The sequence below is a fragment of the Gorilla gorilla genome, chromosome 11, assembly GCF_029281585.2.
Source record: "Gorilla gorilla gorilla isolate KB3781 chromosome 11, NHGRI_mGorGor1-v2.1_pri, whole genome shotgun sequence".
Lineage (NCBI taxonomy): Eukaryota > Metazoa > Chordata > Mammalia > Primates > Hominidae > Gorilla > Gorilla gorilla.
The window spans coordinates 40,388,186-41,541,618 of NC_073235.2; the positions used below are offsets into that span (position 1 = coordinate 40,388,186).

Genomic DNA, 1,153,433 nt, shown 5'->3' on the forward strand with positions numbered 1-1,153,433 from the left:
ACATTCTCACTTTGCAATAATTTTTTTGATATTGTAGTTGAATTGCCATTTTCTATAACTTCAATCTATTTGGTTGAATAAATAATTTATTATATACCTTATCCTTCTTTGTCTACCCTTCAATACCATTATACAAGCTGCTCATATCTTGAAATATTGGCTAGTGAATCTTTAGCTATTACTCCAAGGTCATCATGGGATTTATATAATTAAGATTTACTACAATATATTACACTTTCAACAAAAATTAATCACCCCAGATTGAAGAAATATAGCCAAAGAGTGAATTCATCAATTATAATGTCTCGCCATCTTCCTTGAAGATTGGTGTTTGCAATAAAAGTGATCATGTAATTTCCCTTTGTCATTACATGGACATGTACTATTAATTTTAAATATTTTGTCTGAAAGAAGGTAGTAACCCAAAATTTGCAGTATGTAACACCTATTGAAAGGGAAGGTATTTAAAATCTATATTCAGATTTTCTCTAAACCTAAAAAATATTAGATGTCAACCACATCTCAGTTCAGCGAAGCTCAATGTAGTTTGAGTACATTGACACTTAGCTATAAAAGACATTATATCTGGACTATTTTTTAAAAGGTAAGAATTGAAGAAATCCAGTTAGATTGTTTGCATTTGATACCCTTAATGATCAAAGGTAAAAATTTTGCTGGTTGTATGGAAAATTATAGCGCAAGTTTAGTAAATTCCTAAACTAAAATATGTTCCTGAGAAAGCTGAAAGATGGCAAAGTGTCTTTTTCTTCACTTCTGGCTAAGCATGTGGAATGACTGGAAAAGTTATTCTTCCTACTTCAAGATTTCTTTGTATTCCTTTATCTCACCCAATGGCTTATAACCACAAGGGTTCATTCTTATCATCAATGAAGATTTCAACAATAAACATGGAAAACTGGAACAATCTTTTGGAGAACAATCTGTCACTATCTAAATAAAAATCACGTGGACCCTGGGGTTCAGCAATTCTACTTTTTACAAACTTGCACTACAGATATCCAAGTAGAAATGCACAGGCGTACCTGTAGAAAAATATCTAGGAAAAAAACATAAATATCAATAGGACGTTGGTTAAACACATATTGGTATAGATATGTAATAAAACATGCAGCTTTTTAAAAGAAATAGGAAAAACAGCATTAAAATGTTTTCAATTTGTTATGTGATAAAACAAGTTGCAAATCAATATATATGCTGTAATATCACTTACAAAATATATGTATATGTAAATATACAGACATACTTGTAAGCATATATGCACATATATGTATGACTACATACATATATGCATAAAGTATATGGAGTACACAAAAATTATTAGAGAATAGGGGATATATTGTTTAAGTTTTTGTTATCAGTATGTTACGATATTTTGACATCTTAAAAAGCCCTTCTGGTTGGGGACAGGCTGCCCCTCCTGGACTAGCCATTTCTTAGAGATAACAGACGGCTCAGCAGGGAGCATGTATTTGATAAGTAAAGTAACCAATCAAAAGTAACACCTCTCTATCCTGCCCTGTTATTTAAGCCACACAGTCTGTGGCATTTTGTTATAGCAGCCTGAGCTTTTCACCACCCTCATTCATTTTCCGAACACCTACTATTTGATGGGAACCATGCTAGCACTGGGAATCCACATGTTGGTCAAAAACAGACATAAACATGCACACACAAAGAAGTATTACTCGATTTATGCTGCAGCAACAAACCAACTCCAAAGCATCCATGACATACCTCAAGAAGCAGTTTCAACAATCTGCTGGGAGCCAGGGTGAAAGGGCAGCAGCTATCTGAGTTCTGCTCTACTCATGACAGACATTAGACACATAAGAAAAAACAGGCAGAAACAGGCAAGGCTTCCTGAAGCCTCTGCTACTTTTCACCTAGAATAAAAACCAAAGTTCTGCCTTTGGCCTCCAGGATCCTATATGATTTGTTCAGCTACCCTTCTGCATTTTCATCTGCGTATCTCCTCTTTCTCCCTTGGCTGCAGCCATGCTGGCCTTTTGCTATTCTTCAAACATACCAAGCATACCTATGTTGCTATGACTCTCAAGTGGCTGTTACTTCTACCTGGAGGCATTCATTCACTATTTGCAAAGGAAACTCGAGTTGAGAGATGATTCGATGAATCTCTTATTATTCAATATGAAGTTTTGCAAAGTTTGAAAAGGGACAAATGAGTAGTGTCAAGGCAAAAAATCATTGAAACAGAAAAGTTATAAAGAATCATAGGAAAGTACAAAAAAGTATATTTCTTATTTGTAACACTTTTTTCTCCTATCTTATATAAAACACAATCACATAAAGTGCTTATTATAAATGTGATTGGATAGACGTACAATGTGGAAGGATGTAAATCATACAACAGTAATAGCACAAAGATAAAAGAGGAAAGGGTGCTATATAGAAGCAATTTTTGTATAGTATTTAAATTAAGTTGCTATTAATCCAAGCTATATGGTTAGAAATTAAGAAGTTAATTAATCTCCAAGGCCAGAACTAAGAAAATACATTTTATTATTTTTATTATATTTATTGTTTTTCTGTTTTTTTAATTTTTATATATGTATGGGGTACAAGTTCAATTTTGTTACATGCATAGATTGCATAGTAGCCAAGTAAGAGCTTTAAGGGTATCCATCGCTCTAATAATGTACATTGTACCCATTAAGTGGTTTCCCATATCTACCCCCACTGCCACCCCCTCAATCTTCTGAGTCTTCTTTGTCTATCATTCCACTCTCTATGTCTATATAAACACATATTTTAGCTCCTACTTATGAGTGAGAAATGCAATATTTGTTTTATTGTGTCTGACTTGTTTTACTTAAGATAATGACCTCCAGTTTCATCCATATTTCTGTAAAAGATGTAATTCCATTCTTTTTATGGCTGATTATATTCCTTGTGTATTTATACCCCATTTTCTTTATCTAATCATCCACCAATGGACACTTAGGTTGATTTGGTATCTGCCGTTGTGAACAGTGCTGTTATAAACATACGCATGCAAATACCATTTTGATATATTGATTTGTTTTCCTTTGGATAGATACCCAGTAGTAGAATTGCTGAATCGAATGATAGTTCTATTTTTTGTTCTTTGAGAAACCTCCATACTGTATGAGATTGTACTTACTTAGATTCTCACCAAAAATGTATGAGTTCCCTTTTCTCTGTATCCTTGCCAACATCTGTTATTTTTTTACTTTTTAGTAGTAGCCATTCTGACTGGTATAAGATGATATCTCATTGTGATTTAAATCTGCATTTATTTAATGATTAATAATGTTGAGCATTTTTTCATATACCTGTTGGTCATCTGAATGTTTTCTTTTGAAAAATACGTATTATGTCTTTTGCCCACTTTTTGATGGGATTATTTGTTGTTGTCGTTGTTGCTGCTGTTGTGTTGTTTGAGTTCCTTGTGTATTCTGGATGTCAGTCCACTGCTGGAAGCATAGTTTGCAAATATTTTTTTCCCATCCTGCAGGTTGTTTGTTCACTCTACTGATTTATTTTACTGTGCAAGAAGCTTTTTAATTTAATCAAGTCCCATTTGTTTATTTTTGTTTTTGTTGCCTGTGCTGTTAAGGTCTTAGTCATAAATTCTTTGTCTGAAGGGATCTCCAGAAGAGTTTTTGCAATGTTTTCTTCGAGTATTTTTACTTTTGGGTCTTATGTTTAGGTCTTTAATCCATCTTGAGTTAATTTCTTATACATCGTGAGAGAGAGGGGCTCAGTTTCATTCTTCTGCATGTGGCATTCCAGTATTCCCAGCACCATTTATTGAAGTGTCCTTTATCTGATGTATGTTCATGTCAACTTTGTCAAAGATGAGCTTGCTGTAAATATGTGGCTTTATTTCTGTCTTCTGTATTCTGTTCCATTGATCTATGTGTCTATTTTTCTACCAGTGCCACAGTGTTTGGCATGGCATATATGGTAAAACATATATTTACCCAGGTATTAAGCCTACCTAGAAGTGACTATTAATGGTCATGAAGTTTGTTTCAGGGTAGATGTAAATATTCCAAAATTAGATAGTAAGGATTGTTGCAGAACCCTATGAACCTTATGATTGTAGCAGAACTAAAAACCACTGAATTGTACATTTTTAAAAAGAAAATGAATGCAATCTTTCAGTTAAAAAATAAATAAATAATCTCTTTTTAGTGTATACTGCTGAAGTTAATGGTAAATGTAATTATCTGACCATATTTACTTTTAGCCTCCTAAAGATATTTCAAGTTGTTTCTGCACCAATTAGATGCTTCTTTCCAACTAAAGTGCATTAAGTCTAAAGTGAATGTTTAATAATTAACATTTATAGATTTAAAAAATACTTTCTTAATGAACAGAATATAGGATTAATGTAACACTATGACTCACTCACACTAATGTTTTTGCCCAAAAGTGTATTAGCTCCAGATTCAAATGCAGAACCTGGTTGAGTCATGAATGGACATTTATGGGCTCTGACTGCATCCAGTCAAGCCATTAGGAACTCGGTAAGAGCAATTCCGTACAAAGAATAACCAATTTACTTGTGTTCCAATAATAAATCTGATGACAAGATTTCAACGGCCATGATTATGATTATATTAATTTTAACTGCTATCTGAAAATGCAGATTATACTGACACACTCAGACTTGTTTCACATAAAATCTCCTAAAGAACAATTTAGGTGAATTTAATCAAATAATCTATATTTTTTTTCTTAATTAAGTTCATAAAAAAAGATTTGAGTTTTTAACCTTTTCAACAATTTGTTTTGACGTAGTAGACAATGGGCATTTATAAGCAGAATGAAGGACAGACAGGAAGATTGATTTAAGTGGCACTTAAGAACGTTTGAAAGTTTTAAAAAATTCACTGAAGAAGTAACATGAGTTGAAATTGCGGAATCTCTGTTTTAGCCACAATACTGAAAAGGACAAAGATTTCTTTTTCTATTGAGCTTATATTTTAAATGGGGAGTTGTTAAAATATAAATAAACTTAAACTAATGAATGAATGAACAAATAACTGAAATAGCGTAGTATATCTTAGGTGAGAAACTGTATAGAGATAATGAGCACATTAAGTAGAAAGGAGCATGCAAGGGAAGGGATGGGGATATGCTGCAGTGTTAAATAATGTGATGAGAAAGGGCTTCATTATGAGATGGGAATTGTATGGAGATTTCTCCAAAAGTTAAAAATAGAACTACAGTGTGATGCAGCAATCCTACCACTGGATATATATATCCAAAGGAAATACAATCAGCGTTCCTATGTTCATTGCAACATTATTCACAAAAGCCAAGATATGAAAGTTACCTAAGCATCCATAAATGGATAAATGAATAAAGAAAATGTGGTATATATTATATAGTCAATAGATTATTATTCATTCTTAAGGAAATCCTGTCATTTGTGATAACATGGATGAACCTAGAGGATGTTATGCTAAGTGATATGAGCCGGGCACAAAAAGACAAGTCAGTACTGCATTATCTTACACAGACGTGGAATCTAAAAATGACCAACTCATAGAAGTAGAAGGCAGAATAGTGGTTACCAGGGGTTGGCAAAAAGGTGAAGGATGGGGGGATTGGGAAGATGTTGATCAAAAGATACAGTATTTCAATTAGATAGAAGAAATTACTTCAAGAGATCTGTTGTACAACATGGTGACTAGAGTTAGTAACAATATATTGTACAATTGAAAATGGCTAAGAAAGTAGATTTTAAGTGTTTTCATCACAAATAAATAAGTTCATGAGGTAATGTATATGTTAATTAGCTTTAGTTAGCCATTCTACAATGTATACATATATAAAAATATGATAAATATGTATCAGGTTGATGCAAAAGTAATCACGGTTTTTGCTAATATAATTTTTGTTAATTAAAAAATAAATTTTAAAAAAGCTAACGTCTATCAATGGGGTGGTTAATAAACAGTTAAAATGAATATATAAAAAGGAAATGAGAGTTAAACAAGGTATTCAAAGTGGTGGTAAGAGAATATTTCTGAAAGAGCTACCAGCAAGAGTGAAATCTCTAATGTGCAGTCGTGTGGGGAAACTGGCTTATAACCGTTCACAAAAGCTCATTGTTAAATTATCAGAAATTGTTTGAGCCAGTTGCTAAATATGGTCATTATTAAACATCATATTACATGCACTTAAAATTAAATAAAATGCATTAGAAAAAAAGATATTCATTACTTGTTAATCATTTTACTACATTTTATTATTGATGATCTTGAAGTTATTTACTCCTATTCTTTCTATATTGTGAATACAATATAATGATGTACTTCTGTGCATTTCTTCCCAATTCTGTATTCAAAGATGTCATAATGATCATTTGAAATCTCCAAGGGTGGAAGTACTTACATCACAGAAGTTGACAAACACTACAAATCAGGGCTTTCTTTCATGTTTTATTGATTATCTAGACACAAGAAAGAGATAGAATGTTAGTAATGCATATTGAACTTAAAAGTGTGCTGTATCCTATTATTTCAAGATCTTAGTCAACTTCATATATAAAACATGCCGTGCTTCTGGGTTAACTTTTCTAGGAAATTGCTGTGGTTTCTTCCTCTTTTGAATATGTGAGTGTCTTAGTCTGTTTTGTGTTGCTGTAAAAGAATACCCCCAAGACTGAATAACTTATTAATTAAAGAGTTTTATTTAGCTCTTGTTTCTGCAGGCTGGAAAAGAAGCATGACACCAGCATCTGCTTTTAGTGAGAGCCTCAGACTGCTTTCAATCATGACGGAAGGCAAAAAGGAGCCAGTGTGAACAGAGATCACGTGCTGAGAGAAGATGCAAAAGAAAGAGGAGGGAGGTACCAGACTCTTTTTAACAACCAGCTCTCACAGAAACTAATAGAGTGAGAACTCACTCATTCCTGTAAGGGTTGCACCAAACCTTTCATGACTAGGCCCCACATCCAACATTGAGGACAAAATTTCAACATGAGCTTTGTGAGGGACAGACGTTCAAACTGTAGCTGTGAGTCTCGCTTGACTAAGGAGTTTTACCTATACACTGAAGGAAAATCAGAGAGGCTAAATAGATATAAAATGCTTAACTTTAGGGTGAGAGGATGGAGACAAAACTATAAGCTGAGTGGAATGCACATGCCAGAAAGAGTAGAGTGCCAACATCTATCCTAGGAATCATAATTCCCAAACAGGTAATTTTATCTCTGTCAAAAAGAGCCCTGTTAATTTTTCCTGGGAATAAATGCTGCATTACAAGCATTTGGAAAGAGGATGTGGAGAGAAAACTGGGATATTTGACCTATAGGTAGACTTTTAATTAATTACCCTGCTTTGATTTCCCTTTGATATGGCTGAGCTGTGTCTCCACCCAAATCTCTTCTCGAATTGTAATCTCTATAATCTCCATGCATTGAGGGAGTGATCAGGTGGGAGGTGATTGGATGATGGGGTGGTTTCCCCCATGCTGTTCTTATGATAGTGAATGAGTTCTCATGAGATCTAATGGTTTTATAAGGCAGTTTTCCCTGCTCTTGCTAGCTCCCTCTTTCCTGCAACCATGTGAAGGTCTTTGCTTTCCCTTTGCCTTCTGCCATGATTGTAAGTTTCCTGAGGCCTCCCCAGCCACGTGGAACTGTGAGTCAATTAAACCTCTCTATGTAAGAAAGGGTGCCCATATAAGCCTACACCAAATGGTTAATAGGAGTTCTTTCTGTGCAATAGTACTAAGTAACCTAACTTTTTTTTCTTTTCTATATTTCCCGATTTTGCAAATAAACATATTTACTTGCTTAATACAGTTGTTTTTAAGGACATGTTACTTTCTGATTTTAAGTTTGCAACTGGTAACATTACTGCTGTCTTCACCAGTTGTCTAGAGCTGGCCGATTGGTTATTTTTAACAATGACATTAACCAATACTGTCTCAGAAGATTAATTTGTCTTTCAAAGTTGGGGTAATTTTTCTTTGTTCATGTTACTTTAGCTGCAGTCAATGAAAGGGAGTTTTTACAAAGATAATCAGAGCATAGATAAGCTTTCACAGGATATTCTTATTTTCTGCTTTCGGCTTTTTCCTCAGTAGTACCTTAAATGGCAGCATACAGATGAATGAAGATCTGTTAATGTCAGCATTGATTTTATAATCCCTCAGCAGAAACTCAAATGGGATCTGATGTCTGCCATGACTTTTTTATTCTTATGGAATAAGTATGGTTTAAGAAACTATGGCTTCATTGTTTGTAAGGCAAATATTTCCAACTTTGCTGTATTCCTTGACAATCTGCCTTAAGGAAGAATATATGACTTACTCTTTGCCTAAAAATTTTGTTTGATGGATTTTTTTGATGTAGGTATATATACATATATATTTATAAAATGTAAATTAACAAATATTTCTTTATGTCCCAAACAATTAAAAATACATTGTTGTAAACACCATTATTCTGCAATTCCTTCTGGGGGAGATAAGAGGACTTAGGACATCAGTCTCACTTCTTTGGAGGAACGATAACCTGGTTATACCAATAGCTTGGCTATAGGGTGTAAGAAAGTAATACGTTCCTCACTAGGAAATATGTAACTGCCTTTGTGACATTGCAATTAAGTCTCAAGTTGGAGACATCTGATTGTGTGGGGTGTGAGAGTGAGGAGAGATGTCTTTTCTAGTTTCTTCATAACATTTTGCATTCAGGGGTCTCAACTAATAACAATTTATTGATGTCCATATGTATTGTTAGATAAACTTGGGTGTATGGGAGTAACAGTCTCAGTCTCAAAGTGAATCATGTTGAAGCAAAATACTAAATGAATGTATTTTGAACTATCTATCAAATAGATAATATGTTCTCCTTAGATTCGTTCAAATGTCATTCTTTAAATATGTGTTCAGTGAGGTTGTCAGTCCCACACATTTGTGGCCAGTGAAGAGCAAGAAAAGCATGAAAAGGCTGCCTGAGTCCATAGCATATCACTTGCATGACAATAGAGCTGCTGCTAGCGAGACAGATATTGGGGGAAATTCAATAACCTAGGGTTGAGGGCAAAATTGCATCAGCCAAAATCATGCTTAAAACTTAAAAGAGGTTACAGAGCATTGGATGGGGAGAGAGAATGCAAAGCCAAATTCTCGGTGAAAGGCATAGAGGCATGGGGATTATAAGAAAGACTTTGTGAAAATCATTCTGGTAGAATTTGTGTCCCTATTTCAAGCTCAAACTGATAAGTATACTTGACCCCCATATTCTAACCTAGTCACATCAGTCAGTTGAGCCATTGTTGAGAAGACTTAAATGATTACTTCATGGAGAACTCTCTGGAGCAGTGGACTGGCAAGGAAATATGTGTAAATAAAATAGTTAATCAATCCTAAAGTATTAATATTTTATGTTAAATTTGCAATCTGTGTATATTATTTAAAATATTGGTAATAATAAAAATAATTTGATATATTAGCTTTGTTGTTTTTAGCTGTGAGTAAATAGGATGTTTTTGTAAATTGAACTGTAATATTTATGGGAACTCAGTTCCTGGCTTGTGTTAATTTATTTATTAGATTAATAACATTTCATATCATGTTTAAATATATGTATATTTAATTTATAAAATTTAGTTTAGTATGTTTAAGAGAATGTACTTCACTAAGTTTGTAAGCAGGAACTACTGGTTAGGAAACATTAACTGCTTAACTTGGGTTAACCATTAATCTTAAATAAGATGAAATAAACTACTCTCATTTTTATCTAAATATGACTTATAAGTTAATAAAACATAGATGAACTAAAAGGTCTAAGGAAAATTAATCCTTTAGTAAAACTGAATATTAATTTGAAACTCTCAAATATTAAAACTCATGTCAGCATGCCACAATTGATAACATAAATTGTATATAATACAGTTGATAATGGAATTCTATTCCTCATCAAGTGTCAGAGAAGTTGATAGTTCTAGGTATTTATGGAGGTGGGAAAGAGTGGACAGAGAGTCCAAAGAAATGAGGTCCAGTAGGGAAATATTGAGGGTCAAGGTCTACCCATCCGCAAGACCTCAAATCATCCCCATTAGGATTTAACTCAAAATGGGCAACAGCCACCAGGTGGTGCCAAACTACAGCCCAAATCAGTTACAGATTTAGCTCATACAGACAAACCACTGGGCCTCATTCTGACTAAATACATGGAGTTGAACCAATTTATTCCTTAATCTTACATTAATTGAATTGCACATTTTCATAAAATTCAGTTTCTGCCTTTCAATCACAGTGTAATGTTGGGATTTTTACTGTGACTATAGTTATTTTTGATTCTCAAGGTTTCACCTAATACATTTTAAAACATTGCTTCATAGACATAGAGGCCTTATAGAAGATGGAAATTGTACAATGCTCCCAGCTCTTCTGTGTCTGAAGTTATTTGAACTCAGTACAATTTATCTGGTGTTATTAATAATGTTAACTTGGTCTACATAATCGATGGCACCTAGAGAATATTCCACAAAAGTATTCTGTAATCTGTTTATAAAGTTAGTAAAATAATTTGTTAATACTTTATCCCAAATATTAAATATACTATACATCACTTGTTACATATTTACATGAAGATAAATATGTTTAACAAATTATGTATGATATTTACAAGTAACTAATGAAATTGAAACTCTAATTGATATTCAATGTCAGCCCATTTGTAGTGTAGTGACGATGATGATGAGAGTAAATAGGGGAAAGTCTTTATAGCCTTCCTCCTCTTGGACATCAGGCTTTGTCATATGTTAACGTAAGAGCAAATGAGTTGTCTCCTGGAAGTAAAGCTGATATGCAAATTGTAAAAAGTTCCCTTATCTCCATGTAGTTATTCAATGTTGAGCTCTGTGCATGTCTATGTACTCTAAATATACATAATGAACTTAATTTTTATGTTTTGATATTATCTTTATTTTACTAATTGTTTCATGCTAATCCGTGAATTACAGAAACACTTTCTTATGTGCCATGAAATGCCTGCAAATGTGTGTATGTGTGCTATATCTGTCTATGAGAAAGGTTTACCATGAATTACAGAGACACTTTCTTGTATGCCATGAAATGCCTGCAAATGTGTGTATGTGTGCTATATCTGTCTATGAGAAAGGTTTATCACCTGGGCTGAACACTTGGGTTTCTCCCCTGGGTTTGTTTTCTATCTCTTTTTAAAGATGACTTGTCTTCAAAAGAATCTCTTGCTCTTGGGGCTGAGGCTAATCTAACTGAACTAAAACTTCACTATAAAGAGATTTTATGTTCTTTGCATGCTAATTACAGTAGTGCTGTGAAAACCACCCTGAAAATAGGTCCAACACAAGCATGAAGCTATGAAATACATGCCAATTTATGTGAGCCTGCACAATACTAGTTCATCCGACCACCCAACACTCTCTAAAAGGATCCCTTAATGTATTAGAATATAGACTGGCTCACAATTAAAACTTACCATTTCTTTTTAAAAAATATATTTTTTAATTTTTTTGGCCTAATTGTATTTTTTTAATTGATGAATAATAATTGCCATATTCATACATATTCATGGGGTACATAGTAATGTTTGGATACCTATAATGTATAGTGATTAGATGAGGGTAATTAGCATATCTGTTATCTCAAAGCTTTATCATTTATTTGTGTTGGGAACGTTCAATATCCTCCTCCTAGCTATTTGAAACTATATCGTACATTGTGGTTAACTATAGTCATCCTAAAATGGTATAGATTTCATTATGGGATATAAATTTAGTTGGTGGCAGCCTACCAGGTACATAGGCCAGATGGGAGACAATCTTTTAATCAATTATATGACCCAGAGAGCAGACTATGATCACTGAAACAAATTTATAAAATAAGCATAGACCTGACCTTGGAGGCCCTTGTTTGAACATATCTTTACAATTGTTTCAATGGCATGCCTCCAAAAAATTCAGCAATACCCCATTGGTTTTCTTCCCAAGATGCTAAGAGCAGTAAGCAGTTAGTACTTAAGATAACTGATAGGATCATGAAGAAGCTTCATGGAATTTTAACGACAAAATTTGAGTTGAGTGGAAGCACATTTTAAAGTGCTTGCATTTCTTTCTATGGGGCAGTAATTCAAACTATTATTTTTATAAATATATAAGGCTAAAGTGTTAACATCAAGTATGTTAGCAAAATGAGTCAAATTTTAGAGTTATGAAAGCAATATCAGCCAAGCAGAAAGTAAAAGTATTTCTACTCAAGGCGTATAAATTTCTGTATTAGAAAGTAGGCCCCTGACGTTTTTGAGGGGTGGTCCATTTGTCAAGTTGTAAGTAGTCAATAACTGTTCATCTCTTGAAGACGTAGAGAATACCTAACGTCTAAATTATATCCCAAGTACCTAATATTGTGCTAAGACCTTTTAGATCTTCAATAAAATCTAGTGATTGACAAAGAAAATACATCATACTTTTCACAGCCTCCGTATCAAGAGCTTTTAGTTTGGTAGGTTTATTTGGCTTCCTTACTGTCAAGTTTGCATGTCACAAAATGGGATAAGAGAAACAGGTCTCTTTTGATCTTTAAAACTATATGGATTCGACCCACCAATTCCAAGTCCAATAAATAATCAATTAACAGCCACTTTGTGGATATATAAGTATACGTAAGTGTATGTTTTCTATAGCCATAGAAAGTCTCACTGAGAAAGTGATGTTTGATTAAAGACCTGGAGGGGAGAAATTACGTAAATATGTAGATAATGTCATAAATTCAACCAGTATATGTGGTAGAAATATAACCAATTATAACACCCTGTCTGTTCAGTAAAGAGAGATTACAAATTCAAACTATCATTCCTCTGAATTGGCAGTCTATAGAGTCTTTTTACAGGTAGTTACTGTGTGGCTTTTTGTTCAAAAAAGATTGAGAATCAACAGTTATGGTAGGCACTGTGGGTTTGCAAATCCAAAATTTATTCTCAATTCTTCTCTCTCTTGCTCACCTCTGCATTTAGATGCTAGAAAAATCTCAATACCTTTCTGCCAGCTAAAGTAGCCATACAGGACAGTGGGAAGTTAAAATAGAAAAACATTTGATTTCTTGAAAGACAACAGGCTCAGTGTCTTGGTCCCCTGTCCTTTTGTTATGGCTTTGAATGCAAATAACATAACTGGACATGGGTAGCTATCCTGGACCACAGGGTAGCGAGGATGAAGGAAAGGCCCAAAGAATCTCAGAGACATTAACCCTAGAATCAAGCTGTTAAACCAACACTAAAGCTGCTTTACTCAAGACTTAAAAAAATTTTTGAGAAAAATACACCCTGATTCATTTGAACTTCGTTAACTCAAGTTTTCATTTACTTGTGGCTAAAATCTTTTCTAATGTTTACAGACAGAAAAAGCTAAACCCATGCAATTGTGAGATCAAGCAAAAGCCCATTCCTGTGCCTAAGACTAACAAACCCTCCATGAGTTCTTGAACTCATTCACCTCTTTGTTTTTTTGTGACTTATCTCACAGATAATGAGACCTTAATAACAAATAAGCATAAAAAATTTTTCACATTGAAATGTTACAAACATTTGATGTAATAAAACCTTGTTGGCATGATAAACACATCACATTCATTATCTCTTATTTAGTAACTGTTTTTGATTAAAAACACTCTAGAGATAATTTTGATTTCACGAAGGAAGAAGAAAGTTAGATACAAATTCAGAAACATATAATCAAATTCTGATACTAGGAGCTAGAAGACTTGACTTGATATAAGTTGTTCTTTTAGTCACGAGAAAGGAGTTCTATGTTTTGAGAAAATGATATTGATCAAAGTCCAATGACACCAAATAAATATATCATTATGGAATAAGAATGCCATTTCTATAAGGATTTGGTCTTTTGTTGCCAACAGGAGTGTAAATTGTCATTCAACTGCAAAGTGTTATTTAGTAGCTCATGCTTAAAGAAAACAAATCATGACCACAGGTTATTTGCTGACTCTTACTGGGAAAAATAATAAGGCTTATTCTTTTGGTAAAATTAAACCATGCATAGTATGAGATAGTGTGACTTGCATTATGTATCCTATGATACGAAATTATATCCCATATTCTCACATATTTTATTATTATTTATTTATGAGGGCTCAAAAGTCCTTTGCTCTCCCACCATAACAAGTTCCAACTTCCCTCTCTACCTAGTTTTATAGTCAGAAATACAGAAGAAGTAAATGTAATTAGATAAATTTTATTAGTATTTGTTTTATCCACTGAATGATATTGCTGCTCTCAAGTTTTCTAAAATTGCTTTATGTTATCATACTTATGTCAATTTTATAGCCATCTGCAAATCAAAATGTACATGAAAACATAAAGTTTAAAGAATCAATACAGCCATGGACATGTTAAAAGAGTTCTGTGATTTGTTTCTCACTATTGGAATTGGCAAGTTTTTTAAAAAGTGTGTCTGTGTGTGTGTGTGTGTGTGTGTGTGTGTGCATACACGCATGGGTGTGTATTTATAAGTTTAATTTGAAGTTAACTAGAAATGACAACAATTAAGCCTTCACAATTAAATATGAATTCTGCCTGTTGTTATTAAGGCCTATTTAAGAAAGAAAAGCTTAAATACCTTAATTTCTGAGGTTCTAAGCAGATGTTTCCACAACAGGAGAGCAGTCTATGTAACTATATAAAATTTTTAAAAACCTTCTTGATGAATTATATTCATTAGCAGCAAAAGTTTGATGTACAGCTCTGTACAGAAGAATGCCCCAGGACTCAGAGATTTACTTCTGCCCCTTCTGTCATTGATTAACAAAGTTTCAGGATGGTTTATATTTACTAGATATAACTGTCTCTCAATATGAGTCAAGATAACATTCTGAGATTTATGAAGCTTAACGTGCTCTGATATTTCTTGGTATTTACTTCACAGCTGTCTTTGTAGTTTATTTACAGTAGGCTCAACTGACTGGGTGAAGCCTGGAGTCCTCTGGAATAGTAAAGGTAGTAATCCTCAATACTTCCTCCCAGGGCTACTTATAAAAGTGTTTTTGTTTATTACAAACATATTTGAAAGTATTCAGATCAAAAATTGCAGTGCCGTGTTTCTAATCACTATATCACTATTATTTGAGCATCAACCAAAATTAGTTTTCTATGATAATTCATATTTTAAATATGCAAATAGAGAAAGTCCTTTCTAAATGTCTACTCCATTGTTGAAGCTGCTTGCCATTTGTGCTGTTTGGTATCACTTTATAGGATTGATTGAAAAGTAGAGAATACCTTTTCTCCATGCCAAACCAAAGGTTCCTTTCCCATAGCTAATACTCAGCAGAGGGCTAAGGATTGGAGAACTGGGTCTTAGTTCTAAGTCTTCCACTTACTAATTCTATGACTTTGAATAAGTCACTTGGATAAATCTCAGCCTCTTCATACTTAAAAATGCGATCAAGGAAGTAGTATACATTGGTGTACTATTAATATGGCATGCTTATTATAAACAGGGCTTATAATTGTTATTCTATTAAGCACCGCATAGTTGCAATGAAATATTATATTTTAAATACTGTACAAATATAAAATTAAATGATTAATTTGAGGCATGGGGAAAGTTGAAGACACATAAGGTTATTAGATGCAAAGTTAATCTCCAAACCTTGAATTCAAAGATTGGAAACACTATCTATTGGAAGGGACAGCTCATTTGTCCATGGTATTCTTGCCTAGTAAACTCTCTGAGGGCTGCCACCATATTTATACTAATCACTATTTTGTTCTAGTGACTAGCATGGTACCTAATACGTAGTGTGCATTAAACACATACACACATATACTTTATATATACAGTAATCAACTTGTTGGATGACTACATGCATAAAAAAAGAAAATATTTCATTTCTCTCTGCAGGTATAGGGGTGAACAATGAGGCTGTGAATGAGGATATGGGTGAAAAATTAGGACAAATTGGTAGAAACAAGAGGACATTAGTGAACCTAACCTTTAAAAGAGTTATTCAAAATGAGAAACACCTATGTTGGTAATAGGCCTTTCTTTGTAGCAAGATATGTTCAACTGAGGCCAGATCGTTCCTGGACCAAACCAAGGGTTGGGCTGCTTAATCTCGTGGCCCAATAACAAGATGCAGATGAGCTGGGAGAGAAGGGAGTTTACTTCTGTAACCGGGTACAGGGATAAAGCCTGGAAATTATCACCAGACCAACTGAAAATTACAAAGTTTTCCAGAGCTTATATACCTTCTAAGCCATATTTCTACGTGTAAGTGTGCATTCATCTAAAGACACAAGTGATTAACTTCTTCTAATCTATAACTAAAGTCTGGGTTTTGAACACCTTCCTCTGGAGCCTTAGTCAATTTACTTAATCTAAATGGGTCCAGGTGCTGGGGTGACTACCCTTACCTCCTGCTAAATCATGGAGGTTTGGGGAATTCCTTCAGACCCACAATAAACTTCTCTGTGGAGTTCTGGGGAGTTTCTTCAGACCCACAGTAAAACTTGTTTAATCCTAAATGGGTCCTGTTAAGAATTCCTTCAATATGTTGCCATACTTCGAGGCCCAGGAAAGGCCTAGGCAAAACTCTTGGTGGGCTTTGTTATATTCCAGTCTTTGTATAAGGGCATTGGCTCTATCAGCTTTTAATATTTAACTTAACCACTCAGTCAGTGCTGAAACAGTTGTTATGGAAGCCTGTATTAGTGAAACCTGGCCTGCCACAAGATGACCCCCTATACTGGAGATTGTAGAATTCACTGCACTGGCTGAGTGGATGTTCAAGGTAAAAACTATAATCTCATTTAGTAGTCAAATGTATTTCAAACCACAATAAAAACAACAACCTTCTTGGATAGTGGATTACTAAGACATTTGAATAAATTAGCTGGTCAACTTAATTAATATAATTGATCCCATCATCTTGGAAACAAATCCAAGAAATGTTTTATGCCTCTGACAATTTTGCATGACTTATAACGGCATGAAGCAATGGATGAACTAGTAAGTGCTGGGAAAGTGTTAGTACTACTAATATGGTTTGACTCTGTCACCACCCGAATCTCAACTTGAATTGTAATAATCCTCACGTGTCGTGGGAGGGACCTGGTAGGAGGTAATTGAATCATGGGAGCGCGTTTTCTCATGCTGTCCTTGTGATAGTGAACAAGTCTCAAAAGATCTGCTAGTTTTATAAGGGGCAGCTCCCCCATGCAAGCTCTCTTGCCTGCCACCATGTAAGATGTGACTTTGCTCCTCATTTACCTTCCACCATGATTGTGAGGCTTCCCTAACCATGTGGAACTGTGAGTAAATTAAACCTCTTTCCTTTATAAATTACCCAGTCTCAGGTATGTCTTATAAGCAGCGTGAGAACAGACTAATATAACTACCTCCCTTTTATAGGCAGTAGTGTTGTTTGCTATTTCTCTAGTGCAAATAGAGCTTCCCAAAAAGCATTTGCCTTCTTATCAGATGGAATTTGACTAATTTTTTTTAAAGAATTAACAGGGACAAAGGACTTTATGAATGTGACCTATCTTGATCTTTAATATCTTTCAAAAGCTCTCAAAAGATGCCCCTTGCCATCGTGTGTTCTGGAAGTAAAAGTGGGAGCTGCCTGGCAACAAGCACAGAGTAACGGTCATTTGTTCTAAATGCTGAGTAATGCAGCATGACATTTTTCATCAAGAACATCAAAAAGAAATGGTCCTTAAAATATCTACAGCATCAAGTACTGTACGTGGACAATTACCATGTGATAGATAAGTAAATTGGGTACACATAGGTTGTTTGTTATTACTGCAGTTCTCTCAGAATCCAGAGAGAATGACACTCACTTTTTACTTAGGACGGTTTTATATGTGAGGGTTAACTCCTCAAACAGCGATGCAATGTATTCTTAGTGAACTGCTTCAGTTAAATGCACTGTTAAAAACCACAGTCATGAAATTAGAGAAGTGATAAGAACTTTAGAAATCAACCCTTTTATCTCATATTTCATGTCAGAAACCTGAAACCCAGATTGATTGTCTCGTGTAAGATCATGTTGAAAGTTATTAGTAGGTCTGTTTGCCTTTGTCTCAGGCCCATACACTACCAATGATTACATTGCCAATTCACTGAAAGGTTAATATTGTTAAACAGTCTAAATTAACTAAATGACATATGTCAACATAACAGGGCAAGCTGAACTTGCACATTTAACCTCTTTCCTCACCACCTTTCCAATTCCCTGAAATCCATAGCAAAATATTTATACCACATTGGAAATTGAGGAGGAGTGCTGGTTATATGCCAGAAATTTTATGGAATCTTTGCAAGATATAGTATAAGTGAGATCAGAATGAGAGGTAGGCTGACCAACAGCTAAGACATCAAGGACAAAGTCAAAGTCTGATAAATATCTGGCAGAATCTAGCACCATTGTCAAGTTCCGAAGGAAGGTGTTGGGCACAAGGGCAGTAGATGAGAAGTAAACATTAATCTTTCTAGTTTTTCTTAGAGTAGTATTAATGTGCTAGTACACACAATGCCATCCAGAGTACTCATTTTTAGCTTGCACTTACTGTGAAGTAAAGGATGCTGTGTGTGTATATTTGGTGGGCGGCAGAGGGTCAGCCACTGCCATCCTAAGTCTTACAGAAATAAAGCAGGGCTCCAGCTAATCTGGTTTATAACAACCAACATGAATAATATAACTTCAGCACAGTGAACAACACTTCCCCTAACCAAGTCTTATCTTTTACGGATCGCAAAAAAATGGACTTGTCATCTGGCATCTTAACAATGTAATTGATGTAAATCTAAATCTAATTGATTTCCATCTTTATTTTCTGGGATGCAAGTGTTTGAATAAAGACTCAGAACAATCTGATAGAAACCATGTTATAGCCATAAACATGAGAAGTTTGTGTCATTCAAAATAAGAAACTTGTATTATATGTAGCTATAATCTGTTTTAGAATAATTATAAAATAATATTTATTATTAGGTTGGTGCAAAAGTAATTGTGGTTTTGCCATTACTTTCAGTGGCAAAACCACAATTACTTTTGCATGAACCTAATAAATCTAAAGAAAAGTCTATATTCCAAGAAAAAGAACACAAATGACACAGGTTGGAGCAAGTGTTAAAGCAGCCATGGCTAATGGAAATGGAACCAAACTTTGCAGTTCAGGCCATCAGTTCTCATAAAAAATAAGGCTTTGCAGCATATCTCAAGTGTCTATTTTGTATGGGGTCAGAAACTTATAGCATGTTAGTGACATGACTCAAACCGTTAACATGATAAAAGAAAAAAATTAAATACAAAGTATTAAAAAAAGAGAACTTCAGCCTATAAAGCCTAGAACATTAAATATTCTTTCTTTTTCAGTCATTCGATATGAAACTTGTTATGTTGTCTCTCTTAACAGAATACTAAGTATCTTTTCATCCAATTAATTCCTTTTACTTGAATTTTTATTCACAATCAAACTTCTCATTATTATAGTATAGCTCTGCCTGTAGTGAGAAAAATAGCTTATTATGTACATCCATGCAAGTGTTTCATTTTATGTATTATTTAAAACAATTAATTGATCCTCTGATTTTATGGGCTGGTGTGGAGGAGGAGGGATGGGCACCTACATGCATTAATAGAGCGAAGGAACAATGATATTAATGTATAATGAAGAGAACTTAAGGCCAATTAAGTTGATATGAAATTTTCTGTGGACAATTGTATTGTTTGTAAACACTTACCTATATAATAATATAGCATTGCAATATGTAAAACAAAATGAAATTTTTAGGAAATGATTTTGAGATACATTTTTAAGTCATTTGCAAACAATTTAAACCAAAGGAAAACATGGATATAGCATATTTAAATAATGTAATCAGTAACATACATCTTATGTGAAATCTTATAAAAGATGTACAAATATTCTTCTCTAATGGAGCTTTTGTACAAATTGATATACTAAACCATACAGAAAAATCTGTCATGAAATTGTAGTGCCAACATTCCCAGGCCACATTGGACTAAATTGAGAGATAACAACAAATAGAAAAAAAAACTCAAAAATATTTTAGCTCCAAAATATTTTTTAAAATATTTTTAAAAATTTCAACACATCGAGTAAGAAATAAGAGCTGCAATGGCATATTACTCTAAAAATGAAAACAGTCACAGAATTATTTTTCCCAAAACTTGTAAATAGCCAAATTTTATTCAGAACAATGTAACTTTAAATGTCTCTATTATTTAAAGAAAGACATAAAAATGTATTTCTCTGAGCTGCACAAGGCCCAGAATGCTCTACCAACAGTATATTTAAATATTGAAGCAACAGATTCTGGGCTATTTAAACTCTTCCAGGATATAAAAATAAGTAAATACATAAATATATTAAAAACAGCTTAAAATTCCTTTTGAGAAGCTCATGTTAACAAAAAGAAAATTAAAAATAAATTATTATTCAGAAACAAAACCAAAAATTACAACTATTAAAAAATTCAATTTAGTAAATTTAAAAAGGAGTATAAAATAGGATCAGGAAGAGGTTACTCTAGAACTTAAAGAATAATTCAATATTAAGTCACATTTTTCATCATATCAGTAAATCAGATGAAAAAAAAGTTGACCTTATGAATAGAGGCCAAAATAGTGTTTGATTAAATATTGAATTCATTCTTGATGTAAAATAGTATAAAAATAAACATTTAAAATATAAGCGTAAAAATAACAAAGAACATATAACTTGACCCAGTCAATATTATGCATATTGGCAGAAAACAAAAGCTTTTCACAAATGTGCTGTTACTTCTCTAAGAAAAAAAATTGGAAGGAGGAGGATAAAAGAAGGAAGAGTGGTAATTTGACAGTGTCTTAGATTCGAAGAAGTACTATTCATAGCTGTTAAAATCTTGTCCATAAATAGAACATTTTCTCAGCTAATCACATGAAAATCAAATTTATAACCAATTACAAAAGGAGTACATGCAATCAGGGCCTATGCATCTATCCTCTCTAAACTTTCTTCAGTGTTTAAATACAAGACTAGATGAAAGAGGTAGAAATTACTGAAAGTAGAATTTCCCTCCATACATTTTCTTCTTAACAAGGAAGAAGATCCCTTACCAAATTGTTAGCTGAAAAAAAATCAGTATTTCCAAGAAATGTATATGTTTGTGTTAATTAAACTAATTGTTTTCTTAATACATATTGTGAAATGTAATAATCACTGATCTATCTGTAAGAGTAAATTACAACATTTTATAGCCCCTGTCTAATTACAAATTCTCTTAAAAGCTTTGGAAGCTTTTGGAAATTAAAACCTTTGGAAATTCACTTAAAACCTTTGGATTCAGAGAAATCTGATGAATTTTGACTTCAGCATAAAATATATTGTTTAACATGTGTGACATCAACAAATTAAAATCAAGTTATAAAAATAGGAACCTTAAAGGGGTCAAATCTCAATATATTTCCAAAAACCAAATGTTTCCACTTAAAGAAGAAAACTTTTACTTCTGATTTTAAAAAGAAAACATGAACCTCAAAATAGTTACAGTAGGCTCCCAAAATGTTATTGTATGATTATAGGAGTTTATTTTTGCACCTTTGAAAGTGTATTTTGATAATATATTTTAAACAGAAATGCTTTGTGCTAGTGCTTTGTGTGAGTATAGTGACTACTTCAGACTCAAAGTTGTGTTGAAGTGATGAAAAAGATATTGTATTTTTGAACCCTTGACATTCTTGTTTACAGAATTGGCATCAGCTATTGTCTTAGTCCATTTAATATTGATATAAAGGAATACCTGAAGCTGGGTAATTTCTAAGGAAACAAGACTTATTTCGTTCACTCTTCTTTTTTTTTTTTTTTTTTTTTTTTTTTTTTTTTTTTTTTTTTTTTTTGAGATGGAGTCTGGCTCTGTCGCCCAGGCTGGAGTGCAGTGGCGCAATCTCGGCTCACTGCAAGCTCCGCCTCCCGGGTTCACGCCATTCTCCTGCCTCAGCCTCCCAAGTAGCTGGGACTACAGGCGTTCACTCTTCTTACGGTGGGAAAGTTCAAGATTGGACATCTGCATCTGGTGAGGGCCTTAGGCTGCTTCCACTCATGGTGAAAGGCATCAGCCAGTACAGAGATCACCTGAAGAGAGAGGAGGCAAGAGAGAGAGGGGGAGGTGCCTGGCTCTTTTAACAATCAGCTCTTGTAGAAATTAAGAGGGGGAACTCATTCACCCTGAGGGAGGGCATTAATCCATTCATGAGAGATCTGCTCCTATGACCTAGACACTCTCAATAGACCTCACCTCCAACATTGGGGATCCAAGTGAAACATGAGGCAAAGGACAAACTTCCAAACCATAGCAGCTAGTTATATCATCTAGAACATCCAGAAGATATCTGATCACTTACAAGTACACTGGTTTCTAGTCTTCGAAGCCATGTATTGGGACACATTGTAATACATGGTACCTTCCAGTTGTTGGGGTTTTTGTGATATGCAGAGCTTTTGAACTTTTTTTCAGGATTAGAATAAGTAACTGTGCATCAACTTTGTAATCTAACTTGGTGCCCTCCTGCTTTGACTGAAAGTCTCTCTTCCTGATTCCATCATAGACAAAACTGAAAGAAGCCACAGAACACATTTGCTTTGGCATTTGTCAAGACTTCCTAACTTTTTAAGTAAAATAAATTTTAAAGCAGAACAAAAAAGTATTTGACCCATGGACTCTTGAGAAATCAAGTATATGATCCAGTGTCTTTGCAGTGTGACTATAATGTCAATTAAACTTAAGAGGAATTAACAAAATCTGTAGTTAATTCAAATGTAATGTGGAGTAAAAGTGACAAAAGCAAGTGACAAAAATATCATTTTATTTAAATATGAAGCACAATATATTTTTATTAATACCTTTATTATGAAATTATGAAAATATGCACATTGAAAGTATGAGCACCAAGTTTGTAATATTGGGGCAAAGGGAGGTCTAGATGTGGACAGAAATCTAGAATGGTTTTACATTTTGTAATACGCTAAAAAGGAATATACATCTACTTATGTATTTGTGTGAGTATGTGTATGTTTGTATGTGTTCCGAGATAGCATATATAGTTATGTATAGTAATTACACAGTATGTTTCAGATAGATTGATAGGATTAAGAGTATAGGCTTTTCAGCCTGATTTGTTGAATTTGAAGCCTCTTCTCCTAGCTTTGGGGAAAATATTTGGGAGTAATATTCATTATCTCTTTAGGAGAGGATTAGAATTCTCTACCCCATTCATATCTACCTTCTCCTTTCAACTTGCTTTGATCAATGAACTGTGAGGGAAATTGACATCTGTCTCCTGAGCAAAATCTTGTAAAACCAGCATGTCCTTCACATTTCCCTCCCTTTCCTCCTGTGTCTGTGATCATGGAAACAAGTGGAGATGGAGCCTCAGTCAGCTTGGATCCCTGAGTCATTATGATGCACAAACTCCTCTGCAATGCACATGTAGCATGCGTGAGAAATGAGGCTTTTGTGTTTTAAGTCACTGAGGCTATGGTTTTATATACAATTGTAACATAAGCTAGCTTATTCTGACAGATACAGATGCACTGCTATTGTACTTTTATACATGTCTAAATCAGAATAAGTTTAGAAGACTGGTGTGTTGCTCCTAAATGAATATAAACTCTCATGCATTGTTTTCCAGCAATCAGTCCGTATCAGATCTGAGCACTTAGGATAGGAATACATGCATTTCAGTCTGTTCTCAACGTGTGAATAAAGTAGGGGGTGAAAAGAAAAGTAGTCATGTGAAAAAAATAAATAAAAATGTGTTTTATAACAGGATGTTAAGTGCATTTTCTCCAGTGATGTCCGTTATTCTTTTGATACTCCACAGTAAGGACAATGGGCATTAGTTGAAGAGGACAGACCATCTCATCTGACGTCCCAGTCGGGGTGGTCTCGGAGCTGATTCTGCAAACCTTAGCCCATAGGCACCTCCAAACAAGAGCATCTGCAAAGAGGAGGCCAGGATATTGAAGAAATGAAATTGGTGGGGTTTTCCTTGAAGAGAATTGTGGGCAAATTGTGCTCCTCCCCCTTCCTTGGACCCCTCCTCCCCCACCACCTCAAGAAGAGTGAAAGTGGCATCCAAAGAATGGCTTAATGAGCAGAAGCCCGGGCCGGGCGCGGTGGCTCTTGCCTGTAATCCCAGCACTTCGGGAGGCTGAGGTGGACGGATCACAAGGTCAGGAGATCGAGACCATCCTGGCTAACAAGGTGAAACTCCGGCTCTACTAAAAATACAAAAAAAATAAGCTGGGCGTGGTGGCGGGCGCCTGTAGTCCCAGCTACTCCGGAGGCTGAGGCAGGAGAATTGCTTGAACCCGGGAGGCAGAGGTTGCAGTGAGCCGAGATCGCGCCACTGCACTCCAGCCTGGGCTACAGAGCAAGACTTCGCCTCAAGAAAAAACAAACAAACAAAAAAAACCCAACAACAACAACAAAAAGCAAACAAACAAAAAAAACAAAAAGCACCAGAAGCCCTGGAGTTGAGGAGACAGGAACAGGGCGTGACTCTTGTTGACTGGAGTCCTCTCTGTGAAAGAAGCTGGAGTGTTTTGTGTGATGGAGCGCAGGCAGAACGACATGATCAGAAGAGTCCGTAATTCTATAGAGAGGCAGAGGTAGCGGGATTTTCGTGTAGGAAGAGTTTATCTCATGGGAGGTAGCAGAACTGTAGACATCTTAAGAGACTCAGCCCCAGAGAACTGGCTCCGGGTAAGGTGACTGAGAGCCACCTGTGCCAGGGGCACCTCGGGAAACGTCCGCCCTGGGGGACTCGGTGCCCTGGGAGGCTGTCCCTTACACAATCACCATCCAAGGGGTGATTAAAGGGGAAGAATTTGGGAATTTTTCACAGAAGCCCCAGTCCAGAAAGATCTGGCCTTTTCTTCAAATCCTCTCTCACTCCTGTGCCTGACCTTAAGGTCAGCTAGAAAGCAGGTAAGACTGGAATAAAGGAAGAAAGAAGAAAAGTGCACGTGCTACTCCCTACTCCTCTGCAAGCCTGGAGAACCTCGAATCAAGCCTGGGAGTGGGACGGGGAGCTGGAAATGAAGGTATTTTAGACTAGGTTGCACTTTTTTCCTTTTTTTTGCAAACATACAATGCATAAGTCAAGAATTCTAAATGTACAGCTGGATGACTTTTTTCTTATCTCCACCCATGTAAACCCTAGCCAGAACTTCTCAGGAAACAAACAATAACCTGATTTCTATCACTTTAGATGGCTAACTCTTCTTGAGCTCTCCATAAACGGAATTATGCATTATGAAATCTTTTGTGGCTGGCTTCTTTCCCCCTACATTATATCTGTGGGTGTCATGCTGAGGGTCGTGTGGTCGGCAGCGTATTTTTACTGCTGTATAGATCCCTGTGGTGCGAATGTATCACCACTGGCTTATCCATTCCACTAGTGATGGATGGATTGTTTTTATGCTTTGACTATTAGGGATTAAACTACTATGAACATATTTGTACGTGTGCTTCTCACAGGTAAAGTGCATAGGAGTGGACTTGCTGGGTCACAGAAGACCACATTGAACATTCGTAATGTAGGCAAAGGCGGTCTCATACTCACCCCCACTCAGCTACATAAGAATGGGCTTGGGCCTGGAACACTTCCTTATCAAGAGATAGAGTCCTTGCAGCTTGACCTGGGCTTGTCACCTTGTGTGGGACTATCTTTCCCTGCTTCTGAGTCAGTGTGTGCACTCCTTTGTTCTGATTAAGTGAATGTATGAATGGTTCTCCCCAGCTTTTTGTATTTCAGATCCCACAGCTGGGGGAGGGAATGGGAAAGGTAAGTTTTGGGGAGGGGATTCTTTTACTGCCGCATAAAGTGGGATGCCTGCAGCCATACTGCCCACCTTGGCTTTGGAGTGGATCTGCTGCCTATGGGGGACTGGCACGTTTCAAGGGACTGGATCTTGTAAACACTCTCTCTCTTATTTTGGTGTAAGTAAACACTGTACCACTTGAGCCTGCTAGGCATCTTGTCTGCTGTCAGTGACCTCAAATCATGCACTGGTCTCTCCCCTGGGCGGCGCTTCTTTCCCTGTTAACCTTGACCACATTTGACCACATTCTTGTGACAGTCTATCCTGCAGCACAACATGACCACCCAGTGAACACTGAAACAAGTAGATCCTGCTAAACAATTTTCCTAGGTGTATGTAAAACTTTATACTGTAGTCAGCAGTATATGAGAGTTCCAGTTGTTCCACTTCCTCACTTATTAAATTTTACATTGAATAGTCTTTTAAGTTTGAGTCATTGTGTAGTGGTGTCTCATTGCATTTCCCCAATAAGTAATGATGTCGTATTGACCGTGTGTGTGTGTGTGAGAGTGTGTGTGTGAAGTTCCTGTTCTAGTCTTTTGACCACTTTGACCATTTTTATTGAGGAGCTTCTTTTTATATATTCAGGACACAAATCCTTAGTTATATATATAGTAATTTTCCCCAGTGTGTGCTTGAGATTTTCACTCTCTAAATGGGTGTCTTTTGATGAGCAGAAATTGTTAATTTTAGGAAAGTTTAATTTATCAATTATGGTTATAGTTGTGTACAGCTTGGAAAATCGTTGCCTATCCCAATGTTATAAAAATAATGTCCTATGTTCTTTTTTAAGAGGCTACATTATTTTACATTTCTCACCAAGGTCTCAGATCTAGTTGATGTGATTTTTGCAAATCACAGACTCGCTTTTGTATAGGGTATGAGGAGGGGTCAAAATAAATTTTTTCTCATAGATATCCAGTTGATCCAGCACCTTTTATTGAAAAGGCCATTCTACACACTAAATTGTAGTAGTTCTTTTGTCAAAAATCAGGTGACTATATATAGAAAGGTCTGTTTCTGATCTGTTTTCTGTTTTATTATTCTATGTGTCCATGCTTGTTCTAACACCTTACTGTTTGATGTACTTTAGCTTTATAGTAAGTTTTGATATTTAATCATGTAAATCCTCAAACTTTGTTCTTTTTCAAAGTTATCTTGGCTGTTAAATTCTTGGTATTTCCAAATATAGTTTTAAAACAGTGTCAGATAATACTGCTTTTGTATTACTTAAAGGTGAAATACTCAGTACCTGAACACAATGACAAATTCTATGATCTGAAACTAACCTCTGGGTGTGGGAATTTGAAAGTTAGTGGATAAAGTGAGTAGCTATGTTTTCTGCTTTCATCTCACTAAATCTAGTTTATTTAACAATCAGATTGCAATAACATAATAAATTCTATAGTAAGATTGTATATAATTAGCTATATATTGGAAGAGGAGGAAAAAGTTATAACTGTGAGTGCTGATGAAGCTAACATTTTACCTGCATTTTGAAGTGTGAATAAACATTCAACAGGAAGAAAGGGCAGGAAAAGAAATGTACTTATTTCATGGAATAAGAAGTAAGAGATGTGAAAGAAAAATATGAGTAAAATAATCAGTAATGCTTTAAAAAAAAGAAAGTAGGGAAGCCATTAATCTACCGTGGCTGTTACATTGATGTTCAAAATGAGAACTAAAGCCATATTCAACTGCAGCCTCCCACACTTTTATCATACTTTTCTTATATCTGTTTGTTCTTTCTTCTTCTTTTTTTTTTTCGGAGTCTCACTCTGTCACCCAGGCTGGAGTGCAGTGGCACGATCTCGGCTCACTACAACCTGCACCTCCCGGGGTCAAGCGATTCTCCTGCCTCAGCCTCCTGAGTAGCTGGGATTACAGGCACGTGCCACCGTGCCCAGCTGATTTTTTGTATTTTTAGTAGAGATGGGGTTTCACCATGCTGGCCAGGCTGGTCTCAAATTCCTGACCTTATGATCGCGCCCACCTCAGTCTTCCAAAGTTCTGGGATTGCAAGCATGGGCCACCGCGCCCAGCCTTGGATCTGTACTTTCTAACAGAGCACCACAACTAGCATTTCTAACAAATGCTGCAAATCTTAAAGACAATTGTGTTCAGCATAATCTAAGAATACAGAGCATAAAAGCCTATTTTAGAAAAAATATTAAAAGCATAATGTTAAAATTCAACTCTTATTTTTAGAACCTACTGTGTGCCAGGCACTTTAAAAAATTCTTTTAATACAAGGATGAGCAAAATTGGCGAAATCTCTGCCCCTGTGGAGTGACCATTCTAATGAAGAAAACAGTAAGCAAGTTAAGAAGCAAATGCATAATATAGTGTTAGGTTGTGATAAGGGCTATGTGGAAAAATAAAGTGTGGTTGAATATAGAATGACACAATGTGTGTGTAGAGAGAGTATTGTTGGAAAGAAGGCTCAGAAGTGAAAGAAATGATGAAAGAACCACAACAATATCTGGGGCAAGAGGGAATAGCCAATCAGAAGCCTTAAGGCAGCAAGAGTTGGGAGGTTTAATAAACGGCAAGAAAAATAGTGCAAAAGTGATATAGAGTGGTAGAGGGAAAAGTAGTAAGTAACAGATACAAAAGATGAGCAGGACCTAGATTCCCTGTGGTCTGGGAGATAATGATGAAGACTTATGGATTTGTTTCATGTGATGAAAATCTGTTATAGAACTTGAGTAGGAAATGATGTGATCTGATCTATGTTTTTGAAAGAATCATTTTGGCTCCTGTTTGGAAAATAGCCAGGGATTGAGGTGGTGAAAAAAATAGTAATAGAAGTAAAGGGAACAGTCAGAAGTGACTGCAGTAATTTAGAAGAGAGATAATGGAAGCATGGCCTGGGGTAGTAGCTACAAAAAAGGTGAGAACTCGATTTAGGATGTGTTGTGAAGATAAAGTTGACAGGCTTTGCCAATGGAATGGACGTGGAGTGTGTAAGAAATAGGGAATCCAGGCTGATTTTTAAATTGAGGGCCTGAGCCACTGGATAAGTTAGAGATGATATTTCCACTAAGACTGGAAGTGAGGGAAAGCATCATATTTGGGGCAAGGAGGAATCAAAGTTTCTGTTTGGAGTGGTTAAATTCAGAATGCTTCTCAGGTATCCCAGGAGAGGTGTTAATTTGGCAGTCAGGTGTCTGAATCTGCACACAGAGGGGAGGTCAAAGCTGGACGTGTTAGTTTAGAAATAACCAGCATTTGGGTAAGATTTAAACTTATGACATAGGATAAAATTATGTACAGAGAGCATTTACTCAGACAACTCTCAATATTCAGGAACACAAGCCTAGCCAGACTGGCTCGGGATAAATACAGTTTTATGTAGAAGATGAATAGGTGTCCATGTAGAACCAAAGTAAAGGCACAAATAAATACAAGTCTATCATCTCTCTTGGTTACACAGAATACATGAGGCAGTAAAGGATAAGGATTAAGCTCTCAACATGTGAATGTCTTGAATTCAGATGTCAAACAGAACTGAATTTGAATCTGTTTCCCACCAGCCAAATGAGGGTTTGGTGACGATGACCATGATGATGACAATGACTTACATTTCTTAATGTTTCCCCTATGTGTGTTGGACTTTTAAACTTGTTCCAGTACAGGTAGGAAAAGGAAATTCACATTAGTTTTTATGTGAGATATATATATATATATATATATATATATATATATATATATATGTCATATATATATATATATATATGACACACATGTATATACACCACACACACATACACACACGCACACACACACACGCACGCAGACACAGAGACAGAGTCTCTGTGTGCTGCCCAGGCTGGTCTCAAACTCCTGGGCTCAAGTAATCCTCCTGCCTAGGTCTCCCAAAGTGCTGGGATTACAGGCGTGATCCACTGTGCCCTGCCCTAAATATATATTTTTATATAGCAGGAAATCAAAAAAGAACATGAGGATTACAAATTTTAATCACAGAGGGAAAGATTTTGTGAGATAGCATAATTTCATATTCAGACAGCAAGTCTTTAGCTAATTCTTTAATTAAAGCTGTGACAAAACCATTTTTTTAAAAAAAATGTTTTTGTGACACCTTTACCTGTGAAGTTTTGAAAGATCTGCACTTGGTAAATTTAGCATCGTTTAATTTTTCTTTTTCCTATAGTAATTACAAAATTCTGGAGGGAGGAAAAAAATGTAATATTCTCCAGGAATGAGAAGGGAAGATAATACTTTGAGCTATACTAGACATAATCATTTTTGTACATGCACTTTCAGAAGAGGTCCCATGCTGTGGACTGAAGTTGAAATGAAATACAGTAATTGTCTCCAGCATTAAATACCCATAGGCATATTTTTACAAGAACATACATTAGTACATGCCTGCTAGATACATAACAATGTGTGAGTATATTTTAAGAGAATCTTAATATGACTAACAAATAGCAATCAAATTGTTCACAATTTCAGGCTCAAAATTGAAAAGAAGAGGAAATTTTTTTACTAAAAAATTATATACACAGAGACAGTGATGCAAAGTTGAGCACTAATGCAAATTAGGATGAAATATGAGAAGTAATCAGTTCCAACCATCTGCCTAGCTTCTCCTTACTTCTGCCCTTCCCTAGCAGGGGTGAGCTAAAGTTTTTATCTCCTATGGAGATGGGAAATGACAGAGAGTGAAAGGCTAGTGGGAAAGTTGCAGGCACCCCCTTCTCTAAAAGCAGGAGGCTGTGGGTGAGTACTGCAATTTTGTTTTTCTAATTTGTTCTTGAGGTTTCTCTCTGGAAAATGAGTATGAATTCTAACCCTGCATTGACAGGGCTCCAGTGATTTGGTCATGGATGTCTACAGTGACTTCTTTATCCTAGTGGATGGCCTAATGTCTAAGTGTTGCCTAATGCCTAAGCGTTCAACCCATGACCAGGTGTCCCGCTCACAGGAAACATGCTTATACCAGCAGGCCCCCTTGTGGCTCTTGTCTGACCTATGTCCAGTTTATTTCTACCAAGATATCCATTGTGTAGGAGAGCTTTCCCTTGGAAAGAAGTTAGATTCAGGTGTGTCAGTCAGATGAGATGCAGAGGAGGCAATGCAACTAAAACCATATAATAATAGAAGGAGTTTATTACTTACAGATTAGAGAAAAGGGCAGCCCTCCTTGTAGGGCCAATGGGTAGGGGGAGCCATTCTAGACATACATGCTCAACCAGAACCAGAAAGTGGAGAGCAAAAGAGAGAGTGAGGGGCCTGTGTGCTAAAGCTTTTATTGGACTCCAAGATATTATCCAGGTGGGTTTCCATTGGAGTTCTAATTTGCGAGTTTAAATTAGACAAGCTGGTGCAAAACAAGCTGGTGCAAGTTCTATGTGGCCATGCTGTTAACCGAGAGGTTGTCACTGCAGCATATCTGTGCGGTCTATGGGGGATGGAGGAGTCAGTGGGGTAAGCCAATAGGTGATATCTAGCTGTCTTTTAGGGAGGGTGGTCAACAGGGGGCAATTGTATAAGGCAGATATCTGGATTACCACATTAAGGAACTGGGATGAAATAGAGAACTGGAAATTGTGCCAAGGGTGACTAAGCCCTGTTTCTTGTATGAGAAAGTCCAACTTATATTCAAAATGAATGCCAAGGCAACATAAAATTACAGGAATTCACTACCATGCATCCCCATGCTCCTGAATTTTTAAGTCCAAACTCCCTATATCTAGCTGATAATATGGGTCCCAAGTAATATGGAAATTCCTGGAATTTCTGCTGCTAATTGGAAGTCCCAGCCCATTTCATTCAAGGTAATTTATCTTTGGGTCCAATGTCAGCATTTTATGACACTTAGATGCTCTCATCAAAGATGAGAGCCCTGTAACAGGGCTCTCAGGTAGGTCCAGCCCACCCTGGGGCTTGGAGTGATTTCAGATACTCTGAATGCCTCTGGTTCCCAAACTGCCATGGGCTTGCTGGTGGAAAAAAACAGACCTTGATACCCTTACTATGAATTATATATATGATTGGCTAACTGAAAGCAAAATCATAACGGAACATGACTGCAGACAGGTATATATTCTCCAGGGGGCCCGTGTTTCTTTGGGGCAAACGCATCTCACCAGGTGAATGGCCTCAATGGCTGGAGGCAGCATGAACTCTAGACTTTCGGATACTTGGATAATTTATTAGGAACAACGGCAGACAGAGTTGAATCTAGTCTTTGAGAATATTCCCTACAAGCCAGCACAGACCAAAATCTTTCAGGTATAAAATTCTCTTCTTTCTTACTGTAGTATATCTTTGGCAACAGGGGTACACAGATCATGGAAAACTTAAGAATGTAAGTTACATTTTAGTAGCTTCATTTGCTTCCAGGACTAAGGTGGAATATATATGTGTCCAAAGAGCTTTCTTAATTGGATGTGGGCTTACCCTGATCTACTTTAGTCCACATTCCTTGTTATTAAGCTTTTTATTGCTGCAGCATATTCTCTAAATATAATTTACTCATGATGATAATTAATCAACATTACAGAAGAAAGCTATAAATGTAAGGTGATAATATAAAATATATATTTCTATGTCATATATTACATAGTAAATAAAACACATACTAAATCAAAAGTAATATAATAAAATAAAAATAGATATTATAGGCTAAAATATATATGTACACATAAACATTTAGTGTAAATGTGCATATAAAATGAGAAAAAGGAAAAACATTAAAATAATACTGTAGGTAGGTAGGGGGATTGTGGTGGTTTAACTTTTCACATATTCCAAAATCTTTAATTACTATTTTATAACTTACATAAATTGTAGAATAACTTCTCTTGTTTAGTAACATCATAGAGGGGAGTAAAACTGGCAGAAATGGGTATGTTTGATCAGTGTTGATCCTTCAAACTACAGTGATCCACTTCTGAGAATGAGGAGCTCACATTTAATGAAGGAGTAAGCCAGGTTCTTACAGAGCATGAGATTCAGCTTCTCCTATCATGACGCAGGGTCAGGCTCTGGGCCAGGAGAGCAATGGCCAGCTTTGGAAGCCATATCTCAGGTCACATTCAAAAGCACACATTTTCAAGTCTTTTCCTAATGCTGCTTTTGTCACATTAGAATGAAATTTGCCCTCTGAGTTGAAATATTCTATAAAAAACACAATCTTGCTTAAGTTAAAATTTAAAGTTAGCTTCTCTGACAGCTGGGATGTGAAGAGACAGTGAAGAGATTCCGACTTTTGGCATTGTCAGCAGTTTCCCCTGAGAGTGGAGTTCTGTCTTTCTGCAACCTGCAGCTCTCGCTTTCCTGCTGTGACTGAGCCAGTGGGATCGTCGGCCAGGAGAGGGCGGCCTCACCCAGTGAGACATAAATCCAGAAGCTCCCTATGAAGGCACTAGGAAGGTGAAACGCAATCGTCACCTACGCTTGCTCTGCTTTCTGCGTTTTCTGCATTCCACCTTAGAGCGTCAGGCTTAACTTTGGAGGTGTTAAATTTCCATGTGTCCATGAAACACTATAAGTATTATTTCAGCAGCTTGGAGAAATCCCAAACACAAGTCAGGAAGTTACCTCCGTCAGAGGCTTGGGGCCTCACCCTTGCATGGGTCTCAGAGAAAGCTTCCTTTCTGTAAGACACATTCCAATCATCACACTGTGGCTAAAAGGCCAAATATAGGAGAGATATTTGCCCAGATACAGCAAAGCTGATGTTGGTTTGCCTAAGCAATTTAATAAATGATGATTGTGTGCAGGTGTTGGCTAAATAGCCGTAGACTACATAACTACATAACTACATAAGTTAGATAACTTATGAGGTCTGTTGGAGAGAATGGGAAAGTGGGTGTGTGGGGATGTTTGGCACAGCTTGGGGCTATGGCTATAAGAACCTGAGTCTAGGATTTGCCATAGAATATTCTGTGAGCAAAAAAGACATCTACTTCTCAGTTATAATTCTCATTAGGATTTTTGTAACTTTTCTTTAAGCTGTGAAATCCACAGCTGTGTAACTCTGAGAAAAATCAATTAACCTGTCTGAACCTAGGTTTCCTCAAATACATTCAGTCTGCACTCCCAGGACCTCACTTTAAGAGAAACCTGAATCTCTTGAGCACAAGCATTTGGATGGGTGTTATTCCCTTCCTGCACACCTGCTGTGCTTCAAAGAGAGAACTTATGTAACCTTTTTCCTCATGTATCCCTGCTTTGAAATCTGTAAATTTCTATCTTTCTCTACCCCTTTCTGATTTCTTTTGATTATTATTTCCAACTTCATTGATTCCTTCAAACTACTTTCCATCCACTAAATATTTCTAATGAGCCCTGTAAATTTTTCTTTACCACTGTGGAAAAATGTAAAATACTTTTTGTTCTCAACAAAGGATTGCCAACCCCATCTAGCAGTAAAAGGAAGAAGAAAAAGCGTGACACATTAAAAACAGTAAGCATTGATTTCTCTGGCTCTACCTACAGACCTGTTACTGTGAGGCCTTTAGTCCATCTTCACCGCCGCTTCTCCTGCGTTTGTCTTTTAAAGTTTCAGGGGACTCTCACAAATAGGGTCTTACTCAGAGCCTCCTGCTGCTGATGATTGGCGTTGTTGAGCCAGTGGGGCTGGTTCCTGTGGCTCCTCCTGGCAAGTTGTCCACTGCAGGTGCCACGGATCCAAGAATTACCTCTGCTGGACACCTCCCTCTCACAAAATGGCACCCTGCTTCCAGGACATGCTGAGTCCTATCTCAAGGCATTCTTGGTCTTCCCTTAATGTTCCAGAGTAATGTTTTATCTAAAACATTCCTGTGTTGAAGCTCAGTAAATGTCAGCACAAGTGGGCAGAAGTGTATTGCTTTGGGTAGTGAACTCTCTCCGTGCTCTCCCCAGACCCCTTCTTATCAACTTTACCAGCCATGTGCATGCATCCTGTAGCTTCTCTGTGCTTTCTTCCAAATGGTCTGCCCCTGTGACCTTCGTCAGAGGCTGACCTTGGGCCAGTCCAACCCTCCCAGAGAGAGCCTGGAATGCCTGGTAGTGTAGATCTGTCTAGGGAAGCCTATAGCCAATGACTGTGCAAGATTCTGAAAGCCTGACTCCCTTTCCTCAAAATGAGGCAAATTCTGACATAATTTATGGTCTAGAGCTCCCCAAAAGGTCTGGCTAAGGCCAGGGAGTTGGCTAAAATTGTGCCTTTCTCTGTTCTTCATTTCCTTTTCTCTTGCATTCTTCTCCTGGCCCTTAATAAATACCTTGTTCATGATCTGTGTCTCAGAGTCGGCTACTGGAAGTCCAGCCTAAGGTATTTGGTCAGGAGGGCATGGATGATTTTTGGAGGCAGATTCTGAGGGTGGGATTCTAGAATTAAGTCACCAGCTAAGTGGCAATAAATACCCCATCACAGTGGGTATATGGAGCCCAGAGGGGCCCTGACACACTAGAGCATTGCAGTTGCTAAAACTTTCACCTGGAGCAAATTAAGATAATGTTATGGGTTGAATTATGTAACCTCAAAAGATGTTGACTTTCACCCCCAGTACTTGGGAATGTGATATTACTGGGAAATAATATATTTGCAGATAATCAAGTTAAAATGATATCATTAGGGTGGGCCATAATTCAATATCACTGTTGCCCTCACACAAAAGTGAAATTTGAACACGGAGACATACATGCTTAGAGGAAAGATGGTGAGAAGACGCAGGACATCAATAAGAACAATTTGAGGCCAACGGGGAGGTCATGGAACAGATTCTTCCCTACGGTTCTCAGAACCAACCTTGCCGATACCTTGATTTTGGACTTCTAGTCTCCAAAACTATGAGGCAATAAATTCCTCATGTTCTATGCCACCCAATTTATTGTATTTTGTTATAGAAGCTCTAGGAAACTAATACAGATGGGATTCTGACAGAAGGGGTACGCTAGATTGTGCAATTTTCTTTGGCTTTTGAAGGTACAAGGTAAATGGTCATTACAAAGGCTGTGGATGGGTCCCATGATAAATGGAAAGGAGAAAAGGGCGGACTTCAGTTGGTCAGCATAAGGCAAAGTGAGAAAGTCAGAAAATCCCTTGGCAGCTCTTAAACAAACCATCTTTTTCTACAGCCAAGGGAGACCGTGCTGAAGACCAGGCCAGGACCAACTATCAGAACAGTAGAACTTTGGTGGCTCATGCCTGTAATCCCAGCACTTTGGGAGGCTGAGGCAGACGGATCACCTGAGGTCGGGAGTTCAAGACCAGCCTGACCAACATGGAGAAACCCCATCTCTACTAAAAATACAAAATTAGCCAGGCGTGGTGGCACATGCCTGTAATCCCAGTTACTTGAGAGGCTGAGGCAGGATAATCCCTTGAACCCGGGAGGCAGAGGTTGCAGTGAGCTGAGATCGTGCCATTGCACTCCAGCCTGGGCAACAAGAGCGAGACTCCATCTCAAAAACAAAAACAAAACAGTGGACCTTAAGGGAAACCTAGTTTACGTCCTCAGCAATCCCATGCGACAGCCAGGACCTTGGTAAGGAAGAAATGGCATCTTGAGACTTGCAATCAAAAAATGTGAATAGATGCCACTGAGAAATGTGAACCTGCAGCTGTCCCTGCATCCTCTGGGCCTGCAGAATGGGCCCACGTCTTCTTTCTAGAGGGCAGAGTTCTCTTGCTTGAAGATTGTAAGCAAGTATACAAATGTAAGCAGAGAAGCCTAACAGGAGATTAATTTTGTGGTTTATATCCGTTATTAGGCCTTAAGTCCAAAATGTTTATTCGAACTTACAGTTCTGTCTTTGAGAGAAAAGCGAGATATGTTAAAGTTCTCACTTCACGTGATTTGTAACCATAGGCAAGCTACTTAATGGATTTGAGTCTCAATTTTCTTATCTGACAAAAAGTGGTTAATGACACCATAATGTACGCAATGTAAAACGACTTCTCAAAGAGGGTGCTTGGCAATTATAATCTATTAAATTTTTCCTAACTTCAAAAGTCCCTGATTCTAATAATGGATAAGATGTCTACCACCTAGTAAAGAGCCCTGCTGAAAGGTAGCCAGGCCGGGGATATGGAGGGAAGCTTTTCTTTTTATCTTTTTCTTTTTATCCATTGAGCGGGAGATGAAGTCAACAGCTGTTGAAACAAACAAGCTCACTTAGTGAGTTGAATAATATCAGACTATTGCTCAAATGAAAAGAGCAGCTGGCTTTTTACCAAGGCATCATTGTCAAACACACCCCCACGTTTGGGATCATTAGAAATTTACATGGGGTGAATAGCCTTGGAAAACTATATTTACTTTTTCATAAATCATCAGAAAAATGCTAGCATACTCTCCCTGAGATAAGAGATGAAAAAAGAAACACACACACACAGTAGCAGCAGTGGCAGCAGATGTGTATTTTTCATGTGAATGTGAAGAAAACTGCTGGAAATAAATTTAAGCTTTCCTGAGACAAAGAAGTGGCAGGCATTCAAAGGAAGATAGATGCTTGAAGGAAAATGGAGAAGTGAAGCAGAGAAAAATGTGATCTATTTAAAAGCGTAAATTAGTTCTAATGTTTTAGATAGGACTAATTATTCCTAGGCCTGCTAAGAAGTACAACCTCGGGATGTTAGCATTTCAGACCTAAGAGTATCTAAGTGTTTGCCTTCCAATTGTATTAAGTTTACCTTTGCCTGATTGTAAAAATGCAGTACAGAATGTACATAAGATATAAATAACAAGAAAAATTCATCACCTCACAATCTAGTGAAAATTAAATGACAGTTATAACAGTGTAATAATTCCTTTTTGTATTTTCTATACATTTTGATACAGTGGATATCAAATAGTAAATAAAGTTTTGAACCCTGGCTTTGTTATTTGATATTATCTTATGATATTTTTCAGTGTCATACCCAAACACTTCATAGACATTATTTTTAATGACTGCACAATGTTCCCCGGCATGATCGTTCATAGTCACTATATTCCCTAAAAATGGAAATTTTGTTTTAAGTGTACAGTATTATAAGTATAAAGTTATGCAGTAACCAAAATTTAATTTACTTTTTTAGGTTATAAAACTAATACATGTTATGGAAAACATGGAGAATAAAGAAAATTACAGTAAATCAAAAACAAGTTTATCTCCATTTCTTTCCTTCCTAGGTTAATCACTTGTAACACTTTAGTTTATTTTTTCCAGGTTCCAGAAGTCTTTCTGCCATCTTTGGCTCTTTGCAGATCTGTCTTTCCTATGCTTCATTGCTTCAGTTCTCCTAGACAAAACTGCATCTGAAATTCAATAAATTTCTATAATTATATTTCAGGCTTTGCATAAAACCTGTAAAGGATATACTTTATGGCACTGTGTTCCAAATTTATACATAAAACAGATTTCTGCTATTGCATTCCAAATTCAGACATAAAACAGATTTCCAACTTCTTTCACCTGTTGGGCTGGTCCCATGTCACTTACTCAATGTGCAGTACTTACTTCTTTGGGCCTCAGTAACCTGTGAGTAGAAATGGGATCATTGTAATAAATCTATTTGCGTCAATTTATGTTCCTTGTCTTATAACAACCATTTCCCCACAACCTTACTCAAATATTTCTGAGGGGTAACTAAAGAATATTGGATTGCTGTTGGTTTGAGATGAAATCTGTGCAGAGTCTGTGCTATGAAGGTCTCTGCCTATATTTTGGTTACTGAAGTTATCTTATTTTGGCAGGGTGTGGTGGCTCATGCTTATAATCCCAGCCCTCTGGGAGGCGGAGGTGGGAGAACTGCTTGAGCCCAAGAGTTTGGGTAAAAAAGCGAGATCCCATCTCTACTAAAAACTTTTTAATTTTAAAAATTTTCTTGTGAAGCTCTTTGTGCATATTTCATCTTGTGTCATGTTCTCCTCCAGCAGCCCCTGAGATAAGGAGTCATGTGGGAGTAATTTATTAAGAAGGTGATCTCAAAGGAAGATAGGGAAGGAGAAGGGAAAGAAGGATATGGAAGAGAGAGAAGCCAAGAAAGTGATTTTTTCAAAGTCCAGCTTCAGCCTCATCCAACTTGAGGCCAGGGAGTCAGACTTTCAGACACTTGGACCAGTCAGTCACTGCCTAAGAACTGCACAGAGGGTTAAAACGCCCCATTCTCTCAGCTCCATGCAGAGATCCTTAAAGACAGTCCCAGTTGTGGCTGGGTGCAGTGGCTCACTCCTGTAATCCCAGCAATTTGGGAGGCCAAGGCAGGTGGATCAAGAGGTCAGGAGTTCGAGACCAACCTGGCCAATAGAGGGAAACCCCATCTCTTCTAAAAATACAAACATTAGCTGAGTTTGGTGGCAGGTGCCTGTAATCCCAGCTACTCAGGAGGCTGAAACAGGAGGATCGTTTGAACTCAGGAGGCAGAGGTTACAGTGAGCTGAGATCTCGCCACTGCACTCCAGCCTGGGTGACAGAGCAAAACTCAGTCTCAAAAAAAAAAAAAAAAAAAGACAGTCTCAGTTTCAGGCCTTCGGAAGCCTTTGGAAGCAAAGAGCAAAGCAGCTGGAAGAGGCTTACAGAAAGAGCAAAAGGAATGCAGAGGAATGCAGGGTGTCTCTGTGTTGTATCAACAATGCCCACTATTACTGTGAATGAATATCTATGTCCCCCCAAAATTCGTATATTGAAGCCTAACCCCCAAGTTGTTGATATTTGGAGGTAGGGCCTTGGGGAGGTGACTAGGTCATGAGCATGGAACCCTCATAGGTGTGATTCCTGCCCTTATAAGAAAAGATGATCTCTCTCTCCACCATCTAAGTATACAAGAAGATAGCTGTCTGCAAACCAGGAGGTGGGTCTTCACCAATCACAGAGTCTGCTGACAACCTGACCCTGGAATTCCTAGGCTCCAGAACTCCAGAAATCAATCTCTGTTGTTCAAATCACTCAGTCTATGGTATCTTGTTATAGCAGCCCAAACTGACTAAGACAATCATACACGTCAAAATCCTTTCTAATCTGTGGATCTGGGCTTTGCGACTTTGCTTGTCTCACAGCCAGCAGAGGATTCTATTATTAATGGTAATCCATGTTGAATTTAATACTATAAGAATTTTTCATAAAATCAATTTGTTTTTAACCATTTGACTATCAAATTAGTTGTGACTTGAAATCCAAGACAATTAAATCTTTGTAAAATTTTGGTCTTTTGGTAAGATGACTTTAACTACAGAGAAAATGTAAAATTTTAGAAAGTGTAAGACATGTAGTTAGCACTGAGATTAGTATGTAAGGACTAATGTCATCTATGTGTAAGGTAATCATCAGTGTTACATTTCATTAGAAAGATGGCTTTTAAAAAACAACAAGCACCTAGGCAGGCAGATCACCTGAGGTCAGGACTTCGAGACCAACCTGCCCAACACAGTGAAACCCCGTCTCTACTAAAAATACAAAAAGTTAGCTGGGTGTGGTGGCAGACACCTGTAATCCCGGCTACTTGGGAGGCTGAGGCAGGAAAATTGCTTGAACCTGGGAGGGGCGGAGGTTGCAGTGAGCCGAGATCGTGCAACTGCACTCCAGTCTGGGTGACAAGAGTGAAACTCTGTCAAACAAACAAACAAACAAAAAAACCCAACTAGCCAGCTTCACAATAGAGGCAGTTCTATAATTTATTGGGATTTTTGAATGGCAGTGAGCCATTCATATCTTTTCTTTCATGTTGTAACATATATAAAGCAAACTAAGTCTTTGTATATTGGCTAACTCAGCAGGACAGTCTGTGGGAGATTATACTGATCTTTAATACACAGTGTACTCATATTGGATATTGATGCATAATTTGGGTCTAATTTCTTCTCATATCTAAATACCTGTAAACATTTAGAATGGGTTAAATGTACAGGCTCAGAATGACTTTAATAGGCCCTTTTAAATTTATATTTACATATTTAAATAAGTACTGATAGCATTGCCGTTTATAATACTAGGTTTCTTGCTGACCTCTCAGAATTTTCCTTAGACCCCGAGACAGGCCGACTGGTTGGTTCCCTATCTTAAGATTGTCTGAAGGAAAAGGATAAAATCCCCTCAACTCAAGCTCTAGCTTATCTAACTCTCAGCCAATCAGCAATAAAAGACCCAGGAAGCTATTAACTGCAAATTCCTATTTCAGGGGCCTAGAGACTTTCCCAGAGTCCCACATGCAGAGTCAGACTTAAACTCCAACCTAAAGTTACATTTTCCTCATTTTAACACTAAAGTTCATGCCCAGAGGTGGAGATTTAAAATGCTAACGCTACATGCAATGTATGAAGAAACATGTTGAGCCATTATGCAGGTGCTAGCAAAACTCCACCTATACATTCCCTGATGTAACCCTTCCCTATTGAAAGACCCTATACCTAACCGAACCACACAGTATCTTCAGGGAACAGCCCACTCCTTTTTCCTCTCTCATGTCTGGCTCCCTGAGAGGTAATAAACTCTCCTTCATTACTGCATCTGGTGATCTCTCTTGATTTCTATCCTGGGAGATCACAAGATCCCAGGGCACTGGTTACAAGCTTATCACAGATTCTTTGAATTTTTTCAGCGGTCGTGAAACAGGAGAGTTCCCTTGACCCCTTTGCTGGACTTGTGACATCGGTGGCTTGTTTACTTGATTACCATGCTGAATCCCTTATGGAAGGAAGCACATGAATGGATGAGTGTGGGAACCAGAGCAAATGAATGCTGGAACTGTCCTGTTGCTCCTCTCCAGCGGGAGCAAGCTTTGTGTGGGTTCTGCAGCAGTGTCAAAGTGTGTTACAATGGTCTTTTACCTCTGCTGTCTGGGAGGGGCTGTCTGCGACCCCCAGAGCCCCAGAGGGCATGTGTTACAACCAGTGCTCCTTTAACATTTGCTATCTGTGGATGGCTAAGTGTTAACCAGCTCAGCGGAGGGTCAGGGTGACAGCCCTTTACACTTTGCTCTCTTGGTACCTGAGTCCAGGTACCAGGAAGAATCAGGTCACATGAACAAATTGAAGGCGATGAAAGTGGAGGACTTTATTGAGTGGTAAAAGTGGCCCTCAGTGGGAAGGGGAGCTGGAATGGGGGTGGAGCGGGAAGATAATCTTCCCCTGGAGCCCGCTGTGTCTGGCTGAACTCTTCTGTGACCATAGTCCCCAACCTCCAGCTGCTTCTTCTCATCTCAACATCCAGACACTTCTCTCTTCTGTGTGTGTGTCCACTGAGTCTGGGTTTTGGGGTTTTTTAGGCACAGGATAGGGGGTGAGGTGGGGTGGGGTGGGCCAAAAGGCAATATTCAGGCAGGAAAACAGGGATCATTCTCACTTTGGGCTGTGGGTCCATGCTTGGGGGTGGAGCCCTTGCCAAAGACCCTGCCGTCTTCTACCAGTAGTTGCCTGCCTTCTGTCCATATCAGTTCAAGACAGTTTGTGCAATTTGGAAACAGCCAAATCTAAACAGTGTAAAATCTGGATAGTCAGGCAGAATAAGGTTGAAAAAAAATACGTAGTTATGTAGAATAAAGCTGAAAAAATTAGCTGAGTAATACTCTGTGTGTGCACCTACATGCACGTGTTACAAGGTAATAAGTTCTATTTTCTTAGATGTCTCAAAGTGTATCTTGAACATATGACAAATAGTTAATGTTTTCTGGGTGACTACACTGAAGCCCACCACTCACTTGGGACACAAATGTCATTTTTTGGTGTGTGATTATACTTGCTATCTTATGGTCACAACTTTTAAATGCTACATAGAAGCATTAATATTTTTATTTTTCCTTTTACATCCTTCACTGAAATCAACCCAATCTGCTCAACAGTTCACCAAGGATCTTGCTATCTCCAATTTCAGGATATGTTTTTCATCACCAATACCCAGGTTAATGCACACTCCTCAACCCTTTGTCACTCCCTGCCCAGCATTGCTTTTGAGATTGAACTCTGGACGGCCCTTCCATGTTCTCTTTTCTGTAAAAAGGAGGCTTTTCGTTTCTGGCAGCACTTGCCTAGGAGACAGCAAAGTTAAATGTTGTGTGTCATCACAATCAGTCTTAACTAGCTAAAACTAATTAAACACTAGGAATTTTGAGTAACCCACTTACCCTCACTGGACCCTTTCTGCACCTAACTGAAGATATTCGTGATCAAGAAGCAAGAGACTGTTTCAGCTCTCATGTACAGATCTCATCCTTGTATGAAAGCTAGATCTCAGTGCTTAATTAGCACCAGCAGCATGGCCCTACATTTCGTAGCATTTAAAACCTTGAGTTTTGTCCTCAGGCCCACATATGCAGTTGTTCCCTAATAAGCTCAGCTCAGCTCCGGGCCACCCCCAGCTCTGTGGCCCATGGTTTTTGTATTATTGTTTGTCATCTCTAATTAGCCTCTTCTGCCTCACCACTATGTAATTATTTATCCTTCTCAGAACTTCTGGAATGTATTGTACTATATTTTACTTTTAAAATATGTTGCCAGTGTTCTTAGTTTGTCATTTATATGAATTTTCTATGACAAAGTACATCTGTAATACAAAGCCTTAAGCAATCTCATTAAGGGCAGATTACTGATATCTAATTTCTTTTCCCATTCCTAGAAGCAGTGGTCTTCAAAGTGTGGCCTCCAGACAGCAATATCAATATCATCTGGGAATTTGCTAGAAATGTAGATTCTCAAGCCCCAGCTCAAACTCAATGAATCAGAGACTCGGGGTGTGGGGCCCAGCAGTCCTTCAGGTGTTTCTAACCACATATTCAAATTTGACAATCATTTACTCAGGATATTGCCCCTGGTAGTGTCTTAATAAATGCCTGTTAGGTTGGCTGTGATAATCCTTTCTCTCAAGCGATCTTAAAAAGAAGGGAATCCAAAAATTCCAGAAAGAAATGAGGAAAAAAGTTACAAAGAATGAAGTAGGGAGTTTAGGTTTATGAGCAATTAGAGGGAACTGAGTCTTCACAAAGAAACACAGTATCCTGATTTCCTATCTCATGCTTGATTTTCCTACATTGTCTCACCCCAGCTGCATGATTCCATGTATCTCGCTAACCCTCCTGGTTGCCTTCTGTAAGGTTACACGTGGATTCTGAGAAAATTCTTTTTCAACTTTCTATCCGTTTTTCCCATTTCAGTCTATGTCTTCACAGAAAATTATCACTGCAAAGCTGAGCAGTTTCTGGAGAATCTTGGCTCATTCACTGAATTCTTCAGCAAGGGTTGGTTCCCTTTGCACATCTTCACTAAACTTGGAGCTTTTTGATGACTCTCATTTTCTGTTACCACCATAATCTTTAGATGTCCATTGGAGCAGGGAACCATCAGGTTCCCTGCACAGGTTGCTTGGGGCAAAGATGGAAGTTGGAAGTAAGGAAAAACATGGAGTTGGAATTGGATGATGAGTGCTGAAGCAAAAGAGGACTCAACGTCTCTATGGTTTTGCTTTGTGCTGGGCCTTCCTAAATCTTGTGAGTACCTGATAAATGTCCATTTGATTATGTTGAGGTCTTTGGAGCAGTGGCTCTCAACCCTGATTAGGATGTCAGAATCCTTTGGAAGAATTTTTTTTAATCTATGGGCATGGAACCCAGCCATCAGTATTTTTTAAAATTTCCCAGATGGTTTCCATGAGTAGCTAAGGTTGAGAACCATGGTTTTGGATTTCGCAATTGAAGATTGTAAACCATGACATCACTTTGCCTATTTTTCTAAATATTCCTGTTTCTACAGTCAGCTTTCAAAAGTGAGACTACAACTGGATCAAAAAATTACACAAGAAAAGGGAAAACAAGCCATCCTTCAGCAACTCCAGGAAAAAATCAAGGTCCATACAATGATGGGGTAGTAAATGCTAATACCATCTATCTCCTTCCCTTGTATTTATCCCTGTTTTTTTTTTCCCGTCTTTCCCCTCTGGCTTCCTATTCTCCCTTTGTGGCAAGATATCCACTATTCTTGAAGAAAGCTAACCAGCAAACCTGCTAATATTCAAGCTTCAGTGACCCAAAAGGTAACTAAACTTTGATGAACATTTGCATTTCCAAAGAAATTATCTGAAGACAAAAATGTCTAATTCAATGGGCTGAAATGCAAATTGTTATATTTCCAGGCTAGAAAGGTATCTAACCCAAGGAACTTCCTTGTCATGCTCTGGGAGACAGTGTGCTGCCTCATGGAAGGACATAGATGTCCAAGTCAGCATCGAAAAAAAAAAGGTATTGAAACATTGGCTTGGGACTGAGAAATGATATTAGTTTTGTGCAAAAGTAATTGCGGTTTTTGCCCTTGAAAGTGATGGTTAAAACCGCAATGACTTTTGCACCAACCTATGGATCAGTAATTGATGCACAAAGACATGACACATGAGAATACCAAGTGGACTGCTTGGCACATAGCAGACATTCAACAGATGCTTTCACTGACAACTTTTGCTTTCCTCCTCAATCACTCACTTTTTAGAATCCTTGAAAACATTTTACAAATTTTTCAAATATTCAGGAAACATAAAATAACATCAGATTTAGAGAAGAATTATTGACTGTAGCCAATTTTTGGACCTATACATTTTTTAAATTATGTGATGGGAATCTCTTCATTTTTTGGAGCAACATGGATGCATATCAATTATACACCTTGCTAAATCATCCTTTCTATCTCTGAGGCAATAAAATTCATTATCCTGGTTAGTTTGAGGATATACTTAACCCATAAACACCAACAGCAAGTATAGATTCAGACATTTGTATCTATAACTTAGATAATTTAAAATGCAATATTAAATAATCCAAAAATTGCTCAAAGCTCAGTACCTTTTCACACATTAGTACTTTATCAACTTTCCTTTAAAGAGAAAGTGAGTAGAAAAGGGTTAGTAAGTAGAAAAGAGTAAAAGAGGCCTTTCTTTCACAATTTGCCAAGACATGCATCACTTATTTAAAATCAAACAAAATGCTGTCTGAAAAACAAGAAGGATGGCAAAAATGAAGTTCCTTCATGCAAGGTACTTCTGACTACGCTCTGCAGACAGATACTATGGCATGGTCATAGAATTATTGCAGGAAAAATTTGTCCACTGAGGCCACTTCCTCCAGAGGTAAGGTTCAACTTATGATAACTTGCTGTAGGTCAACAGCTCAAGACGAGGTGTGTGGCTGGCAATTTAAGTGTAAAATTAGATTTCCAGTATAATCAGTCATCTGATAGCACATCCAAATGTATTCTGCATTTGCACATTTAATTAATTATGTCTTAATTGAAAACATTTTGCTCATAATGATTGGTTCTAATTTTATTCCAAATTAAATTAGTAGGGGAGAAATTTAGTTTGGGAATTTATTTATTTTTATATATTAAAGAAAGAATAAAAATAATGGATTTTCTCTTTTATTCTTAAAAGGAAATGTCTTTCTGCCCATTTAGAGGTGCAAAGGAAAACATTTAAAACATTCCAGATAAATTGCATTTCATCTGAATGAATCTCCATTTGGAGATGGAGAGAACATTCTTTTGTGTTGTTGTAGATATGCCTATTATGATATTGGTATAATTACTTTCTCAGCTGCAACTCAGATTTCCTGGGTCAGTGCAAAAGACCTTGTTTATTTAGAAGAAGTGATTTTCTGAGAAAGTGGCTCATTAGTCTTAGATTCCTGGACTACACAGTCTGGTCTACAAATTAAAATAGCTATTTAAATTCCCTTTATGAAAATTGTGCCTGATAGGGCGCTTCCATTTGCAGTGAGTTTCGTATTTGCACATCTAGAGCAGGCAAGAAATCAGAGAAGGTGGGTTTTGTGTCTTTAGATATGCTACAGTTGATAAATCCTAAGATTCAGATATTAACTATTGGATAAGCTCTTGCATTTCCCATAACTTCAGCTTTGAAGCCATTCATTACCTTAATACTAAGGAAAGAATGTTAGAAAATCCAAAGAGAGAGAATTCTCAGTTATGATTTTTGGACATATAATTGGAAAGAAGTCAGATTTGGCTTTTACAATTAATGCCATATAATGTCACACAAAGTATTTCCTGCAGTGTGCTCAGAGAGGTCAATTTGTGATTTATTTGCCAGTTATAGACCTGAAATTACTGACTTGTGTGTGTAACAATTTAGCTTTAACTTGGGCATTTAATGTAGCATTAAGTATAGCTCCTCTTCAATACTGATCCTTGCCCTGAACAAGATGTCATTTCATAAACCCAATTGAACATGGTATTTACTGTAGTTTAAATACCAAGACAGATTAAATGTATTGTCCAATTTCACAGATCAGCAATGCTTCTCTTCCTGTATCACTAGCTCATGACAGTAACATAAGAGACCAATCTGTGCCAGTGGATAGGCCAGAATTAAAAGAGAATAAATATTGCTGTCCTGCCTGAAATAAAACTGGGCACCGAAGGTGTGAGAGAGTTATATACTGTGAAATGAATGTCCCATATATATAAATTTCAGCCTTTTTAAAATAAGGTAGAATTGTTTCTGAAAGATTAAAAACTCTCTTTCCAAATCATTGAATTAAAATATTTAGTCAATAAATAAATCACTGCTATTTTCATCAATATTGGAGTCGTTTCTTCAAGTTTGTGAATTTTCTCAATTAGAAAAAAAGTCTAATTTGTTTAAATAATGAGAAGTCAACATTGAACTGTTGTCTACTCAGTAGCCACAATTCCTTATTTCTTGTTTACAATGATCATAGATTGTTTATGTTTGTATTGTTGCAACAAGTTCACAGAATATGGATTCCTCTCCCAATCGGAGAGGATGAGCCATAATTGGTCTAGGCCATGAATATTGTAGTAGATTGTATTGTGTGTTCATAATTCTTTGTTCCCTGGCCAGGTTCAGTGTCTCACGCCTGTAATCCTAGTACTTCGGGAAACTGAGGCGGGCAGATTGCTGGAGCTCAGGAGTTCAAGAATGGCCTGGGCAACATGATGAAACCGCTCTCTACTAAAATTACAAAAAATTAGCTGAGTATGCTGGTGCACACCTGTAATCCCAGCTACTTGGGAGGCTAGGGTGTGAGAATCGCTTGAACCTGGGAGGTGAAGGATGCAGTGAGCCAAGATTGTGCCACTGCACTCCCGCCTGGATGACAGAGTGAGACTCTGCCTCAGAAAAAAAAAAATTTGAAAGATGATTCTTGTTCCCTCCCCATCCTTACCATACTTTAATAAGGAAAGAGAATATTTCTCTGTATCATTGACTTTGGGCTTGGCTATGTGATTGCTCTACCCAATAGAATTTGGTAGGTTAATAGTAATAGAAGTAACTAAGCAGAACTTTAAAGAAGCTTCTCCTCTTCAATCTTGCTCAGCATTATAAAAATCAAATGCCCTAAGTAGTCTGTGTCCTTCAACATGGGTCCAGGAAGGAGAGACTCCTGGAGCACACCTGAATCTCATCTGTAGTCTAAGGTAGAACTGCTGCAACCAATTCACAAAACTCATGAGCAAGGAGTAAACACTTGCTGTTATAGGTCATTAACTTCTTGTCACGTTTCTTAAGCATTATTGGAGCAAAAGTGAACTAATACAAACGTTAATGTAATTCCCTTTGCTTGTGATTGATTTAGAGATGAACATTTGTTCTGTTTCCAGCTAATAGAATGTATTTAGGAAGAATGCCAAAGGAGGGAGCTTATTAGTAGGATTTTGACCTCTAATGAAAATGATGGCCATATATATGAAATTTTTTCTTTCTTTGGTTTTATTGTTTAAAGACATAATTATTTAAGCTGTGTTAGTTGTGTGTGATCTTATAACTGTGAGGAATTACATAGAATGAAAATGGAATGTGCTGTGATGGCGGAACAGAAAGAAGTTGGGTGATTGATATTGTTGAGCTGCTGCAGGAAATCTGGTAGTCTCCATTTCCAGAGGTCTTGTATTGTAGAAAAATTGAATAACTTTATTGCTTAAGTCACTATAAGAATGTCTTCTGTTACTTGCAACCCAATGCACCCAACTAATAAAGTATGTTTCTAGAAATACACTTGCCTGCACTCTTTTTAAGACACACAGACCACATACACACAGATATTTTTAATGGTCTCGTACTACATAAATTGTACTATTTTTTAACTTAAAAAGATAATATGGGCCAGGTGCAGCGGCTCACACCTGTAATCCCAGCATTTTTGGAGGCCAAGGCAGGTGGATCATGAGATCAGGAGATCAAGACCACCCTGGCCAACATGGTGAAACCCCATCTCTACTAAAATACAAAAAACTAGCTGGGCATGGTGGTGTGTGCCTGTAGTCCCAACTACTTAGGAAGCTGAGGCAGGGGAATCGCTTGAACCCAGGAGGTGGAAGTTGCAGTGAGCTGAGATCACAACACTGCACTACAGCCTGGTGACAGAGTGAGACTCTGTCTCAAAATAAATAAATAAATAAATAAATATAATGTGATTTTTATATTATAGCACCTGTACATTACAAGACTGAAATCTGCCTCATTTTTTAAAGTAACTGCCTAATACTTTGTGCATGAACATCCCATGCCTTCAAATTGAATTGAGGATCAACCTCAGTTAGATATTTTCATAAAATAAATTTTAAAACATATAAAAAGATGAAAAATATGAGGGAAACATTAAGTGAAATGGAATTTGAATTCATAAGTTGTGATAGCCACTTAAATGAGTCACCAAGAGATAAAACATGAAAAATGGAAAACAAATACAGAAATAATAGAAGAAAACTTTAAAAGGTAGAGAATAACGAAACACATGCTATAATGTCACCACCCAGTCGGTGCTAAGTTAAATGGATTTGTTGAGAAGACTACAAAGCAAGTATAAATGTTGAGTATGTGTGTGCACATGTGTGTGTATGTGTGCAGCCCTATATAAAATGTTTTAAAAATCACTTTTATGGAAATATTGCATAAGCACATCTAAGAACAAATTTTAAGATTGATGAATTTTTACATTGTTAACACAGCCATTTAACTATCAGCTAAGACAGGAAAAAAACATAATCAGCCACTGTCACCTTGTTTTATATTCACTATCAATCATTATTCTTTTTTAATTTGAGACAGAGTCTCAGTCTGTTGCTTAGGCTGGAGTACAGTGGTGTCACCTTGGCTCACCGCAACCTCCACCCCCAGGTTCAAGCAATTCTCATGCCTCAGCCTCCCAAGTAGCTAGGATTACAGGAGCCCACTGCAATGCCCAGCTAATTTTTGTAATTTCAGTAGAGACAGGGTTTTGCCATATTGGCCAGGCTGGTTTCAAACTCCTGGCCTCAAGCAATTTGCCAACCTCAGCCTCCTAAAGTGCTGGGATTACAGGCATGAGTTACCATGCCTGGCCCATTCCTCTTTTTTTAATACCCCAGGCAACTAATATCCTAATTTATCATACAAGAGATTAGTTTTGCCTGGGTGTTGAACTTTACATAAAGGGAATATCAGTACATTATTTGCCATATTGATCTATGTTGTTTTATGTAACAATAATGCATATTTATTCATTGTTACATAGTATTCCGTGTAGAAATAGATCACAATTTAGTTGGTATTTCTTCTACTAATGGATATATTAGGGTTGGTTTCAGTTATTGTTATTATGAATATGATGCTTTAAATATTCTTGTTTTTTTAAGTAAAAATATGTGCAGATTTATAGCTGAACAGAAAAAGCTCCATCTTTTAACCTGGATATCTGGATTTTTCACTCTTGGTGAAGATAACTGCAATGAGATTTATCACGTATGATTAAAAGTCAAGAAATGCTTCCTGGTAGCCTGCAGGGTCCGTTTTTCACTGATGGGTTACAGCTGGCCTAATTGGTTTGAGAAACCTAGCTTGATTACATGGACAAGGAGACACAAAAGGGTTGTTGAGAATTTCTCCTCCAAGCCCTCCTGAAAGCAAGATTCCTAGCACAGAATCTTGGTGGTTCACACTGGAGACAGAATGCACACTCTGTGTCTGTGAATACTTGGAGCCCTGGGTAGCTTTCAACATTGGACGTGTTTCAGACTCCCAGTCCGTGCCTGCACTCTCACTTGCTGCACCATATCCTTTGCCTTTAAATAAAAGCCCCATGTAAGTATGTTCTGTGGAATGTGGTGGTTCCTTTCAAATATCCAAACAGGAAGCTTTTCGGTATGTATACATGTCTATTGAGAGTATACCTAAGAATGAACTTGCTATTTGCTGGTATATATATATATATATAGATCTTTGGACAAAATTTGCAAGTAAAATACACAAAAAAATTCTTGAACCATTAGAGAATAAGTTACTGACCTGATTCCCAATTATCACCAAATATTTTGGGGTTTATTCTTTACAAACAGGATTTATCCTTCATGTTCACAACACAACTGTCAGCATTGGTTGTATTCCCACTAATACCCTGTTACTGTCTAATCCTCAGACCCTATTCAAGACCGTGGCACTCTACATTAAGTTACCCCTGTGTGTAGTTACCCTCTTCACTCTACTCTGGCTCCAACACCTCCTGCTTGGCCACCCTCATTCTTGGATGCCATCCTTGGGCTCCGACCTACTCCCTAGATTATCATCCATTTCACATATATACTCTTCTCATCCTTCCTGGGCTAACCCCACATGGGCGCTCACCCCACCCTGCTCAGTCAGGCTCTGACAATCCAACCATGCTACATCACTGTGATGATGCCCTTTTCATCTTGCTTGCGTTTTGCCACCACTTCTATGTGGACTCCTTCTCCTGTTCTTTGGCTTCAATACCCGGCACCTTGGAGCCCTCTTAAACAGATACCCCTTTCATTCTATTTAGACTAGAAAAATCCCACAATGACCTGCCTCTTCTACATGCAAATCCTTTTCATCCCATTCTGTGCCACTGCCTTACATGGGTGTTCTCTTCCCACTAGCCTGTTGGGTTTAGACACCAGGTGATGGATAATATGTCCATCTGGATGCTCCCTCACATTGTTTTGATTCTGACACCCCACATGGGTCACCTACCTGCATTGAAGCCCTCATTCAGTGTGGCTTCAATCCACATGAGGCAGCCTTCTTCTGTAGACAGAAGAATTGACCATTTTTCCCTATTCTAAAAATTTACCATTTCCCCAAAGAGCATGGGTTTCTTTCATGGAGAAATAGTGTTTGGATACAAAGGTCTAGAGGCCAGGTGTTCTAGGTTCTCTCACTTCACAAAGCTAAGAAATACACACGCATATACCAATCAAAGCATACCGTAAGGGTAAAATGATGACTTGTTTGAGGTTGGAGCTCACTATCTCCCCATTCTCCTTCCTTAGAGTATTTCCTTGAAATCTTAATAGGTCCAAATAACAGGTTTGCCCTTTTGATTTTGCAATGGAAGAATGGGGACTTTCTGACACTTGGAATTGTAAGCAAATGCCTCCTAAACTTACTTGGGAGTTTTTCACTAGAGGACTATCTTAGGATGTAGCCCTTTGTCTCTTGAGGAGATGAGAAGCTATTCTTACTTCTGCTTTGCTAAATAAATTATGTGAAAGTCTGTCTAGACTTTTTAGTCACTTTTGTAGTACCTACGTGCATAGAAATCTGACTATGTTCATGTAGTAATAAACTGTGTTCTCTTTTCTAGGTTGGTTCAGAGAGGTCTTTGTTAGTATTATTTTATTTCCAAAAAACATACACCCTATATTTCTGTATTGTTACTTTCTAGAGATGGATGACTTTGGATGGTCAAATATTGATAGAAAGGCACTAGTGAAAAGTAATTCAGAAAAAACACATTTACAGATTTGGTGACAGGAAATAAAGAATTTTTTCATGTTGAGCTCCAATTATCTCTGAAAGGTAGATGGGAAGTCATTAGTTGAGAGTATACATGGAATTGGAGGAGGAAGTTTTGAGAAAAGTGGAGGCTTATAAAATTAAAATAGTTGTTTCCAATAATGTGAAATAGAACTGATTAAAGAACAAAGCAGACATGATCGCCGAGGAGTCTCTCAGATGAGTTCACGTTGATCACTGTAGTCTATTGTTTCACAATAACTCATTCCAAAGCAAGCTGCATATTGGATTCACATGGGATCTTTTAAGATATACTGATTCCTAGGTCCCACCTGCAGAGATTCTGTTGTAATCACTCAGGAATCTGACATCAGCATCCAGATTTCAAAAGTTCCCCAAGTGATTCTAAAGTGTCCTGAAGACCAAGAACCATTGACTCAGATAGAATGTTCATCACTTTTACTGTTTTCCACAAAAACCTACCCATGTAAAGCACTTGTGAGGATAGAAAAGTTTATTGAAAATTAGAAATTGAGAGTTGAAATGGCAAACAAATTTATTCAAATTAAATTCTGAGTTTTAAAATTTTCCTATGGCCACCTCAAGAGTGTGGAACTTTCCCTGGGCCTTCACCCCATTGTCTCCAAACTCAAATCATTTCACTAACTCTTCTCCACCTCCCCAGTCTCTGTTTTCTGCCTGCCTCTTCCTAGTCTACCTGACTCTGGGAACTATAGGTTGGTGCAAAAGTAACTGCAGTTTTTGCCATTAAAATTGATGTCAAAAACCTCAAATTACTTTTGCACCAACCTAATAAAACTTCTCACTCCATTACTCAGAGTGGTTCAGCTCTCACTGACAACTTGGTGTGCTCCATTTTCCTTTAGCATGGACTATAGCTATTCATCACTTTTGAGAATTTTTAAGAGGCAATATTCTTGCATGTGATCTTGTTTATAGAACCAGGATAAAAGGTCAGTGCTGACTCCAAAGTTTCGCACTCCCAGGAGCTCCTCAGAAATATGTGGCAGAGACAGACCTGCAGGATAAAGACAAGATATGCATTCTTTTCTCATTCACTCCATAGATAGCTAGTAACAGCCTACCATATCTTAGTTCAATGAAGGAAAAAAGATAGACAAATAGATACAGTAGAGTGTAGTCCATATAATGGTTTAGTATACACAGGAAGTACACAAGTACAGTAACATCTGGACAAGCTAGAGGATGGGAGAAGAAGGGAATTGAGAGAGCATTGCAAGAAGTGAAGAACCCAGGGTTTGAGCTAGCCTCCTGAATCCACATGTATAGAGCTGTAGAATTGGAGTACTACAAAGGGTGTTAGAAATCATCTAATCTAATCACCCTTTGTTACAGATTATAAAATAGAAGTCTCATAGCCTACGAGTTGAACTGAATTGCAGAAAGTCCCATAACAAGTCAGGGGCAGTGCCAGGATTAAATTGGCATCTGGGTTCATTGACGACTGACCCAGTGATACTCCCTCAACAGGTGAATTTCTAAGGTTCTATGAGCACTGCTACAGGAGAGAGTAGCCCAGCAGTAGGGTCTCTAGTGGCAGTAGAGGCCTAAACCTACATGGCTTACTCCTCTGTCTGCAAAGTGACTGACTCATTCCAGCCATATCTGTGCACTCTGCAGTACCTCTGCTCAGAAGGTACCACTGAGGGAAATGCTAGATAGATAATTTGGCTTGAGCATAGAGTGGGAGGGAAGGGCACATACTGAAAATAGGGAGGAGAATGAGAAACCTGAATCAAGAACCAGCCTAACAAATATTATGCCTTTGAATTATAAAGCAGGCATATGGTCTGGCTTTAGAAAATTACAAGATAGCAAAGAAGAGCAAATAAGACTAGAAAATTGTGACTTTGGGACCTTGTGTCTGAAATAAATGGAGAGACACTTTGGGGAGTGGCAGGCAATGAAAACACATTTACCATCTGAGGAGGTGACTTAGAGAAATTCAAAACAGCATTTTTTTAAGTCCAATTCAAATATAGTCAAGTGAGGGAGGGTAGATCATTCATTCGCAACTCACTGTGTTTAGTTTCTTAAAAGCTGGCTGAATTAAAAAAAAAAAACATTTTTGAATGGGGCAGTTCTAGTGTCAGTTGTTCTCTCTTTTCCTTTTTACTTACCCACTACTAAAAACTACCACAGAGACATTCCCTACATTCAGTTACTTAGATTTACTTTTCCCACTTTCCACATTTTTAATTATAGCCTAGGAAACTTCTTTGCTTTGAGAAAGACATTCTTATATTAAAACATAAAACTTTTCCCAAGCATCCACTAGTTCATCCAGTAAGCAATTTCTTCATTACACACCAGAGGTCAGTATTGGATTATTAATTTACACGAGCTGTTAATTTTTACTTTCCCAGTAATAAAAATGAGAAACAAAATACCAAAAATTGTTATTGTATTAGAGATTTGGTGTTAGTTCCTTAAGCAAGTATCATCTGTGCAGACTTGCATAGATCATTAATGGCTTAAGAAAAATACAAAAGAAAAAGAAAAAAGCCATCACAATGAAGGTGGTCTTTGTTCTTCAGGAAGGTGGCCTTTGTTCTTTAGGAAGACATCCATGACTCATTCCAAGCACATTAATTATGCCACTTTTACACAAAAGTTAGTTACTCTTACATGTGAGAATTGTTCACAACTAGCAGTATTAGTGGACATACTGGCAGTGAATTGGAAAGATAATGATAGTTTTTAGAGTCTCATTCAAATCTGCATATCTACAATAGTGTATCAATTTGGGATGGCCAAAGTTACGGATAATTTGGACAAATAAAATAGGGACCCAGCAGTAAAATAATGACTGTATCTCCAGAAGCTTTAAGATTAAATGGAAAGAATAAAAAACTAAAGGCAGATCAAGCTATCATGCTGACTACAGACATATTAAAGGCTTTCCACAGAAAGAGAAAATAAGTTAGTCTTGTTTTACTCTAGTCAGGAGGGTAGAATTATAGAAATGGAGATTGCAGCTGCATATAAGATAGGATTTTTTTTTTTTTTTTGAGACGGAGTCTCGCTCTGTCACCCAGGCTGGAGTGCAGTGGTGAGATCTCGGCACACTGCAACCTCCGCCTCCCAGGTTCACACCATTCTCCTGTCTCAGCCTCCCGAGTAGCTGGGACTACAGGTGCCCACCACCACTCCCAGCTAATTTTTGTGTTTTTTTTTTTTTTTGTATTTTTAGTAGAGACGGGGTTTCATAAGATAGAATTTTTAAGACTCATAGCTATTCCAACATTTTTGCCTAGGGTGCTATAGGGAGTGCCAACATCTAGTATCAGAACAAACTAGATGAATGCCAGAAGCTCTTCTATTCTAAGGTTATATGAGAAGGTGATTATGATGCCAAAGAGTAAATATTCCACAAATTCCAAACCTCCTTCCAGGCATATATATTCGGGTGGCACCTGCTTTAAGAAGTCTCCCTTAATCTGCCAGAATACAGTTTGCTCGTGCTTCTAATACTATGACCATATATTGTATTTTGTCATCTTTTGAACCATATTGTACATTTATGTATTATTTAGTTTTGTGTTGTTATGTCTTATCTAAAACCAAGATTCTTCTTTTAGGAATACATGTTATTTTATCCTCTATGACACCTAGAACGATATGATGGAATTAGTAGATACTCAGATAATATTTGCAGTCTGAAACTATTTCCTTATCTAAAATGTAATGAATAAAAACACCCACTTTACCTGCCTCACTGAGCTGTTTTGAAGATCAAATGAAATAATGTGCCTGAAAGCACTTTGAAAAGTATAAAGTATTATACAAATGTAAGGCATTATTATTTCAGAGGGGGGTTCTCTCAGTTATAACCTCCATGTCAGCTTGAACATAACAGCAATAAAGGAACATTTTTTAAAACTTAATCTGAAAAGAAACTTGTCCCTTCTGGGCACAAATTATAAAACTCCCCAAAAAATGTTTGTATGTATTTTTGTTTGTTTGTTTCTAAATAGTATAATGAGCTATGGTCTTTCAGGGAAAATGTTGTTCTGATAGAAGTAATTCACAATGTAGAAAATTGCCCTTGTGTACTTTCAGGAAAGAATTGCAAACAAATGAGCTATTTTGTCTTCTCAAGCAAAGGGACTTCCCAAGCATGGGTGGCAGCTGTTCAAGTCCATCTGGTCAAGAATTAACTAAGATCATAATGTGAAAGTTGCTCAAATGCAGATTTGCACAACAGCCTGCAAATGTTCCTTTGGAGATGAAATGGTTTCTCAGGCCAATAATCTGCATATTTAAAAGTCTCTAAATACAAGTTTATGGAATAATTCATAACAGCTTTAAGGAACTATCATGGTACACTGGGAAAGTGTTCCATATTGCAGGATAGATTTCTTCTGTTGGCTGGTGAGCATTTATTTATAGTCTGCCTTGACTGTATCACAATTTTATAAGTAGTTCTTTTATTTTTTGAAAAGCAACATTTTGGGACAAAATATTGTGAACAAATAAGGAATATGACTATATTTGTGAAATCCCTTGTTAATTTCCAAGTGATATTTTAAACCTTGAATAAGACATATATGCTCATAAATAAGGAGGGAAAAGAAATAATTAAATCAATGTTCATAAGAGCTTCTCAGAAAATAAGAAAATAAGAAAGAGATAAGTGATAGAACTATAATCTACATTCTACCCTAATAGTGTCTTTGCATCACTTCTTAAGCTTTGTTTAGTATTTTAACATGCCGTTTCTTATTACATGTGAAGAATGTTGTGAGGTAGCATGTCAATGTTTTGCAGATGAATAAACTGATGTTAAAAGAGGTTAAGTGACTGATTTTGTACTTCCATTATCTCAAAAGCACAACTAAAACTGCACTTAGGATTGCCATTCCTGTCTGGGGCCATGGCTTTGGTCCTATTTTCTGCAAGCCTCTGGATGACCTCTGTCCACCCATTGCCTCTGAGTGCTCTCCTCACCTCGGCCTTCCTCCTTCCTCCCTGGTTTTAGTCCAACACCTGTCACCGCTCTTCAGAATCCTCATGAAACTTCAGGAAAATCGACTGGGTAGGGCTTGTTTCAGAATTATCCTCCAGCGTTCTAGGGCTGATTTAGAATTCAGAGAAAGAAACAAAAGTGCTTATCAAAGTATCTGTTCTAGAGGTAAGCTCAGAGGCACCATGGCAATCCCCACATTTCCCTAGGATGTCTTCAGAAATACCTGATATTGCCATCTCAGGCCCAGATATCATCCATCAGCTGAAGGCCATGGGCAACATTCACATCTTCAGAGTAAAGACTGTTTTAGAAGTCCGTGGGCAATCACCAGTCACGCAGGGAGTTCCAGGGACCAGCCAGTTGTTCCTTTCATGAGTTAGGAGGCAGTAAGGACATCACAGTGATCATTTCCACTGAAAACGCAAATGTAATCCACTCTGCTACTCAGCAGTTAATGCTGACTTTTGAAAATTATAAAGCAATTATCACTATGGTCTCCTTCTAGGTTTATCAGTGCAGTCAGCTCAGAAAACTTTCATTCCTTCAGTATATCCAGCTACAGCTAATCAGAAAGGGAACAATGAAAACAGGCTGACATTTGATTCAGAGGTTCTGGAAAGAAAGTGGACCTGGCAACAAAGTGACTGCACTTACAATCCCCCAACCTAATGTCTTCAGGGTCCAGGGTAGACCATCTGGGGCTACAGGGCAGAGAAGCCAGTTTCAGAGGCTGTCTATTATAAGCAGCTCTGATTAACATCTTAGGACCACAAGACAAATTATCATTGGTATTTGGAGGCAAAAGGTCTTGGATGCTCTGGTCCTGGGTGAATATCTGGGTCTAACACAATTCTCAGAAAGGCCCTCTGGGTCCATTCCCGATGTATTAACAAAATGCCTGAAACACAGTGGGGTTTGAGCAAATGATAGAATGAATGTTTATGGAAGGACAATTGTCTGACCTCTTCTACTACTTCCTTTAAAGAAAGGTTCTCAGAATTTATGGTTAAAGTATTGTATAGGTTGAGCATTCCTAATCCAAAAATCTGAAATTCACATTTTTTGAATACTGACACAATGCTCAAAGGTCCTGCTCAAAAGGAAATGCTCATTAAAGCTTTTCAGATTTCAGATTTTTGAATTTGGGGTGTCAACCAGTAAGTTTAATGCAAATATTGAAAATTTTTTTAAAAATCCAAAACACATCTTGTCCCGAGAATTTTGGATAAGGAATACTCAACCTGTATTTCAATTGTTTGCTTGTTTGCCCTGTCATCAAAAATGACCCAGGTGCAGTGGCTCATGCCTGTAATCCCAGCACTTTGGGAGGCTGAGGTGGGCAGATCACTTCAGGTCAGCAGTTGGAGACCCGGCCGGCCAACATGGCAAAACTCTGTCTCTACTAAAAATAATTAAAAAAAATTAATCTGGCATGGTGGCAGGCTAATTTTGTAATCTCAGCTACTCAGGGGGCTGAGGCAGGAGAATCGCTTGAGCCCAGGAGGCGGAGGTTGCAGTGAGCCAAGATTATGCCACTGCACTCCAGCCTGGGTGAGACAGTGAGACTCTGTCTCAAAAAAAAAACAAAAAAGAAAAAAAAGAAAGAATGAATGAATGAGTTTCTTCAAGAGAGATATTGTAGCTTGTTCATGTCCATCACTCCCATGTATAATATGGTTCCATAACAACTTAGTCCTTATGAAACTCCATTCAGTAAGGACTCAGTTTTTTCAGAATGAACAGACCAAGTAAGACCAATTAATTACTTATTGTCATGTAGCTCAGATGAGAACGGGCTGGGATTTGAGAAAAGGCTCTATTACTGAATAGGATCTGGGAGGATGGATTTCATCACAGATGTAAAGCGAGGCTACAGTAGCCTGTCCAACAGGATCAAGTGATAGCAGGTTGTAGTTCAGGTAAGTAGATACCCACGGAGGGTTGCAAATGAAGTGTTGGCCTGTCCAAACAGTTGGATGCAGTATGAGACAATTCATCCTTACAAGAAGGATAGCAAATTGAAATTAAGAATATTTGGCATTTCAGAGGAGGGTCCAAGACAGTGGTCCAGGATCCAGGACTGGGATACCCCTTCCTGAGGACGATCACAGGTAACAAAAGAGGATCAAGCTGAGGAATCAGACTTGGGTGCTGAGGAATCAGACTTGGGTGCCCGGAGAGCAGGAGACTAAGTAACAGACTGAGATCCACTTAGCAGATCCAGGGTATTTTCTCAGCATTAGCTCAGAGACAAAGAAAAAAATGATGAAACCTTAGCTTATAGACATGTAGTCATGTAAATCTCCTTAGCATCATTTCAGGATTCATGCTGAAAGTTAAGGCAATGGTGAAGCTGTAGGAGGGCTTTAGGTGGCCATAGCTCAGGAAGGAAGGGTCTTTCAGAGACTAGAAACTAGGCCTGAGCTAAAACATTTGCAATCTTGGATTTGCTTGCGGATGTTCATTCTACTAACAAACAAACACCAATTTAATTTCCTGATGTTTATTTCAGGAGGTTTACAAGAACTAATTTCCTTGGAAGTGATTTTTTAAAACATCCATTATAGAAAATTATTTTTCTCACTTGTGAACACCTCTGAGAAAGAAGTATTATTTATAAAAGTTGGTACCTGTTGAACTATTACAGAGTTGTGGGGAAAAGCCTTCACAGGGTTCACAAGAAAAAGCCTTCTCCAACTATGCCTTACAGATGTATTCTTAAAATAATGACTTGACATATTTAAATGTACATCTTTAGCTTAATATCTTACCTAATTGTCCAACAAACTAATTCAATGTTGTTTGCAATGCATTAAATGAACAAAAGATAAACTGGGTAATAGAGAATCCAGAGAGCCTAGTGGCCCATGAAGTCACTGGATTTGCAAAGTGATTTTCTCTTCAGCACCGTGCACTATCTGAGAACAAAATCTGTCGGCAAAGCACTTTAGTGGCAACCAATGGATCAGAATATAGAGACATTAGGAATGCCACATGGGGTCCAACCAATGGTCCATCCAGGCCAGCACAAAGGCAACATGAGAGGATTTTGGAGAGTGAGGTTGCTCGATGTGGTATCAGTTTATAATGTTGGGATTATTTAACATATCTTCCCGAAATCATTTTGTGAACTAACATGTAACTGTAATCTATCATTTTATACAAATCCCTTGATTTTTTCCCACAGCTCACCCTCTTTGTGTTAGAGTTCCATAAAGGTAATGCCCAATATGTGAAGAGAAAATTAACATTCCCCTTTTTCTACTTGAAGACTTCCAAACATTTCTTGAAACCTTAAACACTTACTGATTCTTTATCCCCGTTTCACTTTTCTCTGCAGCAAGTAGCTCTCAATGTGTAGTCCTCAGATGGGCAGCATCCACTGGAAAAGTGCTAGAAATGCACATTCTCAGGCTTCACCCGAGATCTGCTGAAACAGAGGCTCTGGGGTGGGACCCAACAACCTGCATTTTAGCAAACCCTCCAGATGACTCTGAAGCATGCTCAAGACTGAGAACTACTGCATTATGCTAAATTTACCCACCCACCCTCTGGCAAAAATAACGTCTAATTGCATTTCACTTTTTAGTTTGATGAGTACTTATCTTGGTGTCTTTTAATTCACCTGATGTTTCTGTTGCTAACAAAACCAACAAAAACATTGTAAATTTGGTGTACTGAAATACAAAATAAGAGTGAAGGAGAGAACATTGGTAGTGAAATCAACTACTATAAAGCAGTTTGGGGCAATTCAGTTTAGAGACAGGCATTATACCTCAGAAACCCAATGAGCATCACGTTATAAAAGCATAGCTCCAAAGCTGATAATTTCAAATGAGGACCCTTAAGTCACAAAGAGAGGATTAGCTCACATTCATTATTTCCAAATTTCCCTCACAAAAGCACAAATTATTAAGGCATTTTTGAGACATTTTTATCAAAATGAAAATAAATATGTTTCACAAATAAAGGAGCAAACTGAGATATATGAAATATTTACTCGTTTGAATATCTGAAGATACTAGAAATGTGTCCTTAATTTACTCTGTTTGTCTTATATGAAATGTAAACCAATGCTATCCATTAGCTTTTAAAAATGTTCCAACTGGTGCATGTTGCAACTGCTCCAGCCCTGTTGTACAGGACAAGACAGTTTTTTCAGAATGAACAGACCGAGTAAGACCAATTACTTATTGTCATTGAAGTTTGTGGTTTTTGATCAAATTTTATAAGAGCACAATATAATGTGTTTAATCATCATGGTGGCCACTCTTTATACATGACTTTTTAAAAACTTAAATGCAAACTTCACAACCTTTGCCTCATACTGAATGAGGCCTCATAACAAGCCCTCCAGATGACTCTGTACCAGTAGAAGTACTGGTACCTCAGTACCAGCAGAAGTCTGATTTCATATTCAATGAGTATTTGTTGAAGGAGAATATTTGTGCCTGTGTTCTGCTGGGCATTTCTGAAGGATATTGACCAGGACAGCATATAAATCCTATCCTAGCTGTGACCTAGATTGGCACAATGGCAGAAAGAATATCTCTGAGAATTTACATCCTGGGAGAGGCAAATTATTCAATCAGTCAACTAAGGAGCAAAACATCGCTAAATTCAACCAGAAAAAAAGTTGAAATTTTCTCATATTCTCTGTCATCTAATATCCAGTATGTTTTTATCCATTCAGTTACTCTTCTCTGGATTTCAAATAGAATTTCTAATAATAAATGTGTACCAATTCTATCATCAGGCTATTTATGTTCTTTATATTTCTGTTCTTGATAATTACATGCTAGTCTTTGAATATGAAGATAATGCTTCTGACCCAATATTCACAATGCATGTGCCTTGAGTTGTTATGTTTTGCAAGAGAAATAAGTTTATATTGATCTGATGCACTCTCTTTCCCAGTCTTCATGTGACCAATAGCAGCAACTGCAAGACTGTCACCTGAGTGTGGCTTGCAACCAAGCACATGTGGGAATTCAGTGAAGGCCCCGGTCTTGGCCTCATTATCAACAGGAACCAGCTGAAGACAGTGGTCACTCTTTATCCATGTAAATAGACACGTAATTTATTTTCAAAAAATCCAAAGGACAAAATTTAAGACCATTGTAATACCAGAAATTTGTGCTGTGGGTACTTGGATGATGACAGTTGATAAACCTGGGAGGTTTACAATGGCTAGATTGTCAGAAGGGATTAAATGTATTTTCTAATAATAAAAGAACAAGAAAAAAGAATGCCCTGGTGATGTGTAAATTTAAAATACAGTGGTACATGTTATGAAAAACAAAAATCAATCCATGAACTTTGAAATGAAGGGAGATAGTTCTAAGAGAACTAGAGGAACTGGACTTGAGATCCAAGTATACAATTTACACAATTTATTTTTTATAGATACTTTAAGTATGGAAAATTTAATTTTATTATTATAGATAGTAAGGTATAATACAGAACATAAAGTCACTTAAATTAAGGTGGTTATGGATCCTGGTTTTCTTGACACTCCTATATCATACTGATGGTTCCTGTGTGAATATCAACATTACCCCCTTCAATTCACAAGTGTCTTGCGGTGTGTGTGCACGCACGTGTGTAGCTTTTGTTTTTATTCTTGTTTGTTTTGCAAAAATGAAATGAGAGCAGACATGTGATCCTGAGACTTTCTTCACTAAATACGTATCTTAGAATCTTTATTTTTCTTATTATTCAAAATAATTCCTTTTTTAACCTACTACTTACTCATCATTAAATATAGTTACTTAATCCTCTTTGAAAACCATTTGCATTGTTTTAAATTTTGCCCTACTGCAAATAATTTCACCACATTCTTTTAAGCTATAACTGTGCATGTTTTAGTATTTCTGTAGGTTAAGTTTTTGGAAATGGTATCGGCTCAAAAAAATTAACATTAAAATCATAATCAATATTCCCAAATATAGATACATTTTTGAATCTTCAATTTCATCATAAAATTTCAACTTTCCTTAATAATACTTCCAATTTAAACTAAAGAGTTTTGATTGTTTAGGATCACAAAGATTTCTATCACAGGGAGGACAAAATGTGAAATGTTTTGTTTTGTAATTCATCTGTCGCAGAAAACATCACTGCTGTTTGGCAGTTGAGAAATTGTCCAAACAAGTACACTATGGACAACAAATGTCATGAACTGCCTGTCCACACTGAGGTTTGAGAGCCACGGGAGACTTGAGACATCTTCTAAGACAGTTTAAAGAAGTCTCATTTATTTGTCTTTTTATACAATGTAGCAAATCAATATATTAAATAATATAAGAACACCAAGTTTTCTTACATATAAAACTAGAATAACCTATCAAACAAAGCTGTTCCAGGTAACTAAGAACTCATTAACCCTGAGGTTCTAGGACTTTATGAAGTCAGTGAAATAGCAGGCAGTAGTCTCTCATGTGCAACTAGAGCTGCTGATGGGAAAAAGTACAATATCCCAGATTTTTCAGCGATGTGGCTGGATCGTTGGGTGTGAGAAATGCACCAACCCTGACTCAGAGATGCCCTCTCTTGCTCGTCTTCCCGTCGTTGTGGCGCTGAACACCTGTGCCCACCCATAGCAACCTGTGACCAAGTGCATCGGTACAAACACCTTCCCTTTCTTCCTGTCTTTTTTCTTTCCCTCTTTTCCCTTTATTCATTCCTCTATCCTTCTTCCTCCCCCTCACAACCCCAACTCTTTTCATATCATCAACAAATGGCAAGTACAGGCCCTGAGGAAGACACAGATGACTAAGACAGAGCTTCTGCCCTTAAAAAGCCCATGATCTAGTCTGGGAGACTGACATATAATCGGACGATCAGACAGCCTGATGAACACCATGATCATGTGCCTGACACCTTAGAATAAAGAAAATGTGGCAACGCATGTTGCTAGGAGGAATCAGGATAGCTTTGCAGAGCACCTGGCATTTGTGACGTGCCTGGAAGTTCATTGTCTTCGAGTGTAGGAGAACACCGTTGGGGCACATAGGCTGGACCCAGGAACCCTGGACCCTGCAACAAACACAGGCTGCTGAATGGAAGATAGGTGACATTGTTGCTGCCCTCAGTCACTGCCCTGGCTTGCCCAGAAGGCAAGAAATTAAGTTGTTATAGGTGGTGTGTACTTGTACCTAAAGATGTCACTGCTAGCTGAGGGGAAATAAGCCCCTGAAGATTGTTAGGGCAGTGAAACTATTCTTTAAGATACTGTAACGGGAAATATGACATAATACATTTAGCAAAGCCCATAGAACCGTACAACACAGGGACTAAACCCTAATATAAACTATGGATGTTAGTTAATCATAATGCATGAATATTGGTTCATCAATTGTAACAAATGTGCCACACCAACACAAAATGTTAATAATAGGAAAAACCGGAGATTGGTGGGGGGACAGAGTATACAGGAACCCCGTATATTTTGCTCACATTTTCTGTAAACCTAAAACTGGTCTAAAAATCAAAGTCTATTACATTTTTAAACACTCTGAAACAGTATGTCTCCCTTCTCTTAGCTGCCTGCCTTTGTGAAAATAAGAGCAGAATTTTGGTTTTCCTTCTTTAGGACAAGAATTATATATTTTTTTTAAAAAAAACTCCTCCATTACTTTTGATATATCTAATTATTTTTTTAATTACTGGATCAAACACTTTAATATTAATGAATGTAGAGCCAATAAGATATCCTGGTAGATTGGAAATGGGAGAAACAGAGGCATACAGGATGATGCTGAAGTTCTGGCTTGAGCAAGAAGCAGGGATGGTACTAGGGTGAGCCAAGTGAGATGTTGAGGGCATAAAATTTAAGGAAGCCCTTGCATAGCCATACAAAAGCAAGGTCAGCACTTCCTTGATGCTCTCAATGCCTTAAATGTGGTGCCCAAGTGGCTGGCTTGCTTCACCCTTGTCCCAGTCTTGACTGGAACAATGGTGTCACCATCCACTGAGTTGGGACAGGCTGAGCAGAAGCATGTTTGGGGAGGTTGGATTGAATATAGAAGCCTGGTTCTGGACATGTTGACTCTGAGATGACCGTTGAACATTCAAGTGGAGACATCAGGTAGTCAGCTGGATCTCTGAGTCAATACTTTGGGAAAGAGGCTGAAACTAAAGTTATGTATTTAGAAATTATCACAAGACTAGAGCAACTCATGAGGAAAGTGAGTGCGAATGGATAGAGAGATAGATAAGGGAAGAGTTTCAAGGCCTGAGCCATGAAATACTTATATTTGTCAGAAAGAAAAAGAGGAACCAGAAAGGAACCTTGAAAAAAAAAGCAGGCAATAAGAGAAGGAACACTGGAAGTGTATATTCCTGGACGACAAGACAATGCTTCAAGGAGCAGAGAGTAATAAATTGTGTTTCATGCTGCTACAGTTGAGTTAGACAAAGCTTGAAACTAGAACTTTGGTGTCAGTAGCATTGAGATAATTGACAATGTTGACTGAAACAGTTTTAGAGGAGAGATGACAACGAAAGCCTGAACAGCATGCCCTGAAGAGAGAAGAGAGGAGAGAAATTTGATTCTGCAAATACATAAAACTCTTTCAAAGCCTTCTTTTAGAAAGAGGAAGGGAGAGAGAGAGATATGAGAGAGAAGCCAGAGGGGGAAGAGAGGTCCAGAATTTAGTACTTTCCTGGTTTTTCCAACTTGCATCCCAATCCCTTATCTCTGGGTTTAGCAATGAATACTTTGAGATTCTAATATTTCTCTCCTCAGAAGGTGAGATGCAGAAGAGGAGATAGGAAATTGAGATAACAACTACTTTATTCTGATGGGTGGGAAAAATTCTATACGAGAGTTTTTCTACCAAGACACATGTGAAAGGAAGTGGCAACATGTGGCAATTCATCTAAGATCAGCAACTTTTTTTCCTCTGTTTGAATTTGTTGATTTGGAAATTATTTGTCTGGCTCTGCAACTGAATCATCATTTGCTCTACCAGTTTTTCTAAAGTTTCACATGCTGATGCTAGTTAAGAAAGAATACATTTTAATCTGTCAACTTTTGCTTACCAATGAGGATCTAAAAGTGTGTTCAAAGGTAATTTGAACAGACTCTTTCAAGATAGTGCATCTTTTAGTAGAGCCACAGAACAGTAAATATAACTTGATAATCATGCCAAACATTTCTTTGCATTGTAAAATTGAATTGGCAGCTTTGCATAATAAAGGGCTAAAATTATGAACCACGCAAGATTTGCCTGAAACTTGATTGTTCAGGCTCAAAATTCTCTACTGAATACCCTTGTGCTTACTTTTGTATTTATCCATTTTCATGTAACTGCTTACAGCAGACATTTCTTTTTTTAATCTTTTTTCATAAAAATAAATTTTAATAAATATGCCAAACCCACTCCAATAGCATCCATCATATCATATGTATTATATAAATACATATTTTACCATTATAATTGACAAACCAGCATTTATGAACTTGGTTCTTTGTGGATGCATTAGGAGCAGTGTTTCTTCATAGGATATAATATTTTATAATTTCTTATTCTTTACTGCTTGCTGTGCTGTACAAACGTTTATAAAATGAGTTGCTTTTGGGGTGTGAAATGAGTAATCATCAGAGGAGAAAAGCATTAGGGACAAGAAAGTGGAGTGAGGATCATGAAGCATTTGCATGTCTTTCTCAAGGTCATGGATAAATTTCAGCTCCATGGAAAATCTTGAGAAAGAATCCAGCAAGAATGAGATCATGAAATGTTAGCTTTCTCCAAGTAGAAATTCCATAATAGAACTATAAAATTTCTGCTTACAAATTTTATCTTCCAACTTCTACTTGAAATTAGGGAAGTGAAAGGGCCAGGAGGGACCCTGGAATTCATCTAGTCTGAACTTATTGTGTATAGGGAAAGCTAAGCTGAGCGACTCTGCAAGTCACACTAATGTGACGTAGAAAATACTAGAACCTAAGGTTCTGCATTACTGTTTCAGGTTCATGTTTGTTGCTACAACAAACATTTATCAAACAGCCAGTAGGTATAAGAGATCATTTAAACCCACCCTAAAGGATACAAAGTTGAGGAAAGCACTCTTTGCCTTTGCAGAAATCACAATCTATTATCAAACACATGATAGAAATTTCAATATTTAAAACACAAGATCTAATTTGTTAAGTGCCATGGGAATGATATAAGAATTTAAGAAGGGAGAGATACAACAAAGTTTGGGCAAGCCAGTATGTTTCTTGAAGGAATAACAATTTGTGATGTGAAGGTAAAATCTCAGTGAAGAAAAATGGGGAAGAAGATGTTAAGCCTGGCAGAAGGAATATTATTAGCAAGTGCAGGACAATATGCTCTAACAAAAAAGAGCAAGTAGCCTAATTTGACTGGATTTCAATTTACCTTTACATTTTTCTATCATGTTATTCCATGCCATAAATTATGGCAATAGTCTCAACGAACTTGAATATCAGACCAAATTGCCTTGTCTTATGTTGTAACCCACTCAAGTCTCTAAGCAGGAAATAACCTGACCCCCGTTCTCTGAGATTTAACAACAACAACAAAAAAATTGTGTATCCTTCACTAAAGTTTGTAATGCATTTTGGAAGGAAAGAGTCAAAAAGAATGAATGTGTCCTGACCATGTGTATTACTTGTTTGTTCTGAAAGCCATATCCTGCCCCATTTCCTGCTCAGTTCTGAATGTTAGTCTCACAATTAGGTTTAGCTAAGTGAAGGCAGAGGAGAGGGCATCCAAAGGGTGGAAGGGAAGGAGAAGCCAGACTATTTCTTCTCACTCTCTGTACCTGAGGTCGTATCTCTTCTCTGGTTTCGGTTTCTGTTGTGCATTCTGTGCCATGGTTCTAGCCTGGCAGCTTCAGCATTTCCTAAGCAGTTCCTTCTCCATGATTCCAGGTCCTACTGAGGCCCCAACTCAGAGAATCCCATAGTGCCACAGCCTCCCTTTGTCGTCCATTTCTGGTATCATAGGGACTTTCTGCTCTTGCTAACCTCTGGGTGCTTCATATTTCCTTATTAACCTTTTTGACTCTTCCAATATAGGATATGAAAGAATCATATTACTGAAATGTTAAAAAGCATAACTGCCTTTAGATATAATTAAACAAAGGGCCTCAAACAAAGTCACCATTGGCCTGCCTCTTTCTCCCTATTCCTGGACTCTTCTGTGCTCTTTTTGCATTGTCTTTGCTGAAGGGCAAGTTCTTTCTATATAGTTGGAAAGGTGACTGTTGTTTGGCCCAAGTCAACATCCTTATGGCTCATAATCCAAATGAAAAAGAGATTATCTATTTTCCAGAGACCCTGTATTAAATCTCAAAGTTGAATTTGATTGATTGGCTAGAGGGTAGGGCGATGAAATTCTCTGGTCTTGGTCATTGGAGGAGGGTAACATGTTATTTCAGCCTCATTCAAGTTTTATGGAGTGAGGCATAGCGTTTACTCAAAAGAAGAGATACTGGGCAAACAACAGCCATCTAATACAGAGACATGCTGAAAATTCTCCATTTGCTCCTCCATATCCACTCTTGATCCTTTTCTAGCCTGATTTTGTGCAAAGGAAGCTCATCTCCTTAGCCACTCTCTTCCTTTGTCCTCTGACTTTATGTCAAGTGCAGCCAATGGAGCACACTGCTGTGGGATTGGAAAGCAAGAGGAAAGAGCCTTAGTGGGGTTTATTCCACCCCCACCCACCCCCACCCACCCCCGCCAACCCCCCCGCTGACCAGACAGTGATGTGGCAGTGGCGGTGGCAGCATCCCTCACTGAAGCAGCTCTTGCTGGATAGTCTCTCCCATGTGCAAGTTCCCCAATGCTCTGATAAGAGCTCTTACCTCCCCCATCCCTACAGGCCTGATGGTGGGAATGGCCTTCACCACCACTAGTCCCTGGGTGCCTCCCTACTCCTAGTGGGTTCCTTAGCTTTGTCCATACCCTGAACGAACTCTTGATAAAACCCCCTTCAGTTATCCTTTTTAAAGCATGCCAACTGACCCAGCCAGGACCTGGTACTTATGGCTTAAATGATTATTTCCACTTTCTAGCTGACAAAGTCAAAACTTAAACATTTTCAGAAACTTACTAAAGACCACACAATGAGGAGTATGTGGGGTTGGGACTGAAATTTTCGTTTATTTGCCTTCAAAGTCTGGATCCTAAAAGAACAATTTCTCCCCTTTCGACAGGCACAAACCCAAGAAGATCTACGCCATTGTCATGTGCCTAGTCTGTCTATATTCTACTGAGTATGATGCGCCAGGCAGGATTTTTGCTTTATTAGTAAAATTGGCTCTTAAGTTAAAAAAGAAAATAAAAATAAAATGGAGAATCCCCTCTCTTACATTCACATCTTCATGGCTGACTCCAGTTTGCTTTTCGATAATATACACATTCCATTTCTTATACTCTGTGAGTAAATGGGCCCTTCATAAGCCCATCCAAAAGGTAACTTATAATTTTCATTCTGTCCCCTCTCCTTGTACTTTTCTTAAAGTGAATTGCTAGTTAATGCCTGAGAGAGTAAAACTCCAGATCCAATTTTTTAACAAAATGTATAGTTTTATGTGGAGGAAAATAGGAGTCTAGAGGATACTGGGTCTCAATGAACTTTACTCCTCTGAGGAAGGTTAGCAACGGTTATAGGAGTCAGTAGAGGCACCCTCATTAGTCACCAGCTCTGACTGTAAACAGTGGAATTATCAGTTTTAATTCTTTACCACTGAACTTTCTCTGGCACCAGATTCATGTAAGTATAATTCAGAAATGTAAAGTGGATAACAGCTTATTGTCCAAGGCTCCCAGGGACCAAAAAAGAAGGTGCAAAAACAAATGCTTAAAAGTAACTAAGTAACTCTGACCTGTAGCACTGAAGTTAATTCCCTTTCTACATCATTTCCATAATATCTCCATACCCAAATGGTATCCCAAAATACATTAAGGAATTAACTAAGAAGTTACATGGAAAATAATAGCAGCGGTAAAGTGCAATTAATGCCATAGGCAGGAAAGGCAAATACACTGATTTAGCTGAGATTTGACACAACTTTGGAATTCAACTTGGCAAAGCAAGAGGGGACATCGGAAAAGCCATACCTTGCTAAGAGAGAAAGCAGCTTTCTATTCTGAAGTGACTATATATGTGCAGTCATAGAAGGCCCAGTCCGCGAGAGAAATGAGCAGGGAAGTTTATGGGGAGAATCCAATGCAAGAAGGCATTTACATGCAGCTAAAGCGCTGATCTTGAGGGGTTGAGGAAGATAGAAACCTTTTTTAATGACAAGGAAACAAAAGCAGAAATAATACTTTTTAAATTATTTTTAAAATATTACTTGTGATGCATACTTAATGTCCCATAGTTGTGTGGGCTTTTCTCCAGAAGTACAGCTTCACAAAGGGTTATTTATTTATTTACTTTATTATACTTTGAATTCTGGGATACATGTGCAGAATGTGCAAGTTTGTTACATAGGTATACATGTGCCATGGTGGTTTGCTGTACCCATCAACCCGTCATCTACATTGGGTATTTCTCCTAATGCTATCCCTCCCCTTGCCCCCAACCCCTGACAGGCCCTGGTGTGTGATGTTTCTCTCCCTGTGTCCGTGTGTTCTCATTGTTCAGTTCCCACTTATGAGTGAGAACATGCAGTGTTTGGTTTTCTGTTCCTGTGTTAGCTTGCTGAGAATGATGTTTTCCAGCTTCATCCATGGTTATTTTGAGGAAAGTTTAGAGTAAAACGAAGGATAGACAAAGGCCCTCTGTGGTCAGAGTTTGTGCTCTGAAAGGGGTTCCCTTTCTCCATGGTGCTAGGTAGTCACGGTGATGCACAGACAAAACAGAAATGATCTCCTTGTTTTCTTCAAGAAAGTTCCAATTACTCCCAGTATCTTCACAATGGGTGAGAATGAACCTCTGTGAGTGCAACATGCTCCATGGTTTGTGTTTATTTACTTTATTTTTGCTGTAAGGTTGCAGGCTCCTTTGTAGTCTACAAACACCTTGAGAACAGGGATGGTCTTTACTCATCATTGTTCTCATTCCTCAGCTCAAGGCCTGGACACATAGCGGGCATTTAATAAAGTGAGTTCTGTTAACCTAATCTTTAAATGTTGATATTGCTTTCTTTTCGGGAGATAAACTTATTTAGGTCACACACATACACACACACCACATGCATTCACACTCCAGAAAACTAAATCCGACACATACACACACACAAAGAACAATTGATGTAAAAAATAGTAATGGTAAATTGAAGGCAATAAAACATTCATTTTTATACTAAAATTAAAAAATAAGATATGAAGAAAGCTGAGCATAGAAGATTGACATATACAGAAGCTATAGGAAAACAGACCCACAAAGAATTATTTCATATCTCCATGCATTGATTTTTTTTTTCTCTAACTTGGGGAATGAGGTAGGATTTCTATTGCCCCCCACTTTCTGTTGGCTGCTGATGGTTACATTTCCTTTTCTGAGAGTCTCACATATTGACCATAGATGTTGTTGTCACTAAATAAACCACAGGCATCATTAATTAAATACGAATTAGTAAAAAAGGAAAGAGGTATAGTGGGTTGAATAATTTTTCCCTAAATTTATGTACATCTGTGTCTTGGTTCATTTGAGCTGCTATAACAAAAATACCATAGACTAGGTAATTTATAAACAAGAGAAAATTTATTTGCTCATAGTTTCTGGAGGCTGCAAGTTCAAGATGACTTCCTATTCAGTGTTTGGCAGGGGTCTACTCACTGCTTCATTGATGGTGCCTTCTTGCTGTGTCCTCACACGGAAGAAAGGTTGACCAAGGTCTCTGAAGCCTCTTTATAGGGCAGTAATCCAATTCATGGGGAATCTGTCCTCATGGCTTAATCACCCCCACCTCCACCACCCCCGCAAAAGAAAAGCTGCATCTCTTAATACTCTCACATTGGGGATCAAGTTTGAACATATGGGCTGGGCGTGGTGGCTCATGCCTATAATCCCAGCACTTTGGGTGTGCTGAGGTGGGAGGATCACCTGAGGTCAGGAGTTTGAGACCAGCCTGGCCAACGTGGTGAAACCCCATCTCTACTAAAAATACAAAAAAATAGCTGGGCGTGGTGGCACATGCCTGTAATCCCAGGGGTCTACTCCACCCTGGAGGTGGAGGTTGCAGATAGCCATGATGGTGCCACTGCACTCCAGCCTGGGTAACAGAGCAAGACTGTGTCAAAAAAAAAAAAAAAAAAGTTTGAGCATATGAATTTTGGGGGTATACAAACATTCAGACCATTCCAACCTGGAGCATCAGAATGTGACCTTACGTGAAAACAGAATCTTTGTAGATATATTTGGGATATAAAAAGGATTCTGGAATAAAACCACCCTGGATTTACGGTGCATACAAAAATCTAATGCCTGGTGTCTGTATGAGAAGATGGAAAAATACAAAGACACAGGGGATAAAGCCATTTGTAAACTCTAGCAGAGATTGGAGTTATGCTGCCACAGACCAAGAAATGCCAAGACCCATCAGAAGCTGAAAGAGGCAAGGAAGGATTGCAGCTTTCCAAGGAAGGGTGTCCCTACTAACACACCTTGATTTTGGACTTCTGACCTTCACAACAGTGAGAGAATACATTCTTGTTGTTTAAGCCACCCAGTTTGTGGTACTTTGTTATGGTGACCTCAGGAAACTAATACAGGAGGTTTTCTGTTTAGCGTATTACAGGATATTGACTTGAGTAGGAGCTCAGATTCCACAGAGATAGTTGGATGAGGTCTATGTATTAACACCATATTGAATACAAACTCTGTAAGTGGGAAGCATTGTTTCCAGGAAAAGTAAATACCACATTCCAACCATATTTATGGTTGTTGAGTCAGGGAGATTCCTGTCAACACTACCTTATCAGCAACTGTCTGGCTGAGAGTAACAATAACCTTTTGCCTCTTTTATATACAGATTTTATGTGGTTAATTAAATAAATGTTAATAAAAACCATATTAAAGCAATTTCTAAAAATATCTTTATTAGCCACTTTTTTTTAGGTCTTCAATAGAATAATGAAATCCGTGAAAAATCCTCAGGTCTTCAGGGTTTCATCTTGATATCTTATCATTCTGTCAAACTATAGGCTGAGGGAGAAACATTCTGCAGCTTCCCTTAGAAGACCTGCTTTCGATCTATCTTTCCACAGAGGCATTTTTCAGGATTCCTGTGTCTAGATTTCACCCTGGGAAAACCAGGGATAAAACCATCAGTCACATTAATTGCAGCCCCGGGAATGTTCAGCTGGCACATGTGACTAGACCAGTGGTAGAAGGCATGCAGGACTTAGGATTTTACATTTCTTTACGTTTGATCTTTACATTTCTTGTTACAGACATTGTTTATTAATGTCATTTCACACAGGAAAAAAATGAAGATCAGGATATTTAAGTGAATTGCTCAAGATTACACAGCTAGTAAATGACAGACTCAAGTCCTGAGCCCAACATAGTCTTGCCCCAGGGCTGTGCGCCATGTTGCTTTTCTCAAAATGTGCTTAAGCCTATTTGCTTGATCACCCTCCTTCTTGAGCTCTAGAAGGGCAAACACCATCTGTCTGTTGAAAACAAAATGAGAGCGCCTATTTTTTGCCAGACACTGTGAGAGTAAACAGTGGTTTATAATCCAAGCTCAAACAGTGTATTGGCTGAGTAAAATTTAATAATTACTTTACATCATTTAGATAGTCTGGTTGGATGATTGGCAGTAATTTTCCTATGTTTTTCACTCTTTTGAGGAACAGGCTGGCCCTGGGAGATGGGATGGAGTGAGGAGGAAGAAAAGGCCGCATAGCTTTTATAAATCTTATCAAAGTTAAAGGTCTTATGGACATACCTTTGCAATATGGAAGTGACTTAAGTGTTATGTGTTTCCACGCGCTCTTATTTTAGTAATTTTTCCATGGGAAAACAAACCCATGACTCAGTACAATTTGAGAAAGTAAATCACCTAAAATTTCACAACAGAACTCCCCCCAATTGGTGGTGGGAAGCCACCGTTAGAAATAAATTTTGGTCTACCATTTTTTAACTAATTTTTTAAATAGTGGTAACATATACATAAAATTTACCATCTTAACCATTTTTGAGTGTGCAGTTCAATAGTGTTCAGTGAATTTCCATTGTTGTGTAATCAATGTCCAGAACTTTTCCATCTGTCACAACTGAAACTCTATCCCCATTAAACAACTCCTCATTTTCCCCTTTCCTCAGCTCCTGGCAAACATAATTCTACTTTCCATTTCTATGAATGTTATTACTTTAGACACTTCATGTAAGTGGGCTTATAGTATTTGTCTTTTTGTGGCTTATTTCATTTAGCAGGCCTGCAAGATGTATACACGTTGTAGTATTGTGTCAGAGTCTCATTCCCATTTAAGGCTGAATAATATTCATATATATATATACACAAATTATTTTTCCATTCATGTGTAGATGAACACTTGGGTAGTTTCTAATCTTGGCTATCATAAATAATGCTGCTATGAACATAGGTGTACACTCTACCTACTACTTTTTATCACAATTTAAACCCTTCCACTTTGAGAAAAGTTGTAAATTAACAGAATATGTTTTATTTAGAAATTTAATCATCATTTTTCTTCTCAGATATAATAAGAACAACACAAAGAAAGTATTTTTTCTTTGAAGTTCATAAAGTGCCATTGCATAATTTATTTTTACATAAAAATACTTTCTGGGTTGAGCACAGTGGCTCATACCTATAATCCCAACACTTTGGGAGACTGAGGTGGGAAGATCACTTGAGGCCAAGAGTTCAAGACCAACCTGGGTGAGAGAGTGAGACCCTGTCTCTACAAAAACTTTAAAAAATTAACCAGGCATGGTGGTGGATGCCTGTAGACCTAGCTACTCAGGAGGCAGAGGTTTGAGGCCAGGAGTTCAAGGCTGCAGTGAGCTGTAATCACGCCAGTGCACTACAGCCTGGGCAACAGAGTAAGACCTTGTCTCAAGAAGAAGAAAAAGAGAAGGAAGGAAGGAAGGGAGGAAGGAAGGAAAGAAGGAAGGAGAAAGAAAGAAAGAAAGAAAGAAAGAAAGAAAGAAAGAAAGAAAGAAAGAAAGAAAGAAAGAGAGAGAGAAAGAAAGAAGGAAAGAAAGAAAAGAAAAAAGAAATAGAAAGAAAAGAAGAAAGAAAGAGGAAGGAAGGAAGAAAAAGAAAAGAAAGAGAGAAAGAAAGAAGAAAGAAAGAAAAAAGAAAGAAAGAAAAAGAAAGAAAAAAAGAAAGAAAGAGAAGAAACTTCAGAGTACATTGCTGCTTTGAATTGAGTTGTGCATTAGGAAGCATCAGTCTCCCAGGGAGGAACAGAGAGCTGATAAGGTAGCATGCATTCTCCCAAATCTGTCCCACCCAGAGAATAATGCTCTAGATTTTTCTGACATGTTTCTGGAGGGTGATAATGCTAAAAGTCCCTTGCAGAATCATTTCCCATTACTAAATTCACCTGCTTTATTACGTCTCAGAAGTGAATTTTTTCAATTAAGTCTTCCCCTTGTTTTTGTTGTGTTGTAACTACTTTACGATGACTGCCCTACTTAGGGATGGTATATTAGGCCATTTGGGCTGTTACAAACATTTTTGTTACAAAAATACCATAAGCAGGATAGCTTATAAACAACATAAATTTATTTCTTACAGTACTAGAGGCTCGGAAAGTTGAGATTAAGTCACCGTCAGAATCAGTATCTGGTGAGGCTCAGTTTTCTGGTTCACAGACAATGACTGTCTTCTCGCTGTGTCTTCTCTTACAATGGCTTTCTCTTGCAGTGGATCTCTCTTGCATCTCTTTAATAAAAGCACTAATCTGATTCACCGATTCATGAATCACTAATCACTTTTGAAAGATCCCGTCTCCTAATACCATCATATTGGGAATTGGAATTTCAACATAGGAATTTGGGGGGAATATTAGTCTATTGTTGATGGTTTGATAACCTAATTCTCATGGTGGTTTTAACCCATGCTCTGTTTTAATAAAAATAAAATGTTGTAAAATTATATAATTTTTTCTGACAGATAACTCCACCCTTTCCTCATACTTTATCCTCTTTAAAATCACTATATATTTAGAAGATGGTTTATTTTCTAGGCATTTCTGCAAACTGATTAGGTCAAACTTTTATTTTTCTTTGACCAAATATTATATTTATTTTCAAATATATGCATTCTACTTTGATCCTCCTGATCCTCCCTCCATTACCCCCAAAAAACCTTTTAAGGATCATATCATTTTAATTAGGAAGTTCTTCGGCTACATTCAAAATATGATTTTTCTTTATAAAATTGGACTAATAACTCCAATTTGTGCAGACCACATCTGAAGAATGTTACAAACATGTGTGAACTCTGTAAGGCTCCCAGTCCAACTTTTTTTTTTTTTTTAGAGTCGGAGTTTTGCTCCTGTGGCCCAGGCTGGAGTGCAGTGGTGTGATCTCGGCTAACTGCAACCTCCGCCTCCCGAGTTCAAGTGATTCTCCTACCTCAGCCTCCTGAGTAGCTGGGATTACAGGCATGCACCACCACGCCCCACTAATTTTTGTATTTTTAGTAGAGACGGGGTTTCACCACGTTGGCCAGGATGGTCTCAATCTCTTGACCTCATGATCCACCCGCCTTGGCCTCCCAAAGTGCTGGGATTACTGGCGTGAGCCACTGCACCTGGCCCCAGTCCAACTTTTATGTCTCCATTTTCATCTTTCCTAATCCAGCCTTGTACTGGAAGCTTCTTCGGACTAAGCCAAGTAAACCTTAGGTCTTCATGCTCATATGGGGACCTTAATATTGATACGGTGCTTGTACAGTTTAAAATATTTCCACATATGTTAAGCTTGTGGTGATCCTCTGAGGCATGACAGATACTATTTTCCTTGTTTCATAGAAGAGAAAATTTGAGGTTCCCTGGCTTCCAGTCTGGCACTCTTCCTGCTATTCCATGCTGTGTTCTCTGATTGAAAAATAGTAAGTCTTTGGTATTCCCCAGCTTGGTCAAATCTGTTTAAAGATCACTTAGCCCACTTTTGTCTGAGTCCATATGAACCAAGTGATCCTTTAATCTGCCTTATTGAGTAAATGCACCCTTCCTGAAGTAAGTGAGTGCCCTACGGAGTTAGGTGCCAAGCTGAGCTGCAGTCATGGGTTATTTACTGCCAATTTGGCATCACCAACACTTCCTTCTAAGGGTTCCTCTCTCTTTTGAGAAGTTGGGAGCTATATTTGCAGAATGCCTTTCCCCATATGCTTACAGGTTGGTTGACCAAGAAGTCCCTTCCCTTGCTGAAGATTTGGAAGGCTGAAGATTTGGAAGGCTGAAACGAACAACAGGCTAGAGGTGGTTATAGGCAGAAATGTGGACAGCTGTGAGATTCTAAGAGGCTCCACCAGAAAGCCATGCCCTTCATCACTGCAGACTGTGATGGTTGAAGAGAAATGTCTAGAAGTTCAAGGACAATGGACAATGAACAGAGAACTGTTCAGTTGGGAGCCGAGGCTGAGGTTGTCCACCATGGCTTCATTGACCTCAGCTTCCTCCAGTTGTCCAATGGTTGTGTAGGCTTCTCGACATCTGCATTAAACCTTTTTCATTTGGATTATCTAGAGCAACCAGTTTTCTTGACTAAACCCTGACTGATAGAATCATTCCCATGCTAAGTGCTAATATTTTGATTATGACTTTTATTCTTATTGCTAAAAAGTATAATTTCAAAAGATATAATTAGGACACTGATATAAATATAATATGAATATATGGTAAGGATTTTGTTCAACTCATTAATTAGGTGGGGAAACAATTAGACATTAAGACTAGTTCAAACAATATTTGAGGAGGTAGATATTTATAGAACACTTAATTTTAAAATGTTAAGATATTTGGGTTATATATAAAACTTTTTAATATCTTACAGAGCAATACATAATAACTTTGGGGTTATATTTCCACCAAATCATACGCCTTTCCATGGGACAAAAATCAACATGTTAAAGTAAAACTTCTGGGACTTTCAATAGATATTTTTTTAATTAGCATCATCATCATCATCATTTGCTATACACTTGATAGGTTATAGACACTACAGTAACATGTTCTCAAACATGTAATTGTCCTTTCAACAATTTTGTGAGGTAGATTTTGTCACCCACATTTTAGAGATTTGGAAACTGAGCCCAGTGAACCTACCTGACCTCCTCAAGGTCACGGACTGAGTTAGAGCTAGGATTTAAATCCAGATTTGTCTCACACTGAGGCCTGTGATTTCCTCCTGGTTCGCTGTCACCTAATTAATTCATATGCTCCTGACCCTCTCTGCATTAATTAATAAAATCAGCTTGGAGAATAACAAAGTTGAAAACTAAGCAAAGGAACATAACTGAATACAAAGTGTTATTACAAAAGATTAACTGCCTTGAAAAGTAAAAGCAGTATAAAGTAAGCCATGTAAACCTTAAGGGGACAAGGGCCTTAGATTATTCAAAAGATAAATATATTTGGAAAAATGTTAGCAACTGGGATTAAAAATCCAAAGTTGCCATTTCCACCAGATTATTTTTTCATGGTCTGTGATGTGCCAAGTGTAAAGCATAGGAGTAACATAAAGGCAGGCTCATGCCCTTGAGCAGGCCCCAACCAAGCAGAATCTCTGAAACTTGAATAGAGCATGGAATGTACTTAGCAGAGGGAGTGAGGGAGAGAGATTTCTCAGACTCTGAGCCCATGCCATCTCATCCCAAAGTCTAGAGAGCACAGTTTGTGAGATTCATGGTCAAAACAGGCCTGATCATTTCTGGTGCTAGAATAAGACAAATTATGTCTTTCAATTAAGATTTTTCTATTTGCAATATTCTTACCTCATCCTCAGCCAGTGTAAAAATCAAAGTTTTATTGTAAGTTAAAGAAAATAATGAAAATATGGACAAAAAAAGATAAATGAATTAGTATGAGTAGTGGTTAAGGGCATAGACTCTGGAGTCAGAATGTCTGTGTTCAAATCCTGACTCTACTGTGTCCTGTGAAACTTTGGGTTGGTCACTCAACCTCTCTGTGCCTCCGTGTTGTAAACGTCCAGTGGGTTTACCTTGCCCACTGCCTAGACAGAGCTAATTAATCAAGACAGGGGAATTGCAATAGAGAAAGAGTAAATTCACACAGAGCCAGCTGTGCAGAAGACTGGAGTTTTATTATTTCTCAAATCCATCTCCCAGGGCATTCAGAGTTTTTAAGGATAATTTGGTGAGTGGAGGAAGGCCAGTGAGTCCAGAGTGCTGATTGGTTAGGTCAGAGATAAAATCATAGGGAATTAAAGCTGTCCTCTTTCACTGAGTTTGTTCCTGGATGGGGACCACAGGATCAGATGAGCCAGTTTATCTATCTGAGTGTTTCAATAAACTGGGTGCCAGCTGATCCATCAAGTGCAGGGTCTGCAAAATATCTCAAGCACTGATCTTAGGAGCAGTTTAGGGAGGATCAGATCTTGTAGCTTCCAGCTGCATGACTCCCTAAACCATAACTTCTAATCTTGTGGCTAATTTGTTAGTCTTACAAAGGCAGTCTAATCCCCAGGCAAGATAGAGGTTTGTTTAGAGAAAGGGCTGTTAACATCTTTGTTTTACACTATAAAGTAAGATCCTCCCAAAGTTAGTTCTACACTCTACACCCAGGAATGAACAAGGACAGCTTAGAGGTTAGAAGCAAGATGGAGTTGGTTAGGTCAGATCTCTTTCTCAGTTATAATTTTGCAATAGCTATTTCAGTGTCTTCATCTATAAAACAGGGATAATAAGAATTATGTCTCATAGATTTCTATGAGAATGAAATAAGCTAAGAGTCATAAAATGTTTGAAAAATTAGCTGGCTTAAATAAGTACTCTTATTTTTTAAATATCTGTTAATGAAGTATTAGTTATCTTTTTTTTTTTTTTTGTAATAATCTTGAGTGTTGACCCTAAGGAATCTTTTGCACTAAGGCAGAGTTTTCATGTAAGTAATCCCAGCACTTTGGGAGGCCAAGAGGGTCAGATCACGAGGTCAGGAGATTGGGACCATCCTGGCTAACAAGGTGAAACCCCATCTCTACTAAAAATACAAAAAATTAGCCGGGCATGGTGGCAGGCTCCTGTAGTCCCAGCTACTCGGGAGACTGAGGCAGGAGAATGGCGCAAACCCGGGAGGTAGAGCTTGCAGTGAGCTGAGATTGCGCCACTGCACTCCAGCCTGGAAGACAGAGCGAGACTACGTCTCAAAAAAAAAAAAAAAAAAAAAAAAAAAATCCAGCCTGTACATTTTGAGAAAAGGGATATCACACACTTGATTAGCTCTGCGCAGTCTTTGTATCAGAAATGTAAACACTAGCTGTTGCAAGAGATAAAGCCTGACATCTCGGTGGCTTAACAAAAAAAAAGACATTTATTTTTCATTATGTAAAATTCAATCTGCAACAAGGATTGGGGCGAGAGTGGGATCTATGGTTGTTTCAGTCTGCTCAGGCTGCCATAACAAAATACCATAGACTGTTCGGCTTAAACAACAAAACATTTTAAAATCACAGTTCTGGAGGCTAGAAATTCAAGATTAAGATGTTGTCAGGGTTGTTGTCTAGTGAGGGCTCTTTTCCTTGCTCACAGATGGCCTCCTTCTCACTGTGCCCTCACATCTTCTTTCCTCTGTGCTCTCAATGCTAGGCAGGGGGAGAGAGAGCATGCTCTGGTCTTTCTTCTACTTATAAGGAGGAGAGAAGGGTACGTAGTCTTTCAGAGATCCAGGCTGAAAGAGGATCCACCATTTTCAGCACGGAGCTTCTAGGATCTCCCTGAGTGTCAATATTCAGCAGCAAGTGAAGAGAAAGAATTGTAGACATGAGGCTAAGTGGCCAAGGTCAGTAATCACTTCTGCCCACTTCCCACTGGCTGAATGCAGTTGCATTCTTCCTAAATGCAAGGGAGATTGGGAAACGCTGTCTACAGTGTGGAAGGAAATAAATTTTGTGAATAACTAGCTATTGAATAGTCCTGTTGAATCTTCCTCACAGTCGTTGGACCTCCGAGACATAAGGGGGAAAAAAAGTGCACCTTTTCTTAGCTCTTCCAGAGTGTTCTCTAGTGCATGCTACTTTCAAGTTCTTTCCCCAAACTTTTCTCACCTATGTTTGCCTATGGGGCTGTGACTCAGAAGTTCATGAGCAATGTGTTCCTATAAAGAAGAAGGAGTGTAGGGTCACCTTCGGCTTATGTTTTAGCTCTAGAGGATGAGGGAAGAGCCAACGTGTGCCAGTTTGAGGATGGATGTACAGTGAGTAGTGAGGGGCTTTTTCCACCTTGAACGCATGAGTGCTCTTGAGGCCCTCCCACTGCACATTCAGAGTCACCAGATTTGTGCATGATATCTGTGCACATACAAGAAAAGAGTTCCTGTGACTGCTCCATATTTTGTCTTGGTAAGAATGAAGAGCAAGAGAACTAAGGCCCTAGGAAAAGGCAATGGCAAAGAATAGATACGTGCCTTTCACCCCTGCCACTATCTTTCCAGAAAACCCCATGTAAACCTTGAGCACACTGCAAAGTCGTGGTTTGGGCAGGTTTCTTTCTCTAGCAAGAAAGCCCCATGCCACCCTGCCAGTTCACTGGGGCCTCTCAGGCACCATTATCAGCATGAGCTATTGGTTGGGTCAGGTATGTAGGGGAGCTGCCGGTGCCACTGAAGTCACGTGATAATTGTGGGCTCCTGGCCAGGAAGCTGCTGATCTAGCTTGGGGACAGGGTGGGCAGGATGTGCCATTGATTCCCTTGTGAGAAATTCCTAAGAACCTACTCTCCATCTGCAGTTAATTCTCGCAGGACAATTAAGGGATTTTTTTTCTCTCTCTCTTCTCTAAAGCGAACAAATAAAGGCCCAATTATTTTTCCAGCAATCTGAGTTTAAGAGTCTAAAATTCTAATTTTTTGTTTCCTGGAAACAGTAAAATTCAATTGCCATCTGTTTTCTTCTTTAAAATCCCCTTTACTGCACTTTCAAAGTAAGCTTTTCTCATAGCCCTGAAGAGCCTTTGTCTTTAGGTTGTCAGTAAAAACAAGTTGACCCCTTTGACTCCGTTGGTTGAGATATGAGTGCACTGAAATGTGTCCCACAGCCATTGCCAAAGTTGTGGTTTTTCAATTTATGTTTGAGACGAAAGAGTCCAAGGAGAATTCCACTTGTGTAGGTTGCATAAGAGCCAACAAACAAAGCTGAACTGGATAAGAGTATAAAGAAAATAAGAGAAGCAAAATGTGTGATAGAGGCCACAGATACTGCCGTAGAGAGCGAGATGGTGACAAGGTGAAAGGGGGCTGCAAATTTATTAACTGGCTCAGTCCTTCCTGAGAGCTCTGCACCATATCTCCTCCACACAGGTGCAGATTTTCTTTTAGTTTTATAAAGATTAGAGCAAGAAAGGAGCTGCTTTTAAAACAAGAAAAAAAAATCAGTTTCAGTGCACCATCTTGTATAATATTTTATCCTATTGTACCCTGTCATGGTTTAGGTATCACTGTATTCTCTCATTGTGTCATGTATATATTAAGAGCTAAATAAATGTCTGTTTCGTTGAATAGTTCAGCTCTGCTGTCACCTCTAATTAAACCAACACCACATGCCACTTGCTACCTCCTGAACAATAATTATTTTTGTGTTTCTTCATTTCTCCAACAGCTCCAAAGATGTAACGTTCAGCTCTAACATTAACGCTGTTGCTTCTAGAGGCTCTGTACCCATCTCTCTGTTATGCCACACTGCCTTTAGACCTACTAGACTACAACACTTTGTCCTTTATGTCTCCTTACAGGTCCCAATAAGAGTCCCTGAAGACAAAAGGCAAATTGCATACCCAACATCAATTACATTTATCTTCCTTCATACACAAAGCATTGTATGTTTCCACATTCAAGAAACAAAGAAACTCATGAGTCATCATGGGAAGACCATGACTTTTAGATTCAGACTGATCTACATGCAAATGTGGAACTGATTCTACATTACATGTCCAGCTGTAAAACTGGGAGTAAAGTATATGACCTCTTTGGATCTGTTTTTTTCATCAGAATAATAGCAATATTTACCTTGCAGGTTTGTTCTGGGAATTCAATGAGATGACACATGTGCAGTGGGGTTGCAAATGTACCCATGTTAGAGTCAAATGAGGGAAAAACAGGGGCCTTTTAGTGTTCTATATGTAGACTAGTCTTTGTAAACTTGCACCCCCATTGATAGTGGAGGCAGTCCTGTGATCTTGGTTTGATCTAGTAATTGACATGTCATTTAGTTAACACAATCTGTTTTAGATGCTTTTCAGACTTTCAGATTCTCTCTCCTACTCCTGAACTTCCCTGGAATGACACCAAGATGTAAGAGGGGTTTACTCTGTCCTTGTGACAGTGGAGAGAAAAAAATTCAGATCATGCGAAGTCCTCAGATACCCTCTATGCCCAGCTGTGGACAGGCTGGTGGTCCTCATCTCCTTGTCTGAGGATTGCTGAGCTATGCCTAGCTCTGCCTAGCTCTGCCTATCCTTTTGGAGTGAAGCTTTGGCTCCCTGGAGTCCAAGGTTTCAGGTATCTGTGTGTATTCAAGTCCACCCTCACTTTATCCTATCCACTCTGATCCCAAGCCTCTGACAGGTTGCCCACTCCTTTCTCAACACTTCCACATCCCTTCTGGAGCATTTGGGAAATCTTAAATCCCTGTGATAACAAGTTCAGACAATGGAGAGTCAGGGCTTCATTGTGGACTCATCACCTGAACCCATTCTCCAGTCTTCCCACAGAATTGCTCTGGAACCACCATGGATCTGGCGTCCAGCTGAAGGCACAAGTTGTTCTAGGTGCCTGCAGGCTCTGCCTTGGAAAATAATCTACTCCTCTGATATTTGTGTATTGCCCCACGCTTACTTCTATGTTCCTAAAAGACTTTTGCATTTGACGTATGATTCTTGTGTGGGGCAGTGGGAATAAGAACCTTTTTATTATACTTTTTTTTTCTGCCTCCATTATCTGACAGGATGGGAAGGGGTAAGCTTTTCTGTTACTTTCCCTTCCTGTCTGAATGCAACTGTCCTATATCATTTGCTCCTCATTTATTTAAGATTTCAGTCTCAAAGTTCAGCCAAAATGATGCAATTGACTGTATCTTAGTTTATTCCGAATACTACAACAAAATACCATAGACTGGGTAGCTTATAAAAAACAAAAATTTATTTCTCATCATTCTGAAGTCTGGGAAGTCCAAGATGAAGGCACCAGCAAATTCCATGTCTGCTGAGGGTCTGTTTTCTGGTTCATAATTGGTACATTCTCACTGTGTCCTCACATGGCAGAAGAGGCGAAGGCTTTCTCTTGAGTGACTTATAAAGGCACTAATCCCATTCCTGTGGATCTGTGCCCATGACCTAATCACCTCCCTAAGTCTTCACCTTCTGATACCATCACCTTAGGGGTTACAATTTCAACATAAAAAATTCTTAGAAGGCAGAAACAGTCAGACCCGAGCAGGGTGCAAGGAAAGAAATCAGTCCAACCATAAGAAAACTTAGTGAGAAAATACCTCTAAAACTTTATCCCTGTTATAGATGGAAAACACTTGGTTCAGAGACTGGAATCTTCCATGAACTTGGATAGGTGAACAACACTGTACTACATGGTGATATCTGTGAAAGATCCAAGTGTTACACTTAGAACTTACAAATTCAAAACATTTTATAAGACAAGCATTGGGCTCATTCTGTCTATTCCACAGTCTATAGGCTGAACTCTGCTAAACCTATCTGATTAAATAAAGACATCCGTAAAAGTCTTTATTTATTTATTTATTTATTTTTTTATTGATCATTCTTGGGTGTTTCTCGCAGAGGGGGATTTGGCAGGGTCATAGGACAATAGTGGAGGGAAGGTCAGCAGATAAACAAGTCAACAAAGGTCTCTGGCTTTCCTAGGCAGAGGACCCTGTGGCCTTCCGCAGTGTTTGTATCCCTGGGTACTTAAGATTAGGGAGTGGTGATGACTCTTAACGAGCATGCTGCCTTCAAGCATCTGTTTAACAAAGCACATCTTGCACCGCCCTTAATCCATTTAACCCTGAGTGGACACAGCACATGTTTCAGAGAGCACAGGGTTGGGGGTAAGGTCACAGATCAACCGGATCCCAAGGCTGAAGAATTTCTCTTAGTACAGAACAAAATGAAAAGTCTCCCATGTCTACTTCTTTCTACACAGACACGGCAACCATCCATTTCTCAATCTTTTCCCCACCTTTCCCCCCTTTCTATTCCACAAAACCGCCATTGTCATCATGGCCCGTTCTCAATGAGCTGTTGGGTACACCTCCCAGACGGGGTGGCGGCCGGGCAGAGGGGCTCCTCACTTCCCAGTAGGGGCGGCCGGGCAGAGGTGCCCCTCACCTCCCGGACGGGGTGGCTGGCCGGGCAGGGGGCTGACCACCCCACCTCCCTCCCGGACGGGGTGGCTGGCCGGGCAGAGGGGCTCCTCACTTCCCAGTAGGGGCGGCCGGGCAGAGGCACCCCTCACCTCCCAGACGGGGCGGCTGGCCGGGCGGGGGGCTTAATGACGGTCACACTACAAAGCTCTTTGAGTAACTAATACCAGTGTTAGCTAGCAATGTGTCTTACGGAAGTTCTTCACATTGACCTGGAATCCAAATACCTAATGAAAAAGAGCAAGTGTCAAACTCAGAGTGTGTCTCTCTCTCCCTGTTTATTTGTGAATGGCTTTCAGTGATTAGGAAAAGAACAAAAACTATAAATGCAGCTTGTCAACCACAACAGTGTACTTTTTCAACTTTTGGCTGATCAAGACATGAAAAGGTTATAATTTCACTACTTTTTATATAAACATAACTGCATATTTTCACAGCATTGCTTTAAGACTTAAGCTCCTCCAGCTGATCGTAAATTGCCAGGAAATGTCTGCCCAGTCTATCACAGTGTCTTAATTAAGCAAAGGCATAGAAATTATATGGGGGCCTCGGCCCATGGGACTCCCCAGGTGTAATGAATTCTGAAGAAGCAGTAGTTACAGATTTCCCAGGGCATGCTAATAATAAATACTAGTTAAAGGATAACAGAAATAAAAAAGTTTTTTCTCTTTTCTACCAATCTCTTCCTTTTTAAAAAGATAGCAACTATTAGATCTTTAAGCCTCAATTTTGATGCCATTTCTTTCCAGAGAATTTCTTGGTTTCTCCTTTCCACACTCCATTATAGTCTGTGCTAAGGGACTCTCCTTTGCACTCCTATTGGTAAACAACATTATTATTGCATTATTCGCACCTGCTATAATTGTCTTGTTATATATTTGTCTCCCTCAGTAAGTCTGTGGCATTGCCTTGCAGATGTTTTATTCATCAAAATATCACTAGAATTATAGAAAATGTGTGGTCCTTAGTTATTTCTCAAAACAAAGATCAAATAAAACATACAAAAATCACCTTTTTAAGCTCCCAGAGCACTTTAGTAACCACAGATGCAGAGAAGTTACTTATTTTTTGTTTTTATTTTTGGCTATGAACAAGACTTCAGTGAGTAAACCTTCAGTTAGTTCACTACCTGTTTCTGCCAAACTGGGAACTAAAACATTTGCCTTGTATTCTCTGTGGATGCTTGTGTTTCCAATAATTCACTCCTCAGAGGGCTTTCCCAGGGGGCTGGGGGCGGAGAGGGGCCCACTGATAAACAGCAGATGCCCAGCAGGCCTGAGGCATGTCTGACACATGGATGATGAAGGAGATGGGAAAAAAGGAGCAGCAGCTCCTGGGATGACATATTTAAGAGCCCGAGGAGGTGCATTGCTTTAAAATTACTGATCATGAGAAATAGTTCCTGCAAATGGTGTGGGGTATGTGCCCTTCTGTCCATGCCAATTCAGTTGGTAAACACACAGAAACAGAATTCTCGTTGAGTACTTGAAGCTCATAGAAATGTCAACAGTAAAAGGAATGGGGCAGTTGGAATTCCTGTGCAATTTGAAACTCTCACTTGAAAATGAGAGAGGAACAAGGAGCCAGGAGTGAACAGACCAGGGGATCAAGCAGGAATAATATATGGTTCAATACTTGTGTGAAGTAAGAAAGAAGAAATATTCGCTACCTTACAAAAAGTAAAGTGCTTACTTTTCTGAGGTCATGGCCTTCCAAGAAAAGTTATTTTAGTTGCAATAAATGAACTCTTTCTTCATGAGGCTGAGTTTGGCTTCCTTAATCCTGCTTTAAAAAAAAACAAAAAAAAGAGAGAGAGAGCAAGAGAGAGAAATAAAATGCACCCACTGATGTTCAAAGAGGAAGAGCAAAAGCCTGAACTTGCTGTATCAATGATTAACTACAGAGTTACTCATTGGAATAAGATACATAGGATTTGCATCCCAAGAGAGGGCACTGACCCTGTTTGAGAAATATCATTTGGTTAAGAATTAATTTCCTTCCTTTTAGAATTTGAAACAACAAAATCTATTAAGCAAAAAGTGGTAAGGGAGCACAAGATGCAGGAGACTTTCTCTGTCCTAAAGGACCTTACAGACTTGTTGAGAAGATTGTATGAATAGGTGAAAGTCACCAAACAATGGCATGTGTGCTTGGCATAGAGTGGGCAATTGGTTAATATCTATATGGATTGCTGTTTAGCTAATGAAGTCTGTGGTGTATTTACTAGCCTTAAGTACACAATGTTGACTAAACTATGCTCTGCCCAGACAGACAATGAGGCCTGCTCTTTGTGCTGCCCCTGACTCGGGCCTTTACAATGAGTCCCTGTGCTCCCTGTCCTCAGGAGTCACTGCCCTTTGGTCTCATGAAACCTTTCAGACCACATCCCTTCTGCCCTAACCTTCTCACTTAATTGTCGCAATTCTAGTTTATTTGCCAAAGGAAACTAATCTGTGTGATTATGAAAGTAAGAAGTAATATGAAGTAATATAAACAAGTGGGATAAAGTGTGATGATTTTGTATTTAGATGAGAAGTTGATCAGCTCGAACTACAGAGGGAAGGTAGTGCCCTTGGAGTCAGAAGTATAAATTGATGATCCAGGTCTGTTTCTTCTAAGTGTGCACCCTTGAGCAACTCACCAATTTGCAAAACCCAAGTTTCCTCATGTTTGCAGAGAAGGGATCCCAACTGTAGCACAGGCTTTGTTGGGCCAGTGGGGTGAGCCCAGCTGGAGTGGACAGACTTAAGTCCATTTTGCATGAACAATGGCTTGTTTGAATAGAAATGCTGGTAGGTCCTTTACAGGTGGTGAGAGAGGGCAATAACAAGGAGAATGTAGGTGATAGTCAATCAATTATTTCAACTCATTGGTGATGGTCATTTGGGAAATACAGGTTACATACAACTGGAAGGTAATGTAATTTTCCTCATAAGGTTATTATGAGGATTAACCAGCAACCACAGTATCCAACAGAGGCTAATGATTTTGCCTGTACATTATTTGAATCTTATTTTGCAATCTTTATTTTGAGTCTTTATTTTGCAAATAAAATTATTAAGGAAAAACTTTTGTTGATAGTAAAAATACAAGGCTTAGAGTGAAGTGAAGTAATTTGGAGTTTGTATTCTTCAATCCATGATGGTGGCTGCATATACTACCCTCCTCTAGAGGTCACCCTAGCTGCCAGCTTCCAGTACCTTGAGGCATAGACTCCATCCTATTTATCTATCTATATGTATGCCACAGCATCTAATAATGCGGCTTATCGCACTAGAAGCTCACTATGGTTATGACAAATGAAAAATGAATAAAATTATAATTGGAAGTACATACCAGAAAGGAGCATCAGTACTGTGTTCACTAAGGTCTTATTTAGTAACCCACAGTTTGGAAATGCTATGCTCATGGGGTGCAACGTTAATTAATGAACAGCCATGTGCTGAGTTCAGGAACAGCAGAAGACAATTATATCTCTGCTGCTGGTGCAGCAGCTCTTTCACCAACATGTGAGCCCTGCATAAAGCCTTGGAAATTTCCATTATAATAAAAACAACCTTGGAGGATCATTGGAGACAGGAGAATCTGTTCTTTATCCCCAACAGTGTGGTTGTCTCCTAAAATCAGGTTTTGCCAGCCTGATGCAAAATCCTTGTTGCAAGTTTTGTTTACATTTACAGGCCACCTCAGTAAAAGAGATCAGACAGAGGTTGTGGATATTAACTCCCACCAAGCCTCCTTTCATGCTGATCTGAGTATAATTTGATTTTAGTCTTAGGTCAGAGGAAAATGGGTAATTGGGGCAAATTGATATTGATCCAGGGACTTTGTTATATGACTTAGATTCTGAACTCAGGTGAACTTGACCTCGCCCGCAGATTCCCCATCTCTTCCAGATCTCTCCTATCACTCATGTTGTCTCCCCCATTACTAACAGCTCTGGGCACTCAGGAGCCCAGTCTGGGATGCCTTAGTCATTATTTACTTCTTGATAAATCTACTTACCCTTTTCCCCTTAAACATCTCGCTGAAGATCGCAGTTTTCAGCAGTCTTTGCAATCCTTCACAACTCTGAAAGAAAGGATCCTTACTCGATAATTATTTGTGGATTGGCAGGAACTGAACTCCAGTAGCATAGTCTTTAGGACTGACATCAAGGATTTAGCCAGAGATGAGCTGGCTAATTGACAGCATTTTTGTTGTTATTGTTTAAAAACTGTGCATAAAGAGTTGAATCAAGATAATTAGGATTCACGTGTTAAAAAGTCACAGAAGTGCATGAGCCCCAAGGGGGCAGGGTGGGAGGGAGACATAGTACAGGCCCTCTTTGTCCATATAGTAATGCCAAAGAAGCTCTTGGGGGTCAGCGGAGTGTTAGTGTTCTTGTCAATGCTGTCTTTATTAGGAGCTAAGGGCAGGACAACTCCCACCTTTAGGACAGCCAGAGTCTGGGATAACTCTATGACACTCTGGCATCCAGAGAATCAGGAGCCAGCAAGGAGGTAAGACTGGTTGACTGCAGTGAGCAGAGGTGGCTGGGTGCGGAACAGAGACTATGGGAAGGAAAGACTCCTGGAGATCAGGGATTAAGGATGAAGGACACAGGACTAGAGTGAATGTCCTGAAACCACCACTGAAGGTAGTAAGTGACAAGTGCAATATGGTCCTTTTTAGTTTTCTATGGCTGCTGTAATAAATTACTACAAACTTAGAAGCTTAAAACAACCTAACTTTATAATCTTGTAGTTCTAGGATCAGAAGTCTAAAATGCATCTCACTAAGCTCACATCAAGGTGTTGGCAGGGCTGCGTATCTTTCTGGAGGCTCTAGAAGAGAATTAATTTTCTGCTTTTTCTATCTTCTAGAGGCTGCCCACATCTTTCAGCATGGCTCTTTCATAAAGTTTTTTTCATGATGCCATCTTTCTGGTTCTACCCTTTCCAAATCCCTCTTCTACTTTTTTTTTTCTTACTTCGGCTTTTTTTTTTTTTTTTTTTTGCTATATTTTTAAGAGATATCCTTAATTTTATCTCCTAACCCTTTTACTGAATCTATCTTGGCTATTGTATTTAAAATTTTCTTTTTCATAGCACTCTTGTCCTCTGGATATAAACCTTTGCTTATCAATTTGAGATTGCTCTTGGTAGTATTATTTTGCTTTTCGATCTTTATTTCTTGGACTGCCTCTGTTTCCTCCATGTTCTGAATACTTAACTTCAGTCTTCTTGGACATCCTCTTTTACCTTATATCCAGAACATGGACAGGTGGTTGGGAGCTAGATCCCTGGTAAAGATGGAGGCATTCTCTCTAGAGAAATGGAAGAGCCCCAGAAACTATGTCTACATGTTGTAAATGAATGGATCCTCAATAAAAAAGCCAAGCCCTTTGTTATCCTTCATGATGAAACTCACTTGTTAGGTTTCTAAGCTCTAATACCACCTATGTTTTCTGAGCCCTAAGAAACTGATTAAAAGCTCAGGGTTCATAAATGTTACAAGTATGCAAACTCTAACAGAAACTCTGCATTTATCTCCTACCCCTCATAAAATCATATGTTCTCAATGTCTGTCACAGGGTTATTCAATTTCTCCCCAGAACTGTCATCCTTGAGGGTGAGACAGAGGCACTGTTTGTTCTAGTAGCCATCAACCAAAATAATATCTGGAATACAGATTTAAAAGACACAGTGTTTGATGCCAAAAAGGCTTAAGTGCAGTAATACTGATACACATTTAAGCAGATGTTGTACATGCTATTATTCAAATGTTTGTGTCACTCCAAAATTCACATGTTGAAATCTTAGCCCCAAGGTGATAATATTAGGAGGTGGTGGCCCTTAGGAGATGATTAGATCACATAGGAGGAACCTCATGAATGAGATTAGTGTTCTTGTAAAAGAGACCTTCCTTGCCCCTTCCACCATGCAAAGACATATTTAAAAGCCTCCGTCTATGAAAAAGCAAACCATCACCAGACACGGAACCTGTCAATATCTTGATCTTGGACTCCCCAGCCTTTAGAACTATAAGAAATAAATTTCTATTGTTTATAAGATACCTAGTTTATAGTATTTTATTACAGGGGCCCAAACAAACTAAGAGAGTACATGTTGTTTAGACAGGAGTATAATGAGGATTTAGTAAGAATACAGTAAGGTGAAAACAAAATGCAATCAATTGTGGAACAGAGGGAAAAAATGTTGCCTCTGCTTGGAGAGAGTGTTGGAAGGCTTTATAGCAGGGGTAACCTTTGAACTAGGGGTTTCTGAAATAAATGTGTACAGGGTAGAATTTCCAAGCAGCAGAACGCATGCAGAAAAGCATCAAGAAGTCGTAAAATAGGTTGTTCTTGGCAAATGATACAAAGTTATAGGTGTGGGAATGTTGGTCGTGAGAGGAAGTTTCGTTCTCAGAATCAAAATCAGTAGCAGCTAGGTACTCATCTCACAATGTTGCTTCAGAAAAATACAACTGTAAACTTATTCCTTGAAATATTGCAGGCTGCCCATTTTTCCTGGGTTTCTCACTGTGACTGTCCACCTATCACTTCCTCTTTCCTTAGCTATTGTGCTTGCCATGTCTTCTATTACTCAGTAACTCAGGAGAGAGATATGGGCCTAAATTACCAAGGTCTAACAGGATGGGAGACATGAGGCTTGTTGAAAAAAAAAAAAAAAGGAGTAATTCAACATACATGATGGGATTTGAAGATTTTAATTCATGTCAGAATTCTTTCTGGATTCCAGCTATGGCTGCAAATTTCATAAGAAATCGTTGAAGTATAGGTATTTGTAGTTAAAGGATCTCGACGGACAAGACATACTATGGTCTTTAACCCCTGTGCTCCAGAAACTTAGATCCCTGGTGTTCCAGGCCAGTGTTCTTTTCATCCTGTTTTATCCCTGCTTAGGTATGCAAAATCAAGAATAAACAGGGTTTCTTCCTTCAGTGGAAACAGGGTCACAAGCCACCAGGTGGCAGTGGTCGTTAAAAGTGGATACAAGTTACAGGACAAGAATATTCTGTACTCCTTCCTCTTTTCATTCTGGCCATATTGGAAAAGTTTTTCATGTTCTAAAATTTCATGAACATCTCCAGCTGGATCCTACTTTTCTATGGGCAATGCCGTTCTTTCAGTTTCTCAAGTTCATGTATTATTTACCTTTCTAATCACTTATTTTTTAATCCAATTACTCTGCTTCTTACTAACACATTGTTTTTATCACATGAATTTTCTCAAATACTTGCAATGGCTTCTTAGCAACTACTTTGTTCTTGTAAAGTTGCTGTGAAGTTGTTAACAATTGCTTTGTAGTTAAGTAGTTTTCAAGCTCTTCAGGCTCATAACCAAAACTCATACTGCCTAGACCAATCCACCTTTACATAAACATAGAATCACATAGTGTTGTACATTGAAAGTAACTAGTAAAATTTGTAGAAATTATAAATTTACAAATTTGTAGTAAAATAATCACTACACAAAAAATAATAAAATATGTAAATATTATTCAAATCTATCAAAATATGTATTTAAAATACCAAGCATTGAAATGGCATATAATTGATATTTGTATATAATTATAAATATACAAATTTATAGAAATGAAAATATAAGGGTTTTGGCCCTTATATTTTTTAACACAAATAAGTCATTTAAAGCTGTCAACTGAAAAGTGAAATAACAGGCACTAAAACTTAGAGAAATTATGGTTAGGTTTATTTTGAGCCAAGTTTGGGGTCTTAAGCCTGGAAACACAGACTCAGTGCAGACTGAGAATGAGTCTCCAAAGTAGGTTCCATGAGGCACAGTATATAATTTCCTAATAGAAGGATGCATGTGGTACAGAAGGTGGGAGAAGCAGGGCCATGAAGCAGCAGTTACATTCCTGTGATTCTGACTGGTGCTCAGTGACACTATCCACAGGTGATACATATACATAAAGTGTACATGCAGTTGAGCGGGTAGGGACTAAGGTTAGGCATCTGAGGGTCTGGTACAGGGTGAGTGATTCCATCTTGTCTTTGTTCTACCTCTGATACACGTTTATAACCTGTACCTGTCGGTGAAATACTTAACAAACTCCAGTTACGCAGGTAAGAGGTCAAATTTAGTTTATAGGCCTAGGTTTTATTACCCATGTGCCTGACTGCAACCATCGTGGCCACTGTTAAAATTTTCTTTTGATTTTTTTTTTTATGACAAAGCCTATAGGCCCTTGAGGTTTAAAGATTACACATTATAAAATTTCAGCCAGGTACAGTAACTCATGCCTGTAATCCCAGAGCTTTGGGAGGCTGAGGTGGAAGTATGGTGGGAGGCAAGGAGTTCAAGACTAGCCTGGGCAACATTGAGAGACCCCATGTCTAAGAAAATAAAATAAAATAAAATAAAATGTCAGTGTCATATCAGAATTTAACCACAGAGCTGTGGCATAAAACAATGCATCCTCCTGTGACAAGAGCTAGCTGTTTTTACATAGAATAGACTAGCTTAATTCATTCACATCCAGGAAACAAGCTCACCAACTGATTTAAGATTTTATGCTGACTGTAATAGTTATAATAGTTTCATCTTGTATGTATAGAATAATTTATAAAGGCATAAGGTGATACTTATTAGATCATTTGAGCCTCACAGGTGTCATATGAGGTTGACAGAAGAGTATTATTCATGTTCTATTTTACAGAGAGAAGAATTTAAGTTCAGCAGAAGTAAGGTATTTGTCCAAGATGAGATGACTAAGAAGTGGCATAAATCAGATCTACACTGGGTCTCCAGGATCCAGGTAACAAATAGAAGCAGGACCAGCTTTGGCTGCTGAGGAGATAGCAGGCAACTGCTAGGACTCTTTACTACTAGATCTTCCATGGGAACCTGGAGGACTTGGGGCTGGCAGGTTCTGTCTTGGTATCCAGAGGAAGTCTAGAAAAATTCAAGAAATTTAGTAAAGATAAAATAACTTCTTTCCTGCCACCCACATGTAGTTTCCAAACTTTTTTTTTTTTTTTTTTTTGGTGCAGCAGAAATCCTTTTTCATAAGAAAACTAAGTTGATCTGCTCTGGTTGCAGGAGAACCCAGGGAGCTGCTGGCTTGGGTTGACTCTACCCTCTCCACATGGCTCCTGAGAGACCACAGAATGGAAAGGTTCCAAGAAATACGGTCAGAAAAAAATTGTTTAAAAACACTTGCAGTATTCAGGATCCCTCTTTATAAGCAATAGAAACAGATGCTAGCCCACCTAGGCAGAGAAGGTATTTATTTGAATCCTCTGAATGGTTTTGCTTCACTCACAGCATCACGGGGAGGCCTGGAGAAGTGGACCTGGTAGCTGCTTGCCGAACAGAAGCCTGAAACAGCACCTGGAATAGGTGTGGTGAGGAAAACTCTGCTTCATGTCTTGTGCTCTATTGGGCCTTGGTGCTTTGAGCCCATCCATATCTCTCCCCTGAGTTACTGAGTAATAGAGGACATGGCAAGCACAGTAGCTAAGAAAAGAAGAAGTAATAGGTGGACAGAGTCACCAGGAGAAAGACAGGAAAAATGAGCAGCCTGAAATATTTCAAGGAATAACTTAAAGAACTGTATTTTTCTGAAGCAATATGGTGACATAGATACATAGTGGCTATTGACTTTGATTCTGAGAATAAATGTTTCCTTTCACAGCCAACATTCCATCATCTATAACTTCTTATCATTCCCCAAGAGCAACAGGCTTTTTTTTTTTTTTTTTTTTTTTTTGAGACAGAGCCTTGCTCTGTTGCCCAGGCTGGAGTGCAGTCGAGCGATCTCGGCTCACTGCAACCCCCACCTCCTGGGTTCAAGCAATTCTCCTGCCTCAGCCTCACAAGTAGCTGGGATTACAGGTGTGTGCCATCACACCTGGCTAATTTTTGTATTTTCAGTAGAGATGCGGTTTCACCATATTGGCCAGGCTGGTCTTCAACTCCTGACCACAAGTGATCCACCCGCCTCAGCCTCCCAAAGTGCTGGGATTACAGGCATGAGCCACTGCACCCGGCCTAAAATTTCTTGATGTGTTTATTTTTTAAATGTTTTTAAAATTTCAATAGCTTTTGGGATACAAGTGGGTTTTGGTTACATGGATGATTGTATAGTGGTGAAGTCTGAAATTGCAGTGCATCTGTCACCCGAGTAGTGTACACTGTACCCAATATGTAGTTTTTTAATTTCTCGCCCTCCTCCCACCCTTCCACTTCTGAGTCTCCAATGTCCATTATCCTACTGCATGCCTTTGTGTACCTATAGCTTAGCTCCCACTTATAAGTGAGAACATGTAGTATTTGGTTTTCCATTCCCGAGTTACTTCACTTAGGATAATGACCTCCAGCTCCATTCAAGTTGCTGCAAAAGACATTACTTTGTTCTTTTTTATGGCTGAGTAGTGTTCCATGGTGTATATATACCACATTTTCTTTATCCAATCATTGGGAGATAGGCACTTAGGTTGGTTCCATATCTTTGCAATTGTGAATTGTGCTTAATAAACATATGTGTGCAGGTGTGTTTTTGCTATAATGATTTCTTTTCCTTTGAGCAGATACCCAGTAGTGGGATTGCTGGAGCAAATGGTAGGCCTACTTTTAGTTCTTTAAGAAATCTCCATACTGTTTTCCATAGAGGTTGTACTAAATTACATTCCCACCAGCAGTGTGTTAGCATTGCTTTTTCACCACATCCACACCAATGTCTGTTGTTTTTTAACTTTTTAAGTTAAAAACATTCTTGTAGGAGTGAGATGGTATCTCTTGATGCCTTTCTTAATGCCTTCTGCTGCTTGGAAATTCGACCCTGCCACCTACACATTTCTTTCAGAAACTCTTAGCTCAGAGGTTACCCATGGTGAAAAGCACGATTCATACCTCAAGTCAAACTTCCACATCCTAGTCCTGCGACCAATGGCAATTCACTGTTCTGGGCCATGGTCTCTTCATCGGGAAAATGCGGGCGATGCAGGTTGATGGAGTATTAAAGAAGTTAATTGAAGATGACTATAAACTATAACACAGTTTACAAATATAAGGTATGATTATTACAATATCCTTCTCTTCTTCTCTCTCTTTAGACCCACAGGGTTCTTGCAAAAAATAAAAATAAAAGAGGGAAAGCATGCCCCTCTCCCATCCACACACACTTTCCCTATGATCCTTTTCTATCAGCACATTCTCCTGACTTTTGGAACATTCCTTCTCAGGTCTGAATTCTTTAATCACCATAATTAATCTGAGGCCTTGGTTCTCAAAGTTGGTGTTTTTCTGTTTGTTTTGTTTGTTTGTTTGGTGTGTGTGCAAAGGAAGAGAAGTCAGGAAATCCCAGCAAAATTTAAGGAAGTGGGAAACTGAGGAGAGGTGGGAAGAAGGAATTAGGGAGGTGGAGGCGACAGGTTTAACGTCAAGTCTACTGATGAGCATGTCTAATCTAAAGCGAAACTGACACACTTTTTCAAAGTTTCCAAGTTGACAATGTTCATTTTTTTATTTTTAAAAATTTACATACAGTAAAATCCATTCTTTTTAGTGTACAGTTCTAGGAGTTTTGACAAATGCCACTGAGATGAGAAGTCTTCTCCCGATCGAAGGTCTTTTCTTGATCCAATGTTTCGTGGTCTTAGGAGCTTCAAGGAATGAAGCCATGGACTGCAGCGGCGAGTGTTACAGCTCGATGAGAGAAACACGTGGATCCAAAGAGTGTGAGGCGGCAAGATTTATTAAAGTGAAAGGGAAAGTAAAGCTTCCATGTGGTGGAAGCGGACCTGGAAGGCTTGCCGTTTCTGGCTTGGGTGTCTTATGCTTATATCCCCTTATGACCCCCTCCTTTTTTCCTTTTTTAGTCCTGTAGAATTAGCTTATTTTCTATCCACTTGTGGATTGGCGGGCCTGATTAGTTAAAAACATCAGGCTGCAGCTAGAGCTTAAACTCCCTATATGAGTGGTTGAAGTTTCAATACCTTAGCTTGCAGCTATGACTCATTTTGGCTTAGGGGCAAGTCCCCTTAGGGAAGTCCCTATTGACCCAGGAAGTCCAGCCAACTTAGCCAATTAGTCCCTCACCACCATTATTTTCAGAATGCAAAATGGTGCTGTCTCTCCATACAAACTCCCTCTTGCTGTTCCTTTGTAGCTCACCCTCCCACAGCCCTTAACCCCTGAAAGTCACTGATCTTCTCTGGTTCTCTCTTGGAATTTAAAAATTTGAAATGAAAATGTTTTACCTGAGCAGCAGATGTGATTTACCTCTTACCTCAGTATTGCCTGTGGTCTGGATTTTTGTCGTATGTACTTATAGTAATAAAGTATGTACTTATAGTAATAAAGTTTAGAGAAGAGCTGTTGTCTTCAGAGCATTCCTATCATTATTCTGGCAAATGCTCTTCCGTCTGGGTGCTAAAGGAAGGTCCTGAGGGCAGGGAGGATATATTGTGTTTGCAAAAATGAACAAGATCTCATAGAAAGGCCATTTTTAGCACAGAATTGCAACCCTGGTCTAAAATTAAAATTGCTTCTCCATGAGAAACAACCTTTATTAAAGTAAGTACAAATTCTTTCAGGAGAATCCCAGATTTGATATCATTTTTAATTAAATTTCTCAAAAGCTGGAACTCATTTATTCTTCCCTCTGTCTGCCACCTAGAAGCAAGCTGCAACATCCTGTATTCATGGGGATCTTGCTTTGAATTCTAATTTCAAGTTGAGTTTTCATACATAATTTTGGCTCATTCCAAATTTACTGAAATTATTTTCTTGAATATCATCAATATCTACTTTCGGCTCACATTTTCACTATGGAAGTCTCCCTGGATATGGCTATTAAGAAGTTTGAGCTATATCTCCTTTCAATACTGGATTGCAGTTAGTATTTTAAAACAAATTAAACAAAACGAATTCCCCAAACAAATTCAATTCCAATATGCATTAATTTCCTATCCTGACTAGAGATAAAAAGGTGATAAAAATGAAACTTAGAAAAATGATTCTAGCAGCAATATTATGAAAAACATGAGCTTTTCACTGTTTATCTGACTAATAAAAGACCAAATAGGTACTGTGAAAAGTTTTAATCAACTTTGACATTTTGTTCCTGGTCCAAACTGAGGGTCGGGCAGCTATCCCTTGCGGGCCAGTAACAAGATGCAGATGAACTGGGGAGAAACAGAGTTTTTATTTCTGTAACCAGTCACAGGAAGAGGGCCTGGATCACCAGATCAACTCAAAATTACAAAGTTTTTCAGAGCTTATATACCTTCTAAGCTATATGTCTATATGTAAGTGTGCATTCATCTAATGTTGTAAGTGAATAACTTCTTTTAATCGATAACTAAGGCCTAAGTCCTGAAGACCTTCCTCTGGAGCCTCAGTAAATTTACTTCATGTAAATGGGTCCAGGTGCTGGGCTGATTACCCTTATCTTGTCTCCTGCTAAATCATGGAGGTTTGGGGAGTTCCCACAGACCTCCAATAAACTTGTTTGTGGAGGCCTGGGGAGTTGCTTCAGACCCACAGTAAAACTTGTTTAATCCTGAATAGGTTCTGTTAAGAGTTCCTTTGTTATTTTGTCATGTTTTAAGGCCCAGGAAAGGCCTAAGCAAAACTCTTGGTGGGCATTTGTTACATTCCAGCCTTTATATAAGGGTACTGGCTTTTAATATTTAACTTAACCACTCAGTCAGTACTGAAACAGTTGTTATGGAGGCCTGCGTTAGTGAGACCTGGCCTGTCACAATTTCAACCAGCATTTCATTAGGCACCATAACTAGAAACACAGTATAAAACAGAACATACACTTGTGAGAGGCAAAAATCACTGTACTTTTAAAAATTGTCTTTACTTCCTTTTTTTTTGTTGTTTTAGTAGTATGGAGTTTTGGAGACAAGATCATCCACAGATCCATTCAGAATTATCAAATAGCACATTTTCAAAAATTATTGAGTTAATCTCCATAAACCTTCACCATCTTTGACCCAATCTGCATTTCACTGCTGCTAGAACTGGACCAGTGGAAGTATTAATTTGGAGTAGTAGAGCAGAGAGTCTTTAAATACGCTTTTGGGAACATTATGCCTCTGTTTTTAACCATGTGTTTATTAACTACAAATTTCACTTGATAGCACAAAATGTGTGCCAAATTGATAACTCTGAAATGTATTTTACCAGAGATCATCTCTGAGCTACTTGAACTGACTGACACCCCATGCATAATGTCTGATTATACAACATCCTGGGAGCTACTTCTTCTATAGGCATTGACTATATTCAAAAACAACTGCTTTGGGAGGCCGACGCAGGAGGATTGCTTGAGGCCAGGAGTTCAAGACCAGACTGGGCAACAGAGTGAGACTTCCCAATGCTACCAAAAAAAAAAAAAAAAATATATAAAGTAGCCAGGCATGGTGTCTTGTGCCTGTAGTCCTAGATACTTGGGAGGCGTAGGCAAGGGGATTGCTTGAGCCCAGGAGTTCAAGGCTGCAGTGTGTGGTGATTGTGCCACTGTACTCCAGCCTGGGTGACTGAGTGAGACCCTGTCTTTAAAGACAACAACAACAACAACAACAACTCTTAGAGTCCTATGTAGGAAATAATAAAATAAACATTGAATTCATATGCATTTTGTTTTTAATTAGCCATATTTATAAACAGACTTTAATTATTTTCTACTGCCTGAGAACATATGGGTAATTACTTTGATCCCCTTATGTTTTCCAAATTGTTAGTGCATCACAATGGTATAATCTGTGCTTAGAAATGCAAAGTAGCTTTGAATTTGTATTAGGGAAGGAGGAGCACCAAAGAGTCAGAGAATGAGACACATCGAGTGCCAAATGTCTTACAAATGGCATCCTAATTCCAGCCTGAAATATGAGCCGTGTCTCTGATTAACAGGTGTAAACTCAAGTAGTCTTAGAATTTTAGAACTGGAAGTGAATGATGGCATCTAGTTCTCTACATCTGAAGAAATTCAAGGCAACTGAATTAAGTGCTTGCTCAAAGTCACACAGGGAGTTAGTAAGCAGTGTAACATGGAGAGAAGCAGGAGTCGGAGTCGCCCATTAGTCCATCTTCTGACCCCCAGCGAGCACGGGAGGAGAAAGGGACAGACAGCTCTGAAATTCTCAGATCTGAAAAGGAATCCCATCATCATGGGACTCCTAATGACCTCCCATTATTGGGTACCCGCTGATGAGTTTCCCAAAACCCTGATACATTCCCAAGAAATAGTTTTCAGCCAAATACCCTCATCAAACAAAGTCAGTCTTCTTAAAGAGTTCATGAGTACTAGCTCTCATTGACCTGCAGCTATCACAATAGTCACCTTTTGTTTTCACTATTTTATCTGGCATTCAGTGAGTACTTAATACATTCTAGGTATTTTGCTTTCTTCTTTTTTTTTCTTTTTCTTTTTCCACTCACAACAAATTAATTTACTATAGTAGGCACTTGTTCTGGTTATTGACTGTTTGATGCTAGATACATTTCTGGTCCTTCCCATTCTCTACTAAGTACTTCAAAAAGTTGAATCCTACAAGTTATATCACCCATGCTTCCTTGCCAACTGGTTTTCAGCTAGTTTTAGTAAAGTGGGAAAATTGGTAGAGATGAGGGGTCAGGAAGAGGAGACGCTGGGTACTTTTGCCCATGTCCTGATGTTTCAGGCAGCATCCTCAAGAGTGCTTGTTCTACCTCCCACTATGCAGCTTGAGCTCCAGAACTTTGGTAACACCTGCTCCTACAGGTGGTACTGGTGGCAAGGGCATCCTGCCTTGAGGGCTTGCTCACCTTCCTTGTTTGCTTTTCAGTTCTTCCAACACCTTTATCATGAGCTACCCATATTAAAAATTATCTCTGGAACCCTGGACAGAGATTTTGCCATTTGTATTGAAACCTGACTAATACAGCATTATTGTGTTCATCCCATAAATGAAGGAACTGAAAGTTAAAGATGTCAGCCTCACACCAGAGAGTTTATCATATGCCAGGCACTAGGCTGAAAACCTGATACACATTATTTCTTTTAATCCTCACAAATTTTTATGAGGTAGCAATTATTATCTCTATTTCACAGGTAAGAAAATAAGGCTCAGCCAAATCATATTACAAGGCATCTCAGACAGGAGAATGTTCTAGCCCAGGAGAATGTTCTAGTCCTGGGATTTGATAGACTATATTTTTTGGTATATTGAGCAATTTTTTGGTATATTGAGCACATACTTCTTCACCAGATGCCAGAGAAGTTTGCTTACCACAACCCCTCTGTTTATAAAATTCCTTTTACATGAAGCTTTTCCCTTCACCAGATCCCCACCTCCACACTGGTGCTACCCCTTATGGTAGTCACTGAAGTTTGCATCATCTGTAACATGGACAGTAAGACAAAAGCTCATTTCATGAATTGTATTATTGTATTTTGGTTTGATTTTTTGTTCTGATAGCTGTCCAGTTCTTGCAAATTTTCCAGGTTCTAAATACTTACTGACCTTTACCTTTGAGAGGAGATCTAGCACTTTCAAGGTGACAAATTTTTTTTTGATTATTAAAAGGAAAGTTAGTTCACAGACTCTTTCTTTTTTGTTGTGCCTTATTCTTTGTTCACATCCTTAAATATTTCAAAATAGCTTTATATCGCTAGAATTTCACTGATTACTCTTTATGTCTTTTAACAGGATTTGTCTGTCCATCTGCTCTCTTCCTTCTCAATTAATTATCCTCCAAGTATTTCGTCTCTATCACAAGATGGTTTGGTTTGTCCCTGATTGGGTATTTTGGGCCTTTCCTTTCTTAAGTTAATTAAAACAAAACTATTACAAACTCCACATGAATAAAGCATAATTGAAACAACTAAGTCATTAATAGTAACAAGATACATGGCATTATTACCAGCTGTGTGACCTTAAGCAACTCACATTGGTAAATTTGCCTAATACCACGAAGTCAAGGGGCTGCTTACCCAGAGACTATCTTTAGGTTATCATTTATGATTTATTGACAATCTTTAGATACAGTGGCTCTACTAGCTGTGAATATATATACAACTACTTTTAGTTTCACAAGCCCACAAAAATTTATCTTTTTAAAAGATGGAAGGCATTTAACTAGAACTTCAGGAAAACTTAAAGATCATCTCACCTCTCATCTTTCCACATTTTTTTATATATGGAAAAAAAAGTTTAGAGCAGATTTACCTAGTAAGAGGCTAGGCTTGTATAGCATTCCATTTTCTTGCTTCTTATTTCCATATTTATGAGAAACTTATCTAAGTCTCCTGTGGAATGTAAGATTCCTGATGCCTATTATATTTGGCTGAAATTATCAGTCTAATCAAGCTCTAAAATTTTATGTGCTATAATTCCAGTCCTTCCTTTGAGACCACACTTGGGTCAATCTTCCTGATAACTTTCAAGTAAGCTAGCAGATCAAGTAAATCAACCAATTTGTATAAAATACTGTCTTCCTCCATTCTTGTCAAGTGAAAAGAAAATGTGATTCTTTGACCTATTTGACTAAGATATTTTAACAATGTTGCTGTTAACATATACCTATGTAGTATGCTACTTAGATGATGGGACATAAGAATAAGAAGCTGAACACCAATGAGCATGGTGTTCAGAAGACTAAAGACCAGGATGAATAGAAATATCTGAACAATGCTGTGTAGAAGAAAATGGGTCCTGAAGACTTTGCTACTGTTTTTTCTTCTCTTTTGTTCATTTGTTTATTTTTTGGTATACCACATACAGAGGAAGAAGAATGAACAAGGGAAAGCCTTTGTTTTTTGACCTAGCACAGATGGTGTTCTATTAAAAGGTGATAGAAAGAACTCAGAATTATTCCACTTTCTCTTTGCTCCTATCTTTCTCTTTGCTCCTATATTTTGCTCCAAAATAATCTTCATATTGGAAAGACACAGAGTGGTGAGAGGTAATATGGCATAATTTTTTAAATGAGCCTTGGAATCAAACATTAATTTGGACCGAGGCTCTTCTCTTAGGAGTTATGTGGTCTTAAACTATTTATCTGCTCTGAATCTCACTTGATGGTAGTTCCATCCCCCAGAGTGTTAGAAGTATATAAGGTGCTTTGACACAGTAACAGCTTAATAATTGATATATAATAGGGGATGGATGCCCAAAATAGGTAAGAAAATAAATAAGAATTTTAAATTAGGCAATAATTTAAGGTCTAAAAAAATTACATTTCAATGTGCTGAAAGAACTTATAAAAGTAATACTGATGTCACTGCTGGTAACTTTTGAAAAGTCATGGCAAATGATAGATGTGGTAGATTGTTGCTTCAATTTTCCAAAAAAAAAGGGAAAAAAAGATTTTCAAGATTCAGTAATTCCAACCAGCCAGCTAGAAGGAAATTCCAGATGCAGTATGGATTATGAAACAGATATTCTATATGCAATTTTAAAAAGAAGTTGTGATTGCTGAAACCAGCACTTAATCAAACACAAATCATGCTGAAAGCAACAAGATTTCCTCTTTTTTTTTTCTTTTGAGGGGCTGCAAGACTAATCAGAGAAATGTCATCGCCATGATATATTTGCATCTGAAGAGGACATGTGACAAAGGTTTTATGAATCTTTAATATACTAATGTGCATTATGAATATCCAGAGGAAGCTACTGAATTCAGCACTTTTTAAGTTATTTGACCATGGAACCCATTTTTTGCAGAGTAAAATCTGAAAGAAGTTGGGTTGGGCAGAACTTTGGGAAACACTAGTATATGCCTGGAAAACAAATCTCCACTTTTTATACAGCTTTGGGGATATTGCGTTTATTTTCAAACATCACCTTTTAAAGGAACCCAGACAAACTAGAATCTTTCCAAAGGAGGGGCCAGAGTAATGAATTATATAATGCTATATTGTAGAATAAATAATTAGGAACTATAAAAGAGACACCTGGGGAGTAAGGTTGTCCTGACAGTTGATTTCAAGTTTCTTAATGGTTGTTATATGGAGAAAGAACTGGATTACTTCTGTTTAGTTTAAGCAATCAGAAATAGGAGTAGTATCTAAGAATTACAGGGCAGCAGGTTTTGGCTGAATACAAAAATTGTTGTGAGAGTGCTAGTCCTGGGGTTTGACAGACTATAATTCAACACCAGTCCTGCAGTTTTTGGCTAGGCGGCTTAATCTCTCAGAAACTTGGTTTTCTCATTTGTAATAGGGGGAAGCTGATGGAGGTACCACAAAGAGTAAATCCTACATTAAATTTGAAAAGATCCACACAATTCCTGGCACATAGTAAGTGCTCAATAAATGGAATTCTGGTGTTATTGGTAACATATAGAGCTACTCAATAATGAAAAGGATGGAGGACATCTGATAGCAGAGAACAACTCAATAGTGCAAATGTTCAAGCATATTCTTAATTATTTAAAAAAGAACTGAAAGTCTACTTCGGGCAACACATCAGGGGAAGTAGCTGTGACTCAGTTCCTGTCTTTATGAGCTAAGTCACATGGGGACAAGCAGGGGAGTTAAGGCAAATATATTAAACAACAATAACACAAGGATGAATGCTTGCAAGAATCTCAGAAATTACGAGCGTGAGTGCTGATTATTTTGAGGGAAATATGGAAGGCTATATGAAAGTGGTAGCATATGAAGAATAGAAAATTTTTCAATGGATGCGGTAAGAAAGGAAGCAGCATGTTACAGAAGGGACTTTTACGAGGAGATGCTGTAGGCAAAAAAGCACAGGAATGTATCCAGAGAAGCAGCACAGTTTGAAGGGGATATAAATGCAAACTAGAGGTAAACGAGACACAATTCTGGATAATTATTGGGGGGGCTACAGAATGGATCTTGTACTTGACGTGGGGGTCAGTGGGGAGATTAAATATTATGAGAGAAAGAAAAGAGTGTCTTTATCCAAACTTACTTAAAAAAAAACATGAAGCTGACAGTGGCAATAAAATTGGTTAGGATCTGTGTGATTCCTAAAGCAGGAAAGCCAATAAAAAAAAAACACACACGCACTATAGGATAACTGGCCAGCCAAATGCAGAAGGTTGAAACTGCATCCCTTCTTTACACCATATATAAAAATTAACTCAAGATGGATTAAAGACTTAAATATAAAACCCAAAACTATAGAAACTCTGGAAGACAACCTAGGCAATACCATGCAGGACATACACATGGACAAAGATTTCATGACGAAGACACCAAAAGCAATTGCAACAAAAGCAAAAGTTGACAAATGAGATCTAATTACACTAAGGATCTTCTCCACAGCAAAAGAAACTATGAACAGAATAAATAACCTACAGAATGGGAGAAAATTTTTGCAAACTATGCATCTGACAAAGATCTAGTATCCATCATCTATAAGGAACTTAAACAAATTTACAAGAATAAAAAAAAGACATGCAAAAGTGGACAGAGGACATGAATAGACACTTTTCAAAAGAAGACATACATGCAGCCAACAATCATATGAAAAAAAGCTCAACATCACTGATCATTAGAGAAATACAAATAAAAACTACAATGAGATACCATCTCACACCAGTCACAGTGGCTATTATGAAAAAGTAAAAAAAGAACAGGTGCTGGCAAGGTTGTGGAGAAAAGGAAACACTTATACCCTGTTGGTCAGAGTGTAAATTAGTTCAACCATTGTGGAAGACAGTGTGGCGATTCCTCAAAGACCAAAAGACAGAAATCCCATTCAACCCAGCAATCCCATTACTGGGTACATACCCAAAGGAATATAAACTGTTCTGTTATAAAGACACATGCGTGTAAATGTTTATTGCAGCACTATATGCAATAACAAAGACATGTAATCAACCTAAATGCTCATCAGTGACAGTCTGGACAAAGAAAATGTGACATATGTATATCATGGAATACTATGCAGCCATAAAAAATATGGGATCATGTCTTTTGTGGGGACATGGATGGAACTGGAGGCCATTATCCTTAGCAAACCAATGCAGGAACAGAAAACCAAATACTGCATATTATCACTTGTAAGTGGGAGCTAAATAATGAGAAAATATGGAAACATTAGATGGGAACAACACACACTGGGGCCTATAGAAGGTGGAGTGTGGGAAGAGGGAGAGAATCAGGAAAAATAACTAATTGGTACTAGGCTTAATATCTGAGTGGTGACATAATCTGTAAAACAAGCCCCAATGAAACATGTTTACCTATGTAACAACTCTGTGCATGTACTCTTGAACTTAAAATTTTTTTTTTTTTAAAAGCACAATAAGTGAAAAAGAGAATCTCAAGTAAGGTGGAAACAGTGGAGATGGAAAGGAAGTCCTCACTGGGATCCACATGAAGAACTGGCTCTACTGGAGAATATTTGACAGCAGGCAAGGGAGGTGATGGTCTCAGAAGACCAAGTTTCAGTTAAGGGAGGCCTTCACAGCAGCTTTCCAAGAGAAAGTCATGTCAGGAGTATTCCTCAGCAGAATAGCAAACAGCGACTCTTACTAAACTTTTATTCAATAGATGAATACATTATTGGCCATTTTGGGTTTTGGTTAAAGTGAAACAAAAACAGATAGATGTACACATGAATGAATGAATGATTTGGGTTGAGCTCTAAAGAGAAAAATGGAAGATGGTAATAGAAGCAAAAGTTTGTCAGAGCCAATCTGAGGAAAGGGAAGGCTGGTTGGATAGAGATGTGAGTAAAGAACTAGCAAAGACCTTATCTAAGGATGAGTGAAGGGCACAGGAGCTAAATCAGGGCTTGGCCAAATAAGGCCTGTGGCCAAACCCAATCCTACCAACCTGATTTGTGCAGCCCATGAGCTACCAATAACTTTTATGTTTTTAAATGGTTAAAGTAAATTCAAAGGAGGATAATATTTCATGACATGTGAAAATGATATGAAACTCAAATTTCAATGTCCGTGAATAAAGCGACGACTGTTTTTTGTCATTTTATATATATATATATTTTTTGCAGAGGGACTGGCTTGCACTTTTTAAACATTAGTTATATTATTCTCAGTACAACCCTATGAGATAAAATTCGTTCCCATTTTACTGATGAGCAAACTGCAGCTATGTTTCAGCCAAAGTCAGACAGTTCATTAAGGGCAGAGTCATCCATGGCAATCTGCTTGTCCAGATATTCCACTTTCCCCCAGGGTAAAAGCACTGGCTCTAAGAATAGTGAGAACAAAACATACTTATAAAAGGGAGTTGGGGGCTGGGCATGGTGCCTCATGCCTGTAATCCCAGCACTTTGGGAGGCCGAGGAGGGTGGATCACTTGAGATCAGGAGTTCGAGACCAGCCTGGCCAACATGGTGAAACCCTGTCTCTACTAAAAGTACAACAATTAGCCAGGCGTGGTGGCGGGTGCCTGTAATCCCAGTTATTCGGGAGGCTAAGACAGGAGAATCACTTGAGTCCAGGAAACGGAGGTTGCAGTGAGTGGAGATCGCACCATTGCACTCCAGGCTGGGTGACAGAGCGATACTCTGTCTCAAAAAAAAAAGAGAGTTGAGAAGTGTTTTGAATGCTTAGAGGGCAGCTTGGGAACTCAATTAGAAGAAGGGACGGTTTAAGCAGACATATTTCTAAGAGACTTATATGAGTTAACTCATTTGATCCTTAGCACTCCTCCGTGAGTTGGATGCTATTATTAACAACCCAATATTAGATAAAGGATGACCTTCTTAAAGACCTCTTCCCAGGAAAAAGACTGTGTGTGGGTACTCTGAAGCTTTGGCTCTTCTGGTGGGGACACCACTGGGTTTCCAAAGGCTCATCCAGCCAAGCGAAGTATCTATGACCTCGTCGTGTTCAGCGCGCTTAGGGAAGGATTCTATGGACTGCACTTTTACCCTGGTGTCCTGCACTCTTGCTCCAAGACTTCTCTTACCACTCTCATTCCCCTAAATGCAGCTTCTGACACCTTCTAGCTACGAGTTCTTGGGCTCCTCCTTCGTGACTTCCTTTTAAGATAATTTCTGAGTTACAACAAATCAGCATTTGAAGAAATGCAGCAGATAAGTTGAAAATTCAAGTGCTGAGGAATGTAAAGGCCCAAAACAATCCCGTAGAAAGCACAGAGGCAGATGACAGTCTTTCGTTAAAGATTTCACTGCTGTAGATTTCTGAGAGTGCTGTGTAGCTGTCCTCTTTATCCTGGTGTTTGCCACTTCGAACAGTCACTTTCCCACTTGGAACTTACTTGTGGCTCTGCTGACAAAACAGGAAGTGATTTGAACACAGTTTGTTTTTATGACCTTTCAACCTCAGGAATTTGAAAAGTTTTAGCAGTGGATTTACAGCCTTGCTTAATACTTCTATTTCTTACAAAACAACCGTGTAGGGGTTAAAGTACCAGTGCAAAGTCCTGTTCAAATACTGACTCAGTAATGAGCTCTGCACGCCAGCCTTTGTGGCATGTTAAATTCAAAACAAGCTTAGCATTTTTTTTGGATAGAAACTGGTGGGGGTGGGGAAAGAAAGAGGGAACTGGGAAGAGAAGGAGGGGAACTTAAACCTTGCTTCCTGCTCTGTCTTTCTCAGAAAACCAAATATGGCATCTTCCATGAGGAGCTTGTTTTCTGACCACGGGAAATATGTTGAATCTTTCCGGAGGTTTCTCAGCCATTCCACGGAACACCAGTGCATGCAGGAATTCATGGACAAGAAGCTGCCAGGCATAATAGCAAGGTAACAAAAGGGACGTTGTTGTCAAAGGGACAAGCCTCAGACTGGCTGTGCGTCAGTGATAGATGGGTCTCGCTCAGCCTCGCAGGCTGGGCACAGGGATAAGGGCGAATTACTGATAGCAGCTCCCCCTCGTCCCCTCCTCGCTGCCCTGCCCTGCCTTTCTCCTGCAGTGCTTTGGTTCCACGTTTGCTTTGAACACTCAAAGGCTCCCATTTGTGTTGTATTTCCAGCTGCATAGAGATAAGCGTTAACCATTTGAAGGCACAAATCCATGTTCATTTGGGAAAAGATAAGATGCTAATCTTCGAACTCAGATTTTTCAGCCCTCCTCCAAATTTTACATCCCAAAAAAGTCCCAAAGGGAGTCTGGTATGCTTTTCATTAGAATAAAATATAAATAATTGCCAAAGTACAATTTGCCCTGAGGATTGAGTGCCTCAGTTCTCATAATATCCATTTAAATTAATTTTCCTTATCCATTGTTATAGTTATCACTCTCTCTTCCCCAAAATTGTCTTTTTCTTTCAGCTTAATATTAGCAATGTGTTCCTTAAAAAAAGAACCATTTTCCCATTATCAGTGAAACTCACTGGTTCCTATCCTTCTTGCAGAGTTCTTTTTTTTGGGTGATTAATGTGTTCAATTTGTGCCAGAGCTGATAAGCATTATGAGAGTAACAGATTCCACATGCTAAAGATAATCAAATCACCTATCTGGGGGTGATTTGCTGTAACTCATTCTACTTCAGGAAATAATAATGGAAAACTGGGAAGAAATGACTATGGATCCAATTTGCAAACAGCAAAGGAAAGTGGTATTTTATCTTTTGCTGAATTTCTCTATTGCAGGCCTGAAATTCTTTCACCAGGGCAGTACCTATGTCTGACCAGAGCAGGCATTATTAGATGTACATAAAATTTTATTTCCTTTTCTATTTAACATGATTCAGATTTTAAATGTTAGCTTTCAAAAAATAGGATATTATATATTAAAAATTAATATGTAATAGGATAAGGATGCAAACATCAAAGCAAATAGCAAATATAGAGAACTTCTTACCTAGGAACTAATTATAGCTAACCTCTTTGGGTTTCTTTGCTCATTTCTAAAGTTAAAGGTAATGAGTTAATTTCTCAATTCTTTTTCAGTACTAAAAGTATTTGCTCATGTCTGTAGCTTACCAGATCCTTGGTTTTCTTCAGCCATACACAGTTTGGTTTGAAGAGGTACCGTGGATGGAGATAACATAATCGATGATGAATGACCCCTTCCTTATCTTCAAAGTTTAAATCTAACTGGAAAGATTATAAAATCTGTGAAAGACTGAAGAATTTTTAAGGGCACACTGTTTGTCTTATAACAGTAGTATATAGTTAGGAATGATCAGACTCAGTGTCATTTATTTCAAAAGTAATTTTTTTCCTGAAGGTAGTGTTTGAAATAAGATTTAGCTGAAGGACTTTTAAAATTGTTACTTAGAGTTGTCTATAAGTTATGAAGTACCAAAATGTGATTAGGATACTCTTTGTGTATGTTAGGGCAGGGTTTGTTGAGTTTGTGGCTCACTGTGCTAATTGAGTGTGGAGCGAGCCTATTAAATTTTTATTAAAGCAAGACATGCCATATTTTAAAACATCAAATGGTTCTAAAAACCATCAAATGGTTCTAAAGTGGGTGGGGACTATAACAAACCCCACCCACTCCATTCTTGATTCCCACTCTCTGGAAGCAACCACTTTCAGCACTTCGAAATCTTTTAGTTATTTATGGAATTTTCTTTCATAATTCAAAATAACATGTTATTGTTCTATTTCTTCATTTCGCTGTATTAAAATAGCTAAGTAAGCATGCATATTTCCCACCCTATCATGTCACTATATGTAGTCAAAATTTTGGTTAAATAATTTGAGTGTTTATGTTATTTTGCCTATGTACATATTCTTAATAATTGAGCAATATATTCGACTATGCTTATATTTCCTTTTACGTACAACTTTTTGTTTTCCCTAGAGTTGACTATTGCCTTGATTTTGGTTTCTTTTCTTAGTTCTCCATGTACCTATTACTATTTTGATCCCCAAGCAGATATATTAATCTCCTCTCAATATATGCAAACATATCAAGGAATCTGTTTATTTTACCCCAAGGGAACAACTTTTCTGAAGCCCTCTGTTCTTTTTTTCAGTTTAGGAAGATCTGCTTTGGCCTGCTATACAACTATTAAGGAGGGAATTTATTTCACTTTCTGAGAATCATTTTCTTTCTCCATTATTTGATTCCCTGATTCTATATCTCATGCCTTTCTTTTCTTTGTTTCCTCCGTCCTTTGTTTCCTGAACAATTCTTTAAGAACTTTAAGAGTGAACGAGAGGTAAACTTTTTGAGACTTTGTATGTTTAAAAATCCCTTGGTTCTATGTTCATCGTTTGACTGGATATAGAACTCTATACTGAAAATGGTTTTGTATAATAGATCTAAAGGTACTTTTCCACTGTCTTTTAGACAGCAGAATTGCTGTTAACAAATAAAATACTGGCCAGATGTGTTGGTTCACGCCTGTAATCCTAGTACTTTGGGAGGCTGAGGCGGGAGGATTACTTGACCCTAGGAGTTTGAGACCAGCCTGGGCAACATAGCAAGATCCCATCTCTACAAAAAAGTGAAAAAGTTAGCCGAACAAGGCGGCATGCACATGCTACTCCAGACGCTGAAGTGGGAAGATCACTTAAGTCCGAGAGATCAAGGCTTCAGTGAGATATGATTGAGACACTGCTCTCAGCCTGGATGACAGAGTGAGACCCTGTCTCAAACAAGAGAAAAAAATAAATCAAATGCTATTCAAAATTCTCATCCTTGGCATGTGGAATAACTTTTACATTGCTATGTGTTTTGTTTTCCCTATTTTGAACTTTTTAGAATCTTCTTACATCTAGTATTCTGAAATTTTAAAATACTGAGTTGTGAAATGGTTCCTTTTTACCCATTTTATGGGTACTCCCTGGGCTATTTCAATTGACATTCAGATCCTTCAGTTATGAGGAACTTTGGTAATCATTCTTCACCACTGTTTTCTTTTTCTGGAACTTTTATTCATCAAATACTTCCTGGATTGATTACCTAATTTTCTTATATTTCCAGTTTGCTACAACTTTCCTCTTTCAGCCCATCTATTAATTTTTTACTATTATATTTTTAATTTCCAAGAATGTTTTCTATAGCATTCTTTTCATCATTCCCAGATGTAATACCTTCTTATTCATTACAAAATGTTCCTCTGCTCTCTCTGCCTCTTTCCATCTCTGTTTCTTATGTTAGACAGCTCCCCAACCACCTAAAGAGCCTTGGTTTTCTATTCAATCAAATAATGAGGCACTAAAAGGTAGTCAGATTCTCTTTGTGTAAATCAGGGCAGGGTTTGTTGAGTGAGTAGCTCACTGAATAATTGAGTGTGGACTCAGCTCTTTCCTGGGAGATCCTCAGATATAAAATCATGTTAACTTTATCACTGAGATGATTTGTTTCCCTATAGAGGAATTCTTCAATCCCCTATTTGGGGGTAGATGGTGGGGCAGGGCTTGGGGGCAGGAAAAATTATAGTAAATAACTATAAATAGTAAAGTTGGTTATTGTTGTTGCATATAGAACATTTAAATCCTTGGCTAGAAAATAGTAAGTTTTCAATAATTATTTGATGTCATTATAATATGTGAAATGGGATGAATAATAGTATCTAACTCATAGAGGAATTTCAAGGATTCAAAGATTTAATTCACATAAATCACTTACATGTACCTAGAATCATAATAATTGCTAATATATGTGGAGTGCTTGTCATGTGCAGATACATTTCTAAGAGATTTACATGAATTAAATCATTGAATCCTCACAACTTCTCCATGAATTAGAAACAGTTATTAATAATCCTACAAGAGAGATGATATTATTATCTTACTTCACAGAGATGTCAAATAACTTGCTCAAGGTAACAGTAACCTGGGATTTCAACTTGGGTGCTCTGCTTCATAGCCTCCCTATGCTGTCATAGATGTAAGCATTTTAAATAATGAACAAAAGCTGTAGATAGAAATGGATGTGTTAGGACTCAGGATTATGAGTTGGAGGATAATTAGAACTGAAGAAGGCAAATCATTTATAGGTGTTCTCGACCCTAGACTTTGCAAGATTCCTTTAGAACCTTACTTCAATTTTTGTTCCCATCCTGTGACGAAGCAGGCTTTTGCACTGTAGACAAAACACAGTTTTGTTTGCCATCCCAAAGTCCAAAGAAACAAACACCATCCTTTTCCCTTCATGGTTCTCCTACAGCAGTAGTCTCTTTTCCTTCTCTCTTTCACCCTGTTTCAACAGACTCTAGATCTGCTTCCTCATTTTTGAGCTCAGTTTTAATCCCATTGCCATCTGACTTCAGTCCTCAATCTTCTTTTACAACTGCTATTACTAAAGACACTCGTATTGCCAAATTCGATGGAAATTTTTCCTTTTTTAAGTAGTACACTCTGCTGCTTTTGCCATGACGACGGGCTTTCTCTGCCTCCAATTACTCTGGTACCTCTCTGTGCTTTATTTCTTTTCTTCTCTGTCTTCTTTGTATATTCTTCACAATCCAGTGATCTTTAGAAGTTGGTATTGCATCACCATCCACTACTACTATAACTCTGCAATATCTTTGGGTGATGGAATCCACTTTTCTAGCACTGACCATTACTTTATGATGATGATTCTCCAGAATACATCATTGACCCTGATTTCTCTCCTCCCAGCTTAAATTTTGCAAATCCAAATGTCTGCTGAATTCATATTTATTTTTTTTAAAAGCCCTGACAAAACATAAGCTTGCTGCCAAAGTGTATTTCTCAGCTTCCTTTTTGGCATCACCCTTTGCCCAGTCATCCAAGCCTGAAACAGGGAAGTCACTGTGCATTCATATTTTTTTCTGACCTCTTCACATCAATCTAACAGCAAGTCCTACTGGCTTATTTCCCAATCTGTCCACTGCACTCTATTTCTAGTACCTGAATCATAATTCGGGCTTTATTATCTCACATTTCATTTTGAGAGCAAAGTGATATCTGTGTTTTTAATGCCTAGGATAGAATACACATAATGCATGTTTAATGAACACTTGTTCATTAAAAGGAAGGTTAAAAAAAGGGGGAGGAAAGAAGGCAGACATTATAGATAGTGGGAACCAGCTGAGCCTTTCCTTTATCTACGACGAGTGGCTTATTATATGACTAGACTCAAAACTCCACTTTTTCTGTTCTTGTTCTCCAAACCATAACCAAACAAATGGCATTTTGTACCTCTGATATGTACATACTGCCATTTCCAATTCTCCCAGTTCAAGATTGTTAATGAATAAAACCTATATTTTGAAATATACTCTAAAGATGGCAATATAACTGATATAATTGGGACATTTCATGTTGGCCTAGTTTTCATTCATTGTATTTTTAGTCTGTTCTCTTCAACTAGACTAGATAATCAGATTTCACAAAGCACCTAACACATTTTTCTAAAACTACATAATTTTTTTCTTTCAGGATTGGAGACACAAAATCAGAAATTAAGATTCTAAGCATAGGCGGAGGTGCAGGTATGAATAATATATTTTTAAAGTTCATATTTCACTTTAAACATTATGCTGTGTGATGACAATATTGTTCATTTTTTAGGAAGACTTTTTTTTTTTTTTTGCTTTTGGAAGAGATCGGCTTATTAAAACTAGCAATATGACTTCAACTAACATTAATGCCCCCATAGATTTACAGGGTTTAGGACATTAGCCTTCATTACTATCTCTATTGTGAATAAGTGATGTGACTTGTTCTTTTGATAGATGAAAAATCAAATAGGATAACTTTAAGGATAACTCTTATCCAAAATGATTAAAATACTCACAGAAAAGGAAAATCTCCTAATAAGCTTCTTAAGTTTGTGCCACTTAAAACCTTGTTCATGGACTGGTTACTGTTTTTCAAACTGTTATTGGTCCATGTGAAGATTTCAAATGTGCACTGGAGGCTGGGCGCGGTGGCTCACGCCTGTAATCCCAGCACTTTGGGAGGCTGAGGTGGGCGGATGACGAGGTCAGGAGATCGAGACCATCCTGGCTAACGCGGTGAAACCCTGTCTCTATTAAAAATACAAAAAATTAGCCGAGCGTGGTGGCAGACGCCTGTAGTCCCAGCTACTCGGGAGGCTGAGGCAGGAGAATGGCGTGAATCCTGGAGGCGGAGCTTGCAGTGAGCCGAGATCGCGCCACTGCACTCCAGCCTGGGTGACAGAGCGAGACTACGTCTCAAAAAAAAAAAAAAAAAAAAAAAGAAAGAAAGAAAGAAAAAAGAAATGTGCACTGGAATATAAACTGATGCACAGCTTTTTTCATTGAGAAAGTCTCACCATGGGGAAAAATGTGCTCAGTGACAGAGTTAATTTACATTCTTGTGAACTCATTCTTTGAGTGGCATGGGCCTAATCTGTTCCCTTCCTCTTACTCAGTTCCAAAACTGAATGCTTAGAATTACCTCTAGCATTCAGATAACTCCTAAGCACCTTTTTTTTTTTTTTTTTTTTTTTTTTTTTTTTTACGGATTCTCACTCTGTCGCCCAGGCTGAAGTGTGCAGTGGTGCAATCTTGGCTCACTGCAACCTCCACCTCCCGGGTTCAAGCAATTCTCCTCCCTCAGCATCCTGAGTAGCTGGGATCACAGGCACCAACCACCGCACCTGGCTAATTTTTGTATTTTTAATAGAGACGGGGTTTCACCATCTTGTCCAGGCTGGTCTCAAACTCCTGACCTTGTGATCCACTCACCTTGGCCTCCCAAAGTGCTGGGATTACAGGCATGAGTCACACGCCCAGCCCTAAGCATCCTTTTATAGGCATTTTATAGTGTCATTACTTTTAGATCCAGTGCTTTCATTCTAGGGGAAAATTTAAAGTCTGGAAAGGTAGATGGACACAGGTAACTTAGCCTCCAGTGAAATTTATGATCTTGGCTTAAACATCAGTAAAATGGGAACAATGAATTTTATCTCATAAGGTTGTAGTGAGAGTGATATAGGTAACATTTACAAAGTGCTTAGGACATTCTTATTGCTCCTGGAGGGTGAAGGCTATTCCCTTCTGCAAAAGTAAAATAAGTTTCATCTCAAGACTTTTCCTCATATCAACTCCTGAACAGTGTTTGCTTTATTTTTAAGTCATCTGGAAGTTTGGGTTAATGCATTAATATATAAAATATGTAGATATATTATTTATATATTTATCTTTAGTTATTTTCTTTTGTCTGAGTGATAGTTCAGTAATGGTTACAACTTGATATCAAGTGGATACTATTGTCACTTGTAACTTAATGCCAAGTGGTAATCCCTTGAACCTCTTAAGTATAAGTGTTCTAGTGCCCCATGAATGAGTTGAACTATGGCTCATATTAACACAAAGATAACTAAGAGCTCTCTAATGAAATGAGATCACTGATTTTTTGTTTTTGTTTTTTGTTTGTTTTTTGAGATGGAGTCTCGCTCTGTTGCCCAGGCTAGAGTGCAGTGGCATGATCTTGGCTCACTGCAACCTCTGCCTCCTGGGTTCAAGCAATTCTCCCTGCCTCAGCCTCCCGAGTAGCTGGGATTACAGGAACCTGCCACCACACCCAGCTAATTTTTGTATTTTTTAGTAGAGAAGGGTTTCGCCATGTTGGCCAGGCTAGTCTCGAACTCCTGACCTCAGGTGATTCACCTGCCTCGGCCTCCCAAAGTGCTGAGATTACAGGCATGAGCCACCATGCCCGACAGAGATCACTAATTTTTAATGTCATTATTTGTTAATTTTTCATGAAATACACTATGATATAGTGTAATAAGAACTAATCATTAAAATCATTTTACTTTATTATCATCTTTCACCAAGAAAATAGAAACCAACAAAGACAGACAATGAAGGGGATTGTCATGAACAATACCATAGAGGGTATTTAAGCTAAAATACTTTATTATTGGTTATACTTTAAGTCCCCAAAATTATAATAGTTATGAATTGTCTAAAGAATGTCTTATTAATTCATTTAACCAAGACAGTTATTTCCTGTGTGTTTTGGATATGAGTTTCAGGCAACCAACAGGCAATGAGACTATCATTTGATAGTGTCACTTGTGCTTGGACAAGAAGAGAAGGCCTACAAGAAAAAGTAATTAAAAACAATCTCTATCATGGCCAAGTTAATTGACCTTTTAATATAAAGTTAATTGAATTTCTAATGCAAATTTATCCAGATGCTTATAAGCTATCTAGAGAAAGGAACATTTGGCCTGCACAGTGAGTCCTTACATAAAGGTGCACATGGAAGCTAATACAGAGAACTTAACAAAATAAAGGGAACAACTCTTGGAGTTCTTCTGACTGAGCCCTAATAATGTATTAATAACAAACTCCACCTTGGGGAGAATGTGGGTGCCCTTTAAGGTCACTTTTCATAAGAAATCAATCAGAAATGTAAGAAAAACCCCAAGAAAAATTCAAGTTATATATACTTAGCTTTCACTACCCAACTAAGTTATATGAAATCAAAAGCAATGCATTTAAAATCCCTAGGTCTAGGTGTCTGTTGCTTGAAAGAACAGTGTTTTGAGGGGAAAGAACACTCTACTTCAGTTAGTTTGAGTGCTCATGTAGCAACTGGGAGATGGTTATCTAATCACCTATTATGGCCTGACTATAAGCATCAGGCAGAACAACGCGTTACTATACAGCAAGGAACTTTCTATCCTTGCCTTAGAGAAATGGTCTCCCCACATAGTCTATGATCTACAGGGTGCCTGAGAGTTTTGTATTGTCCCGTGGCTTGAGTATCCTTCCAAATCATTCATTAAACTCCAGTCCCTAGCAAATGAGGCCATTGATCCTGTTCACTCCTTTGTGCTCAGCTCCTGTAATGTATCTTATAGGGTCCCATTTCTGTCTTAGTTTACAGGTTTTATTACCTCAAGTTTCTTTCCTTGTTTGCGCAGATAGATAGGCACATGGCTTTGGTGCAAATATTCTCTAAGCATTCATAATGGTGCTACCACTTCTCCCACCGTGCTTCAAAAACACACAAAAGCAAACCAGCTAAAAGCCTTCCTAGATGAAACTGCTACTTTTATACCACTTAAATCTCATGGTTTTTTTTGGGGGGGGGGTGGTCTATTTGATTTTTTTCAGAAACATGAGCAGGGAGGGGATGCACATATGCCCTATCGATTAGCCTCTCCTCTTGAGTCTGGTGTTTGTATGGAAAGAGTTTTCACAGTTTAAGAGAGAATGTGAGGTTTTTGCAAAGGTGCTTGGCACTTCAGTTTAGAAGCCAAGCAATTATTAGGGCTCTGAGAAATTCAAAAGAAAGGAAATAGATGACTCTGAGTCATCTACCATATCAATAAATTATAACTGGTAAATAACACTGTTATCCATAGATTACACATTCTAATGTTAGGAAAATGTATGAAATAAATATTATATGAACCCAGTAGGAAGAAAGAGAGGAAAACAAACCATGAACAGAAAAACAGACCATGTAGCTTTTACAGAGACCAAACTTGGAAGTGTAAAGTTATGCATGTATGTTCATGTATATGAGTTTGTGTGCTTTAATGAGACAAAATGAGTGGCCAGAATTGCTTTATTCAGGGTCTTGAAGTATTCATGTTGTTAATTTCTGCAATTGTTTTTAGGTTTTGAGAGTAATGCATATATTCTAAATCTCATAGAACATGCTTCTGGGTCCATCAACATTGGTGCTTCCTTAAATTAAACCTCTTGATGGGGGTTTTCATTATTATTCAACTTCTAATGAGTGTTGTCTTCATGCTAGATGGTACGTGGGAAAAAAGAAACCCATATTCTTTTTGGTAAGAGAGAATGCTATTAATTTACAGTGCATATATTTATACCTGAAAACATGTTCCAGAAAGCAGTCACGGCCAATGTGTTCTACTTGCTCTGGGCTCTGCTTAAAGGATAATCATTTTATCTGTCCCACTGTTTGGTTCTTATGTTCAAATGCCAGAAAGTTTTTTAAGAGTTAGACAGAGCTGTAACTCAAATAATCACATTTAATCCAGCTTCCTACTTCTATTTTCATTAACCTATTGTATACTAACTCAACCACTATACCATTGCTATACCAATAATTGTATATACATTTATAGATAAATTTTTTAACCCACTCAAGCAACTCATATATGAAATACAGGTGTTATCAACCCTCATAATCTTTTTTGTAATAATTTTTCTGACATATGTTGAGACCAGTTTGATGGGTCTCCTGTTCTGCAGCATATAGACACCAGCATTTCTACAGAGGTTAAAACCTAGAAGAAAATTTAGAGACCATCAACACTCTCACTTCACAAATAAGAAACCTGGGGACCATCAAGGCAGAAGAAAACCCAGATCTCTTGACTTTAGTCCAGTCCAACAAATTGTACTAAACAGATTTAATAGTTAATTCTTAACCTGGTAAAGGAGAAAGTGTCTGAGACAGCTCTCAATCAATTTAGAGGTTTATTTTACCAAGGTTGAGGATGCAACTGAGAAAAAGAGACATAGGTTGCAGTAGCATCTGTGATCTGTGCTTTTTCCAAAGAGGTGTTTGAGGGCTTCAATATTTAAAGGGGGAAGAGCAGCAGGAGAGAAGGAGGAAAGAAAAAAATAGGGAGGGTAGGGAGTAAGATAAGTGGTCACTTTCTTGTGAGGGTTTGATCAGTACTCACTGAATCCACATGTTATATGTAAAAGGAGGGGGGCCACATGGAGAAATAGTGGCCTTCTGTCATTGCACCTATCTGTTTAGGTACAAAAGGGAAGGCAGTTTTTGTGTGACCCAGTTCTCAAGTGTAACTCTTCCTTTTAACATAGTGAGTTTGGAGTCCCAGGATTTTATTTTCCTTTCACAGGAGAGATTAGGTACTTAGCAATGACTAGCTATTTGAAAATCTAACCTTATCAGATTATTAACCTTGTCTCCTTTCATAAATAACATGTTAAGGTAACACAGAAGCTTAATACTTTAAGCTGATTGGATGGCAGTAGAATGAATGTAATTCAAGTAGGAACTGGAAGATCCAGTGTGTCAGGTTTAGAAACTAGGAGGTGGCAGGAAGCAAAGGTTAATGTTTACCAATGATCCATAGTAAGCCAACAGTACAGATCAACAAACTTAAAATGTGTGAGAAAATACAGGGAATTGGGTATTTTTTGCTTGGAAAAAAGAATTTGATTGTGCTTATTGCCATTTTCGTATATTTTCTGATGGGCAAACAATAGAATATTTGCCCTCAAAGCGCCAATGGTTGAAAGCTTCAGCGAGTGATTTCTTGGCTTAGTGTAAGAGCCTGTTGGCTGGGCCTGGTGGCTCACGCCTGTAATCCCAGTACTTTGGGAGGCCGACTGGGGCCGATCACCTGAGGTCAGGAGTTTGAGACCAGCCTGGCCAACATAGTGAAACCCGGCTTTTCTAAAAATACAAAAATTAGCTGGGCATGGTGGCACACACCTGCAATCCCAGCTACTCGGGAGGCTGATGCAGGAGAATCTCTTGAACCTGGGAGGAGGAGGTTGCAGTGAGCCGAGATCGGGCCATTGCACTCCAGCCTGGGGGACAGAGCAAGACTCCATCTCAAAAAAGAAAAAAAAACAACAACCTGTCCATAAATAGAAAATAACTACCACTCCTTGGGAGGTAAAAAGTCATTCTAGTGGTGTCAGCACAGGTTGGAGAAATACTTTACAGACATGTTATGGAAGGGACTTAGGCACTGATTTTCTTGTGTGTTTGGGCCGTCAAACATGCTTTTAGTCTTGAAATCTTGTTTTATGAGTCACCTTCTAGAAAAGAGGTAGGAATTTTTTTCGGAGTAGCGTGGCTATTACCATGTTTCTTGTATTGAGGAAGTGGTATTCTAATGGGGTTTCTAGACCTGCAGACAACTTTGGGAATGGATTTTAATTGCTTATAACTAAAAATGAGTAAAAACTAGTACTTATATGCAGCATCATAGCAGTTAACTCCTTTACCAGAAGGATATAGATTATAATCATAAACTAATCTACAAGATTTAGAACTACTTTACATAAACACAGTTATAGTTTGGGGCATCATTTTATTAAAGGCATTTGTTAAATATATGATTAAAAAATAAAGTATTCTTCATAAATAATTTTACCAAAATAGCTTACCCCATTGTATTGTATTTAAAACTTTCAGTGAGCATTGAGCTATTGTTAAAGACAGATAAGTTACAGATTCAAGAGAAGGGAGCATAGTGTTAGAACACTGGAGTGATTGTCATTAAAAGCAGAGTAAACAAGATTGTTTTGGCTAATTCAATAACGTTAGAAACAGCAAAACAAGGGATAATGAACCAAGTGAGGACAAAACTATCATTGCAGATTAAATGACTGTATACTTACAAAAGCAAATAAACTTAGTTCTAAAGCCTTATAATTAATAAGAATGCAGCAATGGGCTTAAACAGGTAAAATAGAAAAAAAGCAGTATGGTAGGTTCTTATTTTGTTTTGTTGTTGTTAACGTTTGAGTGTTTTCCATTCCCAATTTTGATTATTTGCAATCTACATAAAGTCCATGGCATGTGTTTATCTGTAATTTTGCTGAAGGGCAAATTTTTTATCTTGCCAGTTTTTGTGCCATTTTGGTCTGCAGTCTCTTAATCAGTGAATAAGTTTCCTCTTGACAGTCATGCTGTATAAAACTTTGCAATTTAATATACACAGTCATGCAACTCTGGTGTAGGTGACTTGTTGTTATCTTTATTTTATAGATAGTGAACCAAATAATATATGCCTGAAGGGGATTGGGGGGGTTGCAGGGATTGAGATCAATTCCTTGGGTCTCCTTCAGCTTGATCTCTATTAACAATAACAATCTGAGAGAAATGACGAAAAAATATTTGGTTAATTAGCTAATAATATATTTTATTCAAAATATAAAAAATTTATTTAAAGAAAAGTTCAAATGTTTGCTAAGAATAATTCAAAAAGACTTAAAAAGCCAATAACATATAATACTGATGAGGTTACAGTGATATGGAAGTTTTCACGTGCAAAAGGTAAAGGTATGAAATTAAAATTTCCCTGAAAGTAATTTGGCATTATATAGCAAGAACAGTTCTGATTTTCATCTAACATGCCCTGGCCTGGCCCTGCTGGTTGTTAAAAATATTGAAATTCTTGATAAACAGCTACTCTTCTTCCATATTATCACAGCCCCAGATACTGCTTCAGTGCTTTCTCCTGGACATCCCACCTTGCCTCCCCACCCCCCATCTCCAGGGCTCCAGCAATTGGCCTGGCCTTGCCAGTCCAGGAGGGCTGCTAGGACTGTGCTACAGTTCCTCAGCCTGCATCCTTTCTGAGCACCTGCCACCCTTGGACTTGAGCTTTTTGTGGTGGTTGTTATTGTTGTTTATCACTGTTTTTAAAAATATCATCACAGATCAAGAGTCTTATTCCAATCATTAATTCCCATTATGGAAATTAACTTAAAAAAGTAAGATTTTTGTACAAAAATTTATGGCTCATTTTCAGTCTCCTCACAATACCAAAATATCTAAAACTATATATGAGACCAACGATAGTGAATTTTAAGTATATTTATATACATATATATTAACTATACTATAGTTATATATGTATATATTAACTGTAATATATTACATAATTATATAACATGATTATATAATATAGTATTATACAACACATATGATTATATAATATAGTATTATACAACACATATGATTATATAATATAGTATTATACAACACATATGATTATATAATATAGTATTATACAACACATATGATTATATAATATAGTATTATACAACACATATGATTATATAATATAGTATTATACAACACATATGATTATATAATATAGTATTACATAATACATATGATTATATAATATAGTATTACACAATACATATGATTATATAATATAGTATTACACAATACTTATGATTATATAATATAGTATTACACAATACATATGATTATATAATATAGTATTACACAATACATATGATTATATAATATAGTATTATACAATACATATGATTATATAATATAGTATTATACAATACATATGATTATATAATATAGTATTATACAATACATATGATTATATAATATAGTATTATACAATACATATGATTATATAATATAGTATAATTATATAATTTAGTATTATATAATAGTCTTATATAATATATAGTATAAAGTATATTCCATATTACATAATTATAATAGGTAGTATACATAAAATAGGTAATCTATTATATTACATTTAAGTAATATATAATATATATAATTGGTAATACATTATATAATATTCTTATATAATATACTATATAGGCATACTATATTATATAATATAGTAAATTGTATAATATATAGCATAGTTCATATATGTTATATAGTATAGTTATATATTATGTGTTATATATAGTACATAATATATAAAGTATAATTTATGTTATACAAGACAAACTATATGTAAAATTATATATTCACATATAAAATATATCCATATATATTTCCATATATAAAGTATATATAAATACAAATATAAATGAATTTTACATAAATATATACTTTTATTTATTTATTTATTTTGAGACGGAGTCTTGCTCTGTCGCCCAGGCTGGAGTGCAGTGGTGTGATCTAGGCTCACTGCAAGCTCCGCCTCCTGGGTTCACGCCATTCTCCTGCCTCAGCCTCCCGAGTAGCTGGGACTACAGGCGCCCATCACCACGTTTTTAGTAGAGACGGGGTTTCACCCTGTTAGCCAAGATGGTCTCGATCTCCTGACCTCGTGATCCACCCACCTTGGCCTCCCAAAGTCCTGGGATTATAGGCGTGAGCCACCACGCCTGGCCATACTTTTATTTTACTTATATTATATATGAAAGATTAATAATTAAATGAATTATTTCACATGTCCATTTAAGAGAATATAGTATAGCCACTACAAACAACACATTAAAATAAATTTTGATATATTCATAGTTTAACACTCAAGAGAAAGGCAAAATAATTTATATACATAATAGTCTCACCTAGATAGACTAAGAAAAAAATTGATTTGATCAATGGAGAAAAATAAAAGTTTAGGAAGCAGTGAGATGTTTCTTTTCTAGTTTTTACCTTTCTCTATGTCCTGAGTTTTCTGCATTATTAATTTTTAGCCAGAGAGAGAAAAAAACAAAACTATAATTTTATATACGAGAGATGATGGTAAGGACTTCTAAGACCCCCGGCCTCTCCTTCATCTCCTTTAGCTAAACAGCTGAAGCCCAAAGCACTGCTCCAACAAGTGTGTTTTCCTGACAGTTTTTCTTCAGAAGATTTTGATTCACCTGTAACAGGTTTTTTTTTTTTTTTTTTTTTTTTTTTTTGAGACAGAGTCTCCCTCTGTCACCCAGGCTGGAGTGCAGTGGCGCGATCTCAGCTCACTGCAAGCTCCACCACCCAGGTTCATGCCATTCTCCTGCCTCGCCCTCCCCAGTAGCTGGGACTACAGGCGTCAGCCACCACGCCCAGCTAATTTTTAAATATTTTTTAGTAGAGACGGGGTTTCACCGTGTTAGCCAGGATGGTCTCGATCTCCTGACCTCATGATCCTCCGATCTTGGCCTCCCAAAGTGCTGGGATTACAGGCGTGAGCCACCACGCCCGGTCCTGTAACAGTTTTATACCTGTGCAAATATTTAAAGAGCAATCCCAGCTATGTTGTAGATTAGCAGAGCTTTTCTTCAGAGCCTATAGATTCTCAGTGCCTAGCACCGAGTATAGTTCAGCTCTGAGGACAGTGAGGATGATGCTGATCAAGAGAATGGTGGCTATCCTCTGTTTCTTGAGGTATTTGTTGTATCTTTTCTGAGTTTTCCATCAAATATCTGTACATTTCAGTCTTCAGCACCCTTTGAAGCATTTTCTCTAAGTTTGTGTTTTGTAGAACATTTTGGTTGCATGACTTTTCTTAGACTTCCTGATGTCGCAAAACCCTCAGGCAGTAGATTTCCTGGGCCAAGGGCCAGAAGACACATGAAAACAAATGGCAACACCCTTTTGACTAAGAATTTATATTTATAACCCCCTTCTTGAAACTCTACAGCTATTTTAATATTTTATACTCATATTTTCATATAGACAGAACTGCTTTAATACTGAGGTACCCAGGGTGTTGGAGGAAGATAGAGAGAGAAAAAGAGAAGTAAAGAAAAGAAAGGATCTTGTCAGGAATCTTCTGTCTTTCATATTGCAGTTCACAATCAGATTGTTCTTTCCCTGGCTGCAAACCCACACCTGAAATTATTTTTCATCTCCAAGCACGGAGTTATATGAGCAATCGCTCTTCCTAGAAACCATTTCTTTTCTGCCTGATATTCTAGTAGAGGGAAGAAAAATGATAATAATCTTAATGCAACATGTAATAGAATTAAATTTTTCCTGCTGATGATATATATTTTGATATGAGAAATGAAGCAGGGATAGGCTGAAATCGAATGGCAGGAGATATGGCCACAGTCTTTAATCCCCTATTTTCTTGACCTGCAGATTGTCTCATTCGGGGAAGCTCTAGGGTTCTCAAGCGGAATTCGTGTTTCATTTTGTGTAGCACCCGTCAGAAAGACAAGCCAGGCATGAGGATCCATGATGAGCGCTCTTCTGAGTTGCCATTTGGAGCTGCCCGTTTAGAAAGCAAATCTGCATTTCCCTCATTCCTAGTTTCCTTCATCCTCTTTTAAGTGTCATCTTTTCCATGAAGCCTACTTGATCACACAGTTGAAAATTGCAAAGTCTTCACACCGCAGCTTCCCCTTTCTTTGTTGCTTTGGTTTTCTCCGTGGGACTTCCCACCATCCGTAAAATTAGGTGTTTTTGCGTGTTTTATTCACTGCTACATCTCCAATGGTTAGAACCTGACTGACATTTAGTGGGTGCTCAATAATATTTGTTGAAGTAATGTATAATAACTTCACTTTCTTGAGTAATTACTATATATCATGAACTGTGGTAAATTATCTCCATATAATGCCTGTAATCTTTACAACACCTCTAACCCTATAACATAAACCATGTTACACCCATTTTACACATATGCAATTTAAAAGGACAGAGAGACCCACACATTTGCATAGGATAATTCTAGTGAATAAGAAATTTGGGTTGTTTTGTCTCTCTATAGGCTTCTTCTTATTATTATTATCACTATTTTGAAACAGAGTCTTTCTCTGTCACCCAGGTTGGAGTGCAGTGCCGCGATCTAGGCTCACCACAACCTCTGTCTCTCAGGCTCACGTGATTCTCGTGCCTCAGCCACCCGAGTAGCTGAGATTACAGGCTCACGCCACCACGCCCAGATAATTTTTGTATTTTTAGTAGAGATTTCACCATGTTGGCCAGGCTGGTCACGATCTCCTGGCTTCAAGTGATCCACCAGCCTAGGCCTCCCGAAGTGCTGGGATTACAGGCAGGAGCCACTGTGCCCAGCCTTAATTTTTTCTTTTCATGATTTTTTTCCATTTTAAATTAAATGCCTTTGGATCTTAAAAAATGCAACATTCCTCTGCTATCTTATTAAACGTATCCTTGAACTTCAGGGAGTGGAGAATAGTTGTCTGGAAAATGAGACACTGCTTTTTGTTTTTGAACTTAACAAGTTCCACATTCAGAGATCTCAATTATATGCCCTTCATTGAATGTAAGTGTGATGCATTTAAAATACAGCTTGTGTGAACGCAGGATATTATAACCACAAACACATCTGACTTTAAAATTAAGTAAAATACTCGACATAGCCCAGAATGGAAACATGGGAATTAATTCTATAGCTGTGGCAGATCTGAGGGACAGGGTGGTACCAAAAATTGAGATTTGCAGAGAAGGAGATTTTTAATAATTCAGTTTTCATTAACTCCCCAAATCAAAAGGCCAGCATATTCTGTTTGGTAGGAAATTACACAGGAGTGAAAAAAAAAAATCCACAATTCAGCTGATTAGAAAACCAGTTTTCATTAAACTAAAATTTATTAAATTTTTAAGAAATTTATAGCCAGCTAGCTTCCAAAAATTTGCTCATCGATATTGCTTCATAAAAAGTGTTTTCTTTCCCTTTATATGCTGTAATAACATGAACTGCCTAAGTGCTATCTATTTTGGAAGCTGAATCATAGAGGGGCTAAGTGTTATGAAGGCTTATTATTTTCCAGACACTTTGCTAGCCACTTGACATATGTAATCACATTTTATTCTAATGGAAGCTCTGTGGGGACTTCCTTTAAAAATGAAAGAGCTGAGGTTCAGATATTTTGAGGCTCAGATGGTTTAAGATGCATTTCATCAAGTAATAGACGGTGGAGCCGATCTCCAAGCCCAGGTTGGATTTTTCCTGAAGCGCATGATTTTTTCCTATTATCACAAAGCCTCATCCATAAATATCATGCAGAACCTATGTAGTTGCTCATTATAGAGAAAGTTCTAGAGCCTAAAGTAGTCCAAAGTAAGTGACCCAAAACCAGGAAGAGAGCTAACAGTAGAATACACAGACTTGCCCAAGGGGTATATCCTCCACATCCTCCACAAAGTATTTCCTGCTCTTCTTCTTGGACTCAGCCTCCCCTGTCCTCACTACAGTCACTAACTCTGCCTTTGTATTTTCACTGTTTGCCCTGAAGAATTCCATTATACCATTGTTATAATTTATTGCACTTAATGTGTTTTATGTTTCCCATTACCAATCTGTACATTTTTATTCTCCTATTGTATATTTTTATACAATATACATATAGTGTATACAATATATATTGTAGGGAACAAAAAAAAAATTCCCCCTCAACCCTCATGAATTCTTAGCTGGGATGGGTCCCTATAACAAAAGATAGATTAATAAGAGGGAAACAAACACGTTTATTAACGTGCAGTGCTCATCATACAGGATACACTCCAAGGAAAAGTAACTCGAAGTAGTGGTTTGGAACTCTGGCTCATAGAGCATCTTTAACAAAAAACAATAAATTTGTGGGGAAATGACAGGACAAAGGAAAATTATTTTAGGCTTCCAAGGGAGGGAAACTGTGGGAAGGTAAATATATGGGTGGAAAATATGAGTAAGTTTGTTTGCAGATTCCTCTGGTGCTGTCTCTGGGACGGTAAGAGTTTAGAGTTGTCTCCAGTAAAGGAGAATTTATATCCTGCCCTTAGGCAGAAGAGCAGGAGGATAGGGAAAATTTTCCTTTCATTTGCTGCTTCTTAATTGCCTTTAGCTCAAAAACAATTTTCTTGTCAAAGAGGCAGATGTCGAGGTGACCTACTCTGGTTTCCCTCAATATATTACTCTTTCTTGCATTGTCATGGAGTACTATACCCTGAAGATTACCGTATTGCTAAGTATTGATCTGATCTATGGATTCTGACTGTTACATAATACTGAGTGTTGTGCATCCACCACAGTTTTTCTGCCTTATAACTTTCCATCTAACCCCCTTCTATCCCAAGCAATGCTGTAGTGAACGTGGTTCAGTATCTCCTTATCCACCCATGTGAGAATTTCTTTGGATTATGCATTTTTATTACATTCTCAATTCAGAACTCCTGGGTCATAGGTTATGCATATATTTAATACGAATAAGTATTACCAAATTAGTCCCCATAGTGGCTGCTCCAGTCTATATTCTCAGTGGCCTGGATGAAGTTTCTCTATCTGAATATCCCTGACATCACTTAGCATTCTTTAGCTTTCTGATGTTTTGCAAGTCCAACAAGCATCAGGTGATATTGTATTGCCATTTTAATTTTCATCTCTTTGATTATTAATGAGTTTGAGCAATGTCAATGTGCCTATTAACTTTTTAAGAAATTATCTCTATAAGCCCAACAGTGGGCATTTCCTGGCATATAATGGATCCTTAGTGGATGTATGATTGAAAGAAAGACATTATAGCATGCAAAATTCCCAAATTAGTCTCAGGCTTTGATTTTTGATACTTGTTGGTTATCTCGAAATCTGAACAATAAGTAAATATTGGAATTAAGTTTTTGAGGTAATTAACTACATTAATCAGTTGTCCTGATTTTACAGTCAAAGATTGTTGATAAGTTTGACATAGGGAAATTAAACTTAAAAAAATCATAAAAATAACATTTTTTAAAAGTTACCATATGATGTAAGGAGTGACTGAGTTATATTTTCCCATTTTGTAGATGAGCAAATGAGTTCAGGAGAGATTTAAATACCCTATCAAAAGCATGCAGAATTCTGGTAGCACTATAAGGATAAATAAAAAGATTGGGCCATTTGGCTAGGGCTGGCATGAGTTAATTATAATCATTATGTGATTAATAAAACATTTGATATACCAGCAATCATGTCATGAAGTTCTATTCTCTGCCTTTGAATAGTAGCAAACTAGGATTATAATTTTATAATGACAGACCAGTTTAACTTAAGATAGAAGAGACATGACACGTAAGACTCTCAGCTTCTCACTATCTGCCTAAAATGTGCATGGACAAAATTGGTGTGTGCTAAAGGCAGTGCCACAGGAACCGAAACTAAAAAAAAAAAAAAAAAAGATTAAGAATGTATAAAACCACTCTAACTCCATCCCTTCACTGCCTTGGGATCTCAAATAGCAGAAATGTATGTCCATCAACAATGCAAGTGGAAGTGTATGTCTAATTTAAAGCCGTGTCCTAAGAATAGGATTTCACATAATGTGCTAGCTAAAGAGTAGAGGGTTGGTAGAGCTTTTGTTAGGGATTTCCTTCCAGCCTATCTTCACATCTTACCCTTTAAACATGCTTTTTTAAATGTAACAGCAGAGCACCCAGAAAACCTATTTTTCCAAGTTGTGACTTCTCTCTTTCCTACATACTTTTATTCTTCTAGTCATCCAAGTAACTATCTTACTAGTAGCAGTCTGTGAGTCTGTCTATGCATTCATGCATCCGTCTAACCAGCTGTCTACCTACTTATCCATATTTTTTAAGCAATAAAAATTTCATTTTGTAGCCTCTTTTACTAGTGCACTTGCCCAGAACAGAAAGTCTCCCACTCAGAAGACCAGTTCTTTGAGTCACCAGATAAAGTTCATATATGATATAAGGTATAGTCACATCTTCAGTATACTAACATTTACTATAATACAGCAATGCCTTTTAAAATCAAATACACATGATTTTACAAAACCAAATGTAAGCCTCCAGGATGTAAGAGAACAACTTGCATTATAAAGTATCCTTGAACCCAGGAGGCAGAGCTTGCAGTGAGCCAAAATCGCGCCACCGCACTCCAGCCTGGGCGACAGAGTGAGACTCCATCTCAAAAAAAAAAAAAAAATTAAAATTAAATAAAGATGTTTAATTAGATACATAATGGTAAATGTGGTACTAGTGTTAGTGGTAAATATGGTAATTAGCGTAGAGAGGTTAAATGATTACAGTAAGCTAAAGGCCAAATTGTTGTTAATTTGAGTTGTTTTATATATGTTGATAAATGCCTTGGAATAGTCACTTGCATACAAAATAATAAAAGAAAAAATTTAGACCTGTAGTAATTAGTCAGGGTTCTCTAGAGAAACAGAACCAACAAGATTATATATATATATATAATATAAATACAATTTATATATATATACCTTAATATGTAAAATAAGGAATTAGCTCATATGATTATGAAGGCTGACAAGTCCCAAGATCTGCAGTCGGTAGGCTGGAGACCCAGGAGAGCCCATGGTGTAAGTTCTAGTCTCAAAGCCAGCAGGCCTGAAGGCTTGAGACTCAACAAAGGCTGATATTTCAGTCTGAGTCTGAAGGCCAGAAATGACCAGTTCCAGCTCAAGCTGTTCTCTTCTGGTCTTGGATTGTTTGGATGAGGGAGGGCAGTCTGCTTTACTCAGTCTACCAATTCAAACATTAATCTCATCCAAAAATGCCCTGACAGACACACCCAGAATCATGTTTATCCAAATGTCTGAGCACTCCATGGCCCAGTAGAGATGACACATAAAAGTAACCATCACAGAAAGGTTTTCTAATTGGAAGATAAACACTTCGAAAATAATTAATTTGAATAAATTTTTATAGAAACATTTCAAATTATAGATAAAAAAAGAATTAAAAATAACCTATAATTCTATCACCATTAGATAACTCTTGATTTGAATTTGGTGCATATCTTTCTAAACATTGTATATTGAAATGAAGTGCTGTGTATCCCATTGATTTATGCTGATACATACTTGGATTTGCCCAGCTTTGCTAAAATTACACACAAGGGATCAATTGAGAAAATCAGTTACATCATCATCACAAGCACAGACTGAAAAATCATTAATTTGCCTTGCTATTCACAGAAGGGGAGAAAAGAAAAAAAGAAAGAAAATACTATGTTTGAATAGAGTTTGTTTAATCATCAAAATTATTTCTCTATTTGTCACAGAAAATGCTGTAGCTTTTGTTTCTTTAGGGAGAAACATTTAATGTCATTTCTTAATAGGGCTTTTGTTAACCCAAACAGCTGTTGGTGGCCTTAGGGAGGTCAAAAATAAGTAGCCTTCAATCATCAGAGTTATGACCAAGCAATGGTCATGAGAGGTCACATGTGGGAAGAGACTGACTATAAACTGAGCATGTATTGCCCTACTCCCCTTAAATGCCATTTTCTGGATCTCAAGTTTAAGATTCCTAGAAAGTTTTGCAATGTACAATAAAAGTAGATAGCTGCTTCCACATTTTTTTCACTTACCCCTGAATTTGTTGAGAATTTCTGAATTATTTGACTCAAGTCTAGTTTACTTTCTGCCATTATTTTGACACATTCGTTTGGCTTGTGTTCTCTCTGAAAGCATTTGTAAGGCATTTCATACCTGATTCTGGAACATAGTCATAACATTGTGGGTCCTGCTCTGAAGGATTCAGTTAGAAAGGACAATGGCCACTTTTTTTTTTTTTTTTTTTTTTTTTTTTACTTTGAATCTCTTATACTGATGGCTTATGGTTCTATAGGGTATAATAACCCCTCATATGCCTGCAAAGATTAATGATCAAATCAGCTCAGTTATTCAATCCAGCATTTAAGTATCCTTAGTTCTTTTTAACAAACTTGTTGGAAGCAAGCCTTTGCTAGTATATCATATAAATGAAGAAGAGCAATAATTTAGATCAGGAAAGACAAGCGTGTTTTATCTGTGTTGCCAATTCCAGTCAATTGATAGGTAGTTAGTGTCTGGAGGATTCTCATGCTGTTTCTGGGCTCTGTGGGAAAGACCACTAAGATGACCAGCTATGAGTGGTAGAGTTTTAGATGTGTAGGAGTTAGCCAGCTGAAGTGAAGAAGTGAGGGAGACCTTTTTAGGCAGAGGAGAAAGCATGGGAGAGGATGGTACATAAAGGAAAGAGGGTAGAATGCAAGCAATTCAGGGCTCCTGGAGCCGCAAAATTCAGAATATAAAACTGTGAGTGATGAGAATAAGGACCAGGCCAGATAGTCTATGTTTAGTGGAGAAGCTTGACCTTCATCCATTTTATAGTCACTAGAAGATTTTAAGCAGGGAAGTGATGGGTTTGCTTAGCAGGGTTTAACATGGTTATCATGGTAAGTGCTTTGAGGAATACAAGAACAGAGGTAGGTTGACCTTTTAGGATATTATTGCAGTATTCCAAATGTGAATAATCTTGACCTGAATAAGAGCACTGCTAGTAGGGACAGAATTGAGAAAGTAAACTTCTTGATGGCCAGGAAAGGAAGATAAAGGAAGAAGAAACTTTGAGTGATGATGGATAGCAAACAGCATGGGTGAATGTTTCAAGAAAAGATAATACTTTAAAACTAAATGTTAAATGGTTAAACAAGACTATAATATGACAGATCTGAACTACTGACCCCCCCTTTTTTTAAACAGGCAAGAGGATTATATACATCTTTTTGTTGGCCGGACGTGGTTACTCACGCCTGTAATCCCAGCACTTTGGGAGGCCAAGGTAGGCAGATCACTTGAGGTCAAGAGTTCGAGACCAGCCTGGCCAATATGGTGAAACCCCGTCTCTACTAAAAATATGAAAATTAGCCTGGCATGGTGGTACGTGTCTGTAATCCCAGCTACTTGGGAGGGTGAGGCAGGAGAATCGCTTGAACCTGGGAGGCAGAGGTTGTAGTGAGCCGAGATTGCACCACTGCACTCCAGCCTGGGCAACAGAGCAAGACTGTTTCAAAAAAATAAAAATAAATATTTTTGTCATTGTTGTTTTATTTTAAAGAAAGGTTTTTTAAAGGAAGTTTAGGGTTTGCAGATAAATTGACAGCAAGGTACAGAGATTTTCCATACAACCCCTGCTCTCAAGCATGCATTGTCTCCCCATTATATATATATTCCCTCCCAGAATTACAATCTGCTACAATTTATAAACATCCATTGACATATAATTACTAGAAGCTCATAGTTTACTTTAGGGTTTCCTTTTGGTGTTGTATTCCACGGGTTTAAACAAATGTATAATGACATGTATCCACCATTACAGTATTATACAGAGTAGTTTTACTGTCCCCGAAATCATCTATGCTCCACCCCTTCACATCCACCCCTCAGCCCCTGGCAACCACTGATCTTTTCACTGTTTCCATAATTTTGTCTTTTCCAGAATGTCATCTAGTTGAAATCACACAGCATGTAACCTTTTCATATTGGCTCCGTTCAGATAGTAATATGCATTTAAGTTTCTTCCATGTCTTTTCATGGCTTAGTAACTCATTTCTTTCTTGTGCTGAATGATATTCTATTGTCTGCATGTACCACAGATTCTTTGTTTGTTTGTTCTTTTACTTATCAGTTTGTATGCTGAAGGACACATCTTGGTTACTTCCAAGCTTTGGCAATTATGAATAAAGCTAATAAACATCTATGTGCAGATTTTTGTGTGACTGTAAGTTTTCAACTCCTTTGGGTGGAAACCAAGGAGCTTGATTACTGAATCATATGGTAAGATTATGCTTCGTCTTTTAAGAAACTGCCAAACTGTATTCCAAAGTGGACCCAAAGTTACCTTTCCCACCAGCAGCGAATGAGAGTTCCTGTTGCTCCATATCTTTCCCAGCATTTGTTGTCATTAGTGCTCTGGATTTTGGCCCTTCCAGGTGTGTAATGGTATTTTGTTAATGTTTTAATTTGCATTTCATTGATGGCATATGATATGAAATATCTCTTTATATATTTATCTGTCATCTGTATATCTTCTTTGGTGAGGTGTTTAGGTCTTTGGCCCAATTGTTAATTGGGCTGGTTGTTTTCTTATCGTTGAGCTTTAAGAGTTCTTTGTATATTTTGGATAATAATCCTTTATCAGATATGCTCTTTTCAATTATTTTCTTTCATGCTTGTCATCTCATTCTCTTGACATTTTCTTTTGTAGAGCAGAAGTTTTTAATTTTAATAAAGTTCAGCTTATTAATTACTTATTTCATAGATTATGCCTTTGGTTTCTATTTAAAAAGTCATCGCCATACCCAAGGTCATCTAGGTTTTCCTCTGTATTATATTTTAGGAATTTTACAGTTTTATGTTTTACACATAGTTCTATGATTCATTTTGAGTTAATTTTTGTGAAGGATGTAAGGTCCGTGTCTAGATTCATTTTTTTGCAGGTGGGTATCCAGTTGTTGCAGCACCATTTGTTGAAAAGACTATCTTTGCTCCATTGTATTGCCTTGGCTCCCTTGTCAAAGATCAATTGACTATATTTATGTGGGTCTATTTCTGGTCTCTCTATTCTGTTCCACTGATCTATCTGTCTATTCTTTTGCCATTACCAGGCTGTTTTGATTCATATAGCTTTATAGTAAGTCTTGAAGTCAGATAGTGTCGGTTCTCCAACTTTATTCTTCTCTTTCAATATTATATTGGAGATTATGGGTATAAATTATTTTTTAAAAATACATGTCTCCTATTTCTGAGGGATACTGAAAAGCAAATCATGTAGAATACAATGTCAAGGAATATTTTATTTGATGATTTTATATCTTATGGATATGTATATATACACACACATATTTATATGTACATACATATGTATATATTCTGAGGGAAAAACTCAAACTTTTTCCTCTGCTCTCACACCACAACAATCAACATAGAAGACTTCTGTGACCAAATGCATGAGTTTTTTTTTTCTCCCAACACCAAGCAGCAGATACCTCCAGGTATCTTCCAATTCAATTCAATTCTGATGCTGTCTCCCTGAAAATAATGTTAGATCCCACAGGTTGAGGGCTCAGTCCCACAAGACTGTCCCCTTTCAGACACCAGTTGCAAGTTTGGGCCTCCAGAATTTCTCAGTAGCCAGCTTCAAGTTGAGGTTTCCACAACCCCTCTTTGGGTTTGATTAATTTACTAAAGTGGTTCACAGAACTCAGGGAAACTGGCTTAATTTGCTGGTTTATGATAAAGGATGTTACAAAGGCTACAGATGAAGAGATGCATAGGGTAAGGTATGAGAGAAGGTACACAGAGCTTTCATGCTCTGCCTGGATATGCCACCTGCCAGGATCCTACACATGTTCACTATCTGGAAGCTCTTCAAATCCTGTTCTCTTGGGCCTTTTATGAAAACTTCATTGGATAGGCATGACTGAAGCATGGACAACCATGTAGTAATGTGATTGGACGAAAAGGTTATAATCTAATGCTGATAGGCTGAGTGGGAAAACCCAGTGAGGCCTATCTGTTCAGATTCTTCTTGATCTCTCTGTGCAGCATTAATTCCTCTAGGATATGAGACAGGACCTCCTCTGAAATGAGGTCTTATGACCCTCAATCACAAAGGTGGAAACCATGTTATAGTCCTGCCTTGTGTAGGTGAAAGGTTTTCTGAGGTCTGCTCCTGAGGCCAAAAGCACCATAAAATTATAATAAAAGACTATTAACAAGGGCCATGGGAATCATAAGCCAGGAGCCATAGATAAAAACATATATATATATAAAATAATATCACACACATATATCGATCTATGCATATACACGCATTTCTATAAAGATACTTATATGTATGTAAATAGATAGAAGTAGATATTTATATAGCTAGATATAGATGTAGATAATTGTATTATTTCTTACATATATATCACAATAAGAAATACTATACTTATTATAAAAATAACACAGGGCGGGGCCAAGATGGCCGACTAGAAACAGCAGCGTTTGGAGGCCCTCATTGAAAAAAAACATAATAAGCTTGTGAATACTTCACCAGCAACCAAGGCATCCAGGTTCTCTCATCAGAACTGACTAGGAGGTTGGTGTGACCCACGGAGAGAAAGAAGAACAGTGTGGTGTGGCAGCCCACATGAGAGCCACATGGAGTGGGGGAGCCCCCTCCCCCCAGCCAAGGGAGGCAATGGGTGAGCGTGCTTTTTCCACAGAATTGTGCAACCCACAGATTGGAAGATCCCACTCACGAACCCACACCACCAGGGACTAGCGTCCCAACCCAGGAATGCACAGACTCTTAGCTTCTCGGTTGGAAGGAATCTGCTTAAGCCTACGGAACTCCTGGAGGGAGGGGTGACCAGAACTGGGTGTGGCTGCCTGCTGTCAAAGCTATTTGAGCTCCTTGTGGGAGGAGCAGCAGCCAGTACTGGGATTTGCATCTGCCTAACACAAAGCTCCCTGGGCAGGGGAAGGGAGGCATCCATCTCTATAGCCCCAGGCTGTGCTTTTCCTCTGTTGGAGACAGGGAGGCTGGACGGCTTGGTCCCAAGACTTGTCCCTCACAGTCCAACACACCTGCTTGCAGTCTGTGGCCAGAGTGCCTCTTCAGGCCTGACCCTGACCCATCCTTCCTCATTGGGTGAGGCTTCCCCCACCAACTCCAGTAACACCAGCCAGAGGCTCAGGGACAGAACCTGCATCTCCCTGGTCCTGTGTCCCTAGGGGGAGGGATGGCTGCAGTCTCTGTGGACCAGCAGACTTAGCCTTTCCTCCTGGTAGTTCTGAGGAATCCAGGCAGCCCAGACAAGTGGGTTCCCCACAAGTGAGGCACTGTGTTAAACAGGTTCTGTTCCCCATGCCACCCAACTGGGTGAGACCCTCCAATAGAGGTTGTCAGACACCCTATACAGGAGTGCTCCTACTGGCATCAGGCTGGTGCCCCTCAAGGTCAGAAGTCCCAGAAGAAGAAGCAGGCACTCATCTTTGCTGTTCTCCAGCCTCTTTGAGTGACATCTCCAGGCACAGCAGCGAATCAGATAAATAGGTCCTGAAGTGAACCCCCAGCAAACTGCAGCAGCCCTACAGAAGAGGGACCTAACCATTGAAAGAAAAAAAACAAGCAGAAAGCAACAACAACAGCATCAACAACAAGAACAACAAAAAGTCTCCACAAAAACTCCATCCAAGGGTCAGCAACCTCAAAGACCAAAACTAGACAAACTCATGAAGTCAAGAAAGAATCAATGAAACAATGCTGAAAACCCAAAAGGTCAGAGTGCCTTTTCTCCTCCAAATGATTTCAACCTTTCTCCATCGGGGTAACAGAACTGGAGGGAGGAACAGATGGACAAATTGACAGAAGTAGGCTTCAAAATATGGGTAATAAAAAACTATACTGATCTAAAGGAGCATGTTATAACCCAATGCAAAGAAGCTAAGAACCTTGATAAAAGGTTAGAGGAATTGCTAACTAGAATAACCAGTTTAGAGAGGAGCATAAACAACATGATGGAGCTGAAAAACACAGCACGAGAACTTCCTGAAGCATACACAAGTATCAACTGATGAATCAACCAAGTGGAAGAAAGGATATCAGAGTCTGAAGACAAGACTAGAGAAAAAAGAATGAAAAGGAATGAACAAAGCTTCCAAGAAATATGGGACTTCATAAGAAGACCAAACCTACAATTGATTGGAGTACAAGAAGGAGATGGAGAGAATGGAAACAAGCTGGAAAACACACTTCAGGATATTTTCCAGGAGAACTTCCTCAATCTAGCAAGACTGCCAACATGCAAATTCAGGAAATACAGAGAACATCATTAAGATACTCCACAAGAAATTCAACCCCAAGACTCATAATCATCAGACTGAAGATTGAAATGAAAGAAAATTGTTAAGGGCAGCCAAAGAGAAAAGCCAGGTCACCTACAAAGGGAAACCCATCAGACTGACAGACCTCTCAGCAGAAACTCTACAAGCCAGAAAAGATTGGGGGCCAATATTCAACATTCTTAAAGAAAAAAAAAATTCAACCTAGAATTTCATATCCAGCCAAACTAGCTTCATAAGCAAAGGAGAAATAAAATCCTTTCCAGACAAGCAAATGCTGAGGAATTTTGTTGTTACCAGGCCTGCCCTGCAAGAGCTCCTGAAGGAAGCACTAATGATGGAAAGGAAAAGCCAGTAGCAGCCACTGCAAAAACACATCAAAATATAAAGACCAATGACACTATGAAGAAACTGCAACAACTAGTGTACAAAATAAACAAATAGCAGCATGATGGTAGGGTCAAATTCACACATAATGATACCAACCTTAAATGTAAATGAGCTAAATGTCCCAATTAAAAGACACAGTCTGACAAATCGGATAAACAGTCAAGAGCCATCAGTGTGCTGTATTCAGGAGACCCATCTCATGTGCAAAGACACACATAGGCTCAAAATAAGGGGATGGAGGAAAATTTACCAAGCAAATGGAAAGCAAAAAATAAGCAGGGGTTGAAATCCTAGTCTCTGACAAAACAGACTTTAAACCAACAAAGATCAAAAAAGACAAAGGCATTACATAAGGTAAAGGGAACAATTCAACAAGAAGAGCTAACTATTCTAAATATATATGCACCCAATACAAGAGCACCCAGATTCATAAAACAAGTTTTTAGAGACCTACAAAGAGAGGTATACTCCCAGACAATAATAGTGGGAGACTTTAACACCCCACTGAGAGTATTAGATCAATGAGACAGAAAATTAATAAGGATATTCAGGACTTGAACTCAGCTCTGGATCAAGTGGACCTAGTAGACATCTACAAACCTCTGTACCCCAAATCAACAGAATATACATTCTTCGCAATGCCACTTGGCACTTATTCTAAAATCTACGACGTAATTGGAAATAAAACACTCCTTAGCAAATGCAAAAGAACTGAAATCATAACAGTCTCTCAGACCACAGTGCAATCAAATTAGAACTCAGGATTAAGAAACTCACTCAAAACCACATAATTACATGGAAATTGAACAACCTGCTCCTGAATGACTCCTGGGTAAATAATGAAATTAAAGCAGAGATCAAGAAGTTCTTTGAAACCAACAAGAACAAAGAGACAACATACCAGAATCTCTGGGACACAACTAAAGCAGTGTTAACAGGGAAATTTATAGCACTTAAATGACCCCATCAGAAAGCCTAAAGATCTCAAGTTGACACCCTAACATCACAATTAAAAGAGTTATAGAGGCAAGAACAAATGAATCCAAAAGCTGGCAGAAGACTAGAAATAACTATGATCAGAGAAGAATTAAAGGAGATAGAGACCCAAAAACCCTCCAAAAAAAAATCAATGAGTCCAGGAGCTGGTTTTTTGAAAAAATTAACAAAATAGATTGCTAGCTAGACTAATAAAGGAGAGAAGAGAGAAGGATAAAATAGACACAATAAAAAATGATAAAGGGGATATCACCACTGACCCCACAGAAATACAAACTACCATCAGAGAATACTATAAACACCTCCACACAAATAAACTAGAAACTCTAGAAGAAATGGTTAAATTCCTGGGCACATACACCCTACTAAGACTAGACCAAGAAGAAGTTGAATCCCTGAATAGACCAATAACAAGTTCTGAAATTAAGGCAGTAATTAATAGCCTACCAACCAAAGAAAGCCCAGGACCAGATGGATTCACAGCTGAGTCCCACCAGAAATACAAAGAGGAGCTGGTACCATTCCTTCAGATACTATTACAAATGATTGAAAAGGTGGGACTCTTCCCTAACTCATTTTATGAAGCCAGCATCTTCCTGATAACAAAATCAAGAAGAGACACAACAAAAAAAAGGAAACTTCAGGCCAGTATCTCTGATGAATATCGATGGGAAAATCCTCAATAAAATACTGGCAAACCAAATTCAGCAGCACATTAAAAAAAATTATCCACCACAATCAAGTCAGCTTCATCCCTGGGATGCAAGGCTGGTTCAACATACACAACTCAAAAAACATAATCTATCACATAAACAGAGCGAAAGACAAAAACCACATTATTATCTCAATAGATGCAGAAAAGGCCTTTGATAAAATTAAACTTCTCTTCTTGTTAAAAACTCTCAATAAACTAGATATTAATGGAACATATCTCAAAATAATAAAAGCTGTGTATGACAAACTTACCCAACCAATATCATATTGAATAGGCAAAAGCTGGAAGCATTCCTGTTGAAAACCAGTACAAGACAAGGATGCCCTCTCTCACCACTCCTGTTCAACATAGTATTGGAAGTTCTTGCCAGGGCAATCAGGCAATAGAAACAAATAAAACGTATTCACATAGGAAGAGAGGAAGTCAAATTGTCTCTGTTTGTAGACAACATGATTGTATATTTAGAAAACCCCATCCTCTCAGCCTAAAAACTTCTTAAACTGATAAGCAACTTCAGCAAAGTCTTAGGATACAAAATCAATGTGCAAAAATCACAAGCATTCCTTTACACCAACAATAGACAAACACAGAGCCAAATCATGAATAAACTCCAAATCACAATTGCTACAAAGAGAATAAAATACCTAGGAATACAGCTAACAAGGGATGCAAAGGACCTCTTCAAGGAGATCTACAAAGCATTGTTCAAGGATATAAGAGAGGATGCAATCAAATGGAAAAACATTCCATCCTCATGGATAAGAAGAATCAATATTATGAAAATGACCATACTGCCCAAATTGATTTATAGATTCAATGCTATTCCCATCAAACTACCATTGACATTCTTCACAGAATTAGAAAAAGCTATTTTAAATTTCATATGTAATCAAAGAAGACCACATATAGCCAAGACAATCCTAAGCAAAAGGAACAAAGCTGGAGGCATCATGCCACCTGACTTCAAACTATACTAAAAGTCTACAGTAACCAAAACAGCATGGTACTGGTACCAAAACAGATATATAGACCAATGGAACAGAACAGAGACCTCAGAAATAACACCACACACCTGCAACCATCTGATCTTCAACAAACCTGACAAAAACAAGCAACGGGGAAAGTATCTCCTATTCAGTAAATGGTGCTGGGAAAACTGGCTAGACATATGCAGAAAACTGAAACTGGACCCCTTCCTTACACCTTATAACAAAAATTAACCCAAGATGGATTAAATACTTAAATGTAAAACCCAAAACCATAAAAACCCTAGAAGACAACCTAGGCAATACCATTCAGGACATAGGCATGGGCAAAGACTTCATGACAAAAATGCCAAAAGCAATTGCAACAAAAGCCAAAATTTACAAATGGGATCTAATTAAACTAAAGAACTTCTGCACAGCAAAAGAAACTATCATCAGAGTGAACAGGCAACCTACAGAATGGGATAAAATTTCTGTGCTCTACCCATCTGGCAAAGATCTAATATCCAGAATTTACAAGGAACTTAAATGAATTTATAAGAAAAAAAAAACCACCCCATCAAAAACTGGACAAAAGATATGAACAGACACTTCTCAAAAGAAGACATTTATGTGGCCAACAAACATATGAAAAAAAGCTCAATATCGCTGATCATCAGAGAAATGCAAATCAAAACCACCGTGAGATACCATCTCACGCCAGTCAGAATGGCAATTATTAAAACATCAGGAAACAATAGATGCTGGCAAAGCTGTGGAGAGATAGGAGCACTTTTACATTGTTGGTGGGAATGTCAATTAGTTCAACCATTGTGGAAGACAGTATGGAGATTCCTCAAGAATTTAGAACCAGAAATACCATTTGACCCAGCAATGGGATTGCTGGGTATATACCCAAAGGAATATAAATCATTCTACTATAAAGACACATGCATATGTATGCTCACTGCAGCACTATTTACAATAGCAAAGTCATGGAACCAACCCAAATGCCCATCGGTGATAGACTGGATAAAGAAAATGTGCATATACACCATGTTATACTATGAAGCCATAAAAAAGAATGAGTTCATGTCCTTCGCAGGGACATGGATGACGCTGGGAGCCATCATCCTCAGCAAACTAACAGGAACAGAAAACCAAATACCGCATGTTCTCATTCATAAGTGGCAGTTGAACGATGAGAGCACATGGACACAGAGGGGGGAACAACAGACACCAGGGCCTGTTGGGGGTTGGGGTTGAGGGGAGGGAACATAGAAGACAGGTCAATAGGTGCAGCAAACCACCATGGTGCATGTATACCTATGTAACAAACCTGTACATTCTGCACATATATTCCATTCTTTCTCAGAAGAAATAAAAAAAAGCACAGAATGTAAGTGCCTATGAGCACAGTGGTATTATTTATTGTCCAACGTAGGGTACTTTAGAGAGTTAGTTGGAGAGAGTAGGTAAAATAATTAAAATTATTATAAATTTTGAAATTTGTATGCATTGAACAAATTTCTCATATTAGTAAATTTATGAAATGTTCTTTTTTAAAAACTACTTCCAAAACTAAAATTCTGCTAATGATATTTTATTAAAAATGAATAAGTTAGGACCAAAAAACAAAAGCAGATGGACACTAAGACAATAGGTATAAAATGGAAATGTCCCTGACAAACAAGTATGGTCACCCTACTTATGAGGTCAGAAATAGATTTTACGTTCTAACTGACTCTTAAGGAAATAGTTGCATTATCACCTCTTCTTAAACTTAATTTATTTTTGCCAGGAATCCAGCACACATGAGCTTATAGTCTAGAGGCTGTTATGCAAACCAATGGTTTCCATATGTCAATTGTGATTCTAGCATTGTGTCCTCTATCAGTGCCCCAGGGAGAGGGACTGCCTGGCTCTGAACATGTCCCAGACTGTGCTAGATATATTTTGCCAACCAGGCCAACCTGAAATGTCAAGGTTCATCTTTGGAGGAGAGCTCATCAAGCCCTGAGGGGATATAATTGCATTTCAGTTATCTTTTTCAAAATGTCGAATTTGAGATCCTCATAATTGATAATTTTTCATTTAAAATGTATGGCTAGGTTAATATGAGGCAAGAACAGAAAATTTTGGTCTCTAGTCTTTTGGGGGCAAGCTGGAATCTATTTCCCATTAGCCCACAGCTATTCTTACCAGCCTTTTGTCTTAGTTATCTTTTTTCCCCTTCAAAATAGTTGCTGAACAGAAGAATAAAAGGCTTTTCATGTCTTTTTAGCATTTGTTATCTTTCTACTTCTTAGTTGAATGAGTTAGAAGAACAAACATTGTAGATTTAGACAAATGTGACTTAAACTTCAGGTATATCAATATCCCTTGAATGTCAACATACTCAAATCACCTAATCCAGTTGGGAATATTAATAATATCATGGAACTTGCTGTCAGGATTAATGAGATGTTCCAGGTAAAAAGTCTAGCACAGTGTTTGGCAAATAGTAGGTGGCCAATAATAAATGGCAGCTATAGTCATCAGTGAAGAAATACATGATTTCAAGAAGGTAGGGCTGGCTGTGAAGAAAATTGTCACATAAGTTACTTCATACTCTATTTCAGCTTCCTTCCCACTCTCCCTCCTTCCCTCCACACACACCATGTACGCCATCTCCTATTGTCAGTACTTGGGACTCTCATATGCACCTGGACCACTGTCTTTTCCTAGTCTAGCATCTTCTGTTCCTGGTTTATCTTCCTCATCTCTTTCCTTCCAGACCTCCCAGTCTTATGACCTCTGCTTTTGCTTCCTGCTATGTGCAGCCTTGGAAAGTTTCTGCTAATGTCATTTATGCCAAATGTTAAAGACTAACATCATTTTCCTATGCTAATCTTGCCAGGAGGTATTTCCATTTTAATGAAGGTCAACATCATAACCTAACTGAATAAAAGTGCAAAACATAAGTTGGAGGCATCAGCAATAGGGAGAGAAGAGATATTTTCAAATAGATGTACTGAAGATAACAATAAAAATAATGAACAGCTAACATTTATTCACTGCCAACTTTATTTTGCACTGTGCATTATATGCATTACTTCATTTAACCCTCACAACTAATAAATTAAGTACTATTATTAAGTACTTAATAATTAAGTATTATTATTTTTATTTTTCTAATTAAAAAAAGAAGCTTGGAGAGGTAAAGCAAATTGCCCAAAGTCGTATACACCGAGTAAGTGAAGAAGACAGGTTTAAAACTCAAGTCCATCTGACTTATTGTCATCTCTCTTACACTGTCCCTTACAGGCTGAATTTTCACCAGGGCAGGGATTCTTGCTTGGAAGTCCTGCCTTGCTCAATATTCTAAGAAATCTAGACTGCTAGTAGTTCCAAATATACTCTTCTATTTTCTGTGTGTGCATCTGTCATCTTGTCCCCTGTACCTGCAATCCCTCACTTCCCCACAGTTTCTGGGCTAACTGCCACTTACCCTGGGAGTGACAGAGTTCATGAGTGATCTTCCCCCATGAAGCATCATCACTCTGGCATCATCTCTCGTCGTCTCCCCATATGTTCTCTTCCCTCTTCCTACCTTGATTCAACTGAGCCAGGGCTATTTCTGTGTCTGTGTCACAGGTAATAGTGTTTATGAGGGCAGATATCTGACATGTTTTTCTTCTTTGTTTTACCTGACATATGCTTGTACCCTTTTTTTAATCTGACATTTTTTTTTGGACTCTTCTGGCCTAGCCTACTCTGCCAGTTCTGAGGTGCATTTGTTTTTTGTATTTTAATACCTCTGATATTGTTATGCTCTCCAGTTGATAAAATCTTAAAATTATAATTGACAGTGGCTTTTTTCTAACTTGGTGAAACAAAAATAAGGGTTAATTTCCTTCTACAATCAACAGCATCTTTGATTTGATGAAATATAGTGATAGATGTTAAAGATCATATAAACGAATGGATGGCACTCACAGCCCTCCTTGAGTCACATTACTATGCCTACTTAGAACCTAGCTGCCCTGCATCATGGCAGGGCAGCAGTTGAACATTATTCTTTATTTATGTTAGGCTTTCCTAGTAAAGGTAGGGCAGATAATAAATCAGCTAAAATTGTTTTTAATCATTGCTTGCTGGAATGATGTGACCTGTCCCATATGTTTATCTTCTAGGTGAAATTGATCTTCAAATTCTCTCCAAAGTTCAGGCTCAATACCCAGGAGTTTGTATCAGCAATGAAGTTGTTGAGCCAAGTGCTGAACAAATTGCCAAATACAAAGGTACCTGTAACTCCTGGTCCTCTACACCAGATCCTATCCCAAAAGACTTAACTCAGATTGTTCCCTTGAATGATTGAAAATATAGTTACTGTGGTATGCTTTTCACAAGCTTATTGGGAGAAGAACTGAATTAGTTCTTGGCAGGCATGACTAAACATCTCAAAATGTGAACAGTGAATAATAAACTCCCTTTTCTATTAACACTTCATCCATTCCCCAGTTGTCATCAATGATTACCTTTTGATGTTTATGCTTAAGTACAGATTCATTCATTGATCCAGAATTATTTAAACCAACCTTAAAGAGCTTATGTTTAGTGGGTTACAGTAAAAGTTCACAAACTTTTCCTGGCAAAGGCCAAATAGTAAATATTTTAGATTCAGAAGGTCAATTCAGTCTCTGTCATAACTAATCAACCTGCCATGTGCCACAAAGGCAGCCAAAAAGAAAAATAGGTAAACTAACAAGCATGGGTGTGTTTGAATAAAACTTTATTTGTAAACACTAAAATTTGAATTTCATATCATTTTCACATATGAATTAGCATCCTTCTTTTGTTTTTTTAAATCATTCAAAAATATAATGATGTGAAACATGAATGGCAGTGACACAAAGTCAGGAAGTAGAACGATATATGTTTTTAGCTTGCGGTTCATACAAAAATAAGTAGCAGGCTAGATATAGTCCCTGGACTGTAGTTTGTCTTCTCCTGAATTATACAAATATATCATCTGTTTCCAATTCACTTTCCATTGATAAAATTCACCAGTTGATTCTTCATTAATACTAAGACAATATAACCTATGTCTGCCCAGGGTTCTTGTAATTATTTCTTCCTGACTCTTTCTTTCACCTCTAATTTCATTAAATACTAGAAAACAAAAAAAGCAGTATGAACTCTCTGGTCTCCCAGACATAAGAAAGAAAAATGTTCTTCCTATCTGTTTGTATACAACATTGATTGCATTAAAATTCTAAATGGAAGTGTTTTCCACATTTGCAATTAAAATTGATGGTGTGTCACCTCTTCTCTGTATTTTAGAGCTTGTAGCCAAGACATCGAACCTCGAGAACGTAAAGTTTGCTTGGCATAAGGAGACATCATCTGAATATCAAAGTAGAATGTTGGAGAAAAAGGAGCTTCAAAAGTGGGACTTCATTCATATGATTCAAGTAAGAAATATGTAATATAATATATACTCAGAAAGAAGACTTTTCAGAATATATATATAATGAATATCTACTATTCTAATTTTTAAAAGGTAAATGAAAATCTTCTGATTTCTAATTTTACAAGTGACCATGATCTGCCCAAATAAAAGATAAAGATGTTTATTATACTAAGATTCTCTTTAACATTCAAAAAACCAGTTTTCTCTAATCAAAATATCTCTACAGTTATCCATTTTTAAAAATGTTGGCTTAATTCTTATTTCTTTTTTGAGATGGGAGTCTCGCTGTGTCATCCAGGCTGGAGTGCGGTGGCATGATCTTAGCTCACTCTAGCCTCAACCTCCTGAGCTTAAGCAATCCTCCCACTGCAGCTTCCTGGTTAGTTGAGACCACAGGTGTGCACCACCACACCCAACTAATTTTTTATTTTTTATAGAGATAGGGTCATACTATGTTGCCCAGGCTGGTCTTGAAATCCTGGGCTCAAGTGATCTTCCCTCCTCAACCTCCAAAAGTGTTGGAATTACAGGTGTGAGCCACTGCACCCAGTCTTTAATTTATTTTTATATCATTGAATGTTTATATAGAGAGATTTGAGAATGATAGCATCATAACATATTCTCTAGTGGCTCTAATGGTTTGGGTGGACCAATGTCCCAGAGTGTTTCTGTAGTGGACATATGGTCGAAGGGGCAGGTTAAATGATGCCTCAGTTCAATAAATTTTTACTTCCATCATCCAGACCCAACAAACTGACTCATACATGTTATAGAAAGGGAGTGACGCAAGAACAAAAAACCAAACATCGCATATTCTCACTCATAGGTGGGAACTGAACAATGAGAACACATGGACACAGGAAGGGGAACATCACACTCTGGGGCCTGTTGTGGGGTGGGGGTAGGGGGGAGGGATAGCATTGGGAGATATACCTAATGCTAGATGACGAGTTAGTGGGTGCAGCGCACCAGCATGGCACATGTATACATATGTAACTAACCTGCACATTGTGCACATGTACCCTAAAACTTAAAGTATAATAATAAAAAAAAAAAAGGAAAGGGAGTGACTATTGAGTAGATAGCATGGGGCTGGATTTCCAGAGATAACTAACATTTCTGAATAGCATAAGGGATGTATGGGTTTTGGAAGTTGGTTACCATCGGGAAATGTACGTATTTTGGCAATACCACTTGATTAACGACAAAACACTGTTTTTCTTCCTGGTCTACAATGATAGTCACCCCAAAAGAATAAAGTTACAAGAAGTCAAAGGAAGAAATACTCCAATTTTGTCATATACAGGCAATTCTATGTCTCTGCTTCTTTAGCTGATGAAATCTTTTGCCTGTCAGGTAGTACTTATTACTGTCCAGGATGCCAAGATATTTCTCTACCAGACTTGCTTTTGTTCCCACTTCCTCACATAACTATTTCATAACTCCCCTGTCTCCTTACTACTCCTGCAATCTCTCCCAGACCATTCGTTCCGAGCCAATGACCTCACTTCATAATGTATAGAGAAAATAGAAACTACCAGATAGAAACTCATTTTTTACCCTCTAACTTTGCAAACATAACTGCATTTGTGCATCATCTCCTTCTTCCATCTTATTGCAAAAACCTCCTCTTATCAAAAACCACTCCCTCTGCTTAACCCTGGATCCCATTCTTTTCTCTGTTATAAATGTTGTGATTTCAGGAATCAGCTTCTCTTTCCTATTTCTCTTAAAACTTCCGTGTTTGTTCCTTCTTTCTTATAACAACTCTGTTTCCCTCTGCATCTCTATCCTGTTCCCCTCTCTCCATCTCTGTCTATGCCCCATTTTTCTGTGCAGCGTCTCTGCCTCTCTATTACTCATTATAGTCCTCACGCTCTCATGATACTTTTACAACCTCACTGTCAATTCAGAAAATTTCACTGTCTTTGAGAAAAATTTAAGGTATCTTCTATGGCCCACTTCCACATTTCTAGCCAGGTCATATCGTAGATTGTTAGCCATCATATTGATTCACTATATTTGGGTACCTGCCTATGGTCCCTGTGGTGGAAAATGTGGAGTGTGGCCCCTAAGGCACCATGAGCCATGCACGGGTCAGGTCCATTTTATTTCATTCATTCATATGAAAGAGGCACAGCTAAAGTACTTTTCCTTTGTGCAATGAATTCTCTGAGGACAGGCTATATGTAATATTGAATTCTTGTCCAACAAAGATGAAGATGAGATATAAGAAGTGTCTGTGGGGTGGGGTCCAAAGATGCAAGCCATGGGGAAAAATTTCCCACTGTCAATGCATAAGTCCAAGCTCTGTGTTGGATGGAAAGGCCTGTATTCACTAGAGATTGATCCAGAATTATTAAAAATGGGTGTCCTGACCCCTAAACACCCTGTGACCAAGCAGATAACCTCATGCTTTATTTAGTCCAACTTCCTACAGAATCCGTCATCATCAGAGGCTGTCACATTTTCTGTGATTTTAAAAAAGCATCTGTGAGCATATGGAGAAGCTAGTGCAAAGGGCTTAATTGTAAAGTAACGTTCCATGAAATGGGGTCTGTTTTTATGGTGCCGGAACCATTTTCTCCCAGAAGAACTGCAATTCACGAATTATAGAATAGGCATAGGATTCATGTCCCCATGTGGAATGGTGACTAAGTGTCTCCAGCTATAAATGTCTGTGCTATGGAAGCCAGAAAGAGTAAATTTAAAACCATTTGACTCTAGTCGAACAAATACCATACTTTTCCATTTCCCCAAATATTTTCTCACATTATTGTTCTATGTCTTCATGCAACGTCTTTAATCTTTAAATTTCTTAAGTGTTTTCTTGGGTAAAAATTCACTCAACTAGAAAATCAAACTTTCTAGGAGTATCTAGCCCAAGCAATAAAGACTTCAACATACAGAAGCAGCTCATTTCTCTTTTTCCTCCTTTCTAGATGCTGTATTATGTAAAAGACATCCCAGCTACCCTGAAATTCTTCCATAGTCTCTTAGGTACCAATGCTAAGATGCTCATTATTGTTGTGTCAGGTAAGTTATTTTCATTCAGCCTGAATTTTAAAATAGCAATAATACACGTATGCATGGATTCCTGTGTTTGAAAGAAGCTTATATATTTTGTCTTCATTGTGAAATTCTTGCCTTGGCCTCTAATCATAGCCAATTAATTTTCACAGTATTGGGGAAGTCATTCACAACAGTTCTCAATTTAGAAGGTATAGTGGAATTAAACATCTGTTTACTTCTTTCTTTTGGGAAAATATGTCTTTGTCTTCTATATATGAATCCTTTTTATATAGCTTAAATTCAACTGACAAAAGATTTTAAATGAGACTAAAAGTAGTAAACATTTATTTTACCTACTTTGTGTCATTTGAGTGTTTCTTTTCCCTCTATGGTGTTTATTAATAAATAAAGGTTAAACTATTTCAGATGTCATCATTTTTAATTGACTTGCATTCTTAGAGCCATGATCAACACTGCTTGCTATAGGTTTTTTCAAATGCCTATCAAAAACAGTTCATTTGTTTTGTTTTGTGTTGGTGTTTTATTTTCCAAGGAGGCATGTGAGCATGTCCAGTTGCTGCCAGGGATTTAGTCAGTATCACACAGAGAACCCAATTAAACATTTTTAGATAATGAAACATTGACATTGCTGAGGACAGCATTTATTACTTCTTTCATTCAGCAATCTTTATGGATTTTCTACCAGTACTTACAGGTGGATTTTAGATACACAGCAGACTCTGTCTTCCTAAGGTTACACCAGACCCCATACTTGAACACCATATGTCACAAACTTGACTTGTTCTTAAATATGAAGAATTGCTTTAAAGATGGCAAGCATGGTTATAGCTTGTAATCCTGGGTTTGACCTTATGTGAAAGTTTGGCAATAGAGAGCTCCCTCTCCTGCAAGGGAACATTTAGATATACTATTTTTATCTCTAGTTAGTTAAAAATACTCATTTATGTGGGAGAGGTCTCATTTCCCATTTAGAAGGGCTTATGGAAACTGGACTCATCCTACTAACCTCTCTCTGAGCTAGTAAAGCACTATAAACTGCATTTAGAATTGCAAAGTAAACTTAGTTATCAACATTGTAGGCAGCCTATTCTTGATGATATTCATCAATCATACAGAAAAAGTATTGTAGACAGAAATAACAATTCATTGAGAAGTCATGTATTTTTTATCTTAGAATATATTTCATCTCAGTGGTAGGTCTAATCTCTTATTTATATTTGGTTTATTCTAACATATTTTCAGAAATTAAGTATCTGAGTACCCAGAAGTTAGCTTTCTGTGAGTATATATTACCAATAAGACAAAGCCAGCCTGAAGTTTAGAAGGGAGCATGAATAGTCCACAAGTAACTGAGAATTGATTAAGTGCCCTTATGGCTACAGTATTCTGCTGGCTGTATCATGAATGAATTAATTGATGATTATTGGCATCAAGAAATTTGAAGACCAAAATAAACCCAATGAAATATGTTGTATGTTAATACATGGTGCAAGAATACTGAGGCACTTCTAGCTATGTGAATTTGGTCTCTGCATCTCAGTTTATTCAAGGGCTATTTCTGGACAACCTTATCTGCATTATATTACATCTTTTCATATATGTGGCTCATAAGTACCATCTGTAAATAAGCATTCATCATAAAAAAATCAAAAGAAAGGGAGTAAAGACTCAAAAATCAGTTAGCTTTTTTTGAAAAGTATTTTTAGTCAAAAATTATTTAACCAAAGTATTTGATGATGGAAATGTTTTACTCACTTTCTCAATATGCAGTTAACAATTCTTCATTACTGCTTATAGCACAGGAGACAGCTGTTCCAAAGAGGAAAACATTGTTAATAGAATGCAACGAATAACACTTGACAGATTATTAAAGAGATTCTGATGATCTCCTTCCTTTACCATATCACTTCTTCTGAGAAGAGATTTACACAGCTATAGCCATCTATTTCTTCCTAAAAGAAAAACCACTTCACAAAAGTAGAAGAAAGATTTCGATATTTTATTTGGGGCTTTCTACGTCTCTCTCTCCTAAGCCTAAGAATGTCTTGGCTTTGTTTGCCTCTATTTGTCAGAATGCTAAGAAAATAAATAAATTAAATATAAGTTAATTTTTTTAAAAACCTACTTTTCCCAATAATGAATACTTTGCAGTGAAAAATAATTCTACCTGAGAAGAGAAATAGAATTGTGAAATATGTTGATCATTGTCATCAATTTAGTAGAACTGGAATGTCCCCAGATTCTCCAGTCCTATCGGCGTGTCATACTTAACTCTTAAACATCCAGAGTAAATGACGGAGCTCTCATTTCAAGTAACTTGGGTAATCCATCCCCTCATCATCACTCCTTTACTCCTGAGGGTTCCTGGGGGTCAGACTTAAATGTTCCTGGTGATTGCCATCCACTGTGTGCTCCAAGTTCAACTTTTGATTTCTTCTCTCCAAATCTTGCATGTGCTGCAGCCGCCCTTTCTCATCTTGTTTCACATTGCCTTAAACATGGACATAGTCCTACCTCCTTCCTTCTCCAAAACACCATTCTTGCTTTTGACAGATTTTGAGACCTGTGGGGGAGAAAGAGGAACAAAGAACATAACTCAACATTAAGGTCCCACCGTGACTCTTTTTCTCACCTTTCTCTTGCTCAATCTGGACACACTTCCGTTGAACCTGCTCTCATAACTTCTCTCAGTCTTCCCTCATATCCTCTTAGTTCAGTGCTAAGATGCCACCTCCTCATTTTCTATTGCAACCCTCTTTTTAAACTTTTATTTTAAGTTCAGGGGTACATCTGAAGGTTTGTCACATAGGTAAACGTGTCCGGGGGGGTTGTTAAACAGATTATTTCATCATCCAGGTATTAAACCCACTACCCAATAATAATCTTTTCTGCTCCTCTTCCTCCCCCCACCCTCCATCCTCAAGTAGACCTCAATGTCTGTTGTTTCCTTCTTTGTGTTCATCAGTTCTCATCATTTAGCTCCCACTTATAATTGAGAACATGCGGTATTTGGTTTTCTGTTTCTGCATTAGTTTTTTAGGCCAATAGCTTCTGGCTCCATCCATGTCCCCAGAAAAGACATGATCTCTTTATTTTTTATGGCTGCATAGTATTCCATAGTGTATATGTATCACATTTTCTTTAACCACTCTGTCACTGAAGGGTTTTTAGGTTGATTCCATGTCTTTGCTACTGTGAATAATCCTGCAATGAACATTTATGTGCATGTGTCTTTATGACAGAATGATTAATATTCCTCTGGGTATATACCCAGTAATGGGTTTCCAAACTATACTATAGGGGGGTACAATAACAAAACAGCACGGTACTGGTACAAAAACAAGCACATAGACCAATGAAACAGAATAGAGAGACCAGAAACAAGGCCGCACACCTACGACCATCTGATCTTTGACAAAGCTGACAAAAACAAGCAATGGGGAAAAGACTTCCTATTCAATAAATGGTGGTGGGATAACTGGCTAGCCATATGCAGAAGATTGAAGCCAGTCTCCTTCCTTATACTATATACAAAAATCAACTCAATGTGGCTTAAAGACTACCTAAAACTATAAAAACCTGGAAGACAACCTAGGCAATACCATCCTGCACATAGGAACAGGTAAAGATTCTGTGACAAAGACACTAAAATCAATAAAAACATTGGCAAATGGCATCTCATTAAACTTAAGAGCTTCTGTACAGCAAAAGAAACTATCAATAGAATAAACAGACAACCTACGGAATGGTAGAAAATATTTGCATAGTACGCATTTGACGAAGGTCTAATATCCATCATCTATAAGGAACTTAATTGTTTACAAGAGAGAAACAACCCCATTAAAACGTGGGCAAAGGACATGAATAAACAATTCTCAAAAGAAGACAGAGATGTGGCCAAGAAGCATTTGAAAAAAAGCTCAACATCACTGATCATTAGTGAAATGAAAATCAAAACCACAATGAGATACCATCTCATACCAGTCAGAATGACTATTTATTAAAAAGACAAAAAATAACAGATGCTGATGAGGTTGTGGAGTAAAAGGAACACATACATTGTTGGTGAGAGTGTAAAGTAGTTCAACCACTGTGGAAAGCAGTATGGCAATTTCTTAGAGAGCTAAAAGCAGAATTACCAGTTGACCCAGCAACCCTCTTATAGAGTAGTTTAAATCCCTTTTGTTCTATTTCTATCACCTAGATAAACCTGTGCACACATGAACTTGTCTTAACAACAACACATTTCCCTGAGATAAATTGTTTTGCCCCCCTCAGTGTATGATGAGGATGATGGTAGTTTCCTATTTAAAAAAATAGCAATATTTGCTTTGTTGTATTAACATACCCAATAGAAATATATTGGTCAGCTTTTGGAAAAATAGATCAAGTCTAGTTTCCAACATTGGAAACAAATTTGATCACAAGAAATTTCCAATCAGACATTTTCATATCGATGTCAGTGAACACACATAGGAATGATCCACAAAATTACTACTCATTGTTTTCTTTCAATGATGTAGCTTCAAATCCCTATCTGCTAGACTAGTCAGTGGAAAGAAAACAAGTTTGAGAAACCTCATCAGCCGAGGTGTTCCATCTACATCCCTCCTTACCCCTGTTTAGGAACCACTGCCTAGCTTGCCTTCTCCACCAGAGCTGTAATTCTTTAAACCCCATTTTTCGTTTACTCAACAGATTGAAACATTTCCTAAAGTTGAATATTGACCCAGAACTTGGAATGTCTATACCACATTGGTTTACACTAAGTTCTGTTTTTATTAAGATTCTTTGGGTCACTTTCTCAATGGAATTTGCCTCATAATTACCTAAAAGGGAAGATGCTTCTGTGTATGTTCATTTGTTTCAGGGTAATATTGTCATCCATAGCTGCTCTCCAATGCACAAAACTGAGTACTCATGGTATATAGGGAGGCATATAGGGAGATTCATCTCTGTTCCTAGATCTTTGTAAAGACTTTGGCACAGAGACAATACTCAGTAAATATGTTTTAATTGAACTGAATAATTGTTTATTATTTCTGCCTTATGATATCAGAACTACAATAAGCTCTGAATATACATCCAAAAAAAGAGAATATATTTCAGCTAAAACTGACTTGACGAAATCAGAGAATACAGGAAGTTCTGGATATTTGCAGATGGAGTTTAATAAATAGGAATAAAAGGCTCAATAAAAAAGACACACACACACACACACACACACAGCAAATGGAAGCAGCCAGACAAAAGCAATAAAGAACAAACAACTAAAACTATTTGTGTATTTTTAGGGAAAGAAAAAGAAATTGAAATCAGAATTAAATGACAACATTTACTGGTCAGCTTATGGAAATATATGTTGCTTCATGGAAATCAGCCTTTCCTCTGTGTTTCTAAATATCCATTACAGAATTACCCCAACTCAAGAGACAGTCATTTAGTGATAACTAGTAGAAGTTCCTGATAATGGAGATGAAAGAAATTTGATTTGGGGGTAAAAAAGAAGAGACATAAGAACAAGAGAGTTGGATTTCTTTAAAAAATGTGGAGTATCCCACACTAAAATGGTATCAAAGAAAAGTTTTTTTTCTGCAAATGTGATAGCCAAGCATCAATTGGGAGGGTTGCTGTTTAAAAGGCAGCCTGTCTGGTTAAGGGAGATGAGCCAGAAGGAGATCACTGAAGCTTTCTGTCTGTCCTCTCCTTACCTGAGTAAGGAAGGAGGCAAATCATTGTGTGTTATTTTTAGTGCAGTGAGAAAAAGAAAATCTGGTTTATATCATGTTGAAAACAAAAGTAACACCATATGTTGTGCCCACCGAGAGCCATTATGATAATGCATTAGTCGGGAAGTGCATAATTGCTCAGCTCAGAAATGGCACCGAGTCACAGCACTGACACCAGCAAATTTTCTGCAATTAGTGTTTGGTTCTTTTTTCTCTGCCAGGTTAAAAATAATAATAATGATGATAACAGAGCCTCTCTTCAACCACTGAAATGCTGATTTTCTTGTAATGTCTTGTTTGCCGGCAAACTCTTATTTAGTAAGACAATCCACTGTCTTTGGAATAAAAGATTTTTAAATAAATACTCACAACCCTCATTTATTTTCATTGAACAGAGGTTTTATTCTTTCTGCTTCATTCCAATTCCACCTTCTCCTAGAGTATATCCTGCAGTTACCTCTCCCTCTTCTGAAATATAAGTAGAACATCAATTATCCTAGGCTATTTATTATTTAGCCTATTATTCGTCTTGGTTCATCTCTTGAGTTAAATTAAATCTGGGAACTTTAGCTTAATCCATGCATGAGAGCCAAGGGTCTTTGAGCATTCTATAATCTTATGCAGAACTGTGTGGGTATGTATTGTTTGTGCATTTTTCCGGAGAGTCAGTTACTCTCACTAGATCATAAAGGGGACTTGGGAACCAAAAGTATCTCAAGACATTTAATCCTAGAAGCACAAAGAAAGTATAAGTTGTCTCTTATATTGCTTTTGCCAAATCCAGTTTAACACTTCAGTAACGTTAACTATTGTGTCATGGTTCTAAGGGTCTTTACTTTATTAACTCAGTGAATCCTTGTAGCAGTCTATAAATGGATTATATTATCACCCCTGTTTTACAGATGATAAAACTGAGACACAGGTTCATAAAGTTGGTAAGAAGGAAAGCCAGGCTTCATACTCAGGCAGTTGGGTTTTAGAGACCATGCTCTTTATTACTGCTCTGTACTGACTGTATATGTAATATGCATGTATTAGAAGGCCCATAAATAGAAACTCATTATTATTATTATAGATTTCTGAATAGCAGGCTTGCTTTTTTAGTCTCAAGATTGCAATCAGTGGAAATACACTAGCAAACTAATTCATGTATTTTATAAGCACTTATTACACATCTTTCATGTGCGTACCATTACACAATAATTCACTTAAATTATCTCATGTAATGCTTGTAGTTGCATTCAAGGTAAGTTTGATAATCCCCATTTTACAGATGAGGAAATTTAAGTTCTGAGAGGCTAGATAACAAGCCTCATCTCATTCATAAAGTATCAGAAGAAGAGTTCAGCTCATGTTTGTCTCCCTAAGGTATTCCGTAGCTTCTCTGCAGGGCTAGAATTTCAATTTAATACTACAAACATTGCTAAAAGGTCTTCTAAACTTGGGGACAAGATTTATAGAAATCCCCCTAGTTATTGTCAGTCCAAGGCAGCATCTTTTTTTATATAGAGATGAGAGTAAAAAATCATTGATTTGAGTATATCACCATTTACTGTGCTCTTTCTTTCCATTTTAATTTTCACTGTTAAAGATTCTTGTCTGAATTCCAGACTAACAACTACCTTCCTCATATCACCACCTGAATGTCCAGTAGGTATCTCAAATCTATATTCCTGAAACCAGAGGCCTGATGATACAAAACTGCTCATCTTCATTCTTCTCTCCAACAATGGCAATTCTGTCTTCTCAGGCGCCCTCACAGAAATTACTGGGGTCATCACTGATTCTTTCTTTTTACCCATATCCTACATCCAAATTGTTGGCGAGCCCTGTTGGATCTCGGAGTATAACACATAAAAACTCCCACCACTTCTCTTCACCTCCCAGCTCACTGGTCTGTGGGACCCACCCCCACCTATCCCCCAGGTGATTACAGTAGCCTTCTCGCTGTTCTCCCCACCTCTGCCCTTATGCTCCAGTACTCTCTTCCCATCGGTGAGGCCAGGGTGACCTTATTAAATGTATATTGAGTCATTCTAATGTGCTGTTCCATACAGAAACCATGTTTTAGTAGTGAAATTGAAACTGAAATTAATTTAAATGAATGAAACTTAAAATTCAGGTCTTCAGTAACACTTGAAACTCAAGTCCTAAGCCACCTTTCAAGTGCTCCATAGCAACAAGTGGTGAGTGACAATCCTGCTGGACAATGCAGATATCAAACGTGTCCATTGGTTCAGAAAATTCTATCAGACAGCATTACAGTGGTTTCCCATTGGGCCCCAAGTGATCTGGTTCCTTCATCCACTCCCCACCCCTAATCTCTCCAACCTCATCTCTTTCCCCTCTGCCCTCACTCATTCAGCTCCAATTTCACTGGCTTCCTGGCTAGTTCTTTAATGGGCCAAGTATCATCCTGTATTCAGGTCCTTTGCAGCTGCTCATCTCTCTCCTGGAGTCATCTTCCCCCTGATATCTCCATGTCTTGCTGTCAGGTCTCTGCTCAAATGTCAGGTTATTAGACAGACTCTGCGACCACCCTAGTTAAAACAGCAGCCCATCAAAGTCTTTAACCCTCTTAGCATTTACTCAGATTACTTTTTCATTTAGCATTTATCACCATATATTTACTTATTTTTCTCTCTCCTCCTGTACTCCTTGAAATATGAGCTGCACAAAGGACAAGATTATTATTTTGTTCTATTCTAAGCATCTAGTGTACTTTCTGGCAGACTGCAAATGAAAGAAAGAATAAATGAAAGCATGACTTGTGTTTTATTGCACAGGAAGCAGTGGCTGGGACAAGCTGTGGAAAAAGTACGGATCACACTTTCCCCAGGATGACCTCTGCCAGTATATCACATCAGATGACCTCACTCAGATGCTGGACAACCTAGGGCTTAAGTATGAGTGCTATGACCTTTTGTCCACCATGGATATATCTGACTGCTTTATTGATGGTAATGAAAATGGAGACCTGCTTTGGGATTTTTTGACTGAAACCTGCAACTTTAATGCCACAGCACCACCTGATCTCAGAGCAGAGCTTGGGAAAGATCTACAAGAGCCTGAATTTAGTGCTAAGAAAGAGGGGAAGGTTCTTTTTAATAATACTCTGAGTTTCATAGTGATTGAGGCATAACTATCAATCACAAAAGTATATTCAAAAATTATATTTTGAACAACTCGAATCACTCATTTATTTCCATATTAAAATCACAAACTCATCCATTAATGTAGATAAAGCACTGTTTGGATATGAGATGTAGCAAATTCCAAGACATTATTGGACTTCCATTTGGAATCATATGGGATACTGCTGGTCTTATCCTGTCCCTCCTCCAGGTAGAGAGACCACATGCAGGCTTAACATAACATAAGCTAGAAAAATTAGACGACTGAATTTCTATGGCATATTGATAATAAAATTCATTCCATTTTCTGATTGTCTGAAATTTTCTAGAATACTAATAAAATACATACTATAGATTCCTTATTAGCGAAGTATGCACTAATCAATACTTTGAACACAAAGCCTGTGTTACTGATTTGGCCGTTTTGTGAAGAAACATTTATCTTTGTACGTTCTTCTATTGTGCTTTCTATCTTATTTTTATTAATTTGTAAGAGTAAGCACCTTTAGAATATTAAAAATTAATTCTTTATCACGTGTTGTCATTTCTTCCCATTGTGTTTTCTCTTGTAATTTTATCTGTGAATTAATAGCTTTTTGTTTGTCTTTTTGATATACTGAAGTTTTCTATTATATTCAGCCAGATTTTTTTTTAAGTCTGGGCTTCTGATACATTTTAAAAGACCTTCTAAAACCAAGGTTTTAGAATACTAACATTTTATCAAAATAATATTATAGCTTTGCTTTTTTAAAAAAATGAAATCTTTAATATGTTTGAAATTTAGATAAGTATAAACAGTGAGAACAAACTGTTTCCCCTCAAAATAATAGCCAGATGTATAAACAAAATTTATTGAAGAACAAAAAAACACAAAACTAAACCTGTTCTAGCTTAAAATGCACCTTTTACCAGATTTCTAGGAATTGGGTAAATGCAAGGTTCTAGAAAACCTTCAATGCATTTTGATACTTTATAGTTTCTTATGTCACTCTCAAGAACTCCTATAAGACCAAGAGTCATCTTTGGACTGTAGGATTTCAGGGGGGTTTTGAAAACAAATTTGATGTTTCTTATTTTTAATAATAACCCTCTGTTATTTTTGACATAAACAGTACATTTAATAATTAATAAATAAATATTTTAAGTATGCAAATAATTAGTACTCCCTGTCACAAACAAAACAAAAGTAAGGTTTTACTAAACAGCTCATGAGCCCTCATTCTGCCAGTGAGGAAGCCTTCAAACCCGTGTGATACTCACTCTTTCATGCAATAGGGCTTCCATGTAATGTTGCCGTATAATCACTTTAAAAAGTTAAACGACCCATCTCAATCACCTAGTTTATCCCCAGGGAATACACCGGCATAGAGAGCCTATTTACACTAATAAACTACCAAGCTTTGTTGTTCATAATAAGTAAAATGGACTTGCATTGCTCTCTTTTTTGGACAACTTCATCAATGCTTTTTGAATTATATGTTTCAACAAATGAAACGACAGTTATCCAATCAGATTCCTGAACATGAACACTGAACCATTAATCATACTGATATGTACTACTGACAAAGGAAATCTGTGAGGCACACATGATTGATGGGTATGGGGCCATGAAGACCTTGAAGAGCTTCACCAGAACTATGGAAATCAAGACTTTACAGAGTCTTTTGTATAAAGCACACGTGCAAAAACAAACAAAATTAGAACTAACAATGCTATTGAAAGATACAAAAGAATTGCAGTCCATAGATTGGTGTTTGTAAATATGGCCTTTTTCTCATCCTTATTAAACCCTTAGTATACAAGGATAAATAAATTCTCACCTGTTTAATTTTAGTGCAATTGAAACACACAAGCGTTTTTAAAGAGAGAAATTCCCATGAAAACCTACTAGTTAGCAATGGGAAATTGTATAAATTCAAGGGATAAACCTATCCCTGTTTTCTTCTTGCACAGTATGATAATACCAAAATTTGGGACAGTCACATACTGACTTTTCAGATTTGTTCTTGTGTTTCAGAAAAAAGTGCTCAGCATGAATTTGGAATGTTGTTTTATGTATCGTTGTGGATCTCTCAGTGTTTAACATGGTGCCTTGCATATGGTAAATGCTAAGTAAAGGGGGATCAATGAATTATTTCCTTCTCAAACATTTATCTTATACCTTGTGTGTTCATATTATTATTATAAACAGAGCTCAAGAAACCCAATAAAGTTATGTGTTGCCAGTGTAAACCTTAACTTATTTAGGACTCTTTCAGACACTTTTTTGCATGTATTGTTGGGGCATATTGCCAAAACCCAAAGAGAAAGCGTGATGTGGAGCACAGCATTTTAGGGCTTGATATTTGCTTATTATAAAAATTGGTGACTTTTTTATGGCCCTGCCATTCTGGGCCATAAAAGTTAAGTAATTTCTAATGCACATCCATAAAAAGAGATGCAAGGGCCATAGGAGAATACTAGATCTTAAGTCTGTGGAACTGCACAGACCCAAATGTATATTGAATGTATTTTAAATGTTTGTTTAATGAGAATAGCTGGCACATAATACTTTATTATTGAAATCATATTTATATGTGTCACCTCATCAGAATGTTACTTCTAAGAAAATGTGAGCTTCTTGCGAAGTCCCACAGTGGAGTGAGTGGATTAAAATAACCTTGTTAAATAAAGCTGTAGAGCCAGACTTACTGGGTACAAATTCCGGTTGTATTAATTACTCACCAAGTGACATTAGGTAACTTATTTTCTCTCTATTCTCATATTTCTTCATCTGCACAATGAAGTGAATCATAGTATCTACCTCAGAAGATGGTTACGAGAAGCCCAGGAGTTAAGCTTCATAAATATGCACGTAAAGTATTAGACTCATCAGGAATACTCAGAAATATTAACCACCATTGTTATTAGTTACTCATGGAAACTCAATACAAAATGCAGAGTAAATAAAAGGTTTAAGGAAAATTACAACTAAGGCCAGAGAGCTAGTACTTGTAGGAGCCGACCTAGTTTCTGACCTTGTGATTCTTAGCCACAGGAAGATGGCCTCTGTGTCTTTCAGAGCCAAGCTGGTCCTCCAAGAGACTCAAGGTGCCATCAGGATTCCACCATCCAAGCCCCACCTTAAGGGATCTGCCTGCCTGAGCTATCCATGCTCTAAGTGCCTGTGCTCAGTACTATGTGAAATGGCCCCATCTCAATCCGGCCTGATGAGACTATCCAGCTGGCACATGGATAGAAACCTATAGGCAGAAATTGATGAAACAGTCTTTCTGAAAATTATGAAATGCATCCATCAAAAATTCTCTTAAAAATGTGAAATTACAAATCTGGGGCAATGAGACATTCATTCACTTATTCGTGATATATACAATTAATCAATATTTATTGAGTACCTATTTGGTGTGAGGGAGTTTTCTAAGCAAAGGACATATCACAGCAAAACAATAACAACAACAACAACAACGAAGTTCCAGACCTCAGTGACCTGATTTCTAGTGGGTGAAATAGGCAAAAAATAAATATATGCCAGAGAATGATAGGTGGTATTAAGAAAATAAAAGTAAATAAGGGGAAAAGAGTACCAGATGGGGAAATATTAAGTGGAGTGATCAGGGAAGCTCTCTTTAAAAGAACAAGATTTGAACAGAGATTGAAATGCAGTGAAGGAGCAAACCATGCATAGAGTTGGGAGAAAAGCATTTGAAGAAGTACAAATACAAAGGCCCTGATGTGGAAATAAGCTTTACATATCTAAAGGACAATAAGAAGGCGAGGTGGCTTTCTATAGTAGCTGAGCTGAAAGGTCCTAAGATAGATTCAAGTCTAGAGTTGCCACTGTGGGCCACATGTGGGAGGACCTCACTGGGATGCCATGGTTTGAAGGTGAGGCATGGAACCAACTTGCAGAGAGAATGAGAGATGCCAGGAGGGTGAGACCACATGGTCTTTGAATGGGAGATGAGCTTTGGCTGTCTCAAGGAAGGGTTCTTGCAATTTCTATTCCCATCTGTGTCTAACCTGAAAACAAATACCATTTTACTCCAGGTATCCTTGTGGGTGTCTGCTTCTTGCCTCCCAAATGTCTTAGGTAGAGCAAAATAGAAGATCTTATTTGGTTCTTACCTCATGAATTAGAAAGATTATTTATTATTATCCTATTTCATAGGTGAGGAAACTGAGATACTAATACACTGAATAATTTAACCCAGCTCCCAAAGCAAGTTGATAACAGGAAGTTAGCCAAACCCTATACCTGCCGACTCATACTGTATGTCTGCATATTGGGCAAGTTAAATATGTGATCTTCATTCATCTTAGATGCAGAGTATGACTTCATAGAACTAAATCACCTTTGCCCCCAAATATCCACTTGTACATTGAAGGGGATCTGATTATAAAAGGGAAGAAGAAGCAATCAGAGGATCAGAGTACTATGAAAAAATCACCTCCTTGAATAATGAGACAGTACTCTTTCTAAATACTACACTTCACTAACAAGTTCATTTTAAGCTTGTCATAAATACCTGATTTTTCCATCCCATTGCCTTAACTTTTGCGTGTATTTCTCTGCCTCACCTCCTACCAGGTCCCAGACATCACCAATTTCATGTTTAAATTATCTGTCATCCATACCCTAGCTCCCCTATGATTCATAAACTGTGCAATACACATCCATAGTACACGATCAACTAATGCAGGATAGTTAAAGCTAAGGATCATGTAATCCATTTTTCAGTGTGATATACACCATAAAAAGGCAACTGCAGTAAAAGGGGGGTTGATTTAAGGGCTCCCTGGGTAACGACAGTCACAATTTCTAAATGTGCCAAAAATTAATTAGGGGTCTGAGTCAGATTGTAGTAATCTCTGTGGCAATGGATTAATAAATACAGCAAGACACTGTTCTGGAGGCTGCACTGACACATGGGGATACTCTGTATAAGCAGTGTCTTTCCATGATCATATTCTTCTCTTGAAGAATTATCTGTGTTTCCTGGTTTGTCTTAATGATACTTGAAGGACTTTGCAAACAACCTGCTTAGGATAGAAAATGTTGAAATAAATCACAGGGGCCATGAGGTATAGTCCAACCTTGGTGAGTTCTCCAAAGACATTTGCTATAGAAGATGCAGAAAAGTGTCAGTACCTTTATTTATGTTCTACAGCTAACTAATTTCATGCTAATTTCATTTCTATACTGTGATTCCTTTTTCTGCATGTGTTGATATATGGGTTTCATGAGTTAATTCTCTGGTTTTCAATGCAGGCAGACTGGATATAAATCCCAGGGTTTTGTAGAAGAGGCAGTTGCTCCATGCTGCTTATTATCAGCAGGAGCACATTGCAGCCTTAGCTTATTTATCAAGATATTGCTGCCTCATGCCACACATTTCCCAACAGACTTCATCTACCCCACAATAGCCTTTAATGGAAGGTGCATTACCCTCCTGTGGTTTGTTTATAATTACTTTTATTTCTCCAGGACTGATTGGGAGAAGAGTTTGGACTTATTCTTCATTTATAAGTTACCTAGGCAAGGAAATTAGCCAGGGCTTACTGCTCCAGTAGAAGCCTCATGGGATGGATTTGTCTGGGCAAGGTTGGCAACTTATGAGTTTCCCATCTGTGTGTCCTAGGAATGGTGGAGCAAAAACTGGCTCTTCAGCTTGGCTGCTTCCCTCTGTTTTCTTTGGCCATTCTAATTCATAGTTTCCAGCTTGAAAAAGAGTTAATCATGGAGGAAGATTCTTTGCTAAATAAAACAGACCATAGGGGATTTAAAAGACCCCATTTTAATAATAGTTAACATTTCTTGAGGGCTTATTACGTGTTGTGCTCATGTTAAGTGTTTATAGGCATTATACAACCTAATCCTCATAACAAGCTTATGAGTGAGTTAGTTACAATTTCTATTCCAGTTTCACAAAGAAGGAAACTGAGGTTTAAATTATATATTAAATTATATAATGTGTACCTCATTCTTACATCTGGTGGAGCCAGAATTCTAATACACACGAATTAACCCCAGGGACCATGTTCATAACCACTACATCTTGCTGTCTTTAATGTTGACCTTCATTGACTCTCTGTCCCTTTTCTTCCTCTTTAAGTTTCATATAGGAATTATCTCCTAGCTTCTTAATTTTTATCCTATTTCTCAGGGACAGATCTCACCTGGTGACTCTAGCATAAAGATAGTACCTGTTTGACTTGATCAACTTTGGCCCAAAATATATTATCTTCAAGAGGCAAAATACATTATCTTCAAGAGGCTACTCCTGTATGATTGTGGCTTGGTCTCTTGGGCAAGAGAGAACAATCCCAGTGAACTGATCCATTATTTTGACCTTGTATAAACATATCCTCAGTTACTGAGCATCTGATGACAAAAGCCTTTTTAACAGCAAATATTGAGCCCAGTGTGGCTCCAGCTGGACAGAGTCATTAGGTGAGGTGGCAGAGACTAGCCCCCTCTGCCTTCCTTCTATGGTAATAGAATGTCTAATTTTTAACTAGGTACAAGCCTGCCCAGATAAGACTACATTTCTTATACGCCCTTGGAGTTTGATATAGCCATATGACTAAGTTCTAGGCAATAGAATGTGAGAAGAAATAACACAATTTGTGGAACATGATGACAAAGAAAGAGATATATTCTCCTCTTCTACTTTTTTTCCTTCTGGATGGCTGGAATGTGGTAGTCAGCTATGCCAGACCATGCAGACAAGGACAGCAACACCCTAGGAAATGTGGAGAAACAAGGTAGAAGGAGCCACATCCCTGGACCTGATGGAGCAGAGTTGCCATTTTGGGGTGGACTACCTACCCTCTGAGTGTCACCTGAGAGAGAAAGGACATTCTACCTTGTACGTACAATGTTAACTTTTTTAGAGTAATAGCAACTGAAACCATGCCCAAACTACCATAGGTAGCTTAATTTGACCCACGTATTTCCCATCTGTTTCAGAATCTTTTTTTTTAATCTGCAAAGGAAGCCACAAGAAATATTATGAAAATGGTAAAAAAAAAAAAAAACCTTGGAAAATATAACATAAGTTATATTGAGGGTAGGAAAGTGGATGACTGCATTGGAAGAAAAACATTTTTTCAAATGGGGCCAAAATACCAAGATGAGAAGTGCACTCATCTTATCAGTCACCTGAGTCCTAGATATTTAATCCGCATTATGTCAAATACCCAAAAGATGAGCAGATGACTTAGTCATTCATCACGGTATTTAGTTAGATTTCAACAAAACATAAAAATATGAACATTAACAGATTCTATGAATGGTGCCCATGCACTGCTTTTAAAATTTCTGTGGACTGAAGAATGACCTGGGTGGCTTTTTAGATATGTAAATTTCTTGGTTCCATCCCAAATCTGAACCATGTGTGCAGTTCAGGAATCTGTCTTTGTGAACTGACCAGGTGATTTTCTGGCTCACCAAAACACCTAAACCTGCAATATATTGAGGTTTGGAAAGAATATTATAACAATAAAAATTAGTAATAATTATAGAAACATTAAAATCATACTCTTACCTATCTCGACCAGTATTTATCGAATTGCTGCAATTAATAATAATATTATCCACAGTGAATTGAGTACTTATATTTGCCAGGGACTACATAAAATTCTTAACATATTATTTCATTTTGTTTTCACAATAAAAAGTCAGTCTTTAAAATTATTATCATTTTTCAGATGAAGAGTCTGAGGTTTGATAGGTTTAGATAGACTTGCCCACAGTCTAAGCTAAAACATGATAGCATTTTCTGGATTTTTCTCCCCCACAGGCCAGGTGTTTAACTCTTAGACAGAAAGGTCTTTCATGGAATCTTGGAGCCGTCATCATTCAGAGAGAAAAATCATGGCTCAAAGGTTATTCAAGTAAGCAATAGTGAGCACACAGGTGTTCAGAATGTCTGTACCTGCCATTTGCAAGATGTCATATAGGATCTGTGAAAAGACATGAGTTCGGGGATTAGAAGAAAAGAGAGAACATAAAAACACATTTTCTGAGCTAAAAGGCCAAGCTTCGTATAAATCATTTTAGCAATTTTAAACACACACACACACACACACACACACACACTTTAGAGATGTAAAAATGCTTTCAGCGGGTTCCCAAGATTGTGATGACTCTAGTTTCAGAATTTTAAATTCACCATGATTTAATAAAATCTTGTGAATTGTTTCAATTTTATAGTTTAATTTTACTGATTTTTTTTTTTTGTCTGTGTTTGGCTAAGTTATTGTTAGCGTTTTTCAATTTTTTTTTTTTTTTTTTAAAGGTGGAGTCTTGCTCTGTCTCCCAGGCTGGAGTGCAGTGGTGTGATCTCGGCTCACTGAAACTTTTGCCTCCTGGGTTCAAGGGATTCTCGTGCTTCAGCCTCCCTAGTACCTGGGACTACAGGTACACACCACCACCCCCAGTAGATATTTTGTATTTTTTGTAAAGATGGGGTTTTACCATGTTGGCCAGGCCGGTCTCAAAATCTTGACCTCAAGTGATCAGCCGACCTCAGCCTCCCAAAGTACTGGGATTACAGACATGAGCCACCACACCTGGCCTACATATAATATCTGTGTGTGTGTGTCATACACACCCAGACATAAAGACACGCACAAATCATTTATATATGTACTTCCACATTTGTATCCCAGCTGTTGATCTCTACAGTGACAGAAAGCATGATGTGGATTACAAATTCATTTTAAGATGAATACTTGTGCATTTTCTTAATTTAAAATAATACTTGCATAAGCAAGACACCAGTATACATCAAATTTTAATGGGGCCCTTAATTACAAAAGGAAGTTAAACAAAGAAATTAACATACAAGATGTCACATTTAACTCAAAGATATCAATGTATTTTATGCTTTTGTTTTATAGCAAGAGTTTTGAACCAATGGTACTACTAGGTAGAGGGAAAAAAAGTCTTCACTTTCAATAAAAATAAAAATGCTAGAATTAAATAGATTAATATCTAATTTTATACCTTCATTTATATTATGTGCAAAATTATCTTAAATATTTGTTATGGATGAAGAGGCTTTCTACCAAATTGAGCCTTTTCACAGTAGAAAATGTTAACATAAATTGTAGCATAAATCATTGCCTCATAGAATACCAGAAGGCGCATATAAAAACCCATATCTTTACTGCACATATTTCCCATTAACCATAATCTATTAGTAATTGAAGTTCATTACAAATTCTTGTAGACTTTATTGCTATCATGCAGCATGACATACTGGACCTGGCTTGCATAACAAGAAGTCCTTGCTGGGAAATATCCTATTAACAATGACAGTGCATTTGTCATTGTGATAATAAACCCGAGAGCTGTCTGTAGACTATAAATTATCAAGGCGCCATTTGTGCTGCCCTGGCTTGAAGGTTTGTCAATGTTTCCATTTTAAACCCTTGATTTTCAGTGAGTTGTAACTCAACTATCGGAATCTGCAGTGAGCTGCAACTTTACATCCAAGGACTCAGCTGGTGACTTTTTTTTTGAAACAATTCTTAAATATGACTTACATTTTCCAATCAGGAAGAACAGAGGTCTGCTGGCTTGAGCACAATAGTATCAAAGAGATCTGTAAAACATAATCACTTTCGGCCAAGAAAAATATGTTTATATCTGGTCCAGAATACCTATGGATATTTAAAATCAGAGTTTCTAATAGTTCCTTTTTTATGCCTTAAAAGGACATTATTTATTTTTTTGAAGGGTAACAACTAAAAGCAAATGTCAGGCCTTCAAGGTAACTACATATGTCAGGGGATTTTTCCTTTCATGCAAGAGCCTCCATTTCCATCCCTTTCAGATTAATAATTTGAAAAACAGAAGAATTTACATGGAGCAGTGAGACACATTGCTGTCAAGGGAAAGGAACATTTGAGAAGCAGATGTATATTTGAAACAGAAATAGTAATGACCATGTAAATAGATGTGCCTTTGGCTTGGAGGTGAGCTTTACCAGTCTGTGACATTTCTCAGCCAAGGAGCTGGAAGCCAGCAGAACCAGAAAATGCTTTCTGTATTACATGATGGACTGGTTCCACAATCTGCAATCATTCTTACCTCAAATTGGGGTTGCAGACAATTACAATTACTTGAAAAATTTCCCCAATTCCCAAATTAAGGGCATTCACTTTTATGGATACACTGACAGCAACTAAAACTCTCGAGTCTCAAGTTTCTATAGAGGGTGATGAATTGATCTGAGCGCTTGGACACCAGTTGCATACAAGCCTGGATGCCGGGTACCACATGAAAGGTAAAAGTGAAGAAAGAGACTGGTTTCAGCTCTCAGAGAGGTTGCTAATTCCCAAGGAAGACTGACAAGTAAGAATACAAATATTATACAAGACAGAGTGAGATGTAAATGCAAAATTGAGCTATAAAAAGTACTTGAGGAAAGGTAAAGCGATTAATTTTTACTGGAGGCCTAAATAAACAGACTTCATGGACAGGACACATTTAAGCAGGATCTTCAAGAATTTCATCTTTTTAGAGACCACCATACTCCCTGCTTCCACCCCTCACCCCATCATGTAACACAATGCCCTTTCCTGGGATGCATTACAATGTGAGGAGAATAACAAATTCCTACTATAGGAATGACCACTAGCTTGGATAGGGTGGACTAGCAGATACTTGCCCAACTTCTAACAATTACAAATACAAATTCATTGTCAGAGTATACCAATTGCTTAGAGTGATTGGGAACAACCAAAGTGTAGCCAGCTAGAATAAACCTTCTTTTATTTTAGGGAAATCCTAATGTCTGGGTCCTTCTAGCCCCCTTTTAATGAGACAATAGGACTTCAGTTTTACTCAGTCATTAAGCGAGGGAAAACACAGCAAACATTCATTATACTGAATTTATTCTCAAATGTGTTAAAAAAAATCAAATAGTTCAGACAATATTAAATCAATGCTTTGGGTAGATAATTTACTGAGACTACATACAAAATCCCAAATCTGTGTCCCAGACACTATGCTAAATGATTGCAAATCATGAAGTAGGTTTTAATATTTCCATTTTATAGAATAGGAAAGTGATACTTAGGCAAATTGCAAGTTCTGAGACAGGTTATGATTTGCCTAATATTAAACAGCTATTCGGAGATACCACAGAAATTCAAACTTTGGCTTACTGACTGCTTGGGCAATACCATGATCTCTAGCTGCCATTTACTTCCATTGTTGTCTTTTAGTCTCAAATAATAAATTAGAGAGAGCATTAAGAATGTTAGTTCTCGCCCTCTAAAACTTAGTTCCTATTACCAATTAACTATATTTCAATTTTTTTCTTCTCTTTCTGAAATAATTTCATTCGTGCTCTTCAGATATGTACCATCCTGCTTCAATTTTATCCTCAAGAGCTATTTCAAAAACAGCGATTTCATGTCTAAATAAAAGCAAAATAGGCCAGGCGCGGTGGCTCATGCCTGTAATCCGAGCACTTTGGGATGCCGAGGCGGCCAGATCACAAGGTCACGAGTTCGAGACCAGCCTGACCAAAGTGGTAAAACCTCATTTCTACTAAAAATACAAAAATCAGCGAGGCATGGTGGCGCATGCCTATAATCCCAGCTACTCAGGAGGCTGAGGCAGGAGAATTGCTTGAACTCAGGAGGTGGACGTTGCAGTGAGCTGAGATCACGTCACCGCACTCCAGACTGGGCGACACAGCAAGACTTCATCTCAAAAAAAAAAAAAAAAAAAAGGTAAAATGAGTAAAATGTTATTTTCTCATAAAGGTTATTGATGCTATCAAAATTATATAATATTCTCTTCGACTTATTTAGAACAAAATTTGTAATTCAGGATCCAATTCTCATTTGAAAATAGCTCTGGTATTTGGGACAATCATGCATATAAAATTTGCTCACATTTAGATAAAAGTTCCGCCACTTTAATTTCAAATTCCACAATGTTCTTGGACTCTTTTCTTCCCATGTTAGCATCTTTGCCATTTGGATATGGCTATCTGTTAATTCACTTGCTTTCTTTTCAAACTCCTTCCTAGTGCTCTAATAAATCACATTTTTTTTTCTATCAAGTTTAATGTCCTTTCATAGTGGTGAACATGACTTGCAGAGTACACAATGCACTGAAAGATTCTCAGCAAACAAAGTATGGTCATTTTGATTCCAAATGTTTGCCCAGGCAACAGTTTGCCATTTGGAACCAACCCGAAAGCCAGCAAAAGCATGATGGGCCATCTGCTCATTCTTCCTTTCTCATTCTCAAGAATTTAAAACAATTATTTCCATTCATATAGCTTTTTACTTTCAAAGCATTTACCAATTGCTGTGCATATAATTTCATTTATCAACTTAAGCTTTCCACTAAAATAAAAATAGATAATTCAGGAGAAAGTGAAAATCTACCATGTGTCTTATCCAGTGATATCACCATTTTTTTTTTTCTTTCATGGAGAACCAAAGAACAGGGACATCAAATGCCCCTCAGTGATAAAGCACATGACTTCAGTAAGTAATGTTTTGCTTTCCCTGACCTGGCCGAGTTCCTATGCCCTCATGAGCTAAAGATGGTTCAAACTCAGAATAGGGAGGAGAGTAATTGGAAAAACAAGAATGTTAGATATAAGAGAGAACTATTGCTTGCTGTTGAGGGTTGGGGAGAGAACATATGCTCAACTTTATGCCAAATATGTGCAGTAACACAAAAGTCCATTTTAAATTTAGAGATCTGATAGTACAGCATATCTGGGTTCCATGCTGGGTGAAGCCCAGGAAGATAGCAAACTTCACGGAGAAACCTTTCTGTCATCACAGGCAGCTACTGTAGAGTAAAACTGTCACTTCTAATATTGCGTAGCCAAGCCTGAAGGAGAAGGAAGGGGCCACAGAGGACACTACACTCCAAGCTGTGTATTTCTACAGGCTCAAGTGTGTCTGAGACAGCATTCCAAAGATTCCTCCCACTGTACCTACTGCCACCCAAATGGGTGCTGTGAAAGGTCTGAGAGGACACTGGTCCTCAATGGATCTCGTATTTATGATGAGGAGATGCAGCCCTAGAGGGCAGGACTGTTGGGGTACCCTAAACCCTCTAAAGTCCTTTTCTGATCACATCTTCTAACTATCCTCACTTTGTAAAACTCTTCCATTGTGAATTTTAAAAGTTCTTGTCTATTATCATTAAAAACATCGGTATTCTCAATCCCCTATGTTCCAGAACCTGGCCCTGTCTTGAGGATACCATTTTCCCCATAGCCCTTTCAAATGATAGCTCTTAGCCCATTGCATTGTCATGTGCTGTGCTTGAAGGAAGGATGGTGTCCTCTTATCTCTTCATTGTCATTTCCTTCCTATCTTCTCTTCTTTCTCCATGAAAAAATCGACTTTGAATCTCAGGTCATCAGGCTATCCCAAATACCAGTCCTCCTTGTTTCTGTTAACTCATACTTGGAGACCATTTTCTCTTGATTTTTGAAGATTTTTGATCCTGGCTCATTGTCACTCTTTTTTATACCACTCCTGCTTTTTGGTAATTTCAATTTCCCTCCAACCTAATGTTACCCTGCTAATATCCTGGCTTCTAAGCCACTGACCTCCTTTCTTCCTATGTTCCTCTCATCTATGTTTTCCAGCCATTCGCTCACATTCGCTCTCTTGTCTTACCCTAACCATGTGTGCTCCATATTTTCCATTCCCAGCATCACATTCTGCTATGTTTCCAGCCCACTCCCTCCAGGAACTTCTCTCCAACCTCCCTTTGACCTCATCAGAATCTACAATTTCTCCATGATATCAATGTTACACTTTTCCTGGCTTGCCTTCAATTCAATCCTCTTTTAATCCAGCTTAAATTCTGGTGACCAATAATTATAATCCCTCCCTTCCATGAATTTTTTGTCACTCTCTCGCTTCATCATAGGCAAAAACACAGCCCTACTTAAATCTAACTCTTTGTCTACTCCATGCCTGCAACTGTGCAACTGAATACGACTGAAGAAAAGCGTAAAACCGTGATGAATGGCCTCACTTTAAATTCATGACCACTAATCTCAAGTGGGCTCTTAATGTTAACTGGAAAATATATTTCCATATCCATTTCTCTCCCACTCTACCAGTGGAGTATGTCATATTTTTAGTTCTTTCCTTAAATCTTTAATACCTCTTCCCCCATCCTTATTAGTTGATGACTTGTTTCCTTCTTCTCAGCAACATATTTTACTGATAAAATAAAAGCAACCAGAAAAGAACTTCTGCAAACTCCAGCCACATCTACTCGCTTGCCTGCACCTGTACCTATTATACTCTACTTTTCCTTCTGATACTGATATGGTTCTGATGACTGGAGGAACACCAGTGTTCTTAGTCTCATGCCGATTTTGATAAAATGACACAGACACACGTGGAGTGGTTTTAAGGAGCAGAGAGTTTAGTAAGAAAGAAGGAGGAAGCTCCCCCATACAGAGACAGAGGGAGGGGAACTCCAAAGCTGAAAGAGGAAACTCTGTGTGCTGTGGAAAAGTGGCTGCTTATCTAAGGAGGCTGGATAAGCCTCCTTGTATAGGGCTCAGGATTTGTATAGGGCTCAGGATATTGGTTTGACTAGGCATGGTAGCCGGCAAAAAAATCTGGCCCTCCCACTCCAGCTTTTTAATATGTAAATGCAGGCCACCATGATGTTCTACCCACGTGGGGATATATGGGGGCAGCCATGTTGCCAGGCACATGTTGGGCCAAGGGCAAGAAGAATGCAGGAATCACCATGTTTGGGTGGACCCAGTTTCTAATGGCCAGCATGGCCCATCTAAGAGCTGGGGCTTTCCTGCTAGACAACAAACATTTCTGGAGCTGCTTTAAAAGAAACAAAAACTTCCCAAGGAACCCTTTTCCTCTCCATCTGCCAAAAGTAACTTCTTAATAACTCCTATAACAGTACCATAGATGCACTGTCCATGCTTCTAGCTGATGTGAGTGTCTCTGCTTGTGCACCAAGTCCCAACTCCTCCGTGCTGTCTGAAGACATCACGGCAGCAATTATCCCCTCTTTTTCCCAAACCATGATTTTCTCTTCTCTATTAAGTCTTTTTCACCAACATAATAACTTGCTTTTTATTCTTCTGCCTTCTTTTTACCTCTACTTCATTCTCGAGCCACTATTTATTTCTGCCTTTCCCTTTACAGAAAATTTCCTGGAAAGTGTTTTCTATATTTGCTGGGATTCATTTTCTTTCTTAATTCTTCCTTGATTCCACCCCATGTTTTCTCCACACCACTCCATTAATGTTGCTCTTGGCAGCCCCATCAGTCAGCTCTTGGCAGACCTCAGATCCAGTGGTAAGTCCTTGGTGCTCAACTTATTCCATCTACTAGCAGTATTTTACATGTTCTATCTTGAAACACATTCTTCAATTGACTTTCAGGACACCCCCACCCCTGATGTTTTGCCTCACACCTCATTTGCCACTACTTTTAAAACTTCTTTTTGAGTTTTTCCTCATCTCCCTGACCTCTTAATGGTGGAGTACCAAGGACTTCGTTTTGGAATTTTTATTTTCCTGTTTATGCTCACTTTCATTCTCTTGGGGCTTTACATACTGCTTAAGTACTGTTGATATGCTGACAACTCTAGAATCTCTCTCTCTCTCTCTGTCTATGAATTCTAGATTCATAGAAGCAACTACCTATGTCACATCCCCTGTTAAATGTCTAATAGGCTTACCAAGTTTAATGTGTCTAAATATTAAGCTTCTGATCTTCCTGACCCCAACCCCAAGCAAATATCCTCTATCTCATCTTTGCCCCATTTCAAATAATGCCATTCTTCCAGAAACTCTGGCCAGAAACCTTGAATTCTTCCTGGAGTCCTTTCTATTTCTCACATCCTATCCCAAAATGATGCTAAATCTTTTCCACCTCTTTTCCTGAATGTCCTTTACCCAGAAAACCCATGACTCTCTTCTTCACCTCCATTGGCTCTTTACTTAAATGCCACTCTGAGGCCCTCCCTGACCTTGTATTTAAAATTTCAACCCCCTATTCTCAACACGTACTATCCACTTCCCTGCTTATTTTTCTCTGTTGCATATATCCCCATTAAAAAAATGTTATTTATTTATTTTGTTTATTGTCTGTGTGTCTCTCCCATCCTTCCACTGCCATATTATACATTCTTTGAAGACAGGACTTTTTTTTATTTGCTTACTGCTCTATCCCCAGTACCTAAAACAACGCAACACATGGTAGGAACTCACTAATAGTTATAGAATGTGTTAGGAATACCTCTTTCAAGTAACCATTTTGAGGCTTGCATCCCCATTACCCATCCTGAATATCACAAGGTTTCTTGTCTACTCCGTGAGCGACAGGACCCCTTTGCTTTCCTGCTGAGAGTGAAGCAGTTCTTAGAGGGGAAGCGCAGTAATGTACTCTTGCATGAAAGAATGCCTGTGGTTTTGATGTGTTAAGGCCTTGGGTATGATGGTTTGCTAGCATTAAGGTGGTGGTGAATAATTCCCTTCCTTCCTGCAATGCAGCATTTTGGGAGATAACAACATCTTATTTTCAGTCTGAATCATTTCTCATGACCTGTTCATTTCTAGCCGCATGCTCATTCTTCTGTATACCATAGTCATAGGTTTTTGTTCATCTCTGCACTGCCCTGCCCCACCCCACCCACCTTTTCTAAAGTCAGCCTCGATCAGCCAGGGTCCCACTAGAAGTACAGAACCCACTCTGAGGAGTTAAAACAAACACAGAGAATTGTTTCCACAGCTATATAGAATGCAGGGAGGATGCTGAGAAAGCATCCAGTACAGAGGGAGGCAAACCAGAAATGAGTGATGGCAGGAAGCTCCTACCCTAAGTCTGAAGGGACCAGAAGGGAGTGTTGTTACTGGAGCACTGGGGTGACAGTCACCTGGTGAAAAATGGAATCAGGGCAGTTCATCACAGGGTTTTCTGGAGACCCAGAGGAGAAACAGTGGCTTCTGGGAATCACACCCTAAATGCAGAACAGGGAATTTCTCCCTCCTTCCCACCCACATCCAATCTTCCATTAGTACCTTTCTTGGCATAGGATCCTGGAAAACACAGTCTGCAGGGGTCAGCTAGCCTTCTCCCTCCACTGCTTCCCCACCCTTTGTGATACATAGCAGAGCAGGGGGAAATTCAAGAAACAGATCTGAAGGTAAACAGCTCCATGAACAGGCATACAAGTTGGGATTTTGGTCATTTCTAGCAGTCAGAAGTTAATTGCCCCAGAAGATCTGAAGATGCCTATAAGAATCTTCAAGATATGAAGTACAACCAAGCTTACACTTAACAGCTTGGGGTAAGGTGGTGAGGTTTTGTTGTGGAGTGCTGACAGAAACTTAGGATAGTGCAGAAGGGGAGGGAGAGGAGGGCCTCCAGCTTTGAGGCGGTTTCAGTTCCCACTAGGGTCATCCCTCTCTCACTAACAGGCCCATTCGGTGGGAGGTTGTGTCTGGGACTTGGGCACCAACACTCAGTTTCCCACTCACTTCCAGTGTTCACAGTTGTTGGCAAACTTCCTTCGCATTAGTGGGGCTCTGATTTTCAAGAATCCAGAAATTCTCAAAAGGGCTATTAAGCTATTAATCATAGTTCTAAAGGATCATATTGTGAAAGCTATAATTGCCTACAGTAGGTCCCAAATAGAAAAGTAAATAAGAAACCTTCTTTTACAAAAAGTTAAATGATGGGAAAGAACTACTTTTGATTAGTTCTTTGATTAACCTTTATCTCTTGACTCATTATCTGAGTAGAATCACAAACTGAATCACAAACTGAGTAGAATCACATGACTTTCTGGATGGAACTGTTCGTATATTGTCATCTACCTGCAAAAATAGCAGGTATACCTATTACATCTCCCACCTAATAACAGATTATTTTACAGCTACTTTTTATTTAGTTAAATCTCAGCATTGACAGCTGGGTGCAGCCAGGAGAGGAACACAAGCTTAGGCGAATCCTAAAGAAGTTGATCATGCCCTACTTGTTCAATACCGTTTTACCAGCCCAAGGCAGATCCAAGTTGGGGGAGATAAAAAGCTTTAAATAGTATAAGTCAAAGATATTAAAAGTGTGGATGTTTCACTGGATTGGAATTTTAATATCTGAGAAAAGCTGAAGGAGCAATAGGATTACCCAGTGTGGAGGATAATGAGTTAAGAGATCAAGGTTAATAGAAAATTGTTTTCTGCTTTCATACACCAAATCCAGCTCATTCAATAGTTAGGTTTTTCAGAGAACAAATAACCTTGTAGATTGTGATTACCGTTGTGAACAAGGTGAGATCAGAAGAGGTCTCTTTCAGGCAATTGTCCTTGAACCTGAGACCTGAATGATGAAAACAAACAAAATAAACAGAGACTTAGAAAAAACATTCTCAGCTGAACATAGTGGCTTATGCCTGCAATCTCAGCGCTTTGGGAGGCCAAGGTGGGCGGATCACCTGAGGTCAGCAGTTTGAGACCAGCCTGGCCAACATAGTGAAACCTTATCTCTACTAAAAACACCAAAATCAGCTGGGCATGGTGGCATGCACTTGTAATTCCAGCTACTTGAGAGACTGAGGCAGGAGAATCACTTAAACCCGGGAGGCAGGAGTTGCAATGAGCTGAGATCGCACCACTGCACTCCGGTCTGGGTGACAGAGTGAGACTCTATCTCAAAAAAAAAAATAGTATTCTCATCTCATTAGTGGAAATAACATGAGTGAAGGTCACAAGGCAGAAGCTTCTAGTGATATAGGAATGGACCAAAGTACCAGAAGCATCAGATGCATAGTATATCAGAGGGAGAGATCATTGGAGAGTGCATTGGAGTCAGGGGCCTAATGCCACAGTGGCTCTGAGATCTTGGCCTTGGTTTTGAAATTAGTTATAAAGGCAATAAGAAGACATTAAAGTATTTGGAGCCACCAGATTTGTGTTTAAAAAATAATAATCCTGGCTTTTCTGAGGTCAATGTATTGCTGATGAGTAAGGTGGACATAGAGGCATGTGTTGGAAGCATTTTACTAGTTGAAATAAGACGTAGTAGTAGCTTGGCCTAGAGATAGTGGCAGAAGGCAGACAGGGGTGGGTCCCCCATGAAACCCTACCTTCAAGCCGAGACAGTTTAAAGCCTGGAAGCCAAGCTATGAGTCAAATCCATGGTCTGGATTGAGAGTCTCTTTTCCCATTTGGTGGCTTTCTTCTGATTGATCCTCACCCTTCACCTATTTTACATATACCTACCCTTCCCTAATTGGTTTTCTACACTGTTGTGCCCACCTTTCAGTGGTGCCTTTGTTTTAAGCTTTTTTTGCATACTCACAAACCAATCAGCACATACTCCCCATTCTGAGCTCATAAAAGCCCTGGACCCAGCTACACTGGGAGGGAGACCACTCTTGCAGATGCTGGCAGGTCAGTGCTCTCTCTGAAGGCTCTAATGGAGAGCCTTTTCTTGCTCTTCCAGCTTCTGGTCACTCCGTACATTCCTCAGCTTGTGAGGAACTGAATGCTGTTCTGTCACTCAATAGAATTCTTCTCTGCCCTCCTCACCCTTTGATTGTCCACATAACCTTATTCTTCCTGGATGTAGGACAAGAACTTGGGAACCACCAAACGTGGGTATGAGCTGTAACACAAGTGGGCTGGGGCAGGCCCAGCCTAGCCACAGGCTAAGCACAGAACCTGCGGCGAGTGCAGGATCCAGGCTGGTGTGCAAGCTAGGTGTGACCCAGCAGGCCAAGTGAATGGGGCACCTCCTGTAGCAGGCCCAGGACTGAGCAAGGCCCAGGTGGGGATGTCACTGGCTGTGGAGGTCCCTGGCTGGCTAAGTGACTGAGAAAAATCCTGCATCACTAGGTTATTGGGAGAAGAAACAGAAAGATGGTGGATATCAGGGAGAATTGGTAGGTAGAACTTTGACCACGTAGTGTAGGATTAATTAAGAAGCTATAGTGGATGTTATTGGTGCCCTGTTCTTGCCTTCTCTCTTGGCAGATTTGCCCATTTCCCATCTGCTATGAGTGTTGGATGCTAGTTGCTCACAGCTGCCACCTTCTCTGGAGCTTTTCCCCAGAAAGATAGTAGTTGCAGTGTTGGGGAAGTTAGGTCCTACAATCTGTCACTCCTGAGGAAGCTGGAACTGACATGCGGCAACAAAAGGCCAGTCTCCTTCCTTGCCTCAAGGTGGGACGAGCTGAGTGCACAATTTGCATTCCAGAGCTTCTGTATGGGGTCATGTTGAAGCTAGACTCACTTACATTTTTTTGCCCAGCCCTCTCCTGTTTTTCTCACTCCCCTTCTGAGAGCACTAATTAAATAAATCACTTGACTATCACTAAATCAATTTCAATATCATAAGTTACTTGAGAATTCTTGTCTGAACCTCTGCTTTTAGGGAACCCAACCTAAAAGAGAATTAATTTTCAGCAGGTTACTTTTGACATGACTATGAGGTATCCAAGTAATAACATCAAATAGGTAGATTGATATAGGACTCAACCTTAGAGAGATAGAGTATTTGGGCATTAGTAGCATGTGAATAGTATTAACAGCCAGAGGAATGGATGGAATTTCCAAGGAGGTATGTAACTAGATAGGAGGGTTTACCGCTGAGCTGTGAGATCTCTGACATTTAGAGGTAGAAGTTATGGATTCAGCAAAAGAGAGAGTATGGTGTCTCGGAAACTGAAGAAACACTATATCTAGATTTTGAGGTTGTAATAGGGTTCCATCAAATGAAATTATATAAAGTATTAGACTTACTAGTGGTCACTGTCTTCTTTAATATACAATATGCAGAACAAATGTGATATTCTGTTAAAGAATCTTTTAATCATTGATACCTGCAAATTGATACTTTCAGAGTCTTTATAATTCTAGGTAGGGTTATTTTATGTTAACTGCACAATTAACTCATGTCATCAGTGAAGGTTTTTTCATTTGAATTAAGTCCCCAGTCCCTATAAAATGAGAATTTTCCTCATTTGCTGAAGTCTTCCAATTACTTTCTAAGTTGAATTAGTAGTGCACTAAACTTTTATTTCCAGAGAAATGAGTTCAAGTAGAGGTCATCCATGCAAATGAGTTGAGTGATCTCAAACTAGCTTATAAGGGTGTCAGAAAGTTCTATCTATATTGGTTTATTTTTAAAGGCAAAGGAAAGATTAAAATATGGATTTGATGTATTTATTTAAAGTGAGATTTGAAAATGACTGTACTTTTGTCTAAATCCCAGCACCCATCCAGCTACTTATCAGGGAGCAAAGTTCATGACAGGCCTGAGAATCCCAAGATCAAGAGGCAACAAACCAAAGGTGTGAGGCGAGTATCGAAGATCCCCTGAGTTAAAGATACTATGGACAGTGGGGCTATAAATTATCAAAGTTTATACCAAGATATAAGGTTCTTATTACAACAAAACCCAAAGCTCTCAATTCTTGTTTAATCTCTGCAATATTTTGAGTTAGATGGTATTTTCTTCAGCTTAATAACAGCGCAAATGTTTTTTTTTTTAAAGCTAAGCAACTGAAATAAATCATCTTGTGAAAGTTGGCTCATGGTAGTTTCACAGTATACTGGTGTGGTGGACTAAATGGTGCTTCTTAAAAAAATATGTCCATGTCTTAATCTCCAGAACTTGTGAATGTGCCCTTATTTGGAAAAAGAATCTTTGAGGATGTCATTAAGTAAAGAATTTCAAGATGATATCAGCCTGGGTTATCTGGGTGTGCCTTAAATCCAACGACCAGTGTCTCCAAAACAGGCAAAACAAGAGAAGACAAACAGAAGAAAGGCACAGGAAGACAAAGACAGGGATTAGAGCTCTGCAGCCACAAGCTGAGGAACATATGGAGTGACCAGAAGCTTGAAGAGCAAGCAAACGCTCTCCACTAGAGCCTTCGGAGGGAGCACAGACTTGCCAATGTCTTAATCTCAGACATCTGGCCTCTAGAGCTCTAAGAGAAAAAAAACTTTTGTTACTGTAAGCCATCAAGTGTGTGGTGATTTGTCACAGCAGCTACAGAAAACTAATACAAGCAACAGCATTTAAACTGTACGATAACTATAACACAAATAATAGTAAAACATGGAACACATACTCTGTGAGAGAGGTTACTGAGCACCTACTCACATTCTACCAGCACTATGTGCTCACAACTAGAGGCTCTTTTTGTCAGCTCAAACTTATGAAACCCTAGGCAAGATTATCCCCATTTTACAGCTCACAAAATGGGGGCTCAAAAAGGTTAAAATGTTTTCCAGAAGGCCACTACAAGTAAGTGAGTCAGTGGGGATTTGTGTCCAAGTCTGTCTAACCTCAAAACTTTTGCTCTTTCTAATATACCATTCAGTTTCTTCCACCTGGGTCTCATTTATTTTAGGCCATTTTAAAATTACAGCAAACTGTTCTTGTAGCTAGAATAGTCTTATACAAATATTGGCTGCTAGACAGAGACTTAGTGTCATTAAAGGCACCATACTCATCTTTCTTCTTGAAAACATTTTTTTTCTGACATCCTCATTCTCTTTCTAGAGAAAGGTTACAAGTTAACTATTGCTGAGTCAGACTCGCATCCTTCTTTGCTTAACATCATCAGAAATATTTTTAGAAAACTGAAAACAATTCAAGAGACCAAAGAGTCAATCGTAAGTAGTTATCAAAAAAATAGGCAAAAGTTACATTTGTTGGGTATGAATTCCTAGTATAAACTGTAACACTAAGTTTGTCAAAGTCTGACCTAAACTCTCAGCACATTTTGGGGATGATTGAAAAAGTTTCCCTGTTTATCATTGTCAGAAGATGGTCATTCCTTGCATTAGAAATTGCACCAAAAAATACCCTCGAAATGATCACTTCAAGGAAAATAAGATAGTGGTGTAACCACCCCTCAAAAGCCCTTCCTAAATTGTTAATGCACTCCTGGTTTTCCTCAAATAAAGTGGGCAAATTGCTGAGACTGTGAACATTTGTTATTGTCATAGCAGAAGGTAAACTATTTTCATAAATATGCAAATATCTCCTACTGGGCTTCTATAATACTTCCAGCAACTCTGCTGCCGTGTATGTCTATTTCAAATCTGATGATATTAAAAAGGAGGAGAAAGTGCAGAGCATGCAGCTTGGAATTATTTCTGCCCAGGAAAGCTGGCAATTAGAGCTGGGATAGGCAAGCAGGCCTGGGATCATGGACAGTACCAAGATAACCTGCTTAATTTGATCTTCCTTGGAGCCTGAAGATGTTGCAAAGTAATGAACTTTGTTTCTGTATGAAAAAAACAAACAAACAAAAAAACAGCGAAACAATAACAATCTTTTTATGATTTCACTGCTGATGTACTGAGAGGTTTGCAGTCTGTAAAAGAGCAGTACTATGAAGATCCAAGACAAGAGCCCCTTATCATTACCGGATTGTATTTGCCTATTTATTTTTTTGCAGTATTGGGGCCTTTCCCTTTACCATTCTGTGAGCTTGTGGAAGTCAGAAATCCCTGAAGGGTATTCCCTCAGGATGTCCACATGCCTAGCCACACTGTGGAAGCAGTAAGGAGAAGGTTCTCCTGAAGTGGCTTAAGTGTAGGTTAAATGAATGAATGAATGAGAGAGGGAGATAGATATAATGACAGGAATAATTTTGTCATTATATGACAAATTACTGGGGTTAAGACTGGGGTTCAGTCCTAGCTCCACCACTCATCAGCTATGCAACCTTGGACAAGCGACAAACTCTGTGCCTCAATTTCCTCACCTATGATAATGTCTGTAACTCACTAGGCACTGCACCTGGTTTATGTCAGGTATTGGATTTATGGCAGCTGTTATTAACTTCTCAAGATGGTGAGATCCCTGGCTGCCCCAAAATAGATAATAATAAGTATAAAATGTATTATATATTATTATACAAATTATTCTTAGTGTTGAATTATTCCTAATATTAATGTGATAAATGTAACAAAATCATGCATAAGAATCAATGGTAACACACACAAAATAAAGAATGTCAAGGAAGACAGGAATAGTTTTACAAGGAAAGGGATAGTTGACCTTATAAAATAATAAGTAGAAATTGTTGGAAATAGCCTGAGTTAAGGTTGTGGGGCATTCAGGAATTATAACTATGACTAACCATTGCAAAGATGCAGAAGCAGTTCCTAGTGTTCCTAGGACGGCTATAAAACCAGCTTGCCCCCAAGTCTTTCCCCTGCAGATGATCCCTTTTCTTGTTGAACACAGTTTTGTCTCCTGAAATCCATCCTAGGAAGTTAGAACACCAAAGCTCTGAGGCCTCAGGGTACACAGGTATAATAGATACAATTCTCTTTGGAAAAGACCGAATTTCCCCAGGGAAGGATAGCTGAGCATGCAGCAAGGAGAGTTCCAGGTTCCATAACACGTGCAGTTTTTCATACATTTGCCATGAAGTAGCCCTACTGAATTCCCCATGTTTGAGGGGAATATATTAACAACTAGCTTCCTACACCATTTCTAGACATCAAAGCTTCAGATCTTGAGCTCCCTTAAAGAGTTGCTGCCTCTTCCATGTGTACATCCACATTTGGATTTGGAGGAGGGCTGGGACAGGCCCTGAGATTTCCCAAGGCAGATCTCCATTGGTGTGCATTCCCCAACCCCACTTCCCCCTTCTAATTCTGCAAATATTCAAAAGGCCCCTTTTTATGTAGAGATTAGTGAACATCTCACCCTAAAATCGAGCTTCAAGAATTACAGAAAATTTGAGCAGAAATGGTGGAGGGAAAATGTCTTCTTGTGATGAGGATTCAAAACTTGGAAAAACATTGATCTAGGGCAGGGGTTCTCAAACTTCAGCAGGCATTAGAGTCAACTGAAGAACTTTTTAGAATACAGATTGCTAGTCCTACTCCCAGAGATTCTGATTCAGTAGGTCTTGGATGGGGGTTTTAGAGTTTGCATTTCTAGCAAGTTGCAAATGATGCTGATGCTGCTGGTCTGGTGATCGGACTTTGAGAAGCAATGGCCTAGCAGGTTATGGTAAAGGAAACAAATCTGGCTGGAGAGGAGGGGGTTCTAGATTCTTAGCTTAAAGATGTCACTAATTAGTGGTAAACATTTTAAGAAATTCTACTCTCCCTCTCTGGGCTTCAGACTCTACAACTGTAAAATTGGTGAGGTTGGGAGCCATACTTTTCCAGATGCCTGTGACAGAAAACTGATTCCTATTAGCTTAAAAACAAAATGGAGCTGATTGGGTAATGAACTAGAAAGTCCATGTGCAGATATTTGACTTCATGTGTGCCTGGGTTCAGCTCTCAAACAATGTCATTGGGCTTCTGTACCTTTCTGTCTCTCAGCTGGGCTTCATTCTCAGGAAAGTTCTCACCTTGCCTGAGAGTGGTGCCAAGAGGACCACTAAGAGAATGTATCCTATCCGCTTAGCAGCTACAGGGAGGATCTCTCTCTCAGTAGCTCGAGACAAAAGTACTGGGGCTGGAGATCATTTCTTGGAGTGGGACTTGTGAACCAATTTGGGACGTGTTGCCCAGTCCAGGGGCATGTGCCAACTCATGAAACTAAAGGGTAGGGTAAATACAGCTTAGGCCACATGGGCCAAAAGTAGGGGAGAGCTGACTCCACAGTAACACCAAGATGTTGCTATCAGAAGAAAGAGGAATGGAGGGGCCACGGCAGAAGATTGTAACTTGGGGATGGATAAATCAGATCAATTATGTTTCAACTCGTTTTTTTTTTTAACCTGTGGACCAGCAGCCAAGAAGATTACTTTAAAAGGGTTCATGCTTTGAAAGTCAGCGTAAGTTTTTCTTTTTTCTCCTCTTTTGTGATACAAAATTATGTTGACTATTTTTACATGCTTTTAAAATACCACCCCCTCCCTGGGGATATGACTCCCTGGATGGGATCACGGCAGATATCGTTGCCAGTGAGGGAGCAGGGATTTTGGAGCTTGTCAGACCTGAGTTTAAATCCCAGCAACACCATTGACTGTGTAACCCTGAGCAAATAGCCTTGTCCTTTCTGTTTCTGTGGAATGAGATATCAATACCTATCTTCCTGGGTGATGGTGGGAATCAAATTAGGTGATGTCTATAAAGCACCTGTCCCAGTACAAAGACTCAACAGATGGAAACTACTTTTATTATTATTGCTAAACTCAGTGAGGTCCACTTGTCAAAATAGTCTTGATTCTAGCTAGAAGCTGAGGATGATTTCAGTCTATGGACACCCAGACCCAGAGAGCCAACTTGAATAAAGTCACCAATTTGGCAGACCTGGGTTTATTTTCTTCTCTTCCCAACTCACAGTGAGCACTGATATCTTTTTAATAAGGAATCTGGAGCATTTCTGGGAGTTTACAAAATAAGGTAGAAAGTAGCCTGGGTGCGATGAACATAAAAAATAGAGGGAACACAAAGGGAACCTGGAATCAGTGGGAAACTTCATTTTCTTTAATTAGCATATTTAAGTGAAGCTTAGAAGCTGCTCCTTCCCTGAAACATTGCATTTTATTAAAAGCTGTTTAGAGCTCATAACCATTCTGCTGATTTTCTCAAAACACGTTCTCCTTATAGGCCGGTGCTAAACTGTGCATATGAAATGAGCTCAGCTTAATGTTGTGTTAAAAGAATTTGGTCTCCAGAGCTGTCTCTCTTCTTAATAATATGTAATCATACTCCATCTATTTAGTTTTCATTTAACTTGCCCCATGCAGGCAATGAATCCAGTTTAATTAAATGTGCCTTTAAATAGTCGAACGGCACTCATTTGCACCTAGCAAGCCTCCCTTTCATCCTATTAAGACCCCCTCAAGATATAAAAACCCAATAAAGAGGCCATGTAAAATGCGTGTCTGATAATGCGAGGGAAGTCTGACATTTGCTCCATAATTTAGTGAAACCTGCAGTAGCTTTTGGGCACATTGTCTCAGCTGAATGGAGCCGGTGTGGGGCCTTGGGTTCTGGAAGGCTGTATCTGGATGAATCGTCATAAATAGCACATTTGGAGATGAGCTGGTGATCTTCTGGGTTGGAGCCAGCAGCAAAGGAAGTGAGGCCACTGAGACACCAGACAGTTACCCAGGGAAGCTCTCAGACGGTCTTTAAAGAGGGCCTGGCCTGGGCCTCTGGTCATACTCTCTGGGGACAATGGGTGGATGGGGCTGCAGCTTTCCCTATTACAAGATGTGCTAAGAAGGAAGGGAAACCTATCCTGAAAACTGACAGCAGAAAATTAGGCAGTATTTTGCAGTCAAGAAGGGGTAACAATAGAATCCATAATTTTTACAGTGACCATCCTAATCTCTGAGTCCCTCAATTAAGGACTGGATTCAGTTCAATCTAGTGCTTCATGATTCATGCAGGTAACACATTATTTCTCCAACAACTGCCAAGTGCTAGCCCCTGTTACAGACCAGAGACACAACAAGCAGATGACAAGCAGATAATTAGATGGTGTCAGGTGGTGAGAAGGAAGAGAATACATCAGGTTAAAGGGTATGGAGGTTAATGGAGTGGGCAGTTGTAGGAGTGGGGTGCACATATTGTCAGCGGAGACCTCATTTGTTAGGTACTATTTGGTAAGCTCAGATTTGACACACTCCTGTTGGTTATGTGCTCAGGGCTAAGTTCTAGGGGCTTTTACACTGTATGTCAGAGACTGTCTACAATGCGTCACTCCATTGGCTGACTTAGTTGACTGTGTTGATCGGTTGGGGCCCCCTTTCTTTATTTGTGTCCTTCTGCAACAGCATGCAAAACAGGATTTTTTCCAGTTGTTCGCCCAGGGATTTTTAAATGCCATGTTTCATTGTTCCTTATGAGTTCAATGTATGTAAGCCCTGCCTGCCTAGTGAGAAAATAAGCTCTTTAATGTTGAGAACTCAGCCTTTTAGCTGTCTATTTCCCACCCAGCAGGAGTGCCTTTTTAATACAGGGTAACACAAACTTCAAACTGTAATATGATTTTAAAATTTATATTTTGGTACTTTATGCTTTGAAAAATTGGCCTGTGTATCATCCCAATAAACCTGTGTGGTGAACAAAATCTACAACATCCAACTGTGTGGTCTTGGTCAAATTCATTCATTCATTTATTCATCCATTTAACAAACATGATTTCAGTTGCATGATTAATTTCCTTAGAATTCAACTTTCTCATTTAAAATTTAGGGACATTAATGCTTGTTTTGCATAATGTGAAAATGATACGGTAAATAGGTTAAATAACTACCACAATGTACATAATAGGTGCTCAATAAATAAGAGCTATTTATGAGTTCAAGCATGTGTAGGATGATGAGTGGAAGCAGGAGATATGAGACGTCATGCAAAAGAAATAGCTAGAGGCCAGATCGTGATGGACTTAAAAACCTAATTGCAATGCGGGTCACTTGAAGTATTTTAAGCAAGGAAGTGGCATGATCATATGATTATACTGGTGACTGCATAGAGAACAGATTAAAAGAAGACAAAAGCCGAAGCAGAAACACCATTTAGATGGGTGTTGCAGTGGTTCAGGCAGGGAATGATGGCGGTTTGGGTGTGATAAAGGAGATGAAGAGAAGGCAGCGGACACAGAAGGTATGGTTCAACAGTGGAATGGACAGGACTTGCTAGTGAATTGAATCTGAGAAGTAAGGGAAAGGGAAGAGACTCCCAGCTTTCCAAGTTAAGCAATCAAATGTTTTCTGAGGGAAGTAACACTCAAGGACGAATAGGTTTGCCACTTAGTTTCCACACATCACACCTAGATTCCTAATGACAGCATCCACCTAAAGCTCAGAAGATAATGCTGAGTGAGAAAATAGATTTCCTGACTTTAACATCCCATGGTATTTAAAGCCATGGGAGGCGATGAGATCACCTGGAGAGAAACTGAAGTGTGAGAAGAGAGGAGGACTCTGGTGAGATCTCTGAAGAACTGCACAGCTTCAGGTTTGCATAAAGGAGGAGAAAGTGAGGAGTGGCCAGCGGCACAGAAGAAAAATCACAGATGTTAGGAAGAGAGAGTGATTCAAAAGGAGGGTAGTTTTTTATTCTGTCAAAACCATCTGAGAGGTAAAGTTAGTTGAGGGTTTAGCAGAACAGAGGTCACTGAAGACCCTGATAAGAGAAAATTCAGAAGACAAGAGGAAAAACCAGTTTGGAATAAATATGAGAGTAAAGGGGAAATAATAAAGTGGAGCTATTTTTCAGGAAAGAGTTATTGAGACCTACTACATTACAGGCACTGCTACAGATGCTGGGACTGAGCAGTCAATTGACAGTGTCTCAAGTTACTTCTGTTGTAGAGGGAAGAAAGACAATAAACATACAAATAAATATGTGATATGTCAGCTGGAAAGAATAATGCAGCATTAAGCAAGACTTAAAGGGACTTAAAGGAGTGCTGAGTGGATATGGTTGTTGTCTTATCTAGGGAGGTCAGAGAAGTTGGCTAGGGAAGTCCTCTCTCATGATGAGGTGTCGGAGCACAGACCTATAGAAAATGAGAGAGAGCATGCCCCATGAAAATATCTGTGAAGACAATAGCAAAGACTTGGAACCAACTCAAATGTTCATCAGTGATAGACTGGATTAAGAAAATGTGGCACATGTACACCATGGAATACTATGCAGCCATAAAAAAGGATGCGCTCATGTCCTTTGCAGAGACATGGATGAAGCTGGAAACTATCATTCTGAGCAAACTATCGCAAGGACAGAAAACCAAACACCACATTTTCTCACTCCTAGGTGGAAACTGAACAATGAGAACACTTGGACACAAGGCGGGGAACATCACACACTGGGGCCTGTCGGCGGGTGGGGGATGGGGGAGGGATAGCATTGGGAGAAATACCTAATGTAAATGACGAGTTGATGGGTGCAGCAAACCAACATGGCACATGTATACATATGTAACAAACCTGCACGTTGTGCATGTTTACCCTAGAACCTAAAGTATATATATATAAAAAAATCTGTGAAGAGTACATTCCAGGCAGAAGAGGCAGTACATACAAGAGACCTGAAGCGGCTTCATGAATAGCATTGATAAGAAACAACAATGAACACCCAGTGTGGCTTGAGTAGAATGCATGAAGTAAAAAGGGGTAGTAGGTGAGGTCAGCATGGTGAAAGGGGGTGGTAGAGTAGACCATGTCTGGCTTTAGAAATCTTTTTTCAAAGACAGTCTTTGCATCTAAGTTGCAAGGTAATTGGTAGGTTTTCATCAGAAGCTGCTGCAAGGTGGACCAGGTAGAAGCAGAGAGAGCCGTTGGGGACTATCGTTGTCATCCAGGTAAGAGATAATAGCAGCTTGCAACAGATGGTAGTAGTCAAATGGTGAGAAAAAATCAAAATCTGAAAATATTTTAAAGCTAAAGGTAATGTAATTTACTAATAAACTGGATGTTAAGTATGAGTGATGGAAAAAGTCAAGGATGACTACATAAATGATTTAGGAAGTTGACTGTGAAGAAGGGTTCAAAATATTAGACAATGGCTGGAAGGGACAGGGAACAAGGTGAGCAGTTTAAGAATGTGTTTGCCTGCAAATGAGAAGAATCCTGTATTAGTCAGCTAAGCCTGCTGTAACATAATACCACAGGCAGGGTGGTTTAAGAACAGAAATGTGGCCGGGTGTGGTGGCTCATGCCTGTAATCCCAGCAGTTTGGGAGGTCAAGGTGAGTGGATCACGCGGTTAGGAGTTCAAGACCAGTCTGGCCAAGATGATGAAACTGCATCTCTACTAAAACTGCAAAAATTAGCCAGGTATGGTGGCAGGCGCCTGTAATCCCAGCTATTTGAGAGGCTGAGGCAGGAGAATCACTTGAACACAGGGGGCAGAGGTTGCAGTGAGCTGAGATCGCATCACTGCACTCCAGCCTGGGTGACAGAGTGAGACTCCATCTCAAAACAAACAAACAAACAAACAAAAAAACAAGAAATTTGTTTTCTAACAGTTCTGGAGCCTGCAAGTTCAAGACCAAGATGGCAGCAGGGTAGGTTTCCTCTGAGGCCTCTCTCCTTGGCATCCAGGTGGCTGTCCTCTTGCTGTCTTTTCACATGGTCGTCCCTCTGTGCACGCACATCCCTCGTGTGTCTGTGTGCTGAATCTCCTCTTCTTCTAAAAACACCAGTCTTATTGGAATAAGGCACATCCTAATGCTGTCATTTTAACTTAATAACCTCTTTAAAGGCCCTATATCCAAATGCACTCACATTCTAATAGTAAGTCACTGTGAGTTAGAGCTTTAACACATGGATTTTGGGGAAAACATTATAAAATGTGTATCATTGTGATTTTGACTTAGTAGCCATAGAAGAAGATGAGGAATGACATGAAAGTGAACCACTCTCCCTCTTTTCAGACTGAAATATCATCTAAGATCAGGATTTGCAATGACCCACGTGGCAGTCGAGGGAGAGAGTGTCTTGCAGCAAGGCTTTTGGATTGTTCTTGGACATAAATGGTGAATTATACAAAGAGGAGTTTTTGGAAATATTTGCAGGATTGGTATGGAGGCCACATGTCCTTTATGGAATCAGGTTCTAGAAATTGAAACCTACAGATTTTGAACTTGCCACTTGTACCACACACATTTTTCTAAACCTAGTCTCAGATTGAGAAAGAGAGACAGAAAGAGAGATCAGGAAATAAATATAATAAAAAGTGAATGAAAGTGCAATTTTGACCTAAGGAACTTAAGCAGAAAAACAGGTTACTCAGCTACTCCTTTTTTAAATAATGAAAATGAAATGAGAGAAAGTAGATGGTCATTATTATTACTATTATCACAGCTGTCATTCCCTCATTGATGCCTCGTTAAGATGGATTTTAGTAGATCACAATCTAATATACTACTATATTGAAGACACTTTTTTGAAAAAGCAAAAATAAATCAATAAAATGTTAAAAGACCACTGATGAAATCATGGGGTGGATTAATTAGAGTGTAATATTCAGATCATATTCTTGAGTTGGGCATTTTTTAAAATGTTGTTTTTCCTGTATTCATGTTTCTAGGGCGTTGGCTCTGACTTCAATCTGTCAGTATTCAAACCCCAACAGATCCTCATTTGAACACTTACCATGTGACTCAGGACAAGTTATTAACCTAAATTCCAATTTCCTCACCTATAAAATGGGAATAATGAGAACACTGATCCCAGAGAGCCACCATGGTGATTCCATGAGCGATGTGGGTGAAGTGCTGGGTATGGTGTTTGGCATAGAGCGAGTGCTAAATAAATAGTTTTAAATAACTGCTAGTGAAGGAGAGAAAAAGAGAACCTGAGTCATTAAGGTGATGTGTGAGTAGGATGCAAGCCAGGACAGAAGGTTACAGGGCCATATGTGGGTACAAATGGCCATGCTGAAGTAGGGACTCTGATATATTCCTCATTCTTACTCGGGACAGTGATGAAAAAGGGAGAGCCTTGTTCAAAAAGCTGGACAACAGTGTCATTACAGGGGAAAGCATTTACCTTTTTTCCATGTACATCCTTTGTTCAACCACATGCTTCAAGGTTGCACATTCAAAACATACCTTCAAAGATTACAGCTTTTAGAGTTTCAAGACAGCAACAGATGAGCATTCAACCATGTGGGGGTTCTTCATAGGCCCTGTTTTCCCTGTTCTACTGTAATCCATAAATGGTTGGAAATGCAGACCACTGAAGAGAATTAATTAGGACTTTTCAGATTTAATGGGAACAATTCAAAGAGTCTAAGTTTCTTTTCCATCCAGCATGAGTTTCCTATTTAGTGCAGTAAAGCTCAACTTTTATCAATAGTTTCATTCTCTTGTGGTATGTAAAACCTACACACACTCAGAGGCACCCAGAGGAAACTACATTCTGAGTTATTAGTAAATTCTCTCCAAGTGAAGCTGCCAAACACAGAAGCTTAAAACTAGATACAGCTTCTCAGGAAGCAGATCAAGCCCAGACTCTGCCACTGAGATTGGATTAACAGGAGCTCACAGGGCTCTCTTGGATAAGCCACATGGACCCAGGGTTGTTAATTTGGGAAGTTTATTAAATAGTGGATTAGGATTGAAAGGGAATGCATCAAAATGTAAGAAGCCCTAGTTTGTTGAAATGAGAAAATTGATACTGAATGAGGTTATCTCTTGAATCTGGGCAGACTTGTTTTGGCTACCCCACTGCTCAACTCCTAATTAGTAGGGCAGAGAAAACAAGTCCACGTAGGCTAAATGGCCAAGAACAGATGAAAATCAGCTAATAATATAGTAATTAGGAACAAAGCCAAAGCAGGACCTGCAGATGCCCAAAGTTGAAGAGATGCAAAGAAAAGTGTTGCTATCCAAAAAAAAAAAGGGACTTGTCAGAACAAGTTTTTCAACAGCATACACTTTTAGACTAAGATTGAGGATGAAGGTAACAGGAAAATGATTAGCCCCATAGTTAGGATTACTTATATTTAGAAAAATATTTGCAAAGCTTTCCTTCTCCTTTCATATCATAGCGAACACTGAAATTGTGTTGTTTTCCAACATAGCTGCTAATATTTGCAAAGTAATAATTTTGCAAAGGAAACAGCTTGAAATAAAGCATGCCTGATGCTTAGGAAGAAAGCAAAGAATGCTATCTTTGAGTAGTTACTATAGGTAGCTTTTGATCAGAATGAAGTGGCACAGAAACATCCGATTCCAGTCTCACTGGTGCTGTTTACTCCATGTGACCATTATCAGGTCTCACTTCTGCACTGGCTTTAGGATACTTCTACATCATATGAAAGTGCTGTACAATTTCCAAGTTCCTTCTAAGTCAAACATTCTGTTATTCTTCCCTCCAAAAGATCCTTCAAGACAATGGAAGACTAAATAGCAACTAGAACTTGCTTTGAAGTAAGGCTGACATTATCTGCAAACAGGTTAAATCACTATGCTTATATTTTATACTGTAATATATTTTCCCATTGCAGCTTCACAGTCTTCCCCAGACCTTATCTGTGTATGTAGGCACACATGCATAACTGCCTTAACAGTAAAAACATGGTCAAAAATGTAAAAGTTCAGGATGCAAGTTTGATGACACACTTTATTTCTCCAAATTGAAATAAAACTAGATCAATCCCCTGGAAGAAGTTTAGAAAAATGTTAGCCATCCTCTTCCCCTTTGATTTCCATGTCCAAAGATGGAGAAGCTGCCTTTCTAATCCTTCTGTTTCAGTTTCTTTAGCCAATGGGTTTTTATTACCAAAAAATGTCACTGAAGAATCTGGCTGATAATGTCCAGCACTGCAGTTTTTCACTAGACCAATAATATAGTTTGGCTGTGTCCTCACCCAAATCTCATCTTGAACTGTAACTCTCATAATCCCTACATGTCCTGGGAGGGACCTGGTGGGAGGTCATTGAATCATGGGGGCAGGTTTTTCTCATGCTGTTATCATGATAGTGAATAAGTCTCATGAGATCTGATGGTTTTATAAAGGGGAGTTCCCCTACACAAGCTCTCTTGCCTGCCACCACATAGGAAGTGACTTTGCTCCTCATTTGTCTTCAGCTATGATTGTGAGGCCTCCCCAGCCATGTGGAACTGTGAGTCAATTAAACCTCTTTCCTTTATAAATTACCCCATCTCAGGTATGTCTTTATTAGCAGTATGAGAACAGACTAATACCACCAGCATCCATCAGTGATCTTTCAAGGGAAGAACAGATTGGAAGTGCTTTTTGGTGCTGCATTCAACTCAAGTGTAGCCTACACCTAAGAAGTTTGCAATGTGGTTCCAGAAACCCTTTATAAAAATAAATAAGTTAGATGGTGCAATAACTCTGTATTCCATTAAAATCCTTTAACCTCTCTATGCTTAATTAACAAAGGGCAGGAGTATGAGACAAAATAATAATCACTATTTAGCTCAAGCCAACAAATATTTGCTGAAATTCTGCTCCATATAAGCAACTTATTTTTGTGTGGGGAATACAAAGATGAAACCAACTCTGACTTCTACAGAGAAGGAAGGCTGCAATGGAGATGATGACAGTGTGAAACTGTTATTGGTGCAATAAGTGGAAAACCAAGCATCATGGTGTTGAGGGTGGAAGGTGGTAGTGGGGAGTTCATTTGTTGGGAGCATTTGTATTTTATTTTGACTTGGAGGTTAAATAGAACTTCAACAGTGAGAGAAGTAAAGGAAAAAACAAAGACAATAACAATGGCGAATATTTTCTATGTAATTACTTGATAATATTACCATTTTTTTACTTTAGGGAGGAAATCTTGACCAATATATCTTATCTATGACACTGCACAGCCAGAACTTGAAAGCATATTTGGCATCAAGGCCTGAATTTATAAAACTGAGAGGGACAAATAGAATAATATATTTGGGCAAAGCCTGTAGTGTCCAGTGTCATTGTGGCATCTGGTGAAGGAAAAAATGTAGCAGAAGATGAAGTGGTAATTTAGTCCAGATTTTAGAAAGCTTTGACTATCAGACAATATCTGACACCATTTATTGAACAAGAGTCCTTGATACTGTCCATTCCAGGAAAGGAGGGAACCTTTACTATCACACATGGTTACATGTTAATACCAAGGGTGCCCCCAGGTAGGCTAATAACTAGATGCATCTTCAAAATAATTTACATTTTGGGCTGGGCATGGTGGCTCACACCTGTAATCCCAGCACTTTGGGAGGCTGAGGCAGGCAGACCACTTGAGGTCAGGAGTTGGAGACCAGCTCCGCCAACATGGTGAAACTCCACCTCTACTAAAATACAAAAATTAGCCAAGCATGTTGGCATGAGCCTACAGTCCCAGCTACTAGGGAGGCTGAGGAAGCGGAATTACTTGAACCCAGGAGGCAGAGGTTGCGCTGAGCCGAGATGGTGCCACCACACTCCAGCCTGGGTGACAAAGCAAGACTCTGTCTCAAGAAAACAAACAAACAAACAAAAAACAAATTGCTTTTCATATATACTCAGCACTGAAAAGAGAAGCAGAGCACTGTTTGGGGAATGTTGAATAACAGAAGCTCATAGTGGAAATACTTGGACTTGCATATGTTTTTTCTGAGTTCTGGCTCCAAACTTTCATGTAAAATAAAAAAGAAAAACTGTTTTATGTCTTAGTTCATTTGAACTGCTATTAAAAAAAAGGCCATAAACTGGGTGTCTTATGAAAAACAAAAATATATTTCTCACAGTTCTGGAGACTGGGAAGTCCAAGATCAAGGAGCCAGAAGATGCAGTGTCTGGTGAGGGTTTGCTTTCTGGTTCACAGATGGCACCTTCTTGCGGTGTTCTCACATGATGAAAGGGGCAAGGATGCTTTCTGGAGCCTCTCGTGTAAGAGCATTAAGCTCATCACCTAATCTAATCACCCCCAAGGACTTTGCCTCCTAATATATCATATTGGTGATTAGGTTTCAGTACATGAATTTGGGGGGAACACTGACATTCAGACCACAGCAAAACCTCTCCATTAATTTGAAACAGAAGCATGTTATAAGATATTTTGTGATATCAATCATTATTTAGTCAAGTTTTTAAAGAGTTGCACTCCTCCTCCAAAGTTATCATTAGTATACAGACATTTGTCATGTTTTCTGATTGACTAAGACTTTCCCAACACCACTCCAACAAAGAAGCCATAGAAATGGCTTTGCCAGCTTCCTTGCAGCCTGAATTCAGGCATGTTACCTAGACTCCACCAAGTGAATACACTTTGCAAAATATGATAGAAAGCAAGCAGTGTGAGGAAGAAAGAATTACACATAATCCATTTTGTTTTTGTTCCCAAGATTAGTGAAGTATCCAGCATGTGAAGTCTGCAGTGGCTGCAGAAGTTGCAAAGGTGCTTTTCTTATGTCAAAGGGGCATTATGAAGGAACAATAGTGCTTTCAGAAGCAGTGAGTTCTTGATGCACAAGTAGTGCTGGTACAAATTGTATTTTCTAGTCAGTGTGCAGTTTTCTTACCAGATCAGTTTCACAGTGTGCTTTAAAGGCATTACCCTGAACACTTAGCCTCCAACTTTCTTTTAATAATTCTGTGATTTGCTAAATATATGTAATAAATTCCTTTTCTGTTTAATTGTCCTAAGCTAGCTTCTGTTGCCTAGATCTGCAAATCTCATCTAGTACACAATGTCCTTTCCTTTCTGAGAAACTTAATTTTCTCTACCTTATTCCGTATCCAGTGATGTTTTAAATCCTCAGCTGATGGTTTGGCAGCTCATATGGATGGGTGCTTCAGGCAGCTGTTGTGCCAACCTGCTATTGAATCTGGAACTAAATATTGGAAGGAGCAACTCTAGGAGAGCAGCCAGTGAAAGGACATGGGTCCCTATGTGGCAGATAAATGGTGGGGAGCAGTAATAGGAAGGCTTAGCTGTAGGGCTGAAAAATATTAGGCTCAGACTCACAGTTTATCTTGGACTAGTCTTGTGCACAGCTGTAGTAACATTTGAATTGTAAGTTGCTCCCATCTCCAAGTTTCCACAGCATATCACATCTTTGTTATAATATATCACATAATATACTACAATTATCAGTTTATTCATCTGCCTCTATCATTAGACTGAAGCCAGAACAATAATACTGTTGTGCGTCCGTAACTAGTACTGATTGTTGGACTTTATGGAAGACCCAACAGCTTCTCTCTTCACCACCCCCCAAATTTTGAACAAATTGATAGATAAGATAAAAGATTAACAGAAAACACTGACATAGTATTTTTCTAAGCATTTTCCATTAACTCATTTAATCTATAACAATCTTGTAAAAGTAGGTACCTATATTACCTACCTATTTTCTCAGCACATTGCCAAATATAAATCAACAGGAAACTTAAAATTAACACAATAATAAAATTCCAAATAGCTGAATATAAACTTCTTTCCAGGATCAAATTCCTTGGGAGAAAATTAAGTCCATAGATTAGATCCCCTTGAAAATTCAAATTTAGATAAAACAAAATTCAAAGTAATTTAAGTCCAAAATCAAATATTATTGTCCTTGGCTATGTAAAGCCAAAGAAAGGGAAGTCCTTTTTGTGTTCTACTCGGTCTTAGCTTAAGATATTTTCAATGCCTGGCTTCCTTTAGAAGCCACAGCCAGTGTTATCCATCACTAGAATACAGGCCATTTCTCTGAACCTCAGGAACTGAATTAGTTCAACGTCAAGCCTGTCATGTACCTCACTTTTTAATGAGTCCAAAGATTTTTTAAAACACAAGAGTTTATTCCAGTACTGCTGCAAACCTTAAACATACAGAAACAAAGGGAATTCCTACTCCTCAAGACCTCAGTTCAGGTAAAGAAACCCAGAGCTTAAGGCTTCCAAAGACCATAGCAAAGATTTGATGGTATCTGAAAAAAAGTGAGTAGGTGAAAAAAATTCTGATTTCAGCTCCAAATGTACCAATCAGGCCATCCCTGTTTAAGAAGACGATCAACTGTAAATTTAAACTCAATTAGGAGATCTTTTTGAACGAAAGTTAACTTGGGCACTGTACATTTATCTTATCTGAGATGGAATTTCACTTAGGGATTCTGTCTCCTATTCCAGAAAGGGCCATTTGACACTGCATTGTGTCTTCTAGAGTTTACAAATATGCAGTGGTGGCAGTCCAATCATCAAGTCTTTCTTGAAGTAACATTATTTCCCACTAAGTGCATTTAAACCTCCCTAATTTCCATGTTTCCTTTGATCCCTGTGTCCTTGGCACCCATGGAGAATGGGTCTTTCTGGAAGCATATTTGCTCACTCCCATGCCAGCAGGCATTCTTACTCCTCGATGTCTATTAACAAAACTACTTGCCATGGAATTGATTAGGCCTAAAACACCTGCCTCCTAGAAGAAGTTTCTCCCTTGTCGTATCTGACTTTCAGTTGAACCAATATCTGGGAACTGAAATAGTTTTTGCTGTTTCTGAAATTTGTAATGGGGGGCGCTGAGGACCAAAATCTCTAACATGTGCTCTTCAAATACAATAAAATACAGAAAAAGTTTAGTAATTAATCCAGGACAAATGTGAGGTCAATTTGTGTGTGTGTGTGTGTGTGTGTGTGTGTGTGTGTGTGTGTGTGTGTAGGAGAAGGGTGATTCTTGAGGCATCTAATAAGCCCCAGGGCTTAGAGTTTTCTCCACATTCCCAATATTGAATTGAATTTGGAATAACAGATCTAATACAATCCAATACATTTTAATACTAGAACCTTACCAGAGCTCTGTGTATAGGTCTCAGCCACCTTAAGGCTTAAAAGTGACAAATATTCTACCTATGGTATCTAAAATGATCTTCCAATACCTGTTCAAGCTGAACTTGAGTAGTTTAAGATTTAGCCACGCAGCTGGTACCAGAAGTAAGTACCTTCCATTGGGCTAAAAACTTTGGCGAGATCCACGACATAATTTGTGGGGCTTAGTGCAAAATGGAAATGTGGGCTGCTTCAAGTCAGAGGCCCTGTGTGGCTGCACTGCTCCTACACACATAACAAAGGCCTGCACTGTGATGGTCCATAGGCTGTTTGTAGACCTGGCACCCCTTTGCCTGATTTCAACCCACCTCATTACCAATATAACTGATAGGAAACTTCACATAGATGTGAGACAAATTTGATTTCATGACGTGGAGCCTTTGTATTAGACAGATTGACAGTTCTGGTCACAAACAGTGAGGGGAAACCACACATTGACCTCCATTAGAACAGAAACTTTACTGCTCAGCTTAACATATGTCCAAGAGCTGAGCAGGCAGGTTTCAAAAAGAAGGAAAAGAACAAGGGGAAGAGCTATGCCAAATTTCTACTTGAAACTTCCTCATGGTAAGTCACTGCCACCTCCACTCCCAGGCTGGGAAAATGTGAGTGTGGAGGTTTAGAGATGCCAAGTGTGATATATTTACTGATGTTCTTCTTCTTCTTGTAGAAACAGTGAGCCAGGGAAGGGAGGTCCCCACCCCAGTGTCCCATATCCCTAGACAACATTGATGATAATGTCTAGCATGCTATAGGAGTTTAATAAATATTTTCTTAAAGAATAAATGCCCCAAAGCTAGTACACATGTAACTTGGTCTATGTTAGGATTTCAGGTAGAACTCTTTATTCGCCACAGAATCAAATAATTAATTTCCTGGCAGCACAGTATTAGACAACATCACTCACTATATATGTCATGAATTTCTTCCTCTCTTCCTTTTCCTGTCTTGGTTTGCTGGACAACAGCTGCTTCTAAACCCCACTCTTAGTCAATGTGCAGGATAGAGTACTGGACAGAGAATCAAGAAAATTCAGTTTGAGTCTAGGTTTTGCTTCTGATTTGCCCAAGAATTTAAGACAGTCAACTCACATCTTAGCCTTAGCTTTGTACTTCAACATGAAGCAGTCGAATTATAAACAAAGCTTTCAACATTTCACATTGCCCAGCCATCTCTCAATCTAAAGCCCAGAACCTCCAAGGCAAAAGAAAGGTAGCCCACTTCATCTGCAAAAGATATGTGTATACAGACATTCTATATTAGGCTGAATATTTAAAGTAGATCCTCATAGGCATATTAAAAATGTCTGCCATTAAACAAAAGAGAGAGATGATTTAGTATAATATATGACAAGATAATTCTTCATATTTCAAAAGGTCATGGATAAATTATTCAGTGGTAAGTAATATTTTTAATATATAGCACATCACACTTCATGGAGGTTGACTGAAAACAAGCTTTTTTGTAATTGTTATGAAATCCTGCCCATGCCCATAAAGAACCTCTGCATCCTGCCAGCAGCCATTCACTCCACTGGTGGGGAGTCTGTGAATCGGGTGATGATGGGGCTATGGTTCCATAGTCCTGACTAGTGGAGTTGTGATGGCAACAGAGCCACCACCACACTGTTGTTAGGACTTTTCCTTAGACTCAGGGCTGGTTCAGGGCAAAATTGTGAAATAGATGAGGTTTTATCTTTGGAACCATGTTACATGTCGCATGAACAATTCTACTTGACCACTGCTTCTGTGTCAGTATAAGGGACTGAGAGTACTGTCCCTACAACAGCATGGCACACGCCAGTGTACGATTTATAGCAAGGAACAGGAAGGCAAATGTAGCATGTTCTTTGGGTTTTATATCTTATAGTATGTCCTGTGAACTTTGCCTGCTTTTTACTTTGTAAAACCTGGGTAACAGAAAGGAGAGAGCCTACCTCTTACTCTCAAATAAGAAATGAAATGACTTGTAGTTGTTATTTCTGCTAATAGTCTTGAGTATAACAGAGAATGAGTCCCCTTAAGAAGGAAGAAGCATAAGCAACAGCTTAACAACAGAAAAAATATTTTTGTTTCCTTCTTCTAAAAAAGAACAGATCTTGAATCTATACTCTAATATAAAAAAAAAAAGAATAAGGCCTAAAAAACTCACTCAGAGCAAGCTGAGAAATCAGTGTGGGTAATGTCTGATTATTAATGTCATTTTGAGTAGAAAATAAAAGGACTTTGATGAAAACCTGTCTAAAATTTTTCTTAAATTTTCTGAATCATCCCCATTGTTTTATAAATGAATGAATAAATTTAAACTCTGAGAAAGAGTGTGAATCTTCCATAATATTTTGATAACTCCCCTAAAACAAATACATACCCCCTAGTTCTCTTGGGGTTGGTGTTGTTATTGGACTTATCTCCCACCATCCCACCACTCCCATATCAGGGCCACACAATAGGCCAAGAGTTTCAGCATCCTGAACACCAAACTTGCTAGAGTTTACTACATTGATCATATTTTTTTACACCAGTTGATGGGAGCAAAGCTACATTCCAGGTAGCTAGATTCAAGCACTATATGCTCCTCTCTTCAATGCATCTTTCCCTGTCACCAGGCTATGCCGTGCCCTCTGGTTACAAATTCCACTCCCTCACTTTTTCTGTTCCCCATCTCAACTTAGGCATTAGACTTACTTATTTATTTATTTATTTATCTTTGGAGTATCTTCACTTAAAAAAAAATAAATTCCTTTTTTTTTTTGGTTGAAAAGTCTCTTTTTTACTCCCTTCAAGATCTTTTTCAGGGATCCTTTTCTACCCTTTGTCACCCAAGTCCAAGATTACTCCTTACCTACTCCTATGTTTAAGGCAATGGATAGCTCCGTACCTGATGGGTCTGGCAATCTTATGCATGATATGATGAAGTAGGGCAGGAGACATGGGAATAAATCAAGTACTCTGCTAATACCTGGAGGCCTGGAATCTTGGAAGGCAAGGATCTCCACTATGTATATTTTTTGCACTGGATCCTATGCCACAATTCCACTGAAGGTGTCCAGCATATTCAGGCTTTCCACCTGCTTTAACTCAAGGTAAGTGGATTTAATAACATTGAACACACAGACATGGTGGTGGCCTAATGTAGCCTTCCTATCAGGAGTCTTTTCTTTGTTAGAAAAATATTTAGGGGCCAGGAGCGGTGGCTCATGCCTGTAATTCCAGCACTTTGGGAGGCCGAGGCAGGCAGATCACTTGAGGTCAGGAGTTTGAGACCAGCCTGGCCAACATGATAAAACCCTGTCTCTATTAAAAATAAAAAAATTAGCCGGGCATGGTGGTGCACACCAAATCTTAGCTACTCGGGAGGCTGAGGCAGGGCAATTAATTGAATCCGGGAGGTGGAGGTTTCAGTGAGCCAAGATCGCACCACTGCACTCCAGCCTGGGCAACAGAGGGAGACCCTGTCTCAAAAAAAAAAAAAAAAAAAAAAAAAAAAGAAAAAGAAAAATATTTAGGGAGAACAGGGAGATATGCTTAATTAAAAGGCATGGCATAAATCCCAGATGGAAAATCACCGGGGAAGGCAACTTATTTCCTCTACTTATCAAATCAAAACTCTTTACTGTGAAGCCACCTGATGGTCACCTGGGCTCCATTTTCAGGGAGGCATTTGAGAAAGTAGTAGAGAATGCAGGATGGAGAAAGATACATTTGCCAGCCTTCTTATTGTAACTGAAGCCCTTCCCACTTCTGTGTCTTTTAAAATAGAAGCTCCAGAGTAAATCACAACACAGGAAAACTAAACAGCCTCAAATGGAAGCACAAGTTGTTGAATTTTGCAGTGAGTAATAAAACATCAAAGTAGTGGAAAATCCAAAGAATTGAACTGATTGGGGATGTGAGTTTTTTTGTTTGTTTTGTTTTTTGTTTTTTTAGGTTCAAGAAATTTTTTTTGACAATCCTTTTCTTCCCTTTCTTTCTCTCTCTATCTTTTCTTCCTTCCTTCTCTTTCTTTTTCCTTCCTTCCCCTCTCTCTCTTCCTTTCTCCTTCATTTCTCTATTTCTTTCCTTCCTTCCTTCTCTTCCTTTCCTTTCTTCCCATCTTCTCTACCTCTCTTTTCTTTCTCTTTTTATTTCTTCCTTTTTTCCTTTCTTTCTTTCCTTCCTTCTCTCTCCTTCTTCTCTTCTTTCCTTCCTTTCTTTTCTTTCTCTCTTTATTTTGAGACAGAGTCACCCTCTGTGGCCCATGCTGGAGTGCAGTGGTGTGTTCTCAGCTTGCTGCAGCCTCTGCCTCCCAGGTTTCAGTGATTCTCCTTCCTCAGCCTCCCAGGTAGCTGGGATTACAGACACGTGCCACCATGCCTGGCTAATTTTTTTTTTTTTTTTTTTTTGGTATTTTTAATAGAGACAGGGTTTCACCACGTTGGCCAGGCTGGTCTCGAACTCTTGACCTCAGGTGATCCGTCGCCCCCTTGGCCTCCCAAAGTTCTAGGATTACAGGCATGAGGCACTGTGCCCGGCCTCTTCTCTCTCTTTCTTTCTCTTGCTCTCCTTCTCTTTCTCTCTCTCTCTCTCTTTCTTTATTTCTTTCAATGCTACTCTTGGCTAAAAACTTACTTGATTCTTAGCCCTAGCTGTCTTGATCAGCTAGATGGATTGGCAACTTTAGCACAGAAAAAGAGTGAAAATTCTTTGTCTCTGTTTCTTGATGCCTACATGGAGCATGTTTTGGGGAAGGCAAAAAATGCATTGTCTACTCGTATGATCCACTGAAAGAAATTTTACTTGTTCTTGTGAGGCATAGGTGCTCTCCAGGTAATAACACCAAATTTCAAGCTAAAATTGAGGAAGGAGTGCATAGAAGACAGAGAATCAGTAAATTCATAATCAGGGTAAAACGGACAACAATGTAGACTACACACATGGGTATATGGGTGGTGAGTATGAAAAATAGCCTTGGAAACATTCATATATAATATAGGCCTAGGAGCACTCATATTTAAGTTTAATTATATTGCATGGGAATGATGATTAATCTTTCAAAAGACTGTTGTGGAACTCTGTCATTCTATTTCACCCCCTTTGTGACTATCCTGGTACAAACCTTTAACATCTCTCCCTGAGCCCACAGCTACTTAGAAGTGTGCACAACTCCACTGTCTCTATCTTCTTGTCCACACTGTCAACAAAGGTTGTTCATAAACCACAAATGTCATTATGGTGCTCTGCTGCTTAACTGCCTCAATAGTCTGTTATTATCTATAGGATTAAGCCCAAAGTCCTTAGGAAGGGCTTGGCTTACCTCATTTCCCAGAAATACCCAACACTTAGACTCTATCAATGTACTTATCTGCCATATGTACACTTCATTATCTTAAACTTGCATTTCCTCTTTTTCAACTTTTAAATTTTGAACCAATTTTAGGCTTACAGAAAAGTTGAAAAAATATTACAGAGACTTTTTGTATATTCCTCACTCCTCTTCCCCTCCCATCTTGTGTAACAATAGTTTATTTATCAAGTAAAAGGAATTGACATGAGGAAATACTATTAGCTAAAGACCTTATTCAAATTCCACCCCTTTTTCCACTAACACTTTTCTGGTTCCATATCATATTCAGAATCCCACCTTGCATTTTAGTTGTTATTTCCTCCTAGTCTGCCACAGTCTGTAATAGTTCCTTAGTCTTTCCTTCTCTTCCCTGACATTGACACTCTTGAAGAGCAATGATCAGTTGTTTTGCTAAATGTTCCTCAGTTGTGGTGTGTCTCGTGTTTTCTTAGGATCAAAGTAAAGTTATGCTTTTTTCTTTTTTGGCAAGAACACCACAAAATGATGTTGTGTTTTTCTCAGTGCATCATATCACAGAGCTCATAATGTTATAGGTCTTATTACTGGTAATGCTGTTTTCTATTCATTAGAAGGTTGTTTCTGCCAGATTTTACCTCTGTAAAATTATCTTTGCCTTTGTAGACAATCATACCCTGGAGGAGATGCTTTGAGGGTACGTAAATTTTGTTTTTTCTTAAGATTTACCCAATAAATTTAAGACTCATCAGTGAATTTTACCTGCAATAACTATTACTGATGCATGATCAGTTTCTCATTTTTTCCTCTTTGCCTTAAATGCCTATCTCCATTTTTTTCTCCTATCTAATTCCTGCTTATATGGCTTATCCCAGCTGAAGATTGTTTCTTCTCTGGGAAACCTTTTCACATTGTCCCAGGCAGACCAAGACTTCATCTCTCCATATTTTCTTAGCATCCTTGCACATAGCTCCACAATACTCACCACCATGGTTACTGGTTGTTTTGATTTCCCTGGGAGTCACTCTATGTGACTGCAGACTCCTAGAGGGAGATAACACTGTCTCAGCATTTTTTCTAACAATACCTAATATGGGATCTGGTCTATAAGAGACTATCATTATGTGCTTAGAGAATAAATGAATGCATCTATTATATTATTTCCAAAATTCATTTTCAGGCTGAAAAACTTAGAGTTTTTTTCTTACAGTTAGAAAAATAATGTTCAGTTCTAAAATCGTGATTCTGATTTTCTGCCAAAATTTTCCCCCTTTGGGAAATTTATGATGTTTCTGGAATCAGCCCTATTTAATCTAAAAACAAGTTAAAATCGTGTTTTCTACTTTTTTCCCCTACCTTCCCTCATTATACAATGGTCTACTCTTCTCCCTTCCACTTGTGATTCTGTTTGTACATATATTTTCAGGAGCAAAAGTAAATAAACTACTCATTCATTCATTTTGCTAAGCTTCTGGGTGTCTCTTACCCTGGTCCTGACATGAGCTTCTTTAATCCTTGGTGGTATATTTCCTCCTGTGTATTTGCTTTATTCTGTAAATTTAAGGGAGGTTTTATAAAACTGCCTTTAATCCCCTGAAGATACAAAACAAACAGTGGAAATTGACTCTTTGCCTAACAGTTATTATCATTATTATTACATAATCAGTGGTTTGAGTCATTAATGCAGGAAACCAGATGTCAATGTGGATGAATGGCCTGCCTGGCCATGTGCCCACAGACAATGTCAGCAGTAGCTGATAAAACTGTAAATGCTAAAAGGAACTTGTCCTCCTTCTCCATCATCATCATCATCATCACAGTCATCTCATCACCCTTGTCTTCATCATGAAAACCTGTACCACATTGTTTGTGGTCTGCACAGAACCATGACTAATACCAAGCTCACCTAATCCTTTAACATCACTCCTTTGAACCCTCTTAGCACTTGAACCCTCATACCACCTGATTTTAGCAGTTCCTTTAGACTGCATTGTAGCCATTTGGTGCTGTGATCTTGTCCTTCTTGGCCTACTTTCTCTCTACCTTTACTAGGCCAGGAATTTCATAAAGACTGAGATAAAAGATTATACTCCTCTTTATCATTAGTATTTATTGCTATATGAGAACATAATAGGGGCTCAATAACTGTTTGTGGAATTAAACTGTTTGTCTTCCATGTAAAGCAGAAAAAGAAATGATAAATTGGGGGAAGGCATGTAAAAAATTAATAATTCCAGAATCAAAGCTCAGCTTTTTCATTGATAAAATGTTATTGATAAGCACATTTTGTGTATAGACAAGGCTTCTAGACATTCTGAGAAGTTGGAAATATGGATTCTAGAATAAGACCTGCAAATACCAAAGATTCATTCAGACTTGATTTATGTAATACTTTTTTAATAGTGGGAGACATTCAACAAAAGGAATAGTCTAAATGTTATTATTTTTGCATCCACAACACTATTAAGACTCTACCACCTCTTAATTCCTATTTACAGTGTCTTAGTTCTGATCTTCATTATTTTTCACCTGGATAATTGCAATATCTTCAAATGATTTTCCATTTTCTAATTTCTTCTCCCTACAGTTCATAAGAGATAGCTCCCCATTAATCATAAGACCAAGTTCTAATTCCTTTTTATAGCATATTCAATTTCAACCACCAGTCTATTTTATTGGACTTCTCTGTTACCATGCTCCTTCTGAGAGCTGCACTCCAGCTACCTAGAACTTCACAAATCTCCAGGAGAAAGTACACCATGCTCTTTATTATTCCATGCATTTCTTCATAGTGTTTCTATAACCTGAAAGGCCCATCGCTTTGATTTGATCTTTCAGGATCCACATAAAAATATTATCCTCTCAATGAGATATTCTATAAGTTTATAAGACAGAATTGTTCCGTCTCCATCATTTGCCATAGAACTCCATTTGTAGCTTTATAACGTTAATTTGTCATATTGTGTTAGAATTACAGTTTATCCTTGAATAGCACAGATTTGGACAACAAAGGTCACTTACATGTGGATTTTTTTCAATAGAATTTACCCTCAGTGTTCCTTCCTTTTCTGTCTCATCTTCTACCTCCTTGATCACTTCTGCCTCTGCTACCCCTGAATCAGCAAGACCAATCCCTCCTCTTCCCCTCCTCAGCCCATTCAACATGAAGATGATGAGGATGAAGATCTTTATGAAGATCTACTTCCACTTAATAAATAGTAAAAATATATTTTCTCTTCCTTGCAATTTTCTTAATGAAATTATCTTTTTTTCTAGCATACGTTATTGTAAGAATACAGTATATATTACAGATAGCATACAAATTATGTATTAACTGACTGTTTATGTTATTGGTAAAGCCTAATGGTCAACATTAGGCTATATTGCTAGTTAAGTTTTTGGGGAGTCCAGAGTTATACTCAGATTTTTGACTGTGCAGGGAGTCAGCACCACAAAGCCTCTCATTGTTCAAGGATCAACTGCATTTGTTTATCAAACTGAAGTTCCCTAAGGCTAACAGCTGTTCATCTCTGCACCAACACCTAGAGAAAAATTGTAGTAGGCTGAGGTGTTCTAACAAACCCCGAAACCTCTGTTGTCTATCACAATGAGAACTTAATGTTCACTCATGAAAGACCACTGTGATAGCAGGGGTGTGGATGTGGGGGTGGGGTGAGATTTTCTGTTCCACACAGTCACTCAGGGACTCAGGCTTCTTATATATTATGGCAACTCTATGTTCAGTATGTAGACTCCAAATGTTCCACAGGAGCAGTAAGTGGAAGGTTGCATGTGGGAGATTTTTATAGGTGAGACCTAGAAATGGTATACAATTTTATATCACATTCCAGTGTCATAACAGATGCAATCTAACTTAAAGCATTCTGGGAAATGTAGTTTAGCTGCGTGCCCAGAGAACAGAAGAGAGACATGGATATTGGAAGGGACGGCATCCTCTGCCATTCTGCTCAGTAAATGGGTGCAGAATGAATACAATGGAAGGCTCCTTTTAATCTGAAGCCATTGTGGTGAATGGAGGAACAAATAAAATAGTTTTTGAATCCAAAAATCTTGGTTTCAGACTATAGCAATGAAAGCCAATTAGTAGCTCTGTGACCATGGCAGGTACCTAAAACTCTCTAAACCTCAAGTTCTTCATCTGTAAATGAAGTTGGTATGGGGATTAACTGAGAAATACATGAAAAGCATCTGGAGCATAGGAGGAGCTATTTAATAATCATCCTCATTTCATTCAAATCAATATTTTTAAGAATCTGCAATGTGCTAGAGCAGTGTGCTAAGCATTAGGAATAGAAAGACCTATTAAAGGCATCCCTCACCTTTAGGAAATCAGAGACCAATTGTTAGGTCACAATTGTAGACAAGAAAATGAACATTTAAAACACACTGTGATAAACAGGCTTTTTTATTATACAGGGTAGCAAAATACCCATTAAACATGAAAAATGACTCAAATCATGAGTACATTCCTTTTACATATGTATAGGAACCCATCATGGTTGTAAGTCGGGTAAAATTAAAGATACGAACAATACAAAGTGTTGGCAAGTTTATGAAGCAACTGTGACTCTCTTGCCTAGCTGGAGGAGTGGAAATTGGTCCAATCACATTGAAAAAATATTTTAAAGTACTTACTAAATCTTAACATACACATATCCTGCAACCTAGCAATCACATTCCTAGACATATGCCCAACAGAAATGAGTGCTTATGTTCACCATAATATACAAGAACAGCCTCTTTATGCACAGAAGCGCTAAACTGGAAAGAAACCAAATTAGCTGGGAAGAAGCCTGAATGAATTTTCTGGGGTGATGAAAGTGTTCCATATCTTCATATGGATGCCAGTTACACCTAAACAGTTAAGAGCTGTATGTTTCAATGTATATAAATGATGGTTTAATAATAACAGTAATAACAATAATGTCAACAATATTAAAAAATACATTTTAAAACAGGTGCTTCCAAATTGGCAGTTACAAGGGTCTCTTATCATATTTCAGTTGTAGTTTTTGATGATGACTCCTATATCCTAGGATACACCACAGCTCCCCCTGCACCCAAAGAAAGTTTACCAATGACACACACCATCTCAATAATTCTCTCCACATTATTAAAGTTATTTGTATTAAAAACTCATCCTCAGTTTTGGCATTAAGGTGATCCAGCTATTTCATGGCTGTTCTGCATACTAATCAGGTTACAGTTCGAAACAGACACAAACGTACCCTCCATTTTGGACAAGAACCCAGACAGCTATTTTGTTTCTCTGCTTGCCAAACAAAATTCACTATATAAATTAATCTTCTTCATTAAAAAAAGGATAATCTTCACCTCGGTGATAAAACATACCAAGTAGGGAAGAAAATATTTTATTGCAAATCTGACTTAAAATAAGAGGTAATAAAACCAATTTCTTCTAAGTCTTCCAAAGCACTGTCTTTTAAAGACTATATCTTGTTCCCTAATTATAAGGTAATTCACGAATATAGTAAAAATATTTGGAAATATAAAACAGAAAGACTATATATAACATATATGAAATATATGTTCTCTTTTAAAAGCTATTTAGACTAAAAAATTACAAAGTAAAGAATAAAAATTAGAAAAAAATTCAAAATCCCTCACAATTTCCCCAAGCAAATAAAGTAAGCATTATAAATATAATGCCATAGGAGAATTGCTTATTGCTTTGGTTGTCCAGGTGTTAGGTTTCTGCATCTGTGAATAGAAGAATGGAATGGGGAGTGTCTTCCCATCTGGCTCCATTTGCAATATAAATATTATAATTTTTCTTGATTACATTATTTTCCAATTTTTGTTTATCCTAAATTTACATATTTTGCTATTTCTATATTTTCATTTGCATATACTTACAATTGTATTTTAATGATAGTTGGAAGAGGCTACTCACCCCTTTAAATCAGAAATCTATTATTTTTAGGATGGGGAATGCCAATGAATTGATAGTGAGTAAGATCTACTGCCAAACAGTGTAAGGGTTTCCATAAAGTGTGGGTTGTTAAGGACGCTAGATGCAATTTTTGGCAGAAAAGGCCAAAGTAAAAAATTTCTAAAGGCAAAGAAAAACATGGAGAAAATTGTCCTATAATCATTATACAATAACAGATTCCTCTGTTGGCCACCTCGCAGATTCCTGTGTGAAAAGAGGAGGTAGAGTTGGCCTGCCCATTTAGTCTCATTGGAATCATTCCTCTTTTCTATTTGGTGACATTTGCTTCAGATCATTACCAACCAAGAAAGCAGTATGTAAGCTGGCAGAAAAATTGAAATGGACACTGTGGTGTATTTTTCCCCCTAAAGATCAAGGTTCAGATACTCAGGGATGTAAAATAGACAAAAAAGCAGTCACCTATGGAAAATATGATGTGAACTTTATCCCAATAATGTAATATTATTTGGTATAGAAATCATCTCCTTCACCTTCAAGAGGAAGGCTTTGAATATAATTTACCTGACTTCTGTGGCTCTTGGTGATAGTTTCTCATGGAGAGGCTTGTAGGTTGGTCTCTGCTAAATGTGCCACTTTTATGGAATCATAAATGGTGCTTTTCTTGAAGAAGAGGACTAATTTAATCAGAAATAGAATTCTAAACCTCTTAATGTTCTATAGGGCTCTTATAAAGTTTGACATTGTAAAATCTGAAATAGCTCACAGAAAATAAAAAAAAAATACTGAGGATTTCAGATAAGAAATGCAACATCTTTATACTTGGGAGAGGGAGAAACCTAGCAGTAGAGCATTGGACAAAATGCCCTATCTCATGCACATCTTGTCTAACCCTGGTTACATCGAATTCTCTACCTACTCTACACCTGCTTCCTAGCAAGATGAGCAATGGAACTTCCTAAGCAGTTGGACATGGCTAGAGGAAAACCACACAGCCTTATTAACTGGCATCACTTCATTTTTAAGACTGTAAACTTGAAGTTGTCCCATTGTTAGGCTATCCTCATGATACCAGCTGACACTTCAAAGTGCCAGGCTCTGTTTTGAACTCCCAAGCAACTCTATGGTGTAAGTACCATTATTATCTCAGTTTTACAGATCACAAAACTAAGGCACTTAGCTGGATGTTACTTGAGGCCATGATCATAAGTGACCCAGCCAAGACTGGATCGCAGACACTCTGGATCCACACTCTGTGACTAGTAAGTAGCACATTATACTGCCTCTGTCGTCATCTCTCATGTTTCTAGTAAACTTGGTTCTCCACTGTTAGAGACCAATATTTACACACATACTTTCTCTTAAAACCTACAAGAATCGTTCCCTTTTCTTCATTCTTAATTGATGACCTTGGTTTTATTTCCCTGAGAAAATAAATTATTCAGAAAAGGACACATTCATCTTTCCATCTACCAAGCTCCATGAATTTCTATCCATACACCCTACTCTCTTTCCTGACACAGTGGGTAGGGTAAAACATCCTTATTCAGATAAGGCTGCTGGAAACTGTTCCTCCAAAGTGTACTGATTTCCATTCCCTCTTGTCTGCTCTGGAATTTGGCTCTTACATAAAATTTATTCTTTCTATTGGATAATCCCTATCAGCTTATGCAGTAGAGGCAGTGATGCCACAAAAGATTTTCTTTGCTATCCTACATTTCCCATGGCCTTTGCAGTTACGCAGGTCATGTGACTAGTTTTGACCAATTAGATGTTCATCACCTGCAGGCTAAGAGTGAAAATCCCATTCATTCTTTTCTAGTGTTTCTCTTCTGCTGCAGCAATGAGGTGTCTCCATATTTGAGATACGGAGCAGATATACAAAAGATACAAAACAACAGAGCCTCAATCAGACTGTGAACCCGAGAAACTAGGGAGCATAGCCTTCAGCCAACCCTCCTTGAACATATAACATAAGTGAAAAATAAACCTTTGTTGTAGACCACTGAGATTTACGGTCCAATTTGTTACTGCAGCATAATTTAGCCTATCCTGACCACTAAAGCATGTAAACACATTGTGAAAAAAAAAATCTTGATCCTATATCTCCTCCAGCTATCTTCAATTTTTTCTGCTATGTTTAGAAAAAAAAAGAAATGAGTGCATTTTCTATATTCACTCTTCACTTTCTCACCTTCCATTTTCTTTTAACTCTATAATCAGGCTTTTATCCTCACTCATCACTCTTATCAGTGTCACCAGTGCTTTTATTGCAGTAAATTCATCAGTCAGTTCTATGTCCTTGTATTACTCAAACATTCAGAAAGCTCAGAATACTCTCTTTACTTTATTCTCTGTGAAGTTTATTTTTTGCACAGATGGCTCCTCTTCAGTTCTGTTTGCTGGTTTCTTTTTCTATATCCTTCTTTGAATATTGTCCTGCCCCCATTCTTGGTCCTTTGCCCTGTTCTCTCTCTGCCTCCCTCAGCAATCTGCCATTTCCGTGATCTCATATAGAATCTACATGTTGATAATGTCCCAATTTGTATTCCCCATCCAGACCTCTTCCAGACTCCAGACTCATCTCTAGCTTACTGTTAGTAGTACTAGCAGTAGTTCACAGGTGCTTAAAACATAACTTGTTCATATCCACATTTTTTTCCACCTCAAATCCCTAAAAGGTCTGCTCCCTCAACTATCTTCTTCATCTCAGCCACCAACATTCTACTTCCTGAAGCTCAATCAGGGCCTGTGCTTAAAGGAAGGTAGTACACTGCTCTTCTAGATGCCTGGATATTGAAATGATTCATTCCATAATCTCAAATCTTTCTCTCACCTCAACAGCCCCACATCCAGGTCACTAGAAAGCCCTCCTGGGTTTACTCTCAAAATATATCCAAGTCCCGTTACTTTTGTTCACTTTTTCAAATATCACACTTCTCTGAGATAACCATCTCCTTCACAGACTTTAGATATTATCTCAAAACTGGCTGTGTTGCTTCTACTCTTGCCACTCAATAGTTTATTCTCCACACAGTCACCAGAGAGCTCCTTCAAACTACACCTCAGATTCTGTCCCTTCCCCTGCAACACTCTACCACAGTTTCCCATCGCATGGGGGAGGACAGCCCAGCTCTTTGCTGTGGACTCCCTTGGTCTCTGTGGCTCTCCAACCTAACTCCTGCTTTGCTCCTCCTCACTCCCTCCACTTCAACCACACTAGTTCCTTAAAGTTTTTACAATACCATGAGCTCATTTTCTGCTCCCAGGCCCTTACACCTGCCATCCCCTTCCTTTTGAACACTTCTTTGTCAGAACTTTATACAGCTTGCTCTTTCATATCTTCAGGTCTCTTCTCAAATATCACCTCAGGAAAGCCTCTCCTGACATCTAAAGCAGTCTTACCACTTCCTACATTGCACCTCCTTTAATTTCTTGGTAACATCATGATATGCAAGTATATTTTGGGGGGTTTTTTGACACAGAGTTTCACTCTGTTGCCCAAGCTTGAGTGCAGTGGTGCAGTCTCGGCTCACTGCAACCTCCACCTCCTGTGTTCAAGCCATTCTCACCCCTCAGCCTCCTAAGTAGCTAGGATTACAGGTGTGTGCCATCACACCCAGCTAATTTTTGTATTTTTATTAGAGATGGAGTTTTGCCATGTTGGCCAAGCTGGCCTTGAACCTCTGACCTCAAGTGATCTGCCCGTCTTGGCCTCACGAAGTCCTGGGATTATAGGTGTAAGCCACCATACCCAGCCTGAAAGTATATTTTTGCATATCCTTCTTTGCCTAACTATTCGGTTTTTGTCTTCCCTACAATAACTTAAATATAAGGAGTTGTCTTGTTTGTCCCTGGATTTCTAGTGCTCTGAATAGAACCTAGCATCTAGTACGTGTTCCATGTCTCTCTGTTGAATAAATGAACGATCAACCGTACATCCAACTTTGTATATAGTACCTTTGAAATGGTATCATTTTTCTTCAGATTTTAATTCCCAAAGAAAGGGAAAGATTCAATGAAGCAAAAAATCTCCCTGATATAGAAAAGATCACAAATCATCCCTATCTGAGCAGAGACCAAGTCTACAAGTAGTTCACAAATTGTCTGGGTTTTGGTCAATTTATTTTTTTTTTAATTATACTTTAAGTTCTGGGATACATGTGCAGAATGTGCAGGTTTGTTACATAGGTATACATGTGCCATGGTGGTTTGCTGCACCTATCAACCCATCATGTACATTAGGTATTTCTCGTAATGCTATCCCTTCCCTATTCCCCTACCCCCTACGGGCCCCGGTGTGTGATGTTGCCCTCCCTATGACCAGTGGGGTGTTAAAGTCTCCCACTATTATTGTGTGGGAGTCTAAGTCTCTCTTTATAGGTCTCTAAGAACTTGCTTTATGAATCTGGGTGCTCCTGTATTGGGTGCATATATATTTAGGATAGTTAGCTCTTCCTGTTGTGTTAATCCCTTTACCATTATGTAATGCCCTTCTTTGTCTTTTTTGATCTTTGTTGGTTTAAAGTCTGTTTTATCAGAGACAAGGATTGCAACCCCTGTTCTTTTTTTTTTTTTTTTTTTTTTTTGCTTTCCATTTGCTTGATAAATAGTCCTTCATCCCTTTATTTTGAGCCTATGTGTGTCTTTCCACATGAGACGGGTCTCCTGAATACAGGACACAGATGCGTCTTGACTCTTTGTCCAATTTGCCAGTCTGTGTCTTTTAATTGGAACATTTAGCCTGTTTACATTTAAGGTTAATATTGTTACGTGTGAATTTGGTCCTGTCATTGTGATGCTAGCTGGTTATTTTGCCTGTTAGTTGATGCAGTTTCTTCATAGTGTCAATGGTCTTTATAATTTGGTATGTTTTTGTTATGGCTGGTACCAGTTTTTCCTTTCCATATTTAGTGCTTCCTTCAGGAGCTCTTGTAAGGCAGGCCTGGTGGTGACAAAATCCCTCAGCATTTACTTGTCTGTAAAGGATTTTATTTCTCCTTAGATTATGAAGCTTAGTTTGGCTGGATATGGAATTCTGGGTTGAAAATTCTTTTCTTTAAGAATGTTGAATATTGGCCCCCACTATTTTCTGGCTTGTAGGGTTTCTGCTGAGAGATCCTCTGTTAGTCTGATGGGCTTCCCTTTGTAGGTAACCTGACATTTCTTTCTGGCTGCTCTTAACATTTTTTCCTTCATTTCAACCTTGGTGAATCTGATGATTATGTGTCTTGGGGTTGCTCTTCTCAAGGAGTATCTTTGTGGTGTTCTCTGTATTTCCAGAATTTGAATGTTGACCTGTCTTGCTAGGTTGGGGAAGTTCCCCTGGATAATATCCTGGAGAATGTTTTCCAACTTGGTTCCATTCTCCCTGTCACTTTTAGATACACCAATCAAACGTAGTTTTGGTCTTTTCACATAGTCCCATATTTCTTGGAGGCTTTGTTCATTCCTTTTTGTTCTTTTTTCTCTTGTCTTCATGCTTTATTTCATTAAGTTGATCTTCAATCTTTGATATCCTTTCTTCGACTTGATTGATTCGACTATTGACACTTGTGTATGCTTCACGAAGTTTTCGTGCTGTGTTTTTTAGCTCCATCAGGTTATCTATGTTCTTCTCTAAACTGGTTATTCTAGTTAGCAATTCCTCTAACCTTTTTTCAAGGTTCTTAGCTTCCCTGCATTGGGTTAGATAGAACATGCTCCTTTAGCTGGGAGTAGTTTGTTATTATCCATCTTCTGAAGCCTACTTCTGTCAATTCATCAAACTCATTTGCCGTCCAGTTGTGTTCCCTTGCTGGCGAGGAGTTGTGATCCTTTGGAGAATAGGTGTTCTGGTTTTTGGAATTTTCAGCCTTTTGATGCTGATTTTTTTTTCCTCACCTTCGTGGATTTATCTACCTTTGGTCTTTGATGTTGGTGACCTTCAAATAGGGTTTTGGTGTGGACATCTTTTTTGTTGATGTTGGCGCTATTCCTTTCTGTTTGTTAGTTTCCCTACTGACAGGCCCCTCTGCTGCAGGTCTGCTGAAGTTTTCTGGAGGTCAACTCCAGACCCTGTTTGTCTGCATGTTACCAGCAGAGGCTGCAGAACAGCAAAGATTGCTGCCTGTTCCTTCCTCTGGAAGCTTCGTCACAGAGGGGAAGCTGCCAGATGCCAGCCAGACCTCTCCTGTATGAGGTATCTTTTGACCTCTGCTGGGAGGTGTCTCCCAGTCAGGAGGCATAGGGGTCAGGGACCCACTTGAGGAGGCAGTCTGTCCCTTAGCAGAGCTTGAGTGCTGTGCTGGGAGATCCGCTGCTCTCTTCAGAACTGGTAGGCAGGAACGTTTAAGTCTGCTGAAGCTGCGCCCACAGCCACCTCTTCCCCCTGTTGCTCTATCCCAGGGAGATGGGAGTTTTGTCTGTAAGCTCCTGACTGGGGCTGCTGCCTTTCTTTCAGAGATGCCCTGCCCAGAGAGGAGGAATCTAGAGACGCAGTCTGGCTACAGCAACTTTGTGGTGCTGAGGTGGGCTCCACCCAGTCCAAACTTCCTGGTGGCTTTGTTTAGGCTGTGAGGGGAAAGCTGCCTACTCAAGCCTCAGTAATGGCGGATGCCCCTCCCCACAGCAAGCTCGACTGTCCCAGATAGACTTCAGACTGTGTGCTGGCAGTGAGAATTCCAACCAGTGGATTTTAGCATTCCAGGTACCACTAGGGTATGAGAAAAAAGTCCTGCAGTTAGCTGGGTGTCTGCCCAAATGGCCACCCAGTTTTGTGCTTGAAACCCAGGGCCCTGGTGGTGTAGGCACCCAAGGGAATCTCCTGGTCTGTGGATTGTGAAGACCACGGGAAAAGTGTAATATCTGGGCCGGAGTGCGCTGTTCCTCACGGCACTTCCTCACGGAAGTCCCTCAGGGCTTCCCTTGGCTAGGGGAGGGAGTTCCCAACCCCTTGCACTTCCTGGGTGAAGCAACGCCCAACCGTGCTTTGGTTTCCCCTCCATGGGCTGCACGCACTGTCTAACCAGTCCCAATGAGATGAGCCAGGTACTTCAGTTGGAAACGCATAAGTCACCTGCCTTCTGCATTGATCTCTCCGGGAGCTGCAGACTGGAGCTGTTCCTATTCTGCCATCTTGCCAGCCACACTGTCAATTCATTTTGTAAAAGTCATCTCCTGAATGTGTAGGTTTTTGCAGTCACTGGATCAGCCATGCAGTCAATGCAATTCAGCCTCAGAAGGGGTAGAGATTGAGTGTTTTTAAACTTTTTTTTTTTTTTACCTTCCCAACATGGGCAGTCTTTACTTTGAACAATTTCCAACACAGAAACCACAATTTATGAAAAGCTCTGAGGCATTAACCTTGTTGCATCCCCTTTCTTGCTGTCTGATTTTCTTTTCACCTTCACGTGCTTAAAAAGCACATTTGCCCTTGCTACTAGAAAAACTAATGTTGGGCAATTGATTAGAATCTTTACTAATCTTCGTGTTTCCTGAATTCATATTAACAAAAGAGTGAAAAACCAATGGCCTCATTTGAGGTCATTCCAAATAAAGCCTCATCTTCATCTTCCCATTTGAGCACTCATTTTAAGAGCAAAACTCATCACAGAGCAGAAAAAAGGGCAAGTTTTAGCTGTTAAGCTTCAGGCTGACTTGATCCGAAATAAATGCTTTGTAATCTCTCTTTAAACAAAAGCTTTAGCTTCTGTAATCCTCTTCTTTATCATTCCTATGGAGCCTCCTGAGGCTGAAGCTGCTGTTCACGTCATTTTTATAAACAGCCCAGATCTCTGCCCACAAATTGCATTCCAAGGGTGATGGCAGTGGTGTCAACTTAGCTCAAGGCACAAGTGTCATGAGTCATGTTTCCCTCCCTTTGGAGACACCTGCCCAAGCAAATCCCAAGCATCCTCTGCTTGTTTTCTCATTGCACAGACGTCCTGTTACTGAGCATCCATTCAGCCAAGAGCCCTGGCTCATTAAAGCATGACTAAGAGACTATTGTGTCTGTCTGCACCTTCTGTTCTTGAAAAGCCTTCCATTTGGTGTGTAAATACTCACTGTGACACATTGCATTCAGGGCTCCATCCAAGGCCTGGTGCCTTTGACAGGGTCCTTCAGTGCCTGTAAATTTCCACTGCCTTTCCTAAAGGAAACAGCAAGGAGACTTAGGGTCCATGACATCAAACTGATGGTCTTAGGAATGATGATCTAACCAGAATTGAAATGGCTTACACTGGCTGAGTCACCATGGACTTTCAAACAGGTATCTGAAGATACATGTTGATAAAAACCTTCATGTGGAGGCAATGAAAAGCTATACTTCAAATAAATGGCAAAAAATAAAAATAAAAACATAGCTCTGTGCATAAATATTAGAGAGAACATGCACCGTTTGCTGCACCTCTTATAGCAGAGCCATGTGTACTCCTGCCTGAGTGCAACACACATACACCATACACATAAGGACCCTTTCCCAATAGCTACCCTTCTACCTTCTCACAAGCTCAACTTCTAGCTATTTGTATGAGAAAAACAATCTCTGGGTAAATCCTCATAAGACTGACTTGGACTTAGAACTTGGGTCAGACTCATTGCCAAAGTAGAAGCCATAGCTGGGAATAAAGAGATCTGGATTCTTAAGTAGTGCCTAGTTAATGAAAGGGGCATGGGCTATTGAATTAAACAGACATTGATTTAAATCCCCCATATGTTATTTATTAATTGTGTTAATAAGCAAGTACCTTAAAGTTTGAGTCTCACTTTCCTCTTATATATAAGGCTTCCTGAAAGCATTAACAGTGATGTACATGAAATGGCCAAGACAAAGTAAGACCTCAATAAATGGTGGGCACCTTCTTTTATATGCCAGCTCGTATTCTTATTGGACAAGGTATGCAACCTCTTTGGGCCCCAATTTCTTTCTGAAAGAATCAATTCTAGTGCTCAAAGATTCAGAACTTAGTGCTTACACTTTGGGAAGGAGGAGTGATGTAAAGAATCAGGATTTTCTGGACAAGTTGATGAATCTCCTCCCTCTCTTTGGTGTCCCTGAATGAGTGATAGATGGATAAAAGTCCGGTGTCCACATATGCACAGATGCTAATAAAATGAGGTGGAATGATGGTAAGGCCTTAAAGTAGAAAGTATGAAACCTCCACTCTTGTCTTGGCTTTCTCTCTTTCCCTTGCTTACTCACTCTATCTCCTTCTCTCTCTCCCTTTCTCCAAATGTCAAATGTAATCTCTGCCTTAAATTACGTAAAATCATCAACACCCTTGTAAAACAATATACAAACATAAGTTATTATTATTAACTATGTAATCATTGCTGCAGACATACTTTTAAGTCAGTGTCTCCAATCTTCCTTGGCTGTAAACTACATTCAACTCTGTATTTTCCTAGAAAGAGGTACTTGAAGTAAAGATAATGCTCTTAGAGGGCATTATTTAGCAAATACAGGGTAAAGGAATCATGTATTTTTTGCATTTGGGGAGTTTTCTGAAAGTTCTCTTTTCCACACCCATACTTGATTTGTATTAGACAATTTCATCTCTTACTCAGAAAAAAGGCAGGGTTTCACACTCCGCCCTAATGTTGTAAAAGTTTCAAAAAAGCTTTAAAAAATGAGAGTAATTTTGTGAAGATTTTCTTGACTGCTGTTAGAAAAATTAACTTCCTACAAAGGAAACAAATACAGCTGTACCCAAAATGGCATCATTTTAAAAACTGTGCATGTACAGGGACTCTCTTGATCCCTTATAATAGGTAAAGGATAATAGAATTGAAATGGGATTAATCAGTGTGTATATGTGTATTCTGTTTTGAGTTTATCCACTGGCATTTTTCACTTTCTTTTTTTAAGGTTATCAATCTGTCCTAAAATTGCCTTCAAAAGACATGAATTTGTCTAGCTCAAACACTGGAATTTTCATTCTTTCTCCTACTGATTTTAGTAACTACGGTAACAAACTGATGTCTTAGGCTGCCTTCAGTTCCTCACCTTATGGATATTTCCAAAAAAGGTGCTAACTTTGAGTTAGCAAGGTGCATCTCTAGAGCAACTCTGATAGTAATTAATCATGGAGTAATATCCATTAATATTCCATATTCTATTGGTTAGAAGCAAGTCCCAGGTCCCACTCATGACAGGAGGCAGGGGGTATGAGGGTGGAGTCCACCTTAGAATCTGTCCATCACAATTAGTATAGAAGGCCAAATCTTGGATGGGGTTAAAGGACCCTTCAGGAGCAGTCAATACCCTTCAGGAAGGTAAGATTTGAGGTGGTGATAGAGATAATAATGTGGCCAGTCCAGGGATGCTCATACCTGGAACACCATTAAACCCATATTTTAAAAGTATTTGCTCCTTGTTTATCTAGAGAAGAAATGAAGACATTTGAGGGAAGAAAAGAAGAAAAAAAGAATGCTGAAAACAGTAGTCTAGTTTGGATATTTACTAATTTAAATAAATCCTTGCATTTAACTTCCACCTTCTAAAGAAGTCGGTCTAGTGATCATCTGCTGTTACTCAGCTATATTCTCCATGGCCTCCCCATCCTAACCCAGAAGCAGACTATAACATTATTCCTTTTAACTACAAATAATACTCATTCTAAGAGAAATTTTGGTAAATTTAATTTTCTCTCTTTCCATTTCCAGTGATACTATAGCATTGTCTAACATATCAATTTCTAAGTAAGAGACTATATCCTTAATTGGGCTATGCTTTTATATTCATATGGCAGTCTTTAAACTCAGCAGTGTGAAAGAATTAAGGTGGGTAGTAGCCTTAAATACTATTAGTTTTTTGGTTTTTTTTTAAAAAACACCACCTAAGACAACTTTTAGCTCCATAGGTCTAGGCTGTTTCAGTGACCCAGAAATCATGCCAAAAGAGTATTAGCTTCATTGTTAATATAGTCATAATAGTTTCCTACTTGTCTCAAATTTAAAACTACCAAGAATTTCCTTTGGTTACAAAACAAATAAATATCCCCTAATCGATATGCATAATATTGTAAAATTATAGTGTGAAAATTATCAACTTGTCTTACTTCATGGCAACAACTTTTTATGGCTCTTTCCTGGGGTTCCCACACAGGCTCTGGTTCCTGGGCCATTTCTCTCCTCCCATATAATTACCATTCCGTAAGAGGGGATTATACTCACCCCTCCTTTGACTCCTTACCCTACTGCTATATGGTATCAGCTTTAGATATTGTTGAAAAATGTTGTGATTTCAATCACAACGTTCTGATAATGACAATTTTATTAGTATGCTAAGACTTCCAGAACAATATACCACAGACTGGGTAGCTCAAACAATAGAAATATATTTCTCACAGTTCTTGAGGCTGGAAGTCCAGGGTCAAGGTAATAACAAGTTTGGTTTCTCTTGAGACCGCTCTCGTTGGCGAGCAGATGGCCACCATCTTGCTGCGTCCTCACATGGTCTTTCACTTGTATGAGTGCACCACTAATGTCTTTCTCTCTTCTTATGAGAACACCAATCCCACTGGATCAGGGGCCCATCCTTATAATCTCATTTAACTTTCATCACCTCTTTAAAGGTCTTCAAATACAGTCATATTGGGAATTAAGCCTTCAACATATGAATTTGGTGGAAGGGGCACAGTTCGGCCCATAACAACCATCTTGCTAACAAATTTGGTAACAATTATTCAGGCTTTACTTGAATAATGCATTTTATTTCATACTCTTGACAACTCCCTTCTTAAAAAAACTTCTAATCCCCCTCAGTTTCTACAACAGTATCCTTTCCTGGTTCTGCTGTAACCTGTGTTCCTGGTTACAGACACACACTAATAACTCTAGTGTAGACCTTCTCTTGTTCCTGAAATTATATGATTCACTTTATGCTGAACATCCTGGGACACAGTAGGCATGCAATCTATACTTGTAAATTCATTCACTCATCCATTCTTTCCAAAATTATTCACTGATCACTTGCTAAATAGAAGGCACTGTTTTAAGTGCTTGGGATACATCATTAAACAGAAGAGACCAAGATCCTTGTCCATAGGGAGCTTCCATCCTAGCAGAGGTCAAGCAGTGGTCAATAAACATCCTGAATAAGTGAAGTATACAGCATGACAGAAGGTGTAAAGTGCTATGAGTAAAGAAAAAGTAGAGCAAAAAAAGGAGGACTAAAGATGGGTCAAGGGGGAAGTTGAAGGATTAGATAGTCAGGGGAAGCTCAATGAAAACGGAATGTTTGAACAACGGTTTAAAGGAAGTGAGAAAATAAATACAATTGTACCATAGGCATTTCAGATATAATAGGTCTAAAACCTCCTTTCAGCTCGTCTCTTCCCTGAAGTTCCCAATGTGATTGCCATTCATTCTTTTACTAAAGTGACCACATAAATTTGACCGCCAAACTGAAACACACTGGAAAATAAAAGGATGGTACTACAGGCAATAATCCTGCCCAGCTCCAGACAAGCTTGAATATACAGATGCATGGGGGACTAGCTGTCACCCAAGACAGAAACTTGCTAGCCATCCTTGCTTTTTCTTTCTCCCTCATCCTTTTTTTCCCCAACTTGTCCCAATAGATCACCAAGCTTTTTGATATGACCTCTAGAATATCTCTTCTCCATTTTTACTACTGCTGTCTTACTTTAGGATCTTAGGATCTCTGACTAGGACAGACACGTGGCCTCAAAAATGCCCCGCTGTGTCTCAGTCTGTTCCCTCTCAAATCACTGTCCTGAACATCAGACAGAATCTTCTTAAACACTCATATCTAATCTTGACATTCTCATTTAAATTTTCTGGAGAAAGAGGGGAAGGAAAGATTTGGATAGAGAACATTTGCAGAGGCTGAGAAGAGCAGGCCCTGGCAGATCCAGGCACCCTCCCTGCTCTGCTGATGCAGAAGCCAACACAGCCTGTGGGTTCCTGCTGCAATCTAGACTGGTGAATACCTTCCCTGAAAGGTAAGAACATGGGGGGAATCAGCCACTTATCTCCAAAATCCACAATTTCCACAGTTCCAGGTCTAAAACTCGGTGTCTCACTAAGATTAAATGGCCATTATTGTTCTTAAGATTTGGGAAATTAAAAATATATCAGATCTCTCTGTATTTCCTATTTCAGCCCAAATGAATCCAATTAGATTTCACTGCAAACTATAAAATACTCTAGGCCTATTTCCTCTTTAAATTGATTATAAATGTTGATGCTCGTAAGTATAAGTGCAAATTAATCTAGGGAATTCCACGAAATTTTATTTCTTAATTAAGTAATTTAAACTAAATTACTTAACTGAAATGACTACTCTGGCTCCTAAGATTGTTCAAGGTCAGACAAATGTAATCAAATGTAACTTAGTGATTTTTCATTTGCCATAACCCTTTTCATCAAACTCATTTCACTGCTTTGGACTTGATAGAAAGAAGAATTTGCACTCTTGAACTCTCCAGAGACTGGGATCAAGATTATGGGAGGCAAGACGAGGTGACAACATTCAGGTCAATTGGAGAAGTTTCTGGAAAACAGAAATGTGGTCTCTGTTACACTGAAAAAGAGGCAGGGTGTTAGACTGCCCAGAAATTAAACTTTCTGCTGGTATACGTGTGGCATTGCTCCAGTGAGCACAATCCATTTGGCCAGCCAGATGGACCAGTCCTGGCAGCTTTTCAGTCTCATGCACAAAACATTTCAGCCTGGGAAAGAAAAAAATCCCCAAACAAAAATATAAATAGAGAAGATTCAGCATTGTGGCGAAACAATGGGGAAGACTCATGGTCTCACAAATGAGGTTTCTACAACATTGTCTGTGCATTTCACACATTCTGTTTCTTTTTTTCTTGATTTTTAATAGCTTATTTATCATAGGTGAAGGATGAGATTACTTATCTGAGGCTCCATGCTTTTGGCAGAAAACCTTTATAATGCTCAGTTACTCTCACCTAGAGGAAAGAAGGCAATTTCTAGCCTCTTTCTGTGAAAATATACTAAATAACAGCAACAAAGAACATTGATAATAATCTAAACTGAAAACGATTATTTGAAGATGCAAACTTTTTACTGTCAACTATCAAAGAGACTCAGGCTAAAAGGATGAACTCACCGAAGAGATTATTATTTTTTTCTTATTTAGGAAGACTTACCCTTTCTTCACTTTCTAACACCATTGAGTCCAATTCAAGTTCCCCATTAGCTTGAATGATAATTATCTTCTGTCAGTCAAGCTCTGCATCTAAGTTGAAGTCCATTGATCATCCTTCAGCTGAACTGCCATGCCTACTCAATAATCATGGCCAGTTTCAGTTTCTGAAGTCAAATGCTTACATAAGGAAATGGCATCACTGTAGTCTAACCATGTTTCTTCCTTCCTCACCTGGAGTTCTCTGAGGGAGGGAGAGAGAGAAAGAAATCCATTTTAAACAGTCATCTCAATTTATACTTTTCATAATTATGAACTTTTGAAATTATTCTAAACGTGTATTTTAACTCACTAATCAATGGTTTACTGGGGAGAGGGTTAGAAGGTATGAAGTAAGTGATGAAATGTCGATGTCTTTTACTTACTGAATAGTTTAATCAAACGCATTTTATTTTTTGTCTTTAGGTGTATAAATTCAGCCAAAGCTTAAAATATGGTCTTTTCTCCCCTCCTTCCTCCTTTCCTTCCTTCCTTTCTTCTTTTTGTGTGCCCTTTCTTCTTGCAAAGATTTATTTAGTTCCTACTTTATGCCAGGTACATACTGGGGAATCTGTGTGACTTACCAATAAAATAAAGCATTTTTGGTGAATTCCAGGTATTATACACAAACTGTCTAAATTGCCATTCGCCAATCTTCAAGTTCCTCCATTATTTGCGTATTGATGGGATATCAAGTTTCAGATCAAATATCACAAATAAAAGCTCACAGGTGGAATAATCTCCAATTTTAGATTTTGTTTTGTTTTTAGTTATGGTTGGACCATACTTAGTCTGGCTTGTTTGGAGAACTAGATTCCTTAACCCAATCTCAACAATTCATTCAGAAATATTGGAATTATTTTTTAATTTCAGATGAAGGATAATATAATTTTCTCTCTGTAATATTGTAAAACATATATTTGGCGTTCAATCCTCTTTCCTGGCATACAACTTCTGAAATCCTTAGAAACTCCAGAGTGATGTCTTTTGGTATGCTAATGAGTTGACTGATAATTGACAGCTCCTAGCTGCTTCAGGATGGGGCTGATCCCAGGAAAGACCAAAGCAGAATTAAAGGACTGGAACTTTAATCCCCACTACCAACAACTGGCGAGGAAAGCGGGGTTGAAGGTTAAGTAGATCGCCAGTGGCCAATAGTTTAATCAATTATCCCTATGTAATAAAGCTTCCATAAATACTCAAAAGGACTAGTTTCAGAGAGCTCCTGAATAGCTGAACATATGGAGGCTTACAGGAAGGTGAGCAAGAACTCAAACATGTGCTGGGAGGATGGCACACCCCAACTACACAGGGACAGAAGCTCCTGTGCTTGGGACACTTCCAGACTTTGCCATATGTATCTCCTCATGTGGCTACTTATTTATATCCTTTAAAATATCTTTTGTAATAAACTAATAAATGAGAGTAAGTGTTTCCCTGAGGTTTGTGAGCTACTCCAGCAAATGTAATCATAACCAAGGAGACAGTTGTGAATTTATAGCTGGTCAGTCAGAAGCACAGGAAAAATAACCTGGGGCTTGGGATTGTCATTGGAAGTGAGAAGTAGTCTTGGGGACTGAGCACCCACCTTGTGGGATCTGATGCTAGCCCCAGGTAGATAGTGTTGGAAATTAATTAAGAAAACCCAGCTGGCGTCTGCTGCAGGTTGATTGCTTGCTTGTTGGTGGGGAGAACCCCCCCACACATTTGGTCACAGAAGTCTTCTGTGTTGATTATTGTTGTGGTGTGAGAACAGAGGAAAAACAGTTTGAATTTTTTTCCCCCATGACTGTCCTTTTGTACGAACTGCCTTTTCAGAAGCAATCCATTCGTTCACGTTTTTCTGTCACTTCTGCAACCAGTCCTTTGCCACCATGGGCTCAAGTTCCTGATAAAATTCTCAGAATCCAAGGGAATGTTAAAGTCTCTTTGAGGGGTTATTTCTTTAATTATGTTTTCCACCATAATATGAGCTCTATATGTTTCTCATCTTGCTCTCTCGTAAAGCCTCTGTGAAACAAATCTGGAGTATGAGACTAGAATTCTTCAGGCTCAGCCCTTGACACACTTATCCCTTGGCGGATGAGAAAGCCTGCTGTCATCAGGCCCTCAGCATGTTTGCAAAGTGAACATAGTTTTACCATATTCCATTACCTGGTACCTTTCTTTCCCAAGTGCCGTTTGCTGGCCAAAGCTCGCCACTTTGATAAATCCTAGATTATTTCAAGAATTTCATGCTTCAAAATGATCCCACTCCAAGTCTTTAGTAACCATTATTATTATTTCTTATCAATAATAATTACTATTGATCAAAAACAATCATGAAAGAAGCTGATCTCAGCTTTTTAGGAATAATACAATCGCATTATAGTAATTTATTTCTAAGTTAGAAATGATCGCTAAACCTAATAAATACAAGTTCTTATTGAGTTATATTGAGATAATTGTAGCTTTACATGAAGTCATAAGGAATAATACAGAGAGAGCTCATGTACCATTTACCCAGTCTTACCCTTACATTTTGTAATAGCAAAATCCACAATCAGAATATTGACACTGATATAACTCACCAGTCTCAGAGTTCTCTAGTTTTACTTGTACACACTTTTGTGCATGCGTATTTACTTCTATACAGTTTTATCACATATGCAGTATGTGTATACAGATTGGAAAAAGACAATCCCAAAAGGTTACACACTGTACAATTCCATTCACATTCTATTCATATAACATTTTTGAAATGACAAAGTTACAGAAATGGAGAACAGACAGTTGTTGCTGGGGTTTACAGATGGGGAAGGGGAAATAAGAAGGTGTGGCTTTCCTTGAGTACCCTTTTTCCACTCTATATAATTTTTGTGAGATTCATCCAAGTTGTTTATATCCGTGGTTCAGTGGGTTTTTTTCCTTTTTTTTTTTTCCTGACTAGTGTTCCACAGTATGGTTATGCCACAGTTTGTTTAACCATTAACCCATTGAAAAACATCTGGGCAGACTCCAGATTTTGGCTAATACAAATAAAATTCCTGTGAACATTTGTGTACAGGTTTTTGTGTGAACAAATGTTCTCATTTGTCTGGAATAAATACCCAGGAATGCAAACGATGTTACATACAGTAATTGCATACTTAGTTTTATAAGAAACTGCCTCTTTTCCAGAATGGCTGTGCCATTTCACATCTATACCAGCAATATATGAACAATCTAGTTTCTCTGCATCCTTGTCAGCATGTGGTATCATCACTATTTATTATTTTAGCCATTCTGGTAAGTGGATAATAATATTTCATTGTGGTTTTAATTTGCATTTCCCTAATGACTAATAATGTTGAACCTTTTTTGTGTAGTTATTTGCCATTTGTATAGCTCCTTCAGTGAAATCTCTTCATGTTTCTTACTCATTTTTTAATTGAATTATTTGGTTTTTACTGTTGAGTTTTCATGGTTTTTTATATAGCCTAAAAACTAGTCCTTTGTCATAATGGATTTTGCAATGGTTTTCCTTAGTCTGTAGCTTGTCTTTTTTGTCTCTTCATATGAGTTTTCACAGAGCAAAAGTTAATTTTGGAGATGTTCAATAATTTATCAATTATAATTTATAATTTATAAAAAATAATTATCAATTTTTCCTTTCATGAATTGTGCTTTTTATGTCAAGCTACAAATATTTTAAAGAAGGTTTCATTAGTCAAAAAGCAACTTTAGGAATTGATAAATTATAGTATATTCACACAATGGAATATTACACAGTAATGAGAACAATTAATTTCACAACTGGCAAAAGTATGAATGAGTCTCATAAATAGAATGTTGATCAAAGAAACCAGACACAAAAGAGTACATACTATACAATTCCATTTACATAATGTCTTAAAAGTATCAAATTATGGTGCCAACTTTTAGAAGAGAGATTACCCTTTTGAGGTGAATAATGGGGTGCAAAGTAGCACGAGAGGGTGTCTGGAATGCTGAGGTTGCTCTATTTTCGATCTGGGTGAAAATTACATGAGTGTAATCAGTTTATGAAAATGCATCAAGCTATACACTAATGATATGTATACTGTAGACAGGTTGTATTTCAGTTTAAAAAAATAAAACCACACAGAAAGTATCTTTTATAAGTAAGGGCAGTGCCATCCCCCACAATTAAAGAAGAGTGATATCTCACACATGACAAACCTTCTGAAATTTTGCCTCCATCACTATTTGTTGCAGGAGCATCTCTAGCAAATATAAAATGATTCTACCTAAATATTGCTGAACTGTCCACAAGGCAGTTGGTTTTATTTGGGTTGTGCAGTTTTAGCTCTAATTTGTGATGAGATTAAGAGAAACCTTAAGGTCACCTAGCTGGAAGTCCAATACTCTGCAGACACATGCACTGTTTCTTTTGCAAAGCTCTTTGGCCCTTCAAGAGCTAATTTAAATAATCAATTTTATTGATGTATAATTTACGTGTAATTAAATGCACCCATCTATTTTAAGTATATGGTTCAATGCATTTTGACAAATGTATACAATTATGTAATTATCACCACCACCACAATCAAGATACAGAAAATTTTCATTACTCTTCAGAAGCTCCTTGTGTCTCTTGAAGTCAATCCCCCATCCACTTCCCCTCCTGACCTGAAGCAACCATTGATATGCTTTCTGTTGCTATGGATTAGTTTCAATGCAGAACTATAGGTCTAGAATATCATACAAATTAAATCATGCACTGTGTCCTTTTATTTCAGGCTTCTTTCAGTCATTATCTATGTTTTTAATATCCATCCATGTTCTTGCCTTTCTTTTCTTTTTATTCTATTAAATTTCATCTTATGGACTTACTACAATTTTTTATGCATTCACTCATTGATAGATGTATGACTTGTTTCTATTTTTTGTTTTGTTTTATTATTTAAGTAAATCTGTTATGAGCTTATATGTATAAATCTTTATGTGGATACATCAGGGTTCTTTGGCAAGAAGAAATAGAAAAGGAATATTCCAGGACCATAAGTTCAGATGCCAAAGAGAAGTGGCAGGTGACACAAATAAGTGAAGCAGATTAGGTATAAGATAAAAGGTATGATGAGGACTATAGCAACTTGCCACAAATACAGTTTTTAACTCTTAACTTATGGAAATAATGTGAAGAAAGCTGAAGTGATTACACACAACCCCCTCAAAACAAAAAGTACTATAGATCAACTAATTCTTTGGATCAGATAACAAGCAACTCTTTTCAGAACTTTTATATCCCATAGGCTACAGTATCATTAAGAAAGAATAATTAAGAAAATAGGACAGGCAAGATGGCTCACACCTGTAATCTCAACAATGTGGGAGGCTGAGGCAGGAAGATCACTTGAGGAGGCTGAGGCAAGGGGATCATTCGAAACAGGAGTTTGAGACCAGCCTAAGCAACATAGAGAGACCCAACTCTACAAAAAATAAAATAACCAAGAGTGTTGATGCATGCCTATAGTACCACTACTCCAACTACTCTGCAGTCTAAGATGAGAGGATCACTTGAGCCCAGGAATTAGAGGTTGCAGTGAGCCACAATCACATGACTGCAGTCTGGCTTGAGTGACTATGAGCCCTGCCTCAAAAAAAAAAAAAAAAAAAAAGAGAGAGAGAGAGAGAAAGAAACTTGGTTTTAGGCAGCTTTAGCTTTGAATTCATGATCTACAGCTACTAACTGTGTAAGCATGTTTCTTCACCTTTTTGAACCTTTTTTTCTTAACAAAGGAAGAATAATAATATTATTCACTTCATAGCACACAGGCAAAGCAGCATATCTGGAATTCTAAACATTCTAAAGTTATAGCATAAACTACAATTTTATTGCTCGTCTTCCACATGCCAGGCCCTGAGTGAGGCCTCTTTACTCTCCTCATCTCATTCTATTAAATCCTCACACCATTTGCTACACAAGAAACTGAGGCCAAGAGAGAGTGAAAGCCCTGTAATGGGAGCGGAAATCAAGAAGCACTTGCTCTGGCTGGATTTTTCCAGGCTTCCTCAAAATATATGAGATAACAGCATAATAATTTTTTTTCTTCAACTTTTATTTTAAGTTTATGGGTACATGTGCAGGCTGTGAAGGTTTATTACATAGGTAAACGTGTGCCATGGTGGTTTGCTGCGCAGATCATCCCACCATCTATGTATTAAGCCCAGCATGCATTGGCTAATTTTCCTGATGCTCACCCTTCCTGCAACCCCACTGACAGGTCCCAGTGTGTGTTGTTTCCCGCCATGTGTCCATGTGTTCCCACCATTCAGCCACCACTTACAAATGAGAACATGTGGTGTTTGGTTTTCTGTCCCTGAGTTAGTTTGTTAAGGATAATGGCTTCCAGCTCCATCCATTTCCCTGCAAAGGATATAAACACGTTCCTTTTATGGCTGCATAGTATTCCATGGTGTATATGTACCACATTTTCTTTATCTATTCTATCATTGATGGCCATTTAGGTTGATTCTGTATCTTTGCTATTGTGAATAGTGCTGCAATGAACATATGTGTGCATGTATCTTTATAATAGAATGATTTATATTCCTTTGGGTATATACTCAGTAATGGAATTGGTGGGTCAAATGGTATTTCTACCTCTAAGTCTTTGAGGAATTGCCACACTGTCTTCCACAGTGGTTGAACTAATTTACACTCCCACCAACAGTATAAAAGCATTCCTTTTTCTCTGCAACCTCACCAGCATATGTTGTTTTTTGACTTTTTAATAATAGCCATTCTGACTGGCATGAGATGGTATCTCGTTGTGGTTTTGAGTTGCATTTTTCTAATAATCAGTAATGTTGAGCTTTTTTTCATATGGTTGTTGGCCACATAAATGTCTTCTCTGAGAGTGCCTGTTCATGTCTTTGGCCTACTTTTTAATGGGGCAGTGTGTTTTTTTCTTGTAAATTTGTTTAAGCTCCTTGTAGACTCTGGATATTAGACCTTTGTCAGACGTATAGATTGCAAAAATTTTCTCCCATTTTATAGGCTGTCTGTTCACTCTGATCATAGTTTCTTTTGCTGTGCAGAAGCTTTTTAGTTTAATTAGACCCCATTTCTCGATTTTAAGCATAATAATTTTTATTGACCTTAGACCTTAGACATATCTCCACATTTGCCAAGGACTGGGTACATTTGCTAGTAAGCCCACTTCTTCACAACCATTTCAGTTTCTGTCACTTGGCTGATACTCCGTAAAAGTTCCTACAGGCAGAGCTTTTCTGAAAACTTCTCTTCGGCCAACTCTATACTGTCAAAAGTGAATCTCCTTCACTAGACTCTAAGCTATTTCCCCAGGACCTTGTACAGTGCCTGGCACATAGTAGGAAGAAATCATTTAGATGAAGCACAATTTGAACATAGTTCTCCTCACATTGAATTTAGCAACCAGAATCTTTAGATAAAGAAAAGTGTTCACTTCTCAATTTTATTTTGTATATCACTATAATCTTTTTAGTATCTTTAGTAGCTGAAACAACCACTTGGGTGGTTTTAGATGACTTTGTGACCAAATATTTGTAACATCAACTCACTTATTTTTAAAATGATATTACTACCCCTCATTAGATCTCTATTATTTCTTTGTTTATAAAATGAGGGTGTGGATCAAATGATTTATCAGATCCTTTGCATCTTAAATTCTCTATAATTCAAATAGCACCCACTGGTTCCTCTCATCTCTAATAATTCTGGGGTAACCTGGCACACTTTTCTTATGCAGTTTCCCTTAGAGCAATGGACTAGCAACATCAACAACAACCAGAAACTTGTAAGAAGCACAAATTCTTAGAATTCACTCCATCTCCACAGTCTGTTCTAAGGAATGTTAAGTTTAAGAACTGGCCCCTGCTTCAAGAGATGACATCATTCCTCTCCCTTCAGTCTGAGTCCTTTTTTCAAACATCAACACTGGCTCCAACACTGCAGCAGCTGCCAGCAAACACCTCCCTGTGTTCTTCAGAGAGGAGAGCATCTGGAGAGTTCTTTACATTCTACTTGTCCTGCCTTTATGACCCAACATAATGTCTTTGTCAGCCTCATTAAAGAATTATAAGGTTAATTTTACTTCCCCCCAAATACATAACCTCTTTCCAAAATGGAGTGTCAGTTGATAAGCAAAGGCTGCCTGGCTAAGGAAAAAATGGAGAGAGGGTGTTTGTTGTATGCGTGTGTAGTGAAGGATCAAATCAGAGACTAAAAGTCAAGCAAAGCTACTGTGCAGGCATCATATTCATGAAGAAGCTTAAACTTAGAACTTTGACATAATTTTTAAATCACTTTGTGTAAACTCACAGAAGTACACTGTCAAAATCGAAAGATGGCCATCATTTCTCTTGTGTCTCATACTGGATCACACTGCCTGTGGTGTATTGTGAATTATTTAAAAAATTAAAATTTACCTCATAGACAACATAATTGTATTGCAGTGGGTTTTCATAAAGGTGTTTAATCTGTTAGTCTATTAAATTCTTGGGGCCCATTTTTGCAATTATTCACTGTAATTGACCAGGATCCTCAATATATTGACTTGCCCTGTCTACTCTGAGGGCCTCTGGGGAGATACTTAGGATGCTCTATGTGTAAGGGCCCAACATTAGGCCCCAGATGGATACAATTCAACCTATGCTAATAACTTCCCCCATAAAACTAAACTCCATGAAGCATTCAAGGCACTTCCTAATTTTGTGTCTTGTTTAATTCTCTTCAAAAGTCAACAAACATTCCCCAAATTCTCACTGTTGCCAGACCGTGTATTAATGCTGAGGAAACAAAAATGAAAATGACAGACTGTATTCTCAAAATGCTCACAGACTGCCAGGGAAAAAGACTTGACCAATAGGCACAATTTATTATAATAAATACCGTAAGGGTAGTATGTACACAATACAGAAATTCACTTTAATTAGGGAAGAGAAAGCTTGCTGAAAAAGACACGCCCCAAGTAATGGTTCTGGCACATTGCCATTACACTTTGCAGCACAGGGACAGTTCTGGCAGAGGCCAAGGTGTCTGAAATCAGAGCTATTGCAAGGAGCCACAGCAAGTAGCTGGGTTTTGCTGCAGGCTAAAGGGAGTGAAGGGGGAGTGGGAGCAGATGAGCCCACCTCTGCCTCATGGGTTTCTTAAATCTCTAAACTGCTCATTCACTCCAACACCTATTCCACATTTGTTGACAGCTTTATGGCCAAGAAAATCCAGGATACTGAACACAGGGACTTGTTAAGCTCCACCCTGCAGGTCTGCTGGGGCACCCAGAAGCTGGCACCCAGGCTACTCAACAGCCTGGAGGCTGACACCAAGCTCCGAGTTCTCCTGCCTGGAAGGTGTAGAAGACCGAAAAATATTACAAAAAAAAAAAAAAAAAGTTCTGTGTTAGTGCAAACAGATCCGTATATCAGCAGAGAGTTATCAAGGTTAACGAGAAAAATTATCTCATCGGAACAACCCCCAGTTGGAGGCACGGGCGCCGAGCTGCAGCCTCTCTAATCTGGGAGAGCTGGGTCTCCCGTGCAAAGCGATCCATCAAAGTCACTTGCTGGCCTTCCCGCCTTCCCCAGGAACATGGCCCCCTTCCTCTGGCTGGGAAGGAAAGCAGGCAGCAGTGAGGGGAAGGGTCCCTGCAGTGGGCAGCAGAGCACAAGGGGACACCAGGTGCACAGAGAAGCAGAAAAGGAAACAGGGGCTGTGCCCCAAACCTCCTGGCTGTGAAGAAGCCAAGAACTGAGGATGCCCAAGCAGGTGCCAGAGGAAGGAGACAAATGTGTGCCTTACACACACACACACCCGCACTCTACAGCACACCACACATACACACAACATGGGCATATACTGTACACTCACCCATCCACCCACACACACACACACTCTATAGCACACCACACATGCACACGACATGGGTATATACTGTACACCCACACAAAGGTGCACACAGTACACACATATGCACACAGTCATGCTCTGCGTCCTGCTGTCATTTGTTTTTAATCTCTCATCCTTTACGGAAAATAACTCTTTAGCCAGACACATTTTCATAAACACTTGTCCTTATGGTTCCTTTAGCAAGAGCATGGAATCTCCACCTGCTGCCCATCCTGTGGGAAGAGATTTTTTTTGTTTGGTGGTGTTGGTTTAGTTTTGCTTTGTTCTGGGGAAGGCAGGAGGCAATAAACAAGTAGAGGGGAAGTCACAGCTTTTGCAGAACCATCCAACATGCGGCACAGTGTGCCAGACCCGGGGCCGTTCAAGGTTCCCACCTCCCTCATCGCCCACCTAGGTTCGCGTCCTTGCATTACCTCCTTCTGGGAACTGCAAGCCTATCACCGGCAGGGGCCATGCCCCCGCCCCCGACCCCGACCCCTTCTAGCCACGCCTCCCAGATTCCAAGCCTCTTCCACTCATTCTCAAGCCCCACCTCCTGGAGGAAGCTTTTAGCCTTCAATGATCTTCCCCCCACTCCGGCGTCCTGTATTTAAGTTAGAGTAACTTCACGACTCTCCAGTAAAACATAGTTTAGCCTGTGATTTATATTGACTTAGATTCTCACTAGATTTCAAGCATGTCAGTCTTGACGTGTTGAGCCAGTTTGTAAGCGACTGCAGGGCGTAATCAGCTTTCCAACGCATTCTGGCATGCTCCTTCAATTCCTGGTGGAAGGGGGAGGCAGGTTGGGATTCTAATCCTAAAGCACGGCCAATAGATTTTATTATACATATATATATATATACATACAGCGGCTTCATTTAAGAAGCTACCTGTTTTTCTAAATATTCTGTTTCCAAGCATTTGCTAAGAACTTTTGAAGATGGTTTAGACTTACAAATTGTTCTGCAAGCACAGAATATAGTTGTCATAATCTTCAGTGGTGAAGCCATTAGGAATGGGAGACAGAAGAAAAGTCTAGAAAGGATGATCCTTATACCTGAAGCTGAGAGATAAACATTCTCTTCAAAGTTTCTAGGTGACTTGGTAAAATTAAACAACTCCTAGAATTCCTAGGCAAATTAGCTGTCCAGTATGATCAAAGCATAGTGCAATTCATCCATTCTTCAGGTATTTATGGATTGCTTGTTATCTATGTTTTGGACTCTAGGCACTGGACATATAATGCTGAACAAGATAATTATGGGACTTGAACTCTAGAATTGCAAATGCTGATCAACACTATGAAGGGACTGCAGCATTGAGATGACAAGGGGGAAGTAAGTGGGGAATGGGGAAGGTGTGGTGAGAATTGATTTAGACAGAGTGACTGAAGAAGGTGAGGACATTCAAATTAAGACCTAAAGAACAAGAAGCAGGCTGACCTCAGAGAGTAGAGAAAGGCAGTTTGTCAAGTGGAAGAGTTGTTTTGTTCAGATCTGTAGCCACTTGTTATTTAGGGCAGCTGCCCAAACAATGAGAATCCTGGGTCATGATTATAACAGCGAACTAGCATTTTTTGTTCATCTACAAAATGCCATCCTTAGAATATCACTCCAGGCAAGCTTATCACAAATGAGGAAATGGAGACTCCTAGAGGTAAAGGGAGGGAGTGTAGATTCAGCCTGGGCCTAAAGGCCTCCAGAGTGTGTGTTTCTTGCTCCTTGCTAATCATACATAGGTAAGTGAGCATGGCTCAGGGCCACCTAACTCCAGACTCTGAAAAACTGTTCAATGGGTATGTCTTACTGATGCCATGTCTGCAAGTCAGATCTTAAACACATCACAACTATTCTACTTGTAAAAATCAGAGATATACATAAAGTAACTTTAGGAGTAGGAAAGGGTCAAAGAATTAAGCAAATAATCCAAGAAGTCCAGAATGGCTGCCTTGGAGCTTACTGCTATGTATTATGTATTAATGTTTACTGGAACCTGTCTTGATAGACAATAGACAGTCATTACTGGTTCTTGTCTTTTCTTCCTTCATTCCACAGACATTTTTTGAGAACATGTTATATGCCAGACACCATGGTAGGAGCTCAGGATACAGATAAAAACCATGTTGACATCCTAGAATTTACCAATATTATTTTGTTGAACAGAGGAGACACAGAAGAAAGGGTGAGATAGAAGTCACCAAAGGGTTCTGTAGGGCATCCAGTGCAGCCTGGGAGGAAGAAGTGTTAGGGAGAGTGTCAGTGAAGGCTCGTTGGAGCAGGTGATGTCTGAGCTGAATCTCTGAAGCATCAGTACGAATTAGTTAGGTGAGAGCTAGAGGTGATGAGGATAGTCCAGAAAGAAATAGCATTGAACATCATGGCAATTGCTAGGTGGCCAATACGACTGCCCCTACAGTGTGAGGCATGAGGATAAACACAACAGCTGCAGTTTCAAACCTAACCAAAGACCAGGCCATGAAAAGCTTTCTGTCTTGCCGTAACAAGTTTGAGCTGTACTGAGGACTAAGGAAAATCACTGCAACTAGATAAGCATTGTTTTTACAGTACTCCCTCTGACAGCTGTGTAAAGAATGAATTCGAGGGAGGCCAGGTTAGAGGCAGGATGGGGATGAGGTGCCTGCTGTGTGCCAGGCACTGTCCTAGCCACAGAACTCTCACTATGAACAAGACCAAGATGGAGCGAACCAGGTACTTGGAGAGATAAAGTTTCCCTGACTGATCGCCTTTGATCTGCATGACCAAGAATGGGCTCTCTGTGCTGCCCAGCAATCAGGCTGCATGGCCATTCACTCCTCCACCTTCCAGATATTTATCACCCCTCTTCTTCCCTCAAACTGCCTCTTCCTCCCCAACCTCATACTTAGTGGTTGACCTTGCTTCCTACTTTACTGAGGAAATGGAAGCAACCAGAGGGAACCTCCACAGACCCTCAACACCACATCTACCACTTTCAGAGCCTGCATGTCCTGGACCCCCTACCTGACATCAGCAGTGAGCTTCCTGTGCACCTGCTAAAAGCGTCTCTCCACGTGGGCACTAGATGCCATTCCCTCTCGCCTGCTCCAAGCAATTCTCCCTGCCTCTTGCAAGACATTTTTCTTTTCCCATGGATTATTCCCATCAGCATACACATATGCTCTCATTCTTCCCATCCTAAAAATCTTTCTCTTGACTCATTTTTCCCACCAGCTACTGTCATGTTTTTCTGTTCCCTTTGTTGGACATCTCACAAGAGTTGTCCATACGCACTGCCCCAATTTTTCTTCTCCCATTTATTTTTGTAAACCTACTGTCATCATGCTTTAGGCCCCACTATTGCACAGAAATTATTCATCTAAATCCAACGGACAATTCTTAGTCCTCATGTTAAGTAACCTATTTATTATCAACATAATACAGTTGCATAAATCCTCTTCTTAAATATCTTTGCTTGATCTTGGTTCCAAGGCACACATTTTCTTTAGCTATCTTTGCTTTATCTATCTATGCTTTTCTCTATCTCATTGGTCATTGCTTTTCTGTTTTTGAGAGAATTTCAGATTTTTTCCACAACTCTCTACGTTAGAAAGCCTTAGGGTACTACTCTTGATTCTCTTCTCTCTCTACAGTTGTAACATCTATATGTCAACACCTCAAATATGTATGTGTATATATATATATACACACACACACATATATATATATGAATAAAAATCTCACCTATTCCTTCAAATTCCAGCCTCACATATGCAACTGCTTCCTTAATGCCGCCTCCGCTAGAACATCTAATAGAAACCTCAAACTTCACATGTCCAAAACTGAACCCCTGGTCTTACCTTATAAAACCTGCTCTATTGGCAGCCTTGTCCATCTCCAGGGATAGCAACTTCACTGCTTCTAGTTGTTCAGACCAAAACTCTCGGGGACTACCTTAGCTTACCTCTGTCTTATATGCCCCACATTCAATCCTTAAGCAAATCCTATTCTACTGTCATGAGGTAGCTAAACTTCTACTTCTGGCCGCCTTCACTGCTGCTACTTGACCAGAGAGCCATCATCACCTATTTCAAAAACCTCCTGACAGGTCTGTCTGCTTTCATTCTTACTCCCTAAAAATCTGTACTCAGTAATAGAACAATCCTCTTGAAACATGAATATCACTCTTCGCTTAAAAAAAAAAAAAATCCTCAGTAACAGCAAAGGTACCTGAAATACCTACCTTGCCTTCCCCCTCACCTTTTAAACCTCAATCTACTTTCTCTCCTTTGCTCACTCTGCTTCTGCCATTCTGGCCTTCTTACTGGTTGGTGGGTCTTCAAACTCTTCAGGTATACTTTCTCCTTAGGTTCTTTCTATTGAGTGTTTCTGTTTTTCTTCCAAATTTCTCCTGTCTATATTCCCGCACCTCATATAAGTCTTTGCCCAAATGTCACCTTTTTTTGGAAAGGCCTACTTTGAGCATCCTATCTTAAATGGTAACCCCTGACCCCACCAACTGTTGTGGTTCTCCTTACCCTGTTCTATTCCATAGCACTTGCCACATTTTAATTTACAATATAATAAGGTATTCACTTATTATATTTTATGTTTGTTATTGCTCTCTGCCAACGAGTATATAGGCTCCTCAAGAGGAGAGAGCAGAGATCCTCAAGAACACATTTGGTTCCCCTGTGTGTCTCATCTACCTAAAACAGAGTCTGCCTACAACAGCATTTAATGAATATTTGCTGACTGAACAAATTTCAGGTAACAAGTCTTAAGAAGAAACTGAAGAACGTGGGCCAAATACAGGACAGTGTCAATGCAGAAAAGGGACAAGATATAAGAAATTTAAAAAGGTAAAATTAAAATACCTCTTTGAGTGGATTCAGTGACAGAAGACAGGAGTAAAGGGTCCTTCCTGGGAAGTGTGTCTGCTTAAGCCTAGATAAGCAGGCAGGTAACACAGTTTAAGGAAGATGTGGGGAAAACAGCTTAGATGAGATCAAGAACTTCTTCTACATCAGTGTTTGGGGTGCAGCAAGGATGGGAGGCTGCAAAGATAATTTGGTAAGTGTTAAGACCAGAGTGGCTAGGAAAAAAAAAAAAAACTTTAAGGAGACCCTTAGGAAGGCATCTGTTTTCTGTGACAAAGGAAGAAATGCATTGAAAGGCAATCATTGGGTGTGAAGCAGAATGCTGAGCAGAGAGAGGTCTTGAGGAAATTAACGTAGGCCTGGGGAAAGATAAGATGCTGATGGGAAAGTTCAGGCTTATGTACAGCATCAGGCGCTCAGCAGAGGTTGAAGGTCCTGTATTAGTGTTAATTCCTGGGGCGCCTTTCAATGGCAGGCTGGGAGAGAAGCAGAGAAAGCAAATAGCTGAGCTCTTCCAGCATCAGATTTCTGTAAGGAGAGGACTTCAGAAGGCTAAGGGGCAAAAGAGGTGAAAAGGAGTGGGATGTTTGAATGCGGGTCATGATATATTGGCTGAATAGGAAAGAACTGATCCTAAACTTTCTAAATTTATTTTTCCTCTTCTTCTTGTAGTCAGTTAAACTTTAGCATACAAAAAGCGTTAGCAAAACACAACAAAGGCACAACAGGGAGCCTGGCTTATTTTTTCTGTAGGTATTCAAATTTACCTATCTCAAAATACATAACTAAAAAGCACTTTAGATGTTTTCTTAACACTGAACTATGAATAGTTATAAAACATCATAAATATTCGTTTACATTGCAATCTGCTCACAGAAAAGAGATGAATTTAGTTGCAATAAAATTAAATCGACCAAGCATTGAAATCTAATGGGAATCTTTTGTTCATTTATGTTGCATTGCTAAGGATTCAGGCTCATATTTACTCTTTCACAATAAATATTTCATTTTTTCTTAAATTTATGATCAGTTGAGTTGCATTTATTATTAGCCTCACATGACTGATAAGACTCTGGACAGTATTGTTTATTTGCCTTTTATTGTTAAACTTTCTATTGTTAATTTTTATAACTTGTACAAAGTGTGGAACAATTTTTGATATTTTTGATTTATATGGGGTGTCAATCTTCTGGAACTGTTTCTGAGTTTCTCATTCCATTAAATACAAGGTAGTATGACAAAGGAAAAACTAGGATTCTAAAAGAGCTTCACAGAGACTATACCTGAACTTTCTTAAAATGTTAGTTAAAACAAAAGTGCTATTGGCAAAAGCTAGTCAGCCTCCCTCCCTATCTAATGAATGGAATAACTGAAGGAACAAATGTATTTTTGTATCACATAGTTATCATATAAATCTGCTTTATATCATGATCTTGCTCTAGTTGATGCTATGGTATTCCTCACCATTCTGTCCACATAACTACTACTTATTTGAGCAACTGGTCAGTTTAAGTTCCACTTCCTCTGATTGCCTTCCAGTAGAATATACACCAATCACATATTATGAGCTATTCTAGACCCCACAGCTCAGAATGATCTGAACTCAGCATTCTTCAATTTCTTCTCACACTATTCTCTCCCTTAGACACCATGATCCAGTCTCACTGGCTTTCTTATTAGCTCTTTTCTGCCTCAGGGCCTTTCTTACATGCTCTCTCCTTTGATAGAAACCCTCTTTCTCAGATCTTCCCATGGCTGCCTTCTCATCATTTAAGACTCTGCTTAAGTGTCACCTCCTCCTGGAAGTCTTCCCTGACTACTCTAATAAAGCTCCTGTTCCTGTCACTCCACAAATGCTGATTCTCTAACAAGCCACTCTATTTTCTTCTTGGCACTTATCAAGTCTGGAAATTATATTGTTTATTTTTGTATTTGCTTTTGGTCTATCTTCTTTCATCCTTAGTGTTATATTCCAAAAGAAGCAAAACATCTCATTCTTCTTCACCAGAGTATTCTTGTGCCCAGAGAAGACCCTACCACATATTAGCTACTCCAAAAATACATTACCTTATATTTAATGGTACGAGGAACTCAGGAACAGTTCCAGAAAATTGACATACCCTGTAATTATTTTATGTAGCTCTTTGTCCATGGCACTAAACTTAAGGAAAAAGTTGGGGACCAGGATGAGAAAACATCAGCTTTGAATCTATTTCTTTATCAACTCAAGAAGACAAGTAGGTAATGCTTCCATTTCCTACCAAATAAGGATTAAATGAGTGATGAACGAGGAAGTGCCCTGAACATACAAACTGTGATTTAATATGATCATTTGGTGGGTAAACTCTTATTATGCCTTGCTATCTCATGTTGTATCATGTTTTATTTCTATTTGAGACTTTATGAGAACTTTTGCATATTATCAAATATTCTTTGCAAACATGATTTAGTGACTACGTAAAATCCTTTTAAATGTATGGATGTATAATTTTAAATCTTCCATAATATAATAAATTGATCATTTATCTGATTATTGTTTCAGGATGGGTCTCCAAGAATTAATACAAAAAAAGATAAATTCTATGCTACTCTGAATAAAACGACAGACTGGCAACATCTTCCCATTATTGAATGAGAAATTTTTTTCCCTTAGCACTCTTAAGGGTGGGAAATAATTTTCTACAGTTGTTTAATGTGCATTTCTTGGATTATAAATGAAACTGAGCATTTTTATATATTTATTGAATACTTGTATTTCTTTTTCAAAGAATTGCTTGCTGTGACATTTTAACCACTTTTCTCTTGGGTTTAAGGACTTTTTTCATTTAATCAATTTGTGTGAGCATATTATAGATTGATAGCTTCTATTATTTGTCATGAATGTTTCAAATACTTTCCTAATGCACCATTTATCTTTAAATGTTATATATGACACAGAATTTTCCGTTTTTAAGCATATTTATTGATGACTTTTCTGGCTGTGATTCTCTTTGTTGCTGTTATGCTTAGACAGTCCTTCCTTATTTTTAGATCAAATAATTATTGATATTCTTTTTTCCCCCCAGTTCTGATAGGATTTCATTAACTTCTAATTTGCCTGAATGTTTTTCAGTAGGTAAAGGGGAAATTTTACTTGCTCCCCACTCCTATATCTAACTAAAACATTGTATGCTCATGTTTGCTTTCATCCTCCATGTACTAAATACTCCATAGGCAGTGCTGCTTGTTCTATTCTGATTTACTGGTTGAATCTAGCACCAACACCATTCTGTTTAAGATTATTAGATAAATTACTACATGGTTTGTCATCAAAGTGAGATCTCCATTTTTAAGTGAGCTCTTTTTCTTTTTAAAAACTGTATTGGCTATCTCTATATGTTTACTCATTCAGATGAAATTTAGACTATTTAAGTTATAACAGGTTAACAATTTTTTATTGAAATTATACGAAACCTACAAATTTATTTGGTAGAATTTTATACTTTTATAATTTCAGTCTTCGGTTACAAGTCAAGAACCTATGTTTCTCTATTTATTTCAAAAAATAAATAGAGAAAAATGCACACTATTATTATCATCTAGAATCAGATCATTAAATATTTTAATAGGTAAAGTATCAAGCAGCAGTCATTCTGTTGATTTAAGGTATGGTATATTGAAAAATCCATTGTAAAAATGCACACAATTATTATCTAATATTGTATCATTAAGTATTTTAGTAGGTAAAGGATCAAAGAATTGATAATGAGTGAGCAAGATCAGACCAATAATAATGCAGGTGTGTTAGAGGACAAGGCCAGTCCTAATATCCCTGTGCTAACCATGGTTCTGAGGTGATGTGGATCTAAAACCAATGCATTAAGCAAATAGTTGTGAGAAATAGAGGCTCGGGCCCCAGTCAAAACCAGAAATATAGTCGTTAGTCACTGAACAGAAGTGTTGAGCAGAAGCATTAGCTGATAAAAAATGAAAGACTCAATACAAGATATTATGGCAATTTCAAAAGAATTCAAGACAGAGAAAGAAGGTAATAAGGTGGCATAGAAGTTAAGCTACCAGTCAAAAAGTTTTTTAAAAAGGAAGTACCATAATGGAAATAACAAAATAGTCCCAGAAAGGAGGACACTACTTGCAGTCCTTGGAATCCTAGCCAAACATCATGAACTTTTTTATTCACTAATTTCAGGCTCAAAGATTAGCCTTTGGCTGCCTAAGTCACCCTCTTCCTCTCATCATTCTGAATACAGTGAAAGCCGAGCAGGATGGTGATTAGGGCTATGGTCCTGGATAGTCAGTGAATACTGTGAAGATACTGTGAATCTTGTCATAAGAACCAAGAGAGAGAAGGGAGTGGCCAAAAAACAAGTTTGAGAGAGTCTGCCTATCACAGATTTCATGCAGCTTACAAATTTGTGAATGGTGTTTGAGTGAAATGAGATAGGACAATTTGAAAAATTGGCCTTTCTACCGTATAACATTCTATTAAAACACTTCACATTTAAATTGTGTGTTATAATCACAGAGTGTTTCCAAAACCACAAAACCATGATATCCTAAATCCCCTGCAGAATTCTGAGGGTTAGCCTAGGAAGTAATAATTAATTCCACTTTCTCATTAACAAAAACAAGGCAGTAAGAGGTTTAATGACTTATCCAAAGGAGCAAAGCTAGTGAGGTGAAGAGATCCTGAATCCAGTTTTCTGCACAGTACATCTAATTCCATCTCTACAGTGTTTCCATTTCTGTTGCTTTTTTCAGCCAAAACCATGTTTCTCAAACTTGTCTACACCTTGAAATCACCTAGAGTTTTAATGCCCATGCCCCGGTTCTACTCCTAGAGACTCAGATTTAATTGGCATGACATGCAACCTAGATTGGATTTCCTGAAAGCTGCAAGATGATTCTAATGGAGCAAAGTTTGACAACCACAGTCACCAAACAAATGCTTCCTTCACAAAGGTAACTGAGGATTTAGTAATTCCCATATCAACCAACATATGCCATTCCAAATCAACTGGTGGGGTTGGCAGGGGTGGGTGATCTGACTTAGAGAGATAACTCTGTTAAGCAAGTATAGGATTAATAAGAGTTAACTGGTAGGTAAAAGCAGATTTATGGAGATTGAGTATTCAGAGTAAGAGTCAGGGTAAAAGAGCTAAAAAAAATGAAGAGGTAAACCGGGAGTAGAAATAAAGGTTGGCATGTGGAGGCATGGTGAGCAGATAGGGCATGGTACTACCTGCAGAAGGGCATTTATGTAAACTTGCATGTGCCCTCAAAGCCAGTCAGGTTAACTGAACCAACTGTGCATGGATAGCAAGGACAGATCCAGAGAAAAATGTCCAAAGCATTGGTGAGAGGTCTTCAGCCAAAGGCAGAACTGGCATTTTCAGGTCCTCACATACAGAGTGAACATTGAACTCTCTGCAAACAGGGAGCCTTCTGCCCTTCTCCCCACCCCCAGCTCTTCTCACTTTTAAAGTGAATCAATATCAGAGAAGTCAGATATTTGAATGAATGCATTCAGAAAAGCACTTTTTAGTACTAGATTGGAGCTCGAAATACTCTTTTGCCCACATTTAAAAAAGAATAATATAAACACAGTGCTAGAGAAATAAATGTTGAAATAGCCTTATAGAAAAGTATGTCTTAGTTTGATGAATAAAGGAAATGTGGTACATATACACCATGGAATACTATGCAGCCATAAAAAAGGAACAAGATCATGTCCTTTCCAGGGACACCGATGGAGCTGAAAGCCATTATCCTCAGCAAACTAATGCAGAAACAGAAAATCAAACACTGCATGTTCTCACTTATAAATGGGAGCCAAATGATAAAAACACATGGACACATGGCGGGGAGCAACACACACTGGGGCCTGCCAGTGTGGGGAGGAAGAGCAACAGGAAGAATAGTTAATGGATGCTGGGCTTAATACCTAGGTGATGAGGCTGGGCATGGTGGCTCATGCCTGTAATCCCAGCACTTTGGGAGGCCAAGGCAAGTGGATCACCTGGGGTCAAGAGTTCGAGACCATCCTGGCCAACATGTTGAAACCTTATCTCCATGAGAAATACAAAAATTAGCTGGGTGTGGTTGTGTGCGCCTATAATCCCAGCTACTTAGGAGGCTGAGGTAGAATTGCTTGAACCTGGGAGGCGGAGGTTGCAGTGAGCCAAGATTGTGCCACTGAACTCCAGCCTGGGTGACAGAGTGAGATGCTGTCTCAAAAAGAAAAAAAAAAAAAAAAAAGAAGAAGAAAGAAAGAAAAGAATAGAAAAAAAAAAACCAAAAACCTAGGTGATGGGATGATCTGTGCAGCAAACCCCCACAGCAAAATGGCAAATGTTTACCTATGTAACAAACCTGCACATCCTGCACATGTACCTCTGAGCTTAAAATGAAAATTGAAGATAAAGGAAGAAAATAAAAGAAATATATCTTAGTTTGTTAGAGCTGGTATATCAACATATAAGCTGAATAGGTGGCCTGTAAACAACAGAAATGTATTTCTCACAATTCTGGAGGCTGGAAAGTCCAAGATCAAGGCACCAGCAGATTTGGTGTCTGGTGAGGACCCACTTCCTGATTTATAAAAACTGCACTTTCTAGCTATGTCCTTCCTCACATGGTAGAAGGAGCCTGGTAGCTCTGTGGATCCCTTTATAAGGGCAATAATCCTATTCATGAGGGCTTTACCCTCATGACCTAATCACCTCCCAAAGGCCCCACCTCCTAACACCATCTCCCTGGGGGTTAGAATTTTAACATGAATTTGGGGGTACACAAACATTCAGACTATAACAGAATTATGTTTCAGGAACAAAGGAATCGTGAACTGAAAACCAACTGCCATATTTAACACTAACTCTATGGAGATGGCATTATAAGTTTCAAACCAACTTTCAAATAAACTTTTGGTTCCATTGCCACGACTTTGTTAAGAACAGGGTCTGTGTCTTACTCATCATTGTACCACTTGGGCTTTGCAGAGAGCACACTTAAGTTGAATTGTTCGAAGGTGGACTTGTTTATAAGTTGTGACTCCCTCTTCTTAACACAGGAATAAGTAATGCCCCTCTCAAATATTTTCATGCACCTTTTTCCCCTCTCTTATTTTGAAATAAAGTAAATTGAAGACTAATTGTTTTATTTATCAAATATAAGTTCTAGGACTGGAAGGCAAGTCTAAAGACCTCTTGCTTTCTTGGCATTATGATTCCTGGATGGGAGGAGGTTTCCATCCATCTTCAGTCCAAGGCACCCACAGGCAATATTCTGAGGCTCCTTCTATTTAATGTATTGGTTCTTGTACTGGTTTTATCTAGGACATAGTGCCCTTCATCCAGTTTCTCTCTTTCCTTTTTTCTCACCCTGTTTTATCGAGGTGCAGCCCTTTTTATCTGCTCACAAAAGGGAACTCCTAAGTGTTGGTCTGTGATCAAGAAGCAGCAAAGCTGTCATCTCTCTAAATATATTTTTATATTTTGCTTGGGGTTGTCACTATAAATAAGAAGAAGTATTGCTGATAGGGCTTTTCATGTGTGTACTCTCTTTCTCTCTCCATCCTCATTCACTTCATCATCCTTAGGCCCCTAGAGCTGTGTCACTACCCTGGAACAAATGGGGGAAAGCAACCAATTACATTAAAATGCAATATAAATAGAGGGAACAGGCAATGTATAATGTGGATTTCCTGAACAACTGTTCACATTCTAGGGGCTGGTCAAGGAAAGGGAATAGATAAGGAAGCCCTTGGCTGTCATTTCGCTTGAACTATTGTGAGGATCTCAGGGCCTAGGGAAAGAATCCTCCTGAGTCTTCTCTCTTTCATAATAGTTTCATTTTTGTCCTTGTCATTCATTTGCAAGAATACAGAGACTGATGTAGGCATCTCTGGAATAGTCTTAGGAAAATTATTCTGGGAACGGGATCAATGAAGAGGATTGTGAAAATGAACATGGAGACTTGAATCCCCTGTGCCTTCTAGAAATGGAAGGACAGAAAAATATAGCAATAGTCTTATGCAAAAATTGTCATACACATGCCAACCTCTTAAAACAGACAATGCCACCAAGCGTCAAGGTGACCTTAGAACCTAAGAATGTGGAAAGAAGAAGTCACACATTTGGCAGGCTACCCCAGACCCATGTGGAGCAGAGGTGGTAAATCTGTCACATGTTGCAATCTCCCTTGTCATGTCCGTGGTAGATATTGTTAATGAATCACAACTTTCTCTCCCCCTCAGTCCAAATTTAGCTTTAAAATCTATTTTAACACAATATGCCAGATACATTGCCCATCAAATGCCGCCAGCATTCCAGAAGAAATCTATCTGCTATCCAATATCAAGGCTATTGCAAAACTTCTATTAATTCAGGTCAGAGGAAGTGTGATCTTGGCTTGATTCAAGCCAGCAGGCTACCTGCCGTCTGAATCTGAGCCTTCTGCTTCTGCTCTAAGTAGTCACACTCCTTATCATGATGGCCCATCATGGCTCTTTTCTTTCTCTCACCATCACATCCTTTTAACTTGCTTTCTACTCTTCCCTGTTACCTTCTGCCTCCACAGTATCCAGACAAGATTCAGGGGGGCTGCTTTGTTGAGAAGGGGAATGGAATGGATTTGAAGATGATGTTGAGGGAGAGGTACAGGTTTTCTCTTAGGTGGAATAACGGAGGAACAGAGAATGGTTTCATGTTCTATGCTTCTAACACAGTTGCATATGTTCTTTATTGTACTCAAATTGCACATGTTCACTCTCATCCCACATAAGAAGCTCAGGGTCATCTTTGAGACTCAGCTATCTCTAGCTACACCCAAGTGTGCAGTGTGCCTTAAATGTTCCATTCTGCTAATGAAGATATGCAAGAAAAGTCCCCAGATACCCCAATTATAGCATTGATCATTTAAAATAATGTTTAATTATGATTAAAAAACTCTCTGAATCATACTTATTTTCATAGAAGATATTGTATTTATTGAACTACTAAAATAAGCTTATTACCCCAAAACCCATCCAGACACTGGGGGACAAAGAGTGCTAGCAGCTTACAAGTGCTTGAGGGATGTTTTCTAAGATTTTTGATTTTCAGAAGATTCTTTCCTTCAAATGTGATTTTTAAAATAAAGATAATTGAGAATAGGAGAAATAGAAGAAAGTGGTTCAATCTCCAGATCAGGCACATGACTCAGGGTAAGTGGGGTTGGCAACTATTTTCAGCTGTTAGGAGTTCTGAAATTCTTGCCTATTTCAAACCTGCCTCTCAAATTTCCCACTCATTCAAGACAACTCTCTTTTCCAGGAGGAGGCACTCATTAAACAGTCATTGTTTTATTATCTCTTGATGAATGGCAAGGTTGGAGGGAATGGGACTTCTGTCAGGTAAACCTTGATAAGGGGGAAGCATCAGACCCTTGGGCTGTGGCCTCTTTAACCAGCTGTGTAGATATTTTAGGGACACCTTGAAGTCATGTGAACCCATTTTTCCTTGAAAAAATTTATGTTACCAGAACATTTTCACAAGCCAGATTTCTAGCTTAGCCACATCCTCTGTGGAAGTTCAGCTCCTCACCTCATCACTTCCCCACTAACATCCTCCCCCAGTCACTAAGTGCTAAGCTAGATCCTACACACAGCCTCCACCAGTGCCTAGTTTTACTTTGAAGCTACCTTCACCCATCTCCTTTTTCCTCAAGGTCTTGAACAGGCAGCTGGTCTTTTTCTATTTCATAGCTCATAATCCTTGCTGCGATGCTCACTACACTGCCATCTCCTAGCAAAAGAACATCCTCTCAGCATTCTTCAAGCAATGGTGACTGATGCCACTTGAAGGCAATGACATGAAGCCCATCAGATTCCAAAATTTTTAAAAAAGAAAAATCTGGTATTTAGTTAGCCAGATGGAAAACATTAACAATATAGCTGTGCCTTGAGCTATATGCAGCAGGACAGAGACTCCTAGCAGACTTAACTGACCTACAAACACAAATGAAAAACATTTCGAAAATTTCAGAAACACTGGTGGCATACAGGGAGTGCAAGACCCTGAAGAGAATATGCTGAGGTCCTGAAGTGTGCAGGTGGGGCTTAATGAGCTAGGTAAGGCTTAATGTTCACTTGACCTCACTGGCACTGGGCTACTTATGCCTAGGAATCTTGGGTTTACCACAACTACGTGACTTCCCTGGGTATAGAATCTAGTTTTCTTCTTGAAAAATATGAGACTACTCATGAGCTCCTGAAATCACTTTAATTTCTACAGTGTCCACAAGAAAAGAATATTGACAAAGGTCTTCTAGGTTTATTTTAATAAGTGAACCAATTCAATAATTAGTCTCTGAGAACCTCTGTGAGCCTGAATCCTGCTTTTGTTTGGCTTCAAAAAAGATAGGTAGATGGCCAGGTGTGGTGGCTCACACCTGTAATCCCAGCACTTTGGGAGGCCTAGGCAGGCAGATCACGAGGTCAGGAGTTCAAGACCATCCTTGCCAACACAGTGAAACCCCATCTCTACTAAAAATACAAAAATTAGCCTGGTGTGGTGGCACATGCCTATAGTCCCAGCTACTTGGGAGGCTGAGGCAGGAGAATCGCTGGAACCTGGGAGGCTGAGGTTGCAGTGAGCCAAGACTGCATGCCACTGCACTCCAGCTTGGGTGACAGAGCAAGACTTCATCTCAAAAAAAAAAGAACAGAAAAAAAAGATAGGTAGATTTCTATATCTGCTTCTGGGCTCAATCTGCTGTATGTTGTTTTACAAAAATATGTGAAGGAAATGTGGCCTCAGACCAATATGTAGATGGAAAAGTAAGAAGAACTCTAATAGACTTTTCAGATGAATGTAGATATTCTTTTTTGATAGTACACCAAAACTCAACAAGTAGTAGTGTCTTAAAAGTTAGTTGTGTGTGGAATCTGAAACCATATCAATAAGCTTTTCTTACTCTGTTATATTACAATCCATTAGCCCATTTTGTACTTTGAATGTATCTTTTAACTAAGCATGATTCTGCAACACCATGGTGTCTTGGAAAATATTGGTTCACTGAATTATGCAGGTTTTTTGAATACTGACACATTTCATTTTACAGTATCAAAAAAATCAAATTTATTATTAAAACCACAAATTTCATTAGAGGACACTCTAAATATTATGAAGCTAGTAAGCTCATGGTGATGGAAACAAGTTTTCCAAAATTCAAATTTTCCCTTGAAGTTTGGATTTTACTGCTGGCAACAAATACCATCAGTCATTTTCCTAGAAATGAAAGACTCATGTTGTTCATTTTCATGGCAAATCCTAAATGCTTAACTCTGAATTCCTATAGTTTGTCTCTCTTTTGTACTTTCAGATAAAACTGACATTCCATAAAAGAAATGAGTAGTTCAGCCTGAAACTCAAATAATTGCACAAGTATTTTTCTTCAAGATAATCATCATACTTTGTTACAGAGCAGAAATACAGCTCTTCCTGCTTCCTTCTCATCTTGTCACCCAGAATATTTGTCATAGTTAATTATATGTGTCCACTTGAAAGGTGTTTTTTGGATGACTCCACTCTCCCTCATCTCTTCTGGAAAATAAAAGGAATCAGAAATTTCTAGAAGCCAAGAACCAAATGAACGAAGTCAAAATTATGCCCTAAGGCAAGCCTTCCCCTCCATGCTTAGAGCTAGCTCAAGGTGTGTGAATGCCTCTCCAGGTCCAGTTTCTTGGTGCCACAGAAGGGTCAGCATTGATTCTTACCCTGCTCAATTTGCTTCAACCCAGTGGGGCCTTGTTAAAAAAGAGCAAGTATGTCTGCAATTCCAGATCACATTTCATGCATAGTTGGCAGTGCATAAGAAACTTTGTCAGATTCCAAAATATATTTTTAAAAAGTCCAAGAGGCTGGGGTCCTTTATGATTGCTGTGGATCCACATCAGGAAGAGAAACCCTTTAAGGAGAAGAATATGATATTTTCATTTGCATAAAAACAATAAAACTCTTTCAGCAGCAATTTCCCCTATATAAAAAGTGAGAACACAGCACCTTGGTGACACAGACATCTGTTACTTAAACAGACGCCACCTTCTAAACTCACTCAAGCAACCCTCTGCCCAACCAGAGACCCCTAAACCAAAATTCAATGCGTGGATAGAACAATATGTGCAAAGGGTGCTTTCAATAATGATGGGTTTTACCTCCCAGCATCATTATGAATTTGCTTGACTTTTTTGTGTTGTTACTTTAGCAAAATCTCCTCCATCATTTCTCTCAGTAATGTCTTTTTTCTAACTTAACCTCCACAATCTGCAAAATCAAATGGTTCCTTCTAAGATTCATTGCTGATTAGCACTAGCCCTTCAAAGGCTAAACCATGGCTTTTGTTTATTTGTTTCTTTCTTTTTGCAGATGCACTTTAATGACTTCACAGGACAAGGCTCTAACACTATCTAGGAGATAAATGAAAGTTAGTTCCTTTTTTTTCTTTTCTAGTAGCACAAAGGGTCCCTGCTGATGTTTTCCAGTGAAGCAATACTTCCCTAGCCTGAGACTGATAAGCGCCTTCAAAAGTTAGGCTTACACTTCTAAATCAGCAGTTCATGAAAGGCATTACGAAAAACTATTATACTGCTATAATGGATGACAGCACAGTTGTATATGTTACACCTTGAAGTAAGCAGTAGGATTTTCCATCACTTGATAACCTTGAAACTGCTAAGGTATCAAATTGCTATCATGAATATTGTGCAGGAGCAGAAATAACTCAGGAAGCTGCCTTTGTGAATAATAATCAGAAAACTGCAACATTTTTACTGAGAAAATGGATTTGAGGCACTGGTGTATTGACAAGCTTTCTAACAGGAAACTAAGGTAGACATTACAAGTACACTTACATTGAGCTATGCATCAATCCATCATTCAGCATTAGATCTGTAAGTTCTAATTAGTTAACAATATTATTAGCAAAGAATTATGTGGTATGTTAAAATTTCCAGGATAAAGGGTAAGAAGAGCCCACATGCTATTTTGTAGCTGAAAACAATAAATAAAAATATTTGTTTAATATTTCAACTTCTCAATGTACTCTGAAATCTAACTCATTCCAGCAGAATATAGAGATGAGGTTTGGGAAGTGAGGATTTGTTTAATAGGCATTTAAATCAATTGCAGCATGAAGACATGGTAGGAACAGAAATAGTAAATGTTTATTACACCTCTCTTTTTTTTCTAAAATACATATGTTTAATTTTGCCAAATCCTGGCTTTGTTCATGAGCAGAGCACCTAGTATTGGTCCATAGCATTTTCAGACGACAAAGTGTACTGAGAACCCTCGACAGCTTTGTGAAAACTCAATGTCTGGAGTGATTCATCATTATGTCAGACTGGCCAGCACTTTGTCACAGTGACTGACAATGGGAGAAACTTGGAAATAATACAAAGATTCTCTGTTCACTGATAGTGTCTGAAGTGTGATTAGAGAAGAAAGCTTTGAGACTGTGAGGAGAATCTTAATTTTCCCCCAAAATTAATTTTGATATTTTACCCTTTGTTGGAAAAATTCCACCTAACTTTTTCATTGTCTTACTCAAAATTGGCCATTTTCATTTAAAATAGTGTCTGGAGCCTGCTTATTGAACTTCATTGCACATTCAACAGCTTAGTAGGTGGGGTGAACAATTTTTCAATAGTGTAAGACCAGCTACACTGGCTTTATACTGGGCTACTCTATCCAATCGAGAAAGGTAAACACCCTCCAGTTAATGGTTGATAGTGGTATCAATACAACCTAAATTAACTCATGCCTAACCCTTTTCTTGGAATCTGGAATCATTTTATACTATTCAATCTAGCAAAATCCTAAAAGGGTAATGATATTAATTCCTTACTTCAGGTAAACTATTGCTAGAAAAAGTAATGTAATGCATGGGCATTATATTTAGAGGTGCTGGGGAGCAAAGGTAATGGCTTTCATTTATTTCCCATCCCCTCTATGGGAAATAAATGAAATAGCATCTTTTATGGGTAGTAGATCAATAATTCCACCTTCTTATTAAAAAATTTAAAAAGCTAAAATGGATCCTATCCAGAAAAATGTGATTACAAGAGGAGAAAATTATTAGAGGGGATAATAATAAAAACTAGCATTTGTTGACATTGTGTGCCAGAAATTACATAGATACCACCACGTATATTCCTAAGAAATTTTGAGATAAGAATTACCATCACCATTGTATAGTTTAGAAAATGGAGAATCAGAGAAGAATAAGTATGCAATTGGTGAATGGTAGAACTCGAATTTATGTCCAAATATGCCTGCTTCCAAAGACAATAACCATCAGAGTAAACAGAAAATTTAAAGTGAGATACATGAAGGATAAAGTTAAGGAATATAAAAAGATATGCAGTCAAATATCTATCAAAGTGATGGTCTCAAGATGCACATCACTTCCCTTCATCACTCTCTCATCTCCCTCAAAATCTCATTGCTTTAAGTTAAAGCAGAATGTCCTCACCATGACCAATGTAGCGATGTGTGATCCAGGTCTGACCTGCCTCCCAAGCCTCATTTTCCAGCACCTTGTCCTTCTCTCTGTTGCACCCTCACTGGCTTACCGGTGGTGCTTTTTATCTGTCATGCCCTCTCCTGACTTTTGCTGTTTCTGGTTACTAAAATTCTCTTCTCTATCCTCTTACCTGGTTAAATTCTTTCCATCCTCCACAGCTCAGTTAAAGAACACCATCAGGAGGTTGGATTCCCCTTATCATATGAACCACATACCTTTCTTTTATTGCCTTTGTCAGAATTGTAACTTACATTTGTTAGAATGATTATTTCATTTATACCTGCATAATTCACTTGACTAATATCTCCAGCGACTAGCTCTCCCTGCTACATAAATAGAGGCTCATTAACTCTGAGAGAATGAATGAGTAAATGGATAAATAGTTTTTATCTATATTCCTTCTTATAGCTTGTATTTAGAGTTTTATTTGATTTTTATTGCAACTCAAGGACAAAACAAATTAGGTATCACTTTCTCATTTTACTGAAGAAGAAATTAATGCTCAGAGATGTTTAATACATACCTAAATTTACATGGTGGCAGAGCCTGCTACAATCTGGGCCTTCTGAATCTCAGGTCAATGAGGATTATACCAAAGCCTTACTGTGTCATCAGTGGAAATTCAAATTTCTGCTATCTACTCATAACAAAACACGGAAAATGTCAGAAAGACAAATGAGCACCTCATTGACCATGGAGAAAGCATGCATGAATTAGGGAATGCATCTTGAAGATCGCAGCATTGCTTTCCCCTGTGGTCTGCCTGGGCCAGCTCAGGGCCACCTGTAAGCTCAGACTCTCATTAAGGTCCTGGAGGAAGAATCAAAGCCTTGAGTCAGGAGTGATGTCTCTCACGTCAAGGAGCTGATTGTAAACTCCAGGTGAGTGGTGGTAAAGTGGCCAAGGTTCAAAAACATGGAACACACTTCTGGCCAAGGCTTTGTGGACAGGGAGGTAACATATTCCACAAAATATTATAAAAATGGCCTCTGGTTTTGGAGCACAGCAGTCTTCCATGTGGGGTAGCTGTGACAGGTGCCTTTGAGCCCAAATATACCAAAGGCCCATTGAGAGTTTATCATTTCCTGAAAACACACAGTTCAGGCCCAATAATAACTCATGCCATTAACTTGTGGGCTCAGCCGACCCAATTTTTGATCCAGTTTGGACCAATGTGGAGAGTATATTGGTAGCTCCAGATACAACAAGTCTGGAACGAGTAGTCCAAGAGGAAGCAAGTCGCAGAGCCCAGGGTTTCTCTAACCGCAGCTGCCAATGCTCAGCCTGAATGATTGCACTTGAGCTTAGTTTCCCTGTTGACTTCTCTTAAAAAGAGAATGTTGCTAATAACTGTAATGCACTTGGTTGGTTTCCTCTGTCCTTTTTCCCAGGAGTTGGATCCTTTTTCAGTTCTCCCAGATACTGGTTATGATCTACTTAAATTGAATCAACCCCTCCATCACACAGAACCATGAACCAATTACCTATCTGAGTTTGAGAATCACCATTACTTTGATTCTCTCAATTACCATGACCCGTGAGGAGGCCTGGTTTGTTCTGCCTCCTGAGCTCTTCTCAATAATGTCTGGTTGTCCTGTGGTCCTAATCTCAGGGTCTGGGGCTAACCCCTAGCTCCAGCCTTGTCTTTCACAAAGGCCCACTTGAGAAAACTTAGATCATCTTTCAGTGGAGCGTTTGTGAATTCTGATGAATTCCACCTTAGATTTCTACACGGCAGATTTTGCCTAGGGAATATATGGATTGCGTATTGTGATTGTTCAAGCAAGCACCAGAGCTCTGTCCTTACCCAGCAAAGGGGAAAGTTCTTGGGCAAGTCTAAGAGTATAAGAAAAGCATCAACCAAGGAGAAGTGTCTAGTATACTAATTGCATATGCACCCAGACTGGTCATTCTGTTTAATCTGTACTCACCTATGGACCCTGAACTTCTGTACCAAATTCCAGCTTTTATCTCCAAACTGTATTGACCTCATTGTGGTTTTCCTGCTCTTGTTTGGACATCCAGATCTTACATGAAATGTCAGGTTCCTGGCTACTTTGTTACTGATTGTTTTTTGCCTGTTTGAGCTAATTTCTTAACTCTAATGTCTACCTTGGCCTTTCTAAATGTTGCTAGAGAGTCAAAAAATTGGTAGAACTCGTGAGGACATTATTGCCATATAAACTGGTATGGTCTGAGTAATTACGCAGGTGATTCCAGTATGTGGTAAAGGTTAGGAGCTACTGTTTTATGTTCTTAGTATTCAGCCGAAACTGAATTTCAGAGAGAATGGCCATTGTGAGGGAGAGTGGGTTCATGAAGCAGAGGGAATAAGCAAGTGGGAAAATGATTTTTACAAAGGGATGGTGCCAGTGTGGTAAGGAGGAGATGGAATAAAAGAGAGAAGAGCATGTCCTGGAATCTGTGTCCAGGGACAACAGAAAAAAATGTGCTCAGCATGTAGAAGGAGTGAATCGAACCTAGATTAACTGATACTGGACACAGTGAACTCACACTGGACACAGTGTGAGCCCATACTGGACACAGTGAACTCACACTTAGTCACACTATCTATCTGATTAAAACACCAGTGAGTCCTAGGCTTATATGCAACCCTAGAGGCCACACAATCTAACTTCCTATCTCCTCATGGCATCTCTGAGCAACAAGAACTACCACTTAGTTATAACAACCCACTAGTTGACAAAATCCAATCTCATACTGATTATCATTTTCTTAGCAATTCTGTGAAGCAGACAGGACAGTTATTATTACTTTTATCTCCATTTTACTGATAAGGATAATGAGACCCAGAGTGGGAAAGTGACTTGGCCAAGGTCACATAGCAGCCAGATTCCAGGCAGGACTCGGATTGGAGCTTAAATCTTCTCATTCTAAATCCACAGCTCCTTTATTTCACCACTCTGCCTGAAAAGATTGAGAATTATCTCAAAATACAGACATCAGTTTACATTATGACATCTGTATTTTGTAGGCTTTTCATGGGTTGCTGTCCTTAAGTAGGTGGGGAAGGATATCAAGACCACTGTGTCTGTTTCCTCAACAGTTTCATCACTGATCAACTGATTAAGGGATATGGTACTATCCTTTTGGATGCCTTTGTAAATTTACAGGGAGAGGGTTTTTTATTGTCACAATGATGAGGAGTCACTATTGGCATTTAGTGATGGGGACCAAGGAGAGTGGTAAAGTCACAGTGCATATTACATTTTCACATAGTAAAACATTCTAACTTCATTCATGATGTTGAGTGCTCAGTGTACATCATGTAGGTAAAAAAAATCTGTTTACAATTATCTGACTCAATAATCTAACTCCATTTTACATAGAAGCACACAGTATTTTTGCATGGCTTTAATAGTTACTGAGTTTTCAGCAATGTGACTCCCAAATAGATCCAGGAAAATTTTATATTTTTGTCAAAAAATTAGGAAGAGTTGTTCACCACCTTACAAAATCACAATGCATGTGACTTTACCTTACTTTGCTGGCTTAGTTTATAATCTTGCCCAAGAGTGTGGATTGTAGGAAGTTTACCGTATAGCCACCAGAAATCAACTCTCCCTCTTCTTTAACATGATAATTTGGATGCCTGAGAAACCAAGGGCATAATTATAAGATATTGAACTTCATTCTGGAAAGGCAACTAGTTTAATGACATCGTGCTTCATTAATAAAAAGTCTTGATTTTGTCTGAAATGATTGGAGGATGAACTCACTTTTCACTGGATTATCCAGAAACTCAGGTGACAAGTTTGAATTTGAAATGGAAATGCCTTAATTGGAAAACATTTCACAAAGTCAGCTTGTTTTTCTATCCTTTCTCCAAGAAAAGATGAGAAGTTGCGTCTGGATGAAACATTCTGTCACAGATTCATTTCAGCTTCATGTCACAGCTTGTGTATTATTTAGAGGTAATTTAAGATTCCTATATATGGTAACATATATTGAAACTTTCATTTCACCTACTGCACTCTCTCCCTGCACTTTCTAATTCCAGTCTTTGTTTTGGAATGAAACTATTAAACTGCGATATGAAGTTAAACACACTCGACAGGGAAAGGTGTGTGAGTCAGCAGTTTGTAGCTGCCAAGAAAGGAATGAGAGGGCTTTCAAATTCATGTTATTGATGTGAATTATTTTGAAGAATGTATGGTTGGCAGTTTCAGTAAACTTTGGCAGGGATCAGAAATTTACTGATGATGAAAATAAACTAACAAACAACACTACATTCTCTAACCAGGCAGCAAAACTGATCATTTGATAATCAAAAGTAAAGGAGATAGAGCTATAGGTGATCATTTCAGAGTGACCCATAGAGAGGCCCCTGAAGTCAGCTCATTATCTCAAATGGGCAGATATCATCTTTGCAGTGAATGACAAGTCTGCCAAATATGACATCTGGGCTACAATTTTCTTAGAATCTTCAGTTCTTTAGTGACAACTGCTGTGGAATATTTTCTAAGCATTATGTTCACAATAATTGTGAGAAGACCCAAAGCACTGTTCTGGAAAATCTTATCCATGTCAATTGCATTAAAATCTTCTGGGAAGATTTAAAGAATAAAACAAAACAAAACAAAAAAAGGCGATTCCAAGGCCTAAGACCCAGCACGCAGGATTTAGTAGCTCTGATGCAAGGCTTGAGAATATTTATATTAAAAATATTCCCTGGTAATGTCTAAGGAGCCAACAGATGTGGCATGTGCTGGTTTGATCCCTTGTCTATTAGATGACAGAATAAAAAGAACAATGTAGAATTTCTCTGGGTTCATTTCAGTAATTTGTAGTAAATTCTGATTATCTCAATAATTTTACATAATTTATAAGAATATAAAACATTTAATATTAGGATGTTAAAAGTAGTTTACTTACTGTGGAGAAGGACATAAAGAAAGAGATAGAAAGAGTGTTTATAGCACACACTTTCTGGCCCAGGGTGGGATAATGTATGAACTGCTGGGAACACTTCCTCAAGGCCTAGATGTACCTTAACAGTGGCACAATGTTAATAGCTACTCCTGGACGGTGGCTTAGCTCTTATTGGGCACAATATTTCAGTCATACGGAAAGCTAATGAAGGAAGACTTGGTTTCAGAGCATCAAAGGAGATGGATGCAACACCACTGCCTAGATAGTTTCAGACTCAGATGGAACATGGAGCCACCAATCCTTCAGCCTACCAGACCAGGAAGAACCATTTTTTCAGTAGTTCCTGACAGAGCAGAAGCATCCCCAACTTAGACAAACACTGCCATTTTAAGTTCCCCTTGATTAAAAACCACCTAAATCCAGCCCAGAAAACATCAGCCTAATGGCTAATGTCAGCATGACCATAAACCACAAGTGACACTTCTGACCAGAAACATTCCAAGCCTGAGATAAACCCATTCTGACCAGAATCATGCCAACCCTGAGATAACCTCCCCTCCAACCAGAAACATGCCAACCCCAAGATAACCTCCCCTCCGACCAGAGACATTCCAACCGTGTAATAAAACTCTCCTCCACACAGAAACATTCTGAGCCTGTAATAAGCTCTCCCTTCCTATACCCTTAAATACCCTTATTCTGTAAGAGAGAAGGCGCCTAACCAAAAATCAGCCAGAAACCCCTCTCAGGTTTATTCTCCCAAATAAACTGGTCTTTGACTGTTGAGCCACTTTTCATGTTTTTCTTCTTTCTTTAACCCTTACAGTTCCTTCTCCCTTCTTAAAAAGCAGAGGCTTATAATTTGGTGAGTTTGGGTTAAAATACTACATTATTCACCCAAGAGAGGCAAGGTTAATACTTTAGCACCCTCACACAAAATTATTTGTCGATTATACCCATTGAGGCAGTGCATATTCTCACAGCTCTGGCTTCAGTTTCTGCTTTTCCAAAGGGGGAAAAACTTTGTGCAGCAGTAAATTCTAAAACCTAGGTGAAACCTGCTTTAACCCATTTTATTCCAGCACCCAAGGTTTGAAGATCACAATTAGGACATATCATTTGTAATTATAGAATCATAAAATATTGAGAAGAGATCTTATATATGATCTGGTCCATCTCCAACTGGGAGTCATCTCTGACCCCTCTCTTTCTATTACACATTCCAGTTTCATCAAACAAAGAGTTAATCAGCAATTCTCTTGCCTCTGCCTTAAAATATATATTCAGAATAGGCCGGGTGCAGTGGCTCATGCCTGTAATCCCAGCACTTTGGGAGGCCGAGGCAGGTGGACCACCTGAGGTTGGGAGTTCGAGACTAGCCTGACCAACATGGAGAAACCCTGTCTCTACTAAAAATACAAAATTAGTCACACATGGTGGTGCATGCCTGTAATCCCAGCTGCTCAGGAGGCTGAGGCAGGAGAATTGCTTGAACCCGGGAAGTGGAGGTTGTGGTGAGCTAAGATCATGCCATTGCACTCCAGCCTGAGCAACAAAAGTGAAACTCCATCTCAAATATATATATATAATATTATACACTAATATATTCATATATAATGTTATATAATATATTCATATATCATATAACATATAATATATGAATATATTATATAACATATAATATATGTTATATATAATTTTATATAATATATAAATATATTTTATATATATATATATATATCTCCACAATAAGACCATTTCTCATAACCTCCACTGCAGTGACCTTGGCCAGAGAAACCATCAAGTTTCACTTGCATTACAGCAATTCCTAACTGGTGTTCCTACTTCTATCTTTGCCCACTAAAGACTTGCCATATCATATCATAGCAGAAAGATATTTTCAAAATAGAAACTACATCATGTCATTCTGGGCAAAAAGCCAGTCCTTACAATGACTTACAGGATTCTACATGATTGGTTTCTAGTTACTTCTCCAATCTCATCTCCTAACTTTTCACTGCACTGAAGGCATACTGGCCTCCCATCTGTTTGCTGAGCATCTCAACTATTCTTCCACCTCAAGTCCAAGGTCCTGGTGTTTCTCCTGCTTGGAACAGTTCTCCACGGCCAGTTTCTTCAACTCCTTTAAGTCTTTGCTCAGAGGATACTTTCCTAGTGAGGCCTACCCTGATTACCCAAGTTAAAATTCCAACTCAACTCCCTCTCTGCACTCTATTCTGGAACTCCTTATCCATTTTCCTACTGCTTGTTGAAGGTTTCCATTGGTTGGCTCTCTGTCATCTCACACTTATCATCACAAGTGGAATTCTTTATCATTCCCCAAACTTACCACTTTATTTAAGAGCATCCCTTCTATAATGAAATCCTGAAACTAAAATTTATTAGGCATGCTCCATGTCAGAAGCTTTATGCATTAAGTCACTCAATCATTTATCCAGTCCTGTAAATACAATGTACTTATTCCAATTTAAAGCAAGACCATGAAGAGTATATAGTGAATGGTAGAGCTAGTAGCCAGGTCACAGTGATAGGACACACTAATGACTTCCAACTATACCTGGGGTCAGCAAATATGGATCATAAGCCAAATACAGCTCACCATCTGTTTTTGTACGTAGAGTTTTGTTGTAACACAGTTACGCCCATTTGTTTGTGTATTATTATGGCTGTTTTTATGCTATAACCACAGAGTTGAGTAGTTGCCAACAGAGACTATATGACCTGCAAAGCCTGAAATACTTATGATGTGGCAAACTCCTGATCTCTACCATGCTGCCTTTCATATAAAGCAGAGGTTATTTGATCTAGAAATTTCCCGATACATAAAGATACAAGGAATGTTTCATACACAGGAATGTCTATTAAGAAAAAAACTTGTTTTAACAATAATATTCAAAATTTTAAATTTGTAGATCTCCAAATCTAGCTTTTTTTAGTTCAGTTTACTATACTTAATATCTTTCTGTAGATACAACAACTATTAATAATCACTGTTGAGGATGCCTTTGATTATTTTTGGTATAGATATAGTTGGACTCAATTAAAACATTTTTAACCCACATTTATGAGTTTAATATTTTCAGTTTCCCTTTTACTTACTTTATCTCTCTGACTGAGATATACTCATGTAAGTTTTATATAGCAAATAAATGAAAGAAATAGTAACACTTAGATCCCTAAAATGTCCCAATATTGTTTACATATTGAGGAAGACTTTAACCTAAAATTCTAAGTCTAAATCTGTTATTCAAATATGTATCTTATATTAAATTTGTAAGTTTCACTTGTTATTGGGGAGAACAAATTCTCTTAAACATAAGCATATAGAATTCCAAATGTACTCTTATTATTTAGCTAAAAGAAATACAATAGGTTTGATTCTTTGAATATGTCTTACTTAAATCTAAATGTTTTTGAGTTCAGTAAGAAAACAGTTGTATCACACCAATCAGTTTTGGAAAAAACTTCTCAACTAATTGAGATTGCAAAATGATAAGGTGTTTGGCTCACAAAATTAACATATTAGCATATGTTAATTGCAAATAATATATAATCAGAACATGTAATAATATAATCCTATTATAGACTTTGTAGAGACATTCTAAGCATTATTATTATTGTTGTTGTTTGAGACAGAGTTTTGCTCTGTCACCCAGGCTGGAGTGCAGTGGCACGACCTTGGCTCACTGCAACCTCTGCCTCCTGGATTCAAACAATTCTCCTGTCTCAGTCTCCCGAGTTGCTGGGATTACAGGCATCTGTCACCACACCCAGCTAATTTTTGTAATTTTTAGTAGAGACGGGTTTTCACCATGTTTGCCAGGCTGGTCTTGAACTCCTGACCTCAAGTGATCCACCCGTCTTGGCATCCCAAAGTGCTGGGATTACAGGCGTGAGCCACCGCACCTGGCCCTAAGCATTATTTATAGTCTATAACGGCAAATTTAGCACTTAAAGCAAGTTAGGCTTTTAGTATGTGTACCTGTCTACTTATTGTCTGCAACTCTGCCTAGTAAGTTCACTTGAGTGGATTTTTGCATTTCTTTGCATCCTTTGGTCCTGAAATGCTTTGAATTTAATGCTAAAGCCTTTTGAATAAATTAATTTGATGTCTTTTTTTCATAGCGTCTATTTCTTAGTATCACATAATTCTTGTGGACATTAAAATGGAGATAGATTTCTAGTTCTCTCTGATGGCTTTGTATGACTATTAGGTAAACCTCTAGTTTCTGGTTCCATGCTGGATGGCCCTAGACCGATAGATTCTGAGAGGTGGAGGAAAGAGAAAAGGAAGAGAGGCTGCCACACTGGTCTTAATACCTGATTCATGTTCCAAAAAAATCAAGCCTTTGTCTCTCTCTGGCTTAACAGCTATGTAGCTACATTTTGTACGTTATTATGATTTAAAAATAGTGCCTATCCCCCTCTATTATCCTAACCAAGATTTGAAAATGTGAGAAGAGTTAAAAATAATAATAATTCAGTGACAGGTAAATAAATAATCCATATTCCATTATGTTACCAAATGTTTGATTTCGTTAGTCTCTTTCTTACCTGCTTGAGCATGACTGAGGAAAAGGAGGTTTTCCATTCACGCCTCTTTAATGCAGTGGCCACCTCCTAATTTCACTGTAATTTCTTATGGCCATCCTCCTCCCAATTCTTCCAGACCTGCACTGTCCAATGTGGGACCACTAGCCACATATAGCTACTCAACTCTTGAGATGTGGCTAGTATTATTGAGAAAGTAAATTTTTAATCATATTTAATCTTAGTTAATTGAAATTTACCTTTAAAAACTGATAATTGATTATTGTAAAAATTGTAAGAATATTTGGAGCAAGTTAAGTATGTATATCTTCTTTTAGAACTGTAAATTTTATGAAATATCAATAAAGGTTCAAATTTAGATCCAAATCTAGATCCAAAGAATAAAAATTCACCACCTGAATTGACATGTGCAATAAATGTAAAATACACACTGGTATGAAAAAGAATATAAACTTTTAATAATAATTTGTTGATTGCATGTTAAAATGATAATATTTTGGATTTATGGGGTTACATGAAATATAGTATTGAAATCAAGTTCACCTCTTTTTTATATTTTTTAGTGGCTACTAGAAAGTTTCAAATTGCATGTGTAGCTTGCATTTTACTGTGAGACTGTGAATACCCCAGGTGTACCTGCTTCCATTCAGCATACCTAGAGCCACCCAGCCTCCTTAACTTTTCTGAATACTTACTGCCCTACAAAAGGGAGATGGAACTATTTTCTTTCACTGAAGTCTCCAAGATTTCCCTTTTTTCTTTATCAGATATTTCTTATTTTAAAACTTTCTTCATCAAACAAATTTCTATACACTTTTAATGAAATGCTAACCATAAGCTTTCTATTTAAAATTACATCTTCAACGATAAGCTTTCTATTTGCAATTTAGTGCTGTGTTACAGGTTTATCAGACCTTTTTCTGAAAGCAGTCTGTGAATGGAAAATTGAGTGAGAGGATCCAGGCACCTGTATTGCAGGGAGTTTATGAGAATGACAAGATATTGTCTAACCTTGGGATTGTCAGAACACCTCTGATCCTCCGGTTTATCTTCTACACTGTGAAAATAATAATACCTGCCTCACAGATTAGATGTGGAAATGAATAGACATATAAACTAAGAAAGTGCCTGGCATAGTGTATGTGGTCAGAGTGTTTTGGTTTATTTGCTTTAAAAAAAAAAATAGTATATTTTTCAAGTAAAATATTCAGAAAGATGCATAAATCATAAAGCCACAGTTTATGAGCCAGTACAAAGTGATGCACCTGCCTTTTCACTCCCCAGGTCAAGAAGAAGATAACCAGCACCTCAGAAGCTCTCTTCATACACCCCTCAACCACTACTCACTGGATTTGTTTGGCCTATTTTCAAACATTGTATCTATAAAATCATATAGTATGCATTATTTTGTGTTTTGCTTTTCCATTCCACATTATGTTTGTGAGATATATCAATGTGACCGTAGGTGGTAGTAGTTTGACCTATTTCATTGTTATATGGTATTTCATCTTATGCCTATACCATGATTTATCTATTCTTCTCTTGATTAACATGTAACTTGTTTTCAGTTTGGGAACAGTATAAAGTTATGTTGCTATAAAACATTTTTACATGGCTTCTGGCACTACTAAGTACTATTCATTGTTGACTCTATAACATGGAGTATTCATTGCTGGGCCACAGGGTGTGTGTATGTTTAACTTTAGTTAGTACTGTCAATTCCTTTTCAAAAGTGGTTGTACAGGTACCAAATTTGTTCTCACACCAGCCATTTATGCAGAATCCAGTGACTCCATATCTTTGCCAACACTTGGTATCTCATTATGGTTTTAATTTTCCTGTTCCTAATCACTAATGAAATTAAGCTTTTTTTTTTTTTAAGTACCAACACTACTTTAACAGAATTGACTTTCTGATATCATTGATTTATCTTTATCTAGAACTGCTCTTCATGGTAGGCAACTCACTAGTTGATGCCCTTAAAACTTTTCCTTAGAGAGTACAGATTTTTAATCTAAAAATTAGCAAGTGTGTTATATGGACATTTTCTTTGTGTAACAACAACACAGGTAAAAATAAACAACTTTCTAAATATTAATAACACTTTTAAAAGCTATTCTGAAATTCTTTATCCTTGTAAGTATTTGGTGAAAAGGTGAGGTAATTTTACTGGTATAAATGTATATCTCATAATTATCAACAAACAAAATGAATTCCAACTGTAATACTCAGACACGTTTTGCATGAAAAGTAACCTGGAATGGCAAATGCAATAGTATCTCCTTATTTTTTAGGCCATTAAAAATCATTGCTGGCTGGGCGCAGTGGCTCATGCCTATAATCCAGCACTTTGGGAGGCCGAGGCAGGTGGATCACCTGAGGTCGGGAGTTCAAGACCAGCCTGGCCAACATGGTGAAACCCCGTCTCTACTAAAAATACAAAAATTAGCCAGGCTTGGTGGTGCATGCCTGTAGTCCCAGCTACTCGGGAGGCTGAGGCAGGAGAATCACATGAACCCAGGAGGCAGAGGTTGCGGTGAGCTGAGATGGAGCCATTACACTCCAGCCTGGGTGACAGAGCGAAACTCTGTCTCAAAAAAAAAAAGAAAAAATAATTGCCACTTCCACCCACATCACCAATGAAGAAGGGCAGCAACAAATTCGGCTACATAAAGATGACAAATATACAAAGGACAGCCTGTGAGAAGGGACAGGTTTAGATTTTTGGCTTCATGCTCAGGTTTCATATTTTCCAATTTGAATTTCTACTGATTTTGATATCCTTTTTATGTTCTGATTAGGCAGATTAAATATGTCTATAAAGAATTTTCCAGATACATGATATTACATAAGATCATAATAAAATTATTTGAAGACACCGGCAACATGTTTGATTTTTTTTAAGGTTCTGTGTGTTTCTGAGAGAATGTTTGTTTATATCACTTTACTAGCATGTCAAAAAATCCCTGGTGAGGATGGTAAATTGAAAACCAGAAACAATGCCAACATTATTACTACACCTGGAGCATTTACTCTTGTCTATTTACTGTTCTTTACAGTAAAGAAAGCTCTGTATCTATTCTCGTCAGTCTCCTTTAGCAGAATATTTGTGATGGTTTGGATTATTGTTCAGTAAATATTAATTCCCCTACAATTCCAACTGTAGGCAGAGAAAACTTCCTTGCCTTGTTGATATTGGGCTTGGAAAGTTAGCAAATGTAACACAGGCAGAGGCCTTAAATATGTCTATATGGTTTGGCTTGGCTTTGGGACTCCTGGTATTCATATTGAGAATAAAATGATCAGATGGCCACTGATTTAAACAGTGTGAAAATTACGTGTAACACATCAAATCCTGGAGCCCAGAGCCTGGAGCTGGGCCAAGCTGAGCTGCAGTCAACCTACAAACCCATGAATGATAAATAAGATCTTGATGTTTTAAGCCACTACATCTTGGTGTGGTTTGTTATGCAGCATTATTGTGACAAAAGCTAACTGAGACAGCTTCTGAATCTGTTGGTTAAAAATATTTACATTAAAGTTCTCAAATACAAAATGTATTTAGTAAATTAGTCAACAGTACCACTCAGTCAAAAGATAGTTATTGAACACTTAGAATGTGCCAATCACAGTGCTACATAGTGGAGATGGATGGTAAACAAAATAGACATGGGAAAACTTGAAAAGGTAATTGAAATACAATCTGACCTGTTCTGATAAGGACAAGCAAGCACCAATTACGGGATGATTTAGAAGGGAGACTAGAACTAGTCTTGACAAGTCAAGGAAGTTTTGTCAGAGACGAAGCATGAGTAGGGATTATTTACATTACTGTAGGAAGAATCAATAACATCCTCAAAAACTCAGAAATAAAAAGATACAGTAATTCAGTGAACTACAAGAAATAACGCATGACAGGGAGTGAGTGGAGTATATAAAAGGAAGGATGTGTATAGTAGAAAATAGTTCGAGGGGGCAGAGCAGGTAGGAAGTGTGTCTGGGGCTTCTGGAAGCCATCCCACACCCTAAATGTAAAGAAACATAAAGCTCAGATGATGTCATTGGTTGCTAGGATTCAGCTATGCATGAAACCAAAGATAAGACTCTGGGTAACACCTACATTTACTACATTTACAAAGAGGCAGTGTACTCATTAGCAGATATTTGTTGAGCATTGTGAATGTGATGCTAAGTGAAAATAATACACTTTCCTCAGAAAGATTACTATCTGGTTGTAAATACAGAGAGGTAAAGAGGCAATTTTAATACATAGTGTTGTGATATAATACAGAAAACAGGACAATATGGGAAGACAGCCAGGGAAATTCCAAAGAGAAAGTAACAAGTAAGCTGAGAACCTAAAGGAGAAAAGATATTTACTCAATCCAGGCACAGTGGCTTACACCTGTAATCCCAGCAATTTGGGAGGCTGAAGCAGGAGGATTACTTGAGCCTAGAAGTTCTAGACCTGTCTAGGTAACATGATAGGACTCAGTCTCTATAGACACTTTTAAAAACCAGCCAGGCATGGTGGTGTGCACCTATGGTCCCAGATACTTGGGAGGCTGAGGCAGAACGATTGCTTGAACCTAGGATGATGAGGCTACAGTGAGTCATGTTTATGTCACTGCACTCCAGCCTGGGCAACAGAGTGAGAACTTTTCTCAAAAAAGAAGATTTACTCAAGTCAAGAATAAGAAAATGTTATTCCACATAGAGTAAATGGGATGTTTAAGATTTTCCAGGATGAAAAGATAGTCCATATAGGGGGTGATTTCCTTTAAGAGACAAAATGGGAGAGGTAAATAGGACCAGATCATAAGTCATGTTATGGAGTTTGGACATGAATTTGAGAACAAGGAAAACCAATTAAGGGATTTCAAGGATAATCGAGAAATGCATAGCGGAGAGAACTGGCAGGACTTGACAACTGACTACATGCCTGTGTTAAAGGAAAGGGAAGACAAGGAGGACACTCAGCAAACTGACTTGGGCAAATCGGTGAAGAGAGATGTCATTGGGAGCACAGATGTGGCACAGGGTGGTGAGGAGGATTTAGTGGTGACATAAAAAAAAATTAAAAGAGGTGGACAAACAGCTATTAGGGCAAAGTAAGAGAATCAGTGTAGTGCTAAGTCATTAATCCAGGAGAAGACTTACTACTAAGAAAGAGGAGATTTTCATCAGTGCCAAAGTGGCAAATTTGAGGATACCAATAAGAAAACGATTCCAATTTGGATATTAGGAGTTTGGGAATGACTTGATAAAGTAGCTTCAGCAAACTGGTGTGGAGACCAGATTATAAAAGCCTTAGGGATGAGTGAGTGGTGAAGAACTGGGAGAGAAAGTAGACGAAATAATGGAATGGCATCCTAAAAATGTAGCTGTGTGGGGAGAAGGGAGTATCAGGAGAAGAAGCCAAGACAGGTTGTGTGCTGAGAGACAAGGGAGAGAAAAAGATTTAAGATATTAAGTGCATGTGTGTGGGGGGTTGAGGGTGGGAATTCTAGAGCAATATTCCAGAGAAAGCAGAAGGCTTGAGCTCAATCTTAAGGCTGGAAAACTCATCTCAGATAAGGAGCAGAGACACTTCATTGTCAGGGACAGAGAACAGAGGGGCAGGTTAGTGATAACTAGATAAGAAATTCTGAATGACGGAAAGGAAGACTAAGGAGTTGTTGTTCATTAACTTTTACTCTTAAAGGAAGCAGTTTGGATATCTGAGTTTGAAAAACACAGAAATATTTATAGTCATTTTTTAAGGTAACTGGTAAGGCGATGTTTCTTAGCTGCAAACTATAGACTGTATCTAGTTAATTTTGGTAGAGGTAAATAAAATTTATTACAGATACTGAGTAGCTGACAGTATTATCAGGAGGTCCAAAGAGCCACAGAGAGTCATGGGACGATACTCAATGCATGAAAATGACCCACGAAAATACCACTGCTGTCAATGCGTGTCACCTGTATCTCAGTTCATTGAAATATCAAAGCTTAAGATCGGACATTAAATGCCTCTGAGGAGCCAAATGCTTGGAAGCACTTGGAACCACTAATTGCTGAAAGATAGACTCAATGAGTGTCTATGACATCATATTGCTCCCTTCTGTAGGAAAGACTGCTGTTTGTACCCCAACATATATTCCCTCCATCTCTCATTGTAGCATATTCTCTCCATCTGTCATGTTGGTCACATGGCCAGCCGCTCAGAGTAAAAACTACATTTCCTAGCCCCTACTTAATCAAATTGTGGCCAGTTTAGGTCAGTGGAAAATAGAAGTTATTTTATGTTAACTTTTAGTATAGCGAAGATGAGTCACACTCCCTAGGGTTGTGAAATAATCACTTGAAAGGAGTCTTGTCCCTATGGATTTCTGAGACCAAAGCATGATATCAGTCTAGGATGATAGATCTTTACTCTTCTATAAGAGCAAGTAAACTTCTATCTTATTTTCCTAACTCAAAAAAATCTTTTCATGGGTGTGTCTGATGGGTGGCCCAGATCCCTTTCCTGCACCCAGACAGCCAGGGAGAGTGAGGGAATGAATTCACTTCCCACCCTGGCAGCCAGGTATATAATGTTGAGAATGTCTCCCAAATAGAAGAGCTATTTAAAAGATGTTAGGCAACGACTAACAAAACAGTTGTTTGTTTATAACGGGGGTGGTGGTCGGGGGGACGGGGGGAAGGAAAGGAGAAGGGAGGGAGAGAGGAAGAAGAAAATAATAATGAGTAGTAAAAGGGCACAAAAGAGCATGAATTAATTCAGGTCTGATTTTATGGTATTTTTTTTCATCTTAATACTCTGGAATTGGGAACAGAAACTAGTCTTTACCTAGTGAAAATGTTATTGAATCACCAAACTGTAAAATTCAGATTTGATATAGAAACCGAGGTGGAGAGAAATGAAAGGCAGGACAAGATTCCTTCCCTTGTACTTCTTCAGCCCCAGTAGGAGGGTAGGTATGAGAAGGAGTATTGAGGACTGAGTGATGCGAGAAGCAGGCAGGGGTTTGAAGTCAGATGTGGATATGACCCTAACTCCGCCCAACATACTAACTCTAAAAAGTTACGCAAGTTAATTGCTCCTTTGAGCTCATTTCTTCATTAGTAAGATGGAAATAATTACAGTACAAGCCAATAAAAGTATAGTACCAGGGACAGTATTTGCTCAGCTCTCAGCTCAGTGCTTACTGCATTGTGTAAACTCTCAAATTCTTAGTAAACACTTTTTAATAAAGCTCAAGTGCTTCTCTTACTCTTCCACTCTCATCTCATGCCATAGGTTTAGGCAAACAAAAATATCTCGTCCTATCTGGAATCGGAAACCACCCTGCATAATTCAAGCCATTCTCAGAAACAGTATTTGGACAAAGGGAAGAAAAGTCATGACTCACAATTAGAGGATGGAATCCTCAGGAAAAACCAACATTAGCATCTAAACAAGAAAATTAGCTTATTGACATGGAAAAATGTTGCTACATTTTCAATTTCATTAAAGCCTCCAATAGACAAACACATTTATTTCTGTGCTATGTGTCTGATAGCAGGAAGGGCCAGAAACATCAGTCTACAAGCTCTGGGACTCTAGACTGTGACAGTGCTGATGAAATATATGTTTCCTGAGAAGACATACAATCTCGACTATCTGTGACCATTGAAATATTAAGGAAATTACTTATAAAACAGATAAAAATCCATTAAGAGAGCATAGCCTAGAAACCGCAGAGGAGGAAGGGAAGGACTAATTTCCAATCCTCCTTGAAAATAAAAAAAAGAATTCTTTTCCCCTTGTTATTATCCTCATGAAATTAAATTTCATTGTGCAGTTCTCATCTTCATAATTACTAGGTTGCTTTGAGAATTAGATATAAAAAGCCACCTCATATACAGGTAGCAGCTGATCTTTCTAAATATTACATTTTAAAAATGATAAAAGAGGAAGGAATAACATTTCAAATGATCATTATAATCACCATGCTTGTTCTGTGTCAGCCCACCCACCTGACTCAATGCATTCATTTACAGGCATTGAGGCTGGACACCTACAAGTATCCCCGCCCCCAACCTTAAAACCATCTGGATCCATACAGGAATAAGATCCACATGAATATGTACTTGAGTTTTAGAAGTCCAGAGGCTGGGAGCCTGGAAACCTGTAGACAGGTCTTGAGAGGTGTAGTACGCTGAATAATTGCCCAAAGATGTCCATACCCTAATCACCTGGAACCCATGAGTATGTTGCCTTACGTGGCAAAAGGGATTTGGCAGATGTGAGGAAGCTTATGGACTTTGAGATGGGAAATTGTCCTGGGTTAGCCAGGTAGGTCCAATCTAATCACATGCGTGCTTAAAAGCAAAGGCCCTTTCCTGCCTCTAGTTACTCAGAGAAAGGTGATGATGATGGAAGAGAACCAAAGAGATGGCAATATGAGAAGGATTCAACCTGAAGTTGGTGTTGAAGGCAGAAGGGACATGAGCATAGGAATGCAGGCAGCCTCTAGAAAAAATGAAGATATTCTTTCCTAGAGACTGCGAAATTAATGTGGCCTTGCCTACACTTTGATTTTAACCGAGTGGGACCTGTGTAAGACTTCTGACCTAAAGAACTGTAAGATAATAAATTTATGTTGTTTCTGTCACTAAGGTTGTGGTAACTTGTTACAGCAACACAGAAAACCAATATAGTGATTCTCACAACCAATGCTTGTGAGAATCCATTAAATAACTTGATGTTTTTTCCCTAATTCTTACTTCATTTGTCTAATCTTACTACACTCTGCTTTTCCTGTCTATCTGCTCCGCTTACCAGTATGCACACTGGGCTTGGAGCTCTACTCTTGTCCCAGCTCTTTAGACCAGGTCCTGGCAATATACCTGCCTCTTACTACCTTTTATTTGGGAACTAGATTCTCTCAGTGAAAGCAGTGGCCGGCTGGTATACTGCTCCAGCTGAAATGAATCACACTGCCTCCAGTCCTGAAGATTCCCACAGCTCCTCTTTGTTTTCACCATGTAAGACCCATCTGAACATCAAGCGTGTCCAGGACCTAGGCTTACCCATAAAACTCTTCTTCCTTCCTTCTTCCTCCCTCCCTCCCTTCCTTCCTCTTCTCCTTCTTTCCCTCCCTTTCTCCCTCCTTCCCTTCTTCCTTGTTTTCTTTCATCCCAGTGATGATGCTCTTTACACAAACATCTTAACAAGTACTACACACACACACACACACACACATATATATTAGTGGAAGTGTAACGTGAGACATTAAAACCACCCAAAAAGAGTGGTTTTAATTTCCATTACATTTCATTAAATTATTAAATTGTAGACTAACAATGAGTGAATTTTAATATATGCAAATTACACTTCAATGAAGCTGTTTTTTACAAAAAGAAAGTTTTGTTCTAAAGCGTTTATTTATCATCATCATCACTATCAATTACATACATGTACACAAGAGGAAAAAAGTAAATAGTGAGCAAAGCATAAAATGAAAACTATATTTAGCTGCCTTATCACCAGTCTTATGCCCAATATACTAATGCTTTTATCAAACTCTTGCTTTTTTTATTTATATAGGTTTTAAATTTTGGAATAAATTTACAGGAAAGTTGCAGATAGTACCAAGAGTTCTCGTATATCCTTCACTGAATTTCTTCTAATGTTAAGATCTTACACAATCATCTCACACTTATTAAAAAAATCTGCTCTTAATCATTCCAGTTATTTATTCCATATTTCTAAAAATGCTTATATGTCTATTAACCAATTTATCAAACATAAACCAAAACCACTGTCTCTGTCACTGTGAAGGTAAGAAAGCAGCTCACATACTCCACTGGAGAAGGTAAACCTCCCTCATCTTAATGCTTATAGTGAAACATAGTTTTACTACATTTTTAGTATTTGATTGGTTAACTTTTTACTTTAAATAATGCATTTAAGAAAAAGTTTTATTTTCAGTCATTATTATACCCTGTCTCTTAAAATTCTACTTGCGTGTTTAAGAAATTGGCATCCCTCCATTTCCCTCTTTTCTACTTTCTGTTTGAACAACTCAACTTTCATTCATTTATTAAATTGATACCTATTGAGTATGTGCTATACTGCAGGATTTTTTTAGGCTCTGAGGATGCACTCATAAAGACATGAGCAAATGATTTCCCTGCTCTCACAAGGCTTGAATTCTAGAATTGGAATAAGACCAATAAAAGACAACAAAAACATGTAAAGATAAGGGTGATGCAGATAAACAGAACTCAAGTGATGGAGTAGTTTTCCTTACACCAAATGGTCAGAAAAGACTTCTCAGGAGATGACTTTTCACTTCAGAGGGAATGGTTAATGCAATGGCCCTGAGGTAGGAGTGAGAAACAAAGGGACAGGCAAGCAGAGAAGAGAGAGTGGCAAGACATGAAGGCAGTTTAGTGCCAGGAGTCAAACAATGATTTTTATGCAGGGCAAGGAGTTTGAGTTTTGTCCTATGGGTAATGGGAAGTCTTTGCAGGGGGTTAAACACGACGTGCATGTGTAGGGACACGGTCTGATTTACCTTCTTGAAGTTTACTTCAGCTGATTTGTGGAGAATGGATGTGGCGACAGGTTTGCCACAGAGAAGCCACTTGGGAAGTTACTACCATAGTTCAAGTGAAATATGGGGATTATTGGACTGATTTGGGATATGCTTTTAATGGTAGACCTCGCAAAACTTACAGATGAATTGGATGCTGGATGTGAGCAAATGAATAAAGATAGTACTAGAAGCTGTACAGTGGATGATACTGTTTACTGAGAAGGGGAAGCCTAAGAGAAGCCAGTTTAGGTCAAAGTGTTGAGGTAATCCATGGTTCTGTGGTGTCCACATTAAATTTGAGATGCCCAAAAGATATCTAAGTGGAGATGTTAAGCAGACAGTAGGTTATTCTCATTAGGGATTTCAGCAGGGGTCAGACTGGAGATACATATTTAAAGTTATTTCTAATAGTTTACATTTAAAGCAATGAGACTGGATGAGGTTATCTAGGGAGGAGGTGGGTAGACAGAGAAGAAAAATAGCTAAGAAGGAGCCCTGAAGCATTCTTACGTTTAGATGTCAAGCAGAAGAGAAGCCAACAACAGATTCTGAGAAGTGGCCAATAAGAAGGAAGGAAAGCAGGAGAGTGCAAGGAAACCCTCCCCCCAAAAAAGTGTTTCAAGAAAGAAAATATGGTGAACAGTATCCAGTGCTCCTGGGAAGTCAAGTGAGCGGAAGGAACTATTGGCCTGGCCACTGGCAAGTCACTGATGACACTCAGAAGTGGGTTCTCAGAGAAGTGTCAAAGTCAAAATAAAAAAGTAGAGACAAACTTCTAAAGTTAATGTTTTATTTGAGAAGAAAGAACTGCAATTCAGGGCATACACACAGACCTGGTGGTCTTTGGAATGTCCAAAGAACAAAGAGAAGATTGGGGGTTTTATTTAAAAAAGGAATGTTGCATGTTATGTGTGGTCCAGAGAGAAAATCTTCCTTATGTCAAATACCTTTCATACTTTGAATCTGACTCTTGGCTCTGACTTTCAGATCCACAATTAAATGGCTCAAGCAATTAGCTCAAGCCCGCCTGAATAATCTCTTTTTATTGACTCAAAATCAACTGATTACTGATCTTAGTTACATGTGCAAAATCTTCTGCCATATAATATAACCTAATTATGGCACAACACTGGGGGAAGAAGTCATGGGGACAGTCTTAGAATTCTGCCTAAGTCTTCCAAAAGAGGCTAGAATATAGGGACCTTATTACAGGAAACCAATATTCCCATTAGAAGCCATTATTATTATTGTTGTTATTATTATTAATGTTATTATTATTATTATTATTTTTAGAGATAGGGCCTCACTCTGTTGCCCAAACTGGAGTGCAGTGGTGCAATCATAGCTCGCTGTAGCCTCAAATTCTTGGGCTCAACTCATTCTCCTGCCTCAGCCTACCAAGTAGCTGGGAGTATAGGCATGCATCTATTTTTTAATTGAATACATTTTCATTTAAATCTCAATACAATTTTAGTGTATGTTTTTAAATGTAAAAATATATTAGTATAAAATGTGTGTAATGTGTATATAAGTTTAATATATATGTTAACTTTTACTTTCTGTTTTACAACTCCTACAGTGGATAATAAAAAATGTCTGGAGAGAATTTGTTTATAAAATTCTGAAGCATGAGCTGAGATCACTTTCTATATAATGACAATACTAATAATGATAATAATAATTATAATTTATTGAACACTTACTATGTGCATCACTCTGTTCTTGAGAATTAACATAATTATAAATGTTCCTTACAACATTCCTGTGAGTAGATTTATATTATTATTATGAATGAAGAAAACAATGCCCATAGAACTTAATTAATTTGACCAAGATTGTCTTAAATAAATTGCTCTTTCAGTGGAGTCAAGGCTCTTTCCAGCCTCTCATTGGGAAGCAGAATGGGAGAAATAGGTTTAGCTAACCGTGGATTGATGCTTCATGCTGCTGAACCCCCGAGTGTCCCATTTAAACCAGTTTGTTTATTTCAAGCCACCCTTGAACCATGATTGCGCTAAGAAATGGAACTTAAAAATCACAGACCTGAGGCTAATGACTCTCAAATTCTGGCATCTATGTTGACATTTATTTTTCCTCTCTTGGCTCCATTTCAGTGTGAGGAACTCTTAAAAGTAGTAAGGAGATCTGCTCTGCTTACCCACCTCCCAGTATAAATGAATGAATACAATAATTCAGTTTAACCCACAAACATGAATAGGAGAGAAAATGAACGTGAAATAACAATCTTGTAGATTTTGTAGACACACCTGTGCTCTTGCTTCAATTCTCTGTAAAACATCTAAGTATTAAGCATTTAGAACTTGGTTTACATAGTATCTCCTCGAAGAAGCCTTCCTGCCCTCCCAAGATAAGATTGAATCAGTTTGTCCTCTTTTGTGCTCCCATTCCTCCCAACACTCTGTTCACTATAGACCATACAACACTGTTATAATTGCTAGTTTTCTTGTCTGTCATCATTAGTAAACTATAGTTGAATGCAGGGACAGGCTTCTGGCTATATCCTCGAAGTTTTATACTAGAAGGGTGCAGATAGTAGCAACATAAAAAACCACAAAATATGATTTTAAAAAACACATATGGATGGACAAAAAATTAGCAACTTGTTAAATTGACGAACGAACAGGTTAAAAGCAGGCAAATTAAACATGGTACAGGAAATCAGAAAATTAGGGCCATCAGATAAATGAGAAAACCTTTGCTGCAATGACCTCCTCCAGACTTTTACACCCAGAAAAATGTAGAAAGAAACTATTCAGTTTTAGCATACACGTAAGTGAGTTGTGGAATAATCTGGCATTGATGATTGCTGCTCATTTATAGGAAGATTGCGCACACAAAAAAAGCTTGTTAGTGGCCTGAAAAGACAGCTGCGTGAAGAACTGAGCTCTTCTAATTTCACATAAACAGTACTGTCATTTTGGTTCATGCAATATTCCATCCTCGTGTTGTGTGTGTTTAATCCAAACGTGAAGATCCAAAGACAGGTTGGGGGAAAACAATCAGTTTTTGACACACTTCTTCTTGAAATTATAAATCATCCATGGTTCAATGGATACTCCAGCCACAGTTATACCTTGTCCTTCCTTCTCTCCATTCCCCCAAAGGTTAAAGGCATCGCTCCCAATCTGAAAGTTTTTACTAGAACTTTTCAAATCTCTTCCAACTTCAGAATGACTAAGTATAGCTCAAGCACTTGAGGAAAAGCTGAAGAGATCGTGTCCTAAATTGCTATTTAGCCTCACCTGGCAGGAGTTGATGAAGACAAGTAGTGAGTAAACAATGAAATATTTTTGAAACCCTCTCATTCTATTCATCTAATAATTGAGCACAACTATCATACTATCATAGCAACAATAATTCTACAAATCTGCTTTCCATTTGTTTGTGTTAGAATCCTATACCCTCCTAGGTCATTTTAACAATTGTTTTTAAGAAGCTGGACAAAAATTGTTTTAAATGACGAAAAGTGTCAAGTCTCATTGTGCTCTAATTGGCCATGATTAGCATGGCTCTTAATAGGGTTTTCGCTGCTAGCCATTGACAGTTGTTTGCATTTAGACCATTTTTCTAAAAATGCAATGATTTCTGTGTGGTGGAAAGCTCCGGAGACTTAATAGAGAAGTCATAATAATGTAAACTCACATAGTGGTTTCTACTACTGAAAAATGCCTCTGTCCATGTTAGATACAGTGATGGGATTTCTTTAACTCTGGGTGCAAACACAGGCTTTCACGAAATACAAACTTTTTTCTGGGACCTCTCTAGAAATGTATAGAAGCAGTAGTAAAATTAATAAGCTGAAAGTTAAACTACTTAAATTCAAAAGCCTTAGCAAAGCAAAAGTGGAACTCTATTTAACATTAGATGGGAAATAAAAACAGACATTTCAAACCTCTTTGGAGAAAGAAAATGATAAGAACACAAAACACACATGCCTCTCTGTTAGTGACAGGGTGAACTTCGGTGGAAAATAGGAAACAAATGAATTACCAACTGAGTGACATTTTGTGCTTTGATGTAAGCAATGTGATGCACTTATCAACAATTGAGCCAAGGTAATGAGGGGCCATCTGAAAGACTGGTTGGAAGCGGTGTATGAACACAGAAGAGCAACTCTACTAAACAGAGTGCTAGAGAAGGCTAGAAAGGTAGTCAGTTTGGGTGTTGCCCCAGTGACATTTCCTAACTTGGAGTCCTTATATGTTTGCAAAAGTTATTCAAATAATTTTATACTTTTTCCAGTTTTCAAACTCTGTTGTCCAAATGAAGTATATTATTTGGCTGGGTTCTGGAAAATAGCATGCTTTTTGGTAAAAGGAATAATTGGAAGTAATCAACAACAGTAATAATAACTCAGCACTGACTGAGAACACTCTTGCATCAGAAACCTCTAGGTACTACAGGTTTATGCTCTCATTAATTCGCAAAACATCTCATTGTTGAACACATCACAGGGCAAGACAACCTTCTTCAGAATTAGGTCCTAAGATCACCCCTTAACTATTTGCTAAATATTATTATGATAACTAGAAAAAACCCTAGAGATAAATGTGAGATGGCTGAATAATTCCAGAGTCCCTGCATTTCTAAAGAGTTTACTTCTTTCTTTCTTAGTATTTAGCCTCAATAACCTTCATAATGTAATTTAAACTAATTACCTAGTAAAATCCCAGAGGAAGAATTAAAATACTTAGTGGAAACCTGGGGAAAGTTGTATTATAGAAGGAGCACACCCATTAAATACATCACAAGATGCAGCCTCACCTGTATTTTACATTAGAGAAAATTCAAGCTAGAGAAGATAAGTACATTCTCCAAGGTCAAGAATGGAGCAAGTGGTAGAATTGGGATTTAAGCCAGGGCCCATCGGTATCACCACTGTATAATTCACAATACTAGTGGACATAGCATTGTATATACACTTCAAATAGATAGAAGCAATTTCTTTTGTTAGCAAAGAGTCTGGAAACAGAATGTTTGTAAAGCAGATAATAATTTAATATATTTAAGCAAAAACACAAATACAGAAAAGATTATGAGTAAAAGTAAGGACAGAATGTCGGAAAATGTATTAATTCTTTGGAAGGATCATTTTGTGAACTGAAATAAAAGCCCATGCTTTGATGAATAAGTAAAAGTAGTAACTACTTCTTTTGTGCCAAGTTTTTAAAATGCTAAAATTGTAAGATATTTGTGAAAAAGATGATTCAATGACAAATTTCAATAAAGCCTCAAGAATTTGGTATGTGAGACACTGAAGTGTAATTTCCCAATTGATCTTTTCTACTAGTCACACACATTCCCAGTCAAACCAAAGCATTTTTCTGCTCTAAATGAAAATTTGTTTTCAACTTTCTGAAAAATTTAGAGTGGAGTCAACAGCATAAGTCAGCAAGTCTTTGGGTAACTTGACCAAGTTGAATTGCAAATTTCCCCAGAACTGGGACAGGCTCACCTCCCTGCTAGGCCTTTTTTGCATGTGAACTTCATATGCAACTCAGGTTTATTGATACAGCCCATAACTATTGCATTTTCAGAGAGTACATAGGGTGAATTTTAGGATCCCATTTGTAGTCTTTGCCTTGATTTCTACCTAAGCCCTGCAAGAAATTCTCCAGGAGTTGGTGTACCAGGTGGCCGGAAGTGATCTGTAAATCTTCGTTTTAGCTTTCTCTGTAATAAAATAAAAGTCTTAAACATGGATGCATATATGTTTAATTTTAAAAGTTAATTATAATTCATTTTTGCTTTAGCCTTCTTAAAAATTAATTCCTAATTATCATGGCTGTCAACATTTCTGCTTTTAAGTATTTCATATTTAGTTTTAAAAAATAGTAAAATCTGAATCCATAAAAGCAATAAAATGCTTCCTTTCTGTTTTAAAGAGCAAATGTTCTGGCTTCTCTCAAAGACCATCTATCTACTTGTCATGTAGACATTATGGTGATTTGCCAGGACTTTGCTCCTGAAATTAGGCACTATGTGTCCCTCTCAATCACTTGTATCATTCTCATCAACTTACAAACAAGTTCTTATCAACTATCTTTGAAAAATCCTTTCTTGACACCACATTTCTCTACTAGTCTTGCCCCACTTCTCAGCCTCCAATTCACAGAAGAGTTGGAAAAATTGTTGTCAATATTGCCTTCTTCTTTTCCTATTCTTATTCATTTACTATCTACTATTCTCTTTATAATTTATTTTGAAGCAAATTTAAACTAAGAGAACATTTGCAAGAAGAATACAAAGAACTCCCGGATCTCCTTTACCCAGCTTCCGCAATTGTTCATACTTTACCACATTTGCCCCATGTCTCATTCCTTGTAAATACATACAACACATGATTATCATTCTTATTTTTCTGAATAATATGGTCAACGTTACCCCTGCCTCCTTAAATACTACAGTGTATTTTCCAAAAACAAGGACAGTTTCCAACATGACTGCCATGCAATCATCCCAAACAGGAAATCTACACTGATGCATCACTATAATCCAAACCTGAAATCCAGTCACATTTTTTCCAATGACCCTGATTAGAACTCTTCTCACTTTCTGGTCAAGAATGCCATTCAAAATCAAGCTTTGCATTTGGATCTGATGTTGCTTTAGTCTCCTTCAATCTGGAAAAGTTCTGCAGCTGTTTCCCTGCCTTTTATGTCCTTGATGGTTTTAAAGAGTAGAGATCTTTTGTTCTGGAGGATGTCTCTCAGGCGGCACAATGATCCTTCCCACAAGAGGTGATGTAAACATAAGGTTGGTGTCTGCCAGGTTTTTCACCCTAAAGTCACCGTTTTCTCCTTTGTAAATGATAAGTATTTTGTGGGAAGATACACCACATCTAAACCAATGGTGGCTTAGTCACGTGTTAACTTGGCTAGACTGAATGTTTCGAGAATGTTTCAAGTTAGTCTGGGCCACAACGACCTTCTTGTGGGCAATTAAGAGGGTGAAAGTAAAGCTGCACCCATTCTGTTATCTCTCATGTTGGTCACTCACCCACTGGCCTAGCTCATTGGTGCGCAGGAGCCAGGACTGCAACTGCTCACCTCTTCCTGATTTCCTTTTCAGCTTCTCTGACCTGCGAGCCAGGTAGGAGGGCCCTGACTTCTGCAGGACATCCATATCATCAAAGGCAGAAGCAACAAGAACTGACACAGGTTTCAGTTCATCTTCTGATCTGCAGCTTATGCTTGTGAATTTCAGCTTGCTCTGCTTGCCACTCAGTTTACATCTATTTCCCTTTGCCTACTGCCTACACTTTGGACTTCAAAGCTCCAACATTACAGAGACAACAGCTTGCTTAAATCGCTTGACTGACTTTCATAATTGCAGAAGGCTAAGTGCCTGTCAAAAATCATATGTATGTCTACATTTTTATATATAAATATTTGCTATATGTAATCTTTTTATGAGTCTGTTTTCCTGCTTGGACCATGACTGATGTACTGCTTTCTGTCAAGTCTCCATGCCAAAGTCTTAGCATCCATTTATACCTCCCATCGAATCAATTATGACTATGATGGTTATCAAATGGTGAGTTTTCTATATTCATAACTCCTTCAAAATGTATTGGTATTCTTTTGGAAGGAAGAACTATCATTTCTCCCTAATCTACTTGTCTCTTCATTCATTTATATAAAATAGACTTATGAATTGATATTTCAATGGGTCACAAACCATTATTCATTATTGATTTTGCTGCTCAGATGGTCTTTGTGTTGGCCAGCAGAAGTCCCCTCCAATCTAGTCCAATGTCTCGTTGGATATATCCCCTCATTTTTTGAATACTTCCTTCCTTTGTAACACAAATATATGTTTATGGATCTTTTTGTTAATTCTCTGATTTAGCCCCAGAATCAGCTATTTTTCCAAGGGACACTCTTTCTTTTAGTGGAGGATGGTATTCAGAAACCAAGCCAAAAATCTTGAACTTCCTGTTTTATCCCTATCTTTGATCTTCTCTTTTACAAACTATGTATTCGTTTTCAATTACCACACCACAAATCACTATAAACTTAGCATCTTAAAACAATGCAAATTTATTATCTCTCAGTTTCCACAGATCAGGAGTCAGGGCACTGGTTGGCACTCAGGGTGTCACAGGCTGTCATCAAAATTCCCACTGGGCTGCAATCTCAAGTGAGGCTTGGGGCCCTCCTCCAAGCTCCTTTAGATTTTTGGTAAAATTTGGATCTTTGTGATTGTAGGGCTGAGGTCCCTATTAACTGGGGTTATGCTCAGTATCTAGCGGCCATCCACCCTCAGGTCCTGGCCATGTGGCCCTCCTACAACATGGCCAGCAGAAAAATTTCCCTTCAGTGTGCTATGAAGAAATCTTACACAATAAATATACTGTAGTCATGAGAATAAGTATCCCATCATAGTCACAGGTCCTGTTCACACTCAAGGGCAGGAGATTATACAAGGCATGCATAATGTCAGGGGCAGGAATCTTAGAAGCCACTGTAGAATTGTGTCTAGCACAAACCATCAGCAATTTGTGGGGGTCTTACATCTGATACATGCCCAAATCCAGACTCTTCTCTGCATTTCTACGGCTAGCTTTCCAGCCCACACTACTTCCATCTCTCTTCTTTATTCTGATAGTTTCCCTATCTCTGTCCCTCCACTTTTGCTTCCCTATGCCGTCACCTAAAACTAACCAGAGTGATCATTAAAAACTACCTAAGACGATGCCTTTAACCTTCTTAAAATCTTCGACAATGTCCTATTGCATTCAAAACCAAATCCACAATTCTTCCCACAGCTTCCACATTTTCAGTCCCTACTGGCCTCTTATAATAACTTTGTTTTGCTCCCTGTGCAACAGCCACCATAGCCCATGTATTTTCCTATTTCTCAAATGAGCCAAAGTTGTTCCTTCCCTATACCTTTGCACATCCTCTGAAGTACTTGGTCCTTGCACTGAACAAATTTAGTTGGTTATTTGCATCTCAGTTCACATGTCACTTCTCTAGAAAAGTCTTTCTGACAGTGTAAAGTGACATCATTCACTTAGTCACTCTGAATTACATCAGCCTATTTGTTTTCTTCATAGTGCTTATCAGAAAGTATATTCTTTATCTGTTTACTTCTATATCATTTGCCTGTCCCAAGTAGAATGTTTGCTCCATGAGGCCAGAGACCATGTTTATTTTATTCACTGGTGTATTGCCAGTACCTAGTACAGTATTGTTTCATGCTAGACAGATGCTTAATAGATAGTGGTAGTGAATGGGTCTCATGAGACTTACGTACTACACAGAAAAATTAAAATTAGGGAAGATGTTACTTATAAGGACTAAAACTCTGAGGTCATTTTTGTAAGTGGAAAATTATACATGCATATATATGTATACACACATACTTTCTCTAAATTATTTGTCTAAAAGTAAAATATTTAAATATTTAAGAATAATATTAAATTATTCCACTTGATAATATTAAAATCCCCCTTGGACTCTGGAAGGAAAGCATCAATACAGAAAGAAATTTTGTCACCCCTTTTCTCATTGGTGGCCTGACATTTTTGCAACGAATATCTGGCAATCATTTCCTACAGTGAATTAATGTTCTGCTTCAGAAATTTAGCTTATCATCATTAGCAACAATAATAAAAATCCTAGCCAGGTGATCATCACGTGCCTGTAATCCCAGCTACTCAGGAAGCTGAGGTGGAAGGATCACTTAAGTCCAGGAGTTCAAGGCTATAGTGAAACATAATTGCATCACTGTACTCCATCCAGCCTGGCTGACACAGTGAGACCCCATCTCAAAAAAATAATAATAATTTTTAAAAATCTATATTCCAGAGACTCAATAGGTGGAAATCTCTTAATAGCTTTGAATTCTTTTGCCACCAGCAACAAATAAATCAAACCTCTCAGAAGGGATCCCTCTCTATCTTATTGCGACATCTCAGTAGAGGGGATACAGTGGGCTTGGTTGCTAGCTCCTGTGTGAGGTTACAGTCACAAGGGTCCTGCACCAAGAGGAAGGAATGTGGTTAATTCGCCTTGAATATGATCTTTGAGAGCTTTACCTGGGGTGGCTTCCCGTGATCCAAATCATTCTAGTATCCCCCAGGTATTTCCTTGCAGTCCTTCAGAACCTGACTGAAAACAATATTCATGATGACATTTTCTGTGCCCCGTTTGCAAACTTAAACTACTATATACAGTTTAAGAAATTTTAGAGCCACTGGCTAAAGGGCTAAAATGTAACAGGAATGCTTAGAAACTGTTTGTATGCTTGATTTGTTTTACAGTGTTTTTGGTCTTTAGTTTTGATTGGATTGTTTTACTGAAACATGAAGGGCATTTAGAAGGCAAGAAAGTGAATAGGATACATTTGCAACAATATGCCCTAAAGCAACATCTTAATGTCAGAAGTAAATTATAACAACTTACATTACTGATGACATACATTATAATTCAAAGCCAGAGGAACTACATCAAGGTTGTTCTCACTATGATATAAAAAGGTTTTCTTTGTATCTTTTGCAGCCAGACAAAGACCTTTATTGATGAAAATGGTATTAGCAAAAGGTAATAGAAGAAAATACGTATCTTCTGTAATGCATGAAACAGTTTTTTCTGAAGTTTCCCAATGATTTTGCATCAATTTCACTGAAAAATGTTTTTTATTTCGTAGACAATGTGGAATGGGTTTCTTCCAATGTTATATATGTTCCTCCCAAGATGTCAAGAGGAAGTATATCTAGAGTTTGACTTGATCCATTTCTGATGTATTCCATTGATAATAGCACAAGCAGTGATGACAGTTAAAGAATAATGCTTGTGACTATTACAACTGTTAGAAGACTATGTTATTTAGATATATTTGTTTACATAGTCTTTAGCCCCTTAAATGAAAAAAAAATTTTTGCATAGTCTTCCTGGTCATGTTTGTATTGACATTCAAATTTTTAAATATCTAATTCAGAGCCTGAGTTAGCTTTCAAAGTATTAGCAAAGTAGTTAATTTATAAAACTTTATTATTACTATAAACATATTAAAATGTTATGAGGCCACATGTTCAGACAAAAACCCTGGAGACATTACAGAATTATTGTTCGATGAAAACAGTAAACCATGCATTCTTTAGTTATAGAGTATGCCGAGTCTAACAACCATAGCTTTGATAGGTGTACGAACCCAATGAGATATTCTACATCAATTACATATATTTGGTAATTGCCAAATCTCTGTTATTGAGGGCACTTATTTTTCTTCTATGAGTGCGTGTGTATATGTGCATGCATGTTCATGATGCAGCTGAGTGACACCAGGGTATCAGGCACACCTAAAGTGCTGAGGGTTCAGTGAAGCATTTTAGCCAGGACAGATTCAACCATCCTCACGCAGCCTTGGCTTTAACTGAACACTATGGCTTGAAAGCTTAAGGAAAATCCATCACTTTTTTTTAATTTGATTGTACTAGCCCAACTGTCCCATCACTTTGCCAACTCCTGCTGGTATTCACAGAACCCAACAAAGAATCCTGGATTTCAGACCAGAAAGAAATTTGGAAATCATCTAGAACATTGGTGGCACCTATGGTGGTGCATCTTCAGGAGTGAACCAACCAATAATAACCATCTCCTCAAATATTATGAATTCATGTAATAATGACTGGATTATGCCTGTAGGTATGCTGGCATCATTGGTTTTCTGGAAAACTCAGAAAAGAGAATGTACTCTTTTATTTGTTTTTTTTCACTGATCTAAGGATATCTTTAGTTAAAGACTTCTTACCCTCACAGCAAGAGGATTGGAGAGATGAAGTTTGTTTATGTCTGTGATGACGTGCCTTTGACATTAAACAGACTCAGATCCATGCACGGGAATGATGTAGCAATTACATGACTGTTGAAAAGAAAATGTGTTGGTTGGGGCTTGTAGCTCATCTCATGAAATATCAGGATGAAGCAGCCTCTGAGTGCTTTGAAATGATATTAGGTCAGGCAGCATTATCTAAATGAAAAGGCCAGATTAGAGTCAGGAGGATGGGGTCTAGCAGAAAATGTATTAAGACCACCCAATATTTGTGGAACATCATTACCTTCACATATGTACTTTTAAGATAGAAAGGGCAGGTATTATTAAGCTACCTTTCTAATGAGGAACCTGAAGCCCATGCTTACTGACTTACGATAACATAGTCAATGAAAACTAACTTTCTTTAATCCAGTCTATCATTGATGGACATTTGGGTTAGTTCCAAGTCTTTGCTATTGTGAATAGTGCCACAGTAAACATACGTGTGCATGTGTCTTAATAGCAGCATGATTTATAATCGTTTGGGTGTATACCCAGCAATGGGATGGCTGGGTCAAATGGTATTTCCAGTTCTAGATCCTTGAGGAATCGCCACACTGTCTTCCACAATGGTTGAACCAATTTACAGTCCCAACAACAGTGTAAAAGTGTTGCTATTTCTCCACATCCTCTCCAGCACCTGTTGTTTCCTGACTTTTTAATGATCGCCATTCTAACTGGTGTGAGATGGTGTCTCATTGTGGTTTTGATTTGCATTTCTCTGATGGCCAGTGATGATGAGCATTTTTTCATGTGTCATTTGGCTGCATAATTGTCTTCTTTTGGGAAGTGTTGGTTCATATCCTTTGCCCACTTTTTGATGGGGTTGTTTGCTTTTTTCTTGTAAATTTGTTTGAGTTCATTGTAGATTCTGGATATTAGCCCTTTGTCAGATGAGTAGATTGCAAAAATTTTCTCCTATTCTGTAGGTTGCCTGTTCACTCTGATGGTAGTTTCTTTTGCTGTGCAGAAGCTCTTTAGTTTAATTAGATCCCATTTGTCAATTTTGGCTTTTGTTGCCATTGCTTTTGGTGTTTTAGACATGAAGTCCTTGTCCATGCCTATGTCCTGGATGGTATTGCCTAGGTTTTCCTCTAGGGTTTTTATGGTTTTAGGTCTAAAATTTAAGTCTTTAATCCACCTTGAATTAATTTTTGTATAAGGTGTAAGGAAGGGATCTAGTTTCAGCTTTCTACATATGGCTAGCCAGTTTTCCCAGCACCATTTGTTGAATAGGGAATCCTTTCCCCATTTCTTGTTTTTGTCAGGTTTGTCAAAGATCAGATAGTTGTAGATGTGTGGTATTATTTCTGAGGGCTCTGTTCTGTTCCATTGATCTATATCTGTTTTGGTACCAGTACCATGCTGTTTTGGTACCAGTACCATGCTGTTTTGGTTACTGTAGCCTTGTAGTATAGTTTGAAGTCAGGTAGCGCGATGCCTCCAGTGTTGTTCTTTTGGCTTAGGATTGTCTTGGCAATGCAGGCTCTTTTTTGGTTCCATATGAACTTTAAAGTAGTTTTTTCCAATTCTGTGAAGAAAGTCACTGGTAGTGGCACATATACACCATGGAATACTATGAAGCCATAAAAAAGGATGAGTTAATGTCCTTTGTAGGGACATGGATGAAGCTGGAAACCATCATTCTCAGCAAACTATCACAGGGACAAAAAACCAAACACCACACATTCTCACTCATAGGTGGGAATCGAACAATGAGAACACTTGGACACCGGAAGGGGAACATCACACACCAGGGCCTGTCATGGGGTGGGGGGAAGGGGGAGGGAAAGCATTAGGAGATATACCTAATGTAAATGAAGAGTTAATGGGTGCAGCACACCACCATGGCACATGTATACAAATGTAACAAACCTGCACATTGTGCACATGTACCCTAGAACTTAAAGTATAATAAAAAAAAATAATAAGTGAAATGGTAAAATTGAAAAAAAAGAAATGATATAAAACTAGATAAAAGTGTCTGCTTGTTACAATTCTATTGTAAATGGAATATATTTTCAGAACATTCATTTAAGCAAATATAACATAATTTTAATGTAAAAAAAAAAAGAAAACTAACTTCCCTACTATGTGCATAGCCTCACATGTTCTGTAGAAAATACATACTTCCTAAACTGGAGGCACTTGTGATGTAAGGCAGGGCACAACACTATCTGTTTGTAAGGGACTGTAAAATGATCTGGGCCAATGTCTCCAAGTGATTTATTAACCTACACACAGACATGGGATTTTGGGTTGTTGCAATGTTTTTCTTTACACTGAGCCACAATTGGGTTTGACATGAACATGCAGTTTGAGTATTATTATACACTCAATGCAATGACCTTATGCAATGACCAGGGACCAAGGCTTTTCTGCCAAAAGATTTGGACATCATTACTGGTTCTTCCTTAAAATCTGTGCTATAGGCAGCTACAGTCATCACTGTGATAAAACTTGCCATACTTGATTGTACAAGTATTTGCTATGGTTTGAATGTGTCCCCTAAATTATAAGTGTTGAAAACTGATCTCCAGTGTGACATTATGGAAAGATGGGGCCGCTAAGAGTTTATTGGATAATGAGGGCTCTGTCTCATGAATGGATTAGTGGGTTAATGAATTAATAGCTTATCCTGGAAATGGAACTGATGCATTTATAAGAAATGGAAGACCTGAGCAAGTATGCCCTCACTCTCAGCCTTCTCACTATGTGATGCTCTTGCTACCCTGGGACTCTGTAGAGAGACCCCACCAGAAAGAAGGCCCTCACCAGAAGCCAATCCATGCCCTTGGATTTCCCAGCCTCCAGAATTGCAAGAAATACAACTCTTTTCTTTATTAATTACCCTGTTTCAGGTATTCTGTTATAAGCAAAACAAAATGACTGTTATAAGACAGTATTGAATGAGGTCATGAAACTGAAATTGATTTATTAGTTCTAGCATTCTAGATGGATACTTGTAATTATTGTAATTATTTTAAAGCTGAAATCATCAAGAAAAAAGATGATAATGAAATTCCAAACTAGAATTTTTGGCTATTTTAACATTTTGCAGGCTTGTAATTCCCTATAATCAATAAAGCGAGTGAGACTGGTCTCTTCATCAGTATTTATGATGAAATTCTTAAAATCCATGTGGAAATACCAATTGTGTCTTAAATAAGAAGAAATACCTATTATTTTTATGTGACATGATGTTTCCTATATGACCTCAGTTTTTCTCTGTTCATTAAAAGTTTATCTTACTGCCATTAAAGCCTGCCACCCCCCAAACCAAAAGGATGAAAATTAAATTTTAAAATTATTTTACCTATAACACTGAATTTCTTCATAATCATTCAAAGAAACTAATCAAATTGGGTTTTATTCAGAATATTGTTATAAAAGATTAAATGGCAGTAAAGAAAATTTGCTTTTCTATTGTAACTAATACAGGATCTAATTACAGGATCTAATTATACTTTAGATTAAAAAGTTTGCAGGTTGATTCTATAACTGAGCTTTTTTTCAGTTTTACCCAAGAAAGAAAAATAATGCATTATGTTTGCATAACACCTTATAAAGTATGATGCAGTTTTATGTGTTATTTGATCTCTGCATAATAACTCTGGGAAGGTGAAGAACAGGCATAGAAGTGGATGTTTCAGCTAAGAAAGCTCAAGAGGTTTGCCCCGGGCTGCACTCTTTTCAAGCAAGTAACAGGGCTTCTTCTTAAGCCAAGCACTTCTGACCTCAAAGTCTATGTTCTTCATCTCACAGCATGATCAGTGTCTCTCACACATCATGTTCGTGCCATGGTACCTGTGATTTTCCTTGTTTGGAAGACTTTGTCTGGGAATTGGGTTTTTATTACACTGTTTTGATTATACTGTAGGTCACTTGTTCTCTCTGTAATTTCACTGACTCAAATTGTAAAATGTCTGGTGCCACACTGGCTCTAGAAATATCAGTAGCTGTATCATTCAAAACCAGTGAAATAAAAGTATGTTTCTGTTTGAAACACATAAAAAGCAAAAGATAGTCTTCTTGCTGAAGAATTGTTTGCTATGTGTAATCTAATCAGAAAATAACTATACCTTAAATTTAATGAGGAACAATTTTTTAATTCTTCTCATTTTTGTTTATAAATGTTAAAACGTACCACATGACTATTTTCTGCTAAGCTATTAAGGACTTGGAACTTCTGCTTTCTTCTGTGCTAATACAGACCAACATATTATAATTGATGTCCTTAGCCACTCATCTGAAAAGGTCATGATATTTTCATGAATTCATCTCTAAGTCTTTGACTTCCTTTGCTAGAACCTGCACGCCTTCCCACCTCCTCAAACCAAAAAAACAAAACAAAACAAAACAAAAAAACCACAAAACTAGCCAGTGAATGTTCTGGTATATTCTGGTATATAAAGTTTTGTGTTTTTTCTTCCTATCTCTTGTCATTAACTTCTATATCAGTAATAATCAAATATATTTGTATTCTGGAAACTGTTTCTCTCTGTGTGTATGCAACAAATTCTGTTGAGAATGAACAAGAATTAAGTTTAATAATAAAGAATCTTATAAAGTGCTTTATTTCCATTTATCTGGGCATAGCTGTGGCTCTTTCTTGGGGAGGCAGGTGAAAGTGAAGGGTTTTTAAAGGGGTCTGATAGAGAATGTGAAGTTGATTCATTTAGCCAGATTAGGGTCTACTCATAGCTTTCATCAACTTTCTGGTAGACATCTCCATGTGCATAGGAGATGTCATTTTTTGTCCTAGTTTTTTTTTTAACTATTTAATCTTAAGGAAAGGACCAATGTATTCTGAAAAAAATGTTATGGATAATGAAATATAGAGTTACTAATAGGTTTGTACTATTTGGGGTGATGGGCACGGTTTCCTACTCATGTTCCAAGGACTTTGAAAGGAGCAGAGTCTGTTTCTATATGGCAATAAAGTCATCATGTCCAAGTGGTTGATTTTCCATTTTATTTTAAATACTCCTTCTAGGTCTTTCCACATGAAGAAAGCTTATTTGATGGAAATACTTAACAAGTTATTTACATTGTTAATGGGTTGCTGATAAATTTTATTATCAAAATCAGACTCAGAAGCAATGCTACAATGATCAAGATTATGACCAATTTTTATTTAAAGTTACTATAAAGTGTATTATTCTGAACATTTACTACTACATTCCATGGCACATAGTATAATTAATTAATTGCTACATGTATTGTTTACAAAGAACTTCCTTATATGTGTTTCAGTTAATAGTCATAACAAGCCAAGAAAACTTGTGGCACAAAGTTGAATGAACAGTGTGATGGGAATATCACCTGAACCCACGTTAGCTGTGCTTAGCTGTACTTATTTACATGCCTTTGTCTAGCTGTGTTATTATAGATCAGATATTGATTGTAGTATGTTTATTCATATATTTATTCATTTGAGTGAATATCCATTATGAAAACAAGATTTTCCCCTCTGAAATCTCTAGTTTGATCCAACACATGCAATGTGATTATGTGGATATACTCAGGACATAGTATCATTCAAAACCAGTGAAATATAAGGAGCCAAATCATCAGGTGTATTGAAGAGGACCCTCTTTCACTGTAGGAAGACCCTAACCTACTGTGACTGGCCGTTGCAAAAATCAAACACAAATCTTCCAAATTTTGAAAAGCTGGTCCAGATTGGAAAAATACACCTTTAAAGTTGTATAAGCTGTATTTGCCCAATTCTACCAAACTACTCTCCCTTAGAACCTACCAGTTACAGCATTCTTGAATTTGCAGTTGAGTGGCAAAAAAAATATTATCTTAAAAGGCAAGTAAAGATTATTTCCTCATGAAACTCTACTTTCAGTCGACTTAAAGTGAGCCCTTCTCATCCATTTCCAATTAGGTTGGTGCAAAAGTATATGCGGTTTTTGCCATTACTTTTAATTACTAATTACTTATTGAGCCATAAGGGCCAGACATAAAAGTCAACCTCTGAAATACACATTCTTGTCTACTTTGGGGAAAACGTGAGTACATATCACGTAGACAGTATCTGTGTACATGTGTTTATTAAAATGACCAAAAAATGTATTAAATTTTACAAAAGGAGTGCACATACATAATTTTAGAAAGGAAATTGTACTCTTAGGTTTTCATTAAGAGTGCGCAGTATCTTCTTTTTCCCCAATCCTGCTCCCCAAAGACTGCTGTTTTTCACCCTAGATGTGTTTTCTGCTATTTATATGTTTCTGCTAAAATATAATCATTAAATTGAAATTCTTTATTTTGTTAATTTTAGAATCTATTTTTACAGCTTTATTTATTTATTTATTTGAGACAGAATCTCTCTCTGTTGCCCAGGCTGGAGTGCAGAAGCACGACCTCGGCTCACTGCAACTTCCGCCTCCTGGATTCAAGTGATTCTCATGTCTCAGCCTCCAGAGTATCTAGGATTACAGCCATGAGTTACCATGTATGGCTAATTTTTTTGTATTTTTGGTAGAAATGGGGTTTTGCCATGTTTGCCAGGCTAGTCCAACTCCTGGCCTCAAGTGATCCACCTGCCTTGGCCTCCCACAATGCTGGGATTCCAGGCATGAGCCACCACACCTGGCCTATTTTTGCAGCTTTATTAAGGTATAATTAAATACATGATAAGCCACACATATTTAAAGTTTATAATTTAATACATTTTGACATATATATATACACACATACATATACCCATAAAATAATCACCTCAGTGAAGATAATGAACATTCCCATCATCCCCAAAGGCTTTTTCATGCCTCTTTGAAACCCAGTCTTTCCTCCATACCTCCCTTATTCCCAGACCCATGTAACCATTGGTCTACTTTCTATCACTAAACGTTAGTTTATTCTTCCTAGAGATTTCTATAAATTGAATCATATTGTATGTAAGTTTGTTCAATATTTTTTCATTCAGTATAATATTTTGATATCCATTCAGGTTGAGCATAAATCAACAGTTTATTGATTTTTGACTATTATTCCATTATAAGGATATATCACTATTTAATTTATCCATTCAACTATTTGTTGATGGGCATTTAGCTATTAAAAAGTAAGCTAGGGCCAGGTGCAGTGGCTCACACCTCTAATCCTGACACACTGGGAAACCAAGACAGGAAGATGGCTTGAGGCCAGGAATTTGAGAACAGCCTGGGCAAGAAAGCAAGAGCCTGTCTCTACAAAAAATTTAAAAAGGAAAAATAGCTGGTCATGGTGGCATGCACCTATGGTAGCTACTCAAGAGGCTGAAGTGGGAGGATCACTTGAGCCTGGGATTTTGAGGCTGTAGTGAGCTATTGTCGGGCCACTGCACTCCAGCCTGGGTAACAGAGCAAGACTCCATATCAAAAAAAAAAAAGAAAAAGAAAAAAAAGTAAGCTGCTATGAGCAGTTGTTTGATATTATATTTTGGCTTCTTACTTGGTAGCTAAGGCTTTAACTCTCTTGCACAATTATCCTTGTTCATTGTTTTCTCTCCCCAACAAAGTTCAATTGTATTTCACATTTTGGACTTATATCAATATTCAGTATGTATATTATTTTTACAAAGCAGTATTGTTTATTGCTGAGCCAAACAGTGGGAAATACTAATTTTACTTTCTGATAAAACTTTTCTTAATAAGTTGCCTTACTTTTCTCCCTATTGTTACTCTTATATTGACCTATAATTACTTTTGACCATCCGTCAGCCCCTCAATACCGTTTTGCAAATTGTAGAATGTACAGGATAATCAGTCATTTCGATTTCATTAATGAGTGCACCCTTCTTGGAGCTTTGACTCCCCTGTCCACACTGAATGCTTGCTCTCCTGGGCAACTGCATAGCTGCATTCCCATTGCTCTTGTTCTGAGAATTTCCTTCATTGCCCTCCTGTGTCAGGACCCACTATCTCATGTCTTTCTCTTTGGTTTTATTTTGGTGAGACACAACCCCCAGTATATTCTTGACCTAGTGCATGAAGAAGAGGGTAAAAAGAAATACATACATACGTGTGTGTGTGTGTGTGTGTATGTGTGTATGCATATATACACACATATGTATATAGTACACATCTGAAAATTCTTTCATCCAGTTTGGCTGGGGGAGAAATTGGTGGTTGAAAATTATTTTTGCTCAACATTGTAAGAATATTGTTTATTGTTTCCTAATTTCCAATGTTAGTGAGATGATCAACACCACTTCATATTCTTTATTTTGTGTGTGACCAATTTTTTCCATCTAGAATATTTTTAGCATCTATTCCTTATCCTTCATGTTCCAAAATTTTGCAGTGATTTACATTGCTAGACTCATCTTTTTGAGAATCCCTTTAATCAACAGAATTATTTTTTTCTGTCTATAAAATTATCTGATATTATTTCTTTGATAATTGCTCTGCCCACTCCCCACACTCAAACTCCCCTGAAAACAAAACAAAACAAAAAAACTCTGCCCTTTTTCTTTTTCCTCTCTTTTGGAACTTCTATTGGCAGTATATTAGGTCATTAATGACCTTGTGAAATTGCTGCTATTTCATCATTTGATCTACAAAAATGGTAGTTTCATATGATTCAACTTAACATATCTATCCATAAATGTAGCCATACATATTTTTTTCTTCTCTGCATTGTCTCTGTTTTCTCTAAGTTTTCTCTTAGCATTTATTGACTTTCAGCTCTACCTTTGATCCTAGAGTCTCTCCTAAATGTCTGCTGATCCTAGACTAAATGTCTACATTAAATAATGAAGCACCTACAAGCCAAGTGTACACTGTGTGTGCTTAGCAGCGACTTGTGGATGGGTGAGCTTCCACGTAGGGAGTCGATATGTGAACGCAACTATTTCATTGGTAAAATTCTAAATTTTAGTGTCAGTTAACATTTTCTCTGACACTGTACAAAGAAGGATCTTTTAGTCTCTGCCCTCAGTTTATAGGCCTGGCTGCTGGTCCTCTGAAAAAGAGGATGAGATCTTGACATTTTGCATGCATATTTTTGCTTAGGTCCCCTGTTTTAAATCTAGCTCTATTCTCTGTTTTCCATTGTGTCCGGTGTTCCCAAATCCAAAGGCTGATTTATTCAATGTATGCAAAGAGTCAATCCCTAGTCTCTTGGAAGAGGTGGTCACTGGGCTATCTGGGAGTAGAACTAGGATCCTGAAGGCCCAAATGTCCCCTGTGTGGCCTTTCACCCTGAGGTGAGCCATCTCTAGGTCTGTTGTAGGTGTTTACTGAACTCAAAAGAGTATCTTGGCAAGAGTTTCTTCCTAGGACCCTAGGACAGATCTCTGCATGATAATAGGATAATAGGGATCTTCTGCTTTGTGAATTTCTTGCACATGAAGCTGTTTTCCGACAATTCCAATGTACTTGTGTGGGAGAGATGCAGAGACCCTGACAGCTGGGTACTCCCTTGTATCTCTGTTTTGGAATTAGCTTGGGAATGATTTGCTAGTACCAATGGAAAAAAAAGAATCTTGAACCAAGTCTGAGTTGTCATTCTCACAAATCTTCAAAGACAGGCTGACCCTTCTTTGGTCTGACTCTTGATCACTCCATTTTCAGCTCCATACTTCAGTCGCTCATTTTGGAGTACTCGAAACAATTTCTGAGACCATCTGTCATTGCCATTTTCTGAGGCCCTGTGGTTGACTACATATTGGTATCCATCTCTGCAGGCATGTAAGATTTAGGTTCTTCTCTTCACTTTCAGTCATTATAAATTTTATTAGCATTTCTTCTTAATTAATTGTTTTCTCCACTTCTGGTCACTTGACTGCTACAGATTTATAACTTTTTCTTTTCTTTACACTTATTGTGGTAGGATTTGAAGTGGAGGCAAATATAAATGCATGTATCCTCTGCCACATTTATCTAGTGGCCTTAGATCTTACACTTTAAAAATGTTTTTAATTAAAGTGTTATATACATACAATAAAATTTACCCACCCTAAGTGCACAATTTAATAACATCTTAAGACCTTCGATGTTTCAAATATCCTACTCATTAGTCAAATGCAGACCCATCATAATTACATATGTCTTTTTCTACCTTAATCTCACACAGATAAATATATGCATTCTTCCTGGTGAGAGTGGCAGAGGAGTTATATGCCCTTACCACTCAAAAGAAAACAATTGTAGATATTTTTTGGGCACAGATCTGAATGAAAATAAGTGGGAAACCAGTGTGCTTGACAATATAGTTAACTATGTTGGCCAATATCAGAGCTATTTTTTGTGGATAAGCAACCATGCCAAAAACCAGAATATACTATAACATACTACTCAATAATTTTTAATTGGCTACTATCATTTCTCAAAAAGTAAGAAACAAGGGGAAAGTAAATCTACTAGTTTTCCTGAAGCAAGAGGAGAGGAAAACGAGAAAATTGAGATTTGACCAACTGATTTCTGCCCAAAGTGGTAAAAATGACTGTGTAAAAACATCAGAGAGGCTAAATATTTGTGGCAGACGCTCTTTTAATGGCTGCTGATAAAGCATGAAAATCACTTTGAGAGCATCTGATACATTTCTTACAAATACCCACTGCTCTCTTTGTAAATATTGGGGGAGAGAAGTATACAATATATCTTTCCAAATTTCTAAACATATGTGTTTTAATATTCTTAATTTTAAAGTGTACAGAGATACAAATATCTTGTATTTATCTTCAGCAAACAAGTCTTTATCTGCTAGTTGGAACTACAAACTCAAATGCCTACAGAAGCCAGGCTGGCATATAAACATGGATGTAAGTAAATAGGGAGTGTTGAATTGCAGAATGGCATAGCCTCCTAAAGGCACTCAAATTTAAAATATGTTAAAGATGTATAAATAAAAAGAGACAAAAAATTAAAAACAGTTGAGTTTAAAAACAGAAAATTAAATAAATGAAGTAAATCCAACTTTTAGGGCCTTGTTGACTGCCGGCCACCAGTTTAACTTCTAGTTTAGGAAATGGTGGGTGAGTTGCTCCCAGCTCAAAGGAGCAGCAGATTATGTTCGCCATCTAATTCTCAACTAAACATTTACTTAACTTTCTCATGTAGGCTGGGTGCGTGGCTTATGCCTGTAATTCCAGCACTTTGGGAGGCTGAGGTGGGAGGATTGCTTGAGGCCAGGAATTTGAGACTAGACTGGGCAACACAGTGAGACCCCCATCTCTCCAAAAAAAATTTATTAAAAAGTATCCAAGCATGGTGGCACATGTCTGTAATCACAACTGCTCAGGAGGCTGTGGCAGGAGTGTCACTTGCTCCCAGGAGTTCAAGGCTGCAGTGAGCTAGGATTGTAGTACTGTACTCCAGCCAAGGTGACAGATCGAGACTCTGTCTCTTGAAAACAAAACAAAACCCTCCTATTCAATCCTAGTCTGGCTTTGATTCCTTGCTCAGAATATGTTTCTCCCCTTTCCTGCTTCTCTAGTGTTCACTCTTACGCCTGTATGTCCTTCTTCTTTCTTCTTCCCCCTTACCTTGCCCTTCCTCAACTCACCAAAGTGGAATGGAATGAAGAGTTTTGTGCTTACTTATTCCTATAAGGGTTGCATCAAGTTGAATATCCCAATGGGCTCATCTCCCTTGTTAGAAACCTCTGAAGGGTTTTCCTTACCTGTAGTCCAAAGCCCATACTGCTCAGCCTGCTGCTCAAGCCCTTCCACTGATCCAGGCTTGCTTTGCCAGACTTTCCTCCCAGGACAGCAGTTCTTCCAGTGTCCCAGATCCACAAGACCACCTCAGCCAGCCAGCACACCACGCAGACTGCTTACTCTCCACCAGTCATCCTTGTTCCTTCATTTTGCCTGGAACATATCTTGAATATTGAAGGTGCTTAATAAGCATGAGGTGAATTTGAATTTTCTTATCAGTTTGAAAGCAAATGAGTTGAATTATTATTATTTCTCAATTTACTATTTTAAAGCCAATTAAATTAAATCACATTTTGTTTAAGGTTCATTTTTTTTCCTCCTTAACAACATCAAAATAAAGACTTTTTAAAAAGTATGAAAGGCAGCCTTGTCTGCATTTCCATTTCCTGTGGCTTTATCAGTCTGATTAGACAGATGGCACTAGGTGTTTGATTCTGGCACGAGGTTAATGGGCATGGATAAGAAGCAAGAGGTGAAATAGACCTCCAACTTCAGAAATTGTTGACTAGTAGACCGTAGTTCACTTTCACTGCTAAGAGCATTTGCTGCCAATGTTTTAATCATTCTGGGCTCTTCTCCACTACATGAATTTGCTATATAAATTTTTATTTTTTCATTCACATAGTACACCCTTTCTTTGCCCAGTTCTCTGAATAGAATCTTGCAAAGATAGTAAACAGACATTTCTTAGCCATTTACAAAGGGCTTTTTTTGGTCTAAGAAGTCTACAATTTAGACACTAATGAAATATGAAATATGTCACATTATACTTTGAAAATGACTTCAGTCAATGTCAAATATGTCAAATGAGTGTTCAGGGAATTTCAAGGATCTTACCCAAATTTTATGTCTACTTTATAGAATCTCTTTTCTGCACTTATATGTCCTGATGTTTTTATAGACATTAATATCAAAAGAACAATTTAGATTGTTTAAAAAAATCTAAAGTCTGATTTATCTTTGAGACATACTTCAGAACACAAACCAATTTTGCTATGGTAATATCATGTCAATATTTTTGACAGAAGACAAATGTTGTTATTATTTCACCATTTCTTACCTTTGTAAAAGTTTAGAATTTTACAAAATGACTCTTCTTTACATGGCAAAACAGTAATTTGATGAAAATAAAAAAAGTTGCAATTTTTATGTCTGGTGGCAATGATGAATCATCCAGGTATGTTGGGTTATAAATGGGGCACAAACCATATTGACATTTTTTAAAAGTAAATACAATTTTAACGGAGAAATGTATCTTTTCACCAAAATCACAGACAACATTGTTTTTAGAAAAGCTTACTTTGACTTGTTCCACTTCTCATTTGATTGGATATTCTCCATGATAGAAGATTGAAAGTAGGACTATCTTAAAGGCATCAGTCTCTATCCAGTAGTTCATTGTCTGTAATATAAAATAAATAGTGGGGGAATTAGCACCTAGAAAAATTGTGAAAGAGATAAGACTATGCTTCAGGCCGTCTATCTTTTCTTTTCTAAGCTCTTTTCTATAACTCCTTTCCTATTATCCACCCCCATCACTCACACAGAGTCACTCAGTGTTCTTACACTGTTTTAGCCCTTTCATAGAGGAAATCTGATATATTCTTTCAGGACAGGTACTTAGAAATTTTATGTGCTGCAATGATAAGGAGATTCAAACTTAATAAAAAAGCCTAAGAAGAAAGACAATGAAGACAATGCACAGCTCAGTAATTGTAAAATTCCGAGATATAATTTGGGGTGAACCTTCCAGCACTTTAATCTCAAAATATAAATGACAGGTCTTTCATGGAGGCAGTATGTTCGTGAACTTTATTGGGGAACAATAGAATTCGGTTCATATTTTATGTGTGATCTGGAGCTTGGGATCAGAAAATGTGGCCCAGCTTTGGTGTTCTGAGTCTTTTCGTCGGAGTACTCGCAGTATTTATTCCCTTTTTCCAAAAGAGTATTTCACCTACTAGTTCTGCCCCACCTCTTTCTACAAACCCATTTCTAGTGCAATCTATTTCATTATCTTCAAAGGACAGGAGCATATCTTGTGGAATTTTTCTTATCTCTATATAAGCAGTTTTCCAAAATAACTAACCCATTCAACTTCCTCTGTAAAACAAAAAGATTCCCATGGAACACTTAACTCCTTAGTTAATCCCTAGAATGATCACAAAAGTATTTTCCCATTTATTTAGTTATTTGTTCCAAAACCTTTTGTTCTATTTGAAATTGTTATTGTAATTAAGTAATTTAATTAGGTAATATATTATTTTAAAAGAATAAAATAAAATAGTATGCAAATATGAAAGTTTAAAAAAGGGGTTCATTGTGCCTATAAAAATAAATCAAATGTTTTGCAAAGACTCAGTAACTATTAGTCAGAAAAAAAATTGCATTGGAATAAAGAAGGGTAAAAGTAATTCACAAAAAGTAAAAGATTTCTCGACCTGGATTGCTTTGCAAAATTTTTAAGATTTTGTTTGTTTGTTTCATTGTAAAGAAGTAAAACAGAAAATTTGGACAACTCATTATGGATGTGGTTTATATGAGAAACAGAATTATAATCATGGACCCAGAGTCAAAGACAAGTCCTTTGTCAAATAATTGCCATAAGAATGTGCATTTATATGCCTAATATTTAGAATTGCTTAAAGTAAGTTTGCGACTTCTTATGAGCCCAATTTAATATTCTATTATTACTGTTATTATTATTAAATGATCAGCTACTGATGCAATCACCCTGAGAAGCAGGCTTCTACAGAATGTCAGTGGAGGAGCTCCTTTGGCTGGCAAACTGACATCATGTGAAATCAGAGCATATGCTATGAAGCTGGGAGTGGAAAAAAAAGCTACTGATCTAAGAAAAAAATCCACCCTTTCTGGCTATTTCTTATATACAGTACTAATATTTTTAGAGACAACACAATACATAAATACCTCTATGAAAGAGAATATACAAAGTGATGGGTGATCGAGATCAAGTTTCATAAGTGGGGAGAGGAGAAAAAGCAGACAGCTGTCTGTGGTTTCTGTAGAAGTGGTGTCTCAATGGGTGTGTAACAAGTAAGAATTCAGAATGAGGGTTGGTTTATCTATATTGTGGTTGAGTTGAATCTCCAATACCTAATCAATGAAGTCAAGGATAGGCAGGATTTATGTTGCATTCACTGAGGGTCAGGTCATGTAATATGTGCCTGGGAGACACAGCAACAGGCAGCACTGGAGGAAACAGGCTCCCACCATGGTCAGGTTTCTCCTTCCCTCATTAGCTGTCATGAATGCAAAGGGGAGAATTAACATTTTATTCAAGAAGGACTTCATTGAACCTGAGACCATCACTAAAGCCATTGCTATAGTCTGAATGTTTGTATCCCCCCAAAATTTATATGTTGAAATCCTAACCTCCAAGGTGATAGTATTTGGAGGCATGAACTTTTGGGAAGTGATGAGGCCATGAGTGTGGAGCCCTCAGGAATGGGATTAGTGACCCTGTGAAAGAGACCACATAGAGCTAGTACCCTTTTCTACCATGTGAGGACACAGCAAGAAGGCACCGTCTATGAACCAGAAATCGGGCCCTCTCCAGACACCAAATCTTAGACTTCCCAGCTCCAGAACCGAAATAATAAATTTCTGTTGTTTGTAATACCAAGTCTATGCTATTTTGTTATAACAGCTCAGAGTAAGACAGCCATCTACTACTTCAAATACGTAACTTCTTTTGTTTGATTGTTTTCTCATTTCTCTTCCAACTAAAATCTAACCTCCATGGGCAAGAAACATATTTCTTATGCCTAGAAAAAAGCCTAAAATATTGATAATATTCAATAAATGTTTATTGAATCATGATTTTGATTTTTTTTCCACCTTATTAACCTACCCTGCCCTTGTTTTCTCTTCCACCTGTCTTTTAGTTCTGACAACAATCCTCAGATCTCTCTATGGTCAATAAAGACAGTCAGAATTAAAGGCTTTTATCACTCCCCAAGATTATGATTTTTGTTATTTATTTCACAAATAGCACTGTTAAAACTTCAGACAAATTAAGTTTAGCCGAGTTTAATTGAGCAAGAAAAAACAAACAATAACAAAAAAATGATTCGTGAATCAGAATTAGAGTAGAATCAGAGAGACTCCAGGCATGCCTCCTCGTCAAAACAAACTTATAGACAAAAAAAAGGAAAATGACGTACAGAAATCGGAAGTGAGTTACAGAAACAGCAGGATTGGTTACAGGTTGGTATTTGCCTTATTTGAACACAGTTTGAGCATTCAGCAGTGTATGAGTGATTGAAGTATGACTTCTGGGATTGGCCAAGACTCAGCGATTGTTACAGATGCATATTCCTAAATTAGGTTACCATTGATCCACAAGGACTCAAATATAGAAGTACGGAGTCTTTCTAAGGCCATATTTAGTTTGCTTTAACAACACTCTGCACGGTGTTAAAAATTATTTTGAGGATCCTTGAATGGAAGGCAATGAGAGGGTAGATATGTTAGGCCTCTATGTTAGGCCAAGTTTCCCAGAAGCGGATGCTTAGACAAGGATTTGTACACAAATGATTTATTAGAAGAATGGTGCCAGTAGAAACAGGTAAGGCAGTGGGAAATGTTGGATCAGGAGAAGTGCTACCCTAACCTCAGCCTGATCTCATGGGGAGCTCTAGAGATTAAAGACTACAGAGGGCTTCCCCCTCCTCCTTCCTGCCAGGGCAAGGAATCAGATTTTTGTACCCTGTCTTCTGTCAGCCAATAGCTACAGACCTCCCCAGATGCTACGTAAATTCTAAGATGCTTCCAGGAAAGTGGCACTAAGAGTCCAAGTCCAAGTCCTCTGAGGAATGTTGCTGGAGTAAGTGTTGCTGGAGTAAGCTGTAACAGCTAACACGTAGAGGCTGCTGTATGGACACACAAAACCAGCAAGAGGGATCCAGAGGAACTGACAAAAACATGAACATCTCTTAATGCCAAAAGCTATACTGAACAAAAGACTCACTTGTCACCTTCTCGTCTGGTTAGTGAAGGCACATACACGGCTATACAGCATTCTTCAGGGTTCCACCTGATACTTTCGTTCCTGTGTAGAGTTCTCCCGGTGACTCACACTGACCAAATGCTTTCACTATGAGCTCTGCCTCTACAGTCTATTTTATTGTTAGATCACTACCATTATAGGAGAGAATAGTCCATTGATTACTCTATGGTTTTCTTAGCTTGGGCTAGGGACATTTTTAATGTTTCTAAAATAAGTCCCATGTGGTTAGGTGTAAAAATTAAAATGACCCATTAACAACTGTAATGTGCTATAAGATTTGGATTCCTACTAATTACTGTAATCTATCTGCTAGCTTCACTGAGTATGTAAATGAGAAAAATTATTACACAGTTTCTTTGCTGAAACTGTGACTATTCTCTAACATCTAATATGCAGTTCGAGACGGATTTCTAAAAATGACAGAGTAAGGATGCCAATCTTAGCATAAGTATACTAACATCTGTTCTACATTTCTTTAATTCTTTTGACATTCTTACTACTATTTATAAAAAAGTAATGTTTTTCTTCAGAAATGAAACTTTGTTTAGTTTTATCTTTCACTTAGAAGCAACAATGGTCATATAATTATAACCTCTTTATATATCATAATATGCACATATTATACATAATACATACACATAAATATATATGTCTAGAGGTCAGTATTGTAGCAAATAATCAAAACACAAACATGCTTTACTAAGAAAAATTGTTTTAAATGTCATGCTCTGCAATGAAAAAAGGCCACAAAGCCCTTATGTGCTTATTATCCTATTCTTTGAATATAAAATCAAAATTACTTATTCAATAATCTTAGTTACCTTTTTCATTAGAAAACTAATATTATTTGCCAAACTAATCCAGAGAGATTATTAACAAGTATGGTATGAGACGGAGTTTCTGGACCCTGACATAGTTACAGATGATAGGAAGGCAACAGAAACACTAACTGAATAGTCTGACAGACATGTGGTCTTGTATATGCAAATTTTTTTTTAATTCTCATAATGAACTATGACATTAGATTCATGGTACTGTTTATTAAAAGTGTAACTTTAATAGATTTCCATCAAAATAGTTACATATTTTGAGTCTTTGATAAATATGTTATTTTGCAAATTTCGCTCATGTAAAGTATTTCATTCCTGAAAATAGTGGAAAAATTAAATACTGTCATCTGTCTGTCTTGAAGTAGTATGAGGTTATGTTTGCATTAATATTCACACATACCTCAAATAACTAGGATTTTTATGCATAGATGAATTTCTAATCAACAGGGTAAAGATACAACATGCATGAAAAGGTTTTCAGTTTTGCTACATTCCAAATTACTGAATTCAAACAGAAAGTGAAGGGAGTGAACCCCTTAGGTAAAAGTATTCACTTTGTATATATCAAAGTGGACATGTCACCAAAGTGGACATGTATATAACATGCTTCAGAGTATTTCAAAACATGAGCTGTGTGATCAGAGAGTAACTTAGGCTTATGTCAGGCCAGATGCTCTCCTGAATGTGTTTATTAAAGTGGTTAATTCGAATAAAAACACCTGAGGAGGACCTTCACCCTGCCCACATACTGTGAGGTATTTACCTCCAATATTGGTTCACTGATGAAACACACACCTTAGGGAGAGAGGAAAGTAAGTTATAAACCTGATGCAGATTCCCCACTGAAGACATTTCTCTACTAAGTACTCCTCGTTAGACTTTTACCTTGATGCAAATTCATGGTGGTATGGTTTCTGGGTTAGTGTGATTCTGCTAGACTATGAGTTCCAAAAGAACAAGACCTTGACTTTGTGTTCACTGCATTTATCTAACATTTAAATAAAACACTGGGAGATATCCATCTTATGATAACATTAGATGAATGAACAAACTATCCAGTGTCACCCTGAACACATCCCTTTCCATGAAATAAGGAAATGGCACTGAAATCAACTCTTAGAAAATGGACCCAAGAATAAACAGGAATGATGTTCCATGAAGCTGAAAAATACAGGAAAGCTGGGAGCAGAGGAGGTTTATGCTGCAGTATGAGGACTGCAAAGACCAACTACATACAAAACAATCTTGATACTCAGACTTTGAGGTACCTACTTTATTGTTCGCACAGAGGCTAGTCTTTCTGATATGCTAGTCTTTCTAATTAGAAACTGAAAATGCAAATTTGTCACTCAATTTGCATTTATTGTGGTAGCATACTTAATCCCTGAAAAGATCCATAGAACTCAAATAAGCAACTGCAAAGAAAATATTAGAACTGTGATAAGTGGGCAACAAAATTAGAAGACAGATCAGCTCATCTCTAACACTCCTATAGCAACTTAGGATTTGAACTTGCATGAAAAGTTCTAATGTGTTGGAAAGAACAACATCATAGCAATACCCCGACTCCTTTTTAGAAACAGCTTTCAATCTCCTCTTCATAACCAGGACAGATAGCACTCATTTTTAGGGCACAGTGTCAAAGGTGTGTCTGTGCTTATTCAAAGCATAATGCTGTTTATAACTGTATCTAATTCTCTGACACTCAAAATCCACACTGAAATTTTAGAAATATAAATGTGATCTTATTTTATGGATAAGTTTTAATCTACCTTGTTTATCTTAAAATAGTAAAGTACAAGGAATTCAGTTTTCCACCATGATGGAATAAATATATGGTACTAGACTCACTCTCTTACTGTGAGTTACCATACAATTAAACAAAATACAAAAGGCAATAAATAAGTAAAATAAAATGTAGTCTTCTATATTTTTTAGGTATTTATTTTTAGGTATCTATTAAGTAGCAAGCAGAGCAGGACTGTGATTCTTGAGAGAAAGCAAACATATGAGGTTTGTCCCACATTCATTCATGCTTTCTGCCACAATCAAGAAGACAGAAGCCAAGTCTATCCTCCTAACTCTCAATCTCCTATTCAGAGATAGGAGAGCAATACTAAGGAATCTGGAATTTGTAGGGCATTTCGTCAGAGAAAGGAAGCTTGGGGAGGTGAGGGAAGAGGAGTGTAAAAGTCGTGCGGACATTCAGTGCCGTTCTCAATGAAGGGCTGACACGTGCATGCACAAAGCAAGACTCTAAAAACCTAACCACCGTAGCACTAAGGGCAAAACTGAAACAGCCCAGCCTAACAACAGAGAGAAATACAGTTCTACAGAAAAAAAAAAAAAAAGCACAGGAAAAGGTAAAACCTCCATAATATAAAAGACTACATTTTTATTTCTTCTATTAATTTCATTTTATGTAAAGTACTAAGGGTAAGCAGACTATAATATATTATGATACATAATGAACAAAAGCTTAAAAAACAATAAAGAAATGAAAATAGAACACCAGAATATTCATTAAGCACAGTATAAGTCAGAAACGGAAGAATAGAGAAACAAAACCAGATATGAAAAAGAGAATACAAATACCAAAATGACAGACATAAACACAGCTATACAAAAATTGTTTTGAATGTATATGGACTGAGTACCCCAATTATAGAGCAGATATTCTCAGACTGGGTAAAAAAAAACAAAATGTAAATATTTTCTATCTACAGGATATCATTTTAAACATAAAGATACAGATAAGAGGAAAGTAAAAGGATGGGGAAAAAAGACACACCATGCAAATAGCAAGTAAATGTAATAAAGCTAGTAGGAATGCATCGATATAAGATGAAGTAGACATTAAGACTAGAAATACCTTACTACTGAAATGAAATGTGGAAAAACTAGAAATAAAAGCAGAAATAAGAAAATATTTCATAATGTGAGAAGGAATAAGTAATCAAGAATGTATAACAATTATAGATATGTAGATACCTAACAATAGAGTTCCAAAATGCATTAAACAAAAACTGACAAAACTAATGATAAAAATAGACATATTTATCATTGTAGTTGGAGATGTCAGTACCTTTCTTTCAGTATTAATTGAAATAGGAATACAGAAGAGTTGAACAACTTGATCAACCAACTTGACCTAATTGACATTTATAGAATAATGCATCTAACAACTACAGAATAGACCTTCTTTTCATGTACGCGTGGAACAGTCATTAAGAAAGACAATATACTGGGCCATAAACCAAGTCTCAATGCCTTTTAAAGGACTGAAATTATATAGAGCTCTGACTACAGCTGAATTAAAGTAGAAGTCAATTATAAAAAATAGACATAAAAAATCCTCAAATATTTGGAGATTAAACAACACTCTTAAGTAATTCATGGGTCAAAGAAGAATCACAGAAAAATAAGAATTTTAAACCAAATGTTAAGAAAAATAAAGTATGTCAATATCTACTAGATGTAGTTAAAATAGTACTTAAAGGAAAATGTGTAGCTTTATATGATTATGTTAAAAGAAAAAAATGATTTGAAATCAATGATTTAATTTTCAACCTTATAAGCCTATAAAAAAATAAATTAAAAACTAAATTGTAAAAAGAAAAAATAAAGATAAAAGCAGAAAACAATAAAATTAAAAACAAGAAAATAATAAATACAAATAACAAAGCAAAAGTGTCTTTTTTAAAGTTTAGTAAAATATAAATTGTCAAAAATAATTCAGTTTTAAAATAGAAATTTTCCACAAAGAAAAGCAAGCACAGATAGTTTTATTGGTGAATTCTATCCTATTTAAAGAACATATAAAACCAGTCTTAGGCTGGGTGCCATGGCTCATGCCTATAATCCCAGCACTTAGGGAGGTTGACGCATGTGGATCGCTTTGAGCTCAGGAGTTTGAAAACAGCCTTACCAAAATGGCAAAACCTTGAGTCCACAAAAAATAAAAAAGTTAGCCCGGCATGGTGGCTCATGCCTGTGGTCCCAGCTACTCAGGAGGCTGAGGCTGGAGGATTGCTTGAGCCTAGGAAGCGGAGGTTGCAGTGAGCCAACATCGTGCCACTGCCGACCAGCCTGGGAGACAGAGTGAGATTCTGTCTCAAAAAAAATAAAAAATAAAATAAATAAAACCAATTTTGCACAAAATATATCAGAAAATAGAGAAGAATACTTCCCAACAGATTTTGTGAAGCCAGCCCAACACTTATGCTAAAGTCCAATATTAACATTAAAAGTACACAAACAGCAATTCAAAATTCTTAATAAAATAATTAATTGACAAATTAAATATAGCAATATATAGTATATTAGAGACAAGTAAAATTCTTTTCAGAAATCTTAGTTTGGTTAAACTTTCAAAAATGACTCAATGTGATTTACAGTATTAACAAAAGACACATTTTTATGTCAATAGATACAGTAAAAAGAATTTGACAAAATCCAATACCCAATTATTATAAAGCTCTTAGCCAAATACGAACATAATTTAACTTTCTCCATCTGATAAAATGCAATTATGAAAAACCTACAACTAACATAATACTCATTTGTGAAACTGAATACTTACCTGCCAAGACTGTGAACAATGCAAGGATCTACACTCTCTGCACTTGTATACCACATTCCATTAGAAGTTCTAGCTAGTGCCATAAGGCAAGAAAAAGAAGTAAATGGTATAATAATTAAGTGGAAGATGGGAGGTGAGCTTAATTTATGGACAACAGCATTGTATACATAGATGCCTTTTTGCATCTACAGAAAAAATTGCTAGAACCAATAAATGAATTTAGCATTATAGTAGTGTATGAGGGTTAATATACAAAAGTCATTGTATTTTTTATGTTTTGTATATTTACTTATAAAATAATTGTATTTCTAATATTAGCAAGCAATTGGAAAAAAATAAAAACTAGTTGCTTAAAAAAACAAAAAAACTTGAAATCATTTTAATAAAAGATGTGTAAGATTTCTAAACTAAGTATTTCAATTCATTGTTGACAGAAATTAAAATGAAATTTTAATTTCATTTTAATTCTAATGAAATGGAGAGATACACCATGTTTATGCACTAGAAAATTCAATATTGTTAAAATGTCTTATTTTTTTCAAATCAATCTATGAATTTAATGCAATTCTAATTAAAAGCCCCAAAAGTATTTTTTTAATAAATTGACTATATGATTCTAAAATTTACATTAAAAAGCAAATGATCTACCAATCTTTGTAAAGGACAAACAAAACAGTCTTTAAAAAGAACAAAATTAGAGTATTAAAACAAACTTTCAGGAATCTAGGATCCACGGAAGAATATCTTAAAGCATAATAGGAGAGAAAAAGATTACTTAGGATGCAAAAACAACAATAAAGAATAATTAGACTTCATCAAAATGAAAACTTATGTCACCAAAAGACATCACTAAGAAAATGAAAGTGCAAGACATAAATCGATAAAAAATATGTATTTTACATATATATGACAACAATATTGTATCTAGATATAAATCAATTATTAAAAGTTAAATCCTCAATTTAAAAATAGGCAAAATATTGAGATACCTCACAGAAGAAGATACACGCATGGTCAAGAAGGACATAAAATGGTTTTTATTATTAATCATCTAGAGAACATAAATTTAAATAAAAATATGCATAATGAGATACCACTTCATATCCACCTCAATGGCTACTGTTAATGATTTATAACACCACTTACTGTCAAGAATGGAAAGCCACTACGTTTTGCACATTATTGATGAGAGTTTAAAATGGTACAACTACTTTGGGAAAATGTTTGGCAGTTTTGTTAATAAAGTTAAACCTGCATTTACCCTATCACCCAGCAATCCCCCTCCTGGGTATTTGCCCAAGAGAAATTAAACATGTCCACAAAAAGACTTGTGTAAAAATGTTCATTGAAGGTTAATTCATAGTAGCTGCAAATTAAAAACAACCCAAATGTTCATCTGCAGGAGAATTAGTAAACAAAGCATGCTATATTCATGTAATGAAATACTATTCAGCAATGAATAAATAAAATAAATACCGAAATACACAAGATGCATGAATCTCAAAATTGTTGCATTAAAGAATAGAAGTCGTATACAAAATATCACTGAACTTTTGTAAATCTCAAAAACACCTTTTTTCCACCTGGCTTTTAGCATGTCTCAGGCACTTGGAAATAGAAAGATAATAGATAAAATAAAGATCAACTCTGTGAGCTTTAATTCAAGACGGAAAACGGGAATCCACCAAAATTGTGAAGGAGACCCTGGGGAGCAGGATATGGGCAAACAGCTTCCGTGATGACATCTAGCTGCTAAAGGTGAGTAAAGCCTCAGTACTGAGAAAAGCAGAGAGCCCTCCTCTGTGACTTACCTTTCCACTGGGGATCTGAACAACCCAGGCTTAGGGAGAGCACTTTGTTTCCCCTAAGCCCTGGAGCTAACTTGGGGAGAGAAGAGGCTTAGAGGAGAGACACTGGGAAAAGCTACAGGCTTTTTAATTTGAGCTCATACAAAATCAACCATTTTTTGGTAACCCAGCATTGTGGTCATGCTGGCATTTTAGTCTTGGGCCAAAGATTAGAGCTCCTGCTCTGGATTTGGGTAGGGGCTGCTGCAACCAGAACTGTGGAAAGCACCTCAGCAGTAGGAATTGGAACTGTGCTGTCCCCAGTCATTAGCCCGGAGTGGGAGGAGAGCTGCTACGGCTGCAGTTTCTTCTGGGCAGTGAGACTTGCAACCAGGGCCAGCTTGGTGACCTGAAACCTGCCTGTCCGTGTCATTGCTGGGTGCTGAAGCTGACTACCCTGAGGTCATAGTGCACCAGAGCCCTCTCCACTCCACTCTCTGTCAGAAATCTAGGCATTTGGAGCATACGCTTGCCTGGAACAGCAGCCTGAGCCACCCCACCCTTCCTGGATATAAATCGTGGTGCAGTGGAGCCATCTCCACTCTACACACAGGCAAATCGGCAGGCATTTGGAGCACCGATTCATGTGGACTAGTAATCTGAGTCACCACATCCTTCCTGTACAGAGATCCTCGTGTAGGGAGGCCGTCTCCAGTCTATGGAGAGACAGGTAAATCTCTAGGCATTCAGAGCACCCCTTACTTAGATTAGAAGCCTGAGCTGCTCCAACCATCCTGTACAGAGATCCTGGTGCAGGGGGTGCCCTCTACATTTCATGCTCATGCAGATCTTCAGGTACTGCAGCACTCAGTCCCCTGGATTAGGAGTTCAGGCTGTACCCCCTGCCCATGAAGAGAACTTGAGGCTGAGAAGGTTTTGCAGTTCCACACCTAGGTACATGTCTGTGTGCTTGGTGGCCACTCACTGTATTCTCCACTGGGACTGGCACTTGTTCCTGCCATCAGGGGACCTATAGGCCAACCTGTCTGATCAAGCCCAGCCTATCTTTCTCCACAGCCCCCAAGGGCTGAAGAGGGTGCTCAGCCCACTGTGTACTCCAGGAGTCGACCTATTGCCTGAGCAGCAGAGAGCTTCTTCCAGTAAACAAGGCCAGTAGATACCCAGCCACATTGGCCACAGCCCATTCTTACCCATAAGTCCCATGGACTGGCTTGTAGGTCAGACTGTACAGCCCAGTGAAAAAACATGCTGACAGAACTGCATACAGCTTTAGAAGCAAACCCAAAAGACGCCATCCAGCATTTTCTACAGTCACACCCCTTGGGAAGGGGTGGAAAAAGAAAGGGAAAGAAAAAAATCATAATAATATTTTAGGAAAAGAAAGACAAGGGGAAAAAACCCTACTTGCATGAACATAATTACAAATATTAGAAGTGCCTGCATCTCCAGATGAGAGGGAACCAGCAAAGGACTTCTGGTACCATGAAAAATCTAAATGTAGTGACACCACCAAAGGAGTACACTAGCTCTTCAGCAATGGTACCTAACCAAAATGACAGATAACCAGAAATGACAGATATAGAATTCAAAGCAAGGATTGCAAGGAAATTCAATGAAATCCAAGAAACAGTTGAAAATCAACACACACAAACTTCTAAAACAATCCAGAAAATGAAAGAAGAAATAAACATCTTAAAAATAAATCAATCAGAGCTTCTGGGATTGAAAAACACACTTAAATTTTTTCAAAATACAGTTGAAAGCTTTATCAACAGAATGGATCAACCAAAAAAGAGAATCTCAGACCTTGCAGACTGATCTCTCAAACTAACCCAGTCAAACAAAAATAAAGAAAAATAAATTTAAAAATAAATAAAATCTTCAAGAAATATGAGATTTTGTGAAGCAACCAAATCTACAAATTATTAGTATTCCTGAGAGAGAAAGAGAAAAAGTAAACAACCTAAAAAATATATTTGAGGGAAATTCAAGAACATTTCCCCAATCTTGCTAGATGGATAGACATCTAGATATAAGAAATCCAGAGAACACCTGTGAGATACCCTACAAAATGAGCATAACCAAGGTATATAGTCATCATACTGTCCAAGGCGAACACTAGAGAAAATAATCTTAAAGGCAGCTGAAGAAAAAAGTCAAATTACATACAAAGGGAATCCTTTCAGGCTAACAGCTGACTTCTCAGCAGAAACCTCAAAAGCCAGAAGAGATTGAGGACCTATTTTAAGCATTCTTAAAGAAAAGAAATTCCAACCAAGAATTTTATATCTTATATCCTGCCAAACTAAGCTTCATAAGTGAAGAAGAAAAAGTCTTTTTCAGACAAGCAAGTGCTAAGGTAATTTGTTACAACTACACCAGAATTACAAGAGATCCTTCAGGGAGTTTTGAACGTGAAAATGAAAGAACAATACCTACTTCCACAAAAACACACTTAATTACATAGCCCACAGACCCCATAAAGCAACCACATAGCAGGGACTAGAAAACAACAAGCTGACAACCTCACATATCAATATTAATCTCTAAATTATTCCCTCAAATGATCTAAATACCATACTTAAGAGGCATAGAGTGATAAGGTGAATTTTTAAGAAGACCCATCCATCTGCTTTCTTCAAGAGACTCACCTCACATGTAATGACACCCATGAGCTCTATGTAAGAATTGGAGAAAGATCTACCACACATATGAAAAACAAAAAAAGCAAGGGTCGCTATTCTTATATCAGATAAAAACAGATTTTAAACCAACCACAGTAAAAAAGGACAAGGAAGGGTATCACATAATGATAAAGGGTTCAATTTAACAAGAAGACCTAGCTATCCTAAATATATGCACACCTACCATGGGAGCTCCCAAATTCATAAGACAAGTACTTCTACATCTACAAAAAGACTTAGATGGCCACACACACAATAATAGTGGGGAACTACACGACCCCACTGATTGCATTAAACAGATAATTGAGGCAGAAAACTGACAAAGAAATTATGGACTTAAATTACATATTTGACCCATTGGAATTAACAGACATCTATAGAATACTCCACCCATTAAGCACAGAATATGCATTTTTCTCATCTCTTGGAACATACTTCAAAATCGACTACATGCTCAACCATAAAGCAAGTCTCAATAAATTCAAAAAAAATCTAAATGATACCAACTATACTCTTGGACCACAGTGGAATAACAATAGAAATCAATACCAAGATGATCACTCAAAATCACACAATTACATTGAAATTAATCAACTTGCTCCTGAATGACTTTTGGGTAAACAGTGAAATTAAGGCATAAATCAATAAATTATTTTAAATAAGTGAAAACAGAAACGCAATATACCAAAATTTCTAAGATACAGCAAAACTGTACCTACCTCAAAAAGTTGGAAAGATCCCAAATTCATGATCTAACATCACTACTAGAGGAACTAGAAAATCAAGAACAAACTGACCCCAAAGCTAGCAGAAGAAAAGAAATAACTAAAACCAGAGCAGCACCAAATGAAAGTGAGACCCCAAAATCTATACAAAGAATTAATGAAACCAAAGGTTGAAAAAAATAAACAAAGTTGAGGGACTGCTAGCTAGGTTAGCAAAGAATAAAAGAAGGTCCAAATAAGCACAATCAGAAATAACAAAGGTGACATTACAACTAATCCCTCAGAACTAAAAAGATTCTCAAGAACTATTGTGAACACTTCTATGGACACAAACTAGAAAATCTAGATGAAATTGACAAATTCCAGGAAACATACAGCCTCCCAAAATTGAATCGGGAAGAAATCAAAATTCTAGACAGATGAATATCAAGTTCCAAAATTGAATCAATAATTCAAAAACCTACCAATCAAACAAAGCCACAGGCCAGATAGATTCACAGTCAAGTTCTACCAGATATAAAAAGATCTGATCCCAGTTCTACTGAAACTAGTCTAAGAAATTAAAGATGGGCACTCCTCCCTAACTCATTCTACAAAGCCAGCATTATCCTGATACCAAAACCTGACAAAGACACAAAAACAACAAAAAGAAAACTATAAGCCAAGCCAATATCCCTGATGAACAGATACAAAAATTCTCAACAAAATATTAGTAAACAGAATCAAGTAGCACATCAAAAAGTTAATTCACCATGATTAATTAGGATTTCTTCCCAGGATGTGAGGTTGATTAAACATACAAAAATCAATAAATGTAATTCACCACATACAATTAAAAACAAAAACACATGATTATCTCAATAGATGTGGAAAAAACTTTTGATAAAATCAAATATCCCTTCACGATAAAAACCCTGAAGAATGTAGACATTGAAGGAACACACCCTAAAATAATAAGAGCCATTTATGAAAAACCCACAGCCAAGACCATACTGAATGATGAAAAATTGGAAGTATTCCCCTTGAGATCTGGAATAAGATAAGCATGTCCTCTCTCACGACTCCTATTCAACATAGTACTAAAAATCCTAGCCAGAGCAATCAGGCAAGATACAGAAATAAAAGGCAACCAAGTAGGAAAAGAAAAAGTCAAACTATCCCTCTTTGTAGACAATGTGATTGTACACCTAGAAAACCCTAAAGACTCCACCAAAAAGGCTCCTGGAACTGATAAGTGACCTCAGTAAAGTCTCAGGATACAAAAATTAATGTATAAAAATCAGTAATATTTCTACCACACTAGTAGTGTTCAAGTTGAGAGCCAGATCGAGAACACAGTACAATTTACAATAGCTACAAACACACACACATACAACAACAACCACCACCACCTAGGAATACGTCTAACCAAGAAGGTGAAAGATCTCTACAAGAAGTACTACAAAATACTGCTGAAATAAATCATAGATGACATAAACAAATGGAAAAACATTCCATGCTCATGAACTGAAAGAATCAATCTCATTTAAATGGTCATACTGTCAAAAGTAATTTACAGATTTAATGCTATTCCTATCAAACTACCAAGATCATTTTTCACAGAACGAGAAAAAAAAACTATTTTAAAATTCATATGGAACCAAAAAGAGCCCAAATAGTCAAAGTAATTCTAAGCAAAAAGGCCAATGCTGGAGGCATCACATATCCAAAGTCAAACTATATAATATAAGGCTACAGTAGCCAAAACAGCACAGTCCTGGTACAAAAACTGGCACATAAATCAGTGAAACAGAATAGAGAAACCAGAAATAAAGCTATATACCTCCAGCCATCTGATCTTTGAAAAAGTCAACAAAAATAAGTGGTGAGGAAAAGACTCCCTATTCAATAATTGGTGCTAAGACAGCTGGCTAGCAATATGCAGAAGAATGAAACTGGACATTGCCTTTCAACGTATATACAAATTAATTCAAGATGGATTAAAGATTTAAATATAAGACCTCAAACTACAAGAATCCTACAAGAGAACCTAGGATATACCATTCTGGATATCAGCCTTGGAAAATAATTTATGACCAAGTCCTCAAAAGCAATTGCAAAAAAAAAAAAAAAAAAATGAGAAGTGGGACCTAATTAAAGACCTTCTGCACAGAAAAAGAAACAATCAATAGAATAAATAAATGAGAGAAAATATTTGCAAACTATGCCTCTGACTAGGATTTAATATCCAGAATGTATAAGGAACTTAAATTAGCAAGCCAAAATAAAACCATTAAAAATAGGCAAAAGACGCAGACACTTCTCTAAAGAAGACATACAAGCAACCAACAAATGTAAAAACTGCTAAATATCACAAATCATCAGAGAAATGCAAATCAAAACCACAATGAAATATAATCTCATACCAGTCAGAATTGGCTATTTTTAGAAAAATAAAACAAAATAAATAAAAACAGATGCTGGTGAAACGTGGAGAAAAAGGGATGCGTATACACTGTTGATGGGCATGTAAATCAGTTCAGCCACTGTGGAAAGCCGTTTGGAGATTTCTCAAAGAACTTAAAACGAAGCTACCATTTGATCCAGCAATCACATTACTGGGTATACATCCAAAAGTAAACAAAACAACCTACCAAAAGGACACATGCACTCATATGTTAATCACAGCACTATTCACAACAGCAAAGACATGGAGTCAACCCAGGTGCCAACCAATGGTGGACTCAATTTAAAAAATGTGGTATGTATATGTCATGAAATACTATGCAGCCATAAAAAAGAACAAAATAATGTCATTTGCAGCAACATGGATGGAACTGAAGGCCATTATTCTAAGTAAATTAAAGCAGGAACAGAAAACCGAACGCCTCATGTTTTCGCTTTAAAATGGGAGCTAAAAATTGGGTACAATTAGGCATAGAGATGGCAACAATAGACACTGGGGACTACAAGAAGGAGGAAGGGTTGAAAAACTAGCATTCAGTACTATGCTCACTGTCTGGGTGACAGGATCAGTTGTACTCCAAACCTCAGCATCACGCAAAATATCCAGGCAACAAAACCTGTACATGTACACCCCGAATGTAAACTAAAAGTTGAAAATATTATTTAAAAAGGATTCAAGAATAGGCAAACTAATCTATGGTGACACAAATCAGAACAGGGAATGCCTGTGGGAGTTGTAGATTAAATGGAGGTAAGAGATGACTTCCTGGGATGATGGAAGTATTCTATTAATGGGCATAGCTGTCAGATGGTTGTACATTTGTCAAGTCTCCATTAAATTATGTTCTTGAGAGTGCATTTCACTGCCTATAAACTTAACTTAACAAATACAAATAGCGTGTCTCTTGCAAATGTGTGGCCTTTCTACTATTATCAAACCTCAGCATCACGCAAAATATCCAGGCAACAAAACCTGTACATGTACACCCCGAATGTAAACTAAAAGTTGAAAATATTATTTAAAAAGGATTCAAGAATAGGCAAACTAATCTATGGTGACACAAATCAGAACAGGGAATGCCTGTGGGAGTTGTAGATTAAATGGAGGTAAGAGATGACTTCCTGGGATGATGGAAGTATTCTATTAATGGGCATAGCTGTCAGATGGTTGTACATTTGTCAAGTCTCCATTAAATTATGTTCTTGAGAGTGCATTTCACTGCCTATAAACTTAACTTAACAAATACAAATAGCGTGTCTCTTGCAAATGTGTGGCCTTTCTACTATTATCAGTAACAAATTACTTAGAACACTTTTTACCCCATGAGTTACCAGGGTTGAGAATTACTCCTCTCAGGCATACAACAAAAAAAATCCATGCTGGAAGTCACTCATAGGAAGTGGTCTAGAGAATCCAATAGCTATATTACCTTAGCATAGCTGCAGGAGTGAGAAGCACTGAGTCAACAAATGTGTAAAGTTACGGATAGAAGTGGCCCATTTCTACCATCGCTTACAGTATAAGAAGTTGTAAGCTGCTACTAGAAGCCACTATTTATTCATTTATTCAATCAAATATTTAACTAGTGGCAGCTATGAATGATACAGTTTTGTCCCTGAATCCCGCCTGCTCCAAATCCAGCTGTGGCTAAAAGCGGCCCAGGTACAGCTTGGGCTGCTGCTTCAGCGAGTTTAAGCCATAAGCTTTGGTGGCTTCCATGTGGTGATAAGCCTGTGGATGCACAGAGCACAAGAGTTGAGGCTTGGGAGCCTCCACCTAGATTTCAGAGGATGTATGGAAAAGCCTGGATGTCCAGGCAGAGAAGCCTGCTGCAAAAGCAGAGCCCTCACAGAGAAACTTTGCTAGGGCAGTGCAGATGGAAAATGTGGGGTTGAAGCCCTCACACAGAGTCCTGACTGGGGCACTGCCTAGTGGAGCTGTGAAAAGAGGGTCACTGTTCTCCAGGCTGTGGAATGGCAGAATCATCATCAGCTTGCACCATGCACCAGGAGAAGCCACAAGCACCCAACGCCAGCCCATGAGAGAAGCCATGGGGGCTGATCCCTGCAAAGCCACAGGCGAGGAGATGCCCAAGGCCTTGGGAGCCACCCCTTGCACCAGTATTCCCTGGATGTGAGACATTGAGTTAAAAGAGATTATTTTGGAGCTTTAAGATTTAATGACTGCCCTTCTGGGTTTTGGACTTGTATCGGGCCTGTAGCCCTTTTTTCCTGGCTGATTTCTCCATTTTGGAATGAGAGTATTTGCCCAATGTCGATACCCCAATTGCATCTTGGAAGAAACTAACTTGTTTTTGATTTTACAGGCTTATAGGGACCAGCCTGGTCTCAGATGAGACTCTGGACTTTTGAGTACATGCTGAAAATGAGTTAAGACTTGGGGGACTGCTAGGAAAGCATGATTGTATTTTGCAATGTGAGAAGAACATGAGATTTTGTAGGGGCTGAGAGCAGATTTATATAGTTTGGATCTGTGTCCCCAACCAAATCTTATGTCAAATTATAAGCATCAGTGTTGGAGGTGGGGCCTGCTGGGTGGTGATTGGATCATTGTGGGGGCAGATTTCCCCACATGGTGCTGTTCTAATGATAGTGAGTGAGTTCTCATGAGATCATGTTGTTTAAAAGTATGTGGCACCTCCCTACCCCCTTTCCTCCTGCTCTAGCCATGCGAAGTGCTGATTTCCCCTTTAACTTCCACCATGATTGTAAGTTTCCTGAGGCCTCCCCAGAAGCTGAGCAGATGGCAGCAGAATGCTTCCTGTACAGCCTGTGGAACTGTGAGCCAATTAAATCTCTTTTCTTTATAAATTACCCAGTCTCAGGTATTTATAGAAGTGAGAATGAACTATCACTGTTCTAGGCTCTGGAGATCCAATGGTAATTCCCCTAACATTATGACACTTACAGTATTGTGAGAGAGACATATATCTATCAAATAGTCACAAAAATACATGTGCTAATATGTATGCATACTAGTATGTACTAATTAGTACTAAAAATATTAATATGAAAAGAGCAATGAAGGAAAGGTACACGGGGCCATAGGAGCTTATCACAATGATAGAAATTCCTTATATTTATTTCTTACAACAACACTACAAAATAAGTGTGATCAGTCTTCTTTCCACATAATAGCTGAAGAACTTAAGGCTGTGAGAGCATTAGCAACTTGCTGAAGGTTACAGAGCTAGGGAATGGCTGTGCCAGTGTTTTCATTTTGGCCTTTTATCTCTAGATTCTATTGCCTTAACCACAATGACACCAGTGCATATCTACCTGGTCTGGAGATTCAGGAAGATGTTTCTGAAAAAGAAACCTATCTAAGCTGAGATCTGAAGGATGGGTAAGAATTATGTAGAAGGAAGAGAAGGGAGTATGTGTGCAAATCCCCCTGGCATGGCTTGAGCCTGATGTAGTTGATGGATGAGAAAGCTGTGTATATCTGTTAATTTGATGAGATTTAGAGAAGATTCTAAAGATGACTTGACCAGTCAGAAAAAAAATAGACTTTAAAATTTCAAGGCCGGGAGCGGTGGCTCATGACTGTAATCCCAGCACTTTGGGAGGCCGAGGCAGGCAGATCACGAGGTCAGGAGCCTGACCAATATGTGCAACCCCCTCTCTCCTAAAAATACAAAAAAAAAAAAAAAAAATTAGCCGGGCATGATGGCATGCACCTATAATCCCAGCTACTCAGGAGGCTGAGGCAGGAGAATTGCTTGAATCTGGGAGGCTGAGGTCGCAATATGCCGAGATCGTGCCATTGCACTCCAGCCTGGGTGATAGAGTGAGACTCCATCTCAAAAAAGAAACATAAAATAAAGTTTCATTAATTTGTATTGTTCTAAATATTTTTAAAAGAACTGCTTCTACATTAAGAGTTAAACCCATATTTTCCACGAGCAGCTGAATCCCATTGGTGTTCCATCCTCAGTGAGGATGAGGAATGGGCCATCTTTCGCTGTACGAGGACCCTTTCAAACTTAGATGCCAGCACTTTTCACTGATTGCTAAGCACTGTGATTGCAGTATCAATGAAATCTTTAGCCCAATTCTTTTTTCTAATCCAGTTGAGGAAAGTTCTTTTCCCAACAACTGTAGCTCCTTGTTCCACAAAGACTCTTCCTTAGGAAACATGAAGCAGTTAATTACCCCTGCCAAACAGCAGGAAGGTAATACTTTTTTCAAATATCAAATCAGTCCAATTTCATTTAGACTTAAATGATTTTTCTGGCCCCTCTTCATGTAGACACCTCCGCAGTCAATTAGCATTGTCACTTTTAATCTTCTGTAGTCAGATCCTGGTCATTTCCCATTAGAGTTCTATTAAATAGATTCTTATGGCCTGGCTGAACTGACTGCAGTGCAGTATCTGCAGAAAGCACGCCAGCCATCATTATGCAGCTGGCATTTACTAAAGGTTAGATATTACTGAGAACCTTAATCAGGAATTATGCTACATTGACTGAAAATTCACTCCTGGATTTCCTTGACACCAAACTCAAATGCTCCCAGTATACTCAGGCTATGCCTGGATGGAAAGGCACCTTGAATTATGCATCTGAACTCAAACCATTTTAAACTCCATGGCCTTTGAGTCAAGATCCAAAGATCATGGAGCTGTCAGGGGCAGAAGAGCCTGTATCTAGCTGCAATGCCAGGTGTGCTCTAACTAAAAAGGAGAGAGGGAACAGTGTCCTCAGGAAAAGAGCCCTATTCTACTGTGGCTTAGTTGAGCCTTGCAAATAAATGTAATAACAATGAGACTGTGGAAAACTAAAGGACAGAAAAAACATATAGAAGATTTACATTTTCTAAGTGGAAATAAATACACGGTCAATTCAGAGTAACTCAAAACATATGGCAGAGATGAAAAAGCATCCTCTAACAGAGAAAACAACACGCCAGGTGTCAGACACATGGCTTCCAAATACCCAGTGCTAACTGCTGGTGTGACCTTGAGAAAATCACCTGATTCCACCAGGCCTCTTGCTCTGCAAGTCTCTGGCTCAACATAAACAGGGTACTGAGAAGTGACTGTAGCTGATTAGCACATCTCTCATTAGCAGAATAGAGACCCGGAAAATGAAACAGAATAGAAGACAGAGGAGACCAGCACGAATGGTCCAGCACTCTGCAGCTGGACAGGTGCTCGATGTGGAGTGGCTGAGGGCAAACAGGTCTTACCAAGTCCTAGGAAAAGAGAGGCAGGGAAGGCAGCACTGAAAGACACCTACGTCTACTACAAGTTTTTGTTGGCAGCCCGTCCTAGGGGGTAGAAACCTTCAAACAGACATAGCAGTAGAAGCTATCTCATGGACTGCTTTCTCCTTTCTTCATCCACTGTTAAGGCCTATTCAATAAGTTTCTTAAGCACTTATTAAATAATATCTCTGACCTTTAAGGGCTTACTCTTTAGAAACAAAAAGGCTGACTTTGAACAGATGATCCCAGAGAAAATGATAAAACTCACGTTATTAACTTTCTTTTTAGACCAAAGTTCTTGATCTAAACATGGACCCACTCTAGAGTGGATTACCCCAGCTTCCCTCTTACAAAGCTCTATCAATTTCCTTCTAAGCTGCCTCAAAGAAGCTTTGCAGACATAAACTTCTAGAATTAAACAACAAATGAGACTTGTTGGTAGACAGAGAGATTTGAAATGCTGCTGAATATTTCTAAAGAAATGGAGTGGTTTGGGTTTAGCATACCAGCAACTCAGTAAACACCATAAAAATGGTCCCCAGGAGAGGTCTTGCTAGAACTGTTTTAATAAGGGGCTTGGGATAATTTATAATTAGCCTAGTAGTCAATGTTTGCTAAAGGGCTTGAAAACTATTTTCTTAAACATTTTTGAGCACAATTTCTGAAAATTGCTCTGTCCTATGATCTTTCCATCAACTTAATTTTTTTCATGCAGCCAACATAAATCAGTTGTGATGACTTTAATGTACTAAGGCAGATGGAAGAGGTGAAAAACTAGTGTTTTTGGAATTGTCAGAGAAGGTTTCCTAGAGGACACCTAAGTTGGATGTTAAAGGGTAGAGAAGAGTCAAATTAAATTAGAAAAAGAGAAAAATTATTACCAGGAGGCAGGACCCATGTTGATAACATTGGCCAGAAGAGTGCTGTTCTGCCTGTTTTTCACAAAGTCCAATGCAGAGACAATAAAAGGTCTCTGGGACAACAGTTTTCCCTGGTTAAAATGAAAATAACTGCATTGAGTACCAGGGTTGTAAAATGTCTATTCTTACACAATATTCAACAGAAAAATCTAAATAAATAAAAACAAGTGGCATTGTTTTTAGCCACAATACTATCAGCATCCCAATATGCACATTTCGCATACTTGCGACTTTATTATATTTTATCTTTATGTTATCTTGGGTCTATCGAGAAGCAGATGCTAAAATGGGATAAGACATGCAAGAAATTCATCAGGGCAAATGCCTGAGAGAGAAGAGAAAAGGAGCTAAGAGAGGGAGGGAGAGCTGTCAGGCTGTGATACAAACCTGACTCTGAGTGAAGGGGAGATAGAAGGGAAAGAAGGTTGGGTGGAAGTTTCACAGGCTGCCTGAAATTCTAAAGAAAGGTTGGCAAGGCCATCAGAGATTCCTCTAGGTAAGGTCAGCCTTCAGCGAAGTCCCATATCTCCCTGGCATGGGCCTGATTTAGTAACCCCTCTGCCCAATCATTGTCTGGGGGCAGCACACAGAAAGCATGGCCTCTGTGCAAACACAGTATCAGGCTTTGGGGAACAGCAGCTGAGGCCGTTGTTCAATCACACTCCCTGCATTTAAAAACCTAAGAGGCACATTCTTATGCTCACCAAATCTTGAAATTAGACTTTGGACCATACCACAAACATTGGGTCACATGTGACTTACCCTGAATTCTAATAATTTTGACCCAAAGGGCACATAACACTGGTAAGGTGCTTTGTATACTCATAACATCACCACAAAGAAAATATTGCAGTGTTTATTTTATAGACAAGCAAACCTTGTTGACGTGCCTAGTAGGATAAGAACAGAGAACGCCAACCCAGGTCTTTTAACTCCACACCCCACCTGCTTTTCATGGCACATTAAGGTGAGCAGTATACTACATATTTTCTGGGATAAAGAGGAGTACTGTGAATAGTGCATGATTAAAGAAACAAATTATCAACAAAATTAGGGTGCTTATGAAAGAGAAAGGAACATTATTAATAATCCCATCGAGGCAATAATTCTTTCTTCACTGACATTTTTCTCACTTCAGTCTATAACCCCACAACTTCCTTTGTGGACAGGTATTTAATATCAATCCTATCCAAATTGCACACAGGCTTAGGTCATCCCTACCAGGAGAACCGTCTTGAGGCTCAGGGAAGAATTATCTACATTTCCCTTCTCACTCTTGTTTCTTTTCCCAGGAAACAATTCAGAGGCTCTGGGCCAATCCTCCAGGCCCATCAAAGCAACTGGAATCTCTGACTCTGTACTTAGAAGATTTGTTTTAGATCATAATTACAGATTAAATTTCACATTTATTTAGCATCTTTGCCACTAACCCTACATTTCATTTGCAAATAGATATTTGCCTACAGTATCTTATTTATTTAATTGATTGCCTGTCTCAGTTTTCAGAGTAATTGTTTATCTCAAGTGGCATAACAGCATGCTCTGTTCCTATGCTCTACTCTGGAAGACAGTGCTGGCTGCCTGGAATAATTTAATGTCTCATTAAAGTAAAGAGACTGAAACTTAGCTCCAAAAACTCTCAGCCAAGGTACATGTTCTTGACAGCTTTGCAGATTTCACTTTTCCGGATGAACTTGCACACAGGAAGAATGCTTGCTCAAGCCTAAGTCAATCAAATATTCAGAGAAAACATGGACTTCACAATTCTGTCTCCCAATCTGCTTAGCATCTTTCCTTTTTCTCATACATTATGATTTTTATCTCTTGCTGTTAATGATTTCACAAAGCCTAAAAGTTTCTGCTGTATGGCTGCAGGAAATAAGGGTTCCTTTAAATGCAACCATAGATGCATTCTGGCTTCCATAGTATGCTTCTGAATTGGCAGTTGGCTGACCTGAGCCAGTAATTTTAAGTATTCACCGCGTTGATGGCACCAACCAAAGCTATTGTCTTTTTAATTATAATTGCAGGCTTATTGCTCCAAAAGTTGAGATAACACATAAGTCAGTGCCACCCCTTCTACGTCTATGCCTTTCTAATTCACCGTAGCCAAGGGTCTTACAGAAACTGATGCTACACTATGTGGAAGGTTATCAACACTGTGTTTCCCACCAACAATAGTCTCCTTTAGGCCATATGGCCAGCAAATGATCCCATTTTAGAATCCCTTCTTGAAAAGCTTCTTGTTGTTAATAGAAAACCTGGTCTGAAAACTTCTGCATAAATTCTTCTACTTTGGATGGTTCCAGAAAAATTTGAGTGCCAATAGAAGTGCAGAGACCACCACTAGTGAAGTGAAAAATGACACAGGAAAGGAAAGGCAGCCAAAAAGTGGTGTGTTATCAAGCTTGCTATCACACATGGGAAACAGAACTTTAGCCTATAGGAAAACTGGGGGAAAGTACAAAACACACCTCAGGATTCTGCATGAGTGGCAAGGGACCTGGGACATTTTACATCAACTTCCAAGAATCACTGATTGAGGGCTCTTCTCAGGGGTGTTAATTTCTGGTGCTTATGGCTTGCCAAACACCAGAGCAGTGTGGCCTTGTGCACTTCCAGATGTGGGTACCAGCAATTGCAAATCACCGAGAGCATCTTGAAATGGTAGAGTTTAAGGGATATGGATAGGGCACTGACAATATCCACGGTGTTCACACTTTGAAGGACAAACATGTTAAACATCTTTGATTTAAACTAAATATTATAACTCAGTTCTGACTCAAATTCTGTTGTCTTCTCTGAGTAGTAACATTATACACAGCCAGGATTTTCTGTAAGTGATTTATTAGATTGCTGTTTCATTGAATCTGCACTAAATTGTAATGATGAGAAAGAGTCTAGGTTTGGAGTCACTCAGGCTGAACTTTGAATATAAGCTCTCCTGCCTCTTACCTATGGTCTTGGACAAGGTTTTGAGAGCTAGACATCTCAGTTTTTGTGTTTTGTTTTTTGTTTGTTTTGTTTTATTTTTGCCTGTAAAATACGAATAATACTACCTTCCTCATAGCAATTATTGTGATGAAGACATGGTATATTTAGAGTCTGAAACAGCAAGCCTTCACTAAATAGCAATCCAAAGGGATTCAGAGGTAATTTAGAATTTGCATTAGTGTAATCCTTACTGCTTTCCCTAACTTTGATTGGCCCTTCTGACAATTCACAGATATGCCAATCTATTTGCCTAACTAGCTGTCTTCTGCTTGCCACTCTAGATTCACTCTTTGCCTTTCTTCCCCCTTCTCTGCACTCCTGGAAGCTGACCTGTGTCTCCTACTTCTGTGGGTTCTCAAGCCCCCCAGTTTCCTATTGGGCTGGCCAACAGGATGCAAGGGGAAGAAATCAGAGAACAGGAGGAAATGAGGTCAAGACATCTATTCGCCCCATAACCTTCTTTTTGGGTCATCATATGTTGGCTGCGTGCCTCCATTAAAGGTCAAAGCTGTTGACAGGTGACTCTCTTCATATAGCCTCTATCTGGATTCCAATAACTTCTCAGTCCCATTGTTTTTCAAACCTGGGTGTGATAATGGCTTCCCAGTGTTTCTATGCCCTATGGAACTCCACTATACTCTCTTGGTTTCCTAACCACATCTTCGTAAATAATCTCTCCCTAATTATTCCCAGTTTGAATGTGTCACCTTTTTCCCACCAGGATCTTCACTAAGATATTCACAAACGGGCAGATTTCCTCATACCAGCCTCACAGGTACGATAATAGGTTTGCCAGCAGGGAAAGGGACAGAAGTGCATGCATTATGTACATGTAAATGTAGACCAAGACAGCTATCATTAATTCCAGTGTATTTCAAGACACCACATGTAACGCATCAGGTACGCACATGCACACACACTCACACACACACACACACACTCAGAATCATGCTGGGAATGGAAAAAGTGTTGTATAAGAAGATGTCAAGATCAGCAGCTCTCAACTTTTTGCTGCTAAGAGATAGTCGAGTCTCCCATGAGTAATTGGCTTTCACTATGTCCATGATTTCCAAAAGTGGATTAGTAGTGTTTTAGAATTAATGGATCTTAAAGAGCGATTTTCAGAATTTTCCAGGAGATTCTCACATGGCTCTTATTCCAGGAACAGAATAAAAGAAAATGAATAACAGTACAAATATTTAGGGCTTTGGGGTCTTACATAACTGAACATAAATCCTAAATTAGCCACCCTTTTTAGCACTGTTCAGAGTGTTTTTCATCTGTAAAGTTAGAATATTGAAGCATTGTTATAAGAATAAAGAGATTTATGGGCATTATTTATTTTACACATATGTATTAACATAATGCATTTAAAATGGCATTTCCTAAATGCTTGCTGTATCACTGGAAGGCAGCTATCAACATTACCAGGATGTAGAAGCAGTATATATGCAGAAGTGGAGGGTAGGGGGCTCCCTTTCATTCCATTCCAAGAAGCCTGGACTACGGGGAAATTTGGAGTGAGAGTATGAAAATGAAAACACAAAGGAGAAGGTCTGACATGCAGCAACAGAAGTGATCCTTCCAGACATTGAAAATCTGTTATGAAGGACTTCTGATCCATTATCATTTTCTGCCTTCCTTAGATCAGTATTCCCTTTAGACAGTTCTTTTCAGTCCCCACTATTACTCAACAGCTCATGGTGATGCCCCTTATCCTGTGTAACCTTTGTGGCCTGTTATTGAGTGCCACACAGAAAAAGCAAGGAAAGACCTTGCTGCTAACAGTGTCAATAAATTGAGCAGTCCTGTAACCCAGAGCTAAATCTCAGAAGAGGAAATGGGATGCTCAGATGATTTCTACTGAGAAACTGAACTCAAACACTTCCCACATTCCTGTATCAAATGCAATCTATAGCTCTATTGCTCAAAAAAATTGACTTTGTGGAATTGACAAATATATAATTACATAAAAAGAGAAAAACCTTCCAGCTTCAATATTCTACAACTCTGTTTAACTAGTTCTTACCCTTCATAGGGCACAAAACATTTAGAAATATTTAGCATCAACCCCACCCTAATTTGCAGCCCATCTCCTAACAGGTTTAAAGTATCTGAATATTTTCAATCTGTTAGCACATCAATTAAAAAAATTAATTGCTAAGGGCACTTCACTAGATACCTTTAATGTAGCAAATAAACCTCAGGCCTAGCCTTTGCTACTCATATCTAACTGAGGCATGACCTGCCATGTGTCAAGACATAGTTAGCAATGCACATGTGGTTATACACATCCAGATGAGGGAAGTAGCAGAGGGAAAAGTGGAGGCAGGTACTGTTCGGGTACTAACTCAAAGGAAAAAGCTACTCTCTGACAGTCGCTTTTGATATATTACTTTGTTAAACCCTCATAACAATTTTGTGGGGCAGACATTATCATCTCTGCTTTACAGAAGTAAACTGAGGTTAAATAGAGGTAGCATATAACAAACCGGAATTCAATCCCAGATATCTTAGATTGTAAAGCCTTTGTAATTTTAATCAGGTCACACTACATGTTCCCTTCCTAAGAGAACAGTTCTTAAAGGAGAGAATCAAGGCCCTAAAGAATAAAGACAGTTTGCAGATGAATAAAGCATAGCTGTATAAAGTGGAAAGAAGAGCTAACAAGTAGAAAATAGTCCCCCTCATGTCAAGGTCCAACACATCTCAAGAAAGGAACTGTGCATCCTTCTATTTTCAAGTTCAGAATTAAGCAAGCACCAGAGTATGTATCAGCATATACTCAGTATATATCAGCCAGAGACTGGCTGATTCAGAGTATTCTAAGCGACAGCCTGATGACAAACACACACCTGTTACAAAGAATGTCATCAGCAAAGAAAAAACCTGCAGGTTGGTTTAACATGAAGGTGGGATTCTATTAGTGACCAAACAATGAGAATTCCTACAGAGATCCTGGAACAAAAGAGACTTCCAACATTTACCTTGCATCTCAGATTTCTTTTTTCAGAGAGCTCCAGGAAAAAAAAAAAAAATGTTTAAATTAAGTTTGTTGCAGCTGCTCTGTCAGAAACTTACCAAGCGCTACAGCCATCGGAGCAATTAAAAAAAAATTGCACAGAAGGTAATTAAAAGCCTTACTGGTTCTTGCGATTAGACTGACATTTTAAATGCCTCTGGATGTTTTATTGTGCCAATAACCTATTTCCCTCGTCTCCAAGAGAAATACAACTGACACCAGTAATTTACCCAAATACTCTACAGGTAACGTGTGCCAAATACAAACCTGCACTAAATTAGGGCCAGAACTCTCCTCTGTGCATTCTGCATGATACATCTTAATAGGAAAGCTGCTATTTGCAAATTCCTTCTAAATGTTTGTGTTTTTTGGTGTTCACTGTCCTCTTTGCTTGGCTCTGAGAACACAGCCTAAAGATGGTTCCTAGCTGGAATATACTAGAACTATGGGCAGGGCAATCTTTTCCAATTTCCACATGGTTATGCAAGAAAAAGGCCCTTGCTTGGGAGGACAGGGCCTCATTTTGTCATCATTCTTGACTGGTGATGATTATTGTAGAATGTGAATCCTTTAATAGGCTACTCCTGCCAAAGAAATTCTGCCTTCCTCCAGTCTCAGTCCTCAATTCAGGATTAGAACATGAGTTTGTTATTTTTACAATAACCTAAGGAAAATTTTGCCATATGATTGAATTTAAAAAGCTACCCTGGCTCAGAGGCTGGGAACTTGAAAACACATCCTAATAGGAAGCTTAGGAAGCTTAATTACTCTCAACTTTCTGTTCTTTCTTTTGTGGAAGAATTCCCAGTAGAGTTGTTGGGTCTACCGCATCAGGACAAACACAGAAAGAGATCTTTCCTCAGGGATGTAAAACCAAAAGACAGATGAACAAATAAAAACTGAAAAGGAGATAGATGGAATTGAAGATAGCTAGATGTTTTCTTCATAACAAAATATTATGAGAAAATAAGAATTAAAGTCACCCTCAAAACTTCAAACCCAGGTAAAAAAAAAACTGCTCCAGTTTTTGGGAAATACTGAGAAACTGAATTCAGAGTTCAGTTTCTCAGGGAAATACTGAAGACTACAGGTGAAGTAATTTGTAAGCAATTCTCTTCTAACTTTCTAGGAAAAACATTTTAATTTGCTCTCTTAATTTCTCCCTGTGTGATTTATTTTTCTAGGATGTCAAGTAATCTATAACCACTATAAGTGGTTCTCAGTTCTCCTGAGAACCATTTAAGCAGCCTTTTATACTGGTATCTAGTCATGTGATCCAGCTATTCTCAGTTCTTTCCAGAGCCCTGGCTCCCACTCTTGTGAATGACAGGCATGGCCTGTCACATCTTCAATCCTTAGGGCTCACAGACCACGAGGCAGCAAGACTGAAGATTGTTGAACTTCAAATAAGACTTTGTATAAGGATGAAATAAATTTCCTAACAGAGTTAAACAGATTAAATAGCTTCAGGTTTTTGTTTTGTTTTGTTTTTTTTTTTTTTTTGAGACAGAGTCTTGCTCTGTTTCCCAGGCTGGAGTGCAATGGCGCGATTTCAGCTCACTGCAACCTCCTCCTGGGTTCAAGGAATTCTCGTGTCTCAGCCTCCCAAGTAGCTGGGATTAGAGCCGCACGCCACCATGCCCAGCTAATTTTTTTTATTTTTAGTAGAGATGGGATTTCACCATGTTGGCCAGGCTGGTCTCGAACTCCTGACCTCAAGTGATCCTCCCACCTTGGCCTCCTAAAGTGCTGGGATTACAGGCATGAGCCACTGCACCCAGCCAGGTTTTTTTTAAGGTTAAAATAAGATGATCAGATTTGATGAACCTAACAGAAAACTTCATACAAAGAAGGCATCAAGAAGGACAAAGTAGAAGATGTTCCAACCTATCAAACAGGGATGTAGAGGACACAATGTGAGGATGTCACAATGGAGAAGAAGATGCAATAGGCAACAGGTACAAATTACTTTATGCCATTAAGAGTTACTGCACAGAGCAATCGATTCCCTAGCACTAGGGGGACAGCAACTCTGGCCTTTGAACCCACAATGCCAACAGTGATCAAAGTGAGGGGCTCATGGATCTATTGAGCAACTTTTGTGCCACATACTTGAGTTTTTATTTGTATATTTATTCTCACAACAGTCCTGGAGACTCTGGCCACTTACATGCTTGCCCACCCAATGTATATCACTAGTAACACCTAAAGACCTTCTTAAAGCTCTAGTGAAACAAAGGTCACTTCCCCACAACTCACTTCCCAGGTGCTCCACGTATCTGCAGCCCCAGGCACTAGTCTACTCCCACAGAAATTTCGAAAGAGCATTGAGAGTATGAGTTCTTCATGCAGAAGTCAGTAACAAGGAAAGGTCATAAAATCTACTCCTCTAGAAAATTTTCAAAAGAGGATGAATTTCAATGGACCCGAGAGAGAGAGATGTGAGATCTTCTTTCGCTAAATAAAGTGGAAAAAAGAATAGAAATGAGTTTAATTCAGTGAAATATTCTTTGGGGGAACCATTAGGCCATTATGTTATTACTTTTTAAAAGTTGATTTAAGTGAAATTTTATTTTGTATTTGCTTACTTTAGTGTTGTAAAAATAGGAAAGTCATCTGAGCATAATGCAAGAAGAACAAACCGATTTCTCAACATACTGAATGGCCCAACAGTGACATAACATCTCAAAAAACGTTAACTGAGCTTACTTTATTATGCAGGTCAATAAGAGAAACTGATGGTACTTTCATCATGTCATCTTAAATTTAAACTAGTTCATTAAATCCTTTTTGTCGGGTGTGAAAACAGTCTCATGTAGAACATGTTTTACGTGAAAAAGTAAACTTCACAAATGATAATTTACGTCAAAATTTCTAAAAGATTTGATTCGCGTTATGTATATGGGGATGGTAAAAATGTGGTTGATCCCTTTAAATCCATTATGATAACAATGTCCAATATTACATTTTCAGGTATTTAATTTCAGGTATGTAAATTACCTATACATGCAAGCCTACAAAGCAATTAGAAATTCAGTTCCCCAAAAAGTCATTTTTAAAACAATTGCTAATAGTACATGCATAAAATGTAGAATGTGCTACAAATAGGGATGGATAGAATTCAGCCACACTGAGAAGGCCTGTCCTTTTTGCACCCAACCATCTGTATTTCTGAAGTGAATTCAAAATTTGCAAATAAATAAATGTATCTATAGTAGTCAGGGTTCTCCAGAGAAACAGAACCAATTGGGTGTGTGTACGTGTGTGTGTGTTTAATAAAGGAATTTATTATAAGGAATTGGTTTATGTGATGATGAAGGCTGACAGGTTGCAGGATCTGCAGTCAGCAAGCTGGAGACCAAAGAGAGCCCTGATGACGTAGTTTCAGTCCGAATGCCATTAGGCTCAAGACCAAGAAAGAACTAATGTTTCAGTTTGAGTTTAAAGGCAGAAGAAAATCAGTGTCCCAGTTCAAGGCATTCAGGCAAGAGAACTTCCCCCTTATGAGTGAGGGATAGGGATGGCTTTTTTGTTCTATTTAGGTCTTCATCTGATTGGATGAGGCTAACTCACATGAAGGAGGGCCATCTGCTTCATTCAGTCTACCAATTCAAATGTTAATCTCATCCAAAATGCCCTCACAGACACACCCAGAATAGTTTGACCAAATATCTGAGCACCCATGGCCCAGTGAAGTTGACAGATAAAATTAATAATTTCACTACTCTAAGAAAATAATCAGACATTTTTTAAAAAGAGCTACATGTACACACATTTGGAATACATTCTTGTACAATTCAATTATGCTGAACTACTTGCCACAGAATATAGGAATGGTAAAATATCCAACAGTTAAATATGAGATAGAGTGTGATGTATTCATTAGAAATCATGTTTTTTCAAGATCGTTTTAAATGTCATAAACACTTTCTTAATATAATATTAAGTGAAAAAAGTGGGACACTAAATTTTTAAATGATTTCAAATGTTAAAAATTATCTACCTGTAAACTAAAATGTTACCAACAGTTTCTCTCCCAGTAGTGGGATTATGAGTGGCTTTTCTTTCTTTTGAGACAGGGTCTAACTGTTGCTCAAGCTGAGTGCTGTGGCACAATCACAGCTCACTACAGTCGTGACTTCCTGGGCTCAAGCAATTCTCCTGCCTCAGCCTCCCAAGTGGCTGGGACTATTCCACGCACCACCACACCCAGATAATTTTTTATTTGTAGAGACAGGGTCTCACTATGTTGCCCAGGCTGGTCATAAACTCCTGGACTCAAGTGATCCTCCCCCATCATCCTCCCAAAATGCTGAGATTGTAGGCATGAGACACTATACCCAGCCCCATGAGTGGCTTTTCTATTTATCTTTGTACTTCTTCATATATTTCAATTTCTCTATGAATATTTTTCCTTTTTCTAACAGAAAAAAAACCCATGATTTAAATATTTTCAGTTACATATATCTTAATGGCCATGTTTCCGTTGGTAACTTTCAGCCCGGCCACGTGCACCACTCCATTCCTGGATGCACTTGCTCCCAGAGCATCTCTGAATGCATACCTCCTCTCTGCTCTCCATTTCCAGACAGCTAAGTTCTATTGACACTCAGTGTCTCAGGAACCTTCTCCTCCACCACCTCTGCCACCACCTTAGTTCATGCCCTAATTATTTTTCTCTGCTTTTCCTGGATTCTATCCGTGCAATGCTCAAATGCTTCCTTCATTCAGCGTCCACAGTGATCAGCCTAAGGCACTATCGCCCGAAAGCTCCAACGTGTTCTCATCACCAAGTGGGACTGCTTCATAAGACAGAAAGCCCTTTGTAACCATGCTTCTGCCTGCCTCAGCTCCTGCCACGTATTCCTACAGCCTTGCACTTCATCTAGAACCATTCTGAACTCTGTAATTTTCCTCTCATGGTGGCTTTTTTCTCCTTGGCACTTTTGCAAGTTCTGTTCCTTCTGCCTGGAATGCTCTTGTCATCCTCATTTCCCACACCTCTATCTTGTCTGCCTCACTAAATTCTATGCTTATCATCAACCTCCTTGTGAGTCTATCTCAGCTACCCCAAAGAGAGAATTAGGTATGTTTTTCCCAGTAATACGTCCCAATCTATGCATAATTTTATCACTGCAGAGGACAAAATATATTGCATCCATTTGTTTACATGTCTTTGTCTCCAACAAGATATAAACTCTCAGAGAACAGTGACTATGCCTATCCAACAGAATTCATTGTATGCTGACATGCAGCATACAGCTATTATATTACACATAGCAATAGATATGATCTTCTGTAGATCTTCAAAATAATTCTAGCAAATTTGACATGAACATATTCTGTGACATTTGGTTAAAAAGTGAATATTTAAATATAACAACTTTTTCTTGTTTTCTACTTCCAAATAGTTATTTTTTACAGATTTTTTCCTCATTATAATATTGTGATAGGAGAAATATATAGTTGGTCTTTGTCCCTGGTTTCTTGTAATTTCCTGTGACGGGGGTGAGAAGAGCATCTTTTGTTATTCACAATAAGACCCTTTAAACAGATCTGAGTTTATGCTAATGAGGTGACTCTTGGTGGGCCCCAAGATAGCTTCAGGATGGGAGCTGCTTGCCAGAGAAACCAACCACATGATTAGAAAATTGGTCCTTTCAGTCCCACTTACCTCGAACCTCCAGAGAGGAGTAAGGGGAGAAGAACTGGAGGTTGAGTTAATCACTGATGGGCAATTATTTAATCAGTAATGCCTATGTAATAGAACCTCCATAAAACCCCTGAACAACCAGGTTTGGGGAGCTTCAGGATTAGTGAACATATCAAAGTACCCAGAGGGTGGTGCACCCAGGGAGGTCATGAAAGCTCTGCACCTCACAACTCACTGCCTTGCCATATGCATGTCTTCTGCCTAGCTGTTTTGCGTTGTATCTTTTATTAAAAAACCAGTAGTAGTTAAAAAAACAAAAACAAACACACACACACACACACACACAAACTGTTTTCCTGAGTTCTGTGAGCCATTCTAGCAAATTATTGAATCTGAGGAGACAGTCATAGAAATTCCAATTTATAGCTGGTCAGTCAGAAGTACGGTTGGTCCAAACTTGTGATTGGCATCTCAACTGGGGGAAGTCTTGTGCGACTGAGCCCTTAACCTGTGGGGCCTGTGCTAACTCTAGGTAGTTAGTGTCTGAATTGAATTGAATCATTGCATAACCAGTTAGTTCCCAGAGAGTTGGAGAATTGGTTGGTATGAGGAGAAATCCCACATATTTTGTGAGAAAGCACGGATCATAACAGTTCCCACTGAGTAAACTATTTATTTGACTAGAGATGCTAATTTCAGCCAGCTGATTTAGTTAATTCAATGAAGAAAAAAAAAATCCAGTGAACTTGTGGTTTCCAGTGAATGACTTGTCAGTCTATTCCAAATAGTTTTACATATAGATGTCCACAGGCCAACTAAATCTACCTTACCAACCCAATCTTGGAAATCTCAGTTCTTTTACTACTGTCCTGTGACTACAATAAAAAAACTTTGAGTTTTAATTTGCCCACACTCAAGAAGTAACATAAACCAAGTCCAAGATTAAACAGCCTCATGCTTGAAATCTCAGCTTACTTTTTCTACTAATCACCAATGAGCAATTATTTAATCAATAATGACTATGTAGACAACTCTTTGACTTAATCTCTGCCTTTTCTAGTCCTTTCCTGCTTTATTCAACTTCTTTGTACTTAATATTTTGTCTTTTGGTTTGTTTGTTTTAGTAAGATGTCTTTATCTGGACTCTGGTTCTAGTCTTATTTTGCTAGCCTACTCTGGCTACACCCAGTTGCCACATAACAGAGGAAACAAGAATAGTGTAGAGCAGGCTGGGTGCAGTGGCTCACGCCTTTAATTCAGCACTTTGGGAGGCTGAAGTGGGCGGCTCATGAGGTCAAGAGATCTAGACCATCCTCGCCAACATGGTGAAACCCCATCTGTACTAAAAATGCAAAAAATTAGCTGGGTGTGGTGGCGGGATCCTGTAGTCCCAGCTACTCGGGAGTCTGAGGCAGAAGAATCACTTGAACCCAGGAGGCGGAGCTTGTAGTGAGCCCAGATTGGGTGCCACTGCACTCCAGCCTGGCGACAGCGAGACTCTGTCTCAAAAATAAATAAATAAATTAAATAAAAATAGTGTAGAGCAAGGGGAGGATTGTTGGGGAAATCGTTTTCTCCAGAAATATTCATTGATCAGTTGGTAGTGGTGTTCTATAATATGCTGAAAAGGATTCTGAAACTATGCTCAGTGGAAATTATTGAGTAGTAATGTTCAAAATGGGTGCAGGGAGAGGAAGATGGGGAGAAGTTCTTTTTAATATAATGGAAAGAATTCAGGGCACCATAAAGAGACAGACAGGTATTAGCCTGCATTTATAAAATCTTGTTGTATGACCTAAACAAGTTCTTTCACCTCTGTAAGACATTGTTTCTTCATGGAACTTTTAATTAAAGTCTTGTTATTTAGATTAAATGTACAGTATGGAAAGTGTTTTTCAGAGAACACATAATAGGTGTTCAATAAATGAAGGGAAGATGCTGACAATCATGATGGCAGACTCCTTTCAAAACTAGTCTGCATCTTTTACTCTCTTTCCAGGATTATCTACTCAGGTCAAATGAACATTTCCGTTAAGTTTTAAAGTGTTGACAACATAAAAGGTGATCATTTTCTCAGTGAGGCAATCGCCTTCACTGGATGCCTCTTTTTCATTGTTTTTATTTTTGTTTTGTTTTCTTTTTTTTATTTTTTATTTATTTTTCTTTCACTGGATACTTCTTCATGGCTGTCTAAGGCTACCTCATCTTCTGAAAAGTATTCGTTGGTTATATTTGGGTCTCTTGAACATTTCCCAGATGGTAAGCACCAGTTCCATTTTGAAACCTCTCATTAACCCCTGTTTTCCCTCCAGTGATATTTCATGTGGACTTCTGTTCCATTCCTAGTGCCGTCTTGAGAAGATTTCTCCTTTGGGCACTCTGACTTGCCCTGTTGTAGACTTCTATTCAGAAAACTGACTCCACATCCACACTAGAGCCCTGGCTTCTCTCTCTACCTCCTGCTGGCTCCAAACTTCTGTTTCATTGTTCTCCAGCCTAAGTTTTGGGAGGGAACCCAACAATGATGACCTAGATCTTAAACTTATTTAAAAAAATTAACTTCCCAGTACAAAGTATCATGATCATCTTCCACTTGGCGCCAATATATAGCCCCAGAAGTTAAGATTGCACTTGGTTCAGATTATGTAGCCTTGAAGAATTAAGGTGAATCACAGATGAGCCATGGGTGGCTTTATAACACACAGAAAGGGACAAGATATTTCTGTGAGCTTGACTCACATCCGAGATGTTTTTCCCAGTATTTGGGGATGGTGTTAAATGAATATCACCTGGGTCTTTTTATCTTCCCTCACTTCTAAATCTATTTCTCACCCTTCTCATTCAAAAATGAAAGTCCTGAGGGCCTGTCATGATAACAGATGTTTCATTCCTTTACATTTTAAAATTAACGTAGCACTTGAGTCATAGCCTCTGAGGGCTTTGGGAAAGAAACATGAGCTTAGTACCCATGAAAATAATAAAATTAGATGAAAAGTTAAAAAAAAACACACAACAAATTCATCTGGTGCTGTAAAAACAAAAACAATTACCACCCCCAGCGAGACCTGTCTGAGAAAAGTAGCAGATAGTGTCTTGCGGGTTAAATGGTTGCTCTCTATGGTATTACATCCACAAAGTCAGAGGAAATAGTAATATTTTGGTAGAAAGGTGAACTGAACTGAGTGTAGGTAAACCTAGAGTTTAGGTGTAATCTATTTACTTCCAAGATGAGTTTCATTTGGCCATTATTATGTTTTCCAAAGTGTATGCCATGAAGAACTAGCCTTTTTGATATTTCCTTTTTTAAAAAAAGGAGTCCTGAAGACATTGTTATTTGAGAAATAATATATACTATAACTCTTAGCTTAGAGAGACATGATTCCTAAAAACATACTTGAAAGAGACCTGACTGATTTGTTTAACTCAGTGTTGTTTGCAAAATATTTTTGACAATGTGATATTTTTTATTTAGTTGTGTTTGATTTATTGCCAGACCTCTATTATTTCTAAGGTCTATTTCCCAGCCATTTCATCTTGTTTAATTATAGTCCAATAACATAAATATACTTATCATTTTTTAAAAGCAAAATCACTGTAAATTTAGCTGAATTTTGTTTATTACTCATTGTATTCAGTATTCTCATTTTTGCTTTACCTAAATGTACCCATTTACAAGGTAATCCATGCGTCAACTATTCCAGGATTTCATAAACATAAACTTGCTTACTTCATTCATGACATTTATTATTATGATGATGCTTAGATAAAAAAGCCTTCGCCAATTTCATGTCCATCATTATCATTGATGTTCTCACAGCTACCACTTATTAACCACCCACTATGTGTCAGGGAGCATGCTAAGTGTATTTTGTGCATTTCCCATCAAATACTCACAACCACTATGGCAGGTATGCATTGTAATTCCCATTTAATGTGAAAAACCTTATATAGCTTGCTTAAGTAGGTGGTAAGTGGCAGAGCTGAGAATGTACTTATGTCTCCCTCTGGCTTCAAAGCCTAAAATGTTCTTTTAACTACACTGTTGTTCATGCATGTGACTTAAAGATTTTAGGGTGTTTCCATATGGAAGCAAGAAAGCCTATAGTTCACACAACAAAGGAGGTAAGATATCTTTAAAACAAACAAAGCAGAAAAGCTTCATATCAGCATCTCAAGAGGTTCCTCTTCAGCCCAACACACTGAGACACAAGGACTTGTGCATTTTTGTGTGTCTTTTGATTTTATTCCAGAGACCTGGTCTAACATTCAGTCCATTCCTAATAAACTTGTTTATTACACCGAGTTTTGGCTCTGAAATTTACTTTTGTGTTCTGGCATCTTTATTTCCATGCTCAGCTCTGATTTGATGGTTCTTATATTTGGCCTGTCTTCTGGCATCAGCTTTCCATTCTCCATAAATAGATCCTTCAGTTTCATCTTTGATTTTATTGGATGGTCTCCGTGGTTTTCCTTTTGAATCCAGATCTAGCTTTGCCACCTAAACTATTCCCTTCCCCTCCTTGCCTTAGGGGGATCATCCAGCGTGGGCTGATCCTGCCAACACCTGATCTCCAGTGCTGGATGGGCTTAACTCTGTGCATCCCAACTGGACTAATCTTGGTACTGAGAAGAACCTCCAAACTCCCTTGCCCATTTTTCAGGCTCTTCTTTCCATAGTCTCCAGCTGCATTATGCTTTTATTGAGCGGTGGAAACCACATGCACAGTCCCACTGCAGGAACACCATGGTTAAAAGGCAGGTAAGGTGGGGAGGTTTTCTCTTTTTTCTAACATACCCCTTGACAATATTCCACTGCTTTGTTTACCACTTGAGTTATTGTAACAAATTCAGCTAATTTTTATCAAGAAAATTATTCTCCAATAAGTTCTCTAAATATTTACCTATCAGGTTATAAATCAAAATACAATTATCTTTCTGGCTTCCTTTGAGACCTTGAACTAGTAATGAAAATATATGGGCCCCATTTTTCCTCATCTATGAAATTAGAGGAAGGCCACATTAGTTGTCTTCAAGGGGGTTCCTAAAGTCCTCATGTTCTGCAGCAGTGCCTATGGGAGATGTTAAGCAGGGGAAAAGGTATTATGGAGCAAACACAGGCAAAAAAGGTCTGCTTTAATCTGTCTTACAAGTTAGGTTTCTGGACAGCATTTTACTTAGGAAAAAGAATAAAGATTAAAAAATAAGCCTGAACAGACTAAACCTAGCATTGCATTTCCTGGCTTTCCCCCTTCATGGGAAACTGCCTCTTCCTCTCCTGGCCTTTAAGTTGTAGCTCAAATGTCACCTACTTGGAGAAGCTGAACTTTGTTCCCTCAGGCTCCGTTTTCTGTGTTCCCAGAGCTCTTGATAATTGTTCCTGAAAACACTTGTCAGGTGATATTGCAAGGTAAATGGCTCTGTCTCCCCCTAGTAGGGCAGCAACTTATGCAGGTTTTTTGCTCCTTAGTTCAGCTAAATCTGGGTTCTTGTCTCATGACCAGAAAATATTAGGCACATGGACACATTGAAAGGTAAGGAAGGCAGAATTTATTAAGCGAAAGGAAAGCTCTCCACAAAATCAGGGGTCTTGCACGCAGGTTTCCACCTCACAAACTGAATACCAGACCACCACACAGAGGCGAGGCTCCTCCTCAGCATAAGGTGTGAATTCCTGGTGGCTCCATCCCATCCTTCCAGTGCGCCATGTGGGCCCTTAGTCTGCATTCCACATTGATTTATTTTCCTTACTGTACACGTGTTAAGGAATGGAATTTTTCACTGTGGCCATGTTTAAACAAGCCTCCCGTGCACAATGACCTGGATGGGTCAGAGGTTCTCCAGGGACCCTTCCTTATCTGCCTAGGCATTTTGGTGTCTCCTGCCTCTATCACAACCATGTGCTATGTGTCTTACCGTACCCAGTGCCCAACACAGTGCTGTGGGCATAGTAGGTGCTCAATAAATTTTTACATAAAGAATGAATGACTCACCCAATACGTAAAGTTTCCATTATTTACCCCAAATCTAACACACTGCCTTATACTTTCTGAAACTGAAGCTCAGTTACTATTTTTCAGCTTACTCCCACAGTCTCTCAAGATGTTCCTGCAATTTATTCATGTCATCCTGGCATTTCACTATCAGGAAAAACCAGTGTCATCAGCAAATTTGAAGATGTCACTGTGCACTCCATCTTCTAGATCACATCTAAAAATGTTCCCTGAAAATAATCCTCAAAGGACTTCTCGGTTTACGCTTCCTGTATCTAGACCCGTTTATTCTTACCCATGGCTTCATGGATAGAAATTCAGTCCATAGGGATGCATGACAATATTTTTTTTCCAAGTCTGACGATCATTTAATTTTAAAAACAGCTGTTTGGACTTGATTAAAAGTTTCTGAAGGTCAAATAATTTGCATTCTCTCTGCTCCAAAACATGAAGAGTAGTGGATACATTTAAAGCTTTACTACTAGGTATCTACCTAGATGTTTCTGAATGGAGTCAAAAACACCAGGTTATTTTGAGAGGTAATGAAGTGATGAATAATCTTAGGTGGTTATGGATATGATCTTCCTGGAGGTGTTATCCGGCTGTATGATCACATACCAAACTACCCATTCCCCCACTTAGATGTGTATTCAAAACAAAATGTAAAATTGTATATAGTTCTGTGTATATCTTTAATAGCTATTTTTAACTCTCAATTTACTGATAATTTTTACATTATAATCTTATTGTGCGACCTAAGATATCAGCTTGAATTAGAATTCATCACATTTTTCATCTAACCCGAACACACACACACATGCACACACATACACAGCACATAATGATGATAATTTGGGCTTCAGTCATCACACCTGTTTTCTATTAAGAAAAATTAACCTGGGCATGGTGGCTCACGCCTATAATCCCAGCACTTTGGGGGGCCAAGATGAGCGGATCACCTGAGGTCAGGAGTTCAAGACTAGCCTGGCCAACATGGCGAAACCTGTCTCTACCAAAATTACAAAGAAATTAGCCGGGCGTGGTGGCAGGCACCTGTAATCCCAGCTACTCGGGAGGCTGAGGCAGGAGAATGGCTTAAACCCTGGAGGCGGAGCTTGCAGTGAGCCGAGATCGTGCCACTGCACTCCAGCCTGGGCATAAGAGCAAAACTCCGTCTCAAAAAAAAATTAATCCTTATTTCATATTCATCTCCTTGAAATTTATACCTGTATTTGATAATTGACATATCTTCAAAGCAATTTTATTATTTAACCTGTAGCCAGTATAGATTGTCAAATGTCAAAATACGAAATGAGAAGCAAAAATGCCCCTCATCTGGAACCATAGAATATAGTTTCTTGCTTAAGATTTTTTATTTTTTAAAATTACCATTGCAATTTGAATAAAGACCTCAGACTTTCCAAAACATAATAATTTTCAAATTGTATTGATTGTCTCTGGAATAACTTTCTTTATTCATTTAGCTTTTATTTTAGGTATTTATCCTAGTGCTCATTATTGTTGATTTACCTGGGTGAAATTGAATTTACTTTTGATGACCTCAACTTAAATCCCCTCAATAGCAACTTCATTGTTTATTTGGGGAAGCACATAATACTATATGCACATCTGTTTCTTTTCTAATGTTTTCAAAACTGCCATTAAGACAAGTTACAGCTAAATTTTTAATGTGCTTTTCATGGACATAGCTTGCTAACTTCAAGAGGAAACATTTCAAATAATTTTCAGGAGTATCAATTTAAATTCTCTTTTCACTGTCAACCCAATTAATTCAATAGCTTCATATTTTGAGAGTCCAAGTCCGTATATATACACAATTTCTACTTCCTTATTAAAGTTAATACACTATCTAGATGAAATTGTGGCCTATCCTATAGAAATCTCTCTAGGGAAAATTTTTGAAAGCTCATATACCTAGTGCACTTATTTCAGACAATTGTAATATAAAATTCTCAAGCAGCCAGACGCAGTGGCTCACACCTGTAATCCCCACGCTTTGGGCGGCCATGGCGGGAGGATCAGGAGATCAGGAGTTTGAGACCAGCCTGGCCAACATGATGAAACCATGTCTCTACTAAATATACAAAAAATTAGCCCAGCGTGATGGCAGGCACCTGTAATCCCAGCTACTCAGGAGGCTGAGGCAGGAGAATCACTTGAACTCTGGAGGCGGAGGCTGCAGTGAGTCGAGACCATGCCACTGTACTCCAGCCTGAGCAACAGAGCAAGATTCTGTCTCAAAAAAAAAAAAAAAAAAAAAAAATTCTTGAGCAACAAAATGTGAAGAGCTTAGAGTTTTCTTATAGACAAATTGTTACATGTACTGTTTCATTTCAGACTATACAATAATTTACAAATATTATTTCACCTGTATAATAAATATTAGTGATAAAACACAATCACCTTTACAATAATCACTAGCCCTAAGCTTTTCCAAAATTAACCCATTTTGATTTCTCTTTTGAGACAGGGTCTCACTCTGTCACCCAGGCTGGAGTGCAGTGACTCAATCTCAGCTTACTGCAACCTCCACCTCTCAGGTTCAAGTGATTCTCCCACCTCAGCTTCCCGAGTAGCTCATTAAGTTGATTCTCTCATATGTAAAAAGAGATTGCATAGGGGGATGTGTAATTTATAAATTCCAAGGTCCCTTAATTAAGATGTTTTAGCCTTGATTGTAGTCCTTACTCTATAAGTAACTATAGAAATTTGGATAAGTCCTTTAACTTTTTTGCCCTTAATCTCTTTATCTAAAACAGTAGTCTTTGTCTGTTTTGATACATGAAAATATTCCAGGAGCCACTTGAGTGTGGATAGTTTTAAGCAAACCAATGTCTGATTCTTAGCTTCCATATATGTTGGTTTCTGAGGTTGATCTGCCTGGGAAGGGGTCTGCTGTCAAGTCATTATGTGAATTTTCTTTCCATTTCCACTTCTACAATTACTCTTTTCCCATTTTGAAAGAAAAAGTAGAGATCTCACCAATCCCCAATCTCGGTCTGCTTCATTGCCCTAAGGATTAAAAATATATCTGAACTCACCAAAGTTTCAACATGAAATACTTCTCTACAGTACCACCAACCAAAAACAGACTTCCTATCTTCCATCCTTTCTCATTTTAAATATTTCATTCAGAGGCAAACATGGCATTAGAAACATTAGCCTATGTTGGCATATTTTGAATTCAGGTATACATAGAGTAGGGCTTGGGGTAGGGTGCGTAGATGTTGGGAATGATGATGCTCTTCTTTTAACTACCTCACCTCCTCCCTTATCTATTGTCAAATAATGCATCACACCTGAAGGAGGATCTCAGGAGAACAAAGCACAGGATGCTCAGGTAAGCAGCACTAAAGGGAGCAGCACTGTGCTTTATCCAAGAAGAGTCCACAATTCATTTATCCATCTATCAATCTAGCTAGCCATCTAGCTATTGATCGATTGATCTATCCATCCATATTTAGAATTGGAATATTCAGATTCGTAAGTAGCATAGTTAAAAATTACCAATATGCTACAAAATGAGAAATGAGTACTCTCTTCATTTTTCTCATTCTTAACAATACAAATCAGTTTAGTGAACATTTCTGCCCATATAATTTATCTATGACTTAATTTAGCATTATTTCAGGGAAGAGGTTAAAAGTTTGTTTAACTATACTAGATGAACATTATATCTCTGAATAAAAGGAACCCATATCAAAGTAAATGATTTGTATTTTCCTGAATAAATACTCAGACTTGGAGAAGAATTTTTTATAGTTCCCCCCCACCACCTCCCGCAAAATAATTGAATATTACATATTCATGTTTTGTTTGAACTTAGGGACAAGTCTTCTGTTTTCTCTCCTGCACCACCCACTTTTCTGTTCATGCATTCATCTCCACCATGTACTTATTTGGTTTAGATTAAATTAACGGAGTCACATTGTGAATTCCACGCTAAAAAATGCACTCAACCAACACCATTCTTGCTTCATTTACAAGCTTGCAGTCACTAGTGGCCAAATACCATCCTTTTCTTTTGGCTTGTAATTTCCACAAAATAAATAACCTGTACTCTTTAAAGCAGAATGTCTTCCTCTGTATAGGTTAAGAACAAACCTTCTCCAATATTGTTCTCTGATTTTTTTTAAGGTACTAAAAAAAAACTGTCAGAACCAAAATTCATCACAAGACATACATCTTCATAGCAAATGCAAAAAATCTCAAAATTAACAACATTCAATCTATGAGGTGGATTTATATCAATTTCACTGAATTGTAGCCACACAAATAAAATGTTTTTCCATAAAAAAAGAAAGTTTAATTAATTGTCACTTGCGTGTCCTGTAAAGCTTTTTTCTTTGTTACAATGCCCAGAATTTAAAGAATTTGATAAATTTAATGAATGGGTAACAAAACCTTTTGAAAACTGTTGGTAATTAGCTTCTGGTTATTTACATTTAACAAAATTAAAGAACGTAAGACCTAATATATCATTAAAAATTATTGATTATAAGTGTATCATTTTGGGTATATAACTCAAGATGACTTTAAATAATTTAAATATATTGATATAATAAAACTTCAATTCTTCTATATTTATTTGTATAAAAGTTTTATTTATTTATTTGTATAGAAGCTCACCTACATCTATTAAAACGAAAAATAGGAATAAAACCAATATTGAATTCCATTCAACTCTGGCAATAAGTAATATTTATTGATGAATATATTAATTAAAAATAATACCACACATTTACACTGAGATGCACTTCTAATAAAAGTTTACTTGTTATGCTAAATAAATCTTTTTCTTTTTTTTTGAGATGGAGTCTCACTCTGTCACCCAGGCTAGAGTGCAATGGCGTGATCTCAGTCACTGCAACCTCTGCCTTCCAAGTTCAAGCGATTCTCCTCCCTCAGCCTCCCAAATAGCTGGGATTACAGGTGTGCGCCACCACTCCTGGATAATTTATTTTTAGTAGAGATGGGGTTTCACCATTTTGACCATGCTGGTCTCGAACTCCTGACCTCAGGTTATCCACCCACCTCAGCCTCCCAAAGTGCTGAGATTACAGGCGTAAGCCACTGCACCTGGCCTTGCTAAATAATTATTTATAAAATCATAAATATACTTGTTATTTTGATCAACTATATATCTGTTACAATTGTTATGGTAATTCAATCCAAATTTTAGACACTTAATCCAAAACACCCAGGAAATTGTCTTAAATTGTAATAACTCTAAATTTTCTTAATCTCAGAGAATTATAATAATCAATAAACAACTTTCAAGTATAAAATATAGTGCATTCATATAAAATTATGTAAGGAAAGTTGATTAAAAATATAAATTGACACAATAGCAAAGATTTGGAACCAACCCAAATGCCCATCAATGATATACTGGATAAAGAAAATGTGGCACATATACACCATGGAATACTATGCAGCCATTAAAAAGAATGACTTCATGTCCTTTGCAGGGACATGGATAAAGCTGGAAACCATCATTCTCAGCAGACTAACTAACACAGGAACAGAAAACCAAACACCGCATGTTCTCACTCATAAGTGGGAGTTGAACAATTAGAATATATGGGCACAGGGAGGGGAACATCACACACAGGGGCCTGTCAGGGGGTGGGAGTTAGGGGAGGGATAGCATTAGGAGAAATACCTAATGTAGATGACAGGTTGTTGGGTGCAGCAAACCACCATGGCACATGTATACCTATGTAACAAACCTGCACATTCTGCACATTCTGCACATGTATCCCAGAACTTAAAGTATAATAAATATATATACATACATATATATACATATATATTTATATACATACATATATACATATATATTTATATATATACACATATATTTATATGTATTTCTTCTGTTATAAGAGAGTTTCTCTGTTTCAACAGACGATTTGGATATCAAATCACTATCGTATTTACACACTTTTAAAATAAGAGTCTTACTTGCATGTTTATGTTCATTGCAGTAGTATTCACAATAGCAAAGACATGGAATCAAACCAGGTGCCCATAAATGGTGGATTAGATAAAGAAAATGTGATACATATGTACCATGGAATACTACACAGCCATAGGAAAGAATATAATCATGTCCATTACAGCAACATAGATGCACCTGAAGGCCAATATCTTAAGCAAACTAATGAAGAAACAGAAAGCCAAGCATTGCATGTTCTCAGTTATAAGTGGAAGCTAAACATTGGGTATACATGGACACAAAGATGGGAACAATACACACTAAACAACACAAGATGGGAGCGGGAGGGGAGGAGGCAAAGGTTGAAAAACTACCCAGTAGGTACTATACTCACTACCTGGATGACTAGTGCAATCCTATTCCAAACCTCAGAATCATGCAATCTACCTTTGTAACAAATCTGCACACCCTGACCCTAAAATATAATCTGAAAAAGAAAAATTTAAACTGAGGCTTCATTAAATACATAAGCAAATAAAGTAAAAATAAAAATAAGAGTCTTAAAGTAAAATTTTTGTTTTTAAATGTTATTTTATTATACATAATAGTCCCCCAAAATGTATTATTTAAATTCAGAAATGAAAATTTTAAATATTATCTTTAAAATATGCAATGATAGCATGTGTTTTTTCTCATTCTTTTCAGAAAGAAATGAGGAGAAATTTGCACCATACTAACATAGAAGATGGGGATAATAACATGAGACCTATCTTCTTCAAATGACTTCACCAGTGGCACAATATGTGAAATGAAAGATACTACGTAAGATATCATGATGACCACAATATCCCATATGGGGTTTTTGTTTTAATTTGTGTTATACCTTATATGATATAGTGCAATACTACCTACAGGGAAGTAATTAATTTATTGTGGGTGGCAATGACTAAAACTTGACTCAAATAACTTCTGTATTTGAGCTGGTTCTATACCAGATCTTACTGGAGCCAAATTGCCTTCATTTCAAGAAATGCTTTATTTATAGCATTTTTCTCAGGAAAGCTTGGGTTTAAATTACCCTACGTTCTTTCTCACTTACTATACACCAAGTTGATGTATCTAGAATTGGTTTTATTTATTAAAAATTGAAGTACTGGACTACAAGAAATTTAAAGTCCTTTTCAGATTTAACGTCTTCTGAATCAAGAAATGTAAACTTTAAAGTAATTTTAAATAAAATGAGAAAAAATAGGAGACAGAGAAAACCTCATTTTGAATGAAAATGCAATTTTTCCAAATCCTAGCTTAGTTATTTACTTCAACAGATTCCTTTACAGGAATATTTATTTTTTGTGCACCAAAAAGTATGTCACATGACAGCAGGTAGCATATTAGGCATGAGAATTAGACCTTGGATATACGAGTGAAATATCATCAAATTTTTAAACACCATTTGATTTTTATTTACACTCATTCTTTTAAATCTTTCATGCCACAAATTGAGTCTCAATTTTTATTCTTTAACAATACAGACAACCATATGTTCATTTGCTTCGACTGTATTAAATTATTACTTAATGATTATAATTCCACCATTACCGTCTTTTCAAGGCCACAAGTTCTCAATCACTGCTATGTTATGCTCTCCTCTATTTCAATTTCAATTCTAAAATACAATACAAACAACGTGACTGCATCTTTAGGATACGTGTGGAGTAGTATTGGGTTTCAATCCCCTTCTTCAACAAACTATAAAACAAAATAGTACAGCATTATCCCTGCAAACATGTATTCTTCCTTAGTCATTCTGCAGTTCTCAATCTAGTCAATGTCAGAGTATTTAATATGACCCATTTTTCATAGAGAATAGTAGTCCCATTTACACTGCTGAGATTGATAGCATGGTATGCTATCAATCCCAAAAGCTCTGATGCGGGCTGTGGACCTCTACCAAAAGATTCCTTTCTGCGCTATCAATCTCACCACTTCCCACTGTCTCTAAGCCCTAAATCAGACTGCTTGATATCTCTGCAGTTTTGTATTCCTGCATCAGCAGTCTGCCTAAGCACAGCCATCACTCACTAGCACTGTTAACTGCACTTGCTACAAACACTGAACCACTTTCCTCATCCTAAGGCCAAGTGTGAAATTCCTGGTACATTACATCACTTATGAATCTCTCGACAAGAAGAAAGAACCCATTTTGTCTCCTGGATTTTGAATAATTGGAAATTTAATAGGATTATTATTTTATTATTTATTTTGGTAATGAGACTCTTGAACATAACAGGTAGCCCAAGTCTATCTCAAAAAGTAAAGTTAAAGTAAAGTTAAAAAAGATTCATCAGTAAATATGTACTTTATTCTCTATTAGAAGTAGTAGTAGTTCACTCTATAACTGCTAAATGTTCTTTTGAATTAAACTTCTAAGTCTAATTTCATCATTCTCTTTATAGTAGAAAGCCAATGCATTCCCACTAAGAGTCAGCTTTAGGTGAGACAACATCAGAGACAGAGTGGCTAAAACAGTAAGGCAAGATCTGGCTGTAATGGCTGAAGCATGTTTAATCCCATTTTTTTTTTCTATCTTCACAAATCAATTTTGCCTCGGTTCACTTGAGAGTCATCTCTTCTCATGTTTTGTTGGACAAAGCAAGTCATATTGTCATGCCTTGCTTCAAACTGCAATCCATTTATGTACGTGAAAGGTGAAGGGAACTGGAACCCTAAAATTATCACATAGGTCATTTTGAAAATGTTCTTGATAAATGTAAAGCAACTAGTACTACTTACATTATATAAGAATTGGTCACCCTGACTCTAAAAAAAAAAAAAAAAAAAAAAATTTAAAAATTAACTGGGCACAGTGGCTCATCCTTATAGTCCCAGCTACTCAGGAGGCTGAGGAGGGAGGATTGCTTGAGCCTGGGAGGTCGAGGCTGCAGTGAAACGTGATCATGCCACTGCATTCCAGCCTGAGCTGCAGAGCAAGACCCCATCTCTACAGGAAAAAAAATGTTAATAAATAGTAGCTTTCTTATTAATGTAAGGAGTTTTCAACCAAAAGGCTTCAGTATTTGAAATCAACACAATTGCCAGACATTGAAAAATTATATCCCGTAATAGTTAACATCTAGTATGAGACAGGTAGAAGGAATCTCTGACTAGTGAACTAAAAGGAAATAACTATTCCTGATAACTTAAAAACTGCTCTGTTCCCCAGTGTAATGGTTATCAAACTTGTATTCTTTCCATGTCAGGACTTGTATTCCTTCCACGTCAGGACTGAGTATTTTTTTAACAATCTGAGAAGCATCAGACTCCTATATTACTGGGCCGATTGTTTAAGGTATTTAATTACAACTCATATCATTATCAGATGCACATACATAAAATCTTCACCATATTCTACCCTAAAAATGTCTAGCCTTTTGCATTTTATGGTAGAAGGTAAATCTGAAGAGGCATAGCATAAACAGATTCATGCTAACAGGAATTATTCTTGCATTTACCCCAATGACTAATATTTGTGTAATGGGGTATAGTTCAATTATACATATCCTTATTTTGTAAACTATACCCCATACACACACATATAATAATGGCCTAAAACCTTTAGCACCTTGAAAATCACCCAAGTGGCCACATTTTTGTTTAATACCAGGGGTTAGTCTCAACTCTTCCTTATCACATACTCTTTCTTTCAAATAAAATAATAGCTAACACTCTTTATAGTATTTTCTTCTTTCCTACTCACCTGTCCTAGATTCCATTCATTTAGGACTTCATCTAGGACTTTTTCCTCTGCCTGAAAACTAAGTACTCAATCCATATCAATATTATGACTCTCCTTTGTTATCATATATTTGTCTTTGCCAGGGGTATGGTGGAAAAGAGCCCCTTAATCCCGAGACATGCATGTGTGGAATGTATGCTTAACCAGAATTAGGAATACTTCCCTTGTTCATAATGCTTGAGACCAGAAGTCAGATTTCCACTTTTGTAATCCCAGCACTTTGGGAGGCCGAGGCAGGTGGATCACGAGGTCAGGAGATCGAGACCATCCTGGCTAACATGGTGAAACCTCGTTTCTACTAAAAACACAAAAAATTAGCCGGGCGTGGTGGTGGGTGCCTGTAGTCCCAGCTACTCGGGAGGCTGAGGCAGGAGAATGGTGTGAACCCGGGAGGCGGAGCTTGCAGTGAGCCAAGATCGTGCCACTGCACTCCAGCCTGGGTGACAGAGCAAGACTCTGTCTCAAAAAAAAAAAAAAAAAAAGTTAGACAAAAGTTAGACCATTTGCCTATTGTATTAGTCTGTTTTCATGCTACTGATAAAGACATACCCAAGACTGAGCAATTTACGAAAGAAAGAGCTTTACTGGACTTAACAGTTCCGCATGGCTGGAGAGGTCTCATAATCATGGCAGAAGGTAAAATGCACGTCTCACATGGTGGCTGACAAGGGAAGAGAACTTGTGCACAAAAACTCCTCTTTTTAAAACCATCAGATCTAGAGACTCATTCACTATCATGAGAACAGCGCAGGAAAGACCCACCACCATAATTCAATCATCTCCCACCGGGTACCTCCCACAATACATGGGAATTGTGGGAGTTATAATTCAAGATGAGATTTGGGTGGGGACAGAGCCAATCCATATCATTCTGCCCCTGGCCCCTCCCAAATCTTACGTCCTCACATTTCAAAACCAGTCATGCCTCCCAACAGTCCCCCAAAGTCTTAATTCACTTCAGCATTAACTCAAAAGGCCACAGTCCCCGCAGTGTCTCATCTGAGACAAGGCAAGTCCCTTCCACCTACAAGTCTGTAAAATCAAAAGCAAGTTAGTTACTTCCTAGATACAATGGAGGAAAGGGCGTTGGGTAAATACATCCATTCCAAATTGTAGAAATTGGCCAAAACAAAGGGGCTACAGGCCCCAGGAAAGTCTGAAATCCAGCATGGCAGTCAAATCTTAAAACTCCAAAATGATCTCCTTTGACTCCATGTCTCATATCTAGGTCCCCCTCATGCAAGAGGTGGGTTCCCATGGCCTTGGGCAGCTCCGCCCCTGTGGCTCTGCAGGGTATAGTCCCCCTCCTCACTGCTTTCATGGGCTGGCATTGAGTGTCTGCAGCTTTTCCAGGCACACAGTGCAAGCTGTCGGTGGATCTACCATTCGAGGGTCTAGAGGATGGTGGCCCTCTTCTCACAGGTCCACTAGGTGATGCCCTGGTAGGGACTCTGTGTGGGAGCTTCAACCCCACTTTTCCCTTCCACACTGCCCTAGCAGAGGTTCTCCATGAGGGCCTCACCCCTGCAGCAAACTTCTGCCTAGGCATCCAGGCATTTCCATATATCCTCTGAAATCTAGGCAGAGGTTCCCAAATCTCAATTCTTGACTTCTGTGCTCCCACAGGCTCAACACCATGTGGAAGCTGCCAAGGCTTGGGGCTTCCACCCTGTGAAGCAACAGCCTACACTTAACTTGCCCCTTATAGTCATGGCTGGAGTGGCTGGAAGGCAGGGCACAAAGACTCCAGACTGCACACAGCAGAGGGACCCTGGGCCCAGAAACTATTTTTTCCTCTGAGGGCTCTGGGCCTGTGATGGGAAGGCTGCAAAGGTCTCTGACATGCCCTGGAGACACTTTCCCCATTGACTTGGGGATTAACATTCAGCTTCTTGTTACTTATGCAAATTTCTGCATTCAGCTTGAATTTCTTCTCAGAAAATGGGATTTTCTTTTCTATTACATTGTCAGGCTGCAAATTTTCCAACCTGTTATGTTCTGTTTCTCTTTTAATACTGAATGCCTTTAAACAGCACCCAATTCACCTCTTGAATGCTTTGTCCTCAGAAATTCCTTCTGCCAGATACCCTACACCATTTCTCTCAAGTTCATAGTTCCACAAATCTCTAGGGAAGGGGCAAAATGCCACCAGTCTCTTTGCTAAAATGTAACAAGAGTCACCTTTGTTCCAGTTCCCAACAAGCTCTTCATCTCCATCTGAGACCACCTCAGCCTGAACTTTATTGTCCATATCACTGTCAGCCTTTTGAACAAAGCCATTCAACAAGTCTCTAGGAAGTTCCAAACTTTCCCACATTTTCCTATCTTCTTCTGAGCCCTCCAAACTGTTCCAACCTCTGCCTGTTACCCAGTTCCAAAGTTGCTTCCACATTTTTTAGCATCTTTTCAGCAGCACCCCCGTCTCAGTACCAATTTACTGTATTAGTTCATTTTCACACTGCTGATAAAGACATACCCGACATTGGGCAATTTACACAAGAAAGAGGTTTATTGGACTTACAGTTCCACATGGCTGTGGAGGCCTCACAATCATGACAGAAGATGAAAGGCATATTTCACATGGCGGCAGACAAGAGAAGAGAGCTAGTGCAGGAAAACTCCCCGTGTTAAAACCATCAGATCTCGTGAGAGTCATTTACTATCACAAGAACAGCACTAGAAAGACTCGCCCCCATAATTCAATCACCTTCCACCAAGTTCCTCCCACAACATGTGGGAATGGTGGGAGTTACTATTCAAGTTGAGATTTGGGTGGGGACACAGCCAACTCATATCACCTGTACATAATAAGCTATCTTAAGAATGGGACCCAAGTCTAAATATGAAGTTCATTTATGTTTCATATGCATCTCATACACATAGCCTGAAGGCAATTTATAGGATTTTTAAATAATTTTGTGCTTGAAACAAAGTTGTGAGGTGTTTTAACTGCAACCCATCACATGAAGCCAGGTGTGGAATTTCCCACTTGGGGCATCATGTCAGTGCTCAAAAAATTTTGGATTTTGAAGCATTTCAGATTTCATACTTTCAGATTAGAGATGCTCAACCTGTACAAGTTTCTGAACTAGATTGTGTCACCAATATGGCTATAGCCTTGACAAGTTATAACTTCTGGGCTTAAGTTTTATACTCTGAAAAATAAATGAGCAGGCGTCATGGTATCATCATAACTTCATACATGTGTTCTCTTTGTACGATACTCCTTAGCCTCTCCCCATTTTCACATATTTACTGTTGACTTCTTTTTTTTTTGAGATGGAGTCTCAGTCTATCACCAGGCTAGAGTGCAGTGGTATGATCTTGGCTCACGGCAACCTCCACCTCCCAGGTTCAAGCGATTCCCCTACCTCAGCCTCCCCAGTAGCTGGGAATACAGGTGCATGCCACTATGCCCGGTTAATATTTTATATTTTAGTAGAGACGGAGTTTCACCATGTTGGCCAGGATGGTCTCGATCTCCTGACCTTGTGACCTGCCTGCCTCAGCCTCCTAAAGTGCTGGGATTACAGGCATGCACCACCATGTGCAGTCCAACTTCTATTTTTTAAAGCCTCACCTCAGGTAGTACTTCCTACAAAAAGCCTCCTTACTTTCAACCCAGAAAATATTATATGCCACTTTCTAGGCCTCACATAATGACTATATGGCTTCACCATTGTACTTAAAACATTGTTCATCCTTGTTTTATATTTGCATGTTTATGTATATAAATGTAATGGAATTTCCACCACCCCACTACAGTGTAAAATCCAGGAGACACAAGTCCATATCTAATTCATCTTTGAGATGCTTAAAAACAATGAGGCACTAAATAAATAAATGTAGAATATACAAATAAATGGGAGAATGAGTGAAGTAGATGTTTTTGCCAAAATTCCTTCTAACTCAAAATTCATATTTTATTATTCAAAATAATGTAAATGGGGGACATAGATATTGGAAGAATTTGCTGCATTGTAAATCACTATAACTGGGAAGCTACGCCCACCCCTTCAGGCTCTAATTCCTGAGTTCTCACCATGCCTGTTCTTTTCTTGCTCCAAATTGCTGTAAAATCAACTGGAGTTTTGTTGAAACATATGGCTCCTCTCTTTCTCATCCACTCTCTGCAGCATTTGAGCAAGGACTCTGCTCACCTTCCTCAATCAGAGGACATTTCTGCTCATCAGTCAAGCAGGCAGACCACAAGACTCTCAGACAAAGGCTGAGAGTTAGACTGATGAGGAGGGTGGGTCTAGTGGTCATGGGGGAATTCCATTAGGACTCCAAATGTTTTATTGTTGCTATCTCAGATAGGTATGACAGAAAGGAGTGTGGGAGGTGCATAGTGACTGCCCCGCCATCAAGAATGAATTCATCTTCTATCCATAAAATGTTTTACCTAGGCAAACTTGTTGATCTTTCATTGCCTATACTTCATTTTCTTATCTCTCATGCTCATTTCTCTATCTATTTATTCATTTTAGCTTCACTTTTCTGCATAGCAGGAATCTGGTTTTCTCCCCAATCTACTGTAGATCACTCCAGCACCCATGATGCCTCTCTATTCTGAACTCGACGTATTTACTGTTTCATTTGGTACTTAATCTTGTCTTGTATTGTTACATAACTTTGCAGGTGTTTAAGCCTAATCTCTTCAAAATACTGTACTTTTTAGAGAGAAGCCACTGTATCTTGTAGCTATTTGAATCACCCTAACAAGACACTTAATAACTATTAAACAGTTGATGGTAGATCATTATTTCAGCCACTAGCATAAGAAAAACCATCTTATTTTCACAATGATCCAAATTTATAAAGTCATATATCCTGTATCAATAGCATATGTTAAAATCTTTTGAAAACTCATATTTATAAGCTAATCTTATTCACATAACCTTTCCCTGAGTTGCACAGTATAGAGAAAATTATCACTTTTAAAATGAAGAACTTGCACCCTAAAAATTAAGATTCTAGCCCTTGTAAGAAGGCCCAGGCTAGATTCAGGTCTCCAGACTACTAGTATTCCATTGCTCTTTCCAGAACAATACATCAAATTTAAGTTCTCAATATATAGTTCCTTGCACATACTTCTACCACATAAAAATGGACTGTTAACCTGGAATGTAAAATAATTCTATAACTTCATAACCTTTTCTGTGCCAGATTACTAAAATTCAGAAATTACCCTCCAAAGAAAAAAAGTGAATGCTAAATCTGCAACCCTTCTCTTAGATTGTTAGTTGGGTTATAAGAAGACTATGACATTGCTTAATGTACTTTGCTATTTGCTCATAAGCACAGGAAAAAAAAATCATATAAGCTCCAGAGTACATAGTCTCATATTTGGCTCTGGAATATAAAGACCAGATTAGAAAATACAAATTCAATTTCATCTCTACCTCTGAAAGATTAAAACAGAAAACAAATCCAAACTCAAAAGATTTTTTAATGCAACAGAGTTCTTAACTGCCTGATCCACATAGATTGAATTTATTTAGCGAACACATGAATTCATCTATCAGAAATGTAGTCATTCATTTATTCAGATAGAAATCATTATTCATGCAAAATAAATGGATTCTACTTTAATTGTCTACCGGCAGTGACTATAAAGTAAGCTATGTGAGCCTTACAATTGAATCTTTACCACAGGCAGAAACAACAACATAAACCTCTAAAATACAGTTCACTGAGGTCATCGTTTAAGAGCTCATATCCTGTCCAATACTTCAGAATAAATTACATTATGCTTATGATGCAATTAATCACACCATAACTTCTGCACATCCAAAAGAAAAATCATTTCTCTTTATCTATAATCCTTACTCAATGAAAACTGCTCAATTATTCTCTGTATTGAAGGTAAATTACAGAAGAAAGTTAAATGCTTACCTACATGATATTTCATTTCTGAAGCCAAAACATTAACATATGCAACAACAATAAAAGTGAAGAACAGTAAATTGCATAAATAAAAGCGTGTTTCCATTTATGGGTTATAAAACAAACAAAATCTGACTTTAAAAGCTGTTAATATGTATAAATTAAAGTATAGAAAGGTCACAAAATTTTTTAAAACCTGATTCTTAGAAGGAAAAATGAAACAAAGAATCTTCATCATATTCATGATAGTTGGATGTCATTGATCACAACAAGGCATTTTTTAAATGTAGGGAGTTTAAAATTTGAAATTTAGCCAAAGAGCCTATGTAAAGTTGATGTTAAATTAACAGAGTCAGTAATCTCTGCTTTCAGAAGTATTTAGGTAAAGTTTTTGTTTACATTGATTATTAAGATCTATAATTCATATTTATACATATTTATATATAGACTTTTTCATTTCCTGGCAAGTGAATGGGCCAAAGTTGAGCTTGGGAAGATTAAGCTTATATATTTTTTGTGTCTTTATATTTAGTGAATGAAGTACCTCAAATGTTTTACAGTAACTCCTGTATATTATCTTGCTTTCTGTTATTAAATACTAACATTTTAAAGAATTTAAATGTAACTAAATCTCATTGTGCAAACTCTTATGCTCATGTTATATGTGTGCATGTAGCCTCAGTTTCCTAAAGAGGATGTTCATCATGGAGAAACACTCAATTTTTCCGTCCAAAAGTCTAGATTTTGATTTGGTTTTCTAACATATAAAACTTTGTACTGGGAAAAATCAATCAATTATAGTTTCTCATTTATGGAATGAGAACAATAATAGCTTCCCTACTTAACTCAGAAATTGTGAGAGTCAAATAAATTGTATAACAAATGACATAAGTGTAAGAGATTATCTTTTACAAAATGTAAAATCCATTTATTATTTCAAAATGCACTTATTAATAATTTATAATGAACAGACTAACCAACATAGCCCCTGTCTACAAAAAAGATAAATGGCAGGTTCTGGAGAAATCTCTCCATATCTGGACACAGACTAGGCTATCAGCATCCATCTCCTATCACACCCTTGAGCTATGCTTACTGTAACATTTCTGTGTGTTTCTCTCTTTTCTAGGGATCTTTTCAGTCTTTACAGTTTATAAGATTCTGAAGGTGATGACAATAACCTGTCTGCCCCACAATAGCCACGGGACACAAACTAGGAGCACATTATTGTTTGCCTGGTGACTGCGAGTGGCTGAGAGACACTTGTGAAATGTGTCCAGATGGGTGGAAGTGTACTCTGTTCTCAGCCTGTCCTCATGCATATTTGATATGCAAATCAAATAATGAGTGTTGCCTCAGCCATTGGCCACCTGATTGGCTGTGGGACAGACAAATGAATCTGATTTAACATCCATAGAGAATCACAAAGTCCTGCTATTAATAAAATGTGGTGTTTCCAGGTGACTGCATTGAACATGTCCTGAGGATCCCCTGCTCTTCTCATAGAAATGAGTGCTAAAATGTATTTTAAAATTCCGTAATGTAGTGACACAACAGATGAAAATGAGTCACATTCGCTGGAAAGCACATCTTGACATTCTAGAAATAGATACATTCTTTGGCATCTAAAAGGTTTCCAATCATTTCATAGAACAAATCATTGATTCCAGGACTGTGATTTAAAAGGTTAGAGGTATATATGGGCAGAAGTAAGTTATCAAGGGTATGGGTACATTAGAGGTATACTCTGACAAGTAGCCACTGGAATTGAATCCCAGTGACATGTGATTAGGCTAAGTGTTGGCAGCAGAAGGAGAGGCAGAGGCACAATAGGGAGAGGAGGAAAACATAAAAGCTAAAGGGGGACAAGATTTGGATATAATAGAACAAAAGAAAGAAGTGAAAACAGAAAAAAAAGAAGGAAGGAGAGGTAGCTAGAAGAGAAAAAACATGAAGAAAAATAGTAAAAGGAGCTACCAACGAGTACCTGCTTTTCCTTGGCGTTATTCAGAAAAATAATTGTCCATGATTCTGATTGGTTTCTGCCTGAATCTACCTTCTCACAAAGGGTCATCTATCTTTTCCTCAAAATAAAAAACTCTCTGTCTATAAAGGTACGTTCCAAAGTTGCTTTCTTTTATTAGACTTAACTTATGTTACTTGCACTTTAGTAGTTACAGTGCAATTAATCACTTCTCTCTACATCAAAAAGCAGTTTCTAGCACCACAAGCACATGCATGGACTTGACTGTGCTTCTCTGGGGGGCCATCTCCATGGCTTTGGAATGCTGCTGGCTCAGGTGACAGACCCCCTTTATTCCACTGGATGAGGGCATAAGAAGAGGAATATAGTTGGATTGCAGTGGAATTATAGTGTGGACACCTGTAATGATCTTCAATTTATTTCTGCCCTGCCAGCATTTGATGACTTCCAACGGGACTGTGAATACTTCTTTCTGATCACATAAATATCTGGAGGAGAGTGAGGGGAGTGGGGACTTTGGGCTTCCTGGAAATCACTGTGTACTTCCACATGTCATGTAATTTGTCCAATGAGAAGTGTGTAATTACTAAAGAGAAATGTGAACCATGGCAAAAATTATACTTAATGTTCTTTGACAAGGTTGTGTGTGTATATATATATATATATATATATATATATATATATATATATATTAGACAGAGATTTTGCTCTTATTGCTCAGGCTGGAGTGCAGTGGTGCAATCTCAGCTCACTGCAACCTCCACCTCCTGGGTTCAAGTGATTCTCCCGCCTCAGCCTCCCAAGTAGCTGGGACTACAGGTGTCCACCACCACGCCTGGCTAATTTTTGTATTTTTAATAGACACAGGGTTTCACCATGTTGGGCAGGATGGTCTTGATCTCCTGACCTCATGATCTGCCCGCCTCGGCCTCCCAAAGCACTGGGATTACAGGTATGAGCCACCACGCCCGGCCGACAAGGCTATATTTTTAAGACGTTGACTCAAGTTAGTTTTTCTCCTTTCCTGCAGGTGGCTAAAAGGAGAAAGAAAAAGAATACAGCTTAGTCTTCCCTGTTTTTGCTTTCAAAAGAATATGCTAGTTAAAAGGAGTATGATTCTCAGACCTGAGATTTAAAGTTGAGGTAGAGCTTGGTGGGTGAGTAACACGAAGAGGGAGAGATGAATGCATTTCGTGTGATGAATGGGAAATGTCAGTAGGAATGTGAAAGAAAAGATAAATGAGTGGTTTGGCTAGCTCCTTGAAAGAGGGTCTGTGCATGAGGGCCATGAAGACAAGAATGAGAAACAACTCAATTAAAGCGCAATGCAGGAGGTGTTCTTTCAGCCAATGGAAGCTGACTTACCATGCACGGTAGTCCTGGTTTTCATGAAGGTGAATGCCTTCCTTGGCCTGCACTCAGGAGCTGCAACAGCTGTCCTTCCCATTGGCGTTCAGGGCAGAGCTTTTTTCTTAACCCCAGGTAGCCACTCAAGACAGGTGGTGACTGTAATGACCAAAATTTGTGGCAATTAGTACCCAAGGCTCTAAGAGTTCCATCTGACTTCTTGTAGACTGCCTCCCTCCAACACTCATATACACATCTACACAAACACAATATTCCATTCGAGCAGTGAGCACAAGAAAGCAAATGTATGGCCAAGGGCCTTTAATTGGTTGTTGGGGAGGAGAGTCCTTACACCTGAATTTGGGAATAGGCAGTTGTTAAATGAAAAACCTTAGACAAATTAAACTGAACAGAGTTTAATTAAGCAAAGAACAATTTGCAAATCAGTCAGATCCCGAACCTGAATAGGTTCAGAGACTCCAGTGCTACTGCATGGTGGACGATTTATGGATGGTAAAAAAAAAAAGTGACATACAGGAAGCAGAAGTGAGGTACAGAAATGACTGGATTGGTGACAGTTTGGTGTTTGCCTTATTTGAACAGGATTTGAACAGTTGACTGCCGTTGATTGATCAAAACTTGATGACTGGCACAAAAGTTGGTTACAGTCTATCTACACATCCACTTAGATTACATTTCATGATGCATGGAGAAACGTTTATGCTAAACTTACAATATGTAAGGAGGTAGCTTTAGGCTAAATTTAACACAGTGACTCAAACCAGTTCCCAGCTCCCCATTTCCAATCTGGAACAGTGATTACACACTTGCCTAGGATACTATGACTTTTGGGCTAAGTTTTTCTCATCTAACTCATGTATTTAACACTTGAGTAACTCAATTAAATTCAGGTGAATGGAAGATAGAAGGGACATGGAGACCCTAGAAGTTCATGTAATATTCTTTAAATATGTGTGATGATTTTTGCATTTTCATTTATATACTTACACACTTGGGACACACATATATTCACACACTCACACCACACTGGCCTACATAGCCATTCTCTGCAGGCATTCTTTGCATTCCATGCACGTCCTGGTTACATTGAGTCTAGGCCCCCATTCAAGACTGTAGGGTCAAACTAATGGCTAGAAGAAAGAAGATGTGGTTTTTGCACACAATTGATTAATTAATTCAATTAGTGTTTCATGAGTATGGAAAGTATGAGGCCCTGTCCTGGCTTTGGGGACAGACACACTGATGTATCAGATGTGACCTTTGTTTTTTAGAAATTTAAAATCTAGTAAAAGCGTGAAGTAAGCACAGCACTGGACCTGACATAATGGCTGATTTGCATGCATGAATGAGCAAATGAGGCATCGAAACATACACAAAAATGTAACAGGATGAATTATTGAAACACACATAAAACCTGTGAAAAGGAAAGTTGTTTTAAAAATAGCTTTCCCTACCCATACAGGGGGAAAGAGAGGGCACTATTTATGCTATCCTTAATCCTCATGATCGTGGGAGAAATAAACAGCTTTCTAAAGTTCATGTCTGTTCAGAGAAGAATTGGTCTGAGTTATCTCAAAGGTGGATGGGGTGGAGCCAAAAGCTTTGAGTAAAAGGAGTCAGAAGGTGTTGGGGGGTGGGGGCTATATGCATTAAAGGTCCCTAAGCGTGAAAAACAAAAAAACAAAAACAAAAAAAACAGAACCATATTTGAATAGTTTCTATAACTGGAGGATCCCCTAGGTGGGTGATTTCTTCAACATGCCTGTAGAGACTGTCAGTGAGCACAAAGGCCTTAAGATTAGTGACTGAAGGCTCCTGGAATGAGTATGTGGTTAGAGACTGGAACTACTCAGGAGTTTCCCTAGGTCTGCTCCAAATAGCACAAACAGTGGATGATGAAGGATCCATGTTAATAGCAGTGGATCCACAGGTAATAAAGAGAGCTGGTGGTGCGAATGCCTCCACCATGATCTAAAAACCTGGCTACTTCCTGATTTTCTGTAGTGTAAAACAACCTAATTTTTAATTATGCCAATGATAAGGTAAGTTTTCTGAGTTAAGGAATACCTTTCCCACACAAGTACACTGTAGAAGAGATTCCTCCTTTTATCTCTGGGTAGACTGCATGAAGATCGCTTCTATCCCACTGAAGTGAGGTAGAATATGCCAAACTCAACTGAGGTTGAATTTCTCACCAAGAAATTGAGGGCCCAGAGGAGACTTACATGATGTAATGAAATTTTAAAATGTGATAGATATTCATGTTGAGTTTGAAACTAAATTCTGCAACTAAAAGATAAGGCGTTTGTGATAAGGGCTATAAATATAATTCAAAATATAAGAATAATTTAGATTGGATAATAAAAACAAAGAGTAAAGGATTCTTTATATTCTCCATAGACTAAATATCTGATAAAAATTAAACTATGTCAATGATATAGGGTTATTCCTATAAAAACTAACAATTATTCTTCACTATTCTAACTGAAGCCAATTCAAGTCTCTTCTCAGTGATGAAGAAAACCAATGAAAAGAAGATAGAATCTCACAATAATAAGACTCTAAGCTACAATTTAACACCAATTTAGCAATTCCATTAGAGAGCACATCCAGTTCATTAAAAATAGCAAGGTAACCTGTCTATAAATTGCCTTACTATAATCAAATGTTGGCAAAATAAGTAGATAGGAAATATAGTGCCTGTCTGAAATATTAGCAATTAATCATAAAATAGCCAGTTGTTTGAAAATGTCATGCATATTACTATATAATAATATTCCTTAAATTGAACTGGGAAAAGTTTCTTTTTTTATTTTTTTTTAACGTGTAAACTCTTCAATCAGGTTTTTAAAAAAAAATACATTAAAGAGTTAGCTACCTCTACACATGTGGATTCAATCCATATCAAAACTGAATTTATCAGTTAAGCAGAGTCCTTCAAACCAATTTGGATATGTAGCTGGACAACCTTTTAGGTATCAAACAGAGCCCTAGATGGTTATTTCCTTCTGTAATCCCAAGCCAGGGAGAGACCTTTATGCAGGCAGCCCAGAGACCAATGTAGGAATCTCTTTCACAGCATCTCTGATTTGGCAAAGCGTTCCTTAACTCAGGAAATGGCCCATTTCATTGCTAAGCACACATTGCATGATGTTAACAAGCTCTTTGTTAATTAATTTAAAACCTAGATTTGTAATTTGTATAATTTCCACACCTGTGTCCTAGTTTTGCCTTTCAGCCAAACAAAACTCTGCCTCCTCTATCCCAAAGCATTATAAACTTGTGAAGACTGCCCTGTACCTTTTATTAATCCTCTTGCCTCCAGTTCCTTTAGCCACTTTCCAGCGTGACATGGTTTGCAGATACCTTCACCCTTCACTGACAGTGAACAATGGCAGAGGTATGATTATGGGTAAAAGAATTTTATATTTTGTATATCATTAAAGGAAAAATCAAGGTTATGGAATCCTTTTGGCTATGTCCAAATGTTGCTGCTGACTTGACTATTTTGGGAAAAGTCTCCTTTTTTGAAGTGGAAGGTATGTCTATTTACTGGAAAGATTAAAAATGTACTATTAGTGACAAACTTTTATACATGCTGAAAGTAATTAGCAAACTGGTTTCTTGTAATTCACAATTATCTATGTGAACAAATACCTTCACTCTAAATATCTAATTAATTAACTGATTTACCTAGAACAACTTTAAATTCATTCCACAGGTATTGACTGTAAACCAGGCATTATGTTAGATGATGTGACAATGAGCAAGAACAGCCTCAGACCTTGACCTTAGACTTGACTGAAGGATCCATTGAGTAGCGATGCACAGTATTAATTGTAATCGGTGTTAAGAAGAAAATTCTTAAGAAGCTACGAGAGGCATATTTAGTCCAATCTGGGGGCTCAAGAAAGGCTTCTCCAAGGAAGTGGCATTGGAGCTGCAACATAGTGGAAATTAACCAAGCAAAAGCATGGAAGAGAATATTGTGACAGGGAAGCAACCATGGGTTGAGGATCTAAAGCAAAAGGAAGCAAGGTGTGACTCGAGTTAATTTGAGCTCATTTTGTCTTGGAGTTGTGGCAGGGGAGAGGGGAGTAATTGTACAAGATGAATCAGAAAAGTTTGGAGGAAACCAAGCCATGCAGGGCCTTGTCTTCCTTATCCTAAGAATAATAAGCAGTTTCCAATGAATTTTTTTTTTAATCAGAGAAGTCTTGATATTGGAAGATCACTATGAATTTTTTTTTTATTATTAATCAGAGAAGTCTTGGTATTGAAAAGGTCACTCTGGAAGTACTATGGAGAATGAATCAGAGCAGTGTTCCAGGAGGATATCTGAATAATCCAAGTGAGATGTGAGAATGGGGGTGCAACAGTGGGGTCTGCAGAGATGAAGAGGGGTGGACAGATATGAGAGACATTTAGGGGGTTAAATGGAAGGAACTTGATGGATGGGATGCAGGGGCTGAAGGAGAGCAACTTGTCAAGGGTGATCACTTGAGTTCTACCTTGTGCAGTTGATTGGACAGTAATGCCCTTGATTGTGACTTGAACACAGAGCAAAGAGTGACTGTAGGAAGAAAGCGAAGGAGTTTGATTCAGAACATGCTGAGTTTAAATGTCATCAAAACATCCTAGTAGACAGGCCTGGGTTTAAGAGTGTTGGGCATATAGATAATAATCAAAATTAAAACTCCCCCTTTACTATCCCTTGTAGAGGGCACTACTAAGTTTGGTAAAATGTGTAAATTTGTGGTATACAAACACCCACTGCCCTCCACACACATATATCATTACCAGTGAGGCTAAAGAATAGTTAAACTCTGAGGACATTTGGAATATTTATGCATCTCTTCATTTCGAGCAGACCTACTCCCTATAGTAGACGTTACCGAATGTGGAGGTTTCTTCAGCTGACCAGAAAGCGCTTAAGGACATTTCCCTATGCAGTTAGCTTAAGGGAAATGACTCTTGGCAAGTCATTCCTTGCAGACTGGAATGTGAATTCACTACTTGCCTTTCCCCCTTCTTTTGAAAAAGCACTTCCCAGGACGTCCCTTCTAAGAAATGGCTCTAGCTATTTCATTTGCTCTCTCAGATTGGGAACTAAGAGGCAAAAGAACAAGTGAACTGAAATGGGTCTTTGAGGTTGTGTGTATTTCACAAGTGAAGAAACTGAGGCTCAGAAAAAGACATATTTACACAATGCTAGAAGCAATTTCCTCCAACTGTTTTACTTGTTGTTTTTTGTGCTTTTTTTTTTTTTAACATTTCTAAAGTAAGAATAGAATGCAAGGATAGCATTGGTAGCATGTTATCCACATTCCAGATTCCAAAAGAATACTCTAGTGTACTGAAGTAGAAGACATTGTGTTCTTGGTCTCTCTGCCTTCTGACAGTGCTGCCTGGCAGTTAGTAATAAAATTCTACTCAAGATAGTGTGTTAAGTACTCACTGAAAGTGTCAGGCTGTTCAGAGTGGTTTCCTAGATTAGGGAGTGAGGTAAGCTGCTCATCCTTTTAAAGAACATCTATTTATTTCCAAATTGTAAATAAACTTAAATAGTGTCTTGGTTAAACCTCAAACTCAATGTATTATTCTTAGAACATAACTCTCAGGAAGGTCTTTATTCCCACTGTGAACCCAGGTTTAGCAAGGGCTTTGTCATCGTTATCATCTTAGCCAATGGTAAAGAATAAAATATTATTAATAAAAACAACCTAGCAGCTTGGTTCTGCTTATTCTTTAGGGTTTTAAATCAAAATCAATGTGGCTTTTAAAAGTAAACCCTGATTAGAGTTTAAAATGCTGAATGTGCATGAATTATGCATGTGTCCCACATGCATGAGGCCCACAGCCTCAGGTGTATTGTTAGTAAATCCAATGCCATAAATATAAATCCATTCCAATAGCTTATTTGAGGTGACTGGGCTGCTGCCCCATGCAACACAATATTAACACAGTGGCTAGAAAAACCACTGTTCACACTGAGAGATGTTGGTATGTGTAGGGGTTGAAGGTGGTCCCGTGATACTGCTATTAATAAAAGCTAAAGTAATGATGATTGAGAGCTCTTCTAAGTTGTTTAATAATTTAGCCACATGCTTTTATGGCAACAATATGTAAGTTCTACTTTAGGCCTCACAAATGGAGAAGACTGGATTCTTTCCCTCTAATAAATCACAATCCACCTGGTAATTTACATGCCTAATTACCACGATGCAAATCAAACAGGGAGCAGTGGGAGAGGTCATAAGCTCTATTCAAATAGGTCTGTTTTATTTTCTTTCAAAGTCCCAGAGAAAATGTTTGTGATGGGGTTGCTATGATGTATGGTGTCTTCTAAATTTATTTGTTTGAGAACTTAAATAACCATTGTACAACAATCAATTGACCGAAACTTATTTATAATTGAACTTAAGGACTAAAAGTTCATCTAGTCCAAACCAGTCTTTTCAAAGTTGTGAAAACCAAGGCTGAAGGAGTTTGTCATAGGATAATTTTTCATGTTATTAATCCTAAATATGTATGTACACATATATATTCATGCATATTTATATACAATGTAGGATATGTAATATATACAAATACTATATATCATACATATTAGAATCATATATAATATATAGTGCAAATTTATATATCATTTTACATATATGTGTATATATATGCATATGTGCATTATATATGTAAATGATAGCAAATTATTTCAGAACCATCAATCGATACTATAATATTACAACCAACTACTTTTGGATTTAAGGCAATCACTTGTCAAAAGAGCTACTTAATTTATTTTCATATCTGTTCTTCCTTGAACGCCATGAGTAAAACGAGTTCTCTTAAGAAGGCTGGGTAAGAATAGCGATGAATAATAGCACTTCCATAGTCCTCAAAAGGTAGCGTCACCTAGACTAAGTAATATTTATTACAGAACCATTGCTTCCTTTGGAACACCTATCAAAGTAATTAGCCTACGGGACTGAGCTTTCTGTAATGCAGAGAATGGGCTGATGGAGGGCCTTCATCTTTTATCTCATTCAAAATAGACTCCAAAGAAACAGTGACAAAGAGAAATTTAATTTGTAACTGAGGAGGCAAGATATTAGATAGCCTTGGCAGAATGAGCTTTGAGACTTGCTGGAACTTAAATATGATTCTTTTATAGCAGGGGTTTATTAAACTCAACCATCTCTGTGGACTATCTCTTTGCCAAGATCAATCCCCATTCTGATATTTCCCCAAGGGCTACGCAAACGATAACAGAAAAAGCTTTGGCTCTGTCACTGTAAAACTGTAGGCGTGTTTCATATTTTGTTCGTATAGTAAGCTGTCCCAGGGGAGACATGAGGCTGTGGGAAAAGACAAAGAATCAAATCGATTTCTTAGACTAGGAACAGGGAGGCCACTTTCAGAGGCATCACAAGGTGAGAACAAAGCACTGACTTGTCCTCATGAAAAACCATGAGGTTGATGGATCCAAAGGAGGTTGTACATATAGAGCAGGAAGTGTAAGGAGAATAAGTCTTTCTTAGAGAGTAAAAAATGATTACACATTAGGTTCTGTTTAACATAATTCTTTCTTCCCAAAGCCTCAAAGCATTCCCTTTCTTTCCACTCATTTAATCATCACTGAATTTTTCTGAGGTAAAAACAGACGTTTCTTTATGAGGCAGCTATTTGAGTTTCTGATTATCATCCTCTCTCCACATCCACCCAGAAATATCTGAACCAAATTTCACTATATGTACTGACCAATTGGCTTCAGCTAATCAAGTGACTATGCCTGTCATATTAATGCACGTGGTAGAATTTTCTGGTAAATAATACATGGCATGTGTCAAAAGTAATTTTGTGCCAAATCTACCTCACTTCTTCCCCTTTAACCCAGTGCTCAGAGTTGTGTAAATTATGCTTTATTCACACAGGTTAAAAGGACCACTTTAACTTTTCAGAGCTAAGATGTTTCTTGTGCTTTTTGTTAACATTCATTTCACTCAAGATCCTCCTCTTTTGAATTCAACTCAAGAAAACAAGTTGTTTACTATGACACTTTCTGTAAGTAAGGTTTCAGATTGCTTTCATCACAGAATCTAAGAAATTTGTCTAGGCATCTTCTTGTTGGTATTCTTTTAGATTTAAGCTCAAAGAAGCTTAAAATCAAGCAAAAGAAGAGTTATGGAACTCTAATTCTCTGTGGGACAAAATATCATTGCTGAGAATATGTACATATTCATTACATAGATATACATATATATAGACATATACACACACAAACACACACACATGTATGTATCTATTTGGATGTGATTGCTCACAAATTTTAATGTAGCAGTCAATAAAATTAATGTCCTCAGTTTATCTTCTAAATATATCTACTGTACTGGGATTTCATTTCTAATTTATTTCAGGTAGAGCTTCATCTAACCAGCTGTGGGTTAGGTCTCATTCCCTTACTTATAGGTAACACACCTATAAGAAATAAGGTTGTTAACATCACTTTCTTGAAGATGGTCTATTTTGTCTGTTTCTCTGAGCACCAAAATCTGGTCACACTCATTGGCTATGTCCATCCTTTCCAGAAAATAATTATCAGAACAATGGTGAGCATTCCCTGACCACTACCAAGTTACCACTGTTCTTAGGGCTTTCATGTAAGCCCATTTAATTTTGATGACAAATCTATGAGAGGCTATTATTAGCCCCATTTTATGTTTAAAGAAACCATGGCAAAAACAAGGTAATTGGCCCTGAGGCAGGCACATCCAGGCCCTTGTCCTTGGCCTTTGAGCTCTACGTCTTTATCTGTTGTTTCTCTGTTACAATATCAGGCTTTGGTGGCAAGGAATTTAGTTCTTTAGAAATAGCGCAAAAGGATTTATTGAGAACGTGTATATAAACCCACCCCAAAATAAAAGTGTATCAATTCATTCCACAGGTATTCTAAGCATTAACGTATACATGAAATGCAAATATTATATAGTGGGAAGGACCTTGTCTTTAGAGTTACCAACTCCTCTTCCTAAACATAATTCCCAACCCTAGGTGCAGTCCATGTTTACTCTATCCATGGCCTTCCCTGCTCACCTGGCCCTTCCATCCCATCATGGGAAGCCCGCAATGGTAATAGTCTCTGTACCTAGAACCTGCCCTGTAACTACCCTAACATGTAGCCATTCTATCTATTGCTTCATGATCTTCTCTGGCTGCTTTTCTCATTCCATCTTCATGTATGCACATTGTATACCTGCTTATGATTCTCCCTCTCACTTTGCCAGCCTTTCAGTCTCTTCCTCTGGCCTATGAACCTTGTCATCCATCATCACCTCACAACTGTGCCTGTTCTATAAATCAGAGAAGTCCTTGTAGCTTTGAGGAAGAGACTTCATTAGACTTACTCTTTTAGAACTGCTGAACTCACATCCTGTGCCAGCTTTCCTGCCACAGAGGGTGTCCTTGCACTAGGCTGAAATAGGTAGCCTATGCTCTGATGGTAACTTGCAAGTGTTTCTGTAATTTCTCCATGGAAATAATGTTTGTCTTCCACCAGGCTGCAAAATCTTTGAGTAGAGGAGCCATCTCTCATTTGGGTCACCTGTGCTTAGTACAGCACCTGGCATGTTTTTGGTGTATGGTGAAATGCTCTCTGAACTGAAATCTGTTTTTCTGCAAGGTGAACAAGGGAGAAGATAGTTTAGGGGAGAGGAAGACCCAAGAATGAGACTCAGGAATAAACCAAACAACACATTAAAACACAAGACTGGAAATTCAGGAAAAATACAGATGGAGGAAGTTCATTACCAGAGATAAAGGAATATTTAAAAACTGTAATGACACAGCATAAGTAGAGGATAAACTAATGTTTAGTAGTACCGCTTAAACTAAGGGGAATAAAAAGCCGTAAAACCATGATCAAAGATGTTTTGATGCTGATGACAATGTGTAATTAATTATCCATCATTCCCTAAGCACCTAGTATGGTCATAGCAGTATGGTATTCACAGAAAATATTGCATATATGCTTAAAAAAAGTACCCCATAGAAGATTAAAACCCTCCTTGGAAAGATGAAATCAATGCATGAGAAACCATTAGAAAGGCATGAAAAACAGTATTCAATTCACTATTAAATTATGTAATATGAATTAACTGTTTCATTTATTTATTCATTCAAAAATATCAAGCGAATGCTATGTGTATTTTCCTGAATCAGGTACTCATATACAAAAAAAAAAAAGATTTGGCAAACTCAGGATGAGGGTATAAAGCATTCTCATTCTGATAGTGTTAATTGCTGTAAGCTTATTAAAGGGGAACCATAACAGGACTGCCAAGAAAAAGTCAGATATTAGGTTCAGATGCATTTCGTTGGGTACGTGCTAGTATCTGAAAAGTTGAGAAATTGTAAAATATTGAGATTTTTTTTCTTTGCATCAAGGTGTTCCTAAACAATTTTATTGATTCTGTGCATTCATAATAGCTCGCAAACTGATAACTCAGCCTTAAAGCAATATCGTAAATCAGTCAACTGTCTTGGAAACCCTGAAACCAAACTGCGGCATACAGGATGTTTTCTATAAGGATAATTTGAGATCTGGGCATCAATCTCAATCCAAGAGATTTACTCAGTTCATTTCTGAACTTATCTTCCCTGATGTTTCATTTGGGAAAACTACATATAAATTGTTGTACTGTGATGAATCTAAATGTATGATCTAATCCAGCTCCAGGGCTGTGTTAAGTCACTGCTCAGCAGGACACTGCACCTGCGTGGAATGCCAATATGATGAAACACTGGTTATAGGAAATAAATTTTAAAGGCTCTACATTTCTAAATCAGGAGGAGCCACTTTTACTGCCCTGAATGTTCTTCCAGATCACAATCTATGGGATTCTAGAAGTGAAATGACGAACAACTCCACTTTGGAATTCTATATATTGAATTATGATTTACAGAATGGTCCATCTCTTTTAAGAGAATAAAGTAAATTTAGTTTTGTATTTTATTGCCACAAACTTTTTCTCCCACAGTAATGTAATTGTTGTTTGGTGGAAATCAAGGAGCAAAGGAATAAATTAAACAGGGTCTAGCCATTTATTTTCCCACTGGCTTTATCACCAAAAGTAGGTAAGATTGTTTTGAAGTCTATCCCCATTACCCCAACTCAGCCCACCCATGTCCAGGAATACATTTGCTTTGAATCTTCCTAATTCTCCTCTCTAACCCATTGTCAAAGATGTCAGATAAAAGAATTTAGAATTTTCTTTCTTCCTTCTTTCCTTCCTTCCTTCCTTCCTTCCTTCCTCTCTCTCTCTTTCTTTCTTTTTTTTAAGACAGGGTCTCACTATGTTGCCCAGGCTGGTCTCATACTCCTGTCCTCAAGCAAACCTCCTGTCTCAGCCTCCCAAAGCACTGGGATTACAGGCATGAGCTACCACACCCAGCCAAAAGCACTTTCTTGAGTTCTGTGTGCAGAGCATTTGTAAAGCCAACAGTATTTCCAGATTAAGCTCAACTATTCATTAAAATTTGTTCAACAAAAGAATTATAAAAATGTAATTACAAAGACCTCATAATTCCTGCCATAACAGCTTTTTTAAAATGTCTCAATGATGCAACCTAAGAACTTCGCTACAATCCAATGCCAGCTAATAGAATGTGAAACAAAGAGCAAAGTACTGTCAGGTAAATAAAATAAAATTATTCACCAAAAACATTTGAGCCTTATACTCAGCTTTAAGATGGCACTCAAAGCTGATTTCTCTGTTGCACAGGGCTGAGCTCCCTATCAGTCAGAAGAATGGCAGAAAAAAAAAAAGTACATTCCAAATTTACATACTGACAGAGCACAAATGTCCTTTTTAAATTTTTTTTGTTTTTTAATTAAGGTATAATTTGCATACAATAAATGCAGATTTAATGTGTATAGACCATAAGTTTCAGTTTTTACATTTTGACAATTTTTACACTCATATAACTACCACCCAAATCAAAATATACAACATTTATATTAGTCTAGAGAAATCCATCATGCCTCTTTTTATGTAATCTTACCCCCAGGCAATCACAAGTGTGTGTGTGTGTGTGTGTGTGTTTATATGTATATGGATATATATACACAAACATATACCTATGGATATATATACGCACATATGTGGATATAAGAATATCAGATATAGGCACTGCAATTATTTTCTCCCAGTTTCTGGCTTACCTTTTTATTTTTTTTTAAGGGTGACTTTAATAAAAATGATTAATTTTGGTAATTTTAATGTCTGCATTTTGGGGGCTTCAGCTTTCCTTTTCTGTTTCATGCTTCTTAGGTACTATTTAGGAAATCTTTACCTACCACAAGGTCATGAAGACGGCTTCCTGTGTTTTCTTCTAAGATGTCTTATAGTTTTATTTATTTATGTATGTATTTTAAGATGGAGTCTCACTTTGTCACCCAGGCTGGAGTGCAGTGGCATGATCTCAGCTCACTGCAACCTCCTCCTACCGGGTTCAAGCAATTCTCTTGCCTCAGCCTCCGGAGTAGCTGGGATTACAGGCGCCCACCACCATGCCCAACTAATTTTTTTTATTTTTAATAAAGACAGGGTTTCACCACGTTGGCCAGGCTGGTCTCAAAGGCCTGACCTCAGGTGATACACCTGTCTCGGCCTCCCAAAGTGCTGGGATTACAGTCATGAGCCCCTGCACTCGGCCTAGAGTTTTATCTTTGTATTTACCACTATGGTCCACTCCAAGTTAATTTTGTGTAAGGTAAGGGTTGAGGTTCTTTTTTTTATGTAAAACCAAGTTGTTCAAGAATCATTTATTGAAAGGATTCTCCTTTGCCCATTGAATTATCTGGGTGTCTTTGTCAAAACCCAATTGATAACAAATGTTCAGGTATATCTCTGGACCCTATTTACTTCCATTTTATTTGTTGATCCTTACCACAATACCACACATTCTTGATTATCTTTGGCTTAAAATTTATCTTGAAATTAGCCAGTATAAGACCTCCAACTTTGTTGTTCTTTTTCAAGTTTGTTGTGGCTCTTTTAGATTCTTTATATTTCTAGATAAATTTTAGAATCGGTTTGTACATTTCTACAAATAATGGTGGGTTTCGATCAGATTCACGTGGAATTTCTGTGACGAGGTCTTACACATCACTCATTAGATTTATTTCTTTGACGTTTATGTATTTTGGTCCTAATAAAAAATCTTTTTAATTTCACTTTCAATTCTCAATTGCTTGTTTATAGTCTATGTACATCACATGATCTTGCTAAACACACTTGCTAGTTTTAGTATATTTTTGAAAATCTATCAGGATTTTCTATGTAAATGACCATACCATCTACAAATGAAATCAACTTTAATTCTTTTTTTCTCAAATTTTTATGCCATTTATTTTCTTTCTTGCTTTATTGAACTGGCTTTGACTTTCAGCACAATATTAAGAGTAGCATCTCATAAATAGAATTTTAATTTTTATAACTAAAGCCAGAACAAATGTGACTACTAAAGCTCAAACTTCTTGAGAAATTCATAATGCTACCAGTGGTATACAATAATGTCTGTTTCTAAAATTTCAGATATTATTCTTTTGCATCTTCATGGACAGAAGAATGGCTTGATTGATTTGATACTTTTATATAAAATGATTCACGATATATATGCTGCTTTTAGTCAAACTATTGAATTCATTTTTGCTTAAATGTATTGAATAAGAATACACTGAAATAAAATTAAGACTGTTGCTGGACTTCAGACACCATTTCTTCATCAAAGAAAATATTTTCTTCAATGTCATTATAAGGCAGGAAAATTTTATTGAAAAATTATAAAAGACTGGTATCATTTTTAAAAAAACCTATTTGCTTCCATTAAGATTATTGTTACTCATCACCATAAAACATGAAGACAAGAGCACTCTCATATTTTCAAATCTTCTCCCCCTCCCAAATGTAATTATTAAATTTTTATTTACATTACCAAAATTCAAACTATGTAAATTCTATTCTATAACACATAATTATCTGGACTTGTCCTATTTTTAATTCAGTGCTCACCACCAGTTTTTTAATCATGGCTTTTTATTTCTAAGCTCTTTGTTTCAATCTTTACCAGATTTCAGGTCATTTTCCACAAGACTACAAGGGTGCTACATTCCCGTGTGCCTCCACATATTAATATGTCTGCCTGTTCTTTGAGTGCATATGGGTATATCATTGTTCTCAGAACATTGAGACATGGCTTCACAACTTGTGAGGTATAATTCTATTATTTTCTGCCTTAAATGTTTCTGAGCACAAGGCTCCATGTTAGCCTGAACTTTTTACAGTGCATCAAGGTCTTTTGTACTATGATAAGTGAATGTTTTTTCTTCATTGTTGACACTAAATAACTTTATCAGAGCATAACTCAACATTGAGTAACTTTTCACATTTTCCTGTAACTTAGTATGGTTTCTCAATTTGCTAAATCTGTTCTTTCTTCATTTAATGAAAATTTTCTGTTTAAAGTTTTGGAAATTGTTTTTGTTTTCCTGTTCCATTTGTAAGATAGTCTTCTTCAAGGACACTTGTTGGCTCATCTTTCTCTGTCCATTGCCTTTTCTCTATTAGCTTTAAAATAGCTTCTCCTTTTCCTTTTTCCCCCTCTCCTCTACTTTTTCTTCTCTCTGCATTCACTCTGATTACTGCTCATCTTCTTTCTTCATTGTTTGGGTTTTATCTCCATCAATTTTGTTCCTGCTATTTCTCTTTCATGTATTATTTTCAATATCAGTGTTTGTTCTTTCCAACTGTAATCCCCCTTAGTAATCTCATGCTGTTTAAATGTATAAATATTCATATTGAGATGATCTGTAGATTAAAATTCATGTGAGGAATTTCTTCTATATCTTTGACTACTTGCTTCTATGCTAGGTTTTTGTTCTTTTCATTCTGTGTGCTTTTGTTTCTGTTAGTTTCCCTGAACTATTTTGCGAATTTGATATGCCTTCTCACCGTAGATCTTTGAAACCAGATTCCTTTTCCAGAATAGTTAACTTCGAGAGCTCACTGTTTTGTAGGATTGGTATGAGTGTGGAGCTCCATGGTAATGACATGGACTCTGATGACTGTGAACATCCAGCACCAGCACATGCATGAGAAGCCCTGGCATGAGATCTGGTACTTGATTCCCCCACTCCCACCCTTCTGCATTTCCATTCTCTCTGGCTCACACTGTCCTTCAAGCACAACAGGCGTGTTTCCACCTTTGGACCTTTGCATTTGATATTTCCTCTTCCAGGAACACTCTTTGTTACCCACATATTGTATCTCTTGGATACCTCTTTATTTGTGACTGCTTAAATGTAACTTCCTGTGAGAAGGCTCCCAATGTACTTCCTCTCCCCATGCAACCATAACTTCCTATACCATTACCCTGTTTTATTTTCTTCTTAATACCACATATTTTATGACCAACACTGACATCATGCGATATATTTTTAAATCTGTTATTGTTTTTGTTTTTCTGACAGTAGAATGCCCCCATTAAAGTACGACAATGTTTCCTATCACATTTTCTTGTCTTCAGAATTCTAAATATGGCTTATAGGTTCTCAATATATATCTGATAAACTGATAAATGAATGATACACTTTCTGTTGATATTGAGAATAAATGAGAATGGACAATATTTACAAATTGTCATCAATAGAAACTGTTCCTTTTTCTTTTTATATATGCCATTAAACAGATTGCTGTTTTATTAGTTTTACTTTGTCTTATTTTCTTTTCCTAAGTTTTTCCATAAAGAATTGAATGGAATAATGAATAATCTGGTGCGAAACTCAGAAACTAACTCTGGAAATGCATCGAATGCTTAGTAAAAGTAACAGTTTCATTTTTTGAACACCTCCTATGATTCGTACTCTATATTGGTTCTTTATAAGCATTCATTTTAATTTCTTATTAACAATTCCATAGATAATTTCTTATCCTAATTTGACAACTAAGAAAACCAGGCTTACCAAATATGAGACTGCACAGCTCATAAGTTCTGGAAAGGTGATTAAATTCAGGGCTCCCTTATTCCACCACCTGCAACCCTTCTAAAACACCAAGCTTGACAACAATGAAAAGACATGTCTGTTAGTAGAGGAAGGGGCAAGCCTAGTAATCCATACCAGGATTTCTGCTAGACATTGAGGATGTAGTGATAGACAACAGAGGCTCAGCCCTGCCCTCAAGGAGCTTGTAGTAGAGGAGAGAGACAGTTAACAAGCAATAAGAATATTGTTACAAAGAAATATAAATTGGTGGCATGATGACATAAGAAACAAACATTTTAAAAAATTTTTAACCAGAAAGTAAAGAGGTTTTTTTTAAGAAATATCTTAGTTGCAGAGGAATCAGGGTATAACCAAAAATGATCATCCACATATTAATAAGTTCCATACTGTTTATCAAATTAGATTTGAACATCTTCTTTTCCAACTTCCAAAACTCTATGAAAACATTTACCTTTGGTTTTTCCACATGGCACATTCAAAGCTATCTGAGCACTACCAAAATACAGGCAAAGAGTTCTCTCATTTTTCTTTACTTATGTTTCTTGTAGGAAAATAGCCTGTTGCATTGCAAGATTGATGCCATTTTGAAGCAAAACCGTCATGATGATCAGTGTTTGACCCCCACATTCCAAGGTGTTCCACCGCAAGGTCTTTAAACAATGCCTGTAGCGGTCATGAGTCTTGGCAAGAAAGTCTGAGATATGACCAGTTGCACACATCTTTTTCCTAAAGTTACTATATAAAAAAATACTTTGTGGAGGGTGGATAGGGAGAGATCCACTGTATCTCAGCCACCAGAGACATACTTTAGTTCCTAAGTCCATAGTAAATGCTTCTTTCTGAGAAACTGGATTTGTCAGCCTCTTTCTTCAGCCTCTCAGCTCCCTTGGCCTTTGGGGGTAGATTTGCATTTGCCTAATCACCTTGGAACATTCCTCTTTTCCTAGACATATACCCTCACTTATATGTGAAATCCAAAACAGTGGAACTCATAAAAGTAAAGTAGAATGGTGGCTACTAGGGGTGGGGAATAGGACATGGAGAGAAGTTAGCCAAAGGATACAAATCATTCAGGTAGGGAAAATAAATTTAAAAGGTCTATTGTACAACATGGCAATAATAGTTGATAACAATTCATTGTATTTTTGAAAATAGCTAAGGGAGTAAATCTTAAGTGTTGTCACCTCAAGAAAAAAACAATTAGTATATGAGATAATGCCTATGTTACTTAGCTTGATTTAGCCTTTCCACAATTTATACATATGTCAAAATGTCAGGTATACAATAAGCACATATATAATTTTATTTATCAATTTAAATAAATAAATCAAAGAGCTATTACAACTCTTTAGGTGGTAGGTATGGCAGGCATTTCAAATCTTCGCCAGTGATCCTAACAGCAACTATATCTAATAGGAATTGTTATCTCTATTTTATGAGTATACTGAAGCTCAGGGAGTTAAATAACTGGCTTTCATTTAGCTGCCACAATATCACTTAACCAGTAAACTGAGGCTATATATGAAGAACAAGGTCAACCATCGCAAAGGATGGTCTCTATTAAAGCAGGCATAAACTTTCGATTGCTGAGCTGTGAGAATGCCTAAGAGCTGGTACCATGAAGCCCAAAGTGGTCTTGGGCTTCTGGCAACACATATTTACTTGTTAATTAATCTCTGCAAGTCATACATTTTTGTCTTGGTATTACACCTCGAGTACAAGTGCAAAAATTTCTCTAGGTCAAGACTAGGATCTGACAACATTTTGTATCATGATATTTTGTATAACACTGCTGTAAAATACAGATTCTTATCCATAATAGAGAACCAATAAATATTTGCCAACTGATTGTTAGAGACAAGAAATATTTACCCCCACAGTATTTATTTCACATATGCATTACCCTTATTTTTGAGAAAAATGGAATTTCCTCATATTGTCTATGTGGGTTGAAATGACTGATCTGTATTATCTATTTTGTTTTTACACTAGTTTCTACAGAAACAGTTACCTTTTGAAGGTATGGAAAGTTTTTATTTCTTGATGTTTTCTCTGAACAGTTTTTGGCTTTTAGCTTTGGAACTGTTCCAGTGGACATAGTGGTAACCAATTAAGATTTGGTAACCCAGTATCTTTTTTTAATATGATGACTAGTTACATGAACACAGATTGGTGATAAAAATATGTTTAAGAGAATAACAGCAGATTTGTCTCATTAAGTTGAATTCAATATCAGTCATATCTGATGTGATGGCATCTCATTAATAGGAATGAAGCATTTATAATAAAATCAGTGAATATGAACTTTTATTTTACAAAATAAAAAGTCACTAACAATACCCAATCAAGTTGTCACACTAGCCTATGACCAGTGACTACGTTATTCTTTATTATACAAATGAGTAATAAAAAGTCTCTCTCACACACAAAGATGTTCCAGACTTAACACTTTCCTAGCTTCTCATTGTCCCAAGGATCCTTTTTAATCTTTTAAATGGGATTTATAATGCCCTTTTTGATAAGATGTAATGTGTCAACTTGACTGGATCACAGGGTGCCCAGATATTTGGCTAAACATTATCTCTGGGTGGGTCTGCGAGGGTGTTTTTGGATGAGATTAACATTTGAATTGGAGGACTGAGTAAAGCAGATTCCTCTCCTCAGTGTAGGCTGGAATCATCCAATCCTTTGAAGGCCTCAGTCAAACAAAATGCAGAGGAAGGGAGAATTCACCTCTTCTGCCCGACTGCTTGTGCAGTCTTCTCCTGCTGTCAGACTGAGACCCATGCCATTGGCTCTCCTGGGTCTCCAGCTTCCAGACAGCTGATCATTGGACTTTTCAGCATCTGTAAGTACACGAGCCTAATTCCTCCTAATAAATCTTCCTCCATCTTACCTGTTAGTTTCTAGACCATCAAAAAAATAAAGTGAAATTTTTAAAAACATAAAGAAAAAAATAAAGGCCATTTCCTTTCTATTTTATTCAAGAGAAAATTATGAAATCACTACTCTACACCAGGCACTACTCAGGAATGTGGAGATAATATATTGGTAACCTCAAGGAGCTTATATTCTAGATGGAAGAGAAAAACTTCGGTAACAAGTAAATATTGATATATAATACATTAAAGGCTGACCTGTGACAAGAAAAGAAAACAAAGCAAAATAAGAAAGATCAGAAGTATGGGGGTAAGGGAAGGTGTAATTTTAAATAGAGTGGCCAGGGTAGGTGCTTCTGAGATGATATTTTGAGCAAAGACTTGAAGGAGACTGGGAGATAGCCATGGAGATTTTTGAGAGCAAGGCCAACTTACCCATTAGGCACAGCAGGCACAGAGCTTAGGGCCCAAGATACTTTTAGGAGCATATAAAGATATTTTACCTTCTTTACGAGTCAGAAGGGAAAAAATGAACTCTTGGGGTTGGAGATAATGTTTAAGTGTTTACCCTGGATAGATTATAGTCTTTTTTCTACCAAAACAATTCCTAAATATACATTTTATATACGTTATATTGATTATATATCGTATACACACATACGTATACGTGTGTGTGTGTGTGTGTATGTGTGCATAAAACATATATTTGGTTTTTGATGAAACACAGGGCTAATAGGGCAAGGACCTAAGGCCCAGGAATGTCATAAAGCAGCCCTATTTGAAAACAGTTTCTAGTCAACGGTTGCCATTATCATCAGAATGAAATACATTCATGAGATGTAATTGGTATATCAACTAGAAATAGTTTGGGGAAGAATTTGTAGGGCTTTTAGAGACTTATAGAACCAAAAATCTTTATCATTTAAATCCTAATATTGTACCTTAATTCCTCAGTTATCTAATTAGACCTCAATAGGTGAGTTACAATGGTTAAACAGCATTTTTTTCAATTGATAGTCCACATATTTAATATTATTTCTTGTCAGTTTTCCCAGTATCTCTGATGACAGTCACTCACATGGAAAGCCATCCATGTACTTTATACAGTTAGTACGACAGGCTTTAAAAAATAAAAAACTCACCCTAATGATAAAAGTAGAAGAGAATTGGTGGTAATTTATTTCAATGAGCAAATCATAAAATGGTGATGAGGAGTTAAATTTACCGGATTCAGAATACCCCAAAGGCCAAGAAAAAAGTGTATTTCAGTCTCCACAGAGAAAAGAAAGGAAGGCAAAAAGAAAGATGAGAAATTAAAATGTTTGGATGGCAAAAACAAGTGATGAAAGATAAGGAGCCAGGAAAACACACAAAGTATCACCAACTGAATTCAATAATTAATGGGCATTTTAAAGTCAGAGGTCTGGTCGGCTGGGCGTGGTGGTTCACGCCTGTAATCCCAACACTTTGGGAGGCTGAGGCAGGCACATCACCTGAGATCAGGAGTTCAAGACCAGCCTGGCCAACATGATACAACTCCGTCTCTACTAAAAATACAAAAAGATTAGCCGGGCGTGATGGCACACACCTGTAATCCCAGCTACTTGGGAGGCTGAGGCAGGAGAATCGCTTGAACCCCAGAGGCGGAGGTTGCAGTGAGCTGAGATCATGCCACAGCACTCCAGCCTGGGTGACAGAGTGAGACTCCTTCTCAAAATAAATAAATAAATAAATAAATAAATAAATAAATAAATAAATAAATAAATAAAAATAAAAAATAATAAAGTGAGAGATCTGTTATTTTCATGGAGGTTTTGGGGAAATTTAAAATTCCATTCAGGTTCAAACTTTTTTTTTCTTTCTCATTTTATTTTCAGTCCCTATATTCCTTGTGCTTTAAAATATGAGTTCCCTATCACCTAGTAATTAAATTCAAATTCTATAATTAACTTATAAGAAAACTTTTCTCATCAGTTTTTAATAAATGTACTGAGTTAATCTCTGTGTGGGGCTGGGAGTATTTTGGTGCTGGTGGTGAATGTGAGGTGGGGGCTGGGGATTGAGACTGACTTGCTGGCTGATTGATTGACTAATTCAGGACATAGCAAAGAAGAGGACCATGGGTAAGTCCTGAAGCAAAACTACAGACAGCAGAAACAGGTGGGCTTCCTTTCATACAATTTCTGACATGGATTTTTTTTTTTAACTGCTCTTCAATCTCCTTTATTACCGTATCCTTCAATAATCTCTCCCTAGGTTCCAGCCTCTATTCTACTATAGGTTTACAGATACGGAACAGTATCATAGATATATAACAGCAAGTTTATCATCTTTAACACTGGTTAAATAAATCAAAGAGTAGCAATGGGACAAGTGGTGCCTAAGAGAAAATGGAGGAGTCAAGAAAAATAATACGTATTATACAGAACTGTCTTGAGGACTCAAGAGAGTATATATCTACATCTACATAATTATGTATAGCAAATGTTGAAATAAATTAGTGCTTACTTGACATGTTTTTCTTCTTTCATCCTTATTTCAATATCAGAAAAACTTTCAATTAAAAGAATAAGCCAAATGTGCCAGGTTAGTGGTGGCTACCCATAGCTAAATGGAACATGAAGAAGCTATTCAGAAACCCTTTCTTTCCAGTCTCCCCTCCTCTATTCTCCCATGTACATTGCTAAACCTCTCTTAGACTTTTATCATAACAATTACAATATTGTCTCCATCATGACTATGAGTATTTTAATCTTCCCTCTTAATTGTATCTGTTTAAAGTCCCCATCTTATTTACTTTTGTGGACTGCTTGCTTCTAAAACAGTGCCTAGAAAATAAAGGTGCATAGTAAGTATTTGGTTAATTGAATTAAATTTGAAGAAATTAATTTATTCCTTTCATATGTTATACTTCAGAGCCTAGGAAATTTATTTCATGGTTAAAAGGTGTAGCATACATAACTTTATTAAGTGGCGACTCAGAGATAATGAAACATTTCTCAATATATTTTCGATTTGCCAATTCTTGGGAAATGTTCTATTATTAATAGATTTGTCACACAGAAGATCAGGAGAAAAAGTTGGCGAAGAGACTTCAAGGAGAAAAGAGTACAGAACTAAAATTGTGGATATTACTGGCATATGGATTTGCCCCTCTTCATTGAACTCAAAGGACACTCCATTCTCCTGGAGAGTTATTTGTAACTATGGATGGCCAGATAATTGCCTGTTAAATAGTGAATGAAAATTGTCAGGGGGATGAGGGAAAATGCAAGTCATTTACATTCCTCAGGAGAATTTGCAAACTAGTTCTACAACTCAAAGTAGTTTAAAGGAAAGTGGGTTGAAGGGTCATTGAAAAGAGATACAACTGATAAAGGTTGATTGGAATTTCTGGTCATATTAGCCAGTTAATGATGTATTTAAATTATCCTGTAGGCTCTTTCATTATACCTTAATGTTCAGAATTTAACTCTTTTAGTTTGAAAGTCCTAGATAAATTTTTCACATTTAAAGATGAATAATTCAGATACAGGACAGAGAGTACTGCTTAGAGCTACATACAAGATGAAGAGCAAAGGGTGATCTGTTGACAAGCTGAAGAAGTCGGCAAAGGTAGGCCCTTTCTCACAGCGGCATTTGAGTTCTGCATTGATACAGTTTTTATGATCACTTTTGGCACTGTTTTTGGAAAACAAGTACCTGTATATCCTTTGACACAACACTTCCACCTAGAAATCTATTATTAAAAATGCTTAAGATGCTCCAAGATAAAAGTACAGGTATTTTTATTACAGTATTGTCTATAATAGCAAAATACTGGCAACAAAATAAATTCCTGGTGATATGGGGCAAAGTTAAATTAATTATGGTATAATCCAAGCAACTAATAGCATACAACAGATAGAAAAAAATTACGTGAAAATCTATGCATAAAATATTAAGTGAATAAAATAAGTCACAGAGTAATCTATAGTATATATGTTTTAAAAATCCTTTATATGCCCATTAAAAAGGTACAAAAGTGGCAGGCATGGTGGCTCATGCCTGTGGTCCCAGAACTTTGGGAAGTCAAGGTGTCTGAATCACTTGAGCCCAGGAGTTCAAGACCAGCCTGGGCAACATGGTAAGACCCTGTCTCTACAAAATACAAAAAAAAAAAAAAAAAAAAATTAGCCAGGCATGGTGGCACTTGCCAGTGGTCCCAGCTACTTGGAAGGCTGATATGATTTGGCTGTGTCCCCACCCTTATCTCTTCTTGAGTTGTAGTTTCCATAATTCCCACTGTTGTGGGAGGGACCTGGTAGGAGATAATTGAATCATGGGGGCAGTTTTTCCCATACTGTTCTTGTGATAGTGAATAAGTCTCAGGAGATCTGACAGTTTTTATAAGGGGAAACCCCTTTCACTTGGTTCTCATTTTCTGTCTTGCCTGCTGCTATGTAAGATGTGCTTTTCACCCTCTGCCATGATTGTGAGGCCTCCCAGCCCTGTGGAACTGTGAGTCCATCAAAACTCTTTTTCTTGGCCGGGCGCGGTGGCTCATTCCTGTAATCCCAGTATTTTGGGAGGCCAAGGTGGGCGGATCACGAGGTCAGGAGATCGAGACCATCTTGGCCAATATGGTGAAACCCTGTCTCTACTAAAAATACAAAAATTAGCTGGACGTGGCAGCGCGTGCCTGTAATCCCAGCTACTCGGAGGTTGAGGCAGGAGAATAGCTTGAACCCGGGAAGCGGAGGTTGCAGTAAACTGAGACAGCACCACTGGACTCCAGCCTGGTGACAAAGCTAGACTCCCTCTTTAAAAAAAAAAAAAAAAAAAAAAAAAAAACCCACCTCTTTCTTTATAAATTACCCAGTCTCAGGTATGTCTTTATTAGCAGCGTGAAAACAGACTAATCCAGAGGCTGAAGTGGGAGGATCACTTGAGCCCAGAAGGTCTAGGCTACATTGAGCTGAGATCATACCACTGCACTCCAGCCTGGCGACAGAGTAAGACCCAGTCTCAGAAAAGGTGTAGAAGCATATTTTTTTTCTTTTAACTTTTATTTTAAATTCAGGGGTGCACGTGGAGGTTTGTTCCATACATAAACTGGTGTCACAGGGGTTTTTCGTACAGATTATTTCATCGCCCAAGTATTAAGCCTAGTACCCATTAGTTATTTTTCCTGATTCTCTCCCTCCTCCTGTTAGAGTAAGTAACTAAACAGACATGGGCAGGGCAGGGCAGGGCAGGGCAGGAGAGCCCCGCACACCACCAGGAATATCAGGCAACCATCAGGTGATGGTCAGGGGGTTAACTGTCTCTCGGAAATAATAATTGGTTGCAGCCGGTACCAGGGAAAGGCAGTAGAAAAAACCTGAAACTGGGCCGGGCACGGTGGCTCACGCCTGTAATCCCAGCACCTTGGAAGGCTGAGGTGGGTGGATCATGAGGTCAGGAGTTCAAGACTAGCCTGGCCAACGTGGTGAAACCCTGTGTCTACTAAAGATACAAAAACTTAGCCAGGCATGGTGGCACGTGCCTGTAATCCCAGCTACTCAGGAGGCTGAGGCAGGAGAATCACTTGAACCCGGGAGGCGGAGGTTGCAGTGAGCTGAGATTGTGCCATTGCACTCCAGCCTGAGTGACAGGACAAGACTCCGTCCAAAAAAAAAAAAAAAAAGAAAGCAAAAACCTGAAACTGGTGATGATTAGTAGCTTCCTAAGATCTCAGGACTTGGGTGAGTGGGCTCAACTATGCACACTAAGAGGCAAAAAGGTAGAATTTAACTGGTATATGACCTTCCTCTAGGAACACTGGACTGGTAAGAGAAGAATGCCTCAAGTGAGCATCTGCACAACTTCAGTAAACACACTGCACCTGCAGCTCCTCACGGGTGCTGGCAGGCTACTGTGCATGCAAACAGCACACCCCAAGGGAAGAATCAGGGGAGAAGGGACACGACCCCCTGGAAGCATGCCAACATATAAAACCGTAAGTCAAAGATCAGACCGCACACTTGTCTTTCAAGTTGCTTGCTTGGCCTTCTTCCAACTGTATTTCCTTCCTTTGTTTCTGCTTTAGAGCTTTTTAATAAACTTTTGCTCTTGCTATAAACCTTGCCTTGGTGTCTCCTTCTGCTTTACGCCCCTCAGTTGAATTTTTTCTTCTGAGAAGGCAAGGATTGTGGTTGCTGCAGACCCATACATATTTGCTGCTGCTAACGCTCCCACCCTCCACTCCAATAGGCCCCAGTGTGTGATGCTATCCATGTGTCCATGTGTTCTCATCACTTAGCTCCCACTTATAAGTGAGAACATGTGATATTTGGTTTTCTGTTCCTGCTTTAGTTTGCTAAGGATAATGGCCTCCAGCTCCATCCATGTTCCTGCAAAGGACATGATCTCATTCTTTTCATGGCTTCATACTTTAAAAGAAATATGCATTATCTTGTAACAAAAGTTTCAAAAATAGTTTGTTGATGTTTGTTGTTACTTAGTAATTTTGGGTTAAGAGTTGTAACCCATAAAATTTATGGGTACATCCTCCAAAAATTTAACCCTGTGATTACCCTACAAAATATGGAGTAAAATTCAGATAAGTATTTTTGTTCAACATTCCACAGATCTTCAAATGTATACTTCCCATTCTTTATTAATATAATCAGTTTTTTAAGAGTCAAGAACATAAGTTACCAATTTATTTAAAATCATGTTCTAGAGCAACTTTTATATGACCTCTGCTACTTTTCTCATTAATCCCTATTTCTGTGTTAATAGTGTCCTATTTATATTAAAAAATCTCATCCGGTAGTTTGTGTGTTACATTGTTACAAGCTACTCAGCTTTTAATGAGCTACAATAGGCAATATTTCTAAAAAAAAATTGTGTCTGTGATTGTCAAGTTTTTCAAGATGCTACTTATACTCTTCCCCAGAGATTTTCTCTTCTTTCACATAGAGATGTTCTTTCCTTCCTTGAGGTAAATTAGAAGAGGTAGAAAGGTCTGTATTTTGGGAAGTATACAGTGTGGTTCCTGCATCAGCATCACTTGGGAACATGTCAGAAACATTAGTCCTCAGGCCCTGCCCAGACCTGCTGGATCTGAAACCTGGGGTGGCAGGGTCTGAGGGGGCGGGACTCAGGACTCTATGATAACAGGCTTTTTAGGTGATTCTGAGACACACTCAAGTTTGTGAACCACTGAGATATAGACCACAATGAGATTTTTTTTTGTAAAGGAAATGGTGCTTTCCTATTTAGCTTCCTCTTTCATCAATTAATTATTTCAAAACCTAGAGCTACATGTAAAACTATACATCTTAAATTGACTCTTCTGTCATCTTCAGCCCCTAAGTACCTCTGTTTCAGAACCTTCAGAGTTGTTTTCTTGAATACCCTATATTCCCTAATGAGAATCAGAACCTTTTGCAAAGTATGAAAACAAAAGATTTGTTTAAAAAAACATTTAAGCAGGTTTTATTATAGTTGCATGGCTAACAATAATATCTCATTTTCTATACTGAGTAGAAATCAAATTTGTGAGGCTTCACACACAGACACAAAAATACTAAGAGGGAAAACACTCCATCTTACTTATGTTACTTGGAAAGGCTTTTGGAACCAAAATATTTACTCTAGATTTAAAAAGTTAAAATTATTCCATTATTCTCTCTAAATCCAGAGATGCCAAATAAAACCAAGTTAAATCTAAATTTCAAAAAGCATGATCAAACAAGATTTTTATAAATATTATTTTAGAAATAAGTTTTTTCTACTACCTGCTCACAGAGTCAATGTGTAATTGTTTCAAATTTAATGAGTGGCTGGAAGGAATCACTATATTTAATTTTCAAGTAACACATAACCAGCAAATGCTGCTGAAAATATCACTTGGGAGGAAGAAATGTTTTTCTCTTTAAGAGCACAGTGGAAAGTTAGCACCTACTAAGTGGGAAATATTAATCACTGAGTTTTGTGTTGTTCTCCTCTCCAAGTAGTAAGAGTCTGAGTAACTTTCTACTTCTTTAGTGTACTACTTGGAAAGAAAATAGAGACCACAAGAAAACCGCAAACTTTTGAGAATGATTTCAGCAGCAGACTCTGAAAGGGCAAGACGTAAAATTCCTCTCTTGAGTTCTTGGGGTTTCATGTAAATAAGACTTCAACATTGGACGATACTAAAATTCTGATTCCGAGTCCTACCTCCCAATTGAGTTGTCAGTTATTCCAATTTAACAGACCTGAGTCAGAGCCCAGTAATTTGCATTTTTAACAAATATACTGAGATGATTCTGATAAGATGGTAAAGAGTCCAAACTTTGAGAAAACTGGCCATTATTTGACGTCTCCTTAGCTCACAAGAATAAAAAGCTGTAAGTGTAAGTAGTAGTTGGTAGATTTGAAATGCTAAGCTAGGATTTTCAAAAAATTGTTTTTGGAACATTAGTTCTGGAATGTTCCAGGATTCATGTGCCAAAACCAAAGAGTTCTGGGTCAAAATGTTAAGAAAATGCTGCATTCCAAATATTCCCTTTGGGAATTTGATTCACAAAGTCCACTAACATATGAAAGGCCCTTGAAAAGTACCTCGATTTTTTAAAAGTTTTATATTTTGCTTAATAATTAAACTTCTTTGCAAGAAAAGGTTTTTTTTAATCTTTATAAATTTAGTGACATTTCCCCAGAAGAGTTTTGTGTTATTATTATTACTTTTTTTAATAATACTTATTTGGAACAGGTTAGGCTAATCTGTAAAATTCAATCCTGTTGCCAATAGAAAGAAAACATGTATTAAGTAGATGAGTGGAAAAAAAAATGGTTTTGGGCGTGGACCTAAATCAGGAAGTTTCTATAATCTCTCCATCATAAAAAAGAGCAGAATTGGCGTGGCACAGTGGCTCGAGCCTGTAATCCCAGCACTTTGGGAGGCCGAGGCTGGCGGATCACCTGAGGTTGGGAGTTTGAGACCAGCCTGACCAACATGGAGAAACCCTGTCTCTACTGAAAATACAAAATTAGCCGGGCGCGTTGGCACCTGTAATCCCAGCTACTTGGGAGGCTGAGGGAGGAGAATCGCTTGAACCCAGGAGGCAGAGGTTGCGGTGAGCTGAGACTGCGCCATTGCACTCCAGCCTGGGCAACAAGAGCAAAACTCCATCTCAAAAAAAAAAAAAAAAAAAAAGAGCAGTATTTATATTCTCTTCACTCCATCTTTGCACACCAGAGAATGCAAAACAGCACTCTGGTGAGAGAGAAGAGCTGCAGAGACAAGAAATTTGCAGATTAAGGGCAGTTAACACTAATAACTAGTACTTTGGACAAACACAACTCAGTGTGTTATCAAAACACTTTATGTTGACTTCCACAGAATTTATGCAGTTGCATAAGATTTATCCCCTCCAGCTAGAAAACTCTGAAAGCCTTGTGCCTTTTCTGATCACTCTTTCAGGATAGAAGTATTTTGGACTTGGTCTTAATTCAGGAATTTAAAATGTCCAGTCCAGTATATTAACAATTTTTATCATACAATATACATTTATGTTACTGTATATTATATAGTATATTATTATATACTATATAATAGCATATACACTATAAAATTATCATTGTAATAACAGCTTGATCTTCATTCAAAAGTAAGACTTCACCATAAACCTGCCCAACCTTCTCATCTATGACTCTGTCAATGGGAAAAACTGTGTGGACGCTTCCTTCTTTCTCACTTATCTTATTCTTCAGCTGCTCTTGTGGAGCCTTCAGAGGTTGAAGCACCAAGAAGGAGAGAGGGAAGAAGAGAAAAAGAAACATACTTTCTTATTTGAGTAATATACTGTATCTTACCTTCACACTCTGAGCCAGGTGGATGCTTGAAAATGCTTCCTTGTTTTATGGGCATTCCTCTCCATTTCTTGGAGGGACCTGTGCTATTTCCTCTGACTGAGACTTTCAGGCACTGGGCAGTACATTCTCTCACCCTGGTTTTGCTTCTCTTTAGTGCAGATTTTCAGGTGATCTGCTCCCCTACGACTCACTAATTGGAGTCCCATTGGCCCCCCATATGACCCCCTTGGATAAAAATCAAAATGGCTCTGGTCGTGTTTGTTTCTCCTGTTTGCCCCCAGTCAGGTTTACAGATTCACGCATCCTCTACCTTGGTAAGTCCTGAGAGTGGAGACAGATTTTAAAACGATAACATCTTTGCTTCCAAAGCAGCTTGCTAGCCTTCCTTGCCCTCTAGATTTCATGAGCAGATATCAGAACAGTCCATTGTGTCTGCCATTCCCCTAACAAGTTCTCCATTAGCCTATGGAAGCACCTCTTTTAAATTTGAAATCAAGTAGGCAGCATCCCACTTCCTTGGGTGGGTAGGTGGAAGAACTTAAAGCACAGAGCATGCTCTAGCCCAAGGAAGATTTCCAAATTAACTGTAGGATATCCAGTTACATTTGAATTTCAGGTAAACAACAAATGATTTTTCTTAAATATAAGTATGCCCCGTGCAGTATTTGGAACACAATTATACCAAAAAATTATTTATTGTTTATCTGTGGGGTGTTTTATCTGACATCAACGAATTCTCCAGCCCTCCAGATACCAACAAAGTGTTGCACAATTCAATTCTGACTCTAAAGTTAGTGCAGACCCCACAAAGAGGCAGCATCATTGTCTAAGGTAAATACCTGGGGTTTGTCATCTCACACCAAGAAGATTAAGGACATAGACGCACACGAGGAGCGGGTTTAGGAGTGGAGGTTTAATAGGCAAAAAAAAAAAAAAAAAAAGAGAGAGAGAGAGAGAAAGGAGAACAGCTCTCTCCCTTGCAAGACAGGGGCTTCCCAAAAGAAAATCCAGCCAGCAGTGGACTGCACTAGATTTTATTGGCAGGCCTGAAGAGGTGGTATCTGATTTACATAGGGCCCACAGATTGGTTGGATCAGGTGTGACATTTAAATAGCACTGGGAGAAGGGTGACCAACCCATCCTGATCTTATTATCCAAATGGGCTTTCCACTTGGCCGGTGCCATCTTGTCTGCGCCTTACTGTACACGTGGCTTGGCAAAGAGAAGGGAAGATGGAGCCACCATTTTGAACATGCCTACTCCCAGGTAGCCTTTTCCCATTGGCACAACTGCCGCATTCACCAGTGCAAGCTCCCAGCTTGCTTATCGGTCTGCAGCTCAATTTTACAGGCTGCCCTTTATTAGAAAAGGAAATAATTTGGGGGCTGCTTTTCATTAAAAGGAAAACCTTACCAAGGACTTTCCTTACCCTCACAAGCTGCCTAAATAATTTCTTTTTAACTCCTATATCGACAGCATAAGGTCTCAGGACCACAAGGCTGCCCCCACTTCAGAAACCAGCCACAAGTCCCAGGTTTTCTGTACTTCTGACTGAATGACTATAAATTGGAGGTTCCTATTGCCACCTCCTCAGGTTCAAAAATTTGCAAGAAAGAACTCAGGAAAACAGTTGACTTATGTTAAAAGAGAAACCTTAGACAAATTAAATTTCACAATGTTTAACTGAGAAAAGAAAAATCTGCAAATCAAGCAGCCTTTGACCAAGAATAGATTCAGAAAGACTCTGCTGCTGTTGCATGATAGGAGAGGATTTATGGACAGAAAAAAGAAAGTGACATACAGAAAACAAAAGCGAGATACAGAAACAGCTAGATTGGTTACAGCTTGGTATATGCTTTATTTGAGCCTAGTTTGAACCGTCAGCCACTCTTGATTAGCTGAAGCTCAGTGATTGTCACAGGAGTAGGTTACAGAATGTTTACATATCAGTTAGGTTACAGTTCATGACATATGGAGAAACCTTTGGGCCAAACTTAAAATTTGCAAGCAGGCAGCTTTAGGCTAAGCTTAATTTAATACTTACTGTTACTAGCTTATTATAAAGGATACATCTCAGGAACAGCGAAATGAAAGAGAGGCATGGGGCAAGGTACTGGGCGAGCTGGGAGGTGCACAGAGCTTCCATACTTTCCGGGTTTGCAATCCTCAGAGCATCTGGATGTGTTCACCAACCCCAAAACTCAGCAACTCAAAAGTTTTTATAGCATTTAACCATCCTTCTCCCCCCCCACTTCCAGGAGGTCCAGGGGTGGGATTCAAAGTTTCAGCCTTCTAATCACTTTATCTTCCTGGTGACCAGCCCCGTCTTGAGGCTAGAGACTCCACCTTCATTACTTTTTTAGACAAACTAAAATGTGATCAAAAGAGACTTTTTTAGAATAACAAAAAACATTCCAATCACTCAAGAAAATCCAAGAATTTTAGGAACTCTGTGGTAGGAACCAGGGACAAACACTAAATATACTTCTTTCTGTACCATAATCTGAAATTCAATGTAACTGTGTAATCACCCAACAGGTTCTTCTTGCCTGATGCATGGATAAAATCAATATACTGAAACATGGCAGTATTGCAGTAGAGAAAGTGTTTAATTAACACAGGGTTAGGAAAGTGGATTTATTTATTACTCAAATTAGCCTCCCTGAGAACTCAGAGGCTAGGGTTTTTATGGATAATGTGGTAGGCAAGGGGCTGGGGAATGGGTGCTGCTGATCATTTGGGGATGAAATCATAGGAATGTGAAAAATGGTCCTCATGTCCCGAGTCAGCCTCTGGGTGGGGCCCACAGGACCAGTTGACTCATGAGTCACAGGCCCAAGTGGAGTCAGTCAGTTGCCTGAATGCAGAAGTCTGAAAAACATCTCAAAAGACTAATCTTAAGTTCTACCTAAGATGGTAGAACCTCCTATAGATAAGTGGTGTTATCTGTAGGAGCAGTTGGCAAAGACACAAATCTTGTGACCTCAGGCCACATAACTCCTGAGCAGTGGGGGATTATAGAAAAGCAAGCTAGGAAACAGTGGCTGGTCATCATTTAACCCTGCCTACATCTTAGCACAATTCAGGCCTCTCCCATAATCCTAATCTTGTGGTCTTACAAAGGCAGTTTCATTCTTAGAACAAGGAAGGGGTCAGTTTTAGGGCGGGATATTATCATCCTTGCTTCAAAGTTAAACTATAAACTAAATTTCTCCTGTACTTAACTTAGCCTACAACCAGGAATGAGCGAGGACAGCCAGCCTATGAGGCTAGAAGCAAAATTGAATCAGACATGCTAGACTTCTCTTGCTCTCATATTTTTTGCAAAGGAGGTTTCAACTTGACATCCTGTATTTTTATTTGCTAAGTCCAACAGCTCTATACCAGATAAATCTCTTAAATATTTTCCTTCCATAGCCACTCTCCAAATATTTTATCCGCTGAAATTGGCTGATGGTTACAAGAGATGTGAAACCGTTTCTCTGGATTTTTTAGCTCACTCTGCTTGAGCACCTTACTTCAGAATTTCTTATCTACTGTGCCCTGGCACATTAGTGGAAACACAATTTAGCAACCTGTCATGCTAACTATTAGCAGTAGGCAGTTTGCAGAACATTGGAGATGGCAAATCCTTATAAGAATACTCTATTTTTAAGTGGACTTTGAACATTCACACTTAGAGACTGTTTGAAATAACCATAAGGGCTCTGACACAAAGAATTAGTATCCAAGTAACCAACAGCCTAGTATGAGGACAGCATAGTACACAAAGAAGTGAATCAGCAGACATTAAAATGAAAACAAAAGATGGAGATTACAGAGCACACAGGAGCAGCTAGCTAGCTCTGTTAGCTATAGCTATAGTTTCCTATCACTTTCTTAAAGAACATTAAAATTAGTATAAGAACAAACATTCAACATTTACAAGTTTTGCATGTTATATTAAGTTTATTTTATTTTCATTGTGAATTGTCTGCCATTTCTAATGAATCTTTTTTGTTGTTGTTGTTTTCATAAAGAACCAAGTTTTTAAACTCCTGCAAGTATTATTACAGGTGTATATCTGAACCCATACATAGCAGTCTACACCTTGCACCCCGTATTATTTTCTGGGCTAATTTCTGTTGGTGAGTTTTGGAAAATGTTTAAGGACCTCGGGTACCAAATTGAGGTAATACAGTTAAGATAAACTCTCAGAAAAGATCTAAGAATTCTACCTGTGTTAGAAAACAGGATTCGGGGATTATGAAAAGATGATGACCTATGCACAGGTCACTTCATATCTTTGCCAATGTTCTTTGGGGATGGTTTCCTAGATGTGTAATTGCTGGGTCAAAAAGTAAGTGCATGTGAATTTTTACTGTTGTCAAATTCTACTCCATAACTGTAGAAATGTATGAGTGTCTGTTTTCCCAGTCTTAGAGCATATGATAAAACTTAGATTTTTGTTAATCTCATAGGTGAGAAACGGTACCACAGGAGAGTTTCGATTTGTGTTTCTCTCATTACACATGAAGTTAAGCATCTTTATAGGTATTTAAGAGCAATTTACATTATTTTTTCCTTTAGTCTAGCTTTCAATTAGGCATAGACTTTTCTCAATTTTTAGAAGGATTTCTTATCCTTCTAAATCCTTACATATTATAAGGATTATATATTATATCCTTAATATATTTCTTACATATTAATCCTTTGATTTTAAGTAGAAATATTTGCTAGTTTGTGATTTGTCAATGATATTGGATATTTTGAATTACATGTAGAAGTTTTTGCCACTTCTGATTTTAAAGAAAATTATCCATATATGTATATAGTTTTCTTGTTTATACCAAGGGCTCTAATCCTATAGAAATTATCCTGGTCTCTGATGTGAAGAATTGATTGAATCTTTCCTAATCTTATCCCAAAATATACATTGAATTTGTTATTTTTCACAACCAGTTATTTAATTGACAGTGCTATTATTGGGGTTTTTTGTTTACTCTTTATTTCTACCTTTGCTTTAATTATTTCATTCTTCTGAGTTTATTTGGTTTTTAACTTAAATTTAAATAGCTACATGTGGCTAGTGGCTGCTGTTTTTGATAGTGCAGCTTAGATTACAGCAACATTGTCATAATATTGATGAGTTAAGTCGTTCACTAGAGAGGGTGAGGGCATAATAGGCTATGGTGTTAGAAGGCAGGAATGTGGTTATTTTTGTTGAGGATGGGTAGTGACCAGAAGGTGGCATGAGGGGATTTCTGGGGCTTTGTGATGTTTTGTTTCTTGATCTGTCACTGTTCCATAAATATATTCATTCTGTAAAAATTCATAGAGCTGTGCCTTACAGTTTGCACACTTTTCAATATAAAATGAAAGAATATACTAAGTGGAATTTATTTTAGTCATGCAAAGGTGTTTCAATAATAGTAATATACCATATGATTTTTATAGTTGACATTTGATAAAATGTAGCACTGATTCCTGACAAAAACATGCAATAAAATAGTAACTGATACATTCTTTCTCAATATAAGCATACCTCAGAGGTATTGCATATTTGGTTCCAGATCACGTCAATAAAGGAACAATCACAATAAAGTGAGTCACACAATTCTTTTGGTTTTCCAGTGTATAATAAAAGTTATGTTTACACTATATTTTATTCCATTAAGTGTGCCAGTAAATTCAATATACTGATTTAAGATATCTTCTTGATCATACATCAATTTTCATATATACCTGGGTCTCTTTCTGGATTTTTCTATTTGGTTCTGATAAGTATTAGTCTGATAAGTCACATTCACACCCCAATACCACAGCGTTTTAATTATAATGATATTAAAAAATGTTATAACATATCATAGGGTGAGTACTTCCTCCCCAGAAATATCCCCCCACACTTCTGCCACATTGATTTTGTCATTCCCAGAATTCTATAGCTATTCATTTATGCTTATTTTTCCTTTTAAACTTTATAACCAACCATTCCAGTTACAGAAAAAAAAATTTTAAAATGTGATTGCAATAACACCATGAAATAAATTAGGAAAAATGGAATCTCTTTAAAATTATTTTTTGTACTAAAATATATGGCATGCCTTTTTCTTTGTTCAAGTCTACTTTTGTTACCTAAAAAAAATCCAGGGTTTGTTTACCTAGTAAATAACAAACAACTCTCCATGACAACAGGTTTTGACCAGTAAGAGTTTTATTACTTGGCCCAAGTAAGGAGGACATGGGAGTATTCCCCAAAACAGTCTCCCTGAGGGAAAGTGACAATAGGGTTTCATGGGGTAATGGATGGGGAGAGGGTCTCATCACATATAGAGAAGAGGTCCCAGTTGTGCAGATGCAGTGAGTCGTCATGCCAGCACATAGGTTGCATGTTATGCTAATGAAGCTATAGCTCCTCCCACTTGGAAACTTTAGCATGGTAATGAGGGAAGTTCACTCAGGCTCATCTATAAGTTGCTAGGTCTGTCAGGAGCTGGTTCCAGACAACAAAGTGACCACATTTCCTGCCAGGTTTGGGGAAAAACAGGCTGCAGAGTAGGAGGCTGTAAAATAGGCTGATGGCTCAAATTGATTAAATTCCGATAATCCCTGGAGACCCCCCCACCGCTGCATCTGCTTGAGCTTTTGTATATTTATGCTGAAACTCTTATGTTATCTTTTCCTATTTTAAATAGAATCTTCTCTGCTCTTATACTCACTTTTACATACATGAAATTTTCAGTTTTCGAATATTAGTGTTATATATCGCCATTTTACTAAATTTGCTGATTATTTGCAGTGGTTTTCCTTTGATTCTCTTGACTTTTCCAAATATGCAATTATAATAGAGATTTTTGCCACTTCCGTTACAGTTCTAATTACTAAGCATGTTATATTGTCTAATTACATTAATATTGCAGATGATGAGTAAATTTGCCTTATTTAGTAGAAATGGGTTTCATATTTCTTAATAAGAAGTTGGCTTTTAAAGTGAGGCACATACAGGCATACCTTGTTTAGTATTTTTTGCTTTACTGCATTCCACAGATGTTGTGTTTTTTACAAATTGAAGCATTTTGGCAACATTACATAAAGCAAGTCTGTTAGCACCATTTTTCCAGTAGCAAATGCTTACTTTGTGTCTCTGAATCACATTTTGGTAATTCTCAAAGCATGTCTAGTTGTGTTATTTTTATTATATTTGTTATGGTGATCTGTAATCTGTGATCTTTGGTGATACTGTTCTAATTGTTTTTGCATGAGACAAACCACACCCATATAGGACCTTGAACTTAATCAACAAATGCTGTATGTGTTATGACTGCTCCACAGGCCAGCTATTCTCCACCTCTTTTTCTCTTCAGGCCTCCCTATTCCATAAAACACAACAATATTAAAATTAGGCCAATGAATAACCTTACAGTGACCTCTATGTGTTCAAATGAAAGGAAGAGTCACACATCTCTCACTTTAAATCAAAAGTTAGAAATGTTTAAGCTTAGAAAGGAAAGCATGCTGAAAGCTAAGCCTCTTGTGTCAAATAGCCAAGTTGTGAATGCAAACAAAAAGTTCTAGAAGCAAACTAAACTTTCTCCATATGAACCATATGTGTTTTCTTTCACTTTCTTATTATTTATGTGTTATTCCATTAAGCATATGAATAATAAGAAAGTGAAAGAAAACACATATGGCTGATATGGAGAAGCTTTGAGTGGTCTGGTTAGAAGATCAAACCAGTGACAACGTTCTCTTAAGCAAAAGCCTAATTCAGAGCAAGGCCTTAACTCTCTTTCATTCTATGGAGGCTAAGAGAAGTGATGAAGCTGCAGAAGAAAAGTTTGAAGATGGCAAAGGTTAGTTCATGAGGTTTAAGGAGAAAAGCCATCACCATAAGATAAAAATGCAAGATGAGGTAGTTAGTGCTAATCTAGAAGCTGGAGCACCTTATCCAAAAGATCTAGCTAAGATAAATGGTGAAGGTGGTGGCACTAAATAACAGATTTTCAACGTTGGTAAAACAACCTTCTATTGGAAGAAGATGCCATTTAGGACTTTCATAGCTTGAAAGCAGAAGTCAATGCCTGGCTTCAAAGCTTCAGAGGACAAATTGACTCTCTTGTCAATGGAAAATGCAGCTGGTGATTTTAAGCTAAAGCCAATGCTCATTTACCATGCCAAAAATCCTAGGGTCCATAAGAATTATGCTAAATCTACTCTGCCTGTGCTCTATAAATGGAACAAAGCCTGGATGACTGTGCATCTCTTATAACCATGCTACTGGAAAAATAGCATGGTTTACAGACTATTGTAAGCCCACTGTTGAGACCTACTGCTCAGAAAAAAAGAGATTTCTTTCAAAATATTACTGCTCATTGACAATGCACCTGATCACCTATGAGCTCTAATGGAGATGTACAAAGAGATTGATGTTGTTTTCATTCCTGCTAACACAACATCCATTCTGCAGCTCATGGATCAAGAAACACTTTTCAGTTTCATCTTATTATTTAAAAATATATTTGAAAGGCCATAGCTGCCATAGTGATTCCATTGATGGATCTGGGAAGAGTAAACTGAAAATCTTCTGGGAAGGATTCATTATTGTAGAAGCCATTAAGAACATTCCTGATTTGTGGGAGGAGATAAAAATATCTACATTGACAGAAGCTTGAAAGAAGTTGGTTCCAGTCTTCATGAATAACTTTGAGTGGTTCAAGACTTCATGTAGAAAGTAACTGCAGATGTGGTGGAAATAACAAGACAACTAGAATTAGAAGTGGAGCCTGACGGTGTCACTGAATTGCTGCAATTTCATCATCAAACTTGAAAGAATGAGAAATTGCTTTTTTGAATTTGCAAAAAAGTGGTTTCCTGACATGGAATCTACTCTTGGTGAAGATGCCATGAACACTGTTGAAATGACAACAAAGGACTTAGAATATTACAGTGGCAGAGTTTGATAGTATTGACTCCAATTTAGAAAGAACATCTACTGTGGGTAAAATGCTATCAAACTACGTCACATACTACAGAGAAATCTTTCATGACAGGGAGAGTCAATGAATGTAGCAAACTTCATTGTTGTCTTATTTTAAGAAGTTGCCACAGCCGTATCAGTCACCACCCTGATCAGTCAACAGCCATCAACATTAAGGCACCAGAAAAAAGATTATGACTCACTGAAGGCTCAGATGTTTGTTGGCTTTTCTAAGCAATAAAATATTTTTAAATTAAGGCATATACATTGACTTTTCAGACACAATGCTATGGCACACTTAATGGAATAAAATATAGTGTAAACATAACTTTTATTATGCACTGGAAAACCAAAAGAATTGTGTGACTCACTTTACTGTGATAGTTCCTTTATTGACGTAATCTGGAACCAAATATGCAATACCTCTGAGGTATGCTTACATTGAGAAAGAATGTATCAGTTACTATTTTATTGCATGTTTTTGTCAGGAATCAGTGCTACATTTTATCAAATGTCAACTATAAAAATCATATGGTATATTACTATTATTGAAACACCTTTGCATGACTAAAATAAATTCCACTTAGTATATTCTTTCTTTTAATTTATATTGAAAAGCATGCAAACTGTAAGGCACAGCTCTATGAATTTTTACAGAATGAATATATTTATGGAACAGTGACAGATCAAGAAACAAAACATCACAAAGCCCCAGAAATCCCCTCATGCCACCTTCTGGTCACTACCCATCCTCAACAAAAATAACCACATTCCTGCCTTCTAACACCATAGCCTATTATGCCCTCACTCTCTCTAGTGAACGACTTAACTCATCAATATTATGACAATGTTGCTGTAATCTAAGCTGCACTATCAAAAACAGCAGCCACTAGCCACATGTAGCTATTTAAATTTAAGTTAAAAACCAAATAAACTCAGAAGAATGAAATAATTAAAGCAAAGGTAGAAATAAAGAGTAAATAAAAAACCCCAATAATAGCACTGTCAATTAAATAACTGGTTGTGAAAAATAACAAATTCAATGTCATTAGCTAACTAAATTAAAACAAAAGAGAGCAACAGAGAAACAACACAAATACCTTACAATAGAAATCATAATGGAAAAATAACTACAAGTATAAAGGAAAATAAAGAATCATAAAAATCATACATAACTACATTGTGTTTTTTTTTTGTAAATAAAGTTGAATATGAGAAGAAACTACAGGAGTTCTCTGGTAGAATTTAAGTTACCAAAAATGATCTATGAAAATTTTAAAAGGTCTTGAAAATGTTGCTTAAGCTTGGTTAAAATATTAATTGAAGCCACAGGACAGAAGTCACTTTACTCAGTTAAAAACCTTGGGAAGGAAAGAAAATTGTTAAGTTAGTTGCTTTTTAGAATATAAAGTCGCAAATTCTTTACATTTTATTATAAATATAATAAACCAGTTATGATACAGACGTAAAATTAAAAGCTATCACAGAGAAAATGTGAGTGTGTGTATAAAAAGAGAGAACATTCTATGTGAGTTCTGTTTCTATATATTCAGTTTCTTGGCATCATTAGATTGTGTACATGTTTAGATTATTTTACTCTGAGACCAAGTTCTTGATATTCTGCTTTTTAATTATAAATAATTTATTGCCATGACTTTTGTTTGTGATCTTCAGCTTAGTGACTATAATTACTGTAAAGCTTGATTTTCCTTCTTATTATAATAAATTGTATTAGTTTGAATATGATGGCTGTAGGAAATTTAATTCAGTCCTCTGCCGTGTGTTAAATGGTGACCCCCAAAAAGATTTGTTCACATTCTAATACCTAGAACCTGTGAATATGACTTTAGTTGGTAAAAGGGTCTTTGCAGATGTAAGTTAGATGAAATGAGATCATCTCAGATTAGCATCCAGTTCAATGACAAGTATCCTTATAAGATTTGTAAGAGGCAAGGCAGGATTATCCCCTAGAGCTGTCAAAGAGAGTACAGCCCTGCCAACACCTTGATTTTAAATTGCTGGACTCCAGAATTATGAAAGAATGAATTGCTGTTGTTTTAAGCCACAAAGTATATGATACTTTGTTATGGCAGCCCTAGAAAACTAATAGAAACTCTGTTGTAATGTTCACTGTAATGATAACCTCATTATCTATAAACTCACTTTGTTTTGTAATCCTCTATTATAGGTGTGGTATCAATTTGCTTTCAGAGAGAAACCATTGAAATATTTTCTCTTAAATTTCTTAGGGGGGCTCTATTTGAGAAAAATAAGTTGGTCATTATAGAAGATTCATTTTACACCTAAATGCAAAGTTTGTATCTTTGACAAGTAAAATGAATAAAACAACAAACAGAGCAGCAACCAAGGAAGAAACTGCAAATGCTAACAAAAAGTTTTCTTATTAGCTCACGCCTCTGCTCCTTGTCATAGTGTCAAGTTCAAAAAATTTCACATTTAAAACTTTTAGACTTTTGATTAATGGCTAATTCTACAATTGAATTAAGTCATAGTACAATTTGGTAGCGATAAAAGAAACATTTAAAAATTATTATAATAAAAATAGTCTAACAATAAAGTAATAGGCAGAAAGGATAATGATATACTATATATGAAAGTATATACCAATTCATACTTTTTTTTTTTTTGAGACAGTCTCACTCTTGTTGCTCAGGCTGGAGTGCAATGGGGCAATCTCAGCTCACCGCAACCTCCACCTCCCAGGTTCAAGTGATTCTCCTGCCTCAGCCTCCTGAGTAGCTAGGATTACAGGCATGCGCCACCATGGCTGGCTAATTTTGTATTTTTAGTAGAGACGGAGTTTCTCCATGTTGGTCAGGCTGGTCTCAAACCCCTGACCTCAGGTGATCCACCCACCTCAGCCTCCCGAAGAGCTGGGATTATAGGCATGAGCCACCCCACCCGGCCATCACACTTTTATAAGTGCTAATAAAAAGTTTTAGAGAATATTAAATTAGGGCATTAATAGACTAGGCCTTGCCTAAATTATCTTTCAATAAATAGGATGTTTCGGTAAAATAAATTTAGGAAATCACCACTACTAGGTCAAACGGTGAATTAAAATAGAGAGTACCTTAATTAAAGCTGAGAGGTGAAGCCGCTGGGCTTCTGGGTTGGGTGGGGAGTTGGAGAACTTTTCTGTCTAGATAAAGGATTGTAAACAAACCAATCAGCACTCTGTGTCTAGCTAAAGGTTTGTAAACGCACCAATAGGCACTCTGTAAAAATGTACCACTCAGCGCTCTGTGTCTAGCTAAAGGTTTGTAAATGCACCCATCGGCCCTCTGTAAAAACGCACCAATCAGCACTCTGTGTCTAGCTAAAGGTTTATAAACGCACCAATAAGCACTCTGTAAAAATGCATCAATCAGCGCTGTGTCTAGCCGTTTGTAAGTGCACCAATCAGTACTCTCTAAAAACGCATCAATCAGCACTCTGTAAAATCGACCAATCAGCACTCTGTAAAATGGACCAATCAGCAGGATGCGGGCAGGGCCAAATAAGGGAATAAAAGCGGCCACCTGAGCCAGTGGGGGCAACCCGCTCAGGTCCTCTTCCATGCTGTGGAACCTTAGTTCTTTTGCTCTTCGCAATAAATCTTGCTGCTGTTCACTCTTTGGGTCACGCTACCTTTATGAGCTGTAACACTCACGCCAATGTCTGCAGCTTCACTCCTGAAGTCAGAGAGACCACAAACCCACCAGGAGGAACAAACAACTCCAGATGCACCACCTTTAAGAGCTGTAACAGTCACTACGAAGGTCTGCGGCTTCACTCCTGCAGTCAGCAAGACCAGGAACCCACCAGAAGGAAGAAACTCCAGACACATCTGAAGCAACAAACTCCAGACACACCATCTTTAAGAACACTCACCGCGAGGGGCCGCAACTTCATTTCAGAAGTCAGCGAGACCAAGAACCCACCAGAAGGAACCAATTCTGGACACGAAGCCAAAACAGTATTTATAAAATTTCAACATCTTATCATAATTTTTAAACATTTAAAAGAGAAATAGATAGTAATAGCAACATCATATTTTATGATACACTATTATAGGAATTCCAACTAAAGCCACCATTTCATGATATTCTGAAAGGTCTGTGCAATGTGACTAGATGACACAAAGAAATGGGATGTGTAAATACGTAAAAAAAAAGAGTGAACAATAAAAAAAATTCTAAGATTATTCAGTTCATTAAATTGAACATCAGTATAATCGCTAATTTACAAAAATGCCAATGCTTTTTAATATACAAAGTATACATAATAAGAAAAGAGTTCACCATTAATCACAAGAAAATACTTGAAATGCATTGATAAAAGATTGGCATTTAAAATTCAGAAATTATGTATTTTTAAAAACTTTAAAATTATGAGAAATATCAGTGTTTTAATAAAAGGAAAAATATTTCCATTTACGGCAAAATGTTAGATCAGATAGCCTGAATTATTATCTTGTTTAAAAAATTTCTTAAGATTTTCTTTTAAATGAATGGTTAACCTGGTATAAAACAAGAATCAGAAGAAAGACTTCAAAAGAGACTGAAGATAGAACTATGGAAGTACACAAGCATTAGAGACAGCTTTGCTCAAAATCACTACTAACTACTAAATGCTAGTGACCCCGAGTTTCTGCTTTGATTGTCAAACAAGTTACTGCAGAAGGCAATTGATTCCTAGGACATATGAGAGCTAGGAAATGTAATAGACTTCTGTTTAAAGCTGCGAAACTAAGCGTGTCACATGGGAACAATGAATTATAGGAAGAGAAGGCAAGAAAACCTGCCTGATTTGACGTTAGTGCTAATGAAAGGGGGAAAACCTTCAGAAGTTTTATTTGCTGAAATTATTTTATGTCTAGAATTCACACTACTTGCTTCATCTGAGAAGCACCAAGTAGAAAATTAAAGTGGTTGAAGTCAGTAGGGACCCAAGCTAATTAGCAAAAGCAAATAAAAAATCTCTCCTGAAAAAGAAAAAGAAAGGCTGACAATGATTTTCTCAGATAAAGTCCCAAACAACAAACACTCATAATCTATGGTTATAAAACAACAAGTCATCAGGGAAATGCAAATTAAAATCACAACAACATAATTCTGTAACCCAACTAAAATGGCTAAAATTTAAAAGAGATTGACAATATCAAGTACTGCTGAAAATGTGGAGGAACTGAAACTCTCATCCATTGTTAGTGTAAAATAGTATAACTACTTTGAAAAAATGCTGACTAATTTATTTTAAAGTTAACATACACTTACCATATTGCTGAGCAATTATGCTCCAATGTAACTACCTAAAAGAAACATAAATATATATCTCTCCCCCAAAAATGGACACGCACATTAATCTTCAAAGACAGTATACTCATATTAGCCAAAATGGGCAGAGAACTCAAATATCTGTCAACTGGTTAATGGATAAACAAATTGCTATACACTATACAATGGAATATCACTCAACAATAAAAAGAAAAAACTACAGATAAAAGCAAAATATGGAGCTAAATAAACATAGGGTAATTTGTTCCTAGGCTGTAGATACACTGGAGAAGCAAAAATACAGCAGCAAGTTATGCATTCACTAAGAAAGATATATTTAAATCAAAAAAATACAAATAAGCAATTTGTCAATGTACTTGGTTTCAAAGAACAATTGCAAATATGTTGCAAATATAAATAGAAAGATGAATAAATGGATGGATGGGTGGATGATGGATAGATGAATGGATGGATGGATGAATGAATGGATATATTTGTTTAAGAAGAGATAAAAATCTGGAAAGATAAGTATTGAATTCTTCACAGTGAGTGCCTACAATGGTTATGGAGTTGTGGAGGAACAATGGAGGATGATGTGAGGAGAAAACTTTCACTGTTTAATTTATAAGAAGTTCTAGCTCACTGAAGGAAATACAGACACAACAAACCCTTCAAAAATCAATGAATCCAGGAGCTGGTTTTTTGAAAAGATCAAAAAAATTGATAGACCGCTAGCAAGACTAACAAAGAAGAAGAGAGAAGAATCAAATAGATGCAATGAAAAATGATGAAGGGGATATCACCGCCGATCCCACAGAAATACAAACTACCATTACAGAATATTATAAACACCTCTATGCAAATAAACCAGAAAATCTGGAAGAAATGGATAAATTCCTCAACACATACACTCTCCCAAGACTAAACCAGGAAGAAGTTGAATCTCTTAATAGACCAATAACAGGCTCTGAAATTGAGGCAATAATTAATAGCTTACCAACCAAAAAAAGTCCAGGACCAGATGGATTCACAGCCGAATTCTACCAGAGGTACAAGGAGGAACTGGTACCATTCCTTCTGAAACTATTCCAATCAATAGAAAAAGAGGGAATCCTCCCTAACTCATTTTATGAGGCCAGCATCGTCCTGATACCAAAGCCTGGCAAAGACACAACAAAAAAAGAGAATTTTAGACCAATATCCCTGATGAATATCAATGCAAAAATCCTCAATAAAATACTGGCAAACCGAATCCAGCAGCACATCAAAAAGCTTATCCACCATGGTCAAGTGGGCTTCATCCCTGGGATGCAATGCTGCTTCAACATACACAAATCAATAAATGTAATCCAGCATATAAACAATCAATGACAAAAACCACATGATTATCTCAATAGATACAGAAAAGGCCTTTCACAAAATTCAACAGTCTTCATGCTAAAAACTCTCAATAAATTAGGTATTGATGGGACGTATCTCAAAATAATAAGAGCTATTTATGACAAACCCACAGCCAATATCATACTGAAAGGGCAAAAACTGGAAGCATTCCCTTTGAAAACTGGCACAAGACAGGGATGCCCTCTCTCACCACTCCTATTCAACACAGCGTTGGAAGTTCTGGCCAGGGCAATCAGACAGAAAAGAGGAAGTCAAATTGTCCCTGTTTGCAGATGACATAATTGTATATCTAGAATACCCCATCGTCTCAGCCCAAAATCTCCTTAAGCTGATAGGCAACTTCACAATGTCTCAGGATACAAAATCAATATGCAAAACTCACAAGCATTCTTATACACCAATAACAGACAGAAAGCCAAATCATGAATGAACTCCCATTCACGATTGCTTCAAAGGGAATAAAATACCTAGGAATCCAACTTACAAGGGATGTGAAGGACCTCTTCAAGGAGAACTACAAACCACTGCTCAATGAAATAAAAGAGGATACAAACAAATGGAAGAACATTCCATGCTCATGGGTAGGAAGAATCAATATCGTGAAAATGGCCATACTGCCCAAGGTAATTTATAGATTCAATGCCATCCCCATTAAGCTACTAATGACTTTCTTCACAGAATTGGAAAAAACTATTTTAAAGTTCATATGGAACCAAAAAAGAGCCCTCATTGCCAAGTCAATCCTAAGCCAAAAGAACAAAGCTGGAGGCATCACACTACCTGACTTCAAACTATACTACAAGGCTACAGTAACCAAAACACCATGGTACTGGCACCAAAACAGAGATATAGACCAATGGAACAGAACAGAGCCCTCAGAAAGAATGCTACATATCTACAACTATCTGATCTTTGACGAACCTCACAAAAAGAAGAAATGGGGAAAGGATTCCCTATTTAATAAATGGTACTGGGAAAACTGGCTAGCTATATGTAGAAAGCTGAAACTGGATCCCTTCCTTACACCTTATACAAAAATTAATTCAAGATGGATTAAAGACTTAAATGTTAGACCTAAAACCATAAAAACCCTAGAAGAAAACCTAGGCAATACCATTCAGGACATAGGCATGGGCAAGGACTTCATGTCTAAAACACCAAAAGCAATGGCAACAAAAGCCAAAATTGACAAATGGGATCTAATTAAACTAAAGAGCTTCTGCACAGCAAAAGAAACCACCATCAGAGTGAACAGGCAACCTACAGAATGGGAGAAAATTTTTGCAATCTACTCATCTGACAGAGGGCTAATATCCAAAATCTACAATGAACTCAAATAAATTTACAAGAAAAAAACAACCCCATCAGAAAGTGGGTGAAGCATATGAACAGACGCTTCTCAAAAGAAGACATTTATGCAGCCAAACGACACATGAAAAAATGCTTATCATCACTGGCCATCAGAGAAATACAAATCAAAACCACAATGAGATACCATCTCTCACCAGTTAGAATCATGATCATTAAAAAGTCAGGAAACAACAGGTGCTGGAGAGGATGTGGAGAAATAGGAACACTTTTACACTGTTGGTGGGACTGTAAACTAGTTCAATCATTGTGGAAGTCAGTGTGGCGATTTCTCAGGGATCTAGAACTAGAATTACCATTTGACCCAGCCATCCCATTACTGGGTATATACCCAAAGGATTATAAATCATGCTGCTATAAAGACACATGCACACGTGTGTTTATTGCAGCACTATTCACAATAGCAAAGACTTGGAACCAATCCAAATGTCCAACAATGATAGACTGGATTAAGAAAATGTGGCACATATACACCATGGAATACTATGCAGCTGTAAAAAATGATGAGTTCATGTCCTTTGTAGGGACATGGATGAAGCTGGAAACCATCATTCTCAGCAAACTATCGCAAGGACAAAAAAACCAAACACCGCATGTTCTCACTCATAGGTGGGAATTGAACAATGAGAACATATGGACACAGGAAGGGGAACATCACACAATGGGGCCTGTTGTGGGGTGGGGGAAGAGGGGAGGGATAGCATTAGGAGATATACCTAATGCTAAATGATGAGTTAATGGGTGCAGCACACCAACATGGCACATGTATCCATGTGTAACAAACCTGCACATTGTGCACATGTACACTAAAACTTAAAGTATAACTAAAAAAAAGAAGTTCTAGCTCTGAAATATTGTGGGAAAAAAATTGAAAGTGTATAGTGAAGGCAGATAATAAACTAATTTAGTTATCTACAATCACTTCTTTGTTACTTATTTCTGGGCATCAGCATGCAGAGCAAGAAGCATGTTAGATACTTGCTTTTATTTAGTATGAAGTCTCAGCTGAGAGTCTGGCCAACTGGCAATAGGGCTGATATTCATATTACACATTTTTTAAAATCAAAAAAGAGACTTCCTAGGACCATGGGAAATATGATCAACATGGCAGGACTCAGAAGGGCTTGTGGTCAGCAAGAATGCCTAGTCATCAGAAGAACTAAGGACATCAAAAGAACTGAGAACATTCGCAGAGAATGTCATCAGAATATGCTGAGATGGGACTGGGTCAATCAATTATACCTCAGGGGATAGCAGAAATTAAACCCTCAATCAGATCTAGTGTGTAAAAATAACACATCAGGACCAAGTTGGTTTATCTGAGGATTTCAAGGTTAGCTTAACATATATATGTAATTTGACACATTAATCAAAAGAAAAAAAAAAACCAGTTAGGCGCAGGCAATGACTTTGAAAAAATTTAATACTCAGGCATCAAAGCTCTCAGAAAACTTGAAATATACAAGAACTTCCTCAGTCTTATAAAGGAGATATGCAAAAATACCTACAGCTAACACCAAACACTGAAAAAGACCAAAGACTTTTCTCCTCAGATAAGAATAAACCAAGATATCTGCCTTCATCAGTTCCATTCAACATTGTACTGGAGGTTCTAGCTAGGGGGCAATATGACAAGAGAAAAAAATAAAAGATATCTAGATCATTAGAAAAAAGAGATAAAATGACCTTCATTTGCACAAGACATTATTATGTAAATTATAATGAATCTTCAAAAATACTAGAAATAGTAAGGGAATTTAAGGACACAAGGTGCATACAGAAAAATTAAATACATTTCTATATATATTATATAGAAATATGTATTATATATTTCTGGGTTGAATGGTAGTTCTGTTTGTAGGTCTCTGAGAAATTGTCACACTGCCTTCCACAATGTTTGAACTAATTTACACTTCCATCAACAGTGTATTAACAATCTCACCAGCATTGTTATTTTTTGACTTTTTAATAATAATAATAGCCATCCTGACTAGTATGAGATGGTATTTTATTGTGGTTTTGATTTTCATTTATCTAATGATCAGTGATATTGAGCTTTTTTTCATATCTTTGCTGGCCACATCTATGTCTGTTTTTGAAAAGTGTGTGTTCATGTCTTTTGTCCACTTTTTAAAGGGGTTATTATTTCTTGTAAATTTGTTTAAGTTCCTTATAGATGTCAAATATTAGACCTTTGTCAGATGCATAGTTTGCAAATATTTTCTCCCATTCTGCAGGTTGTCTGTTTACTCTGTTGATAGTTTCTTTTGCTGTGCAGAAACTCTTAAGTTTAATTACATTCCATTTGTCAATTTCTGTTTTTTGTTACAATTGCTTTTGGCATCTTAATCACAACATCTTTACCAGATGATATTTTCCAGGTTGTCTTCCAGGGTTTCTATAGCTTTGAGTTTTACATTTTATTTAAGTCTTTAATCCATCATGAGTTGATTTTTGTATATAGTGTAAGGAAGGGGTCCAGTTTCAATTTTCTGCATATTGCTAGCCAGTTATTCCAGTACCATTTTTTGAATAGGGAGTCCTTTCCCCATTGCTTGTTTTTGTCAGCTTTGTTGAAGATCAGATGGTTGTAGGTGTGTGGCCTTATTTGTGGGTTCTCTATTCTGTTACATTGTTCTATGTGTCTGTTCTTGTACCAGTACCATGCTGTTTTGGCTACTGTAGCCCTGTAGTATAGTTTTAAGTCAGAGAACATGATGCCTCCAGCTTTGTTCTTTTTGCTTAGGATTGCCTTGGCTATTCAGGCTCTTTTTTTGGTTTCATATGAATTTCAAAATATTTTTTTCTAGTTCTGTGACGAATGTCACTGGTTTTTGGATAGGAATAACATCGAATCTGTAAATTGCTTTGGGCAGTATGGCCATTTTAATGATATTGATTCTTCCTATCCATGAGCATGGGATGTTTTTCCTTTTGTTTTTGTTATCTCTGATTCCTTTGAACAGTGTTTTGTAATTCTCATTGTTGAGATCTGTTGTGGGAAGTCAGGGACCCCAAACAGAGGGACCGGCTGGAGCAGCGTCAGAGGAACATAAATTGTGAAGATTTCATGGACATTTATCAGTTCCCAAATAACACTTTTGTAATTTTTTATGCCTGTCTTTACTTTATTCTCTTGATCCTGTTATCTTCGTAAGCTGAGGATGTACATCACTTCAGGACCACTGTGATAATTGTGTTAACTGTAGAAATTGATTGTAAAACATGTGTGTTTGAACAATATGAAATCAGTGCACCTTGAAAAAGAACAGAATAACAGCAATTTTTAGGGAACAAGGGAAGACAACCACAAGGTCTTACTGCCTGCGGGGTCAGGCAAAAAGAGCCATATTTTTCTTCTTGCAGAGAGCCTATAAATGGACGTGCAAGTAGGAGAGATATCGCTAAATTCTTTTCCTAGCAAGGAATATTAATATTAATACTCTGGGAAAGGAATGCATTCCTGGGGGGGAGGTCTATAAACGGCCGCTCTGGGAAGGTCTGTCTTATGCTGTTGAGATAAGGACTGAGATACGCCCTGGTCTCCTGCAGTACCCTCAGGCTTACTAGGGTGGGGAAAAACTCCGCCCTGGTAAATTTGTCGTCAGACCGGTTCTCTGCTCTCGAACCCTGTTTTCTGTTGTTTAAGATGTTTATCAAGACAATACGTGCACCACTGATCATAGACCCTTATCAGTAGTTCCGCTTTTGCCCTTTGCCTTGTGATCTTTATTGGACCCTTTTCAGTAGTTCTGCTTTTGCCCTTTGTCCTGTTCCCTCAGAAGCATGTGATCTTTGTTAGACCCTTATTAGCAGTTCTGCTTTTTGCCTTTTGAAGCATGTGATCTTTGTACCTACTCCCTGTTCTTACACCCCCTCCCCTTTTGAAAGCCTTAATAAAAACTTGTTGGTTTTGAGGCAGGCATCATGGTCCTACTGATATCTAATGTCACCCCTGGCAGCCCAGCTGTAAAATTCCTCTCTTTATACTGTCTGTCTTTATTTCTCAGCTAGCCGACATTTATGGAAAATAGAAAGAACCTATGTTGAAATATTGGGGGCAGGTTCCCCCAGTAGAGATCATTCACCTTCCTAGTTAGCTGTATTCCTAGGTATTTTCATTCTTTTTGTGGCAATTGTGAATAGGACTGCATTCCTGATTTGGCCCTGAGCTTGGCTGTTGTTGGTGTATGGGACTGCTAGTGGTTTTTGTATATTGATTTTGTATCCCACAACTTTACTGAAGTTATTTATCAGCTCAAGGAGCTTTTGGGCAGAGACAATGGGGTTCCCCAGATAAAGAATCATGTCATCTGTAAACAGGGATAGTTTGACTTCCTCTCTTCTTATTTGGATGCTCTTTATTTCTTTCCCTTGCCTGATTGCTCTGGTCAGGACTTCCAATACTATGTTGAATAGGAGTGGTGAGTGTTTCTTTTTATAAGGGCACTCACCTCATTCATGAGGGCTCCACCCTCATGATCTAACCACCTCTCAAAGGCCCTATCTTTGAATACTATTATATTAGGGATTAGAATTTTAACATATAACATTGTGGGGGAAGGGAGGGACAAAAACATTCAGTTCACAACACTGACCTATAAAATGAAGGAATCAGAGTGGGGTGGAATCATTCTAAAGGCTCCTTCTTGTTCTAATTATTAGTGGTTCACTAATCTATAACTTCAGAAGATCAAGATTCTGTTCTCTTTGCCATTTTATTTCACAGTGCCAAGAACTATAAGCAGTCATTGCATTGTGTATTTAATAAGAAGAGAATGAGACACTGGAATAGTTTACCAAGGAATAGTAGTAACCCTTCACTTTTGCAGATTTTTTATAAAGTTAATAGCTGCCATCTGGAGAGCCTCATAATTTGAAAGTCAGAGACTCATCTCTATAGTCTCTTAAAGATTTTTTTGGTTTTAGGAATGTATGATTTTTCCCTTCTGATAAGAGCCATCATGACAATGAACACCCATTCGGAAAGCTGTTATTTACCTTAACTTGAACCTGGCACTGCACTAGGCACTGTGAGTAAAGAGTTTCCTCCAAGAGACAAACAGTCAGAAATGGAAAACAAAATGATCTGTAATAATGTTCTATTGCCAATGGCACAAGAGGCAGAAGCTTAACTATTTGCAAAATTACTCTATCTTCTTTCTATTTCTTGAAATCATGGAGAGCAAAGACATTTGGCTATCATAACCTCAAATCACAAAATACTTAACCTAGTTTCATATGCACTTGTCTTTGAATATATCTGAGATTTGCATGCTAAATTATTCATTTGGTAAGTAGGCTGTGTAAAAAAAGTTTAAGCGTGTAAGCCTACAGAATGATTACTGTTGGAATTTGTATTTCACCAAAGTTCGTTATGCTTCATATCACCCCTGGAAGGCAGGTAAAATTTAAACTTTATCTGAAAACACACACATGTGCATACACATACACACAAACACACACACACACCAGTGAACTAATACCAAGATTCTAAATAATAAACAACTGAGAGATTATGTTTAATGGAACAACATAACTTGAGGGCCAGACTACTCTAAAGAATCCATTGTCAGATGACCTTTGAAGAAATCAATGAACATGAATATAAATATATTTGTATGTGTGTAGAAGTTTGGCAGAACAGATTTCAGAGAGATAATAGGAAGAGGCAAGAATAAAGATTAAATTTTAGCAATCTGCATATTCAGTGTACTCCCTATCAAAATATCAATAACATTCTTCACAGAAATGGAAAAAAAATTCTAAAATTTATATGGAACCACAAAATACATAGTATCAAAGGCTATCCTGAGCAAAAAGAACAAAACTGGAGGAATTACATCACCTGACTTCAAATTATGCTACAGAGATATAGTAACCAAAGCAGCACATACTGGCATATAAACAGATATGCAGACCAAAGGAACAGAATGGAGACCCTGGAAATAAATCCATGCATGTACACTGAACTTATTTTTGACAAAGGTGCTAAGACCATACATTGGAGAAAGGACAGTGTCTTCAATAAATCGTGCTGGGAAATTGAATATTCACAAGAATAATGACACTAGATCCCTATCTCTCACCATATACAAAAATCAAATTAAAATAGAACAAATATTTAAATCTAAGACCTCAAACTATGAAACTACTACAAGAAGACATTGGGGAAAATCTCTAGGACATTGTTCTGGGCAAAGATTGCTCGAGTAATACCCCCAAAACACAGACAACCAAAGCAAAAATGGACAAACGGGATAAAATCAAGTCAGAAAGCTTCTGCATAGCAAAGAAAACAACCAGCACAATGAAGTGATAACTCACAGAACAGGAGAAAATATTTGCAAGCTATCTATCTGATGAGGGACTAATAACCAGAATATATAAGGAGCTCAAACAACTCAGTTGGAAAAAATCTAAAAATTTTATTTAAAAATGGGCAAAATATCTGAATAGACATTTCTTAAAAGAAGACATACGAATGGCAAACAGGTTTATGAAAAGGTGCTCAACATCATTGATCATCAGAGAAATGCAAATCAAAACTACAATGTGGCCTCATCATACTTCAGTTAAAATGGCTTTCATCAAAAAGACAGGCAATAATGAATGCCAGCGAGGATATGGAGAAAAGGGAACTCATACACTGTTAGCGAGAATGTAAATATAGTACAACCACTATAGAGCACGGTTTGGAGGTCGCTCAAAAAACTAAAAATAGAGCTGCCATATGATCTGCAATCCCACTGCTAGGTATGTACCCAAATAAAGGTAAATCATTATATCAAGGAGATATAATGCACTCTCATGTTTGTTGCAGCACTGTAAACAACAGCCAAGATTGGGAAGTAACCTAAATGTCCATCACTTAGGTACATATACACAATGGATTACTATTCAGCCATAAAAAAGGAATGAGATCCTGTCATTTGCAGCAACAGGGCTGGAATTGAAGGACATCATGTTAAGTAAAATAAGCCATGCACAGAAAGACAAATTTTGCATGTTCTCACTTTTTTCTGGGAGCTAAAAATTAAAACAATTGAACTCTTGTTGATAGAGAGTAGAATAACAGTTACCAGAGGCTGAGCAGGGTAGGAATAGGGGGAAGTGGGGATGGTTAATGAGTACAAAAATATAGTTAGAATGATTAAGAACTAGTATTTGATAGCACAACAGGGAGACTACGGTCAACAGTAATTTACTGCATATTTTAAAATAACTAAAAGAGTGTTAATTGGATTGTTTGTAACATAAAGAAAGGATAAATGTTTGAGGTGATGGATACCCTATTTACTCTGATGTGATTATTACACATCGTATGCCTTTATGAAAATACCTCATGCATTCCACAAATATATACACCCACTATGTATCCAAAATAATTAAAAAAAAAATAAAATAACTTGGTACTTGACCAAACAGCTAGGTACCATAGCCTAGCCAAGTTGGCACATAATTAATCTGCAGATTTGGATTAAGACATTTTGCTCTAGAGAGATTACATTTGCTTCTGACAGTCTCCTGGGGACATTACACTAATCAGAGACCTACTTAAAACCAACTCAATTCTTAAGATGGTATGGACTATGCAAGATATTAAACTTCAGGTTGCAATTCCATGAGAAGCCTGGTATACTTCTGGTTGACCCTCACTCAGAGTATGTAGTTCTTTAAAATCCCAGCTCATTTTGCATAAAGTTGTCTCTTAAACCTCTTACTTCTGCCAGTCCTGGGCTTTGATTTTTTTCCCACTTGCCTTCCAAAATGATCAAACCCAATTTACAGGAGACACAAATACAGGTCAAAAGTAGCTTTGGTGTTTCTTAAATTCTCTTCAATGTTTTAAAATAATATATTATTCAGGTTTTTTTGGTAAAGTTTTTGAGGGAGAAATTATTAAAATAATCTAGCCAAACATTGCTTCCAGAAGCTAAACCTAAAATTTTCCACTTTTCCAGTGCAACATGAAAGTTCAAACAAAACTTCCTCCTTATCAAACTATAATTAAAATATAAAAATCTGATGGAAAAATTAAAATTTTAAAGCAAGATTCTCCTTAAATTTTGTTTCTACAGAATGACAATATCTGCATAGTGAAAGAAAAAAAAGAAAAGAGTGGTTTGTGGTCAAGTAAATTTGGCAAATGTTGCAATAAACTTTTTTTTCAGATTTCTCTGAACTTTATATAATATTTTTGCCTGTGTAAAGGAGAAGGGCATATTTTGCTGTGCTTTTTGAACTTATTTTACCATGAAATGTCTTCTTTACCTGGAGCATCTCCAAGGACATGTGTTCCACAGCATATACTTAAAGTTGCTTGAAATTAATAGCTGTATTTTTCTCTTGTCCTAAGCTGGAGGTGCCTGCTCTTCCCTGCTGGGTTCTGCTCTATCCAGAATGGTGGCTAGAGTGCCATATTCAACAAGAGGGTGAGAAGCACAGAAGAGCTAGCAGGAGGGCTGTTCTGCATGTGCATAGGAGGTACAGGCGCAGGTTCACACCCAGGTGAAGAACTTTCCCAGGTCCTTGTGCTTCTCTGTACTCCCAGGCTTCTGGGACCTTGTGAGTCTTGTCAAAATCTGTGAGATTTTGCTCACCTCACAAAGGCCCTGCACACTGTCCTCTGTGAGGGCCCGCGGTCTCACACCTACACTCAGGGTCAAGTAAGGACACTGTCTAGGAGCCCCACTCCCAGTGAGCCCACCTAGAGAGCTCACTTTCACAGCACCAAACTTTTCACTGTTGGGTAGTTACGTGAGTTTCTTCTGAGATTCTCTACATTGCTGTTTTGGAAACTGCTTAATTATAAGTAATTCAGTCCCTAAATTTCATTTGATAGAGAACATATTTCACTGTTGAATATGAATAAGTCATAGTCTGTTTCCTGCCTGCCCCATGATTTCATTATACATAAGTTTTATCACTGGGACCATTTCCAAAACATAAACCAAAGAGCTTTCATTATTAGTAGGACTGAGCATCATTTTGTGTTTTCTGGTCTTCTTTTTAGTCATTGTAATTCTAAAGGCCATGTTAATCAATTTCTGAAACCCACTTAACCTGGTTCTAATTGATTAATGCATTTCCTCTCCATGTATTAGGCATTTTCTTTACTCTTGCTTTTCTTCTCAGAAAAATAAATGTGTATGTATGTGTGTGTGTCTATATACCTTTTAATCATTAATATTACTTGGAAAATGTTAAATTAACTAAAGTGAATGTGTAAAATAAGTTGGGTGAAAATATAACTTCATTGCAATATTGAGATTTTCTCTAGGGATGAGCAGGTCCCTCTGCTCAAGTCTCTAATTCCCCTTTTCACAGTTTAGTGATTCCATGCCTCTCCCACACATGGCTTAATTGGTGCAGTCTTTTGAACTTCTTGGAGTGATGTTATATTTAGTTGCCAATATTATTTCTGCTTTCTGTTCTCATGGTTTCTCAGTCAGGCAATCAGATCATCTGAAAATGCTACTTGGCCTTTGTTTCTGTATTTCCCAATTTTGTCTAAAGGTTTTGCTTATTTTTTCTGATCAGTCATAAATATTAGTGGGGATGGTGGCTTCTTTGTCTTTTTCCTAATGGCACTGAGACAGGAGTATGCCAGCACAGGCTGAGGTTCTTCTCTCTTTGAGATCTATCTGATAAATAATGTTACAGAATTATGCAAATGCTACTAGTTTTTGTGAGTCTTGAATCAACATAAAATACTGAATTTTAGAAAATACCTTTTTTTTGCATCTTTTCAGATGAGCATGTATTTTTCCTCCTCTGACATTGTAAATATTAAATCTTTATATTTTTTGAAAATACCACACTCTAGTCATGGCCAAGAAAACCAGCCCAGTTTTACGCTCCTTCTTTAGGAGACCTGATCAACAGAACCCAGTAGCATTTTAAGACCAACTTAGTTCCTAAATTAAAATTTGTAGAATTTAGAAATGATAGGTCCTACTTCCCAGGGGTATTTCTTCATTGAGTATAAGCTTTCAGTATGTAATGGATACATTGTCTTAGTGCAAGAAAGTGTTTTTCTATTTGTATTTTGCTGGTTTATTTTTTAAATCATGATTAAATGTTGGATTATGTCAAATGCTTTTCTGTGTTTATCAAGATGAGCAGTATTTTTGTCTTTTTCTATTAATATGATATTTTACAATGATTTATTCTTAGATGTTAAACCATCACTGCATTTGCAAAATAATTTCACAAGGTTGAGGTATGTGATTCATTTTATATATTACTTTATTCAGTTTTCTAGTGTTTTTAGAGAATGTCTGTGTCTGCACTCATCAGGAGATAACTGGTCTGTCATCTCAATTTCTTAAGATACTTTTGTCTGGATTTTGTATCATGCTAATACTGGCCTCATGGAATAAACTGGGAAGTATTCTCTCCTGATAATGAAGGATTGAATTGTTAGTGAAGGACTGGTATTAATTCTTCATTAAATACTTAGTCAAATTCACAAGTTTTAAAAAATTAATTAGTGCAAATTTTGGAGGACATGGCTGTAAAAGTTTATGATAATTTATTTTCCTAATCTTATGCACATCTAATTTTGTCACCTTTTAGCTGTTAAATGCCATCTGCTCTTTTTATATGATCATTGATTGTTATCTTTCTATAAATTACAAAATACTATTTGTTAAAAGATTAAAAGGCTGATAATAACACTATTCATGTATTATTGACTCTAAACTGATTTTTTTCTCTTTTCAGATTGACCTTTAAAGACCCTAAGAAGTCTTGATTAGATCGGATTTTAAGGTAAATATTGGCATACAACATCTCTTAATGGTCTTCTAAGAAGTCCCTATGGATTCTAGCAGGACTCCTATTTTGATATTCTGTTCTCTCCAAGGTAGTAGTAACATACAAATATGAACTCAGGGTGGGAAAAGAATGAGGCAAGTTAGTTTAGATAAGGTAAACGAGAGGAGACAAAAATTCAATGAGAGTTTTTGCAAGTTGAATTCTAAGTAAACTTTGTGAATCATTTGGATTGAAAATGTGGCCTTACTTCACTCTGTAGTTACCAGAATTAGCCCTAAAACAGCTCATTAGCACTACTTGACACTTTGTTAAATATTCAGTATAAATTCCTACTTTCATAGACAGGGTTTTCATTTTAATTAGTTTTCACTGGTGTAGCATTCTTTCCAGAAGGAATGTCATTGTGGTTTGGATTATGGATTGATTTATCAAGTAATGAAGGTTACTAACAAAAGACCATCCAGGCTTACATAATCTCTTTCCATACTTCTAATTCAGAACATCAAATAAGTTTAACTTTTCCATCTTATTTGCAATTATTTTCTTAAATTGTGTTTTGTCAAAAAGAAAAAAAAAATATGTTACTCATCCTTCTCTTACTTAACCTTGGATTACATTTCAAAATGATGATAATCAGCAAGCTGTAGAAAGTGGTATATTTATAGCAATATGGTAACCAACTTAAGTAATATCAAAGATGTATTGAAATATCTGTGTTCTTTCTCTTGATTCAGATAATTTTCTTCATGATCTGAATTACAGATGGAATTACAGAAGGAATTACACAGCTTGATTACTTTTTAAAGTGATTATTGAGCTCTTCAGATATTTATTGGTTCCTCCGGATCAATTATCCACATTTATAAAGTGCTGTATCTAATTGGCAATCTGTTTCACTTACACTTTTTAAATTGCCCCATTGTTGGTCAAATCGTGTTTACCAGCACCAGACTCCATTATACAAAATAATTTTATTTCTAAGTAGTTTCCTTAAAGCTGTTTCTCTGATTATACATGACAACTTTGATAGACTACAGTCATCGTACAGACTGAAGCTGCCATAATCATTTTCTATATTATGGAATCAGTCTCTATTCTTTATAAATATGGATCATAACAACCAGTTAAGACTTGCTTTGCTACAGCATGGTTTACATTGTAGGTAATCTCAAGTGAATAGCAAAACAATAATATTGAGAGTTCAATAGATAATGAAAACCTAGAAAATCCAGATTATTTAATAATAGAATCTTAGAATTAAATGAGATGACTTACGTTAGAATGAAATTATATAATCACATCAGTGATTATCTAGTACAGCTTCCAACTAAAGCAGAAATATTTTCTGGCATGTACTTGACAGGGGCTCGTTATTTTTCATTTTTTATTTATTTATTGAGACAGGCTCTTCCTCTGTCACACAGGCTAGAGTGTAGTGACATGATCATGGCTCACTGCAGCCTTGACATCCTGGGCTCAAGCAATCCTCCCACTTCAGCTTCTGGAGTAGCTGGGACTACAGCTGGCTAGTTTTCCTATTTTTTGTAGAGACAGGGTCGCACTATGTTGCCTGGGCTGGTCTCAAGCCCGTGGCCTCAAGCAATTCTTCCACCTTGACCTCCCAAAATGCTGGGATTACAGGCGTGAGCCATCACATCTGGCCCCATTTTTCATTTAAACAAACTCGATGGTATAAAAAATCACTTGCTTATAGGGCATCTCATATCTTGAAGCATCGGAGAGGTATCACATCCACACAGGTGAACTGTAGCCTTCAGAGCCCGACAGTATATGTTCAAATTCCATTTCTACTGTTTCCTGACTGGAAAGATGGGCACACTTCATAACATCCTGGTACTTCGATGTGTAAAGCAGACTTCTATAAACATTAAATTCGTGTGGTAGGAGTTATTAAGAAATTATTTTAGGCAGAGAGGAAAAGGGGTCCTTGGAATGTTTTTGTTTCTTTTTAAAGCAGCTCAAGAAACGTTTCTTATCTAGCAGAGAAGCCCTGGCTCTTTGGGGCGGCAACCTTTGATATGCAAATGCAGGCCATTAGAAACTGGGTCCACCCAACACGGTGATTCTTACCGTTGTCCTCTTGCCCTTGCCCCCACATGTCCCTGGCAACATGGCTGCCCCCACATATCCCTATGTATGGAGCCCTGCATTTGCATATTAAAAGGCTAGGGTGGAAAGGCCAATTTTTTCCCAGGCTACGTGAATAACATGCCTGGTCAAACCAATCGCCTGAGTCCTATGCAAATCAGACACTGCCTCCTCCAGCCTCCTCATAAAACTGGCTGGTATTCTCAGCACATGGGCTCTCCTTTCTCGGCTTTGGAGCCCCCCACTCTGTCTCTGTACAGGGGAGTTCCTTTCTTCTTTCTTCTCCCTTCCTTCTTGCCTATTAAACTCTCTGCTCCTTAAAACCACTCCACATGTATCCATGTCATTTTATCTAATTCGACTCCAGACGAAAAACCCTGGTGTTCCTCCACTCATCGGAGCCGTATCATTAGTAAATATGAATAAAGACACAGTTAATATTATATAAACACACAGAATACTCTCATGAATGCAATAATATTTCTTAGAAAATTATTTTATATGTAAACCTAAATCTGTCTCTCAGTACCTTCCACTCATTCCTTCTGGCTCTGACTCTAAAACCATGCTATGCAAAACGTATCCCTCTTCTGTATTTCCAGACTCAGTCTTCTGGGCCTTCTTTTCTTTAGGCAGAGTGTTACTAAAGGCCTAACATACATGAATACTGTCTTCAAGTCAGTGGAGTCCTGGACTAAGATTCACATGTTTCTTTGCTTTTTGGCTGATTCGCTGCAGCACTCTTTTTATTTTTTTCTTTTCAGTTTTACAGATCTTTAGCATATATCATATTTCTTCACAAACTTGATGTCTTTATTTTAACAAAAGTTTAACCACGAGTTTTAGGGTAAGAAAAGTATGCCATATATGCAATACCTATGCACACACAAACACACATACATCACATACACATTGTTGCCTGTGTACCCCATAGAGTACACACTTCTGAAGCACTTTTTCCCAGACCAGCTTCATCAAAATAAATAGTAAGTAACTTATCACTTCACTTTCAGAAAGCAGGGTTGTTTGCATTTCGTCAGTACTTCTACCAAGACTTCAAGAGGCCAGAGATACTGATCAGGCAGGAAATTACACAGAGGGAAAACAACATACATGAGTCCTAAAAATGTAGACTGTAAAGCATTCAATATGAAGGATGAAACCTACACTCTGTATCTACAGGTTCTTTAGTTTATGGATACAACTTGCTGTAATATGCCCTTTTTCCATTTGTTTATACAAGTTGATTCATATAATCTGTGTGCCTCAAATTTGCATAGAGACTTTGTTACTACTCTCCTATTAGCTGTAAGACTCTGTATCTAACCACCTCTGCAAAAATTGTGACAGTGAAAGTAATGTGACCTAATTTCATCTTGCTTGTGACCTTTAAGCTGCCCTTGCTCATTCCTGAGTGTAGGCCAAGCTAACTATGGGAGGAATTTAGTTTATAGCTTAACCTGAAAACAAAGATGATAATGTTACGGTGGGGCGGGGTGGGGTGGGGTGGGGCGGTGGGGGGAAGGAGAGGGGTCCTTGCTCCCAGAGCTCCCAAGATGGTGGTGGGCTGCTTCCAAAACGGCGGCAGGCCACTTCCAAGATGGTGGCAAGCCTTGTTTTTTCTGACCTGGGGTTCTTGGCCTCACGGATTCCAAGGAACGGAATCTTGGGCCATGTGGTGAGTGTTATAGCTCTATTAGAAGCCGTGGGTCACAGAAGAGAACCATTGAACCCAGAGACTAATGTTCAGTTCAATTAGGATGAACCCGGGCACTCAGCTGTGCAGGAACAATGGCAAGCCTTTAGCCCAATCAGGAGCCGCAATGGGCGCCTCCTGGATCAGGAGCACAGCAGACACCCTCCTGGATCCAGAGGGATGGAAGTCAGCGGTGGGTCTGCGACGTCGGCAAACAGCAGTGGTGGACAGCAAGCAAAAGCTCAGCTCCAGCCGTAACAAACACGGACCAGAAGAGAGTGCAGCTGCAAGATTTAATAGAGTGAAAACAGAGCTCCCATACAAAGGGAGGGGGCCCAAAGAGGGTAGCTGTTGCCGGCTCGAATGCCTGGGTTTATATCCTGATCATTATCCCTGCCGCTTGCTCTCAGGCAATAGATGATTGGCTATTTCTTTACCTCCTGTTTTTGCCTAGTTAGCATTTTAGTGAGCTCTCTTTATCACCTGATTGGTGGGGTGTGAGCTAAGTTGCAAGTCCCGTGTTTAAAGGTGGATGTAGTCACCTTCCCAGCTAGGCTTAGGGATTCTTAGCCTAGGAAATCCAGCTAGTCCTGTCTTTCAGTAACAGTCCCTTCCTAAAATAAACCCCTTCCTTCCTTGGGGATCAGACTTCCTTTGAAACTAACAAAGTGGCCACAAGATTAGAAATTATGGCTCAGGAGTCATGCAGCCAGAGGCCACAAGATTCTTCACCTCCCCAATTGCTCCCATAGGTAACATTGCTATTATAAAACCTAAGATTGGTGTTTGAGACATTTTTTCAGAGCCTGCATTGTGATGGACCAGCTGGCACCACCCAGGCTGGTAACCTGGTTTATCTGGTCTCAAAAGCCAAAGCTCCAACCCAGGAACTGACTCAGTACAACAAGTCAAGCTCTATAACTGCCCAAGGGGTTCACCTTGCCCGTTGCCTAGACAGAGCCAATTTATCAAGATAGGGGAATTGCAATAGAAAAAGAGTAATTCATGCAGAGCCAGCTGTGCAGGAGACCAGAATTTTATTATTACTCAAATCAGTCTCCCTGAGCATTCAGGGAGCAGAGTTTTTAAGGACAACTTAGTGGGTGGGGGAAACACAGTGAGCCAGGACTGCTGATTGGTCAGGGATGAAATCATAGGGAGACAAAGCTGTCTTCTTGCACTGAGTCAGTTCCTGGGTGGGGGCCACAAAATCAGATGAGCCACTTGATCAATCTGGGTGGTGCCAGGTGATCCATCAAGTGCAGGGTCTGCAAAATAGCTCAAGCACTGATCTTAGGAGCACTTTAGGGAGGGTCAGAATCATGTAGCCTCCAGCTTCATGAGTCATAAACCATAATTTCTAATCTTGTGGCTAATGTTAGTTCTACAAAGGCAATCTAGTCCCCAGGCAAGAAGGAAGTCTCCCCTGGGAAAGGGCTGTTACTGTCTTTGTACTAAACTATAAGCTATAAACCAAGTTTCTCCCAAAGTAAGTTCAGCGTACGCCCAGGAAAGAACACGGACAGCTTGGAGGTTAGAAACAGGATAGAGTTGATTAAGTTAGATCTATTTCACTGACTCAGCCATAATTTTGCAAATGTAGTTTCAGCTCCAACTCCCTGTGATTTCATCCCCAACCCAACTAATCAGTATTCCCCATTCCGTTGCCCTCTGCACACCAAACTATACTTAAAAATCCCTAGCCTCCAAATTTTTAGGGAGACTGATTTAAGCAATAATAAAATGCCTGTCCTTCAACTTAGCCAGTTCTGAGTTTACTAAACTCCTTCCCTATTGCAAAAGGCTGTTCTTCTCAGTGCATCAGGTTTTCTGGGAAGCAGGCAAGATGAACACATCAGGTGATTACATATACAAGTTATTTAATTTCTTGCTGCCACTTCTGACAAATTATGTTTAGAAACAAGCCTTCTTACCTCATAGAACTTGGGTTATCATTAGCAAAAGAAACTTTGAAATTTTGAAATTGTAAGCAGACAGGGAAGGTCTCCAGGGATTATAGGAATTTAATCAACTTTAGCAATCAGCCTGTTTTACCACCCTCTGCCCTGAAGTCTGTTTTTTTCCAAACCCTATGTGGAATGCAGTTACCTTGTTGGTTGGAACCAGCTCCTGACAGACCCCAGCAACTTACAGATGAGTCTGAGTGAACTTCCCTCCTTACCATGCTAAAGTCTCCACCTGGGAGAAGCAGTAGCTTCATTACCTTAACATGCAACCTGTGAACTGGCATAATCACTGGCTGATTCTGCACAACTGGAACCCCTCCTCTACATGTGGTGACGCACCCTCTCCCTATATATTGCCCCATGTAATCCTCTTGTCACTTTCCCTCAAGGAGACAGTGCTTTGGAGAATACTCTCAGTGTTCTCCTTACTTGGGCCAAGTAATAAAACTCCTATTGATCAAAACCTTCATTCTTGTGGAGAGTTATTTGTTATCAGGCAAATAAAACCTGTTTTTTGGGGAAGTCACAAAATTACTCTAAAACCAGAAAGTAAAAAATAAAATAAAAAATTATCAAGACAATAGCTGTTAACAGTTCTGAGAAGATTTGGGAGATTCAGGGGTTTTTGAACTTTTTTTTTAATCATCTAGAATATTTGGGTATACCTACTAGTTTCTTTCCACAGCATTCAAACACAGGATCTGGGAAAGTAACCTGTATCAGATTTGCTAGATTTTTCTCTAGCTCTCAGAGGGCAAGAACTAAGCCTTCTGGTCAGGGAACCTCCACAAAAGTAAATATTTGATCATGATAATTAAATAAATGTGTAACCCAAGAGTCAAAAACAGTGAATCATCAGCATAATAGCTCTGTGCTGCTTCTACCTCTAGTCTGAGAAAATCCACCCTGAAATATTAAAATTGTAAGCAGACAGGGAAGGTCTGCTTACAATAAAAAAATAATTAGGATTTTTTTTATTACAAAAAGACTAATATTAAACTGTAGGAGCAAAAGGAATTTCCTTCCCTCCCTTTTCTGAAGGTTTGATAACTTTATTCTGTAAAACAAACTTAAAATAGATTAACAGGAGAAGGGCACACAAATATATTTATACATACATGAACATAGGAGCCTTGCAAACATGAAATTCAAAGGACAGAACAGATGGCTAAAGTTTTTACACCATCCTGAGGTGACAGAAAGATTAGGGGCTTGGGGCTTCTAGAGGAGGGAGGAGGTGGCATTCCAAGAGAATGATGGGAGGAAAGCATGGTGTGAAAATAAGTAATTCAGAATCTAAGCTGTTGGAACTTTCAGATATTTTGAGCCTTAAGGGAATGTGATTATGGGACCTGAGTCATGTGACAGGCAGTTGTAACGCAGGCAGCTGTAATCTTTGTTGTTTTGGTTATCAATTAGCCTTTTCTTTACCTACAGTGTTTTATAAGATGTGGTAAATGACAGAAGGTTGCCAGAGAAGACCCCTTCCCTGTTCACTGTTGATCTTCATTATAGATTAACTTTCTTCTTTCCTCTCTTACACAAAGACTTCATTACTATCACATTGTCTAAGACGGAACATTAAATATGATTTTAAATTGGAAAGGATATGAAAACAAGCTGTTAAAAAAATCTTAGTTAGTTGTAACTCATAAACAAGGCTTGTATAGAAAATGTTATAATCCTACTAACTGTCCTTGTTTTCTGCTAATATAAGGAAGAACTTAACTTTTAACTTCAGAGCACTGACCCCATTTCTCAGGAGTCCATGTTTCTTGGATAGTTATTCTCAGCTTTTCACTTAAATAAACTTTTTAAAATTGGGTTCTGATTCTTCAATTATTTCAGGTTGACAATGGCAAGCAAAGTTTTTCTTATTATGCAGATGAAAGCTCATTGGTAGCAGCTCTTGGTATAGATAGGAGCCTGAGGAAAAAGTTTCTCTGTCAGAACTCTAAAAGTGTCAGAGTTTTAGTCTCCTTTGTTTGTGAGTTAATCTTTTCTAGATGTGGATAAGGCAGATAAGGGATGGGGCTCAGAGAAAGCCTGTTTGTATTCACTGTTAACTTCACTTATGTAGATTTCCTCTACTGTTACAAATCTTCCTCACAAAAGGACAGCTTGTAAAAGGTATTCCTATGGTCTGCAGCCTCTCTGAATAGCCACATCAAAATATATTAAAGACATATATTTGAAAGTGGCGTATTTTGGTTTCCTTCAGAATCAAAACACATTAATATTTTTAGGATATAAGAGAATGCCACTATGGAGTAATCCCTATAGTAATTTGGCAATGATAGGAATATTATTGCCTGTGATGCTACACCTTACTTTTGCTCTCTTTATCTTATGGCACTTGGTGAGCCTTCAGAAGGTTTAAATGAAAAATTGAAAGCAGATGGCCCTTTAAGAGAGACTTTATGTATTAAAAAAAATTTATTTATTTAAAAGAGACTATTGCTTCTGCTATTTCAAGCCACCTTGAAGGGAAGCCTGAACAGTCGATCAACCTGTTGATGGAATGCCAATTTTATATTACCATAAAGTAGTGCCTCAGGAAAAACTAATCAGAACTTTCATGAGAAATGCCCCAGATACTCTAGGGTCTATAGTAGCAGAGATCCCTAAACCAATGTTATTTGTTGTGGTTCATTGGCAAGCATTATCCTTAATGAGCTGGGTGAAGGTTTCCAATGTTCTGTATGTGTTTTCACTATGAATGAGACAGGGTTTCACCATCACTTTTTCATCCAAAAGAGATTCGTTCATGCCATAAACATACTAGGCACAGGTGATAGAATGGTGGATACATAGGCACAATTTCTCTTCCAGTGAAGTTTATGAAATAATAAAGTGGCAGTTCCCAAAGCTGGGGTTCTGGATCAATAACTAAGAGAATCTCCTGGTAATTTGTTAGAAAAGAAATTTCTCAGGCCCCACTCCAGCCAGACTTCCTGAATCAGTAACTCTGAGGATGGTGCCCAGCAGTCTTTCTTTTTTCTTTCTTTTCTTTTTTTTTTTTTGAAACAGAGTCTCACTCTGTTGCCATGCTGGAGTGCAGTGGTGCGATCTCGGCTCATTACAACCTCCACCTCCAGGTTCAAGAGATTCTTCTGCCTCAGCCTCCCGAGTAGCTGGGACTGTAGGTGTGCACCACCACGCCCAGTTAAATTTTGTATTTTTAGTAGAGACGAGGTTTCACCATGTTAGCCAGGATGGTCTTGATCTCTTGACCTCGTGATCCATCCGCCTAGGTCTCAGCAGTCTTTTTTTAAGAGCTTCCAGGTGGGGAGTAAGACTCTTTCCTTTCCGTCTGGTGGCAGCCATCAGGTAGGCCAAGATAGGTGCTTACAAGTACATCCAGGAGCTGTGGAGGAAGAAGCGGTCTGATGTCATGCGCTTTCTTCTGAGGGTCCGCTGCTGGCAGTACCACCAGCTCTCTGCTCTCCACAGGGCTCCCCACTCCACCCAGCCCGATAAAGCATGCCGACTGGGCTACAAAGCCAAGCAAGGTTACGTTATATATAGGATTTGTGTTCGCCGTGGTGGCTGGAAATGCCCAGTTCCTAAGGCTGTAACTTAACGGCAAGCCTGTCCATCATGGAGTTAACTAGTTAAAGTTTGCCCGAAGCCTTCAGTCCGTTGCAGAGGAGCAAGCTGGACACGACTGTGGGGCTCTAAGAGTCCTAAATTCGTACTGGGTTGGTGAAGATTCCACATACAGATTTTTTGAGGTTATCCTCATTGATCCATTCCATAAAGCTATCAGAAGAAATCCTGACACCCAGTGGATCACCAAACCAGTCCACAAGCACAGGGAAATGCGTGGGCTGACATCTGCAGGCTGAAAGAGCCGCGGCCTTGGAAAGGGCCATAAGTTCCACCACATTATTGGTAGTTCTTGCTGCGCAGCTTGGAGAAGGTGCAATACTCTCCAGCTCCACCGTTACCACTAATATAAGTAAAGTTTGTAAAATTCATACCTAATAAACAATTTAGGGCAGTCATGTCTGCTTACAGGTGTTATTTGTTTGTTAAAACTAGTCTGCAGATTGTTTCATGAATGCTTTGTCAAATTATGAAAGTTAAAGTGCAATAATGTTTGAAGACTATAAGTGATGGTGTATCTTGTTTCTAATATGATAAACTTTTTGTTTTTGCTTTATCTTATTAGGGAGTTATATGTCAGTGGTGTTATGATAGGTTCAAAATAAATTCTTTAAAAGAGGAGTCAAAAAAAAAAAAAAAAAGCTTCCAGGTGATCTGAGGCAGGTGCCACTGAAACAATGAAACTAGATATTGAACAAAACATTACAATGTTGTCAATGTAATTAGCAAGAAGAGGAAACCCTTACATCTAAAACACTGGTTTTCAACCATAGCTCTACATAGAAAGATCACTCAGGAAGCTTTAAAAGAATATCTAAGCTGAGAATTCAACCCCAGGGTTTTGCCTGGACTAAGAACTCAAGCATCATTATTCTTAAGAAGATCTCCAGGTGAATCTCATGTGTATCAAGGTTTGAAAAGCATTCAGCTTTGCAACTCAAACTGTGGTCCATGGTCCAGATGCATCATATCACCAGGAAACTTGTTAGAACGGCAGAATCTCAGGCTCCATCCCAGACCCACTGAACCAGAACCAGCATTTTTAACAAGACCCCCAGGTGATTGCTATATGCATTAAGGCATGAAACACTGGTTTAAAGAGTTTGTGATTAATTCCTCTCTTCTGAGGCATCTGTGCCCCTAATATGAAGTAATAGCACACACATTATCTATCACAGCCTGAGTGTGGTGTGATGTGCCCAGGGCATCTTTGGTTTGTCATGAAACATTTTTTGTGGTTTGTTCAATGCCTGAGAAGAGTTCTCTGGGCATATAAAAATACTCCTATTAAAGATGTTTCTTTGGTTTCTAAACCAAAGAGGCATATAGTAATATGGTCCCATAGCCATTTGGGGGTGATTTTAAATAGAAAATTAGAGGGTTTCTTTACAAACCTTACATGCAACTTGTAAGTCAAGGAATGTGTCTGGTATTTATCTCTATCTGGTAGTGCACTCAATTGTGTACTACCCAAGGATCAAGGTACTAACTAAGGCTAAGTTGTTGATTTCACTAGCTCTTTTAGTCATGCTTATATTTATAGTAACCATGGAAGCAAAATATTATTATGCCAATTTTTTCATAAGAAAACGGAGGTCCAGAGGATTACATTGCCTAAAGTCATTCAACTAATAGATGGCTAAGCAATAATTAATTCAAACTAAGCCACTGAGACCCCAAAGATCAAAATCTTTTCACTACTCCAACTAGATTGCTTTTATTCTGTAAGTTTTAGTGAAGCATCACATATATCCCCTCCTTTATACATCCTCTAAAATGTATAAAACGTTCCCTGTCTTCCTATGAATATATGATAATTGATCATAACTTTTCCAAACTATCTCTTGTCATCTGCTGTCATGCCAAATACCCTGCACTTGATCCCAAGGTGTCATTCATCTAATTAAAATGCTTATTTTTGGAATAGTCAATTTTGAGTGTTAATAAACTATAGGCAAATTTGATGAGATATGGCATATTTTGGAATCAGATAAAGAACATTTATATGCCATTTCTGGTTCTTTCCTTATCTCTACCAAATTAATTCCATTACAAGCCTTGTCTGGCTACAGAATATTGAACTTTGGTTGTCTGTGTCTGTTTATAAATTAAAAGTATGACTTTAGAGTTTTCACATTATTCTGTACTTGATGTATATACGAAGAAAGCAGCAAAATTAAAGTAATAAAGCCTGTCTTTAAAAGGCATTTAGTTACTGTAGTTCTCTTTGGTGGAAAATGACCTTGGCTGCCTCTTTCATGCATCCTTGCATTTGGCTTAGGATGCATAATTCATACAGCAATCAATTAGCTGACTGTAGAGCCTGCAACAAGAGGGAATATTTCATATAAATCATTGCTGGCTAAATTGCTGAGACAATTAATAAAGTAGGAAATCTGTGGACATTAATTTGTAGGCAACACAAGTTCATCAAAAGCAAATCAGTTTCCTACATATCTTGGAAAGAAATTGCACACAAAGAAAACACCAGATATCTTTTAGTCACCATTTATTAGGAAGGGTTTGATCAAGATTATATCATTTGTTGTTTTTATGAATGTGAACAAGTGCCTAACAAGTGGCTCATTATGTTAGGTGGCTCATATATTTATTTGGCTTAGGGTACTCAATCAACAATGCCTTTGTATGAATTAAAATACAGCAATCAAATAAGTGTCCCTGCTTATGTGGCATCTGTAATCTAGCACAGGGATCCTGAAAGTTAAATCTCTTGGAGGCCATGAGGGTTCACAGGGTGGCCAGTACATTTCTCCAAAATGCAAATCATCTCAGCATTCATTACTTGAGCTTCCAACGCTATTTCATCAATTACTTTTATGTGAATTCCACACAATCTCAATAACTTCAATTTGCCTGTTTCATAGAAAGAAGTTTGCTTTTGACATGTATGCTGTCCTTTTTTATTTTTAAGATATTGCTAAAAAATATTTTCAAATCACATTAAGAACACAACAACATCTTTATAAATGACTGATTGCTCAGAGATGTCACATATGTGTTATTTTTATTAAATGAGAAATAAATGTAGTGGCCTTCATATACAGGTAAATGGTTATAATTTGGCTACACATCAGAGTCACTGGAAGAACTTTTAAAACTTAGCTATGCCTGAGCCCCATCTCCTGGAGCTATTCATTCAATTAGTCTAGTCTAAGGCCGAGCAGTATTTTTTTAACTCCCAAGTTGAGTTGAATGTGCAGGCGAGTTTGGGGGACACATTTATTGATTGCATGGTATTGTATAGTGCAATGTGTCTCAAACTTGAAGCTGCATACAAGTCACCTGCAATGTCTTGTTTACTTTTGGATTTTTATTCAGCAGGCTCAGGGTTAGAGCTGTGTGTCCACAACTCTAACTTTGGTTAACTTGAACTTTGGTTGTCTGTGTCATTCTGATTTTGCAGTAGGTGCTCCTGCTACTACCAGGCCACTCCATACCTGTTTGCAGGCTACTCTGACAGGCCTGGTGACTGCCTCCTTTCCTTTGGCTCCCTTGTCTTTCATCCCAAGAGTATGCACCCTTCACCCACATGGTTTCTCTATTTCCCCTAAGTCAGTGGTTGCTTAGGCTGCCCGAAGCACTGGCCCTCATTCACATTACCTCCTCCCTACCGCAGAAAAGAGCTAGAAGTTTTTTTTTTTTTTTTTCTTTAAACAGAAGGCCTCTGGGCTTGGGTTACCATGCACACTAAAGTAGAGTACTGAAAATGAAGATTAAATGATGCACTTGTACTGAAGGCTGATATTCTCCCAGCATTCCTCTTCCTTCATCAGCTACTCTAGTACTGGCAGCCAAGTCTTTACCCTGTAGGCAGGATGCTGGATGCATCTTCTCTGGGAAGCAGCACAAGAGAAAAGACCTAAAGAGATGAATATAAGGGGCTGCCCCAAAAAGCAACTAACCCGGATTTTCCTGCAGTGAATCTACAATCACCCAGTCCCACCTACCTGTTTATAGCTTCCTACAGCCTTTCCCACTACTCTTAAATCACAGGTTACAAAAGGATGGAGGGAGTCTTCTCATAAGAAAGGTAAAAATTTTAATTTTAAAAACAAAAACAAAAATGAAAAAAAAAACCAATTTGGAAGCAATAGACCATACGAAGAGGAAAAAAATTTAAACAAAATTAAACTATTATCAATATTCCCAGAGATGGATATGACACCCAAATAACAGGAAACAAGAGCAAAAATGGACAAATGGGACTAAACCAAAACAAAAAATGTTGTGTAGCAAAAGAAACAATCAAAGCGAAAAGGCAACCTAGAGAAAGGGGAAAAATATTTGCAAACTGTATCTGATAAGGGGTTAATATGTAAAATATATAAAGAACTCCTACAAACAAATAGCATGAAGAACAAATGACACAAGTTTTAAAATGGGCAATAGACTCACAGACTTGCAGAGTCATTTCTCCAAAGAAGACATACAAATGGCCAACAGGTATATGAAAAGATGCTCAACATCACTAATCATCAGAGAAATATAAATCAAAAACACAGGGAGATATCACCTCATACCTACTAGGGCAGCTATTATCAGAAAAACAAACTAGCAAATATTGGCAGGAATGTGGTGTAATTAGAATCCTTGTGAACTGCTGGCATGAGTGTCAAATGCTACAGCCACTGTGAAAAACAATAAATAATTTCCACAAAAATTTAAAAATAGAGTAGTCCTATGATCCAGCAATCCCACTTGTGGTATATATCCAAATCAATTGAAAATAGGATCTCAAAGAGATATTAGCATCCCCATGTTTTTTGTAGCATTATTCACAATAGCCAATAGGTAGAAACAACCTAAATGTCCATTGACGGATGAATGGATTAAGAAAATAATACAACAAATTATTATTCAGCCTTAACAGTGAAGGAAGTCCTGTTATAGGCTACAACACAGATGATCCTTGAAGACATAATGCTAAGTGAAATGAGCCAGTAGCAGAAGGACAAATACAGCTGATTCCATTTATATGAAGTCTAAAGTATTCAAACTCATAGAAAAAAAGTAAAATGGTGGTTGCCAGAGGCTGGGAAGAGGGAGAAATGAGGAGTTGCTATTTGTAATGGATAATTTTATGTGTCAGCTTGAGTGAGCCACAGAGTGCCCAAGCCTGGCCACTGTCAGACTGGAACTTATATCCTCAGTTCTCCTGGCTCTCAAGCTTGTAGGATGCAGATCTTGGGACTTGTCAGCCTTCATAATCATGTGAGCCAACTTCTTTTCATAGATCTCTTTATGTATATCTGTCATTTGGTGCTGTTTCTCTGGAGAATACCAACTAATATGCAATTTAATGTGTACAGAGTTTCAGTCATGCAAGATGAAAACCTTCTGGAGATCTAGAATGTTCAGACAGTTAACACTACTGTATACTGAAAAATTTGTTAAGAGGGTAAATTCCATGCTATGTGATTTTTCCACAAGAAAAAAAAATCTCAGAAAGATACAAAAAGATGTAGTAATCATGAAATAGGAATGGTTGGTTTTATTTTTTAAAGAAATACAGGGGTTAGAAAATAAAACCAAGGACATTTCTCAGGAAATAGAGCAAAATATGAAGAAGACAAAAGAGAAAGGATAAAAAAAATTAGAGGATCAGTTAGATAAGTCTAATATCTTACTAACTGGCATTCCAGAAGAGAAAACAATGATAGAAATGATGATATTATCTAAAAAATAGAAAATTTCCAGAACTAACTGACTTATGTTTCCAAATAGAAAATATACTCCAAGTGCCCCACCCCTAGTATTATGAATGAAAATAGGCTCATGCCAAGAGAACCATCATGAAATTTCAGAACACTGGGCAAAGAGGAGACTCCAAGCTTGCAGGGGATGGTGCAGAGGGGGGAAATGATATATAAATATTCAGGGTTGGGCACAGTGGCTCACATCTGTAATCCCACCACTGTGGGAGGCTGAGGCAGGAGATCACCTGAGGTCAGAAGTTCTAGACCAACCTGGGCAACATGGTGAAACTCTGCCTCTACTAAAAATACAAAAATTAGCTGGGCGTGGTGGTATGTGCCTGTAGTCCCAGCTACTCAGGAGGCTGAGGCAACAGAATCATTTGAACCCAGAAGGCGGGGGTTGCAGTGAGCCAAGAACATGCCACTGCACTCCAGATTGGGCAACAGAACAAGACTCCATCTCAGAAAAAATAAAATAAAATGAATTTTCAACTTGAATCAAGAAAGTAGCCATATTCCTTTCCCTTGCTAACAAAAACACAACTTTATATCAAATGACTTTGGACTTCTAAACAGTTTCATTAGAAGCAGGATAATGATAGAAAAATGCTACAAAAATTACAAAGAAAAATGTTTTCCAGTTGCATTAGCTTTCCATGGCTGTTGCAACAGAAGTATGCTCAACAAGTTGAGTATCCCCAATCCAAAAATCCAAAATCCAACATGCTCCAAACTTTGAAACTTTTTGAGCACTGATATGATGCTCAAAGGTCATGCTTAAAGGGAATTCTCATTGAAGTATCTCATATTTTTTATTTTCAGATTAGGAATATTCAACCAGTATGTATATTCAAATATTCCAAAATTTGAAAAAATCCCACATCCAAAACACTCCTAATCCCAGGGATTTCAAATAAGGGATACTCAACCTATAGCACAAACTGGGCGGCTTAAAACACCAGAAATTTATTCTTTAATAGTTCTGGAGCCCAGAGGTCTGAAATAAATTGCAGGGCTATGCTCCCCCCAGGGAAAATCTGTTTCTTGCTACTTTCAGCTTCTGGTGGCTGCCCATATTCCTTGGCTTGTGGCTACATCCATCCAATCTCTGCCTCTGTGGTCACGTTGTTTTCTCCTCTTCTGTCTGCATCAAATGTCCCTCTGCCTCTCTCTTATAGGGATTATGTGATTGCATTTAGGGACCACCATTACAATCCAGGGTAATCTCCCCATCTCAAGAGCCTTCACTTAATCACATCTACAAAGACCTTTCCCTTATAAGGCACTATCTTCAGGTTCTAGGGATTAGGATCTGATATATTTGGGTGGTCACTAGTCAGTCTACAACATCAGCTAAGCTCTCAATGGTAAAGATACGAGTATTTCTAATCTGCCAGTCTCAAAGATATTTGCTTCCTAATCACTCTTCTCAGGAAACTTCACAAGGATGGGTTCCATTTAGCAAGAAAGAGAAACACCAGGGATACAGAAACAGCAAATCCAACACAAAGGGAGGTGACAGGATTTCCAGTATACAGTAAGAGCGAGGGCCAGAATAAGTTTTGTGTACCAGCCAGGACAACCAGTCCAGATGCGTGCTCTGGAGAAGGCATCTGAACAAGTTGGAGCTAATAGAAAACAGGAGATTGATGACTAGCAGAGAGTTTGGGGTATAATACATACATAACTTCAAGTAAAATAACTAATACAAAATTGGTATTATCCATAAGCATTGGCAAAAATGAAGGGAAATTTTCCTACCACAATCCTAAGTAGATGTTCAAAATAAAGTCTAACTCACCCCAGCATATTGTATGTTCTTTTTAATCAAATAGATAGCATTGGTATATAAGAAGTAAACACTGCAATTATTAGCTCCTTCTCCTAGAAATAATACAAAATGCGTAACTGAGACAAAGACTATGTAAGAAGTGAATAATCATAGTACCCATGGTTTTTTTCATCAATGAAACCAGTAAAAATATAGAGTAAATTGATATTTCTGACTGCTTTTTACAAAGTTTGAATATTCTAAGATAAGAAAGTAGACAAAGGAGACAAAGAGAAATTTAGATGAACACACAGATAAAGCAGGGAAGTCTCTCCTAGTTTGCCACATGTAGGAAATAAATACTGATGTCTTCAATATTTCTTTTATATATATATATTTATTATACTTGAAGTTCTAGGGTACATGTGCACAACGTGCAGGTTTGTTACATATGTACACATGCGCCATGTTGGTGTGCTGCACCCATTAACTCGTCATTTACATTAGGTATATCTCCTAATGCTATCCCTCCCCACTCCCCCCATGCCATGACAGGCCCTGGTGTGTGATGTTCCCCTTCCTGTGTCCAAGTGTTCTCATTGTTCAATTCCCACCTATGAGTGAGAACATGCAGTGTTTGGTTTTTTGTCCTTGCGATAGTTTGCTGAGAATGATGGTTTCCAGCTTCATCCATGTCCCAGAAAGGACATGAACTCATCCTTTTTTATGGCTGCATAGTATTCCATGGTGTATATGTGCCACATTTTCTTTGTTTTTTTTTTTGGCATTTTTAATTTAGGTTTTATTTAAGTTTAATGCTAATTCCATGCTATGTTTCAGTAAGAACAATAAAGATTCTGTATCTGTGGTTCCAGTCAGATATCCAGGAGTAAAAATTAGCTTCAAGTTACACATACTGAATAAAAGAGGTTGAGTGAGCGAAGGAGGGGAGGAATGAGGGGAAGGAGGAAGCGGAAGGGGGGGAGGAGAAGAAACATAGAATTGAACAGGCATGCAGGCATTTCCATACCACCTTCAACGCTAACCTGCTTCAGTGGGAGAGTAAAGTAGGCAAGAATGAGCAGCCATGGATGGTTGAACTGTCATTGGCACCATGCTTTTCAGCAACATTTCAGCATAGTGTGAAACATTTTTTACAGCAAAACCATTACAACTCCCTCCCCAAACGACCTTTAACCATCTCAGGCTAACACCCAATTACTTTCAAACATTGGTATAAAATACAGTTTAAACAATTAGAAAAATGAAAACTGATACCACTTATGCCTCTATAGTGTGATTAACCTCTCTTAGATACTTGCATTACCTAGAAGTCTAATGGCTTTCAAATGTAATTTCCATTTCTAATGGTGATCTTGCCACATCTGACATGGAGACAACACAGTAATGCTGAAAAAGCCTCCATGCAGTCCTATTAGTGTCTTAAAGAACCTAAAAGCTGGGACCAGTAAAATCCACAGAAATTCACTCTTGCCTTTAAGAACTTTTGAAAACTGTTAAAAAAAAAAAAAAAAAAAAAAAAAAAACAGGGAAGGAACCTAAATTCTGAGACCAAATGTAAAAGTCAGATTTGGTGGTTCTCAGTGACAATGGGGAGTTTCCAAGGGGTGGGATGGGGAGGAGGGGGTGGTCAGAGATGGTTTCTCTTGTTGGTTTATGTCTCACTGATTTTCGTCTTCCACGTCCTGCAGCGCTTCTTTATTCTGCTCTTCACCATCACCCTGCATATCTGAAATCCATAGTGTCAGATTATCACGTAACAACTGCATGATAAGTTTAGAGTCCTTATAGCTTTCTTCACTCAGCGTATCCAGTTCTACAATTGCATCATCGAAAGCTGCTTTTGCCAACCTGCAAGCACGGTCAGGGGAATTAAGAATTTCGTAGTAGAATATGGAAAAATTGAGAGCAAGACCTAAGCGAATAGGGTGCGCTGGTGGAAGTTCTGTCATTGCAATATCACTAGCAGCTTTATAAGCCACTATGCTGTTCTTCGCAGCCTCCTTCCTGTCATTTCCTGTGGCAAATTCTGCCAGATACCTGTGGTAGTCCCCTTTCATTTTATAATAGAAAACCTTGGACTCGCCAGTGTTAGCTGCTGCAATCAGATGTTTGTCCAGTATATCCAGAATGTCACAACAGATTAACTTTAGCTCAGTCTCAACCATTTGCTGATATTCCCGAATCATTTCTAGTTTGTCTTCTCCTCCCTTGTTTTCTTCTTTCTGTTCAATGCTGCTGATTATTCTCCAGGAGGTTCTTCTAGCTCCAATCACATTCTTATATGCAACAGATAGGAGGTTTCTTTCTTCAACTGTCAGCTCCACATCCATCCCTGCTACTTTCTTCATTGACTCCACCATTTCGTCGTATCGTTCAGCCTGCTCGGCCAGCTTCGCCTGGTACACCAGATCCTCTCGATCATCCACAGCTGCAGTGGCTCCGGAAGGGTCTGCGTGACGGATGGAAGCGGATAGTGTCTCTGACTCTCTCAGCCTCTCACTCCGCATCCATGCCTATATGCCACATTTTCTTAATCCAGTCTGTCATTGTTGGACATTTGGGTTGGTTCCAAGTCTTTGCTATTGTGAGTAGTGCTGCAATAAACACACGTGTGCATGTGTCTTTATAGCAGCATGATTTATATTTCTTTGGGTATATACCCAGTAATTGGATAGCTGGGTCAAATGGTATTTCTAGTTCTAGATCCCTGAGGAATCGCCACACTGACTTCCACAATGGTTGAATTAGTTTACAGTCCCACCAACAGTTTAAAAGTGTTCCTATTTCTCCACATCCTCTCCAGCACCTGTTGTTTCCTGACTTTTTAATGATCACCATTCTAACTGGTATGAGATGATATCTCATTGCGGTTTTGATTTGCATTTCTCTGATGGCCAGTGATGATGAGCATTTTTTCATGTGTCTGTTGGTTGCATAAATGTCTTCTTTTGAGAAGGGTCTGTTCATATCCTTCGGCCACTTGTTGATGGGGTTGTTTGTTTTTTTTCTTGCAAATTTGTTTGAGTTCTTTGTAGATTCTGGATATTAGCCCTTTGTCAGATGAGTAGATTGCAAAAATTTTCTCCCATTCTCTAGGTTGCCTGTTCACTCTGATGGTAGTTTCTTTTGCTGTGCAGAAGCTCTTCAGTTTAATTAGATCCCATTTGTCAATTTTGGCTTTTGTTGCCATTGCTTTTGGTGTTTTAGACATGAAGTCCTTGCCCATGCCTATGTCCTGAGTGGTATTGCCTAGGTTTTCGTCTAGGGTTTTTATTGTTTTAGGTCTAACATTTAAGTCTTTAATCCATCTTGAATTAATTTTTGTATAAGGTGTAAGGAAGGGATCCAGTTTCAGCTTTCTACATATGGCTAGCCAGTTTTCCCAGCATCATTTGTTAAATAGGGAATCCTTTCCCCATTTCTTGTTTTTGTCAGGTTTGTCAAAGATCAGATGGTGGTAGATGTGTGGTATTATTTCTGAGGGCTCTGTTCTGTTCCATTGGTCTATATCTCTGTTTTGGAAGCAGTACCATGCTGCTTTGGTTACTGTAGCCTTGTAGTATAGTTTGAAGTCAGGTAGTGTGATGCCTCCAGCTTTGTTCTTTTGGCTTAGGATTGACTTGGCAATGCAGGCTCTTTTTTCTTTCCATACGAACTTTAAAGTAGTTTTCTCCAATTCTGTGAAGAAAGTCATTGGTAGCTTGATGCGGATGGCATTGAATCTATAAATTACCTTGGGCGGTATGGCCATTTTCACGATATTGATTCTTCCTATCCATGAGCATGGGATGTTCTTCCATTTGTTTGTGTCCTCTTTTATTTCTTTGAGCAGTGGTTTGTAGTTCTCCTTGAAGAGGTCCTTCACATCCCTTGTAAGTTGGATTCCTAGGTATTTTATTCTCTTTGAAGCAAAACTACCATCAGAGAATACTATAAACACCTCTATGCAAATAAACTAGAAAATCTAGAAGAAATGGATAAATTCCTTGACACATACACCCTCCCAATACTAAACCAGGAAGAAGTTGAATCTCTTAATAGACCAATAACAGTTTCTGAAATTGAGGCAATAATTAATAGCTTACCAAGCAAAAAAAGTCCAGGACCAGACGGATTCACAGTTGAATTCTACCAGAGGTACAAGGAGGAGCTGGTACCATTCCTTCTGAAACTATTCCAATCAATAGAAAAAGAGGGAATCCTCCCTAACTCATTTTATGAGGCCAGCATCATCCTGATACCAAAGCCTGGCAGAGGCACAACAAAAAAAGAGAATTTTAGATCAATATCCCTGATGAACATCAATGTAAAAATCCTCAATAAAATACTGGCAAACCGAATCCAGCAGCACATCAAAAAACTTATCCACCATGATCAAGTGGGCTTCATTCCTGGGATACAAGGCTGGTTCAACATATGCAAATCAATAAACGTAATCCAGCATATAAACAGAACCAGACAAAAACCACACGATTATCTCAATAGATGCAGAAAAGGCCTTCGACAAAATTCAACAGCCCTTCATGCTAAAAACTCTCAATAAATTAGGTATTGATGGGACGTATCTCAAAATAATAAGAGCTATTTATGACAAACCCACAGCCAATATCATACTGAAAGGGCAAAAACTGGAAGCATTCCCTTTGAAAACTGGCACAAGACAGGGATGCCCTCTCTCACCACTCTTATTCAACATAGTGTTGGAAGTTCTGGCCAGGGCAATCAGGCAGGAGAAAGAAATAAAGGGTATACAATTAGGAAAAGAGGAAGTCAAATTGTCCGTGTTTGCAGATGACATGATTGTATATCTAGAAAACCCCATTGTCTCAGCCCAAAATCTCCCTAAGATGATAAGCCACTTCAGCAAAGTCTCAGGATACAAAATCAATGTGCAAAAATCACAAGCATTCTTATACACCAATAACAGACAAACAGAGAGCCAAATCATGAGTGAACTCCCATTCACAATTGATGTCTTCAATATTTCTTACTGCCCCTTGCCTTGCTATCCTCTTTCAAGACTCTCCGTTAAGGAGCAATGCTTTTTTGACAACGGTGGGGGTTGAAAGATGTGAAACAGTTAAAGCAAAACTGCCACTACTCCTGCTGACCCACTCCGCAAAATCCCTAAATTCAGAAAGTGCATTCAATCCAGGCCACGATAGCTCATTTCTAATATTTCACTTTCCCTTAAGAGAAATATGTATCAAAAGAAAATGAATCTAGCCTTTTGACTAAAGCTGCCTTCACTGACACTGAGAGTTTGTATTGCCTCTCTTTTGGTGCCCCAGAGATTTCAATATGCAGCGTTCCACATTAAGAATCAGAATGAATGAGAGGAACACCTTCTTTTATTTGTTTTCTTTTGCTTGTAAAGCAAAAGAAGAGTGATTGTGAAAATGGAAATGGAGAGGAGAAACAGAGGGATGACTCACCTGCAGACATGTTCCTGAGGGAGGTCATCTGGAGGAAAAATTCATATGGGTGTTGTGGATCTGGAAATGGACTCGTTTAAACTCTCAGTGTGCATGGTACACCTTCTTGCACATCCAAGGACCCATGTACCTCAGCTGGAAGCTTGGTGGTTTGGAGAAAGTTCCTGGTTCAACAAAGGTTAGGAAGCGGGGAGGTTTCAAGACCTGGAAGTGGAATCTAGACTACAGGGAGCCGGGAAAGAGTAGAAGGAGAGGAAGCTGGGAGTAGACAGTTGCAAAACCCTCTCAGTTCTCTTAGGCCATACTAGGAATGTTGGTCTTTATCCTAAATCAGTGGGAATCCCTTGAAGTAAATAAAGGTAGAACAAGATCAGATTGACATCTTAAAACAGAATAAAATATGGACTTCATTAGGAAGTACAGGCAGAAGGGAATAATTAAGAGGCTTTTAATTATGGGAGTCAGTCCAGGGAAGAATAGTGGAAGTGGTAATGGAGAGAATCAGACAGGCTTAACAGATATTTAGAGAATATAATTGATAGAAATGGATGAATTATTGGATATTGGAAAGATGAAGACGAAGGTGTCCAAAAACGATTTCTGGGTTTCTAGTTTGCAGGTCTCGAGAACTTTTCATTATTATTATTTTTTTTTCTGAAAAACCTATAATTGATATAATGGGAAATAAAAAATAAATTTTTAAAAAGAAACAAAAATCTTCAAAAATAGTATCTGTAATTTAATATCATGTTTACAATGTGATCACAGATAAGATAATAAAATAATTTTTAAATGAGAAGACTGATATTTGATAACCTGCAAAATGTATTTTTAAAAAACCAGGTGTTACACTCTAAGTATCTTGCTTTTGAAATATAACATTGGCGACTAGTTGTGGCGGCTCACGCCTGTAATCCCAGCACTTTGGGAGGCTGAGGGCGGTGGATCACTTGAGGTCAGGAGTTCGAGACCAGCCTGGCCAACATGGTGAAATCCTGTCTCTACTAAAATACAAAAATTAGCTTGACGTGGTGGCACGTGCCTGTAATAACAGCTACTCGGGAGGCTGAGGCAGGAGAATCGCTTGAACCCGGGAGGCAGAGGTTGCAGTGAGCTGAGATTGCAGCACTGAACTCCAGCCTGGGTGACAGAGTGAGACTCCATCTCAAAAAATTTAAAATTTAAAATATAAAACTCAAAAGCAAGATAACATTGGCTATATCTCAAATGGCACCAATGCCATTATCCTTCCACTACAACCCTCACAGCAAGACCATTTCTTCAGTGAATAGTAGGCCTCCCAGCGTAAAAAATCAGCTCTGAATGCATAGAGAAAGTAACTAAATTCAACATCAGTGTTATTTTTTGACCTATGCAACTGTCACCATATGAAACTGAAAATAATATGTATCATCAAATTCTCTACTTTCTTGCATAGTTCATGTGATCCAAAGAATCAAATACCACATTGCTGAAAACACACCATCAATTCTCATGTGGTTATTTTGCAAATCAGTTTCTTTTTCTCTACTTTTACGTAACACATACAATTTTCATATAGTTGAAATGAACTGTGCAGAGGAATAGGTAAATGCCAGCAGGCATCTAAATATTGTAGCATCTGTTATATTTTACACTCTGTAATCACAAATTTTATAAGGCTTCATTGCATTTGAGGCTGGATTCTTCACAAATTATTGAAGATTGATAGCTGTAGTAATTGTCATTACACTTATATTTTATTATATCGAATTACATAAACTTCTACCTTTTTTGTGATATTTTTCTAGATAACAATTCATGATGTCTGCTTTATATTTTCTTGTAAATGTGTAAAATTTATATGATGTGAAATTAGCATCTTCCAATTAAGGTATCCCAAATTTGGAGAGTGTGTGTATGTGTGTGTGTGTGTGTGTATGTGTGTATGTGCACATGTGCTAGTATATGTGTGCCCAGATTTGAACATGTGTGTGCATGAGTGCATGTATGTAGCATTGCTAATTATGAAAAAGCCTTTTCTAGATAATTTAAAACAATGCCTTTCTTTTAAGTTTTAGACCTCTAAGTTAACATGATCTTCTTCTCTCTTTTTAACCACTTATTAGAGTTCATCTCATCTGCTTACTTTCAAGGCTAACAGTTATTAAGCATCTACTGTGCACTTGGTACTATTCTAGTATTACTATGGAAATAAACTCTTGTAAAACCTCATTTAACTTAAAAAAGACCCATACGTGATAGGTAAAATTAACCTCATTTTATAGACAAGGAGAAGTCTCAGAGAAAGCTACTAACTTTGCCCAGTGCTATTTAATCAGGTCTCTAACATTGGTCTACCTCAGGGCCACTGCATCTAGTCGCCCATGTTGTGTACTGCACAACTCCAGGAATGCCACTCACAGAGCCTATTATATATATGGCACCCTTGGAGCTTTCCAGTGCTACAACCCTATATCTGTCTTGAAAATCTAATATATTTTTTACTGCACTATTTTACCACCTCACTAACTCATTCATATTAAAGTAGCAGGAGTAGAATATAGTTGGGTAAAAAAAATAAGAAGAGTCAAGTTTCACATTGCACTTCTTGAAAACACCACAAATGTTTCTCCATAATTATTTTACATTATTCAATCCTTAAAGCAACAACTCTCTCATATTTCCATTCTTATACAAAAAAGTAATTTATGATCATGTGTAAATAGCCTAAGTACAAGCTAAACTATCATTATGGACTGCCTTCATATACTATGTACTGTGAAAGTTTTTATTATGACGGCATGAACAAACTAGCCTGAAATGATCTTTTGACACTCAGAATGAGTCATGTATTGATACGCAGGCTGGCACTCATTTGAGCAGGAAGTATGCCTCCCAAGCATCTTAATCTACTTATAAACTTCTACCTTAATTCAAAATTGTACATCTCTAAATGATTATACTGTACATAAAGTATGCTTTCCAAAGAAAAGACGTATTAAAATAGTGAACATCTGCAGAGACATGGTTAAATGAGCAAAGACAATTTGAAAGCATTTGATGTCCTAATTCCTAGCAAGTTGACAGACAATGCCCCAAAACTCTCTATCGGATCCAGAATAAACTAATAAGCTAATCAGAGCATAACAAGCCTTTGCTAAGTGATTTCATAAGAGAACTGTAAGTATGTTTAAGCAGCACTCATGGGCATTTCTCACTAAACTTGCAAACTCATTCTGAGAAATATTGTTAAATATTGTAAATCCATGGCGTATACTATTCTCACTAGTGATTAGGGCTCTAGGGTACAGAGTAAAATAAAGAGGTATATAATTTCCCCCTGTGAACTCACAAACAATGAAGTTCTTTCTAAGTGTCTCCTCAAAACTTCTGATCTTTAAGCTGTAGCATTGAGGTTCCATTTACCTAGTTATTAATGAGGACTCTTCAGGGACTTATGACCATGAACAATTTGGTCATAGCTCTCTTAAAATGTTAAAAGTTATTTTCTTAGGAAAAATCCTTTAGTTCAAGAATTTGTTGAATATCAAGTTTATGAGGCAAATCTAGAAAATTCTGTAGGAATACGGCAATTTGCTAATCAAAGTTATTATGTCATGCCTAAGGGAGCTTGTAATTCATGAAGCTGTCAGGATTCATAGCAATCAGTAAACAGAAAATTATTCTCATAAATAAATATTAATAATTAAGAAATATAAAAAGTGGTTTTCAAAATATCTAGTGACTGCACAAGCATTTGAGTTACTTTCATCTCCTTTGAGTGTTTTATTTCTCTTACGAGAATTATAAGCTGTATCAGTATCATGACCAAATATAAGAAAACCTTCTAGATCAAATTAACAATAGCAGATATAGTCTATTTCTGTATAGACAAAATAAGAATCACAGTAGAACAATTCTAAATAAATTATGGCTCTCTGTGTTCTCTAAATTAATAGAATGAAAATTTAAAAAAATTTAGAAAAACCTATCAAGATATTCCAATCCCCCTCCTCCTCTTCCTTTTTCTTCTTTCATTTTAGTTTTAAATTCAAGTTATAATCCAAGAAGAAATATGTATTTCTTGCTGTCCATTTTCATGCTGCTGATAAAGACATACCTTAGAGTGGGCAATTTACACAAGAAAGACATAAGATTTGGACTTACAGTTCCACATGGCCGAGGCCTCACAATCATGGTGGAAAGCAAGGAGGAGCAAGTCACATCTATGTGGATGGCAGCAGGCAAAGAGAGAGCTTGTGTAGGAAAACTCCCCCTTATAATAACCACCAGATCTCGTGAGACTTACTCACTATCATGAAAGCAGCATGGGAAAGACCTGCCTGCATGATTCAATTACCTCCCACCAGGTCACTCCCACAAGACGTGGGAATTTAAGATGAGATTTGTGTGGGGACATAGCCAAAACATATCAAAATATAAACCTTTTTTCCCTCTACAATTATATAGAACTTAATTTCATAGCTTTTTTACATTTTAATTATTCAAAACTCAGAAAGGTAAAAAGGTATTAAGACCTTTTTGCTGTTAATAAATTAGTAAATATTGCAGTTTTCAAACTTTTTCTTTATGTGTATTCTTCCTTATTTAAGGAAAGAGGAGAAAAATAGATCATATCATGTGAGAAAGAAAGAAAGAAAGAAAAAAAAAACCCTAAACCTCTCCCTAAACATGAAAGTTTTCTTCAAAAGATAGAAAACTCTCTTAGAAGTATATTCAAGCAGTCACAGTCAGAGTTGTGTCCACTTCTTCCCACTGGTACTTTATACAATATGTCTCTTTGAATTCTCTAAAATGATTCTAATGTTATTATTTCTCAATGTTCTACCTTTGAATCATCAGAGAGCCTTTTCATCTAAACTATTTCATGACTGCAAATATTTAGAGAGTAAATTCATTTCAAGCCCATGGATATCACTTTTCATGCCGAAAAATCATCCAAAGCATGTCCACGTTAATTTATTTTCCTGTTTTTGACACAAGGTGCCCATCTCTATGAGGAAACTTGACTAATGACCAATTTACAGAGTTTATGCTGTGAACAGCCCATACCGCCTTTATATTTTGCCTCTTTCCAAAGGATGGAAGAATCTAAAAAAATAACCCATCGTAGAGACAAGTACATTTTATAGCAGAAAGATATACCTCACCGGTATTAAAAATCATGTCTAAAACCTGTAACTTTGTTCCATCTGGTGAAACAACCTTACATTCTTCTCCACAGGCCAGTGATCACTTTGCTGCAAGCTCGGGAAGGATATTTCTCACGAATGTGATAAACTTTCTCTTCACTATTGACTCTTGTCTCTCTCCCTTATCTGATAAAGCACAGAGAGGCTTCCTTAACCTATACATACACATAAATGAACATGTCCATATGGTTTGCAGGGAGAACTAGGCAATTTGGATGCACCTGAAATACAGACCAATTCAGCATGTCCAATATTCATTCCAATAACGTCATATTCTCATCATTGCACCAACTTCCCTTTCCAAAAACCTTTTACTGTTATTAGTGTTACCATCTTATCAACCAGAGAGTGAGCACCACAGGGAGGAGGTAGCATGTTTACTGTGTTCACCACTGGAATCCCAGCACTCAGCACAGAACACTGTTGCCTTACACACAGATGATCCTCAACAAAGTATTGAACGGCAGACCAATTTTCCTAGTCACTGAGACTTAAAACCTTATCAACATAGCAGTCAAGGTTAGATAGCAAGACTAGTGACCCTACCATCAAAAGGCCTGGTTTCTATTTTAGAGTCTAACATTATATAAATGCTTGACTTCAGGCAAACTGCTTACCCTCAATAGAGCTGAAAATTTGGGGCATAGGAGAATGAAGGCAGTCAAGCAACTAAATAGTTCATCAAGAAAATTAATTCATTGAAATATTCAAAAATATTCATTGACTATAAGATTTATTCTCTTCCTAAATGCTCCATATATAGGCAATAAGTCAATATAGTTTACCTTCAAAATGTTATTTGTATCTATCTGTTTTTCCCTGTTCCTGTTGCTAATCTCCTGAGAGCTGCCTTGTACCACCTCAGGTGTGAATTAACAAATTCTCCATAGCATAGCAGAAGAATTTTCCTTAAGCTTCTTTAGGCATGATGATTTTGCAATGCTAGCATGCACAAGAACCTGGGATGCTTGTTATAAAGACCCATTCCCAAGACACATCTCCACAGACTTTGATGGGGCATGCCCAGGATTCTCCAGCTGCAGCAGGTAGTCTGCAGAGGACATCCTGATAAACTTCTTTTTTTTTTTTTTTTTTTTTTTTTGAGATGCCGTCTCGCTCTTTTGCCCAGTCCAGAGTGCAGTGGCACAATCTTGGCTCACTGCAACTTCCACCTCCTGGGTTTCAAGCGATTTTTCTGTCTCAGCCTCACGAGTAGCTGGGATTAGAGGTGTGCGCCACCATGCCTGGCTGATTTTTGTATTGTTAGTAGAGGTGAGGTTTCACTATATTGACCAGGCTGGTCTCGAACTCCTGTTCTCAGGTGATCCACCTGCCCTGACCTTCCGAAGTGCTGGGATTACAGGCGTGAGCCACCGCGCCAGACACGGAGAAGTTTCTTGACTGCAGTGACTAGTAAATAGGCTTAAAAAGGCACCCTCAAAAATATGAATATTTATAATCAAATTGTGTGTATGTACATTACGTGATGAAGCCTCCGTTAAAAATTCCTAAACTACCAAATTTGAAGAACTTCCAGGTTGGTGAACACATCCCTGTGCTGGGATGCACACATCCCTGTGCTGGGATGCACACATCCCTGTGCTGGGATGCACACATCCCTGTGCTGGGATGCACACATCCCTGTGCTGGGATGCACACATCCCTGTGCTGGGATGCACACATCCCTGTGCTGGGATGCACACATCCCTGTGCTGGGATGCACACATCCCAGGGGGCACTGCAACTCCACAGTGACAGAAGCTCCTGAACATGAGACTCTTCCAGACCTCACACCATGTGTCTCTTCACTTGACTGCTCATCTGTTTCCTTTCTCATTTCCTTTATAAAACTAGTAAACATCAGCAAATATTGAGTTTTGTGAGTCCTTTCAATAAATTATTGAACTTTGATGGGGGAAAGGTTGTGAGAATTCTTGGCTTTGTAGCCAAGTTGGACAGAAGTGTGGATACCCTAGGAGTTCATTATTTGCTACTCGGGTCTGAAGGGCCTTGTAGGACAGCCCTTAAACCGGTAGTTAATGTCAGAATTGAATTAAATTATAGAACATCAAATTGACATCCAGAGAGTTGGGAAATGGTGACTGCAGGGGGGAAAATCCCTATACATTGGGTGTGAGAGGTGTTGTGAATAGAGAAACAGTTTTCCTTTCATTATATTGCCCCCTACTACTAGAATGAGTGCTTCTAGAACACTTCTATGTGGAAGAATAGAAATAAAACATCCAGAACATGTTGGAAAAACAGGAGTCAGCATGTGACAAGGAGAGGGAAAGAGGTTCTATGAGAGAAATAGCCCACAAGCAATTATTTCTCATGTTCCAAATGACACCTGAAACTCTTGCGAGAAAATCTATTAAGACCGAAAGTGTGTCACTATGCAACAAAGCAGCAGTAACACATAGCACAGGAAATATCCTCTCACAAGCAAAATGCAAAATAAGCTGACAGCAACATGTAAGCTGGTAAGAATATATATTTGACAAGGATCATAGAAGCTACAGCAATTTGAATACATTTTTTCAATCACTTACAGATATTTTAAGGAGCCACATCCTATAGAATCCCAGCTTTTCAGTTACAGTAATCAAAGGAGCAAAATATTCTCGAGTGCCTACCTAATATCTGCAGAATGATGGGTCAGGCGCCGTGGAGGAAGAAGAACCAAACAATCTGCTTTGCAGGAGTTTACTATCTGAAGAAAAAATTATAAAAGTCAGAATGTTTAAAAAATATAAAAGCACACTTAATGGTAAGCAATATACTAACACACAGCACTGTGTAGTGACATACGAAAGCATTTGATTGAATGAAGGATTGATTGAAGTGATTCTTGGTCATTAGTTCACTCTCTCCTCTTCCCACATGAACCCTTGGATACTGATTCATTGTGGTTTACTTAATTAATTTTTAAAATGTACAGTATGTAAGATTACTCATGCTTTTCCATTCATCATACTTTCATCATTAATATGCTAACAACTTTTATCTCATTTTATCTTTATTTTAGTATATTGCCCCTTTTATAGTTCTCCCTCCTTTTCACCCTTCCAACCTTCCATCTAAGTGGTTATTTAAATGCATTGGTTCCTTGAAAATTAGAGTGTACTTTATATGTGCTTTTAATTTGCATAAATGTAATGTTAGTATCTTGTTTCTTGCTATTTTCATTCTTGCTAGTGTTTTAGAGATTAGATTATTCCATGCTGTCAAATGTAAATCTAGCTCATTGTTGCTAATGGTTCATAGTAGTCCAACATTCTGACATATACATACACCTCCTTTTACTTGGCCATTCCATCAGTTTTCCTGCTATCACAAGCAACGCTGTGGAAATCCTGCACAAAGTCCTACGATTTTTCATGAGCTGAATTGTAGCATCAAGACATGCTTATTTTACTACGTAATTTCAGCTTTTCTCCAGCATCATTGTAGCATTTTAGATTCTCACTAGCTGTGCATGTGGATCCCCCTTCCTCTTGACATGTTTACCTGCTTTCTAACTTCTGCTAATTTGGTGATTATAAAGTAATATTTTATTGTTTTAATTTTTATTTATGTACTTAGCAGTCAGTTTGAGAATCAGTTTACATACGTATTATCATTCACATGAATTTCCATTCAACTACTGTACTTATTTTTATAAATTTTCAGTCCTTTTATTCCTGAATGGCATGTGTTTTTTAATGTATTTTAAATATTAAACAGTTCTCAATCTTGTAAATTCCATGCTAAAGCTTCCTATAATGTGTTTTATTGGATACAAAACTCTTCTTTCGATTGCAGTCAAATTCCCTAATCAAGTTCCTGTTTATTTTTGTTACTTTGTTTCTTTACTGTTATTTTTATGCCTGTGCTTTTACGGATTTTTTTTTTTTAAATAACCTTTTCTAGCTCAAGATAGAACATGCCATTCTCCTACATTCCTTTCCTCCTCTTCCTCTTCTTCTTTTTTTAATACCCAGATTTGTCAAATGTCTGTTTTGCCAAGAAAGGCAATTAAAAATTCAACTTCATCACTGACCTTCATCATTGTATAAAATAAATGAATATTTTAACACCAAATTACAAGGAGAAAATTTCACAATAATGATAGTCACTTACAGGTGAATAAATTTTATACTTTGAAAAACTTTCCATATCTGATTTTTTTCTTCTCAGTTCATAGCACACTAGTTTATGAACCAACAATTGGGACCCACTGAATTAAGACATTCTCCACCTTAGAGCAGAGATGTGGGTCAAGGGACCCTGCCTAAGAATGAATGGAAGCCAAACAACTTTGATCAAGTGGATCTCTGGTACTCTGCCAGGGATTGGCTCAAAGTAAACTCCAGGTAGCCACTGATGTGTTTTCTGACACTACAAATTAGATCTGTCTCTTCTTGGGTTATATATACATGGAATCACAGTCTATTTACTCTGTGGTGTCTGGGCTTTTCTGCACAGAATATTTTTGAGAGTCATCTATGTTTTTAGTGTATTGGTAATTTACTGTTTTTATTGCTGTGTAGTATACCACTGAATGAATATACCACACAGAATTTATCCATTCACCTGTTGATGAACATTTAGGCTGCTTCCACTTTTAGGGCCATTATAAACAAAGCTACTGTGAGCAGTTTGTACAAGTCTTTGTATAGACTTAGGTTTTCATTTCTCTTGGGTAAACAGAAGTTGACTTTCTGGGTTATATCATAAGGGTATGTTTTACCTTTTCTTGTGCCTTCCTTGTTGAGTGACCCTGAATATTTACAGTTCTTGTTATTTGGGGAAATATTTTGTTAACCATTATTTTTCATTGTCAATTAGTGATTTGGATTTTTTAAGTGGATTTTCTACCAGCAAATGGACAGACTATTTCATAGTTATAGTAATTTGTCTGCAAGTTTGATTTTGTGTTATGCCTAGGAGTTACAGACATAGACTATTAGTACCACGTGGTGCAGATATAATTGGGGGAAGATCTTATTTGTAGAAAAGTAGTAGGACACTCACAATCTTGAGAACTCCCATTATTCCCTAGTTTAGGCACTGCAAATTTGGATTGCATGGGCCATGACCAGTGTTCCAATAGAAAAAGACCTTGCTCCCTGCAATACTCTACACGTTGATAGAGACAAAGGGCAATGAACCATTCTATCACTATATTTAAAAGGAAGCTCTGATAGAGGCAGTCATGTTTTTAGAAAGGGGGCCTCTGAAAATCAGCAACTGGATCAGTCTGTTCCTGCATTGAGCTGGCTCAGACCTGCTCAGTCAGCTCTCAAAAGGTCAGCTATGCAAACTGCCTCCACAGAGAAAAGAAAATACATATCCAGAGACACCCAGATGTGTACTCCCCAGTTTGCTATAAAGCTAACCTGGAAATAACAGTAATTTTAATTCTTTCTCTCTGTTCTTTCATACCTATGACTTGTTTTTCTTGTCTTATGTTTGCCAGTTCCAAAAGTATATGGAACATAGCAGTGCTATCATATATACACAATATTATTTCTAAAATTCAGAAAAATTCATATAAATATACCACATTATATATTTATTCTACCTTTTTTGGTAATATTTTTTGATGTCAGGCTAAGAAAGTTTCCTACCAACCCTACCTTACTAAGAATGCCTTCTGGTAGATTTACTGAAATAGTTATGAGATTCTTTTTCCAAAGAGCCATGAACTATCTTGTACATGTGTCAAAATATTCTTTGGTTCCTGGTACAAACCCTACTTGATCATGATATACTTTAAATAAACAATTAAATATATAAAAAGAAGTAAATAAAGAAAAATAAAATCTCAGATTTGTTAAGCTCAACACTTTAAAAAGAGTCTCACATTTTTGTTTACATGTGAAGTCAGCCTATATTTTTATATACTTGAATTACCATTTTCTGGTTTAAAGACCAGGGTTAGTGAAGGATTAAGTAAAATATAACTATTGTTTCACTGCAGTTTTAAAACAAGTAGACAGATATGAAAAATAATCTACCTAAAAAGGCTTTTCTGATAAACAGAACCAAATTAGAAGACAGTGAAGAACAGGTTAGCTTAACATGTCAACTCTTATTACAAGAAAAAAAGGAGAGAAAAATCTAGATTTTATATAAGCTCAACTTAATTAACAATAATTATAGTAATAATACAATGCTTCTACACTCTTGGAAGAAAACCAACTGTTATAAAACATATCTCAAAGAAAGGACTGCACAGGCATAAAGAGAGCCTAAGTTCCCTAACTTATTCTCATATTATAGTGACCTGATAACAGAAAAACTTGGAAGTATTGGCCTAATATGTTCTGAAGGTCGTTGGAGCATGCTGAAGTAGGTTCTTAGAGAAAAACTTCATAGAATAAAAAGAGAGAATAATGTAAACATGTTTCTTTTAAATTTTATGTAAAAATTTAAATATTAACCTGCATATTTTAAAACACCTTAAGTATTATACTATATGATAGTCAATCCCTCCACTGACTCTAGTCAGAGTCAGTGAAGGATATAAACCAGGTAGTTGTATAGTGTTGCCTTAGCTGTTCCACCAACTAATTGGCCTCCTTGCTTGGAAAAGAAAAAAGAGTCTGTGAAGTGAGTTGTGATGGAAGAAATCCAGACAACCTGAAGCTCAGGATGTTCTTTCTGCTTTTTTAAAAACCCAGGAGGATTGGCCCTACCGGGAGGCAGCAGGAAAAGAAGTCAAAACTTACACCAGTTTCACTGAGAGCTGTCCAGTTTTCCTTTTCTACTTCGTGTTTTGGATTAACTTATTTATGATAGGAAGTTTCTGTACCTTGAACATTTCACAGTACTCTCTTTTCAACTGCTGATCCATTGCCTTTTTGTGGGCAAAAAAGAGAAATGAGGAAGCAGGTTTTTAGCTAACATTTCAATTTTCTCTAGTAGTTATTAGAATATTCAAGTATTGTCATTATTCTCATGTACAATTTGTGCTTTCATAAATAAATCCTTCAAGATATTCAAGTTGAGGGAAAGTTAGTGATTATAGCCTCATGATTCTTATTCTTTGTTATACCTGTGTGAAATCCTCTTTCTATATGCATTTTGTAGTATTTACATCTTCTGTCTTTTCTCTTGATCAGGTTTACTAGACGTTGTATGTCTTATTATACTCAAAGAACTGAGTTTTTGTTTTATTAAGCCTCTCTACTGGATTTTTGTTATTCTCTGTTTTTAAAATTTGTACCTATGTAATTATTATTTCTGTCCTTATACGTTTGGCTTTACTCTGATGAACCTTTTTGTAGCTTTGTGATTTGAATATTAATCCCATTTATTTTTGGTTCTGCTTGTTTTGTGATGTATTTAAATCTATACATGTCTCTTTAAGTAAAACCAGAGATTCATCCTGCAAATATTGGCCTATAGTCAAATAGTATGTACATTAGCTCTAAGAATTCCGTAATTTCTCTTATGATTTTTAAATAAAAGCCATTTAGCAAAATGTTACTTAGTATTTAGCCATATGAGATGGTTTTTGCTTTTCCTTGGACTTATTTCTAATTGTACTGCATTTTAATATGAGTCTACATGGTATTAAAGAATTAGATTATACTGAGGCCTTCCTCTGTGGCCAGTATCTGGTCCATTTGTGTAACTGTTCTTTGTCCGTGAAAAGAATGTCTATCTTTCGTTTGAGTCTACAAACTTCTATGTATCTATTCATTTAAGCTCAATAATTATGTATATTTTTGATCTGCTTGATTTAACAGTTTCTGAGGTTTATGTGTTAAATTCCCCAATTAGAATTGTTGATTTATCTATTTTTCTCCATAGAGCTACTGGTTATTGTTCTGAATACACAGTATTAGGTATGTAAATGTTCATGATTATTATGCCTATTATTCCTATTACAAGTGCCCTCACTGTCCTTTATGATTTTTTTTGCCTTATATTCGATATTAAAACCATTAATCTGACTGTTTGGGGGGGGGAAGGTTGCATTCACCTACTATATCTTAAGCTGTTTTTTTCATTATTACTCTAATTATATTTCTTTGTTTTAAATATCAGTTTTAGATAAATATTGCTGTTTTTAACCATACTCAGAAATATCTCTTAATCTTTGAGAGAATCTTGAGTTAATAAACATTTATTATAACACTAATCGCTAAATACATATTTCTGCATTTTATTTTATATTTACTACTTACTCTCTTTTATTTTTTTCTCATTTCAACTTGCCTCTGATCTTTTCCTTCTCCCTCCCACCATTCATCTCTGTCAGGTTAGTACCATTCTGTAGTTTTATTTGTGGATTGTTCTTTATTTATTTGTGTTGTAGTCATTTTTTATTTAGAAAATAAACCTTACCAAATTATATGTTCTGTGTTCATCTTTTTTCTTACTGGATGATTAGTTTGAAACGGTCTGGGTGGAGATATCATAAGACCAATTAATAATGACTTACATTTTTTTTTCTCATCTAAAAAGATGCTTTGAGTTTAAGGGGCTGCTGGCAATAGCTCATCAGTTTAACAATATCAGGGTCAACATTTCTGCTATTCTTTTTTCACTTCCTCTTTGTTGCAAAGCGGCTCCCATACCTCTTGCCATCACTTCTGTGTTCAATTCTTCCCCTTTTACCAGTTGAAACTTTCCAAGAAGCCCCACAGCAGGCACATGCTTATCTCTCACTAGCCAGGACTCCTTTGTATGTCCTCCTCTAGTTGCAAGAGAAGTTCATAAAATGAGTATTTGCTTTGCCAAATTCTATAATGTATATAATTTACTTTAACAAGAAGGAGGAAAGAGATATGTTTAGCCAACAAAAATGTCTTCCACAGGTACTTCCTCCAGTGTCTCACTACCATGTGCCTACATTTGGGTTTGCTTGGTGGCTCTTAATGCGCCCTTTCAATAAGCTCTTAAACCTTTCTGTGATTTACAGAAGTATTAAGGCATTATTTCTCTCCTTTCATCTGCTTTTTCTTCATCTGTGACTTTTTTTTATTATACTTTAAGTTTTAGGGTACATGTGCACAACATGCAGGTTTGTTACATATGTATACATGTGCCATGTTGATGTACTGCACCCATTAACTCGTCATTTAACATTAGGTATATCTGTGGCTTTTTAAGTCAGATACTGACACACTAATTTCACTCTCTGTATCTTTTAACTTTTCTCATTGTTCCAAATCCTTATTTTTTACCCTTGTCTTCCAGAAGAGTCCCCTAACAAGATATTCCCACTTGCTGTGGCACATTTCAGCTGTATTAATTCTGTGATTCAATTCATCCACTGACTTACGGTGATAATTACAGGTTTTACACCCATTATCTTCTAAGGGTTCTTCTTCACGAATTCTTGTTACGTTTCTTTTTACCATTAGCCTCAGTTATTTCTCTGAGAATATCTTGGGTTTTCTTGTTTTTGTTGTTGTTGTTACTTTATCTCTTTAAAGCAGTTTTAGGTTCCTAAGAAATTAAGAGGAAGGTTCAGAGATTTCCCGTGGGCTCCTTCCCCCGACACACAAACCATTCCTCACCAGAGTGGTATATGTGTTAAAATTGATGACTTACATTGATAAATTATTATCAACCAGGGTTCAGAGTTTACATGACAGTCCACTCTTGATGTTGTAGATTCTATGGGTCTGGACAAATATATACTGACGTGTGTTCATCAATGTAGTATAATACACAGCAATTTCATTGCCCTAAAATTCTTCTGTGTGTTACCTATTCAACCCTCCCTCCAGGCCCTGGCAACCACTGATCTTTTTACTGTTTCCATAGTTCTACGCTTTTCAGAAGTTTTACCTGTTCCATACAGTGGAATCATACAGCATGTAGCCTTTTCAGATTGGTTCCCTCCACTCGGCATGGTTTCCTTATGTCTTTTTATGACTTGATGGCTCCTCTTTTGATGGTGAATATATTCCACTGTCTGGATGTCCCACAGTTTGTTTATCTATTAACCTACCAAAGGACAACTTGTTGCTTCCAAGTTTTGGCAATTATAAATAATAAAGCTGCTATAAACATCCACATGAAAGTTTTTGTGTGAACATACTTTCAAGTCATATAAATACCAAGAAGAGTGAATGATAGATTGTACAAAAAGAGTAGTTTAGCTTTATAAGAAACCATCAGAATTTATTTCAAAGTGAGTGTACCATTTTGTATTCCCACCAGGAATAAATGAGATTTTCTGTTGTTCCACATCCTTGCCAGCATTTGGTGTTGCCAGTGTTCTGGATTTTTGCCATTCTAATAGATATGTAGTGGTATCTCATTGTTGTTTCAATTTGCATTTCCCTGATGACATATGACGTGAAGCATCTTTTCATATGCTTATCGGCATCTGTATATCTTCTTTGGTGAGGTATCTGTTAAGGTCTTTTGCCCATTTTTTAATTAGCAAATGTGACTGTACTGCCTCTAATCCTGATTTCTCTACTCTCAACTGGTGATGTTGGTCTCTTTTCTTACCCTAGTTCCTTTATCTATACAAATGTCAGTACGCTACCTCTTTTTTGATATTGTGAAACTGAAAGGTAGTATATGCATAAGCATCTGGTACATAGAAGGAAATCGATACTAGTTTCCCTTTCTTCCATTCAATCAAAATCCTGCCCCATCAAATATTATTTCTTCACTGAATCCGTTTTCTATCACTGGAATCTTTACTCTCTTCTTCTGATTAGGAAATCTTAGATATTTCAGAACTCATTTTTATCAAATAAAAATGTGTTACAACTTTAAATGATCTTAGAAATCTGGTAGGCTTCACTTATTTTAGTAACATGCATGATCAATGACTAGGTCAAAAGCAGAGTAGAAATAGAACCCAAGTATTAACTCAGTCCACTGCACTATGCATAATTCAATAATAAATTGCATTCTTTCTTTTCAAAAGACTGCTGCTTAATGTCACTTGTGTTGCCTCCACAACCAAGCTATAAATTCATCAGGATAGGGTGTCCATGGCCAAAGGCCACTCAGGACAGATCAGACATTGTGTAATGATGCCTGAAATAAACACTGACCACCTCAACGAGCAACAGGTTCAACTCCTGGCAGAGATGTGTACACTTATTGATGAAAATGACAATAAAATTGGGGCTGAGAACATTGAGAAAGGGTTATTGCATTGAGCTTTTAGTGTCTTCTTATTCAACACTGAAAATAAGCTTCTGCTACAGCAAAGATCAGATGCTAAGATTACCTTTCCAAGTTGTTTTACTAATATTTGTTGTAGTCATCTATTAAGTAAACCAGGTGAACTTGAGGAAAATGATGGCCTTGGAGTGAGGAGAGCAGCACAGAGGCAGCTGAAAGCTGAGCTAGGAATTCCCTTGGAAGAGGTTCCTCCAGAAGAAATTAATTATTTAACACTAATTCACTACAAAGCTCAGTTGGATGGTATCTGAGGTGAACATGAAATTGATTACATTTTGTTTGTGAGGAAGAATGTAACTTTGAATCCAGATCCCAGTGAGATTAAAAGCTATTGTTATGTGTCAAAAGAAGAACTAAAAGAACTTGGGGAAAAAAGCAGCCAATGGTGAAATTAAGATAACGTCATGGTTTCAAATTATTGCAGAGGCTTTTCTCTTTAAATAGTGGGATAACTTAAATCATTTGAATCAGTTTGTTGACCATGAGAAAATATACAGAATGTGAATACGTAGGTGAATGATTACTGAAAAATTTCTCTACTTAACAAATTTAGAATGACTTTTTTCATTTAAATTTAGTTCACTATCATCAATGTATTATATACACTGATACTTTACAACTTGTGTGGAAAAAAGTAACATAATTTTGTATCACACACCTTGTATATGTGTTCTGTTTCTAAGCGACATTTATGAGAGATTATTGTGAAATGAGTGAGAGCAAATAAAAATTTAACCTGTGCAGACACACGCTTATGGCAAATTTGAACAAATGAGTGAAGCCCTGTGTTTTTAGTAAGCTGTGATAAACATTTCCGGAGCACTCGCAGAGCACTGTTATTTGCCAGGTGCTTTATGTATTGTTAAATTTTTATCATAGTTCAGAAAAATGTGCAAAGGAAACTATTGCTTAGCTCCTTCAAAACAGTCCTAATTAACTTCATATTCACAAATTAAACTAGCATAGCAGGTTCAAGGGAAATTAAATGATATGGACCCTAATTTGTATCGTTCTGAGTTGATGGTGTGGTTTATCCATTCTGGAAATATGTTGATACTTCAAGTCCGCCATTGCTTTTGATAAGAGATATTGATTAGGTTAAATCTTCGTTTAAATAGTATTTGCCAATTAGCACAGTCTGTTTTCAGAATTAAAGTGGGCACAGAGGTGTTCATAAAATGGGAATTGAGTCTCACTCGACAAGAGTTGCTTAACCTTGACACTGTTAACATTTGGGCTGGATAAAATCCTTGTGGTGGGGGTCCGTCCTATGCCTTATAGGATGGTGAACAGCATCCCTGGACTGCACACTGGATGCTGTTAGCACCCCTCTCCCATGACACCCACAATTATACCAGATGTTGCCAGATGCCCCTGGGGGGCAGAGTCAACCCCCAACTGAGAACCACTGTCCTACAGAGCAGGCAATATTGCAGGGAGAAAAAAATAACAATGACAAAGGCCAGTGTTCATGTTAAATGGATTGAGATTATGGAATGTGTATATTAATGTTAAAAATTATATCTTGATCAATGTACTTTTATAAACTTGCCATAGATATCTCAAATTTGAAATCTCATAACGGCTTTATTATTCTTAAATGCTGTATGATGAAAAAAATAAAAATTTATTTCTTACAAAGTTAAAAAAATTCATCAGGATATTCATTCATTCATTCATTATTTTATCTATCAATTAGTTATTGATCATGAACATAAACCAGGCATTATTGTGAATGAATATACAAGAATGAAAAACAAATAAAGCAGGTATCAAGTTTTATACATATCCAATTATAGCACGAATCACATACTGAGCACATTGTTACTCAATACTTACTTGTTTGATTGACCTTAACAGACAATCGCATATAGCGATAACTAAATAAGCAGTAATTTATTATTTGGATTTCAGTGTGAAAAAGACAATTAGTTTTTCCTCCAATGTCTAGCACTTTAGTCTCTGGATTAAGCTACTTTTTTTTCTTTCAGAATAATTTCTCTCCCAAGAGATATCTTCAAGATTTAAGCAACTTCATTGATAAGTTCTCAACAAGACATGTCCAGACATCTGAATCCCAGAAATTAGATAGCTTGAAATGAAGCTTGGGATTCTTGATAAATATGAAAAACAGAAAAAGTCACTTAAAGGGGCAAGAATATGTAAAAAGGTTTCCATATCTCATATCATGTAAGAAATGTGCTGAAAATGATAAATATTGTTCACTAAAAATGATTATAATTCAAGATGCTATTAGGGAAACAGATTTAATTGTATTTGTCTTAGACAAATTAGTTTTGGTTAAATGAATCTCTGGTGGATTGGGCCAGGAAAGGTAGTAGGAAGCTTCTTTATTGTAAGGACCTCAATGAACTTCAGGTATTTGGAAAACTGAGGTGGCAGAAAAATCTGGTATTTGTGTCCTGCCCAGGTGAGCAGTGCCTGGTAAAAGAAGTACCTGTGTACGTTCTAAGAGCAGGACAATCCGCTGAATCATGAAAACTCCGAAGACAATTTTATTCTTTTTTAATCCTGAGGGGGATAAAGGGAGACAGAGTTGTACAATAGAAAGATTCCAGGATTGAAGACATATAGTGTGCACCCATTGTGTAGTAGGTATCTCCAGAGACTATCTAAATTCTGGTTCTACTTCTGGGACTTAATGTCTTCACCTGTAAATTGTGGTGTCTGGTTCATCATAGAAGCTCAGTAGCTGTAGGTACTACTACTATCACCATTATCATTACCACCACCAATGAAAAAGATGAAAGAGACTAAAGTGAAGCTATTTAGAGTAGTGGCTACCTAAAGATTAAAAGTTAACTTGCACAGGTGAAGAGGTATGTATCATTACTTGCCTAAGATTTTTTTTAAGTTATTAATTATCAAAGCCAGAATTCTCAAAGTCCAAGGTCCATACACTGGACGCAATGTTGTGCATCTTTTCCTGGAGCCACAGGATAGGAGTTTTGCCAATGTGTTGACAAGGGCCTCTGACATTACAGCATTCCACAGTCATATATTGCAGACCAGGCATTTTACTACTTTATGAGCAGAATCTGCTTCAATACAGCAGCAGCTGAATTTGCAGTTCACAAAGAAGACTGGAACAAACATAGCCTGCAATGTTTATTTTATGTTCATATTATTTACCATGAGAAACCATGCTCAGTTGTCCCAAAATAAGATGACATTGACAAGTTCTTACATTCAGCATTTAATGAGTAAATCCACAGTCTATGTGAATGCCATTGTCTTGAAAGTGAGGGAAATAAAACCACCAAGGGCCTCATTGACTTCAGAATTATGAGAAGTCCCTGACTATATTACAGACTATTTATCCAAATAAATTTCTGATTATTCCACAGTATGTCAATTCCAAGTGCCTACACACATGCTTCAGTTGCTCCTTGGGGGCCATTTTTCTACATAGAACGTGTTCCTGGAAAATACAGAACGTGATGAGAGAGGCTTGCTAAGCTGAGCAAGATGGGTGTGTGGGTGGGCAGCTATTCTTTAGGCATTCGGGAAATTCTGAACGTAGAGCCTGAGCCGCTTAAAAACTGTAGACCAATAATGCATGTGTGGCTGTCAGTGGAGGCCTGGTATGATAGAATTAAGCAGTAGCACTAAGGAAATCTGAGCATGTTCATTTGGGCATTTTTGAAGCACCTCAGACTAAGTGAGTTAAATGGTGATTATTGCTTTGCTTGGAAATATGAACTGAGCAGCTCTATTTTTATTTAAAAATTTTTTATGACAAAGGTTATATGGGTTTATCGTATACAAACAAATATAAACAAAAAAGATGAAAACTAAACTAAAGCCACTAATCAGTATGATCACTTTTACATATGCATATCCAGATTTTTTGTATTTATTCATTCAATTTTATTTAAATATTACCTATAAGCCAGGCATATCTCTAAGTACTAGAAATGCAAGGAAGATAATATTTTTATCCATAGGTGATATGTATACATATTTTTAACAAAAATTGCACTCAGAGAGAGTACATACATTTAACCTTACTTTTTGTCAGTCAACAATGTCATGTAAATTCACGTAAAGACATAAACTTAAAAATGTAATTTCAGTGGCTATGATTACATTGAATGGCCATGCAGTAGCTTATTTAACCAATATTTCTTTTTTTTGCATTGGAACTAGTTTCTAATTTTCCCCTATTAAAAATATCCTGATCAAGATGTTTGTAAAAACTGTCCACATTGTATTGGATAAATAATTAAATGTGGGTTTTATGGATCAAGAGAATGGGTCAAAAACATGGCAGTCATGTTTTTAAGGTTTCAAACAGGTTCCAAATGTCCTCCAAAAATATTTATCCAAGTTGTGTAATTCCTAAAAGGACATGCAAGTGCCTATTTCCTCACAACCTTGACAATCTTAATAATGTAATAAAAAATTAGATTTTATGAAAAGAGAGTATCTTATTTAGTTGTATTTTCCCTGTTTTTGATTACTAATTGAACAGTTTTTCATAAGCATATTGCCTATTTGTATTTATTACTTTTCTGTTTTCTACTGATTTTTTAAAATTTTCTAATATAAGTTGTTAGCAGTCTTGGGGTGTTTGGGATAAATAACTTATGCTTATTTCCTTTAAGAAATTAATACTTCAGATTGGAGAATAAAATTACTGAAGAGTTTAAGAAATAAGCCGACAAAGTACAGAATCTTCATACCCAAGTTCATATCGTAAAATGTCCAGGACAACAATAAGTCAATGCCAAACTGAAGTGCATAGAAGGCTGAGATAATCCATGAGGCGTGGCTTCCCAAGTTTGCAAAAAGAAGGGGCTGGGCCGCCTGATACAGGGGAACATGCTGGCTGGGACTGGTTGTCCAGCAACCCAGCTCCCCTCTGTTCCAGGCTTCTTAGCAGAGGTGGCCAATGAAGGTCTCTGGAACTCCATTCTCTCATTTCTAACACAGAGGTAGACAAGATGATGCTTTTCTCTCTAAAATTCTAGGGAGCCACATACAGAAGAGGTTACCGAAGAGAACAGAAAAAAACAGGGATGAAGCATCAGAGTTGGAGAAACACAGATAACATAGAGAGAGGCATTCCAGATAGAAATGCAGTGTGCCATCACGTAGAAATGTGGAAGAGCGTGGGACACAGCAAAGAGTTGGGTGTGAGCTGAGAGGAGCAGGAGATGAGACTATGGAGAAAGGCAGCATCTGATGATGAAGGACCACGGAAGGAAGATAGGATGATATGGCTTTAGACTTCATTCTGTAGTTAAGAAAGGAATTACTGAAGAGTTTTAAGTGAGCGAGTCATAAAAAGAGATTTAAGGAATTATTTTTTAACCACCTAAAACCAAACAAAACAAAACAAACTTTGGCAGTGATAAGAGATCTGATTAGAAGCCTGGAGGAAGGGCTCCCAAGTCAGAGGCTGTCTATTGCAAAGTCAGTAGAGAAATAACGTGGGTCTGAACTAAGGCAGTGGCACAAACTGCAAATGATTCTCAAGACTAAAACTTCCCCTAAAGCGAATAAGATTTTCTAGAAAGATAATGCTAATAAGAATAATAGGGGGAAAAGAATAATAGGGCAAAATTTTAATAGCGATATTAACTCCTTAACATTGCCATTGATCAAAATTGACAAAGTGTGCCCTCTCATTTCATATTAGTTATAAGCTCAACCAATTTTCTTTAAGCTAACCATAGCTGAGATTATCAGTAGGTATTTTTAACAGCCATATGCGGGGGGCATTTTCACAGTGCATAAAGTGCTAACATGAGTGCTATAAAACCACTGACTACTGTGAAGTTCTTCTAGCCAAGATCACTGCCTCTGCTTCAGGAAAGAACTGAGTAGTTGGGGGAGATGACTATGACAGGAAGGATCTGAGCATTCCTTTAGCCCATGATCCAAATCCACTGAAATCTTAAGAGAACCAAATTCTTGGCCCACCTCCTGCTAACAGATATGGTTTCCTAGAGGGCCTGGTGGGTCTCCCTCCACAGATACTAGGCAAATTCACATCTTTGGGTTAGAGGGTCAGCTGTGCTATGACTAGTTGTTTCTGGCCTATTTCCAAAAAAAAGACCTACTGAGAATCATTCCTGGTGCTGGTTTAGAACTGGCTCAAATCTTCTTCCCTCAATTCTCCACTTCACACCTACACTCCTGACCAAAATTTCTGCTTAGAATATGCCTACAGAGATATTACTTTGATCCTAGCTTCTTAATCAAGTCATTAAAGCAAAAAGTCCCAAACAATCTCAGTAAGAATAAGCTGTTTATGTGATTGAATTCATTTAGGTACCACTACTACTTGTGAAGAAGGTCCAAATATTATCCTGATTTTACAGATGAGAAACTGAGGTCCAAAGAAGCTAGTGAGACTGGCCAAGGTATCACGTCTAGTAAAGAGTAATACCTAGTAGGTTTACCCAGGTTGGGCTCCAGGGCCTTGGTGATACTTCCACACTGTGGAACAGAGATGTTGTTCTTTTTCAAATGGTCACCATACCTAGAGTTGAACTGATAATTTAAAAGAAGGAATTTGCCAAGATGAATTGTAATCCTATTTTAGAAGTGGTCATTTTCAACATCTCAGAATCCTCAGGGTCCAGGTGGCCTCGGGTGCCCAACATATTATAGAGACCTTTTCTGAGACAAACAGAATTCAGGGTCACTGGCTTTCAAGAAAGGGAGCAACACTTATCTTTTTAAGGAGATCTTTAAATTCAGATATACATGAGATTTCATTCTGAATAGAATAATTGTATAATGTCCTAAGAGATCAGTTTATTTTATTGATTTAAGCAGGAATTAAGTATTTAGGTGACAGTTATTTATTGAGCGCTTTTCAGATGAAAGTCAGTTGCTATTGACATTTCTTTCTAAATACTAATGCAATAGAGCCACAAAATGAGAACTCACGAAAGAGTCGTGGATGGGACACATATTTGGGTAAAGGATCTTTATAATTGGAGGAAGGAAAGCTTAAATACATACACATGTGCTCCTAAGGACTTTTTGGTGAAACATAGTGATCTATCACACACAACAGCTAAGATATACATACATACATATACGTGCACATACACGTTACTACTAGGATGATGGATTAGTCTGTTTTTCATGCTGCTGATAAAGACAAACCTGAGACTGGGAAGAAAAAGAGGTTTAATTGGACTTACAGTTCCAAGTGGCTGGGGAAGTTCTCACAATCATGGCAGAGGGCTAAAGGCACTTCTTATTTGGCAGCAGCAAGAGAGAATAAGGAAGAAGCAAAAGTGGAAACCCCTGATAAACCCATCAGATCTTGTGAGACTTAATTCACTATCACGAGAATGGCATGGGAAAGACCCACTGCCATGATTCAATTACCTCCCCTTGGGTCCCTCCCACAACATGTGGGAATTCTGGGAGATACAATTCAGGTTAAGAATTAGGTGGGAACACAGGCAAACCATGTCATTCCGCCCTTGGCCCCTCCACATCTCATGTCCTCACATTTCAAAACCAATCATGCCTTCAAAGCAGTCCCCCAAAGTCTTAACTCATTTTAACATTAACCCAAAACTCCACAGTTTAAAGTCTCATCTGAGACAAGGCACATCCCTTCTGCCTATGAGCCTGTAAAATCAAAAGCAAGCTAGTTACTTTCTAAATACAATGGGGGTACAGGTATTGGGTAAATACAGCTGTTCAACTGGGAGAAATTGGCCAAAACAAAGGGGTTACAGGCCCCATGAAAGTCCAAAATCCAGCAGGGCAGTCAAATTTTAAAGCTCCAAAATGATCTCCTTTGACTCCAGGTCTCACATCCAGGTCATGCTGATGCAAGAGGTGGGTTCCCATGGTCTTGGGCAGCTCTGCCCCCATGGCTTTGCAGGGTACAGCCTCCCTGCTGTCTGCTTTCACGGCTGGCATTGACTGTCTGTGGCTTTTCCAGGCACATGGTGCAAGCTGTCAGTAGATCTACCATTCTGGGGTCTGGAGGACTGTGGCCCTCTTCTCACAACTCCACTAAACAGTGCCCCAGGAGGGACTCTGTGTGGGGGCTCTGACCCCACATTTCCCTTCTGCAACTGCCCTAGCAGAGTTCTCCATGAGGGCCCCTACCCCTGCAGCAAATTTTTGCCTGGGTATCCAGGCGTTTCCATACATCTTCTGAAATCTAGGCGGAGATTCCCAAAACTCAGTTGTTGACTTCTGTGTACCCACAGGCTCAACACCATGTGGAAGCTGCCAAGGCTTGGGGTTTCCACCCTCTGAAGCCACAGCCTGAGCTCTATGTTGCCCCTTTCAGCCACAGCTGGAGTGGCTGGGACACAGGGCACCAAGTCCCTAGGCACACAGCACTGGGACCTGGGGCCCAGCCCACAAAACCACTTTATCCTCCTGGGCCTCCAGGCCTGTGATGGGAGGGGCTCCCATGAAGGTCTCTGACATGGTTTGGAGACATTTTTCCCACGGTCTTGGGGATTAACATTAGGCTCCTTGCTACTTATGCAAATTTCTGCAGCCAGCTTGAATTTCTCCTCAGAAAATGGGTTTTTCTTTTCTACTGCATTATCAGGCTATGAATTTTCTGAACTTTTATGCTCTGTTTCTCTTTTAAAACTGAATACTTTTAACAGCAGCCAAGTCACCTTTTGAATGCTTTGTTGCTTAGAAATTTCTTCTGCCAGATACCCTAAATTATCTCCCTCAAGTTCAAAGTTCCATAAATCTCTAGGGCGGGGGCAAAATACCACCAGTCTCTTTGCTAAAACATAGCAAGAGTCACCTGTGCACCAGTTCCCAACAAGTTCCTCATCTCCATCTGAGACCACCTCAGCCTGGACGTTATTGTTCATATCACTATCAGCATTTTTGTCAAAGCCATTCATTAAGTCTCTAGGAGGTTCCAAACTTTCCCACATTTTCCTGTCTTCTTCTGAGCACTCCAAATTCTTCCAACCTCTGCCTGTGACCCAGTTCCAAAGTAGCTTCCAAATTTTTGAGTATCTTTTCAGCAACATCCCACTCTACTGGTACCAATTTACTGTATTCATCCATTTTCATGCTGCTGATAAAGACATACCCGAGACTGGGAAGAAAAAGAGGTTTGATTGGACTTACAGTTCTACATGGCTGGGGAGGCCTCAGAATCATGGCAAGAGGGAAAAGCCATGTCTTACATGGCAGCAGCAAGAGAAAATGAGAAAGAAGCAAAAGTGGAAATCCCTGATAAATCCATCAGTTCTCATGAGACTTATTCACTGTCATGAGAATAGCACAGGAAAGACCAGCCTCCATAATTCAATTACTCCTTCCACAACATATGGGAATTCTGGGAGGTACAATCCAACTTGAGATTTGGGTGGGGATACAGCCAAATCATATCAGATGACAACCTATTTGCCCATCTCCTTAATGGAAATTTAATGCTTCCACTCTAGTCTATTGTGATAACATAGATCTAAAATATATCCCCCAATAGAAAACCTTACATAACATATGGGTTCAATGATTACTGATTTAAATATTTGCTTTGAATTTGAATAAGACTTGGAATCTTTAAAAAATAAAACTACTGTGATTTTAAGAATTATGCTATATGGGATATAAAAAAAGCAAAACCATTATTTTGATGAACCCTTTCTAGCATACATACACCTTACATCAAGAAGAACTATTTGCTCAGAAAGTGGTAATTTCCATTTTAAATGAATCTGAGATTTCAACTATTTTTAGTGGTACAAAATTTTTACAACCTTTGACTCAGTACCTCCTACTAAACGCATCCTTTCAAAAGCACGAAATGTTGAAGGTCTGTCTATATTATTCAAACCAGCAATTAGATCCAGATGTTACTGCACTTTATATTTAGATACCACATTTCAATATCTAAAAAAGAAAGAATGCTTATGAAGGACAGAGAGAATAATTTATAAATGCAATTAAAGCATATTGTTTAGACTCCTTCTCACTAATTTACCTGATTGCAAAGTAAAATTAAAAGAATTCATATTTAAATGTAAAATTGGGCCAATGAGTAATGAAATTTTTCAAACTGTGTGTACAAGGAAAAGAATACCAAGCATACAATGGTTGTGTCACATACAGTCTGTCGATTTTATAGCTTTGCTATAACATCTTCCAGCTTTTTTATAAGGCAGTCAAATTCTAGATAGTATGATGGATACATTTATATTAATTTTAAAGAAAATATATGCAATGATTATTAAAGAGAAACTTGAAACTAACTACATGTTATATACAGTAGCAAAGCTGCTAATAGAGATCTATAAATGTTGCTGATGTCATATGCTTTCTTGGCTTGGAATGTTCTTCATTTAGGGAAATAATAGAATGGAAATGCTATGTTCCAGCTAATGCTACTTGAAAAACCATAGTATATATATGGAAAATGGATATAGGTATATCATACAAAATATAACTTATTCTTAAGTTTGGTTGACCAGGCTAAGAAAGAAATAGAATGGCTAAGTAGCCCTCCCCTTTAATGATCAAATGATCTATGTACTTGTTTAAACTGAGCCAATATGCTATGGCATTTTTGTGGCAGTGTGTATTCTTAATTATAGCTTTCGCTTTGGGTAATAATAAGTGGGTTGGCCTTTTCTAAGGGTATACCAATGGCCGGTAGCATAGAGGTAGTCTGCGTTACTTGCCACTAGCAGAGGAGCCCGCAATGGGTTAATAGCTGGATGCCACGAGAGCTGTACAGGGTTGAGAACTGGAACCAACAATCAGGTGAGAAGTTGCTAAACTAGTGAGTAGTGAATGACCATTGATTCTTGCAGCTCTGTGCCAGAAAGACACCATTGTATCCAAATAATTGCCAGAATACAAGGCTAACAATACTCTCTGGTCTTTAATAATTGTTCATGATTCAAGTGATTAACGTATGCTACCATGTTCTTTAATGTTACTGTTCAGGTTATTACAGCACACAAACTTCAGGGTAAACAGGAATAATTCACTCATTCATTCACAATATTAGGTATCCACTTTATACTGGTCACTAATACGTATGCTGAAGCTTTTACATTAATTACAATTAGTTTCCTCTGTGATCTCAAAAATATGAAAATAATTATAGCTCAAATAATAACAGATACTATTTACACAGAGCTTATGACATGCCAGATACTATCCTAAGCATTTTACATACATTATCTCATTTAACCCTCGCAGCAACTTCATAAGTTAGGCATTTTTATTAGCCCATTTTGTAACTGAGCATATAAAGGCATGACTTGTTAATTTGCTAAAGGTCACACAGCTAGTAAGAAATAGAGCCAAGACTCAATCAAACCAATCTGGTTTCAGAGTTCATTCTTAACCATAGTACATATTCTGCTTATGTATAATTCCAGGTAAGCAGGGTAGGCCAAGCTGATATTGTGAAAACACAGCCACCAAAGCCAAAGTTTCCATTATCTTGCTGTTATGCTATTTCTATATCTGCCAGTTTCTAAAATGCAAATTTCTACATCCTGTTCCAAAATGGCTATGCTAGCACCAACCATTATCTTTATTCCAGCCAGCAGGAAGAACTATTTTCTTTTAAGGATTCTTCCCAGAGTCTTCCTTCACAAGCAAATTAAGCTTGTGTATCTCATTGATCAAAATTTAGTCATATGATTGTAAGGGAGTCCGAGATGTGTAGTCTTTGTTCTAAGTGATCCATACCCAGTTCTTATTTGATAAGCTGATACTGAGGAAAAAGGGAAGAGCAGCATTCTTCATCAAAATATTGAAAAACCAGCCCTAAAACAACTGCTCTTTTCAGAATATTTCTATTATTGCCCCTAGTATATTTTTTGTTCTACATCATGTTCTGTTTGAATCTAGATGCCTTTGGGGTCATTGGTAGACTGTGATTCTGTCGGCTCTTCCTCATGTGATCACTGATAAGAAGACAGCACCTGTGTCTAAGACATGTTAGCAAACCGGAAAACAGTTACACTCCTCATACCACAGATCACCACTAGTTCCCTCTATCCTTTTGGTAAAAAACTGATTGAGTGAGTTTTCATTATAATAAAGTATCTCTATTTATCAGATCGGGAAAAAGAGTTTGTATTGCTACAATTATTATATTTGTATACATGTTAATTCTAGGACATTTGCAAAAGTCAAAACAAGAAAAAACGTTATTGCTTAAGAATGCAGAAAGACAAGGCACAATGACTCACTTCTGTCATCCCAGCACTTTGGGAGGCCAAGGCAGGAGGATACCTTAAGCCCAGGAGTTTGAGACCAGCCTGGGAAATGTAGTGAGATCCTGTATCTACAAAAAAATTTAAAAATTATCCAGGCATGGTGGTATGCACCTGTAGTTCCTGCTACTAGGGAGGCTGAGGTGAGAGGATTGCTCAAGCCCAGGAGGTCCAGGCTGCAGTGAGCCATGATTGCGTCACTGCATTCCAGCTTGGGCAACAGAGTGAGACTCTGTCTGAAAAAAAAAAAAAAGAATTCAGAAACAATATACAAGACAGGGTATTTATCAGAGGCATGTTAAAAATACCCATGACACTGTATCAATGCATAAAGGAAATGCTGTTGGTTTGGAATGTTATGAAGATTTACGGTCCTTCCTCCTTCAAAAATGTATTCTTTTCAGTGTTCTGGAGTGCCTTTTCATCAGTCACACCAGGGTGATACCCACTAGTCAATATAATTCCTGTTTCATACACTGCGGAACAATCAAGGAAAAGTTCTTATAATAGGTGCTGCTCTCTTGTTCACAACTTGTAGTTTGCTCATTAGTTAATGACTGTTCTTTGTACAGGAGACTTATCTTTTCTCTTTTCTGAAGTCTCTAATTACATTCTTTTAGAAGTTGAAAGGTGATGAGTAGGAGTTGTTGATACCATAAAATAGAATACCAAAGTCCCATAATTCCATGTTGCTGGAAATAGTTTAAATTAATAGCAGGAAGCACCGTTCCCTCTTCCGTCCAAGAATATTAAAAAAAGGTGTTATCCTCAAAGGAGCTAGGGAATATGTAGATTAATTTGTAAACACCAGATGCTGACCTCGAGACAATAGTAACTTTAGGGCATATATGAAATGCACAATTTATTTTCTGGTACCCTTCTCTGATTTCTGAACTCTTCCATTTTCTGCTGTCCTCTGCCTTCATATTCTCTCACAAGCTGTCTTACGTATCCACACTCCTGTTAAAAGGAGTGTTTAGTTTTGTGTTTTTACTAAAGCAAGACTCTTAGGAAAGTAGTTTTCAAAGAGAAGAATCCAAAGAATGCCTGTTCCAATGGAAACTTTTAGAGTTCTAGCACTTACAAAGGCCAGGCATGGTGGCTCATGCCTGTAATCCCAGCACTTTGGGAGGCCAAGGCGGGAGGATCACTTGAGGCCAGGAGTTTGGGAATTCTAGTACTTACAAATAGAGGGAATTCTGAGTGACTATGCACTCTTGTGTCATCTTCAATTTCTTCGTGAGCTAAGTGCTCCCATACTTGGCTTCCATGAGAATGACCTGGCTACACAGTCAGATTTGAAACCACTGACAATCTAGCACATATCCCATGAAAGATAAGGCTGCCCTTCCTTATAAAATGAATAGAGTTGACAGAAGATTTGGATGTTCTTTGAATCTACAAAAGAACATGGCACTCAATTTTTTCATATGAAACTCTATGTGTTAAGTTGCCTATTATTAATTATCCAAAGAACAAGAACACAAAATGAATAGAATTCCTTTGTTCAATACTGTCTAATAATGATCAAGGTTCATAATAATAATCTTAAGGTACTATAAGAGAGCAGTCCTCAATCTTCTTGACACAAGGGTCCAGTTTTATGGAAGACAACTTTACCACAAACCAGCTGTGGGGGGATAGTTTCAAGATGATTCAAGCGCATTACCTTTATTGTGCACTTTATTTCTATTATTATTACATTGTGATATACAATGAAATAATTATACAACTCATCAGAACGTAGAATCAGTGGGAGGCCTGAGCTTGTTTTTCTGCAACTGGACTGTCCCATCTGGGGCTGATGGGAGACAGTGACAAATCACCAGGCATTAGATTCTCATAAGGAACATCCAACCTACCTTTTTCACATGCGCAGTTCACAATAGCATTTGTGCTCCTATGAGAATCTAATGCTGCCACTTATCTGACAGGAGGCGGAGCTTAGGCAGTAATGTGAGCCATGGGGAGCAGCTGTAAATACAGATGAAGCTTTGCTTGCTCACCTGCCGCTCACCTCCTGTTGTGTGGCCTGGTTTCTAATAGGCCACAGACTGATACTAGTAATTTTTAATTCAGTAGTATTTTATGTAGACCTTTTATGTATTCTAGTTCTTTGGAAATTGGCATTTTATATGTACTGCGGTGACTTCATTTATCAGAATAATAACAAAAATAACTCAGCACCCAATCATGCTGAATAAAGGCAAGTGTGCTGGTTAGGCTAATGCAAAGCAATTGATACATGGCCTAAAAATGTTGAGCTCTACAAAAATTTGAAAGACCACAAAGCACAATAGGAAAGGATATGGGCTTTGAACTCAGCAGACATGGGTGCAAATTTGTATTCACCAACTCATTAGCCATGTGAAAACAAGCTAGCCTCTTCGGTCTGACTCCTGTCTGCAAAACATAAATACACCTTTCTCTCAGGGTTGGCCAGCAAATTCAATGAGATAATGTTTGTGGAGTGCCTGATACAAAGTCAACATTTAATACATGATAAATATTACTATTTGTGGGGGACAGAAATGAGAAAATCAGAAGCTTCAAGGTACACCTTAGAGACCTAAAATTGAGGTCATCACTGGGCTTTTTAATACCAAGTCTTGGCCACAGCACGACAACTCTGAAGGAGGAGATCTTGAATGTGGCCTAAAAAGTTCGGGTGTTTTTGATGGACGTTGTCAGCAAACATCACTGAAATTCTCAGCACTTGAGGACTTTCAGGCTGAACGCTAGAGGGCTGCTTTATCAGTTTCCCTTATCCTTCACCTAAACATTCCCTTTTGTGAAGAAAGTCTTCCCTACTTCCCAGGAGTTAAGCACCACTCCATTTCCTGTGCTTAATCAGAATACCGTTGGAAGTTAGCTCAGAAGAAGGGCAGTTTGTTCCTCCCACTTTAAGCCAATGAGAAATAGTATCAGCAGACCCATTTTATTTTATTTTGTTTTATTTTATTTATTTATTTATGTATTTATTTTTGAGACAGAGTTCCACTTTTGTTGCCCAGGCTGGAGCGCAATATCGCGATATTGGCTCACCGCAACCTCCACCTCCCGGGTTCAAGTGATTCTTCTGCCACAGCCTTCCGAGTAGCTGGGATTACAGGCGTAAGCCACCACACTCGGCTAATTTAGTATTTTTAGTAGAGATGGGGTTTCTCCTTGTTGGTCAGGCTGGTCTCGAACTCCCAACCTCAGGTGATCTGCCCATCTCGGCCTCCCAAAGTGCTGGGATTATAGGCGTGAGCCACCGTGCCCTGCCTTTATTTTGAAATATAATTTCCCTCTTGCACATCTTAACCAATTCTGATGGCCAAATAATGAAGGTATTAATACTTCATAGGAGCCTCAGTTTCCCCATTCTTCCAATAAAGTTTGTAATCCCTACCTAAGAAGACATAAACTTCAATCATGCACCACTAACTCTAAGTGAGACTCAGAAAAGGAAGGATGGTGTCAGAAAATTAAGCAGTCATGGAATCTGTAAAGGTCGTTAAATGATTTGTAATAAGGTGGTAAGTATCACCTCTAAAATTTTAAGTCACATTTCCTACCCAACACAAAATACAACTATGACTATGGATGAAAAGATCCCCATCTTGCAAATCAAGAAAGTAAGGCCACCTAATATAAGTGAACCAGGGAAAAGTTCAGTTCCTCATGGCAGAAGCATCTTGATAAAAACAAAGCTGCCTATAGTTCTACAAGCCTTTCCTTTAGCAGCTCATATGCAGGGCTGGTCTCCAATACACACAAAGATATAAAGGCTAATGCAGAGATAATTATGAAGCCCCTAAATGGTTACAAATAGATTTCTACAGGATATGTCCAGAACTCTTGTTTTACCACCCACACCTTCTCCCTACCTTAGTCTTCCCCACCTTGGTAAATGACACCACCTTTCAGTTTCAGTCTGAATATAAAAGACTGTCTTTGACTCCTATATTTTTCTCACATCCTGTATCTAATGGATCAGCATATCTGAGGGTTTCATCAGCAAATCAAATCTGAGGGTTCTAGATTCAAAACATAATCAGAATCACACCACTTCACATTCTACTACTGCTGCCACCCTGTCCAAGCCTATGGTGGTGGTTTGGATAATCTCGCATGGATTATTGCAGCTACTGCTTACCTGGTCTCTCTGCTAGGATCCTTGCCTCCCTGCAGTTTATCCTCTGCACAGCATACAAAATGGCAAGCTGCTGGAGGGGTTTTCTCCCCAGCTCCACCCTCAGCTTTCAGCCATCCCTGTGCCTATGACTCAGAGAGCATCTCTCCACACTCCTGCCCCTCTCCCCAAGGTGGACCATTGTTGCCTATTACCTGGGAAAGGGGTTGGGAATTTCTCTGTTGTCATTGCCCAACTTCAGTCTTAGGTGAATCCTGTGTTGCTGGATTCTAGAAGTGGTGTTTAGTGATGCTGTCTTCTTACCTATGACAGCCAAACTCTGCTCTGTGTCTTAGGTGAGTCTTCTGCAAGACAGTATTTCCTGCCCTGTCCAGCAGTAGGAGCCCTTAAATAGGCTTGACCCAGGATACTTTCCTATTCCTCCCCCAAAGTGAGAGGGCGGTTCTTTCGCCCTCTCTCTGGCAGCAGCAGTGGTCTTCACCTGTACCTGGGACAACAGGATTTGCTGCCTTTCCCTCAGTGACCTCAGACAGGCTTTTGTTCTACAGGAGAGAAAGATTCTGTCCAGCAGAATTTTCCAGGCCTTTCATCTGCTTTCTATTCTTCTAATCTTTTCGTGGGATGTCCCATGGAGAAGAGCCTATAAGTGAGTGCAAACACTACTGTCTATGCTCCAAGGATCTACTTAGCAATTCCTTATAATTTTTAGCTCAATGCGTTTTATCCACATGTATGGCAGCCCTCATTCTGCCCACACTCTGCCCATAGGTGAGCCAGTGTTTGCCTTTCAGGTCCTTGGAGGCACATGTCTTATCTTAAATTTCAGAGTGTTGGCTGCCCTGTGAATTCACCAGATGGGGCTGACAAAAGTTTAGGTCTAGTGGTCTATCTGTCTTTTTTTATTGTTGGGCTGGGAGCTACTCTTTCTAGCTTCCTACATCCTAGGCCAAAGTAGCCTCCCTCAAAACTAGATTTTTGCAATAGTCTTACTTTTAGTTTCCCTGTCATCTTTCTCTCTCCCATCTCAGATTATGCTTTCCAACACTTGTTTCATTATGTTTTCCTCTAACACAAATTATTTCCTAGCAGATTAATTCCAATGTTATAAGCTGACATTCAGAAGATCATACTTTTTAGTGCTTGGAAGGCCCTTAAGAGTCGTTTACAGACCAACTACTTTTCTAATCTTCTCTCTTTTTACCTTCAGTTCAAACCCTTCCTCTTTTAGACACAGTCTCTTAGTGTCTCAACCCACAAACATCCATTGGACACTTATTATGTATCACATTGGGTACACTGGATTCAGAAATGAATCAAATACAGACCTTCCTCCCATGAAGCTACAGCTTAATGCACATTTTGCTCATTTCTACTTTTACCTTAGCTCATTCTGTGCCATTGAGCAATGGGCCTGCCATACCACATCCTCCATTCTGTAACCGGTTCTTCATACAAACCTTAGTCCAAGCATCATGATCTCATAATGTCTTCTTTAACTATTTCAGTCTTATTCTTATTTCCCTTCCTTGTGTTCTAAGGTACTTCATTTGTATCTTTCTTCTATCCCTAATTAAATTATAAGTCCCATGAATAAATGGACCAAATTTTAGCAAAACTTCATGTTCTACCATATTAGTTTCTGACCCTTTAGGTACTCAATTCATACTTGTAAATAATGTTATATATCATAGTCATTAGAAACATCACCTGGGGTCAGACAAACCTGTGTTCAATTTCAGACTTATTTGTCACTTGAGGGAAGCTTTTTAACCACAGTTTTATTTTCCTCATTTGAACAATCATGAATACAAGGTTGTTGTCAGGATAGTAAGGTACAGTAAAGAGGAGACAGAGTATATCAGTCCTAAATTATGGGTGCAGCAAAGCACCCACATGCAGCCACAGGCTGATTTTATCCAGGTACAGAGAGTCTTAAAGCTCACCTACAGGAACTTGAAACCATGAAGCCTTCATTAGTAGTTAGTGCAGAAAGTATTGCTGACCCTTTGCCTGGCTTTGCAGTCACAATCATAACACAAGTAGAAATACCATCAGCAGCGTGGTGAAACACAAGAATCTCAACCTATCTGCCTAAGTGAAAAACGCCACTGCAACACCAGTTTAAAATATTTAAATAAAGTGCACATTTCTTCAAAAATTCTGGTTCAGAGGGAACCGAAAGTAAGCATCTTGATCAGAAGCCTGCAGCAGAAATCCTGTCTCTTTAGGTGGTGGAAAGGGAATATTTAATTGCAAAATATGTAAGTTCCTTTTTTTTTTCCTTTTAAAGATAGTCTTTAGAGAGCAGCATGCAACATACCAGTAACATTGCCGCTAAGTCTAACAGAAGTCAACATTGAGGTTCATTGGAAAAGGCGCTAACCCTAAGTTGATGGCCTTCATCTTTCTCTTGAAGAGTATTCTAAATTATGAGGAATACATAAATAATGGAAGGAAGGAAGAAAAGAAGGAAGGCAGGAAGGAAGGAAGGAAGGGAGGGAGGGAGGGAAAGAAAGACAAAGAAGAAAGGAGGAGAAAGGAAGAAAGAAAGAAAGATGAAAGAGAAAGAGAGAGAGAGAGAGGAAGAGAGGGAGGGAGGGAAAGAAGGAAGGAAGGAAGGAAGGAAGGAGAAAAGAAAGGAAAGGAAAGGAAAAGAAAAGAAAAAAGAAAAGAAAAGAAAAGAAAAGAAAAGAAAAAAGGCTGTCCAAATGGGTTCACTTGTTAATTCTATCGTACATTTGAGAAAGAAATTATACTAATTCTCTACAATCTTTTCCAGAAGATAGAAGCCAAGGAAATACTTTCTAATTCACTCTATTAAGCCAGTATTACCCTAATACCCAAAGCAAAGACATTACAAGAAAGAAAAACTATACAACAATATTTCTCATGAACAAAATAGAAAAATCCCCAACAAAATACTAACAACTTAAGTCTAACATATATAAAAACACTTTATACCACAACCAAGTTAAACTTATTCTAGGTATACAAGGCTGGTTCAACTTTAAAAAATCAGTTAATACAATTAATCACATCAATAGGATAAAGGAGAAAAATCATATGATCATATAAATAGATGCAGAGAAAGCATTTGACAAAGTCCAACACACATTCATGATAAAAATTTTCAGCAAACATGGAATAGAGGAGAAATTCCTCAACTTGATAAAGAATATCTGGGGAAAAAAAGAACACCTAGCAGCTAACATCATACTTAATGGTAAGAAACCATATGCTTTCCCACTATGTTAAGGGACAAGATGAGGATGTTTCCTTAGTACTCCTATTCAACATTATACTGGAAGCCCTAGCTAATGCAATAAGACAACAACAACAAACATAAAAGATATACAGACTAAGAAAGAAGGAAAAAAAATCATTGTTTTCAGATAACATGATTTTCTATGTAGAAAATCTCAAAGAGTAAAAAATATATTTTGTAAAAAGACTCTGGAAACTAACAAGCAATTATAGCAAGTTTACAGGATACAAGGTTAGGTCAATTGTTTTCCTATGTACCAGCAAATGAACACCTGGAATTTAAAATTAAAAACACAATACTATTTATATTAGCACCAAAATAAAAGAAATTCTTAAGTATAAATATAACAAAATATGTATAATATCTATATGAGGAAACTACAAAACTGATAAAATAAATCAAAGGAGAACTGAATAAATGAAGAGATATTCTGTTTATGAATCGAGAAAGCTCAACATTGTTAAGTGGTCAATGCTTCCCAATTTCATGTACAAATTCAATGAAATTCCAATCAAAACCTTACCAAGTTATTTTGCAGATATCAACAATTGATTTCAAAGTTTACATTGAGAGACAAAAGACCCCAAATAGCCAGCACAATATTGAAGAAGAATAAAGTTGGAGGACTGATAGCTACTCAATTTCAAAGCTTATTAAGCTTATTATAAAGCTACAGTAATCAAGACAGTGAGGTAATAATGAAAGGACAGACAAACAGATCAATGGAATCGAATAGATAAGCAAGAAATGCTCATGTTTGATAAATGTACAAAGGCAATTCAATGGAAAAAGAATAGTCTTTTTAACAAAGAGTGCTGGAACAACTGAAAATCAACATGCAAGAAAAATACTAATTGTAGACGTAGACCTTACACTTTTCACAAAAATTAACTCAAAATGTATCACATCCCTAGGTGTAAAATGCAAAACTATAAAACTCCCAGATGATAAAAGAAAATCCAGACGACCTTAGGTTTGGCAAAGACTTTTTAGATAAAAATCCAAAACATGATTCATAAAAGAAAAAATTAAGAAATCAGACTTCAGTGAAATTCAAAACTTCTGCTCTGCAACAGATACTGTCAAGACAATGGAAAGACAAACCACAGACTAGGAGAAAATATTTTCAAAAGACATATTTAATGAAGGGCTTTAACCCAAAACATACAAAGAACTATTAAAACTCAACAGTAAAACAAATAAACAAACCAACCAGTTTAAAAAATGGCCAAGGCTGGGTGCGATGGCTCACGCCTGTAATCCCAGTACTATGGGAGGCCAAGGCGGGAGGTTCAAGAGGTCAGGAGTTCGAGACCAGTCTGGCCAATATGGTGAAATCCCGTCTCTACTAAAAATACAAAAATTGGCCAGGTGTGGTGGTGCACAGCTGTAGTCCCAGCTACACGGGAGGCTGAGGCAGAATAATCGCTTGAACCCAGGAGGCAGAGGCTGCAGTGAGCTGAGATCAAACCACTGCACTCCAGCCTGGGCAACAGAGAGAGACTCTGTCTCAAAAAATAATAATAATAATAAATAAATAAAAATAAAATAAAATAAAAATAGCCAAAAGATCTGAATAGAATCCCCACCAAAAAAGAGGAAAAGATGTTCCACATCATACGTTATTAGGAAAATGCTAATCAAAATGACAATGGCTAAACTGCAAAACACACATGACACCAAATGTTAACCAGGAGCAACAGGAACTCTCATTGTTTGTTGGCGTGACTGCAAAACAGTACAGCCACTCTGAAAGACAGTTTGACAATTTCTTACAAAATTAAACATACTCTTACACAAAATCCAGCAATAGCATTTCTTAATATTTACCTAAATGAGTTGAAAACTTATATCCACGTTAAAAAGTTGCATGTGAATGATTATAGTAGATTTATTCATAATTGGCAAAACTTGGAAGAAACCAACATATCATTCAGTAGGTGAATGGATAATTGAATTATGGGTACAGTCACACAATAGAATATAATTCAGAACTAAAAAAAACAAAATGAGGTATCAAGCCTTTAAAAGTGTGGCAGAACCTTAAATGCATATTGCTGAGTGAAAGAAGCCAATCTCAAAAGGTACATACTGTATGATTCTAACTATATGACATTCTGGTATAGGCAAAACTACAGAGACAGCAAAAAGATCAATGTTTCCAGAGGTTGGGTAGGGGGAGACATGAATAGCTGTAGCACAGAGGGATTTTAGAGCAGTGAAACTACTCTGTATGATACTATAATGACAGATTCATGTCATTGTATAGCTGTCAGACTGGTATAATGTACAACACCAAGAGTGAATCCTAATGTAAACTATGTACTCTGGTTGATAATGATGCGTCAATATTGGTTCATTGATTGTAACAAATGTACCATTCTGGTGCCCCAAGTTGTTAGTGGGGAAGATTGGGGTGGGGGATGAAATGTAGAAACTCTCTACTTTCTCCTCAGTTTTTCTGTAAGCCTAAGAGTCATGTAAAAAAAATAAAGACTATTCATTTTTTAATACATAAATAAAGCAAAGAGAAAAAAGAATGAGAGTAGACAGGAGATTTATGGTTCTGTCTGTAAAATCAAATGGAGGGTCAAAGAAGAAAAACTGGGAAGAAATCCAGCAGTCAGGAGCATGAGAAGCACAAAAGAGACTAAAGAGTCAGTGATTTCAAGTAAGGTCAAGCAGTTAGCACAGGTCATTTTTGCAGAAAGCTCTGTGGCATTGCTGCCCACTTCAAGAATGGCAGAGAAGACCTCTGACCTCTGGGAAGAAAACCAGAGTGAGGAGCATTTAAGTAGCAATTGAAGACAAGCTTACATAAATAAGAAGGTATTTATCTAAGCCAATTTGTAGTATTCACTTAAAAATTCCTTTGTAATATGTAAATGTAGGTAATTAGTGGTTAACATGTATCTAGTTTTTTAATAGTTGTGATTAAGTGATTTTATTAAAGATACTATAATTTTCTTTCTCATAAGCATTGGATATCTTAACCCTCTGTTTATCTCTTGGACTTATGCTAACCTTACAAGGGCCATTTGGGAGAATGTTACCAAAATTGCAGGAAAGCATTTTGTTTGAGGTGCCCGAACTAGTTTCTTGGAACTAGCCCTAGCATATTTTAATTTAGATTTCTTTATTTTATCTTTTATCCAACAGAGAAACATTGTGCATCCAGTTTTCTAAGCTCTGAGCTTCACCAGTTATTCCTCTGCCTGCTCTGCCTGCAGCTAAACCCTCCAGCTTGCCGTCTAATAGTAACTTCATTACATTTAAGAAAACCCTGAGATTGAAGATGGCTAGTTGCAAGAAGATTTATCTGTTTATCTGAATAGTAATAAGCAAATCTGACATTGAATCCATCTCCTGACTTGCTTAAAGAATAACATAATAGATTCTGATGCCGGCAGTATAAAGCTTTCAGTTAAATCTATTCACATTGTGTGTGTGAGCACACGTGTGCATGCTCGTGTGTGTATGTGCATGAGCTTTCATGTATATTCTACAATGGGCACAGAAATAGATCAATCCCTACTGATCTTTATCACAGGCCTGGGAAGGTATGAGACCAGCCTCATTCTGATAGGGTAAGTTTGGGTGGTGAAAGCTTCAGAGTGAATCAGGAACCTTGGTCCCAAAGGTCTGGCTAAGAGCTATAATGTGAATGAGAATGGCTAGCAAGAGATGGAGGAAAGCAGGGAGTGTGAAAATTTAGTGCATATAGAAAAGAGAATTAGGGGACAATACAGTGTCCAGTTTCATCCAAAATCTCTGTGCGATCACAGAACTTGTAAAATCTCTCAGAGTCATCAGGAGGAAGTAACACAATATCAGGACAACACTGGCAGTAAGATGTTACATGCCGAGAGGAAGACCATGTAGGAATCCAAGCAGATTAGAAAGGAATACTGGCAGATGCCCCAAGTCAGGGTGGAGGGCTTGCAGGGAAGTATTAGGGGGACCATCCATCGGAGCATTAAGAGGGTGGTGCAGAGTCTTTAAGGAAACTGGAGGTCTTGGTCTGCTAGGTAACATTAAATATGACTTAGAAGAGGTGCCAGGGAAGCTTCTCTGAAAGCAAACCTTAGGACAGCCTTTTCAGGTCAAAGCTCATGTTTACACAAGGCAATAATGAATGCTTTTTTTTTTTTTTACATGTCTTTCTGTAGACATATATTTTTATTTCTTTTGCATAAATAGCTAGGAGTGGAAATAATGGATTGCATTGTAAGTACATATTTAATTTTGCAACAATGCCAAGCTCTCGGCTTCAGGAGCAGCATCACTTTTCACTATTATTAAAAGAGCACAGGGTTCCAGTTGCTCCATTTCCTCACCAACACCTGCCATTGCCAGTCTTTCCAATTTTAGCCATTCTAGTGGTGTGAAGAGGCATCTCATCATGGTTTTAATTTGGATTTCTCTAATGACTAATGATGTTGAGCACCTTTCCATGTGCTTATTGGCCAGTTGCATTGGGATTCCTCTAATTATAGTAATATCCACCTGTAAGAGATAGAAACTCATGTAGGGGGTGGAAACCTGTTTCTTTTCTTTCTTTTTTTAAGCCTCTTAGAACTTGTTTCATTTTTTATTTTTCAATTAAATTTTTTTTCTTTTCATAGTTTATTGGGGAACAGGTGGTGTCTGGCTACATAAGTTACTTAGTATTCATGAGATTCATGAGATTTTGGTGCACCCACCACCCAAGCAGTATACACTGCACACAATTTGTAGTCTTTTATCCCTGGCCCCCTTCCCACCCTTTACCCCTAAGTTCCCAAAGTCCATTGTGTCATTCTTATGCCTTTGCATTCTCATAGCTTAGCTCCCACTTATGAGTGAGAACATATGATGTTTGGTTTTCCATTCCTGAGTTACTTCACTTAGAATAACACTCTCCAATTTCATCCAGGTCACTGTGAATGCAATTAATTCATTGCTTTTTATGGCCGAGTAGTATTCCATCATTCATATTTATCACAGTTTCTTTATCCACTCGTTGGTTGATGGGCATTTGGGTTGATTCCACATTTTTGCAGTTGCGAATTGTGCTGCTATAAACATGCATGTTCAAGTATATGTTTCGTATAATGACTTCTTTTCTTCTGGGTAGAAACCCAGTAGTGAAATTGCTGGATCAAATGGTAGTTCTACTTTTAGTTCTTTAAGGAATATCTACACTGTTTTCCATAGTGATTGTACTAGTTTATATTCCCATCAGCAGTATAGAAGTGTTCCCTGTTCACCGCATCCACACCAACATCTATTGTTTTTTGATTTTTTAATTTATTTTTTGATTATGGCCATGCTTGCAGGAGTGTAAGGTGGTATTGCATTGTGATTTTGATTTGCATTTCCCTAATCATTAGTGATGTTGACTTAATACTCAACATCCAAGTATAAGAATCTAAGTATAAGAAAGGCCACCTCACCAACAGGTACAACACCTCTTGCTTTCTGTATCTCTGCTTTATCTAAAGTCTGAACCCAGGAAGAGTCAGAATTAATTAAAAGGCTAACTATATAAAGAACAATATTTTGACAATTAGCAAGACTTGAATAAGGTCTATAGATTAGATAATAATGCTGTATCAAAGTTAATTTTCCCACTTTAATAATTGCACTGTGGTTTTATAAGAGAAAATCTTTGTCTTAAGCGATATGCACCAAAGTATTTAGGGATAAAGAGGTACCATACTTCCAACCTTTAAATGTTTATTAAAAATATATGAGGTGGGAGAGACAAGGAAAAGGAGAATGATGAAACAAATGTGGCAAAATATTAACAGTCAAGGCACCTAGGTAAACGTTATGCAGAAGTTCCGTGTTTCTTGCAACTACTCTAAGTTTGAGGTAATTTCAAAACATAAAGTTATTATAAAAAATCTTTGTCAACAACAAAAAAGATATAAATAGAGCTATTCTTATTTGTAGAATGGAGGCTTCTTAAGCTTTAGGACCCAAGTGATGTTGAAAATGTGGCATGCTCACTGCAAAATACACTCTACCTCCCACCCAGCATCCTTAATTGTATGGCTATCATTTCTAGAGGTTAAATTTTTTTCAGAAATCTCTGTGAAAAGATTAACATGTCTTAGTTGGAAGGGTACTGCCTTAATCTCTTCTTATTATCTAAGTGAAAGAAAGCATGACTCTAAGGAATTTTTTTCTCTCTGGCTTTTTTGAGACTAACCCAACCAAAAGCCTTGCCCCTCTTTTCATGAATGTAGACTTTGTTTTCATTAGTTGTATAAAATCACATTAAACTCCCTCTGGGAGAACAGTAACATTTAATGTCAAAATAATTTCTTTTGATTGATATATCATGTTTCTAGAATAAGGCTCAAAAATTTTGTTTGTGATTCTTACAGTCAGCAGACAATAATATTTATAGTCTAGTGTATTAGCCACAGTCATTTTTTGTGCTAAGTCCAGTAGGGATTTGGTATTGGATTCCTACTTAAGTGAAAATCACGATGCTGGTTTTTTTGAATCATTTGCTTTGTGTTTCACATTTTAATGTAACACATTTATTGAGACTTTATCCAATGGTAAGACATTCACAGATAAAAACATTACACATATCCTATAGGTGCTTGCAGAAAGACCCTTTCATTTTCATTCCAGTATTCCAGCCTGAGTCTGGAAAATAAAAACCTCTATCACTTCATAATTTCTACCCACTCTTGAAAGGATGGTTGACATCTCATTGGTGGAGCTGAAAAACAGTTGAGCCTGTTCAACTTGGGGCCTTTCTCCTCTCTCTATTCAGATTAACTAGGGTGAGTGCATTCTTCTCTGTTCCTATTTCAGGGAGCAACCACCCATAGGTCCGGAGTTAGACTCACTTGCTAGAGGCAGTTCTGAAGGTCCATCTCATTCCCTCTTTGAAGACTCAGAGATATAAAGCAACAGTCCTCAGTGATTATATCTGCTCTGGAAAGACCACTATAGCCTTTCCAATAATAAAAACAATAGTCCATTAACTGTCTTTCTGATTCTTTTATAATTTACATAAATTTGTTCAGAACTCCAAAGAGGAAGAGTGCTATTTACTGGCCCCTTAAAATAACAACATTCTTATAGCTTAGTTTTTCTACTTTCGTATTTGTGGTCTTTCTTTTTGTGAATTCACACTGCACTGACTGAGGTTTAAAGGCAACTTAGATTTCTGCTAGGAATTGGTAATTAATAAAACTTCTATTTTTATTCCCAAACAAACTAAGTATTCATTATCTGATGAGTATGTGTTTACTACCGGGCATTAGTGGCCATTAGGAAATGCAGTCCTTTCATTTCAGAAGGCTTCATTTGAACTTCACAAATCACATTACAAACCCTGTCAACACCTTCAACTTTCTGATGAAGTCAATAAATAGAGAAACTGGACTGGGACAGGACCTAGCGCGGCTTGGAAGGTCAGATGCAAAGTGGGGCAGTCTGGGTCTGGAAGAGACTCAATCACTGCAGGCAGCAGAGCCAGAGGAGCTGACCCAGCAACCAAAACTGTCTCCCTCCAGGAGGCTAGTGGCTATTAGGAGAGTTCCTTCTTTATTCTTTTGAAATTTGTATTATGATAAAGAGAGATAAAGTCTGAGAATGTTGCCAGTCTAAAGGGAACAAAACAAATAAACAAGAAGTCAATCCAGTGAACTGAATTCTGGTCATACCATTAGACCTCTAAATCAAGCTGTGATCCTTGGTGTTTTTGTTAGGAGAGCCATTAAATACACTATCTTAAGGAAGTCGTGGTAGGCTTTCTCCAATTTGTGCTTGAATAAATATTAGCTGATGGAGAAAATCTACTTATACTTTTCAATTTTCTTTACTTTAGGCATAAGGTAAATGCTGTAATGGTATATCATTCAGTTTGAAACAGAAAAATAAAAATTATACTAAGTGTTTAAACCAGAGGAAACAATACAGGGAATCAGTCCCCCACGTGATGAAAGAGCTAAAAGATGACCAGGGGATGGTGAGGCAACCTACAAATGAGCAGCAGCAGGCAGCCTGGAGGAGGCTGTTCACTAGAGCCCAAAGTCCAGGGTTGTCTGACAGAATTTGAAATACAGCAGATCCATCAATGAAATCTAGAGCCATGGAGAGACTCAGACACTGAGAGAGATGCTGCCTGAGTCACACAGATGGGGGAAAGACCCTGGCTCTTCCCCTTCACTCTCCCTCTGACCTTCTGTCTGTGACTCCCTTTGGCTAAACCCATGTAATCAGCTGATACAGGGAGGGCCAAAAAACAGCCTGCAAGGATTGCTCTCCCTGCAAGCCCTCATCTAGTGATATACTAAGTAAAGCAAGAAGGGATCTGAAAGCAAACAAGCTAAAACTCTGCACAAGCAGTGTTTGTAAATTAGCAAATATCCCATCTTGAAAGTGTTAAATGTTTATTCCAGTGCTTTCTAACCAGAAGAATGGAGGATACAAGAAGTATTTGCTCACCATGTCCATTCTGTTCCTCATTTCTTCCTCCCAAACCATAAGGAATAAAGAAAATGGGTGTTTTATTTTTTAAAGATCTCTAAATAATTCAGATTACACTTTTATTGTTCCTCATTCCTTCATCTTTCTTACCTGGAAACAAGGCTCTACCTCAAGTCAAAATTCAAAATGGTATGCTTAAATGGTAATATTCTTAATGATTTTCCCTTCTTTCCCACTTTAAAATTGGGAGGAACAAAACACTCTAACAAATGAACGAACCACAAAAAAATGTTTTCTATTCTAGGAATTCCAAGACCACTAAACCAACATTAATTCTTATAGGTTCAAATAAGAGAATTTATAAAACTAAAAGGAGACAAAATTTAAAGAAAACACAGTGGCTTTATGTGATATATCAAAACCTTTTTAAGTATGACTTTTAGTATGAGTTAAATGGATTTCTGTTTTAGAAGGTAAAAATGACACACTGCCTGACCTCTCAGTCCATAATAGGATTCCTTGGCACCATCTATAATGATTTTGTCCCAACTCTACCTATAATACTATAAAGTGGAGGCAGCAGAACCTAGGTCTGAAACTAGGGAATAATTAGTTCCATCCATGAGTGGAAATTTTATGAGTTCAGTAAACGAGGAGTGTCTGGTTGAGTACTTAGGAGGAAAGGGGGAATTTGGTGTAGTAAAGTCATAATATACTACATATCTGGAACGTTCTCAGGAATCTAAAGGTCATCTGCCTTTCAGTCCCCAAGAAATACAACCCTGCAGAAACCTCCCTGGCCATTTACAACCTGCCTGGCTCAGCTTTCCCTCAGGGCCTGAAGGACTGCCCCATCTGCCAACTCAGGCAGCCAGACTATCCTGAGGCCTTTTCTAAATCCTTGATATACTATCTCACCTGTCCTGCAAGGAATATGAGGCTAAGATATTATCAGAGAATGTGCCCAGGCTGCAGCAGTCAGATTTAACCCCTGTTCTGGGAGGTGATATTTGGGAAGGTAATTAAGGACTGAATAATAGGCTTCCTCATATGACCATGAGAGTCACCTCTGTGAGAATGTGGAAACCTAAAGTCCAGTGTGATGAGACACAATCAGGGATAGGAGAGAGTTTCAGACATTAAGGGGCTCTGACAAAGCTTTTCCAACAACCCGTTCCCTATCACCCAGAAAGAATTCATTGGGATGCCCAAATCTGATGTCAGCTATTCCCTGGGGACATCGGAATGATCTCAAGATGCACTGAGGATGCATAGTGAGCAGCTAAAACACCCCTGAAGATCCTTATTTCTTTCTTATATTGGTGTTATCAATCTATTTATTCATTTATTCTCTTGGCACTGTCTTCCTTTTCTCTCCACCCTTCTCTTTCTATACAAATAGATTTGAACCACAAATGAACAAAATTGAAAAGTATTTTCCAGGTTAACAAAGTTCTCTCCCCGTAGAATTTTATACTTTGATGTGCTGCCCTCTGTCTGATGTTTAGTGTTTTCCATAATGATGAAGTCATCTTGCCAATTGCAAAGTCATTTGATAACCCAGCCAATTACCTTAAATTTTTAATTTTTAATTTTTTAATTTTTAAAGTTGTTTATTAGCCAATAATTGACTGATTAATAATTTCCACCTTGTTCTACAATTGATTTAATGTGCTTTATAAGGACATGTATATTTTAAGATATAAATTAAATATATGTAAGAAAAAAAGAAAGCAAAACAAGAATAAGATATAAAATTGAGCAAGAATTGAAGTGAATACACACACACACACACACACACACACATAAACATTGAGATCAAAATAATCACATTGCAGTAGGTAGCTTAGAAGTTTATATGTAAGCTTTAGACAACATAAAATTGCAAACATGGTCAGTTGAACCATTAAAAAATGTATATGGTCCATTAGACAAATGCAACCCATCCTGACATAAAACCTGAAATAAAATCCCCTCATGTAATGTAACTAAAAATTTATTGATAACTAGCTTACAGAAAACACAATTGCAATATTTTAGGGACATTTTCTATAATATTCCTAGATATAAACGAATGTCATCGTGATGAAGTCCAATTCCACCAGAGAGATACAGCAGGTTCACAGTTACAGGAATTAGCTCTGTGCTGGAATAAATTATTAAAGTAACGGATTTCAGAGCATGTGGAGGTAAAAATGTACTGCTTAAGTATAGTTAAGCAAATAACAAATCTTCATTACAGAGTGCTTCTCTCAGCTAAGCTTTGACAGCTGTAAGGAGTAAATGGTTTACTATACAGTCTCTCAACTACTACTCTTGTGTTTTTAGTTAAAAAACAGCCTCCATGCCTTGATATTAAAGCTAGGGTTTTATAAGACAGCACTGTATCATAAAATTTTCACCTTACACAAATATGTATTCTGCCTCAGCTCAGAGATGAACCAAGAATAGGATGAAAGTTTTCCTTACACACTTATTTGGATCAACTTCAAGATTCAGATGAAATGATTGGCAAAATCCCAGGGTTCTACTGTCTGTAATTTTGCTCCAATAAGTTTGGCCTAGAAAAATGTCAACAAGGTTATAAGTAGATTCATGCATTCATTCAATGTCTGTTGAGCTCCTGCTATGTTTCAGGCCCTCTCCTAGATGTTAGAGGAAAAGCAGTAAGCTAGCAGTAAACAGACAAAAATTCAATCCTCCATGATCTTACCTCCCAGTGGATATCTGAGTTGGTTATTAAAAAATTCAATAAAACATTTTTTCAATACCTGGATTTGAGAAAGCCCATTTCTAAGTGTACTTTCCCAAAAATGATGTTTGAAAACCTAAAACTATTAATATATCTCATTTCTCAATGTATACCTCTTCTTAAATTCAATGTCTTTTTTTGCAATCACTTTGTAGGCCATTTAAAAAATCATCTTTATGTTATCTCACAGCTTTTATCATCAATTTTATAGACACTTCCAGCATAAATACTTATTACAAATATAGAAAATGATTTTGTAACATTACATAAATGATGACATTATATATATTCCTGAGGGGGGAATATTTCACTATTTTCTTGACTACTGAAAATTTTAAGGAATTTTTGTTAGTTTTTCACAACCCATTCTCAGTCTAGTAAAAGGTAGTTATCAAATCTGATAATCTGGAAAAGGATATTTTATATTCTATTCTCCGTGTTTAGTCTTTGTAAATTAATGTTGATTTCTATGTTCTGTATTTCTGGTGTATATTAAGTGCTTATTAATTAAATACTAGTTTCTGTTTAGTGAGGAATTGACACTAATATTGTCAAAAATGTGAAAAAGTAGGTCACAGTTTTATTACACTCAGATTTTTAGAAATATTTCTAATTTAAAGAATTATATTGTGTTATGCAATGCAATAATATAGGGACAGTCCAGATTTATGAGTTAAATCACACTATTCCTTCATAGAGAGTTATAAATATTCCAGTTTGCCTACTATTTGGGTCAGGACTATGTCATAATCAATTATGTGACTCAAATATGTGGGAAATTACATATTTTTAATGAAATATTTCATATAATAAGTAGTCATGATTTGAAATACATTATTTTAATGAAATGTTCTTTAAGAAAAATAGGGTTTTTTTTAGTCATGAATGTGAATAAAAATAGAAAGACATACTCACGGGATGCAAAACAATCCCCTAATCCACAAAATTCTGTAAATTTGATTATTTTTTATTTCCTATAATTACTTGCAATAGTAAATCTTTAGATATGTTTATTTCTAAACATGTAAATAGTTTAAAATAAGGTAAAATTTAGGAGATATTGAATGGATTTTAAAATGCTCAAGGGGGTTTTATTTTAGGCACAATGGTAATTAGGTGAATTTATAAGTAAGAGAACTGGCCCTGTTTTAAGGCAGAATTTTTCCAGAAGCAAAAAATACAGAACGGACAAAAAGGAAGAATGATTCAATACAGCAATTAATAAATTGAACACATGTTATACATTTTAAAACAAGAAGTTCTTTAGCAAGTGAAATTAGAAGAAAAATATCAATAGCTAATATGTACCGATGTACTGAACTCCTGGTCTCTGTTCTTGTCATTTTATATGTAATCATTTACTCTTCCTAACAACCCTCCTGGGTCAGTACTTTTCTATCCCCATTTTGCAGGCAAGTAAACCGAGTCACAAAAACTCAGAAAAACTTGCTCAAGGTCACTCAACTAGTAAGTTGTGAAACTGGGGCTTTAACTCAGGTATTCTGGCTTCAGAACCCCTATGATATCTCTAATATTATAACAAGCATAAAAATAATATTTAAAATGAAAAACTGTGGGACCGGGCATGGTGGCTCACACCTGTAATCCCCGCACTCTGGAAGGCCAAGGCAGGTGGATCGCTTGGTCAGAAGTTAGAGACCAGCCTGTGGAACATGGCCAAACCCCATCTCTACAAAAAAAAAAAAAAAAAAAAAAAAAAGCTGAGCGTGGTGGTGCGTGCCTGTAGTCCCAGCTGCTCGGGACGCTGAGGCAGAAGGATTGATTGAGCCCAGGAGGTCGAGGCTGCAGTGAGTTCTGGTTGCACCACTGCACTCCAGGCTGGGCAACAGAGTGAGACCCTGCCTCCCACCCCTTAAAAAATAAAATAAAATGAAATGAAAAACTACAGATACATTAAATAAATTAGTTAAGAGACAATAATATCTATTATATCATTTATCATTTGCAAATGAGAAAAGGAAGGAAGGAAGGATCAAGAGAAAAAAGGAAGAAAGGTAAGAAAAATATTTGAAATAGAGGAAAAATTGTATGCTTGTCTACTTAGGAAAACATTTGGTGTGCAGGTAACCTCAGTAACTGACAATCATTTTAAAGTTTCTAATTATACCAGGGTGCATATGTATGTGTGCCTACAGATAGGCAAGAATATATCTTGTAGATGTAATATATTACATAAGCATTTATATATATTCTATATATAATACATTATACACACATATGTGTATATCATATATGATACATGTAATTATATGTGTATATTCATATTATTTATGCATATATCCACACTTGTGTAATAAATGTTCAATAAATATTTGTTGAACAAACAAATTAATGCATATATACATATATACTTTTTGGAAGCTACACATGCACTATTCAAAATGGTTATCTTCAATAAGGCGAGCAGGGTTAGGAGGATGAGGGCTTTTACTTTTCACTTCATATCTTGTGGTATTGTTTGCATTTTCTACCAGTATTTACATATTGCTCCTTACTTTTTCATGTCAACTGTAATTATCCAGAAAACAGGATTGTGGGGCTTTTTTGCTCTATACTTATTAAAATATAAATAAATATAAAGAAACACAATATTTATTGACTACTTTTAAAATAATGATAGAAATCTAAGGGAAAACACACCATGCCTTGAAATTTACCTGAATTGATTCAGAGCAGTACAATAAATAGGTTACCCAAAAGAATGGGGTTGTTTTCTTTTTGGTCGAAAGTCTCATCTCATGAATTTCCAATTCTCCAAATTTAAAATAAATGAATGTAAAAGCAGAGGTGAGACCACCACCACAGTTAGATGATAAATGCAAGGACCTATATCTCTCACTTTTAATCCTGTGTTATATTCCATTAAACTGCTTTCATTTATTCTGTAGATCTGTCCTGCCAGCCATATAGCCATAATTTAAATATTAAAACTGAAATCTTCTTAGAAGTAATCTTACTTCCTAGTTTTCTTTTTGCCTTTCAGTAATTATTGTACCTGTGGGCAGGTGGTATAAAGGCTATGAAGTATATTAATAGATTTTTTAGTTTCATGATTATCTGATACAAAACTGAAGTGTTACCCTTCTTAAATGTAATCAAGTAAAAATTATAGTTTTGATTAGCCATTGAATAAGTCCAGAAACATAATCAGATACTTGTCCATTTTGTCAACCTCTGATTTAGAGTCTTTATTGCAATTGAATGGCCTGATTCTACTAACAAATAAAATATTTGATTTAAGTAGACAAGGAAAAAATGATTTTTTTTCCATGAAAAGTTTCCTTTTCTCTTATGCAAAGAGATGGGCTAAAATCTTCCTAATGGTCTATTAAAACTACTAAGATTTGATACGGAAGGTAAGATGACTTTCAGTAATCTGATATACGTTAGAATTTTTATTTTATCCCCCTCTTCTCAAATCAATCAAAAAGATTTCTTGAACTTTTGGAATATAAGACACCGGGAAGAAGAATCATGATCTCTACCCAGAAATGTTCATCTCATTAAAAAAAAAAATACAAATAAAAAATAAAAAGTTTAGCTTTCTACTAAAGTATAAAATTGTGCCATACAGATAATAAATCATCACTTTCTTTCTTTCTTTTTGTCATTCTTAAGATTTTTAAAAATCAGTTCCTCTACTTTCTAATGTTGGATTTCTTTGGGGCCCATTTTTTCAGGTTCTTCTCTACATCCTCCATCAGCGATCTCATCCTTTCCCATAGCTATGAAACAGTACCACTTCTGGTACTTCCCAAATGTATAGTTTTAATACGTCCTCAGACATGATAGCCCTGCTGTTATTTGGCAAATCTTCTTGGATATCTTCAATGTTTCTAAGATTTAAACACCACAAAAATTTAACTCTTGATCATCTCTTTTCCACAGCTAAGTGCTTTACCTGCATACTTTCTAGCCTCAGCTACTAAAGCCAGAAATCTGACAATCATCCTTCACAAGCTGACATTTCTCCTTAGCACCTATATCTCATCCATCATAAAGGCCTATCACCTTCCAAAGTATGACCTGACTCCATCCACTTCTCTCTTTGCACTTTTGCTGCTTACCTAAGTTCCTAACATTTCCTGTTTTTTTGACCCTCCTTTCTACTCCATTCCATTTTCCATACAGCAGCTGAAATGACTGATTTAAAGTAAAAATCTCTGAGGTGACTCTTTCTCTTAAAAGCCTTCAAAAGTATCTCATTATAGTTAAGATAAAATATGAATAACATTTGATTCATATTCCTTGTGATCTTTATGTCTCAAAATCATTATTTTTCATGAAACTGATTACAATTTGTTAATGCATTTTATATGAGTGGTCTCTATTTTTGGTTTAATTTTATACTTTTCTGTTTGTTTAATCATCCCCTAGTAGACATTAAGTTCCATGTATAAAAGACCATGGTTCTTTATATACATAATCTCATTTAATACTCAAGATAACCCTGATGTGGTTCGGATCTGTATCCCCACCCGAATCTCATCTTCAGTTGTAATTCCCAATATTGGAGGTGGGGCCTGGTGGGAGGTGACTGGATCATGGTTGGGGAGATCCTTCATGAATGGTTTAGCATCATCCCTTTGGTGCTGTTCTTGTGAAAGATTTCTCATGAGATCTGGTTGCTTAAAAGTATGTGGCATCTTCCTCCCTTTCATCTCCTCCCTTTGTACTCCAGATGTGTGAAGTGCTGGCTCCCACTTTGCTTTCAACCATGATTATATGTTTCCTGAGGCCTCCACAGAAGTCGCGCAGAGGCAGCATCATGCTTCCTGTACAGCCTACAGAACCATGAACCAATTAAACCTCTTTTCTTTATAAATCACCCAGTCTCAAGTATTTCTTTATAGCAATGTGAGAATGGACTAATACAAACTCTATTTTATTTATTATCAAAGTTTTACAGAGAAGAAAAGTATGACTCGGGGAAGATGAGTGACTTTCCTGAGGACACACATCTAATATAATGAAAAACCAGATTTAAAAAGACCTTTTGGAAGCTAAGATTTATATGGTTATTTGTGATGTTGTATCATCATCCCTTACAACCCACTCCTCATTGGAAATGTTCAAAATCCCAGTTATACTAGGGAACTCCTTCTTGAAAATTATTAACAAGCTAAAATCAACATGAAGGAAAGTCTTTAAAATGTCAAATGTCAAACAAATTTTTAATTGTATGATTATGAGGGACGTAGGATAAGAAACTGGTTACTCCATATTTTTAGTGAATATATTTTCATATACAGAAAATTTAAGTGCTAAGAGCTTTCAAGAAAGACGAACCCAAATCCCAGTTCCTCCATTTCAGTTTTCTAATATGTAAATGGCTTTAGGATTTAAGGATTAAATTAGATAATATGTATGAAGCATTTAGCATAGTCTTACACTAAAATATAACATTGTTGTATTAATTAGTCATTTTTTCAGCACACTAAACAATCATCTATTAGGAGAAGTGGAACAAGATAATGTGTTCTCTGTTTTAAGTCAGAGGGTGCTCATAGTCCAGTAGCAGTGAACATGGAATAACTGCAGTTATGCAAGATGAAATCTCCCAAGGGATCCGGGATGACCCTCCAATTCCCTGTACTTGAGAATTCCCTCCATAATCTGTGGGGAACTTTACAGATGAGTTTAGTTCATAGTTTTTTCAAGCCCTGACCTTATCACAGTTGTAATTAGAGAGATCCTTTCTATTTTATTCAATATGCTTGATTCTCTCCTTCAGTGTCTTTCAAGGACTGGTTTGTGCCTTGCTTTTTCCAGCCCTCCTCAGGGACTGTTGTTCTGATACCTAGGTCTTTGATCCTTTTTTGTGGAGGCTGTTCTCCAGGGCTGCCTGCTTGGACCGAGACATATTATCTAAGGGAATACGGTTCTGGGTTCCCTGTTGCTCTCCTCTGTGGTCCTGCTGAGAAACACTCCTCCAGTGTAGTGATCATGTTAGCAATCACCAGTTGTCAGAAATCATGTTTTTGGAAACCTTGCTTTGCTGCTTATACTCCACACCACTTCCTCCTTCTGTAACCATAAAACAGGAGGTAGGTCCTGATGTCCACCTGTGTACCATATATGCATGTTGTAATGAGATCCTGTTGAATTCCTTTATTCCATAATGTAATGTCATGAACTTCCTTGCTAATTAACCCTTATTAAAGGATTAAAATTCTGAAGACCCAAGACATACACAATGGACACTTACAGAAGAAAATGCTTGGGGGTACGGAGAACTTCTAATATCCCTCCAGAATACAGCTAACATATTCAAAAGTAGTTAATTAATGCCCGAGGGTTTTTTTAAAAAACCACAGGGAAACTGTCATTTCTTTAGAACTGATGTTAAGATTAACTAATTAGGAATTCAAGTCACTAAAAATACTTTGGGAAATAATTTTTAAATGCTCGTTTGTGTTACTGGCTGTGGGGGAAATCCAAGAAAGGGAATCAGACTCTGGTGCCCTCCCAATTTCTCCGCAATTGGTATTCTCTCATTTCTGGTGACCCTGGTCTCATTTCCAAATGCCATCCCTTTCCTTTGTGATGCATAATCACCACCCATCAGGGATACTTCTCCAGCCTGTTGTCTGTATCCATCATGCCTTATCACCCCTGTCACAGATCTATCCTCCCCTGGTCAGACCACCTTTTGCTAACCACTCTTGCCTACTCCTTTGCACTAATTCCTTTAGAGTCCTCTTTCTATGTCTAGTGTCACAGGGTACAGAATGAGGAGTTAGACAGTCCTCACTCATGAACTTCCACCACGCCTTTCCCAACATACCCATGTGCATTCATTTCATAGGTGGATGCTGCCAGGTTAGCAACTTGCCTTCTTCTGTGTAACTATCTGTGAAAACATATGAATAAGTGACAAGTAAGACTTATGGAGAAAGGGGGAATGAACTTGTGAGTCCATGATCCCTCTCCCTTAATGTTCAAAGATATTAAAACAAGTCAGTGAACTGGCAAGGGTATAGTTAAAGCAAGAGTATAACTGAGAACAATAGGTCCCCTGAGAGGTCACTTAATTATAAGGGTGGAAGGAATCTGGAAGCATGAGTATGTATTTTTATCAAAGCAATGGGTGATCTGAGAGTACTGGTCCCACCCACACACACTGTTAAAAATTATATTATTACTAGCATAATTAATTTTGGTAATATGAGTGTACTTTATAGACCACAGCAGGGTGGGGGCTCTGAATTGAAAGAGCTTCTACCACTCATGAAACTATTGTTGCCAGGACAATTCAACCAAGATCCATGACTAGAAGGAATATGGAGCCATCAGTGGTAGATGTCTTGATCCATTGATGATGGCAAATGGGGAATGAGAGAGAGTCGTCATGAATGTGTTCACCTTCAAGGGGGACATCAATTTCTGCTCCCCCAGGGGGAAGCAGCATGAAAGCAATGGTGAGACATGGTTCATCAACGTGTATACACTCTCCTGGGGCATGTCAGAGATATTTGGGGAGAGAAACTCCTGGAAATATTAAGAGCTTTTTCTAGTAAAGTAGATAGAAGACCAAAATCCTTATAATTTATAATAATGTAAACTTGTGTGTGTGTGTGTATGTGTGTGTTTTATCTAACAGCTAGTGAAATTTCCTTATACCCATACTCTTTTCTCGAACTTGAACTCCTGACCTCAGGTGATCCACCTACCTCGGCCTCCCAAAGTGCTGGGATTACAGGTGTGAGCCATCACACCCGGCCGACCCTTAATCTTTTCTAAGAACACTTGACCCTAAAAAAAAACCATGATTTTCCCCAATGATACTATTGCCTTGGTATGGGAGAAACCATTAGTTGCTGATTATGTTTAACAATAATTGAATTTTTATTGAGTATATGGTTTCCCTGAATAGATATTACATTTTTCAGTCTTCCTTGCAAGTATGTATGGCCATGTAATTAAGTTCTGACCAATGAGATATAACCAGAGTTTTTATGTAGGAAACTACCAAAAGTTTTCAGGAACCTACCCTGAGACAGCTGACATATGCCCTTGTTTCTTCTTCTCTATGCCTTCCTCCATCCTCCTGCCAGAGACATCATGCCACTATCTCAGACAATGAGGATGATGACCATACCTGGAGATAGTAGAGCACTGAGGCAAGGAGGTTGTGTTCATGGGGCAGAGAGCCATCATATCAGCCCGGGAAAACAGGAGATGGTATTTCCAGACATTTTCACATGTCTGCCACCTGGACTGGGATGGGTAGAAAACTTGGGGGTAAATGGGCATCGCTTTGTGGCCTTTTCATGGAAGGTGGCTTAGCCAAACTATCTTCTGGCTTTTCTTCTATGCCGCTAATTAGTCCTTCTTCATCATCTTAAATGGACCACTTTCCTCAGCTTTCTAGCCATTCCCCAAGGATCTGCCCTTTTGACCCTATGCCTTTGACTTCTCCCTCTACACTCTCTCCCCAGGTAAATTACCTCCGAAGGCTGCTAAGTGACCAAGCTCTACCTAGAATGACATTAAACACTTTTGCAACATAATTCCAAGCTTTTCTTCCTCCTCTCTCCCCAGAAATCCAACAGCACTTTGGAGTAAAAATATACACTGAAATTCTCCAGCTTTTATTTAGGTTCCCCTCTCTGAAATAACCTGCTCCTCCTTTCAGTCACATGTGACCATGTGTGCCCAGTGTTCAACACAGTCAGTCCTCAATGAATATTAGTTTCAAGACAGAAACAAAATTCTTTTCTTTTTGTCTTTGTGAAAGTATCCAGTATGCCCTGAAAGAACTAAGCAGCACCGCTTCCTGCCTTCCTAGTAGTTAACCTTGTACTTGTATTTACTATAACACATATGATATTGTATTAGACTGGGTTGCCTGTCTGTCCCTTTTCCCTTGTCCTTTGAGCAAAGACTACAAAAATGAGCATCCCAGGGGTCAAATCATGCTGCTGACTGGTTTGGTCATCACAATATTACTAAACAATTAAATTGGAAGGATCTGGCAGCCACTATCCAATTTCTCAAGACCCAGCCCTCCCTATTATCTTATTCTTGCTTTTCATATATTCACAAATAAGTTCCTGCCCCAACTTCCACTTTCCAGACCCTTAGAGAACAAAGACCAGTCCTTAGTAATCACAGTCCCTGTAAATGGGCACTCAGTAAGTGCCAAAGGGAAATGAGATAAAATCTTCTTTGATGTTTCTACCCTACCTAGGGCCTAAGCTAAAAAAAAAAAAAACAAACAAAATAAAGAAAGAAAGAAAGGAAGAAAAAAGGAAGAAAAGAAAAAAAGAGAGTTATAGTGTATCCCTGGAGTGTTTGCATTTTAACACTGCAAAACCTTCAACACTTCCTCAACATAAGTATTTAAGAATAGCGCTCTTTCAAGGTATACCACAACTAGATACAGGTTGAGTATCCCCCATCTGAAATGCTAGGGACCAGAAGTGTTTTGGATTTTGGATTTTTTTCAGATTTTGGAATATTAGCATATACATAATGAGATATCTTGGGAATAGGACCCAAATCTAAACACAAAATGTATATATATTTTATATACACCTTACACACAGAGCTTGCAGGTAATTTTATACATTTTTAATAATTGTGTACATGAAACAATGTTTGTGTACAGTGAACCATCAGAAAGCTAAAGGTGTCACTATCTCCCACCCACGTGGACCATCTGTGGTTGTTTGGCGTCATCATCTTTCCTAACTTTAAATTTATATGCTACCGATAAGCAATCATTTTCTTATACTTATTCACACATAAGTATTTAACAGTAAAAAATATGACACACCATTAATACAGTAGAAAGATAATGTGTTCAGGGTAACTAAGCAGCGCCATAGCATCACCACAATACGTGCATCAGCTATTAGATAACAGCAACAACAAACAACGGCAGGCTTTCAGTTTCCACTCATGATGCTGTATTTCAATTAAAAAGGTTATTGTAGGTTATTGTACACTGTATTTATTTTTATTTATTTTTCTTAGGTGAGAAGAAACATCAGAGGCAGTTGAAGGGCCAGGAAGTGAGTCTTCTAGGGAATAGGAGGTGTTCCACTGGATGGCTTTTTAAAATGTTTTCTCCACAGTCATCTGCTTCATTTACAATAATTTACAATAATTTTTGTCTTAGAAGTCTCTCTTTGATTTTATAAACTGACATGATTTCTTGTTCTGTTATAAATGCGTGTTGTTCTAGTCCTTCAATAAGACCATCATACATTTTCACCATGTCATCTATAGGCACTTTTTCTGCAGTGTTAATATCTTATCATCACTATTACAGTATCATGATTACCTTGATTCAGAACCATTTCAGCTATTTCACCATCAGTCAATAAAAAAACTAGAGCCTCCTTATCCATGTTAAAAACATTTTTGATATCCACCTCTTCCAGCTTACTGATAGATTCTGAAGATAGCCAGCCTGGGCGACAAGAGCAGAACTCTGTCTCCAAAACAAAATAAAACAAAAAAAGAATTTTCATATTTACTCTTCATTGATCTAAGGATTCCCTGGCAACAGGGCTAAATCAACAAAGTCACATTTGGGTGAAAGTATATGATACGAATACTATTTTTGATGAGAATTTCAGCTGGGTCATGACATACAGTTCTCAAAGAATAACAAAATCTTGCAGCCATCATCTAGTCCAGCTTCCTTGCAGTGAGCACAAGCTACTGGTATAAAATATTTGTGAAACCAATCAGAAAATATATCCCCTGAGACCTGCCTTTTTGTTAGCATAACAATGGACTGGTAAGAAATTCCTTTTCTGAAAACAGTGAGGACAAGCTTTTGCCTATCACAGCAAGTTTACACTTATGCATGTCTGCTGTATTAGCACATCCCAGCACACTTATTCTGTCTTTGGCATCCTTAATTCCTTTAGGGGCTGTCTCACCTGCTGTAGACCATGTCTTTCTGGGACAATCATGCCAAAACTGTGATGAACTGAAAATTGAAGGGAACTATGTATTATAGAATGTAAAGGGAATGAGTCAGTATTAAGACTTGTTCCAATGTCAGATTTTCATCAGCAATGACCTTGGCAAACTCACCAAGTAATTTCTCTGCTGCTTTGTGATCAGCAGATGCTTTATTACCACAAATCTTTAAAAAGGTAATGGCGTATCTTTAGTTAAGTTTCTGCAACCAGCCTGTTGAATATTCACAGTTCCCTTCGATTTTCAGTTCATCATGATAGAGCTTCACTTATTCCATGATAAGCATACCATTAAGTGGCATGTGTTCACTGCTAAGTAGATGTATCTCTACACATTTGGGATCTTTACTTTTAACATTGTGCAGCGTATTTCTACTTTTCATTAACTTCTCTTTCACTTGTGGCATCATATCTGCACTCAAAAAGTTCTGAATTTGGGAGCATTTCAGATTTCAGATTTTCATATTAGGTATGCACAAACAAATTAGGTATGCTCAACCTGTACTGAAATAGTTCCAGTGCTTCCCTGAGTTCTTCATTGCACCTTGGAAATACCAGAACAGAATGTGGGAGGACAGGGAGCAGGATTTGATTCTGTCCAGTTTTGTAGAAGGAATAACAATAGCTACTACACGCCCAGTAAGCAATGGAAACTCAGTCAAATCATCACCTTCATCTTTCTTTTATTCTTTAAAATGGTCACAGTGGTGCTCAGAGGTGTCTCAAACACAAAATTACTTTTGCTAGACCTTTTTTTTTTTTCTGTCTTCACAATCTGTACCCATGCTAGCCTTTTTAACATTAACATAGAAGATGAGTTTCCTTCCAGCATACATTTGAAAGCGGGGAATTTTACATAACCCAAATAAACTTGGAATTTTGTATCTCATTATATTTAAAAAAAAGAGAAAAAAAGAAAGACATACCATCTAGGAATATGAATACATTTTTACAATTGCTTTGAGATTCAGAGCGTGCATTTTTTAATACTTAATATCTTAAGTTGTTTTCTTCATTTCCACTGAAATAACTCTGCAAGTTCAGTTTATTTTTTAAACCACTTTTTTTTTTTGCAAATCAGTGGGATAAAATTACCATACCTTTCAGCAATATGAAATAGTTTTATAGCTTAGCACTTGAAAAACAACTCCCATCAATCACTAGCAGTAACTGAGGCACTTCGTATACCAAACAACTTAAGCTGAAATTGAAACATCACTGATTGGTGACAAAACAATTTTTGCTTTGTTAGTTTCTGGCATGTCTTCTCATCAATAGGTGTTAAGTCTAAAGTAAAGTCAATCTTTGGCCCTATTTAAAATATTTCTAGGGCCTAGGAGGTGGGTGATGGAAAAATCCTATACACTTATTAAAAACTACAACTGTGGCTGGGCACAGTGACTCATGCCTGATTTCCTAGCACTTTGGGAGGCCAAGACAGGTGGATCACTTGAGCCCAGGAGTTTGAGACCAGTGTGTACAACATGGTAAAACTCTGTCTCTAAAAAAGCAACAAAAATTAGCTGGGCATGGTGGCACACACCTGTAGTCCTACCTACCTAGCAGGCTGAGGCAGGAGGATCATTTAGCCCAGGAGGTGGAGGCTGCAGGGAGCCGTGATTGCACCACTGTGCTCCAGCCTGTATGACAGAGTGAGACCCTGTCTTAAAAAAATAAAGGATAACTGTAAATGTTTTCCTGCAAATATTGCCTGAGGAAAACTCCTTAAGGTCATTATGATCTTTCTATCACTTTCACAAGAACTATTTAGTGATTTTATTAAATATAAGTTGAATCTGCTAAGTAATAAAAGCACATGTTGAAAGGAATACAGTTGTTTATTCCTTGCAATTTGGCACCATATTAACATCCAAACCAGTTATCCCTGAATCCCCAAAAGAGGAAAGTCTTCTGTAATACTACTTTCTGCCAAAGTGTTTATTTCTGTCTGTCAGTTAGGTAGAAAGTTATTTTTGCGGTGAAACATTGCTGAGACAATATTCTACAACTTTATTGTTAGCAGATACCAATCTTCAGTATAATAAAAGCTGAGCTCTATATGAATGAACTTAATTTTTAATCCATATTATAATATGTATACATGTGTTGTTAATACATATTTGAAAGGAATGAATGGAATCATATTTTAAGTACTTTTCTCAAGCCAGTAAGCAATTTTTTTTTCATTTCTTCTAATGTGAGAACAGCCAAGTTTACACTCAACATCACTGGAGAAATAACAAGAAAGAGAAAGAAGAGGGATAAATAGAAGATTTGCTATTAGTTTATTTATTCAATCAACAAATATTCATTAAGCATCTTCTCTGTGCCAGGAAGTGTGCTGGATGCTGACGCATTGTGGTGTCTAAAACTTTGAGTCTAAGGAATAGTCTGTGATTCCATGAAGCTAAATAGTAACTTAAGAAGGCCATTCCCCACATCTCCTCTAAGGTCTGAAGAGAAATATTCTCAGACACATGAAATGAGTCCCATTTCCTCTCTGTCTGCAACCTATTTTTTATTATATATTTATCTGTTCTTTTCCAACAAAAAAAGTGAATTGTGGATGTAGATTACATTGAAACCATGGTCAAAGTGAAGCATTTCTTGTAGGTAGTATTTTTTATTAGGTTTTGTAATAAATTATAGAGGTGGTATTAAAAAATTGAACAGTTTATTAATGTGAACCCTCGTTAGCATATATTAAATATTATTTATTAGAAAGTTAATGATTTATTAGTGTTTAAATTAATCATCAAATCACTTTACACAATTAAGTCTAATTAATGCAGAGAAATTTCAGAGGGAGGATGTTCTAAAATCCTCTCTTTTTTTTAAATTAAGGAAACAGCATGAGTCCAGGTTGTCACACCGCCCTTAAGCACAGCTCAATCATTGGGCAGAGAGGGAATTTTACATAAAAGCATTTTCACTGTTTGGGCACAAGGATTGTCGGGGCTCAGGAATCAAAGTGCTTTCAGGGCAATCATGTGGTAAGATGAGAAATCAAAGGGTTCCTTGAGTGGCTGTTAGTTCGGGAGAAGCCCTCACAGGCAACTCTAATGTTCCTTCCTTTCTCCCTACCCAAGAGTTAAAAACTGCTGCACTAAACTCTAAACTCCTTGAGGACAGGAATGGTGTCTCATTCATCTCTGCATGCTGGTGGCCATAACTATATCTGACAATAAGATTAACCGTCAGGTAGACAAATAATTTCTTCAAAAAATCTCAGGCTTTCTCACTTATTTATTTATTTATTTAGAGACAGAGTCTTGCTGTGTTGGACAGGCTGGAGTGCAGTGGTGTGATCTCGGCTCACTGCAACCTCCACCTCCTGGGTTCAAGCAGTTCTCCTGCCTCAGCCTCCCAAGTAGCTGGGATTACAAGCACGCACCACCATGCCTGGCTAACTGTTCTATATTTTTAGTAGAGATGGGGTTTCACCATGTTGGCCAGGCTGGTTTCGAACTCCTGACCTCAAGTGATCCGCCTGCCTCGGCCTCCCAAAGTGCTGGGATTACAGGTGTGAGCCACCACACCTGGCCGGGCTTTCTCACTTATTAAAACAATTTTTGAGTGCCCACTGAGTGTTAGATACTCTGAAAGTTAAAGTGTTATAAAATGAAAGGCAGCTGCAGTTATCTATTTCTGCAACTAAAACATGGGAACGCCTTGAATACCTTCTTAGGGCTATAAGGAATACATGAGATACAGATACCTTAGTGCAGTGCCTACACATAGGAGCCACTCTAAAATTTTAGTTATCATGATGTCTCAGGCTGTTACATCACAGATGAAAATTATAGACATTTTTTCTCTTTTTGACAACAGAGATGTGAGAAATGTTGCCTACTTCATCTACCATTTTTCTAGGTGTATCTCTTGGATTATCTTGGGGAGTAGAGCTGGGACTAGGAGAATGCAAAGAGAACTAGGACCCCAAAAGTAAGGAAGAACCCACTGTCAAGGCTGTATAAGTGTAACTCTGCACCTCTAGGATATGGAGAAGGAGTACCTCCTTAAATTTTGTACTCTAGGTGCCTCCTTGACTTCCAACCCTATTGGAGAATCTCCCTTATATAGATGAGTCACCTTAGAACTACTGAGAGTACACTTCTTCCGGAGTGTGGGAAGCTATCCCCAATGTGTGAAAGAAGTGTAATACGACCATTTGGATTTTGAGCATTTAAGAGAAAACTGCTTATAATGGGTTAAAGAGTGGCCCCTCAATATTTGTGACACCTGAAATTTGTAAATGTGGCTTTATTTGGAAATAAGGTCTTTGCAGATGTAATTAAATTAAAATGAAGTCAACATGGATTAGGTTGAGTCCTAAATCTAACATGATTAGAGAGAAAATTTAGACACAGAGACAGACACACAGGGAAAAGGCCATGTGAAGACAGGGTAGAGATTGGAATAATGCATCTGCAAGCCAAGGAACACCGAAAATAGCTAACAACCACCAAAGCCTAGAAGACGCAAGAAAGAATTCTTTCCTAGAGCCTGTGAAGGGAACATGGCCCTGCTGACACTTTAATTTCAGATGTGATGTCTAACCTCCAAAACTGTGAAACAATGAATTTCTATTGTTCTAAGACACCCATTTTTTTCTGTTTTATTATGGTAGCCCTGGGAAACTAACATACATACTCTTTAACCACTAGATGTGAATCCCCGGTGAGAGAAGGAAGAGAGTAGTCTGGATCTGTGAAGTGTAGGACAGAAACAATCATGACTTAGTGTTGTGGGGCCTCCTATTTCCCTGGGAGGAAGCTATACATGCAAATGGAAAGACTGAGCACTAGGATCTGAACCCCTGGGAGCCAAGAGTGAGAGAGCTGTGACTGAACTTAGCACTGATCTGGCTAAGTTCAGTCCAAAGATGCATGAAGTCCCTGGTGGAATCTTGTCATCAACATCAAGAGCGTGGAAGAGCATCTTCTGATAGCTCTACAGGGCCTGTTGCTCATCAGAAACAAGTGCCAGCAAGGACCTGTGGGAACGGCAGGTGTCTCCCTACATGAGTATGAAGCTTGACTAACCACTCTCCCTTCCTTGGGCTAACTATACTCTTGGAGGTTCTGGGCAGTTTGAAGATGGTTTCTAATTATACTTTAGTTCTAGTCTCCAAGACAGTCTTGAAGTATGAAAAGGAGGAACCACAGAAGGTTTTACAGAGAGATGACACCCACAGTGAAGAACAAATAGGAGTTAGCCAAGAGATGAATGGCTGGAGAAGCATTTCAGGTGCAGGAGCTGATAAAAGTGAGGGCCTAAACTTGGAAGAAAGATGGCACATTGGACTTCTGGAAAGAATTGAGAAAAACCAGAGCACAGACCAAAGTGTAGGAGTTTCAAACTATGTGATGAAGAAGCAAATGGTCTATGTGGCCAGCTGGGGAAGTGGTGGAGTTGGTAGAGACGAAGGAAAAAAAAAATACTGAATCCTAAAACCAGGGCCACAATGGAGGTAACTGAAACTCTAAACACATTTCCAAATCTAAATGGTTATTGTTTCATTAGTACTATTGTACCACCCTCCAACTGCATTGTGAGTTAAATGGGTGTTTTTGGGCTAGCCTAGGAATTATAATACACATACCATATATTTTTAATGTTTCTATAGATTATTATCCTCCTGAAATCCAAACAACCAACTTACAAAGAAGCCCAATCTATTTCTAAAAGGCGAGCTAGCTATACTAACTACCTGCCACATCCTGAAATGGCCTTGAACCTAGAGAGGGGTTGCAATTCAGTATAAATTATCCTCTGCTACCTTTGCATTCTGAATTGCTGATGAGCAAATTCATCACTTTTCTTTAATTTTCACATGCTCTTTTTCATTGAGATATCCAGAAATGCCACAATCAATCTTGATAAAACTGATCTGGAGACAAGAACCAAAATACAATTAGAAACACTCCCTTACTCTCACCCCTATCACAAAGCTGCAATAGTGCTGGGCAGGAACTAGACAGACAACCCCTTGCAACCCCCTGACCATGAATTAGTGATCCTTGGTCCAGTGTCCAGAGACAACTGTATTTTCACAGGAAAACCTACGCTTTCAGTTTTAGCATAAGGAAACTACAAGCCTGTGCTGCTAGACTCACCAGTAAAAAGCAATGGAGATTGAATAAGGATGATAGCCGCCTTCCTTGAATTCTCTCCCTGTCCATGAATTAAATCCTCATAGAGGTGAGACTCTCATCACCACACAGCCCCAGGAAAGGACATGATTGATTGAGTTCATATTATAATACCTGGTACTTCTCCTGCCTCTGGGAAAGAAACATAAAATAAAGATGCCTGTACCATGAAATACTCAAATATGTTCTTCAGAATTCAAGGACTTAAATTATTCACTGACTGGGCATTTTTTTTTTGAAGGAGAATAAAAGGGAAAAAAAATACCCTAGTCTTTCTGTCACAAAATAAAATATCAGCCCTAATGTTCAAATTCACCCACAGAACACAGTATAATCCCATATTAAAAACAATTTTGTAAAAATTGAAAGTATATGCAAAATAAGATAAACAAAAGGAAAGGAAAGCAACTGAGTGCAAGAAAATAGCTCACAGCAAGTGACATTTAGAATGAAAGATAGAAAACCCACACTATTTTGTTCTATGCTTAAATAGACCAAGAGCAGAAATGTACCAGAGACATTTGATAATCAATATAACATTACCCCAAGGGCACCATATACAATTATAATTTTAAAAACAAAACTCAAGGAAATGGAACATTTAAATCAGAAGAACTTTTAACAACAAAATGACCAAAAAAATGGTTTAATGTTCTTTTATATCAGGGAATTCTTAACTTAAGGATTATTTTTCACAGCCAGTTTTTGCCAAGCAGTGAGAGAACAGAAAAAAAAATATCTTAGGTCTTTCCTGTCACTGTAGCCTTCATAATCACCACAATTCAACATGACACCATAACTTGTAAGAAATTCTCCCCGGCATCCATTTAAGTGAACACTAATTGGAAAGTTCAGTGAACAGAAAAAGGCTGTGAACAATATATATTTCAACATGCTGTGCCCGATCCTGACCTTAAATGACAAGGAGGAAAAAAACAGTTCAACACAGCCTCTGCATTCAGTCCTGTATTGTGAAATCATGATGTGGATTAGCTCCAGGAAAAATGTCAGGCTCGTGGTGAAACCTCAATAAAACCTGGAAACTCCATGTGAATCAATCTGCTCCACACACACGGTTTTATAAAAGAGCATCTGGATCCCCTGCACTGAAGTCAGGAACTCCACAGGTGAGAGGCAATAATAAGACATTGCTGAAAACATGAGCTCTGAAGCCAGACAAACAAGGGGTTTAACCTTGTCTCTACTGTATTCTTGGGCAAAGAGCTTTGCCTCTCAAATTTGCTGTCTGTAAAATGGGGCTGGTGATAACAATGTCATGAGCTATTGTGAGGAATAATCTTGATGTAAATATAGCACAGCCCCTGTCACATGGTAAGTGCTGCCTTAATGATAGCTAGTGCATACTGAGGGGTTACAGCATGTCACTGAAAAAGTTTTGTCTCTGACATGAGCTAAATATTATGATTATCCCCATTTTACAGAGAAAAAGGCTGAGGCATAGAAAAGATTAAGTAGCTTGCCTATGGTCACATAGCTGTTAAGTTTAACCTGGCACAGGTTTAACCTGGCACTTAAACCAAACATTTTGGTTCCAGTTTGCACATACTACTTCTCATGTAGTTTTATTAAATAAATAATAGAATAAATGAATAAATCATAGTTATTACTTTTTTATTCCTGAAAATTTGATAAACTAATCGGGAATTGATAGGCAGAAACACTATACTCATAAAATAAGATAGTATATAATTCATAGCTACATTTAAATCTAAAGCATCAAGCCCTACAAACAAGTGAAGACAGAAAGGGTTGTAAAATCCATTAGGAGAGTCTCTGGTTATCATTTATCTATGGTACTGCACTGGAATATCTACTTTATGGGAGCAGAAATCTGATGTGCTCTGTCTCCGACACCTCAGTAAGAAGTGGTGAAAGGGTAAGTAGATGGATGAATGGGTGAGTCAGGCAGTGCCAGGGTCCAAGACCCCAGAGCTGTCTCCTCAGAGGTGCTCCATGAAGACACACCAGCTCCGAAGCTGGCCAGGTACGAGAAAGCCCACTGGGGCTCTGTGCAGACATAGCCACTCCAGGACTCACAGAGGCAACCCCTCTGTCCTATTGAGTGGGAAGACAGTGAGCAGGGTTTTCTCCAGCCACTAGGCAGCCTCAAGTAGACATTCACTGAATAGGTAAGAGGTCTTCATTAATAGGCTTCTTCCACACATAGAACCAGAAACAAATCCAGAGTCTTTTTGAGGTCTGTGCAAAGTGCTATATGACAATACAGTGAGGCATCGGGATCACCCAGCTCTAAACCACCATGCAATTCAACCCTGCCCTTCTACAGCACATACCACATGCAAACTACAGACTTTGGAAGTGAAGAACTACTGAGCAGAAAGTATCTTTGCCTTGCTGCGATGGAGCCTTAAGGAGATAAGATGTGGGAAAGATCTCACATATTGGGCAGTAAAAGATAGTAATGAGTTGCAGGTTTCCTTGGTAGAAAAGAAGAAAGAAGTGAATGAATAACCCCAGAGATTTATTTCCCAAAACTATTTTTGTGTCACTAATATTCTCAAGAAAAAATAATCCAGTTGAGATTGTATGTGTCTGTTCGTTGTTTGGTTTGTTAGGTGTTCCACGACACTCCTTTTGAGAAGGAGAATAGGAAGGTATAAGTTCAAACAAATCACAATAAGACCTGGTCCTTTTGAAGGGGTTGCTATAAAAGAGAACAAATTTATTTCAAGTTTGAATGTTTAAAAACCTAGATTTGCCACAAATATTCATTGAAATTGCCTCATAAGACATCTTGCAGGGCTCCTCCATGGGATCTGAAATTATGGAAGATGAAATCTCCTCTCACAGACCCCGTCCTCCAGGTATTTGACCCCCAAAGAAGAGAAAATAAAAACTAACACTTAAGGGGTCCTATATGTTGCCAGTCACTGTGTAATGCGTTATCTTATTTGACCATGACAAAATACAAGAAAGACTGTAGTATGAGACCTGTTTTAGAGAGAAGCTAGGCAACTTGCTAAAGTTCACACAGCTCAGAACAGAGCAGAACTGGGCTTTAAAATAATCCTTGCTTTTATCCATTAATTATTTTCCATGCTAGGCTGCCTAGGAAGGGATGTTTGACAATAATATTACAAACTAACGGAATATCTAAAGAAAGCATAACCTAATTTTACCTAACTTAGCAGTCCCTATTGTTTGAAGGATAGGTGTGACCAAAGGTGACCAGGCTGTTGAGGCTCCCGTGCTTACCTTGTACATGAACCCCATGTCATCAAAAGGGGGAACAAGCCTCCCCTCCCCACCAAACTCACAAATGCTTCATGAGTTTTCTAGACTTTATGGATGGTTTTTTGGGGGAAAAGAAAGGGTCTCATCACATATCAGAAGTCTCTAAAATCCAATTTGAGCATTTCTCTTTCCCAGAAAAAAAAAATGTCTTTCCAGAATGTGCAAGTCCCCACTCTCTATCTTCCACCTCCCAGCCCTGTCCTGAGCCCTAGTTTCCTGTTCCACAGGCCTCTTAATATTGCCTTACCTAAACAAAACCCTGCTCGCTGGCTAAGCAGAGGAGACTCAATGGGGAAAAACAAACAAACAAACAAACAAACAAAACCTAAAAAACTAAAAACAAATCAAAACAAACAAACAAAAAAACCGCCAAAACAACCAGGGGAATGAGGAGTGCCTTCAATCATCCTTTCAGAAAGCAGTAATGAAATGTGATATTTGTAAGCATGTAGTGTGTGCTGGACATTGTTCTTGGCCTTCAGGATACAACCATGAACAAGACAGCCTGGAGCTGATAGTCTAGTGGGGAGGACCCAGCCACCAAATAAGAAAGCCAATTTATCAATCCCATCATTGCAAGTGTTGGTAAGTGGCAAGAGGGACAACAGTATAATGGTATGATCACAAGGACTAGAATTGGTGGGGGAGAGCTAGTTTATATTTCATGGCCAGCAAAGGCTTCTTTGAGCAGAGGAATTTTTATCTGAGTCCAAACAGCAGGGGCACAACCATGCAAAGATGGGCATTCAAAATAGAGAAATTAGCAAACACAAAAGCCAAGGGTCTGTCCTAAGAAGGAAAGGGAAGTTGGGGTGAAGAAAAGAGAATCAAAAGTGTGCAGGCAGGACCTCATGGTCCAGAAGAAGTCTGAATTTCATTCTCAAGAGACTCGGAGGCCTCTGTAGAATTTGAGCATGGCTGTGTAGCATTTTTTTCTTTTTTCTTTTAATTTTTAATTTTTTTTTATTTGAATACAGACATCATTTCAAGAGACTGAATAGCATTTTCTAAAGGCTACTCTGACCACTGGTTGTGGAATGACTGTGAAGGGCTGTGGGGAAGGGGGAATGGGTGCTCCCACACCCTCACACTCAGCCTGTTTGGCATTTGCTTTCATTTTGCTCAAGTGCCACAGGGCTTAGATTAGAGCGATCTATTTCTTTGTAAAAGTGGATGTATTTGTAATACATGCTCAAAGGAAGGCAATCAAATCTGCTGTGAGGGGCTAGGACAGGGGTGAAGGATGACTCTCAGGTTTTGAGGTGGATCAATACCGGGGGAGGATTAGTTGGTAGGTAAAGCGAAGAGTGAGGGAGGGGAGTTGAGACCAGAGTTTTAAAAACTCTATTTTTGCTACAGAATTTGAACTTTATTTGCTAGGCAGTGAAGGAGCTATCAAGCAATGTTTATTTGTTCTCGTAGTTTTTAGTAAACTTTTTCTGAAGTAGGATTAACAGGAAGGGCTGGTTTTAGGGAATGTTCCCACCCAGAAGGGCATGTGTTTACTTTATTGCTTTGCTGTTGTCATCTTGAAATTCTTCATAATTTTATCGTTGACGTTGTGTTTTGTTAAGTGAAGTCCAATGGAACAATGAAGTACATGTAAGAGCAGAGGAGACTCACAAAATGTGTGTGTCCATGTTTCTTGCCATTCACTTGCATATAGCATTCACGACACCCCGTGAGCTTGGAATTTCAGTAGACTCAGGATGCATAGGAATTCAGGGTGTTGCAAGGTGAGTACTAGGTGAGTGTGTGTAGAAACCAAGATTCCAAAGACTGTTGGTAGAATGTGTGCATTTCAAAACATGAAATAAAATGTACTTATTATGTTACTATTGATGAACATTGAGGTAGCTTCCAGTTTGGGACTATTATGAATAGTGCCACTATGAATATTCCGGTACATATTGTTTAATGCACACATTTAACCATTTCTGTGGGGTATTTATTTACAAATGAAGTTGCCAGGTCATATAGTCAGTTTTAGTTGATAACAGCCAAATAGTTGTTCTGTGAATTATATAAATTCTGCATTTCTGCCAGGGATTATAAACATTCTACCTGTTCCTTGTTCCTGCCAGCAGCAATATTGTTCAGATTTAAAATGTTAGCCATCCTGGTGGGTGTGTAGTGGTATTTCATTGAGGTTTTAGTGTGTACCTTGCTAGTCTCTAAAAAAATTTAGCACCTTTTCAGATATTTATTGGCCACATATAGATCCTCTTTTATAAAGTGTCTGTTATCCATGTTTTTCCACATGGATATCCAATTTTATTACACACTTTCCTTTTCTTTTTTTTTTTTTTTTGCCAGTTTCACTCTTGTCGCCCAGGCTAGAGTGCAGGCACACGATCTCGGCTCACTGGAACCTCTGCCTCCCAGGTTCAAGCAATCCTCCTGCCTCAGCCTCCCAAGTAGCTGGGATTACAGGCACCCACCACCACACCCGGCTAATTTTTTGTATTTTTAGTAGAGACAGGGTTTCACCATGTTGGCCAGGCTGGTCTTGAACTCCTGACCTCAGGTGATCCGCCCACCTCAGCCTCCCAGAGTGCTGGGATTACAGGTGTGAGACACCATGCCAGACCAATTACTTGCTTTTTCTAACTGTTTTGTAGGAGTTCTTTATATATTCTATACTACTCTTCTTTTGTCAGAAAAATGTATTGCAGATGTCTTCCTCACTGTACCTTGAATTTTCACTTAAGTGTCTTAATTTTAATGCAGCTTGATGTATTCAAACTTTTTGATTAAAATTTTTTCTGAATGTCCCTTTGGTTGTTCTTTCACATTTATCTTCATGCCTTACATAGAATTGATTCTTCACATATGTCATGATAGAGGGAGCACCATTTCATTTTGTTCCACATGGATATCCAATTGGCCTAGCACCATTTGTTGAAAAAACCATTCTTCCCCACTGCACAGCAGCACTATCTTTCTCCTAAATCAAGGGGCTAAATATCTGGAATCTCTTTATATGTATACCTGTTGAAAGAGTTATTTTTATCATGCCAACTTCTCATTGTGTTTGCAATTTTGTCAACGATTCCATGTCTATCTATCCTTTTCAAGTAACATATTGTCTGGATTATATTTGACATCTCGAAGTGTATATTATTTACAAAACATCATTTATAAAACATTTTGATGTTTTATAAATATATTTTTAATCTATCATGTATAAAACATATTGATATCTAGTATATGATATATGGTGATATATGATTATGATACATGATTTATTATATAAGTCAACATGTATTATTTATAAAACACATTGATATCTAGTACAGACTCAACTTTATTTTTCTTCTCTGATTGTCTTGCCTATCTCTGCCCCTCATCAAAGGTTTTTGATAAGCAGAAGAAATGACTATTGTGGGATCTTACCAATCTTTTAGTATCATAAATATCTTGGAAATGGTCTGAAGGAAGAATTGGTAATGACCAGAACACTAAGAAGAGTGATGATAAAAGTTTACTAGGATCTTGATATTAGAAGTGAAAATTAAAGGATGTGACAAAATATAATCAAGAGGACACATGCCTGATTGAATGTAGGAGGAGAGGGAAAGGGAGAAGTAGGATTGGTGAAGGACTGGTGAAAATGTTCATTGAAATAGGAAAGAGAAGACCAAGAGTTGGTTTCAGGAATGGGGGGAAAGACACATTTAACAGACAAGTGGAGTCTAAAGGATTTAAGGAACCATAGCTGCAAGTGTCCAGCAGGCAACTGGAATGGTGAATTCATGGTTGAGAGATCAGGGCTACACACAGAGAATTGGGTTTATGCGAATATTGATATGTTGTAGATTAAATGTAAACTCAAAGGGAGGATACGTGGAGAGAGGATAGGGGAAGAAGGGATAGTAGAAGACAGAGATTGAAAAAGAGACCCAAAGTAGAAAGATAAACGGTTGACAGAAGAAGGAGGGAAAGAAGAAGGGACAGAGCAAGGAGAGAGGAAGAGAAAGAAAAAATATTTAAATTTGAGTTACTAGATAAGGGGCTAGCCATGTCTTTATTCCAACACCAAATCCATGTACTGATCCAAGTATTCCACTAGAAAATTATTTTAGTGGGACGTTCATCTGGCAGAACCTCTGAAACTCTGCCTACCTCGTGCAGTGCTGTTCTGTGCCTAACTGCCAGCTCCTTCCCAGCAGAAGAGCCGTGGGCTGATGATAGAGTACGTTTTGGGCCCCTGTATTTTCCATCAATGTGTATGCATTTGAAATAACAGCAGGTCGTTGAGTACTAATTCCTAACATTATTACAGTGTTGTTCTGAAGAGGAATTAATGTGTAAATTGATTGACTTGAGGATCAGTGAAAAGTACATCACGCATTGTGGTAAATTATAAAAAATAATGCCCTGCTTCCTAATTGCTTTCAAAAATGTTTATGCAGTTGCTTATCCTTTTTTATTACATTTAGTCAAATTCTGAAATGTTAATGATTCACAAATAAAAAACATTAAATATTCCTGATGGCCTGTACACAAGGTTAATTTACACTCTGGAAGCCAGATGAGGTGTTAACTATATTCAGGTTGCACTTCAGTGGTTTGAAAGGTAATTGTTTTACATTCCCAGAGCTTAAAAGGGACTTCCAAAAATAGAGTAGGCTATCAAACACAAAGAGACAATAAAACACTTGAATTGTTGTTATCTTAACGTTCCTTTCTATTCCGTGATTTATCTAGCACTAGTCAAAGTACTTTTTGCCAAATAAACAACAATGAAAGGTAATATTTTGGATAAAATTTTATCATCATTGATTAGAGTTTCGTAGCAACTATTTTCTTGAGTCAACAACATTTAGAAAAAATAGAAAAAAATTTCTTTTCTATTTTGGAAAACCCTAGTTATAAATTTAAAGATCTGAACCAGATTCAGCAGTAATGCCCATTCTTCTATAGTCTGTCAGATCCTTTGGGTTCAGGACATGCTACCCCAAAATATGACACCTTGACATTTGAGAAAACAGTAGAAGCAGGAAGGTCACTCTCATCTTCCCCTCATCCCCTCTCCCCTGAAGCAGGCTATGAAACTTAGCTGCTCTTCCCCTGGTGTAGGTCATAAAACCTTTATTCCAGAGGTACCCACCATATACCTGGAGGAAAAAAATACCATCACTGAAGACAGAAAAACAAAGAAGAATCTGAACACATGAGCCTTGCCAAGTCCCCTCCAGTGTATTACCATTGGATCATGCCCCCTTCTGCTGTTCATACTTCTGCATGACTATCCTTCTTCATCAAACTTACCATAAAATATACAGTTTTTTCTCTTTCTTTGTGTCTTCATTTCTGAAGGCTCCTGTGTCATGTAAAACTTCTATTAAATAAATTTATATGCTTTTCTTTTATTAATTTGTCTTTATTATAGGGGTCTCAGTCATGAACCTGTGATGGGCAAAGAAAAAAATTGCCTCTCCCCTACAGGAAAAACAAGCTGAAGGCAAGTAGTGACAATTTTTTTGAGTGGCTTATACACAAAAGGGCATTCCTTAACTTGGACACTGGAGGACAAATTTAAGCCAACAAGTAAGTCCCTGAGCAGCATTTTGCTCCCCTCCCCTTTTTGCTAAGAATAACCTTGTTAAGAATATCAATAAGTGAGGCTGGACGAGGTGGCTTACACCTATAATCCCAGCAATTTGGGAGTCTGAGGCCAGAGGATTGCTTTAGCCCAAGAGTTTGAGACCAGCCTGGGCAACATAGCAAGACCCCCTCTCCACAAAAAATACAAAAATTAGCTGCCTGCGGTAGCAAGTGCTTGTGGTCCCAGCTACTGGGGAGTCTGAGGCAAGAGGACCGCATTGCAGTGAGCCATGACTGTACCACTGCACTCCAGCCTAGGAGACAGAGTGAGACCCTGTCTCTAAAAAAAAAAAAAAAAAAAAAGTTAATAAGTGAACATACCACATCAACATTCTGTGACACACACACATTATACTTCATTGCTGTATCATGACTGGTAGCTTGATTACTAGAGCAATTGTCTCATGAGTCAGTTATTATGATATCTACTAGCCAAGGTGTTTCTACATAGTTTAATAGTTTTCAAGGCCAAAAAAATTGGAGTGTAGCAATAAAAATTATATTACAAAAGCAAAATAAAATAATTTGGCTGAAGAATAAACCCAGAATTATTTTGGCACTAAAATGTTTATAATTCCTTTCTCTTAAGAGAGGTTTTTCACTCATAAAACCTCAAATAACATGTGTTGTTATCTTTGTGCTTTTGAAATAATAAAAGTGGTAAAGGTCAGGTACACATAGTCTTTGCTTGCCTTTCACAAACAGTTATTTTAAAATGTATGTGTGTGAAGGGGAGTGGTGTTATGTGCTTAATTTATTTTTCTGTAGTTACCTTGACTAATAAAAGTCAAATATATTCAAATGAGTCTTTCATACTTCAATATTAATTTGTTTTAAAAAATAATAATTAACTTTTTAATAGAGATGCTTGAACACAATCTAAGAGACACTTTGGAAAACTATCTCAAAAGTTTGTTTTTCTAACCAGGGAACTAATCCTGAAAAAAATTCACAGCCCAATCAGCATCACTCGTGACTTTATAAAATCTTCTATGTTTTCAGGAATGCAACAGCTTGAGTTAGATGAAAATTAAAATTCTGAGGTTAAATTCAGTGTACTTGAACACTGTGCAAATTCACTGAGCTCAGGCACACACTTGTTTACTTGAGAACTTTTCAATAAAGTCCTTACAATATGCTTATGGCTCCAAATAAGCTGTGAAAATCACAAATTCTAAAACTATGAATATCTTTTTGTGAAGTGGTACACTGAAATTAACACTACACTTTTTGAATAAAAGGCCAAGGTAGAAATGTCTCCAATTTTCTTGGCTAAGGAAATGCAGCTGAAGCTTTGTCTATCGTGTTGTTGGGTAGCAATTTCTTAAGGTAGCAAAAGAGTAACTTCCAGTCAAAGACAGAAAAAGTCATTCTATGTTGAGCATGCTGGGAAAAGTCTTCAACTTCATTCTTCCCTTTGACTTAAGAAACACTTGGCATGTTTCCTAATATTGCCTATTAGACTTTCCCCTGCTCTCCCCGAGAACACAAACTACATATTATTTTCAAATAAAGTATATCCCACTTGAGCTGTTTCCAACCCCCATTAATCTCTTAGAGAGCAGATATGAAAGTGAAAGACCTTTGTTATTTAATGATGATCATAATAATGACTAGCATGCATTACATGCTTACTATATATCAAGCACAGCAGTAGCTCTTTGCCTATATTATTTCATTTAATCCTCACAAAATGTAAGAAGTTGATTCCATATTTCATCATCTCTAGGAGGTCATCAGTGCATTATAATTTTTTTAAATACACAAATGAAAAAAGGGGGAAAATGCCATAAACTATAATGTAATCTTTTCTTGTCACTTCTAAGTTTTCTTCTACACGTGTTGAAAGAGTTCTTGTATCAAAGCAGTCTCTCCTTGCTTTGCAATTTTTCTCATCTATCTCAAGGGAGTTGCAATTTCTCCTGCCTTGGGTTCTATGGCTTGTAGTGATAAGCAATCCTTCTGCTGCGCCTCAGTAAAAAACATATAACCCAATTTCAGCTACTTGTGGGTATGTTTCTTTCTTGGATGTCATAAAACACTTGTTTTTTTCTTTGCAAGACAATCTGGCACAATGATCATTTTTCTAATGATGAATATTTGCTTCGCAAATATCAAATCTAAACACCACTCCTCTATTTTTGCATATACGTTAACTTTTTGTCTTAAACCCAAATATATTGTTGAATTTATCTGAAGCCAATTTAAATGGCAAACTAATTCAGCACGTGCAGTAATGCAAATGCTCATAACTCAGGTGAGATAACCCTGACCAGTGATGACCAAGTGCATGTGTGTGATCAGGCAAAGTCAACTACATTTCCACTATCACACGTGCAACAGTGACCATAAATCACCACTGACTGTATGAGATATGAAAATGTAAAATATTGTGTTCCTTGGAATCTGTACAATCCGGTGTATTCAAAACATTATACAATTGTTAAGAAGCTGAGTCAGAAATGTTGTACAAGAAATCTGACACTCGATTGCACTCTCTAAATTGCTACATTTACACTAGTTTTAGGAAAATAAAGAAAATAGATCCATTCCCTTACCTTTAACAGTCCCTTATCTATAACTTTGCTATAAAGTTGGAACTCAATATAACTTCCACTTCAGGTCTGTGGATTTAACTTCAAACCTTTGCTGCTGCTGCTGCTTCTTGTGCTTTTATTAAATAATGACACCAGTCTTGGTACTCTGCATAAAGGGGTAATGGTTTCAGGCTGGAGAGTTTATGATCTAAATTAGACAGGATAAAACCAGGAAAAGAGATGACAAGAGATTATGAGGAGCTGGTATTGGTTTCAATTTGTTTCATTTTCACAGTGTCAATTTTCTTAATGCTTCCTCAATTCACACTTCCCATCTCTTTTCTCCCAATAATTTCTGAGATGCGTCAAGAAGTTAGTATGTTCCCTTTGTTACAAGTGAAGAAATCTGAGAAGTCTACCCATATTCACACAGCTAGTAAGAGGAAGAGATATATAGTTCTAGCTCTCAGATTATCCATGTATTCAGGACCATGCTCAAGAAAATTATAATCTTGTTGTTATATTTAATAAATGGATGAATACAATGTATCTGATCACACAAAAAGTCTCCTGTGAGATAAGAATTTGACCACACACCAGATCCCAAACATTTACCTTGAATTTAGTGAAAATACAGCAAGATGGGATGGTTTGGAGCATGTGCTCTGGAGTCAGCCTGTCTTGGTCCATATGCTGCCTCTGCCACTAAACAGCTTCAAAAGTTTGGTCAAGTTATTTAACATCTCTACACCTCTGTTTTATTATCTATAAAGTGGAGATAATAATAGCAACACATAAGAGAAAATAAAAGGCTAAAATTATATCAATAAGATTGTGTATAGAGTTGAAAGAACGGTCTTTAAAATAGACAAATTCTGAGAAATATGTTATTAAGAAAAAAGAGGAAAATACAAAATAGAAACTTAGAAATGATGAGTAAAGAAATTTTGAGGAAAAGAGAAGGTGGTCTTTATTGTGATTTTAAACTTGAATTGACTACCAGTTCACCTTCAATTTTTATATAAGTTATTATTCACTTAAATATATCTCTAATCTTTCTAGTGGGCCCTCAAAGGGTTATCACTTCCCAGACACCTTCTTTCGCTCTCTGAGTAATTCTTCTGTTTAAATTTCCAGAAACATATTCACATATCATTTCCATAGTCCCAGTACTATTTGTTTATGTGCCTCAGCAAGTACATCTGATAAACGCACGTTTTCTTTCCTGAAACCAGGCTGACTTCTTGGTATTTGTGAAAACACTCGAGAGACATACTGAGCAAATGAATGCCCTTTGAATTTCTAGTCTTTTAGTAATGGAGATAGTTACCACCCCTTTTCAGGACTTTTAAAAAGCATGCCCACATGAAGGTAGCTTATGGAAAAGTAATATCTCATTTGTGATGGTGTTAGAGTGCTCCAAAAGGGTAATGGTGAAGAATAATTGCACAGCCGAGGTGAAGTATGCTAATTCAGCAAGAAGTTTGTTTTTCCAATAGGAAAATCTAGGCTTATTACATATCACAATGTCATATAAGTACAGCTACTGCACAATACACTCTTCACAGTAATGCAAGGTGGAAGGCTAGTGAACAATCTCAAGCATTAGGAAATAATAATGCTTTCATTTGTGGCGGACCATGATAGCGCTAGCTTGTCTTTCATATTTCCTTTCTTTGAATAACAGAACCTCTCTTCTACTCCCCATGATTCAAGGGGCTTTCAGTCAAGTATCCCCTCCCCCCAGCCACCATATACACAATCACAGGAGCAGCAAGAACATGACCCAAGATCAGAGGGCCCCTTCCCACAGTCTGCAGTGGTTCAGGAATAGGCACAGGACCCAAGTCAGGCCAATCGGAGTCCTTGGGAAATTTTGACTCGAGCTAAAAGAAAGATTCTATTTTCTTTATGTTATGGTGTTAGAAGGATACAAGCTGAAGCTCTTTGTGGCCATATTAAGGTTTTGAGAGGAAAGCTATCTGGTGTAGAAGAGACTAAGGTACAAAGAAAAGCAAAGTCAAGCAAGCCTCAGAACATGTGACATTTCCAAAGACACCATTAACCTTCTCCTCTACCTTGCACCCTTGGCATGCTTTTTCCCCTTGAATACCATATGAACAATGCTCCCTGGAGTAGTCTTAGAAAAGAGGAAAAAAGCATCCAGGTCATTTTGAATACCTAGTTCCAGCCTTTTATAAGCACGTTTCTACAGCTTGTCCTTCAATCCTATAAAATACCCAGTATCCTGTCCAGTTTTATCAGCCAATTAATTCCACTTGCCTTTTTAGATATTTGAGTTGAACTTCCTTCACTTGCAGCTGAAAGGGCACTGAATAGTGCAAACTTTCTATAACTTTACAAAGTGCTCTCATACACACACAGAGTTATGGTGTCTGTTTTATGGATGAGAAAACAAAGAGGTTAAGAATTTGTCTGTCACTACAGTGGAGCAGAATTTTTTAATAGAAATTTTTTAAATAGAAAGAAAAAGCAGGAAAAAGGTGAGAATTATATCTGGGATTTTTTTCCATGTTAGGTTCAATGAGTTTTCCTCCAGGGTATATACTATGCCACATCTTTTTGTCTCCAAATTCAGGTCGGATTTAGGACAACATTCCTTGATCCTCACTAACTCACTGCTGATTCCAGCTAAGTGCTCTTCATTCCTCCTGCCCACACTCTAGCCTGGAAAGAAGCTTACTATTGAACTGTAATTGTATTTACCAATGCTTTTTAATAGTTAATATTTATTAAACACTTACTATTTCCCTGGCACTGCTCTAAGCACTGAATCTGTATTAACTCATTTAATCCTCAATAAATATTTGTAAAATAGGTATGACAATTATTTCTACTTAATGCATCAGGAAAAAGAGGCACAGAGGATTTTGTAACTTGCCTAGGTCACAATGCTAGATAAGTGGAATGTGGATTGGAATGGAGGAAATCACACTTCAGAGTCTGTGCCTTTGTCCATATGGTCATCACAGTTTGTTCAGATGGTCTGCCTTAGACTCTTGAATGTATTTTATATCACCTGCATACCTGGGTACCCTTTTTAATTCCCATTCTTATATTTTGGGTATTTCCTATCATATCATTTTTGTAGCCTGAGTGCATACGGGAGCTGATTGCTCCTCCTTTTTTTTCTTCCTTGGCTCAGTCTTCTTCTTTATATGACTAAAAGTAAACTAATGCTCATTGCATATGCCCAGATATTTGCAGCACTTGGTTCCACAAGCTGACAATAGGAGAAGAGTGGGCCAAATCTGAGCTGACTATGTACTGAACTAACATTGCCTAACAGAGAGTACCCAGGGCACCCACAAGTAACAAAACATTTTTAATATTTACTTCTCCTTTCTTCCTGTTGGCCTTCTGTAATATGAAGTACCACCCAAGATGAACTATTCTTTCTGAAAATTGTGAGGCCAGTTATCTGCTTTTGCTCACTGTATTGGGTAAGTTGCACTATATATGAAAATAGTTCAAATATCAAAAATACATTTTTTTATTATTATACTTTAAGTTTTAGGGTACATGTGCACAACGTGCAGGTTTGTTACATATGTATACATGTGCCATGTTGGTGTGCTGCACCCATTAACTCGTAATTTAGCATTAGGTATATCTCCAAATGCTATCCCTCTCCCCTCCCCCGACCCCACAACAGTCCCCAGTGTGTGATGTTCCCCTTCCTGTGACCATATGTTCTCATTGTTCAATTCCCACCTATGAGTGAGAAGATGCAGTGTTTAGTTTTTTGTCCTTGCGATAGTTTGCTGAGAATGATGGTTTCCAGCTTCATCCATGTCCCTACAAAGGATATGAACTCATCCTTTTTTATGGCTGCATAGTATTCCATGGTGTATATGTGCCACATTTTCTTAATCCAGTCTATCATTGTTGGACATTTGGGTTGGTTCCAAGTCTTTGCTATTGTGAATAGTGCCGCAATAAACATACGTGTGCATGTGTCTTTATAGCAGCATGATTTATAATCCTTTGGGTATATACCCAGTAATGGGATGGCTGGGTCAAATGGTATTTCTAGTTCTAGATCCCTGAGGAATTGCCACACTGACTTCCACAATGGTTGAAGTAGTTTACAGTCCCACCAACAGTGTATAAGTGTTAGACCTAAAACCATAAAAACCCTAGAAGAAAACCTAGGCAATACCATTCAGGACATAGGCATGGGCAAGGACTTCATGTCTAAAACACCAAAAGCAATGGCAACAAAAGCCAAAATTGACAAATGGGATCTAATTAAACTATAAATTCTTAAATACTCCTTCCTCCAAGAGTTTAATTTTCCATCACTTAAATAAACCTAGTGACTCACTTATTAACACACTTCTAAGAAACAAACTCTATGGAAAAGAAAAAATAATAAACTTACATGAAGAAACCTGGAAGTTACCATCTCACCCACGTGACCAACGTTAATATCACCAGTAATTAAAAATACTGATATCATGTATCCCCTCAGAGGATGCAATAAAGGACATATTACCCATGTGGCATTTTCCTCCCAAAATCTACACCCTTAGTCTAAATATGAGAAAGCTCCAGACAAATCCAAACTGAGGACCATTCTACAAACACCTGACCAGTATTCTGCAAAAATATCAAGGTCTTGAAAAACAAGAAAAGACTGAGGAACTGCCACAGATTAACAAGACAATGGAGACACAATGACTAATTACAATGTAGTATATTGGATTGAATCCTTGAACAACAACAAAAATTACATTAGTAGAAAAACAAGAAATTTGAAGTAAATAATAATTTAGATAATATTATTGACAAATGTTAATTTCTTAATGTCCATGTTACTATGTGTATGTAATATGTTAACTTTAGGGGAAGCAAGATGAAATATATATGGGAAATCTTCATACAATCTTTGCAACTCTTTTGTAAACTGAAAATTATTTCCAAATTAAAAGTTAAAAAATCTCAACGTAGGGTAAAGTATGTGCCATAAGGGAAACATGAGATGTTCTGGCAGAAGACTTTACTTGAGGAATTTCCTGGGAGATGGTAATATCTGAGATGGTCAAGGTTTTGGAGATGGGAGTGCAGAAAGAGCATTTCTTCAGCATTTTCATTCTACTGACAAACACATCTCTTTTCTCTCCCATCTGTTCTGTCCTCCTTCTTGCTTTCTTTAGTCTCCTTCCCAGTTATGTTGCGGATCAGAGAATTCTGTCTTCCTTGTACTGAGTTTATGCCACCAGGTTAAAAAATCACTAAAGATTTCTGGGAAGAGGTAAACCTCAAAAGAATGTACATATCTGCATCACTGACTTCTCAGACCACTTTACAATACGAAGATGAAATTTTGACAACAGACTTACTGTGATAACTCTGAAGGTCATTGGCTATGATAATGTTTCTGATAATGTACATATACGTGGCAATGCCATTTCTTTTTAGGTAGGAGACAAAAATCTCTCTGGTAAGTGAGATTTTTTTTCAAATAATGAAAGTTTTATATCTTGAACATGTATTCCTGGAAAACTAAGGATCTACTTTTGGATGTAAATTCTCAAGAGAGCATGGAGGATTGACTTCACCAAAAAAAAGTAACTTTTTAAATCCAGTGTTCCCACTCAATGTTCATTTATTATTCATTTAATTATTCATTCAACATTCTTTGAGAACTTGTTGTATGACAGATCAGGAGATACAAATGTGATTATCTTGACCATCCCTGAAGCTGTTAGTCCAGTGAAGTTCAAAGATATAGTTCAGAATCCAGATAATTTACTGATCTACCTGTCTTCTATAATGGCCCATTAAAAGGATTATTGTAAATTATCTTATGTGATTGTACAATCCATGCCAATTCTTAAAATATTTAATTGTTGGAAGTAGAACGCAGAAGTGATAGGGTCAAAGGCTATGTCTTATCTTGAGTAAAATTGAAATCACCATATCTAACCTAAAACCAGAACAGATGTATTTTGTTCTATTCCCAAATCAAATTTTAATAACCTCAAATGCTTCATTTGTGTTTGATACATTTTGAGTTCTTGTCCATCCCTGGTAAGAGTAATATGGTTGTTGAAAGATCTAGGCGCCTATTTATGGCTCTAAAAGGCATCATAATATCCATTTACTTTACTATTTTAATATCCTAAAGTTTATCTACAAAGTTGAATGAATTCAAAGTTAATTTGGATAACTTTTTTTATGATCCAAAATTTAGTTCTGAATATTAGGTGAGTTGCCTAATCTAACAAATTCAAAGAAATTTTGAGCACAGATATACATGACATATTATCCTAGACATTCTATCAGACCCACTAGTAAAATTTCTTGGATCATTTCTTCTTAATATATGAAATCTTCTGAATAGTATAACCCTGTACTTCCTTCAACTAAGACTTGTCTAATGATGTCAAGGAAACTCTTGCCTAGACTCTTGCTTTATATTTAGATCTATTTCCACTGGCAAACCTTCTTAATTTTTCAAACATGGGTACTTAATAGTTTTAAATTATTTTCCACTAACTGAAAAAAAATAACGTTTAAAAGAGATTATTGTGTATTACTAAAGAAATATGTTCATTTTCTAAGACTCTATTTGCAAGCAGATATTTTTTATTTTAAAAAGACAAATTGTACACACCAGATACAGTGACTATAAAGCTCACTGATTTGTAATTAGTGACCTACCTATGCAATTTACCATCTCTGAGACCTTAAACCTGTCTTAGGTGTAATTCAATGAGTAATGTATGTAGAAGCACCATAACTTTCAAGCGTCATATAAGATGATAATTTTGTATTATTAATACACATATTATTAGCATTCATTCATTCAACAAACATTTTATTTAGAACTCTTATTTAGAAACTAGGCGTTATTTTCTTCAAGTGGCTTTTCCTAACCTTTTCCTGCCTACCTCCCCAGACTAACTCTGGTTCATCTTTATAATGCCATAATTTAGCTCATGATCTGAAACATAGCAAGTACTCAATAAATATTTATTAAATAGTTTCAGGCATTCTTAGCCTTCTACTCTCTTCTACTTCTGACAGTATTTTCTAAATTAGGTTGTGTTAAAGTTACCTGATAACTCCCAGTTTCACTCCATATGACCTGTAGTCTTGAACATTTTCATTTTGAATCAGTTTAAACTTGGCAGCATTATTAAGGTAATTAATGCACATTCATACTTTGAGTTTTATATCTTCATTTAAACTCCATCTCTTTTTAAAAATTTAATTATGAAAGGCCCACCATATGTTTAAAAGCTATTATGATTGTTTAGATAGGGAGAGACTGGTGCTCCCTCTGCTGGCTCTGAAGAGAAAAAAGATAACTGGAAAACCATTGCAGAGTTAGACTGACATTCTGGCCAAGGCTTGCCACCCAAAGGATGATTTTAGAACTCTGAGATGCTTTACTGAATTGACTATATAACCTGAACTACACTAAAATACCACACTAACACCTATGCTTGTCAGACATGAAAGAAATTATAGAAAGTGGTATCTTAAATTCAAGGTTAGAAAAACTTTTTATTGAAAATAAATCTATATTCTAAAAGCCCTGATTTGATTATTATACAATTTATGTATGTAACAAAATTGTACTTGTACCCTATACATTTCAATAAATAAAAAATAAATAAACCAAGAAGAATAAAACAGCAAAGCATAAAATAAAACTTGACAGCTGGTATTAAAATAATAGGTGTATAAAATAACAATGATAATTTTTTCTAGGTGTGAGTAGTTGTTAACTTTGCAACTCCAACATATTATGTGTGTAGGGTATTTTACAGTTGTGACATAGATTAATGAGTATTATGCCAATTGATCCACACAAATAAATGCTTACAGTTAATAGGCCAATAATATTTCACCATTGTTCCCTCCATTTGAAAGAGAGGAATGTCACCAAGGATGTATAGCTCTTCTATAGGACCAGCAAAATAATCCCATGACCACTTCAGATATTAATGATAGCTAAACTCTAATGAATGCTTACTATGGCTAGACACTGTAACAAGGAGTTTATAAGCAATGCCTTCTTTAATTCTCGTAACAGCCCTATAAAGGAGGCATGATTATCATTCCCATTTTATAGATAAGGAAATTAAGCCACAGTCACTTTCCAGTCCAAAATTCAGGATGACACCCCAACATCCAAGGTAATCATGTGAAAACTCACAGAAGCCAACTCAAACACAGGTGATAAGTTGCATGGAAATCGCACACAATGTGGAGTACCATGAAATATTGACATACCGAAGTCTATTTTATCGACTAGAAACAAAATTTTTAGTGGTGAATATTACAAAAAAAAATATATATATATGGGTACCAACCAAGGTATATTTGTATTGCATATGTTTAAATATAAAAGTAATATATACACAGACTCTAGATTTGAAGGAGGATCTTAGGTCCCAGAATGTCTTCAGCTCTAATAAACATGGACACCTTATGCCTTGCAAAATTATTATTCACTTATTAAATTTAACAAAAGCTAAAAATTCTTCAGATTATGTTTCAGCTCTTTTCAAATCAGTCCTGGAAGTCTCCCCATCTCCTTTTACACGATAAAAATTGGCATGAATTAAAATCTTTTGAACCCTCCCCTCACCATTGGGTACAAGCTTTGTATTTAGGCTCAACATGTTTTCTCTTTAGGTCTTCAAACAGACTTTGCTGAAATCTTGGCTTTTCAAATGACTTGAAATATCATGAGCCACGACAGTAAAAATTTACATGGTAACAGAAACAACATGAGACTGAAATCAAAGACCTCTTACTGATCTTAATTTTGGGCCACATCATCCACTTTGCTTTGTAGGATTTATCCACAAACTCCTGAGTTTCTGTAGGAAATGCTAAATTTCTTTAACATCTCTAAAATGATACAGATCTCCACATTCTCAGAATACACAGAACTGTTCAGAAAAGGATACTTTACAAAGTTAAAACTATCTACAATGAACCCAATTACCTTATGAGGTGGTGAAAGGGCTTCATTAGCTGTCCAGATTGCCATTTTTGTGCTCATTGTTTATCTAGCTGCATACACCACTGAGTAAACAATCAGCAGCAGTTACCAAACTATTAAAATAACAGCAAATTATGAGGCAAAAACTTCAAATTCAGAAAATTCCACTCATAAACTTAATATTTTCTGAGCTTTTGAGAAGATACCAACGTGGTTAAATTTTTTAGCAAAACCCCAGTGTTCTAGGGGAGGCTCATTTGAGAACCACGTCTTATGGGATTCAGACTTTGATCCTCCACCATCGTCTCCTTCCATTGTTTCCCCAAAATAGAATCCACAGGAATTGTCATTACAAAAAAAAAAATGCCATGTTGAATTGCTTTTAATTTTATTTTATATTTGAAGGAAATTGAATTAAATCAAGCACCAGTGGATTGGCTCAGAGAGGGCAAAGCATGGGAGAAAAAGGCACTGGTTGCCATACAGTTGGCTGAGAAGGAACCAGCTGAACCTTAAAGGATTGGTGGAGGTTGAGTGTGGGCTGCTGTGACAGTGTAGAATCCCTGGCAGCCCCAGACATGGGAGGAGCTGCTGCTCACCCCCAGGCTCATCTCCAGGCACCTCCATGAGGTACTCATAAAAAAGATGGGGGCACAGTGGGTAACTGGGGAGAGTCCCTCTTAGATGATACAGGCCAGGAGAAGGGGAAGAGCAGCCACTATGGGGAAAGCATGAACCCCAGCCACCCTGCCCAGATCATCCTCTCAGAAAGAACAAAAGCCTTGAGCCTCTGTAACAGAGGCAGAAAACCTTGTCACTCCCAGGCACAGGTTAAAAACCTATTGTTGATGACGGAATAAAAAAGAAAAATTATCTATCCCTGGAGGAGGGCCAGGAAACAGTCTTGGGCCCAGCCTCAGGATCTTATATTCATGCCATTAGAAGTGAGCTGTCACCACTGGGGAAGGCCAAGAAACTCTCTCCTATACCAGGACATCAGAGAATGCCCTCCTTCCCCTTCCGCTACCACCCCACAACCACACCACCAACATACGATTATCATACAAGACAGCAATTTCATTCCTATGTATTTACCCAAGATAAAGGGCTAAGTGCCCACAAAACATGTACACAAATGTTTATAGCAGCATTATTTATAATTGCTAAAAAGAACCTAAATGGCAACAACCTAAACTTCCATAAACTGGTGAATGGATGACAAACTGTATTTTGGCCATTTGGTTGAATACTATTCACCAGTAAAAAGAAATGAACTATTGTTTCACGCATTAATGTGGAGGAATCTCAAGTGCTTTATGTTAAGTGAAAGAAGGCAGATACGAAAGATGATATGATATATGCTTCTCTTCTTAAAATATTCTAGAAAGGCAAAACTATAATGACAAAGACTTCAATGGTTGCCTGGAGGTGGAAGAGAAGGAAATTGACTACAAAGAGGCACAAAATAACTTTTGGAGGGGATGTGAATGTTTTATATCTTAATTCTAGCAGTGGTTACATGCCTATATACACTTTTCAAGTCCATAAACAAGGTGAATTTTATTTTATTTATTTATTTTGAGACAAGGTCTCACTCTGTTGTCCAGGCTGGAGTTCAGTGCCATGATCATGGTTCACTGCAGCTTGACCTCCTAGGCTTAAGCTATCTTCCCACCTCAGCCACCTAAGTATCTAGGACTACAAGCACACACCACCATGCCTGGCTAAGTTTTTAATTTTTTTTTTTTTTTTTTTTTTTGTAGAGATGAGTTCTCACTATGTTGCCCCGGCTGGTCTCAAATTCCTAGGCCCCAGCACTCCTCCTGCTTTGGCCTCCCAAAGTGCTGGAATCAGGCATGAGCCACCATGCCTGGCCTAATTTTATTATATTTAAATTTTCTCTCAATAAACCTAACTAAAATTATCAAGAGATATAGATCTAGCCTCATTTCTGTCATAGTCTGAGTGATCTTAAAAAAACTTTGGTTCACTTCAACAAGCTTTTTTTTAATTATTGTTTTACTTTACGTTCTGGGATACATGTACAGAATGTGCAGGTTTGTTATGTAGGTATGTATGTGCCATGGTGGTTTGCTGTACCTAGCAACCTGTCATCTAGGTTTTAAGCCCTGCATGCATTAGGTATTTGTCCTAATGCTCTCCCTCCCCTTAACCCCCACCCCTCAACAGGCCCTGATGTGTGATTTTCCCCTCCCTGTGTCCATGTGTTCGCATTGTTCAACTCCCACTTATGAGTGAGAACATGTGGTGTTCGGTTTTCTGTTCCTGTGTTAGTTTGCAGAGAATGATGATTTCATGAAGTACCTACTATGTGCCATGCCAGGTTATGTCAAAGAGATAAGCTAGCTGTGTCTCTCTAGGAACACGGAGTAATAAAATACTTCTTAAAATATTGTCAGCAATTTACAGATTAAACATGAAATCCTATGCAAAATAAAAATATTTAGTACTATATGGTAATGAATTACATCATTCGAGAACCTGTGCGCTGTAACTCAAAAGGATTTCAGAGGAAAATTTATAACCTAAAAGGCATTTATTGAAAAACGATAAAGATTGAAAATATATGTAGGAAATGCTTAAGAAGCAAAATGAAAACAAACAAACAAACAAAAAACCCTCAAATAAATAAAAGGAAAGATATGAGCAAAACAAAAGAAACTATGCATTAAATTAAACTTAATGAATTAAGTTTATAGATTCCTTTATGCACAAATATCTCAGTCTTCAGTACATAATATATACTGTTAATCACCAACAACTTATAGTATTCATCTTTTCCTAAACTAATTTGACCACTAAACCATGTGTGTGTGTGTGTGAGAGAGAGTAAAATGCTTGCCTTATATCTAACTGATTCATAGACAAAAATTCAGAAAACATTGGTCTAATGGCTTAATTAAATCATGTAACTTGTCTGAGCTCAAATTTACCACTCTAGAAAAAAACTGAAATGTAAAAGTCTCTCATTTCTATTTCTCAAAATCTAATTGGTTGTACAGAGGAGAGAAGACAGTAAAACCGATATAAGAGATCCACAGATAAAGTTACATAAAGTGGCAAGGACATCAGCAGGATAGTGGGCTAGGACTCTCCAGCGCTCATCTCCCTGCAGAAACATCAACTCATTCAGCTATGCATGCACAAAGATACTTTCACAAGAGTTAAGAAAACCAGGTAAAAGATTACAACGCCTGGGTGTAGCACAGAAACAAGAAGAGACATATTGAAGAGGGTAGAAAGGACAGTTTTACATTCCTATGTCATCCCTTTCCCAGTCCTGGGCAGCAAAGCATGGAAAAAGCTATTCTCCAAGTGGGGAAAGGAGAGAGAATTGACTCCATATTTTGCTTCAGACCCAAAACCAGGCCTGCCCCAGTAAAATCCAGCACCAGGTAGGCCTCCATGGCCCCAGACCCCAGGGTAGTAGCTGAAGATGGAGGTTCTAGGCCCACCCTGGCACCCTGGCACCAGCCCCAAGGCCCAAGCACGCCAGGTAGATTCAGTCTCTGGGCTGCCCCACTACCAGCCCAAGCTCAGTAGTCCCAGGCTCCAGACTGCCCTCAGCACCAGGCCAATCTAGGTGACCCCAGGTCGCAGACCACCCCCAGCACTGAGCTCACCCCCATGGGCACAGGGTTCAGGCACCTGCCCTGACATGAGGTTGCCCCCTACATTCCTAATAATCAGGCCAGAACCCAGGGATGAAGCCTCCAGGCCATTCCTTACAGCCCCAAGATTCAGGCTGGTACTGGCAGACTGAGCCTCCAAACCCACCCAAGCATCAGGCAGAAACCTATAGCTCGAAGTGTCAGGCCTGCTCAGCAGACTTAGTTTCTAGGCCTTCCCTAATAGCAGGTTAACCCCAGCAGCCCCAGGCTCTAGGCTGACCCTAGCACCAAACAGCCCCAGATAGGCAGGCACACCCAGGCTTCAAACCCATCCCAATGCCAGGACAATCCCACAGAATCAGGTTCCAGGCCCACCCCAAGACCAGGCCAACTCCAGGTGGCCCAGGCTCTGGATTTCCTCTGGCACTGAGCTGGCCCCTATAGCAACCCTAGATTTCAGGCTTATTCAAGCACCAGGCTGGCCCCCACATCCCTGGTAATCAAGCTGGTACACACGGACTCAGCTTCCAGGGTAGACCCTGTAAATACAGAATTCAAGCCCACCAAGTACCAAGCTAGCCCCTGTATTCCCAGGTTTCAGACCTGCTCCAGCTCCAGGTCACAAAAGCTATGCAAAGTAGATATGCAGGTCACAAAAGTGATATACAAAAGATAAAAAGTAAGAAATCAAAGGACAACACTAGAGAAAATTACTTAATCACAAAGGAAGACAATAAGAGAGAAAGGAACAAATTATCTACAAAACAATGAGAAAACAGTTAACAGAATGGGAGTAGTTAATTTCTGACTTAACAATAATTACCTCAAAAGTAAATAGATTAAGTTCTCTAGTCAAAAGACATACAGGAGTTGAATAGATTACCAAAAAAGACTCAATTACATGCTGCCTACAAGAGACTTACTTTGCCTGTAAGAAGGCACATAAACTGAAAGTGATAAGATGGAAAAATATATTCCTATATTCCATGCAAATAAAAATGAAAGAAAGCAGGAATAGCTATACTTAGATAAAATAGACTTTAAAAAAACCATAAAATGGGACAAAGGTAGTTATTATATAATGATAAAGGGGTTTGTTTATCAAGAAGATATAACAATTATAAATATATATGCACCCAACATCAGAGCACTTAACTATATAAAGCAAATATTAATAGATACAGAAGGAGAGATAGATTGTCACACAATAATATTAGAGGACTTTAATACCTCACTTTCAGCAGTGAACATACCATTTAGACAGAAAATCAATAGGAAAACATTAGACATAAACTACACATTGGATGAAATGGACAAAACAGATGTATACAGAATATTTCATCCAAAAGCAGCAGAATACACATTCTTCTCAAGCACACACAGAACATTCTCCAGGAAGGGCGATATATTAGGCCACATAATAAGTCTTAGAAAATATAAGCAGATTGAAATTATATTGAGTGTCTTATCTGATCACAATTTCTAAATCTAGAAATAAATAACAAGAGAAATTTCAGAAAATTCATAAACATTTGAAACTTAGAAAACATGCCCCTGAACAACCAATGGATCAACAAAGAAATTTAAATAATATCTTGAAATAAATAAAAATGAACAATATCAAAATTTATTGAATGTAGCAAAAGCAGTTCTAAGAGGAAAGATTATAGAAAGACTTCCAGATAAACAACCTAGTGTTATACCTCAAGGAAACAGAAAAGGAAGAACAAAGCCCAAAGTTAGTAGAAGAAAGAGAACAAGAAAAGTCAAAACACAAATAAGTTTAATAAAAACTAAAAAAAAAAAAAAAAAAAATAGAAAAGAGCAACTCTTACAAGTTGGTTTTTTGAAAAGATAAAATCAATAAGTTGTAAGATAGATTACGAAAAAAGAGGGAAGGCTCAAATAAAAAAATAGAAATGAAAGAGTACATGAACAACTAATGTCAAAGAAATTTAAAGGATTATAAAAGATTAATGTGTGCAATTATGTGCCAATAAATTGAATAACCTAGAAGAAATGCAAAAATTCCTTAACCTATACAGTATACCAAGACTGAATTATGAAGAATGGAAAATATGAACAGACAATATGAGTAAGAAGATTGACTCAGTAATAAAAAGTCTCCTATCAAAGAAAATCTCAGGACCTAATGACTTCACTGTCAAATTCTACCAAATATTCAGAGTAAATACCAATCTTTCTCAAATGCTTCCAAAAAAATTGAAGAGGGAGAACTTCCAAACTAATTTTACAAGGCCAGCATTACCCTGATGTCAAAGCCAGAAACAGACACTACAAGAAAATAAAATTACAGGCCAATATCACTAACGAACGTAGATGCAAAAATTCTCAACAAAATACTAGAAAATAAAATTTAACCACACATTAAAAGAATAATTCACATGATTAAGTGGTATTTGTCCCAGGTTGCAAGCATAGTTCTATATATGCAAATCTATAAATGTGCTCCAAAACTATCCATAGTAATTTACAAATTCATTGCAATCCCTATCAAAATTCCAATGATTCCACAGAAATAAAACAAATCCTAAAATTCACATGGAAACCAACGACCCTAAAGAGCCAAAGCAACCTTAAGCAAAGAGAAAAAGGCTGAAAGCCTCACACTACCTGACTTCAAAATATACTGTCAAGTTTTAGTAATCAAAATAGTATCATACAAATACTAACAGAATAGAGATCCCAAAAATAAATCCACACACTTATAGTTAATTATATTTGACAAAGGTGCCAATAACACACATAGGGAGAGGACAGTCTCTTAATAGTGTTAGAAAAACTGGATATTTACATGCAGAAGAATAAAATTAGACCCTTATCTTGGAACATATACAAAAATAAACTTAAAATGAATTGAAGACTTAAATGTAATACCTGAAACTGTAAAAGTATTCAAAGAAAACATAGGGGCAGGTTCCATAACATCAGTCTGGGCAATTACTTTTTGGTATGAACCTGAAAGCACATGCCACAAAAGCAAAAATAGACACATGAGATTACATCAAACTAAAAAGCTTCTGCACAGCCAAGGAGACAGTCAGTAGAGTGAAGGGTCAACCTGTGGAGTGGGAGAAAACATTTGCAAACCATACATCTGATGAAGGGTTAATATCCAAAATACATAAGGAACTCACACAACTTAGTAGCAAGAAAATAACCTGATTTAAAAATGGGCAAAGGCTATGAATAGACATTTCTATTCACAGAAAGAAAATGTACAAACGGCCAACAGGTATATGAAATAATGCTCAATATCACTAGTCATCAGAGAAATGCAAATTAAAGTCACAATGAAATATGACCTCATACCTGTTAGAATGGCTACTACCAAAAGGTGAAAAATAACAAGTGTTGGTGAGGATGTGAATAAAAGGGAACACTTATACACTGTGGGTAGGAATGTAAATTAGAACAGCCATTATGGAAAACAGTATGGAAGCTTTTCAAAAGACTAAAGAGAGAACTACCATATGATCTAGCAATCTCATTTCCAGGCATATACACAAAGGAATTGAAATCAGTATGTTGAAGAGATATCTGTCTTCCCATGTTCATTGTAGCATTAGTCACAATAGCCAAGAAATGGAACCAAGCTCTGCGCTAGGAAATAAAAAATCAACCTAAGTGTCCATCAGTGGATAAATGAGTAAAGGCAAAGGAAATGTGTGTGTATATTATATATATGTATATACATTTACTATATATACACACTATATATATACTATTATTATATATAATATATATTATATATTATATATAGTATAATATATAATTATATATAAATATAGAGTATAAATATACTATACTATACTATAGTATACTAAGTATACTATACTATACTATAGTATGCTAAGTATACTATAGTATGCTAAGTATACTATACTATAGTATACTATAGTATGCTAAGTATACTATACTATAGTATACTATAGTATGCTAAGTATACTATACTATAGTATACTATAGTATGCTAAGTATACTATAAATATATAGCATAATATATAATTATACATAAATTATATATATAATAGTGTATATATAGTACATTATATATAGTAAATGTGTGTGTATATATGTGTATATATGTATATAATGTATATATGTACATATATGTATATATGCATTTTTCTCTTTTATATATATACACATATATGTGTGCGTATATATATATACACACACACACATTTCCTTTTCCTTTACCCATTTATCCGCTGATGGACACTTAGGTAGATTTTTTTTTCCTAGTGCAGAGCTTGGTTCCATTTCTTGGCTATTGTGACTAATGCTACAATAGTGTATATATAGTATATATATAGTAAACATATATATATACTATATTATATATGCTATATATACTATACACTATATATACACTATATATACTATATACTATATATATACACTACATATACTATATATACACTATATGTACTATATACTATATATACATTATATATACTATATACTATATATACACTATATACACTATATACTATATATACACTATATATACTATATACTATATATACACTATATATACTATATATACACTATGTATACTATATACTATATATACACTATATACTATATATACACTATATATACTATATACTATATATACACTATATATACAGTATATATACTATATATACACTATATATACTATATATACTATATACTATATATACACTATATATACTATATATACTATATACTATATATACACTGTATATACTATATATACTATATACTATATATACACTGTATATACTATATATACTATATACTATATATACACTGTATATACTATATATACTATATACTATATATACACTGTATATACTATATATACTATATACTATATATACACTGTATATACTATATATACTATATACTATATATACACTGTATATACTATATATACTATATACTATATATACACTGTATATACTATATGTATATACACTATATATATACTATATACATACACACACACACACACACACACACACACAATGGAATACCATTCAGCCATAAGAAGGAATGAGATCATGTCATTTGCAGCCAGGTGGATAAACCTGGAGGAAATTATGCTAAGTGAAATAACCCAGGAAAAGAAAGACAAATACTGCGTGATCTCACTTATATGTGGCATCTTAGAAAGTCAAGCTCATAGAATAAAGAGTAAAATAGTGGTTACCAGGGGGTGAAGGTGGGGAGGTAGGGAGATGGGGAGATGTTAGCCAGAGGATCAAAATTTTATTAGATATGAGGAATTAGTTCAGGAGATACATTATACAAACTGGCCTCTATAGTTAATAAGAATGTATTTTATGGCAAAGAGTAGATTTTTAAGTGTTCTCACCACAAAATATAATTATGTGAAGTAATGCATGCATTAATTAGCTTAATTTAACCATTCTACAATGTGTGTATGTATATATTTCAAAACAATATGTTGTACATATTAAATATATACAATATTTATTTGTCAATTAAAAATTACATAAAGCAACAGATAAATCATCTTAAATAAAAATTTTAAAAAATAATAGCTGCATTATATGGAAACATTCCACAAATGAAAAGGAAAAACTGATCCACTAGAAAAGTGAGAAAAAGAAACAATTTGGGGATTCACAGGAAATAAGCATCAATTACATTCATATTTTTTTAAAGGAGAAAAAGGCAATGCTGGTAGACTCCAGTTCACTCAAATCAGAAATATTTATCAAGCACCTAAGAACAAGTATATGTCAAATGGGCTAAATTTGGTCTGTTTCCCTAATCACAACTTTACCAACTTGTGAATCAAGTTCATTGTTACAGTCCCTCAACAATAAGAGTCAAGCTACCATTATTGTTTATTATTTTAAACTCGTTTTTTCTCATACTCTTGTCAGTAAGATACCAGGTGAATTGAGCAGTGTCATTTTAACTAAACTAGTTCTACATATTTAGGAAATTAACCTAAAAATCAATTTTTAACCCAACACTAATTGAAACATTTAATAGATGCTGCTGCCTCTAAGAAAAAAATAATTCATAGTTAGGTAATAAAAGCATATTTAATGTGACTTTGACATGTGCTAGAAAAGAAAAAATAGAGAAACTATTCACTCTCTAATGAAAATGGCTTCATAAAACTAAAAAGATTTGGTAATACTGAGCAACAGTCCATGAGAAACTGGTTATTAAGCAGTCAGTGCCTAGTTTGCTAGTTAATGAGGTGAGAAGAAACCAAGAGTGGTTAATAATCCCACAAACTGATCATAATCAAATCATTACAATGTTAATTACGGAAGTAAGAGGATTGTACCATGAAAATAAGAATAAATATAAAAATCACTGCTTTTGTCCTATATGTGTTATAATAAAGCATATTTTTCTAAGGCTAGATGGGGCTCAAAAAGATGACACTTTCTTCTGCAGAGTTGTATTTAAAAAAAAAAATCAGGTTGAGTGAGTTTATTGATAGCACCTAAAATATTTCCTTATTTTCCCACCTAAGAAATACGTTTTTGAACAATTTTTGAGATATTTTGTTTCCTAGACATCATATATATTCACAGGGCAAGTCATTAGTAACACAAATTATCCTCCAATCGTGTTGGAAATTTAATTTTCTTTATTGGATTTGTAAGTTGGTTCTTATTCTCTGACTTATATTTTCAAGAGATAAATGAAATGTTTTCGTTCTATAATGTTGATAGAAATATTCTTGTTTGTTCAAATGGCCCCTATGGATTTGTCTAATTACACATTTTAATAATAACCTAGTCTCAGAACAATTGCCTCATCTGTCAATCTTCAGAGCATTTTTCTTTTGGTGAGCAGACTATGTTACTAAGACTTAACTAAATAAAGATAATATATTTCCACTATGCTCTGAGAAGATAAAAAGCTCCACAAATTTTTAAGTTCAAATTCACTTTTATCTGAACGTAAGTCAATTCATTCTTGTTAGAAAAATGTAAAAAGCCCCAAAAAGTATAGAGACCAAAAAGGATGATTATCATAGTCCCACAAATCAGAGGCAGCTACTATTAATCTATATTTCTTCTCATTCTTTGTATTCACCTCCTTTAAATGGTTAAAATTATAGAAATATTCTTATTTGTTTTCACTATTTTTATTTAAAATGATTTAAGAGTAAGCATTTTCCATACCATTTCTGGCTGCATGGTATTATATGAAAAGCATCAACTATAGTTTATTTCACTATTACGTTATTAACAGACTTTAAAAGTATTTCTAAATTTCCACTTTTTTTTTTTTCTTTTTTTTGAGACAGGGTTTCGCTCTTGTCACCCAGGTTGGAGTGCAATGGCGCCATCTCGGTGAACTGCAACTTCCACCTTCTGGGTTTAAGCGATTCTCCTGCCTCAGCCTCCTGAGTAGCTGAGATTACAGGCATGCACGACCACACCCAGCTAATTTTTGTATTTTTAGTACAGATGGGGTTTCATCATGTTTTCCAGGCTGGTCTTGAACTCCTGATCTCAGGTGATCCACCTGCCTTGACCTCCCAATGTGCTGGGATTACAGGTGTGAACCACCGCACCTGGCCAATTTTCACTATTACATTATGAAAGATATCTTGGGTAAAATAAAGTTGTAATAAAGAGCCCACGCAGAATCTGAAACAGACAGATTCAAATCCTCACTCAGCCGTTTAGAAGTTTTGTTGAGAAGTGAAAGTAAGGTAAGTAAAATGTGCCATGTGCTAGACAAACAATGAATTAAGGCTATTGTTATAATGAAGCTTTTATAAATTTTATAATATTTTGCTATCATAGATGACCTGAGATTGGATTTCTAAGTTTATCAATATAAGCATTTTTAAGAGTTTTCCTACGTATTGCAAAATTGCCTTTCAAAATGCCATCTACTTTAAACTCTCACCAATATTACATGAGCTGTGCGTGAAGCCTGAGCCTTAGCAACATTGGGCTATTCTCATATTTTCTAATTCAATAGGTGAATATCTTATGTCATTTTGCCTTTTATCTTTTCAAGCTCTAAATAACATTGTATGCTTTTATAATAAATTATCTGTTCATGTCTTTTTCCCATTAACATTATGGAGTCATATCAATATATGTAACTGCTTTAAATGTTAAGATAATAATTTGGCATATATGTAGTTAATTAACTTTTAGTTTTTCTACCTTTAAATTCTGTTCATAATACCCAAGATATTGAGAATTTTCATATTTTTCTATAGTTGAATCTATTATTATTTTCTTTTATGAATTCTTCCACCCTGATCCAGGAATTAGAAAATAATCACTTCTTATTTCCACTGGGTCTAATTAGGTTTGATATTCTACATTTACCTTTTTAATCCTAATAAAATATTTTTTGGTTTATGCTGTTAAATAAAAATACAAATTGAATTTTTCCCCAAGTAGCTAAACAATTGCCCAAATAAGATTTACTGAATAATCTTTCTCTTCCTCATTGTTCCACATCTCCTTTATGATGGAGAAAGCTTTAGCACATAATAAAGCTTAATTTTATAAGGCATCAAAATTTATCAAAGATATGATCCATTATACCTGATCAGCTTTTGGAAGCAGATCACTGATTAAAGATCCTTGCTGCGACCCTCACCCAAATTATCTCACATACCTATGGGGTTCAAGTGGTTTTCAAGACAATAAAGGAAGATGTACAAAGAACACAGAATAACTTTAAAAGAATTCTACATTTTAATTTATGGTCTGATTTTTTTCTTTGACTTTGCCCACATCAAACTTACATCATTAATGAAATGGAATGAGACAGAAATAGGTAACAGTTGCCTAGCATCTATAGTGTTCCAAGTCCCTTTAGCCCCTCAAACTTCATGAGGTAAACATTCTTCTCCTAATTTTGCAATTATAGAAACCCATTTAGTAATTTTAACTAAACTTCCCAATACCACACAGTCAACAAGTAGCTAAAAATGGGATTTAAACCTGGATCACATTGACTAAAAAATTATGTTGGTTGAAAATGGCCTTTAGTTGGAAAGAAAAATACACACACAAACACACTCAGACAGATACTCTTTTTTCCCCATGGTGTATAATATTAATCTTCAGAAATCACTCCAAAGGGCTATTAAATATTTATCCAGTAGCATATACTGCAATTTAGAATCTTTATACTTTTCAAGAGTAAGTGTATATTTGAAGCTGGAAGGATAAAGAGGGAAAAAGCTCATGGTTGGGATGAGGGAATCTGCAACAGAGAGTGTGGAATGTCCCATGGAAGGTTACATGGAAGGTTAATCTGTTGGTTAAATCTCAACAGATCACCAGTGTCAATGAGGACTATGTTAAGATCAGATAGTATGAGTTATAACTTAAAGGATGCAAGAATAGTGTGAAACAGAGTACTAATGAGGAATATTCCCTCTTTACTAATGCTACCAGTGATCGTTGCTTAAGGCCTTCAGCAACACAACCCAAGACGAAGGAGTCCAACAATCCTGATTATGACAGTTTCCAACATGAAATGACTGACTAAATTAGACTGAATCTTTAAATTTTATTTTCTGAGTCATGAAGAATAGGGATAGAGGTTCAGAAATTTAAATAAGCTATAGAAAATCATGTCAAAAATTATAATAGACACACACAGAACTGAGCACCATGAAAACTAGATGAAAAGAGATGACTAAGGAAGGCATAGCCAGGCTACAGGTGTACTAGAAGTAAGAACAGGAAATCAGAAAATCAGTCTTCTCTCTGTATCTCACAGGGACTTCAGATCCTTTCTCTTGGCTTCTCCTTAGGTAGCTGCCTGCTGCTGTCTCTCCTGGCCTCATCCTAGAAAAGGATGAAGAGCTGCTCTGCTGCTGACTGCAAAGTCACAATGTCATTCAGAAGTCTCCAGCTCATAATACCAGTGGCCCCTGCCACTTCAAATCCCATTTCCTCATTCCCTGCTTGGCATTTCTGACTTACGCACTCCTACTGATTTCTTACTCACCTCATTCTTCCTCTCTGCCAGCACTTTTCCCTCTATTTTGTATGCTGATGGAAATGTCGTTTATATTGTATTTGGTGGAGATGAAACTCATGAATTCCTTGTCAGAATAGGGTGTGTGTGCACACATGTAAATGTTATATATAAGACTGGACATATGGACTCTTGTTGTAATCCACATAATATAATGGATCCATCTTATTATATGAGGTGGGTGCAATTCTCAGTCCAAAACTTATGTTTTGCAAGAACCGTAACATATGTCTTTTTCTACGACTCAGCTTAATTTCTATTTCGAGTTCCCATGCTGCTGTAGTGGTAGAAACTCAATGTTAACCAGTTTGTTCCCACACCCCTCTCTTTCTCCAGGATTATGCCAAAGTTGTAGAGGCTTGTACAGTGCCAAAATGTTTGAGTGAGGCTCTTCAAAATCTTCCATTTTTCTACTCCAGGTCCATACTAGATCCCTCCATACCAGTGTCTGCCCTGGGGCGTGAACTAAATAGATCACATCCATGACGTTCGCTTCCCTGTGGCTCCCAGATGGATTCAGCCTTCTCTACCTGATTCTTTTCTTTCTAATTTCCAGAATCACACCCTCCTCTCCTCATTTCAGGCCTAGCAGTGGCAACAGCTCTGTTGCTACAAGCCCCAGGTTCCTCAACTCTACACTCTTGCCTACACCTTATAATCAGTCCCCTTTGTAAATAATTTCTCCTCAAATTATCCAACTATGAGGGCACCAGCTTTCCTGCTGTGACCTTGACTGATTCAATTCTAGATGTTCATTGTCCACATAGATTCCCAGATATCTTTTATTCTGTCTGGTACCTGGTTGTCAGACCTCAAGATTTACAACATCCCTTGTGTTTGTCTACCTCCCGCTGCAGGCCTTGTCACTCCCCTGCTGCTTTGTCCATGCCAACTTTGGCTCAGAAATATCTGTTGGGTTGTCAAGGCTCTATCTGCCTGGACCTGTGTTACTCTCTCCCTCTCTGAATCCAAGGTTGTAAAATACAGTGAGCTCCCTGTCTCTAGGGAAGATCCATTCTGCACACTTCCCACCCCTGCCCTGTCTACCTTATGCAACCCATACTAGGGGACACGTTTGACTGGTGGGAGATGGGGAGAGGAATGAGGTGCATAAAATACTGGGAGAGGAAATATATATGTCCTAACATATAGAAGTTGTTAATTTAGGTATTTAAACATCACCACCTTGTAACAAATCCATGAAACCCAACATTTACATAGCCACTAGAACCATCCAGCTTGTGGGTTCTGAGAATAAGAACTTAAACAGTTCTTTTGCCAAATGCAGGCTTTTCATTCATATAGCAAATTATACTTTGAAAAGCACATTGCATATAAAAACTTACTGGATCCTCAGACAACCCAAAGAGGGCTATAAAGTGTACTTCATTCTATAGCTCAGAAACTGAAGTTTAGAGAGGTTAAATGGCCTGCCAAAAACTCACAGGCAGCTTTCCAGTAAATTATTTACTGTGAGTTATTACAATTGTAATCCTAATACTTGAAGTCAGACTGCCTCCCACCCTAAATTACGGCTCTCATGAGATGACTGCAAGTGCTCTGTAGCTGCACGATATTATTGTCATATGAGAATATTCATGAGAATATGTGTATAAACTTCTTCAAAGTCAAGCAATGCATCTGTGGGCTTAGGCCACCAGGTTGTGGCTGCCTCCAGGCTGTTTCCAGACTCCCCACTTCCCGCCCTCCCTCCACTCCATCTGCTGCTTTTCCACCCCTTTCACACTCCCTGTCAATTTCCTGAATCACAGGTCCATTCAGAAGACTGTACAAAGAAGGAAAGAGGTGAGGGAGGGACCCTGGAACAGCAAGTGAACCGCACCGAAATACTATGAGGTACATAAAGGAGAGGACGCTACTGGGGGCATTGAATTCCCACAATGGAGCCAGGCTGAAGAAAATAAAGAGACAGCAAAAACAAAAGGAATTTCAATTTAATTCTGAGTCTAAGCACAGAAACTTGAGCCTGTGGACTGCAGTAGGGTGGGTGGGCTAGGTGGAAATAAGAAACCCTGGGTTATGGGCTCAGATCTATGGCTTGCTTATAAGGAACCTTGGGGAAATTAATTACTGGGCCTAGGTTTCCTTACCACTGAATGACTAGGTTATATTTGCAGTTTCTTCTAACTCTAATATGTGGTAAGATGTCTACCTGACACTGTAATTTTGTGTTTTTCATTAAAGCATAAAATTGCATCATATGGTTCAGCTGCCATTTGAACTTCAATGTCAAGTTTTGATGCTCTTGGGGAGTAAGTTTTTAAAAAATAGTAAGAATTTTAGCTGTAAAAGTATTATTTTGAAGTTAATCTTACTCCAATTTCAATATAAGAGGAAAAATACGACGACTTATTTCATTGTAATCACACCAAATATTTCACTCATTTCCTTATTCATTTAGCCAACATTGAAGGAACACTTACTGTGGGCCGAGTCCTTACTGTACTTATCCTTAGGCAATCTGAGTCTTTTTAGTTGGGGGACAGAAACAATACAGAGTGGATAAGGCTGTGGGTCATTTTAGAATATAGGTAAACCCAGGATGGCATGGCAGGTATAAAAGAGCAAAAAGGGCAACTAGCCCGACTTTCCCATGAAGAATGAATAGGAGCCCATCTGAGACAAATGGAGTAATATGTACTGTGTCCCAGCAAGGACTGGATATAGTCAAGGAATCATAGGGAAGTAGGAACAGTCGATCGAAAGAGTTGGATATTTTGATGACTAAATCATGAAAGTCTCTCATACACTGCCTGTAATTGACCTTATACAATTCCTTTGCTATTTGTTACCCTTGTGAGGTTTCCAAATGATGTGAATCTTATGGCAGTGCCTAGTATTTGTTACATCCTGACTTGTTCTTAGAAGCAAACATGCCTAAAGTCACAGAAAATCAGATATGAAAAGGACCTAATAAATCAACTATTCCAACCCATTCACTCAGAGAGATAAACAAATTGCTACTAGACTTCACAGCAGCAGGGCCAAATCTAGTTACCGAATATCTGGGCAACTATTTCAATGATTTTGTATTTTTTCTACTGAACCTCCCTGCACTTCCCGCCAGCCTTTATGTAGAAATTCCAGGGAAGGAAGTCAAATATTCTCTGTCATTCTGTGAATCAGCTACCAATCATTTAGGAAGTATGCCAGACCACAGAATCAATCATGGCTATATTTCAGTTGTGCTACCATACACAGAATTGTGTGCCATATAATTGATATTTTGGTCAATGATGGACAGCATGTGCAATGGTGATCCCATAGGATAACAACGGAGCTGAAAAAATCCCGTTGCCCAGTGACATCATAGCACAATGCATTGCTCATGTGTTTGTGGTGATGCTGGTGTAAACAATCACACTGTGTTGCAAGTCGTGTAAAAGTATAGCACATACAATAACATATAGTACATAATACTTGATAATAAATGTCTATGTCACTGGCTTATATATTTACTATGCTAGCTTTTTAATCATTATTTTAGAGTATACTTCTCATTCTTCTTATAAAAAATGTTAACTGTAAAATAGTCTCAGGTAGGTCCCTCAGGTGATATTCTAGAAGAAGTCATTGTTATCATAGGAGATGACTGCTCCACGCATGTTTCTGCCCCTGAAGACCTTCCAGTGAGACAAGTTGTGGAGGTAAAAAAACATTGATACTGATGTTCCTGACCCTATGTAGGCCTAGGCTAATGTGTGTGTTTGTGACTTAGTTTTTAACAAAAGAGTTTTAAAAGTCAAAAAAATAAAAATTTTAAAAATAGAAAAAACTTATAGAATAAGGATATAAAGAAAGATAATATTTTGTACAACTGTAACAATAGGCTCATATTTTAAGCTAAGTGTTATTACAAAAGAGTTAAAAGGTTAAAAAAATTAAAACTTTGTAAAGTAGAAAAGTTACATTAAGCTAAAGTTAATTTATTATTGAAGAAAGAAAATTGATTTTATAAATTTAGTGTAGCCTAAGTGTGCAATGTTTATAAAGTCTACAGCAGTGTACAGTAATGTCTTCAGACTTCACATTAACTCACCGATACCCAGAGCAACTTCTAGTCCTGCAAGTTCCATTCACGGTAAGTGCCCTGTACAGGTGTATCATTTTTATACTGTATTTTTTATACTGTATTTTATACTATATTTTTACTGTGCTTTTTCTGTGTTTAGCGATGTTAGATACACAAATACTTACCACTGTGTTACAGTTGTCTACAGTACTCAGTATAGTCACATGCTGTACAGGTTTATAGCCTAAAAGAAATAGGCTATACCATATAGCCTGGGTGTGTAGTAGGCTATACCATCTAGGTTTGTATAAGTTCACTCTTATGTTTGCACAATGATAAAATCACCTAATGATGCACATCTCAGACTGTATCTCCATCATTACGTGGCTGTATTTATATGTTCAATATTTTGAATTTTTTTTATTTAAAACAGTCTTAGCTGGAAAGACTTATAAATGCAGACAGTGAATGAATATTGCAAAAATTTCATCAGAGCTGACTAAAAAAGTGAAGTGGCAGATGACACTGAACTCAGATTCCCTGATCATTTGGCAAACATTTAATGAGCACCTAATATGTGCCAGGCACTGTTCTAAGAAGTGAAAAAATGGAGCAACTGTAATAAGGCAGTGTCCTGGGCCACATGGTGCTTATCTACCAAGTGAGATAAAGCATAAGCAATGAAAGGCACATTATGATGAAGTCGAACAGTAACAACCATATGACAAAGATTCAAAATACAGAAAGCAAAGAATGTTCTTTAAATTCTAAAGGAACAAAAAGTGCAATAAGAGGAAACTGTATTGACTCTTACTTCCAGAAAAGACACTTGAATACATTGAAGCGTTTCGCATTCACCTTCCTCTGTCACAAAGTCATTCTTAGAAACATAGTGGGAAGAGATAGGAGGCACTCTCAAATTTCTTCTGGAGTGTCAAGAACCACCCTCCTATTTCTTATCAGTTTGGTTTTGAGAGATATCAAGCCTCATCACTTTCTCCTCTAAATACAAGGGAGATCTTGTGTTTTTATATTATTTGGGCAATGGTTCTTCTTCGCAATACCTGCACTGCAGTTTCTTCAGGAACACAAAACAGAAGAAAACAGTCTACCTGTTTTGTGGGTTATATGTGAAGTGTAGGGGCCTCTTCTTTAACCATTTGATCCCGGTGACACATGGCTAGGGCATTTTCCATACCTGTAGGGGATCCTGAAGCTTTTAGGTGCATTGGTAGCCTGAGGTCCATGACTGCACATGGGCTCCCTTCCTTTCCCAAAACACCCGGGTTACAAAATGTTGCATTAAATTTCAGAAAGTTCATTGAATACCATCAATAATCATCTTCCTGAAGACCCCTTCAAAACACAATCATGTTTCTCTGCATTATGGAGAATGAGTTCTAACTGGCTTAGGCAGGGAGAATTGCAATCCAATAATGCACATGTTCAGAGGCCTCTTGGCAAAAGGGCTTTGGGCCACCAGTCTGCACTGTTCAGGGAGCAAAATTCACAGGGATGACTAGTAGTACTATTAACTGCTGTTATTAAAAACAAAAGAGGATACCAATTTTCTTAATTTTAAAAAGGAGCTTTAAATATATATGTAAAAATGGTTGCTCCTGAAATTCATAGAATAAATACAATGGAATCTTTTAAATATTAATTCTCAACTCTACCCATATATTAGGATTAGAAAACTCTACAAATGAAATTAAGAAACTAAGTAAATAAAGAGATATTCTATGTCTACGGATGGAAAGACTCAATATTGTTAATATGTCAGTTTTTCCTGACTTGATCTATAGAATCAATGTAATCCTAATCAAAATTCTAGCAAGTTATTTTGTGGATAAACATAAACTAATTCTGAAGTTTATATGGAGAGGCAAAAGACTCAGAATAGCCAACACAATGTTAATGGTAAAGAACAATGTTGGAGGCCTGACATTAACTAATTTCAAGAATTACTGTAAAGTTACAGTAAACAAGACAGCATGGTATTGGCAAGAGAATAGACAAAACAGGGTAGAAAGCCCAGAAATAGATCCACGTGAATACAGTCAATGGAAATTTGACAAAGGAATGAAGACATTTAAAGAGAAAAGATAGTCTTTTTCAATAAATGGTACTGGGGCAGCTGGACTTCCACATGCAAGAAAAAAATGAATTTAGACACAAATCTTACATCCTATACAAAAATTAACTCAAAATGGATCATAGACTTAAATGTAAAATGCAAAACTATAAAACCCTTAGAAGATAACAAAGGAGAAAAAATAGATAACCTAGAATTTGGCAATAACTTTTTATATATAACAACAAAGGCACAATCTAGGAAAGAAATAACTGGATTTTATTAAAACTAAAAATTTATGCTCTGGAGAAAGGAGGTGGAGTAATATGGCCTGACCAAATATAAACTTCTACTTATCATCACCCCTGACAGGAACACCAAATTGAACAACTATCTACACAAAAAATCACCTTCATAAGAACGAAAAATTAGGTGAGTAATCACAGTACCTGGCTTTAACTTTCTGTCACTGAAAGAGGCACTGAAGAGGGTAGGAAAGACAGCCTCGGATCACCAATGCAACTCCTCTCCCATGCCCTGGCATAGAGAGAATATGTGTGTTGTGGGGAGAGAGACTGCAGTGACTGTGGGACTTTTCCTTGGATCTTAGTACTGCCCCATCACAACAGAAAGCAAAACTGGGCTGAACTCAGATGATATCTATGGAGGAAGGGTTTAGTCAAGTGCTAGCCAGAGAGGAATTGCCCATGGAACTTGAGTTTCGTCAAGCTTAGCCACCACAGGCTAAAGTGCTCTGGGGTCCTAAATAAACTTGAAAGGCAGTCTAGGCCACAAGGACCGTAACTCCTAGGCAAATCCTAACACTGTGCTGGGCTCAGACCCAGTGGACTTGTTGGGCATGTGACCTAGTGAGACACCAGCCATGGCAGCCAAGGGAGTGCTCTTGCCACACCTCCCCAAACCCCAGGCAGTGCAGTTTGTAGCCAGAAAAGTGACACATTTCTTCTATTTGATGAAAGGAGAGGGAAGAGTAAAGAGGATTTTGTCTTGCAACTTGGATGCCAGCTCAGTCACAGTAGGATAGGGCAGCAGGGAGAGTCATGAGGCCATTACAATAGACCCTACCTCCTGGAAAATGTTTCTGTATACACCCTGAGCCAGAAGGGAACCTGCTGCCTTGAAAGGAAGCATCCAGTCATAGCAGGATTTATTCCCTGCTGACTAAGGAGCACTTGGCCCCTGAATAAATTAGCAGTGATACCCAGGTAGTAAGTCACGGTCCTTGAGCGAGATTTTGAGACATGCTGACTTCAAGTGTGAAACAGCACATTTCAAGCCGTGGTGGCTGTGGTGATAGACTCCTTCTGCTTGAAAAAAGTAGAAGAAAGAGTAAAGGGGACTTTGCCTTGAACCTTAGGTACCAGGTCAGCCACAGTGGGAGAGAACATAGGGTAGGCTCTTAGAGTCTCTGATCCCAGGCCTAGGCTCTTGGATGGCATTTATAGATCTGCTCTAGGCCAGAGGGAAAGCTCACTGCCCTGAAGGGTGAGTCCTAGGCTTCGCAGCATTCACCATAAGCTGACTGAAGAGCCCTTGGGCCTTAAGGGAACATAAATGGTAGCCTGGCAGTACTCCCCATGAACCTGAGGTGGTGGTGGCCATGGGGTGAGGTTTCTCTACCTGTGGAAAGGGGAGGAAAGAGTGGGAAGAATTGAGTCTTATGGTTTCAGTGCCAGCTCAACTGCAGTACAATAGAACATCAGGTAGGCTTCTAAGGTTTTTGACTCCAGTCTCTGGTTTCTGGATGGCACCTGTGAATGTACCTGGGGCCTGGAGGAGCTCATCTCCCTGAAGGGAGAAACACAGGCATGGCTGGCTTCACCACTTGCTGATTATAGAGCCCTAGGACCTTGAGCAAACATAGGCAGTAGCCAGGTAAGGGTTACAGCAGACCTTGAGCGAGACCCGGTGCTGTGTTGGCTTAAAGTCTAACCCAGCACGTCCCACTGGTGGTGGCCACAGGGTTGCTTGTGTCACTCCACCCACAACTCCAAGCACAGAGAGACACTGCATTTGTTTGGAGAAAGTAAAGGGAGAGAACAAAAGTTTCTGGTAATCCAGAGAATTCTTCCAGATCTTATCCAACACCACCAAGGTAGTACCTCTATGTGTCAGAAAGAACCACAGCATTACTGGGCTTGGGATGCCTCCTAATGCAGATAAAGTTTAGATCACAACACCCAAACCCCTTCAAATACTTGGAAAGCCTTCCCAAGAAGAATGAGTACAAACAAGGCTAGACCACAAAGACTACAATAAATATTATACCTAAGTCTTTAATGCCAGACACCAATAAACATCTATAAGCATCAAGAGCATTCAGGAAAACATTACCTCACCAAACAAACTAAATAAGGCACCAGGGACCAGTCCTGGAAAACAAAAGATATATGATCTTTCAGACAGAGAATTCAAAACAGCTGTTTTAAGGAAACTGAAAGAATTCGAGATAACACAGAGAGGAATTCAGAATTCTATCAGATAAATTTAACAAAACTATTGAAATAATTTAAAAGATCAGACAGAAATTCTGGAGCTGAAAAATGCCAATGGAATACTGAAGAATGCATGAGAGTCTTTTAATAGCATAATTGATCAAGCAGAAGGTAGAATTAGTAAGTCTGAAAACAGGCTATTTGAAAATACACCGTCAGAGGAGACAAAAGAAAAAAGAAAACAAAAACAATGAAGTACACCTACAGAATCTGGAAAATAACCTCCAAAAAGCAAATCTGAGTTATTGGCCTAAAGAGGAGATAGAGCAGGAGGAGTACAAAGTTTATTCAAGGGATAATAACAGAGAACTTCTCAAATATAGAGAAAGATATCAATATTCAAGTACAAGAAGTGTATGGAAAACTAAACTCAAAGAAGACTACCTCAAGGCATTTAATAATGAAACTCCCAAAGGTCAAGGATAAAGAAAGAATCTTAAAAGTAGCAAGAGAAAAGAAACAAATGACGTACAATGCAACTTTAAGATGTCTGGCAGCAGACTTTTCAGTAAAAATCTTATAGGCCAGGGGAGAGTGACATGACATATTTAAAGTGCTGCAAGGAAAAAAAAAAAAAAACTTTTAACCTAGAATAGTATATCTGGAAAAAATATCCTTCAAATCTGAAAGAGAGATAAAGACTTCCAGACAAGCAAAAGGTGAGGGATTTAATTAACACCAGACCTATTCTACAAGAAATGCTAAAGGAAGTTCTTTAGTCAGAAAGGAAAGGATGTTAATGAAATCACCTGAAGGTCCAAACTCACTGATAGTAATAAGTATAGAGAAAACACAGGATATTATAATATGTAATTGTTGTATATAGAACTACTCTTATCTCAAGTAGAAAGACTATAAGATGAAGCAATCAAAAATAATAACTACAACAACTTTTCATGACATAGCAAAATGAGATATAAATAGAAACAACAAAATTTAAAACCAGGGGGATTAAGTTAAAGTTAAGAGTTTTTATTTTTCTTTTTGCTTATTTGTTTATTTGTTTATAAAATCAGTGCTAAGTAGTTATCAGATTTAAATAATGGGTTATAAGATAGTATTTGCAAACCTCATGGTAATCTTAAACCAAAAAGCATACAACAGATTATGTAAAAAATAAAAAGCAAGGAATAAAGGAATAAAAACATACCACCAGAGAAAATCACCTTCACTAAAAGAAAGACAGGAATGAAAGAAAGAAGGAAGAGAAGTCCACAAAACAACCAAAAATCAAATAACAAAATAGCAGAAGTAAATCCTTATCAAAAATAACATTGAATGCAAATGGACTAAACTCTTCAACCAAAATACATAGAGTGCCTGAATGAATTTTTTTAAAAAGACTCAATCTATTGCTACAAGAAACACATTTCACCTATAAAGACACAGATAGACTGAAAACAAAAGGATGGAAAAAGACGTTCCATGCCAATGGAAAACAAAAAGGAGCTGCAGTAGCTATATTTACATCAGACAAAGTAGAGTTCAAGACAAAAACTGTAAGAAAAGACGATGAAGGTCTTTATATAATAATAAAGGGGTCAATTCAGCAAGAGGACATAACAATTGTAAATATAAATGCATCCAACATTGGAGCATCCAAATATATAAAGCAAACATTATCAGAGCTAAAGAGAGAGAGAGACGCCAACACAATTACAGCTGGAGACTTCAACACCCCCGTTCAGCATTGGACAGATATTACAGACAGAAAATTTCATGAGACTTAACCTGCATTACTGACCAAATAGATCCAATAGCCTTTTACAGAACATTTCATTCAACAGCTGCAGAATACACATTCTTCTCATCAGCACATAAATCACTCTCAAGGATAGACCATACGTTAGGTCACAAAATGAGTCTTAGAAAATTCAAACAAATTGAAATAATATCAGGCTTCTTCTCTGACCCCAGTGAAAGAAAACTAGAAATCAATAACAAGAGGAATTTTGGAAACTCTACAAACACATGGAAATTAAACAATATGCTCCTCAATGATCAGTGGGTCAATGAAGAAATTAAGAAGAAAATTGAAAAATGTCTTGAAATAAGTGATACTGGAAATATAACATTCCAAAACTTATGAGATACAGCAAAAGCAGTACTAAGAGGGAAATTTATAGCTATAAGTTCCTACCTCAAAAAAGAAGAAAAACTTCAAATAAACAATCTAACAATGCATTTTAAAGAGCTAGAAAAGCAAGAGCAAACCAAACCCAAAATTAGTAGAAAAAAATAATAATAGAGAAGAAATAAATGAAATTGAAATAAAAATGCAAAAGACCAATTAAACAAAAAGTTTGTTTTTTGAAAAGAGAAACAAATTGACAACCCTTTAGCCAGACTAAGAAAAAACAGAGAAGATCCACATAAATAAAATCAGAAATGAAAAAAAAACATTACAACTGATACAGCAGAAATTAAAAGAATCATCAGTGTCTACTATGAGCAACTATATGCCAATAAATCGGCACTCACAAAAAATAAAAACTTAAAAAACTTCTTTGTGATAAACATTGTCAATAGAATAAAAAGAGAAGCCTAAAACCAAAAGGAAGTATTTGCAAATGACATATCTGATGAAAGACTCTTATCCAAAACATGCAAAGAACACATAAAACTCAACAATAATAAATAACCTGATTTAAAAATGAGCCATAGACCCTAAAAGACACATCATAAATGAAGATACACAAGGAGCAAATAAGCAATGTCATAATCAGGGCAATGTAAATTAAAACATAAATAAGATACCACTACACACTTATTAGAATGGCCAAAATCCAGAACACTGAACACCACCAGATGCTGGAGAGGATGTAGAGCCATGGGAACTCTCATTCACTGTTGGTGGCAATGCAAAATAATACAGCCACTTTGGAAGACAGTTTGGCAGTTTCCTACAAAGCTATATAAACTCTTACCGTATAATCCAGCAATTGTGTTGGAGGCCAAAAGATTGAGGGTCATGATCAACTCAGTATACCACTGGAGGCTATATGAGTAAACAGCAAACAGTTCTTATAAATGCAGAATGTTGGCAAACTGACAAACTGCGTCTGCCGCCCAGAAGGAATGCGGAAGGCAGTCACGACCCAGGCACAAGTGTTGCTTGTGATTAGGCACATCTGAAGCCTGTTAGCAATAAATGAACCTGTGATCAATTAAGCAGCTGACCAATCATCACCTCCTCCCTGCTCTTTCTCCCCAGTAAATACGAAAGGCTGTCGCTCAGGGGCTGCTTTTGCTCACCAGAAGCAGGTAGCTCTCTTCTTCTTCTCCTGACCCCTTCTTTTAAAACAGTTTATTTTGTCTTAAGTTTTCATTTCTATGTTCATCCCTTCATTCAGTCTCATAATAATGGTCTCAAGTAGTACCAGTAGTGACAGTCTCAAGTAGTAACTGTGGCAGTCAGCCACACAAGTGCACTCCTTGGTATCTATTCAAAGGAGCTGAAAACTTACTTCCACACAAAAACCTGTACATGGATGTTTATTGCAGCTTTATTCATAATTGCCAAAACTTGGAAGCAACTAAGACGTCCTTCAGTAGGTGAATGGATAAATGATGGTACGTCCAGGCACAATGAATTGTTATTTAATGTCAAAAGAAATAAGTTATCAGGCCATAAAAAGACAGGGAGGAAATACAAATGCATATTACTAAATGAAAGAAGCCAATCTGAAAATGCTACATACTGTATGTTTCCAATGATATGACATTCTGGAAAAGGCAAAACTATGAAGATAGTAAAAAGATCAGTGGTCTCCAGGAGTTAGGGGGTTAGTATAGTGTCATACTATAGTATCATACTCTGCATGGTGAGTATGTGTAATTAAAAATTTGTCCAAGCTCATAGGATGTGCAGCATCAAGAGTAAACCCTAATTTAAACTAGGGACTTTCGGTGATGGTGATGTGTCAGTGTAACCTCATCAATTGTAGCAAATGTACCACTCAATGGAGGATGTTGGTAATGGAGGAGGCCACACAAGTACAGGGGTAGAGGGACATATATCTCTGTACCTTCTGCTCAGTTTTGCTGTTGAATATAAAACTGCTCTAAAAAATAGTCAATTTCTTAAAAAGAAAATAAGTACTAGTGCTATAATGTGTATGAATCTTGAAATATTATGCTAAGTAAAAAGCCAAACACAAATAACCACGTATTATGTTATTTCATTTATTCAAAATGTCCTGAAATGGCACATCTATAGAGACATATCTAGATTAGTGGTTTCTATAGACTGGGGTTAATGAGTAAGGAAAAGAGAAAGCTAATGGCTCTGGGGTTTTGGCAAGGAGGGAAGATTAAAATGTCCAAAAATTAGTGTTGATGGTTGCAAGGCACTGTGAATATACTAAAAAGCACTTAATTATACAGTCTAAAAGGATAGATTTTATAAGATGTAAGTTGTATCTCAATCTGTTTTTTAAAAAGATCAGTCTCTAAAAATTTCTTCACAAGGAAAGTTCTATTAAGTGTGTAGTCAACGATAAGTGTGTAGTCACTATTAAGTGTGTAGTCACTTAAGCATGACATTAAGGTAACTTTTTTCAATCCATGGGCTCCACCCATTTCTTTTTTTAAACACTTTATTGGGGATGATTAGCATACAAAAAACTGCACATAATTAATGTGCACAACTTGATGAGTTTAGAGATAAGTGTATAATCTTGAAACCGTCATCACAACAAAGGCTATAAACTTGAACTCATCACTTCCCAACATTTCTTCCTGCCATCTTTATTATTTTTATTTTTATTCATTTATAAGCATTTTCTTTTGTGGTAAGAGGTCTTAATAAACGATCTACCCTCTCAGCAAATGTTTAAGTATACTATACATTATTGTTAACTATGGGCCCTGTGTTGTACAGTAGACCTCCAGAACTTACTCATCTTGCATAACTAAAATTTTGTACTCTTTGAATGACACCTCTTCCTTTCCCCTCCCCCCAGCCTCAGATGACCACTATTCTACTCTCTGGTTCTATGAGTTTTACTATTTCAGATTCCTCATAAAGGTGGTTTTATGCAGTACTTGCCCTCCTGTGCCTGCTTATTTCACTTAGCATAATGTCTTTTAGTTCCATTCGTATTATCGCAATGGCAAGATTTCCTTCTTGTGCAAGGTTAATCATATTCCATTATATGAATATACCACGTTTTCTTTATCCATCCATTTGTCTATGGACCTTTAGGGTATTTCCATATCTTGGCTATTGTGAGTAATGCTGCAATGAACATGACAGTGCAGATATATTTTTGAAATCCAGATTTCAATTTCTTTGAATAAACACTCAGAAATGGGATTGCTGAATCATATGGTAATTATATTTTTACTTTTTTAGGAAACTCCATACTGTTTTCAATAGCAGCTGCACCAAGTTATTATATTAATAATACATTAATACATTCCCACCAACAGTGTACAGGGTTCCCTTTTCCCTACATCCTTGACAAAACTTGCTACCTTTCGGGTTTTTTAAATAATAGCCTTTTAAACTGGTGTGAGGTGATATACCATTGTTTTGATTTGCATTTCCCTGACAATTAGTGATGTTGAGTACCTTTGCATATACTTGTTGGCTATTTATATGTCTTCTCTGGTGAAATGTCTACTAAACCTTATATGTTTTGGATATTAACCCCTTATCAAATGGATGGTTTGCAAATACTTTCACCCATTCAGTAGGTTGTCTTTACTTTTTGTTGAGTGTTCTCTTCGTTGTGAAGAAGCTTCTTGGTTTGATATAATCCCACTTGTCTATGCTTGCTTTTGTTACCTACGCTTTTGGTGTTATATCCAAGAAATCATTGTCAAATCCAATGTCTGGAAGCTTTTACTCTGTTTTCTTCTAAGAGTTTTGCTTCAGGTTTTGCACTGAAGCCCTTAAATCATTTTGAGTTGATTTTTGTATATGGTATGAGATAAGAATCCAAAGTCATTCTTTGCCTGTGGGTATCCAGTTTTCCCAATACCATTTATTGAAGAGACTATCTTTTCCCCATTATGTATTCTTGATACCATCATCAAAGATTAGTTGACTTTATGTGTATAGTTTTGTTTCTGGGCTCTCTATTCTGTTTCATTTATCTATATGGCTGCATTTAAGTAAGTACCATAGTGTATTTATTTCTGTAGCTTGTTATATATTATGAAATCAGAGAGCATGAACAGCTTTGTTCTTTATTCTCAAAATTACATTGGCTATTCAGGGTCTTTTGTGGTTCCAAATAAACCTTAGAATTGATTTTTTTCTATGCCTGCAAAAATTGCCATCAGGATTTTCATAAATATTTCATTGAATGTGTAGATTACTTTCAATAGTATAAAGATTTTAACAATATTAACTCTTCCAATCTATGAACACAAAACATCCTTCCATTAATTCATGTTTTTAATTTTTTCAACAATATTTTATAATTTTCAGTGTAGAAGTCTTTTGCCTCCTGGGTTAAGTTTATTCCTAAGTATTTTACCTGTTTTGATGCTATTGTAAGTATACTTTTTTCTTAATTTCCTTCTCAGGAAATTCCTTGTTGGCGTATCAAAGTGCAATTGATTTTTACATGTTGATTTTGTGTCCTGAAACTTTACTGAATCTATTTATTAATTTTTATATTATTTTTGTGGTATCTATAGGCTTTCTACAAATAAGATGACATCATTTGCAATCAGGACAATTTTTACTTCTTCCTTTGTCACTTGGGTGTCTTTTACTTCTTTGTCTTGCCTATTTGCTATGGCTAGGACTTCCAGTATTATGGTAAATAGGAGAGGCAAGAGTGGCATCCTTACCATGTTCTGGATGTTAGAGGGAAAGCTTTCAGCTTTTCACCATTGGTATGATGTGAGCTGTGGGCTAATCATAAATGGCCTTTATTGTATTGAAGTCATTTCCTTCTATATATAATATGTTGAGTTTTTATTATGGAAGAGTGTTGAATTCTATCAAATGCTTTTCTTAAATCTATTGAGATTATAATGTGATTTTTACTCTTCATTCTGTTAATGTAAACCATCCTTGCATCCCAGGAATAAATCCTACTTTGTCATAGTGTATGATCCTTTTAAATGTGCTGTTGAATTTGGTTGGCTAGTATTTTGTGAAGATTTTTGCATCTATGTTTATAAAAGATATTAGCCTATAGTTCCTTTTCTTGTGGTGCCTTTGGTAACTGAATGATGCCTAAAAAACTGAATTTGGAAATGTTTCTTGTTCTTTTATTTTTTTTAAGTTTATGACAAATTGGTATGTCTTCTTCTTTAAATGTTTGATAAAATTATCCCTGAAGCCATCTGCTTCTGGGCTTTTATTTATTGAAAGGTTTTTTTTATTATTATTATTACTGCTTCAGTGTCCTTACTTGTTATTGGTCTGTTCAGAAGTGCTATTTCTTCTTTATTCTGTGTTAGTAGGTTGCATGTTTCTAGGAATTATCCATTTCTTCTAGTTTGTTCAATCTGTTGATGTATAATTGTTTGTCAGAGTCCCTACAATCCTTTTGATTTTGGTGACATCAACTGCAGTATCTCTACTTTCATTTCTGATTTTATTTGAATCTTCTCTTTTTTCCTTAGTTAGCCTAGGTTTGTTAATCTTCTTTATCTTTTCAAAGAACAAAGAATTTCATTGATTCTTTTTCTATTGTTTTCCTATTCTGTATTTCATTTATTTCTACTCTATTTTTTTTTCTTCTGCTAAGTTGGGGCTTCATTTTTTCTTTTTCTAGTTTTTTGAGGTACAAAGTTACCTTGTTAATTTGAGATCTTTCTTCTTTTTTAATGCAGATGTTTATTTCTATAAACTTCCCTTTTAGTACTGCTTTGCCTATATCCCAAAAGTTTGGGTATGTTTTGTTTTTGTTTGTTTCAAGATATTTTTTAATTTCCTTTTTTATTTTTATTTGACCCAATAGTTATTTAAGAATGTGTTGTTTAATTTCCACATTTTTGTGAATTTTTCCAGCTTCTTTCTATTATTGATTTCTAGTTTCATTCCATTACGATCAGGTAAAATACTTTAAATGATTTTAATTTTATTGAATTTGTTGAGAATTGTTTTGTGATCTAGCATGGACTCTATGCTGGAGAATGTTTATGTGTATTTGGGAAGAATGAGTATTCTGCTGATATTGAGTAGAATGCTCTACATATGTCTGTTAGGTCCATTTAGCCTATAGTATTCTTCAGTTCTGCTGTTTTATTGATTTTCTATCTAGATGATCTATCCTTTATTGAGAGTGGGGTATTAAAGTTACTTATGACCAGGAGCAGTGGCTCACGCCTGTAATCCCAGCACTTTGGGAGGCTGAGGTGGGCGGATCACAAGGTCAGGAGTTTGAGACCATCCTGGCCAACATGGTAATACCCCGTCTCTACTGAAAATACAAAAAACAAAATTAGCTGGACATGGTGGCACGTGCCTGTAATCCTAGCTACTTGGGAGGCTGAGGCAGGAGAATTGCTTGAACCAGGGAGTCGAAGCTTGCAGTGGGCCAAGATCATGCCACTGCACTCCAGCGACAGAGTGAGACTCCATCTAAAAAAAAAAAATTACTTACTAGTATTATGTTTCTATTTCTTCTTTCAATTCCAAAATGTTTGCTTTATATACTTAGGGTCTTTGATGTTGGGCGAATATATATTTATAATTGTGAATCTTTTTATAAAATTGGCCCTTTATCATCATTTAATGACCTTATTTGTCTCATGTAATTCTTTGATTTAAAGTGTATTTTGTCTGATATAAATGTAGTCACTCCTGTTTTCTTTTGGCTACTTTTTACATGGACTATCTTTTGCCACCCCTTCACTTTTAGCCTATGTGTGTCCTTAAACTTAAATTGGGTCTCTTGTACACAGTGTATAGTTGGGTATTACCTGTTCTTTTAAATCCACTCAGCCATTTATGTCTTTTGATTGGGAAGTTTAGCCCTTTAAATTTAAAGTAATTAGTGATAGGTAAGTACACTACAATTAACTTGACATTTTGTTAATTGTTTTCTGTCTCTTTTATAGTTTTTCTCTTCCTTTCTTCCTCTCTTGTTATCTTTATTGTGTTTTGATGGCTTTTGTAGTTATATAGTTTGATTCTTTTCTCTTTATCTTTGGTGTATCTACTGGAGGTTTTTTCTTATGGTTACAATAAGGCTTGAATTGAACATTTTATAATTGTGACAGTCTATTTGAAGCTGACAACATCTTAACTACAATTGCATACAGAAATTTACACTTTACTCCTCCACAACTTTTTGTTATTGATGTCAGATATTACTTCTTTTTTATATTATGTTTCCATTAACAAATTTATGTTGTTACAGGAATTCTTAATAATGTTGTCTTTTAACTCATTATAGTGTTAAATGTAATTTATGTGTCACCATTACAATATTACAATATTCTTTGTTTATCTTTATATTGACCTTTATAGTGAGATTTATAATTTCATATGTCTTGGTGTTGCTGTTTAACTTTTTTTTTTTTCATTTCACTGTTACTACCTCTTATAAGGTAGATCTAGTGGTGACAAACTCCTTTAGCTTTTGTTAGTTTGGGAAAGTCTTTATTTCCCCTTCTTTTTTTTTTTTTTTTTTTTTTTTTTTTTTTTTTTAGACGGAGTCTCACTCTTTCGCACAGGCTGGAGTGCAGTGGCACGATCTTGGCTCACTGCAAGCTCCGCCTCCAGGGTTCACGCCATTCTCCTGCCTCAGCCTCCCGAGTAGCTGGGACTACAGGCACCCACCACCATGCCCGGCAAAATATTTTTTTAGTAGAGACGGGGTTTCACCATGTTAGCCAGGATGGTCTCGATCTCCTGACCTCATGATCCGCCCACCTCGGCCTCCCAAAGTGCTGGGATTACAGGCGTGAGCCACCGCGCCTGGCCATCTCTCCATCATTTTTAAAGGACAGTTTAGTTGGGTATAATACAGATACCCAGCATCAGCAATATAATACAGATTTTTTTTTTCCTTTCAGTATGCTGAATGTATCATCCCATTCTTTCCTGGCCTGTAACATTTCTTTCTTTTTAATAAGATGATTTTAAAATTTATTTTTATTTTTAAGATTAAGCATCCCCTTTGACAATCCAGAAACATAGTCCTTGCTCACTCTTTGGATACACACACCTAAAACAGTTAAAAGTGATTCCTCGATTTTCAATGACACAGTAGGAAAAAAGAATATGTTCTCAAGCAGCAGTTCAATTTTTCTGTCCTCTTTTCCAAAAAAATCTTACTTTGCTACCAAGCCACTCACCAAACTATAAGAAAAGACAATTTTTCAAAAAGCCAAGAAAACCCAGAAAAAGGAATAGGTATCAATCCAAAATTATCACCCAAAATACTGCCATTGCAAAAAAAAAAAAAAATGGAAGCCAAATTCCCATAGCTTGTTAGAGAAGATATTTAAAAAGAATTCAGAAAGTTAGGACTGGAACTACAGTGGTATAGACAGATTATACTGTCACTACAGGCATATACGGTGCTAAATGTGGATAATTCAAGAACTTTCAACTTGGGAATATATTAGGCTTTCTCCTATTCCAGCAGAGGAAATAAAAACAGGCGTTGCTGGAATTAATATTAAAAGTGTCCTTACAAACAGAAGGTAGGGCAAAGGTAAAGAGGGGGAATGTGGAACAAAAGTAGTAAAGACAAGTCATTTTGAATCTAGGCTCTGATGCCCAGGAAGGTTGAATAGAACTTAAATTCTTCTGAGCCAGTATCACTAAATTCTAGATTTGGCCTGAAACCAGTGGACCATATACACCACTAATAAATATCAAGTGCCCAACAGTATTTGTGGTATTACAAAATATTTTTAAAGTATTATAAATTTCCATTCTGAAAAGCAGTATATCAGAATAACACTGGACCACCCAGTCAGTTACAGAATACAGGGCTCCCTCCAAACAGAACTGACTTAGCCAAAATTTAGGTTGGAAAGAATGTGAGTAACATGGAGTAAATTAGATCAGACTCACAGTATAATTTTCATAAGCCTTCTATCCACCCCTGTTATAAGGAGTAGTACTGAGGGAGCTCCAACAGAATGCCTTAGAGGGATGCTTCTCAGAGACAAAAAGGGTCTCTAAGTTTAACTCTTGACCCCTCTTTTCCTACCTATAGCTTTGGGGAGAAAATAAATATTTAACTATTCATGCTTTTCACACATTATATTTAATATTCTGTTGTTTCATTTTCTGAAGCTTTGGCTTATAATTTTGCTCAACTTACATTACATTAAAAAATGTATGAATGCACCTTCATCAGTAGTACCACATGAAAATATAAAACTTGTTCTTCCATATCTTCTATACAGGAAGAGTGAACAAATAGTGCCATAAATATCCTGCAAGGCTACTTTGTGTACTTGACAAAAGATTAGGGAAAACCAATCCACTTCCATAACTTGAGCAGTCATTAACTAGTCATCAATCCCATCTTCCCAAATATCTCCATTAACATCCACAGCATGAAACAGCCCATTAAAACATGATGAGGTAGGATCAGTGAAATGTTTGTAAGAGTCTGCTCTAGAGAAAGAACCCATGCAAATCCAACAGAAATATTGCATACAGCCAGTACATGTCATCTTATTACATTCATCAATTTCTCTATGGGAGTTCCACAACATGGCAGCTCTTTGAGTTCTTTTCTAGCCCCTCCTTACTTTCCATCTCTTCCAGTGCCTTCTGAATCACCGTCTTACGATACCTTTGTTACAAAAATCTTTTATTGGCCTCATCTGCATTCAGGGATTTATTTCATAAGTCTATTAATTTATCTGCAGTCACCTTACATAGAGAGACCCCATGGTAGGTCAATTTGCCCAAGGTACAGAAGGCAAAATTGCAGCTAGAGCAGATGCCCATGCTGCAGCCAGGATTCTGCATCACGGGCAGCTGGGCAGCATGAGCGGGGGCAGTACACCACATCTGCCATCAGGTTCAAAGTGGATTGGAGGAGAAGGCAGTGATAACAGGCACTAGCTCTTTGACCTGACCAGGAGTGGCCATCGAAGGACACTTTGGTTTTGGGCAGTTGAGGCATTGGACCTGACCATCTCTGATCTGGAGTTCAAAGTCATCCTTCAAACAAGCTTTGCAGTATACATACCTGCCCTCCAAGAAGTACATGCATTCACTGCCCAGCTTCTCACAGAAACAGATATTGCACAGGAAAAATTTACTATTAAAGCATTTTATGTGCTGAGCTTGATCAAAGTCCAAGATTTTCTGGATTAGACTTGACAGTGATTCCACATCCGCACAGCTCTCTCATCCACAATTTCCTCTTGGCCTACATTAGATCCAGCAGCTCCTCCAGTATCTAGCTCTGTGCTGGGAGAGGCTTGGGCTGTCATTCTCTACACTTATTTCTGAGAACCCATCTTGAGCTCAAAAGGAGAGACAATATTCAAGTACACTAGGGTCTCTTCCTTAAGAAACTGCATCCAGGCAAAAAGGACCACGCTGCCATGGTGTTCTTCCCATAGGATGTCTACGTGCTTGCATAGAGCAGATAGCACTCACAAATATCTTGAAATTCTGTGGCAAATCCAAATGGAACCTGGTTTCTCCACTTTGAACAGACTCTGCTTTTCTAAATTCATCTCCATCATAAATACTCTCCAGGGCCAACAATTCACCCTCCTGAGCTTCTCTGTCTTCTGACAACATTTAATTTTCTGAGGAACTGTTAATAACAATCAGAAGAAAGAGATATTAACACTGCAATCTCTGTTTCAGTTCAGAGTGGAGTTCGTGCAAATCCCATTTATTCTCCAGCTGGTGGAGCTGAGACTGCTGAAGCTGGATATGCTGGCCTGTAACATTTCTGCTGTGAAGTCTGCTGATGGAAGTTCCCTTTTGTGTGAAAAGTTTCTTTCTCTTGCTGTTTTTAAAATTATCTCTGACTTTTATAACTTAATTATAATGTTTTTCCAGTATACCTCTTCAGGTTCAGCCTATTTAGGAATCTTTGGGTTTCATGAATCAGAACGTCTATTTTCTTACCTAGATTTGGAATATTTTTAGTCATTTTTTTCTTTTTTTTTCTTTTTGAGACAGTCTCGCTCTGTCTCCCAGGGTAAGGTGCAATGCCACAATCTCAGCTCACTGCAACCTCCACCTCCCGGGTTCAAGCAATTCTCACATCTCAGACTCCCAAGTAGCTGGGATTACAGGTCCCAGCTACCACGCCTGGTTAGTTTTGTATTTTCAGTAGAGGCGGGGTTTCACCATGTTAGTCAGGCTGGTCTTGAACTCCCGACCTCACATGATTCACCCACCTCGGACTCCTAAAGTGCTGAGATTACAGGTGTGAGCCACTGCGCCTGGCCCATTATTTTTAAAAATAAGATTTCTTCCCATTTCTCTTTTTATTTTCCTTCTTGGACTTCCATAATGGGTATATTGTTTCATTTGATGGTGTCCCATAACTCCCATAAGATTTTTCACTCTTTTTTGTTCTTTTTTCTTTTTGTTCTTCTGACTGTATAATTTCAAATTAACTGCCATTGAATTCACCGACTCCTTCTGTTTGATTTAGCCTGCTGTGAAATGAAGATTGCTAGTAAATTTTTCAGACCAGACATTGTATTCTTTAGTTCCAGGATTTCAGTTTGATTCTTTCTTATGGTTTCTATTTCTCTGTTGAACTTCTCCTTTTGTTCATGTATTGTTTTCCTGATTTAGTTTCATTGTCTATGTTCTCTTGTAGCTCCTTAAGTTTCCTTAAGTCTACTATTTTTAATTATTTGTTAATTTTTTTTAGATCTCTATTTGTTTATTGTCATTTACTAGTGTTCTATTGAGTTTCTTTGATGGTATCATGGTTGCCTGATTTTTCAGGATTTCTGTAACCTTTTGTTGATGTCTGTGCACTTGAGGAAGCAGTCACCTCTTCTAGTTGTTACTAACTGGTGTTAGCAAGGAAAGATCTTTGCCAGTCAACTCAGTCAGATATTCCAGGTATATAAACTGGCACAGTTCACAGGTCAGCTGGGGGACAGTGTTCACAGGCATGTGTGTCTTTGGTGGGCCTGTTGCAGGTATTTGCAGGGGGCAGTCCTACTGTTGGGGTCTGTGGCTGGCCTGGGCTGCCACTGGAGTCCACAAATGGGTGTGGCTACCTTCAGGGTCTATAGGAAGGTGGGGTCACCATCATGTTCACAGGTGGGCCTGCTGCTGAGTCTACTGCCACGAAGCTCCATTTACTTTCTTTGTGCCTTACACAAATTATGAAAGCTTATTAAGTTTGTAATTTTCCATCAGTTATGGAGATCATACTTAAAAGTACAGTTGTGACAATTTAATATTATATCATAGATAAAGTACCTGGCATGAGTTTTTGTCACTGTTGTAGAATAAAATTACCAAGGAATGATGAGGAAAGGCTAAAATAAATCCCATGATACTGAATTACAGTCAGAGATATCAGCATAAACCCATGTTTATTTTAAAATATTTGCAAATAGATATAGGAGTAATTATTGATATGTATGTATGCATGACTTAACATACATATACATATTTCCTAGCTTTGTGAGCAGAGAGGACTTAGAAGCAGATATTCCAATATCAATCAGCACATCTAATATCCATATCTTAATTACTAAATACTATTCTCCAATAAAAAGAATAAGAACTCCCTGGAGAAATGGCTGATTCTAGGACCAGGGCAGCAAAAATACAGATAAATCTGGACCATCTTGTAGTGCCAGAAAAAAGAAAGCGCTTTAACAATAACAAAACAAAGGACGGGTACATAACAATAGGACATAAGAGCCACCTGAAACATTTTTAAATGGGCAAAGATGGAATAATTTTAACAAAATAAATAGAGATAATACTGGATTATGACCACCCAAAATTAAATAAATATCCAGTTCATACTGATCTAAACAAATGATTAAATACGTAAATAAACTGGGGAAAATAAACGAATATTCTTTAGAAAAGAATTTTAAAGAAGAAACAGAAAGGAAATTAAGGAAAAATAATATCACCATTACATACTGTGATACAGGCTGGGAATCCCTTATCTGAAATGCTAGGAGCCAGAAGTATTTTAGAATGTTTTTTGATTTTGGAATATTTTTATTATATTTACTGGTTGAGCATCCCAAATCTGAAAAGTCGAAATTCAACATGCTGCAATGAGCATTTTGTTTTAGCATTGTCAGTGCTCAAAAAGTTTTGGATTTTGGAATTTTATATTTGAGATACTCAACCTGTGATGGCTGTAGGCAGGATCCATAGATAAATGCTAAAATTTGTGGGTGGATCTTTATAAGGAAAGAGTATATTTGCTTAGACTTAAAGTATCATGCTCAAAATATTTATCAATTACTGTGGTGGTTTTAACATTTGTTCACAAATTCCTCGTAAGTTTTCAGTGAAGAAAGCTTATATCACTAGTAGTAGTCATGTTGATATCACATACCTCTGATAACATGATATGACGCTATCAGAGAATGTATCACCTCCGTGATATTCTTCTTGCCCAGAACCTCAGTCAAATCATGAGAAAACATTAGAAAACCCCAAGCTGAGGGACCCTCTACAAATACCTGACCAGTATTCTTCAAAACTGTCGAAGTAAACAAAGAACAAAGAGAGACTGATTAGAGGAGACTATGATGTCATGATGACTAATGCAATATCTGATATCCTGGATTTAATTCTGGAGCAGAAAAAAGACATCAGTAGGAAAACTTGTGAAACCTGAATAAAGTCTGCAGTTTAGATAATATAATAGTATGCCAATGTTAAGTCTTGGTTTTAGTAAATATACCATGGTTACATAAAAGACTAATGTTAGGGGAAGCTGGATGAAAGCTATTCAGGCATTCTCTCATCTGCACAATTCTTCTGTAAATATATAATCACTTTAAAATAAAAAGTTTTTTTAAAAAACTGCTGTATATCCTTAATAAATAATAGCTATCATCATAGCTTTCTAAGATGACTCCTCTTCTATTGATTATACAATCCACTTTCCCCTTTTCTGAGAAAAAAACTTCCTCCTTGGCCTCCAGATCCCTTTGGTTATAATGGTGAGTTTCCCAGAAATCACATTAGTGAATATGGTGCCTCCTACTACATACCTCCTATGCCTTGCCCTGTCATAGTTGATTGGACCAGGAATGGGGCCCTTGACTGAAACTGAGCCAATGAGCCCCTTTCCCAGGGAATTTCAGATTCCAGATACATCTGTCTGACATCTTGACTAGGGAGATCTATTTAAGAGCTTTTAGAAGCTATTTTCTAATATCTTGCCTGAGAAGCGAAGAAGCCATTCTATAGCAAAGGAGCAGAATAAAACAGACATGCCCTGAGAGGGAGATAAATCGGTAGAGAGAAGACTACCTGGGTCACTGTGGAACTCCAGCCTTTAGTTCTGAATTCTACCTGCTTCCCTACCCTTAGATTCCACAAAATAACCACTTTCCCTGTTGCTCCTTAGGTATAAACTGGCTAGATTTGGTTTCTGTTAATGCAACTAAAAAGTGTTAATATAACCACTTCGTAGAAAATGACATGCAATGCATCTAGACTCTATTTCCTGTTGTGTTTGCTTTCCAATAATTCAGGTCAGTAATTTTTTAGTCATATTTTATATAAGCTATCTGGTTAAATTACCTCTATGTTTACATGTATACCACACCTTTTCTATTCTCATCATTTGTTTATTCTGTGTTCACTCTCCAAAATGCCTTCATTTTATCTCACCGCCCAATTCTATCTATACTTCAGGGCTTGATTAAAATGTCATCTCTTTCATGCAGACTTCCCTGTCACCCACCCAAAAAGAGAAAGAAAAAAAATCCCATGTCCCCTTATCTGCACCTCTTGTGGCAATTATTTCTTTTTATTTGCATAATTATTTACATATATTTATTTTCTTTCCTCTTAGATATGAAGCTACTTGAGTTCACTATCCCTGTTCTTATTCAGGCACCATTTCAAGAAATATTTATATAATAATGTAAACACATACATTAATTTCAACTGCTTTAAGTAAGACAGAAATGCAAGATATTAATAATATTCAACAGCATCTTTTTCCTGTACTTAATAAGAACAAAAATTTTAAGTAAAGTTATCTCACACATACTTCTAAAAATATATTGGAAAATAGCTTCATCACCCTGGGTTTGGCAAAGATGTCTTTTTTTTTTTTTTTTTTTTTTGAGACGGAATCTTGCTCTGTCACCAGGCTGGAGTGCAGTGGTGCGATCTCAGCTCACTGCAACCTCTGCATCCCAGGTTCAAGCGACTCTCCTGCCTCAGCCTCCCAAGTAGTTGGGACTACAGGAGCGTGACACCACACCCAGCTAATTTTTGTATTTTTAGTAGAGACAGGGTTTCACCATGTTGGACAGGATGGTCTTGATCTCTTCACCTTGTGATCCACCCGCCTGGGCCTCCCAAAGTACTGGGATTACAGGCGTGAGCCACCGCGCTTGGCCAGATTTCTTAAACAGGACACACAAAAGTACTAATAAAATAAGAGTGAATACATTACACTATATTAAAATTAAGAATTTCTGTTGATCAAAAAAGTATAATTTAAAAATGCCATTAAGATGGGAGAAAATGTTTGTAATATACATAAAAGACTAAAACCCAGATATTTAAAAATGTACAAATCAATTTTTTATTTAAAAAAGTACACATTCTAATAGAAAAATGCACTTGAGCAGGTCCTTCACAGAAAGGGATATCTAGATGGCCATTAAACTTATGAAAATGTGCATGACATCCACAGTCACCAGAGAAATAATGCCTATTAGCCACAGTGAGATACCACTTCACACCTGCCAGAAGAGCTGAAATGAAAAAGATGGAAAAAAACAAGTGTTGACAAAGTGGGTGAGGAAGTAAACCAGGAGGCATTGCTACTATGAGTGTAAGCTGATGCAATTATTTTAGAAACTAGCTCAGTATGATGAACTAAAGCTGAACACGGGCATAATTTATGACCCAGTAGTTCACACCAATGCATGTATACGTGTGCACATCAATAGACATGTATAAGAATGTTGATAGCACCATTATTCATCATAGCCAGAACCTGGCTATGTTCATACAGAAGCACATTATACAACATTCACACAGAGGCCCATTAAATAGCAATGAGAATGAACAAATTATTGCTAAACTCAAAATATATGGATGATTGTATAAACATAATATTGAGTGTTTGTTTTTTAAAGCAGGAACAAAGATTTTTCTACTGTGGGGTTCAGCTTATGTAAAGTTCAATACTGTGCAAAATTAATCAGTGATGTTAGAAGTCAGATTGTGGTAATCGTTTTCCAGGTGCTAGTGCCTAGGGTGCTGGTATATTCTATTTCTTAGTCCAGAGACTGACTATACAGGTGTATTCACTTTGCAAAAACCCAGCAAGTTGTAAACTTATAATTTGTACACATTTCTTTATGATGGTTATGCCTTAATATTTTTAATAAAAGTTTTTACACATTATTTGCAGCAACAATTTCACTGCCTTAGGCACCATGCCAAAGAGTTGTGTATGTATGAATTACATACCCTTTTAATAGCACAAAAACTGTTAAAATCAATATTTTTATATTACACCTTTAAGAATTAAGAGGTAAAATTACACAGTGATTTATTCAGCAGTATAAATGGAAACAATAATAAGTGTTTATTGATTCTGAAATTATGGAGGCCTGAAAATTTAAATCAGAGTTTCAGTATGCTGAAGCAATTCATTTGTTCAAATCACCTTGGCATTTATGATTAGCTAGAATTTGATTAATCGGGGGTATATGTCATCATCTTGCAGTGTGAAAGTATCCCCCCAAGTCTCTTTTCTTTTCCTTTGGTGTATTTTGATCTGGGGCGTTCTGGGACTGTCCTTAACATTATAAGCTCATTTGGAAAGGCAGATAATGCTGAAAATCTAGCCAAGTGGGTTATGGCTCCATTAAAACTATCAGAAGGATCAGCAGAAATAAGTAATAAGAATCTATCTAGGCCAAGAAACAAAATCTGCTGTATGCTAAGGAAATCTCCAGAAAAAAAGGTGCTTCCTTCACACCTCCAATCCATAGTGAACTTAAAACAATCCCTAGGACTTCAAGGCCTAGCACAAAAACATTTTGTTAGGTTTTCTGGGTTTCAGCGATTTTTCTCAGTAATTAGATTTAAGTTCAAATAGACATTGGTACGCCTGGAAGAATCACAGAAGGCACTACAGGGCATAAAGCAACAAGGAACTGTGCACCTCAGAGTAGGAGTGGTTGCTAGTTAAGGAAAGGAAAAGGGAGCCCTTTACATTGTATACATTTTTTGAGACTCAAAGATGTAAGTGATGGTTCAGGCCAGTTAACCCTGGCATGCTAAATATTTGCTAGTCACAACTCACCATCTTGTTCCTTCAAAATGGGCACTAATGTTATCAACAACTTTGCCATTTCACACACACCCTCAAAGAGTTCAGGCTTCTTCCTGGGTTTCATACTTTAGGGGTCTTCACAAATTCCTAACTCTCTCTCTCTCACACACACACACACACACATACATACACACACACACACACACACACACACACAAGTATACCTATTAAAAAGCACATATGTGCCTCTGCCACTCAAGACCCTGTCCTTGACACTGGCATCATGTCACTAGAACCCTGTACTGCTCAGTTCCCAGGTAATTGCTATTCCACACCTCTTGCCCTACAAACTCAACTGTGCCCTTATGTGGTGAATGTATGAGGACTGTGCTAATTCCAGTATCAGAGTCAGAAGCTGCCTCCCAGTTGCTGTGGATTGAATGTGTTCCTCCAAAGTTCATGTATTGGAAACAATCCCCAAAGCAAAAGTGTTGGGAAATGGGGCCCTTTGGAACGTGAATTGATTAGTGCCACCATAAAAAGCGCTTGAAGGAGTGGGTTCACTTTCTTCTGCTCATCTGCCATGTGGGGACACAGCAAGAAAGCCCTAACCAGATGCTAGCACCTTGATCTTAGACTTCCCAGCCTCCAGAACTATGAGAATATAAATTTCTGTTCTTAATAATTATATTCAGATGTCTTTGGTATTTTACCAATTTTTAGTTATGTAAAAACCATGGATGTAATTCACATATCTTTTAATTTGGTTTTATATGTGCTATAAAAGTTATATTAGAAACAATTGGAAGATAAAATATATGTTATGTAACAGCTTTCAGGATGATTTATCACATTTAAATATTAGCATATGGCATGTAGGCCTCCATTTCTTTATCTTGCTGCAGACTTCACAAATGTAAAACAGAGGTCTGCAATAAGTCAGATAAAACTCTATCACCTCATTAATACCATTTCTAGTTTTAGTCTTCATATTTATTCTCTGATGTCAAGGTTATTTTTTAAAATGTAAAAACAAAAGAATTATTAGGAGTTTTAGCACCAAGACCTAATGTAATATTATACTAGTAACTTTTTTATCTTCCTAAGTCTTTTAATAATCAGAAGTGGTTTTTCCTGTTTTCAAATGTTAGAATCTGATTATCTTTTAATCAAACATTAGTTCATTCATAATCATCTGCATTTTTACTTTTTATTTACAGGATACTTTATATGCATATTTCCCAAATCTGCCTAATCCTAAAAAGTCACATGGACCACTTCCAACACACAAATTTCTACATCCCAACCCATATCCATATTTCCTGTATCGAAATATCTGGGAAAGAGAAGCTTGTGTACCTTTTTTTTTCCTTTTTTCCCTCTTCTCCCCTCCCCTTTTTAATGAACACCTGAAAGGATTCTCATCAAATAAGTCTGAGTAACTCTGTTTTGTAAGGAAGCATTTTTCAGTGATGAATCACAGATTATTATTCAACTTCTCTCAGCTTGTTAGGTCAAAGAACAAACATAGGTCATCTCTTTTATGACCTAGAGTTGGGTCATATAACATCTCTCTCTCTGTCTCTTTTACTCTCTTTATCTCTCTCACCCTCCTCAAAACCAAATGTCTTTTAGTAACATCTTACAGTTATTCAAAGCACTTTCACATCTATAGTATTGTCTTAATTTATTCTCAAAACCAGGCTATGATAGAGGTGTTATTATCCTCAAGTAGTAGATTGAGAGACTGGACATAGAAGGGCTGAGGATCCTGTTGACATCATCATGTATCTAGGCACAGATGAGACTAAACTAGGTCTCCAGTTCTAGTGTCAGTTAGCTCTTACAGTATGATACACAACCACAAAAACTCAGTGGCATTCAGCAAAGAGCATATAGTTTGGGTTCAGGTGCCTGAGACTGGGCTGGGGCAGCTCCTCTTGTGCATCTCATACTGGAACTCATGCTAGAGGCACCTGGGGCATAATCTTCTCCTGGCACTGCAGAAGCACAGTGCAGAGGGAAACAAGCCTAACCACTCATAAAAAATTTCAAGCCTCCGATTATATCATACTTGCTAATTTCCCTTTGGCTAAAGCACACCCAAATCAAGGAGGCAGGAAGCACACTCTGGCTAAAATGAAGCCATAGGAAAGGAATGAATCGATTATTTTACCAGAGCTAAGGAAAACTTTGCATCAGTTATTCAATCTACTTCACGCAAAGGCACAGTTCTTTCTACTAGATCATACTACTTTGACCTTCAAACTTTGACATTGGCTTATTTCCATGGCTTACCCTGGCTATTTTAAAATTTGCTACATAGGAAAAAAGTAATTTTACAAATAATGTATAATTAAAAGTTCATCACAAATTAGTGTATTACTTTATACAAAAATAATGAATATAAAACAAACATTTCAGTAAATAAGAGAATATATTACTAGTTCAGCTTGCTGAGTCTACCATAAAATAATGTTTCATGCTAAAAGTTTTATCTATTGTTTGACTAAACACTAAAGAGCTTTCTTTTAAGCAAATCCACAATAGTAGAATAGCTAAGAATTTGTACAGTTATGAAATATAAGCTTAGAAAATGAAGAAAATGTTTTTAAATGTTAAATTTCTAAGTCTATACCTTCAGGCAATTGCATATCTTGAATTTTGAAATTTTCTTCTTCAAATAATGACTAGGAAATTTGTTTTAAAAAGTCAGTTTCCTGTTATATTCTGTAGACAAATATTTTTTAGAAAAAAATTTAATATTAACATTTTAATCACTAAGCAGGAGTTATTAATAATGGAATTCCTTGAATGAACTATTGTTTTCAAAAGACACATATATACATTTTTTCAATTTAATTAATATTTAATCATAGGAAGCATGTTTTTAATTGGACAAAAGGTAGACTCTGGCATCATGAAATTTGGGTTCTAGTAAGTCAGTTCAAATATAGTTAGAGCACAGGCATAAAACTGACTCTGTTATCAAGTTGCTTGTGAAACATGTTGAAATAAAAGTGATTATATTATTAGTCAAAATATTATCTGCCCCTACATTTGGGAGGTTACACTTTCACCTTATGAAGTATCAGGCATAGTTATTTGCCCAGCAGTGACCTCCCTGTGAATGCATTATACAACCCTGCCCTGCTGACTTTAGGCATATATACCTTGAGGTATCCCTCCCTGCAGGAGGATTGTATGTCCCTGTGATGGTGAACCCAGGACTTGTTTAACCAATGAAATATACTTGGAAATGACCTGGGCCACTGGAAGAAGAAGATTTGGGTACCACTGTATGGTTATGCCATGCTCTGTTCTCTCTCTATGATGAGGCTGTACACATTTCCCATTGATACTGCTTCCTCTGCCTTGATCACAAGCAGAGATGTAGAACAAAGTTTCAGCTGACCTTTGATAAGCCAGCTGTAATGTGAATGAGAAATGAATCCTTGTCTTTGTAAGCAACTAAGATTTGGCTTAACATTCTACAGACTAAACTTATACTCTACAGCCTAAACTTACTGGTATAGAAATTGATCCCCAAAGTGAGTGTTATCATAACATAAAACCTGAAATACATGGCATTAGCTTCACTGCTGGACAGTGGATAACCAGGAAACTTATGTACAGTGGAAAGATGTGACCCTTACCATGTAGTGGCAAATTGGAATAACTAGGAAGAAAGATAATGTACGAAATGAGCTCATGGCTTTAAGTGGAGAGGGTGGGAGACATAATGTTAGGACCATTCTTTGGTTGCTATTGGATGCATTTGGTAAGGTACTGCAAAGAAATGAACTCAGAAAATGACTGATGGCTTGTAAATAAGAGTCAAAGGAAATAAAGAGAGCACAGAAATTTGTGGGCCTTTCAGTTTTGAAGGATGCAACTGTTTTTCATCTCCAACTGGTAAAACATTAAACCAAAAGAGAAAGCTTTGGGTGACAAAGGCCAATTTGAAAAGAAGTTTCCTGGGAAAGACAAAATCAAGCATGTGACCATAAAACCCATTGTGAAACTTCTGAATCAATTAAGAAATCAAACAAAAATCCTTTCAGTTAGACAAATGGCAGAAGGAGAACATACTAAGGATGTGCCTTCTGTGAAAATCTCATCAGCTTACAATGCCCAGAATTAATATTAGGAAAAGGAGCACGTATCAAGAATTGTTGATGTAGGTATTGGTACAGGAACTAAATAAAATAAAATAGACAAAAGGCCATGTAAATTTTTGAGAGAGTTGTACTCAAAAGATCATCCAGTCTGGAGTAAATTAGAATGACTGAGACATAAAGTAACTCTTGGTCCTGAACTTTCTGTGAGTAGTATATCATTTGAGGTTAAGTCAGGAAACCAGAACCACTATATGTATCACAAGGAGAGCATCCATCGAAGTACAGAGAAACAAGAAAAAAAAGAAAAGAAAAAGGAATAAGGGATTTAATATGGGAATTAGAGTTTATACAAACATGAGTGGAGCTGGAAAAGTAAAGGGGTTGGACGTAGAAGTTGAGAAATTGTCACTAATGATTTTACCCTGATGTGCTGGCATGGGAGCACAAGTTGGAGCTTGCAGGAAAATATAAGTAACCTGTGTGTATCACTGCCAAAGAGGAACTGGAGAACCTGGCAAAGAAGGAGCACAGGGAGAGTCTTGTGTAAGCCTCTGTGGATCCACAAGCCAAGATCAGGTGGGCTTGAGGCAGCTGTTGGTCAGCGTGGCCAGCCATCAAGATGAGTTGGAGCAGCAGAGTTACAACCAGAGACTCACTAGGCACCTCTGCAGATGATGCCTGATGCCAATAACCTCCCAAGAATGATGTCCTCTACTCTTATCTGCCTTCCAATTTCACAAAATTTCTTTTGATGGACCAATCCATCTGACAACCATACAGAGAAGATTCTGAGAAATGTAGTTCCTAATCTTAGACAGGAGCCCAGGTGCTAAGTCAACAGTAGACAATTCAACACAGAAAGGAAGCAGGCTCAGAAGCAGCTGGGGGTGAGGGGAGGGCAAGGAGAGCATTTTCAAATGTGGCCAAAGATGATCATGAAAAACATAGGAACTTGCAGAAGATGGGGCTAAAAGTCATAGAATACAATGGACTGAAAATCTACTTACAAGAACAGAGACTAGGTGACTAGGCTGTGAACTTGGAACAATTCTGCACTGCCCCCCAACCACCCCCCTTGCCCTGCCACTGCACCCCCTGCTCAGTAGAAGAATCTTGCTTAATAGGATTTCAGAATATCTATGGACCAGTAACTGCTCTGTGCATCTCATTGTTCTTTCCAAATAGAAGAGTTAACTGTCATTATCCTGTCCCTGTTCTTCCATCCAATCAGTGTTCAAGTCATTTTAGATACTTTTTAAATACAGTTTGACAGGTACCTGCAAACTGTAGCCTTCAGGCCAAATCTGGCTGTCTCCCATTCTTGTTAAGTACAGATGTCTTGGAATGCAGTTCATTAGGCTTTCTATGGCTGTTTTTGCATTATAAGGGCAGAGATGAGTAGTTCTGACAGAAACTGTAGGACCAACCCACAAAGCCTAAAATATTTACCAATCTGGCTCTTTGCAGAAAAAGTCTGTCAACTCATAAATAAGATCTACACAATGCAATTGGTGGCTGTTGCAGGAAGTCAGGGACCCCGAACGGAGGGACGGGCTGAAGCCACGGCAGAAGAAGATAAATTGTGAAGATTTCATGGACATTTATTAGTTCCCCAAATTAATACTTTTATAATTTCTTACACCTGTCTTTACTGCAATCTCTGAACATAAATTGTGAAGATTTCACGGACATTTATCACTTCCCCAATCAACACTCTTATAATTTCCTATACCTGTCTTTACTTTAATCTCTTAATCCCATCATCTTCCTAAACTGAGGATGTATGTCGCCTCAGGATCCTGTGATGATTGCGTTATCTGCACAAATCATTTGTAGAGCATGTGTGTTTGAACAATATGAAATCTGGGCACCTAGAAAAGGAACAGGATAATAGCGATTTTCACGGAACAAAGGAGATAACCATAAAGTCTGACTGCCTGCAGGGCCGGGTGGAACAGAGTCATATTTCTCTTCTTACAAAAGCAAATAAGAGAAATATCACTGAATTCTTTTCCTCAGCAAGGAACAGCCCTGGGAAAAGAATGCACTCCCAGGGGCAGGCCTCTAAAATGGCCACTCTGGGAGTGTCTGTCTTATGCAGTTGTAGATAAGGAATGAAATATGCCCTGGTCTCCTACAGCGCCCCCAGGCTTGTTAGGATTGGGAAATTCCAGCCTGGCGAAATTCTAGTCAGACCGGTTCTCTGCTCTTGAACCCTGTTTCCTGTTAAGATGTTTATCAATGACAATGTGTGCCCAGCAGGACATGGAAACTCTAGTTAGTAATTCTAATTTTGTCCTGGCCTTGTGATCTTGCTCGCTCTGCCCCCAATTGTCTTGAGATATTTTATTGCCTTTGAAGCATGTGATCTCTGTGACCCACACCCTATTCGTACACTCCCTCCCCTTTGAAAATCGCTAATAAAAACTTGCTGGTTTTGCGGCTCGGGGGCATCACGGAACCTGCTGACATGTGATGCCACCCCCAGAGACCCAGCTGTAAAATTTCTTTCTTTTGTACTCTTTCTCTTTATTTCTCAGACCAGCCTACACTTAGAGAAAATAGAAAAGAACCTACATTGAAATATTGGGGGCTAGTTCCCCCGATAGGTGGCTGTGTCTCTTAAGTCTCTCCTTTAATCTATTAGTTCCAGAGATGGCTTCATTGTAGTATGTAATAATCTTTCTAACTTCTTTTTACCACTACATATTACTCCATCATGCGTATGTAACATAGCCTTCAACCAGTCCTCTTATGATGGGCACTTGGGGTTTTCTAAGCCTTTTGCCGCAATGAGTAGCCTGTGCAAATGTCATCTTGTTTTTTCCCTCCATTTTATTCAAAATAGGTTCCTAAAAGTAAGATTTCTGTGCCAACTAATAAATATTGCCCACTTGCCCTCTGCTTGAAATTGTACATTTCTTTATTCCAACCAACAATGTATAAGCATGCCTCATCCAGCTAGCAGGGATACTGTCAAACTTTTGAATTTTGGCCAATCTCCTAAATGGGAAAAGGGATCTAAGTGTAGCTTTAAATTGTTGAACCCTTTACCAATGATGCTGAATACCTTTGCAAATAGTTAAGGGCCATTTTTATTTTTTCCTATCTTACTTAAATCTCTTGCCATTTTTCTATAGGATTTATAGGATGTTTTTCTTCTCTATTGTTATAAACTCTTTGTATACTCATAGTATTAAACTTTGTCTTTGATATACATTGCAAACACTTTCCTCATTTTCACTTTCCTAGTGTTTCCTTGTTTTTGCCATGAAAAGTTTTTTGATGTTATTATTTTGAATTTTTATGCTGTCAAATTATTAATATTTTTCCTTACTGCTCTTGCATTTTGAGTTACATTTATAAGAGTTTATCTTATGCCTAGGATATAGGTTTGCACCTATGATTTGTTTCAGTACTTCTTTGATTTAATTTAACTCTCTGGCACATTTGGAATTTGTCCTAGTATGCAGTAGGGAGAATGAGACCAAATTTCTCTCCATTGCCATCTACTTATGCCAACACTAATTTATTTAAATAAGTTATTTCCCCCACTAAGATTATTTTACACTACATTTGCGTATGTATTTGGGTCTATTTTTTTCTTTCAACCTTTGCTATAATGTTATACTCTTTTAATTTAGAGGTTTTGTAGTATGTTTTAATATATTTCAGGATTAGTCTACCTTTTTTGTTTTTTTTAAGGTTCTTATGTCTACTCTTGCTTCTTGTTTTTTTCCAAATAAACTTTATAGACAAGTTTTCTAGTTCCAGAGAAAAAAAAACTGATGGCATTTTTATTAGGAGTGTATTAAATGTATTAATTAACTTAGAAATAACTGATATCTGTATTATGTCAAATTTTACTAACCAAAACATATCTCTTCTGGTTGTTCAACTGTACCTTTGAATCTTCCAATAGCGAGTTATAGTTTTCTTTACAAAGGTTGGAGACATTTCATGTTGAGCTTATGTATAGGTGTGCCTGTGTTTCTGTTTTTAAGCATAAATTGGGTCTTCAATTTTATTATTACTTTAAATAATCTCTCTCTATATATATATATGTTTACTCAATTTTGTATGTCAGTTTTAACTCTGCAATTTTATTACACTATTGACTATAGTAATTTTTACATAGATTATTGATTTTTTGTCACATAATCATACCATCTGAAAATGGAGATAATTTAACTTAATGCTTTATTCTTTAAAATATCAACTCTTAATTATTGATTTTTAAATTAGATTATCCAGAAATGAAGAGGTCTGTTTTTACCTTTCAAAAAACTACACAAGAATCTGAGATGATACACTGGCTTTCTTTTCTTCCTTTGTTGTATTAATTAAATAAGTCAAATGCTAATTGAGTGGCAATTTATAAAACAATTTTACAGCGAAATCATGAAAATATGTTAAAAGCTCTCAAGTTTAAAAAAATGTGTAACCTCAAGTTTGCAGGTTTTATCTATTACTTAATTGGAAAAGTTACAAATAGAAAAAAGGATCAGCTCTAGGCATAACTATCAAACAGTTAAAGTTTAAAGTTTTCTCTCACAATTTGTGACCCTTTCTTAAACCTCTATTTCCCCCAAGGATGTTTGGTTATCATATTCACCCCTTATACTCTAAGAACACTTACAAAGAAAGCCACTCAACCTTGGATAGCCTCTTTATTCCTGTCCTTCCTGGCTCCCATCTAACGTAGCAGAGGCTGAGCTGCTGTCAAAGTAAGAACTTTACCTAAGCACTACAAGCATAACCTGACTCTGTTTAATCTGGCATGTAAATATGATTCCCAAAAGGAACCAAAAAACAAACAAACCAAAGCAAATGATATGGTTTGGCTCTTGTGTCCCTACTCAAACCTCATCTCGAATTGTAATCTCCACATGTAGAGGGCGGGAGGTAACTGGATCATGGGGGTGATTTCCCCCCTGCTGTTCTTGTGATAGTGAATGAGTTCTTACAAGATCTGATGGTTTTATTAGGCAGATTTCCCTATTCTTGCTGGCTCTCTCTCACCTGCCACCATGTAAGACGTGCCTGCTTTCCCTTCCACTATGATCATGTTTCCTGAGGCCTCCCCAGCCATGCAGAACTGTGAGTCAATTAAACCTCTTTGCTTTATAATTTACCCTATCTTTACAGCAGTGTGAAAACAAATACAGCAAACAAACAAAAGCTAATGTGAATGAAGCACTGATGACTAAGTAAACTCAGAATGACTTTTCAGACTTTCAACAAAAATGCTATTTCTTTTTCTTTAGCTAGCACTCTTTTAACCAGCCATAAGGAGGGTCACAGACTTTCAGGTATGAAAAATATCGTAGCCTCATTTGACTCACCTCCACCCCTTTCCCTTTACAGGCTTAAATTCTCCAACCAACAGCCCAATAACTGACAACAAAAATGACTGGCTGGACTTAGGACAGAAAATCTGTTCTGTGACTTCTTCCTATCTCCTTAGTTCCAATTGAAAATTTGAAAATGAGAACCTTTCAGTTCAAGTGGGACCAAGCTAGAACATGTGCAAAAATCAGTACAAATCCATTCTTGTGACTTCTAAAACATAGTAGATACTACGTGCTATCGCATGAACGCATTGATATGTTTATGTCAATAATATTATATTTGACTATGAAGGATACTACATTTTATTAAATATCCAGAGATTACCAAGGGGACTTTATGATCAATGTCAAACTCTACAGTAAGCTTTGTACATTCATTTTCTCTGGTATGCAGACATAGTTATAAGTAAAGGTTTTCTCCAACTTTGGGTAGAATCACTTTAAAAATTCAGAGTTGGCCGGGTATGGTGGCTCACGCTTGTAATTGTAGCACTTTGGGAGGCCGAGGTGGGCGGATCACCTGAGGTTGGGAATTCGAGACCAGCCTGACCAACATGGAGAAACCTCGTCTCTACTAAACATACGAAATCAGCCGGGCATAGTGGCAGGGGCTGTAATCCCAGCTACTCGGGAGGCTGAGGCAGGAGAATCACTTCACTTGAACCTGGGAGGCAGAGGTTACAGTGAGCCGAGATAGCACCATTGCACTCCAGCCTGGGCAACAAGAGTGAAACTCCGTCTCAAAAAAAAAAAAAGAAAAGAAAAATTCTGAGTCAATAAATAAACTTAGAGAGTCTCGTACATTGTCAGTAAAGGTTTTGATGAGTTGGAATTTCCGGAACCCAAGAAATGAAAATGGAAGTGTAAAATAGTACTCATAAGTGAAAACATCAAACAGATTTCTCTTTGCCACGTATTTCAGCAAGTTTTAGATTTCAATTAGGGTCTGACTTTGGATTAAAGTTAAAAGTCATAGTATCAATGACTGAATCTCAAATTGCCTCTGAAATATAGTGACAGGCCCACCAAATGATGAAAGCACTTTCAATCACAAGGAAATCTTCCTTTAGGTTTCCTTCTCTGAACACTCCTTAATATTTAGCAAATATATGTGGTATTAGTGCTGATAGTATATAATACTTAAATATGTGTTGGTTAATAAACTTAGTTCTTTGAATTCAGAGTCTGTTGTATTTTTCTTGTGCTATCTACTAAACTTAATAAAAGTCAGAGAGAACAATGTGATGTTCAATATATGTAGAAGATTGATTTAGACCATTAAGTCTTGTGAAATAACAAATATATTCAAATTATAGATGAGGACCCAGAATTTAATCTAGAAACAGAGATTCAAAGGATTTTTAATAGACTTTCATGAGGCTAGGAATTATATTTTTCTCATCCTTGCCTGGTATTGTAGGAGTTCATAGCGCAAGGATTTTTTTTAAAGGCACAGTAAATATGTGCTAAATAAATTAATTAATGAGTTAATTTTGTTCTCAAATTTGTGTTTAGAAAATACTGAAAATCAGTAGAGACCTTCATGAATGTTATGCAGAAAGGGAAGAAGGTCTTCAGACATTTTCTTCTATGCTGCATAAGCACAGATCTCTGCTCCTGTTTTCCCTCTTTCTCAGATACCTGTAACTTTTGCAAGTTAACTCCACACATCTGGTAGCTGACAAGTTCTAACTGACATTTTCCAGAAACGTTTGAAACATCAGTGTCCCTTTAACAATCCAAATGGAGGGTTTGAATAGTGGACTTTAAGCACGAACGAACGTAGGGTTCTAATGTGGGGTGTACACACACAGGTGAGAAAGTCAGCTTGAGGTTCTGTCTCCAAACCTTATAACAGCCTAATGAGGTAGATACTATTATCCCCTTTTAAAGATGCAAACACTGAGACTCTGAATGGTGTTTCTCAAAGTGTGGCCCTGGACTGATAGCATTAGCATCACCCGGAAACTTGTCAGGCAGATGCTTGGGCCCATTTCAGACCTATCGATTCAGAGACTCTGGGATAGAGCCCCGCACATCGTGTTTCAGCAAGAAGCCTGGGTGATTCTGGTGCATACTAAAGTGTCAGAATCACTGCATTAGAGAGCTTAAATGATTTGATTTGCCCAGGGTCCCACACAGATGGGAAAGGCAGAGCTGGTAACTGAATCCAGGCATTGAATGCCAATATCTCACTTTATTTCACCCCATTTCCTCATGTTGGAGAGTCAGTCACCCTCCACTCTCTCAAAAGGCAATCCTGTGCTAGAGCTGAAATTCAACAAGGAAAAAGATGAAGCCACTTCCTAGGAGAGCCTCACAACTTCAGAATGTTAAAGACTCTTAAAAATCAGTTTACATGTAAAGTCCAAATAAGTATATAATCTTCCTGATTAAAATGGAACACATATAATGGTTTTTGCTATGAAAATATAGAGATCAGGAAGGACTTTTCACTCATTTCATTCAGAGCTTTCTCTAAAATTGTTGTTTATAGATCTTAAAAATGACTTTCTTCTCTTTATCTAATCTGATCCTGACAATGAGTAGATGTTTAAAAGAGGTAAAGTAAGTAATTCATAGTAGGATACATGTATTTCGTGTCTTAATAGCAATTTTCCCTTTCTTGACCTGAGCTGACCTACAAAATTCTCTAAGAAGAGAACAAAAAGTAAAAAAAAAAAAAAAAAAAAAAAAAAATACTATGAAACGACTTTGTTGGAAGTAGCACAGTACATTGGTTAAGAATCTAGGTTTTGGGCCAGGCACAGTGGCTCATGCTTGTAATTCCAGCACTTTGGGAGGCCGAGGCGGGCAGATGACCTGAGGTCAGGAGTTCGAGACCAGCCTAGCCAACATGGTGAAACTTGTCTCTACTAAAATACAAAAATTAGCCGGGCGTTATGGTGAATGCCTGTAATCCCAGCTACTCAGGAGGCTGAGGCAGGAGAACTGCTTGAACCTGGGAGGCAGAGGTTGCAGTGAGTGGAGATTGCACCACTGCACTCCACTCCAGCCTGGGTGACAGAGAAAGACTCTGCCTCAAAAAAAAAAAAAAAACAACAAAAAACTAGGTTTTGGAATTAGAATCACCTGGATTTGATCCAATTCTGACAACTTACTATGTCCAATAATTTATTTAGATTTCTCGTGCCTCAGTTTTACCATCTAAAATGAAGATAAAAACTACACCTACTTCATAGAGTAGTTGCAAGAATTTTATGAACTTAAAAAAAAAAAAAACTAGGTTCTGGAATTGGAATCACCTGCATTTGATCCAATTCTGACAACTTACTATGTCCAATGGTTTATTTAGATTTCTCGTGCCTCAGGTTCACCATCTAAAATGAAGATAAAAACTATACCTACTTCATAAAGTAGTTGCAAAAATTTTATGAACTAATATAATGAAGCACTTAGCACAGTTTCAGCACAGAGTAGATGCTTAATAAATGCTGGCTTATTGTTATTAGTGTTACTACTATCATTAGCCATGTGAAAATACTACAGCTAAGCTCCAGGTTTGCTATTTGTGCATATAGTTATTCATTCAACACGTTCCTCCCCTTTATGTCATTCCTCAAGATGTTTTGTAGGGCCCCTTTAATTTTCAGTAGGTATTTCTTCTGCCTGTGTTTCATCTCCCCGAGGACACAAACCCACACATTCACACACCCACTCATTCTCATGACTCAGGTTGTCACACTCACATCCCAGAGTCTGGGCCTTTTTACCAAAGCTGATTATAGGAGTGAAGATAACTGCAGAAGATCTTTTCCCTGAAAGTGTCCTTGCCACCAATCATCGCCACCTGTCATTTTTAGTGATTCTTTGGTGTTAAGATGAACTATTTCCTCACCACATACCCCTTTTTAAACAAAAATGCCACTGAAAATGGGTAACTTACTAAATCATCAGTGTAAATAAATTATCAAATTGAATGAAAGAAAAATGTAGATCTTGAGTATGTTGGATTCTTCAGTGAGAGGAAGTAAAAGTTCTCCAGTGGGTGACTGGAGGTGTCAAGAGCAAACCTGTGCATTAGACATTAGTCTGTAAAAGCTGACAAAGGCCTTTGCCTTTGAAATCAATACAAAGTTGCAGAAGTGTCTTTCTATGTACACATTTTCACCTGAAAAATGTTAGCTCCATGATTTACCCAGGATCAGGGTAAAAATACTGAGCGCAAATATCTACAGTCATATACACAGCAGTGTCATATGGGTAACCTCTAACTAGCCTAAGCAAACCAGATAAATAGAATGATAATAAAAGAGAGAATATATAATTTCACATACATGTACCTCCATGAAACCTTTAAACAGAACCAAATACACAAAGACTCCAAAAATTTAAATAAAGATAGTCAGTACCAATCTTTCCACCTACACATATTAGCCCAGCAACATTGGTCTAATTCATACCATAGAAGTACCCAACCTAGGCAAGTTCAGTGCTAACATTAAGGAGACAAACAATCATGATGGTTAATTTCATGAGAGTCTCTTTTGAGAGTAAGGAGTCTGGGTCCTCATTAAATTAGCTGACTTTAGATTCCCAGAGTTGCAAAATTAGCATCTCCACCCTCCCAAAGCCATCACCATGTAGCATGGCCAATTACACTCAACAAGCATCAGCATGTTTGGGCTTTAAAAGCTGCAGTCAGTTGCTGTAGATGAGTTGGGCATGTTTCCAATGCCTTCCTAAGTATGAAAATAAACATATATGGGAAACATTCAGTGAAGCATCTGACAACCAGTTCAGACTGGCACCTTTATCCCTTTCAGTTTCATCTGTCTCTCCCAGTCAGTCAAATGACTAGGCACCAGTAGTGCTGTGGTGGGGAGGGGGCTGGTGGTCCTTGCAGAAGTCCAGGTGTTTTGCCTAAACACTGATTATGACAATGTATCCTACGGTGGTAGGCATTCTATCTGCAAAAGCCTGATAACTCTATCAGACTCTGCTCGATCAAGCGACTCCAGAGGCCTCCTTTTCATCTTCAGCTTGAGGAAGATCTCAATGGGCTGAAAGAGTATGAGAAACTGAGATAAGTGCAGGCTACAATTACAGAGATATGTCTGTGCTGCTGCAATTAGAGTTGTGTCAGCGCTTCTATTAACCTTTGCATTGCCAGCATTTTCCCATTTGGAATTCCAAGTGAGTAATAGCATTTAAACTAAGAAGAAACACAAGCCACTGCCTGAGTTGCAGACCCGTGAAAGGGGTGAAAATGGACAGCAGCGATAGGACAGTATCTATTGAGCTGCTAAACAAGCCGAGCAGGGATTGGGAAAGTTTACGAGAGTGGCTCCCACACCACTGTTCTTTTGTACTGTGATGTTGAAACAATTTCTGGGGATAGGGTGGACTATTACTGTGTCACTGAGAGAAGCTGGGCACTGGTAGGATCTCAATAATTTACTGGGCCTTTCCCTTGCCTGTATTAGATTCCCTAACCAAATACTCCTTTTAAACAGTTTAGAATAATGATTTTCAGACGATTTTGAAATGAAATATACAGAATTTGTGATTATCCAATGAGTTTAATAACTCTTTGTATTTATGCCCATTATGGCATTCAAACCTCACAATAATCTGTATGATGCATGGAATATGTGTTGTTATGTCCCATTGACAGAGATTGAAGATAAAAAGCAGAGAAGCTAGGTAAATTGCCCAGAATCACACAGGACGTTAATTGCAGGACCAACACAAACCCAAGCCTATTAATTAATATCTGGAATAGATTACATTAGTTTTCACCACTAAGGAATAGAAAACTAAAGTATCTTTTCTTCTCTGTACCACAAACCAGCTGTCAGTTGCTTCATCGAAAAAAAAAGAAAAGCTCTGGTTTTGAGAAAAGTTTATCATAATCTCCACTGAGAAGTATTTATCAATTGTATTATACATAACACAGAGTTTTTTTTACTACCCTCCTCAAGGACCTAAAATCTTTTTCACTAAAATTATTGTTCACCCCTTTGTTATTCAGCTCTTAAACTCTATTAAAACTGAAAACAAGACAATGATCTTCTCCTAGAAACCAGATTCTTTCTCTCCTCCATATTTGATTTGCTTCAAGTATCCAAGCATAAAATTAAAATGAATGATACAGCCACTGTCTTTTTACTTACCCCCATCTGATTCTCTTGCCCCAAAAGCTTAGTCTTAGGAATGTAGAAATGGAACAAATTTGAGTTTGGTTGATTATTATTTTTTTATTAATAGGATTAAATATTAATTATGTTAAACTTTGTTTATAAATCTGGTTTGGAATGCTGTTTTTCCGTCAAAACTTAAAGGCAATTTCAAGTTTATCTGGCCCAGCGATCTGACTGACATTTCCAGCTGTGTGTCAAACCAGTTTGGATTGTACAGGCCTGAGTTGATTATCAAGAAATCTAAGGCTAAATTTCAAATAGCTTTGGGCTAACTGAGTGATTCCCAAACTTGCTAAAATAAAAATAACCTGGAGCTATTGTTAAAAATATAGATTCCCAGACTTTTCTGGAATCTACAGTTTTAAGATGTGCCCCAGGTGACTACTTCTCTCAGCTACATTTGGGAAACATTGTGCTAAATGTTCATTTTAAGTGGAAACCAAAAATAAAGCAGGGATTTTTATTGACTTTTTAAAAGATCTTAGAAGCTCCTCTTAAATCAAGAAATTCAAATTAATGTTTGTCAAGAAAACTTGGGAAAACAAAGACATTATCAAACATGGTCATCGCCTACTATATACATATTTCAAGAAGTTTTTGTTATAATCTTTGTGTAGGCATCAATTCTTTCTAAAATTTGTATCACCAGCAGCTAAGCCAGGTCTACACACTGTGCTTGGTATAGAATGCTTAAAAATATTTCATTAAAGAATGAATGAAAAAATGACTCAAGTCCCCACTTCTTCAAGAAGTTCACACCCATCTTTCCAACCACCTGTGATATCTTATCTCTCTTTCTCATATGCATGTTATAAATAGAGCCTACAATGCACTTGATCCCATTGTATGCAATTGTTCCTCTAAGGCAGCACATTGCGGTAAAAAGAAATATGACTTCCGGTTCAGGCACCCATGGACAAATTTCTTAACCTAGAATCAACATGTGGATATGATAAGTATTTTACAGGGTTGGTGAGGGGATTCAATGAGTAATGCCCACCAAGTATTATGTATAACCTCTTTAAAACTACCTAAGTCTTCTTATACTTAATACAATGCCAAGGTCACTGCAAGAGCTTGGTTTATTTTATTTTCCTTCCATTCTTCCTTCATTGAATAATCTACAAATCCTTCAACATCAGGGACCAAGTCTTACACTTCTTTATGTTCCTTTGCCTCTATCCTTTGTCAGTTATTCTGAGCATATATGTTCAAATAATTGTGAATTTAGAAAGATCAAAATGAAATGGCACAGGAAAATAACACTAGAGAAATAAAGAGAGAGCACTGAAAGAAAAAAATACTTAAAAAAATTAAATGCTGGAGGCCAGGCGCGGTGGCTCACGCCTGTAATCCCAGCACTTTGGGAGGCCGAGGCGGGTGGATCACGAGGTCAGGAGATCGAGACCATCCTGGCTAACATGGTGAAACCCCGTCTCTACTAAAAATACAAAAAAAAATTAGCCGGGCATGGTGGTGGGAGCCTGTAGTCCCAGCTACTCAGAAGGCTGAGGCAGGAGAATGGCGTGAACCCGGGAGGCGGAGCTTGCAGTGAGCCAAGATTGCGCCACTGCACTCCAGCCCAGGCAACAGAGCGAGACTCCGTCTCAAAAAAAAAAAAAAAAAAAAAAAAAAAAAAAAAAAAATTCAATGCTGGAAAGAGTTGTCTTCTCAATAATTATCCCAGGCACCATGGAACTAGCCCTCAGTGCAGAATTAGAGTTGACATCCTAAGACGGCCCAGCAGGAGTTGTTTCTCACAGCAATAATTGTTTGCAGTTTTGTTCACTTCCAGTAACTTAGATTTCAGAACAAAAAGTAAATGTTTGATTTTTACCTACACTGCACAGTATTCTCTCTGCAATATCGTTTTTATTTGCTGAGGCTTTTCTGCTTATCTGCAAAGTTCAAAGTTTCTTTCAAATATAATTCATGTAATTTTTAATCTTTAAAGTCAAATGGAGAGGGAAAGTAATACTATATACTGCCTGTAGCCCAGAATTCTCCACCTTCCTAGCTCCAAATAAAAACTTAAAACAAATGGGAAGACAGGTTTTTGTTAAATTTTTTAAAATATTTTTTATTTTTTGAGACAGGGTCTCATTCTGTCACCCAGGATGGAGTGTAGTAGTGCCATTATGGCTCACTGTAGACTCAACTTCCTGGGCTCAAGTGATCCTGCCTCAGCCTCCTGAGTAACTGGGACCATAGGCAAGCACCAACATGCCTGGCAATGGAAAAAATAGTTTTTCAGGTTGCTTTCATTAATTAACTAAAGTAATTTAGAGCTAAAAACCCACCAGAAGTCTTTTTACAGATGAGTTCCAAACTGAGACCTAAAGAAGGTAAGTGAACCACCTAAGAACAAATCAATCAAAATTCCAACCAGGATGAATAATTTATATCTAAAGAAATTTATAAAATCATTACATTTTAGACCCACAAATGATCTTAGAAACACCCAGGTCTAAAATATCACTCTCAAATAGAAATACCCAATACAACATTCCTGATGGTGCTGCCTGAATATTACCTCTGAGAGTTAATCACTTGTCACAATTAAACAGCTCATTCAATTTGTGAGATATTTTGTTTTCATATCTAGCCATAATATCTTTCCTTCTACTCTTTGTTCCTGGTTCTGATATTTGAGAAACTGATGAATGCTGCTTCCTTTTCTCTTTAATATTTTCACACTTCTTTTAGGCATTATACTGCAGATTTTTTAATAGTCAAATAATTGTATTTTATTATTTTTAAATTTATTTTAAGTTCGGGGTACATGTGCAGGTTTGTTACATAGGTAAACTTGAGTCATGGGGATTTGTTGTACAGATTATTTCATCATCCAGGTATTAAGCCTAATACTAATTGGTTATTTTCCCTAATCCTCTACCTCCTCCCACCCTCCACCCTCCAAGAGGCCCCAGTGTGTGTTGTTCCCCACCATGTGTCCATACGCTCTCATCTTTTAGCTCCCACTTATAATTGACAACATGCAATATTTGGTTTTCCATTTCTGCATTAGTTTGCTAAGGATAATAGCCTCGAGCTCCATCCATGTCCCTGAAAAGGACATGATCTTGTTCTTTTTTATGGCTACAGAGTATTCCATGGTAAGTGTGTGCCACATTTTCCTTATCCAGTCTGTCACTGATGGGCATTTGGTTGGTTTCATATCTTTGCTATTGTGAATAGTGTTGCAATGAAAATATGTGTGCATGTGTCTTTATAACAGAATGATTTATATTCCTTTGGGTATATACACAGTAATGGGATTGCTGGGTTGAATGGTATTTCTGTCTTTAGGTCTTTGAGGAATTGCCACACTGTCTTCCACAATGGTTGAACTAATTTACACTCCCATCAGTAGTGTATAAGCATTCTTTTTTCTCCACAACCTCGCCAGCAGCTGTTATTTTTTGATTTTTTAGTAATAGCCATTCTGACTGGTGTGAGATAGTATCTCATTGCGGTTTTGATTTGCATTTCTCTAATGATCAGTGATTTTACTATAAATTTTTAAATATTTCATGACCTTGATCCCCTCCAGATATTCTGTAATTAATAATGATGAAGATAACAATGGAGAAAAAAATAATTATCAGAACAACCTATATTTATTGAGTGTTTTCTATGATACAGCATTGTAACAAATAATTAGCATTTACTATCTGTTTTGTCCAGTGCTCTATCCACAGCACCTAAAACAGTGCCTGACATACATTAGGCATATGAGGAATGTTGGTTGACTGAAGCCACCTTCAACAAACCCTTCAAAGTAGGCATAATTATTCCTATCAAAGAGCCAATATATATCACAGTTGGAATTTGAAGATAAGTCATTTTGACTACATAACTTGATACATGCAATTAACCATTGTGCTTTAGGCTTACAAATGTTCTTCTCTCAAATTGATTCCATTTATTAACTATTACAGTAAGTCCTCACTTAACATCGTCAATGGATTCTTGGAAACTGTAGGTTTAAACAAAGCGATATTCAACAAAACTGATTTTACCATAGGCTAATTGATATAAATAAGAGTTAAGATCCTGTGGCATATTTCTGGTCACAAAAACATCACCAAACTTCTTAATAAAGACCCACTTCTAATAGTAAACATTGAAATAAATGTGGCCTACATGTACATTTCAGAAAGATTAATAAAAACAAGTAAGATAATTACTTAAATCTAATTTTTAGTGAATCAGTGAGTCACAGCAGTAGTAGTCATGGTGGGTTCAATCGAGAAATAAATGTTTGCAAAGTGAAAGTTGTAATGAGCACCTCCAACCACCACACAGTCCAAAAAACCATAAATATGGTATGCTCACTGAGTGCTTTCATGCCAAATTGTTTATTGTCCTGGATTTGTATGATTATTGTATACTTTATTAATTTTTATTTTACCATCATTTCTATTCATTCTTCATTTTCCAACCTGATTATTCCAGTTCAGGGTCTCAGGTAGCTGGTGCCTTTCCTGGTAGCTCAGGGCACCAGGAGGGAACCAGCTTTGGACCGGACACCATTCCACCGTGGGGCACACACATGCACACACACACAGACACACACATATACATACACTCTCTCAGACTGGCATCATTTAGACATACATGTTAACCTAACATGCACAGTCTTGGTATATGGGAGGAAACAGAAGTACTTGAGAAAAAAATCCATGCAAACATAAGAAGAATATGCAAACTCCACACAGACAGTGACCCTGTCCCACAATTAATTTTTTTCATTGATGGCATAATAAAATGACTTTGCACAAAACGATGTTATTTGAGGATATGCTGTATAAGTAAAAGTTCTGCATCTAGAAGTGGACTGTATAGTATTCCAGAATGCTGTTCATGGGAGTGGATTCCTATAATATACAAATAAGCTGTTATTTCTTGATTCCTGACCCCTGCAAGCTACTACTCTATTTCTTTTATTCCCTTTTCAGAAAAATCCTTTAGAGTCATCTGCCTTGCTGTTTCCAATTCCTCCTCTTCAGTTACCTTGTAAAACCACTTCATTTACTTTCTCCCCAAATCCTCCATGAAAATTGTTCGTTAAGATCTTCAATGACTTTCACTGTACTAAATCCAGCAGTCCTAGTTATACTTGACTTATCAGCCACATGAAACACAATTCATCCCTCACTTCTCTCCAATACACTTCATTCCCTTGCCATCCAGGACAACTTTCTTGGTGTCCTCGCACCTCACTGAGCACTCCTTCTCAGTCTCAATCCTCTTTAATCCAGAGCTCTTGGTATTAGTGTGCCCCAGGGCACAGTCCTCTTTATCTATACTCACTCCCTCGTGATCTCATTCTTTCTCAGGGCTTTAAACATAATTTCAGTGCAAAGACTCTCAACTGTCACATTCCTGCCCATAACTCTCTCTCCACTGCCTTATTTTAATGTCCAACAGAGAACCAAAACAAAATTCCTGCTCCCAACCATTCCAAACCCACTCTACCCACAGCCTTGCCTGTCTCAGTTGATGGAAACTCTATCCTTGCTGAAGGTCAACACTCTTGGAATCAACATTGACACTTCTCTTTCTTTAACATATAATCTGTCAGAAAAATCCTAAACCTCGATTGTTTTCTTTTTTAAAAATCATGTCACCCTTCCACTCAAAACCTTGCAATGGCTCTCCACTTCACTTAAGAGTAAAAGCCAAGTCCTTAACTGGCCTTTCATGTTCTGCCTGATCCATTCCTCTGTTACATTAAACATCACCCTCATTAGCTCACTTAATCCTTGCAAAAACCGTATGACAGTTTGTTATCCCTACATTGTAGATAAGGAGACTGAGGCTCAAAAAAAGTGTTTTTTTTTGTTTTTTGTTTGTTTGTTTTTTTGAGACAGAGTCTCACTCTGTTGCCCAGGCTGGAGTTCAGTGGTGTGATCATGGCCACCAGGAGTTGCTCAAATCTCTGCAACCTCCGCCTCCTGGGATCAAGTGATTCTCCAGCCTCAGACTCCCAAGTAGCTGGGATTACAGGGACATGCCACCATGCCAGGCTAGTTTTTGTATTTTTAGTAGAGATGGGGTTTCAACATGTTGATCAGGCTGGTCTCAAACTCCTAGCCTCAAGATTCACCCACCTCAGCCTCCCAACATGCTGGGATTAAAGACATGAGCCACTGGGCCGGCCAGAAGTTAAGTATTTGACCTAAGATTAAAAGACTAGTGAATGATATAGCCAAGATGTGAACTTAAGTAGCGGTACTCTTTATCATTCCATTCACTGAAACAAGAAGAACAGACGTTCATTGCAAAACCCCAAGGAGGCAAAGAAACAGATGGTACCTGGTACCTCTAAAAATGAGAAGTGGATGTAGGACTAAAAACAGGTAGAGTCATTGAAAATCTGATTAAAATTTTAGTCTTCACTTTGCATAGACAGATCCTCTCCAACTTTGGAAGAGGAACTGAGACTTATATGATGGTAAGGGAGGGCCAGAGAGATACAGAACTGGGGAATACTGGACATAAAGAGCCAAATCATTCCCCAGTCTAAAATGAGACAGTATTTTTCCTTGTATTTCCCATAACTTTTTCCATGAACATTTCAAAAACAATTTTTAGAACATTAGCATGGAGTAGTATAGACCTGGCTAAACAGCTTAGTCCAAAAATAATGAAAATGACAAGTCTGCATTCAAAGACAAACTACTTAATGACTAATTTTTTTAATTGGTTCTAGGCTGAGACCTTTGTATAACAAGTTTCAGCCTAGAGAAAAATTTTTATGCTGTAGTTATGAACTGCTGATAATAGAAGATTTAATGGAATTTCAAATAGGCCATTAATTGTAACATGCCAATATAATAACAGGAAGATTAAAATATGACTAAACTAAACAAGTTCAATACAGCTTAAGGACTTTGTTTGAAATTAAACTTTCCCAAGTATATATTTTGATATCAAATCTTGAAAAGTTAAATACTGAAACAGCAAAAGGTTTTTGCGGCAAATTTCCATAATATTCCTGAATAGCTTACTCTAACAACTTTGCAACCGTATGAATTAGAAATTAGATCAAGCATAAAATAAATTGGGATAAGACAGTTTTGTGTGTATTTATAATTTCTTATCCTTTCAAAAGAAAATTCTGTGAAATGTGATTCTTGAGGGTAAATTTTGAGGTGTTTGTGACTTTTAATTTATTTCTCACAATATGGGGTTGCAAAACAGTAAAAAGGATTGGATGGAGTATTGTTGTTGAGTATATTGAGTGTAAACCTTGGAAAGGACAGATGGTGTATAGAGGGATTTCATTCTGTTTGGGGAAAACAAAGAAAAAGATATGGTGGTAATAGCTACTGTGTTGTTTTTCTTAGGATGGTACCGTGTTGGAGAGAATTACATAGATTCCAGCTGTATTTTGTATTACCATGTGTATACCAAAAAGACTCGCTGGTGGGTTGGATGTGGGAGGTGAAGAGAGGAAGAAGTTAAAAATGATGAACAATGCCGGGCATGGCAGCTCAACCTTGTAATTCCCAGCACTTTGGGAGGCCAAGGCAGGCAGATCACCTGAGGTCAGTAGTTCAAGACAAGCCTGGCCAACATGGTGAAACCCCGTCTCTACTAAAAATACAAAATAAGCCGGGCGTGGTGGTGCACACCTCTAGTCCCAGCTACTCAGTAGGCTGAGGCAGGAGAGTCGCTTAAACTCGAGAGGCGGAGTTTGCAGTCAGCTGAGATTGCACCATTGCATTCCAGCCTGGGTGACAAGAGTGAAACTCCATCTTAAAAAAAAAAAAAAAAAAAAAAAAAAAAAAAGATGAACAAGTTCCTGGCTTGAGCAACTAACAAAATGATGATGTCATTTGCTGAAAGAACATGAGTAGAGCAAATAAGTTCATGGGGTGTGGAATCACAAGTTCTGTTTGGGACTTCTAAAGTTTGTGATGCTTGTGAGTCATCCAACAGGCGAAATCAATTAGGATGCTAAATATCCAAGTCTGGAGTCATTATCTCCACTTAACTAAGGACATCAGCAACAGTGAAGACAAAGTTGGTCAGATTCAACATTATATAAGCACAGAGTAGGTGGTCACCTTGAAAATGCTATGACGTAGTAGCAAAAGTCTAGTAGGAAAGTGAGGAAATCTAGATTCTTGTTTTTCTCCTCATTCCACTATCTAGCTGTGGGATTCATTCTAACTTTCTAGAACTCACAATGGTGCAATTGTTTATAATATACACTCCCAATTCAGAAAACTGGGGCCAAGTTCTAGTTGTGCCTCTTATCAGCTGTGTAACTTCAGAAAAGATAAAATATTTGTCCCTCAGTTTCCTCATCAATAAAAGGGGGATATCATTATAACTATTTCATAAGATTGTCTTGAGCATTAAATTACCATGTGTGTTTATGCACACATATACACACAAGCATAACTTAAGGTTGTTTCTGAAACATAATAAGTGCTAATTGTTTGTTATTATTATAAGATGGATTAGATTATAACATCTTTTAGATTTTATCTATTAATAAGATCCTTTCTTCGAAACAATATTATGTAGAAACTCAATATGTAAATATATATATAAGTAATAAAGAGGGAATCACTACAGCTGGAATGTAGAACCCATATCCTACCAGCTTAACAGTTTCCCCTCCCTTTTCCCTGTCAATAGCCTCAGTGGAAGATCTAGAAAACTTCTGATTCTCTTTTCTGAAAACCATCAGACTAGATAATCTTTCCAAAGTGAGAGAGAAATAAAGATGTTTTCAGACATACAAGCAATAAAGAGTCTAAAAATAGATCCTCACTAGAAGAACTCAGTGCTTTGGCAATAACAGTAGTGAAGCTGGAGGTTCAGTCCATCTTACTGGAGGGATGCTTCTTCTCTACTCCTATATTCCCTTCCATATGGTGGGTCTTCCACTTGCATCACAGCCCGGGGCTTCCTCTCCCCACCCCACCCCCAGCTCACTAGTCCTCCTCTGAGAAACGTATCTTAATATGATGGGAAAATTTGAAAGGAGAGACTGGGTGTAAGCAGTGCAGCCACTTCCTCTCTCCTTCTGCTTGGGAGCCAGTTGTCTATAGGAAGAACCTTATGCTGTGCTGCTTCCATATGGTACTATACGGGCACATTGCCACCCACTGTCAGGGGGCTTTTGCTATCATCCAGAACTGCCTATGACGTGGTTTGTATAGTTATCTAATTCTGGGGACTGGTATTAGAAAGCCCACTTGTCCACCAGTAGGCAATTTTTCAAGTATCAGCTCTGTCAGTAACAAATATCACATTTGGGTTCCCACATGCCTTACACTTTTGTTTTTGTCTTATGTTTAATGTACTCAGAACTTGGATGACAAGATGTGTGCTATTTAGAAGACCCCTTTGACCTCCAATAGTGTGGGGCAAAAACAAAAACAAAAAAACAGTGAACTCAAAAATACATCAAATATGTTGGCAAATTCCTGATATAAGAAGGTTCCAGATCACAAAAAGAAAAGTTATCATGCCAAAGAGGTTGGATTTTATCCTGTAAGGAGTCAAAGGTCATTAGAACACTTTAAAGAAAAAGTAAATGGCCAGATTGGTATGTTTGATTATTTTCTCAGACAGGGTCAACATAGAGAGAAGACAGTACTGAAAACTGGCTAGCATCAGGTTAAAAAGAAAAGGCAGCATTTTCTGAAGGCCAAAGTCACCTGCTTTATAACTTTGTCTAAGGCTGTCTCAAATGATGATGTCATGTTTTGCCAACCTACTATCTAATTTTAAACAGCTGGTCAGCCTGTTCCATAGATTTCATTAAGTCAAGCAATCGGATAAGCAAATCTTGAACTGCATTGGGATCTTTATCATGCTGTTTCAAAGATGCTTTACAACTTTCCATTTAAAAAAAAATGAATGAAGTAATGTTTCTCTTCTGATTTCCAAAGTTTACATTTTCATGGCATATACATGATACATTATTATTTAGAATTCTATTGTGTAATTTAAAAAGGCAAAATACTGATAATCACAGAGTGATAGCTTAAGAACTAAAATTTGTGGCTATAAAATAGGTCATTTATCACAAAATTAGCACAATTTTAAAATGTTGATGCAAAACAGATGTATACTACATTGCAGCATTTGTTTTCTCCCTGCATACAATTTGTTCTTTTTAGTAATTGTGAGAATATGTCAAGTACCTAATAGTACCTCTTTGCCATAAGCTAGGCCTTAAGCTCATACTTGGTTCCTTGCCTTTCTGAGTCCTCTCTTTTTGTGCCATTCCTCTGAGAAGAATGCTTCCAGCAGAACTGATTTTGACATAGAAGTAAAGTTAATAGTTTCTGCTACAAACATTTATTAAGTTCCATAGTCGGCTAACACTGTCCCGGGCACTGGGAATACTGTAATGAATAAGCAAGAGAGGACACAGTCCATGGTTCGGGAAGATCAAACTCACACACAAGCGAAAGCAGTAGTAGTAACACCCCATCCTCAATTCCTAAGGGTTCCCCCATCCCGACGTCCTATCAGGAAATCCCCTGATGTGTACACTACCTGATGAGGAACTTTGTTGAGGAAACACAAGAAAGGGAGGGAAAGGATACTCTCCTGCCTAGGCAAATCAGCCAAATCACCTGAGATGACAAACATCATAATCATAGATTGCCCTGCTTCCAGGAGGAGCCATTTGGTGACTTAAATCATTCAGCTGTTTCGTTGTTATTCTTTGTTTTATTGTGTTTTCTTCAACACAGCTGCTAAGTACTCCCTTTCTTAGCAGGGTAAAAAGTGCAGGCCTAGCTATTTCTAAAGTCCAGCCATTAGTTCCCTAGGAAACAAAATATATTAATATGAAAACTATTTTAGTAAGAAAAAGCCTACCCAAACTACTTGGAAGAAACAGACTCGTCTGGCTTTCTAGCTGGGAAGTTCCACCAATGAACTTCAGGCATGGCTAGATCATAGTGCTCAAATTACATCTTAAAGATTTGACTTTCCCATTCTATCTCTGTTTTTCTCTGGGCAGATTCTTCCCACATAGTGGCAAAGATGACCACCAGCAGCTCTAGGCTTCCATCATCTTTACAGAAAAAATGCCTATCCCTCGCCCTCCCCACACCAGCAAACTGTCTCTTTCCTCATAGTTTCAGCAAAATTCCAGGGATTGTCCTCAAGAGAAATGCTAGAAAGAAAAAATATGTATACCCACTTTAAAAAAAAATGTATATCCACTTTACACAAAAGCCCTGTAATATTTTTAAAGACTTTTAAATAAAGAGAACAAAATAACAAAAAAAAAATCAAATTACAATGACAAAAAACTATATGGATTAATGTTTTTTATAGATCTCCCTCTGGAGTTTATGGAAATGTCAGTGGAATTAAGCCAGCTATTTCTTAGCTCCTTTCACTGACTCCCTTCTTGTTGTACTGTTTAGAATGATCTCTGCCTAACTTTTTTGTTTAGATTTTTGTTTCCAGGATAATTCTCATAGGTTTTCCCAACTTCTTGGTTGCCATCCTCTCTTTCTGGTGATATAGCCAACAATGAAATTATGTAGCCACTAGTTATAGGTAATAGATCCAAAGAGAGCCAAGTAAGACTTGTATCTTCTCAGAAAACTACAGGCTTTCTAGATCTAAGGTCTTCTGGCTTCACCTAGAAAAGTCAATTTACTTAATTCCTTGATGCTTGACCTATGCTTTACTCCAATATTTTTTTAAAAATGGTTGTCAAGCACAGAGCTGGAAATTTGTCTCTATGGGACTGGAACATAGAAAGCTGGTGCTGGGCTTTGAGAAACCCTCACAAAAGAGGACAGAGACCAGGCATTCTAAGGAAGATGAAGATTGTACACATTCTCTCAATCTGGGTGGGCCTCTTGCCCCTGCCATTCTCTCAGGCTGTAGAAAAGTGGAGACAATGAAAAGTAGTCAGCCCACTACCTGTGGCTAAGAGGAAAACAAATTCTTCTCATATGGTAGGAAGAATGCACCTGTACTGTATCAATGGAGAAATACCTGGGCATGATCAAGATTAAAATAAATCTCATGGCAGAAACAAACAAATATTTAATGCAAAGTAAAAGGACCCAGCTTGGAAGAAATTATAGCTTAAAAATGAGATGGAAATACCTCACAGTTGCTTTAAGCTATAGATGAATTTAATAAGAATATAAATTCAAGGGATTTTAAAAATGAACTGAAAAATGAGTTGATCAACAGTTTGAGATCAAAAAGAAATTTGTCAGTCTGAGCAAAAAACAATTAAGGATGGATAACATTGTTCTCAGGCCATAAAATTCGTTGGCTCTTCTCTCTTCTTTCAAATAAAATAGGGCTTAGGAACTCAGGAAATAAAGCAGACTCATTGTTTGAAGAGCTTCCCTAAGATACCGCCTGTTTCCTGCTTTAAAGATAATACACCTTCTCTTCAAATTAGGAAAGATCAAGGCTTCACGAAGACTTTGGTGGAAACTTGGCAAATGCACATGTGTGCATGCACACACACTCACCAGTGGAAAGGAGTAAATATTTGAGACCTATTGAAGAGTTAAAGTCTTTGTGTTCCTTCAGCAACATCACATAAAATGACAAGTATGCGCTGATCATTCTCACTGGCCAACCCCTCAATACCATTGCCACCACTACCATTCTCTGACCTTCTCTAATATGCTGTGGTCTGGGAAAGCTGACCCCTGAGGACTTATCACCCTTGTTCCTTTGTCCTTGGGCTTCCAGTTGGGCAGGAGATCAGAAGGTAGGAGGAGGGAGAGGCCAAGATGTTTTTTCTCCAATTTTTCCCTGCTGCTTTGTAGGTCTCTGGCAGTAGATACAACACTCCACACTCTGCTGGTGTGAGAGGGGACCCTCCTTTCTGTGTTCATTGTCAGTTGACTCCAGGAATGCTACCTCCTCCCCTTGTGCCTGTAGCAGCTTCAGGCAGTGGTTAGTCTCTGGAATCTCACTATTGCTTATTTTTTTCTCTTAATCTCATTCTCACCTCAACAGTACTTCTTAATTTGTCTAAATTTTAAGCAAATAGGGCAAATTCTGTTTCCTCACAGGATCCAAACTGAGTTGCAAATACAGATACTGACTGGCCAAATTGAGAAAAATGAATAATTTCAAAGGAGCGAAGAAAATAAAAAAGGTTCTGATAAATATAGAATTGTTCTCATAGAGAAATGGCTAAAGATAATAATAGTGAATGTAAAAAAGAAAAGAAGGAAGAGAAGGAGGACCGATCTAAGAGATTAGGGGGAAACTAATATATAAGAGAGTTAGATAAAAAGGATCTAACATAGATACTGGGTTGTAAAGCACCAAACAAATACAAAAAGTTATTTGAAAATATGAAACAAGAATAATTTCCCTGAATTGAAGGCAAATGCTGCAGACTGAAAGAACACACTGAATTTGAAAGAAATTTGACACAGAGCAGTCAACGCCAATTTATATTCTAGTTAGGTTATTCTCCTTATGCTAGTTGTGCTACTATCAAGCATTAAGGAAAAGAATTCAAACAAAAAAGACCAAAAACGCCAATCACTATAACCGGGGAAGTAATCACACTGGCCTCAGATTCCTTGACAATTGGAGATTGGTTGTACCGATCTTCATGGTTCTGGGAGGAAATCATAGTTAATAGTACATTGTAATAGTCCTATTATGTTAAAAATAATTTTTAATAAAACTAGGAAGGTAGATAGAATGAGATGACAGAACATATGTGACTGTTAATGTCCTCATCATTTATAGCAGGGAATCACTATCAAAACTGAGAACTTAAAAAAAAAGACTCCAATTCCAGTCTTTTTTTTTTTTTTTGAGACGGAGTTTCGCTCTTGTTGCCCAGGCTGGAGTGCAATGGTGCGATCTCGGCTCACCACAACCTCTGCCTCCTGGATTCATGTGATTCTCCTGCCTCAGCCTCCCAAATACCTGGGATTACAGGCATGCGCCACCATGCCTAGCTAATTTTGTATTTTTAGTAGCGACAGGGTTTCTCCATTTTGGTTAGGCTGGTCCCGAACTCCTGACCTCAGGTGATCCACTCGCCTAGGCCTCCCAAAGTGCTGGGATAACAGGCGTGAGCCACCGCGTCTGGCTCCTCCAATCTCTTAACATTTGTGTTTTTCCAAAATTTCTTCCACAGTCTTAGAGGAATATTTTATGTTGAAAGAAAAAAATATTTATTTGAAGCTTACACTTCCATCAGGGTGTTTGGGAATTTTTGTTTGGTGTGTACGTATGCACATGTGTGTTTGGGTCATAAAGAAATTTGCTTGTTTCTTTTTCACTTTAAAAAAACATCTGTAGGCCAGGTGCAGTGGCTCACATCTGTAATCCCAGCACTTTGGGAGGCTGAGGCAGGCAGATCACCTAAGTCAGGAGTTTGACACCAGCCTGGCTGACAGAGCGAAACTCGTCTCTACTAAAAATACAAAAATTAGCCAGGCAGGGTGGCACATGTCTATAGCCCCAGGTACTCAGGAGGCTGAGGCAGGAGAATGGCTTGAACCTGGGAGGCAGAGACTGCAGTGAGCTGAGATCGTGCCACTGCACTCCAGTCCAGACGACTGAGCAAGACTCCGTCTCAAAAACAAAACAAAACAAAACAAAAAAACTATAATAGGCCAGGCATGGTAGCTCACGCCTGTAATCCTAGCACTTTGGGAGGCCAAGGCAGCTGGATTGTTTGATTTCAGGAGTTCAAGACCAACCTGGGCAACACAGCTAAACCCCATCTCTACAAAATATTAAAAAATTGTCTCGGCATAATAACATGCACCTGCTCCCTCTCCCTCTCCCTCTCCCTCTCCCCATGGTCTCCCTCTCCCGCTCTTTCCACGGTCTCCCTCTGATGCCAAGCCAAAGCTGGACGGTACTGCTGCCATCTCAGCTCACTGCAACCTCCCTGCCTGATTCTCCTGCCTCAGCCTGCCGAGTGCCTGCAATTGCAGGCGCGCGCCGCCACGCCTGACTGGTTTTCGTATTTTTTTGGTGGAGACGGGGTTTCGCTGTGTTGGCCGGGCTGGTCTCCAGCTCCTAACCACGAGTGATCTGCCAGCCTCGGCCTCCCGAGGTGCCGGGATTGCAGACGGAGTCTCGTTCACTCAGTGCTCAATGGCGCCCAGGCTGGAGTGCAGTGGCGTGATCTCGGCTTGCTACAACCTCCACCTCCCAGCCGCCTGCCTTGGCCTCCCAAAGTGCCAAGATTGCAGCCTCTGCCTGGCCGCCACCCCGTCTGGGAAGTGAGGAGCATCTCCGCCTGGCCGCCCATCGTCTGGGATGTGAGGAGCCCCTCTGCCTGGCTGCCCAGTCTGGAAAGTGAGGAGCGTCTCTGCCCGGCCGCCATCCCATCTAGGAAGCGAAGAACGCCTCTTCCCGGCCGCCATCACATCTGGGAAGTGAGGAGCGTCTCTGCCCGGCCGCCCATCGTCTGAGATGTGGGGAGCACCTCTGCCCTGCCGTCCGGTCCAGGATGTGAGGAGCGTCTCTGCCCAGCCGCCCCGTCCCAGAAGTGAGGAGACCCTCTGCCTGGCAACCGCCTGGTCGGAGAAGAGAGGAGCCCCTCCGCCCGGCAGCCGCCCCGTCCGAGAAGTGAGGAGCCCCTCCGCCCAGCAGCCACCCCGTCTGGGAAGTGAGGAGCGTCTCCGCCTGGCAGCCACCTCGTCTGGGAGGGAGGTGGGGGGGTCAGCCCCCCGCCCGGCCAGCCGCCCCGTCCGGGAGGGAGGTGGGGGGGTTAGCCCCCCCGCCTGGCCAGCCGTCCCATCCGGGAGGTGAGGGGCGCCTCTGCCCGGCCGCCCCTACTGGGAAGTGAGGAGCCCCTCTGCCCGGCCAGCCGCCCCGTCCAGGAGGGAGGTGGGGGGGTCAGCCCCCCACGCGGCCAGCCGCCCTGTCCGGGAGGTGAGGGGCGCCTCTGCCCGGCCGCCCCTACTGGGAAGTGAGGAGCCCCTCTGCCCGGCCAGCCGCCCCGTCCAGGAGGGAGGTGGGGGGGTCAGCCCCCTGCCCGGCCAGCCGCCCTGTCCGGGAGGTGAGGGGCGCCTCTGCCCGGCCGCCCCTACTGGGAAGTGAGGAGCCCCTCAGCCTGGCCAGCCGCCCCGTCCGGGAGGGAGGTGGGGGGTCAGCCCCCCGCCGGCCAGCCGCCCCCTCCGGGAGGGAGGTGGGGGGGTCAGCCCCCCGCCTGGCCAGCCGCCCCATTCGGGAGGTGAGGGGCGCCTCTGCCCGGCCACCCCTACTGGGAAGTGAGGAGCCCCTCTGCCCGGCCAGCCACCCCGTCCGGGAGGTGAGGGGCGCCTCTGCCCGGCCGCCCCTACTGGGAAGTGAGGAGCCCCTCTGCCCGGCCACCACCCCGTCTGGGAGTTGTACCCAACAGCTCATTGAGAACGGGCCATGATGACAATGGCGGTTTTGCGGAATAGAAAGGGGGGAAAGGTGGGGAAAAGATTGAGAAATCGGATGGTTGCCGTGTCTGTGTAGAAAGACGTAGACATGGGAGACTTTTCATTTTGTTCTATACTAAGAAAAAATTCTTCTGCCTTGGGATCCTGTTGATCTGTGACCCTACCCCCAACCCTGTGCTCTCTGAAACAGGTGCTGTATCCACTCAGGGTTGAATGGATTAAGGGCGGTGCAAGATGTGCTTTGTTAAACAGATGCTTGAAGGCAGCATGCTCGTTAAGAGCCATCACCACTCCCTAATCTCAAGTACCCAGGGACACAAACACTGCGGAAGGCCACAGGGTCCTCTGCCTAGGAAAACCAGAGAACTTTGTTCACTTGTTTATCTGCTGACCTTCCCTCCACTATTGTCCTGTAACCCTGCCAAATCCCCCTCTGCGAGAAACACCCAAGAATGATCAATAAAAAATAAAAAATAAAAAAATAAAAAATAAAAAAATAATATGCACCTGCAGTCCCAGCTACCCCAGAGGGTTCCTTAAGCCCAGGAGTTCAAGGCGGTAGTAATCTATGATAGTGCCACTGCACCTCAGTCTGGGCTACAAAGTTAGACCCTAACTCTTAAAAAAAAAAAAAAAAAAAAAAAAAAAAAAAAAAGTCGTCTATAATATAATCATATTTTAAAGCATTTCCATCCTGTCTAGCTGTCTATTTTTTAAAGAAACATGCCTGGATAAAGTTCATCTAATATTAACCAAGTTTCTTCTTATGTGGTGAGATTTAACTGATTTTTAAATCTCTATGTTTGTACTTTTTGCAGTGTTTGAATTCCTTCTAAAAATACACTTAGTATTTACAAGAAAAGATAGAATAATTTATTTTATTAAAAATAAGACTGTAAACAAGACAAAATATTAACCAACAACTATAAATCTCTTTATGGAGGGATATGAATCATTTTAGTGTCCTTCTTTTACTTTTTTCTGATTGACAAATAATAATTCTATATATTTATGGGGTAGAATGTGATGTTTCAATACACGTATACATTGGGAGATGATCAAATCAGGGTAATTAGCATACCTGTTACCCCAAATGCTTATCATTTCTTTGTGGTGAGAACATTTAAAAACTTCTCTTTTAGTTATTTTGAAATATTTAATACATTAACTATCGTTACCTTGCTGTGCAATAGAGCAGCTAGAACTTATTCTTCCCAGCTGTAACTTTGTACCTGTTGACAAATGTCTCTCCTTTTGTCCATCTACCTCCCCCAACCCAAGCCCCTGGTAACCATCATTCTGCTCCCTACTTCTATTTTTTTTCTTTTTTCTTTTTTTAATTTTAGCATCAGAATTACTTGCAAATCTGCTCTCTCCTTCTATGAGCTTGACTTTTTTAGATTTTACGTATACATAAGATCACATGGTATTTGTCTCTCTGTGCCTGACTCATTTCACTTAACACAATATCCCCTAGGTTCATCCATGTTGTTGAAAATGACAGAATTTCAGTTTATTTTTTAAAGACGAATAGTATTCCATTATGTACATATAGCACATTTTAAAAATCTATTCATCCCTTGATGGAAAGTTAGGTTGTTTCCATATCTTGGCTATTGTGAATAATTGCTGCAATGAACATGAAAGTGCAGATGTCTCTTTGGCATACTGATTTTAAATCCTGTGAGTATATACCCAGTAGTGAGATTGCTGGATCATATGGTAATTCTATTTTTAGCTTTTAAAGAAATCTTTATATTATTTTCAAGATGTCTACTAATTTACAATACCACCAAGAGTGTATAAGGGTTCCCTTTTCTCCACATCCTCACCAACACTTATTATCTTTTATGTTTTTGATAATAGTCAATCTACAATTGTGAGGTGATATCTCATTGTGGTTTTAATTTGCATTTCTCTGATGATTAAAGATGTTGAGCATTTTTTTCATGTATCTGTTGGCCACTTTAAGAAGTGTCTATTCAAGTCCTTTGCCCATTTTTAAATAGAGTTGTTTTCTTGTTATTGAGTAGTTTTGGGTTATTTATATATTTTGGATATTGGCTCCTTATCCCATATGTGATTTGCAAATATTTTCTCCCAATCTGTGGATTGTCTCTTCTCTCTATTAAGCTTCTTTTACTTTTTAATAAAAGTTTGTTTCATGTCTTTGCAAAACAAGGTTCCAGACTTCATTTGAGAATATGCAGGAAAGTTCAATAATTTGTGACAGCATATTGCAGGGTAAAGAGTACTCAAGCTTTAGGTTGAACCTAAGTTAAATATCAATTATCTATTGTTATGTAGTAAATCACTCCAAACTTAGGTAGCATAAAATGACTACTATTTTATATACTTATGACTTTGTGGGTCAAGTAGTTAGGCAATGTACAATGATAATAACTTGTTTCTGTTCTTTGATGTCTGGGACCTCACCTGAGGTTACTTAAATATCCAAGAGCTGGCTGGAATGGCTCAATGGAGGCCATATGTCTGGAGTCTTGGTTCTGACTCTTAGCTTGGGCTCCTCATATCATGGTAGTCTCAAGGTTCCAAGAGGAAGCATTACAAAGAAGACAAATTCCCTAAGTCCAAGTGCTTAGTAAGCCTCTATTAATATCATGCTTGCTAATGTCCCATTGGCAAAAGCAAGTCCCAACGTCAAACCTGGACTCAATGTGGGAAGGGCATACACAAGAAATTTGGATCTTGGCTCTATCATTTTTGACCTTGACAAGTAATTTTATTTCTCTGAGTCTCAAAAGAGTTTTCTTTTCTGTAAAATGATGATAACAATACCCAATTCACTTGGTTTAAGGGATTAAATGAGACAAAAGTATAGCTAATAGAGAACCTAAGAAATAGTACATGTTTAATAGATATTAATTTTCATAATACTTATTATAAAAACATAAAGGGTACTTTTGTTTAAAAATGGTTGCACAGCTCATAAACTTACCTTTTGAATAAGTTTTATACAGTTTTGATTAGCACCATTTTAAATCTGTTTTTCAGTGTTTTTATTTACTTTGGGTCCCCCACACAAATTCTGTTAAGTCCTTCTATGCAATGGTTACCTTATTTTCTATTTCCTTTGTTTCTCATCTTAACTTTTATTTTTATAGGCTTCTAATCAAAAGTACATTTTCCATTAAACTACTTGGAGGACATCTTATTTGATCTTCATGCAACCTTATGATATAGATAAAGAAATTACTATCTTCACTTCACAGTTGGGGAAATTATGGCTGAGAAGGGTTAAATTAATATCTAAGATCATCCATTAGCATAGGCAAGACCATGTCCAAAGTCTCAGTCTTCCCAGTCTTCAGAGCTGTAGACCATAATATATCTTTCTAAATTCTCATGAGCCTCTTAAGAAATCTATGTGAACATTCCAGAAATGTTATCATTGCAATGTTTCTACAATCTTTTCATATGTTGATTTACTGTCTAATAATAGAAACAGAATCCACCACAGTTAAGAGAACCTAACTTACTTTCTCCAGATATCAGATGCAAACCTGTTATAATATTAGTATGTATTTAACATTGTAAGAATATGCAGGAAACTTCTGGCTGTAAAAGGGCTCTTTTCTTTGTATTCAAATAAAAAAGGACTTAGAAACTCACTGATTAACTGGAGAGTGTTGAAGGGAGACTCCTTAGAATATACCTGTTTCTGCTTTGTTTCCTTTAATTAAGAAAGATCAAGGTCTCATAAAGATGCCAGTGGAGGCCGGGTGCCGTGGCTCACTCCTGTAATCCCAGCACTTTGGGAGGCCAAGGCAGGCGGATCACCTGAAGTCAAGAGTTCGAGACCAGCCTGGCCAACATGGTGAAATCCCGTCTCTACTAAAAATATGAAAATTAGCTGGGCGTGGTAGTGCGCACCTGTAATCCCAGCTACTTGGGAGTCTGAGACAGGAGAATAGCTTGAACCCCGGAAGCAGAGGTTGCAGTGAGCCACGATCGCGCCATTGCACTCCAGCCTGGCTGACGAGAAAGTCCGTCTCAAAAAAAAAAAAAAAAAGAGGCAAGTGGAAGCTTGATATTTGCAGATGAGTCTCACTTACCAACACACATTCATTCATACAAGCATGCACACACACGTACACATCAGCGGAAATGGGTAAATGTCTGATATCTGTATACTGATATCAAATGTTAAATTCTGTATAATCTTTTACAAAAGTAACACAAAGATTGAGGAGGAGTACAAGATTTTGTGTACCAATTAGAGATCTTCAGTTGCAATGAAAAAGGCTAATACTGGCAAACTTGAAAAATAAAAAAGGACTTACAGGAAGGATATGGGTGGCTCACAGAAGCAAAGTAATAACTGCCGAAGTGTGCTCAGCAAAGAACCCAGGGATGCAGGTAGCAAGAGCTAAGTAGCAGGAACTACTCTGTGGTTTTATTAGGTCACCTCTGTGGGGATGAATTAGCTCTGTTTTTCCTATCTTTATATCACTCTTTTTAAAAGTTAAATCTTGAGCAAGAATGTTTGGTTGGTCCTTATACTCACCCCTTGGCCAGGTGAGGATAGGGGATTTTGACAGTTAATAAGACTACAAACATTGGGCAAAAGGTAACTCAAGAAAGGAAATCATGGCATTATAACAAGAAGAAAAGAATGCTGGACCACTAAAAATTAAATTACAGACTAAAATGTCTTGTTTAGATTTAAAACATTTTATAGAAGGAGATATTTGCCTCAGATAAACCCAGTAGCTAAGCTGATTTAAGATTATCCCATTTAATCATTACAGAGACTTACGTTAGAAAGTTCTCAGTACATCAGGTTAGAATAATTTTATATTATTCTCTTAGTATGCTACTTACAGTTATCTGTTTTATTGTTATTAAACCTGTCACTTAAAAACATAAGCAGCACAATATAGTTCATTCCAAACTACACTTTCTTTCATCTCATAATTACATTAGAAAACACTAAACCTTCTGCTACAATGAGATAATACAATTCCTAGGTGTTCAAAGACACATGGCAAACAATGCCTAAAAGGCAATGTTATCTTACAGTTAAATATGCCTACCTCTGAGGGTTTTACCACTGCTAATGTGCTTTTAGAATTCTGAAAGAGATGTACTATAAGAATGTCAGTGATTGGCAAATCATTACATACCAAATACCTAGAGAAAAATGATAGTAAGAATTCAAAACAAGATAGTGAGTATATTTTGAAATGAATTTTGAAAAACATACATGGAAATTAAAACCTTTTCTGCAAACTGCCATAACTGTTTTCCTTGATTATAATGAGACATTGGCAGAACTAAGTATTTGATATCTATAATCATTTAAAAGATGAAAAAAATGGCAGATAGGAGGCAGGACTAACTTGCAGCTCCACCTGAGATGGATAGAACAGCACGTGGAGACTCATATTGTGAACCTTTGCTCTAAAAACTACCACAGGAACATATCAGAAAAACCAAAAGAATACAAGAGACCCTTTGAAAGAAGCAGGTTGCTGCTGCAAACTCCGTGAGACAGCCAAAAAACTGAGTGCCCAAGGTGTGAATGGGGAAAGTCCACCTTCTAACACACACTCTCACTGGGGAACCTGTCAATCCAGATCACAGGAGAAAGATCTAACCTTACCTAGATCTGAAACAAATGTAGAGAGCCAAGAGAAATACAAAAGTAGAAGAAGCAGTGGGAAGAGCCCTTTAGGCACTGCCAGTCCTCAGGGAAGCCATTTCTGATTTTATCTCACAGGGATCCTTGGGGAGGGCTGCCAGTGGAAATGGGGGAAGGATCACAGGGAGAAGGAAACTTCTAGCAGATCTCTGTAATAATTACGACCGAACACGAATTTTCCTGGACACAGTTGGGTGGGTGGGGGCAAAAGGGAAATGCAAATAGGAGCACAGAAGCCATGGCCAGTAGGTAGGGGTGGGGCCTGAAAGCCCTGCTTACTTTCTTAGCAGGAAAGCTTGTAGCCTGGGGCAAGATCTCAGCCCTGCTCACAGGCTGCCTGGATATAAACTCGGTGCTGTTGATGGGGCATGATGGGAGCGAGACTGGCCTTGCTGGCTGCATGGGAGTTGGGTGATGCCTGTCACTGCTAGCTTTCCCCTACTTCCCTGGTGATCTGTATGAAACAGAAGAGGCAGCCATAATCTCCCGAGAATATAACTCCATTGGCCTGAGAACCACACCCCCATACCCCAGGGCAGCTGCAGCAAGCCCTGCCCAAGGAGAGTCTGAGCTCACACCACCTAAACCTGCCCCTACATGATGGTCTTTCTCTATCAGCCCTGGTATCCAAAGACAAAAGATATAATCTCTTGGGACCTCTATGGCCCCACCCATCACCTGAGAAACCGGAATACTTATTCAGGCAACCTTAGGGCAAGCTTGTATCAGCTGATGCTTTTTTTTTTTTTTTTTTTTTTTTTTCTGAGATAGAGTTTTGCTCTTGTTCCTTAGGCTGGAGTGCAATGGCACGATCTTGGCTTACTGCAATCTCTGCCTCCCGGGTTCAAGAGATTCTCCTGCCTCAGCCTTCCTGAGTAGCTGGGATTATAGGCATGCGCCACCATGCCCAGCTAATTTTGTATTTTTAGTAGAGACGGGGTTTCTCCATGTTGGTCAGGCTGGTCTCGAACTCCTGACCTCAGGTGATCCACCCACCTTGGCCTTGCTGGGATTACAGGCGTGAGCCACTGCGCCTGGACCAGCTGATGTTCTCTTGAAAGCACCATCTCCTGGCTGGAGACCAACAAATGGCTAGCAAAACTAGCACTCAAGAAAACCAGTGCACTAAACACAACTACAACCAAGGACCTTCACAGAGTCCAGGACACTCCCTTACTACCTCCACTGGAGCAGGTGCTGATGGCCATGGCTGAAAGACCTGAAAACCAATCACATCACAGGACTCTTTGCAGATACTCCCCAGTACCAGCCCAGAGTCTGGCAGCCCCACTGGGTGGCTAGTCTCAGAAGAGCAATAACAATCACTGCAGTGCAGCTCTCAGGAAGCCCCATCTCTAGGGAAGGGGGAGAACAATGGGACAAAAGAATCTGAACAGCAGCCCTTGAGCCCCAGATCTTTCCTCTGACATAGTCTACCCAAATGAGAAGGAACCAGAAAAACAATTCTGGTAATATGACAAAGCAAGGTTCTTTAACACCCTCAAAAGATGACTTTAGCTCACCAGCAATGGATCCAAACCAAGAAGAAATCTTTGAATTGCCAGTAAAAGAATTGAGAATGTTGATTATTAAGCTACTCAAGGAGGCACTAGAGAATGGTGAAAACCAACTTAAAGAAATTAAAAAAAAAATACAGGATATGGATGAAAAAATCGCCAGAGAAATAGCATAAATAAAAAACAATTAAAACTTCTGCAAATGAAAGACATACTTAGAGAAATGCAAAATACATTGGAAAATCTCAACAACAGAATCAAACAAGTAGAAGAAAAAAAACTTCCAAGTTTGAAGACAAGGCATTTGAATTAACCCAATCTAACAAAGACAAAGAAAAAAGAGTCAAAAAAAAAAAAAAAAAAGAACGAAGCCTCTAAGAAGTCTGGGATTATGCTAAATGACCAAACCTAAAAATAATTGGTGTTTCTGAGGAAGATGACAAATCTAAAAGTTTGGAAAACATATTTGAGGGAATCAGTCAAGGAAAATTTCCCTGGCCTTGCTAGAGAACTAGACATCCAAATTAAAGAAGCTCAAAGAACACCAGGTAAATTCATCACAAAAAGATCATCACCTAGGCACATAGTCATCAGATTATCTAAATTCAAGATGAAGGCAAGAATCTTAAGAGCTGTGAGGCAAAAGCAACAGGTAACCTATAGAGGAAAACCTATCAGATTAACAGCAGATTTCTCAGCAGAAACCCTACAAGCTAGAAGGGATTGGGGTCTTATCTTTAGCCTCCTTGAACAAAACAATTTTCAGCCAAGAAGTTTATATCCAGTGAAACTGAGGTTCATAAAGGAAGGAAAGATAAAGTCTTTTTCAGACAAACAAATGCTGAGAGAATTCACCACTACCAGTGCCAACTGGTAGACTACATACACTACAAGAGCTGCTAAAAGGAGATCGACATCTTGAAACAAAACCTCAAAACAGAAAAAACAGAACCTCCTTAAAACGTAAATCTCACAGGGCCTATAATACAATACACAATGAAACAAAAAGGTATTTAGGCAACAACTAGCATGATGAGTAGAATAGTGTCTCACATCTCAAAACTAACATTGAATGTACATGGCCTAAATGCTCCACTTAAAACATGCAGAATGGCAGAATGGATAAGAATTCATCAACAAAGTATCTTGTTATCTTCAATAGACTCACTTGACACATAAGGACTCAGATAAACTTAAAGTAAAGTGGTGGGAAAAGATATTCCATGCAAATGGACACCAAAACTGAGCAGGAGTAGCTATTCTCATATCAGACAAAACAGACTTTAAAGGAACAACAGTTAAAAAAGACAAAGAGGGACATAATGATAGAAGAACTAGTCCAACAAGAAAATATCACAATCCTAAATATATAAGCACCTAACACTGGAGCTCCCAAATTTATAAAACAATTACTACTAGACCTAAGAAATGAGGTAGATAGCAACACAATAATAATAATAGTAGGGGACTTCAATACTCCATTGGCTGCACTAGACAGGTCATCAAGACAGAAAGTCAAGAAAGAAACAATGGACTTAAACTATACCCTAAAACAAATTGACTTAACAAGTATTTACAGAACGTTCTACCCAACAACTGCAGAATATACATTCTATTCATCAGCACATGGAACATTCTCTAAGATAGACCAAGGTGTATCCTGTATCAGCTGAAGCTCTCTTGAAAGCTCCACCTCCTGGCTGGATAGACCTTGTTTTGTGGCTAATACCATATAGGTCACAAAACAAGACTCAATAGATTTAAGAAAATCAAAATTATATCAAGTACTCTCTCAGACCACAGTGGAATAAAATCGGACATCAACTCCAAAGGAACCCTCAAAATCATGCAAGTAAATGGAAATTAAATAATCTGCTCCTGAATGATTGTTGGGTCAATGAAATGAAGATGGAAATTAAAAATTATTTGAGCTGAACAATAATAGTGACATAACCTATCAAAACCTCTGGGATACATCAAAAGCAGTGCTAAGAAGAAAGCTCATAGCATTAAATGCCTACATCAAAAAGTCTGAAGGAGCATAAATAGACAATCTAAGGTTATATTTCAAGGAACTAGGGAAACAAGAAAAAAACAAACTCAAACCCAGCAGAAGAAAAAAATAAAAAGGATCAGAGCAGAACTAAATGAAACTCAATCAAAAAAATCTGTAAGACAAATGAAACAAAAAACTGTCTTTTTTTTCTTTTCTTTTTCAGATGGAGTCTCTCTGTCGCCCAGGCTGCAGTGAGGTGGCATGATCTCGGCTCACTACAATCTCTGCCTCCTGGGTTCAAGCAATTCTCCCTGCCTCAGTCTCCCAAGTAGCTGGGATTACAGGCACCTGCCACCATGTCCGGCTAATTTTTTTTTTTTTTTTTTTTTTAGTAGAGACAGGGATTTGCTATGTTGCCCAGGCTGGTACCGAACTCCCGACCTCAGGTGATCTGCCCTCCGCAGCCTCCCAGTGTGCTGGGATTACAGGCGTGAGCTACTGTGCCTGGCCAACAAAACTGGTTTTCTGAAAAGATAAAGAAAATTGATAGACCATTAGTGTGATTAACCAAGAAAAGAAGAGAGAAGATCCAAATAAGCTAAATTAGAAACGAAATGGGAGATATTACAACTGATACCACAGAAATACAAAAGATTATTCAAGTCTACCATGGACACCTGTATACGCACAAACGAGAAAACCTAGAGGAGATGGATACATTCCTGGAAAGATATAATTCTTCTAGTTTAAACCAGGAAGAAATATAAACTGTGAACAAACCAATAACAAGCAGCAAAATAGAAATGGTAATTTTTAAAATCACCACCAAAAAAAGACCAGGACCAAATAGATTCAGAGCTAAATTCTATCAGACATTCAAAGAAGAATTGGTACCAATCTTATTGACCCTATCCCAAAAGATAAAGAGGGAATCCTCCCTAATTTCATTCTATGAAGCCAGTATCACCCTAATACCAAAACCAGGAAACGACATAACAAGAAAAGAAAACTACATACCAATATCCCTGATGACTATAGATGCAAAAATCCTCAACAAAATACTAGCTAACCAAATACAACAGCATATCAAAAAGATAATCCATCATGATCAAGCGGGTTTTATACCAGGCATGCAGGGATGATTTAACATACACTAGTCAATAAATGTGATACACCACAAAGGATTAAAAACAAAAATCACATGATCACCTCAACAGACGCAGAAAAATCATTTGACAAAATCCAGCATCCTTTTATTATTAAAACTCTCAGCAAAATTGGCGTAGAAGAGACATTTCTTAAGGCAATCAATGGTATCTATAACAAACCCACAGCCAACATTATACTGAATGAGGAAAAGTTGAAAGCATTCCCCCTGAGAACTAGAATAAGACAAAGATGTCCACTCTCACCATTTCTATTCAACATAGTACTGGAAGTCCTAGCCAGAGAAGTCAGATAAGAGAAAGAAACGGCATTCAAATTGGTAAAGAGGAAGTCAAACCATTGCTGTTCACTGATGATATAACTGTATACTTGGAAAACCATAAAGACATGTCCAAAAAGCTTCCACATCTGATAAATGAATTCAGTAAAATTTCAGGACACAAAATCAATATACACAAATCAGTAGCACCGCTATACACCAACAGAGGCCAAACTGAGAATCAAGTCAAGAACTCAATCTCTTTTATGATAGCTGCAAAAAAAAAAAAAAACAAAAAAAAAAAAACAAAAAAAAAAACACTTAGGAATATACCTCTATTGGTCCATTTTCATACTGCTGTAAAGAACTGCCCAAGACTGGGTAATTTATACAGGAAAAAGATTTAATTGACTTGCAGTTCGGCATGACTGGGGAGACCTCAGGAAACTTACAATCATGGCAGAAGGTGATGGGGAAGCAAAGCACCTTCATCACAAGGTGGCAGGAAGGAGAAGTGCCCAGTGAAGAGGGAAGAGGCCTATATAAAACCATCACATCTCATAAGAACTCACTATCATGAGGTCAGCACTGGGGAACTGACCCCATGATTAAATTATCTCCACCTGGTCTCTCCCTTGACACGTGGGGATTATGGGGATTACAATTCAAGATGAGATTTGGGTGGGGGCACAAAACCTAACCATATCATTCTGCCCCGGGCCCCTCCCAAACCTCATGTCTCTTTTACATTTCAAAACCAATCATGCCTTCCCAATAGTCCCCCAAAGTCTTTTTTTTTTTTTTTTAATACTTTAAGTTCTGGGATACCTGTGCAGAACATGCACGTTTGTTACATAGGTCTATACATGCCATGGTGGTTTGCTGCACCCATCAACCTGTCATCTACATTAGGTATTTCTTCTGATGCTATCCCTCCCCTAACTCCCATTCCTCATCAGGCCCCGGTGTGTGATGTTCCTCTCCCTGTGTCCATGTGTTCTCATTGTTCAACTCCCACTTACGAGTGAGAACATGCGGTGTTTGGTTTTCTGTTCCTGTGTAAGCTTGCTGAGAATGATGGTTTTCAGCTTCATCCACATCCCTGCAAAGGACATGAACTCATCCTTTCTATGGCTGCATACTACTCTATGGTGTATATGTGCCACATTTTCTTAATCCAGTCTATCATTGATGGGCATTTGGGTTGGTTCCAAGTCTTTGCTTTTGTGAACAGTGCTGCAGTAAACATACGTATGCATGTGTCTTTATAGCAGAATGATTTATAATCCTTTGAGTATATACCCAGTAATGGCATTGCTGGGTCAAATGGTATTACTGGTTCTAGATCCTTGAGGAATTGCCACACTGTCTTCCACAATGGTTGAACTAGTTTACCGTCCCAGCAACAGTGTAAAAGCGTTCCTGTTTCTCCACATCCTCTCCAGCATCTGTTATTTCCCGACTTTTTAATGTTCGCCATTCTAATTGGCATGAGATGGTATCTCATTGTGGTTTTGATTGGCATTGATCTAATGACCAGTGATGATGAGCTTTTTTTCATATGTTTGTTGGTCACATAAATGTCTTCTGTTTCTTTTTTTTTTTTTTTTTGAGATGGAGTCTCACTCTGTCGCCCAGGCTGGGGTGCAGTGGCACAATCTCAGCTCACTGCAAGCTCTGCCTCCCGGGTTCACGCCATTCTCCTGCCTCAGCCTCACAAGTAGCTGGGACCACAGGCGCCTGCCACCACGCCTGGCTAATTTTTTGTATTTTTAGTAGAGACAAGGTTTCACCGTGTTAGCCAGGATGGTCTCAATCTCCTGACCTCATGATCTGCCCGCCTCGGCCTCCCAAAGTCCTGGGATTATGGGGTTTGTTTTGTTTTGTTTTGTTTTGTTTTGTTTTGTTTTGTTTTGAGACAGAGTTTTGCTCTTGTCACCCAAGCTGGAGTGCAGTGGCACAATCTTGGCCCACTGCAACCTCCGCCTCTGGGGTTCAAGCAATTCTCCTGCCTCAGCCTTCCAAGTAGCTGGGATTACAAGTGCCCACCAGCACGCCCAGCTAATTTTTGTATTTTTAGTAAAGACGGGGTTTCTCCATATTGGCCAGGCTTGTCTCAAACTCTTCACCTCTGGTGATCCACCCGCCTTGTCCTCCCAAAAATGTCTTCTTTTGAGAAGTGTCTGTTCATATCCCTTGCTCACTTTTTCATGGGGTTGTTTGTTTTTTCTTGTATATTTGTTTAAGTTTCTTGTAGATTCTGGACATTAGCCCTTTGTCAGATGGATAGATTGCAAAATTTTCCCCCCATTCTGTAGTTTGCCTATTCACTCTGATGACGGTTTCTTTTGCTGTTCAGAAGCTTCATTCCAGCACTAACCCAAAAGTCCAAGTCCAAAGTCTCATCTGAGACAAGGCAAGTCTCTTCCACCTATGAGCCTGTAATATCAAAAGCAAGTTGGTTACTTCCTAGATACAATGGGGGTAAAGGCATTGGGTAAATATAGCTGTTCCAAATGAGCGAAATTGGCCAAAATGAAAGGGCTCCAGGCCCCATGCAAGTCTGAAATCCAGCAGGGCAATCAAATCTTAAAGCTCTGAAATGATCTCCTTTGCCTCTATGTCTCACATCTAGGTCATGCTGATGGAAGAGGTGGGCTCCCATGGCCTTACACAATACCTAACCAAGGAGTTGAAAGACCTCTACAACGAAAACTACAAAACACTGCTGAAAGAAATCATAGATGACACAAACAAATAAAAACACATCCCATACTCATGGATAGGCAGAACCAATAATGTCAAAATGAACATGCTGCCAAAAGCAATCTACAAATTTAATGCAATTCCCATCAAAATATCATTATAATTCTTCACACAACTAGAAAAAACAACCCTAAAATTCATATGGAACTAAAACAAAAAAAAAAGCCTGCATAGCCAAAGCCAGACTAAGCCTCAAAAAAAACAAATCTCGAGGCATCACATTACCTGGCTTCAAACTATACTACAAGGCTATAATCACCAAAACTGCATGGTTCTGGTATAAAAATAGGCATGTAGACTAATGGAACAGAATAGAGAACCCAGAAATAAAGCCAAATACTTACAGCCAGCTGATCTTCAACAAAGCAAACAAAAACATAAAGTGGAGAAAGTACACCCTATTTAACAATTGGTGCTGGGATAATTGGCAAGACACATGTAGGAGAATGAAACTAGATCCTAATCTCTCACCTTATACAAACATCAATTCAATATGGATCAAAGATTTAAATCTGAGACCTGAAACCATAAACATTCTAGAAGGTAACATCAGAAAAACCCTTCTAAACATTGGCTTAGGCAAAGACTTCATGACCAAGAACCCAAAAGCAAATGCAACAAAAACAAAGATAAAAAGGTGGAACTTAATTAAACTAAAAAGCTTCTATACCACAAAAGAAATAATCAGCAGAGTAAACAGAACCCTCAGAGTGGGAGAAAATCTTCACAAACGAAGCATTCAACAAAGGAATAATATCCAGAATCTACAAGGCAATCAAACAAATCACAAGACAAAAAAAAAATCCAACCAAATACAAATAATCACATCAAAAAGTTGGCTAAGGACATAAATAGACAATTATCAAAAGAAGATATACACATGGCCAACAAACATATTTTTAAAATGCTCAGTATCACTAATTATCAGGGAAATGCAAATCAAAACCACAGTGCAATACCACCTTACTTCTGCAAGAATGGTCATAATTAAAAAATCAAAAAATAATAGATGTTGGCATGGCTGTGGTGAAAAGGGAACACTTTTACCCTGCTGGTATGGAAAAAAAATATGGAGATTCCTTAAAGAACTAAAAGTAGAGTTGCCATTTGCTCCAGCAATCCTGCTACTGGATATCTACCCAGAGGAAAAGTCATAATATAAAAAAGGCACTTGCACACGCATGTTTATAGCAACACAATTCGCAATTGCAAAAATATGGAACCAGCCCAAATGCTCATCGATCAACGAGTGGATAAAGAAAATGCAATATATACATATATATATATATATATATATATATATATATATATATATATATATACCATGAAATACTACTCAGTCATAAAAAAGAATGAAATAATGTAATTCGAAGGAACCTGGACGGATTTGGAGACCATTATTCTAAGTGAAGTAACCCAGGAATGGAAAACGATGCATTGTATGTTCTCACTCATAAGACGGAGCTAAGCTCTAAGGATGCAAAGACATAAAAATCATACAATGGACTTTGCGGATTCAGGGGGAAGGGTGGGAGGGGAGTGAGGGATAAAAGACTATACATTGGATACAGTGTATACTGCTTGGGTGATGGGTGCACCAAAATCTCAGAAATCACCACTAAAGAACTTATCCATGTAACCAAACACCACCTGTTCTCCAAAAACCTACTGAAATTTATAAAAAATCATTTAAAAGATGGAATAAGGAGCTGGGGTTATTGGAGTCATCTCTCTACCTCATTCCCTGACTTTGTTCAGGGAATGAGGTAGAGAGATGAAATTCTGTGAGTTCTCTAGCAGTTTTTCATAAGGGTGGATAAGAACTCAGGTGAACCTATAGGGTTTTAGAACTTAGAGAACCTGGAAGTAAAGAGTTCTTAGAAATCATCCAGGACAAAATCTTCATGTAACAGTTTCTTTCTTATCATTCATGTGGTTTATAAGTCTTATCCAAAGATAGTAGCAATCCTAGTCATGCTAATTCTAATTCACTACTTACCCATAGTAGAGTGGAAACTTTTACCAAAATATTTGGAAACCGTTTTAAATTGTTTTTCTCTACCAGGATGCCCTCATGTTGAAGGAAGTAGGCAAAAACTGTGATAAAAATATGAGCTAGTCCTTTCTCTTTTGAATGCCTTAAAAACACCCAAAGAATCTGTGAGCTGGTAGAAACCCAAGAGGCTACTTCTTTATACATTCTTTGTCTTGTTCTGAAAAATAATTTACGGCAGCTTTAGAAGTCAACTAGTAAAACCTTATTTCCCACAGAGGAACCTTCTCCATGACATCTCAAATTGATATTTTCTTTTATTCTTCAAAGATGAAACACATTCACAAGTAGCTTTCCATTGATAAAGCTGATTATTAGAAAAAGAAATCTCCCCTATATGGATTTACATCCTCTTTCCTAGAATATACACTTTATTTAATACAGTCCACTTTTAGGACTTCTTTCAAGATCATAATCTGTCCATAATCTTCCCAGCAACCCTAGAAATTTTTCTTCCTATATCAAAGAAATGGCCTAACAGAATCACTTGTCCACTGTCAAAAGTAAGTTGCCTCTTCTGATTCTGAATCAGCATCAGAATCACTTGTTGTACCAATTCATAGGCTCCACTACAGACCTAAAGTATCGGAATCTCTAAAGATAAGACCAGAGAATCTACAACTATTACATATCAATAAAAAAAAAAACAGAAATTTTTAGACATGAAGTCCTTGCCCATGCCTATGTCCTGAATGGTAATGCCTAGGTTTTCTTCTAGGGTTTTTATGGTTTTAGGTCTAACGTTTAAGTCTTTAATCCATGTTGAATTTATTTTTGTATAAGGTGTAAGGAAGGGATCCAGTTTCAGCTTTCTACATATGGCTAGCCAGTTTTCCCAGCACCATTTATTAAATAGGGAACCCTTTCCCCGTTGCTTGTTTTTCTCAGGTTTGTCAAAAATCAGATAGTTGTAGATATGTGGCGTTATTTCTGAGGGCTCTGTTCTGTTCCATTGATCCATATCTCTGTTTTGGTACAAGTACCATGCTGTTTTGGTTACTGTAGCCTTGTAGTATAGTTTGAAATCAGGTAGTGTGATGCCGCCAGGTTTGTTCTCTTGGCTTAGGAAGGACTTCATGTCTAAAACACCAAAAGCAATGGCAACAAAAGACAAAATTGACAAATGGGATCTAATTAAACTCAAGGGCTTCTGCACAGCAAAAGAAACTACCATCAGAGTGAACAGGCAACCTACAAAATGGGAGAAAATTTTAGCAACCTACTCATCTGACAAAGGGCTAATATCCAGAATCTACAATGAACTGAAACAAAATTACAAGAAAAAAACAAACAACCCCATCAAAAAGTGGGCAAAGGACATGAACAGACACTTCTCAAAAGAAGACCTTTATGCAGCCAAAAAACACATGAAAAAATGCTCACCATCACTGGCCATCAGAGAAATGCAAATCAAAACCACTATGAGATACCACCTCACACCAGTTAGAATGGCAATCATTAAGTCAGGAAACAACAGGTGCTGGAGAGGATGTGGAGAAATAGGAACACTTTTACACTGTTAGTGGGACTGTAAACTAGTTCAACCATTGTGGAAGTCAGTGTGGCGATTCCTCAGGGATCTAGAACTAGAAATACCATTTGACCCAGCCTATAAATCATGCTGCTATAAAGACACATGCACACGTATGTTTATTGCGGCACTATTCACAATAGCAAAGACTGGGAATCAACCCAAATGTCCAACAATGATAGACTGGATTAAGAAAATGTGGCACATATACACCATGGAATACTATGCAGCCATAAAAAATGGTGAGTTCATGTCCTTTGTAGGGACATGGATGAAACTGGAAATCATCATTCTCAGTAAACTCTCGCAAGAACAAAAAACCAAACACCGCATGTTCTCACTCATAGGTGGGAACTGAACAATGAGAACACATGGACACAGGAAGGGGAACATCACACTCTGGGGACTGTTGTGGGGTGGGGGGAGGGGGGAGGGATAGCTTTAGGAGATATACCTAATGCTAAAAGACGAGTTAATGGGTGCAGCACACCAGCATGGCACATGTATACATATGTAACTAACCTGCACAGTGTGCACATGTACCCTAAAACTTAAAGTTTAATAACAATAAAAAAAAGAAATTTTTAAAAAATATACTTTAAAAAGACCAGAGAATCTGCATTTTAAATAAGCATATTCTGATTCTTGCATACACTTAAATCCTTGAACTAGTGCCTAGAGGATAGGGATACAAAGCTAATACGGATTCGACCATCTTAAAACTAACTCCTAGAAAAATGCTCTCATTCTACAAGAAAAAAAGAGCATCATTATCTGAAAGCTCCATAGTCCCCAAAGCAATACATTAACATAGCTATAGGAATCCAGTGTTTGGCTAGTACTTACTCGGTCTGTTGGGGGCTAATTGTTCAAGGGGTTGCAGTCTTCATGGAGAAAGTACACAGAAACAGTGAAGAATAAACTAGCACCAGATCCAAAAGGTTGGGGGTGGTGGCAACCCTATGAAATGTTGCTCTCATTTTACTCCATGAATATGAACAATACTTCAACATACTTGACATTTAAGGAAAGCTTGCTTTATAATAAACTTTGGATTCTTGAGAGGCTTTTATGAAATTTTGTCTTTAGTAGCACAAAGTAGGGTTAATCCAATTCTATGAGCCTTAAACCAATACTCCAGAGCACAGTTTGTTAAGAACCTATGATTGAGTTCTAGACTAACATACCAAATGTATCTCAGGGTTTAATCCTTAGATGGCTCTTCTTTTCTCTATCTACATTCACTCCTCTGGTATTCTCATGGCTTTCAATATCACCTATACTCTGCTAACAGCTAAATTCTCTAGTTCAATTCTCTTACCTGAACTCTAAATTCATACCCAATTGCCTATTTGACATTACTGCTTGGATATCCAATATATATCTCAAACTAAATATTTCTAAAACTGAATGGTTCATCACTTTCCAAACCTGGTCCTTTTGAAGGCTGTGCCATCTTAGTTAACTGCAAATATATCTTTTCAATTGCTCAGGCTATAAACTTCAAGTCATCTTTAATTTCTCCTTTTCTTTTTTCACCCCAAATTTGATTTTTCAACACATCTTCTTGGCTGCTTCTTCAAAATACATCTAGAATCTGACTTCTTCTCACAATTTCAACCTCTACCACTTGATCTGAGCCACCATCTTCTCTTGACTAAATCTATTGTGACAGATCTCTAACTGGTTTCCCTAGTTCTATGCTGTCCTCGCTCTAATCCATTCTTTACAACAAAACCCAGAATAATCCATTTAAAACTAAGCTCAAAGATATCATTCCATTACTAAAAATTCTTCAATGTTTCCTCATCTCACTCACTCAGGTTAAAAACCAAAATCTTTACTATGGCCTACAAGACCCTACATAAATCTGGCTCTTCATGACCTCTAAGATTTCACATCAAACTATTATGCATCTGGCTCATGCTGCCCCAGTACTTCTAGCTCTGGTCTCCCAATGATGTCATCATGTTCCTGCCTTAGGGGCTTTGCACAGGCTTTCCTCAGATATTCTCATTGCTTACTTCTTCGCCATTTTAAGTTATTGCCAAAAAATATCACTTTCTCAGTCAATAACCCTCTGACTACCCTGTTTAAAATGTACTTAGTGCCCAGAACTACTTACCCTTTTTTCCGCTTTGTTTTTCTTTCATGTAATGTCACCTTTTAAGATACTCTATAATTTACTTTTCTTTTTTTTTTTTTTTTTTTTTTTGAGACAACGTCTTGCCCTGTTGCCCAGGCTAGAGTGCAGTGGCACAATCTCGGCCCACTGCAACCTCAACCTCCTAGGCTCAAGCCTTCCTCCCACCTTATAATGTACTTTTCCACTTTTATTTATTATCTCCCTTCTTCCAGTGGAATATATAAACTCCACCAAAGCAATCATTTTGTCTTGTTTTTTATTTCCCCTCTCTCTGTCTCCACTGTTTTATTTCCAGTACCCAGAATAGTTCCTGGAACAAAATAGGTTTTTAAATAAATGATTTTTAAGTGACTCAGTTAATAAATAAAGAAGTTTAACTGGCTTTGTGGCCCTGATAGGACAGGTCACTTAACCTTACATCCTGTGTATCCTGATTTGTAAAATGTGATTCATGATTCTTATTAAGGTGTCTTCCACACTCTGAAATTAAAGTGATGCTCACAGATCCATAGTTATGGAAGGAAGCCCAGTGAAGTCCTGGGGCACAGCCTGGCTGTTTAAAGACTGTTGTAAGCCAAGCTGCTGTGGCCATGAGAAAGTCACCCAGTGGTTCCTGTGATAAAGACTGAGTTTCAACAGAACTTGGTGTTAAGGAGAATCTGAGGTTACACTACCCTCTCTAAAATAGTCATAAATAAAATCTGTCTGGTGGTTTCATCTTTATATCTTTTTTCTGCTTTGGGCAACCCAAGCCTTGTTCACTGCCTCTACTCAGCATGATTTTGTAAATGCTAGCAACACTACAGAGTTTAAAGGTATGAAATATCTAATTAAAATGAGACTTCTGGTGGGAATAGCTTTCAGAGAGTAGTAATATGACTAGACAATATTTAACAAAAAAAAAGTCTGAGTCTAGGAGTCAAGGGAACTGGATCCTAAATCTGGTTCTGTCACTGTGTGACTTCAGAGAAGTCACTTAGCCTTTATGCCTCAGTTTTCTCATTTGTCAAACCGGGATTTGCCAGCCCTCAGAGGATAATTGTAGGGATTGCATAAAATAACAGATAAAAAAGTACTTTTGAAGTTTATAAATGCCCTGCATGTTTCATCCTTTTAAAGCACTAACGATGTGTTATGTTCTGAAAATGACAGAGAATTAAATGTGATCTTCACTCATAAAACTAGGAGATACAATCCTACAGGTTCACAATTTACCTAACAGGATATGACATGATCACTGGGAGATACTCCAGAAAAGAGGCTGTTGACAGAGTGGAAAAGTCAGGCATATGCAATTATAATGTTGAATCCAATCAACATCATGAGTGCAGGGTAGATATTTATGGATCATTATGGAGACCAGGAGGAACCTGACATTCTGATTGGGTGGTAGAAGATTTTCTTTGGAGAGGTAAAGTTATCAAAGACAAAGTCACTTCCAACTTAAGAAGCAGATATTTTACAAGCTGTACAGTTCATCCATTTAACAGGCCCTAGCATTTGCTGCATACAGAAATTAAGTTTGGTTGACATGAGAGCATACTGGATATTCTGAGTGCCACACTTGGTACCAGCACAGCTGTAATCAGGACAGATTGCAATAAGCATACTTTTTTCTGGCTCCACAGATACTGACAAAATCCATGTTTTCTTTTTCCAGGGCCCAGCTCAGAAATCAGTGCTGATCAAATAAAGCACACATTCCCTTTGGCACTAAATTTGACTCGGCAGCGTCTGTACAGGGATCCTGGCAAGTAAGAGAATCATTTTTCTAAGCCATGGCCAGTCCCTGGAAGTGAATCTAATCATAGTATGGTGTTCCAAGAGGGGAAGTGAGAAATTTTCAGAGATGGGCAGAAGGGAAGATATAAGAATAATCATAACAAGATTCTAAGGGGGAAAGCCATATTGAATTAAACTTTAGATGATCTACAGCAGCTCTGCAGTGCCCAAATAAGTGCCTATAAAAAACTAAATACATGTGTTAATTAATGAAAGAATGAAACCTAGTCAGGGTCGGCTAAGTATCTATAATTGTATTCATTTGGTTGCAGAACCAGAACATTCAGCCTTTAGAATCACTGAGGATTGGCTCACCACTGTGTGGAAGCACAACTGTTATTTCTGAATGCCATCCACGTGGCTCAGCCACTGAGATGAAGCACCATTCAGAAGAAGCAAATGTGTGCTCTATGTTTCACCCAGTCTGATTTGGCCAAGATCACACAGATAGGTTCTACAAAGAAAGCACTATTGCCATTATCATTGAAATACAAATCTACTTTTGGAAGACAAGTGCCTTATAAATACACCAATTGAAAAACAAGCAAAGTGAATTTAAGCTACGTAAGTATGAGGAGATTCTTTAACAGAAATGCCCTCTTCTAAGTTTCTCTGCCAAATCTTCTTACTACATTTAAAGTTCTCAAAACCTTTTTGTTTCATGTCCTTGATTCTGGTCCCTTCAATGACTTTAGCTACTCTTTAGTACTTATACAGAGAAACTTCTCTTATATGATACAGTCAGGGAATGCAATATCCCAGCTCTACAATATTCTGGCTTCTGGAAAGATATGCTTTTGACATACCATATAACATTTCCAACAGGTTTCAAACAATAATAATACATGATATTCTATTACATCATATTACATTAAATCATATTAAAATCATATATGGGTACTTGTGCTGAATGTAGTATAATCTTCTCCTGGTGACTCATCAAGTATTTTAGGATCATGGTTTGTCTGTTTTATTGATGCTCACAAAAGCAAAACAACTATGCCAAAGTGCTGGTGAGTGAAGCATTATATTGAATAGATTCCTACTAAACCCGAGAACATCTTTGCCCTGAAACTATCTGGTATCTAGATAGCTCATGGTAACCCTAGGCATTTGCTGTCAACATAACAAGATCAGCTCTACTTAGTTTCCCAGATCAAACAAGATCAGTTGTGCTCTATTTAGTGTATTGTTTAACGTCTTCCTGTGATTACATTCATTTATGTTTTAGGGTTTTTTTCACAATAGACTCCTTCTTTTGTTTTCATTTCAGATTGTCTCCAGGCTCCAAGATTTTATTTTTTCATAGCAATTTCTTCCCCTCAATGCTTATTTTAATGCTATGCACAATGAATTCTTCAAAAACTAGCCACTAACTGGTACTTACTGGCTACGTTTTGTGAAACAAAAATTACGGGAGGCCATTGTTTTAGGATGGAATTCCTGCACTAGTCCCTAACAAATTAGACCAAACCAAAACAGGGTCACTCATGCTAAATGGCACACAATCAAACTAAAGCTTTAAGAAATCATATAGATCCCAAATGGACCAACTTTTCCTGAAAATAGGAGACTCCAGTCTACCTGAGTCAGAGTAATAAGGAAGTCCTCTCTCTTTGAACCTGCACAAAAAAGTAACCTGATATTAAATGATCAGTTATTTTTATTCTTTTTTTTTTAGGTGGGGTCTCACTCTGTCACCCAAGCTGGGGTGCAGAGGTGCAATAATGGGTCATTGCAGCATAAAAATACTAGGTTCAAGAGATCCTCTCCCCTCACCCTCCCGAGTAGCTGGGACTAACTACAGGCACACACTACCACACCCAGCCAATTTTTTATTTTGTTTTTTGTAGAGATGAGGTCTCACTTTGTTACCCAGGCTGCTCTCAAACTCTGGACATCAAGCAATTCTCTTGCCTCATCCTCCCAAAGTGCTGAAATTATAGGCATGAGCCACTGGGCCCAGCCCCACTCAGATTTTTATTTTATTTATTTTATTTTATTTTATTTTATTCTAATTTTTTTTTATTTTTCAGATGGAGTCTTGCACTGTCACCCAGGCTGGAGTGCAGTGGTGTGATCTTGCTCACTGCAACCTCCGCCTCCCAGGTTCAAGCGATTCTCTTGCCTCAGCCTCCTGAGTAGCTGGGACTATAGGTGCACACCACCACACCTGGCTAATTTTTGTATTATTAGTAGAGATGGGATTTCACCATGTTGGCCAGGCTGCTCTTGAACTCCTGGCCTCCTGATCCGCCCACCTCAGCCTCCCAAAGTGTTAGGATTACAGGTGTGAACCACCGTGCCCAGCCTCAGTTATTTTTACATTGCTCTTTTCCTTGTCCCCACTTTACAAAACCCACTGTTCTGCCATTGCCCAGTGGGAGCTTTACTCTATCTTGAAGAATAGAAGCTGCCCCAATTCATGAGCCACAGATAAAAGCCAATTCTGTCTATAACTAAATTTGTTGTAATGTTGTCTTTTGACAATTTAATACGGCGAAAATAGCCATTCTGCTAAGTGAATAACCAAAATGTTCTTGTAAATAACATAAATTTGTGGTTTTCTAGTATACTCTGCAGAGCTCTGGGATTCTCTAGATGTGCTTCACTGACCACTGTGATATGAGGAGGCAGCTAAACTCATGTCACTCTGCGCATCCCATATCCTTCAAGCTGAGCAACTCTGTCCTAATCCTTTTTCTTTTTATTTATTTATTGGGACAGGGTCTCACTCTGTCATCCAGACTGGAGTGCAATGGCTCCATCACAGCTCACTGCAGCCTCGACCTCCTGGGATCAAGTAATCGTCCTGCCTCAGCCTCCTGAGTAGCTGGGACTACAGGCATGTGCCACCACACTCAGCTAATTTTTGTATGATTTTAGAGGTGGGGTCTCCCTATGTTGCCCAGGCTAGTCTCAAACATCTAGTTTCAAGCAATCCTCCTGCCTCAGCCTCCCAAAGTGCTGGGATTATGGGCAAGAGACACTGCACCTGGCCCTTGTCTGTTTTATATAGTGGGTTTCTACACAAGATTGTGTGTAAATGTGTTTTATAGCAAAAAAATAGTTTGACAATTAGTAACATTGACCCAACTGCTAATTGACAGTGAATATTTCACTTCGGTGACTCTACTTGTTTGTTGACAAAGCTACTACTGAGCAGGGGCAGTGATATTGTCAAGTCCTGTTTGTGTGTGTGTGTGTGTGTACAAATATTTTTAAATGCTTACCAATGGTTCAATACTGAATAAAGCCTATGTACTGCCAATGATTACTGTCCAAAATAGCATTATGCAAAGTACTTAACTGAGCTTCCACCTTATGATTCTAAAAGCTAAGCAAAAATGCTTGTCGCTCTTTTGAAGATATGGGTTATAATTATTGGAGAAGCACGTTCACGTGCAGTTTGACTCTTCTCCACATTGGAGTAATTACCCTGCATTGTAGCTGGACTCAGGGGATTTTGAATGTAGTAATGAATTGCTGTGAATCTTCCAAGAAATACAGAACCATATGTCTCAGGAAATGGGTTGGAGGCTGTAGCTATAGATAAGAACGTGGGAAGGGAATGCTAGTACTTCTAAAGCCAACTGTGTAAGGTTATGAATTGAAATTCATTGCTAATGTGGATGAAGCTGGAATGTATTTTTCCCATGATGTTTAGCGTGGAATTTGTCATAGTAGCAGGAAATTGGATGCTAAACTTTTAAGTTGCTTTCCAGTGATTAAAGAACAGAATGTCCAGATTCTTAGAATCTCCATACTAGAAGTTCAAATTTACATGTAGCTTATGTTATCTGGATGGCTACAATTATAAACTCTCAGAAGCTTAGGCCAGATCATAAAAAGGCCAAAATATGAGAATGAAACCATTGAGAATTAAAATACAGAAGCTGAAAGTCACCAACTGTAGAAGTTTCATATTCAAGAGATATTTTCTTTTTCCTGAGGAGACATTTTCTTTTTCCTGAGGAGATCAAAATCCAGTCAAATAATCAAATGTAAATAAAAAAAATAACAATCAATCAAATCCATCTGTAGAAAGGATGGGATGTGTTTATAGAAGCCCAGTAATTCAAACCGAAGCTAGAAAAGGTGGTATCAAAACTAAAGATTTATAAAAATTTGTACTATCCAAGAAGAAGAGAGACTATATCTAGGTCACCTGAGGTAAATTCTATCAATTAATAAGGGTGGTTCACCAAGCTTACAGCCTGGTGAGACAATATTCCAGATCTCAAGCTTTCTTACAGACAGGAGACAATCTTTCAGATCTCAAGGAAGAAAGAATAGATAAAATAGACATCTACAGTCAGTTGACTTTAAGTAAAAGAGATAATCCTATATCATCTGAGTGGCCCTAATTCAATCAGTTGAAAAGCTTTACAGCAGAATGAGGTTTCCTGGAAGAAGAAATTCTACCTATCAGCTTCAGCTTGATACATTTTGGACTTGTCTAACCAGCTCCCACAACTGCAGCCTGGGTGACAGAGTGAGACCCTGACTCAAAAAAAAAAAAAAAAAAAATCCTTAGTATATATTGCCTATTAGTTCTGTTTCTCTGGTTGAACTCTGACTGAACTTCTCCATTAGTTGCCTGACAAAGGCAAAGTCTTCATCAAAAAGAAGTAAATAAAGAAAGAGGAAGACTAGTGTCAAGCAAACAGAAGATTAAATTTAAAGGAGTGATAAAGGGAATCCCCCGATGATGGTAACTGACTAAAAATCCCTGGGACAACACTTGTGAACCGTATTCAATAGGCTGTCTAACGTCCACAAGGTAAACAGGAACAGATACTTGCAAAGTGAAGTTTACTCACACATGTCAGATTAGTGGAAGTTAGTAGCTTGAAAGGAAGACAAAAGTCAGAAAGAATTAAAAACAATATTGACAGTAATTCTTAGTGACTAAGACAAAAGTTGCCCGGCAGTTCATTGGTGGAACCATAGAAGTCTGTCTGGAGTTCACTGTAAGCCCAGGAAGCAGGGACATCAATGAGACTGTTCTGGAGCCTTGCATGTGCCATAATTATGCTTTTGCCTGAGATTACTATTAATATAAACTTCACATTCCAAAGAAGAATCTACTCTCCATTACAAAAGCCCAAGGTAAAGAAAGTCTGAGCAATGAACGCTTCACCATGGTTTCTTGTATTAGAGAAAATGAAGGTTTCTGAATAGCATTTAAAAAATGATCATGGAAATGTGCCAGGAAGGAAAAGGTTTCCAGGAGGCAAAGGGGTATTAAAACATGTGTTGATAGAAAAATGTGTTTGGTTGATAGAAAGAAATTCAGAACTATTCAGGTTGTGCTGTGGAGAATAAAACTTCCGTACCAGAGTGACAACTTTGATATCTCTCAACTATCAGAGTCTATAAAGTAAAATCATGTTATTTAGATATCAGCATCATGTTTTTGGCTCAACTTAGTCAAAGACTAAATTTAATGCAACTTTAGATGTAAATTAGATTGTTAGGGAAAGGAATGCCTTCTGAAGTTCTGGGTAGTCCAGAAACCATCAAGTAATGAAATTAAGCAAGGAATTAAGAGCAGTGCATTCTATTAGACCTCAGGTAGGTTTATGAAATTTCATTTAGGTGAGTCATAGATGCAGAAGTGCATGAACAAGTTATAGATAGTAGTTATGGCTCTCAAGGATCAAACAAGCAGTGGCTTCAGGGCTTTCAAGATATTTCTTGTACATCATGATCTGAGGATTCTAATGAAAGTTGGAGATACAATGCCTTATTCTTTAGTGTATTTTGTCTTACAGTAATAAAAACAAATGCATTTATACGTGTATATATGGATAAGCACTATAGTATTACAAATTAGGCAGACTGAGACATGAGGCATCCTGGTACCTTAGCAATTTGTATCAATAAGAAAGGAGCAGAAGCTGAGACTTTGAAGAACATAAGACCTGCCAATCTTGAACAGCTAGCTTCTGGGGGACTAGCCAGGAATTCCAATGCCCAAAAATCAAAAGATATGGAAGCCCAATGCTGAGTAACTAAGGGTCCCCATCAGTCAGGTAGGGAAAGCATCAGAAATCCATCTGATGTTGATTATAACTCTCGTCACAGCAAGCTTCTTGCCAGGAGCCAAGATCCACAGGAGAGAGGCTTGATACAAGCCACATAGGGAGTTGGAGTCACAGCCAAGCAAATTGCAGCTTGAGTAGTATCTCAAGCCCAGCAAGGAAAGCGTAGCAGATTCATGATCTGAATTAATATGGTGGGTAACAGGGGAGAAACAAAAACCCTGCAACAAAAGGTTTACATGCTCCAGGAGCTTGGCAGGACCATACCAATTACAAATCAGGAATAACACTTCTAGACTGTCTATAGGTGGTGCTAAGAAAACTGCTTTTACTACCTGACCTGGTTAGGCTCTGCTAGGAAACTGGAGTCACTGGGGGCAGCCTGAGAGGGGCATTTTTGACTTCAGCTGGATAGACCCGGAGAATACAAAACCAAAGAAAATAAGTTCATTAAGGACAACAGGCACATATCTGTAACTACATAAAAAGAAGCGACGCGAGTCCTATTTCAAAGCTATTATATATGCTGTGTCCAAGGAACCCTTGTCAGTAAGGAATCAGAGTTTTTAATGAATAGGGTTATGGGAGTCCTATGCTATACATTTCTGAGCAGGTGAATGAAAATAAACTCCTGCACATTTACTCAGACAGATATTTGTTCAGTGTGGTAACAGGAAGTGTTATGTTTTGATCTCAGTAATAGTTCATGAAGCCTACTGGACAATCATGGAAATGATGATCAAAGCAAGGATATAAATAATCTATACATCTATACTTTATTTCTCCAGTAGAGTGTGGAAAAAAAAATCTCATTAGCCTTTGAAAAAACTTGAGAAATAAAAGCAGATGTCTTAGGCCGGGTGCGGTGGCTCATGCCTGTAATCCCAGCACTTTGGGAGGCCAAGGCAGGTGGATCACCTGAGATCAAGAGTTCGAGACCAGCCTGGCCAACATGGCGAAACCCCGTCTCTATTAAAAATACAGAATTTAGCCGGGCATGGTGGCGCAAGCCTGTAATCCCAGCTACTGTGGAGGCTGATGGAGGAGAATCACTTGAACCCAGGAGGCTGGGGTTGCAGTGAACCGAGATCGCACCACTGCACTCAGCCTGGGTGACAGAGCGAGACTCTGTCTCAAAAAAACAAACAAACAAACAAAAACAGATGTCTGAAGAAGTCATCAAGAAAAGCAACCAGTCAAAAAGAGATTTTAAACAGATACATCTTTAATGAAGTGGCTGAAGGTGTTTTTGTTGTTTTGTTTTTTCCTGCTTCATCCCAACTGATCCCACGGAGTGTTGGTGGTAGGATGTTGAATGGCAGGATATCAATCAGCACTTTTCCAAGTCTGAACGGGCTGTCATTCTACTTTCTTTGGTAAGAGAAGACTTAAAGTGGATGGAAAAATGCCTTGGCCTACCAAAAGAGCTTTATTCAGCAACCCAATCCAATTACTTTCCCCTCAGTCCACAGATACAGCAAACCTGGACCTGGAAAACTTGGAATACATCTTCATCTGTCCCTCTGATATACTTTCAAGGGAAAAATTATGAAGTCACCCCTTATAAAGGCTGTCCTGATTCACAGAATATTCATTCAGTGGCTTTTCTTTATTTCATTTCTCAGAGTTCTACTATTTAACAACAAAAATTAAAATTAAAATATCCTTTAGTAGTTGGGATACTTTTTTTTTAAGAGGATAGGTAACTTTTTCTATCTAGTTAACGGTTTGGGGATAGACAGGCACATCATTTCTAGATAAATAGATCTCCTACAAAGAGTCAAGTAATTTCTGTAACTTTTAACTTTTAAATTTAACCCTAATATAACAGCCAATGGTTTTAGTGCTATAACAGGTCTGAAAAGATTATCTTGCCCTATCCCCTATATTCTAACCAATAAAAGATAAGTAGACACATGCCTTCATTTTATGGAGTTCAATGCTATGCTCAGGTCTCACAGCAAATAAGAGGGTAGAGAATCCAGGACTTGTTTACCTCATGTGGAGAGCCTTGATCAACCACACCATGCTGCTTCTCTTCTAGATCTGTGGCTGATTTAAGCTGTGTTATTATAAACCAGGCCATAGACATTAACTCAGTAATTGAGTTTTGTGAAATTTCCAAGCTAGATGAAGGTGATTAAAGAGTGTCTTCTCAAAAACTTTATTATTAAAATTTAAATATGTCTTATAGAGTAAGTGTGGGTAATAATACACATTTTTCCTCTTAGTAAAGCAGTAAATAATAGGAGAGTCATTGTTTATAATTTGTAATATTCTCATACCAATGCTTATACAATTCCTTCATATCACAGTGAATATATTCTGGTTGGGGATAAAATTCAAGTCAAGACTGTAATCAAAGAAACAAAAAAAAAATGAAATCACTATACAGAAAGATATGGTAGCACATGCTGGTGAAGTGTGGTAAAAAAAATTTGCATGTGTTCCCTGTGCCCCTTGGTGGATAAGACTAGAAGACCTGATAAAGAAGGATATAGGAAACCTAAAATGGGATATTTCCAAATTGGAATAATGGGCTTTACACTATGCTACCTTTATTCCAGAGAAAGCCATCATTCTCCACCAAACATAGCTAAGCCAAAACCCTGGTTTTCCGAGGTAGCAGATTACCACACGGTATGCACTAAGAAGTGAGAAGTGGTGTTTCTGCAGATAGTCTGAAGATGGTTGGGTGGTGACTCAAGCCAGCCTTTCAGAAATCCTTATTTCCAATGGAAAAAGTGAGGATATAGAAAATACAGTTTACTATCAAAAATACATCTTGTTATAGGCTGGGCCCAGTGGCTCACGCCTGTAATCCCAATATTTTGGGAAGCCAAGGCAGGCGGATCACTTGAGGTCAGGAGTTCAAGACCAGCCCGGCCAATATGGTGAAACTCCGTCTCTACTAAAAATACAAAAAGTAGCTGGGCATGGTAGCGGGGACCTGTAGTCCCAGCTACTTGGGAGGCTGAGGCACAAGAATCGCTTGAACCTGGGAAGCGGAGGTTGCAGTGAGCCAAGATCACATCACCGCACCCTAGTCTGGGCATCGCAGCGAGACTCCATTTCAAACAAACAAACAAAATACATCTTGTTATAAAATGTTATTAAAGTTATTGAAGCATATATTTCTGTGAAATATTTTTAACATACATTTTATGAAACTAGAGATTTGATTTTTTACATTAACAGTGTAGACAAAGACCTCTATCTGGTAAATTATGATTTCTAATTCCAAGTGCATGTGACCATACATATTCCTATCTTATTTTAGAATAAAATTTTTTTGGTTTTTATATTGCTTGTAAAAATGCAGATATTTTATAACAAGATCTACAAATTGATTTTTCAAACACTGTGGTAACAATATTTAAAGGCAAATTAATATAAACATGATATGATTGATGATACTTAGAAATATTTTTATTTTTCAAAAGTGGTAGCCTTTTAAATTTTACACTTGTAGGTAAGAATATTTCTGGAGAGCATGTCTAGACTGATTTATTCATATAAGTGTTATTTTATACACTGATTTGTTCCTAAAAGAAAGTAAGGGACATTACAAAGGTACAAACCGTATGAATTTATGTTCAGATGGCTAGGTTAATTCAAGGAAATACTGTAGACAGTTGTATTTGTCAGTATAGGGTAGGTTATACTTTGGTTGAAAAACATATATTAGTAGATTAATAAAACAAAATTTTGTAACTTGTTTACTATAAGTCTGTTGTAGGACAAGGTGACTCTTCAGGCTAAAGTCCTTCATCCAAAGACTCAAAAAATTGATGCTGCATTTATCATCTTCCAGTGGGCTTCAGAGCATATCATTTTTAGTTTTGTCAAAAATTTTTTTAAAGAATCATTTAAATGGTATATGATGCTATCAATTCTAAATTTTGTTCTAACCCACAAGCATCTATTGATATAATGTTAGGATATATATTTTTTTGTTTTCTGTTTTTGTGTTTTAGGGAGGATGATGCCTATATATATTTGCACATTGAAATTGTTTCTAGAATAACAAATAAGTTTATGTCAATGTTTACTAGATTTTTTGTGTGTCTAATTTTTTTGTTAAACCACTTTATTGAAGTATGATTGATATACTAAAGGTCATAAATATTAAATGTACACAACATGATGGGTTTGGAAGTAGGCATACACCCACGAAACCATCACCATAATCTAAGCCATAAATCTACACATCACCTCCAAAGTTTTCTCCTGCCCTTATTATTATTGTATGTGTGTATGATAAGAATATGTAACAAAAAGTCTACCTTATACATTACAGTATTGTTAACTATACGCATTATACTGTACAGTAGATCTCTAGAATTTATTCATCTTGTATAATTGATACTTTGTACACTCTGACTAATACTTCCCCATTAATACCTCCCCCCAGCCCCTGCCAACCATCATTCCACTCTCCGCTTCTATGAATTTGACTATTTTAGATTCATCATATAACCGAGATAATGCAGTATTTGTCTTTCTGTGTCTGGTTTATTTCACTTAGAATAATATCTTCTGGGTTCATCCATGGTGTTGCAAATGGCAGGATTTCGTACATTTTTAAGGCTGAATAATATTTCATTGTATGTATATACCACATTTTCTTTATCTATTCATCCATCAACAGACATTTAGGTTGTTTCCATTTCTTGGCTATTGTCGTGAACCTAGTAATACAGATATCTCTTCAAGATCCTAACATTAATTCCTTTGTATAAATACCAAGAAGTAGGTTTATTGGATCATATGGTGGGGTTATTTATAATTTTTTGAGGAATCTTCTTATTGTTTTCCATAGCAGCTGCACCAGTTTACATTCTCACCAACAGTATACAAGTGCTCCTTTTTTTCCACATCCTGGCCAATACTTCTTAACTTTTTTTTATTATTAATACTCCTCCTAATATGTATGAGGAAATATCTCATTGTGGTTTTGATTTGTTTTTCCCTGATGATTGGTGATGTTGAGCACTTTTGATATAAGTGTTGGGCATTTGCATGTCTTCTTTGGAGAAATATGTATTGTGATCCTTTGCCAATTTTTAACCAGATTATTTGTTGTCGGGCTTTTGGAGGGTTTTTTGGTATGGAGCTGTAAGAGTTCTTTATATATTTTGGATACTAATTCTTTATACAGACATATGGTTTGCAAATATTTTCTCCTATTTTGTATTTTGCAGGATAGGTTTGTCTCTCACTTCATTTGTTTTCATTCATTGTATCTTCACAATATTTATACTTGTCACATTGCTTTCTAAGTGATATTTGAAAAGCATGTTTACATGGTATTCTTGCAATTGTAAAATCCTCCCAGAAAAACTGAATCTTTTACATTATCATGCCTTATTTTCCCTCCCTTTAAACCAGTTCTATAAGCATTTAAAACCAGTGACCTTGATAGGGATTTAAAGTGATACCATCTCACACTAGTCAGAATGGCGATTATTAAAAAGTCCAGAAACAACAGATGCTGGTGAGGATGCAGAGAAAAAGGAACACTTTTACACTGTTAGTGGGAGTGTAAATTAGTTCAACAAATTAGTAAATTAGTTCAATTGAAATTAGTTCAATTGTGGAAGACAGTGTTGTGATTTCTCAAAGATCTAGAGGCAGAAATACCATTTAACACAACAATCTCATTACTGGGTATATACCCAAAGGAATATAAATCATTCTATTATAGTCCGGGTGCAGTGACTCACGCCTATAATCCCAGCACTTTGGGAGGCTGAGGCGGGCGGATCACTAGAGGTCAGGAGTTTGAGACCAGCCTGACCAACGAGTGAAACCCTATCTCTACTAAAAATACAAAAATTAGACAGGTGTGATGTCATGTGCCTTTAGTCCCAGCTACTCAGGAGGCTTAGGCATAAGAATCACTTGAACCTGGATGGCAGGGGCTGCAGTGAGTCGAGATTGCACCACTGCACTCCAGCCTGGGGTGACAGAGCAAGGCTCAGTCTCAATAAATAAATAAATAAATAAGCCATTCTATTATAAAGATATATGCACCCGTATGTTCATTGCAGCACTATTCACAATAGCAAAGACATGGAATCAACCTAAATGCCCATCAGTGATAGACTGGATAAAGAAAATATATATCATGGAACAGTATGCAGCCATACAAAGGAATGAGATCATTTCCTTTGCAAGGATATGGAGGGAGCTGGAATCCATTATCTTCAGCAAACTAACACAGAAACAGAAAACCAAACACTAGATGCTCTCACTTATAAGTGGGAGCTAAACGATGAGAACACATGGCCACAGGGAGGGGAACAACAAAAACTGGGGCCTTTCATGTGGGGAGGTAGGGGGAGTGAGGCCATCAGGAAGACCAGCTAATGAACACTGAGCTTAATACCTAGGTGATGCAGAATTGGAAAAAACTACTTTAAAGTTCATTTGGAACCAAAAAAGAGCCTGCATTGCCAAGTCAATCCTAAGCCAAAAGAACAAACCTGGAGGCATCACGCTACCTGACTTCAAACTATACTACAAGGCTACAGTAACCAAAACAGCATGGTCCTGGTAACAAAACACAGATATAGACCAATGGAACAGAACAGAGCCCTCAGAAATAATACCACACATCTACAACTATCTGATCTTTGACAAACCTGACAAAAACAAGAAATGGGGAAAGGATTCCCTATTCAACAAATGGTGCTGGGAAAACTGGCTAGCCATATGTAGAAAGCTGAAACTGGATCCTTTCCTTACACCTTATACAAAAATTAATTCAAGATGGATTAAAGACTTAAATGTTAGACCTAAAACCATAAAAACCCCATAAGAAAACCTAGGCAATACCATTCAGGACATAGGCATGGGCAAGGACTTTATATCTAAAACACCAAAAGCAACGGCAACAAAAGACAAAATTGACAAATGGGATCTAATTAAACTAAAGAGCTTCTGCACAGCAAAAGAAACTACCATCAGAGTGAACAGGCAACCTACAGAATGGGAGAAAAATTTTGCAATTTACTCATCTGACAAAGGGCTAATATCCAGAATCTACAAAGAACTCAAACAAATTTACAAGAAAAAAACAAACAACCCCATCAAAAAGTGGGTGAAGGATATGAACCGACACTTCTCAAAAGAAGACATTTATGCAGCCAAATGACACATGAAAAAATGCTCATCACTGGCCATCAGAGAAATGCAAATCAAAACCACAATGAGATACCATCTCACACCAGTTAGAATGGCGATCATTAAAAAGTCAGGAAACAACAGGTGCTGAAGAGGATGTGGAGAAATAGGAACACTTTTACACTGTTGGTGGGACTGTAAACTACTTCAACCATTGTGCAAGACAGTGTGGCGATTCCTCAGGGATCTTGAACTAGAAATACCATTTGACCCAGCCATCCCATTACTGGGTATACACCCAAAGGATTATAAATCATGCTGCTATAAATACACATGCACACATATGTTTATTATGGCACTATTCACAATAGCAAAGACTTGGAACCAACCCAAATGTCTAACAATGATAGACTGGATTAAGAAAATGTGGCACATATACACCATGGAATACTATGCAGCCATAAAAAAGGATGAGTTCATGTCCTTTGTAGGGACATGGATGAAGCTGGAAACCATCATTCTCAGCAAACTATTGCAAGGACAAAAAAACCAAACACTGCATGTTCTCACTCATAGGTGGGAATTGAACAATGAGAACACTTGGACACAGAAAGGGGAACATCACACACCAGGGCCTGTCATGGCCTGGGGGGAGTGGGGAGGGATAGCATTAGGAGATATACCTAATGTAAATGATGAGTTAATGGGTGCAGCACACCAACACGGCACATGTATACATACGTAACAAAACTGCACGTTGTGCACATGTACCCTAGAACTTAAAGTATAATAAAAATATATATATATAAAAACTACCTAGATGATGGGTTGATGTGTGCAGCAAACCATCATGGCACATGTTTACCTGTGTAACAAACATGCACATCCTGCACAAGTACCCTGGAACTTAAAAGTTGAAGGAAAAATAAATAAATAAATAAATCTAGTATTGATTTGGGTTATTTCAGTTTGTGTTCTCCAAATAATATTTGTTCAAAATAAAGTAATTTAGAAAATGCTCTAAAATGTGAAAGACTTACAAGAATGTGAATGTAAGACAATATCCTTTAATTTTGAGGAATACTTTTGGATAAAGTATTAAGAGTCTATTATGTGCTTGGCATCATACTAAATAATAAGAGAAATATAATACAAAGAGGCAGAAAGAGATCAGAAAGCTGGAGATGTGGGTACCTCACTGGTATCTCACACACACTGTGGTGTGCATGCCATTTTGACTCAGAAGGCAGTGGTTGGCTTTTCTCAGAGGGTGATATCATGCTGATTGCTAAATGAAGAAGAAAGTGAACAATGTGAAATTTTAGGGGTAGGACATGAGGAGGCAAGGTGTGAATCATACCAGGCCAAAATGGCCATAACATGGGGTCTAGATTTATGTGTACTAGGAAGCAGTCCTTGGGGTATTTTTTGTAGGGATGTAGTATGATCTGATTCATATTTTTCACATTGCACCCTATCTTGTACATAGAAAATAATAGTGTCTTGGTGGCAGAGTGGAAGGAGAGATTTAGTAGGAGGCGAGGGTTTAGTGTAAGTGGGAGCTGAGAGAAGGAGGCTTGGATCAGTAGAGGAGATGAAGAGAAATGGACAGAATTCCATAAAGAAATTCTAAAGACAGGCTGGGCGCAGTGGCTCACACCTGTAATCCCAGCACTTTGGGAGGCTGAGGCGGGCAGATCACCTGAGGTCAGGAGTTCGAGACCAGCCTGGCTAACATGGTGAAACCCCATCTCTACTAAAATACAAAAATTAGCTGAGCGTGGTGGTGCACACCTGTAGTCCCAGCTACTCAGGAGGCTGAGGCAGGAGAATCGCTTGAACCCAGGAGGCGGAGGTTGTGGTGAGCCAAGAAAGTGCCACTGCACTCCAGCCTGGGCGACAGAGCAAGACTCTATCTCAAAAAAAAAAAAAAAAAAGAAAGAAAAGAAAGAAAGAAAGAAAAAAGAAAAAGAAATTCCAAAGACATAACGGACTGGGAAAATATTTGAACCTCTTATTGCTTTTCTACAGATCAGTAAGAAAAAGACTGATAACTGAAAGTAAAATGAACAAGGAATGTTAACAGGCAGTTTGCAGAAAAGGAAGTAAAAAATGCTTCTAAATATATGTTAAGCTGTTCGATTTCACTCTTAATAAGATAAATGAAAATGAAAATTACACTGAAATGTATATTTACTAAAGATTAGCAAAAAGAAGAGAGTTTAATAGAATATAAACTTGGGGAGGGTAGAAAGAAATATTCTCATACATTTCTGGGGTGAATGTAAATTAGTATACTGTCTGTGATGGACAATTTGCAGGTATCTATCAAAATCACACAAGCACTTATTCTTAGACCCAGAAGATTCTCCTCATTGTAATTTATCCTAGAGATAAACCTTTATTCTACATCCTGTAACAGAGGCTGTCAGTGCTCTGCTCACGTTCATCAGATCTGCAGCCTTCTACCAATGACTCTCAGAAGCTGGTGTGTATTCACTTCAGCTACCTCACTCTTGAGGTTAAATAATTGTGAGGAGTGTGTTTTTCTCCTTTCTCAGATTTCCTCATTTGAGCTTCCCATAAGGTTAAACTCCAGTTGCCCATGGCAGTACCTTGGCTCGATACTGCATTGGATGACTGCCTTCTTTTCCCTGGATCACTTTCCTCTTCCTTTACTGGTTTTCCCAGTACTTCTGAATAAATTACTTACAATCAAGATTTGTTTCTGGAGAAATTCAACTAAGACAATCAATCCAAGCCTTTTCTCTGAATGTTCTTTCTACTTTTAGATTCCTAACAGGGGTGCTACTGGCATTTGGGTAGCATATGTCCATGTCATATAATCTTGCCATTACCTTTCAGGATGTTTAGCATGTCTCTTCTTTGGACACAGAATTCCACTAGTTACTGTGACAGCCAAAAACTTAATACATGCATTTCCATATTTCCACGTGTCTTTCTCTCTCCCCTGGAAACACAGCTTTTCCTGTAGCCCTCTCAAGTAGTGCCAATATCTTCTCTCAGATGCCACATACCACTAGGCCAGTGGGGGGCTTCTTACTGCTTCCAGATCATTTTCTCTTCTTCCCCTAAAACTCCAGCTTTTAATATCATATTTTCCCACCATATTGCTATGATTCACTGTATTTCCCTTGACCACTCCTCCTTATTCCTTAAAGATTTAGCCTTTAGCTGATTGACATTTTATCAAACACTATTCCTATAATAGTTCTTGGTGATTGTAATATTCATGTGGATGATCCTTTCAACTCCATGGTCTCTCAGTTCCTTGACTTTCTCTCTTCTCTTCTTCAATCATCTTATCTGTCCTTCATAAGAGAACCTCCAGAATCTCCTACCAAATACCTACCTGTATCTCTGCATCTGTGCCCATCTACTGCCTTCTTTTCTGTTACTATAAATGAACACCCTGTGCCTATCCAGACCAACATGTCTTCTAGTTCTAATCCTATACGTTCCTGCCCACTGAAGGATATAATTCTAGCAATTCATCTTGCTCTACCTGCATCCCAAATTTTTCCCTCTTCATAGCAGTCAAATATGCTGCAATTCTGCCTACCTGAAAATGATAATATGTTCAACTGGTTTTTATTCTACTTCACTGGCTACTTTACCACAACCTACTTTGCTGGTTTTGCCTTGTCTCTTTGATTCTAACTATTGGAGGGCCCCCAGGGCTAAGCCCATGAACTTTTCTCTATCTATGCTGCTTACATTATGGTTTTGTTAATTTCTGTGGCTTTCAATATCACATATAAAATGAAAATTCCAGAATTTATTTATCCAGTTTGATCTCACCTCTAAATTCCAGACTTATATATCCACTATCCTTTTTGATAGCTCTATCTGGTACCTGATAAATAGTTCCAACTGGAAATTTTAAAAACCAAATTTATATCCTCCTATCCAAACATGCTCACTCAATAATCTTCTACTTAGGAAATGGCATACTCATCATTCCATTTGCTCACACCAAAGTCCTGGCATCATTTAATTTCTCTTTCACACTCTACATCTACTTTATCAGCAAATCTTTTTGGCTCCATATTAAAAGTATAAATAGAACTCAATCACCACTTACACCTCCATTGCCCCCAACTTTCTAGTCTGAACCATAATCCTTTTTTAAAATTTCAATAGCCTCCTGATTGGGTTCCCTATTTTCATTTTCCCCCACAGTCTAATTTCACTACAGAAGTCAGAGTGATCCTTTTAAGACTTAAATCAGATCATGTTATTACTTTGGTCAAAACTCTGTATCTTATTCGGAATAAAGGTGAATGTTCATATAACAGTTCACAAGACCAGATAGAATCTAATCCCTCAGGCACCATTCCAGTCTCCTCTTTAACCTCTGAATAAATAACTGGAGAATGGAGACAGGTTCCACATAGATTTTTGGAGGCAGAACTATTAAGACCTGCCAGTGGATTTGATGTGGTAGGATTAAGGAAAGAGAGCAATAAAACATGGTAAACAACTCCCTAGTTTTTGGCCTGAGCACCTGGATATATGATTGTGTGTTAACTCTCATGGGAAAGACTAGGGCAGGAGTAGGTATGGGCCTACCTAATGCGTATTTGTAGGATGTGGTTAGAGCAAGTAGATCCGAATTCTGACATATACACGTTAGGCTTTAGGTACCTACTGGACATTTAAGTGAAGATTATGAGTATGCAGCTATAAAGTCTGGTAAGACAAAACTAGGTGAGTGTATTTCATGAAATCTATAGAAGATGCTGCTGTTACTAAAAGGATGCAATGTTGAGAGATTTTGATGCTGCTGAGAGATTTAGGAAAAACTGAACAGAGGCTGACAATGAATTAGATACATTCAGGTCATTGGTAACCTTGTGTAACCTTATTAGTGGAAAGATGGGATGGGTTAGGGACAGAATAGAAGGAGTGAAATGGAAGAGTTTATACAACTAACATGGTAGTAGAAAGATAAATTGATTCTGATTGCATCTATTTTTAACCATCATTGTTGTGATATAATTAACATACCATAAATTTACCCATGTAAAATATACAATTCAGTGGTATTCAGTGTATTCAAAAGATTGTACAACCATCACTACCATCTAATTCCAGAACATTTTCAATACTTCCTAAAGAAACCTCACCTTTATTAGCAGTCACTTTCCAATCTCCCAATCCCTGCCAATCACTATCTTCTTTCTGTCTCTATGAATTTGCCTATTCTGGACATTTCATGCATGTGAAGTCATACAATACATGGGCCTTTGTGTCTGGTTCTTTCGCTTAGCATGTTTGCAAGGTTGTAGTGTCTGTCCATGCTTTATTCCTTTCTATGACTAAATATATTCAATTATTTTATGGATATACCATATTTTATCTGTTTATCAGATGATAGACATTTGGGTTGTTTCTACCTTTCGGCTGTTAAAGATAAGGCTGCTATAAGCATTCATGTATGAGTTTCTGTGCGAAAATATTTTCATTTCTCTTGGGTACATCCTAGGAGAAGAATTGCTATGTCATGTAGTAACTATATGTTTAGCAATTTGAGGAACTGCCAGACTTTTCTAAAGTGGCTGCACCATTTTACGTTCCCACCAGAAATTCCAACCAGATTTGGGTCTTTTAAAAATATATTCCATCTCTACTTAGCTTTTTGAACATTTGGAACATAGTCACAATAATTGTTTTAGTGTCTCTCTCTGCTAATTATATCATCTGTGCCAATTTTGGGTCTGTTTTGATTGACTGGTTGCTCTCCCCATTATGAGATGTGTTTTTCTTTTTCTTTGTATGCCCGGTAATCTTTGATTGCATGCATACTTTGTGAATTTGTTGGGTGCTGGATACTTTTGAACTCTCATAAATCTTCTTGAGCTTTGTTCAGGTATGATGTTAAGTTACTTGGAAACAGTTTGATCTTTTCAGATGTTGCTTTTATGATTTGTTTGGCAGGTTGAGAGCAGGTCTCAGGCTAGGGCTAATTATTTCCCACCACTGAGGCAAGATCTTCTTGAGTACTTTATCCAGTGCCTATGAATTATGAGTTTTTCCAATCTGGCCGGTAGTGGGAACAGACACTATTTCTGGCCCTATGTATGTTATGGCCACAGGTTCTCTCTACCTCCTCCAGATGGTCCTTTTCTAGGCCTCATGTAGTTTCTTCATAGTCATGATCAAAACTCTTCTGCATACTTAACAGAGATCCCTCTGCAGACCCCCAGGCTTTACTCCGTGTAGCTCTCTCTCTCCTCTATCACTCTTTCCTAAGAAATCTCACTGCGTTGATCTTCCTGGACTCTCAGCAATGTTGCCTCAATTCAGAATCATAACTGGGCTCCACCTCTGTTCTCCTACCACATGTCATGACCTGAAAACTCTCTCAAATTAGTAAACTGGGGCAATAGTAGGTCTCATCCATTTTATTTCCTGTATTTCAAGAATCACCATGTTCATTACTTGATATCTAGTGTCATAAAAACCATTGTTTCATGTCTTTTGTCTGTTTTCGTTGTTGTTTAGTTGTTACAGGTAGGAGGGTAAATCTAGTTCTATTACTCCACCTTGATCATATATTTTTTCTAAATCAGAGATAGCAGGGAGGACTCTGAAATGGCCCATCGTCAATGCCTTTCCTTCCTTATTTATGATGAGAATGAGAGCTTTGACTCAAATCATTTCTATGTATATTTACATAGTTGTTTCTCAGATCTTAAAAAACAGATGGGGCAAGCACTGATACCTCAAATAGATTTCTTTTTTGGAAAGAAAATATTCCACTGAGGAATAGTCATTTATAGTATGGGATGCTAGCCCAAGCTTTGTCCTGGCAGAGTTTACAGATCCAAATGTCTGCACAGAGGCTTGACAGATGTGAAGCGTAGGCCAGATGTAATATGTGATGAACTGAGAACATGACAGTGAACTGGAGAGGTAGACTTGGTCCAAAGTCCTTCAAATTCAAAAGCATGACGGCAAATAAAAGTGCCCTAACTTTCTGACTGAACTTAATCCCACTGTCTGCATCCAAAACTCTGACCACCCGCCTCAGTTTAAGATAGTTTTTATTTATTTATTTTTCACCAACCACAATAAGCAGCACTGAATAAGATTGTTTTATTAAAATATCTTGTACAAAAATATCTTTAAAAGAGCAATACATATCATTAATTTTTGTACAGTGATATTATTATTAATGCCCGTAAGTCCTTCAAAGGAGGCTCACTGTCCCCCAAAAGAAGATTAACTAGGAGAATGCAAAATCACAGATGAGGAAATAAGTGTAATTTTCCTGAAGCAGTATTTTACCAATCTCAGAATGTTTGTCCACAAAGCTTAGCAATATACTCATGTCAAGGACAGTAGTTACATCTCTTTTATCTTCCCAGCAAAAAGTAACTCTTTTACTACAACCAGTTTCACCTGTTTTGCAACTTGCTTTGGTCAATATTTTCTTTAGCTGGGAAGAAAGCTAACTGACACAGTAGAGATGAAAAACTAGTTTTAGAAACCTATTGATATAAGCTAGAAGAGACATATTTGGAGAGCTGGAATCAATATTTTAAATACAATAATTTCTAGACTTTACATAGTTATACTTTGGTTTCCAGTTCTCTAGAAATTAAATGGTAGCTAAGACTATCATATTAGGAATTGAAATATGAATGATTCTACAGACCATGACTTAGCTGTGATGCTCATAACATTCTAAGTCCTGCAGCTACTCAAGGTAGTCCATACAAGTACAAACCCAGAATATCTGAGTCATGAGTGAAATATATGTTCCTACTAATATTCAATCTGAGTTACCTTGCCTTTTAAAGGACATCAAAGGATTTCAACATACAGTAGTCAGATATAAAGTGTTAGTGTGTTTTTTTTTTAACACCTAGTAAAAATAACAATGTTATTAATTGTATGAAGAAGAAAGGACATCTTGGTTAGGTAGTCCGACCACAATACTTAACAGGAAGATTAGCTTCTCCAACGTAAATACTTAGTAACACACACCATTGCTGTGACAATCACCACTGACTTTCACTGTAGGGTTTTTGGATCTTTAAGGTTATATTTTATGACTGAACTGCATTTTCAAAAGACTTTTTCCCAATAATCCATGAAAAGCCAGACTTCTTTTAATTATTGTTTGTTTTAACAACTTATATCAGAAAGAAGGCACATCTTTCCAAGTAGGTTTTGTTAAATCAGTGGTTTTCAATTTGGGGCAGTTTTGTCTCTTTTTTTTTTTCCCAGGTGACATTTGGCAATGTTGAGAAATGTTTTGTTATAACTAGACAGGTGGGTGCTACTGGTAGAGATGCCACCAAAAATCTTACAATGCACAAGACAGCTCCCTACAACAAAGAATTATCCAATCTCAAAGGTCAATAGAACTGAGATTGAGAAATCATGTGTTAAATCAAGACTGTGATGTTGTTAAGCTTCTGTATAAATTCTAGTTGAGAAATACCTTTGTGATAACTTTTAAAATTACAATTGTTTCAAGGAAAACAACTAATTTAGGCTTATTTACTATTTCAAAATAATAACTTCTTATTTGCTTAGCATTTTATCGTTAAAAAAATTTTTTTTTAAATAGAGACAGGACCTCTCTATGCTGCCCAGGCTGATATTGAACTCCTGGGCTCAAGTGATCCTCGTGCCTTGGGCTCCCACAATGCTGGGATTATAGGCATGAAACACCATACCTGGCCTTTTCTTTTTATTTTCTTTTAGCCTTTTATCTTTTGCACAGTCCTTTCATATGTTTCATCTCATTTTCTCCTCATAGATTTGTGGTGAAATTATCTTTTTTCCTGTTCGCTATCAAGGGCACTGTTGTGCAGGACAAGGCTATAGGATTCAAACAAGCCACACTGATTCACATTCTGAATGAAAAACCCAGTGCTCTTTTGCTATCCTATCCTACAGCAGTGACATTCTTGTTAAGGACACTATATGAAAAGAAATTTAAAAATAAACAAAAACAAATCATTGTGTACCTCTGGGGATGTGACCCCAGAAGATAGGTGTCATATGCTCTAAGAATGGAGGAAGCAGGAGAGACATAGGTTGGGTATGGGAGGTGAGGAGCAAGCATGGGGAGTAAGAGGTGGAAAAAATAATGACATTACTAAAGCCATCTGGAGAAGCACAGGCAGATTCCTAAACTGAATGTGACTGCTTTCCTGTGAAAATCATTCCTTCTTCCCTAAGCAGGGTAAGACCCTTACGAAAACACAAAATGGATAAATCTGCTGAATTCAACTAGAAAAACAGAAACCACACTTATTTCTTCAAAGAATGTGATACAAGGAATCTGTTGCACAGGTGATGGAAAAACTGAGAAGAATCCAGGGGAAATTCTTCCCCAGAGAAGCAACCACAGGAAACTATTACACTTTTAAGTAGGTGGCAGGAGGAGGTAGTATTGTCAGATCCCAGGGCTGATTTCATGGTAGGCCTGTCCAGTAAGAGAGGGAGCCTCTGGGGAGACAGCTGCAGGGGATGGTGCCTAAGGCAGAAAGAGATGGGGAGATACATTGGTTTCTCCTACCCTCCAATCACCTGACAGTGCTCCCTGTTAGCCTAGCCCAGTAGGAAGCCAGCTGACACATGGGTCTGGAAAACAGCCTGTAGAAGCCAGCTTAGATAAGGACAGAGAAGGGCAGGGGAGGAGTATTTTCCAAGACTAGCAGGCTAGTCATCACATGTCCCGCGGAGGAATGCCAATGGAGGAACACCATGGATTGGTTCAAGTGATCAAGTAAATATTCCAGGAATTTAATCATGTTTTCTTTCAAAATAAGATGTTTTAAGTCTATCTTGGACCAAACAATTAAATAACTAAAATTAAAATCAAACTCAGAAGAGAAAGAGTATTTGACAAATGAAGCATGGTACCTTTTTGTATAAATATCCAGGCCTTTTAGGGTTAAGTGATTACCACAGAGAGAAAAGTTTTTTTAAAATAGAAAATGGAAAGAAAACAGCTCTAATGGGGGGATTTTGTCACACCTGTTTTGCACACAGTAGGCTCCACAGTCAAAATAGAGGCAAATTCTTGCTGAGCTTTTGACGACATGAAAATAAAGGCATTCATCACCTTTCCTCTCAAAATTGCAGACTGTAGCAGAACACCATTTTTAAAAGGCTAGTCTAATTTCCTTTCTGGGGGAAAAAAATGAGAAAGGAAACTAAAAAGACAAAAATATGTAATTGCAGACTCTCCCTCTTAACTGGATCACTGTGTACCCAAAATACGTGTAATTCAATTTTAAGAAATATATTGAAATTGCAGAATCACTAGTAATTCAGTGACCTCAGAAATCCTGGAACACAAAAGCCAACTATTAATGGCTATTTCAACTGAGTAATGGTTATCATTTACAAGAGACGTAACCTGGGGTAATTGCTGGGGATATTTTGGCTTTCTTGTACATGTTCTTAATCTGCATAACTGATCAGAAAAGCCACAGAGAAGTGTAGCAGGGATGCCACATGTAACTGACTCATAAAAGGCTCCTTTAGAGAAGGAGACACTCAAAGCACAGGGAAATGTAAGCAGGCACCTTAAGTAGGAAAATGTGAAGTGTGATTTTTGGTAGCTGTCCTACTTGGGACACAAATGGCCTTTGCTGGTCAGTCCTAGCAGGTAGGGCAAGACTGAAGCACCCAATATGTAATCCCAGATCAGGGCTTTGAAGGGGGCTGGGGCTCCAGAGAGCCAGATGAAGCTGCAGCCTTAAGAGAGTCCAGTTATCATTTCTACAGGGTCAAGCAAACAAATGCCATAGTCCAAACTGCCAGTCGCCTGGGGGCAGGGTCCTCAGAGATGGAACAAGGGCTTGAAAGGGAATCTAGGGGCTGGTGAAACTCTTGAAATCCAGGCAGGCCAGCTTGCTTTGGGAATAAGGGGAGTGTTTGTCTGAGAGCTGCTGGCAGAAGGTGAGTAGCCAAGACAGGGGATCAGGCAAAGAAGCCCATTAGGATATAGAAACTGGGCAAGAGAGAGATTTAAGTGATGATGGGGGTGAGGGGCTTGAACTGCACCATAGAGACGTGTGTTTGCTTTCCTCCCAGAGGCATTTTTCTAATCCTTTAAGGCTCAAGTTCTCACTATAGGTGCAGTGCCCAGAGCTCATAAGCATTTCCCAGTCTTATCAAATTGTTTGAGAGCTGGACAAGAAAATGGCTTGGCTCTAAAACACAAAGCAAATTATAAAATGCAATTAATAAATGTTTCAAGAGGAAAATTATATGATTCCTTTAATTTTCATAACAAAACGTCGTGCTTTTCATGTGGGATAGGACTACATTTTCCAGTGTTTGATAGGATGTGGGATGAGGCCTCTGAAAGAATATCCAGGGTTTAGGTAACCCTTGAATTCGCCTTTCTTCTGCTTGGCATAGTTCAGGCAGGGGAGGTCCAATGTGTTAAGACTTCAGCAAGGTTGGGCAAAGAGTGGAAGGCAAAAGCCCAAATCACCATAGCCAGAAATGTGGGGGAGGGGAGAAGAGACTGGAAGGAAGGGTGTCTGGGACAGTTGCGGAGGTTGGCTCGACTGAGTGCTGAGAGATGCAGGCACAGTGCCCCTGGAGATGGTGCAGTCTGGTTTCTAATTTTGGAAATGGTCATACCAGGGTTTCCAATTCGGCAGGCAGGCTAGCAGTGAAAGACTGAAGTGTAGGAGAACCATCTGGAGGCCAGTGGCCATTCAGTTTTGTGTAGGGGTATAAATACAGAATTGACAAAAGCAAGACAGGGCTTAGTTTCTAAAGCGGGGAAGCAGCAGAAGGGAAGTGACGACTGAACAGGAGAATCTGGTTCTTCTGAGGCACCAGACCAGTGGAAAATCAGTGAGTCAAGGAACACTAAGGTCCAGAGGTTCCAAGGCTCCTGGGTTTACTTAGTGTCTGATTGGCTACAAGGCAATTTCAGGAACACCACAGAAGGTCAACCAATGAGAATGGACTTCTAGATTGCTTGTCTGGGAGCAAGGCCTAATTCTATTCTATATGCATCCTTGTTGGGAGGAGGGGCACCTGAGTCTAAGTGAAACAAGGGGTGATCCAATCTGAGATTACCCTGGAGACAGGACCCCTTTGTGTGTTCAGAGAAATAGGCATGGAACTGCCATTTCTTGAGTCAGGTTCCAAGGTGACTGGGGTGAAGTGGCTCCAATTTAGGAGGAGGACACAAAGACAGGAAACCACCCAGTGCGCACTGCAGGGGCAGATGTTTAAACAAACTCTTCTAGCCAGGTACAGCCCTGATAGGGAGGAGGGTGTGTCTCTCTGAGGAGACCACAGACCCTGACCTGGAGACATCGTGATGACCGAGCAGAGTTAAAAGAGGAGGAGACCGATCAGTTGCACCTCTAGAGCCAACTGGGCTGGTACAGAGGCTGGTGGCCTCTGGCTGAACAGAGTGGAGAGCTTTAGACTTCCCCTGGGTCTGTATCCAGGTTCCAGGGCCAACCACAACTCCTCTTTCTCTGTTACATGAGAGCAGAGAAGGGGCAGGGCCAGGGCGCCAGCAGGAGAGAGCTTAGCTGGCCAAGCTGAAGAGAGAGGTCATTAGGGACTAGATCATGGCAGCAGTGACTGCCTGGATCCTGGCAGAATAAAAGAATTCCAGCAACAGTAAGTGACTTTGGAATAAGAGCCCTCAGCTGACGCCTTGAGGGATGCTGTAGGAGTTTTGGATAATCTTGTAGAAGAGATCATTTTTATTGTTTTTCTTTTATTACACTATGAATAGAGGACCTGCAGGTAGGGTAGCCAAGACTTTTCCCAGATGATATATTCCCCAGCAGAAGTACTGCTATTTCTAATGCGTGAGGCACTAATGATAAAGAATCTATGGATTACTAGCATTTCAAGAGCCTCAACCACGTTTTAAACCTAATTCAAATGAATATTTAACTCAATGGCTATAAGATGTGGCAGTATGCCAACCATTCAACTTATTCTTCACATTTTTCACAAGAAAAACAACAAAAATCATCTCTCCTATAGACCTGACTGATTATCCAAAGAACCAAAGCAGTAAATTTATGAATGTGTATTTAATTTGAAACAAAGAAGCATTCTGAAATATTTGACATAATGTGACAGGGAACATAAAGGTAAGGGTGTTGGCCGGGCACTGTGGCTCATGCCTGTAATCTCAGCACTTTGGGAGGCCAAGGCAGGAAGATCACTTGAAGCCAGGAGTTCCAGACCAGCCTGGGCAACATGGTGAAACCCGGTCTCTAGAAAAAATAAAATGAAAAAAAAAAAAAATTAGCTGGACTTGATAGTGCATGCCTGCAGGAAGGTGAGATGGGAGGACCCCTTGGGCCCAAGAGGTCAAGACTGCACTGAGTTATGACTGCACCACTGCCCTCCAGCCTGGGTAACAGAGCAAGACAGAATGGAACGGAATGGAACGGGATGGAACGGGACAGGGAAGGGACGGGGAAGAAAAAGGAAAAGGAAAAGGAAAGGAAAGGGAAAGAAAGAAAGAAAGATAGAAAGAAAGAAAGAAAGAAAGAAAGAAAGAAAGAAAGAAAGAAAGAAAGAAAGAAAGAGAGAGAAAAGTAAAAGAAATGAAAAAAGGAAAGGAGGAAGAAAGGAAAGAAAAGAAAAAGAAAAAAGAAAAGAAAAGAAAGAAAGAGAAAAATAAGAAAGAAAAGAAAGTAAGAGAAAGGAAGGGTGTCAATGAAGGACTTAAAGGACTTAAAAATGGTCCTGTTCTCAGAATTCAGGGTAGGCCTTGTTCTGAGTTTCCTGAGAATTCTCTGGGAATGATTTTTGAGTGATAAGTACATCAAATGTATGGGTCCTTTTTTGCCATAGGCATCACTAGACAAGGCTTACACGTGGAATTGCTTGAGTTCTGAAGTTTTTTGTATCCTTAAGAAGTCAGTATCATATAATATAAAAGTACTACAAAACTAGGAATTCACAACAAGGTGAAAAGCCAGAGGCAGAAAAATGAAGACATGGGAAGAGAGAATGAAATTACGTGTACAATAATTTACAAGTTATTAATATTAAACAAGGGTTTGGTATTTCCTTCCAGATAAAAGGCCTAATATTTATTACAGTGAAAAATAATCAGCAAATAAGTTGTCATTTCTTTCCACATTGATTCCAGAAGCTAAATGTCATTTTAATTGTAGAAGTGTTAGCTTATGGAAGTTGGGACTGAGCTTGGTTTCCTTGAAGAAAATTTAGGAAAGAAGGGGATAATAATTGGAAAAATATGTGGGATGCCAGGTATGGTGGTGCGCATCTGTAAGTCCCAGCTACTCAGGAGGCTGAGACAGGATTGTTTAAGTCCAGGAGTTTGAAACTGTAGTGAGCCATCATCATGCCTATGAATAACCACTGTACTCCAGCCTGGGCAACAAAGGGAGATCCTGTCTGTTTAAAAAAAAAAGGAAAAGAAAAGAAAAAGAAAAAGGAAAAAAAAAAGTGGAAACCAGCTTACTAGCAAAGAGCTTGGTGGACTGCATTAAAACGTGTAGGGGCATTAGCAAAATCTCCAGAAGCAGCGAGCCCAAAAAGTACATCACCGAGGATTCATAAAGTATTGCATGCTTGCTAACAAGCATATTCCTTGCTTTTTTATCTCTACATGGAAGACAATAATGGATTTGTGAGTTCTGTATAGCTTCGTTTTTGACAACTAGAATTGGAAAATTATTGTATAAACCAGGTGGTGGTATGGAAGCAGTGGTGAGTCCATCGTGCCTACACAGCCATGAAATGGAAGCATCTGTGGTGTTTAATTTAGAAGAGGAACAAGATGCTACAGTCACTAAAATATCAAAGTGGGAAGCTTGATTGGTTCTTCAGGCAGAGCCTCATAGGGTTCGGTCATGGAGATCCAGAGTCTGAGGCTCATCTGTTTATTAAATTCAGAACGGCTGTTCCGATCATCTTCACTAACTGCTGACATAATTATAGGAAGTAGAACTTCCAAGTTGGCCATATACACTGAGGAGTATAAATAGTTTCCTATAGAAAATCAACAATAAGTAGCAAAATAAATATGCAAAAGTTATATGCATGTTTTTTCAGTAGGCTTTTAGGCAGGACAAGTTGGGTGATCCTGATGGTTAATGCCTTAAACGAAGCAAGCCCAATACTGACCTAGCAGAGGCAAACTGTGCTCTACACTAATGACAAAGCTGTTATTTCTCTATTTTAAAAATTTATTTACGGCAGCAATAAATGAAAGCCTATCATATCTCTCTAGTTTTCCAATAGGTATCCAGTAAGTAGGAAATCAAATTAAGAAGGTAGTTCTTTAGCAGACTGGTAATAAAGCATCAAGCTTTAGTAAGCTTTAATCCAAACTTATTGACCATAAAACCATCTTTTACTTTGCTAAGCCATCACAGTTTTGTTAGCATTACTTACAAGCCATATTCACTCTTACTATTTACTATCATTTTATTAGTGAGTAAAGTCACTGAATACTGCAAGCAAGAGAGGAATGGTGTGTCCTAACACTTAGGGTAAGGAGATCAAGCCTAGGGAAAAGACTCTCTGAGAATACCCTGAGGAGCAATTTGACATCCTTGTGGTGGAAGTTTATTGAATCAGTTCCCAACTTCAGCCCAGTCAACTGTGAAGGGTCAGCATCACTCTTAACTTCCAATTGGAAATGTACTTGATGGACTTATAACTTAATTCTATGAGTGTATTATATTTACTAGGTGTCTTATAATTTTTAATTATTGGAAGAGAGGGGGTGACATACTACGAAGGGATTGAAAGAGCTAAAAGGCTTAGTCAAAAATTACATGTAATTTTTGCTGTGTGTCACATACCATAAAGTTAACACGGGTGCACAGTGAGTATAGCAAATCGTTTCAACTGTTCTTTGCTGGTGTTTGGAGATGGTGAAATGTTTACACAAATATTTCCTCTCTCCACCAACTCTTCCCCCATTCCCTAATGCTCACTTCCACTTCTGTTTTTTAACTTTTGGAGTTCCTTGATCTGCATAAACATTCTACCAACTCAGCCCAAGGCAACTTTGAATTTTATGGTTACATTGCTAATTTTATCTTTATCTGAAAACTTTTGGCACAGATTTTGTCTTAAAGCACGTTTAGTCTTAAATAAGTTAACAGGATTGCTAATGTAAGGTCAGGTGCTAATCCCAGCACTTTGGGAGGCAGAAGTGGGAGGATCACTTGAGGCCAGGAGTTTGAGCCCAGCCTGGGCAATATGGTGAGACTCTGTTTCTACTAAAAATACAAAAATTAGCCGGACTCACGCCTGTAGTCCCAGATACTTGGTGGCTGAGGCACAGAATTGCTTGAATCTGGGAGGTGACCCAGGATCGCGCCACGGCACTCCAGCCTGGGGTACAAAGCAAGATCCTGTCTCAAACAAACAAAAAGAAAAAAGAAAAAAGACAGCTAATGTAGTATTAATTTGAAATGAGGGGGATCTGCCTGTCCAGTATTCAAATCCCAGTAACCTCTGGATGAATTACTTGCCACTTCTAGTTCTTGTCGCTTAATTTTAAGATGGAAATTTCTACGTTGAAGTTTTAGAGAGGTTGTTGAGAGAATAGAGATGATACAAGTCCATGCTTAGAATACTCAGCACATAGCAAAATAATAAATATTTTCCCTCTGCCCTCTCTCTTTTCTTGGAAAGCCAGGTAAGCAATGAGAAGTTGGTTTATGGCCAGGTGTGGTGGTTCACGCCTGCAAATCCCAGCACTTTGGGAGACCAAGGTGGGAGGATCCCTTGAGCTCAGGAGTTCGAGATCTGCTTGGGCCACATAGCAAGACCTCGTCTCCACAAAAAATTAAGATTACCTGGGCGTGGCACATTCCTGTAGTCCCAGCTACTTGGGAGGCTGAGTTGGGAGGATCACTTTAGCCTAGGAGGTCGAGGCTGCAGTGAGCTGTGATGGCACCACTGCACTCCAGCCTGGGTGACAGACAGCCCTGTCAAAAACAAAACAAAACAAAAATTGCTGACGTATGCACAGTTAAAGTAAAAAGAGTTGGGATCCTTGAATGACGTTCATGTCTGTTCTGGCAAAGCCGGGATTGTTGGTCCCCCAAACTTCTTTAAAGAAGTTTACTGGTAGCTCGATTAAGTATCTTTGTCCCATGGCCGTGGGGAATAAAAAGTTCAGTTGTCACCCCCTTTTTAAACTAAATGTCCGAAGAGACAAGGCAATCCCATCCTCTCTTCACACATTTGTGCAGGTGCAGCTTTATTTCCCACCGTGCGGTCCCAGGAGGCCGCCTGGTCTTCTGCACTCACTTCCTAGGCATCCCTGGCCGCCCCTCGGCAGGCTCTCCTTCTGGCCTGAGACTTCCAGCTGAGCCTCATCCCCTCCACCCGAAAACTGCTCCATGGGGCACTTCATCTACCTGGAAAGTTCTCGATTTCCAACTGGAGCCTGTATACTGCTGGTTGTGTCTCAGCAGTTATTACAGCTCTGGGCTTACAACGGGAGCTTAGCAAAAGTTCCACCCTGGCTTCCTAGACTGCTACAGCTCCAAGAAAAATCCTGTGCGCACAAACGGCCGCCGCCTTTGGCGTCTCCCGCGGATTAGACCAGTTAGGAGGTCTCAGCAGGCTTTTAGGCAGGACAAGTTTTACGCCTGGCCAAATAAGGGTCAGGCTAAGCAAGGCGCCTCCGTGCGCCTAGCCAGAGCGGTGCCGGCTGCGGAGCCTGCCCCGCCGGGAGCCTAGTGCTATGCGGCGGCGGCGGCGGCGGCGGCGGCGGCTTCCCAAGCGCGGCGGCAAATCCGGGCCCGCCCGGAAGTGCCCGGCGCTGGAGGAGGGAGCAAGGGCCCGGGAGCCGCCGCCGCCGCCGCGCGCACGCGCCCTCGCGGGCTGGAGCCGGGGCTGGAGTCGTAACTCGGAAGCTGGAGCCCAGACGGGCCCGCGGTGGGGGGGTGGGGGCTGCGCGGGGGCGGGAGTGGCGGAGGTGGCCGCCCCTGGCGGCGGGTTTGTTTATCCCGGGGAAGAAGTTTAGGAGCGGGAGATAGGGAAGGAGGGCGGGTCCGGGAGGAGGGATGCGGTTCGGCGGAGGCGGCCGCCACAGGGACTTGCCGCCATCACCCCTGCTGCCACCACCGCAGCCTCGAGCTCCCAGGGCCGACACGGCCGCCGCCTCATTGGGAGAGGTGTCTCCACCGGGACTGACCGCTGCCGCCCAGCACGTCCAGGTAGGCGCCCCTTCCCTTCCCCCCAGTCCCCGCGGCAGCCCCAGGCGCTTGCTCCCCTCCCCCGGCTCTCCGTAGACAGGCGGCCTCCTGCTCGCGCCTCACTGCGCCCTCTTCTCTCTGGGTCCCGGACCCCTGCTCGGGCGGCGAACTCCGGCCTGCTCTGGGGACTACCTCCGACGCCCCCGGACCGCCCTTCCCTCGCGCGGCGGCGCCACTTTCCCCGGGGTTGCCCCCAATCCCTCCTTGATTTCCCAGCCTCCACCTTCCAGGATCCCCTTTAGTTTTACCCCCGGGCCTCGCCCCTTCTTTTCCTTTGGCCTCCCTCCTCCTCTATACCTGTATACCTCCACGCCTGCCCCTTTTTACCTGAGTGCTGCCCAAAGGCAGAAACTGCATGCTGTGCCACCGCGCAGCGTCCACTTTCATACCTCCTCATCCCAAATACAGACACTTGAAACTCTCGTCCCTGTTAGCCCATTTTAGGCAGAGTTCTCAGCCCCGCAGACCGCTCAGTACCTCCAGTCCGGTGGTCATGCCTCTAACCTCTCTTTAACCTGCTTTCTAATACATTTTTGCTCACTTATACCAGAGTACATCAAGCTAACCGCGCGGTTCGGGATCCAAGTCTTCAAAGAGCCGACTTGTATTCCTGCTGCTCTCCTTTTTCCTAATTCTTTTTGAGTCAATGTATTTGTATATTGATTCAACATAAAAGGGATGGTAGCATTTTCTCTCTCAAAGCAGTCACACAACCCAGTAGAAATAAGATTCACCATCTGCTTATCCTAACTTTCGCTTCTCTTTCCTGACTGAACTCTGTCATTCAGTGATTCTTTCCAGGCTTCTGATGCTTTGTCTATTTTTGAATAATCTTGGGCCTAGTTTGACCCATTGTGGTACTCACTTTCCCACTTGCAATTGAATCCACTGTTTCTTGGACTAGAAACTGACAGAGGTAAAAGGTTCATACCTTGAAAAATTACATCTCTCCTGCCACAGTGAGATTGGTGGAATATTTCAAATTACCATTTCATCATTCTTGTGAGAAATGTTGCCTAGTGGTTAAGAACTCTTCTCTAGAGCTCAGACTAGTATAGTTGCCGGGGTATAAACCCTTGCTCTGCCATCTACCAGCTTTGGCTTTGGGGAAGTTACTTAATATTTCTTCGCCTCAGTATACTTACAGCTGTAAAATGGGGTTATGATATTACATCATATGATGGTGCTAGTAATTGCACAAGTAAATACAAGTAAAGTACTTAAAACAGTACCTGGCACAGGGCAAATATCTGATAAATGCTATCATCACTTCTTGGTTTGACTTGATCTGGCTTGTAGGTAGATTAATTCTAAGGAAGGTGGGAATGGAAAGCTACTTTCTTATTCTTTGACATTTAACATCCTTTTTTGATATAGATAGCATGTATAATTTGTTATTGTATAAATTAATTCCTTCTGATTTGAAAACTACAGGGTTTTAGCCCACCATTTTCAAGGCAGCTAACTACCAAGCTACAGATAGGTCAGTCCTTATTTCAGATGTCTGTTTGGAACTTCTACAATTTTACCTTTGTTTTGAGAATAAACAAAGTGAAAGTACTGTGTATAACAGATTCATCATACTGGAAAATGAGATTTTACAGATAAAAATTTTAGTACTGTAAGTTAAATACTCAAAACTGGTGGTATTCTTCATACTCATCTGACCTTTATCTTCAATCACTACTCGAGATAGAGCTTTGGCTTGTCTTCATTCAGAAGACTGGTGGCCGTTTTCTCTTAATGTGTTATGTTCATTCATATTCACATGTCTTCTTGGCTTGGTGTTTACAGAATTTTACTGACTTTAAAAAATGCTGACAGTTTTTGCCGTATTTGCTTACCTCTTGTGCACTATTGCTTACTTATTACATTTTTAAAGGACTCACATTAAAAGATCTGAATAGATAATTACTTTTGTGTTGTTTTAAATAGTAAAGGTTTGAAATCACTATTTGCTGTCCTAATTACATGTAAAAATATGTACATATGTAACTATCAAAATAAAAATGTTTTTCCATTTATAGTTTAAAATCATTCTTGTGCCACCATGGAGCATGTTCCATACTTGGGGGTGACACTGTTTTTGGTAATGCTGTTCCCTGACCTAGAATAACCTTTGCTCTTTCTCCTGCATATCCAGGTTCTACCTGATTTTCATCTCTCACTGCTTCCACGTAGTTCCTTCCAACATTTAGTTTCTTGGCTTTCCTAATGTCTATATCTGCATTTTTGGCCATGAATTTATATAAACAGTGCAGGTTGAAGAAAAATAACTCCCCTAGAATCAGACTTTTAAAGCTTATAGAACTTTGAAAGGGTGGGATAAAATTGACATTTAGCATCTACTCTATGCCTGGCACTATTTCTTTGGTTTTGTAAATATTCTTTCCAAAAATATTTAATGAGCATCTACCATGTGCCAGGCATTGGGGATACATGAGAGTGGCCCTTCTCAACCATGTTTCTGGGTGAAAATCAAACCCTAATGCTCTGAGGCATCTAAGCTATGTAATGAATTATCTCATCTCCTGTGCACCTAGAATAGTACTAGCTATGTACCGTTCTTGAGAGAACTAAAGCAGTAGTTACTCCAGTTTTTGTAGGGCTTAATTTCTGCAGAGCCCTAGTTGAGAAAAGCTCCTGTACAGAGAAGAGTAATATGCAGTCTCTGCTTTTTTGTAATTTTATTCTGATGTGACACTGACAGGCAGTTTATATACATTAACTTATTTAAACCCATAATAATTCTTTAATAAGGCTTTTTTATTCCTATTTTACAAATGAGGAACTTGAGAAACAGATTACTTAACTTCTGCAAAATCAGACAGTTGAGAAAGTTTTGCAGCCAGGCGACATAGTTCTCATCTATTACTCTTTTGCCTCTCACACCTTTCACTTCCTTGTTGATTTACTTTAGAGAAGACTCACTTCCTTGTTGATTAGAGAAAATTCTTCACCTTTCTGAATATCTTATTTATTTATTTTTTATAAAACAGCAGAGTTTCCTTCTCTTTTCATGTTGTTTAGTGAAGAAAGTAAAGGAGATGTAACTCTTTTAAAGCACTTCATCAAAAGTCTTATGTCAAGCCTTATATATGATTAAATATTGAAGGCATTTACATTTAGTGGTCATGCTCACTGTTTTGTTTCCTTACTTGGATTTGTTCACTTAACAAAAGTTTATTAACAACCCATCTGTGCCAGTCTCTGGTGACATGTAATGGAAAGAGATTACTTGTATTCATGGAGGCAGAAGTCTGTTTGGGGAATAAAATAAAGAAAAAAAATTATAGCCCAGGTGCCTTGGCTCATACCTATAATCCCAGCACTTTGGGAGGTCGAGGTGGGCTTATCACTTAAGGTCAGGAGTTCAAGACCAGCCCGGCCAACATGGTGAAACTGTGTCTCTTCAAAAAAAAAAAAAAAAATAGTTAGCTGGGTGTGGTGGCACACACCTGTAGTCCCGGCTACTTGGGAGGGTGAGGCAGGAGAATCTCTTGAACCCCAGAGACAGCTTGCAGTGAGCTGCACTCCAACCTGAGCAACAGAGTGAGACTCTGTCTCAAAAAAAAATAATAATTATAAAAATAATTAGTTACCATTACTGCTACAAAGGAAGATCATTGTGAAGAACAAAAGGCACACCAATCCATTAGGGAATGCTTCTCTGAAGAAATGACTTTTCGACCGAAACCTAAAGGATGAACTGTAGTGACCCAAGTGGTGTTGGCAATTTCAACTTTCTGGACCTGGAAGGTCCAGTAAGAACTGAACTTTAGCACGTGAGGTTGGTTGATGGGGAATAGACTGGAGCAGATCACAATGGCCAAAATCCATGCTAAGCATTTTGTACTTAATCCTAAGAGCAATAGGAAGCCACCAGAGAATGTTAAACAGCTGAATAAGTTACCCAAATTTTTGCTTTAAAAAAATCAGTTGGCTGCTCTGCAGAGAACAGGTTGGAAAGAGGCAAGTGTAAATACAGGGAGACTAATTAAGTCATTGCTTCTCAAACTTGTCTGTGTTGAAGGACCAATTTTGTTTTAATTTCCTATTCATACTGGTATTTAGTAACACACAATAAGATGTTTGTTTTGGCAGTGTCAAATTGCTGTAAACGTTCCTAAATGCTTTCTCTAGGTTTCTATATTTATTTCATTTCAGACCAGTAGCAAAAGTTTGTGGACCAGTGTCAGTGCACAGATCACAATTTGAATAGCGTTGAGATTAGCTGTTACAATAATGTAGTCAAGAGTTGGTGGAACCTTGGTTCAGGATGGCAGTGATAAAGATAAACTAGCCTGATTTGACAAATAAATTTTGGGAGGAAAAATTGATAGGATTTAGAGATGGATGAGATTTGGGGGTCCTGGGGAGAGGAAAAGGCTGACTTCCAGGGCCAGTAGTTCTTGTGCCTAAGGTGAGAGTACTGGGGGAGGAGCAGTTTTTTCTTTTGTAGTTTCAGGGAAGGGGGAGGTATTGGTCGTTTTTCAATTTGAGACTTATTAAACTTGAGACTGAGACATATAAGTAGAGATGCCCAGTAGCAATTGGATGTATAGGTCTGGAGCTCAGCAAAGAGGTTTGGACTGGAAATAAATTTGGGAATAGTCAGTGTACAGTTTATAATTGATGTCTGGGAGTGAGGGATGAGATTGCTTAAGGAGATAGTATGGAGAAGATAAGGGGGCTTATGAGTAAGCCCTGTGAATCTTTCACATTTGAACTTTGGTAGAAAGAAATGGAACAAAAGAGGCTGAGAAGGAAGAAGCTAGAGTTTGGAAGAAGATTTTGTTGGTATCACTGAAGCCAAGCAATAGACTGAAAAAGAAGGGAGTGGCCAGTTGAATATTTTGAATGCAACTGGGAAATTAAGTGGCAAACTAAAGAGCATACGCTGAATTTAGCAACATGAAGAAAATTTTATATTTCTGGTTGTCAATACACCCATAAACTGTTTGATGATGAATTTTGTGTTAATCTGCCAAAGCTACAGTCCTAAATTAAAATAAAATATTAAATCTATAATATGAACCATGTCTGTCTTCCTGAGTTCAGACATGTTTTTGTTATCATCTGGCTGTTCTATAAGTATCTAAAACTTTTCACAGCTTATTCATTCATAGTATGTATTTTTTAAATACTCACTATTTATCAGACACTGAATGCCAGACTTCTAGGTATGGGATTAGAATTCAGAGACTAGGGACCATGAACGATTAAACAAATATTTGTTTTTCTTGTGTGATTAGTGCTGTCGTGGCAGTTTATTCAGGTTGCCTTGGAAGCACAGAGCAGGGGCATCAGGGGAGGCTTTCTAAGGAAAATGACCCTTGAGCAGAGTGTTTCTGAAAATCAAGTTACGTAGGTGGAGAAGGCGAGTTAAACATAGGTGGCAGAGGAGTTTAAAGAAATGATACTCTAAGTAATTTGAAAGCCTGCAAAGGCAGAAATTGGGGCTAGAGTACACGGGTAGTAGGTTGGAGAGGTTGGCCATGCCATTTAAAGGTTTCTCACTTGAACTTGTATCTTTTTTGGTTTTTTTTTATTATCCTTACCACCCATATAGTCACTAAATGTGGAGGTATCTTTTTAATATCTTTAAGAATTAAATATTTCTTTGTTTTAGTATTTATTGCCCAAGGTAGTGTTTTATTTTTGCTAGTTAGCTTTACATTATATGTATTAAATCTATACTTACAGGTTCATTCAATAACTGATAGCATAAATATTTTAGTTACATTCCAGTGACTTATTATGGAAGAAATTTTATACATGTAACTTTTTCTCTCAATTTTAGGGAGTTTAAAAGGAAAGCCTTGCTAAGGATTGGTGAAGATGTAGTACTAAACCTTGGGTATATGGTCAATGATGGTGTTTCTGGGCTCAGTAGAATGATAGCCATCCCCTGATAGCTTAAATGTTATTTTAGGTGGTTGTATTACATCAAAAAGTCTACAAATCCCTGGACTTTTCTCTTGGACCATGGGTAGAATACAATTTATCTATAGACATGGATAAACTTTTTGAAGAATACTGTAGTTGGCAAAACCTTAATTGGCAAGGGCAGGGTCTCATAGAAAATAATGGGATAGAAAGGAAAATTACGTTAAAATTAATTTTATTCTTTATTTATTTATTTTTTATTTTTTTGAGACAGAGTCTTTCCCTGTTGCCCAGGCTGGAGAGCAGTGACGTGATCTCAGCTCATTGCAACCTCTGTCTCCCGGTTCAAACAATTCTCCTGCCTCAGCCTCCTGAGTAGCTGGGACTACAGGCACAGCCACCATGCCTGGCTAACTTTTGTATTTTTAGTAGAGATGGGGTTTCACCATGTTGGCCAGGCTGGTCTCGAACTCCTGACCTCAAGTAATCCTCCCGCCTCGGCCTCCCAAAGTGCTAGGATTATAGGCTGAGCCACTGGGCCTGGCCAAAGTGAATTTTAAAAACACAGTAAATGAAAAGTTCTAGAAGACATCCACTTTATTTTATTTTTTGGCAGAGACGGGTCTCGCTGTCTTTCCCAGGCTTGTCTCAAACTCCTGGCCTCAAGGGAATTAAGAAAATTATAACTTTAAAAATTTATTTTTACTAGTTCATACTGGCTTTAAAATCTTTTGCTCTTGCCTTCTCCTTGGTTTTAAGTTTTGTTATGTCTTATATAACAACTGTGTGCTTTTCATGTATTTATTATGGCTCTTACAGGTACCCTTTTAGAGGCGGTTTATCTTTATGTTGAACATAACTATAGCTCCTGTTTGGTATTCTTTATACCTGCTTATATGTTCTAAAAGAGGTCAGGATAATTATTAGCATTATGTTCTGAATTGTGTAATACATGAGACTAAACTTTACATAGGTAAAAGCTAGCAGATTAAAATGATTTTTTTATTCTCAAGTATGAAATTTTTGCACCTCAAACCATGGTTGGGACAGGTTAGATAGGAGATACATGTATGTATATATACCTAAAGTGAAAGTATGATGAAGATACTCATCTCTGCAATACGAATATATTTAGAAAATACTCCCCTTCCCCCAACACACACACTTCTTTGGAGTTGGTGTGTTTGCTTTCATCCTATAGTAGATAAATAAGTAAAAATATTTAGGGTTAACAATTAAAAACAAAGAGGTGTTTTTATTTTCTGCAGAACTGAAGATTAATAGTATATCTAAAAAGTAGTATGCTTTTGAAATATTATTTTATAGGTATGAGCTGAGATTAAATTCAAAAAACAAAAATAACAAAATATAATGTTATATTTATTGACAAAGAAAATACCATTGTTTCTTGTTTGGGTATGTTTTCTGAAGCAAATTTAACAATTTTTTTCTTGTGTAAAATACATTTGTATCTCCCCTCCTCGAATCCCCCAGTTAGGTGATTTTTAAAAAAAATAGATTTTATGTTTTCGAAGCTGTTTTAGGTTCACTGAAGAAGTTGAGCAGAATCTACAAAGATTTTCCATACATCCCTTGCACCCATACAGACATAGCCTCCTCCATTATCACCATTCCCCACCAGAGTGACCCATTTTTTAAACTGATGAATCTGCATTGACCCATCATTATCATCCAGAGTGCATGGTTTACATTAGATTCATGGTTGGTATTGTATAGTATATTCTATGGGTTTAGACAATTTTTATGACATCTATCTACCATTATGATGTCTTTCACAGCCCTAAAAATCCTCTGACCTAGGTCTATTCATTCTTCCTTCCTGCAACCCCTGACAACCATTGATCTTTTTACTGTTTTGCCATTTCCAAAGTGTGTAGCCTTTTCAGATTAGTTTCTTTCACTTAGTATTATGCATTTTAAGTTTCCTCTGTGTCTTTTCATGGCTCAATAGCTCATTTCTTTTTAATGCTGAATAATATTTTGTTATCTGGATGTACCACAGTTTATCCATTGACCTACTAAAGGACATCTTTGTTATTTACAAGTTTTGCAGATTATGAGTAAAGCTGCTATGAACAACCTTATGCAGGTTTTTGTGTAGACATAAGTTTTCAGCTCTTGGTAAATACCAAGGACCATGATTGATGGGTAGCATGGTAAGATAAGAGTATGTTTAGTTTTGTAGGAAACCACCCAACTGTCTTTCAAAGTGGCCATACCATTTTACATTCGCATCAGCGATGAGTGAGAGTTTTTGTTGTTCCACATCCTTGTCAGTATTTGGTATTATGCTGCTGTTGGTTGAAGTAGTCTATAGATGTCCATTATGCCTAGTTGATTGATAGTGTTGTTGAGTTCAAACTTGTCCTTACTGATTTTCTACGTGCTGGATCGGCCCATTTCTGTTAGAGGGGTGTTGAAGTGTCCAACTACAGTAGTGGATTCATCTATTTCTCTTTGCAAATCAAATTTTGCCTTACATATTTTGATGCTCTGTTGTTAAGTACATATAAATTAAGAATTATGGAGAATTTACCTCTTTATCACTTTATAATACCCCTCTTTATTCCTGATAACTTCCTTCACATTAAAGTATAATTAAGTGATCTTTAAGGTAAAGATTGCAATAGTCTCAAGGTGTTTTTTCAGCTGTCATTTGGATATATTTTTTAATGTTTTAGTAGGAAATTCCTCTGTAGTTTTTATAAGACAAAAAAATGAAATAAAATTAACAGTGAGTATAAATTTGTTCTGAGATTGCTAAAGCAAGTACAAATACAGGAAGCTACCAAATGTCTAAATGAATTTAATTTCATTTAATTAAATTTTTTTGGTGACAACACTTAGGATCAGTTTAAACCTTTACTAACTGTTTAGGAATTAAGTTTTGGTAGAAAAGCTCAAGTGGGGCATGGGCACACACTAAGCAGATTTGATCATTTCTCATTGCATTTAAAGTGCAACCTTTATCCTGCATGTAGAATTTAAAAATAAAAATAATAAATGAAGTACATCTTTTAAAACATGAAAATACTTTTTCCTGTAAGCATTTTATCAATGGTGTTTGAGAACTGGCTTGAATTGTGGAGTATCTTGGTTTATGTGTTAATATTGTTGATGATTTTATTTTCTCAGGTGTCTGATTTATTTTTACTGTTGTCTCTCTGCCTCTCCCTACCCCCAAGTGTTTTATCAACAAAAATTGCATCTTTAAGTTGTGTAATGAAACCAGTATTTTTTCTTAAGAGAGTATACCAGGTGTGTTCGCACATGGGCCTGAGAAACTGACAGCTTTCTACAGTGTAAAGATAACCTTTACATCAAATTTCCTCATAGATTATTTTATTAAAAGAGAAGAAGTACCCTTTGTAAAGCACTTGTGTCAGACAGACACTGTGTTGAGTACTTAAGACATTTTATCTCATTTACTTCTTATCACTAACCCATGAGGTATAGATAATACCATAATTTTTTGAATCACAGTTGATGTCAATTACCAGATGGATTATTATTTTATGTACCCCAGAGAGAGAGAACTGCGGATTATAATTGTAAGATGCTATCAATTTCAGAAATGTTAAAATGTGACAAAAATAGCTGTCTTAGAATTAGTGAAAGGTGGAATTAGTGCTACCTTGTTTTGTGGTTATCACTCAGGGTTCTCAAGACAACTCACCTCCCAAAATGAAGTCAAGTCAGGACAAACGTAGGTCTGCTTTACTCCAGAGCTCTCCAGGCATCAGAGCATAGAGACTAGGAGCATACAGCCACCCTGACATTTAATAGCTGTATGACTTTAGGGAAGTTACTTAAAGTCTTAGTTTTCTCTTCTGTAAAATGGAAATGGAAATGATAATGGTAAAACCATATAGTTGTTATGAGAACTGAATGAGTTGTATATACATTTATAATGTGCTTTCCATGAGGTTAAATGCTTTGCATATATATTGGTTAATTAAAACAGTATTGTTTCTGATCTAAGTAGATGCTTGCTTAAAAGGGAGAAGAAAAGAGCCTTATCAAATGGTTCATTGATATTTTGTGCACATAATGAATATTAAAGTATTTTATTGATTTGTCTTTTAAAATTAATGTAAGATTGCAGTCTTGACAATTTTGACATCTAAATTACATTTTTATTTTCATAAAAATAATACTGTATAAAGTTTTAGCTGAAATCTGCTTTCCTTTCATCTCTGTTATGACATATTTAGTCAGAATATTGATGTGCTATGATGGATATCTTGAAAATAACCTGTGATATAGTTGGGATTCCTGTCAACCTCATAAGAAACTGATTCAGAAATTTTTTTAAAGGGTTTCAGTATTATTGACACGTGTTTTAATTTCAGTTAAAATATACTGCTTTTTCATTGCAGGGTGTATAGAGGAAAGATAATACCGAGACAGTTTTTGTAATAGTTTTATATGCACATGATTTTGTTGGTTCACCTTGAGATTTAAAATCTTGTCATCTTGCTGAACCACAGTTCTATAAAAATAAAATATAATCTTTTCGTATACCCTGATAACAAAAATGGGTTAAGACCTTCCTTTGAACTTCTTGCTTTTTCCTTCATTCCCACTTTTGCTTTGTTTTCATTGTTTTTTGTTTGTTTGTTTGTTTATTTTGGACTCACATTATTCATTTACTTCACAAGTAGTTATTGATTGACTGTTAAATGCCAGGTCCTGTATTTACAGTGATGAATTGGAAATAGCCCTTGACCTGGAAGAACTCACTATTTGGGATTTATTAAGTGTCTAGTCATTGAGTACTTAGGCATGGTGCCAAGGACTTTATATATACATCTTTTGTTTTAATCCTCGTAACTGCACTGCTAAGGTAGGTCAGTGCTTCTTGAATGTTTCTATTAAATAGATGGCAGAGAAGAGGAAATTCTTGGGGAATCAAAGGGAGGTGACAATCTGAGTGTGGTGATGATGGTGGTGAAGGGGGAGAGCTTTGATGTTAAAATTATTTTCAATTTAGTGTTTTCTTTTACAAATGTTTTGAGGCCATGATGGCTCACGCCTGTAATCTCAGCTCTTTGGGAGGCCAAGGCAGGAGGATTGCCTGAGGCCAGGAGTTCTAGACTAGCCTGGACAACATAGCAAGACATTGTCTCTATAAAAAATTTAAAAATTAGGCCGGGCATAGTGGCCCACGCCGGTAATCCCAGCACTTTGGGAGGCCGAGGCCAGTGGATCACCTGAGGTAAGGAATTTGAGACTAGCCTGGCCAGCATGGCGAAACCCCGTCTCTACTAAAAATACAAAAATCAGCTGGGTGTGGTGGCACACACCTGTAATCCCAGCTACTCGGGAGGCTGAGGCAGGAACGCTTGAACCTGGGAGGCGGAGGTTGCAGTGAGCCAAGATTGCACCACTGCACTCCAGTGTAGACGACAGAGTGAGATTCCATCTTAAAAAAATGATAAAAATAAAAATTAAATTAAAAAATTAGCCACATGTTGGTGTTGTGGTGCACGCCTGTAGTCCCAGCTACTCAGGAAGCTGAGGCAGGAAGATCACTTGAGCTCAGGAGTTTGAGGAGGCAGTGAGCTATGGTCTTGTCACTGCACTCCAGCCTAGGAAATAGAGCTAGACCTTACCTCAAAAAAAAAAAAAAAAAAAAAAAAAATTGGCTTTTGCATTCTGTTAACATACCTTTCTTTGTTTTGATATAAACAAATTTTTGATGTAAAAAAATTAATTAGGATGAGGGAAGATTCAAAAATGTATCCTGTCCCAATTTTAGGGTAGAGGGAATATGGTACTGGGAGCAGGATTTTATTATACACTTTAGGGCATCAAGGGTGCTCATTTATTTGTTAAACTTTTTTTGCTTTTTTATTTTAAGTAAACTTTTGAAGTGTAACATGCAAAGACATGCACATATCATCATACAGCATGTATGGTGTTTTCTCCTGGCTTCTTACCTTAAACATACATATATGGTTATGTGATCTATAAACCCCAAATATCTGAAACAGGTCTCAGTTAATTTAGGAAGTTTATTTTGCCAAGGTTGAGGACCTGCGCTGGGGTAACAGCCTCAGGAGTCCTAAAAACATGTACCCAAGGCGGTCAGAGCATGGTTCGGTTTTATACATTTTAGGGAGACATGAGACATCAATCAACATATGTAAAATGAATATTGGTTTGGCCCAGAAAGGCGGGACAACTCGAAGCTGGGAGAGAGGGCTTCCAGGTCATAGGTAGATAAGAGACAAGTAGTTGCAACCGTTTGAGTTTCTGATTTGCCTCTCCAAAGGAGGCAATCAGATATGCATTTAGCTCAGTGAGCAGAGGGGTGACTTTGAATAGAATGGGAAGCAGGTTTGCCCTGAGCAGTTTCCAGCTTGACTTTTCCCTTTAGCTTAGTGATTTTGGGGCCCCAAGGGTTTTTTCCTTTCACAGATTCAACCATGTTGTCTGTAGCAATAGTTTATTCTCACTGCTTCATAATATTCCACTGTATGACTCTGTATATCATGATTTATCTGTTTTACTGTTAATGGACATCTAGGTTGTTTCCAGTTTGGGGCCGTCATGAATAGAGTCCCTATAAAATATCCTTGTATTCCTGTCTGTGCATGTCTTTTGGTCCCATGTGTGCATTTCCCTGGGTAATGTGCCTTGTAATATAATCACTGGGTCATATGTGTGCCTTGTTCAGTTTTAGTATAACTCAGTGATTTCCAAAGTTGTTGTACCAATGTATAACCTCATCAGTAGTAGATGAGAATTTCTAGTTGTCCCACATACTCTGGAACATTGGCTTGATATTCTGTCTCATATATTTAGCCATTCTGGTGGGTGTAACATGGTATTAAGTTGTGGGTAGGCTATTTTCTCAAAATAAACATCATTCCTTTCCCTACTCCTACCCTTGGTCCCCTCCTTTGTGAACACCAGGGGAAAGTGGAACAGACACCTGTATATTTTCATAAAACCTATCAGATGATTCTGGTCACCTTGCCAGTTGGTAAGATGCAGAATATACAACAAATTTAAGTATAATTTAAGGAAAATGAGACGGTCATGAAAATTATAGCTCCACAGTGTAGTTTATTGACTTGCTGACAAATAGTGCACTTCTAACTTGCTAAACATGGATGAGTTTTAAGATTTTGCAAGCTGGTGAAAAGTTTTGTAGGCTTTTTTATTTGACTGAGTGAGTTTGCAACATTGGCCCAAAGCTCTAATTACACAATGCTGGAATGCGCTTGTTCTTACTTGACTATCTACCCAGATTGCAGGTTGTGTTCATTCATTATTCTGTGGGGTTTTGCTACAGTTTAAAGAAGGGAAACACTATATGAGCAGATCTTTCTCAATTTTCAGAACTTGAAAAAAGTTGACAAAATAAATTTTACCATTTCCTCACAGCATGCTGTGTGTTTTTATGTCTAATTTCTTGTTATTTGTGGAGTTTTTCTTTTAAATTTCACAGAAGTGTTGCTAAGCTGTATTTTTTGTCATTTTGTAGTGAAAATCCAAGAGTGCAAAAAATATTTTTCCCTTGAATCCTTTTCAGTGTTAGGATTGTAGTTCTTGTCTCATTCCTTAATCATTGTAGATTATGTTAGAATCATATGTAGGGAAGTGTCATTCCTGTACCTTTTGGGGATAATATTTGTTGATTTCTTCTTTTAAGATATGCACATCGACTCAACTCCAGATAAGCTCATGGTTTTCCCTTTCTACATTTTATATGCCTAACTTTTTACAGCTATTATTTTTATAACTGGCTTCATTTCTTACTGCTGCAAAGTACTGTTTTAAGGTAGAGCAGCCATTTGGTAAATACTTGTGCTCTACATATTCAAAAGTATTTACTGATTATTGCTAGTCACGGGACTCTTGGAATTATTAGCTCATCATCAGAAGAGCTAAGATGTCATTCATTATTTGTAAGATTTTTATTTTGGAATAAACCTGTTTGACGGCAATTAGCTAAAAAACAAAAAAACAGAAGTACATGTTTAGTGAAAGCATAACTTATGAAGCTGCTATTCTGCTTTTTAAGATTTTTTACAGCATTGTTCATCAGCTCAAAGAAGCAGATAGTGGGTGGTTAGATTGATATGGAGTGGAGGGTTTACAGGATGGTTGCGGTAAAAGAACAAAGGAGTGAAATGTTAACCATGCTTGCTAGAGCGTGTTTGAAGTCGTGATGTATTGTGGGTTTGAGGTTTGACAAGGAAGGAAGTGAAGCCATAATGGGAATAATGACTTAAAAAAAATGGGAAGAGGCTAAGGAAGTATTGGTAATAAGAGATATTGAGGGATTAAATTGGTGACAGAACAGGAATAAGGTCTGTTGTAAAAGATACACTGAGGTTTATTTTCAGAGTTGGTCAAGCTATTCTAGGTAATAAGTTTGTTTGGAAAAGATTGCTATAATGTTATGTGGGTGAGATCATTCAGGAATGTCAAGGAATTTGATGCTGGTAGGTTAAAAGTCCACAGGGTGCACTCATCCAAGGTGATGATAGAAATAGCGAAGAAAACTGTGGAGGGAGACAAGTACTGATGAAGTCCTTAATAAGGGAACCTAACTACCAGTAGAACAGGTGAGCCCATGATAGCCAGGGAAAAGAGGGGAAGAGGGTATAGCATTTGACTCACACAGTTGCCAAACAGTTTTGGAAGAAGGCTGGAAAAGTGGTCTGGAAACAACATCAGGGAGTTGAAAGAACTCTTAATTGCTCCATATTCCTTTTTTCTAGATCCTTCACAGGTGTAAGAAAAGAATATTATTTGAGCAGTTCTGGTTTATCTGCTTTAATTGGGTATTTACCTCCTTGACCTTATCTTCATAATCTTTGTTTCACCAGTGCCTGACCTATTTAGGTACTTTATAGATGTTTGTTCCGTAAATGCTAGACAAATGTGAAATTGTGCCAGTGTCCTGGAATTCTAGAACAAAGAGCATTGCTTAGACATTTAAAAAACTGATTTGAAAACTAGTAAAAGAACTGTTACTTTAACACAATTAATATTTTCAAAGTGTGGAATTAAGTACCATAACTATGAGACATGTTTGTGTTTACAGGCATAATACGGGAAATAAATTACATAATTTTTTACATAAATAGGTGGATGACAGGTTCTTGATGGATTATAGAGGGTGGTTGGGATGTTAGAGAGAATATTCTTGATTTTTAGAGGTTGGCAGGAGTATTGTGGAATCGATGCATATCTTTTAGAACTTTCGACAATTATTACACCTCTGATCTCTGACTGCTACTTACTTTGTTGTTTCCTTTCATTGGAGCATTAGGCTTTTGAGGATTGAATCGTAGCAGATTAATTTTGGGGCAAGATGGGTAAAGAAATCTTCAGTAATTTTAAGTAAAATATTTCTTGCCGGGCGCGGTGACTCACGCCTGTAATCCCAGCACTTTGGGAGGCTGAGGCAGGAGGATTGCGAGGTCAGGAGATCGAGACCATCCTGGCTAACATGGTGAAACCCCGTCTGTACTACAAATACAAAAGATTAGCCAGGCGTAGTGGCGGGTGCCTGTAGTCCCAGGTACTTGAGAGGCTGAAGCAGGAGAATGGCGTGAACCCAGGAGGTGAGCTTGCAGTGAGCCAAGATCACGCCACTGCACTCCAGCCTGGGTGACAGAGCGAGACTCCGTCCAAAAAAAAAAAAAAATCTGACCTAGGCCAGGGCACGGTGGCTCATGCCTGTAATCCCAGCAGTTTGGGAGGCCGAGGCGGGCGGATCACCTGAGGTCAGGAGTTTGAGACCAGCCTGGCCAACATGGTGCAAAAATACAAAATACTAAAAATACAAAAATTAGCTGGGTGTGGTGGCGCACGCCTGTAATCCCAGCAACTTGCGGGGCTGAGGCAGGACAATCACTTGAACCCGGGAGGCGGAGGTGGCAGTGAGCCAAGATTGTGCCATTGCACTCCAGCCTGGGCAACAAGAGCGAAACTCTGTTTCAAAAAAGAAAAAAGAAATTCTGACATGGTAAATGAAGAAGGAAGATAAATAATGAAGGCAAATGACTCTATTATGATTTTGTTAAAAAAAAAAGAAAGAAAACTTTGGAAGTGGCAGAAGCTTTAATGAAATGTTTAGCCAAATTGTTCTGAAACAGAAAAGGTTGGGGAAGAATGAGAGAAGGGAGAAGGAGAGAACATAGTTTTTATCATAGATGAATTTGTTTTAAAACTAAGGTAAATTTGAAAAATGCTTAGGGTTAATATTAGTAGATCCAGAATTTGCAATAACTGTGCAGGAACTACCCTAAGTATAGACCTTATCTCCTATAATACTCCTGTAATATGACTTTTATGAGTGAAGAATTATTCTCTTTCTGAAAATGAGAAAATAAGGGCCAGAAAAGGAAAGTAACTTGTTCAAGAGTATAAAACCTAAGTTTCTTTAATTTACAAAGTTTTATACACAGACTTTACAGATACATTTCAGTGAGTTTCGAAGGAGGTATTCACCATTGTAACAACAGCCAAATCAAGATATAGATCATTTCCATTACTCCAGAAAGTTCCCTCAAAGGTTATACAATTCCTAACGGACATGTTAGACATCAGTCTGTCTTTTTCCAACTGCACATTCACATTGCTTGTATTAAAAGGTAGATTGGAGCTACTAGAGATAAGCAGTGTGAGAAGAGCAGAGTTAATAGCTGGTGTATACCTGATGGAGAGCCAAGCAATTAAAGTTTAAACAGCAAGAATAAAACCTTTAAAACTATATTTGGACAAATTTAACTCTGCTGTCTTTCATAGTTCCCAAGATTATTTCTATTTTGTAAACAAGCTCTATCTTTGAGTTTTACATTGATACTCATATGAATAATTTATTGAGTGCTTTCTATCTACCGGACACTGTACTAGGTGTCTTCTGTACATTCCCATTCAATATACCAGTCATTTGAGATAATTACCATTTATTATTCCCATATTATAGACAAGAAAACTGAGACCCAGAGACCTTACACTGCTTTGGGATTGAACCCCCAAGTCTGATATCAGAAACTAAACTTTTAACTGTGATGGTGTTCTCTGGATCATTCTGTAGTACTAAATTATTTTTGGTGCTTTATTTTAGAAGGCATTAAATTATGTACTGTTTTGTAAACATCTAATTTTTTACTAGTGGTTGACTTCTTATCCAGTCAGCATGTCTTTGCTTACTCTCTGTCACATTCTATACTAGGCAGTGGTTGCATAAAGATGGAAATATAGTAATCTCAAGGAGCTTAGCGTATTTGATGAATTGGAAAAAATCATAGTGTTTTCACTTAAAAATTCTGGATTCAATTTCTGATTTGTTGGGCTTTAAAAAAAAAAAAAAAAACTCTGTGACCTTAAGTAGCATTGCTTTTCTGTGTTTCAGTTTCCCTATATGTAGAATAGAAGTAAATACTTAACAGATTTGTCTAGAGGATCAAATGAAATATTGTATGTGAAGAATAAAGTTTAGGTGGGAGGATCACTTGAGCCCAGGAGTTCAGGACTGGCCTGGGCAACATAGTATGACCCCGTCTCAAAACAGACATAAAATTATGCAGGTATGGCATGCGCCTGTAGTGCCAGCTACATGGGAGGCTGAGGCAAGAAGATTGCTTGCCTGGGAGGTCAAGGCTGAAGTGAGCCATGATCATGCCACTGCACTCCAGCCTGAGTGACGGAGTGAGACTCTGTCAGAAAAATAAAATAAAAAATAAATTTTTAAAAAAGTAAAGTTTTAATGTGTAAAGCAAACTCTTACAGATGATTGTACTATTAACTACAATACATTTGATTAATTCTGTATGGGTGGCATTTTTTGTGAAAGTCCCAGGTAGCTAGGGAGTAATTTTTACCCAGGAAAATGGTATAGGGACAAAGGGTGGTTAGTGAAAGTTTTACGGAAGAGGTGACATTTAAGATTAAAATGCAGTGTTGGTGCTTAAAGAGATAAGGTTAAATTATCTGTCACTAGTTGAAATAACCTCCTCTATGAGCTGAGTAAAAGAATGTTACTATAGTTTATAAACTAGAGCTTGAATTAAATTGACTAAAAATTTTGTTATATCAAAAATGTATACTTTTCTATTCCATAATGTTTTATAAAAGACTAATTATGCATAGGTAATTTCTGATTCCTTCTGTCTTTTAAGAGCTTTAAGCCATTGCTGAAATTTGCAAAACTTTGTAGGCCAGTGCTCAAGTAAATTTGTTTTTAGAGACTATAGTGAACTTGAAGGTACTGCTTTGGCATTAAGAGTATCTGGATGATCCTGTTCCTTTTATCGTGTTTGTGTTGCTTAAAAATATATACATACCTGCGTACATACATGTACACAGACATACATTTGGGTCACAACATTTGATTTCAGCTATTTGTAATTTTTACCAAAAAAGGCATGGTCAGGTTTTGCTATTTTGTTTATTCACTTAAGCACATTGGAAGTTGTAGATTTTATCTGGAGGACCTCTGAGAGATAGTTCAAATTATGAGGTTAGGGGCTGTCTTTGTGTTGTTCTTCCTTGTTTCTACATGGCCTACATTAGTGTAGGTTCCCCCAAAATACTCAAATGGGTCAATGAATAAGAGAGAAAGAGAGTGAACAAATGAATGAATGATTTTTTAAAAAAAGAAGAGGCTGTGCAACTTTCCGTTGTGAGTAGTCACCTAACTGCTAGTCTGGCCCATTGTAGTTTACTACCCTGTTTATATATTACTATAATTTGAAATCTTACCTCTTATAACTGTAGTTATAAACTGTGATGCTAACTGAATAAAGCTGATTTTTAAAAATCCTAATACTGTACTGTGTAAGACTATTAACATAGGTACACTGGGCTTCGTCTTTTCTTATATGCCTTGTTTATACAATATTATTAATACATAATAGAAAAAATTGGACTAGCATGCCATATAAATGTAGTTGTTTGCAAATGATGATTTTAAAAAATGGTTTCCAGAGATCCAGAATATCTTTAATATGTTATGCTATAGGAAAAGTAATCAGGTTCTGCAATGACCTGTAGTTGGTATTTTAAAAGAAGGTAATTGCAGTGTGAGGAAATTATTTGGTGATGTTGAGTAAATCTTAAACTAGTTTATGAATCTGTATTAACTTATGGTGGAACTGGACAGAATTTAGCAATTCTTGCCTCCAGTTCTGTCTATAGCCAGAAGCTCAGTGATGTGCCAAAGAGTACACAGCCTGAAACGTGAAGTGGGTAGAAGTAGAATCCAAGTATCTCAGCACATGGACCCCAGAGCTTTTTTTTTTTTTTTTTTTTTCCATTTTTACTGTTGCCATGGAAAATGACATTATGCCTGTATCTAGAAATGTTGTTAGATGATTTCTTGCTTTTAATCTTTTCTTTGAAAATACATTAAAGCAACAGAAATGAAGTGATTTTGTGGCGTTATATTGTGTACACAGGGGTTCACTCTTAGTTTAATTTTTAGTTGTTTTTTTTTTGTGTGTGGGAGAACCCTGGCAGTAAGTGACAAGGCAGCAGTAAACAGAGGCTCTAAATCTTCTCTTTTATAACAGCATGTGTTAATAGCTTTTAGGAATTATCAAGTAGAAAAAGAGTTGTTCCAAAAATATCTGGAAGTCTTTACCCTTGTAAACTTTTCATGTATCTATAAAATGTAATTAAAACTACCTCCTTGCTTTCAGTGTTGGAGAATGTTGTGGATTTCAAAAGAGATTCCCTAACATTGGAATAAGACCCCCCAAAAAAGAAGTTGAAAGTAAGCCAGTTCCTTAGCATAGTACCCAAGTAAAATGGAAGACTTATTCAGAGATGGAGGACAAATGAACACCTGGGGGAATGATGATGAGTTTTTTTTGTGTGTTAGCGGTATTGACAGCTTCCTAGTTCAGCCTTCAGACTAGAACAGAGGTTCTTAGTGTGAGATCCCAGGACCACCTGAGACTTTGTTAGAAATGCAAATTTGGGAAGCTGACCTGGACCCGCTGAACCCTTAACACCCGGATTGAAGCCCAGCATTTTGTTTTAACAGGCCCTCCAAGGTGATTCTACTGCACACTTAACTTTGAGACTTACTGCCCTAGAAAAACAGAAAGCCTTAAGGTCTACCATTGTAATCACTTAGCGGGGGGATTGTTGCTTTAGGACCACATGAAATCGCCAATATTCTGCTTTTGACATACAAAAATGTCAGTGTCATGTAATTCAACCTGATACAGTTGACTGAAAAAACCTGTCAGACTTTGAAGGGAGGTTGCCTTTTGCTTGGGGCAGAGAGCTCACACTACAGAATAGCTATTTCACTTATGCCTCAAGGACCCAGGGAAGTAAACTATAGGGTAAATGAAGGTATTTGTTCACCCCCACCCTTTTTTTTAAAACTGGGGTCCTGTGTAAATATATTACCAACGCCAGTTACTTCAGTGTACACATCCCTCCCTTCCTTTCCCCCAGCTCTGTTGGCTTCCCCTTTAAATAGAAATATATATAACTAAGAAGAAGGAGTATTTTTTCCTGTCCTTAGCCAATTTTTTTTTCTTGAAGGTTCAGCTGTTGCCATTACTGCATCTTTAACCATCCCCTCTTCTTGCCCCTGCACATTCTTTTCTATAGCAGTGGTGTCCAGCTCTGCCACTTAGTCTAATCAGTCTTCTGAAAGACACAGCTGTTTCTATTTCAGAGAGGAGCCTATCCATTTAGTACACATTTTAGTCAACTTTAAGTAAACTGGTTTTGAGTAATTAAAACTACAAGATGGACTTTCTGTTTTCACGTGTAGGTCAAAATTAGCTATTCCATTAATTCTCTCAAAACACGTAACTAGCCCCCTTCCTTTTTCATTTTATTTTTAAACCAACACTGAGTGTTGTGCTAGGCTTTGCCTTACAGAAATTAATAAACTAGAGATGATATTATACTTAGGTAATACCACAGCCATGCACATAAACTCTATAGTAAAAGACAATAAATGAAGTAGGCTAATGAGGGTGTATATTAGTCCGTTTTCACACTGCCTATAAAGACATACCTGAGACCGGGCAGTTTACAAAAGAAAGGTTTAGTTGGACTTACAGTTCCATGTGGCTGGGGAGGCCTCACAATCGTGGCAGAAGGCACATCTCACATGACAGCAGACAAGAGAAGAGAGCTTGTGCAGGGAAATTCCCGTTTTTAAAACCATGAGATCTCATGAGACTTACTGTCACAAGAACATCACGAAAAACACCCACCCCCATGATTTAGTCATCTCCCACCAGGTCCCTGCCACAACACATGGGAATTATGGGAGCTATAAGATGAGATTTGTGTGAGGACACAGAGCCAAACCATATCATTCTGCCCCGGCCCCTCTCAAATCTCATATCTTCACATTTCAGAACCAATCATGTCTTTCCAACTGGTTTTGAGTAGTTAACCCCCAAAGTCTCAACTCAAAAGTCCACAGTCCAAAGTCTTATCTGAGACAAGTCCCTTCCACCTATGAGCCTGTAAAATCAAAAGCAAGTTAGTTACCTCCTAGATACAGTGGGGGTACAGGCATTGGGTAAATATAGCTGTTCCAAATGGGAAAAATTGGCCAAAACAAAGGGGCTCCAGGCCCCCATGCAAATTCAAAATCCAGCAGGGCAGTCAAAGCTTCAAAATGATCTCCTTTGACTCCATGTCTTGAATCCAGGCCATGCTGATGCAACATCCTTTGGTCTCAAGCAGTTCTGCCCCTGTGGTTTTGCAGGGTACAGCCTCCCTCCTGACTGCTTTCATAGGCTGGTGTTGAGTGTCTGCGGGTTTTCCAGGCCCACGGTACAAACTGTCAGTGGATCTACCATTCTGGGGTCTGGAGGATGGTGGCCCTCTTCTCACAGCTCCACTGAAAGGTGACCCAGTAGGATTCTGTTGGGGGAGGGCTCTGACCCCACATTTTCCTTCCTCACTGCCCTAGCAGAGGTTCTCCATGAGAGCCCCACCCCTGCAGCAAACTTTTGCCTGGGCATTCAGGTGTTTCTATACATCTTCTGAAATCTAAGCAGAGGTTCCCAAACTTCAATTCTTGACTTCTGTGCACCTGCAGGCTCAACACCACATGGAAGCTGCCAAGACTTGGGGCTTCCACCCTCTGAGGCCACAGCCTGAGCTGTACCTTGACCCCATTTAGTCACAGCTGGAGCGGCTGGGACCCAGAGCACCAAGTCCCTAGACTGCATAGGGCAGAGGGACCCTGGGCCCAGCCCGTGAAACCATTTTTTCCTTCTGAACCTCCAGGCCTGAGATGGGAGGGGCTGCTGCAAAGGTCTCTGACATGCCCTGGAGACATTTTCCACATTGTCTTGGAATTAACATTTGACTCCTCATTACTTATGCAAATTTCTGCAGCTGACTTGAACTTCTCCTCAGAAAATGGGATTTTCTTTCCTATCACATTGTCAGGCTGCAAATTTTCCAAACATTTATACTCTATTTCCCTTATAAAACTGAATGCCTTTAACAGCACCCAGGTCACCTCTTCAATGGTTTGCTGCTTAGAAATTTTTTCCACCAGGTACCCTAAGTCATCTCTCTCAACTTCCAAGTTCCACAAATCTCTAAGGAGGGGCAGAATGCCACCAGTATCTTTGCTAAAACGTAACAAGACCCACCTTTGCTGTAGTTCCTAACACATTCCTCATCTCCATCTGAGACCACCTCAGCCTGGATTTCATTGTCCATATCATTATTAGCATTTTGGTCAAAGCCATTCAACATGTCTCTAGGGAATTCCAAACTCCCTATCTTCCTGTCTCCTTCTGAGCCCTCCAGACTGTTCCAGTCTCTGCCTGTTACGCAGTTCCAAATTCCCACATTTTCCTGCCTCCTTCTGAGCCCTCCAGACCGTTCCAGTCTCTGCCTGTTACCCAGTTCCAAAGCCACTTCCACATTTTTGGGTGTCTTTTCAGCAGCGCCCCGCTCTACTGGTACCAGTTTACTGTATTAATCTGTTTTCATGCTGCTGATAAAGACATACCTGAGACCGGGCAATTTGCAAAAGAAAGGTTTAATTGGACTTACAGTTCCACGTGGCTGGGGAAGCCTCACAATCATGGCAGAAGGCAAAAGGCATGTCTCACATGGTGGCAGACAAGAGAAGAGAGCTTGTGCAGGGAAAGTCCCGTTTTTAAAACCATCAGATCTCATGAGACTCATTCACTATCATGAGAACAGCATGGGAAAGACCCGCCCCCATGACTCGTCTCCCATCGGGTTCCTCCCACAACACATGGGAACTATGGGAACTACAAGATGAGATTTGGGTGGGAACACAGAGCCAAACTGTATCAAGGTGGTAGAAGTGTTTCACATGAGCTGACTGGCAGTCAGTAACTGATTTCAGTTTTCCAGATAATTGACATACTGTGTTATATACTGCTTTTTTTCCTACTTAATAGTGCTTTTTAAAAAATAGAAGTTGTGGCTGGGCATAGTGGCTCACACCTGTAATCCCAGCACTTTGTGAGCCAGGATGATTGCTCAGGGCCAGGACTTTGAAACCAGCCTGGGTAATAGCAAGACCTGCATCAGTATAAAAAGTAGAAAACAAAAAACAAAAAAAAATACACAAAAAACAATTAGCAAAGTATGGTGGCACATGGCTGTATTCCCGGCTACTCAGGAGGCTGAGGCAGGAGGATCTCTTGAGCCTGGGAGGTTGAGGCTGCAGTGAGCCTTGATTGTGCCACTGCACTCCAGTCTGAGTTAGAATGAGAACCTGTCTCAAAAAAAAAAAAAAAAGTTGTATCAATTTTTGCATTACATGAGAGAGTAGAGACAATAGGGTATCATCCATTCTCACCTTCACTCCCAGTTTTATTGTGCTTGCTTTTACTTGTGTTAGTGGTTTCTATAATGTTCTATATGTCCTTTATTAGCTCTAGATAGTATTACCCATGTTTCTGAATCATAGTCTTGTTCCTTTCCTTACTCCTTCAATCTCCCAGTTTTAATTAGTTGTTAATTTTGCATCATCAAGGTATTTGCATTTTGTTCTGACTATAACTTTTTTTACTTTTTAAATCAATTCTAATGATTTTTTAAATCTAGAAATAGATGATTATATGAATATTTACTTTAGAACAAAGTGAAGTGGACCCACAGAGTATGAAATGTAATCCTGTGTACATGAAAATTTCATCAATTGAAAATTTTCCAAGTGGAAAATTCTAGTGGATTCTCATCTGATTGTTGTTGTTGTTTCCTACTTTTCCTCTGAGGTTATTCAGCTCTGTTGTCTTCACTTCCATGTTTTCTTCATTTGGTTAGAGCTGTGGTCTTTAAAATGAGACATTCGTGTGAAAGGAGGCACGCAAAATAATTTAGGGGAGTATCAGGATTTATTAGAAATTAAATTATGTGTTCATTTTTATCTGTAATTTTTAATTTTTTGGTATGTTTTACAATACATATATTAATATAGTGATGTATGTATTTTATAAAACTATACTGAGAGTATATTCTGATTTCTTTTACTTATAAGGGTGTGCCATACAAAAAAATTTAGAGTTTAATTGGGTTCAGAATACATTTTAAATATAGGATGTCAAACTTTTCAAGTATGTGTTGTCTGAAAATGTCCTTTATTTGGTCCTCATTCTTGAATAGAGTATGGAATTTTTTTTTTTTTTTTTTTGAGACGGCGTCTCACTCTGTCACCCAGGCTGGAGTGCAGTGGCACAATCTTGGCTCACTGCAACCTCCACCTCCTGAGTTCAAACAATTCTTCTATCTCAGCCTCCCAAGTAGCTGGGACTACAGCACCTGCCACCACACCCGGCTAATTTTTGTGTTTTTAGTAGAGACAGGGTTTCACCTTGTTGGCCAGGCTGATCTCAAACACCTGACCTCAAGTGATCCACCTGCCTCGACTTCCCAAAGTGCAGGGATTACAGGCAGCAGCCATGGCACCCAACCTGAGTATGGAATTTTAAGTTCAGCTTTTTTTTTCTTAACAGCATTTACCACTTGCCTTAATACAGTATTCAAATTTTAGTCTGACTTGTTCCTTTGTAGATAATATAGAAGGTTTAGGATTTTCTTTTTTTAATGGAATTTTGTAGTTTTATCCAGATGTGTCTAGGTATAGATCTTTTTTCAGTAATCATTCTTGGCAGTCGATGAGGCCTGTCTATGAACTTGTGTCTCCCTTCAGATTATGGAAATAATCTTGTGTTTTTATATATCTCTGTTGTTCATAGTCTTACCTTCTTTAAGATCACCTGTCAGATCAATACTGGACCTCGTCAATCTGACCCACAGTTCCCTCATTTCTCATATTTCCTATATTTGTGTTTTTAATCTGTCTCCTCAGAAGTCGTCTTTATCTTTTATTTTCTACTCATGCATCAGTTATGACTATATTATTATTTATCTTGCACATTAAACTTATTTTGTCATTTATTTTTAATCAAGAAGTCTTAGTTTCTGACCACTTTTTCAAAGCAGCTTGTTCTTGTCTTATTCAATTGTACTTTAAGAGAAATTTTTTAAAAGTATACCATTCAGTCCCCTGAATTGTCTCCATTTCTATGAGAGTTCTTTGTTAATTTTTTTCTTCCCATTTTGGACCTTCTCTTTTATCTATTAGTTTTCCCCAAATGTCTGTTATCCTTGGCTTTCCGTTCATATATTAGGATGAGGGACTGTGTTGCTAAAAGATGGTATCTGGCTGTCATGGTTTTCAGGGCAGTTGTGTAGATCAGTTTCCCCAGCATCCTCTTCCTTGAATGGGAAGGTTATGGACACTTTCGGTATAAGTGGGCAAGGTGTCTCAACGTGATGACTTCCCTGAAGTTGCATGCGTAAGCTGGGAACTGTTACACATGTCAAAGTAAGGAGGGCTTTATTTTGTGTGGGAGAGTGCTCTAATGCTACTTGATTTCTGTTAGAAGTTATCTTTTCTCCTTATTTTTCTTCGCATCTCATTCCTAATGTCTGCTATGATATTAAGAGTTAGTCCAACCTGTATCCTGTTTGTCTCTCAGGAATTGGCGCTCTCACAAGAGACATACCCAGACAGGTGGCCCTCTTCCTTTAGAGGGCAATTGTTGGGCTTTGGCGTGATGGTAAAAGCTACAACTGCCACCCTTGGGGAAGGGTAGAGCCCCAGCTGTCTCATCTAGCCTAAATACTGTTTCTAAAATAATTACTCTGAGGCTTGCCACTTGGCCTTTTCCTGCTCTTTGTGTATGTGATGAAAGGTTAATTTTTCTTTGGGCCTCCTTGAAAGAAACATGGATACTTACAGTACCCTGGATTGTGATTTATCTACCTTTATATCTCTGCTAATTTATTGCCATTCCTCTGACTTGAATTTTTAAAAATGTCTGATGTACCAGTGTCACACCCTTTCTTATTTTCTAATGTTGTTATTGGTTTTTTTTTTTTTTGTAAAAATTTGTTGTCATCTCATTGAGTATCATGTTGGGAAATAAAAGAGATTGATAAATGTGTTCATTTCACCGCCTTGAACCATATACATTTTTCTCAAAGTTCCGTCTTGGGTGCAATATATGACTGAGGTATCTAGAAATCAGAAAATTACTAGAAAAACTGTATACTTTGTCACATATGAATTGACAAGACAGTACGACTCCCTTTTGTTCTGGGTTATTAAAACTAAGCATTATCTGTTACTTACATGCTGGGAAGGACATGTCTTAAAGAATTTGGTGTAAGCTTGGACTCAAATCCAGTCAAGCACTGCCAAATTTTAGTGCTAAGACTTTGGGTAGGTTACTTTGCATTTTTGCAACCTAGTTTACTTATCTATAATATTGACAGAGGCAGTTATTATCTTCTTCTTAGAGTTAATTTGAGAATCAATTAGATAAATACTTAAGCCTGGCATATTGAAAACCTTTAGAAAAAATCTGTTCTCATGGTTTTTAAATTGCCTCTCTTCAGGAAAATGTTATTTATACGTTTCAGATAGCCCCTTCCTTATAGGACAGATAAGTTTCTGCAAAGTTGGCTGTGAAGCAGATTATTATAAAACAAATTTCAAAATAGTTCTCTTTGTAATATTTGGGGAGAAAAATTATGAGTTGAAAGCTCTTGGTGAAGAAGTTTGTTAGTGGCTTGCTGGAATGAGTAGAAAGTATACTTGCAGAGAGAAGTCAGCTACTAGAAATGGTTGTCCCTCTTAGGAAGCACCTGCTGGAATAGTAGAGCTCTTTGCATAATTGGGCTCATAGGAAGCCAATAAATAATACCCATCTCGTATCATTTTTCTCTGTGTACTTCTATAAAGCCATAATGAATATGATGTATTCTTTATGGCCCTTTTGAATATGTTTTTGACCACCCCTTTTCCATATTGTACTTCATTGTTACCTTGGTCATAAATGAACTGTTTGTGTAGGTATGTGTACGTGTGTATGCATGTGCCTGTGTATGTGTGTGTGTGTGTGTGTGTGTGCGCGCGCGCGCGCGTGCTTCTGGACTCTCCTTTTTCATTAGTCAACTTCTCTGTTTTTCCACTAGTACCACTCTGTCATAATTACAGTTGCTATATTTTAGGTTTATGTTTTCTACTTCTAAGTCTTTCAGCTTTGTTGTTCATGATTGCTTTGGTATTCTTGACCCATTTGCATTTCCATGTAAGATTTAGAATCAACTTGTCAGTTTCCACAAAAAGCAGCATTGGGATTTTTATTGTTATTACATTGAGTTTATATGTTAGTCTGAAAATACATACTTTTTTTAAACTTTTAAGTTCAGGGGTACATGTGCAGGTTTGTTATATAGGTAAACTCCTGTCATGAGGGTTTGTTGTACAGATTATTTTGTTCCCCAGGTATTAGTTAGCCTAGTACCCATTAGTTCTTTTTCCTAATCCTCTCCCTCCTCCCACCCTTTACCCTCTAATAGGCCCCTGTGTATGTTGTTTCCTGCTATGTGTCCATGTGTTTCCATCTTTTAGCTGCCACTTACAAGTGAGAACCTGTGGTATTTGGTTTTCTGTTCCTGTGTTAGTTTGCTAAAGATAATGGCCTCCAGCTCTATCCATGTTCCTGCAAAGGATATGATCTTGTTCTTTTATGTGGCTGTGTAGTATTCTGTGGTGTACGACATTTTTTTAATCCAGTCTACCATTGATGGCATTTAGGTTGATTCTATGTCTTTATTGTGAATAGTGCTGCAGTGAACATATGTTCACTGTGTGTGGACACAGGTGTGCATGTGTCTTTATGATAGAATGATTTATATTCTTTTGGCTATACCCAGTAATGGGATTGCTGGGTCGAATGGTAGTTATGTTTTTAGGTCTTTGAGGAATCGCCACACTGTTTTCCACAATGGTTGAAGTCAGTCTGAATATATTGAAATTGATGTCTTTACAATAATGAATTTTCTAATTCATGAATACTATATATCCCTTCATTAATTTAGCTTACCTGTACTTTCTCTTAATATCATTTTGTCATTTTGTAGTTTTCAGTGTAAAGATGGCATCCTTCATTAGATTTATTTCTAGGAAGTAGACTTTTAAATTATACTTTGGTATCTTTTAAAATTTTTGTTTTCCGATTGTTGCTAACATAAAAATATAATGGATTTTTATATGCTAACTTAGTATACAGCATCCTTGACAAACTTCCTTGTTATTCCTGTTAAGTTTGTCTGACTCAAGCATGTTAACTGTGAATAGTGACCATTTTCTTTATGCCTTTCCAATTCTTATGCTTTTCATTTATTTATTTTTGCCTTAAGGTACTGGATAGGACCTCTAGTACATGTTGAATGGAAGTGGTAGTAGTGGTCTTCTTGCCTCATTCCTGTTTCTCAGGGAAACCTTACTGTAGAGTGTGTGTGTGTGTGTGTGTGTGTGTGTGTGTGTGTGTGTGTGTGTTTTAAGACGCTTTTAAAATTAAGGATTTATTCCTAGTTTGTAGCGTTTTCATCCTGAATGGGTACTGAATTTTATCAAATGCTTTTTCTGCAACTATCAAAGTGATCTTTTCCCTCCTTTTTCTGTTAATGGGCTAAATTACATTAATAAATTCTGATTTTGATCTAGTCTAACGGAGTATTTGGGCTTATGTATAAATGTAATTATAAATAATATAATTATATACTTATTTACAATCTTTCCCTTTTTCTTTCCTTTTAAAAATCTATTTTATTTTTAGTTACGCTGTCTTTTCTTGTAGTGGTTACTGTAGAGATTACAGTATACTTCATGGAGTTACTTGAGCTACTACCAATCATTATTTTTACCCCACTTCCCCAAGAATGCTAAAACCTTAGAATACCTTTTTCCCCATGAAGAACACTTTTTACTCCATTTATCCCTCATGGTTTTTACATTACTGTTGGCATGCATTTTAATTCTACTTAGATTTAAGCCCCAAGATATTACAATTTTTCGTTGGCCAGTTTTGGAAAATTCTTACTTACCTCTTCAAATATTGCTTCTCTCTTTTTCTGTGACTCCACTAAGTAGGTGTTAGACTCTTGCACTGTGTCTCACGTTTGCCTTAGGCTCTTTGTAATACCTATATTTTTTTCTCTGGTTTAGTGAAAATACCTTCATTGATCTTTTAAAAAGTTTTCTAGTCTTACCTTTTGCTGTTTAGTCTATTCAACTTATATTAAGTAGTAATTTCAGTTATTATCCAGTTCTAGAATTTCCATTTGATTCTTTTAAAATTAAATTATTGGTAAAACTCTGTTGCCTGTTGGGTTTTTTTTTTTCCTCCTAGCTTTTATTCATAAGCGTCTGTTTTTTGGCAGCCTGATAATTTTTGATTGAATAACTGTCATTGTAAAAATTGTAAAGGCTCCAGATGATAATCTTTTAGACAGGATTTATTTTTTCTTTTCTTAGACATGTTAGTGTGGGAGCTGATAACTTTTATCCAATCAGGGACTAAAGTGAATCAAGACTGTTTTAAGGCTATTTGTACATTTGATTTGTCTTCATACAGTCTAGTTTTACTTTACAGGCATTTCAATTTAGAGTCTTAAATTCTTGGGACACTGTCTGTGGCAAATCTGAACTCTAATCCTTGTCTTGTTTGCAGTATAAGACGTCTGAAAACTTTGCCTCTTGGCTTCCTGCTGCATGCAAAGTCAGCATTTGGCAGAAGTCTTAAAGAGCACCTCACCAGGATCTTAGCCCCTTGGGTATCCTGTTTTATCTCCAGCGCCGTAAGGCCAACAGAATCTTTGCTGATAGTTTCACCCCATGGCAGTGGCTCTGTCTGGGTAAAGTGTGGATTCTCGCTCTTGCATTATGCTTAGAATCTGCAAATATTCTTGGGGAGAAAAGTGGCTGTAGTTTGTCAGCCCAATTTATTTATTTATTTTTGTTCGCTTTTTTTTTTTTTTTTTGAGACAGAATCTCGCTCTGTCGCTCAGGCTAGAGTGCAGTGGCACGATCTTGGCTCACTGCAAGCTCCGCCTCCCGGGTTCACACCATTCTCCTGCCTCAGCCTCCCGAGTAGCTGGGACTACAGGCGCCTACCACCACGCCCTGCTAATTTTTTTTTTTTTTTTGTATTTTTAGTAGAGACGGGGTTTCACCGTGTTAGCCAGGATGGTCTCGATCTCCTGACCTCGTGATCTGCCCGCCTCGGCCTCCCAAAGTGCTGGGATTACAGGCATGAGCCACAGCGCCGGGCTTTGTTTTCGTTTTTTACTTCTGTAATGACTTGAAATGTCAGCCCACCTTTAGGTCGTTCTGCCTTCTCTAGAATCTTGTGACCTTTTGTCCTGATTGCTTGAGCAGCTCTAGATACCTTTAAACATACTTATTTTTATTCAAGTTTTTCTATTTCTCAGCAGAATTTAGTTTACCTGCTAGTTACTCCATTATCCCCAGAAGCAGAACATCCCATGGTAGCCTCTAAGTACTTTTTATATACATTAATTGTTTTGATCATTACCAGGCTTATCTCCCCTGCCCGTCTTTACCATCAACTGTCACCAGTAAAGTTTTACTTACTGTTTCTACTCCAGTACTCACTTTGTGCTAAGGGTGTGTATATGTATAAAATTTCCTATTATCCACTCAGCAACCATGGGTCAATGAGGTGCTATAATAATTTAATAAACAAAGGAGAGGCCCAGTATCTATAAGATCACAGAATTCATGGCAAAGCACTGATTCACATTGGTCTCAGTATATAGCTCTTGTTATTAAAGTCTATGCTATTGTTTGTGGTCTTTCTATAATCTTGTTTGCTTCCTATAGAATACCGCCCAGGGAATATCTTCAGGACATTCTTTCTGTCCTGAAGTGCTTCATTATCACTCTGTACAGTTCTCTCTCATATTATCATATTCAAAATACCTCCGTGTCTGTATCCTCTACTATGTTATAGTTTTTGCCAAGAGTAGAGAATGTGTTTTATTTATCTTCGTACCCCAGGTTTCGTTAGGGTGCATGATATATCTAAGCATATGATAAATGTTTATTGTATTTCCCTAAAGTCATCGTATACTTAATTTGAATAGATTTAAGAAATTTATATGTGTATTACTATTTTATCACCTTTATAAACACTTATTAGAATCTTAATTATTCTCCCTGGTACAGTCTTAGCAAAACTGTTGAACATTATATGTTAAGTTATGTATTATGTTAACTCTTTTTCATCATATATATAAAGTTGTTTTGACCTCAGGCAGTATTTTGTTATAACATCCTGAAGCAGTTCAGAGGACTTTTAGCATAAATATGGTAGTATTTCAAAATTGTAAAGTAATTTACCATTTGTTAATTGTAGAATTAATAAACAAAAATACTGTATGTATAATTAAATCACAATTGATTTAATTGTGAGGAGCTACCTCCTAGAAGATGAATGAGCTGATTGCAGATGACAATGAAAGACGTAGCTCATAAACATCAGTCTCATTTTATAACTGGATAAAATTTTGATAATACTCTTTAGACAGCATGATTTTTTTTAACCCTACTTTGCTGGGTAATTTATATATTTTATTGGTCTAGAAGCTTGATAGCTAACACACTTGATATACTGCACAATTGAAGACATTTTTTAAAGAAACGAGTTTTTCCTTTGGGTGATTAAAAATAACGATTAGTACTTTATTCTCTAATAGTGGCTAATATAGACTCAATAGTTATAGAAGATGTTTTATAGAGTTGACCCTCTGTATCCACCGATTCTGCATCTGAGGATTCAACCAACTGTGGATCAAAAATATTTGGGAAAAAAAATTAACAATACAACAATTTAAAAAATCAAATAAAACAGCACAGTATAACAACTATTTACATAGCATTTACATTGTATTAGGTGTTAAGTAATCTAGAGATGATCTAAAGATACCAGAGGATATGTGTATATCAAATGCAGATATTATGCCATTTTGTATAAGGGACTGGAACATCTGTGAATTTTGGTATCCATAGGAGTCCTGGAATCAGTCTCCCATGGAAACAAAGGGACAACTTTGATTACTTTTTAATCACAAAAGAAATGTGTATATATGTGCATATGGACTTCTATGTCAGGTATTTTTTTAAAATGAGGCAAAATTCGTATAACATAAAATCTATCATTTTTACTTTTTTAAAAAGTACAGTTCAGTAGTGGCTTAGTACATTGACAGTGTTGTGCAACTAGCACCTCTGTCTAGTTCCAGAACACTTTTATCAGTCCCAGAGGAAACTCCATAACCAATTACTTACTATTTCCCCCTCCCCACAGGCCTGGCAACTACTAATCTGCTTTTTGTATGTATGGATCTGCCCAATATTTAAAACAAGTGAAATGATACAATGTGGCCTTTTGTGCCTATCTTCTTTCACTTAGCATAGTGTTTTCAAGATTCATTCATCTTGTAACATGGATCAATACTTTATTTCTTTTTATGACTACATATTATTTCATTGTGTGACCAGGCTTAATGGCTCACACCTGTAATCTCAGCACTTTGGGAGGCTGAGGTGGAAGGATCCCTTGAGCCCAGGAGTTCAGGACCAAACTGAGCAACAGTGAGATCTTGTCTCTATAAGAAATAAAATTACCCAGGTGTGGGCAGTGAGCTGTGATTGCATCACTGTATTTCAGCCTGAGTGGCAGAGCAAGACACTGTTTAAAAAAAGGAAAATTCATTGTGTACATGTACCACATTTTAAAAATTCATTTATTGCTTGATGAACATTTGGATTGTCCATCAATGGATGGATTATTAGCTAGTAACCTTTTGGCTATTGTGAATACTGCAGCAAAGAACATTTATGTCTCAGTCATTTGAACACCTGTTTCCAGTTCTTTTGGATATATACCTAGGAGTAGAATAGCTGGATCATATGGTAATTCTATGTTTAATTTTTTGAGGAATCCTTAAACTGTTTTCCACAGCGGTTAAACCATTATACATCTCCACAAGCAATGTCCAAGGATTCCAGTTTCTCTGCATCCTTGTCAATGCAGGTGATTCCCCACTCCTTTTTTTTTTTTTTTTTAATAGCCATTCTAGTAGCTTTTTTTTTTTTTTTTTGGTCTTTTTCAGCATTTTTACTGTGATCCATGTGTTTGTGGGTTTCTTTGCATTTAACCTACTTGGAGTTGATTGAGCTCCTTAAATGTGTATATTATTGCTTTTCAATAAATTTGAGAAGTTTTCAGCCATTTTTTTTTTTAGTTATTTTTTTCTGCTGCTTCTTTCTTTCTTCTTCTGATACTCCCATTATATACATGTCAGTGTGCTTAAACTAATGTCCTACAGTTCTCTGAAGATGTCCATTTTTCTTCATATTTTTCTGTCTGGATTGTATAATCTCTACTGATTTGTCTGTAAGTTCACTAATTCTTCTATTTGTTCATGTCTACTGTTGACCTCCTCTAGTGAATTTTCATTTCAGTTATATGGTTCAGCTCCAGAATTTTTATTTGGTTCTTTTAAAAAAAATAACCTTTACCTTTTTGTTGATATTCTTTATTTTTTTGTGTGTGACATTGTCATCATACCTTCCTCTAATTATGGTTTCCTTTAGTTCTTTACACATACTTATTAATGGCTATTTGGAATGCTTTGTCTGTTAAATCCAACATGTAAGTTTAATCACAGTTTCTGTTATCTGTTTTTTTCCCCAGCATATGGGTCATACTTTCTGTTTTTTCATGCCTCGTAATTTTCTAATCAAAGCTGGATATTTTATGTAGTAAATTGAGAAATTCTTGGAACTGGTTTCTTCCTTCCAGTGCATGCTGTTGCTTCTTGCTTATTTTGTTTATGGACTGTTTTAGTGGAGTCTATTTAGTGCCCCCCCACCACACACACACACACACACACACACACACACACACACACACACACACGCACACACAGTGTTAAGCCTCTGATGTTGCACCTCTGGGGAAGCAGCCTTGGGTATTCCCAGTTACCCTGGGTGATGGTGGTTTCGCAGGGCTGTCTTTTTGCCTGACTACTCACATCTGTTAAGGTCCATTAATCTAGTGCTAATTGCACTGTTTCCAACAATGCCCTGGGGCATTATGTTGTTCTGCAGACTCATCAACTTTGGTTTCCTTTGAAGAAATAGTTCCCTAAGTCAGTGCTTGAAATTTCTTCTGAACCCAGGTGGGCTCCTCTCAGCTGTGTCTTTTCCTGTTTTTTTTTCGGGCAAATCAACTGTCCTGTAGTTTAGCCTTTGTATCCATTGATTGCTCCAGTCTCTTCTCATTTGCCTCTCACGGCCTCTACTGTTTTTCAGATCATGCTTGCCTGTTTCCTTGCAAATGAACTTTGTTTCTCTGGGAAGAGATTAAAAGCAGTCTGCTTTATGGTCCACTTCTTTCCACAGGCAAATACCTCCAAGCCCAGGCTCTGGAGTAAGGAGGAAGGAACAATGGTATATCTTTCCCAGTGTATCTCTACTGTAGGAGCTGTGCTGGAGGGAGGCAGTAGCCTCAGTTCTTCTTATCTTCACGCTCTTGGTATGGAACCCACAGCTTACAAGCCAAGACAACAGTGATTGGTACCCCGACAGCACCATGCCCAAAGTAGAGCCTCCACCTTTCCGGCAGTGACAGATTTGAAGAAGGGAGCCAGCCCCTTACCTCTTGGATTCATTCACCTGTAACATCAGCATTAAGTAGCTAGAGGTGTAGCAGCATGAGCCAAACAAACAAACAAAACCCCTCAGACACCAAGTTGAGGAAGGAAAGGACTTTATTCGGCCGGGAACGTCGGCAGACTTACATCTCAAACAACCGAGCTCCCCAAGTGAGCAATTCCTGTCCCTTTTAAGGGCTTACGACTCTTAAGGGGGTCCACGTGAGAGGGTCGTGATCGATTCAGCAAGCAGGGGATACATGACTGGGGGCTGCATGCACCGGTAATCAGAACGGAACAGAACAGTACGGGGATTTTCACGATGCTTTTCCATACAGTGTCTGGAATCTATAGATAATACAAGCAGTTAAGTCATGGGTTGATTTTTAACTACCAGGCCCAGGGCGTGGCATCGGGCTGTCTGCCTGTGGATTTCATTTCTGCCTTTTAGTTTTTACTTCTTTTTTCTTTGGAGGCAGAAATTGGGCACAAGACAATATGAAGGGTGGTCTTCTCCCTTAGAGGCAGGATGAGAAATGTTGACATCCTTCCTGTCACAGGAAGACATTGACTGGTCCTGTTGGAAGAGGGAACACAGTGCTTGTGGCTACACCAGTCTAGAGTGGAGTTTCTGACTCCTTGAGTTAGGGCAGAGCAGCTCCTGGTTCAAAGACCACAGACTCTCACTTTTCTCATAGTCTCTACTAAATTTTCTTCAATAAATGTTTCTTCATTTGTTCTGTGCTTCCAGCAGTGTTTTTATATTTTTCACCAAATTTGCTGGGGAGTATGTCCATGGAACTCCTCAAGTTGTCACGCTGAAAGTTTTTTCATTAGTGGTTCAGTCTCTGCTGGTTATGGGGGTCTGTTCACATTTTCGGTTTCTTCTTGAGTCAGTTTTGGTAGTTCCACATTTGTGAATTTTAAAATTTTTTCTTCTGTTACTGATTTATAGTTTCATTCAACTGCAATCAGAGAGGATACTTTGTATAATTTAAATTTTTTTAAATTTGTCGAGACTTGTTTTGTGGCCTAGGTAGCATATGGTCTATCCTTGAGAACATTCCATATGCACTTGAGAAGAATGTGTGTTCCACTGTTGATGGGTGAAATGGCTGTTAGGTCTAGTTATTTTATACTGCTGTTCAAGTCTTCTATCTCTTTATTGATCTTCCTCGTTCTCTGCATTATTGAATGTTGGGTATTTCTGTCTCCAGCTATTACTGTAGAATTGTCTATTCTCTCTTTAATTCTGTTAGTTTTTGCTTGATATAGTTTGGGGCTCTATTATTTGGTGTATATATGTTTGTACTTGTCATACCTTCTTGATGAATTGACCCTTTTATCAATAGATAATATCCTTTGTCTCTCGTAACAATTTTTGACTTAAAGTCTGTTTTGTCTTATGGTAGCATAGCCACCCAGCTCTCTTCTGCATGAAATACCTTTTTTCATCCTTTCACTTTCAACCTATTTTTGATTTCCATAAACACAAGAACCCTTAAAAATATTCTTCCAGTTTTTTCACATTGCCTATCTGTTGGATCCCTTCTTCAGTGCTTAGCCAGGGCATTTGCAACTCTGCCTTAGTCTTCACTTCCTGTTGGCTCAGCAATGTCAGCCAGCTTAGGACCTTCTTACCTGTTTTTTTTTTTTTTCTTTTTATTATACTTTAAGTTTTAGGGTTCATGTGCACAACGTGCAGGTTAGTTACATATGTATATATGTGCCATGTTGGTGTGCTGCACCCATTAACTCATCATTTAACGTTAGGAATATCTCCTAATGCTGTCCCTCCCCCCTCTCCCCACCCCACAACAGACCCCGGTGTGTGATGTTCCCCTTCCTGTGTTTATGTGTTCTCGTTCAATTTCCCACCTATGAGTGAGAACATGCAGCGTTTGGTTTTTTGTCCTTGCGATAGTTTGCTGAGAATGATGGTTTCCAGCTTCATCCATGTCCCTACAAAGGACATGAACTCATCATTTCTTATGGCTGCATAGTATTCCGTGTTGTATATGTGCCACATTCTCTTAATCCAGTCTATCATTGTTGGACGTTTGGGTTGGTTCCAATTCTTTGCTATTGTGAATAGTGCTGCAATAAACATATGTGTGCATGTGTCTTTATAGCAGCATGATTTATAATCCTTTGGGTATATACCCAGTAATGGGATGGCTGGGTCAAATGGTATTTCTAGTTCTAGATCCCTGAGGACTCGCCACACTGACTTCCACAATGGTTGAACTAGTTTACAGTCCCACCAACAGTGTAAAAGTGTTCCTATTTCTCCACATCCTCTCCAGCACCTGTTGTTTCCTGACTTTTTAATGATCGCCATTCTAACTGGTGTGAGATGGTATCTCATTGTGGTTTTGATTTGCATTTCTCTGATGGCCAGTGATGATGAGCATTTTTTCATGTGTCTTTTGGCTGCATAAATGTCTTCTTTTGAGAAGTGCCTGTTCATATCCTTCACCCACTTTTTGATGGGGTTGTTTTTTTTTTCTTGTAAATTTGTTTGAGTTCTTTGTAGATTCTGGATATTAGCCCTTTGTCAGATGAGTAGATTGCAGAAATTTTCTCCCATTCTGTAGGTTGCCTGTTCACTCTGATGGTAGTTTCTTTTGCTGTCCAGAAGCTCTTTAGTTTAATTAGATCCCATTTGTCAATTTTGTCTTTGTTGCCATTGCTTTTGGTGTTTTAGACATAAAGTCCTTGCCCATGCCTATGTCCTGAATGGTATTGCCTAGGTTTTCTACTAGGGTTTTTATGGTTTTAGGTCTAATAAGTCTTTAATCCATCTTGAATTAATTTTTGTATAAGGTGTAAGGAAAGGATCCAGTTTCAGCTTTCTACATATGGCTAGCCAGTTTTCCCAGCACCATTTATTAAATAGGGAATCCTGTCCCCATTTCTTGTTTTTGTCAGGTTTGTCAAAGATCAGATGGTTGTAGATATGTGGCATTCTTTCTGAGGGCTCTGTTCTGTTCCATTGGTCTATATCTCTGTTTTGGTACCAGTACGATGCTGTTTTGGTTACTGTAGCCTTGTAGTATAGTTTGAAGTCAGGTAGCATGATGCCTCCAGGTTTGTTCTTTTGGCTTAGGATTGACTTGGCAATGCAGGCTCTTTTTTGGTTCCATATGAACTTGAAAGTAGTTTTTTCCAATTCTGTGAAGAAAGTCATTGGTAGCTTGATGGGGATGGCATTGAATCTATAAATTACCTTGGGCGGTATGGCCATTTTCACGATATTGATTCTTCCTATCCATGAGCATGGAATGTTCTTCCATTTGTTTGTATCCTGTTTTATTTCATTGAGCAGTGGTTTGTAGTTCTCCTTGAAGAGGTCCTTCACATCTCTTGTAAGTTGGATTCCTAAGTATTTTATTCTCTTTGAAGCAATTGTAAATGGGAGTTCACTCATGATTTGGTTCTCTGTCTGTTATTGGTGTATAAGAATGCTTGTGATTTTTGCACATTGATTTTGTATCCTGAGACTTTGATGAAGTTGCCTATCAGCTTAAGGAGATTTTGGGCAGAGACAATGGGGTTTTCTAGATATACAATCATGTCATCTGCAAACAAGGACAATTTGACTTCCTCTTTTCCTAATTGGATACCCTTTATTTCCTTCTCCTGCCTCATTGCCCTGGCCAGAACTTCCAACACTATGTTGAATAGGAGTGGTGAGGGAGGCCATCCGTGTCTTGTGCCAGTTTTCAAAGGGAATGCTTCCAGTTTTGGGCCATTCAGTATGATATTGGCTGTGGGTTTGTCATAGATAGCTCTTATTATTTTGAGATACTTCCCATCAATACCTAATTTATTGAGAATTTTTAGCATGAAGGGTTGTTGAATTTTGTCAAAGGCCTTTTCTGCATCTATTGAGATAATCATATGGTTTTTTTCATTGGTTCTGTTTATATGCTGGATTATGTTTATTGATTTGCATATGTTGAAGCAGCCTTGCAACCCAGGGATGAAGCCCACTTGATCATCATGGATAAGCTTCTTGATGTGCTGCTGGATTCAGTTTGCCAGTATTTTATTGAGGATTTTTGCATCAATGTTCATCAGGGATATTGGTCTAAAATTCTCTTTTTTTGTTGTGTCTCTGCCAGGCTTTGGTATCAGGATGATGCTGGCCTCATAAAATGAGTTAGGGAGGATTCCCTCTTTTTCTATTGATTGGAGTAGTTTCAGAAGGAATGGTACCAGCTTCTCCTTGTACCTCTGGTAGAATTCATCTGTGAATCCATCTGGTCCTGGACTTTTTTTGGTTGGTAAACTGTTAATTATTGCCTCAATTTCAGAGCCTGTTATTGGTCTATTAAGAGATTCAACTTCTTCCTGGTTTAGTCTTGAGAGGGTGTATGTGTTGAGGAATTTATCCATTTCTTCTAGATTTTCTAATTTATTTGCGTAGAGGTGTTTATAGTATTCTCTGATGGTAGTTTATATTTCTGTGGGATCGGTGGTGATATCCCCTTTATCATTTTTTATTGTGTCTGTTTGATTCTTCTCTCTTTTCTTCTTTATTAGTCTTGCTAGCGGTCTATCAATTTTGTTGATCTTTTCAAAAAACCAGCTCCTGGATTCATTGATTTTTTTGAAGGGATTTTTGTGTCTCTATTTCCTTCAGTTCTGCTCTGATCTTAGTTATTTCTTGCCTTCTGCTAGCTTTTGAATGTGTTTGCCTTGCTTCTCTAGTTCTTTAATTGTGATGTTAGGGTGTCAATTTTAGATCTTTCCTGCTTTCTCTTGTGGGCATTTAGTGCTATAAGTTTCCCTCTACACACTGCTTTGAATGCATCCCAGAGATTCTGGTGTGTTGTGTCTTTGTTCTCATTGGTTTCAAAGAACATCTTTATTTCTGCCTTCATTTCGTTATGTACCCAGTAGTCATTCAGGAGCAGGTTGTTCAGTTTCCATGTAGTTGAGTGGTTTTGAGTGAGTTTCTTAATCCTGAGTTCTACTTTGATTGCACTGTGGTCTGAGAGACAGTTTGTTATAATTTCTGTTCTTTTACATATGCTGAGGAGTGCTTTACTTCCAACTAAGTGGTCAATTTTGGAATAAATGTGGTGTGCTGCTGAAAAAAATGTATATTCTGTTGATTTGGGGTGGAGAGTTCTGTAGATGTCTATTAGGTCTGCTTGGTGCAGAGCTGAGTTCAATTCCAGGATATCCTTGTTAACTTTCTGTCTCGTTGATCTGTCTAATGTTGACAGTGGGGTGTTAAAGTCTCCCATTATTATTGTGTGGGAGTCTAAGTCTCTTTGTAGGTCTGTGAGGACTTGCTTTATAAATCTGGGTGATCCTGTATTGGGTGCATATATATTTAGGATAGTTAGCTCTTCTTGTTGAATTGGTCCCTTTACCATTATGTAATGGCCTTTTTTGTCTCTTTTGATCTTTGTTGGTTTAAAGTCTGTTTTATCAGAGACTACGATTGCAATCCCTGCCTTTTTTTGTTTTCCATTTGCTTAGTAGATCTTCCTCCATCCCTTTATTTTGAGCCTATGTGTGTCTCTGCCCGTGAGATGGGTTTCCTGAATACAGCACACTGATGGGTCTTGACTCTTTGTCCAGTTTGCCAGTCTGTGTCTTTTAACTGGAGCATTTAGCCCATTTACATTTAAGGTTAATGTTGTTATGTGTGAATTTGATCCTGTCATTATGATGTTAGCTGGTTATTTTGCTCTTTAGTTGATGCAGTTTCTTCCTAGCCTCGATGGTCTTTACAGTTTGGCATGTTTGTGCAGTGGCTGGTACTGGTTGTTCCTTTCCATGTTTAGTGCTTCCTTCAGGAGCTCTTTTAGGGCAGGCCTGGTGGTGACAGAATCTCTCAGCATTTGCTTGTCTGTAAAGGATTTTATTTATCCTTCACTTACGAAGCTTAGCTTGGCTGGATATGAAATTCTGGGTTGAAAATTCTTTTCTTTAAGAATGTTGAATATTGGCCCCCACTCCCTTCTGGCTTGTAGAGTTTCTTCCGAGAGATCAGCTGTTAGTCTGATGGGCTTCCCTGTGTGGGTAACCCGACCTTTCTCTCTGGCTGCCTTAACATTTTTTCCTTCATTTCAACTTTGGTGAATCTGACAGTTATCTGTCTTGGAGTTGCTCTTCTTGAGGAGTATCTTTGTGGCATTCTCTGTATTTCCTGAATTTGAATGTTGGCCTGCCTTGCTAGATTGGGGAAGTTCTCCTGGATAATATCCTGCAGTGTTTTCCCACTTGGTTCCATTCTCCCCATCACTTTCAGGTACACCACTCAGACGTAGATTTGGTCTTTTTCACATAGTCCCATATTTCTTGGAGGCTTTGTTCATTTCTTTTTATTCTTTTTTCTCTAAGCTTCTCTTCTCGCTTCACTTCATTCTTTTCATCTTCCATCACTGATACCCTTTCTTCCAGTTGGTCGCATTGGCTACTGAGGCTTGTGCATTCATCACGGAGTTCTCATGTCTTGGTTTTCAGCTCCATCAGGTCCTTTAAGGACTTCTCTGCATTGGTTATTCTAGTTAGCCATTCGTCTAATTTTTTTTCAAGGTTTTTAACTTCTTTGCCATGGGTTTGAACTTCCTCCTTTAGCTCAGAGTAGTTTGATCGTCTGAAGCCTTCTTCTCTCAACTCGTCAAAGTCATTCTCCGTCCAGCTTTGTTCCGTTGCTGGTGAGGAGCTGTGTTCCTTTGGAGGAGGAGAGGCACTCTGATTTTTAGAGTTTCCAGTTTTTCTGCTCTGTTTTTTTCTCCATCTTTGTGGTTTTATCTACCTTTGGTCTTTGATGATGGTGACTTACAGATGGGTTTTTGGTGTGGATGTCCTTTCTGTGTTAGTTTTCCTTCTAACAGTCAGGACCCTCAGCTGCAGGTCTGTTGGAGTTTGCTGGAGGTCCACTCCAGACCCTGTTTGCCTGGGTATCAGCAGTGGAGGCTGCAGAACAGCAGATATTGGTGAACAGCAGATGTTGCTGCCTAATCGTTCCTCTGGAAGTTTTGTCTCAGAGGAGTACCCGGCCTTGTGAGGTGTCAGTCTGCCCCTACTGGGGGGTGTCTCCCAGTTAGGCTACTCGGGGGTCAGGGACCCACTTGAGGCGGCAGTCTGTCTGTTCTCAGATGTCCAGCTGCGTGCTGGGAGAACCACTGCTCTCTTCAAGGCTGTCAGACAGGGACATTTAAGTCTGCAGAGGATTCTGCTGCCTTTTGTTTGGCTGTGCCCTGCCCCACAGGTGGAGTCTACAGAGGCAAACCGGCCTCCTTGAGCTGCGGTGGGCTCCACCCAGTTCGAGCTTCCAGGCTGCTTTGTTTACCTACTCAAGCCTGGGTAGTGGCGGGCGCTCCTCCCCCAGCCTCGCTGCCGCCTTGCAGTTTGATCTCAGACTGCTGTGTTAGCAATGAGCGAGGCTCCCTGGGCGTTAAGACCCTCCGAGCCAGGTGCAGGACATAATTTCCTGGTGTGCCGTTTGCTAAGACCATTGGAAAAGCACAGTATTAGGGTGGGAGTGACCCGATTTTCCAGGTGCCGTCTGTCACCCCTTTCTTTGACTAGGAAAGGGAATTCCCTGACCCCTTGTGCTTCCCGGGTGAGGTGATGCCTCGCCCTGCTTCGGCTCACGCTCGGTGCGCTGCACCCACTGTCCTGCACCCACTTTCCGACACTCCCCAGTGAGATAAACCCAGTACCTCAGTTGGAAATGGAAAAATCACCCATCTTCTGCGTCGCTCACACTGGGAGCTGTAGACTGGAGCTGTTCCTATTCGGCCATCTTGGCTGTTTTCAAGCATGTGTTTGCCCCTGGGCATACCCATAGCTTTCTAGATTTCCTGGAATATGTGGGAGCTTTTCAAAGCTTTTATTCCCCAGCTTCTTCCTTCCCACGGTTTTTTGCCTGGTCATTGCTTGTGCCAGCTCTGATTCCTTCTCTATGTGGCTATAATTAATACATTTGCCTCTTAATGCTTTTGATAAATGCCATATCCCAGAATGCTGTCCCCTACCTCAGGGAAGCTCCAAGGCAGGTGAAACTGGCCCTTCAGTCAGTCCTTCAGGGAATTGCCAGACTGGTCAAAGTACATTACAATGTGTTTTAGAATAAGGTCCATCTTGCTCTCTTTGGTACCAGCACCGTATACCAGGAATGAGGGCAAGTGACTTTAATATCAGCATCCTATATTAGGAATGAGGGCTGATGACTTGGGCGGACCACCAGACTGGGGGAGGGAGCCATAGTAAGCAGGTTTGTTAAAATGCCACAGCCCTTTCTCGCTGAAATTCAGTAGCTTGTTTCTTCATTAAGCATTCCCTTAGCTGTTAAGTTTTTTTTTTTTTTTTTGAGACGGAGTCTTGCTCTGTCGCCCAGGCTGGAGTGCAGTGGCGTGATCTCAGCTCACTGCAAACTCTGCCTCCCGGGTTCACGCCATTCTCCTGCCTCAGCCTCCCGAGTAGCTGGGACTATAGGCGCCTGCCATCACACCCGGCTAATTTTTTTTTTTTGTATTTTTTAGCAGAGACAGGGTTTCACCATGTTAGCCAGGATGGTCTCGATCTCCTGACCTCATGATCTGCCCACCTCGGCCTCCCAAAGTGCTGGGATTACAGGCGTGAGCCACCGCGCCCGGCCAGCTGTTAAGTTTTTGATTCAGTTCCAGAGTTTCAAACAAGCTGATTCTGACCATTTCACCAGCTATTCATTTCTTTTGTGGACGGATGGAGTTTTGGAGCTCTCTACTATTTTGTGACATCTATGTGTATATACATTTTTACATATCTACGAATTTCTACCTATGTAGTTTAGGGATTCATAGATATTTTTAAAGAATGTCAAGAAATTTATTGGTATGATAATCAACAATTCAGGATACAGGTTACTTCTGGTAAAGAGAGGAAACATGATGGTGGTAGGGACACACCAGGATGGTGGGTACATGATTGTTTGACATGTGATTCTTTTTTTGTTTTCTGAATATTTGAGATTTTTATATAAAGTTAGATAGTTGTGTGTGTCTATATGACATATATAAAACATTGTGACATTCAAGCATTTTGTTGAAGTAGAAAGTCTTGTGTATGTTTATTTGAATAACAAATCTTGCTTTCCCTTTAATAAGTAAAAGTAGGAAATATCACACTTGAAATGCTTAAGACTAGTTTATATGATGGAATAGGGGAGAATCTTTTACTTATTTGTTGATGTATATAGATTGATTGTCTTGTGTTTTTCTCTAGATCTTAGTTTCATTGTACCCTCTCTGCAGCCTTTTTCTGTAAGAATGAGAATAGGAAGGCCTGAATGTTAGTAGGTAGTTGATAGTCTGCTGTTTTTATTTTCATTTTTCTTCTTATGAAGAGGAAGAAAAAAATAGAATCCTGGAAATAGCACTGAAGTGGACTTTGGGAGATCTTTGTCTTTGTTCTTTGTTCTAATATTCATTCAACAGTGTAAATTTGGACAGTTCTTATTTTCTGTGCCAGTCCTCATTTGTAAAATAAGAATTGGAACAATAGGTAAGGCCTGTTTAAGCTTTGTAAAATCTGGAAAGGCAGCATGATTCTATGGAAAGAGCATTGACTTTGGAGCCAGGCAAATTTGTGTTCATCTATTTTCTAATTACTTTAAAGTAAGCTTTCTAAATGCTTTTCTCATCATTAAGATGGTGTATTAACACCCGTCTCACAGAGCTACTGAAGAATGAACAACATATATAATATCTTGTAAAGTGCTCACACATACAGTCTGTTCACTCAGATTCTCCATACCTTTATCTTGTAACTACATCCTTTGAAGTAAAGCTGGAGAGAAAAACAAACAAAGAAATCCTTGTAATCTTTTATGTAGCTTGCTTTTATTTTTTTATTTTATTTTATTTTATTTTATTTTTGAGATGGAGTCTCACTCTGTTGCCCAGGCTGGAGTGCAGTGGCGCGATCTTGCCTCACTGCAGCCTCCACCTCCCAGATTCAAACGATTCTCCTGCCTCAGCCTCCAGAGTAGCTGGCGTTATAGGCGCCTGCCCCCATGCCTGGCTTATTTTTGTATTTTTATTAGAGACAGGGTTTCACCATGTTTGCCAGACTGGTCTTGAGCTCCTGGGCTCAAGTGATCCGCTTGCCTCAGCCTCCCAAAGTGCTGGGATTACAGGCGTGAGCCACCGTGCCTGACTGTAGTTTGCTTTTATATATGAACTACATTTGAAGTGTATATGAAGTATATTTTTATATAGGAGGTATGTTGTGAGTTATACTTCAGGAAGATAATAACTCTTCTAGAGATATTGAAGAACTTTCTCTTTACCCTCCAGGGTTTCTAAAAGTTTTTTATTTATGTTTTTTGTTAGTATTAAATTATAATAGTATCTTTTTATAAAAGCTTAAAGATTCAGGTTAATGTTTTCTTTGATTTCTTTCCATTTACCTTCTACCCCAGGATCTATTACTTAAACACTAACATAGACACAAGATCTTACGTATTTTCTGTAGTCCATATGAGTTTGAAAATAACCATGTTTTCCACTACTTTTAAAAATAATTACTTATATTTCTGTATTAATTAAAACATAACACATTTATGAAATATGAATAAATAAAAATAAGAAAAAAATCTCATCAGCCAGAGATAGCCTTTTAATATTTAGATGTATTTGACGTTATCACTGAAATGCCAAAGTGCAACTCAGTGCCTCCACCTGCCAGTCTGTTTTTCTTTATGCACCGGTACCTCTATATACTATTTATATTTATAAAAGCAATGTCCTGTTAGGCATACTGTTTGATTTTTTTTAGATATATAACATATCCTGAACACTTTTCCCTGTCATTAAGAAAATTTAATACACTCTTAATGGTTGCATATTTTCCATGTATTAATATTACAGAAATATACTGTGCTCAGAATTATCTTTTTCACAGTTATAATCATTTTCCTAGGATGTATTTACAGGATGAATCTGACAAAATTTCTTTTGATACTAATTATAAAATTGATCTATAGCAAAGCCTTATCCCCAGTATAGTGATGTCTGCTTCTCTGCAATTTTGCTGGCTGTAGGGTTTGACGGTTTAAAATAATCTTGGACAGTGCAATAGGTAGAAAACGTTATGGGTTCTTTTTCTATTTCATTGATTACAAGTGAGGGTAAACTTTTTTTTTTTTTTTTGGTAATCATTCTTCTGTGAAATGCTTGCTCATCTCATCATTTTTTTGTGTGTGAATGTTTCTGAAATCAATGCAAGTTGCCAGAAAACATATAAATGCTTTCATGGACATCAAATAACACCATCTGCATTTTTATACTTTTAGAAATTGGTAGCTTATATTTTAGCATCATTCCCTTCTTGCCAGAAATCTCACTATGAAATAGTAAGGGAGATTATTATACTATTTATATTCCCACAAGAAAAGTATGAGAGTGCCTCTCCTCTTACACTCTCACTCATCTTTTGGATTTTTCCTAGTTTGATAGGTAAAAAGTGGCTTTTTAATTTAGTTTTAATTTTTATTTTTCTAATTATAAGTTTCTTTCCTGTGAGTTATTTGCTTATTTTCTTATTTGTAAAAATTCTTTATATATTAAGGAAATTAGTTATATGTGCTATATGCATTTCAGATATTTTTCTTGGTTTATTGTTTTTGAAATTGGTCATAATGGTTTATTTTATCAGGTTTTTTTACGGTCACTGGCAGAAGTATTGACCAGGACACATCTCTCTCATATATTACTAGAGATTTTTCTAACAGATAAGTCTAATAATCATTACTCTTTCAGTACATTTATTTAATTAACTATGAATTTGCCTAAAATAAATATTCAACTTTTGTTTCTGCTCCTGTTTCTACTCCGAAGTCTGTAGAAAACAATAGTGGTCTGTCTTGGAGAGTGTTCCACATGCACTTGAAAATAATGTGTGTTCTACTGTTGATGGGTGAAATGGCTGTTAGGTCTAGCTAGTTGTTTTACACTGCTGTTCAAGTCTCCTATTTCTTTTTTGATTTTCCTGGTTCTGTGCATTATTGAATGTTGGGTATTGCTGTCTCCAACTATTATTGTAGAATTGTCTATTCTGCCTTCAATTCTGTTAGTTTTTGCTTGATATAGTTTGGGGCTCTATTATGTGGTGTATATATGTTTGTACTTGTCATACCTTCTTGATGAATTGACCCTTTTATCAAGATATAATATCCTTTGTCTCTCATAACAATTTTTGTCTTAAAGTCTGTTTTGTCTGTGGTAGTATAGGGTTCTGCAGACTTCAGTATATATATTGTCATGTAATCTTGAAACCCTCTTGCACCTCCAGAGTGCACTACTTATGTAGCTTATTCTGATTGTGCCTCTTTTAGTAAGTTACAAAGCAGCAGCATCTGGTCACTAATATCCTGGTTAGGTTATGAGGAGGTAATTATGCATACCATTGGATACAGTACAAGAACAGCTACCTGGGAGGAAATTTTATGACATAGTACGTCTCAGTAAGAAGCACTCTGTTAGGGATGAAGTCTTACCAGAGAACCTGTTGTCTGAGATAGATGTGGACTTTTGTAGAAAGTCTGTATTTCTTCTTACAGAGCATTCATTGCCTGTTACGTTCCATTCTATGTTTTACTTGACGAAAATTTCTGGAGTCTGACAGATGGGTAACTAGTATTTATAGTTCTAACTTTGCAAACCTTTTGGTTTTCATGACTATGTCAATAAAAAGGTGAAGGAGGGTGAACCAGATATTAACTGATGTCATTATGTTTCCATGATATTTTGTGATTTTATGTATATGCTCTTAAAACTGTATGTTATTTTAAAATTTGTGATTTTTTGGAGAACATGCCCTTACAAAATAATCTTATCTATAAATACTAAGTTTGTTTAGATTTCAAGTGTCACATGTTACAAAAACTTACTTCTTAAAATCATTAAATTTATCTAAAATTCTCACACGTTCCTTCATAATCTAGTTTGGGATAGTAATTGTTTCATGTCTGTTTAAATATGTCTTTCCTCTTGATTCTGTCATTTAAACTTTTTAATCAGTACATCAAACTTCTTTCCTTTGTAGGTAAGGTACTCAACTGTGTGGGGTACTACATAAATCCTAAAAGACTACAATAAAGTGGCGATGTCTCGGGAACCCACCCCACCTCTACCTGGAGATATGTCTACTGGTCCCATAGCAGAAAGCTGGTGTTACACACAGGTACATGCTCTTAAAAATCCCTCACTTTATGTCACTTATAAATTTTACAGTATGTTGAGAATAGTATTGTGAAACACTTTGCCATAGTTATTAGAAGTGTTAGAGGACTGGATCATAGGATGTTGAACATGTAACAAGTTAAAAGTATTACCGTCATCATTATAAAAGTGGTTTTCTGAATCTCTTAGGTTAAAGTAGTAAAATTTTCGTATATGTGGACCATTAATAACTTCAGTTTTTGTCGAGAGGAAATGGGCGAAGTGTTAAAAAGTTCAACATTTTCATCTGGCCCAAGTGACAAAATGAAATGGTAAGATTTTTGTTTGCTTTGAATTTTTGTTTTTTGTTTTTGATGTGATCATCAGCTGCTCATGATTTTGTTGTTATCATTGTTCCTGAATGAGTATTAATGTAATTTCATATTAGATTGGTAGTATGTTCCTAATAGTGTGGGGAATTATAAAGAACTGTGAGGATGTTGACAGGAGTGCTGTTTGTGACATTAACACATGATTTCAGTGTTCTCTCTCTCTCTTTCTCTCTCTCTCTCTCTCTCTCTCGAATGCTTTTCAAGTATTATATTCCTCCATGTGAGCTTATTGTTTTATTTTAGGTGCCTGAGGGTAAACCCAAAGGGATTAGATGATGAAAGTAAAGACTACTTGTCCTTATATTTGCTTTTAGTCAGCTGCCCCAAAAGTGAAGTTCGAGCAAAATTCAAATTTTCCCTTCTGAATGCTAAAAGGGAAGAAACAAAAGCAATGGGTAAGTGATTTGCAAACTGAGTGAAGACATTTCTGTATAACTACATATTCTGACTTCTTCTGCACCTTTACCTAGAAAAGTCTGGGACTTTTTTCTGCTAAAATCTGCTTAACCTGAAACTTTTAATTTGACCATTATTTAAATCCAGCATAGAGCTATAATTATTTTACTGAGTCTTAGACTTCATAAAACATGTAAAAATGATTAATGATATTACTTCTTCATGTCCTAAAATGACATCCAGTTGTCACTTAGAAAAATAGTTGCTGTTAGGGCAAGGTGCCTGGTTCAGTGCTTGGCATATATAATACGTGCTCAGGAAGCATTTCTCTCTTGCCTTTTTTGCCAGGTAATAAAATCTGAAGAACAATGAGAAAGAGATAGAGTGCCCTGATATTTTGTCACTAGAATTTTTTGAGCAGTAGATTGAACACTGACTGAAAGGAGCCGTTTTTCTTAGTTTCAGGGCCTATTAATTTCAGTCCAAAATTCACATATATAGCCAGCTGAAATGCAGTAGCCTTGAGCTTCGTAATAGAAGAGTGATGTAGGAAATGTACGTTGTGTATGGCAGGAGAATAATATTTTCTAGAAATGAATCGCAGAATCAAGTAACTTGATTACAGAAAATTCACATTCACATACATTTTTAAATAATGTATTGCTAAAATAATATATATTTTCACATTGTCTCACCTTAAGATAGTGGAGTATTTCAGGTAGATTGATTACTGATTTTCCACTTCCATTTTATTCTTTGTATAATAGATGATGAATACTTTCTGTAGAGGATCTTGTTTACTGCCTAGTATATAGTTGTTATAGACTACCTTAGGCATTTGAAATATTTGCTTCAGATGTTTATTAAATCTATTACAAATTACACAAAAAGCATCTTTTGGACTTTTATGAAAAATTCTTTTTAGGGGAGAGGAATATATGTCTAGAGACTTAGGAATGATAAAGGACTTCCTTTATCTTTTTCACAGGTTCATGGATTTTTCTATAGTTGAATAAAAAATCGGTGGGATGGGTATGTCAGGAAAGCTTAAACATGCCTTGATATTTAGAACATCCATTTTTGAAGGGAGAAGCAGGAAATAAGATGTATGTTTCTTACCAGATTCTGATATTAGATGATGAGTAGTGTGCCTATACCAACATATTTTGATCCTATTTCTTTGTCTTTTAGGGCCTAGATTGTTAAAAAGATCTCTTCCTTCTCCATGTGATTTGATCTCACTTTTCTATTTGAGATCCAGAAGTCTGAAATTGAGCTCATTGACAATGGCCAAAATTGAGTAGGCATATGGAGTTACTGTTTCTACCTGACTTAAAACTCTTATGACATTTGATTTATAAACACAAATATTTGTAACTTTTATGAGGATGTATTGACAAGTCCTGTTTTCACACATTTTATTTAACTGTGTTACCATGTTTAAAAAGTCTCTTGGATATTTATTTTATTTAAACTCTATTCTGTTTTCCACCAGAAAGCCAAAGAGCATATCGATTTGTGCAAGGGAAGGACTGGGGTTTTAAAAAATTCATTAGAAGGGACTTTTTGCTTGATGAAGCTAATGGTCTTTTACCAGATGACAAGCTTACATTATTTTGTGAGGTGGGTACATCTTTTATTCTAAGGAACCCCATGGTTTATTTAGTGATATGGCAAAAGTATAAACTGGATTAATAACACTTTAAAAATTAAGTAATTGGTATAGTTGATCGAGTTTCATTTGTAAATTCTTGACTAGAAAAAGCTTAGAAAATTCTTGACACAAATCAGTATAATGACCCAGTCTGGAAACACTCTGTCATATTTCTAGCTATAATTTGTGTGTACACTTATACTACAACATACTACATCCTTCTTCCTCTTGAAAAGATTGTGAATGTGAATATGTGAACACTCCTAAATATTTTCTTCATTCTGAGTAACTGACATAGATTGTCAATTTTTAAAAAATTTTCAGATTGATTGTATTAAACATTATTACTGAGAATTTATCAGTTTGAACCCGAAGTACCTGGAAAACATTGTGAAGCTTTCTGATTGTTCAGGTGGTTGGATTAATCTAATTAAATAGCATTCTAAGAAATAGTTCTCAGATTTTTAAGATATGCCCGTGTCTATTGACAAACTTATAAGGTGTAATTATGTGCATAGAATGGGATATTTTGAAAGTTACTAGCATTGCCTCTGCCAATAATGTACACTTATGATTTGTCCTAATTTGATGTTTGGATTTGCTTTTGTCATGTTATCATTAGGTAGTTTTATCTATATGAATTTTTGAGATTCACCTTTGGACTGAATTCAAGGATTATATTTTTAACCAGTACAGTTTATAGAGAATATACATCAGTAACAATTTTATCAAAATGTTTAAGGCAGTTGATAATTTTCATAAGAAAGATAGTTGAAAAGATTTTTATCATGTACTCAACATTAGATATATTTCAACAGATTATCATGGACAGATGAGTGTCTTAGGAATATAATAACTTCTTAACTATAAGCTGTAATCTTTTTATAGTAAGTGTATAAGATTTCTTGGCAAGATTACAAACTAATTGTATGACATTATGTCAGAAGAATAATTGAAATATGCCCCCAGAGACTATATAATTGCATCTTATTTTTTACTTAGACAAGTTAAATGAACTGTATGATGAATTTATTATGAATACAATTATTTGGTTGACAAACACATAGCACAAGTCTTATCATTAAATAATTGGGAAGAAAACAGTATTTGTTGCTGATCAGCAGATATTCTAAGTAGTAGTCTAAATAAATATAGGTTATGCTATATAAAATTTTTAGCATCCTTACTGTAGAGTCTTCCAGAATTTTACAGTTATCCTAAATTTCCACATGTAAATTGTTTAAATGTTAATTTAGAACAGAAAGATCTTAAAGGCTATTTAATCCAATTTTAACAAAAACAAAAAATGACCAGCTAAAATAGTTTTAGAAATGAACCTTTTTAGAAAATACCTTTTTTTTTTTTTTTTTTTTTTTAGAATTGAAATAGTGTTTACAGATATTTTCCTAAGTACACTGTGCTGGAACCTAGACAACCAAGAAATTCAGAAATAAGGCTGAAATTAAGTTTAAGATTTTTTTTTTTGTATGCTTGGTATCCATATGCTACATGCTAGTGACCCCCAAAAACAAAACCCAACATGACATATATTTTAAAGTTGTCATCAATCAGATTCATTTTTTGAATCTGGGCATCAATCAGATATTTATACCCTGGGCACCGTATTTAGCATAGGTGGGCAAAAGGTACTTTTAACTAACATTCTTCATGCCCTCCACTGTTTGTTCCACCCCGTTCACGGATGCCCTTCCTTCTACAGAATCTCCAGCACTGCTTGCAGAAGAGGAGGAAGCATTGCACTACCCTTCCTAAAGAACTGCCTCCTCCCCCTCCCCTGCAAGTGGTGCTGTAGACAGGTAAGGCAGTTGGGTGCTACCCTTTTTGCACAAAACATAATCTTGCAAGTTCCCTACAGTGGTTAAAGTAGCCAGAGATAGAGATTGGTAGCAGTGTAAGCAGCTCTGCCCTCTTTCCCAAAGTGACGCAGAAAATAGGAATTGAGAAATAAGTAGGAAAACTAGAAGACTGGTTAGTTTAATTTATCTTTTGAAATCCAACAGATTTTAAATACTCAGTCTACAGACACATACCATTTCATGATATACAGGAAAAATGTATGTGCAGATAAAATATATATAAACAAGTATTTCATGAGGTTTAACTAGCTCCTTTTTAAGGACACATCTTTTTTCCCATCCTGTTTATCTTTTGCTAAGATAGTGTCTTAGTCCATTTCGTGTTGCCATTAACAGAATACCTGAGACTAGGTAATTTTAAAAGAACAGAATTTTTATTGGCTCATTGTTCTGGAGGCTGAGAAGTCCAAGATTGAGGCTACATCTGGTGAGGTCCATTTTCTCACATCATAACATGGTGGACATCATCACATGGTGAGAAAGAGACAGAAGAGGTGAGGGGAAGAGTGGGGGTTGTTGGAGGGTAGGAGGAGGGGTGTGTGTGTGTGTGTGTGTGTGTGTGTGTGTGTGTAGGCCAGACTGGCTTTAATAAACCCATTGTCTCAGTAAACACATTAATCCATTCATGAGGTTAGAGTCCTCCTGACCTAATTACCTCTGAAAGGTCTTACCTGTCAACATTGTTGCATTGGGTATTAAATTTCCAACATATGATCTTTGTGAAATACATTCAAATCATAGCAGAGAGCCTTTCTGTTTTAAAATAATTATATATGATGGTGGGAGGAAGTTGGGATTTATTTTCTAAAAAGCCGTTTCTTGGCAAAATGAAAAGTTGACTACCCTATTTCTGTCACCAGATTTTTTTTTAAATGACACCAATCTATGAAAATCAAAAAGTCTAAAACTCGCTATTCTGGAAGATATTCATGTGAAATTCGACTGTTAAAAGTTTCTCACTTTGGAGCCGGTGTGGTGGGTGTTTGGCTAGTTGATTAAAATGGCAAAATTGTAATACTATTTAGCATTGGAAATTCCTGGCTTTTAGAATTAGTTGGAAAATTCAGATTTCGAAAACTGGAACCAATAGTTACCTTAGCTTTACATTAGAAGAGACCCAAATTTTTCAGGATAGTCACAGATTAGATCCCTCAAATGTTCCTTGTCAGTCTAAACTATATTCTCTGAGTTGAGCCAAAAGCAAATTTGAAAAAGGGCTGTCAAATGACTTTGAGGTTTTGCTTTGCTGCAACATTTAACAATTTTGAAGATTGCACATTTGCCTCTTTTTTTTTTTTGAAAGAGGCGTAACGTTGACCTCAGGAAAAAATCTCAGCCTTTTTCCTGAATTTTTTATTCTAGGTTCCATTCAGTAAGAGCATTCATTACCTGCATTTGAGTATGTAATAGATAAAACCAAATTTTTAACATTTTCTTAAATATAGGTGTCAAGAAAATAATCAGAATCCATTGCATATGTCAATTTTTAATTAGATCATTAATTTATGTTCTGTAAGAAGTCTCTTGAATACTCTTTGGAGTATGAAGTATTAATTATGTGTCTTAGTTAAAATTTGTGGTTGCTGTGATAATACTGTGTAGATAGGTGTGTCAGTAATACACATCTTCTGAATTGTTCTTGCTTATACAAAATACAAATATAACATCAATATCTGTGTCTGATAATATTGTCTTTATTTTTTAATCCTTTTATTACCTGATTTTTTGCCAAATTTCTACATTAAATACGTTATTTTGAATTTAAGAGACAGTAAGTAGAATTCAAGAAATCATTTCTGAAATTAAATACATCATCACATTTTGTAACTCTGCTGTATGTATCATGCAAGCCATTGAACAGATCCAGTTTTTTCTGTCTAGAAATTTCAGGAGCAGTGCTTTATATGAACAAATAAATGCTGTTAGGGTCTAAAGACCTGATGATCCCTTACGAAACCTTGAATATTAACACCAACATTTTTTGTGTCTATATCATTAGGTTATAATGTGTAGTAGAACAGGGCAGTTGGGTAAGGATTAGTGAAACTTTTTATAGTTATTAAAATTTTAGACATAACTTGATTAAAAACTTGATAAGATAGGAGCACCTTTATTGGCAGATTTATTTATTTATACAGTATCTTGTGGCTCCCATACTTAGAGAAACATCTCCTAAGATGGTTGTAATAAATGCTTTTTGGTCATAATTGTGTTAATTTTACTAATTTTTAAAAATATCAAAAAAATATTGTACGAAGAGCCGTAAAGAAAGGAATCTGGGCCAGGCACGGTGGCTCACGCCTGTAATCCCAGCACTTTGGGAGGCTGAGGCGGGTGGATCACGAGGTCAAGAGATCGAGACCATCCTGGCTAACACGGTGAAAACCCGTCTCTACTAAAAATACAAAAGATTAGCTGGGAGTGGTGGTGGGCACCTGTAGTCCCAGCTACTCAGGAGGCTGAGGCAGGAGAATGGCATGAATGCAGGAGGCGGAGATTGCAGTGAGCAGAGATCGCACCACTGCACTCCAGCCTGGGCGACAGAGCAAGACTCCGTCTCAAAAAAAAAAACAAAAATCTGGAGATTTAAGTCTAGTCTTCCTTTGGTACAAGCCAGCACAGTGTGATTTGGAACACTTTGTTTACCTTGTCTTTATCACAGTTTGAAATCTCTTTGTAAAATAAGGTGGATTAGATGATTTCTGTGACACGTGTGATTTCAAAAGGTTAATATGTAAATTGAGGGCAAAAGCGGTTAATAAAAATATCCTCAGAAAAATAAAGATTTTCTGGTTTTTCTTTAGAAGTGTGTATTCATTCACATGAGATATATGTTTGTATGTCTGGATGTATTGGGACTTCTAAGACTTAATCTTCTCCAAACATTTTACATTGGACCATTATTAGACTTTGTTAGCATATTGGTAGTTTAGCAAATTTATTTATGATTCTGTTTTCTGCATAGTTTACTGTATATATGTGTGTCCTTATTTATATTTTTATTTAATAAAAGCCTAATGAAATATTGTTAAATTAATGCAGCTATCTATTGCTGTGTAACAAATGATCCCAAAACTTAGAAGTTGAAAACAGCAGTAGATAAGTAATGTAGCACTTTTTGTTTTGTTTTGTTTTTTAAAAAAGTCATTTACTTTGAAACATTTACTAGTTAAGGTAGTATTTTCTTTAAGTGTATTTTTTACATGTATTAAATGTAATGTGAAATTTTTAATAGCATAGTAGAATCCATTTTTTTAAAAAGTGGTCTGCAGCCAGGTGGTATGGCTCACTCTGTAATCCCAACACTTTGGGAGGTCAAGGCAGGTGGATCACTTGAGGTCAGGAGTTCAAGACCAGCCTGGCCAACATGGTGAAACCCCTTCTCTACTAAAAACTACAAAAATTAGCTGAGTGTGATGGTGCACAGCTGTAATCCCAGCTACTTGGGAGGTCTGAGACAAGAGAATTACTTGAACCCAGGAGGCAGTGGTTGCAGTGAGCCGAGATTGCTCCACTGCACTCTAGCCTAGGCAACAGAGCCAGACTTTGTCTCAAAAATAAAAAAAAAATAAATATTTTTTTTTAAAAAGTGGTGTGCAAGACTTAATAGTGTTTTAGGATATTACTCAGTATGTGGTCATCTTTTATGGGAAATAACTTGATCCATATTATATTGGAATCTCCATAAAAATAATACTGTAATCATACCTTTTATTGATTATTTCTTAAGTAAATAAAAGTCTGCAAATTGAACTAAATTATGTTGCTCTTGCTGTTGATCTTCCATAAAAGATTTTCGTGAACTTTAATAATTACAGTTGCTTTTGTGGAAGTTTTTGTACCTTAAAATTTAAATCAGTTTAATATGTATTTAAATTAGTTTCACTAGAAGTGAAACATTAGGAATAACACTTTAAAAACTTCTCAATTTGCATATCATAGACTGTAATTTTATCACTTTTTATACGGTAAAAAGTCATTTTGACTTCTAAACAAAATACTGTGTTTATGTACATATAGTAAAATTTAAATGTAGGTAGGTTTGAAGCGTAAGAAAATAAAAAAGAAATTTTTTTCTCCACCTCACAAAGATGTACTTTTGTTTGAGTTTATATCATATTGTGGCTTTTCTATTGAGAAATATTTTTGTAATTACTTTAATAATCAAGCATTCTAACCAATTGATAAGCCATTTATTTACATAGAATAAATTGAAAAAGATCTATATTTCTAATTTTTTCATTTCTCTTCTTTAAATTGTGTTTTTAATTTCAGTTTCTGGATATTAGAAATTTTGATTAGGAGTACATTGAATTATCCAAATAAGCTTAAACATAAAAAATTGAAGTATGGACTTAAACTAATTACTGATATTACTTTGTGAAAGTGTTTTTCTTGCTGTCCCTTTTTTATTAGGTGAGTGTGGTCCAAGATTCAGTAAACATATCAGGACATACTAATACAAATACTTTGAAGGTGCCTGAGTGTCGTCTAGCAGAAGATTTAGGTAATCTCTGGGAAAACACAAGATTTACAGACTGCAGTTTTTTCGTGAGAGGACAAGAATTTAAAGCTCATAAATCTGTGCTTGCAGGTACTTTCTACTTATGGGGTAGTATAGTACATTTAAAAAAATACATTTATGCATAAAATAATGATACATAATCTTGTTACAGCTCGATCTCCAGTTTTTAACGCCATGTTTGAACATGAAATGGAAGAAAGCAAAAAGGTAAACATGGCTTAAAGGCTAATTTTTAATTTATATAAACGTAAAGTAGTTGGGTGTATGTTTTAAAAGTAATAGTACAATGTTCTCATTGTCATACTGTGATAAGCAGGGAAAATTTTTACAAACAGGAAAAAAATGTGTTCTATAATAGAACAATAGATGTAGCTCAATGTGGATGTGCAGTCAATATTCCAGAGAACAGCTATTTTTTATGCCCATCTGGTAGGTAAATTGGATAGTTGTTATCCAAAAGGATAGTTATCCAAAGGACTATTCTGGTCCATAGCTATTTGAGAAGTCTCTGTTCAAGGTATATATTCTGCCTTTGTAAGACTTTATGGATTGATTTTTGGAATCTGTTTTCTAGCAACAAAAATAACATAGATGACATCAGTATTATTGTATACCAACTGTAATCAGGATGTTACCTACTTGACTTCCCCAGATGTTTCTCTTTTACTTGTCATCATGAAATGTAATTATGTTAGAGATCAGAGGTTGATTCTTTGCTGTTTGCATAACTTGTGAACCGTAGGGCTCCAGCTGGACAACTCCAGAGTTTTTTCATGTGGCTCAGTTTTATTCTTTCTGCAGAACTAGATGCTGCAATAAAATAACTGCTTTCTTTCTCCAAGTTTTGGTTTGGGGAGATGCTATGATCAGCCTTCTGATCACTTCCAAGTTGGGAGACATCAATGATGTCATATACTATTGACATCAAGGGGTCAGAAAAATTTGCTGTCATTTAGTTAGATATTTAGCTTTATTGATCTCAGCAAAGAAACTAAATACAAAAACACGCAGTAAAAAAGCACTCTTTGGACTTGACTATTTTTCAGGTAAGCAAGGAAGTGCCAGTATATGATAATACATGCCATTTTTGCAAATGGGAGAATTCTGAGGTAGTGGGCTTTATTGTTACCTCTAGTACCTTGCCCTACTTTTGCTTAATTCTGGGAATTAAGAACTGTTTGTTACAGGATCTTAGGTGTTGTATTAGGACCTAGGGATTCAACAAAGAAAGGGTTAATAGCCAGTGTCCTTTAGAATACTGGTCAGAAACTTAACACAGATGTATTTTATTTGGCTTATAGTTTTCTGTTTGTTTACTCGTTTTTTTTTAACTGTTTTTAATTGAAAAATTGGGGCTCCTTTTTCCACATGGTGGTGCTTGGCTTGGTCTGAATATCAGGATATGGTCTCTCCAGCTGGTCATGGTTCCCACCTCTCCGATAGTGTATGCTTTTCCTCTTGGACTTGTCCACTTCACTTTGCCGAAGTACTTAATGAAGTTTACCTACCTCAGTTTTAAAGTAGAATTTAGAAATATCTGTGTATGTATATTTGAGTTATACACTATTTTAGTGTAGATTTAGGGCTTTTAAATTACTGTCAAAGATTCACTTTGGTTCATTTGTGTGTACTTTTTTTTATAACTTTTTTGTGTTGTTTTTCGATATCAGAATCGAGTGGAAATAAATGATTTAGACCCTGAAGTTTTTAAAGAAATGATGAGATTCATTTACACAGGGAGAGCACCAAACCTTGACAAAATGGCTGACAACTTGTTGGCAGCTGCAGACAAAGTAAGTAATTAGGTCTTAAGGAACCAAAATATACCCTCAAGCTTGATTTATATAGAAAGCTGTCATCAAATGAAAACTCCAAATAACTCATATTATTTGTAGATGGCTCTTGAGAGCTTTATGAAATAGCATACAGTGGGGTAATCTGGAAATGAAATTTTTTTTTAAAAGTCATGATGTGAAAGTATCTTGAGCCAGAAGGAAGTGGCTTTTTTCATGGGAGAGTAACCTGTAAACTCAGTCGTTTTGAGTGTATATGGACTTCCATTTAAAAGAACACACACAGTGACATATATAATTTTCAGATATTTTTAGTCTTGAGATATAGTGCATGACCTTTTTTAAAAAAAGGAAAAAATATTGGATATTATGTAACAATTCTCTCCACGTAGAGATTGTTTTTTTATTATGACAGCATAGAGCAAAAACAATATTAATAATTTTATAATACTTTTTTGTAATGATGATTTTTTTGAAGGTAGAGAAACTGCAAAAAACATCAGAAAAATCTCTAAGCCAATGGTTCTCAATCCTAAAAGCACATTCAGTATACAAGTTCACATATGCATGTATGTATGTATATATGTACGTATGCATGTGTATGTGTCGATGGGTGGTATGTGTGTATATATACACATCATTTGAAAAATGTTACCATTGGGGAAATTGGACCAAGTGTGTATATGGAATCTATTTTTTCTGACAACTGCACATGAATCTATGACTGTCTCAATAAAAACTTAAATTAAAAACACCATTTACAATAGCAGCATCATCAGTATTAAATACATATATATACATTTGAAAAAAGAGGGTTAAAACCTACACATTGAAAATTACAAAGGTATATTATGTGATGCTGAGGTTTGGGGTATGATTGACCCCATCACCCAGGTAATGATGATAGTACCCAATAATAGGTGAGTTTTCAGCCCTTGCTCCCCTCCCTCTCTACCCCCTCAAGGAGTCCTCAGTGTCTGTTGTTCCCATCTTTATGTCCATGGCATTACACAGTATACCTTTGTAACAAACCTGCACATGTATCTCCCTGTTTCTACAATAAAAGTTGAAAAGAAAAAAAGAAAATTACAAAATATGCCAAAAGAAACTCAGGAAGACTTAAATAAGTACATAAATCTTGTCCATGGACTGAAAGTCTCAATATTGTTAAAATGTCAGTTGTCTTTAAAATTGATAGTAGACTCAGCATGTTCCTCTCAAGATCCTAGCAGTCTTTTTTCTTTTTTTTTTTTTTTTTCAGAAGTTGAAAAGCTGATTTAAAATTTTATTGTAATAACTTTGGGGGAAAAAAGAATAAAGTAGAGGACTAACACTACTTGATATCATGACTTACTATAAAGCTTTAGAAATTAAGACAGTGTTGTATTGGTGTTAAGATGGGCAAATAATGGAACGGAATAAAGAATATGAATATGAAAATAGACCGTCACATTATGAATATTTAATTTTTGACAAAAGTGCAAAGTCAGTTCAGTAGAAAAAGGATAATCTTTAAACAAGTGGTGCAGGAGCAGTTGAATACCTACATGTGCACCTCAAACTATGTATACAAAGTAAGGCAGGCCTCGCATGGTGGCTCACGCCTGTAATCCAAACACTTTGGGAGGCCAAAGTGAACAGATCACTTGATGTCAGGAGTTCAAGACCAGCCTGGCCAACATGGTGAAACCCTGTCTCTACTAAAAATACAAAAATGAGCTGGGTGTGGTGGTGTGTGCCTGTAATCCCAGTTTCTTGGGAGGCTGAGGCAGGAGAATTGCTTGAACCCGGGAGGCAGAGGTTGCAGTGAGCCAAGATCATGCCACTGCACTCCATCCTGGGCAAAAGAGCAAGATTCCATCTCAAAAAAAAAAAAAAAAAAAAAAAGTAATGCAAAATGGATCATAAACCTAAAAATCTAAAACCTCTAAAAGAAAACATAGAGGAAAGTCTTTGTGATGTTAGGTTAGGCAGAGATTTCTTAGCTGTGACACCAAAAAGTCTGTAAAAGAAAAAAAATGATAAAATACACTTCAATAAAATTTCAACTTCTTTTCTTCGAAAGACAGAATAAAAAGATTAGCCACAAACTGGGAGAAAATATTTGCACAGCAGATATCTAATGAACAACTTTTATTCAGAATATATCTGACTTTTGTATTCAGACTATATAAAGAATTCTCAAAACTCAGTTATAAGAAAACAATGTTATTTCTAAAAGTAGACAAAACATTTGAGCAAACATTTTCTGAAATAATGTCTGAAATACATAAAAAGATATTCTAGTCAAGCATGGTGGCTCACACCTGTGATCCCAACACGTTAGGAGGCCTAGGCTTGAGTATCACTTGAGCCCAGGGGTTTGAAACCAGCCTATGCAACATAGTAAGTCCCCATCTCTACAAAAAAAAATTTTTTTAATTAGCCTGGTGTGGTGCCATGTGCCTGTAATCCCAGCTACTCAGGAGGCTGAGATGGGAGGATTCCTTTAGCCCAGGAGGTCAAGACTATAATGAGCCCTAATTGTGCCACTGCACTCCAGCCTGGGCAACAGAGCAAGACCCTGTCTCAAAAATGAAAGATACTCAACATCATTAGGTCGTTAGGGAAATGTAAATTCAAGCCATCATTAGATATTCCTGCACATCATTATAATGGCTAAAAGTTGTCAAGGATGTGGAAGAATAGGATTCTCATGTTAAAGACACGGAAAAATTAGGGCTCTCATGTGCTGTTGATGGAAATGTAAAATGGTACAACCACTTTGGAAAAGTGTTTGACAGTTTCTCAGAAAGTTAAACATAAACTTAGACTGTGATCCAGTGAGTCCAATTTTAGGTTTTTACCTAAGTGGAAAGAAAGCATATGCCCATACAGACACTTGTATATGACTAACAGCTTCATTTGTAACAGCCAAGAACTGGTAACAACCCAAATATTCATTAGCAGTTGAATGTGTAAAACATATTGTTGTATATCTATGTATGATGGAATAAAAAGGATTGAACTATTGATAGGCAATAACATTCATGATTCTCAAAATAATTATACTGAATGAAGGAGTCAGACAAAAACAAATATGTAATATGTTATTTCATTTATAGAAAACTCCAGAAAATGCAGACTAATCTATAGTGATAGCATATCAGAGGTATCACCTAGGGTGGGGCAAGAGGGAAAGATGACAAAGAGGTAGAGGGAAACTTTGAGGGACAATTGGTGTATTTATTGTAGAGTTAATGATGGCTTTATGGCTGTATAAACTTACCAGAATGTGAACCTTATGTGTACTTTATTGTGTGTCAGTTATACCTTAGTAAAGCTGCTCAACATACACTAATACCTGCAAGAATGTTTAGTGGTTATAAATACAATTTATTTAACGTTACAATGAATTCATCCTTCAATACTGAGTGGTGGCAACATGCAGTATACTTGGTGGTACACATTAGTGTTTGAAGTAGTAGAGGAGAAGTATATTTATTAAGAATATTGAGTAATAAGGTAGCTTTTTAGAATAAATCCTACTTTAAAAATACACTTATGCAAATTGCAGTTTCCTAAAGAAAATTAGTCTTTCTTCCAAGTGCATTCATTTATATTTACTTCATATTAGGTTAAAACAGTAACTTAAAGAATTTTAAAATAATCTTAAATAATAATCTATTTTACCCTTATTTTCCAAGTTGCAAATGTATCATGTATTCAGGAACTTAGTTGGAGTAAATGTTTAATGGTTATGTTTTCATTTTGGATAGTATGCACTGGAACGGCTGAAGGTCATGTGCGAAGAAGCTTTGTGTAGTAACCTCTCAGTAGAGAATGTTGCGGATACCCTTGTCCTTGCAGATTTGCACAGTGCAGAACAGTTGAAAGCACAAGCCATAGACTTTATTAATAGGTAAGCTATGCTTGTATTCCAGTGGGCATGACACCTTCAATATTTTTTCACTGGACTTTTTTTTAAGTATGTTTAAATCTTCAATGCAGGTGCAGTGTACTTCGACAACTTGGGTGTAAAGATGGGAAAAACTGGAACAGCAAGTAAGATGACATCCGTTTCTGACTCAAAGTTGCTCTACATAAGTGAAATTAAGTGTTTGCATAGCCTTTTGTTCATCTACAATAAGTATGAATCCAAATGTTACATGAAGCAAACTGCCAGTTATTAAAAACAAACAAAGACTACTTAGTGGATTCCTGAGGCTATGCTCCCTTGTAGGTCAGCTTCTAATGCAACCTCGGATGGATGCTGTAATATCTTAAGTGCATAATGCCATGTAGTATATAGCAGAGTCCAGGTATTGCTAGAGATCTAGTCCATGCCCCTTCAGAAAGCATTCCAAAAAGTGTGGGAAATAATTCATTTACTCCTATGAGGAATGTTACCCTCCAGATTTGCTGAGAAAGCCTTTGCATTTGAAGGCTGACTCACTGCTTCTTAGGTTAGCCAGGTACCTTGAGTAATATGCTATATTAGGCTAGCTTCCTAATAGTCCAAAAATGGTAGCAGTTTGATATTCCCTTTTCCCTAGTGAACCTATAAGGGGTTGGATAGTTGCTATATCTTTCTAAGACTGGATCTTGTGAATATGAACATACTATTCTACTTTTTTCCCTTCTCTTACTTTTCATGACTTCTATATTCCTTGTTATTATTTGAAATCGCAATGGGGAAAGAAGTCAATAGGTTGAAGTGTTTGCATCTGCTTTTGATTAGTTTTGCCTATAAACCCTTAAATTTCCTTTCCTCAAATTATCAAAAGTTGATATAAGAAAGTGGGAATTTTATTTTTTTTTTTTTTTGAGACAGAGTCTCGCACTGTCGCCCTGGCTGGAGTGCAGTGGTGTGATCTCGGCTTACTGTGAGCTCCGCCTCCTGGGTTCACGCCATTCTCCTGCCTCAGCCTCCCAAGTAGCTGGAACTACAGGAGCCCGCCACCACACCCGGCTCATTTTTTTGTATTTTTAGCAGAGACGGGTTTTCACCGTGGTAGCCAGGATGGTCTCGATCTCCTGACCTCATGATCCGCCTGTCTTGGCCTCCCAAAGTGCTGGGATTACAGAAGTGAGCCACCATGCCCGGCCAAAAATTTTTAAAGAAGGAAATGAATTAGTTTGTTGACTTAATTATTTCCCATTGCTTTAATCTGTTTTGATATATGTTAAGTTGTTTAACTGAGTTCATCTTATTAGTTTGTAGATTCTGTTTTCTGAAAGTAAAAAGTAGTGACTACTTTAAAATTATTGGTTGTCTTGTATAATACGTTGGTCAGTGTATGCTAATATGATATCATTATGGTGTTTGATCCTAGAGAAAAATTGTTTTGAGTTTAAAGTATACTATATTAGCATCAAATGGCAATTTATGATCCTTTGTACTTAGCCATTTTCGAGCTCTAGTTTTACTCTAAGGAAATACTTCACATTTTATAACTTTTTCAGTGTCAAAAAAAAATAGCTTGTTTTGTACCCCCTTGGAGAAGCTATATTCATATTCATCAATAGATATTTATTAATAAATGAAAAAGGTGTAATTGGTATCTATGTGATTCTAAACAACTAATTGAAATTTTGAACACAATGACACACTGGTATTAGGCTGATGCAAAAGTAATTGCAGATTTTGGCATTACTTTTAATGGCAAAAACCACAATTACTTTTGCATCAATCTAATAATTTGATGTTTGCCAACTTAAAAAATTGTTTTGTTGGTATCAGCTACTATTTAGTTCAGCAGACATTACTCTAGCATCTTCTTTGTTTCAAGTACAATGCTAGGGTGCTGCATATAAAAAAAAATTTCAAGGGAAAATTCTTGGTCTTGGGAAAGTTATCTAATAGAGATAGATATATAAATATATCATTTCATTATAATATGGTAAGTAATACAATAGAAGAGAATATGTACAAGCACTTGACTAACCCTGGAAATTTAGAAATGGCTTCCTGGATATAGCTGAGTCTTAAAACACAAATAGGAGTTAGCAGAAGTAAGAAGGAAGTAGCAAGCATTGCAGACAGAAGGAACAGCATGAACCAAAGTATAGAAGCGTAAAGTAGTAGTTGATCATTCATTTGACAGATACTTATCCTTTATTATCCAGTAAATTCCCAAGTCACAGTGCACAGTATAGAGAATACAGTGGTGAGCATGACATATATTTTCCCTGCCTTCATGGAGTTTATGGTCTAGCAGCAGATTAAACAGGTAATTGCAGTAAAGCGTGATGATAGGGAATATGTAGCATACCCATAGGAGCATATAGCAGAGACTTAACCTAATCTAGGAATCAGAGCACAAAACTAAATGCCAGAAATATTGTAGAGGTTACCTTGGTGAAGAAGAGGGAAGAGAGGAAGAAAAGTACACCCCAGAAAAAGGAAATGAGATGCGCAAAGTTTTAACAATGAGAGCAGTATAGTGTGTGTGTGTGTGTGTGTGTGTGTGTTGCGGGCAGGGAGGTAGGTAATGAGAAGAAGCTGGAGAAAGTAGGCAGAAATCAGACCCTGAAAGGCCATGTAAAATAACATTAGAATTTTTAGATATTCAGAGTAGTAGGTGTCCAGTAAAGGGTTTTCACCCAGAGTGGGACAGATCAGTTTTGCATTTTTAGCAATCTCTGCATGCAGGGTGGAGAACGAATTGTGGGGAGGTTGCGGTGGCAGTAGTAGTTGAGAAACAAGGTTGAATACAGGTAGACCAGTTGGAAAGTTACTGGAGTAGTTCAGGCAAGAGATGAACGGTGGAAATTAGACTTGATTGGTGACAGTGGGGCTAGAGAGAAAAGAAAGTAAGAAATATTTTGAAGGGAGAATCTAATATTTGGATATTATTTGGATGGTAGATGGCATAAAGTAGAGAATTGAGGCAAGGAAGGGTAACTAGATTTGTTGCTTGAGCATTTATTTACTGTTATTGTTTGGTGAGAGCATAGTGTACATAGGGTACAATAAGCAGTTCAATATCAGAGTATAAAATGCCAGATCATGGAAGTGGGAGGTAGGAAGTGGGGGGTAGAGTAAGAAACCAAACATAATATGATGCTGTATTTCTCTTTCTAAAGAACTTGGATATGGGCAGTGGGGAACAATGAAGAGGGCCTCATATAGTCATATTTGTGTTACCAAGGGAACATTATGGAAGCTTGGTTCAAGAGGAGCAGGAGACTAGAAGACCACTTAGGAGTCTGTTGTCATAATCCAAACGTGAGATGATGTGGGCCTTAAACTGGGATTCAGGACATCTTTGAAGCCTTTCAAACCTTAAAATAAGGTTTTAATGATTGGAGAGGAGAGTCTAGGGTGACTGCCAGATTTCCAGCTTGCCTCACTGGATGATGGTGGAAGCTTTAGGTGACTGGAAAGGTAGGAGGAAGAATCTGGGGTTGGGGAGAGGGATGATGAGCTCTCATCTGACAATCCTGAATTTATGGGTCTTGAGGCACATCCAAGTGAAAAAACCAAGTGGCTGCGAATGAACCTTGTGTGGAACCCTAGAATTTAGCAAATCGGTAGTTAACATCATTGAATTTCATAGTTAAAATTGTGAAGAGTGGATGAGATAGAATTAGTAATGCATGTTAAGGGAGGAGAGTAGAGTCCAATATTTGTAACTCAAGAGAAAATCTGCCTTATAAGAGGCATGTAAAAGAAGAGAAAGGGACTCTTGAAAGAGCTGGTACAGAAATTGTAACAATGAGAGTTGAACTATGAAGACCCATGTCACATACTTTAAGGGAGCAGAACTTCCAGAAAAATTTAATAGTTTCAGTTGCCACAGAAGATACCAGTAAGATAAAGATGGTATTCTAATAAAAGCGAATGATTTGAATACATAGGTAAAAAGTGTTCAAATATTTTGAAATTTGCAAGTTTTTAAGAAATTGACAGTGTAACAGTGCATTTTGAAAAGTATTCTTTAGTAAATATCTTTTAATTCTATTTTTCAGCCAAGCAACCGACATAATGGAAACATCAGGGTGGAAGTCCATGATTCAGTCTCACCCTCATTTAGTAGCAGAAGCCTTTCGAGCACTAGCATCTGCACAGTGTCCACAGTTTGGCATTCCACGCAAACGGCTAAAACAGTCCTGAAATCTTCCATGAACAGTTGAAAAATGGAATTGACTTTCACTCCTCCAGGTCCAGAAGGATTCTAATACACAAACCATAAGCAAGAGTTGTTTCTGTTATTTTGTCCACAGAACAGAAGCTGAAAAAGCATATTGCTTGCATTTCAGGTGGATAATTTATGGTTTATTCTTCAGCTTTAAATTAGACTGATTAATTCACTTCAAGGCCTTAAATTATCTTCAATGACTTCTCTTGTTCATATAATACTTTAATTTTTTTTTATTGTGCCTTGTCATTTTGACCAAGGCTATGCAGGATTGCACTAGCTCCATAATGCAGTAATATTGATAACTGAAGATATTAAGTTTCAAAAGGATCTTCCATTATTTTGCAAAAAGAAAAATGAATTTTATAGGGTTTGTCCTATGCTATCTCAAAGTTTAAGTTCTCTTTAAAAGCACTTGTATTGGAGATTACCAGTAATGTCTCCAATCTAAGTTCTATAAATATGGGAGAACCCTCTTACCTTCAAGGTAAGTTATGGCAATACACTGCTTCAATTCTAATTTATTTTTCATTTCAGGGGGCAAATATGCAATGAGTTGGCCCAGATTTTTAGTGACATTTGTGATATTTGTCTTGTATGTTAACTGTCCGACAAACTGTGGGTTTATTCTAAGTTTACAATTATTGAGAACTGATTGAGGTTAAGATTTCATGAAGAAAGCATGTATTGTGTGGAAGTAATTTTTTTTTTAATTTATACTGACCTACATTTATATGAAGAATTCTGTACATGTTAAAAGTAAGGATGACCAAATGCTAATTTAATGAGTGGGCCAATTAAGAAAGATATATATGCACTTTTACTGTGTAACTTTTGTATGCTGAATGGTACATATATTTTTTTGCTTTTGAGGGAATTAATAAGGTATAATTAATTGTGTCTTAACTTTTCAAAGAAATTTTTAGATGGAGGCAACTGGGATGTTTGTGATAATAGATGAGAAAGACATCCTTGATTGTAGTTAAATTGGTTTGGATTACAGATATTCATTATTGGATTGACTCCTATTTTCTCACACTTTGGAAAAGACACCTGAACAATAAATGAATCCTGGATAGTCTACTCTCCTTCAAACAATGAACTGATACTTGCCTTTGGGAGATGCATACAAAAGGAGAGAACCCTTAGACTATGTCAGGTCACACTAGGAACCTCCCCTCACTCCCCGTTTTTCTTCATTGTGTTTCAGTTACTGTACTAACATTGTGGATGATACTGAAATTCTGCATAATGTGAACAGGATAAACTATTTATAAACTGCTTTTCATGGGCCAGTTCTTTATTATAAATGAATTTTAGCTTTAAATGCATATACACGTTCAGTGTTTGATAGTTGTGTTCTTAAGGGAGGTTTGTTCTGGTGCATTGTCCTGGAGAAGCAGAAGCAGTCAGTGTTGGGGTACCACATCTGACTTACTGTGGTGGTGACAATGTGCTTCTTAAGGGCAAGATTTATATTTGACCACAAGGGAAAAAGTGTGTCACTGGAAAAAAATGCATATACCTATGTTTGCAAACATAACTATTCTTCAGATTAAAATTTGTATAATTTGTTTATTTAATGTTTGAATTCAGGACAAAAGAAAAAATGAAGCTTGAGGTGTTTTCAAATAGACCTTATTTTTGCTATCTCTTTGTTAGGTGTTAACTGAAGCAATTCGAATATGTCCAGATTCATTTGGATTCATATTTACATTGAAAAAACTCAACTAAGCATTTGTTATCCACAACAACCTAGAGTTTAAAAAGATCGTATTTTCACCTGTCTTCATTACTTTCTATGTAGTTTCATTCTTTGTCGTGGTAACTTAAATTTGAAATTGGAAGAATCTCTTAGGATAGAAGAAAGATTCTTACCTGGTGATGGACTTCATCCTTCATCCTGTGTAAGAGTATTATTGGGAGTAGAAATTCACTTCCTTAAATCCATTGTAAGATTGAGCCTCAAGTTTGCAATATACAATTTTAAAAATACACGTACATACATACATACGTATACATTTCCAGTTTAAGATTTTATGAGGGTCTTATAAGAAAACAAAAATTCCCTCAGGCTATAGAATTATGTTGTCATATATCAGAAAAGTACTGATGTATCCATTTATATCCAATGCGCACCACACCGGCACATTGTGATTTAATTCACCACTTGAATCTATATTTCTAACCACAGTGACTTCAGTAAAAATACCATATAATGAACATTTCAGCTTCTTCTTACTTACTCGAGAGTTTATTGCAAATCTTAAGGATTTTATTATAAAGATTTTTTTTTAGTTTGGTAGCACATTTTGTACCAAAAATGTCAAACACTGTGCTGTAAGAATATCCATGTTTGTAGAAATGTCCACTTTTCAGATAATATAATGCCTACCATTATACTAACAGAATCATATGGTAGTTGATTTATTTTTTTATTTATTATGTATATTTTTGGTATTGTGGGTTCTTGAGGCAATGATAAAAACACTTAATGTATTCTGACATGAGTGCTCTAATAGCCTCCTCCTCCTCATTTTTAAACTGCATACATTACTTTCAAAATAGGTATAGATATTCTGTCCCGCCTTTTGAGCTATTAGCCTGTTCCTGTTTCCCTTTGTCACCTAAGCAAGGCTTTTTCTGAGAAGGTAGTGAATGGTTTCAAATGTTGCATACTATAAGAATAATCATTGGGTAACTGTTGTTTAGACCAACACTTAGAAATACTATATTTGTGCCTTTTCTTTTTTAATTTTAATGTGTGTTGATATTTGGAGCACAAATAATGAAGGTGCCATAATATGGCTTGCCAATGTTACCTCCTTGAATAGTCATGTGTCATTGTCTTGAATTGGTAATTGGAGAACCTTGCATGAAATATGTGATCATGTGTGTGTGTGTGTGTGTATGTGCGTGTGTGTCTGTGTGTGTGTACATACCTGTATTTGCTTGGGGCTTGTGTGTGGTATGTTACAAAGAGTGAATTTCTGGAAATAGAAATCAGTTAAATGTTGAAAGTTCAGGTTAGCAGAAATATTTCATTTAAATATGCTTTACTTTGGAGGACAATTGATTAACAGAGGAAATGATAATTTTCAAAAATGTGATCAATTTACTGCATGATGAAATGTGAAAACAGTGCCTTTTTAGGACATCAATTATAATAAAATTGTTTTAAAATATTAACAAAAATCTCAAAAAGTTGTCATGAACATTATTCGTTTATTTTTAAACTGGATCTAAATAAGAGCTTAGATGGCCAAAATTAGAATTAATAATATACCCATTTAAATTTTGTTCATAAATTTAAAATCTTAATCAGAATTCTTTATAAAATGTGGGTCATAGATATGACCCAGTGTTACTAAAATAGAACAGGGATTGTGAAAATCCAGCTCAACATACTTAAGTATACTTGGCTTAGAGCCAAGTATACTTGAAGAGGTGAATTATTCTGACTTGGACATGCATGCTCTTTGATGGATAAAATAAAAATATTCAATTTATTCCTACAAAAGAAGGTGGGTGGGTTAGTGGGTTTGTTTTAGTGTTCTCAGATTATAAAGACAGCACTTTCCGCACACAAAGTGTATTTTACAAACCTTTTTTATACAAATTAATGAGCTCTACTTTATTTAAGTGTTCATGGAATGATGTAAATTTTAGGTCCAGTTGAACAAATATTGAGTGCCTACCATATGCAAGACTAACTCCTTACTAGGAATGAAATCACACAGTGTCTTCTGTTTGCAGTATGTGAACTTTATGTTTGAAAAGAAATTCTTATATTTAAATTTTTTTGTTGTCAGAGTTTATCATTGTATACTGTAACCCAGTAAATTTTGCATTCAGTTTTAAAAAATGAAGATGTAACTTACGTGAGTCTCATTTTTGAAAATGAAATTCTGCAAAAATTATTTAAAAATTAGTTCTTGGGGAAATTGATTTTCAAGATTCAAATGTATAAAAACTTATATTGAACTTTTCAGCCTCGTTTTTAATTAGCTGATGTTAATGATAAGATACATAATACATGTATCTTGTTGCTGAAAATATTTTTTGCATTTCAACACATTGAGTTAAAATAAAGTTGTTACTACTTATTCAAGATTAATTGGCTTATCTTGTGTTTATTTGAAGAATACATACTCTTCTTTTTCAGGTTGGTATGATGCTTTGCAAAAGAGCCATGTATTTGATATGATAAATCATGCATAGTAATTGTCTTTTCTACATAGGGAAGCTCTTATTTTTTGGAACCAATTGAAGACATTCTTAACTGTGAAATATTAATATGAATTTATTTTAATATGTATGAACCATCAATACCGGATGACTTATTCTAATGCTATGTACCATTAATGTAACAGAGATCACCTTTTCCCTGTCATTTCTATCCTGTCTTAATTTCAGTTATCCCAGACAATTTAATCATTTGATGCTATCAAAAAGCAAATTGGGGCAGGATATTCCTGAATCAGTTTAGTAACAGTAATGCAATTAGTGCTTTAAAATTATGGCCAATATAGTAGTAGAAAGGCACAGTGAAAAACCTTCCATGTACCTCAGACACACATACATGCACTGAATTTTCCCTAATAGAATGAAAGAGGGTTGAAAAATTTAGAACATCATCTATGCAAGTATAGTAAAGTAAGATAAGTGGTTAATAATATTCTAAATGTTACTAATGAACTCTGTGTAACCTTTTGCTTCCTCCTCTGCTGCAGCCAGTCCCCTTAATACTTTGAGAACACTGGGATGTGATGTCTCCGTATACCACCTCAGAATCATTTGTTCCTATGAGAAGGCCAAGAGTGGTACTTGCTTTGATCACTGTTTTTAAATAGAAGACACATTGGTAGAAATCTTTCACATAATATGTTGCTGCTTTTGGGGGGGTGCTGGGGAGTACCAGAGAGGTCTGCATGCATCTGCAGTGTACACTGGCAAACAAAAGGTTTGTCATTCCCGTTGTCCTGTTGTGCTTCCTTTCCACCTCTCCCTGGCTCTTCCCCCACCCCCTCGTTCCTTTTGTAAAGGATGCAGGTGTAGTCTTGTGCCAGTCTGTGACATAACACCTGAACAATTTCTATGGTATCCTACCCATTTGCTCAGATTTAAACCAGGCCTTAATCGATAACAAGCAAAGAGAAAAAAAGGTGGGATTTGTAAATAACAATTACAGAAAAAAAAAAAAAAAAAAACACTGAGAACTCTGCTATTCTGCTTAAAATAGATATATTGCCATAAGGAGAGGTTTTTAGAATGTGTGTTTTATAAAGTCCTAAAAAAATTGTGATGGTCATTATAATAGTCAAAGATGAAAAATGAGAATGGCATGCAGTTGAAAAAAGGTACTAAAGTTAGATGCATTAAATTTGATCAGCACCAGAAATGATAAAGCAGACATTTGAATCAGTAGAAGACAAGGTTGAGAAATGTTTCCAGATTATGAGGACAAGAATAGAGAGATGAAGAAAAAGACAATTCAGTTTAATTTATATTAGCAGTTAATTAAATGGAGTACCTGGCACTGCGTGGAGCTGTTTGCAGTGATAAAGTGGAAATAGTCTGTGTGTTCATGAAGTTTATTTTCTTGAAGAAAATGCAGTCATATAATAGCATGTGATAATTGTGATAGGAATACAAGAGGAGCCCCTAGACTAGGGGTGAGGGTGGAAGTCCCAGATGGCTTTTCTGAGTAAGCGATGTCTAAATTGAGATTCAGTGGAAATTAAGCAGCTTAGTGAGGGTGTCATCCAGCCCATTATTTGAAGTCTTAGAGGCTGACCAAGGTTCATATAGAACATTTATAGAAATGAAAATGAACATGGCTATATCTACTGTGTAAAGGGAAGAAAGGACTAACATAAACCAGTAAGACAGGGTTACAGTTTATTATAGGCCTTATTAAAGGAAACTGACTTAACCTGGGAGGACTGAAGTGTTTCAAATGGGGGTATGTCATGCTGATCAACAATCTATCAATCTTTACATGGTTTGGAGGGGGCTTTTTCCATTAAGGGGAGATTTGAGAGGAAACACTGAAACAACTTGAAAATAAATTGCGTAGGTAGAAGGGAGAAAGAGGAGTTAAGAGTGGCTTCCAGGTTCCAGGTTTTGCATTTGGCTAACTGGGTGGAGGGTAGTACTGTTCCCTGATACAGTAACCACAAGAATGGGAATATTTTTGGAAAAAAAAATTTCATTTGGAGGCTGTTGAACTTACTGTTCCTATGGTGCATTCTGTTCCTATGGTGATTCAAAGATCAGATGGTTGTAGATGTGTGGTATTATTTCTGAGGGCTCTGTTCTGTTCCATTGATCTATATCTCTGTTTTGGTACCAGTACCATGCTGTTTTGGTTACTGTAGCCTTGTAGTATAGTTTGAAGTCAGGTAGCATGATGCCTCCAGCTTTGTTCTTTTGGCTTAGGATTGTCTTGGCAATGCAGGCTCTTTCTTGGTTCCATATAAACTTGAAAGTAGTTTTTTCCAATTCTGTGAAGAAAGTCATTGGTAGCTTGATGGGGATGGCATTGAATCTGTAAATTACCTTGGGCAGTATGGCCATTTTCACGATATTGATTCTTCCTATTCATGAGCATGGAATGTTCTCCATTTGTTTGTGTCCTCTTTTATTTCGTTGAGCAGTGGTTTGTAGTTCTCCTTGAAGAGGTCCTTCACATCCCTTGTAAGTTGGATTCCTAGGTATTTTATTCTCTTTGAAGCAATTGTGAATGGGAGTTCACTCATGATTTGGCTCTCTGTTTGTCTGTTATTGGTGTATAAGAATGCTTGTGATTTCTGCACGTTGATTATGTATCCTGAGACTTTGCTGAACTTGCTTATCAGCTTAAGGAGATTTGGGGCTGAGATGATGGGGTTTTCTAAATATACAATCATGTCATATGCAAATGGACAATTTGACTTCTTTTCCTAATTGAATGCCCTTTATTTCTGTCTCCTGCCTGATTGCCCTGGCCAGAACTTCCAACACTATGTCGAATAGGAGTGGTGAGAGAGGGCATCCCTGTCTTGTGCCAGTTTTCAAAGGGAATGCTTCCAGTTTTTGCCCATTCATTATGATATTGGCTGTGGGTTTGTCATAAATAGCTCTTATTATTTTGAGATATGTCCCATCGATACCTAACTTATTGAGAATTTTTAGCATGAAGCACTGTTGAATTTTGTCAGAGGCCTTTTCTGCATCTATTGAGATAATCATGTGGTTTTTGTCTTTGGTTCTGTTTATATGCTGGATTACGTTTATTGATTTTCTTATGTTGAAGCAGCCTTGCATCCCAGGGATGAAGCCCACTTGATCATGGTGGATAAGCTTTTTGATGTGCTGCTGGATTCGGTTTGCCAGTATTTTATTGAGGATTTTTGCATCGATGTTCATCAGGGATATTGGTCTAAAATTCTCTTTTTTTGTTGTGTCTCTGCCAGGCTTTGGTGTCAGGATGATGCTGGCCTCATAAAATGAGTTAGGGAGGATTCCCTCTTTTTCTATTGATGGGAATAGTTTCAGAAAGAATGGTACCAGCTCTTCCTTGTACCTCTGGTAGAATTCAGCTGTGAATCTGTCTGGTCCCGGACTTTTTTTGGTTGGTAGGCTATTAATTATTGTCTCAATTTCAGAGCCTGTTATTGGTCTATTAAGAGATTCAACTTCTTCCTGGTTTAGTCTTGGGAGGCTGTTTGTGTCGAGGAATTTATCCATTTCTTCTAGATTTTCTAATTTATTTGCGTAGAGGTGTTTATAGTATTCTCTGATAGTAGTTTCCGGCCGGGTGTGGTGGCTCATGCCTACAATCCAGCACTTTGGGAGGCTGAGACAGGCAGATCGCTTGACCCTGGGAGTTCAAAAACCCCATCTCTACAAACACTGCAAAAATTTTGTATTTGGGGGCATGATGGTACAGGCCTGTAGTCCCAGCTACTCGGGAAGCTGAGGGGGAGGATCGATTGAGCCCAGGAGGTTAAGGCTGCAGTGAGCCAAGATCACACTACTGCACTCCAGCCTGGGTGACAGATTGAGACCCTGTCTAAAAAAGTTAAAAAGAAAAAAGACACTTTCCGTGTGTTTGTGTGTGTGTGTGTGTGTGTGTGTGAGAGAGAGAGAGAGAGGGAGGAGGAGGAGGAGGAGGAGGAGGAGGGAGAACTGTTAACATTCAAGCATAAAAGAACTTAGCACATCAAAGTCTTGATCAAATCCATTCCTCTTGGGATTTAAGGTTTTAGGCTGAATGGACAAGTGTTTCCTTTTAGTAATAATTATACAATTGAGCCCTTATTTGGTATAAGATACAGTGATGCCAAAAGAAAAATACAAAAAAAGACATGTCCTTTACTGTAATTCACCTTGCTGACAATTAGAGAAACAGTTATTAATTAATAATGATCAATCTTGCTAGATATTTATAAAAAACAGACTTTGTTCATTTTCTCTGTTGGTGTCCATTTTCTGTTTCATCAATGTGTCCTTGTTTAGCTTTATTACTTACCCTTTGTTTCCTAGCTTCTTAAGGTGAAGACTTAAATCATTGATTTTTATATAGTTCTTTTCTTATGAGCATGTAAAGTTTTTAATTTTTCTCTATCTGCTGCCTTAATTACATTATATAATATTTTGTTGTATGTATGTTCATTATCACAAGTTCAAAATATTTTCTAATATGCCTTGGGATTTATTTTGTGGCTCATGGATTTGCCTTCTATATTTGGGAGAATTTTCCTAGGTATCATAGTTTTATTGATCTCTTACTTAAATCTGTGGTGGTCAGATAATATGCTCTGTATAATTTCAATCAGTTGACATTTGTTGATACTTGTTTTATGGCACAATATGCTCTATGTGAAGGTTTTATATGCATTTGAAAAGAATGTGTTTTCTGCAGTTAAGTGTTGTGTGTTGTAAATGACGATTAGGTAGAGCTGATTCATAGTACTATTTAAATCTATATGTTTACTCATTTTTGTTTCCTTTTTTCCAGCAATTACCTAACAATGGTGTTAAAATCTCTAACTTTATCCATGGGTTGGTTTGCTTCTCCCTTTAGTTCTGTTAATTTTTTATTTGCGTATTTTGAAATTCTGTTATTAAGGGCACACATATTTAAGGTTGTTATGTCTTCTTGATTCGTTGATTTTTTTTAATTTTCACAAAAGATCTTTATCAATAGTGAGACCCTCTTCGTTTTAGAGTTACTTTAATGATTACTGTTGTCACATCAGCTTTTTATACTGTTTTAAAAGTTATCTTTCCCCATTCTTTTACCTTCAGTTTACTTCTCTCTTTAAAAGTGTGTTTCATGTAAATAGCATATAGTTGGATCTTGCTTTTTATCCAGTGTGAAAATCTCTGCACTTGGAGTGTTTACTCCATTTCAGTTAATGTGATTATTTTTAAGTTTGGGTTTAACTCTTCCATCTTGATATCTAGTATTTATTCCATCCATTTTTTATTCCCCTCTTTCTCCTCTCCTGCTTTATACTGAATGAATTGCACTTTAATGTTCTGTTTTATCTTGCGTGTTCAAACTTTTGCTACAATTCCTTTTATCTGTTTTCAAGTTACCCTAAAGATTACAATAAGTACCTTTAGCACAGTCTATTTCAACTAATACGACACTTCACATACAGCAGTCTAATTCTGTTCAACGTTTTGTGCTTTTATCTGCTTATATTTTACTTCTACACATGATATAAAACACAAGATACATTTTTTTAATTTAAAATAGGCAAGAGTTTTTAAAGTACATTTAAAACATATATTTATACATACAGAGTTTTGTTGTTGTTGTTGTTTTTGAGATGAAGTCTCGCTCTGTCACCCAGGCTGGAGTGCAGTGGCACCATCTTGGCTCACTGCAAGCTCCACCTCCCGGGTTCACGCCATTCTCCTGCCTCAGCCTCCCAAGTAGCTGGGACTACAGGTGCCCGCCACCACGCCCGGCCAATTTTTTGTATTTTCAGTAGAGACGGGGTTTCACCATATTAACCAGGATGGTCTCAATCTCCTGACCTCGTGATCTACCCACCTCGGCCTCCCAAAGTGCTGGGATTACAGGCATGAGCCACCGCACCTGGCCCTTTTTTTTTTTTTTTCCCCTCACAAAAAATGTCAATTACATTTACCCAAATATTTACCCTTTCAGGGCTCTTTGTTCCTTCTTTCAGATCTTTATTTCCTTCTAGCATAATTTCCATTTAGCCTGAAGAATTTCTATTAGCATTTCTTCTACTGAAGCTTTTGTGTGTCTCAAATTTTTTTATTTCTCCTTCATCTTTTAAAATTTATTTTTTCTTTCTAAAATGATCAGAAAGAATCCATTTTTAAATGACCATTTCACTGGATATTGAATGCTAAGTTGATAAGTGTTTCCCACCCTGCCCCCCACAAGACTTTAAAGATGTTATTTCATTGGGTCCTGGTCTCTGGGTTTTTTTTCGTGTTTTGTTTTGTTTTGTTTTATGGTGGTTTGTATTGTTCCACTGTGTGTAATATGTGGTTTTTTCCCCTGCTTCGTATGCTTTTAAAATTTGTTCTTTATCTTTGGTTTTCAGCAGTTTTACTGCAGGTACGATTTTCTCTGGATTGATCCTCCTTAGGATTTCTTGAGCTTTTTGAATATATAGTTTGGTGTCTTTCATCAGTTTTCAAAAAAAATTTTTAAATATTTTTTCTTCCTCATGCTCTCTTTCCTCTCCATCTATGACTCCAATTATGCATATATTAAATCATTTGATATTGCCTCACATATCTCAGATGCTCTGTTTTGTTTTGGTTTTCTTTTTTTTATTCTTTAACTGGTTTGTTTTTCAATTTGGGTATTATCTATTGACCTATTTTCAAGTTCACACATTATTTCCTAAATCGAGTCCAGTTTGCTGTTAAGCTCACCTAATGAGTTTATTTCCAGAATTTCCATTTGATTCTTTCAGTGTTCCAATGCCTCTACTAAAATTTCTTCTTCTCTTCATGCATATTGTTCATCTTTCCTGTATCCTCAACATTTTTATTATAGTTTCAAATCTTTGATAATTTCAATTTCTAGGCCATAGCTGGGTCTTCTACTATTTCCTATCATAACCATTTTATGTATGTTGTCAGACTTATTGGCATAAAGTTGTTTGTTTATTATATTCCCTTTTTGTTAACCTTTAATGTTTGTAGGACATGAAGTAATAGCGCTTCTTCGTTTCTAATTTTGGTACTTTTTTCCCCTTTCTTGATTGCTCTTGGTAAACGTTTATCAGCTTTAATCTTTTCACAGGTCAATTTTGTTATCTCTTGATTTTTTTCCTGTTGTTTATTACCTATTTTACTGATTTCCAACTTGTCTAATTATTTCCCTCTTTTTCATTATGCTGTTTAATTTTTTCATTTTTTTCCTAGCTTTTTAAGTTAGAAGCTTAGATCATGGATTTTACACCTTTATTCCTTCCTGACATAGCATTTAAAGCCATAACTTTCCTCTAAGAAAATCTTATAATAGCATCTTACAAATTATTTTTATTGTGTTTTCATTATTGTTCCATTTCAACCATTTTCTAACTTCCTCGTGATATTTTTCTGTTATCATGGAGTTATTTGGAAGTGTTTTAGCTTGATTTCCAAATAGCTGGAATTTTTCTATATAGCTCATTTTTAATTTTTATCTTAATTCTCTGGTGGCCCGAGGATATACTCTAGCCATTGATATTTACTGATGCTTGTTTTAGTACTCAGCATGTAGTTTCTCTTGGTAAATGTTTCAAATGCATTGAAAGAATGTAACTGTCAGTTGTTTTCTGTAGCAATCCACAAATATCTATTAGGTCCAATTAATTGGTAATGCTATTCAAATGTATACTTTACTAATTTTTGTGTGCTGTTTTCTATCAGTTACTGAGGGAGGGATGTTGATCTAACCAACTATAGTTGTTGAATTGTTTATTTCTCCTTTCAGTCCTGCCCATTTTATTTCTTATATTTCAAGCTCTTTTTATTAGATACACATGCTTTTGGGATTTTTATGTTTTCCTAATGAATTGATCTGTTATCATGAAATAATACTCTTCTGTATCCCTGATGACACTCTTTGTCTTGAAGTCTACTTTAGCAATATTAATATACACTACCTTTTTTAGGCTTACATTCTGATGGTACACATTTTTCCACACTTTCACCTTTCACTATCAACTTGATGTTTTTATATTTACAGTGAGTCTTTTGTGGAAAACACATATGTTGGTCTTAGCTTTTTATCCAGTCTAAGAAGCTTGCCTTTTGATTGGTGTGTGTAAACTATAAATACGTTATGTAAATGTTATTGTGTAATAACTGATAAGTCTGAATTTGCATCTACTATCTTAGTATTTCTTTTTTATATGTCCCATCTGTTTTTCATTCTTTTGTTCGTCTCCTCTCTTACGTGTTTTTTAAAAAAGTTTTCAATATCCTAATTTATTTCTTCTGTTTCCTTTTTAGCTATACCTTTTTTCATTTTTAGTGGTTATTCTAGACATTACAATGTGTATCCTTAATGAAAAAGATTAGTTTACTTAATGTTGCATCATTTCATGTAAACTATAAAAAATATACAACTGTTTAATTTCATTTATTGCTTCCCCACCCTTTGCACCACTGTTGTCATACACTTTATTTTTAAATACATTATAAGCCCTACAATATCCTGTTGTAGTTATTTTAAATAGTTAATATATTTTTTAAAAAATAAGAAGAAAAATGAAAAAAAAAAATTCCATTTATCCACATATTTACTATTTCAATGCTCTTTACTTATTCCTGCAGATCTGAGTTTCCATGTAGTAGTTTTGCATGTATTTATAGAGTGCTGGCAGGGAGTTTGTGAATAAGTTAATGTTTGATAAATAGAAAACTAAAGCAAATATACAAACAAAAATATACAATCAAGAAATAGCCATATCAACAAGTTTGGAATTTGGAAAGAGGAAGGTAAATTCCAGAGTGAAGAGTTCAGAGTTGGCAGGGTTTGTCTCCAGGAAGCAGGAAGTGACAAAGCATGGAGCTGCTTTCTCAAAATAAGTTTTGTTTTACTGTTTGACTCTTTATATTATGTACATGTACTACTCTGATAACAAACAAAAATTGTTAAGCTAATGGGAATATCCAAGTGAGAGGGAGGGCATGAATATACAGGAAACAGGCTAATGGGTTGTGTATAATTTCATGCACATTGTGATGGTATTCAATAAAGTAAGAGGCCTTAAATAGGAGAAAGGATAGTTACTCTTGTCCATTTTAACAAGAGGGAAGGAGAGTAGGATCAAAGTAGGTTATGGTAGGTTTTGTTAACGGTGGCAAATGTCCAGGTTACGATCGGTGAATCCGACCGATCTGCAGCAACCTCAATTCTTGCCTCCTCAGAAGAAAGAATTCTACTTAGGGTCAGAAGGTAGAAAAAGCAACCGAGGCAAGTTTCAGAGCAGGAGTACAAGTTTATTAAAAAGCTTTAGAGCAGGAAAAAAAAGAAAAGTACACTTGGAAGAGACCCAAGTGGGAACTGTGAGGGTCAACTATGCCCTTTGACCTTTTGACTTGGGGTTTATATGTTGGCATATTTCCAGGGTCTTGAATTCCTTTTCCCATGTTTCTTCCCTTAGGGTGGGTCACCCACACGGTGACCTGCTAACACTTTGGAGGTAAGCATGTGCAATGTTTTTACTGGAGTTGTACGCATGCTTGCCTAAAGCATTCTTCCCATTTCCAGTGGAATGCCCCTGGAAGGTTATACTCTGCCATTTTGCTTCTTAATGTGCATGCTTGTGCCCACTCACCCAATTCCTGAATATTTTATTGACAGCTGCTGATTACCAATCTCAAGTGTTTTTATCTATTGGGAAATTGCCTCTCCTTGGCACTGGCTGGACCAATTATCATTTTAGTATGACAACTGCCGGCCCATCAGGAAACTGTCTCCTCTGGCACTGGCTGCAACCAATTGTTATTTTAGAAAGTGTGATAACTGCCGGACCATCATCTGATGGTCACCTCTGACATTTCTGGTGGTGGGATGGGGGGTAGGGCAGTTGGTGGGGAACCCTCTCCTGCCCCACTCCTACCTGACTAGCTACCTACTGTAACAGTTTTGTATATATGGTAGTAGGAAACGGGTGTTCTGGTTCTGTTTTCTCTATGAAGAAATCAGCATGAGAGTGAAATGAAAACGCAGAATCAAAATGCTTTTTACCTGAAAACTAACAGTGATAAAGATAAGATTTCTTTTTCATTTTCAAACTTTTGATTAACTTTTTTTTAGTTATTTTTGTTGTCATGTTCATGCTTATAGCCTGATATGTTACTTCTTAGTTTATTTTATCTGTATTTCCTTTTAGGGTTTCTCCTTTCCTTCCACTTAGTCTCAGGTTTATTTTCTGAAAAGACATTTGTAGGCTTTCAAAGGTATGTTCTTTTTCTGCTCTCTGAATAACCCAAATCAGCTTTATGACTGTCCGAGAGCTGTTAGCATCTGAGGAAAAAATCATAATTGTCCATGTCATCTCTGTAATTTCTGAACCCCTTCTGAGCTTTGGATGGTATATAGTCAAGATTTCAAACAAGCTTAAAATCCAATAGTGGGTATAGAGCAAAGTCTCCTCCTGTGCATAACTTTCTGTCTTAATGAGCCAGATAGATATGTTTTGTGCCTGGAGGAAGGATTTGGTAAATCTGATAGTAGTGACTAGAGAGATCTGCATAGATATTGAAGGGACACTCAATCTAAGTCGGATGATTAGGACTTGGGTCAGCCAATCAGTTGTATTTCCCTGCTCTCAGCACATACTGATTTAATCGGAGCTATTGGGAATCAATGTCTGCAATTGAATCCTTCACTGCTTACTGTGTAATCTTGGTCAAATTATCCCCTGAGTTTATTGCCTCATCTTTAAAAATGTTGATAACTTTACTATCTCATAGGAATGTTGTGAGGATTGAATGATAGAGTAGATGTGAATGCAGCTATCTTTTTTTTTTTTTTTTTTTCGATACTAGAGTTTCTCTCTTGTCCTCCAGGCTGGAGTACAGTGGCGCCATCTCAGCTCACTGCAACCTCCACCTCCCGGATTCAGGAGATTCTCCTGCCTCATCCTCCTGAGTAGTTGGGATTACAGGCATGCGCCACCCACACCCAGCCAATTTTTATGTTTAGTACAGACGGGGTTTCACCTTGTTGACCAGGCTTGTCTCGAACTTCTGACCTCAAGTGATCCACCCACCTCATCCTCCCAAAATGCTAGGATTACAGCTGTGAGCTACCGCGCCCAGCCTGTGAATGCAGCTATCACAACTGGCAAACATGCAGGTACATTCTGACTACTGGAGAAAACAGCTCTCAGTTGCCCTCCACCGCCAACTGACACTTGGTAGTTAACATAAATAACAGCCTGGTCAACATGGTGAAAACCCATCCATCTCTACTAAAAACACAAATTAGCTGGGCATGGTGGCACTCGCCTGCACTCCCAGCTACTCAGGAGGCTGAGACATGAGAATCACTTGAACCCAGGAGGCAGGGGTTGTGGTGAGCTGAGATCACATCACTGCACTCCAGCCTGGGTGACAGAGCGAGACTCTGTCTCAAAAGAAGGAAAAGGAAAGAGAGAGAAAGATAGAAAAGGAAAAGAAGAAAGAGAAGGGAAGGAAGGAAGGAAAGGAGGGAGGGAGGATGGGAGGATGGGAGAAAGAAGGGAAAGGAAGTCAGGCAAGAAATTGTTCTTCGGAGAGTCAAGAGTTTTCGCCTTTCATTGAGGCCACTGGCAATCAGTTTGAGGTTCTGATGTGGGAAGTGTGAAGACAAAATGAAGATGACACTAGCATAGGAAAAGGGAAAGAGGCTGAGATTGGGAATAGGAAGAGGACAAAGCAATTCCAGGACAATAGGTGCTGAGGTCCCATCTCAAGTTCATGGCCATGAGCACGGAGGGTAGGAGCAGACCCAATATTGCCCAACTGTGCTGATGTGCTAGCACGAAAATGTAGGTTTAGAGTGAAACTAATGAAACTTCAGCTTCAGGGCTCATCACTGCACACATGAGCTCCTTTAAAGGCTCTGGGAGGGATTCTAGTAATGCAATTGCATATTCGTATATTTTCATAAGATTTACAAAATAAAATATTTTGACTGCTATTGATTAAGACTTTGGCCTCTATTCACTCCCCAACTTTCTGTCACTCTTCCCCTAGTGTTGGGAAGGTAATGGAGTGGCTACAGGTGTTAAGAGGTTCCAACTAAGGAAACTTGAGTTGGAAATCTATTTCTGCTGTGTTTTGTGGGATCTGTGCATGTGGGGCACACAACAGGTTTTAGGAATAATCTTGCCCACCAGGCTAACTCCCTGAAACTATGTAAAAAAAGGTGAAAAGCTAGATGTTGTACATGATATAAACATGTCCTATTGCAGCTGGCATTGAAGTAAATGGGTAATTAAATAGAGAAACAATGTTTGAAATATATGGAGCCAAATGGCCTGTGGGAAAGCCTTCCAACTCTCAGATATGTAACATTTCAAGAGGTAAATTCAATTCTTATTAATACCTAGACAAAATGGAAGTTGTGTTCTGTAAGTATATTTTCAGAAATGCACATATATAATTACCAATGCATAATCATATTTTTCTTTTTTGATGGAATTTGTGTGAAATTTATCACATTTTCTATGTATGTAGGGCGCAAAGCCTGTACAAGTACTCCTAACAGCTGTACAGCTTCATGACATGTGAAGTCATGTTTTATGCATCTTAACATACTGCATCTCATTACCAGTAATAAGTTGTGAAGGCAGAAGTTTTTTAAAAAAACTATCAGTCCTATAACACAAATTTCATCAGCCATGTTTCAGACTAGATTTTGTTTCCATTACCTTTTTAGAGATATTAGAAAATTGTCAGTAGGAACAAGTGCCCTTCAAAGGTTTTATGCCAAACAAATTGTGGGAAAAGAAGAAGTATAGTGTATATCAGACAATTAATAAAACATTGTGTTGTTTACATTGATTTTGTGATGTCTATGTCAGCTTTTCAAGGTTTGTAATTTATTATAATTCGTTTTCTCATTTGAAATCTTCACTTTTCTAACTAATTTTTTAATAATAATTTAGTTTTTTTATAGAGGCCCCCTAAAAATGTATAAACTTCAAGCCTCACAATACCTGTAATGGCCCCTGACAGTGAGAAAATGCAAGATAGGACAGGTGTTCTGGAAAGGGACATTAGTTCACTCCTAACACTGCTGAGAGCATCTAGTTTATTACTAAACTGGAATGAATCATTCCACAGATGGGACTACTCTCAGAAATTGACTTCTTTGCTTTTAGTGCCTAGCTGTGGACTCTCTAATTCTGCGTAATGGATCAGCTGCATCCTAGAGCGGATGTTGTCCAAAGCCTTTGGGTATCTTTGTGCTTAATGACTTTCTCTTTCAAATGAGCATGAGACTTCTCAAGCCTTCCTGTTTCCTTCTAGCAATATGGGGCAATCAGGACATGGGACCTTGAGACACCAAAATAAAAGTTTGTGATGTTCTCTCTGTTATTGCTCCAAGGAAACACTTTACCTTAATTCTCTCTCTCTTTAAAAAAAAAAAAAATTAGGGTAAACCAAGGAAATCCCACTTACATTTTACGAATTAGAAGTTGGGCTTACATTTTTTCTGAAACAACCAGGTGCACTGTGTTTCAGTGATTACAAATGCAATATTAATATTGCAGATATTCACAAGGTAATATTTCAAATGCAAACTCCTATTACGAATGTGTTCAATTTATTCTGTTACTAGCCATCAAGAATCTCTGTAAACTTCCATAGATCTTGTCATTAATTATACATTGAAAATAGTAAGGAGTAAACTAGGTTTCCACTGTGATTTTTTTTTTTTTCTCATGGAATTCTAAAGAGTAAGCCAGCCCAATAGATTGATTTACCATAGGATTAATTCTCATTTAAGGGACAGTTGTCATACCGCATTGGGTAGTTTCCTCTGATCTTTTTTCAGAGTTTTGCACTTATCAATCTCTTACTTTCTAAGGCCAAGTCCCTTGATGTTTCCCTAGGAGAAAAATGGCTTTCAATACATAGACAGTAAAGAAAAAGGTGGACAACTTCAAATCAATTTAAAGAAGAGCTAATTATTTCAAATTTGACTTGCATCCGTTTATTTATTTATTTATTTATTTATTTTTATTGTGGTTGAAACAAGCTGTCCTTTAATAAGACCACCTATGTTCTTTTTCTCAACTCTCAGGAAGTTGACTTCCTGAGCTGGGGAATGAAATGCCAGAAGAACAAATAGATGAAGCTGCAGCATCTTGCTGATCTGTAAATTCAATGTTGCTCACAGCAACTCTATGCCTTCTGCCTGGATCAGGTATCTGCTCGTTTGTGTGTTCCAATTGGGCAGCATCTCATTTCTTCCCTTTCTCTCCAAAATTTTCCTTCATTTTATTTTTTGTAGAAAGGCCTTTAAGTAATGGCTATCTTTATTCCTTTTGGAGCTCGTGGTATAATAAAACATTTACCTCCGTATTTCATCTACATTTAAGTTTAGTGATTTCCTATCTTCTTGGTCAATGCTTGTACCTCTTAGGGTTCTGAGTCTGTTCTATGAAAAAGTTGCTCAGAACCTCTCCCAAAATTGCCTTGGTTTAAGTGACCTTCTGCTTACAATGTTCAAACATTTTTTTTTTTTTTTTTTTTTAGCTGATCCTTACTTTTTTCCCCTCGATTTCCCTGTTCTTCATTATTCTCCCTGGCCACACTTCTGCATTTTGTTGTCATTCAGGAAAAGCTGGAGAGAGAAAAATTACCTGGTAATTCTTATCCTCTCTACTGGGAGGATAAGGTGGGACTCATTCCACCTTGACAAGATGACTACTGATGACATCAAACAAGAGGACAGATTCTGCCTAGAGACCATTGGGATCCGACGCTGGGTTCCAACCAATGGTGAAATCAGAACATCACACTTACTAGGAGAGAAGACTTTGCGAGCCACTTGTTTCAGACCAATAGAAGTGAATTATCGCGAACTTAGAGTAAGAGGGAAGTATTTCTTAAGTTTCTCTTGTAGTGAACTGGAGTTTATCTCTGCTTCTGGGAGAGGTACCAATGTAATCCTGCTTGAAATGTCATTTTGAGAAAACATTCATGGCACAGAAAAGTTTGAAAACCCTTGGATGAGATCGTATATCTTTCCAGCCACCTGAAATTGAGGTTTAATCTGTATTTTTATCTGTGTTTAATGCACATTCCTCACTTCGTCCGTGGGGTTCTCCTTAATAGTTTATTTCCTGAGTCTTCCTCCACTTACTCTAACCAGGGATATATCTTCAAAGGTCCAAATGACAACAAAATTTTGTGTATATCTTGACTCTTTGATAACACACTCAGTGTCCTTCTCTCTTATGTTACTGTCTGAACTCAAGGCTTAATTTATCAAATTACATCTGACTACTATTTAGGTCCTCCATTTTCTTAGATAGGGAAGATCACCAGTTACACCAACTACAATTATTTTTATACCACACCTTTTACAAGTAAACTTTATAATACTATAGGAACTTTAAAAATTAAAGAAAAACCAAGACAAAATGTGTCAATCATTAAATAAGAAGTTTTTGAGATTCCAGTTAGCCAAGGCGAAAAGAGAAAGCTAATGAATTAACATTATCCAATGTTAATGGATAGTATCCATTACCAAAGGAAGGTATCAGTTCCTCAAATAGCATTTTTCTAAATTTTGATTTCTTAATGTAATTGATAGATTACAACATTTCAATAAACCTAGCATCTCCCATGTTCTCCAATACTCTCATATCTTCAGAATCTATAAAATGGTAATAATGTAGTAGTCTCATTTTATCCAAGGGGCATATGTTCCAGGACACCCAGTAGATGCTTGAAACCATAGATAGTATTGGACTCTACATATTCTATTCTTTTCCTATACATACATACCCATGATAAAGTTTAATTTATAAATTAGGCACAGTAAGTTTGCTGAGGATAACTAACACAGGAACAGAAAGCCAAACACTGCATGTTCTCACTTATAAAGGGGAGCTGAACAATGAAAACACATGGACACAGGGAGGGGAACAACACACACTTGGGCCCTGTCGGGGTGGGAGTGGCAGGGAGCGAGAGCATCAGGATAAATAGCTAATGCATGTGGGGCTTAATACCTAGATGATAGGTTGATAGGTGCAGCAAACCACCATGGCACACATTTACCTATGTCACAAACTGGCATATCCATGTATCCCAGAACTTAAATAAAATTTTAAAGAATTAGGCACAGTAAGAGATTAACAATAATAACTAATGATAAAATAGGACAATTATAACAATGTGTCAGCACCATTACTGTTGCCATTATTAAGTAAAATAAGTTTGTTTGAACATAAGAGCTGCAGTACTGGGACAACATATCTGATAACTGAAATGGCTTTTATGTGATTAATGGGTGGGAACATCTACAGCACAGATAAACTGGACAAAGAGAAGATTCACATCCCAGCTGGGCTGGAGTGGGATGGTGTGAGATTTCATCAAACTACTCAGAATGGGGAGCAATTTAAAACTTATGAATTATTTATTTCTGGAATTTTCCATTTAATATTTTTGGACTGAGGTTGACCACAGGTAACTGAAATCACAGAAAGCAAAGCCACAGATAAGTGAGCTGGAGGTGGGGGACTACTGTAATAGTAACTATTAAAAATCAACATTTTTGTAGGTCAGAAATAGTTAAATATTGCCAATTTCTCGTAGGTTAACCCCATATCTCATGGAGTTAAAAAGATCAGTTATATAGAGAAAAGTTTCTCCCACCCCATCTCCATCTAAACCTAATGATCCTTTCAATGGTTTATTGTATCTTCTTCCAGAATATCTGTACATCAATGTAAGCAAATAAAAATATCTATTCTTTATTTTTCTCCTTTTCTTAGAAAGAGTACACCATATTCACCATTATAGGTCTTGCTCTAAAAAAAAAGTATCTTATATATCAGTAGCTTTCTGTCACCCTCCCTCCTTTTTTTTTTAATAGTGTAAGTATTCCATTGTAAGAATGTAACATGAGATACTTTACCAACCCTGACTGATGACTTTTCAGGTTTATGATATTTTTTGTAAGATGACTACTGATAACATAAGACAAATGTTTTGCTATTGTAAATAATGTTGTAGTGAATAACATTGACATTATGTCTATGTATGCAGATTGTATGATTAAGATAAATTCTCAGAAGCAGAGTTGCTGAATCAAATGGTAAATATATTTGCAATTTTGATAGTTACTGCCGCATTGCCTCCACACAGCCAGTTTCTGCTCCTACTGAGTATTGAATGAAAATGCCATTTCTCCACAGCATCATCATCAAAATGTGCTGTAAAATGATTGAGCTTTTTGCCAATATGATAAGGGGAAAGTACTGTTTTAGTATGGTTTTAGTTTGTATTTTTATTATTTTGAATAAAGCTTAGTATTTTTTCATTTAAATATCATTTGTATATTTTTCCCCTAAAAAGTTTATTCATCTTTTTTCTCCCTTTACTTTTAAATTATGGATCTTAGTCTTATCATTTTCTGGGAGCTTTCTGTATATTAGGGAAATTAGCACTATGTTTCTAATATAAATTGTAATTATTTTCCCCAGTTATTCACCTATATTCTGACTCTGCTTATGTTTTTGTTTTACCAAGTGCAAGATTTTATTTTTATGGGTGTGAGCATATGTATTTATCTGTTTTTTCTTTAATAGAGTTTAGATTTTGAGTCATAGACCTTACTCCAAGGTTATAAAAGATTTTGCTATGTTTTCTTCTAGTATCTTTATTTTTCAAAAAAGACATTCAATTATTTGACTCATATAAAATTTTTCATTTTATAGAATGTAAGATTTGGATCAACGTTATTTCTTTCTTAATGTGGCTAGTTTTTCTATCATCATTTATTGAAAAGCCCAGCTTGTCAGCCTTGTCAGGTGGCATTTCAGATGCCACCTTAATTTATGTCTGTCTCTGAGTATTTATTTTGTGCATTGCTTACTCTGCTTAATCTTGCGCCTATAACACACTGTTTTCATTATGGAGAATTTATCATCGGTTTTAACGTCTGGTAGTCCTAGGCTCTTTCCAATGCTCTTCTTTTTTAGAGTTTTAGAATCACCTTTTTTAAGTTATTTGAAAAGTATCCTCTTGGTACTTTTGAGATTACATTTCTAAATTAATTTAGGGAGAAGTAACATTTTTGTGATGAGTCTTTCACTCAAGAATACCTTTTTATTTGCTTAAGTCTCCTGACCTTCTGAAATGCTTGCCTCACATAGGACTTATACAGTTATTGTTATTTTTACCCCTAAGCATTATATCTTTTTTATTGCAATTAGAAATGAGATTTTTGTCTTCTATGACATTTCCTGTCTTGTACATTTTCTGATTTCATGGTATACATGAAATCTATTGATTTCTGTATATTAATTTTATACTCTGCTACCTTATTGAATTCTCTTACTGCTTGTAGTAGTTTTCTAGTTGATTTTTAAACTCCCCAAATATTAAAATCACATAATCAGAAAGCAGTGGTGGTTTTATCTCCTCTTTTTCATTTCATATAAGCAATATATGACTATATTATCATTGTATAAAAATGTCAAACAACCTAGAAAGATTTTGAATCACAAACTAGAATCTTTCCTAATTTCCCCAATCAACTATCTTTCCCAAATGTAACCACTCTTCATCTAAAGCTCTACAGACCTATTTCCATTTCCTTTATCTACATAAAACAATACATGTTTGTTTTATATTTTCATATTTGGAATATACTTTATATCCTATACTTTTACATAGTTGTCTTTTAAAATATTTTTTGAAACAACCACAAGCCTACAGAGAAGCTGCAAGCACAAAACAAAGAACTTATTTTACTAACCACTTGAAAGTAAGCTACTGACCCAATAACTCTGAATACTTTAGTGTGAATTTCCAACATACAAGGATGTTATGCAATAAAATCAAAACCAGGTAATCAACATCAGTGCATCAAGACTGTATATATTAGTTAGGTCAGGGAAAAAGAACCAAAAGGATAAGTGCATGTATATAAAGGGATTTATTAAAAAGTATGCACTCCCATGACTTTGAAGGCTAAGTCCCACAGTCTTCTGTCTGCAAGCTGGTATAGTTTGAAGACCTGAGAACCAGAGAGTTGATGATGTGGATTCTAGTCTGAGTCTGAAGGCCTGAGAACCAGGAGCATCAGGGGTAGGAGAAGATCAACGTCCCAGCTCAAGCAGTCAAGTAGAGAAAGAATTAGATCTTCCTGCACGTTTTGTTTCATTCAGGCCCTCAGCAAACTAGATGGTACCCACCCATATTGGGGAGGGCCATGTGCTTTAGTCAGTCCACCAATTCAATTGCTAATCTCTTCCAGAAACACCCTTAAATAACATTTTACAGGATATCTGGGCATCCTGTGGCCCAGTCTAGTTGACACGTAAAATTGACCATCACACCATCTAATCTGAGACCCCATTCACATTTCAACGATTATCTCAATGTTCTTTGTGGCAAAAGGAGCCAGTTCAGTGTCACACGTTGCAATTAGTTGTGATGTCTGTTTACCTTCCTTCAGTCTTTCCTTGACTTTCATGACCTTGACATTTTTGAACATTACTGTCAATTATTTTGTAGAATGTCCCTTGACTTAGGTAGGTCTGATTTTTTTTCCCTCATGATTAAGTTCAGATTACACACAGGAAAACAGGGACATTGAACATTTTTAAGTGCTGTTGGTTATCTATATATCTTCTTTTGTAAAGTGCTTGTTCAAGAGTTTTATCTACTTTAAATGTTTTTATTTTATTGTATTATTTTATGATTATTAATTTTTTTATTAATTTATAGTAATTTGTGTATTCCAGATATAAATCCTTGGCCAAATATACCATTTAAGAAAATCTTAGTCTGTGATTTGTCTCTTCATTTTCTTAATGGTAACTTTTGAGGAACAAGAAGTTTTACATTTTGATAAAATATAATTTTTCTATTTTCTATGGTTAGTAATTTTTGTGTCCTATCTAAAACAATTTTTGTCTACCCTACATTCATGTTGACATTTTTTTCTGTTTTCCTTTAACACATCCAAATTCTAGATTATACATACGGCTTTATGACTCATTTTGAATTGATTTTTGTGAATGCCATTGGGTAAAGTTTCAAGGTTCTTTTATTCTTTTTAAATTTAGAATGGATATCCTGTTCTGTTGATCCTAGTGCCATTTTGTTGACAATACTCTTCTTTACCCCCATGAATTGCTTGATACCCTTCTGCTGTCTTTGTTAGGGTAAAATTCATATAACATAAAATTAACCATTTAAAAGTGTACAGTCCAGTGGCAGTCAGTGCCTTCCTGAGGTTGTGCAACCATTGCCTGTATCTAGTCCATAAATTTTCCGTTGCTCCCAAAGGAGACCCCATGTCTATTAAGCAGTCACTCCCCCATTCTGCCTTCCCTTATACTTTTTTTTGAAAATCAATGAGCTGACCAATATGTTCGGGTCTCGATTTTGTTCTTCTAACCTATATATCTAGTCATATACCAGCCAAGCAAGTTTTTGGTCACTGTAGCTTTATAGCAAGTCTTAAAATCATGTTGTAAAAGTTTTCCAACTTTATTGTTTTTCAATATTATCTTGACTACTCAAAGTCCTTTGTATTTCTCTATAAATCTTAAAATTAGCTTGTCATTTTCTATTAAAATAAAGCCTGGTAATATTTTGGTTCAGAAGGTATTGAATTTATAAATAAATTCAAACTTTGAGAAGTATTGACATCTTAACGATATTGAGCCTCTGAATCTATGAATATGTTATATTTACACACTTGTTTAAGGCTTCTTTAACTTTTCTCAGGGAGTTTTTAGTTTTCAGTGAATGAAGCCATTTAATCCTAGAGTTTTCTTTGTGAGAATGTTCTAATTACATGATTTTAAAAATAAATCTAATGTTATTCAAATTTTCTATTTATTCAGTATATTTTGGTAAGTTGTGTTTTTTAAACGTACTTCTCCAGTTCATGTGTTATTCAATAGTTGGCATTATGTTGTTCTTAACATCCTCTTTTTATCTCTTCAGTATTGGCAAGCTGTATCATAACATTCCCTCTTTATTCCTAAAATTGGTAATTTGTGTGTTATCTCTTTTTGTCTTGATCCAGTTTTGCTAAAGGTTTATCAATTTTATTAATATTTTCTAAAAGTGAACTTCTTGTTTTAACTTTTCATATTGTTTTCTATTTCCTTAGCTTTCATTTGTCTTTATTATCTCCTTTCTTTTACTTACTTTAGGTTTGACTTTCTCTTCTTTTTGTAGCTTCTTAAGGTGAAATCAATTGAGCTTTATTTTATGGCCTTGCATAAAATGTTTCATCCTGGTGAATGTTTCATGTACATTCTGCAGTTGTGGGTATAGATTTCTATGTTCAATATAGAAACAAACCTACATGTCAAGTTGGTCTATTCCTTAGATACTTAATACATATATAATTTATTTCAATACCTGGTAAGAGGTGGGTATCTAATTTTTTTCAAATATATACCCCTTGTTTTAATATCTGTCACAGTTGATTTGAAATGACACCTTTTTCATATCATTACTATCCTCGACTTCTATATTATTTCTTGGGAGTCACATACACAATTACCTAATATAAGAACTGCCATAAAGAACCAGTCTTACCAATAATTTACTAGAAGTGTATTTTATTTATTTATTTATTTATTTATTTATTTATTTATTTATTTATTGAGACAGCTCTGTCGCCCAGGCTGGAGTGCAGTGGCATGATCTCAGCTCACTGCAACCTCTGCTGCCTGGAGTCAAGCGATTCTCCTACCTCAGTCTCCCGAGTAACCAGTAATTCAGGTATGCGCCACCTTGCCTGGTTAATTTTTGTATTTTTAGTAGAGATGGGGTTTCACCATGCTGGCCAGGCTGGTCTCAAACTCCTGACCTCGTGACCCGCCCGCCTTGGCCTCCCAAAGTGCTGGGATTACAGGCGTGAGCCACCGCACCCAGCCCTTAGGGTATTTTATAAACAGACATAATTCATCAACACCATTAGTTCCTCTTTGCTTCTCTATGGTATTCTAACCTATTATATATAATATGTGTGTATATATATAATATACAATGTAAACATATATGTTTAAATATTTGCATATTTTATATATTCTACCTTATATATATTTTAACTACAAAATTACTAGATATGTTTAGGGCCATGCTAAAAGCCACAGCAACCCAACTATATAACAAATCACTATGAAATCAATGACAAGGACAGAGCACTTTTATAGAAACCATGATTTTGCTAAATAAATGCTCAACCTATAATAAGTAATTTGAATTGGCTTGAATTGCTGACATCTTTTCTTAACTCCTGGAGATAATACTAGTCAGAGTGCTGGGGTCTTCCTCTGATTGAACTGTGAATGAGTTTATAACATGTTCCCTTGGAAGAACTTGTTCTTTTTAGGTTGGTGCACCCCTCTGAGCTTAGCTAGCAGTGAGTAGAAAGCACTATTCCCATGAAAGAGATGGTGTGAGTAGACCATGTTGGCTGTTTGGGTGTGGGCATGTGGTAATGGGCTAACAAATGCTTTCTCTGGCCTCTGGGCTTTTTATCTTTTCCTCAGCCACCTTGGATAGAATTAATTATTTTCTCTTAGAGACTTAGAACTTCTCTCTTAAGATGTTGATCACATACTGGTTTGTCCTATTATTTGAAGACATGACCTACTCTACCTACCAAAATGTTCCTTTGGAGGCCAGAGGCCATGTCTTTATCATAATTGTAGGTGTCACTGAACCTGGCCGTCTGCTTTAGCACTTGGGAGGTGTAAAGATTAAGCCCTCTGCGGGCACACCGGCTCACATCTGTAATCCCAGTACTTTGAGAGGCTGAGGTGGGCAGATCACGAGGTCAGGAGATCAAGACCATCCTGGCCAACACGGTGAAACCCTGTCTCTACCAAAAATACAAAAATTAGCTGGGTATGGTGGCACGTGCTTGTAGTCCCAGCTACTTGGGAAGCTGAGGCAGGAGAATCACTTGAACCTGGGAGGCAGAGGTTGCAGTGAGCTGAGATCACGCCACTGCACTCCAGCCTGGCGACAGAGAGAGACTCCTTCTCTGAAACAAAAAAAAAGAGTAAGCCCTCTAGATCACCAGAAAACAGGGTCAGAGACACAGTGCTAGGGCTCTCAAGCACGGATGCTGCTTTCCTTCCTCGGAGAAGGGTGTGGCCTATATGATAATGCAGTTGGCTCCAGAACCAACTCAGTCTGAACCTTTTAAACAAGAATGCCAGGATTGTCAGAGTTATTGTGGACTGGACAATGGAAGTCCCAAGTTTAAAAGGCAGTGGGAAGGCAAGTATTCAGGGTGTTTTCTGCTCAGGTTTCCTAACCAGGTCAGAGAGTGTCACCAGCAGCTGTGCACCATCTGTGAGTCAAAGCTTCAGAGAGAAGCTCTCCTAGACAGGCTGTATCTGATTCTGCTCCATACTGCTGCCTGGCTTCCCTTAATGTCAGGCTCCTTGGCTGAATAAATTAGGAATTTCAGGTCTATGTATGTAGTATTTTCCCACCAATCTCTAATCTGCATGAAATGCCAGAAAGAAAATTGAAAGCACTGTGGTAAAGGAGAGAAGAGAAGCTGTAAAACAATGAAGTGTGCCAAATGAGACTACAGGGAAATCCAGTTGGATGCCTAGACAGAGTGTGTGTTTTCTCTACTTAACTTACTAGATGAAACAGTGGCGGTGGTTGTTAGTGGGGGTGGGGGGAGATGATTGTAAATTAGGGGGAAAAATTGAACCAAATAGCTACTTTGCATTCAGCACACAGTAAAAAATATACTCAGAGGAGCCCTCGGTTTTAAGAACCAATTGATCAAGGCATGTTTTGGCTGTGAGTGAAGAGCCACATATGACCAAAGCTGTGTGCAACAGCAAAGCACAGCAAACTGTGGCTGCCAAGACTTCCGATTACGCCATTAATAAACTTCATGTCCTTGCTTAAGTATCTCAAACTCTCTAGCACTCTGTTTCCTATTCTACTAAGGGAAAGCTTGAACCAGGCTCTTTTAGTCCATTTATTTGTCTCCTAAATGTCAAACACAGTGCAAAGACATGAGCAGACTATGATGAGCAGACTATGATGAGAGAGTCCCTGCTCTTGAGGTCACATTCCAACCAGGAGAAAGTTCAGTATCTACCTTTATACACAGCCAAATCCAATAAAACTTTATCAAATTCTTTTCATTTAAAAATCCTATGACTTCATGGAGGAAATGAGATTAATAAAAGTAGCTTGAAAATTAAAAGCACAGTACTAATGCAGGTTTTATCATCGTCACCCCAAAACCTGAAAAACCCCAATTTACATTGAATTTGCAATTGATTCGTGGTTTTGTTCTTCATGAGGAAGAAAAAGTTGCAGACAGTATGTTGAAGCAAAGATTTTTGCAGAGAAAGGTGTACCTCTGTTTATGGAAAAATAGTTTATTATTCATTTATCCACTCATTGCTGGATGTTTTAAACAGATTTATATAAACTTTGGGCACCATTTGGATATAGTTAGTGGTGGTTTGGCTATGGCATTCCAAATATACCCCCTTAAATAAAATTATCTCCCATGGCAGAAAAAGTTATGTCTGCTCTTGGTGTGAATATAAATAAGTAGTATTAGAAGGCAATTTGGCAGATGCAACGAAAATTTCTACCAAAATGTTGAAAAAGAGTATACTTTGTAACCTAGCAATTCAAATCCTATTCAAAGGCAATGTACATGCCAAGGCATATATATAAGGCTCTTTGGTGCAGCACTTTTTAAAATCAAAAAGTAGAAATGGCCTAAATTCCAGAACTACAGGAATAGTTAAAATGCTGGGCCACTGAATCCAATGAAATACATCTAGAGATACAAATGTAAAAATATCTCATAGTACATTACTAAATTTGAAAAAAGCAAGTCACAGAATAATACATTTTTTTTACTTAATTTATGTAAAGGAAGCTATACACACGTCTATATACACTAAGCTATATCCAGTAGTTACCTGGAAAAAAAAAAAAAGAATTCTAGTGAAAGGTAAAAGAAGACCTTAGTTTTTTGGTTTGTTTTTTTTTTTTTTGACTTTCATAGTTTTGTGTTTCTTGACTTTTTGAACATGAGAATGTCGTCTTTTATTACTTGTGAATGATTTTCATTTTAATAATTAAAATATAGAGAAAAATAGAGTAATGGTTCATGTTGCCTTGTTCTGTCAAATTAAATGCTGTGCAAGAATACAATGGTTAAGAACATGAACTTTATATAGTCAGACTAACCTGTGATCCAAATCTGCTCCTAATACTTATCAGCTATGTGACTTTGTATAAGTCATGCAACTTCTGTGGTTCTCTGTTTCTTCATCTGTGCAATAAGGATAATAAATGTAAATGAGATAATTTGCATAAAGTATATAGCACAGTATTTGGTACGTAGGAATTATTTGAAAAGCAGTAGCTGCCTTTCTTCCCCTTGTCTTTTTAAAAATTATTATTTATATCACCCTCATGATCACAAAATGATTTCAATAAAGTATACACATGGACTTTTAAAACTCACTTTACCAGTATAGGTATGTATATGCATACTCATATGCTGTGGAGAGGTCCTATTTCATGCATATGTTTAGAATGGCCACTTTTTTCCATTAAGTTCCTATGGTACTGAGCCAGTGAGCCATGAGCTATACTGAATAAAGTCCCAGGGAATTGACTTTTTGCAGCATTACCCTAAGCCCTGGAAAGGACAGGCTTCTGCCTTGGGCTCTGTATGTTAGAGGACCCACATCATCAAGTCCCTGAGACGCCAAATTATATACCCCATATCCTTGAAAGAACAGTTACTTGTGAAGATTTGCGGGTTTAGTCACTGCCAACTTTGGAAACAGACACTAATTTGGAGTTTGAAGAGGATTTGGGTGGCAGGAGCACTTGATAAGAGAAAAGGCAACTTAATTAATTTATCCAGTCTTCCCTCTCTGATATCATGAGTGCTCTAGATTTTTGTCTAACAAAGTATCTTTTCATGGTAGTGTTCAGCATCCATTTTCTTATTTCTCTTTGTGTTCTAATTTGTGATTCAGGAAGGACCCATGAATTAACACTGTGCTACAGCACACATGGTAACTGAGGAACATTTTGTAATATATAATAATCCAATAAGTGTATAAATACACACACATATAATATATATATAATACATATATACATTGTATATAATAATATGCATAATATATATTACATATCTATATAATACCAGCAATTTGATATCACCTCTTTACATTAGCAACCAAAAGGACACTGAAAGCTAGAATTCTCAAGTTTTAATTTTATACGAACAGTAATAAAAATCAATAAAACACAAATACTAAAAACAGCTTTTCTTTGCTTTTTAAATGTTTTATGTTTTTAGTGGACAAATAATAATTGTACATATTCCTGGGATACATAGTGATGTTTCAATACATGTAATGCAGAGTGATCAGAACAGGGTAATTAATTAGCATATTCATCATCCCAAATATTTATCATTTCTTTATGTTGGGAATGTTCAATGTTTTCCTTCTAGCTATTTGAAACTATAACTTTTTAGCTATAATCATCCTACAGTACTATAGAACACTAGAACTTTATTTTTCCTATCTGGCTATAATTTTGTATTCTTTAACAGATCTCTCTTTCAAAATAAAAATTAATCAGTGACAAGCCTCCGAAAATGGCGCTAACATGGCTGATAAAGGAAAAGGTGCACAAGCCAAAAGTTTGCTCCAAATCTATCTTTGTACTTGGCACTCTTTTGTGTAATTCCTTTGTGCTCATTACTAGGAGGCATGGTCTTTACTGTGCCCTTATCCATGACATTATTGGGAATAGTACATAGATTATATGTAATATTTTCTGGTTCTTTTAAAATATGAAATGTTTTGATTAAACCTTACAGCATCTCTTGGACACATAAAGAAATACAAGTTGCACCAAGAGAGTTAAGCAAAAGATGCTCAAAAAGAAAATTGTAGTCGTCACAGAAAATCAAAGTAATTTATAATTAGAATAAATTTTATAATTAGTATAATTTGTGCACAGTTATTTGGTATAAATGGATGGGTGCTATTAATAATGCTAGAAAAAGTTTACAAAACCCTAAAGAAATCTAGTCTTCTTTTACTTTTAAAAGATTTAACACACACACATATTATACGTATATAACATACAGTATTTTAATTATAAAATGTATTTTTATAAGTAATAGAAACTACATGTGAGTTACCCAATAAAAATGACACATCAATAAAATATAAGAAAATTTGAAGTTGGAAACAAAAATGACTCTAAGGAGAAACAAATAATATGTGCAAATAATCCTGAAACTAATTTTTTGTATTTTTAGTAGAGATGGGGTTTCACCATGTTGGCCAGGCTAGTCTCGAACTCCCGACCTCAGGTCATCCACCGGCCTCGGCCTCCCAAAGTCCTGGGATTACAGGCATGAGCCATCGCCCCCAGCAACAACAACATAATTAGTACATTTTCTGAAATAAAGGAAAGACAGTAAATTCTGTGAAATAAATATATAATAATTTATGAATTTTGTATGTCTTTATTACTCATCCTAACATCATCAGCCTTTCAACAGAATACCCAGACAGACCATCTGATATTTTGCCAACTTTCAGTTAAATAAAAACCACAGCTTTCTAATACCTATAAAAATTTTGTAGTAATGAAGGTGTATTTGTCAAAATAGGAGAACGGAACATATTTGGCTTAACAATTTGTAGCATGAAATATAACTTTGAAATAATTGGACATATGCTTCTGGGTTCTCCATTTGTGTTCTTATCCGGAGCCCTGAAAATTTTAGGGGTGGGCTGCTGTGTTACACTTACACAAGTGACCCTTCTACCCATACAAGGAGCAAATAATCGTAAGTGTTGCTCATCTTACCACAGGGAAAGTAAAGCATCCTGCTGGAGTGAGGAGTGAGGCGTTGCTGGTCTACAGAAGCACTGGAGCGTTTCAAGCCCTTGGGCTTGATTCATGACATTCTTTCTGTCTAAGTGACTACAGAGGAGGAAAATACCCTCTCCCCCACATTCATCCAGACACTTCCTATTCCCTCTTCATGTGCCAGTGTTGTGGTGTGAATTGTGTTCCCTAAAAAGATATGTTAAAGTTCTAACTCCCTGTGCCAGTAAATGTGATCTTATTTGGAGATACGGACTTTGCAGATCTAATCAAGTTAAGATGAGGTCATACTAGAGTGGGGTGGGTCCAAAATCCAATAATTGGTGACATCATAAGAAGACTATGAGAAACACACAGAGACCCAGGGAAAAGGCCATGTGAATGAAGATGGAGGCAGAGACTGAATTTAGGTTCCCACAAACCAAGGAATGCCAGAAACCACCAAAAGCTGGAAGAGGAAAAGGAGGATTCTTCCTTACAGACTTCAGAGAGAGCATGGCCCTGAAAACACATTGATTTCAGACTTTCAGCCTCCAGAATCATGAGAGAAAAAATGTCTGTTGTTTTAAGTCACAGCAGCTGTAAGAAACCAGTACAAGTATCACTGTGTTTTAAGCCTGTGGGCCTGACTCATGAGTGTCTATCAGAAATGCCCTCTCCTCTATATTCACTTAGATGTTTCATATTTCTCCTTTGCATGTCATTCATGGCTTTCAGGAAGACTTTTTTGGCAGCCCAGGGCAGGTCTGGCTTTATGCTCCCAGCAGCCCAGGGCAGGTCTAGCTTTATGCTATCAGATGGAGTGGGCTATAAGTAGAATGTGACCAGGCTGATGGTGATGCTGCTTCTTCTAGCCTGGCATCATATTGGTTTTCCTCTGCAGTTGAGAAGAGTCATGTGCAAGCTTGTGGCAGCAGCAAGTCCTCCTAATATGTCCCTGGTGTCAAACTAACTCATTAGACTGTGGTAGCTGTGGTTGACTCCTGGTTTCTCCCAACTCCACCCTTTTGGCAGGCAGCAACCCTGGCCAGCAGCTGCTCATGGTCTAGGAAGGACAGCTGTCTTAACACTCATTCATCTGTAGAGAGCAGCCTTTTGGATCAGCGGATGGCTCCACCAGATGCTCAGCTTGTTTTCAATTCTGGAGTCTGAAATCCCCAGTGCTATCTACCTGGCATCAGTCTCAGGTGCAGCATTTTCAAAAGGACCCTGATGTCAGCAGCTGCTTGTGTGGGTAACACTAGGTGAAATCATCCACTTATGTTCTCAGGTTAAGAGTTGATTAGGCCAATTGTATCCAGATGATTTTCCCTTATGAACAATGGCAGCTGCATGGCACATTTTTCAAAAATTTAGTCTAAAATACATGAAAAATATACTGTTTTCCTTTTTCTTGGAAATGGGAAAATAGATTTGGACTCAGTTCCTGAATTATATTTTCTCTCTCCTGGGTTTCAATAGCAAGCCTAATGTAACCATGTGTAAAAAGAAGTATTTTAATTTGGAGGGAAGGAGTTTGCCCTCACCACAAATCAACATTCTTTTATCCATAAAACACTTGAGCTTGCATATGCAAATGATCCCCATGTAGGCATAATAATTAGTCATTCTTTCACAAAGAAATCATTGATGAACATTGTGGTATATGACAGACAGCATTAAGATACGTCAAGATTCTTTTGGATCTCTCAGCTTGTCAAAAAGCAGATGTCGATTTTGTGGCCTTGCTGGTAAAACATTGGACTCTTTCTCTTGGTGCACAATTTAGTCACCTTCTATAATTTGCTTTGAAATGAACAAGATCTGGCATAATATATCTTCTATTTAATGAGCAATATTACAAACAAGACTAAAAGACATGGCTACGAAGCTATTGTCTTTGCAAATTGAATTTGGCAAGAGACGACTACAGACAAGTAATGAACTTTCTAGATACGTCACAGGGACAGATCATCATACTCCGGAACGGCATAGCTTTCTTTACAAACTTTAGTAAATGTATGGGAGAGCTTGTCATTCAAATACTAACAATTACAGAGATTCTAGGATGAATTCCAATAAGCTCATGTGGTTTAATTTTAGATGCAAACAGAAAGAAATCATTATTCACATAATTTTTGTTGTTAACCTTTTGGAGTAAAGTTGACAGAGTTGGAAAATCTGTACATTTAAAAAGTGTTACTGTTTATGATTACTGCGTTAGTCTGTTTGGACTGTTATAACAAAAATATCCTGGATGGGGTTGCTTTAACAACAAATATTTATTTTCCATGGTTCTGGAGGCTGGGAGGTCCAAGATTGAGGTGACTGCAGATTCTGTGTATGGTGAGGGCCTGCTTTCCAGTTCACAGACAGCCATATTCTCACTGTGTTCTCACAGGGTTGAAGGGCAAGGGGCCTCTCGAGAGTCTCTTTTTACAAACTGTGCTTATCCCATTTATGAGGGCCTCACCTTCATGACCTAATCACTTCCAAAAGCCCTACCTCTAAATACCATCACATTGGGGATTAGGTTTCAACATATCAATTTTGGAGGAGCCATAGAGATTCAGTCCATAGCAACTACTAATGTTAATAATAGCAGTTACCATTTACTGAGTAGTTACATATGGTAGCCACTCTATTTAGTGCTTTCCATTTAATCCTCACTGCCACAGAAAAGAGATAAGTAACATTGTTATTCCCATTTTCAAATTAGCAATGTGAGTGTTTTAACCATAAACTTGTCCGAGATCAAGAGTTAGAAAAGAGAAGAGTCAGAATTCCACGTGTGCCCCATGACTTGAGATTCTGCACTTTTATTTGCAGGGTGAAACATCTCACAGTGGAAGAGGAGCATTCTGTGTTGAGAATTTCCATTGATGAAGCCAACTGAGTGGCCTGATTCCCTTGGACCAGCAATCTAGAGCTAGGGAAGATGTTGCCCCAAGGAAGAGGCACAGCAGACACTTGGCTCTCCTCTTGGGTTTCTGCTTTCTCTGAGAAAACGGAAGTTTGAGGCCTCTAGAAGCACTGCATTCCCTCCAAAGGGAGGTTGTAGATACATTAATTAATATGATTTTAATTCAAAACTTCCTGAGGCAGATAATTCTAAATGATTATCCCAAAAATATTTCCAACACCCTTCCTTTTACCACCCACTGGCCCCCAAATCCTCAATTTTCCAGTCTCCCTTGAGCTAAGTGTGGCCCTATGACTCACTTCCAGCCATGAAAACAAGTGCAAATCTGTTAGGAGTATGTTCTGGGGCAATTTTTGCTCTCCTGATGAAGACAAAGGCTGTCGATCCACTGAACCCACCCAGGTAATCACTTACTTTGTTCTTGTTCTAAGAGAAAAATGACCCCAACTATTAAAGTTACTGTGGGTTGATTAGTTTGTTTCTACTACCAAATATATTCCTAACTGCTACAGCTTTCAATATTTAATCATATTTAAAATTTTTCTTATGCAGATTAAATAGGTCAACAGTCAGGTAAGATAATTAGCATAATATTATCACCATTTTAAAGGCAAGGAGGAGGAGGCAGGCATGGTGGCTCACATCTGTAAATTCCAGCAACTCCAGAGCCTGAGGTGAGAGGATTGTTAGAGGCCAGGAGTTCAAGACCAGCCTAGGCAACATAGAAAGACCCCCATCTCTACAAAAAATTTAAAAAGTGTGCCTGTAGTCCTAGCTACTGGGGAGACTGAGGCGGGAGGATCACTTGAGCCCGGGAGTTGGAGGCTGCAGTGAGCTATGATCACAACACTGCCCTCCAGCTGAGTTACAGGGTGACATCCCCATCTCCAAACAAAACAAAAAAGATAAGGAGAATACAACCTAGGATGACATAGCTACCCAGTGTAAGAGCTGGAGCTGGTATTCAAGCCTTCCAGCTCCTGCCTGGGTGCGCTTTAAAACACTTAGTGAAGAGGCCTGAGTGGTAACCATCAGGGATGTGGATGTTGTGGGTTTTTTCCTCATCTTTTCCATTAGATCCACATAGAACTCAAATATCACTGCAGATTGATTTCAAACAGGGAAGGAAAAAAATACATTCGATATCCCCTGAAAGATGAAGGGAATCATTTACGGAATAGAGAGAGTTAGATTACCAGATGTAATGAATATGCAAGAGAATTCTTCAAGCACACAGAATAGAGAAATGGAGAAAAATGAAAATAAACTTCTATTATGGTAGTGAATTGGCTAAGGAATTAGCACAGGCAAAGGGAAAAGGAAATCACCTAAATATTTCAGTGTGCTCATTTTATTCAAACGTAAGCAAAGAGAACTTAATGAATGCAGCCTGAGTGGAGAGAGAGAAATGAAAAAGAGAGAAAGAAAAGATAATGAGGAGAGAGGAAGAAAGAGGATGAGAATTTGAGATAACTCTAAACTGGAGCAACCATGTGGATTCCTTAATTGGAGGAACCAGGAATCAACATACATAATATAGATTTCCACCTTTTCTTCTTCCTATCAAGAAATCTAAATGGAGTCTTCAAAAGGTTCCTGTTTTGGGAAGGGAGCAACACACACTGGGGCCTGTCGGGGTGGTGCTGGGGAAAAGAGGGCATTAGGAAAATTAGCTAATGCATGCTGGTCTTAATACCTACTTGATGGGTTGATAGGTGCAGCAAACCACCATGGCACACGTTTACCTATGTAAGAAACCTGCATATCCTGCACATGAACCCCAGAACTTATAAAAATAAAAATAGTTTCATAAAAGATTTTGTTTCAAGTCCTTTCACTGGCATTTGGAGAAAGTTGAATGATGTTCTACATTGATGGCTGCAGGCAGTCAACTTTGTGATGTAGACAGAGGCTTTCTTTGGCAAAGATGTTAACTCCACATAGCCTGATATCTAGCTAGCTTTGGCCCAAGGGCATTGAAATTTACATTTAAAAAGCAAATGTTTGAGAGGCATAAGCCATTGCCACTCAAAGACATACCAAATCAGAATGTTCCATAGATGTCTAAGCCAAAAGATGGGTAGAGGACAAAGAGTTTGGGTGTGAAGGCAGTGACACAAGTTTGGAGCATGAGGCTCTGATTAGCAGGCCTGGCTGCAGTGCCATGGAAGAGAGGGTTAAAGGTATTCAGATGAGACGCACTACCTGGCTCAGAGGACAGAGGGATGATCAAAGAAAAGTTTGTCCAGCCCTATCCAAAGTGGATTTGTTTTAAAATCGTGTAATGACTCTGATCCCTGAAAGATCTCATCTACGACACAAGTTGTAGTTACGATTTTCATATCAGTGACTCACAAAAGTATATCTCTTGTCTGATCCTTTCCTTTGAGCTATATTCCTTGGTTTCTGCTGCAGAATGAATAACTTCAGAAGCTTAGTGGTTTATGACAATGCTCACAGGTCTGCAGATCAGCTAGGCAAGGCGCTGCTCAGCTGGATTAGGCCAGACCCAAGCACCTGATTGTGTTTGGGTCAACAGTGCATCTTAATTCTAAGGCTTGGGCTAGAGGGGCAGTGGCTTGCTAAAGCATGCTCTTCTCATGAAAGATCACAAGAGGACAAGCCAAACATGAAAGCATGTTAAAAGTCTCTGTTTGCTTCTTGGCCACTAACCTTCTACTGACCAATGCAAGTTTCAGGTCCAAATTTAAAATCAATAGGTGGGGAGACACACCCCTCCCACTAGGAAAGTTACATGGCAAAGACTGTGAGTGTAAAATTCTATTGCAAGCGAATGAAGAATTGGAAACAAAAATCCAACATGCCACAGAGCTCTAACCCCATTTATCTAGGTGCCTAGGAGAGACAAATGCATTTGGATATCTCTAAGTCACTTTAAATTCAACAAGAGCAAAACTACACTTATGATCCATCTCCTCCTCACTCCATACATGCACACACAGCCCATCCCTCCTTCAGCTTCCTCTGTCTTGGTGGATGGCACCACCATCCATGCACCTACCTGGATAAGCCAAACCCTAGAGTCACCCTTGACATCCCTCTCTCCATCACCCTTTCTAAACTAATCAATTGCCAAGGCTTACTGATTTATTTTCTAAATATCCCTAGAGTCCATCCATCTTTCTCCATTTCTAATACCATTATCCTTTGCTCAGGCTGCTGTCTATTTTTGCCTGGGTTCCTGCAGTACATCCTGTCTGGTTTCTTTACATGCATTCTCACCCACTTCTATCACAGCCTTTGCACTATAGACAGTGATCATTTTAACAATGCATATATATCTTATCATTATCTTGTTTAAAGCTGTCCAGTTGCTACCCATTATCCTCATGATAGCTATCAAAGTCTTAAACGTGGCCTATAGGACCTGCATGATCCAGCTTCTTCCTAACTGCCATCCCATTCTATAACCCATTCTGTCCTTGCCCCCTGCACCCTGGTAACACCCGTTTACTTCAGTTCCTTCTCGGCTCTAAGCTCCTCTGATGCAGGGCCTTTGCCTGTGCTGCCCTCTGTTCTAGGTAGCTCTTAACCACATTCTTTGCCTATTTGAGTTTGATTCATTCCTCCTATCTAAGCTCAAGTGACTCTTTCTTGGAGAAGCTTTTTTCACTCATAAAGACTATAACAGATCTTTGATTGTCCTCTCTTCACAACATACTTTTCCTTTTTGGCCCTCAACACAGGTTTTATTGTTATGTGATTGCCCAGGAAGGAAATCCATGAAGGAATTGGCTATAGGGGTGCTGGGCATATGGGAAACAATTGGTGGAAGCCACTGCCATCCCTGGCACTGGAAGGGACGAAGGGGAGAGGTGGCGTCATCAGAAACCGAGAGCTGGAGAAAGCCTCATGGGTGATGGGAGGAGAAGTAGTGATGGGGAAAAACATCCCTTGGCTTTTCCCTTCCTCCTCCCCTCCAATCTCCTGCCAGGGTCTTCTGCTGACTGAACCTACCAGAAAGACAGAAGGCAAAGGAAATATAGCAGAGCAGGGGAGGAGCGGAAAACAGCTCTGAGAACAAACAAGCATAGGCTCATGACTGCAGTTTACGTATTTGTTTATGTGGTTATTTGTACACCATCTGTCTCCCATACCAGACTGCACCAGGGCTGTGTTAATGTTACTGGCCACTGATTCCTCAGTGCTTTTTACAGGGATTAATATTGATCCTTAATATTTGTTGAATTGATGAGTCAATGAGAGATCTCTAAGAATGGAAAAATAGGTATGTATTAAAGGTCTGGTGGGCACTATCTTGAGAAGGAACATACTTTCTCCCTCTACCTTTCCCTATCCCCTTTCTTTTCCAGAGGTTTCTAGTTAGAACTTCCCATCCACAGTTTTTTTGTTGGCGAAATGACAAAAGTATGAAATTGTGATGCTAGTTGTCCATATTCTCTCTCACACACACACACACACACACACACACACACAGAATTTCTTTCTCTTCCCTTAGTCACAAGGGCAGGGCCCTGCGGAAGGTCTTTGGTAGTTTGCCGAACCTGTTTGTGACACCGAAGAATCTGTGGGAAACCAGATGCCAGCCTCTTGTTTTCCAAGGGGAATATTAAATAGCGGCTATCAGTCACTCCTCTGACTTTGAACAAAATTGTTTAAAAATCAAAGTGTTTATGTCCATAACCATGTCACCAAATGATCAAACCAGGTTATTTGCAAATGTGTGTGTTTATTTATTTATTCATTTTTGAGATGGAGTCTAGCTCTGTTGCCCAGGCCGGAGTGCAGTGGTGTGATCTATGCTCACTGCAACCTCTGCCTCCCAGGTTCAAGCAATTCTTCTGTATCAGTCTCTTGGGTAGCTGGGACTACAGGCACATGCCACCACGTCTAGCTGATTTTTATGCTTTTTAGTAGAGATGGAGTTTCACCATGTTGGCCAGGCTGGTCTTGAACTCCTGACCTCAAGTGATCCGCTCACCTCGGCCTCCCAAAGTGCTGGGATTATAGGCATGAGCCACCGTGACCGGCCTTAATGTGTTTTCGACCCTATTTTCAGAATCTGTCATGAAAGTCTTTTAGACTGTTTTGGGGAAGCATTGATATTTGGGGCAAGCTATCATTTGGAAATTACAACTTTAAGGAGAGATTTTTATAACCATAGCCATGGATGGGGTGGCAATGGTGGCCAGAATCTCAGAAATAGTGAGACAAGTCTCCAGGCTTTATTGCCAACTGATTCTACCTGCTATGTAAAACTGTGTAAGAACCTCCCAGGATCCCCGTCTTGGTGTTGGTAGGAGAGTAAGGCAGACATAGACCAGGGTCAGGGACCCATGAACACTTCCTTGCTTTTAGTGTTCTTTCCTTGATACCCTTAGTGACTAATGTGGGAAAGGCAGTGGTGTTCCTCAAACATCCCAGTTGCTTCCTCACATTTTTCAGCACCTGCACAGGTAGGCAGGGTTACAAGACTGGTTCTGGCTCAGGGACTGTGACTGGAGAAGATGTGTGTCATTTCCAGGCCAACGCATAGACAAGCCACCATGGCACCTGAACTGGACTTGTGTTGAAATGCACAGCTTGCATGGCTGAGTAACACTGGAGGGAAAGTGTTCTAGAGACTTATTTGGACCCACAGCAGACTTTGTATGAGCAGGAGACCTCTGTTATGTTAGGCTACCGAGCTTATTACTATAGCATAAGCTGGCCTATTCTGACCTATTCTGACCAATGATGTGTGGATATAGTAAAAGAAGGAAGACTTCTAAAGCTTTTGTCTGGTTGTATTGTTCCGCCTTTTCTTCTGTCGATTCTCTTTCCTTTGAGAGTGTAAGGAGTACATTGGGGTGTGTGATGTTATTATATATATATGTTATATATATGTATATATATATGTATGTTATATATATGTGTATATATATGTATGTTATATATATGTATATATATATATATGTTTTCATCCTTCCTGACTCATAACTCCCATAGCCCTTGTTATAGGCTTTTCTTATAATGTTGGGGCGATTTGAGCCTCAGAAACAGGCCTCAGAAGATAGAAGTTTTCTCTCTGATCTTCTCCTGCCTTCGTTTCACCTGCTCCTTTGTTTTCCTCCAAAGCAGGACTCTAATCTTCCCCAACCTATCCAAAAAGAAATTTTATGACTTAGCTTGTCTGATTGTAGATCATAAGACCCCCATCTCAGAAGGAGCCCTGCCCCATACCTGGGAGGAAAGAATGCTGCATAGAGAGGCCAAGAAAAATCTGAACAGACAGGCCTTGCTGGGTTCCTCACTCAGCCTATTAGTATTAAGTCATACCCTTTTTATCAGATCTCATGTCTACACTGTTGTCAATCATGCCTACCCAATGAAGTCTCCATAAAAGGCCCAAGAAGACAGGGAGCTTTCAGATAGCTGAACACATGGAGGTTCCTAGAGGATGGTGAGCCCCGGAGGGTGGTGAGCCTTGGAAGCTCCACAGCTCTCCCCATACCTTGCCCTGTGTAACTCTTCATCTGTATCCTTTCTAATATCCTTTCTGATAAACCAGTAAATGTGTTTCCCTGTGTTCTGTGAGCTGTTCTCACAAATTATTCAAATCTAAGGGGCTGGATGTCATGAGACCTCTGATTCATAGCCAGTTGATCAGAAGCACAAGAATAACAACGTGGGGTTAGCAACTGGCCTCAGAAGCTGGGCTGGGGTGGGGTAATCTTAGGGACTGAGCCCTCACTCTGTGGGATCTAACGCTATTTCCAGGTAGGTAGTGTCAGAATTGAGTTGAATTAGATGGCACGCAGTGGTGTCTGCTGCAGAATTGATTGCTTGCTTTTTGGTGGGGAAAAACCCCCACATATTTGGTAGCAGAAGTCTTCTGTGATGATTGATTGTTACTGTGGTTGAGAGCAGAAGAAAAACAGTTTTAGTTTTTCCACTCAAAGGGTGAAAAATAAGCCTAAAAATTGAGTTAATTTGGAGTTTGGTTGTGACAGTCTTTATTTCCGATATATTGAATCTAGGTCTAATAATAAGAGGAAGAACTCTCGCTAAAAGTGGACAGGCCAAATTCTTTCAAAGCCATTGAACTTCTACTATAGGATACCGCCTATAGAACATTCCTGGGCAGAATCTCCAGGCATCATGTGAGGTGGGAGGTGGTGGTGGAAGAAGGCTTCTTACGCTTCAAATTACATCCCACCATTGCTCAAGAAGACATATTTGTTGGACTAATAATATTTTGTCTCTGTTAACATTCAACACTTAAGTGAGTACTTAGGAACACATTGAAGATGAAAAAATGAAATACCCTCTTGAGGCCCTAAAGGAGTTCACAGGGTAATGCTTTTTTATTTTTTTATTTTTTAAATTATTTTATTTTTTGTCTCACTTCTATCACCCAGGCTGGAGTGCAATGGCGTGATCTTGGCTCACTGCAGCCTAAACTTCCCAAGTTCAGGTGATCCTCCCACATCAGCCTCCAAAATAGCTGGGACTATAGGAGCATGACACCACGCCTGCTGAATTTTTTTTATTTATTATTTTTAGTAGAAGTGAGATTTTGCCATGTTGCCTGGATTGGTTTCGAACTCTCGGGCTCATGATTGGCCCTCCTCAGCCTCCCAAAGGGCCAAGATTACAGGCATGAGCTGCCATGCCCATCTGGTAATGCTTATAGTCACAGCAAGACATTAAAACCAGTGTCAGTCATGAATAAATAGGTCAGGGTTAGATTTCTAGGCTGTACAAGACTGAATCTATTTCATTACACTGTTTTATTTCTCTTGTATCCCTTATCACAATCTGAACTTTTACAAAATTAGCTAAACTTCCTATTTTCTGCTCCCGCCATTAGAGTGTGGCACCGCAAGAGCTAGGAGTTGCCCGTTCATCACTGTATCTCCAAAGCATAAGAGGGTGCCTGGTACAAAGTAAATGCTTGATAATCTATTTGATAAATGAATGAATAAGTGAATAAATGAAATAAATGAATGACAGGGTGGAAAAGTGCTACTGTCTGCACATATGGACTCACTCTCTGGGGAAGTCAAGGCTGGATGGAGATCAAGTTTGCTCACAGAGCAGGGTGAGAATTTTGGGAGTCCAGGGGCCTAACTGATGGGGAAGGTGAGAGAATTGTTCTCAAAAAAAATTTGAGAGTGGAAAAGGAAAGGCCACCGTCACAGTTTTGCCTTATAGCCAGTGCTAGAAGTTTGGCCTGGTTACATGGTTAACCCTAAAGAATTATCTAGAACCACCTCCTTAGCACTATCTGAAAGTTCACATCTTCTGACTGAGGGCACAGAAAACCTCTGGCTGTAGAGTATCAAGCAGGGAAAATTTATTTTTTAGGGGTGACAGGAAAAGTATTCCATGACGCTCTGTAATATTTCTGGATATTTCAGACAGTATGTGGTTTCTTGAATGTCCTACATACATTTTGATGGATTACCCAAGGACTATCTGATGAAGAATAATAGAGACATATAATTACATATGGGCTACATCTTGGCAAAATAAAGTAATCCTGAAGTAAATTCTAAGGATGTTCTGAATTGACACCTCTTAAGCACAACTGAATGTCCTGGTGGCTTTGCCTCCCACTGGGGCTTTTTGGCTCTTGTTTGGCCCCAGCGGCTGCTGCAGCTCTGTCTGAATTCACACAGGAGCAACATGATGGTGCTCAGCCCTCGCCGAAGTGTCTTGCTGAAGAGTTGGGAGATGCTTGGACTATTCAGATAGAGGCCAACTGGAAGTACATGGCAGTCAACACAAACCAGAGAGGCAAACTTTTGGCCAGTGAGACATGGAAAGGGAGAAGAAATACATTCTTCTTTCTCCCCTAGAGTGAGGACCACCAACCTGAGTCCCAGTCACCTGGAATCCCCTCAGATGAGTGTCCCTTGAGATCCAGCACATGGCAGCCAGCGTGCTGATGATTCCTTCCTGCCTACTGGCTCCTTCTTATTTCTGCCTCCATGGAACTGTATTCTCTAATCAATATTAGCACATACATATTGCCCCAGACTGTACCTCCTGGGAACCCAGGATAAAGCACTATCTAAACATTTTGTCTTGGAATTGTAATAAACTTCAAAAGAAAAATACAACTTGAAAGTTAAATATTTATTGTGTGCACTTCTTTTCTTCATGTTTACACCAAATCATATAAAGGTCAACTACTTTCAGGACTCTGTGAAGTTTCCATTGAAATACAGTCCAAATTTCTGCCATCAGAAGTGTTCCCATGGCTGGGCACACTGGTTCACATCTTTAATCTCAGCATTCTGGGAGGTCGAGACAGGTGGATTCCTTGAGCCCAGGAGTTCAAAACCAGCCTGGGCAACATGGGGAAACCCCATCTCTACTAAAAATACAAAAAATTAGCCAGGCATGGTGGCGGGCTCCTGTAATCCCAGCTACTCAGGAGGCTGAGGTGGGAGGATCACTTCAGTCCGGGAGATGGAGGTCGCAGTGAGCACAGATTGCACCACTGCACTGCAGCCTGGGTGACAGAGTGAGAGCCCATCTCAAAAAAAAAAAAAAAAAAAAAAAAAAAAGAGAGAAAGGGAGAAAGAAAAGAAGTGTTCCCATGGATTGTAGCAAGCAGTAAAAAACCGTAGGAAGAGAGTCAGCATCTTTCATCAGCAAGCCCTTAACAATTTTGATGCTCTTTAGCCTTATATCTTTTTTCTTATGCGATTGTAATAATACTACTTTTACATAAAGGGAAATTAAAAATAGGAGGTTTAACTGATGTGTTCAAAGTCAAACATTAAAAAGGCACCAGCATGGGGTCTAAAGTCCAGGCTTTCTGATCCTCAACCAAAATGTCTTACATTATACTTCCCTGCTTGATTCTCCAAACCTCACCCTGTTGAAAAGCACATAGGGAGGGGCACATGAGCACTTGGAGGAAAAAGCAAGCATATTGGCTGAAATGGGTAGAAAAGCTCAAATAATTTTTAACTTAATAATTTTAGTTTGAATAAACCCCAAATTTCAGATATGATGGAAAGATAACTTCAATGTTCCATTTGAGCTGTTTTTGTTCTGGATGCTGTGTCTCATGACACAATGTTAATAGTTTGGCTTGAAACCTAGAGGTATCACACAGCAGTCAAGGTACTTTGTGACAAAGTATTGAATGCAAAGTATTCTCATACTTTGAGAACCAAGAAGAAGAACACTAACTTAGAATAATAAGAGAAGGAAGAACTAGTAAAGAAATCTCGAGTTCTTTCAGGATGAAGAGTCAGGACTCTACAACTTTATTTTGTCATTTAAAATGTTGTCCAGGGCCAGATGCAGTGGCTCATGTGTGTGTGTAATCCCTGCACTTTGGAAGTCCGAGGCAGGTGGATCGCTTGAGCCTGGGAGTTTGAGACCAGCCTACATGACATAGTGAGACCTCATTTCAACAACAACAACAAAAGAAAAAGACAACAAAGAAGAAAATTAGACAGGGATAGTAGCACACACCTGTGGTCCCAGCTACTTGGGAGGCTGAGGCAGGAGAATCACTTAAGCCTGGGAAGCAGAGGTTGAATTGAGCCATGATCATGCCACTGAACTCCAGCTTAGGTGACAGAGTGAGACCCTGTCTGTAAATAAATAAATAAAGTTGTTCAAAAGATCACATTTTCAAGTACATTCCTTTATGGGGGTGTTTGGTTGACATTCACTGTGAAAGAGAAGGGGTGGATTAGGGATTGTTGGGGTTGGAGTGGATGAATTGAGCTATAGGATGCCTCTTGGGGAACTGAACTGAACATCTGAACTCAGAGAACTTTTCGTGTCCTTAGAGAGGGCAAGATGGAGACGCAGAGGAAGTTTATTGACTGCTTTCTTGATGTGAAATAAAAGGGCATCAGGGGCCATCACTGGACAAGATCGGGGATAAGGGTTCCTCCCACCAAAAAAAGCCAGGCTGCCACTAGCCCAAGTAGAGTGAGCCTTTGCACAAATTAAAAAACGGCCCAACACCTCCCATGGACCTGTGTTGTTGCTTCCCTCAGGCGATGGCTACTCTGCTGGTCGCGTCTGTTCTCTGATGGGGACTGCTGCTAAAACCCCACTAGTTTTAGGGAGAAAAACAGCGCTCTTGGTAACCCTCCCAGCACAACTGAGATGCACCATGATGTGACTTTTAAATAGACCTGACTATAAACTTGAGGAGAGTAGAAGTACAACACAAACTGAAACTTACAACTGCTACCAGGAGGACCAATCTCACTCAGTCTAACTGCAATGTCTTTTGAGAGGGCCCTTGTCATCTAGGTCCTGACCTGCAGCTATATGATAGGGATGACTCAAAATGCCTGCCTTTCAGGAATGCACCAAGAAACTCACTTTTGGAATTTCCCGGGCTTGTTCATTCAGCTGTGCAGCAGCTCACATGGAAACCACAAATCTCAATCCCAGAGCAAGGTGCCAAAGAGCAGTCTCGCCCTCCCCATTGTCTTTGGTCCTCCAGCACAGACGTCCTCCAGAGCAGAGAACAGGTGGAGAGAATTTATTTGCATCTCTCAATCACAACTCATAATTTTATTTCATTTTATTTATTTATTTATTTATTTATTTATTTATTTATTTATTTATTTATTTATTTTTGAGACTGAGTCTCGCTCTGTCACCCAGGCTGGAGTGCAGTGGTGTGATCTCGGCTCACTGCAATTCTGCCTCCAGGGTTCAAGCGATTATCCTGCCTCAGCCTCCCGAGTAGCTGGGACTATCAGTGCCCACCACCACGCCTGGCTAATTTTAGTATTTTTAGTAGAGACAGGGTTTCACCATATTGGTCAGGCTGGTCTCGAACTCCTGATATTTTGATCCGCCCACCTCGGCCTCCCAAAGTGCTGGGATTATAGGCGTGAGCCACTGCGCCCAGCCACAACTCACAATTTGCAAGCACAGGACAAGCTAGTCCTGTTTTAGGATGAAGAATTTATTTAATGCTTCAGGGACACACTTGTCTAAAATATTCAACTTACTTTGCTACACAGTTTCCTTAATATTTTAGTCTTAAGTGGTTATATTTGCTGCATGCAAAGCTTCCCTAAGGGCAGTATTTGGGTCCTTACCTTACATGTGCATGACTGAAAAGGACTCTTTCCAGAACATGGAGAAGTTAGGGCACAAAGAAAAATTAGGGTTTCTGAACCAGAACACCAGAAACTGCATAGAGCCATAACATCTGATGCCCAGCTTTAGAAAAATTGAACCCTCAGTCCCTTCTAGGAGTAACCCAGATTCGTGCTAATGAGGACAGTGGGGAAAGCCGTCATCAAAGGTGGCTCGATGGGATTGTTCGCTTTCCAATCTGTCAGACCCCAGTTCTGGCTCTGCATTTGATGATTACATTTGGTACCAAACAGGTTTATATTTCATATTTTTATGCACTCAAGTATTTACTTCCTTTTAACAGGACTAGTCTTCCAGATGTAGAGAATATCTGTCTAGCTCTGACACTAAGTACAGAGTATGTGTCAATTCTTTATGCCTTCCTACTTATTTCTGCTCTTCTTAGTTAAAGTAAGATCCATGCAATTACAAAACATAAAAAGGTTTACTCTCTCTTAATCCATACTCAGCAAAGGATCTGATCCAGCTGCCTATTAGTGGATGAGTTTTGAAAAGAGAGTAACTTCCAAATTGCACATCACCTGAAAAATGCCCCCCAATCTCGTAAAGAGACGATCCACCAAGCTACTCCCTGATTTGTACAATTGGACATTTTCCTGTGGCTGCAGAACTTCAGAATTGGCAATCTGACTATTTTAAGCAAATCTACACATGGGATACAGTCTCTCCTACTTCATATCCATAAAAAATCTACAAAGCCATGGTTCTCTGGATTTCTATTTCTCATTTTTCTTTCCTGGGCTTCAAACTGGTTTTTCCAAAATTTATCTGGGTGCCTCAAAAGTGTTTCAAAACCATGTTCACTATCTTCCATTATAAATAGGCTTCTTCTGAATAACTTATATTAGGTAAAGTTTAGTTAAACTGGTCACTCATTTGCCAAGTTTCCTAATTCAGCTTAGACATCTGTCTCTCACTACTCTCATCTATTCTGTAATCAAGCCCAGGCATTTCTCCTTGCTGACTATTAATATCTCTTGATGTTCTTTCCTCCTCACTTCCATGCCACAGGTCTTCGCCATGCCTCCCGAGGACTATTCAGCTGAGTGATGATTTATCATGAAGGTTTAGTACATGAAGCTTAGGAGTCACACTGCCTGGGTTCAGATCTGACCTGCCACATTCTGTCTGGTCTTGGTCAAACTATTTTATGTCTCTAAGCCTCAGTTTATGGAGCTATAAACAAGAGATCATATTAATATGATGATTAAATAAGATGATGCATGTAAATGTATTTATAATAGTGTGTGCTACATAAAAAGTATTATCCTAAAACTCCATAAAGTCAAAGGGCTTGCTTGTTTTATTCACCACTCCATCCCTGCTGCTGAGCACAACAGAATGTACAGTATATAACAAGTGTTCAGTATTGTGGGATGGATGAATAAGGCTTCATGATACCCCTCCAAGTTATTCTCCACAGCCTTTCCAGAGTATGGTAAACTGTATTATTGTTCAAAACCATTTCTGCTCATCCTTCTGGGAGGATATTCTACTCTGCTCCAGTGTCAGGCTTAGCTGTGTGAGTTGCTTTGGTCAATGCAATGGGAATTGTGTATCCTGGGACATATCTGAACAAAAGCTATAAGCACCTGCATGTAGTCTTCTAGGTTTTCTTTTCCCTCTCCCACGAGACCAGCAATATTTCAAGTAGAAGTTGCTCTATCAGTGGGTCCTGGAGTAAAGTCAAGTGAAACTGAGCTAAGGTCTAATAGCATCAGACATGCAGAATAAGCAAGAAATAACCCATCACTGTTTTAAGTTACTACAATTCTGGGCTTGTTCCCTCTTCCTAGCTTATCCTGGCTGGTCATTCAGAAACACATTTAAGACTGTGTTTCTCTCCACTAGCTACAAAGTAAGAGTATAATATGTTCAGTTTGACAAACACGATCCTTCACCATTTGTCCACAAATCATCTCCTCAATTTACTCCTGCCTGTCTATTCTGAGACATTGTGTTCCAACTACACAATTTTTTTTTTTTGAGATGGAGTCTCACTCTGTTGCCCAGGTTAGAGTGCAATGGCAAGATCTCGACTCACTGCAACCTCTGCCCCCCCAGGTTCGAGCTAGTCTCCTGCCTTAGCCTCCCAAGTAGCTGGGACTACAGGCACCTGCCACCATGCCCAGCTAATTTTTGTATTTTTGGTAGAGAGGGGGGTTTCACCATGTTGCATGTTGGCCAGGCTGGTCTTGAACTCATGACCTCGTGATACACCCACCTTGGCCTCCCAAAGTGCTGGGATTACAGATATGAGCCACCGCACCCAGCCCCAATTTTTTTTTTAAGACAAGGTCTTGCTCTGTTGCCAAGGCTGGAGTGCAGTGGCATGATCACAGCTCACTACAGCCTTGACCTCCTAGGCTCAAGCCATCCCTCTCACCTCAGCTTCCCAAGTAGCTGGGACTACACGAACAAGCCACCACACCTGGCTAATTTTTTAATTTTTGGTAGAGATGGGCTCTCCTTGTGTTGCACAGGCTGGTTTTGAACTTCTGGACTCAAGCAATCCTCCCGCCTCTGCTTCCCAAAGTGCTGGGATTATAGGCATGAGCCACCGTGCCTGGCCTCACACAGATATTTTAACATCTCCTAAACATTGATCTGAAGACCTGTTTCCACGTCTGTCTGAAATCATCTCTGTCCTTGATGCTTGCACTTAAGAAAAATAGAACTACCTTTGCCTCTAGTTAGCTTAAGGCAGGCTATGTAGAAGAATATTAAACAATTGACAGAATCATTTGAAAGACTAAGGGAACTAACTATAGACTCAACTTCCAGTAATGATTCCCAATGCTGCACCAAGAGCCAGGCTGACAAGGGAGCTGCTGCTTCAACCATAGTCAGAAAACTGCCTTCCGAGCCTAGAGGCTGCCTCTATTGCTGCCAGCTGCTGAACTGTGCTACTTCTGTTATGATTGGCACCAGCAAAACTAGTCAATTAATCCAATTTCATACTGAAGTCTCTCATAAATGTGTATAATTGGAAAAATCCAAGTCACACCCAGACTGCCAAGTTGCAAGGTTGAGAAATGTTTTTAACTTTCTAGGCTCTGTAATACAGAAAGTCATCCTAGAAAGAAGTTGTAATAAATGCTGAGCAGATTGTTCCATACTCTCTAACACACAGTTTATTAATTTTTATAGTGCTTCACCCTCAAAGAACTTTCATGAACCTTGTCTTATGAAGACCCCTTGAGATTTGTAGAACAAAGATCCTCATTCCCATCTCTAAAATAAGGAATCTCAGACTCAGCAAAGTCACATGGTGAAGCCAAGACTAGTTTTCCTAAATCCTAGTCCAGTTCCTCTCCCATGACACTCAGGAATCTAAGTTTCACTAGAACCCTAGGCTCTGAGCATTTGAACTTTTAGACTGACGACTGCTGCTGTTTCGCTGTACAAGGTGGCATCATCAGCAATGCAGGACTGCTCCCGGAGGAAAATCTGCCTCCGACGGGGTGGGGAGAGTCAGCTCCAGGGAAAATAATTAATCCTTCAGTCTTCTGATTCCTATTAGGATAGCGTCTCTCTCATTTGTTATCTTTAAATGAAGTGAAGTGGGTGCTATCAGAAAAGTGGTGCCTCCTCCTCGACTTACTGTGAAGTTGATGGGCAGGGGGAGCAAAAATATTTTCCACATTTTTATTTTCACTGGAAATTTTCACTGGCAGAGATAAGGCTTTGTGGGCTGATCATACTCCTAGTAAATCCTGTTTTGCTGTTATAAAAAATCCGACTAGAAAAGAGAATTATTGATTTCCCTGAGAAATAATGAAAAGCCATTAATATATGCATGTCTGTATGCATTAAGAATTCTTGTGTGAGAATATTACTCTAATATTTTAGATGGGCACTTGTAGAAAATTATTCCATTCCAGGTCAAAGAAGAAATAAATTTTAAAATTCAAGGGTCTGGAATATTAGTTTTATAGCTTCAAATCTAGAAATTGTTGAATCCTAGAGTGTTTCAGCTAGAGGAAATCTCTGAAGTTATCTGTCTAGTGTATTTCAACCAAATTTAGAGAAAAAAAAAACACCCTTATTTCAAATAAGATGTTATGGAGAAACCTCAACCAGAAAAATAAAACTGTTCTGAATGAAAAGAGGCAAGAGGGCCAAGCTGGATATAAGTCACTTTCTCACAATTTTCCCACCCACCGGATCTCCAAGGAACCAAGGCTTCAAAAACAACAGTTCAAAAGCCACAAAAATTGTCAAGCTAAAAGCCAACTGAATGCAACAGAAATTGCTATGAGGCAAAAAGAGTTTTCCCAGACAAGGCTTTATTGGAGCTTATGCCCTGGCATAATGAAGGCAGCACAAGAGGAGAATTCTCTGGCTGACTCCCCAAAAAGAGCCAGTAGGGATTTTTTTTTAATTAGGCAAAGTGTGGGAATTGATATTGTAAACCAAAAATAAAACTCTAAGGTCCCCAAACCATCTGAATGGGTCCCTCCACTGGCCAAGGGCATTCCAAAGTTAATCTGAAAAATTAGTTGCAGGCTGTGATGGGAAGGGGGAGCCAGGCATGCCTCATTATACTCTCCTCCCTTTTGGAATTACTAATAGAACAAACTCTTTCAGAAGCATTTACAATCTATTCATAAGAAGCATTTACAATCTATTCTCTCTGAAGCCTGCTACCTGGAGGCTCACTCTGCATAATAAAATCTTGGTCTCCCCAACCTCTTATTGTGACTCAGATATTCCTTTCTATTGATAATAATTTTTCAACCAATTGCCAATCAGAGAATCTTTGAATCTGCCTATGACTTTAAAGTCCTCTCTTCCAGTTGTCTTGTCTTTCGGGACCAAACCAATGTACATCTTACATGTATCAATGAATGTCTCATGTCTCCCCAAAACGTATAAAACCAAGCTATACTCCAACCACCTTAGACACATGTTCTCAGGATCTCCTAAAAGCTATGTCATGAGCCATTGGTCAGTCATATTTGGCTCAGAATAAATCTCTTCCAATATTTTACAGAGTTTGACTCTTTTTGTCAACAATATCAGGGATAGGGTATGCAGGGTGGGGTTGGCAAAGCACCTGAGTGGTAAGGTATGAAGGTCAGCATATCTGGTTGCCATGGATATCTTGAATAATGGGCCCTCTGGTGGTACAGCCGGCAGTAAGACTGTAAATCAATTGTGCAGCATTCCTGCCCAAGGTGGGACACTCTACAAACTTGGTTCACAACTACGGTTCCATCTTGGATCTCCTAAGGCCAGTTTCTGAAATTCTTTAAGTAACAAGTATGGTTAAACATTATGAGAGCACAGAAGAACAACATAGACTGGCTATTTTCTTTTCATGACTGTTGATTTGTGTGCTAGTCTGTTCTCACACTGCTATAAAGAACTACCTGACACTGGGTGATTTATGAAGAAAAGAGGTGTAATTGACTCACAGTTCCACAAGCTATACAGGAAGCATGGTTGAGAGGCCACAGGAAAGTTATAGTCATGGCAGAAAGGTGAAGGGGAAACAAGCATGTCTTACCATGGTGGAGCAGGAGAATGAAGAGGTAAGCATCGCACGCACTTTTTTTTTTTTTTTTGAGATAGAGTCTCACTCTGTTGCCCAGTCTGGAGTGCAGTGGTGCGATCTTGGCTCATTGCAACCTTCACCTCCCGGATTCAAGCGATTCTCCTGCCTCAGCTTCCCGAGTAGCTGGGACTACAGATGAGTGCCAACATGTCTGGTTAATTTTTGTTTTTAGTAGACATGGAGTTTCGCCATGTTGGCCAGGCTGGTCTCAAACTCCTGACCTCAGGTGATCCACCTACCTTGGCCTCCCTAAATGCTGGGATTACAAGTGTGAGCCACCACGCCTGGCTAGTGTCACAATTTAAACCAATCAGATCTTGTGAGAAGTCACTATTGTGAGAATAGGAAGGGGAAAATCTGCCCCCATGATTCAATCACCTTCCACCACGTCCCTCCCCCAACATTAGGAATTATAATTCAACACGAGATGTGGCTGGGGACACACAGCCAAACCATATCAATGGGTATGGCATCAGTGAGGTAGTGGTGTGGGTTTGTGATCAGTGGGAAAGCATGAAAGAATGCTCAAATGTGGGTGAGCTGAAGTCAAGCCCTACCTCTACTCAGTCTCATTACCAGCCTTAGGATTTGAACTCAGGTCTTCTTATTTCCATTGTTTTCCCTTGAAAAATTCCTTGGACAAAGTTCTTGTTGGTGACTTCTGCAGCTCTCTCTTTGCCTCATCCCAAGGACTCACACTTGCTTCTCACAGCAGCTTAAGGGTCAGCTGGGATGATTCTATTCATGTGGGTCTTGCCTCCAGGCTTGATAGGCACTAGGGATGAACTGAAGACACTACATTATCTTTGATCTTAAGGGGAAACAGTGTAGGTGAGTTGTTAAATGAGTGTTAAATCAAGTTTAGCCTAAAGCTGCCTCCTTACATGTTTTAAGTTTGGCCTGAAAATTTCTCTGTACATAGTGAACTATAACCTAAATGAAATTGTATACAGACTATAGCCTACTCTTGTGACAATCACTGAGTTTTGGCCAATCAAATGTGGCCAACTGTTCAAACCGTGTTCAAAAAAAGGCAAATGCCAAGCTGCAACCAGTCTGGCTGTTTCTGTACCTCACTTCCCTTTTCTGTATGCTACTTTCCTTTTTCTGTCCATAAATCTTCCACCATGACTGCACTGGAGTCTCTGAGCCTACTCTGGCTCAAGAGGCTGCTGGATTTGAAAATTATTCTTTGTTCAATTAAACTGTGTTATACTTAATTCAGCAAAAGTTTTTCTTTTAACAGGGGAAGACCACAGATAGCCAGGGAAATGAAAAAATAAAGACATGGATTTTACAGAAAATTCTTATTTATCTGGTACACTGCCTGGGTCATGACTTTTGTGCCTTACTTCCAGGGCCTGGATATTTAGAGGGACAGAGCCAGGGCAAGCTATCCTTTTTCTATTCTGCCTCTCTCTGTTTTCACTCAACAACAGCTCTGAATCTCTTAAGACAGTGGCTCTCAAACTAGTTCCAAGGTTAAATTCTAACAGTGGCATGCATTTACATAAAAGTTAAGTTAATTTATAGAATTTTCAGAAACTAAAGTTTACCTCCCAAAATGCTTTTTAAACTTTGATGTCTACCATTGCTTGCCTGTCACTGAGAGCTAACAGATGGCAAACCTAATGAATATATAGCAAAGGAATATTTATGCAAAACTTAGAAGCAACTGATCCTGCTCAGGTTTGCAGCTTGTTTTTTTGGGGACCCTTGGATTCACAGGTTTATGCTGCATCCTTACAGTGCAGGCTGTCATAATTCACATAATAATAAAAAGAATAGCAATCTTTATGCTTATATATACTTAGAATATCTCTGCATTATTGCTAAGAAGCTCATAATAGCGGTAGTGTCTGGGAAAGATAAAATGTCTTGGAGTAAGAGGTGGGAGAGAAACTGACTTTTTATTGTATATCTGTGTTTATGTGTTGACATTTTTATCATGTGCATCTCTTCAGTTTTCAAAGAAATTAAAATTGAAATACATGTGCTTTAAATATCTCGGTGCTGGTATCTCACTCCACAGATTCTGATTTAATTGGTCTGGGCTGTGATCTGGGCATTGGGGTTTTAAAAAACTCTTTACTGGCTGGGTGCAGTGGCTCACACTTGCAATCCCAGCACTTTGGGAGGCTGAGGCAGACAGATCACTTGAGCTCAGGAGTTCAAGACCAGTCTGGGCAAAAAATACCCATCTCTACAAAAAAACACAAAAATTAGCCAAGTGTGGTGGTGTGTGCCTGTAGTCTCAGCTACTTTGGGGTTGAAATAGGAGAATTGCTTGAGCCCTAGAGGAGGAGGTTGCAGTGAGCTGAGATCGTGCCATTGCACTCCAGCCTGGGCAACAAGGCGAGGCCCTGAGGAAATGAGAATGTGCAGCCAAGACTAAGAATCATTGCTCCAAGTTATTGTCAGAACTTTTCCACTATTATATATTGATAATTGTAAATTGTGTATGGCAGGCATTCCTAGCTTTTTTGAGAAGGGCTTCTTGAATGTCAAAAACATTCACAGTACCTTACACCAAAGCTGACACATATTTAGTGTGTGTTGATTGAGAAAATATCAAATGTCAGAAAGTTACTATGAATTAATCTCAACAAAATTGATGCGCATTTGGAAAATCATAGCATGTATATGCATATAGGTGGGAAGCAATACCAATGCTCTCTATAGGTAATTCTTATACTTCTTATATAAAATTTGTACAAGGGTTTCTTGTAAAATCCTTGGTTTCCTAGAAGTTCACAGCCCACAAGGTAGAAACCACTGAATTTAGGAATTGCTTTTCCTGGACAAGACTGTAGAGAGACATTTTGACCTCCTGGGCAGTAGACAGCAAACAGTAAGCATTTTCCTAGTGTTGACCTAAATTCTGCTTGTTTCTTTGTTATTGTTTTATTTCAATTTCTACTCATGTACCAATATTCCCCAGAACATAAACCCTACCTCTTCCCAATCTTATTATAAGACATGTCTAGATATGCAGCAGGCTTTTCTCTCTTGGTGACTTTGCTGGGGCTATTGGCTTTGTTTAGAATGATAGCAGAGAATAAACCCTGCTTCTTTCTGACCTAAGCCTCCCACATCATGACGACACCCTGCTCAACCTAGCTTTAGTGGAAATCATCTCTGCATCCTTTGTTCACATAGAGAGGTAACTAGCCCCTTAAATATTAGAAGCCAGCCTGACTTTTCTCTTTGAAGGTAAATATTAGGAAATCTCTTTGTTCCCTGGTGTTAGAGGTCAGTGAGGAGGGACTTAGTGGAGAGGCACTATGGGGAGCTTCTGAACTTCTTTTTGTAAAACAGCAGTATGAATATCAGACTCTTATCAACAGCTCATTAAAGACAGGAAAATTGCCAATCTTGAATGCTCCGAGCTTTGCCATCCCCAATTTTTTGTAGTCGTGAATTACATTTACTCTTTTTCTTTTCTTTTTAACCTCCAACCAATGATCAAGTTCCACTCAACCAAAGTCTAAAGAGAACTATTAAGTATACTGTATTTGGCTTAGATACATCACCATGCCATAGTATGGTTTTTACTAAGCTGGCATGTTTTGCATGGTTGGCATGGTTTTTACTAAGCTATACACATTTTTCTGTCAGTTCTGAATACTATGGATTTTTGTCCTCCCTTGTGAATACCTGACTCTACCTTAAAGTGAAAAACAACTAAGGAAACAGAAAAGCACTTCACTCTTTGAATATGTAATAAAATATAGGGTTCAAGTTCTACCCATTTTATAAGCAAGTAAGATTCCAGCCATCAATCAACCTGTAGTAACTTTTACTTAACTGTATTTCAAAGGCATATAAGGTGAGAGTAGTAGCAGAAAAAAAGTTGGTCTCACCTAAATAGCCACATCATAGCTAACAAATAATGTCAAAAGATTCACCAGAATTTGCTTCTAAGTCCACGAGAAAGATGGCTTGTTCTTCCATAGAGTTTCTTCTTTGGTTTTTCCTTAGCCATCCTTGTGAAATTCTGTGTCTATTTAATAAAGTTTTCTCTGCTTTATTTTTATATTCTTTTTAAACATGATCACAAAAGTAATATATGGTTATTATAGAGCATTTGGGAAGAAAAATGTATATTAAAAATACCTTAAAATCACCTATACATTTCAGAGAAAACCATTCAACATTTGGTTGAATTTCCTTTCCCTTTTTCTCTATGTAAAGTATGTGTGTGTTTACACAAATATATACATGAATTTATAAACAAAATAGGAATATACTGTATACATACACGTTTTTGTATTGTTCCTTTTTCTCTTAAAATCTATTATCAGCATTTGTTTCCCCATTCTACATGCCCCCTTCTCCATTCTTACATTCACTGCCCCAATTTCAGATCTCATTTCCTCTGTTCTGGCTTATTACAGCAGCCTCCCTGCTGTTAGTTTTCTCAGTCCTCACTGAGAAATCCATCCTCAATGGCTACAGTCAGAAGCATGATTCTACAACATGGCACTGATCACATCATTCTCCTATTTTAAAAGCCTTTGACATGTTGCCTCTCCCCACAAAGTAAATTCAAGTTCCCCTTTGTTTCCTCATGACCTTCCCCTGCTTACTCAGGCCTGTCAGTCACATCCAATTGTGCTCTCCCTCCATATATTTTATGCTATTGCAGCATTTCTCAAAGTGTGGCTCACACCTGCTTCAGAACCACAGGAGGACTTTGAATAATGCAGTCTTAGGTCACACACCAGGCACCCTGAATCAAAAACTCTAGGCATGGTCCCCGGACTCTGTATTTTTTTTTTCTTTTGAGACAGAGCCTCGCTCTACCACCCAGGCTGGTGTGCAGTGGCTCCATCTTGGCTCACAGCAACCTCTGCCTCCTGGGTTCAAGCGATTCTCCTCCCTCAGCCTCCCGAGTAGCTGGGACCACAGGTGTGCACTAGCACGTCCGGCTAATTTTTGTATTTTAGTAGAAATGGGGTTTCACCATGTTGGCTAGGCTGGTCTAGAGCTCCTGAACTCAAGTGATCCGCCTGCCTCAGCCTCCCAAAGAGCTGGGATTACAGGCGTGAGCCACCGCGCCCTGCTGACTCTATTTTTAATAAGCTCTCCAAGCACTTTTTGAAGATCCTAAAGCATGGAAACTTCTTTTCTAAGGCCACCTAAAAGAAAACACTAACATTGACTGTTTAAAGGCATTTCCCATCAATTATATACTTCATTTGATCCTCCCTGCGTTGCTCCGATTTTGGTTATATCATTATTCTACTCATTAAACAGATGAGAAAACATGCAGATGATCAAAAGACAGTAAGAGATTTGTCCCATCCACATAACCAGTAAGGTCTGGAGATAAGATTCAAGTCTGCTTTTTCCAAATCCAGATTCCATGAGCTTTCACTTCTACAGTAACCAGCTTCCCACTTTGCTCTGTAAAGAGGGTGCTATGTGCTCTCTGGAGACATTCGATCATTCTTTAAGGGGGACATCACAGGTGCTCTTACCATACATATTTCCCTCTACACACCTTTCCAGTGCATGTGGTTGGTGAGTTTAACCTTAGATACTTAACCTAAGATTCTATGCCTAACATCTTTCTCTTGGCCTGAGCAAGGGTAGACTAGAAGTGCCAAGGAGTTGGTGACTGGAGCCAATGACAGACGGGAGCTGAGGGATAAATACTCCAGCTTCCTTGCCTGGAATGGAGTGAGAGGGCTCTGAGATTTGTGTTACATTGTCTCCCTAAGTTCCCAGAAGAGTTCACAGTGATGTATTTCTTGGTAAAACTTCCATTTATCTTCTTCCTTCCTCCCTGTCTCATATTCCCACTTTCCTCCCAAACTTCCTGGGATCACCTTCCGAGGAAACCACTTGAACTTACCTTAGACTCAAGGTAGGGCTCAGGGAGCTCAGTTTAAGACCAAGACCCAGCTTAAACAAGGATTTTGAATTTCAAAAGACAGAAACACAAATCACAATAACAATAACAACAACAAATATTAGTGCTCCCAGAGGTGAGAAGCCCAGGTATAAGCTTGGTTTCTGGTAGGGCCCCTGAGTGGATGGGAAGAATATCAGTCTCTCTCTCTCTCTCCCCCCACACACTTCCACTGAGAGGCTCTGGCTCTGTTTCCCTGCCCCTTCCCTCTCTCTCTTTTGTTTTTCTTTGTACAGATTTATGCTCAGTAATCGATATTGTGCTAAGCCATGCTGGAGCCTGAAGCAAAAACAAAAATGATTCCCCATATACATCTTTTTATACATTTTTAACGGTTAAATTTTTTCCAGGACTAGATTTTAAAAATATTATTTATGAACTTACTTTAATTAACATCAAAGGATAATAAATTTTGTTTTCAGTATAAATAAAATATTTATACTTAAAATAGTACTACAAGTTTTACTACACCCACTTTTTAGTTTTTTAAATATTTTTACAACTACTTTAATATTCTGGAAAAATTAATCACTGAGAAATATGGAAAAACATGTATATAGAAGGTTAATTTTTCCTTTAGCCTCAAGCTCCAGTGTAGATTAGCATGACATTGTTGTTATTTAAAATTTCAATATTTTGTTCTTTATAGATTATTTTCATCACTTTTTATTTTTTAATGTCAATTTAAGCTATTGTCTATCTTTATTTGAGGGTTTTTATTTTTCAATTGGCAGACTCTTAAGTTTTGTGCCCAAGGCCAAGACCTCGCTTGCCTCACCTTATTCCTAAGCTCTGTGTCAGCTTTGAACTGAGGGTGGGCCCTTCTCCAGCACTCTTTTACTATTGCTGTTGTTAAATATCATGGAGGGACTCTGGCTCTGATTGGGTTCCACTTCTTGCCCTTCACCTAATAACTGTTGTCGAGCAGACAAAACCCCATGATTTGCTGGTACCTGATGTAGAGAAGATGCCATGATTGACAATCCCTCTGGCACCACAGGGAATGAGGTTGTAGCAGTTTTGTAAAGAACTGGAAAAATCATATGTTCACCACATGAAACCTTTCCAAATGACCCTTCTCATTTGTCTTCCCAAAAAATTTTATACATTCTTAATTACTGTTGACATCACATTGTATTATATTTAGTTGTTTATTTATCTCACTGCATTGATAGACTGTGAACTCCTCAAGGGTAAGATGTGAGGGGATGTGTTCAGAGGACTAAATGGGATAAAGTGGGTAGAGTGCTTAGCAGAGTACCTGACGTAGAATGTATGCTTGATAAATATGAGCATTGTTATTACTCTTTTCTTCTTTAATTCTTGGCCCTTTGGCATTATTTGTTGAATAAACAAATTGTTTTTATACAATATGTTTTTATCTGTGCAAGCTACCAGTCCCAGGCCTGGAGGTACATTTTTAAAAAATAAGTAAGTACTCTTTGCTCATTACTGGATCAACAGAACCACCCACATCCCTCTAATAGCAAAATCTCTCCTAATTAGCCCATTCTCACACTGCTATAAAGAACTGCCTGAGACTGGGTAATTCATAAAGAAAAAAGGTTTAATTGACTCACAGTTTTGCATAGCTGGAGAGACCTCACAAAATTTACTATCACGGCGGAAGGGGAAGCAGGCGCGTCTTACATGGTAGCAGGCGAGAGTGTGTTTGAAGGAGAAACTGTCAAACACTTATAAAACCATCAGATCTTGTGAAAACTCACTATCACAAGAACAGCATGGGAGAAACTGCCCCCATGATATAATCACCTCCCACTAGATCCCTCCCTCTACAAGTGGGGATTATGGGGATTACCGGGATTACAATTTGAGATGAGATTTGGGTGGGGACATAGAGCCAAACCATATCACTCTCCAGTGGTTGGGTTCTACTGCTAGCTTGGCCACTGTCTGTCTATCATTAGTTAGAAGCTTAGTCCTCTGCTGATGAAGCTATTGTAACCTCCCCGTAAGACTGTTGCTCTCAAATTCTCCTTCATGATATCTGGACACTCACAACTTAATTGGCATTAGGTAACCAAGGAGCTGAGATCTCTCCCTATAAAATGATGTTTGAATCCTTTTGCATAGAGCTGGTTATTCCAATACAAATATTTTATCCCAGGACTCACTCCTCTTTTTTTTTTTTTTTATAGGGTCTTATTCTGTCACCCAGGCTGGAGTGCAATGGTGCAATCTCTGCTCATGTGCAAACTCTGCCTCCCAAGTTCAAATGATGCTGCTGCCTCAGCCTCCCAAGTAGCTGGGACTACAGGCATGTGCCACCATGGCTGGCTAATTTTTGTATTTTTTTAAATAGAGATAGGGTTTTGGTATGTTGCCCAGGCTGGTCTCAAACTCCTGGACTCAAGTCATCCACCCACCTCGGCCGACCAAAGTGCTAGGATTACAGGTGTGAGCCACTGCCCCTGGCTGGACTCACTCCTTTTGAGGTGCAGACTTTTCTACATGGGGACCAGAATTATTTAAATGGTCATGTCCGCTCATGACCTAAGTGTCCATTTATTCCCTTCCTTTTGAACTCTGTATTTAGCCCAACAGTCCTCAGAATACTCAGCAGTGGATCCATTAACAGAGGCAATGACTAGCACATGGCACTAAGCCAATTTTCCCAGTTGAATTAGGCATGCTTTACTCATGGGATTACTCCCTACACATCCAGGACCACCAGGCAATCCAGTGCCTGAGGCTACTCTCCTGGGGCCTAAGTGAGATGAAGACAGTCTGAGTTTGCCTTTGAGAAAGGCAGGCTGCATGCCATGACAAGTCCTCCTAACCATCTTCCCTCTCAAAGGCAGCTGTACTTTCTAGAATTTGCCATCTCTGGGGAACTTCCTTTAGTTTTCTTAGATGTATGATAAGTGAGGATATTTTAAAAATCAGTTGTACTTCCACATGCTAAAAGTGAACAATTAAAACTTGAATTTAAAATATAATACCACTTAACGTATAATAAAAATGGGAAAATACAAAATCCTTAGGGATAACTCAGATCAAAGGTGGATGATAACAATATATTGAAAATTAAACATTGCTAAGGAAACATGAAGAAGACCTAAATACATGGAGATGTGTGCTGTATTTATGGTACAGAAGAGTCATTATTGTTGAGAAGTCAGTTCTCACCAAATTGATCTATAAATTCAACACAATACCTTTCAAAATTCCAGCAAGCTTGTGTGTAGACCTTTAAAAGCTGATTCTAAAGTTCACATTGAAAGGCAACAGACCTTGAATGGCTGAAAGAATTTTGAGTTCTCAAACCCTGCAACTACAAAAGTTATTATAAAGCTACAGTAATTGAGACAGTGTGTAGTATTGGCACTATGATAGACAAATTAATCAATGGGACAAAATAGAGGGTAAAAGAATAGATCTACACACATATGGTCGACTGAACTTCAATAAATGTCAAAGACAATTAAGTGAGAAAAGATACTCTATTCAACAAAGGGTGTTGAAATAATAAGATATCATATGCAAAAAGAAAAACCCATGCATATCTCATACTATATATAAAAATTAACTTACAATGGATCAAAGACCAAAATACAGAACCTACAACTATAACATATCTAGAAGAAGACACAGGTGATAATCTTTGTGAACTTGAATTGGAAAAGATTTTTAGATATACCAATAAAAGAATGATCCATAAAGAAAAAATAATAAGTTAAATTTCATCAAAATAAAAAATTTTAATCTTTGGAAGACACCATTAAGAGAACAAAAAGTTAAATCATAGACTGAAAGAAAATACTTGCATCTGAAAAACATATATCTGGCCGGGTGCGATGATTCACACCTGTAATCCTAGCACTTTGGGAGACCAAGGTGGGTGAATCCCTTGAGCCCAGGAGTTTAAGACCAGCCTGGGTGACATGGTGAAACATCATCCATACAAAAAATACAAAAAGTAGCCAGGTGTGGTGGTGCATGCCTGTAGTCCCAGCTACTCAGGAGGCTGAGGTGGGAGGATCGCTTGAGTCCAGGAGGCCCAAGTTGCAGTGAGCTGAGATGGTGCCACTGCACTCCAGCCTGGGTGACAGAGGGAAAGCCTGTCTCAAAAAGAAAAAAAAAGAAAAAAAGAACTAATAAAGAACTTGAGTTCAGATATTCTCTATACAGCTGATTCTCATTATTCAAGGTAATTGTGTTCTATAAAGTCACCCCAAACAATGAATTATTGAATAATTTCTGCTAGGGGAAATACATGATTAGGTTCCTGTGAGCCTCTGGTCACAATTTTCATCACTGAATCAAAACATAACTTTGTTTTATATGTGATTTTGTTTAAACAAATTTTCTATTTAATACATATTGCTGATTCATTAACACTGAACTCACTACTAACATCACTGTTAACTCATGCCTGAATGAAGCTTATGGAAAATATGTATTTTATCCATAAGGCACATGACAGGCTTCTTGTGCTTAGGAACACTAGAGAGGACTTCAACACTAGAGTTAGAGTCCATTTAAAACAGTGACAACACTAACAGAAACCACAAAAATGCAAAAGACATGATGCAAGATAGTCTGTGAAAAGGACACTTTCTTAGAGAGTACACGAGCTTAAACCAGAAGGCAGGGCACTGCTTTGTTCAACCTCAGCTGGGAGAGAATATGTGCCCAAGCCACACAGATTTTTTACCAGCCTATGCATGTCCATGAATGACTATGAATGTGCTGTAAGTACTGATTTTGAATTTACAAATACATTTAAGCAAGTAGGAACATTTGCAAATACAGAATCCACACATAATGAGAAACATGTATTTACATTTAATAATAAGAAAACAACCAAGTTTAAAGAAAGTTGGCAAAATGTTTGAACAGACACTTCATTAAAGAAGACATACGGATGGCAAATAAGCACATGGTTATTTAACATTAGTCATTAGAAAAATGTAAATTGAAGCCAAAAATTTATACCATTACATGTGTATTAGAAGAGTTAAAATTAAAAGGACTAATGAACTCATCAAGAAAGTGAAAAGACAACCTACAGAATAGGAGAAAAATTCACAAATCATATGTCTGAGAGAGTCCAGCACCTAGAATATATAAAAACGATTACAGCTAAACCACAGAAAGATTTTAAAAACCAAACTAAAAATGGGTCAATGACTTGAATAGACATTTCTTTAGAGAAGATACACAAATGGTTAACAAGCACATGAGAAGATGTTCAACATCATTATCCATTAGAGAAATACAAATCAAAATCACAATGAGATATGACTTCACATCCATGGAATGCCTATAGTTTTTAATGAAAAATAAGTGTTGGCAAGAATGATGAGAAGTTGGAATCCTTGTGCAATGCTGGTGGGAATGGAAAATGGTTCAACTGCTGTGGAAAACAATTTGACAGCTCCTGAAAAAGTCAAACAGAATTACCACATGATCCAGTAATTCTACTTACCAAAAAATATACCAGAAAAGATTGAAAACAACCATTTAAACAAATACTTACACATGAATGATTTATAGTAGCACTATTCACAACAGCCAAATGTCCATTAATGGATGAATGGATAAACAAAATGTGGTATATCCATATAATGGAATATTACTAAGCTGTAAAAAGGAATGAAGGACTAATCCATGCTACAACTTAAAAACATTATGCTAAGTGATAGAAACCAGACACAAAAAGTCACATATTATATGATTATATTTCTATCAAACAATTAAAACAGGTAAATCCCTAGAGTGACTTCCCCATGGGCACTGTGTTTCCTTTGAAGGTGATAAAAATACTTTGGAACCTAATAGAGTTGGTAGTTGTGAACCTACTGATTCAACATTGTGAATGTACTGAATGGTACTGAGCTGTACACTTCAAAATAGTTATGTTATTTTATGGCAATTTAATTTAAAGTAGAAAGGAAGAGATTGACCACATCGAGTATTGGCAAGAACGTGGAAAAAGTGGAACTCTACAAAGTTAGTAGAAATGTAAAATGGTTCAACCACTTTGGAAAATTTGGCACTTTCTGAAAAAGTTAGATATTCATCTACTATATGACCCACTGGTTTCACTCCCAGATTTTTACTCAAGAGAAAATAAAATTTACTAAAGAGAAAATATAAGTCCATACAAAGGCTTATACCTAAATGTTCATGATGGGTTTACTTGAAATAGCCCCAAGCTGGAAGCAATCTAAATATTCATCAAGTGAATGGATAAACAAATTGTCTTATATCCATACAATGGAATATTACTCAGTATTCAAAAGGAATAAACTGTCAAAATATGCAATAACATGGATAAATCTCAAAATAATTATGCTGAATGAAAGAAGCTAGATAAAAGAGAACATATTTTTTCTTCTAATTACATAAGTTTCTAGAAAATGCATATCAATCTATAGTATTGAAAACAGAAACCATGGTTATGGGTTGGGGGATGGGGATGGAAGATAGGAAATAGAGGGAAGAAAGATTAAAGGAGGAATAAGGAAAATTTGGGGGATGATGAGTGTGTTCATTTCCTCTCCCTACCCCCGCCCCCATTCATTTAGCAACATTTGCTGGGTGCATATACATACAATGTGGCATAAACTGTATTAGGCACAAGAAATACAATATTAAGTGTACACAATTTCATTAAAATGAACTTAATGATTTAGAATTTCCCTTATGTCAAGCATTGTTATTGGCACTTTATGTGCATTATGCCATATAATTCTTACAATAACCTTATGAGGGAAGTACAATTATTCTACCCATCTTACAGATGTAAAAAGTGAGGATAGGAGAAATTAAGTATTTTGCCTCTAAATTTACACTGTCAAAAGTGGTAAGGCAGGAATATGGACCTATATGTCCTGGAGCCTACAGTCTGTGCTTTTGGTATGGTCATTATCTTGATTGTGGAGATGGTTTCGCCAGTGTATACATATGTTAAAAGTCATATTGTGCGCTTTAAACATATGCAGTTTATTTCATGCCAAGTTAACCTCAACAAGACTTTTTAAACCAACAAACAAAAAGATACACAGCATCTATCTCGGGGTATTTTAAACCAGACTTCTCTCTGCTTTTTAAAGGTTTTGATATTTCATATATACTATTGGCATACTAACTAATTCACTCAGTTCATTCTCCTTCCATTTATAGCAGGGATCAACACAAACTATGTTACTCCTGAATATGTGTCTCAGGAGATCTGAGAGAGGAAACTCTCAAAACTGGGGATCACTGTCATTCTTCCTTGAATCATAAGAAAAGCCAAGTGCCACTGCTGCCTCCTTCTCTAAGTAGTATTGGCCAGGCACTGTGGCTCACGCCTGTAATCCCAGCACTTTGGGAGGCCGAGGAGGGTGGATCACAAGGTCAGAAGTTCGAGACCAGCCTGGCCAACGTGGAGAAACCCCCGTCTCTACCAAAAATACAAAAGTTAGCCAGGTATGGTGGCACACGCCTGTAATCCCAGCTACTCGGGAGGCTTAGGTAGGAAAATCACTTGAAACTGAAAGGCAGATGTTGCAGTGAGTTGAGATCACGCCACTGCACTCCAGCCTGGGTGAAAGAGCGAAACTCTGTCTCAAAAAAAAAAAAAAAAAAAAAAAAAAAAGTATCTTATATTCATAGAGCACTTTTCACTTTTTCAAATTCGTTAAAACATATTAAATTCACTGGTTCTCGCAACTCTGAGGAAGTCTAAAGCAGTACCCCTCAAGTGTGGTTTGCAGACGTTTACCAATCCACAACAAGGTAGGTATGAAAACAGAGAATGAAGGCACAGAAACTGTTAGAGCAATGTGAAAGAGCCATTTTGCATCTATTAAATTTGATAATGACAATTGGGGGTTTTATTTTGTATGTTATTTTAATTTTATTTTTTCTATTATTTTCTCAAGTTATAAATTATTTTAATGAGAACTATATTACCTTGTATTTTGCAGAGTAATTGAATTGAATATTGACATAGAAAAACATGTATTGCTCCAAAATGAAAAGATTCTCTGTCTCTCTCTCTCCTCTCTCTCCTTAACATATAAACCTTCTGAACTCCATATGGAAAAGATGTTTACTAACCCGGAAAGGAATAGTTGCCATTTAATACAAAAGGTCAACAGTGCTGCCTCTGACATCAGACTATTGTGCTTTAATTTCTGCCTCTCCTACTTGCTAACTGTGATTTTGGGAAACTATCTACTCTGTGGCTTTTTTATTAACTGTTAAATAATAATAATATAATCTTCATCTAACCTCTCTTATAGGGTTTCTGTGAGTATATAAAAATTGCCTACAAGAGGACTGTGCACACAGGAGGCACTCAACATTAATTAATAATTTTAAAAAACAATTAGCCAAATCAGGAGTACAATAAAACAACCCAGATTTTCTTACGTTAAAATGTTCCAATTATTTATGATTATTAATTTGAAAATGATCTTCTTAACAGCAGGGCTGTACCATATCTCAACGGTGGGACTGTGCTCTATCACTCTTTGCAACCCTTGAATCTATGCTAGTACCTGGCATGTTGTCAGCACCTGATAAATATGACTGGAACACCCCTCCCCAAGAGCTGGCATGCCCGGCTCTTCTCAGCGCCCAGCCATCCAGTATCAACTTTCGAAGTCCTGGCCTCAGAGACTCATTCAGGCACCATCCAGTTAAAAAGCAGCTCATCATTCTCCGTCACTGTCTGGCCCATTACCTGATTTATTTTCCTCACATCTCTCATTGTCTCCTCAAATGATCTTTTCCATTATTTGTTTACTTATGTACTATTTTTTTCCTTCTTGCTAGAATGTAAGGGTCATAGACTTAGGAAACCTGCTTGTATATTTATTTGTCGGATCATCACCTCGGGACCCAATATAGTGTCAGGACCATAGTTCTGTAGTTTCTGGTTTTTTTTTTATTGCATTTTAAGAAAGTCTCAATTCACAGTTTAAAATTGAAAATTTAAAAACAGTAAAACACAAGTGTGGTCCTTCACCACGGATAGTTTGAGAGATGCTGGTTTAATGGGCTTATTCACTATTTCCACACATATATAAACTGAGCTGCAGTGACGTTCAGAAACATACCCAAAGGCTGATAAGGGTTGACAGCACAGAACCTGAAAAAAATCCAGGGCCATGGACTCCTGGGCTCCTGCTCTGTGCTCTCCTCCTGCTGCTAAATCCCTTGCCTTTAGCAGGATAATACATTGAGCCTCTCAAGCTGTATAGATATGTGAGTTATTAACGTTTTTTATTGCAGGTGACCAGCAATGCGCCCCTATTCTGAACATTTCCTGATACCAGTGCAACAGCTGACAACCCCAAAGTTGCGCTGAAACAGTGGGGGGTTCTATTGCTGACTCTCTTGAACCAGGCCAGGATTTTCATTAGTACTGGATTTGCCTTGCTGAATAAACATGCTTATTTGGTTTTAATATATTAGGCTTTGCTATTCCGAACTAGATTAAATTGTCAATCATCTCCCCCATCGAACTAGATTAAATTGTCAATCATCTCCCCCATATTTCATATTGTTTCCTCTGGGCAGGGGCATGTGTGATGTTACACATGTCTAGCCAATAAAACAGCCCTCTGGACTGAAATCTGTTCAGGACATATAGCAAGATGTCAAATTAATTGTACCGAAATAATGAGTTAGCACCAAATGCTAATTAAATATTGATGAAAGTCATCCTTTCAATTATCTTCATTATGGCCCCATGGTTTATGTTGGCATTAAGTGCTTGCAGTATGGGTATGTCTGGTAATTAGCTGTGCACTATAAAAAAAAAACCCAAGTTATCACCCTCCGTATTAAAAGCACTTAGAAACCACTTGGAAAATGGAAACTCTGAAAAGAGGCAGCACTTTTTTTCTGAAATTGTTTGAAATTCTATGAATTCAGTATTTTCTATTTGTACTGGGTACAAATTTCCTAAAGTACTAAATAGTTCTTGATTTGTTTATTTATTTTTTAAACTGGGTGCATTAGAAGTCGGAGGGTCACTGAGGTTCTGGATGAACTCTGCTGATTCATGTTTTTTGCTACTCAGGTTAACTTTTGACATCTTCTTAAACACTTCTACTGCCTTTTACTTTTCTCCTGCCTGTAGACCAAATGGCTGCCTCTGGCAAATATGATCATTATTATCATCTACTGAATTGTGACTATGAAGCTTCTCACAGCACAATCTCGGCACCACCAGCATTAGAATAATCAGGGTTAATAATTAATATGCAGATTCCTGGGGCCCCACGGGTGAACCAACAAAGGAGAAATCCAGGGATGTGGACAATAAAGTTTGTCTAGCAATATATAACTCAGTGCTTTTTTTTTTTTTTTTTTTGAGAGGGAGCCTCGCTCTGTCGCCTAGGCTGGAGTGCAGTGGCACCACCTTGGCTCACTGCAACCTCCGCCTCCCGGGTTCACGCCATTCTCCTGCCTCAGCCTCCCGAGTAGCTGGGACTACAGGCGCCCACCACCATGCCTGGCTAATTTTTTTTTTTTTTTTTTTTTTTTGTATTTTTAGTACAGACAGGGTTTCACTGTGTTAGCCAGGATGGTCTTGATCTCCCGACCTCGTGATCCACCCGCCTCGGCCTCCCAAAGTGCTGGGATTACAGGCATGAACCACTGCGCCCAGCCAACTCAGTGTCTTTAATCCTGCCTGAATATTGGAATCGACCTGGGGTCTTTGAAGACATTCTGATTTAATAGGTCTTAAGTGATGCCAGAGTATATATGTGTATGTGTGGAACATGTGCAAACACAAACTCACACACACGCATGCATGCACACTGTCTCTTTTTGGTGATTCTTTCGGCTTGGGTGGGGAATCACTATGATAGGTTCTTTAGCAATAAGTGCAGGAATATTATTCAACCTTAAAAAGGAAGGACATACCGACACATACTAAAACATAGGTGAAACTTGAGAACATTATGCTAGGTGAAATAAGCCAGTTACAAAAGACAAACACTGTACAGTTCCACTTACATGAGGGACCCAGAGTCATCAAAGTCAAAGAGACAGAGAGCAGAATGGTGGTTGCCAGGGGTTGGGGGCAGAGGGAAATGGGGGATTTTTTGTTTAATGGGTACAGAGCTTCAGTTTTACAAGGTGAAAAGAGTTGTGAATATCGATGGGAGGTGATGGTTGTGCAATATTGTGAATGTATTTAACACCACTGAACTGTACATTTAAAAATGATTAAGATGATACATTTTACACTTTGTGTATTATGCAAAAATAAAAAATAACTGGGAAAAATGAAAACAGTATGTGCACTCTGCTATGCTGTCTGCTTGGAAGGAGGTTCTTCCTCGAGAGAGCCACGTGGCACATCCCTTCAGCTCCTTCAGATCTCAGCTCGAACAAGGCCATCTCAGAGAGGCCTTCCCTGACCTCCCTATAGAAAATGGCAGCACCCTCCACCTGACTCTGGGACTCCCTATTCCTCTACCATGTTATAGATTTCTTCTTAGCCCTTATGACCATCCCAACTGTGCCTAAAATAGACCCCGTTACATAACAAGAACAAAATAACTATTTCTTAAATGAATAAATAAATCATTTCATTTCACAATAATTTTGCAAGGTACGTATTATTATCATTATTATAAAAATAATCTCAAAACATTTAACTGCAATCATGTTGTGGAGTGTGGACTTCAACTCAAGTGTGTCTCTGGCTCCAAATCTATGCTTTCTTCACTCATGATGCTCCTTCTTTGGTCCTCTAATTGCATCTTCCTTTGGCTGACACTCAGATCCCCAAAGAAGGAGGGTTAGCTGACCAGCCATGTGGGGAAGTTTGAGGGATCCCCAAAGGTAAATATGACCACCACCAACTCCTTCACCTGTATGCCTTCAATGTTCAAACACTTTTCACTTCAAATAGGCACAGATATCTTCTTATATAAGAGCAAGTCTACAGAAATAAACTGGATTTGCAGAATTTGGCATATAGAGATAAGAAATGAGGTAGGATTTGTTATCAGTGAGAATTGTTTACTGAGGAGCTAGGTAATGTCATCTCTTCTGAGGGTTGTTCATCTAGATTGAGTTATGGTTGAAAAGAGGGAATGGACTAGAAAATTTCTGAAGGAAGTGTTCTTGATTCCTCCGAGGAGCCAGAACCTAGTCCCATTCCTGCCATGTATCCGTTGCCATGAAAATTTGAGATGGCTGCACCTTTGGCTGTGAGTTGATTTCCATCACATGCTGAAGGAAGGTGCTTGCTTGACAGGGTCCAAGTTTCCCCCAGATGTTGGGAAATTGTATCAGTATGGAAAAACAAATGGATCTGGGTGTGAAAAACTGTTTCATTAAGAAGACTTCTCCAAATAAGCTACCTAGAGAGGAATGTGATCAGCAATTATGCTGCAGAAGGACGAGTTGTGAGTCAATTCACAAGTTTGGGGAATCAGGCCAGGGGGCAAGGGGTCTTTGCAATTCAACTGTCCAAATTTTTCCTACCCTCCAGCATTGCAAGGTCAGAAGCTCCACTCTGGGTGTTTGCTCTTCTAGGTTAAGTGTCACTCTCAAAGTCTCCACTTTTAAACTATTAGCCTGTGGGATGGCACGAACACCATGGGATGATGAAAAGGGTGTCAGACCAGAGCAAGAATAGCTGAGTGACCTTTAAAAAGGTATTTAGGGGTTTTGTTGTGCTTCGGTTTATTTATTTGTAAAAATGAGAGCCAAAACATTTGAATGGTATAGGCTAGGGGCGATGTATAAAAAGTGACTGGCACACCAGACATGTGATTGATGCACATTTGGCAGTAGCTGCTTCTGTCATTGTTACACCAAGAGATGCCAGGGTATTTGGAGTTTGAAGGATAAAAAACAAGGACTAAGTGTCATTCAGGGGAATTGAGACTCATGGAATTTTTCTCCATTGAAGTGATATATTCTGGTAAATGATTGCTGCCTGGAAAATTAGACCAGTTGGAGGTGTGTCATGCAATTCTAAAAAGCAACCCTTACCTGGCCTGGAAAACAGGTGATGACCTATGCAATGTGAAAAATTCCTGCCAGAAGAGTTCTCTGCCCTCAAACCGCACTCCTCTATTCGTTGTTAGTGATGAATTTTTTTTTTTCTGAGTGCCAGTTAATACGCATCCTGTTAAAAATGCGAATATACTTCTGTGCTGGGCATTTGCCTGCTTGTTTTCAGATGCATCCCTTTCAACATAAAACAAGCTCAGGGGGAGAATCAGGTGCTGTTGGGACAACCCAGCATAGAGTCATGGAACATTATGAACTTGGAGTCTGGAAGCCCTGGGCACATATGATGAACCCTGACTATCAGTTATGGGCTGTGTGACTTTACACAAGTTACTTAACTTCTCTGAGCCTCAGTTTCCTCATCTGTAAAACTGAGGTAATGAAATCCCCTTCCTAGGTTGTCATGAGCACTAAATGAAATAACATACAAACACACTAATACTGGCTGGTCTCCAGCAAAGGCTCATGTGAGGGGGCTGCTATTAGAATCACTTGCAACATGTGAAAGGGTCTGGCAGAAACTCATAGTAAATATTCCGTAAATCTCATTAAAAATTAATTTGATTCTATAGCTGTTTTATGTTTATTCATTGAGTTGAGACAGAAATAGGAGAAAAAGAGAGCATTAGAGAGAGTTGGTTCTATCGATTAAGACTTCTGGCTTCAGACATAGACAAAAACATTCTGTATTTTGGTTATGGCTCTTGTTACTCCTGGACTCAAACCTCGAGTGGTTTCTGTCTTACTCAGAGATAAGCCAAAGTCCTCCTTGGTCTGCAAGTCCACGCATGATTTAGCCCAGGCCGCTTCCTTAGCATCAACTCTTGTCACATTCCCCTTGCTCAATGCATTCCGTCTATGCCAGCCTTTGTGCTATTCCTAGAACAGAACAAGGAATTGCACCTCAGGCTCTTTACAATTTTCAGTTCCGTCTGTCTGGACTACTCTTCTTCATCCCCATCTTTATGGCTAGATTCCTCACTCCACTCGGGTCTGTACTAAAACATCACCTCCACAGAGAGGCCTTCCTTGCCCACTATATGTAAAACAGCACTCTCTTTGCAGCACTCTCCCACCTCCTCTCCCTGCTCAATTTAACCTCCTAGGCTTTAGCTACAGCATATGTCTGCTTATTTTATTATCTGCCTACCCTTATTAGAAAGTAATTTCCATGGCTGGGCATGGTGGCTCACGCCTGTAATCCCAGCACTTTGGGAGGCAAGGCGGGCAGATCACCTGAGGTCAGGAGTTCAAGACCAGCCTGGTCAACATGGTGAAACCCCATCTGTACTAAAAATAGAAAATCAGCTGGGTGTGTTGGTGAATGCCTGTAATCCCAGCTACTCATGAGGCTGAGGCAGGAGAATCACTTAAACCCAGGAGGCAGAGGTTGCCGTGAGCCAAGATCGCACCACTGCACTCCAGCCTGGGCAACAAAGGTGAAACTCTGTCTCCAAAAAAAAAAAAAAAAAAAAAGGAAACTCCATGAAAGCACGGACTTTACAAGTTCGGTCGCGTATTTAGAAGAGTACCAACACTTAGGAAATGATCCCTTAATATGTGTCAAATGAATTAATGAATAAGGACAAGGGGTGAGAAGGGAAAGGGAACTGACATTGTTGAGCTCTTGCCCTTTGCTGGGTGATGTGCCAGGCTTCCTCACCACTCTGTAGGATAGTCATGTTCTCACCATTACACACGTGGGCTCAAGACTCAGAAAATAAGTAGCTGCAACTGCAAAGTCAAAATGTCCAAAATTACAGTCATGATCTTCCCTTCAACCTGTCTTGCTTCCAGTGCAGCCTAACTCAGTGAATGGCAGTGTCCTCTTACCAGTTGCTCAGACCAGAAACCTAGGCATCTTCCCCTGTGCACTCCCTTCCCTCATTGCCTATATCTAATCCATCATGAAGTCTTATTGATTTTGCCTCCTAAATACCTCTCAAGTCCATCTGCTTCTCTTCATGTTTACAGTTAACACTCTAAGTCAAGGAATCATTATTTTTCACTTAGATCTTGCAACAGCCTTTTAATTGACTCCCTTTTGCCATGATTGCCCCTCTAATAATTCATTCTTTTCAAAGAAACCTGAGCAATCATTACAAAATGTAGAACTGATTATGCCCTGCCCTCCTCTCTTGCTTAGATATTTCAATGATTTCCCATGTTCTTACCATAACACCAATGTCCTAGATTTGGTCCATCAGGCTGGGAACTATCTTCCTTTGCCTCCTTTCTACCAGTTTCCACTTTGCTCACTAGGTACTGGCCATGCTGGTCCTGTGACATGTTTTAATTTAATTTAATTTTCTGTTTTTCAATTTTTATTTTTAGTAGAGACTAGGTCTTACTATGTTACCTAGGCTGGTATCGAACTCCTGGCCTCAAGCAATCCTCCCACCTCAGCCTCCCAAAGAGCTGGGATTACCAGTGTGAGTCATCTCGCCTGGCCCTTGTGCCATGTTTTTAAATATTCCAGGTACCTCCTCAGTTCACCGAGCACATTCTCATCACCCTCATTCCTTGTCCAGCTTTGGTGAGTTAATTCCTCATCCTTTAGGTTTCAGATCAATTATATTTTGAAAGTGTTTCCTGATCTCACAGCCTAGACTGATGTGAACCATCATGGAACAAGTGGCTTCTCCTTCAGGAAGTTTTTCACAATTGTAACCAAGGAATTGTAAAATTATGCTTGTCTTTCCTTCTACACTATAAGCTCCTTGAAATGGTGTCCTCTACATCTATCTTAAGGCTGTTTTTCCAGCACTTAGTGTAGTATTGCACAAAGAAAGCCCTTGGTAAATAGTGTTGAGTTAATGAATGTAGCCCCATTTTGAATGATGAACCCAATAAGGCTAGACCCTGGCTTTGAACCTAAGGCTGCATGACTCCTAACTACACCAGGGTTCTTTGCAAAGGTACCGAGGTGAAAGGGCTGCCAAGGGACTATAGCGCAGTGGAGGAGGGAATTCCCAGCAGTCTGCAAAGTCCTGCCTGAAAGCAGGACCCAGGATGCACCTACGTGTGGGTCCAGTCCCAGACCAGGTGAACACAAGTGCTGTGTTCTCCCCCCATCACCTGGCTCCTTGGCTGGTTTAGATTTTCATTACTGGAGTTCACTTTTGTTTTTTTCCTTCTGTCTACTTTTGCAGCCTTGACAGAATATCACCTTTTAGGAGGTGCACTGCCTCATTTTGAGCTGTTAAGATAAGGGATGTGAAAGCTTAATTGATGGAGAGTGACGAGATAGGTACATTTGAAAATGAGGTGTGTGAGAGGAAATTGGATTTGTGGTGATGGTGACAGCTGAAACAGGGCTAGACTGTTCAAGGACAGCTAGAATTAATTCATTAATTCATTCATTCATTCATACTGTGTCACTAGACACTGATATAACATGAAGTGTTCAAGAAAAAAAAGAAACATGTCACTGTCTTCATGGATCTTATGTGTTAGTGTGAGAGAGACAATAAACAAATAATAATTAAATACATAGCAACATTAGGTGATGGTAAACACTTCGAAGAAAAATAGATGAGAGGGATTGAAGTGGAGCTAGATTTTTTTAGATGAGTCATCAGAGAAGGCCTCTTGAGGAGGTGACATTTAAGTAAAGATTTAATTAAGTAGGCCATATGAATACAGAAAGACTTCAAGCAGAAGAAATAAGTAGCATAGAAAGGAGTTTGATTCATGCTTTAGTTAGAGGAGGCTAAATGCTTTAATAAATACCACCCACCCCACCACCAAAACTCAGCAGCTTGACACAAAAGAAGTTTGTCCCTTGCTCACAGCAGGGACTAGTGTGGCTTAGTGTGGCAGGGACTAGTGTGGCTTAGTGGGCGTGCGTCCATGTATTCCTCCAAACATCTAGGTGGCTCTACAGCCTTCTAGGATCTTGAGTCCTCTGCCAGATCTTCTGCATCTCACTGGCTGATGAGGGTGTTATAAATAAAGTTTCAGTGCCACAAAAGAAATAGCACTCGAATATAAAATTTTCTTTGTAATTCTCAGCAACGCAATGTACTTCTATAGAAGGGTGCACCCTTACAGATGGAACAATGGTGAGCACACACTTGGACAAGGGAGAGGAAGGGGATCTTATCCCTCATGCATGTGGCCCCTGCTGCTGTGTCGTTCCCCTATTGGCTAGGGTTAGACTGCGCAGGCTAAACTAATTCCAATTGGCTAATTTAAAGAGAGTGACGGCGTGAGTGGTTTGGCCGGAAAAGTGGTTATGGCAGAGCAGGAAATCAGAATGAGTCAGGGTGGAGAATGAGCAGGTAATCGGAATGCGTCAGGGTGGAGCAGATAATTGTAATGAGTCAGGGTGGAGTAGGTAATCGGAATGAGTCAGGGTGCAGCAGGTAATGGAAAAATGTTGCTTTACAAGGAAGTTAAGTTTAAAAGTAGAAGGCAGGCAAAGAATTGAACATACCGACATACTGACATACTGATTCTTTGAAGAGAAATTTAAAACTCCTATCTAACAAGGGAAATGGATCATGTGGCAGTTTCTACCAGTTAGGTCTGCAAATGTTATGTGTCACTTATGTTCTTATTCCACTGGCCAGAACTTAGTCACATGCTACCCCTAATGGCAAGGAAGACTGGAATATGCAACTTGGCTGTGTGTCCAGTAGAAAGAGGATCGAGGCTTGGTAAACAGCTACTCAATCTCCTCAGGAGATATGAAAAATATGCAAAAGGCCAGAATGAGTGTTGCTGAGTGAATAAAAGATGAATTCAAGAGGTGGGCAAGTGCTAGGGCAGGTAAGGTCTTGAGGTCATGCTAGGGACTTTGTATTGTTTTCCTAAGTAAATTGGGATGCTACTGGAGGATTTTAAATAAAGTGATAGGCTTAGATTTAAATATTTTAAAAACACCTTAAAATTTCTTTGGAGACTATCTAGAGGGGGTAAGAAAGGCTATGGCAATCTTTCATGGGAGAAATGATACCATCGAGCAGATCAGGGCTGTGGTGAAGTGCTGAGAAGTTTGATTTGGAAAATATTTTTGAGGGAAAAACCAACACAAGTTCTGTCAAATTGGATGTGGAGAATGAAAGAAAGAGAGGGAGAGGAATCAATGAAGTGTGCTGTTTGTTGTAGGACCTAGGTAAATGGTTGTGTCATTTACTGAGATGGGGAAGAATAGAGAGGGTATGGAGACAGACATGAAGGAGTCTTTTCTAGACGTTTAGTTTATAAAGCCTACGAAGTAGCCAGCTGACGATATCAAGTGGGCAATTGGAGATGGGGAGCTCATAGTGGGAGAACAGGGAGACTGGGGCTGGAGCAATACAGGGTGTAGTTATCAGTGTGTTGGTATATGAAACCAATAAAAACAGACCACTGTCAGTAGAGAAGAGAAGAATTTTGAGGGCCATGCCCAGGAGTATTCCAACATTTAAAGCTCAAATCATAGGCTCATGGACTCAGAAATAAAAAGGCTCTAAGAGGTTATGAAGTCTACCCCTTGTTTTTTCAGCAAAGAAATGAAAGCCCAAATGGTTAAACTGCTCATACAAGGTCAATATGTGCTGCAGAATCAGGCAATAATCCAGACCCTTGGGTTACATGCCTGTTGCTTTTTAATCTATCTTATAATCAAAATAGTAATTCCTGGGATGAAGGATAAGAGAGTGAGGGGATCAATGGGATAAGAGGAAAAGAGAGGAAAACAAACTGTTGGACCATCTGTTTGCCCTTCATCCTTGCAATAGGTGCAGAACACATACTATGTGAAGCACACAGTTTTAGGTGACTTTTGTATTATTTCAACTACGAGGGGGAAGGGAGAGAACTAAACATCAGCCAATACTGCAGGAATATTGCAGGAAACACATTTCAGATTCAGCTGAGGGAGAATATGATGAGTTCCTAAAAGACAAAGAAAACTCTCTCCATTGTCTTCATATTATAAAGCAGAAATTACTCTGTGTCTTCCCTTGTCTGAGGGCTCCATATTTAGGGTATGGTTGGCGATGAGGGGAGGTGAGGGCATGGCAAGAACGTAAAGGAAGCCATGAGGGAGGTGAAAACAGGGAATATGGCATTGAGGGCAGGTCCCACCTAATCAAATTGGGAGGAGGGTAAATTTGGAGACCAAAAAGTAACTACAGATGCCTGTAATCCCAGCATTTTGGGAGGCCGAGGTGGGCAGATCATGAGGTCAAGAGATTGAGACCATTCTGGCCAACATGGTGAAACCTCGTCTCTACTAAAAATACAAAAATTGGTTGGGCGTGGTGGTGGGTGCCTGTAGTCCCAGCTACTTGGGAGACTGAGGCAGGAGAATCACTTGAAACTGGGAGGCAGAGGTTATGGTGAGCTGAGGTTGCACCACTGCACTCCAGCCTGGCGATAGAGTGAGACTCCTTCTAAATAAATAAATAAATAAATAAATAACTACAAATAGTGATAAGATCAAGAGTATACCAAGAAAATACTCAGGATGAGAAATAAAGTGCATGTAGTGGAGAGAAAAATGAACCTTACCAGGGAGGAGAGGGAGAATATTCCTATCTGCTGCCTCTGATTATCGTCGTGGGTGAACCAGGCAACTGCAAATAATTTAACTTCATCATTCCTTCTGGATTTGTGAATTGGCAATCTACTGCAGGGTGGAGTTTGCTCTTCCCCTTCATTTTTTTATTCATTTACATCAGTGTGTACTTACGGGTTCTTAGTTTACTCCAGGGGTTACAATATGTTACAGTCATTATTTAACACTCCAATTGGCCTGGACTTTGCCAAGGGGAGCCTCTTTAAGCTGGTTCCTGTGCCCCTTTGATATCCCCATCATTACTCTCTGGCACAAAATGTTTTCATTTCATTATGAATTTTTCATTCCAGGCCCTAGCCCTGGAGAGACCCATTTCTCCAAGAAGACTTGGTTTCTTTTAATGGAGAAAGATATTAAGAAACAAGATGTGATCTCCAGTGTTGTTGCTTCCAGAGTCTCTCATAGGACAGTGCTAGGAAACTATGTAAGTATGCACATATATACACCTGTATCTCTATCTATCTATCTATCATCTATCTATCTATCTATCTATCTATCTATCTATCTATCTATCTATCTATCTAATCTGAAGTCAGTTTATCTATTATAAGCCAATTTTGTCCAGCACTATAAGGCTTATTAGCATTCTATTTTTCTTAATTGTAATTCCCTTATCTGACAATGAAAAATCAGACTCTCATTATTCTCAAAATATTTATTCATTTGCTGAATCTGCTGGCCGCACCAGCTGAAAATAGGGTCCTGGATACGCTGGTGCCTCCCATCACAATTCCAGCCTCACCGAGTATAGGTATGCTGAGTATACGTTGAACCTGATGAAGGGCAAGGGGAAGGAGGAAGCCGCCTATTATTTGAGAAACTGTCATTGAAGGGGTTTCTCTCATGTGCTTCCAGCTATATCCTCCCTGCTTGTTTTTTTCTGTTTTCTCCTCTATTGTCCACTTCTGTGGCTTGCAAGGCCATTTGTTGAGACTTTACTGTTACAATTGCCACAGGGTGAGCACAGCTTTGCTCTCAGAGCCAGTGTTGCTCAGCAAACCTGCAGCCCCAGGACATAGTGCCCCATGCTCTCTGCTCTGCCCTCTTTCCACCTCTCACTCCAAGGCCACTCAGCCTAAGCTCAGAAGGACAGGGATCCATCAGCTTCTGGCTCTCACCTTGCCCTGATGTCTCTCCCTTACTTTCCTTAAACAACAAGGAAACACACCAACAAAACCAGTTTTATTTGTTTCTGGGTCTTGTCTTATAATTGTAACTGTAATAGGTTCATTGTTTGATGCACACAGCAAGTCGATATGTGGAGACACCGGGTTGCAGTAAAGAGATTTAATCATAGGGCCACTGCATGAGGAGAGGGGAGGAAACCTCAAGTCCATCTCTCTGAGGAATTTTGGGTTAGGGATTTAAGGGCTTTGGAGAGGGCCCAGTGTGCAGGTCCTTGATTAGTCAAGAGTGCAAGGTGAAGTAACGGGGTAGGGAGATGAAGCAGCTGCATTCTCATGCTGATCCGTTCCTCTGTGGGCGTCTTCAAACTGGTTGCTGGAACTCAGGGCCCGAAAAAACATCTTAAACCATCCTTAAAAAAGAAGTCTTCTGGTTCTAACATCAGAGATCCTGTCTAAAGGAACAATGAGGACGCAAATCAATTCCTAAACAGTCTTATGACCCTAGTGTCAGAAATCCTACCTATAGGAACACTGGGGATGCAATGGTCTTTTTTTTTTTTTTTTTAACTACTCCCACCCCCCGCCCCCCGCACGCCACTACACCTGGCTAATTTTTTGTATTTTTGATAGAGACAGGGTTTCACCATGTTGCTCAGGTTGGTCTCGAACTCCTGAGCTTAAGTGATTTGCCCAACTCGGCCTCTCAAAGTACTAGGATTACAGGTATGGGCTGCTGTGCTCAGTCACTACCTGACTTTTAGCGACAAGGAGGTGGGCCAGAGTGCAGCCTGATTAGTGCCTCATTATAGCTATATTTCTGTCCAGAACCTGGCATGCAATTCTTGTTAACCCTGTGGGGACAGTTTCACAATTCTAGTCATAGAGACTCAAACCTAGTCTCCCCACTCTATGACTGAGTGGGGAGCAATGCCTTTCTGCTCTTAGTCTCTTAGCTCCCCACTCAGGGCTTCCTCATCCACTCCCATTACTCTCTGAATAGCATCCCCCCCTCCCCATTCCCTCTCCTCTCAATAACAAAGCTCATGACAAGCAAACTAATGAATGTAAACAGATCCTGGAGGAAAGAAGGTGGAGCGAAGTCTTATCTTGAACTCAGCCAACCCCAAGTCCCTATCTCCCTGGTCTGATGTGCTTTTGCTGCTTTTAGCAACACCTGAAAAATAGGCTGGGTAACATCCCATAGCCTGCAATGCCCCGTGGTACTCTGGAGAAAAGCACTCTGCTTCAGAGCTGGGCCAGATACCAGATACCAAGTGATTCATGCAGAGCCAGGCTGAAAGGAACAACAAAGCTGTGGACTGAGGGGACCCCTTGGATCATACCATGAGGTGTTCAGCTTCCATATCTCTTTAATTTACAGCACAGTTCTGAGTAATTCCTGTGTTTCAGACACAGTGCCAAATAGCGAAATTGTAGGATTGAATAGCAATGATCTTAATATTAGCAATAATAATAGTCTATTTCCTCAATTTACTACATTTACTACCTAGTTTAAGAGACAGACAAATGAACAAATGATTGCAATGTATTGTATTTTGGGGGATGCCAGAGTTATGATGGAAACACAGAACAAAGGGAACCTGGCAAAGATAGTGAGGAAATGCTTTCAAGACAAGGTCATGGGCATTGGAAGGGAGAGTAGAAGTTAGCCAGGCTGAGTATATAACAGAAACAAAGGCATTCAGGGGACAAAAACTCAACACTTGGAGGGGAGGCTTGTGTCAACTAGCAAAATGTCAAGAAACCAGCAGAATCGTGCACTGAGGGTCGGCCTGTACAGTGCAAATTGGTACAGTCTTTCTCGAGGACAATTTATGTGTCAATAGTCTTGGTCTTTGACCCTTTAATTCCACCTTTATAAATTTATGCTGAGGCAATAGTCAGAGAGGTAGAAAAAAACTTATGCACAAAAACTGTTTATCTCAATATTATTTATAATAGCAACACATTAGAAATAACTTCTTTGCCTAAGAAAATTAAGGTGGCATAATCATGGAGTGGAACACTACTCCACAGTGGCTGTGAAGACTTTAAATGTAGTGTTTTAGCTCATGATTACATTTGATGGGAAGTGTTCATATTTTGTTATTGTAGTACACAGTTGGTCGTTTTCCCAGCATTCAAGTCTGCTCCTTCTGCCAAAGTGGCATCATCTTCCATTTCAGAAATTCAATCCTTCCCATGGTGAAGCAGTCATGGAATCTGGGAATAACAGACCCCACTTCTCCCATCCCTCAGCTGCCAACCCGAGGGTGAGCTCTGATGGGTTTAAGCCCACTAGCTCACCCACTTCCTCACTGGGAAGAAGCACCTCTCCTAAGTGGGGCCATGAGAATGAAACTAAGGGCTTCTGTGATTTAGGGAGGTCTTCTCTTGATTCCCTTCTGGATGAAGTGTCATATAGATATTAAGTCTAAAACTGATGTTAAATTAAGTTTAGCCTAAAGCTGGCTCCTAAAGCGTTTAAGGTTGGCTTAAAGGTTTCTCTGTGCATAGTGAATTGTGACCTAAATGGATGCTTAAACCAACTGCAACCTACTCTTGTGTCAGTCTCCAAGTTTTGGCCAATCAAAGGAGGCCAACTATTCAAACTGTGTTCTAATTAGGCAAACACCAACTATAACCCAGTCCGGCTGATTCTATACCTCACTTCCATTTTCTGTATGTCACTTTCCTTTTTCTGTCCATAACTCTTCTTTGACCATGCGGTTGCGCTGGAGCCTCTCTGAATCTATTCTGATCTGGGGCAACCTGATTCTTGAATCATTCTTTGCTCAATTAAACTCTGTTAAATTTAATTTGTCTAAGGCTTTTCTTTTAACACTGACAAGACTATTTTTTGCTTCTACAAATAATGAAGTGAGCCTGAGAATGAACCCAACCGATGGGAAGGGCAAAGGTGACAGAATTGCAGAAAAATTTATCTGGATTCTTAAAACAGCCCTATTTCGGGGATTTTGTAGTACATGAATTAAGAGATTTATTTGATGGTTTAAGCCAGTCTGATTTGGAATTTGGGTTACTGACATATGAGAGCATCTTAGCTGATACAGTTAAGTGAAAATAGAAGTAAATTGCAGTAAATGAAACTGCAAGTACACATAGATAATTTCCTACTTTTGTACACAATTTATTCCTCCAAATGTTTTTAGAAGTCAAATAATAGAGGAGGTGACAATTGGGCTGAAGTGGGAAGGTTTACTGTAAGTTGATGAAGGGACATGCAGAGGACAGTGTGAGGACAGAGGCAGGAAGGAATTTGATGATTACCAGGGACTCAAAGACAACCAAGGTGGCCGAAGGGACTGAAGGTGGAGAGGTGGGGCCAAGTGAGCCTGGGAAAGCTGGGGATCAGACCAGGCACACATTGTCTTTTAAGTTAATTAAAGAGAGGTGTCTTCATTCAAAGAACAATGGCAAGTAAATAAAGGTTTTAAATAAGGGGTTGGGGAACCCAAAACTGGGACAGTATGAAGAGAGGATCAGATTTACATTTTGAAAGAGAAAGATCATTACAGCTGCAGAGTGGAGAATGAATTCAAGGGGAGGGCCAAGGCGGAATGAGACAGACATGTAGGCTTACATCCCTGCACACAGGGTGGGTAATGGCCGGAGCACACATGGTTAGTGGAGAGGGAGAGGTGTGGGTGACTGGAAAGCAAAAATCAATGAGACTGCCTGATGGACGGGATATAGGAGGTGAGGGAGACTCCTCTGTCTGGGGTCTATAAGATTTAGAATTTATTATCAACAAATAGAAAAGATATGAAGTTTCATATGGTAAGATACTTTGACAAAATTCACATGGAGATCATAGACCACAGTGACACTGCAGTGGGCAGGGGGTGTGGGACGTGGTATAGGCCACAATGACCAGAGGAGATTCAGGGAGGAGCAGGGCCTTGAAGGAGTGGTGGAGTTTGGACAGGTGATGAAATTACGTGATTAAAATATTGAAGTGGATTTTTTGCTATCTTAAAGTAAGCAGAAACTATCTGTTATCTGAGAGTGACTGGAAAAACCCAAGATTTCCTCCAGGCGAGAGAAAAGAAAACGTGGTTCATAGATCAGGCAGGAGGGCAGTGATAGCAAGAATCAAATTGGTTTCTGCTTGCATCCTATTGAGTCCAGTTCATTGAAAAATGGATTGCGGCCAGGCATGGTGGCTCACGCCTGTAATATCAACACGTTGGGAGGCTGAGGCAAGTGGATCACTTGAGCCCAGGAGTTTGAGACCAGCCTGGGCAGCATGGCAAAACCCCATCTCTACAAAAAATACAAAAATTAAATATTAGCTGGGCATGGTAATGTGTGCTTGCAGTCCCAGCGACTTGGGAGGCTGAGTGGGGTCACCTGAGCCTGGGAGTTTAAGGCTGCAGTGAGCCGAGATTGTGCTACTGTACTCCAGCCTGAGCAACAGAGTAAGACCCTATACCTGCCCCTCTCCCCCTCAAAAAAATGGATTGTATGCCCATCTTTTGGCAGAGCTAGTTATTTCTGGGAATCTGTACCCTAGGATTAGCAGCAAGTCTGTTGGAATTTCATGTAGAGCAAGGGTTGGCAAATGAAGGCCCAAGGGTCAAATCTGGCCCAAAGCCCACTTTTGTGAATGAGTTTTACTGGACCACAGCTCCGTCCATTCTTGAGTATCACCTAGAGCTGCTTTAGCTACAGTGGTAGGCTTGAGTTGTGACAGAGACTCTTTGGCTCACAAAGCAAAAAATATTTACTGTCTTGTCCTTTGAGAGGGAAATTTGCTGATCCTTGACCTAGAGATACTGAGGTACTAGAAGTTTGCTTCCTAGTGCAACACAATTTTAGAGAGAGATATACTAATTTAAATGAAAAAAAAAAACTCAAAAAATTTTTATCCAACAATATTTGAGGAGTCAAATAACAGGTACAGATAGAAAGGAAAAAAAAAACTAATGAATATTTTACCCATATTTCTCCTATGGCAGTTAGCTACTATTCATTCAATCTCTCATTCACCCAATAATTATTTACTGAGTGCATACTATGCGCCAGGCACACGGCTATATGTAGGTGATTAGCTAGGAAAACAAAACAAAGCTCCTTTCCCCTTGGGGCTTTATTCTTCAGAGTGGGGAAGAGAAACAAGAAAAATGAAAGTAAAAATATGCAGAATGTAGATGGTGCTACAAACTGTGGGGAAAAACAGGTCAGGAAAGGAGGATAGATAATGGGGATGAGGATGGTATATTAGGCCATTCTTGCATTGCTATAAAGAAATACCTGAGACTGGGTAATTTACAAAGAAAAGAGATCGAATTGGCTCATGGTTCTACAGGTTGTATAGGAAGCATGGCTTCTGAGGTGGCCTCTTGAAGCTTTTACTCATGGTGGAGGGTGAAGCAGGAGCTTGCATGTTACATGGTAAAAGCAGGAGCAAGAGAGTCATGGAGTGGGGGTGAGGGAATGCGCCACACTCTTTTAAATAGCCAGATCTCACAAGAACCCACTATTGCAAAGACAGCACCAAGCCATGAGGAATCCACCCCCTTGACCCAAACACCTCCCACCAGGCCCCACCTCCGGCACTGGGGATTACAATTCAACATGAGATCTGGGCAAGGACAAATATCCAAACTATATCAGATGGCTAGGGGCGGCCTCACTTGATGAGAGAGCATTAGAGCAGAGATTCAAGGAGGTGAAGGAGAGAACCATGTGACTCTGGGGGTAGAAGCCTTCCACAGAGAGGACGGGAGGGCAAGTGTCCCAAGGCAGGTACATGCCTGCTGGGTTTGCAGAAGAGGAGGAGGTGAGTGGAGCTGTGGTAGAGCTGAAGGAAATGAGATTAGAGAAGTAGAGGGGTCAGATGGTGAGGGTGACTGTAGGCACTTCGGCTTTTCCTCTGAATGAGAAAGTAGTCTTGTGACATTGTGGACAGTGGAGGAGCATGATCTGCCTTACATTCTGAAGGATCACTGCCTGCTGCTTGAGAATGGACTGTAAGAGGCCTGGATAGAGAATGAGAGCTGGTTAGGAGGCAATCATCCAGGCCAGAGGGGATGTGGTTTGGAATACAGGGATACAGTGCAAATGGCAGGTCAAAATAGGGCTCATATTTGGATTGGATATGAGGTGTGAGAAAAAGAGCAGTAAAGTATGACTCAAAGTTTTGGGGGCTGAGCAAATGGAAAGATGACAGAGGCCAGTATATGAGCAGACTTTGGGTGGAGGATTAGAGTTTGAACTTGGACCTGTTCAGGTTGAAATGCTTACTGTGAATCTACACGGAGATGATGAATAGACAGTGGGATGTATGGGTCTGGAGTTCAGGCGAGAGATCCTCTTTGTTTTAGCTGGACATAGCTGTTCAAGAAATTTGGGGAAACTAGAAGGCTTAGAAGGTTAAGATACTGTTGAACATAATGCACTCAAAGGCCTGCAGACTTAAGGACTATTTAAAACTTCTTTAAGCACCTAGAGGCACAAGCTTTCTTTCTTTTAATGAAACTGAATTTCAAAAATAGCTTAAAACTAGTTTTACCTAATTAATAAAAATGACTCAACAAATATGACACCAATAGTCTATTGCCTGATTTTCTGGGGAAGACCTTCTAGCTGACAATTTAATGCAAAAACAAAAACAAAGAAACCAAAACAAAAGCAAATTATAGCATATAAAAGTATAGAGGGTCTTATAAAATGTAAAGCATATTATAAACTTTTCTACAAAAAATTAGAATAATACCTTGTGGAGAACCTGAGTGTGGCAGTTTTTATTGAAATGGGGGAAGAGTGAGATGGTTAGCAAAGACACCGTCCTGGTGAGTAATGTTTAGAAAACCATTTCCCAGTTGACATCGGAGAGGCACATTTCACTCATACCTACAAATCTGGATTTTCTGTTCATTTTTTTTTAATTGAATCCCAATAATGGCGCTTCACACTCTGAATAACACGCTTTAAGGGACACTATTTTCTTCCTGTCTGGTTTTCTCCATTTGCTGCTACCTCCCTCAAACCCATCCAAACTCTGCCTTCTTTGCCTTGTTTTGTCCCATGAGATTCTATTTATTTATTTATTTATATTTTGAGATTGAGTCTTGCTTTGTCACCCAGGCTGGAGTACAGTGGCATGATCTTGGCTCACTGTAACCTCCACCTCCCGGCTTCAAGCAATTCTCCTGTTTCAGCCTCCCGAGTAGCTGGGTTTACAGGTATATGCCAACACACCCAGCTAATTTTTTATTTTTAGTAGAGACGGGGTTTTGCCATGTTGGCCAGGCTGGTCTCGAACTCCTGACCTTATGTGATCCACCCACCTCAGCCTCCCAAAGTGCTGGGATTACAGGTGTGAGCCACCATGCCCAGCCTTGTCCCATGAGATTCTGACCTCTACATATTACACCTTGTGGTCTCCGTTGCTTATTGGCTCATGGTTGGATTGATTAGTAGAAGACACCAACAGATTAGAAGGCAGGAGGAGAGAAAAGTGGAGGTGTTTCTTCCTGTCTTTTCTCCTTGCTCCTAGCTAAGGTTCTGGTAGTGCAGGATGTGTTTTGAAATCCTTGATGGCTGCAGCTCTTGTCTGTCATCCCCTCTCCCATAGTTCCATCTCACTGAGCTTTTGTAACACTGTTTCCTTCCTTTCTCCTTCAAGCCTGGGGTAGTGGGGACTTCCTATGGATGACTTCCCTGGATGTCTCAACAACTCTTTGTAGTTACCCTACTCTTGCAATTCCTCTGTAAATAGTCCCTTTATTAAATTTCTTTCAAAATACCTCTTCAGGGTATCATCTGTTCCTGCTGGAATACTGACCAATACATCAGCTATGCTTTTAAAGAACCATTTGACAGGTGAACTCTTATTAATTCTACAATTATGGCCCTTAATGGATGCATCCAGAACATTGTGTCTTTACTGAACTAAACTAAACGTAAGTTATTGAGTACACCAGGGGTCACTTTAGCTAGTATTAGGCAGAAACAATGAACAAAAACAATGAAGGGCCTGGCAGCGATGGCTCATGCCTGTAATCCCAACATTTTGGGAGGTTGACGTGGGTGGATCACTTGAGGTCAGGCGTTTGAGACCAGCCTGGCCAACATGGTGAAACCCTGTCTCAACTAAAAATAAAAAATTAGCCAGGTGTGTTGGCACATGCTTGTAATCCTAGCTACTCGAGAGGTTGAGGCAGGAGAATAATTCGAACCTGGGAGGCAGAGGTTGCAGTGAGCTGAGATCTCACCACTGCATTCCAGCCTGGGCAACAGAGTAAGACTCTGTCTCTAAATAAATAAATACAAACAAAAACAATGAAGAAGAAATCCACAATCTGAGGAAGCTGGAAGCCCAGTCCCTTGTTTATACAACTTATGTACCCATTATTTATCATTGCATCAACACTGTACCCTTACCCTGGCCAGATATCTGGTAACTAAAGTTGTATCTCAAGTCAACATCTTGTATGTAGCACGTGGTCTTCAGACACAGCTATTCTGCCATGTTATATTCATTACCATCTTATAAGAAAGTCAAGTAAAAATAATATTCAGTTATAATTATTTTTGGTTTCATTGACATGTCCTTGAACTAAGGTGTTAACACTCAGCATGGAACCCCCTATGCTGATACTCAAACATAATCGGTATGAGAGTCAGTTTGAGAAGATTTGGGGATAAAACAGTTAAGAATTTCCAACTGGGTAATACCAAGATGTGTTTTGAAACGTTCCCCTTGACTGTTTCTTACATAATTATATTATTTGTGAGTGAGTTAATTGCCTGATCTCCCTCCATCCCTCACTACTGTGAACAGAAAGATAATCATTTTTTATATGCAGTTGATAGGGTTTTATTATACTGAGTTAGAAAAGACCTGAACAAAAAACGCCTTCCTGATTTTTGCCAAAAAGAAAGGCTGCCGTTTATTTCTTAACTACAGTTGTTATTTTTGGTAAATGTCCTCAATAAATAATCATGCTTTATTGCCAAATAACTTTATTTACTTCCTTTGGCATACATTTTGGAAATAGTTTGTTTTGTAGAATACATCAGAAAATAGCCTTGCTGAAAGCTGGGCAATTGATGGGTGCTTTGTAAAGAGTTTGTTTGGGGAAGGGTAGCTATCTGGTTTCTTCTGCCTTAGAATGATTTTCAAGTCCAAACTATTCCAACTATGCTTTGTGCAATAAAATGTTGAGGACCCTGGTGCACACTATTCTATGTGTTGGTGTGAATTAAAAATAACCTCTGTTAAATGTTACTCACCTGCCTTTGATAGACTTGTCTCAACAGAATTTTCTTTCACATCATCAATTTATATGACTGTGCAAAATTCTGTTGCATAGAAGTGCCTCAATATTTTTAACAATTCTATCTGAAAACTTCAGTTGTTTCTAATATGTTTGTGTTAATACTGATCCTCCAAAGAATATCCTCATCACTTAATCTTTATGCTTGTCTATGACTGGCTTCTTAGCAGTGCAGCAGCTGGGTCAAAGAATAAGCAAAGCCTGTATGGCTTTTGAAAATATTGCCAAATTCTCTTTGAGAAAGCAGACTATGAGAAAGTTTGCTTTCTTCCATACCTTTCAACTTGGTCAATATTTTAAAAATTTTCAGTTTGTTAGGTGAAAAACAAACTTTCATTTGCATTAATTTGACAATAGTGAGGGCAAAAGCTTTTCACATATTTACTAACCATTTATCTTCCTCACCCTTCCTTCCACCCTCCCTCTTGAGCTCTCTCCCTTCTTACTCCTTCCATCCTATAATTTCTCCCTCCTCCCCTTCCTCCCCCCATCCATTCCTTCTTTCCTTTCTTCTTCCTTTGAATGACAGGCTCATGCTTGTGGTTCAACTGTAACTTGCTTCCCCAATATCTATCCCCCCCTTCTTTTTTAGTGAAAATACTTCAATTTTATTCAGGGCTGTCATCTGTCAAATTAAATGACAACAACTGAATTTCTCAGCCTACCTTGCAGCTAGGGTTGGCCATATGGCACAGTTCTGGCTAATGAGAACTGGAAGTTGCCAAGAAGAACTTCGCGGAAAGCCCTTTAAAATGAGGGTGGATATGCCAGCTTGTTTCATTTTGCTTTTGCCCTGTGTCTTTTCCTTCTGCCTGATATAAGACTGCATTTTTGCTGCAGGTTGTCACCATCGAGTGAGAAGGGGATAAAAGCCACCTGCTAAGGCTGGTACATGATGCTTCCATAACAACTCCAGACAGCTTACCCCCAGACTTATATTACCTGCAAAAAATGAAAACTTCGTTAGGTTAAATCATCCTAAGTTGAGTTTTCTATTGGGTGCAGCTAATATAATGTTCTCTGTCTATCTTATTGTGGAGAATATATTTGATTATTGACTAGAAGGGGTATTATAGACTTAAAGGGTATTAACACTTTATTTAATGAGTGTTGCCACTTTCCAGTTTTTCTTTTCTTTTTACCTTTTTTTGTGGCCTGTTCTGATATTTTAAAAATTTAGTTGTCAAATTTATTGGTCTTTTGTTTAATGGCTCCTGCTTTAGTGATGTATTTGGAAAGACCCCCTTTTTTTTTTTTTTGAGACGGAGTCTTGCTCTGTCACCCAGTCTGGAGTGCAGTGGCATTATCTCAACTCACTGCAACCTCTGCCTCCGGGCTCAAGCGATTCTCCTGCCTTAGCCTCGTGAGTAGCTGGGACTACAGGTGCGCACCAACGCGCCAGGCTAATTTTGTATTTTTAGTAGAGAAGGGGTTTCACCATATTGGCCAGGCTGGTCTCGAACTCCTGACCTCATGATCTGCCTGCCTCGGCCTCTCAAAGTGCCGGGATTACAGGCATGAACTACCAGGCTAGGCCAGAAAGCCCTTTTATAAATTTATATCATTATTCATTTTTACTTTTACATGATTATTTTAAAATATTTATTTATCAAATGTATCAGTCTTTTGTTTTATGGTTCCCACTTTAGTGTTGAATTTGGAAAGATCTTTAATAAATTTACATGATTAGTCATTTATACTTAGTCATTTATGTGATTATTCACTTACATTTTCCTTAAAAATTTGGTTTTATTTATTTATTTATTTATTTATTTATTTATTCTGAGACAGTCTCTCTCTGTCGCCCAGGCTGGAGTGCAGTGGCGCGATCTGGGCTCACTACAAGCTCCGCCTCCTGGGTTCACGCCATTCTCCTGCCTCAGCCTCCCGAGTAGCTAACTTTTTGTATTTTTTTTAGTAGAGACGGGGTTTCACTGCATTGGCCAGGATGGTCTCGATCTCCTGACCTCATGATCCGCCTGCCTCGGCCTCCCATAGTGCTAGGATTACAAGCGTAAGCCACCGCGCCTGGCCTGGTTTTATTTTTTATATATACTAAACTGGAATGGCATATGCACTGACTCCCCTTCCCATACCCATGCAGACTCTGCTAATCGATTATGCCACTCATTCTTAGTGAGCATCCATGTAGGCTGCAAATCTATTTTTACAAGCCACTTTAAATGCTTTCTTGGACAGATGGAGTGTAAGTAAATAAGCAGTTGTAGACCGATCTACTGTTATCTTTAATAATATTAGTAAAGCACCACTGAGGGCAGACAACCTACTAATATTTCACAGGCTGGAAAAGAAGTTGAGAGGAAACCTTTTTTTTTTTTTTTTTAATTGTGTAGCTTCCAGTCTAAAGAGAAGTCAGTACAATTTAAATGACGATATCCTTCAAATGACAAAATTACTGATCCACCTAAAGGAATCAGCAACAATTATTTAGACAGACACATACGCTTTTTTTTTTTTTTTGACCTCTTAGTTTTACAGTATAGGGTGGTGTTGGGTACTCCAAATGTTTATGGAGGATTGGCGCTTGCAGCGTTCATAATAGTGTCAATTTAATTGGAAAGGCTTAAGGAAGAGATGACTTTTTCTTTGCAAAACAGCTCAGAAGTATGAAGTAGTTATTCATGAGTTAAAAGCAATACAATTCTTCAGGTAACAAAATGTTTTTCAGAAGGATGTGAGGAGCTAAAAGTAAGGGGAATATCAAGAGTAGACCCAGGAAATAAATTATGAAGAGCATGGTATTTGGGAGTGATGCAGATTTTTTCCTTGACTTTCAGTTTGGCCCATTCCCTTCATTCTCCCTCTTGTAACCTGCCAGCCTTCTATTTAACACACCATATGCTGATGCCTATTATGACTTTTCCTCTCGCTTTTTGCTTAAAATGGCTATCAAAGGGGCACTGCAGGTATAGCTGCACATACAATTTAAAGGAAATATTTTTTAAAAATATGTATTCCATAGTTGCTCTCAAGCCTTAATTTATATTATTGGGTCCTGAAAGGAAATGCTTAGGCAACCTCTAAAACCTTTCTTCTAGTCTGCCACTTTGCTACTAACTGAAGATGAGTGGCTGGCTGCTCTGATATTATCGATGGTGATACCACAGCATGAAGTAGGAAGAAATAAATGGGACTGGGCTTTACTGGTTTAACCTCCAGAAGAATCATGGAGCTAAGAAGAGAGGTTGTGGGAGGGGATCAATAGTTGACAAATGAAAAGAGTCTCAGTCAGTTGGAAAGCGCATTTGTTTTCCCATGACGTAGCAGAATAAATCACTTGTAGAATCCAACAACTCAGGATTGTCTTTTGCAAAATAACACTCTCTGTTTTACGTTACCTAAAATCTTTGAGAACTATAGTGCAAAGTATTTTTCTACATTATATAGCTGGGAAAGTAGAAGTACAACAATCCAAATTGATGCTAAAAAGAGATGCAAATCTACTATCAGTGTCATTATCCAGATGAAGTACTTACTGTAACACACAAAATTCATGAAATGATGCTAGGTAACATGGAATCTCTTTAGTAAAATGTGATTCCTGTTTTATTGGAAGGGATTCATTTAAGTAAAGAAACTTTTAGCTTACTAGTAACATATGATCTCTGTGCTCATTTTGAGAAATTTTTCTGAAATTGTTATGTTTCTGTAATTCTTCATGTAAATCAAATTTATGTTTGGCATTAGGACTCTTGATTGGCTACATATAACATAAGCCAATTTGAACTGCTTTTTTGGGTTATTCTGCATTTTCCCTTCTTCTCCTAGTTTCCATCCATTCTCTGCTATTGGCAAGTGGTTGGTGTCTGGCCACTCTCTTGCTCTATGCTCTGGGATGCTGAGCCCTTGGACTCAGTCTCTTGGGTCATCATGTTGGTTGACTTCTGGTTGGGCTTGGCAGTGGGAAGCCTTGTCAAATTTGAGAGTGAGAAGAGAGATCTGGATGCTTCCTTCTTTGCTCTCATTTGAGCAGTAACTACACTTCTTGATCATAGCTCCCACCAGGATAGACAGCCTTTTCTTCACATTCTTGTTCTTGCTGGCTCTCAGAATACGTTTTCTTCTCTTATCTTTGGCCTAACAATGGCAAGGGCCTTCAGCTGTTGCTAATCTATAGGTCCTTCACTGTATTTGTCAGCTGTTATTGTGACAACAAACAACTCCAATGTTTTGGTAGTTTAAAACAATAGGCATTAGTATTTTTCTCATGAAACATCAGAGCTATGGATTTGGCTGTGGCCAAGGTTCAAGTATCTTCTCATTCTGGATCCCAGGTTGAAAGAATATGATGTTCTCTTGGTATAGGCAAAAACATAAGACAGAGCTAAACCCAACCCTAAAATTGCATGTAAAGCTTCTACCTGGATAGGGAAAATGTCAAGTTTACTCACATTCAAGTGGCCAAAGCATGTAACACAGTCAAACCCAAAGTCAAACAAGTGGGGATGTATACTTCTCCCACAGGAGTATTAGACGATTTGAATGACCTTTGTTTTCTGTTAGGTCTCTGACTAATACAGTTATCTATAGAAAAAATATTTTTAAGGAAAGCTTATTACAATGATACATAGAGCTTCCGTGCTGCACCCAAAGGCAGAAATTGTAGCCAGCCTTCAGGAATGAACTGGAATGAGAGACTGGAGTACTTTCCGGTCTTGCCTTTTCTCCTCTCTGCTCCTTTCTGACTGTTTGCTTCCATTTTTCTCTTTTTGCAGGACAGTTTCACTTGCTTCTCTTACTTAGATTTTGGAAAACATTATGTCCAACATCTGGTAAGTGTAATGTTCCAAGATGAACTGTTTGTTGGTCTTCACTTTAAATTCACAGAGAAGGCTTCTGACTGGCCCAGTATGGGTGAGATGCTCGTTCCCAGTGCTACAGACAGGGCACGATGGGCAAGGCCACACTGTACAAAGTAGCTGCTGGGACCCTGCAATGTAACATGGATTATGCTGATGTAAAATTAAAAGTAAAGAGCAAGATTATCGACTAGGTGCCCACCATGTCCAGACCTCTTTTTTGCCGTACGTTTTCCTTTGGTGATCGCTCTTTTGTTAGGGGGCATCTACTAAGTAAAATTGGAGTTTTTTGCTTTGCTTTTTCGTTAAGTGCAATATTTATTTTCTACCTAAAAGAAATCCGGACTCTGTAACATGAAGGCCCTTTTTTAAAGAAAAGTCTTTGATTTTCTCTATGCAATACGCTAGGTCTAAATTTTCAATTTCTTTTAAATATGGATGGAAAGTAGACATCTCTCTGAAGACAAGTGAGAAGTGTATCTGCAAATATGGGTTTCAGCCTAGTAATGAAGATATTTGTAATGATATATGAGGTAATTTTGGAGGGAGAGATTTTGAATAAAAATAATGACATCTGATTATTTACATTGACCTTGATATGTCTATACAATATAAAAGTAATTGGTAGCAAAAAAAAAATACTAAGTGTATTGTAGTTTAAAGTTCTTATCTTCCTTTACTGCTCATAATTTGTGTGATATAAACAACACTGTGAGACAGTTATTATAACTCCATTTTGCAGGTAAGTAAACTGAAACTCAAAGAGGTTGAATAACTGGCTTAAATTCATAGCGCTATTAAATGGCAGATTCAAGACATAAATCCAGGTTGGATTAACTCCAAAGACTGTGCTTATTTGTAAATTATCTAGGATGGTGGCCGACCAGAGTAGGCATCAATAAATATTAGCTTCTTTTCTCTGTAAAGTTTCTTTCACTTCTATAATGCTATGATTTGCATGGTTCTTTCATAAAGTGAGTGGAGTGGGATTATGATAATGATAGGTTCTATTTGCCAAAATGGATGTCACAGGGACTCTGAGAATGAGTTGGCTTCCAAGATTCTATTGGGAGTGGGATCTGAGCTTAATCTTCCTAAAACAGATTTTTAATTGAAAAACTTTTTTTTTTAAATTTTCTTAGAGAAAGGGTCTTGCCCTGTCACTCAGGCTGGGGTGCAGTGGTGCAATCAGAGCTCACGGCAATCTTGAACTCCTGGGTTCAAGTGGTCCTCCTGCCTCAGCCTCCTAAGTAGCTAGGACTACAGGTGTGCACCACCACATCCCGCTAATTTGTTAATTTTTTTTTTTTTTTTTTGGTAGAGGTCTCACTATGTTGCTCAGGCTGGTCTGGAACTCCTAGCTTCAATCAATACTTTTCCCTTGGTCTCCCAAAGTGCTGGGATTACAGGCATAAACAACCACCCCCAGCTTGTACTTTCTGTTTTGACCCACCAAGTTTTGCAAAATTATGTTTCAGGGACTAGAATAATTATATTGGACTTCTCTTTATCCTAGGGTGGATAACAAGAAAGAAGGGAGAGGGCATCCCATTATTCACACAATCCTGGGGGTACTCCATTTGTGACTTCATATCCAGCCATGCACTATTTTCCACATAGTTTCCTCAGGAAGTGTTCTTAGTGTCCTTTTATTCTGGTCAAAAGTTTTAAATATCAGATATAATGTTGTATTTATTACATTACCACATAGTACATGATTGCAACTCCATAAAAACTCCATACACACAGACACACAGACACACACACACACACACATACACAAAACTACATATATACACACAGATACACACACAAACACATCCATATATAAATAAAACTGAGAAGAAAAACATAGAACAAATATATTTAATTTATTAGTAATGGGATTATAGGTAGTATTTTTAAATCAAAATTTTCTTTTTTTTAACATTTAAAAGCGATTTATTTAAAGGAAAGAATAACGAATTAGTGCATCACAACGCTTTAACTAGCCAGAATACACACAAAATGGAGCATCCCAGGCAATGGAAGGAAACATTTGTAATAATTTAAAATACCTCAAAAACCCATGCCTGTAATCCCAGCTACTCAGGAGGCTGAGGCAGGAGAATTGCTTGAACCTGGGAGACAGGGGTTACAGTGAGCCGAGATGGCACCACTGTACTCCAGTCTGAGTGATAGAGTGAAACTTCATCTCAAAATAAATAAATAAAAATAAAATACTTAAAAAACCTATAATTTAAAAAAATATATTTTTATTGATACCTGATCTTTGTACATATTTATGGGGTACATGTGATATTTTGTTACATGGATAGAATACATAATGATCAGGTCAGAATATTTATGGTATCACCTCGAGTATTTACCACTCCTTTGTGTTGGGAACATTTCAAGTCCTCTCTTCTAGCTATTCTGAAATATATAATACACTGTTGTTAAGTGTAGTCACCCTATCCTGCTATAGAACATTAAAACTTATTCCTTCTCTGTAACTGGGTGTGTCCATTAATCAACCCCTCTCACCACCTCCAATACCCTTTCCAGCCTCAGATAACTATCAAACTACATCTCCACCTTCATGAGATCAAGTTTTTTTTTTAACTCCCACATGCGAGTGAGAACAAAAAGCATACTAATTTATCTCTGCCAGGATAGACAAGAAATGTATACTCTGGCTTGTCTCTGGAGAAGGGCACAAGGTAGCTATGGAAAAGAAGTAGGAAGGAGGTCTTCCTCTGTATACCATTTTGGTACCTTTTGAATTAGAAATTAAAGTAGTGCATTACCAACAAAAAGAAAGATAGAAAAAAATGTATACTCATCTTCCTTGCCTTAGTATGGGAACTGGAATTAGCATGATTCTTGAATTTTTGTTTCCTTATCTTAAGAATTCTCCACCTCTATTTTATGTGGATCTTCTGGAAAACACACGTATTTAAGTAAACAACTTCCCTACATATCTTTCAATGCAGTTTAATACCATATATATGACACTTTTTAAGATAACAGCTTTATCTGGGCATTGTGGAACATTCAAAAAGTATAAAATATGGAGAACCTATTTTTTAGGTGATGGAACACATAAAGAAGTATAAGTAATAGGGCAAACTCAAAGTTGTGCACATTAAATTATTACTGCAATGCCCAGCATAGACTCAAACACGCGATTCAACTAGACAAAGATCAGAGTGTGCTAGAGTATATAGATAGAGAAGATTTTGTGCAATGTTGTTGTTAGGTCATGCCAAGCTGCAGTAACACATTCATCCTAATATTTTAATGATTAAAGAACAATGTATTTGCTTATCTCTCATATAGCAGTCCAGGGTAGGTTTGGGGTTAGTTGAGTGACCCTTTTCCATTATCAGAAAAGTATTCAAACTGGGGATTTCTTTGTCTCTACCAATGTGTCCTCAGGGCATCTATCCCGGTCAGCCGAAGGGAAAAGAACACAGAGAAGTATGGGAATACTCTTGGGTGATTCCACTCCTAAAAATGCACACACCCTTTCCTCTCACACTCCACTAGCTGTGGCTCAGCAACCAGGCCACACCATACTACATGAGATGCAGGGCTAGCCGCACAGTTGACCTTTCCATTGCAATAGAGAAGTAGAATGAATTTTGGTGGACAGCTGGGAGTTTCTATCCCAGATACGGAACATCAGTGATTTGGAGGAATAAAGAAGACGACGAATGGCTTTGCCCAGGCAGGAAAAACAGTAAGTATAACAAGACTGTTAAACCTAGCCAGGACTCCATTTCTTTAGCTGATAAAGAAAACTTATTCTAGATGTTTTCTAAAATTGTTTCTGGCTTTTAAATTTCTGTGCTTCTGAGAGCTAACATTCTGTGGGTATTGTGTTCAGCTGAAGCAAGGTGCTCATGTTTGAAATGGTGCAAGATAACTCTTATGATGTGGGTAGAGTGGGTCTTGAATAATCAGTGTATTGCACTGGAGATTTTTTTAAAAATCAAGCAACAGATATTGATCAAGTACCTACTTGCGATGGTTAATTTTAAGTGTCAACTTGACTGGGTGAAAGGATACCCTTATAGCTGGTAAAACATTACTTCTAGGGGTGTGAGGGTGTTTCTGGAAGAGATGAGCATTTACATCAGTGGACTGAGTAAAGAAGACCCACCCTCAGCAGTATGGGTAGGCACCATCCTATCTAGTGAGGGCCTGGATAGAACACAAAGGTGAAGGAAGAGCGAGTTTGCTCTCATTCTCTTGCTGAGCTGGGACGTCCATATTCTCCTGCCCTTGGACATTGGAACTCCTAGTCTCAGGCCTTTGACCTTGAACCATGATTCTCCAGCTTGCAGAGGGTATATGATTGAACTTCTTAGCCTCCATAATTGTGTGGGCCAATTCTCTCCATGTATGAGGATAATACATCTTCTCATACATTTTTCTACATGTCATATTGGTTCCATTTCTCTGGAGAATGCTAATATACTATACACTTTACCAGGTGCTGTGGAGGACACCAAAGAGTTAACTCACTATTTTAGATAATAGATTAAGTACTACAGATGCACCTCAATACACGGGGTTACGTCCTGATAAACCCATTGTACGTTGAAAATCCTAAATTAAAAATGCATTTAATACACATAATCTACCGATCATCATAGGTCAGCCTAGCCTACCTTTAATGTGCTCAGACACATCAGCCTATAACTGGGTAAAATAATCTAACTCAAAGCCTATTTTATAATAATGTGGGGAATATTTCATGTCATTTATTGAATACTTCACTGAAAGTGAAAAACAGAATGGTTGTACGAGTACTCAAAATGCTGTTTCTACTGAATGCGTATGGCTGTTGCAACATTGTAAAGTCAAAAAATTGTAAGTTGAACCATTGTATATCAGGGACTGTCTGTATTTATGGGACAGCAGAGTTGAATGTAGAGAAGGGAAGTTTTAAAATGAAGCAGAATGGGTTGTGTTCCCAGGATTCCAGACCTCAGAATATGGGGTAGGAGATTGGGGTGAAGATGAAATGATCTTTTGAGTATCATCTACAAGACTTTTCTGAAGGAAAAATAATCTCTAATATGAACTTGTTTCCTGATTTGTCTCTTGCAATTGGCAATATTAAATTGTCATTCATTAAGAGTTCTGATTAATCAACATTGAGTTAACTTTAGTTTCCCTGCAAGTAAGAATGCATGACTCCATCCTCTATATTTTACAGGCCAGTTAACTAATTTAAAATTCTTTATGAGGTGAAATCAAACCTTTAGGCAATCAAGATATTCCCCAAAACATACCAATTCCTATGAAAATATATTCTCAGGTGCCATAATCACCTGAAAACTGCCCAATGTAGTGTTCTACTGCTGTTAATTCTTAGCCAGTCATATTGCTAATGTATTCCAGGACTCCTATCTTTGGATATAAGGATTTAACCTGACTTACTTTGGATTTATCCTGACTTACTTTTCTGTAGTTTCAGTTTTTAAAAAATTTGTGATCATAGATAAATTATTATCCTAAATATTTTAGGGGGAGGTTATTTTCACCGTTTTCAGGTTCAGTTTTGGCTACTGGGTCCTGTCTTGTTATAAACTCATTGCAATTATTTTTGTTGTCTTGAATACCTGCTTCAATTTACCTTTCTTATGTAACACAAGAGCTGGGACTAGGAGTCAGGAGAAATGCATTTCAGTTGGGTTTGCCATTTGCTAGTGGGCACATCATTACCCTCATGGGGACTTGGGTTTTCCTGTCTGTCAAAAAAGAGAATTAAGAAGGTAGTGTAGGTTGCACTCTCTTTGAAATATTACTCTTCTATATGTTAATATGTCTATATGTTTAAAAGTTCTGTTGCTTTAGTTTTTAAACAGTTTGTGACTGAGTGCAAAATTAGCTTCCGTGAATATCCTTTTCCTCAATAGCAGTACTAAAGGGCAAAAAATAGTTTTGTAGAAATGTGTGTATTTGCATGCTTAAGTGGGCTCTGATTTATATTGTGCCAAGTACCATTACTGACAATTAGGTATGCTTTGAAATGAAATTATGACTTAGAAATATATGTGGCATATATTCTACTCCAACTTACAAACGAGCTTATGGGAAACTTTTAAAAAATTCCACAAACCCTGCTAACATCTAAGAACTGTATAAATCCATTTACAGGTTTTTTTTTTTTTTTTGCATAGAAATAATGTTCACATCTCTCAACTTTGGAACATCAGATAGTTTTAAACCTCATTACTTCATGTCAAAACAATAATAATTGTAATGGCAGCTCACAAGTAGAGTTCTTTCTTACTAGATGCCATGCTATGTACAAAATGTTTTATGTGAGTTATTCTTTTGCCCTACTTTAAAATCTCCACAGCCAAGATGCCTATTTAACATGTATCTAAGGGAAACCTTCTTGTTCAATTGGTATCACACACACACACATGCACAGAATAAGCCCTTGTGAGGAAAAGAAACAAGGAGAACAGAGTCTTTAAAAAATAACCACCCAGGATTAATGTGACAGATCTAGCAAATTCTTTTTATTTACATAGAAATGTGTACACATACTTTCTCTGTACACAGAAAATTCTAAGTATATATATAGATATATGATTCCCACATATTTTACAATAAATAATATTTTACTCTTGTTTCTAGGTGAAAATAAAAAGATGTCTCAAAATATTAATCACCAACCACAAAATTACAAAAACACGTGGTGAACTCAGAGCAAGAACTTCAAGCCTGTACTACCACACACTAAGCTTAGTACAGTTTTTACAAAAGACAAAAATTGAACACTGCAGATATTACCGGTAAAAGGAAAGAAATGAAGATATAAAATAGAGAACAGAGCTCTTGGTTTTTTGAACAGTGTGGTAAGAGTATTTCTTGTTGTTTAGGACTTCTCTTCCTTTAGTCCTCAATTTAATGTTTTACTTTAATTAATATTTTACAGATAAGAAGGGAGAAAGAAGTTAACATCTATTGTAAAAGGAGTGACCATTCCATGAGCGTCCTGAGTTCTAGAAGCCTTTTTCTTGGCCAGCCAGACCCCTGTTTCTGTTCTAATTTAATGATCATTCAGTTCTACCATATAGGACTGCTATTCACCCCCACAGGGAAGATGAGAAGGGCACTGACTGTGAAGTGACATTAATTTGAAAGTCATTTCAAAAGTCTGGTAAGCCAGGTATCTTGGTTGTCAGCACTTAATAATTAGAAATGTTTAAATATAACTCTCTATTTCCACATAGAGTTTGATCTCTTATTCAAATATTAACTAAATGCAAAGAGAACTTAATCTGGGAGGCTAGAAATAATGAATCCATAATCCTGAAATTTCCTCCCTCTACTTCCCACTTTTGTTTTCTATTCTAGTCTAGGAAACAAGCACTTTCACTCAACTTCAGAGCTGTTCTACACATGTGTAAAGAATCACACTATCGAATGAATTGAATAAAGCTCTAAGCTATAGGATGCATACAAATTTTGTCATTTTTTGATTAATTCCACAGCATTTGAATTTATCAGAAGAGTCTAAAAGCATCATGATTTTTGTTATTGTTCAACAAACTTATTCTCAGATTTGCTTTCCCATTACATCAGTATTCAAACTCAGAGGGAATCATAAGAATGGTGACCAACACAGGGCTCAGTGCTCAAATCACATTCCACGCAACTCTAGCTCAGATGATAAGGAACTTGGTTCCACTGTGGCACTGTAACTTCACACACGAATTTTGAAACAAATTTTACCTTTTTTTCTCTCATATCAATAACAGCACAGATGGATAGGGGAAAAGATAGAAATATAAAAAAAAGGGTCCAATGTCAAAAACACAATTCATCTATCAAATACAATCTTTTCCTTTACCGCATCTGCTATTTCTGCGGTAACCTTCCAAAACATATTTCAAAGGCAGGCTCATTTCAAGAGCAATGTTTGTCACATGCATAATTTTGTTCCTTCTTGTCACATATTGCTATCATTGATGTTTCTTTCAGAGAAACAATAAGATTTCTAGAACTTAGTCATCTTGCATGAAAGTGATGGTTTCATAAACAGTTTAACTTTTTAGATAAAGGTACCTACAATAGAAACAAACAAATTTCACATTTAAATATGTCTCTTTTTCTTTTTTTAAATTTGAAAACCTGATAGGGAACTATTGTTCACTGCCAGAAACAAAAGGGATCCTTTATCATAAAGAGCTGGGCTTGTTTCTTTGTCATTCTAATCAAATACATATGTATCCCTCATTTCCACCACAGCAGGAAGATCAGCCAGAAGATAAGTATGGGGTCTCACTATGGTAATTGTAGTCAGGGCACACCTTTTGCACGAGTTTATAATCAACACTGTAAAAGGCAATGTAAATGCAAATGACCTTGAAGGGCTTGGAGCACAACCAAGACACATGGCTCTGAGTCTGCTCCTGGTAGCAGATCTTGGATGGGTCAAAGTTGCACAGGGCGGTCTTTTTCGCCCGATCTGTTTTTTCATACTCAATGCGACAATTGAAAGATTTGGATTCCTTGGTCTCCAAGGTAGACTGGGGGGAAACTTCAAATTCCACCACCTTGGAGGGTGGTACCAAGCTCACTGAAACATTGCCCAGGCCTGTTGAATTATGTCGGAAATACACACTGAAGGTTCCATTTCCATGGTCAACAATTTTCCCTGTGATGAGGAGATTGAGTTTGACAGTTTTAATGTTGGAATGAAAGTCACCCCATCCAAACATTTTCTTAAATTTTCCTGTTTTCACTATTGGCCTCCGTTTAGTTCTTGCCAATGGCTCCTGAATCTCCGTGATGTTGGCCAGCCAATCCCAAAAGTTTTCCATGCTGTCTGCATAGGCCATGGGGCCGGGCTTGGGCACCGGAGACTGTTTAACAAACAGGCGCAGGGGACTGATGATCCTTGAGTGCACCACGTTGCCGACCAAAGTCCCCGGAGCATCTTTGTCTTCCCAATCCAGCCCCTCCGTGGCATGCACCACTTCCTTACTGTCACAAAATAGCTGTTTGAAAAGAAGAAAGAGAAATAAACTTTAGGTTAGTGCCGTGACTGTGCACTCAAACTGAAGTCAAAGCGCAAGGGAAATTATTTCAACATTATTTAGATTCTTGTTCGACAGCATTTCACACACACAGAGGGGCTCAACAGCGTAACAAGATAAGCATTTAATTCAAGCAATGGAAAACTGCGAGTATGAAAAATTAAAAATGGTGAGGTTAAGAACAAAGTATTTCATTTTAATGGGTTGATGTGATTTTAGTCTCTGTTTCCTGATCTTCACAATTCTATTTTTCCAGATTGGGGGAAGTAGTATATTTTGACTTCTCATTTGATATAATCATTAAATTGTCAACTCTTTTCTTTCAGGTGGAAGACAAAAATAGAGTGCTGAAGGTATCTACAAAGGAGCTAAAAACTGTCAATGATATTGATAAGTCTTTTAAGTATATTTGGAAATATTAAGGGGATTATTACATTCTAAGGCTTATAACGTGTAATTTCATAGCTCTTTATATAATTCCATCTCAAACTCTGTAACAAAAAAGCATGTGATGAGGATTAGAAAGTTCTACAAAAAGTTTTAGTTGAAAAAATAGAAGTAAAAATTTAGTTGCCTTTATAAAAACAGAAAGTAACGTAGAGAGGTATATTTTGAATTAATAGGTTATATATGAGTTAATAAATTTTATTACAACTGAATTATATCCTAAAATAATTGCTAAGAAGCTGTCATGTGCATTGTTTTATGGGTTCCTCAGTATTTTGGTTCAAATCATAGCCACCGAAACGTAAGAGTTTATTTGCATTTGATTTTTCTTTTTATTCTTTGTATAGTATGAGTCCCCATGTTTACTAAAAATAATTTAGTTAAGTAGATATGGATTTTGAGGGACAGGATCACTGTATATGATGCTGTTGCATGGAGTGAATATTTATGGATGATTTATAAAAAGTCTGGAAAATAGAGGTTTCTAGTGGAAACACAGCCTCTTATCTCTAATGGCACGAACCACTCTTGTAATGATTCTACGGAAAACTGTCAGCATGATGAAATGGATGAGCAAAGAAGTGAGGCTGTGTTTATGTACTTTCTCTAGCCCTTTCAAACTTGGCAAAACACTTGGTAAAAATGGTTTCAGATTATTCCCAAAATTATTGCTTTCAATCCAATTTTGAAAATAAATGAGAGACGTAGCCTGGATTATAAACACTGCATTTGACTAGACGGTATAGTTTGATAACATGAGGTTATCTATTGTATGTTCATAAAAGTTTAGAAGCTTAAATCCTAACAGGGCTTTGTGAAAAGTGTTTCCACCTATGTCTAGTCCCCAAATCACTTTAAGAATTCAAGGACTCAAAATGTATAGATAGGTTTCTTTAAAATTATTTTTTGCTTTGGTAAGGATGGGAGGGTGCTACAACATATACTTCTCCCTTTGGTTAATTTCTTGGAAGATTTTCTTCCGCATTCCTGGAGTTTTAAAAAATTCAGAACAAATTGGTATGATGCATATTCTTACATTTTGAGAACCTAAATCCATATGGCCTCTTCTTAGGGGCTTATACACCCTGAATTGATACTCCTTTCTCTCTCCTGGTGTTGAAAGGCTGGCAGATTCCCCAGGGAAAGAGGGATCATTACTCTGGATTTCTGGCTCAAAGTATTTCTGATACTGTAACTACAGCTTTCTGATTTTGCACACTTTTTTCTCTCTTATTGGTATATAATATTTTACATATTTATGGGGGTACACGTGAGTATTTGATACATGCATAAAATGTGTAATGATTAAGTCAGAGTATTTAGTGTATACATCATCTCGAATATTTATCACTACTATGTATTGGGAACATTTCAAGTCCTCCCTTCAAACTACTTTAAAATATACAACACATTGTTGCTAACTATAGTATAGTCACCCTACACTGCTTTTGAACATCAGAACTTGTTTTATTTTATTTAAAAAAATGGGATTAATTTTTTTATTTTTGGTAGAGATGGGGTCTCAGTTTGATGCCCAGGTGGTCTCAAGCTGCTGGCCTCAAGTGATCCTCCTGCCTCATCCTCCCTAAGTGTTGGGATTACAGGTATGAGTCACCATGCCTGGACTAGAACTTATTTCTTCCATCTAACTGTGTTTGTACTCATCCATCAATCTCTCTTCATTTCCCCCACCCCACCCTCAAATGCTTCCCAACCTCTGGTACTATCAAAATTCTCTATTTCTATGAGATCAAGTTTTTTAGCTCTTACATATGGGTGAGAATATGTGTCTGTCTTATTTCACTTAACATAATGACTTCCAGTTCCTTGAATACTATTTATTTATTTTTAGAGACAGGATATCACTCTGTCACCCAGGCTGGAGGCATAATCATAGCTCACTGCAACCTCAAACTCCTGGGCTCAAGTGATTCTCCCTTCTCAGCCTCCAGAATAGCTAGGAATACAGGTGCACACTACCATGCCTGACTAATTTTCTTTTTCTTCTTCTTTTTTTTTTTTTTTAATACAGTCTTGTTCTATCACCCAGGCTGGAGTGGAGTGGTGCAATCTCAGCTTACTACAATCTCCACCTCCAGGGTTTAAGAAATTCTTGCACATCAGCCTCCCAAGTAGCTGTGATTACGGGCATGCGCCACCATGCCTGACTAGTTTTTGTGTTTTTAGTGGAGACAGGGTCTCACCATGTTGGCCAGGCTGGTCTCAAACTCCTGGCCTCAAGTGATCTGCCTGCCTCGGCCTCCCAAAATGTCAGGATTACAGGTGTGAGCCACTGCTCGGCTTAATTTTTTATTTTTATACAGATGAGGTCTTGTTATGTTGCCCAGGCTGGTCTTGAACTCCAGCCTCAAGTGATCCTCCTACCTTGGCCTCTCAAAGTGTTGGGATTACAGGAGCGAACCATCATGTCCAGTCCCTTGAATACTCTTACTCATGATGTGTGCAAACTTCATTCCAATCATTTGGTAATAGCCCATGGAGCTCAACACCCAGACTCTGCTTCTGACTTGAGTTTCCTGAGAATGGAGACAGCCTGGTCCAAGTGACCTGTCCCAGCATCTCTCCAGAAAGAGGGCCAAGGATGCATGGGCAGACAAGAAGCTCTTGCTAATCAAGGTCCAATTTCTCTTCTGTGATCATGATTCTTGCTGCCCATAGTCTACTACCTATTTTTCACCTGTTTCCAGTATTTCATGAGATTCACCGTGCTTGGTAAATGCTTGCAGACACACCTACCATTTGCGGAACATCTGGTTTACAAGAAGTGCTCCCTTACTTCCCAATCTCTACTCCCTGATTTGGTACAGCTTCTGAAATTCTTCCCTCACTCCCACCTTCCTTCTTCTATTTCATGGGATAGAGCCCTTCTGACATTTTCCCCTTTAAGCTTGCTTTTAAAAATATGTCTTGATTCTTACCTTTATATATCATAATATTAATTGCTTTATTACAAATACCATGACACTTTATCAGCAGAACTAAAATACATTTTTCATTCAAAAGTATTTTTTCAACCACAAGTATAAAAATATTCTTTTATCAGCAGCAACGTGCCCTCTTTTTCTTTAAAGTGCTTGTTTAATGTTATATGTTTCCCTAAATTTTTTTCTGCCTGGTTCATTTTTCTTGTTTTAGTGCTTTGCCCAATTTTCTCCTCACTTTCACATTACTGATAAACTCATAAAAATTGAGCCCATCATTCAACAACCAGTAAGTTTTGCAATCATGTAGTCTTAGCTGATCTTGGTGCACTTTCAAATACATGATAGACACTGATACCTTAAGAGATCCTTCTCTTATCACTAGGACTTCCATTGTGATGGTTCTGAGATTACTCAATAATAATAATAGTAATAATAATAGCAATAGGACATTACTGAGACATTTTCAAAGATCTGAAAACTTTCCTGATAGCAGTTTATGTTGTAAGAGAACATGAACCAAATATATGTGACTCTCTTTAAAAAAATGAAAGTAGAAAACATTCTAATCTTTCAAACAGATAAATTCAGTGTCATTATTTGCTTTTACAAAAGTTGTTTTGTTCTTTGGAAAAGGTTCCCTATATGAGAATTTGAAATGAAATTACATTTCTAAAAAAAAATCATTCTAACACACTACTGTTGAGGTCCAAACCTGCTCAAAGAGCCCTTGATTTTAAGATTAGTCAATATAATAAAAAATAATAAAATTTAGCTAATAGCAAAGATATATAATGTTTCTCTCTTCCAGTGACAGCATTCACTGGCAGTACCTTAGGTAAAAAGTACATATATATACATATATGTGTGTGTGCGTGTGTATATATATAAATCTATATAAAAGCACTTTTTAAAAAAATTTGGCTTTCCTTAGCACATCATATTTCTAGCTTGTTTTGACAACAACATTAGCCAAGTTGGAAAAACTGTGTACAACCTCATCCGTTTATTACTTTAAAATACACGGACAGTTCTCACAAGTGCTGACTTCCAAATCTAAACCCAAATCTCAAAAAGCTATCTGACAGTGATTTACTGGTAGAAGAATATAATGTAAAGGGCAAATATATTTCTCTATGTCTTTAAACAGATGACAATTTTATCTCCCCTCCCAACTTTCAGCCTTGGTGTAACTTGTTCAACCTTCCTCTTGTTATTAATCATCACTTTATAACATCACTATTGAGAGCTCAGGCACCCTTTTCTACACCGGGTCTACCTAGATGGTTATATGACCTAAGTCCCCAGTCCACATGCTCAACATGAAGACCTAATCAGAAGACTGGAGGCTGATGAGCCACAACCCTGACCACCTCCCCACTGCTTACCCATATATTCCCAATAGGGAAGCAGCCTGATATGATGTTTCCATCATATCAGAGCACAGGATTTATTGCCTAATGCCATTGTCACCCCTTGCTCAAGTGTATGACCTGAACCTCAGTTTTCTCACCTACATCTCCTTTGCTGTTTGGCTGTAAGGACTAAAAGAATGGATGGAAATTACTGGGCCTATTAAGGCATTCGATGACTGATGGCTCTTCCATGATCCAATGGATAATCTCATGCCTCCTACTCAAGAAGTGTCTCCAAAGGTTTCTATGAATTCTCAAGCCTCCAGGAAACTGATTAATGGTTAATTGAGCAACTTGTTCAGTGCCATGTGATAAATTAATGACCAAGTAGAAATCAACCCACTCTACCCCAAAACATCAATCAAATGTTTCCCTATGTTTCTAGTCTTACTGGCATCTGAGTCACATCCAAATCCCAGGTGAGCTCTCTTTGCCAACAAAATGTGTTTGTAGATCTTTGATTCCAATCTACTACATGAATCAGCAAAGGGAGCTGAGAATATAAAGTGTCTGGCAGGTGCCCTCATTCCTGAACAGACAATTTCTGTGATACAACATGCTGGGAGAAGAATGTAGGTGGTTCTGAATCTGCTGGTAATCCACTCTGTCCAAGGCAAGATTGTTAAATGTTATCTACAAAACACGTAGCTGTATATTCCTGGTTACTTTTGTGTTTGCTGGGGCTCTTCGTGCTAATTTCAGTATCCCTGCTGTCTTTCCCCCCATCATATTATAATAATAACGCAAAAACATTTAACCTCAAGCATAAAATGGAGTTTTACAAAGGGGAAGAAAGAAAAATTGCTGTGCTTTATCTGTTTGAACATTCCTTGATTTCAACACATTTATCAAACCTTAAGTAATTTATGTCTTGGCAGAGTGTATCAATTTCACAAAGCACACACATTAGCTAGATACAATGATATCATATTAGCTTTTTCTGCATCTTACAGAAGAGCTCAAAAAGATTAATAAATGCAGAAGCCTTCATCAATTAAATGAAGCAGGTGGAAGGAAGGGAGTAGAGGAATAAGACTGTATTTCATTTTGGTTCTTTGTTTTTAGGGGGGAAAAGCTGACAGGTTCAAATCATTCATCATAACAAGCTAAAGTTGAATTTTACTGATAATTAAATGCATTTTTTCCCAAGAGGCAGAGAAGCTGCAATGAATTTTATAGTAGCAGATGTGAGAACTGTCACAAATTATGGAAATAATTTATAAACTAAAAAGCATCTTCCTCTGCAAACATTATATCAGAAGAGACTTTTTAAACTGTATTCACTATATATTTTTTAATAAACATTTTTATTTTGGAATAATTTTAGTTTACAGAAAAGCTGCATAATACAAAGAGTTCCCATAGACCCTGCACCCAGACACTGCACTCAGTATCCCCTACCGTTAACATCTAACACTATAGTATATTTGCCACAACTATTAAACCAATATTGATACATTATTACTAACTAAAGTCCATACTTTAATTAGATCTTCTTAGTTTTTCTTTAATGTCTTTTATTTGCTCCAGCATCCCGTGCAGGATCCCACATTAAATTTGGTCATCACCAATCCTTAGGTTACAAAGATTCTCAACTTGTCTTGGTTACAAGTTTCTCAGACTTTCCTTGTTTCGGATGAACTTAAATGTTTTCTGAAGTACCTGGCAGATATTTTGTAGAATACCCTTCAATTTTGCTTTATTCTATATTTTTCTCATGATTACACTAGGGTTAGGGGTTTTGAGAAGGAAATACACGAGGTAAAGTGCGGCTTTCATCACTCCCTCTCAAGGGTACATGCTAAGCAACTTGTCACTGTGACGTGTCACTATAATGTTAATCTTGATCTGGCTGAGGTAGAGCAAATGTATTTTTTTTAAGGTTTTGCTTTCAGAATTCTCATAAGGGTTGCAGACTGTTGTTATTATAACCTTAGTTGAAATTACCTTTAATTCCGTGGCACTTGGTTTAGGATTTTTTTTTTTTAAGTCAGGAACTCCAAAATTTCAATTTATAACTCTTTACAGTATCACTGAATTATCTAAAATAACCTCAGAGTTGTTCAGGAATTTACAGACTATTTCTAAATTATTCTGGCAATTTTACATGTTGTTAATGTGTCTGTCATCACCATTATTCATATTGCTATTTTATTTTTATTTAATATTAATTCCTTAAAAATTGTACCCACTTTGATAGTTGATAGCTCTATAAAAAAGAGCTTATTCTATGAATATCTTATATAGAATTAGAATTACTTGCTGACTACATTAGAATCAAATATCCCTTCTCAGTTTAGCAGCCTGCCCATTTTACTTTATTCTACACATCCAGTGAGAAAGGATTAGTCTTTAGGTGCGGCTTTCTTTGCAGGTCAACTGGTTTATCAAAGGGAAGGGAGCTAATGAAAGAAAACATCACTAAGGATGATTCTATATGTAGTGCTCTGGGTGGTGCAGGGACACAAACGCTACTTGGTTTCCTCTGGGTTCTATGACAGTCAGATATTTTCCACGTTTATAAGATAACCCTTTCCTACAGGTTCATCATTGTGATAGCTCCGCTTCTTCTCCGGAGCTATATGTTGGGTTGAATCCTGAACCGCAAAGGGAAGAGATTTCTCCGCACTCACTGAAACTCACGAAAACTAAACAAAAAGCATTTAAAACTTTGAGCTTCTGGGGTTCAACTTCCGTTTAATATAAATCATGCCTTTATCAGAACAGTCCTAATAGGTGGTACTTTTGTTACTTACAGAGACACTAAGGGAAGAGATATTGCCACCACCCTTGCTGTCCTAGGCCAGTGTTTAACAAGTCTAAATGACACGTTTATTAGCACATATTGACTCTTCACCTACGTGGCACCGGGGTAGTAGGAGAGGTCTGATTTTTTTTTTTTTTTTTTTTTTTTTGAGACGGAGTCTCGCTTGGTCGCCCAGGCTGGAGTGCAGTGGCGCGATCTCGGCTCACTGCAAGCTCCACCTCCCGGGTTCACGCCATTCTCCTGCCTCAGCCTCCCGAGTAGCTGGGTTTACAGGCATTCGCCACCACGCCCGGCTAATTTTGTATTTTTACTAGAGACAAGGTTTCTCCATATTGTTCAGGCTGGTCTCAAACTCCAGACCTCAGGTGATCCACCCGCCTCGGCCTCCCAAAATGTTGGGATTACAGGCGTAAGCCACTGCGCCGGGCCGAGGCCTGAATATATGCCCTTTCTGACTCAGCAAGAAGAGACTAGGTGACATTAACACACCCTATTTAAGAAAATGGAAAGCGTAAATCAGTTTAGAAATATTTCCACAAAAATACTATTTTATTTTTGCAGGATTAAGTTTATTGCTTCACTGATTTTGCCTATACCTGCAATCAGAGGAATGTTATTGTATTCTAACATTGTACTGGCTAATCATTGGACTGAGAAGAACAAGTGGAGTGTCCCAATCAAATCAGTGCATTGCAGAAAAAAATCTGTTACTGCGTCCTCCAGTGGCTGAATTTACCCAATCAGAAAAATTGTCCCAAGAGCAAAGAAATGAATAAGAAAAGGAGGGGCAATGAAGTCAATCAGGACAAGCAGGGAAGAGCAAGAGACAGGAACAGAAGTGCTTTGATTTATTAGAAGGATTTGGCGTCAGGAGCATAAAAATGATTAATGGGTGCTGTAACTTAACCATCCTAGCACACTGTGCAAGCCACATTCCCTCTCTGGGCTTGGTTTTCTTAATAGTAAAATGGTGAAAAGCACAAGATATGGTTGCACTTCAAAGAGATGAAGGAGGATGCAAAGTGGAAAGTGAATTAGAGTGAGGCTGGTCTACAGGTAGGAATACTTGTAAGGAGGTGAATACTGCACCACAAAGAAGTGAGGAGACCCTCAACCAGGTTCACAAATGTATGAGTTCATTTTTTTAAACACTTATTTGACACACACTTTTCAAACACATTTCAGGAGCCCACATTTGTGCTGTAGGCACTGAGAGTGCACTGCCGAGCAGGACAGACACAGGTCCTGTCTTCAGACAATTTGCAGACAGCAAGGGGGTCAAGCAATTCACCTAGTCATAGTTCTCACAAGGTCCCATCTCTTGTTCTCTCTCTCTATATATACATACATCTCAGTACATCAGAAGGTGGAAATGCTAATCCTAATTAAAGGAACAGGGTAAGCAACAGGGCAGGGAGTGAACAGAACTAAACAATTAATATCTTTATTTGGATGAGTGAAATGAAATCCAGGACTTACTGGTTGATAGTTGATAAACAATGAATTTGTGACAAGAAAACCAATTGATCTTGGAATTTATACTCCTTTATATCTGGTTCCAAATTGTATATCGATTTGTTTATAATTACTAATGAAAGTGTGATAACATTGTAAGACAACAGTTATATTTTTTTCCTAGTGAAAGGTTAACTTGGTGACTATTTTCATGACCATAAACAGGCTCCGATGTTCAGTCTTTGCTGAATTCCTGACTTGCAGCTACCAGCTACAGTGCTTGGAAGTGATGACCTCAGCAGGCCTGGCCTTTCACCTTTCTACCTCCAAAGAGCTTTTGAAGGTGCATAAGATGCAGTCTTGGGTTCTGAGACAGTCAGCCCTTTGTCATGATTATGCTATAGCCCTCTTCTATATAATCAATATAATATGTATTAGTGCTACTTGATAAGTAGGTAACTATGGATTAAAAAGAATACTCTGAAACAATATAGAGTTGTCTTTATGTTTATAGGTGTGTTAAAAATATGCTAACAGACAATAAATGTAGGTAACACCCATAGTTTTCACAAGGATTACTGATTGTTCTAAATGAAAGGCAAAGCAAAACAACCTAATTTCCCCCCATAATCATACAATTGAAGAGGCATCTATACTTTAAGAGAATGTTTTCAGATTTCTGTGTTTATACTCAATATAAAGTGTTATGTCTTTACTGGTTTAATATGAAGCACTTGCTATAACATATATAATACACAATGCATAGATTGCATAGATCACCTACCACGAAGAAGGAATGTTGTAACTATTTTATAGTACACCAAAAATATGTAGTCCTCTACTTATCAAAGAAGAAAATTTTGACTTTCCAAGACTAAACTGAATGAGCTGAATACTCCAAATGTGTGGATTTGCAGCAAGCTGGGAGAGAAAGTTGGCTTTTCCTTGATAACAGGACTGGCATATGCTACTAGAGAAAATTTCATACAGATCGGTACAAATATTTTTTTAAAGGCAGCTGGCTTATCGGTCTTGGATACCCTATAAGTATTTATTATTGTTGTTTCAGAATGATGACCATTGCTAAGTGCAAGTTTGGAAGAATAAGTGGCTTTCTGAATGGATTTGTTCATGGTGTTGTTAACGATGGGATCTATATTGGTGGTCATTAATGATTTCACTGGGGTTATTAATTTAAGCCAAGAACCCCAAAGTGACCACTATTATACAATCTAGAGGTGGCTTACAGATCCCTTTACAGTTGAAGAATTATAGAACCAATAATAAAAGGCGGTTCAAAGCCTCATTTGAGTTGCTTACATATATATATAGTTAGATTGCTTTGACAGTACTGTCCTATATCCTGCAGCTAAAACTAAAATGACAAGCTGCTCAGCAGAAAAAAGAACAACAGAAAAAAACCCAAAACCTGTCATGATCAATTTTATCGGCATCCCATTTGAATACAACAAAGAAAATATATAATTAATAATCAAATTCAGCATACCATTAAATTTATTGCTTGTAAACAAACCTTGGAAAGCATTTCTCTGGGTAGAAATTTTGCAGAATGTCATCCCTGCTGACAAAACAGGAACATGCATCTGCCGGACAGCATACAATGCTGTTTTGATGATTAGTAGTGTGGCTTGCCCTAGAGTCATATTTCTGGTGCTCCATTACAGAACTGTCACAGTAGATTAAAAGAAGAATGACAAAAAAGGAATGAAAAATGATAGAATCAAACATATATCAATGTACTAATTGTACCTATTAATATTTTGTGGCATAATGTGGCATTGTTCCAAAATTCATTTTGTAAGTTGAAAAACAAATGATTGCTTAGGAGAAGAAAGCTAAACAGTGGACATCCTTTCTGCTGAGAGTGGCAAATTCATTTTACCTTCCAGATATCTTTTAATAGCTACCCTTTACGTTATTCTAAATTGATACAGGAACTAACAGGAAACATAAATGTGAAGACAGAAATCTTAGCAGTAAGAGCCAAAAAAACTAGATTGCAATGCTTGGCAGTAGTTTTATTGCTAAGGTTAAATATGGCAATTCTTATTTTATCTTGATGACAGTAATCTGAAAAATCAGTGACACAAACCTCTGCAAAAAATTCAGTACACACACACATGCATGCACGCATGCCTACACACTCTAGACACACAGAAATATCATGTATGCATGCACATACCACAGTTCTCCGTAAATATTTAGGAGGATAGTGTCAAAGAAAACTTAGATTTTATTTTGTATTAGAAAGCTGAATTAACAGAGCTCTTTAACAAATTATGAACGGGCTGGAAACAAATGTTAAAGATGCTTTGTTGGAAGGGGCTGCTAAATATGATATGGCTGTGTGTCCTGAGTTAAAAAGGGTCAGATCACAGTCTCAATACAAGTTTTGCAAAGTCAAACAAGGTATTCTTTTGATAATCTAGTAGATTGAAATACTGCTTTTGTTGCTAAGGAGTAAGTGACTCAGCATGGCAAGTGGCACTGTCCACTTTCATCATTCAAGTTTTCAATGAGAGACATGAGCTTCACATGATGGGAACACATATATACTTCTGAAATATAATGGCCTGGGAGAGACAACATGAATCTATGTCTTGACCGCTAAAAGTTGGCATTTAAAAAGGAAAGTTGCAATGGAGGGAAGAACAGTCAAGTGAGGAGTAGTAATGCCAGATTATTCTATTTCCATGCCATTTTAGGCAGAGTTTCAGTGAGGGATGAGGAGACGTATACAGGGGAGGAAGAAGACACAGGCGGTGTGGGTTTGGAAAAGTGACTTTGTGTATGCTTTGTATTTTACTATCAAATCCATTTAATATTTCGGTCTTCAGGTACCATTAATTTGGCAATTAGCACATACTCACTGTGATGGTGAGTTTTATGTGTCCATTTGGCTAGGCTATAGTATCCAGTTAACCAAACACTAATCTAGGTGTTACCATGAAGGGATTTTGTAGATATGATTTGTATCTACAATCAGTCCACTTTTTGTTGTTGTTGTGTTTGTTCATGATGTTAGCATTAATTTATTGGTTACATTCTTTCACCAAACATGACATTTGTTAATTTAAAATAAATTTTCCAACTTTTTTAGATACATAGTACAGTATTTCACTTAAATGTAAATATTCACAGTGTATTGGGGATTTTTACAAGATCCTATATAAATATGCTACTTCATTATGATCCAATATAAATATGTTTTTTAAGTTCAGTGACAGTTTACAAACTATAAAATATCTATCCACTGAAAATATAAATGCCTATTACTTGTGCATTTGAAACTGATAATTGTGTTAAAAGTATTTTTGCAATAATCATTCCTGACATTTCTAATGAGAATTACAGAGCCTTCACAAATAACCTCATTTGATTCTTACATCTACTTTATGAGGTATGTAGGGCAGGAAATAACCTTAGAGAGGTTAAGTGGCTTGTCCAAGGTCCAAGTATTGAGAGGCAGCAATAAATCTAGGAATCTGGTCTTTGTATAAGGCCATTGTACTTTCTATAGTAATACTCTAATGGACTCAACACCAAAAACAAACAAAACAAAACAAAAAGTCAAACAACAAAAAAAACCTGATTAATATATTTGCCTTATAAATAAAAAGCAATTTTTCTCATTATAAAGTAAAAAGTTTATTCTAGAAAATGAAACTAAGAAAACAGAAAAATTAAAGTCTGATAACTGTTAACATTTTAATATTTAATTCATATTTTCTATCTGTAATATAAATGATCCATATTTTATATATAATCTGTAACTATTTTTAAGAACAATATACTGTATTTAGTTGCATAATAGGTCAAATGCTCTGGAAAAAAGATCTTGCAATCACTACAAGTAAAATCTAAATCCAAATCAGGGTCAATTTTATCTAGACCTCCTCCCTAAATCCTGGATGACACTTTCCTGTTTCAGCATTTGCCATCCAAGTCCAGACCAGAAGGAACTGGGACTGTTCCGGGCAGGAGCAAGCATCATTGTCCTCTGGACCTGCTGGGGTGGCTGCCCTGCCCTCTTAGCCCAAGAGTCCCCTTTACATCCATGGCTCTGCCCTCAGAGTCATGCTTCCTTCATTTCTTCCCTTCTCTGTCCCTATCAGTCCGGGCTGGCAATATTACTGGCAGTATAAAATTTTCAAAACTTTTTCAGTCTCCTGTGAAATTCATGGGAGTTTAACCCATCAGCAAGAGGGCCTTCCACACATCTTCACTGGATACCTGCACCTCTATTCCTGGTTTCTGCTGAGATGACAGATTGCATCCATGTGTCTTTGGCAAAAGTCGCCCAGCCACATCTTTGGTGTTTTCTCCAGACCAAACAGTTGATTTTAAGTTAAAAAGGTTATTCTTGATTATTGGAGTTGGCCTTATTCAATCAGTTAGAATGCCTTAAAAGCAAAACTAAGGTTTCCTTGAAAAAGATGAAATTGTGCCTCAAGATGGCAGCATCAACTCCCGCCCAAGAATTCCCAGCTTGCTGATCTGCCTATGGATTTTGAACTTGCCAATCCCTGTAATCATGTGAACCAATTCCTTGAAGTACAGCTCTTGAGATATCTACCTCTCTATCTTACTGGTTCTGTATCTCTGGAGAGCCTGTTTGATTTTAATAGATATGCTCATGTGTAAATATCTTATTTTCATAACTCAATTATGCCTGTTGCTTTCTTGTATCCTCCACAGAACCTAGTTATAGATTCACCTTGACTTACCATGGGGTTATGTCCGAATAAACTCAATTTAAGTTGAAGATATCATAAATTGAAAATGCATTTAATACGCTTAACCTACTGATCGTCATAGCTTAGCCTAATCTACCTTAAATGTGCTCAGAACTCTTACTTTAGTTGGGCAACTATAGTTGGGCAAAATCCTCTCACACAAAGCTCATTTTATAATAAAGTGTTGAATATCTTATGTAATTCATTGATGTTCTACTAAATGCTTATTGCTTTCATGACGCTACAAAGTTGAAAAATCTTAAGTTGAACCAAAGTAAGCTGGGGACAATCTATATAAGGTTACTTGATGGTGACTTAATCACAGGTTTGGACTTAGGGCCAAGTGTCTCTCCATGCTGCTCCCAGAGTAAACCATCAAAGTATAGGTCACCATGCTTGCCACACTGTTTATTATTATCATTTTTGTTTTTTGACTTGGTTCTTCCTCTTGTATATTCCTTGATGGCTGCTACTTGATCTTATTCATCGTATGTCTCTAGCCCCTCTTATGGTGTCTGATTTACAATAAGTTCATAATAAAAATTGAAAAAATAAATCTCACTGGAAGTGTGTAACTTCCTGGACCTCTCACAACTTTTTATTTCCTTAGACCACTTTGGGAAATGTTTTAAATCCTAATTAAAACTTAATCAATAAAGCAGTCAACCAGGAAATATAATGGAAATGAGGGGCGTCTTTCCACGCATCTGGAATTATTTGTTAAGGAGATAAAAATCAAAGCCTTTTCTAATTCTCTGGTGATCTCCTAGTGGGGTCTTCTTTCTCTTCTCTCCCACCAGCAACCTCTTCCCGTATCTGTCTCAGAAGTCCTGGAAAAGATTCAACAGGACTGTCCTGGAATTAAGAGATGATTCAGACCACAGGAAGAGGCACAGTCTCTCTCTTGCCATCAGTTCATGTTAAGCTCCACCCATTAGGAATTAGGCCCAGTAAATTTTCTAAAATGCAAATTTAGCTGTGAGATGTCTTTTTTTTTGTCTTTCAAAAAAAGCTACTTTATTGAGGTATGATTGATGCACAAAAAGTTGTACAAATTGTTATTAATTAATTAATTTTATTTTTTTAATTATACTTTAAGTTCTAGGGTACATGTGCACAATGTGCAAGTTGGTTACATATGTATACATGTGCCATGTTGGTGTGCTGCACCCATTAACTCGTCATTTACATTAGGTATATCTCCTAATGCTATCCCTCCCCCCTCCTCCCACCCCACAACAGGCCCCAGTGTGTGATGTTCCCCTTCCTGTGTCCTTGTGTTCTCATTGTTCAGTTCCCACCTATGAGTGAGAATATGCGGTGTTTGGTTTTTTTGTCCTTGCGATAGTGTGCTGAGAATGATGGTTTCCAGCTTCATCCATGTCCCTGCAAAGGACATGAACTCATCATTTTTTATGGCTGCATAGTATTCCATGGTGTATATGTGCCACATTTTCTTAATCCAGTCTATCATTGATGGGCATTTGGGTTGGTTCCAAGTCTTTGCTATTGTGAATAGTGCCACAGTAAACATACTTGTGCATGTGTCTTTATAGCAGCATGATTTATAATTCTCTGGGTATATACCCAGTAATGGGATGGCTGGGTCAAATGGTATTTCTAGTTCTAGATCCTTGAGGAATCCCCACACTGTCTTCCACAATGGTTGAACTAGTTTACAGTCCCATCAACAGTGTAAAAGTGTTCCTATTTCTCCACATCCTCTCCAGCACCTGTTGTTTCCTGACTTTTTAATGATTGCCATTCTAACTGGTGTGAGATGGTATCTCATTGTGGTTTTGATTTGCATTTCTCTGATGGCCAGTGATGATGAGCATTTTTTCGTGTGTCTTTTGGCTGCATAAATGTCTCCTTTTGAGAAGTGTCTTTTCATATCCTTCACCCTGTTTTTGATGGGGTTGTTTTTTTCTTGTAAATTTGTTTGAGTTCATTGTAGATTCTGGATATTAGCCCTTTGTCAGATGAGTAAATTGCAAAAATTTTCTCCCATTCTGTAGGTTGCCTGTTCACTCTGATGGTAGTTTCTTTAGCTGCGCAGAAGCTGTTTAGTGTAATTAGATCTCATTTGTGTATTTTGGCTTTTGTTGCCATTGCTTTTGATGTTTTAGACATGAAATCTTTGCCCATGCCTAGAAAACCCTAGGTTTTCTTATAGGGTTTTATGGCTTTAGGTCTAACATTTAAGTCTTTAATCCATCTTGAATTAATTTTTGTATAAGGTGTAAGGAAGGGATCAAGTTTCAGCTTTCTACATATGGCTAGCCAGTTTTCCCAGCACCATTTATTAAATAGGGAATCCTCTCCCTATTTCTTGTTTTTGTCAGGTTTTTCAAAGATCAGATGGTTGTAGATGTGTGGTATTATTTCTGAGGGCTCTGTTCTGTTCCATTGGTCTATATCTCTGTTTTGGTACCAGTACCATGCTGTTCTGGTTACTGTAGCCTTGTAGTATAGTTTGAAGTCAGGTAGTGTGATGCCTTCAGCTTTGTTCTTTTGGCTTAGGATTGACTTGGCAATGCGGGCCCTTTTTTGGTTCCATATGAACTTGAAAGTAGTTTTTTCCAATTCTGTGAAGAAAGTCATTGGTAGCTTGATGGGGATGGCATTGAATCTATAAATTACTTTGGGCAGTATGGCCATTTTCACGATATTGATTCTTCCTATCCATGAGCATGGAATGTTATTCCATTTCTTTGTGTTGGAGATGGAGTCTTGCTCAGTTGCCCAGCCTGGAGTGCAACGGCACAATCTCAGGTCACTGCAACCTCTGCCTTCCAGGTTCAAGCCATTCTCCTGCCTCAGCCTCCTGAATAGCTGGGATTACAGGCACGTGCCACCACTCCTGACTAACTTTTTGTATTTTTTAGTAGATATGGGGTTTCACCATGTTGCCCAGGCTGGTCTTGAACTCCTGAGCTCAAGCAATCCACCTGCCTCAACCTCCGAATGTGCTAGGATTACAGGTGTGAGCCACCATGCTCAGATAAGGCATCTTTTTTTAAAGTCTTTACCTAGCAACCTGTTACCTAGAACAGTGGTTACAAACTCAGCAGTGGGACCCTTTCTCCACTAAAGTACACTTTCGTAGAATTCCATTATATACAAAAGATACCAGTACCATTTATTAATGCATTATATATGAGTTCAGATGTGTAACAACTATTATTGAAAGCTTCATGAATGACAGCAGTAAGGATCTTATGACAAAAATGAAACTTGAAATCAGAAGTTACAGATGATCATTGCAGTCATATCAGCTTCAAAACAGTTCATGGCAGCATTTCATACATAAAGTGTCTCTTGACATCCTGATAGACTTGGTCACCACCGCCCCCCCAACCCCCGGCCGAAACTGCCTTTATACTCCTATAGTAGCACCTGAACTGGTTTGTGTCCTTTCACTAGGCTGAACTCCTTAAACATAGGGACATTTTCTTATTCTCTGTTGTGTTTCCAATGCCTTGGGCAATAAAGCACACATGTTTAATAAATATGTTTCTGAAAATGTGTAAGCCTCCCCACTAAGCTCCAATGCCATTTCAATACTAATTTTATGACTTGGTTAAATTTTCCCCTGGAATTTTTCATATTGCCATTTCTCCCTGAAATTTCCTGGAGGTTTTATGAATTGGAATGTACCCAAATGACCATATCATGTTTCTAAATTATTGGGGATCAAGCCATGAAGTTTAATTGACTGTGATTTCTTAGGAAACCTGAAGAGAAGAGCCATGCTTGAACAAGGAACAAAGCGAGAAGCTGCAAACCATTCCTGATGGGGTCCTACTAGTTTTAGCCCTTGGAGACTCAAATATAATCTCAGACTCCTGGCCCCAGAGGAGGAGAGTGGTTGGGTTTGGTGGAGGGGCTTGGTCAGATGCAAGAATGGTTCTGGAAAATAAAGACTGTGACTTACCCTCATTAACAGGGTAGGGGAGAGAAAGACTACTGGGAGGAGTGTCCTCCAGCGTACACGGGACAATTAGCAAAGCATCCACTAAATTGCCAAGGAGGGAGCAAGCTTTTCCAGGAGTGCCCATGTTGAGGTAAAGTACCAAGGAAGAAATTATTCAGATCAGTCCCAGTTTTATAGGGAAATCTGATTATTTCAGACTACAAGTGTTCTGGACCTAAATCGCATAGGAAAATGCTTCATTTCTCACTGTACTGCATTTGGCTTTTATAGGCAAATTTAGCCGTCTATTAAATAAGCTGGAATACTTAATATCTAGCAGAATAGCCCCAGTGTGTTACTGGGGAGGGAGGAGCAACAAGTGATTCATTAGGTCTTTATGTACAGAGAAATATCAAGACATGAACTCATCGACTTGCTGATTAAACAGTTCACTTTGATGCTCCTGAACAATGATGATGTACAGATCACACTGGCAACATCTCTTAAAAAGAAGAACTTGCGGTGGAACAAATAGGCCTGCACATGCAGGAAGTAGCTTGAGGGGGTGGCAGAGGGAGGAAGTGGTCAGAAAGTAAAGTTATCCAGAAACTCAGAGACAATCTTGAAATGTAAACTTCCCCTTAACAATGTCTGTCCCTTACGCGATAATAAGGTCATTTGTGCTGATTTCCTTTCTGATTTTCCTCCTGCAAACATTTTCTACTCCCTTGGCACATGCCTCATCCTTCCCACCTATGCATCTCTGTCCGCCTTCCCCCATTGGCTCAACCCAGAGCCTCAAGTTCTTCTTGATACCTCCCTCGTTTTCACTCTTGAATTCATCACTAATTTGTATATTTTATCTCCAAATCCATTTTACATTTGTGTACCTCTGTTCCCCCATTGTCAACATGACCTCTCTCCTGGGTACCTTCAGAAATGCTCATGTCCCATCTCACCCTTTCAACCTGCTTCACACGCAGCATCCAGAGAGACCTTTACACATCCAGGCCATGTCCCTCCACTGTTCACCCTCCTCAGTGCATTCCATTGCACTGATAATAGAATTCAGACTCATTAAATGGTTAAGAAGGTGCTTCTAGAGATGGGTCCTTCTGGCTTTCCAATGCACAATCCACTCACTGCTATATACTCACTGTCTTTGACTTTCTCTCAAAAAACTCAGAAATTGAAAAAAAAAACACCAAAACTCAGAAAACTTTGCTCATGGCTCTCTTAAGACACATTAATGTTTGGCCTTGTTTCACCATCTCTCACTAGGCTGCAAGTTACTTACAGTGTCCTGTAACATCCATTTCACACATACTTGGGGGACACCCCCATATTTCAGGCACTACGTTGGGCACTAGGATACAATGGTAAGAATGGTTCTTACTCTATGGAGGGTAGTGTCTAGAGGAGACCAACAGAAACCTTGTAAACAAATGCATTCAGAAAATAAATAGAAACCATGGAAAGTGCAGAGAAGAAACCCAACACGAGATGCACCAGAGAATAGGTGGGACCCTTTAGATTGGGTGGCCAAAGAAGACCATCTTGAGAACGTGACATTTAAACTCACACAGGGATAGTTAGCCAGAGCTCGCCATCACAAGGGAGGAGTGTTGTGGGCAGAGAGGCAGTATGTGAGGAGCCTTCTAGTCAGGGAAAGTGTGGTGAATTCTGAGAATTGCATGAGGCTAGTGTGGAGAAAGGGCACAAGGTGATTTTGGAAAAGTGGGCAGGGGTAAGAACATTTGGATTATCAAGGTGAGTGTCTCACTTGAAGTAAACAATTAATAAGTACTTGTTGGGTTTCCAGGTGATGATTCTATTCCAACTGCAAAATTCTTCAACTTACAAAATTGAGGCCCTTAAAATTAAGCGAAAGTCTAGAATTGAAGTCTCCACATTCCCAGTTGAGTGTTCTTTCTAGTATCACTACAGGGAGTTAAGTACCAATGATTCCATAGCATCTGAAAATGACTGATGACCAGTACATCTTCTATCATGCACAGATTGAATGTGAGAGACATATATTAATCGACAGTCTTTTATCAGCATGTGTGAATGCTTCTGATAGTTTTCCTGAGTCTGTCTTCATTCTAAAAGCAAATATTTCTCTGTGCCTGAATGCTGCCTCTTTCCTAATCTCCCTTTGCCTAATTAGCCCCTTATGTTTTCTGCATCAGGGAAGTTATTCCTCACTATTGGGAGAAAGTAATACTTTTCTGGTACATGCACTCTTGGAACCTGAGAGACAAGGTAAGAAGTGTAATCACTTTGCTGGAAAGACCACACATGGAGGCCCTGAAATACATGGAGATGGAAAGGGGCCCAGATGAGTGCAAACTGCCAGCCATCCCTTCCAAGGACCCAAGTATGTGAGCAAAACCATCTTGAGCCTTCCAGATCAGTTCAGCTGTCAGGTGAGTACCACTGAGCAATCCCAGTCAATGCCCTTTCCAAAAGCAGAAGTGGAAGAAACAGCCAACTAAGCCCTATCCAAAGTTCAGACTCATAACATCATAAGATGTAATAAAATGGTTGTGGCCTTAAGACATCAAATTTTATGGTTAATAACATAACCAAAATATAGAGGGTGTGTGTAACTCTATGAAGTGAGGTGATAGCGTAGTAGCTACAATGTACAGGTGCTAAAGAGGTAATCAGAGCTTTGCCCTATAGATGAGGTTGTCTGAATGTGGAATGACCTGCAGAATTAGCCTGCAGAGTTCAGCTCTGAGTCATTCTGATTTAAGGAGCTCACACAAAGCCTGGGATCTGCCTAAATTCTGCCTCCACGATTTCATGGTTCCTGTTGAGGCAGATTCTTGAAAAATCCAGACCCAATCCCTGATTTTTCCTGAACACTGTCACACTGTCACTGCTGGTATGAATTCCACAAGATATGAAGGTCATGTTTATATCACCGAAACATCAATGCTTGTTTATCATCAGCCACTGCAGTTCTGGTCAATTTTTATATTTCAACAATATTCAATATATGTGTAACGGAAGCTTTAAAACAAGCCTCAAATGATAAGCAACCCTCTCTCTGTTTTGTTTTGCCTAAAAATTCTTATCTGTCTTGGGTCTTCACCAGGTACCTTTTTGCCATGAAGAGAATTCTTGAAGATTAATCCTAAATGTCCGCTAAAGATGAAAACGATGGAGCAAGTATTGTTAACGTGGGCCAAGAGAAAGCAGATGAAATTAATAACTGTTAGTTTTAATTTATTTAATAAGTTCACAACACGCATCATTCTTATGCATAGCATATTTGGTCTTTAGATATCTCTCTCACTTCTCATCTGACTATGGCCTAATTTTAAAACGTGTGTGCCTCAAAATACCTGGAGATTTCTAATATTTATAAAGATATTACACAAATAGCAGAGGATAGCAGAGGAGAAAGCAGTTAGAAGAGGCCTGGCTGGTCTCACTCCTCAATTCATCACTAATTCTTATACTCTGTCTCGAAATCTTAGCTCAGTCAGTTGTCAGAATCTCAAGAAAGCCTTTTGTTCATATAAATTAAACTTTTTCCATTTCATTTTACAATGCATGTAAGTTATAGTTCCATTTCATGCATATTTTTTTAAAAGAAGATTCAAACAAGCTATTAATGGATTTCTAACCTTTAAAAACACTCTGCTTTCCTCTTTTCCATATTATTTCTTTCTTAATGCCTTTGCTTGACTTTTTTTCATGGTTTGTTCCATGAATGTGTTGTGCTCCTCATGCTTTACCTCTCAACATAACTGAAACACTTAGGAGTGGCCATCTGTTCTGGTCATCATTGTCAGTTACAAGAAAGCTAAAGAATGTAACTGCTGATCCCCCATTTCCTTACCGACTACACACTTACAAGAGAGAACTTGCTGTTACGAAAGCATGGGAGTCCCTCCATCACCTGCCTTTGGTCAGATTGAAAACATAAGCTAAGACTTATGTTTAGGAGTAGGCTGGTTTGGGTATGGAAAAGATCAACTCACATGTTCTGCCATGTGAGCCATCAGAATTAGCGATTAACTTCTGAGACAGATGATGAGAATGAAGAACAGGATATTCAGAACCCACAAGTCTGATTGCCTAGCTTTATTGTGTGAATTTCTGCAGTATCCTCCATGAATTACTGGTATAAGGTTGCCATATAAATTATAGATTCTTGATGGTGACCATGTCTTGATTTTTTTTTCATCAAAGATGTGACTCTCTAGAAGCAATAAACTATAAGAGAGCTGTATTGGTGTACCCGCAGGGATGTCCAGCATTAGCCAGGTGAGATTCACAGTGGTTCACTGTAGGTCTGAGTATAGAGACAGTAGGTAGGCAAACCGTGGCTTGGGAAAAGGATGAGATTTCTAACCATGAGGACTGCCCATCAACAGAACAGCCTGCTCCAGCCTGCTCCACCTATGACAGTGTTATGGGTTGAATTGTGTTCTCAAAAAGATATGTTGAAGTCTGTTAAAGCAAAATGAAAATGAAAACGGGGCCTGAAAAATTCCTGGGCAAACAAAACCTGGTAGGCTTTAAAAATAGCCTTCATCTTACTTAAGCTGCAAACATGAGTAAAACTTGGGTCATTTCTGGTAGATGCTTGTGTTAAAGAAAAATGAAACTTAACCTGAAACTTAACCTCAGCCAATCAAGAGCAGCCAACTAAAATATATAATTATATGATCGAAGACTTTCCATCAAGGTAAAACAAAAAAGTCGATTTTAAAAAACTGTAACCAGCCAAATAATTGCTTTGTCTTATTTCCATATTCACCTGGTAAATATTTTCCTCTAATGCTTCCTCAGTGGAGCACTACACCTCTTTTGGTTTGATGCCTCCCAACTGAGGAACTGTTGTTTACACAAATTAACTCTAAATTTTTATTTTGCCTCGGATTTTTCTTTCAACAAATCCTAACCCCGGGTACCTGTGATCGTGACCTTATTTGGAAACAGGGTCTTTGCAGATGTAATCAAGATAGTTATTATGGTAGACCCTAATCCAATTTGACAGGTGTCTTTATAAGAGGAGAGAAGCACAAAGGTAGACACCATTGACTCTGTGAAGACAGAGACAATCTCTGAAGATGGAGTCAGAGATTGGAGTTATGCTGCCACAAACCAAGGAACATTTGGGGCGACCAGAAGCTGGAAGAGGTGAGGAAGGACCCTGGACTAGAGGCTTCAGAGACGTCATGGCCCTGCCAACACATGGATTTCAAACTTATAGCTTGCAGCCTATAAGGGAATTTCTGTTGTTTTAAGCCACCTGGAATGTGGTTTGTAGTATAGATGGTCTCTGACTTATGATGGTTCAACTTACAATTTTATGATTTTCTGACTTTATGATGGTGTGAAAGTGACATACATTCAACAGAATATCAATAAGTTACACAAGCTATTCAACTAGTCAGCCACGCAATCACAAAGGTAAGCAACAGATATTCTAGAATGCATTACTCCCAGATTATTTTGCAGGCTATTGCAAGTGTCTGGAGCAGGTGTGAAAATCATAGAGTGTACTACATACACCTAGATGTATATAGCCTACTACACACCTAAGCTATATGGTATGTAGTAACTGTTGCTGTACTGAATACTGTAGGCAATTGTAACACAATGGTAAGGATTCATATATCTAAACATGTCTAAGCATAGAAAAGGGGCAGTAAAAATACGGCATTATAATCCTATAGGACAACCATCATATATGCAGTTCGCTGTTGACTAAAATGGTATTATGTGGTGCATGACTATATCATTGCCTAGTGAGAAAAATAAGTTGCATAAATAGGAAATCCAAGAATACCAAGGGAAAAGAATTCCAAATTGATATTAGTGGCTAGGTGAAAGACTGATAAACAAAAATGGTTTTCTAAATTTTAATATTAAGTGTTAAAATGTAGTTTGAAAAAAATACTGTTCATGGTAGCAACATAAATTTTAACATATGTAGGAATAGCCTTAGCAAGAAAGTTTAGCATTTCTATAAGTAAATTTATAAAACTCTGCCGAGAGGAACAAAGGTCTACACTAAACGAAGACACCAGGTGCTTGCTTGGGAAGAATGAATAATGTGAAGATATTACTTCTGCCCAATAATGTGAAGATATTATTTCTGCCCAAATAAATCTATATATTCATGTATTTTGATTCAAAAACTCCACACATTTTTTTGAGGTAAAAATGATTTTTATTCAGAAATAAAAGAATAATATTAAATATTTCTTGAAATCAGAAACCTGACTAGTGAGGTTAAAATGCAAAAATAAACTGATAAACTATTTCATATAAACATGGTAGAAAAAAGCTTCATTCCCTTGTCAGATAAAGAGATTTTACATATTATCAAGAAAAGATGTAAAAATCAAAATGGGAACATAGGCAAGGAAAAAAAACCCACACAATTCATAGACAAGATATACAAATAGCCAATGAATACTGTGGTAAGCAGATAAGTATCCATTTAAAAATAATGACAAGGGCAGGCGTAGTGGCTCACACTTATAATCCTCCACTGTGAGAAGTTGAGGTGGGAGGATCCCTTGAGGACTGGAGTTCAAGGCTTCAGTGAGCTATGATTGCACCATTGCACTCCAGCTTGAGCAACAGAGGAAGACCCTGTCTCTAAAAATAAATAAATAAATAAATTGAAACATATTTTCTGACAATTAAGTTGGCATAGATATATATATATTTTTAAATAAAACAGTCAGTGTTGAAGGTTGGGAAAGTGCCTGGAAGAATAAACAAGTACAATCTTCCCAGAGAAAAATGTAGGCACATGAACCAGTATCCTTAAAAAGTGTGATACCCTTGAACCCAGTGTACCATGTCTAGGAATTTACCTTAAGGGAAAAATGATGTTCTGGTATACGGAAATAGATATAACTCAATGGAATAGAATAGAGAATCCAGAAATAAACCCACATATTTCAACAGCTTTTTATCTGACAAAGGTCTTATATCTAAAATATAATAAAGAACTCATCCAACTTAATAATAATTGAAGACATACCACTCCATGTCAAAAAATGGGAAAAATAATTGAGCCAAAGAAAATACATTTCACTAAAAATATACACATGGCCCATGTGCTCATTATAAAGTGCTCCATCTCATTAGTCATCAGGGAAATGAGACTTAAAACCACATGAGCTAGCACTCCATACCCACTAGAAGGGCTAAAATTAAAAAGACTGGCAGTATCAAATGGTGGTAAAGACATAGATGAACTAAAATTCCTGTACATTGTTGGTGGGAAAATAAAATGTAAAAAGCAACTTTGGAAGGCAATCTGGCAGTTTTGTATAACATTAAAGTACACCTTTACTAAGATCCAGCAATTTTACTTCTAGGTATTTATCCAAGAGAAATGAGTACATATGTCTAAGCAAAGACTTTTACACAAAAATTTATAGCAGCTTTATTTGTAATAGTTCTAAACCGCAACACCCAAATGTCCAAATAATGAACCATCAAATATAGATAAATAATGGATAATCAAATAGAAACTAATGGATAATTAAATTGAAAATAAAAATAGTAAACCTATCAGATAAAAAAGTAATTGTAGAGAAAACATAAATAGGTAATTTCATATAATTAAATAGTACTCAGAATAAAGATAAAAACTGGTAACATGCAACAACATGAATGAATCTCAAAAAGATCTCAGAAAATAAGAGTATATGTGGTATAATTCCATTTATATGAAACTCTAGAATAGGCAAAACTCATCTATAGGCAGATCAGTGGTTGCCTTTGATCAAGGGGTTGGTGGTGTTGACTACAAAAGGACTTAAGAGAACTTCTTGAGGACATGAAAAAAGTTCTAAACTTTGATTCTGGTGGTGGTTATAAATGTGTATACATTTGTCAAAACTTTTGAAAATGATTTAAATAATAAACCAAGATGGTTTATTATACTGTATGTAAATTATACCTTTTAGAAGCTTATTAAAAATTTGAAATAAATGATGCCTAGAATTTATGTACTAGTCTGTTAATTATAGCATTATTCACAATGGTAAGAATATACATTTAATGGAAGTATTAAAAGATAATTTATATGGGTACCCATTAAAATTATGTAAGTAAAGACTATTTAATAATGTGAAAAATAAAATACTATAAGTGGGGAAAAGTGATATATGTTTGTAAAAAATAGTTTATATACAGATTTAAAATTATTGGCAGCAAATATACAATTCATTAACTGGTTGTCTCAGGATAATAAATTCTTGGTATTTCTTATTTTCTTCTTTGTACTTATCTCTGTTTCATTTTCAGATTAAACACACTTTTTTTTAATTTGGAAAAATAACGCAATATGTTTGAGAATAACAAAATAAAAATAATAAACTAATAGATAAATAATCACTAGAGAAAATATAAATGAATAATATTAACATTTAATAAAAAGTTCAACATTACTACTAATTAAATAAGTACATAAACAACAGATAGTTTTGTGATTAACAAATTAGCAAATATGAAATATATGAAAACAACAAATAATTTTTCAGAATGAAATACCTACTGCTTGAAAGCCTATTTCACTTTGTTATGACAATATAAATTAGTAAAGCATTTCTGGAAAGCAATTTATAATATGCACAAAAAAACCTTAAAGTTCTTCACTCTTTTGATGTAATAATTGTACTTCTGAAGCGTCCTTAAGAAATTTTTCCTCAATATCAATGGTGACGAATGCACAATGATGTTCACTACAATGCTATTTATACTTTGATAAACTGCAAACAACCAAAATCTCTCAAATTTGAAGAAAAATTTTAAGTGATTTTAATATTTACTTAAGAACTTATTATCCAGTATTTTTAAATGATATGGGTTTTAATAATATGGGGAATACTCATTTCTATAATGTTAGGTTAAAATAGTTACAAAATTGTATATAAAGTACTATTTCAAGTATACTGTATATCAAAATGAATGGAAAAAAGTTAGAATGAATATCCTAAAGTACATATAGGTTATGACTGGGCAGAAAGGTTTCTCATAATTTTCCCTTTATTTTTAATGCACTTCCCTATTTTGAAAGAAGTCAATAATAAACAGATAGAAATTTAATAACGTCTTCCAGTAAGACTCAGGAACTAAAATATTCCCAGAAGAAGGTGAACAGATTCAGGTAACTTGCTATTTAATGTAGAATCAGGGCCAGGCGTGGTGACTCAGGCCTGTAATCTCAGCACTGTGGGAGGCCAAGGCGGAAGGATCCTTTGAGCCCAGGAGTTCAAGGTCAGCCCGGGCAAGATGGCAAAACTCGTCTTTACAAAAAATTTACAAATTAGCCGGGTGTGGTGGTGCGTGCCTGTGGTTCCAGCTACTTGGGAGATGGAGGCAGGAGGATTGCCTGAGCCCAGGAATTAGAGGTGGCAGTAAGCTATGATCACGCCACTGTACTCCAGCCTGGGAGACAAAGAGAGACTGCATCTCTAAAGTAAATAAAGAAAGAAAGTAGAATTATTTAGTCTTCTAGTTTCTGGTGAAATTGAAAAGGGTAATGAATTTTGGGACTCAAAGTACTTTGATGCCTGGACAGTAAATAATTAGGCATTTAACAAATTTAGTTTTGTATATTGGATTCTTAGCATACCAGGGACACGATGGTTAATAAATGCTCATTACACTAAATAGAAATGAAAAAATTATTGAAAATGTATATGAATGTATGTATGTACATAAACATATATATACACATACACAACATAAAGCAATCTCCCCACTTGACCTATAATATAATATGTAACAAAGTTTCAACTACATATGCAGAGAAAATTGGAATGAGTACAAACCCATTTTGCAGTTGTCAATAAAGTACAAATCTTAATCTTTGGGGAGCAGAACAAATAAAAGTGTCTATGGAAATGAAAGTGCTGCCCTATAGCCCAGGGAGAAAAGAGCAAAGAGGAAGGCTTTTTTCCTCCCTTATCCAATCACGGCTGACCCCAGGGTAGAGCTGTGAAAAGAGAGAAAGTAAAGAAACAAGGCAATCTAGATTACCAGTCTATGCCTTGTGAATAATTCATTAAGAATCATCCTTAATAGAGTAGGGGGAGAAGGCAAGACATTTCCCTCTGGCTTCCTGTGCTACTCTCTGTGAAAGCAGCATCCGGCACACGGGATGGTAGAGATGGTCTAGGGGCAGCGGTGAGACTCGATGAATAGGGTTAAAGAAGCAAGTAGGTTAATGCAGGTAGCCTAAGGCGGACATGTGAGTGAGGGCAGGCCTTGCTGGGCCAGGCTTCTGAGAAGGATGAATGCTAGCACAAGGGGCACATTTTCTGCAAGGATTAGGCTGAGTCAGAGCTTTGGGTGAGAACTTTCCTATTTGATCCCAGCCAGCTTCCTGCTGGGGTGCAAAGTATCAGCTGTGAAAACATGTTCATGCGTATTTTCTTGTTAATAGCAACCTTTAATTCAAAAGATCGAAAGTAAATCTATTTTGGCTGCAGGACGCCAACACAGATTAGGATATAAGTCGAGGCTTGTGTGTTAATATGCCTTCCTCAATGCACGTTCAATGTAATAAGATAACATTGTTCCGTTCAGGTGCTGAATACATCCTTGTGCTGGGCTGTGCTGTTTGAGGGCGTCACCAAATTCTGTTTTCCTATTTCCCAGTAAGCCATGTAAGGCAAGTGATAATATCCTCATGTTGCAGATGAGAGATCAGGGCACAGAGAGTTTAAGCAACGAATCCAAGTTCCCTGAGCAAATGCACCCTGGAAAATAAGCAGAGTCCAAGTCCCCAAATCCCTTTATTATCCCTACAGCGATGCATCTAATAGCCCATTTTAATCCAGCATTCAAACCATTTTTAACATTATCTACAGCTTTTCCTTTAATTGAGTAGGCTGTATAATAACCAAGCCTTTAGGAAAATACATATTTAGCACTATAAACATTTAAAAAATAAACCTTAACTATTCAACAATCTTTTCACCTATCGACATCTGGTGCTGAAAATTTCTACTGTGCTGAAACAGTTTATGATATTACTAACAATTACTGCTGGGTATCAAGCCACATAAATATTTAATGATACCATTAATTTCTGAAAGGAAAAAAGAGAATTTTCACATTAGGTTTAAATGAATATGGAATTTATTTCCCCATATTTTGCACTGATATTTAATTTGAAGTTCTTGAATTAAGGCCTCATGTCTGTGATTGATGAGAATTTGTTATGGCTCTTTAGGCCTCTCTGTTCACCTTTAAATATGGGCTTCCTTCCCCCTCGTGCAAGACATAAAAATGGGAATGTCCAACTCTATCAGACCGGCACCTGCTGACCATCCGTCTGTTGGACTTCTTAATGTCCTCCCTCCTGCTTGTTTCTTGGATGCCTGAGAGATTTCGCTTTACATTTGCTAAGACTGGTTCATTAAAATACTAATTTTAAACTGTAATTATCTGTTGGTTCATATCGGTGGTTGAACCACAGTGGCGCTGATATCTTCTAACTGCAGGAGAATTTCACATCTGTTCTCATCCCCTGGAGTCTTGAGCAAGACGTGGTGCTGGAAAGGAGGCAGTTTGAAAGAGATGTAGAGAACAGCGTTTTAAGAAAAGCGACAAAGGCAGGCAGGAAGAATTATAAATATGGTAAATAGACTCAATTGTAAAACTATTCATGATAATACCTTCTGGGGAAAAAAGCAAAAGCAATCAAATAGGAAGCATGCCAGGTAACAGTGCTGTTGTCAGGTTGGGAGGATCTTAACTGTGCAGTAGCTCATGTAATTCTAGGAGCGTTTGCAATCTGCTGGCCCAGGTGGGTGAGAAGTGGGGTGGGGTGGGTTATACCTTGTTTTACGATAAAGGTCAAGAATATCTTTAGCCTGGTGTGGTATCAGCCAGCCTAGGGAATGCCCACTGGTTGGCAGAACTGAATGCAATTATCTGATGTAAGCCATAAATAAGTGAGAAGAAAATCAAAAAGCAAACTGAGAAAAACAGAGCGGGTGTTAGAAAAGAAATAGGAATACAAAGATGGATAGGAAGGAAGAAGAAAGCAAGGGGGAGAACACACACACCCTGGGGAGGAGCAGCCATATTTTTTGAGCACCAACTACACACAAGGTACTGTAGAAGGAAGGATAAAAAGAAGGGCTGTTCACTGAAGGTTTATTGTATGCTTGGTGATTTGCTTCTTTGGGTCAGGTGGGTATCATCTGCAGCATGCAGATGAGGAGATTGCGGCTTGGAGGGATCAGATTCTGACTTTGAGACCCTGGTCGTCTAATTACTTACTCTATGTCTTTTTCATTATATGATGTTGCTTTTTAATATTTCAGGGAGATGCAGAAATGAATAAGACACATATCTTTCCTTTAAAGAGCTCAAGGTCTTAGTACAAATCATAAAGCAGTGTCATCCATATGTTACAGAAACTTGCCTCATTCATCTGGGGCTCTGGCCTGCATACGAATCTCCGCTTTGGTAGGTGGGGAGACTCTAGATAACATTTTATTTCCAGGTGAACACCACCCGCACAGGCAGTTGGCTTTCACAAGGATCAGGCCCTGCCACTGCCTATCATAGGAGAGGTCGGTTACTCCAGTTTAAGGCAAAGCTAGTGTGGAGGAATATCAGGAGAATTCTCTGCAACACAGAGGCCACTTTATCATTTTCCAGAGACTGTTTCTTTTTATTTCCTTCCCCTTCCTTTATTTCATTTTTTCCTCATTTTCTTCTTCCTTTCTCTTTCCTTCTTTCTTTCTTACAGGGTCTCTCTCTGTCTCCCAGGCTGGAGTACAGTGGCACAATGATAGCTCACTGTAATCTCAAACTCCTGGGTGCAAATGTTCCTCCTGCCTCAGCCTTCTGAGGAGCTGGATCTACAGGCACACGCCACCATCCCTAGCTAAATATTTTTTTGTAGAGACAGGAAGTCTTGCTATTTTGCCCAGGCTAGTCTTGAACTCTTGGCCCAAGTGATCCTCTCACCTTGGCTTCCCAAAGTGCTGGGATTTCAGGCATGAGCAAAAGCATCTGGCCTGTTTCTTTTTCTGTTAGTGTATTCCATACTTAGGTCCTGACTTGAATAAAACTATAAATTCGTCCCATAGCCTCTTCTCACCTCATGGCTTCCACCCCTACCCAACCACTATCAGAAGAAACTACAAAAGATCCAAATTTTTCTTGAGTTACCTTCCCACCCTCCCAACCCCCACAACAATAAGCTGCATAAATTAACTTGAAGAGAAAAAATGATAGAAATAGAGTGACAAATGAAGCCAGAGGGATGACTATTTCTTTGACAGAGAGTGTTCAATGCTTCAAATACAGTACAAAATGTTGCTGCCTCCGTCTACATTGGATGTGAGAACTAAATTGCCAGGTGCTAAGAACAACAACAACAACAACAACAACAACAAAAAGTGAAAGATTTTTAAATCTTTGAGCAGACAAATAAGCTTTAACAATGGCCAAAGCAAAGAGAAGATAGGGAAGTTTAGGAAGAAGGAAGGGAAAAAGAACTTCTCTATTCTGAGTGTAGAAGGAGGTAAAGCAAATGAATGCTAAATCAAACTTAATGAGAACTAAATCAAAGGATGTTCTATTGACAAATTAATTTGGAAATCATTTAAGAAAAATTGTGCTTTGGCTTTTATTTATGTCTGCTGGAGTGAATGGGCCATGTTCTCTCCCTTGTATTAAATAGCAAATATTTAACCCAGGAACTTAAAGTCCGTTTTTCTTTTATATCGTCAGGACCCAGTGACTGAACTGTTAATAATTTAGCTAATTGAGTAAAACCTAATGCTTCGAGTGTTGAAGCAGGGAAATAAAAATTCAAGATTTCCTGTAGATATGGGATGCATAATATTTAATGCTTCAGAGATCATCAGTAAAAGAAAATATTAAAGCCATACATACCCTCTGAGAGTCTAACTAATGAACGTCTCCCAGCTGTTGTTGAAAAATCAGCAGCAGCATCAGTACCAATTTCAAGACAAAGCACAGCTGACAGATGTTTGAAGGGATAAATCAGGCTGTACAAGGATTAAAATAATAAGTCCCCAGGGCCTTCTAAAGGCAGAGGTGCCACAGTAAACTATTTCCAGCCACTTGAGTACAAGTGAAATATGCATCCTGGGGGTCATTATCCAGCAACCCAGTAGGCATCGGAGAGGTTCGCATATTACTAAAACCTAGCACAGGTTCTAACCACACTGAGCTTTAAGTAAGGACAGCTTTTACTGTTACTTCTTTGTTTTAAGGGAGTCTCAAGGATTCTAATTCAGTTACAATGTTTGGGACATAATGTGACTAAATGTGAACTTGGCCAATAAAATGAAACATAACAACAGTGATTATGCATGTACATGTTAACCTATGCTTAGCATGTAATACAGTTATTACTAAAACGTATGATAAATAACCTCCTAACTGAGAAACATGCACTTATTGAGAACCCATCATGTGTCTACTCCTGTTTATCCTTTAGCAAGGCAGGTTAGGTGGGATCTTATTTAAAACATAAGAGGTTAGTCCTCTTTCCAAATTTTAGGCAACCTCTGACATTCACAGGCTTTTCCTGCGCCACCAGCCTGGACATGACTTTATTACATCACTTGCTAAATTACACTGTAATGATTTGAACGTATGTGAATTGCATTCCCTTGCCCATACCCGAATGTGAACCTATTGAGGGCAAAACCTAGATCAGAGTCAGCTTTTGTCTCACAGACCCTTGACAATGCCTGGGATACAGGATATTTGATAAAGGTCTAGCCTTTTCCTATGTGCTTTGGGAGCACCCGAACTATATGTCAATGTTCCTGTCTAAAATGTGTCCTCAGGCTATTAAAGTATAAAATACAAGTAGATATACCGTCTTGATACAAGTTCTATGGAAGGTAATGACTGACAGATATAACCCAGGCTCTGTAAGCCAGGGGCTGGTCACTCCAGCTTTGTGTTAGAATCACTGCCCCTTAAAGAAGTACAGTCTACAAACTATCAGCAGTTCAAGATAGATACTTCTGTGTTTGGAAACTTTTATGGCAAGTTGATATTAGAACATTATTTAATCATTTGATTGTGCATGTTATAAAAGCATCAGATTGGCACCTAAACAACAGCTGGTTATTTATACAGATAGTTTGAGAAACACAGTCCTAGAAAGCTTATGCCATCTCAGACCAATTAAATCAGAAGGAGGGGAACTGGGAGCCTGCACATCTTCAAGGTATTTAGCTCCTTTAGAAGATTCTACTGTAGTGATATTTTAAGGGTTTATTTTTTGTTGCTTTTAGAGACAGGGTCTTGCTCTCTCAGCAAGTCTGCAGTGCAGTGGCACAATCATGTCTTGATTGTACAGCCTGAACTCCTCGGCTCAAGTGATCCTCTCACCTTAGCCTCTTAGGTAGCTGGGACTACATGTGTGCACCACCACGCCCAGCTATTTTTTTTTTTTTTTGAGATGGAGTTTCATTCTTGTCACCCAGGCTGGAGTGCAATGGCACAATCTTGGCTCACTGCAACCTCTGCTTCCTGGGTTCAAGCGATTCTCCTGCCTCAACTTCCCAAGTGGCTGAGATTACAGGTGTCCACCACTATGCCTGGCTAATTTTTAATGTTTTTAGTAGAGACAGGGTTTCACCATGTTGGCCAGGCCGGTCTCAAACTCCTGACCTCAGGTGATCTGCCTGCCTCAGCCTCCCAAAGTGTTGGGATAACAGGCGTGAGCCACCACATTTGGTCTTTTAAAAAATTTTTTTTGTAGAGATGGAGTCTCGATATGTTGCTCAGGCTGGTCTCCAACTCCTGGCCTCAAGCAATCTTCCCATCACGGCCTCTCAAAGTGTTGAGATTACAGGCATCAGCCACGATGCCTGGCCAATAATATTATTAAAAATAAACATTAAGATCCTTTTTTTCCTTCTTGATTTGAGATATGGAATTCTCATATTAAATATACGTATATTTTAAGTCATGTCTGAGGCATTTTGAGACAATAAATAATCATTCTTTTAAAAAGGAAAGCTTTCTATAGTAAAGATGAAACAATAACATGTAGTACTATGCTTATTTTGGCAGTCTAAAGACCCAGAGTGTCTTCTGTCTAATCCCTCTTAGTAGATTTTACTCAGTAACTGATTTTGGTGCTGCCATTACAATTTGAGGGAAGTTCCCATTATCTAAATGAATTCCCTGAATTTATTCTACACTATCACTGCCAAGTTGGTCATCCTGCCTGTCTTTGAACGTGGTGTGACAGGGAGCTAACTATCTCCCAAGGGAACCTATTTCATCTTTAAATTCTCTGTTAAAATTCTTGTTTCTACTAAGCTGAAATCTGTCTGCCTAGAACTTTATTCAGTGGTCCTCGTTCTCTCTCTCTTTCTAGAGTCTTACAGAACAAGCTCAGTGATTCTTCCATAAAATCAACATTCATACAAGCTGAGGATGTTTGTATTACTGAGTAAACCCCTCTTCGGACCAAATGCCTCCACTTTTTAGTCAAAAACCATTCTTCAATTCTCATAACCATCCTGGTGACTTCACTCTGATTGTGATCCTGTTCCTTCATATTCCCCATAAAAATGTAATACGATCAATGAATTCCAGAAACATTTATTAAATCCTTACAATGTGAGAAGGATGCAAAGTTGAAAACCAGGATTTCTGCTCTATATGTGTTTACAGTTTTATGTATCAGAGTGTTTTAAGGGAAAACAATCTATGCCTGTGGTCTGACCATTACAGAACATACTATGTCTATTAATAAAAAGATAACAAATATTTACTAAGAGTTTTCTCTGTGCCTATTATCTCATTTAGACCTCACAACAACCCTGAGAGGCAGGTATTATTCTACTATCCTTATTTTACAGCTGAGGGAACTGATGCTTAAGGAATTAAGTTGGCAGTGTAAGTAAGAAAGTAGCAGAGCTGCTGTAGTCTATATTAAATGACATGCTCTAGAAAAGTTAAGAAGTTGTTTAAGGATGTTAACCAATTGGCCAGATTAACCAACGTTCTCCATTGGATCCTGCTGATGCCCAAGTATCCCGAATGCACACAGCTGGTGGGCTGTTCTCTAGGATCTATCCAATTATTTTGAATTTTATGTGAGACAGCTGTTTGTCCCCATCCTGTTTGTGCCAGTTATAGTTGTCATTTTAATTACGTAACTTAATAAAGTATTTATTAGATAGGCTGATGAATATGAATGAGAAAAAAGTTGTTCTTTATATGAAAATTAAGGCCAGGTGTGGTGGTTCACGCCTGCAATCCCAGCACTTTTGGAGGCCAAAGCGGGAAGATTGCTTGAAGTCAGGAGTTTGAGAACAGCCTGGGCAACATAGAAAGACTTCATTTTTTTTTTTTTTTTTAAGTAGCCAGGTGTGGTAGTGTGTACCTGAAGTCCCACCTACTCAGGAGGCTGAGGCTGGAAGATGACTTGAGCCCAGGTGGATGAGGCTATAGTGAGCTATGATTGCACCATTGCATTCCGGCCTGGGTAACACCGTGAGACCCTGTCTTTAAAATAAACTAAAATAAAGAAAAAAAAGTTAAGGTGAATGCTTAGAGAAACTTGTTGCAGATGGGTCTTTTAAAAAATTGCTGTTCAATAAATGAGAGCAAGAAAACTATTAAAAGATAAAAGGAAAAAATGTAAAAATTCTAGAAAGATTTAGATTGATTGGAAGATGACTTTAAGTACTTGCCCCGTGACAAAAAAAAAAAAAAAAAAAAAAGAGCAAGAAGAAGAAGCAACAGCTAGGAATCTTCTTAGATGATTCACTATGGGTGAGTTTTATTTAAATGACAAACTTCAGTCAGGGGATTCATATTCTGAAGGATGATATTCACATATTGTTATAACCAATCAGAACACATATCAAACAAATGAGAACAAAGGCCAGCCACAAAATCCAGATATGGCCATACCAATGTGTACTTGATATGCCCTCAAAGGAAAAGGTTTGATCCTACATCAAATAATTTGTGAAAGAATGAACCTTCAGCATTTAAGTTTAAAAGTTTCATGTATGTTGGATATTTTTATGAATCACTTGTGGCCTGATCTGGGGGGGAGAAAAGCTTCTACTACACTGTAAGTTGGAGCTGGGATCTAAAACTGGGTTGTCTGACCCCAAAGAGCATTTGCTTGACATCTGTGTGTACTGCCTCCAAATGCTTTATGCTATCACTTTCCTCTTACTAAATACCACAGTCTATTAATACAGTCTAGGGTTGCATAAGCATTCTGGGAAGCTTATGCACATTTGGAAAGCTTTTGCCATATTGATGACTCACAACTTTAGTTTATTTTCAACTAAAACTTTTCCATACTTGCTAACCATATATCCTTTATCCTCTGGTGGTGGTGTTCTTTTTGTATCCAAGTGCCAGGTCTTAAAATTATCCCTTGTAACTTTCTTCTCTGTGGATTTGGCCCATCATTCTAGCCTGAGATCCTTTTGAATCCTGTCAGCCAACAGGTCCCTCTCTCTCTAAGCCTCATGTCATTAGCTAATTTAATAAGTAAGACTTGTGTCTGCCCTTTTAAAATCTGACCTTGTCAGAAGACTCCCTGGACAGTCAAGCTGATTACTACGGATACTCCCTCCATTTCTCTCTTACTGAAATAATTTGTGATGGCAGTCACAAATCTGACTGTCCCAAGATGCCAGGGCTGTCTCCTCTTATAGAGCCTCATGTGTGGCACTGTGCTTGTCTTGTCCATAACTGCACTTACCCTACTACACAGGGCATTTAATAAATGTGTTTAAATCACAGAATTTCATTGTTTTTCTGGCATGGGACAACAGGAAAGCCTATCTGGAAAAACAACAATAACAACAAGACAGCTGCTACTTTCCTCAGCTGTCACACACGCTACCCACTTCACAACTATCTCCCCGGCCATGAACTTGAACTTGAGAGAAGAATGAGCATCAATGAATTAAGATGTTTTAGAAAGTATCTGAACATACAATTGAGCTGGCACTATTTTGTACATCAGGATTTTAATATTGCAAAGGACTGTATTGATTGCCTAAATCTAAAAATAATTTCATTAATGGAAGAAGATGTAATGTGATTTAATATGCAAATTAATGCTGCATTCACTGAAAACTATTAAACCAGCTCATTTAGCAATTTGAATGAACATTGCTAATACATTTCCAGAGTTTTCTTTTTCCTCTACAATCATACTGAAAACTCCTAAAAGACAACAAATGTCTTCTAGTTCTGAATACTCTATATAGCAGTCTAGAAATAGGCCAAGCTAATGTGAGGTATAGTGCTTATTATTCTTTGAATGTTGTTCTAAATTAAGGAGACAAGTTGCAGAAAAGTTAACTACTGTGAACTGGAAAACCTCCAATTAAGTAGTTGGATTCCAACCTCTCCTTGACTCACAGACTGGAGGACATTTATCAAAGCATAGGGACATCAGGACTGAAAACAAGGGCTGATTTAGACAACAAAAGCTCTGATTCACTCTCCATGTTGACAAAATATACTCTATACCCACAAACTTAAGCTGTGTCCATGCACACACAAACCAATCTGAAACAAAAACAAGTGAGCATTTAAATTTAGACCAATTATGACAGCAAAAGCTGTGTTCTTTGGCATTCTACCAAACAAAAAGCTTCAGAAACCAGCACTTCAAATACTCCCCTGGTCCACACATGTATTCTAGCAGGAGGGACTGGCAATGGAGCTAATTCCAATCAACAAGGAAGCTATTTAGGTCCCACAAGGCTGACTCTGAGAGTCACTGGGGGATGCTGGGGTGCTGGCTCCACTCGAGATGGTACAACAGCCCCTTCTATCCTCTCAGGGAAACAGTGGCAGCTGCCCAGGGGAGGCTCACACTGCACTTTCTCTCCCATCCTAAATCCTACAGCAGCCTTCACAGTTTCTCTTTTATAATTTTATTTTATTTTGGTGAAATAGAGATAACAAAATTTGTCATCTTAACCATTATTAACAGACTTTATTTTTTAGAGCAGTTTTGAGTTCACAGCAAAATTAGCAGCCAAGTACAGAGATTTCCCATATACCCCTGCCCCCCTCCCTACCCACAGCTGCCCCATTACCACCTTTCCCCCGACCAGTGTGGTGCATTTGTTACAATCAATCCTACATTGACACATAACTACCACCTAAAGTCCATGTTTATATTAGGGTTCACTCTTGCTGAACCCTATGGGTTTTGACAAATGTATAATGACATGTACCCACCATTATAGGAGCATACTAAATAGTTTCACTGCCCTAAAAATCCTCTGTGCTTTGCCTATTCATCCCGTCCTCTCCCCAACCCCTAATTCTTTTACTGTCTCCCTAGTTTTACCTTGCCCAGAATATCATCTAATTGGAATCAGTAAGTACTATTTTCAGATCAGTATCTTAGTATTTCACTTAGTATTGTACATTTAAAGTTTTTCCATGTCTTTTCATGGTTTAATCATTTCTTTCACCTATGGAATAACAGTCCATTGCCTGGATTTACCACAATTTATTTATCCATTCACCTACTGAAGGATATTTTGGTTGCTTCCTAATTTTAACCCCTTTTATGTGTACAATTCAGTGGCATTACTTATATTCACAATATTGTGCAACCATCGCAACTGTCTATTTCTCAAACTATTCCATCACTTCAAAAAGGAACTCTGTTAAACATCAAGCAATAACTCCCATTCCTCCCAGTCCCTGGTGACTTACTTCCTGTCTCTATGAATTTACTTATTATTTAATATTTCATGTTAGTGGAGTCATACAATATTTGTCCTTTTGTGTCTCGCTTGTATCACTTAGCATAGTGTTTTCAGGTTTGTCCATGCCGTAAATATATCAGAACTCCATTCCTTTTTACAGCTAAATAACATTTAATTGTATGTATGTACCACGTTTTGTTTATTCATCATCTCTTGATGAATACTTGGGTTGTTCCCACCTTTGGCAATTGTGAATAATGCTGTAATGAAGACTGGTATAAAAGTATTTGCTTGAGTCCCTGTTTTCAATTCTTTTGGGTATATATCCAGGAGAGGAATTGCTGAGTTATATGGTAATTCTATGTTTAGCTTTTAGAGAAACCGCCAAACTTTTTTTCAGCAACTCCACTATTTTACATTCCCACGAACAACACACAAGGGTTTCAGTTTGCAGCTTCTCTTAAACCCAAGCAGAGTAGTTAGTTCAAATGAAGGTTATCTTGAAGTTACCTGGCCTATTGATTAGCTGGCATCCTTCCTCCACCCTAGACTCTATGAGATAAATTTTACTATAAGCTATTATAATTTACCACTCTCAGGCCTACAGTTCTCCATTAGTTTCCCACACTAAGACTTCTGTTTGTGTGCTCTGGACCTCATTACTCTCCTAACATAACCTTGATTCACTCGCCGTCTGTTTTCCACCCTGCTGAAGCAGCCCAACACACCTCTGACTCCCTAACTCATCTAAACCACCCATGCCAAACACTTTACCCAAGCTGGCTTCCCCGACTTCCTCAGTCTCTCCCCGACCTTCCTTGGGCCACTCAGCATCTGTGCTAATGTCCTCCCTGCTCCTTGGTTCACAGTCATCTTGCTGCCATCTTCCTGGAGCCGGATCCCCACTTAAAATGAGGGGAGATGCTCCTTTTGACTCTCATATTGCAAAATGTTATCACTGCACCATTCTATTTAAAAATCTCACCCAGAGGAGGAAAGCTCACTAATTAATGGACACTTTAATGGAATTTCCTTCCCATTTCTATCACTTTTTTTTTTTTTTTTTTTTTTTTTGAGATGGAGTCTCGCTCTGTCACCTAGGCTGGAGTGCAATGGCGCCATCTTGGCTCACTGCAACCTCCATCTCCCAGGTTCAAGCGATTCTCCTGCCTCAGCCTCCAGAGTAGCTGGGATTACAGGCACCCACCACCACGCCCGGCTAATTTTTGTATTTTTAGTAGAGACAGGGTTTCACCATGTTAGTCAGGCTGGTCTTGATCTCCTGACCTCAAGCAATCCACCCACCTCAGCCTCCCAAAGTGCTGGGATTACAGGCGTGAGCCACCGCACCTGGCCCCTGTCACTCTTATACCTTCCTTTCATTCATCCATTTGCCTCCATCCTATTTGATGCCTTGGCTATCTCATGACAACAGCTTGCAAACCTGTGTCTGCCTCTAAATTGTACTTGAATTGAATCCATCTTTGGTTGCAGTATCATATACAGTGCAGATTCTTTTACTCAAACCTATCAACTGTTCTTTAGTTCCTACTCAGTGATGCAAAAGGATGATTCTAGCAGTTCAGGCCTCCCACAAAAGCCCAGTCCACCTTTTCCATGATATCTCCTAACGGACATGTCCCCTCCAGCTCCTGACTGCCCATGTTGGGCACATCCCTTTGTGTCTGCCTCATGACATGGCCTTTGTGGTTCTCATTTACACTGTTCTTTGCTTAATGAACTTCTATGTTTTGTTCAAGGATAGTGTTTCCATGATCACTCTAGCTAGAAGTAAAATGAACATCCTCTGCTGGTCTGGCACAGTTTGTACCATTTGGCTTATGTTTAGTTTGATCTAAAGAGCAACCAGTTAGCTTGGGGTGTCACTAGAAGAGGGCAGATGGCTGGCTGCCAAATGGTCTCATAGCACCTTGGGACATTCACCAAGGCCAGTATCTGATCTTCAGTTTAGTAGGCTGAGGCACTTAACTTTGAGCAGCACATCCTGGGCAGAATTGCCTCTCAGGAATAAATACACATCACATCAGCTCATGGAACTGATGTGTGTGTGCACGTGCATCGCAGAATGCCACTAAATTAATTAATTTACAGCAACAGCTAGAACCTTCATGGATGGAAGTCTGTGCATTACATGAGTAAAACAGTCTCTCCCCAATGGATAGGCCTGAACCAGAAGCCAATTTAGAATCAGAATTTTTAGTGAGTGTGGAATCAAACCAAACTGCTGGCTTGGTGAGTCAAAATAGGAATTTCTCTGTCACAGAGGCTGAACTGCTCATAACCTTAGGCCAAAGATCATTTCCTGTTTCTGGACTTCGGAGTTCTGTCCTCTCTGGGTTGACCGCGTTGACTCAGTTTTACTCAGAATGGCCAACAATACAATCATCACAACATTGCCCCCCACCCTGGGATACTAAGGAGCCTTCAAGTGCAGTTCTGCTTCCCCCAAATTCGGTGGCAGCACAGTATCTTTGGTTTATCCCCTGACCAAATTCAACCACTAAATATGTCTAAGTATACCTGCTTGATTTAACTCCCAGAAGGCAATGCTTCCTTCCTCTCACCCCCTTCCTATGTTCTTGAGAGTTACTTTACTGTTCCACAAAGCATTGGCTATTGTGCCTCTGACCACAAAGTCCGCTGCACTATAAACACTTGGGTTCAGCTCTTATCTTCATGTGTGAATGGAAAACTCCATGAAGACTAGACCAAGGCCTTATACGATGGTCTATGCCACACACGGCCTAGCACACAGCAGGTGTTCAGCCAATATTACTGAGAAAAGGAGCAAACAGGGGCTGTATTAGTAAATACTTGTGATAAATTCCTTCCAATTCTTTCTTCTCTCAGCTATATCTAACACTGGTGATGGTCTTCACATGATTTTTAAGTGTTGGTTATTCAAGAAAATCTTCTGAATGAAGAAATAAACTAAATTAATTATCCAAAGCTTCCAGGTCTTCAGTAATTTGACTATAGAGAAACAGTCCTTGCTAAGTCCCAAGGGGCCTCCTTCTGGGAGAAGCCTGAATTGAAAGGCCATTCAGGATCTGCTTCCCCACTGCCGGTGGTTCTTCTGAGATGGATCTGCGACTGGACTCCTGCCAGCTGCCCTTTGGATTTGGGTCTGACCTCCCTTTATTCAAGCACTGAGCCTCAGCAGTCACAGGATAGCATGCTGAATTTTCTAGGAGGATTTGTTGTTGACCCAAACGGTCTGAAGAGGGACCTTTGTACGTTGGGAGTGACAGATTATTTGTCCCCCAGCCATCTTTAGAAGCTTCCAAAGGAAGGGCGACAAGATAAAAGCCCAGTGTACTTCACTCAGAGCTTTGCTGCGTGGTGTTGGGTTATCCAGTGTGCTCAGGATTCATCTCCTGATTTCAGTGAGGGAAACAAAATGAATATAGGAAAGGAAAACACGATATATGTAAAACCCTTTCTAAAGCTGGCTTTAACAGCACTTAAAGTCAACTGTAGAAAACGTTCTCTGTGTGTGTGTGTGTGTGTGTGTGTTTTAATTGCAAATTGGTGTGCAAAATCTCTGTTTGCTCAGGATCTCCAGAGACTGCATCATGATGTGTGTTCTGTGATGAGGCCATGGGACCAGGCAGTAGAACTGAGACAGGACAGCAGGGACAGAGGGGAGCTTCTCCAGCCTTTTGTTTCGCACCAAGTCACAATGTACTCATCAGGGGAATCCAGTGTGTTTCTTATCAAACCTTTCTATTTTCAGCGTAAATTACTGAACAATCCTCCAGATACTGATTTTTATCTGCTTGCTAGATAAATATTAGTTCCTATTGGCACATTTCTATTCAGTGCACCACTCACAAGTTATGTAAACAAAGAAACAAACAAAAAAGCAAAAAAAAAAAAATTTCACTACAACCAATAAAACAAAACAGAAAAAATCAGCAAGAAGAGCTTCTTTCTTTTTTCTTACTGTCATAAAAGTGTAGCAGCTTAAATATATGTCCTAATACAATAAATCACCCATTTGTATGGTTATTATTGGTTATTTCAGTTCTCAAAATTCATACTAGAATAAATTAAATTTATTTTCTAACTCTGCTTCTCTCTTGCTGTAGGTATGTGCATACATAGGGGCAGAGGGCAGGCTAAGCAAAAGAGCAAATAAAATCTCAGCATAAGATCCCTACAAGTAGGTATATTTTTGTATTTTTGGCTCCCTATTTAAAAAATAGTTATTCGTATTTTCATTAATTCCACAAATATTTATTAAGCTCCTGTCCTATATCCCACCTAATAATGGATATATCTTTTTAAGCTAAATTTCATATCCTGAATATCTCTGAATTACTAGAAATGGGGTAACTTTTCTCATTAATTAGAAGACTTCCAATTTCCACACCTTAGGAAGAACCTTAAAGTCTTTTTGAAGGTTATATTCAATGAGTGACTGCTGGACTCCTCTATCTAACACAGAGACAGGAAGCAGGCAGACTGTGTTCGCTTCCCTACAAATTGGAAATAACACACACTTCTATTACTGGTCTGATAAAAAAAAAATCCAAGAAAAAAGGTACTGAAGATCCAAGTCCACCTTCTGGGATAATGGTGTTAATTTCATTGAATTACTTTGCTCCACTATATCCTTATACCAAATTATCTAATTTGTTTCAATGGATTCATGCAAAAGAACACAAGAACAAAAAGTCCAGTGCCTGAAAGAAATTAGACTATGTACCTAAACAACTTGAATTCATGTCAAATAATATAACATATAATGGCATAATATGTGTATATGTATTTTCCAGAACTGATGAATGACATTAATGTACAGATGATAATTCAGCAAGAATGACTAAAAGAATTTCATGAGTAGACACATTACCGTAAATTTCCTGAACATCAATGGGAAAGTGGAAAAGTAAAACTTAGAAGTGAAATTTGAAGCAAAATATGGGTTAATCATGAGTGATGGATGCATTGGTGTTCTATCAACTCTAGGTACTCTCATCCGAGCATGCTAAAAAGAATTCTATTTCATTGTAGATTCACTACAGTCACTTTGTTTTTTACTTGAATCCCTGGATATTTACTATAATTGACTATAAGCTAATAGCTCTCTTGGCACAATATTTATTATCTATTAAGTGAGTTTAGAGTTTGATTTTTCACTATCAACTCAATATTTAAAAAGCAGAGATTATTTTATACTGGATACATACAACTATTTTGTCCAGTTATTTAGAGTAGAGTTTCTCAACCTTGGCTGCGACTTATAATTATTTGCAGGGAATTTTTTGAGCCCTTCCTCTAGATTTAATTTATCATAATGTGTGTCCATACATCAGATTTTTAAATAAATGTATTGAATATAATAAACATCACAATAGCAGGGTGAATTATAACAAAGTGAACATAACCCTGCTTATCAGGGTAAATAAACCAGGGTTTGTTTACCAAGTGCTTTCTCCTCTGAATTGGAGGGGAGAACACCTCTGTGTCACTGGTCGGGCATGTGGGCAGGTGGGTTTCCCAGGAGGGCACACTGACTAGAAGCAGACAGGAGGCTGGGAATCCTTACAATAGCCAAAGAAGGAGATCCTTATTCTGGCGGTAGAGGGCTTTCCTGTTTCTACTTCTGGACAAAGCTGTTTCCTTTATATTTTCCCTCTAGAGGTCTAGAGTCACCTAAATCTCTATTTCTTTTCCCTCCCAGGTCCAGGATGTTTACTAGAATCCCTTCCCAGTCTAATCAGCCATCTCTTCAACAGAGAACAGGTCTTGAATTTTATACCAAGGGCAGGAACTCTCCATGACAGCTATATAGTAGCCTCTGTGTCCTGGGGTGGGGTGAGGGCTAAGGAAATAGCTGGACCAGCTATTCTAAAGTTAATTCTTACATATCTTGGCAATTGCCTGATGATCTACTTTTTTCTTTGTCCTTGTTGACTTTGTACTTGGAGTTTCTTTGGAAGCTTCTTTGCGAGTTGAGAAAAAGTGCTATTATCTCTGGTGTTTCTGGTTTTAGTTTTTCTTACTCTGATTTCTCTCTCCAAAATTTCCTTACACTTCATAGCATACCGAACTCCATTTTTTAAAATAGCAACATTATGTTGCATTATCTTCATATGGATATATCTTTTTATTATTTCTTGAAACCATGATGTTATGGTCTGCATGTTTATATCCCCCTAAAATGAATGGTAGTAGGAGACGGGGCCTCGGGGAGGAAACTAGGTTTAGATGAGAGCATGAAGGTGGAGTCCCAAGGGTGAAACTAGTGCTCTTATAAAAAGAGAAAGACTAGAGCTCCCTCTCTCTGCAATGTGAGGACTCATTGAGAACACGGCCATCTGCAAAGCAGGAAGAATACTCTCACCATACACTGAATCTGCTGGCACCTTGATCTCGAACTTTCCAATCTCCAGAACTGTGAGCAATAAACATCTGTTGTTTCCAGAACTGTGAGCAATAAACATCTGTTGTTTAAGCCAGTCAGTTTGTGGTATTGTTGTTACAGCAGCCTGAGACGACTAAGATAACAGGTATTCGGTCCTTTTCTAGATACCTATCCCTGTTATCCTGAATTGCCCCTTATGATCGTTACCACCCAATTGACTGATGTAGCTATTGTTTCTGTTCATAAAGCACAGTGAAAAGTGGCATGACACAGTGGAAAAAATACTGGGTTTAAGGTTTTGAGGTGATGGTTCTAGTTCCCACCCTGGAATAAACTTGTTAAGAAAGTATGATCAAATCACCTCATCTTTCTGGGGCTGCTTCCTCATGTTTAAAATTGAAGGGCAATTGGTTGGTATTTACCAAAATTAATAACACACTTAACTTTTGAGCCTGCAATTCCTCTCTCAAGAATTTATCTTGCAGGTATAACTGCACATGTTTGAAATGACAGATGGATAAGATTATTCACTACAGAATTAAAAGAAAGAATTCTTTGGTGTGATATTTGGAACTCACACGTTTCAAATCAACAGAGAAATAGTGAAATAACAATGATCCATCACACAATGGAGTGCTATGAAGCTGTAAAAAAGAAGGAAGGAGCTTTTTATATACTGATAAGGAAAAATACACAGGATATGTTATTCAACGACCAAAGACAAGGTGAAGAAGAATGTACATAATCATACACCTACCCTATGACCCCGTAGCAACATTCCTATGGCTTTATCCCACGTGAGAATCACCTGGAGAACGTTTAACAGTATTGACGATATGGCATCTCAAGGCAACTGTCTTAGTCCGTTTTGGCTATAACAAAATACCATAAACCAGGTAACTTATAAGCAACAGAAACATCTCACAGTTCTGGAAGCTGGAAAATCCATGATCAAAGTGCCAGCCGATTTGGAATCTAGTAAGTGCCTGTTTTCTGGTTCACAAATGGTGCCTTCTTGCTCTATCCTCACATGGTGGAAAGGGAAAAGCACCTCTCTTGGAAAAAGGTCACTAAACCCTTTTCTGATGGTTCTAATCAACTCCCAAAGCCTCTTCCTCTTAATGCCATCACCTTGGGAGTTAGAATTTCAATGTATGAATTTTGGGGAGACAGAAACATCCAGACCACAGCAGCAACCTGTATGCTTCAGAAATATGAATAAAAGATCAAAAGAAATTTGAGGAATCAAATGGATCCCAAATAACCCTAAAAATTCTAAATGTTATCAACAGAAATGTGAGGAATCAAATGGATCAAAAACAACTCTAAAAATTCTAAATATTATCCTTAGAAAGATTAGGAAGGCAATTGTACTGCAAAACAAGTCAAGAAAGAAATTTTTGGAAATTAAAATAAGATTGCTGAAATCAAAGTCATTAGACCTCTCAAACATTATAATAGAGTTGAAAATCAAGTTATTGATCTAGAAGCTCAAGCAAAGAAATTTCCAACAACCAAAACCAAAAACGCCATAAGAAATAAAAGAGAAAGTAAAACCATAAAAAATGGGTTCAGGAAGTTAAATAGCTGACTAAAAAAAGTTCTAAGAGATGAGAACAGATAGGAAAGAGGATGGAGGAGAGAATAATAATAATAAATAACGAAATGAAAATATCCTAGGTTTAAGAAAAATTAGATCATTCATATTGAAGTCCTCACCAAGGCTAAGTGAGTTTGATGGGGAAAAGACACATACTTAAACTTTACATACTTTTGAAATTAGTGAAAAGACAATTTAAAAAATTTCTAATGAGAGAGAAAAAAATGGGGCCACCTATAAAGGAAGGAGAATTAACAACAGATTTCCCTTCAGCAACAGTGGACACTAAAACTCAAAGAAGCAAAGATTGTCAAACAAACAAACAAACAAACAAACAAAACCCTCTCTGGGATAATGACTATGAGTTTAGAATTCCATATTGAAACTACAATTTTTATGTAATATTTTCAATCATACAAGTTTCAGAAAGCTTGTTGCCCTCACAAGCTCTCCAAAAACATTACTCAAAAAGGCTCTCCAGCAGAACAACTGAGAAAGAAATATATTATATGAGTCAGAAAGGTAGCAGCTGAAGATGACTTGAAAAGGGAGAAAACTAAAAGGAAATGAAAAGAGAAGCCATTGGACCTTGATGCCTGGGGCATTATCCTGTGAGTGGCTAAAGGTAAGTGTCTTAATGATATATTTAATTCTCTATAAATCCAATAGCATAACTTGGTTCTGTAGTAAATATTTATAAGAGCATAATCCCATTAATGCCTTTTAAAGTTGGTTCAAAAGCTCTGAATTAACCTATAGACTACACACGGAATACATAATCACAGCCCCAGAACAGCAGATAAAGGGAAGTACAGGAGACGGGAGACACAGTCTCACTAGAGTGTAGAATTTCTAAATCTAGAAGTCAATAGCTACTCGCTAAAGTTGAGGGGTGGGGGAGGAAGAGGAAAATGTAATTTAAATTGTAATGATAACCCTAGAAAAACTACAACACAAAAACACTTTTTTATGTTTATTCCTGGGGAGAGAATTAGAGATACAGTAAGAAAGACAGCTTTTCATTTTTGATTAACAAGCTCCTTTATTAATAAAAGATTACTTAAATAACTCAAAGTAGAGCTATATAATGGAATACTGAGTGGTCTTTGGAAAGAATGAGATATGTCTATATATATTTTTGTAGAAGATTATCCACAATTATATATACTTAAGGTAAAAAAAAGAATTTGCAAAATAGAGTATCATCCCTATAAAGGTAAGAAAATTCTTTATATGTCTGTGTGCATGTATATAAGTAAATGCATTTAAAAATATCCGAAAGGAGAAGCTACAGGTTGAGGGTACAGGGGAAGAAAGAAGTCTTTCAGAATTTACTTTTTAAGCTTCTGAATTGTTTTACTGTTTGTAATAAGTAAATATAATACATAATATGTAAATATTACTTTTAAATGACTTTCATACTTTTTAATTACAAAGGTAATTTTCTTAAAAAGTAAGAAGAGCAAGTATATGAATGTATAGTGTTACTTTCTTCATTTAAAACTTTAAATGGGCAGGGAGCTATGGCTCATGCCTGTAATCCCAGCACTTTGCGAGGCTGAGGTGGGAAGATCGCTTGAGCCCAGGAGTTCGAGACTAGTCCGGAGGCTGGGTAACATGGCAAGACCTCATCCCCTCAAAAACCACAAAACTTTGAATGTTTAAATATATTATTAAAATTAGTCTTTATTTTTTCATAGCCAAATAATGCCAGTATTATTTATTAAACTATTTCCCATGGAATCAGAATGATGCTGGCCTCATAAAATGAGTTAGGGAGGATTCCCTCTTTTTCTATTGATTGGAATAGTTTCAGAAGGAACGGTACCAGTTCCTCCTTGTACCTCTGGTAGAATTCGGCTGTGAATCCATCTGGTCCTGGACTCTTTTTGGTTGGTAAACTATTGATTATTGCCACAATTTCAGCTCCTGTTATTGGTCTATTCAGAGATTCAACTTCTTCCTGGTTTAGTCTTGGGAGAGTGTATGTGTTGAGGAATGTATCCATTTCTTCTAGATTTTCTAGTTTATTTGCGTAGAGGTGTTTGTAGTATTCTCTGATGGTAGTTTGTATTTCTGTGGGATCGGTGGTGATATCCCCTTTATCATTTTTTATTGTGTCTATTTGATTCTTCTCTCTTTTTTTCTTTATTAGTCTTGCTAGCGGTCTATCAATTTTGTTGATCCTTTCAAAAAACCAGCTCCTGGATTCAATGATTTTTTGAAGGGTTTTTTGTGTCTCTATTTCCTTCAGTTCTGCTCTGATTTTAGTTATTTCTTGCCTTCTGCTAGCTTTTGAATGTGTTTGCTCTTGCTTTTCTAGTTCTTTTAATTGTGATGTTAGGGTGTCAATTTTGGATCTTTCCTGCTTTCTCTTGTGGGCATTTAGTGCTATAAATTTCCCTCTACACACTGCTTTGAATGCATCCCAGAGATTCTGGTATGTTATGTCTTTGTTCTCGTTGGTTTCAAAGAACATCTTTATTTCTGCCTTCATTTCGTTATGTACCCAGTAGTCATTCAGGAGCAGGTTGTTCAGTTTCCATGTAGTTGAGCGGCTTTGAGTGAGATTTTTAATCCTGAGTTCTAGTTTGATTGCACTGTGGTCTGAGAGATAGTTTGTTATAATTTCTGTTCTTTTACATTTGCTGAGGAGAGCTTTACTTCCAAGTATGTGATCAATTTTGGAATAGGTGTGGTGTGGTGCTGAAAAGAATGTATATTCTGTTGATTTGGGGTGGAGAGTTCTGTAGATGTCTATTAGGTCCGCTTGGTGCAGAGCTGAGTTCAATTCCTGGGTATCCTTGTTGACTTTCTGTCTCGTTGATCTGTCTAATGTTGACAGTGGGGTGTTAAAGTCTCCCATTATTAATGTGTGGGAGTCTAAGTCTCTTTGTAGGTCACTCAGGACTTGCTTTATGAATCTGGGTGCTCCTGTATTGGGTGCATATATATTTAGGATAGTTAGCTCCTCTTGTTGAATTGATCCCTTTACCATTATGTAATGGCCTTCTTTGTCTCTTTTGATCTTTGTTGGTTTAAAGTCTGATACCAAAGACGGGCAGAGACACAACCAAAAAAGAGAATTTCAGACCAATATCCTTGATGAACATTGATGCAAAAATCCTCAATAAAATACTGGCAAACCAAATCCAGCAGCACATCAAAAAGCTTATCCACCATGATCAAGTGGGCTTCAGCCCTGGGATGCAAGGCTGGTTCAATATACGCAAATCAATAAATGTAATCCAGCATATAAACAGAGCCAAAGACAAAAAACACATGATTATCTCAATAGATGCAGAAAAAGCCTTTGACAAAATTCAACAACCCTTCATGCTAAAAACTCTCAATAAATTAGGTATCGATGGGACGTATTTCAAAATAATAAGAGCTATCTATGACAAACCCACAGCCAATATCATACTGAATGGGCAAAAACTGGAAGCATTCCCTTTGAAAACTGGCACAAGACAGGGATGCCCTCTCTCACCGCTCCTATTCAACATAGTGTTGGAAGTTCTGGCCAGGGCAATCAGGCAGGAGAAGGAAATAAAGGGTATTCAATTAGGAAAAGAGGAAGTCAAATTGTCCCTGTTTGCAGACGACATGATTGTTTATCTAGAAAACCCCATTGTCTCTGCCCAAAATCTCCTTAAGCTGATAAGCAACTTCAGCAAAGTCTCAGGATACAAAATCAATGTACAAAAATCACAAGCATTCTTATACACCAACAACAGACAAACAGAGAGCCAAATCATGAGTGAACTCCCATTCACAATTGCTTCAAAGAGAATAAAATACCTAGGAATCCAACTTACAAGGGATGTGAAGGACCTCTTCAAGGAGAACTACAAACCACTGCTCAAGGAAATAAAAGAGGATACAAACAAATGGAAGAACATTCCATGCTCATGGGTAGGAAGAACCAATATCGTGAAAATGGCCATACTGCCCGAGGTCATTTACAGATTCAATGCCATCCCCATCAAGCTACCAATGACTTTCTTCACAGAATTGGAAAAAACTACTTTAAAGTTCATATGGAACCAAAAAAGAGTCCACATCGCCAAGTCAATCCTAAGCCAAAAGAACAAAGCTGGAGGCATCACACTACCTGACTTCAAACTATACTACAAGGCTACAGTAACCAAAACAGCATGGTACTGGTACCAAAACAGAGATATAGATCAATGGAACAGAACAGAGCCCTCAGAAGTAACGCCGCATACCTACAACTGTCTGATCTTTGACAAACCTGAGAAAAACAAGCAATGGGGAAAGGATTCCCTATTTAATAAATGGTGCTGGGAAAACTGGCTAGCCATATGTAGAAAGCTGAAACTGGATCCCTTCCTTACACCTTATACAAAAATTAATTCAAGATGGATTAAAGACTTAAATGTCAGACCTAAAACCATAAAAACCCTAGAAGAAAACCTAGGCAATACCATTCAGGACACAGGCATGGGCAAGGACTTCATGTCTAAAACACCAAAAGCAATGGCAACAAAAGCCAACATTGACAAATGGGATCTAATTAAACAAAAGAGCTTCTGCACAGCAAAAGAAACTACCATCAGAGTGAACAGGCAACCTATGGAATGGGAGAAAATTTTTGCAACCTACTCATCTGACAAAGGGCTAATATCCAGAATCTACAATGAACTCAAACAAATTTACAAGAAAAAAACAAACAACCCCATCAAAAAGTGGGCGAAGGACATGAACAGACACTTCTCAAAAGAAGACATTTATGCAGCCAAAAGACACATGAAAAAATGCTCATCATCACTGGCCATCAGAGAAATGCAAATCAAAACCACTATGAGATATCATCTCACACCAGTTAGAATGGCAATCATTAAAAAGTCAGGAAACAACAGGTGCTGGAGAGGATGTGGAGAAATAGGAACACTTTTACACTGTTGGTGGGACTGTAAACTAGTTCAACCATTGTGGAAGTCAGTGTGGCGATTCCTCAGGGATCTAGAACTAGAAATACCATTTGACCCAGCCATCCCATTACTGGGTATATACCCAAAGGACTATAAATCATGCTGCTATAAAGACACATGCACACGTATGTTTATTGCGGCATTATTCACAATAGCAAAGACTTGGAACCAACCCAAATGTCCAACAATGATAGACTGGATTAAGAAAATGTGGCACATATACACCATGGAATACTATGCAGCCATAAAAAATGATGAGTTCATGTCCCTTGTAGGGACATGGATGAAACTGGAAACCATCATTCTCAGTAAACTATCGCAAGAACAAAAAACCAAACACCGCATATTCTCACTCATAGGTGGGAATTGAACAATGAGATCACGTGGACACAGGAAGGGGAATATCACACTCTGGGGCCTGTTGTGGGGTGGGGGGAGGGGGGAGGGATAGCATTGGGAGATATACCTAATGCTAAATGACGAGTTAGTGGGTGCAGCGCACCAGAATGGCACATGTATACATATGTAACTAACCTGCACAATGTGCACATGTACCCTAAAACTTAAAGTATAATAAAAAAAAAAAAGAAAAAAAAAAAAACTTTCCCATGGAACGGAAACACTCTCATTTTCATATTGTAACATCCCACATGTACTTGTAAATGTTTCTTGGTTTGAATCTATCCCACTGCTCTATTTACTTTTTCTTGTGCAAATAGCTTTTTATAAAAAAATTATTACATTAACTTTAAAGCAAATTTCAATATATGGTACTACATGTACCACCTCATTATTCTTTTTCCCTCATACATTCTTGGGAATTCTTGCATTTATTTTTCCATATGAATTTTCAAATCATTCAATCCAGTATAAAAAACAAATCTATTGAAATGTTCTGGGATTAGATGAAACACGCAGTTTTAAGGTAAAAAAAAAATTAAAAAAACAAACAAACAGAGGCTATATGGTTAGATCAGCAGAGGTCAATCGCCACCACTGGAAGGACAATGCAAAGTAGGTCTCGTACTGATGGTATGAAGAACAAAAGCAATGACTGGGAGAGAGTCTTGTCTTCTTACATACAATCCTCAGTAACAGAAAACAAGTATGCTTGTAAACTTTCTCACAGGCCATGACGAAACATGAGTATTTACAGACAGCAGTGTTCACTGACCAGGGTCATTATAAACTGAACAAACAAACTTCGGTGAAGAGCAGGCATTTCTTCGGCTGCTCTGAAGGGGTGGTGAGAGGCAAGGCCACGTAGTCAAGAGTGAGGGCTGACTGCCCCAGGACTGTTGGTGTGAAGACGTAATTGACAGTCATAAATTAAATCTATTTAAGTAACTGCAAAATGGATGACCAGGTCACTGAGGCACTGCAGCTACAAAGAGAGAGAGAAGGCTCTGACAGTGAGGAGCGTGCAGCTCTTTGGAGGAACTGTAATCCTGGGTGCAGAGGAGCCACGGCAGAACAGGGGGCTGGCTCCACACGCACTGGCGCTGTGGCAAGAAAATACGGTTCAGATCCCTGTTCTCCCATTTTCTAGTTATAGGATCTTGGGGTCTCTGAGCTTCAGTTCCTTTATATGTAAAACATAGATAAATGTTTCTGAGTAGAGCTGTTGTGAACATTAAACCAGACACAAAGCCCCTTGGACAAAGCCTGACACATTGGAGTCTCTCAAGAGATGCTAGATATTAATGATAATCCAAAATGCAAAACAGATGGAAACAGGGCAGAGAAGGTAGTATTTAAGAGTGCCTGAAGTAGAAGAAAGTGCGTAAATGTGAAACTGAAGGACGCATGCAGGGCATTATTAAATACTTTTGTATTGTGAAATTAAAAGTTGCCAGAGGGGCTGAGTGTGGTGGCTCAGGCCTGTAATCCCAGCACTTTGGGAGGCCGAGGTGGGTGGATCACAAGGTCAGGACTTCGAGACCATCCTGACCAAAATGGTGAAACCCCCATCTCTACTAAAAATGCAAAAATTAGCTGGATGTGGTGGCCTGCACCTGTAATCCTAGCTACTTAGGAAGCTGAGGCAGGAGAATCGCTTGAACCCGGGAGGTGGAGGTTGCAGTGAGCCGAGATTGCACCACTGCACTCCAAGCTGGAGACAGAGCAAGACTCCGTCTGAAAAAAAAAAAAATTGCCAGAGGTGGGGAAAGCTGAGCCAGCCAGAAGACTGAGAGGAACACAGGAATTCAATTGGAAAGAGTCTATATGCTGGGTCATGAAATCATGATTTTATATTATAGAAGTTTGTTTTTTTTTTTTAATGGAGCAAAATAATAAGATTCATGTTTTATAAAGACCCTCCTGACAACAATATGGAGGATGTACTGGAGGAATTTGGAGGTAGGGCTGTGTGGTAAAACTGTAGGCAGGAGGATCATTTTATTTTATTTTTTAAATCACAATGAAAGAGATATGATGCATGTAAGGAAAAAAACTAATTTAGAAAAAGACTATGTTTAATAGCTACAGAAGAGACACAAACTATGGGAGTTAAAGAATCGCCCTTGCTAGGCTCAGCCTCGCTTTCTTACCTTTCTTCTCTCTCTTGGCAAACCTAAAACTGATAAAGCTTTAAACTTCCCCAGGCTGAGTAACCTTGTTAACAAGTGGGATAATGCCTGTAAGTTTGCAGGATTTAGATGCAGCAGGTAGATATGAAAGTGTAGCGTGCTTTGAGTATTCTGTCTTTATTGAATTTGCAGACCTACAATAGCAATGGAGGGAGCATGGCTATTTTTGCTTCAAAGTCAGTTGCTTGATTCAGTAGAAAGAGCACAGGCTACAGACAGTCAGACTGGGAGTTGAATGCTAGCTGCTCCACTTATGCTATAAGTAGGTAAATTAATTTCTCTCAGAAAGTCAGTCTCATCTGTTAGTGTCTCTCTCATGAAATTCACTAGTAGAAGTAGACAGAACAACAATAAACAAATACATATTAAAGAATGCTACTGATGGTAAAGAGCAAAGTGAGCAAGAGGATAGAAACTAACTGAGAACTGCTTTTTACTTAAGGTGGTCAAGAAAGGAATCTGTGAGAAGGTCATATTTAAACACACACTTGCAGAAAGTGAGAAAATAAGCTTTGAACACATTTTGGAAAAAGAGAATTCCATGCCTAGAAAACAGCAAATGCAAATGCCCTACAGCAGAAGAAAGCTGGGCTTGGGGGAAGGAAAATCAAGGAAGTATGTGTGGTTGGAGCAGAGCCTGGGCAGGGCAGGGTGAAGACTCACCCAGTAAGCATGGGCAAGCGTCCAGGCCAGGATCTTCTCTAACTGACCAGAGCAACAGGAAGCTGTCCTGGGCAGAACAGAGGCACCATCTAACTGGCTTGAAGATCCCTAGGACTGCAGTGTTGAGTGCAGACTGTAGGGGGTAGTGGGAGGAGAGATCTTCCAATAGTAAGGAATTCCTGCAATGATTCCAGTTGAACAACGAAGAAGGCCCAGTCTAGGCTAGTAGGTGGAAGAGCTGTTCAGTGGTTATATTCTGGATAACGTTTAGAAGGTGGTGCTGATAGCATGTGCCGATGGATTGCCAAGGTGTGATCTTTGCTCAAGAGATTTTGGCTGGTCTTGTAAGAATAAAACAAAGTAAATAAAGTGCCTACAATTACTCAAAAACATCAGTTCTTTCCGCCTTCCTTTAAGGTTCTTTGGCTTCTGTAGCTCAGGCCTCTGCAAGTGCTCAACATATGCAGAATCTGGTCAAGAGTGGCACTGGGTGATTTTTCAGCCATTGCCTATTGTCTGCTGTGTCCTTGTCTACTTGTTTTCTGGGTGAACAAAAACAAAAAGGTTAAGTACCACATTATTTTATATCTATTGCCAGGGCAAGCAAAGGCAAAAACTGCTTGAGACAAGATATTTTCTTTCCCACAACAAGACTGAGGAGATTTATTGTAGGGTTTCACATTAAAGCAAAGCTAAGCAACACAAACAGACAAGCAAGCAAGCAAGCAGACAAACAAACAGGGTGCATTTCTCAAAGCTCAAAGCCCTCATCCAAGGAACTTTAATGAAGCCTTGAAAAGCAAACAGCAGTGGCAGAGGATTTAGTTCCAGGAGGGGGAAATTTTAAAAAAATTCATTGAAGATTATACATACTGGAATATGAATGAAAAATGGTTGAGTGTATTTAGCAGAATACTTGGCATTTGAGGGGAAAAAATCAGCCCATTTGGCTCAAACCTATCCCTGAAATCTAGTTCTCAATGATTACCCCGTGAGGACACTCTTCTCTGAGTGAAGTTTTTATGTTAAGCCAACTGTGAGGGGAGCAGTCTTGGTTCTTCCTAATGCCCTGCTTTCCCAAGTTCTATCTCCATGTGGAACCCTGGCCCTAGTCTTTTCTAGGGTGGGCATCTCACAGGCCCCCTGGCTTTACTTCATAAAAGGAAACTGACATGTACTGGGCCTCGCCTCCTGCCAGGACCCTGGTACTCAATGGAATTGTCACAGTACCATTGCAGGTGGAGTATCATTATTTCCGCTTCTCAGAGGTGGTGCTGGAGAGAAGCTCAGCCACTCGCCCACACCTCACAGCTGTTACTTCATGATAGCAGGGTGCAGCTGAGCTGCCATGGATTCCAGGCTTTTTGGCCTCCCCTAGCCTTCCTCCCAGCACATTTTCCATTGCTGACTGGTATTTTACACTGACTTCCCCTGGATTATTTCACCATTGTTCCTAAACCATTCAGGTCATAATTTCTTTTTTTTTTTTAACTTTTAAGTTCAGAGGTACATGTGCAGGTTTGTTACATAGATACATTTGTGTCATGGGGATTTATTGTACAGATTATTTCATCACCCAGGTATTAAGCCTAGCATCCATTAGTTATTTTTCCTGATCCTCTTCCTCCTCCTACCCTCCACTTTCTGAAAGGCCTCAGTGTGTGTTGTTCCCCTCTATGTGTCCATGTGTTCTCATCATTTAGTTCCCACTTATAAGTGAAAGCATGTGGTATTTGGTTTTCTGTTCCTGTGTTAGTTCCAGCTCCATCCATGTCCCTGCAAAGGCATGTCATGGTTTCTCAATACTTTTATCAGGAACAGTTGTAGGCAGAACATTCTATCAACTTTAGGGAATGTTGCATCCATTTAGCATGACTCTGTTTTCTGCCAGTCAGTATCATGTCTTCAGAGACTGCAGGATGTGATGAGGCTATGGGAAGTAATGAACTCAGGTCTGATCACCAAACCACTGCTGTCAAATGGGGTGATTGTATGTGTGTGTGTGCATGCTTGTGTGCTTACAAACAATGCAAATAGTCTAATCCCTTTGTGGGGCAGAGCTCAGCAGGTCATTGTTCACTGCTGGATGCCTGTTCTTTTCATCCTAACCATTTTTCCCCTGGAACTATTTATTATTTCTTCCTTCAAGAAAAGAATAGCCTCACAGGGTGTTGACAACACTGAGTAGCTCATAATATATGACTGCTTCAGTGCAAAGGAGATGCGGCGAAAAGTGAAACTCTACTCCTCATAATTGTGTGTGTATGTGTGTGTTTTCTTGTCCAAATGTGTCTGTTAGTAGCTCAAGAAGATAAATGTTATTAATCAATTAGTTAATTAAACAAACAGCAACAGAGTGCTTATTCTGCAACATGCTTTATGCTCCATGCTCTCTTTGAAACTAGGCACTCAAACACAATAAATACCATTACGCACAGTTGAAAATCAGTCTGTGAGTGGAAGAGGCTATGCCAATGGTGACATTTGCTGTGTGCTCTGATTGCTACTGAGCTCTCCCTTATTCTGGTGCTCCACAATTATGGACAACTCAGTATTTTCTGCACTAACAGATGGGAACAGTGAGAAAGATAAACCAATACATAGCATGATTAAAACAAATCTATATTTGCTTTTAAATGTAGTCTCAAATATAAACAAAGATTGTTTACTTCATAGAAGAGTTAGGAGGACAGTTAGTTATTGGAATACTTTATCCTACTACTTTAATCCTCTGTGAGTTTTAAAATGTGCAGTTACTGAAGTAATTCATTACAAATATTTACAAAGTGGTTGATGTTTAACTTTTTCAGCTGATGCTTTATGTTAAATGGACACTGAGCTTGCATTCGAAAATAGATAAGACAAACTCATACATTTATCTACCCTCTGAACCCAGATCTTCCCTTACATTGCATTTTACTCAGATCTATACCAATCTGTAATAGACGTGAGCTTCTTGGGGAAGGATTGAGAAAGGAGGTGAATCCATAAAGTTAGGATTTCTCACATGAGTGTCGGATTCGATAAATAATTTTTGGCTTAAAGGCAAGTCATTCATTAACAGAAGCTAAAATCATGGTTTCATGACTGAAACCGTTTTCTTCAGAGTTTTAATTCAAGGTTGGGACAAAAAGATGTTGTAGACTTATGTTACATAATATTTGGCATTGTAGATGCACTGATTTTTATTCTTAAGTTTATCCCATATTCATCCCACCAAACTATTTATATAATTGTTCTTTGTATTTCAAAATCATCTTCTGATGATGAATTATGTTTTCCAGCTTCAGTGATCAGTGGCTTTCTCTGACAGTCTCCCTGTGCTTATTTTCCCCTGCATAAAAAATCCATTTACTATACGTAAAGAATTTTCAAATTCACAGGTAAGAAGTATTATCATTGTTCCAGTAATGGCATTCACATTATCTCCATTTATATTCTTGTTTCAGGATGTAAGAATTTGTCTCTGTGCTGCAATTCCTTGACTATATCTGGATATTCTAGGTTTTTGCATACTGACTTTTTCTCTTCAGCATTCATAACACCTCCCAAAGTGTGGCCAACTTAGAAGCTTTTTGTTTCATTTTGGTTTTGTTTTGAGATGGAGTCCTGCCTTGTTGCCCAGGCTGGAGTGCAGTGGCATAGTCTCAGCTCACTGCAACCTCCACCTCCTAGGTTCAAGCAATTCACCTACCTCGGCCTCCTGAGTAGCTGGGATTACATGCGCCTGCCACCATGCCCAGCTAATTTTTTCATATTTTTAGTAGAGATGGGATTTCACTATGTTGGCCAGGCTGGTCTTGAACTCCTGACCTGAAGTGATCTGCCCGCCTCAGCCTCCCAAAGTGCTGGGATTACAGGCGTGAGCCACCGGGTCGGCCTGCCAACTTAGAGTTTAATTAATATAATGTTGATTTATTTCCTTTTAGGTTGTTAACCAAGATGCAGAAATTGTGTTACTATACTTTCCTTAGGATTTCTAGAAATTAAAAATATTCAGTCTATAGTGAACTAAATTGCTTAATTTGCATCTTTTTGGAAAAAAGTAAAAAAAGAAACACACACACACACACACACACACCCTCCAACATAGCACCAAAGGCCAAATTTTATCAGTTGAGTCAATGAGATGTGTGTGTTTTTTTAAAATAGGCTTCATTTTATAGAGCAGTTTTGAGTTTACAGCAAAATTGAGCAGCAAGCACAGAGGTTTCTCCCACACATGCACAGCCTCCCCCATTGTCAGCATCCTGCACCTCAGTGGTACATTTGTTACACGAATTGACCCTACATTGACACATCATTATCACCTGAAGTTCACAGCACTTATTAGAGTGAACATTAGGGTTTACTTCTGGTATTGTACATTCTATGGGTTTGGACAAACGTGTAGTAACATGTATCCACCATTATAGTATCATACAGAATAGTTTGACTGCCTTAAAAATCCTCTGTCCTCTCTCTATTCATCCCTCCCTCCCTGCTCACCCCAGGCAGCCACTGATCTTTTCACATGCATTTTCTAGATGCCGTATAGTTGGAATCATATAGTAGAATGTAGCATTTTCAGATTGGCTCTTTCACTTAGTAATATGCATTTAAGGTTCTTCCAAGTCTTTTCGTAACTTGATGGTTCATTTTTTTAAAGTACTGAATAATATTCCATTGTCTGGATGTACCACAGTTTATTTATCCACTCACCCACCAAAGGACATCTTGATTGCTTCTGAGTTTGGGCAATTATGGATAAAGCTGAATCCATGCTCAGGCTTTTGTGTGCACATAAGTTTTCAACTTATCTGGATAAATATCACAGAGCACGGTTGCCAGACTGCCTTCAAAGTGGCTAAACCATTTTGCATTCCCCCAGCAACGAATGAAAATTCCTATTGTTCAACATCCTTGCCAGGATTTAGTGTCAGCATTTTGGATTATGGCCATTCTAATAGGTGTGTAGCGGTATCTCACTGTTTTTTTTGTTTGTTTGTTTGTTTGTTTTTGCAATTTCCTAATGACATATGGTGTGGAGCATCTTTTCATATACTTATTTACCATCTGCGTATCTTCTTTGGTGAGGTGTCTGTTAAGGTCTTTGGCTCACATTAAAATCTGGTTGTTTTCCTATTGTTGGATTTTATAAATTCTTTGTATATTCTGGATAATAGTCCTTTATCGGTGCGGGGGGCGGTGGGGGCGGGGGGGTTCTTTTGCAAACATTTTCTCCCAGTCTGTGGCTTGTCTTCTCCTTTTCTTGACACTGTGTTTTACAAAGCGTTTTTAATTTTAATAAAATCCAGCTTAATGCGACGTTTTCATATTATTTGACCAAAATAAATATGTGCCCACTTTATTAACTCTTATTTTCCTGAGTGTGTGTACCTTGCCAATCTTTCAGAAGACAAAGGCAGACATTACTCCATGAATGAAAATATAAAGTAGTTGGAGGCTTGAGGTTCTGGTGTCAGGCTGCCAGGGTTCCAATCCTGGCTCCGGTATTTCCTAGGTGTGTGACCTTGGGTAAGTTTCATAATGCCTCTGCTATGGACTACACTGTGTTCCCTCCAAATTCATATATTGAAGCCCTTGCCTTCAATGTGACTGTGTTTGAAGACAGAGCCCTTAAGGAAATAATTAAGAGGTTAAATGAGGTCTTAAGAGAAGAAGACACCAGAGTGCTCTCTCTCTCTCTCTCTCTCTCTCTCTCTCTCTCTCTCTCTCTTCTCTCTGTCTCTCTCTTTGAGTATGCAGAGGATCATATGAAGACACAGGGAGAAGATGGCCACTTGTGAGCCAAAGAAAGAGGCTTCACTAGAAATCAACCCTACTAGGACTCTGATTCTGGACTTTCAGCATCCAGAACTGTGAGAAAATACATTTTTGTTTGTTTAAGCCACTTAATACGTGGCTTTTCTTATGGCAGCCCTAGAAGACTAATATAATTTCTAAAACTGAGTTTTCCATCTTCCATGTATAACAATAACATGTATCTGATAAGGACTATTTGGATTAAGAAGAATGGCATTTAAATGATTTGGCATAGGACTTGTCATATAGAAAGATCTCGATAAATGTTAGCTATTATTTTCTTAATAAGAGGGTGCTTACTGTAGTGGCATTCAAAAAGAAGGCTTTTTACCTGAAACACATTCTTCCTTAAGGCATAAATAATGCTTATAAATGTGTCCTGTAGTTTTTTAAATTCCTATATGAAAATCCTGCCAGAACATCAATGTAGATGCATTTATTCTCTGATAAAAAGTTTAACATTATGTAGACAGCAAGCTATGCATAATAAATAAAGCAAAAATTATAGAGTAAAATGGCACACATCAGTAAAACATCCAGATGTGCCCTTACAAAGTATTTTCATGACTTCTGTTTTCATCGTCTAGTCTAAATGTCGGGAATCATGCAAACACAGTCAAAGTTTTGCTAAGGGCTTACACTACTTCCTGGTACACTACAGCCTTAAACCTTAATAAGGTCTCTTAGGAATCTAATCAATTTTCTAGGGTCAAATAGATTAGGATTTTGCTTCTATTTCTTTTCATACATATTAGTCCAATTATTAGACAAGATTTTCTTGGGAAAGTCATAGATTACAATGTATGGTTCCATTCTCCCAAGCTATTCAGAATTCTCGTGAGGTTTTGCCAATTATTTCATTACAGAATAAGTTATTCCTATTGTCTTAAAAATCAAATGTATTTCATTTTTTAAAAAATGAGATTGATATTGAATTCTGCTTATAGTTCTATTCTTTCCTAGAAGTAAAAATAGTTCTAATATCTCCCCAAGTAGTTTCTGGGAAAAATTGGATTTACTTGTTCCTTAAAAGAAGTGATATTTCTTTTATAAAATGAGATAGGTAGTCAAACAGGTCTATCTTTTCTTTTTTTCATTAGAAGCACAGTTTTCAGTACATGCTAGCATACTAAGTCTATATCTTTAAATGAGGGGAGAAAGTAGAGGGCTTAGAAGACTCGGAGGTAAGTTTCTTTTATCTTTGATGCTTCCAGATAATTTACTTCTACTTTCCTTGTCCTAATGGAAAAATGTTGATAATAATAAAGGGACCTTTTCTACCTCTGGTTTAGTATTTGAGGGGAGATTTGCTAAACTCCATTTGAAGAAAGTTCAAAAGTTCTTACCTGTCCAAAAAAAATCTTTTGATCTACATTACTCTTCCTGTCTCAATATTTTCTCGAGTTTTTCTCACCCCAGTAAATAACACCACGAGTTTCTCAAGCCAGAAGCCCAGTAATGATCCCTTATACCTTCAGTTCCCTCCATACTCACATTCAATTCTTCATCAAGCCTTGTCAGTTTTACCTTCAAGCCCTATTTGGTGTCCACCTATGACTTTATTTTCACTGCCACTACCTTTAGCCAGGCCAACAACTTTGTTCACCCAAATTGCTCAGTTAGCCTCCTAAGCATCCACTCGGCTTCCCACTGTCTCCTTCTCCTCAACAGCTTTAGTGCCTGATACGGTTTGGCTGTGTCCCCACCCAAATCTCATCTTGAATTGTAGTTCCCATAATCCCCACATGTCATAGGAGGGACCCAGTAGGAGGTAATTGAATCATGGGGGTGGTTTCCCTCATGCTATTCTCATAATAGTGAGAAACTTCTCATGAGATCTGATGGTTTTATAAGGGGCTTTCCCCTTTACTGGGCTCTCATTCTTCTCTCTCCTGCCACCTTGTGAAGAAGGATGTGTTTGCTTCCCCTTTGGCCTTGACTGTAAGTTTCCTGAGGCCTCTCCAGCCTTATGAAACTGTGAGGCAATTAAACCTCTTTCCTTTATAAATTGCCCAGTCTTGGGTATGTCCTTATAGCAGTGTAAGAATGGACTAATACAGTGCCTTTAAAAATAGAAATCAAAATGTTGCTTTCCTATTTAGCCTTCTAAAATCTTCCTGCTGCATTTAGAACACAATCTGAATTTTTTGCTATGGCCAAAATGTTCTCAAATCACGAATCTCTGCCTACCCTCTTAACATTACTTCCTTCCACAGCAGCACACTTTCCATGGAAGCACACCATTTCTGAGCTACATTGGCCTTTTAGTTTCTCAAGCTGCCAAGCTCCTTCCAACATGCTGCAGCTTTCAAACATGGCCCTGTATCTTTTGACACTCCTCTCTTTAAGGGCTTATGACTCCTGTTTCAATCTGTGTGGGTTTATGTCTTCTTTGGTCAATAGCGTGCTTCTGAAGTGATGTTACATGGATGTTTTTGTCTGCTCGGGCTGCTGTAACAAATACCACAGACTGGGAGGCTTAAACAACAGACATTTATTGTCTCACAGTCCTAGAGGTTAAAAGTCCAAGATCAACGTGTCAGTAAGTTTGGTTTCTTCTGAGGCCTCTCTCCTTGGCTTGCAGATGGCCATCTTTTTGCCGTGTCCTTATTATGGTCATCCCTTGGTCTGTATTGTCTGTGTCATAATTGCTTCCTCTTACAAGAACACTAGTCATATTGGACTAGGGCCTGCCCATATGACATATGACTTTTTAACCTAAGTTCCCCCACCCCACCTTTTTTTTTTCTTTAAAGAGAGACAAAGTTTTCCTCTGTCACCTAGGCTGGAATGCAGTGGTGCAATCATAGCTCACTGCAGCCTTCAACTCCTGGCCTCAAGTGATCCTCCAGTCACAGCCTCCCAAGTAATTGGGATTACAGGTGTAAGCCTTTGCACCTGACCCTAAATTACCTTTTTAAAGGCTCTATCTCCAAATATAGTCACATTTTGAGGTCCTGGAGGTTAGGACTTCAACATATGAATTTTGGGGTCACGATTCAGCCCATAGCACTTCTGAGGTGTGGTTATAAATAGCCAGGCATCATATCTTGTTTACTCCTGAAGCCCTGAGCTGCTTGATAAGAAATATAACTACACTGAGGCACCATGCTATGAGGCAGCCCAGGGCAGAGACCATTTGTATAGATGCTCAGGATGATGGCCCCAGTTGAGCCTAGCCTTCAAGTCATGCTAGCACAAGAGCCAGACATGAGCAAAGTCTGTCTTGATAACAACATCTTGATAATAACTCTAGATGATTTCAGTCCCTTGCCTTCCAAGTTATGCAGATGTTAAAAGTCTGTCTTCTCAGTGGATGCTCTGTAAAATGTGAAACAGAGAAAAGCCATTTCTCTTGCATTCTGTCCCAATTCCTGACCACAAAACCCATGAGCACAACAAATTGGTTGCTGTTTTACGCCACTGGGTCTGGAGTGGTTTGTAATGCAGCAATAGCTAACTATAACACCATCTCGGGTCTTCACAGAGGCTCTTTGCTCTCCCTGGTATCTTCTTCCCATGCCCTTTGTTGTCATTCTTCACATTTTGCCTTAAACATCACCTCCTTAGATAGGCCTCCTCTGACTGCCAATGTAAAGTTTCCCCTTTCATTGTCTTACAGGTCCCTGTTCCTCTCCTTCAGAGCTTCCCTAAATATTTATCATTATTTGCTTCTTTTTATTTATTCAGTTTCTGCTGCCTCCATTGTGCTGCTTGCTTTTTTAGAGCAGGAACCACTTTTCTTTTGTTCACCCTGCATAGGATGTGCTCTATGTGCTCATAATAAGAGGCTGTGGAATATCTGTTGAATAAATAAATGACTATGAGTTCAGTATTGCTGTGTTCTTGTTAGAAAAAAATCACTGAAAGCAAACTGATAGGATTTAGGAAAAGCTCTGTCAAATTTAAGCAATACGCTTTTATTGTGTACCTGCTCTTGCCAGCTCTAATCTAGTAGCTGACAATGCAGTGATGACCCAGGAAACCCAAATGTATAAATAGATCCTCTAGAGAAGAACATAGTGGCAACTCACAGATAATCCTCTGTTTGTCATCATCTCTCTGGGCTTTGACAATTTAAGGTAAGAGTCATGATTAATATAATGATTGGGCTAAAAATGCTAATCCCTTGGTAGGTAGGGCAGAGTTTCCAAGTTCACCAGGAAATACCATGCTGAGCTTTAATCTGTGAACACTCAAGATGATCAATTTTAGCAAACTGGGACAGATCTTCTAAAGACTGGGGAGGTCAACCTGCAGACAGGACTGGAGGGCCCAAAGACAGGACTGGAGACCAAGGACCCAAGATCAGCATTCATTTATATAGCAAGTAGGGCCACTGGACCAGCACAAGCAGGAGACAGTAGAACGGCCCTAATCAAGTCCAGCTTCTTCACAATCCCTGAGAGTCACCTTCTTTTGAAATAATACGTTTTGGGGCCCAACAGTTTTGTAGTGGTTTCTAGCAGATTCTGTCATTATTCACAAGATATACATTGCCTGAACCTTTGATCCATATGCATGCACTTCTGCCAAAATCTGTAAATTATCTCTGCATAGGCTTCTACGGGTGGGCAGGTGTGTATGGATAAGTGGATTAAGAGGAAACAGAAATAACGAAACTGTGGCTAACGTGGCAACGCAGGTTAAGGAACTGGCTTACTGCTCCAAGATACCTTGATTTAAATCCACAGTATGTCAAGTTGAAAATGGGAAACTATGGACAACATTGCTTTGCAAGTTTGGTGATCTCATACACAATGTGTCAAAAGGAGGGCTCTGTGATTAAGGATGTAATCATCTTGGGCAATCAAAGATGTTTTTTGAATCCGGTAGATAAAACTGGCCTATGGAAAGTCATAGAGAAGAGGAGAAAGTCAGGAAGCTCTCCTGGTAACTGGTCACACATCCAGCACTGGAAGAGAGTATGAGATGCATCTGGGCCTTTTAAAAGGCACCAGCATGGTTAGGTAAGGAGGACAAGTAGAAACACTGATGTGTGAGATTGCGAAGGAGGGGATTCTTTTCAGGAGATGATCTCCTCTGAAATCTGTCAATGTCAGCCTCGAGCTGTGCACTTCCTTCCAAGTAAGGTGAGATTTCAGGCTCTCTCAGGCATGTTGGCCGAGGCTTCATTCCTGTGCCTAAAAGCTCTGCTGTGCTGGACCTGCTCTTCTCCTGACTTGTCACCTTGGCTTTACGAGACACGCTAAGGTTTTTTTTTTTTCTTCTTCTTCTCCTTCTTTGTCTAGGGACTTGTAAACTTTCCTCCTGCCAATATTCTGATTATATTCTGTGGCTTTGACCTGTGATTCTGAAGTCCTAATAACTGGCTCTTGGTAATTCTTAACACTGTAGCTCTTCCTGGTTCCATTCCTTATTCTTTCTATCCCACTTTTAGAGGTCTGCTCACCAGTGCTGATTAAGCACATTATGGCACATTTGACTTAAAGCCAAAACTTCTAGATTAAAAGAAAAAATTCAGAGGCAAATCACAAATATTTGGTATTCTATAAAATAAACTTCTAAGCAATTGAATATATTTCCCTCATTTTCATGTAGCTGCTGGGACTTCTTCCTCTTAAATGATCTCTTATTCTGTTTGACATGCACAAATCCTTCAAATGCCTTATATAGCTCTTTGTTTCTGAACACTTGAGAAAAGTGAACTTACTGAAGCAATTTGTGTTGTATGGTTTTTCTTGTACATCCATCCCATATCTACACAGTCTATAATGAAATGACCTGAAGGAGAAATTCCCTTGAAGCTGTTCTTTCTATTGAATAAAAAGTTTCTGAGATTCCTTAGTATGAATGGTTTAGTGATAAGTGTATTTAAAGAAATCAAGATAAACAAAAGGCCACTTTGTTAACTGAGAGTAACTCAGAAAGAACGGATGCGAAGTTACACATATTGAGAAGAAACATCTGAATTTAAACAGGGGCTGAATGAAGATCTGGATATTTTGTTTCTGTGTAAACCTAGAGGAAAGCCATTAACCAAGTCGTCAAGTGACTCAAAACTGGGAAAGATAGTTAATATTTCAGGTAACATAACAAAGAGTCAAAAGGATCTTGAAAGGCAAGAAGAAAAGAGTTTAAATGAATGGAGAGATATGTGAAGTCTTGCACTTAAACTTAGAGAAAAATTCTTCAGAAATTGTCATTTTACGTGAAAATATATCTGTATGTTGAATTGTCCTCTAGCTACAATTATTAATAACAAGGGATATGACATCTAAGAAAGCTCTCACAATGTTCGGCTGCATTATAAGTACAGACTATAGGTGACTATCAAAGGAGGCTACTGTACCCATGGGGCTCAGACTCCATCCTGATATTCACACTTGATTCTAAAAATGACATTGAGTAATACAATTATTTCCTGAAGATGCTGACCAGCATCTGCAAGTGTCCTGAAAACAAAGTCAGGGATAGTGGAAAGATTTGCAACTACATCAGGAAAAGAAAAGACGTAGGGAAAAATGTGAATGTTCATTGTAAATACTTGAAGAAATGTCAAGCAAAAGAAGAATGAGGGTGAGCATGGTGGCTCACACCTGTAATCCCAGCACTTTGGGAGGCCAAGGCAGGTGGATCACCCGATGTCAGTAGTTCAAGACCTGTCTGGCCAACATGGTGAAAGCTCATCTCTACTAAAAATGCAAAAATTAGCCAGGCGTCATGGTGGGTGCCTGTAATCACAGCTACTCAGGAGGTTGAGGCAGGAGAATTGTTTGAACCTGGTAGGAGGAGGTTGCAGTGAGTCAAGATCCCACCACTGCATTCCAGCCTGGGTGATAGAAGAAGACTCTGTCACAAAAAAGAAGAATGAGATATTCGAGGTGGCTGTAAAGGGCAGGTCTAGAATGCACAGAAGTCACTGAGAAGCAGGATTTACGTTGGAGATATTCAATTCAATGAGTCTGACTATCTGCCATATTCTGAACATTGGGGATACAAAGATAAATAAAGCTGAATTTCTGTTGTCTCATGCATAATTTAGAGAGAAAGGTGATGAGGTAAACACAATAACTATTCAATGTGACAGGTGGTAGAAAGGAAGAAATGGTCAAGCCAGGGAAAGCTTTAGGGAGAAGGGTGTACTTGAGCTGAATTTTAAAAATGAATACCTCCTTGTAGAAGGATGGAATGTGAAATAGAGAGGGTGATCCTGAAGATGGGAATGCCAGCTATAAAGGTGACAGCAATAAGCCAGAGGGAGACCACAGTAGTGATGAGAGATTTTGAAGAGGCAGAAAAAACAAGACTTGGTGGCTGATGGGGTATGGTAAATGGGGTGAAGAAAGTATGAAACCAGAATGATTCCCAAGATTTGTGCTTTTGTGCTCAGATGGCTGATAGAACCATTTGCAAAGAGATGCAATATGGTGAGCATGGATAAGAGGAGAGGAGAGAGAATTCAGTGTAGGGTAAACTGAGCTCACAGTGGCTCAGAAACACCTTGAGAAAGATGTAGAATGAGGAGATAAAATCAGAAAACTGGTCAAGGGCCAGGGATGTAGATTTAGGGGCCATCAGTGCATAAGTAGTAATTAAAATCTTAATCTGGGGTGTGACCAAACAGGAAGAAGGTGAAGTCAGTAGTTGAGATCAGGCAGAAAGGCAGTTATATTGGGTAATAAGCTTAGATAGAAATGGTGCTGTTCTGGCAAGTCCATGACAATGGATGCCCCTGAACTTGGGGATGTTGGTTTTTACGAGTTATGAGGTAATCGGCCTCCTATAATTCCATGAATATGAAACAGCTGAACTATGAGACTGATTCTTGTAGGAGTTTTATAGTTGGGATTCTACGATGGTGTTGTATTAATCTGTTTTCATGCTGCTGATAAAGACATACCTAAGACTGGGAAGAAAAAGAGGTTTAATGGACTCAGTTTCACATGGTTTGGGGAGGCCTCACAGTCATGGTGGAAGGCAAGGAGGAGCAAGTCATATCTTACATGGATGGCAGCAGGCAAAAAGACAGTGAGAGCCAAGCAAAAGAGGTTTTCCGTCATAAAACCATCAGAACTCATGAGACTTATTCACTAGCACAAGAACAGTATGGAAGAAACTGCCCCCATGATTCAATTATCTCCCATTGGGTCTCTCCCACAACACAAGGGAATTATGGGAGCTACAATTCAAGGTAAGATTTGGGAAGGGACACAGCCAAACCATATCATTTTTCACCTGGCCCCTCCAAATTTCATGTCCTCACATTTCAAAACCAATCATGTCTTCCCAAAAGTCCCCCAAAGTCTTAACTCATTTCAGCATTAACTCAAAAGTCCACAGTCTAAAGTCTCATCCAAGACAAAGCAAGTCCCTTCTGCCTATGAACCTGTAAAATCAAAAGCAACTTAGTTACTTCCTAGATACAATGGGGGGTACAGGCATTGGGTAGATACAGCCATTCCAAATGGAAGAAATTGACCAAAACGAAGGGGCTACCAGCCCCAGGCAAGTCCAAAATCCAGCAAGGCAGTCAAATCTTAAAGCTCCAAAATGATCTCCTTTGAATCCATGTCTCACCTCCAGATCACACATGCAAGAGGTGGGTTCCCATTGTCTTGGGCAGTTCTGCCACTGCGGCTCTGCAGGGTACAGCCTCCCTCCCAGCTGCTTTCACGGCCTGGCATTGAGTGTCTGTGGCTTTTCCAGGTGCAAAGTGCAAGCTTCTAGTGGATCTATCATTCTGGGGTCTGGTGGAGAGTGGCCCTCTTCTCACAGCTACACTAGGTGGTGTCCCAGTTGGGACTCTGTGTGGGGGCTCCTATCTCACACTTCCCTTCTGCACTTCCCTAGCAGAGGTTCTCCATGAGGGCCCCACCCTTGCAGCAAACTTCTGCCTGGGCATCCAAGCATTTCCATACGTCCTCTGAAATATAGGCAGAAGTTTCCAAACCTCAATTCTTGACTTCTGGGCACTTGTAGGCTCAACACTATGTGGAAGCTTCTCAGTCTTGGGGCTTGCACCCTCTGAAGCCATGGTCCACACTCTACATTTGACCTTGTCAGCCACAGCTGCAGCAGTTAGAATGCAGGGCACCAAGTCACTAGGCTGTACACAGCATGGGGTCCCCTGGTCCAGCCCATGAAACCATTTTTTCCTCCCAGGCTTCTGGCCTGTGAAGGGAGGGGCTGCCATGAAGACCTCTGACATTCCCTGGAGACATTTTTCCCATTGTCTTGGAGATTAACATTTGGCTCCAGGTTACTTATGCAAATTTCTGCAGCCAGCTTGAATCTCTCCTCCAAAAATGGAATTTCTTTTCTATCACATTGTCAGGCTGCAAATTTTCCTAACTTTTATGCTGTTTCCCTTTTAAAACTGAATCCTTTAACAGCATCCGAGTCTCATCTTGAATGCTTTGCTGCTTAGAAATTTCTTCTGCCAGATAACCTAAATCATCTCTCAAGTTAGAAGTTCCACAAATCTCTATGGCAGGGGCAAAATGCCACCAGCTTCTTTGTTGAAACATAACAAGAGTCACCTTGGCTCCAGTTCCCAAAAAGTTCCTCATTTTCATCTGAGACCACCTCAGCCTGGACTTTACTGTCCATATCCCTATCAGTATTTTGGGCATAGCCATTCAACAAGTCTCTAGGAAGTTCCAAACTTTCCCACATTTTCCTGTCTTCTTCTGAGCCCTCCAAACTGTTCCAACCTCTGCCTGTTACCCAGTTCCAAAGTTGCTTCCACATTTTCAGGTATCTTTTTAGGGGCATCCTACTCCTGGTACCAATTTGGTATATTGGTCTGTTTTCATGCTGCTGATAAAGACATATCCAAGACTGGAAAGAAAAAGAGGTTTAATAGACTCACAGTTCCACATAGCTGGGGAGGCCTCACAATCATGGCAAAAGGCAAGGAGGAGCAAGTCACATCTTACATGGATGGCAGCGGGCAAAAAGAGAGTGAGAGCCAAGCGAAAGGAGTTTCCCCTTATAAACCATCAGATCTTGTGAGACTTATTCACTATCATGAGAACAGTATGAAAGAAACTGCACCCATGATTCAATTATCTCCATCTGGGTCCTTCCCACAACACAAGGGAATTATGGGAGCTACAACTCAAGACAAGGTTTGGGTGGGGACACAGCCTAACCAAAGAAGGTGTCCTTGCTTTTCACTTCCTCATGTCTCCAGTACCCACACATTTTCACATTTATTTCAGAGTTGGTGTGTTTCTGGAATGTCTCAGCCTCTCTGGGTCATTCTCTCCCAAGTCAAGAGCAGCATCTTTGGATTATCCAGAGTTGGATGCTCCCTCCAGCTCTTGAAATGGCCAATATCCTCATCAGTATCTATAAAATACATGACTTTGAGGCAACTAAAAAAGTGGAGAGCTTATTTGAATCATTACATAGTGTGCCATCCTTTGGAAGACATTGCCAGTCTTACTATATGGTAAATACCTCGGTGATCAACATGATGGAGTTGACTCATTGCCTTGTTAAACAGAACACCTTCATTTTCTTTTTTTTTTTTTAATTATACTTTAAGTTTTAGGGTACGTGTGCACAACGTGCAGGTTAGTTACATATGTATACATGTGCCATGTTGGTGTGCTGCACCCATTAACCCGTCATTTAACATTAGGTGTATCTCCTAATGCTATCCCTCCCCCCTCCCCCCACCCCACAACAGGCCCTGGTGTGTGATGTTCCCCTTCCTGTGTCCATGTGTTCTCATTGTTCAATTCCCACCTATGAACACCTTCATTTTCATATGTAGAAAGAGTCTAGTGTAAAGGAAAGAAAGCAGAGTTTAAATTAAGATTTGAGTTCTATATCTGACTTTATTTCTAAAATTTATTTTCTTCATCTGTAAAATGGGAATAATATATAGCTCATGGAGGTATACTGGTAATTAAATAAAATGATGAACAAAGAAAACACTTGGTATAACGAATGACACTTGGTGGACTCATCCCCCAAATGGAAATCACTATTTATAATTTTATTTTGGAAAACATTTTCATCTCCCCTTATTGTGTGCAAAAATCTTTATCTAGCCTTTAGAGATATACCTATTACATCAATGCATTAGGATAAAAGATTTAAGCAAAAAAATTTGTGATAATTCAAAGGATTTTCATGGCACTGATAAATGGGTCTTTTGTTCAGTATAGATTTCCTCAATCACTTCAATGCTCATTATAGAAGCACCTCTGTTCTATTCTCTCTTTTACAGTTTTGTTCCTACAACAAAGGAAATCAAAGCACTGAAGTTCAATGTGATGCAGCGCAACTCTGATCTAACTACACTGAAACAAAGAGTCAGAACCAAGGGGACTGCCTGAATTTGCTCCCCTTGCTCCGCCTGGTTAATGCCACATGCAGAAAATATGTTATTGCTCATGCCACATGTACCGCAGCATCAAAGGGCACAAAATCGGATGATTGGGAACTTTGTCTCTCATCAGCTTCTTTGGAGATGGACAGGCCTATAAGACCTTGTCTGCATGCAACTCACACAGACTCAATAGACTGCACAATGGAAATTAACAAGCCCTGAAAGAAACGTTGGCTCCAATAATTAACGAAGTCCTGGGAAACAGAGTTATTTGTTTTGAGAGGGGAAACTTCTAAATACAACGGGTTAAAATCCAGCATGGATGTAGGATGGTGAATGAATGTACATATTGTTGCTTCCACAGGAAATGTTTTACTGCCTGAAAGCAGAAATTATAAAGTATTGCACCAATAATAAAAAAGAACAACACCTTTCAACAACACAATAATAATAATGATAATGTGCTTTCATTCAACCAAGTAATCACTGAATTCCACATTAGATTAATATACTAGGAGGCTCCGGGAAGAGAAGGAGAACGAGGGCCACAGCCCCAGTGTGAATGAGACCATCAGACATATATAAACAACCACAGGATTTAAAACCAAAATTATAAGTACACACATACATTCAGAAGAGGGAGAGATAGTTACTAGTTGGGATGATCAGGAAAGTCTTCATATGAGAAGCAGCAATGAAATGCAGTGAGGGGCTATTTTGGAAATAGAATATGGAATGAGCTAAGGTGTGGAGGGCGTAGAACAGGAGGAAAGGAATGAGGGAGGGAGGAAATGGCAAGTGGTCCTGCATACCTGCCACATGGGCACCACAGGGGGATCATGGGAGGCGAGGCTGGTGGGACATGGTGGGGGCAGGTTACTGATGGACTTAGATGCCAGGTTGAGGACGTTTGACTTTCCTCTGCAGTTTAGTTGATGGAAGCCATCTGCTCTCAAGCAAGGAAATAACATCTGATCAAAGGGGCTGTGCAAGCTTAACCCAGCAATAGTGAAGCTATCTCAGGTTCATTTTTTGGAATGAAGTAAGGTCTGTATGGTTTATTTCATGAAACAAAAAATAAACATAAGCAAGCAACAAGATAGTGGCATTGTATAGAATGAATTAGAAAGAGAAGAGGAAAAAAAATAGAAGTAGGGAGACCAGATAGAAAGCAGGTGGGAGGATACAGTTCTTGACCCTGGAAATTTGGATATATAGACTTTGAATTGTTTCCATAATAGCTGTGGTAATTTTGCCCTCATCCCTCTATCTCCCCTCTCTATAATCCTCTTAAGCACAATGATGCCAGTTTTCACAATGGCGTTCCATATTCCCAGAAAAGACACATGCAGACTGACCCATGCTGGGGTCAAGATCACACTGGAACATTAGGGCCACAAGGCCATCAATGACCTGGCCACAGGAGATCCTGACTATGATGATGGAGTAGAAAAGGGTGAGGCTAGTGTAGAGTTTAGTAACTGGGCCTTAGGTAACTTAGGAAGAGAGGGCTGTAGAAGTGTTTATGTCTGTCCTTTGAAAAAAAGAGTTAACAACATGAAGTAAAGTATCATTTTTCAACTTTCTCGCTGGAGGTTCTCTGAAATGGTGCTCTGTTTTTTCTGTTTCCTCTCTTAATTTGCCACACAGGTGTCCACTTGTTCTTGAACTTTGCTTGTTCGCTTGCACACCTTTTCAGAAGTTTACCAAAATGTGGTGAGGGGTTCTAGTCACCCTGAAATGAATCCGCTAATTAAATTAATTTTATCTAGGGTATATTGCTTAGTCCAATTAAGTTACTAAGCCAATCACATCAGAATAAATCAACCATATTGTTACATAACTCTTTTTAATAAACAGAGTTATAATTATATGAAGGCAATTCTGAGGATGCCATATGCTACAACGCAGGGAACCTAATTTATTTCATTGATTTGGAGAGACAAACTCACTCATGTGTAATAACTTTTATCATCCAAGATTTTAATTCTTATTGGGTTGTAAAGTTTAAAGTCTCCTGCTTGCTTTATAGATCACAGTAAGAATTAGTTTGCAACGGGGCTTGTGGGGGAAAAGGAGGGTATGTATTAGGTATGAAATGGTATGCATGAAGCCACGCTGTAAACTCTGCCACAGAAATATGGCGGAAAAGTGCTGATTCTTCCTGCCCTTTTGAACAGCCAATACAGTAGAGATGTGTGTGGGGGCTGGGGGTGGGGTGGGAAAAATACATCTTGAAATAGATGCTTGAAGTGGAGAACCATACTGGGACAATCCCCTTGCTTCCCACCTCCCTCCACATTTTCCTGGCAAGTAATAGGTGCTATATAAACTCCTGGTAAAAATGACTTATTTTAAAATATAACAGAAATTCCACTTAACAGATCTGAGAAAGGGAATGAAAACACCTTTGTCTGTCAACTTGGCCTGATTCTCTGTGAATGCTGTTGACTTTTCAGCTTTGTTGAGGATGGGACCAGGGAAGCATGCAGGGGCATTAGTCCATGGCAGCATAATGTTCAGTTACTGTCTCTGGCCAAGCGACTGCTGGCAGAGCTGTGGGCATCACTGGCCCAAGAGACTCACACACACTCATTCATTCAGCCACTTAGACAGGAGGAGCTCAGAAATGCGGGTGGAAGAATGTTCTTGAGAGTTCCTGTGGCTGACCTTTCTTTGAAGAGATTTTAGAGAATGCTAGAAAAACAGGAAATCATCCTCCACGTTTTCCCCCTCATATTTCTTACTAATGAGTTCTAGAATTGTTTAGTCCAAAAATCCCACTGATTTTGGTGAAAGATGCACAAGCTGATACCTAATTTAGGGATGTAATTTCCCTGTCTGCAGAAGTAGTTCTACTCATAAATCCTATTTTGAAATAACCTAGAGGCAAATATTACTAGAACAAAATAATGTATATTAAAGCAGCAAAAGTGGCAGAAATTGACGTGAAAGCAAGGTACTTAGTGGATTACATACTTTCTGCAGTGGTTACAACTAATCCTATTCTGGGCTGCTGCTTGAAATAACTAGATATCACCTACGTTTGCTTCTATTTCCTTCCTGCCCTTACATAATTAATTAGATGCCAAATTGACAGAAGTAGAGGATCCCCAAAGCAGAGAAAGACCTGTATTGCATTCATTTGGGGGCATTAATGGAGAAAATGTTATTAATAGCATGGTAAAATGCACTATTGCTAATTCACAGTTACAACTTCCACAAAATTGAGCATATTGCTATTTAGTGGGCTTGCAAAGTCAATTCCATGCCATCATTACCTCATGATTCTAGCCAACTGTCAGCATTCCAAATGAAAGAGATCAACACAAAATTTGGACCAGATTGAATGAATTCATTACCAGGGTATTAATCCCCGGAATAATGAGTCTTGGGCTCAGATACAGATTGTTTTATTGGTCTTCCAAAGCTCCAGATCTGGGGTGTCCAGCAGCCTCATTGTGTGAGATGCCTCAGAGCTAACTCTTGACTCTATCTTCAGGGCTCTTTACTGTCATGAGGGGCTGGAGCTGCAAATGAGTATGGGTTTCTTCTGGAATCTACATGGGTTCAAATACTGAGGAATCCTGGAATAAAGTAAGGCCTTTTTAACACAGCATATTTGGAAATACGCCCTGGAACTATTTGGAAATAATGGAGCATATTTAGAAAAAATAGATTGCTTTTGACTAATGGAGAGATGAATTTGGGTCTTATGGGAACGTATCAGAATGTATTTCTGACAGGAATTTTCTCACTAATATTTCTGTGGAATGTTCATTTCAAAAACCCTGGTATGACTGTGGAGTCAGAGAAGAGTGTCCGGTAACAGCAGTAGATCCCATGATGTATGAAAGTGACAGGTGTACAGGACACCAGCAGGGCAAATGAATGAGCAAGCAAGTCTCCTGCTTGGCTGAAATTGTATCCATTCCTAGCAAGCAGGCATCTGCACTTGCTGTTGGGCCCAGAACAAGTCAGCTTTATTTGATGAACCCAAATAAAAAGAAATATTGACCTAACTTATATCCTAACTGTAGTTTTGCAAAGTCAACAAAGTGCTTTTGAAGCTCAGCTTCCATAGGTATCCAGGAGGTCTAGAGACTGACCTTGAAAACAATGGATTACATCACAATAGAGATATAGTCGTGATTAAAAATAACAACAAATATTGATTGGTCTCGGATATGGCAACCACAAACAGCAACAACATTTTTATCCTGCATTTTCACTTCTAAATCCATGTGTATTAGTATAATTTAGTGAGATCATTTCTTATATACAGGACTATTCCCTCTGATAAACAGTTGTAGCTCACATTTCAAAGAAAAAAATAGCCAAAAGGAAGCAATCACAAATGTATTTCAAGAGAGGTATGCTACTGTCAAAATAGTTCTTTCGATTGCTTGTAACAAAGGCAGTTAGCCTGCATTAATTACATACAAGGATAAATGGATTTACATATACCACAAGTTATCTCTGGAAGTCACAGTCACCTGGGTGGGATCCACCTTAGTAAAAATAAGACTGAAATTAATGTCCATTAACTGACAAATGGATAAATAAAATGTGGTACATCCATACAATGAAATGCTATTCAGTTATTTTTAAAATGAAGTACTGATACCTGCTACAATACGAATGAAACTTGAAAACATTATGGTAAGTGAAAGAAGCCAGTTAATTCGACTACATGTTGTATGATTCCATTTACATGAAGTGTCCAGCATAGACAAATCCATAGAGAAGTAAATTAGGGGTTGCCTAGGACTGGAGAGAGAGCAGGGAGGAGATGAAGAGTGACTGCTAATGGGTATGGGGTTTCTTTTTGGGAGACAAAATTTTGTAAGACTAGATAGCAGTGATGATGACACACCTGTGAATATACTGAAACCCACAGAATAAGACACTTTGAAAGAGTGAATTTTATGGCTTGTGAATTGTATCTCAATGAAGCTGTTATAAAAATGATGGAAGTAGCCAGGTGTGGTGGCTCATGCCTGTAATCCCAGCACTTTGGGAGGTTGAGGTGGGCAGATCACCTGAGGTCAGGAGTTCAAGACTAGCCTGGCCAAGATGGTGAAACCCCATCTCTATTAAAAGTACAAAAATTAGTCAGGCATGGTGGCATGCACCTGTAGTCACAGCTACTGGAGAGGCTGAGGCAGGAGGATTCCTTGAAACCAGGAGGTGGAGGTTGCAGTGAGCCGAGATTGCGCCATTGCACTCCAGCCTGAGTGATAGAGTGAGACTCCATCTCAAAAAAAAAAAAAAAAAAAAAAAAAAAGACAGAAGCTATCCTGTTATTTTCATTAATTTATTATTTTACTTTGTCTTTAAATATCCTACTCTCTTACTCGCTTTAAGAACATTACTCCATCCTCATTATTAGTAGAGGGGTGATTTGGCCAGAAAAAAATTATATGCGTTTTCAGTAGGTATAATGTTATATGGATTTGTCTATTACACTGTACTTTCCTTTTTAAGAATGTTGTCTCCATAAATAAAGTAGGTGACAGTATGTTTCCTCTTACAAGTAGAGATAAATAGTCTGTGAAACTGATGATTGGCTTCATAATGGATATGTTTTCTGTCAAAATAAATAAAAGTGAAAACAAAAAAGACAAGGCTTTTCCAGAGGGAGGGAATGAGAGAGAATAGTAATGCATTGTTATCTTTGGTTCTAGCCTGACTACTTCACATTATTCCTTAAAAAAAAAAAAAAAATAAACTGGCTGTTCCATTAGTACCCAAAGGCATCTTTTGGACCAATATTTTCTTTGATCAGATCAATGTTTTGACACTGGGTAGGTGTCTATCTGATCCCAGCCTCCCTACAGTTACTGATGCATTTAATCTGCTATTTAATCTACTATCTTCCCTATGTCTCCCTCCTCCAGGTGCTCCAAGCCTTCTTCCTCTTCTTGAGCCTCTCTTACTTTATGGACCTGCTTGAACATGCTTCCCAGTCACTTTCTCTTGGGCACTGGTCCTTAAGGTCTGCTTTTTCCCACTGTGTGATGAATAGAACTCTTCCTGGCTCTAGCCCCACCATGTAAGGACCACGAATCAAGCTCACTTCTTCCCTGCCTAGGCAAAGGATCTCTGAGTGTAGACAGCTGCTTCCAGAGGACTTTTCCCATCTCCATGCCCACATGCTGTGGAAAATGATGTGAGGAATGTTTCTGGAGAGTGCAGGACTCTTAGCCACGCAGCCTTTAGGTGCAAGTACAGAAATGTGAGCCCAGCTGTCAACTCTCCATGTATGGCTGGCAGAGCAAAGGAAACAGCTGCAGCTGCTGCAATGATGAAAACACGACCTGATTTCTATCACTCCTCTGTGACTGCTGCCCCTAAGACTAACCCTCTCAAGCTGCCCTGCTTGTTTTCTTGGTTGCAGCTGTAGCTGGGCATGCCAGGTGCCCAGCATACTGGGAAAACTGAATGCATAATGCTTTTCATCTTAATGCTACAAAGGAGAAGTAGAGTGAGGGCCATTCCCTGAAACAGGACCAATAGGTTGTAGGATTTGAACCACATATTAACAAATTGCTTTCTTAAGTAGTTTTACCAATTTGCACTCTCACCAGCAGTGCATATGAGTGTCAACTTGCCTACCTTCTCTCAAAGACATACACGGATATGGAATAGAATCTTTTCGCTAGTGACTATTAGTGAGTTAAGCAAGCTAATTGTGTACTGGCCACTTAAGTTTCCACTTCGGTGCAATGCCTATGCACATCCTTTTCTTCTTTTTTTGGGGGGGGGGTGTTGTTTGCATGTTTTTCTTTATAGTTCTAAAGTCTTATGCAAAAAGTTAATTGTATAATACTTTCTAATAACAGAAAAATAGAGAAACATGAAAGAGCATCAAGAAGAGAATCAATAAACAAATTGTGGCATAGTTATATACTGGTACATATTATAGCAATAAAAATGAAAGACATTATGTTTTAAAATGGAAAAATCTTGGAAACATAATGTTGGGTTAAACAAACATTTGCAAATGCCAGGCACATCTATCCAACAATTTCAGGACAGCTGTTACCTATGGAGTGAGAAAGAGAGGAATTCAATTATAGGGTGGGGGGAAGAAGCAGGAAGGTGGTTTAGCTGTATCTATCTCTAATGTTTTATTTAAGAAATTTGATATGGCCCATAAATACAAAATGATTAAAGAGTCATAACTCCATTGGGTGATAACACGGCTGGTGGCCTAGTCCACCAAGAGATGGTCAAAATAGCCATCCACAGATTCTGGAATTCTGGTGGCAGTGCTGATAGTCGTGGGGATAGGAGACAAGGAAGGTGGCAGCACACAGGGGAATTCATCGTCCTGTATGGAAGCTGTCTGAATGGACTAGGTTGGCACCTTGAGCCCATTCTAGGAAGGTGTTAGAGGATGCTGCACATTGAGCCTGCAATAGCAGCCAAGCACACCAAATTCTCAATTTTCAATTTTACAAAATAGAGATGTCCCTGGGTACCTATGGAGACTTCTTCACAGCCCCCATCAATCCCTCTGTTATCTGTCTGTGCTTGTTCCCCACTGGGACCTCAAGAAAGGACAAGCTATTCAGTAGAGTTGCAACTTGTGTCCTGTGAAGCGGCAGTTCACTTTGCCTCCAGGCACCTGGGGACATGACTGAAACTAAGAACCTCCCTTGGGGAGGAACTGGCCAAAGCTTTCCATGCTCCCTCGTGCCTGGCTCCAGCCAGACAGAGGATGAATGGTGACCTGTATCTGACTTTAGGGTTAGTCTGTGACAGACCTCAGGGCAACAAGAAGCTTTGGTGGGCAAGCCCTTCTTGGTAGGCCCAGCTTCCCAAAACTGCCACAATGGATGAGGACATTGTGAGTCCTCCAGGAAGCTAATATTTCTTGTAAATGAAATGTCAAATTGAGCACATGGGAAGACATCCAATCCAAAAGACTACTGCTCTCTCTTGCTCATAACCTACTCACCTTGGCCTCTCTTACTTAAAGCTCCAAGACCCCACTATCACTGACCAAATTCCTACCATCAATTTCACATGAGAATTCTGCTGTTGGTGTTGTCTAACCCACAGAAGTTCCCACTGCCACCACATACTCCTTTCATTTTCTTTTTCTCAAAGAAATTTCCTATAAAAAAGGGTTTTGAAGCAGAAGACAGCAAAAGAGAAGTGACTGTATGATAAACGCAGTGCCTGGCCCTGATCCTGAAAAGAGGGTACCCTTGTTTTTTCTAAATCTTGCAAGAAGCTTCTTTTAAATATGTAGATAACAACCCAAATCAAGGTTTCATCAAATACATTATATTCCCCTCCCACCTAAGATTAAATACTCTGCTGTGAAGATAAATCTCAAGATATTTGAACATTCTCCTATTGATGGACGTTTAGGTCATTCCTAATTATTTGCTACCATACGTAGTGCTGTGATGAATATTCATGCACGTTTATCATGCATCCTGAGGGTGGACAAAGTTGACAATTCAGTTCTTATTAAGCTTAAAGGAGATCAGGCAGGGAAAGAAAATTGATGCCCTTGCCCAGTGAACCTTGCTGGATGTCAGGTGTTCTGGGGCTGGTAGTTGTTGGGCGCATTGCTTGAGGAGGGGCTGGATATTAGGATAAGAAGTCAGAGTGGTACCTGCCCTCATTCTGGGACTGTGCTTTGACACTAACTGGATGGAGCACTGAAGGTCCAACTGGAAAGCTGAATGTAATCCCAAAGGCTGTGAAAGGGCCCCGTGTGGTACACTTGGCCCCTGATTGTGACCTGTCCCCTCCCATGGCTGTCAGACCCTCATGGTATTAATGGATATCTCTGGAAAATGGCACCCTTGCAACATTGGAGGTTCTGCTATTCCCTGGCTGGATCTAGGAAGAGTGGGTGTCAAAAAGGGGGCCATAAGTCTCACCATGCATATGTGGTAGTGTACTTTAGGATCTTTTATCTGAATTCAGTCACTCTGGCTGGGCCTACCCTTCCTGTTACATAGGCCTGAGAAGGACTGGGGGAGTCCCCTCTCTTCTTGAAGTCCACTAGCCTGACCACAGAAGATGTTTTCCAAGGACTCATAAAACCCATTGAGGGATATCAACCGTCTCTCCAGAATTTGTCTACGCTGCCTCCCTTCTCTCCAGTTTCAGTTTACTGCTTCCATCTACCTTGCCTCAGCTCTATTTTCTCCTCCACACCTTCCCTAGAGGCTCTCACCTTCAGGCTGTCTTTGCTCTGATCACTACTTCTGGACTTATTTCTCCAGGATGATTTTAACATCTTCCCTCTGACATAGTTTTGATGCTAAGTGAGTGGGTCTAGAGTTGAGCTATGGGTCCCTTTATCAGCTTTGCCATTTACCAGGGTAAATTACTTCATGTATTCATTTATCCAGTGTTTCACGATGTTGTCATGTGGGAGGCACTGTGCTAGGTGCAAGTAACACGGCCATGTGTCACGAAGGAAAAAGGACAATGAGCAATTAAAGTTTGCTTAAGCACTCTAGCCTCAGTTTCTAATTTGGAACACAGGAATGAGACAGTTACATCTATCTCGGTTGACTCAGTGAGGACTGCTGTAAGGCTTTCAGTAGTGTTTGAGAGTGAAAGCTCATTAGGTGTTAACTCGATATCATCATTTGTATCTTCTGCAGGTCAGCATTGCAATAAGGCATCCTGTTGCCCAACAAGGCCACTTTCTAGGCTGTTTCTCCAATATGGTCCAATCTGGGACAATTATAGGACAAGAATAGAGTACAAATAACAAACGGTGTGCAAAAAATGTGGTAGTGCCTGGAACAATTTATTGCTGAAATGGATAGAAATAAATTAGAAATAAAGAATGCCTGCATCTGAAATTCTCTCTCTCTTTCCCTCTCTCTCCCTTACATGCACGCACACACATACACACATGCACACACATACAGTAATACCATGGAAACTGTATTTATTACAGAAAGAAGAAATTGTCATATTTAAATAGTAAAAGAAGAAGCTTCTACTTACTGACTATTGGGTTAACTTTTAGAAATCAAAGATGGCACATTATTGCAAAGCTAATAATAAGATGAATCAGTGTACAAAGCAGAGCACCTGAAGTTAGACTAAAAAAGACATTAAAAAAATAAAATTATGCATTGTGATCAGCAAGCTTAAGGGATGCTCTGATTATATAATAAAAAGAATCAAAGAAAAGCAGTTTTGCATTTTTGCTTTTTCACTACTGCTCTTACCAAAAGGACATAATTTCTTATGACTTTACTTCATCCAGTCCTAAAGTTTTAGGTTTCATTATGGCTTTTATTTCATTAGTGATATTGTTAGGCAAATTTCACCTTGAATTTTAATCATCAGATGTTGAGGGAGGATCCTGGTGGGAGGTGACTAGATCACGGGGCAGTTTCCCCCATGCTATTATCACAATCGTGAGTGAGTTCTCAGGAGGTCTAATGGTTTTGTAAGTGTTTGGCAAGTTCCTCCTTTGCTCACTCTTCTCTCTCCTGCTGCCTTGTGAAGAAAGACATGCTTGCTTCCCCTTCCAACATGATTGTAAGTTTCCTGAGGCCTCTCTAGCCATATGGAACTTTGAGTCAATTAAACCTCCTTCCTTGTCTTGGGCAGTATCTTTATGGCAGTGTGAGAATGGACCAATACAACTAGTAAAGTTATTATTAATGATAATACCTTACATTAATGATATGCCTTTATGTTTATAAAATTCCTTTTATATACTTTAGTTTTGATTATTGATATGTTTTAAACATTTTCCAATAATGGATCCCAAATGTACAAAATGTTCAGTGTAAATTTTTATTTAAAATAATAATTTAATACAAGTTCAAGAATTAAGAGGTTTTCTTTAGGCTTTATCTTTCATCTGCCTCTTTATCCTGAGCAGAATTATTAGTGTAAAAATAAAAAAGATATTCAAGGTTTTGAAGATAGTTGCAGAAAAGAAGTAATTTTAAATCACAAATAGTTAATAATACAATTTATAATGTCAGAATAAAATAATAAATTTCACTGACATGAAACATTTCTCTTATAAAAACACCACAACCTAGATTTTGTTCTTTGTAAGAGATAAAATTTAAATGAGCAAATATTCTTCTACAAACTTAAGACCAATGCAAGCGTTTCCTAGTATCTGTATAAAACAGAGTGTGTTGCTTATTTAAAGGGACTGTTTTGTTTTATCATTTCAAATGATGCTTAGAAGTCAGGTTGAACCCAGGAACCTAGGGCCACAGGTGTCCAGTCTCAAATAAGACAAAGAAAATAGCATAGTAGGCATTTCACTGATTAGAAGACATTTCAATTTAAACATCGTTTTCCTCTCTGTCTTAACAGAAAATACACAAGGGATACATACACAATGATGTTCATGGTGACAGGAGGCTTCTATAGGATAAAAATAATAATGCAGATTTTTTTTACTTCCAAAATACAAGTATTCTTTATTCTTTTCCATGATGAAGATTGAAATGATGCTTCTTTTATAGCTCACCATATACTATGCTCAAAGAAGCATTTTGTGCATGTAAAAGTTGTGTTCTGGTTTTAATATCTCTCATGAAGTAAATAGAGTAAGTAACCTGGAATATATGCAAATAATTTCATTCTAAACATTAATACATAGTCCAAATATACACTGGGGCATAAGCAAATGAAGGATTAAGTAATTCATCATTTTGGGGTACTAAAATAAAAAAACCTCATGACATTTTAAGACAAGTATTTATCTAGTAAATAGCCAAATTGTAGAGTTATAAACATCATCAGAAGTAGAGCTGTAAATGTGAACCAGCAAATTGAAATCTCATTCATTTGTCCAGTTATTTATTCAGCAAATATTTATTGAGTGCTGCTACAGCCCAGGAACTACGCCTAGGTATTAGAGACACAAAGGTGAATAAGACCCAGTCCCTACCTATGAAGGTCTTGCAGATAAGTGAATGATGGCAAATCTGCTGGACAAAAATATCACTTTAAAAATTAAATTACAAGTAAAAAGAGATGTATACACAGTCTCAGTAACTTCAAGACAACAACAACAACAACCATAAAAATCTAAATAGTACAGGCTTGATATGGATAGGATCTGTGTCCCCACCAAATCTCATATTGAATTGTAATCCTCAGTGTTGGAGGTGGGACCTGGTAGGAGGTGATTGGATCTTGTTCGGATGTTTCCATGTCTGCCTTCTTCACTTCACTCTGGACTCAGATCAAATGCCAAGTCATCTAGGCCTTCTCTTGCAACCCTCTATAAAGCTTTGCTCTCCTGCTTAACCCCACGTCCCCTCCCCACCCCCACCCCCATCTCTTTCTCATTATCCTGTGTTTCCTGCATAGCATCCTTTACTGCCCAACAGTCTCCTAGAGACTTACTGCTATTTTCTATCTTTCTGCTAGAATATATGCTCATGAGAGCAAGTAACTAGTTGTCAAATGAACCAGAATATCTTGACACAGAAGGTACTTGGCAAAAACATTTGTGCATGGAATCAGTAGCAGTACAGATCACACTCTGAGATCCAGCTACCCACAGAAACCCAGATAAGAAAGATAATATTTAGGGAAGATAATTTTAAGAACAAGGTAACTATATACTTCTCTCAGTTGTCTAATATATCCTCAACTTAAAATTTGGAATGTATTCCAAAATACATGAACTACATTATAACATCATCTCAAATAACTATGTGCTTTGAATTGCCTTTTATTATTATGGCTTCAATCTGTTAGTCAGATTTTATGAGAAACAACCATATAAATTTTATTTCCATATTGGCTGTGAAACTATTGTGAACAATTTTTTCCTTTTACCTCCTTAAAATATCCTAATAAATCCATTCAGACTTTGTAACAAGGGAAAGTTTTGCCTCTCTGAGAAACTGGTATGTTCTCTCTTCAAAGGAGACATATAATATAACCATATTTCCTTATTTTTCTTGGCCACCAGATAAAATAGTGTCAGCTTTCATGATGAATTATAATAACTGTATTAACCTTTATGGTTAAAGTATTTGTTTATTCCCTCATAATTCTGTTTAGATTTTTTAAAATTAATGTTATCATATTTTTTCCAGGGTGTCTTCAATTCTTATTTGAAAGGTTGTAAGTAATACTGAATTTAAATTGTAATGGTAAGTCCTAAATGTAATACTCAAAGTGCTCAATACTGAACTGAGTAACAGACACTGCTGAGACTGTGGAGAGATAACTCTAGGAATATTTGAGATGCTTAAATTACTTTGAGTTTGGTTTCAAAAATACATTGAACTATGAAATAGAGGCCCAAAAGGATAAGAAATAAATTTTGAGAATAAAGCAATAAAGAATGATTTAATTTTAGCTAACAACATTATTAAAGGCCTCCTGTATCTAACAATGCGATAAGGCAATCTAAAGAGAGAAAGTCCACATATGATTCCTTTTACACTCAAATCTTATTTACTAGGCCCAGGATTCTGACAAATCCCTCATTTTCTCTCAGCATCAGACTCCTTATCCCTAGATTGAAAGAAAAACACTGTCCCGGTGGGGTTGTGATGGGGATTGAATGAGATAATAAAACTCAGGCATCCAGTAGAGTTCTTGGCACAAAATTAATAATGGAGAATTCAGGAGAGGGCCTCTTATCTGATGCTTTTAGGTCTGGCACTGGGCCAGTTCAAAAGAGACATCTACATCTGAGACATGTACAACCTTATACATCATACACTGTCTTACACATTTTAAACATACTTTTAATGCCAGAACAGTTTTAAGTTTGCATAAAATTGTCAAGAAAGCAGAGTTCCCATATACGCCACACCTAATTTCCCTAGTTTCAACATCTTATATTAGTATTGTATATTTGATATTATTAATAAACCAATATTGATATATTATTATGAACTGAAGCCCATACTTTGTTCAGATTTCCTCAGTTCTCTCCTAAGGTCCTTTTCCTGTTCCAGGATCCCATCCAGGTATGCATTCCATTTAGCTATCGTGTCTCCTTGACTCCTCTTGGCTGTGGCAGTTTCTCAGACTTTCTTTGTTTCCGACAACCTTAGCAGTTTTAAGGAATGCTGGTCAGGTTTTTAAAGAATGTGCTACAAGTGGAACTTGTCTGATGTTTTTCCCATAATCAGACTGGGATTACATGTTTGGGAGAGGAATACTACATAGACAACATGCTGTTTTTCATCCACTGTGTTAAGGATGTATAAAATCAACATGACATTATGTTAATTTTAACCTTGATCATCTGGATGAGGTATGGCTGTCAGCTTTCTCCATTATAAATGTATGTTTCCCCTTTTCATACGGTACTGTCTTGAAGGAAGTTATTATGCACAGCCCACGCTTAAGTTATGTTTCCCCTCCTTGAGGGTGAAGTATCTATATAAACCATTTGGAATCCTTCTGCATGGGAAATTTGTTTATTATTCCTCATTTGTTTATTCAATAATTTATATCAGTAAGGATAAATGGTTATTGATTTTATACTTTGGGTTATAATCTAATATTAATTTACTCTGCTGTTCACATTGACCAAGATTTGACCACTGAGGGTTCTTTCAGTTGGCTCCTGGGTCCTTGTGACAGTGAGGGTTTGCTTGCGGTTTGTGTTGATAATTTTGTTTTTGAGCATCTCCTTACTTTCTGGCACTACAAGACACTCTAGGACCATGTTGTATATTTCCTGCCCAGGTTCTAGAATCAGTCATTTCTCCAAGAAGCCTTAATTCTTTTCTTGTATGAAAAATGGTATTAGAAACCAAAATCTGGTTTCTAGGCATGCTCATTGCTACTGGAGTGTTTTGTTTTCAGGCCCTCTCAGCTGGTAAGAGCAAGAAAATATATATGTGTATGCTAACTTGTAAATACATACATATATCTATAAATATTTTTATGTGCAACCATGTGTATCTACATTAAACTAAAACTGAGTGTCTACAGATGTCTCCAACTCTAATTCATCACCAAATAGATCACTGTAGCCTCCTCCCCTTGATATCTGTAAATTCCAGCTTCAGAGTGAGAAATCCAGCTCCCACTGTACACCATACATTGACTTAATTGATCTATTCCAGTATTCATGTATTGTGACACAAGAATTGTTAACCTACAACTCCATGGAAAATAACTTTATTAACTAGAGTACAGTGCTTATATACAGTTTCTTGCCGTTAGTTTTACAGGCTCCACTCATCATTCATATATACAATTACTTAGATCAGGAAACATCACCCCCTCCCTATCCTCTTCAGTGAGGTTATTTCAATTTTTTTTTTTTTTTTTTTGAGGTGGGATCTTGCTGTGTTGCCAGTCTGGACTCACACTCCTGGGCTCCAGTGATTCCCTCCCATCCCAGCCTCCCAAATACCTGGGACTACAGTTTCAAATAATTTTAATACAATTAGGCTATTTTGTCATATTTTGTATTTCATCCTGAAATCCCCCAGCCTCTTTATTGATTTTTTAAGTTTACATATGTAAGGATTCAGTCGCCACACTGGAAAATTGTATGGACTTTAATAAATGCATAGCATCACATATCCACCATTAGAGTATCATACAGAATAGTTTCACCAGACTAAAATACAGCCTGTCCTTCACTATCCAAACCTTCCCCTTCCCTCTGAACCTTTGGCAACCACTGATCTTTTTACCATCTCTATAGCTTTACCTTTTCCAGAATGTCACATAATTGAAATTAGAAAGTGTGTGGTCTTTTAGACTGGCTTCTTTTACTCAGCAGTGTGCATTAAAGGTTCATTTATACGTTTTCATGGTTTGGTAGCTCAAATTGTTTTTATCGCTGAATAGTATTTCATTGTATGAAGGTACCATGGCTTGTTTATCTGTTTAACTATAGAAGCACAGCTTGTGTGCTTCCAGTTCTTTGTGATTATAAATAAAGCTGCTATAAACATTTGCATGCAGACATTTTTTGTGGAAATAAGTTTTCAAACCTATTGGGTAAATATCTGGGAGTTCAATTTCTGGGTCATATGATAAAAATACATTTAGCTTTATAAGAAGCTGTCAAACCGTCTTCCAAATATTACAGTCAAGCTATATCCCAAAATTGCAATACAATTTTGTGTTTTGATCAGCAATGAATGAGAGTTCCTGTTGCTTTGCATCCTAATCAGTAATTGGTATTGTTAGATTTTGGTGGATTTTAGGCATTCTTATGTGTATTGTGGTATCTTCTAGTTGTTTAAATGTTCAATCACTAATGACAAATGATGTTAAGCATCTTTACATATGTTTGTGTGTTATCTGTACATCTTCTATGATTAGGTATCAGATCTTTTGGCCATCTTTAAATTGCTTTTTACTGTTGAGTTCTAAGAATTCTTTGTATATGTTGCATACAAGTTCTTTATCAGATATATATTCAGCATATATATCTCAGTATACGGCTTATCTTTTCATTCTTTTAATAGTGCTTTCACTGAGAAGTTTTTAATTACAATAAGGTTCAAGCTGTCAATTTTTTCTTTCGCAAAGTGTGCCTCTATATGACCCAAGGTCACATAGATTTTCTCTTGTGGTTTTTTTCTAGAAGTTTTGTAGTTTTGCATTTTAAATTTATGTCTATGGTCTGTTTTGAATTACTGCTGTGAAAGGTGTAAGTTTTACGTCTACATACATATGTTGCATATGAATGACCAACTGTTCCAGCATCATTTGTTGAAAAGGCTATACTTTCTCCATTGAATTGCCTTTGTTCCTTTGTCAAAAATCAGCTGACTATGTTTGTGCAGGTCTGTTTCTTAGTTCTCTTTTTTGCACCATTGATCTATGTGTCTATATTTGTTTTTTTTAACCAATACCATGGTGTATTGAATACTAAAGCCTAATAGTAAGTCTTAAAATCAGGTAATGTGAGCCCTTCAGTTTTGTTTCTCAGTATTATGTTGGATATTCTAGGTATTGGACTTTCTATAAAAATTTTAGAGCCAGTTTGCAATATCTGCGAAGTAGCCTGCTTGAATTTAAATTGGTATTGCACTGACTGTTGATCAAGTTAGGAATAAATGACATTTTAACAATATAGAGTTTTCCAATTCACAAACATGCACTGGCTCTCCATTTATTTAGGTTTTTTTTTGTTTTCTTTCATCAGTGTCTTGTAGTTTTTCACATATAGATCACGTACATATTTTATAAGATTTATACTCAAATATTTCAATATTTTTTGGTGCCATTGTAAAACTGGATGTTTCAGATTTCAAATTCCAGTTGTTCTTTACTGGTATATAGGAAACAAATGAACTTACTAACCTTGTATCCTGAGACCTTGCCATACTCACTTATTCATTCCAGGAGTTTTTATTGTTCTTTGTATTGATTCTTTGGGATTTTTCTACTTATTCAATAATGTAATATTTATTAATTAAATGAATATTTATTAATTACTCTTTATGTAATCAGTTTTATTTCTTCCTTTTTAATATGAACACCATTGATTTTGTTTTCTTGTCTTATTGAACTAGCTAGAACTTCCAATATAAATCTTTTTCATTTTGATCAAAACATATAATGCCAATCTTTCACTGTTAGGCCAAGATATGTTTCCCTCAGAATGGGTGTTATGTGTTATATTTCTTGCAGAAACCACACTTACTCTAAGATTTTTCAGTACCAATTATTTTAAGCACCCCCAAAATGGACACACTTGAAAAGAAATCTAGGTGCAGAATTTGCTTAAAATTTTAGGACTTTTTTTTTTTTTTTTGCCTTTTTATGTTTCAAATGCATTGGTCATGCTAATTTCCCCAGCTATTTAAAAAAGTAGCTTTTACTTAATCTTTCAAAAGTGTTTAACTGAGTTTTTATGAAAGAAAATCTCTTTCTCTTGGGAAACAATTTTTATCAATCCACAATAATAATTAATTAAATTACAGTATCACAATAACAAGTGAAGGTGGCATAAATACGTTGGATACAAAAGAACACTGATATAATAATAGCAACTCTATTGGCAGAAGCAGAAGTTTTTGCTCATGGCCTCAAACTCTCAGTGTTCCACAAGACTAGTTAGTATATTTGACAGGGGAATCAAAGCCACTAGTTAGGCTGGCAAATCAGTTAAGTGCACTAAGAGGTAATTTATTGTATTAAATTATAGCCTTAATTTTGGACCAATGAAGGAATGAAGCAATATTCAGTGGGTATGTGACTTACTCATTCTAATAACTAACTAAACTCTTACTCTAAGCAAAGTAACATAACACTGTCTTTTTTATTTTGTGGAAATGTGGCCATCTATACAACCTGAAGTAGTACGTCTTTAATAAAAAAGATTTAAAATAGGTTTAAATCTATCACAATGCAAGGCTACCTGAGAAAGGAAGCCAGCAGTTTATAAGAATTGTACTGAACACTTTACATAGAGATTTCCATTAATTTAAGCATACTATAAAGTTCTTCAGGGCAAGAAATATGCTTCCCATTTCCTCATATTTCCTACAACAATGGCCTTGTAATGGTAGGAAATGTTGGCTAGGCTGAACTACATTTCTCAGAATTTCCTTCTATGCTGGGTTAGATGGGCCATGAGAGAGATTCCTCTGAGATGTAGAAGGCGTAAGGAAGAAGACACACATGTGCTGCTGCCGATCCACTGCATGAACATGAAGCAGCAGCAGGCCTATAATGATTCCACCTTCCCTTGGATCCTCCTCCACTTTCTCTGACATCTGGGTCAGGTGTGTGTGTAACTCTCTGAAGAAGGGCCCTAGCTTCAGCAGGATACCCTTGTAACCAAGGTCAGAGTTAACCAGAGCTGACCTAGGTTTCTGTCTGTCCTTGTGGCGTTCCCGTTTATGCTTGTCAGTTCTTGCCTGCTTGTGATCTCCCCTTCATGACTGCCTGCCCTGTGGAATTCATGCTGCAGCATGAGACACAGAGAAAACAGGCTTACAGAGACTGATTACCCAGCCTCCAAATTGTGTAAGGCCAACCATCCCCATAATAAATCTATTTATGTGTATGCACACACAGATAAAAATACCTCACTCTCTTATATATGTGTGTGTGCATGTGTGTATGTATGTGTATGTATGTATATGTGTGTGTTTCTTTATTATCTATCTATCTATCTCCCACTGGTTCCACTTGCTTGGTTGAACCCTGACTGATACATACCTTAATGAATTTTCTACCAAAGTCACGTTCCTGAGGGATGGGAATGCTGGCCTGAAAAGCATTATTAAGATGTGGCTTTCAACAAGCTCTGAGAATGAGAGATGGGGAAGCACAAGGATGAATGAACCAAAGACGAACATGTTAAGACTCTCCAATAGACTCATGTTTTTAGAGAAATTTCTATCATCTTCTAAATCCATAGACTAAATCTCATAACAGGCCAAAACCCTTTTATGATAGAAACTCTAGAAAAATGAAAAATCATCACTGGATGATACTGCACCTCTTTTGACAAAGCTGATTGCTGATTTTAAATATTATTTCCTAGGGTCTATCTATAATACTATTAAATAGTATTACTGAGGATCTACCCAGGATCCTAGGACACCTCTGCCTGAATTCTGCTCTGGCACCAAGGATCACATTCCTCTATTCTTGAGAAAATTCTGTAGAATCACAGAATTTTAAGTCTAAGCATAACTGAAAGTTCATATCCTATCTCCTTATTTACAGGGAAGTAATTGAGCTTTCATGACATTTTGACTTGCTCAAGGTCATCTAACTAATGGACAGGAAGAACCAAGACTAAAGTTCAATTTCCTGCTCCCAATCCAGTGCTCCACTCACAATAGTGTTTCTCTTCATGCCTCATGTCTCCACCTGCTCCCACCGTGGGACTTCCTGATGAAACATACCCTGCTTAACCATCATATGTCTTTAGTTTGTCAAGTTATATGCTTGCATTTGCAAATTTCCAGCTCTCAAAATTGAAAGACTCACAATTAGAGACTGTGGCCTGGTGGATCTTGTCCCTGACTGGTTGACCATGTCTGGAGAAATCTGATGTCATCAGAATGTACTTAACACCAGTTGTACCTCACCAAAAACACCAGCAAAAAGTTTGCTCACAAGTGGTCCCAAGCCACTCCATTTTTCTGAAAAATGAGAGACAGCTGGTGGAATCTCTATATCACAATATGCTTATGTCATGAAAGTGTTTCCTCTGGATACCTTGACAGATATAAAACTTATCATCTCAGGTCCTGAGGCAATTTTGCAGCCACCCACCCCAGTTATAAAGCAATTTGTGACCAGGTATGCTGGGGGAGTAATAGATTGACATTTGAACACTCTTTTTAACTTCTTTTGAACTTCAAAAGACTCTGGTGCATCATTTTTCTGGACACTAAAAGAAATTTCTTTCCTTTTTTCAATTTTTTTAACCAACACATCTTTTGCACAATGATTCACAACTGCCCTTGATAGTGGGTGTTTTTATTAAGGTGGCACATTTCAAAAAATGTTTTAGTATCCTTTATGAAGGCAATGTGATATTTCAAACAGCAAAAGCTTACAACAGTGGCTTAAAGAGGCATGGATTCAAGAAACAAGAAGTAATGAAGCAAGCAGGCTAGTGGTGGCACAGAGGGTCCACAATGCCCTCTGTGCCACCAGGCTTTGCCCATCACTATTCTCTGCTCTTGGTCTATGCTTGGTCCAAGAGAGAAGTAGCTCTTGGTCCATGCTTGCTCCCTCATGTTCACAGGATGGCTGCTGCACCCCCTAGCTACAAGTCTACATTCCAGGTGGGAAGGTGGGAAGTGGGCAGAGTACCAAGGACAGAAAGATTGCCAGCCCAGTTTACCCTTATTCTAATTTTTTTTAAAAAAAGAGGATTTCCCAGAAATAATGCTCAGCAAATTTCCACTTGTATATCACGAGCCACACCTATCTTATTAGTCATCCTGGAATTTTACAAAAGACAAAGAGGGTATGGATAGAGATTGTGACAACCACTGCCACAGACTCCTATGCCACCTTTTTTTTTTTTTTTTTGAGACGTAGTCTTGCTCTGTGGTCCAGGCTGGAGTGCAGTAGTGCAATCTCGGCTCACTGCAACCTCTGCCTCCCAGGTTCACGCCATTCTCCTGCCTCAGCCTCCCGCTTAGCTGGGACTATAGGCACCTGCCACCACGCCCGGCTAATTTTTTGTATTTTTAATAGAGGTGGGATTTCACCGTGTTAGCCAGGATGGTCTTGATCTCCTGACCTCGTGATCCGCCCGCCTCGGCCTCCTAAAGTGCTGAGATTACAGGCATGTGCCACAGAGCCCGGCCACCACCCTTTTTCTATAAAGTGTTTAAGAATCATTCTGAATAAGGCTTCAAATTCAAAACCTACTTCTAGAAATTTTATTTTAAATAAAAAATTAAAACTTATTAAATTTATTCATCCCAAAGAAGTGGGAAAATTAACAAACCCAACTCTACATCAGACAAATGTCCATATATACAGGGTGAAAGAATAATAAGATAAATAGGCTACCTCCCGCCAACTACTAATGAGCAATAAGACACTCATCTGCAAACCATCTCCATTGCTCCCTGTTGTATACCGAGTCTGTCCCCATGCTCAACATCTGCTTAACTTTTGAGATCTCTCAGCCTGACGCTTTGAAACAACAACAACAACAAAAACCCCACAGGTTAGAAACATGCCTCCTAACAGCAAAATTCTGGGAAGATATATATAGAACAGAGAAAACCATACCTCATCCATTGCACGGACGTCCCTGCTTTGGAGCAAAAATGCTGTCAGGGCCCTGAATAAATCATCTATCATCAAAAATCATAATGTGTGTAGAGGATTTTCTAAAACTAAGTAGAACTAGCTCCCTTTAGGCTAGTGTTTCTCCAAGTGTCATCTCATCTCAAAAACTGCATTAAAAGTCCTTAGATGAGGCTTAAAAATTAAAATCAGGTTCCTGGCGGTTCCTGGCACCACCTTAAACCCATGGTATCTATCTCCCAGGCAGAAACCCAAGAACTTGCATTTTTAGAAACTATCCCAGATCACTGCATACTAAAAGTTGTGAACTGCTTTCTTAGATTAAAATACCAGACTCATGGATGGAGTGGACAGGCTGGCCGAGTTCCCAGTCAAACCAGGTGTGGACTCTCTGTCTGAAGTTAAATGCTGGTGGGAGAACAATCATTTCAACTCCAGATAGAAAGTGAGCTCAGAGGAAAGGCTTGAGCTCCCTTGGCCAAGCAAACATCCCTGGCAAGAGCAGGCACCTGATTAAACCCAGGGTCTGCACGTATACTCCTCCAACTGATTAATAACCCTGCCAAGTAAGCATCTATCCTATAGGGATTTTCAGGGTGCCAGAGTTTGCTCTGCCTGAAGCTCAGCAAGCCATAAAGATCCAAAGATTTTGTCGAAACCTATTGCCACCATCTGCCCCCACCCTCATCTTCATTTGAGCATATCCAGTCCACCTCAAGTCTCCCCTACCTGGGCTCTGCCTAACAACAAATTCTTTCACCAGCGCATTCTCTGAAGGGTCCCATTGCTAACCCCTACATCAAATGTTTCGTCTGATTGATGTCATCTGATCTCATGAATCACCAATGGCTGTCAACTACTCTAGCAATGGGGCAAACCTGATGACCATTTCCCCGGTCAGGTCCCCAGTAGTCAGGGGCCAGGACATACTCCTAGTCACATTTATGCATCAGAGCTTTTCAATGTCATTTGGCTACATTTCTTTATGGGTTTGAAATTTCTTTGACTTACTAATGCATCTGCTGTGCCTCCTGTTGGTTTCAAGCAAGAAGCTGAAGTATGTTCTGTTGCACAGAAAAAAGTGCTATTCTGAGAGATGATGTAGAAAATCCAAAAGGGGTTTCCTGTGCCACTTGAAGCTAAGAAAGGAGCCACTTGAAGCTAATAAAGCTGGTTTGGGCTTTAGTACCCAAGTACACCTTCTCCCACCCCCAAAGTTCACTAAAATAAAGTTGGGAAAGTGGTTTTTCTGGCCCCTCGCAGATGTAAGAATATTTAACTTTCAAAGATTCTGGTTGAAGTACATATCTAAAGCAAAATACGTTTTATCTTATGCGTCCAAAAGGCAGCCATCTAACTCTAACCATTTAAAGTACTGATCAGTGTTCAGGGAAGATGTCCAGGGAGTAATGCTAAACACACAAAAACATCATATTTCAAAGAGTATAGAGTCACAAAGGCAGAAGTCTTAGATTAGGCTGGTTAAAACCGAGTAGCATAAGCATGACTGAAACTTAGATAAGTTTGTGGGTTCTCAGAGAAAGAGCTTAGCAGGAATTTCTGTTGGAAAATATACTAAGCAGATTCAGAACTGAATGTGAGTGAGGGAGAAAGGAGCAGGTGTGAGGACAAAAATTACAGGTTTTGTTTCTGTTATGACACTTCTAGCTTGTCTCTGATATATCTGGAGATGAGAGGTCAAAATACACTTTATTACATTATCAACAGTGGTCAACTTGAGGTCATAGGCATCCACATTTGTTCTTTCTCCAGATTTTGCACCAATACTAGCACATCACTTGCCATGTTCAGACATTACCCAGAAGCTCTAGCATCCCAAAATTCTTAATAAAAATTCTTAATAAAAATATTCAAAGCTCTCATTAATAGCATTCAAAGATCACAGCCCTTGCCCACTGCTGGCACTAATATAATACTGCAGGCATTTCATTTAATAATATCTTGGGCACAGTTGTTTTGGTTCCACCTCATTTCAATATAAATCCAAATAAAAACAAAATAAAATATTATGGAAGGAATTTGCTTAATGACTTGGTCACATGCCTTCACCATATCAATTCTGGTCTACTAACTAAATGTGGTACAAAAGATGAGAAGGGTTTACTACACCCTAATATTTTTCTTGTTCAAAACCCAGAAGTCAAGTTGTTCCTGGATGAAAATGCAAATCTCTTCTCTGACAGCCTAAGATGGGATGTTGTGGATGACAGCCTAAGATAGGATGCCTTCATCAAATGGAGACAGGGGGCTGTGTCTGGCTTAAACCAGAACAGTCTGCAGATGACACTCTTCAACTGAAAGTAGATCTGTCCCCTTTATCTACTGGAAACAAGCTTGCTTAGTATAATGAGAAGAGGAGCTATTCCATACAGACCAAGCTTGGCTCCTTAAGCCAGACCACACCTATGTATTAATATATGCATAATTATGTTTCATTGTATCTACTTTCATATACAGGAGAGCGTATTACGAATAAGTTACAGTGCTTATAAGCAGGTGAAGTGATGACTGCTAAAATCATATCTGGTCTTTCAAAAACCTTAAATCATGAAATAATCACTTTAATTCAGACTAAAATAAAAATCTGATACAGGATGATTGGAATTTGAAAAGACAGTAAATTAAGTTATACTAAGAAAGTGTCCTTAGCATACAAATATCAGCAGATTAAACCTATTACCTCATCAGAAAAATCATAAATCAATGAAGTAAGGAGATCAATGGAGGAAAGCACTAAAATATCAGAACAAACACAAAATCAGAAATTTTGATCATAAATTTTAAATTATTGACTGCCTAAATTCTTATTTTCATAATATTTTTCTATCAAAGAACTGAATCTAAACTTTAGAAATAATATTTTTCCTATATTAATTAATTATTCCTCTAATTATAAAAATACATTAAAAAATACTGCATAGCATATTGTAGTAGGAACAAGTGAGTCTGTAATAAATATTACAAAGTCTTAAAATGTGGATGTTGTTGACTGAATATCAAACTTTTGTGGCTATATGTATTTACTTCCAAAGGGCAAACAATGGAATCAACCAGTTCTCTGGCTACTGAGCATATCCTTTCTTTGTCCTAGTAGAGAAAACAGTTAAGCATGAGAGAATCAGGTAGAGAAAGTAACAGTCTATTTTAGTAGAGTGCTTTAACTGAAGTGTAGAAGTCTTGTCCCAAAGGATCTTTATGACCATACTGTAAGGAAAGGAAATAAACTCAGAGCTCCAAAACAAAGGGGTTTCGAGCACACTTTGAAGGAAATCAGTGACACTGAACCAGCAGACTGAGGGATTAGATGGAATATGCCACCCCAAAGTTTTTCCCTGCAATCTGTTACAGGTAGTTTTCCAGGGGCTCTGAAGCATAACCTGTCAAGGGAGTTACTGAGTGATTTCTCTCAATAGTTCATTCATTCATCCATTCAAGCATTTATCTGATGCTTACTATGAGGATGGCTGTGATATTGCAGAGACTGACATCCACATTCTTTTTGTTCATAGATTTCACTTGAGCTAAGTGAAATACACAAAGATGTGCACCCACAACTACAATACCATGAGATAAATGCTACAGAGGAGTTATGCACTCAGTGTGCACCAGACCACAGAGAAACACTTAACATACCTTTGAGGAGAGGTCTGCAAATGCTGTAAAACCCTCTCACGACCTAAGGCATTCCCCTTCCTGAGTCACTGGCAGTCTTTCCCTTTGTGCTGGCTTATATTCCACCCTCCAAAAGAATCATGAACTCACAAAGCCAAAGGATACTTAAGAGAAAATCTGATCCAGGGGTCTCCAAACTTGGCTGGGCCCCAGTATCACCTGGTGCTTTGGCTCCAGCCCAGAGACACTGATGTAGCATGCCTAAATGTTCTGAAAATGCTTTCTTGCTACGGCCGTTGTAGCTGGCCTATGGACCAGCATTTGGGAATCACTGAATCCAATCATCTCAATTTGCAGAAAGAAGAATTTAGAGGAAATTAACATCCACAGAATTAAAATGACTTCAGCAAATTAGTGTTATAGGCACATTAGGACAGCAATGGTGAAACATCTGGCAAAGGAATTTTTAGCGCCAATATTTTCAAAAAATGTTCCCAAGGTTTCTGATGTAAATCATATATAATAGGACTATCTATCTATCTATCTATGATGGTCACAAATTATATAACTGGTAAGAAAACTTCAAGAAAATGAAGTTTAGTAATGTTACTTGTTGCAGTGAACTACAAATTAGCTTTGCTCTTCCCAGTAGGAAAGTTATAAATGAAAACACTGAATTGAAACTCTCATTCTTAAAAATACCTGATTTATCAGGAAGAAATAATTTGCCCCTAGAAATATTTTCTAAGGAAAAGCTTAGCATAGTGCCATGCCTACTGTAGACACTTAAACTATTGAGTGGATGAATAAGAATATGAATGCAAGTATTAACAAAACATGTTTTTCTATGGCCATTTCCTACATTAACCTTTGATAGAAGCTAAGAATACATTGATAAAGAAAGGCTTGACTTATTTAGGGATGTGTACAGAGAATGGTAGTAGCATAATTAGGTCTATAACTTCCAAGGCAAAGACAAGCAAATGAAAAATGCAGCCTTTCGTGCAGTGAGAAAGTTCAGTAAGAGAGTGTTATTTGTGTGCCTGCATGTGTTTATGTATAAAGACAGGCACAGGAATGTGCTGGCCTGTGCAGGGTGCTCCAACACACTCACTGTGAAGGGTACAGAAGCCTATGTGCAGGTTCATTCTCCATATATATAAAGGGATTGAGCAGCAGCCCAGCTGTGTTCCACTGTGGTTCTCAGACCTGATCACAATAAGTAAGGTCAATATTTATGCATAGTTAAAATTTTCTGAAAATATATTTCAAATTTTAACACCACCAGGGATTCTGTTTACGTTTCTATTACCATGTTTATCTCTGGAGGCTAACATGCAACTCTCATAGGGTATCTTCACAGATACATTTTTTAAAAACTAAGAATTACCTTAAAGAAAAAACTTAACTAAAAATGCATTCCAATATAGAATAAAATGATTCATGCCATTTATAAAAATAGAGTAACTCACAGTTTACATTTCAGTAAACTTGAAAATCTCCAATTTTTCAATAAAAAGGGAATGCAACCTAGCTCCTAAGAGTGGAATGTAATAGCTGTAAGCTGTTTTTTATCTCAAAAACACTGAATCAAATTTTACACTCACAATCACTGCATTTGTTTTCATACCAAAAATATAACCTGGGTTTGTGATAAACTCTTTGAAGAGTGTAATCCTACTATATTTTAATTGTAACAAATTTGCATGTCAAGTGTGATGTAGTTCACGTTTTTATTAACCAACCAATGTATGTGATTGCCAATTTCAATTTTATTTGCTGTCTTCTACAAGGTAATTTTCTCTCATTACTTCATTTTAAAATATGGAAATTAGAAGGCTTTACTAAAACTTTCAGAGCCAGCCCTAACAACTGATAATATCTGAACCTGACACAAAACGAAATGTGTGACAGTGTCTAGTAGGAAAGGAAATCTTGTCCAGGCAAGGAATATCAGGGGGAACATTCATCATTTATTACCCTCAAAAAGGAAAATTTGTCCAACAGAGATGTGTGCACTGGGCACAGTGCCTGACAGAGTTGGCACTCAAAGATATTGGTTGAATTGAATTGAACCAAAGGAAATTTGCCTGAATTAGAAGAACTAAAATGTTAAGAAAGAAACTAGATCTAAGCAAAATGCTGACCCCGCTTCCTAACAGTTCAAAGACAAAGCATTTAGTTGAGAGAGGCTGAAGCAGTCACTTGGTTCAGCTTCTCGCATAGCCAGAAATCACCTATGGCAGGTTTCTCACCCACTCCAGGTCTCAACTGGGCTGTTTTTGCTCCCCAGGGGACATTTGTCAATGTCTGGAGACTTTTTTTGGTTGTACAAGTGGGAGAAGGTGCTACTCGCATCTGGGTAGGAGCCAGATGTGTTATTAAGCATCCTACAATGCACAGGATGGCTCCCAAAAACGAGAAACTATTTGGCTCAAAATGACAACAGTTCTGAGGTTGGTACACCCTGCCCTACAGCATGATCCAGCAGATGGCCTCTGCTTTCCCACTTCCAGAAGTCAACTCATGGCCACAGGAGCATGACTTTACCACTGCTGGACAGCTCTCCCTGCTGAAAAGATCACCTTCATTTTGAAATTTACGGAGTAATAAACATTTATCGAAAGCACTATGAAAAAAGAAGCATATTTTGAGGTCAAATACAAAACACAAAACATACATTAAGGTCAAAATGCTTTTTCCACACGCTAATTTTGAATTTATTTCCTAATTTATTTAAATTGTAGAAGAAATGAAAGCACAAAGTAAACAAAGATGCATAATGGATTTTTGTTGATTGTGTCATTTTTAATTCTTCCAGTATTTGGTAACTTTTAAGACTTTGCATCTATTTTTTAATTTATTAATATTAGATGGCTTCTATTAACTTCTTACTATGTAAGATAAGGAACCTGGCATGCTTGCCCACTTTTACCTCTTGTATTACCTTCACCTCCAAATTTTAATGATTTTAGTTCATCAATATTTATTATATTATACTCTGTTCTTAAGCAATATCTAAATCTTTCATGCTTTGCATATAAATCCATTTCAAAAACAGCAAACTAATAAATAGCACTTATGAAGCTGATATAACTTCAGTGGAACCCCCTATAGAGTCACAGTGTGGCCTGACCACAGAAGGAAATGGAGCCCCATGCTTTCCCAGGACCAGAGACTGAGTCACACTCAGACTGGAGTGCAACTGTGTGCCTCATCATCCCTTTGCTCTATCTCTCTCTTGCTTTGCAGCACCTCTTTGAGGATTTCCCCAAATGGAGAGAGCAGTAGCTCCCCTGAGACCCTTGCATGCCCCAAATACCATTTTTTTTATTTTAAGTTCTGAGATACATGTGCAGAACATGCAGGTGTGTTACATAGGTATACATGTGCCATGGTGGTTTGCTGCACCTAATCATTTTTACCTTCTCTATTTTTTTCCTCTTCTGTCCTTCATATTTGATTGATAATTTGACTATTGATTCAATATCTCCTACCCTACAAACTGTAAAGATATTATTTTGTTGTTAATAAGATAAAACGTTTTTTTCCTAAGTAATCTATCTTGTTTTTCTGAAAGCTTTTAGAATTTTCAGATTTTTTATTTGAGTGTGGAAATTTCACCAATTTGTTATTTTTAAGTCAGGCTATTCTACACTGTGTCTTTGACCATGTCCTTCCTCTCATTGCCTCTGTCCTCTTTTTCTGGAGCTCTTCACTGGATTTTCTGGATTTATCCTCTGTGTCTCTTCACACTTCTCTCATATTTTCCATTTTGGTTTTTTTGCTCTCTTCCATGGGAGATTTCCATGGCTATACCTTGTAGTTCACCAGTATGTTCTTTATTATCTCCATTATTTTCAGCCTTCTACTTAACTTTTTATTTTGTCAGTTATAAATTTCATTTCTAATAATTATTTATTGTTCCCCAGTTGATCTTTCTTCATAGCAACCTGTTCTTATTTTCAGGATACAATATCTTTTTGACTCTCTGAGAATACTAATTAGGCATTTTAAAAATTATAATTAGTTCTTTGTATTATTGCTTGCCTCCAAGGTAAGTTGTTCTGTTTTCTCTTTGTCCTTTTTTTCCTGATGATTTCTCTTAAGTGTCTGGTGATCTCTGGTTATCTATGACTATTTATGAGTGGAGATCATGTGGATTAATATGAACAGCTGGAATGGGTCTTCTCTGTAGTTGTTTGGGTCTCTTTCTCTAATAGAGCTCCTTCTTTAGTGAGAGTGCTAACCACAAGTTTTCTAACGGGAATATCTATTGTGGATTCCCTAGGATATGCAGAACTGTTCATCAAAGTGCCCTGCCCTTCTCAAGCTAAGGTATATGACCCAAGACAACCAGGCTTTCTCAACCAGAACATAGCATCTTAAATGAAGTGAAGCAAGGATTGTAGAGACAGGGAAAAAATGGTTGGCATTTATTCAGTATCTTGGCTAATTGACAATTTCCTGACACACAAACCCTGGATTCTGTTCTAGACATGCCTGGTTCATACCCTTTCTGTGAGCTGCCCCATTTTAATAATTTCTTCTCTGCTTAAGTTAGTCAGAATCAGTTTCTGTTGCTTGTGCACAAAGACCCTAAGTTAATACAGATGGAAAGGAAACTGACATTTGTTAAGCTAATGTTATGGGCCAGGTATTTTACATTTTTTGTAAGTAATCAGCAAAGCCCTCTGAGATAGCTAATAACTACCATTATTTTATAAGGAAAGAAACAGATTTAGTAGGTTTATTAGCTTGTCCAAGATGCCAGAGGAAGTACCAGAATCCAAGTCAGCCTGACATCAAAACCTATGCTTTTCCCTCCACTCTGAAATATTCATGGAGCATTGAACATACAGGCCCCGCTGCAGTTAAGAGTATGTGATAAATATTGGAGGAGAGATTTAAGTCTGGGAAAGCCAGGAATAAGAATTTAGACTCACTGTGCTCAGAAAAAGAGAATCGCAATCTCACTCTTAATAGCGTAGTGGTATAGTAAATCAAAGGAGAATTTAAGAAAGATGATTCTGTGATAAGTGGGATGAATTAAAAAGGCTCATGTTGGAATAAGATACACCAGTGAGGAGGCTGTGATAGTGATGACATGGCTGGGGATGGAGAGGAAGAGAGTTTACAATGGGACTTGGAAGGAAATTTCATAGGATTGTGTGACTGAATGGTTATTATAGGGGATGAGGAAAGATGAGCCAAAAATGAGTACAAGATTTCCAGTTGCAATGAAGGAAACTGAAAGAATGCATGCACTTGCCTCCCTCCAAAAATCCCAGTGAAAAGAACTAGAAATGCAAAAACAAGAATAAATGCATAAGAGTGCTAGAAAGAGAAAAGGATGCCAAAAGAGTCCATAAAATCAGAATCCCCAGAAGACACAAAGAAGAGTAAATCAAAATAATGGAAAAGCCAAGCATGCTGAGCAGGCTGTAACCAAACAAAGGCAAAGGAGAACCACACGCGGGCAGGACACTGAAGTTCTTTCCCCATGTGCACCCAATTCCCACCACCCAGCTTAGTGCAGCAGGATTTAGGCGCGAAACTGGCACCAAGGCAGCTACCAGGAGGCTCCCCTGAGCACAAAGCTCGTGGGGTTTTGGATGCTCACCCCTTACACTGAGGCTCCATTCAGTTTGGACCTCTTAGTAACTTAGCTATGAAATTTGCCCCTCAAGTCTTCTATTTATGCTGTTAAACATAGAAAGAAAATGAAGGCACTCCCCTAGCTACCATTCTTACAAAACAATTAATATAATACAAACTAGAGGGCAAAACAGGGCACAAATTCACCGTGTGCAGTAAGTTTTTAAAAATTAAGGTTATAGTATATATAATTTTATGTGAAACAAATTTAAGGATACAGAAACATGCATAATTTTAAAGTTAATAAAAGGGATTCAATAAGGGTTGGTTGAGGAAAAAACCTGAGTGGTAAGTAGTCATAAAGGAAATAAAAAGTTTATAAAAGACTTCTTTTCCCAAAACAAAAAGGCCCAAATGGACTAGAATGATTCCCAACAAACTGCCAAAGAAAAAGTAATTCTCAAATATTTTAACTCTTTCCAGAAGTGAGGGGGAAAATATAGAAGTCTTTTTAATTCTAATCCCACCATAATCTTTATACAAAAATCTGGCATGTTTCACTTTAGTTATATTTCATTTATGAATATAGCCAGTGTATCTAAATAAAATGCTAAAAACACATACATAAAATAAAAATAAAAATTAACAAATAATAAACTTCATACTTAGTAAAGTTTATGTTAAGGTTGGAAACATGAGAACATGCTTAATTTCAGAATTATTCAATAATATTTTGAAGATTCTATACAGTTCTCTAGGAGAATAAATTTTAATATGAGACATAATGTTCAATAAAAAGAGTCAAATATAAGATTATTTGCAGATGATATGATTGTCTAGACATAAAATCCAGGGGAATCAAATAAAAAATATTACAACTAATAATTGAGTTCAGAAATAGAACAGATACAAACATAAACATACAAAAATAAATAGTTTTCCTTACATTCCAGCAAAAATGAATTTTAAAATGTCACCCATAAAAAAGATATCCATAACAACCTAATAATGTACAAAATATTCAGGAATAATAAAGAACAATTGTGCGTGAGCAATATTAAAAAGAAACTATAAAATTTAAAGGCTGTAAAAAACTGAAACACAGGAAATTACTTAAAAAGGCAATTCACAAAATAAGAAATACAAATGGTTATTAAATGTGAAAACATGCTTTATATACCTGATAAGTAATACAGTATACAATACATGTTAAAAACAATGAAGTACTTTCCTTTAATAGGTTGTCAAAATTTTTTTTTAAAATACCAGTATTCAGGTAGTGTGATACAGGCATGCACATACAATGTAATACCTTATATTGGTACAATCATTTCAGAAAACATTTATAATTATCAAAATTCAATATACACATTCTCAATTGAACCAACATTTTCAATTCTAGGAATCTGTGTTACAGGTATACTTACAACTATATTAAAGAATTCAAAACAATTTAAATATTAATTAGAAAGATTAAATATATTATGGCATATCAATGCCATGAAATACAGTGAATCTTTAAAAATATAAGTTGCTCTATCAAAGTAGCCAAAATATGCTATTGCATTAAAAAAGCTTGTTACAGAACATGGTACTGTGCATGATATAATTATTATAAAAGCATACATATCCATAACACCTGGAAAGACATACGTTAAACTATTAATAATGCCCTGAGTATAAGGTATGAGGTGGCAGAAAGCAGGCAGGGGTGAGGATGGCTACTTAAAGAAATTCTGAGTAGTACTAAAAAAAAAAAAAAATTAAACAGAAATCTTAGATGGAGTTCCCCAGAAGGACAGGCTGAAGCAAGTATTTGAGGGCTATTGATTTAAAACAGAAGCACTTCCGGGGAAGCCTGCTAAGGGAGCAGGGCAGCTGGTGAAAGAATGGGAAAAAAGTCATGGAAGTGCGTGATCTCAGGCAAAGTCTTGCAGAGGGTAGCTTCAGCCTGCTCCTGCAGGGAAGACCGAGATTATCTGTTTCACCTCAGTTATATCTGGGAGCTGTCCAGAGTCGGGGCAAGGCAGCTGGGCTTTCATACTCTGACATCTGTCAGTCACTAGTCAAGAGCTTTCCAGGAGAAGTGAATGGCACCTGTGGCTCTGAGTGCATTCTGGCAAAGTGCCTCCCCAAAAGAAATCTGGGTGGAGAACCAATAACATCCACTACAATATTACTTTTATAATAAAATACATATTTTCATTAAAAGAAAGAAAAAGAGAGCAAAAGCCATGTGCTACTAGTAAAGTAAAATTATATATTAATGCTCCCAAATTCTACACAAGTCTGGGCACCTACTAGACAGGTTCCCTCACCCACCTGCTTGTCCTCATATTCCTACCTGTCCACTAGAAAACCAGGGTTTAGCAGCCCGTGAACCCACACTTTCTCTCTCCTTTTTATCTTTTCCATCTGCAGTGGTATAGGTGAGATCCTGAGAAGTTAGAGGAACTCTCAAAACCTCTGCTGATCCTAACTGGAGCCACATTACTTGGCTACTAACTTAACATGAAAACGGCATTAAAGCTGAGACCCTTGGCAACTGGCCTCCATGAGGTTAAATTCTATTTATTTATTTAGAGACAGAGTTGCACTCTTATTGCCCAAGCTGGAGTGCAATGGCACGATCTTGGCTCAACGCAACCTCTGCCTCTTGGATTCAAGCAATTCTCCTGCCTCAGCCTCCCAGGTAGCTGGGATTACAGGCATGCGCCACCACGCCTGGCTAATTTTGTATTTTTTAGTAGAGACGGGGTTTCTCCATGTTGGTCAAGCTGGTCTCGAACTCCCGACCTCAGGTGATCTCCCCACCTCAACCTCTCAAAGTGCTGGGACTACAGGGGTGAGCCACCGCGCCCGGCCCATGAGGTTAAATTCTAAATAGAACTCCAGATTAAAGAAATGCCCCAAGAATTCATTTGTTCTATTCAACTTGTTTGACTTTATGGCAAAGCTAAGATGAATGAGTTAAGGTTTCTAGCTCAGTGGTCACTGAGCAGAGCGGGATGTTTCCTAGAAATGTCCCTCAAGTCCATCATTCTGGGTGTCAGTGATGAGTACCTAGAAAGACAGCACTCATCATCAAAGTGGATGATTCGAGTTTACAATCTGTGCAGTCTACAGTCTGTCTCTGAAACCTGTGGTGTGCTTTTGTTGCTTCACCTGTAAAATGGATGCAATAACTATCATTCTACTTACTTTTCAGAGCTGATGCACAGATTAACCATGAAATAATTTTGCAAACCATGTAGTGCTTTACATCCTGTCACTTGTCTTAGCACAAAGGATCCAAACATTAAAAATGGGATGGTGGTGACTTCAAGATCCAAATCCATGAATGTTGGAAGGCACTTGTTCAGCACAGATGTGTGTGGCCTTGCACATGTTGAGTGTGAGTTAACAGTAAAACATCCAAGTGAAACAGAACAGTAAATTATGGAGACACCGGCTTGGAGCCTGAGCAACAGGGTAGGAACTGAGATACAAGCTGGAGAGTCAGCAACACAGGAGCAACAGGTAAATTCGAGACTACGGAAAACACGCTTTTGAAAACTTCATCTTTTTTTCCATTTCCATAGCCATATTCCTCAAGCCAATCCCAATCGTCTCCTGTTTGAACTATCCAAGTGCAAAACTTCATTAATACATATTCCTGTTATCATTACTACAAAATGTTAAATGATGCTTTACGGTCCCTAGTCATTTATTGTATGCATTATCCATTGAAAAGATCATACAGATTTTCATACTAATCAACCACTTTCAGTAGCTCTCTACACACACAAATGAGGAATGGAATTTGGGAATAGAAATCACATGTGTTTTTAACAGCCATACTACATATGTGTTCTTTCCCTTTGAATAATCTACATTATTTCTTAAATTACTGTTTTGGGTGAATAAATATACCTGCTATATAACTTAAATTGATAAGATTTAAAAATTATCATTATATATGATAAAGCTTGAAAATCATAATCTTGCATATTCTTGCATGAAAAGACTTACACAATTTATGTAAATTTTGTTTTTAATGACCTTAGAATCACTTTATGTGGCAAAAAAGCATCAATATCTCAAAGTCAAGTTTCATTTGTAGAGACATTTACGTGTTTACAGTTGGATTGAATCCCAGGACTAGTTAGTCTTTCTGTTTCACTTGGATTTTCTCCTAAGGTTACGACCACTGGCAATTTTCTCCATCTTTGGTAGGTCTCACATGCCAGTTTTTTGTTTGTTTTATTTTTAAAATTTTGTAACATTTACATGTGAACTCCTGAAACCATTGCAGTTAGTTAAAAGTATTTCTGATTTAAACAGACTATATTCTATTCAGGCACACAAAAGTCACTTGCTAGTTTTCTGGATGAAGAACAGTATTAATCTGTAATGTTGTTTATCTTAATAATTAGAATTTAACTGAGAGTCAATTTTCCGTTTATTTAAATTGATGCAATGACTAGATGTTAGTTTACAATTTAAAATGGTATGGGGGAAGAAAATCTCTGAATGCACCATTTTAATTTAACTTTTTATTGATTTTGCTGATTATATGTTAAATAAGTGCTCATCAATTCTCTGCCTGGTTTTACTAAATTTTCCTTTTCCGTAAGGACAGATCTAGTAATCCATCTTGTAGTGTTTTAAATCTACTTCTAAGTATATACATCACTTGTGATGTGGTTAACAGCATAAAATACATGTGAAATTTATATTTAAAACAATTACATTTATATGTAACATATATGTACAGTAACTAAAGATGTAAATCATATGAAGAAAAATTCAGAACCCCTGTTACAATATATTAAAAAAGGAGAGATGTTAAAAACAAATTTTTATCTACTTTGTCATTAATGACTTCATTTTATAGATGAAAGTTCTCAGGCTGTTAAACAAACTGCCCAAGACACATACACACTCACAGGTGCACACGTGCACACATACACACACACTCACACCCTTGGACCAACTCTATTTTGTTGACTGCTATGTTCTCACTGCTTGCTGTAGTCTCAGTGTAAAGTCTGGATCAAAACAGATAATGAACAAATATTTGTTGAATGTTCGACTGATTCAGAAATAGACTCCAAGTCTTTTGACATGAAATTCATTGTTCTTTCCAAAACATGAATGGAAACATTTAAAATATCCTTCTCTATCTTCTAGTCTTACTGGGAGAATAGAATGTGATAATTGTGTGAAAGAAACTTAAAATTATGTAAGTGCATGGAAATCTAAGTCAGCGTTATTATCATTATAGTTTAAGTTTATAAAATGTCTCATTTCTCTTACCATTTAAGAAAGGAAAAATTAACTAGAATGGCAATTTAGTATACGTGCTACTGAAGTGAGCACAAGAATGGCAATTTTAGATACAACTATTTGATCTTTGTGAATGATCTGACTAGGAAAAAGAAAGGTATTTCCTACAGCATTTGGGTTTAAATAATGGAAATTTCATTTTTAATGGTAATTCTATAAGGAAAGATAATTCCTTATTATATACCAATCTTACAGCATAATGAACCAAACACTTGCTTGAGAGTTTTAATCTAGATTTTCATAAGTTAAAAATAACATAAAATAGAAGTTTTCAGTCAATCACATCTTAAAATTCTTTCTTTAATATGAAAATCTATACCACAACTTATACTGTAAATTGCTTTAGATTCCTTTTTTATTTAGCAGGATTTTGAAATAAAGAATAGAGTTGTCATCAATACCATTAATCAAATCACAGCTAATAAAAAATGCATTAGTAAACAAAGACTTATAAAAGGGCACCTGATTTTGGCATAATTAAAAATACTTACGACGAAATAATGTTAGAAAATCTTACGGCAGTACAATATATATGTTAACTGGGAAAAGGTTATCTAAAATCATTTAAACATATCCCAACTTAAATTATAACCATTGTGGAAGTCAAAACCATAGGATTGTGCCTGCTAATTTAGTTACAAAGTCAATAATATAGAAATTAGTTTGTTAAATCACCATCCTGCATACTATAAGGATACCTAGAGAGTAACCTCATATGGGGAGCACTCAAAATCATTTGGACCAATTTTTTAAAGCCGTTTTGAAATAATTTACTTCCAAATCAAGATATTAAATGCCAGCTTCTAACCAGCAATAATGCTTATGGCTAAGATAGAAATGAGATTCTTTACAGAAACGCTGACACAGCCTTAACTGTAAGCACTTGAGTGTGCAGCTATAATTCTTTTTTCAAATCTTTCCCAGTAAAGCTTCAGGTAAAAGAGTCCACAGAATATGTAAACGGTAACAGACAGTCTAGAGCTTTTACAAAATCACAAACCTGTGACACATTTATATTCATCTTTGATTGCTACCACTAAACGACTAAATCATTCAAGATGTATTGATTAGCTCTTTAATAGATAAAAGGTGGGTGGTGTCTTATATAAACCAACATTTCTTAATACATTTGATTGGCAAGAACTACACATTTTAAGCTGATAATGTAAACCTCTAAAATATTTTTCCAAAAAGCTTTCTGCCTTATTTAGCATTACAATTATTAATCAAAAACCATAAAAAAGAAAAAATTACAAAAAAATACAGAACAAAGATTAAGAAAGCTTTTCTTTTCCCTTCGGAAACTAAACAATAAAATAATTTCCCAAGCAGTCAGTTTTCTGTATGGAAGGCATTTAAAACTGGACCAGATAACATAATACCAGAATAAACCAAGGGAATACAACTTGTACTGGGAGGTGGGTGACTGGAACCAAAGATTTAATTGTCTAATCTTAATTTTCATTTTTTAAAGTGTGTAAAATAATGATGCTTATAATGAGGAGTTCATTTTAATGCACGGCCAACTCTAAGTCATAACAATGATATAGTGGTGTTTTTTTTTTCCTCCACATTGTCATATAGCCAACAGAGGACTATTCATCCAGCACTGGAAAATACTATTTTGATGTTTATTGATCAAGGCTGTATGAGGAAAGTTGTCATTTTTGAATGGAAGATAGTAAAGAGTTATCAATTCTTGTAAGTACAGAAGAAGAAATAAACAGAATCATCAGACTAAACAAATATTAAAATTATTAGTTTTAATGTAAGTACCCTTAATAAATTATGTGATACTAAAAAGATGAACCTAAAATTTTACCATCTTTCATCACAAGGATCGATTTTATAGGATTCTAAAAATTTGCCAACTTACATTGCTTTTAACTAATATTTTATTTTGTAAACTCAGCATTGTATCACAGTAAAACAAGTTAAAATGTGTAAGAAACTGATTTTTTAAATCAGCCCTAAATTTTATCTTAAACGTTAGCTAATCATTCATTTAAATTAAAATTTATTCTTTTTATAATCTTCTTTTTACTTAAAGGCAAAAAATCACACTTATTACCAGTTACAAATCATCATGCAAATCTGTAAACAGTTGACATCTGGTGAAGTCTTTACCTTGTATCATGATGAAGCAACACTCATTTTGATATAATATGCATTTCAAATGCTAATTTTTTTCTTCATTAGTGGCAGAAAAGATATAACATGCTCTTAATATTCTTTATAAGAGTATGTTGCTGAATAAGAATTTTTAAAAAAGGAATATGTTCAAGATGGATATTTAAATCTTGCAAATAGTAATCCCATTAATTAGCTATAGCAACCTGTCTGTTAAAAGCACTATACACAGGCCAGGAAAATGGGCAAGGACAGGTAAGAGACATACATTCTTCCTAGGCTACTTGCAGTATTTATCAATTCCGCTTACTGTTTTCTTAGAAGTTTTAAATATCACATAAACAGGTAAAAAAATTCTAGTTATTGTGACTGTATTATATATACGTGTATATTATATATGTTATATATAACCATAGTTAGTGACTTATTCGGGCTCAATTCCCTGTGACTGCTTTCAGAAACAAACAGGTAATTTTCATATCACTAAATGTTCAATATGCCCAAATGAATCTATTATTCTTTTAAAATATTTAATATTTTTTAAAAGTATGTTCTTCAGGCTGGCAGTGCAGATAGAAAAGTAAAATCCAATTTCGACAATAAGGTAACTTCACTCCTCCCTCACCAAAAAATTAAAAAACAAACAAACAAAAAAAAGCCTTATGTCAGCAAAGGGCAGATTTTTTTAGTACATATGGTTCCTAGAAAAGTAAAAGACTAGTTTCATATCTAGAAAACATTTTATCCCCTTGCTGTTAGGATTTAACAAAGAAGTTCAATATCAGCTGAAAAAGGTAGAACAAAACTATGAGCCATCCAAATGAGCAAATCATGATCTGTCCTTTTTGACACCTACTGGAGTAGGGCATATGCTGGGATTGGGGAATATTTCAATTTAGATATGCTCAGCCACTCTGTTTTCCTTTCACATTCTAACCCCCTTGTGTTATAAGGCTGGCAACAGCTCTAAGAATGTGGAGAATGTAAACAGCCTTTTATTGTCCGAAGGGATGGCAGCGTAAGGAATGTGTGCTTATCAACAGGGCTGCAGCTCCCTACCTCACTTACCATGATAAAGTGCTCCAGGAGAAAAACATTACAACCGAAGCACAATCCCAAAATGGATTAGAATTTGACATAAGCTTTTTTAAAAGCGAATCAATCAGTCCATGCTGTAATATTAGAATCTAGCTCTTAAGGAGAGCATATAATACCTTCAAGATGTATTTCCTATTCCTTACTGACTATGGTGGTGTGGAAAAAAAAATATCTAACATTTCCAATATAGTAGCTGGGAGCAGAACTTTTCCCCGACACGTGCCCAAATATATTTTCTCATCTTTAAGAGCCTATCACACTGCTTACGGAGCAGATACACAGTTCATATTTATTAAATGCAAAATTAATGAACTAAGATTCGTGAAGATATTCTGAAGACCCCACATAAACACCTGATTTCCCCAGGCTTTTCCTTACACACACCATGCAAATGCTGCTTTGTTAGATCACTTTTTATTAGAATCCAGACTAAAAAATTTTAAAGCAAGGGATACTAAAGATTAATGTGGCATATATTTTGGATTTATAATGCCTAAGATGTAAAATGTATTTTAACATGGAGTATTGTAGATAGCCAGTAAGTGATGGCTCATTCAAGGATATTTGGGCATATCACTGCATTTTCTTCTTGATGCCATTGAAGAGTTTCTGAGTTAACGCTGTGCAGGTGAAGCTAATCTCCACAGTAACAAGCATGGACCACGGGCATCTCAGAGGTCTCTCCACCTTTTAGAGTTCCTTCCACCCTCAGAACTTGCAAAGTGCCTCCGCCTTAACAATATCATACATATCATAAACTTTCAAAGTTACTTGATTTTCCCCCTAATAGGAAAAGAAAGAGACAAAGAGAACGAGAGAGAGAGCGAGCGAGAGAGAAGAGACTGTCATCTTCTAAGTGCTTGGGCAAAGTCTTAAGTATGAGGACCAAAGAAACTATGGCATCAGGAGAAAGCCCTCTTAATAGCACCCTAACAAGGCAAGAGCTAAGTGACCAGAAGAAATCCATCACAGATGCTGACCCAGCCAAAGCACTCCCCTTCTGTAATTTTACTTTAAAAGTTTCTTCTTGAAGGTCTTACTTTGGTTTTCCCTTAACTATAATTAGCCATGCATATAGAACATAGGCGTATATCAGGAGGAGGAGAGCGTGGCGCCTCGCGGGAAGAGAGAAGAGAGTGACAACGCGAACCCCAAACCACATTTTAATACGTTTCTCATTCCTCAGCGCCTCCGAGCCACCCAGACCAGGCGGGAGAGGTCTCCCTGAAAAGACAGGTTCGAGATGCCCGAGAGGGGGCTCCTGTGCGGAGCTGGGCATGAAAGTTATATCTTGTGTCCCCAGCTGGCAGAAAGCCCCATCCCAGTCCCTAGCGCCAGACGGAAAACGAAGAGAAATCCAAGCTGTCCCCCAAATCCGTATTTTGCCTAAGTTTTCCCCCAGCAAGGCGCCACTACCTGGCTCTGTGAACGAGGATGCATGCACTATGCTGTGCTTTGGGAGAAGTGTCTGTGTGCATCTGGGCAAAACACCACGTGAAAAATAAACACCACCAAGCCTCTCAAACTGTGAACTGGAGGAAGGTCTTTCTGCCCCTTCTCATCCTATCAATTTACTTTCCATCCTCTCCTTGACCGCTTATCAATAAACCGCTTCCTTCTCCCGGACCTACTTCCCGCCCACCTTCTGCCTACTTTACCCCAGCGCTCAAGTCCCAACCCGTGCTAAGCCCCTCAGTCGCCTGTAGATCCCGTCTATTCCGTTCTTCAATTCTTCCCTTTCGACCTCTAAGGCAACTCAAAACTCCTTGCCCTCCGCGCGGCCCCAACCCCACTTCCCAAGCAGGCCCAGGCTGGGCTCCAAGTCAGCCGCCTGCGCGGTTTTCCCGCCGAAACGCGTCCCTGGCGTGTGGGGCGGCGCGCGGGCCGGGCACTCACCAGCTGCAGCAAGCCGGGGACCACCACGAGGGGCAGAGGCCGCAGGCGCATGGTGCCGGCTGGCACGGCTTTTCACGAGCTGCGCGCCCTCGCCTGCCTCTCGCGCATCTCCACTTCGCGGGGCAGGACTGAGGACGCCAGGGACACAGCGCAGAGCTTCCCTCCCGGAATCCGAGCGCTGCGCCGTGCCGCGCAGCTCTGGCCGGGTGGGCGGGCAGGGAAGGGGGAGGGTGGGCGGACCGGAGGTGCCTCTCCCGGCCCCCCGCGCACCCCTCCTCGGAGGGGGCCGGCAAAGAGCGTGCGGGGCCGCTCGAGCTCCGGCACGCGGCGGGGGGCTTCAGTCGCGCCTTGGACTCTCCCGCTTAGCCGGGCTCGGGGTGAGCGTGGGGGGCGCCTGCGGGAGGGAGGCGGCGGCTCGGGTGCTTAGGTGATGGGTTCAGTGCGATGCTGTTCTCCAGATCCGATCCCGCCGGGCGGATGCCTGGCCGAGCTGAGCACGCCTGGACAGCCGGTGCCCCAGAGCCCCGAGAGGCCGGGTGCCTCCTCCCACCCCCGCCCAGCAGAAGGCCGGTCCGAGAGGCTCCACTGTGCCAAGCGCCCTGCCCACTGACTGGCTCTCGCTTTGGCTGGGGAGATTGGGGATGAGGGGAAGAAAAGGTTCTCCCTGGGTGGCTGCAAGAAGGAGTGCGCCCGCCTGGAGAGCGCCCAGAGAGTTTAGGAGGGGAAGGCGATTGCAGAGTCCTGGGGCGGGGCGTGGGGGCTGCGAACGGAAAAGGCTGGGGCGGGGAGGTGAGGCTGGAGCCCAGGACGCCCTGGGAGAGTGCCCTACTCTGCCGCAGCGCCAAGCTCGCAGAGCCGCGGGTAAGGGGTACAAAGTGCGCCTGGTGCGGCTGGAAGGATTTCTGGGGTTGGGGAGTAATGGGGACCTCGAGGGACCAGGAGCAGAGCTGTGAGAAACGGAGCTAGGTGATGTCTGGTTTACTCCGGTTTGGGGATAGTATAGACAGCTAGGTGTCCTGAAGACAGACAAAGTTGCTCCCAGACCTTCTGCCCGGGCTTTGGAGAAGCAGAATAAAGGCAGGATACCCCACCACAGCCTCTGACTTCAGAAATATTGGAGAGGGGTATCTTTGAGGCCGGGCGAAGGTGCAAACCTGATGCCTGTGAGCCTCGACCTCCGTGTTAACAACTCGCCATTGGAGAGATCCTTAACCTTTTACTATCTTTGTGCTGGACACTCGAGTGGAAAAATCAAAGGCAATGGGGCTCACAGACCTGCACTGTTTTTACGGTAGATCAGAGTTTGGGCGTCATTCGTCACTCCTTTATTGAACAGGTGGGAAACCTAAGGTCCAGAGAGATACATTCACTTCTCCAAGGATGAGACTTTAGGCAGTTGCTCCGACAGAATACCCAAGGCGAGAATGCTTCTTACATCTAGAAACGCAAAGCTCTTAGAGAAGAAAACCATGTTGAAGCAAGGGAGTAGAATTGCAATTGATTTCTAGGCTTTAAAAAATAAACCCAACAAAAAGCACAGATTAAGTTGTAATTTTTGGACAAAAAAAAAAAAGTTTCCTTCTCCTCTGCTTACCACCCCCACCCCAAAATAGAAATGAAGGAGGGTTGTTAAATCTTAGCGGTTGAAGCAGAGCAGCCTTGGTCCTAGGTTTCAAAGGCAGGAGGATTGCTTTGACTAGGGCAAAATCCTACTATTCCTTTCACTGAGTGTGCCAAGATTGTGCAGATGGGGAGGGAGGTTATTCCAGAGTGTTCTGGGATCCCAGTGTGAATTTGAGAGTGTGTTGTCCTTGAGCCTGCAGGTAGGGTATCTTTCCAGTACAACTCCATTTCCTGTAGGGAGGGAGAGTGGCAAGCAAGGGGCATGCATCCTCCCTAAACCCTTGCTAAGCCTGACTGGGGGTTCCATGGTAAAGGATGCACCAGCTGCATCCCATTTCTGCTTGATCTCAGACTCTCCTTTTGCCTTGCAACAGACTCAAAAACAAAACCACTATTTGCATATCCAAATCTATATCTCACCCATTCCACTCCTCATCCCTACAAAAATTCCCTCTTTACCAAGGCTTAGAGCCCTGTTCTACCAGTTCTAGTAAATTATTCTGTCCCAAAAGCACAAATAAGAGGATTTCAAAAACTGGAAGGATCTCTATTGGTTGATCTTGCCCAACTTTTCGTCCCTGGATAGGGCTGCATCTTATTTACAGACAACGTTTTCGAAACAAAATGGACATAATAAGAAGGGTTTTGCAGAAACAGAGGAACCCCTTTCTGAAGAGGTACAGCTGGAAGAGGAGAGAGGCTAACCGCTTTGCAAGAGGCACTACCTCATTTAGACTTGGTGTCTCTGCCTGAGCTGAGCTGACTCATCTATAGAGCCAGAAGGTGAGGTCCTGTCTCCATTTGGTACTCTGGTAGTTTGCCATTCTGCTATCACAGGCTTTGTAAATGAGGAGGGCATGATTTAACACATTATTGAAATAAATAACAAAGTTGTTTAATTACTGGAATAGTTCACTTTTTTCCTTCAATTTGTTCATATTTCTTAGATCATTTTTGTTCTTTTGAGAAACTACCTAAAGTTTAAAAGTGGAACTTAAACTCAGACATGTGCCCTAGTAACACTAGGTATTCTTACAAAGAAACATGCTGAGGGATGTTGAATTCCAAGTTAAAAGCTAAAAAACACTAGCGAACTTTCGTGCCCCAGTGATCAGGCCAGGTGAAAGAGAAGCCTAACAGCCCCACTAACCTAAGTCTGGCATTACTGTGTTTATTTATAAAATAACTACTGATCTTTCTGGATTCCTCCCAAATTTTGCTGTACAGACTACAGTAAACAGAAAGAAAGAATGGAAAGAAGAAAGGGAGAGAGGGAGAAGAAAAGGATGAAGAGAGGCAGAAAAACAGAAGTATTTAAGACATTGTCCTCCAGCAGCATGCAGTCTGAGAAATATGCAATAAACAAAACACAGTAGACAATACAGCAAAATATAAGTGCTGTTTAGTACAGCTGGAGAAAGGAAAGATCATTGTAGGCCAGCACGAATGCTTCTTGGAAGAGGTGAAACGTGAGTTTGCTCAGCTTCCAAGAATGGCCAAGATTAGTCTACATGGGAAAAAATGGAGGAGATCATTCTGTATAGGAGAAACAGAATGAGCAAAGGCAGAGTGGAGGGTTTTTATAGGGCATAATTGAGGGATGAACAAAAAGCAGCCCAGACTGTGACTGGAGAAAATATGTTGAGGAAAAGTGAGAAGAAAGTTAGGTTATGGGCTGCACTGTAGAGATCTGGGAATGCCAAGCTAAACAGTTTAGACGTAATCTGCAGGAAATCATGGAGTCGTAAACCTTTTTTGGAGTAGACAAGTCATGCATGAAGAGGCATGAAGATATAGAGGTAGAATGAGGAGATGGTCATGGTAGTTGGAAAGAAAGGAATAGAGGAATAGGGAGATGTGGGTACAAGGGCAACAGTGAAGAGTGAACTGTGAACAGGAACTGAACTTGGGGTTTGAATATTTTTAAACTTTTCTAGCATAGTAGAGGAATGTTTTTTTTTTTATCACCGCTTTTTCTCTTTTCCAGTCTATTTAACAACTAGAGAATCAGATCAGTGCTTTCTCATTTTGAAAGGTAGTCTTCACAGTGTGAGGGGAAAAAGAATGTTTTTTTTTTTTTTCTCATACAAACCCGTAGTAGAAAGTGGGACCTACCAAATTTTACTGCTACGTGATCCAATTGTAGTCTTTTAAAAGCAAAGAACATATCTGGGGTTATGTTCAATGCTTTGAGATCAAATTTGTCAACTTATGGCTCATCCAGACCATTAGTTTTTTCCAGTGCTTTCCCTCTGTACTTAACTTTCTCATCCTGTACTGTTCATTAGTATCATTATCAGAAAGTGGAGAAGGAAATAGTATGCATTTCAGAGTTTCAAGTGAATATTAGATAGTGTTCAACTTTCTCACTTTACAGTTAAGAAAACAGGCCTGAAAAGTTCTGTGACTTGCATCAAATCACCTAGAGATGCTTGGACGGATCCGTAAATTGATTCAAAGGCCTGAGATTCTCAGTGCACTGCCTGTTCCAGTTCATTACTCTGCCTCAGGTATTTTCCAATTGGCCAGCAGTTATAAAAGTTTTGATGTAGTCAACAAATGAACCTCTAGCTAATAATAAATGTGACAATGATCTATGAATGCTAAAACCCTCAGGGTCTACCTTATAATCAGGAAAACAGGTTTGACTATAAGGAGCCTGAAGCACTGATCTGGCAGTAATTTTAAAAGGGTATGAGGGAAAGGGAATGATATGGCGTGAGGCTACTGTGCAGCCCTCAGACTCAGGATTCCAGAACATGGTGGCATTTACCCCAAGGATAGGGGAAATTCTCAGGAAGGCTTCCAGCTTCTCAGACCTCTGCAATAGGAAGCTGGTGGGGTTTTTGGTAACAATTCTTAACAACTGTTATAAAATCCCTTTGAGTGGCCACTCTTTCTTTAGTGATTGAGTCGCTTATTTAATGAAATGTGATGCTGTATTGTATTGAATCTCAACACCGATTGCATAATAGAATCACACGGAACTTCAAACATCACTGAGGGTGGGCTTGAACATTGATATTTTTCACCCAGGATATTTCAACATACAGCCATGTTTGGGCCCTACTGCTCTACCAGGAACTTGTGTTTCTTTTCTCCACCCTCCCTCTATCCTTCCCTTCCTTCCTGCCTTTCTTCCATCCTCTACAGAATTATAGCCCTAATTGTTGGAATACACTGAGGCTTTAACCAACTATCATTAGGACCTATTTACTTTCTTGATTCTGTAGGACCTTCTCAGGCAACAACTGGACATTTTCTTTGTAAATATTTAGCACGATTGGAGGATTTATGAAGTTTTATTGCATAAGTTTATCATTTGTTCCAGGTTTAAACACAATTAACTGATCTGTAGTTAAAGTGCTTTTCTCCCAACCTTTGGTGGCTGCAACACTACCTCTTCATTATCTCTTCACTTGGATGCTGGAAGGAGGTAACAGGAGTGTGTTGGTAGTTGATGCAACTATCAGTAGTCAAGAGGAGAGGCTAGAGGGGAAGGGAGGCAGGCAGGATCCCAGCAGGCCCTGTGATGAAAGGGCACCTGGGCCAAGAGTACATCACTCAAGACTGACAAGGCAGCAAAGAGCTTCTTCCTGGGTGCCATTATTGCATCTCTATCAAATCAGAATGATTTGGTAAATGACTGATAAACCTGTCATTATCTTTCCATGGGTAGATAGAAATAAACCTGTCATTATCGTTCCATGTGTATTCCCATGCATTGTCCACAGATGCATGATTATTTAACTGAATAATCACCTTGTCTACTTGTACATCAAATATGACAGCTTTCATTACAAAGGAATTATTTAACCTGCCTCAAATGTTGCTTCATATATGGAGCGAAGGCAGGGGAACAGAACCATGGAAGGTTAGAATTGGAACATCTTGTTTAACCTCCTCAGTTTGTAGATGAATAAACTGAGGCCCAGAGAGAGAAAGTGATATCCCCAAAGTCACACAGCCAGATTGTGGCAGATCAAGATTAGGCCCCAGGATTAGTGCCTCTTTGGACTATGGTAAGCTTACTCTGTGGGGTAGCCCGGAGCTCTGAGGTGCCTATTTCCTGTACCAAGATGATTATGAAAGAACAATGAGGGGGACACACATTTACAAAATATCATCTTAGTTAACCAAATGCAAATTTCCCAATTTGAGAATACTTAGAGTTCCTAAGAGGGGGAAGACAGAGACCTGGGATGAAAAGAGATTGGAGTAAATGCCATTGCCCCTCGAACCCCCACAACTTCTCATCATGAATGAATAAAGCACTGTTGGTTGCAAGTGCCCAAACACAGCTCAAACAAGTCAAACAACTACAACAGAGGAAATTTAATAGCCTATGTGAATAGGAAGTTCAGTGGCTGAAGGTAGTTTTAGGCAATTTAAACCAAATTTTAAAATTCTTGAGCAGGATACTGGGCCAGCCATTCTGAGTTTGTGTGTAATTCCCTTAAAGTGGGCTGAGTGTGGCAGCTGGAGAAGGCTTGATGTTAGACCCTGGAGAGCAGAGAACAAAAACCTAACTCCTAGAAACTAATTTGTATAAGAGCCTGAACCTTCATCACCACTTGACATGGTCTTTCCTGGTTCAGGTGCCTATAGTTTTTCTTTGCTAGGTCTCTAACTGAATGACTCTCATCTTCTAACGTCTTATCCCACATTTCTGTACTTGCCTGGTTCCTTAACACTCATCACCTTATTAAATGTAGAGCCATACTTGCTGTAGCAGATGAACTGAAGTTGTAATATGTGGATGATGGTTCAAGTATCACATATGCAGCTCTCTTTACTATTCTTACCGCCAAAGGAACATGAAGTTGCTCCCTATGCAACAAGGATGTCACCACTTGTCAAAACATAAGCAGCAGCTATGTTAAACCAGCAAGTTTAAAAACACCAAGGCACTATCCACCAGCTTTAGGTAATTATGATTTATTTTAGTTTGCTTGTTTATAGCCAGGTTCTTAGTAATTTAAACATTGCATTCTGAAATGCATGTGACTTTTTCACTGTGCCCTTTAGCAGGATCAATGAGTTCTGCACAGTGTTGCCTTTTGAGTCTTCTTCATTGTTTTTGTGAAATGCAATGGTACGGTGTTCTTCGTGGTCTCTCCGGACCTCAGCATTACTGTTCAAGTGCTGCTTTCATGTGTTATTTAAATCTGTGTCAAATGTGTGGTACCTTCCCACATTCAAACAGAAGTTGTGTTAGGAAACAAGTCAGCTAATTTTCCTACTCTGATAAAGTACAGGTTTACATTAAGAGGCTACTAGGATTTGGTTAAAAAAGAATCCCAATTTCTAATCACTGGGGACTTCTATTTTCTTCCTCAGCTGATCAAAAATGAACTTGTCTGGTATTTCCCTGGCAAAGTAATAATCACGCTGAGATTTTTTTCACTATATTTATTGGAATATCTTGGGTGCTATCTACTGGCCAAATGTGGCATTGCCTCATAAAAGGTGAACAGGCAAATTGCCATAGCTCTTTGGGGGCTGAATATATGCCATAGGTTTTAGCACACTTGGGACCTGCCTTCTTGGACAATATCACTTCCAGACATCGCTCATTGCCTTTGAGATTGGGGGATCACTTGGTCAGAAATCACACAAGTTGTAATATAAGTGAAATATAATGGGTAGGCAGGTTCCTGCTTGTCCTTCCTTGAAATGGTTGACTATAAATAGCTTAAATCTAATTTGCACTTTGCTGAGCAATGTGAATGGATAAAAATGTTACTAATTTCAAATGAGCTTAGCTATATAGATTCAATCAATAATCCTGTGTCTTCATGTGTACATAAAGGAAAATAAGAAGTTAAAAAGATCCTTTATAGTTATTTTGCACTTAATACTAGGTAGAATCTACATGCCAATTGATAGTATTGGTCAAAATACTTGAAAATAAACAGGTAAACAATATTCAGCATAAGGTAAACTCATCCAATTTATGCTAACCGAATCATATTCTTTCCCCAGGAGTTTTTCTTTTTTAAGAATCTTGTAATTTACCCAGAAGAATATATTATGCTTTAATCAGATTTGCAGAAAGGAACATATCAGGAGAAAACACGAAACAGTGAGACACTGAGAGACTATGCCAAGTGAGATGGGAGACACAGTCAAAGAGCAGAGGGATCTTACTTACTGTAGCAAAATGAGCAGTTGTCCCATTTAGGACAAATAGCTGTAAGGGAAAAGCCAAGGACATAAGATCAATATTGATCATTGGGAGGTAATGAAGAGAAAAGCCCAATATGTCAACATTAACTTAGGTGAAAATCTAGATTATAAGGCTGTACTTAACAGGAACTTAATGCAGGCGTATAGATTTAACAATATACCAGAAAATAAAATGCCCTATCTTAATTTCTAAAGTTATTAAAATGCAACTTATGCCTTTAACTCAATTATTCTAAATTGCTTATTCAGTCATTTGGTGTTATTTTTGCCAGGTCATACTTACTTCAGGTTGTATTCTATTTCAGATTGTAATTTTTGAAATTGGATATCCTGATTCCGGGACTGTATAATTATTTAACTTATTCAGTTTTCTGTATATTATTGAATAATGATAGATGTAAACATTTTGATTGAAATGAGAAAGACCATAAATTAAAATATTCAACTATCATTTTAAACCATTCTGTTTTGGCAGTGGAATATTTTTTAAAGTTATGTTTGTAGGTGGAAGTAGGAATTTTACTTGCACTTATTTTCGTTTTTGTTTTAAATTTTTTTCTTCAACTTTTATTTTAAGTACAGAGGTACATGTGCAGGATGTGCAGGTTTGTTACATAGGTAAACCTGTGCCATGGTGGTTTGCTGCACCTATCAACCCATCACCTAGATATTAAGCCTAGCATCCATTGGCTACTCTTCCTGATACTTGCTCTCCCTCCACTCCCAGCCCGGGCAGGCCCCAGTGTGTGTTGTTCCCTTTCATGTATCCATGTGTTCTCATCATTCAGCTCTCACTTGTAAGTAGGAACACACAGTGTTTAGTTTTCTGTTCCTGCATTAGTTTGCTGAAGATAATGGCTTCCAGATCCATCCATGCCCTTGCAAAGGATATGATCTTGTCCCTTATTATGGCTGAATAGTATACCATGGCGTATATGCACTGCATTTTCTTTATCCAGTCTACCATTGACGGGCATTTGTGTTGATTCCATGTCTTGGCTATTGTGAGTAGTACTGCAGTGAACATATGTGTGCATGCATCTTTATAACAGAACAATTTATAATCCTTTGGGCATATAAAGAGTAATGGAATTGCTGGGTCAAATGATATTTCTGCCCCTACGTCTTTGAGAAATCACCATGCTGTCTTCCACAATGGTTGAACTAATTTAAACTCCCACCAAAAGTGTAAATGCATTCCTTTTTTTCCACAACCTTGCCAGCATCTGCTGTTTTTTTGACTTTGATAAAAGCCATCCTGACTGGTGTGAGATGGTATCTTATTTTGGTTTTGATTTATATTTCTTTAATGAGCAGTGATGTTGAGGTTTTTTGTATATGTTTGTTGGCTGCATGTATGTCTTCTTTTGAGAAGTGTCTGTTCATGTCCTTTGGCCACTTTTTACTAGGCAATGTTTAATGTTTGTTTTCTTCTTGTAAATTTGTTTAAGTTCCTTGCAGACTCTGAATATTAGACCTTTGACAGATGAATAGATTGTAAAAATTTTCTCTCATTCTGTAGGTTGTCTGTTCACTCTGATAATAGTTTCTTTTGCTGTGCAGATGCTCTTTAGTTTAATTAGATCAATTTTTGCTTTTGTTGCAATTGCTTTTGGCATTTTCATCATGAAATTTTTGCCTATACCTAGTTCCTGAATGGTATTACCTAGATTTTCTTACAGGGTTTTTATAGATTTGGGTTTTAAATTTAAGTATTCCTTTTTTTCTTTTTTTGAGGTAGAGTCTCACTCTGTTGCCCAAGCTGGAGGGCAGTAGGGCAATACTGGCTCACTGCAACCTCTGCCTCCCAGGTTCAAGCGATTCTCCTGCCGTAGCTCCCAAGTAGCTGGGATTACAGGTGTGTGCCACCATGCCCAGCTAATTTTTGTATTTTTAGTAGAGACAAGGTTTCACCATGTTGGCCAGGCTGATCTTGAACTCCTGACCTCAGGTGATTCACCTGCCTCGGCCTCCCAAAGTGCTGGGATTACAGGTGTAAGGCACCATACCTGGCCTACATTTAAGTCTTTAATCCATCTTGGTTAATTTTTGTATGTGGTGTAAGGAGAGTCCAGTTTCAATTTTCTACACATGGCTAGCCAGTTCTCCCAGCACCATTTGTTAAATAAGGAATCCTCTCCCCATGGTTTGTTTCTGTCAGATTTGCCGAAGCTCAGAGGTTGTAGGTGTGTGGTCTTATTTCTGAGTTCTCTATTCTGTTCCATTGGTCTATGTGTCTTTTCTTGTAACACTACCATGCTGTTTTGGTTACCATAGCATTGTAGTATAGTTTGAAGTCAGGTAGCATGATGCTTCCAGCTTTGTTCTTTTTGCTTAGGGTTGTCTTGGCTACTCAAGTTCTTTTTTGGTTCCATATGAATTTTAAAACAGTTTTTTTTCTAATTCTGTGACAAACGTCAATGGAAGTTTAATGGGAATAGCATTAAATCTATAAATTACTTTGGGCAGTGTGCTCTTTTTTATGATATTGATTCTGTCTATCCGTGAGTATGGAATGTTTTCCCGTTTGTTTGTGTCATCTCTGGTTTCTTTGAGCAGCAGTTTGTAGTTCTCCTTGAAGAGATGCTTCACTTCCCTTGTTAGCTGTATTCTTAGGTATTTTATTCTTTTTGTAGCAATTGCAAATGGGAGTTCATTCATGATTTGGCTCTCTATTTGCCTGTTATTGGTGTACAGGAATGCTAGAGATTTTAGCACATTGATTTTCTATCCTGAGACTTTGCTGAAGTTGCTTATCAGTTTAAGAAGCTGATATGATGGGGTTTTCTAGATATAAGATTATGTCATCTGTAAACAGAGATAATTTGACTTCCTCTCTTCCTATTTGAGTACCCTGTACTTCTTTCTCTTGCCAGAACTTCCAATACTGTGTTGAATAGGAGTGGTGAGAGATGTCACCCTAGTCTTCTGCCACTTTTCAAAGGGAATGCTTCCAGCTTTTGTCCATTCAGTATGATATTGGTTGTGAGTTTGTCATATACACCTCTTATTATTTTGAGGTGTGTTCCTTCAGTTTATTGAGGAGTTTTTAACATGAAGGGATATTGAATTTTATCAAAGGCCTTTTCTGCATCTATTGAGGTAATCACGAGGTTTTTGCATTTAGTTCTGTTTATGTGATGAATCACATTTATTGATCTGCATATGTTGAACTAACCTTGCATCCTGGGGATGAAGCGAACTTGATTATGGTGGATAAGCTTTTTGATGTGTGGCTGGATTCAGTTGCCAATATTTTATTGAGGATTTTTGCATTGATGTTTATCAAGGATATTGGCCTGAAGTTTTCCTTTTTTGTTGTATCTCTGCCAGGTTTTTGGTATCAGGATGATACTGACCTCACAGAATTAGTTAGGGAGGAGTCCCTCCTTTTCAATTTTTTGGAATAGTTTCAGTAGAAATGTACCAGCTCTTCTTTTTACTTCTGGTAGAATTCAGCTGTGAATCCCTCTGGTGCTGGGTTTTTTTTTTTTTTTTTTGGTTGGTAGGTTATTTATTACTGCCTCAATTTCAGAACTCATTATTGGTTTATTCAGGGATTCAGTTTCTTCCTGAGTCAGTCTTGGGAGGGTGTATGTGTCCAGGAATTTGCCCATTTCTTCTAGATTTTCTAGATTTTGTGCATAGAGGTGTCTATAGTATTCTCTGATGATTGCATTTCTGTGGGGTCAGTGGTGATATTCCCCCGTATCATTCCTGAATGTGTTTATTTGATTCTTTTCTTTATTAGTCTAGCTAGTGGTCTATTTATTTATTTTTTGAAAAACCAGCTTCTGGATTCATTGATTTTTTTGAAGGGTTTTGTGTGTGTGTGTGTGTGTGTGTGTGTGTGTGTGTGTGTGTGTCTCAATCTCCTTCAGTTCAGCTCTGATCTTGATGATTTCTTGTCTTCTGTTAGCTTTGGAGTTTGTTTGCTCTTGGCCTTCTAGTTCTTTTATTTGAGATGTTAGATTGTCACCTTGAGATCTTTCTAGCTTTTTGATGTGGGCATTTAGTGCTTTAAATTTCTCTGTTAACACTGTTTTAGCTGTGTCCTAGAGATTCTGGTATGTTGTCTCTTTGTTCTCATTGGTTTCAAGTCACTTCTTCATTTCTGCCTTAATTTCATGATTTACCCAAGAGTCATTCAGGAGCAGGTTGTTTAATTTCCATGTAGTTGTGTGGTTTTGAGTAAATTTCTTAATCTGGAGTTTTAATTTGATTGCACTGTGGTCTGAGATACTGTTTGTTTTTATTTCAGTCCTTTTGCATTTACTGAGGAGTGTTTTACTTTCGATCGTGTGATCAATTTTAGAGTAAGTACCATGTGGTGATGAAAAGAATGTGTATTCTATTGTTTCGGGGTGGGGAGTTCTATAGATATCTATCAGGTCCACTTGATCGAAAGCTGAGTTCAGGTCATGAATATCTTTGTTAATTTTCTCTCTTGATGATCTGTCTAAGATTGTCAGTGGGACGTTAAATTCTCCAGCCATTATTGTATGACAGTCTAAGTCTAACCTCTTTGTAAGTTTCTAAGAACTTGCTGTATGAATCTGAGTGCTCCTGTATTGGGTGCATATTTATTTAGAATAGTTAACTCTTCTTGTTGAATTGAACCCTTTACCATTATGTAATGCCCCTCTTTGTCTTTTGTGATGTTTGTTGGCTTGAAGTCTATTTTGACAGAAACTAGGATTACAAACCCTGCTTTTCTCTGTTTTCCATTTGCCTGGTAAATTTTTCTGCATTCCTTAATTTTGAACCTATGTGTGTCTTTGCATGTGAGATGGGTCTCTGAAGACGGCATACCAATAGGTCTTGGCTCTTTATCCAGATTACCATTCTGTGTCTTTTAATTGGGGCATTTAGCTCATTCACATTTAAGGTTAGTATTGTTATGTGTGAATTTGATCCCATCATCATGATGCTAACTGGTTATTTTGCAGACTTGTTTATGTGGTTGCTTCATAGTGTCACTGGTCTGTGTACTTCAGTGTGTTTCTGGAGCGATGGTAATGGTTTTTTCTTTACATATTTATTGTTTCCTTCAGGAGCTCTTGCAAGGCAGGCCCAGTGGTGATGAGTTCCCTTACCATGTGCTTGTCTGAAAAGGATCTTATTTCTCCTTCACTTATGAAGCTTAGTTTGCCCAGATATGAAATTCTGGGTTGGAGATTCTTTTCTTTAAGAATGTTGAATATTGGTCTCCAATCTCTTCTGGTTTGCAGAGTTTCCACTGAGAGGTCCACTGTTAGTCTGATGGGTTTCCCTTTGTTGGTGACCTGGCCTTTCTCTCTGGCTGCCCTTAACATTTTTTCTTTCCTTTTGACCTTGGAGAATCTGATGATTATTTGTCTTGGGGTTGATCTTCTCATGGAGTATCCTACTGGGGTTCTCTGGATTTCCTGAATTTGAGTGTTGGCCTGTCTTGCTAGGTGGGGAAGTTCTCCTGGATGATATCATGAAGTATGTTTTCCAACTTGATTCCATTGTCTCTTTCAGGTACTCCAATCAGTCTTAGGTTTGGTCTCTTTATATAATACCATAGTTCTCAGAGGTTTTGGTCATTCCTTTTCATTCTTTTTTCTCTATTCTTGTCTGCCTGTCTTATTTTAGAAAGATAGTCTTCAAGCTTTGGGATTCTTTCCTCTGCTTGGTCTTATTCTGCTATTGATGCTTGTAATTGCATTGTGAAGTTCTTGTATTGTGTTTTTTAGCTCCATCAGGTTGGTTATGTTCCTATTTAAACTGGCTATTCTGACTATCAGCTCCTGCATTGTTTTATCATGATTCTTAGCTTCTTTGCATTGGGTTACAACATGCTCCTTTAGCTCAGTGAAGTTCGTTATTACCCACCTTCTGAAACCTATTTCCATCAATTCAGCCATCTCAGCCTCAACCCAGTTCTGTGCTTTTTCTGGAGAGGTGTTGCAGTCATTTAGAAGAGAAGAGGGACTCTGGCTTTTTGAGTTTTCAGCATTTTTGAATTGATTATTTCTTGTGTTTGTGGGTTTATCTACATTTAATCTTTGAGGTTGCTTCCCTTTGAATGGTGTTTTTATGGGGTCTTTTTGTTGTTGCTGTTGTTTTCTCTTTGTTTGTTTTTCTTTTAACCTTCAGGCTACTCTTTATAGGGCTGCTGCAGTTTGCTGGGGTCTCTTTCAGACCCTAGTTGCCTCAGTTTTTCCCTTACCTGGAGGTATCACCAGTGAAGGCTGCAAAATAGCAAAGATGGCAGTCTGCTCCATCCTTTGGAAGCTCCATTCCAGAGAGGGACTAACTTGTTGCTGGCCCAAATGTGCCTGTAGGAGGTGGCTGGAGATCCCTGTTGTGAGGTCTCACCCAGGCAGGAGGAACAGGATTGGGGACTTGCTTAAAAAAGCAATCTGGCTCCTTTTTGATAGAGCAGGTGTGCTGCGTTAGGGGGAACCCTTCCTTGTCCAGACCATTTGTATTCTTCAAAGCTGGCAAGCTGGAATGGTTGAGTCTACCAAACCACAGAGATAGTGGCCACCCCTCTCCTTGGGAGATCTGTCCAGAGAGATCAGCACTCTGTCCACAGAACCCTGACTGGAGTGGCTGAAGGTCCTGAGGGGAGGTCCCACCCAGAGCCTCACTTGCTGAGGCTCCACACAACTCTATGTATTGGACCCAAGGCCCTGGTGGCATGGCCTCCCAAGGGGATCTCCTGATTCACAGGCTGCAAAGATCTATGGGAATGGATCAGAGTCCAGCTTAAAGAAGCAGTCTGGCCACAATCTGGCAAAGCAGATGCACTGTGTTGTGGGGACTCTTCCTCATCCAAACAATTTTTATTCTTCAAAGCTGGCAGGCTGCAATGGCTGAGTCTACCAAACTGCAGACATGGTGACTGCCCCTCCCCCAAAGAACTTGGTCCTGTCTCAGGCAGACTCCATACTGTTGCCATTGGCTGGCTAAAATTCCAAGCCAGTGAGTCTTAACTTGTGAGGTGCCGTAGAAGTGGGGCCCGCAGAATGACAGTGCTTGGCTCCCTGGATTCAGCCCGCTTCCCAGGGGTATGTACACATTGGGTCTCCCACCTTGCAAGGGATCCTGGGGCCAGAATATGTAAAACTCCCAGGTCTCTGTGTGTGCCTAGGTGGCTGCTCTGCTGAGCCTCCACACAGCTCTGTGTATTGGACCCAAAGCCCTGGTGGCATGGGCTCCCAGTGGGATCTCCGGATTCACTGGTTGTAAAGATCTGTGGGAGAAGCATAGTTTCTGGGGTGCAGTGGCATAATCACTCACCACTTCCCTTGGCTGGGGGTCGGGGTTCCTTTGGCTCAGTGCTGCTCCTGGGTGGACTGTCACCTCCACCCCACTTTTCTTTGTTTTCCATGGGTTATTTGCCTAGTCAGTCCCAATGTGAGAACATGTATATTTCAGCTGAGGGTGCTGAATTCACTCACCACTTTCATTCACTCTCTGTGATTGCTGTGGACTTCAGCTGCTTCTAATTGGCCATCTTACACTTTTTTTTTTTTATTTTTTATTGTTCCTAAATTGAGCTCTTTATCTTTTTACACTTCAGGTGCTGTATGTATACTATCACATATAACCAATACAACAATTTTATAAGGTAGGTATTAGCTGAAATTTACAATGACAAAGCTAAAGAATAGAGAAATGGAGGTAAGGGCAAGATGGCCAAATAGGAACAGCTCCTGTCTGCAGCTCCAGGTGAGATCAACACAGAAAGTGGGCAGTTTCTGTATTTCCAACTGAGGTACCTGGTTCATCTCACTGGGACTGGTTAGACAGTAGGTGCAGCCCATGGAGGGTGAGCAGAAGCAGGGTGGGGTGTTTCCTCACCCAGTAAGTGCAAGGGGTTGGGGAACTCCCTTCCCTAGCCAAGAGAAGCCATGAGGGACTGTGCCCTAAGGAACAGTGCTATCTAGCCCAGATACTGCACTTTTCCCACTGTCTTCACATCCCGCAGACCAGAAGAGTTCCTCAGGTGCCTATACCACACGGGCCCTGGGTTTCAAGCAAAAAACAGGGTGGCCACTTAGGCAGACACTGCGCTAGCTGAAGGAGTTTTTTTTCATACCCCAGTGGTGCCAGCAAGACAGAACCATTCACTCCCTGGAAAGGGGCTGAAGCCAGGGAGCCAAGTTGTCTTGCTCAGTGGATCCCAACCCCAGATAACCCAGCAAGCTAAGATCCACTGGCTTGAAATTCTCGCTGCCAGCACAGCAGTCTGAAGTCTACCTGGGATGCTTGGGCTTGGTAGGAGGAAGGGAACCTGCCATTATTGAGGCTTGAGTAGGTGGTTTGCCCCTCGTAGTGTAAACAAAGTGGCAAGAAAGTTGGAACTGGGTGAAGCCCACCGCAGCTCGGCAAAGCGGCTGTAGCCAGACTGCCTCTCTAGATTCCTTCTCTCTGGGCAGGACGTCTCTGAAAGAAAGGCAGCAATCCCAGTCAGGAGCTTATAGCTAAAATTTCCATCTCCCTGGGACAGAGCACATGGGGGAAGTGGTGACTGTAGGCATACCTTCAGCAGACTTAAACATTCCTGCCTGCTGGCTCTGAAGAGAGCAGCAGATTTCCCAAAACAGAGCTCAAGCTCTGCTAAGGGACAGACTGCCTCCTTAAGTGGGTCCTTGACCTCTGTGCCTCCTGACAGGGAGACACCTCCCAGCAGGGGTCTACAGACACCTCACACAGGAGAGTTCTGGCTGCCATTTGGTGGGTGACCCTCTGGGATGAAGCTTCCAGAGGAAGGAGCAGGCAGCAATCTTTGCTGTTTTGCAGCCTTTACGGGTGATATCCAGGCAAACAGCGTCTGGAGTGGACCTCCAGAACTCCAACAGACCTGCAGAAGAGAGGACTGACTGTTAGAAGGAAAACTAACAAATGGAAAGCAATAGCATCAATGTCAACAAAAAGGACAACCATGCAAAAACTCCATCCAAAAGTCACCAACATCAAAGACCAAAGTTATATAAATCCATGAAGAGGAGGAAAAACCAGCGCAAAAAGCCTGAAAATTCCAAAAACCAGAATGCCTCTTCTCCTCCAAAGGATCACAACTCCTCGCCACCACAGGAACAAAACTGGATGGAGAATGAGTGTGACGAATTGACAGAAGTGGGCTTCAGAAGGTGGGTAATAACAAGCTCCTTCAACCTAAAGGAGCGTGTTCTAACCCAATCCAAGGAAGCCACGAACCTTGATAAAAGATTACAGGAAATACTAACTAGAATAACCAGTTTAGAGAAGAACATAAATTACCTGATGGAGCTGAAAAACAGCATGAGAACTTCATGAAGCATACACAACTATCAATAGCCAAATCAATCAAGTGGGAGAAAGGATATCAGAGATTGAAGACCAACTTAATAAAATAAAATGTGAAGACAAGATTAGAGAAAAAAAGAATGAAAAGGAATGAACAAAGCCTCCAAGAAATATCAACTGTGTGAAAAGATGAAACCTACATTTGATTAATGTACCTGAAAGTGACAGGGAGAATGGAACCAAGTTGGAAAACACTCTTCAGGATGTTATCCAGGAGAACTTTCCCAACCTAGCAAGACAGGCCAATATTAAATTCAGGAAATACAGAGAAAACCACAAAGATATGCCTTGAGAAGAGTAATCCCAAGACACATAATCTTCAGATTCACCAAGGTTGAAATGAAGGAAAAAATGTTAAGGGCAGCCAGAAAGAAAGGTCAGGTTTCCCACAAAGGGAAGCCCATCAAACTAACAGTGGATCTCTCTGCAGAAACCCTATAAGTCAGAAGAGAGTGGGGGCAAATATTCAACATTCTTAAAGAAAATAGTTTTCAACCCAGAATTTCATATCCAGCCAAACTGAGCTTCATAAGAGGAGAAATAAAATACTTTATAGAAAAGCAAATGCTGAGGGATTTTGTCACCCCAGGTCTGCCTTACAAGAGCTCCTGAAGGAAGCACTAAACATGGAAAGGAACAACCAGTACCAGTCACTGGAAAAACATACCAAATTGTAAAGACCCTCAATGCTATGAAGAAACTGCATCAACTAATGGGAAAAATAACTGGTATCATAATGACAGGATCAAATTCACACATAACAATATTAACCTTAAATGTAAATGGGCTAAATGCCCCAATTAATAGACACAGACTGGCAAATTGGATAAAGAGTCAAGACCCATTGTTGTGCTGTATTCAGGAGACCCATCTCACATGCAAAGACACACTGAGGCTCAAAATAAAGGGGTGGAGGAAGATTTACCAAGCAAATGGAAAGCAGAAAAAAAAAGCAGGGGTTGCAATTCTAGTCTCTGATAAAACAAAATTTAAATGAACAAAGATCAAAAAAGACAAGTGTATTACATAATGGTATAGGGATCAATGCAACAAGAAGAGCTAACTATCCTAAATATTTATGCACCCAATACAGGAGCACCAAGATTCATAAAGCAAGTTCTTAGAGACCCACAAGGAGACTTAGACTTCCACATAATAATAGTGGGAGACTTTAATACCCCACTGTCAATATTGGACTGATCAATGAGACAGAAAATTAACAAGGATATTCAGGACTTGAATTAAGCTCTGGACCAAGTGGACCTAATAGACATCTACAGAACTCTCCACCTCAAATCAACAGAATATATATTCTTCTCATCACTACATAGCACTTATTCTAAAATTGGCCACATACTTGGAAGTAAAACACTCCTCTGCAAATGCAAAAGAATGGAAATCATAACAAACAGTCTCTCAGACCACAGTGCAATCAAATTAGGACTCAGAATTAACAAATTCACTCAAAACTGCACAACTGCGTAGAAAATGAACAACCTGCTCCTGAATGACTACTGAGTAAATAGCAAAATTAAGGCAGAAATAAATAAGCTCTTTGAAAGCAAAGAGAACAAAGACACAATGTACCAGAATCTCTGACACACAGCTAAAGCAGTGTTTAGAGGAAAATTTATAGCACTAAATGCCCACATGAGAAAGTGGGAAAGATAAAAATCGATATCTTAACATCACAATTAAAAGAATTAGAGAAGCAAGAGCAAACAAATTCAAAAGATAGCAGAAGACAAGAAATTACTAAGATCAGAGCAGAACTGAAGAAGATAGAGACACAAAAAAACCCTTCAAAAAATCAATGAATCTCAGAGCTGGTTTTTTGAAAAGATTAACCAAATAGATAGACTGTTAGCCAGACTAATAAAAAGAAAGAAGAGCAGAATCAAATAGACACAATAAAAAAATGATAAAGGGGATATCACCACTGATCCCACAGAAATACAAACTATCATCAGAGAATACTAAAAATACCTCTATGCAAATAAACTAGAAAATCGAGACAAAATGGATAAGTTTCTGGACACATGCACCCCGCAAGACTAAACCAGGAAGAAGTCGAATCCCTGAATAGAGCAATAGCAAGTTCTAAAATTGAGGCAGTAATTAACAGCCTACCAACCAAAAAAAAAAGCCCAGGACCAGATAGAGTCACAGCCAAATTCTACCAGAGGTATAAAGAGGAGCTGGTAGCATTCCTTCTGAAACTATTCCAAACAATAGAAACAAAGGGGCTCCTCCCTAACTCATTTTATGAGGCCAGCATCATCCCGATACCAAAACCTGGCAGAGATACAACAAAAAAAGAATATTTCAGGACAGTATCCCTGATGAACATCAATGTGAAAATCCCAAATAAAATAACTGGCAAACCAAATCCAGCAGCACATTATAAAGCTTATCCACCATAATCAGGTTGCCTTCATCCCTGAGATGCAAAGGTGGTTCAACATATGCAAATCAATAAATGTAATCCATCACATAAACAGAACCAATGACAAAAACCACATGATTATCTCAATAGGTGCAGAAAAGGCCTTTGATAAAATTCAACACCCCTTCATGCTAAAAACACTCAATAAACTAGGTATTGATGGAACATATCTCAAAATAATAAGAGCTATTTATAACAAACCCACAGCCAACATCATACTGAATGAGCAAAAGCTGGAAGCATTCCCTTTGAAAACTGGCGCAAGACAAGGATGTCCTCTCTACCACTTCTATTCAACATAGTATTGAAAGTTCTGGCCAGGGCAATCAGAGAAGAGAAGGAAATAAAGCATATTCAAACAGGAAGAGAGGAAGTCAAACCATATCTTTTTGCAGATGACATGATTGTATATTTAGAAAACCCCATCATCTCAGCCCCAAAACTCCTTAAGCTGATAAGCAACTTCAGCAAAGTCTCAGGATAAAAAATCAGTGTGCAAAATTCACAAGTGTTCCTATACACCAATAATAGAAAGCCAAATCCTAAGTGAACTCCCATTCACAATTGCTACAAAGAGAATGAAATACCTAGGAATACAACTTATAAAAGATGTGAAGGACCTCTTCAAGGAGAACTACAAACCACTGCTCAAGGAAATAAGAGAGGACACAAACAAATGGAAAAATTTTCCATACTTATGGATAGGTAGAATCACTATCATGAAAATGGCAATACTGCCCAAAGTAATTTATAGATTCAATGCTATTCCTATCAAGATACCAGCGACTTTCTTCACAGAATTAGGAAAAACTGCTTTAAATTTCATATGGAACCAAAAAAGAGCCTGTATAGCCAAGACAATCCTAAGCAAAAAGAACAAAGCTGGAGGCATCACACTACCTGACTTCAAACTATACTACAAGACTACAGTAACCAAAACAGCATGATACTGGTATCAAAACAGTTAATATAGACCAATGGAACAGAACAGAGGTATCAGAAATAACACCACACATCAACAACCATCTGATCTTTGACAAACCTGACAAAAACAAGCAATGGGGAAAGGATTCCCTATTTAATGAATGGTGCTGGGAAAACTGGCTTGCCATATGCAGAAAACTGAAACTGGACCGCTTCCTTACACCTTTTACAAAAATTAGCTCATTGTATTAAAGATTTAAACATAACACCTAAAACCATAAAAACCCTGGAAGAAAACCTAGGCAATACCATTCAGGACATAGGCATGGGCAAAGACTTTATGACTAAAACACCAAAAGCAATTGCAACGAAAGCCAAAATTGACAAATGGGATCTAATTAAACTAAAAAGCTTCTGTACAGAAAAAAGAAAAATAAAAAACTATCATCAGAGTGAATAGGCAACCTACAGAATGGGAGAAAATTTTTGCAGTCTATCCATCTGACAAAGGGCTAATATCCAGAATATACAAGGAACTTAAACAAATTTACAAGAAAAAAACAAACAACCCCATCAAAAAGTGGGCAAAGGATATGAACAGACATTTGTCAAAAGAAGACATTTATGTGGCCAACAAACATATGAAAAAAAGCTCATCATCACTGGTCATAAGAGAAATGCAAATCAAAACCACAATGAGATACCATCTCACGCCAGTTAGAATGGCAATCATTAAAAAGTCAGGAAACAACAGATGCTGGAGAGGATGTGGAAAAATAGGAATGCTTTTACACTGTTGGTAGGAGTGTAAAATAGTTCAACCATTGTGGAAGACAGTGTGGTGATTCCTCAAGGATCTAGAACTAGAAATACGATTTGACCGAGCAATCACATTACTGGATATATACCCAAAGGATTATAAATCATTCTACTATAATGACACATGCACATATATGTTTATTGCAGCACTATTCACAATAGCAAAGACCTGGAACCAACCCAAATGTCCATCAATGATAGACTGGATAAAGAAAATGTGGCACATATACACCATAGAATACTATGCAGCCATAAAGAAGAATGAGTTCCTGTCCTTTACAGGGACATGGATAAGGCTGGAAACCATCATTCTCAGCAAACTAGCACAGGAACAGAAAACCAAACACCACATGTTCTCTCTCATAAGTGGGAGTTGAACAGTGAGAACATATGGGCACAGGGAGGGAAACATCACACACCAGGGCCTGTTGGGGTGTCGGGTGCAAGGGGAGGGATAGCATTAGGAGACATACCTAATGTAGATGATGGGTTGATGGGCGCAGCATACCACCATGGCACATGTATACCTATGTAACAAACCTGCATGTTCTGCACATGTATCCCAGAACTTAAAGTACAATAATAATAATAATAATGAAAGAATAGAGAAATGAAGCATTTTCCCCAAGATCACTTAGCTATCGTATGATAGGACCAGGATTTGGACTCAAACTCTAGAACTTTCTCTCCTAAGCATTGCACAGCATTGTCTCAGACTCTACTGCTGTTTGCATCTTATGAATAACACTCCAGATCTTTCCAAACATCTCTTCATATTTCTTTTACTGGGACTGCAGAAATGGGGTGGGGAAAGTAGCACGTAAGGTGATGCTTCTAAAGAAGGGGAGTGTGTGTGTGTGTGTGTGTGAGAGAGAGAGAGAGAGAGAGGAGAGAGAGATTGAGAGAGAGAAAGCTAGAGGGAAAGCGAGAGAGAAAGCGAGAGAAAGAGAGAGAGAGAAATCTGGCACAATGTCTTACACTGAGTGGGAATCCTCCCAATGCTTGTTAAGTCTTAATATAAGATATGTTGTATTTTTTTATTTCACTCATGACTCCAGTGATGGGTTTCTCTGTGTAACCTCATCAAACTGGGACCCACATTTCCCAGTATATTTTTCCATGTATAGCTGGGTTAGAATTGACCAATGTGGAACTCACATGAGATCTGATCTAGAAGGCAGAAGCTCTACAGCAGCCATTCCGCTTTAAAAAGTCTTCTCAATCTGTGGTAATAGATGGCCCCGGAGTGAACCTAGCAGCTCCACCCTGTCCTCCCTCTCTGTCCTATCTGTTTATTTTCCCTACTGCTGTCCCTGCTGGCCAAGGCTATCCCAGGCCTACCTCTAGATGCTGGGTGGTGGATCCACAAGGGTAGTAAACACACAGATGCAACACCCTCCCATGGATTACTCCTTCATGACCCTGCTGGGCCTCTCAGAACATCCTGAGAGCTCCAGTTTTTCACCTGTACCAGTACTGCACCAAGAACAACTGGTGACCCCTCACAGATGCTTCAACTCCCCCTTCTGAATTTTCACTTCCTCAGCCACTGCCATAATTGCATAATGTCTAATTTCTAACAGAAAAATCCCCAGTCACTCATAGTAGCCCTGCTTCCCTAACTGAACCTTGACTGGCATAATCTCCAAATTTTATCCTCTCTCTTTTAAATTAAGTTACAGATGAGGTCTCACTATGTTGCCCAGGGTAAAGTCCAGTGGCTATTCACAAGTGCATGACAGCCTGAAACTCCTGGGCTGAGCTCAAGCAATCCTCTTGCTCAAGCCTCCTGAGTAGCTGAGACTACAGGCTCATGCCATCCTGCCAGGTTATACTCTCTTCCATTTACAACTTAAAATTGGTTATACTGATCATAATTGGTCAGTAAGCACTCAGTCCCTCAGTCCCCTTCATGTCAATTGCCCGATATTTTGGGCTTAAATGCCTTCCTCTAGGATGACTATGCCTCTTTCTGGTATGTAATGGAATAAATATTACCACAGGAGCATTTCTTGACTTTCCCTTTATTTGCCTGCGAAAGAGGATTCTGCCGGGATGTACTAATTTTTTCCCCCTCTTTCCTCCTTAAGACAAGTCCTACCTTATCAGATTTCTTGGTGGGCTTTAATGGTGGTAATTCAAGTGTAAATGGAGAGTGAAATGAAACAAAAAGAAAGGAGGTAGTGAGGGTTCCAGAAGCTGTAAAGAAGAGCGGCTGGGCGTGGTGGCGATGGCTCACTCCTGTAATCACAGCACTTTGAGAGGTTGAGACTTGTATTAGTCAGGTTCTCTAAAGGGATGAAACTAATAGGATAGATGAATATATGAAGGTGAGTTTATTAGGAGAATTGACTTACACAATCACAAGGTGAAGCCCCCCAATAGGCAGTCTGTAAGCTGAGGAGGCAGCCAGACCAATTCCCAAAACCTCAAAAGTAGGGAAGCCGATAGTGCAGCCTTCAGTCTGTGGCCAAATGCCCAAGACTCCCTGGCAAATCACTGGTGTAAGTTCATGAGTGTAAAAGCTGAAGAACTTGGAGTCTGATGTTTGAGGGCAGGAAGCATCCGGTAGGGAGAAAGATGGAGACCAGAAGACTCAGCCAGTCTACTGTTTCCATGCCTGCTTTTAGGCTAGTAGCTTATTAGATGGTGCCCACCCAGATTGAGGGTGAATCTGTCTCTCCTAGTCCACTGACTCAAATGTTAATTTCCTTTGGCAACACCCTCACAGACACACCCAGGAACAATACTTGCATCATTCAACCCAATCTAGTTGACACTAGTATTAACCATTGCAAGGCAGAAGGAGTTTGGAACCAGCCTGGGAAACAAGCAGGCTCCCATTTCTATGAAAAAATTATTATAATAAATTTAAATTTAAAAATATATCAAAAAACAAATAAAGAAGAGAGCGGTGGAAGAAGTTTTAGTATAAATGCAGTGGAAAGGAAAAAGAAGATTCTAAAAAATATTGTACGGTCTATACATGCTTTTCATGGTATTCAAAAAATTAGAAATCTAAGTCATTTTGAAATTAGTTTTAGTTGCATGGATTGGGTTCTTCAAATTGTGGCCCCTCTCTGGGACTGATCCACGTAGACTCGTTTTGAAAAGGTTATAGGCCAGGCGTGGTGGCTCATGCCTGTAATCCCAGCAGTTTGGGAGACCAAGGCTGGAGGATCACTTGAGGTTGGGAATTCAAGACTAGCCTGATCAACATGGAGAAACCCCGTCTCTACTAAAAATCCAAAATTAGCCAGGCATGGCGGCGCATGCCTGTAATCGCAGCTACTCAGGAGGCTGAGGCAGGAGGATCACTTGAAGGCAATCGCTGGGAGGCAGAGGTTGCAGTGAGCTGAGATCATGCCCAGGCTGGAGTGCCTGGGCAACAAGAGTGAAATACCATCTCAAAAAAAAAAAAAAAAAAAAAAAAAAAGAAAAAGAAAAAGAAAAGAAAAGGTTACATATATATACATATATATATATATAGGGGTCATGCCTATAAGACAGTCTCTGAATAGACAGTAAAAACAATTCATCTAAACCTCTCAAATTCCTCGTGATTTCAACACTTTTTATGACTCCAAATTAATCTTTTAAGTATTATACAAAGTGCAAACGCTGATATCCAACATGAATACGTTTTTCTCAAAGTATATTATTTTATGAAACAAGCTCCAAGGAAAGTTAAAATATTTACATTAAGGAAAAATTGAGTCCAATTAGGTTTGGAAAACATAAGACAAAAGAAAGTTAAACATATTGGTTTATTCAAGAACTATTTAAATTTCTTAATTTTTTTTTTCTGGGAACTTTTTAGAGCCTCTTTTGGGAGTAGCATGATCCAAAATATATTCGTAGGATCACAAAAGAGAAACACAAAGTAGCCACATCTTCCTGCGCAGAGAAGAAATTGAGTGGGGTCATAGGTAAAGTCAAATGTATCTGGATTTTTGTCTCTTCATTGATCATCCAGAAGAAATAATGGGGAGCAAATCATGACATATACAACAAATATATACAATTTTTGTTTGTCAGTGTTGTGAACTGAGTCAGACTTATGCATTTGACCTGGTAAGAGACAGATCAGCTTTTACCCCTTAATTCTGGTTAGCATATTTCTGATTAAAGAAAATTAAAATCAGCATGAAATAGAAGTGGTCTTCTTTTAGCTTTTCGAAATAAATATTCTGCATACAGTAAAATTCTCTCTTTGCTATGTACAGTGTCATGGTTTTATGCAAATGCATAGTTATGTATCACATAGAACAGTTCTAATTCCCTCACAGTTTTCTTATGCTGTCCCTTTGTAAGCCCATCCCCACAACCCCAAACCCTGATAACCACTGATTTATTTTCCATCCTAATAGTTTTTCCTTTTCATGAATATCAAAAATCATGTAGCCTTTGGAATCTGATTTCTTTCACTTAGCAAAATGCCTTTAAGCTTCATCCATGTATTAAATAGTTGCATGAATCAATAGGTACTTCCTATATTGTATTTTATAGAAGTTTTAGAGTTTGTTTATCCATTTTCCTATTGAAGAACATGTAGGTTCTTTCCAGTTTTTGGTAATTACAAATAAAGTAGTGTGAACCTAGATTTTCCAACTCACTTGAATGAATAGCTATTAGTGGGACCGCTGGGTTATGTGATAAGTGTATGTTTAACTGTTTTCCAAAGTGTCTTACTATTGTGAATTCCTACCAGAAGTGTTTGAGAGTTGCAGTTGCTCCGTGTCCTCACTCATATTTGATATTGTCAGATTTTTAAAATTCTAAACCACTTGTTTCTCAGAGAGTAGATGTTAAGTCTTCTCATCACAAAAATGATAAATATATTCTCATACTTATCATACACATATGTGAATTAGCTTGTTTGAGCCATTCCACAACATATACATGTTTCAAAACATCACTTTGTACACAATAAATGTATACAATTTTTATTTGTCAATTAAAGAATAAAACACAGATTTAAACTATTTTAATACATGTATAATGGCATGTCATTGTGTTTAATTTGCATTTCCCTAGAGACTAATGATGCTGAGCATATATGTGTGCACAAATTTGCCATCCATATATATATATATATATATATATATATATATAGAGAGAGAGAGAGAGAGAGAGAGAGAGAGAGAGACAAGGCCTTGCTCTGCTGCCCGGGATGAAGTGTAGTGTTTTGATCACGGCTCACTGCAGATCCAACCTCCCAGGCTAAATCAATCCTCCACTTCTGCTTCCTGAGTAGCTGGGACTACAGGTGCATGCCACCATACCTGGCTACGTTTCATATTTCTTGTGGAGATGGTGTCTTATTATGTTGTTCAGGCTGGTCTGGAGCTCCTGGGCTCAAGCAACTGAGACCACCCATTTCGGTCTCTCAAAGTGTTGGGATTACAGGTGTGAGTCACCACACCCACCTGCCATCCATATATCTTCTTTGCTAAAGTGTCTGTTCAAATGTTTCACCTATTTTTAAATTATGGTGCTTGTTTTTTTTATTATTGAGTTTGGGAGTATTTATATACTCTTGGTACATGTCTTTTATCAGATACGTGATTTACATATTTTCTCCTATTCTATGGGTTGTCTGTTAATTCTCTCAACAGTGTCTTTTGTGGAGCTACAGCTTAAAACTTTGAAAGAGTGCAGTTAACCAATATTTTCTTTAATGGTGTATGCTTTTGGTATTGTATCTAAAAACACATTGACAAAACCAGTGCAACACAGGTATCGCCTAGAAGATACTGCCTTTACTTTTACATGATACCTTTAGGTCTGTAGCCATTTGGAGGTTTTTTGTTTTTTCTTCTTCTTTTTCCCATATGGATGTCCAATTATTCAAGCATCATTTGTTGAGAAGCTTTTCTCCATTGAATTGCCTTTGAATCTTTATCAAAAATCAGTTAACTATTTGTGTAGATCTATTTCTGGGCTTTCTATTCTGTTTAATTGATCTGTGTGTCTATCCTTTTGACAATACAGGATCGACTTGATTACTGTAGCTTTATAAGAATAAGTCTTACAATTGGGTAATGTGAGGATTCTGACTTTGTTCTTTTCTTTTTCAGAATTTTGGAATTACCTATTTTAGTTCCTTTGCCTTTCCATGTAAAGTTTGGAATAAGCATATCAATGTCTACAAACAAAATCTTTCTGTTATTTATATTTGGATTTCATTTTGAATCTATAGATCAAACTATGTAGAAATGATGGAGGATGGAATTTTAAGGAGTTTTGATAATAATTCTTAGACTACAACAACAAAGAAACAAACAAAAACCCAAACCTTAATGGCTCCTTCCTATTAGAAGATAAAGTTTAAACTCTCCAGCCTGATACTCAAATTTCTTTGTTATTTAGCAACATCCTGTTTTTTTCCAGCCTTATCTTTTATAATTTCTAAACCTAGATTGGCACCTCCAGTGAAAGCAAATCACTGTTCCTCCAACATACCGTGGCCTTCTCATGCCCATGAATTCACTCCATTGCCTCCTCCACAATCCTGTTTCTCCCTTTATTTCTAGTCAAATTCATTTTCTTTTTTAATTTTAAAATAGTAATTGGCAAATATTGTATATATTCAACATGTGCAATGTGATATATATGTGTATATATGTATATATTTATACATTGTGTAATGATTACCACAATAAAATTAACGCATTCATAACCATCCATACTGTACAGTAGATCCCTGGAACTAGTTTATATTATAATTGAAAGTTTGTACCCTTTGACAAACATCTTCCCATTTTCCTCACCCTCCAGCCACTAGCACCCATTATTTTCCTTTCTGCTTCTGTGAGTTCAAATTAAATCCATTTTCCAGGCTTACCTCAACTGAAACTTTCCCTGGTTTATCCAACCGCCAGTTGTCTCCTGCTTTCTGAATTCCTTCCATAGATATTGTGAGGCCCACCCATTAGATTCTTCTCAAACATTTGGGTGTATTTTTAGTATCATCTTTATCTGAAAAATGTCTTAACAGAAGTATCACATGATAAATTCCTTCAAGATAGAGGCCGTATTTATGTTCTTTTTCATCTGTATAGGATATAGAGTATGCAATGCACATAACTGACTTTCCTAAGAATTAATTAATTAGAATGAATTAACTTTCAATGTTTGAAACATTAATAATAAAATATTAAGATTTCTAATATAATTACAAATTTAAATATTTAACCTGGGAAGTATTTCGATGTGGATAAGGCCCTTTATGTAGTTGATCTCTATAGTTCTAAATTCTCTTTCATTTTTCCCTCACTCCTCTTCATTGTCCCCACTCTTGGCATCTGGGTGGGCTCACATGTATTCATCTGGTATTTGGGGGTCCCCTGTGTGAGATCCTCTATGTAGTGCCAAATTTCTTGGGGCTTTGCTTACTTCGTTCCTCTGATCAAACATTTTCTCTCAGCTGTACCATGTCCTCAAAGGACTCTTTCTTTCTAAATGATGTGTGGAGATCAGAAAGAGAAAAGGGATTTTGATCTGATGGATTCATCTTTGATGATACACTAACAGAATTCAGGTTAGGAATTTTTAGTGAAAAGTGCATGGTCTTTGAAGTCAGATAGGTCTATATTCAAATCGTCTACCAGATACCATCTTTGTGACCTTGGATGAATTGCAAAGTTTAAATAAGAGCACATATAGCATTTTTAGAATGTGGAGGGAAGCAGCGGGTAGCACAACACACTTTAGTTCCTTTGCCCCGATCTTCCTATGATCTTTCCCTAAAAATACAGTAAGTGCTATCATTTATTTAACATTTTCTGTATGCCAGACACAGTACTAAGTGATTTACACACATTTCCTCATAATCCTTACAGCAATCTAACTTTTTAGTATTACTGTGCCATTTTTCACAAGAACAAGCAAGGACTTAAAGAGCTCTTTGTAAGGTCATAAAATGAGAAAGCAGTGAAGCTGATATTTGACCTGCAGTCTGATTACTTCTAAAACCTAGGCTCTTAATAACTATACCATGCCTTGCTAATTATATGCTCTGTGTCTTCTTAGAAATTTCATGATGTGAGGTCAGAAATGAGGGACAGTCAACATCTAGAAAACTTTGGGAGATATACTTTAAGTTGCAAGGATTTTTCATATGGTCCTTCAGACCCTGCTGCAAGACACAGTTGCTTATAACCCCATTTGTAATTTATTAAATATATCTTATTTGGGCAAAATATATTCATGTATTCTCAGCACTCTGTGGGACTTCTTCCACTGGGCTCCATGTAGCCAATTAACCAAGAAGCACTGTGAAGTCGTTCATAACACTGTCGATGGTGTTAATTCCATTGACTCTTTAAATATGACCAACTTGGTTAGCAAGAAGTCCATCCTTCTTCCGAGGTCCTGAGTCATTCTCTGTGGGGTTCTCTAGTTGTGATGGAGTTGGAAATGGTGGAAAGGACTTGGCTATTGACAGTCAGAGATGCTGTGTGCACATCTGCAGCTGTCCTTTTCTGGGTTCTGTTGCCTTCAGTGACGATTGCTGCTGTACTTTCCAGGGGATGCTTCCCTTGAAGCAGCTGAGTGATCAGTCTTCTCTGAAGGGTCAGCCTCTAGGGCCTGGCTCCTTCTGTGGCCAGGAGGGAAATGAAGTTTGCTTCTTGTGACCAACTTTCACTGGAGATTTTTAGAGAAACCCAGTGTGAGCTCTAATGACATGGCTTTGTCCTTCTTCTCCTCCTTCTTGTTTTTCTCCTCATACATCTTTTTAAATTCAACTTTGTTTTCCTCAAAGTTATACATGGTTTAAAAAACTTAATTGTTATGTAAGATTTATTATGAAAAGCAGTAGTCCTCTGCTTACCTCCTACCCAGTTACAAACTAGGACCTCATAATCAAGCACTTCAATCTACTTCATCTGATTCCTTTGGTATTTATTCTTATTTTTAAATCTTCTGTTTCTACTTTCAATATTTTTCTCTATTTCTGCTTTCCTTTTTTTCTTTTTCTTTTTTTGAAACAGAGTCTGTCTCTGTTACTCAGGCTGAGTGGCGTGATCTCAGCTCATTGCAACATTTGCCTCCTGTGTTCAAGTGATTCTCCTGCCTTAGCCTCCTGAATAGCTGGAATTACAGATGTATACCACCATTCCCTGCTAATTTTTGTATTTTTATGTAGACCAGGTTTCACTATGTTGTCCAGGCTGGTCTCAAAATCCTGACCTCAAGTGATCTGTCTACCTCAGCCTTCCAAAGTGTTGGGATTACAGGTGTAAGCCACCATGCCCCGCCCTATTTCTGTTTTCTATTTCTAATTTTCTATTTTCTAATTTTTCCCATTCCCATTTTTCGAAATATAATGATCTTGCCATCGTTCAGTTTTTCTGCAGCAGCCATTTTCTATTGGCTTTCTAATATAGAAAAGAAGGCTATAATTTTCTTTCATTATTTCTCATCTTCCTACCCTGTTAATATAGTTGCATGAAAACCTTGGCTAAACATTTAATTTTTACAATATTATGACAACTACAAATAATTTTCATGGTTAAGCTATATGAACGACTGTGATTACTTTTCCTTTCCTACACATTTTGTTTTTCCTAGAATTAATAAATGCTTCATAATATACTATGGGTAGTCCAACCACAAACTTTCTCTGAATTATTTAAATCTTCTCCCTGTACAAAGACAATTGGAGCCCTTCATCTTCATCTTCTTGGGGATTTCTCTCCTGAAGGCTTCTGATCTTCTCCAATCTGCTCTAGTTCTGTTATCTTCACCACTGGCAGAGTGTATTCTGGGATCTCTCTTCGCCTCTTTCTTAAATTGGTCTTTCTGTTTCTTGCATGCCATGGATTCTTTTTTCTTGATTTACTCTCCAATGTTAATGAAACTTTTTTCCCTTCAGTAGCTTCTTGAGAAGATGTGCATGTTAGGTAAAATATTGGTGACACTGAATGTCTGAAAGGCTTTTAAAAAAAATTTTTTTAAACCATCACAATGCATCGATAGTTTGAGTGTAGCTGTTTAAGTTGTAAATCGTTAATCATTTCCTCTCAACATTTTGAAGGTATTGGTCTATTGACTTTGAGCTATCTGTGTTGTCGTTGAAAATTTTTTTAATTTGTGACTTCTTATTTTGGCTTGCATTCCCTGGATCCTTTAAATTGTTCTACTTGTCTCTAGCATTTCATGATGTTATGCCTTTTGTGTGGGTTTATGCTTACCGACTATGCTGAGCACCCAATAGGCTCTTTTACGTGGGAAACACCATTTAGTGCTGGAAAGTTTTCTTGAGTTACTTATTTTATTATTTTCTTCCTTTTTTTCTCTTCTTTTTCTCCTTCCTTCCTTCCTTCCTTCCTTCCTCCCTCCCTCCCTCCCTTCCTTCCTTCCTCTCACTCTCTGAAAGGCTCATTATTCAGATCTTGTTCCTCCTAGACTCATTTTATCTCCTTACCTTTTAGTTCTATATTTTACCTTCCTATATTTTTCCTTCACTCTTTGAAAGATTTTTAAAATTTTGTCTTCCAAACCTTCTATTAAATTTTTGGTCATGTTATGCTGCTACATTGAAAGAGCTATTATCTGTTTCAATTTATTGATGAAATAACCTTTTCTCATTTTTCTGATAATATGATTGCAATTTTTGGAATTATCTTCTTCCTGTGGCATTTTTTTTCCAAATTGCTTTGTTTTTGTAAGCTTTGGTCTCAGTCTTTTATGTTAAGGGTTATTCCTAATGGTAGAGTGGTCTGTGGCTGTCTGCTTATGTTAAAGAATGAGTCACTGAAAAGTTCATTGTAACCATTGTGTGTGTGGGTGTCAACTCTGAGCTTCACTGAAAGTTGATTTGCCTTCATCATTTTCTTGGAGAACCCAAAGGTCAAAACCTTTAGCACTTTTCTCTTGTTCTGATCAGAATACTCAGAGAAGAATCTTCCAATCTCTACCTTAGAATCTACAAGCCTTGCATCCATAGTTTGTACTACAGTTGACTGGCAATACATGCCTGGAAGGAATGCTGTCAAAATTCAGTATGTGAACTTTCACTTGATCTCTTTGTGTTAATTCTGCATTTCCAGTCTTCTAGGATGTCTAATATTCTCCAGTCCAGAGATTCTGTTTTGTAGTTTCGGGAGTGAGGAAGGGAAATTTGCCCATCTATTTGAAGTTGGGGAGAGGATTTTGGGAACATTTATTTCTTAAGCAGACTTTCAACTGATCTTCCTGTTTCTGATTACAGCTGAAACCATCTTTTCCTGAGCCTTTTCTGGGTCCTACAAATCTAGTTTGCTCTCAGCCATAACACAATTGGCTTAGGATTCAGCTTTCTTAAGTCTGCTAAGGCAGTTATTACAAGTCCTTCTGTTTTTTCCAATTTGTGTTTTTAATCCTCTTCCTTCTCATTATTTTTTATTTTGAATTAAATTAAAAAAATTAAAGATTTCAATTATGGTTGTCTTACTGGGATTTTGGGAAGTAGCAGAATTAAATGTATGTGTTCTGTGTACCATTTAAAACTGGAAATCACTTTTTTTTCCTGCTTCGCACCCACTTCTTAGCTGAACCTGGTCACCCAGCTTCCTTTGAGTCCCAAATCAGCTGCTTTATGTGACCCACGCTGCCAGACACTTTCATTCATCCCACTGTCTTAGGACTCCATTGTTTCTCTTGTTTGTTCACATCTGAACCCTAATGAAGCACTGGGTTCTCTTCCATTCCTTCAAGGTTCCTGGGTCTACGCACCTCCCAAGAGGTGAGTGGTCTCTGTTTTCAGTTCTCTAAGCATTTCTTGATCTTTAAAATCTCCTTGTAATTCCATCCTTAGAGGCTCCCAGAACAGCAAATAAAGTCTGCCCAGGGTACACAGAAGACAAGGCAGCCCCAAAGAATCTCATCTGCACTCAGCCAAAATACTATTGGATAATTTTCATATGTGATGTCTTTATAATTATTGGGATTATTATTTACAATTTTAGAAATTTATTTCTCACTTAGCCACATTTCCTTCTTTAATTTTTTTCTATAGTTTTTAGAATAAAGAGATTTTCTAATGCTGCCCTTTTATTTCTGGTCAATACCTCATTTTCTAAATAATTACACTTTTTAAATATAATTTTAGCACCTTATCATATTTATACACTATTTTAGAAATAGGTATCCATCCTTTTACTTTTGGGAGTATGGTTTCCTTACATAAAGCATTGGTTTTGCTTTTAAAGTTTATTAATATTATTATAATTATGAAACTGATGTATATTCATTGTGAAACATGAAGTTCAAGGAAGTTAAGTAATTTGCCAGTAGTCATCCATTTAACTAATGTCAAACACGGTATTCTCAACCACATCCTTGCTATTAACTACTCTGCTATACTACATTTTATTAACCCAAACTATCTTTTGCAATAAAAGAGCCATATAATTGGTAGTTATATATAAATGATGATAAAAATCCATCAAAGTTATTTTCTTTTAGTCTTACTGACATTCAAGTTCCAACTTTATTATAGTATTAGCCAGCATTTTATCAGAAATAGTTAACTTGTTTATGAATTAATTCAACATTCAACAGATATTCTGCAGGCACCTACAATGTACCAGATTCTGTGCTAAGTGTTGGGCAGTCCCTGGTGGAAAAAATAATTGTAGAGTGAGAATTTTTTTTCCCATTTTGGGTTTTACATATTGGCTTATCTTCACCTTTTCTGCTTATGAGAGAGATTCTTAATGCCAAGAGCTTTGATGAGTTCTTACCATGTTATGTCCTATAGCAGTGACATTGGGAGGCAATTAGTTTTTCAGCCTTCCAAGTCTTACAAGCTGACAGTAGGCATCCTACCAGCAGGTGGTGTTATCAATTACCAGCTAGATCTGGCTTAGAAAATCAAACAGATACCTTAAATCAACAAGTTTTTGGCTGATTTCCAGCTGCAACAGGATTTGTTCCAAGTCATTCTCTGTAGGTACCAGTGAAAAATCAATGGGCACCTCACGGAATATGTGATGAGGGAAAAGGCATAAGTTGAAAATAAACAAAAAGCTCAATATTTAGTACAAAAATAAACCAACCATTTGTAATACTATTTATATTTATGAATCAATGCACCATCTCGATTGTCAATGTATTGCGTTTCCTGAAAAAAACTAAAATAACAAGCTACTTCTGAGTTCAGTGCATGCTGGCCTGAGGACATGAGGAAGCTTAGTTTGTGTTGTGCTTTTATAGTTTTGGCACCAGGGGGCATGGGCTTCTCCAGGATAAACATGGTCTTTCTTACATTATTTGTGAAGTAATAACAGAAACGGATGTCTGTAATACTTTTTTTCTTATGTGTTACAGTTATATTTCCCTCAGATATCAGCATTTGGAGAAGTTGCCTTGAAGCAGTAATTTGTGACTCTGGCTGGACCTCTGAATCATTTGTGGAGGGTCTGAAAACTTCAGGTGCCAGGGCTCTTGGATACTCTGGAAAGCTCCATACGCAAGTGATTCTGTCAGGCAGTCAGAACTGAGATAGCATGAGCACAACCACAGGGAGCTACAACAGGGCTTCCAGGGCTCCCTGGGAGTTGGACGAAGGCTGAACTAGGCACAAGGTCCAGGTTAAGAGGACAAAAATAGGGATCCCAGTTTATGATGGGAATGCAGGAAAAGGATACAAATGCCTTTAGCAAATGACTAAAGTGTTGATTTTGAACATCTTTTTAAAAATGTCTAAGCCCATGCTGTCCAATAAACACAGGAGGCATTTATGCAATTCTAAATTTTCCAATAGGTGCATTAAAAAAGATGATGACACAGGCAGAATTCATGTTAATAATATATTTAAACTCAATATATCATATACGTTATCACTTTAGAACCTAATCAGTATGAAAAATTATTGATGAGAAATTTTACATTCTTCTTTCCTGCTAAGTCTTTGAAATCTGGTGTGCATTTTATGTTGGCAATGCATCTCAGTTTGAACTTACCTCATTTCAGGTGCTTAGAAGTTGAAAGTCGTGATTGGCTTCCATATTGGACTGTTCAGGTCTAGGTGAACAATTGTTCTAAATCCATTGGGAAGCAAGTGGTAGAGCTCCCAAAGCAAAACAACAACAAACAAACAAACAAAAAACCAAACAACAACAACAACAAAAGGCAGAACTAGAGTTAGAGGGTTTTTTATGGGAAGTTTTCAGTGATCTAGGCCTTAGGGAAGTTGTTTTGGAGACTTATGACTTTAATAACAAGTGAAATCACCGAGAAAATTGGTGGATGAAAAAGGAGTCCAATCACTGTGGAAGTGGGCAGTAGAGAAGAAACAACTGGAGAAGAAAATTAGAAATTTAAGAAAGAGAATAACCAGTGAGAGCTGAGCATTCACTACACACCACGCACTTTTCGATGTGCTTAATATACTTCCTTGTTGAGTATTTGCAGAACTTCTATAAGTTAGATTGGGGCCACAGTGTATGACTGGTTATGATGTGAGTGGTGGGTGTCCTGTGAGATTTTGCAATGTGGTGATCTCGAGGTTAGTACCATTATCAACCCCATTTTACAGATGAAGAAACGAGGCCTTCTTTTTGTTTGCTTCACTTTGGTATACCTTCTCTCCTTGTCTTCTGTTATCTGTTCTGCAGTGTTCTGCCTTTGCTGTCATTTCTCTCTCATTTAAATTGTTGTTTTCCCATTTAGAGGAAAAGAGAGAAAGTAGAATACTAGATTCCCCATTTTTAATCACTGCTTCCTGGCTTTCAAACTGTTCACATTTTGTACTTTGACTTAAATCTGATGATGCTCCTGATATGGTTTGGCTCTGTGTCCCCACCTAAATCTCGTCTTGTAGCTCCCATAATTCCCATGTGTTGTGGGAGGGACCTGGTGGGAGGTGATTCAATTATGGGAGGGGGTCTTTCCCATGTTGTACTCGTGATAGTGAATGGGTTTCACAAGATCTGATGGTTTTAAAAATCGGAGTTTCTCTGCTCAAGCTCTCTCTTTGCCTGCTGCCATCCACGTAAGATGTGACTTGCTCCCCTTGTTTTCCACCATGATTGTGAGGCCTCCCCAGCCATGTGAAACTGTAAGTCCAGTAAACCTCTTTCTTGTGTAAATTGCCCAGTCTTGGGTATGTCTTTATCAGCAGCACGAAAACAGGCTAATACAGCTCCATCTTGCTGCACTGCCCGAGCACAGGACTTATTACTAAGACCTGTAGTTATCGATGACTTTTTAGACCCCAAAACCCCAACAAGCAAATAACAGCAATAAGAAAAGCCCAAGCAGGTAAAACCAGATATCTCTACTTTACATTGTAAAGACAGTTGACTTTTTTTTCTTCTGAAGCACAACAGGGTCTTCAGGATTCTCTTTTTAAGCATTGTAGGTGATTAATACCAGATCAAACTACAGCATAAAGGGAAAGAGAGATACTGTGCTTTAAGATAGGATTTGGGAATGCATTAATAGAAAGTTATTTTAGTGCTAGTACACTCTGTTCTGCTAATTCCTAAGTAGTCCCTTAAACTCTAATTTAGAGATAAAAGAATAGGATTCCTTTATACAACCTTGCATTATCAGATGACACGCTGTGTATGTTTTGAAGGGCATGTCACAGCCATCTCCACTAAACACATTCTTCTAGATCAAAGGGCTCTTTCAAAGTATACTGTATGTTCCTGAGTTACTGCATGTAATCAATGGACTTTGTTGGGTCATTCTGGAGAAGCACACCAAGAAGGAATAAAAGTTTGTATTTGTACGTTAAACAATGGAGAATTTAGAGGCCGGTGTGATGTCTGTCTCATGCCTGTAATCCCAGTGCTTTGGGAGGCTGAGGTGGGATAATAACTTGAAGCCAGGGGTTTGAGACCAACCTTGGCAATAGCAAGACCAAGACCCTGCTTCTACAAAATAAAAACAAAAATAAAAATATTAGCCTGGTATGATGGCACATACCTGTAGTCCTAGCTGTTTGGAAGGCTGAGGCAAGAGGATTGCTTGAGCCCAGGTTCCGAGGCTGCAGTAAACTATGATCACACCCCTGCCCTCCAGCCTGGGTGACAGAGTGAGACACTTAGCTCTTAAATTTTTTTTCAAAATGTATTTTAAAAAATGGAGAACATAGAGAAATAAAGAGAAACTTAAGCTTCTGAAAATAATGGGGGCTGGGAGGAGAAAACAAGAATTTCTTCTGATTATGCTATAGTTACTTTTAAGTCTATAAAGCAAATTTAAAGTTGCCTTGTATTATCTGTCCATGGTGCAAGCCAATGATTCTTTTAGGACTTGAATCCCTAATGTGCAAAGGATGCCAATAATGCCAGAATTACAGGACGGCAATGAGGATTAGAAATAATGTGTTAGGAACATGTGCTATATATCACATGTGCTGAATGGTACATCACAGTTCCTGGAATGCAGCCGTGGCCAATGGGATTTTGTTTTCTGTTTCTTTTTTTAACACGAAAGTTTTGAATGTAGTTAGGCAATAGTAGGGAAATGTACAAAAAAAATTCTATATTAAGTGCAAAATGAGAGGTATGGCTAAGACTTGAGAAGAGAGAGAAAGCTATGATTTGATTTGGTTGACGTGTATCTCCCTCATTAGTCTGTAAGCTGCATGAGGGTGGAGCCCTGCTCTGTTTTTGCTCACCATTGCATCCCCAGCAACTGACGCAGGGCCTGGCTCATGGTAGATGTTCAATAATTACATTTGTACAATGATACAAAGTGGTCATTCATAAAGTACCAGTTATGCATTCCCCCTCCTCTCGGTGCTTTAATAATGCAAGCTGGGTAGAGTGGCCAAGGAAACCCAGGGAGGCTTCATGGAGGAAACAATCTTTGAAGAATTTATAGAGCCAGAGCTGGTGACAGAAGGGCATTTCATGCATGAACAAACTTGCAAGGGTTAGAATTGTACTGTGTGTAGAGGTGATACTGAATAAACCAATTTCACCAGAGGTGATTTATTTTAATATTTATGAAGAAATAAGACTGATGGATATTTGGGGTAAATTTCAGAGAGCCTTGAGTGCCAAGCTTGTTTTTCTAGCTAAGTGCAGTGGGAATTTAAAAAATACCCCTTTGAAACTGCTCTAATCAACAACTTCTCAAACCCTAGAAGCCACTAGACATGTAGGAAAAATATCCCCCCAAGGATTCCTCTGTCCTCATTTACATTGTGAGACAATTGCTGAGGGTCTGTAAGCAGAGATGCAGTGATGCTGCCTGTTTTGCCTGGCCTGAGGCCAGGAAATCTCTCTGCCCAGCTGGGGAGCCCTAGTCAGAACAGGTTGCCTTTAAATGCAAAATCAAAGCCAGGTCAAATGTGTTTCAGAACAGACTGAGAAATGTGAAGCCAAATATGATAAATTGTGGTGAGTAGTTGGCTGTGAGAGAATTTGGCTCTGCATGCTTCCCCACACATCGTTCTGGGAGTGGTTTGCTTGTTGATTGCTGCGTGCATTTTGAAAGCAGAACTTTGGCTCATGCTATAAATATGGCCAATAACTCTTCCACGTATGGCGCATGATTCCCCTGACTGCAAGGAGGTGCCAATTAACCTAAGTATTGGTATTGCCTGGACTGGTCACAATTAGGTGCAATCCAATTTCTGTGATATTAACTGGAAATAACTCAATTGCCCCCTCACCTCCTCTAATTCACTTTTTCAGTTCCTTTTTATTTCTATGCTGTGCGTTGTGATCCTGAGTTTTCTCCTAGGTACCAAGTGGTTCCACATTCTCTCCATTTTAAATCTTTTTCTTTTTGTCATTTTAAAATCAAAACTTAATTTACATGCACAAGTGCCTAGAGTAGCTATTTATGTGCGGATTGTAGAACTTGATTTTGAGGTAGAATATTCTGACTTTCTATTATATCTAGACTTTGACTGGGTTTTCATGCAAAACTAAATACAAGATATGTAATATGCTCAAAATACAAAATGCTTGGAGGACATTTCAGTTTCAGTGGCATTTCAGAGTGTGTCCTGAAGAATTGTATTTTATGTTATTGAAAAAATATTGTTTTTGTAAGAAAAGTTGTTCTGCGATAGCTGAATTCATAGACCTGGCCTCTACCTTCCTAACAGCTGGAAGACTCTGGCAAATGTACTTTTGGATCATTAGAAGTATTTAAATATACAATGATTCTAGATCTTGGCTAAGCTTCTCTCTTCCTCCCAAGAATAAATTGATATATTAGACAGCTGCTACTCTTTTGACAGTAGGATTTAAAATTATGCAACATTTTAAAAGCAGAGAGAAAGAGAATGATACGTAATAAAAAAGAAAGCTTTAAGAACACAGAAACAAATATTAAAGACTATAAAAGAGAAGGAATAAACTTCAAAACAATGTTTAGAATATCTAGGTTTTTTTAGTGTGAGGTTACTTATACAATTGCTCATATTTGTGATTGTTCTCAGGAATGACTTTTATTTTTTATGTTCTTTACAATATATTTATATTTTAAAATTAGAAAAATATAATATTAGATAAGTCATTAGATCTGTAAAATTCTGTTAGGTTTGGCAATGTTACATTAGTGCTTTTCTGTACCGATGATGTTGGTGGCTCTGCACCAAGCTATGACTAATCATGGATAGATAGCCCAGGCCAAGTAATTTAATCTTTCTCAACGAAAGATTCATTATCTAGAATCACCTGGAGCTGTGCTGTCCAACATGGTAGACACTGGTCACATGTGGTCCTTGAGCACTTGAAATGTGTCATATCTGAACTGAAGTGTGTTGCGTAAGATTCACATTGAATTTTGAAGACTTATAAAAAATGTAAAATAATGTATTGATAATTGTTTTTACATTGCTTGTATGTTGAAATAATATGTTGGATATAATGAATTACATAATTATATTTAGAAAAATAACTTTACCTGTTTCTTTTTAACTTTTTAACATGGCTACTAAAAAATTTAAATTTACAAATGTGAATTGTGTTTTATTTCTGTTGGACAGCATTAATCTAGAGGATGCAGGTGTTAACTTAATGACCTCTAAAATCCTTCTCACTTAACTCCTCTAGGAATCTAGAGTATATACACAATGTATCAAGGTATGATGGGATGAGGATAGAACATGTATGTCTTGGGGTTGGTGTGAAGGTAATTCATGAAGTTAGTTTCAGTGAATAGGAATAATATAATTTCGCACAGGTGCTTGAAACTATCTGAGAAAAATGTTTGAAAAAATTTAAGGAAAATGATGGGGAAATGTAGAAAAAAAGATTATTGTCTTAGAGGGTATTATGCTGAGTGAAATGAGTTAGGCACAGGAGGACAAATATAGCGTGATGTTATGTGGAATCTTAAACAGTTTAACTCATAGAAGCAGAAAGTGGAATGGTGTTTGCCTGGGCCTGGGACCAGAAATGGGGAGGTATTGGTCAAAGTGTACAAAGCGTCAGCTAGAAAGGAGGAATAAGTTCTGGAAATCTATTGTACAGCATAATGACTGTAGGTAATAATAATGTATCTTTGAAAATTGCTAAGAGGGTAGATCTTAAATGTTCTGGTCACACAAAAAAATGATATGTATGTGAGGTGACAGATATGCTATAATAACATAAAGCTAATGCTTTACTTAAATATTTCCCAATGCATATGTATTTCAAAACATCACATTTTATACCAGAAATATAATTTGTATCTGTCAATTATACCTTAACAAAGAAAAAAATGAGATGAAATAAAATATTTTTTAAATGAGTAGTGACATGAGTAGTGACATCTCGTATATAATACAGTAGATACTCTCTTACCTGAATTCTATTTGATTAATTAATATTTTCTCTGTAAGGCATATAACACTGGCTGAAGCTCACAAATGCACTACTTATTTCTTTCATGGCTTATCAGGTGCCCAGGCAATTATGCACCTACCAATTGATTCATGTACTTACAGGGACATTTGTGTCAATTCCCAAACCTGTTTATTCCAGCTGTATTGGTTGTAATGATTATTATTATTTTGACACAAGGTCTCACTCTGTCACCCAGGCTGGAGTGCAGTTGCATGATCTCAGCTCACTGTAACCTCTGTCTCCTGGGCTCAAGGGATCCTCCCACCTCAGCCTCCCAAGTAGCTGGGAGTACAGCCTCATGCAACCAAGCCCAATCAATTTTTGTGTTTTTTATTTGGAGAGATGGGTTTCCCCATGTTGTTCAGGTTGGTCTCAAACTCCTGGGCTCAAGTGATCCACCTACCTGAGCTTCCCAAAGTGCTGGGATTCAGGTGTAAGCCACCATGCCCAGCCATTATAATTATTTAACTTAATAAAATACTAAGTAGTTGATAAAATAGAAACGTGAAAAGATCATTGTTGTTTGTATGAAAATCAGTTTAATGTTTTTAAATCAGTAAAGCCAAGTTGTTAAATCATGCTGTAAAATTCTGTCTAGTTTTGGGGAGAACTGCAAAAGTCTACAAGGATCCCATACTCAGTTTGTTTCACAATGTTATTAAGCTCTATGAAGAAAGTGGAAATTATAGGCAGTGTAGTATGAGGTGGTTTACGTAAGAATGGCAATGAATACTGACTGCTCTTTGACCCTACATCAAAAGATAATGCGGCCGGGCGCGGTGGCTCACGCCTGTAATCCCAGCACTTTGGGAGGCCGAGGTGGGCGGATCACGAGGTCAGGAGATCGAGACCACGGTGAAACCCCATCTCTACTAAAAATACAAAAAATTAGCCGGGCGCAGTGGCGGGCGCCTGTAGTCCCAGCTACTCGGGAGGCTGAGGCAGGAGAATGGCGTGAACCCGGGAGGCGGAGCTTGCAGTGAGCCGAGATTGCACCACTGCACTCCAGCCTGGGCGACAGAGCGAGACTCCGTCTCAAAAAAAAAAAAAAAAAAAAAAAAAAAAAAAAGATAATGCATATATTTACTTTTATACATATTGAGATACACACTTAATGAGTATATATTACATTATGTAATTCCCTGCTATGACCACTTTTAGAATGTGACTAAATAGTGTGTCTGTGTTGGATAAGATGTCTTCTAAAGCAGTATTGAGTTGCACTCACTCCCTTTGACTGTCTATTTTTATAAATGATAACCCCTCCACCCCGACCTTCTTATTCTCCCAGGCATAAGCCTGTGGTATTTTCCATGATTCTGTCATGTTATAGACTAAACTTGTAATTCTTGAAACAAGAATGCATTCTATCCACAATCCAGCCTCAGGGTAACTCAACAGCTTCATCCCTACTACCCTGTTCAGGATCTGTGTGCTCCAGCCAAACTGAACTAATCACCAGTGGTGCGTACAACCTGCAATTTCCTATCTTGGCTCGTCATGCTTTCTCTGGCTAGAATATTCTTATTACATATACATATTTTTAAACCAGGGTTCTTCCACTTATCAGCTGTGTAATTTTGAAAACCTTATCCATCCTATCTGGTGGGGCTGTTTTGGGAAAGAATGAGATAATACACGTGAGACAGCTAGTACAGTACCTGGTATGTAGTGGTGTTAATCAGTTTTACTTTTTTTTTCTTTTTTGATGGGGATTTCCAATTGGAATCAATTTTCTCCTTAACTCTTTTAGCATTTTACCTGTACTTCTTTAATGACTCTTAGATTTTAACCTAATTTCATTTGTTAATGTACAATTTGTATCTCACTTAGTGTGGTAGAGATTGCTAGTTTCTTATCCCAACGTCTTTTTTCTTCCCTCACTTCTTAGCAATGAAACCCCACATTATTCGGGAAGTAGTTTTTCCAGCGAAGGGGTATAATCAAAACCCCCTTTTGCTGTAACTGGTCATTTGACTAGGTTCTCTCCAAAGATTCATAAGCAAAAACATTGTGTGAGACACCTGGGAGTCTCCATTTAAAAGCTCAGAGACAAACCATTATTTGTTGCTTCTTTATTTGTACTCCCTGTAATGCAGATAGTAGCTAAGATACACCAGCCATTTTGTACCAGAAAATGATATTGAAATTCATTTTGGTTACAACACAAGCATTTTGGTTTTGCTCAAATGAATTTTACCTTGATAGATTGTTAGACTCTTGCAGAAAAATTCTTGGTCCAACTCACCTTTGTACATGTAACAGCATTGTTTCTCTAACGATCTGTGACTAATTCATTAGAGATGCACACTTTTGTAAAATAAACAAATATGTAAGACATACAAAATATAAGTGCCCATTTTTTATTATTAGGCTTTATTATTAGGTTTTTATTATTAGGTTTATTAGTAGGTTTTATTATTAGGTTTAAATGTGTATCTCAATATGTATAAAATCATTAGGAGTGATTTCAGCAAGATGGTAGAATAAGTTTCTCAGCTTCGTTCTCCCCAGCAGAAGTGCCACTAGTAAATATTCACAGACAAGCATGCCATCCTGAATAATCCAGAAACTGGAAGAGAGGCAGAGACACCCCCTTGGACCACAAAACTGAGAAAAGCCACCATCTGATTAATGGTAGGAGGCACAGACCTCTTCCACCACGACAACCCATTCCCCAAGCTGGCAGAGCACCACACGCAAAGAATGCACCTGGAGCCACAGTTTCTACAGTGGGAAAGGGGAACTAAAGGTGAACATTTGGCTTCCCTGCCAATCTAGGAACCTTTACAGCAGGCCCACTCCTATCTCATTTCAAGGGAAGCACGGAGTGGTGGCCGGATTGAATTACCTGGAGTCAATTGGAGACAAAGAATAGGGGTGGGGCTCACAGCCATGAGCACACAGATCTTGGTAGCTCCTCTTCAGTGCAGTCAGCTGAGGCACCACACCATAGAAAGGAGCCAGTGGTCCACAGGTCCACAGATCTTCCAGGACTGAGCTCCTAGCCACCTTTCCCACATATCTGGGGTGCTTTTGTCGAGACTTTCCCAGACCTAGCATACACTACAGGCCTGAATTAAGTTCTAGTGCTTACATTAAATCTTCTCCAGATCTTGAAACAACTGCAAGTCAACAGCTAAGTTCAGGTGCAGCAATGAAGTTCCAGTATTTATCCCCAGAACAGAAAGCAACTGGGGATCAGAGATTAAGTTCTGGTACAGTAATTACATTCTGAGGCTCACATTAAGCCTTCCTCAGATTGAGAAATAACTGCAGGTCAGCGATTACAGTCCAGTATCAAATAGTAAAGATCTAACACCATCAGGCTGGGTGTGGTGGCTCACGCCTGTAATCCCAACACTTTGGGAGGCCGAGGTGGGCGAATCACCTGATGTCAGGAGTTCAAGACCAGCCTGGCCAATATAGTGAAACCCTGTCTCTACCTAAAATACAAAAAAATTAGCCAGGCGCCCAATGGGTGGAGGTTGCAGTGAGCCGAGATCACACCACTGCATTCCAGCCCGGGCAACAAGAGCGAAAACTCTGTCTCAAAAAAAAAAATCTAACACCACCAAAGAACACATACAAAGGCTGGAAGAGTTGGCCTTCAAATCTGCAAGCATCAATGCAAGGACACAAAGAATATGAAGAATCAGGGAAATATAACCCTGCCCCCCAAAACTCCAAAGCAATAGCACAATGAATAAAACTCCAGTAATAAACCTAGACAAAAAGGAGAATTATAAAATGACTGGCAAAGAATTCAGAATAATCCGCTTTAAAACTCCTAAATTACAAATATAGATAGAAGATTAAATTTGAAAAACAATTCATGAACAAAATGAGAAGTTTGACAAAAAAAGAAACATTAAAAAAAGAAAGGCCAGAAATAGACTATAATAACTGAACTAGTTAATAAGAAACCTTCATATAATAAAATTTTCTGAAAAGAGAGAGAAAAAAACTAGTAAGCTTAAAGAAATAATGGCTAAAATTTCCCAAATCTGGGAAAAGACAACAATATCCAGGTACAGGAAACTCAGAGGTTGCCAATCAAATAGAGTTAACAGGAAACATTAAAGTTTAATGAATTTAATTAGAAAAAATTGGAAAAAACAAAGATGTAAAACCATATTCATGGTTGTTTAAGAGTGTGTGTACAAAATGATTAACACAGAGAATCACTATTGTACTCCTATCTTTTGCTTATTCTGCAATATAATTAAACAAAAGGTCACGAGGAAAAGAGCGATTCCATATACTAGACATGTTTACTTTGAATGAACAGCATGTATACCAACATTTAGGTTTTTAATGTGATGAATAATCTTGTTTGTTAATTTATTTAATCCAAGGATAGGATTAATAGCATTGCTATTTTCAGGGAATAATGTACAGTAGACTGTTGATGGGAGTGGAAGTAGGGATTTTAAAGCACTTATTTCATTTCCATTCCCACTTTCCACTTCACTTATCCATAGGGCAGCTTTGCTGTTGCCTGCATCTTGATGTAGTTAAAAATATGGGCTCCAGAACCAGTCTCTCTGGGTTCACATCTTAGTTCACTATTTACTAAATATCATGCATTGGGCAAGTTATTTAGATGATCTGTATCTCATTTTCTTTGTGAACAAAATGGGGTTGATAAATCTCTATAGAGTTGTTGTGAGGGTTAAGTTAATACATGGAAAGTGTTTCATAAGTACTCCCAAATTGTTAGCAACCATTTACCAGAGACCAAAGGTAGGAAACAGTGTTTGACAGCATCAGAGAAAAAGATGGACAGGAACAACAAGCTGTTTGTTATAAAGCTCCTCTAATATGGTGAGCTTTATTAACCAACTGCCGTGGCGGTGCAAGCAAGGGGAAAGCCTTCCTCCCTCCAGCCTTCCCGTGCACTTGCTGGCCCATACAAGAATGCTGCTGAGGTCAACTGTCCCTCAGGAAAGGGCAGTGCTGGGGCATGGGAGTGCCTGCAGACCCTGGACCATCTTCAGACCCCTTTCTAGCTCCATTTTAATGCATTCACCAAGAAAACTTCTGGTTTTACTTTCCTTTCCCTAAGAATTTTATTGATTGATTGATTGTAGAAATGGGATCTTGCTATTGTTGCCCAGGCTGATCTTGAACTCCTGGGCTGAAGCCACTCCCCTTCCTCCACTTCCCAAAGTGCTAGGATTGCAGGCATGAGCCACTGCACCTGGCCCATCTAGGACATTTAAAAATGTTATTTGTTCCTTGCTGAGCCTTAAACACTATAGATCCGTTTTTTTTTTTTTTCCAGGACTTTTCATCTTCTGTTTAGATTGCCATTGCATTCCCAGACATGGGTGCTAAGAGTCTAACTTTGGATCTCTGACAAGTGGTGAGCTTCTCATTTTCTCTTGCAGCCCAGCTGAGCCCTAAACACTATAGATCCGTTTTTTTTTTTCCAGGACTTTTCATCTTCTGTTTAGATTGCCATTGCATTCCCAGACATGGGTGCTAAGAGGCTAACTTTGGATCTCTGACAAGTGGTGAGCTTCTCATTTTCTCTTGCAGCCCAGCTGAGCCCTCTCCATACTGGCCATATGCCTGCTCCCTGCCTGCTCTCCTGGGCCTCTAGCTAGTCTCTACCTGTCTGATCTGAGCCCTAAACTCCCCCGTCTGGTCTCTCTTCCTGACTCCCTATATGTATGCATGTTTCCAGAACCTTTCCTCTCCTGGTAAGTGACAGTAGAGAATCATCCAGCTGAATACAGATTTTCCATGTCTGCTGGATAAGATAGAAGATTAAATTTGAAAAACAATTTATGAACAAAATGTTTCTTAATAAATAACAGCTAAAATGTGTTGAGGAGAGAAAGCAGACTCAATATCTTCTAGTCTTATAAGTTAATTCTTATCATCAGAACTGTGTGACAGTGCAGTAATCAACGCTTAGCGAGCTTGAGCAATTTGTACAAAGTTAAACAGTTAATGGTGTGGAGTGGATTCAAGCCCTCTTTGGTGGCTGCAAAACCCACTGTCAGGTCACCAAGTTCTGCTGCCTCAGCTAATCACTTGATACCTGGTGAGATGTTCTTACCTTCCTTTGATCCCCACCACAGCCCTATAAAGGAAGCTGAGAAGGGCCTATTATTGCTATTTTACAGGTGAGAAAATTGAGGGCCAAAAAAGACGGCATCAGAGAAGGGGAAGGAAGTGGCCTCCAGACCTCCTAGCAATGAGACTCCAGGGCTCTTGCCACTTCAAGGAAAATTGATGAGATTCCACCCCCAAAGTGTGGTAAGGGGGTGAAGCTCTGTCTCCTGTGCTGAATGGTCAGCCGACTTTGTGATGGCTGGAAGCCCTGCATCCTACCATCTGTTAGGTAGGTTTAATATCGCTACTGGTAACAAATTGATCTGTGGGAAGGGTTTAAGCCTAAGCTCTTCCCCCAAGCACTTCCCCCAGATTTAGTTTATTTAAATCTAGTTTCTTTCCCCTACTAACCAGTAAAGAGTATTCGAATTTGTAAGTTTCCAGCTTTTACAGCTTTCCAAATGAACCAGCCAGCATGCAAGAAGCATGTTTTCCTTTTATTTGCTATTTGTAATATTATAGTTTTCACTCTCAGCGCCCATTGGCAGATGCACAGGAATGTTTAGAGATGTATTTGTCACTTGGGTTGGACTTGGCTTACACACCCAGCTCAACTCCTGTATCAGGGACTCACCACTGTTTATCACTGTTCACTATGCTCAGCAGAAATGAAGCGGCATGTTGACTGGAACAGTAGCTCTATGCTGCCATCTTCTGGAATTTTAGAGAAGATGCTTTTCCTGTGTAGTTACTAGAAAATACTTTTAAGTAGAATTTAACAGAGACCTAGACAAACAGAAAAAAACTCAAAACATGATAGATGCTTGTACACTGAAGAAGGAAGCCCGAGAAGATTATTTCAAAACCAAAATGACTGTAAATAAAAGTAATGAAGTTATGCTATACTTTCATTTTCTTTTCAACATTTACTATACTTGCTGTTAAAATTTTTGGATTGAAATCAAATACCTGCTGTAGTATCGAATCAGACAGGGGTTGAGCATTATCTCCTGAAGATGTGCAATTTTCTTCTTGGCTAAAGCCAATTTATAACTAAGAAAGGCAATAGGGAACAATTCTCCCAGGATTCCATAGACAAAGATCACAGGAAAAGGGAACTTCTGAGATAAAATGGCATTTGTAATCCCTAAGAATGGCTCCAAAAAGACTGTGCTTGCTATAAATCAAGATTTATTTTATCTCTTGAATCTACAGAGATTTCAGAACAAAAGACTTAAAAATATTTTCCAAATCCAAAACGCCAAAAATGTTAAGCATTTTGGGGATCCTTGTGTTTTTAGGCTCAAACCTCAAATAACTGAAAAGCAATGTAGCCAGAATTTCAATTTTTAAATATATTTGAAATGGTATCAAATTATAAAAAGTTAAACATTCAGAAATCTTGCTATAAAAGTAATTGCAACTGCTATTTCTCTTCCTTGGCTTTAGGTTAAATGTCAGCTCCCCAAGGAAGCCTTCTCCAACTGCTGGCAGACGCCAAGCTCCCTGCTTTACTTCACTTGTTGCTCTCTGCCTTTATAACATTGAACACAGCTGTCCGTGATTAAATATTTATTTGTGTAATATTTAGTCAATTCCTCCCCTTCTCTCCTCAAACATGTCTGTTCTCCATGTCTGGCAGAGAAGAGATATTCAATAATTATTTGCTTAATGAATTAATGGCCTTTTGGTATATGTCCTGGGGTCAGTATTTCTCAGCTTCAATCCCTCATAACTTCCTCATCCACAACTACTGACAATTCGAGTATCTGTGCCAAATCCAAATTCTCTAATTTAGTTATATTCAGCATACTCCTAAAGTATGTACCCAGATGGAAAGTGGGCTCTTTCAAGTTCAAAGAATTCTGATCATAAGGGTTGAAGTATCAGGGTTTCTCAGATAAACAAAAGTCCAAAGAACTAAAGCATCCCATTCTCCAAGTAATTTGGTTTTCAACGTCATTAAGCAGACACTATTCCCTCTGATCAATACCATAATATCTCAGCCTCAGTTGACTAATCAGCGTTAGGTTGCTGTCAGATTCCACTAAGAACTATGTGCATCTTCACTTGTCTAAGATGCCGCTGGGTCCATCCATCCATCATAAGGAATCTTTGCCATTTAAGGAGTGATGTCGAGGCCGAGGCGGGTGGATCACCTGAGGTCAGGAGTTCGAGGCCAGTCTAGCCAACATGGTGAAACCCCGTCTCTACTAAAAATAGAAAACATTAGCCGGGCGTGGTGGTGTGCCTGTAATCTCAGCTACTCCGGAGGCTGAGGTAGGAGAATAGCTTGAACCCAGGAGGCAGAGGTTGCAGTGAGCCGAGATCTCGCCATTGCACTCCAGCCTGGGCACAACAGCAAAACTCTGTCTCAAAAAAAAAAAAAAAAAGAAAAAAGAAGTGATGTCATTTGAAGAAGCATTCAGAGTCCCTCTGAAAATCCACTTTTCACTGAAAAGACACAATTCCATATGTTAAAACCAGTGCAATTACCCATCATTTTCAGTGTGATAACCTGCTAATGCTTCATCCCGCTACTGGAGCCCGGTCTTATTAGTTAGGGCAGGGGGCCGTCTGCTGGGGACATGCCCAGGCCACTGCTTCAAGGCTGATGATCAGGCTGAGTCTGTGTGTCACTCTTACTCAGCTTCTGCAAGCACTGCCACTGGAGAACTGAGAGGACATCGATTGTGGTTGTAGAGCAATGTTTACCTTTGCTTCTGAATAGCATGGTGTGGGCATTTGAAACCTCATGTAAAATAGGTCCAGAAACTCTCAGACTGTTTAAAAGTGCATTCTCGTATTTGTCTGGTTTCCCATTTGATTTTCAGGTTTTACTGAAGTGAGCTGGTTGGGTTGTTTTCTGACTCTCTGGCAGGAAAAATAAAATGAAGTTGCTCTCTAAATAAACTTTTCTACTTATACAGCCATCGCTTTTTGACCTGTCAAGTCCCCTACAGGTAACACGCTTGAGCCTATTGATGTGGTGCTATTCTCTAAGTTTCCAAAGCTTAAAGAACACCAGATAGCTAGGACCACGTTAAAGTCCGAAGTTAAGAAGTGGTTAGGCCATGATTTTGTGAATTTGCACTGAAAACATTGCCTAAGAGAAGAAAAAGAACTAAGAGTGCAGGCAGAGCAGAATAGTGTTTCATAGCGTTTGTGCGTGTTCACTCATTTTGGTTTTGTTTTGTTTTGCTTTTCTGAGGAATGAAATAATCCCATTTGTAAAAAATGTTACAAGGTCATTGTTTACTAAATCTTAGTTTACCAGATAGCTGTTTCTTCAATGCAGTTTAGATTATTGGAGTGTGGTCTCCCATTGCTGTCTTCCTTTCCAATATTGTAGCAAGGGCTAGCAATTCCCTCATTAGGACCTGTACTTTTATGTTTTTCCTGCTCAGTGGAGAACCAAAGACAACTATCAAATTGAACTGCTTTACTTACTCCTGTAATAGACAATTGGGCTTTTATAAGCATTGTTTGAGGTGCTTGTTCCTGGAAACTCTGCTACTGAAAATCCTGTTATTATCCAAGTCTGATATGATCAAGATAGCAAATGCCTGGCCAAGAACACAGACAGGTTGGCCTAGTTCGAGGAACATTAGATGGGAGGAACTTAGGCCTAGAACAGTCCGTTGATGTGAGATAAAAAGCATATCTGACATTAGGTAAAAGAAAAAACCTTCTTTAAATTATGATTAATGCAAAATGAGCTATAATATGGATGTCATAATGAATCACTAGCAGGAAAAATTTTAATGCCAATGAAACTCACTGCAGTGGATCATATAAGTGCAGTGTATGGGATGTGTCAGGGGTGTACAATGCACAAGGGAGAAGGTACTCTGAACCTTGATTTCTAGATTTAGTTAGATAGAAACAGCCCTAGGCTGTTTTATGTGCCAGGCTTTGTACTAAGACTTTTAAATGTGTAACTTCCTATAATCTTTACTACAACTGCGTAACATGGGCATTATTATACTCCTTTTAAGAATGACAGAAAATGAAGAGAGTTTAGTTATGTTTCTTGCCCCATAACACATAATCATTAAGGATTAGATGTGGAATTCAAATTTAATTATCATTATTATTTTGTTTTAACTCCAAAGCCTACTTACTTTCTATTAATTTACCCTCTCTTCTTGAACTCTGGTTGAAGGAAGCATGCAGTCTATATCCGTGGTTTTTGTTCAACATATTTGGGTTAATACACATTTCCCACTTTTATGTTCGTTAGAGATCTAGAGATTGAGTTTAGGTTTGTTATTTTCCCTTGTTTATTAAGTACAGTTACATGCTGTTCCACAGTGTTTTAGTCATTGACGGACCACATACAACAGTGGTCCCATAGGGTTATAATGAAGCTGAAAAATTTCTATTGCATATATGAAGCAATGCACTACTCACATGTTGGTGGTGATTGCTCACGTGTTTGTGGTGATGCTGGTGTAAACAAACCTACTGCATTGCCAGTCATATAAAATTATAGTACACACAATTATGTACAGTACATACTACTTGATAATGACAATGAATGACTGTGTTACTTTTTACATATTTATTATACTATACTTTTAATTGTTATTTTACAATGTACTCCTTCTACCTATAAAAAAAATTTACTGTAGAGCAGTATGCCCGGTTACACCAGCAGAAGCCCATACATCTTGTGTTTACTACGTTTGTTGATTGCATAATTTTCCCTTGTACTTGATGTGAGCATTACTTCAAAAGAATCAAAAAGATAAAACAATTAAAAAGTGCATAAGGTAAAAAACTTACAGGGAACTAAGATTAATTTGTTATTGAAGAAAGAAATTTAAAAAAGGTAAGCTTGGTGCAACTTGTGTGCAATATTTATAAAGTCCTCAGTAGTATACAGTAATATTCTAGGCATTTACATTCACTCAGTACTTACTTACTGACTCACCCAGAGGAACTGCCAGCTCTGCAAGCTCCATCCATAATAAAGGTCATGCAGGTATACCGTTTAAAAAAATCTTTTGTACTGCATTTTTACTGATCTTTTCTATGTTTAGATAAGTTTAGATACACAAATCCTTACCATTGTGTTACAATTGACTACAGTAATTGTACAGTAACATGCTGTACAGGTTTGTAGCCTAGGAGCAATTTAACCTACATGTGTGTTAGGCTATACCATCTAGGTTTGTGTATGTACACTCCATGATGTTCACACAATGCCAAAGTCACCCAATGATGCAGTTCTCAGAATGTATCCCCATCATTAAGCAATGTGTGACTGTGTACCAGTTTCTTTTTTCCAGAATGAAAATACTTTAACCTGGGATTCTAGTTAGATTAAGAAAGTCTGCTTTTTCTTTAAATATTGTAGATGACAGGTTGATTGTTTTGGACATCATACCATATATTTAGGATATATAATGAGACAAGTGGTGTACTAATAGCAAAGAGAAACAAAAAACGTGGCAAGTTACTTCTAAACTCTAGGCCTCAGTTTCCCCACTTGAAAAAATAAGTCTGTTGGGCCAGATCATTACTAGCTCTTCTAACTATAAATATCATTATTTAAATAGAACTTTTTTTTTCTTTCCTTCCTCTCAACTTTCCACCTACCCTCCCTCCTTCCTTCCTTCTTTCCCTAAATTAGTCATATTAAAATAGTTTACTTAGCTTTAATCATCCTGAGCAGACCATCTGCTTCTGTATTTTATCAAAAAGCAGAATTTGATCATAGCTGTTACAGAAGAACATTTACATTATTTATATTATAAGCAAATGAGTTGACATTTATACCACTGTGACCTAAATTCTCCTAAATCTTGTCTTATATGTGAAATGCGTATGATGTGTAAAGTTTTAGAAAGCTCTTAAGAAGGTTTTCACAGCTGAACAGTCTCTTTGATCTTCTCAAGACTTCAAAGCTGCAAGTGTAGAATGCATTAATATTTCTTAAGTTCTGAATATGATTCACAGGTAATTCAAATTTAGTCTCAGAATTTTAGTATGATCAATGAGTGATGTGTATATCAAGTGGACACCATTAATGCAAAGCACAAAATCTGTGTTAATCCTACAAATATTTAGTTTTTGTACAGGATTAGGAAAAGACTCTCCTTGTAGCATCAGCTTTGGAAAATATGACAAATGTAAATCTATGTTTAGACCAATCAGTGTCATTTCAAAAGTGATTTTTTCTTTGTATTGCAGTGATTTTAATATATTTACCTAATTTCATAGACAGGTAAAATTCTATTTGGTGTATTTAATTCTCTTCACTTAGAGTATACGAATTTACCAAGTACCAATTCTGAGCAGAATCTTTTACAAGATGCTATATATATTTTGGTAACTGTAGTGGGTGCAGGTGAAGGGAGAAGATTGCCAAAAGAAAAATAATTTATCAACCCTGTCTTCCAAGTTCTCATAGGAGACAGAGAGAAAAGTCATATGGCATGCAAAATGGCAGAAAATATTACAAAAAACACATAAGCATGTGCAAAATAAACATACGTTTTTTACAGATATAAATGAGTCAACATTCATCTGTGATTTGGATTTTCAAAAGATACAGGAAGAAGGAAAGAGAGGAAGAGAGAGTGAGAAAGGGAAGAAGGGAGAATGAACTGCAGCGGTTATTTACGGCATGATCGTATCACACTACAGCCTCAAACTCCTGGGCTCAAGCGATTCCCCTGCCTCAGCCTTTGGAGTAGCTGGAACTAAAGGCACATGCCACCACTCCAGGCTTCTTCCATTTCTTTATCCTTAGAGTGATTTTACATTTATGTTGAAACTTATAAATCCATTAATTTCAAGCATCTTTGGACCTTATACATCCAGTACTAAAAGCATTTTTGATGTGCTGAAAAATATTTGGAAAACAAAGTTAACGAAGAATCTAACAGACTGTTAAAATATGCTAAACAAATGAATATATTGGTGATTCATTGTTTGAGTTAATTTTCTGTAGGAATCAATATGATAGCAGCATACAAGTCTGAATGTACTTCTGCAGATTGATGCTTTGTTCTTTAGGTTAGTGAGAGAATAAAGGCATGAGCACTGCCCTGTGTGTGTGTGTGTGTGTGTGTGTGTGTGTGTGTGTACATACATGGGGCATCACTAATGTGAACAGACCAAGGACATTGGTCACATTGGTCAAAGAGGAGAGGACAGAGCAATCTTAAATTGGTATACAAGTAGGAGTTGGTGGACTTATTTTTGAAAGTCTCCTCATATTTCGTACGGTATAATTTTCTCGTTTTTGGCAGCCACTGTCATAGATCTTTTTTAGTTTTCAATTTTCTATTTTTTTTTTTTTGGTGACTTTATCCACTCTAGTAACGACATTTTTAGCATGCTAGCAAGTTAGGATTAGGGAGTGAAAGCTGGATGGAAGACAGAATTTTCACAGTAATTTTCTGGATTAAACACACTTTTGAAAAGAGAAGGAAGAAGGAACTAGTATTTGCAAGTTATTTTTTTCATACTGGCTATTTCTTCCATTTAAACACATGGAAAGCTTTATCTTCCTGACATTGGGAACCCCAGCAGTGTTTCCTAGATCCTGTCTGTCAACATATCCACAGACCTTCTTCACGACATCTGCATCTTGATGTAAAATCTAAGCCCCGGGGGCTGGGAATCAGAAACAAATAGTAGCAGACTTCGCTCAGCGATTTTTTTTCTCAAATAATTTCAACTAGGGTTCAATTGCACAACAGACAGTCACTCTGAGCTCCTGCTCCTGCTGGGTCAAAAGCACGAGAAAGCGCTAAGGGCAACACTTGTCATGTAAGTCATATGTAGACAGGGCAAGATGACAGGGAGAGTTTTCCTCTGTATTTTTGCACTCTTGAGAGGCACAAGAAAGAATCTTTTAATAGAGTTGATGTTAGTCCAACAGTTTGGCCATTCATTTTATGTATTTATTCCCAGAGTTTATGAAATAAGACAATCTTTGACAGCAATCAGGCAGCTGATTTTTTAAAAAATTAAAGGGCTTATATATGCCCTTTAATTTTTTGGTTGATGTGGCTATTTTTGCCTATGGAAAAGCTCTGACGATATCCTTGTATTTCTACAACTGAATGAAAAGAAAGGAAATGGAATTAAATGATGTTTAAATAATGCTTATTTAATCAGCTCTAAGCATTCAAAAATGTAAACTATTTTCATGATAGATTGACTTTTTTTTTTTTGCACTTTTTATGAAGATGTTTAGTTTTCTGTGTTCATGCCTCATTGACCCTAACAGGAAGGTAACAACATACTTTTATTTGTAGATATTATAGACAGGTTGGCCGGGAGAAGGGAAAATAGCAATCGAAAAAGAAGGCAGGACTATATTTTGGCTAAGTTTTGACATTTATATTTTGTTGAAATTTATTACTATTGACTTGATTGAGGAATAACTTACACACAACACAATGTACTCACTTTAAGTGTATAATTTGATGAATTTTGATAAATGTATACACCTATATAACCATCACTGCAATCAAGGCACAGAATGTTTTAATCATCATGATAGATTCCTTTGCCCATTCCAAATCAACTCCTTTCACACCTTGGGTCTTAAGCAACCATTGATCCATCTTCTGTCCTTATAGGTTAGATTTGTCTTTTCCAGAGGTTCAAACAAACATAAACCTAGAGTATATGCTGTTTTGAGTCTGGTCGCTTTCACTCTACATAATAATTTTAAGTTTTATTCACATTCCGTGTATTTGTAGTTTGGTCCTTCTTATACGCCATTGTATAGATATAGCATAATTTGTTTATTTACCTGTTTATAGACAGTTGGGTTGTATCCAGTTAGAGATAGTATGAATAAAGGTTCTATGAACATTTGTGTACAAATCTCTGCATGGGCATACAGTGTTATTTCTCTTGTGTAAATACCTAGAACCTAGAAGTGGAATGGCTGGATCATTTGTAGGTGTTTGTGTATCCTTTAAAGAAATTGCCAAACTATTTTTTAAAGTGGTTGGGTCATTTTACATTCCTACCAGCAGAGATTAGAGTTTGAGTTGCTTCACATCCTTATCAATATTTGGTATAGTCAGACTTTTTAATTTTAGCTATTCTTATAGGTATATAGTGAAACATAATTACGGTTAAAGTGTGCATTTTCCTGTTGAATAATGGGGATGAGCATCTTTTCATGTCCTTAAAGACTACTGTAATTTCTTATTTTGTGAAGTGTCTATTGAAACATTTTTGTATTTTTAAATATGTTGTTTATTTTCTTATAAAGATGTATGATTTTTCACATATTTTAGATAAAAGTATTTTGTCAGATATATACATGCTGTGAACACTTGCTCAGTCTCTGACTTGCCTTTTTTAAAAAATGGTGTCTTTTTGAAGAGTAAACATTCAAATTTTGATCAAATTCAATAAATCATTTTGTCTTATATGCTTTGTGTTTTTTGTGCCTAGGAAATCCTTGCCTATCTCATAATCATATTTTCTCTTATGTTTTCTTTTAGAAGTCTCGTAATCTTAACTGTTACAAACAGGGTGATGATCTATTTGAATTAATTTTATGTACAGTATAAGGTCAATATCAATATCAATATCGGTATCAATATCCAGTGGTTCCCACATAATTTATGGAAAAAGATGCTACTTTTTCCATTAGCAATTTATAAAAAATTAATTTGTAGATCTATTTCTGAATTACTGATTCTGTTTCATGGATGTGTATGTCTGTTTTTACATCAATATGACACTGTCTTGATTACCGTAACTTTACTTGAAATTAGGAGTCCTTCAACTTTGTACTTTAAAAAAAAGAGTTTGGCTATTCTAGCTCCTTTGTGTTTGAATTATATTTTGGACTTGGCTTGTTGGTTTGTGCAAAAATGTGTGATGGGATTTTGATTGGGACTGCAGTGACAGCAATATGAACTCATCCAATCCACGAAAATCATGTGTACTTCTTCATTTATTTAGGTCTTCTTTAATTTTTTTAACTAGGGGTGTGATTTTAGTAGCTTTCACATATTTGTTAAATTTATCCTTTAGTGTTTCATGTTTTTAAATGCTAATATAAATTGAATTATTAATTTAATTTTAAACTCAATGATTTCACTGCTAGTTTATATAAATGCAGTTGATCTTTGTTTATTGATCTTGTTTCCTGCAACCTTGTCAAAGTCACTTATTAATTCTAGTATCTTTTTGTAAATTTCTTAGGATATTCTTCACACACTATTATGTTGTCTGAGAATAAAGATAGTTTTATTTTTCCTTTCCAATTTTTATACCTTTATTTCATTTTACTCTTTTATTACATTGACTGGATATTCTAGGGAATAGAAGGAGTTGAATAGAAGGAGTGAGAGGAAGCATTCTTTTAAAATTCCTGATCTTAAGAGTAAAACATGTAGTCTTTTAACATTAAATATGATATTAGCTCTAGGTTTCTTTCAAATACACTTTGAGAAAATTTCCTTCTATTCTTTGCTTGAAAGGATACTTATTATGTTACATTTTGCATGCCTATAAATTGCAGGAATATTTTTCAATAAAATACATACATATGTAATATACTCCTACATAGATTTGTAGTATTTTAAACATGTTAAAAAATAAAAATATAAAGTAAACGAGATATATTATCAATTTAAGCGATTAACAGTTCTGCACATTCAAAAATGTGAAACAAATCTCTCTCAAAGTGAACTCTGAAAGAGATCTTCTCAGTGAGGAGGGAGTCCTGAATGACCCCATCAGATTCTGTTTTTCTAAGACTGGCTCTTTTTCTTTGAATAAGGCCATCACCACCATTACCACCACTGCTATCAACATGACCACCTTCTTCACCACACTACCCTGCTGGGTCTCAAGACATTCACTCTTTTGACACTCACAAGATAAAAATCACTCTTCCCTTTATTTTGCCTTTGCGAAAATCTGAGGTTGGCTGGAAGTCTTTATAAAGCCTCATGAAATACCAAGGTAGAGCTGTAACGAAATCAACACAGGGTCATTAGTAAAGACTAGACTTCTTCCAGGACACCTTTACTTGATCCCTCCTTTCTTAACCTCAGTGCTGCTTCTTGATGAAGATTGCCATCTTAACACTTCCCAACCCAAATCTGTCTCCAAGACATGTTAGCCTTTCCCAGACAGAAAGGGAGAGGTTTCCTCTCTGTGTTTTCTCCTTCTCAAGGCCAAGTTCAGGCTGAAGGATGAGTCTCTTTCTTAGGAAGGTGAGATTGTGATTGACCTTCCTCCGTGGTGAGATGTCCACAACAGATTCTCATAGTGGGAGTTTGACAGTGGCAGGCCCAGAATCTTTGCTACTCTCAATAGCCATAGTTTTAAAATAATAATTCATATGCACCACAAATAGGAGAGTTAGTTCACTTTCAATATTACGAGCAACTTTAGAATGGAATCTGTTTTCAAAATTTCTTCTCTTATACATGGAACAATTCAAATTGTTTTATTAACTTGTGTTCAGGTAGAAGACACAATCTAGATAAGAATAACAAATTATCAGGTTATTTTTTTTTCCCCTCAGTCAAGAATGAAGTGAGGGAATGGATGGATGAGTGTCCTGGGAATCTAACAAAGCAGACAGAGCAAATGCAGGCTGTTTCCTCCACTGGAGCTTTATTTTCATGGGGTTCAGGCTTGTTGAGAACCTTGAGAACTCAATTCTTTCAAATATGGTAAAAATTAAACCCATTTTATGCCATTATTATTTTTTATTATTTGCATTAGCACATGGATGTGCAATAATGAATTTATAAATAAGCACTATCAGTTTAAATTTGGGAGAAATGAACATTTAGTACATACTAAAATATTTATGTAATTTATATAATTTATCTCAATAAGAAAAGTTTTTGGTAGTTGTAAAAACTCAAGAAAGAAACTATCAGAGAATGACTTAAATAGACTTTGATAAATCAATTTATAAATTATTCACAGGCAGAGCTGGCTCTTATTTGGTCCAGAGTTTATTTATCTTACTTATCTTAAGTTACAGCCAACAGGACTACAGAATTGAATGACCCCTAATGTTTCTCTACATGGAGGCAATGCCTGTGGCTGTCCACAGACGGACTAGCTTCCTCTTTGCAGCAAGTACAGAATAGTTTAACAGGGTAATTATTTGTAGAGGTATGCTAGGCAAGTCTTCTCATTTCACAGCCACTTCATGTAGGGCTCTTACCTCTTTTGCTTATTGTCTATATAAAGCTTTTGCTCAAGGACTCTTGATTTATTTATGTGAACTCTCTAAATAATAATGATTCTAATAATAAATAACATTTATTGAGAATTTCCTAAGTCCTAGGCACCTTGAATAAGTTATTCTGTTCAATTCTCACAGCAATCTATGAAGCATATTCTTTATTATTGTTAACAACAGGAACATATACTTCTCAAACAGGAAACAGATGTAGAGAGGATAAGTAACTTGTCTCCAACGCCCAGCAAGTGGTGAACCTGGGATTGGGCCTAGCGGTTCAACACTAGAGCCTGTGCTTGTAACTGTGACACCACACCGTGTGTGCCAAACAAATGGCTCTGAGAGTCCCCAATTCATCCAAAATCAGGATGATCATCATTTCCAAATTAGCAGAGTAAATTATTGGAATTGTAGTGTTAAAATATATACTATCATAGAACTAGACATGAAATAATACCTCCTGGGTAGCCTCTTCTGCGTCACAACCTGTGGCTTTCCAGGCAATGCCTTTACATGGACAACTGTCTGTGTCGTGATATTCTTTTGTTCTTTCCATGTTCAGGTGGTTTATTTCTATACAGATATCGGACTCAAGCGTAACCCTCTATAAACATGGGAAAAGAAAAAAAAAGACACCTGTCTTTGATATAAAACATTTAAAACTAGTGATTTTTGAGCTTTGGACATGGGGAGCCAAGTCTCTGTGCAAGGCTTTTTAGAGCATGACGTGGTACCTTGGGTTCCTTCTCATACCCTCCACTACTCCCTGTTTCTTATGGATGTTATCAGTAAGAAGAGTTGGGGGATCAGCCATTCCACCTGAGCAAAATTTCTAAAAACTATTTTAAATTTATTTTTTTTCAGACCATAAGGTGCATAGCAAAGATAGTCAAAAGGTAGCAAATTTTTAAAAAATGCTTGCTTCCTTTAGTGGTAAAATTTGGCATTGTTTCTGGTTAGCAATGCTAACAAAACATTTTGTGAATATCTCTCTTTTGGAGTCAGGCTTGACAAGAAATTGGATTCCTCTGAAATGGACATTACGTGTCCAACAAATCCACCTAACATTCTGCCTATCAATAGGCTCTTTTAACAATTGACGTTATGACAGAACTCAGGAGGTCAAACTAGAAGGAAATAGAGAAATTGGTCCTGAAAAGTATTTAAAAATCTTATTTCTCCGGGATCCAGGGTGAAGCCAATTGTCCTTTGTTTGCCCATATGCCTTCTCTCCCTCCTCTGGAGTGTCCCTTCTGCATTAGTCAGGGGTCTCCAGAGAAACAGACCCACTTAGGCATAAATATATATACAGATTTATTATAAAGAATTGGCTCATGCAACTGTGGCAGCTGACCAGTTTAAAAACTGCTGGATAGGATGGCAGGCTGGAGAACCAGGAGGGCTGATGTTTTGGTTCAAGTCCAAAGGCACTCTGCTGTAGAACTGGAAAGAGCTGATGTTGCAGATGAAATCCAAAGGCAGCCTCCTGGAGGATTCTCACTCAGGACAGGACACTCTTTTTATCCTATTTAGGCCTTCAACTACTTGCATGAGGTCCACCCACATTTTCTGGCACAATTTGCTTTCCTCAAAATCCACTCATTTAAATGTTAATCTCATTCAAAAACACCCTCACAGAAATACCATGAATATTGTTTGACTAAATATCTGGACACCCTGTGGCCCAGCCAAGCTGAAAAATATAATCAACTCTCCTATCTTTTAAGGCAGAGGGATACCCTCAATTGGCAGTACCTAGAACATCAAAACAAACACACAACAGCCACAAAACTACATGTTCATGCATTTTCTCAAGAAAAAACCCTTCAGTCAACATGGCCTGCTCTCCTCTATCTGGGCTCATATGATGTTTATCCTGTCTTCCCTGCCCTGTGCAGGATGATAAATCCGATTATGACTGATTGCTCTGCTCTGGACACTACTTGTGGTGCCCTTTAATGACACTAATCCCCTCATTTGCTTTGTTGTTCTTTAAGGCAGGCACTTACATCCAAATTCCCCTGATGAAGGCAGGGATACAGAATGAGGAGATGGGCTGCTGTTAGCACAGAGGGATTTACAGATGCCTTATCAAATAACTTCTTAGGGCAAACGTTCTTTATCACAAGGAGATAAGCTGTAGGAAGTTTGGATATAGCTTCCTGGGATCCTTGCCCGTATCCCAACTTCCTTTTTTTGCTCCTACTTAGTAAGAATTCTAAAGTCTGCTAGAGGATTGTTATTCAATGTAGGCACGATTGAAAGTAGAAACCATTTTTCTCCCATATTCCTGTTTCCAATTTTATACACCTACGTATGTTGTTCCAGCCTGCTTCCTAGTCCATCCCTTTTGTGCAGTTCCTGCCTTTCTAAAACCCTGATCTGCAGTGGTTAGAAAACCAGGAACTGCACAAAAGGGATGGCATCCCATTAGATCATGTGATCCTCCAGGCTCCAGTAATAGCCCTTCCTCTGTCCTCATGAACTTACATCTCTCCTGTGCCCTTCCTTCAAAGTACTGCCCCCTATATGGGCCACTGGCAAATTGATTTAAAATTAAGTGTTAATAGCATGTAGCAGCCCTGCTTCCCTTCTTAAATAATGTTCACATATTACATCTGCCATCAACTTGGCTTCTCCTGTTTGCATCTATATGTCTTTTTTTTTTTTTTTTTAAATGTTAGGAAGTGTATTACCTTTGGTTTTGGATAAAATCTGTACCAGTGTCCTTTTCATTCAATGTAATTTAACACACATCTTTTGAGTGCTGAAAGCATTTTAGCCACCATTTTACTGGGGCTATTTGAAATTTGAAGGTGAGGAAACAAAACTATGCCATCAGGAAGCTTTCAATCGAAAGGGAAGGACAGATGTATGTGTACAAATCTATACTTTGGAGAAAGGTTTAGTGCCATATTAAGTTACAAATTGCTTTGAGAGCTCTGAAGAAGGAGTAATCAATTCCAGTTGGGATGAAAGCTCCAGTTTTACATGTTCAATTTACTAGTGCTTAAGGTATGAAAATATATCTGCCAAGTAAAGCTATGCCTATTGCAGAAATACTACCTTTTCATACACTTCATATGCAATTGCACTGCTCGGTAGTTTAGAAAGACACAGCCTTCAGTCCTCTGTGGCTAAAAATGGTCCCCACAACTTTGTCAGTAATTCATACTAGGTTTTTCAGGTTATCTCTCCTGCTTAAACAACAACAACAAAATGCTGGGGTAGCACCCACCAATAAAAGCAAACCAATCTCTTTAAAAACATTGACAAGCTGAAAAGAGAGTGGACAGCTGCCAGACCAGTTTGAGAAGATAATCAGAATCAAGTACATAAGCAGAATATTTGAACACCAATGTCATTTTTCTTGGGGGCATTTGTCTATGCTGCATACTTGGGATTTATTTGCAACCTTGTGGGACAAGACATACAGAAGACAAGGCCCACAATCTTCCCATGAGGGATGGGACTCCTAAAAGACATCCACCCCCAACATTGAGCTGGGATGACTAAGGCGTATACCCTCAGGATGAAGTATGGACAAGAACTAAACCCATTACGATGATTGCCTGATAAAATGCAGGTCACCCAGTTAAGTTCAACTTTCAGCTACACAATGAAAAGTTTTTTTAGTGTATTGCTCCATGCAATATTTGTGATATTTTTGTACTTTAAAAATGATCTATTATTAATCTGAAATTCAGATTTAACTATGTAACCTTTATTTGTGTAAACTGATTGTACCCACTACCAGATCCCACACCTTGAACTGCAAAGCAGACTACCCTGCTTTGAGTGGAGCAGAAGAAAAACAGAGGAAATAAAATCATCACTAGGATTTTGTAGCCATATCCTACATTACTGGGGTTGGTCAAATAACTTCTATCCATGAACTTGGATAATATTCCGGGGTACCCAGCTACCTGGCAGATGCAAGCACAATATCTCACTAGGGAAGAACATAGTCAATTTGGATCCCAGGGAACCCTCACAAATAATCATTCAAGAGTAATAGTCAGCAAGCTTTCAAAGATAAGCAGGCTCACAAAGAAACAAGGCAGCATGAACAAGAACCAATAGAAACAACAGGTATAAAATAGTCAGATGCAGAATTCAAATGTTAAAATTACCATTCACAGATTTTAAACAACTCAGCTTACTATATTTTAAAAAATTGATGTTCTTTAACATATTTTCAAGGTAACTTAGCAGATTTGGAAAAAAAAGAACCAAATCCAACTTTTATAAACAAAAAAATACAATAACTCAAAACAAAAGCTGTGAAATATATGAAGCAGATTGGACTCAGCAGAAAAGATAACTTATAAAAAGGAAATCAGGTTAGAAGTTATACAAATATAGCACAAACCCCATGTGTGTTATTTATGTATATTAACATCAATGTAACTCTCAAAATATGGAGACAAATTGGAAACAGTTATCCCTTCCCCCCAAAATAACATAATTTTAATAAAACTGATTCCTAGTAGAGTTATTTTAGCAATAGAGATTAAAAAATGTATGCGGCAACATTTTTAGAAAGTTAAGGGCAAAACTATTATTTTTGAGTTGTGTAATTCTGGACCTAGAAAAACCAGGCGAATCTACTGAAACCTATTATAAATAATATAAGATTGCATGAAAGTGGTTGGTTTCTACTGATATGTCTTAAAAACCAAGATTGTTTTGTTGTGCTTTCTTTTTGATACAGGGTCCTCACTCAGTCACCCAGGCTGGAGTGCAGTGGCACCATCGTGGCTCACTGCAGCCTCCACCTCTTACACCTACTTGATCCTCCCACCTCAGCTTCCTGAGTAGCTGGGACCACAGGCACATGCCACCACGCCTGTGTAAAAATAAACAAACAAAAACACAGGAGTTTTTAATTTTTAAATTTTTTGTAGAGATGAGGTCTCACTATGTTGCCTAGGCATTTCTCGAACTCCTGGGCTCAAGAGATCCTCCCACTTTGGCTTCCCAAATTGCTGGGATTACAGGTGTGAACCACTGCGCTGATCCCCAAGATTTTTTAATAGATTCAAAATAAACAATTAGAAACATTATATAATATGTATACTTACATAATTAATATATTTGTTAGAACAACATATGAGAAGGACTTAGCTTCATACATTTCATAATTTTGGATGAAATCCCAGCACTTTGGGAGGCCGAGGCAGGTGAATCACTTGAGGTCAGGAGTTTGAAACCAGTCTGGCCAACATGGCAAAACTCTATGTCTACTAAAAATACAAAAATTAGCTGGGCTTGGTGGTGCATGCCTGTAATCCCAGCTACTCAGGAAGCTGAGGCAGGAGAATCACTTGAGCCTGGGAGGTGGAGGTGGCAGTGAGCTAAAATTGCACCACTGCACTTTAGCCTGGGCAACAGAGCAAGACTAAGTCTCAAAAAAAAAATTCTTAATACTAGGTATAAAACATTAGGTTTAAAATATTAGATATAGAAGTTTTCTTGCTTAAGTAGGACTAAAGCCATTTCTAGGTTTGAGGAGTCAAGGAAGCTAACTAAAATCTAATATCCTGGTTTCTTTTCTTCTTGACATTATAATACCTATCATGAGTGCCCTCCTCTTCCTAGAGTGAATTACGAGTGAGCCAAGGCCCTGATTCCCTCAGCCCTTGGTGACTGGTCAGAGACTACGCTGTCCAGAGACCCCCAGGTCTTTGGCTTCTGGCTGTAAACAGCCTCAACTCTTTATGCAGTGTGCTTTATAAATATGGTGATTTTCAATGAGTCTCATGGCCTCCAAAAGATTGGGAATCATGTCTTATGAAAAATAAAAGTGAACTAGGATAATTATGTAGCTTAATTTTTAAAAGGCTAATCAGTCCAGTGCCACACTAGCTAACATCTGAATCATGGGGAAATTATTTAAAAAATGACAGACTTGCCAAGCATGGTGGCTCATGCCTGTAATCCTAGCACTTTGGGAGGCCGAGGTGGGTGGATTGCCTGAGCTCAGGAGTTCGAGACCAGCCTGGGCAAAACGGTGAAACCCCGTCTCTACTAAAATAAAAAATATATATATATATATTAGCTGGGTGTGGCATCATGTGCCTATAATCCCAGTTACTTGGGAGGCTGAGGCAGGAGAATTGCTTGAACCAGGGAGGCAGAGGTTGCAGTGAGCTGAGATCGTGTCATTGCACTCCAGCCTGAGCAACAGAGTGAGCCTTTGTCTAAAAAAAAAAAAAAAAAAAAAAAAGACGGATTTGGTTCCATCGGGATCAGAGGACTGAAGAGGGCTAAGAATTCTTTTGCTTTAGAAACTTCTTAGGATATTGGATGCCCCATCAAGCAAGTTGAATACTCCTTCTTCTTCTTTTTTTTTTTTTTGAGACAGAGTCTTACTCTGTCACTTAAGCTGGAGTGCAGTGGTGCAAACATATCACGCTGCAGCCTCCAACTCCTGGCCTCAAGCCATTCTTCCCCTTTGGTATCCCAAAGCACTGGGATTACAGGCTGAATACTCTTGAATTCAACTACCTGAAAGTAAATTTCCACGGGATCTTACCCAAGAATGAGATCATGTCCATTTTTAATCTGAAAAGAACCATAGAGATATTTTGAAAGGTGTTTTTCCAGAGCGCTCAAGTGAGCATTTTACTTGAATGAGACATTAAATCAAGTCCCTCTGCTTTGTCATAGTCTTGTTCAGGAAGGGGTTAAACGTTATATTCATTTGTTTTGCAAACAAGACCCCTGGTTTGGGTGTCTCAACCAGTAGAGCTGCTTGCTGGTGGCAGTGCAAACAGCCAAAGCTGCATGCAGGCTATGACAGGAAGAGTAATCTTATGATCTTCCCCTGCATGTGTGCATGCCCCTGCAAATGTGAGTCTCCAGCGCAGCAAAAGTTCCTCTGAAATTTGATTTACTGCCACTCTGTGTGTGAGTTCCTTTATGGCATGGGAAGGTACGTGCTCATGGATTTCTAATGGCAAGATTAAAAAGTTATTTACTTTTGCAGGCATGGTACGATATAATGATCAGTATCCGAGATCTGGTATTGTTTTGTGTAGATAGGTAGCGTTTCTTAAAATAATGAAAACTTAATCTAAATTCCATAAAAACACAAAATTTGATCTTTCTTCTATTTTCTAATACATCGAGGGCTCTACTCAAAACCATTTCCATATGTGACATCTCTGACTTCAGCCCACACTGATTTCTTCCTACTCCGGGATGGGCTGACCGTGAGCTGCTTGTACACTGCATACCTCTAGGGGGTGCTGTTTACATAATATATTTTGTATATGATACTTGCATAATTATTATACCTACATGCCCACTACAGATATCAGTAAGATGTTCTGTGGAAGCGGTAAAATTTTCTAATGTGCACAAAGGCAAAATATGGACTAGCGGTGGGGCGGCCTTATCCTGACTTTTTATAGTACTTACACTGTGGATAGCAGGATGCCATAATACATTGTTTATTTAAAATCACTACATTTGTATGTTTCCTTCACATTGTATGAGTGTGTGGGTTTCTCATATTAGAAGCTTACATTACACATCTGTGTTTCCTTGTGGCACGAATAAAAGGTGGAGGTGTAGTATGGTCTCAACGAAAGACTTAAACGAGTCATGGCTACACAGAATATTAATGACAGCAGAAGCATTTGCAATGCTCAAGCATCTGCTTCAGGACGTTTTGACTGACACAAACCAACATGACGAGTTGTTAGGATAATATTTTTACTGTATTATTTTGCCTTATACTTACAAAACAATGTATATTTAATTTTTTTGACTTTGATCCACACCCCCACACCCCCGCCAACCGGGAATTTAATAATAAGAACATATTTCTTACATTTGGGACAGTTTATAAGCTGATATGTCAGTTAGGGATTACTTTTAGCTCTATATAGCAGAAATCCCATTACAGTAGTTTAATAAAATAGGAATTCATTTTTCTCATGTCCTCTGGTCTGGGAGGTAGGCAGTTCATGGCTGCTCAGCTGTTTAGGGAATGAGACTCCTTTTCTATTTCTGCTCTGTCATCTTGAGCACGTCGATTTTGCTCCCATGGTTGCAATATGGCAGCTGCAGCACTGAGTGTCAAACTGCAATTCATACAGTGAAATAAGAAAAAAAAAAGAATAAAATGAGTTGACCGTTTCTGAAAAAGTGTTCCTGAAATTCCCTCTCAAAATCTTTTGCTGAAGTTCCATTGGCCAGGACTATGTTATATGGTCAACTCTCTTCTGAGAGATTTTTGGAAAGCAAATTTTTTTAAAAATTAGACATATTGGAATTCTGTTGGGAAGAAAGAAAGGAAAAATACTGAAGAGACTGAAGAGACATTGTCTGCCATACCTAATATTGTCATTTTTAATGTATTTTTATGATGTCATTTGGGCTTATCTTCCAGACCACATTTAAATGGTTGGACTAGAGACCTGTTCACTGGGAATTTGCATGACTGGAAGGTGACTGAGCTGGGACAAAAAAGTGAGCCTAACCATGGGATGGTTTTGGGAGTCAAAACGTAGGTGCAGAGGCCCCTTTGCAGGCCAGTTCAGGGAACTGTCAGAAAGCATCACGTCTACCTATCACATACCCTCAACTGCTCACTTCAGTGATGGGAAGATCCAGATCGTATGGCAGTTTCCCACATTCCAGTTGCTTTTCAGCTTCAGCCAAGGAGGTGATGGGATTTGTAGCTGATGCAAGGAAGCTAGTGGAAATCAGGACAGTTTGAGCCTGGCTCCCCTGCTTACAAAACATGTAAAAGCTTCTTTTAGTACACATACATTATAATCACTTTATTTTACCTAGGCAAATAATATTTGCCTTATTTTTTCGTTTTATTTTTAACTTTCTGTTATGGAAAGTTTTAAATAAATACAAAAGGAGAGAGAGAACACAATAAACCTCTATGTGCACATCGCTCAGCATCAACAATTACTAACTCACGTCTGATTTTGTTTCATATATAGCAATGCCCATTCCTTTCCCAAGATTATTTTGAAGCAAGTTGTATTATTTTTTAATAAATATTATTTTATCTCTAAAATATAAGACTTTTGAGTGTGTGTGTGTGTGTGTGTGTGTGTGTGTGTGTGTGTGTGTGTGTGATGGAGTATCGCTCTGTCGCTCATGCTGAAATGCAGTGCTATGATCTCTGAAAGCTCTGCTTCCTGAGTTCAAGCGATTCTCCTGCCTCAGCCTCCTGAGTAGCTGGGACTACAGGCTCCCACCACCATGCCTGACTAATTTTTGTATTTTTAGTAGAGACAGGGTTTCACCATATTGTCCAGGCTGGTCTCGAACTCCTGACCATGTGATCTGTCTGCCTCGGCCTCCCAACGTGCTGGGATTACAGCCACCGCGCCTGGCCAAATATAAGGCTTTTTATGCAGCCTGTGTTTAGAGTTCTCTATTGTCAGATTTTGTCCAGGTTCTTTGAATAAAGATCCAAATGAGAAACATACATTCTAATTCATTGCTACATCTCTTATCTATTTTTAATCTACGAGGTCCCCTCCCCCTTTGTTTCTCTCTTGCAGTTTATTTGTTGAAAAATCCAAGTTTAGCAGCATTTCTTGTATTCTGTGTTTTGCTGTCTGCATCTCTGTGTTGTCATTGAGCAAGTTTCTCTGTTTTCTGTATCCTGCAACTTGATTATTAGAACTAAAATCTTAATCAGATTTATGTTCACATTTACAGATTTTTGTTTTTAAGAAAATGGATTTACAATGATCAATGATCATTTTTTCCAACATAAAACATTCGTTGCAGATGACATCTTTATAACTCAATGTCAGAGAAAAATACTTTGAATTCCACTGTTGACCTAAGTGTCCATTAATGAATGAATGGTTAAAGAAAATGTGGTATACATACACAATAGAATATTATTCAGCCATAAAAAGAACTAAAATCCTGTCATTTGCAATGACATGGATGGAACTGGAGGACATTAAATGAAATAAGCAAAGTGCAAAAAGGCAAATATCACATCTTCTCATTCGTATGTTGGAACCAAAAAAATTGAACTCATGGAAATAGAGAATTGAATGTTGATTAGTAGAAGCTAGGAAGGGTAGTGGGAGCAGGGTATAAAGTGGGGGTGATTGATGGATACAAAAATACAGTTAGAGAGGATGAATAAGATCTAGTATTTGTTAGCATAATAGGGTGACTACAGTTAACAATAATTTATTGTATATTTTAAAATAACTAAAAGAATGGAGTTGCAATGTTCCTAATACAAATAAATGATAAATATTTAAGGTGATGAATATTCCCAATTACCCTGATTTGATCCTTATGCATTTTATGCTTGTTTCAAAACATTATATGTATCCCATAAATATATACAACTATTATGTACCCACAACAACAAAACTTTAAAAAACTTAAGAAAATACTTTGAAGGAAAGGGCAGACATCTTAATTCTCAAGCAGTGTGAAACTTAAAGTTTGTACAGTTCAACTTTACTGCTGGGTTTAATTTTATTCTGTCATACTCAACAGATATTTTCAGAACAAACGTTATTGTAATAAAATTTTATTTTCCCATCTCTCAATTTGATTTAGGAATTCTTGACCCATTATGACCACTAATGCCAGGAAGCTCTAATTTTGTTTGTATCATTTTATTATAATTAGCTATATTTTTTCTATTAACTAATTTAGCCTATACTTAGATATAATTAATTCAGATTGAATTCAAATAAGGTTACTCTCAGTACATTAAAAAAATCCCAGCACTTTGGGAGGCCGAGGCGGGCGGATCATGAGGTCAAGAGATCGAGACCATCCTGGCCAACATGGTGAAACCCCGTCTCTACTAAAAATACAAAAAATTAGCCAGCTTGGCGGCAGGCGCCTGTAGTCCCAGCTACTTGGGAGGCTGAGGCAGGAGAATCACTTGAACCCAGGATGCAGAGGTTGCAGTGAGCCGAGATCGTGCCACTGCACTCCAGCCTGGTGACAGAGCGAGACTCCATCTCAAAAAAAAAAAAAAAAAAAAAAATCCTGCATTAGATCTTATTGACACATCATTTAATTTTATATAAACAAACTTTACAAATATTTCTCCATATTAAGCATAAATAAGGGTTCTTCTCACTTGCTTAAATCAGAATTACTTGTAAGAATCCAACTACATGCAAAGTTGGCTTTAAACTGGGTTATTCTCTTAAAGCTTTCCTTTTGGGTACTCAGTTATTTCCATTGCTGACCTATTTTTTTCCCCATACACAGTGAAAAGGTCAGTGTGATCAAGATTTCAGTCTAAATTACCATAAATTATCAATTTATGAGTTTTCGACTCATCCAAATTACTTATACTTAGATATCTTAAAATGACACATACTTGCAATTTTTTTCCAGTTACAATTTGGGCCACTTTATGGTGGTAGTCTGCAAACTTTTTTAAAAAAGATAGAATATTTTAAAGTTTTATTTTATTTAAGGTAGATATTTGGTAAAAGGCCTCTATATAAAAAAATTAATTAAGGCCGAGCAGCTGCCCTTGAAGTAGTGGGTAGAAGCCTGGAGCTCTGCCCCCATACACTCCTCTTGTCCCTCTGTTACTACTCTGATCACCTCACATAAATTCTAAATCTTATTGGAGACCATTTGAAAATAATGCCTTAAGATGTCCCTGAGCTCCATATTTCTCCATTATTTATGGAGGGCCGCTGTGCTGAATATAAGAAGGAATAAATAGTATAGTTGGAGATGTTGGTGATCGGGTCGGCCAATGAGACAGTAAAGTGCTTAAGGCTTTCTGGTTTTGTCTCAGTCCTGCTTTTCCTTCTGAATGTTTTCTTTACAGGAATAAGGAAACCTAACAGTGATACCTGGTTTTTAACTTCAGCTCTAGAGTTAATTATGAAATGTAAATTTGAGCTTGTAAATCTTCTGAGATATTTTATGTAAATTTCAAAATTAGTTGTGATTCAGAAATTCTTGTTTAATGAAATGTTTTGAATGCTCTTTAATGAATTCATCCTGTAATGATCTAGAGAAGAACTCTATAACCTATTTGTCACTGTGCATTGTGGGTTTAAATACGGAGTCTTTTGGTCAGCAGGCCCAAATTAAATTAAGCAACCTTTCCAATTAAGACAGAAATGCAGAGTACTTCATGTAGTCGGTGAATTATAAATGAAAAAGGATAATTAAGTTTGGAGTTCATCATCTAAAAGTGAATTGGCAAACTTGGATTCCTCACAACTTGAATTTAATATATTTTGGATTCAGGCCTTCTTTATTTTCACAGCTACTCACCTTTCTTTCATTTTATAATTTCTCGCTTGTCTATGAGTTCTTCTTCTCTAATTTATCCGGGATACCTATTTCTAATAAACTGTACCTTTAGTTCACAGGATTCTTACATAGGACTCTTTTTAGCTCCCTATAGACAACCATATTAAATTTAAACTCTTAGTCCAACGTTCAAGTCTATGTCAATTGGCCCTACATACAGATCTTAGCTTCCCTTATCATGGACCTACTCTCCCATCTAGGCTGACATTTTTAGTGTTCCAGAGGTGAAAGTCAAAATGTTTAACAATCGTGGTAGCATGGCAATTGTTAGATACTAGAACAGACACTAGTCATAAGGTTAGATCATTCCTAGAGTTTCTAAGAAGCTGGGGTGGCCCAAGCATCAGGGCAATGGCTGGATATACCAAACAGACTGGAAGTCTTTCAGTATTTTAACAACTGGTGCAGTGGATACCGTTAGCCAGTTGAAGAACTGCCTCAGTTTAAAAGAGCTGTGTCTTCCTGGGATGACCTATATTCAATGACAGATGGATGTGGGGGTTTAGTTCTAGACGCCCCATGGGATTGGCTAAAGCTGTCATTTGTTGCTGAATCACAGTTGGTTTTTTCTGCCCAATCCTGCTTCCTTCCCTTTTATTGCATAAGTGTGATATCAAGGCTCCCCACAGTGAATGACCTGCCTGCTAACTGCCATCTCACACTCTGCACCTCAGGAAACACAGCCTGATACAACTGGTGTGTGGCAAAACCATGTCTACATATTATCTGGGCTGAATAGGATCCTGTGCATGCTTTTAAAAGTAAAGAGTAGTATTAAAAATAGGTGCTCAATGAATATTTGTTGAGGGAAAGTTTCATTCTCTTAAAATAAAGCATCTTTGTAAGAAAGCATCTTCCTATTTTGCTGTCTGGTGATAACTAAATTGTCTCCCTACTAGTCTTTCTAACTTTGTGCTTCTAGCAGGAGACAATCTAAGATTGAAGACCCTAGTAACGTGATTAGGCGTGGTTATTCATGGCTACAGACAGCAGCTGCTGTGGTGTAATCAAACACTTTATTCTTGAGAATTCTCCCAGTTGAGAATTTTGGGAGAACTAACAATTACGGCATTTTAGCTTACTCACATTAAGTTGTGTACATTCTGTCATGGGGTAAATGCGTATATTCTGGAAGACATGTTCATTGGCATTATCAAGTTTTTTTTTCTAATATGAAAAAATGGAGTACAATCTGGCTGAGTTTTAAAGAAGTGGGGAGATATTATTTAATCAGGGTTCTTCTCTGGAGGATCTGGTCTTTCTGGAATATGACTTAAAAAGATTCTGAGCACTCAGGTTATAGCAGAGAACAGCCAGCTTTGGGGAGTCATGGGAAGGAGTGCAAGAGGGGAAGAAATGAGTTGAAAACAGCAGTTACTTGGTTATAAATTTGCTGAGGACCAGCCTAGGGTGTGGGTATAGATTGAGAGTCTTAGTAAATAATTAAAAGAAATAGGAATATGTGATCCAAGCCTGGAAGAATAGGAATCATCAGGGCCAGCTTCATGAACATGTGGACTCAAAAGAATTCCACACTCAGAAGGGTTCCATGTTCAGAAGGGCTTCAAGCTGGGTTTAATGTTCTTCTGTCACCATCTTGAAATTATTAATCACATTTTTATAAGCAGCTCCATATTTTCCTTCTGTACTGCCCACCCCCCAACATTGTGTAGGTGGTGTTAGATGTAATATTATAGCATCAGCTCTGCTCTGTGGGAATGAGTGAGACTCTGTCTCTGATGGACAAAGGCCATCAGAGCCACAGTCATCCCCGGCACACATTCAAATGTCTACTGGTATGGCAATTAAATGCCTAATCAAAGACCTGGACTGTCTCCTGCCAACAGGCTGTTATAATTTAATCCATAATTTTTCATCAGAAAAATGAGATGGGAAACTGCAGAAAGCCTAGCTTTTCTTCACTTAAGGGTGCCAAGGAAAACAAGTAAAGCTTTAATCTGTGTTGTCAAAACACAGGAGTATATCTCTGCTTCTCTTTAAGCAAAGAACATCAACTTTTTTTCGAGGAGATGGCCAAATGCCATTTTTTTTTAAATAATCAAAAGCAAAATATGTTAAGCTTACGCTATTTCTACTCCTCTTTCTTTCTCATATTCTAAAAACACCTCTCTGCCTCCTCTCTGATGCACTGGGGTAATGGGGACACTGTGCTGTTGGGGCCACTCCTGGCTCTCTGGATGCCTGGTCCTGGCCTGGATGCTCATGGAGAACTGTGTCCACAGTGTGAGTTTATAATATCTCACCTCTCTTCAGCATTTCAAGTGCTACGTTTTCAAACTATCTAATAAATGCTTCTTGAATTGAACTGGAACACGTTCATAAACATTTTAAGAGTCTCAACTTTCAGGAGAAACTCATCTAAGTTTTATGCTCAAATTACAGCCAAGGTCTATAAAGCAGCAACATTTTCAGACTCCAAAATCATTCATGATTTGCCATCAGACTATGAAATAGTGTTCTGATAATTTAAAGCCCATCTGTCTTCTATTCCTTGGGGCCTTTGAACTTTTTAAAAATGCCTGGAGTTTCTGTTCGATGACTTCATACTTCAGTATTAAAAGGCTACATTTTACTGTAGGCCCACTGGGAAGGGAGAGATTCTACTTCTTGTAATTGTCCCAGCATCTTCATTTGGATATATATTTTTTTCCTGATGAAAAAATGGAGAAAATGAGTCTCTTAACATTTGCCAAGGTGGCTTCTTCTTAGAGGATGTTTGTTATATGATAAAGATAAGGCAAGAGACGCTGCTCTCATTCTTTCTTTAAAGAACATGATTGATGCTTGTCATTTATAGGCCCCTAGAAATAAAGAAAAGTAGAAGAAATTATTTATTGATAGTTTGATTTTCTGGTTACCTAAACATTGTTGATCTTTTGGTAGTTTTATTTTCCGTTCTTTTTTACCTCTTGCATAGCTTACCATTTTTATTAGCTACTTTTGATTATGGTCTCTATGTATGAATTCTGTGTCCTATTCTTTCTATTTGTCACTGAAGCATAAATGTTTTCATATTATAAATTATTTATAAATGTGTTTCTATATGATTAATCAGATTCATTGGGTTGATTTTCCAAGGTTATTATCCATGTCTCTATTGTTGGACACTTAAGTTATTCCAAAATTTTGCCATTATAAATCATTCCTCACTAATATATCTTTTTATAAAGTATTTTTTGCCTTCTCCACACATTTCAAGTAATTAGCTAAGAATTGATCCCCCCAAATGATAATTATTGTGACAAAGAATGCTGGCATTTTAATTGGTTGGTATCTTTCTTTTTATTTATTTTTTTGGAGATAAGGTCTTGTTCTGGAGCCCAGGCACCATTATGGGTCACTGCAGTCTCTAACCCCTGGGCACAAGGGATCCTTCTGCCTCAGCTGCCTGAATAGCTGGCACTACTGGCATCCACCACCCAGCCCAGCTAATTTTTTATTTAAAAATTTTTATTTTTGTAGAGATATGGTCTTGCTTTTTTCCCTCCGGTTGGCCTCGAAATCCTGATTTCAAGCAATCCTCCCACGTCAGCCTCCCAAAGTGCTGGGACTGCAGATATGAGCCACCGTGCTTGGCCTAATTAATGTCATTTACACTCATTGTCACACTGCAGTATTGTTGATTTACATTTCCAACTATAAAATATGAAAATATCTCCTTTATAAAACATGCTTCAATTTTGAATATAATTTTTAAGTTTTGCAATTTGGTAGGTAAAAAGTGAATAATCAAACAACAAAAAACCAAAAATCCCACCAAAAGCTGAATTATGTTTACATTTTCAATAAACGCAACTTCTTACAACATTATGCAACTCAGTTCTTTTGGTTTGAAAACTGACATTTGTCTCTATGGAGTAGAGACGATCTGAAAAGAAGCATTGAAGAATGAGTACAAAGTGAACCCTCAGTGGTCCTTTCCCCTTTTTAGGTGGTTAGAAAATATTGTTTATTGCTGCTTCCTCCAAATCTCCCAGGCCATGGTAGTTGTGGCAGCTTGCCTGCAAAATGGCTGCCATCAATTCCTTCCATTCCTGTACGTGCTTACTATTCTCCCACTAAGAGGTGGAAACTATTTCTCCATCATCTTAAAGATGGCTGGCCTCTGATTGCTTTCACCAATATAATACAGCAGAAGTGATGCTAGACCAGCTCCAGGCCTAGACTCTAAGAGGACTGGCAGTTTCTGCCTCGTTCTCTTGGAGTGCATGCTCCGGTGGAAGCCAGCTGACTATAAAAAGTCCAAGTGTCCTGAGTACCCTGACTGTCCTGCCCCATGTAGAGAAGTCCATGCTTGACAGGTAGGAGAGAGTAAATGGAGAGATGCCGATCTGGCACACCTCTCTCAGCTATTCCAGGCCATGCACTAGACATGTGAATGTAGAAACCTCAAGTGACTCCTGCCTCAGCTGCCATCTTAATGCCTCTGCGTGAGATGCCAAATGAGGGTCGTCCCATAGATCCCCATCAATCCTCATAACTATGTGAGATAATAGCAAAATGATTATTATTTTAACTTCCTAGATTCTGGTGAGATTTGTTGTACATTCGTAGGTAAACAGAACAGAAATCAAGGCAAAATAATAAAGGGAGTAAACCAGGTGTCATCACCTTTAGTAATTTCACGTAGCTTCTCCTGCTCTGGAATTTGACCATAAAACATATCCATTACTGGCCGGGTGCGGTGGCTCATGCCTGTAATCCCAGCACTTTGGGAGGCTGAAGAGGGCGGATCACTTGAAGTAAGGAGTTTGAGACCAGTCTGGCCAACATGGTGAAAACCTATCTCTACTAAAAATATAAAAATTAGCTGGGCATGGATGGCAGCACGTGCCAGTAGTCCCACCTACATGGGAGGCAGAGGCAGGAGAATCTCTTTTTTTTTTTTTTTTTTTGCATAAAGGGGAAATCCTTTAATTTGATGATCATTCATTCAACAAACATCTACTGAGCACCTGGCAGGAGAATCTCTTGAGCCCAGGAGGCAGAGGTTGCAGTGAGCCGAGACTGTGCCACTGCACTCCAGCTTGGGTGACAGAGTGTGACTCCATCTTTAAAAGAAAAATCTATTGCCTTTTTTTAATTGATTAAACTTGCTTTCAGAACTATCAGGGGATTAGAGAATTATATGAGTAATATCTCAAACTGGTTTCTGTTCCAGTGATATATTTTAAAAGAAATCCAAACCTTTCACTCAAAAGGGCTTAATTCTAATCATGTGATGAGACACATCTACCAGTGGAGGCTGTGGGAGATAGGATGGAAGGAATATTAAGGTCCATGTTTATAAAGAAATGTTCTAGTCCTATTCCATGTAATTTTTATGGGACTGTCATCTTAGTAGACCATAGGAATGGACATATGTTCTAAGCTTGGTCAATCATTAAAAGTGATCACCCAAGAGTGATTGGTCTAAGTTACATGCACGTAACCCATGCATATCAGAATCCTTTTCTTAAATTCTTACATGAATACATGAAAGAAAAAAAGCCCTTTTTATTTTCTCTACTGGAGTTGCTAAATCCAGATCAGGAAAAACTGAATTATCTGACTGACATCAACCCTACCTGCAAGGAAGAAGCTTGCCTCTTGTAAGAAAGAAGAAAAGACCAAAAAAAAAAAAAAAAATACTTGGAATTAGCACTGATAGATATAAATAAAAAGTCATGATGAATAATTTGTACTCCTGAATCCAGTTGTGCCTGAAGTGATTACCCCTTGACTTCCAAACTTTATTAGTTAATACACCCTTTTTCTCCTTTAAGCTAGTTGCAGTATGGTTTTTGTTACTGGCAATCAATAAAGTGTAGGCTTATACACTAATGCATCTAATTACATCAACGGGATTTGCCTTTTTAAAAAAAGTTTTGTGAGACACACATGATGAATAATTTTTCCCACTATTTATATTGTAGGTAGCAACATTGATTAGATAAGTTGCAGTTTCAGCCATTTTTCTGCCATTACTACTGTAATTTCACACATATCTCTGAAATCCAAAAAAAAACTAGAATAAATGAAATAGAAATTCAGGTAGGTATAAGACAGCAAGAAAGACCATAGAAACAGATGCCTTGTGTGTTGGGTGAACATTTAGGACAGAATAGAAATTTGAAAACGTGAAATAGAATTTTCACTGAGGCAAAGTCTAGTTGTTTTCCAATGGCAGGTTAAATATGCCACTAATGTTTTTCCATAGGAAATTTTATGATAAAAATTCACACTTCATAAAGATTGAGATGGCAGAAATAAGCACCATAGATGTGGAGAGAGGTAGGTAGAACCATAGGCCGGCTATTTCTCTATCCAGAACTAAAGTGACAAGGGCAATGACAAGGGTGATGGCAGTGGGATAGGAAAGTTGGGAATGGGAGAGTAATAACAAAGGAAGAATTGACAGAACTTGTAGAACTTGGAGAATATTTTTTTTTTTTTTGAGATGGAGTAGAGTGCAGTGGTGCGATCCCAGCTCACTGCAAGCTCCGCCTCCCGGGTTCAAGTGATTCTCCTGCCTCAGCCTCCAGAGTAGCTGGGATTACAGGTGCATACCACCATGCCCAGCTAATTGTTACATTTTTAATAGAGACGGGGTTTCACCATATTGATCAGGCTGGTCTTGAACTCCTGACCTCGTGATCTTCCCACCTTGGCCTTTCAAAGTGCTGGGATTACAGGCATGAGCCACCGCGCCTAGCCTGGTGAATGTTTTTATAGGGATACATAACACTTTCTGCTTTCTTGTGGAGGGAGGCATCATTCTGGAGACATGCCATGTTTGAGTTATTGTGTCCTAGAAACTGGTCAAATTTTAGCTAGAGATTAGTTTGTCCTTCATTGGTCTGAGACAGGTGACCCCACATTAAATTTCACACTAACCTGCTCTATGCCAGGAACACATCATTTAGCATCAGGGTTACCTAGTTGAACACACTGAAAAATCTATTTCCATTTCTCTGCCAACAGTTGTGAACATATTTTAATTGCAGCATGAAATCATTTTGCAATATTTCAACAAGGCAATTAAGTACCCCCTGAAATGCAATACTGAAAGAAACACATGGGAGGAAGCCACTAACTCTTGATCAGCAAATGCTTCAATTTCTAGGAATGGTTTTGATGAGGCTACTAAAACCCTCTTCTTCTCTCTAAACCACCTCTGTATCAGTTAAGAGAGGTGGACAATTGAATCAACTTGGTAGAAAATTAATACTCTTCTCCCTATCCCACCTCCTATGCCTATTTCGATCTCCATAAAATTCTGAATGTACGCTCCTCTCTTGGACCAGAAACATTGCAGCCGATGTGAGTTTAAATCATGATAGGAGGGAGACAGAGAAAAATAAAAGCAAGCGTGTGTCTTTGTGTGTTGGAGTGTGTGTGTGTGTGTGTGTGTGTGTATTTACCAGGAGATACCTGAAGAATGCAATAGGCAAGCAATAACCATGACATTCAATCAGGGATCTAGAAGCTTACCAACTGTTTGTACTGATGTCCAGAATTCAGTGTTAAGACTGTCTGAAACTTGTCTGTAAGAGTGTGATGGGAAAAATGCGTGGTGTTTCTGCAAAACTATACCTTGTGAAGATAAAAGCAAATGATTACCAACCTGAGGATCAAGAAATCAAAGCCAACTAATACAAAAAGAAAGAAGAAGTTACAAGTTACAGGCATACCTTGAAGACCACTGCAGTTAAGTGAATATCACTATAAAGCAAACGACATGAATTTGTTTGATTTTCCAGTGCATACAAAAGTTATGTTTACACCATACTGTAGTCTGTTAAGTATGCAATAGCATTATGTCTAAAACAAAACAATTTACATGCCTTAATTTAAAAATAATTTATTGCTAAAAAATGCTGATAATCAGTTGAGCCTTCTGCAAGTCATAATCTTTTCGCTGATAGAGGGTCTTTCCTCAATGTTGATGGCTTCTGACAGATCAGGATGATGGTTGTTGAAGAATGAGGTGGCCATGGCAGCTTCTTAAAATAAGACAACAATGAAGTTTGCCACACTGACTGACTCTTTTGTGAAAGATTTCTCTGTAGCATGCAATGTTGTTTAATAACATTTTACCCACAGTAGAACTTTCAAAATTGGAGTGGACCCTCTCAAACTTTGCCACTGCTTTTTCGATTACATTTATGGAATATGCTAATCTTTTGTTGTCATTTTAACAATGTTCAAGCATCTTCATCAGGAGTAGATTTCATCTCCAGAAACCATTTTCTCTTTTCATCCATAAGAAGCAAATCTTCATCTGTTCAAGTTTTACTGTGAGATTGCTGCAATTCAATAATATCTTCAGGCTCCACATCTAATTCTAGTTATCTTGTGACTTTCATGAAAACTGCAGTTACTTCTGCTACTGAAAGAAATCTTGAATCCCTCAAAGTCATCCATGAGGGTTTGAATCAACTTCTTCCAAACTTCTGTTAATGTTGATATTTTGATCTCCTCCCATGAATCATGAATGTTCTTCATAGCATCTAAAATAGTGAATCCTTTTTCAATATACTTTGCTCAGATCCAGCAGAGGAATCATTACCTACGGCAGCTATAGTCTTATGAAATGTATTTCTTAAATAATCAGACTTAAAAGTCAAAATACTCCTTAATCCATGGGCTACAGAATGCATATTGTGGTAGCAGGCATGAAAACAACATTAATACCCTTGTACATCTCCATCAGAGCTCTTGGGTAAACAGATGTATTGTCAGTGAGCAGGAACATTTTGAAAGGAATCTTCTTTCCTGAGGAGTAAATCTCAAAAGTGGGCTTAAAATATTCGGTAAACTGTACTACACACAGATGTGCTGTCATCCAGGCTTTGTTGTTTCTTTGTAGAGCACAGAGAGTAGATCTGACCTCATTCTTAAAGGCCCTAAGGTTTTCTGAATGATAACAGCATTGGCTTCAACTTAAGGTCACTAGCTGAATTAGACCCAAAAGTCAGTTTTCTCCTTTGAAACCTTAAAGCCAGGCATTGACTTCTCATCTGTAGCTATGAAAGTCATAGATGGCATCTCTTCCTATAGAAGGCTGTTTCATCTATGTTAAAAATCTGTTTAACATAGCCACCTTCATCTATTATCTCAGTGAGATCTTCTGAATAACTTGCTGTGGCTTCTCCATCAGAACTTGCTGCTTCACCTTGAATCTCATGAACTAACCTCTGCTAGCTTTCAACTTTTCTTCTGCAGCTTCCTCATCTCTCTCAGCCTTCATGGAATTTGAGAGAGTTAGGGTCTTCTTCTGGATTGGGCTTTGGCTTAAGAGAATGTCGTGGCTGTTTTTTTATGTGATCTTTTATATAGATCACTCAAACTTTCTCCATGTCAGCAAAAGGGCTGTTTTGCTTTCTTATTATTTGTGTGTTTACTGGCATAGCACTTTTAATTTTCTTCAAGAACTTTTCCTTTGTATTGGGGAAACCAGCCCCACACCACCCAGTGGGTAACCCCGAGGCCAGCGGAGACAAAGGAGTTAGAAAGAGACAGAAAAAGTGTTTAAAAGGTGGGTCCAAGGGACCGGAGTGTTGGAGGCTTGCTCACGGCCCAGAGCTCTCGGGACCCGGAGCTCTCAGGCTCGGCCCAATTTATTGGCTTACAAGCTCTTTGTTCTTAAGGCAGATGGGAGGGGGAGGAAGGGATGAGGAAAGGATTAATCAGAGAAGGAGAACTCGCGGGTCATTCAATAAGATGTATAGCAGTGGCGGTTTCTGTGAATTTCCTCGAGCAAAGGCGTGTCCAAACTACTTAAGATCTTTAACTTATCGGGACTGAAATGGGTGGGAGCAGGTTTCAGGAGGAGCCAAGAAGTTTGACTATACTCCCCTGCTTCAAGGGAGTGTTTTCTCCCTGAGAAACCTGTGGAATGCCACGGAGTGATTACGCTCTCGGGGCATAAAGACATGAAGGCAATAAGGAAGCTTTTCTCCTCAGAGGCCACCCATGGCTCCCCATGGGTGTCTCACACAGGGGAGACCAACTCATCTGGCACCCCAGAAACTCTCTTTGTCACACTTTGCATTCTCAGCTTGGTTAACTGGCCCAAGAGAGGCCTAGCTCTTGTCACATCTCAGCTTTTGACATGCCTTCCTCACTAAGCTTCATCACTTCTAGCTGTTGGTTTAAAGTGAGACACCTGGGACTCTTTCTTCAATTTGAACACTTAGGCCATTGTAGGGTTATTAATTGGCCTAATTTCAATATTGTGTCCCAGGAAATAGGTAGGCCCAAGGGGTGGGAGAGAGATGGGGGAACTGCTCATCAGTGAAGCAGTCAGAACACATACAACATTTATCAATGTTGTATGTTTATCAACATTTATCAATTAAGTTTGAGGTTTTATATGGATGTGGTTTATGGTGTCCCGAAACAATTACTGTAGTCACATCAAAGATCACAGATCACCACAGCAGATATAACAAGAATGAAAAAGCTTGAAATAGTGTGAGAATTACCACAGGTGACAAAGAGGAGACAAAGTGAGCACATGCTGTTGGAAAAATGGAGCTGATAGGTTTGCTCAATGCAGGGTTGCCATAAACCCTCAATTTGTAAAAAACACAATATCTATGAAGGGCAATAAGTGAAGCTCAATAAAGGAAGGTATGTCTCTATCTGATGAGGAAGACGTCTTGACAAGATGATGCTTTTGCATCTGTGTGATCTCTTTTTAGCATGTCATGGGTGGGGGTGGTATACCTGGCAGGCAGGCAAGCACAGGTGAACAAACCTAAAAGTTCAGTCTCAAAATGAGTGCAACTAGTTATTAGAGTGAATATATCCACAATTTTTAATTTTCATTCCTTCAAACAGCTCCTTCTTTAGGTTCTACCATGTCAGTAAATGGAATTTCATTCTTGTACTTTCTCAGACCAAAAATTCTAGAGTCAACCCTCACTTCTCTTTTATCCTCACATTCTACACTCAATCCATATCAAATCCTCAAAATACATGTATAATATGAGCCCTGACTCCAATGCTCTAGTCTGATCCTTCTCCTTGGATGATAACCTCTTGAGGCAGGAGCATTCTAAGTCATCTTCCTGCTTTCACTCTTGTCCCTTTCAGTCTAATCTGTACCATCAACAGTATTTTATCCAACAGTATTTTATCCCACTATAGTTCTCTTCCTAGCACTGATCAGCATGTGAAATGTATCTCTTTCTCTGTGTGTGTGTGTGTGTGTGTGTGTGTATGTGTGTGTCTTACGCATATTTTGTAGCCCGTCTCTCTCACTAAAATGTAAACTCACAAAAGCAGAAATTTTATCTGTTTCGTTCCTTGGCATATCTGCCTAGCACACTAAAAATTAGTGATCAATGAATACGTTTGGATGAATGAATGAACCTATGCTTATATCTGCACATTATCTTATCTGCTTTCTGCATCACCTCTCCACTTCTATTTCAGTTGGTGCTTTCTAGCATTAAAGGACCGTTAGGGAACAAATCAAATGCCTATTGTGTGCCAGGCTATGAAAAACAATATATAATGTACTGGTCTAATTGAGGGAAAAAGACATAAGGAAATGAGGATAAAAGTTCAAGAATGCATAAATGTCAAGGAAATGAAAGAAAGACTAACTACTTGGCTTCCTGGAGAAGGCTATTATGGGTCAAGGAAAACTTCCTCAAAATGGAATCTGGACTGAAGAAGGAGGTCACCTATCTAGGTAAAGGATATTACAGGTAATAAAAATGCTACACTCTGCTGGGTGCGGTGGCTCATGCCTGTAATCCCAGCACTTTGGGAGGCCAAGGTGGGCAGATCACGAGGTCAGGAGTTCGAGACTAGCCTGACCAACATGGTGAAACCCCATCTCTACTAAAAATATAAAAATTAGCCGGGCATGGTGGCATGCTCATGTAATCCCAGCTACTCAGGAGGCTGAGGCAGGAGAATTGCTTGAACCCGGGAATCAGAGATTGCAGTGAGCTGAGATCATGCCACTGCACTCCAGCCTGGGTGACAGAGCAAGACTCCATCTCAAAAAAATAAATAAATAAATAAAATAAAAATTCTACACTCTTATGGCCATTCTTAGGCTACTAGAAAAATGGTTCCTAGTCATAGGTATGTAGGGAGAATTCCCAGCTTCCAGATCGATTTCCTTGAGAACTTGTTTGCAGGTTGTAGCAGGGGAACACAGCTACGCATATACCCTTGACTGAAGAGCAGTCCTCCTCTATCGAGGATGGTCATCCTCTTCAATGAAGCATACAGCTTTGGGAGAGATGCACATGGAGTGGTGAGGGAAGAAGGGGACACCTGCTTAGCCAGCCAGATCAGCCGAATCAACCTTGGCAATCAATGGGGTGACAGATGTTCCAGCCAGATTGCCCTCACACCCTAAAATAGATTTCCCAAGCTGCAAAACGTAAACACCACCAAGTCTGTATTATTTATAAAAAGTTTTGGAAAAATACAATTCAGCTGACAGTATATTGTTCTTTGTGTAGAACATTAGATTTTATACTCCTGTTGGCTGAGTTCTAATTAAATCCCAGGAAAACAATCTTCCCTCTCTCAGTTTATTTTAAGAAAAAATCCCATATAAAGGCAGTGATAGAAATAAACTTTCATTGTAGTTGATTCAAATTTTAAAAATTATTTAGCTTTATGAAATACAACCACATACATCTTATGTAACCATAGATAAACCATTGGGCTCCATTCTTTGTTAGAAGAGAAAAAGTATACACAGCTAGTTTTGATATGTGGATTTTTTAAGCTACAAATTTTAAAATATATGAATTGGTACAGTTGTATAGAATTTAAAAATGGAATCAGCTACAATTAATTATGAATGCAAATCTGCATATATTTATAAATATACATAGTGATATTCTTCACAAAATCTGAAAATATTAAAGTGTTTATATAGTATATGAACCAGTAACATTTTCTACTCTTAGAGATTAAGTTATATGGTACATGGTATTGTCTTTTTCAATTCTAAATTTCCACCAATTAACAGTATTTGGCATAAGGTAGATTCTTAATAAGTAGTAGTACAATTGATTTTGAGTGACAATAGATGTGCTCCTTCAAATCACATATGAAACGCATTTTTTGTTGTTGTTGTTGTTGTTTTTTAGACGGAGTCTCGCTCTGTTGCCACACTAAAGTGCAGTGGCGCAAACTTGGCTTACTGCAACCTCTGCCTCCCGGGTTCAAACGATTCTCCTGCCTCAGCCTCCAGAGTAGCCAGGATTACAGGCTTGTGCCACCACCCCCGGCTAATTTTTGTATTTTTAGTAGAGATGAGGTTTCACCATGTTGGCCAGGCTGGTCTCAAACTCCTGACTTCAGGTGATCCACCTGCCTCTGCCTCCCAAAGTGCTGGAATTACAGTCGTGAGCCACCACGCCTGACATGAAAGGCATTTTTGTAATTGTCTGGTAGGCAGTTACACTGCATGTATTATTGAGAGGCTACTATGATTGCCTCTGATTCATAAATGAGAGAACAAAAACATAAAGAAAGAGATCAGCATTCATGCAGACCACCAGCAAGTCAACAACAACAAGATCACATTTAGAGATTTTTTGTTTGTCATGGATATCTGTTAACACTTACCCCCACTTCATCCTGTGGATAATAAACTTAATTCCATTTCACAGATATGCAGAATGAGACCCAGGGCAATTACTATGGTCTGAGGATAAATGGATAATTAATAGAATGAGGCAGGGCAGTGGGGCAACAGCATTGTTCTTCTGATGTGGATGTTACTCCACTTTCTTTTGAAGCAGATTGCATCTTTTGACGAAGGATATTTCTCCCTTTATTCCATCTTCCCTTTCTTTTATCCTTCCTAATAATTAGTATTCTATATTCTCTGAGGATGTGGGCTGCAGCTAACTGAAGACATAATTACTTTCTTATTCCTAGGCATAAACTGAGTAAATGGGGAGTTTTGCTTACTGGGTTCAGAATTTTAGTTTGGAATGATTAAAACAATGATTCGGAGGTGGATGGTGGTGATGCTTGCCCAACAATGCAAATATACTAAATGCTACCAAACTGTACACTTAAAAATGGTTAAAATGGTAGATGAATAAGCTATGGAAATCTAATGTATAGTATGTTGATTGTAGTTAATAATAATATATTGCATACTTGAATTTGCTAAGAAAGCAGATCTTAAGTATTCTCACCACAAAAAAGGTAACTATGTGAGGTGATGGATATGTTAATTAGCTTGATTATGGCCATCATTTTACGATTTATACATATATCAAATCATCACATTATATACCTTGAATTCGTATGATTTCTATTTGTCAATTATACCTTATTAAAGCTGAGTAAAATGGTTAAAATGGTAAATTTTACATTATGTTTACTACAATAAAAATATATGCCATTATAAAAGGAACCTATTTTTATGTTCAAAACTCTATATTACAAAGACCAGCAGATAAATCTTTAAATACTGAAAAATTTACTTTTCAATCAAACATAAGGGTATATTTGTCATAATAGAGACAGAGACTAGGGTTGTGTCCAATATCATTTTAACTATTAGTTCCAAGTTCTGTTCCAACCATTCAACGGCCAGTGAGTGGAATTAGAATAGCATGTTCTCTGGAGGAAGGAAGAGCTTCAGCTGCAATTGAATGTGCATGGGGAAAGATACTTAGGTTTGCTTTTTTCTTAACTGGTTGATTTTTACTTTATTTCTCTGATTCCTGAATGCCAGTTTCAAGAGTAAAATGCAGTATGCACCTTGCCTTCGCTTTCTCAGATTGGACCTTTGACCAGCGCAGCAGTCATTAACCCTCTAGCCATTCCTTTCAAGGAAGAACCTGGAATAGGTTCTTACAGTGGCATTGTCAACAATCACAAGAGAGTTTCAACCCATCCTGCATCTTTGATTTTTTATTCAGTTGGAACTGAACATAAAAGACTGATCTTTCCAAAGTCATTTTGTGACAGGGAAAAGAATCAGTTGCTTTTGGTTTTATAAATGCAGCGTAAAATAAAGTAATACCTCCAGCCTTCTTCCTTGCAATCTGCTTTCCACATCTTTCCTCCACATTCTTTCTAAAATGCATATTGGCTTATATAATCTATTCATTTCTGGTAGATGGAGTCCAAATTTATCACCACAGGCTGTAAGTTCCTTCCTGCCCTGGACTCCTCCTGCCCAGCTTAAGCTCTCGTGACTGCCACCATAAGGTCTCCTGCGCTCCAGGGTTGCTCCATGTGGCACAGTTTCCAAAGGTGTCTTACTTCCTGAAGCTTCCACTTGGCCTTTGTAAATGCCATTTCCTCTGTGTTGGGTACATGGCCTCCTCTATTATGCAACTCAAGTGTGATCTCCTCTGGGAGGCCAATCTGAGCACTCCAAGAAGAATCAGACACATCCTCCTCAGTGGTATCACATCATCTTATAGTACTTACAACATTGCTGTCATTTGATGATGTGTCAGTTTCCCCTGATGGAAAATAGAGAATTTTCTACTTATCTCATCAGATACAATGACTGGCACACTTCAGTAGCATTTTTTGAATGAATAAATGAACAACGAGTACATTTCCCATAGGCTGATTCTTTAATAAGAGTAGAACCAGCACAGTTATTATGGGCATCTCATTGTCAAATAGGAAGAATGAAAACTAAAAGATGCTGATCCAAGTCTTAATAATTATAGCAAACGCGATGGCATTCATCACCTCTTCAACAGATTTTTATAGAGTGTCTGCCATTTACTGGTTTAACCAGTCACCACTTCTGTGACAGCTGGGCTTTCTACATCTAGATTAAATAAATAGCTGAGGGAATACAGGCTCAGTATTAAGCGTGTATCACTATTCTTAAGTTTATAGTAGAAAGTCAGATAATCATGTTACAAAAACAGTTTTCTGATTTCTGAAATAGGAGCTTTGGAAAAAAGTGATTTTCTTTCTTATTTGTGTAAATTTGAATTGGCTACTTGCACTCCCAAGGGTATTGCTCAATTATACTAACCTGCTTAATAGGATTACATTGATTTGCACTAGCCTGAAACAAATTTCATTACCTTCCCAGACTCTCTGGTCTGAGCATTTCAGCAGTTCTGAGAATTTTAGCAACAGGCACTGCTTGTTTCTCTTGAATTTCTCTGCAAGAATTTCTCTTGGTCTGGTTGAATTTCTTTAAGGGCAAAGACTTTTGAATAGTTTGCAGATTTGTATAATGTTAAAGTTGGGAAGAGTCCATTGTAACCATCTTTGCTCAGTGCTCTCATTTTAAGGATAGGGCTCTGAGAGCAAGGTGAGTTAAGGAACTTGCTAAAAGTCACAAAACCAGCTGGTGGCAGACATCATTTAGGGTTCTGGTTTCCTTTCTGCAAGGCCAGTGTTATATTCTTTACCCTGCACTGCCTCTCACAGTGAGTTATGACTTTACATATTCAATCCAGGGCAGTGCAAGTACATGCAGCCATGTGTACACTGAAGGCTTTCAAATTATATCTTCAAAATTGAAGTTAGTTTAAGCACAGGCTTTGAATTTATTCACCAGTTAGAAAAATAGATGTATGTGATATTCTCAACCCACTGAACCAAATCTTTCTACAAAATACTAATGAAATACACAGTGTGATCCAGCTTCTCATTTCTCTCTTCCCCCGTGAACCCTCCTTCCATCTGCAGAACTCCATTTGAAGGCAGTGGCATGCATGTAGCCCCTTCCAAATAACCTTCATTAAAGAATGTGCAAGACAAAGATCCCTTTGCCCTGGAAGCATCGACAAAATGATTTAAGAATAAGAATCCATGTCATAGGAGAGTTGAAATCAAATAGGAAAAATTTCATGAAAGTTTAAAAAATTATCTTCTAGAAAGAGAGCTAAAAGAAAATGAATACGCTAATATGTACAATTTTAGTTGATAGATAAAATGTAAAGCCTACAATATTCCAATGCAAAGGAGAAGATTGTAGCTGAGCAGAGACTCTTAAAGACCCAGCTCATTGGAATTAGGAATAGTTTGAGTTTAATTGGTAGGGAAGGGAAAACAATAATGCATGGGAAGAGTGGGATGGTAAGGAGTCCCAGGCGAGAGCTCCAGAGCTAAGATTGCACCTCATGTGCTGAATAACCTAAGCCCTCAGTAAGGCTATGCCACTGGCTGTGAGCCTGAATTCAGGAGATCTGTGGTCCAGGAGAGGTACTTATGTTTTATTCGGCTCTGCATATTTCATCTGCAAAATACTGGGGCAAAATCAAACAACCTTATAGCATGTGCATTCTGGGCTTGTGGAGATCTTGCTTTCTCTGAGTTCATACTACCAAAAAACCTAATAAAAGAAAATATGAGGGAAGTGTTGCTTTTACTCATTCCTAGTTGTGGACTGTTCTCTGCCCTCTGTATATCTTGGCCTGATGGACAGGTGTTGACTGGGAATCCCAAAGAAGGGTCTAGATTAGTCTCACTCTTTCTCCATCCCATGGATGATCTAATGAAGCCCTTCTTCAGCTGTGATGTGGAGCTTAGTTGATGTCTCCTCAGGACTAGCAAGTCAAACTGCCCTTATTGAAATATGGAGTACACCACTTACAGGCTATGGGCCTTGGACAAGTCTTTATGGGCCATTTAAGGGAAGCAATTTACAATTCTGAAGACTTCTGCTTTCATAGATGACTAAAGGTCACTTACTGGTAACCACCCAGTATGTTATTAAGAGCTACCAACCTTTCATCTTAGTTGAAAACGGCTCCATTGCTAGTATTTACCAAGGTCCAGAATTCAAGACTGCTAAGATCCTTGTTGCAACAATTCTGGACACAGACACATATGCAGAAAGTGAAATGGTCTCAGATATTAGTGGGGCAGCAACAGTATTGGCTAGCCCCAGTGGTCGTTTTCAATGGCTAGTCTTATTTTGTGTTATAAATTACCATTATATCATGAACATTTGGTTCCTATGTAGTTAATCCTTCCATGTATGTGCCTAAACTAAATTTTATATATATTTGCATTGTTGTTCTCCCATACCCAAATTTCTTTTTTTAAAAATTATTTTTAGTTCTCAGGTGCATGTGCAGGATTTGCAGGTTTGTTACAAAGGTAAACATGTGCCACAGTGGTTTACTGCACCTATCAACCCATCACCTAAGTATTAAGCCCAGGATGCATTAGCCATCCTTTCTAATACTCTCCCTCCCCTGACCCTACCCCCTGACAGGCCCCAGACTGTGTCTTTCCCCTCCCCATGTCCATGTGATCCCATCATTCAGCTCCCACTTATAAGTGAGAGCATACAGAGTTTGTTTTTCTGTTCCTGTGTTAGTTTGCTGAGGATAATGGCTCCCAGTGTCATCCGAGTTCCTGCAAAGGACATGATCTCATTCCTTTTTATGGCTGTGTAATATTCCATGGTGTATATGTATTACATTTTCTTTATCCAATCTATCATTGATGGGCATTTGGGTTGATTCCATATCCTTGCTGTTGTGAATAGTATTTTAATGAACATACGTGTGCATGTATCTTTGTAATAGAATGATTTATATGCTTTTGGGTATACACCCCATAATGAGATTTCTGGGTCAAATGGTATTTCTGGTTCTAGTTCTTGAGAAATCGCCACAGCTTCCTCCACAATGGTTGAACTAATTTACATTCCCACCAACAGTGTAAAAGTGTTCCTAGTTCTCCACAACCTCGTCAGCATCTGTTGTTTCTTGACTTTTTAATAATGGCCATTCGTGACTGGTGTGAGATTGTATCTCATTGTGGTTTTGATTTGCATTTCTCTAATGATCAGTGATGTTGAGATTTTTTTCATATGTTTGTTGGCTGCACGAATGTCTTCTTTTGAGAAGTGTCTGTTCATGTCATTTACCCACTTTTTAATGGGGTTATTTTTTTCTTGTAAATTTGTTTGAGTTCTTTGTAGATTCTGGATATTAGACCTTGGTTGGATGGGTAGATTGCAAAGATTTTCTCCCGTTCTGTAGGTTGCCTGTTCACTCTGATGATAATTTCTTTTGCTGTGCAGAAGCTCTTCAGTTTAATTAGATCCCATTTGTCAACCATACCCAAATTTCTAAAGCAAACGTATTCACAATGCTTTTTATAATTTGCTTCTATAGCTCATTGGCAATGAGCTGCCTGTGAATACCTCTGCAACATAGTATTGCTAAAAGAAAGACTTTAGACATTTTCAAATTTAACAGAGTTTAATTGAGCAAAGAACGATCTTTTGCAAATCAAGCAACCTCTCCCACCAACCCCTGTTCCCCCTCTTCCTTCCTTTCTCCTGAGAATAAATTCAGTGATTTCTGTGCCACTTCATTGTTGGAGAGGATTTAAGGACAGAAAAAGGAAAGTGAGGTGCTGAAAGGAGAAGTGAGGTACAGAAACAGCTGGATTAGTTACAGCTTGGCACTTGCCTTATTTGAACAGGGCTGAATAGCTGGCTGTCTGTGACTGGCTGAAGCTCAGTGATTACTAGAGTAGGTCATAATTTGTTTACACATCTAAATAGGCTATAGAGAAACCTTTAGGCTGAACTTTAAATATGTAAGGGGAAGCTTTAGGTTAAACTTAACACTATCAAGGTAAGTCTTATAAAATTATTCAGCTAGTTTTAAGTTCAGAGATCATTGTTATTCATGTAAGATCAGTGTATATATTACTACACTTGCTTTAAATAAAAGAAGGGCAATTTCTTCCTTTTTTTTGGTAAAGGATTGGATAGAAAATATTTTAGGTTTTGCAGGTCATATGGCGTCTACCACCACTATTCAACTTTGATATTTTAGTGCAAAACCCACTGTGGACAATACATAAACACATGGAGGTGGCTATTTTAAAATTGAAACTTTATTTACAAAATCAGATGGTGAGCCAACCAGGCCTACAGACTGTAGTTTGGTGACCCTGTTTAAAAAAGTAAGTGATGAGTAATTTGTGCAATGTCCTCTGAAATTCTTTTTCATGCAATTTTCTTGGTCACTGGAATGTGAAAATGAGTTCAGAATTGGATCAGTTGGTCCTTGCCCTATATGAGTCAGCTATATTAAAAAAAAAATTTGAGAACCACTAGTATACAAAAGGCAGGTTAGAGGTATTAGTGTTCTACAAATAGTCAACTTCATTTTTTAACCTGAGTGTTAGAGGCTGTGACTTGTAAAACCAACGGAAACATTTCTTTGTGTATTTTTGTGGGGGAGCCACAAATAAAGGGATGGGAATGCAGCATACTAGGCTAAATTATACTCAAATATCTGTTTATCAAAATGGAACAAGGCACTCAAAAATAATGATGGAATTTCTTAGAGGAATTGCATTTTACATAAAGATGAAACTACATGAATTCTGTGGGCAAGAGATTGGATTAAAAACTAATGTGCATCTTTAAAATGAGAATAGGGCAGAAATATTTATTTTATTACTATAATATGATTTTTAAAAGAGAACATTTCTAGTTTGTAACCTATACTTAAACCTTAAGTATATAAAATTGTAGGTTTTACACTATACACATGAAAATATAAATCATATGATATTACTAGTCACTTAGTGTTGCTTTAAATAGAAATAAATGCAAGCTGTTATGCTACCTAATGTTAGGTCTTATATTAAGAAAAACACAGTATCTAATTTTGGCCAGCATAAAATGGTTTTAACCTTGAACAACATTTATTTATAATTGATATAATAAATTAGAAAATGACTTTTTAGAAGTTTCAATGAAGGTTAAAATTAACAGAATAATAAGAGTCACACTTCTGGTTAAAATGTGAAACAGAAAATTTGAGTAAATATATTTAGAAGTGTCTCTTAAAAGTAAAAAAATTATTTTATAGAATAAGTTTTTCTAATTACAATATAGTTGCAAGCACCTTCCAAAAGTCTTTATTATCTTCAGCAATCAGGTAAAAATTTAGCTATGAGCAAAATGCAGCCCTTATGGTGATTTTTCACAATAGCTGTTTTTAAAGTAATACTGCAGTTTTGCTAGGCTAGCAAATTACCTTACATGCACAGCACATTACATATATCCCATGGGAATTTTCCTACCAATCAGTGGAGAGAGTACAAGCCTAGTGCATGTATCAGTAACAATTTAGGCCCTCTCTTCTAGTTTAGGCCTGCAGCTCCAGAGGCCCCAGTGATAAACAACTTAGTCTGGGAGAAACTATAACACACCTGTACTTCAGCCAATGAATGAGACAACATCAAAAACACCCACCAAATTCTTCCCAGTGTAATGATTCGTTACAAAAAGGCTTTACCTTATTTTCTGTGTAACAAATATATGTCAGCTATCCAATTTTTGCTTATGTCAGGCATTGCAGATTTTTTTTTGTTTTAAAGTAAAAATTAGTGATTTAACTATGCTCCTAAACAAAATTTGTTATATATGTTTATATACTCACTGCAGTCTGCTTGAGGTTATTATCCTTGGTTCTTTATTTCTTTGAACATCTCTTTATCCTGTAGTAATACATGTTTTGAAAGGTTCAAGTGCCTTGGTAGAAATTGTCTAAAAACAGGAAGAATACTTAAAAAGCTTTTGTTTATGCATTTCTCATAAGCAATTATGAAACAAAGTGCTTATAGTATATGATGTCAGAATTTAGTAATTTAATCTTTATTCTTGATTTACTCTTTCCTAATCAAGTCTGTGTATACAAAAAGTGGTGGATCTTTGCTCACACATTATGACTACAAGCAAATTTTCTCTGCCTTGAGTGTTTTAGCATTGAGTCTGCAGCACACACATTTAGCCTCACATTTTTCCACTACCCAATTTTGTCCAGTTTTGTTTTATGCATGTTAGTTTTATTACTTCAATTTATTAGCGAGTGTTTTTAAAGCTAAGAATCAAATCTGAGATGTTTTTAGCATCTCTCAGCATATTTAGCATAATGCCAGCCTCATAGCAAACATTAAAGACCTATTTGTTGATTGACAGTAATCTAAACATAGTGAACATTTCTAATCTATGTCTACTTATGTGCCACTGGACAAAGATAGATCATCAATTTAGCAAAGAACCAAATAGAAATCAGGTTGGTTGACACAACTGGGTCAAATTTAAAATTTTGAATTTGACAGGTTTAAATAGCTCTACTCCTACTCATCATAATTCCTCATGATACATTTCGATTGAAGAGAGCACCCCCTCTCTGTCTCTCTTTCTCTTTTTATTCCCATTCTTTATTCAGTTTTAAATCTTGGCTTAATGATTTAGAAAAGATCATTCTTTCTCAAACCTTCACTGATAAAACCTCTCTCTCTTGATAACAATGGCTGAAAAAAATGGAACGATCTGGCCTGTGATATCTGATAATTACTTTGGGTTATAAGAAAGAAGGCTTTATTTTTTACTTTAGTTTATCATTTAATTTTTTCCCTGTTGTAGTGCACATCTGATAATTTAGCTTGTCTGGTACCTCTTAATCCAGCTAACGGAGTTCCCATTGTCGTTTTGTGAAATGTTTCTTCCATATTCTCAAGACTAAATTTTTCTTCTTCTTTACTCCATAAGTAGGCTTATGACCCAGGCCTGGCCAACCAGAATGCCAGTTATTGGGTAGGGATAAAGCATAGATTTTTTTTGTCCAGTGAGAAACTGGTTTGGATCTTCTGCTTGAACCACTGGGAGAGAAGAGATTTCTTTCTGGCAGGGCTGTTGAGGTGGCTTGTCACTGCCTGGGGTTAGCTTGTCACCTTTGTCAACACATGATGTTTTCCAAAAATTAGTTAACACCAAAGAAAGAAGAATCGAGAAATAGCAAGAAACAGATTTTATGTGACTTAGTTTGAACACTTTGCAATATTAGTAATAAACTCCCTTTTTAGCTGAGGCCTGTTTGAGTTGAATTTTTGTTATTCAAAACTGAAATAGTTCCGCCTAATTCACGTGCATAAAAAGAAACTCTTTCTCATCAAAATAAGCTACTATGTCTTGGCTTAATGTTTTTTTCCTCTTATGTTAAAAGTAACAGGTTTATCCTGTCCAGCACTATAGCGGGTGGGATAGAATTGGTTAGAAGTTCACGTTTTGTTGCATGGCCTAGTTTTAACAAGCCTAAGTATTAGGTTGGAAATTTCTAACACTAACAAGGTCTGCTGTACCAGGTGTAACAATTGCTTGATGCTCAGTTTTATTTCCAAGATACTATGAATAAATTTATTACATTAAAAAGAATATGAAACCAATAGGTTGTTTCCATACTAAAAGATTTTAATTTATTTATTTTTATTTTTAATTTTACTTTAAGTTTCAGGATATATGTGGAGAATGTGCAGATTTGTTACATAGGTATATATTTGCCATGGTGGTTTGCTGCACCTATCAACCCGTCATTTAGGTTTTAAGCCCCGCATGCATCTGGTATTTGTCCTAATGCTCTTCCTCCCCTAGTCCCCCAGCCCCCAACAGGCCCCGGTATGTGATGTTCCCCTCCCTGTATCCATGTGTTCTCATTGTTCAACTCCCTGCAAAGGACATGATCTCATTCTTTTTTATGGCTGCATAGTATTCCATGGTGTATATGTGCCACATTTTCTTTATCCAGTTAAAAGACTTTTTAAATGTGGACATAATTTGTGAGTATAGCAGTGTTGCCTAAACATGTTTACCCTTCAGTGCAATGGCTGTGCAAATTCTCATCACCTGGAGTAACTACCTATACTTTAAATAGGTCAGTATTTTTTACTGGCTCAGTGCTGCAAGAGGATAGAAGAGGATGTGCTAGTGGCAGCAATGACTAAACACTTGGTCTCATTACACTTTCAGCTTTCTGTGTTTGCAGAAGGCCAGGTACTTTTCATCAAAGAAGTGAAGTTAAATGAAAATGTATTACACCAAGAAACTTACTTTCTGGAAGAAATTTCTAGAAAGAGATTCTGTGATAGTAAATAATATAGAAAAACTAAGGGAAGGGTATTATAAAGAATTACCAAAAGTACATTTATGCAGTTCTAAAGAGAGACAAATATAACTAGGTGATGACAGTTACATTTGAAATACAATCTGAATCACACATGACATTTAAAATTTTCTAGTAGCCATGCTAAAAATAGCAAAAGAGGGAAATTAATTTTATAATATATTGTATTTTACCTACTGTATCCAACTCTATTAGTCTGTTTTCATGCTACTGATAAAGACATACCCAAGACTGGGTCATTTACAAGGAAAAAGAGGTTTAATGGACTCACAGTTCCACGTGGCTGGGGAGGCATCACAATCATGGTGGAAAATGAAAGGCACCTCTCACACAGTGGCAGATAAGCAAAGGGAACTTGTACAGGGAAACTCCCCTTCATAAAACCATCAGACCTTGTGAGACTTACTATCACGAGAATAGCATGGGAAAGACCTGCCCCTGTGATTCAGTTACCTCCCACTGGGTCCCTCCCACAACACATGGGAATAATGGGAGCTACAATTTAAGATGAGATTTGGGTGGGGACACAGCCAAACCATATTACCAATATATCATCCTTTCAACATGAAATTAATATAAAAATTGAGATACTTTACATTTCTTTCCATGTTTGGTTGTCAATATTCAGCATGCATTTTGTAGTTACAGCAAATCTCTAGCCACATGGTAATAGTCACATGGTCTAATAGTTACTGTAACGGACAGAGCTGCATTAGAGAATGAGGAAAGATAAAATTCATCCTAGCTAGTTTCTGAACTTTAAATTTCTACCTTAAAAAGGAGAGCTAGGGGGCACATCTTTATAGCTACCCTCTGCCCAACTCTAATCTTAACCTTAACTCTAGCCCAGCCTTTATCTTGCTTCCTGCCTCAGGAATGAAAGATAGTCAGTGAATTTTGATGAATTATTATGCATCAAAATGTTATCAAGAAACAGATGGCACCCAAATTGCATAAATTAAGGAAAATTTAATAAAATAGTTGTTTACAAAACTATGTTGCCAGGGTGAATAGAAACCACAGGGGATAGTGTGATACCCAAGGAATTTAAAATAAGTGAGACTTTGCCACCTCAAGCCTGAAGGGAAATGGGAGGAAGTAATCTCCAGAATCTGGAGAGGGCGAGTCATGTGTGGAGGGCCACATGATAGGAGCTACATCCTTCAGTTACAGGACATTGCCCGTCCATGGTAACACTGAGGAGACAGCAGGAAAACTAAACCTCAGGCTCCACTTTCTGCTCCCTCTCCAATCTCTGGTGGTTATTCTCATTGAGCAAGCCCACCTGAATGCTGGAGGCAAGGCAGCCTGAGGATGCAGCCTGCATAGTCAGTTGCTGGAGCACCGCAGGTGGGGAAGTATGATCTGGAGGGGAAAATTAAACACATCCAGAACAATTGCCAGCTTGAAGAAATTAAGAAGCAGCAAAGCAAAATCATTGATAGAATACAAAATTAATGAGGCCTCGAAAAGAGTAAAAAAGAAAACACTAAAAGTATGTGTTTTCTTAATCTTCCGGCACTTTGGCATCTTATGTTTTGTTCCCTGTCTTAAATAGTGTGTCAAGGTCAATAATTTTGAAACTAAGGCCCACAGATGGGTTTCAGGGGACCCAGAAACTCTTTGAAATGATGTAGAATATTGTGTATATATGGTGTTTTTTTCCCCTGAGCAAAATCCGTGGCTCCCATAAATTCTTGGTTGGGGGAGCTTAAGAAACCCCAGTGATAGAGAGCAGAACATAAAGCTGTCCAAATTGCTGAACATTACCCAGGGGTAGTAGGGTCAGCAATTTTCGTGGGTTGAAGGCCCCAAAGCAGACCTTGATTTATTAAGAAACTGAGCCCGGAAGAAACTCATTGGGAACTTCGGAAGCAGGACAGGGAAGGCAAAGGAGGCAAACAAGGGTGTGACTTCAGGCAGCATCCTGAGAAGGGTGGCTTCTGCCTGGCCTGACTCTTAGGGGGAACTCTGGAGTGTAAGCTACAGTTGTCATTTGTCATGTCTAAGGGCTACCCAGAAGATGTGAATTTCTGAGCAATTTTGGCTTTTTGTACGAGAGGCCTAGCTGCTTTGGTAGCCCAAGGGCTGTACTCTAAAGAGCCTGAGATGCTGGCAGTAGGAAGGAAAAGGTCACCCAAACTGGCAAAGGGCCACATAGACTAGGTAAGGGGTATCTGACAGTGATCACCAAACCAGTGCATTTGGTGCCACTGGTGGTGGAGATGAGTGGCAGGTAATTAGTTTTTTAAGGCATGCAGAACTCAGTTTCTCATCACTGAGCCAAAACATGCATATTATGCAGTGAGGACTGGGTAGTTGAGCCAGGGTTCCATCAAATGCCTACAGCCAATGGGTCATAGATCCCTGCTTTTTACCCCCATGGAAAAGTCCCAGAGCTTTTTCCAATGCATAGCCTTGCAGTGGTAGCATCTCATGGTTCTCTAAGTTATCAAAGTACAACATGTACAAAAAGTCATGTGTTGTATCCTAACTCAAATTCCGGTCCCAGCCTCAATCCACTCAGTCACAGAGTAATCACAATCAACACAAAATGTTAAGCTATTTCTAACCATTGCTTTTCTTCTCATTCCCACTACCCTGCTCTTAGTCTCTTCCTTTCTCATATAATGACCATAATAATAATACAATGATGATGATGATGATAGAAACTTATTAAGCACTTATTCTATGTAGCCACGAGCTAAGTATTTTATAAGGATTGCCTAATTTAAATAAACCACATTGTAATTTTGATAGGATTATTATTTTCATTTTATAGCAGATAACACAAGCTTAGTGAGTTTAATTAATATTCCCAGGTCACAGAACTGGTAGTGTGAATCCAGCCTTGCTGATTGCAGAGCTCGCAAACTCTGTAGTCTTGATTTTCCTTGTAATATAACGTTTATATCTTCCATAACTCTTATTTCGTGTGATTCCGGGTGTGAAGATCATCTCTTGCCTTGCTCTGTCGAGTTGTCTATTTCCTCTTTCAGTAATGGAAAAACTCTTCCACTTTAGGGACTCCTCTCCATTCCTAGACCATGTCGTGCAGGTAAAGCAGCTCTTCCCAAGCTCTCTTCCCTTTATGGAAGGTCAGGGCATGTGATCTAAGCTGGTTAATGACAACCCTTTTCTGAAATATTTGTTGGAACCATTTGTAAAGAAGCATTTTCTCCATGAAAGACTGAGGGTACACATACAAACCTGCAGCTGTGGAGGGACCATTATTGACACCTTGAGAAGAAATCACAAGGCAGGCAAGGACTCCTTAGGTATCCCTGGGTGCTCTGATGAGCACCCCACTTTCCTTGTAATGTTAGTAAGCGATGCCAACCTCTCCTCTACATGGCCAGGGGCACAGGGGTTGCTGTTATCTCTGGTTGCTTGGATTGAAGCAATTGTCTAGGTTTCTCTGGAAAGATAGAGATCAATAGCAGCCACATGGTGAAGAACATTATCCCATTTTGCCTCCTCAGTGGGACCTAAAGATTGGTAGTTTCAAAACTTCTGGTTTTTACGTGTGAATCTATTGTCAGCATCTCTAGTCTTCAGCAAAACCAGCCTTCCAGCAATTACAGCTGAGCTTCATGTGTGTGCCTCTTCATATGCACCTGGGGACCCTTTCCCTCCAAATTCTCACTCAGTCATTTAAGTCAAAGGCACTTAGTTCCTCTTGAGCACCATTCCCATGTCAGTTAGAAATAAGCATACTGCTCAAATTCCGCACAGCATATGGCAAAATGAGAGTCTGGTCCAGGCTTAGGGAAGGGAGGACTAAGCCAGAATGGGAGGCGTTATGGTTATCTGACTGACAGTATTTTTCTGGTGTTGTTATTCACATTATTTTTATTCTAAACTATGAAATTATATTCCCTGTAGTGTAACTGTGCTGTAGCTGTGGAGTCTTCAGTTGCGCATATCTGTGTATTCATAGCTAGCTCTATGTGTACGTAGATTAAATGCCTATGTTACATAGCTTATGTTAAAATGCAAAATTACAGCCAATGTATTATGGCCTACAAGACTCCCAATTCTATAGAAACTCTTCTTTATTAATATTGTTGTCTCCATAAAGACTAGTTAATTGAAGCTCAATATGCTAACTAAGAAACATGGTCATTTGAATCGTTTCTTTAGATTTGCTACAACACTGGAAATATGTTTTATCCTGGGATCACTGCCTTAAGAGGAACATTTATAAAAGGAGGTGAATTCAGAACAGAATTAATCCAGAGTATTTCAGATGCAGCCTGATGGGACAAATAAAACAATACAAAATAACAAGGACAGCAAAGGAAAGTTTGGGGGAAATGTGGTGTTTGTCTTCAGGTAACTGAAGGACAACTGTAGAAAAGAAATACCACTTGTTCGAAATATCACTTGTTCTTATCATCACCATAGGGCAGAATAGTGATCAGGTAGAAGCATCATGAAGGCAGGTTTCAGCTAGACACAGGAAAAAGCCAGTCTACTATTGAATTGGTTTGCTTTTGGTTGTAGGAGATTTCGCTGTCACTGGAGATTGGCTAGCCAGAAGTTGGAGATAATTTGGTAGAGGAGTGGTGTGGCAGTGACAGCTCAAGGCCTCCTCAGTATCCATTCTCCTCTTCTTTCTTACCAATAGGATCTGGGAGGTTGTTTCAGATGAAAAGGTACATTTCCCAAATCCCCTTGAAGACACATGTTATCAATAGGGTATAAGGAGCACTTATTGGATGGAGTTTCTGGTAAAGGCTTTTTGCCCTTCCTCTCTCTCTTCTGGCTTCCTCCTGGGAAAGCAGATGTGCGGGCTGTAGCTCCAGCTGTATTTAGGATGAGGATGATGACATGACCTTGAGAATGAAAGAGACACATCTGGTGTGGTGGAGCAGAAATACAGAAGCGGACTCAGTCCCTAATGGCCAAGTCAGACTGGACTGCCTATGTCCTTTTGTACATAACCAGCAGCCTAATGCAATTCCTATCTCTAGCAGCCTAATGCAATTCCTATCAGATACATGTGTCAACCACCTAATCCTGTGGTCTCTTTGAATTTTAAGCATCTATGGATTTAAGAATACATCACTGCACTTCTACCTATTATCTTTATAACCTACTCCCTAGAAAAATTAAAATATCAGAAGATATAATGTGAAAATAATATTGAGATAATACACTAATGTATTTTTATTCTAAATTGTCTCTGGGGCCTAAATGTCCTGTAACGTTTACTCAAGCACAATTATTCATTTATTTGCTTCAGGGACATCGAGAGCAAAGAGGTCATTGCTCACTCTAGTTACAAATTGGCATCTTATGTATCCCAACTAGACAGTGTCTTCAAAGCAAGACTTTATTGAGAGAGAAGAGAGTTTTCTAAATTCCAAAAGCATCCTTCTCCTAATAAGAACCAAGCGTGCCTGACTCAGATAATAGAGCTTTTATGTAAGTCACAGAATACAGAAGGAGAAGGAGAGGGTATAATAAAATGAAAGTGCCCTTTTCCCCAGTAATAAAAGGAAGGTCATAGGCTCTCTATGCTGGTAGAATAATCTGTAGAGATGGGAGAGATGAAAATAAATGTTGACTTGAATTCTACAGCTCCCCATGGAGCCAATTCTCCTGAAGTGGGATTAAGGAAGAAATCTAGGTAAGTTAGGAACAGTCTGAGAACTACAGTGCTGGTGTCCCTGAGAGAAGGTCTCTTTTCAGGCCAGCTGCTGAGGCAAACAAGGTACAGAAATAGAGAGCAAAACCGGCAGAGGGAAGGGCCTAGAGAGAGTCTTAAACCATCTGCCAGTTCCTTAAGAACCCTGTGAGCTTACACAAATGCCGTATGTGCTTCAGGGTGGGCAGGTACAGTAACGCTGGGAGGCCTGTAATTTGTACCAGCAAGGCATCAAGGTGAGCACATTACCTGCTCCTTGCATTTGGACTTCATTTTGAGGGGAAAAGAAATATCTTGAGAATCACGAAACAATCTTGACCTCTCAACTGAATATTTACCCAAAGAATCTATTTTTAAACTGGAAGGAATCAGGATACCTTTAATTGTCAAATCTAAGTGTGTCTCAGCATATCAGTCAGGGTTTGATCAGGACTTAGGAAATCGTGGGAGTAATCTGACAAGGCTTTTTCATTTATGCCAGGTGGTGGCCCAAAGTGACTATGGGTCAGCTACTCTGGCCATAAAGAGGGAGATCAGAACATAAAGTTGCAAAGAGCAAAGACAAACTGGAATCTCCAAGAACCAACTGGAACTCATGAGGACAAAGTAGAACCTGCATCTCTCTGTTGCCATTTCTGCATGACATTGATGGCCTGCAGAAGGAGCTGGTACCTTCGCCATAAAAGTGCACACACATCTAGCCTAGCACCTGGAGGAGTAGGAGGAGGATATCCGGCAGGAGATGGAGATGCTGAGACCTGGCTGGTATTCCCACCGACAAGGTGAGCTACTGCCATAGAAGCCAAACTCCCAAGTATAAACATGTCTGCTCTTCTTTCTCCACCTTCCAATTCTCATGAATATTTCTTGTGAGCAACCACAACCCAGAACTACACAGGCAAGGGTCTACTGGCAAACATAATTCCCACATAACTCAAGTGACACGGGTCAGAGCCACAACAATTAGTAATAATTATTCCAGAATAACATAAAGTTTGTTTCAGAAAAAAGTTAGACATTTAACAAATCCGAGTTGAAATGTGTATATTTCAACCCACTCCACAAAATTTGTTTATTGGATTGTTTATTGGAAAGTAAGGCTCTTAGGGAACAGGGACAGGTCAGGAAATGTTTGATAATTTGGAGAAGTCTTTGGAATGTGGTGTGGTCCTGGATAAGGCATGAATAAGATGATGTCAAGGTGGCTCCTAATGGAAGGTACCAGCAGAGAAAATGATGCACACGGAGGCCAACATGATACAAACAACTGCCTTCCAGCGTCTTCTAGGACTGGCAGAATATTTGTATGTGAAACCTTGACCCCACTTTCTTAGCTATATACAACAGGAACGGAAGTAGGTGAGACAATGACTACAGCCTCTTTTAAGCCATCTTCTATAGCAGAGCTTCAGGCTTCTGCCTTTTCCCTGCTCCTAGGAGGATGAAGGGAAGTATATAGGGATCTTTGTGATGAAGGTTCTCATTTGTAGAACTATGAGGCATCGTTTTGATCATGGAACGACACGTATTTTAAAATAACTCTCATCTGGACTCTCCATACTGACAGGCTCATCCAGTTTACTGATACATCAATCTTTTATTTCCTTAAATAGTTTTGAACAAACTTCAGAATTGTACATCCTTTTAAGAATAGAAGCACTCCAAAAATAAAAATGAGCTTTCCAGTTCATTTCCAGCCCTCCTTGATTAAAATGCCCTTTCTTGCTTGTGTGGACCACTGGCCTTCTCATGCCAGATACCCACAAAGGACCTGGGTGGACTTGGTTGTTTCCTCATCTACATAATATGTTGTGGTATTCAGCTCTGGCTAAAATGTAACTTTTTAAAATGTCTGTGCAAGCCTGGAGGAGGTAACGAAAGTTGCATGGGTTTAGTTAAGTGTCTCTGGAGGCATTTATGATTAATATATATGTGTGCTGGGTGGGAGTGGGATAGAGTGTGGGCTGGTCCTTCAACAGAGACCTGCATTTGCTACGTCATGTCCTTTCAATCAGAAGCATTTCTGCCCAGGACAATTAGAGGCTTTGACATCAGACTGGGCACCTGGCCCTCTTCCAGTATGGCAAACACACTGACATAGTCTCTTGACGATCTTTCCTCCCTTCCATCTGTCAGGATGGTCCTAATTCACTCCCAGCCACTTGGCCCTTTCTCTTTTGACGTAGGTTCTAGGCAGGGGTGAATTTAGAGGAAAAAGTTCACAGAACCATACCCATTGTATCCCTTAACATTTTCTTTTTTTGCAAGTTCTGTGGCTTTTAAAAAAATCCTTTTAGTTCGTGTCATAGGCTCAAATTTTGATTCATTAACTCAGACAACTTTCTCTGGGTTTCCTACTCCAGCTTCCTCAGTTTTTTTATCTGCTTGGCAAATTGCTACTTGCTCACCGAGAATTATTTCTCTGAGTTGTACCTTTCCAACTCTTGTCTCCAAGCTCCTGAAAAAGCTAATGAGCACTGATGCTTGGATTTTAACACTAGACATTTGCCACAGAGCTAATGCAAAATGCATGGCATGTGTCCAATATCAGAAAGTGAGGGGTTGCAGCATAAGAGGAAAAAGGAAGTGCTTTCTTTATTCTGTGCAACGTAATTATCTAGAAATTTGCTTTTAAAGACACAGCTAAACCTTACAAAAAACCAGCTGTCATCAGGATGAACTTGGAGGAGATTTGACTCATGACCATGTAGTAGGTGTCTTGGAAATCATGTGGAAAATCATCGGTGATCAAGGAGAAGTTATAAAACAAAAGTTTACATACATTAGACATAGTCAGCTTAATTGCTTGGCAGACGGAGAATCTATACTGCTAACCCAATTTATAGATTTTAATTTGTCTTTTCTGAAAGACATATATTTCAGATCCCAGTGAAGAAGATGGTGATGGGCATATGAGCTGCACCATGCCATTTGTTTGATAATATTCAAAGTGGACTTGATAGATAACTTCTGAATGTCCCGAATCCTCTCACCCTTTTCTACCCACCTCTATGATTCTGCCAGGCTGATTCGTGTGGGCCACATCAGTGGGTGACTTCCACTGTTCTGACTTTCAGCTGAGTTAGGCCAATAGGGAGTTCCAAGAGGAGATTGGAGAGGGGAGAGAGAGGTCATATTATTTCCTTCCCTGGTTCCTTCCTTCAAGGTCACCTTAGGTTGGCTGTAACTTTTGATCTCTCACAGTGATTCATTCTGCAATTCTTTGTTCCTCCTAATCCCAGAAACTGGCCTTCCTTAAACTCTAAAGATTTAGGGGGTGATAACAAATCAGCTGCTACTAAGCCATCAGTTACAGTGCTATTTCTTGTGATTTCCTTACACCTTCAATTTTGTAAAGCTTCCTTTTAAAATGTCCACCACTATTATTCCATTATGAGTGTGTCATCTGTGTACCATTGGGATCCCAACTAATACATATATTGCAAAAAATGAATTCTATTAATATAAAAGTTTTATGTGTTAGAAATTTTGGTTAGTGTAACTATATTCTATTTATTTATTTATTTAAGACAGGGTCTCACTCTGTCACCCAGGCTGGAGTGAAGTGGCACAACTATAGTTCACTGCACCCTCAAACTTGTGGGCTTAAGTGAGCCTCCTGCCTCAGCCTTCTGAGTAGCTAAAACTGTGGGCATGTTGGCACCATGCTCAGTTAATTTTTTTAATTTTTATTTTTTACAGAGACAAAGTCTTGCTATGTTGTCCAGGCTGGTTTCAAGCCCCTGGCCTCAAGCCACCTTGACCTTCCAAAGCACTGCAATTACAGGTATGAGCCACCACACCCAAACTAAAAAATATGTATCTAATCAACCATGACATTGGGTGATGGAATATTGCAGTGACTAAGAACAAACCCAAGAACCAGCCAACCTGGTTGCAACTCCTATAAGCTTGTGGTAAAACTTCAATTAGTTTATCTATGTAAATGTCTGGCATTTAATGAGCAACATGTAAGTACAAGTTATTAGTATTACTACAACTACTATGTTTTTAAAAAAGAAATTTAACAGAGGGTTAGGAAGACTTTATTGCAGGTTTCTCTTTGTAAATACATATTATCAAGAAAAAGCATCATACAGTTAACAATGGGAAACATTGATTGAGAGTTTGCTGTGCCAGACATTGTGTTATTAGGTATCCAGCAACACTATGTGCAGACTTCTGCCCTTAAGAAGCTTAGTCGAGTTTAATAAAATGGAAAAAAACATCATACAAAATGAAAAGACATGAAACGAGTTAGGATCTGATGATAGGAAACTCTCTCTCTCTCCCTCTCTCTCTCTCTCCATCTATCTGCTTACCTACCTAATATGGTCTGAATGTTTGTGTCCTTCCAAAATTTATGTTGAAACCTAATCTCTAATGCAATAGTATGAAGAGGTGGTGCCTTTGGAGAGTGATAGGTCATGAGGGCTCTACTCTCATGAGGTTATTGCCATTGAAGAAGAGGTCTGAGTGTGCTTGTTTGCTCCTCTGCCATGCAAGGATACAGAAGGCACCATCTATGAGGAACAGGCCCTCACCAGACACTGAATCTGCCAGCACCTTGATCTCGGACTTCCCAGCTTTAGAATTGTGAACAATAATTTCTGTTGTTTCTAAGTTATGCAGTCTAAGATATGTTTTTATAGCAGTCTGAACAGACTAAGGTACTATCTGGCTGTCTATCATGTATCTGCAGATTTATTATAGGGCTTTTATCTTACAGAACTGTAAGGATTGGCTAAATGATCATTGGAAAGCTGGTTCTTGTTGGCATACTGAAGTCTGAACATGGGCAGTCAGAAATGGAAGATCGATGTGAAGTGAGGGAAGCAAGGACAAACTAGAACTGGTGAAGATGAGAGCAAGCCTACAGCAATGGGCTGGAACCTGCATCATTCTCTCACCACCTCCATCTAAGCTCCATCCTTTACAGTGGGAGAGTGTCCTGGAAGAGAGTCTGGTGCCCTTTGCCATGCAGCTAAACACACCCTGACCAAGGAGTTAGAGAAGCTGAAAAGCATCTGAAAGGAGCTGGAATTGCGATAGGCTCAGGTGCTGCCCCATGCCAACAAAATGAGCCGGCTGATAAGCAACTATGTGCCTGAGTTGAGAAATTATCTTTTGGCCTGCTCTGACTTTTCCCTGTGTGAAAAGCAGTAGAGCCTCTACGTGCCTTCTGCCTTCAGTCACTTGCAGAAGATTTCTTGTGGCCCATGCTCATCGGAAGCCATGCTGTCAAGTGCATTCTGGGAAATACAGTGCCAGCTTCTCCAAATTCGCACAAAACAAATACACCAAGAGGAGTTAGACAGACTTATAGGATTCTAGACATGGAAAGAACCTAATACTCCACAGTCAGAGGTGAGGAAACTGAAGCCAGAGAACACAAAACAAGGATTATTCTCTAATGGAAATGTCTATATCCCTGGTCTACTTAAAATCATCATGAGCATATGTAGTTTTAGTTTAAAGAAATTTTAATGAGTTTAAATAAACATATTGTACAATATGTAAACATGTGAGTATCAAAGTGCGATAAGAGTAGTATAGGGTTAATATATTCAAAGCAGATGCTTGTTACTTAATGGCACATGCAACAAAGACGTTTATTGAGAACTTTTTTTTTTTTTTCACGTAGTTTCACTCTGTCGCCCAGGCTGGAGTGCAGTGGCGCGATCTCCGCTCTCCACAAGCTCCACCTCCCGGGTTCACGCCATTCTCCTGCCTCAGCCTCCTGAGTAGCTGGGACCACAGGCGCCCGCCTCCATGCTCTGCTAAATTTTTTTGTATTTTTAGTAGAGACGGGGTTTCACCGTGTTAGCCAGGATGGTATCAATCTCCTGACCTCGTGATTCGCCCACCTCGGCCTCCCAAAGTGCTGGGATTACAGGCGTGAGCTACCACGCCCGGCCGAAAACTTTTTTTAAAAGAGTTGGGTCAGCTGCCAAAATTGGAAGGAGAGGTTTGTGCAGGTACACGAGAAAGTTTTGACTAATCTGCCATGGTCCCCATTTCCACAGTTGATCCCACACATCATCCTTTTGGGACTGAATTGAGTGACCCCAAGACCTGGCCTTCTTGTCTGTTTCCTCCCACAGGCCTGTGAGACTGGTTGGCCGCTAAGAAAGGTGATGTGGTGCCAGCCCTGAAGGAGGATCACCCCAATTCATTTCCCTCTCAATCCATTATTAAGGAAGAGATTGACTGAAAACTTGGCATTCTTCTGAGTAAAGAGGAATTGTGTTCCCTGAATTTCCACAGGGCTGACAAATATATCCCTTGTCTCCATAAAAGAAGGCTGAATCCTAATCTTGGTTCGAGCCCTGTTTTGTTGTGTAAATTTGAGCAATTCACTTAATCTCAGGGTGTACAATATATATTCAATCTACCTTATGGGATTATTATCCAGAAACCTTGCCCAGTTCTCTCTGGCCCTAAATACCGAGATTTCCCAAGCCCAAACCTGCTCCCTGGCTTTCTTTTTCTTGCAACTGATCAGCCTTCGTACCTCACCATTTGTCCTGCTTTTCAGGGTGCCTCTCATCCCAAGTGTTTTTAGATGCCTTATACTGAAATCTCCATTTTATTTCTTTACCAGGTAATTAACAAATAAAGCCTCATCACTGGTAGGTTTTAATACCAAGCACTCATGACTGTAGCTAATACTCACTTAACTCTTTCCATATTCCCAGCTCACCTAACACTTTTCATCTTCATAGCAACCTTAGGATATAGGTGCTATTATTGTCTCCATTTTACTATAAGGAAACTGAGCCTTGTGGTGATTTTCCAAAGCTTAGAGCTTTGGTCCTTTGTCTTTATTTCCCAATTTATTTGATAAGAGGTTAAAATGGAAGCATCACCAGGATTATACCTTCAGTTTTTATTTCAAAGGATGAGAATTATCAACATTTGGTACACTTTTTTTAAACTTTGTGTTAATAAAGACTATGTCTTTTTTTCCATGGTGACATTGCCTTACAGCCTAACAAATAAAATAAATGCATAAAAATAGTGTGCTTTCTAAATGCCCACAGGAGAAAAAGGGAAAGATCTGAAATCGACACCCTAACACCACAATTAAAAGAACTAGAGAAGCAAGAGCAAACAAATTCAAAAGCTAGCAGAAGACAAGAATAAGTAAGATCAGAGCAGAACTGAAGGAGACAGACACAAAAAAACCCTTCAAACAATCAATGAATCCAGGAGCTGGTTTTTTGAAAAGATTGACAAAATAGATAAACCGCTATCCAGACTAATAAAGAAGAAAAGAGAGTAGAATCATAAAGACTCAATAAAAAATGATAAAGGGAGATCACCACTGATTTCACAGAAATACAAACTACCATCAGAGAACACTATAAACACTTCTATGCAAATAAACTAGAAAATCTAGAAGAAAGGGATAAATTCCTGAACACATACACCTTCCCAAGACTAAACCAGGAAGAAGTCAAATCCCTGAATAGACCAATAACATGTTCTGAAATTGAGTCAGTAATTAATAGCCTGCCAACCAAAAAAAGCCCAGGACCAGATGGATTCACAGCTAAATTCTATCAGAGGTACAAAGAGGAGCTGGTACCATTCGTTCCGAAACCATTCCAAACAGTAGAAAAAGAGGGACTTCTCCCTAACTCATTTTATGAGGCCAGCATCATTCTGGATACCAAAACCTGGCAGAAACACAACAAAAAAGAAAACTTCAGGCCAATATCCCTGATGAACATCAATGCGAAGATCCTCAATACGATACTGGCAAACTGAATCCAGTAGCACATTAAAAAGCTTATCCATCACGATCAAGTCAGCTTCATCCCTGGGATGCAAGGCTGGTTCAACATACACAAATCAATAAATGTAATCCATCACATAAACAGAACCAATGACAAAAACCACATGATTATCTCAATAGATGCAGAAAAGGCCTTCAATAAAATTCAACACTCCTTCATGCTAAAAACACAATAAACTAGGTATTGATGGAACATATCTCAAAATAATAAGAGATATTTATGACAAACCCATAGCCAATATCATATGGAATGGGCAAAAGCTGGAAGCATTTGCTTTGAAAACTGGTACAAGACAAGGATGCCCTCTCTCACCACTCCTATTCAACATAGGGTTGGAAGTTCTGGCCAGGGGAATCAGGCAAGAGGAAGAAATAAAGGATACTCAAATAGGAAGAAAGGAAGACAAATTGTCTCTGTTTGCAGATGACATGATTTTATATTTAGAAATCCCATCATCTCAGCCCAAAAATTCCTTAAGCTGATAAGCACTTCAGCAGCCTCAGGATACAAAATCAGTGTGCAAAAATCACAAGCATTCCTATACACCAACAATAGAAAACAGAGCCAAATCATGAGTGAACTCCCATTCACAATTGCTACAAAGAGACTAAAATACCTAGGAATCCAACTTGCAAGGGATGTGAAGAACCTCTTCAAGCAGAACTACAAACCCACTGCTCAAACAAATGAGAGGACAAAAACAAATGGAAAAATACTTCATGCTCATGAATAGAAAGTAATTTATACAGTCAATGCAATTCCCATCAAGCTACCATTGACTTTCTTCACAGAATTAGAAAATCTACTTTAAATTTCACAGGGATCCAAAAAAGAGCCCACATAGCCAAGACAATCCTAAGCAAAAAGAACAAAGCTGGGCTGGATGCGACAGTGCACGCCTGTAATCCCAGCACTTTGGGAGGCCGAGGCGGGTGGATCACCTGAGGTCAGGAGTTCGTGACCAGCCTGACTAACATGGTGAAACCCCGTCTCTACTAAATACAAAAAAATTAGCCAGGCGTGGTGGTGCATGCCTGTAATCCAAGCTACTTAGGAGGCTGAGACAGGAGAATTGCTTGTACCTGGGAAGTGGAGGTTGCAGTGAACTGAGATCGCACCATTGCACTCCAGCCTGGGCAACAAGAGCAAAACTTTGTCTTAAAAAAAAAAAAAAAAAAAAGAAAAGAAAAAAACTTGGAGGCATCACGCTACCTGACTTAAACTATACTATAAAGCTACAGTAACCGAAACAGCACAGTACTGGTACCAAAACAGATATATAGACCAATGGAACAGAACAGAGGCCTCAGAAATAACACCACACATCTACAACCATCTGATCTTTGACAAACCTGACAAAAACAAGCAATGGGTAAAGGACTCCCTTTTTAGTAAATGGTATTGGGAAAACTGGCTAGCCATATGCAGAAAACTGAAACTGGATCCCTTTCTTATGCCTTATACCAACATTAACTCAAGATGGTTTAAAGATTTAAACATAAGACCTAAAACCATAAAAACTTTAGAAGAAAACCTAGGCAATATCATTCAGGACACAGTCATGGGCAAAGACTTCATGACTAAAACACTAAAAGCAATTGCAACACAAGCCAAAATTGACAAATGGGATCAAATTAAAATAAAGAGCTTCTGCACAGCAAAAGAAACCATCATCAGAGTGAACAGGCAACCTACAGAATGGGAGAAAATTTTCGCAATCTATCCATCTGACAAAGGGCTAATATCCAGAATATGCAAGGAACTTAAGTAAATTTACAAGAAAAAAGCAAACAACCTCATCAAAATTGGGTGAAAAATATGAACAGACACTTTTCAAAAGAAGACATTTATGTGGCCAACAAACATGAAAAAAAGCTCATCATCATCGGTCATCGGAGAAATGGAAATCAAAACCACAATGTGATACCATCTCATGCCGGTTAGAATGGTGATCATTAAAAAGTCAGAAAAAAACAGATACTGGAGAGGATGTGGAGAAATAGGAATGCTTTTACACTGTTGATGGGAGTGTAAATTAGTTCAACCATTGTGGAAGACAGTGTGGCAGTTCCTCAAGGATCTAGCACTAGAAATACCATTTGACCCAGCAATCCCATTACAGTGTATATACTCAAAAGATTATAAGTCATTCTACTATAAAGACACATGCACACGTATGTTTATTGCAGCACGATTCACAATAGCAATACTTGGAACCAATCCAAAAGCCTGTCAATGTTAGACTGAATAAAGTAAATGTGGTATATATACAGCATGGAATCTACGCAGCCATAGAAAAGAATGCATTCATGTCCTTTGCAGGGACATGGATGAAACTGGAAACCATTATTCTCAGCAAACTAACACAGGAACAGAAAACCAAACACAGCATGTTCTCACTCATAAGTGGGAGTTGAACAATGAGAACATATGGGCATAGGGAGGGGAACATCACACATTGGGGCCTGTTGTGAGGTGGGGAGTTAGGGGAGGGATAGCGTTAGGAGAAATACCTAATGGAGATGACAGGTTGATGGGTGCAGCAAACCACCATGGCACATGTATACCTATGTAACAAACCTGCACATTCTGCATATGTATCCCAGAACTTAATGTATAATTAAAAAAAATACTGTGCTTCTTTTTCTTAAATGAGCAACTTATATTTCTAAGAATCTTCAATCTCAGCTTGGGGTCTGCAGAGAACCTTGTTTTGTATATGTAACACTAATAATACTGTTTTTGGCTACCTCTGATTTCGAAATGACTGGATCCAAACTAGCCATATCATAGACTTTCATATATTATCAACTATAATTATTAGTAGTAATATTCTATCATTGGAATCCTACATATAATAGAAGTGTAGGTTAAAAAATAGTAGAAGAGAAGGTTCCTTGTTTAGACTCTTAGCATGTATGTATCAAGAGCATGTACATATCACATTTGAGAGAAGTGAAATGTAGATTAAGAGAAAAGTGTATATTAATGTACAGTCTGAGCCTGCTTGCAAGTTATATTAGTAATAATACTCTTCAAAGAGCAAGAGAAGATTATTAAATATATCAAATATTAAAATATCAGCTACAGAAGCTAAGGCAAGTATCAACAAAACAAAATATAAAGCTGTAAAGATAGAAGACATTCAGTTATCAAAAACATGAAGAAAACAGGCAGATGGATCAACTCAAAGTATTGGTAGCCATTTTGAAAGAGAGAAATAGAGATGTAAAAAACCTTGTAAGATGGAAACAAAATAAGTAAGTCAAAAAACCGAGATACTTTTATATGGGTTGACCTATAATACATGCCATTAAATGACAAAAGCAACGTACAGATAATGTATTCTTTCAAGAGACTAGTTACTGGGGGTTGACTCATTTAATACTCAAAACACTCTATAAAGTAGATATTATTATTCACATTTTACAAGTGAGGAAACAGAGGCTGCATTCCTTGAATAGGTCACCTAAGTAGTAAGCAACAGCACTAGGATGCTCATTCAGGCCATCTTTTTCCAGAAGCGATGGTTTTAATGCTGTTTGCTTCATTTTTAAGCAAATATACTTACAGGTACACAGACTATTTCTGAAACTTTATATATGAAAACAGTAACAGAATTTGCTTCTAGATAGAGAAGGACTAAGGACTAGTAGTCTAAGGTAGGAGAGACATTTACATTTCTCCATATAGTATTCTGTATTTTTGATTTATTACTTTTTTATCACATGCATGTACGTTTTTCAGTAACACTGTAAAACATAACTAAAATGAAAAAGAAAATAAACTAAGAAGGGAAACTCTGCATTTACCAGTGCTGACTCTCTTTTTTACAGCTCCCCTTTCCTTTTGTTTCTTCAATTTAGTTTATTGTTCTATGACTTCTCCCTTATGCCTCTGACTCTGACCTGATCACTCCTGTGCTGGTATCCAATGGACACATCAGGCCACATTGGAATCCTTTGTTAGCACGTGCTGTCCTACATCATCAATTCTTGAGAACAGGGGCCTTGTCTCATTCATGTTGGATTTTTAGTACCTACCTCTGTATCTGGCCAAGAGTAGGCACTTGATAAGTTCGTATTGAAAGGACCAAAATCAATGTCAAAAATCTGGAAGTTTAAATAAGGTAAACCTGATCTTCAGTCTCTCAGGAATACTTACTTATGCAATAGTCTTATCTGGTTTGTGATCAGCTGTACACACAGTTCCTTTGAGTTGACTTACACAACAGAGAACTGGGCCAGGTTTCGGTAAGACACTTACTACCCTATAAAATATTGGGACAAAAATTCATCAACAGATTCTTCCTAAACTGACCTCTAGAGGAAATAGACCTAGGCATGGCCAGTAAGAAGTTTCTTTACATTAATAGTTACATTTGGGGGTTTAAATTATCAGAGAAAATATATTATTTCTTTCTTACTGTATATTTCTTTCCAAAAATTATCCTACCCTTTTAGTAAATCCATTTGCATAAGCCTATACATTAAAATAGGATGAGACGGAAAGCATAGAATCTAAAACGGGAAAGCAGGGAAGTATTATGTAAGAAATGTTCTCGAAGGTTTTTACTCACAGGTTAGAAGTTGATAGACTTAGGGATTAAAATATTTTTACTAAGCTTCAGGAAATAGAACTGAGACAAAGAATGATACCATGAGCTATATATATGGTTTCTATGGGTGGGAAAGATCATACCGCCGCATTTGTTTAATTAAAAAATATGGTAAGTAGAGTGTTATACAAGATTTGGGAAAGACAATAGTAAGAATGGGAAAGCCACAGTTACAAAGAACAGAAGTTATGAGTAAAGGAGGAAAGGGACAAATAATTTTCAAATAAGGATAGCTAATGTACTGAATTATGTAAATACTTAAAAGAGTACATAAAAGGATAACTAAAAAGTTAAATAATAAAATAATTGAAAAATAATATAATGAAAACAAAATGTGTGTATATATTGCTTGAGAACAGAAGGATTATAAATACAGATACCATTTTCATTATAAAACCTGTGAGGATCAAATGTTACACTTCAGTATTTTGAAACGTAAGGACTATAAAGATTTATTTTTATTAAAATAACAGCATTGAACACATTGTCATCAAAACTATCTTAATCTATGAAAACATGGTAGAAGTGTAAAGAGGTCATCTCAAGTTGAAAATTACTGATCAAATCTTTCTGTGTAAAAATTGGCATTGTTTTTAAAGAAAAAGTACCTTTTAATAAAAAGATTCCAAAGTTCAGATGAAAGAAAATGGTTTATTTATTTAAGATTTTTTTCTTTGTTGACTTCCAGAGTGTTTTTTTTTTTCTTTACAAAAGACAGGCTATACAGGTAAACATTAGAAAAAGATTGGCATCCAGAAAAGTGAAAAAAAAAAAACCACTATGAAAGAGAATGAATGTTATAAAAAACCTTCAGATTGGCAGGTGACACTGATAGAAAAACTCACTTCATATGCAATTGTAGAGTGTCTATGATAAAGGTGATTGAATTCTAGGTGCTAGAGGAACAGCAATAAGGAGAACAAACATCTCTACTCTCATGGAGTTTATGGTTAGTGGTGAGAGATGGTGATAAAGACAAAGAAATTCAAGCAGGAAGGAGCTAGGGAGATACTGGTTGGTTGTGCAATTTGTAATAGGATATTTGGAGCCTATCTCCCTAAGATGATGCTTGAACAAAGACGGAAGAAGTGAGGGACCAAATCTTGTGACTATCTGGAGAAAGACCATTCCAGCTGGTGAGAAGATGGAGATCCTGTTTGGAATGTTTGAGTAATGCCAAGGGGCCACAATGGCTAGCAGAGAGTGAAGGAAGAGGATGAGAGCAGATGAGATTCAAAGACCAACAACTCATCTTTTTTTATGGCTGCATAGTATTCCATGGTGTATATGTGCCACATTTTCTTAATCCAGTCTATCATTGTTGGACATTTGGGTTGGTTCCAAGTCTTTGCTATTGTGAATAATGCTGCAACAAACATATGTGTGCATGTGTCTTTATAGCAGCATGATTTATAGTCATTTGGGTATATACCCAGTAATGGGATGGCTGGGTCAAATGGTATTTTTAGTTCTAGATCCCTGAGGAATCGCCACACTGACTTCCACAATGGTTGGACTAGTTTACAGTCCCACCAACAGTGTAAAAGTGTTCCTATTTCTCCACATCCTCTCCAGCACCTGTTGTTTCCTGACTTTTTAATGATTGCCATTCTAACTGGTGTGAGATGGTGTCTCATAGTGGTTTTGATTTGCATTTCTCTGATGGCTAGTGATGATGAGCATTTTTTCATGTGTTTTTTGGCTGCATAAATGTCTTCTTTTGAGAAGTGCCTTTGTAGGGACATGGATGAAATTGGAAATCATCATTCTCAGTAAACTATCGCAAGAACAAAAAACCAAACACCGCATATTCTCACTCATAGGTGGGAATTGAACAATGAGATCACATGGGTACAGGAAGGGGAATATCACACTCTGGGAACTGTGGTGCGGTGGGGGGAGGGGGGAGGGATAGCATTGGGAGATATACCTAATGCTAGATGACGAGTTAGTAGGTGCAGCGCACCAGCATGGCACATGTATACATATGTAACTAACCTGCACAATGTGCACATGTACCCTAAAACTTAAAGTATAATAAAAAAAAAAAAGAAAAAAAAAAGAAAAAAAAAACAAAGACCAACAACTCCAAACTGAGAATAAAGGTTTTATTTCTGGGCATCCTTGCTCCAAATTTTAAGATAACAGCTCCTCATTGCTCTTTATGTGTCATGTTAGAGAGAATCATGAGGAGAACTAATCAGAGGGCACTTGTGAATGATACGTATTAGGTGTGTAACCTTTTGTGACGATTACCTCTTTTGAGCTGAGCTTGACACAATGCCTTACCTACTCCCATGATGCTGGTGTGCATCACAAAACAAAAAGTCATACCCGTTGACCTCCACTACATTCCCAATGAGAATGTGAGGCCTCTCTACACATAGGCAGAAGGATGAGGAAAGGTGCCAGTTACTTGTAAAGCCATAGTTCAATATTCAGGGGTTGAAATTTTTCCAAAACATTTTTTGCAGCTCTATTCTACCTTGTCAGATATCTTCTAAATTTCTGAGGTTAATTCCATTTTTGATTCAATACTTTGTTTTTATTAGCTACATAAAGATCAAGAATAAAAGGGTAATGAAATTAAATCTTTTTAGTTAAGTTTTTGTTTGGGTTTTCCAATGACTCCCAAATACAAGGCTCAAAATTTGGATACATAGAGAATTGAAATATGTCATTTTGTGTATTGGTTAGTATCTTTTTCTGTCTGTTTTAAATCCTCCACATGTTGAACCATGCCAATATTATCCATGCTAGATTATAAATCCCTTCTAATCAGAGACTATGCTTGTCTAAATCTCTCTGTAGCAACATTTGTTAGTGATCATAGTTATCAAAAAGTTATCTCTATGTATACAGAAAGCCATGCCATTTCATCAGCTCAGTAGACCATAGAGCCTTCCACAAATATCTTTGAGCCCCAAGGCCAGTCCAACTATTGGTTAATGCAAATAAGCATAGCAATGTTTCTGCTCTGCCTCAGTAACCTCAATCCCATTTGAAATAGAGTTATGTATTATGGCATTACTAGGCAGACCCCTTCAAGCAAGGCAAGATCTGTATGCAGTTACAGAATGTTCAAACTGGTTTCTCTTTAAATAGAGGAAGGTTTGGGTTTGCTGATCAAATCAATTAGAGTATTTTTCCCTAGTTCACTCACAGAAGGGGAAATTGCCTTTTCAAACATTGGAGAAAAACAAGGACCCCAGACAAAAGGTCCAAAGAGTTTAGGTATACACATCTGGGGAATTGACCTGGGGCCTATTTGTATGAAGAATATCTACTCATAGCTTGATCTATTTATCTATCTCAAATTTTTGATCACTTTATTGAAGTATAATTTATACACAGTAAAATGCACAGATTATGCGAACGCTTAGATGACTTTTGACAAATGTGTACACCCACATTATCAGCACCCTATTCAAGACATACAGTACTTCCATCATCTCAAAATGTCTCTTGCATCCCTCTTTGCAGGAAATTCCCATATCCCCTGTTCTGAGACAGTCTGATTACTATTACCATAGCTTTGTTTTTCCTATTCTAGATCTTTATAAAAATTAAGCTTCCTTCCTCACAATTGGCCACCTCCTTGCCTGCCACCGTGGCTGAGGAGCCCAGGCCACTGGATGACACCCTCTGCATGGGTACGGACACCTCGGAGATGCTGGCTGAGATCTTGGAGCTGCAGTAGATCTAGGTGGACATCATCCTGGTGAAGACCATTGAGACCATGATGGTGGGCGAGGAGGAGGACAATGACAATGAAGACGGTGACAGGGGTGGCCATAGGCATAGGGTGTGACCACCCACACCACCTGGCCAGGATCTGCTGCAGCCATTCCTCACGACGACTTCACCCAGGTTCACCACCACCAGGAGGTGATCCTGGTGCAGGCATGCCAGGAGGTCGTGGGTAGCGACGACTTGGATGGGGAACCAGATACTCATCCTGGTGCCAGAGCTGGCCAGCGGCGACCACCACCACCACCTCGAGCAGGCCCTGATCACCATGGTGGGGGCTGGCAAGGGTGGATGTGGCACCATCTTGGGCAACAAGAAGTGGGGGCAGAAGCGAGTGCAGATCAGGAACCTGGAGGGCAAGTTATCTGTCTCCATGTGGTACTCGGATGAAAACAAAAAGATGTTAACCATAAAATAGTGGTTGAGAAACAGATCACTGGAGAGAACTCACCTCCTGATTATTCAGAGTATATGACAGGAAAGAAACTTCCTCCTGGAGGAATACCTGGCATTGACAGCTCAGATCCCAAAAAACTGCAGAATTCGTCAGAACGAAGCCAAGAAAAATTTAAAAGATGATGCTCCATGAACAATAGCTGGCCCTCGCCAAGGCTGCACGAAGATGTTCAAGGATAACTGACATGAGAAAACATCTGCACACTCACCGTCATGGAGTCCACTTCTGCACAGAATGTAGAAGAGCTTTTGTTGAGAGCTCAAAACTAAAACCACACCAACTGGTTCACACTGGAGAGAAGCTGTTTCAGTTCACATTTGAAGACCGTGGGAAATGCTTTTCACTGGACTTCAATTTTCACACACATGAATTTTAAAAAGGCTTTAAAAGATGCTTTATCTTGCTCTCTAATCTTGTTTCAAAAACATGGTTTTTTTGTAAAGTGTGTTCCCAACAGGACAACTCTTAGATGCAAAAGACAATTCTTTATACAACAGTTCTAGAAATGGGACTGCTGTTTACATTCCTGCAAGTATGAAGCTCATTTGTTGCTTATAATTTTTTTAATTTTTTATTTTCTAAGTGTGCATATTGTACACTTTTTGAAGATATGCTTAGTAATGCTATGTGTGATTTTTCTGGAAGTTGATAATTTTGCTTGAAATAGATTTTCTTTGAAAGAATGGGCAGTTACATGCATGCTTCAAAAATATTTTCCTGTAAAAAAGTTATATAGGATTTGTTTGCTATATGAATTTTGGTTATATTCTTTGATGTTAATACATTTTGTATAATTGTATCGTATAGCTGTATGGAGTCATGTAGTATCAAATATTAGATGTGATTTAATAGTGTTCATTTAAATCCATTTTAGTCACGTTTTTCCCAAAAAATACTGCCAGATGCTGATGTTCAGTGTAATTTCTTTGCCTGTTCAGTTACTGAAAGTGGCACTCAGTTATAGAAAAGTTGTACCTTTTAAAACCTGTTGTGCACATTCCATGTAACAAAAAGGGCAACAATAAAATAGCCATCCTAAAGAAAGAATATGGCAGAACAAGCTCTGTAAGCACAGTCTTATTTTCTTTTGTTGTCCAGAATATTTATAATTCTTGAGTCTCCCAGAAATTGGAAGCTAAATAAAGCATCTTCTTTCCTTTATTTTGAACTCAGTTACAATGATTTGTTATTAAAGTGATGCATAGATATTTTAATACTAAAAATAATTATATAGTATGTACCCTTGTATCAAGTTTTGTTTACTGTACAGAATGCTTTTGAGATACAGCTAGACTATTGTATTTATACATAGGTTTTTATTAATTTATTTATTTATATATTTATTTTACTAGTTTTGTTTTGCCATTCATGACTTGATGGGTATTTGTGTTGTACCCAATTTGGGGCTGTTATGAATAAAGTTGCTATAAATACTTACGTATACATCTTTGCGCGAGCATAAGTTTTCATTTCTCCTGAGCAAATTCTTAGGGGTAGGGTTGCTGAGTCACGTAGGAAGTATATATTTAACTTTCTAAGAAAATGGTAAACTGTTTCCCAAAGTGGTTATATGTTTTACATTGTCTACAGAAGCATAGAAGAGCTCTAGTTTACCATACATCTGCTCTGGCACTTTGTATTGTCACTCTCAAATTTTAGCTCTTTTAGTATGCATGGAGTTTTCTTTTGTTGTTTGAATTTTTCGTATTTCTGGTGACTAATGAGTTTGAGCATTCTTTAACATATTCACTGGCTATCTGAATATTTTTATGGTGAAGTATTTGTCCAAGTCTTTTGCTCATTTTTAAACTGGTTGGTTATTTTTACTATTGAAGTGTAGCAGATTTAAAAAAATATATTTTCCATACAAGTTCTTTGTTGTACATATGTACTAAGAATGTTTTATTCCAAACAATGGTTTGCCTTTTGAGGCACAAGATTTTAAAATTTGATGAAATTTATCAATATGGTTAGTGTTTTCTGTTGAATAAATATTTGTAAATTTTTAGAGAAGATAATTTCCTGTATTTCGTTCTAGATAATTTAAGTTTATGGTTTCTATATTTAGGTCTTTGATCCATTTGGCAGGGATATAATTTTCATGTATAATATGAAATGGGGGGGTGAAGCTCATTTTTTTCACATACAAATATACAGTTGTTCTAGCACTATTTGTTAAAAATATTTTTTTCCTGAATATTATCTTGGCATTTTGTTGAAAATCAATTGATCCTATGTATGTGGTTCTAGTTCTAGAGCATATTCTATTCAGTTGATTTTTTTTTATTCGTATGCCTATACCACTTTTTTTAAAACTATTGTAGCTATAGAACAAGTCTTAGAATAAGCTACTGTATCTCTATCAACATTTTCCAGATTGTTTTAACTCTGAGTTTTTTTGAATTTCTAAAAATGAATTTGAATCAGCTGGTCATTTTGTAGAAACATTTCTGTAGGATTTTGTCTGGCATTGTTTCTGAGTTTATATAGCTATCTGGAGACAAATAAAATATTAATAATGAGAGTTTCAATTCAGTTGTTTAGGTCTTCTTAAATTTCTCTCAATATTCTTATAATTTTAGCATACAGTTTCTATAGATTTTTATTAAAGTAATTTCTATCAATATTGTAATAATAATAGGATGCTATCACAAATAGTACTTAAATTTTGTTCAACTGTAAATGGTATTTTAAAGAAGTTTATTTTCCAGTTTTTAAGTGATTAGTATATAGGACCATAGATAATTTTTGCACTTTTCAGCTTCTGATCTAATTTTATTAATTCTAATAATTTATTTGATATATATTTTATGAATATCTACGTAGTCAAACTACATGCAGATAATGAAAGTTTTTGCTTCTTCCTTTCCAATCTTCATAGCTTTTTTCTTACCTATTGCTCTGGTATAAAGATATACAGAAGTGGTAAGAGCAGACTTCATTTTTTTTTTCCACCAAGATTTTTATTTACCCACCTTTCTGCTTTCTTTTAACATTATAAACATTGTAGGCCAAATTATTCTCTTTTTGACCCAGGGTTGTGATAGGAACCATCAGGTTACAAAGTGGTGGCAGATCTCTGCCTGCTTTTATGTTTTTATGGCCCCTCTCAACCTCTGGCTGTCACTTCTCTGTTCTTTCTCAGTTGCCCCTTAACAGTCTATTCTAATCCCTGTAAAACAGGGACTAAAAGTACTAACCTCATTGTTATGAGGTTTAAGCGAAGGCCCAGCACTAAGCCAGGCTCTCAGGAAAATTCAAATGACAGATCTTCTTTGCCCTTCAATATAGCTCTTTCTCATCTGTCATGGGCTGAGGAACCACTGGACCTGTCAACCAAGCACACAGGTATAAGTCCACAGACCAGGTGAAGGCCTAGATGACAAAATACACGGGCTTTGTGACTCCACTACTGACTGAGACTGAGGAAGGACTGACTTAGTGGGCAGTTCCAAGACCACTGAGCTCATGGTTCCCTGTGGCTGGGACCTCCATCATGACCGTGGCTTCTGGTGGGGCCTCTCAGTTCCCGCTGCCACTCTTGGAACAGTATGAGGGCTGCAGCAGAGGCCAAAAACTGAGTGACCGGCCCCAGAGAGTCGATGGGGGACACTGACAAACGAATCACAAAGTTGGTGCCGTTTGCTCTTAGGGAGGAGAGGCGGGGCCTGGGCAGGGACAGCGGCTGAAAGGTGAAGCGCAGACCGGGTTCTCAGTAGCGGTAGTGATCTGGCTTGAAGGGGCAGTAACAAGACATGGGCCTGCTTCTCAGTCAGCTTGGTCAACTTCATGTTCAACTTGCCCAGGTGGGCTTCAGCCACTGACTCATCCAGCTTCTTGGGCAGGAAGTGAACCCCAACGGGGTACTTGTCTGGGTGGGTCCACAGCTCGATCTGCGCCATCACCTGGCTGGTGAAGGAGTTACTCCTCACGAAGCTAGGGTGGCCCATGGCACAAGCCAGGTTAACCAGCCGACCCTCAGCCAGCAGGATGATGCCCCGCCCATTCTTCTGCCGGTACGGGTCCACCTGCAGCTTGACGTTCACCTTCTCCACAGTGTTCTTGTTGAGCCACTTGACATCCATCTCCACATCAAAGTATCCAGTGTTACACACAATGGTATCATCCTTCGTCTGCTCAAAGTGCTGGCCAAGGATGATGTCAACACAACCTGTGGTGGTGACAAAGACGTCGCCCTCCTGACGGGCCTCATCCATGGTAGTCACCTCATAGCCCTCCATGGCAGCCTGCAGTACCTTGATGGGGTCAGTCTTGGTGATGATGACGCTGGCCCTGAAATCCCGCAGGGCCTGGGCACAGCTCTTGCCCACATCGCCATAGCCTGCTACCACCGCTATCTTGCCGGCAATCATCACGTCTGTGGCCTGCTTGATACCACCTATGAGGGGCTCCCACAGCCATAGAGGTTGTCAAACTTGCTCTTGGTGGCGGAGTCATTGACATCGATGGCAGGCACCTTCAGGATCCCATTGGCCATCATCTTGTACAGGTTGTGGACCCCGATCGTGGTCTCTTTGGATATACCTCGGAGGCTCAGCAGGAGCTGCGGGTACTCGGTGTGGATGAGGTTGGTAAGGTCGCCCGTCTTCCAGAATCATGTTGAGGGGCCCGTCCTTGAAGTACATCATCTGCTCAATGCACCACAGGTACTCCTCGTCTGTTTCGCCCTTCCAGGCATGCCAGCCTTGGCAATGGCAACACTGGAATGCCAGTGCTGGCTGGAATGCCAGCTTTGGCAATGGCAGCAGCCGCATGGTCCTGGGTAGAGAAGATGTTGCAGCTGGACCACTGCACCTCAGCACCCAGGGTGATGAGGCTCATTAGGACGGCCGTCTCCACGCTCCTCTGCAGACAGCCAGGGATGCGGGCGCCGTTCAGTGGCTTGGAGGCGGAGTACCGCTCCCATATGCGCATCAGGCCTGGCATCTTGTTCTCTGCAATGTCCAGGGCCTTGCGTCCCCAGGCAGCGACTTTGTAGGGCAGTTTGTCAGACATGCTGGTGGTGCTCGTGATGGGCACGGGCGAAGGGGGCTGGGCCTCAGTCTGGGGACAGGCACTGGGCGGGCGGCGCCGGGCAGGGCAAGAGCAGACATTCTTGCCTTGCTCACTTGGTCTTGGGGGAAAGAGTTCAATGTTTCAACATTAAATATGATATTAGCTGTACGTTTTTCATACATGCCCTTTATCAGGTTTGTTGAACGTTGTCACATATTTTTGCTGCATCAGTTGAATAACTTATACTTTTTCTAATCTGTTAATGAAGAGAATTCCAACTATTAATTTTTGGATGTTAAAACAAACTTGCATCTTGGGATAAACTCCACTTGGTCATTATGAATTATTCTTTTTATGTATCATTGGATTTTATTTCTTAATATTTTGTTTAAAAATTCCTCCATCATGATTGTGGTCTGTGATTTTTTTCTTGTAATATCTTTGTTAGATTTTGGTATCAGAGTTGCAGTATTCGTATGAAATGAATTAGAAAGGATTAATTATTTTTACACATTAAATAAAATTTATCATTGAATACATCTGGACTTTTAGTTTTTAAAATTTTTTGTGGGAAAGTTTTATCGTGATTTCTTTATCAGATAAGTGGCTATTTTATTTTTTTTCGTTTTTGTGTCAGTTTTGCAAAGTGCATTTTACAATAACTTTATCCAATATATAGTAATTCAAATTCACTGAATAAAAGTATTTTTCAGTAACATTTCATTGTGTTTTTAATGTTTCTAGGACACATAATGATATGCCATCTTTTATTCTTTGGGTTGATAATTTGTGTTTCCTTCCTTTTTATCCCCTGGTTCGTCTAGCTAGATATATGCTCCCCTCCCCTTTTTTTTAATCCTTTTGAAATTAATTTTTTGTCTTTTTATTTACGATGCTATTTGTTTTTTCCTGCTATATTAATTTCTGCTCTTCTATTTGTTACTTCTTTCTCTCTGCTTATTCCTTATTTAATTACACTTATTCAGGCTTTTTAAGTGGAAAATCTAGATTGTTGATTTCACATCTTTCTGCTTTTCTTTATTTAAAGTGATAGATTTTTACTTTTATAAGTGTTTTAGCTACATCCTATCCATTTCGTCTTTTGTATTATCATTTTGGAATAATTCTAAACTCACCTTTTATTTTTTCTTTGATTCACTGGTTACTTAAAAGAGGGTTATTTTCCATACTTTTGAGATTTTTCTGTATATCTCAATGTTATTGATTTTTATTTTAATTTTGTTGTGTAAGAGAACAAATATATTTTAAATAATTTCAAGTTTTCAAAATTTCCTGAGGCTTATGATATACCCAGTATAGGGTATATTTTCGTGGTTGTTCCATGTGATTTGAAAAGAATGTGTATTTTGTTCTTGTTTGGGTATAATATTCTATGAATATCAAATTGTTTTGATTTGTTTATTCAAATGTTCTTACTAACTCATACTGTGTGTGTATGTGTACTTGTTCTATCAAGTACTAAGAGATGTAAAAATATTCTTTCATTGCTATCAATTTTTGCTTCACGTATTTTGAAGCTTTTTTATTATAGGTATTTAAGATATACATTTAAGACTATTTTGACTCTTTTATCCTTTTGAAATGACCCACTACTTGCCTTGAAGTCTAATTTGTCCGACATTATTACAAATTCACAGGATTTCTTATGGTTAGATTTCGTGTGGCATATTTTGTTCATTTTCTTTTACTTAATTTTCTTTCCCAGTATGCTGTCAATGTCTTTATTTAAGTCATTGGTAAAAATGTTTAGGCCAGGAACAGTGGCTCATACCTGCAATCTCAGCACTGCGGGAAGCTGAGGCAGGTGGATTACTTGAGACCAAGGAGCTAGAGACCAGGAGGTTGAGACCAGCCTGGCTAACATTGTGAAACCCTGCCTCTACCAAAAATACAAAAATTAGCCAGGTATGATGGTGCACAGCTGTGGTCCCAGCTACCCAGGAGGTTGAGGCATGAGAATTGTTTGAACCCGGGAGGTGGGGGCTACAGTGAGCTGAAATTGCTCCACTGCACTCCAGCCTGGGTGACAGAGAAAGACTCTGTCTCAAAAACAAACCAACAAAAAAAGGTTTAACAGTAGCAAATATCTTATTATTCCACTCCCATTTCTTCATTTATTTCCCCCATTTATTGACTTTTCACCCCACATTCATACAATGCTAAATTAATGCCAAGGATATTATAGGTACTTAGTATTTATAGCTTTGAGAAACAAAAATATTTATAGCTTTGAAAAACAAAATGTTTTATATGTTTTCATATATTTAGCTTTTGTGGTATTTTGCATTCCTTCCTGTAGATTCAATTTTCCATCTGGTATAATTTTCCTTCATCATGAAGAACCTGCCTAGCATGTTTTAAATGTTGCATTTATATTGGCAATAGTCTCCCAGTTTTCATGTATTTAGAATTCTGATTTGATAATTTTCTTCTTTTGGTCCTTTAAGATGTTGTTATATTTTCTTCTTGTCTCTCTTGTCTCTGATGGGAAATCATCACTCACTTTTATAATTTATCCCCTGTATTAGTCTGTCTTTTCTTTAGCTATTTTTATGAGTTTTTTCTTTATTTTCATTTAAAGCCATTTTATATGATACTCTTAGATGTGTGTGTGTGTGTGTGTGTGTGTGTTTTCAATTTATTGTACTTAGTGCTTACTGGCTTTTTTGAACCTCTAAATTGACATTTGTAATCAATTTTAGAAAGTTTTTATTCTTTCTATCTCTATATTCTATTTCTATATTTTTTCATTTCTTATTCTTTCTTATTCTATATTCTATTTCTATATTCTTTCATTATTTTAGCTATTTTTTCATTATTTCTAAAATGCAATACTATATATTTGACTACTTAATATTGTTACACTTAAATCATTATTTTAAATATTTTTCTTTCTGTTCTTTAGTTTGAGTGATTTTTACTGTCCTGTTTTAAGTTTATTTGTGTCCAATATGCTTATAAACACATTCAGTGAATACTTTATTTCAGGTATCTATTTTTTAGCATCAGGATTCTATTTTGGTTTTCTTTTACAGTTTACAAATCTCTCCAAAATTGCTTTGCTCATTATGCTTACTGTTTTGTATAGATTCCCATACAAATTTATCAGTCATTTATATGTTCTTATTTTATAATTCTGGCATCTAAACTGTGTATCTATTTTTATTAACTGATTTTCCTCTTGATTATTGGTCTAGAACACATTTTACTGTTTCTTCACATATCTTGTAATTTTTTTTATTGAAACCTAGACATTATGTATAAAGAAAACTAGAGACTGAAGTGGACTATGAGGTTGCAGGAGTAGAAGCCCATAAAACTTTGAAACTGAGAGACAGTGAGCTTACAAAACATGAGGCCATTCACATTGTACCTGCAAATAGAATGTTCATAAAATTTAAAAAGTCACAGTATTGAGGCTTGTCTGATCCTAGTTTAATGATTCCTAAAATTTCAGTTGAATAATGAATTTATCCCTACATTTTCACCTATAGCAGTCTCTAATGAAGAAGGAACTTATCTTGAGTGAAGAAAGAGTTGACATAAAAGGCTTAACGAGTAGTTGTCTACAGTCATGCATTACCCAATGATTGGGATATGTTCAGAGAAATTCATTCAGAACAAATGAACCATTTTGAGTTTGATATCTCAAACTAGTTGCTAATTTTTCCACACACAAAAAATAGAAGAACTGTATGCCATTGTGATTGTACTCCTCATGAGACACGAACCAGAGATTTTTGGATTAGAAAACACTACCATGAATTTATTGTGCTCCGTGGCTAGTGTAACCTGAAAAAAGAATGAATATAGACCCTGAATAAAAGGGGCTAGATCTGACTCTACCACACAGACATTGAGACATTTTGTAGTGATTTGCTTCTTATTCTTGACAATATGATGATTAGAGCGCATAATCATAAACTGCCAAGATGCATGCTTTGTTTGATGGCAGGAAAAGATTGAATTATTTCTCTGGAAGGAAGATCAGGAAAAGAATGAGCTGCTGCAATTGTAAATGTCATTACTTATGGAGAGCCAGATAAAAGTGTTCAAAGTTGTCATGAAAGCCAATGTACCAATTAAGTAAAGATCTTGAGGTGAAGAAGTAAATGGAGACTAAATGGCTGCGAAGCATGAGAAGCAGGCCATGTGCACTTAGGAAACATTGAGCAAAGCAGTTCCATCAGTTGTTTATTCTTGCCTCAGTCTTAAACATTAAAGGATTCAATTGTAAATTCTTTTTTAAACTATTATGGTATAAAATTAATTAGTGTAAAAATGTGTGTCTTTACCATGTACAACATATTTTGAATTATGTAAACATTGTGGATTGGCTAAACAGAACTAATTAACGTATGTGTTATCTCACATTATGTATCTTTTTTTGTGGTAGAAAACAAAATCTACTCTGTTAGCTATTTTTAAGAGTATAATACATTGTTGTTAACTATAATCACCACTTATTCCTCCTATCAAACTGAAATTTTATATCCTTTGACCAAAATCTCTCTGACTCACTCCCCATCCCCTACCCAGCCCCAGGTAACCACCATTGTACTCTCTGCTGCTATGAGTTCAACTTTTAAAAATTCCACATACAAGTGAGATTATGTGGTATTTGACTTTTTGTCCCTGGCTTATTGGGGTTAATATAATGTCCTCCAGGTTTATCCATGTTGTTGCTAATGACAGAATTTCCTTCTTTTTTGAAGGCTGAATAGTGTTCTATTGTGTACATATACACCACATTGTCTTTATCCATTCTTATGTAGAGAGACACTTAGTTTGATTCCATATCTTGGCTGTTGTAAATAATACTTTAATGAACATGGGAGTACAGACATTTCTTTGGCAGGTTGATTTAATTATAAATCCTGTGAGAGACTGTTTGCTTGGACCACAAAATGTGCCTCACATTATTTTCTGGGGAGGCGACAAAAACTTCTCTGCCCTGTATTTCACAGTTACAGGATATTTACCTGATGTTGGGGTGACAAGGACAGAGTTGGAGAGGATGTCAGGACATTATTCCTCTTTGATGCTGTATATTAACTTCTCCATTATTCCCACTGAGGTGAATGCACAAATATTACAAATAAATTCAAGCGTATTTTTGCTTAAGTTCTCTGGTGATACATTCAAATTGCAAAGAGGTAGAGGCCATGCAAAACCATGTTTTGTGGTGTGCTGTGTCACTGTGGCTCTCATTCCCCATTTGCACTGTATGAGAAGACATGGCCTCATTGCTCTGACCTGTTGGAAGACCCTCATTGTCATTCCACAGGTAAGCCCTTAGAATCCTCTTCTTTCTTCTTTGTTACAACCATCTTCCTCTAGCCTATGACCTCCAGACCATGGGTTACATAATAAAGTGTCCCTCTATTAGCTTGACAACAAATGACACCATAATCAATCGTTCCTTCCCAACACCTGGATTTTTTTTCTCTGATATGAGTGGTGAAGGTGGGAAGGACATTTCATCCTTCCACATGGGCCAGTTTTTCCCCATGGCCTACAGTCTCCTTTAGTACTGCCTTATCCTTGAACATATTTCCTCTTGGATCCTTTTCCTGACCAAACTCTTACTGATTGAGTTGTATTTGCTTATTTATTTAGGCCCCTCATAGTGTAGCTATGCATATTTATCTAGTCATTTCTATGTTATTTATATAGTTATTTTTAGTATGACCTGAAACAAAATATCTGCTCTTTTGAGCTGTTTTTCTATTACCAGTAGGAAAAGCCTGAGCTTATCCTTCCATACCTTCTTGCCTAGTGCCCAAGGCATATATTTAAAGGGAATGTACCAAGGTTAAAGGAGTAACTTTTGGTTTCTGTAAAAGAGTTTTTGGTACTTATACAAAATGAATCAATGAACTAACTTTAATGAGAATTTACTCGACCCTGAGTTTAATATCTTTGGCACTGTCCTCAGTTCTGTTAAATTGATCTAACTCAGGATTCCCCTTTTTGATGCATACGGTGGCCTTGCTGAGAGTAATATTGAATATTAAAAAACCTTGTGCTGGATATCTGAGAAAGTAAATTCTGAACTTCTTCATAACTAAAAATTACAAAATTTTGTATACATATCTTACCTGCATTGTGCAGAGAACCAAGGGAGGGTAACAGAAAGGTCTCAAGTTTATTAATGAAGCTAAATATGTTTGTGATGAAGGTCAACCCTACAGCCAGAATTGATGCTGGAAATAGAACTAGCGTTGAAGTGAGAGATAGAGCTGAAAAGAATATTGTGACTTGTGCTACTACTTGTCATAATGTAATGGAGAGGACCCAGTGAAATAACTAGTATAATTACCTGCTGAGAGAATGGACTATATTATAATTATACCAGAAAGAGAATCACATGCAGTTTTTTTAGACTCCTTAAATCAGAAAAATTACCACCTCAGCTGGACATTTCCCCAAGGTTTATGAGTCTTTTCATCGCCTAATCAAAATCTCTCTTGCTGAAGTTTAACATAATATACCTAATAGGTGAAATCAGGACTGCAAAGCCAGATTTTCTGGGTCCAAATCCTGGCTGTTTCACTTATTAACTGGGTGCTCCAGTTCTGCAAGTTCTCTGTTTGATTTTTAACAGAATTTTAAGACAACATTAAATGTTTTATTTTATTTTAATGGTATTTTAAAACAACTTTAAAGGGTGGGTACAAAAAGCAAATTAATAGATACATGTAAATTACTTGTAACACTCCTTGGCATGTATACATGTATTGAGGGCTTTGTCAGTGCTCACATTTTTATTGCACATTTTTTTCCAGGTGAAAGAAATCAACATTTCATTCCCAAGTTCTCATATAATATCACCTTTAAGCAAACACTATCTTTTATTAAAAGGTCAAATCTTAACGAGTCTGAGGAGAATGGCTTCCTAATTCTTGGAGACTGTTTACCTTCCCTTGGTAGCAATTCCATTAATGGAACATATGCCACCTCTTTGACAGACAAGGGCTGAAAGAATGAACTTCCTGTGGAATACAACACAAGGGTTTTGTTAACAGTCAAATAAGAAGCTCTTGAATTAAATAGAATGGAAAGAAAGGGAGAAATTTATGAGAATTTGAAAATATAAAAGAAAAGTGAGACATTTTTGGAAGGGCAGAGAAAAAGACCGTGTGTGTGTGTGTGTGTGTGTGTGTGTGTGTGGTGTGTACATATGTTCAATTATTAGGTTACTAGTCTATAACACTGTTTTCTCCCTTGAGAATAGTTTCCTAAATATATGATGAATTTCCAGCATGGCCTAATTTTGTGGAGCATATTCATACACAGAGAAAAACCCTACTTCAGCATTTGTTTTATTTGCTCAAGGTCTTATTCTCTGAAATAGGAATGCAGGATATTGGTGTGGCATTCCTATGTTACAGATCCATCCTGGCCAGCAGGTCATAATTTCCTCTGTTCCATTTGGTCCATGACTCCCTTGTGTCACAGGAAGGTAATGTTTGAAATGCATCACCTTGATGGCGCACTCTGTCACCCTGCAGCAAAACTTTTCACTCATGAGATAGCACTTAATTCATATGTTCTTTCCAACCAATTTAAACTTTCAAAAAAATCAAATATTGTTTTGCACGACACAGGTGATATTCATGAACTTATTACCCCTCTCAAAGGCCATGTCTCTTGGCAGCTGCTTTACACTGAATAAAGATGAGGCTTCTTCGCTCCATCAATTGAGACTAACATCAGTGCAGCTGTGTCCTATTGAGGCTGAAAAAGTAAAAGATTAATTTTTCAGTGAGTTAGATTCATCTATAGGGAACATAGAGACAATTTAGGCCAGACAACTTTGTTTTAGAAGGTTTCACACCTCTAAACTATTAACAAAGTTGCTTCCATATTTAACTTTCATTTTGACTAAACCCAAAGGGTTAGACATTTTTTCTTCTTATTAGAATTGATGGTCTGTGTTGCACAGGGCAGACAGCTCAGTTGATTTTTACTTAGTGCCAATTACATTTGGTCTAAGGCCATGAATCTCACCCTGGAGGTACATCAGAATCACCTGGGGAATAAGAACAGTGTAAAAAACTCAGGAAACATTGTCAATGTGTTTTTTTTATATTCATACTTTTCTCTGAATGCTTGCTTATGCAATGACATATTCATTTATCAGAGCCAGATTTCTGCAGACACTGGAAATTAAAATAAAATAGGACAGATTTCTTGGTTTTAAGAAGCTTACAGTTGACTGACAGGGAAACTAATAAAAAGGCAATTTCAATGCATGGTTCTTCTTAAATTATGTGAGAAAAAGGAGATCTTCTAACCTGGTGGCACAAGACATACATTTGGTAAGGAGGGAGGCTTACTGGACGAAGTGTCCACTGAACTGAGTACTGCAGAAAGAAAAGGCGTTAGCAGGATGAAGTAGGGTAAAGGAAATTTCATGAAAAAAGTCACATAGCTGGAGCATGAATAACAGTCTTTTTCATGTACTGAAACAAAACAGTTTGATTTTGCTAGAATACCAAATACAAGGAGATGAGTAAAAAGCGATAAGACTGGAGAGGTAGGCAGGATTCAAGTTTCCATGCACCTTCCATGCCAGGCTTAGGAGGAGAGATATATCCTATAAGTGACAGAAAGCGTGTTAAAGGTTTTGGGTTTTCATTTTAGATGGCTCCTTCATGCTTCCGATAACATCATGGAAAACCAAACAAATGCAAATATACAAAGCAAACTGGATAATACAGATTAACATATCTCAGAAATGGTAGACCCTGGTGGAAAAAAAGTACTTGCCATCAATCAGCAATCTAAATTAAGCACACAGCCACAATATAGGGCCTTATAAGTCATAGAAGTGGCCAAGATGGTCATTTCATTAAGGTTGACACAAAGGAGGAGTCCCTTCTGGCTAAAGAGTTTAGAGATGGTGTATTAGACTGTTTTCATGCTGCTGGTAAAGACATACCTGAGACTGGGCAAATTTACACAAAGAAGAGGTTTAATTGGACTTACAGTTCCATGTGACTGGGGAAGCCTCACAATCAAGGTGGAAGGCAAAAAGGAGCAAGTCACATCTTACATGGATGGCAGTAAGCAAAGAGAGAGCTTGTGTAGGGCAACTCCTGTTTTTAAAACCATTAGATTTTGTGAGACCCATTCACTATCATGAGAACAGCAGGGAAAGACCTGCCCCCATAATTCAGTCACTTCCTACTGGGTCCATCTCATAACACGTGGAAATTATGGAAGCTACAAGATGAGATTTGGGTGGGGACACAGAGCCAAACCATATCATTTCACCCCTGGCCCCTCCCAAATCTCATATCTTCACATTTCAAAACCAATCATGCCTCTCCAACAGTCTCCCAGAGTCTCAACTCATTTCAGCATTAACTCAAAAGTCCACAGGCCAAAGTCTCATCCAAGACCCTTCTGCTCACGAGCCTTTAAAATCAAAAGCAAGTTAGTTACTTCCTAGATACAATGAGAGTACAGGCTTTGGGTAAATACAGCCATTCCAAATGGGAGAAATTGGTCAAAACAAAGGGGTTACGGACCCCATACAAGTCCGAAATCCAGTGGGGCAGTCAAATCTTAAAGCTCCAAAATGATCTCCTTTGACTCCATGTCTCACATCCAAGTCACACTGATACAAGAGGTAGGTTCCCATAGTCTTTGGCAGCTCCACCCCTGTGGCTGTGAAGGGTACAGCCTCCCTCCCAGCTGCTTTCATGGGCTGGCATTGAGTGTCTGTGGCTTTTCCAGGCACATAGTGCAAGCCGTCAGTGGATCTACCATTCTGGGATCTGGAGGACGGTGGCCCTCTTCTCACAGCTCCACTAGGCAGTGCCCCAGTAGGGACTCTGTGTGGGGGCTCCCATCCCACATTTCCCTTCTGTACTGTCTTAGCAGAGGCTCTCCATGACGACCTCACCCCTTCATCAATCTTCTGCCTGCACATCCATGCTTTTCCATACATCTTCTGAAATCTAGGTTATTTCCAAACCTCAATTCTTGACTTCTGTGCACTCATAGGCTCAACACCACATCGTACATGGATGGCAACAGGCAAAGAGAGAGTTGTGCAGGGCAGTTCCCATTTTTAGAACCATCAAATGTGGCACTTATACACCATAGAATACTATGCAGCCATAAAAAAGGATGAGTTCATGTCCTTTGAAGAGACATGGATGAAGCTGAAACCATCATTCTCAGCAAACTAACACAAGAACAGAAAACCAAACATCGCATGTTCTCACTCATAAGTGGGAGTTAAACAATGAGAACACATGGACACAGGGAGGGGAACATCACACACTGGGGCATGTCAGGGGGTGGGGGGCTAGGGGAGGTATAGCATTAGGAATACCTAATGTAGATGACAAGTTGATGGGTGCAGCAAACCACCATGGCACTTGTATACCTATGTAACAAATCTCCACATTCTGCACATGTACACCAGGACTCAAAGTATAATAATAATAATAATAATAATAAACCATTGGATCTCATGAGACCTATTCACTATCCAAGAGGAGCATGAGAAAGACCCACCCCAATAATTCATTTATCTCCCTCTGGGTCTCTCTTACAACACGTAGCAATTATGGGAGCTACAAGATGATATTTGAGTGAGGACACAGAGCCAAACCATATCAGATGGGTAGTAGAGCACAGTGGCCCATGCTTGGCTCTGAATAAGGGGTAAAATTTTGATAAGCAGAATTCTAGAAAGAAGGAAAGAATGTCATGAACAGACAACTGCAAATGTGAGGTCCTTGTTGTTGATTGACAAAATGGTCAGAGCATGGGGGTTCTTAAGGGGCTAGGAATGGAAAACACTATGAAGTTAAGCAGGAGCCCAGTCATAGCAGGTTTCTTGAATGCCAAACCCACAATTTGGAAATTTATAGAAAAATGTGATCTGGGGAAAATTTCTAAGCAAAGGAGAAGCATCTTTAATACTAGGTGCTGTGAAGTTTGACTTAGTATCAGAGTTCCTTATGGAATTAAAAAAAATGCAATTAATAATCTGAACTAGTATGGTAGCAAGTAGAAACAGAAGAAATCTAGGAGCAATGAGATTACTTGCCTATTTCTGATCTATTGGCCAAAAGCATTTTTATCAAGGCCATTGTGTGATTCTGAACTTCATCTGGAATTGGAAGCAATGACTTTGGTGATACCCCCAGTACCCATAGTCATGAGGACTAAATTTTACACTGGAAGGTGGAGCTAACTATAGTATGTGTAGCATGAAGAAATTCAGTTATTAAGCCAGTGCTCCCCAACTTTCCTATTGTTAAAGCCTCTTAGATAACTTGTTAAACAGATTTATAGACCCCACCAAGGTAACAGAATCAGATGCTCCAGGGGATCATGTGTGCTGAAGCCCTGTCCTACCATCAGACAAGTTGGTGAACCTAGATCCAGGGAAAATGTGACTTCAAAGCACCAAGGTAATTCGTGGGCTATAAAGGCCTGTGTTGACATCATTTGCACAGCAGTTTTTAAAGTATAATGGTCATTAGTTTTCCCAGGTCCTGAGAAGTTAAAGTCATAACCCAAATCTGACTGTTTCCTCTTCCCTCCTCCACTATCACCCTATTTTGATCCACCACTATCTCCTTCCAGGGTTGCTCTAAGGTATCCTAACTGGTCTCTCTGTTTCTGTGCTTTCTGGGATATAGTCTGTTTCCAATACAGGAGATGAAATAGTCTTTTAAAAACAAATCTCAGATCATGCCATGCCTTGCTCTACAACCTCCAGTGATTTCTGATTATGCATTTTAAAAATTCAAACTTCTTATTATGGCCTCCAAAGCCCTACAGGGGCTGTTCCCTGCCCATCTGTCTTGTTTCAGCTTCTACCACTTTACTTTGCTCATGCTGGCTTGTTTCTTGTTGCCCTTGGCATCGAAAGCTTGTCAATCTCTTTGAGTTTGACCCTCATTATTCTTCCTTTAAAGGGACCATCTTTCTCCAGATATTCACTGAACTTGTTCTACAGTGTCATCCAGAAAGGCCCTCCTAACCCGAATGTAGACGAGCTTCTATGTACCAAAATCACCTCTTCATACTCCTGTTTAACCCTTTTCCTGATTCATTTCACCTCAAAAGTCCTATCACTATCTGATCTTTTATTACATATGCATAAATATGTTTTCCTCTGTCTCCTCTACTAAAATGTATATGCCCTGGGATTGTGCATTCTGTCTAGCTGTCTAGTTCACCATATGCCCCAGTGCTGAGAATGGTGCCCAACAGTTAGTTTATGCTCAATAAGCATGTCTTGGATGAGTGGGTGAATGAATGATGTACTCATAATGCAAGAGGAGTTATTTGGTGTATATGCCTTTTGAATCAGTGCCTTTTTCTACGCTACCATCTCTATAATTCAGCCTTTAATTGTCTGAACTACATACTCTTTGTAATCTTTTCTCATATTTTCATGCTTACTCACCAGATGACCTGTTTTTTTTTGTGTGTGAGATCATTATTTATACAATATTTTATTACATACATTGGGAGAGATTTCTATTAGGCACAGTTAGGCTACGAAGAACATTCCCATCTTTACTGGCCTCTTGATACTTCTCTCTTCTCATACTTGATTTTACCCCAGGTGTTTGAGCATCCTACTCACATGTCTGAGGAGGGAGACCATCTAGTGAATGCCAAGACTCTGTCCGAGGGCTTTACCTAGGATCAAGTAGTCCTTGGTTTCTCTGACCTTCCTCCTCATCTTTCTCTAATAGAAGCAGTCTCCTACTGGACTGAGAGTCAGAGACAAGCTCTTAGAAAAAGTTGTTGCTTCTAGCGAAGGTATACTTAGGTCCAGATTTGGGACATTACTACTATTTAGAGGGTCTGGACTCCATTAGCCTCAGGAAAGTCTGATGTCCAGGTAGGCAAAAGCTCCTGTAAAATACACCATTCAGTGTGGCCAAATTTACATTTCCCAGTTTGTTTTAAAGACATGAGATTTAGAGCAACATGGCACCAGGCCATTGATTTGGTCTTTATTGTGTCTATCTCACTGGCATTAAGTCAGTCATAATTATCTAATCAGCTCTTTGATGGTCTGTTTATCTGAGATTTTCTAATTTCTAAATTCACTTCACAGAATAAGCTAGCCAATGAGCAATTCCAAATGAGGTTTACAAGACAGACTTAGGATCTCTTATAATCACTGCTATCTCTGATTCATTTCACCTGTTGAAATTCAGGAATATAAAATTTGTTGTTATTGTGGCTATTTTAAATATTCTACCAGCTATGTGCTTTCTTTCTCATATTTGATTGCGGTGTCCTCCCTAAAAAGAAATTCACCTGAAATCATAGGTCGTGAACTCAAGATAAGATGGTAAGAATCATTAACTGGGTTGCATACGGACGATACAACTGTGCATGCAAACAAAACTCTCATCAATACATGCACATGCACAGAGATCTATCAGCTGCATTTACACCTTGCCCAAGCAACAAACACATTACATTCTTCATCTTTTCAGAGCAAGATAGGTCAGCAATTGCCTCAGAGTCTAAATCAGTACTTCATTAGAAGAAATTGTTCTTCTTGTAGAAACATCGTTACATTGACAGCATGTTGAGAGGAGCCTAAGGGTGGGCTTCTACAGTTTAGCTCCATGCCCAGTGGCCCTGCCTGCCTCACGCTGACCTGCCTTCCAGGATGTGCTGAGGAAGTTTCCTGACTAGGAGCTTCAGCCCCCGTGGCTTCTGCCTTATTTCCTAGGCAGGCAAGAACGGTTGCCTGTCTGGTAAGGTTTCGCTTGCGGAGGACCTGCCTGGAGGCAAATCTATCTAGTTATCTCCTTGCCTTTTGAAGCGACACTGCACACAGCTGCTTTTGCCTCATCTCAGCTCCTACCTGCCTGGAAGAGACTTTGCCTGAGAATTCCTGACCAGGGCGCCTGAAGAGTTATTTATGTGGGATGTGAATCTCTCCACAGGAACCCAGAGAGTCGATTTGCACACCATGCTTTTCATCACTGGAGGCGATATTTTTTTTCTTTTGGTTCAGATGTCTAGAGCTAAAACAGAGAAAAATATTTTCCTAGTTGAAGAAACATCCCTTTACAAATTTGACAAGGGTAAGGATAAGGCTCTTATGACAAGTAATTGGCATGAAAACTGGTAATACGTGGTATTAAAGGGCATGAAAAAAGGAGAGCGACTGCTGTCCTTTAAAATGGCTGTGAACTTGAGTAATGAAATATTTTTGGGGAAAAGGTGGGTAAAATGTGAGTGGCTTTTAAAAAATGAGTAATTCTAAATTAATTTTGAGAGATTTCTTATTTTCTAAGTTATTAATAATCGTTTAATTATATGACTTTTGCCTACATTTTAGTATTCTGGAGGAAAGAGATCTAAATCCTTTGGGGCAAGTCACTGAAGTTGCTTGACGGCTATTTTGCTGCCTTCTACCTGTAGGGGAAGCGCTTCCTCTGGAGGGGGTGATGCAGCACCCGGAAGCAGTCATGTCAGGCCTGCCTGATTCCCATCTTCTTGCCAGGTAAAATCTGATTGAAGTGGCGGGGCTTAATACCTAGGTGAAGGGTTGATAGATGCAGCAAGCCTGCATGGCACACGTTAACCTATGTAACAAACCTGCACGTCCTGCACATGTATCCCAGAACTTAAAATAAAATAATATTAAATTAATACTAAAAAAATCTGGTTAGGCCGGGCGCGGTGGCTCACGCCTGTAATCCCTGCGCTTTGGGAGGCCGAGGCGGGCGAATCACCAGGTCAGGATATCGAGACCATCCTGGCTAACACGGTGAAACCCCGTCTCTACTAAAAATATAAAAAATTAGCCCGGCATGATGGCGGGTGCCTGTAGTCCCAGCTACTCAGGTGGCTGAGGCAGGAGAATGGCGTGAACCTGGGAGGCGGAGCTTGCAGTGAGCCGAGATCGCGCCACTGCACTCCAGCCTGCAGTCCAGCGCAGAGCGAGACTCCGTTTCAAAAAAAAAAAAAAAAAAAACCTGGTTAAAGTGAACGCCAAAGCAGCAGGGTTGATTGAATTAGCGGTGTGGCTGCCTGCAGTGCCTTGGAGGTGGACAGGAAAGGAATCCTTGAGCCTGCCTTTGCTGGCTTATGTAGTCCTCATTTCTGGGACTTTCTCTTGCTTTCTCCCTGAACCTGTAGGCACTGGCATAGTTCTGGTTTCCTGGGTTCCCAAATTGGGGTCAGAGTGGGAAGAATAAGCAAAGCATCAATAGAAATGGCCAGAAAATATCTTCCATCACTGCATCCCCATATCTGGTGGTGGCTGAGCAGTTTGCAGAGGCTGCTGCAGACTGCCACAGTGTGCTTTCAGGGGTGATGGAGGTTAGGAACCAAGACCTTAGAGCTGGATCAGCCTACTGTGGATCCTGGCTCTGACAATTGCTGGGTGAACTTGAGCAAGTGACTTGAATTCTCCGAGATGTAGTTTTCTTATAAGAAATGAGGATACTAAACCCCACTTTGTAGGAGTTCTATATGTTCAATGAAATAATATTTGTTAAGTATTCAATACAGCATGGCTCATTGTAAAGGCTCAATTAAGGGTAGCTTTTTGGGGTAGTTATGTACATGTGCTAAGATAGAAACTTTTGCTGTTGTAGCTATTCCCACCTCAGTGTAACCAATGCTCAGTGAATAACAGGTGAAACATCGACTCTGTGTGGCTCTTGACTGCAGGTTTAAAATCCCAGACTCGTTATCCTCTCCTATTCAACATGCTTGCTCTCACCAGTTGTTACTTTGCAAAGTGCTCTAAAGTAACCTAAGACAAATAAAGAAAATTAAATAAATCACAATTATACTTCCAAACCAGTTTTATTTGCTCTAGATCAGGCTCAGCAAACTTTTTCTGGAAAGAGCCAGATAGTAAATATTTTAGGCTTTGTAGGCCATAAGGTCTCTGTCTAACTACTAAACCCTGCCATTGTTATGCGAAAGCAGCCAGAGGCAATTCTTTAAAAATGAGATTGACTGAGTTCCAATAAATCTTTATTTATAAAAGCAGATGGTGGGCTAGATTTGTCCTGCGGGCTCTGATTTGCCAGCCCTTTACTAGAATATGGTGATTATGTTCAATCTTGGGACATTTTGCTTTGCTTTTTGTTTGTTTCTTTAACAAGAAAAAGATACAAGAGAAAGTGATGGCACAGAAAGTGATACTCGGACCTCTGGAGTACAGTGTCCCAGTCTCAGTGCTGACACTAGCATACTGAGTCACATGAGAATTACATGGGACTTCTCTGAAGTATTTCAAAATGAAAGATTTTCATTTTAAAAATCATACGTTGGAGCTGGGTCTATCAAAACATATTTTTTTACAGTTTTATGACCTGTACTGTGCCTTAGATGTCATATCTGACTGCTTAACCATTCTCACACACACCACTTGTCAAGACAAGATCATCAGCCAGTGCTTATGAGCCATTGATGTTTAGGCACTGCCCCATAATTTAACTCTGCTCAGGTCAATATGTGCAGTGAATGTTCAACAGCAGGATGCTGAAGCAGTGTCTAGAGGTTGTATTAAGTGGGATAGAAATAAGTGGGCTAAACAGAAAAAATGCTTTAAAAACACTAAAGTGACATCCTAAATTAGTCAGCCAGCTGTGGATTGCTTAGGAACAGCAGGATCAGCCAGACAAGACTGGCTTTCAGCCTGCAGGTCAAGGGATAATGTGTTTGACCTCCTGTGCACCCATGAGTAAATGTTGCTGGCCGTAACACTGCCTCATCCACATAGCCAGGGTTTGTCTCCATGGAGCCAGGAGGCCATTCGACTAGGCCTTCCTCACAGTCAACATGGCTCAAATTTAGACTTTCAGCATTATCCCCAAATAAGGTCATACATACTAGCACAGAGATACATGACAGGATGGAAAAAAATATGTTGTAAAATATGGAACATATGTCTCATTACCATGCCACAGTGCTTCTAGGACACAACAAATTAATATTTTACATTAACTTAACAAAATATATAGTGTAGAGCAAATAATATGCCTTTTGTCTTTTGTGTTTTACAAGTATTAATTTGTTAAATGTAAAAAACTCAAATAAAACATGTTTTTTTGATAACCACGTTTAGGCATAGCTTTATTTTTTAATGCCCTGGAGATCTTTGAAAGTGCAGGTGGAACAGAGTTCTTGCCCCATGGCTCCACTACCGTTGCAGTCACAGTGAACATGAGATCAGACGCCAGGGATCTGATGGTAATGCATTTATTAATTCATTTGATACCCGTAATTTCTGTGAATATCTAAGCTCTTAGATTTATGCTAATTTAAAGTGCTATTTTAAAGACTCAAAGATGACTCTTCACTTAAGCCCTTTTGGTGATTTCCCATTGCTCTTAGGGCAATATCCAATGTCTAGAAACTGCCCTGTCTCTTCAGGCTCATTTCATACCAGCCTCCTTCCTTTTTCTTTTATTCCAACCATGTTGTTTATCTTTCGGTTCATTCCTTGCCATGCTCTCTCTCTCTCCCTTGATCTCTGCACATGATATCCTTTCCTGGAACCATCTTCCTACCTCATTCCCTAAATGGCTGGTATATTTCCTTAGGTCTCAGCCTAAAGGATGTTAGAATCCCCTAAACATTTCCAACTCCTACACCAGCTCACACTTTCTGTTTTAAGCTGTGACAACCTCTATCATAAGCACCATCAGAGATGACTGGAATTGCTTATGTAATTGTATGTTTCCCCTGTAAGACTGCACATTTTATGAGGTTAGAGATTATGTCTGTCTTGTTCAAAGCTATACTATCATCCTGCACATTGTTCAATAAATATCTGTTGCATGAAAAACCTTTACCAATGACCAGAGGTTTTTATATTTTCTCTAGAGAAGAGAGTGCTGTAGCTTCTACTTGTTTGCGTTGAAGGAATTCAGGACATGCCACCCAAAAATATACTACCGTGGCATATTGACCGTTTTAAGTTGAAGTCACTTGAGAAACAGCAGATACAGGAAGGGCTTTCTGAACTCCTCTTTTCCATCTAAAAAACAGGCTATAAAATTTACCATGAGAAAGGTGCCCTTCCTGTACAAGGAAGAGAACATCCTTATCAGCAGAGACTGGAAATCAATGCTGAAGTGGATCTGTACAAACAACCTGTGGATTGTTTGTAAATAATCCTTATCTTCCATTAGTTTCCCCCAATATGTCTCTTAATCACTACCCCATAGCTTACTGTTCCTAGCCCAAACACCCGTGTCTTGTCATTTATTCACAAATCTTTCATTTCTTTGTTTAAATGGCATATAAGCTTTCTGCTCTGGTCACTTCTTTGAGGCTTCACTTTCTTGTGGGGACTCCAGGTACAAGTAAAATTCTAAGACTGGTACATCTTTCTCTTGCTAATCTGCTTTATGTCAGTTTAATTCATAGGTGCAGTCAGAGGCCCCCCAAAATAGAAATTTTTTCCTCTCCTACAGCATGAGCTTAGTGGTAATCTTTGAATAGGAAAGGAGCTGTGTTGCTTGCACTTTTACACATGTGGACATGTAAAAGCTGGCTAAGAGAAGTAATTAGTAAGTTGGGCCTGTGTGGACAAGCCAATTCTCATTCTAATGCTGTGAATACTTAATAGTCATAAAAGGGTACTGTGGTACATAAAAAGGATATTCATACTACAGTGAAATGCACAATTCAGTGTTGAAGATTAGAGCTTGTAAAGGAATACAATTTTTCATTTGGTCTGTCTATTACAGGTTTTGGACATGCTAAATGTCTTGATTGGGAACACTGCTTAAGTGAGAGATTACTGACCCCAAGGCCAACAGGGATCAGGCATTAATGTAAAGAAAAGGGCTGGGTGGGGACTGGGGCAAAATGGGGTTCAGCCATAGGTAATTGTTTCCATGTGGAAGTGTGAGCTTGGACAGGTGTTTTGATTTTTGAAGAGAAGCAGAAAATCCATAGCATTGATGTGAAATAATGATTTTTTTTAAATGTTGGTAAATAATTTCAATTTTTTTTATTTTTTTGAGATGGAGTCTTGCTCTGTCACCAGGCTGGAGTGCAGTGGTGCAATCTTGGCTCACTGCGACCTCTGCCTCCCAGGTTCAAGCGATTCCCCTGTCTCAGCCTCCGAGTAGCTGGGACTACAGGCCTGCGCCACCCCGCCCGGCTAATTTTTTTTTTTTTAATTTTAGTAGAGACAGGGTTTCACCACGTTGGCCAGGATGGTCTTGATCTCCTGATCCAGTGATCTGCCCTCCTTGGCCTCCCAAAGTGCTGGGATTACAGGCCTGAGCCACCGCACCCGGCAATAATTTCAAAAATTTTAAATACTTTTCTTACTAGACAAAACATGTCTGCTGGGCCAACAGCTTGCCAGCTGTGAATTTAAAACTTAATCATTGGGCTGCAATCAGAATTACTGAGACAAACAATAAAGTTCCTGATGCATGAATAAATGATGCATGGATATTTAACTAAATGAACAACTGATGCATAAATAGTAAATCAAAGAATTTTAGAATGAGAAGGGACATTAGAATCACCTTGGAACACCTTTCTCTATGATACAGATGAAAAATCTCAGGTCCACAAAAATTAAATTCTCGGGCTTAAACTCAGATGCACAAATTAAATAACATGGACTTGAATCCAAGTGTTTTGATGCTTGGCTTTTCCCACATCTCCAAGCAACTGTGGGGTGTGTGTACGTGTGTGTGTGTGTGTGTGTGTGTGTGTGTGCATATTCTGCTATAATAAAAGTGTAAATGGAATGACACATGGTGGTCAATGCTAGTACAATTCAAATTTTACTGTGCATGCGAATCAATTGGGGATCTTGTAAAAATGAAAGTTTTGATTCAGTAGGCCTGGAATGGGGTCCAGGTCTTTTCAGTTCTTAAAATGTCCCAGGTAATGCCGATCCCAGTACCAAATTTTGTTAGTAAGGACCTACCTTATTGACAATTGTCCTGGATGCCTGGGCTGGACTAAACGTCCAAGAGCAGAATATGTTCTTTGCTCTTTTCTGTGTCAGTCAACACTCTAATATTGTATTTCTCTCATTCTGAATCCTTGATAAGTAAAATATATTAAATTAAATGCTAAATTCACTCAACAGGAAAAGTAGATGAGCAAATGACTGGAAACAAGGGGTAGTGAGCTATATGAATCAAAAATCTCCGTGATGCAAAGCATATGAGTCCTCTCATGTCTTGTTTTATAGATAAGTATTAGTTCTGGTTAGTTCTTGGGGACCTCTCAAATCATTTTGTAACTAATAGTAACAAAAAAATGACATTCTTGACAATAAAGGAGAAAAAGGTATTTCAGAATGTAACAGCAAACATTCCACAAGATGGCAGTAAACTCTTATGCTTTACATTATCCTTAACTTTAACCTTTTACAGAATATATATTTCATCAGTGGAAATTTTTCAGACTGAGAATTACACATTGTTTTTTGAAAAGACAAAACAATACTTAATAAAAGTTATATTTTTCACAGTCCCCAAACTAATGACTATATATCTATACTTTCTTCTTCATATGAGTATGACACAGTAATGCCATTCTTTTAACTTGTACTTAGTTTCAGGTTCTCATTTAAGACTGAGTGGAATATACTTTGGTGAAATATTGTAAATGTTATGAAAAAATAGGTGGATGATTAAGAGATTTTAAAAATAAAAATAAATAAATAAATGACCAAAAGTAAGAGCTGGAAAATGTGTTAAAAACCTTGAATATAATAATAATCTATTTTTCCATAAATTTCACAATATTTCAACAAAAATGTGTTTTTTATCAACCTAAAAATACTGATAATTACGGTTTAATACCCATTGCATTATAAGACTGTAAACATTAAAGAAATCACACTCTTAAGACTTGTCTGTAAGCTCTGTATTCTCTCTAAACCAGTCTCAGGAGATTACAGAAGCATGAATTAAGAAAAAGAAAATACAACAACTAAGGGTTTTCTAACAAGCTGTTGTCGTGTGAATAAGAAGAAACGGGTAATTTACTGAACTAAAGATGGTGATATACATATGTACAGATACCCTCCTTTATACTGCAGTGATAATGGCAAAATTGGGTAGTATCCCCTTTCATCATCAAACCTGTGTGTGACCTAAAACCACTCATTTAATGACTTTGGGATTCAGTTCCTTCTAGTATAAAATAAAGTATATAGATTAGTTGATGTCGTTTCCAGCTCTGTAACATTCCAAGTTTCTCAGGAGAAAACATAGTTAAGTAAGATAAGTGTAAACTTTGAGAAAGACCATGGTGTGTAGAGGTTACTGGGGCCTTTAGGGTGTGGCAACACCGTATCTTTTTTCTCTACGTATTCTAGGTTGCTCATAGAGAGAATCCCGGAACCGTATTTGTTTTAATATAACCCAGAAAGAGACTGGCAAGGTAGAGTGCTGCATCATCACTGAGGGGTGTGTGGCTGTTTTCTGTATTCTTGAAATAACCGTATTATGAATCTCTTTTCTTCACCCATAAGTTTCATTTCATTAGGCCCTTAAAATAGTCAAGGGAAGAGTTGACAACTAGATAAATGATTTGTGTTTAACAGAGAGTGCTTTTATATATTAGAGGGCACCAGGAACATAAGAGAGCTGTGTCAATTGTAGGGGTGGGATGCCCTCTGGTAGCTTTGCCCCCTTCCTGGACAGTAGTAGCTCTCCTCCTCCTGCCTCCCTGACTCTCCCACTCTTTTCCTTCCACCTTTTCTCTCTTCTCTACTCTCTTTTCTCCTTTCTTCCTCACCCTTCTGGTCTCCAGGCCCGTGTTTCCCAGGCCCATCCCATTCCATCCACAACTCCTCGGGCACTTGTCTTCCTGCAGATGTGGTCACACAGAGCGTCTGGTGGTGCAGGACCCCTGCTTGCCATTGAGACCATTGGGCCAGGGTGGTGCTTTGCTTCAGGCATGTCATTCCATTCCTAGCTCAGCTGAGGATGGGGATGTAGTACAGTAACCCCTCCCAATCCATAGGGGACATGTTCCAAGACCACCAGTGGATGCCTGGAACCACAGATAGCACCCAATCCTGTATATAGTGTGTTTTTTTCTGTATGTACATACTTATGATAAAGTTTAATTTATGGTAGACACAGTAAGAAGTTAATAACAATAATCAATAATCAATTAGAACAATATAGTATAATAAAGGTTGTGTGAATATGGTCTCTTTTTCCTCTCTCTTTCCCGAAATATCTTATCTTGTTGTACTTACCTATTTTTGGACTGCAGTTTATCTTGGATAACTGAAACTGTGGAAAGCAAGACTGAGGATGAGGGGAGACTACTGCATTGCTTTGTCTCTAGTGGAGTAGAGAGTCCTCTTTTGCTTCCAAATGAGTTTTTAAAGAAATTAGCTAAAAGCACCATTGTGTTAGATGGAGCCACATAATATCATTAAGCTCATAAGCATGTGTCACTGGTAAGTAACATAAATGCTGAATGGTTGAGTTTCAATTGAGTGCCTGCTGACCCAGCTCCAACGCTAAAATTTTCTTCACATACCTTTCACACATACACTACATTTATGACTCTTGATCTCAGAAACACTTAAGGACATTCTACAGGAAAAACAAAGTCAGCTTTATTTCAGGTTCTGGATTTTTAGACTGTCAGGCACTTCCACACGTGTGCTCCATGATCTATGATATGTTCCACACCTAGCACTCATTTAGAATTGGCTTAAAGATTATATCTAAAAAAGGTATCAAAACCAAAATAAAATAGGTAATAGATGTTTTGCTTTCTCCTACTCCACAATTTAAGCCTCAACCAATTGTATGCAAACCTTGTCCCTCTCCCCCATGATATTATCCTCAACTTCTGTCCAGCAGTAAAATTCCTATTCCAATTTAAAGAGTTGAACTAGTCCCCGGAAAAATGCAAAATGGGAAAAGATTGTCTTTAGAATTTCTCTACCTTTCTCTCAGAGTTCCCATCAAGTACTGCTGCTTAGCTTCCTGGTGTCCCGGCTGCCGCTCTGTCCTGGTTTCCCTAGGAGCCTACCAAGAACTCAAACAGGACATTGAACTCAGAGAATTATTTTTCATAGCCTGATAGTGATGTTTCTCTTTTCTGAACACTTGTCGAGTTTAAGCAGTGGGTTCCAGGAGCTGAGCCTTAAAGCATGAGATAGGTGGAGGCATGCTCACTTTGGTCAAGTAGACAGTTCTGTCATCACCACACTTCGGGGTTGAGTCTTCTCAGTTCAGTTACTTTTAGGATAATTTCACAGCAATGGACTAGAATCATTTTTTGACAGTATGATTTAATAGCCAAAATGACCAAGGTACTTGGATATCAAAACTTTGGCCTTATCAGGTTGGTAATTTTAGAGATCCTATCAGATGAACCCTTCAGCAATTCTATCGATTGCCTACTACCCAAACAAGCTCCTTTATGGCTAATTGTTTAAGGGATAGCTACAAAGATGCATTTCCTGTCTTTCAGTAGCAAACAGTGTCTGGAAGGCACTGACCTTTACCAGTGGGACAAACAGGTTGTATCCCCAGAAGACAGTGGTGTTCAAAGTAAGATTGCAAGAGAAAAACAGTATTGATTGGATTTAAGGAAGAATGGTTATATTGTATTTATATTTAGACAAACTCATAAGATGTAGTCACAAAGAAACAGTGGTAAACATAAGGAATCAATTCGACTCCTGTTGATTTCATTATTAATTACAAAATGATATCCTCTGTTATGAAATCTTTCATTTATTCATTTGTTCAAGGATAACTTCATTCTTTGAACAAGTGTTTATTGAGAGCTTAATATTTATGAGGCACAATATCTGGATTAAACTAAGCTTGATTCAAAGCACATGAAGTATTTAACAGATGAAAAAAATACAGAAAAATTAATTTCTTTGGTATAACAAATGCAAAAGGTCTTACGTGATACATAGTGATTTTAGTCTATTTTATAGCTTCAGGATCTAGAGGTTAAATTATTTGCCCAAAGACACCTAAATTTTGTAACTAAAACCTGCATATCTCTATTACCTTTCTAGTGCACTTTTCCTATTGCACACTGGCATTACATTCATTGATTCTTAAAACAACCCTTCATCCAGGCCTTAAACCTTGGCTTTAGGCTCCAACTCTGGCTCTTTTTATGAGGCCACCCTGAGCTCCCAACCTGGGCTCTTAACTCCTTTCCCAAGAAGCAGGCAGTTTCTGCATTCCCCAGCCTGCAACTATGGCAAACACACAAACACATGAATAATGAAACAAGCAAACAGACAAACAAACAAAGCACGGCCTTTTCCTTTCCTGAGATACTCAGGAGAATTTTAAAATATAGACCCAATTTTGGAGTTAAAAGGTTTGTGCTCAAAATTCAGTTCTGCACCAGGTGACCTTGGCTAGGTCCTACCAACTCTGTCACTGAAGCCAGCAGCTTACCTGATTGATTGACTTTTCATTTATTTCATCTACCATCTTCATGTTAGGAAGCCACAGACTCATGGATACCCAGGAAATAAACATGACTTTTTTATAGCTCAAAAGCTTTCTAAGGGAATTTGAAGAGGGTTTTTTTTTTGTGTGTGTGTGTGCCAATTATTATGTTTTACTAAGCTCCACCATCACTTTGGCATTAATACTCAATGCAAACAAGAACCTTTACTACTTGGCTGACCCCAAGGAAATGGCTAATTGTGATTCTTAAATCTATAGACCTCATGAGACAGCAACTATACCTTTATGCATATGCTTGTTATTGATCATTGCAGAAAGTATTTAACTCTCTGGAGTAGTCTCAGAATTACTGTAGTTGGTGTTGCTCAACAAATTTGTCTTTTGATGTAAAATGTCATTGTCAAAATTCAAAGTTATAATAAGATTCTGCACAAAGCACTCTGAATTACATTTCTCAGAATAACTTGAGAAAGTATTATTCAGTAGCAATGCAAAGCACTAATTGTAATATTTCAGAGAAAACCTTTCATTTTTTCAAAACTTGTAAGTCTATTAATCCTAAAATTATGATTCACTCCAAGGATATTTTAGCACAAGTTCAGAAATATAATATAATGTTCTATAATATAATTAGTAATCCAATAAAATATTTTGCTCTAAATTACTTAATAAATGTACTATGTGAGTAATAATATTCTTAAAATGAATTCCAGGAAAATTCTTCAGGTTCTTCTTTCAAAATAATTGCATATAATTCTAAAAAATTTATTGGAGTTCCAAAGACTGCAGTCTTTATTTTATTGAATTAGACAGCACGCAGGCTAACGGTAGTCCATAATGAAACTGCTAGGTGTCAAGCTAAAAAGTGATAAAGGATGAAATTTAAAGCTTCCAGAAATTCAGCTGAGAGAAAATCCACAGATTGTGCCTTTTAGCCACTGTTTTACCACTACTAATAGAGAAGCAGCAAAGTCTGATTTTTTTTTTGTTTGTTTCCCATCACTACCAAGCTGCCAGTTTAATTCCTCATTAAATAGATAAACATGTTTCTAAGCGTAAATGGCAAAGGATCATCAGCATCCAATACTCTCAACTCAATACCAGGAATCTATTAATGTTTCTAAGGTTCTTTTATTTTTATGGTGATTTATTTTGTCTATTCATCCTCTGAGCTCAATGTGGGACCTATATAAGCTTTTCTATCTGAAAATCCTCAAAGAAGGGTGAAAAAAAATCTGTGTCATGGTGAGAGGCAGTGGATATCTTTCTACATGACAGAGAATGTAGGTGCATTCATTTTATTTGACTTCATAGCTCTAGTGAATTATCTGCTTTGTTTCATGAGTCATCACTACTTATGTAAAAAAGGGATGCAATTTGAGGAATTTAGCATAAATACTGGTCAGTCTTTTGCCGGTGACAGTTTAGTGCCCATCTTTTAGACATTCCTTTTAATGCTGTCAATATTTACAATGGAACATCACAAGCATAATTTCACCACTGAAAATCAATTTCATGTAAATGCCATTCTCTTGTAGGGCTGGTGATGAAAGACCCCTCTCCAAAGTCTCCCTCCTTCCCTATTATGCTGTTTTGCTTTGCAGTTTATTATCTGTGCCTTCAGCCACACAGACACTTGGGAGAGGGAGAAGAAGAATGATCTGGTATGCCAATTAGTCTCAGAAAACCCTTTGTTTAAGACTGCTTATAAGTTTTGGAAATTACCATATTTAAGAGATTCCTGACGTGGGCTGAGCTTTTCATTTCTGATCTTGTATGGTCACACAAAATTGAATGTCATTCAAGCTCATGTGACCTTACTATTTCTTTTCAAATTACTTCATTTTATTCAACATCATACATGTTCTATTCTTAGCAGACCCCTCTCCTCACTCTGAGACATGTAATGTTGACTTCACTTTCTCTTTCTTTCCTTCCTTCCTTCCTTCCTTCTTCCCTCCCTTCCTTCATTCCTTCCTTCCTCCCTTCTTCTTTTGTTTCTTGCTCATAAATTTCCCTTCCTTGACAAGCAGATTTCCTAAACATTACTTGCTATTTAACGACCAGCTCTGGCTCATTTTTCCTTGTGAAACTGTCTTGGATTACTCATGAAGAATAATGAGCCCTAACACAATGTTAGCTCACAGTTGGCCTTTGATAAATAAGAGATGATAAGGCTCTTATTATCTGGAAGGTAGGATCTGGTTATGCACTAATGAGCTTATGCAAAAAGTGCTGGCTATGACTATCAACTCGCAATTTCCGATATGGAAAAAGTACAAATATCTTTATCTCTTGTAATTAGTGAATTTCTCTTTTTACCACCTCCATCTCACTGGAATGATCAACAGGCATTCCAGTGAGGATTTATGCTGTCTCCTTTCCCACAGTATTGTCCAAATTCCAAGGGACTTGATGCCAAAGCCATAGGAAGAATTTTGGTGGATGTTGGGTCATTACTCAGTGCTCTTGTCAAACCTTGAGTCTACCAAGATATTCACTGTTCCCCCAAGACACTTGCTCATTCATCCACTTCAGGTGCTTTTCAATACGGCCTTCACAGGTTCATTGCTCTCTCTGTGGTCTTTAGGTCATCCTTGGATATATGGCCACCATTCTGTGTTCCTGAACCATTAAGTATAGGAAATCCAAGTGAAGTTGTTTAAGACAATGCTTGCCTATGTGCAGCATGTGGCTCTTCCTCTCTCAGTGTCTTTATCTGAGAAGGAGTCCTACTGCCTCCCTGTGTCTTCTTCTGGGAAGCGAGTCACAGGTTTCCTGCTCTCTGATCCCGCAGGCTTTCTTACTATTTTGCTGTTTTTTTTTTTTTTTTTTTTTTTTTTTTAATGTATGGGACAGGATTCTTTTCCCGTCCTGGGGATTCTATTCCAATCTGTATGGATGAGGATTAAGAGCAGTGAAGGCTGGTCTTACTTTTGATGTTTTCTTGGATTCTCTTGCCTATGCATACATCTTTTATACTCTCCCAAGTACTAATTTTTTAAAAACACGAAGACTAGAAATGAATTTATTTTTCCCCTACTTCATGCTGTTACATTTTGTAAATAAGGTGAAAATCATAGGTCTTTAAAGTTACCTAAATACTAAGTATGGAGGGCAAGTTTGAGAGAAGGGAGAAATGGTGTGATAATGCATAAAATACTCACAAATACATTAAAAACCCTATTATTTAGTATGCTGAAAATATTATAATACATTATTTTTCACATCTTATACTACTGTAAGTTCCTTGAAGAAGGGGAGCAGTTTTAGTATTGTAGAATCTCTTGTAATGTCCAGAAACATGATGCACATATGGGAGGTGCATTAGTTTGTTCTCACACTGCTATCAAGAACTACCTGAAGCTGAATAATGTGTAAAGAAAAGAGGTTTAATTGACTCCCAGTGCCACAGGCTGTACAGGAAGCTTGGCTGGGGCAGCCTCAGGAAACTTACAATCATAGCAGAAGTGCAAAGGGGAAGCAAGTACGTCTTTACATGGTGGGAGGTGAGAGAGAGCAAACAGGGAAGTGCTACACACTTTCAAACGACCAGATCTCATGGGATCTCACTCACTATCACGAGAACAGCAAAGGGGAAATCTGCCGCCCGTGATCCAATCACCTGCTGTGAAGTCCCTCCTCTGACATTGAGGATTACAATACTACATGAAATTTGGGTGAGGACACAGAACCAAACCGTATCAGTAGGGATTTGTTAAATTTTTGCTAAATGATGGATTGATGGTGAGACATTTGTGGTTTAATAAATGTAGTTGTTAAATCACCAGAAGAATTTGCATTTTGTAATCGGACTTGCTTATCTTTCACGATGTTTCTTAACAGAACACAAAGTTATGCAGAACTAAATATCACACTGAGTGTGCTGAACTTGTTTGCTGTTCTGGGAAATTTATAAGCTTCTGAAATATGTATTCTGCTTGCCCTGTGCAGTGAAATTGAGCTTAAGAAACTTTACATGCAAGACCTCTACAATCAAGAAAACTGAAGGAGGGCAGGGCAAAGATGGCCAATTAGAAACAGCGGCAATTGGAGGCTCCCATCAAAAAGAACCATATTTAGCCTGTGAATTCTTCACTAGCAACCAAGGTATCCAGGTTCTCTCATCAGAACTGACTAGGCAGCTGGCCTGACCCACGGAGAGGAAAGAAGAGCAGTGTGGTGCAGCCTCCCACCTGAGAGCCACATGGTGCAGGGGAGCCCCCACCCCCAGCCAATGGAGGTGGTGAGTGAGCATGCTACCCAGCCGGGGAAACCATGCTTCTTCCATGGAACTGTGCAACCAACGGATCAGAAGATCCTGCTTGTGAGCCCACGCCACCAGGGCCTAAAGTCCCAACCCTGGAGCCGTGCAGAGTCTCAACAGCCTCTCAGCTGGAACCTGCTTAAGCATATGGAGCTCCCAGGCGGGAGGGGCGACCAACACCAGCTGCAGCTGTGGCTGGCTGCTGTCTAAGCCATTTGAGCTCCTTGAGAAAGGGACAGCAGCCAGCACTGGGGCTCACAACTACCCAACACGCTAAGCTCCCTGGGCGGGGGAAGGGCGGCATCCATCTCTATAGCTCTAGGCCGTGCTTTTCCCCTTCTGGAGCCAGAAAGGCTGGATGGCTTGGTCCTAAAACATGTCCTCCACAGCCCAACACACCAGCTGTGGCAGACTGTGGCCAGAGTGCCTCTTCAGGCCTGACCCTGACCCATCCTTCCTCGATGGGCAGGGCTTCCCCTGCAGGAACTCCAATAAATCCAGCCAGAGGCTCAGGGACAGAACAGGGACCTCCCTGGGCCTGAGCTACCTCGGGGGAGGGGTGGATGCAGTCTCTGCAGACCAGCAGACTTAGCCTTTCCTCCTGGTAGTTCTGAGGAATCCTGGCAGCCCAGATGAGTGGGTTTCCCCCCAGCGAAGCACAACCCCTCCACCATGGGACAACGGGTCCTGTTCCCCGTGCCACCCAACTGAGTGAGACCCTCCAACAGGGGTTGTCAGACAACCTATACAGGAGTATTCCTGCTGTTATCAGATTGGTGCCCCTCGAGATCTGAGATCCTAGAAGCAGCAGCAGGCACCCATCTTTGCTTTCCTCCAAGCTCCTTGAGCGATATCTCCAAATTAGAAAGCTAGAAAGATCTCAAATAAACACCTTAACATCACAATTAAAGAGCTAGAGAGGCAAGAACAAACTAATCCAAAGCTAGCAGAAGACAAGAAATAACTAGGATCAAAGAAGAACTGAAGGAGACAGAGACACGAAAAAGCCTCCAAAAAAAATATTAATGGATCCAGAAGGTGATTTTTTTGAAAAAATTAACAAAATAGATAGACTGCTGGCTAGACTAGTAAAGAAGAAAAGTGAGAAGAATCAAATAGACAAAATATAAACTGATAAAGGGAATATCACCACTGACCCCACAGAAATACAAACTACCATTAGAGAATACTATAAACACCTCTATGCAAATAAGCTAGAAAATCTAGAAGAAGTGGATAAATACCTGAACACATACACCCTCCCAAGACTAAACCAGGAAGAAGTCAAATCCTTGAATAGACCAATAACACGTTCTGAAATTGAGTCGGTAATTAATAACCTACCAACAAAAAAAGCCCAAGACCAGAGGGACTCACAGTTGAATTGTACCAGAGGTACAAAGAGGAGCTGGTACCATTCCTTCTGAAACCATTTCAAATGATTGAAAAGGACAGACTCCTCCCTAGCTCATTTTATGAAACCAGCATCATCCTGATACCCAAACCAGGAAGAGACACAATAAAAAAAGAAAACTTGAGGCCAATATCCCTGATGAACATCAAAAATAAAAAAATACTGGCAAACTGAATCCAGCAGCACATCAAAAAACGTATCCATCATGATCAAATTGCCTTCATCCCTGGGATGCATAGCTCGTTCAAAATACACAAATCAATAAACATAATCCATCACATAAACAGAACCAAAGACAAAAACCACATGATTATCTCAATAGATGGAGAAAAGGCCTTTGATAAAATTCAACATCCTTCATGTTAAAAACTCTCAATAAACTAGGTATTGATGGAACATATCTCAAAATAATAAGAGCTATATATGACAAACCCACAGCCAATATCATATTGAATGGGCAAAAACTGGAAGCATTCCCTTCAAAAACCGGTAGAAGACAAGGATGCCTTCTCTCATCACTCCTATTTAACATAGTATTGGATGTTCTGGCTAGGGCAATCAGGCAAGAGAAAGAAATATAGGGTATTCAAATAGGAAGAAAGGAAGTCAAATTGTCTGTTTGTAGATGACATAATTTTATATTTAGAAAACCCCATCATCTCAGCCCCAAAACCACCTGAACTGGTAAGCAACTTCAGCGAAGTCTCACGATATAAAATCAATCTGCAAAATCACAAGCATTCCTTTAGCTCACCAATAAACAATCAGAGAGCCAAACCATGAATGAACTCCCATTCACAATTACGACAAACAGAATAAAATACCTAGGAATACAGCTAACAAGTGATGTGAAGGACCTTTTCAAGGAGAACTACAAACCACTGCTCAAGGAAATAGGACACAAACAAATGGAAAAACATTCCATCTTCATGTATAGTAAGAATCAATATCATGAAAATGGCCATACTGCCCAAAGTAGTTTATGGATTCAATGCAATTCCCATCAAATTAGCATTGTCATTTTCCACAGAATTAGAAAAAACTAATTCAAATTTTATGTAGAATCAAAGAAGACCCCACATAGCCAAGACAATCCTAAGCAAAAAGAACAAAGCTGTAGGCGTTATGCTACCTGACTTCAAACTATACTACAAGGCTCCAATAAAAAAAACAGCATGATACTGGTACCAAAACAGACATAAAGACCAATGGAACAGAACAGAGACCTTAGAAATAACACCAAAAATCTACAGTCATCTGATCTTCAACAAACCTGACCAAAACAAGCAATGGTGAAAGGTGAAATGGTGAAATAAATGGTGCTGGGAAAACTGGCTAGCCATATGCAGAAAACTGAAACTGGACCCCTTTCTTACACCTTATACAAAAACCAACTCAAGATGAATTAAAGACTTACATGAAAAACTCAAAACCATAAAACCCTAGAAAAAATCCTAGGCAATACCATTCAGGATATAGACATGGGCAAAGACTTCATGATGAAAATACCAAAAGCAATTGCAAAAAAGCCAAAATTGACAAATGGGATCTAATTAAACTAAAGAGCTTCTACACAGCAAAAAAAACTATCATCCGAGTGAACAGGCAACCTACAGAATGGGAGATAATTTTTGCAATCTACCCATCTGACGAAGGTCTAATATCCAGAATGTACAAGGAACTTAAACAAATTTATAAGAAAAAAAAAACAACCCCTTCAAAAAGTAGGCAAAATATATGAATAGACACTTCTCAAAAGAAGACATTTACATGGCCAGCAAACACATGAAAAAAAACTGAACATTACTGATCATTAGAGCAATGCAAATAAAAAACGGAGGAATATTAATGGAAATGAAAGGTAAAAATTTGAGTAGCCTCTAGCTGTGATAAAGCAATAAAATATACTTAGGACTTACATGCAAACTTTGTATACATGAATTCTCAACACTTTGAATTACTAACAAACAATTTTTCATAGGTTTGAGAAACTCTTCCTTAATATATAAAAGCAAATTTGCTGCAGATAATCATTATGGAGATTCCACTCCCCAAACTGTGAAATCAGATGTATTCACACCACAGATAAATAGGCAAGGTGGAAATAGATATTTTGTCTCTTCAGCAATCTTGAATGTTACTTTTTGGGGCAATCATGATGTAGTGATTATGCAGACTTTAATGAGAGGAATGCCTCTGACATTAGCTAAAATCTCCCCTAATGTTGGTGTCTGTTTAATTACCAACAATGAACAGCAAGGTATCCTCTAGATATTTAATAAAGTTGTTGGATTTTAAAATGCTAACATGCTTTTCATAGGGTTCTTTGATAATGCTGGTTGCTTATTTTAATTATGTCAACCTCACTTCTAAGCAAGGACTAATTTGTACGTTTGATTCCTGTATTGACGACTTAGGTAAACTGTGTTCTATAGCCAGAGGGCACACAATTAAACACTAGCAACCAGCTCACTTAGTCCTGCTATAGGCAATCAGCAGCACACAAAAGAACACAGAAAAAGCAGGCAAATCTACCTTCCTTCTGCTGAAACAATCCTAGATGCAAGTGTAGGGGTGGTGGGTTGTTAGGACCTTTATATAGGAAGGATAATCTGTATTTATATTAAATAATTGTAAGTCACTAGTGCATGCATGTAACAGTTCAGTCCTTAATTCAAGACACACAGTCATTCATACGATTTGTACCAAATCACGAATTTCTAAAAGTAAAAACTAAGATGCTTAATGCTGCAGAGATTATCCTTTATAAGAGATATTCATATCTGTGCTATTCCCTCATGACATATCTCATTTTATTTTGCATTTTGTACATTTTATTTTTTTGCTCACCATGGCTTCTGAAAGTTTAGCACTCTTTGCGTATATCTTCAATAATAGACCCCAAATTTAAAAGTGTTATAATGCTACCTAACACATATCAAAAATATACATCAAAGGAAAAATATCAAAAATATTTTCATGAACAGCTATAGATTTAAGAAAATAAAGATGAGTAAATGTATGAATGCTTTACAGACATTATTCCATTTAATTCTCAACCTTGTGCTAGGAGTTCAGAGAAGTTTAGGTAGCACAGTATCTTCATATGTCCTCATGATTTCCAGCAAGAGTTTATGAAGAAAATATCTGCAAGAATGATGTTTAGTTATCATATCTGTGACAATACCCACCTATTTGTATCACCTTTTAGATTAAATAAGATGATGCATGTGATGGGTAGAGCCTGTAGTCGATACATAACCATTAACCCTGGAAATGTTAGTGCTTTGTCTTCTTTTTCTTTGTTATCTTATTCTTTGGGATGCTCCTCTTTTATTACTAGTTTTTAAGAATGAATTTCCTGCCTTCACCATCCCTGCCAGGAAGACTTTTCCTACCTCTTTCCCAGCAAATTATTGTCTTTTTCTTTGGTTCCTGTCAAAGGTGATGCATGTCATAGTCCAAGAGGAAGGTTTGCCAGGAATGGCTTGATCCAAGTGTTTGTATTGGGCCTCTAATATATGGTCTTCCTCTTTTACAATTTAACCAATAAGATAATCTAAACCAAGAATAGTTCTCATACTCTGCATTGTCCTATGCTGTGCGTAATTCTCTTTTCCTCTTTTTATTTTTATTTTTTGGAATAGGGAATAAGCCCACTGATTTTCCTTTCCCTTAGGTCAGTGGTCCTTAAACTGGTTTGAGAACCTCTTTCTGCTCTTTAAAATTATTAAAGACTACAAAGAGCTTTTTTTTTTAAATGCGGGTTATATCTATCGACTGTTGCCATATTAGAAATTAAAATAAAAACATTAAAAATATATTTTATTTAAAAATAATAATCTCATTACATAGCATCTATATCATATTTTTATGAAAAATTAACTATTTTCAAAAAAATTGTGAAAAAATGCCATTTTTTACATATTTCAAATCCATTTAATGGCTGATTTAATAGATAGAAGTCAACATCTCATTCTTATATCTGCCTCTTTTTTTTTAATTATACTTTAAGTTGTAGGGTACATTTGCACAACGTGCACATTTGTTACATAGGTATACATGTGCCATGTTGGTTTGCTGCACCCATCAACTCATCATTTACATTAAGTATTTCTCCTAATGCTATCTCTCCTCCAGCCCCCCACCCCCAGACGAGCCTCAGCGTGTGATGTTCCCCACCCTGTGTCCATGTGTTCTCATTGTTCAACTCCCACCTATGAGTGAGAACATGTGGTGTTTGGTTTTCTGTCCTTGTGATAGTTTGCTAAGACTGATGGTTTCCAGCTTCATCCATTTCCCTGCAAAGGACATGAACTCATCCTTTTTTATGGCTGCATATGGTGTATATGTACGACATTTTCTTAATCCAGTTTATCATTGATAGATATTTGGGTTGGTTCCAAGTCTTTGTTATTGTAAATAGTGCTGCAATAAATATACGTGTGCATATATCTTTATAGTTATATGATTTATAATCCTTTGGGTATATCCAGTAATGGGATGCCTGGGTCTAATGGTATTTCTAGTTCTAGATCCTTGAGGAATTACCACACTGTCTTCCACAATGGTTGAACTAGTTTATACTCCCACCAACAGTGTAAAAGTGTTCCTATTTCTCCACATCCTCTCCAGCATCTGTTGTTTCCTGACTTTTTAATGATTGCCATTCTAACTGGTGTGAGATGGTATCTCATTGTGGTTTTGATTTGCGTTTTTCTGATGGCCAGTGATGATGAGCGTTTTTTCACATGTCTGTTGGCTGCATAAATGTCCTCTTTTGAGAAGTGTCTGTTCATATCCTTCACCCACTTTTTGATGGGGTTGTTTATTTTTTTCTTGTAAATTTGTTTAAGTTCTTTGTAGATTCCGAATATTAGCCCTTTGTCAGATGGGTAGATTGCAAAGATTTTCTCCCATTCTCTAGGCTGCCTGTTCACTCTGATGATAGTTTCTTTTGCTGTGCAGAGGCTCTTTATTTTAATTAGATCCCATTTGTCTATTTTGGCTTTTGTTGCCATTTCTTTGGGGGTTTTAGTCATGAAGTCTTTGCCCATGCCTATGTCCTGAATGATATTGCCTAGGTTTTCTTCTGGGGTGTTTATGGTATTAGGTCTTACATTTAAGTCTTTAATCCATCTTGAGTTAATTTTTGTATATGGTGTAAGGAAGGGATCCAGTTTCAGCTTTCTACATATGGCTGGCCAGTTTTCCCAGCACCATTTATTAAATAGGGAATCCTTTCCCAATTTCTTGTTTTTGTCAGTTTTGTCAAAGATCAGATGGTTGCAGAAGTGTGGTGTTATTTCTGAGGCCTCTGTTCTGTTCCATTGGTCCATATATCTGTTTTGGTACCAGTACCATGCTGTTTTGGTTACTGTAGCCTTGTAGCATAGTTTGAAGTCAGGTAGCATGATGCCTACAGCTTTGTCCTTTTTGCTTAGGATTGTCTTGGGTATGCAGTTCTTTTTTTGGTTCCATATGAACTTTAAAGTAGTTTATTCCAATTCTGGAAAGAAAGTCATTTGTAGCTTGATGGGGATAGCATTGAATCTATAAATTACCTTGGGCAGTATGGCCATTTTCACGATACTGATTCTTCCTATCCATGATCATGGAAAGTTCTTCCATTTGTTTGTGTCCTCTTTTATTTTGTTGAGCAGTGATGTATAGTTCTCCCTGAAGACGTCCTTCACATCCCTTGTAAGTTGGATTCCAAGGTATTTTATTCTCTTTGTAGTAATTGTGAATGGGAGTTCACTCATGATTTGGCTCTCTGTTTGTCTTTAATTGGTGTATAGGAATGCTTGTGATTTTTGCACACTGATTTTGTATCCTGAGACTTTGCTGAAGTTGCTTATCAGCTTAAGGAAATTTTGGGCTGAGACGATGGGGTTTTCTAAATATACAATTATGTCATCTGGAAACAGAGACAATTTGAATTCCTCTTTTCCTAATTGATAACCTTTTATTTCTTTCTCTTGCCTGATTGCCCTGGACAGAACTTCCAACCCTATGTTGAATAGGAGGGTGAGAGAGGGCATGCTTGTCTTGTGCTGCTTTTCAAAGGGAATGCTTCCAGTTTTTGCCCATTCAGTATGATATTGGCCGTGGGTTTCTCATAAATAGCTTTTACTATTTTGAGATACGTTCCATCAATACCTAGTTTATTCAGAGTTTAAAGCAAGAAGGCTGTTGAATTTTGTCAAAGGCCTTTTCTCCATCTATTGAGATAATAATGTGGTTTTTGTCATTGGTTCTGTTTATGTGATGGATTACATTTATTGATTTGTGTATGATGAACCAGCCTTGCATCCCAGGGATGAAGCCAACTTGATCATCGTGGATAAGCTTTTTGATGTGCTGCTGGATTTGATTTGCCAGTATTTTATTGAGGATTTTTGCATCAATGTTCATCAGGGATATTGACCTAAAATTACCTTTGTGTGTGTGTGTGTGTGTGTGTGTGTGTGTGTGTGTGTCTACCACGCTTTGGTATCAGGATGATGCTGGTCTCATAAAATGAGTTAGGGAGGATTCCCTCTTTTTCTATTGATTAAAATAGTTTCAGAAGTAATGGTACCAGCTCTTCTTTGTACCTGTGGCAGAATTTGGCTGTGAATATGTCTGGTCCTGGACTTTTTTTGGTTGGTAGGCTGTTAATTATTGCCTCAATTTCAGAGCCTGTTATTGGTCTATTCAGAGATTCAACTTTTTCCTGGTTTAGTCTTGGGAGGGTGTATGTGTCCAGGAATTTATCCATTTCTTCTAGATTTTCTAGTTTATTTGCATAGAGATGGTTATAGTATTCTCTGATGGTAGTTTGTATTTCTGTGGGATAGGTGGTGATATCACCTTTATCATTTTTTATTGTATCTATTTGATTCTTCTCTCTTTTCTTCTTTGTTAGTCTGGCCAACGGTCTATCTATTTTGTTGATCTTTTCAAAAAACCAGCTCCTGGATTCATTGATTTTTTTGAAGGGTTTTTTGTGTCTCTATCTCCTTCATTTCTGCTCTGATCTTAGTTATTTCTTGCCTTCTGCTAGCTTTTGAATTTGTTTGCTCTTGCTTCCCTAGTTCTTTTAATTGTGATGTTAGGGTGTCAATTTTAGATCTTTCCTGCTTTCTCTTGTGGGCATTTAGTGCTATAAGTTTCCTGCAACACACTGCTTTAAATGTGTCCGAGAGATTCTGGTATGTTGTGCCTTTGTTCTCATTGGTTTCAAAGAACATTTTTATTTCTGCCTTCATTTCGTTATTTAGCCAGTAGTCATTCAGGAGCAGGTTGTTCAGTTTCCATGTAGTTGTGTGGTTTTGAGTGAGTTTCTTAATCCTGAGTTCTAATTTGATTGCACTGTGGTCTGAGAGACAGTTTATTGTGATTTCTGTTCTTTTACATTTGTTGAAGAGTATTTTACTACCAATTATGTGGTCAATGTTAGAATAAGTGTGATGTGGTGCTGAGAAGAATGTATATGAATGTATATTCAGTTGATTTGGGGTGGAGAGTTCTGTAGATGACTATTAGATCCACTTGGTCCAAAGCTGAGTTCAAGTCCTGGATATCCTTGTTGACCTTCTGTCTCATTGATCTGTGTAATATTGACAGTGGGATGTTAAAGTCTCCCATTATTGTTTTGTGGGAGTCTAAGTCTCTTTGTAGGTCTCTAAGGACTTGCTTTATGAATCTGGTTGCTCCTGTATTGGGTGCATATATATTTAGGATAGTTAGCTATTCTTCTTGAATTGATCCCTTTACCTTTATGTAGTGGCCTTCTTTGTCTCTTTTGATCTTTGTTGGTTTAAAGTCTGTTTTATCAGAGCCTAGGATTGCAACTCCTGCTTTTTTTTTTTTTTTTTTTTTGCTTTCCATTTGCTTGGTAGATCTTCCCCCATCTCTGTATTTTGAGCCTATGTGCATCTTTGCAGGTGAGATGAGTCTCTTGAATACAGCACACCAATGGATCTTGACCCTTTATCCAATTTGCCAGTCTGTGTCTTTTAATTGGGGCATTTAGCCCATTTACATTTAAGGTTAATATTATTACGTGTGAATTTCATCCTGTCATTATGATGTTAGTTGGTTATTATGCCTGTTAATTGATGCAGTTTCTTCATAGCATCAATGGTTTTTACCATTTGGCCTGTTTTTGCATTGGCTGGTACCAGTTGTTCCATTCCATGTTTAGTGCTTCCTTCAGGAGCTCTTGTATGGCAGGCCTGGTGGTGACAAGGTCTCTCAGCATTTGTTTGTCTGTAACGGATTTTATTTCTCCTTCACTTATGAAGCTTAGTTTGGTTGGATATGAGATTCTGGGTTGAAAATTCTTTTCTTTAAGAATGTTGAATATTGGCCCCCACTCTCTTCTGGCTTGTAGAGTTTCTGCCAGAAACTGTTAGTCTGATGGGCTTCCCTTTGTGGGTAACCCGACCTTTCTCTCTGGCTGCCTTAACATTTTTTCCTTCATTTTGACCTTGGTGAATCTGACAATTATGTGTTTTGGGGTTGCTCTTCTCAAGGAGTATCTTTGTGGTGTTCTCTGTATTTCCTGAATTTGAATGTTGGCTTGCCTTGCTAGGTTAGGGAAATTCTCCTGGATAATATCCTGAAGAGTGTTTTCTAACTTGATCCCATTCTCCCAGTCACTTTCCAGTACACCAATCAAACATATATTTGGTCTTTTCACATAGTCCCATATTTCTTGGAGGTTTTGTTCATTTCTTTTCACTCTTTGTTTTCTAATCTTATTTTCTCACTTTATTTCATAAATTTGATCTTCAATCACCGATATCTTTTGTTCCACTTGATCAAATCGACTACTGAAGCTTGTGCATGCATCATGAAGTTCTAGTGCCATGGTTGTCATCTCCATCAGGTCATTTAAGGTATCCTCTACACTGTTTATTCTAGTTAGCCATTTGTCTAACCTTTTTTCAAGGTTTTTAGCTTCCTTGCAATGGGTTAGAACATGCTCCTTTAGCTCGGAGAAGTTTGTTATTACCGACTTTCTGAAGCCTACCTCTGTCAACTCGTCAAACTCATTCTCTGTCCAGTTTTGTTCCCTTGCTGTGAGGAGCTGCAATCCTTTGGAGAAGAGGAGCTCTGGTTTTTGGAATTTTCAGCTTTTCTTCTCTGGCTTTTCCCCATTTTTGTGGTTTTATCTACCTTTCATCTTTAATGTTGGTGGCCTACAGTTGGGGTTTTGGTGTAGATGACCTTTTTGTTGATGTTGATGTTATTGCTTTCTCTTTGTTAGTTTTGCTTCTAACAGTCAGACCCCTCAGCTTCAGGTCTGTTGGTTTTGCTGGAGGTCCACTCCCGACGCTGTTTGCCTGGGTATCACCAGCAGAGACTGCAGAACAGCAAATATTGCAGAACAGCAAATATTGCTGACTGATCCTTCCTCTGGAAGCTTTGTCCCAGAGGGGCGTCCACCTGTTTGAGGTGTCTGTCGGCCCCTACTGGGAGATGTTTCCCAGTCAGGCTACATGGGGCTCAGGGACTTGCTTGAGGAGGCAGTTTGTCTGTTTCGGGGCTTGAACACCATGCTGAGAGAACCACTGCTCTCTTCAGAGCTGTCAGACAGGGACGTTTAAGTCTGAAGAAGCTGTCTGTTGCCTTTTGTTCTACTGTGCCCTGCCTTCAGAGGTGGAATCTGTAGAGGCAGTAGGCCTTGACGGGCTGCAGTGGGCTCCACCCAGTTCCTGCTTCTGGGCCTCTTTGTTTACACTATGTGCTACTGAAGCCTCAGCAATGGGATGCCCCTCCCCCAGTTAAGCTGCAGTGCCGCAGGTCAATCTCAGACTGCTGCGCTAGCAGTGAGCAAGGCTCTGTGGGCATGGGACCCACCTAGCCAGGCATGGGAGGGTGTCTCTGGGTCTGCTGGTTGCTAAGACTGTAGAAAAAGCACAGTATTTGGTCAGGAGTGTATTGTTTCTCCAGGTATAGTCTGTCACGGCTTCCCTTGGCTAAGAAAGGGAAGTTCCCCAACCCCTTGCACTTCCTGGGTGAGGCAACGCCCCTGCCCTGCTTCGGCTCACCCTCCATGGGCTGCACCCACTGTCCAACCAGTCCTAATGAGATGAACTAGGTACCTCAGTTGGAAATGCAGAAATCACCCATCTTCTGCATTGATCTCGCTGGGAGCTGCAGACCGGAGCTGCTCCTATTCAGCCATCTTGGAAGGGACCCCTTGCCTCTGCTTTTAATGTGGTGGATTCTGTTACTTAGGTGAAGTATATGAAGAAAATTTGGTCTCACGTAGATGTATATTTGAAGAAAGGAGGAATATTTTCATGCATTTTCAAATAATTGCAGATAATCTTCTTTGATATAACACTGAAATTTTGCAAGTTGCAATTCCCTGTAGGTTAGTTGAAGTGTGGCATCTGAAATGCTAAAAATGTACTCTTCATCCTCTATTAAATCACAATCCATCCACTAGTCTATCCAGTACTTTGAATGGATCATCCATTGATCATTTTTTCTTAATGTTGACACACTTCATTATACAAAAAACCCCATATTTCTTAACATTACCACTGATATCCTCAGAAAAGTCTTAAGTATTGGGAAGCTGTCAAGCTCAGAGTGCATAAAAAGTTTTTCAAAATTATAATATTCACTTGAAAGTAAAAGTTTTCTCATTGGAAATACATAGTGTCAGTTGTTTTCCTTGACACGAAAAGCTTACTTCATTTATTTGATTGCCAAATGCACAAATCTGAATAACTGTAGTTGTCTGTCGGTTGTTCTTTCAAGTAGAAATAATTTTACATGAAATAATCAACAAGAACAGCTCACAGCTCTCTCACACCAGTGCTTTTACTTGAGACCGCCATTGTACTTAAAAAGGCAGTATAAACACTTTATGTGTACTTCTCATTTCATCACACAAATAAGTATGAAAAATATGAATTTTTTTCATATGAAAACATATGAAAAACATGAAAAAATATGTATTCAAGGGTCAGGCTTTGAAATTAATTGTTAGTGCTCAATCAAGGGAATTCTTAAGTGAAACTGGCATTTATTCTTATTTATTTCTTTCTGCAACTGTCTGACAGAGAAGAATATCATGCCTACTAGGACAGCTACTACCACGGACTTGATTCTTGCTCAGGCTGCAGCTGTTTTACCTAGTATTGCTTCTGTATCATCAATACATAATCAACACAATGTCACAGACAAGTAACTTCTTAGTAGTATTATGAAAATCATTTTGATCTTGTAGCCCCTCTGAAGGGGTCTCTGGAACCCTGAGGAGTACATGGACCAAACTTGGACCCCACGCTTTCGTCCTCTGAAATAAAAAAGATTCTTTAACTAAAAGTGGTAGCATCTTGTAGCTGGGTGTCTGTGTTCTAATATAAAGACCATATGAGATTATTAGACTATTCAATACTGAGTGCTCTTGGAGAAATAAAATACAACTGTAGTCTCAATAGCTAAGAAAAGTGCTTGGATGGACTGGATCTTCAATAACTTCAAGATTTGGATTGTGTCAAAAGCTATGGGTACATAGCTTTTTTATTAGCTTAAGTCTTCCCACACCATGCCATTCTCTGTTTATTATTCAAGCTAATTGGAAAACACAGTACTAGCAGTAGCTTCAGGTAACATCTTTATGATCTTCTTCTGGGTAGGATTTATACTCCTTGGTGCAGTGGATGTCATGGAAACCACCGTTTAAAGGTGTAGAGGAAATACTGTGCCCCCCACACACTGCTTAATCCTGCAGAAGGGGTTCCCCAGCAGGATCCAGCCCTTTCTCATTCTATCTTTCTCTCAGTATCTCCTCCAGAATCAATCTCATTATTTACTTTTTGCTCATGCCAGAGATTATTTACTTGGAAACTATTCACCTTTGCATTTTACATTTTTTGCAGATATAGTTGAAAATATACCCTTTTAACAGAATTGTTGCCTCATCTCCTACTGATAATGATGCATAATGATAGGAGCTTGGTTCAGTGAGAAACTGTTCTGATAGGGACAGACAGAGCTCATCTCAGCATGCTGCACTGCCCCTGCAGTTCTCATCGATCTCTGAGATCCAACCTTAGACTTTGGCTTTCTGATCTGTAGATACAAAAAGCCACATAGGGAATACAGACCTGCAGTAACTTCTGCGTTGCTTAAAAAAAGCTGAATCAGATACCTACCTAGACACTTATTACACCTTTAAAGAGTTAACATGCCAAAAATATTATGCGCAGCTACTTTGCTATGTTCCAGAAAAAAAGGAACTCATTTTCCCACCTCTCTCTAGTCTCTTAGGAAAAACACCAGCCTTGAGCACTGTTTTATTATTGACTTATATGGAGCCAGGTATTCTCCATCACTCCTGGAGTCCAGACGGTTTTGTGGTCCTTGTCCCCATAATATACCCATCAACCCAGCCAAACAGCCAACACACAAATCTTCTGGAGCATCTAATGTGTACAGATAATAAGCTGAGATGAGCTAGACTCTGGTTTAAAGACTGTATTTGAAACTATGCACAATTTCCTATATTTTTTCCTGCTCCAGGAAATCATAATTTTATGAATCAGTCATAATTTAAAAACTGGAGCTTTTTTCCTGAGAAGATAAACTCCAAGAGATGATGTCTATTTAGCTCATGAATATAGAACAGCACAGAAATGGATTATAGTGGCTGCAAAGGAGGAAACAGAACTCATTTTGATAGATTTGTGTCATCCATGCCTTTCTCACACCAGAGCAAATTGACCTCGAAGCTGTAGGTGGAATTTCTTCTCCAGACACTTGAGATGTAGGGCAGTCTTGCAGAGTGGATGGAGCAGAAGATTGTGCCTGATTTCTACACACTCCACATAGTTCCATCCTCTTACTGAAAAGCTCTAACATTCTGAAGGAGCCGAATTCTCAGAATCCTCTAATGGATACCACTTGAATTCTTGAAGATTTAAGAGGGAAAGCCCCTCAGCTTTACAGATATTCATTGTCTGTGGAGGCTAGAGTTACAACTTTTCAATCCACTCTAAAAGCAAAGCAGAAAACAATTACAGCAAGGTCACACAAGTCAGTGACCAGGTGACTGGCCACTCCCTAAAAGAAGATCCTAACTTTGGTCTCACCCCTTTCAGGGTTAAACAGTCTTGCTGTTTTGTAGGTATTCGTGAGCACATCAAGTTGTATTTAACTTACTTAAGGGATTTCTCTTAGAATCTTCCAGTGTCACTTGGAAATAATTCTATACATAAAAATACATGTATATTTGGTATTCCTGGGTTACAATGTCAGTTCCCATTTCAAGTGCATTCTTTTCTCTAATTGAATCTAAGAATTTTATTAAAAATCAAGATTTTAGCCAAGTGCAGTGGCTTACACCTGTAATCTCAGCACTTTGGGAGGCCAAGGCAGGAGGATTAGTTGAGGCCAGGAGTTTGAGACCAGCCTAGGCACTTGCAACTACAAAAAAAATTTAAAAATTAGCCAGGCACAGGGGTGTGCACCTGTAGTCCCAGCTACTTGGGAGGCTGAGGCAGGAAGATCCCTGGAGCCCAGGAGTTGGAGGCTCCAGTGAGCCATGATTATGCCACTGCATTACAGACTGGACAGCCAAGTGAAACCTTGTCTCAAAAAAAAAAAAAAATCCTCCTGCAGGTATTCTGATTTAGAAAGATTAGAGGTAGAGGCAATGAGTTATAAGATGAGTTCCTGGCAAGGGATTTTCAAAATCTGGCCTGCAGAAAGCCAACTGGACAGTTAAGAATGGTCACGTGAACTTGATCACCATCAAGGTGCATGCCACCTCTGATATTATCATTGGCTATGAATCTCCAGTTCAAGTTTTATGCTTCTTCTGTCCTGGAGTCTGATGTTTATTCTGCTGTTCAGAGGAGATTTATGATTTTGATGGCAAAACTCAAGCAATTTTCCTTATTTCTCATAATCCCTGGGCCCAGAGCAGAGCCCTTCTTACAGTAGCACTCACTAAATGAGTAAAGATAGCAAAAAGAGTGACACTGATTTCAATTGAGTCAATTATTCCTTTGATCAAAAATATTGGCAAGTTTCTGGCACTGTCAAAATCTTCTAGGCCTGACAGGCAGTTAAAGAAAGAAGACTTGGAATTGTCATTATTCAAGTGGAATTTGAGGTGAAAATTCAGAGAAACAGCTCCAATGAAAAATCTTGCAACAGAACTCCATCCAAATATATTAAAAGACATCAAAGACAAAGTGTTTTCTGTTGTGATTTTTCTTTCACTGCAAACTGAACACTTGTAAAATTGATGATGATGTGTCTTACCAGCCACCTAGAATGCTCTGTACACTGGAGAAAACAAAATTATTTTAATATTTTTGAAGGTTTCTTTACTTTGTAAGATGTGTCTGGGGAGCTTATTAAGTTCATTAGAAAACTGGAAGAAATGTAAAAGTACTTCTAAGAGCTCTTTTCTTCCTATCTCAAACTACTTTTGCATTTTTAGATAGGAGCATGAATAGATAAAAGGAGAGCTTAGCTAAAACAAATAAAAATTGATATGTATTTTTTAAGGAGCATGTGAGGAGGAAATGAGCCTATTTATTAATTTCCCTATAGCTGCACTCATCCTACCATAGGGCCCATACTCAATCCTGACTTGCAGTAGGAGGTTCTTAAGGAAAAAACAGTCATCTATATTGAGGTTTAGCCTCTTTCCCTGTATTGCTGGAAAATTCTTATTGTTAATTTTATGTCAATAATAATTGAATCTTATTATGAATAGTAAGATTTAATAACTTTCATTGTTTCATATGCTGGGCAAAGCACACAGGCATTTGTTTATTGAATTCTCACAACATCCCATGAAGTCAGCACTAACAATATATGCCACATTATCATAATCAAGAATATTAAAAAAGACTATCTCCCAAATATCTCCTTGACTCAGCTAGTCAGGATCAAAGCAGTGAGCCTAAGAATGGAGAACCCCTGCCTTGCATCTAGGCTGGGAAATTTTGACAGAGATAGGGTTGGGTCCCTGAGGTTCCAGTTATGAGTTCAAGAAGGTTTTCTTCATTAATATGCAGTAGAGATGGGTTTAGGGGAGGTAAAACAAGACAGAAGCTTTTTATTTTCTCTTTTCCTGTTGTTATATAAGGCTATATTTTTATTCAAAATCAAATAAGATATTGCATAAAGGCCACATCTTCGTTGGGCCTTCTATGACCACAAGGCACTGTGGCCACATCCCTAGCAACTTGCCTGACTCATTTGGCAGGCCAGTTTCCATTTGACTCATCCTGATTATCTCTAACACTAACAAATGAGACATTTCCTGGCTGCAAATCAAAGTATCTCCTTTGGGTGATAAAATTAAACCACAGACTTGGTGATGCAGCTGGATCTCTGGACTCAAATATTTCCTTGAGGTTTCTAGCAGACCTCAAATTGGATTCCACTTCTAGAACTTACATCCTGAGGTAGAAAGGTCTAGGAATGTGTCCTCAACTGGCAAGTCCCTGTGATTATTTCTGGCAGCAAAGAAGGATATAGATATTAGCAGGGAGCTGAGATAAGTATCACTTACCCTTCAGATTCACCTTATACTTGACCTGGAGGAGATGTTTTTCCCAGCTGAAGTTTAAATGAATCTGTAGGCATTTTGAAGGGCTTTCTTCCTTGAGGTTGCTTCCAGAGAATCAAAATCTTGTTAGAATTATTCTGGGCATTGATTCAAAGTGTGAGAGGCTAAAATATTGCCAACACGGTAATTTACACAATATAATAGCAGGGGAAAATAAATTATCCACAACCTACAGCAATGCCCTGTGAGCAGAAAGCCTCTTGGAGCACACAAAAATTATATCTGCAATATATCAGCAACATAAAGCTCAAGATTATAAGAATAAGATTCAAGTTCTTGAAAAATTAGTGGAAATTCCATTTCACCATCACTTTAGAAATTGAACAGTAATAATAAATGGGCACAGCCAGTGCTGAGGCATGACTGATTGAATTACATATTCCATCCTATTTGTTATTCAGCACCTCATATCCTCAGAGGACTTTGTTCTCATGCTTCAAGTATGGAAACTTGGTATTATTCCCATTTTGTTTACAAGAAAATGGAAACACTGGAAAGTGTGTTTCCTTTAAGGTCACTTTATTGATCTGAGAAAAAACTGTAATGGAATTGGAAGCTATCAAATCCCTATGTCCTGGGGCTGTCATGGACTGTAGCTTAAGCCAGATTTTCAGAGCCAGGGCAGATCAAAGAATAAAGACAACTGTATGTGCTGGGGATTCAGACCTCTGGTGATCTTTTCATTGAAATCACTGTTCTTCTTATCAACCTTTTGTTTTCTGGGTCTTTACATAAAAGTTTCCCTTTGCTGTGTAGCTTCTTTGTCATCACTGTTGGGAGCAGAATATTCCCTTGCTGTGCTCTACATTATGTGCCTGTCTATTCCTAAGAAGGTTTTACTTGAGAATATAGCTTAGAATGATTAAGCAATATGATCCTCAGCTGAATAATATGTGAAAAGGGCAATTACATGAGACTTTTATGTAATATCCAGAGAACAAGAAAAAGAGAGTTAACAGAATAAAGAAGGCAAAGAAGAAAGAGCAAATTGTATAATCTTAAGAATAGAGAGAGTGGACGGGGGGAAATATTTTGGTTCAGGAAGATTTCACAGCTGATAAGAGATGGAATTCATCCTGGATTCTCTCTCCCTTTGTTATCCGTGTTGAGTCATCAAATCCAATGTCCACACCTCTTCCTCTCTTTCTGTAGCTTTGCCTCTGGGCTATGTGAAAAGTAATACATGTCATCTATGTTTCAGGTATCAAAGGGGACTTGGTCAGAGAGCTAAATAAGTTTCTTTTTTCCTCCACTTAACTTCCTGCAGCAGCCTCTTAAATGCCTTTCCATTGGTGGTTACTCTCCATTCCAGTTCTACCTGTGTGCCACTCCTCTGGATTAGTCATTTTAACCAAAATTTCCATCAGGTTACTTCCTGGCTGAAACCTTTGCTCATCCTCTCTTTACCTTATCCCCCAATTAAAAGTCAGCTGATTAAAGCTCGAATTCCCACATCTCTTCATCATCTGGACCAGCGTTATCTTTCTATGTTAAGCCTTGCATAGCCTCTTTCAGTTTCCTATTGCTATTCACATTAAAGTAAAACATTAGTTGCTTTCTGAGCATATCTCAAAGTTTTCTGCATCCACTTTGTTATCCATTATCTTTCTTCTGTGGAGAATGCTATCCATTTCTTCCCTGATCCATCTCTGCATCTGTTGACCTCCTACTTGTCCTTCAAGGCTTGCCTTCAAAGGTACCTCTCGACTGTCTATTTCTGTACTTATTAAAGATCATCTTGTATTATGGTGTTTTTCTGATCCATCTCCCCTGCTGTATTACAAGTTTGCTAAGGTTAGAAACTGTGTCTTAGTTATCATTGGATTTTCCGTCCTTTCTCCTCCAGCCAGGACCTGGCACAATGCTGTGCTCATAGAAACAACTAAATGAATGAATAACAAATAAATTAATGGCCAAATGAAAGAGCAAGTGATATATGAGCTCTAGAGAAATTAAGAGACACAGAATAAAATCTCTGTACTTTAAAAAGATAAAATTTGGAAAAGATATATAGCCCATATATTTGAAATATAAAAAGTTACGCTTGTTTATATTAAGGGTTACATGAGTTTATGAGTTCTCTAGAACAAATGTACTGCAAAGTGCAGCTGGAAAAGGAGATTACTCCAGACTGAGATCAATGACTTCTTAGAGAAGCTGGGACTTGAGCCGAGTCAGATGCATGCATATAACTAAGCTAGACATAGAAGAAACTATGTTTATTTTACTATAACTTTCTGTACTACTTATTATAATTAATTGTGTATGTACTTGTTCATGAAACTAGACTATTAGAAACTTGAAGAAAAGGCACTTTTTTGTTGTTGTTTTCCAGTAATATGTGCATCTCCTGCAGTTATTACCACGTGCCTGGCATATAGAACATGCTCAATAAAAGTGTGGTAATTGAGAGTGTTGAACATTTCAGGCAAAACAAATAGCGTAAGCAAAATAACAGAGATTGGGATTCACATTAGATATTTAGAAAACAGTGAGGAGAATGTTTCCATTGGTTTCCAAAACACCTAATAGGGAGGATAATTTGATAAAATTAGAATAAAGGGAGATAAATTACAAAAGATGTTCAATGTTACACTGAATTTGCTTTTTAGTAGTAACCACAGAAAAGTTTTGAAATGTGAAATGACTTCCCATGTATGTGTTTGAAGAATATTTCCCTGGCAGCTCTGTATGTAAGAATGTGGAATTGTGACTTACACTTTGTTGGTTACCCCCAAAGCCCTGCCCTTCTACTTTTGTTTGGAACTGTTCAGAAATTCTCTAATCTCAAGACAGCCAGGCCCAGACCCAGGTTTAGGAGTAAAATATGTTGTGGTTTGAATGTGCCCCCCATAAACATGGGTTGGAAACTTAATCTTCAATGCAACAGTGTGTGGAGGTGGGCTCTAATGAGACATGATTATCTTGGGAGTAGGTTTGCTATAAAAAAGAGAGTTAAGAGCCTTTTACTCTCTCTCTCCGTCTTTTTGCCCTCCTGCCAGGGAGTGACGCAGAAAGAAGACCCGGGACAGATGCTGGCCCTTGATCTTGGAACTTCCAGACTTCAAAACCATGGGCCAATAAGTTTTTGTTCATTATAAATTACCCAGTCTGAGGTATTCTGTGACAGCAGCACAAAACCTACTAAGATAGCATATAACCTAGCTATAGCCAAAAAGATGTAGCTGAAAGCTTGGCAGGGGAACCCTGAGGAAGTGCTTCCGTTTCACCCCTACTTCCTGTTGCATCCATCTTAGTACTGTACTGTATGGCCAAGAGCATTGTAGAGATGCTGACTCAGGCCCTCCTCATCTGTAAGTCCCTAAATCTAAGTCACACTAATAATTGCCTACCATTATGGGAAAAAAAGAGAACACATATATCTTTATCTACTGTTAGTCCAGCTTTTTTACAAAAACTTTCCTATCTCTGTCTCTCTCTTTTTTTCTCTCCCCTCTCTCTCTTCTGTCTCTCTCTCATTTCTCACAGACACAGACACGCACACACACAGATTAATATAGATTTAGTAGTAGCAGAGAGTCTACATACACTGGAGTAAAGGAGAGTAAAAATCCCTGCCTTAGAGATAATGTAGTTTAATGCCCTAATTTCACCGATTAGGACACTGAAGCCCAGCAAGGAACGTTGGCTTGCTCATAGGAACACAGCAACAGATTTCTGAGCAGAACACACGTCTTCTTACTCCTAGACCAGGGCTCTTCTCCACTTCTTTCTGTGTAGCTTGGCCTTAAGAATCCATAAAGCTGTAAAATTTTAGCTTGCAAAATACCTGCTTCACTACCTACTTATAAGAGTTTTAAATTTGAGCCAGCAGAACAAGGTTCAAATCTGGAGCTTGAGTTGAGGGGTTTTTGTAAATTGGGCAAGTTACTTACTTTTTCTGTATCTTGACTTCCTGATCTGTAAAATAGAAATTATTAAATAGGACTTGGCTCCTAGGGTTCTTGATTAAAAAATGCAAGTGAATATATGTGAAGTGCTGAGTACAGTGCCTGGTACAGACTAACTACTAAGAATGTTGGCTATCACTAACATTTTTATTGGGACCTCAGGATGTTGGTCCCAGCCACTCCTCACAGCACTTATTCAAACTTCGTCTAGTCATCAGAGGTATTGTAGATAAAATATGTCAGCAACTAAGAGGAGAACCTGGCATCCTTTTCTAAATATATGATGTATTGATTTTGATACTGGAAATGTGGGGAAGATAGAATCTGCAAAAACTCAGATGATGGATGGAAAGTAATAAGAAAATTGAAGTAAGGCATTTGAGAAAATAGTATTTTTTCAAGACTATTAGATCAGAATCATAGATGCTATGTGATGAGGGCCTAGATGAAAGATGCTAGTAGATGAAATGGGAAGAACAGATATGAGGGTTATATTATGATGAAAACAAATGACTGGACCTGACAGTACACTTTATATATTGTGAAGGGTGGTGGAGTGCTAGAAGAAAGAAGATGTCAAGTTACAGCTAATCATTAATTCTTCTTGCTTCTACCAATGTTCATGAACTTTTCATGCTCTGGTGAGAGATACAATGTATCTTGTTTGTACCCAGAGGGCATGATTCCAATGATGATTGTAACCGAATTTAAGGTGGATTTTACTGTCCTTTCATCATGAGAAGCAGGCATGGATATTTCCCAGCATTTAAAACCAAAATAAATTAGATTACTTAATTTTTGAGGACCATTTCTGAAAAACTTTGTAGTCATTTAATTTTTCCCCGTGATTCTTCGTGATGGAAATTAAGAGACCCGAGTGGAATATTAACATTTCTATCAAGATTTTAACTGGAAAACCAAAGAACTAGTCTGCTGAAGGGCTTAAAGAAGACCCTCATGTTTGCACTGTTTGTGTTTCAGTTGCTCTTGATGATTCCTCTTTTACTGTCAGTTTACAATGTTGTGTTTTTCAAACCTGGAGGGCTTTAAGTGGAGCACTCACTTTGGGTTTACTATATAATTTTCCTTCAAAGCCACTCTCGAGAGGTTCTGGTCAGTTATTATTTTGACAAGAATGTTTGTGTGCATGTGTGTAATGTGGAGAAGGATTCATTCAAAATCCACCGAGACCTCAAGCTTATGCACACAGGCTGTTCCTGTGAATCACTGGGTCTTTCATTAGACACAAAGGGTATGCTGGTAGGTCTTAGCAAATAATAATGTAGAACATAGAATCTGAAACTCAGCCTAGATTTCAATTAAATAGTGGTATTAGTTTGCTAGGGTTGCCATGAAAAATACCACAGATTGAGTGTCTTAAACAACAGAAATTTATATTCTCACAGTTCTGGAGGCTACAAGTCCAAGATCAAGATATCAGCAGATTTGGTTTCTTCAGAAGCCTCTCTCCTTGGCTTACAGATGGCCACCTTTTCGCTGAGTTCTCACATGGTCTTTCCTCTCTGTGTTCCCCTCTCCTCCCATCCCTGATATTTATCTGTGTGTTCTAATCTTCTATTCTTATGACTGTGACTTCCCACCAGTCATATTGTATTAGGTTGTATCCTAAAGGCCTCATCTTAACTTAATTACCTCTTCAGAAACCCCATCTCCACATACAGCCATATTGTAAGGTAGTGGGGCTAGGGTTTCAATGTATTTTCAGGGGACACAAAGCAGCCCGTAACACTCCACCCTTGGGACCCTCAAAACTCACGTCCTTTTCACAAGCAAAATACATTCACCCCCATCCCAACAGCCCCTAAGTCTTAATCCATCCCAGCATCAACTCTACGTCTAAAGTCTTATCCATATATCATCTAAGTCAGGTATGGGTATTATTAAAGGTATGATTTATCTTGATGCAAAATTCCTTTCAGCTGTGAACCTGTCAAACCAGACAAGTTATCTGTTTCCAAAATACAGTGATAGGAGAGGCATTGTCTAGACATTACAATTCCAAAAGCAGGGAATCAGACAGAAGAAAGAGGTCATAGGTTCCAGGCAAGCCCAAAAACTAGGGCAAATTCCATTAGATTTTAAAGCTGGAGAATAACCTTTTTGGTTTGATGTTGTTTTCCAGGCTGGCCCACTGGTATGGAAGCATTGTCCCTGTAAACTGTGGCTGCAGCCCTCCCCCTGAGTGAGCAGCCCTGCCTCCGAGGTCCCAAGTAGCCTCTCCTTGATGTTGTAAGTGGGCATCCCTGCCTCTGAGGTCCCGAGTGGGTAGCCTCTCGTCTGAGGTTCTGAGTGAGCAGCCCAGCCTCTGAGATCCCAAGTGGGCAGCCCTGCCTCCATGGTCCCGATTGGCCACTCCTCTGAGGTCCCTAGTGAGCAGCCTAACCTGCTAAAATGGAGGAGGTGGCCCCACTCTCTGAAACCAAGTAGGATACAGCCTCAGTTCTCCTAGCACCCCCTACGACTTCTGCAGCCACTGTGGCAGTGCAGTCTTGCTTATTTCTGAATCACCTTTGGGATCATTTTCCAGAAGGATAATGCATGTTCACAGTCTGATTGCTCTGTTGCCCCATCCTGTAGAATCTAAGAAGTCCAAATACCTTCCTTCATTTTGTACCATCTCTGTCCATTTCAGTCCAAGCTGTCAGAGTTTCTGCTGAGATGTTTGATTAGATCTATGAGTCACATTCTTACTAATCTCTTTATCAAATGGTTGTCCAGTCAAATCCTGGATGTTCTCTTCAGAACATGTTTTATCTTTTATTTATTTATTTATTTTTGCATATGGATAGGCTGATAATTTTCCAAATCTTCAAGTTCTGGTCCCTTTTTGCATAACAATTTCTTCTTTGATTTATCTTTCTCCTCTTGCCTTTTACTGTAAGTAGCAAACAGAAACTAAGCCACACCTTTAGCACTTTGTTTAGACATCTCTGCTACTAAATATCCAAGCTCATCACTCACAAGTTCTACCTTCCACACACTAGAACACAACTCAGCCCAGTTCTTTGTCATTTTATAATGAGTGTCTTTCAACAAGCATCAAATAATAACATGTTCCTCATTTACATCTGCACCAACAGAACCTTCAGTATCCATATTTCTACCAACAGTCTCTTTAAGGCAATCTAGGCTTTTTGTAACATTTGCCCTAAAACTTTTCCAGCTTCTAACCATTATCCTATTTCAATGCCACTTCCACATTATTAGGTGTATACTACAGCAGTACCTTGCTTCACTGTACCAAAATCTGTATTAGCTTGCTAGAGCTGCCATAAAAAAAATGCCACAAACTGGGTGGGTGGCTTAAACAACAGTAACTAATTTCCTCATAATTCTGGAGGGCATAAGTCTAAGATCAAGGGAATGTCAGGTTTGGTTTCTTCTCAGTCTTCACACCGTGGCTTTCAGATAGCTACCTTCTGTGTCTTATTTCTGTGTGTGTATCCCTCTGTGTGTCTTGATTTCCTCTTCCCATAAAGACACCAGTCATATTCAATTAGGGCCCATCCTACTGGTCTCATTCTAAGTTAATTACTACTTTAAAAGCCCTGTCTCCAAATAGAGTCACATTCTATGGTACCGGGGATAGGGCTTCAACATATAAATTTTGGAAGGACACATTCAGACCATAACAAATCCTTATACCTTTTTCTGGGTAAATATGTGAGTAAAATACCTCATGGTTTATATTTTTTTCTGAAGTATTGCAAATATCATTGAATACATTCTTACTGGGTGCCTTTTAAATTTGTGATGATCCTACCTGATCTCTAGTCTTGAAGCAACCATAGGGAAAAGGAGAACAAAATACCAGTGACTCACTCCCACCAGCTGGTTGGCAATTTCAGCCTCTCCAATTACATACTCCTTTATGATTCAAAAGTAGGGGGTGTCTTGGGGTGTGTGACAATTACCATATTCTGATTCAAATGGGATCTTGGCTGTCTGATAAAGGTTGTAATTATTGCTGAACCTGTTCCCAGTACTGCTGGGACTTTGTTTACTCCACAGCCAAATCAGCTACTGATTGGATTCCCATTTCTCTTTTTCTGCTTCAGCTATCTCAGAACCAGTGTTATAGGGTGTGTTAGTTTCCTAGGGTGACCTTAACAAATTACCATAAACTGGATGGTCTTAAAACAACAGAAATTTATTCTCTCACTGTTGTGGAGGCTAGAAGTCTAAAATCAAGGTTTCAGCCAGATTGGTTCCTTCTGGAGGCTCTGAGGAAGAATTCTTCTTTGCCTCTTCTAGTTTCTGGTGGTGACTGTCAATCTTTAGTGTTCCTTGGCTTGCAGTTATATCACTTCAATCTCTGTTTCTGTCATCACATGGCATTCTCCCTGTGTTCCTCTGTACTCCTGTGTCTTTACATGACCTGACCTTCTTGTAGGGGTAATAGTCATTGAATTTAGTGCCTATTTAATCCAGTATAGCCTCATTTTAACTTGAGTACAACTTCAAAGACCCTATTTCCAAATAAGGTCACCTTCAGAGCTTCCAGGAATTATGGCTTCAACATATATTTTAAGGGGATACAATTATACCCACCACACAATGCCTTTCTGTCCCTTTTTCTTTATGGTTGATGTTGCTGGGGATGGTTGTTGAATTCACAATTTTACTATTCTATCAAGCTTTTTCATTCTTTCTGCAATCGACACTACGATGATAGAATTGACAGGACACAGTGGCTGACTTGAAAAAGGTGGAGGTAACAAATGAAGAATCAGATGGTTTCAAGCTATGGTGACCATCCTGAAAGCCCATCCAATCCCTGAAACAGGCTTGAAGAAGGGATTATCAGCCCACCCCCAAGACAGACTTGAAGTATGAATTATATACAGGGTGCATAGGTAAGGCTCTAACTCTAACAACTCCTACAATCAAACAAAGCATTACGTTAGGGCTAAGTGGCTCTTGCCTTCAAGTATAAAATTAAAATTACTATGGTTTACTAAGCCTCTAAATGAGTTACCCTTATCTACCTCTCCATATTCAATTATTTTACCTCTTTTTCCCCGTGACAAATTGCTTGTTGCGTAAAATATACATTTCTTTTTCTGTCTTGGTAAAAAAGAAAACCTGTTTTTTAACTTCCTTCTGGAATTTCCCAGCCTTTCTTGTACTTAGATTAGTCATTTGACTTTTTTTCTGGTCAATGGAATATATATTAAAGTGTTGTGTTCACTTCCAGGAAGTATCCTTAAAAAATGAGGTAGATTCTTTGTTATTTCTTCCATCTGCCTATAACTGGAATTCACTTGTGAGAGCTGGAGCTTACGTGGCCATTTTAGGTCACGAGGAAGATGATGACTCCATAATATGGAAGTAACCTGGATTTCTAATGGCTTTTGAAGCTGCCCTTCAATTTTAGACTAACGATTTTTATTTAAGATTCTGTTACTTTGTAATTTTTCGTATTTGAAGTTGAACCAAATCCTAACTTATATTCTTATAGACTATTCTTCAGTCACACTGTTTTTGAAAACACCAAGCACAATTCTAACTTGGAAATTTATTCTTGCTGCCACTTCTACCTGAAGTATCTTCTCCCAGTTTTCATGGTTGTGTGGCTTTCTTCTGGTCTTTTTTTCTGGCCGTGCCTCATATATCACCTCTTGAAAGAGGCTTTGGCTTATGCCACCTATCCCACCTTCATTGTGACTTTGAACTCTCTCCATCTCATTAGCCCTTCTTTGCTTCATAGCATCTCCTCTATCACTCTCTGAAGGTAGCTCATTTGTTCACTTGCTTGTCAGTCTCTTGCTTAGAATGTAATCCGCACCAGTCCCATCACCTTGTGTATCTTTTTATCGTTGTATCCTGGGGCCTAGAACAAAGTGCAACAGTAAGCACTCAAATACCTATGGGAACAAATGAATGAAGTCTCCTTCTGAGTCCTCTCTCAGCTTGAGAAGCGTACAATATTTTTATTTATATTTATTTATTTTTTTTTGAGATGGAGCCTTGCTCTGTTGCCCAGGCTGGAGTGCAGTGGCATGATCTCCGCTCACTGCAAGCTCCGCCTTCCAGGTTCACACCATTCTCCTGCCTCAGCCTCCCGAGTAGGTGGGACTACAGGTGCCCACCACCAAGCCCGGCTAATTTTTTTTATTTTTATTTTTAGGAGAGATGAGGTTTCACCATGTTAGCCAGGATGGTCTCGATCTCCTGACCTCGTGATCTGCCCGTCTCGGCCTCCCAAAGTGCTGGGATTACAGGCGTGAGCCACTGCGCCTGGCCGGGTACAAGATTTTTATTAGCTTTTTCTTTTGTTTTTGTTTTTTATTGCTGTGACCCATGGCTACATAAGACAAGATCTTAGAATAATAATTGAGATTTTGACTTTGCGCACTTCCTTCCATAACCCTCTTTGCATGAGCCAGTGACTCACAAAATTATTTTTACTATTGAAAAAGCAATAATACATAATTTACCCCAATAAATAACACATTTATTCAACAGAATGGTCTGGCTTTAGTGCAGAATTAGCTACATATATTTTTAGTCAATTATCTTTTAGGTTGTATTTAAAATATTTAAAGTTGTTTATGCATCAATATTCAGACCTTGCATGTGTGTTTAGTTAGGCTTCCTAGTAGAAAATATGAAATCTCTATGCATACAGCTATAATGAATGTAGATATAGTCAGCATGATGAAGTATAAGAAGCACACACTTGGGTCAAGACTGAGTTCAGCTTTGGCTCTGCTTTCACTGGTTATGTGGCCCTGTGCAAACTGCTGGACCTCTATGAGCCTCGCTCCCTAGCTCTCAAGTGGGGAAGATGGTAAGTCCTTAAGAGGTTTATTATTAGAATTAGAAGAGATTATGCATATAAATGGCTCAGTGTGAACCCAGTCATTGTTAATCCCCTTTCCTCTGTTTAGAGAAAATTGCTTAACAAAAAACAAAAAAAAAATGAGTAATTTTTCTTAACTTTTTATTGTGAAATATAAAACACAAATAGAAGTGTAGATAAGACATAACTATATAGCTTAATAGATTAAATATTGCCCAACAGGCTAATATATAAAATATCACGTCCAGAAATTATACATTATTGGCGCTCCCAAATCCTGTCTTCTGAAGGCCTCTTCCCATCCACAGTTCCCTCCCTCCCCAGAGTGTTACCACTGTTTTGATTTCTCTGGTAATGTTACCCATCCTCTTCTGAGAGTTTAAAATTTAAGAATGCAAGTCTTCACATTATAATTAACTTTTGCATGTTTTTGATGAAATCAGATGGTATGTATTCTTTGCTGTCTGGTTTCTCTTCCTCAAAATTTTATATTTGGGAGTTTATCCATGTTTTCACAAATGTCTGCAGTACTCCTTTTAATTGCATGTAGTAATCCAGATTATGAACATATTTATAAGTTATCTAGTTTATTCTTGATAGCATTTTTTTCCCAATGTGGGGTTATCATAAGTAACACTACTGTCCTTCTTATTCTTATTCTTATGCACGTTCCTTGGAGCACATGTGCACTTATTTCTTCAGGGTATATCCAAGGAGTAAATATGCATATCATGCACACGAACTTTACTAGATAATCCTACAATGTTTCCAAAGTGGCTTTAACAATTTGTGTTTCCACCAGCAGTTTAGGAGAGTTCCTCTGGTTTCATGTCCTCACATGATTTCCTTTTTCACAACAAAGTTTGTGAACAGCAAATTGGCTTTCTTTATATTGAAAACAAAACAATACTAAAAAAAAAGTAGGAAAATAAGTCACTTAAGGAAAACAAAAACACGTTATTTCATTGAAATTAATTTAAGAAGTGTGACATAATAGCTGCTGGTATTATAGAAAGATAATCACCCTTGCCCCTTTCTTCTTCCCTCAGTGCTGAAGAAACCCAGCGTATCTGATTACCTTCAATACCCCAGGGCAGTAATTATTCCATGTAACAGCATTGAGGCACCCAGAGTGTTGTTATCAATTTCCTCTTAGCACTATAGCTAAACACATTAACTGAGGACTTTGTCAACCATGAGGTCTATGGGGATTAATCTGCCTTTCTCAGTATATAATTGACAGTCGAAATGTTTTTGGAATCTATTTTACATTATTTTCCTCAAGGGTCTAGGAAAAATTTCTTGTTACAGAAGACCAAAAATATAGAGTAGAGGATTTCATTGAATGATAAATGTAACTGAAATCCATAAATGTGTTTCCAAAAGGATTGCTGGAGAAGGTTAAAAAAAATTCTATTTTCCGATTATATCTGCATTCCTAGAGTTTAAATGTTTCCCAAACAAATACAAAGACCTGTATCGATATTTTTCCTTTAAAAATGATGATCGGGTGGTGACCTGAAAGCAGAATGTTGAAATGTATTTAAACATATGTATTCCAATATTTTGTTTATATGTCTTTATAATTACTTATTCATTAATTTATTATTACTATTATTTTTTAAGAGTTGGGGTCTCACTGTGTCAGCCAGGCTGGAGTGCAGTGGCACTATCAGAGCTCACTGCAGCCTTGAACTCCTTGGCTCAAGCAATCCTTTCACCTCTCAGTTAATTTTTTAAAATGTTTTTAGAGACAAGGGCTCCCTGTTTTGACCAGGCTGGTCTTGAACTCCTGGCCTTGATAGTGGCGGTAAATCTGTATGAGTCTGTTGCAACCTCAATTCTTGCCTCCTCAGAAGAAAGAATTCGACTGAGGGGCATCAGGCAGGAGAGACCGAGGAGAGTTTTAGAGCAGGAGTGAAAGTTTATCAAAAAGCTTTAGAGCAGGAACAAAAGGAAGGAAAGTATACTTGGAAGAAGGCCAAGTGGGCAACTTGAAAGGCAAGTGCATGGTTTGACCTTTTGACTTGGGGTTTTATATGTTGACATACTTTTGGGGTTTTGTGTTCCTTCTCCCCTGATTCTTCTCTTGGCATGGGCTGTCCCCATGTTCAATGGCCTGCTAGTGTTTGGGAGGGGAGCATGTGCGGTGTGTTTACTGGAGTTCTAAGCATGCTCACTTGAGGTGTTCTTCCCTTACCAATCTATCATTCCTAGAGGAAGGTCATATACCAGTTAAACTCCACCATTTTGCCTCTTAGTGCTCATGCTTGAGCTCACTTACCCAACTCCTGAGATCTTACTGAGAAGCTACTGATCACCAGTTTCAGGTTTTTGCTACTTATAGGAAGACTGCCTTCCTCTGGCTCTGGCTGCAACCTATTACTATTTTAGAGAAACAGAGTAACAGCTGCCTGACCATCACCTGATGGTTGCCTGATATTCCTGGTTGGGAGTGGCCCTCTCCTTTGTCTGAGTAGCTACCTACTGTAACAGCCTCAAGGGATCCTCCTGCCTCAGTCTCAAGAGTAGCTGGGATTATAGGCCATCCTATAATTATAATATGTAATCTTATATTTACTTTGTGCTGTCTAACTAACAAGCCATTTTTCCTATCTTCTTCCAATTTTCTTTTCTCTGAGAATTTTCACTTACACAGACTCTGTTTTCTCCTTAGTTTATCATATATAACTTTGTAATTATGAAAATATTAATAATAGCTACCAATTATTGAGTCTTATCTAGTCACTGACATTTTGCAGAATGTTTGGCATAGATTGTCATTTTTTGATGTAAACTCTAGGAGACAGGCATAATTATTTCCACACTTCAAATGAAGATACAAAGCTCAGAGAACTCACAGCGACTTGTTCTAGATCACACAGCCAGATGTACAATTACCTCTCTCTGAATCCTAAGACAGCATTTGTTCCACTGCATTCTACTGGCTCCCTGAAATGCCTGTTTTTCTTGGTATTTCTCACTAGGAGAAACATTGGCATTTGGGCTCTGTGATCCTTGCTTATTTGGAAGTGTTCCATGCATTGCAGTGTTTAGCATTAGCACTCCTACCCTACTTCTAACTCTTGCAAGGGACAGGGATGGTGGTGAACCTACTCTCCGTGGTTCATCGTGGACTAAGGTGGTCCAGTAAGGTCATGGACCTATCATCTCTGGACTCATTTATTTTCCCTATCAGGCTGTGAGCCCTTCAGAGGCAATGACTACGTATCATGCATCTTGTCCTTTTTGAATGTTTATACACAAAAAAGGAAATGTAATGAACATTTATTGAATGGTTACTGAATATTAATGTTGGAAAAAAAAAAACAATGTCCAGTGGTGCGATCTTGGCTCACTTGCTTCAGAAGGTGACCTGCAGCTAATTCTGTCTAGCTTTACTCTTTCTGATCACTTCATTCTTTTATATGCTGTAAATTTTTTTTATCCCTTTAACTCCCTCTTTTCCTTCATCATTTTGGCTGTCATCACTTCCTTTATGCAAGGAATGCTCAAGTTACTAAGGGAAGAAAGGGGTATACAGATAGAAGGAAATAACTTGGAAACAAACATTTAATGAAAAATACTGTAACAATAATATATCTATCTACACACAGAGCCAAATGTGGGAGTTGACTCCCTCATCTGGAATGTATTGAATTATCTGCTGACAGATAGCAGAGAGGAACCCTGTCGTTCTCTGTGTTGTGGAAGAAACAGAGTTATGAAGTGTGCCCCTTTGGAATTTACTAGGTGATATGGTTTGGCTTTGTATCCCGACACAAATCTCATGTTGAATCGTAATCTCCGGTGTTGGAGGTGGGCCTGGTGGAAGGTGATTGGATCATGGGGGTGCTCTCTAATGGTTTAGCACCATCCCCCTAGTGCTGTTTTTCCCACCCCCCCTCCTTTTTTTTCTCTTTTTGAGAGGGAGTCTCTGCTTTGTCACCCAGGCTGGAGTCCAGTGGCACAATCACAGCTCACTGCAACCTCCGCCTCTCGGGTTTAAGCGATTCTTCTGCCTCAGTCTCCTGAGTAGCTGGCATTACAGGCCAGCTGGGATTACACCACCAGGCCCAGCTAATTTTAAAAATATTTTTAGTAGAGACAAGCTTTCACCTTGTTGGTCACGCTGGTCTCAAACTCCTGACCTCAGGTGATCCACCTGCCTCGGCCTCCCAAAGTGCTGGGATTACAGGCATGAGCCACAGCGCCTGGCACCTAGTGCTGTCTCATGATAGAGTTCTCATGAGATCTGGTTATTTAAAAGTGTGTGGGACTTTTCCCTTCTCTCTCTTCCTCCTACTCTGGCCTTGTAAGATGTGTCTGCTTTCCCTTCGCCTTCTGCCATGATTGTGTTTCCTGGGGTCTCCCCAACCATGCTTCCTGTACAGCCTGCAGTACTGTGAGCCAGATAAACCTCTATTCTTTATAAATTATGCAGTCTCAGGTAGTTCTTTATAGCAGTGCGAGAATGGACTAATATAGTAGGTTTCAACCAGCTAATCATCGAGGAGCACCCTATGTTAGGATTTCCAGGTTTAGCAAATAAAAATATAGGAATCCCAGTTAAATTTGAATTTCAGATAAAACAATAGGTTTTTTAGCATATATGAAACAATATTTGAGACATACTTACGTTGTTTTATGTTAGCTATCTAAAAGTCAAATTAAATTTGACATCCTGTATTTTATCTGGCAATGCCAACTTGAGCTAATCTGGTTAAAAATGAGTTTATTGCTCATTTATTAAAGGCATAGCCAGTTATTACCAACAATAGGTCAGAGCAATTGTAGGTATAAAATGTTTCTCCTTGACTGCTCCAAGACAGGCAGGACTCACAAGTCAGGGTGTGCAAGGCCTCTCTGGAAATTGCCTGTGTGTTTACCACTGGAGAGGACTAGGTACTACTGCCAGGAGAATTGTCTGTTGCCACTTGCTTCTGAAGCCCAGTCCTGTGCTCACCCAGTACAACCCAGACCAGTCCCAGCTGCCAACACCTGTTCAAAAAAAAAAAAAAAAGTTTGTTTCATTTATTATGCTGCTATTGACTCAGATTTCTTATTATTTGGTTGACATCAGTCTAACCATATTCCAAGCCTGCCCTGGGTCCTGCATCTGCTTGCTTTCTGATTTAATATAAATTAGAAACAATTTCTGAACTAATTACACCTGCCCTCTGAGCCCCACACTTATTCACAAGCTGAACAAGTGTTCACCTGGCTGTCTATGCTACACCTTTATCTCACTGGCCATCAGACCTGTCTGAGTACTCCTCTGTCAACATGACTCAACCAAATGTAATCACAGATGGAGTGGTTTGGAAATTATGATGCGAGTGCATCAGTTATCTATTGACACAATAATGCTGAATAACAACCAACCACAAAATCTCAGTGGCATGCAACATTAACATATCATTTAACTCATGAGTCTGGGGGGGTTCAGCTAATCTAGTCTACTGAGGATCTGGGCTGTGCTTGTTCATGTGTCTGTGGTCTGCTGTGCTTCTGCAAGGCAGAGCTGTTATGTCAGTGGGCTGTGGGCTGAACTAGCACAGTTTGGTTTCACCTGGGAAAACTGACCTGTCTCCTATTTTTCATCTTTCAGTAGGTAGGCCAGGGCACGCTCTTATGGTACCAGCACAGGGCGAGATTGAGCAGAAATATATGGGCACTTTTCAAGCTTTCCTGAGTCAGACTTGTTAATGTTCCATTGGCTGATGGAAATCACGGTGTCAGTCCAAATTCAAGAAGTGGGAAAATAGACTCTGCCATTTTGCTAAGAGAGTCTTGGAAGAAGATCACGGTGGTAAAAGTTGAGATTGGGTTTGGGGAGTGAGTATCTAGAGGGAAATGAGACTGGAGAATTTGGAAAGGACAGTCCAGGACTTGCCAGCCTTTTTGAAAAAAGAACTACTTAGCAAATCCTTCTTATCTTATAGTCATTTTACTATATCATAGTAGTCTTGTCACTTACTTCTGAATATTACTTTCTCCAACTGTAAAATGAGGGAATTGAATTAAATAAAAACTTAATAACTTTGAGATTGATCCAGCTAACAAATATAGATTTTTTTGGCCAAAATAGCGTTAATTAGTACTCTAAAATGCTTTATGGTAATATCTGTTCTTCAAGTTTCCACAGGTTTGTAATCCTAATCTTTAAACTTGCTGCCTCACACATTTATATTTTCTTCTTCTCTTTTTTTTTAATCTTCTTCACTTTTTTTTTTGACTTTTATGTTCAGGGGTACATATGCAGGTTTGTTATATAGGTAAACTGTGTGTCACAGGAGTTTGGTGTACAGATTATTTTGTTACCCAGGTAATCAGCATTGTATCCCATAGGTAATTTTTTGATCCTCACCCTCCTCCCCTCCTCCACTCTGAAGTAGGCCATGGTGTCTGCTGTTCCCTTCTCCATGTTCGTGGGTACTTAATGTTTATAAGTGAGAACATGAGGTATTTGGTCGTCTGTTCCTGGGTTAGTTTGCTTAGTTTAATGACCTTTATATTTTCTATGTAGCTCTTAAGGTATTTGAATTGGCAGGTCCACAGTTAGGATATTTTAAAATTTTCTTTCAGTTCTGTGTTTTTCATCATCAGAGAAGCATGCATATAAATTTGGGAGGCATTTATTAGAGAGGTAAAACAGCATAAGTGAAAAAATATTTTACATAATCCCTATGAAAATATCAGTGGATCAAGAACAATTTCAGGCTGGCAACGGAACAACTAAGTTGCTTAATTAAGGGAGGCAACATTATTGCGGCCAAGATGACAATGGATTCTTGTCTATTTACCTGTCCCAGGAGAACAAAATTCTGATAATTGAGAAGAATGTAAGTGAATGAGGCGTGTGGAAATTAAAACTAACTCCGACTGAGAGCACTATAGACCCAGGGTTAGGAAATGTTCTTTACCTTTTCTTTTAAATGTAATACTTCTCTTTTAATTTAAATCTAACTCTTTGATTTTCTTAAAAGTTCTTTTTTGTAGTCTCTATTAGTCTGTTTTTACACTGCTATCAAGATACTACTCAATACTGGATAATTTATAAACAAACGAGGTTTAATTTACTCACAGTTCTGCATGTCTGGGGAGGCCTCAGGAGACTTACAATCATGGTGGAAGGGGAAGCAGGCACCTTCTTCACAAGGTGGCAGGAGAGAGAAGTGTGTGAAGGAGAGACTGCCAAACACTTATAAAACCATCAGCTCCTGTGAGAACTCAGTCATTGTCAGAAGAACAGCATGGGGAAAACTGACCTCATGATCCAATCACCTCTCTCCCTCGACATGTGGGGATTACAAGTCCCTCCCTCAACACGTGGGGATTACAATTTGAGATGAGATTTGGGTGGGGACACAGAGTGGAACCATATCATAGTCACTTTGAAATATATGCCATCTTGCCTTTGAAAGAGGAACAATTTGTGTGCAAAGATGAAGTAAGTATCCTTGCCCTCTCAAATTATACTCTTCAAAACGGAGAACGTATGTTTTAGGTATAGCAGACTTCAGAGAATTATCTTGGGGTGTATGCTAGAGGCACGTGGGTTGAAATTTATAAAAGATGCAAATTTGCATGTCTGTGTTTTCTCAAATGGACAAGGAAATTTTTTGCCAATTTTGGCTTTACAAATTGATTCTCCTACAATGGAGTATCTACATTTGTTGTATAAAATGAATGAAAAAAAATCAGGAAAGTGTTTCATCCCAGAGGATTTCAGTTTACAGCTCAGTCAGAATTGTAGTCATCCCTTGGTATCTGTGGGGTTTTGGTTCCAGGACCTCCCACAGATACAAAAAATCTTTTTATATAGAATGGCACAGTATTTGGATATGACCTATGCCCACATCCCCCTGTATGCTTTAAACCGTCTCGAAATTACTTATAATATCTAAGACAGACCAGGCACAGAGGTTCATGTCTGTAATCCCAGCACTTTGGGAGGCTGAGGCAGGAGGATCACTTGAGCCCAGGAGTTTGAGGTTAGAGTGAGCCATGATACCACCACTGCACTCCAGCCTGGATGACAGCAACCCTGTCTCTAAAACCAATGAAAAAACCTGGTACAATGCAAATGCTAAGTAAATAGTGGTTATACTGTATTGTTTAGGGGATAATGAAAGAAAAAAAATTCTGTACATGTTAAGCACAGACATAACATTTAAAAAATATTTTTGCTCTGCAGTTAGTTAAATCCATGGAGGCAGAACCCATGGATATGGAAGGCTGACTCTATATCATTTAAAGTGCAGGTTAGATTACATGTTTATATTTTGCTATTTCTGGAAGATTTTAGGTCCACTTGACTTTCTATTGGCCAAATGGAAAGACATGGGATGAAGGGGAACATTGTGGAAATCACATTTTGAGAATCAGGAAGGAGCAATGAGAAAGTAGATTATTTCTTCACACATAAAAGGTAACTGCAGTCATTGAGAAATAAATTGAAAAAAAATTGGCTTTAGCTGATAATTCCCCTTTGGGAACTAGAGCAAGTAAGCAGATCCTATCAAAGGTAGGACCAGGATATTAGGCAGGGGCAGGTTGGGCCAATCAACTTGCTAGTTGTTGGAGTTATGCTGTATGGGTGAAGTAGCTCCAATCCAGCAAAATTACTCTTTATTTTATTGTTATTGAGACGGAGTCTCGCTCTGTTGCCCAGGCTGGAGTGCAGTGGCATGATCTGGGCTCACTGCAACCTCCGCCTCCCGGGTTCAAGAAATTCTCTGCCTCAACCTCCCGAGTAGCTGGAATTACAGGCGCCCACCACCACACCCAGCTAATTTTTGTATTTTTAGTAGAGACGAGGTTTCACCGTCTTGGCCAGGCTGGTCTTGAACTCCTGAACTCGTGATCCACCCACCTCGGCCTCCCAAAGTTCTGGGATTACAGGCATGAGCCAATGTACCTGGCATCTTTATTTTTTAAATTCACTTTTGTTTATTCATTTTAACATTGCCAAAATAATTATTAGCTTAATATCTGTGTAATAAACATATAATAGAAACACAATAAATATTTTTTAATGAAAGTGTAAAACATTGATTGTAGAAAATACAGAGACAAAAAAATTAATCCATCACTGTTAATATTTTGGTTTTAAAAAGGGTCATACTATACATAATGTTTGCTAATCTTTTTTTCCCATAAATCTGCTTCCATGCCACCAAACGTGCTTGCCAAAACTGTTATTTATCCACTGAATAGCAATTGCATAGTTTCTAGCAAATTATTTGTAGATTGCCTATAAAAGTCTCTAGGTGACTCACCTATTTATTTTAGTCACTGTATTTTAATTTACATTTTCAAAGTTCAATTAGTTTATTCCGATTATGCAAAGAATATTTGCCTATTAAAATTACAGATATATGTAATAAAAATGTAGTATTTTCTCAATTATAAGATAATATCAAATGAAACTTACACCAATATTTTATGACTTTTTATTTTTTATTAGAGGTGGAGTCTCAATATGTTGCCCAGGCTGGTCTCGAACTCCTGCCTCAAGTGATTCTCCCTCCTCAACCTCCAAAGGTGTTGGGATTACAGGTTTAAGCCACTGTGCAAAGTCCTTAATAATATTTCTTAGAGAAAAATATTTTATTAAATGTGCCTGTCAATTGTAGGACACAACCTGATTTTAAAATGAATGAAAAAACACTTTTCAGAATAAATGATGTACAGTATTAGAGATAACTATTGTGATTGTATTTGAAGGATGCTAAAAGTGCCAAACTGTCTCACTCCCCGCTGCAGGCTTGTGAGGGAGGTGTGGGGCTGTAGTTATTATTCATATTTTACAGCTAAAGAGACCCATACTAAGAGGTATTAAATAACTTGTTCAAGATTCTTCAATAGGTGGTAAAAGCAAAATCCAAACCTATACCAATCTGAGGTGAGAAAATATATTTTTAAAAATTGTGATGAGATATATATAACATATATTTTCAATTTGTAAAGGTATATTATATATAACATGCTAACATGTTATATTAACAAGTTAGTATAATATTGTATAAAATATGTTATACATAATACATGCAAAAAATTTGTCGTATATCATATAATTATGTATATTCTAAAATAATTTGTATTACGCATTATTTTATGATACATAACAAATATATTATTATGTATAATAATATGTGATATATGATAAAATGTATGATAAAGTAAATACATCTTACATAATATATACTACGTAATGTATATAACAAATAAGTAATATATAAATATATAACAAATTTTGCCATTTTAATAAAAGTGTACATTCACACCATTGTGCAAACATCACCACTATTTCTTGAACTTTTTAATGACCTTACACAGAAACTCTTCAACCATTAAGCAGTAACATCCCATTCTCTCCTCTCTTTGCCCTTGGTAATTGCTAATATACTTTCTTTCTCTCTCTGTTTGCTCATTCTAGATCCTTTACATAAGTGAAATTTTTCAGTATTTGTTCTTTTGTGTCTGGCTTATTTTGCTTTGCATACTGTTTTCAAGGTTTGTCCATATTGTAGCATATAACAAGACTTAATTCCTTTTTACAGCTGAATAATATTCCATAGTCCAGGCATTGATTTTCCGTTAGTCTGTTGACAGATGCTTGAGTTATTTCCACCTTTTGTCTATTGTGAGTAATGCTGCTATGAACACATCTTTTTGAGTACTTGCTTTTAATTATTTTGGGTGTATTCTTAGGTGTGAAATATCTGGATGATATAATAATTATATGTTTAGCTTTTGGAGAAACCACTCAAATGTTTTCTTCAGTGGCTACATAATTTTTTATATATCCACCAGCAATGTAGAGGTTTCCAATTTTTTTATATCCTTACCAACATTTGTTATTTTTCAATTAAAAAAATTATAGCTAGGCTAGTGGGTGTAAAGTGGTTTCTCATAGTGGTTTTGATATGGATCTTCCTAATGATTAATGATGTTGGGAATCTTTTCATGTGTTTATTGGCCATTAGTATATCTTTTCTGGAAAGCTATCTATTCAAGTATTTTGCTCATTTTTATCAAATTGTATCTTTGTTGTTAAATTTTTGAGTTCTTTATACACTCTGGCTAGTAAACTCTTATCAGGTATATGTTTGTCAAATACTTTCTCCAATTTTGTAGGTTGTCTTTTTAATATCTTGATAGTGTCCTTTGATGTGTCAAATGTTAATATTGATGAAGTTTAATTTATTTTTTTAGTTTGTTGCCTGTGCTTTTGGTGTCATGTCTAAGAACTCATTGCTAAATCCCAAATTATGAAGATTTACCAGTATATTTTCTTCTAAGAATTTTATGGTTTTAACTCTTACATTTAGTCATTAATCTATTTTGAGTTCTTTTTCTTAATATGGTGTGAGATAGGGGTCCAACCTCATTCTTCTGCCTGTGAAAATTTAGTTGTCCAAGCACCATTTGTTGAATAGACTATTTCCCCACTGAATGGACTTGGCACCCTTGTTGAAAAATCAATTGGTTAGAGATGTCTACTGTAGCTTTGTAGAAAGTTTTGAAATCAAGTGGGATTCCTCCAACTTCGTTCTTATTTTTCAAGATTGTGTTGACTATTCGAGACCCCTTTAAATTCCATATGAATTTGAGGTTTGGCTTTTCCAGTTCTGCAAAATGGCTTGAAATTTTTATAGGGGTTGAATTAATTTGTAGCTCACTCTGCATGGTATTGTCATCTTAACAATACTAAGTCACCCAATTCATAAACATGAGATGTCTTTCAATTTATTTAGGTCTTCTTTAAATTCTTTCAGCAATATTTTGTTGTTTTCAGTGTGTAAGTCTTTCACATTTTTGGTAAAAATTCTTTTTAGGTATTTTATTATTTTAGATGTTATAGTGCATGGAAATGCTTTTTTAAATTTCCTTTTTGATTGTTCTTTGCTGGTGTACAGAAACATTAACTGATTTTTGTGTCTTTATCTTGTACCTTGCAACTTGCTGAATTTAGTAACTCTAGTAACTTTTATTCTTTGAGATTTTCTATATGTGGGATTCTATCATCTGTAAATAAAGATACTTTTGCTTCTTTTCAAATTTAAGTGCTTTTGTGTTTTCAATGAATTTATTACTACTACTTTTCAAGAAAATAAAATTCAACCCTAATTTTATTACTCAGGAAGAGATTAATTTTTGACAATTGACGGATAACTTTCTAGATTCATTCATCTACTATTCATTCCCTCACTCATCATTTTATACATACACACACACATATATGAACACACACACACACACACACACACAGATACATAAAATGCTCTAAAATTTTCCTGATAAGTCAATTTTAGAAATGTATATATTTTTAGAAAATTATCTATTTCATTTATTATTGCAATTATTTTGACACAACATAATTTTATTTTATGGATACATTCAAGGAATTACCTGTTCAATTTAGTGTTTTAATGCCTTATTTTTTATTAGTAAAATATTACTAATATATTTTTTAATAAAAATACTAAAAATTCTATCTTTTGTTATTTTCTTCTTCCTACCTACTTGTTTATCTACCATTTTTTTCCAGAATTTCGTTACAAATTTTAACATTTATGCTTTATTTAAATATAGTTTAAGGGCTTTGCTTGTCTGATTACAATTTTAATTATGTTTCATGTGTACTTTTCTCATTGTAGGTACATGTTCTTAATCTGTAATTGCAGTTTTACATTCTATTTTGACTCATGAATAATTTAGGGTGTTTAATTACTTCTGATGATCTTTGTATTTGTAAATGGAGATGGAGGATCTGGACTGTTGTTTGTGGTAATTGGTAGATTTGTTTCTACTCTCTTTTGCTATAATTTAGTTAAATGCCATGTTCAGTTTTTTCTTTTTTATACAGTCAACCAATCAAAAGCATCCCTGACCTATTGAGGTGGCATTTCCTTCCTACCCTTAATTCATGTCTAAAATTTCCTATTTTCATTATGCTCTAAGGTTTTTTTCTATCTCAGCCTCCATTTGAAGTCCCCAGGGCACGCTGCTACCACCAATCAGCTTCCATTTCCTGCCTGGCAGTTTTTATGAAATTTGAAGCCTTTTTTTGTTTGTTTGTTTTAACAATGTAGCCAGTGCAACTGTTACAGGGTGGAGAGAAGGCAGAAGGCTACACACTTCCAGTCCCACATTGCATCACCCACGAGTTATAGTTATTCCTCTTGTCAGCACAATCGTGGGTCTCAGAATTAGGAAACATATGATGGTAAGGTAAAACAGAACTTCCTTTTTTTTTTGTCAGGCATCACCATCTTTTGAAGGGAAACTGAGGCATGCAACAGACTGAAGCATGTGCTAGTCTATTGTAATCTTGTCATATAAGCACTATTGTTATATTTTCCATTAGACTTCTGTGGAGTTTTCTGACTGTCTTATATATTTAAATATTAGAGAAAATTTCTCACTTATTGGAAATTTGAAGGTATTTAGTGAGCATTTTCAAGAGACTATATAAATAAAACATTGGCTAGATGATATTTTTGAACTGGAAGATACTTCAGAGAGCTTCTTAAATGCACATCTCAAGTTCTGACAACAAACATGCTGTCTATGTGGTAGATGCACTTACAAAAATCTAAGTAGCACAAAATAATTGAAGCAGGTTTAGCAATGCTCTTGACACGCAGTGCCAATGACAGCCCTCATCAAAATAATCTATAACTCTTAGAAAAAATAGATAGAAGGATATAATTAATTCATGGCAAAATTAGAATATTAAAATAAATAATGGTTTCTTGGAGATAAGATACATATGTATGAGCTTTAACCAAGTTTAACCAAGTTTAAGAGAAATCTCATTTTTATAAATTTAAAATTAGAGATTGATTTTCTCTATAGGAATAATTAAAAATTAATTAAAGATTTTTATCAGGATCTTTAAAAGGTTAACACCATTATAAGATTTCAAATACAATATATTTTCAGAAAGCTGACCTAATCACAGATTTTCTGAAAAATATAGCAGATTACATTTTTCCAAAATGGCCACAACACTATTTCTTATCCCTTTCACATCTCTTAGAATATAATTTTTACACTCTTACCATAGAAAGGTAGGGATCTATGATTTTTTTACCCTTTTATTAGGCTGGACTCCTGACAATGGCAGTAGTGATGCCATGTGACATCTAAGACTTGTTTATAAAAGACAATCCTCTTGAGTTGGTTACTCTAGAAACTCAGCAACCATGCTATAAGGAAGGCATTCTGCTATGTGGAGGGGAGGCATGGAAGTGTTCCAGCCAACAGCCCCAGTTGTACTAGTCAACAGCCCATATCAACCATCAGATATACTGTGAGGGAGCTCTCAGTCTTTGCCCCAAATGACACCATGAAAGTAGAAGCCAACTTTCTTCCCTCAGCTCTGCTCATATTATTGTGGATTGCAAACCAAAATAGTTATTGTTGGATTATGTTGCTAAATCTTAGGGAGAAGGGTTGTTATGCATCAATAAATAACTGGAATGCCATCTATCCTATGATGAGCATTATAACCTTAATATGGTGTTATGGATATATCCAATTTGTACGTCAAACCTATAAAATACATTTTTAAAAAGTAGCGTCTAAAATATCTGATTCAGCTTTTCTAAATATTGATTGATGATTATGTTTATCAGCTGGCACGAACCAAAACGTACATTGAGCAACTTACAAACAAACTTTAGATCTTAAGTGAAAATGAAACATAATAAAACCACTTCTCCTGAAAGGGTATGTGTTAGTCTGTTTTGTGTTGCTAAAAAGGAGTACCTGAGACTAGGTACTTTATTTTTTAAAAGAGGTTTATTTTGGTCAGTATTCTGCAGGCTGTACAAGCATGGCATCAGTGTCTGCTTCTGGTGAGGGCTTTAAAAAGACTATAATCATGGCAGAAGATGAAAATAGAGCAGGTGCATAACATGGGAAAGGGGGCACGACAAAGCGGGGTGGGTGCTAGGCTCTTTTAAACACCCAGCTCTCATAGTAACTCATTACCATAGGGAGGGCACCCAGCCATTCATGAGAGACCTGCCCCCGTGACCCAAGCACCTCCCACAGGGCTCTACCTTCAACATTGGGGATCACATTTCAACACTAGGTTTGGAGGGGACAAATATCCAAACTATATCAGTATATTATAGAGCAAAATAGTCAGATTTCTGATTCTGCCAATATTGTAATAGATCAACTTACTGAGAACAACTAGAAAAAAATAAAAATATGAAAAAACATTTATCTGAAGGAGACATCGGACAGAAGTCAAGAAAGTGAGTTATTGAGTTGTCAAGGTCTTTGAGAAATAGAATGCCTGAAGAAGTAATCTAAAATTTGGTGTTCTTTTTTTCTTCCAGAAAATTATTGATTTAAAAGATGCAGATGAGAACCTGAAGAGCTGACTAAAAAGTAATGACTGATAAGCTGAGATACTGAGCACAGCTTCCAAATGTCTCATGGGGCTATAGAGAAAAACCCTGTGTTCACGGCCCACTGTGAAATAAGAATGCTAGGAAACCTCCAGGCTTTTAGTTAGGACTCCTGAAACATGATAGTAAGGAATGTGAATATAAACATAGGAGAAAACCAAAAATATGCCAGACCTCACAAAGACTGAAGCCTGAATTTGAATTAGCTCAGTGGTTGATTGAATTAGGTCACATTCCTTTAAACTGCCCCATTGGAATAAAAAGTAAATCCTTTCTGGAGGAAAATAACATCACCGAGTTCCTTAAATTACTTGCATATGTTCCCAGACTTTGTGTATTCAATCTAAAATACTCAGGTACATAAAAACGTGAAAGTTAACAAACAAAAGAATACAACGAAGAGGATCCAGGTATTAGAACTATCAATCACATCCTTTAAATAAGTATAAATAGTATGTTTAAGAAGTGCCAATCTGAAAGACTTAAGTAGATAACTGAAAATTATTCAAAACAAACAACAAAAGAATGGAAAAGAAAAAATGATAAAAGCAATTAGATAATTAATAGGTTTCCTCAACATCTTACCGAGCAAAGAAAAAAAGATAAATAGTGTATCATAAAATAAATCAGAAGAAAATATCTATAGTGAAATACAAAAAAAAAGGGATAGAAAAAGATAGAAAATAGAATGAGTCATGTGGAATATATGAAAGTAAAAAATGTACGATGCATATATTGTATTCTCAGAAAGATGAGAGAGAGCAAAGGGAATAAAGACAATATTTAAAGAAACAATGGATGCACATATTCTGAAAGTGATATAAGACATCAAATCACAGATGTAAGAAGCCACAATTAATCCAAAGAAAATACGTAGAAATGAAAGCACATCTTGCCATTCAATGTAAAATTGTTGAAAACCAAAAGAAAAGAGAATATGTTGATAAAAAGAAAAGTCTTATTTTAAAATTAATGATAATACTTATAACTGAGTTTTCATAAAAGCAAATGAAGATGAAAGACTATAGATTATAGTTTTCAAATATTAAGAGAATATAATTGTAAACATATTTTGCCCAGAAAAAAAATAGCCAAAAGGAGAGAACAAAATAAAAATACCTTCAAAAAAAGAAACAAAAAACTGAGTAAATTCATTACTAGTTGATCTGATACTAAAAGAAATTCTTATAGTATAAAGAAGATGATTCCAGATAGAAGCTTAAAGATGGAGGTATTAATAAATAGTAGATAAAAGGATAAACATATGGAAAATATAAAAACATTTGACTATACAAAAGAACAACAGTTTTATGAAGTTTAAAACTTATAGGACTAAATACATAAAAATTAGCACAGATGTTAAAATTTTCTCTGTATTGACTATAAGAAAGCAAAAATAATAACTGTTATTACATTTAATAAGTAAAACATTCTTGTTTTACTATCTATGGCAACCACCAAAGGAATTGTTTATTTCTGGAAATGTCCATATATTTTTAGACTGGTTGACTCCAGGTAACTGAAACCATGGAAAGTAAAGCCATGGATAAAGAGGTAGTACCACATGTGCATTTCTGAAATTTTTTTCTCAAGAACTAAAGAAAGAAAGATATAACTGGGTTTAAAGCCCTGGGCATTCAGGGATAACATTTTTTTTTTCTGACTACTTATTCTAAACCAACATTTGTTTTCCCCAAAGATAGTGAAGAAATAAAATACACAAATTAGTAGGCTGACTCATTTATTTATTTATTTATTTATTTATTTATTTATTTATTTATTTATTTATTTATTTATTTTTGAGATGGAGTCTCATTCATTTTGTCTCCAGGCTGGAGTGCAGAGGTGCCATCTCAGCTCACTGCAACCTCTGACTCCCTGGTTCAAGTGATTCTCCTGCCTTGGCCTCCTGAGTAGCTGGGATTACAGGCACCCCCCACCACGTCCAGCCAAGTTTGGTATTTTTAGTAGAGATGGGGTTTCACCATATTGGCCAGGATGGTCTCAATCTCCTGACTTTGTGATCCACCCACCTTGGCCTCCCAGAGTGCTGGGATTACAGGCATGAGCCACCGAGCCTGGCCTAGACTGATTTTTTTATACCCAGGATTATGGTAAATTCTGGCTGTAATAACTGTCATTAGATGTTATAAGTTGAATCATGTCCCATTAAAATTCATTTATCGAAGTCCTAACCTTCACTACTTCAGAATGTGACCTTACTTGGAAATTAGACAGTTGTAGATGTCATTAGTTATTTAAAAATGAGCTCATACTGGAGAAGGATGGGCCCCTAAGTCAATGTGGCTGATGTCCATATAAAAGGAATGCCCTTATGAAGTGATAGATATGTACACAGGGAGAATACCAAGTGAAGACTGGAGTTGTGCTGCCGGAAGCCAAGGGACTACCTGAAACTAGGAGAGTGGTCTGGAATAGATCCTCTGCATTGCCTTCACCTTGGGCTCAGACTTGTAGCCTCCAGAATTGTGAGACAATAAATTTCTGTTGTCTAATCCATTTAGTTTGCGATAATTTATCCTCAAAACTCTCAAGAAATAAGCATAGGAGGAATGTACTTCCAACACAGAGAGAGGCATATATGACAAGCACACAGCTGACATCATGCTCAATAGTGAAAAGTTGTAAGATTTTCCTGTAAGGTCAGAGATAAGACAAGGTGCCCACACTCATCACTTTTGTTCAGTATAGTACTGGAAATCCTAGCCAGAGAAATTAGGTAAGAAAAAAAAAATAAGCAGCATCCATATAGGAAAGGAAAAAGTAAAATTATCTCTTCATTTCTTCATGCTGATGACATAATCTTACATGTAGAAAACCTTAAAGACTCCACCAAAACATGGTTAGAACTAATCAACAGATTCACTAAAGTTTCAGGTTACAAAATCAACAAATAAAAATTAATAACATTTTTACACAGTATTAATAAAGTATCCAAAAAAGAAATTATGGAAACAATCCCACTTACAATAGCATAAAAATAAAACACTTTGGCATAAATTAACCAAAGAAGTGAAATATCTATACCATGAAAACCATAAAACCTTGAGAGAAATGAAGAAGACACACATTAAGGAAAGATATTTTATGTTTATGAATTGTAGGAATTAATATTGTTAAAATGTCTATTAAAGTTTTTAAAGCAGATCAAAGTATTACATTTGTGTTTGAACTCTAGAGTTTTATCTGTAAAATATGTATTGTAAAATGTGAATAATAAATTACTTGTCAATTGCCAATTAATTCACCTCTAAGATCTTTAAATGAAGATAGTTCTCTAGGAATATTCATGATATTTATCACCTGGATTCTCCCACCCTTTCATCCTTTATCTAACACCTGATATCACTTGGGGTTCATTCTTTTCTTTTTTTAAAGATAGGTTCTTGCTCTGTTGGTCAGGCTGGAGTGTAGTGGCTTGATTATAACTCCCTGCAGCCTCAAACTCCTGGGATCAAGTGACCCTTCCATCTTAACCTCCTGAGTACCTGGGACTATAGGCATTCACCCCCATGCCTACTACTTGTAAGAACTGTTTTTAGAGATGGAATCTTGCTATGTTGTCCAGTCTGGTCTTGAACTTCTAACTTCAAAGGATCATCCTGCCCCAGCCTCCCAAATTGCTGAGATTATAGGTGTGAACCACCACACCCAGCCAGGGTTCCATTCTTGAGAAATGCAGATCTCCCCTTCCAGTCTAAGACAATTTTCCCTTTCTTCCCTTGCCTGGATCACCACCTGGATGAAATGGAGAGCCACATGTACAGTGTTTGAAGACTACCACAGAGCACTATATACAAAGTGAAAACATTAAAATAAAATTTAAGAAACATATTCTGGCCTCCTACAGGGCCTATAATTATCTCCTCTATAAGGTTATATAATTTAATATTCCTTTGGTTAAGGCTTGGTTTGTGGATGTTTCTATTACAATATGAAACTATTGACATTCTATATGGAAACAGCAATTTGTCATCATAAATCAGGTTATTGATTCATTATAGAACAAGATACAGGGTAAATGACTTTTCATGGGTGTCAATTCACTTATTATAAAGGCAGCTGGACCAGATCAAGCTTTCCTAATAGAAATTTTAATGTATACCATACTCTCTCAGGATTCTTCAAGGATAAGAAAGATCAAGAAGCGAGAAGTAGAACGAAAAAATAAACTGCCTAAAACGTAAGTTGGGGACATGATTTGCCATCATAAAATATTTGACTTAACAGTTCATAATGGTTAGAAATCACTAGCCGCAATTGCAGTGAGGTCCCATGTTCCCTAGAGAGACTCTGAGAGCCCCAGCAGTGACAATTTGGCCGTTCAGCCTCACGAGATGGAGAACATGGCACCAGGAAGAGGCACAGGTCTCTGAGCTACCCGATTCTAAGCACGGCCCCGCTTCGATGCCTTTGTTAAACATCAGCTAACTTTGGGAAGATGAATTACTTTGTTATGCTTAAGTAAAAATAACTGGGAAGAAAACACTGCTAAAAACAAGCAAGCAATCAATCCAACAAAAATCCAGCATAATAATATGTGCAAGAGCCAAGAAGAAATGCTTAGGGGATTATCCCCCACAGGGCTGTTTCTCTCCACTAAAGCAGGTAATTGAGAGCTAGCCAGATTGGTCTTGGATTTAATTCTAGTCAGCCACACTAATTAGGGCACTTGATTTGATATTTTATACTTGGACTTAGGGGCTTATCAACATATTATGCAGATTTATGGAAAATTGGACACAAATGAATACTTGGAACAAATCGCCCTGATGATTTTTAAAAATAGGTCTGTAATATTTTATAACAATCTTTTTATTAGTGACTTTTTTCCCTCATATGTCCGATCTTTTCTAGGATATTTTCATGGTTTTCCCCATGGCTTTATCTTTTCTAGATTATTTGAAGAACCATCTTTCATTCCCTTGCATTTGTGGGAATTGGATGAATTTTGTCATATTTATGCCAGATTTCATTTCAGCAGTAAACTCCCATCTTTAGCCTAATTCTCTTTTATTGCCATAACTTAGAATTGTTTGAGGTTTGAAAATAGAAGACAACCATTTGCAAAAAGAGAGTGGAGTTTGTTAATGATTAGAAAAGAAAGAAAAAGTAAATATACTCAGGAGGTCGAGTCAGGAAGATCACCTGAACCCGGGGAGGTCAAGGCTAAATTGAACTGTGATTGTACCATTGTACTCCAGTGTGGGTGACTGACAGTGAGACCCTGTCTGAAAAAAAAATAAATAAATAAAATTATTCTTCAATTAGGATACTGCTAGTCTGCACTTGACATCAGATTTTTCTTTTTTTTTTAAAGTTAAGTATTTCAAGTTTGGTTATTTTAACAAATCTTCTGGATAATTGTAAATAGTAATAAGGTTATAAAATGTCTATAAAATATTGTAAGTTGGGGGTTGTGGAGACAAAAGGAAAATAAGTTAAATTGAGAAGAGGTGAGCTGAATTCTCTTTGTAGGTCAAGCATGTGTTCTTGCTTAGAGGGACAGGAATAATTGTCATGCCGTTTGAAGGTGATGGAGGCTTGACACACTAGCTAGCTTTGACATAAAATTATACTGCCTCTCTTTAACCTGTCTGTCACATATATCAGTCTTTTCTTTTCCTTCTCCTCCTGGGCATCCTAGCTTCAGTTAGCCTAATAACTCTCTTGGCTCTTATCAGTCTGATAACCCCAATTTCAAGATGAATGATAGGTCTTCTATTAGAGACAAATGGACATTCACATTGACATTCAATGAGGGCACCTTGCTCAGGCTTTTGAAATTCATCCTTTCTTTGATTATGCCTTTCACTAAGTCAAGAAAGCAGGGTTGGAGGAGGCAACAGAAATGGGACATTTTTCTTTTTCTGTTCTCCACCTCATTTGTCAGTCACTGCACTGTGCTTTTGGCTTTCAGTTCTGCCTTCAATTTGTTTATTTCCATCATCCATCTTTTCTACACCATTTTTCTTCCTCTGGTTGTTTCTTTTTCTTTTTTTCTTTTTTTCTTTTTTTTTTTGAGACGGAGTCTCACTCTGTCGCCCAGGCTGGAGTGCAGTGGTGCGATCTCAGCTCACTGCAAGCTCCGCCTCCCGGGTTCACACCATTCTCCTGCCTCAGCCTCCCGAGTAGCTGGGACTACAGGCGCCCGCCACCACACCCAGCTAATTTTTTGTATTTTTAGTAGAGACGGGGTTTCATCATGTTAGCCAGGATGGTCATGATCTCCTGACCTTGTGATCCACCCAGCTCGGCCTCCCAAAGTGTCCTCTGGTTGTTTCTTAACCTTCACTTTTTATTTGATCTAGATCTAGTTCTATACAAGAATATTCAAGGTAGAGACAACTGCAAAAAAGGGGAAAATAGTGATCTAAAAAAAGTTCAGGGCTATTCTTGATAGATTTCACAGCTCTGGCAGAACCCAGTGAGAGGCACACTTGCCAGAATTGGGCCAACTATGGTCATTGCATCCTTAGGTAGAGAAATTCAGTAACTGCCAAATTGCAGCCATCAAGGAGGGAGCCAGGGGCCAATACTATCACCTCTCTTTCATGACATCCTTCAGTCTTTTCCAGGGCCTTCTATTGGTTGAATACAGCCAGAAGCCAGAAGGCAAGAGAGCTTACTTTATATTGCCCATTAAGGTTAGCATTCTGTGCTACATAGCAGGATGAAAAAGGGTGGAGAATAAATATTGAGGAGAAAATAGACAATATGCAGTACAGAGGGTAAAAGGAGAAAAATTTTGTACATATTTTTCTTCTCATCCTCATTTTTCTCTTTTATTTATTCTTTATCCAATGCATGCCCAGTCTCTTTCACTACTGAGCTTCATTTTGGCCTCTGTTTCCTGAGGTACCTATCTTCTTTACCATTCGTTTGATAAATTAGTATATGTTTCTGGCACTTAAATTTTTTTAATCTATCTGTTCTTTTGTCCAGCTCTAGGCCATACCTTGTGCTCTCTGTGACCTTAAACTTTAAAACTTTTAGTAATTACAGATTAGTTTTTTTTAATGATATTTTGTGAACATGGAAGGTATAAACCAAAAAAATATTAACTGCAACCACATAATCAAAAATAAGAATTAGAAAGTCTTCTACAATTTTAAAACAATATGGCTGGTTTTATATAGCCTTGATATATGGTTCTTTAGAACTAGAAATTTTGAGGGCTACCTGATACTTCCAAGAAGATCCTTGGTCTTACTCCTTCATAGCTAAGAGACCAAGGGCAACTGATGGTCAGTTACTTCAATTAAAGTTGGAATAATAATACCAATCTCATAAAAATTTGTATTTCAAGAATTAAATGTGATAAATGAAATAAAAATATACATCGGCGCTTGCTATTGTACACTCTTAACTTGCTTTTATTTTTGTCTAAATGAAAGCAAGAATCCTACTTTGTTCTTTGTAAGGATCATAGTCAAAATAAAATAACAATTGTATTTCAGAAACCATAAAGAATAATGTAGCTGCTTGCTTTAGGGGTGTTTAAAATGGACAAGCCTAAAGTTATATTTTTCTGCATTCATTTTTACAACATACCATGCTGAAAGTGTCACAGATAATTTCACTGAAGACTATTCTGAAAATCTTTATCACTCGTATTCACATGTTTCTTGGTTCTCTCATCAACATGTAGGTTCCCTGGTTACTTCCTCCCTCATATCTCCTCTTTCCTTTTGTTGGCCACATTACTCTTTCTCCTGTCTAGAAGTTACAGTGTTCCAAATGAATTTCACTCTTATGAAAGGGGTCAAAGGCATAATGCAGTTAAGGGGAATGTTAGTGAAACCATTGTCTGCAGTTATCAAAGATAGCACCTGTGTCCACAGAGCTCCCTTGCTGTCTATTCAGCCTAGAAATTTTAGTTCGGAATATCTCAAAGTTCATTCAGTGCAAAAGTAGTATCACAAATTTTTTTATTTTTATAAAAACACCACAGGCTTTGAAAGTCAATTTTATGTGAGAATTTCTTATCTTAGAGATTCACCATATTTTAGAGATTCACCATATTAGCATAATAAAGACTCCGAGAAGTGTACAGTAAGAAAAATTATTTTTTTTTTTAAAAAATTGGGCCATTATTTTCCGAACTAAGTTGACCACAGATCAAGTTTGTTCCCTAGTTATATCTCTTAGGACGTATTTTAGGCACCCTGACCTATGTCATATTGTATAAATTACGGAGAAAATATTTTCTTAGCAGCTGTTATAATCAAATATTTTCCCTAAGGAAATGATCTTTTAGTTGAAATTTCTACATAATTAAAGACGGATATTAAAGGCAGTGAAGTGAAAAGAACTGATGATGGGAAGAAAGAAGAATCAATTAAAAAAAACACAACTGTTGTTTGGCAATGAATTAGGACTTTGAGGAAAACAGACACATCTAATGACTATTTTCTTGTGTGGTAAGCATCATAACATTCTCATTTTCCTTCTTTTCCCCAAATTTTGCATTTGAATCTATAATGTTCACTAATGATTTGTGAAATGTATTTGATTTGGGGAAATGGAACAACATACTGAGTCTTGCTCCATGGCTAGACTATGTGGTGAAACTAGAGATTGCTCATGGAAGAAAATACATTAAAATTTGTATAGTACAGGAGGATCTTATCAACAGAATTCTTAATAGTGTATAAAATGGAAGCATAGGCAGAGCGCGGTGGCTCACGCCTGTAATCCCAGCACTTTGGGAGGCCAAGGCGGGCGGATCACAAGGTCAGAAGATCGAGACCATCCTGGCTAACACTGTGAAACTCCGTCTCTACTAAAAATACACAAAAAATTAGCCGGACATGGTGGTGGGCGCCTATAGTCCCAGCTACCAGGAGACTGAGGTAGGAGAATGGCATGAACCCGGGAGGCGGAGCTTGCAGTGAGCCCAGATCGCGCCACTGCACTCCAGCCTGGCGACAGAGCGAGACTCTGTCTCAAAAAGAAAAAAAAAAAAAAAAAAAGGAAGTATAAAGAGAAAGGAGAAAGAAGCATTCATATATGGGAGTGTGCAAGGTTGTCAAGATGGGATCTTGGAGGCAACATTCAAAATGGCACTAAATTTTCTACACAAAATTGCATTTTCAGATTACATCTTGATTATAACTTTGGTCCCATGGACAAACGACTAATAAAATATTCATAGCAAAATTTATCTGATGACTAGATATTAGAAAACCGTATCCTAAAAACAAAACAAACCAAACCAAACGCAAAAATCCCACCTGTTCTTATATTAAGTCACTGCAGCAAAAGTAAATACCATACAAATAATTCTGAAATGACATTTTGTCTTGAGAAGTGAATGTATAATTTATATAGCTTGTGTGTTGGGCTTAAGAGTTTTTGAGGTTAGATATTAAGGGAAGAAAAATCTGTGGATTGATTGAATTTTTTGAAAACCTGTTTATTGAGGTATAATTGATATACAAAAGTTGTACATATTAAATTTGCACAAGTTAATGAATTCAGAGATAAGTGTACACCTTTGAAACTATTGCCACAATCTGTGCCATAAAGGTTCACACTATACCATCCAAAATTTCCTCCTGATATATTTATTTATTTATTATTTTTGCAATAAGGATCCAACATAAGATCTACTCTTTTAGCAACTTTCAAGTATGTAATATGGTATTGTTTACTATAGGCAGTATGTTATACAGTAAATCTCTAGGATTTATTCATTGCGTGTAACTGAAAGTTTGTGCTCTTTCACTAATACCTTTCCATTTCACCCTCCTCTATCTCCTGGAAAAAACCTTTCTACTTGCTGCTTCTATGAGTTTGACCAATTTAGATTCCTCATATAAGTGGTAGCATGGAGTATTTATACTTTTTGTGTCTGGTTTATTTCACTTAGCATAATGTTCCCTGGGTTCACCCATATTGTTGCATATGGGGAAATTTCCTTTTTTTAAAAAATAGAATGATGATCCATTGTATGCATATATCACGTGTTCTTTATCCATTTATTCAGTGATAAATATTTAGGTTGCTCCCACATCTTAGGTATTGTGAATAATGCTACAATAAACATGGAAAGGCAGATATCTCTAAGAGATACTAATTTTAATTACTTTGGTACACCTTTTAATTACTTTGGTATAACTTTACTCCTCCCTCAAAACTTTATGTTACTGATGTTACAATTTTTATCTTTTATATTGTATAACCTTTTACAGATCGTTGTAATTACACTTTCCTTCCTTTCTTTCTTTCTTTCTTTCTTCTTTCTTTCTTTCTTTCTTTCTTTCTTTCTTTCTTTCTTTCTTTCTTTCTTTTTCTTTCTTCCTTCCTTCCTTCCTTCCTTCCTTCCTTCCTTCCTTCCTTCCTTCCTCCCTCCCTCCCTCCCTCCCTCTCTTCCTTCCTTCCTTCCTTCCTTCCTTCCTTCCTTCCTTCCTTCCTTCCTTTCTTTTTTTGAGACAGAGTCTTGTGTTACCAACCAGGCTGAAGTGCAGTGACACAATTATTGCTTACTGCAGCCTCAAACTCCTGGGCTCAAGCAATCCTCCCACCTCAGCCTCCTAAGCAGCTGGGACCACAGGTGCATGCAACCATGCATAACTGATTAAAATATATATATATATATATATATATATATATATATATATATAAATATAGTGTACACACACACACACACACACACACATATATATATATAGTGTACAGATGAAGTCATAGTATGTTGCAGGGATCACAGATGTATGCCACCATGCACAACTGGTTAATTTATAATCTGTACAACATAAATCTGGATGTCCATGTCTCTCCCCAGATTTGGTAAGCTTTCAGCTATTATTTCTTTAAATAAGCTTTCTGTTTCTTTCCTCCTTATCTTCACCTGTTTGTATTCCATAGTATGTATACTGGTTCATTTGATGGTAGCATATATATATTACAGATGAGGTTTCAGTGTATTGCTGCCCAGGCTGGTGTCAAACAACCAGGCTCAAGCCATCTTCCTGCCTTGGCCTCCCAAAGCGCTGGGATTACAGGCATGAGCCATTGCACCCAGCCTATAGCTATTCCTAATACTGTGTTGCTTTTTTTTTTTTTAACTTTTATACTTGGGCTAAAAATGATTTATCCACCACCATTACAGCACTATGTTATACTATGTCTATGTATATATTTACTTTTACCTGTAAGTTTTCTACTTTCTTATGCCGTCTTGTTGCTTTTAAGCATCCTTTCATTTCAATTTGAATAACTTTCTTTAGCACTTTTTGTAATGCAGGTTTAACAGTGATAAATTCCCTCTGTTTTTGTTTGTTAGTGAAAGTCTTTAGCTCTTCTTCATTTTAAAAGGAGAGTTTTACCAATCAAAATATTCTTGGTTGGCAGTTTTTTTTTCAGTGTCTTGAATAAATCATCCTGCTCTCTCTTTGCCTGAAATATTTTTGCTGAGAAATCAGCTGATAGTCTTTTGAAAGTTCCCTTGTGTATAATAAGTTAATTTATCCTACTGCCTTCAAAATTCTGTTTGTTTTTGACTTTTGAAAATTTAAATGTAATGTGTCTCAGAGTAGACCTCTTTAGATTCAACGTATTTGGTGTGTTTTGGGTAAATCATAAATCTAGATGTCCATATCTCTCCCCAGATTTGGTAAACTTTCAGCTACTATTTGTTTAAATAAGCTTTCTGTTTCTTTCCTCTTTATCTTCACCTTTTTGTATTCCATAATATGTACACTGGTTCATTTGATGGTAGCCTATAAGTCCCATAGGCTTTCTTCATTCTTTTCACTTTTTCACTCCTCTGACTAGATAATTTCAAATGAAACTCTCGTCACATTCATTGATTCTTTTTTCTACTTGATTGAGTTTACTCTTCAAGCTTTCTATGGAAATGTTTCTATTTTACAGTTCAGTCGTTGTATTCTTCATCTCTAAAATTTCTGTTTTTTTAATGTTTTCAATCTTTTAGTTCAACTTCTGATTTTGCTGATATATTGTTTTCTTTATTTTTTAAAACTTTTATTTCAGGTTCAGGGGTACATGTGCAGGTTTGTTACATAGATAAATTACGTGCTGTGGGGGTTTGGTGCCCAGGTTTTTTCATCACCCAGGTAATAAGCATAGTACGTGATAGGTACTTTTTTGATCCTCATCCTCCTCCCTCCCTTCACCCTCAAGTATGTCCTGGTGTCTGTTGTTCCCTTCTTTGTTTTCTTATGTACTCAATATATGAAATATATAAATAAGAGCATATGGTATTTGATTTTCTAGTCCTGTGTTAATTTTATTAGGCTACTGGCCTCCAGCTCTATTCATGTTGTTGCAAAGGACATAATCTAATTCATTTTTATGGCTGCATAGTATTCCATCTTGCATATGTACCATATTTTCTTTATACAGTCTACAATTAATAGACATTTGGGTGGATTATATGTCTTTGCTATTGTGAATGGTACTGCAGTGAACATATGTGTGCATGTGTCTTCACAGTAGAATGATTTATATTCTTTTGGGTATATACCCAATAATGGGATTTCTGGGTCAAATGATAACTCTGTTTTGAGAAATTGCCAAACTGCTTTCTACAATGGCTGAACTAATTTACATTCTCATCAGTAGTGCGTAAGTGTTCTCTTTTCCCCACAACCTCACCAACATCTGTTATTTATTTATTATTTATTTATTTATTTATTTATTTATTCATTTTTTGTGAGGGAGTCTCACTCTATTGCCCAGGCTGGAGTGCAGTGGTGCGATCTTGGCTCACTGCAACCTCCACCTCCCTGGTTCAAGTGATTCTCCCACCTCAGCCTCCCGAGTAGCTGGGATTACAGGCACCTGATACCATGTCTGGCTAACTTTTGTATTTTTAGTAGAGATGGGGTTTTTCCATGTTGGCCAGGCTGGTCTGGAACTTGTGACCTCAGGTGATCCACCCACCTCAGCTTCCCAAACTGCTGAAATTACAGTTGTGAGCCACTGCACCCAGCCAACATCTGTTTTTATTTTTCCATAATACCATTCTGACTGGTGTGAGAAAGATATTTCACTGTGGTTTTGATCTGCATTTCCCTAATAATTAGTTTATTTCTTTTAGTTGCATGTCTGTGTTTCTTGTGGCTCACTGAGCCACCTAACAATGATTATTTTGAATTATTTATCAGGCAATTCATACATCTCCATTTATTTTAGATCAGTTATTAGTACTTTATTTTGTTTCTTTGGTGGTGTCATGTTTACCTAATTATTCATAATACTGATAACCTTGCATTGATGTCTACACAGTTGAAAAAATATAGTCCCCCTCTTCCAGTCTTTATAAACTTGCTTTGGGATGAAAAGACCTTCATCAGTCAGCCCAGCTAGAGATTATAGGGATCTCTTAAATCTTTTCTGTGGATACATCCACTCAACTCCTCTTATTCCCTCCTGGGGTAAAGTCTTAAATCTACATGCCTTCTCTTTATCCCATAAAACCATGTTGGGTGCTGAGAGCTGCCCATTCCTTTCTCCTAGGTAAGTGCTGTGATGTGCTAGGGCATTGGATGCAAACTCCTTTTTCTCTTTCCTCCATGAATGGGATGTTTCAGGTTGATGCACCTTTCTTCTACCCTGCAGAGCCACGCGGAAAATCAAGTGTCACCCACCCCTTTTCCTTGGAGCTGTGCACTAAGATTCTGGGACAATGGGTGTAACATTCATTGCTTTCTATCTCTTCTGAAGGAGCAGTTTCAGGCTTGTGTGCTTTCTCCCAGTCCCACAGAGTTAAGCCAGTTCCTGAAGTCTACATCCTAACTTGGAAGTACTTGCGATGCTGGTTTTGGGTATTTACAGGATGCCATCTGTGGAGGCACACATGCTGGTTGCTGTGAGCTCCCTTCTTTCTTCTTTCTTTTTTGTTTCTAGTTGCTCTCTGATTCTCCAGTCATCCAATTTTCTCAGTGTTCAGGATACAGTAGGATACAAGCAGGCCTCTCAGGATGTTCCCCTTCAAATTCTGGGAAACCCAGACCTTTTCTATGCTCTCTCTTTCTCCTGCAGGAAAAAAGAAATTCCTTTTGGCACTGATTTGTACCTGCCCCTGGGAGGGTGTTATAGGCAGAGTAAAACTGCTTTCTCTACCCCTTTCAGTGTAGTTGATCTTGTACTTTGTGGTCCACCAGAGTGATGGAAACTTTCAATGGACTCTGGAACTCTCATAAAGATATTTTCATTCATGAATGATTGTCAAAATAAGGTTTCTCTGGAGGGATAAGAGCTGAAATCGCCTATTCTACCACTACCACTTTGCTGATGTCACATTCTAGATTAATTGATTTCTTAAAGTGAGGGCTGATCAAAGCAAGGTTCTGAGTAAAGAAGGAAATATTATATGAAACAATTCCTCATTTATAATTGCCTAACTAATGAAGTGATTGCTCTGGTTCTTGTGATTAAAAACCCAGTAATACCAAAACCTATATTTCAATGACTTTTCTTATTTGGCACTAGATTTTAGAACCCCAAATCAGTATCTGTTTAGTTAAAGGAAACCTATATACAATAATGTGATGGTAAAAGTTTAACAACAAACTCTCTAAGGAAACTAACAAAAATAAGTCATGATTATTAGTATTTGTCATTTCTGTGGTATAAATACTATTTTTTACCATGTTAAATTTCAAGCCGTCAAAGTCACTGAATGTGGAACTGGGAAGAGATGCATAGGTAGCACACCAATATATAGTATTTACAGCATACAGATACAATAGATATAAATAACCTTAAAAGTATAGGTAAAAATATGATATTTAGAAAGTCTGAGTTCTGGGTGTATATTAACTTTTTAAAAAATTGCACAAATGTAAGTTTATGTAATTTGCTTTTGAATAATAATTGTGTTTAAAAACAGGATTACAACATTTTTGAAAATTTAAGGTATAAGCTGCCTGTAGCAAACCACAGCCTATATCCATAAAGGATAATCTGAGAATTACAAACAGATCTTTCTACTTTAAGTTATCTTCCAAGTTATCTTTCTAGCCAGATTTCATAATGTTTCTTTTTCTTTGGATGTTCATGATAAAATATACAGTTGACCTTGGAACAACACAGGGGTTGGGGATGCTGGACCCCACATAGTCAAAAATCCATGTATAGCTTTTGACCTTCCAAAAACTTGACTGCTAATAGCTTACTGTTGGCCAAATGACTGGCCAATAAACACAAAGAGTTACCACATATTTTGTTTAAGAGTTATACACTGCATTCTTACAATAAAGTAAGCTAGTGGAAAGAAAATGTTATTAAGAAAATCATAAGGTATGATTATTATGCATTGCATGCCTATATCAAAATATCTCATGTACCTCATAAATATATATACCAATTATTTACCTACAAAAATTTAAAATAAAAAAATCTAAAAAGGGCTGCTCTGCCTATGGAGTAGCCATTCTTTATTTCTTTACTTTCCTAATAAACTTGCTTTCACTTTACTATATGGACTTGCCCTGAATTCTTTCTTGTGTGAGATTCAAGAACCCTCTCTTGAGGTCTGAATCAGGACCCCTTTCTGGTAACACCATCCTGGGGAACCACAAAGGGATGATACTGAAGAGACCCTGACCCAAAGGAAATAGACTGCAGCACCAATTGGCCAACTTTGGGTAAGTGGTAGGATACCCAGGTAAAGGATGGGATTGAGTTAGAGGCCCTACTTAGGGGAGTTAGAGTCTCTCCTAAGACAGAGTGGGTTAAAAGTCCCTCTTAATAAACGACAAGGATGCTTGACCAAATATGGTTTCGAGGCCCAACTTACGAAGGTTAGAATCTTCCTAAGATTTAGTGGGTTAGAGGACCCTCTCAGTAAAGTCTGTCTTGTCTAAGGGTGGATTTGGCACTATGGGATGTTAACTGCTATTTTGTTTGGATTAATCTACCTTGCACTCTTTGCTGACAGCTGTGGTTGAGAGGATTAGGCATGTACAGGACCACGGGACATGGAGAGCTTTTTTCTCCCCAGAGGGGAAACTTGAGAACTGATGGGACTGCTGGAAAAGATCCCTTCACGACCAACAAGTGTTTGCCTAAACTTTTGATTCAGTGTCGCTCCAATGGGTAGGTCTTTCTCTGGCCTCCCTCAGCTCCTTGCCTTCTCCACCCTGTCGGAGGCAATGCTTTTCTCCTTTTCTTTCTTTTTTCTGTTATTCAGAGCAACCATCTTGCCCAGAGACCACATGTTGGAACTCCTCATTGGAGGTTGGATTAAAGATGACAGGGCCTGTCCAGGGGCAAGTTTGAGCCTTGCCAGTAAGATATTGGGTGCTAAGTGGCTAATGTCTATGTTTTGTCACATCACATGTATTTTGCTCTGGCCAGAATGGAAAATGTTACTTTGGTTACCCCATGCAACCTCTTGGGCTGTGTCTTGAAAAGTTGAGAGGCTTTTGCCTATGAAATGTTCCTTGGGAGCTTGACCTTGTAACCAGATGGTGGTACTTTCTCTTGGTCTCCACTAAGTGAACAGAAATTTTAGAATTCATACCATAGTTAGCCCTAAAAATTATCTCAAGCAGTTAAAAGCCTTTGCAAGCTCAAAATTGGCTGCTCTAGGCTTTCTGGGAAGGGCAATGGAGACCACCCAGTGCTGTAGCTCAGTAGCTAAAGCTTTGTTTTTTCACAGTGGTGGCCCAGGTTCAGGTTCAATTTTTGGCCTAGGGAATAAGTACTTTTTGGTTGAAATCTGTATGATTTTTACCATTTGTTGAATCTCTTTCTTCCACAAACCATCTTGAAATTTCGTTTCTCTGAGTGCCTGGAAGGTTACCTTTGGTAAAGTTCAAAAGCCAGAAGTATTGGCCATTTCGCATGGCTAAAGTAGGGAAATAAGAAATTTAAAAAAATGTTTTTGAAAGAGTGCTATGGTTAAAAGTCAGCTTAATAAAAAGCAGATATTCAAGCTCTAACAGCCTGAGACTCCACATGGAGAAAAGATGTATTAGTCCGATTTCACACTGCTCTAAGGAACTGCCCAAGACTGGGTAATTTATAAAGTATAGAAGTTTAATTCACTCATAGTTCTGCATGGCAGAGGAGGCCTCAGGAAACTACAATCACGGTGGAAGGTGAAGGGAAAACAAGGACCTTCTTCATGAGGCTGCAGAAGACAGGCAGCAGAGAGCAAAGGGGGAAGAGCCCTTTATTAAACCATCAGACCTCATGAGAACTCATTCACTATCACGAGAACAGCATGGGGGTAACAGCCACCATGATCCAATCACCTCCCACCAAGTCCATTCCTTGACACCTGGGGATTACAGTGTGAGATGAGAAGCATGCTCTTGGCCATCTAGAAGGTATGGAAATGTTCTCAACCCCCCTCCCCCTCCACAGCCATTGAGAGATAAGACTCCCATGGGAAATGGGTTGATTCCCTCTTTTGGTGGGGAGGATCCAGGATCTGGTATAAAAATGAGACACTTTTGAGAAAAAATAACATTTTTTGGCGAGGATGCGGAGAAAAGGGAACCCTTATACACTGTTGGTGGTAGAGCAAATAAGTTCAACCATTGTGGAAGACAGTATGGTGATTCCTGAAAGAGCTAAAAGGAGAACTACCTTTCAACCCAGAAATCCCATTACAAGGTGTATACCCAAAGGAATATAAAGCCTTCTATCATAAAGACACATGCACGCGAATGTTCACTGCAGCACTGTTCACAAAAGCAAAGACATGGAATCAACGTAATCCCTATCAATGACAGATTGGATAAAGAAAATGTGGTACATATACACCATGGAATATTATGCAGCCATAAAAAATAATGAGATTGTGTCTTTTGCAGGAACGTGGATGAAACTGGAAGCTATCATCCTTAGCGAACTAATACAGAAACGGAAAATCAAATATCCCATGTTCTTACTTAATATTGGGAGCTAAATGATAAGAACTCATGAACATAAAAAAGGAAATAACAGACACTGGGGTCTACTTGAGGGTGGAGGCTGGAAGGAGCAAGAAGAGCAGAAAAGATTGAGTACTGGGCTTAATACCTGGGTGATGTAATAATACATACCCTAATGACATGTTAACCCAAGCTTATATATGTAGCAAACCTTCACATGTATCCCCAAAACTAAAATAAAAATTAAAAAAAGAAAACAAGAAAATTATATGGAAGAGAAAATATATTTACCATTCATTAAGTGGCAGTGAATCCTTATAAAGATCTTCATTGTCTTCATGTTAAGTGGACGTAAGAAGAGAAGGAAGACGAGGGGTTGGTCTTGCTGTCTCAGAAGTGGCAGAAACAGAAGAAAATTCACCTATAAGTGGACCACGTGAGCTGAACAAATCTTGTTGTTCAGTGGCCAACTGTAATGTATTGTCCTGGTGATGTAGCTGGTGGTTACTGAATATGTGTCTGAGTGAATGGAAAGCACAGATGGCTGATGAAATAGAAAAGTATGAGAGAATGTTTGTTGCACATGCCCTGACGATTATAAAGGACACACACTGATAGAGAGCCAGAATGAAGGGACTCTGGCATTCTACATAAAGAGAGTTCACAAATACTCAAAATTCTGACTTCCTAAATGTTTTACTGTAGACATTGAAGAGTATTTTTATTCCTGGACTTTGACTTCAACTCATCATTGACTTGAACTTAGAATAAATGCAAGCAAGCAAGCAAAAAACTCTTCTTCATATACTGTCATAAAGCAAATCAACATTAATTCTATGTAGTCCCTTTTGTTCATGAATCATATGACAGAATCAGATTATGACCCCAAAATTGATAAAGAAATAAAGAAATTATTCAAATGGGAAATAAATCTTTTGGAGAAGCACAACAGGAAAGAACCATAAGAATTCCCAGACTCTAAGATTCTGGATCTTTCTTTCTTGGCTCCCCTTATTGCTTTGAGATTTCTGAGTTCAGATGTCCAAACTTGGCAGAATAAAGAAGATATGCAATTATAGAGCCTCTCTAAATATATCAAAGCATACTAAAAAGGGAGCTCTGATTTTTGCCACAGGACCTTTAAACATAAGAGCCAGACATTGCAAATGAAAGCATGGCCTGTATTAAAATTGCCTAATTATCAATCCGTCTCCCCATAGATCTTAAATTCTGTGAGAATAGAAACTATTTGTCTTATTTATGACAGTTGCCTCTAGTACCTGGTACAGTGACAGCAAAGTTTCTGTGCAGAACACAAAACGTGTTCAATTAATATTTGTTGGCTGAATGAATATGTGCATGTTACCTTTGACATAGTATAAGTGGATTAATGTTGGCTGAATCACATTTCTGTACATAATATCTGTGTGATATTGACATATTACCTCTCCTATAAAATGAGGACAATAATAGTACCTCATATGGTTGTGTTGAGGTTTAAGAGAGGTGATTAACATAAAGCCCTCAGTACAGTGTTTAACTTATGGTAAAGAATTAACAGATGTTAGTTATCATTATTCTACCCTTCGATAGACAGATGTTAATTATCTTCCTCATTATTTTATGGATTATATCACAATAAATGCAATCGAACCCAAAATATTTTATTATGTTAATGGTCTTCTCTATTAAACAATAATCCTAGAGATTATTGGTAAAGATGGCAATCATTGGCAAAGATGATAGAAAAAAATCATCAACATTTCTACAATTTTTATTTGGAGAATTACCAAAAATGTTATATTGTCATATCCTCTAAAGCTTAGCATATATTAATGGTACAATAATATGGATGTTCAAGAAATAGGAAATGAAAACATTTTATATTAACTGTCAGTGGGAAGTAAACCCCAGGTTAGTGCCTACGAAATGTTAAGCTTGGCTTGTGAACTAAAATTGGTTGTTATTAAAATAAGGGGCAAAATGGAATTTCCTCATGATAATTTTAACAGTTCTTGTTTAAATGTATCTTCAAAATTCAGACCATCACCATATTAGCATTTAACATAACACATGTGGTTGACTTTAATCTATAGCAGTAATAATGACTGAAAATGTCACTACCATTATGCAACAAATTGTATGTTCTTATGACATGCCCTTAAGCAATCTGTCTGCTAAGTAGAACAGCAAATTACTGGACTTAGATAATCTTCTTTCCGCAGCTTGGTATTTGTATGTTTTTAATTGTCAAAGCAATTAGAGAGCCTTCTGCTCAAGCAGCCTCTGTTATGTGGAGGGAAGTATAAAATATTTTTATTATTTATCTTTAAGTATTAAGATGTATTTTTCTTGTTGGGAGACAAGAGTTGAATTCAAACTTTGAAGCAAAACATTTTCAAAAATTTTCATGCAGACTTTAGGATTTAAAAGAGTTTTGTCTTTTAGAATGCTAAAGTTGATACTATTTTTTAACATTATAAGTAAGACTGAATTGTAAAGTGAGGAAGGAATAGTTGAGAATGTGGGAAGGCCACAGTTAATTTGGCAGAATAATTACAGCCACATTTATGGGTTGATATAAAGGAGATCAGTGTTAATTTCTGTTGTGTGAGTGCAATCATATCCTCCAAAGGTTTATGTATGCAGTTTTTGTTTCTCACAGTACATTTCTCTCAACAGGTTTTAAAAACAGGGATGTAAATTCAGTATATTATAGCACTGGCGACTACCATTGTAAATATATATTTTTGTATACATAGATTTCCTGACATGTTTACCTCTTTAAATAATGGAAAATCTCATCTTGTAATTTTCGTTGAATTGAGGCACAGAATGCTTGCCTTTCTGAAGTCTGTGGTGACCAGGTTCTTCTTGGCCAATGTTCTTTGCAGATCAGTTATCAAGGAGTCATTCTAGCATCACCTTCATGAAAAGGCAATAAATATGAAATGGTTTCTAAAATGACAAGCAGTCTTACATAATGATGATTAAGGCTCGAATTGATGGTACCCTTGACACAGTAGTGTTCAATATTTCCTGAAAAAATATTAGCCAGCACTCTCAGTGAATGACAGAAGAAATATAGACACTGCTATTGAATGGGCCAAAATGGGTCTCAGTGGCACAATATCTAGTACATACAGTCTAATTTGCATGAAAGCATCAACTCATCAATATCGTCAATTCAATCACACTTCGGGTCACAGGAAAGTCTCATCTTCCTCTTCAATGATGAGAGGCCCTGTCCTCCATGACTAACTCTTTTGTTAAAAAGGATTGGTCAGTACCTAGGCTTCCTTTGCCATATCTGAGTTGAGTAACAGTTTGAGCATTTAGAATAGTTCGAACTTTCTTGGATGCTTCTTTTATCCCACTGAGGTTTGATTTCTTAATTCATACATTGAATATATGCTTATTTCACAGTACAGCTGTATTTATGAGATGTTACATGAGAAGGATCTGGCTGAGTGGTACATGGCACACACTCAGTAGTAAATCCTCTTTACCTAGGGTCACAATAATGCTTAAGACACCCAGCTATGGCACCCCTGTCCAACCATGCTGGCAACATGCTGGAAACCTTGAATGCCTCTCTCACTATTTCTAGGTCTTCATCACTTGGCTCAGCTTCCTTTTGTACTATACGTTTTCTCTAACTGATTATTTTTTCCTCTCTTGAGTCTTTGCTGACATAGATCCTGTTTCCTAAGAATGCCTTTGAGTCTTGCTTACTTAAATAAAAATTCAACCTGTTTTTAAAGATATGGTTAGATTTTAACCAGATCCATAGAAATTATTTAATAACTGGGAGTCTGAAACACAGGCTTATTCAATCAATCCTCAATAAACACGTTTGTTAGATAAATAAATGAATGACTGAATAAAGAGTTAGGAGGAATTCTCAACTCTTCCAAATGTTACGGTGTTTGCTCATACCTATCTTGTAACAGATAATGTTACTTTATAACTTATTTGTTACTTAAGTGTTGCTTTAGTTTCCTTAAAATTGTGCACAGGAGATTCCTAGTGTATTAGTCAAGTTTCTCTAGGGGGACAGAACTAATAGGAATATATATATACATATATATATGTGTCTGTACATATATATATAGTGTGTGTATATATATGTGTGTATATATGTGCGTGTGTTTATATATATATATATATATATGAGTTTATTAACTATTAACTTACATGATCACAACGTCCCATAATAGGCTGTCTGCAAGCTGAGGAGCAAGGAGAGCCAGTTCAAGTCCCAAAACTGAAGGACTTTGGAGTCTGATGTTCCAGGGAAGGAAGCATCCAGCACAGGAGAAAGGTGTAGGCTGGGAGGCTAGGCCGGTCTCTCCCTTTTCACATTTTTCTGCCTGCTTTATATTCACTGGTGGCTGATCAGATTGTGCCCACCAGATTAACAGTGGGTCTGCTTTCTGGAGCCCACTGACTCAAATGTTTATTTCATTTGGCAACACCCTCACAGACACACCCAGGATCAATACTTTGTATCCTTCAATCCAATCAAGTTGACAGTCGGTATTAACCATCACACCTGGATAGAATATATGTCATGATCTTTGTATGCATATAGAGAAAATAAATTAGTTGTTTGTGAGAAATGACCAGTTTAATGAAGCCAAACAACTGATTAGTTAGTGTAAATATGGTCATAGAGTTTATTTTAACTGACGTATTTTGTATGGCTTTGGAAAAATTGCTTAACCTTTTGGGCTTCAGTTTTCTTGTATACTAAATGACTTAATTGAATATGATAATCTCCAAGAAACCTTTCGTCTCTAGAAATAGTGATCCTGTAAAGAGAAGAAAAAAGTGCATTAAAGTAACACCATATGAAAGAAGCAACGTGCCTCTAAATATCAATATAATGGAGTGAGCTTTTACTCAAATGTTATGTGTATAAGTCAGATATAGGCCAGTGAAGAAATTAGTGCAGAAACGCAGACTCAGAGTTTAATGATTTGCTGAAGCTAGAGACATGACTAGTGAAAATGTTTTTTGCCAGAAAACACAGAGCTAGTAAATTGATTAAAATAACCTATCTGTTACAACTCTTTATGTTGCAAATAAGAGGAAAAAATTAAATGTGGTTTAAATGACAAAAAAAATCCATCAGCTCATATAACTGAAAAGTTAATACACTGTCGTGATTTAAGGGAGACTTGATCTCAGAGGACTAAAGATTTCAGAAATAGCCCCATTTCTCTTCATCTCTTTGCCTGGCCTCAAGTACTCCTAACAGTTTTGGATACCTTGATTGATGTTAACAAAATAAATTTCGAATTCCAAATTTCACATTTTACAGTACTATACCCAGGGAGGAATAGTACCCAGGGAGGATAATTATGGAAGCAAATTATCCCAGGATTTTGTGATAAATGTCTCCTTGCGTCTTATTAGCTTTATTTCAGTTATGTGTTGCTCTATGAGTCAATCATTGCAACCAGGGAAATAAGATACTTGGTAAGCTTAACCCATTCATTACTCATCTCTGGGGCATGAAGTGTGTCATCAAGCCACATTTACTAAGAATCAGAGAGAGATGATTTTCCAAAGATAATTTAGAAAGTTTTCAAGAAAGAGAGGGATATAGATTCAGGAGAGGCAAAAACACATGAACACCAAGTATTTTTTTTTCCTCATCAAACATTTACTAAGTATGTGCTATTTAACAAGTATCATTAGAAACTAGGAGCTCAGAGTACAGGGAAGGAAGCAGGCAATGGAATCTATAATGAGATGCAATGTGATTAGTATACTAAGTGCTCTGCCTGGAGAAGGGCAGGGATCTCATCTATTGGGCAGTGACTGTGTCCCAGGAGCTGGGCTAATTATCTCATAATTAAACCTTAAAGAGGTTGAATAACTAATAACATTAGTGCCTTCGTGCAGTCATACTACACAGCTTCAGCTATTCACCTATCTTATGCAAAGTTAAATTTATTGCAAGGAAACCAAGTAGCTCATACATTCAAAGAAAGAGATAGATAACCAGGTCTTGAACAAGAATAGCAACTAAACCAGCTTTGAGGATCTCAGAAGTGGGGATTCATAAAAGGACTTTTAATAACTGCTGTGAGGATGATTATGAGAAACTCTAATGCTAGAAGGTGACAAGAGAGGACCAAATTGCGGGAGGAGGGGCGGGGGGAATGGACATCAAAATATACTCCCATGAGGTGACTGACCTTGAGCTGAGTACTGGAGAAGACACAGATAAGAAAGGGGTTTAAAACGGTCCACCAGCAAGAAAGAATATTTAAACTCAGAGGCATAGGAGATCATGCTATTGTCAGGAGCCTTCAAATAACTCATTTGATTCGAATTTTAGGGTACCTGTGGGAGAACTTGGTAGTATTTACCTTGCAAAGTGGGTGGGTGCCTCATTCTGAAGGGCCTTTTATGAAATGGCAAGGAGTTTGGACTTGTTTCTGCAAATATAAGGTGATCCACTGAAGGATCTAAAGATAAGAAGTGACTTGTTTCAATGTACATGATTGGCATCGTGAAGATAATTAACTGGAGAAGGGACAGAAACAAGGATAGGTAGAAAATATTGATATCAATGGATAAATGTGAATGTGAGGAAGATGAAGAATCTATAGTAATGGCCATACTGCTGTCTTGAGAAAAATGTGTGGCGATACTTTCTCCATTCTATTACTTATTAAAAAAGAGGGAATAGAGAGAAAGGAAGATGAGCTTTCAATGGGTAAGAAAGTTTTAGAAATATTCAGATGTCTCCAATTGAAGATACCTAGTTAGAAGTTGAGATATAAGTTAGAAAAAAATTTATAGAGTTAACAACCTATGAAAATATAGCTGTGACCCAGAAATGTACGTAAAGTCAAAAGAGCAGAGAGCTAATGATGAAATAGTAAGAAATATCAACATTTAAGGGCTATGTGAGAAAAAGAATATAGAAAGACACATGGAAGGAAAATCAGAATAAAGTTGTGTTATCTCAAGATTATAAAATAAAAAACCATGCCAAATGGCACCAAGAGGTTAAGAAATGGAGAAAACAACCTGTTGAATTTGACAAATACATAGATCATTAGTGATATTAGGGGAATTCTCTGTGACTTGATGACAGTAGAGGTCAGATATGATTGGTTAAGGACAGAAGGTAAGAAAGCAAAGACATTGAGTGTTAACCAATCTTTCTGGAAGTGTGTCCATGAAAGAGAAGAGAAAGAGGGTGGTAGGACAAAGGAGGAGGAAATGAGATTCTTTCAAATGGCAAGTATTTGATAACAATTATATATTGTGTTTTTTTAATTGAGAAAAATATGAAGAAATAATAAAAAATTAAGATGAGGAGAACAGTGACAGGAGGAAAAGAATATAATTAGTGAAGAGAAATTCGAGAGACAGAGAGAAGGGCTGAGACTCAGGGGACAAGGTCAGGCTTGAAAAGAGGGAGAGATATGTTTTCAGTCCATAGGCCAATGACATTTGGCTCTATTGGATTTCAGTCTTGAATTTCTGAGAAAGAAATTTCTGAGCATTAAAGGAAAATTGTGAAAAACCCATAATAGAGGTTTGATGGGTTATAATACTCATCATTGAATGATATTAATGTCATATTAGCCAGAGTGGAACATTTTATAACTTCCTTTAGAAGGTCTTGTTTCTGTGGTGGAGTGTGAGCATAAAGAGAATTTTCTCTCTTAATGTTTATAATCGTATAAAGAACAGGCTGGCCTGATCCTCTCCAGATGCTGTTTTCTTGCTTTTCTAATTAAATCCAGATGCATGTTCCAGCTTGAAAAAAAAATAGGTGTGCTAATTATTTATGTATAAATTGTGAGGAAAATTATTTACTTGTATGTTTGAAATTCACCAAAAGAAAAATATGAAGTATTTATTTTGTTTGTTGCACCTGTGTTTTAGAGAATGTGCAGCTGCATAACAGAAAAAAAAATAGAAAACATAAAACTTTGTGATTTCATCGAATTAGAAATGTGTGTTTTAAGGAAATCGTTCATTTGCAATGTGTTTCGACTCCCCTGAGCTTGTTTAAGAGAGCTTACCATTTCTCCGTTGTTTCCCCTCCTGCCGGCTGACTCTTAGCAATGAGTTGGAATGTCTTATTTTGTCGTTGAAATTGAAAGAGCTGTAATAGAGAATTAAATGAACCTGTGAGAGTCTTGTCTCATATTTAAGTCTGAGTAATTTAATTTCTGTATGTCTGCCTTCAAATCACAATTATTTTTAATTGTTTTGTCCTACGGAGATGTCCTTTTGTTATTTCTACTTTCAAATTTCTCTGTTTTTTTTTCTTTTTCTCTGATTGTCGTCATTGTTAATATTTCCAGAGACTTTTAGGTCAACTTAGCATATGATTTTACAGGTTTCGTTAATCAGTTTTTCTCCTGAAAGTTTAGTATAAGCTTTTCCATCAGGATGTTCCAGCTATCAAGCCACATTCTTTCTCTTCATTGTATCACAGTAAATTACATTTGCATAGCACTTGACAGTTTATAGGCTCTCAATATATAATGTCTTGCTTTATCTCTCAAAGAAGACTGGTGTTGAAAGGCCATGGATGGTCTCAATTTTGTGAAATTAGCTAGAAACAGTACTGGAATGATAGACAGGAGATGTGGAATATAATCCAGGGTGTGACACTAACTTTATGTCTTACTCTTTTAACAGTAAAATTTAGTATTGTGTTGAAATTAGTCATTACTTAAAATCTTTTCAGTTCTATAACCGTTGTTTAAAAATAAATATTATTTGTAACCACCAGACGTAGGTAGTTGGAATCATCTGAGAGTATCTAGAGGAAGTTGGTGGTGAAGTGCATCTTTCCAGCTTTCCTGTCAATTTCCATGAGCCTCTGAGGCCCCTGGAGATCATGCTTCTAGATTTTACCTCAGGTTCCTTTCTCCTCCAATTCTGTTTAATCAAGTTACAAAAAACAAAGCTTTAGGAGCAGAAATAACAAGGTGGGATTTGTGGGCCAGATCCAGCCTGTAGGTGTACTTTTGCACACAATATTTTTGAAAGTGTTGAGTTAGATGGTAAATTAACAAATTAAAGGGTTTGACTTACAAATTGGGTTGTATGTGGTTTTTTAATGATTATACTGGAAATATCAGAAAATCTGACACACTAAACCTAGGCAACAATCAACAGGGGCTGTGTAGGAATTCTTTCTTTTAAATTAGGCTTGGAGTCACCAGTTGGCCCTCATCCTGGTATATTTAAGTGGTTTAAATTGTCCACTTGGTTCCTGTTGGCTTTTTGATTTAAGACCCCTGACTTAGAGTTAGACAACTTATGAAAGGACATCAACCTCTGTCTGGTGTCGAATCCAGGACTCTCATTTTTCAGGTTTTATTTTACATGACTCCTCAGTATTGTCCATAATTTTACATCAGAAGCAATGCTCCATCTGATCCTGTCATGAGAACCATTGAAGAGTCTGTTTGTGTCTTAATTCTTCTTTCATTTTTTAATATTAGGATCATCACTTGGAAAATAAGGTAAAGGCACTTCCTGTGTTCCTACACATGGGAGGCCTCCAAGTTACCAAACTGCTGCCAGTGTGTCTTTAGTCTATCATTTTCTCATCTCAGTCAACTAATGAGTATAGAACTCATTGGGTTTCAATTGCTTCTCAAGGAGTCTCTATTACATTCCATGCAAAATTCAGAAAAGATGATGCATTTTCTAATTGGCAGCATAATTTTAAATATGGCCATCTTCAAGCTTTTTAATAGGAAGTCACTTAATGATAAAGATTGGTTGCATGTGTGTGCACATATGTGCTGATTCCTTACCTTTCTGGGGATCCTTCCTTCATTGAATATGATAGGCTAGAAACTTTCAACCTGCTTCAATATGAAAACAATTTTTGTCTCTTCATTTGAAGATAAGCCTTTCTTACTTTTACTCTTGAGGAAAGAAAGCCCTCTCTCTCTTTTTCTTCCTGAGGTGGAGGACTGCTAGTGATTCAGGCTTTTGATTTTATAATTGTTAGGATTCATTGTGAATAGAAAAGAAGAGAATATAGCCTTATGAAGAAATTTAATGTGAAGAGACAATGAGCACCAAGAGAAGATGGGAAAGCAAGGAGGTCCTGGCATGTTTGTGTTCAGGTGTGTGCGTGCATGTGAGTGTGTGTGCACCTGCATATAGGCTAGTGTTATGAGGACCAACCATCCTGCTTTGCCTGAGACTGGGTTTCCTGGCATGTGGGACATTCAATGCTAGAACCAGAAAAATCATTAACTGGCGTAAGTTGGTCTTCCTCGCTAGCCTGCAACAATATTTCTTAATTGCAGCCAGATTTACCCTCAAGGAAGTTTCTTCTCACCATGAACACAGTCTGGACATGAACAGAAACTCCAATATACTCTCCCTTGGAAAATCAGATGTCCCTTTTCTGTCACTGAAGAGAAAAAGATTCTTGATAACTGGATCTTCATTTATTCTCCCCGGCTAATTTGTGACCATCTTGTTTCTCTTAGTAGACTTATAATTCCTGATTCCTAGGTAAATCCTGAGGTCCCTTGAATTCTTCTAATCTTAGAATCCATTTCTTTTGATTATAATAAAAAAAGCCTTAACCAGTATAAGAGATTGCCATATTAGGTGCCACAATCACCATTAATTCCAGTATAGTTGTCAATGAAAGAGGAAGGGATGTTGTCTAGGGAAGTCTAGAAGGGTGTACCTCATGATGAAACTATTTTAAGTGCCCAAGATGCTGTTATGTAGCGGAGTTGACGCATCAGAGTTCACAAGAGCAATGGCCTTTGTCACTTATACCCAGGGCCTGTGTCAATCAATTCTACTTTAGGTAATGAAGATGACATGCCAGCACCTTACC

General features: G+C 37.9%; 4 protein-coding genes, 4 long non-coding RNA genes and 5 pseudogenes across 12 annotated transcripts; 7 read left to right on the forward strand and 6 right to left on the reverse strand.

The window, feature by feature from the left end:
- Positions 1–22,924: 22,924 nt before the first annotated feature.
- Positions 22,925–72,425, reverse strand: LOC115933714 (uncharacterized). Its single transcript, XR_004069569.2, has 3 exons — positions 72,395–72,425; positions 70,729–70,900; positions 22,925–24,036 (listed from the first exon to the last, which is right to left on the reverse strand). It is a non-coding gene; the product is annotated as an uncharacterized lncRNA (long non-coding RNA).
- A 36,408-nt stretch (positions 72,426–108,833) lies between these two features.
- On the forward strand, positions 108,834–161,600 carry HNMT (histamine N-methyltransferase). 2 transcript variants are annotated; one of them, XM_004032604.5, is made up of 6 exons: positions 108,834–109,825; positions 115,390–115,442; positions 146,183–146,290; positions 147,333–147,463; positions 150,405–150,498; positions 159,011–161,600. In XM_004032604.5, the coding sequence occupies exons 1-6, from the start codon at positions 109,689–109,691 to the stop codon at positions 159,364–159,366; spliced, it is 879 nt and encodes a 292-aa protein (XP_004032652.1). In that variant the 5' UTR covers positions 108,834–109,688; the 3' UTR covers positions 159,367–161,600. The 2 variants fall into 2 exon arrangements, with proteins under 2 accessions (XP_004032652.1, XP_063550872.1); XM_063694802.1 differs by lacking the exons at positions 115,390–115,442; positions 146,183–146,290; positions 147,333–147,463; positions 150,405–150,498; positions 159,011–161,600 and adding an exon at positions 112,328–112,662 and having other exon boundaries at positions 109,418–109,825.
- Positions 161,601–215,386: 53,786 nt separating this feature from the next.
- Positions 215,387–646,879, reverse strand: LOC129532063 (uncharacterized). 2 transcript variants are annotated; one of them, XR_010129563.1, is made up of 9 exons: positions 646,471–646,879; positions 645,904–646,035; positions 645,351–645,456; positions 444,443–444,519; positions 357,728–357,868; positions 298,118–298,219; positions 296,781–296,981; positions 223,959–224,198; positions 215,387–217,963 (listed from the first exon to the last, which is right to left on the reverse strand). It is a non-coding gene; the product is annotated as an uncharacterized lncRNA (long non-coding RNA). The 2 variants fall into 2 exon arrangements; XR_008677659.2 differs by lacking the exons at positions 215,387–217,963; positions 223,959–224,198; positions 296,781–296,981; ... (1 more) ...; positions 357,728–357,868; positions 444,443–444,519 and adding an exon at positions 636,174–642,327.
- On the forward strand, positions 246,850–250,559 carry LOC109025917 (uncharacterized). The gene is made up of 3 exons (XR_002004874.2): positions 246,850–246,887; positions 248,742–248,827; positions 250,081–250,559. It is a non-coding gene; the product is annotated as an uncharacterized lncRNA (long non-coding RNA).
- On the forward strand, positions 418,216–424,016 carry LOC101142704 (large ribosomal subunit protein eL15-like; annotated as a pseudogene).
- On the reverse strand, positions 432,674–433,639 carry LOC115933773 (14-3-3 protein epsilon-like). Its single transcript, XM_055380091.2, has one exon. It carries the CDS (start codon positions 433,534–433,536, stop codon positions 432,835–432,837), a length of 702 nt encoding a protein of 233 aa, XP_055236066.2. The 5' UTR covers positions 433,537–433,639; the 3' UTR covers positions 432,674–432,834.
- LOC101143058 (isopentenyl-diphosphate Delta-isomerase 1-like) lies at positions 452,792–453,464 on the forward strand (annotated as a pseudogene).
- On the reverse strand, positions 554,896–556,549 carry LOC101143797 (E3 ubiquitin-protein ligase RNF14-like; annotated as a pseudogene).
- Positions 646,880–646,923: 44 nt separating the features above from the next.
- On the forward strand, positions 646,924–718,321 carry SPOPL (speckle type BTB/POZ protein like). Of its 3 annotated transcripts, XM_019022783.4 has the most exons (11): positions 646,924–647,274; positions 695,329–695,466; positions 695,655–695,776; positions 696,080–696,231; positions 697,728–697,855; positions 704,180–704,357; positions 704,440–704,495; positions 705,959–706,081; positions 709,840–709,982; positions 710,072–710,125; positions 714,035–718,321. In XM_019022783.4, the coding sequence occupies exons 2-11, from the start codon at positions 695,389–695,391 to the stop codon at positions 714,177–714,179; spliced, it is 1,179 nt and encodes a 392-aa protein (XP_018878328.2). In that variant the 5' UTR covers positions 646,924–647,274; positions 695,329–695,388; the 3' UTR covers positions 714,180–718,321. The 3 variants fall into 3 exon arrangements, with proteins under 3 accessions (XP_018878328.2, XP_055236064.1, XP_055236065.1); XM_055380089.2 differs by lacking the exons at positions 646,924–647,274; positions 695,329–695,466 and adding an exon at positions 699,607–699,703 and having other exon boundaries at positions 695,653–695,776; positions 696,151–696,231; XM_055380090.2 differs by lacking the exons at positions 646,924–647,274; positions 695,329–695,466 and having other exon boundaries at positions 695,653–695,776; positions 696,151–696,231.
- Positions 718,322–746,669: 28,348 nt separating this feature from the next.
- LOC129532051 (uncharacterized) lies at positions 746,670–758,329 on the forward strand. The gene is made up of 3 exons (XR_008677644.1): positions 746,670–747,555; positions 749,134–749,629; positions 757,612–758,329. It is a non-coding gene; the product is annotated as an uncharacterized lncRNA (long non-coding RNA).
- Positions 758,330–814,153: 55,824 nt separating this feature from the next.
- NXPH2 (neurexophilin 2) lies at positions 814,154–930,547 on the reverse strand. The gene is made up of 2 exons (XM_004032610.5): positions 929,847–930,547; positions 814,154–816,666 (listed from the first exon to the last, which is right to left on the reverse strand). The coding sequence occupies exons 1-2, from the start codon at positions 929,895–929,897 to the stop codon at positions 815,923–815,925; spliced, it is 795 nt and encodes a 264-aa protein (XP_004032658.1). The 5' UTR covers positions 929,898–930,547; the 3' UTR covers positions 814,154–815,922.
- Positions 930,548–1,047,490: 116,943 nt separating this feature from the next.
- LOC101145381 (transcriptional repressor protein YY1-like) lies at positions 1,047,491–1,048,136 on the forward strand (annotated as a pseudogene).
- A 3,336-nt stretch (positions 1,048,137–1,051,472) lies between these two features.
- LOC101145759 (adenosylhomocysteinase-like) lies at positions 1,051,473–1,052,776 on the reverse strand (annotated as a pseudogene).
- Positions 1,052,777–1,153,433: the final 100,657 nt, after the last annotated feature.

Bases quoted from the DNA above. Each gene is read 5' to 3' on its own strand.
- HNMT (XM_004032604.5), top strand. From the start codon at position 109,689: ATGGCATCTTCCATGAGGAGCTTGTTTTCTGACCACGGGAAATATGTT. The intron at 146,291-147,332 runs GTACCTGTAACT...TCTGTATTTTAG, and splicing joins ACAAATTGCCAAATACAAAG to AGCTTGTAGCCAAGACATCG. The intron at 150,499-159,010 runs GTAAGTTATTTT...TTTATTGCACAG, and splicing joins GCTCATTATTGTTGTGTCAG to GAAGCAGTGGCTGGGACAAG.
- LOC115933773 (XM_055380091.2), bottom strand. From the start codon at position 433,536: ATGGTGGAGTCAATGAAGAAAGTAGCAGGGATGGATGTGGAGCTGACA.
- SPOPL (XM_019022783.4), top strand. From the start codon at position 695,389: ATGTCTCGGGAACCCACCCCACCTCTACCTGGAGATATGTCTACTGGT. The intron at 704,358-704,439 runs GTACTTTCTACT...ATCTTGTTACAG, and splicing joins TCATAAATCTGTGCTTGCAG to CTCGATCTCCAGTTTTTAAC. The intron at 706,082-709,839 runs GTAAGTAATTAG...CATTTTGGATAG, and splicing joins TGTTGGCAGCTGCAGACAAA to TATGCACTGGAACGGCTGAA.
- NXPH2 (XM_004032610.5), bottom strand. From the start codon at position 929,897: ATGCGCCTGCGGCCTCTGCCCCTCGTGGTGGTCCCCGGCTTGCTGCAG. The intron at 816,667-929,846 runs GTGAGTGCCCGG...CTTTTCAAACAG, and splicing joins TCCCCGGCTTGCTGCAGCTG to CTATTTTGTGACAGTAAGGA.